Source organism: Balaenoptera musculus, chromosome 1 (assembly GCF_009873245.2).
Source record: "Balaenoptera musculus isolate JJ_BM4_2016_0621 chromosome 1, mBalMus1.pri.v3, whole genome shotgun sequence".
Lineage (NCBI taxonomy): Eukaryota > Metazoa > Chordata > Mammalia > Artiodactyla > Balaenopteridae > Balaenoptera > Balaenoptera musculus.
The window spans coordinates 26,296,877-27,450,309 of record NC_045785.1 but is presented as its reverse complement, the minus strand read 5'-3'; the positions used below and the strand labels follow the sequence as shown (position 1 = coordinate 27,450,309).

The following is a 1,153,433-nucleotide window of genomic DNA, read 5'->3' as shown; positions in this document are numbered from 1 at the left end:
TGCCTTTTTGCTCAGAACAAGGGAACTGAGGGTCCCAGCCCAGGGTCCCTCAGTCCCCTGGCCTAGCAGCACTTGATGTAATCTTTGTTTTCCCGGGTCACAGTGCTTCCTGACAGACGGCAAGAAAATCAAGGCAGGTGGTAAATAATAACAGTGTTAGCTTGGTGGTCTAGATGAGGCCCTGGGGGGAGAAGGGAGGTTACAATTCCTTGGCAGGTTCCAGGATGGCCTGTAAAGTGTTTCTGCTGGGACCACTGTTCTCTGTGATGTGACATTTATCTACCCCTGCCCGGCCTTGGGGCTGCAACTTGGGGCTGCCCCCAAACCCACTGCTTCTCTGGTTACTGAGGCAGCCTCTTCCCAGGGGCTCTGCAGATCCTCGGGTCAGGCCAGATTCTCTGGCAGGGGTTGGGGGCAGGATTGCCTGCCTTTCGGGCCCTCGTCTGTGTCCACAGTCCTGCTGGATCTCTTTCCTGGGCTCCATTAAAAGACATGGAGTCTGTGCGTTGAGCAAGTACGACCCGTGGATACGACTGAAGTATAATTTTATTTTTGCTCATGTTCGCCCTTTAAAATTTATTCAGTGAGGCCCATTTCTCCCTTGCCTGAGGATGAACTCTCTGTCTCAGGCAAGCCCCATAATTTTCTCCTGGCTTTTTGGTAATAAAATGATCTCTGGTCTCTTTATATATACCACAAATACAGTCTCAATTCAGTAATTAAAATGGTCTAGTCCTAGATAATAAAAATTCTGAACTGGTTTCAATGCCAGCTTCCCCTCCCTGTCCCAGCCTGGCCCATGAAAGAGGTCTTCTGCCTCTGGAGAAGGGCAGGGTCTTTGTCCGGCTTCTGACCCAGAATTTCTCCTTCTCTTCCAGCTGAACTGGGAATTTCTGAGGTTTCTAATCCCTTGAGAGTTTGGCTCCAGGCTGGGGGGTGGGATTAGGGGAAGGGAATGGTTTTGGGGGGTGGGGGGAGCGGTCCAGCCTCATGTAGACCCCCCCGCCGGCAGTCTCTGCCACACAGCATCAACTCACTGGGGCCCCTTTGCCTGGGTTTACATGGTCCCTTGGCAAAATTTGGACAGCTCTAGGCCAGCATCCTCTGCTTAAGGGATGGGGCACAGACATTTTGGGGAAGCCACCCTACCTCTCACTTTAGACATGTGTCTTGGTGGCTTGACTTCATCCCAGCTCCACAGTGGGTCCTCTGGGCTTAGGTCAATCAGCTTATTCTGTCCTTCTTGCCACAGGGACTGGCTATGGGCACATAGCTAACCCGAGCAGGGAGGGGAGAGGAGACACAGGCTGGGGATTCTGTTCTGGAAGAGACGGTCTCAGTTCTGTAGGAATGGCCAAAGAGACCACCTCTCTTCTCCTGGACAGTAGAGTATGAGGCTGAAAGGGCTGGAGCTGTGATAACCATTTTGCTACCATAAGGTGAGAATGTGGTGATGCCGGGGACCACAACATGGGCCCCAAGGATGAAGCCGAGACTAGAGAAGGCATGTGCCTTGATCGTGAGAAACCAGCTGCTGGTGATGTCATTTGAGTGATGAGGTCAGCTTTCCCTAAAGCAGTAGCTCTCAGTGAGGGAGTGAGTGTGGCCATCCCCCTCCCCGACCTCCCGGGGACATTTGGCAATGTCTGGAGGCATTTTTGGTTCTCGTAACTTGGAGTTTACTACTAGCATCTAGGGGTAGAGGCCAGGGATACTGCTAAACATCCTGCCATGCACAGGACAGTGCCCCACAACCAAGAATTATTTGGTCCAAAATGTCAGTAGTGCTTGTTGGTAATCAGCTGAGAAACCGAAGCCAAGGTCTAACTCCAAAACTATATCTGGACTTTACAATTATATGAGCCAATGCGTTTCCTTTATTTTTTGAATCAGTTTGAGTTGGTTTTCTTGTGATTTGAAATGGAAAGAATCTTAACTGACAGTTTTCAAAACCATGCCACCTCTTCTTTCCTCCCCCGAGTGCCCTCCTCCATGCCTGTCCTCAGCCTTGCATATTTCCTCTTAGGTATATTGACAGACCTACTCCTCTGTCTCCTTGTTAGCACTTTTTAGAAATAGTGTCCTGCCCATTCCTGTGCCCCTGTCAAGAATCCCATCTCCTTCAGTCTTAAAGATACTTGGGTGAAAGCATTTACGATTTTGCTTAAAAATTTCAAGGTCACTATTTAAAATTTTTATTATGAAATATTTCAGACCTACAAAATGAGTGAAATAATGAGTGCCCTCTTGTACTCAACTTCCACTTAATAAATAGGTCCCCTTCCCCAGAACCTTCCTCTCTTCCCCAAGAGAAACTACTCTCCTCAATTTGGTGTTTACCTTCTCGTGCAGTGTTTTTGTATTGTGTCACCCAAACTATATATTCCTAAACAATATGTGTTTTTTTTTTAGTTTTTTATATGCACTTGTATAAATGATATTGTATGTATTCTCTTGTGATTTGTTTTCTTTGTTATGTGTCTCAGAATCCTCTAGGTTGTTTTAGGTAGCTTTGGGTCTTTCAGTTCTGTGTGATGTTCCATTGTGGGAATTTCGAAATCCATTTTCATGGAGAAACACTAATTTTTCACAAGTAGAATGGTTGCTGCTCTGAAGATTCATGAGCCTGTGTCCTAGAGCACAGAGCCTCTAGTGGATTCCCCTAGGAGCGGAATTGCCGAGTTGTAGGGTATATGCACTCTCAACTCTACTAGCTGTTGGTGTCAAAGGTCATTCGGATTTTACTTATGCTGAATACATTGTATAAATGTGTTGGAGGACACAAATATTTTTCTTGGCCTCCATCTCTCTTGATTACTCCGGAGATTCACAGAGTTTTTGTGTACAAAGCCTACAAGAATAACTGTGGCAGAAAGATTAATGGCCCCCCAAAGACATCCACATTCTAATCTCTGCAACCTGTGAATATGTTACCTTACATGACAAAAGGGACTTTGCAGATGTGATTAATGATTTTGAGATGATTACATTATCCTGGATTATCTGGATGGGCCTCATATAATCACAAGGGTCCTTATAAGAGAGAGGCAGGAGGGTCAGAGTCAGAGAAGGGGGTTAGAGTGATGCGAGGGAGGGGCCGTTAGCCAAGGAATGCAGGAGGCCTGTAGAAGCTGAAGAAGGCAAAGAAACATTCCCCCATAGAGCTTTCAGAAGGAACACAGCCCTGCTGTTTTAGATTTCTGATCTCCAGAACTGTAAGATAATAATTTATGTTGTTTTAAGTCATCAAGTTTGTGGTAATTTGTTACAGCAGCAAATAGGAGACTAATATGCAATACCAACTCAGAACAAAACTGAGACAGCAAAGCTAGTCTCCAGCGACCCCAAATACCCACAACAGTGCGTGACTTATAATAGACATTTAACAAATGTCTTTCCCTCACTTTTCCCTTTCTCCCCATTTTCAGTCCATCCCTTACTCAGTCTTAACATTAGGTTCTATCAAAAGGGAAACATCCTAATACAGGTTCTAGTGTGAGAAAGTCTAAGAGATTCCTTAGGTGCTCTAATCACAGAAAATCGCATTTATGACATGTCAGGCACTGCCCACGGTGCTTTCACGTGGTAACTCATTTAAGCCTCCCAACAACCCAGGGAAGTAATGATAATAATAATAAACAACAACTTATCATTATTGGGACCTTATTGTTGGTTCTAGGCTGCATTCAAAGAATCAGTTTAACCATACACCTAGGCATGGTTGTCTCCTTTTTTGCTGAGGAGGAAACTGAGGAAGGCTAAGGGACTTGTCATGGAGCAGAGGTTTGTAACCCAGAACCATGTGATCTCAAAGTCTCTGATTCTTTTATGATGAATTCCTGAGAACATTGCTGTAAGAGTTTCCCTTCAAAACACTAAGCTCTAATCCTTCTCCCCACTCCAGTCAGTGCGACATGGCCCCTCATGAATCCCGTCCTCTCAAATCCCAGAGATACCTGTGTTCTGTTTATCTGTTATATTTGCTGAAAGAGGAACATGCACCTGCTATTACTAGAGTATGTTGATAGGATATCCCCAGACAAACACAGGTGCGACTGCAGAAGATCGAAGATCTCTTCCCCACTTCCATTCCCCTGCAAACCTTCCCTCTTCCATCTGCTGCTGCTGATTTTCTGGCTTGCCTCCTCTCCTATCAGGCGCAACTATGAGAGGGTATCTATAAGCGAACTCTGATGGGTTGCAATCAACATGTTCCTAAATACATGTGTGTGGTGTGTGTATGGTGTGAGTGTGCTTGTGCATGCACACGTATGACTGCTTGATTCCTATGTGAGCCCACATCCGGTCTCTGGGTTTGACCAAAAGTGTCAAGCATGGAGATCACTGTAGTCTTGGGTCTATTGATGAAGCTTGGGGATAGGAATAGGGCTGTGCATGAATGAAGAAGCTTCAGTGGCCGTTAAATTTTCCTGGAAGTGGCAGTTATGAGGGCCAGGAAAATATCCCATCTCTGATCAGGAAGTAAGTGGTCTTCAATGGCAACTTAGTTTCCCCCAAAGATATTAGTTGTATCCCCCAAATCCATTGTCCTCTCCCTGCAAACTTCATTGCCCCCTCCCACAAACTCATCCTCTTCTTCTTCCTGAGCACATAGGCCCTCAGAGACTATCTACCCAACCTCTCCTGCAGGTAAGTGTGATCACATGAGTAAGTACAGGGCAATGGAATGTGAGCAGAAGTGATATGTGTAGGTTCTGGGTCACCTCCTGAGGAAAGCAAGTTACCTTTCCTGGCTGTGGCTCTGTGTTTCCCTTCCTGAAATCTAGAATGCTGGTGTGCCAGGGAACCTGGCTTCAGCAATACAAACCAGGGAAAATCCCAGGGAATAGAAGAACAACAAGGTGGAAGGGGTCTGGGCTCCTGATTGACTTCATGGAGCAGAGCTGCCCATCAGGCTAGACTGTCTGGACTGTTATACAAGCGGGAAATAAACTTCTACTTTATTTCAGCCACTCTGTCTTGGGGTGTTTTTGTTAAAGAAGCGGAGTAGTTTTACCTTAATTAATATAACTACACTGTACACAGCACCGAGAGTGATTACTCAGGCTTTACACTGTAGAAAGGATTAACGTTATTTAGGAGAATAAGCCTTGGTTTTTGACTGCATGGATTACAAATTGGATCATTCTCCCATCTCTACTTCTCTCTTGACTATAGAGTGAAATTGCATCTTAAGTTGGGGTTAATTTCTGCAGGTAGGGTATAAGGTAAAAAAATGATTAATATTCAAAATACACTTTGATACTCTCAATAAGTCCAATGCAGTAGTGTTTTCTTCCAGCATTGAACTATGGCTGTGTCTTCGGTTGAGCTCTTGATGAGGACTGACGTTTAAGGACCTTATTTTGAAAAACATGTTTTGATATATGCTTAATTTTTCCTCTCCCACCCTAACTTTTTCTTTCTGGTGGCTGGTGGATAGAATTGAATTTACCCAAGTTTAACGTGTATATGAAGCCATTTAGTATAAACACTGGTGGCCAGTAGCTTGACTGCCAGGAAAGAAGTGGATTCTCAGTGCTGGTGGCCAGAGAGCTCCCAATCCATCTGGTCTGCTTCAGGTGCAGTCTTGCCTTGGGTTACAGAGCAGTGATTTAATGAGATTGCTTTGAGCAAAGACAGGCAGCCCCCAGAATGATGGAGGAAGCAATTGCTTGCATAGGTAATTTTTTCTGTCTCTTTTCTCATCCTCTCCAACATCTATTCTAATTATATACTAACCTACACTTAAAATTCCACAATGAAAAATCTCCTTTTTCTGACTTATTGCTTTAATAGATGCTTCAACACAAATCCTCAAAGTATTTTTCACTTTGATCATTTACATATCATTTTTGCAACCTCAGATTAGTTATTAAATGTTCACTGTGGACATTTGGTAAAGAAAAAATATTACCCATATTCCCATCACCTTGCCATAACAACTGTCTTCATTTTAGTGTAATCCCTTTTAGTCTTTGTCCAAATGGATACATTTTTCCTTATTTGTAATTATATCAAGAATACTATTTGATATCTGGTTTTTTAATTTAAAATTTATTATCAGAATCTTTCTATATAGTTACATCTTTGTAATTATAATTTTAAGAATGTCACAAAAGCCTATTGAATTTATAAACTATATTTTACTTCACAGCTGCCACAACCTATAATGGAGATAATATCCACTTCTCAGAGTTGTTGAGAAAATTACATGGACATGTGGTGCTTAGCCCAATGTCTGGCATATCACAGGATTGGTGGAGAGCATTATTTTTGGACTCAGACTTCTTGCCTTGGAATCCCACCTTCACCTCTACCTAGCTGTTTAACCCTTGAGAAGTTACTTACCCTCTCTGTGCCAGTTTCCTCAGCTATGAAAAGGAGATGATAGTAATCTTAGCTCATAGGTTTGTCATGAGAATTAAATAAGTAAGTACTACATGTGTCAATTGTTGTTGTCATTGTTATTATTACTATTTTAATTCCTCTCCAGTACACTTGGTCTTGGCCAAAGTCTGAGAACCAATGTTTTCATGTAATTCAATTTCATGTCTTATTGCTTTATCTATAACTCCCACCATAATGATAAATGATTATAAGGTTATCTGGCATAATTTTTCTGTTGCTTATTTTAAAGTTGTGTTTTTAGAATTATCATTAAGTATTCAGTTGGGTTTTTGTATACAATGAATATTAATTTTTATGTAAAAGTGGATATTTCTGTCCTTTTCTTTAAAATTCTTAACATAAGGTATAGCTGTTAGATTGTATCAAATGCTTTGTTTCACCCATTGAAATGATTGTGTTGTTTCTTTCTTAACTACTGAAGTGTTGAGCATTTGTTCTTACTAAGATCTGCTAGGTTAGGTTTCTTTATCTTACCATTTAATTACTATCCTCTTCTTTTTGACGTCCTTTGGGTTTTTGTTCTTGCTGTCATTTCCTACCTCTGCCCGTAGCCTCCATACACACATTAAAGAGTAGGAAAGTTTTTTATTTTTTTATTATTATTATTATTTTCTGGCTGTGCTGTGAGGCTTGTGGGATCTTAGTTCCCTAACCAGGGATCAAACCTGTACCCCCTCCAGTGAAAGCACAGAGTCCTAACCACTAGACTGCTAGGGAATTCCTGGGTAGAAAAGTTTAGATGAAGTTCCTCTGGGCACTCCAGCCATTGAATGAAGAAGGGCCAAGTGATGATTGAAAAGCACTCATTAATTTTTAAACATTGACATTGATAGACTAGCAACAGGTGAATATTTAAAAGAATTTAATGCATTTTGAGTGCTTATTTACTTAACATTTGAAAATTAATCTTAACACTTCAGTAATGTGTAATGTTAACTATTTCACTTATTTTAAACTTAAAAGGATTTCTTGTATGTGGTTCTGTGCTTGTTACAAGGGCAGACGTTTGACAGAATCACCTTATAGTCTTGGAAATCTGTGTTTAGTCACAGGCAACACTGCATGACTCTCTCAAGAATTTTTTCCAGGATTCATGAAGTGTTGTATCTACTAGGAATGTGATTGTTAATTGTGTTTACAATATAATATGTGCATAAATAATAAAATAGGCAATATTAATAACTATTAAGATCTTCTAGACCAGCATACATTATGCCAAGTATGGTTGATATGAATACATTTCCTCATTTTGCTGGAATAAATCATATATGCTTCTGCTATATTATTCTTTTAATGTAGGACTGATTTTACTCACTGATATTTTATTTCAATACTTCATATCTGTGTTCAAATATGATGTTGGCATAGATCTTGCTTTGTTGTCCCATCTTTATCAGACTTCAGGCTTCGTATCATACTGACCTCATAGACCTATATGGGCACCCTGAAATTCTTTTCTTTGTTTTAAAACAATTTATAACACACAGAAATCATTTGTATTAGGAATAATTAGCAGCACATCTTTAAGGTCCTTGTAAATAATCTCTTATGTAAGCCTAATACCGTTTTCCACTTTTCCTTGCATGAAGTTTGGAATGCCATGTTTTTAAAGACACTTTCCCCTATTCTATTGAGCTTTCAAATTATCTGATAGTTTGGCATAATGTACCTTCATGATTTAAGAAATTATTTTATATTGGTTGTTATGTCACATTCCTGATTTTAACATTGTTACTTTGAAGTTGTTTTGATTAGCTTTACTAGTTTAGGTTTCTTTATTTTGTCATTTGCTTGTTTTCTCCTTTCTTACTTCCTTTGGATTTCTGTTGCTATTACCCTTGGTGACAGTCTGGCTTGTCTGTATGACCCCACCTCTTTTCCTTAGTCATAGATGTTTGGTTGATACAAGCATAGGTCTTCCAAAAGGTAGGGTTAACCATTAGATTCTTACTCACTAAAAATGCAATTAAGAGACAAAAAAACTGTGATTGGTAACTGTAGGGAGTGAAGCTGCAACATCAGAGTATGTATGAACCAATACTGTCACCAGCAAAGCCACATGCAAACTGAAATTAAGGGAAAGAAGGATACCAGTCTGAGCTATGGAAGCTGGTAGGGAAAAGAGAGAAATATGCAGAGCGAAGCAGAGTCCAGGGACCACGTAACCCCAGGGAGAGGAAGATGGAGAATCTAGCTGCCTTTTGTCCTTCTAGTTCCCATGAGGTCTGACTATATTTCCTCACCATGAATTTCCATGAGGATCCTCCTCTATTTTCATATAAGTCCATTTAATCCTTAAGCTAAAGTTTCTGTTTCATGCAACCAAACAAATCTTAAGATATTTCCTTTTCTTTTTAAGCTTAATGCTTATTTGACTTATTTGACTTTTGTAAATAATAGAAGAATTTAAAATAATTTAAAGGCTAAAGTGATGCAAATTCATTATTTCTCTCACTAATTATTGTGAAATAATCAGGCCACCTGATGCTTTGAATCTTTGCTTTGCCCATTTTCCCATATGCCTAGCAGCCAATACCATCCTGTGTCCTACAGTTTATTCTCATAACAGTTGCCTTAAGTTTCTCCCAAATAGATTAGGTACCAGATTCTCATTTCACTCTCCCCCCCAACGCCCCACCCGAATTAAAAATCCAAATTAGTCAAAAATAAAATCCATGTCTCTGTGAATATATCTCTTACCTACAAGGGGGAAAAATTGTTATCAGTGGTTATCTGCAGTTTTCTTTTTCTTGTTTGTTCCTTCCTGTTTTCTTCAAACAATGAGAGTGCATTATTTTATAATCAGATAAATGCAATTATATGATACTAAAAAATGAACAATTGATTTTCTGAGTCTGACTTGGTGGTACAACAGAGGTTTTTATATATAGTGTTTTTATTTTTATTGATTTCCATATTTGTTATTAGTTGACCTAAATGCAATTTTGCAAAGGATTTTTTCATTTACAAGCTTTAAAAATGTTTTGAGTGTTTTAACTTATATTGCTAATAGAGCATTATTTACCCGACCATAAGCTTTGGAGGTAATAGGGTCACAACACTTTTTACCATCAACTCTGCATCTGCTCTCTTGACTGGTTCTGACTTGTCTTTCCCAGGCACTGGTAGAATGTAAGTGGTTGATGTGGGTACATTTGTTCATTCATTGTTTTCAACAATTATTTATGTGGGGTTTACAGAGTGCCTGGCACTGTTCTAGGGTCTGAGGATTCAAAAATGAGTAAAATACATAAAACCATTTTCATGGAGCTTATTCTAATAAGGGAGACAAGAACATAAATCGGAGTATAACATATAGAAATAAGAGCTACCCAGAAAAAACTTGCTTAACTGGGATATGATAGAGACTGGGTTTTTAGGAAGGTATCTTTTCAGTGGCCATATTTACAAAGAGATCTGAAAATATGGGGAAATCACTCCAGGCAGCAGGGGCACAGGTGTGAATGTTCTAATGCAGAATGAGCTCAGATATTTGAGAAAGACAAAGAAGGTCAGTTTGGCTTCTTGCCTACTTCACTTGGGTAAGAAGTGTGGTAAAAGATGAGTCCAGAGAGGTGGGCATAAGACAGTTCATGAAGGTGCAGACCAGTGGAAGGAGTGTGGATTTTGGTTTAGGTTGGTTATGAAACCACTAGAGCATCTTAAGCAGGGAAGTGACATGATTTGTTTTATGTATTAAAAACAGATCCAGGACTTCTGCTATGAGCAGGTGGAATACATGCACTTTTCCTATTCTTTCCAACAAGTACAACTAAAAACTCTGGACATTACATATAAAACAAATCTAAGAAAACTCTAAATGGTGGAGAGAAGTGAGGCTGGCTGGTGGGACTCAGGACCTGAGGAATGACAATGGTGAGTTCCTTGTTTAAATTTTTTTAAAGTTTGACTCATATATCCCTGATTTGAAGCTGAAGAAGCCAAGCAACTCATAAATGGGTCTGACAAAGATCAGGAAAGGGTCATGCTAACAAGGCAGAAGACTTTTAAACAATAACCTCTCTATTCTAGCCAAACACTGCAGAAAAAGGGTGGCCCCAACCAACACACACCAGCAAAGACCAAGTGAAGAACTTACACTTCCACCTTTTCCTGGCTGTAAAAGGCACACCTACCCTTCTGGTCAGGAAGGTATTAGTGAAGGCCACGTGGGGAGCCAGAACTCCCAACCCCTCCTGGCAATAATGAGGGACACAGCCCTCTGGTGTTAATAGAAGTCAAGCTGGGAACCTGGACTTTTACCCCTACCTGACAGTAATGAGTTGGCCCCAGCCCCCTTCCCCTGGAAAAGCAGTGTCAGAAGAAGCCAGCTAAAAGAAAAGATTTAAATAAGATCCATAACGTAATACCCCAAATGTACAGGTTTCAATAGCAAATTACTTGTCATACCAAGAACCAAGAAAAGCTCAAACTAAATGAAAAATAACAATCAATAGATGCTCACACTGACAGAGGTTAGAATAATCTGACAAAAATTTTAAAGCCACTATCATACAAAACGTTTCAATGTGTGATTATGAACACACATCAAACAAGTGAAAAACAAAGTTTCAGCAAAGAAATAGGAGATATAAAGTAAAACCAAGTGGAAATTTTAGAACCATAAAATACAATAACTAAAATTAAAAATTCATGATGGACTCAAGAGAAGAATGGATGGGACCGAGGAAAGAATCAGTGAAATGAAAGATAGAACAATAGAAATTACCCAATCTTAACAACAGAGAGAAAAATAGATGAAAACTAAATGAGCAGAGCCTCAAGGACCTGTGGAATTATAGTATTCATGTCATCAAAATCCTGGAAGGAGTAGAGAAAGAGGGCAGGACTGAAAATGTACTCAAAGAAACAATGGCTGAAATCTTCCCAAATTTGACAAAAGACATAAACATAAGAAGTTGAACAAATCCCAAGCAAGATAAATCCAAAACATCATAGTTAAAGTTCTAGAAACTAAGAAAAAAATTGAGAGCATTGAGAAAGAAATAACCTCTTACTTATAAGGGAAAAAAAATCAAATTACACTGGATTTCTCAGCAGAAAACAGGGAGGCCAGAAAGAAGTGGCATAGCATTTTTTTCAGGTGCTGAAGAAAACAACCATCAACACAGAATATCCAGTGAAACTACTCTTCAGGAATGAATGAGAAATTAAGACATATTCAAATGAAGGAAAACTATGAGAATTTGTCACGAGCAGACATACCTTAAAAAATGTCTAAAGGAGGTTTTCTAAATAGAAAAAAATAATAAAAGAAGGAACTTTGAAACATCTAGAAGGAAGAAAAAACATCATGGGCAAAAATATGGGTAAATACAATAGACTTTCCTTCTCCTCATGAATTTCCAAAGTAATGTTTGACAGTTGAAGGAAAAAATTATAACACTGTCTGATTTATTAGAGGAAATATTTATATAGAGGAAATTTAAAATTTATATAGAGGAAATTTATTTAGAGGAAAATTTAAGATACTTTGTATTATACATTAAAGAAGGTAAAGGGATATAAAGGGAGGTAAGACTTCTATACTTCATTTGAACTGGTAAAATGACACCAGTAGAATATATTATATAAATATAATATAACACCTATAGCAACAACTAAAAAGTCTTTTCAAAGAGATACACTTGAAAACAACATAAATAAATCAAAATAGAATTCTAGAAAAATGTTCAAATAATCAACAGGAAGGTAGAAAAAAAGAAAAATAGGAAAACAAACAAAAAAGAAATAGAGAGGCAAGCACAAAACAAGCAAAAATAATAATAATAAAATGGAAGACCTAAGCCCTAGTAGATCAATAATTATATTAAATGTAAATGGTCTAAATACACCAATTAAAAAGGACAGATTGGCATGGTGTGTTAAAAAGTATGACCCAACTATATGCATCTACAAGAAACTAACTTCAGATATAATAATATAGGTAAGTTAGAAGTAAAAGACTGTAAAAGTATATATCATGCAAATTAATCAAAGGAAAGCAGGAGTAGCTATATTTATATCAGATAAAGTAGATTTAGAAAAAAGACAATTACCCAAGACAGAGAGGGACCTTATATAATGACAAAACAAGTCTTGATCCACTAAGAAAACATAACAAATTCTAAATGTACATGCACAAAACAACAGAACTGCAAGATATGGGAAAAAAAATTAATATAACTGGGAGGAGAAATAGACAAATCCACAATTATAGCTGGCTTTTAACATTCCTCTCTCAATAATTGATAAAACAACTAGACAACAGGAATATAGAAGAATTCAATAATACTATCAAATACTAATTTGACATTTATGGAACACCCATCCAACAAGAACAGAATACACATTTTTTTAAGTGCCCACAGAACAATACCAAGGTAGAGCATATCCTGGGCCGTAAAACAAACCTCAACAAATTTAAAAGAATTGAAATCATACATAGTGTGCTCTCTGACCACAACAGAATCAAATTAGAAATAATTAGCAGAAAGACAAGAGGAAAGTCTGCAAACATTGGAAACTGAAAAACACTTTTAGATAATCCATGAGTCAAAGAGGAAAGCTCAAGAAGAAATTTTTAAAATATTAAACTGAATGAAAATGAAAATATAGCATATCAAAATTTGGGTGGTCACAAACAGTGATGAGAGGGAAACTTATAACATTAACTGCACATGTTAGAAAAAGGGGAAACTTTCAAATCAATATCCTAAACTCTTTCCTCAACAAATGGAAAAAGAGGAGCAAAATGAACTCAAATCAAGCAGAAGGAAGGAAATAATAAAGAGCAGAAATCAATTAAATAAAAAAGAGAAAAAGGATAGAGCAAATAAATAGAAGAAAAAAGCTACTTCTTTGAAACTGTCAATAAAATTGATAAATCTCTAGCAAGACTGACAAATTTAAAAAGAGCAAAAACCCAGAGTCCATTTCAGGAATGAAACAAGGTATATAACTACAGACTATAAAGACATCAAAAGGATAATAAGAGAATACTTATGAACACTACTGTGAATTCTATGCACAAAATTTTGACAATTTAGATGAAATAGACAAATTCCTTTAAAAACACTACCTACCACAACTCACCCAAAATGAAACATAATTTGAAGAGGCCTATAGCTGCTAAGGAAATTGAACTCTTAATTTAAAATCTTTCCCCCCAAGAAATCTTCAGGCCCAGAAAATTTCATCAGAGACTCCTACCAAACATTTAAAGAATAATTAACACCAATTCTAAACAATCTCTTCCAGAAAATAGAAGAAGGAGGGAATACTTCTCAATTCATTTTATGAAGCTACCTGATAACTAGAGAAAAACAGCATAAAAAAGAAAATGTAGGCCAATATCCCTTATGAATATAGACACAAAAATCTTTAACAAAATAGTAGGAAATAGAATTTAGCAATGTATAAAAAGAATTATACACTATGATTAGGTGGAGTTTATGATACAAAGCTAAACTAACACAGTATTGTGAAGCAATTATACTCCAATAAAGATCTATTAAAGATAAAAAAATCAAAAAAATAAATCAAAGTGATCTACCCATGCGATAGCATCAAGCATACAACATATCTGTAATGCTGGTCCCAAAAGGAGAGGAGAGAGAGAAAAGGGCATTATTTGAAGAAATGATGGTTAAAAAAAATTCCCATATGTAACAACAACAACATTAATTAACAGATTTAGGAGCTCAGCAAATCCCAAGTAGAATACAAGTACAGAGAGGTAATATAATATATAAAATATGTCAAAAATTAAGTACAAAGAGACCCACAGCATACATTGTAGTCAAACTGTTTAAATCCAAATACAAGAGAAAAACTTGAAAGCAGCAAGAAAAAAATGACTCGTCACATGCAGGGGAACAACAGTAAGATTAACAACTGCCTTCTCATCTGAAACAATGAAGGCCAGAAAGTAGTGGAATGGCATATTCAAAGTGCTGAAAGAAAAAAAAATCGTCGATCAAGAATTCTATATCCCAACAAAACTATTCTTTCAAAATGAAGGTGAAATAAAAATACTTTTATATATGCAAAGAATGAGAGCAGTATTATAAAATATAGTAAAGGAAAACCTTCAGACTGAAAGAAAATGACAGCAGACAGCAAAACACAAAGATACGGAGAGCACCAGAAATGGTAAATATGTGAGTTAATATGATAAAGTCTATAAATATTTTCTCATTTCTATTACTTTCTTTAAAAGAAATAAGATTGTATAAAGAAATAATTATAACACTGAATTGTTGGGTTAGAACATATATGGATGCGATATGTGTGACAGTAATGACACAAAGAAATGGGCAGAGAATGGAACCATATTGGAGCAAAATTTCTATATTTTACCAGAATCAGGCTAGTATTAATCTGAAGTAGACTGTGATAGATTAAAATGCATATTGTTGAGTTTTAAGAGTTCTTTGTATATTCTGGATAACAGTCCTTTATCAGGTATATGTTTTGTAAATGTTTTCTCCCAGTCTGTGGCTTACCTTTTCATTCTTTTTATGTTATCTTTTGCAAAGCAGAAGTTTTTAATTTTAATGAAGTCCAATTTATCAATTTTTTTCTTTCGTGGGTTGTGCTTTTGGTGTTGTATATAAAAAAGCCATTTCCAATCCCACGGTCACCTAGATTTTCTCCTGTGTTATCCTGTAAAAGTTTTATAGTTTCGTGTTTTACATTTAGGTCTATGATCCATTTTAAGTTAATTTTTATGAAAGGTATAAGGTCTGTGTCTAGATTCTTTCTTTTTTTCATGTGGATGTCCAGTTTTTCCAGCACCATATTTTGAAAAGATTATCCTTCCTCTATTGAATTGCCTTTGCTACAGTGTCAAAGATCAGCTGGATATATTTGTGTGAGTCTACTTCTGGGCTCTCTATTCTGTTATATTGATATGTTTTGTCTATTCTTTTGCCAATATCACACTGTGTTAACTATGGTACTTTTTTAAAAATTGGAGTATAATTGTTTTACAATGTTGAGTTAGTTTCTGCCACACAGCAAAGTGAATCAGCCATATGCATACACACATCCCCTTCCTCTTGTACCTCCCTCTCCACCTCCCCCATCCCAGCCAACTAGGCCATCACAAAGCACCAAGCTGAGCTCCCTGTGCTATACAGCAGGTTCCCACTAGTTATCTGTTTTACACATGGTGGTGTATTTATGTCAAACCTAATTTCCCAGTTCACCCTACCCTCCCCTTCCCCCTCTCTGTCCACACATCTGTTCTCTACATCTGCTTTTCTATTCCTGTCCTGCGAATAGGTTCATCTGTACCATTTTTCTAGATTCCACATATATGTGTTAATATATGATATTTGTTTCTCTCTTTCTGATTACTTCAATCTATATGACATACTCTAGGTCCATCCACATCTCTACAAATGACCCAATTTCATTTCTTTTTATGGCTGAGTAATATTCCATTATATATATGTATCACATCTTCTTTATCCATTCATCTGTCAATGACATTTAGGTGTCTCCATGTCCTGGCTATTGTAAATAGTGCTGCAATGAACATTGGGGTACACGTGTCTTTTTGAATTATGATTTTCTCTGGGTATATGCCCAGTAGTGGGATTGCTGGGTCATATGGTAGTTCTATTTTTAGTTTCTTAAGGAACCTCCATACTGTACTCCATAGTGGCTGTATCAATTTACATTCCCACCAACAGTGCAAGAGGGTTCCCTTTTCTCCACACCCTCTCCAGCATTTATTGTTTGTAGATTTTCTGATGATGCCCATTCTAACAGGAGTGAGGTGATACCTCATTGTAGTTTTGATTTGCATTTCTCTAATAATTAGCGATGTTGAGCATCTTTTCATGTGCCTCTTGGCCATCTGTATGTCTTCTTTGGAGAAATGTCTATTTAGGTCTTCTGCCCATTTTATGATTGGGTTGTTTGTTTTTTTGATATTGAGCTGCATGAGCTGTTTGTATATTTTGGAGATTAATCCTCTGTTGAAAATATTTTCTCCCATTCTGAGGGTTGTCTTTTTGTCTTGTTTATGGTTTCCTTTGCTGTGCAAAAGCTTTTAAGTTTAATTAGGTCCATTTGCTTATTTTTGTTTTTATTTTCATTACTCTAGGAGGTGGGTCATAAAAGATCTTGTTATGATTTATGTCAAAGAGTGTTTTTCCTATGTTTTCCTCTAAGAGTTTTATAGTGTCAGGTCTTACATTTAGGTCTTTAATCCATTTTGAGTTTATTTTTTTGAGTGGTGTTAGGTAGTGTTCTAATGTCATTCTTTTACATGTAGTTGTCCAGTTTTCCAGCACCATTTATTGAAGAGGCTGTCTTGTCTCATTGTATATTTTTGCCTCCTTTGTCATAGATTAGGTGACCATAGGTGCATGGGTTTACCTCTGGGCTTTCTATCCTGTACCATTGATCTATATTTCTGTTTTTGTGCCAGTACCATGCTGTGTTGATTACTGTAGCTTTGTAGTGTAGTCTGAAGTCAGAGAGTCTGATTCCTCCAGCTCTGTTTTTCTTTCTCAAGATTGCTTTGGCTATTCAGGGTCTTTTGTGTTTCCATACGAATTGTATAATTTTTTGTTCTAATTCTGTGAAAAATGCCATTGGTAATTTGATAGGGATTGCACTGAACTTGTAGATTGCTTTGGGTAGTATAGCCATTTTCATAATATTGATTCTTCCAATCCAGGAACATGGTATTTCTCTCCATCTGTTTATGTCATCTTTGATTTCTTTACTCAGTGTTTTATAGTTTTCTGAGTACAGGTCTTTTGCCTCCTTAGGTAGGTTTATTCCTAGTTATTTTATTCTTTTTGTTGCGATGGTAAATGGGATTGTTTCCTTAATTTCTCTTTCTGATCTTTTGTTGTTAGTGTATAGGAATGCAAGAGATTTCTGTGAATTAATTTTGTATCCTGCAACCTTACCAAATTCATTGATTAGTTCTAGTAGTTTTCTGGTGGCATCTTTTAAGATTTTCTATGTATAGTATCATGTCATCTGCAAACAGTGACAGTTTTATTTCTTCTTTTCCAATTTTTATTCTTTTTATTTCTTTTTCTTCTCTGATTGCCATGGCTAGGACTTCCAAAACTATGTTGGATAAGAGTGGTGAGAGTGGACATTCTTGTCTTTTTCCTGATCTTAGAGGAAATGCTTTCAGTTTTTCACCATTGAGAATGATGTTTGCTGTGGGTTTGTCATATATGGCCTTTATTATGTTGAGGTAGGTTCCCTCTGTGCCTACTTCCTGGAGAGTTTTTATCATGAATGGGTGTTGAATTTTGTGAAAAGCTTTTTCTGCATCTATTGGGATGATCATATGGTCATTATTCTTTAATTTGTTAATATGGTGTATCACAATGATTGTTTTGTGTATATTGAAGAATCCTTGCATCCCTGGGATAAATCCCACTTGATCATGGAGTATGATCTTTTTAATGTGTTGTTGGTTTCTGTTTGCTAGTATTTTGTTGAAAATTTTTGTGTCTATATTCATCAGTGATATTGGTCTCTAGTTTTCTTTTTTTTTTGTAATATCTTTGTGTGGTTTTGGTATCAGGGTGATGGTGGACTTGTAGAATGAATTTGGTAGTGTTCTTCCCTCTGTAATTTTTTGGAAGAGTTTGAGACGGATAGGTGTTAACTATTCTCTAAATGTTTGATAGAATTCACCTGTGAAGCCATCTGGTCCTAGACTATTGTTTGTTGGAAGATTTTTAATTACAGTTTCAATTTCATTACCTGTGATTTGTCTGTGTATATTTTTTAATTCTTCCTTGTTCAGGCTTGGAAAGTTGTACCTTTCCATGAATTTGTCCATTTCTTCCAGGTTGTCCATTTTATTGACATATAGCTGCTTCTGGTAGTCTCTTATGATCCTTTGCATTTCTGCAGTGTCATTTGTAATCTCTCCTTCTTCATTTCGAATTTTATTGATTTGAGTCCTCTCCCTTTTTTTCTTGGTGAGTCTGGCTAAAGGTCTATCAACTTTGTTTATCTTCTCAAAGAACCAACTTTTAGTTTTATTGATCTTTGCTATTGTTTTCTTTGTTTCTATTTCATTTATTTCTGCTCTGATCTTTATGATTTCTTTCCTTCTACTAACTTTGGGTTTCTTTGTTCTTCTCTTTCTAGGTGCTTTAGGTGTAAGATTAGATTGTTTATTTGAGATTTTTCTTGTTTCTTAAGGTGAGCTTGAATTGCTGTAAATGTCCCTCTTAGAACTGCTTTTGCTGTGTCCCATAGGTTTTGGATCATCATGTTGTCATTGTCATTTGTTTCTAGGTATTTAAAAAATTTTCTTCTTTGATTTCTTCAGTGATCTCTTGGTTATTTAGCAACACATTGTTTAGTCTCCATGTGTTTGTGTTTATTACAGGTTTTTTTCCTGTAACTGATTTCTAGTCTCATAGCATTGTGGTTGGAAAAGATGCTTGATAAAATTTCAATTTTCTTAAATTTTCCAATGCTTGATTTGGGACCCAAGATATGATCTATTCTGGAGAACGTTCCATGTGCACTTGAGAAGAAAGTGTGTTCTTCTGCTTGTGGATGGAATGTCCTAGAAATATCAATTAAGTCTATCTTGTCTATTGTGTCATTTAAAGCTTGTGTTTCCTTAATTATTTTCTGTCTGAATGCTCTGTCTATTGGTGTAAGTGGGGTTTTAAAGTTCCCTACTGTTATTGTGTTACTGTCAATTTCCCCTTTTATGGCTGTTAGCAGTTGCCTTATGTATTGAGGTGCTCCTATGTTGGGTGCATAAATATTTATAATTGTTACTGTACTTTTATAGTAAGTTTTGAATTTGGGTAGTTTAAGTCCTCTAACTTTGTTCTTCAGTACTGTGTTGATTATTCTGAGTCTTTTGCTTTTTCATATAAACTGTAGAATTAATTTGTTGATATTCAAAAGATAATATGCTGGGATTTTGAATGGGTTGGCAATGAATCTCTAGGTCAAGTTGGGAAGAACTGACATCTTCCTATCCATGAACATGGAGCATCTCTCCGTTTATTTAACTCTTCATTGATTTCTTTTAGCAGAGTTTTGTAGTTTTCCTAATATAGTTCTTATACATGTTTTGTTGATTTATTTCCAAGCATTTCATTTTGGAAAGGTGCTAATGTTAGTGGTATTATATTTTAAATTTCAAATTCCAGTTGTGCATTGCTTACATTTATGAAAGCAATTGACTTAGGTATGTTAGCCTTGTATTCTTGCAACATTTCTATTATTACTTGTTAGTTCCAGTTTTTGTTGAGTCTTTGGGATTTTCTACATAAATCTTTGGGATTTTTTCTATGAACAATGAAAGTTTTATTTATTCTTTCCCAATCTGTATACATTTTACTTCCTTTTATTGCTTTATTTCATCAGCTAGGACTTCCAGTATAATGTTGGATAGGAGTGGTGAAAGAGAGGGAAATTTTTGCCTTCGTTCTGATTTTAGGGGGATCATTTATTTTCTCACCATTAAATATGATATTAGCTGTAAAATTTTTATAGATGTTCTTTATCAAGTTGAGGAAATTCCACTTTATTTCTAGTTTTTTGAGGGTTTTAATCATGAATTATCATTGAATTTTGTTAAATGCCTTTTCTGCATCTATCTCTATGATCAGACAATTTTTCTCTAAGCCTGTCAGATTACTTTAATTGATTTTCATATGCAGAACCAGCCTTGCATACCTGAAATAAGTCCCAGTTGGTTGTGTTGTGTAATTCTTTTTATATTTTTGAATTTGATTTCCTGGTGTTTTGTTGGGGATTTTGCATCTATGTTCAAGAGATAAATGTCTTTGGTTCTTTATCTGGTTTGTAGTTTTCTTTTTCTGGTTTTAGTTTTAGGGTAATGCTGGCTTCATAGAATGAGTTGGGAAGTGTATTCTCTGCTTGTGTTTTCTGGAGGAGTTTATAGAGGAATGGTATCATTTCTTCTTTAAATGTTTTGTAGAATTTACCAGCAAAACTATCTGTGCCTGATGCTTTCTATTTTGAAGGTTTTAATTAATCATTTAATTTCTTTAATAGATGTGGGTGTATTAAGAGCTTCTATTTCTTCTTGTGTGAATTTTGGTAGATGATGTCTTTCAAAGAATTGGTCCATTTCATCTGAGTTATCAAATTTGTGGACATAGAATTTTCATAATACTCATTTATTATTCTTTTAATGTTCAAGAGATCAGTACTGATGGCCCCTCTTTCATTTCTGATATGAGTAATTTGTATCTTCTCTCTTTTTTTCATGGTTAGCCTGGTTAGAGGTTTATCAATGTTATTAATCTTGTGACAGAATCAGCTTTTTTTCGCCCATTGCTTTCCCATTTTCACTTTTATTGATTTCTGCCCTAATTTTTATTATTATTTTTTCCTGCTTGCTTAAGGTTTATATTACTCTTCTTCCTCTAGTTTCCTGGAGTGGAAGCTTAGATGAAACTTAGATATTTATCCTTATGTAATATGCATACAATGTTGTAAATTTCCCTCTAAGCATGGATTTTGTTGCATCCTACAAATTTTGCTGTTATATTTTCAGTTTAATTAGTTTATATTTTTAAATTTTCTCCTTTTTTATAAACAACCCCATGACTTATGAATTCTCTAGGTTTTCACCTGATCTGTCACAGTTAAGTGAATAACTGTGATGATGTCATTTACAAGAAATGAAAGGAACAATAAATAAAGAAAAGTTGTCTTAATGTTCCTCTCCAATTAAGTAAGAAGAAATAAAATGTATTATCTAAACAAAATCAACTCAATATGCTCACTGGGGAATTACTCCCATCTTCAAATAAATTTCTGAACATCATTAAATTTAATGAAAACTATTCTTAAAATCCCTGAGCAGGTCATAAAAGCAATAATTCATGAATGTTGGACAAATATAAACTAGAGTTTTCATGATTAACAGGCATTTGCATGGAGAGTAAAATTTTTCTCTTGAGATTTCTACTTTGATCCATATGTTACTTAAAAGTGTGCTGCTTAGTATCCACATATTTTGAGATTTTCCAGCTCTCTTTCTGGTATTGATTTCTTATTTAATTACATTGTGATTTTGGAGCATACTATGTATGGTTTATATTATTTTAAATTTGTTGAGGTATGCTTTATGGCCCAGAATGTTGTCTATCTTGGTGAGTGTTCCAGGTGAGTTTGAGAAGAATATGTGTTCTGCTGTTGTTTGATGAAATATTCTATAAATATCAATTAGAGTCAGTTGATGGTTCTGTTCGGTTCAACTATTTTTAACTGATTTTTCTGCCTATAAGATCTGTCAATTGCTGATAGAAGTGTGTTGAAGTCTCCAACTATAATAGTGTATAATAGTCTATTTCTTCTTACATTTATATCAGTTTTTGCCTTGTATACACTTTGTTGTTAGGCCATACACATTAAATATTGTTGTATCTTCTTTGAAGATTCACCTCTTTATCACTAAGTAATGTCCCCCTCTTTATTCCTGGTAATTTTCCTTGTTCTGAAATCTGCTTGCCTGAAATTAATGTAGCTACTTCAGCTTTCTTTTGTTAACATGGCATATCTTTCTCTATCACTTTACATTTTTCCCCTGGCTTCTTTCAAGATTTTCTCTTTGCCTCTGAATTTTTTTTTTTTTTTTTTGCAGTTCTAATATGATATGACTCTGTGCGTGTGTGTGTGCGCACTTGTGTGCATTTGGTATTTATCCTATGTGTCATTCCCTGAGTTTCCTGGATCTGTGGTTGGCTGTCTGTCATTAATTTTGGAAGATTCTCAGTTATTACTTCAAACATTTCTTCTGTTCCTTTCTTTTTCTTCTCCTTCTTAGATTCCCACTACCTATATGTTTCATGTTTTTTAATTGTCCCACAGTTCTTGGTATTCTGTTAAGTCTATTTCATTCTTTTTCTTCTTTCCATTTCAGTTTTGGAAGTTTCTATTGACCTCTCTTCAATTTCACTGATTCTTTCCTCAGCTATGTCCTGTCTATCAATGAGACTATCAAAGGCATTTTTTATTTCTGTTACAGTGTTTTTAATTTTTGGTATTTCCTTTTGATCTTAGAATTTCCATTTAACTGCTTATATTATCCATCTGTTCTTGCATGATATCCATTTTTCCATGAGAACCTTTAGCATATTAATCTTTTTTTTTAACATCTTTATTGGACTATAATTGCTCTACAATGGTGTGTTAGTTTCTGCTTTATAACAAAGTGAATCAGCCATACATATACATATATCCCCATATATCCTCCCTCTTGCGTCTCCCTCCCACCGTCCCATCCTACCCCTCTAGGTGGTCACAAAGCACGGAGCTGATCTCCCTGTACTATGTGGCTGCTTCCCACTAGCTATCGATTTTACATTTGGTAGTGTATATATGTCCATACCACTCTCTCACTTCATCCCAGCTTACCCTTCCCCCTCCCCATGTCCTTAACATATTAATCTTAGTTAAAATTTAAAATTCCTTGTCTGATGATTCAAAAATCTCTGTTATATCTGAGTCTAATTTTGATGCTTGCTTTATCTCTTCAGACTGATTTTTTTTCTTGCTTTTTAGCATACTTTATAACTCTTTGTTGAGAGCTGGTCATTACATGTGGGTAATAGGAACTGAGGTAAATAAACCTTTAGTGTTGTCACTAAAGGTTTATTTTATCTGGCTAGGAGTTTTACTCCTACTCTGTTTACTATTTGCTGTAGCTGTGGGTGATAATGCTTCAATTTTTCTAGTGTCCTTGTTTTTGTTTCCACAGTTCTCTTTGTGCTTCCTTAGGAACTTCTTCTTAAATAGGGTTTGAAGCTGGCAGTTTTTCTGCTATAATCCTCTGTTGTTATGCAAGAGCTCTATCATGGTGGTGAGGTATGGGGGGAAGGGGAAGTATCTTATAATCCTGTGATTAAGTCACAGTCTCTTAGTGGCCTGTGTCCCAAGGCTGTGACCTTCATAAGTGCTTCTCAGTACCCTCTCCACTCTTAGGCAAGACAAGAAGGGTAGAAGTACTGAAGTTGGGTATTTTCTCCAGGTAGCTGAGGCTCTGTTAAAGTAGTTTCCCTTGAGGGAAGGTGAAAAATAAAAAGCTCTGGGCATATTTCAAAATGGTTACTTTCCACTCCACCTGCTAGAAGTGAGGCAGGAGATAAATGGGCCCCTGGCTGAGCAGCTGGAGTTTGTCCCCTGTAGACAGATACTCCAAGATGAAGATAATATCAGGAGCAAGGAGGGGCTGAGCCCTGCCCAGATAACAGATAAAGAGACTACATATTTCTCACTCTCAAAGTCAAGGAGACCTTCCCGACTACACATGTGCAGAAAGGCTCCTCGGAGGTCAAAAAGGGAGGGGGCACCACCCCATAGTTACTGATGTCAACCTACCCATAGGCCTCTTCACCAGAATCCATTTTGGCCAAGAGATACTCATGCACACAGGGGAGGACCCTGAGATAAAACAAATACAGACTCAGAACCAGGCAAAGCAGGATGATTGGCCAAAGAAAACCCTGAAGAAATGCCCCTTATATGTGATTTAAACTACCATGAGCACACGACTCTCTCTGAGCTCACCTGTGTGTGTCTATTCACACATGCTCTTTTCCTCCTCATAAACACTTTAGTTGTTTCACTACTTTCCGTCTCTTTGTGGAAATTCATTTCTACAAAACTGATGGGCCAGGGGCCTTGTCATGGGCCACTGTCCCCTCTGGTCTAGTGGCTGTGATTCGGTGCTCTCACTGCCATGGCTTGACTTCAGTCTCTGGCTGGGGAACTGAGATCCTACTTTAAGTTGCTGCAGGCCAAGGCCACCCGAAGTCAGAAGCAGAAGGGGATTTTTCTATGATCTTCACAGTGAGAACCTGGTGGGGCTCCTGGATTTAAAACTCACAAATGTGTGGGAGCTCCCTAAGACTGGCCCCCAGGAGTATAAACTCTCAAACTAGAGCCCACTAAGCCTCTAGCAGTGTATAAACCACATTTTTTCTACCCTTCCTTTGTTCCCACAATTTCCACTTCCAGTAAGTTGTGTTTCTCTTTATTCCCCTGTCTCTCCAGTTTTGGAGGGAGTCAGTTTGTCCTGTGATCTTAATTCTTTGATGTATCTAAGAGGAGTTGTTGATTTTCAGTTTTGTTAGCTTTTTTCTTGTTGCGAGAACATGAGTGGCAACCTCCAAGCTCCTTACATGTTGGAGAGGAAAACAATGTCCCTCGGTTGTTTTTTAAAGTTAAGTTTAAATGATTAAAAATAATATGTATATAGCCCATGAAAATCAAAAGGAAAATTTTAAAAAATAGATAAAATTAGTTCTGATTCATTCATTTAGTCAACAAGTATTTATTGAGTGTCTACTAGGTTCCAGACTGTTCTAGGCACTGGGGAAGCAATGGTTAATTAAAGATCACATTTATCCTCAAAGAACTAACATTTAAGTGGGAGAGGTGCTGTGATGAATCAAATTACATTTATTTAAATTATAATTCCAGGTATTGCTAAGTGCTGTAAAGCAGAATAAGAGGATATAGAGAGAGGGTGGGTGGGTAGGGCCATGCTATTTGCAATTCATTGATCAAGAAAGGCCTTTTTGAAGGAGTAGTTTAAGCAGAGGTGTAGGGAACTTTAGGCTATGAGTTTAAGCTTTTGAATTTTATTTTATTTTATTTTATTTTTTTAACATCTTTATTGGGTATAATTGCTTTACAATGTTGTGTTAGTTTCTGCTTTATAACAAAGTGAATCAGCTATATGTATACATATATCCCCATATCCCCTCCTTCTTGTGCCTCCCTCCCACCTTCCCTATCCCACCCCTCTCTGATGAACCTAGGGGCAGGACAGGAATAAAGACACAGACGTAGAGAATGGACTTGAGGACATGGGGAGGGGGAAGGGTGAGCTGGGACGAAGTGAGAGAGTGGCATGGACATATATACACTACCAAATGTAAAATAGATAGCTAGTGGGAAGCAGCTGCATAGCACAGGGAGATCAGCTCGGTGCTTTGAATTTTATTGATATTGTAAGTGTGATGGAAAGTCACTGAGGGTTTAGAGCAGACAAGAGACATGACTTACAGACACATTGAAGGAATCACCCCAGCTGCTGTGTGGAGAGCAGACTGAACGGAAGCACCAGTGAGAAGTTACTGCGATCATCCACTCCAGAGCTGATGGCAATCTGGACCAGGCTGGTAGCCACAGGCGTGGTGAGTGTGGTCAAATACGGGATATATGTGGAAAGCTGAGCCAGTTGGAAAAATACAAAAGAAGAAGAAACTTTAAATACTTCTAATCTCTTCCTCCAGAATATCTATCTTGTTTTTTTTACATATATTTAATATTTTATTTGCTACTTTATCATATATTACAAATATTTTCTACATACATAAATTCTATTCTAAAACATAATTTTAATAAATACATAGTTTTGATTATGGAATGCACCAGAATTACTTCACCCATCCTCTACTCTAGGTTATTTTCAGTTTTTCACTGTTTTAGAAACATCTATTATATATGTTTATTCTATTAGCTAGATGCACACATTCTTCTTTCGATACTTTCCTAGATGCAGGTGGAGGGTTTGCATGTTCTAAAGGATTTTAATATGCATTTATTAATCATTCTCCAAATTATCCTCTGCCCAGCAGTTTATTAACATCCTTTCCACAGCACTCTTATTAAGCATCATCTATCCACTCACCACAGAGCATTATCTTTGCATTTAATCTTTGCCAGGTTTCTAGGCAAACAATGTTATCTCATTGTTTTAATTGGCTGTTCTTTGATGGTAAGTGAGGTTGAACATTTCCTTGACTACATGGTTTGACTCTTTCCACGTCATTAGTCTGGTCGCAGCTCACCTGTGCTGCCATGAAGGAACTAAGTCCAGGGGGGCGGGGCATGTCTACTGCAAGTGGCAAACAACGTGTCTCACAAAACTGAAGCGTCCCGGGGTAGAAAAGTCATATCCAGGCCTAACTGGATTCAGGGCCCAGAGGATGTTGTCTGGGCTTTGTGTCTCACTGTCATCCTGAATTCTGCTTTCTACTGGGTTGTGTTTTTTTTTTTAATAAATTTATTTATTTATTTATTTATTTTTGGCGTGTTGGGTCTTCGTTTCTGTGCGAGGGCTTTCTCTAGTTGCGGCGAGCGGGGGCCACTCTTCATCGCGGTGCGCGGGCCTCTCACTGTCGCGGCCTCTCTTGTTGCGGAGCACGGGCTCCGGACGCGCAGGCTCAGTAGTTGTGGCTCACGGGCCTAGTCGCTCCGCGGCATGTGGGATCTTCCCAGACCAGGGATCGAACCCGTGTCCCCTGCATTGGCAGGCAGATTCTCAACCACTGCACCACCAGGGAAGCCCCGGGAAGCCCCTGGGTTGTGTTTTTGATCTGAAGCTCCTAATGGTACCTCCATGGTGGCAGTCACTCCACACCTTACTCCTCTCAGTGTCAAATACACCTGGCAGATGCACCTGCCGCTGCCCAGAAATACACCTGCCGATGCCCAGAAATCACACCCAAAGCCTCAGGCACCCCATTGGTTCTGAGGGCTGAGCTGCAGATCCTAAGCCAAGCCTGGGGAGTGTGGGGCTCTCGTTGGCTTGGGTTTGGGTCACACATTCTGTCCCTGGGACTAGGGGTAGGGTCAGCCTCTTTCAAAATGGACTGAGGAGGAGGAAAGCAGGGAGCTTCAACTGAACATTGAGATACCATTATCACTTTGGGGCAAAAATGGGAAACTTTCACCACCAGTTTCCACCACAAAAGAAGTAAATAACCCTTCTCTCCCTCCACCCTCTCGGGTTCACTGAATTCGTCAAGGACTCTTTTTCTGATATCTATGGCCCCTGGGTGGGCAGAGCTGAGAGTGACTAGACACTTCCTCTTCACTGTAATGCCACGTGGTACATATTTATTGATTACATACAATAGGCAAGAAACAGCAATGGTGCTGGAGAAGAATGGTGCCTCTTTCACGGAAAGAGGCAGAAACAAACAACCGTAATTCAAAGTAAAACTGAAGTGAGGGCTAAATGCAGATGAAATGACCTGAGGAGACTAGATAAACTCGGGTGGAGGAGTGCATCATCCTGGGAAGGCTCTTTGGATGCAGCACTTGAGCTGAGCCCTCAAGACTGAGCCGGTTTTCCATAGGTAGAGAGAATACTGGGGACGCCCTAGAGCCCACAGCATACAATATATGGTTTCCAAACCCTTTCTTGCAGAGCTCTGTGCAAATGACGACTTGTAAATTACAGCAATTTAATTGCATCATTGATATTCCCTACAGATCCAAGGCAGATCTGATCTCAGCCTCTTTAAAGCCAACAGTACGGCCACTTTTCTCCCTTATGGCAGATGCTAGTTCCGTCAATTATTTAAGCTCATTTGCACCCAATGCTGTGGTCCAGCTGCCCAGACAGGTACTCAGGCCCATGCCTCAGGTCACCAGGGGTGACAGGAAGGCAGGTCAGGCAGCACCGGGCTGGCCCCAGCTGCGTTCAGTCTGATTCCGATTGAGAAAGACTTGTTAGTAAACAACCTTCCTAAGAGTTACCATTTTAAATTTCTCCTGAAATACTGGCAGGAGAAGGCCCTGTGGAAGAAAAATGAACCTTGAGAGATTATTCACGGACACAAGGTGCAGTCATGCGCACAGCCAAGCCAGGCTGCCTGATCGAGGGCTGCTCTATCCATTCCCTCTTCCAAATTCCCATCAATAACCCACTAACAATAACAAATTGCTACATGACACCCTCACCATGCTATTGGGACTAAGCACCTGATAAGGTGTTTGCAATAAATTCCCCTCCATTCCTCCTTTCCTTTCCTGTTCATATTTCAGAGTCCACAAATATTCATGGAGTGCCCACCTTGTGCCAGGTACATGGTGAAAAAGACTGGGAGGGGTCCTCTCTATATGGTACTCATATTCTATGGAGGGAAACAGACACAAACAAAGGAAAATAAACTCACCATTTCAGACAGTGGGGACACTATGAAGGAAACAAAATGGGCTAATGTGATAGAAGGTGATGGGGGAAGGGGACTACCTCCTATTGAGTGGCCAAGGATGGCCTCTCTGGGGAGGTGACTTTTGAGTCCTAACTTGAATGATGAACAGGAATCAGCTATGTGAAGAATCAGGGGAAGAACATTCCATAAAGAAGAGACAAGCCAAGACTGTGGAGGATGAAAGGGGGCCTGTGGGGTCAGGTTGTCATGAGCTGGGGGAAGGATGGAGGCATTTAAATACGTGCTGTCTCCTTCTCTGCTCTGTGTTTCTCCTCCTTACCGCCCCCCTTCTCCCTGTCCCCCTCCCTTGCCCAAGCCTACAGGATTTCTCTCCGCCAGCTCCTCAGTCTGCACCTTCTAAACTCATAGACTTCTGGGAGTCCAGGATATTGTGTTTTTTTGAAAGTTTGGCTCTTGGCAAAGAGCCAGTTCTATTTCCATCTTGTGTGGAAAATATAGAATTACCGTGAATTATATTGAAAAATTAGATTCATTCACTGCTGTGATAATTTATCTCCCAATCTGTCTCAGAGAGTTAGCAGCTGGTGAGAAAATAAAATGTAATTTAGGCAAAAAAAAAAATCACTTTTAATCTATGTCTGGCAGGGAGAGAGCCTATTAAGTGAGTTTACTCTTTGCCAATCAGGTGATTTTCTTTAACACACCCTCAAATGAAATGTTGTGATGGAGACTAATGGGTGGCTTGCCCTCCTTGGATGGGCCCTGCTAACTGTGGATGAGAAGTCAGACCCCACTTAGAATTCAAAGCTTCCTAAGCCGGGCCTCCTCCCAGGTCTCATCTCCCTGAGAGCCCCATGGACTTGCTCTTGCTAACAGAAGGACAGGCTTTACGGCACTGGGGTTTTCCATGACAGTTTCTGCCTTGAGAAAGGAGGAGAAACAGCCTCCAATTTTAAGCCTTATCGATTTAAGGTGTTTGAAATATTCCTCCCCGATTGGTAATGAGGGCCATTTTTCTTCTACGGAGTGCCTGATTATGTGCCCTGGAATTGTCCTGACATCATTACATGAGTCAGAACACTGAGCTAATCGTGCTCTGCCCAGAATCGAGTCCAAAGTTCCCTGCCCCTGTGAGTCAGCCCCTCACATCAGCAGGCCCAGGTGAGGCCACTTGGGAACAGCAGGCTTTAGGCTGCACCTGCTTAGACGCTGACCAATGCCCCTCCCCGCTGCTTCCTGCAGTGTCCCAGCAGCCTTCTCCCCCTCCTTGCCAGGGGTCCTGGCCTCCCTGAGCAGAGGTGCGGCCCACCTGCTTCCTGGGAAATGGATTCCCTGGGTGGCAAGGCTGGAGGCGGGGGCGGGGGGAAGGGGAAGAGTGGCAGACACTTGCTGCTTTCGATTCTTCCTAGATTAGAATCCTGCATCCTTGGGGAAACTGAGGCACAGGGGAGTGAGAATGTTCTGGACTGGAATCAGGAGACTAGGGATGACGTGGGGGTCTGCCAGTTGCTTGTCACGTGAGCTTGGGAGGAAATCTCTTCCTTTCTCTCGGCTGGAGCTGCCTCATCTATAAAGTCAGGAGCCTGGGTGAGGTGGGTATGTTTCCTCCAGCTCAGAGTTTATTAATCTATAAACTTGGAATGCCGGCTTCACCGAGGCCTGCCCAGCTCCGCTCTGTGCATGCTGGGCAGAGCAGAGACCTCGCACCTGTGCTCAAGCCTCCCTGGAGTCCTTGCTCAAAAGAGGATGTGTCAGGTGGCTTAGGGAATGGACGGGGGCTCTCATTTAGGGAGTAGAGGGGCGCATCAATTTCTCACAGATGGCTTATACACGTGTACATCTGATGGGATGACCTGCCGTGTATTGACAGTTGATATTCTCAAAGCATCCTGGAGACTCCCCTGCAGCAGCTGATGGGACCCTCCTGGGTGGGAACAGTGAGAGGGAGCGGGGGTATGGAGGCCCCTCCTAGAAGTCACCTGGTTCACCAGGTGTCACTCCAGGCAGAACTGTGCTTCATGCAGTTCCCCAAAGGTCTTGCTGACTTCTTGAACATGACCTCTGAGGTCAGGCAAAGAGGGAAAGGATTTGATGTAGATTCAGTTTGAACTTGCAGGAAAGCCAGAGCTCTCATTAGAGAGTCCACCTACCCCACCTCCCTCCCTCCACCCCTGGTCAGGTTAAAATTACCAGTAGAATATAAACACAGGGAGGGCGTGCACTGGTGCTCTAAAGTAAGCAAAGCTGATGGAAACGTACGTGGATGTTTGAAAGACAGAAGGCAGGCTGGCCCAGATGGAAGGAGGGCGGCCTCTCCCTGCAAAGGAATGGGCTACATCCATTCACACATTTAACAAATACCTACTATGTGCCAAGCATCGCTCTAGGTATCGGGGACATGGAGGAGAGAACAGGAAAGACACATTCTCTGTTCTCATGAAGATTACATTCCAGTCTGGGGAGATAGGAACAAGACATTTCAGAGTAAGAACCGTTGTGGGACTCCATGGAGGGCGTGCATGTGTGGATGGGGGCAACAGGTTATCTCTACAGGGTGTCAGGAAAACCTTTCAGGGAAAGGGAGCTTTGAGCTAAGACCTCACTTGGTTCTGGCCTGGGAGCAGCCTGGCATGCTGGAGGAACAGGAAGAAGGGCAGAGTGGCTGGAGCATGCGTAGAGAGGGCTGGAATAGTGCAAAAGGAGGCCAGGAAGGCAAAAGGGGCAGATCATGTAGGGCCCTGCAGGCCATGGGGAGGAGTCTGGATTTCATGTGAAGAGTGCTGGGGACACACTGAAGAGTTCATGCAAAAGAACATGAGCTGGTTTCTATTTTTAACAAAGCACCCAGTCTATGAAGAATGGACTTCTGTGCCCTCCTAAGTTAAAGAAAGAGATCCTGGCAGAACTCCACTCTTATCAGACCCTTCCCTTCATCTCAAAGAGAAAGCCTGGAGGTGGGGGTGGGCTTTGGGCACGTCAGGGGCATGTATAGATTCAACCAGGGCTTGGAGAAGCATGCCAGGGGCACAGGGTCTCATGAGTGACATCAGTTCCGGATTGGGCCAGGGAAACAAGAGCCACTGCCCCAGTGCTTCGGGGCACCTCACCGGAAACAGCCAGGTCACCTCCTGGTGCTTAGGCCAAGAGTCCTAAAGCCCTTGCCTCCCTCCTTCCCTGCCTCCTTCTCTCCCTGCCCCAAACTGCTTGGTCTCTGATCGTCCATTACATTTACAATAAATCTGTTCTTTCTTCTTCTCCCTTTTGCCTGAACCCAACAGATAAAGATAGGGGCCCATCCTGACCACCTCAGCCAGAACTAATTTCAACTTTCAATACCGAGCAAACCAACTCTGGCCCTGGGAGGGTGAAGGAACAGAAATAACCAGACACTGGGTAAAAAGTTAAAGTTCAAAAGATGGGGTCCATCTGCGACATCAGAGAACACATCTTCCTAAATAGTAAAATTACGGGAAGGAGCAGGAGATAATTTTAGACAACTTTTAATATTCCTCTCAACAAGATTCAAAATGTCATTGCATCTATGAATCTAAAGCAGAAAGTCAGCCATGAAAATATGAGGAGAGGACAAATTAGGACAAACTAGGCTAGAAGACTGCAGGGTGAGGGTGGGGAGCCTTAGCTAAATATTGGCTCCACACTTGCTGGTTCTGTGGTCGTGGGCAAGTTCTAGAGCTCATCAATTTCCTACAAAAAGGGGATTTAAAAGAGTTCTTCTTCCAAGAGGGTTGCATGGCTTAACGAAGATACCAGTGTATGATCAGTACTTAGCACAATGCCAGGCACTCAAGGAGCACCCAATATACATTATTCTTGAGAAAGTGCATGAAAATGCAATGTGACTGCTTAATTTGAAGATTGCAATGAAGGCAAAGAACAGCAGGTTAGATTCTTCAGGAAACCGAGAACAAAGTGGAAATCAAGTTTGGGAAATTGTCCCTGATTTCAAAAGAAAAGAAATAAAAAGTGAAAATAACAAGGCTTTAAAAAAAGAGAGGCATAAACTGCAGGCACAATAAATTCAAAACAGGAAGTGCAGTAGGTGAATACAGAGCAAATGTGGTTGAATTAATTACTTTTATAAAATAGGAAAACATTTTCTGATATTTCTGCGAATCGAAAGGACAGACTGAGCAACAGGAAAGGAAAACCGACCAACAACTAGAAACAGCCTCGTGAGAATATTGTATCGCAGGGATACGGAAAAAGATTTGCCAGATGTAAGAGAAAAGAGAAGTTCATTACAAAGGAAGAAAATCAGATTAGCTTTGTAACTTCCCACAAAACTAAACTCCAGATGAGAAGGCGCAATAGGACAGGTAAAGCATGATGGCGAATTCTGATTGTCATTCTGGGCTATCATTCCCTTGAGGACAGCAGAAAAAGGTTTTCTCTTACATGAAGGGGCTCAGAAGTACACTTTCCATGGGGCCATGGGGGTGATGAAAAAAAAAATCACTTGACGGTATGGCCTACTGCTTCAGAAATGAATTAAATTCAGAATTTAAAGAACTAAGATGAAGCTAAAGCCAAATGATTATCTTTAATGAAGTTTTATAATATGCAAATATAAAAAAAAACCTTGAAATAAGTTAACACAAAACCAGATCCAATACCCTGCATTTCTTTTTTAAAAAATTTTTTATTGAGGTACAATTGACATATAATATTAAATTAGTTTCAAGTGTACAGAATAATGGTTTGGTATCTGTATACACTGAGAAATAATCACAATGAGTCTAGTTAACCATCCGTCACCATAGATAATTACAAAATTTTTTTCTTGTGATGAGAACTTTTAAGATCTGTTTTCCTAGCAACTTTCAAATATGCAGTACAGTATTATTAACTATAGTCGCCATGCTGTACATCACCTTCCCATGACTTATTTATTTTATAACTAGAAGTTTGTACCTTTTGACCCCCTTCACCCATTTTCCCACCCCCCACCCCAATCCGCCTACAACCACCAATCTTTTCTCTGTATCTATGAGTTTGTGGGTGTTTGTTTGTTTGTTTGTTTTAGATTCCATATATAAGTGAGATCCTGTGTCTTTCTCGACTTATTTCACATGGCATAATACCCTTGAGGTCCATCCATGTTGTCACAAATGGTAAGATTTCATTCTTATTTACGGTTAAATTATATATATATGTATATATAAATGTATATATGTAATACATACATTTTCTTTATCCATTCATCCATTGACGAACACTTAAGTCGCTTTCATGTCTCGGCTATTGTAAATAATACTGCAATGGACATGGGGGTGCATATATTTTTTTGAGTTAGCATTTTCATTTTCTTTGGATTAATACTCAGAAGCAGGATTGCTGGATCATATGGTAGTTCTAGTTTTAATTTTTTGAGGAATTTCCATACTGTTTTCCACAGTGGCTCCAATCCAATTTACATCTCCACCAACAGACCACAAGGATTCCCTTTTCTCCACATTCTCGCCAACACTTGTTATTTCTTGTCTTTTTGATAACAGTCATTCTAATAGGTTCTTTTTTTTTTTAACTGAGACCTGGGGATGATGGGAGAGAATTCAAAATTTATTAGATTTCTCCTCTTTCACAAAGAATTATTGATAAAAGTTTCTTTTTTTGACATGAAGTAGGGTCATTTTTTACATTTAAAAATGATGTTTCAGGGGTAAAAAAAGGGATATAAAGTTCAAATTCATCAGACAAGAAGAACAGAGAAAATTCATTTCCAGACAACAACAACAACAACAAAAGCAGAACAAAGAAGATAATAAGTAAGCATAAAAACAAAAGCTTAAAATAACAGAAATAAACCTGCCTAGTGTTCATTGTGAAAACAGATGTGAATGAGCTAAGTTTCCTTGTTAAAATTAAAAGAGTCTCAATTAAATGATGAATTGAAATCCACCAAGTTTATATCACAGGAAAGTTAAAACCCTACTCTAGAACATAAAAGAAAGTGAATTAATGTCAAAATACACCATGTTCCTTGATAAGAAGTTTCAACATTTTAAAGATTTAATTTATTTCTAATTGACTCATAAATACAATATAATTCTAGTAAATATTCAAAGAGAATTTTTAAAACTTAGCAAAATGGTTTTTAAATTATTCTGGAAGAATAAACATAGGAGAAATCAAAACAAAAATTGAAGCAGTGGAATAAAGAAGGCCCTTACTTTTAGACATTAAAATATATATTAAAGGTACATTAATAGAGGGAATATGGTATGGGTATAAAATGAAGGTATCACTGCAATATACTAGAATTCCCCAGAAAAGACCCACATAAATAAGGCAGCATTTCTTGCTATTGGGTAAAGAATAGATTATTCAGTACTTTGTGGTGAGATAACTTGTTAATTATTGGAAATTAATAAAATTGTATCACTACGTTATAGCACATACCTAAATGAATACCGAATTGATTAAAATGTTAAATGTAAAAGATAAAACCATAAAACAACTAAAATAAAATAAAGATAAAACAAGGCTAAATATTTGCTTGATCTCTGGACAAAGAGGGATTTCTAGACCAAAAGGCACAAGAAGAAAAAAACACAACAGAAGAAAATGTAGGGCTTGACTACATAAATATTAAATAATAATAGTAACAATAATAATAACTTCTCTTTTTCAAACAGTCCATAAATCAAGTTTTTTTTGTTTTTTTTATTTATTTATTTATTTATTTTGGCTGTGTTGGGTCTTCGTTTCTGTGCGAGGGCTTTCTCTAATTGCGGCAAGTGGGGGCCACTCTTCATCGCGGTGCGCGGGCCTCTCACTGTCGCGGCCTCTCTTGTTGCGGAGCACAGGCTCCAGACGCGCAGGCTCAGTAGTTGTGGCTCACGGGCCTAGTTGCTCCGCGGTGGAATCTTCCCAGACCAGGGCTCGAACCCGTGTCCCCTGCGTTGGCAGGCAGATTCTCAACCACTGCGCCACCAGGGAAGCCCCCATAAATCAAGTTTAAAGGAGAATAAACAAAACTGGAAACTGATATCTCTCTCTCTCTCTCTCTCTCTCTCTCTCACACACACACACACACACACACACACACACACACAAGGTTAATGTCCTGACTATATAGAAATTAATAGAAATTAAAAAAAAAAAAAAAAAGCACCTAACTGGAAAAACGGGGCAAAATGCACAAACTGATAAATTACAAATGAAGAAACACAAGTGGCCAATAAATATATGAAAAAATGTTCAACCTCATTAGTTAACAAAGATATTCAACATGACTGTCAAATTGAAATAGATTAAAACATACACAATTACTGAGTGCTGGAAAGGGTACAAGAAGCAGGCACTCTTATGCACCTATGGGTGGAGATGTTAGCAATATACATCAAAATCTTTAAAAATGTTCATAATCTTAGGTATATATATATCCCATTCCTAGGAATTTATTCTAGGGAAACATTCAAGGATTTATACTAAGATTTACCTGCAGGGATGATCCTTACAGCATTTTAAAAGGGGGTCAAAATTGATGATAATACCTCTAATATTATACATTATTTCAGTTTATCCTCAAACAGCCATGTGAGGTCTATCCTGTTATTATCTCTATTTTAACAGATAAGGAGATAGAAGATCAAAACAACTCAAATGCCCAGCAAAAGAGGATGGCTACACATGTCATGGAGAAAAAATAATGCAAATGTAGTAAAGTCATGCAAAATCATGTTTCTCAGAGGATATAAAGGGACATCACTAAATGCTCACAGTACGTTTGTAAACATGTATGTGAACAGGGTACCAAATATGTGGCCACATGACTTTGGGAAAAAACATATAGAACATATGTATCTCCCTAGGAAAACAAGGATAGATGGAAAGAAAGAAGCAGAGTGGGGGTGGGGAGGGCGGGGATTGGCAAGAGAGAGAGAGAGATGGCTTGTAAACAGTGGTTTCACTATGTAGGTTATAGAATGATGATCATCTTAATTTTCTTTTTCTTATCATCCTTTGTCTTCAAATTGTTTTCAACAAACACGCACTTTTAGAATAAAATAGAATGTTATTTAAGGGAGGGGGACAGCAATCAATGTCATTTCAAAGGTCTTCTTTTGAATAGAAAAGAAGGATTGTTTTCAGATTTACAGCTGAACCCTAATGGTATAGCCAAGGTTGCTGGGGTCACTAAAGTTCACAAAGCTACCTGATCCTGTAAGAATAGGGCTGATTTATTTACTTTGGAATAATTCCACCCTTTGGTCCAGGGAGTCTCTGGCTTAAAAGACACTCCTTAGATCACTAAGTCCTCCCTCTGGCTAAGGGTTTTGTTCTAAGGCTGAAGCCCCTGTGTATTTTCCAGTACACATATATGTATTGATGTCCGTGCTTGCATACTGACGTGTCTGCATGCTTTCAGCTCCATGCTGGCCCGGATGGAGTGACAAATTCTCCTGCCCTGTTGCCTGAATTTCAACAAACTAAGCTCTCCACTAACAGGAAAAGAAGTCCTCAGAGGTCCTGATCCAGTCACTGCAGCAAGGTGACGTGGGTTGCAGAGCGAGGGCTTCAATGCAGAAGGGGGTGTTAGGGTGTCTGTCAAGTCTGGCTGGTTTCAGGAATGCAGTCACCATGGTGACCGTAGGTAGATGGGTCACAGCTCTACCCAAGGCCAAGGCCTACAGGCGAGAGGTTTCCTTCCAGAAGGGCAGAGCTTATAAGAGGTGGGTTTTCTGATCAGCGAAATAAGAAGCAGCCTTGGATGACAAGCTACTATATATAGAAAACCCTAAAGTCACCACCAAAAAACTATTAGAACTAATAAATGAATTCAGTAAAGTTGCAGGATAACAAGATTAATATACAGAAATCTGTTGCTTTTCTATACACTAATAATAAACTCTTAGAAAGAGGAAGCAAAAAACCATCCCATTTAAAATCTCATCAAAAAGAATAAAATACCTAGGAATGAATTAACCAAGGAAGTGAAAGGCCTATACTCTGAAAACTATAAAGCACTGATGAAGGAAACTGAAGATGATACAAAGAAATGGAAAGATATCCTGTGCTCTTGGATTGGAAGAACTAATATTAAAACGGCCATCATTGTAGAATGAGTAGAACTTTGAGTGAGTAAGAAGGGAAACTCATCCTAGGCACACATAGGGAACGGTACAAGCAAAAGCAAAGAGGCACAAGAGAGCTCGGGAGCTAGAGTGCCAAGGTTGGATCCTGACTCTGCCACTTACTAGCTGTGTGACCCCAGGCTTGTTACTTAACCTCTCTGTGCCTCAGTCCCTTCATCTATAAAAGGAGACAATAATAATAGTACTGACTTCATAGGATTGGAGTGGAGATTTAAAAAGTTAATATACATAAAGTGCTTAGAAGAGGATCTGGCACAGTGTAAGCGCTATAGGTGTGCTAGCTGTTATTACTATTATTGCTGTTACAGTTGTTGTTGTTATCGCCATCGGCTTTGGATGGTTGTCCTGTGTGGACCCCATGAGGCTGCAGATGGATGAGTTGTCAGATATGAGATTGCAAAGGGAAACTGGAGCCAGATTGGGAATGGCAAGCCCAGGTGGGATTTCAACCCTTTTCTTCTGTGGGTGAATTTTCACAAGCAGAAGGCCTGCAGCTCAGTTAAGGGGATGCTTACACATGCCCATGCCCAGGACCCATGGAATGGAAGGTCTCTCAGACCCTGAGCCCCAGGTTCAGTCCCAGCTCTGGCCATCTAGCCAGATGAGGAATCAACCTCACAGGCCCCTATCTTGGTCACTAGGGCCTGAAGGAAAAGGCACAGATGGCTTCAAGACTGAAATGGGAGTGGCCACCCAGCAGGAGAAATTCTAGGCTATGGATGTGAAACCTAAAGGGAGGCATTGGTAAGAAGTGGCCTGGACGCCAGGGCCCCAGCCAGGTGGAGTTTAACATGGGCTCGGTCAGTGGGGGCGTGAAGCACTTAAGATGACGCCACCAAACGAGCAAGACGCCAGTGAAAGCAGAAAACAACTGTTTCTCACACCTGCCCTTTTAATCTCTGCTTTCCTACCTCTGCGGTGATCTCATAATCTGGGCTGATCACTCCTTTATAATAGATTCCTCTGGTCACTTTCAGGCACCCCAATTATCTCCATTTAGTCATGAAAGCACCCAATCCAGTACAATAGTTAAAGCTCAAAGCTTCATTTAAAGTAAACATTCTTCCCTTTCCCCAGCTTGGGCTTCAGCAAAGTAGGGGCAAAAGCAAGAGGTTGTCTTCTCTTTTCCTCTCTTTGCACAACTCCTCTGCCTCATCCACCTCACCAGGCTGCCTTTGGCTCCTCTGGGGATAAAGCAGGAAGAGGGAGAGAGAGTTGGGGCAGGCAAGGCCTTACTGGACTTGCTGTGATTGTTATGGATTCTCTTTGGGCTTGACTGATGTTCAGTGTAACTCAGGGACCCTCCTTGGCGACATTCTTCCTGGGTCCACTTGGCCCACAGGGACCCTGGCCTCCACCTCACTCTGCTCGGTTGGTGGATGCGTAGCGAGGCCCAGTAGAGCCTGGCCTCTCTCCGTCTCCTTCACCCAGTCAGCCAAGCCATGACATCTTGCTTTATATTTCTCAGATGAGTGTCAGACACCAGCTCGTGTCTTCCTCTATTTCCAAGGGGCACATATCAAACTCTCCAAGAGGTTCCCTCAAAGCCCCCTTCTCCACTTGGCTTAAGGTGGGGGGGGGGGACGTCCCTCTCCTCGTTGCCGGGTGTGGTGGACGCACAGTGCGCTGACTGCCCTCTCCAATAAATTGCTCAAGCTCTCACCCTGCAATACTGCAAACTGGACCCTTTATACCTCTGACATGGATGATGAACTAACGTTCTCAGAACTGGTTTTGGCCACTCCTTCCCATTTGTAAATCCTGTATGGGTGAGAAAGTATGTCAAGTATGTCATCTGCCTCTTTTCCAGCCTGAGAGCTCAGGAAGGCAGGAGTTGTATCTATTCACAACTATTCACAACTCAGCTCCTCAAACTGCATTTGCCATTTAATTGGTGTAGCAGGCAGAATAACAGACTGCCTCCCCAAATGTCCATGTCCTAATTCTTGGAACCCATGAAAATGTTAGTTTCCATGGCAAAGAGGAATTAAAGTTGCAGATGCAATTAAGATTGCTAATTCCTTATCAGCTGACCTTGAGAAGGGGAGATTACTGGACATTGTAATTCATGTATAATTACAAGAGTCCTTATTAGTGGAAGAGGGAGACAGAAGATCAGAATCAGAGAGAGATTTGGAGATGCAGCTGGCTTTGAAGATGGAAAGAGACCATAAGCCAAGGAATAAGGATGGCCTCTAGAAGCTGGAAAAGGCAAGAAAATGGGTTCTCCCCTAGAGCCTCCAGAAAGAAACACAGCCCTGCTGACCCTTGATTTTAGCCCAGTGGGACGCATTTAGGACTTCTGATCTCTTCTGAACATCTGTAAGATAATAAATTTCCATTGTTTTAAGCCACTAACTTTGTGGTGGTTTGTTATAGCAGCAACAAGAAACTAATACAATCAGCGCTCAATACAAACTGGTTGAATTGTAAGAGTACATTGAATTGGAAGGCTGCTTTACAGATGTGGAAGGAAGGACAAAAATCTGGAGGACTATTTCTTTCAGGCCCTGGTGAGTCTGTTGAACCATTCCTGGGTGCCCCCTCTGCCCACCTCTGTAGGGACAGGTATTCAGGTCTGCCATGCTCTGAGGTACCCCCCATGGACAGTGCGAGGTTAACAATGCCAATTCCTGGTTTGAAAATTTCTCCCTTTCCAGTCTGCTTGCAGACCAATCTCTTCTGAAATTTTGTTGTTGTTTTTCAAAATTATAAATTAATATATGCACTTACTAAATGTTTTTCTTGAAATTCAAATGAGTATTATAACATGAAAATAGAAGTCCCCCCTGCCAACTCCCAGCCCGTCATTTTTGATCTTCAGAGATAAACTACTGTTAGGTCTGTGGATCTTTTCAGACTTTTCCACACATAAACCAGCATGCATTTACATATTTATTTGTGTACACACACATACATGAAGTATTTTAACACCAAATGAATCATACTGTAGACATTGTTCTACAGCTTGCTTTGTTCATGTAACAATATATATCTCGGTTCTCTTCTCCTATTGGTACATATAGATATACTTTGTTCTTTTTGAATGTTTGCATAGTGGTCCATTGTTTACCATAATTTCTATAACCACTGCCATAATGACATTTATGTCTAGCTTGGTACAAAATATAACAGATTCTTTAATAGTTAATCAAAAAATCCACAAACAGTAAAATGCTAGAGAGGGTGTGGAGAGAAGGGAACCTTCCTACACTGTTGGTGGGGATGTAAGTTGGTACAGTCACTATGGAGAACAATATGGATGTTCCTTCAAAAGCTAAAAATAGGGCTACCATATGACCCTGCAATCCCACTCCTGGGCATATATCCAGAGAAAAACATGGTCTGAAAGGATCCAGGCACCCCAATATTCATTGCAACACGGTTTACAATAGCCAAGACATGGAAGCAACCTAGATGTCCATCAACAGAGGAGTGGATAAAGAAAATGTGGTACATATATACAATGGAATATTATGCAGCCATTAAAAAAGGGAAAGAATGCCATTTGCAGCCACATGGATGGACCTAGAGATTGTCATATGAATGAAGTAAGTCAGACAGAGAAAGAGAAATATTGTTTATATGAGGAATCTAAAAAGAAATGATACAAATGAACTTATTTACAAAACAGAAACAGACTGACAGACTTAGAGAATGAATTTATGGTTACGGGGTGTGGAGGGGGGAAGGGGGATGGAGGGATAGTTAGGGAGTTTGGGATGGACATGTATACACTGCTATATTTTAAATGGATAACCAACAAGGACCTACTGAATAGCACAGGGAACTCTGCTCAATGTTATGTGGTAGCCTGGATGGGAGGGGAGTTTGTGGGAGAATGGATACATGTATATGGATGCTTTGTTGTGCACCTGAAACAATCACAACATTGTTAATTGGCTATACTCCAATATAAAATAAAAAGTTAAAAAAATAGTTAATCATTTCTTCCAAGGCCACACACTCACAGGCATTTTATGACGTTCATAGGCCCTGAGCCTATGAAACTCATTTCTGGAATTTCTACCTCACATCATACCAAACATATGTAAGTATGCCCACATTCTATATCATATACTTTTTGTTGTAAAAAATTAAGAGGATTTTTTTATGATTTTGCTTTTGAAATCATTTGGGTCTAACATTTAATTTATGGTTGACTACAATTTCTCAGCAATCATCATGCATAGTCAAGAATTCTTGCAAAGTGGGGCAATTTAACCTGCAAATAGTTTGTAAAAGTAATGACATTTTTATGAATATGAAATTTGACAATTAATGAATGTGAACTAATGCTGCACTTCACAAACATTTAAGCAAATGCCTATTAATTTTGATTATGGTGCTTTCTTTTTGTGTATTGAGGCCAATAGTCGTCTTTTTCGGACCTCATATTTTTCTTAGGGCTTTGAGGAGATCGCAATTCCTAGAGACGGTGAATAGAGCACCCAAGGGGTAAAATAGCCCTGTACCCAGTGCCCGCTGGTCGATGCCTGCACTCACTCTTGAGGTGAGTGGGTGAGAGAGTTGGGGTGTGCCTGGCCACCAAGTTCACCAGGGTACCCAAGATGAGTGTTTCACAAGGTGGTCTGAGGCAGCAGAGTGGGGCATGGAACTGGAATGGGTCATAACGAGGGACCCGAGTCACAGCTAAGGAGACAAGGGTCATAGCCCAGGGCTGGCCTTTTATAAAGGCAACAAGACTGGTCAGGAATTGGGTGCCCCCAAATTCCTTATCCACGTGTTCCAACACTGTCTATCTCTCAGGGGCTTGATTTTATTGTGGGGAACGTTTCCCTTATTTCTCTTCCTAAGGGTAGCCAAACCTTCAAGGTCTGGCAGTCTTTAACTCTGCCCCTATGCTCTACCTACAGTAAAACCAGAGCAGACGATGGCTGCTTAAACAGAGCTGATGAATGGGCAAATAAGGGGTCTCCAACAGGAGGTAAATTTCCCCATCTGCATTGCTACGTGTGAAAACGTCATACTGATCAGAGCAGTAAGTGCTCAGGAGGGAAGGGCAACATAATGACAGAGACAATTTGGCATCTCATTTGATTTCCTCACACACACACACAAAAATTAACATTTTTGAAAAGATGACTTTCTCCATGGAAATTCCTCTCCAATGTAAGCACTTGTTCGATGATGGGCTATTATAAATGCTTATGATCATGAGGATGAAATTTCTATAGTGTCAGATGCTGTTATTACTTTGAATGAAATCACTGTGAGGACAATTTCAGGTCCCACAAACAGCTCTTAGCTTTAAGAAGTCCCTGTGGATCCAAATACGATTTCCACAGCTCAGTAACATAGGCAGCCAAGAAGCAGGGGCAGAGCAACGTGGCGAGGAGGGAGGCCGAAGGCATGGGATGCCATGTGACCAAGAAACCCAAAAACAGGACAAGGAGAAGGCTTGTAACCTTTGTCTCTCGGGTTATCCCACCGGGATAGGGAAAATCTCACAGTTTCAGGCACACACGGTATTTCTGTAGTTTGGTCTTAACAGACTCTGTGGGATTCCCTGGAGGTCTCCTGCCAGGTCCATGTGTGCCCTAGATATTCTTTTTTTGGCAACCATCAATGTTCATCATCTTCCTCTCATCCACTGTAGGTCACTGTGGAAATGACTTCTGCCACCAACAGTAGCAAACATGTCCACACTTGCAAGGATGCTGAGGACATCAATATTGCAAGAGCTGCCAGGATGGCTGCCAATTCAAGATCATGGTTGATGCTGCCCAGTATCAAGGGTATCTACACTGATGTTTTCTCCTTGCGGAAGAGGATGCCTATTATACCTATTATATTTTTTTCTAAGTAAAAGAAATCTGACTTTTAGCTAGACGTATTCCCATTCAGCAGAAAGACTGTATCTCCCAGCCTTCTTGCAGCTGCATGTAACTGTGAAAGTAAGTTCTGACCAATAAGATTTAAGCAGAAATGCTGTGGGAGACTTCAGAGACTTCTCCTTATAATGACGAAAGTATGAAGGTACTTCCCTTCCCCTTCCTCCTTATTTGGCCCAGAATGCAGCTGATGTGATTGTTGGAGCTCTAGCAGCCATGTTAAATCACGAGATGGTCTTAGAATGGAAACCACAGCCTGAGGATGATGGAGTCTTGCTTCCTAAAGGCCCCAGGAGCCACCACACCAGCTTGTTTATGCCACTTTCATTTGGGGTCTTTATGTTTTTGTTTTTTAAATAAAAGCCAAGCTAATTTTCTTCATACTTATTAAATAAGTTCTTAGAAAATGCAAATCGCTATTATCTACTATAATGTATTACACCATCTTCATCGAGTTTTTTTTAAATTGAGATATAACTGACATGTAACATTGTGCTAGTTTCAAATGTACAACATAATGATTTGATATATGTATATACTGTGAAACAATAAGTTTAGTTAAAATTCATCGCTACACATAGTTACAATTTTTTTTTCTTGTGATAGGAACTTTTAAGATCTACTCTTTTAGCAACTACACAATACAGTACTGTTAGAGTCATCATGCTGTACATTACATCTCCAGGACTTATTTGTCTTGTAACTGGAAGTTTTTACCTTAAGAGGCCCTTTTCCCACCCCCGACTCCTGACTCTGGCAACCACCAATGTGTTCTCTGTATCTATGAGTTCTTGGGTTTTTAATTTTTTTTTTTAGATTCCAAATATAAGTGAGGGCATACAGTATTTGTTTTTCTCTGTCTGACTGATTTCACTAGGTCTTTATGTTATATGCAGTCAAACCTTATGCTGATACATACCACTTGCTGTAGAAACCCTGGTTCCAAAGCTTCTGGAAACCATATAGCAATAGTTCTCTGAGATTTTTCTCACTGTCCATGGAAATCCTCTTACCCTGCACCCAGACTGGAGTTCATGGCAGCTGAGTGACATTGACTAATAGATGAAGCACTCTGCTAGGGTCTCCCTCTCCTGATATCTCCCCCTGACAACCCATCACAACATGCACCTCCACCCAATCTTTCCTGGGGTGACTCATTTCTCTATAGGCTCCTCTGCCTCCCATCAAAATAGACTCTTGGGACTTCCCTGGTGGTGCAGTGGTTAAGAATCCACCTGCCAATGCAGGAGACACGGGTTCAAGCCCTGGTCCGGGAAGATCCCACATGCCACGGAGCAACTAAGCCCATGTGCCACGACTGCTGAGCCTACGCTCTAGAGCCCGCGTGCCACAACTACTGCAGCCTGTGTGCTTAGAGCCTGTGCTCTGCAACAAAGAGAAGCCACCACAGTGAGAAACCCGCGCACCACAACAAAGAGTAGCCCCCGCTCGCCGCAACTAGAGAAAGCCCACGCACAGCAACGAAGACCCAACGCTGTCAAAAAAAAAATAAATAAATAAATTTATTTAAAAAAAAATAGACTCCTGGTCAACCAGCCCCAGGCAATGCCTCAATCCCAGGATGAATACCATTCATGATAAAGTCATGACTTCTACTATGCTCTTTCCCCTGTAAAATGCATGTGATCTCTGCCTCATTCCTGACCTTCCTCTGAGATGGCTTCCTTGAAAAGACTGAGAGATGGTTAGACTTCTTGTAGGAATGCTGGTCTTCTCCAGCTGGCACAGTGAAGAGCATGACTGTGTGTGGTATTTTTCTCTGTTGTCACCAGGCAAGTTTGTCCTTGGGTTCAGACTTGTGCTCCTTGGTAGTGGCGGTGAGAGTTAGATATTTGTTCCCCAGGTAAGTTCTCCCTGCTACCCCCACCTTCATGAGAGGTGTGTAGTCCTCCACCCCACTGATGTTAAGCTTGGCCATGTGACTTGCTTTGACCAATGGAATATGGGCAGAAGTGACATTATATGAGGTCCAAGTCTTAAGACGAGATGTCTTAGGAAGTATCCCACACTCTTCTCACCCCTCAGAGAACATCCAACTTACACTAAGAACATTCTGGGCTCCAGAATGAGACACATGGAAGAAGAGTTCTCCAGCCAAACCACAGTCTGAAGCAGAGACCCCCATGGCTGACCTACAGACCTTTGGGTTTGAAAATAAGTGAGTCCCATTTTAAGTTACTAGATTTTGGGGGTGGTTTTAATGTAACATTATTTCAGTTAAAGCTAATACCTAAGAAGCCCCTCTTGTGCCTTACATCACCTCTCAAGTCCTGGGTGGAAAAATCAATCTACTGGGCATGAACTCAGACCTATGAATATGGACAGACAGGGCCCCAGCCTCTCCTCTGGGAGGCTTTAACTCTTGACGTCTCTTTTTCCTGAAAGCTAAAAGGGGTGGACTCAGAAACCTGCCTGGAAGGGCCTCTTCCATCTAATCTGTGGCCAGCTTGTTCCAAGCCCACCGCTCCCATGTTCTCTCACCAGCAGTAGATTCTTTTCAAACCACCTTCTAAAAGGGAGCCAGAGCTGTTGTCCTAGCTGTTCCTTAGAGCGTCTTAACTGACCATGTCAGCCCAATGCTTACAAGCCTTCAGTGGCTCTTTATAAGTATTTAGTGCAAGTTCCCATTTCGTAGCTGAAAGGACAAGGCCTTTCTTGATGTGGTTCCTGCCACGTCTGCCAGCTTCCCCTCCCCACCCCTCTGCCCCTGATGCTAGAGAACACCAGGAGTTCCCTAAGGCATCTTGCTGCCCCACACCAATGCGCATGCTTTCCACTGCTTGCATGCCCTCCCCCACTCCCTGGGCTGTGACTGTCAAGGTGACAGTGATATGATTGATGGGAAGAAGCCAACAGTCACAGGAAAAGGAAATGAGTTCCTTTAATTTAAAGTGAAGGATACAACTTACTACACAGAGCAGAAGATACAGCAGCAGGCCCAGTCCAAAGGGGCATTATTTAGGATCTAGTTTAACTGCAGTTACAGAGAGACCCAAATTCCTGATGCATCCTTCAAAACCCAGCTCAAGCCTCACCTCCTCAAGCCTTCCTTGGTCTTCTTTTCCACCTGCTGCTCAAAACCTGGGTTCCTAAGGGACTTACCACACTATGGCACCACTGGCCTGTCCAGGTCCAAGAGCCAGTTTGGGACCTTGGGGAGGACGGGTAACCTGTCATGAGCTTTTTTATTTCCCAGACAGCACCTGGCACATTGTAGGTACTCAATGCCTACTTGATGGGCAACTGGGATTCTTGGGTTGGGGTTGGGAAAGGTAGTAGCACACCTGGTTGATACATGCTACCTGGGTGACAGGGCCTTGCCGTGGACTTGGAAGTGTGTCCTCAAAGCTGCCTTCCTGCCTCTGGGCTTGTGTCCAACACAATTCTCTACAGCACAGAGCTGGCGGTGTCACTCCACTTTTTAAAACCTTCCAAGAGCCTCCATTGCTCTGAGGTTGAAGTCTAAGCCCTTCCAAATGGCCTCCAAAGGAAGAAGGTTGCCATATTTAGCAAATAAAAATATAGGACTCCCAGTAAAATTTGAATTTCAGGTAAACAACAAACACTTTGTTAGTGTAAGTATGTCCTGTGTAATATTTGAGACATGCTTACACTAAAACCAAACTTCTTATTTATCTGAAATTCATACCGGGTGTCCTGAATTTTATCTGGCTGCCCTGTTTACAAAGCCCTCTACCGCGGGCCCTGTCTTCTTCTGCAGCCTCCGCTCTCAGTAAGCCTCTGCCCCAGGCCCCTTCAGTCCCTCCCTTTCTTCTTCTGTACTTGCTCCTGTGAAGATTAAATGAATTGACACACATAAGTTGCTTCGAACAGTCTCTGTTCTAAGGGACTGACGTGACCCATGGAAGGACACGTTGAAGTTTCAATGTTATTACCCACCCTGTTGGGCATACCAGCCTCACGGCACCCTCACTGTCCCACTTTGCTAGGCTAATTCTTACCCATCCTAGAGCAAGGTGGTGACCTTGAGAAGTCTTTTCCAACCACCCCTCAGATGAGATGCTTGGGATATATGCTCCCAAGCACCCTGCACTTACTGTATTATAGCTCTTATCACCCTTTGTCATGATCTCTTAGTTGTCTGTTTCCCTACCAGACTGTAACATCTAGAGAGAAAGGGGTCATGTCTGCCTTGTTCACCTCTTTTCCTTCTGTGCCCAGCACAGTGCCTGGAATCAGAGGTGTCACTCAATACATCCTGAATGAATAAACAGCACCCTGAGGCCCCTATATTACTCAGGAGCTGGTTTCCTAGATACTTTGATCTCTTTGTGGTCAAGGTCAAGAGAGTATTTTTTTTTTAATAAATTTATTTTTATTTATTTATTTATTTATGGCTGCATTGGGTCTTCGTTGCTGCACACGGGCTTTTCTCTAGTTGCAGCGAGCTGGAGCTACTCTTCGTTGTGGTGCGCGGGCTTCGCATTGTGGTGGCTTCTCTTGTTGCGGAGCACAGGCTCTAGGTGCGTGGGCTTCAGTAGTTGTGGCACGCGGGCTCAGTAGCTGTGGCTCGCGGGCTCTAGAGTGCAGGCTCGGTAGTTGTGACACACGGTCTCTGTTGCTCTGCGTCATGTGGGATCTTCCTGGACCAAGGCTCGAACCCGTGTCCCCTGCATTGGCAGGCAGATTCTTAACCACTGCGCCACCAGGGAAGCCCCAAGAGAGGTTGTAATGCTGTCTAGTTGCGGGTCCCCATTCCACTTGGGGTGCTCACTGCCAGTGCTGGTAGAGAGGAGGCAGAATAACAGAGTTCCCACTTCAGTTCTGCGTTCCTGCCTGCGAACCATATTTGCAAGTTACTTCTCTGCCCTGGATCCAGTGTCCTCATCTGAGATGTGAGGCCAGTAAAATCTGCCTGGATGGGATTGGGAGCAGAATTAACTCTGGTGATGTAGTGAGAGGCCCCAGGGCACAGCGGGCATACCGCAAATGCTGGTTTTCTCCTCTCCCCTCCTCGAAGGCTCCCAGGGCTTCTTTCCTTCAGAACAAATAAAAAGTTTGGTAGCACGAGACCAATACCTAGTCAGTTGGCATAAAGCAATGTATTTTGGTTTCAGATCAGAACCAGGACACCCCACACTTTAAAGATGAGAGGGGAAAAATATGGAAGTAAGAGAGAGGTCACGTCCACGGACTTGAGAGAGAGAAAAAAGGGGCTGGAAGCAGCAGATCAATCATCCAGGTGAAAACTTAAAAGACGATTGATTTTCCTCCTTGATGTCCACGTTTCAAGGGCCTTGTTGGATTCCTCCTGGGAAATCAACTTTGAGGCTTGTCTGCCGCAGAAAGTCATTTCCTCTGAGCTCTTGTTTCCAGTGGCTCCCCGGGCTCTGGGCAGGGAGCAAACACCATCGTCCTTGGAGATGAGCACCCTGACCTTGGGGCCAGCCGTTGCTCTTTCCTCATAGCCGAGATGGTGTCCAGGGTGCTGAGCCTGGAGTGGCTGCATCTGGTCTCATCCAGTTGCCCTGGCCGTGTGGCCTTGGGCGAGTTCATTCACCTGTCTGACAATTGCCAGACATTATCCAGGAGACATGAGAGAGGGGTTCTTGAAGATCAGGGGTAAATGGACAGGATGGGGGTGAGCCTGATGATAAGAGTACAAGTCCTTGGAACACGGAGTCAGAATGGGAGAGCCAGTGTTTCCAAGGGCGGAGTTCAAGGAGCAAGCAGGGTAAGAGGGGTGGAGGCAGGTATAGAGTGAGAAAGGCGTGGAACCAGGTGAAGACATCCATGTTGGCTGGGAGCCTGGGAGGGCACGTGGAAGAGGGTCTGGGATGCCCAAGACCCAAATATATCTGCGCCTGATCAAACTGGGCAAATCTGGTTTAAAAGACCGGGGTCAAAGTTGACTGCTGTGACTCTAATCCCGCAAGGATGGCATGAGGATTACATGGGGTAATGGATGAAAAGCCCTGTCACAGAGGGCTTGATAAATGGGCTGAGTCAGAAGAATATGAATCAGGCAAAGGACAAAAAAATCAAATTGAAATGTCTCTCTCCTGCCTCAATGACCTTGGCCCTCAGCTGGACACCTGGGCCCTCAGCTGGACACCTGGGTCCTCAGCTGGACTCCTGGCCGCCTCAGGGCTCCCACAACAAGTGTGGCCAAAGTTGATCTGCCCCAGGCAGCAACACAAGCAAAAGCCTTACCCATCCGCAGCCCCTTCAGCAGATGCTCTTTCTCTGGTTTCCTAAGGGAGCTAAGGCCCATGGACCAAATCTGGCCCAATGTTTATTTTTATCAATAAAGTTTTATCGGGGCAGAGCCATGCTCGTTCATTGACGTACGGTCTGTGGCTGCTTTCATGACAAAACAGCAGCGTTGAGTCATTGCAGCAAAGACCGTATGGCCCACAAAGCCGAAAGTATTTACTATTTGGCCCTTCACAGAAAATGTTTACCAGTCCCTGGATTAGATGCATAAATATTTATGGGTGAAACCAGACTTGAGTCTTCCTTTATGGCTCAGGTAACACCATCTTTTCCCAGAAGACTTCAGGAGACTGTAGCCTGGACTTTGTTGTTCAAATCAGAGGAATAAGGAAAGAAGGAGAATTTCAGGGCTGGAAAGAGGGAATGGTAGAGGAGGTAGAAGGATGGATGCTGGTCTGACAGAGACTTTCTGGCCTGCTCCCCAAGTGAGGAACATCTGGGAAAATAGGCAAATGGAACACACAGGTTAAGAGCGGGCTGACCCCAGTTCAGTTCAGTTCAGTTCTGCCTCCTCCTTGCTGTGTGACCCTGGGCAAGTTACTTAACCTCTTGGAGGCTCCATTTCATTTCCCATAAAAGAGTAAAGAGCAAGAATAATAATTCTCATGGGGAAAAATCTAGAGAGGTCGCACTCATAAAGTATTTATCATGGAGCCTGGTATACGGGAAGGATTTATAAAATATCATTATTCTCATTACTATAAACAAGACTCAGGATGGAGAGAGTGACCTATGTCCCCTTCATTCCCAAGTTCCCAGAAGGAAACAATTTTTACGTGTTGGAAACATAATAAAAATTGTCCTGGGTACAGGAAACCTGCTGCACAAATGACAAAGCAGAGATCATCATTCTATAGATTCTGCAATAGTGTAAATATTAGAAACTGTCCACCATATGCCAAAATAAAAGTTACTTCCACTTCTTTGGTGTCACTTCTCCCACCCCATTAAAAAAACTGACCTGTGAAAATTATCCAACCAAGTTCTGCCATCTTTCCCATGAGCACCAAGAGAGCTCCTTCAACTTCTCCTCCAGCCTCCATTCCAGCTCCAGGTGGAAGGCAAAGTTTTGTCCAGCCCACCCCGTTTGTACCAGAGTCTGACTGCTGTTGAGAGTTCTTCCCAGGCCTGTTTCCTTTCCCCCGACACAGGCTTCATTCTCTGGGGTGGAGGCAGATTCCAGGGCCTCTGAGTATGAGTGGAGGATGCTGGGCCTCTGGGAGGACTAGTCTGGGGTCATCCTCTCTCTCTTACTCCCCAGTGGTGTGTTGGCTAAACAACTCTCTGGGGAAAGGGAGAACTCTGATTAGTAGCATTTGCTGATTTCTGTGGTGTAAATACTCCCAGCATAGCCAATTTCAAGCTCCCAATGGCTTGCAAAATCCCTGAGCCAGTATGAACCAGCTCCAGTTTACCAGTGCCTCCATCCTACATGCCATACCTATCCTACCTATCCTTGTTTCCCAGATACCCTTTTGGAGGGCAACCCTTGGCTCTGCCTCTGGGGGACTCCCTCCTGGGCCTAGAGCCCCCAGTGAGTTCTCCCAAAGGGTCTGACCCCATTAGAGAGTATGAGTTCATCCAGGCTCTGCCCCTTACAGCACCTCTGCGCCTGAATCTGCAGGTTCACACTCTTCCTTACACCAGAATTAGCCTTCTCTGTGACCCACTAGGGGACATACCAGCTCACGAGCCAATCCCTTTCTTAAAGGCTCACCTGCCCCTCCCCATCTTTTTTTAAAGATTGATTGATTGATTGATTGCTATGTTGGATCTTCGTTTCTGTGCGAGGGCTTTCTCTATTTGCGGCGAGCAGGGGCCACTCTTCATCGCGGTGCGCGGGCCTCTCACTGTCACGGCCTTTCTTGTTGCGGAGCACAGCCTCCAGACGCGCAGGCTCAGTAGTTGTGGCTCACGGGCCTAGTTGCTCACGGGCCTAGTTGCTCCGCGGCATGTGGGATCTTCCCAGACCAGGGCTCGAACCCGTGTCCCCTGCACTAGCAGGCAGATTCTCAACCACTGCGCCATCAGGGAAGCCCCCCTCCCCATCTTTGACCCCACTCCGTCATGACCTTCATTCAGACTTCACCATTTACCCCTAGACCTGGCTGCAGCCTTATCACTGGTCTCCCCAGCCCCAGACATTCTCTCTCCAGTCCATTCTCCACAGAGCCACCCGAGCAATTTTTCTAAAACATAAATAAAATTTTATTTCCCTCCTGCTTAAAAAAAACAAAAAGAACAAAAGAGTGTTCCTATTACCTATAGGGTAAAGCACGAATGCTTTTTGTTGTTAGTGTGGGATTTCTGATTTGTTTTGTTTGGGGATCATATTTGGATCTCAGGTACACCTTGTTCTGTAGCACGCTAATGTCATGATCTTTACAAGACCCCTCTGATTTCATTTATTTATGTGTAATCTCCTTTCTCACTACTTCTCTTATTATAGACAACCACGCAAATGTATCTTATATATATTCTTCAATTTGTATGTATCTTTGGAAAGTAAGGATTGTTTTAATCTCCATTAAACAGATCTCTGCTCAAGATGTGCCATGTTCCTTATCTCTTTACTCAGCACTGTGTTAACTCTTGTCCACTCTGTTGTGTGTGTGTCTGGTTCCATTGCTTCCACTGCTTTGCAAGAACAGCTGGATTACCTCTGACTCCCTCCCCACACATCATGCCACTATGAGTATTCCTGGCATATCCACTGTGGACTGCTGTGAGAATTGCTCTGCAGAACTGTGGAGTCATGGGGCATGTGTTTCCTCAGTTGACTAATTCCCACCGCGTTGCTCTCCAGTATAGCTGTACAATCCATATCCCAGCATCACCACCTCTCCAACCCCATCTCCTGCCGCCCCCCTCCCATCCTAAATTCTCGCCACCTGATAGACGCACTAATGCACTGAAAGTGAATGTTTTTGGAGACCAACCCCCTAGTTTTACAGATTAGGACACTCGGATCCAGAGAGGGGACATTAATGACTAAAGTTCACATAGCATAGAATGGCTTAACTAGGAGAGCCTGAGTCTCTTGATGATTCAAGACAATTTCACTTCACTCCAAGGTCAAAATTTTCACCCATTTTTCAGGAGGGGGAAAGGGAGTTCCAGAATTATGAAGTCACAAACTCAAGGTTACATGGAAAGTTAGAAGAAGAGGGAAAAATCATGGTTCTTTTGTTTGTGAAATCCTACTTACAGAATAAGCAAGAGCTCCAGGGGGTTGTACTGGGCTCACTCCAAATCATGCAAAGCAGTGATAGCAGGGGCTCAGATGGCCCACCCCACCGTGTTCACCTGTCATCTGGCACCAGCCTCTGAGGCCTGGGTGATCGAATGGGTCTTTTATCAGCCCGATCTTCCTGAGGCTTCAGCTAGGGACAGTGCATTTAGAGTGAAGTTTGTTTCCATGTAATTGTCAATTATTCCAATGGATCAAAGCTGGTTTGGAAAACCCGAGGCTAAATTTAAAAGTCAGTTTAAGCTTATGAAATTGTTTGGGGAAAATAATAATGTAAAGAAGCAGGCCCTTTAATACATTTTAAATGAATTCATTTCATTTTTCATGGGGTTTTAATCTGCTGTCCCCCCTCCACCTTCAGGGCATCATTCCTAAACTGAGAAAAGGTTCGGGAGGGAGAGGATGGAGTGGAGAACAAAGTAATGCTGCGTCTGGCTTCCCCAGGGTTCTTCTTCAGTCAGAGCAGTCCACAGGTGTCCCTAGAGAGTGGTTCCCACACTGAGTGTGGAAGGAAACTCCCCATCTGGACCCGGGGTCACTGAGTGCCCATGGTCCGCAAGTCCAGACTGTATCACTTTCCAGCTTCTGCAGCAAGAACCAGGAATTTCCAGCTTCTGCAGCAAGAACCAGGAAAACGGTCTCCTTTAGTGCCTGTTCTTTATGCAAGAACAGCTCCATCCTGCCTCCACTCTCTGCCTCCCCTTGGTTCCCCAAATCCACGCACAAGTTACAGGCAATTTAACAGGTAGATCTAATCTCACCAAGATTTCAAAGCCACCCAGTCAATGCATCATAACTCTGCTTTTCTCTCCTGTACTCGTCCTCCTCTTCCTCGTCCTCCTCCCAAGCTGCTTCACAGCAGAGACCTGCCAGAGGGATCAGAGGCTCTCCTCCATTTGGCTTTGGCACCTTCCACTGGAACTCAGGATGGAAGAATGCAAAGTCTTCAGCATTTCTGATACAATGTAGAGAATGGCTAAGAGCATGGGCCCTGGAGGCAGGCAGCCTGGATTTTATGCTAACTGTGTGGACTTGAAAGTTACTTAACGTCTCTGTGCCTAGGCTCCTTGGGATAGCAAAATGGGAGTACTGATGTCAACCTACCTATTACAGGACCTACTTCATAGGCTTGTGTGTGAGATTTAAATGTGTTAATACCTTGTTACTATGCTAAGAACAATGCCTGGCTTACAGTAAGTGCAGTGTAAGTGTTTGCCAGAATGAGGATGATTGATGACGGTGATGATGGTGACGTGAGCAGCTTCAGGAAGGGAAGAGAGATGGAAATTGGTTGAATTGATTATTTCTGGATCATCTTTCCTTCATTGTCCTTGGAGCTGAGATTCTACGTATATGCAAAGGAGCCTCCAGGAAACCAGGACTAAGTTGACTGGAATGAAATCATTCCCCCGATTGAGGTCAGTGACAGGAGAAAGTTCTGGACATCCAGGAGGGTGGGGCTCACCAGCAGATGATTACTGATACAAGGTTGTTGCCAAGATGGCTGGGCTTTTATCTTCTTAGGAAAGAGAATGAGCATCCTGCCACATGAGGTGTTCTAGTTTCTTGTTATTCAAAGAGTGGTCCAAGGATAAACAGCATGAGCTTCTCCCTGATATTTATCAGATACGCAGAATCCCAGGTTTGTCCCAAATATACTCAGTCAGAATCTGCATTTTAATAAGATTCCCCAGGTGATTTCTATGCATATTACATTTTGAAAAGCACTCTTGCTGTCCAAATGCCAGGGAGTGGATTCAGTGGCCCTCCTCTGAGGTCCCACTGGACTGACTGTACATGCCATGCAGGCAGGGACTGTGTCTGTTTTATTCTCCACTGTATCCTTAGCATTTGGCATCGTGCCTACCACATAGCGAGCATTTGTAAATATTTGGCAGAGAGATGCGTGAATGAGTAACTGAATAAGTGAACGAGCGAATGGAGGACTGCTGGGTTCAGGCTCTGTTGCCTTGTTTGGGGTCCTCAGTGAATAGGGCTGGGATATCCCAGCAGGAGACAAATGCCTGAACCAGACAGATGTTTCCGCAGCACCTAAGTTACTGCCCCGATTGAGCGAGATTGGCTTGAGGGACTTAAAGACTTTCCGTTTCATGTAGCTGGGTAGAGCTGGGGCCTGCAGGGCCTGACCTTGTGTCTATCACATTTCCCTGCTCTCAGCCTCGAGTGTCCCTGACAAAGAAGGAAATCAGGTCAGTCTGACATGAATTGTTCTTATTCATGTGTGCTTGTGCAGCCCGACAGCGCGCCTGAGTCCTCACCTGGGCACTCAGCATCCAGCCCCTACAGACCCTGGAGGTGCTATCCTGGGTGCAGACGATGCCTTAAGAAACACACCCTCTCCAACGCTTTGAAAATATAAATGGCGTTTGCCTGTTTCCAGACTTGCAGCCTCTACCAGACCAGCACGACTCCTCAAAGATCAACAAATCGTTGTTGGGCAATTGCCTTTGCGAGTGTTTTTAAATACCCTAGCACGTCATTCGTCTGGGCCAAGAGGCAAGGGACAAACATAGTAACTCGGTGTTTGATTGTAGTGACCTCTTCCTCCTCTTTTGGATGTCTTTTATCCCTACTAATATTTGCTCTAACCTTTACAAGTCTAAAGATTATGCTAAAGATCTGTCCAAAGGACTGGGGGCCGTGTGTGATAGCCCCAAGGCTTTTGAAGATCTGTGGGCAGCTCAGAGAGAACCCCGCTGTTGAGGGCTCTCTTTATCTCATTTCCTGCCAGCCCCTTCTTCTGTGATTACTCAACTATAGGATAATCTTTAAGAACGGCGGCAGAGAGGAATGTGCTCAAGGTTTGATGTCAAAGAGACCAGGGTGTGGATCGCAGCCAGTGAGGGGGATGGGGAGAGCTCTGGGAACAAGGGGGTAGCAGCTCCCTGGGCACGAGGGCATCCAGGTCCCCGCACAGCCCTCCTCTTACCTGTCCCCCCTTCCCTTTTCCTCTCCCCTGCACTGCCTCGAAGCAAAACATTCCTGCTCCCCCTTTGCCTTGTGAGCTGGTTAAGTGTGGCAGGCACGGTGGTTGCCTACCCCCCAATATCCAGTCCCACCTCAGGCTTCCCCCTTTCCCAGTGGAGCCCTATTTTGTTGGGTATCCACTTTTCTCCTCTTGCCCTGAGTCTTGGGAGGAGCGGACACAGCCTTGGTGGTGCTTCCTGGTGAGTCTAAACCATTCTTGGTTATTCCTATTCGCACCACTGGTGAGTAGACATCAATTCTGGACGGTACATTGTGCGGAAAGCCTGCAGAGGAGCTTCTGGGAGGGAGGTACTTGCTCTTGAAAGTAGACCCTCGGGAAAGACGGTATTGCCTTTTTCTCAATGTCAGCAGGTCTAGACGTGTTGCCTGGAAATGGCTACAGCTATGGGAAGAACGAGACTTAAGACAAAGCCAAGATACTTCTGGCGGCAGAGAGAAAATATAAAAGAAACCTGGGTCCTTAATGACATCTGTGGGCCACTGAATTAATCAACCCGGGAGCTGCCCTACCTCTGTACTGGTTGGAACATGAGCTAATAAATCTTCCCATTGTCTGGAGTTGTTGAGTTGCGTTTGCTGCAGCCAGAAGTGAAAAAGCAAAATGCGTGATTAGATGTAGATGTCTCAGGAGGAGCTGTGGTGCTCCTGTCTCCTTTGTGGTGATTGATCTGAAGAGGAATCTGGGCCTCAGTGGCCAGCTCTATGCCTCCTGTAAACACACACACCCACATGCTTCATGACACTCACACAGACATACGTGCCAACATCAGCCAAGAAATGGAAGCAATTACGTGAATATTCTTAAGAGAAGAATCTATTTATGCTTAAAGCCTAAAGAACAAGGGCCTAGATTTGTTCAGATCAGGGAAATGCAGCACGACCAGGTGGGATTGGGTGAGAACAAGCCAATTAAGTTGTGGCATTTATTAGTATCTTGTCCCTGAGCTTAGGGCCTAATTGGTGCAAGTTTTCTAGGAGAGGACTTCGGCAACCATAATTCTGCTGCTAAAACTGAAACTCGTAATTTTGATGCTAAATGGTCCTTCTCCTGTTCAGAGCTCATTATGTAATTCAAGAGATACACAATATCTGATGTATAAAGTTCTTCTGAGGAAGACGGTGCCAAGCCTGTTCAGTTGAGCCCTGCCCATGCCAGCTTGCTGTGGCCCCAGGAGTCACCCTTGTACCCACCCATCGTCTTCAACCAAGCAGAAGCTTGGGTCTTGCACCTGTCTCAGGAGATAGAGATTTGCATACAAGAAGTTAATCGTCCCGGAGTGGGGCATGGGGCTGTGGGGAGGGGGGGTTCTCAGGAGCACCCGGAAGGGAACGAATGAGAGAGACAGGGTTGGGCAGAGGGAGAGGTTGAGCTGAGATGTAGTAGTTTTGACAGCTCTTAGCAGATCCCACAGGGAGCTCTGGAACTGGGGTGGCCCTTCAGAGCTGCCCTGAATTAAGGTAAGGGGGCTGGGCCTTTGACCCTACTCATAGACTAAGGATGTATGCTGCATATAACCTTGGGCAAGGCAGCACCCTTTGAAGGAAGGAGGGTAACTCCCAGGGAGGTAACTGGGGGGCTGTCAGCAGCCAACATTCTTGACCACTTCAGTAGTAAGTGCCTTAGTCCTGCAGGAGGGCTGTAGGTGGCACACTACAGCATCCACTACACATCTGATGTGGATATTGGAAAGTGCTGAGCAGAAATGCTCTCTTACTCTCCCTCTATTTCCAATACCTCCCCAAATGCACATTGTAGGCATTTTGTAAATATTGCTGGATAAATGATGATGGACATGCAGGACCAACCGAGGCAAAGATGAAAGCATCATGCTTCATTATCTCTCTTAAACTACTTCCCCATTCACAGAAATCACTGCTACCTCCAAAGCTGTCAGATATGGTTTAAATTGCATAGATCTGTTTCAAATAAGGGAAGAAAGGATGCCATGGGGCTGGGAGGGTTTGTTAACTACTTGGGAAAAAAAGAGTTAAAGCATTACTGCATAGCATACAACAAAATAAAATTCAGGTGGTTAAAGAGTTAAATCTAAAGGCATTAAAACCATAAAAGAGTTAGAGGAACATTCTAGAGGAATGTTTATATAAACTTGGGGCTGGTTAGGCCTTTCTAAGTATCACTAAGCATTCAAGCATTTCTAAGCAAAAACAATAAAGAAAAAGATTGATGAATTTGATTACTTAAAAAGAAAATCGTCACTGTGTCCAAAAAAACCCACCATAAGCAAAATTAAAAGGCAAATGACACACTGAGGGAAATATAATAAACATGTATTACAGACAAAAGGCTGATGTATTTGAAGAGCTTTCAGAAGTCAAAAAGGAAAAGATAAACACCCCCATAAAAATGGGCAATTGACATAAGTAGGCAATTCACTAAAGAAAAATTACAAATAGACAATAAACATATGAGAAAACGTTCAGCCTCACTGGAAACAAAAGATATGCAAATTAAATCAACAATGAGTCTGGGAATTGGGCATTCTTGTACCCTGCCGGAGGGAGTGCAAGTTGGTATAACCTTTTTAGAGGGCAATTTGGCGATATTTATCAAAAGTCTTAAAAACGTGCATACAGATCTTTGACTCAACAGTTTTATTTCTAGGAATTTATCTAAATGATCGAAGCAAATACACCTGCAACTATTTATATGTAGATAAATATATTCTATAAAGAATTATTTATATTGATGAAACCGGGAAATAATCTGCATATCCATAGGCAGTTGGTTAAATTATGGAATATCCATACTATGGGATGCTATGCAACCATTAAAACGAAGTGATAGAAGAATATTTGCTGACATGTTTGTAATGTGTCGCTAAGTGAAAAAAGCAGGCTACAGAACAATATAGATAACACCATAAATGTGTGTGTGTGTGTTTGTGTGTGTACCTAGAAACATTTATTTTCCAAATATTTAGTTTTCATTTGGCGGTAAATTACTGGTCTTTATTTCCCTTGTGTTTTTCTGTGTGCTGTCCAAATTTTCTGAATTAGCAAAGAACTACTTTCGTATTTAGAAAATAAAATGTCACAAACAAAATAATTGAATTTGGTAGAATTAGCAAGAATAATGTAATTGATAATATTAGGAGTATCAGGAATGGACCCCTCACTCCAATCTGGGTCAGACTCAGACCTGTCTCACTTTTGAAATTGAGGACTGACAGCCAGAGCGAAGCTCACCTGAGTTCCACAGAAGACACCCAGTGTGAAGGGATCGGTGGTATAAGACCAGCTGCGGTTTGATTGCAGGGATGATTCCTAAGCATCTCTGTGACCAGAACAGGCTTGGTGATGAGTTGAATGAAGATATCAATGAATGCCATAATTAGTAAACCTGCCTTCTACCCCTTCCCTCTCATGAGAAGTTCACTACATGTGAAAAGGAGAGCCCCATTCCTTGCTCCTGCAGGAGCCAGCAGGATGCTCTTGTCACCAAGATACCCTGATTCTGAGCAGAGGTTGTGGTCCTATGGAGGCCACCTTCCACCTCGGTTCTCTTCCCCATGCCTGTCCCCTCCATCCCACTCTTGCCTGATTCTCTCTCCAGGGACTTTCTGTCTGTCTCACTACAGAGACAGTGGGCTGCTCTACACAAGGACATTTTGTATTAACCTTGGACCCCAGGTACAGCTGTTTGAAACTCCCAAGGGCCCCCAGTACAGATTGTACTGACTCAGCTTTACTACTGGAATAGATGGTGAAACTGGAGCTAAGCTTGGGTGCGTGGGCGGCGGGGGGTGGGGTGGGGGGATGGATGGGTGGATGAGTAGATGGATGGATGGATATTAGGTCTGTCTTAGATAAAAACAGGAAGTAGAAAAGGTAGAAATTGGGAAGTAGGGCAAGCTGGAAGTGACTAGAAACACTGACAAGTGAGAACAGAGGTGTTCTCCGTTCATTCTCACCTCCCCCGATGTGCATGCGTCAGCCCTCCCCTTTCTTCAGGAGTGAGTGACCCCACACCCTCAACACACAGCCCTGGGAGCTCTCACGGCCCTCGTTAGTATCCACAAAGAAGCTACCACTGTGTGTCATAACTGTCTACTTGCTTGTCTGCCTCCCCTTCTAGACAATGAATCCTCTGAAGGCAGTGATTTTGCTTCAGTCAGTTCCCTTTGAGTTGCAGGTTAGAGAAAGCCCAATCCAAACTGGATTGAGCACAAGGGAATTTATGTCTCATAACTGTTAAGAACCAGGGCATAGGACTGGTTTCAGGTGTAGTTTGGTTCAGGGGTTCAGGCAATTTCACCATAGAAGACCTGATTTCTCTCTCCATCTCTGTGCTTTTTTCTTCCAGGTTGGTTCCATTCTCAAATAGACATTTCCCTTGTGGTCGCAAGAGGGCTGCAGCAGCTCCAGCAATCACATCCTCTCTGCTTCAAGCTCAGATGAGAAAACATCCTAGAATCCCCCCAGAAGTCTTATTTCACCCTCAGGTTCTGATGGGGCCTTGTGCTCTTCCCTGATCCAATCGCCATGGCCAAGCGAAGGCAGAGCATTCTCACTGGCTTAAGTTTAGACTAGGAAAGAGGTGGCTGTCCAGAGAGAAGCTGGGTATCTTACAAGAAGGGTGAGGATGCTGATTTGCACAGTGCTGATTGGCACTGCTCATGGCAGTGCCAGGTCCCACCGCCTGACATGTAATCAGTATCAATACATGCTACTTCCATGACCCCATCCCAACAGAGAACACAGTGTGAGCTTGTCACGGAAGCCCTCCAAAACTTCACTAGCCCAGCAGGGGCTCTGTGCCCGTGAGCCCCATCCATCAGCCACGCCCCTGCATTTCCTGTGCCTCCTTCAGCAGCAGGGGCTCTGTGCCCGTGAGCCCCATCCATCAGCCACGCCCTGCATTTCCTGTGCCTCCTTCAGCAGCAGGGGCTCTGTGCCCGTGAGCCCCATCCATCAGCCACGCCCTGCATTTCCTGTGCCTCCTTCAGCAGCAGGGGCTCTGTGCCCGTGAGCCCCATCCATCAGCCACGCCCTGCATTTCCTGTGCCTCCTTCAGCTTGTTATGCCTCAGCCACAGGCAGCTGTCAGCAGGTCAGCCCACCTCTCCTCATTGCAGAGCACTGGGCCGGAAATGTTGGAAATTGATGCAAACCTAGAAAAATGCGATTTGGGTTTTTCCCTCTTCTTCCCAGCATGCATTTTGCTCAGCCAGAAATAGTGGCCACCGACACGACTGCCTAGATCTGTGCAATAATAACGATCCCACTAGCAACCATAACAGTCACCGTTGTTACCATTTCCACTTTAAGGGTCTACAGTGCACCAAGCCCTTTAAACATATCACTGCATGTCTATACAGTAGCTTTGCAAGATAGTGTAATTGAGGCCACCACAGTCTTTGCCCATCTCTAGGTACAAATGGGATCACTTTGCTAATAGCTACTCGGATTTCAGACTTGTTGCCTCCATGTGCTGGGGCATAATCTCCCGCCCCCTACAAATATTTCTGTGGGTTCCCATCTAATATGGGCTCATAGGCTCTGCCAAGCTCCATGGTCTCCGTGCTGCTGCTTACCTGTACCCAGGTCCTTGTCACTGAGCCACCAGGCACTGTGTTTCCTGCCACTGCATGGTGGCAAATTTGGGAAAGATGCCTCTCTCCTCCCCTCCACTCTATGCCTCGTGCTGTTAGTGGGGCCCTAGAGCAGATCTGTTTGTGCCCTGATACACAACACAATTACTGAAATGGCTCCATCAGCACCCCACTCCCCATCACACAACCTTGACCACTGGACGCTGGTGTGAGACCAGTGGGGACTAAGCTGGGAGACAAGTACAAGTGATAGAGACCATGCTGAGCTCAAGAATCACACCTCCCTGCCCTGCCTTCCTTTTTCTCTTTCTCCTTCTTCCCCTCTCTACCTCACGAACTCAACCGAAGACGGTTTTATTGGGTCGAATCCTGTATGTCTCTCCTTTCTCAGGAGGGTTTCTCCTAACTGGCTGAGAGTACGCATTCAGTAACTGTATGTTGAATGGTTGGTTGGTTGAATGGATAAAATACTGCATCAGTTCTCATGCCAGATAGTTTCTGGTGAGCCCACTTCACATATATCTGGATTTCATTTAGACTCAAGCTGCCATCCTTGTTAGTTAGACTGGTATGATTCTCCTCCATTTTACGGATTAAAAAACTGAGGCCCAGAGAAGTTAAATCACTGTTCAAAGTCACACAGCTAACAAATGGCAGAGCTGGGATTCAAACCCAGGCCTAACTGATGCTCAAGTCCTTTCCTCTTTCCACTCCACTCTCTACACAGAAAGACATGGGATCTGTGGTTAAAGAGGTGCATGACTCTACCTTGTGCAGGAGCTACATCCCTGGGTGCCGCCTGTGGGGTAGGGCCTCCCGGATAATGCTGGCACTGCCTGCTTCTCCATCGCACTCCTAGATGTAACCAATCCAGGCTAAAGGTCCCACCCCAGCAGCTGGTTTGCCTGCCTGTCCTGGGGAAAAGGATGGCAGCTCCGTCAGCTGAGCCTGATTCTTCCTGCTCGTCAGCCACTCGCGCAGTTGCATCTCAGAGGCCAACTCTGTTCTGTGAGGCCTCCTGACCCCACTGGCTACCACATCCTTTCCCAACTCCCTCTGGCTCAGAGGAGCAGCAGTCCTGAGCAATGTCTCCAGAGCTTCTGGAGAAGATGGGTCAGCCCTTTGGGGTCAGTTCCACTAGTGCAGCCGGAAACCTTTGGGGTCAGAGGTTCCCATCCCACTAGCAAAAGAGAGTCATGCCTGCCACATGGGCTGAGATAGGTTTCATAGATCTCAAGCCACAGTCCCCTTGTCCTGGGCATGTGCTCTGCCCCACTGACAGGCTTCTGACCCAGCCCCTGGTTTTCCCTTCCACCTCTTAACTCTCTCATCAAAGCAGCTTTGTTGGCTGGGGCCTTGTCTCCCATCCACTAAGATTCCTCCATGACTCTCTCCAGATGGGCCTTGATCCCTGTGCTTTTAGCCTGTGATTTTAGCCTACAGGCTCCTATAGTGTATTCTCAGCCTGAGATGACCAGTGCCTTTTTCCTGCTTCTGGGGCCAACACTTTCGGTATTGATTTTCACCCAGAAAATCACAGGTTGAGCTTTGGAGTTTGGACTGCTGGTCCCTCTCTCAAGCCTGAGTAGTCTTGGCCTTAAATCACTGCCTGGCAGAGTCCTCATCTGGACTTTTAAGTGGACAGAGCTGAAAACCGTGGAATTGATTTCCAGTGGGATAGTTTGGAGATGTCCTGTTACAATGGCATAGGTGGGGCTTCTGTAAACCTACAGATGCAGTTCTGTAGACTGGTGCCAGAAAATGCACAGTCGTCATACCAGACTAGCATCTGGCCTCTGCCCTGCAAGAATCAGCAAACGAGAATTGGAGATTAGTTTCACGAGATTGTATGCATATGTGTGTGCCTGTGTGCATTTTAATAGAGGCATTTCTATCACTTTTATTAATTATAGCAAACATTTACTCAAATTTATTGGGTGCCAGGCACTGTGGTAAGCACTGATGCATTTGCATATATTAACTGTTTTAATCCTTATCACTATAGGTGATAACCCTACAAGACAGGCACTATTGTTATCTTCATTTTATTTATGAAGCAACTAAAGCACAGAGAGATTGAGTAATATGTTCAAGATCACACAGCCAGTAAGAGGTGCAACTGGTATCTGAACCCAGTCTTTGTGATTCCCATTTACATTTGATTATTAAAGTCTCAAAGATATTTGTGACCCAACAAGGCTAAGGGACTTCACCCAAGGAGAAGAAGCCCAAAAAGTGGGAAAGAAGCTTGATTGGGTCAAAGTACAGGGCAAGGGAGCATTAGAGAAATTGGCATCTACTATTGGCCAGCAGCACTCGCTCTCAGGACTCTGTATATGTTTTCATTTCCTCCTCATGAGAACCGTGTGGAGCAGCCTCACAATCCCCATTTTACAGATGAGTAAAGTGTGGCTCAGTGAGACTCCATCATCTGCCCACGGACACTTACATACTAGCACATGGTGGTCCGAGTTTCAAACCCAAGTCCTTTTGAATCTCATCTGTGAGGGATGAATCTTCCTATCACGGACTTGCCCACCATGGACAGCAGCGGTGGTGTGAAAAGAGACCCTGTGCTTCTCTTCCATCTCATCCTGCCTGTCTGCTCTCCTCCCCCGCCCTCCACCCCACCCCATCCACCACAACTATCCCTCTTCACTTGCTGAGGATTAAGTTAGGAAAACAAAAATGAAATGAACACCGCTCTGCTGTCCCATCCCTGGAGACGCCGACTTACAAGGTCTGACGCTGTTGATGTTCTATCGATTTCCCCTCTAATTGCTGCAGCTATAGATCTATATTCATTTTCTGTCTCCAACTTCCCTTTTGTTGGCTCAATCAGCTAAATGAAGGGTCCATTTCTCACTGCTCCGGTCCTGAAAAGCCAAAGAACTTTCAGATGAAGATCTCTCTTCATAAGTCAGTGAGGTCAGCAGACCAGGGACAAAGAAGGTCGGAACTGGATGACCTCCTTTGAAGACTTGGCAAAGAACAAGACTGGAAACAGAAGCCCCAAGAGACAGACCCAGTTGGCAAGAAGCAGAATGTTCCACATTGAATTCACAGATCAGGAGTCCATTCATTCATTCAAGAATTTTATTGAGACCCCATGGTAGGATCTAGAAATATTCAGGACACAGGTCCTGGTCTTATGGAGTTAAATGTGATTTGAGTGGACAGATATTAACCAATGGTCTCATAGATAAATAATTTTTACTGTGAAAAATGTCTAAGTCAACCTCAAGTCCAAGGAATGAATCTCAGGGAAGAAATCAGAATTGGTTCAAGGTAGACTCACCTTTCCCTTTGTTAACTCGGCAACCTTTTCTGATCCACTCAACTCAAGATGTCCAATGAAGAGAGCAAAGTACTGAGGAGGGTCTCCAATCTGGGCAAGACTTGGTGCCTTTCTCCCAGAAGCTCACCACATAATGGAAAAGCCAGATACTGCAGCAATTGCACCTGCTTGCCTAGGACCTAGGGTGGGGAGTGGGATGCATGCAAAATCAACTCTCTTCCTTGGTGATCTGCTTCTGGCTTTGGCCTTTTGGGTAAACCTGGCACTCCCCTTTGGTGTTTACTCCTGAATATTCTTTCCTTTCTCAAGAGGCATTTGAGACTGCTTAGTCCCCATTCTTGGAATCTGACTACACCTTATCTTTCCAGCTCAGCCCATTGCCAGTTGCTGACTTACACCAGGCCGTTCTTTCCCCAACCCTTTAATAATCAGACCAGGTGAGTGTACAAGGTACTCTAGGGCATTAGTCAGGATAGACTAGGTTATGCTGCAATAACAAATAACACCCAAATGTCAGTGGCCTAACACAACAAAAATTTGTTTCCTATTCATGCAAAGTCTGAAGCAGGTTCAGTGGCTCTCCAGAGCAATTCCCTTCTAAGCAGTGATTTAGGGATTTGGTGGGCTTCCACCTTTTGACTCTAGCATCTTAACACATGTTTGCTGTGGCAGGAAAGAGGGCTGGAGAGCCATTTGGGGGGTTCTCACTGCATGTTCCCTGAAGTGCTATACATTATTTCTGCTCACAGTCTTGACCAGAATTAGTCACATGGCACCACCTCATTTCAAAAATTCCCAGGAAGAAGAAAAGAACCTGATATTTATAAGTTCTAGTAGTGTCTACCACAATGGTTCAGCCTCTGAAAAGAGGGTTTATTTACAGACATTCTTATCTGGGGCCCCAAATTTTCAACCCATCATAGCCCATCTTATATCTTATCTTTATTCCTTTGATGCAAGCTTAATTCACAATCCATCTCTGTCTTCACTAGATATACTTCTCAGCCAGTAACTGGTAAGCTATGATTCAAGCTCATGACTGTCTCCAAAAGGAAAACTCACATCTTTTCCTGTACATTAGACTACCTCCATGGGAAATGTCCATGTCCTCAATGCATTTCTGCTATTGTTGGGACAGCAATATTGAGGCATACATTAAAGTTAGAATGGCTCAACTGCAGTAGCGAAGGGCTTAGTTTATTAAGTGAGGCACACATAGTTCAACTGTTGACTCTGCCATTTTTTATTTAGGTGACCTTAATTAAATGGCTTAACCTCTAATTTGCACATCTGCAAAATGGGAATTGTAATAGTAACAGTTCAGAGTAGTTATGGTGCCAAGTGCACTAATGTAGTTAGTAAGGGTTCAATAAACAACAACTGCTATTAGTATTACTATAGATTTCTAGAAGTCAATATCTAATCAAGAGTTTGATAATGTGTTTCAGATTCAGTGCGAGAGATGCTAGGAGAGGAGGGAGGGGGAAGCAGAAGCATTTGGAGATCTTAATTTTCTGCAAGCTCCAAATAAATTGCTGGGCAATTAAGCTGTCAAGAAAGCCAGGATAGCGAGAACATTTAAGCATGTACCTCAAGAGTAATGGGGCCTGGAGGCAGGGGTAGATAGATCTCTGAATACAAGGAAAGGGTTAGGGGTATGCAGAGATAGCCTCTTTGTTCTGAAACCTTGAATTTGAACTGGCTCCTGTGTTGCTTGAATTAAATATTCGCCATGCTTGTAAAATGCACAGCATAGTCCCAGGCCTATAGTTGATGCTCAATAAATAATAATAATTATGATGATCATAATTATGATTATTATGCTACCCCCAAAAGTTGGCACATTGATGTGGGAGACCATAAGAAGGCAGTTATCTCTGAAGAGACTTATTCTATGAATTGTTGTTCCCCACCTGCATCTTGTTAGGGCACTCTATTCAGAAGCAAAATCTCCCTTAAATAGTGTGAGTTTAAAACTAAAAAATGCACTGCTCCAGTTCTTGAGGAGCTTATAGCCTAGAAAGGGAGTTGGATATGGTGCAATGGCAAGGTGTGTGGAGCACCTTATCCTAGACTGTGCACATCACTAGCATTACCTCCAGACCTCACAGTAGCCAAACAGGTAGATCTTATTCTCTTCATTCTCTTCAGATGAAGAGAGTTGAGCCTCCCTTTCTTTAGCCTTAAAATGGGTACAAGAAACTTCACTAACTTGCTATGAAGATTAGACACAGCAACTATACAAGGCATGGGATAATTCCGGGCACAGCGATGTTATGGAAGATGATAGGTGAGTCTGCAGAGAATGACCAGAATGTGTCTATTTATTTGCTGCCTGTACTAGGAAGGTATGTGGGAGGGGTGGGTGGTGACCCAGAAGTCTGATAGCTAGAGTATTGTATAGAAGCGGTGTGTCCAGTGAACTCATAGGCACTGGAGGAGGATGGGGAAATGAAGGAGAGAATGAGTGAGTAAATGGGTGGGAGGGAGGTGATATGAAACATGCCAGCTCATCCCCAGGGAGATGAACCTCAGACCCTACAGGGGTGTGAGTTGAAGCTGCTGCAGGGCTAGGGCCTAGTAGGGTATGAGACAGCTTTCCCTGTTTCTTACCTCCACAACCCCCAACCATGACCAAGATAATCCAAAATTTACATCCAGTTCCTAGCCTGAGATATAAGGACTGTCTGCAACTTTTGTTTCCTATGATTCCCTTAAGTCTCCTTTGTAACCAAACAGATCCAGAAGTCAATGTGCCAGATATAAGCCTTAGGTGGGACAACTCCAAGCCTCCCCACAACCTACAACTTCCTCCTTCTGTATCATTTAAGGCCGTAGGACTAGGACCCTGCCTATCATTCCCATGAGCAGAACTCTGGGGCACAACACATTGAGTGTGATCCAGTACCATCAGCTTCTCTGCACACGTTCTGCTACATGTACACATCTCCTTCCTCTCTGCTCCCAAATATTTGACTCAAGGTGACATATTTATAGGACCACAGGAAGACCTTTGAAGGAATAACAGGAACACATGCTTCTCAGGGTTAGCTGGAGATAGCTACCTGTAGGATGGACTTTTTGGAAGCCCCTTCAGTCCAAAATACTTCCTTTTGTCTGTGAAAGGTCTATAAATTCCACCATTGAGGATATTTTAATTTGAATTAAGAATCCTTTAAAGGGAAAATATTTCTAATAAGGGTCACACATTATCAGAGTTGAGGCAAGCCTTAAAAGGGGGAGCTGCTTGATGAGGTTGCCTATGGCAAAGCCAAGTCAGAACGCGGGAGGGTGGAGAGAGAAAAGTCAGTTTAGCTTTTATTAAGTCCAGAACCATGGAGAGTTCCTTCCCAGCTAGTAGCAGTTTCAGGGAGATTTCCAGATCTGCTCCATCTCCTGCAGGCACCATTGCCTTCAGGCCATTGGACTCTCTGGAGAAGAGTTCTCTAACAGAGACATTAGACATCGAGGTCTTCATTCCTGAGAAAATGCAAAGGTCTCTCCTCTGGATAGAGTTAGAGATTGGCTTGGAGTTTGTGCTTGAGAGATCAGGTTGGGACGTGAGGACACAGAACCCCTCCCTGGATTTATCTTGATGATGATGATGATGATGCTAGTGATGGTGGTGATGGAGATGGTAATAATATTGAGAGCTAACATTTATTGCCTGTTTACGATGTGCCAGGTACAGTTTTATGCACTTCACATGGATTAATTGACCAAACACACAGAATAAGTCTAAGAGGTGGAGACTGTTATTATCCTTATTTTACAGACGAGGAAGCTGAAAACACACGTTCAGGGCTTCCCTGTGCCACCGCATCACACAACTCCAAGGATGCCTCTCATTCTCACTTGGTCTATGCGAATGGCGCCCCCTGGAGGTATATAGGGCACAAACTGTACAGTCAGTCTGCAGAGAGGTGAGTTAACTTACCCAAGGTTGCAAAGCTTAGAACCAAGGAAATGTAGTTCTAGAGTTCTAGTTCTTAACCACTGTACTTGATGGGACCCTCTTTATCAGAGATTTCAGGTAAATGTATGGTAGCTTGATGGATCAAGTGGTATCTTAAAATTTTATTTTTAATCTTCATTTGTTACTAAAAGATGAGACATACTCTATTAGCAATTCAAAGCAATCAATACAAAGTCAAATTTTCCTCCCAACCCCCCCCCATCTTTATATTGTCCCTTGTGGGTGTCACTTCCATCAGTGCCCTACTGACAAGAGATAGGAAGGGAGGAGACAAAGCTAGACTGACTTGATTATTATTTGGGGGGGGGCGGGTGTTGATATAGGAAGAGAAGACAATAACGCTTGAATTTCAGAACAACTTTTTGGCACTCAGAATAGTTATCCCCCTGGATCTCTCCCATCTGGAGGGATGAGATGAGGACTCCATTGTATATACAACTTCAGAGTATATTTAAAAGAGTTTAAGAATGGGGCTTTCAGAGTCATTAAATATCACCATGACCTGGTCGACCCCTGCCAGGAGGACAAAGCAAGCATCAGCATATTATATCAAGAGCATGAAGGTTTCTGGTCTCATTTTATGGACTTTGAAGATTGTGTGGCACTTCTGAGAACTTCCATAACCATAACCATAGCAGCAACTGCAAGGACATTGCTAACCAAGGATCATTCAGCCTAGAACATTCCTCCTAATCTTAGAAACATATGCATATTTTTCTTTTTTTCTTTATCAAAATGAGATCGTATTATATTTTGTCCACAGTTTTTCTGCTCGACACAGTTACATATCATGTGCATAACCCACGTGTCAGCACAAAAAAACCTACCACTTCTTTCTAATAGGGGTGTGGTTGTCCATTGTGCAGCTGCACTACAATTTTCTGTCAGATTCCTGTTGATGGATATTTAGATTATTTCCAATTTCTTTTATTTTATTGTTGCAAGCAATGCTATTACAAGTGTTCTTACATATATCTTTTCACCTTGCACTAGTATTTTTGTATAAAGAGAAGTTGCTGTGTCAAAGGATATGCAATTGGTTGGTTTTAATGATATAGCCAGATGGCATGAGAAACAAAGGAGATGTATTTTAATATGAGGGTGGCGGCATAAGGGCTTGAGAATTGGTCATGAGGAGCAAGGAGAATGCTGACCTGAGCTTTCGTACCTTAGCAGAATGAGCAGCCTGGACTTGGGAAGGTCTCAGAGGCAGCAGTGTCTTCTGGGGAGCAGGGGGGCGGCGCGGATCTCATTCTCACTTAAGGCAGGAGGTGCAAAGAGTGTTCTGGGAAAAGTCTGAGCGTATAGGTAAGTCTGTTTAGGAACCTGGCTGGGAAGGACAGGGAGAGTGGGAGCTATGAGGTTGGATCAGGACTAAGGGAGAAGAGAGCAGTTTGGGAATGAGAGGGCAGAAGAAAACAGAGATAGGAGGTGAGAGAGGGTCTTGCATCTGTAAGGTGGACAGTCACAAATGACAAGGCTGAAAGGATGAGGAATCATCTGGCTACAAGATTCAGTGGATGTCAGGCAATAGTCCCTGAATGGTACCTAAGGTTTAATGACATTTGCAAAATTTGGATTTAACACAGGGTTTGTCTTAGGTCTGATTCCCTGGAAACAGAGCCTGAGGAATTTGGATGCATATGATTTGTTGAAGGAGGGCTCTTGAGGAAAACCTGTAAAGGAAGGAGGGAAACAGGATAGGACCGCAAGGAGGCAGTGGGGACAGGGGAACAGAATTCTCTCATTCCCATGATCCTTGCCCCACAGTGGAACAGCAAGAATGACAGTGTGTGGAAAGACTCAGATTTCTTCAGGTGAACAGCTTGCCAAGGCCTGGCTTGGGCACACATTAGAGAAACACTTGTTTTGTGGAGGAGGGAGTGACTGTTCTAAAAACCGAAGGGCTGGTGCTGATGTGGAGCATCTGGACAGGCTATCATTGGGGCAGGTCACTGCTTCAGGGCTGTGGAAGGAGATCCAAGAGCCCTACGGAGCCTAGAGAGTGTGCAGTGAACTGCAGACAAGGTACAGTTGGGCATCCCCTTTCCTGCCCTGCCCATGTTTTATTTCACTGGAGTATCTCACACCTACTGATGCCTTTGCTCCATGGAGGTTAAATCCGTGAGCACTGGAGTCAATGCTGGTCATGCATTCAGACTCTGCCTCTTTCTTTTTTTTTTTCTTTTTTTCTTTTTTTTTTAATTAATTAATTAATTTATTTATTTATTTATTTTTTTTTACAGTTCACTCTCTGCTGGGGCGCCAGTTCACCCAGGGCATGAAGAAGGAAGGTCAGATAAGAGAGAGAGGAGAGAGACAGAAAGAAAGAGAGAGAGAGAGAGAGAGGAGGGAGCGAAAGACAGACATGGAGAGAGACACAGACTGGGAGAGTGAGAGACAGAGACAGGAATCTGCCTCTTTCTAATTGAGTGACCTTAGGTGAATGCTCTTACCTGCCTGAGCCCCATTACTCTCATCTGAAACATGGATGAAATAGTAATCACGTCATTGAGTACTTGTGCAAATAAGATGATGACTACGAAGCACCAAGCCCATAGTCGATGCTCAATAAACGCCGGTTGCATTTACAGTTGTATTTTAAAATCAGTGTTATTGTCATGCCTAGAAGTGTCTATGCTGGCTCTCTTTTTGCCTATGGGCTTAAACACAAACACCCCATAAAAGGGTTTCTCTCCCTCTATTCCTCTGGGAATCTTCCCAAGTTCTGCTTCCTGATTCTGCTGGTCCAACTTGCCTGTTCCTTATTTATGACTGATCACAAGAGATTTGCATTTTTATGATCCACCCGGAGTTGGAAGGAGACAGGACCAGATGGGACCAAGACTGAGCAGGTGGTTCTACTCTGGAGCTGACCTCCCGGAGAGGTTGCCATCCATCCTGTGTGTAGTGTTCATAGGGGCACGGAGAGGTCAGGCTGGACTCCTACAGGCTCCTGTATTGCTTAGGAATGTGTACAGCTTCAATTAACAGAAAAATGGACTAAAGTTGTTTAAGTAAATAGGGAGCTGTTTTTCTCACACCACAAGGAGCCTAGAGGTAGGGGGCTTCTGGAAATGGCTCGGCAGCTGAATGATGTCAGAGGCAGCATCTCTGAGATGCTCTTGGTCTTTGACATGCTCTTGGACTCTATTTTTGCATTTTGCTTCATGGTCACAAGATGGTTGCTACAGCTCTGGAAATGGCACCCATGCTCAAGGCAGGAAGAAGGAGGAAGGGGGAAGAGGCAGAGACTTCTCTGATCTTGTCTTTCTCCCCTTTTAATCAGGGTAGTAGAAGCCAGAACCATTCCGAAGACTTCCATGCAGGCTCAATTGGCCAGTGTATATGAAAAATGCACTCCTGTGTTTCTTCTTTAGTCTCGCCTACTACCACACTTCACCTCTGGTCACCAAATATACTGGGGTTTTTTTTTTTTTTCCATACATCAAGCAATTCTCCAACACCAGCTGGGTATCCTACAATTTAACTCAGTTCTGACACTATCCACCTGGAGATAGCATTAGATCCCACATGTTAATTGCTCAGTCCAAGACAGTCCTTCCCCACTTCAGATGCCAATCGCGAGTCCCAGGTTGTCGTCTGTACTTCTAACCAGCTAACTATAAATCAGGCTCCCCATGACCCCTCTCCTTAGGTTTGGTAATTTGCTAGAATGGCTCACAGAACTGAGGGAAATAGTTATTCACATTTACTGATTTATTATATAATAAAGGATACAGATGAACAGGCAGATGAACAGATACATAGGGCAAGGTCTGGAAGTGTCCTGAGTGCAGGAGCTTCTGTCTCCTTGGAGTTGGGGTGCATTAACCTCCTAGCACATGGATGTGTTTGCCGACCTGGAAGCTCTCCAAACCCCATACATTTGGAGTTTTTATGAAGGCTTCATCATATAGACATGATCAGTCATCAGCTAAATCTCCAGCCCTTCTCCCCATCCTAGAGGATGAGAGTCAACCATGACCTGGTCTTTCTGGTGACCAGCCCCCATCCTGAAGCTATCCAGGAGTCCATCAAGAGTCACCTCATTAGAACAAAAGACACTCTTATCACCCAGGAAATTCCAAGGGATTTAGTGACTCTGTCACAGGAAATGGGGGCAGAGACCTATATATATATAATTTTGCAGCCCCAAAATGTCAAAAGTCTAGCTCTAATTGCCACGAAAGCAAGGGTTAGTATTGTCATGTTTGGGTTAGAGACTGATCATGGCTCATCTCCAAAGACTAGACACACTGCTGATCTGAACAAAATAAGGAGTCAGTGGGCAAGGAAGAAAGAAGGAATGGATATTTAGTAGGCAATAAACAGAGTCTGCCCACCTTCACACCCAAGAAAGTCAACCGTTGGGAGTATGGATGGCAGCATAGGAGCTATGGCCAATGAAGGGCTGCACCCAAAGTCCAGTGAGCAAGACACATTCCATCACAGCTCTGCTTCAGCTCCCTGGATCCTTGAGCCATTTTGTACACCCAGCTCCCAGCATGCCTTCACTCCCTCCCCAGCTCCTGCGTCTCTTTGTTGGAGGGTGACAGTGGGCTACAGGAGCTCACTTTGCCTATGCATACAGAGAGCCGGGGGACTCTTTTGCCTCTGATAGGGACATCTCTGAAGTGTGACTTGGGTTGTCTTTGGAGCTCCCTAATGGAATTAAGGTCAAGTTACCCTATGTGGTATTTTGCTTGAGAGCACACCTTGCCTGGCTTCTTCTTTCACTTGCCCCACTTCCCCATTCCCTAACTGGAAACCACTCAAAACAAATCGCTTTCACATGAACCTTTGGGGTCTTCTTATGGGGGACCAACCTCACATCCTATAGGGTGATTCAAGTAGTCTGTTCAGAGGAGTACATGAGAAAAGATGAAGACTGGGTCCTGGGAAGTGCCGAGCAGAGCCTTGGGGCCCCACTGAGCAGTGGCTGGGATTTAGGACAAGGCTCCAGCTCAGTGGTAGCTATGGAGGAAAGAAGGAAATGGAGGCAAAAGCTTGAGTAGAGGGATAGGGACAGCATCGCAGGTACTAGGGTGCTGTTGGGCTGCCCTGGGAGGACCAGGTTCACATGGGCTCTCCAGCTCTCCAGAAAGAAGACTAATTCCAGGCCACACCTCCTGGTGGCTGAGGTGCCCGGTGCCCCTGTAGCCTGGGTCAGGACATGCAGGGCTGGGGAGCGCTAAGTCTGTGGAACCAGATACCTGTCCCAGAGCTCTTGCTGAACAGTGTGTACAAGAAGAGTGATGACACAGGCCATCTCAGCTTCCCTCACTTCAGAGGGCATCCCAGCCAGGAGGATCGCAACTGTCTTTTGGACAAGAGCTTTTCACACTGTGATCCTGAGCCCTTCTTCAGCCAGAGCAACTTTGCTTTCAGCACTGAGCTTCTTTATGAGATCGTGTTTGGACAAAGGGTCCTGCAGATTAAGAATAAAGGTTGACTCTTGTACTGTTGGTGGGAATGTAAATTGATACAGCCACTATGGAGAACAGTATAGAGGTTCCTTAAAAAACTAACAATAGAACTACCATATGACCCAGCAATCCCACTACTGGGCATATACCCTGAGAAAACCATAATTCAAAAAGAGTCATGTACCACAGTGTTCATTGCAGCTCTATTTATAATAGCCAGGACATGGAAGCGACCTAAGTGTCCATCCACAGATGAATGGATAAAGAAGATGTGGCACATATATACAATGGAATATTACTCAGCCATAAAAAGAAACAAAATTGAATTATTTGTAGTGAGGTGGATGGACCTAGAGACTGTCATACAGAGTGAAGTAAGTCAGAAATAGAAAAATAAATACCATATGCTAACGCATATATACGGAATCAAAAAAAATTGTTCTGAAGAACCTAGGGGCAGGACAGGAATAAAGACACAGACGTAGAGAATGGACTTGAGGACACGGGGAGGGGGAAGGGTAAGCTGGGACGAAGTGAGAGAGTGGCATTGACATATATACGCTACCAAACGTAAAATAGATAGCCAGTGGGAAGCAGCTGTATAGCACAGGGAGATCAGCTTGGTGCTTTGTACCCACCTAGAGGGGTGGGATAGGGAGGGCGGGAGAGACGGAGACACAAGAGGGAAGAGATATGGGGATGTATGTATACATATAGCTGATTCACCTTGTTATAAAGCAGAAACTAACACACCATTGTAAAGGAATTATACTCCAATAAAGATGTTTTTAAAAAAAGGTAATGATTAGGTTAAGAGGGTAGCAAAAAAAAAAAAAAAGAATAAAGGTTGAAAATCTCCAGACAAGTCCATTTTGTCTAATACTCTCAAATTTCCCCTGCACATGTGTTCCCAGCATTTGCCAACCTGATATATGAAAGTCAAGATAAAAATATTACTTTGAGCCATGGCTCAAAGAGCCATAAATTCAGAGTGGGGACTGTTCTACAGAAGTGAGTAATCTTAGGTAACTGAGGTGGGGTAACTAAGCAGTGAAGAGTGTGGGCTCTGGGTTCAAATCCTGAGTCCACTACCCACTAGCTGTTCTACTAAGGGACAAGGAACCAACCTCTCTGAACCTCTGTCTCCTCATCTATGAAGTGGTAATACATAAAATTCGTAAAATAAGACCCATACCTAATAAATATTTGTTTAATGAAATCTGTAAAGATTAGATGAGATGATGTCTGTAAAGCACTAGGCAGAGCGCCTTACACATAGTAAATACCGATGAGATCCAAAATCGTTACCAGCTGATATGGCACTAGTGCCAACCAATCAGCATGTTGCACTGGCCAATCAGAGTAGATGCACTGACCCATCAGAGCAGATCCACTGTCCAAGAAGAACGGATGACTGCCTGAACAGACTTACAAAACAACACCCTTGGGTTCTTCCTATAACTCTTACAGTGGTTTTATAAATTGTGACCAGCTAGCATGAACTCCTAAACAATTTTACTTTTCCCCTTGCTCTGGAAACTCTAAAATGCTCCAGTTAATTTCTTTACCGTAATCACTAAGGACAGACACCGGCTTTGCCGAGTGAGGGTGATTTTCTGCCTCCCTTTTTCCCTAATATAGACGCCTAATGAAGATGGAGAGGAGGGATCTGAATCACTGAGTCTCAGTCTCAGGCATGCTCTTGGCTGAACCAGGGCAGAGAGAGGAAGATTGGCCATAGCCACATCCCCCCAGGGACCCTGTCAGTTCTCTGCTGGGAAACCGACATCTGGATTCAACATCTCACCAAGAACAATGTATTCTATCTTGTGGCCTTGCTCATGATTCAAAGTTCAGGGAGACAGAGTCTGAAGAAATGGGTTTTATTCACGGGTTTGCTTTTGACTATACCAAAGCCCTGAGGGGGCAGATCCACCAGAAGGAGATAATTCTCAAAAAAAAAAATTGAGAAGGTGTTAGAAAAGGGCGATGAATGAGAGAGAAAGAGATGTGTCATCTAAAGAAGGAGACATATGATTCACCCTTTAATGTTCATCTTCTAAGTCATGACAAAGCCTCAATTTGCCAACTCACTAGAAGGCTTATTAAATATACTGTACACAGTTCAACTTCATTCATTCCAACAGTGGTGATCAGAGAAAGGTGGGGGAGGTGTCTGCCACCAAGATTTCCTAGAGGTATCCAGATACTGCCAGCTCCAAGTGTGATTTTTTTTTTCACCTCCCTTTCCATTTGCGACACATTCACCCCTCAAAGGTTTCTAATAAATGCCCTTTTGGTTTAAGTTAGCCCACAAACCTTAAGTAAAAGGATCGTAAATAGCAGGTTACCTTTGTGCATACAAAATGTGACATGATTAATGGATATGCAGTGTACATGTCATGTCACACAGATGGCACAAAAAAGTAACAACAAAGTCGCTGTTTTGCCACAATCACACCATGTACCTTTTTACCTCCGTGCCTCAATGAGTCTGCCACACTGCTCTCTCCAAGCAAACATCCTCTCTCCTTGCAATAGCCATCTCCTGGGGTGGACATTAAGCCCATATGATGACCCCTCTTTGGGAAATGCCCTAGTTTCAGTGTCTGGTTCTGAACTATCAGAGCTCAGTTTTCAGGTCCAGCTAAATAAACCAGGAATGGACCTGTGACTCAGGCTGGGCCAATCAGATTCTTTGAAGAATCAGGAATTTTGGACTAAGACACCCAGAGGCTAGGAGTTGGTGAAGGAGAGTTATGTTCAGATATGCTCTCTAGAAAGAAGGATCATAGATTCTTGCTGCCATGGTCTCCCAGACTTCTGGGTTCTTGCCATTCTTGAGATTCACTTGCTCATCTCTCCCTTGGATTCTTTGAAACGACCAGGACTCTTCCAAGAACCCTCTTTTATGTTAACTAACCAGTTCATTTTTGTTACTTGCAACCAAAATAACCTTATTCAACACACTCCTGATTCTCTCTCTGTTTCTTCAAGTCTGCTGTGTCCCTTTTTCCATGAAGATGTGTCTGACTCACCCTCCCCTGGCAGGAAAAATGTGCCCCCTTCCTCTTCCATGTTCCCATAATACTTAATGCTCACCCCTGCTGCAGCATTTTGTACACTATTATGTAATCTGCTGTGTATTTAGACCACGGGTTCCTCAAGGAAAGAAGCAGCCTTATTAATACCAGTGTTCTTAATGCTGATCCTACTGCTTGCAATGTAATACGTGTTTATTTAACTCTTCTTGATGAACGGATTAAATGAAGAATTAGAGCTAAATTGGAGACAGGCTCCATGAAGGGTTAAATCTTATTGCTTTTTCTGTGTGTAGGTGAATGTTGCAGACAAAGTCAGCGGCAAACCAGCTCTGCTCAACTTGCAGCTTCACCACAATGAACTCCACAAGCTGTCAAAATCCCTTTGTCCTGTTGGGATATCTGTTTGTTGCATGTTGATTGGAATGAAAGGCCATTAGATAGGGGGCTGGAGATTCCCTTGGTTGTACAGAGATTTCTTGTTTCCAGAGAGCCTGACCTAGCAGACTTTCTGGCAATCCTATCGACCCCTGTCTGTCTGGAGTAAGTCCCCGAGGAGCAGGGAAGGATGTCTGGGAGGAGGGCCGACAGTGAGCATCAGAGAGCCTGGCCACACTCTTCTCCTCATTCACAAGGGTTTGAATCTGACAGGCTTCAGAGAGACTCCTGGCTCGGACTCTGAGCTGAAATTTCAAGACAATTGCAGCATGGATGAACATGAAACTCCTGGCAAAGTCAGGATTTCCAGAACAACTGATCCAATGAATGTAACTCTGACCCAAGCTGCACAAAGCAAGTGCAATTATGGAAAAGCAGGGCAAGAGTAGATAGATGAATCTTATGCTGATCGAAGTTTAAGCACTCAGGACACATGCCATCTGAAAAGTAAGGCCACAAGGCCAAAGCTTAGATTTCAATTGAACTGCAGCATCTGTAAGAAAAATGCAATCTGCCCCAAGGGGCTGTAGTTGTGCCATTTGGGCACTGGATTAGAAAGGTGGAAACTGCCTGGAAGGAAGAGTTCTCTAAACCAAGGACCCAGGCAAAGGAAGGTTGTTAATTATGATAAAATACTGGTGATATAATAACAATAATAACAGCTAAGACACCAGACACTGTCCTAAGTACTCTAGATGTGTTATTTCATTCAATCCTCATAATATACGTATGAGATCAATGCCTCTATTGTCCTAGTTTACAGAAATGAAAACAGCCCTGGACATTACATAACTTGTCTAAGCTCACACAGCTAACTGGCCAGTGGTGGACTCAAGGGCTGATTCAGACAGCCTGATATGGGAGCCCTCACACAGAGCCTCTGGGCCAAAATGTTCTTCAGCCACCCTGGGCTCTTTCCTGCCTCGAGGACTTTGCATATGTTGTTGCTTCTGCCTGGGACACTCTCAATAATTGATAATAATAGTGTCACAAGATGGACATTTGCTCCAAGCCTCCATGTAGCAGATCTCAGATATCAGGTTGAATTGTGAGATAGACCAGTCAGTAGAACCTTAAAAAGTGAAAAACAGCTGAGAAGTAGTCAAATAAATATTAAACTCTTCGCCCTCGAGGAGGTCATAATAACAATTGGAGAAAAGGGAATGGGGGAAGAGGATATTCTGGAGAGAGAAAACTAAGGCATTGTGATTTTAATTTAGCCAAGGTTATCCGAGAAACAGAATTTGTCATTATGTGGCCTGGGGCAAGCTAACGTTGACCTTCATTTTCCTTTTGTGGCAGTGACTAAACTGCTATTCATCAAAACCATTTCCTTTTTCTCCAGCCCACTTGGCTAGAGGCTCTCTCCCAGCATCCCTTGCAGCTAGGTGTGATATAAGTTGTGGCCAATGGAATGAGAGTGGGCACATTTGCACTTCCCCTTTTTAAAAATCAATGTTTGGATGCTTATAAGAATGGTCCAAAAGAAAAAGGAAATTGATACGAGGAAAATAGAGGAGATATTTTCAGGTTGACGGACATCCTTCAGAGGAAGGAGGGGATGAGATCCAGTGCACAAGTGGTGGGAGGGTGGCCTAAGACAGATGCGTGTGCAGGTCAACAGGAGGGCAGGTAGCACTTACGGGCAGACACAGGTATCAATCAGGCTGTTAGCTGAGGAGCTGGAAACCTGTGCAAGTTATCCTCTGAGAGTTTCCATTTTCTGAAGGAACTAGGAAGCAAGATTATAGCTAAAATTGAGGAGGAGGAGGAGGAGGAAGGAAGTGTGAAACAGTTTTCTAGGATAGGGGGAAGCAACCCAAACCAGAAGCATGCAGGATAATTACCAGGTTGCACTAAGGGCTTTTCTGAGGTTGGGAGACATAAGCTGAGAGAGAGAGCAATCAGCACGATGTGGGGTTTTCCTCCAGCCACATCCAGCCAGATGTAAGTGTGCAGGCATGAAGCTGGGCAGGAAATTGGGTTTAACCCAAGCTGGTTAGGATGGATACTTGTCACAGGGCAGCCACTTGTCTGAGAGAGAGCTCACCGATGCCACGTTTGCCTTGTGTTGTTCCAAAAGGTCTCTTGTACTAGGATGCCTCTGTGTTCTTGGAATTTTATGAACTTTAATTGTAGTAAGAGAGCTTGTTAATGTTTGCTGAGTTCTTGTCTGCCAGATGGCATCCTAAGCACTTTGCATGGATGATCTTATTAAACTTCGTGACAACTTTATGAAACAGGTGCTCTTATTATTCCCATTTTGCTGATGAAAATACTGAGACACACAGAGAGATTTAAAATATTTGTCCAAGGCCATGTAGGTAATAAATGTCAGAGTTGGAAGAGGCATCTCGGCAGTTACTACAAACCCCGGAGTTTCCACCACTACTTTATACCACCCAAGCACCCGTAAACATCACAAAACCCTGGGCTTTGATGTAGATCTCAGTGCCTCACACGAAATCACAGATTTCATAAGTCTGGATACCAGATGGGGAAACGTATTCCAATATATTGCCTAATTTATAAAGGGCTCTAACTTCACTCAAGTTCTGGAGGCATGCTTGTTTCACATAGGCATTCTAACCCAATTACGGGAGTTGGAAAAGGAAAGAATGATGGCTGGTAATTCAAAGCCAGCCTGCCTTAATTGTCAGCAAATGGAGGTGGGAGAAAGTTTGCCTCAATTCCTAAACTTCCTTGTAACTAACAATATTGTGACTCAACATCACATCCACACACGCCCACAAACGTTTGCATTTTGGCATTCCAAGGGCGGATGCCATATCCACCATGCTTCCTGGTGAGTAACCAGGGAAATGGACGTCTTGATCTACCCGGAGACTTTTGGGAAATGCCTCAGCTAAATGTTCTAAAAATCAGTATATTCTTCCCCTAAACTCTGTTCTCTTTGATTATCTTAATCCCCTGGTTCCCATGCCCCTTGAGCCCCCAATCATTTTGCCATTTCAGCAGCTGTTCCCAGTCTTTCTCAGCTGCCAGAATCCGGCCACAGCTGCTTCACCAAGGTAATCCACCTTTACCGGTGCATGTTTGTTCCTGATGTGACAAATACCTTTTTGGTAAAAAGCATCCAGTCTTCTCTTGTGGTAGTGGTTGGAATTGTTAACTTTGCTTTCAGTAAATGCTTAAGAGGATAAACTGACCCACAAGCCTTCTCCAGGAGAAACTAGGTCAGTTAGTAAGAGAGAGACCTATTGGGGAGGCTTCAGGGCCCAGGAAAGTACACAGAACCTGGGAGCAAAGTCAGCGGGGGATTTAGGTGAAATGGGGAGAGACAGCGCTGCCCAGAGTGGACCATTCATTTCCTGAGGGCCTGAGGGCTCTTCTGGTGAAATGATGGCGAATGGACATTCTCGATCTTTAAACAGCTCAGTCCCTCTACCTAGGGTGGCAAGTGCCATCTCTGTTCCTTTCAGGTCTGTAGGGTTGGTAGAGCTGCTCTTGATTTGCAGTGAAGGCAGGGCAGGAAGCTGGAGCCCTCCTCCCCATATGTTCCAGGCCCTCCAGCCCCCATCCACTGCTATGGCCTGGACTGCAAGCTTGGGCGCCTGGGTGGGTCCAGTCCTTCTCCTTCCATTGCCAGGCTGTTTGGACGGCCCCTGAGGACAGCCACTCCATCTCCCCCCCAGCACTAACTTCACGGGAACTGTTGGGACATTGCAAGGAGCAGGAAGAGGAAGAAGCAACTGTAGGTGTCCTCCAAAAAAAGCCCCACAATGAGGGTCAGGCGTGGACTGCTGTAGCCCCTGGGGAGCTTCTGGGGAACACACCTTAGGGCCTCACGGAGGCACCAGCTTCATCATACCGGGTGCCCAGCAAAGGGCCCGACATCAGGCTCAGAAACTCCCAGTGTCAAGTTCAAAGCCTGGCACATGGCAGTGGTTCTGCAGCCTGCCTTCATGGTGACCCAGAGCGGCTCTCCTGTTGCAGTTTTTTTTTTAAGTTTAGTTAAGTAACACATTGCATTGTAGAGCAATTAGGAAAACTAAAGTAAAAGGGGAAAAAAGCCTAGATTCCCACTACCTGAAGATAGACATATTAACACTTTTACCTTTCCACCAAGACTTCCATGTGTTTATCTACACATAAATATATTTTACACAGATGGGTTTGTACTATATGTACTATTTTGTAACCTTCTTTTCCACTTGACAATACTTCATGTTCAGCTTTCAATGTCAGCGCACCCAGTTCTATATCATTTTTAATGACTACACTGCAATTCTTTGGGTTAATATTCTAAAATTCATTTAACCAAGCCCCTGTTGTTGGCTATTCATGCTGCTTTCAATTTTTTTCCTGTTATAAACAAAGTTGCAGTGAATGTTTTTGTACATACAGTCTGCGCCCTTGAGGAACTCGCAGTACAAGAATTTGGGGCAGGGATTGCATCTCTTTCATTTATGGCAGGGCAAAAACTGATTACTGTTGCTTTTAACCATAATACTGATAATAAAAACTACTTCCGTTAAGCATTTGCTTCATGCCAGGCACTGTGCTAAGGGCTTTACACCCCAGCTCTGCGAGGTTGGAATTATTAATACACTTATTTTGCAGAAAAGGAAATGGAAGTTCAAAAAGAGCACATGACTTGCCCAACGTCACACAGTAGGTGTGTGGCAGAGACAGAATTCAAACCTCAGTCTGAAGACTCCCAAGAACAAGCTCTAGGTTAAACACTAGATTTTCTCTTGACAGTTACTCAGAGCCCATGTTCCTGGGTTTCAGCCTCATACCTCTTCCTTATCAGGTTCAAGCTGAGATGATGAAACAGCAATAACAGACCGCTTAACGGCAGATTTTGTTTTCCTCCCTATATGCACACCTCTTTGTGATGTCCGTTTGAAACGCCTCCCTTTGAGAGTGGAACGTGTTTCCCTGACCCTGCAATCAGCACTGGCCTCTGTGGTTTGCTTTAACCAATAGAACGGGGCAGATGGCACATTGCACCAGTTCCAACCTTAGGTCTCAAGAGGCCCCTCATCTGGGAGCCTGCCTCGGTCGTGTGAACAAGCTCAGGCTAGCCTGTTGGAGGCTGAGAGATATTTGACTCAGTGGCCCCACGTCCCCAGCCCACAGAACCTAGCAGTCTGGCAGGTGACCGGAGATGTAGCAGTCCAGCATAACCACCCACCACTCACAGCGCTTAACGTTTTTTGTTTTTGTTTGTTTATTTAGTTTTGGCTGCATTGGGTCTTCGTTGCTGCACGTGGGCTTTCTCTACTTGCAGCGAGTGGGGGCTACTCTTTGTTGTGGTGCGTGGGTTTCTCATTGCGATGACTTCTCTTGTTGCTGAGCACAGGCTCTAGGCGTGCAGGCTTCAGTAGTTGTGGCACACGGGCTCAGTAGTTGTGGCACGTGGGCTCAGTAGTTGTGGCTCGCAGGCTCAGTAGTTGTGGCTCACAGGCTTAGTTGCTCTGAGGCATGTGGGATCTTCCTGGACCAGGGATCGAACCCGTGTCCCCTGCATCGGCAGCTGGATTCTTAACCACTGAGCCATCAGGAAAGTCCCACTTAATGTTTTAAACCCACAGGTTTTGGGGTGGTTGTTACGTAGCAAAAGCTAATGGGTGCTTGGTTGGGTTCCGTGTGGTGGATGCAGTCTGGGAGACAGGGGCTCCAGGGGCTGTGAGCCAGGTGGCTGGGAAGGCGTCACAGAAGAGGTGACAGCTCATGCATTGCGGGATGTACAATAAACAGCAAAGCCTCCTGAAGCAGAACAGGGAGGTGGGCCTGCATGCACAATTAGATAAACCTCACAGCTGGGGCTGCGGGTTGCTGGAGACGTCTCTCCAGAGCCTGAATTAAGTAGAAACCTCGCTCTGGCCGAAAAGGCAGCTAGATGTCATTTACACACCAATGAGAAAAAAAAGATACCTGGCAGTTTCCCTGGCAGCCTATCGTAGGTTTACCCTGAGGGCTGGAGTGGAGCAAAGTTGAATGTTGGTCTCCCTTTCAAATGGAGAATTGGAATCCCAGTCTGGGGCCACAGGAAAATGTTGTTCTTTCTCCAGCTTCTCCTCCCCCCCCCCCCATCTCTGACTGGGGTGGCCCTGAGGTGTCCTGTGCCCTGGGAAGTCCTGAAGGAACGATTTGCCTGCATAGAGTGCAAAGTGCTTTCCGGTAACCCTCACACATGGAATCCAGCAGGGCTGCTCTTAGCGGTGTCTCGATGAAAGCATTGAGCCAAATAATCTGCCCAGGTGAGCAACTCAACAAGTCATTCATTCATTCATTCCATAAACATTCCCAGTTGTTCTCAGATGCCCTGGAGAAGCTCACAGCCTAGCGTGGTGGGCAGACACCAGCAGAAGCCTGGGGTCCACAAAACCCTACCTTTTCTAGCCACCTCTTTCTTCTTTGCTTTCCCTTCTTGCTCAGTAAACGCATCTATTTTTTCCTCTTTATTAAGGAAATGGTGATAATGGAATAAGATAGTATAAAATTATTAATATATTTTTAAATAGATATAAGGGGGTATTTGAGATTGAGTGACTTCCTTATATTTCTTCTCCCAAACCTTACTTATGATTTAGTCAGGGCGGTGATACTCCAGCCCCCTTTTGGCCCAGGATGTCTCATTAGTTTTAAATGCAGCTCTTGAAGATTCTGATTCCTGTGTTAACTAAACCCAGGTGAGAAATCAGGAGGTCCTAAAGGTGGACCAGGAGTGGACCTGACCTGTCCTGGGTTGGTGATGGAAGCAGTGAACTCTCTTCTCCAGGATGGGAAGGAGCCTGGGGGGCTGGGATAGTGATAAGAGAAAGACAGATGGAGTGATGAAGTGGGGGTGTGTCTGGATGCAGAGGAACACAAGCAGAGTTGCCAGAGGCTGTGTTCTTGTAGGAAGCCAAGGCACTAGGTTGGAGTCCTGAGGTCACTGTTACCTGTACTGTGCCAGCATAATAACAGTAACAGTTTTTCATACCTAAAAGTACTTCTTAGCACTTATTTGTTAATGCCCTATTGTACTGGCTTTGTGGGAGGTGTTGGGGAGCTGAAGAGGATTCTGTCTCCAGGAACTCATGGGCTGTTGGGAGAGATAGGTCTGCAGACAAATTGTTGCATTCCAAGGTGATGACACGAATGGGAACAAGCCTAGGATGTGCAGAGAGCAGAGGCAAAGGGCCTGGGTGGGAGGGCTTCATATATGGGTTGGATGAGTAGGAGTTTTCCGGTGACGATGAGGCATTTCAGAAGGAATGAATACACCACAGTGTTGCAGGATGAAAAAGCAGAGAACACTCCAACGTCCCTGACTGTAGGATGAACAGAGTTCAGTGGGAAGGAGGCTGAAGAGAGGCAGGCAGGAGACAGACCGTGCAGGGATTTATGGGCCAGCTGGAGGAGCCTGGACTCCTTCCAGTGGAAAAATGGGGAGTCCTTGAAAGACTCTGGCCAGAGAATGATGTGATCAGAACTGTCTTTTGGAAGGAGTTCGTTGGTAGCTATGTGGGGGATGGTTTATAGATGGGGAAGACCAGGGCAGTTACACCAGCTAGGAGATGCTGCAGGAATCTCGGCAAAAGACAATGGTGGCAGTTGTGGTTGGAGAGCATTAGTGCAGTGGTTATGTGCAAAAGCTCTGGAGTCAATCTCTGGGATTCAAAGCCTGCCTGGAATCCTTACCAGCTGTGTGATCCTGGACAAGTTACTTAACTTCTCTGCACCTGATTTTCCTCATCCGTAAACTAAGGATAATAAAAGCAACTACCTCATAGTAGTTGTTCTATGAATGAAATGAGTTCATCCATGTAAAGCTCTTGAACCACCCCTGGTACATTGCAAATGCTCTATAATTACTGATTATTCTCATTTAATCCATTAGATCTGTGATGATTGCAGGTAGACAGTGAGCTAGAGGGTGATTCTCAACTTGCTTCTACAGAGCTGGCTAAGATGCTGCCATTGCCAGGGGCAAGAAATATGAGAATATTACAAAAAGTCTACTCCCCTACAGGAAAATGGAAGTGGTACCCAGTGCACGGAATGAAGCTTCTCTCTGAGGACTACCGCTGATGCTGTCTCAGTTTTGTATAAGTAGACTAGATTCTTGCCCAAGACTAACAGCAATAATGGGAATCAGCAGAGACTGTCATACCTGCTTCTTTTTTCCAAGTCTCACAATAAGCTTGTAATACTGACAAGACAGGTATACTATTGTTTCCATTTTTACAGATGGAGAAGCTGAAATTCAGTGCCATTGCCAAGGAGAGATGGATAAAAAGGGAAAGACTCTCAAAGCCAGTACTCTTCCCATGACCCCAAGTTGCTCCCTTTTCCTTCCTCATGGGCTTCCCAAAGTCCATGTGATAGCACAGAGACCCACTGAAACTCCAAATGCTGATCTTCCTGTCTCCCAGGGGAAGGGGGATTTCTGAGTACCTCAGAAAGGGTGGAGCAGGAGGGTGCCCCCAGCTTAGTTTGAGTTTCCATAGAATAAATTCAGCCCCTTGAAGCCCTTGCTACAAGCCTGCAGATCTCTGGTAACAGTGAGAGGAGGGAGGGAGAGATGTCATACTTAGCTGTGCTTTAGAGAGTGGCCCAAAGAAGAGCAGAGAGGGAGAGGGAGAATGATTATTCTTCTCTAAGCTCTGTGTTCCAGGTGCCAGACATTCGTCATCTCATTGACTGCTCACATCCACTGTGAGGTCATCAGTATCATTTCCATTTTTTATCTGAGGAGACTGAGAGCCAGAGAAGTGAGGTATCCAAATTCTTAATCATTCTGTTAAGGCAATCCTGTCTTCAGGTGAAGAAATAAGGAGGTGGGACCCTGTGTCAGGATAGCGTCCCCTCATTCTGGGTGTGTTTTCTTACCACCTGGGGAAGGTGATCTACCCTTAATCACTGCTTTTGTGAGGACAACCAGGTGAATTAAGTACTGTTAGAGAAGCTAACAGTATGGAGTAGTAGGAGTGGGGAGAGGGGCTTGTTTTTTCCATCAGGCTCAGTGTGTATCTGTCTCTAGCCTGGAGGAACGTTTATATGAAACATATCAACTGCCAGGAAATGTGGTAAGTACTTTATATACATTATTTCATTTAACACTTTAAGCTCCCTTGTGAATTAGGTTCTATTATCATCCCATTTTCTTTTTTTCTTTAATTGAAGTATAGTTAATTTACAATGTTTTGTCAGTTTCGAGTATACAGAAAAGTGATTCAGTTATATATATGTACTTTGTCGGATTCTTTTCCATTATAGGCTATTACAAGATACTGAGTATCATTCCCTGTGCTATACAGTAGGTCCTTATTGTAATCCCAATAGCAATCCCAATCTCCCAATTAATCCCACCACCACTACCCTCACCCCCAGCTTTCCCCCCTTGGTGTCCATACGTTTGTTCTCTACATCTGTGACTCTATTTCTGCCTTGCAAACCAGTTCATCTGTTTACCTATCTTATATATAGTAGTATGTATGTGTTCATCCCAAACTCCTAATTTATCTCTCCCTCCCACCCCCTTTGCTATCCCCTTTGGTAACCAAAAGTTTGTTTTCTATGTCTGTGAGTCTACTTCTGTTTTGTAAATAAGTTCATTTGTATCATTTTTAAGATTCCACAAATAAGTGATATCATATGACATTTGTCTTTCTCTGTTTGACTTATGATAATGATAATCTCTAGGTCCATTCATGTTGCTGCAAAAAGCATTATTTCATTCTTTTTCATGGCTGAGTAGTATTCCATTATAGATAGATAGATAGATAGATAGATATATATATACAGATATAGATATATATATATATATATATATATCTCACATCTTCTTTATCCATTCATCTGTCAATGGACATTTAGATGGCTTCCATGTCTTGGCTACTGTCTAGTGCTGTTATGAACATTGGGATGCATGTATCTTTTTGAATTAGAATTTTCTCTGGGTATATGCCCAGAAATGGGATTGCTGAATCATATGGTAACTCTATTTTTAGTTTTTTAAGGAACCTCCATACTGTTCTCCATAGTGGCTTCACCAATTCCCACCAAAAATGTAAGAAGTTTCCCTTTTCTCCACACTCTCTCCAGCATTTGTTATTCGTAGACTTTTTTTTTTTAATATGATTTTTTCTTTTTGGTCACTCGGCTTGTGGGACCTTAGTTCCCTGGCCAGGGATGGAACCCAGGGCACCAGCAGTGAGAGCATTGAGGCCTAACGACTGGACTGCCAGGAAATTCCCTACAGACTTTTGAATGATGGCCATTCTGACTGGTGTGAGGTGATGCCTCATTGTAATTTTGATCTGCATTCCTCAAATAATTAGCAATATAATCATCCCTTTTTCTAGCTGAGAAACCTGAGGCCCAGAGAGGGGGAGTAACCTCCTGTTCTAGGATCATACAGCCATTAATGGCAGAGCTCAGTCCATGTTCTTAGCCATCAGTCTATGCTATCTTCTGAAAAGAGAAGAGAATACCCCTGCTAGTTACAGGACAAGGTGGGCATGGCTCATAGACCATCTGTGGCACGTGGGTCCACCTTGGAGGCTAGAGGGCAATCCCTGAAGTTAATCCCCTATATGAGCTTAGAACAGGAGCTCTTAACCTTGGGAGCCATCCCTGAATGGGGTCCACAAGCTAAGAACCGTGTATCATCCCCGTAACCAGGCTGCACAGACAATTGCTTAATAGATGTACAGTGACAGCATACAGGCTAACCGCACAGGCCAAGTGGTGTGAAAGACCTAAGATTCCAGTCCTTACCTCCTATTAGCTCGTTGATACTTTGGTCCCAGATTCCTCAACTGTAAATCAGGGCCATACCCGATATCTATTGTTTTGGTTACTATTGCTTTGTAACAAACTATCCCAAATGTATCAGTTTAAAACAATTGCTCATGAATTTGTGGGAAGGCAAGTTTGGGCAGATCTGTCTGGAGGCTCTCATGTGATCACAGTCAGATGTCATCTGGGGCTGCTGCTTTCTGAAGGCTCAACGAAGCTGAACATCCAAGATGCTCGCTCCATGGCTGGCAATCAGTGCTGGCTGTCGGCTGCGAGCACAGCTGGGCCGCTCCTTGGAGCGCTTACAATGGCCTCTCCAGCTTAACAGTCTTATGGCTGGACTCCTTACATTGCAATTCAGAACTCCAAAAGAGTCTCAGCTAACAAGGGGAAGCTGAACGCCTTTCTAGGGTAGAAGCTCAGAAATCATTCATTCACTTCCACTGTAGTCTATTGATTACAAGTGAGTCACAGGACTGCCACGTTCAAGGGCAGAGAATTAAACTCTGCCTCTGAATGGGGGAGTGGGAAGGGTCTAGAAGAGCATATAAAACAGGAGTTATTGTGGTAACCTTTGGAAAACCCAATCTGCCAGCCTTGTATTATGGTATTACACACTGATTAAATAAGGCATTTTGTGGAAAGCATTTAAGACAATGCTTGGCATAAAGTGTTTGTAAAGGTTAGCTATTGTTATTAGATACAACACATTTGGGAGATGTCTCTCAACATATCAGGATGGTGGAAAGGGTTGAGGCAAGAATACAAGGGGTTACTGGTGGTAAAATATTGGCAGCCATTAATTTAAAAGAATGACAGAAACAAGATTTCCCCAAGAGACAGAGGCACTTGACCTTTTAGCAAACGAATGGGGAGAGAAAAGGGAAGGATCTCTGGGAGAGTAAAGGAGTATCAGATTTGCACTGGCTGAAAGGCTTAAAGTCTTGGTCAGGGGAGGAGCAATCCAGGAGCCATGCAGGAAGAGGTGAGAACATGCACAAGACTAACCAAGGCTGAGGGAAATGGGAGCAGCACATCCTAGGCTGTAAGTGCTTGAGAAGAAGAGAAGTTTTAGGAGAGAAACAAAGCCTGGCAGGGAGAACAACATGCAGTTCAAGGTAGTAGACCTTGGTCCATGAAGGCTAGATCCTTTGGACCTGTGTCTGGGCTGGTCCAGAGGATGAGGAATTTGGCCTGCAAAGCTGTTCATTTTGGGGACAAGGGAGGGACTGGAGGTGTTTCCCCCTTGGTTTCCTACAGCATTTCTCAACCTAGGCATTCCCAACAGGAGATGAAGGTGGCCATATCTGAATTTCCTGAGAAAATCTGAGAAAACACGGAATTATTTTACTATTGTGCTTACAATAAAATCCAAACTCCATAACTTAGCCTACCAAACCATGCATAATTTGGCCTCTGCTGTCTCTACACTCATCTCAAACTTCTCTCTTCTACTCACTAGACTTCAGTTCCATTGAACTTTCTTCAGGTACTTAAGCACTACGATTTTTCTTGCCCCAGGGCCTTTGCACCTGCAGTTTCCTCTGCTTAGAATGGTCCCCCTCCTCCCTTTACGTTACTGGCTCCTTTTCATTTTCTAGTTCTCAGCTGGAACATCACCTCTTCAAAGAGGGTTTTCCCAGTCACCCGATCTAAACTGACTGCTCCCTCTTTTTCTCCCTGTTGTTTCCCTTCATATCACTTATTGCAATTTTTGGATATTTATGTATTGGACCACTTCCTTATTTATTGTCTCCTTTCCTACTATACTGTGAGCTATATAAGGACACTTATATAGCTGTTATTTTCACTCTATATACCCAGCACTTAGACAAGTGCCTGGTACTCAGTGTCTATTCGGTAAATATTAGTTGTGGGAAAGTCTGTAACCTCAGTGTGGCTGAGTTAAGGGATATGGACTTTGTCTACCCTAAGGCCACAAAGCTAGGATAGGTTAGAACTTACTGGAATGTTGCGAGTGGTGGTAGCCATGACCCCTTAGGTAAGAACCTGTGGGACTGGGGGGCTGAAGAGGTTTTGTTCCTGAGGGTCAAGACCCCTTGAAGGTGGCTGTGTACAAAGTCATCTCCCTTCCCTAGTGTGTTCCATCTGAGATGGGTTTCTGGTTTTCTAGGAAACATGTTGGTGTGTGTGTGCTGCCAATATTTTACCACCAGTAACCTCTGTTATTCTTGCCCCAATCCTTTCCATCATCCTGAATCTCAGTGCTTTCTGGTGTCAGAAGATGAAAACTGTATCATCCAATGTGCTGTTGCTACCAGAAACAAAGTCTAATTTATGGTCTGACACTTGAGATGGGCTCTGCTGGGGGCCTGCCGTCATCTGCACACTGAGTTCAGGCTGCTCTCCTTGGTTCTGAAATGAGCTGTCTTTGCAGCATGTCCTTGCAGAAACCTGCATCTCAAAAGCCCTAAAAGAACACAAGTTCACATGTACGTGCACATACACAGCCCTACAGACCCTCATACGTCATAAACTCATCCACACGTACTCTCATGAATAGTGAGATGGCAAAACTCACTTGGTATGTATGCATTAAGCTCCTGCTATATTTATTCCAAAAAACTAAGATGGTTTAGGTCTTTTTTTGGAAAGAAGAGGTAAGCATAGCTCCTGGGGTAAGCTGTTTGCAAATCCACAATTATTTCCCTTCTTGTGTCCATGCCTCTTGAAATGTGAATTTGCCCTTTTCCTTTCTAGAAGTAGAGTCTATTTCCTCATCCCAGGAATCTAGGCTGGCCTTATGAATTGCTTTAGCCAACACAAAGGAATGCAAGTGAGATAGCACCAGTTCCATACATCTCAAGAAGCCTTGAATGCTCCCATTCTTTCTCTTGGAAACTTGCCCAGCTGCTTTATGAACAAGCCCAGGCTTTCCTGCTGGAGAATAAAAGACTACACAGGGTAGAGATGAGCCATCCTAGCTGAGCCTTTTCTCGACAAGTCAGTCCCCATCAGACAGCAGATACATGAGTGAACATTGCAGCAAGTGACCTGACCCAGCCCAGATCAGAAGAGTTGTCTAGCCAATTAATGGAATTTTGAGTAATAATAAATGATTGTTGTTTAAAGTCACTAAATTTGAGGTAGTTTGTTACCTTAAAATAGCTAACAGATGTACTTCCTTACATGAAGGACTAAATCTGAACTTTTCCTGAAATAATATGTCCTTAGAAGTCAGATGCCCATCTCGGATCCTGAAGCAATTCTACTGCTAATTCTAAAGCCTCAGAGGGATGTGATCAAAAGAGCACTGCTTTGGAAGCAAGGAGACCAAAATCTTCATCCTGACTCTGCCACCAACTGACTGTGTGACCATGGGCAAGTCACTTGACATCTCTGGACCTTGATTCCTTTATATACATATTAAAAAAGCAAGTTTAGCTAATTTTAGACCCTTCAGGCTCTGACACATTCTGTGCTCCCATGATTCTCAACCTCTGTTACTTTCATCTATAAAGAAAGAAAATACAATTCATGGTTCTTTCTGTCTTGCAGGATAATCCAAAATGATGAAGTGCTATTTCCTCGGTGGCACCTCTGCTTTCAGACACTTTCAAGAATTTGAATGTCTATGCAGCAGGAACAGACACTCTGAGATGCTGGCTTTGTGATAATTCATTGGGTTTTATCAACATATGTGAACACACAAATTTTTCAGCTAATATTAGAAGTTGAGATGGAACTGACGAATGTCCAGGCAATCTCCATCACACCTCCTAAAAGAAGTACAAGCATCCTACTAGAACACGCACCCTGGTCCTCTCTTCTTTTCTCTCAGGTTCCTTCTGGAGAAAGTTGCTTGGAGTTGTTTGCCTAGTTCTGACCACCCAGATATCAGTATAAATGTTGAGTGGGGTAAAATTATTCCTGTGCATAGTTCTGAATGAATTCTAATAATCTTAATAAAATTTGTTCCAGAAAAGGAATGTAGGCAGTGCCAGGTTAGAAACCAAAATCTGGAATCTGGCTTAAGATAGCATCAGTGACTCAGGAAATAGCATCGTGGGTGGATTGTGTGATTGTGGAATCAGGATCAGGCATTTGCATGAAAGGACACCAAAATCAAGTCCATCAAAGAGCTATGAATCTAAAGTCCATGGGAAAATCAGGGTTAAGGACCATGCACCCATGGTCAGCACCAATGCCAGCACACAGCAAAGGATAAAGCAAGCAGGGAACGTTCTGCGGGAAGTGTTTAAAGACAACATGAATAGTATGTTGTTCAGGATTTGGGGGGCTGCAAATCACAGAAAATCCCATCTAACATGAGTTAATCTGAATGGAAATTTAGTGGATCACAAAACTGAAAACTTCATGGGTAGGATTGTCTTAAGGCATGGCTTTATGCAGTGACAGTGTCACCAGGACTCAATTTTCTCTGTCTCTTTGTTCAGCCCTGCTCTCCCCCATTGTTGTCTTTGACAGGTTCCTCCTTTACAGGCATAAGAAAACTACAGCTGCACTAGATCTTTCATCTACTGCAATCTAAATTCAGCAGGAAGAGAGAGCCTCTCTTTCAATACTGTATACAAAGTCCTGGTTCTGACTATCTTTGGTCCAGCTAGGCCATTTGATCATACTTGACCAATCCCAGTGCCTAAAGTCATACCATACACTAATTGGCTTAAGCTGATTAGAGCTTACCCTGAGAGCTGGCAGGGCTGAGCCCTTTCCAAACACTTAGAGAGGAGAAAGAGTAATTCCCCAAAGGAAATTCAAGATTCCTTTTTTAAAAAATCTGAAGATGGGTCAATAGATACGGGGTAACACCCCCAGGTGTTCACTATAAGCAGCTATGGGTAGAAATATGGAACAAGAATCAGCAGCCTTCCAGGCTGAAAGTTGAAAATTTCCTGAAAACGAAGAGTAAAAGTTGTTGCAAGCAGGCAAGGGCCTAGATGATAAATATTAGTAAAATCAGTCAAATTATGGGTAGAGGTGAAGGAAACAGGCTTTCTGGAGAACCTGTGGATTGGAAGGGCTCTGGTCTTATAGGAGTTCACGCCTTCTGGACGTAGGATCCAGAAAAGGGATCTTCCAGCCGATTGGGTACTGTTGGATGATACATCTGAAACTTGGAAACCAGTCAAATGGAACTAAGGTTTCTGGGGACCGTAGGACTCAGAAAGATAAGCTTCTCTGAAGGGAAACAGGTTTGATTTTTTAAAAAATCTAGACATATTTTAAGGCATATCAAGCAGAGCTCTGATTCTTTTGTACATTGTATATACCTCAAATGCAGGCTGCAGATGCAAAGGAGGTCACTTTTAATGCTCAAATTATCATAGCTCCAAGTTCCCACTTGCTGGATTACAATGTTTATAAAACATGATCATAGTCTTCTTTACAACTCTGTCATACTCTGTCTCCTGGGCTCAAAGCAGTTCTGCTTGTTCCCTGAGTCCATGATATGTCTCAACAAAACAACTCAATCAGTTGTTGGCTTTAGCCCTTCAACCAGTGAGGCTTAAACTTAGCATCTGGAACTAAAAGGAGTGGATATCATGGCATCTCTCCCCTCAGTATTTTTCCATCTCTATCCTGCACCTGGAGTCCAAAAAAGTGCCATCCTCCTCCCCTAGCTTCTCCATAGGTACAAATAAATATAAGTGGGCGGTAATTCATTCACTCAACTAATACATATTGAATATATAATACGCTAGGGGCTCAAGTTTACAATTTACTGGAGATGAGAAAGAATAAAAAAATAAACACGTGTGTGTGTGTGTGTGTGTGTGTGTGTATGCGCAACTAGTGATAAGTGCTATTAAAAACTATCTGGATGAAAATTAATTGATGTTATTATCACATCAACAGGCTAAAGAAAAAAAATCATATCATATCAATAGATGCAGAAAAAACATTTGACAAAATCCAAAACCCATTCATGATAAATACTCTTAGAAAACTATAAATAGAGGGAAACTTCCTCAACTTGCTAAAGAACATTTACAAAAAACCTACAGCTAACATCGTACTTAATGGTGAGAAACTAGATACTTTTCCACTAACATCAGGAACAAGCCAGAATGCCCCCTCTTACTGCTCATTTTCAATATCATACTGGAAGTCCTATCTAATGCAGTTAGACAAAAGATGAAAATAAATTGTATATAATTTGGAAAGGAAGATAAAAAAATTTGTTCACAGATGATATGATTTTCTATATAGAAAATACCAGAAAATTAACAACAACAAAAAACTCCTGTAACTAATAAGTAATTACAGCAAAGTTTCAGGCTACAAGGTTAACATACAAAAGTCAATTGCTTTTATATAGACATGCAATGAAAAATTGGAATTTGAAATTAAAAACACGGCATCATTTACATTATCACCAAAAAATTAAATACCTTGATATAAATCTAACAAAATATGTACAAGATCTACATGAGGAATACTATAAAACTCTGGTAAAAGAAATAAAGGAAGATCTAAGTAAATGGAGAGATATTTACATACATGGAAAGGGAGACTCAATATTGTCAAGATGTCAGTTCTTCTCAACTTGATGTATAGATTCAACACAATGCCAATCAAAATCCCAGCAAATTATTTCATGTATATAGACAAACTGATTCCTAAGCTTATGTGGAGAGGCAAAAGACCTAAAATAGCTAACACAACATTGAAGGAGAAGAGAAAAGTTGGAAGACTGACACTACCCTACTTCAAGTCTTAGTATAAAGCTATGATAAACGAGATAGTGTGGGTATTGGTGGGAGAATAGAAAACAGATCAATGGAACATAACAGAGAGACCGGAAATGAACCCATACAAATATAGCCAATTAATCTAGGGTGAAGGAGCAAAGGCAATACAATGGAGAAAAGATAGTTTCTTCAACAGACAGTGCTGGATCAACAGGATACCCACATGCAAAAATACGAATCTAGGCACAGACCTTACACCTTTCACAAAAATTAACTCTAAATGGATTATAGATGTAAATGTAAAATGCAAATCTATAAAACTCCTAGAAGATAACATAGGAGGTTGTGACAAGTAAAATATGTATATTATAACTTCCAGGACAACCACTAAAAAATATTGCAAAAAGACATAGATAAAAAGCCAAGAGAGTAATCAAAATGGAATACTAAAAATATTTAATTAACCCAAAAGAAGACAGGAAAGAGTATCAGGGGAACAAAAAAATGATGCTGGAAACATTGTATATGCTTAGACAAGAAAATGAACTTAAACCTAAGTCTCACACCTTAAACAAAAATTAACTCAAGCTGGATCATATACTTAAATGAAATCTGTAAAGCTACAAAATTTTTAACAAAAAAACATATGAGAAAATCCTTAGGAACTACTGGCTAGGCAAAGAATTCTTAACACTTGACACCAAAAGCATGATTTCTAAAAGGAAAATACTGATGAATTGAATCTCATCAAAATTTAAAACTTTTGTTCTCTGAGAGGTCAGGTGAAAAATATGAAAATACAAAACTGGGAGAAAATATTTGCAAAACACATATCAAGCAAAGGACTAGTGTTTGGAATACATAAAGAACTCTCAAAACTCAGCAGTCAGTAAAAAATTTCCAATTAGAAAATGAATGAAAGACATGAACAGATATTTCATCATAGAGGAAACACATTTGGAAAAGAAACAGGTGAAAAGATGTTGAACATCACTAGCCACCAAACAAATGCAAATTAAAACCACATGAGATATCACTGTACACCTATCAGAATGGCTAAAATTAAAAAAGAAATAATGGCAACGCCAAATGCTGGCAAGGAAACAAAGATCACTCATACATTGCTAAGAGGAATACAAAATAGTACAGTCACTCTGGAAGACTGTATGGCAATTTATTTAATAACTAAACATGCAATTGCCATAAGACCCAGCAATTGTACTCTTTGGCATTTATAACAGAGAAATGAAATTTTATGTTCACATAGAAAGCTATACATGAATGTTCATAGCAACTTTATTTGTAATAGCCAGAGACTGGAATTAGCCCAGATGTTTTCAACAGGTGAATGGTTAAACTGTGCTACATGCATATCATGCAATACTACTAAGCAATAAAAAGGAACAAACTATTAATACATGCAACAAGTTGGTTGAATCTCCAGGGAATTATGCTGAGCGAAGAAAGCCAGTCACAAAAGCTTGCATACTATGATTCCATTTACATAACACATTTGAAATGACTAAATTTTAGAAATGGAGGACAAATTGGTGGTGGCAAGGGCCTAGGAAGGGGAGGTGAGTAAAGTGGGAGGGAGGGAGGTGTGGTTATAAAAGGACAGCATGAGAAATCTTGTGGTGTTGGAGTTGTTCAATATCTTGACAGTGATGTTAGATATAGAAACCTATACAGATGATAAAATTATATGGTGCTTAATACACACACACACACACACACACACAAGTAAAACTAGGGAAATCTGAATGAGATTGATGGATTGTGTCAAGGTCACTATCCTGTTTGTGATGTCACATGTGATGCAAAATACTACCACTGGGGAAAACTGAGCAAAAAGTGCAAGGAATATCTCTGTTTATTTCTTACAGCTGCATGTGAATATATAATTATCTCAGTAAAAATTTCTATTAGAAAATCACGTAGCAAATGGTAGACTTAAATCTAGCTTTATCGATAATTATGTTAAATATACATGAATTAAACATTTCAGTTAAAAGGCAGAAATTTTTAGAATGGATTAAACAAAATCATGACCTAGCTATATGCTGTCTACAAGATGCAAACTTCAAGTACAAAGACACAAATAGTTTTAAAGTTTTTTTTTAAAGAAAACAATTTCCTGTGCATAAACATATTTTTAGAAGGTGAAATGACATTATAAAATATCAGACAAAATAGATTTTAAGACAAGGAGTATTACCAAAGATAAATAAAAACATTTTGTAGGATTAAAGTGTCACTCTTTTAGGAAAACATAACAAGCACAAACATACATGAATATAATAATAGAACTTCAAAATACAGGAAACAAAAATTCACAGAATTAAGGATAGAAATAGTAAAATACATAATCATAGAGCAAATACACACACACACACACACACACACACATATATATAAAATCTGTAAAATTTTAAAGAAACTAGATGATACTGCCAAACATTTTGTCCTAATGTGACGGAAAACACATGATCTTGGGAGGCACATACAATGTTCACCAAGATAGATAATATGTTGGGCTATAAAACACATCTCCATAAAGTTCTGAAATATTGAAATCTTAACAAGAATATTCTCAAACTCAAATTAAAAATAACTAATAATAAGATATCTAGAAAAGCCATACGTATTTCCAAATTAATTAAGACACTTCAAAATTACCCATAAGTCCAAGAAGAAATCATAAGAAAAATTAGAAACTGTTTCACAATGAATGATAACAAAAACAATGTATCAAAATCTATAGCATGATGGGGAGGGGGAGGGGTAAGATGTGACAGGGTGAGAGAGTGGCATGGACATATATACACTACCAAATGTAAAATAGATAACTAGTGGGAAGCAGCTGCATAGCACAGGGAGATCAGCTCGGTGGTTTGTGACCACATAGAGGGGTGGGATAGGGAGGGTGGGAGGGAGGGAGACTCAAGAGGGAAGAGATATGGGAACATATGTATATGTATAACTGATTCACTTTGTTATAAAGCAGAAACTAACACACCATTGTAAAGCAATTATACTCCAATAAAGATGTTATAAAAAAAAATCTATAGCATGCAGTTAAAGCAGTACTTAGAGGGAAACCCATATCTTTAAGTGCTTATATTAAAAAGGTCAAAAATCATTATGTAAACTTACACCTTAAAAAGCTATAAAAGGGGTACCAGTTTGGGGTAAGATTAAAATGGATTTAGCACCTCCACCCTGCATTTCCCATGGAATGGAGTTATAAAACCTGGAGCAGCTATTTGAGTATTCTGAAAAGAAAATAGTAATGAGCAGATTGGTGAAGAGACAAGAATGCAAGGTACCACTGAACTGGTGGTGAGTTTACCTGACTTTTCACTCTTCCCAATATCCCTTGCCCTAATCTCAATGCAGTTCCCAAGCCCAGAAATGAGCAGTGAGGTGCAGAAAAGAGAGCTCCAAGAGAATACCTCTAGTTCTGGCTCAAAGAGTGGGAAAGGGAACTTCTAATGCTCAGAATAATGCAGAGAGTCCTGGTGTAGTCTCAGAGGATGAGCAAAATCCCACTGTTTTCTCTCCTTCACTCTCTCTCTCTCTCTTTATCTCTCTCTCTCTCTCCTCATGTAGCTTGGCCTTGGATGCTGATGCAGTTACAGAAGCATATGGTAGAGTAGGGTAACTAAAACTCCAACTTGCTGGACAGAGAACCAAAAAGTAGTGCCCCAAATCATAGAGAGGGGGGAAATAAAGAAAGCAATTCCATAAAGTTGTTTTGAACTCCTGGGTTCACCCTCAAGCTGCACATGTATGATTCCAATCCTAATCAGCATATCAAAGAATTTGAGAATTAAACTAACAGACAGCCCAACATCCAGACCCAAGACTAGTGTCTAGGTGGCACACATGGGGGAAACATTAAAATAGCACTGTGAGTCTTTTGAAAGTTGAACTATCATTGGAACAACAATCCACAGAAGGCCTGAACTTGAAGCCTGTTGCTAACCTGCTTGATTGCATGCTAAAACAACAATATCAACATCTGCATAGTATTTAAATAAGACTCAGAGTATCATAACATAATATTCAGAATGTCCAGAATACAGTCCCCAAATTACTTACCATACAATGAAACAGGAAAATCTTAACTTCCATGGTACAAGACAATCAACAGGTCCCAACAGCAAGATGGCAAGATGTTGGGATTATGACAAGGCTGTAAGTAGCTCTCACTAAAATGCGCCAACAGGCAATGTAAACAAATGGAAAGATAAAATGTCTCAGCAAAAAAAAAAAAATTTGAACTGTGTTGAAAAACACAGTAACTGAAATGAGTAACTCAATGGCTGGACTCAGTAGTAGAATGGAGATGGCAGAGGAAAGAAGGAATTTGAGGATAGAGCAATAGAAATGATTTAATCCAAACAATAGGAGGAAAGAGCCTCAGGGACCTGTAGGGCAATAACAAAATGTCTAACATCGGATACATGCAACAACGTACTCACCAGAACAGCAAGACTTCAAAAGATTGACAACAAAATATCACTAAGGATGTGGAGCAACCAGTACTATCATATATTGCTAGTGGGGATATAAAATAGTACATTTACTTTTGAAGAAGTTCTGTCAGTTTTTTTATAAAGTTAAGCCTAGAACTACCTTGTGACCTACTAATTCCAGTTCTAGGTATTTACGCAAAAGAAATACAAGCAAATGCCCAATCAAAAAATTGTTCATGGCAATTTTATTCCTAATAACCAAAACCAGAAACAACCCAAATGTGTATCAGTATGAGAATGGGCTTTTAAAATTGTGATATATTCATACAATGCAATACTAATCAACAGTAGAAAGGTATGTCATTGATACATACCACATGGTTAAACATCATAGGTATTATGTTGAGCAAAAGAAGCCAGACACAAAATTTTTCATATTTTATCACCTTATGTATATGAAGTTCTAAAACACACAAAACCAATGATGAAAAAATTCAGAACAGAGGTCTGCCTTTGGGCTGGGGGTGTGAATTGACTGGGAGAAGACACAAAGCAATTTTTTGATAGAGATGTGGATAGCAAAGAGGTATCCATCTGTCAAAACTATACAGCTTATATTTGTGTCTTTTAATGTGTATATAAATTTTATTTTAAAAGTAAGAACTATTTTTAAAAATATAGATAAAACATAAAATAAGAAGGAGCCGGCCACACATAGTGAGGGGGAGAATGTCAAAGACAGATAGAACAGCATCTGTAAAGCTTGATAGTAACAAAATGCTTGTTCTGTTTGAGAGGGTAAAAGGTCAGCAGGACTGGAAATGTTGATGAGGTAAGCACGGAATGAGAAAACCATTGAGCTAGATATGGTCCAGGTCACTCAGGCCCAGTTAAGCCAGAATAAGCAGTGTACATTTTATTTAAAGTGTAATGGAAAGCTATTGGGGGTTTTAAGCAGGGAAACATCATGGTCCAATTTTTACTCTTGCCATCGTGTGGGGAATAAATTGGAGCAGCCAAGAGCCAAACCAGGGAAACTAGGAGAGGCCAGTGCAGTTGTCTTGGCAAGAAGTGAAAGTGACTGGGACTAGGAGGTAGCAGCAGCAGAGGGAGCAAAGTACCTTGTTTCAAGCTATATTTAAGAGATGGAAATAATTGAACTTGATAATGGATTGGACATGAAGGAAGAGATTAAGGGAGAGGGAGAAGCAAGGATGGCATCCAGATTTCTGACTTGAGAAATTGAGTAGAAGGTGGTGCCATTTGCAAAGGTGGGAAAGATTAGGAGAAGTTCACGTGTGAGGAGAGAGAGGAGCTTGAGGACATTTGGATACGTTAAATCTGAGAATCAAGTGGAGAGGTCAGGGAGGTAGTTGGATACGCACGTGTGGAAGTCAGAGGAGACTTTCATCTGGGGGTATGGATTAGGGAGTCATCAGCCTATGATGCCACTCAAAGCTCTGGAAATGGATGAGAGCGTAGGAGAGTGAAGAGAGAGCAAAGGTCCCAAGGAGTCCTGGGGAACACAGAGAAGACCATATAGAAATCCAACACACAGCAATTGGGCAGAGAAGGGGACACCTGTGAGAAGACTGAGAAGTGGCCAGAGGAATGAGAGAAAACCAGGAGACAGTGATCTCACGGAGAGTGTTTTGAGGAGAGGGGAGCAATCAACTGCGTCAAAAGAAGTTGAGAGGACTTTCCTGGTGACGCAGTGGTTGGGACTCCATCTGCCAATGCAGGGGACATGGGTTCGATCCCTGGTCAGGGAAGATCCCCCATGCCGCGGAGCAGCTAAGCCCGTGCGCCACAACTACTGAGCCTGCGCTCTAGAGCCCGCGAGCCACAACTACTGAGTCCGAGTGCCACAACTACTGAAGCCTGCGCACCTAGAGCCTGTGCTCCACAACAAGAGAAGCCACTGCAATGAGAAGCCCGCGCACGGCAACGAAGAGTAGCTCCCACTCGCCGCAACTAGAGAGACCCCGTGTGCAGCAACGAAGACCCAACACGGCTGAAAAAAATTTAAAAAGTGTCTGCAGGATTTAGTAACAAGGAGGTTGCTGGTAACCTTGAAAAACTCAGTTACAGTTCGAGCAGGGGAAGCTAAATCCAGACTGCACTGAGTAAAATGAAACCTGGAAGATGAGCAAGTATAGTGTAGATGTGGTCCTCCCCTTCTAGAACTTTTGCTATGGAGGGAGCCAAGAGACTTGGGGTGTAGAAGGTTTTCGAGAGGGAAAGCATGATGTAGACTTTTTAGCGAGTGGGATTGCTGGCCACTGATGAGGGCGCTCCTACAGACAGGCTGATTTTCACGTACATTCAGTATGATATTTCTTAGGGTAGGTCTCGGTGAAAAAAAGGGTCAAATTAAAAAATGATACAAAGAGAAGCTGATCAGCTTGGATGTGTGATGTATTTAACTTGCTTGGATGCAGGCATGGAGAAGATCAATGGTTGAGTTTATCCATAGGTGGAGTTTTTCAGAAGAGTGTATGCAAAATGAAGAGATGAGCGAGGGAGTTGAGGCTCTTTGCAAGGGGGTGTGGCTATAGCAAATGGACCCCAGAATCGCAGTGATAATAGAAAGGAAGTGATGACAGAGGAGAGCTGATGAGAGAGGGAGACTATGTGCATTAGGGGAGATGGGAATCAATAGTGTATCAGAATGATTAGTGGGGGCACTTGAAAAAGTGAATGTAAGGATAAGTTGTAGTCAGAGGCCAGGGTGCTGGAATTGTAATTTTGGAGATATCAGTACCATTTGGGGTGATATTTTGGAGTCCAGAGGAAAGCCTTGGACATCATTTTTGGAGTGGAAGAAAGTGTCCTTGGAGATGAGGAGGTACAAAAGCCCAAAAGATGGGTGTATTACAGCAGAAAAAGATAAACACATTCAGTCATTCTGACAATATTTGAAATTAAAGCCCTTGGTTTTTAGTTCTGTAAGTCCATTATATTGTTTTAAGTAGAATGGTTTTAAATGTGTGTAATGAACAAAATCAAATGACTCCCATTTGTTTTTGAATTGCTAATGAGAATAAATTGTATATAAAATGTGAAAAAAAAAGATGGGCATATTAGCTTTCGAGGGCTGCCATAACAAAATACCATAGATTGGGTTACTTAGCAGAAATTTATTTTCTCAGCATTCTGGAGGCCAGAAGTCCAACATAATGGTTTGGTTTCTTCTAAGACCTCTCTTCTTGGCTTGTAGATGGCAGTCCTCTCACTGTGTACTCAGAGAATGGTCCCTCAGTCTTACGTGTACCTAATCTCCTCTTCTTGTAAGGACACCGGTCATATTGGATTAGAACCTACCCGCATGTTCTCATTTTACCTTAATTACCTTGTTAAAGACCCTATCTTGACAAAGATCCTCTCTTTGACTAAACTCTAGTCAGGATCTCTGAATTCTCTTCTCAAATATGTCCTGACTTTTGGATTTTCTTGTATTACCCAATTTTAGCAAGAATCCTGATAAGTCACTTTAACCAAAATCCCCTCAATATCTAATCAGACTTCCTCATCCTTCACCATGCCCCTGCAGAGTCTGATCACCCTGGCCTGCCTTCAGCAAGAATTTTGTTAGGTCAGTTTGGCTAGAATCCCCCTTTACCCCGATGCTTCATCTTAGTAATATTCTATCTACCGACCCCCCTACCTGGCTCCTTGGCTATAAAATCCCCACTTTTCCTTATTGTATCTGGAGTTGAGCCCAGACTCTCCTCTACTGCAAAAACCCAGTGGGGGAGTCCCTATACCTATTGCAATAGTCTCCTGAAGAGTCTGCCTTGGTGTTCTTTAGCAGGGGTTGTGAATAAGTTTTTAACAGTCTTCAAATAGAGCTGTATTCCCAGGTACTAGAGGTTAGGACTTCAACATGTGAACCTGAGGGGCACAATTCAACAATGGCAACAGGGTATTAGATGGGTTATTTATGTGGACCTTAGGGTACTCAGCAACTGAGACCTAAAGGAAACTAAAGAACCGCGGACTAAGTGTTCAGTGAATGGGGAATGACCAGGCCAGTGGTGGCAGCAATGGAGGTGTGTGTATGAGGAGAGCTGAGTCTCAAAGGAACAGCGGCTTTTGAAAAGAGAGAGGTGGTCGGGAAGCAGCCACAAGGAGTAAGGAGAATAACAAGGCGTCCCTCCCTGGTCCCGAGGCATTTGGAAATACAAACCTGAAGATGCTGTTTGCACCTGAGAGGCTGTCTGAGCAGTGATATCGTCAGGGGACAGCCATGTTTTCACAAGGGCAAGAGGTGGATGGGAATACTGGGAGAAGAGGCTGAAGACCCAGGGGAGTTTGCCAATCAGAGCAGGAGTCTACATGAGTAGTGTCTGGGGCCCAGCCCTACAGCATCTGCATGTGTGTGTGTGTATGTGTGTGTGTGTGTGTGCAAGTTCCATTTATTTCAAGGCCACCATTCAGGCTTTCCCATCTCCAAAACAATACTTCTCATTGTCTACTACCCTTGTGGGACATTTTCACCACTTTAACTCTGTGACTGGAAGAACCACACTTACTCAATGGTAAGATTGGGCCACCTGTGAAATGGCAGGTGACTCTTCAATTGAACTTTCAAATCCATTTGTCAATTTGTTCCTGGTGAGTAGTACCCCCAAGAGCTCACACAGCCAGCTTTCTCTCCATTATTCCAAGGACAGCCTGAAGCTGAAGTATCATATCCTGGGATTTGGTGTCTCTGTTGGCCTTTCTCGTCAAAAGGATCCAATTAAAGTGCTAAGGGCTGAAATGCCTCTTTATTTCATTCACGTAAATCCAGGTGATTCCTTGCTTCAGATTTGTACATTAATGTTCAAAATACAAAGTCAGCTTGTGCAGTGGCTTAAACTAATCCAGCAAGATACATTTGGCCAAATAAGCTTGTGCAAATGCAGAAATTTGAGTTTTGAGCTGGAACATCTAAAGGACAGGATGTGCCTTCACATTTAGTACGTTTTACTCAGTGGAATGAGCCGGCACTTTACTAAGATGATGCATTGCTGAAGACTGTCTAGAAACAGAAAAATGAACCTGAGCCAGGACAGGCTCCCTCGGCTTAAACAGACAGGAATCCAAAAACGATGACCAAAAGGAAATGGGTTGAATTTGAATGATCTTAATCACTAGGAGGAAAGAAAGCAGGACTTTAAAAAAAAAAAAGAATTAGAATATGTGAGAATCTCTGGGCATCTCATTTTAAATAATAATAAAATCATCATGTAAATAATTCTATGTTCATTCATTTAACTATAATTTTCAAAAACCTATTTTGTCTCATGTCTAATGCTAGATGCTGGGGATATAAAAAAGGCAGGACTCCTCTCCCTAAGGATCTCCCAGTCTAGGGGGAAGACAGACAGTCACAGATGGTATCAATGCCCATTAGAAGATGGTCTAGACTAGATCCTGATTCCCAACCTGTAGACTCAGGAGCCTCGGGCAGAGGGCATTCAGATCTGCAAAGTTTTATGGCACTAGGCATTCTCTAGGAAAAAAAAATCATTTCACATAGGTACATGCTATTTTAAAGGAGAGTGGATAAAATTGTGATTAACAAAAAGAAAACTCATTTAAAAGATTTTCTGAACTCATGTTGCTTCTTGCCATTATGTATTTTCTCAATCAATGGATATTAAAATATAGCTACATCCAGGAATTCAGGAAATATTTTGAAGTTCAAGAAGAGCTTCAAATAAGGAAGAACTGGTAACCACAGGTCTAGTCACCAGCATGGCATCACTGTCTCCCAGTGTAATCCCAGCCCACTGAGAGTGCAGGACTAAATGTTTCCTCTGAGCCAAGGTTGACCCTCTGCCCGGGTTCCAGATTCCATGCCCCTCTCCTACTTGGGAACCTCACTCCACCAATTACCTCTCCTCTTTGATATTTTTACTCTCTCCCTCTCTACCAGATCTTTTCCTTTAGTCCATGTAATGCTCAGGTCTCTTCCGTCTTTACAAGAATATTCTCTATCATGTCAGCTCCACAGACATTTATTGGGTTTCTGTATAACCTTGCCTGGAGTGTCAGGGAAAGACTCTCTGAGAATGTGGAAGTTGACCTCAGAATAATGAGGAGGCACTAACCAGCAAATAGAGGAGCAGCGGGGTAGGGTGGGTGTTCTAAGCCTTTCACTTTATCTCCTAAACTATCTCTCAAAGCCATTTGCTCTTCTCCATCTCCAACACCAGCTGGTCCAAGCTGTCATCAACTGCTGCCTGAATATTACAATGTCCTCGTAACTGGTCTAACTGCAGTCCTTCTTGCCTCCTCTCTGTCTGGTCTCCACCCTGCAGACAGAATGGTCTTTTCAAACTGTGACTTCCCCAACTTCTTGCCACCACCACCTCCAAGACCCCGGTGGTCCAGCCTCTGCCTAACTCTCCGGCCTCACGGAACGTCCCTCATTCCCTGACACCTTCCTCTCTAACCCACATCGGCCTCGCAGTGCCCCATATTACTCTTCTCCCTGTCATCACAGGAACTTTTCACTGATTCCTTGGCCTGAACTCACTGGTAAGGAATTTCATTTCATTTTAAGAGCAATGGGAAATTGGGGATTTGCAAAGCCAATCCTTGCTTTGAAGGATTTTTAGGCAGAAAAGTGACTACGTGTGATCTGACATATTCCTAAAAGAGCACCCTGGCTATTGTGTGAACAATGAATTTGTGGGGGCAATGGGTGAAGCAAAGAGACCAGTGGGAAGGCTATCTCTGAAGTGCTGGTAAGAAATAATGGTGGCTTGGACCCAGGTGACAGCAGTATAGATGGTGAGAAATAGACACAGAGATATATTGGGAATTGGAACCAGTGGAATTTGGTGATAGATTCAGTGACAGAGAGTGAGAGAGATGAAGGACTGAAGACTGACTCTTAAGATTTTGACTTGAGCAATTGAGTAGGTGCTGGTTTCATTTACTGAAAGCCTGTGGAAGGGTCAGATACGGAGGCTTACTGTCCTATCTTTATTGATCACCTGCCCTTTCCAGCTCTTTATGAGATGTGAGTCATTAAAGTAATTGGGGTGTAGAGTGCTTGATTAGGAGCAAACTGAAAGATGTCAAAGTATGGAGAAGACTGAGGAGCATGGCCTATACAAAGCATTGTGAAATTCACTCCTTAGAGATGAACTTGAAGGGTTACCTTGCTGGGCCATAACACCAGCATTCATTCCTCTCTGTATACCAGCCCCTCCTATCTTTACTTCCTTCCCTATCCAGCATAGATACTATCTCTTATCATTTCAACCTCTCTTTTACCAATACTCTTGCCCCAGTGTTCCCCCAGCTCAACTTCTGGCAAAATACTACCTTTGGATGAATCCAATTATCACTCATCTCTGGTTGCTAAGCACTGCTGGAAGTCCATACAGACTGGTGTCACTATAAACCGTTGGTGCCACTCTAAATTTATGGTCTCCGACTTCAAATGGACCCTCAATGCTGCCTGGCAATCCTCTACTTCTCTTGCCAGTTCTCTCTCATTCTCCACAGTGGCCATTGCAGAGTTTAACCCTTTCTTAGACCCCACTTCCCCTTCTCTCTGAGCAGATGAATCCACTCCTACTTCACAGAGAATATACAAGCTATCAGAAAGTAGAACTACCTCAGTCTTCTTCTGTCAACCTTACTTCAGTCTAAAACTATTCTTTCTTATCTCTCTCTGGTTACAGATCTCCCCTTCTGTATAAAAGTAATATTTCTACTTGGATCCCATTCCCTTTTACTTTTCAGGAACCTTCTTTATTTATCCCCTCTATTCCCTATATTGTTCACCCACTCCCTTACCAGCTCCTTCCTAATTGCATTGAAACTTCTCAGGTTGCCCCCAACTTTAAAAATTTTTTTAAGGAACCTAGCCTTCTCTCTTCCCCTAACTAGTTACTGCCAGATCCCTCTCCTATTTTCTTATTAAAACTTTCTGAAAATGTTGTCAACACTGTTTGTGTCTCCAATTCTTACTGAACAGTCTCCACAAACCATCATAGTCTTGCTTTCATCGTGAACCTGCCCTCATCATTGTCCTCTGTTTGAAATGACCTCCATTTGAAATCCCAGTTGTCATTTCAGTCATCATGCGCCTTGGATTCTTGGCAGTCTGATGCTGTTAACCACTTGTCTCTCCGAGAAACTCTCTCCTCCCCTTGGCACACTCTCCTGGTCTTCCCATGAGTACTGAAGTTACCACTTAGTCTTCCTCTTCTTGACCTTGAATGACAGAGTTCTGTGCTGGGTTTCTTCTCTTTTCCTTGCTATACATTAATATTGGATGCATTGTATGGTAGATTATTTACAAAAATGTTCCCAATTTTCTACCTTTCCTTGTAGTCTATGCTCTTTATAATATAACTTTGCAACTCCTCCTATCAAGAAGTAGAGTTTATTTCTCTGCATCTTGAATCTGGACTGGCCTTGACTTACTTTGGCCCATAGAATATGGCAAAGCAATGGTGTACCAGATCCAAGCCTGGGCTAGCTACCTGGATGATGAGAGTCTATGGCTTAGTCACCTCAGCCAATAGCCAACCAAGCAGCTGGTGAGTGAATCCCCCTGAGACCAACCAGCCTCAGCCAGACTGCCAGCTGACCATGGACACATGAGCAAGCCCATTTGAGATCAGCCAAGCCTGTCCAAGATGACAGAATTTACAAACTCATGAACAATGATTCAGAGTTGTTTGAAGCCACTAAGTTTGGGGATAATTTACTATGCAGCAAAAGCTAACTTATATAGTTTCACTCCCTCTCATGCCACAATGGTCATCTCTATGTTGATCATTTTCTAGACTACATCTCTAGCATAGATCTACCATCTTAAGGCCAGACTCACATCTATACTTGCCTACTAGACAATAGCATTTATCCAGCTTTTTGTATGGTCCAGATGCAATGCTACACACATCTTTCTCTTTATCCTCTCAACCACCCTATGTGGTGGATTTTTCCATTACCCCATCTTACAAGTGAGAAAACCAAGGCAAGGAGAAGTTAGTGATGTGCCCATAATCACACAGCAGCAATTGGTAGATTTAGGATTTGAATCCATGTCTGTCAGACTCCAGAAGCCTATGATAGTCACCACTCTAGTGCCTTTCCCCACTACTTGTGGTTCCAAGTACGTATCACATTCTCACCTCTCTAACTTTACTGATGTTGACTCTTCTTCCTTACACATTCCCTCCTTCTGCTCTTCTTGGCTAACTCCTACTTATCCTTTACAACCCTGTTTGTATATTACCTCCTTAGGAAGTTTCTCTGACTTCCCCTTCTTCCTCCAGAATGGATTAGATGACCCTCCTCTCTGCCACCATAGCATCCCCTGCAAACTTCTACCTACTCTCACTGCATTATATTGATGCTATTTCTCTCCATAGACTGTAAACTCCTTGAGGACAGGGATTCTAGCCTCAGGAATGGGGTCAGTGGGTGCGAGTATCACCTCACCCAATCAGGCGCCATAAGCCAATATACACCAAAAGGATGTTGCTTAGATACCACCATGGCACTATGCAAAGTGAGATAAGTAGAAGTAGAATACCTAAAACAGATAGAAATGCCAGCTACTCATACAGAAATGGAAATTTCAGTCCACTTGGCAATTTCTAAGGCAGTGGGTCTTAAAATGAAATTTTCACAGACAGGGAATTTGCAAAGCAACTCACCCCAAACTCTAATATGTGGGCTTGAAGAGAAAATGCAAGATTATAGGGTGATTGCTCTTTTTTTATTTCATTGCTCAACACTTTCTCATGAAAACAGACTCTAAAAGGTGCTGGAAATGAGAGATTTAAGGAATGGAACCCATCTCTCTGGCCATATCTCAGGCAATGCAAAATTCAAATGGCCCCAAAAGGGCACTTCTCTTTTGACAGTGAAAGCAAACCCTCTCTAGATGAGCAGGGCTTCCCCAGAGCCCCGTCTCAGAAGTTGTTATCAGCCAGCTGGGGAAGGGAAGGTGTCGTACGGTACAGGGCCATCAACTCCACTTCAGCCATCTTTGATGTGATGAGACAGTGATGAAAAAAGCTGCCTTCAGGAGAGGAGAGTCTTTAGAGTACAAAATCCTGGGTTCTAGGAAGCGTCCCAAGCAATTAAAAAAGCCATTACAAAGTGTGCAGGGCGTGAACAGTGATATGGTGATATAACAGGTCTAGAATACATTTTGCAAAGTTTCTCAAAGAAACACCAAGTAATCTTTTGCCACTTACATTTTTGCAGCCTTCTGTTAAAAGTCCTTGATTCTAAAACTAAGCGCATACCAGTGAGGGGCTGTGGAGCCAGAGTGATCATGTGGGGCTATGGGTTAATTTATCTCTGAGTTAGTGGTGTTTGCATTGTAATAATGACGTGGCATTATTTTGGAATGTAAATACTGTTGTACATAAGTATGTGCTTTTTTTCACCGAAAATCCATGGTTTCCTCTTCTCTTGGATACACAGATAGACTACACTTTCCAGTCTCCCTTGCTACACTCTCCACCTCCACTCTCATAGGTGTGGCTATGAGACCAAGTTCTAGCCCTTGAAATATGAGAGGAGGTGATGTGTACCACTTCTAGACTTGGCTCTTAAAAATTCCTATCCATCAGTTTTGCAAGATGAAACAGCTCTACAGATGAATGGTGGTGATGATGGGTACACAAAAATGTTAATGTACTGAATGCCACTGAACTATGTATTAAAAATGGTTAAAATAGTAGATTTTTTAATTTAATTTTTATTTTTTATTGGAATATAGTTGATTTACCATGTTGTCTTAGTTTCAGGTGTACAGCAAAGTGATTCAGTTATATATATATACACATATCCATCCATTCTTTTTCAGATTCTTTTCCCATATAGTTATTACAGAATATTGAGTAGAGTTCCCTGTGCTAAACAGTAGGTCTTTGTTGATTATCTATTTTATATAAAGTAGTGTGTATTTGTTAATCCCAAACTCCTAATTTATCCCCCCACCCCACATTTCCCCTTTGGTAACCATAAGTTTCTTTTAGAAGGCTGTGAGTCTGTGTCTGTTTTGTAAGTAAGTTCATTTGTATCAGTTTTTTTTTTTAGATTTCATATATAAGTGATATCATATGATATTTGTGTTTCTCTGTCTTATTTCACTTAGTATGATAATCTCTAGGTCTATCCATGTTGCTGCGAATGGCATTGTTTCATTCTTTTTTACAGCTGAGTAATATTCCATTGTATATATATACCACATCTTCTTTATCCATTCATCTGTCGATAGACATTTAAGTTGCTTCCATGTCTTGGCTATTGTAAATGGTGCTGCTACAGTAGATTTTACATTATGCATATTTTATCACAATTTTAAAATTTTTAAAAAATTCCCATACATGCTCCATCACACTCTTGTTCCCTTCCTAGGAACTGGCGGAAATGGAGACAACTTCAGGGCATTCTTGGGAGCCACTGAATATGTTGAAAATGACAGTCTCTTTAAACACAGTTACAAGTACTAGACATAAATTTCTATTGTATTTGAGCCATTATTCGCATTGGGGTCTGTATTAATTATCTATTACTGTGTAACAAATTACCCCAAATTTAGTGTCTCAAAACAATGACATTTATTATCTTACAAGTTCTGTGGGTCAGGAATCTATGTATAGCTTAACTGGATCTTCTACTTCAAAGTCACTTTCAGGCTGAGATCAAGGTGTCAGCCAGGGCTACAGTCAGCTTAAGCCTCAACTGGGGAAGGAAGTATCTGCTTCGAAGTTCACTCATGTGATTGTTGGCAGGATTTAGTTCCTCAAGGGCTGTTGGCCAGAGGCAGCCCTCAGCTCCTGGCTATGCGGACCTCTCCATGGGGCAGCTCACAACATGGCGGCTTGCTTCATCAGAGCCAGCAAGCAAGAAGAGCCAGAGGGAGAGCGGGCAAGACAGAAATCACAATCCCTTGTAGCCTAATCTCCGAAGTGACATCCCATCTTCTTGCTGCATTCTATTCATTAGAAGCAAGTCACTAGGTCCAGCCCATGCTCAATCAGAGGGAATTACACAAGAATATGAAAGCCAGGAGATAGGGATCATTGGAAGCCACTTCAGAGGCTTCCCATCCCAGGGTCTGTTTGTTACAGCAGCTTGCCTACCCTATTACCATAAGTCTAATGGAGCAATTTACATCTTTGGTGTTGCTGAGAATTTTGAACAATTTTGTTTGAACATTTTACCCCATGCTTCCTGCCTATTCCTGGGAGTAGATGCAGAAGTGCCCAATTTCAGGTTTTTCATAACTGAATAGATGAGTGATGACATTTCAAAGAGGACTGAGTTCTCCTGGCATGATTCACATCAACGTCATGACGACAGCTGACCAAATCCAAGGCCAAATGGAGAATTAGTTTCTCCTAGTTGTCAGATGCTTCCTTTTTCCTTCCCCCAGTGACTAAAAACCATGACAGCAGAACCTTCCTCACAGTGGTAGCTTTGCCACCATGTTCTCTGAAGGGTCTGACTAGTTCCTGATACTTTAGAAGATGGAGAAGAGCACCCTAGTCTGGCTTTCACAAACCCTGTATTGAGGAAGGGCTGGCCAGACAGCTGTCAGATGCAAAGATCCTCGCTATGTGTATAGCTCAACTTAATTGCTCATCTGGCTAGGCCCCATTCCTCTCCAGATGTTGTATCACAGCACTGCTGGATTTGCTGCTTTCAGCCTCCTCTCATCACCTTAATTAAGCCAAAATAATAAGGCAGCATGTTAGACACGATGATCAAGTTTTAATTAGACTTTGATAAACCAATGTGAACTTGATCTCGTCAGGTGCAACATTTCTGACAAGCAGTGAGGCCAGTGAATCATGAGATAGTTTGGGTATAAATAGCAACTATGGTCTCAATCTCATCTGTGTGGAGGAAGGTCAGGGGTTGGGTGTGTATGTAGCCATCATAACCCTTTACATTTGAGGAAGACTTTATAGTGTGCGAAGTCCTTTCAGCCCATTGTTATGTGATTGTGTGAGCTGGGACTCATTTGGCAACAAGACATCCAGGCCCAGATGGGGAGAAGAAGGCAGAAGCTCACATTTAATCAATTTATAAGACATGCCAGAGACAGTGCTAGGAGCAACATATATGGAATAGAAGTCAATGTCTCACCCGAAGTCTCAGGACTTAAGAAGTGTCAGAGCAGAACTCCCACCCAGGTCTGTTCATTTCCTTTATAGAACCCTCTTCAGCACTTCATGCAAATAATCTTCCAAAGCCATCCTGAAAGGCAACTAAATTAGAGCTGAAAATGCCCTTAGAGATAGATCCAAATCCCTTCATTGTACAGATGTGGAAACTGGGGTTCAGGAAACAGAAGACATGTCCATTTGTTAGACAATAATTTGGTGGCAGAACCGGATAAGAACTTAAGTCTGACACGGCCACTCTCTCTAATTCACTTAATTCAGTTTGATTCAACAAATATTTGTTGAGCATCTACTCTATGCTGAGCACTGTTTTAGGGGTGTATCAGTGAATTACAAGAGATAAAGATGCACGCTCTAGTAGCTTTCCATTCTGAGAAGTGGGGAATAGATAGTGAACAATGAATAAGTTAAGTATATAGTATGTTAAGAGTGAATAAGTGCTATGGATAAAAACAAACAAACAAAAAGATAAAGCAGGATAAGTGGGATGGAGAGCTATATAGATGGCTGAGCTTAATTTTAAAACATGATGGTTAGGGTAGGTCTTACTGAGACTGAGAAATCTTCCTAAAGGCAAAGGTTTCCATTCATTCATTCATCCACTGAGAAATTACTGAACACTCACTGTGTCCAGCCTTTTGATAGGGGTGGGCAGCCAGCCATCTCTGTTAAGGATCCCAAGAGCACCACTGTGGTCTGAGCTATTTTTTTCCTAACAAATGACATTCCCCAAGCTCATGACCAGCTAAGTGGCTGCAGTGCTACTGACCGCTCCCATGTGGCACAGACCATCCAGACACTACATGAAAAGTATGATAGTCAGGCAGTGGTCAGGCATGGAAGTGAAAAGGCATCCCTGGTCATGCTGGGGGGCAGGCAGCTTATCTGCAGGAGTCTTTCCCCCTCCCACTAACTCACCACACATGGCAACCCTACAAATCTCCCTCTCTGGAAAATGTCCCACCTAATTTTTACCAACCTTCAGAATTTCCCCAGAGTAGCACTAATCCCATGATCAAAGCCTTGTGTGAAGCTCCCAGGGGTCAGTTAGTCACCCCTGTAAGCTAAATGAATCTATGGACCCCTATGTCTATTCCAGTCTGCTAATTAGAGTCTACTGACCCCAGACCATTCATTTTCTCCCTCCTTCTTATATGTTGAAACAGCTTTCTAGTGGTTTCTGTCAGGGGCCTTCATATTACCTTATGTGGGAGCAGTAATGCTGTGTGTTCTGATAGAATTTTAGGATCGACAAGGGCACTCTCACATCCATCATGTCATTTGAACCCCATAAAAGTGCTGGGTCATTGTTCCCACTTTTTTTCAGATTAGGAAGTTCTTAGGAGTGAAAGATCTATCCAACATCACACAGCCATTGAAACACAACTAAATGCCCAGGGCTCTTTCTAGAACTCCAAGCTGGCTGGCCCTGTGGATAACATCTGGTGACAGGCCAGATAGATGAAGTAAGGTTATCCAGCCTCAAGTTAAGTAGAAAAATAATAAAGATAGCAGCCTGAAATCCGGGAGCAGTACAGTATTCCCCATACTTCAGTGCATACAAAAATCACCTGAGGAACTTGCAAAAATGCAGATTCTGAATCTGTAGGTCTGGGGCAGAGCCTGAAATTCTGCATTTCTTTAAAACTCCCAGGTGGTGCCAATACAGCTGGTCCTTGGGCTGAGCTTTGAATAGCAAGAGGATGATGCAAGTCGATAAACCGAGTCATCTGATTGGAAGGCTCCCAGATCTCAGTTCTGCCCTTTAGCAGCTGTGTGACTTCGGGCAAGTCTTCACCAAGCTCAAATTCAGGGTGGTTGTTGCTTTTTCTTTACAAACTCCACAACAGAGAAATGCTATGGTGGACACTCACATTTGTCCCTAACAAGACTTCAACTGACCAACTTCCTGAAACCATCAGGTAGGGTGAAACAAGATGCATACTGCACAGAGGCACTGACACATGGTGGTGGGTGTCAACTGAAATCCAGCCCATACTGCACTCACCATGCAGAGCCCCCTGCATAAAGCTACATCCACATTATTTCTCTCATTTACACAAGGGCACCACATGGGCCAGTGAAGGTCTTGACCTTTCCACCATCCTGGACAACTGCTCTTAGTCTAATCGATCTGCCTTTTCAGGGTTCGATCTAGTTGCCAAGCTTCTCCTCTACACTTTTTCTTCTCATTCACGTAATGACCTCTTTGACTTGTCTTCCAGGCCACTACTGATTCCCACCCCTATCCCTAGGTTTGTGGAGAGGCCATGTTCACTCATAACCATTTGTTCACTCAACAGCAAGTATTTATGTGGTGTTCACTGTTTGCTAGGCATGGTCCCAAACACTGAGAATACAGTAGTGAACAAAATAAAGCTCTTATGGAGCTACCGTTCTCAAAGGGAAGAGGCAATCCATAAATAATGTATAAGATAATGGCAGGCAGTAATGCGTGTAATGAGGAAACTAAGGCAGGAGGTGACATTTGAGCAGAAACCTGAAGGAGGTGCGGGAGTGAGCCTTGTGAGGTGATGGAGAAGTGCAATTTGGGTAGAGGAACGACCTCTGCAACAGGTCCTGGAGCAGCAGTGTGCTCATTGTGGACAAAGGAGATGCAAGAAGACCAGTGTGGCTGGAGCGGCACGTGTCAAAGGGAACATCTAGATCACCTGGAGATCTTTGGGTTTTATTCCGAATGTGACAGGATAATGCTGGAGAGCTTTGTGTCATGGCCATTGCTGCTGTTACAGTTGTCCCCCCACCCTTTTGTTTCCCATTCAAGTATTTTAAGGGAGTTGGGGAACAGAATAATTCATTCAACAAACTCAACATATATATCTTGAATCCCTACCATGTGCCAGGCACTGTTCTAGGCTTCAATCTAGGTCCTGGGAATATTTGCAGTGAGCACAGTAGGCAAACTCCCCACCCTTGTGGGGCTTACATCGCTGTCAATGGGAAGATGAATCTCAGCTCTCTTCTTGCTGAGATCCACATGGAGATGAGAGTTGCTGAGATCCACATGGAGATGAGAGAGTGATTGCACTGCCTACCTCTCTTTGGATTTGCAAGTTGGGCTGGAGATGGAACAAGCCAGAAAGTTCTGAGGGACCCACTGCTATCTTCACACAGATGCTTTGTGTTGGTGACTCTTGTGGAAATCAAGAGCAAGAGGTTGATGTCATGTTGGGGGAGGTCAATGTGAAGCAGAGGGAAAGTAGAGGCCCAGGTAGGAAAAGCCTGTGGGGCTGAGCTTTGTGAGGGAGCTGGAATTGACCTTGGGAATGAATATAAACCTTGAGAATGTACATAAATTCTGGGGAAGAAAGGAAATGAGCTGGGAGGCTTAACCTTGCTCATATTTTACAGGCATGGACAAAAGCATTCTGCCCAAATTGTACTTGCCCTTCAGAATCCAGCTTAAACAGCATCTCTTTTACAGGACCATCCCTAAAACCTTCATCACTTCTGCCTTTTAACAGATGTCTTGCCTTGCACCTAGCTCAGTACTTCCAGTGCCTGTCACAGAACCTGGCTCATAGCAGGCACTTAATAAATACTTGCTGGGTGAGTAAATAGATGGAAGGGTAGATGCATGGATGGGTGGAAGGATATACAGATGAATGGTATGATACCCTAACTTGTTGGCAGGTATACGCATGTGGCAGTGAGGGAGCCTCCAGGAAAGATCTGAAACTGATTAATTAATCTCCTTTTCTCCTATACCACCTAGACTGTGGCCTTGTACATAACAAGAGTCCAACAAATGTGTACTGAATGAAGGAAGATAAGCTTTGACCAGAAATATGAGTCCAAGGGTTCAGTTTTTCCCATGAAACTTTAATGCCAAAAAGGATTTCTGCATATAAATTCACCCTTCTCTGCTCACCTTTACATAATTCAAGCAGCATGTGGCTCCTTGGGGACTTCTTTGGACATTAAGTTCTCTCTCAACAGTCCGAGGATTGAACAGTTGCACTGAAGCAATTACCATCGATTTGTCATTTCGAGTGGAGTATGGAAGGAAGGGCATGGAGCCGAGAGACGGAGGTGCAGAAGAGCCCGGGACAGAGGGACCCAGGGACCAAGAAACACAGGGGCTGCCTCTGTGGAGGCAGGCAGCTTGGAGAAGTCAGTGTCTCTGGAAGAACGGGAATGCCAGGCAAGGCCATTAACACATCCCAGAGGCATGGAAGCCTTTAAGCTGCTTCCTGGCACGTTTGTTTCTTTCCCCCTGAATGGTATCTAGCTCATGCCCCTCAACATCAGCTTGACAAGCACACCTCAACACGGCAAGTCAGAAAAGGGAAGAGGTCAGAGAGGTTGTCTTTGTTTTGCAGTGAAGACCCAGGAGACGATGAGGAAAAGCCTTGAGTTACTCTTTGAAGATGGGAGTCTCCTGGGAGCTGTCAGAGAAGTGGGAAATGGCTCAGGCAGGGTCTGCCAGTTCTCCCACCCTCGGGTCCCAGAAACATCTGCACTGATGACTTGATAAGGAGAGATGTCTTGATAAGGAGAGGTGTCTTGATAAGGATAGATCCAGATTAGAGATGACCAGGACAGCAGAGGAGCAGCTGGCAAGGACCCTCTGGGAGGAAAGATAATAAATGTCTCCTGCAGGGGCTCCGAATTCAGAAAAGGGAAGCTCTGAGAGAAAGAAGAGGTGCAATTCCCCTTCCCTGACTCCTCACTTAAAAGAAAATTCCCTCCAGTGGAGGTGGGATGGGAGAAGAAACCCGTTGGTCCCTTCCGCTTCATTGTGAATTAGTCATGCTCAACCCTCTTGAGAACAGAGACACCTGGAAAGGGAGAGGCAGGGAGCAAACGAACACTTAGCATCCACGCCACTCTGAGGAAGGCAGCTTCACACACATTGCCTTGTCAAACCCCAACAACAATTCTCTAAAACGAGTTCTCTGATTCCCATCTGTGGTGAGTTAAACTGTGCCCCCCAACCAGATATGTCCTGGAACCTGACATTGTGATCTTATTTGGAAAAAGATTCTTTGCAGGTGTAACTGAGTTGAGGATCTTGAGATGAGATCAGGCTGGATTCTCAGATGGGCCCTAAATCCAATGCCAAGTGTCCTCATAAGAGACAGGGGAGAAGACACTGACTTAGTGGAGAAGGCCACATGATGATGAAGGTAGAGGTTGGAGTGATGTTGCCACAAGCCAAGGAATTCCTGGAGGCACCAGAAGCTGGAAGAGGCAGTGAAGGATCCTTGCCTAGAATCTTCAGAGGGAGCGCAGCTATGCCGACACCTTGATTGCATGCTCCAGCCCCATCGAACTATGAGAGAATAAATTTCTGCTGTTTTCGGCCACTGAGTTTGTAGTAATTTGTACAGCGGCCCTATTACACCATCTTATAGATGAGAAAAACGAGGCTCAGAGAGGGTGAGCAACTTCTCTAAGGACACCTGGCTCAGATGAGACAGATCTGGGTTATAGACCTCAGAGTGGAGCAAACGGTTAGCATTTTCCAAAGAGCACCTGCCGAGATGCACGCAGAAAGGCCAGCTGAATAGAATTCCATAGTCAAAAAGCTGGGAAACGCCCTGCTTTGGAGGTCCTCTCTGCTAGCGTGTGTGGTGAAACCCCACGAAACCTGCTTAACCTTCACTTCCTCAGCAAGACCTGTCCTCACGCTCTCAGCCCAGCAGTTTCTTCTCATAGCACCTTCCCTGGGCTTCCTTCCTTTGCACTTACAATCACAGCCCGAGAAAATGTGTATTTGGAGTTTATTTTTTAATTTTTATTTTATATTGGAATACAGTTGATTTACAATATTGTGGTAGTTTCAGGTGTGTGGAAAAGTGATTCAGTTATACATATATCTATTCTTTTTCAGATTCTTTTCCCATATACATTATTACAGAGTACTGAGTAGAGTTCCCTGTGCTGTACAGTAGGTCCTTGTTGATTATCTGTTTTACATATAGTAGTGTGCATCTGTTAATCCCAAACTCCTAATTTATCCCTCCCCCACCCAGACCTTTCCCCTTCAGTAACCATAAGTTTGTTTTCTAAGTCTGTGAATCTGTTTCTGTTTTGAAATACTTTCATTTGTATCATTTTTTAAGATTCCACATATAAGCGATATCATATGATACTTGCCTTTCTCTTTCTGACTTACTCTGCTTAGTATGATAACCTCTAGGTCCACCCATGTTGCTGCAAAGGGCATTATTTCATTATTTTCTATGGCTGAGTAATATTCCATTGTATATATGTACCACATCTTCTCTATCCATTCACCTGTCGATGGACGTCTACATTGCTTCCATGTCTTGTCTATTGTAAACAGTGCTGCAATGAACACTGGAGTTTGTCTTTCATTTAATGTCTTTCTCCCCAACTAGACCATAGCTCCGTGAAAGGGAGGATGTGTCCAACTTCTTCCCCACAGCACTCCTGGCTCTGGGCCCAGCACTTGGTACATGGGAGGTACCCATTAATATCTGCTGAATGGATGATCAAGAAAAAATTATTTAACTTTTTTTAATCCAAGGTTTTCCAAACTTCTTTAACTGTTTTTTAATAGGCTTTAAGAATTTTTATTGGAGTATAGTTGATTTACAATTTTGTGTTAGCTTCAGGTGTACAGCACAGTGAATCAGTTATACATATACATATATCCACTCTTTTTTTTTAGATTCTTTTCCCATATACACCATTACAGAGTATTGAGTAGAGTTCCCTGTGCTATACAGCAGGTTCTTATTATTATCTCTTTTATATATAGTAGTGTGTATATGTCAATCCCAATCTCCCAATTTATCCCTCCCCCACCCCCTTATCCCCTGGTCAGAAACTTATTTAACCATTAGACCCTTCCCGCTATAGCACCTGAGAACGTCAGATTTGGGGAAATGTGGGGGTCTCTGCCAACAAGTTGGGCTGACAATGTCGTCAGCCCCCTGACGACAAACCCTCCCCCTCCTCCTGGGCCAAAGGAGTCTGCTCTCTCCTTGGGAAAGGGAGATAATCATGAGCCAATGTAAACCCAATGAACATACCTATGGGATTTGGAGAGTGAGGAGGAGCAGATGAACTGATTTAAAGTCTACATGGAGAGGGCGCAGACCAGCCACGAGTGGGCCACACCAGCCCTCCGCTCTAAGCCTCCTCCAGTACCTCCACAGGGCTTACCTCAGGACGTGGGGCCAGTCAGCTGGGAACACCATTCCCAGTCATCGAGATGCTGCGCTTGAGCCACGTGGAAGTTGCTCCCACTCCATCGGAGGCCGTGAGGCAGAGCTGAAGTTCCAAGCCCACTGAGCCTCACTGAGGCTCACACCATCGTGGGTGGGCACTGCCAGCAGGCTCCCAGGCAGGAACCCGGGGAAGCTGGACAAGCTGTCTGGGATGTGATGACTCAGAATCACAGAAAGTTCTCTCTTTCTTTCTATGGAGCAGCAAGAGCAGAAGATTCTAAGAACGGTATGATGAGAGCAGTAGGCAGAATGAATGAGATTTCCTGGGAAAATAACATTAAATAAGATACTTTATCGAAAGTTCTCCAAACAATTAAGTGGACAAGTCATTACTGTTAATGATGCTTTATGAAGAAACATGATTGCAGAATATAGATTTTTAAAACCACGATATTTAATTTATCAGAAGAAAACCTGAGGCTCGTGAAAGATCAACATCCAGAATATCCATGGCCGTGTGGCTGACAGGGTCTTGGTGCTCCGGCCAGGTGTCAGGCCTGAGCCTCGGAGGTGGGAGAACCAAGTTCAGGACACTGAACCACCAGAGACCTCCCGGCCCCATGTAATATCAATTGGCAAGAGCTCTCCCAGAGATCTCTGTCTCAACGTTAAGACTCAGCTCCACTCAATGACCAACAAGTGCCAGTGCTGGACACCCCATGAGAAACAACTAGCAAAAAAGGAATACAACCCCATCCATTAGCAGAGAGGCTGCTTAAAATCATACTAAGTTCACAGAAACCCCAAAACACACCACAGGACACAGTCCTGCCCACCGGAAAGACAAGATCCAGCCCCATCCACCAGAACACAGGCACCAATCCCCTCCACCAGGAGGCCTACACAACTCAGTGAACCAACCTTACCCACTGGGGGCAGACACCAGAAACAACGGGAACTACGAACTTGCAGCCTGCCTGCAAAAAGGAGACCCCAAACCCAGTAAATTAAGCAAAATGAGAAGACAGAGAAATATGCAGCAGATGAAGGAGCAAGGTAAAAACCCACCAGACCAAACAAATGAACAGGAAATAGGCAGTCTACCTGAAAAGGAATTCAGAGTAATGATAGTAAAGATGATCCAAATCTTGGAAATAGAATGGAGAAAATACAAGAAATGTTTAACAAGGACCTAGAAGAACTAAAGAGCAAACAAACAATGATGAACAACACAATAAATGAAATTAAAAATTCTCTAAAAGGAGTCAATAGCAGAATACCTGAGGCAGAAGAACGGATAAGTGACCTGGAAGATAAAATAGTGGAAATAACTACCACAGAGCAGATAAAGAAAAAAGAATGAAAAGAAATGAGGACAGTCTCAGACACCTCTGGGACAACATTAAACAAACCAACATTCGAATTAAAGGGGTCCCAGAAGAAGAAGAGGAAAAAAAGGGACTGAGAAAATATATGAAGAGATTATAGTTGAAAACTTCCCTGCTATGGGAAAAGAAATAGTCAATCAAGTCCAAGAAGCACACAGAATCCCATACAGGATAAATCCAAGGAGAAACACGCCAGGACACATATTAATCAAACTATCAAAAATTAAATAAAAGAAAAAATATTGAAAGCAGCAAGGGAAAAGCAACAAATAACATATAAGGGAATCCCCATAAGGTTAACAGCTGATCTTTCAGTAGAAACTCTGCAAGCCAGAAGGGAGTGGCAGGACATATTTAAAGTTATCAAAGGGAAAAACCTACAATGAAGATTACTCTACCCAGCAAGAATCTCATTCAGATTCAACGGAGAAATTAAAACCTTTACAGACAAGCAAAAGCTAAGAGACTTCAGCACCATCAAACTAGCTTTACAACAAATGCTAAAGGAACTTGTCTAGGCAGGACACACAAGAGAAGGAAAAGACCTACAATAACAAACCCAAAACAATTAAGAAAACGGTAATAGGAACATACATATCAATAATTACTTTAAATGTAAATGGATTATGCTCCTACCAAAAGACATAGACTGGCTGAATGGATACAAAACCAAGACCCATATATATGCTGTCTACAAGAGATCCACTTCAGACCTAGGGACACATAAAGACTGAAAGTGAGGGGATGGAAAAAGATATTCCATGCAAATGGAAATCAAAAGAAACCTGGAGTAGCAATTCTCATATCAGACAAAATACACTTTAAAATAAAGACTACCACAGGAGACAAAGAAGGACACTACATAACGATCAAGGGATCAACCCAAGAAGAAGATATAACAATGGTAAATATTTATGCATCCAAAATAGGAACACCTCAATACATAAGGCAAATGCTAATAGCCCTAAAAGGGGAAATCGACAGTAACACAATAATAGTAGGGGACTTTACACCCCACTTTCACCAATGGACAGGTCATCCAAAATGAAAATAAATAAGGAAACACAAGCTTTAAATGACTCATTAAACAAGATGGACTTAATTGATATTTATAGGACATTCCATCCAAAAACAACAGAATACACTTTCTTCTCAAGTGCTCATGGAACATTCTCCAGGATAGATCATATCTTGGGTGACAAATCAAGCCTTGGTAAACTTAAGAAAATTGAAATTGTATCAAGTATCTTTTCTGACCACAACGCTATGAGACTAGATACCAATTACAGGAAAAAAATTTGTAAAAAATACAAACACATGGAGGCTAAACAATATGCTACTAAATAACCAAGAGATCACTGAAGAAATCAATGAGGAAATTTTAAAAAATACCTATAAAAAAAATGACAATGAAAACACGACGACCCAAAAACTATGGGATGCAGCAAAAACAGTTCTAAGAGGGAAGTTTATAACAATACAATCCGACCTCAAGAAACAAGAAAAATCTCAAATAACCAACCTAACCTTACATCTAAAGAAATTAGAGAAAGAAGAACAAACAAACCCCCAAAGTCAGCAGAAGGAAAGGAATCATAAAAATCAGATCAGAAATAAATGAAAAATAAATGAAGGACACAACAGCAAAGATCAATAAAACTAAAAGCTGGTTCTATGAGAAGATAAACCAAATTGATAAACATTAGCCAGACTCATCAAGAAAAAAAGGGAAAAGAGTCAAATAAACAGAATTTGAAATGAGAAAGGAGAAGTAACAACTGACACTGCAGAAATACAAAGGATCATGAGAGGTTACTATAAGTAATGATATGCCAATAAAATGGACAACCTGGAAGAAATGGACAAATTCTTAGACGAGCACAACCTTCTGACACTGAACCAGGAAGAAATAGAAAATATAAACAGAACAATCACAAGTACTGAAATTGAAACTGTGATTAAAAATCTTCCAACAAGCAAAATCCAGGACCAGATGGCTTCACAGGCGAATTCTATCAAACATTTAGAGAAGAGCTAACACCTATCCTTCTCAAACTCTTCCAAAATATAGCAGAAGGAGGAGCACTCCCAAACTCATTCTACACTGCCACCATCACCCTATAACAAAACCAGACAAAGATGTCACAAGAAAAGAAAACTACAGGCCAATATCACTGATGAACATAGATACAAAGCTCCTCAACAAAATACTAGCAAACAGGATCCAACAGCACATTAAAAGGATCATACACCATGATCAAGTGGGATTTATCCCAGGAATGCAAGGATTCTTCAATATATGCAAATCAATCAATGTGATAAACCACATTAACAAATTGAAGGAGAAAAACCATATGATCATCTCAATAGATGCAGGAAAAGCTTTTGACAAAATTCAACACCATTTATGATAAAACCCTCCTGAAAGTAGGCATAGAGGGAACAACATAATAAAGGCCATATATATGACAAACTCAAGGCCAACATCCTCAATGGTGAAAAACTGAAACCATTTCCACTAAAATCAGGAACAAGACAAGGTTGCCCACTCTCACCACTATTATTCAACATAGTTTTGGAAGTTTTAGTCACAGCAATAAGAGAAGAAAAAGAAATAAAAGGTATCCAAATTGGAAAAGAAGAAGTAAAACTGTCACTGTTTGCAGATGACATGATACTATACATAGAGAATCCTAAAGAGGCTACCATAAAACTACTAGAGCTAATCAATGAATTTGGTAAAGTAGCAGGATACAAAATTAATGCACAGAAATCTCTTGCATTCCTATACACTAATGATGAAAAATCTGAAAGAGAAATTAAGGAAACACTCCCATTTACCATTGCAACAAAAAGAAGAAAATACCTAGGAATAAAACTACCTAAGGAGACAAAAGACCTGTATGAAGAAAACTATGAGACACTGATGAAAGAAATTGAAGATGATACAAACAGATGGAGATATATACCATGTTCTTGGATTGGAAGAATCAACATTGTGAAAATGACTACCCAAAGCAATCTACAAGTTCAACGCAATCCCTATCAAACTACCAAAGGCATTTTTCACAGAACTAGAACAAAAAATTTCACAATTTGTATGGAAACACAAAAGACTCCAAATAGCCAAAGCAATCTTGAGAAAGAAAAACAGAGCTGGAGGAATCAGGCTCCCAGACTTCAGCCTATACTACAAAGCTACAGTAATCAAGACAGTATGGTGTTGGCACAAAAGCAGAAATATAGATCAATGGAACATAATAGAGAGCCCAGAGATAAACCCACGCACATATGGTCTTATCTTTGATAAAGGAGGCAAGAATATACAATGGAGAAAAGACAGTTTCTTCAATAAGTGGTGCTGGGAAAACTGGACAGCTACATGTAAAAGAATGAAATTAGAACACTCCCTAACACTATACACAAAAATAAACTCAAATGGATTAAAGACCTAAATGTAAGGCCAGACACTATAAAACTCTTAGAGGAAAACATAGGCAGAACACTCAATGACATAAATCACAGCAAGATCCTTTTGACCCACCTCCTAGAGAAATGGAAATAAAAACAAAAATAAACAAATGGGACCTAGTGAAAACTTAAAAGCTTTTGCACAGCAAAGGAAACCATAAACAAGATGAAAAGACAACCCTTAGAATGGGAGAAAATATTTGCAAACGAAGCAACTGACAAAGGATTAATCTGCAAAATATACAGGCAGTTCATGCAGCTCAATATGAAAAAAACAAAAAACCCAATCCAAAAATGGGCAGAAGACCTAAATGGACGTTTCTCCAAAGAAGATATACAGATTGCCAATGAACACATGAAAGGATGCTCAGCATCAGTAATCATTAGAGAAATGCAAATCAAAACTACAGTGAGGTACCACTTCACGCCAGTCAGAATGGCCATCATAAAAATTCTACAAACAACAAATGCTGGAGAAGGTGTAGAGAAAAGGGAACCCTCTTGCTCTGTTGGTGGGAATGTAAATTGATACAACCACTATGGAGAACAGTATGGAGGTTCCTTAAAAAACTAAAAATAGAACTACCATACGACCCAGCAATCTCAGTACTGGGCATATACCCTGAGAAAACCATAACTCAAAAAGAGTCATGTACCACAATGTTCATTGCAGCACTATTTACAATAACCAGGACATGGAAGCAACCTAAGTGTCCATCCACAGATGAATGTATAAAGAAGATGTGGCACATATATGTAATGGAATATTACTCAGCCATAAGAAGAAACGAAATTGAGTTATTTGTAGTGAGGTGGATGGACCTAGAGTCTGTCATACAGAGTGAAGTAAGTCAGAAAGAGAAAAACAAATATCGTGTATTAACGCATGTATGTGGAACCTAGAAAAATGGTACAGATGAACCAGTTTGCAGGGCAGAAGTTGAGACACAGATGTAGAGAACAAATGTATGGACACCAAGGGGGGAAAGCCGCAGGGGGGTGGGGATGGTGGTGTGCTGAATTGGGCGATTGGGATTGACATGTATACACTGATGTGTACGAAACTGATGACTAATAAGAACATGCTCTATAAAAAACTAAATAAAATAAAATTAAAAAATTAAAAAAAGAGAAAAACAAATACCATATGCTAACACATATATATGGATTCTAAAAAAAAAAGAAAAAGAAAAGGTTCTGAAGAACCTAGGGGCAGGACAGGAATAAAGACACAACGTAGAGAATGGACTTGAGGACACAGGGAGGGGGAAGGGTAAGCTGGGACTAAGTGAGAGAGTGGCATTGACATATATACACTACGAAATGTAAAATAGGTAGCTAGTGGGAAGCAGCCGCATAGCACAGGGAGGTCAGCTCCGTGATTTGTGACGACCTAGAGGGGTAGGATAGGGAGGGTGGGAGGGAGACGCAAGAGGGAGAGGATATGGGGATATATGTATATGTATAGCTGATTCACTTTGTTATACAGCAGAAACTAACACACCATTGTAAAGCAGTTATACTCCAATAAAGATGTTTAAAAAAAATAAAAGGAAATAAAAAAAATAAAGTTTACATGGAGAAATAAACATGTGATACTAGGCAGAAAAATTCTGAAATTGAAAAAAAAGAATAAATGAAAATGACAAGACTTACCAGATATTAAAAAAATAATAAAAATTGATAATACTTAAAAGCGTTTGGGAGTAAGACAAGGCAGTCAAGTAGAGGAAAATAAAATCCAGATAAAAATCCAAGAAGACACAGGCATTTTGTATATAATGAATATGGTATTTCAAATCAGTTAGGCAAAAGGGATTATTCAACAAGGGGTGTTGAGAAAACCAGCTTGCCATCTGGAAAAAAAGTAAAATTGGATCTTGTCCTCACTTCTCACATCCAAAAAATTCCAGATGGAACAAGGATTTCTACATAAAAAAATAAACTCATAAAAATACTAGAAAGGAATGTGGAAGACTTTTTATGACTATGGAGTGGAGACAGCCTTTCTCAGTAAGACACAAACTCTGAACAGAAAAAGTAAAGAATGGCTTCATTTGAATAGAAAAATAAAACTTTCAGAACTTCAAAAAATACTGTAAGTTAACTCAAAAATCAGCGAACAAACTGGGAAAAGTATCTGCAACTCATATGACACACAAAGGCCGACTGACTTAATATATCAAAAGCTCTTGTAGATCAATAAGAAAATGACAAATAACCCACCAGCAAAAAAATGGGCAAACCCAAACCAAAACAAAAACCAGAAACAGGGAACTCAGAGAAAAAAGACCTGCAGGTGGCTAATAATATGTTTTAAATATGTTTATAGCATTTTTCATAATGAAAGAAACGCAAATTTAAATGATGAATTATGTTTCACCTTTCAGATGGGCAAGATTCAGAAATCTGATAAGACACAGTGGTAGCAGGGGGTGGGGAAACAGATACTCTCATGCCTGTTGGTAGAAACTAAATTGGTGCAGGCTTTTGCTGGGGAATTTGGTGACATCTATCAAAATGAAAAGAGTGGGTCAGAGGTTCAGTGGACGCAGATCCCTGATTCAGCAGTGGTTGGGCCGAACCTTGACCAGTCCCTCAGGGTCCCCAAGGTCACCTCTCCTCAGCTGCCTGCCGGGACCTCACATCCCCCTGAACCACCACAAGCACTGAGAGACCTCCCTCAACCCCAGACCAACCTGGAGCTCTGTGCCTCCTGAATCTACTGTCCATGGCTTACCACGTTGACCAGTATGAAGTGGCTTTGGAGAACTGTGCCAGAGGTTTTCTTCTCAAACCCCATTAAGGGAGGAACATGCTTAGAAACCAAAAGCACTGCAGAAGCTACAAGGTGGCCATCCTCCTTCAGAACCAAGAAAGCAGCCCGCGGCAAATGAGAGTGGGATTGAATGCAGGGAAGTGTGAATTACACTTGAACAAGAGTGTGAATTTGCTGTTAAAAGGAATTGCACAGACAGGCTGTTGACCCAAATGATCCTCACTTTGTGAATTCTGAGGTCCATTACCTGATGTATACTTGTTATCCATCAAAGAACGGGGTGAATATGGAACCAACTTCTCCACGACGTGTAAGCTGTACCAAAACATCCTCCATGTTTTCTTTGAATATTTCCACTATTCCTCACAAAGGGAATGTTCTAGCTCTCCCCAAAGAAATATACATTTTAACCCAGCAACCTACCTTTTAGGAATTTATCTTTCAAGTATGCTGACACATGTATGATTATAGGATTGGTAGTAATAGCAAAAGACAGAAATAATTTAAACATCAATCAATAGAGAACTAGTCAGATTATAGGCCATCATGCAATGGAAAATCAGGCGGTAATGAAAAAGGGTGAGACAGCTGATATAGATGAATCCAAGATATATTAATTTTTTTAGAGCATGGTACTGAATGTTCCATCATCGATGTAAAAAAAAATCTATATACGCATAGAATATATCTAGAAGAAAAATTGCCAGTACAAAAAGTATACAGTAAGACGGATCATTCTCTTCCACTGCAGGCCAACCTCACCCTAACACTAAAGAAGGAAAGAGCTATTCATCATCCAAAATCTGCTTGATCACCAGCCCGCGAGCAAGGATGGAGTGGGGCTGCATGGGGCGGGTGCAGTGGCCAAACCCCTAACTCAGAGCCTTGAGGCAGAAACCCGTTCCCAGGATACGTGTCTTCATTACCAGTTGCCCCTGACGTGTGGAGTACAGTCTGAACAGAATACCAAGCACAGCTGCTAGAGTCCTGAGTCATACCTCCTGCGTGAACGCTGACTCCTGGAGTATTTACGACTGCATCTGGAGTACCGGGCACTGCTTCCTGAAATGCTGGGCTCTCCCTTCAGGTAAACTAGGTACCACACCCCATCTGGAGTCATCAGCCCCAACAGATGCCCACAGTGCTCAGTGCTGCCTCCCGGGGTCCTGAGTTCTCTGCCTGGGCTGCTGATGGCATGTCTTGAACACAGAGCACTGCTTTCCTGGAGTTCAGAATACTCCAGTTCTGATCACTTGCTGCTAGGGACCTGAGCAGGGCCCCCGAGGGCTGAGTACTACATGCCTGGACCTCGGGGTTGAGTGTGCTGAGAGTTTTGAGCGCTGTCTCTTAGAGATGTGACGACTGTGTCTGGCAGGCTGGGAGGGATCCCCGCCCTCACCCCTACTACCTCATCATGAACCACTAGTGTTTCAGACCAGGTTATGTTTCTTCCTGCCGTCTGGCCTCCTGTTCAGCATCTTCCCCAGGGTAGCTCTACCCTGCAACTGCAGTAACGTATTTATTGAACACCAACAATGTGCTGGGCACAGTGATACCTTGATACCGACTGTGTGCTGGGTACGGTGGAAGTCTTATAGGATTGGTAGTAATAGCAAAGGAGAGGACCTGCTTTCTTGACCAGATCTCACTTAGATGCATGCAAGGTGGTCTGACAGTTTTCTAGGCTGCTCAGAGTGAGTTTAGCAACTAGGATATAGATCTTGGTTGGCCAAGCTCCCAGAAAGCTGAGGGCTAGCAAGATGGATTGACTTCATTTCAGGAGAGGTCAGAAGATCTGAGATTGGTTGTGAATACTGATAGATTGGAGTGCAAGATGTGCTGAGTTAGTCCCAGTGTGGGTCAGGGAAACCCATGCGTGTCCTATGGGTCAGAGACTGGGGAGCCCAAGGGTATGCCGTAATACCCAAGACCCTTTCTCCTGTCTTGGCCCCCTTACAGCCCACCCCTGCCTCCAACAGTTTAGGCCACATTTGTAATTAAACCGTTCCCAATCATGATAGCAGATTTTGCCAGGTGCAGCCCAGGAGATGGCATCAGCAGCTGGTTTGCCCCTGGGCTGCCAACCTAGGCACATGGTCAATGGTTAGTGCATGGTAAATTTAGTAGTCATTCTCTGCCAGGGATCATTTTCTCTCCCACTCCTTCCCCATGCTAATGTGTATCCACAATGCTGACTCAGGCTTTTTGGAGAAAGATGGCTCCAGGAAGACTCATACCTATTTGAGATACTTCACAAATTATAACACCAATCGGGAAGTTCTGCAGCCATAGCTATCACGTGTGGTACCCCCTATGTGTCCAGGGGTAACTCAGCAGATGAGCACTGAAGCCAGAGCACCTGGCTGCAGACCTCACTCACAAGCAAGTTGCTTTATTTCTCCGTGACTTAGTTTTTTTCACTGGCAAAATAGGATCAAACTCGTATTATTTCATACAGTTGTTGTGAAGATTAAATGAATTAATCTAAGAGCGCTTAAAACAATGCCTGGCACACACTGAGTGCTCAATAAATAATAGCGAATATCACTAACAATGATCTACTGAACAGCAGACATCGTCCTTCACATGTGTTATCTTATTTAATTCTCACACAGTGCTCAGAGGCAGGTATTATCATCCCCCTTTGCGGATAAAATAACTGAATCAAAGAGAACCAAAGTAACCTGCCCAGGGTCTGATGTCTAGAAAGTGGTAGGGCTGAAACGGGAACCCAGGCAGCTGGGTTCAGAGCCCATTTTTGACTCTAAACCCTGTACTCCACTGCCCAGCAATGCAGCCTCTTCGAATGGGTTTGTTAGAAGCAGCATTGCACACCAGGTTTCTTTGGAGACAGGCAGAGCTCCACTTCAGGTATGCTCAGGACCATTCTTTGTGGCACAGAAGGTTACTTTCCTGAGGTCGCTGTAAGATAGTCCTTGGTATCAATGAGCTGGCTCCAGTGAGCGCAGGGAAATTAGGATAGGAATCAGCGCTCATAAGAGCTAATAACACTTACCCAGCACTGTGTCAAACCCTTCTTCCTCATTTAAGTGTCAAATGGCCCTATTAATTAGGTACTATTTTGCCCCATTTTATAGATGATGAAGGTGAGGCATAGCCAAGTCAAATAACTCGCCCAAGATCACACAGCTAGGAAGGGACAGAACCAGGATTGAACCCCAGAAAGTCTGGTTCCAGAGGCTATATTTTAAACACCACCCTAAACTGTGTCTGAAGTTGGCAGCCCAGAGTACATCCACAGAGGGCAAAGTATTGACCCCCAGGACCTTCTTCACTTCCACAAAGCAAGAATGTGCCCAGACCCTGGGAGACCCAGGAAAATTCGGCAATCCATCAGGAGCATATACTTGGAACCCGTCAGGAGGTGCAAGACTCTGGCCACCCCTATGTGTTGCAGGAAGGAGGTTGAAGAGCACAGAAGGAGGAGCATGGCGCTGGGGGCCAGGGGAACTGGGCTCTGGTTCCAGATGTGTGAGCCACGGAACATCATTTCCTCTCTGGAGAGATCAGTTTTCTTGTCCATAAATTAAGGTGATCAGCTGAAATGAGCTCTAAAGCTCTCTTTTGTGCTGACACTTTTTGTTGTATCAAGAGAATTATGGTCCATCTGGGGACGGCGACTTGTCATGGGTTGTCATCTGAGGCAGACACCTCCCAGAGGGCGGAGACTACCCCTCTAATTATCTTTGGAGGGGCCTCGCTGGGTACAGCAAACATCATTAACATTGGCAAAGGCTGAGAAGGTGATGCCTGCACCTCTGATGTGATGGTCCTTCAAAGGGTCCAAGAGGTGGATTGAATCCTGGGCAGCCTCCCAGGCCAAAGTATGAGTCGAGAGGAAACGTCGAAGAAGGACAGAACCCAGCTCTGTGCAAGAAAAACAGTAGAATGAGTTATCTTAGGAAAGAGGGAACTCCCCATAGCTGAAAGTGTCTCTGAACAGATGAATGCTCACCTACAGGGGCCTTGGAGAGGAATTTCCTTCCTTCCTCAATGGATTCAAGATGTACCACATCTTAGTCCATTCATTCATTGACCATTTGTTCACCCAATGAGCACCTGCTATGTGTCAGACACTGGGCGAGGAACAGTTGACGCAAAGGTGAACAAGACACAGCCCTTCCTTTGACCGCAAAGGTATATTGTGGTATCAGGGGTATTCAGAAGGACTCTCACTCACTGAGTTGTAACTTTTTAGTGAGTCATGTACCACTCAAAGAAAGCTTTGGACATGCACACCTACACAATATTTTATATCCAAAATTGAAGTCCACAGGAGAATGAGAGATGGTGTCCTAGAGTCTGTGCTTCCAACCTCTTAGCTCCCAGACCCACACAGCTGAGCAGGGACTGGCTGTCTGCTGGCCATGCTGGGAAGATGGCAGACACATCTGCGGACAAGGATGCAGAGCAACTGCAGACTGAACTAGTGTCCAGGGAAGCCAGCCATGGTGACAGAATCCAAACTCGAAGAGGGCATGAGCAGACCTGCTCCAGCAGATCAAGATCCAAGAGGAATGAATGCTTCTGGCAGGATGAGCAGGCAAAGATGTTCCTGAAGTGCAGCGTAGGGACTAGGGAAGAGGGAGACTCAGAGCCAGGGCTTTCCTGGAATTCCAGGAGTAAAACCAAACTAGGCTCATTCTAGCAGAGGGGAAAGGTGAAGACCCAGGCAGAAAGCAGGGCACCCTCAGTCCTCTACCAGTGCTTTGAAGGATTAGATGAAGGGAATAGAAAAATCCAAGAGATACTGTCAAAGAAGATCCAGGCAGTGACACCGGTCTCCCACAGGGATTTCTGGTTTTGCTCTGCAAAGAGCAGTCAAGACTATTTCTAACTCACTGTTGTTTCCAGGACAAAATCTCTTGCTGTTGGGCTCTATGGGAGGTCAGGGCTGGCCACAGCTCCAGAGCGGGGGAACTAGAATGGGTGAGTGCTGCCCAGAGCCCTCAGAAATGCCACCAGGATCCAAGCCCCAGGATCAGTCCCGGTCATGTGGGGAAAAGAGGGCTGGGGCCACTCTCAGGGTCAGTCCTGGAGAACAAAGGGGCTGGGACCTCCCCTGAAGAGGCCTTGGAGGCAGCAGCAAACCAGGTGAGAAGTTGAGATTAGAGCGCCTGCCTCTGAGATGAAGCTGACCATCGATCCATCTTCCATCAAGAAGGGGTTCAAAGAGCTTCTCCCTGGGTGACATTGTTCCGACACCGGTCTTTCATCATGAAAGCCTGGGGTGGCTGTTCTCATTGGCAGAACGGTCCATAGGATGGAGACAACTTGTCTCCATCCACCTCTCCATCAACTTCAAAAAGACAGAGCCCACAATCTCCCTCCTGCTAAGTGCCAGATGCTTCTGGACACTTTGCACACGCCTCTCCCATAATCCTCGACAGCCATCATTGTCTTTACGAGCCAAGTGAAGGGTCACTGGCCAAGATCACAAGTTAGTCATGGTAGAGCTGGGATCCAGACCTGGTCAGTCTGGGAGCTGTAGCACTGGGCAACCCTGCCCCCTTGTTACTTGCTCTGGCCTGGCTCCTCCAGGGATGCCCCAGGGTCATCTTGTTGCACGGCCTTTCATACTTTGGTGTTTCGATAACCACAACAACCACACTCCTTCTTGGTGAGGATCTGGACTCTGCTTCTGGATGGTCAGGTCTCTGGCTTTCTTCCTCAGGTGGCAGCAGTAGCTCCAGGTGCCTGGCACCCCCGCATTTCCACCCTCGCTCTGGCTTCCGCAACTGGCACCTCCATGCTACTGACCCTTAATGCCAATGCTCCTCCTTTAGTAATGTTTTTTCCAAACTTCACAACAGCACTGTTGTTCTGCCTAATCCTCACTTGAGTATCAGCCCATCCACAGCCCTGCCAGCTGAGACACAAGGGGCAGGCCGGCTGGACCTGATCCCATTCACTTTGTGTCCCCTTCAATGTGATCCTTCCTGAAATATCTTCTGATGATGTTAGAGGCTTTAAGCCTGAGCCTCACCCACATTTAGTCCAGTTTTCCCCAGCCACAGAATATCATCTTTCTCCAAAACTTGTTCTGCCAGTTGAGATTTTCTGTCCTCAAATGGTCTAGGCCAGGATGCCCAAAAAAATCTGTCTCTGAGTTAACTGAGGTCTGCTCTGTTGCATCTCAGCCCAGGATAGATCTGGACGTTCAGTGGATTGGCCACAGTGATCGACAGGAGAGGCTGGAGCAGCTGCTCCATCTGGTACATCTTTGAACAAGCCTGGACATTCGGCCCTTAAACTAATGCCATCGTGAGTCATGACTTCACTGCTTATCTTCTCTCCCTGACTAGATTGTAGTGTCTTAACATTAGTCTCAGACCATGTGCTCAAAATAACGAATTGAATCAATGATTGGAGGAGGAGGAGAGGGAAACTCTCATTTACTGGACACCTACTTTGAGAAAGGCACTAAGGGACTGCCATGGACTCAGTAGTGTCCCCTCCCAAATTCATATGTTGAAGCCCTAAACTCCAATATGATAGTATTTGGAGATGGGACCTTGGAGAATTAATTAGGGCTAGGTGAGGACATGAGGGTGGGGCCCTCATGATGGCATTAGTGCCCTTATATGAAGAAACATCAGAGTGTGCTCTCTCTTTCTGTCTCTCCACATACACACAAAAAAAGAGATCATGTGAGCACACAACAAGATGGTAGCTGCCTATCACTCAAGAGAAGAAACCTACCTTGCTGGCACTTTGACCTTGGACTTCCCAACCTCCAGGACCAGGAGAAATAAATGTCTTTTTTTTTAGCCACCTAGTCTATGGTATTTTGTTACGGCAGCCTGAGCAGACTAAGACAGGGGCCTTCTGTCTTTTAACTCCGTAACAACCCTATGAGGTAGAGCCAAGCCATTCCCCCTTCTTCCTTAGTTTATAGAGCCCTAATTTGGCCTCTGTATTCGGCAAGTCTAACGTGCTCAGGAAGGTAGGTCCCTTCTCCAGTTCCAGCATCTCAGCTTTCACCAGTCAGAGTGGAAGGTTGAACAAATGGACATGACCTTCATTCAACTCCAGTTACAGAGCCTGAGCTCTATAGACAAACTCCCTGGGTTCAAATCTAACCTCTGACAATTATCTGCTGAATAGCTTTGGGCAAGTTTTTTAAACCTCTCTGCATCTTAGAAATAGCACTTATTTCTTGGGATTGTTTTCTTAAGTAGGTTAACCCATGTAAGTATTTAGAAGGTGCCTGTCATGTCCTAAGTGCTCCATAAATGTTACTATTGTTGTGGTGGTTATTATTATTGTTGTTGTTGCCATGAGCTACAATATGCAAGTCCCCTGGGAGTTTCAATGCAAGACTATGCTCCTTGATGAAAAGGGAGGTGACAAGGAAGGCAGCCCCCTTTTTCCTGCTTTGAATTTGATTGTGATAAGGTTTGATACCTGGAACTGTCATGTTGGGATTTTGAAACAATAACCTAAGGATGAAAAAGCAAACATGCTGGTGTGGTGAGATAGAAACTTAGAAAGCCTAGTTCCAAACTTCTCTTTCTGTGAGATGACGATTAGCCTTTCTATGCTATTATTAACCCATTGTGCCAATGAGGAAACTGAGGCTGGGGGAGGGGTGAAGGGTGGTTAAGTCATTTGCTCAGGATCACACAGCTAGAGGGCAGATCTAGGATTCAAACCCAAAGCCCAGGCTCTTCCCTGGGAACCTACAGGCCTGGAGGCTTGGAGAGAAGAGTGTGTGCCTTGGAGAGGAGGTGAGGGAGGGTGTGCCTTGCCTGACTCCTCGCATCCTCTGGAAGAGGTGTATCAGAGCAGGTGCCTGCCTGCCTCCAGTGCCTTGCCTGTCAATAAAACCCCCAGCCTGGCTGTGGCAAGCTGCAGATTCATGCAAATTCAGGACCTATATTTAGCAGTAATTTAGCTGTCATCAGTCAGAGGGAGAAGAAAAAGCCCTCCCCAATGTAATGGTTATTCATATCGACTACCTACTCCTCCGGTGCCTTATAAATCCAAAGGAATCTGACTCAGAGCAGTGGTGGCACACAGGGGGCTGGCTGGCTTGGATTCTTCAACCCCCTACTCCCACCCCTGGCAGAGATGATGGGGCAGTATCCTGAGCACAACGGGAAGGAAGGTTCATTTCTCATGGAAGGTGATGATAAGGGAGAAATATAGAGAAAGATGAGTCAGTTGGAGAAATCTAATAAAAAACCCAAAACGAGAAGGATGTCGGTGAGTCAGAGGATGTCAGAGCTGGGAGGGCCCTGGGAAATCAAGCAGTCCAGCCCTGAGGAAACTGAGGCCAGGGAGGAGAGTAATCATATTAACAGATCTCATAATTACCGTGAATTGAAGGCTCGCTCTCTGTGTCAGTCACTGTTCTCAGCACTCCACGGTGTGTAGTCATGTGTTCCTCCCAATAACCCACAAGATCAGAGTTATTGGCCCCACCATACAGACCAGGGACCAGAGATAAGGAGAGATTCAGTCACCTGCCCCAGGTCCCAAAACGGCAGAGCCAGAATTTGAACCCAGGTCTGTCTGATGCCATAGTCATTGCTTGTAACCACTAACAACACTGCCTGATTTGTCATCAGTTTCATGGTTGATAAATGTCAGAGCTGGACCAGACCTGGGCTTGAACAACTATCCGGTTTTTTTCTCCTGTATCTTCCAAGTAGAAAAGAGCAATGACAAGATGGAAGAATGAAAAAGGGAACATGAGAGATAAAAGGCAGAGTGGGTTTGCGCTTGAGGTGGTTGGAATTTGGGAAGAAAACGAATTACTGTTTTCTCCCTCTAGTGATACACCCCTTGGATTTATTTGAGGGTGTTATGAGGTGCCTGGGAGATGGGAAAGAGAGGCTGCTTTGGGAAGGGGTGCAGGAGGCATGTCTGGGGAGGCATGATGATAGGGGCTTGGAGCATCCTGAGGGCACCCAGAGGATGGAGAGCTGGGACACGGAAAGAGAAGGCAAAGAGGTAAACTCTGCCTGCTCGCACCAAAGATCTGCTCTCTTGCCTAAACCAGGCACCACTTTGCGCAAGGAAACTTCACGAAAAGATACAACCCTGGAAAGCAGTGAGATGCAGGTTACACACTTGATTTCATAAGGGTTGGGCCAGAAGGGAACCAGGTCCCTGCTCTCAGTCCACAGAACCTGACCACAGATTTCAAATGGATTCACAGTGTACGTCTCTACCTGGTGATGGGATCCCTCACATGTAGCCCCTCCAGGACAAAGAACATGGACTCTGGACCAAGTTTGTATTAGTTCGTGTGACCTTGAGCAAGTCAGTTAACCTCCTTGTGCTTCAATTTCCTCATCTATACAATAGGAATCATAATAGTCCCTTCCTCCTAGGGTTGATGTGAGGATGCAATGAGTTAATATACGGAAGGTGTGCAGCACAGCGCCTGGCACAGAGGCAGTACTGTGTGTTAGCTTTTACTATTGCTTTTGTTATTGTTCATTCTGAGATGCTTTTGTCTGCCAAAGTAGAAGGTCTGTAGGACTGAACATTTTCCCTCTGTAAACTCAGGATGATTAAATTATCCCTTAGCCATGCCACCGAATGTACACACCAGTCACTCAGATGATATGCAAAGATATTATCTCTCTACCCCTACCCTTTCTCCACTATTTCCCCCCATTTTACCCCCATCCCACACCCCAACATGCACGCACACCACCTCCTCATAACTACCTTTATCTGGATAATAATAGAGAAATAAATCCTGCTTTGTCCTCAAATTGCCCAGGTATCTTAAGGCCAGCTCATTTGGGAATATTTTGGCCCAGAGTGACTCTGGCCAGGCTTCTCTTATGCCTGAGCATCCCCTCCCCCACCCCCAGGAAGCAGGGGCTGCTACTACATCATGTCCCCCCACCTCTGCCTCATGCCACTCTGGTCCCCTAGGTCAGAGACCATCCTATCCCCCCTTTCCATCCTGGAAGTTTCAAACAGCAAGTGTGACTTCGCAGTCAGCATTTTATATCCTGAGCAGCCAGGAAGAGGAATTGCCGCAAATAACCGTGCTAATGGAGGTAATGGAAGTGGGGAGATTGATGTCTCCAGTTCACAGGAGGGCTGGTGGCACGGACTTGCTGAGCACTTCACCCAGCTGCTGGCTCCTCAAAGAAAAAAGCAGTGAAGCAGGCTGCCTGTAGTGACAGCATCTCAGGAAAGAGTCCCACAGTCCTCGGGTCTGGGGAAGATGCAGAGAGGACATTCTGTCCATTTTTCCTGCCTGCAAAAGGCCTGTCCCAATTTCCCCTTTCACAGCCCTTCACGGGAGGGAAATGCACAGAAAGCAAATGGTAGCATCCATCAATGCCTGTCAGTGAGCGGACCCTGGACCAGTGGCATCAGCACCACCTGGGAACTTGTTAGAAATCAAATTCCCAGGCTCCACCCCACATCTACGAAAACACTGAATCAGAAATTCTGGAGGTGGGTCCCTGCAATCTAGGTTTTAATAAGCCCTCTAGGGAATTCTGCAGCATGTTCAAGTTTGAGAACCACTGGTCCAGTCAACAGTTCTCAAACTTTGCTGAATATTAGAATCACCTGGGTAGTTTTAAAATCCCAACGGCCCGGCCACACTCCAGCCCTATTAAATCAGAATGCCTCAGGGTGGGATCCAGACATCAGTGTTTTTAAGTTCATCCAGGTGATTCTGATAGACGTTGAAAGGTGTGAACCACTGACCTAAATATTTAATAGCCAAATCCACAAACATCCTCTTTCCAATATGAATGTGCTTAGCAAAAGTGGTAAAGATATTTTGTCTCTGTGCAAGAGAAGGGAAATCAAGTTCACTGCACCTATTAGATGCCTAGATATTACTGTGTCTGTTTTACCAAGGAATAAATGAAGGCACATATTTGTTAAGTAGCTTGTCCAAAGTCAGAAGCAGATCCACCCACCATGAGGCAGACTCTACACAAATCATAACCTGGGGGTTCAGGCTAGACCCTGTGTCTGGGGCTAGACCTTGACACCACATGCCATATAAAATGTGTGCATCACTCTTGTTTCCACAAAGAAGTTCTTTAAACTCAGGTCTTGTGAATGAGATCACCAGGTGGCAGACCTCAAGTACATTCAATCAATAAGAATTCAGCAATACCAAGATCACCCACCAGTCAGATACACAGAGTAGTTTGTATATGCTAGCATCATGAGATGGAAATTAAACTATAGTTGTAGAGAGTGTGGCATACTATACAAAACATAAAAAATTCATTAACTCTGTCTAGTACCTAAGAATATAAATTAGAAATTTTTAACCCCCACAAGTGGAAGATATTATGCTAAGGGTAAAAAAATGTAAATCAGATTAGCAATGAAACCAAAGCAGTGATTTTGTTCTCACTGATTTCGCATACCTTCTGGCGTTGGTTCCCCATTTGGTAAGTTTCAGAGCCAGAATTTGAATCCTCCTCTGCCTGATCCCAAAACTTAGGCATTTAATACTACTTTGGATGATTAATTCTTAGGTAACTATTCAGTAGAAGCAAAGAACTTCTGCATAAGGATATTCATCAAAGCACTACCTATCATTGCCCAAAAAAAAAGTTGAACAACACAATAACAATAATAATAATAACATTAATGATAGTGTCTACCCTTTAATGAATGCTTCCTATGTTCCTGGGACACGGTGCTAAGAACCTCACATGTATGGTTCCATTTTAATTATATGTTGTGGAAATAAGCATAATAACATAGAATTCCACAGTCATGTGTTGTGGAAATTATCAAATGCTTCTAGTTCTCCCTGTCTAACAAGGTAAGATTATACTTCTGGTCCCCTTCATTCGTGGGTGGCGCCATATAATTCTGTCAAGAGAGTTGTAAACAGGTGACACATGGTTTCTTTGTCGTTCTGAGTCCCTAAGTAACTGCAATGAGCAGAACCACACCATCAAAAACCCCTCCCATCACCAATTAACCCATGATATGCATGTAACATGAAGAAGAAATAAACCTTTGTGTTTTAAACCACTGAGACTTGGGGTTGTTTGTTATGCAACATACAACCTACACTGACTGATACATACATATTATCTCATTTTAACCCTGATAATGTCCCTCAGTATTAGTATTGACTCCACTTTATAGATGTAGAAACTGAGGCTCAGCGAAGTTAAATTGCTAACTTTCCCAAGGTCACAGAGCAAGGTTTTGAATGAGGCAGGCTAACCCAAAGACCATTAGTCATTACAGTAAGGAAATGGTATATACACTCCAAAGGACTATTATGAAATCAGGATCAATAATTTCAAAGATAATGTGAAAACAGAGGGAGAATATATATGATGAAATAATAAATGAAAGAAGCATATTGCCAAATGGTAGGAACATTGTGTTTGCAATTTTACCTATATGCATCTGAAATGAACCAAACCAGGAAGGAAATATGCAAAAGCAGAAATGTTGGTTGTATTAGAACAGTGGGATTATGTGTGACTTGTCAAAACTTTCTCCAGTGTTAGTTCATCACTTTTTCATTAATAAAACAAATCGATATTCTTTCTCAAATGCCTACATCTGCACAATGTTGAACACGTGGGTGGAAGGTAAAAAAGTGCCATCTGTCAGCAGCACACATCTCTTGCCCAACATCAGACATCTGGAAATTCTGAATGAGCCAAATGACTGAATTTTTCATGCCTCACTGAAGACTTTGAGGAATGGGGAGGACAGATCTCTCTGAATATCTTGTGAGCTTCATGGAGAAGCTGACTTGTGTAGAAATTCTGTAGACAGCAATGTCCTTATTGAGGAAAAGTGTGAGATGGATGGATACAGGCTCCCAAGAAAATCGGATGAAAGTTATTGCTCTGGTCAGTCACCTCTACCTCAGGTCCTGGTGAGAAACATGGTTCCTGGGGAGCGAACCATTTAGCTGGTGACAGATATTGAGTTTATAGGGCAGGAATTCTGTCTTGCCAGGTCCTGTGGACTCCCACCTCTGAATATGAGAAGCTCTGAGGATCGTTCCAACCCACTTGAAGGAAACAATGCCCAGGTCAATATTCATCAAAATACAGAGTAGATGGAGTCTCCAAACAGGCATGCCCGTTAGCCCATCACTCTGGAGTCCTTCTACAAAAATTGCCATGCTGGTTGACCCAACCACTCTCACCCAGACCCCACAGATACCACACAGGAGAGCACCTAGGCCAAGGGGTGGATGAGCTACAGACTTGTGAGTAACCTCTGACTCAGTCTAGCCAGAAAGCTCTACTCAAAGGAAAACGTCACCTTAAAAGTTGAACCCAACTCTCCTTAGTGGGGGTGAGTGGGTAGCAAGGGGGTAACTCTCCTTAGTGGGGGTAACCTCTGCCTTAACACAAGGCAGAGATTAGACAGTGGGTAGCAAGAATGGAAGCAGGAGGACACACGGGGAGAGCTGAGATGAGAGCGTGTCTCAGTCATGGTCATGGCGGACCACTGGACACACTCTTGCTTCTGGGGGCGGATGGGCAGGACTAAAATGACTGATGGTTAAGTGGTGTTGGATCCTAGAGGATCATCCAAGTTATCGTCCAGTCTCGAGATCGCGAGGCTGTGTGGCTGGTCCTAGGGTACCTTGTCCGGAGGTGTTTCTTAGGGTCATTCCTACATCCTGGGGTCTGCTGGAAGGAGAAGCAGCTTTGCTCAGGGAGCTGTTCTAGGACAGGGATGCCAAAGCCACGATGGAGGGAAGTGACTGCCAAGTTCTACAAATACTTCCCAGTCTAATCGGTTGGGCCAGGAGTCAGCGAATTTTCTCTGTGAAGGGCCATATAATAAATATTTGCAGCTTTGAGGGCCAAATAGTCTGTCACAATGATTCAGCTCTGCTGTTGTGGCTTGAATCAGTCATAGACAATGTGTGAATGAATGGATATGGCTGTGAGCAAATAAAACTTCACTTACAGAAACAGGTGCAGGCTGGATTGGGCCTATGGGCTATAGTTTGCCGACCTCTGGGTTGGGCTATCAGGTTCCTCAACCTGATGGTGACATGTCCAGAGGCATCTCAAGGATAGCGTGCCTGCAGCTCACCTAATGCCTTTCCTACACACAAGCAGCTGGTGATGGCATGGAGGGATTAGCTGTGGAGAGCAAGGGCATTAGTCTCCAGCTAATGTCACTTTCTTCTGCTTTGTGGCCTCTAAGTCTTTTGCACCTCCTGGATCTCAGGGACAGCCTGATAATGAGGAGATATAGGGGTGACAGAGGGCCTGGCTCCAAAGCCTTGCCTTTCTTAACAACTCCTCTGCCTTTTGGGGAAAAACAGCTTCCTAAGGTGAGGGGAGATGGTGACTGTTCAAGAAAAGAAAACATCATCTGTGAAAATAAGAAACCTCCTTCTGACTCCACCCATCCTGAAATAAATTATCTAGCTCACGAAAAAGTAGATTTCTAACAATGCCCAACCACTTCTATACTGATCGTCTCTCCCAGACATTCCACACGGTCTGGTTAAAGCCACTGGCCTCAGCTCCAGGTACACATAGACAACTGTCTCCAGGTGGGTGTTCAATCAACATCTCTTGATGTCCACTCCCCATGGGTCCCAGATCTGTTCTTCCCCCAGTTTTCCACAGCATTAAAATGTCACCTTCAATTACTCCATGGCTCGGACTTAAATCTGAGGAATCTTTGTTCTCCCTTACCTTGTACGTCCAATCCACTGGCATGTCTGAATCAGTTCCACCTCCAAAATTTATCTCAGGTCTTTTCTCCTGCCTTCTTCCCCAATTCCACTTCCAGATCAAGCCTGATCATTCTCCCTTTCAATAGCTTCCAAAGTACTCTTTTTCCTTCTCCTCCTACCCCTTAGAGCCCACTCTCCATTCATCAGCTGGAGTGATTTTTTTTTTAAAGAGAAAGATGGGGCTCATGTTTTATGCTGAAATTCCCTGCTCAAAATCCTCCCTTAGCTTCCTATGGCTCTTAGAATAAAGCCCAGAGTGCTGATGTAGCATACAGGCCTGGAATAACCTGACTCATGCCCACTTCTCCAGCCCCATCCTGCAACACTCTCCTTGTTCACAATGCTCTTTCCACACTGGGTTCCTTTCTATTCTTTGAATACAATGGGCCTCGCCAACCTCCAGACTCCACATTTGCTGTTCCCTCTGCCTGGAATGCCTTGTTCCCGGTTCTTTGCACCATTGAGTTATTCTCACCCCTCAGGTCTCAGTTCAAATGCATCTGCTCATAGGGGCCACCGTATCTACAAGCCCGCCCCCAGTTACAGCCCTACCACACCATCTGTTTCCTTCCGCGCCCTTATCTTAGTCCCAAACCATCGTTTTGGATGTTTGTTTACTTGTTAATTGTTGCCTCTCTCACTAGAATCTAATCTCCTGGAAACCAGGAATCTTGTCTCTTTGCTCTGCTGTTGCCTCTGTGAGAACCTGGCACAGAGTCTGTGTTCAATAAATACTTGTAGATTGATTGAGTAAGTAACCTCACCCCACAACATATGGGGGGAAAAACCAGTGGTCCTCCTCTCCTTCACCTTCTCCCCACTCATCAGGACTCTGGGTTTTAATTACCCGGCCCACATTTCCAGCTCCTGAGAGAATAGAAGGTACTCTTCTGTGTCTGTGTGTGTGTGTTAAGAACAGATAACAGAAGATCTACCTTCTTAACAAATCTTAAGTGTACAGTACAGTACTGTCAACTATAATTTAACAATGTTGTACAAAAGCTCTCTAGAACTTATTCATCTTGCATGACCAAGACTTTGTACCCTCTGAACAAGTCCCCATCTCCCCTCCCCTTAGCCCTTGGCAACCACCATTCCACTTTCTTCATCCTGAGTTTGACTACTATAGATACCTCATATAAGTGGAATCATGCAGTATTTCTCATTCTGTGACTGGTTTATTTCACTTAGCATAATGTTCTCAAGGTTCATCCATATTGTCACATATGGCAGGATTTAAGAAGGGACTTTTTGAAGTGTGCAGGGGGGCCGACACAGACTTTATTTCACAGCCAAGAGCAGCAGGAATTAGAAAAGTAACGATTCTAGCAATCCCACTACTGGGCATATATGCAGAGAAAATTCTAATTTGAAAAGATACATGCACCCTAATGTTTAGAGAGGCACTATTTACAATAGCCAAGACATGGAAGCAACCTAAGTGTCAATCAACAGATGAATGGATAAAGAAGATGTGGCACATATATACAATGGAATATTACTCAGCCATAAAAAAGAATGAAATGATGTTTGCAGCAACATGGATGGACCTAGAGATTATCATACTAAGTGAAGTAAGTCAGACAGAGAAAGAAATATCATATGATATCACCTATAAGTTGGAATCTAAAATGTGACACAAATGAACTTATTTACAAAACAGAAACAGACTCACAGACAAAGAAAACAAACTTATGCTTACCAAAGGGGAAAGGGAGGAGGGAAAAATTAGGAGTTTGAGATTAGCTGATACACATTATTATATATAAAATAGATAAACAACAAGGTCCTACTATATAGCATAGGGAACTATATTCAATATCTTGTAATAAACTATAATGGAAAAGAAAAAAAAAAAAGAACAGTAAGGATGTGTGAGGCCCAAGAGCTCAGAGCAGCAGTGGTCCCCATCAGCCTTTTACATCCTTTACTCCAAGGAAATCCCTTGACCGTGAGTTTTGGTGCCCTTGCTCTGAGATGGGATCAGTAATAGCTACCTCAAAGGGGTAGCTATTTATCTCAGGATAAAATGAGACAACATTCTTGAAGCTAACTTTGTACTGAGAAACTTTAGAATCTTGGAGCAGGGGCAGGGTTTTCAGGTGCTGCCTTGTTGGGCATATTGATCAGCATCACTTAAAAGGAGAACGTTCAAAGGCTTTCTAGAAGAATGCAAGCTCCATGGAGCAGAAACTTTGTTTTATCCTTGCTGTGTGTCCGGTGCCTAGAACAGTGACTGGCAAAGAGCAGGATCTCAAGACCCAAGGGAAGTAGTCCGTGAAAGCCACATGTTGTTACTTGTTATTAGTCAAGAATGAGAGAGACAGAAATCAAATGAGTCTGAGTTATTACTGCTGAAATCCTTTGCTCTCAGTTATAACAAAAGGAAAAAGAGGAAAGAAAAAGAAAAAAAGTGTTACTGAGTACACTCAGGACTGTAATGAAATAGCTTGAACTTGTTTGGAGCTAATACAGGTTTTCGCACTTAGGAACCTTGTTCTTCTGAACTGTTATTTTGTCCCTTTCTCATCTCTCTGCCGTTTGGACTCAATATATTTCCCAGCAGCAAGCCTTCCATATTACTTTTCTACCATGCTTCACTTCCCTCAGACAGACTCTGGGATTAACTTGGGCAATCCATTCTGTTCAGATGAGGGAACTCTTCATTTGGGCTGATGAATGTGGAAACACAGGTAAATTATTCACTCAGAATCAGTCACTCTTTGTGACCGTGGTGAGAATGCCGCAGCCCAGGCCCCAGCCTCTCCCGCTGCTGCCCTGGTTCCTGGTGCCTGGTAGTGGGGCTTCTCCAAAACTGTTCGGTCCTGAGAGCTGCCACTTTCCTCCTCAGCCAGTTCCCGAAGTGAAGCAAATCATGATTCATGGTATTCATTGGGGTGTCTAGACATAACCCCAGGCACAAACCAGGAGCGACTACTGACTTGGGATGTGAGTCTGAGCTTCCTCAACGAGGTTCAGGTATGGATGAAATTGAGGAGGGAGGGAACAGGGTCTCAGAGGCCATCTGATTGCAGCTCCATCCTAAGCAGCCCTCAGTGTGAAAATGTCATGAGCCTCTGCCGCGATGTTTCTTCTGCAAAAAAAACTTCCCCCACCCTCACCCCTTTTTCGAGGCTTATTTCTTTCTCAAGATTTAGCATGAGTACTTCCAGGAAGTCTTCCATGATCTCACTGAGTCAGAGGTCCTCCTGATTCTTGTGCTGGCCCCTCACACAGCCCTTAACTCACTATCTCCCCCTCTACACTGAGAGCTCCCCCATGGTGGGGACTTGTCTTATTCCTCTTTGATCTCTTGTGTCAAAAATAGGACCTATCACTTAAGCATCAGTGAATTTGGGGGTTGAATAAAGGAAGCAACTTTCTGATGATCACACACGTGAGAAGTGGCAAAGCCAGGTATATGAGTTAACTTGGAATTATAACAAACAATCCCCGATCTCAAGGCTAAAAAACATACATTTATTTTACACTCACATTGCATGTCATTAGCTGCAGGACAGCTGTGTAGCTGCTCTATGTATCTTCTCATTCTGGGACCCAGGTGAAAGAAGCATCCCCTGTGTGGGATACACCCATTCTCGGGGCAGAGGGGAAGAGCAAGAAGCTGACACAAAGCACACACTTAGAGCTTTTGCTCAGACATACTATATGTCAAGTTTGCTTACATTACATTGGCCAAAGCAATGGCAAAGCCCAAAGTAGGTGGACAGAGGAGACATACAGCCCTCCTTCAGGGAATATTTAAGTAGAATGAAACAGTCTACCACGCCAGGACTATGTGACTCCAAAGTGGCCTGTCTTTGCTTTACACCTGCCTTCTAGCTTAGAAGCCCCTCCTGAGGCTTGACCCTTAGGAAATAAGGAAAAGGGAGGGATCCAGATGTAGAGGTGCAGGCTGGTCATAAAGAATCATCATGACACCTTTCTGAAAAAGCTGTGTTTGTCTTCCATGTTTCTGAAAAATTGGCAACATTTACACCATCATAGCACAAGTAGAACCAAGACTTAAGTGTGAAAACTTCCATAACTGATTTCATGCATTTTTGGCAATCCTAGCACATTTCATGGAATCATACGTTTTCTTTCTCCTCTGGGAACCATGTCCTTAAAACACAATGCTTATAGAAATAATAGGAAACACACACAACATAAGCTCAATTCTCTTCCCAAGTCTACATTTATGAGCACCAAAATATAAAGTGATATAAAGATCTGTACAGAGTTGACGCCTACAACTCAAGCCAAGATTATGACAATAACCCCCAACTGAGAGGTGACCTGTCTCCTCAGGGATATAGCCCTCACTTTCCTTCTTCCCTCAATGGTCTGCCTGTTTGTGACCCATGTGGTATCTGGGAGCCATTTTGACTCCCTAAGGAGCTGGGAAAAAGAAGAAAGTCAGAGAGGGACTAATGTCTATTCGCAAACTAGACTCTCACTAGTGACAAGCAACATGAAAAAAAATCTGGAGCTATCACTCAAAAAATCCAGATTTCTGGACCCTAGAAAAATTGGAAGGTGAAGCAAGGTTAACCTGCCTTCCCACACGGCAATGGTTGGCTAGTGCTGAGCAATGGTGCAGCTGAGCGATGGCTGCCCCTGTTAACTGGGACATAAGCTCTGGTCTCCAGATGGACAGAACCACACCCCAGTGTCTGCATGTGTAGTTACCTACACATTCTAGCTTGCTTCACTGTGTGAAGGTCACTGTATGACCCTGTGGGTACCTGTCATTTTCAACTCTTTATTTATTAAGTGCCTCCTGTGAATGAAGTACTGTTCTAAATGTTATTTATTCTCCTTGTTCATTGACCTTCTCCACAAACAATGCAAAAGACTGACCCTTCTTTCCAAACTTCCCACTCAATTCAGTCTTGAGAGGGTCACATAATGACTTTGGGGCCAGGGTGACTGGTAACCCAAAGGTCCAGTGAATGGTCTTGTTTAGGCCGTTGATATCATTTACCTTTGGAGCATTCCTTATTAACTCATCCATGTTAACCCTCATTGTTCACATTTAGGATGATGCTAAACTTGCAAGAATATGGATTTTGAGTCAAATTAACCTGGACTCAAATTCTAGCTCCAAGTCATAAAGTTCTCTTAGCCTGTTTCCTCTTTTGTAAAATGGGCATATTAATTTGATCTTGATGGGTTGCTATGAGGATGGAATAAGTGAGATCATGTATGTAAAAAGCGGACCATGCATTATAAAATATTCAATAAGTTTTAGCTCCCTTTCAAAGTCCCGTCCACTTTACAGCTTCACAAAATATGAATACCAGGTACACGCAATAATTATACAGGGAGAACCTCAGCTAACATATATGAGTGGCAGTAGTCTCTCAAAGAGATAATGGAAAACTAGGTAGGTCCCTCTGTTTTAGGGAAGGAACGTGCTGTTGCCCATGGACACCATGACCTATGACATGGCTTCCTGTGGACAGGCCAGTTCTGTTTGCACTGTGAAGGTGTTTTCTTATTTATTGTTTGTGTTTTTGTTTCTTACCATTGCACTTTGTTTTATGAAGTTGATTGGGCAGATGTTGTCCCATCTTACAAATACAGAAAGGTAAGGCTCAGGTGTTTTCTTATTTATTGTTTGGGTTTTTGTTTCTTACCATTGCACTTTGTTTTATGAAGTTGATTGGGCAGATGTTGTCCCATCTTACAAATACAGAAAGGTAAGTCTCAGGTGTTCTGGTTCTAGGTGTTCTAGTTCTAGTTCTAGGATTCTTGGTTGCAAAAGCCAAAAGCCACTCAAGCTGGCTCTGGTTGAACAATCTAATGAACAGGAGAGGCCTGGGCCCAGAGTACAGCTGAGTCTTGCAGGGACAGAAACTGGCCAATCAAGGACCCAGGCTGTTCTTTCTCTCAGCAGCCTCACAGTCCCTCTCATCTCTTTTTCTCTCTGAGTACTCAGCTTGCAGTTGGCCCAATATGACCACCAGCCTGACTCTACCCCTTGTCCTTTGAACTTATCAGCTTCCCACAGGCCAAGGTTGAGCTTCTCTCCTGGAGTCTGAGGTTCTTTCCCTGCCTCTGGGAATAGGATGCCAGGTAAAAGACCCTACAATGTATACTGCACCTGTTTTATGGGTTTTTCTGCCCTCTGGCCATTTTTCATAGTAAAATGGAGGAGTGGAAATACTCAAAGTAATAGTAACTTGGGATTTTCCAGAATTGATAAAGGAACATATTAACATGTGGGTAAACCCAAATAAATATTGACTATACAAATAATTATAATAATGTCTAATTTGGGATGTTAAAAAATACTGAACAGTAGTAGCCTTTAGTCAGGAAGAGAATAATTGTAGTAAAGTGAAATGTAGTTAAAATTCTTTGAATTATTTTGGTGGAAAGCATATATTTAATTTATTCCGTTAAATATGCATAATATAATTTCTAACATAACACTACAAGAACAAAAATAATATGTGTAACTTCTATACTATTTGAGGAATAATGAGTAAGTTTAGGGAGAATCAATCTAAAAAAAGGCAAAAAAGTAGAACAAAGTGGGAGAAGATAAAAGGACAAGACCAATGGAAAGCATAAAATAAAATGGAAAAATAAACTCCAACTCTACTGGTGATCCCAATAAATATAAAGTGACTAAACTTTCCAGTTAAAATTAAAAGGTTACCAGAATTTTTTAAATGTTACTAGAATAATAAAAGGTTACCAGAAAAAATAATGTCTTATATACTGTAATTAAGACAGAAAGTATACAGAAGTAAACAGAAAGATTAAAGCATAAAGGTGGGGAAAGATACATCATTTAAATACTAAAAAAAATAAAACTCATGGCCCTATTAGTATTATCTAATTTAAAAGACTTTAAAGTAAAAAGCTTTACTGGAGAGAGTTCCCTGGCAGTCCAGTGGTTAGGACTCTGTGCTCTCACTGCTGAGAGCCCAGGTTCAATCCCTGGTCAGGAACTAAGATCCCATAAGCTGTGTGGCACAGCCAAAAAAGCCCAAAAAACAAAAAACAAAAAACAAACAAACAAACAGAAAGCATTGTTAGAAATAATAGGAGTCACTACATATTGATAAAAATTCAATTCACTAGGAAGATTTAAAAATACTAAACTTGCATGTAATGTAGTGATATTATTTCAAAATAAATGAAACAAGAACTGATAGAACCACAAGGAGAGCTGATAAATCTGCCTTCATAATGGGAGATTTTAAAATATTCTCATAGCACAGTAACAAATAGACAAAGAAAGAAAAATCAGTAGAGATATAGAAGATGTAAATGCAAATTTTAAAAGTTAGATCTAATCGAAATCTATAGCAACTGTTGGAGAATAATAATCTTCCCTCATAAATAAGGAACATTAAACAAAATCTGAATGAATTTCAAACAATTTGTATTGCATAGACTGTGTTTAGTGACCATAATGCAATTGAGTTAGATAACAATAACAAATGAATAACTAGGAAAATCCATTTGAATATCAAAAATCACATGTCTAAATAACTCATATGTCAAAAAGTAGAACACAATGGGAATTAGAAAGTACTTAGAACTACATAATATTGAAAACACGAAATATAAAAACTTGTGGGGTGCAGCTAAAATAGTACTTATAGGAAAATCTGTGTAGCAAAATGCTAATATTCATAAAGATTGAAAATTAATGAACTAAGCTTTTTCCAACTTAGTTAATTAGAAACAGAAAACAATAGAATAAACACAAAGACAGTAAAAGGGAGGAAATAATGAGAAAAGTAAAGTTACTAAAATTAGAAATATGTGTAATAGTGATAATCAGCAAAGTCAAAAGTAAATGCTTCAAAAAGACTAAAATGATTATCAAATACCTGCCAGGGTTCTTAGAGAAATTAAAATTATGAGGTATAGAAGATGGCACACAATGCAGATATAACAGAGAATAAAAAGGTAATAAGAAAGTATTATGAACAACTTTATTGTAAACTAGAAAACATAGATAAAATAAGTACCTGGGAAAAATGCCTAAAGTTATTAAAAACAAAGGGATAATATGAAGAGTTCCATAACAATTGAAGAAACCATCAGTAGTTTAAAATTGTTCTATTGCTATATAGAAATACAGGGCCTAGAATGTTGCACCCATGAGTTCTACCAAACATTTAAAAAGAGGTGATTCCAATATCACAGAAATTCTTTCAGAGACTATGGAAAGAGGGAACACTTCCCAACTCATTTTATAAGACTGGTATACTTTGATACCTAAATCTAAAATCTCAGGAGGTGAAGAAAAGCATACAGTAAAGTTTAACATCCATTGAGTTTTTTAAAAAATACACTATTGCAAGCTGCAAATAGAAGGAAACTTCCTTGAGCTGACGTAAGGTATCTACAACAACATTACTGCAAAGAGTATACTGAACAGTTTAAATTTTTAAAAATTCTCTTCAAAATTAAGAACAAGCAGGGTGCTTGCTGTCACTACTTGAATTCTATATTCTAGTTCTAAACAGTTCAGTAATACAAGAAAAAAATGGAAGTCATAAAGATTGGAAAGGAGTAAAGAAAGCTATCATTATTCATAAGTGTTATGATTATTGATGACAAATACCCAAAAGAATATGCAGATTACTCAAATTAAGATAATTTAATAAAGTTGATGGGTAGAAAATCAATATATATAGATGTTGAAATTTTTGTTTCTATACACAAGATTAAATTGCAAAAAAAAGTAAAATAAATCTAAAAAAATATACAAGATGAGAGGAAAGTATACAATGTTATTAAAATATATTAAAGAAGATCTAAATTAATGGATATAAATAATATCTAATTAAATGGAGAAATATATCTTATTCATGAATAGAAGGAATCAAAATTATAAGAATATCAATGCAATACTATTCCTATTGCAATTCCAATAGGGTTAATTTTTTAAAACATCTTTATTGGAGTATAATTGCTTTACAATGGTGTGTTAGTTGCTGCTGTATAACAAAGTGAATCAGTTATACATATACATATATCCCCATATATCTTCCCTGTTGCGTCTACCTCCCTCCCACCCTCCCTATCCCACCCCTCTAGGTGGTCACAAAGCACCGAGCTGATCTCCCTCTGCTATGCGGCTGCTTCCCACTAGCTATCTATTTTACATTTGGTAGTGTATATATGTCTATGCCACTCTCTCACGTTGTCCCAGCTTACCCTTCCCCCTCCCCGTATCCTCAACTCCATTCTCTAGTAGGTCTGCATCTTTATTCCCGTCTTGCCCCTAGGTTCTTCATGACCCTTTTTTTTTTTTTAGATTCCATATATATGCGTTAGCATGCGGTATTTGTTTTTCTCTTTCTGACTTACTTCACTCTGTATGACAGACTCCAGGTCCATCCACCTCACTACAAATAACTCAATTTCATTTCTTTTTATGGCTGAGTAATATTCCATTGTACATATGTACCACATCTTCTTTATCCATTCATCTGTTGATGGACACTTAGGTTGCTTCCATGTCCTGGCTATTGTAAATAGAGCTGCAATGAACATTGTGGTACATGACTCTTTTTGAATTATGGTTTTCTCAGGGTATACGCCCAGTAGTGGGATTGCTGGGTTGTCTGGTAGTTCTATTTTTAGTTTTTTAAGCAACCTCCACACTGCTCTCCATAGTGGCTGTATCAATTTACATTCCCACCAACAGTGCAAGAGGGTTCCCTTTTCTCCACACCCTCTCCAGCATGTATCGTTTCTAGATTTTTTGATGATGGCCATTCTGACTGGTGTGAGGTGATACCTCATTGTAGTTTTGATTTGCATTTCTCTAATGATTACTGATGTTGAACATCCTTTCATGTGTTTGTTGGCAATCTGTATATCTTCTTTGGAGAACTGTCTATTTAGATCTTCTGCCCATTTTTAGATTGGATTGCTTGTTTTTTTGATATTGAGCTGTATGAGCTGCTTGTATATTTTGGAGATTAATTCTTTGTCAGTTGCTTCATTTGCAAATATTTTCTCCTATGCTGAGGGTTGTCTTTTCATCTTGTTTATGTTTTCCTTTGCTGTGCAAAAGCTTTTAAGTTTCATTAGGTCCCATTTGTTTATTTTTGTTTTTATTTCAATTTCTCTAAGAGGTGGGTCAGAAGAGAATTTGCTGTGATTTATGTCATAGAGCGTTCTTCCTATGTTTTCCTCTAAGAGTTTGATTGTGTCTGGCCTTACATTTAGGTCTCTAATCCATTTTGAGTTTATTTTTGTGTATGGTGTTAGTGAGTGTTCTAATTTCATTCTTTTACATGTAGCTTTCCAGTTTTCCCAGCACCACTTATTGAAGAGGCTGTCTTTTATCCATTGTATATTCTTGCCTCCTTTGTCGAATATAAGGTGACCATATGTACGTGGGTTTATCTCTGGGCTTTTTATCCTGTTCCACTGATCTATATTTCTGTTTTTGTGCCAGTACCATACTGTCTTGACTACTGTAGCTTTGTAATATAGTCTGAAGTCCGGGAGCCTGATTCCTCCAGCTCCGTTTTTCTTTCTCAAGATTGCTTTGGCTATTTGGGGTCTTTTGTGTTTCCATATAAATTGTGAAATTTATTGTTCTAGTTCTGTGAAAAATGCCATTGGTAGTTGGATAGGGATTGCATTGAATCTGTAGAATGCTTTGGGTAGTATAGTCATTTTCACAATGTTGATTCCTCAAATCCAAGAACATGGTATATCTCTCCATCTGTTTGTATCATATTTAATTTATTTCATCAGTGTCTTATAGTTTTCTGCATACAGGTCTTTTGTCTCCTTAGGTAGGTTTATTCCTAGGTATTTTCTTCTTTTTGTTGCAATGGTAAATGGGAGTGTTTCCTTAATTTCTCTTGCAGATTTTTCATCTTTAGTGTATAAGAATGCAAGAGACTTCTGTGCATTAATTTTGTATCCTGCAACTTTACCATATTCATTGATTAGCTCTAGTAGTTTTCTGGTAGCATCTTTAGGATTCTCTATGTATACTATCACGTCATCTGCAAACAGTGATAGTTTTACTTCTTCTTTTCAGATTTGGATTCCTTTCATTTCTTTTTCTTCTCTGATTGCTCTCACTAAAACTTCCAAGGCTGTGTTGAATAATAGTGGTGAGAGCGGGCAACCTTGTCTTGTTCCTGATCTTAGTTGAAATGGTCTCAGTTTTTCACCATTGAGAATGATGTTGGCTGTGGGTTTGTCATATATGGCCTTTATTATGTTTTTCCCTCTATGCCTACTTTCTGGAGGGTTTTTATCATAAATGGGTGTTGAATTTTGTCAAAAGCTTTTTCTGCATCTGTCGAGATTATCATATGGTTTTTCTCCTTCAATTTGTTAGTATGGGTTATCACATTGATTGATTTGCATATACTGAAGAATCCTTGCATTCCTGGGATAAATCCCTTGATCATGGTGTATGATCCTTTTAATGCGCTGTTGGTTTCTGTTTGCTGGTATTTTGTTGAGGATCTTTGCATCTATTTTCATCAGTGATACTGGCCTGTACTTTTTTTGTGACATCTTTTCCTGGTTTTGGTATAGGGTTATGGTGGCATCGTAGAATGAGTTTGGGAGTGTTCCTCTGTCTGCTACATTTTGGAAGAGTTCGAGAAGGATAGGGTTTAGCTCTTCTTTAAATGTTTGATAGAATTCACCTGTGAAGCCATCTGGTGTTGGACTTTTGTTTGTTGGAAGATTTTTTTTTTTTTTTAGAAATTTCATGTAATGTCTGAAACATTTATAATAACATATTTCCATACAAATAACCCAATGAAAGTTTAGTATTAGTTGTTTTGTTTGTTTGTTTGTTTACACTGCAGGTTCTTATTAGGCATCAATTTTATACACATCAGTGTATACATGTCAATCCCAATCGCCCAATTCAGCACACCACCATCCCCACCCCACCACAGTTTTCACCCCTTGGTGTCCATATGTCTGTTCTCTACATCTGTGTCTCAACTTCTGCCCTGAAAACCAGCTCATCTGTACCATTTTTCTAGGTTCCACATACATGCGTTAATATACGATATTTGTTTTTCTCTTTCTGACTTACTTCACTCTGTATGACAGTCTCTAGATCCATCCACGTCTCAACAAATGACTCAATTTCGTTCCTTTTTATGGCTGAGTAATATTCCTTTGTATATATGTACCACATCTTCTTTATCCATTCGTCTGTTGATGGGCATTTAGGTTGTTTCCATGACCTGGCTATTGTAAATAGTGCTGCAATGAACATTCGGGTGCACGTGTCTTTTTGAATTACGGTTTTCTCTGGGTATATGCCCAGTAGTGGGATTGCTGGGTCATATGGTAATTCTATTTTTAGTTTTTTAAGGAACCTCCATATTGTTCTCCATAGTGGCTGTATCAATTTACATTCCCACCAACAGTGCAAGAGGGTTCCATTTTCTCCACACCCTCTCCAGCATTTGTTGTTTATAGATTTTCTGATGATGCCCATTCTAACTGGTGTGAGATGATACCTCATTGTAGTTTTGATTTGCATTTCTCTAATAATTAGTGATGTTGAGCATCTTTTCATGTGCTTCGTGGCCGTCTGTATGTCTTCTTTGGAGAAATGTCTATTTAGGTCTTCTGCCCATTTTTGGATTGGGGTGTTTGTTTCTTTAGTATTGAGCTGAATGAGCTGTTTATATATTTTGGAGATTAATCCTTTGTCCATTGATTCGTTTGCAAATATTTTCTCCCATTCTGAGGGTTGTCTTTTCGTCTTGTTTATGGTTTCCTTTGCTGTGCAAAAGCTTTGAAGTTTCATTAGGTCCCATTTGTTTATTTTTGTTTTTAGTTCCATTACTCTAGAAGGTGGATCAAAAAGGATCTTGCTGTGATTTATGTCAAAGAGTGTTCTTCCTATGTTTTCCTCTAAGAGTTTTATAGTGTCCAGTCTTACATTTAGGTCTCTAATCCATTTTGAGTTTATTTTTGTGTATGGTGTTAGGGAGTATTCTAATTTCATTCTTTTATATGTAGCTGTCCAGTTTTCCCAGCACCACTTATTGAAGAGACTGTCTTTTCTCCATTGTATATCTTTGCCTCCTTTGTCATAGATTAGTTGACCATAGGTGCGTGGGTTTATCTCTGGGCTTTCTATCTTGTTCCATTGATCTGTGTTTCTGTTTTTGTGCCAGTACCATATTGCCTTGATTACTGTAGCTTTGTAGTATAGTCTGAAGTCAGGGAGTCTGATTCCTCCAGCTCCGTTTTTTTCCCTCAAGACTGTTTTGGCTATTCGGGGTCTTTTGTGTCTCCATACAAATTTTAAGATGATTTGTTCTAGCTCTGTGAAAAATGCCATTGGTAATTTGATAGGGATTGCATTGAATCTGTAGATTGCTTTGGGTAGTATAGTCATTTTCACAATGTTGATTCTTCCAATCCAAGAACATGGTATATCTCTCCATCTGTTGGTATCATCTTTAATTTCTTTCATCAGTGTCTTATAGCTTTCTGCATACAGGTCTTTTGTCTCCCTAGGTAGGTTTATTCCTAGGTATTTTATTCTTTTTGTTGCAATGGTAAATGGGAGTGTTTCCATAATTTCTCCTTCAGATTTTTCATCATTAGTGTATAGGAATGCAAGAGATTTCTGTGTATTAATTTTGTATCCTGCAACTTTACCATATTCATTAATTAGCTCTAGCAGTTTTCTAGTGGCAGTTTTAGGATTCTCTATGTATAGTATCATGTCATCTGCAAACAGTGACAGTTTTACTTCTTCTTTTCCAATTTGTATTCCTTTTATTTCTTTTTTTTCTCCGATTGCTGTGGCTAGGACTTCAGAACTATGTTGAATAATAGTGGTGAGAGTGGACATCCTTGTCTCGTTCCTGATCTTAGAGGAAATGCTTTCAGTTTTTCACTGTTGAGAATGATGTTTGCTGTGGGTTTGTCATATATGACCTTTATGTTGAGGTAGGTTCCCTCTATGCCCACTTTCTGGAGAGTTTTTATCATAAATGGGGTGTTGAATTTTGTCAAAAGCTTTTTCTGCATCTATTGAGATTATCATATGGTTTTTATTCTTCAATTTGTTAATATGGTGTATCACATTGATTGATTTGCATATATTGAAGAATCCTTGCATCCCTGGGATAAATCCCACTTGATCGTGGTGTATGATCCTTTTAATGTGTTGTTGGATTCTGTTTGCCAGTGTTTTGTTGAGGATTTTTGCATCTATATTCATCAGTGATATTGGTCTGTAATTTTCTTTTTTTGTAGTGTCTTTGTCTGGTTTTTGTTGGAAGATTTTAAATCACAGTTTCAATTTCAGTGCTTGTGATTGTTCTGTTTATATTTTCTATTTCTTCCTGGTTCAGTGTCAGAAGGTTGTGCTCTTCTAAGAATTTGTCCATTTCTTCCAGGTTGTCCATTTTATTGGCATGGAGTTGCTTACAGTATTCTCTTAGAATGCTTTGTATTTCTGCGGTGTCTGTTGTAACTTCTCCTTTTTCATTTCTAATTTTAATGATTTGAGCCCTCTCCCTCTTTTTCTTGATGAGTCTGGCTAATGGTTTATCAATTTTGTTTATCTTCTCAAAGAACCAGCGTCTAGTTTTATTGATCTTTGCTATCATTTCCTTCATTTATTTTTCATTTATTTCTGATTTGATCTTTATAATTTTTTTCCTTCTGCTAACTTTCGAGCTTTTTTGTTCTTCTTTCTCTAATTTCTTTACGTGTAAGGTTAGGTTGGTTATTTGAGATATTTCTTGTTTCTTGAGGTAGGGTTGTATTGCTATAAACTTTCCTCTTAGAACTGCATTTACTGCATCCCATAGTTTTTGGGTCGTCGTGTTTTCATTGTCATTTGTTTCTAGGTATTTTTTGATTTCCTCTTTGATTTCTTCAGTGATCTCTTGGTTATTTAGTAGTGTATTGTTTAGCCTCCATGTGTTTGTATCTCTTACTGATTTTTTTCCCGTAGTTGATATCTAATCTCATAGTGTTGTGATCGGAAAAGATACTTGATATGATTTCAATTTTCTTAAGTTTACAAAGGTTTGATTTGTGACTCAAGATATGATCTATGCTGGAGACTGTTCCATGACCACTTGAGAAGAAAGTGTATTCTGTTGTTTTTGGATGGAATGTCCTATAAATATCAATTAAGTCCATCTTGTTTAACGTATCATTTAAAGCTTGTGTTACCTTATTTATTTTCATTTTGGATGATCTGTCCATTAGTGACAGTGGGCTGTTAAAGTCCCCTGCTATGATTGTGTTACTGTTGATTTCCCCTTTTATGGTTTTTAGTATTTGCCTTATGTATTGAGGTGTTCCTATGTTGGGTGCATATATATTTACCATTGTTATATCTTCTTCCTTTTTTTTTTTCACAATCATGAACATTTTATTCCAAAAGAATCAGTGTGAAATAATAAAAATTCCTGGAAAAAAAATAAGAGTCTAGAAACACTGCAGAACTTCTTCAAAAAAAAGCAAACAAAGAAAGTTTAGAATGGCTATATCAGAACTAATACGACAACAGTAGATAAACTGAAAGCAAGCAAGCAAAATGAATCTTCCTTAAAAGACTTCAGTCAAGGAGAAGAGAATTAGAAGGGAAAGCAAGGGCTAGGGTAGACAATATAGATAGACCTCACTGTTGTACAGATTTTTTACTAATTTAGACACAAGACATTTTTCAGCTACTTACACCAGTGAAACTTATGAATGACTAATGCAATTGCTAACTTGAAAAGTGTTTAAATTCAAGCTTTTCTATAACAGTACAAAGGTTATACACACTGTATCAGGGACTGGTGAAGTATTATTTAGTGAGCCCAAGCCTCAATGCATTTGTAAATGCAATTTTTAAAAATAAATGCCTCACACCGAATATTAAGTTTGCACATGGTGTAGTAAAAGTTGTACATCAACAGAACTCTATACATCCCAGATATTTTAAAACAGACTACACACACAAAAAAACAATTTTGACTTTAGCTTTTTAAATGTTATATTTTTAAGAGCCCAATAGTATATCAAAGCACTAAAACACTGAATTGACTAACAGGTGTTAATTTATAATTAACTTTCTCAAGACTTGGTAAAGTGTCAAAATATCTGTTTCTTACTTTTCAGAAGTTTAACTGTCCCAACTTTGTAGAGACAAATAAAAGTCGACTGGTTCAAAATCAAACTGAAGATATACATATTTGTTTGAGGACACCCTTTTTAAGCTAATCCAATCTTCCTTCTTTCAACACTGCATTTCCCTAACCATTCACCCCAGGCATATATGACATGTATGTCAGCGAACAATACTACTTACATTCTAAATATATACCAGCCTGAAGAACAGGTGCAACACTATTTAGATGCATGCCTTTTTTCTTCTAAGCCTAAATTTGCCTTGGAAAGTGATTTTAAAATAAACACAAACACCCAAAAGAGTTGAACAATCCTTTTAAAAAGATGTAGTCCTTCTGAAATACAAGACATAAGTCCTTAAAACACCAACAATCTTCCAAAAGTTAGGTAAACCAACCTATCAAAGTTTAACCTTAAGACTGAATCTGGCTCAATTATGAAGGATCCTGAGGATATTTAACTTTGCTTCCCCTGCGTGAGTTGGTAACGTGAGACAAGTACGCTTTACTCCAAGTAAATATTAAATCTTCATAAAGACGGCACAGATATTCTGGTTTGGCTTTTTATGTGTAAAGAAGGGGATGGAGGACGGTGAAGGGTATTCTAAAAAGAAAAATTCAGTACAGAGAAGCGCTGATGAGTCAGTCACTAAGAACTCAAAGGGAATCTAAGTGAATAAGGCAGCATCCCAGGTGAGAAGGTACTTAAAGTTGGCGGTAGGGAATGAAAACTTCACAGGTCAGCCGCAAGCCATTGTGCTCGGTAGCAGCCCTGCAGTTCGGCCCGCTCCACCTCCCAGTGCGCCGGCTCCATCTCGAACCGAGCCCACTCGTGCTGGATGTAGTGCAGGATCCCTGGGATGGTGTACTGCTGCGGCCGGGACAGCTCTGGGCCTGCCGCGGGACCCGCTCCCTCGGCGCCCGGAGGACCCCCGCCGCCCGCCGCTCCATACCCCCCCGGGGGAAAGGCTCATGTTCCCCCCAGGTCCCTGCTGCTGCCGTGGAGGGGCCGCCATCCCGGGGCCGCCACCACCACCGCCTCCGGCGAGCTCGTCCATTGTGTGTGGGGCCCCGGCCGGGGCGCAGGGCGAGACGCCGACCGCTGGGGGAAGGGCCGGAGAGGGTGGCGCCGCGCTGGCGGCGGGGCGGAGGCCGGCTGGGAGAAGGGCGGGGAGGGGGCTGTTGCTGAATGCCTGCCGTGGGTCAGAGCAGGGAGCTGCCGGCCGCCGCCATCACAGTCCCTCCTCCATCTGCCAGTTTCACTCACTCACTTTAGGGGAAGGGGGGGCCACGGCGGGAGGGGGAAGGGGGGGCAGGGTTGGGAAGGGGAGAGACGTAGGGCCGCCGCTCCCGCGCAGCATGCCGGGTAGAGAACGCCCTGTTATATCTTCTTGGATTGATCCCTTGATCATTATGTAGTGTCCTTCTTTGTCTCTTGTAATAGTCTTTGTTTTAAAGTCTATTTTTTCTTATATGAGAATTGCTACTCCAGCTTTCTTTTGATTTCTATTTTCATAGAATATCTTTTTCCATCCCCTCACTTTCAGTCTGTATGTGTCCCTAGGTCTGAAGTGGGTCTCTTGTGGACAGCATATATAGGGGTCTTGTTTTTGTATCCATTCAACCAATTTATGTCTTTTGGTTGGAGCATTTAATCCATTTACATTTAAGGTAGTTATCGATATGTATGTTCCTATTACCATTTTCTTAATTGTTTTGGGTTTGTTATTGTATGTCTTTTCCTTCTCTTGTGTGTCCTGCCTAGACAAGTTCCTTTAACATTTGTTGTAAAGCTAGTTTGATGGTGCTGAATTCTCTTAGCTTTTGCTTGTCTGTAAAGGTTTTAATTTCTCCGTTGAATCTGAATGAGATCCTTGCTGGGTAAAGTAATCTTCATTGTAGGTTTTTCCCTTTGATAACTTTAAATATGTCCTGCAACTTTCTTCTGGCTTGCAGAGTTTCTGCTGAAAGATCAGCTATTAACCTTATGGGGATTCCCTTGTATGTTATTTGTTGCTTTTCCCTGGCTGCTTTCAATATTTTTTCTTTGTATTTAATTTTTGATAGTTTGATTAATATGTGTCTTGGCATGTTTCTCCTTGGATTTATCCTGTATGGGATTCTGTGTGCTTCCTGGACTTGACTGACTATTTCCTTACCCATATTAGGGAAGTTTTCAACTATAATCTCTTCAAGTATTTTCTCAGTCCCCCTTTTTATTTTTCTTCTTCTGGGACCCCTATAATTCGAATGTTGGTGTGTTTGATGTTGTCCCAGAGGTCTCTGAGACTGTTCTCAATTCTTTTTATCCTTTTTTCTTTATTCTGCTCTGTGGTAGTTATTTCCACTATTTTATCTTCCAGGTCACTTATCCGTTCTTCTGCCTCAGTTATTCTGCTATTGATTCCTTCTAGAGAATTTTGAATTTCATTTATTGTGTTGTTCATCATTGTTTGTTTTCTCTTCAGTTCTTCTAGGTCCTTGTTAAACGTTTCTTGTATTTTCTCTATTCTATTTCCAAGAGTTTGGATATCTTTACTATCATTACTCTGAATTCCTTTTCAGGTAGACTGCCTATTTTCTCTTCATTTGTTTGGTCTGGTGGGTTTTTACATTGTTTCTTCATCTGCTTTGTATTTCTCTGTCTTCTCATTTTGCTTAACTTATTCACTTTGGGGTCTCCTTTTCACAGGCTGCAGGTTCATAGTTCCCATTGTTTTTGGTTTCTGCCCCAAGAGGGTAAGGTTGGTTCAGTGGGTTGTATAGGCTTCCTGGTGGAGTGGACTGGTGCCTGTGTTCTGGTGGATGAGGCTGGATCTTGTCTTTCTGGTGGGCAGGACCATGTCCAGTGGTGTGTTTTGGGGTGTCTGTGAACTTAATATGATTTTAAGCAGCCTCTGTGCTAATGGGTGGGTTTTGTTCCTGTCTTGCTAGTTGTTTGGCATAGAGTGTCCAGCACTGTAGCTTGCTTGTCATTGAGTGGAGCTGGGTCTTAGCATTGAGATGGAGATCTCTGGGAGCGCTTTCACCATTTGATATTACATGGGTCCGAGGGATCTCTGGTGGACCAATGTCCTGAATTCGGCTCTGCCACCTCAGAGGCTCAGGCCTGACGCCCAGCCGGAGCACCAAGACCCTGTCTGCCACACAGCCAGGTACGTGGGTTGTTTCTTGCCTTTTGCGAAGTCTGAGGTCTTCTGCCAGTGCTCACCAGTTGTTCTGTAGGAGTTGTTCTGCATGTAGATGTATTTTTGATGTATTTGTGGAGGAAGGTGATCTCACGTCTTCCTCCCCCACCATCTTGAAGGTCCACCTGAGAAGTGTTTTTAAATGTCTTATTTCTCTCACAAGTTTTTGTTCAAACTTTGTGATTCTTTGCATTCAGGTTCTCCTCCTGCAGCCTGGGGGTCTTGCTCTGTGAATGCCTCCAATAGGGTTTTTCATGGAACTTGACAAGTTGATTCTAAAATTCATGTGAAAAACCAGAAGACAATCCTGAAAAGGAAAATTAGTGTGGCAGGTTTATTGTAATAGATAAAAAATGTGTTGTGAAATTATCATAATTATGTCCTTTTATTACAGGGACAAATAAATTGAACAGGACAATGGAACAAATTGGAGAGCCCGGTAGCAGACCCACAAATATTTGGAAACTTGATATGTAAGAACTGGAATTGCAGATGAGTAGGGAAAGGAAGGTCCTTTCCTTAAATCTTTTTGGGAGAATTATAGTCTTGCAGAAAAATTGTATGCTGAAATCTTGTCTCAAATAACATGCAAAAATCAATTCTAGATATATTACATATTTTGTATGAAAGGAGAAACTATAAAACTTTTAGAAAAATAATAGAAAATAATATCTATAAGACCTCAGAGTTGCAAAATATTTCTAAGACTCCAAAAGCACAAATCATAGAGAAAAATATAGATAAATTCAACTCATTGAAATTAAGTCTTTTTGTTTATTACGAGAGCCCATAAAGAAAAAAAATCACCAATTAGGAAAGCCTCAAAGGATTAGTATTCAGCATATATAAAGTAGTTCCATAAATCAATAAGGAAAATTTAAAAACAGAAAAACCTCATAGAAAAATAGGCAAAGGCATGAGGAGTTAGTTACTTGACAGAAGTGGAAACAAAAATGAACAACATGAAAAAGAAGATGCTCAGTTTCATAAGGAATTAGAAAAAAATTCTAATCTTACACCCTTAAGACTTTCAAAAAGTGAAGTTAATTTCTTTAAAAGATAGTTGACTCTTTAAATTAAAATTAATAACAACGTATTACGGGATTTTTAATCCCATAAAAATGAAATGTATGTCGGGCTTCCCTGGTGGTGCAGTGGTTAAGAATCCGCCTGCCAATGCAGGGGACACAGGTTCGAGCCCTGGTCCGGGAAGATCCCACATGCCGCGGAGCAGCTAAGCCCATGTGCCACAACTTCCGAGCCTGTGCTCTAGAGCCCATGAGCCACAGCTACTGAGCCCACATGCTACAACTACTGAAGCCCATGTACCTAGAGCCCGTGCTCCACAACAAGAGAAGCCACCGCAATGAGAAGACTGCGCACCGCAACGAAGAATAGCCCCCGCTTGCCAAAACTAGAGAAAACCCATGCACAGCAACGAAGACCCAAGGCAGCCAAAAATAAATGAATAAAATTAATTTTAAAAAAATTAAAAAAAATTAAAAAAAATGAAATGTATGTCATAAGTAACACAAAGAAAGGGAAAGGAAAAATAAAAACATACTGTTTATATTTGTTTTCTGGGGCTGCTATGTGGCTTAAACAATGGAAATCTATTGTCTCACAGTTCTGGAGGCTAGAAGTCCAAGACAAGGTGTCAGAAGGATTGGTTCTTTCTGAAGCCTGTAAGGAAGACTCCATTCCACGCTTCCCTCTTGGATTCTGGTTGTTTGCTGGCAATCTTAGGCATTCTTGGCTTGTAGAAGCATTACTTTAACCTATGCTTTCATCTTCACATGTTTTCCTCCCTGTGTTCATAATGACTGTGTCCAAATTTTCCCCACTGGTCATACATACTAGATCAGGGACCCACTCTACTCCAGTATGACCTCCCCTTAACTAATTATACCTGAAACAACCTTATTTCCAAATAAGGTCACATACTGAGGTGGTGGGAGTTAGGAATTCAAGCTATGAATATGGGAGGAGGGCACAATTCAATCCATAACTGCTGCCCTCTGGAGCTCCCCAATTCGTATCTTTCTCACATGCAAAATACATTCACCCCATCCCAACATCTCCAAAAGTCTTAACCCATTCCAGCATGTAAGTCTAAAATCTCATTTAAATATCATCTAAATCAGTTATGGGTGAAATGGGATATGATTCATCCTGGGACAAAATTCTTCTCCATCTGCGAACCTATCATCTGTTTCCAAACTACAATGGAGGCACAGGCACAGGATAGACATTTCCATTCCAAAAGGATGAAATTGGAAGGAAAAAATATATAGGGTCATGGGTCCCAATGAAGTCCAAACCCTAGCAGGGAAAATTCCATTAAATTTTATGACTTGAGACTAGTCAACAGTCCTTTCTGGCCTGATGCTTTGCCCTTCAAACCCACCCTCCATCCTGGGTGGCAGCTTTGCCCCTGCTGTTTGGGCCTTTGGTGGTGGCAGTGAGAGCCTCACTGGCCTCAGCATTTGTGGCTCTGTCCTTGAAGTAATTCTTCCTTCAGTTCATCCTATCACTGTCTCTTTTAGTCCAGGTCTGCAGTGTTTCTGTTGATAAAAAATTGTTAAAACTCATGTTAGCCTAACATGAAATCTGTGAAAGATCAAGTCATTAGAAAAGACAGTCCTCCCATGTCCTTCCTGAATAACTACATCTCTATTCCTGGATTCTGCTGAGATGGTTGATTGGATCCATGAGTCCCATGCCTAGTCTCTTTAGTCAGTTGTTGTCCAGTCACACCCTTAGCTCCATTTCCAGAGCATCATATCTGGATAGGCTGAGATTCTTCCCAATTGTCAAGTGCTAGTTTGTTGTTGCCTATTAGTTCCTTCAATTTATTTCTCTCCACTCATAGCAAGGAGACAGGCTGCTTCACCTTCAACACTTTGCTTAGAAATTTCCTCACTAAATATCCAAGTTTATTACTTACTATTTTCAATAACATGACCTTCATTTCTGTATGAGACCTCACCAAAAGCATCTTTAACATTCATATTTCTAGCAAAATTCTCTTCATGATGCTATATGTACTCTCTAAGACAATAGAATCTTTCTCTTCAGCTCTCCTCTTTTCTTTCTGACCTCTCAGAATCTCCTTTAATATCCATATATATACTAACAGTCTCCTTAAGGCAATCAACCCACAATGTGGAAAGGTCATGTGTTATATATTACTTGAATCAGATGCAGTAAGTTAAAGAAGTATATTGTAAATCCTAGGGAATCCACTAAAAGATTTTAAAATACATGGAAACATAGTTAATAAGCCAAAGTGGAAATTAAATAGAACATTTTTTTCAAAACTCAATATAAAAGAAGGTAGGAAAAGGAGAAAAAGAAATAAAGAACATATGGGACAAATACAAAACAAATTGCAAGATGGTAAATTTAAACCCAACCATATTGTTAATTACATTAAGTGTGAATATTCTAGGCTCTCCAATTATAAGATAGAGATTGTCAGACTGGATTTAAAAAACAAAGCCTGGAGTGACATCAGCAATATGGAGGAATAGGAGGTTCTAGCCCTTGTCTCTCCACAAAAATGTCAATTTAATAGCCATCCACAGGTTAAAATACTTTATGAGAGCTCTGGAATCCAGGTGAGAGATTACAGCACCCCAGTGAAGCATAGAATGAGAAAAGATGCATTGAAAAGGGTAAGAACAATTTCACTGCACCCACATCACCCCTCCCCCAACTTGGTACAGAGCAGCACCAAGAGAGATCCCTTTGGCTCAAGAATTCTCCCATGAAATAGATAGCAAGTCCACGTGTGGAGCCCTGTGTCAGTTCTGCCCACCTGTAGACCCCATTTATGGTTCTACCTTGCCCATGGGCTCTGTCACCTGGCCCACCCAGAATCTCTGGCTACATTGACTGGTGAAGGGCTTTCCCTGCTGAAGCCATTCTGTAAAGACTGAAAGAAGTTACTCCCTCTTCAAATGTGCAGATACCAACAGAAGGCACCAAAGGGCAAAAATAAAGCGTCAGTAATTTACCTTAAAGAAATGGACATCTATCACTGACTGAGAATGAATTCAAAATAATCATCTTAAAGAAGCTCAATGAGCTACAGAGAACACAGACAACTAAATGAAACCAGGAAAATAATACATGAACAAAACGAGAAGTTCAAAAAGGAGATAGAAACCATTAAAGGAATCAAACAAATTTTGGAGCTGAAGAATATAATAACTGAACTGAAGCTCAAACAAGAGCTTCAACAACAGACTTAATCAAGCAGAAGAAAGAATCAGTGAATTCAAAGACAAGTCATTTGAAATTATCCAGTCAGAAGAACAAAACGAAATGAAAAAGACTGAAGAAAGCCTATAAGAGTTATAGAACACCATCAAGATAACCAATGTATGCATTATGGAAGTCCCAGAAGGAGAAGAGGAAAAGAAAGGGGTAGAAAGCTTATTTAGAAAAACAATGGCTGAAGACTCCCCAAATCTGGGGAGGGAAATGGGCATCCAGGCCCATGAAACCTAAATGACTCCAAATATGTTGAACCTAAAGAAGTCTACACTAAGATGCATTATAATTAAATTGTCAACAGTCAAAAATAAAGAGAGAAGTTTGAATGCAGCAAGGGAAAAGCAACTCATCACATACAAAGGGCTCCCCTCCATAAGATGATCGGCATATTTCTCAGAAGAAAGGTTACAGGTCAGGAAAGAATGGGATACTATATTGTGCTAAAAGAAAAACCTGCAAAACAAGAATGCTAGACCCAGCAAAACTGTCTTTTTAAAATGTAGGAGATATAAAGACGTACCCAGACCAATAAAAACAGGAATTTTGTCACCACTACACCAGTCTTACAAGAAGTGGTAAGAATTCTTCAAGTTGAAATGAAAAGATACTAAACAGTAACATGAAAGTATAAATCTCATCAGTAAAGACAAACATATAGATGAATACAGAATAATGTAATACTGTATTGGTGGTGCGCAAACCACTTTGAACTCAAGTATAAAAGATAAAAGACAAAAGTATTAAGAATAACTATAGCCACAACATTTATTAAAGGATACACAATATAAAAATCATAGATTCTGACATCAATAACATAAAATGTCAGGGGGAGTAGAAGTGTAGAGAGTTTTGCACGAATTGCTACAAATTGTTACAACTGAAGAGTTTTGGTATGTAATTGTTATCAGTTTAAAATAGACTGTTATAAGTATAGGAAGTTTCATGAAAACCGCATGGTAATCACAAAGAAAAAAACCTATAGTACATTTAAAAATAATAATAAAGATGAAAGAGCCAAGTATATCACTACAAAAAAAAATCATATCACAAAGGAAGACAGCAAGAGAAGAACAAAAGAACTACAAAAACAGACAGAAAACAACCAACAAAATGGCAATAGTAAGGCCTAATCTATCAACAATTACTTTAAAAGAAAATGGATTAAACTCAACAATCAAGAAATATAGAGTGGCTGAACTGATTTTAAGAAAAGCAATATCCAACTATATGCTGTCTACAGCAGACTCACTATAGATTTCAGGACACACGTAACTAAAAGTGAAGGGATGGAAAGAGATATTCCATATAAATGACATCCAAAGAGAACAGAAGTGGCTATGTTTATATCAAAGAAAATAGTATTTAAGTCAAAAACTGTCATGAGAGACAAAGAAGGTAATTATCGATACATAGTGATGAAAGAGACAATTCAACAGGCAGGTATAACAATTATAAATATTTTTACACCCAATATCAGAGTGTCTAAATAAATAAAACAAACATTGACAGATCTGAAAGAAGAAAAAAAGTAGCAACACAGTAATAGTAAGAGACTGCAATGCCTCACATTCAATAATGGATAGATCACCCAGATCAAAAAGCAATAAGGACACAGCAGATTTGTACAACACTATAGACCAAATAGGCCTAACAGACATAAACAGAGCATTCAGCCCAACAGCAGCAGAGTACACATTCTTCTCAAGTGCACGCAGAACATTCTACAAGACAGATCACATGCTAGGTCACAAAAGAACTCTTAACAAATTTAAGGAGATTGAGAGCATTCCAAATATCTTTCACAACCACAATGGTATAAAACTAGAAATCAATAAAAAAAGGAAAATGGAAAAACTCACAAATACATGAAAAGTAAACAACATATTCTTGAGCAACCATTGTGTCAAAGAGAAATCAGAAAGAAAATTAGAAGATATCTTGAGACAAAAACGAAAACACAACATATCAAAACTTGTGGGACAAAAAAAGCAGTGCTAAGAAGATTTATAGCAATAAAAACCTATATTCACAAAGAAGAAAGATCTCAAATCAACAATCTAACTTTACACTGCAAGGAACTAGAAAAATAAAAACAAACTAGCCCAAAGTTACCACAAGGAAGGAAATAATTAAGATTAGAGCAGAAATAAATGAATAGAAAAACAATAGAAAAATTGACAAAACTGTGTTTTTTTTTTGAAAAGATAAAATCAACAAACCTTAGGCAGACTAAGAAAGAGAGAGTACTCAAGTAAATAAAATCAGAAATAAAAGGAGAACTTAAACTGACACTACAAAATACAAAGGTCTAAGGAGCTAAAGACCTGTACTTGTAAAAGTATAAGACACTGATGAAAGAAATTGAACATGACACAAACATATGGAAAGGTATACTGTGTTCATTGATTGACATGATTAATATTGTTAAAATGACCATACTACCCAAGGCAATCTACAGATTCAATTCAACCCCTGTCAAAATACCAATGGCATTTGTCACAGAACTAGAACAATACTTCTAGAATTTGTATGGAAACACAGAAGACCCCAATAGCCAAAACAATCTTGAGAAAGAAGAACAAACCTGGAGATATCATGCTCTGTGATTTCAAACTATACTACAAAGCTACAGTAATCAAAACAGTATGGGACTGGCACAAAAACAGACACACAGATTGATGGAACAGAATAGAGAGCCCAGAAGAGAACCCACACTTAGATGGGCAATTATCTACAACAAAAGAGGCAAGAACATATAATGGGGAAAAGGCAACATCTTCAATAAATGATGTTGGGAGAACTGGATAGCTACATGCAGTAAAACTGGACTACTCTCTCACACCATGAACAAAAATAAATTCAAAATGGATTAAAGACTTAAATGTTGTAATACCTGAAACCATAAAACTACTATAAGAAAAGAGAGACAGTAAGCTCTTGACATCAGTCTTAGTATTTTTTTTTTAAATATGTCCCCTCAGGCAAGGGAAACAAAAGCAAACATTAACAAATGAGACTACATCTAACTAAAAACTATTTGCACAGTGAAGAAAACTATCAACAAAACTACTGAATGGAAGAAGATATTTGCAAATGATACATCAGGTAAGGGGTTAATACCCAAAATATTAAAAGAGCTCATGCAACTCAATATTTTAAAAAATGCAACCCAATTAAAAAATAGGCAGAGGATCCGAATAGACATTTTTCCAAAGAAGACATACAGGTGGTCAATAAGCATATGAAAAGATGCTCAGCATCACTAATCATCACGGAAAGTCAAGTCAAAACTGCAATGAGATATCAGCTCTCACCTATCAGAATGGCTATTATCAAAAAGACAGCAAATAATGTGTTGGTGAGGATGTGGAAAAAAGGGGAATCCCCCCTGCAGTGTTGGTGGGAATGTAAATTGGTGCCACCACTATGAAAAAAAGTATGGAGATGCCTCATAAAATTAAAAATCAAACTACCATATGATCCAGGAATTCCATCCTGGGTATTTACCCAAAGAAAATAAAAATATTAATTACAAAATATACTTGCACCCCTATGTTCATTGCAGCATATTTATAGTAAGATATGGAAGCAACCTAAATGCCCATCAATAGATGAATGGATAAAGACAATGGAATATTACTCAGCCATAAAAGAGAATGAAATCTTGCCATTTGTGACAACATGGAGAGAACTGGAAGGTATTAAGCTAGTGAAATAAGTCAGACAGAGAAAGACAAATACTGCATGATTTCACTTATATGTGATATTAAAAAAATGAAACAAATGAACAAACATAACAAAACAGAAACAGAGTTATAGACACAGAGGACAAAACATGTCGTTGCCAGTAGGGAGGTGTGTGGGGAGAGGAAAGAAATAGATGAGGGAGATTAAGAGGTACGAACTTCCAGCTGCAAAATAAATGAGCCACGGGTGTGTAGTATACAGTGTGGGGAATATAGTCAGTAACTATTTAATATCTTTGTATGGTGACCTGTGGTAACTAGACTTATTGTGGTGATCATTTTGAAATGTATAGAAATATCAAATCACTATGTTGTGCACCAGTAACTAACATATTGTTGTAGGTCAATTATACTTCAAAAACAAACAGACTCATAGAAAAAGGATCAGATTTTTGGTTACTGGAGATGGGGGTTAAGGGGGGTAGAATTGGATAAGGTAGTCAAAAGGTACAAACTTCCAGTTATAAGATAAATAAGTACTAGGGATATAATGTACAACATGATAAATATAGTTAACAGTGCTGTATGTTATATATGAAAATTGCGAAGAGAGTAAATCCTAAGAGTTCTCATCACAAGGAAATTTGTTTTCTTCTATTTCTTTAATTTTGGATCTATGTGAGATGATGGATGTTCACTAAACTTATTGTGATGATCATTTCATGATGTATGTAAGTCAAGTCATTATGCTATACACCTTAAATTTACACAGTGCTGTATGTCAATTATATCTCAGTAAAACTGGAAGAAATTAATCTTTAAAACACTGATGAAAGAAATTAAAGCAGACACAAATGAATGGAAAGATGTTCCACTATGTTCATGAATTGGGAGAATTAGTACTGTTAAAATATTTGTACTATCTGAAGTTATCAACAGATTCATTGCAATCTCTATCAAAATCCTAATGGCATTTTTTTACAGCAATAGAAAAAACAATTCTAAAATTCGTATGGAATCACAAAAGACCCTGAGTAGCCAGAGCAATTTTGAGCAAGAAGAATAAAGTTGGAAGCATCACATTTCTTGATTTCAAAATATATTGCAAACCTACAGAAATCAAAACACTATGGTACTGACAGTAAAAACAGACATGTGGATGAAAAAACACAATAGTGAACCGAGAAATAAACCCATACATGTACAAGGGTGCCAAGAATACACAATGGAGAAAGAACAGTCTTTACAAGAAATAGTGTTGGGAAAACTGGATAGCCACATGCAAAAGAATAAAATCTGACCCTCATCTTACACCAAACACAAAAATCAATTCAAAATGGATTAACACTTAAATGTAAACCTGAAACCATAAGACTTGTAGAAGAAAACATAGCAAAAAGTCTTCTTGACCTTGGTTTTGCCAATAATTTCTTGGATATTACACCAACAGTGTAGGCAACAAAAGCAAAAATAGACAAGTGGGACTATATCAAACTAAAAAACTTCTGTACAGCAATGGAAACAATCGACAAAATGAAAAGGCAAACTGCCGAATGGAGAAAATATTTGCAAACCATATATCTGATAAAGAATTAATATTCAAAATATATAAGGAACTGCTACAACTAAATAGAAAAAACCCAAATAACCCAATTTGAAAATCAGCAGAGGAACTAAAGAGACATTTCTCTAAAGAAGACAGGTACATGTAAAAATGTGCTCAAAATTGCTAATCATCAGGAGAATGCAAATGAAAACTACAATGAGATATCATCTTACACCTGTTACTGTTAATATGGCTATTATCAAAAATAATAATAATAATAAGTGTTGGTGAGAATGTAGAGTAAAGGGAATGCTTGGACATGGCTGATGGAAATATAAATTGGTGCAGCCACTATGGAAAACAGTATGGAGGCTTCTCAAAAAATTAAAAATAGAAGTACCATATGATCTAGCAAGCCCAATTCTGGGTATATATCCAAAGGAATATATATACAATGAAATATTACAGCCATTAAAAAGAATGAAATAATGCCATTTGCAGCAACATGGATGGACCTAGAGATTATCATACTAAGAGAAGTAAGTCAGACAGAGAAAGACAAATATCATATGATATCACTTACATTAGGAATCTAAAAAAAAAAAGATACAAAGAACTTATTTACAAAACAGACTCACTGACTTAGAGAACAAACTTATGGTTACTGAGGGGGAAGTGTTGGTGGGGAGGAAAAGAACGGGAGTTTGGGATTGACATGTACACACTACTATATTTAAATTAGATAACTAACAAGGACCTACCGTACAGCACAGGGAACTCTGCTCAATACTCTGTAATAACCTAATGGGAAAAGAATTTGAAAAAAGATACTACATGTATATGTATAACTGAATCACTTTACTGTACGCCTGAAACTAACACAACATTGTTAATCAACTTTGCTTCAATATAAAATAAAAATTAAAAAAAAAAACAAAGGAATTGGAATCAGGATCTCAAAGAGCTATCTCTGCGCTCCCATGTTGCTTGCAGCATTATTCACAATAATCAAGATTTAGAAGCAATCTAAATGTTTATTGACAAACAAATGGATAAATAAAATGATATATACATACAATGGAATATTATTCAGCCTTCAAAAAAGAAGAAAATCCTGCAATTTTCCAACATGGATGGAGGGCATTATGCCAAGTGAAATAAGCCAAATACAGAAGGACAAATACTACATGATGCCACTTATATGAGAACTCTAAAATAGTCAAACTCATAGAAGCCAAAAGCGGAATGGTGGATGGCTTGGCTGGAGAGAAGGGAAACAGGGAGGTATTAGTCAGAGGGTACAGTTTCAGTTATGCAAGATTAATAAGTCCTAGAAATCTACTGTACAACATAGTGCCTATAGTTAACAATAATTATTAATTAATACTTGAAATTTTGCTAAGAGGGTAGATGTGTTCTTATCACAAAAAGAAAATAATAATAAATAGAGAGGAAACTTTTGGAGGTGATGGATATGTTTATGGCATAGATTGTAGTGATGGTTTCACAAATATATACTTATCTCTAAACTCATCAAGTTGTATATATTAAATATGTATGGCATTTTTTAAAAAATTATTTATTTATTTATTTATTTTTGGCTGTGTTGGGTCTTCGTTTCTGTGCGAGGGCTTTCTCTAGTTGCGGCAAGTGGGGGCCACTCTTCATCGCGGTGCGCGGGCCTCTCACTATCGTGGCCTCTCCTGTTGCGAAGCACAGGCTCCAGACACGTAGGCTCAGTAGTTGTGGCTCACGGGCCCGGTTGCTCTGCAGCATGTGGGATCTTCCCAGACCAGGGCTCGAACCCATGTCCCCTGCATTGGCAGGCAGATTCTCAACCACTGAGCCACCAGGGAAGCCCTATGTATGGCATTTTTAATGTCAAGCATACATCAACAAATTGGTGTTTAGGAACAAAAAATTTTTAAAAATAAAAAGCAAGGCCCTATTATCTGCTGTCTATAAGAAACACAATTTAAATATAAAAACACAAGTAGGTTAAAAATAAAATGACAGAAAAAGTTATACCATGTAAATGCTAAACATGAAACTTGAAGTAACTATACTGATATCAAAGTAGGCACACACAAAAATTATTACAAAATAAAAAGGATCATTTCACAAAGATAAAGGGAACATTAAACAAGGAGCCATAGCAATTTTAAATGTGCATGCACACAGTAACAGAGCTTCAAAATACATGAAACAAAAACTGACAGAACAGAAAGGAGAAATAGACAAATCCACAATTATATTTGGTGATTGAGAAAGTATCAATTATTTTCTCAATAACTGACAGAACAAACAGAAAAGCAGAAGGATATAGAATACTTGAACAATACTATCAAAAGCCTGGAGATAATTGACATTTATAGAACATTCTTTCCAACAACAGCAGACCACACATTCTTTCAAGTGTACATGGATCTTTCACCAAGTTTTAACCATGTGCTAGACCATAAAACAAATCCTAACAAATTTAAAAGAATTGAAATCATATAGAGGATGTTCTCTGAATACAGGGAATTAAATGACAAGTTAGTAGTAAAAATATACCTGGAAAATCTGTAGACATTTGAAAATTGAAGCAACATTTCTAAATAATCCATATCAAAGAGGAAATCACAAGAGAAATTAGGAAGTATTTTGAGTTGAATGAAAACAAAAACAAAACATATCAAAATTTGTGAAATGAAGCTAAAAGAGTGCTTCAGGAAAAATGTATAATTTATATGCTTACATTAGAAAAGAAGAAAAGTCTAAAATCAGTTTTCTAAGCTTTCATCTTCAGAAAATAAAAAAGAATAACATATTAAGAACACAGTAAGTAGAAGGAAAGAAATAAGATAAGAACAGAAATTAATAAAATAAGAAGCAGACTGAAAATTGAGAAAATAGTAAAATCAACAATATAATTGTTGATAAAACCATAGTGAGGTTGATCAAGAAATAAAGAAGAAGGTACAAATTACCAATATCAGGAATGAAAGAGGGACCACCACTACATATCATGTAGGGAATATTGTTACCAACTTTATGCTAACAAATTCAATACTTTAGGTAAAATAGGCTAATTCCTTGAAAGACAAAATATACTATAGCTCACTTAAAAAGAAGCAAGGAATCTGAATAGTCTTATACCTATTAGTGAAATTGAATCCTTAAAGTCTTCCCCCAAAGAAAACACATGGTCCAGATGACTTTGAGTTCTATAAAATATTTAAGGGAAAAATAATACTAGTTATACACAAGACCTTTCAGCAAATAGAATAGGAGGAAACACTTTCCAAATAATGTTATGAGTCTGGAATTATCATGAACCAAAGCTAGACAAAGATATTAGAGGAAAAGCAAACTATAAGCTAATATCCTTTGTGAACATAGACACAAAATCCTTAACAAAACATTAGCAAATTTAATCCTGCAATATATAAAAAGATAATACATCTTGACTAATTGGGGTTCATTCCAGGAAGGCAGTATTGGTTAACATTAAAAAAATCAATCAGTGTAATTCAGCATATTAACAGAATAAAAGAAAAACTGTACTATCTCCTCAATAGATAGAAAAAAGCATTTGAAATCTTCAAGACCTACTCGTGATACCATCTCTCAGCAAACTAGGAATAAAAAGGAATTTTCTCAACCTGAAAAAGGATATCTGCAAAAAATACACTACAGAAAAAAAAAAAAACCCTAAATCAAACTTAGTAGTGAAAGACTAAATGCTTTACCTCCTAAATTGCGAAAAAGACAAAGAAGTCTATTATCACCATTTCTGTTCAACATTGTACCGGCAGTCCTAGGCAGTAGAAAATGACAAGAAGAGGATTTTAAAAGACTCTAAGTAGAAAATTCTAAGCAATGTACCCAAAAATGTCACCAGTACTAATAAGCAAGTTTAGCTAGGTCAATATACAAAATATATTGTACTTATATATACTACCAGCTTTCAATTGGAAATTGGAATAAGCAAACCATGCCATTTACAGTCATATCACAAAACATAAAATACTTAGGGATAAATTTAATAAAATATATTCAGACCTATACACTAAAAACTACAAAACAAAGACAGAAAGTGAAAAAGACTAAACAATGAAAAGATATATCATGTTCATGGATCAGGTCTCAATATTTTTATGATGTCTGTCAGTTTTCCCCAAACTGATCTATAGATTCAATGCAATCCCAATCAAAACTCTTGTAGGCTTTTATACAGAAATTGAAAAGGGGATTCTAAAATTTATATGAAAATGCAAAGGAACTGGAATAACAAAGACTATTTTAAAAAAGAAGAACAAATGGAGGACTTTTATACTGTCTGATTTCAAGATTTGATATAAAGCTGAATATAAAGGTACAGTAAGCAAGACAGGGAAATGTATTGATCAGTGGAATAGTATGGCAATAGATCCACATATATATGGTCAATTGATAGCACTGTATTAATTTTTCATTGCTGCTGTAACAAATTACCACCAACTTGGTGGCTTAAAACAATACGAATTTATTATTTTACAGTTCTGTAAATTAGCAATCCGGCACAGGTCCCACTGGGCAAAAGTCACTGTGTCAGCAAGGCTCTGTTCCTTCTAGGAGATCTAGAGGAGAATGTTTCCTTACCTTTTCCAGCTACTAGAGGCTGCCCTCAATCCTTGGGTTGTGGCCCCTTCCTCCATCTTCAAATTTAGCAATGGTGGGTCAAGTACTTGTCACATTTCATGCCTCTAACTTCTATTCTGCTTCCTTCTTCCATTTTTAAGGACCTCTGTGATTACATTGAGTCAAGCCAAGCAATCTGGGATAATCTCCCTATTTTAAGGTCACTCTATTAGCAACATATTCACCTAACATATTCTTATGTTAGGTTAGGACATGAACTTCTTTTGGGGGGAGGGGCATTATTCTTTCATAGACGCCAAGGTAATTCTATGGTGAAAGGGTAGTCTTTTCAACATATGGTGCTGGTACAATTGGATAGCCATACAGAAAAAAAAATGAACCTTGACCATTACCTTACCCCATCCACAAATATTTTCTTGAAAAAGATCATATATCTAAACATAAAAACTAAAACTATAAAAATTTTAGAGGAAAATCTTTACGATCTAAAGGATGGCAAAGATTTTCTAGGACACAAAAGATTCAGACTATAAAAACAAAATTGGCAAGTGGGTCTGCATAAATATTAAAAACCTCTGATCTTCCAAAGATGTTATTAAAAAGTTAAAAGCAAGTATCAGACTAAAAGAAAATATTCACATGTATGTATCTGACAAAGGGTTTGTATACAGAGTATATAAAGAATTCTTACAACTCAATAATAGAAAGACAAACAATAAAAAATGGGCAAATGATTTGAACAGACACTTCTCCAAAAAAGATATACGAATGAAAAATAAGTACATAAAAAATACTGAATGTCATTAATCATCAGGAAAATAAAAATGAAAATCACAATGAGATACCTCTAGACATCCATTAGAATGGCTGAAACTAACAAGACTGATAATGCTAAGTGTTGACAAGGAAATGCAACAACAGAACTCTCATAGATTCCTGGTGGGAATGTAAAATGGTACAACCATTTTGGAAAACAGTTCGGCAGATTCTTATAATGTTAAAACTATATTTTCCATAAACTTAGCAATTCCACTTCTACATATTTAACTAAGAGACCTGAATACATTTGCCTGTACAAAGACTGATACTTAAATGTTCATAGTAGCTTTATTCATGATAGCTATTAATTAGGAACATCCCAAAGACCCTTCAGGAAAATTGTAGTATATTCATACATCAGTACAAATGAATAACTATTAAAAGCATCAACATGAATGAATAACATCGATTGAAAAAAAAAGAACAGATTGGAGTCCATATTTAAAGTGCATAAACATATATATCATCTACGTGCTTATGTATGTGGGAGAACTATAAAGAAAAGCAAGAGAACAACAAACATAAAGTGCAATAAACTGGTTACCTCTGGGAGGGTTAGGAAGGAATATGGGTTTGCAGTGAGACATGAAGAAAAAGTTAGAGGTGTTGGCAATACTCTACTTATGCTGAATGATGGTAACATACATTTTTATTCTTCTTCTTTGGAAACATACATTATAATTATTCTTTTGTATGAATATAATATTTGTGAATATAAAATTTTAAAATCACATAGCATTTCAATGGCAGAACTGGAACTTGAACCCAAACCTCTTGACCCTTGAGACCCCTGAATCTATGGACCCTGAGCAGAATAGATCTTACCATCCTGCTTCCAGGTTGGAGTTGAATTTTGGGGTGGCAGGCAGTGCTGTAGCTGGCTGGGGAAACAGCCTTCACCCTGCCATTTCCATCATCCATGGATATTGTTAATATCATCTGCCTCTTCTCTCCATCAAATATCTCCTCTGAATACTAGGATGTTAGACAATAGATTAGATCCTACACAGGTTAGATCCCTGTTACATGGGGACTTTTCTAGAGCAAGTAATGGACAGTGAAGGTGTTGGCTATCAGCACATGTTCATTTTATCCTGAGGCAGCTGGGATCTCAAGGGCAAATTCTCCATAAGATGAGGAGCAGTCCACTGGGTTCCTTTCTAAAGCCACAATCAGAAAATCACCTCTGATACAAAGGTGCCATGTGCCACCCATCCTCCTGGATGGCATGAGAGACCCAACATCTATTACTCCTCCAGGGCTGTATCAAAATGCACATCCTTTACCTTGGACAGCCTGTTGGCTCTCTCCCATTAGCACATCTGCACCAATGAGATCAAATCTCTTTACAGACTGTTCCTTCCTCCACTCATTAGTCCAACATTTATCAAGCACCTACCAATTGTAGGAGCTGTGTCAGTGGATGAGGTGCAAAGATGATGAAGCAGGCAAGGTATCTTCCCATAAAAAGTTTATAAAGAGAGAAAAAGATATATCAACATATAATTCCAACACACTAAGCTTGGTGCTAATTGAGTTTTGTATAGAGGGAAAAGTAGCAAAATGTCAGAGGAGATGACATTTGAGATGGGGTTAAAAGGGGTAGGGATTTGCCAGAGAGAAGGGTGGAGGCAGAGACCCTCTGAGAAGGCGTGGAAGGTTCTGGGGTGCCCTGAAGAAACAAAGAGATTCCCACAACTGGAGTTTGGCTGTACATGGGAAGGCAGTGTGCACAAAAGCCTTTTAGGAGAGCTAGAGGGAACAAGAGCTTAGAGTTTAAGTTCTAGGCCAACTGTTTTTATCCTATGAGCCCCCAGAGAACTTTTGGGAGAATCATAAAGTTATGTGGAAGGAGTTCTCAAATTCTTAGGTGCACCAAATATTGCCTGTTGAATGAATAAAGACTGTAAATACATATGCTACCATTTTTAAGTGTAAATAAATATTGCCATGATTTTTATAATTCAGAGGCACTTAATGGTCCTAGTATGTTTGGGCATTATGCATTTTCCCTTTTGACAGTGACCAAAAGTACAATCTCTGTCATGGGCTAAGGTGCAGGGAGGTGTTTAGAAACATTTTCGATGTGAAAGGTGGGGAGCGATGGTCCTCCTCATTGAAATCTGGGCATTCTCTGAGGCAATGAGGGGAAATGAGATAGTTTTAAGTAGGAGAAGGACAGAGTCAGGTTTCTGTTTTGGAAAGGTCACATTGGCCACCACAGAGGCAGGATGGATTACAGAAGGGAAGCCCCATTGGAGACAGAGCCATCAGTCTCTGGGGACTCTTGCAGTGATGGGATGAGAGATACAGGTGGTCTGAGCTAGACAGATGGTGGTGAAGATGGCAGAGAGGCATATTCAGGAGACATTCAAAAGTCAGACTTGGGTTGTGGGAGGGATGAATAAGTGGAGCACCAAGGATTTTTAGGTCAGTAAAAATTCTCTGAATGATACCATAGTGATGGATACATGTCATTCTACATCTGTCCAAGTCCATAGAATGTACAACATCAAGAGTGAACTTTAGGTGATTACAATGTGTCAGTGTAGGTTCATCAATTGTAACAAATGCACCACTCTGGTGGGAGACATTAATAATGAAGAGGAGGTAGAGGGGAAATGAGAACTCTCTGTACTTTCCTCGCAATTTTTCTGCTCTTAAAAATTGTCTTAAAAAATTATAAATGTTTGGGGCTTCCCTGGTGGCACAGTGGTTGAGAATCTGCCTGCTAATGCAGGGGACACGGGTTCGAGCCCTGGTCTGGGAAGATCCCACATGCCGCGGAGCAACTGGGCCCGTGAGCCACAACTACTGAGCCTGCGCGTCTGGAGCCTGTGCTCCACAACAAGAGAGGCCGCGATAGTGACAGGCCCACGCACTGCAATGAAGAGTGGCCCCCGCTTGCCACAACTAGAGAAAGCCCTCACACAGAAACTAAGACCCAACACAGCTAAAAATAAATAAATAAATATATTTATTTAAAAAAAAAAAAAAAAGTGTAGCTCCTGACAAATCCTTCAGGGAGAGAAGAGACTGAATGACACAAGTTACTAAATACAGGTGAGTAGTCATTATCTGGGTCATGGCCCAACCAATAGAAAACATCCTGAGCCTAGAGGACAAGGCTTGTCTGTTAATCACTCCTGTTTGCTCATGGGAATGAATGCGCGGCTGCAGGGGAACAAGGAAGTAAGTGTTGAAGCTGGAACTTAGACTAAATCACGTGCACGAGGTTTCACAGCTGGCACCTGGTAGGGAGAGGATTCAAATAATAGTATCTAACATACACGGAATGCTTACTAGGTGTCCAAAACTGTTCTCAGTTCTTAACACGTATGAATTCATTTCATAAACCCCTCAGCTCCCAGAGGTAGGTAACATTTTTATCCCCATTTTACAGATGAGAAAACTGAGGCTCACAGATGTGAGATAACCTATCCAAGATAGCACACTGATTTTATTTTTATGGTGGTAAGTTGGGGAAGCTAGGAATTAGACCTCGGCAACCTGGCACCAAAGCTTGCTCTCTTGGCCACTGCTCAAAACGCTAGGTCTGTCTGTCCAACGCCAGATACTGGTTGAGACGCTATGCTTAACTACTGAGCTGCACTGCCCTGACACGGGAGAGAGTCCAGGTGTCAGAGGAGATGGTGATGCCAGCCCAAGTTCCAGGCAGTCAGAGGCCAGGAGGGGTGGGGTGGCACACGGGAGGTGCCTTTGCTCAGTGAGGTGGGTCTGGTGGACCTCTGGACCCAGAGGGCCTAGGATAGGGAGGGGGCAGCAGCAGGACTGATGGCCCCAGCCCACCCTGGACAAAGGCAGGTGAGGGATGGAGAGACTGCAAATTTCCACGGAGGCTGGAGCAAAGGCACAGTGGTGGGAGGGGCTAGGAGACCGGAGACGTCTAAGCTTGTTGAGATTCTATGAGGGCACTTCACAAGAATCAGGCTTTCTGGGTCTTGTGAAATTGATTTTATTTTTATGTCTTAAGTTTGTGCCAGGATGTTATTTCTCAGTTGAATTCCTTTGACTACTTCTATCTCCAAATTACACTCTCATCTTCCTCCGGTAGCTGTGCATTCATTTCCACGTGCAGACAGTGATGGGAAGCCGACAAGCCTTGCTTCCTGTAGGCGAAGCATGTTGTCTGCCTTTTGGCCATGACCCAGAAAAGGAGCGCTCCTGAGTCTAGTAACCTGTGTTAAGTCAGACTTCCTCCCTTAACCATCAGTCACCGGTTTTGCTTTTTCTTTCTTTCCTTTTTTTTTAAATTCCTATTTGCCTCATTAACCCTTCACTCCACGGTCCCTCTTTTTTTTTAACGGTAGTTCAGTGACTATGAAAGTTTCAAAGTACACAGAGCACACGCCTTTGCTTCCTGCCTTTGGCCTCAGCTAACAGGCTCCATCTAAACTTCAGTGCCCTTGGGCAAGGCTACGTCCTACTTAAGACTCCACTGTCCCTGGAGGCTCCTTCTGACAGAAGCAGCCTCAGGAACAAGCAGAGGGCAAAGGGGGTGGAGATGCACATTTACTGAGCCCCAGTTTTGTACCTGCTGCACATACTGGGCATTCTCCAATTTAATACTCACATTTACTAGGTGCTGGACTCCATGCTAAGTGCTATGCAAAAACCACAGTGGTCTTTAAAAACACAAATCTAGGCCTGCCACCCTCCTCCTCAAAATCAGTCAAGGATTTCCCATTGCCCTTCGGATGGAGCTCAAAATGGGGTTCTTACCAAAGTCTACAAAGCATCTGCAGTCTGGTCCCTGAGGACATCTGTAGCCTCGTCACATTGCCCCCTCCTCCCTCATCTGCTATCTTTAACTCTGCTAGTCATCGTTCAGCTCTCAGCTCAAAAGCCACAGTATATGGGAGAGAGGGGAGTACAGTGGTTTGGGGCATGACCTCTGCAGTGATGGAATGAGAGATACAGGTGGTCTGAGGATGGTCTGATGGCCTGGGCTTTGCATTTGGAAATCACAAAACTCTGCATTAAAAAAACCCAAAAAAACAGGCATGAAATCTTGACCAAAAGTTTGAGACAGAAGGAGGCAAAAGGAATGAAGTATAAAAGTGTAGCTCCTGACAAATCCTTCAGGGAGAGAAGAGACTGAATGACACAAGTTAGTAAGTACTGGTGAGTAGTCATTATCTGGGTCATGGCCCAACCAGTAGGCCAAACTGCCTGGTTTCAAATCCCAGCTCTGGGCCTGATTGGCCCCGTTTGGATCAGGTGTCCATCTATAAGCCAATCAATGGTCAAGGTGATGGAACACCCAGTGCTGTTCCCTGGGACCCAGGAATGAAATCAATTTTCCTGAGAGCATGGTGGTCTGAGAGTAGGGGAGAGATGATTCACCAGAGGAAATCAAGAACTGTTGCCCCAAGAAGGGAAAGCAGATGCAGGAATAGAAATTGTCACTCAGTTGTCATGCTATATTTGCCAGAATTTGATCACTGTGTTCCTCCCTGATACTTGCCATATTCCTGTACCACTTGCGCTATTATTTAATTTGCATTATCACCACTCCCTTTTTGGACTCTCAGCCTTATTTTTAAATAAATTTATTTATATCACTGCTGTAAATGAAAAACGAGTATTACTTACCATAAATAGGAGGTAATCTTAAACTTTTTTTTACAGTGAAAACAAAACAATGTTATTAACTTCCAACTAGAGACTGTGGCCTGCTAAAATGCTTTGAGATTGTGGCCTTGTTCTCTCTTTGTTAAAAAGAGAGATTATCAAGTCTTAGAGAGGTGTAAAGACATACTAACACCAAACTGAGCCTTTCTCCCTGATGTAATCAAAAAGCCTAAGAAAGCATTGAAAAGGAAATTACTTTCTCACTCTGTGATTCAATGTGATGTGATGCCATATCCATATAGCATTGAAAAGTCATTTTCCGTGCCACTTGCAAACATCTGGTAAACCCCTAATGCTCCCTGCCTGACACTTTAAGGAGCACTGTCTTGGAGTGTTTGAACTTGGTCAAAATTGTTGAATGAATGGCCAAAGAGAGTGAGATTGAGGACAAGTTGGCTAGTGGAGGGATTGGGAGGCAAAACAGCACATTTTATTAACAGAAAATTACCTCTTGGTCTGCTTGGTCCTTTCCAATGAGATATGAAAGGAGTTAGTTCAAGTCATCTTGTTTCTCTCCTTGTTTCCTGCAGAGCTGCCTCTCCCCTGTGTCAGACACTGTCCTTCTAGGCTGGTGCCTACACCATCTTTTCAATGAACAACCCCTCTTTCTGCCAGCCTCCATCCTGTACACCCCCTGTTCACTCATCCCCTTCACCATGACAGTTTCCCCCACATATTCAGTCATTTCCACCTCCTAAATATTTCCTCATATCTGTCCATTTCCATTCTTCCCCACTGCAATCACCACAGTTCAGACCACCATTACCTCCATTCTGGACGAATACAGTCGCCTCCTACCTCTCATTCTGCTTCTCCTTTGGCCCTAATTCCCCAATCCATTTTCCTATCATCTAGAGGGCTCTTTTTAGAAAGTGAATTGGAACACTCATTCCCCTGCCTTAAGACTTCAATGGCTTATTGAGGTTCGAATAAAAGCTGTAGCAAGGCTTACCTGACTGGCATGTGGACCTGAGTCCACCTCACAGCTCACCTCATTCTCCTCACCTCCTCCATCCCTGCTTTGGAGATTTCTCATTTTTCCGAAGGTCCTGGATAAGAGGTTCCCTCTCCCTGGAGCTCTCTTCCCCGCACTCTGCCCCTACTTCTCTCGCTGTTTCCTTTTCATCCTTCAGGAATGTCTTCTCTAGCCCCCAGTACAAACTATATCCCCTCATCATAGGGCTCCATTCTTTGCCCTTAAAGCACTATTCACCATTTTAACTCTACATATTTGTGTGTGTGTTTGCTTAATGTCATTCTCCTCCATCAGACTAAAAGCTTCATAAGAGGAGGGAACAGGTCTGTCTTTCTTATTCACTGATACATCCCCAACCATTAGCCCAGAGCCTGGCACTCATTCAAGTTTGTTAAAAAGCATAAATAAATACTTTCCATAAAGCAAATAATGTCCTTAATGTCTAAAATTGGCTAAGAGGGAAATGCATTGCATTAGAAGAAGAGAATTTGTAGGTTAAGCATTAAGTGTATTGAATACATTTAGTAAGAGGTTTGGTAGTGGATAAGGTATAATTATGTGGCTAAATATGCTTAGGGATGATTTGTGTTTTGTGTTTAGCTTGTGGAAAATTTTAAAATCTGTTAAGACAGGGAATTCAAGAAAACATGAAGATTTCACTAAGGCATTGGACAAAACAGGCAGGTTAATTCAGAGGATGCTGTGTTTACCTCCTTGAGACCACAGGAGTGAAGTGAGCCACAGACATGGCTGGATTCCAAATAAGTAGAAAAAAGGACCTCAAAGCAAAGGCTCAACAATGTGGCCACCACTCCACTTGCTCTGCTCCTCCTGCTAATTACAACAGAAATGGAAAATCCTCCTTCAAATGGGACCGCTACAACAAGAAGTCAAGCTAGCTTCACCCTGAAGAGGAATTGGGTGGAAATAGGAGGGGTTTAGGGAGAGGATGAAACATGACAGCATATGGGGATGACACTGAGGGGTGATTAATAAAAGAATATACTGAGCTTTGAAATTGTCTTGAGGAGGTAAATTCTTGCATGTTTCTCCTTCAAGAATGTGGCAGCCAGTGTTAATATATTAAGGATTTGGGAAGCCACATTTCCTCCTCTGTCCTGCTCATCACTACTGCTGCCTGGAAGAGAACCCCACAGGGAGCCGGGCAAGGAAAAGCCAAGAGTCTCCACCAGTTTAAAACAAAAGTCAGATATCTTCTTCTTCTTATGCTGATAAGGCCAACAGGACCGGCAGACATGAAATGGTGAGAGGATGGGCTCCTATGTGGTCATTACATTCACACTGTCTGTGTATAGTCAGTGTATGATCCCCAGAACTCAGACATAAGATAACTCTTCATGAGTGCATCTGTTTAAAGTGTTAATTAGAGAGTAAGCTTTACTATCAGCACAGGGCCCTAACTAGGTAAAGCAGAGATGTGCTAGAACCAGCCCATACCAGCTTCCAAAAGTCAACTGTTACATTTTCTGGAATTTTGTGAACCAGTTGCTAAGCACAGACATTGTTAAAAATTCAATTCTCTAAACCTACAATTAAGTACATTTTATTAAAAACAAAGATAACAAATACTCAGGACTCATATACTTCCCAATTATTTTGCATTTTACTACCATCTATTCTTTTAAAGTTACTTACTTCTATTATACCTGTATGGTGGAAATACCATATAAAGGTGTGCGATTACAATCTCTTCCCAATTCAGTGACATCACTTTGATGGCTTGACATCGGCCAAGGTGGGAGTCTTTACACCCATGTAAATCAGAAAATGCTACAAATCAGGACTTGATTTATTGTTCTGTTGATTGGACTTAAGAAAGTGATGAAGAAAATGTCAATAATGCAGATTAAACTTAAAAGCCTGTCACGTCTGTAAATGTTGCATTGTGAATGGCATAAAAATTGAGGAAATATTCTTCCAGTATTTGAAAATGATTATCTGGTTCAGCAAAGCAGTTGTTCACATCGTTGATGAACGAATGGCGTTCCAGCACGCCCTTGAGGTTTCACTTTCATCTCACTCGTTAATGTAAAAGAAAATATCAGCCAGTATTCATGTCAGAACTACACCCATTCACCAAAGCTTCCTTAGGTTGGCTATAGACACAAGTGTTCAGCAAAAACGATGAAAGCATTCTATGAGAATCAATTGGCCCTATGGAATTTATGATAACTAGTGTTGTATATTAAAATATTTGAAAATTGTGTGAAACACATCCTTTACATCAGTAGAATTTTAATAATTGAATGTACATATGTACAGTATATGTGTATCTTTTTGAGAGCTGGTTGTCAAATATTGACCAGTATACCACTTGGTACCTCCCAAATCAAAGCTGGAGACTGAGCATAACAGCACAAGAGGTCCACTGGGTTCTAATCAATGACATTGATAGTATTGCAAGAAATGCCAGTGGAAGGAAGCTGAACTTCACAAAGCCCTGAGAGGATCCAGCAAAGGGGAATTTCACTGTTGATCCTATCTTGTCCAAGCGAGAGGATACAGGCATTAGAATAACAAGCATTAGAGAATTGTTTTCTGCTGGGAAGAGCAAAGGTTTCATCAGCTCTCACCATTGTTTAGATCATGGTTTCTCAGCCTTGGCACTGTTTTGGACCAGATAATTCTTAGTTGTGGAGGGCTGTCCTGTGCATTCCAGGATGTTTAGCAACATCCCTGACCTCCTCCCACTAGGTGCCAGTAGCACCTCCCTAGTTGTGGCAACGAAAAATGTCTACAGACATTGGTCCCTTGTTGAAAATCACCTGCTGAGGTAAAATATCATTTTAATTCCATTCAACTCAACAAAGAGTTATTATCACCGGCTAAGCGCAAGGCACTCTTCTAGGCACTGGGTTACCTGAGTGAACAAAATCTCTGTAAGAGATGCCAATCACCATGCCTCTGATGACCCACTGAGTTGATTTCTCCACCAGACTGCGAGCTCCTTGAGAGCATCATTGTGTGTTATTTATCTCGGGGTCTCCAGTCTGTCTCGGCACAAGACCTGGCACCAAGGTCCTCAGTGATGTGAACACCTGGGCTGCTTGAACAGACTGCCTGCCTCTATAGCCCCACTCCTTTTTCCAGCACTGTGTTTTGGCTGAGCTGAGCTATTTTCTTTCCCCATGGTTCTCATGCGCTCTTTCTCTTCAAGATCTTCCTTAACTTGTTCCCTAGGTGTGTTGGTGTCCTATTGATGCATCACAAATTAATACACACGGAGCAACTTAAGATGGCACCTATTTATCATCTCATGATTTCCGTAGGTCAGAAGTCCAGGCTCTCTGCTCAGGTTCTCGTGAGTCTGAAATCCAAGTGTCAGATGGCTGCATTCTCATCAGACCTCACGGGTCTTCTTCCAAGCTCATTCAGGTGGTTATCAGAGCTCAGTTCCTTGTTGGCTATGCACTCAGGGTGTCACACTCAGCTCCAAGAGGCCACTCTCCTGTCCCTATCACATGGGCAACTCCATCTTCAAAGCCAGCCATGGAGAACTTCTCACACGTCAAACACCTCATGTGCTTCGAATCTCTCTGACTTTGATCTCTTTCTTCACGAAGAGCATTGTCCCTTTGAAGGGCTCATGTGATGAGGTCAGGCTAACTGAGGATAAACTTTCTTTCTCAGTCAACTGTGCCACGTAACATAACGTAATCATGGAAGCAATATCCCATCCTATACACAGGTTCCTCCCACCTCGAGATAGAGGGGATTATGCAAGGATGGGGTTCTTTGGGAATCATCTTAGAATTCTGTCCACTGCAGTTGGACTCCCCCAGATCCCCTTCAACTTTACTACCCCAGCCCTCTTCCCTTTTGGATCTCTTAGCTTAGATGTCACTATTTGATAACAATAGTCATTTCTTTTTATGGAATTATTTCTAAAATCTGTGCACCACCCTTTACATATAGTTTTGTATTGAGTTTTCACAACAGCCACATGAAGTACATATTATTTTTATTCTCTGCATTTAGAGTTCCCTCTGCCTCACACTCTTCCAGGTAATCTTCATGTTCATTCCTTTACTCCTTTCTGGTTTCCATTCAAACGTCACCTCCTCAGAGATGCCTTCCCTGATGTCTCTACCTAAAAATAGTTCATCGTAGAGTACCAACTGATAAATGCAGAAGGAAGGACAGAATGAGAACATCACCATTTGGCAACCATCGTATTAGTTATTGATTCAGGCAAGAATCATCAGTGGAGCTAAAATTAGTGGGTAGAATTTTGTTGAGGAACAAGATAGCTATATAGGCTCAAAGTATCTCCCCACAAAATACTTATTAATTATAAAGGAAAAATTAGAGCCCTTATGATGGAGAAAGCTGGGAAACACCACCTTATCTAAATGATCAGAGTTAATATCACCAGCAGTGGAATAATGCTACTGCACGTGCCTCCTAACATGATGCACTGAGAAGGATATGTTACTTCCGTGGTTTTCCTGTCTTACCAGATAGGCCCCAATGGAGGGATCGCTAGCTTGGACTCTTCAAAAATGTCAAGACAAAGAAAAGCTGAGCAACTCTTCCCAATTAAAGGAGGTTAAAGAAACATGACAACTAAATGGAACATGTGACCCTGGATTTGGATCCTGGACCAGAAAAAGCAGCTTTTTTTTTTTTTTTTTTTTAAGTATAAAGAACATGATTGGTACAACTGTTAAAAACGTAATAAGGTCTGCAAAAAAGATAATAGTATTAATTTCCTGATTTCGATAATTGTCTTGTGTGGCTGTGTAAAGAAAATGTGCTTGCTCTTAGAATATATACACTGAAGTATTTAGGAGTAAAAGGGGCTCCATATCTGCAAATTATTGTCAAATGGTTCTGAAAACAAATAATAAAATAAAATAAAATGGTAAAAGGTTAACAGTTAGGAGTCCTGAGGGAAAGGTATACTGGAGCTTCTTGTCAACTATTCTTGCAACTTCTATATATTTGAAATAATTTTAAAATAAAGCTTACCAAAAGAAAAGAAAATAGGATAAGAATAACTCACTTCCCCACTCTTCAACCCTTACTCTGTTTTACTTTTCTGCATGGCCCTTATCACCGCTGGTTATAACATGTATTTTATTTAATTTGACAACAACCATATGAAGTATGTACTATTACTGCTCCTTGCCTTTATAATTTCTTCTGCCTGGAAAGCTCTGTTCTCCAGGTCTCTGCATTTTACTCCCTTGCTGCTCTCCACTCAGATGCCTCTGATAAGAGTAGTAAGGTTCATTCCTTCCCTCACTATGCTGTAAACCCCATCAGAGCAGGGACCTGGTTTTGTTCATTGCTGATCCTCATATCTCTCAACAGGTCTTGGCACATGGTAGGTATTCAATAAACGTATGTTGAATAAAACACGTCCATTTTAGAGAATAGATTTAGGAAGAGACTGTGAGTTTTGAATCCAGGCTTTGAATTCAAGTCAAATGATTCTAGAACTGCTACTAATGACTCTGTTTTCTGATTTCATTGTTCCAGGAAGCTCCCTAGCCTTCGTGTACTCCCCTCCTCTTGAGTGTGGGCTAGACCTTGTAACTCACTTCTAATGAATAGAATATGACAAAATTACAGGCTGCCACTTCCATGATTAGGTTAGTGGACCCTTGCTGGCACTCTTTCTTGCCTTCTTGCTTGCTTTCTGTCTTTGTGAGATGTTCTATGGAAAGGTCCCTGTGGCAAGAAACCAAGGAAACCCCTGCAAGGAATTGAATCTTGCCAACAAACTCATGAATGCTCACTTTGGGGGTGGATCCTCCCCAGCTGAGCCTTCTGGTGAGACTGCAGCCCCAACAGACACTTGGATTGTAGCCTGTAAGAGACGCTAAAGCAGAGGACTCAGCTAAGCCATGTCCACGTTCCTGACCCACAGAAACTGAGATAATAAGTGTTGTTGTTTTAAGCCACTACATTTTGGAGTAATTTGTTGCATAGCAATAGGAAATGAATACTTTGATCCTCTGTATCTCCACAACTATGTTCTACTCTTATAAAAAACATTTTGTGTTATATTTACTTATATCTTCCACCCTCCCCATCACCCACACCATAAGCTCTTTCTTCTTGGGCAGGGACTGTAATTAGTTTACCATTTTATCTAGGATTCATAGCATGGTGCCTGTCTCATATCTGGAGCTCAGTAAGTGATTGTCAAAAATTACTGCGGGGTCTCTCATTAGAAATAAATTTTAGTTGGGTTTATACATCAACCTAGGAATTTGGTCAGATCTAAGGGCCCTGATAATGTTCTTGAATTTGCAAAGCTCAGAAGCAGAGTCTGAACTGTGGGCTCTTCACCATAGCTGTGTCCCCCATGAGGCCCCATCTGGGTGACCAGCTGGTCCCCTAGATGGCAATTCCATCTCAGCTTCTTTAACATGATAATTCTTGAAACCAGTGTTTGTAACACTAAACCACACTAGAGGACAAAGTGACCTGCCCATCCACCTGTTCTAATGAATATACTTTTAAACCGCTCAAGGAAAACCATTTCTCCTCCTTCCTTTACACCAAACAAAGATTTAGCTATAAAATTTCGGCTTAGAGTAATCACATCCTGAATCAATGGCTTATTTTTTGAGTTTAAAAAAAAAGAAAAAGATCCCTCTAGCATGCTCATTTTAATTTTAAAAATCCTCTTTTAAATGGTAGGGAGACTTTTAATTCTCCACTCTGGCTTATAAAAAAATAATACATAGACAGAAATGTGTTATTAAAGTTATTTTTCTTGGCGTTCTGGTAATTTAATAAACTACTGAAGCTAAGCCTTGAGGCTTTATGAAGCAGAAAGAAGATGACTTGACTGTTGATTAATAGTTCCTGATCATCCCCCAACCAACCCCCCTGCTTCCTGGGGTGATTCTTGAAGGACAATGGGTGATTTCTGAAGAATGAAGATTTGGAGAAACATTGTGCAAAAATGTCTTGTCCAAGGAAGCTTAATCTCTGGGATGACCCTCACATTCTTCTCTAAGACTTGGGGTGCTGGAGAACTGGTTGAGGTGAGTCTCAGAAGATAACTCTTGATGTGGTCACTTCCATATTTGACAACTTCAGAGCATTTCACCAACCTTGAAAAGTTTCCATGTCAAGGTCATTGCAGAATGTCTTAGTCTGCTGCGGCTGCCATAACAAATAATCATAAACTAGGTGGCTTGAACAACAGAAATTTATTTCTCATGGTTCTAGAGTCAGAGACCTCCAAGGTCAAGGTGCCAGCCAAGTAGGTTTCATTCTGAGGCCTATTCTCCTGACTTGTAGGGGGCCACCATCTGGCCATATGACCATGTGACCTCTTCTTTGTGTGCATGTGGAGAGGAAGAGCCAGCTCTCTGATGTCTCTTCTTTTAAAGGCACTAATCCCATCATGAGGGCCCCACCCTCTTGATCGCATCTAACCCTAATTACCTCCCAAAGGCCTCATCTCCAAATACCTTCACATTGAGGACTAGGGATTCAACATATGGATTTGGTGGTTACACAAACATTCAGTCCATAACAGGAGGTGTGTACCAGTTATTAGGCCTTCATTACTTGGCTTCAAATCCACTCCTAATAATCCTTAAACTCTGCAAGCCACATTTCTGCTTTGCCTGCTGGATCTCTGTTTGGCTCTGTCAAGAAGGGGCACTGGAGGGAGACCCAAGGCTGGAGGATGAAGAAGGGACTTGTTCATTCCTGTTTGGCTCCTATTCTGATCAGCATCACTGTAGCAATGACAATTTTGTTCAATAGCAGCAATTGCAGTCAGTTTACTATTTTTCCAATACTTGCAGAACCAGTCTCACTGTGCCTTCTTAGAATATCAACACCAGTAGTCTGATGCTTCCTCCTTAAAGGTCTGGGCTCCTACCCCCATGGAGCACCTTTTCTGGGCCCAGAGACACCAACACCAATAAAACAGTTCCTGTTCCCCAGATCCTTGTGTCTGAGCTTCAGCTCCTCAAGGCTCCTCCTCCAGGCCTCTACATTTTAATAATTCCACCCTCTTCTGTTTGGATGGTAGCTGCATTTTGCAGTTGCTACTTCTGTGTTACCCTTGGAATTCTTTTTTTTTTCCCTTTCAGTTTTTCAATATAGATTTAACAATGATTTATTTATATTAAATTATTTCTGTTAAAGTAAGTAATGTGGTTCTGTCTCCTCCTGACTGAGAATGGGAACTTGGCCCCTTTCATTTGACAGAAAGATGCAATCCCCCCAAAGTAGATAGGCCACTCTTGCATTCTCTAGGCCTATTTCTCTCCCTGTAAAGTGAAGCGAGTGGTAAATATGTTTCATGGATGAGATTGACCCCACTAAGCCAATTTTTTCCTTTTCTTTCAGTAGCAGCTGGGCACTATGGTTGCGGAAGGAAAACCTTCCTTGTTGAAAAGCTTTTCTTTATAGGCAGCTCTGTGAGGGCAGAGAATAAGATTGTCCAGCTATGTAACTCAGGACTTAATCCAATGCCTGGTGCAAGAGAGGCATTCAGTAAGTGTCTACTAATTGATGAATAAATGGAAAGATGGATGGGTGGATGGATGAGGAATGATGAATGGATGGATGGATAAATGGATTGGTAGATGGAAGGATGATGTTAGCGAATCTCGAGAACGTCTAGTAGTAGAAAGAAGAAGGTCTTCTTGAAGGAATGGTGTTATTTCATTTTTGAGCATGTCACATAGGATTAGGTTTGGTTATGTGTGAAAGAAACCCAAAATAACAGTAGCTTTTCAAAGGCGTTTGCTTTCCTCTCATGTCAACAAAGTCCAGGGACAGGAACTCCGGGGCTGGCCTGCCACCACCATGGTCATCAGAGGCTCAGCTTTCTCTCTTGTTGCTCCACCAACTTCATAATGTAGCTCCGATCTCCAGAAATCACACATAACACTTCTGCCTACATCCCATCTGGCCAGAACTAGGTAGACTATTCTGGGTGGTCACATGCCAATCTGAAAACGGGAGTTCTATTACAAGGGGGGGGGAAAGGGAGAAATGTATATTTGATGCCAACTGGAAATCCCTGTCATAGTGAGGAATGAACAACACAGAACTGAAGGAGGGAGCCTTGGAGGAGAATTTGAAGTCCAGGAGGAGTTGCTCCAGAGGACACTCCTTTTCTGTAGGGCTACTTCCCCTCCTAGTCCTCAGCCCCGGCCTCCCACTTCTTCTTCCACCATGGCCTAATGCTGGAAAATGACCTAGAGGTCTTAGTTGCCTGAAAACTTAATAGTCGTTAACCACGTGACGTGTGTTTCAACAAAGTTCATTCACTCTGGGCCGTGTTACTGGAAACAGGGAAGTGGGAGGAAAAAGGGGTAAGAATATTGATTTTGAGTCACTTACCCCCGACCTTAAATAAGTTACTTAATCGCCCTGAACCTTAGTTTCTGCACGTGTAATAAATATATATACATCACAGGGTTATTATGAATGTCATTATTTTTTTTAACATCTTTATTGGAGTATAACTGCTTTACAATGGTGTGTTAGTTTCTGCTTTATAAGAAAGTTAATCAGCTATACGTATACATATATCCCCATAACTCCTCCCTCTTGCGTCTCCCTCCCACCCTCCCTATCCCACTCCACTAAGTGGTCACAAAGCACTGAGCTGATCTCCCTGTGCTATGTGGCTGCTTCCCATTAGCTATCTATTTTACATTTGGTAGTATATATAAGTCCATGCCACTCTCTCACTTCGTCCCAGCTTACCCTTCCCCCTCCCTGTGTCCTCAAGTCCATTCTCTACTTTTGCGTCTTTATTCCTGTCCTGCCCCTACATTAGGTAATAAAGGTGATGTTCACAGCATGGTGCCTGTTCCAGCATAAGTGCTCAATGACTAGTAGCTGTTTTTATTTTATTAAGTATTTCTGGGACCCAAAATTTTGCTACTCCTCAGTTTGGTCGCTTAAACCACGCATAGACTATCATTAGTTTTAAGATTTGCAAATAAAGTATGTTCTGAGGAAAGAGACTGGGGGTGGGGAGTGGGACTTGAAAACATATCAGATGAGAATAAGCTTCAGAGTCCAGGGAAGTTAAAAGAGCAGACGTCATTCATCTGACAGTCTGAACTGGGGCGGGTGTCCTGCTCTCATATATCCCCTTAATAGACTCCTCACCTTTCGTAGTAACTGTGAGTTAATGTCTCAGCATAAAGTGCAGGCACTATGTCTGTCTTGCTCATTACTGTATCTCTAAGAATAAGTTCCAGTGTGAGTGTGCTGAATGGAGGGGAGAGTTGGTTGGAAGGAACACAGAGAAGAGATGGGGATTTTCAATCCCTTCCCAGACTTCAAGATCCCAGTTCTGAGTCCCAGTGCCCACCACTCTCTATCTGTTTCTGGAATTCTCTGAAAGGTGAACAGAGTCAGGAAGTGCAATGTGTTGGAAAGATTTTGGGCTTTAGCTCCAGCCCTCCCCTAAGTTTCCTCCTAAGGAATTTCTTAGGGGGAAAAATTCATAGAGGCTTCTGAGAGTCTGATTCTTAGACATCCCGGGACAGGGGCTTGGAAAGTGAGCTCCAGCTGTGTCTGAATGCAGCTCAGTACAGTTCAACAAACATTTTTGACTCCCACTATGTGCCAGGCACCATACTAGATGGTGATCTGCATGCCCTTTCTCATTTTGAAAACGAATGCTTATTTTTATTAAAGTAATACACACACATTTTATAAGCCAAATAGTGCTATTCACAATAGCCAAAACATGGAAACAACCTAAATGTCCATCCACAGGTGAATGGATAAAGAAGATGTGGTACATATATACAATGGAATAGTACTCAGCCATAAAAAAGAATGAAATAAAGCCATTTGCAGCAAAATAGATGTAACTAGAGATTATCATACTAAGTGCAGTAAGTCAGAAAGAGAAAGACAAATACCATATGATATCACTCGTGTGGAATCTAAAGTATGGCACAAATGAACCTGTCTGCAAAACGGAAACAGACTCACAGACACAGAGATCAGGCTTGTGGTTGCCAAGGGGGAGGCAGGTCGGGGAGGGAAGTTTGGGATTAGCAGATGCAAACTTATAAAGGATGGATAAATGACAAGGTCCTACTGTACAGCACAGGGAACTATATTCAATATCCCATGATAAACCATAATGAAAAAGAAAGTTAAAAAAAAGAATGTCTATATGTGTATAACTGAGTCACTTTGCTGTACAGCAGAGATTGGCACAATGCTGTAAATCAACTATACTTCAAAAAAAAAAAAAAGCCAAATAGTGCTAAAAGAGTCATAAACAGGGCAGCGAACCCCACACCTCCATCCCTCACAAACCAATCTTGCTTCTCATAGATAACTCTTTCAACTTTCTTGGCCCTTTAACTCTGGGATTAACCTCCAGAATTCCAGATAATTATGGGAATTCTGCTATCTCTCAAATCATCCATTTGGGATATCACCTACTGATTTTCTATTATGATAAAAGGATTTTAGCTCTATTCATACCCCTTTCTTCACCTCCATCCTCCCACTATAGTTATCACACTAATTTTGGTTAAAATCCATATTTGGGCTTTTTACTACTATGATCACATATTGTTCATTGCCAAGTTAATAACAATTGTTTCATTTCTTATTTGAATTTATAGCTAAATCTTCCCTCCCCCACCAACCACTATAAAACAATTCTCAACACAGTTTTCCACACAGTCAACTCTGTCAGAATAATCTATCATTTTCTTTTTCTTTAGCCGCTCCCCGCCCCCTGCCCCCAGACACCTCCTATCTGAGGTCTCCAACTTCCTGCTCTATTCTGGACTGGTGGTGGTAGTGGCTTTTCCGGCTTTGCTTCATGGTTCTTGAGCTAAGATCTTTTTTCATCACCCCAAGAGTTTCCTCGGCCTCCCCCCAACTGATGATACCTATTTTCTATATTCCATGTCTTCTGTCTTTGTTTATCCGCTTGTCTTCGTGGGGCACAGAGCTTCCTGACAAAGGTGCAAGGAGGCAAATTTTTTGAGACTCTGCACATCTGAAAACATCTTCATTCTACCTTCACAGATAAGAGTTTAGTTTTCGAATTTTCCATTAAAAGCCATTTCCACTCAAAGCTGTGACAGCTTTGTCCCAGGATCTCCTAGGTTCCAGTGTTACTGTTGAGAAATCTAATGCCATTCTCATTCATGAACATTTGTATCTGAGTGGGATTTTCTGAAAACCTTAGAATCTTGCCTTTATCCCTGATACGCTGTAATTTCATAATGATATGCCTTGATGGAGATCTTTTTCATTCATTTCTCTGAGCACGGGTCTGGACCACTCAATCTGGGGAATTTTCTTATGTTTTTCTATTGATACTTCCCTCCCCTCTCTTTTCACTGTTCTGCCTAGAACTCCTATTAGCCAGATATTTGGTCTCCTGGACTGAGCTTCTCATTTTCTTACCTTTTATCTCCTATAATCCATCCCTGTGTCTTTTAAAAATTCTCCTTTCCAGAAGATCGCTTTGATGTTAGCTTCCAACCCTTTCCACTGAAAAAATTAAATCAGCTATCACTGTTTTAATTTCAAAAGCACTTTTCTGTTCTGATTTTTAAAAATAATCATAAGGCATATTGTCTTATTTTTAAAATAGAGTAAGGCTTCTCTTAGCTCCCTGAGAATGTTATGCTCTCTCTTTTTAGTTCTTTTTTTACCTTTGTTTTCTGTTTTTGTCTTTTGGCCACGCTGAGGGGCTTGCAGGATCTCAGTTCCCTGGCCAGGGACTGAACCCAGGCCACAGCAGTGAAAGCCCAGAATCCTAATCATTAGGCCACCAGCGAACTTCCTTACCTTTGTTTTGATCTGTGCCTTTCTTGTTGGAGATTGTCCATTTTCATTAAACATTAAGTCTTTAAAAGTTGATTGGAAGCTCTTTGTGAAAGGGCATAATCGTAGGGTAATTTTCATTGGTACCTCCAAGTGCCTTTGGGGCATTTCATTTTCTTCAGGGAACCCTCCAAATTCCTGCCTCTTGTGTAAAGTCTAGCTGCTGGCCTTGGGTGTGGATGTGTATTTCACTTAATGCCCATTTTCCATCAGTACCCTCATCTCCACAATCCTTATACATGGTCTGTATGTTTCTCCAGAGAAAGTACCTCCTATCTCCTATAGAACTGCCTGTGGCCCCTGGCTCTGTGGGGCCAGGATAGGAGATACTTCTTATAACAGCCCCTTGTTTTCATCTCTCTTCAGCCCCATCTTCCCTCCTCAGCATCCAGCACCCCCTGAGGACTTCAGGCTCTGCAGGGGAAAATGGTTTGCTTCTTGTTGATTGGCAGACATTTCAACGTGATCTTCCCCTCCTCTGCTAAGGCATTACCATTCCTCCACCACACTTCTGCCCTTTTATATAGCAGATGAAATTGCTGGCTTCTCCTAATTTCATTGAGAATGGAGTTCGTATAGATGTTTTTACTCTCCTTCTTACTTGGGGGTAAATTTCAAGAGAAAAGGGGCAGAAACATCTTCACCATCTTGAAACCACAAGTGTACATGAAGTATACATTAAGCCTCTATTAAGACTACATTATCCTTTAATCCTCAGAACTATTAACATTACCATTAGTAGAACTGAGGTTCAGAGAGGTTAAATTCTCTGCCCAACATCAGAGTTGGAAAGCGGCTAAGAACCCTTGTCTGGACAAGGGCAACTCCCTTGTTCTCTCCTGCCCCCAAGCACTCTGAGATCCAGAGAGGGTGGTAAACTATGGCCCAGCCTGGGTTAATACCTAGAGGTACAACGTGAGGAAGTCCTTTGGGGAACAAAAGAGCTCCTGCATTGGTGAGAACTTCTAACCAGTGTCTCTCAGTCAGTGGAGAGTCTAGACTGTTAACCAAGGATATCAACAAGAAACACGATGTGCTAAAAGTGGGGTGAGCCTTGGGGAAAGGGGCTGAAGAACTCAGGGGGAAATCTTAGACTTAGACCATGGAGAAAGGAGAAGGCATAAGTCCTAAGAGAACTTGGGAGAGAAATTGGTTTCCAGGGACCCAGGAAGAAAGGCCAATTGTGTCACACTGTGAAGGCAAGAGAAATGCTCTTGTAAGCCCTGAACTTAAGCTCATTCCAAGACACTGGTGACTTACAGAGCCCTAGCCTCTCACTGCAATCAGGATTGGGCTCCTAACGTTCCCCAGACCTAGCCCTCACTGGCCTCAGCCAGGGTGGGCCCGAGCTTTCATGTGAGTAACAGGACTGGTAATACGGCAACTTAGAACTGACAATGTTGGTCCATGTGTATGTGCATGGCTCATTTTTTAGACCCAAGAGGAGGTCCTTACATTAAACCTCTGTTTAATTTCATCTTATGATGGTTTGCCAGAGGATAGCACATGAGTTTCATTTCATAGACTGTCCCTGATCAGTGATGGCTGCCTGGACCACCACAGGGAGAATGATTCTGTGACTTTGTCCAGGCTCAGGGGATCAACTGCTTAATGATGCCTGCCATGGGTGTCGAATAGGAGAATTACGGTATATGTGTATCACTGACTCAGGCCATCTCCTCTTCCCAGATTTGTGTCCTCCATTAATGTGATCAAGATGCTCTCAATGTCCTCATTAAAGTCACTGTTAAAAGCTGATTGAGAATGATCCAGGGACAGTGCCATTGGGGGGCAGTTCTGAGATTGACCTCTAGCTTGGCATGGATCTACAATGACTGGCTATAGTCTATCACATTCAGGATTATTTTTAGAATTGATTTTCAGGCCACTTTTTCCCATCTCATGTCCAAGAGAGACTTTTTCTGTAACCGCCACCTGGATAGGGCAGGGCAGGATGCACTTCTTTTACATCAATTCCAGAGATGCATAAACTGGGCTATTGAGAAGTGAGTGGATCACAGAAGAGGAGAGGTAAGCCCTCAAGTGTATAATCCCTGGGATCCCTTATTTGCAGAGCAGCCCTTGGAGGACTGTAGCCCGTGGTGTCTCTTCATGTCCTCAGTAAACCTGGAGCCTCATGGGGGAAAAAGGAGCAGTGAAGATCACGCGGAACATTACAGAAAGTAACAGGCACACTCCATTTCAAGCAGCTCATACTTTTATCAGAAAATACAAACTTTCTAAATTAAGTGTCTTACGTCTATTTTACCAACAACAACAAAAGCAAAAATCACTCATGTTAGCTAAACACAGATGCATATGTGGATGAGCAAGTGAGTATGAATCCGAGGGGGGTGTGTGCAGTCTGTGCTGTGTGTGAGGGCGGGCTGTGTGTGTGTGTGTGTGTGTGAGTGTTGGTCCATGGATGCGTCTGGCCTTGCTGTTTTCTGTCTGTGACCCGGTCGGAACCTTGGCTTTCCAAACTTCATACCAAGCTGTTGCAGAATCCAGAATTCCAGAGCCCTTAGCCCTGCTCCAAGGGCTAAGGTAGGAGGAGGGAGATGAGAAGGAGATCTAAAAATTTATGCCATTCCCACTAGAGGAAAAATAGGGGCTGTTCATCAGGGGCCCACCGGATGTCGAGCCGAACCTGGAGGAGAAAGAAAATGACGTTGTGATAGAATTCCTGATGTCGGCAGAGATATTAGGGAAAGTAGTATATTAATTTTGGGGCTGTCAAAGACTGGGAAGATCATGACAGGCTTGGAAGCTGAAAGCTTTAGCAATAATGTAAAAAGTTTTGGCTCTGGGAAAATCAAATATTGAAATGATACAATTGGAAGACAATAAAGAGTTTCTTCTGCCACTTCCTTAGGTCAGGAAGGCCCTGGCAGCCTGTAGGGGCTCTTTCCACCCAGCCTATGCTCTCTCCATATCCAAGACCAAAGACTAGGGAGCCTCTCTGGATCTAAGCACCTTACCTGTGGGCCTGTAGCCCCTCTACCTGCCTTAGAGGACCCTGTGTGTCCCTCAGAAAATTCCACAACATCAGAGAACTCATAGCCACGTCCTAGGGTGAGATCTCAGAGTCCGGACAATCCCAGGGTTCCTGATCCCCTTCTCAGCACCAAGCTAGATCAGACCCTCCATTTCACACCAATCTGGCAAGTAAGCACTGAGGCATCCCTGACTGCCTGGAACTCTGCTAGACCCTCAGGGAAGGAAGTGCCGAGAAGATTTGAGCATCACCCTCCGAGAGCAGAAAAACACACCCTTCTGCTTTTTCTCCCTGGCACACTGCTAATTCATACTTCAAAAGAGAGTTCAAAAGCCATCTCCTCTGTGAAGCCTTCCCCAACCTCTCCAGATGGAATCATTTACTCACACTTGGGATCCTACTGCAATTTTCTTTCCCCATCTGCTAGGATACTTTGAATGAATGGAACAGAGCTCAAGACAAATTGCGGCAGAGCAAATGGCTAGATATAGTCTAATCCAGGGATTCTCAGTCACTTTTCAGCTGGGCCGAAGCATATTACAGAAGATGCTCACGTTCGAGGCGCCCTCCCATGAATTGGTGAAACAAAAAAAGGGGGGGAGGGGGAGAAGCGATGGGAACAAACCAGTGCATTAATTTGTAATCCCTCAGCTGGTACGTGTATCTGTTGCTCACTGTGAGCAGTCACGGACAAGCGAGGCTTTGGGTTGTTTGATCCCTTCTCACAAAAATAAACTTCATGAGAGCAGGGACACTGTTCGGACTGTTCACCATCTGACACTCAGCACTCAGGCCAGGACCTGGCACCAGGTAGGTGCCCAATAAGCCATTAATGTCAGTGGTAACCCCACCTCTTTTTCTCTTTTTCAAAAATCATATTGGAAAAGAAACGATTAAAAGTGATGTTATTATAAGGACACTCTGAATTCTACTCTGATTTATAAAATAAAGGCTGTAACCCATACTCGAGTATTTAATAATTACCGGTAACAAATTACTCATGACACACACCTTGTATCTGATTGCCACACCCCACACATCTGAGCCCTTCATGATGAGAAATTCTGATCAGATCAACTGCCAAGGGCATGGTCTAGACAGGATGTAAACTAGAGGGCCAGGAAGAGAGGTAATCCATGTGGACTATAGTTATCCAGGAATGCTTCCTGGAGGAAGAGGAGGGGCTTAAACTGCCTCATGAGCATGGTGAACAGTCCTGGTTTGCCTGGGACAGTTTCTACGCTGTCCAGTGATAACTCCAGTGTAATTATCATTTGTGTTCTTTTTAACTCTCAGACTTATTGTTCTTTGGAAGGTACATGGTATTGTTATCCTGCCCTGATGGATGTATGCAAATGGACTTGGCAGAGGGCAGGAAGGGCTCCCCTCCTCCTTCCCTGAGAACACGGAGGCTACCTACTCCTTCCTCTCCCACCTCATACAGTTTAGTCTCTTGGTTCCTGACCCAGAGGAAGCACTGAGGCCCCTGGTCTCCCAGACTAAAAACTCTCCACCTATGCCCTTGTACCCCTCCCCGACCCAGGCAGCCTCTCCTGGACCTTGTTGCATCCAGCACAGCTGGTAAACCTCAACACCACCCCTGTGCCCAGTGTTCTCTACATTCCAACCTACAGTGCCCAGGTTTTCTTGCCATACTGTCATCCCTCCCTCTCTTCTCCTGGCTCCCTGATTCCACACTCTCCTGCTTTTCCTCCCACCCTTTAGATCCTTTGCTGGTGCCTCCCCATCTCCCCAACCCCTCTACATGTTGGAGATCCAGGGCTCAGTCCTTGGGCCTCCTCTCTTCTCTATGTACCTGTGCTCCCAGGCGATCTCATCCCATCCCATGCCTTTAGATATCATCTATATGCTAATGACTCCCAAATTTATATTATCAGCCACCACTTCTCCCCTGAGCCCCAGACTCAGATATCCACCTGCCTATCAACTGCGCCACTCAAGTGTCTAACGGGCATCTCAGATTTCACATATGCAAAACCAAACTCCTGATCAACAGATCCTCGCTCTCATCATCTGGACCCTGGTATTCTGGCATTGCCAATCATCTGGACACTCCAGTCAAAAACCTAGGAATCACGCTTGACTCCCCTCTTTTCCTCATTCCACATCCAACCATCATCAATTCCCATCAACTCTACCAAGAAAACAAATGTTCCACATCTTTTCTCTTACCTCCTTCCCATGGTCACTGCCCTAGTCTACGCCACCAGCACCTCTTGCTTGGATAGCTAAAAAGGCTCCCATCCTGGTCCCCTCCATCAGCTCTTACCCGTCAGCCCACTCTTCATATGTCGGTCAACACCATCTTCCTTACACGGAGAGTTAGAACATTCACGGCCTCCCGCTGTTCTTCCTTCCCTCGCCTCCCAGGCCCTCTCTAGTCCGGCCCTGCCACCTCTCCGATTTCAATTCTGCCCACTCTCTCTCCTCCACTCACTGTGCTCCAGCTACATTTCCCACCGCGGGGCCACTGCACTTTCGATTCTTTCTGCCCAGAGCGCTCATCACCCATATATACACGTGGTTCATTCTCTCGTTTATTCAGATCTCGGCTCAAGAGAGGTCCCTTATTCCCTCCCCGCTTGCACCTGACATGTATGATGCGTATTTACTTCCGTATTGTCTAGTTCTCCTCCTGGAATGACGGAAGTAAACACTTTGTCTTGTTCACTCCAGTAACCAGTGCCTAGAACAGTGCCGGGCACACAGAAGATGCAACAAACATTTTTTTGAATGAACGAATCATCCCTTTGGGGGACACGGGCCTGCACTCCTCGCCTCGTTTTTCCGACCTCACTTTGCTGGTCTTTCCACCCTCTCAGGCCGCCATTGCACCCTCTCAGGCCGCCATTGCACCCATCACTCTCCTCCTTCGCGCACGGTGTCCCCAGCTGGCTGCAGGCTCTCTCCCACTTCTGAGGCTGCTCCTTCCTCAGTCTCCTGCTCACTCCCTTCCCCCTCCTGCCCCTCTGAAGACAGCCGGAGACCAGGTCCCAGCCCTCGGCTCACACTGCTCCCAATCAGTGCTTCCCCGACCGCTGACTGCTGAGAACTTGGGACCACGCGGCCTTCGAAGGACAGCAGGTTCTGGCTTCTGCAGTTACTCCCTCTTCCCTCGAGCCCAGAGTCACAGCGTGGAAGGGGGACGTCTGCTGGCCTGCAGGTACGCTGTCTTCCCTCTGCAGTCTCATCTACTCTCACCTCCGGGGAGGTGAGAACCTCTCTTACGGACCCTGCAGTCACCTCCAGACTATGCCCTCTCTTCCCTCCTGTTTCTCTCCCCTCCGGCCCATCAATTCACGCCAATGTTCACAAATCTGCATGGGATCCCCAGGCCTACCAGTCAGAGCCTTTAATAATCCAACCCAGTCTCCCTTTTCCTATTTTCCACCTTGTTCAGGGATAAATCTAATACCTCAGCCAGATGCCTTTATTCCGCAGGCCTCAAGCCCACCACGCACCGTCCCACCTGAGGGCCCTGTTCCCCCAGTCGCTGCTCGCTGGACCCTCCCCATCCTGCAGCTCTCATTGTCCACCCAGCAGGGATCCTCCCTCCGTCCTCGGGACACTTGGATGGTCTTCACTTTGTCATGGCATTAACATCGTTGTGCCCCCTCTCATCCACTCTCATCTCTGAAGGGAGGAACCATGTCCTATTCATGGACGGTGCCCCACAGGTTAAATTCACCGTAACTATGTGAACTGACACAGCGCTTTCCAGGCTGCATTGGCGGAACACACCATGATATGCTCTACAAGAAGAGGGAAAAAAGGAGAGGAAGGAGGGAGGGAGGGAGGGAGGAAAGAAGGGAGGGAGGAAGGGAGGGGTGGAGGGAGGGAGGGAAGGAAAGAAGGGAGGGAGGGAAGGAAAGAAGGGAAGGAGGGAAGGAAAGAAGGGAGGGAGGGAAGGAAAGAAAGAAGGGAGGGAGGGGTTGAGGGAGGGAGGGAAGGAAAGAAGGGAGGGAGGGAGGGAAGGAAGGAAGGAAAGAAGGGAGGGAGGGATGGAGGAAGGGAAAGAAAAAAAGAAATAAGGGGTCATGGGTTTTATATTCAAATGACACTATCGACCAGCTTCTTGAATGTTCTCCATGAACCCTAGTAAATTAAATAATCTGCAAATTCCAACAGTTAAGAAATCTGTTTATCTTCGTTTCTACCTTTCTTTTCCCAAACAGATCTGACTATGGAAACCTCTTTCCAGCATTTATCCCTCTATCAAGACATTCATGGGAAACACCGATTGAAAGGGTCCGAGTCCAGGACACCCGGCTGACACTACAGTGCAGGGCTGTGATGGGGAGGAAGGGAATCTGTGTCAGGTTGGGGAGTTTGGTCCTAATCCTGTAAAGGGAGGTTCTCAAACTGGAGCACACGTTCCCCGGGATGTGCCTGGGACACCTGGATTCTCAGGACTGACACGGCACCACCCGCCTTGCAGAGCATCAGTAATGAAGGTTTGGTGGGTGGGAATGAGCCGCTGCATGTTGTTACATTGAAACAACAAACACCAATTTCTTGCTGACCGGCATGAAAAGTCTGTATGGAGCTGTCAGCTAAAATGTTGAGTTTGTGTTGGCTGCTAAGCTCCTCTCCTCTGCTCTTTGGGGTATTTTGGGGGAAAAGTGTGAGCAGCCTGATAAGCAGTGAGAAGCCCTTCAGCAGGGCCGGTTGCGGACTCACTGGGCTGTTGGAGGAATTAGCCTGGCAAGGAGCTCAGGAGGCAGTAAGTGGGGGAAAGAGCCGTAAGAAGATTACCTGGCCGTGGCCTGCTGGAAACCAGGCAAATGGGGAAAGGCATACGCGTCCCGCTCCACTACCTGCCACCTGCCATGGGTGGTGCGCTCATCCACTACTGACCATGCAGCTGCATTTCTGCACCAAGCTGAGGACCCCAGCCCCGACTGGGCCTGCCAAAGGGCCCCCCACCCCAGGCCCAGATCAGGCTCACCTCCACATCCGCTCCACCCGGGACCCACAAGGCACAGGGTCTGCCCTCCCCACAGCCAAGGAATATATGTACCAAGAGAGCAGCAGTGAGGCCCAGCGCGCCCACCTCTCCTCTCTAGCAGCTTTCGGGATACGAGGTGAATTTCCAGTGTGGGCTGAGGACTCACCCATACGCCTGGGGGAAGGGGTACTGCAGCCCATCTCCTGCCATGGCGGGGGGGTCTCGGGGATTTCTGGCCAGCTTCTGAGCTGTCCTCTGAGGGTACGGATAGTTGGACTGGACGAAGGGGACGTAGCTCAGCAGCGGGGTGTAGGAAGAGCGGAAAATCTGCTGTCCCATCTGCTGCGGGTTGTGTGGCGTCACCTGCGGGGCAGAGAGGAGACAGGGGTGCCACTAAACTTCACAGTCCCCCAGCCCTGACCCTAACCTGAGCCCCCACCCCTCAGCCCCTGTGCCCCTCAGTCACTGTGGGGTGCATAGAAGGCAATGTGTCGGACGGGGAAGAAGCACGGGGCTCAGCTTCTATATGTGAGACTGGTAAGTTATTTAATTTATCTGAGTCTCAGTTTCCTTATCCATAAAATGGGCAAATGCTATCTCCATTGTATCTGGACTGAGTCAGCTGATATAAGTAGAGAGACTGGCACATAATAAATAGCAAAGGAATATTATTTCCATTATTTCCATTCTCTTCTCTGTCCCCTGCCTTACCCTCAGTCCATAACCATCTCAAAAGCCCCTGGTTCATTTTTAAGTCTTTTACAATCTCAGTAAAGGTTGTTGGGAATTATACATCCCTGGCTTCTAGCTCAGGATCTCAACAGACCCCAACTCCAAGATAGCTCTGCCCAGTGGAAGTTCCTGTGACGGATGATGGAAATCTTCTGGGTCTGTACCACCCAATATGGTAGCCACCAGACACAAGTGTGGCTATTGAGCACTTGAAATGTGGCTAGTGGGACTGAATTTCAAATTTTACTTAGTTTTGATTTCAATGTAAATAGCCACACGTGGCTGGTGGTTATGGTACTGGGCAGTGTGAGTGAGGAGAAAGGCCAAATGGGGGCACTGGGATTCAGCTCAAACCCTAAGAAAAGTAGGAACTCATTGGGTTTCTGAGACCACCTGGATCAGACACCCACCAAGCAGCAGGGCTCATACTATCTTGCCCCTGATGAGGCAGGAACCCCACCTGTCTTATTTACTGATTTATCCTTGGCCCTGAGACGGTGCCTGTCACACAGTAGCTGCTCGATAAATACATGTTAAATGGATAAGTGCAAGAAAGAGAGAGAGAGGAGGAGGAGGGAGGAAAGAAGAGATTACTAAGTGTCAGCTTGAATATCTAAAATGACAGGGAGCTCATTGCATCACGAGCGCTGTATTCCACTCCTGACAGCTCCAAATGTCTTGCGTGGAGCCGACATCCATCCTCCTGTGTGTTTCGGTCAAAACTCGGGAAATTTCTGGATTTCCACTTTAATAGCAAGTCTGTAGTCCAAGCTGCTCAGGGGTTCAGCGTACTGACTGCCCTTTCTCACCCTGCACACCCTTATCTAATTTAAAAAGATGACAAAGGCCAGCGCTTATGAAGTGATAACAAGGGTGTGCCAGGCCCTTCATGTGGATTCTCTCATGTAAACGCCAAACAGCCCTGTGAGGTACGACCATTAGGATCCCCATTCTAGAGACGAGGAAACAGGTTCAGAGAAGTTAAGCAACTTGCTCAGTAAGTGTTTCAAGCGTCTTGAGTTTTGTTGCGATCCCCAGTGTGGCAAGACCAGAGCCCATGGCCCTGGAACGCACCGCTATGCATGCTCCCTCTGGAAGCCTGAGCCCCTCCCTCCGGGCCCTCCCCATCTTTCCCCCAGTGGACAGGTAAGATCTGGTGACACTGGACCTGGGCACCAAATCCCCAAGAGGGTGAGCTGAAGGGCAGAAAGTGCCAAGAACTCACAGAGAGAACCCAGGAAGGCACCTCCAAGACAGACACCCGAGGGTCAGCGTGGCAGAAAAAAAAAAACCCTGGTTTTCACAGTGAGGGGACAGTCCTGGACCTGGGAGGAAACTGACGTGAAAGAGAAGATACGGGTCCTAGAGCTTATGCAAGCGTTATGCAAAACTGTATCCTAACTACATGTCACGGATAAAACGCATAAAACAGAGCTGGGTATAGGACTCTGGAACCATCTCCAAGATGTCCTCTTTGCTGACAAAAGCAATGATAGAGCAGTGTGCCCAGAATGCCACATCTGTATAAAAATGCTTGTATAAATAGATATCACTGGAAGGATACCTAAGAAACCAATCACAGTGATTGCCTCTAAGACTTTAAAAATTTTGGACCAGGTTTTTCTATTACTGTTTCAAATATATGCATTTACATAACTTTGTCTAAAAGCATTCACTTTGGAGCTAGGTGGATGGAATCACTGCTCGTGGGGTGGAGGGGATGAGACTGAGTGAGATTCTGTGAGCCTGACTGCCTCATCTCAACTTCACCTCAGAATGCAAAACTCCTACTGCTGAAAGAGCAGTCCTGGCCCACGTAAGAAAGTAACCTACACTTATGGGCCCTTCTCTACCTTCTGGAACATTCTAACATCCTTCAGAGGTCAGAGGTGCAGTTTGCAGAGAAAGGGTAGGGCTCCCCGGGGAGAGAGGAGATGCGGAGGAGTCTGTGGGTTTGATCTGTCCACCTGATTGCAAGGCCAGCCTGAGAATGTAGCCGGTCCTCAGCTCCCTTCCTCACACCCCCATCCCTGCCCCTAGATACTCAGAACCTCTGGAAGTGTTGTTTTGTGTTTTGTGTGTGTGTGCGTGGGCCCACACGCATGCAGCTTGGCATGCACGTCTATAACTGCATCTTTATTTGTGTCTGGGTGTGTGTTTGTATTTTTGTCTCTGCTGCTTTATTTTGATACCGTATTTTTGTGTGTCTGTATACAAGAGGCAGTAAGGCACAGTTATTGGGAACATGGACCCTGAAGCCAGGCGGCTCGAGGTCAAACCCCAATCTGCCATTGTGTTACTGTCAAGTAGATATTGACCCCCGACCTATCCATGGGAGTAGAGGGTGCAGATTCAGCTAACAAAAATATATAACACCCAGTTAAATTTGAATTTCAGATAAACAGCAAGTTTTGGGGGTTTTTTTTAGTATAAGTATGGTCCATGTAGTATTGGGGACATAGCTCTGCTAAGACGTTATTCACCTTTTATCTGAAATTTAAATTTAGCTAGGTGTCTGGTATTTTAACTGACAAACTGACATGGAAGGGATATGACTCCCAGCTCCACTGATGCTGGGCAGGCCATATGATTTGCTTTGGCCCGTGGAAGGCAGGTGTACATTACCACGTCCCAGCTCTGAGCTGAGCCTCTCAGAGACACTGGGCGTTTCTGCTCAGCCCTTCCGCCATCCAGCATGGCAGGAGCAAAAGTGACTGTATCTTCGGCACAGGCCCAAAAGGGGGACACGTGAAACAGGCTTGAACCCAACCCCAGTCCTGCTCAGCCAACCTGCAGACCCGTGGGTAGAAAAGTAAAGCCTCTGAGACCTTGAGGCCATTTGTTGCCACAGTAAAAGCTAACTTATGTGTTAACTGTATAATGTTGGACAAATTAATCTCTCTTAGTTTCCTCATCTCTAATCTATAAGGTAGATTATAGGGTAGTTCTGAAGGTGAAATTAATGCGGGTAAGGCCCTTAGAGAAGGGCCTGGCACACAGTAAGGGCTCTGCAAGTGCCAGCTGGTATTATCACCTGGGGACACTGGTTTGGGTCCACACGCATGTTGGTGTTTCTGTCTGTACTCTGGGGTCAAGCACGGGCCGGGAAGTGTGGCTGGTGACCAGCTAGACAAAGACAAGGGAACAGACATCCTTCTGACCTGAAGGCCTTTGCGGAGCCGAGACAGGTGAGGAGGTCAGCTACTCACCTGTCGTGAGTAACACCCCAGCTGGGGGTGCAGGGTCTGCTGGTAGGGCATCCTGGCCGCCCGCTGTGGGTACAGGCCCTGGGGAGAGAAAGGGGAGGCTCAGTGCTGTGGGGCGGTGGGCTCCCAGCCAGAGGACAGCAGCCACTCAACTCAGCTTCCAGCTCCCTTGCCTGGCCCTCCAGACACGTTCAAGTCCGTCCCACCACACTACTGGCCAGACCCACCAGCTGCCTAGTCCAGCTGGAATCAGGTCGAGCCAGCACGCCTCACACCACCCAGGAAGCCCCTGGTTAGCAGGATTCACAGCCTTTTTGGTGAATATTTAAGGCAAGAGCTTTAGGAACCCGCCTGCCTCTTGAATTCCAGATCTGCCCCTTAGTGTCTGTGTGACCTTGGGCAAGTCACTTCACCTCTCGGAGCCTCTTTTCCCTTGTCTCTAAAATTATGTGTGTTCAAGCCTGCAAAGCCTGTGAAGGTAGCCAGATTACCTTTGTTGCTGTCTATACCCCTTTCCTAAGTGCCTTTCCCCAAACCCCATTCCTGCCCCAAGACGTGAAGTACCCATGCACGTGTGCTAGCTTGCCTCCATGTTTATTTAAGCACATCTGCATGTGTGCTTCCATTTGTGTCTGCAGCTGTGTGTTTCTGTGTACAAATGTGCAACTATGAACCTCGGTGTATTAGTTTTGGTCTCTGCTGCTGTGCATCTCTCTGCCCACACATACACCTGTGTCTGTACCTGATGATGAAGACTGACGTGAAGATAAATGAGTTAATCCATCTAAAGGGCTTAGAACAGTGCAGCACGTAGTAAGGATTCTGCCACCATCTCTCACTGCCACCCCCTGCCCCTGCTGCTCCCACCACTTGAAGAGGCTGCCTGGCAGTTCAGCCCGATGGGAAGTAGAAACTTTACTCACAGCTCTGTCCGGGGTGGCCTTAGGTGTCCACGTGTACACACACACACACACACACACACACACACACACACACACACACAGCAGAACTGCCACTGTGGATGGGGTCACCCCATGACCCCTCCAGTCCCAGGCTGCCTCTATCTGCCAATCCAGAGTTACCCTCTAAGATGCAGGTCAAAATCCAAAGCACCCCTCAGACCGTATATCTTTCCAGAAGATTCCATGCCCCAAGATGCGGCCTCCATCCTGGGCTCAGCTTCTGCCAATCGTCTAAGTGTTGATGGTTGATGCTGCCCTTGCCGACTTCCTCAGAGCCCATGGGCTCCGCCTAAAAGGCTCCGAATCCCTGATGTGGGGTCCTGGGGAAGCCCCCCAGCTCTCTCAGCGCCCATCCCCCACGTCCCCGAGAGAGCGCATCCTTTCAGGGCCCTCCTTGCTCTCTGCTCCCGTGCCCCTGCACTTGACCGTGGCCGGGCCTTTCCCACATCCACCAACCCCTTCACCTGAAACCAGTGCACCTGCTCACCTTTTCTCCAAGCCCTGCTGCCAGGGCAGCCCCACTCACCACCACGACCAGCCTGTGACCCCAGGCGTGGCCTGAACTGGGACAGAGGTGTCAGCCGGATGGAGCCGCCCTGCCTGTTCCCAGCCCCCAGTGGGCTCCAAGGCCACGTTCTAAGTGTCCCTCCTCTGTTTCACTCTCTCCCCATCAGCGCTCAGCTGGGCTTTCCGCAGCCAACTCCCCTAGGGCGCCGTCCTCCCCACACCCGCCTAGGTGAGGCTACCCCTGGGATCCGTGACCCGCCTGTCCCTGCTCTGTGCCGGGGCGGATTTTCAGGAGATGATGCCATATTCATCAGTATGAGCCACACTGTATGACTTGAAGGAGATTTCTAGTTGTTCAAATTGCAATTCTGTAAAATCACAAGCAAGGGTAAACACACATTCATTCCTCTTTGCTTGAGGCCACGGCCTCTTCCTACGTGCCCTCCCTCCTTAATTGGGAGCAGAGTTCCTCTGTGTCAAGCAGCCCAGGAGCCTCCGGAGTTCCCGGGTGCTGGGGACTTAGTCTTCCACGGCTCTGCGTCCGTCCACAGTGGAGCTCTGAGTAAACTGGATTTGGGACCTCATTTTTATTCCTAACACCAAGCAGGAAAAGAGGCTAGGATAGACTGTTCCCCATTTCTCCTGTGCCTTCTCAAAGTCTGCTGAGCTCCCTGACACTGTTTCCTAGGAAGATCAGGGCTGAAAAGTAATAAAAACCAATATCTATATCATACTTGAGATTTTACAAAGCCCTTTCCCATGCATGGACTCCGTTAACCTGACAACTGACTCAAGTGTTTGCTGCTGCTGCTGTAATTATTATGAGGCCATTTCATAGGTGAGGAGACCAGGGCTCAGAGCATTTGGCTAACTTGCCCAAGACCACACAGCTTGGAAGCAGCGCAATTCCCTTAAACCCAAGTCTGACGATTCTAAAACCTGCTTTCTTTTTATCATATCAGGCCCCTTGAACAGCCGACTTGAAGCCTGATGGCATTATGAGATCACGAGGAGCTGGGAGAAGGTAAATTACCCTGTCCCTGTGACCACCTGGGAGTGTCAATGTGTACAGCCAACTTCAGCTGGGCCTATTCAGTGTCTAAACTGCTGCATAGGACCCAGGGGCCCTACCAGCCAGGGCCCTTCTGCCCAGAGGCCCAGGAAGCTCAGAGTCAGCCCTGTGATGCACACATCAGCATCTCTAAAGACAAAGGACTTCATGCTGGAAAAATACGTCCAAATCTCACCTACTCCGAAAGTCAAGTCAGAAGAAGTTAACGTAGCAGAGAGAAACTATCCCCTCTTTACAAAACAGACCACTGCAAATTAGCTTTACATGGTGAGCCCTGTGAGTGCATTTGAGAGTGAATCGGCTTACACCAAATAAAATTATGCAATTGTTTCTCTCTCAGGGGTGGGGGGCACACCATGCTGGCTTTTGATTTGTCCCTGACTTGTACTGGACTCTGAGCTTCCTAGTCATCTTGGAATCACCTCACCTGAGTCAAGGCCTATACTCAGTGTGAAGCAAGGGTTTTTTTTTTTTTTTTAATTACTTAAATGAATGAGAAAATAAATAAATACAGATGAGTGCATCAGGGATTAGGTGATAAACGACTGCACAGCAAGTGAGCAAGGGTGGAGGGACATCAGTGAAGGAGTTGGTGAATCAATGAGGACGTGAACAGGGCATTTCTCTCGAGCCCTCTGCCAGGACAACATATCATAGACATGGGAGGGACGCACTTGGATTTTCCCGTGGATCACGCTTCCTTATGACGTCTCACCCCAGTGGCGGGGTGTGAGGGGAGTGTGGCCACTTGCTCTGTTTAGCAAACAAGAAAAGGCTTGAAAACAAAACTTTGCAGAAGAAAAGAGAGACCATGCTAAACTCCTTTACTTCAGTTCCTGTTTAAGAATCAGGGGCTAATCCTGGTGGGCCAGCTGAGAGGGGCTTTACGGGGAACAGAGAAGATCCACCTTCTGCGTAGGATGTCTAAGCCGTGAGGCCTGCCGCTCTGTTGTAAAGGAGGAGATGACACGTGGGACCGGAGGGTCAGGGGGAGGGGGAGGGGCACGGAGACAGGATGAGTCGATTTTCAGGTGGATTTCCTTCTCTCTCTGCCCTCTCCGGGCTTGGCCAGGCCAAGCTGGGGTAGCAGGTTCCCAGGAACCTGGCCCTTTCATACACCTGCACACCATTCTGGAAAGGAGCCACGGAGGAGACAGAAGACTGAGAAATCTTAGACACTGAGCACCTTTCCTGGAGGAAATGAGCCCTACCTGAAGGGACTATTTAAGCTCTTGGTTTAGACTATGGTTTAAACCAGAGTGAACATTTATTTGATTTTTTCTTCTACCTACCCAGTGGGTGGCAGCTCTTAAGGGAGATTAAGTTAAATAGACAAACTAATGAAACTACACTTTCCCTGAATAAGTAAGTCTGTGAGTAAAATTTCCCACCAGGCAAGTGTTTCTCCAAGCCATTGTGTCTGGCCCCTCTTAGCTATGAGCCCAAGACCAAGAATGTGGGTCAAGCCATCTCAGCTGGCAGAAGCTAAGATTGCTGGGTTGTAGTTGAAATAAAATGGGCACATAATTTGTCATCTGCACCAGGACACCTGAGAGTGAAAGGGGGTGCAATTAATAATTATGCTGGGACAAAAGACCTGAACTGGGACTGTCCCAAGTAACCTAGGACATATGTCATCCAACTGTAAAGGAGGTGGTGGGAAACAAGGACTGTGCTGTCATTCTCTCCTGGGAGCCCAAGTACTTCACAGGCCCAAACTAGCCAAGCTCTGGAAGACACAGCACAGAGTGAACGGAAATTCAGACAAAGGAAAATGAGAAATATACACGCACAGGCATGTGCAAGTGCGCACATGTGTACCAGGTGGTTGGTCTGATGTGGCCCCGATGAAAAAATTAACTAATGAGTCTATGGCTCTTTGTGAATTAGGCTTCCTGCGAGCCAAGGCTCCTCCGTGGACACAGGCCCAGGACCCGCTCACTCACCTGGTACTGGGGGAAGGTGGAGGGATTCGTGAACACGGGCAGAAGTGGATAGTTCATGTTGAGCCAGAGCGGCTGGTTCACGGTCGCTGAGGTCGAGGTGGTGGCAAAGCGTGGGGTGAAGACATTCCCTGTGTACTTGAGGTTGTTCTTGTCAGCCCCCGTCACGGGCGGGTTAACTGTAAGTCACAGGAGGGGTAGAGCGTTTCCGTGATTGAGGAAGGGAGAGGCCAGGACGTCCTCTGCCCCATGACTGCCTGAGGGGTTAGTGTTCTCAGAGGTGAGGTCTTTTAAAAGCTCCCAGAGGGTTCTTCAACTTTTGGATGAATTTCCAACTCTAGGGAAACATCGTTAGTTCACACCTTGCCAATTCGGAAGGGGTGAAAATCCCAGCATGGTCTGGCATGGAGCATCTCTCTCCGTCATTCACTAGTAAGGAGGCAGTTTAGCAAGAGGATGCAATAAACCAGATTGCTGGGGCTGTATCTCACCGACTTACAAAACTACGTTCTTTCAAGTGCTTTCGAAAAATCCAGTTTGGTATAAACAATTGCTATGCCATTGGAAGTCATTCTTATCAAATTATTAAAGCAACCCCCTGAGGACATGTACTTGGCAACAGTGAGGACCTGGTGCAGGTTGTTGTATGTATGTTGGAATCATTTTTTTAAAAATACCTAAAAATATTACATAATTCAGTATGATAGGACCCAAAATTAGTCGGAATGAATGAGATGTGATTGAGTTGTTTTAGGATATGGATCCTGGATTCTTTCCTTCTACAATATGCTCTGTGGGCTTATACAGTCTGAGCTGGGGTGTCAGTTTCCCCTTATTGGCACATTTTTGGGGGGAAAGGCAGTTACACTAAAACAGTTGCAGAAGTACAAGGGAGAGAAAGCCGGCACATGAATAATCTCAGTGTAGAAATAATCTCAAAGAACGGATTTTTCTTTGGTTTGGGCCACTTGAGGGGATATAAGACATGCTGAGTCAAGGCTATATTCAAACTGACCACCAATAATGCCCATGTGACCCCTGAAAGTCAACTGCATTTCTCTAGCAATAGTATTCCCTGTAGGGGACACAGGAAATCATTTCCCCCATTTTATGGGACTAGGGAACGACAGTAACTTGCCCATGGATGAGACAGCCCTTTGATGGCAGAGCCACTCCAGGGACATTTGAGGGTTTCTGAAATCCCTTCCTCTACAGATTTCCTCTGGGCAGGGTCAGCTTACGTTTCAGCTCCAGCCCGTCCACCTCCACTTTGCTGCGAAGCTCCAGCTGTCTGCTTGGGTTCTTGGTGGCCCCAAGGAACTCACAGAGCAGGTTCTTCTTGGCCGGCCAGGCAGGCTTCTTGGCAGGCAGGGCCATGGACATAGAGCCCATGGGGTCACTGCCACCCTCCTTACCACAGGTCTCCTGCCATCTCTGGGACCACTGACTGAGAAAGAGGCTCTCTTGACCCTTGGTCAGCTGCTCGGCACCAGGGTTCCATTCTACAGCAGAAGGGAAACTGAGTCAATGACTCTGGAAGGCCAAGTGCTGGATGCGGGGAGCACTGTCTTGTAGACTAAGTGATGGGTCCTCCAGAGCACATCTGAGGCCCCAACCACTCTGGGCTCTATCTCCCAGCCAAGTTCAATCCAAGTTCAATCCCTGAAGGCTTCACTGACCAATGCCCATTATGGTCTCCCCATCCCATGCACACATGCATGCATTCATCCATTCTTATCTTCTTGCCTTCCATCTACCCATTCATCCTCCCTTCCATCCACCCACTCATCCTCCCTTCCATCCACCCATTCTTCCTTCCTTCCATAATTCCTTTCTTCCTTCCTTCCTTCCTTTCAAACTTCCTTCCTTCCAGTTACCTCTCTTTTCTTATCTTCTTTTCTTTCTTTTCTTCCTTCCTCCCTCCTTCCCTGACTTCCTCCCTTCTTCCTTCCTTTCCTTCATTTCTTCCTCTTTTCTTTCCTTTCTCCCTCTTTTTTCCCTCCCTTCCTTCCAACCCTCCATAGGTTGGAAGGTTGGAATACAAAGGTAGTTGGAATACAAAGGTCTCAGATACAATGCTGACTTGGACACAGTTCCTGCCTTCAGGGAGCACCTGGCTTAGTGGGGGGACACAGATTCCTACAGAACACACGTCTGGTCCCTCATCGTGGACTCTCCTCTTGCTAAATCGTCAGAGCGATTTAGCACTCTCGTCAGTGCCAGGCTCTGACCTGAGTCCTGGGGACACTGCGATGAGTCAGAGCCAGACTTGGCCCTGCAGGAGCTCAAAACAAGGAGGAAGAGAGAGACAGACCCAGAAATAGCTCTGGGACAAGGCAGATGGGAACCATGAGGTGACAGAGGGACATCGTGGGAGAAGAAGGTGGCTAAGACAGCTTCTGTCTGAGAGGACCAGAGGGCTTCCAGAAGGAAGGGTGTCTTCAGCAAGGCCTTACACCAGGGGGCTATGGGTGACTGTGGGCAAAGGCACAGAAGCATCGGAGAGACACAGTGAGGCAATGGATGTGGTCAGTGTCAGGCTCAGATCTTTCTCCAAACAGACCGAGTGTCCCCCTAGTGCTAGGACACAGTCTGGACCATCATGGGACCCTCTACAGCAGTGGTTTTCACCCATATTTCCTTTTGAGCAATGGAACTCTTTCTTCCAACAAAATTAAGTATGATGGGGGAAAATACATATATATATATATGTGTGTGTGTGTGTATATATATATATATAACTGCACATATATAATATATATACACATATAAATTTTTTAAGGCATTGCTTGGTTGAAGCAGGGAAGAGGGCCTTGTTCTCAACATCTTCACACCTTCCCCAGCCAGGAGGTCCTGGTCTCCATGGAGCTTGGCTGGGAAATGGCGCTGGACACACAGCAGGCACCTCGGATCTTTCTGGTAGCGGCAGGACCAGAGGACCTGTGCCCAGTATTACCTGTTGGGAGTGGATGTCATCCCACCCACTCTTGGCCCCATTAGCCCACTGGCCTTGGGGCTGAGTCTGGACAGGACAGGGCCTGACCTCCTAGTGCCATCCCAGCAAAGGAAAGAGCTGCTCTAGCCTGAGCCAATTTAGGAGAAAATGACATTTTTATCAAAACATGTCCCTAGAGTCTCTTCCAAGAGTTTGTCTGGTTGCAAGTGTAGCCCCCAGGCCCCTCCCCAGAGGCCCCACACCTGCCATCACACACATACACACCCAGCTGCCTGCAACATGCTTGCTGCTCGCTCATCTCCAAAGCTCCCTCTTCCAACGTCTGTGTACACAGACCCACGCACATTCCTGCCTGTCGTTCCTTTGGCTCACTCACACGCACACACAACTACACAGAGAGAATGGACGCACACAAACACATACACACGATCACAATCAGATGCACCCACCCTGCATTTCCTCTAACGAATACGCTCACACCTGCAAAGCTCCCCTTGGCACACCTTTGCCCACACGCTTGTACACACATACACACACAAACGGTGGGAGGGTGGAGGGGACAGGACGGCCTCCAGCCCAGCACACTCATCCGACAGAGAGACATCCACGCCTGTCTCCTGCAGAAGGAGGCGGGAGGAACGTCCCCTCCGCCAGGTAGGGCTCCATCCTCTCACGTGTACAGCCCATCGTCCCCAGAGTCCTCGGGCTCCTAGAGGCTGCCCAAGACCCAGAGTCCAGCGTGCTGTCCACAGCTCAGAGCCCTTGGCCTTCCTCCAGTGCTCCAGAGCACAGAATGTTCTTTAGGGTGACCGCGTTCCCATTTTCTTAGGAAGATGGATCTGGGCCCTCCCCACACAGGCATCTCTCCATTACCCATCCATGCTCACAGCTTGGGGGGAATTTTTCTTTTGGTTTTCTCCTAGTGACTGTTGACAGCAGGCAAATGCCACTGCCATCAGTCTGCCTTCTTGGAACCATCCAGTCTGAGTGGCTGGATCGGAACAGGCACAAAATGCAGAATCCTGGGAGTGGGGCGGGGGAAACTTGGGAGGTGGCTGGACTTCCTGGGGACGATGTGAACTCCTCAATTCAGGAGTGGGAATGCACTTTTCTAAAGCCCTGGAGTACCTGGGAACAAATCCCAGCGCCAGCAGTCTGCACCGCACCTGGAGAGTTTACACATTCACCCTCCTGCCCCACAGAGAGGGGACCAAGCCTCACGGTTGGAACAGGAGCTTCCATGAGAAGCCAGTCAAATTTCCCTCCTATCCAGCTTAAAGTCCCCACACTGCACTGTCACCCTGGACCCAGCGAGGATAAACGTTCCCTTCAGTGTACTCTGGGTGCCTGTGGATTTAAAAACCCAATCACTTACCAAATGGGCCTCTCCCTCTTCCCAAACCACATTGGGTTCAGAGCCACTGTATCTGCTTACAGGAGCTGTGCCCTGTATACGGGCATCCAGCAGAGGAGGCCTGTGGGGACTGAAAACAGCCCGTACCGGGGGACTGTGCTCGCCAACGAGGCCACGTCGCCCTACTTTGCACAAAGACGCTGCAGGTGCCTGATGCAGTCCGGTAAGTTGTTTCTTCCCCCGCGGGCCCATTCCCTAGCCCTGCTCCCAGCCCCACTCACCCATCAGCGTGTGCCCCTCCATGGCAGGGTCAGCCTCGGGCTTGGAGCAGATCTTGGCAAACACTGGGAGCTGCTTCCTCTGAGCAGGGAGTTTGGGGGGCTTGTCGAGCTTGTCGGGAGGCGCTGGAGGAGGCGGAGGAGGCAGAAGCAGGAATGGGCCCAGGTCCGCGGGCTCCCCGGGTCCAGGGCCATTGAACATGCTGTTCTGCAGGAAGTCCTTGATGACCCTGTTCTTGTTCTCCTCCAACACCGTCTTGCTGTCGGGGGCCTTGGACGTTTCCGTGGACTTCAGTGGGAACTGAGCCAGGAGCGTGCTGCTCTCCGAGCTGGAGGCCCCCAGGCTGTTGCCCCTGTCCTCTGTCCCCTTGGCACTCTTGACCTTGGCGGTACGCAGAGTGCCCGTGACCATAGACATGGCAGAATTGCAGTCCTGCCGGCTGCCGATAACGGACGCTGCCACCTTTGGCTCCAGAAGCTTGTCACCGGCAATGATGGAGGCTCCTGGGCGTTCACTGCTGCCTGCCACCAGCGAAGGCACAAGAAGGCAGGGAGCCGGCTGCCCGGGCCCCTCGAGGGAGCTGCTGGGCGCCTGCAGCTCCCCTGAGCTCTCTGTGACCAGGATGAGGTGATCTTTGGTGAGGCTCAAGAACTCCTGCTCCACCAGCAAGGAGATCTCATCTTTGCCACTGGTGAGCTCCAGAGGCCTGCAAACAGGTCAGAAAGACAGAAGGCTTTAGTGCCAGCTCCCTGAGGGTGGCCGTGCAGCAGGGCACGGGCCGCAAGGAAAGGGGATGGAGGAAACACGTCTCCAGGTGTGAGAAACCTATTGCTTTTTAAGAGAGAAAATGGACCATCAGTGGACTCCAAGGGGTTTCTACACCACACCAGTGGGCATAGTACCGAGAGCTTGGTTCTGGGAATCGGGATGCCTGGGTCCTCTCCCAATACTACATCTTGCTGAGTGAGCTGAGCCTTAATTTCTCTCCACCTCTCCCTGTTCAGTCATGCTTAGGACCCGAAGCAATAAAAGACCAGCAGCACAGGGGACAGGACTGAGCCGACAGCTCTGAGCGTGGCATGCAGAGTGCTGGGGCTGAGTCTTAGGAAGCCCCCAGGTGCACTGTAGCATGGCAGAGAGCAGGGGACCTCAGGGCCTCCCAGCCTGGCTCTGTCACTTCCCAGCTATGTGATCCTGGGCCCCTTGCTCAGCACCTTGGTCTCCTCTCCTGGTGAACACGAATATCATAGAGACACTTCAGACCTTGTCTGGCACAGTAAGGGCAATACAAGTGTCAGCTAGTAGGTCGACACTTCTGTCAGCCTGGCTGGGCCCCTGGTCCTGAAATCTGCACAGTGGCTCCATGGATGCCCGTGTCCACCTTGGCTGGGCATGGCCCTCTGACCAGAGCACAGACTGGGCCCCACTTCCTGGGAGCACCAACAATTTCTTGATCCCTGAACCGATTCACAAGCATCTCCCTGTATCTAAACACAGGCCTCTACCTGCACCTCAGACCCCAGGGGCTCCAGCCTGGACCCTTGACGGCCAGCACCAGCCTGATGGGGCCTGATGGTCCCATGGACTCTAGGCTCCTGACGGCTGGCTCTCTCCAGGTGTGGGAGAGGGTAGCAATCCTGCTGGCCTGGCTTGTGGCCCAGCCTGCCACACCAGCATCCTTGGCAAGGGGGAAGCTTCCTCCCTGGCACTCCCAGGAGGACCATGGTCACCCAGCTTAGAACCATCTGCTATCCCTCCTGGATGGGTTCCCATGAAGGGTGGATGAGGTTGCCTACGCAGAGCATTCTGGAAACTGCTCAACACTCTACTGCTGGTAGAAGGTGGTGAAAATGGCAAAAAAAGAGGCAGAGGGAAAAATTAAAGCTCCCTGTGAGCGGAGCTTTGGGGAGGCCCTGCGCACATTCTTGCTCTGACAACCCATTCTGTGGGTGGAGTCAGCCCCGAAAATAATGACTAGGGAATGCGCCCAGCAGGGTCGGTCCTTCCTGGTAATGCTCTGTGTATGGGCACACGCACATGGACACACACACACACACACGTGCAGTGCAGGCACAAAATGACTCAGTCATCACACGTAGAACCAGGGGACAGTCTCCACATCTGATGACCAGCCACTGCCTACTGTGCCGGGCATTAACCCCTTAGTTGCTGGGTCCTGATGAAGCCCAGAGGGTCCTGGAAAAGGTTTTGGGTAGCCAGGGCACTTGGGAAGCACAGGGAAGAGTTTAAAACTTGGGAGTTTGTCACTACTCTAACGACCGAGGCAACCAATGCCTCCTGACCACCAGCCCCCCATGTGGCCTCCCCAGGCCTGGAGGCTGAGAGAGGTGCCAGGAAAAGCAGACTCCGGCCAAACAGACCGAGGTCAGGATCGGGCACCTCTGCGTATTTCACGTCAAATCCTGGAAACTCAGAGACTCCCCTGTGATGAGGGTATGACACCTGTGACATGGGTAGGACACTACAAGTGCCCAGACGCTGGGTGGGGTGAGAACTTGGTGCAGTAACCCCTGTGCGGGCTCAGCATGGACACGCGCCAAGGAAGCCCTGGGCACACGGTGGCTGTGAGTGGCACTGGGAGCAGGCTGGCCCTGGAAGCTCCCGGAGGCCATCAAAGCCGTGTATGAGGCAAGGTGGTCCACTCTGTTCTCCCCCTCTTTCCCTGCCCTCTCTCCTCTTCCCATCCTTTCCTCCTTCTCACTCTAGACTCGGTCTATAAATTGGCCCCCCTCTCCTGCCGTGTCCCTGGGAACACCTGGAATAAAGAGACTGCCAATCCATGGCCCCGAGTTATTGATCCCCTGTCTTCCTCTTCATCTTCACCCTCAAAGGGAGCAGGGGAGTCTCGAGTCACAGAAACCAGATACTTGAGGGACCAGTTTTTGTCTCTCCCGTGCCTGCCCCAAAACTTGCAAAGCAAGTTATGTACCAACAGATCTTCTGAATTGGAAAGACTCACCACAATTATGTTATTTTTTTGTTTTTTTTTGGCCATGCTGTGCCAGGCTTGCGGGATCTTAGTTCCCTGACCAGGGATCGAACCCGGGTGCTCGGCAGTGAAAGCGCACAGTCCTAACCGCTGGACAGCCAGGGAACTCCTCAACTATGTTAATTTTTTAAAATTGGGATAATGGGATTGTGGTTATATTTAAACAACAACAAAAAGGGTCCTTTTATAGATACATACTAAAGTATTTACAGATAACATTATGTCTGGGATTGGCTTTAAACTTAATCTAGCAAGGGGAGGGAAAAGATGGGGGCGGGGGAATAGATAAAATAAGATTGCCCCTATGTTGATCATGGCTAAGGCTGGGTGAGGGGTACATGGGTTCATCACATACTAGTTGTTCTATTTTTGTCTGTGTTTGGTTTCTCGTTTTTTTTTTTTTTTTTTTTAAAATAAAAATGTTCTATAATAGACGTACACACAAAAGTCTCACCACTGAATCCTTTAAAGTATCAGCTCCAAGGAGAAGTCAAAGCAGCTTCTAAAAGACTCACAGGGCCCGAGGTCCCTGTACCAAAAGCCACCCCGCAGGCAGTCCCTTCTCAGCACCTGAGAGGACACTCCTCCCCCTCCCGCACGCGGGAGCCAGGCTGGCAGAGAGGACCCAGCAGGGGCTGAGTGTGAACCCCGTTCATATTCCCCGGTCATTCTCCGCTGGAGAATGACCCCCCATCACGGGGGTCACTGGGCCTCTTAGGAAGCTGGCATTCCCAGAAGGGGCAGGGCAGTGCCAAGAACAGAGGGGCCCACCCTGGCTGTGGGTCCCCCACGTGTCCCTGAAAGGCTGGCCCGGAGCACCTGGCCCTCCCCGAGACAGCCCCTACAAACTCCTATTATTTCCTTTGAATCTGCCATGAATCCACTACAGGCCAGACTGGAAGCCAGGCATCCATGTATATGCTTGCATTTTAATCCTCTCCACATCCCTGGGCAATAGACAATATCATTCTCACTTTACAGGTGGGAAAAGTGAGCCTGAAAGAGGTGAAGGACCTTGTCGCTGAGAAAGTGAAGAGACTGGTGTGAGGATGCTGTCAGGTCCGGCTGACTTCCTGACCTCCTCCTACCCCAACCCGGCTTCTTTTCCAGGGATCGTTCTCCAGCGAGGTCCACCTGGCCCCTGCTCCGTGGCTGGGCTTTGGTCCCCAATCTGAATGCAATCAGGGATATTGCTAGCATCATCCCACCACTCCAGCCTGCGGAGGATCATCACGGTGAATCCTGAGCCTGTCATCCGTGGCATTAGCTGTCCCTGACAGCTCTGTGTCAGCTGCATGTCTGATGAGCACGCCTTCTGGGTCCCCCACCAATTTATGGACAGAAATGTTGAAGGGGAGAGAGTCCAGGGCTGAGCCTTAGGGCCATTGCTGGAAACCCTCCCCCTCCCAGTCTGACAGTAATCCTGGATCAACAGTTTGGGGGAATAAATCAATCCAGTCACTATCATCCCATCTCCACTTCTCCAAGACAGCCTTTATCAAATACCTTGCTGCAATCAAGATTCAGCACACAATTACAAGTCTCTGAGCAAGGGTCTCGCCTACCTGCCCTCTCCACCCCCAAGAAAACAAGATTTGTTGGCTCTTTTCTGTTCTAGAAAACTGCATGCCTGCAGAGCTCAGACATTCTTAGAACTTAGATCAAACCATTCCCCCACTTAAACCCTTATGTGAATTCTCACTACACATAGACTAAAAATCCAAACTCCTTTCTGACCCCCCAGGGCACCCCACAAAGTGGCCCTGTTATCCCCTCCTGCTTTGACTCCTCTTCTTCCAGCCACTCTGGTCTTATAAATATGCCTTGGCATGTCAAGTTCATTCCAACCCCAGGGCCTTTGCACCTCCTTTGGATGCTAGATCATCCCTTGACTGACTCTTACTAGGCACTCTACGCTCCATCAATCTGTTTATTTTCTTCCTAGTGTTTATCATCACCATCACGTAGTATTTTCTTATGTCTTCACTCCCTACAACAACTCATCCTCCCTGAGGGCAGACACTGTATCTTGTTCACCATGGAGGCCTCAGGACCTCGAGCAGTGCTGGGCACATACCTCCAGCTCATTAAGGATTTGTTGAATAAATGAATAAACTGGCTCACGAACTTGTCTTTACCCTTGTCCGTTTCTTGAAACTCTTGAAATCAAGAGCTGTGTTGCCAAAGACTGCCCAACTCCTTCAATGGTTGCAACCTGCCTGGATTTGATTCTATTTCTGGCCTTCCATCTCATGTCCCACCTTGGGCCTGGCACCCCTGTGAGCTGACCGGATGACACTGACCAGCCTGCTTGGCAAGGTCCTAAGAACTCTCAACCCCTGTAAGTCAGTCCCACGGCAGAACCCACACAGACCCTGCCCAGCTCTTAGCGACCACTTTGGGGCTCACAGATTTTTCCCTCTTCCAACAACTTTGCTGGGTTCCACATCGAGCCTGCCCGCCTGCATTTCCTGGTATCTATCTTTTTTCCTCTCTTCTTAAGAAGTTTTGCCGATGCTGGCACCTCTCCCGTGCTATTTGCTTTCTGCTCTGAGTTGGTAAAAAGCATAAAATCTGCCACAGACTCTATCACAGTGAATCATTCAGGGCCGTTAACCCAACTCCCGGGCGCTGACAAAGGAAGCTAGTCAGAATTGCTGCTGGGGCTCCAGCTGCTGCCACTACCTCTGCTTTGCCCACCTCCAGAAATGATAGGTGTCTGATGGTGACTCTGTACACGGGCACCACACATCATTTCTGCATTTGCAGTGTATAGAGTCGTATAAAAATAAAGGCTATTGACTGGCTGGCACCCCTTCCCAGAATAATGACTAAGCAAGCATGCTGTTAGCTCCCCGACCGCAGTTCTGTGTTCACGATAACACCGAGAAAAGATGAAAACTGCTATTCGTCTGAGCCAAACAACAGAAAAATGCAAGCAGAGAATTGTTAGTGCTGGAAGAGGACACCAAAACAACTATTTTCTTCCCACTATGGCATTTCAGATTGATGACAAACACGGTACCCAGGCCAGGTGCCCAGGCAACATGGGTGGTTGAAGATCGAAGCAAGAGAAGGGCTCTGGCGGTGAGGCCGACCTCCTGGCTGGGGGTGAGGCCGACTTCACGTGTCTGCGTGGGTGGGGCAGCAGAGCAGAGCGGCTAAAAAGCTCCGCGCCTGGAAGGAGGCAGAAACTGGATTCAAATTCCCACTGCTTAATGGAGGCCAGCCCTCAAGCAAACTGCCTAATATGTCTAAACCTCAGGTTCTAGTTCACAAAATCAGAAGGATGAGCATTTATGGAGAATGAACTAACCAGCCAGGCACTGTGCTAAATGCTTCCCATGCAAAACTCTCATTTTAATTCCCACAACAGCCCCAGTGGGGTGCTGTGAGGACCGATTACGGTTTTGACCCTATGGTAGTTCCCACCCACCTTGGTTCAGTAACAAAGCAGAGATTTGGAAAGTGATTGAGCATCAGGGCTTAACCTCTTGTTTCTCTTGGGACTCAGCAACCTCCACGTGGACGAACCCAGGAAAGTCTGCTGGAGGATAACACATCCCGCGGAGAAAAACCCCAAGGTCCTCAGCTGACTGGCCAGACCTGGGTGACTACAGACACTGCAGATGTGTGGGTGGGCACGGGGCGCGTCCCGCCAAGCCCACCCGAGCCTCTCCCAGAAGAACCACCCAGCGGAACCCAGCCCAGGCTGCTCAACTACGGAAATGGGAGCTAAGCAGGAAGCTGTGGTGCTGAGCTGCTAAACTCTGAGGTGGTTTGTTACACAGTCGGCCCCTTCGTATTCACAGGTTCGACACTGGTGGCTTCAACCGACTGTGGATGGAAAATACTGGGAAAAAAACCTCCAGAAAGTTCCAGAAAGCAAAACTTGAGTTTGCTGCACACTGGCAACTACTTACATAGCATTTACATTGTATTGTACAACTCTTTACATGGCATTTACATTGTATGAGGTACTATAAGTAATCAGGAGATGATTTAAAGTATACCGGAGGATGTGTGTAGGTTATATCCAAATACGACACCATTTTATGTAAGGAACTTGAGCATCCGCAGATTTTGATATCCATGGACATTCTGAAACCAATCCCCTGTAGATACCAAGGGACTATTGTTTATCAAAAGCTAACAGGCACAGAGAGATACAGCTATCGCAGTTTTTAAATGAAGAAGCTAAAGTCACCATCCCCCGATTGGCCCCCATCCTCACTTGACCAAGGCTGGTGGACATTTCTGGGTCTTCCTGTCTGCATGGGGAACAGGGACCCATCTTCAATGCCCCTGGAGCATGTGTCACAGCACCCAGGGTGGCCCCTGCCCAATGTGGAGGGAAGGGACACAGCCACCTCTGTCAAAGCTACCTGGTGTCTTCATCTTTCCTCTCCTCCAGAGCCAGGATTCACTGAACTGCCCTGGGTACACACACCATACCATGCACACACATACGCACCAACTTATGTGTGCACACACAGCAGTCACGTACATGCACATATCCCAATGTGCACACACACACCCATGCACACACACATACCACAGCTGTGCACACACACACACTAACGCATATGCATACACACATAAAGCAAGCCATGTACACACACACACCAATGCACACACACACACCCAGGCACACAGCTGTGCTACAGCCACACACACACACACGCTACAACCATGCCCACACACATACCACAGACGTGCACACACCCACACACGCAAACAACCGCAGCATGTACACACACCTCACAACCGTGCACATACACCCAGGCACACACGCACACACCACCACCACCATAGCTTTGTAGAAACCCAGCAGGAAGAAAGAAAGGGGGAAGGAGGGCGGATTCCCCTATCTCCCAGCCTGAGGGGCCTGGGCCGACTGTTTTCAGTGTACGGGGGGGAAGGGGGCAATTGAGAGAAACTGCAGATTCAGTTGCCATCCCAGGGCCTGCGCACCTGCGTCCCAAAGGTACCTGGAAAGCCACTGAGTTCCACCTGCTGGCCTTTCTCTGGTGGGGGTGTGGTGGGCAGCGGGCCTTCAGAAAACCCTGATTCCCACCCCGCCGCTCCTCCGCTCTCCAGGCTGCGTGAGGATTAAGTGAGATGATGAATATGAAAGCGCGCGGTAAACTGCAACGGGCGCTGTGCAAATGTTAGCGGCTCTGACGGAGAGACGTGCGGTGCCCAGAGGCCCGCTGACCCTTCGCAGCCCAGGGCCTGGCCGGCTGGGGGTGGGAAGCCGGGAAGTGGCTGAAGCTGCGGTCACCTGCACCGTGGGGATGCTGACGTCGCCGGGGGTTAAGGGAGACGACACTGTGAAATCCCTCAGCTGCCCGAATGCCACGCCTGGGCTAGATGTTCATCTCACTTCTTAGCAAAGGCCTTCACACAGAGTAGAGTCCATTTTTACAATGTCCCTGGCATCCTCTTAGAACCCAAAAACGGTCGATCTCCTTCCTTCATGCTTTTTTTGGAACACCTCTTTCTCAAAGCGGTGTCCCTTTGAAGCCTAAGGTTCCATCATCTTTGACCCCCAAAGTATCAGAGAACTTCCTACAAATATGCACAGGAATCCCCTGTGGTGCTTGTTTCAAATGCAGATTCCCTGGGCACTCCTGGGGAAATGGCAGTTCAGTTGGTCAAAAATGGGGCCCAGGCATCTGCATTCTTGAGCCAGTATACCTCCTCCACCCTCTGCCCCCAGGCCTGCAGTTCTGGTACAAATGATGCACCTGAGGACACACATCCAGGTGTGAATTTCCCTTCAGACACTTCAGCTCCCCTCCCCACCCCCGCCTGTCCCTCAGGGCAGGTGGGACAGTCTCCTAAGACAGATTGGCAGGTGGAAGTGAGACCTTCCTCTCTGCCCCCTCCCTGACCCTCCATCTGTCTGGAGGGGAGAGAAAGGAGTACACAGAGGCAGGCAGGGGTTGAGCCTCCGACTGGAAGGGTGGGGGGATGAAGGATTCAGTGAGCTGGGGAATGAGACAAGAAATACTGGGGAGTAAATACAGCAATAAAGGAACTTCGGCTGGGAGCTACAGAGTGATTCTTATTGTTCAAATTATCTTTAAAACTTTTCATTTGAATCTGTTTAATAAGAAGAGGCTTACCCTAAGGAAGAGGTATTTTTTTAAATGTGACTTGGGAGCTGAATTGGAAAGAACATTGCAACAAAGATATTAAAAAGGGGATTAAACCAAACCACCGGTGGCCCATCTCTACAGGCTCCTACAGCCTGCGACACGGCTCCCAAAACCATAAAATTAAATTAAAAAGGGGGACACAGGACGTGGTATGTTAATCATGATTCATCTTCCCTTCACCGCTCATGGCTCCCAGTGTTAAGCAGGAGGAGGAAGGGCTATTCTGAATGGCTCCTGGTGTAGGGAAAGAGCTCTGGTCTTAAAGCTTCACCAGGTCCCTATCCTTATTCTGCCCCTTCCAAACTGGATGACTCTGGGCAAGTTGCCTAACTTCTCTGAGCCCCAGCTTCCTCATCTGTAAAATGGGAATAATATTGACCATCAACTGGGAAGGGTTGCTAAGACAATGTGATAAACAGAAATTTTAAACACAGAGCCTGGCACATATTAGGTGCTCAAGAAAATGTTAGTTCCCTTCTTAAGCTCAAGGCAGAAGGAGGAAAAGACCTTGCGATGTCTTGGCTTCCTGATATCCCGTCCCTACGTCACTCAGTGCTTCCTCTGATGATTGTGACCTCTGGTTCGGATCCTGGCAACCTCTGGGCCTCACTCTCCTTGTAGTGGCATTTTTATGGTTCATCCATCATTCACTTACTCATTCATTCATACACACTGCATTGCCACTGCGTGCCAGGAACTCGGCTGGGCGCTGGGGAGACAATGATGAGCTAGACATGGCCCTTGCCCTTAAGAAACCGTGGTCAGGTGGGGAAAGAAAGACTGTTGCCACCAGCAGCGTACAATACATGCCAGGTGACCACCTCATCAGAAACCCTATGCCAGAATGGCGTTGACACATCCCACTGGGTCTTTGTGTCCTCTCCTCTGGCCAACGGTCAACACAAGAGCTGGTTATAAACTGACTCTTCCATTCTATTACCTGCATATAAAGACCCCTACCATTAGGTCCTCAGAGCTAAGGAAGGATTTGTCTCTCCTGATGACCTCTCCTGCTTTTTCTTCTTAGATGATATGAGTTACAGAAACTAACTGGTATATTTCCACTTTTTGCCCCAGCTGCCAAGAGTCTCAAAGCAACATGCTGGCCTCCACTGAATACTTTTCCTTAGCTTAGCTTTTCTGGTATATAAGTCTCCTCGCCCCATACCGTTCTTGATTACTTAACCCTTGTCATTTTGTCCTTGATAGTAATGATAATAGGGTGATGATGAACTTGAAGTCCTTATTTTCTGCCAGGTGCTGTATGAACTTTGCACACATTCTTTCATTAACCTCCACAATAGTCCTTTAGGGTGGTCACTATGACTTTTTCCATCTTTCAGATGAGGAGAATGGGGCACAGAAAGTTTGAGCAACTTGGTGACAGCTAGGAAATATACTGGGATACTCCTTATTTTATTGTTATCTGAGCCACCTTTAAACTCTTAGGAAAGAGAGGGGATATAATTGTTTATTTAAATTTTTAAAAAGGAACGTGGAAGAGGGAGGAAGGAGAAATGTTAAATGGGGTGAGCAGTGAAAAATTTACAGAATGATACACTAATTCCAGGTCTTTAAGGATGGGTAAGATTTCAGTAGACAGAGAGAGATGGAAGAAAGGCATTCCTGGTAGTGAAATAACCTGAGCAAAGGTAAGGGAATGTGTGGCCGCTTGTGGCGCATCTTGGTTTACAGAGAGTCTGGAGAAGAGCAGCCAGGTGTGCACCTAGAGATGTGGGTAGGGCCAACTACAGAGACTCTTTTCAAGACCAGGTCAGGGGGTTCAGAAGACAATGAGGAAGCCGTGGAAGATGCCTGAGCAGTGCTGTTGATGTGCTTCAGGAAGACGAAGCTGGTAAAGGGTGAAGGACATCCAAGAGGGAAAGGAACCAGGCACAGTAAGATGAGATGATCTGAAAATGGCAGAAGAGAGACCTGCAGGGAAGCAAGGAATCAAAAACCATCATGAAGGCAACTGACAGATGTGTAAGGAGACTGGAGGAGAGAAGGGTCAAGGGCCTTGAACCTCTATCTGCAGCACTATTTGTGCACTAATTCACTTGACAACCGGGACGGAGGATGCATTGATGTCAACGTGATTGGGGTCATAGTAGTGGCTGAGACCCAGCCCTGGGAAGCTTAAGGGAAGGGGACACTTAAGTGTCCATGAGAAAAGGATTCCAACCTGGGGCCTGGGGTTTTCTGACATTCTAAAATGTCAAGGGATGTGAGGATGTGTTTCAGGCCAAAGGGTGTATGGCAGCTTCCCTCAGATTCTCAAAGAGAGGTTTGACCCCTCCAAGGGGAGAAAATGCTAGCCTGGAGTGAGCATTAGACTCCAAGGGTGTCCAGAACTGGCTTCTGCTCTAGGGCATCAGTCCGAGTTTCCATGTGTGAGTCTTGTCCTCATCACTCCCAACACTAGGTTTCAAGCTTTAAAAAAAATAAATTTTTTAATAAATAAAAGTGAGGATGTAGTCCAAGCAACTTTTCCAGAAAAATAGGATTCATCCCATTTTTCCTGAGCTGGGTCTTGAGAAGAAAGCCTCCAGAAAGAGTCCTATAAGCGCAGGGAAGGACGGGAAACTCCCTGGGGTGATGGGAAATTGCGTGGGGGTGGATGAGAGCGGAAAGGTGGCTCTCTTACCGTTTTAATAACTGTAGCAACAAAGGACTGGTTTGTTGGGAGAACAGTTCAAACAAGGCAGCACGTTGGGTTCCAAGTCGCAGTGGCTCTCCTGCCTGGAGGACTGGCCAATGGGTGCAAACAGTGAAAATTTACTGGAGCAAGTGCAAAACAGCCCTCTTCCTTCATGAGACAGATAGTACCTCAGAAGGCTGCCAGTCAGGAAATCATTTCTGTTTTTTAAATGCTTAAATGGATTTCCTTTCTTTCTGTAGACTTATCCTCCTAGTTGGGTCTGGCTCAGGAAGACCTTCCAGCTCGCCTCCCCCAGCCTCCTCCAGAAAGCCTTCCCTAAGCTCCAAGCCCAGGTCATGTGTCCCCTCAGTGTGCTCCCACAACACTGGCACTTCATCCGGACATTTATCCTAATACGTTGTGACCTGCCCTCCTCAAGACGCTGAAGGTCCAGGTAGGAGCTCGGAGACTGTCCCCATCTTTTTCACCACTGTATTGCTTTCACACTTTGCCAGGCATGCACAATAAATATTTGTTGAACATCATTGCTGTCACATGGATCTGTGTCCGTCCCACCCACTAGACTGGTAGTTCTCAGAGAGATGGGCTTCTGTCCTACTTATCTCTGTATCCCTGGGACCCAGCACAGGGCCTGCCACCCAGAAGGCAACTGTGAATGTCTGTTGAATGAATCCATAAATGAGGGAATGAACAAATGCCGTTTCACAGTCAGGGCAATGGAGTCAACAGCAAATCCAAAACCCCCATTCTAAGGCTGTGAAGTTTTAGCAACAGGGGGATTGAATGAATAGGTAATCCGAGAATATGAGTCAGTAAGTGGCTTTCCACAATTCTCTCAGCCCAAATTTAAGACTAATTAAAAGATAACTGAACAAGATTCTGGAGTTTAATTGACACTAGACAGAACTACTGATTTCTCCCCCATAGCCCATTTCTCCCATTTCTTCCCCACCTCAACAAATGCACCACCGTCCAGCCAGCGCTCAAGCCAAAAACCTCAATTCAGCTGTGATGTCTCTATCTGTGTGCCCCAAACCATCTGCAGGCTCTTTTGACTCCTCTCAAAATACACGCCGAATCCCCCACTTTTTCCATTTTCACTGCAATCACTCTGGTCTAGCCACCATCACCATCGTGCTCATCTGGACTATTGCAGCATCTTCCCAGAGGTCTCCCAACTTGCTCTCTCACCTGTCTAACAAACCATCTCCACACAGCAGCTGGAGACATCTTTAAAAACTAGTGAATGTGATCGTGTTACACCCCCTTCCTAAAAACCTCCAAAGGTCTCGCATAACATGGAGAATCAAATGTGAACTCCCTACTGTGGTCCTCCAGGCCTTCTGAGACCTTGCCTGACTGTCTCTGGTATCACCCTGTGCCACGTCGCATCACTCACTACACCCCAGCCGTGTTGTCCCTCTCCAAGCCCACTCACATCTCAGAGTCTCTGTGGTTTCTCTCCTTTCTGCCTGGACATCCTTCCTTAGATCTTCACCTGACTGGCTCCTTCTTGGGGTCCAGGTCTCAGCTCAAATGACCGCCTCTACTCAGAGAGTCCTTCCCTGACCACCCCATCTAAAGGAGGTCCCCCTAGTACTTTAGTCAGTTTTATTTCCATCAGAGCACTCTCTGCTAGCTGAAATTATTTGGTTTATTTTTATGTGTTTATTATTTGTTTCTTCCAACTAGAATATCAGTTCTTTTCCCATTCTAAAGTTATCATACTCTTCTATTTACTTATTTTCTGTTTCTCTCCCCTACTTGAATGTAAGCTCTAGGAAGGCAGGACCTCATCTGGTTTACAGCTCTATTCCACTAGCTCTTAGCACAGAGCCAGGCACATAGTAGATGCTTAATAAATACTTGTTGAATGAATAACTGAAGGAATGAATGAATGAATGAACTCAAAATGTGTCCATAGGCTGAAGTTGGCTTGTGGAGAAAAGTGAATGTGGTGTTAATTGCCATTAACAGGAATACAGAATATAGATGGGGAGAATCCAGTCTGCTTGGATTGGATCATACCTGGATTATTGTACTTGATTCTGGTTGCTGCACTGCCCCAGGGACCAGCAGTGTGGGCAAGAAACTGACCAAGTTGGTACATGAAGGGAAACTTAGAAAAACAGAGATACTCAGCTTGTGAAAACAAGAAATCCTAGGAGGAGTGTTGTTGCCATCTTTTAATATCTAAAGGGTTATTGAGAGGAAGGCGGGGATAGATTTGGTTTGGAGCCCTAAGGGCAGAATCCAGATCAATGGGTATTAGTTTGATAGAGACAGGTTTCAGCACAGGAAGAAAATGGTTTTTTGACAGTCAGGGTTCATAGCAAAGGAAGGAGCTACCTTAGGAAGTGGTGAGCTCTGCATCTAAGAAAGTGTACAAGTGGATAACCACTTGGCAAGGATGTCGAGGAAGGGATTCAAGCAGCAGAAGATAGCCTTCAAGATCCCTTTCAAACTTGAAATGTCTGGGTTTCTATGATATATGGGGACAAAGTAAAAAAAAAAAAATCTGGCTAACAAGAGTTCTAGAGCTTACTTATCTACCTGCCCTGATAGCAGTTAGCAGCTCCAAAACCCAAACTGGGTTTACAAAATTAAGCAGTAGGCAGATTAGCTGCGAGGTTCTCTTGTGGGCCTGAAGCCATCCCACAAGTATGCTGGACAGCTCCCTGGATTTGAAATCTGTTATCTATGTGTGATCACTCAGAACATGGGACTGCCGAATATTCTGACTCTCCAAAAAGATGCCTTAATTTCTAGGAGAAGGCGGCCAACTCTATCACGTAGTGGCTAAGATGGTCCTGGGTTTGTTTCCTGAAACTCCACCACTTCCTAACTGTAGGACCTCGGACAAAGAAATGAACCCCACCAAACCTGTTACCTCAGCTGTAAAAAGGATCTAATTGAAAAATAGGGGAGGGAGGAATTGAAACAAGAATGACCCAAAGTTAATAATTAATGAAGCTGATTGACAGACATTCATTATACTATTTTATGTGTTTGAACATTTGCATAACAAACAGTAAAAAGAGGGGGAGTTTAAAATAGTACCCACTTCATGTAATAATTGTAGGGCTTAAGGAAATCATCATCATCATTATTACAAGGAATTTTTACAAATCCTAGTTATTACCGGGAATGTTTAAATATCCCATTTAATCATCCCAACAACCCGATGAAATGCGTAGTAATCATCTCCACTTGGCAGATGAGGAAACTGAAGCTCACATAAATTAAACAAATCCCGCAGCTGGCACAGGGCTGAAATGCGATCTGAAACCAGAGTTATCTGATTCCACCACTGCAGCTGCCTTTATTTCAAGAACAGCTCACTGTGTTCTACTTGGTTGATATCTGCACGATTATGATATCATTTATTCATCTAAGGCAATGGTTTCCTAGCTCTTTTATCATAGCAGAACCCTTTTTTCAAATGCAGCCTTTACTCAGAACTTCAGTAAGTAAAAACCCATAAAAGCCGAACAGCTCTGGCTGATGTGGGGATCGGGACCCAGCAACCAGGACACTTGACTCCAGGGTTGCCCCTGAAGCACCCTAAGGTCTATGAGCATCATGTGAAAACCCCAGATTGAAGGCAACAAAAACAACAACCAAAACCCCTGAACCCTGAGAATTGCATTTAGGGACAGCCTCACGGGAATAATGTAGCTTTCAGTTTCTTGTCCCCATTACATTTGATCCTCATTATCAACTCTGAGATGGACAAGGCAGGGCATATCATTCTCCATTTGCAGATGAGAAAATTAAGGCCAAATGGAGTTAAGCGACTGGCCAAAGGTGTGCCAGTTCAGTTTTCGGCCAAGTGCAGACTGGAAGTAGAGTCTGTTTCCATTAACTCCGTGTGACCTGGCAGAGAGGGTGCAATCTACTGGAAATTGCCACTGACCCTTGGTCCACAAAGTGGCCAATCAGCTCCTTGGCCATTGAGAGCTGAGCAGAGCCCCCCAGGCCCCCTCCAAGGCCCTGTCCCAGAGCAGATGGCAGTGGGCAGGGGAGAGGGTCTCAGTGCCACCGGAGGGCAGGACAGCAGGATTTTGGCTGTAGACGGGCCATTCCCATCCCAGCCGTGTACTGCTGAGCAGGGGGCAGGGTAGGCAATAACAGCCAAAGTGCCTTTCGCCTTCATGTGTAGCAAGTAAATAAGCCCAAAAAGGGTCAGCATGGAGTGCAGAACTGGGGAGCAGTTACGTTTTGCCTTTCTTAGCTCTTGCGTAGAAATCCCTGAAACCAGACTCAGCTCATAATTGCCTGAAGGGTTCCCCCACTCCAGAACATCTCTGAGCTGAGCTGGAGCATGTGTTGGAAGAGGCAACACTTAATTATCACTTAGTCTTTAATTAGCACTTAATTATTAATACTTAATCCATCTGTAAAATGGGGACGCGAATACCTGCCTCATAGGGACTCTGGGAGGATTAATTAATGTTTGCAGCCCGCTTTGAAGATACAAAGCAGTAAACAAGTGTTCAATGGTGGCATTAATAACTCGCCGGATTTACTCACTTTTCCTAATGATGTTCTTTCTTCTTCTCTGTTCCTCCCTCTCCTTTCTAATATCCGTCCCCAACAACATCTACCCAACTTTGCCCTCGTGGAGAAACTTTTAGCTCTGTGTTTCCCAGACACAGGATTTCCCATCCAGGAAATGGGCTATTTACAGCCATCTTCCTGCACTTTAATTTTCTATTATGTCCTCTGAATATGTCAGTGCCTTCCCAGTAAATATTTTGATGTGCGCTCTCGCAGCGGCTTCCGTGGAGGCTGAATGGGACAGCTGCTCCCTGTATTAGGGGATTCCAGATGTGGTTTAAAACCATCAGACTCATCTGTGCCAATGCCTAGCCTTTGAGGGCGGCAGGGGAGAAGGATCTTCTAGTTGCCTCTGGGGAAAGCCACGGACTTCTAGCCTTCAGCCCTGGCTAGGGTGGTTTTTCAAGGTCCTCAGATCTACATTGGAGTTGCCAATGCCTTTAGACAAGAAATATCCCCTGAGTGGGCTGGTACAGAGGCAGTAGAAATACAGCCCTGGTCTGGCCCTTCACTCAGGTAACTTCAGGATCCCAATCAACGCTCCTACTGGACAGAGGACCATGGTGGGTGGAGGAAAAGTACACAGCCTTTAGGGTTTAGCCAGACTGAAAAACAGGTCAAAACACTCCCCCAGAGGGTTAGACTTCATCTCCTCCCCCCTCCCTTGGGTCACGTAAGGGGACACTCACTCTTCTTGGAAGCTGAGGCCATTGTCTCTTGGGGTGCCAGCCATGGGGGCAGAGAGCTGCTCCTTGGAGGTCCTGGGCTGCAAGGCCTCGGGCAGGCCCTGAACTCTCTTCCAGATTTCATGGCAAGTCTTGTCTAAGCTGTCTTGGGGTGTGTCCTGGTGGATCCAGATGTACCTGGGGAACGGGCCCAGGGCGGAGGGGCGCTTGGCCACCAGGGCTGAGGACAAAGCCAGCCCATTCCCACTGGCCATCCTCTTCCTCTCTTTCTGGAAGCCCCTTTGTCCACCCAGGGCTCGAAGACAGGGGGACCGTCCACCACCACCCCTCATTCACCAGAAAGGGAGATGAGGATGGGGCAGAAGGAGGTCAGTTCTGTCTAGCTGTTGGTCCAGCAAGGTGACTATGTTCAGAGGCCTTCGATTTGTGTGTAAGTGATGGATGGAGGACAGCTTTCTTTTGGGGAGGGGGTACTTATTTTGATTTGTTTTTATTTGCTCTTTCTTGACTTTTGCCCCCCTCCCCTTCTCCCTTAGAAGAAAATATTTAAAAGTCAACAAAAACCAGTAGCTTAGTAACCGTGGAATCCCCCTGAGCTCAGGAACCAGGCACCTGGGGGGGCAGAATGACATCTGGGAACAACTGGAAGGGGAGGGCTGGCTCTCCCCCCAGTCCCTGGCACTCTCCCGTTGCCACCGGCCCCTGACTCCTGGCAGCGCCCGGGGCTCAGCCCATCATCGCTCGCTAAGCCTGGGGGATGACCTGGTGAGGGCCTGGCACACTGCTAGGCACCGGGCTCCGGGATTCTGCCATCGGTTTCTCACTGGGCCTTCCCAGGGACCCCGAGCCCACCGAGGGCCAAGGGCCCCCGCCCGGCCGAGCCCCGCCCTGCTCGCCCCAACTCCCCCTCCAGTCCCCCTCTCCTGGCCGCTCCACCGCCCACAGGAACGGTCCCGAGTGCCCAGCGCCCGCCCCGGCGCCCCCAGCAGACACCTGCCACGGTCCCCTCCCTGGGCTGCGGGGTGGACTGGGGAAGGGTCCCAACGCCTTAAAAGGGCGCTGTCTCCGCGGGAGGCTGGCGCCGATTTGCAGGGCCGGTGGCTCCCACCCGCTTCCCGTCCAGCGCTGGAATTCCTCGCTGGGTTTCAAACGCAACGGCTCGGTGCGCGCGGCGCCCTGCGTTTGGTCTGTGCCCCAGGCCCTCCGGTGGGGTGGGGGCGGGGACCAGAGGACCCCAGAGCGCTTTCCCCCATTAGAGGTCAAGGGCACCGTGCCCCGGCTCGCCCCGCCACCGCGGGCTCCTCGTACCCACCTGGACGCCTGCTGGTCCCTGCCCGGGTATCACTGATTTCACCCCTAACTGCCCTTTGACCAGGCGCTTACCATGTGCCAAGCGCTCGGCTTTAAAGTTGATACCGTTATGTATTATTGTTCTACATTTGAGGAAACCGAGTCTCAAAGTCCTAAAGGGGTGTGTTCAAGGCCCACTAGGAAGCGGGGAGCTGGGGTTCAAACCCAGGCACCCCAGGCTACTGATACAGACTGGTTTCTCCAGCGCTGGGCTCAGCGGTCCCCAGGGTGGGCGGAGGTGCCGAGAGAGGGTCTAAGCTAACCGCTTGCTGCTCGGTGGGCTCCGCCCCACACTGGAGGGGCTTCCTTAAACTCGGAACCAACATGGGACCTCCCTCTGCCCGGGGGTCTCTGGCCCCAGGAGTCAATGGTTGTTCCTCCAGTGTTTCCCCAGTAAAGGATTATCAAGAGGACAGACGGGAAAGAAGAAAGAAGCCTGGACGCGAATAGACGAGATGGCAGCCTGTTCATGTAGGGTTGAACCCTGACACTGCCCCTTACTAGCTGTGTGACCCTAACAACTGTCTTCACTTCTCCCATCCTTCATTCACTCCCCAGATACTGATGAGCCCTCCTCTGTGCGGGTGAGTTGCGGGACAGTGAGAAAGCATGAAGGTGAACGAAACTGGCATGGTCCCTGCTCTCATGGACCCTATATTCTCTTGTGGAGGGAGATAGATCGCCAACTAGCAGAGCAAGTAAATAAGTAATAAATACAGATGAAATAAGGGCTCTGATGGAAACTAACCAACAAAGTGAAGCAATGGGGAGAGAAGAGGTGGCAGCATCAGATGACCATGCAGGCAGGCCACTTAGAGTAGGTAAGGTAACATTGGAGATGAAGCAGAAGGATGAGAGGGGTCCTTTTTTGTAAAATGGTGTTAAAAATTATTAGGAAGGGGCTTCCCTGGTGGCGCAGTGGTTGAGAATCTGCCTGCCAATGCAGGGGACACGGGTTCGAGCCCTGGTCTGGGAAAATCCCACATGCCGCGGAGCAACTGGGCCCGTGAGCCACAACTACTGAGCCTGTGTGTCTGGAGTCTGTACTCCGCAACAAGAGAGGCCGTGATAGTGAGAGGCCCGCGCACCGCGATGAAGAGTGGCCCCCACTTGCCACAACTAGAGAAAGCCCTCGCACAGAAACGAAGACCCAACATAGCCATAAATAAATAAACAAATAAATAAAAAATTAAAAAAAAAATTATTAGGAAGATCACATTTCTGGTACATAGTAGACACTTCATAAATCTGTGTTGGATGAATTCATGGCATACTGTATGGAGTGCCTGGCATACCACAGGTGCCCAATACACAACCTTGCTCTTTACAGAGGGCCTGAGTTCCTGGAAATGTTGACTCTAAATTTTGAAATCCGAGCTTGATTCCCCTTTGATTTTCATTATAAAATTGAAGATGTGTTCCTTTGGGGAAAATTCTGAGGACCTAGACTGAATAAAATTATAGTTAAGAATGTAGAAAACCTTTTAAGATAGATAGTGCATTTAAAGGAAAAGTGATCACTTCTGATGAAATATTAATAGTTCTGAAAATGTCACTCAGTGTTTGTGCTGCTTGGCATTTGGTTGGCTGACACCTATGCTTAGAGCAGAACACCGACGACCCTGTACTGCCCAGGCCGCAGGATTCTGGAAAGTTAGCAGCTCACTCATTCCTTCTGTTCCTTCTCCCCTTCGGCAGGAGACTAGGCAACAGGGGCCAAGGACTGCAAAACAAAACAAAACAAAAATGAAATACACCAGAGATAGAGAACAAAGATAGGGGTGTGTTTCTTGGAACACAGAGCTGAGGTGTCTAGAAGAGTCTGCAAAAAACTTAAGTGGCAAACAGTATAGAGGTGTTTCAAAAAACTAGAAATAGAACTACTATATGACCCAGCAATTCCACTCTTGGATATATATCCAAAAAAACAAAAACACTAATTCAAAAAGATACATGCACCCTAATGTTCATAGCAGTATTATTTACAATTGCCAAGATATGGAAGCATCCTAGGTGTCCATCAACAGATGAATGGATAAAGAAGATATATATATATATATATATACACAATGGAATACTACTCAGCCATAAAAAAGAATGAAAATTTTGCCATTTGCAGTAACATGGATGGACTTGGAAGGCATTTTGCTAAGTGAAATAAGTCAGAGAAAGAAAAATACTGTATGATATCTCTTATATGTGGAATCTAAAAAGCACAAATACAATGAACTAGTGAATATAACAAAAAAGAAACAAACTCAAAGATATAGAGAACAAACTAGTGGTTACCAGTGGGGAGATGGAAGGGGGGAGGGGCATTATAGGGGTAGAGGATTAAGGGATACAAACTATTAGGTATAAAATAAGCTATAATGGTCTATTATATAACACAGTGAATATAGCAAATACTTTATAATAACTATAAATGGAGTATAACTTTTAAAAATTGCGAATCACTATATTGTACTGCTGTAACTTATATAATATTATACATCAACTATGCTTTAATGAAAAAATACTTAAGTGGAGTACTTAGAGCCAGTATAAACAAACCACATCTAATCTGGTAGCCACTAGCCACATGTGGCTATTTTAATTTTAATGTAAGTTATAATAAAATTTCAGTTTCTTAGTTACATTAGCCACATTTCAAGAACCACGTGTGGCTTGTGGCTACCATTTTGGACAGCCCAGAGAACACTTTCATTATTGAAAAACACATAGACTCTAGAACCAGACTACCTGGGTTCAAATTCTGAGTTCATGTTTCCTGGCAATGTATCCTTAGGCAAGTTACTCTATGCCTTGGTGTATTAGCTTTCTAGAGCTGCCACAACCAAGTACCACAGACTGGGTGGCTTACTCAACAGAAATTTATTTCCTCACAGTTCTGGAGGCCAGAAGTCCAAGATCAAGGTGTTGGCAGGGTTGGTTCCTCCTGAGGTTCTCTCGTCAGCTTATATACGCCTATCTTCTCCCTGTGTCTTCATATAGTCTTTGCTCTGTGCATGTCTACGTCCTGATCTCCTTTTCTTATAAGAACACCAGTCATGTTGGGTTAGGACTCACCCTAAAGACCCGATTTTTACCTTAACCACTCTTTAAATGTCCTATCTCCAAATAGTACCTCACATTCTGAGGCACTAGGGGTCAAGACTTCAACATCTGAATTTGGAGGGACACCATGCAGCTCATAACACTTGGTCTCCTCATCTGTAAAATGGGATGACAATAAAGAATATCTATTTTGCAGAAGTATTGTAAATGTCCTATTACTACGTAATTATTTAACAAAAGGAAAGTCCCTAAAACAACACCTGGCACACAAGAGACACCTAAAAGTGCTGTATATTAGTTTCCTTGTTGATTACATTGAAGTGCATGCCACTGGAGTTTCTCAATAACAGCTTCTGTGCTACGTGTAGGGAGGGAGAACTTTAGCTGTACTGGGGAAATTTGCTTTGTGATGGAGGAATGGACTCGAATCATCAACTAAGCCTTTCTAGGCTTTGTCCATTTTTTAGCACCAACCATGGCCAAAATTGTGCAAGGCACAGGGCTAGGAGATGAATAACACCTCTAGCCTACACATTGTCACAGGAAGGGAGCAAAGCATTCCAGAAGTGCCTGCTACACAGCAGGTGTGGGAAAAACTGATGTACTCTGTGCCCAGCACGTGAAATGGTGTCCAGGACCATTGACTGCTTCGCTTCAAGCTCTAAAATAGGCAGGCATCAGGTTTCACTATTCTATCTTCAGCACCTTGAACAGTGGGTTCAATTTGTGAACCCCTATTACCCTGAGCAGGTTGTTTCACCTCTTTATGCCTCAGTTTGCTCATCTGTGAAATAGGGATAATAAAATACTGACCTCATAGAGTTGTTTTGTGGCAACTGAGATAATACACGAGCTGTGCTTTAGAATAGTGAGTCTGGCACATGCATCATATCCAATGAATGTTAGCTATCATTATTTACGATTCTGGGATTCTTGCTTTTCTATTTGAAACCAGGAAAGCCTCAGGAGGAGACAACTCTCCCTACCTATTCTCCAGCCGAAGGCTCTCCTCACGTGGCTTCCATCACAGACACAAACACGGCTAGGATGGAGAACTCAGAAAGGCGGGCACGGCCTATGTTCTCTGGTGATTCACAGCTTACTCGTGGAGGCCCTGTCCGTCCTCTAACATAGTTTCAACACCCAGCTCTCACCATAAATATCTCTTTCTAGCTGTAGAAGAAAATTGAAAGGTTTTTTTTTGCCATTTTCCTTTTGCAAATTTTTGACCATTAATAATTTATTTAATTTATGGTCAGCTATGATTTCTCACCAATCTTGGTGCCTACCTGGGAAATCTTGTGCAGTGAGAAAACTCCAACCTACGAATTTTTATCAGATGTAATGAAATTTTTATGACTACTAAATTCAACAGTTAATGAAGTTGACATAATGGTACATTTAGCATTTAATTAAATATTTACTGATTTCAACGTTGCAGTTTTCTTCTTTGTATTGTGGAGCTAATAATAATAACACTTTCAGGCCTCAGACTTTTTGCAGGACCCTGAAAAGTACAGTGACATGATGCCTAAAGCGACATGTTGCCTAGAGTGGATTATGCCTAAAGGGTCAAACTGCCCAGAGGGGGCTCCATGCATAAGGAGACTGCAGGCAGGCTTCTTAAGGGACAAACCCCGGAACAGGAGGAAGAGAGGAGGGTGCAGCCAACTGTCACGTGAATGGGCCTCCCCTGGACGTTGTCCCAGGAACTGAACCTGACTTCAGAGCAGCCAGCCTTGGGAACTTCCTGGTGGTCCAGTGGTTAGGATTCTGGGCTTTCAGTGCCGGGGGCCTGGGTTCGATACCTGGTTGGGGAACTAAGATCCTGGAAGCCAAGCATCGAGGCCAAAAAAGAAAAAACAAAACAAAAACCAGAGTAGCCAGCCCTTTCCAGGACTTTGGAAAGGACACCAGAGGATTCTAGAAGCAAAGCTGTGGCGCTGGGATTCCTCTTTCCTGGCAGCACCATCAGCAATCCCTACCATTTCCACAGGGGATTTCATCCCTTATTATTGCCTCCAATCCTTGCCCATTTGTGAGGAGATTGTTAAGAGCTTGGGCGGTGGCAGCAGATACACTTGAATTTGAATTCCTGCTCTGCTACTTACTGAAGGGTGGCTTTGCACATGCTCAGCTTCTCTGGCATTCCATCATCGGCAAAGGGATGGGAACACTAGACAGGTATGGAGGGGGAGAGTTTCAAAGGGGGACATCTATGGACGTTCTCAGCATACTGCCTGGTGCACGGTGTGCCCTCCATAAAAGATACCGATTATTGTTGTTGTTATTAGCTATTAATGTAAAAATGGGGGCTGCGAAGACCCAACACAGCCAAAAATAAATAAATAAATAAAAATTAAAAAAAAAATGCTTATGTCTAATTCCCACAGACAGGGATTCTGATTTAATTGGCCTAGACTAGACCTGCTCAAGAATATTTTTAAAAAATAAAAAAATAAAAAAATAAATTTAAAAAATGGGGGCTGATGAGATCTCCATTTAAAGTTAGGGGAAAGGAAAGCCATAGTTGGCGGAGGGAAAGAATATGACTTGTCAGCGGTGGCCCAGTAAGGTGGCACGAGAGTTGGAATGCAATTGGTCTTCCGCTTCTGCCTTGGCCTTCCTGCCAGACCCCTGTCATGATAGGAGCCCCAAGAATCCCTGGAGAGGCTCTGTACGCGGTCCCTCTCAACTAGAAGCTTGGTGTTCTGCCCTTCCTTCCCTAACTTCCAGGCCTGGACGTTGGCCACCAGTATGCATTCATTTAAGAGTTATACTAGAGATGATTTGAGGCAGCTTTCAGATTAAAAAGTAAAAATTACAGCATCGAAGGATAAAGCAAGAACTGACTCCATCTAAAGAAAGCAGAAAGAGTTGCTGCTTTCAGGTCCCTGAATTGGTCAGGGTGCATGGAGGTAATAAGGTAATAAAACTGGGTATCCCTGTTTGTCAGCTAAAGCAAAAACGGAAACACGTCGGAAGGCAGAGTTTTTATTTTCTGACAGCAGAAAATACACATCTTCATCTGCAGAGACAAGATGCTTCCTGGAAATAACCCCAAGCATGAATTTATCATGAGTCCTTATATAATGGACACTGAGTGACATAGTGGGCAATATATTCAATTCTGTTTTCATAAAGACAGAAATGCCATTAAGTTGGTCAGTTTCTCACATCAGGTTTCTCTGAAGACAGAGAACGTAACATTAAATCATAACCCAGAGAAGGCATTTCTTTAAGGAATTCAGATAATGGAGTCTAGGAGAGACACCTTTGGGTCCATTCCACAAACATTACCGAGCACCTACTCAACCATCCATCCATCCATCCATCCATCCATCCATCCATCCATCCATCCAGCAAACATCTACTGAAGGCCCACCATGTACCGGGCACTCTGAATGGCACTGGTGAAGATTGCTTGTAAGAGCTGACGCCTGGACTGAGTTTTGAAGGACAAATAGGTGAATGCCAGACACAGAAGGAGGGGAGAGCGTTCCAGGCTGAGGGAGCAGCGTGCACAAAGGCCCAGGGGGAAGGGAGAGAGAAAGCACGGCTCATTTCAGGAGTGCAGGGGCCTCAGAATGGCTGGAGCGAGCGTGGTGGGTGGACAGTAGGGAGACAGGGGGCACAGGAGAGAGGGGCAGCCAGGGGCAGGAAGGGAGGGTCTAGCAGAGAACTTGGATTTCACTCTGTAGGCCATGGAGAAACATCCGGGGAAGGCAGGGAAGCTGTGAAATCAGGTTAGTGTTTTAAAAGAATGGGATGGGAATGTTGGATGGGACAAGAGCGGAGTTGGGGGCACCTGTTATGCGGCTGCTGTCAGAAACCCAGAAGAGAGATGTAGGGACCTGGCTAGGACCTGGGAGATGTGAAGGAGGCAGAATTTAGAGGACTTGGGAGCTGCCTGGATGTAGGGGCTGAGTGAGAGGGAGAGGCCAGAATGATCCCCCAGGTTTCTGGCTCAGGAACTGGGTGGACGTGGAAACTGGCTCCTGAGATGGCGGACCGAGCAGAGGGGCAGGTTGTGGTGCCGGATCAGAAGTAGGTGAGTTCAGTTGTGAGCAGGCTGGGGCAGAGCATCCTGCAGGACATCCAAGAGCAGAGAATGCCAGACACCACACAGGCACTAGGGACTCAGGAGACCTCCAGGAGGACATTTCTGCCGTAGGGAACTCCCCAGTCCACTGCGGGGGGAGCAAAAGAGAAAGCTGTCAGTTACAGAGAGACTGGGGAATCGCAGATCAGAGGTACGGTGCCCCTCCTGCCTGCCCTCCAGCACCCTGGACCCCTGTGAGCACTGCAGATTCTTCTTGCTGGGTCTACCACCCTGCATTTGCCCACACTGCTTTCTTCCTGGAAGGTGCCACTTCTTGCCTGCCCCTCTCCCCAGGCTGAGCTAGAAGCCCTTCTCATTTCCATAACATCCGGTAATTCTCCCAGAGTCATTATGCTTTGCTGTTTAACTCTTTTCTCAATAAGCTATCCATAGCCTGAGGGCAAGGACCAATGGTCATGTCTTATTCTTGTTTATATTTGTTCCCTCAGCACCTAGCACAGAGCCTGGTGTGCAGCTTAATGTTTGTGGCTGCACAAATAAAAGAATGAGTGAGGAGTAAGCAAATGATACTGCAGAAAAAGCATGGAGGGGTGTACGACGGTGTTGCTAGCTGCTGTAACACACCTCAATATTTTGGTGTCTTTTTACTGTTAAAAGTCGCTTCTCACCTAACAGTCCAATTCAAGTGTCCCAAACTGGTGGGTGACTTTTCTCTACAGGGTGATTTGGGATCCAGGCTTCTTCCATCTCATGGCTCTGCCATCCCCTAGGGACCCCAAATGCTCTGTATCCAGCCAGCAAATGGAGGAATAAGGGTGGGAGGATTTTATGGGGTAAGCCTTTAAGTGACACACACATCACTTCTGCTTACATTCCTTGGGCTAGAACCCTTGTCTTATGACTGCACCCAACTGCAAAGGGGGCTGGAAAGTGTAGTCCTGGCTAAGCAGCCACTTCTCAGTGATAAATCGGCACTATTGACATTTTTGGCCAAATAAACCTTTGGGGTGGAGGGGGGCTTCCCTGGGCATGTAAGGTGTTTAGCACCATCTCTACCCCCTAGATGCCAATAGCACCCTCCAGTGGTGACAACCAAAAATGTCTGTGGACACTGCCCAATGGCCCGTGGGGGCCAAATCACCCCTGGTGGAGAACCATTGCTCGATACAATGGAAGGGGAGGCGTACCTTTCTGATGTCCAGCTAGCTGGCCGTGCTGCAAAGGGCATCTAACTAAGCAGAGGGTGTGTGTTGCGGGTGCTGGTTAGGAGAAGCTACCTGAAGGAGGTGACACTTGAGCTGAGTGATTAGGAATCATCTCCTCTGCACAGTGAGAGAAGGAATGGTATCGCACTCAGAGGAAGCAGCGTGAGTGAAGGCGTAGGGGCTACGATAGCACAGCTGATTGGAGGAACTTCAAGCAGAGATGAGAGCCGAGCATAGCCCCTCTCCTGTGGATTATGGCCTCTGACAAGCAGAGGAAACATTTGACCTCTTTTGCCACTGACTCGAGTTCTGTCCCTTTCTTTGTTTCACAAACACAGGATTTTCTGCAGGAAATGCTAGAATTCGATGGTCCCAGCATTTGGTAGCACTGGAGGAATGGCCCAGACTGTGGGCCCTTCTCACATCCCCCTCCTGGTTGTGGGGCTCCCACAGCCTCCCCCCCAAGTTTGTCCTGGGCTTTTTCTTCCTGAACCGTTTCTGTCACCTTTCCTTGGGAAGCAGATCACTGTCATCTCTACGGTGACAGCCTTGCTCTTGGGAAATACTAGCTTCTGTCCCATCGCGTTCATCATTTTAAAATCCCCACCCTCCACTCAGACCTCAGGCTTTTCCACTGAGCCCTCGCCTTTGCTCTGTAGCCCTTCTCTGCCGTCCTACTCAGCCCTCAGCCTCCATTTCTGCCCTCGTTACTAGAGCATCCATTTGCCGGCTCATTTTCTCTCTCTCTCGGCTTCAGCAGGTTCTTTTATTTTCTTCTTAGGTCAGAATGAAACTTTCAGGGCATCAAGAGTGCAGCCCCTACCTGAGTCAGGCCAAGTTCTCTAGAGCACCAGGCCTTGTTTTCTTTCTAAAACCAACTCTGATCTTATCTGGGTATTAGGCTTATCTTGGCCAGTCACCACACCACATTGGGCTTTTTGCAATGTGATACTGTGGAGAGACCTTGACCCATGGCTGCCTCTTGCTCCTGGGGAGATACGAGTGGGTAGGCAGGGAGCCAGCCCCGGGGGCTGGGCTGAGAGTCACACTCTCCTAGGCTAGAGAGGGGAGGGCTATTATTATCTCTTGGACCCCTGCCTCTCCCTTGGCCTGCAAATGTTCAGGGTCCCCATCTCTGGTCTTCAGAGCCGTGCACCTTTTCAGACTACTTCTTGATAAAGCAATCACACTCCACGCAGCCTGATGGACATCTCTTTAAATCTATTTTCTGACTGTCATGCATTTCTTCTCTCTCTTCCCTCCATCTGTAAAGACCTCTCCTCCTGTTATGTGCTGAATTCTGTCCCTCCCTATGTCGAAGTCCTAACCTCTAGGACCTCAGAATGTGACTATATTTGGAGACAGGGCTTTAAAGAGGTAATTAAGTTAAAACTAAATCTGTAAGGTGAGGTCTAACCCAGTATTACTGGTGTCCTTATAAGAAGAGGAAATTTGGACACAGACATGTACAGGGGGAAGACAATGTAAAGATGTAGGGAAAAGACATGCCATCTACGAGTCAAGGAGAGCAAACTCAGAAGGAGCCAACCTTGTAGACACCTTGATCTCGGACTTCTAGCTTCCAGAACCTTGAGACAATACATTTCTGTTGTTTCAGCCACACAGGTATGTGGTACTTTGTTATTTGTTATGGCGGCAGCCCTAGCAAATGAATACACCTTGTACTTCCCCCTTTTTAAGACTAAAATCCAATCTCCTCATCAGCCCCTAAAAGACCCTGCATGATCTGGCTCTGGTCCCATCCCCTCCCTCATCTCTTAGGGGTCCCCTCTTATTCACCTTGACCCACACCCAGCCGCCTATCCCAGACCCCCTCCCTTTTCAGGCCCTTGCCCTTCCTTTTCCCAACTCTTTGCATGGCTGTTTAGCTTAATTTTCAATCCCACCTTCAAGGTCACCACCTCAGAGAGGCCTCCCCAGACCACCTATTTAAAGTACGCCCCGTGTAGCCCTTCTCACAGCAACTATGAACTTTTTCTTTATAGCATCTTTGATGAGTTACTTTATATATAATTGTTTATTTATCACCTGCCTTCCTCAAGCCAGGGACAGTTCACTCAAGTGTGTTTATCTAGCACAGTGGCTGGCATGTAATGATGCTCAATTACTATTTGCTGAGTAAATCAATCTTCACCTCGTCAACGTATCCAGGCTTCAGGGTCCAGCCCAAATCTTACTTCCCTCCTTAAATTGGCCTTATGATCCCCCAAGTCCAAGAAAAGCTTCCTGTCTTGATGTGCCTTTGTTACTGTCTGTAACATGCCTTTTCCGTCCTGGCGATCAGATCAGCACTGCCTGGGCTGTGGGGGGGTTTCCATCTGTGCCCCGCATCCTCCCATGCAGGACCGCACACTGTGCATCTCTGCATTGCCCACAGCACAGGCTGGCACAGGGCCCGGAACTCAGGAGGCCTCAGTAAGTATATGTGGACACAGATAGATCAGAGGGAGGGAGGAATGGTGGAGGAAGTGAGTAGCTGGGCCAGTGTCAGGAATTAAAAGGGTGTCCCTGCCCTCCACGGCCCCCAGGGAGAAGGATGACAAATGCCCCATTGCCGGGGAGGGTTCCGGGGTAAACATCAGCTGTGGGTTGCAGCCACAGAGCAAAGTGCTGGGGCTGAGGAGGGAGTGGGGGAAGCCCTCTGGCCTGGAGCCCCAGAATTACAGAGCAGCCCAGACTCCCTCCTGCCCAGCTGTAGGCTGCAGGGGAGGGCTCTGCCCGCTGGAGCTCGAGGACCCCTCTGGCAGGAGAGGGGAGAGGCCCAAGCTCATGAGCCAGGGCTTTCCCCCAGGGAAGATCCCACCAACAGCACCCCCAAGGCTGCCACCCACCAATGGCCCAGCCAGCCCCCCCCTTCTCTCCAGCGCTGGCGGGAAGGCCAAGGCTTGGCTGGCTGAGCCCTCTCTTTTGGGGGCTGGGCCTGGACAATGGGAAGCGACAAGCCCCCTCCTCGCTGCTCCGGGGACATAAAGCAGGCCTTTCACTGTGGAGTTCTGGCCGTTTCGGTCGGTTCTTGGCACCCAGCGAGGCGGCGTCGGGAGGGGCGAGAAAGGCAGCCTGTTGGGGGTGGGGAAGGCGCCCGGCGATTCTGAGGACGCTCACCGGCCCGGGGCTACCGGGCTGGCTCCCCAGCTGCGGGATGAGCTCATACTGGGAAACCGGAACAACTTGAGGTGGAGGAGGGAGCCGGGCATCAAGGGAGCTGGGAGATGGGGAGATCGCGGCTCCGCACAGCAAGTTTTTCTTGGGGGGCAGGGACAAGCATCCACTCCTCCGGCCCTGTCCGCCGCCTTCCCCACTCCGGTCGTCAGCCCCATAGCCCTTTCCACGCTCTTTCCCGGAATATTCCCACCGACCGCGGGCCATTGCCCCCCTGGGCTCGCAGACACTAGAGCTCCGGCTTGCCAACCCCCCTACGCCCCTAGCGCAGCCTCTCCCGGGTGCCTCGGGCAAAGGGGAAGGGTGTTCACCGGCTAGTGCCTTTCCACCCCGCGCGCCGGGGGGGGAACCTCCTCCCCAGGCCCTACCCCTCCTGGTCCCCCCCCCCCCCCCTAGCGTCTGTTCCCTCTCGCGGAGAGTTTGGCGTAGACAGCTAAGGAGCCATCGTGACTGACGGAGGAGCCTAGGAGAGACGAGACAGAGACGGCGATCGAGTGGGGGTGGGGGATCGGGTGGGGACCGGCGCAGAGCCCTTGGGGCCTGGCGGCAGCGGCGGCGGGAAAGAAGTGGGAAGGGGCTCTCGCCATTGGGAGAAACTCGTCTGGTTTGGGGCCAGGGCTGGGAGGAGGAGGGTAAGGATGAGAAGAAGCCGGGTCCGGTTATTTAATTTTGAGGATAAATTGCACAAGTAACTCTTGCACCGTTCCTCTACCAACCTCACTTCCCCTCCCCCACCGCAACGGACACAAGCACGCCTCCCTCCATCCCGAGATTTTGCCTTAGGGTAGGGGAAGGACAGAACAGAGCCAAACCCGCGGGTTCCCCCACCTCCGCCCCTCCCTCCCTCCCTCCAATTCTTAATCCTGGGTCTACGCACACACACCCTTCTCCTGGGATGGGGTAGGAGGCTGCTGCCACTGGGGCTGGTAAGCATCGCCCCACGCCCCAGATTGCAAGTTAAAAGCCACCACCCAAGATCAGCTCGTAAGAGCCGTGACTTGGGGAACCGCGTCCTTCTTTGGTTACCTTTTCCCAGACAGTATTCTAATTTCCAAACGTGGAAGAGGCGTGTGTGTACGTGTGTGTGTGTGTGTGTGTGTGCGCGCGCGCCTGAGTGTCTGTGTGTATCACTGTGTGTGTGTGCGCGCGTGTGTGTAAGGGGGAGGGTGTATTAATGGGTGATTTTATAAATGGAAACGAGAGAACTGAACTTAAAAGAAACTGGTCAATTGTAAAACAAACAGGAATAAACAACCCTTTAGATGTAATCTGTGGTTTGTCTGGAGGTGGAGGTGGCGCTGAAGAGGAACACCCGCCCCCTCCCAATATTTTCTCCTTTGCTGCGCCTCCACCCCCAGCATTTGGAGCGGCGGAGAAGCGGCTCCGGAGTGATTAATCCGGGGATAATTCACCCCCCCTCCGCCCCCCGGCGCGAACCCCCCGAAGCGGGATTGGAGCGAGTCATTTCCGAGAGCGCAGCGCGCCTCTCCCCGGCCGGGCGGACACTTGGTTCATTCCAGCCGCAGAAGCTCAGAGCTCCCGCGTACCGGGATTTTTTCCGAGCAGAAAAAAGCTCCAGAGCTCTCCTGACCTCCTTTCTCCTCCACTGCGAGGGGAGCCTCTCCCTCGGCGCTGCCGGCCGCGCCATGCCGCGCTCGCGGGGACGGAAGCAGGGGCGCTGCGGCTGCCCCGCGGGGAGGGCTCGCGCCGAAGCCGGGATTTCGGCGCTTGTGCCGGGCGCTGGGAGCCGCTGGGGCCGTCCGCCGCCGCCGCCGCCGACGCCGCCGCCGCCGCCGCTGCTGCTGCTGCTGCTGGGCTGGGGGCTGCTCAGCGCCTCGGCCGCCGCGGGTAAGTCCGGCCGCGCCGGGGAACCGGCGGCCGCCGCGCGCCCCACCCGAGCCCCGAGCCCACCCATCCACGACCCGGTCCCTGTCCCTTCCCCCCGCCCTCCGCCTTAACCTCCCGCCCTCCCAAACGCCCACCGTCCTGCTCAGCCTCGCCTCTGCCCCCCCTCTTTCCCCCCCACCCTCACCCTTACTCCCCGCCACCCTCACCCTCACTGCTACCCACACCCCCAGCCGCAACTTGGCCGGATCCGGCCAGGTGGCCTGGGAGACAGACCATCCCCGCCTGGGGTTGCGGGGCTCCCGGACCGTGGCTTCAGTTTCTTCAGCCTCCCAGCCCCCAAGGTGCCAGGCTTTTCCCAGATAAACTTTCCTGGAGCCCTCCCCGCCTCCCGATCCTGGTTGGCACGCCCGTCCTGGGGGCTGGAGCGGAACGGCGCGCCCCCTCCCCATTTCCGCGTCTGCAGGGTCTGCCCTTCCCTGCCCCCGCCCATTTTTCTCGCAACTGAAGCCCGCGCCCCCGCCGGAGCCGCCCGGAGACTGCGGCCGCCACCCCCCTCCGCAAGTGTCCCCCTCCCTGGGCGCTCTGGGCTGGGAGGGGGGTCAGCTGGGCGGGGGTCCAGAGCACGCCGAGCTGGAGGACTCCGGTGGGGGCTGGAGGGTGCTGAGCGAAGGACAGGCGGGGGCGGGGGTTGCGCCCGGGGGCGGGGGAGGGAGTGTCGCCGCCAGGCCCCGCGCCGCCACATTGCCCTCGGTTTCCACTCCGCGCCAAAGTGCCCTTTCCCGCGCCCTGCTGCAGCCGAGCGCCGGGTCTGCGGCAGCGGCGGCGCGGGCGGCGGGACCTGCTCCCGGCGACCGAGTCGGGGAGGAGGACAGACCTGGCGGGTGTGGCGAGTCCCGGAACTTCTCTGATGTGTGGCTGCAGCTTGCGGACCGGGAAGGCACGCGGACCTTGGAGAGAACCCAGTCCCCACTGGGAACCACAGGCCTCGACTGCTGCCCTCCCGCTTTACCCCCTGCACCCCTCCGAGGCTCAGCTGTAGCCACAGCCTAGAAAGTTCTGTGTCCCCGGGTGGGGACGGGTCCGACGGGCGATGCCTGGGGCCGCATTTTTATTTAGGCTGGAGGCTGACACCCACGGGGGGAGAAAACCCGTAACACCTGCTGCCCAGGCTTTGACTGAGAGCACCTCCCGCCTGGAGCCGTGTAGGGTTTTTTATTTACTTGTTTATTGTTTTTTTAAACCACCGATTGAACCTTTGAAGGCTTGGCCTCAGCCATCCGAGCCTCTAGGTGGTCCCTTTTTGGAAACGGCCACCCTTCCCTGGCGAGCACTTCTGTCCACTCTGGGCTCCAGCATCTTGTGAGCCAGTCCCCGCAGACCGTGTCGCCAGCTCCTTAGCCGGGAATGTTAGGGCTGCTGGTCGGGAAGGGCGCCCTGAGCCAGCCCTAGCTCTCCCATCCCTACTTGACCGGACTTTCTCAGGTTCCCCTAAGAGTCATAGCGGCCGACACCCAGAGAGGGGCGCCCGCGGTGCGCGCGCCTAGGAGCTCAGGCCTCGCGCACACCCACACCCACTGGGTGGCTGCACGGTTCACAACAACGCCGCTGGTCACCAGACTTGCCACATGAGAGGTGGGGGTACCGCTCGTACCGGCTGTCAGGTCTCTCAGACGTGTGTCCAGGAGCGGCCCCTGCTCCGGCTTAGCAGACCTGAGATTGCCCCTAATATGATCCAGCTGGCTTTCTGGCTCGATTTGTCCCTGCCCCTTGGGCATGTCATGCCCCCAGGGAAAGAAGAAGGCCGACTACCGGAGCTTGCACACTGCTGGGCTGTGCTGGAATCCTGCGTTGGAGAGATCGGTTGGCTTGCAGCTTTTTGGTTGGCAGAGAAGTTGGGGGTGGGAGTGCTGAATGGCTTGGGGGAGGGGGTGCTTGCTCTCTGGTGGGCGTGCTCTGGCTTCCCATCCCGCATTTACATGTGGTGTTTGACCTTGCCAGCAGCGGAGATTTGGAAGTGGACTTGGTGACAGATGATGGCAGGATTTGGCACATTAGAGGGGGAAGCACATTTATTTTGTGTTCTCTTCACGCCGTTGACTTTAAAAGATGCTCAGGACTGCGCTGTCTCCCTTCCTTGGCCCAGTGATGACTGGATAAAATGAATATAGGATTTGAAAGGAGAAGCCTCCTTACCTGCTTCAACTTGGACCCTCACCCCTTCCATCTGTGCCCTCACACTTCCCCCACCCCCAGCCTCCCTAGAGACCTTCCAGCAGTTACCTCCTCCCCCTAGATGATAGATCCATCAGTCTCCTGTCTTTTGTTTTCCCTAAACAACTTAATCTCTAACATAAAACAAGCCAACCAGACTTCTTGGCCCTATTGACCTTTTAGCTCCCATCCCATCTTTCTTTCTCGTTTACAGGTTAACTCTCTTCAGACGAGTCTTGAACTCAATTTCTCTGCGACCATTCACTCCCTGCCGACTGGCTTCTGTCCCCAGGACTGGAACTCTCTAGGAAAGATCACTGATGACCACCTTAATCGCCAAACCCACCTGCTTTGTCTTTCTTTCTCTTCCTTTACCTCTCTGAACTGTGAACACTTTGGATTACTTCCTTTAAAATTTCTCTTCCTTGGGCTTCCGGCACACTGTGCTTGGCTGATTTTTCTCCTACCTCTTGGCTGTTCCTTCCCAGTTTCTAATAGTAGCACTTATTCCCCTCTTGAAAGTCTGGCTTCCTGCAGTGTTCCATTCCTTATGCTTTTCCTCATTTCCTTTCACTCCTCCCTGGGTGAGCTCATCCAGGCCCGTTTCTTCCACTACCACACTCTGAAGCTTCCAGACAGATCTCTCCTGCCAAGATGCTTCTCCCGATATATGTCTATTGGCTTCCTAGCCCACGGAAGCTCTGGATCTACACAGCCCGTATAACAGGCTGACTCTTGGACATCTTCACATAGATGTTTCCCTTCCAAAACGAACTCATTAGCTCTGCACCTAACCTCCAGTATCCTCCGTGCAGGCTGGTGGTACTGGCAGCCTCCCAGTTACCTAGCTGGGAACCTTAGGATCATCCTCAACTCCTTTCTTATCAGGTGGCCATCAAGTTCTGTCAGGTTCATTCTCTCAAATGTTCTCAAACCTGGCTACTTTTCTCCGAATTAAGCAGCTCTGAGCATTGAAAAGACTGTTATGCTTCCCATTTCCTTAATAAGTAATTTAAAATAAAGGCAATATTCAACTGTAAGTATAAGGATTTTTATACTTACAGTTTCAAGTTCTGATTTTTCCCATGCTAACCACTTCATTGCTTTAAAAGAAATCAAATATCAAATTATTTTTAAAAAATTTCCCCCTGCTTTGCTTGTTTTCAGAGGCCTCTTAAAAACTGGAGCACTGACCATACCCAGTGTTTGATGACAGTACTAACTGAATTGTATTCAAAGTAGTTATTTATCCGCCTCATGTATTGAACTGTGAGCTTCCTGAGGGCAGGGACAGTGCTTTATTTCTCTTGGCATCCCCAGCACCCAGCTCAGGACCTGGCATAGAATTGGTGGCTGATAGATGGTTGTTAAATCAGCAGATGATTTTTTTTTTTAAAGAGCTCCTGACTTATTTATTTATTTTTTTACTTTATTTATTTATTTTTTTGGGCTGTGTTGGGTCTTCGTTTATGTGCGAGGACTTCCTCTAGTTGTGGCAAGCGGGGGCCACTCTTCATCGCGGTGCACGGGCCTTTCACTGTCGCGGCCTCTCTTGTTGCGGGGCACAGGCTCCAGACGGGCAGGCTCAGTAGTTGTGGCTCACGAGCCTAGTTGCTCCGCGGCATGTGGGATCTTCCCAGACCAGGGCTCGAACCCCTGTCCCCTGCATTGGCAGGCAGATTCTCAACCACTGTGCCACCAGGGAAGCCTCAGATGATTTTTTAAAATATTTTTTTCTTGGACAGTTTTCTAGGGGCTGATAAGCCTAAAACAAGAGTTTTAGGGATCAAAGAAGCCAGTTGGTTTGCAGAGGTAATGCGACAACAAAGCCACCTGATCCCCAGTTGCTTTCCCTCCAGAACCAAATGTCACAGATTGGTAAGATAGCTCCTTAAGTTCTAGAACCAATACAAGAACAAGCCCTAAGCATTACCCACCCCCCCACCCCCCCAGGAAAGGCACCAATGTATGTATTTGAATTTCCATTTGCAATTGAGCTGTGGGTTTGTGGTTTTAAAAAAGAAACTGACCACAGCAGAGAGTGTTGACCATGTCTTGGACTGGTGACAGGGTAGCTTTGTTGAAGGTGAGGCTAGAATGATGTGGAAAGGCACTGGAGAACCAGATTGCCAGGGCTCGGACACTGCAAGGTTTGGGTGTGTCCAGAAGAGTCCAGCAGGTGGCTTCAGCGGCACCACCTTGCCTCATGTGTCTCATCTGCCTCTGTTTCATCATCATTGTCACGCCAGCAGGATTTAGGAACTCTGATGGCTCAGCAGAGCCAGATATTCCTTGTTGGAGAACTAGCTGATCTTCAGACCTCCCCAAGGCTCAGGCTGCCTGCGTGCAAAAGGGACAAGGCATCCCTGTGTTTTGGAAGGGATTAGAAATCAGAGATGCAACAGGCCCAGCACATACATATTGATTGTGCCCATTGAATGAAAGATGGGGTTGGAACAGGAACACTGAGGACAGAGGACTCGGCCAGGAAGTCTGTGTACCCTCCCAATATCCTCCTCCACTGCTCAGAAAGCTGTCTGGGTACCCAGGGGAGTGACACTAACAGCTGATGTCTGTTGAGTCCTCATCATGTGCTGACAGCAACCCAAGCACTTGCATGTATTAACTCGACCCTCACAGCAACCGAGTGAGGCCAGTAATATTATTCTCCCCATTTTATCCACAAAGAAATAGGTTCAGAGAGGACACATAACTTAACCACACCCCTAGTCAGCCAGAGATTGAACCCAGGCCTGCCTGACTCCAAATCCTTTACTGGTACCCACCCTGTTATCTGATTTCTAAGGAGACCCAGCTGGTGCCACCCCTGGAATCCTTCCACACAGGCTGCCTATCTCTGTCCTGCTTTTCCCACTGGGCTGTGCCCATCAGTTATGCTGTGATGCTTTTAGCACTTGAGCTTGGATCTCAACCTTCCAACTCCTCAAGCAGCCATGGTCCATCCATCTCCACCACAGCTCCTGGAGGTGACTACAAAGCCGTCCTTGATTTGCTTCTAGTCTCAGGCACCAGTCTCGACTGAACTCTGCTGTGAACTCTCACAACCCAGGTTGTCAAACTCCTCGTATTGTAAAACTCATCAGGACATATCGGGATTTCTTGTTTAATGAGACAATGTCTGCCTTTATTCCCTAAGGCTCTATGAACTTAGGCGAGCATTGTAGCCCAGATCACAGCACATAGCAGACACTCAATAAACACCCGTTGAAAGGATCAGAGGCAGGTTCTCTGGAGCCCAGGGTTCCCTTTCTCTATGACTGTCCTTTTGGACATTCCCAAGGCAAGGGGCTTGGAGGAGTGGGATGTGATGAAGGGGCATCCCCAGGTGGGAGGCGGCCCTATGTCCTTCTACATATTACTAACGATAGCTCTCCTTTACTGAGTGCTGGCTTAGTGCTTTATAGACATTCCTATTCAATTCTCACAACAATTCAGGTACTATAATATCACATTGGAAGAGACTGAGACTCAGAAATTAAACAATTTGGCCAAGATTATAGAGCAGATAGGAGAGGAGACAGGATTGAACCTCAGGGCTTCCTGACTCTAGGGCCCATCCTTTTAATTCGTGGAAAGCATCTGTCACAGTGCCGGACCTGTTGTTAGCATTCAGTGTATGTTAAACGCTGCCACTACCTCTACTGCTACTACTATTGTCCACTTGCTTTCTGCACCAGCCTCTTAGAATTATAAGAGAAACAGTTCTCATCCTATGCCACTCTAAGATGCCACCAGATGCATCAGCAAGAGTCTTTCCTCTGCTCCTCCCACTGAAAGCACACTCCTTAGAACCTGGCCGACTCACCCACCTATCAGCCCATGTTAGTACATGTCTTCCTAGAGGGGTGAAGAGGGCGGACCCTCTAGCTCCCCCTAGAGGTTGGAGAATGTCACTGACACTGCCTTCCTTGGGTTTCATTCTGAGTGGGATATGGCCTCCCAATCCCTCCTCTCTGTCTGCTACAGAGATTTTCCAAGGCAACAGGGAAACATCTGGGTGAACCTGAAAATGGAGGGTTACCTCAGAGTTTTCCACCTCACAGAGACACTGTCTCAGGATTCATTGGCTTTGAATAGAATTCGGCTTCCCGTTGGGCCCACAGAAAGCAAAGGGTAGGCTATGCAATGTGGGTTTCTCAACTTGAAAATAGTGGTGTGGTTCTTAGAGCTCTTTCCTGGTTCTTGTAAGTTAAGAGAAACATGAAACTCATATTTATTTTCTTTCTGGATGTGGGAGCTCAACCCCCTGGGCTATCTTTTCATACCCCACTTTTAAAGATGAGATTCTTTTTTGGGGGGCCTGTACAAATTCAAGACATAATAAGAATTACATACTCTTTTTAGAGCATGCTTTTGGTTCCCTATCAGTAGATTAAGCATTTTGGAAGTTGTTTGAAAAAAAATAAAGATGAGATTCTGTATCTTTTTTCCCCTCCTCTTCCACCCCAATACACACTTAACTCTTAGATCTCTGGGGTCCTTTGGCTTTCTCATGTAGTTTCACATGACATGAAGAATGGTCATGCCCTGTATACATTAAAAAATGAGAACTCTGGCCAAGCAGGAGATGGGAGGGGAGCGGGCAGGAGATGGGATGGGAGCGGATGGAATGGAATATGATGGGGTGGGATTGGAGAAACAGGATAATTTGAGATGGACTGAGGTGAAGTAGGAAGGAGTGAGTTGGGGTAGGATCAAGCATGGGTTGGGATGTATATTGGGATGGAACAGATAGAATGAATTGGGATGGACTGAGATGGGTGGTGGAATGAAATGGAATAGGATTGAGTAAAATATGATGGTTTGAGGTGGAATTGGGAGATAGAGAGTGTTCGGGGGATTGACTGGGATAGGACGGAGTGAAGTGGGATAGGATTGGGTCAGAATGGATTGGGATGGGGTGGGATGGGATGGGATAAGATGGGATGGGTGGAGTTGGGTTGGGGTAGAGTGGGACAATCGGGATATGGTAGAGCGGAGTGAATGAGTTGTGTTGGGATGGGGTGAGATGGGGGTGACTTAGGATGTATTGGGGTGGCTTAGGTTGGGTGAATTGGGAGGGGATACTGGGAGATGTAGTGGGATTATATAACCAATTGAGTGGGCACTGTGAGGAAATGGGAAATTAAGGAGGGTACCAGAAACAACCTAACCTGCTTCACCTTATTGTAGCATCTTTATCTTCCTCCCCAGAACTCCTCAGTTCCTCATTTGCCTGAACTGTGAAATTTCTAGCAGATAGAAAGTCCCCATCAGCCGTTGGTTCCACACTGGTGTAGATTCTAAAATGCTGGTGGCTCCAGTCTCTGCTATTAGGGGTCATTCTTCAGGGAGAAATTGGGAGTCCTGTGTGGCCACCACCATGAAGCCTAGCAGAGAAATATGCCAGGCACAAGGCAGGAGCCCCAGTGCAGCCCTTGTCAAGCCCAACATCAGAGAAGGGCACTGTGCCCACCCTAGAGCTAGCGGGGTGGCTGTACCCACAGAAAGCAAAGTTCTGGGTAGTGTAGGGGTTCACCTCTGTGGTCCCCTCTTTCGAGGAGTTTCCCCACTGGAAACTGCCTTTCACTTTCTACCTATTTGTTTCTTATTGTTGGAAAATTTTAAACTGAATTGAGCTCTAAGGAGATGTCAATTCTGCCCTTGAAAATCATCGTTAAAGGAACTCTTGTGATGCTAAAAGTAATGTCTGTGTAGTTAAATTACTGACAGCACCAAGATAACTCTTAGAAACTTATTTGAGAATCTCCCATGTGGTCTGGAGCAGAAAATAAGGGCTCATATTGTGGCACAAATAGCCTTCCTCCCTGCCCACGTCTCATTTATACTCAAGTGCAATTATAATCCAGAAACCTCAAAAAATTATGTGTCCATCTTCTTGGTTTTCAAATAGGCAATAGAGTAAGGTCCATTATTAAGTAGCTACATCTATTTATTGATTGAAAGTAAGCAGGTGTGACAGTTGTAACTTGAAAGGGAGAAAGCAGAAACTTTGAAACAGACCATTTGAGATACAAGCGAATTATCAGAGAATGCGTAGGCATTTTGTGCAGAGTGATTGATAACCCTTTCTGAGATGAGCAAGTGTGGTAGAGTCGACTCAGGCCCCGGGAGGTTTGTCTGCGGGTTGCTGCCTAACTCCCCACCCCAGCCTGAGTCTTACCACCTCCTGCCCTCATAACTCCTCCATCGCCATGTCAGGGGTAGGAGTCAAAGGTGGAGAGCGGCTCAGAGACTGGGTGAGGCTTGGTGATGGTGCATGAGGCTTCTGGCACATTACTCGGCAGCAAAAAGGAGGTGAAAGTTTAATGATTTATTTTCAGTCCATGACCAACAAGGACCTACTGTATAGCACAAGGAAATGTGCTCAATATTCTATAATAACCTAAATGGGAAAAGAACTTGAAAAAGAATAGATACACGTATATGTATAACTGAATCACTTTGCTGTACACCTGAAACTAACACAACATTGTTAATCAACTATACTCCAATATAAAATAAAAATTAAAAAATAAAATAAAATAAAGTGTTCCTAGCATGAAAACTGCCCCTTCAAGGATGGCATCCCTCCCCCCAGGGGCCTGTGTTGCCCTGCTCTCCTGGCCTTTGTCATTTGTGCAGTCCTAGAAGGGCTGAGCCATGGCAGATTCATAGCTGGAAGGAACACGTTCTGATATATTTGATATGTTTCTTAAAATTTGGCCTGAGAGTCAGGAAACTAGTCTTCCAGCCTTGGTCATGACTCTACATCTCATTTCTTCTTCCTGGGCCTGACTTCCTTGCCTGTAAAGTGGAGATAATAATACCCACCTTGTCTATGTAATGCTGAACTTGGCATTATTTAATTAACAAGACAAAAAGGATCCAGAGATTTTAGAGTAGGTCACCAGTGTAAGCCCCATCCGATGGGAGATCCTGCCCAGTGGTCAGGCTGGCTTGGCATGCCAGGGATGCGAATCTCACTACCTTTGCAGACAGCCTGCCTGGCTATGCTTCAGGGCGCAGGGGTAGTGGATGAAGGAGGGTGAACTCACTCAGCTTCCTGGCCCTTATCCATTCTTACCCTCCAAGTGGCTGATCCTGAGAAATTGAAAGGGAGGACACGGACAATTCCCATCCACCGCCCATCAGACATCTGCTGCAGCCTCCTGTCTTCCCACCCACCCACCTACCCTGGGGCAGCATCACTGAGCTCAGGCTGGGGGAGATGATTGCTTGGGCTTCATATTCACTAACACATCCATCCGGGGGACAAGATTTGCCCCGAGGCCTTTTAACTCTAGCAAGATGGAAATTCCCTGTGTTTGAGGACCACTGGGACTCACATCTCCTGTGACATTTTGTTCCAAGAAACATGGAAAGAGGAAAATGTAACAAGGATAGTTTTCCTGGTCATGTGGAAGGCACTGCTGGGTGTTTTTTTGGTTTCTGCTTTTTTTTTTTTTTTCTTTGAGCATGACATGGAATTAACCTACCCTCAGATCATGACACTTTATGATCATCTATCTATGAAAGGCTCCTTTCTTCTTTTATTTTTAAAAATTTCCTTCCTTTATCCCCAATCCCAAAGCAATTGTTGCCTTCTCCCATCGGTACCCACTCTAATATATTTTATATATATCTTGAAATATGCATGGATCCTTATAAAATATGTAAGGTTGTTTTGTGTGCATATGTAAATTTACATAAATGATAGTGAACTATAAATTTCATCAAGTGTCTTTTTATTTACTTAGCACTATAGTTTATAGATCTAGCCCTGCTCCTTGTATATGTCTAGTCCTTCACTGCATTATGAGTTGTGCATCCATCCCATTGTGTATATCCACTCCCCCTGGGAATAAACCCCTGGCTTGTCTGTAACTCCTCCTGACTACACATGAAGTTCTGAAGAACATCCTTGTACATTCTCTCTTGGGACCCCGTGTAAGAATAACTCTGGGCTATACAGAGTGGAAGATGGGGATCCCTGAGTTAACATGTTGATTTTCTGTGATATGCCATAATATTTTCCAGAACAGCTGAGCTAGGGCTCATTTCCACGAAGAGTGCACCAGAGTTTCTGTCTCCCCATGTCATTACCAATACCTAATATTGTCCATCTTTCTAATTTTTGCCATTCTGATGAGTTTAAAGCGCCATCTCGTTGTTTTGTTTTATTTTGCATTTCTCTGATGACTAGTAAGTTTGAATATCTCTTATATGCTTGTTAGCTATTTGAGCTTCTCTTTTTGTGAATTGCCTAGTCATATTCTTTTCCTATTTTTAAATTGGATTTCCTGTCTTAATTTAGAAAAATCTGGGTTTGATTTTCAGGAGTTTCTTTTATATTCCAGATATTGCCCTCTGTCAGTTTTAGAGATTACAGATAACTTCTCCCAATCTTTCATCTGTCTGTTTTGTTTATGATGTCTTTCTTTGGACAGAGATGCTTCATTTTGAGGTAGTCAGATTCATCAATGTTTTGTGGAAGGCAGAAGTTGAGATATACGGGTGCCCTGATGAGCTAAGGGGCAGGGTGGGCTCCCAAGCCCACCTGAGCCCATCCTTCTCCAGGGCTGACTCTCTGTATGGAGGGCTTTGAGCAGTCCCAAAGCCTTCCTGTCCATACTGGGACCCCAGTTCCTATAGGAGGTCTTTCTTCTGGCTCAAGGCACTGTGTTTTAGAAGGTGCCAGTTAAACTACAAATAAATTACTGGATGGGTGCCACACTTAAAGAATGTGAGGGTTTGCTTAGCCCTTCAGCAGGCGTTTATAGAGGGCCTGTGCTGGGCCTGAGCTCTCAGATGCGTTGGGGACCATAGACAAGTTTCAAAGATAAGGGTACATAAGAGAGACAGCTGCCCACATATTCATAGCAGCATTAGTCATGATATCCAAAAGGTGGAAATAACCCAAGTGTCTATTGATGGATAAATGGATAAACAAAATGTGGCATCTACATACAGTGGAATATTATTCCACCTTACAAAGGAAGGAGATTCTACATTGTACAACTTGGATAAGCCTTGAAGACATTATGTTAAGTGAAATAAGCCAGTCACAAAAGAACAAATACCGTATGGTTCCAGTTATATGAAGTACCCAGAGCAGTCAGATCCACGGAGACAGAAAGTAGAATGGTGGTCGCTGGGGCTGGGGGTTGGGGGATTGAAGGGAATGGGGGGTTGTTTTTTTAATGAATAGAGTTTCCGTTTTGCAAGATGAAAAGAGTTCTGGAGATGGATGGTGGTGGTGGTTGCACAACAATGTGAAGTACCTTAATGCCATTGAACTTAAAAATGGTTAATGTGGTCACTTTTAGGTTATATATATTTTGCCACAGGTAGAAAAAAAGAGGGGTAACTATCCAGACTCCAGGGGTCAGGGAAGTCTCCTAGAGCAAGTGATGTTTAGGCTGAGACTCGCAGGATAGATAGCAGAGGGCAGATGAAGAGAGGCAGCAGGGGGAAGGATTCCAACAATGGAAACATACCTGTACAGGCTCATGGTTGGGTGGAAGTGAGGCATGTTCAAGGTCTGGAAGTAGCTCAGTGTGACGAATAAAGGCAATGAAGAGTCTAGAGGGTTTGGAGCAGGGGTGTGGCCCCATCAGCTTGGTTGGCTGGTGCAGGTCTTCAAGGAATGCGGTGATGATGAGGGCAGGGTGTGGACCAGGGCACTGCTGGGGAAGGCAGGTCTTGGTGCCCCTCGGGGAGAGGTCAGCAAGAAGGAGATGAGGGCATCCTCTTCCTTCCTCATTTTTTTTACCCTGTTCCCCACCTTCCCAGAGAGGGTAAAACATCCACAGAACTGTCAAAAGTCCATGAAACCCACGTAATAACCTGTGGATTGTAAATCACAGTTCTGTTAATCCTGCCTCAGTGAGAACATCCCACAACTTTCTGCAAGAAAGAAAGTTCAAATAGTTAATCTACCTGCTCGGGGATGACTCCACAGGCCGTTTCAGCATCCCGTCTCCTGGGGAGACCTGCTGTACTCTATCTAGTCCAGGTCGTGTGCGCCCCTCCACATTTTGGTCGTTCTGCATCCCCTGGTCCACCTCCTCTCCTCTTCTGACCTCTCCAGTTATCTCCTGCCCCTTTCCTTTCCTGCTCCCTCCTTTTCCCAGTCCTATTATTTTCCTGACATCAAGACTCTTCATTCTCATTGTAGAGTCACGCTTCCCCCACCCCCAGCCTCACCATCAGCTTAAGCCTCCTCCTGACCTTTGACCTTGTTGCCTCCACCCCCTCCTCACCTAGGACCTGCCCTCTCCATGGCCTTTCCTTTAGCCAGGCTTCAGCCCACCAGCTCTGTCAGCAAGGAGGATTATCAAGGCTTTTAGCTGCTCCCATCTGCTTAGGACCAGTGGGGCTGGGTCCTTTGAACATTCACTGAGCACCCAGTGCAGTGGCCCTGGCCTGGGGGTCAGGGATACAAATACCATCTAAAACCAAGTGCCTTCCTCAAGGACAGTTACAGGCTCCTAAAGGCCCAGGAAACTCTGAGAATAGAGGAGGGGGAGGGGCAGCAGGGCAAGCTTCACCTAGGGGTGTTAAGCAGGCTCTTCAAGAGTGAGCAGGCGTCCTTCGGAGGAGGATAATATGGGGGTAGGAGGTCCTCCGTAGAGGGAGTGGCCTGGACAAAGGCTTGAGGCAGGAAGCTGTGTCGGGGGTGGGGGGGGGATGTCAAGTTTGCATGCCCCTCCATCAGCATCATTATCATGGAAGCTGGAATCGGTCCTTTGGGGAACACTCAGGAGATGCTGAGAGCTGTACTTTCCCCTCCCTAAACCTTGTGGCAGTCCTAAGAAGGTGATGATTTTGCAGTTGAGGAAACTGAGATTTAAGGAGATTAAGTTACTCGCCCAAGACTAGACAACAGGGAGGGAGAGAGCCTGGATTTAAACCTGGTCTGATTCTGGCACCCACAGGCTTAACAACCACTGTTGTACCCAGGTTTCTCAGTTACAAATGTAGATTCCCAGGCCCTCCCTGGATCTTCTGAATCAGAGTATCTCGGAGCAGGGTGTGGAAACTACATCCCTAGTACGTTCCTGTTATTATTATTATGCACATTAAGTCTGTCTAGGAACCTCTTAGGCAAACAGCTCCCTACGCCTGAAGGTGGAGCCCAGAGGAGATGGGCCTTCAGCCATCCACTCCTCTGCAATGACCGTGGCCTTGACCTCACCCAGGAGTCGACAGAGGAAGGGCTTCCTGCTCGCCCTCCCCACTCCTTTCCTCTCAGCTCTGCCCTGGTGGAGCTGGGACCCCGGAGGTGACCAGATTAGTGCTGCCGAGATTCGGTGGCCCCCAAGAAGAGGCTGGGGAAGCATACTAGCCCCACAGGCCTGCATCCCATACCTGAACTGCTCAGCACACCTAACAAAAGGCCTGTTGGTCTGGGTGGGCCTGACAGCTCTGAGCTCCTGATTTACCATGTCCTTCCACCAGGCCCTGATTTGTTAGGTGAGAAAGCAGGGCACTCAGGGGAGTCTTATCCGCAACTTCCTTGTGTACTAACTCCTATTATTCCAGATTTAATACTTGAAGAGCGGACACAAAGCACTGAAGTGCCATTTTCCTGGGGCCTGTTGGTGGGAGCCAGCTGCATTTTAGGACAGAGGCGAAGCAGGCAGGCTAAGGCGGAGTGGCCAGTCGTGGTCAGGGTCAGGGCAGACGGGGAGGGCTCCCAAGGGTGAGGCCAAGGTGTCCAGGTTTGTTCCTGGCTGGAGGAGGACTCAGCGGCCAGGGGAGGGGCTCTAGCCCAGTGGATGGACATTTAGGGAGTCCGTGGTCCCTGTGAGGAGCCAAGGACTCTGCAGAGAAACCGAGGCAAAGGGCCAGTTATGCAAATAAGGATGCTAAGACAGGAAGTACAGAAGTACAGAGACTCTGGGAGGCCAGGGGGTCGGGGGGAAGGGGGTGGAGGGGGTCATTCATTCATTCATTCATTTGGCCAAGTGTTTTTTGGGTTTCAGGAAGTCGGGTAGGGACTATTAAATGAGTGCCCTGAGAGAGAAAGATTTCATGATCAGATGAATTTGGGAATCACTAGACCTCTGGTTTCCAATGTGTGGTCCAAGGCTTTGCCAGGAAGCTTCATAAAATTTCAGCTTCACTGTCCTGCCTGTAAAGGTCTATGTTTGCCTGACTCTCAGCATGCAGCTTTCCTACCCCTTGTCCACATAAATCTGTGCCCCACTGACAAGCGTTTGGGTTCTTTTATTCACCGCTGTGTCCCCAGCACCTAGGACCGTGCCTGGAGCATGGTAGACGCTCAGTCAGTATTGATTGAATGCATGAATGCTTACCAGGTGGTTGTCAGGTCCAACTGAACACCCTGGAAGCTGCTTTCTGAGCAGCAGAGACACAATGCAGATTGCCTTTCTGTTTTCTGTTGCTGTATTAGATACAGCTGATGTCCTAAGGTGATGAATTGCTGAGAGGCTTGGGCAAGGGGGTGGTGGAAATTTTTGATGCAGAGCAATGGGATAGCTGCTTTGTGCCAGCCTGTGTTTCAGGAAGATCCTGATGTTGCTGGAATCTTTGAGTTGGAAGCCATTGTTCGAAGTCAGTTTTTTGAGACGTGTTAGCTATTAACACCTTAGTAAAAAAAATGAACTGATCAGTCTGGAGCGATTAGGGTCAGATAAGGTGGTAAAGGGTAAATTTGTGTGTATCTGGACCCACCCAATGTCCCCAGGCCTCAGATTTTGAACCTAGAAGTTAATCTGACCCAACCTTGTTCCTCTCTTTTCTCTTGATCCGGCTCTTGTTGGCCTCTCCCACTCAGCTCAGTCCTGGTGTGTCCTTCCTCTGGCTCTGTGCCGCCCTGAACCACGGCTCCATCTGGGACTGTTCTCATCTCTGGGGCAGCCTCACCCACTCATCCTCCCGAACAACCTTGTTTCCTACATCACAGAAAAATTGACACTAAAGGAAACAACTGCATGAACCTTGCTGCTGAATTTGGGTAGGAAAGCCCCAAGGGTGCTGTGCCCTGCGCTACCCAGGAACGTTGCTGCTGTAATTGGCTAATTGGCGTCCCTGCTTCCCATTTCTCTAACCCCTCCCTCCTCTGTTTCCTTTCCGCTAGCCCAGAAACACACTTTGTTTTCATCTTAAAAACACACTAAACACCACCCCTTCCTTGACTCTGCACCTGCTTTTGACTGTCACCCCGTCTCTCTCCTTCCTTTGCTGGTCTGGCTTCCTGAGAGAGTGTCTGCCTGTGTACTTCTCAACCCCTGTCATCTGGCCTCCACACACCCCACTCCGGCGGAAGTGCTCCAGCCCAGGGCACCACATGACTTCCCATTTTCCAAATCCAAGCCTCTCTCTCCGCTTCTAGACCTTTCTCGGTCTTTCCACAGCCTGCCTCTTGCCCTTCCATCTGCCTCCTCCCCTCCTCAGCATCTGACACTGCTCATCATTTCCTCCCATTTAAAATTTGCTGTCGTATTGGTGTTCCCAAGCCTTAGCTGACCTCTCTTTTTATTCTACATTCATTTCTTCCCGTGGCTTTATGCCACTGTCCAAATGCTGATAATCTCCACATCCCACATTTAGGTGAAGACCTTGCCTCTGAACTCCAGAGCCACATACCACCCGGCCAATCCATGGCCCCGCACTCAGCATGCCATCTACTGAATTCTTCCTTTCTGTTGTCACCTGTGTCACGCCCCTTGCCCCCAGCAGTCTCACCATCCCGTATTCTTTTGTGTCTCACCTCCATGCATCTTCCTAAGCCAGAAGCCTGGGCATCGTCCTTGAATTCCACCCCTACCCATTCCCTCTCACTGGTCAAATCTTGTGGATTCTACCTCCCAAATAGCTCTCCAGCCTCCCCACAATCTCACTAGTGCTGCTGAGGCTCAGGCCTCAATCTTTGCTCCTGGACACTTGGGACCCAGCATTCTGGCCTTGACAGTGGCAACAGTTTGGTCTCCCACAGCCATTCTTGTCTTCCTCCAGTTGATGGTGCACGGTTCGGTAAGAGAGACACAGGAGAGCGGCTTTACTCTCTGGATGGAAGGGGAAGGACAAGACAAAGATCAGTGAGAAGTTGGCGCCCCTTGAAGAAGTAGCAAAGACTCTGAAGCTCTTGGGATAAGAGTGGGTCTTGGGAGGAGTTTAAGCTGATATGCCATGGACAGCTGTTCCTATCGCTGCCTCCCTTCCAGGGTTCTGACTGATGGGCTGTAAGGACAAAGAATGTCAGTTGGGAGGAAGGGAAAGTACTGATTCATTTATTAATAGCTGGGCATGTGCCTGACACCCCTCGAGGCACTGGCCTTTGGTCCATCATGTTGGAGAGCGTGGCTCAGGCCTGAGCCCAGTGGTGCCTTTCACGTCCCACTGTGAGGGTAAATCTTGGGAACTGAGCACTTAGGATCCTTGGCAGAATCAGGACTGGGAAAGGGTCTACAGCATATACTCAACGCCCCCTTTCCCAGCCAGCTCTCAGCATAAGAATGACGGGCTTGCTCTACGCACAGGTTTTAGGTAGGACGGGGTGGGGGGGGGCATCTGGTGGGCATGCTTTGCCTTTTAGTCCAGTGCCCCTGCCCCCTGGGGGAAAGGGAGATCTCCCCTCCTCTGTGGGCTGAGACTGCGTGGTGAGAGGCAGGGGACCAGGCTCCTAAATGTCTCCCTCTCCCAACACAGCCCAACTTTGTTATGACTGGGGACGCGCTCCTGTTCTCCGAGTTCCTCCCAAGAAACTTGTATATCAAGGCACTGTTTCCACCAGTCTGCATTTATCGAAAGGGGCATGGATTCTTTTCCTCATTTTTATTCCTGAAAGAAATACGGAACTGCCAGTTGTTTTCGGGTCCGTTGGCCCTGATCAGCTCTCTCCCCACATCCCACCCACCCCGAAGCAGTTACAGGGAAACTGTGCCACGGGGTCAGAACAAGTGCGGGAGACCCAGGCTTCCTTCCGCTCTGCCCTCACACGGAGGCGGGCAAAGCCACATCCAACCTGTGGAAAGCCCCTCCTTCCTACCTTTCAGCTCTCTGTTCCAGAGCCCCAGGCCCCTTCCCACCTTCTCGTGGCCTCAGCCTTCCTTCGTTTCTCACACGTTGTCTGAGTTGACGCCCTGATTTCTAACATGGGTGGTTCTGATGTTCTGCCCTGGGAAAAGGCATCTGCTTGGGAACTCACTCTTACTCCCTTTATCTATGATTGAGACACTCCCATTCATTCCCAAATGCACCTCATTGCATTTCTCCTTTCAAAGCAGCAGACAGTCCTGCCAAGGGACTAAGGTTTCTCAGGAGGCTGTAGGCAGAGGGGCTGGGGAAAACAACATCCCTTAATTGTCAAGCCTGTGGGGCCCCCAGAGGGCCCCGGCTCCATCCCACCAATCAGAATGGACAAAGGGCAAGCGTGACCTCACTGACTGGGACGAGTTCCAGCCCGAAGCAGACACTTGGCATTTATTTGCCTGGGCATTTTGATGGTGGATAAATGCAGTTTCTGTTAGGCTCTTTGAAGTATTGAAAGTAGCTCACAAACTCTCATTACTGCCTTTGAAGACCCGTAGGGGTCTGGGAACCCCAGGCAGGGCCCTGATCTTGTCCAGTGCCTCCTCTGCACCCTCCCTGCCACGCCTTTCTTCCCCTCTCAAATTTGGAACCAGACAGAGTGAAAAACAACAAGAGGAGTCAAATGGAGAGATCAAAATGTCAGCTCATTACTGATGGAGCTGGTTGGAGAACGTGGCTTTGGACATGAGGCCAGAGTGGCTTGTTAGTACATCACTCTTGAATGGGAGAAACTTACCCACCCATTCAGGGGCAAAAGGGGGCAACCGTGGGCCTCCCTCACAGGGGCCAAGCCTGCTGGACTAAGTTTAGGGAGGTGCGAGGTGGGTGGGGCTGAGCTGAGTTCTCGCCAAGTTCTCCCCCCCCAACTCACTATTTAGACAAGTCACTCCCCTCCTGCAGGGGGCGAGAGCGAGGGGTCAGGGAGACCAGAGAAATATGTGTCTGCGGTACTTTGTCCGCTGGGGCATGGAGTGGGGAGGTTCTCCCCTCTGTGGAGTTGGGGCTTGGGCGAGCACGTGCTCTCCTACCTGGCCGTGTTGGATCTGGGCCAGAGCAGGTCAGCATCGCCTGCAGCTGGGGGGGCACGCGTGCCTGTCCCACCCACCACCCTCCCACCCTGGAGGGGTGGTTGGAGCCCCATCCACTTTGGGCACAGCTATGGATGCCAGCCAGCCTTGGAGATTTCTCAAAGCCCTTACCCAGACCTAGAGGAGATGTTGACTAAGACATTGATCGTCTGGCCCGCTTATCTCTGTGACATATTTAAATAAGAAAATAAATCGTTCATTTTTCTTTTCCTTTCGTCGTCTCCTGGAACAGTAGATGGAGAATGTGCTTCATCCAGGTGAATTTTAGGAAATGGGACTGCTGTTTAAAATGCCTCTGCTCTGGAGTCAGACCTGATTCTCCTTGGTTAACTCCTTGATAGAAACTGATGTCAGATTAGGGCCAGGCACCATACATTTGCTTTGCAGATGAAGGACCAAAATTGAGTGGAATAATAGGTCCAAGGCAAGAGGAGCAGTTGGGGTATGACGGGGAAAGTTACTAGCCTAACAGTAGAAATACCACGACTTTTCCCTTTTCTCATCCTCCCTTCCCCTCCCCTCTCCTTCCCTCCCCTTCCCTTCCCTTCCGTCTTTTTTCCTTCCTTCCTTGCATCCAGCCGTCTGTGCATCCATTCAACCATGTTGTGTTGAGCTCCCACACTGTTCTGGACTCTGTGTGGGGTTCTGGTACCTAGAGGTGATGACATGTGTAGTTTCTGTCCCCGCAGCCCCACCCCCTAAGCTTTCATTCTTTCTAATGTATCACCACTGGGGTGGACAGATAACTAAACATAACTTAAATGCGATGTGATGAGTACCACAATAGAGTTTAGCATGGGACTGGGATGGGGGTAATGGGAGGACAGAGGAAGGGCAGGAATCCAACCAGGGACCACTAGGGATAACTTCCTGGATAGATTTTGAAGGTAGAGCCGACAGGGTCCAGTGGGAGTTGGTCTAGGGAAGACAGAGAAGAGTAACCTGTGGCTTCTTGACCTGGTAGCGATGTTGGTAATGGGCCGGAGGCCACTTCTTTGGGGTGATAGTGTGTCGCCTGGGTGGGATGTCTGTGTGATTCTGATTCTGTGTTGGGCACATCGCTGTACACAGTCACTGGACAGCAAGACCCCACTGAGCTAGATCGTAGAGTTATTCCCATTTTATAGAAATAGAAACTGAGGTTTGGAGGAATGAAATTACTTGTCCAAAGATCACGTAGCGGGTAGAGGATGGAGCTGCGACCATTGCTGCTACATAGCGCCACCCATGCGGAGTCTCTTGACAGTGTTTCTACAGCTGTTTCCACCACAGCACACAACCCAGGATCCCTGGAGAGAGTCCAGCACTGGCACGAATCACAAACTGTTTTTATAATAATAGTGGTGATAACATTATCTTCATGTCTGCAGTTACTACTATGAGCCACTGTGCCAAGCATTTTATATACACCATCTAATATACATCTAACAACAGGCTTGTAAGATAAATGACATTATTACCCCCATTTTGCAGATGGGCAAACTGAGGCTCAGTGATATTACTAATGGCTCAAGGTGATACACAGCTGGTTAATGTTGGAGCTAAATGAGAACCCAGAACTGCAGGACCCCAGAGCTCATGGTGTCGAGCAGCACATTATTCACTTCCCCCTCTGCAATTTCACACAAGAATGGAGGGAAGGGGCCGTTCTTGTCTTATTTCACTCCCTGCACATGTTCCTGCCACTTTCCAAGCCTCAGTTTCCTCATCTGTATTAAGGGGACAGTCATTCCTGCCTGCCTTGAACAGAGACGGTGACAGGCTCACCAGGGCCTTGTAAAGGCCTATTTCATTGGACCTGTAAGACACTTGTAGCTGAAGTTCAGGGTTCTCATCTCCCGAGGGCTGGGTGTCTGTCTGGGGAGAGACTGAGGGGGTGGAGAGGAGCCACTTGTGGGCCTCGGCTCCAAGGGTGAGTTCTCTGATCTGATCTGTCTGATCTGATTGTTCAGATCCATCGTTTCTTGGATGTGGACACCAGATGTGGAAGGATAAGAACATCTTTGGCGGCAGATGGGGCAGGTGGAACAGGATGACCCCTGTCTCTTCCCCAAAGGCCACGGCAGCACAAGGAAGGTGCAGAGAGGCTGCTCGGGGACACTTCAGGGCTCACACTAATGGGCCTGGCTCCGTGCAGTGTTGCCGAGGTGGTCGGATGCCCTTCCTGCCTTGAGGAGCTCACATCGCTGTGGGGAGGCACGCGTGGCGCACGCAGTGCAGCGTGATGCCCGGAAACCCGCAGGCATCCTCCACGCTTCCCTTTCTTGTTTCCTTCCCCCCGCAGTCAAGCCATGAGCCAACCCTGCTGGCTGCACCTTCAGCATACATCCAGGATCCACCCCCTCCTACCATTTCCATCGCAGCCCGGAGTCCGAGCTGGCATCTCCTTTGCCTGAACTCCTGCAGGCGCCCCCTCTGCGGGTTCCCTCCGTCCACTCTTGCCAGCCCAATAGCTGGAACGCTTTGAGCAGTGTCATCAGATCATTCATTCCTCTGTGCGGAACCCTCTAGTGGCTCCCATCACGGTCAGATACAAGTCAAAGTCCTTCCCACATTCTTGCCCCGGCTTCCTCCCTGACCTCATCTCCCCTGAGACTTGCCCGGCTTACTCTGCTCTGGCCAGTGGCTCCCCTGCTGTTTGTTAGACAAACTGGCCGTGGTTCAGTGGTCTTGGGCTCAACGTCCCCAGATAGCCACAGGGCTCAGTCCATCGCTTTCATCAACTCCTGCTCAGATGTCACCTCCTTGGAGAGACCTCCCTGATTCCCTTATCCTTTACTTACGCTGCCTTAGGATTCTTCTTAGTCCTTTTAATTGCCTGACATATTGTATATGCATTTCTCCCCCCCCCATTTAGTGTCTGTCTCCGCAAGTAAGTTCCATGAGATCAAGGAGCTTGTCGGTTTTGTCCAACTCTAGAATAGTGTCTTAAACACAGTCGGGGCTTGGTGACTATTGGGTATTGAAGGAATGAATATATATAGAGAGAACCAAGGCTGACAGAAGCCCAGAAGAAGGAGCAAACAACTCCATGTGTGGGTGGGTTGTTGGGGGGTCACTGTGTGAGTGGATGGGGGTCACTGGGTGAGGTGACATGGGAGGTGGGACGTATAGGAGGTGCAGGCAATCTTCAGGGGAAGAAAGAGGGGATGCAATCCCAGGAAAAGCCCCCAGACCTCAAGGGGCTGGCTGTTGACAGGAGCGGAGGAGAAGTTCCCGTGGAGGGAGGACGCGTTGTGCTGTAGCTGAGGCCACTCATCCAGCTGGGAGCTGGGAGCGGGGCAGGTGGCAGAGGAGGGGAGGGTGGGGCCCCTCCCTGTGAAGTGATTATGAGCCTGGACTCTGGAGCCAGTCTGGCTGGGTTCACATCCCAGCCCTGCAGGGAAATCTCTTAAGTCACCATTTGAGGTGCTATCAAATCATCTCGCAGGATCTCAGAGCACAGCGCTGGGGTGTTCTCAGAAGCACAAGTTGGAGCTTCAGGGAGACCTAGGCTTCAATCCTGGCCCTGCCTGGTCCTATAGCCTGCATAAGAGACTGAATAATCTCTTTCGGCCTCAGTTCCCATCTCTAAAATGAGAACAATAGTCCCTAATTCACAAAACCTTTGTAACGATGCGGTGAGATGATGTAGGTGAAGCACTTACCTAGGCCTGGCCTGGTGCTTGGTCGTGGTTGCCAAGGCAACGAGCCTGCTGAATCCAGTGGGATCAGGAGCATTGGGAGGAAACTTGCTCCTTAAGCTCTTGGTGGGCCTCGGGTGTTCTCCAGATATTTGCTGGCCTGCGAGGGCCCACGCCTTCGCTCAGAGACCCTGCCCTCCAGCCCGCTCCTTCCTTCAGGTCCTTAGAGGACCATGCCCCCTCCTGCCTTTGGGCCTTTGCACGTACTGACTCCTCTGTCTGGACTATTCCTGCCCCCTTTCACCTCGTTAACCGAGGCTCATCTTGGCTCAAGGTTCACTTCCCCCTCCTGGACCCTCCATCTAGCTCATTTTCATAGAAGTGTGTTCCTTGCCCTTGGATAGCTTATCTTAGGTAATGATTATACATTGATCATAGTCATTAATTTACTATTATCGCTCTCCTCATAGACTGTAGGCTTCAGGAGGGCAGGGACTGTGTCTGGCTTATCTCTGGACTATAGACAGTCCCTAGCAAATAGTAGGTTCTCAGTTCAGATGAGGAATGACTCAGGGAAGGTGGAAGGGACACGCACAGCTGTAGCGACCTTGTCTTATTCTTATCCTGTTCTTCCCCAAACAAGACTGGGAAGACTGAGGGAGGCACCTTCGCCGTGAACCTCGCAGCATTAGGAGGGATCCCAGTTCTTTTAAAATTTACAACAACAACAATAATAAATAACACATACTCAGCGCTCTAGTCGCTATGCTAAGTACTCTGTAGACATTACTTCATTTAATTGAAACGTCATTATTATTGAGTGAGAAAAGCAAGATGCCGAGAAGTGTGTATAATGTGATCCAATTTTAAAAAGATAAACAATGTCAATTCCCCACTCTATATGTAAATGTGTATACGGGAGTATGTAATTTTATGTTTGCATATGGTTTTACGAGCAAGAGTAAAAATATGGAAAAATGCAAACTGGATTGTTAATATGGGTTACCTAGGGGTGTGTGTTGGCTAGTGGGTAGTTTGAGTGGGTGAGGTGGGGGAGTGAGGGAGAAAAAGCCAAGGGAAAAAAGGGAAAGTAAAAAGTATAATTGCACTTAAAAACTCAGTATGCATAATAAGATCATACTTAGGTATTCATGCAAGATTGTATATGAATGTGTATGTAAAAAGAAATAGAAAAATTGTTCCAGAAAGAAAAAAGTACTAGATGCCGGCAAGGGTGCAGTGTGGTGGGCACTTCCATAAACTGCTGGTGGGAGCGTAAATTGTTACAAACTTTCTGGAAAGCAACTCGGCAATATATTACTAACAGCCTTAAAAATATTTATATGTTTGGACTCAGTATTTCACTTCAAAGAATTTACCCTGAAGAAATAATCAGAGTTGCAGTCAACCATTTATGTGTAAAATGCATAGCATTCTTCGTATGAGAGGGAAAAATGGGAATGAACTAAATAGCCAACAATAAGAGAAAGGTGAAACAAAATGTTATGTCAAAAACTAAATTACAGTCTTATGACAGTCCTGTAGACAGGACGACTCTTAGCATCTCCATTTTACAGATGGAGGAAACAGAGGCTCAAGAAGGGGAAGCAAGTTGGCCTTAGTCACCGGCCAGTAAGTAGGTGGTGCAGCAGGATTCGAACCCCTATGCATTTGCAAAAACGTGAGAATTCCTGCCTTATGGGTAGGCTTGCCAACAAGGTGCATATCTGCTGTTCAAGTCCCTCCCCTGGAGGAAATTGTACAGTTCATTGCTCCAAACGCTTGACATCTTGAGCTGGGACCTGTTCAACCATAGCGTGTAGAGGGACCCCCAGAAGGATCATCAAAGTGACTTCACTTTCTTTTTTATTTATTTATTTATTTATTATTTATTTTTGGCCGCGTTGGCTCTTCGTTGCTGCGAGCAGGTTTCTCTATTTGCGGTGAGCGGGGACTACTCTTCGATGCGGTGCGCGGGCTTCTCATTGTGGTGGCTTCTCTTTGTTGCGGAGCACGGGCTCTAGGCGCACAGGCTTTTTAGTAGTTGTGGCACACGGGCTCAGTAGTTGTGGCGCACCGGCTTAGTTGCTCCGTGGCATGTGGGATCTTCCTGGACCAGGGCTCGAACCCGTGTCCCCTGCATTGGCAGGCGGATTCTTAACCACTGTGCCACCAGGGAAGTCCTTCACTTTCTTTTTAACGAGATAATATACAGAAAGCCTTTAGTCAGCACCTGACACAGAGTTAGCACTCATTATAAACTCTAACTTGTAATTCACATCATCATTTTTCCTTGGTTAGAGAGGCAGTTAGGAAGCTAGGTCTTCTTCTTCCTTGTCATTCTAATTTCTTCTCTCTGGGTTAGCTTGGAACTTGTCCTCTTAGTGGCAGCCCATGGGAGCGTAAATAGTCAAAGCTTTGGAGTCAGATCTGCGTCTGAATTCTGGTATTGCCTCTCAGCAGCTGTGTGATTCTAGACAAATTACTTAACCTCTCTGAGCCTCAGTTTCTCCTCTGATCCTCTTTGCCTGACTCAGAGAATTGCAGTGAAGATGAAATTAGATGTCAAATAACAAGTGCCTAACACAGTTCCTGCCTTGTAGAAGATGTTTATTAAATGTTAGGATGCTTGCCTTTCCAATTGGAAGGCATGTCCTTCAGCTGAAACCTTGCTGAGTGGCACTGCTTTGTGAATGGTTTTAGGCCAGGTTGGACCAGGCCAGAGCAAGATGTAAGCTGGGCCAGGGGTACAAACATTATGGCTGGAGCTTTAGAACCCCAGGCTAGAGTTCAAAGCGACGTGCAGGGTAGCAGGGAAAGGAACATGTGTTTACCTGGGCTCAGGAAGGGCACTGGAGGTTGCAGGCAGGTTCTGAGTCTGACATTTTTGCTTTTGTTGGTACCTAGAGGTCACAGCTGATAAAAGACCAGTGAGAGAGTCTGGCATGAAAGAAAGAGGAGGGATGTGACATTTGGATAAAGACTTGCTGTTGAGAGTGCTCGGATATGTCCTGGGTGAAAAGAACTTATCAGGCCTTGAAGAAAGTAGTGTGGTTTCAGTCACTTTTTCTTCTTGTGAAGTCATTTGACTTTGGTTGACCCATTCTCTACACCTCCAGAGGCATAACCAGGTCCAGGCTATGGAGTGGAATGAAGAGATGCAGTTGATGAACGGATGAGTGGATGGACGAATGGATGGATGAATAGTAGGTGATGGTAGGTGGATGGGTGGATGAGATGGATAGCTAGATGGGATGGATGGGCATTTGGGATGGATGAATAGAGATGGGCTATTATATGGGGGTGGTGGATGAATGCATAGATGGCTAGGATGGAAAGATGAGGATTGACTGATAGGCTGGTAAAGTGGAAGGTGGAAGGATAGATGAGATAGATGGGCTGGGTGAATGGATTGGATGAATAAATGGAAAGATGAATGACTAAATGGAAGGATTGACTTGATAGATTATACAGATGAAATGTGATGGTTGAATGAAAAGATTGAGGGAATGGATGATGAGTAGATTCATGGGATGGTAGATTTAAGAGTGTTTGGATAGATGAATGGATAAAAGAAAGGACCCAAGGATGTGTGGATGGAAGGATGATTGGATAATGCTTGGATCAGGGTTTTTGTAATTTATTGTTCAAGCAAACCCGTTTGGGGACTGTCTGGTTGAAGGTGGAGATAAAGGCTGATGGGAGAATAAAATATCTTGGCTTCTTAGAGGGACTGCCTGGGGATAGGAATCTGGACTCCTCTGCATCATTCTCTTATCAATTCCCATGACATCCTTAGTGAAAACTCTGTATCAGGCCTAGAACACCAACACAGACTATGTTCACATACCTCTGTGTCTCTTCTAATGCATACACAGAGTTTTATTGACTCTGGCATGCAAATACGAGATATGTCCACACTGGCATTTACACTCATATGTAATTTGTAATGGAGATGGTCTGTTTGTTCTCTGCTGGAAACCAAATGGGATTCAATGGCTAACAGTCCACAGCACACCCAGTTGGGTGGGATGGGCCAACAAGAAGGAAAATCAAGTGGCCCAGGGGCCCTTGCCTTGTTCAATGGATGTGGGGTTTTATTCTTTGTTAAACAAGTAATTTATTTTGAAGGCCACCAGTTCAGCGCAACAGAGATTTTAGTTGTTCTTTATCAAAGCAAGCTGGGTGGCTAAAGATAAAACACAGAAGAGATCTCCCAGGTTCTCGGTTGGGAGTCTGAAGAGTCTCTAGGATACAGTTACCCAAATCATCTACTTTTCCTCTTCTCCCAGCCATGCTGCTTACTTGCTCTTTCTCTTTGTTGTAATTTAATTAGTTATAACTACTTTTCAATCACTATAAAAGTAGTGTATCCTCAGGGCAAAAATTCAAACAGCATAGAAGGGCATTTGGTGAAAAAAGGTCTTCTCCCCACCACAGGTCCCCTAGTCCCACTTATTCTAGAGATTTTCAAATTCATAAGTAGAAATATGACACAAACTCTTTGTATCGCACACAAATGGGATCATTCTAGGTATACCAAATATACTATCCTGTAGCATGCTTTTTCTCTTGACAATATCTCTCATACATCTTTCTGGGTAGGCATATATTAATTCATCTCATTCTTATTAATGATTGTACAATATTTCACAAATTACCATAAATGACTCAATCAGTCCCTTATTATTTAGGCTTTTTCTAGTTTTTGGCTCCCCCAAATAACACCACAATAAAATAGTTGTGTGTGTGTGTGTGAGAGAGAGAGAGAGTGATTTCAACATGAATGAACTAGTCTATAGAATGGATTTAGTGCCTCAATAGATGTATGAATTTATGCTGATAAAACTGCTAAATGACATTAATTTAAATACTACAAATAGTATTGGAGAGTTCTTGGTTTCTCTACATCTTAGAGTGCATCAGAATCCGCTAGAGGGCTTGTAAAAGTACAGATTTCTGGGCCCAAGAGTTTTCTGTTTCAGTAGATCTGAGATGGAGTATGTGCAGTACTGGTGCAGTACTGAGAATTTGCATTTCCAACAAGTTCCCAGGTGATGCTAATGTGCTGGTCCAGGAACTACTGCTCTGTACCTTTCCAACAACGTTATTTATTTATTTATTTATTTATTGGCTGCACGTGGGCTTTCTCTAGTTGCGGTGAGCAGGGGCTACTCTTTGTTGCGGTGTGCAGGCTTCTCATTGTGGTGGCTTCTCTTTGTTGTGAGCACAGGCTCTAGGCACACGGGCTGCAGTAGTTGTGGCACACGGGCTCAGTAGTTGTGGCTCGCAGGCTCTAGAGTGCAGGATGAGTAGTTGTGGCACACGGGCTTAGTTGCTCCGCGGCACGTGGGATCTTCCCAGACCAGGGCTCGAACCCGTGTCCCCTGCATTGGCAGGCAGATTCTTAACCACTGCGCCACCAGGGAAGTCCCCTCCAACAACTTTTAAAAACTTGCCAATCTGATATATATCAGTTATCTGATTATTACATTTCTTTAATTATAAATGAAATTGATCATCTTTTCATGTTTCTAAGTTACTTTATCTGTTTTTGTGCAAATTGTCTGTTCATGGACTTTGTTCATCTTGCTAGTTTTCTATGGCATTGTTCATATTTTTTCTTATTGATTTATAAGAACTTTTTGCATATGAAGGACATTGGCTCTTTATCTGTAACAGTGTGGCAAGTCTTTTCACCAGTTTGGAGTTTGTTTTTAGGTTCTGTGATTCCTTCCTTCCTTCCCTCCTTCCTTCCTTCCCGCCCTCCTTCCTTTCTTCCTTCCTCTCTTTCTCTTTTTTCTTTCTTTCCTTGTACATATAGAGGTTCTACATTTTTCTGCAATCAGATTTGTCAATGTTCTGGCTTTCTACTTTTGTGTTATACTTAGAGAAAGGTCTTTCTCACTTAAAGATTATATAAAAGTTAACAATGAATATGTGTTAATGCTTGTTTTCTTCTAATCTAAAATAGGGCAGCAAGTGTTACTATGGCAGTGTAGTAATTACTTAATTGAAAATGAAAAGGTGAAGTCTTCACATTTCTGAATTAACCTGAAGGGATCTTTTCAGCCTCTTCATCCCTTGGGTCTGTAAGAGAGAAAAGAAACTCCCATTTGATGATTTCCTCCTCTTTTGGCTATTGCTGTGATGAGATGAGATTAAAAAAAAAAAAAAAGAGTTTGAAGTTTGAGGGCAAAGTGTGTAGGCTGTTTTCAGACAAACAGATGTTTCTAAAGTGATGGAGGCACAGAGAAAACCATGGAGGCCACAAGCATGAGGTAGCAGAGCAAACAAACTCTCCCTCCCCTTCTGACAGTCTGGCTGCTTTCCTGTGAAACACTCCTGTCCCCGGGCATGCCTTCCTCCACTGAGCTGCAAGGCTTCCCACTGGAAAAGAGGATCGGGAATGAGGGATTGTGAAAGAGCCTTTTATACAACCTGTAATAATGTATGCATTGATAATCGTGGGCTGCCTGAATTAATGGAACCATCATGATTTGGAAAGGATTGCCTTTTCTATTATTCACACAACTTCGCATGCAGGGTTTTGGAACAAGGTCCTGGATGCTAAGACAACATCCTTAGCCAGCCACTGTACCAGCTTCAGAGGAACTGGCAGCCTAGTGGACAGCTAGACATGGTCACAAGTGATACTTGTAAAAAGAGAGAGAGGTGCTAATGGAAGGTGCTAGCGTGTACAAAGGCAGGAACCACATCTTATCTATCATTCTGTCCCAGGACCTAGCACAGCACCTGACACGTAGGGGCTCAACCAATGTTTGATGACTGAATGAATAAGTTTGGGGGCAGAGAGGAGTGAGCCAAGAGCTCTGCCCGGGGAGGTAACAAAAAGGAGGAGATATCTGAGTCTTAACAGGAGGAAGTGTTACAGAAAGAAGTGGGTAATAAGCAAGGTGGGTCTCTGTGGGTGCCACCCCCTGCTCAGCCGGGCTCAGGGTGAATTCTATAATGTCACGTGGCAGGGGTGAAGGCATAGACTTTATTGGGGAAAGGGAATGTTGACAGAGTCAGGGGGCCACAGTGCTGTGCCTGACATCAGTGGAGGTCTGTGTTCCAGAGGAGGGGGCCACCCTTGTCTGTTGCCCTTCCTCCTTACAGGCCAAGCACGTGAGCCACCTTATCAGTGAAGGGACAAGCTGCTTGGGAGTGGGCTGTTTATAAGATTTGTCTAGGAAGGCCGGCTGCCCCGCACCTGGGGAATTTGCAGCCTGTGGGAAGTTGGAGTCCCCCTTGTCCCTTGGGAAGCTGAGCTTGGATGCCCCTGGTCCCAGCTAGCTCATGGTTCAGGGGACCCCGAGTGAGCACCCAGAGATGTTGTCAGAAAATCCTGATGCTTGTGTCACGTTGGGGAAGGGTATTCTGGGCTGAGAGGTGAGCTTGTGCAGAGACTGAGAAGTGCACCCTGGCCCATCTGAAAATCAGAAGGACGGTTTAGGCCTGAAAGGGAATGAGCAGCTTGGTGATGGTGGGCTTCCTGGACCCACTTTTCCCTGCGCTGTGCCCGCTCACAGGGAGGCCCGGGCCGGGCAGCTATGGGTGGGGGCAGAGTGAGTCTGTGATTTCGCCTGCTCTTCACTTTCTGCCGTTCCTGGTGGTGGGCAGGCCCCTCCAAGCTGGGTGCTGGAGGAGTGGTAGGAGAAGGTTCAGGATGCTGAGGCCAAGCCTAGTCTAGGCGCAGTCCTGGAGAGGGCAGTATGGAGACATCCCCAGGCCAGGCCGGCCTGTGTAAATAACTTGCAAGATATAGTCACCCATTTGTTTATTTAAAAAAATTTAAGACATGACCTCCACCATCCCCCCGTCCCCCCCAACTGCCCCAATGGAGCAGGCAGAACTTTGATTCTGGGTCAAGTACTGCCACTACCACACAGCTGGCTGTGTCACCCAGGGCAAGTTATTTCCTCTTTCTGCACCTCAGTTTCCTCATCTGTAAAGTGGGGTTATAATAGCCCCTGTCTCATAGGACGGTTGGGAAGGTGAAAGGAGAACGTGAGCTTGGAAAGACTCAGCACACGCAAGTGCTTACAGTGTTTGTTAACAAAAGCGGAGCATCCACTGGTGAGGTCAGAGGTAGGGGGACACTGGGGGAGGGGTGCAAAACTCTGGGCAGAAAAGGACAGGTGCCATGTTGCAGATATGCATCTACTGAGCACCTACTATGTGCTGTATCTAGTGGGTAGGTACATAAAGGAGAATCTAACCACGCCTGTTCTTGAGTCCGAGGTAGGATGACATTTGTTTGTCTTTTACACCAGGAACCAAGCGCTGTGGATATGCAGAGGTGGGGCCCAGAGTGGGTCTCCTGGGGAGGTGGCCTTTGAAAGCATTGCTCACTAAGAGTTGGAATGTGGCCTCTGTAGTCTGGAGTCATCAGAGAAGGCCTCTTGAGAGAGGATCCTGTGAATGGGTGGGAGGGTAGGAGATAGTCCAGAGGCAGGGAGGGCTTTGGGGGTAGAGGTGGGGCAGCGTGAGTCCTTAAAACCCTTTTTGTCTCTCTCCAGGGAAAATAGCTCCCTGGCTGCTCTGCCTGCTTCCCCACTGTGCGCACCTGTGTTCATTCTTCACACAGCAGCCAGAGACAGATCCCAAAACATGCAGATCAGACTAGGTCACCCCTCCCGCCACGTGCACACAGTTAAAACCATCCTGATTTGATCTGGCCTTGATCTACCCCATCTCATCTCCCACCACTCCTGCTGCCTTCTCTCCACCCAGGAATGCTGTTACCTTGAAAACAGCAAGCTTGTTCCTGTCTTCAGGCATTTCTGCCTGCTCTTCCCTCTGCCTGGAATGTTCTCCCCCCAGATCTGCCATGGCTCACTCTTACTCGGCCTTCGGGTCTCTGCTCCCCGAGTGATGCCCTCAGAGGTGGACCACTGCAGATGAAGCTCCGCCCCACCACCTTCTTCATAGCTCTGATCACGTTCGCTCTGTCATTTGCTTACTGTTTACTTGCTTCCATCCGTCGTCTCCGCACTAGAAAACAAGCTGTGTGAGGATGTGCACGGGGAATTTGCACCACCAGTGCCTACAGCGGGCTTGACACACAGCGCTCAATAAATACTTATCAATTGCATGAATGAAAGGCACAAGGGTGGGTGGAAGGGAAAAAGTGAGTGGTAATTAATGTTTATTGAGTTCCCTGTGCCTGGTGTTTCACATCCATAATCTCATTTAATCTTCCCAGCAGGCCCGTGAGGGAGCTGTTATTATCCTTCCCTTACAGATGGGGGAGCTGAGGCTCAGAGAGGTTGAGCAGGGTGCCCAGTGTCACACAGCCAGCAAGTGGTAGAGTGGGGCTGTGATTCAGGTCTGTCTGACCCCATAGGCTGAGCTCATCCTCACCGCTGCGCTGCGGGATGCTTGGTGTGTGTGTGCTGGGAGCAGGGAGTGGGCTCGAGTGGCCTTGGAAAGTGTGTTTGTCTGCGATAGTGGGGGGGCAGTGCAGGTTAAATTGTAACTGTCATGGGCTCTTTTAAATTCCCCCATCCATGTATTCTCATCTATGTGCGTAAACACAGTTTCACCAGACACACACAGCCCTCTGCCACTCACCAACACCGCACCAGGTGGAAGAGACACACAGATCCTTCCAGAAAGCTGCGGGGGTTCTGGTGGAGGGAGGGGGCCCACTGAGCCCTCCATCTGAGATGGTGGATAGACAGCCTGAGGGTGTGGGGTGTGCACCTGTATACCGAAGAGCCGTGTGCACGTGGCAGCAACATGTGAGCTCCGAGTCCAAAGACAACGTGGGAGAAAGGATGTCCACACCCTGGCGTGAAGCAGAAGTGGGACCAGGGAGCGGCTGAGGTCGGCTGCTGAGAAGGTGATAAAACACGCCGCTTCCCCGGAGGGACGGACCAAGAGCCGCAGCCAAGGGCAAACTGAGGTAACGGCCGGCCAGCCAGGGCTGGGCAGAGGAGAGCCTGGGACCCAGAAGGCCCAGGAGGTGGGTGGAACGATGGCAGCGCTCCGCCGTGCGAGGCCTCTTTAGAGGCTGGAGACCTCCCGCCCTGCAGCAGGCCCCTTTCATTCCACGTCCACCCCCTGAACGACGGTCCCCCGAGACCCTCAGCCTTTACTCCTCTGCTGCCCGTGCTCTGCACACTCAGCCCGGGCTGAGTTGCACACTTCAGTTCTCGGACTGTAAATCCCGCTGCTACTGCGTCCGAGCCCTGAGCCCAGCCCGGCTTAGCCCTCCTTCTTTCGGCTGCCCTATCAGCTCCTGACTTGGTCCTGAGAGTGGATGTTCCAAGACGCAAATTCCCGGGTCCATCACAAGATGACCCGGCCGGTACCCTGCTGAGAACATACAGACCATCAAGAATGGGCTTCTCCCAAGTGCTGCCACCCTTCCTGCCTGTCCCCTGCACCTGCGGCCACTCCTCCCCTCCCCCCACTCCCTGGGGAAGAGGGGGGTCGCTCCTGCTGTCTCCACTTCCCAGGCCTCTGATTCCACCCTTCTCTCTCTCTCACCTCTGGGAGTCAGCTCTTCTCTCCCCCTCACTGCTCCCATTTTATTTTTCTTGTCCACTGACTTTACTCTTTAAAATATGTTCAGAATGAAAAGGGGGCTGTCTCTGAGCCCTGAACTCCCCTGGCTACTGCCCTCTCCTTCTCCCATTTAAGGCCAAGCTGCTCCCAATGGCCACACTCAGTCTCCAGTTCTTCCCATTAACTCGCGCGGGGCCTGTGTGTTCGGTGACGCTGACAGCCTTTGTCACGAGGCTGGGGACCCGTGGCTCCTCTTGGTTCCCAGTCCACAGCCCTCTCTTTATTGTTGCCTTTTCTGCCCCTGATTTGGTCTCCGTGTGTTGTCTGTCTCTGTCACTTCCATCCTTTTTTGTCTTTTTCTCTCCTCTTCTTTCTCGCGCTCCCTCGCTGGGTCTGCCTTTGCGTCTTTTTTTCCATCTGCCCGTCTCTCTTCTGCCCGTTTTCCCTTTGAGTCTCTGGTTTTCTCTGTCATTGTCTTTCTGTCTTTCTACCTTTCACTGGGGTGTCGGGCCACAGATGGTGTCGGGCCGTAGATGAAGGGGATCCCAGTGGGTCCTGAGATGCCCCTCAAGAGCCTCTCCTGGGGCCTGGACAGGAGCAACATAGGTCTGGCTGTTCTGGGGCCTGACACGGTGGCCCTCCTGGAGGCAGTGCCCTCCAGGCAGCAGTGGGGCGAGGAGAGAGTCCACCTCTGTGCCGCCCTGTGGAGGTGTGCACACGGCGGGGGCCTGGAGCGCTTCCATTTAGCGTAATTACATTCTTCCCGCTGACAGCTCCCACCATGGTCTCAATTGGACGTGACATTCTTATTAAATAACTTCACCCGTGACCAGTAATAATAACACAGTCCTTACTTGCTGACCTAAATTGCTCGATGCTATTTTGGTTAGCAGCAACGGTGCTGCAGGGCTTCTGCAGAATGGCCTGCCAGATCGCCACCAGCACCTACACACACATGCACACACACGTGTGCATGACTGGGGCTGATGGGACGTGTGCGTGCACCGCCTGGGCACAGCCTACATGCGTGTGCCCGGGGGTGCCTGGGAGGGCTGCACCCCCTCTCCAAACCAGGGAGTCCTGGATGCCTGATGGCCCAACATCCCTGGCAAGGATGACTCTTGCTAGCCTGGTTGCCACACAGTAGAGATTCGGCTTCCAAAGGATCTCCTGATCCTCTGTCCCTTTCCCTACCCTGCTCCAGCCTCTGTGCATTCATACCTTCCTCCCCTGCCTCTGGAGTCTTCCTCCCTCCCTTTTCCTCCAGGTGAAATTGTATTCATCCCTTGAGGCCCAGTGCTGATGTTACCTCTTCCGAGAAGCCATCTCTGATTCCACCGTAGTGGCATTAATCACCCCCTGAGCTGTTCTCCTGCTTTACTGTGTCTGGTCTGGCACTATATTCAAGTTTGTTAGCTGAAGATAGAATTGTCCTTTGAGCAACAGACCATCATTTATTTAAAGGCCAGGATTGGGTCATAACCATCTCTGATGATGTACCCACCCACTCCCATAGCAAGGCTCCCTGAGGGTTTACTGAATGGAAGTGAATTCAGGTTTATGGGGAGAGGGGTACGGCTGGAAACGGAGAGGTGGTAGTGGTGGGTTTTTCCACAAAGATGAAACACTTGCAAGGCTCCTAGTCTTTGTTTTTATTTTCAGTCCTGACAAAAAAAAAAAAAAAATGTGAGGTGTTCACTCTCGCAGAACAAATAGAACTGTGACTTCGGTTTCACAATTTACGGGGCTGATTTTGTCTGCTTTTGACAGTTCTGTCATGTTCCTGACAGTTACAATTTGGTTTCTCTCTGGGACCTCAGGATGATAAGTTGGGATGCCAAGCCTGCATTGATCCATTGAGGGAGCATATAGCCCCTTTGGGTTTCTCCCCATTCTGTGCTTATGAATTTGGAGTTCTGAGCAAGCCAGGGGAGGATGGATGGGGAGGACATAAGGCCATGTGAATGTGTGTGGGTGACTGTGTGCTGGGGGAGGGGTGTCACACAGATCGTCTGACGCAGGTGGCATCGGAGGACATGAGCAGTGCCCACCTGGACTTCCCCAGACCTCCTCCGCACAGCTGCTTAGTCTCCCAGAGGACTCCCCTGCCCTCCTGTGCCCTCTTCTTCCTCCCCAATCCACCCACGAGTCTGCAGTGTGTCTTCCAAACTTGATATGAGCTTTCAAACAGAGGGCTCATGGCTGATTTTTCTCTGGATCCTTGACATGCAACATGTGACCACAAAAAGCATCAATACATGTGTACTGAGTGCATGATGAATGGATGGACGGGTGAATGGGTGAATGAATGAATGAGTGGTTCTGTCTTCTATAGCATGTTGTTTCCTTCCCTGACCTGAGCACGGAATGTTGAGTCTGTCTTAGATTTGAATCCTAGGCCCCCTGCACACTAGCTGAGTGATTTTGGAAGGTTCTTTTGCCTTTGAGAAGCTGGTTTCCATCTATAATATCAAGAACAGAATCCAAGCTTGCCTGGGTTGTTGTTGAGGTGAAATGCACGAGGGGCCATATAGTGTGTAGAGGTTAAACTCATAGGCTCTGGACTCAAACTGCCTGGGCTCACATCCCCACCCAGCTACTTCCTGGCTGTGTGACCTCGGGCAGCTTAGCTTGTGTGCCTCAGCCTGCTCATCTGTGTACATGGGGTAACAGTGGTACCTACTTCTCAGGGACGTTGGGAAGATTATATGAGGAAAAGCATTCAACGCAGGGCCCGGCATATAGCAAGTGCCCAGGACATGTGTGACAGAGCACCTTGGCTGAGTCGCAGCTGAGATTCAGATATAAAAGCATTCAGGAATCAGGCTATACCCTTTCTAGTGGGACTCTCTGTCCCCTGCTCAGATGTCTCCTTACATCTCATGGAGCTTTTAGGGTGACTGGCCACACTCTGGTTTGTGTGAGGTTTAGGAATTTCATGAGGAAGAACTTGAATCCTGAGCACAGATGGGGTTTAGAGATATGTAGACCCCAGTCCAGTGGGAAGTGGGGAGCTCCATGAATATTAAAATGCTGGGTTAGATAAAGTGGCACCAGAGAGAAAACTCACTGTGAATGAGTAAGGGACCAGACAGGGACCCATAGCTTGAGGGTCAAGAGAAGGCAGGGGTTCTGGATCAAGGACAATCAAATACGTCTCCAGACCTTGCGGAATGTCCCCTGGGAGGCAAAATCACAAGCATCTGAGAACCACTGTTTTACTAGACCTTTAGAGGATGACAGCTCCCTCCCAGATGGAAAGAGAAGTGAGAAGGGGAAGTCAGGAGGTGGGAAAGATAGAAAGGATCCTTCCAGCTGCCTAAGAGTGTTCACGCTCTTGCACATCCCAGAGCAGTGTGGGCCAGTGTCAACACATGGCTCTCAGCAGACCCTCAGCAGCAGTAGTGAAGTTTCAGTGGCCCCCAAGGCAGTCAAGGGAGGGCACAGCAGCTAGGTGAGGACTGCAGGGTCCAGAGCAGTGGCTCTGCTTCCATGTGAGTTAGTGCCCTTGGAGAGTCCTTGAGCTCTGGTTCTCAGCCTTGGCTGCACGTTGCTGGGGTCCCACTTGCAGATGTTCTAATTTACATGGTCTGGGTGGGGGGCCTGGGCATTGATTAGCAGTCTACAAAGCTTCTCAAGTGTCACAGGGTTGAGAACCAGCCACTGTAAGCTAGGCTTTGCATCAGAATCACCTGGAAGCTTGTTAGAAATGCAGATTCTCAGGCCCCACCCAGCCCTATTGATTGCCCGAGTGGTTCGTACACACATGAAAATTTGAGAAGCACCGACCTGGGGTATGAAAAGTGGGAGAACTGAGGACATTTCAGCCTGGCAGGTGGAGTCTATTGATCCAGCACCTTTAAGGAAAAACAGTTACATCAAACTGGCAAGAGCTAGTGGGCGTAGTCTCCTTTCTTTTGCTGAACCAGAAGGGACCAGGGGCAGCAGACCCTTCAGTGGATGGGTCTTCCCCATCTCTCATACACTGGAAGCTGGTCTGGCTGCCTCCACAAGCCCAACCAAAAGAATTCCGCTCATCCCAGTCTGTTCTTGTCTTCCTTCTCCTTTTCTCTCTTTACCAAGAAGATTGATGGGTGCAGAACAGATGCGCCATCTCGCTGTCCCCATCTCCACATTCTTTCATTCATTCATCCATCAAATATTCATTGTGCATCTCCCGTAAACCACATACTCTTCTAGACTCTGAGGATTCAGTGATAAACTAGAAAGAAAGAAAAATAATTCCTGCCCACAGGGAGCTTGCCTGTCTGGTTATTTGCAGGCAATAAACAGATAAGTAAGTAAATACATAACATTAGGTTGAGTGGGGATAAGCTCTCTGAAGAAAAATAAAGCAGGGGAAGGGTGGTTGGAAAGGCCTCTCTGAGCATACGGAAGGGGGAGGACATTGTCTTTTTTTCTCTAGTTGGTGGGGGTGAAATTAGTCACCAATTGATGGCTGTCCTGCCTTCCTCGCTGTCCGTATAAATCTTACCCAAACTCCCAAGCCCCCCACCTTTTCTATATTATGGTAAAAAACATATAGCATAAAATTTACCATCTTAACCATTTGGAAAGTGTTAAGTACAGTAGTGTTAACCACCTTATTAGGCAGCAGCTCTCTGAACTTGTTCATCTTGCAAAGCTGAAGCTCTGTACCCATTGAACAGCAACTCCCTTTCCCCCCCTTCCCCCAGCCCCTGGCAACCACCATTTTTAAGAGTTTGACTAATTTAGATACCTCATATAAGTGAAGTCTTGCAATATTTGTCTTTTTGCGACTGGCTTATTTCACTTAGTATAATGTTCTCAAGGTTCATTCATATTGTAGCATATTACAGGAATTCCTTTTTAAGGCTGCATAATATTTCATTACACGTATATACCACATTTTATTTATCCATTCATCTCTTGCTGGACATTTAGGTTGATTACATTTCTTGGCTATTGTGAATAATGCTCCAATGAACATAGGTGTGCAAATATCTCTTTGAGATTCTGATTTCAGTTCTTACCCAAAAGTAGGATTACCAGATCATATGGTAGTTCTATTTTTAATTTTTTGAGGAACCTCCATACTGTTTTCCATAGCAGCTGCACCACTTTGTGTTCTTACCAACACTGCACAAGAGTTCCAATTTATCCATACCATCACCAACACTTATTATCCTTTTTTTTTTTTTTTCCTACTGGCCATGATGATGGTGTGAGGTGCTATCTTATTGTGGTTTTGATTTGTACTTCCCTGATGATAAGTGATGTTGAGCATCTTTTCATATGTTTATTGGTAATTTGTATATCTTTGGAGAAATGGCTATTCCAGTCTTTTGCTCATTTTTTTAATGAGATTATTTGGTTTTAGGTTGCTGAGTTGTAGGAGTTCTTTATATATTGTGGATATTCATCTCTTGTCAAATACATGGTTTGCAGGTATTTTCTCCCATTCTGTAGGTTGCCATTTCACTCTGTTGATTGTTTCCCTTGGTGTTCAGAAGGTTTAACATTTGATGTTGTCCCATTTGTCTAGTTTTGCTTTTGTTATGTCCAATAAATCACAGCCAAATCCAGTGTCATAAAGCTTTTTCCCTGCGTTTTCTTCTGGGAGTTTTATAGTTTCAGGTCTTACATTATATCTTTAATTCATATTGAGTTAATTTTTGTATATGGTGTAAGGTTAGGGTCCAAAATCATCTTTTACATGAGGATATCCAGTTTTCCCAGCACCCTTTTGTCGAAGAGACTATCCTTTCCCCATTGTGTATCCTTGGCAACCCTGTTGAAAATCATTTGACTGTATATGTGAGGGTTGATTTTTGGGCTCCCTATTCTATTCCATTGGTCTATATGCCTGCCTTTATGCTAGTACCATACTGATTTGACTACTGTAACTTTGAAATAGGTTTGAAATCAAGAAATGTGAAACTTCCAGTTTTATTTTTACATCTCACAATTTTCAGGGCGGGTATTTGGAGTCCTTTGAAATACTATATGTTTAAGGATTTTTTCCCCTATTTTTGGCAAAAAAAAAAAAAATACCACTGGGATTTTGATAGGCATTGAATTGAATCTGTGGATTGCTTTGAGTAGTGTGGCCATTTTAACAATATTAAGTCTTCTAATTCATGAACATAGGATGTCTTTCTGTTTACTGTGTTTTCTTTAATTTCTTTCAGCAATGTTTTATAGTTTTCAATGTGTAAGTCTTTTGCCTCTTTGGTTAAGTGTATTCCTAAGTATTTTATTTTTTGGAGTTACTGTAAATGAAATTATTTTCTTAATTTCCTTTTTGAATTGTTATTTTTAATGTATAGAAACACAATTAATTTTCGTGTGTTGATTTTGTATCCTGCAACTTTGCTGAATTTGTTTATTAGTTCTAACTGGGGTGTGTGTGTGTGTGTGTGTGTGTGTGTGTGTGTGTGTTTGAAGTCTTTAGGCTTTAGGCTTGGTACATATGAGATTATGTCATCTGTGAACAGAGATAACTTTACTTCTTCCTTTCCAATTTGGATGCCTTTTATTTCATTTTCTTGCCTAATTGCTCTGGCTAGGATTTCCAGTACTATGTTGAATAGAAATGGTAAGAGAGGGTACCCTGCCTTGTTCCTGATCTTGGAGGGAAAGCTTTCAGTTTTTCTCCATTGAGTACGATGTTAGCTGTGGGTTTTTCATATATGCCTTTTATTGTGTTGATGTAGTCCTAGTTATGTGTGTGTTTTTATTATGAAATATTGAATTTTGTCAGTGCTTTTTCTGCATTAATTGAGATGATCAGGTTTTTTTTAACCTTTGTTCTCTTAATGTGGTGTATTCCCTTGATCAATTTTTGCATGTTCAACCATCCTTGTTTTCCAGAAATAAATCCCACTTGGTCATGGTATATAAACCTTTTAATGTGTTGTTGAATTCAGCTTGCTAGTATTTTGTTGAGCATTTTTTTTTTGTTGAGCATTTTTGTATCAATATTTAGCAAGAATATAGGTCTGTAGTTTTCCTGTAGTATATTTGTCTGATTTTTGTATCAGATCAAAATCATAATAGGGCCTCATAAAATGAGTTTGGAAGTATTCCCTCTTCTTTTTGGAAGAATTTGAGGAGGATTGGTTTTAATTCTTATTTGGTAGATAAGAGTGTTTGGTAGAATTCTCCAGTGAAGCCACTGGGTCTTGGGCTTTTCTTTGTTGAGAGGTTTGTTGATTACTGATTCAATCTCCTTACTAGTTATAGGTCTGTTTAGACTTTTTACTTCTTTATGATTTAGTCTTGGTAGCTGTATGTTTCTAGAAATTTATTCCTTTTTTTCTAGGTTACCCAGTTTGCTGACATATAATTGTTAATAGAAGTTTCTTATGATCCTTTTTATTTCTGTGGCATCAGTTGTAATGTCTACTCTTTCATTTCTGATTTTTATTGAGTCTTCTCCCTTTTTTCTTAGTCTAGCTGAAGGTTTCACAATTTTGTTGACCTTTTCAAAAAAAAACCTCTTAGTTTTGTCAATTTTTTCTATTGTTTTTCTATTCCCTATTTTGTTTAATTTTGTTTTAATCTTTATTATTTCCTCCTTCTGCTAACCTTGGGTTTAACTTGTTATTCTTTTTCTATTGCCTTGGGATATAAGTTATTTTGTTGATTTGACATCTTCTTTTTTAACATAGGCATTTATTCCTAAAAACTTCCCTCTCATCTTAATACTGCTTTTGCTGCATCCCATAGTTTTGGTGTGTTGTGTTTTCATTCTCATCTGTTTCAAGATGCTTTCTAATTTCCCTTGTGATTCTTCTTTGACCCATTGGTTGTTCAGTGATGTGTTGTTTAATTTCCATACGTTTGTGAATTTTCCAATTTTCCTCTTGCTGTTGATTTCTAGTTTCATTTCACTGTGGTCAGAAAAGGTACTCAGTATGATTTCAGTTTTCTTAAATTTGTTAAGACTTGTTTTGTGCCTAACATGTGATCTATCCTGGAGAATGTTCTGTGTGTGTGCTTGCAAAGAATATTTATTTTGCTGTTGTTGGGTGTGGTGTTCAGTATATGTTTGTTAGGCTTAATTGGTCTATAGTGTTGTAATTAAACACTTTCCTTATTGAACTTCTTTCTGGTTGATCTATCCTTTATTGAAAGTGAGGTATTGAAATCTCCTACTATTATTGTATTATTGTCTATTTCTCCCTTCAGTTCTTTCAATGTTTGTTTCATGTATTTGGGTGCTCTGCTGGTAGGTGCATATATATTTATAATTATTATATCTTCCTGGTGAATTGACCCTTTTAATATTATATAATATCCTTTTTTGTGTGTCTTGTGACAGTCTTTCACTTAAAGGTTATTTTGTCTGATATAAGTATGGTCATTTCTGCTCTTTTTGGTTACCATTTGCATAGAATATCTTTTTCCATAGTTTCATTTTCAGCATATGTGTGTCCTTATATCTGAAGTGAGTTTCCTAGACAGCATATAGTTGGATCTTGTTGTTTTCCACTCAGCCACTCTATATCTTTTGACTGGGGAGTTTAATCCATTTACATTTAAAGTAATTGCTGATAGAGAAGGACTTATTTTTACCATTTTGTTAATTGTTTTCTGTATGTCCTGCAGTTATTTTGTCCCTCTTTTCCTCTCTCACTGCCTTCCTTTTGTTTCATTAATTCATTTGCAGTGATATGCTTTCATTCCTTTCTCATTTTCCTTTGTGGATCTTTTATAGGTAGTTACCATAGGGATAACATAAAATATCTTATAGTTAATACAATTTATTTTAAACTGATAACTTAACTTCAGTCACATAAAAAAACTCTACTGCTTTACATCTCTGTCTTCAACTTTATGTTATCAATGTCACAAGTTATATTTATTTACATTTTGTATCCATTAACTTAGTTTTATAGTTTTATTTTTATGTTTATCTTTTAAATTCTATACCAGAATTTAACGTGATTTTTTGTACCACCACTACAGTATTACAAGATTCTTTATTTTCTATATATTTACCTTTGCCTGGAGCTTTATAATTTTGCACTGCTGTGTAGTGTTGCTTTGTAGTGTCCTTTTTGTGTGTGTATTTACTGTGTAGTGTCCTTCCATTTCAACTTGAAGTACTCCCTTTAGCAATTCTTGTAAGGCAGTGGTGATGATCTCCTTCAGCTTTTTTTTTTTTAATCTGGGAAGGTTCTTATTTCTTCTTCATTTTTGAAAGACAGTTCTGTCAGATATAGTATTCTTAGTTGGCAGGTTTTTTTTTTTTTCTTTCAGCACTTCGATTATACCTTCCCACTCCTTTCTGGCCTGCAAAGTTTCTGCTGATAAATCCACTGATAATCTTAGGAGCGCTGATAATCTTATGAGCTCCATTGTATGTGACAAGTTGATTTTTGTCTTGTTGCTTTCAAGGTTTTCTCTTTCTTTGTCTTTGACTTTTGACAATTTGATTATAATCTTTCTCAATGTGAGCCTTTTTGGGTTCATTCTAGTTGGAATCTTTTGAGCTTCTTGAATTTGGATGTCCATCTCCTTCCTCAGAGTTGGGAATTTGTAGCCATTATTTCTTCAAATAAGCTGCCTGCCCCCTTTCTCTCTTCTCCTTCTAGGACTCCTATGATGCATATCAATTGGTCCAGTTGATGATGTCCCCTAAGTCCCTTCAGCCTTCTTCACTTTATTTTTTTCTTTTTTGTTCTTCTGACTTGATAATTTCAAATGACCTGTCTTTGAGTTCACTGATTATTTCTTCTGCTTGACCAAGTCTGTTGTTGAAACCCTCTAGTAAATTTTTCAATTCAGTTATTGTATTCTTTAGCTTCTTACTACAGAAATTTTGGTTCTTTTTTTAAAAATACTTTCTGTCTCTTTGCTGATATTATTTTATTCATGCATCATTTTCCTGAGTTCGTTTAGTTGCCTATCTGTGTCCTCTTGTAGTGCATTGGACTTCTTTAAGATGATTATTCTGTATTCTTTGTCAGTAGTACATGGATCTCCATTTCTTCAAGTTCAGTTTCTGGAGATTTATTTTGTTCCTTTGACTGAGGCATGTTTCTCTGTTTCTCCACGTGCCTGTTTATTTTTTGCTGTGATTTGTGCATTTGAAAAAATAGTCACCTATCCTCATCTTTATGGACTGGCTTCATACAGGGGAAGACCTCCAACTAGCCTGGCTAGAGCCTCTTGAGGCAACTCAAACCTTCTCCAGGGATGTGTCTTCTCTGGGCTTGTGCCTGTAGTTTCTCAGAGAGGCTTGCTATTTTCTTTTGCAAAAGCTTGTAATTTCTTACTCCCTCTGGTATCTGTCTGTGTCTCTGCAGTTTCTCTGGTGCTGCAACAAGCACCAAGCTCTCTTGTTCTCTGTGGCTCCCAGGCATCTAAAGTATGCTAATTCCCTGTTTGCACTCCAGGTCAGACAAGACAGAAACCAGTTCTCTGGGTTCCAGGGCAGTTCTCTGAAAGTCTGGAGCATTGGACTTATGTTCCCTTCTTCTCTTTCCTCCCAAGGGAAAAGCTGCTGGTTGGGCTATTCTTCTTAGCCTTGCTGAGCTATGCTGGCTTGGGGCTGTTGTGGTTGGTGTGAAATGGCTTTTCTCACCTGTTTCAATGTGACTGTTCTTGAGTTTGAACTTGCCTGGGGTACTGTGACTTCTTAACACGTTCCTGGAATTCTCATAAAGAGTTTTTGGGTCACATGCTGTTAAGTTGGCATCTCTGTGGGGAAGTGAAGTCCAGAGCTTCTTATTTTGCCATCTGGCTGATGTCATTCCTTAAGCCTCTTTTTAATGGCACCTCTTCCAGGCATCCTTCCCCACTGCCCGCAGCAGAGGCCACAGGGCTGTAAGGGGTGTGGGGGCACCAGGACCTTTCTTCTGTAAACGCCATACTGTGCCACAGTAAATGCTCTCCCACCCAGCAGTTGATCACGGGGCATATGATGGTTGAATATACGTGTGTTTCTGCTTTTCCTGACCAAGTGCAGTGTGCATGGTCTTCATACTGCAGGTGAACATGTGCTCTTAGCTTTTTCAGGGACAGATGTGTCTTGAGAGGATGTTGTATCGGTGGGATCTGTCAGGAGTCAGAGGTCCTGGGTCTCAGCTCCACCACCCCCAATCGATGTGACACTTCTGGTTTCTTTCTAGTCATGCATGATCAGAGTCACACGCCCCTCTTGGGAGGCACAAGGAGATGGGTACCTCTAGATCCTAAGAATCCACAGGGAAAGTGTCACCAGGAGGGTACAAGAAACAGGGGCAGAACAGGTTCTCCAGCCTATGCTAAGAGACTGGAGCTAAGGGGTGGCCCTGCCAGAGCAGAGCTTAACTCACAGCAGTAAGGATGAAGCTGGCTTCCACCTCTGCCTCCAGGTCCCTCTCTTTCTCCTTGCTATAAATTCTCTGTCCTTCCCTGTTACACATCTGCTTGCCAGCTGCCACTCAAGCAAGAGCATTGTCAGGGAAGGGTCAGGCTGTCTTGGAGAAGGCACTAGTAAATATCCATTGAATTGGCTTGACTTCTGTTCTTCGCATAGGCCCATGCTACTCTTCAAGCCAGTGTGTTTCCTGCCACAAATCCCCAGCACTGGGACCAAGTAGATTCTAGAGACCCCTACCTACAGATAGGGGCCTCTAGAATCACCTAGGGGCCTTACAGATTCTCCTATTAGAAGGCCGGCCGATTCATTCAACATATACTTTTGATTTTTATCAAGGCCACACAGCCGATGGCCCTGGGAATTCCTGATACCATTTTAGTGTGCCCACAGGAGAAGGGATACAGCACTGGCAGGATTTCTGGTGGCCCTAAAGTGTCCCCAGGACTCTCATCCACAGAAGTCTGCAGAGCAGTCCTCCGGGACGCCCTTTGAGTGACCTCAGGTGCTGAGTGTCTGTGGATGGGGCTTTCGCTGGAGCATGGATGCCACTGGGACAGCAGGCAAGTATATAGGCCGGGGCTGTGGCTGACCAGGTTGGAGGAGGCCCCGGGTGAATGAAGACCTCTAAGGCCAGCACCGGGCATCTGGGGAAACAGCCATAGCGATGTCTTCTAAGCAGAAGTCTGAGGTCACTGGGGTGGGTTCTGAATCAGATGCTTCCACGTGACCAGCCTCATGATCCTGTTCACCATGGTTTGCACGCGTATGGGTGACGAGCAACAGTGGAGCTCTGATTTCCTTTTATAGAGATTTTAAGAGGAAATACATTTCTCTATTACTCCCTGACACAATTTTTACATTATCTGTCTCCCACTCAGATATATTTTTCCCTCAGTTTATTCAAGCTCAGAGAAACAGAGAGAGAGAAGATATAGAAGAATTAATTAAAATAAAATCTCTTCTAGGACAAGGTGTGTCATCTCTGTACTTCCTCTGGGGTGGGGGTGGGGTACAGGGCTGTAATGGAGTCGTGTCCAGCCAAGAGGAAAACTCCTTAGCTCTGGTCAGCTCTTTTAGACTTCCATGCTACAGATGGCATATGGCCTGCCCCACCATCGTTCCCCCTTCTTTCCTTCCTCCTTCCATCCCTCTCTCCCTTCCTCATTCTCTCTCTCTCTCCCTCTCTCCCTCTCTTTCATCCCAGTGCAGTGGTAGAGCATATACTTTCAGATCTCAACCTCAGGAGTCAGACAAACCTGTGTTTGAAAACCCGCTTAGTCATCTATTACTGTATATGTGAACTTGGATGAGTTACTTAACCTAAACCTCATTTGCTAAACAAGGTAAAAAATAATACCCACCTCTTTGGTATGTGGTGAGGTTTGAAAGAAATAATGTGAGTAAGGAGCTCAGCATTGTGTGGGGCACATAGTCAGTGCTTGATAAATGATGGCTGAAATTCCTTCAGCCTTGTGCTTACTGACATTTGCTTCCTTTGGCAGCCCCAGGCTGGGCCCTCAAGAATGTGTTGGTGAAAAAGGCAGACTATGCTCTCTGCCCTCAAAGAGCTCAGTCTGGTGGGGAGGTAACCATAGGAGCAGTGGGCAGTGGCCCCTGGGAGGCCAATGGCATCCCATCCCCAGCTCTAATTCCACTGTGGGCTGGATCTGTGGGCTCTTCCACCCCAAACTGCTTTCCGACAGAGCCACACCAGCTAGTTTGGCTTCCTGAGCCTTTAGGGAGTTGGGTTTATATGAGCTGTACATTTGTGAGTGCACTGGATTGTAGTTCATTCATTCATTGAACATTCATTGCCTTACTCTGTGCCAGGCACTGTTCTAGGCACTTAGGATGCATCAGTGAATAAAACAGGGACTTTGCTCTTGTGAAGTGAATGTTCTAGCAAGAGGAAATAGACAATAAACAATACACACAATATATAAGTAAACTAGTAGGATGCTATAGAGTGATACATGCTATGGGAGAAAGATTATATGAACAGGTGAGGGAGCTTGGAGGTGCTAGGGATGGAGGTGGGGAAGTGGGATATGATTTTCTAAAGAGTAGTCAGGGTAGACTCATTGAGAAGGGAATGTTGAGCAAAGACTTAAAGGAAGAGAAGGGGTTTGCCTTATCTGGGGTAAAGAACTTTGCAAGAAGAAGGAAAAGCAAATGCATGGCAGCTTGTGGGAGGAACGGGAGGGAAGCAAGCATGGTTGGGGAGGGGTGAGTAAGACAGGGAATCTCTATGAGAACAGAGACTGTGTCCCCCTGTGCCTGGCAGGTGGTAGAAGTACAGTGAGTACTGGTTGAATGAATGAATTTTTACTGGCATCTAGGCTGGTACAAGCTGCGCCAGGCCAGAACTAACCCATCACTAATTTTCTTGAACAGAGAGGGCTGACTTAAGCTCTCGGATAGGAACAATTTTCAGATTACCAAACAGAGCTCAGATAAAATTCAAATGTGCAGTTGGGGGCATCAAAACACAAAGGCCTTTCCTTAACATGTACAAAGAACAGCACCTTGCTGAAGAGTGGAAAAAAACAAAATGAAATTACAGATGACCTTTGAATGCCTAATTTAAAGGAAAGTCTGCCGCGAAAGTCTCCATGAGTGAGCCTTTTGGATTCCCAGCAGATGTCCAGTCTGAAGCTGCCGGAGGAATGAGGGAGGTAGGCCATCTACAGAGGAAGAAGAGGCTGTACCCAACTGCTGGTGACCACATGTCACATCTTCCCTTACTGTGGCTTTTAGGATGTCTGGTTTTGTTTCTTACTCTGTAGCTCAAGTCTCCCCACCCTTCATCTCCAGAGAGGTAGTCTCCCACCTGTCCTACTTATTGGTTGCTGAGGATTAAGTGTTAGGAACATCTCAGGAATACACTCCTAAGGGACCACCCCCCTTTCCCTCACCCCAGGCCTCCTGTGGCAGACCACCTCTAGTGTGGCCTCTGGCTCTGTCTGGTCTAAGGCTGGAGGACGTTGTGTCAGGCATTCAGGACCTGAGTGGAGCTCCAGTGCTCTCTGCCCTCACCTCTGCCCCGTCAGCCCCTTACCCCAGCTCTCCCTCTCTCCCTCTGCTTCTTCATCTCACCAACTCCTTTCTTCCTTTCTCATCTTGGGCAGAAATCCTGGGAGAGGTTGGACAGGCATCTCAGTGGCCGAGGGTCAGGAGAAACAACAGTCCCTGAGGACATTAATGGTTCAGGACCATGGATAGGGCTCTTCTGCTCCAGGCAGCACCAACCGTTCACTTGGGTCAGCTGACTCAGGGCATCTATGTGAAGGTGACCTTGAGACCCCCTTTATAAGATGGAGGGGTGGGGGCCTTAGTGACTAAGGGACTTGACCATATACCTTGCTATGAAGTGGCAAAGCAGAATTAAGAACCCAGGTTTTCAGATTCTTCCCATTTCACCATGTTAGGTTCCCCCCCCCCATTTTTAAATTAATTTTCACATCTGGGTCACATGAGACCAAAGGGCTTGAAATTACCTCTGTCCCTTAGAGATGAGGCCAGTTCCACCATGGGTGTGTGTATTAGAAAAAATAGCAGCCATGAGCTTTTGATGGATAAAGAAACAAATGAAAAGCAAAACAAAACAAAAGAAGCACAGATGACAACTGGACAAGCTAATCTATGTACTCAACAGATATTAACTGAGTGTCTATGAAATGCCAAATTCTGTGCTGGAGATTTAATAGTGAATCAGATGTGGTCCTTGCCATCATGAGGTGCTCTGGTGGTAGAGACAGAGACATAAGCTTGGTTTCTCAATTTCGCAATGCAAGCTTGGTTTTGACAATTCACTCCCGTTTCCCAAGTTATTTTTTTTTCCTTCTGGTAAGTCCAATATGTACAGAATTTCCCATGTGTCCTCTCTTCTGATGCCACACTGAGCCTCACCATAGTGGGCTGAACCCCAAAAAGGCAGGCAATAGGGCAGAAGCCTAGGAGTTTGAGCTGAGATGATTGACACTTAAGAAAAGGGCTCCCCAAGGCAACATTCTTTGTCTATCAGAGTGGTCTAGAAAGAGATAGGCATCTAGCCACTCCCCTCACCCCCCAAATCAATCCACCCATCCATGGAGTAGTGGTTAAAGAGACAGGATATGACACAAGATTGCCTGGGGTTGAATCCTGTTTCCACCATTTATCAGCTGTCTGACCTTGGGCAGGTTACTTAACCTTCCTGGGCCTCAGTTTTCTTGCCTGTGATATGGGAATCATGATAGTACCTATCTAATACGGTTGTGGGGATGGAATGAGTTATTAGATGTAAAGTACATAAGACAGCCCTTGGCACAGGAAAAAATGTTTAATGATCTATTATTATTAGACTAAGTCCATAAGGGCAGGGATAGTGCCTGGGACATAGTGAGTGCTCAATACTGTTTTTTAAATGAATAAATGAATGAATTTGCGAAGACCTGAACTTCTGTGTGTCATTCCCTGTACTCAGCCCCATCCCTTGAATCAAAACCACAGCTCAAGTGTCTTCTCAGCTGAGGAGAACTCAGTGATATCTCCCTATGTTTGCTCTGAAAGACCCAGCCAGGAGCAGGACCAGCCCGGCAGCGGCACCTGTTCCCAGACACACCTGCCCTCTTCTCTTGGTGCTGATCCAGGGATGTAGCACAACCCAAAGAGTGAGAAGCTCTGCCATCAGCAATGCAGAGATACCTCTGCTGGTCCAGGATTCCCTGTCAACATGATAAACAACCCCTGGCTGGTATTGGCTCAAAATGATGACAAAAGAGCTGCATCTGTATCGCCAGGCAGGGAAAATCATATTTGGTCCACTGTGATGGCTTCTGTGTTCAGCATGTCCTGGAGAATCAGAGAGCCTGGAGTTAGAATTAGGAAGCTGAACAGCACGGGATTATTCCCACAGAGCAATTGGACGTGGCACAGGGACAGGCTTGCTGCCTTACCCCGTCTGCCATGCATTGTTTTGTGCGTTTGCTGCATGCCTCCCCAGCTTGAGAGGAAGAAGGAGACCCTGCTTTGTTTCCTTGTCCCTGCGGCACAGCAACTGTGCTAAGCTCTTTTCAACAAATCCCAGGCTTTGCCACTAGAGCTGGGTGCAGAGTGGAAACAGCACCGTAGCTTTGGAAGTGCATCCCCAGGTGGTGTGTGAATCTTGTAGCCTGGCAGAGGGAGGGGCCTGAGCTTTGCTTTCACACAGATCTGTGTTTGAATCCCAGCTCTTCCGCTGCTACCTGTTTGACCTTGAGCACGTTCTTAAGCCTTGAGGAGCTTTGGTTCTTCACCTGTACAGTGGTGGAGGTGGGGGCATGACAGCCATTTCAAAGGGTCATTGCTAAATTCAGGGGGATGATGTTAGGGAAGCACGTGGATAAATGTTTGTCCCCTTCTTAGACCTGCACAAAAGCACCCGTCTTTCTGGGTGTGCTTGTACGTGCTCTCCGCTGTGCCCCTGGGATCCAACAGTGAGGTGTCCTCAAACCACTCAGCAAGTGGAGACACGGTTAGTAAGATGGGCCATGTCTGTCTGTCTTCTATACTCCACTGTGAACTCTTTGAGGGCGTGGATCATATTACACACAATCCGCCCCTCCCATTTCCCACCCCCCAATCCCACCCCCTGAGACCCGCACACACCCACGCCCACATACATAGACCCTGGAACTAAGCAGCCCTCCCCAGACTTGCTGAATGAAAGCTTGAATTTGGCTTGGACCTCTGAGGTTCTGGGTAGAATCCAGGGCATCTCTAACTTGGATGGAGAAAGTTGCATCTTTATTTTCACTAATCTTCTACTGAAACCTAGCATTTCTATTAATCATGAATATAAGCAACAAAGTACAGCAGTACTAGCAGTACCTGTGAATTTGTCACTCAAAAGATCACAGGTATTTTCATAGAACATTACAGTAGTTGCAGCTATCTAGAAAGACCATTTGTGCTTTGAACTACAGTATTTTTCAGGCCCACTGCTAGATCTTGTTCATAATGCATTAATAAAGGAGCACCTATAATACTATATGACAAACTTTTGAAATATTTTGAAAACTGTATTTCAGTATAATTGGTTTCCTTTGTAATTCTATGTATTTTCTTGTATGCATTTAAAGAGACCATTTGAGACGGCTTCACCAGGCTGCCAAAGGGGGCCACGGCACAACAAAGGTGAAGCACCCCTGGTCTAGGAGGTCCATGGGTGGGCTGCTTTGGCCTGCAAGTCCCCTAAAATGAATGAAAAATGTGGGAGGCTAGGTTCGTATGTATATGTGACTTTCCTTCTTAGTGGACATTTGGCAATGTCTGAAGACATTTTTGGTTGTCACAACTGGGAGGTGCTACTTGGCACCCAGGGGTAGAGACCCGGGATGTTGCTAAACATCCTGATGCACAGGACAGCCCTCCCAACAAAGAATTGTCCTGCCCCAAATGTCAATAGTGCTGAGTTGAGAAACCCTGGACACATTAATGGAAATTTCTCGGATTGTTAAGACTTCTAGGGAAAAAAAAATCAATGCACGTCTTCATTAGAGATACCTGTGATAATTCTCTCATCCAACACTGAATGCACATCTACAGCATATACCAGGCATTGGGCGCTAAGGTTCCAGGGAGGAGTATGACCCTGGAGGAGCTCTGGGTCTGCAGTTCAGTAGGATGTGCGACCCAGTAGAGTTGCGTGCAAGGTGCAGCCATTATGCAGATCTCTACGGGGCACCTGTTGTCCAAGCAACATGCTGGGTGCTGCGGATCAGCGTGAATGTGACAGAATCCACATCTCCCAGGGAACACAGACAATAAGTGATGCCGTGATGTGTGCTGTGAGTGATGACAGAGGTGCAGGGCTCTGTGGGGACACACAGTGGGGTGTGTGTTTGGGTGTGTGTTGGGGTGAGGGGAGTACACCTTAGTGCAGTGGTCAGTAAGGTCTCCTGGGGGTGCTGAAGTTTCAGTTGAGACCTAAGAGATGAATAGGAGTTGACCAGATCAGAGGATGAAGAAAGGTTGCTTCAGTCAGAGGGAGCAGCAAGTTTGAAGACAGAGGGAGCAAAAGAGCACAGAGCATCAAAGGAACCAAACAGAGAGAGCCTGGCTGGGGCTGGAGTGTCACTTAAAGGAAAGAGTGGCAAGAAGCAAAGCCTGGGAGAGGAGCAGTGGGTGTCTCAAGGGGGCGTCTTGTGTGCCATGTTTAGGACTGTGGGCTTTTCCCAGAGGAGCCATTGAAGGATTTTAAAGCAAGAGTGGCAAGCCAATTTTTGTTTGTTTGTTTGTTTGTTTGTTTTTTTGAGAGGGATAGATTGGGAGGGAAGAGGCATGGAATTTGGTGGATGGCTGTCGCAGTGACAGAGAGAGAGAGGGAGAAAGAGAGAGAGAAAACTTAGTAACTGCCCAGGAAACGAGGGGAGGTGCCTCAGAGGAGGTGCTGTATGAACTGAATCTGGAACAGTGGGTAAGGTTTCCTAGGTCGACAAGGTAGGGGAAAGGCATTCCAGGCAATGGGCCAAGCATTGTAGGGCCTGAAGGATCGTGGGGTGTTTGTAGGTTTGTAGATGATGAGCTCTTTGGTCTGACAAGCATAATGTGCAGGGGAGAGGGGCTAAGATGAGGCCCAGTGCCAGCATCTCTATGACCCTGGCTTCTGGTTCACAACTAAAGGGTGACTGCAGAGGCCAAAGATACCGTTTGGCCCCTGCTTCTCCCATCTGTCCGGACAAGGTGCCCCCGCAGAAGGCAGGCATAGAGGTAAGCCAGAGTCCCGTTGTAGAAGTGGGATAGACAGCGGACTGCCTGTGTGCAGGTGAGATGTCTTTCGTGGGCGTGACTTACCCGACATCTGCCACACTCCTCTGTGTTTCCTCTTAGGGCAGTCTCATTAATTGCATGCTTTCCACAAATCCATCTCTCCAACCCAGATTGCACTCCCGCATTCCAGTCTACGGCCCTGATTGCTTTCTGGCCATCTCTGTCTGGATGTCCCACTGGCTTCTCCAACTAAATTTGTCCCAAACTGACCTTATCAGTCAATAAATATTTGCAGAATTGAATTGGATTTTCCTGCCAAACTTCTCAAAAGAGTTATCTCCTCAAAATTATCATTATTTGTAGACAACATGATTGTATGCCTAAAACACCCAAGGGAATCAACTGAGAAATCTTTGGAATTAATAAGAGTTCAGAGACCCTGTTGGATGCCAGATGAATGTATAAAAATCAATAGGTTTTCTGTTGATCAGTAATAACCAGCTAGAAAAAAAATAATGGGAAAAAATGTCATTCACTAGAGCAAGAAAAAGGGCATAAAATGTCTAGGAATAACCTTAACAAGATGTGACTGAGACCTATATAAAGAAAAGTACAAACCTTTACTGAAAGATTAGCTGGTATTTATTGATTACTTATAGTGTGTCAGGTACTATACTGAGTATTTAGCAATTTAGCAGATATTATCACATTAATCTGTACAACCATCCTAGAAGTGGTTGTTAATTTTAAAGATCTTGAAATGAGAGTTTAAAGAGTTTACATAAATTGCCCATAAAGTATTAAGTGGCAAAACTGAAATTTGAACCGAAGCCTTTTTGTTTCCAAAACCCAAGCTTTTAACCTTTTCACGAAGCCACCTTCAGAATACGCCGTACATACACAAATGGTAGGTTGGTAGGTGTCTTCTGGGTATTATAAAAAGATTAATTCATTTCACTCATCCATTCATTCCAAAAATATCTATGGAGTGACTAGTATGGGCAAGTATTGAGCTAGGTGCTAGAGATAAAACTATGAATGAAATCTCAAGGAGTCTATGGCTGGAGAAGCCACATAAACATATCATTATGTCACCATTGGTGAAAGCAGTGATATTCACTGGTTCACTAAGTCATTCACTAAGGATGAGCAAACAAAGGAAGAAAACTTGCCATTATCTCGAGGGTTCCAAGAGGGCTCCCTGGAGGAGGCAATGAGTCTTAGTGTGCCTTGAGTCAGCTGGGTGAGGGAACTAGAGAGAGAGCATTCAAAGCACAGAGAGCTGGGGAGGCAATGAATATGCATGAATCATTCATTCAACCAACAACTCTTCTGGGAGCGTCTGCTGTGTGCCAGGTACAGGTCTGGGAGCTGGAGAGAGAGTAGAAACAAAATAGCTCCCCTGCTCTTATGGAGATGGCATTCTATCGGGGTAGGGGGGCACTGAAAATAAACAAGAAAATAGATGTCAGAGGATGCTCAGTGCTGTGGAAAAAATAAAGCATGAACCTGGAGGGCTGGCGTGAGAGGAGGGAGGCTTGGATTTCACTTAGGGTGGGCTGTGAGGTGGTGTTACTTGACTCAGGCTGAAGGAAGTGAGGGAGTGAGTCACACAGCTCTTGGGGAAAAGCTTTCTGGGCTGGAGGTCGAGCAAGTGCAGGGTCCCAAGGTGGGCATGGGATGGGCTTAGGTATCATGGCCCATCACAGGGATGAAGGGATGAGAGACAGGAGAGAAGGTCAGGGGCAGTGAGGTGTCCGTTCAGGTAGGGCTTCTGAGATGTGGGAAGGACTTCGGCTGCTGTGTTGAGTAGGATGAGAAGCCAGAGAGAAATCTTTCTAAATGTCAATAAAGGAAAAAAAAATATTACCAAGAAAAAGACAGGTAAAGATGGCTGCCTGTAAAAACCAAACATTTCATTCTACATGAAAAATCTAAATGAAACAAAAAGCACACAACGGGTGAAAAACAACATTTTCAGCAAACATGACAAAAGAGTGAAATCCTGATTCTCTAAAGAGTTAGCACAAATTAATAAGAAAAATAGTAAGAACTCATGGAATATTTAAGAACATAAAATTTAGATACCTTTGTATGTCATCATAAAATTAAAAGGCCAAAATGACTACAAATGTATATGTAGCACATGTGATGCATGGAAGATGTAAATATGTAACTCAGTGAGAAAAAATAAACACCACAGTGGAAAATGAGCCCAAAATTTCATCAGATAGTTCTTCAAGGGAGGAATTAAAATTATTGAGGGCATCTTCTTTATCCATTCATCTGTCGATGGGCATTTAGGTTGCTTCCATGTCCTGGCTATTGTAAATAGTGCTGCAGTGAACATTGGGGTGCATGTGTCTTTTTGGATTATGGTTTTCTCCGGGTATATGCCCAGTAGTGGGATTGCTGGGTCGTATGGTAGTTCTATTTTTAGTTTTTTAAGGAACCTCCATACTGGGTTATAGCTTTCTCAACTCACTAACCAACATTTGATTCCCGGGAGACTTCCAAATGAGTCCGGGTTCCAGCCCCGTCTAACCATCTCCAACAGCGCCTGCCACAGAGGTCAGCCAGCCTCCTGTGGACAGTACACCCCCCAGAAACCAAAGCTGGATGCAGTTACCGCTTAAGTGAACACTTGGTGTGGGACTCTGGCCATGGAAAAGCATTTTCCACCACACTGACCAGCATGCTGTCACCAGACCTTACTAAGAGGCCAGGTCTTACTTATAACAGAAAAAAATATCCAGAAACAATTTAAATGCTTGACAGTAGGAGAATGGTTGAGTAAATTCTAGTATAACCATATACTAGAATGTGGCACGTCCATTTAAAATGCTGTTTATGAATTCAGTATCTTGGGGCGGGAGGGCTTGTGTTGTCATGTTTACTGAATTGTTGCAAAAGAAAACCGAGAAATGACCTGAACGGCCATCAGCAGGGGAGTGGTTGAATACATTGAGATATATCCAGGCTGTGGAATTTTACACATTTATATAAAAAATCAGTTAGATATGGCTCTACTGACCTGGAAGGTGTCCCCAGTGTATTGTTAAATGAGAAAGCAGGTTGCAGAGAAATGAGTGCAACTACGATTTCATTTTTTAAAAAAAATAATAAAAATTCTCCCGGAATGTGTCTTTGTTTGCATGAGAGATGAGAAGGTTGGAGAGGAGAGAGTTACCTGCTGGTTAACTTTGGTAGCTTTGGAGTGGGTAGAAGGGAGAGAGACTGGGGACCCGTTTGTCCTTATACATCTTTGTGTTGCATGTATGTATAGCCATGTATATTACAAGTAACATTGCCTTTTACAACTTAAAACTGAAGAATAATTTACTGAAAAAAGAGCCCACAAAATTATATATATAATATTATCTCAATGATGTGAAATATGCATGGAAAAATCTAGAAAAAAAAGAAAATATTAACATTGGTTGCCTCTGAGAGGAAGGCGAGATTGTAGTGTTTCCTCTTTTTTTAATTCTTGCCTATATTTTCCAAATTTTCTGCCAGGAGGAAAATATATACATTATTGTTTAAAATATAATGGCCTCTACCTTCTCACCAGCCAATCTTGCCTTTACTTATTTACAATCTGGCCTCTGTCCACCGTGTCACATGCCACCTGTCTTTGCTGAAGTTCGTGTATCCATTCTGCAAATACTTATTGAATTCTCAGCACTGGGGATGCAACAGGAACCAGGACAGAGCTCCTACTCTCAGCATCCTTACTTCCAGAGGGACCATTTAGACATCAAACCGAGTGACCTCATCCCAGACCCTCACCTTAGCCCCGCTCTGGTGCTCAATGCACTGAATCACCTTCTCCTGTATGGAACTACACTCTGGTTCTCCTCCCACCATTATGCCTGCCTTCCTGCCTCCTACTCCGTCACCTCTCTTGTCCCTGTACACGGAAAGTGTTCCCAGGGTCTCTGTTTAGAGCCCCCCTGATTTCTTAATCCACAGCACGAGATGCTGTTCATACCCAGGTTCTGAATCAGAAACTGCAAACCCACACAGCAGTTGGGATGCTGGGGGATGGTGGTGAATGTTGGTATCAGTGGTTGACCAGGACACGAATGAGGGTGGTCCTCAAGGCGTGACCCCTGTTGGGTCTATACTCCAGGTTCATTCTGTGCAGCCCTGTAGCACAGTATTGCCACGTGGAAGTATTTGCTTATGTCTGGGTCTATGATCCAGGCCCCAAGCCCCATCCCAGGGTCTAACCTAGAGGAATGAATGAATGAATGAGTGAATGACATGGTGCAATGACATCACCAGACAGATTTCAGAGACATGAGCTGAGTAGATCTGGTGCCAGTGCCAGTGAGGTGAAGTTCAGGAACATGAACCAGGGGGCTCCTTTAAAAGTTGTAGAGATAGGAGCTTTATTTCCTTATTACTGTAGTTGAATATTTTTTCTGGGTTCTGAGCCACTTATGTCTTCCTTTATGAACTAACTTATTCAAGACCCTGTCCAGCTTTTTAATTATAGTGCTTGTTGTTTTCCTGCTGGTTAGTAAGAGTTCTTTCTGTGTTAACTGTTCTATTGATACTTTTCTACCTAACCTTTTTGTGTGCCTTTTGATTTTGTTTCTATTTTTGACCTACACATACTTTCTGTATAAACTATCAATCTTGTAGTATCTTCCATAGCTTTTACATTCAGAAAATCACAGTCAGATAATTATTTGTGTATATATTCTTCTAATTATTTTTTGACTTTTTAAAGAACTTAGTTTAGTATATGGTGTGAATTGACAAGATAACTTAATTCTTTTCTCAAGCAGTTAATTAGTTGACCTTGCAAAATGTTTTTCTTTTCTCACTGATTTTTAATGCTTGTATGTATTTTAATTTTTATGTCTATTTAAAGCTATTGCTGTAATACTGTGTCATTTTCTACCTGTCCAGCCTTGGGCCACCTCCACAGTATTTTCAAAGCATCATTCGGTGATTCTGTTTAGTATCTTGTAGAATGAGAATACTACAGTTTCTACCTTTTCAAAAAATATCTATTGTCTGCCACTGTCTGTTTCTTCCAGTTAAACTTAGGCACCCTTTTACTAAATTTAAAACAGGGTATTGGGCTTTTGATCAGAATTGCATTAAGCTTATAAATTAACTTTTCAAAAGGTTAATATTCCAAATTAACCTTTCAGAAGTTAGTCTTCCACTCAAGATTACGTATGTCTCTCCAGTCATTCAAATTTTTTATCCCTCTCTAAATGTCATTTTTATACAGTGACTGCCCATTTCTTATTAAGTTTATTTCCATTTATTATACGCATTTTGTAGTTATCATAAATAAGACCTTTTTTCTTTATATTTTTATCTGTCACTTGCACATGGATTTTGTATACTTATTTTGTGTTTGGCTACTTTACTGAAATTTCTTATTAGTTCTAATAGCTTCCTAATTGATTCTCCTGGGTTTTCTGGGTATATTAATATATCATCTGCAAACCATAATTTTGCTTGCTCCTTTCTCATTTCTTTTTCCTACATCGCATGGATTAGCTCTTCCAATAAAGCGTGAAATCTCAGAGGTGATAGTAGCATTTCTATCTCATTCCTGATCTTAATCAGGCGTTTCACCGTAAGTAGGATGTAGGTTATTGTTTTAAAATAGATGCTCTATCATGCTAAGGAAATATTCTTTCTCCTACTTCCAAATGCTTATTTTAATCAGGGTTACATGTCTAATTTTATTAAATGCCCATTTAGCATTTATTCATAAGACCTTAGTTTTTTTTTTCTTCTTTAAATGCGATCCTTTGTGTTATCCCTCTTTTCTGTTAAAAGAGATTTTTCAATATTAAAGTCATTTTAGAGATTAACTGTCCTTTGTCAGTTAATCCCTAAAGTGGGCTTTAAAAAAATTAGTGTTGAGTCAATTTATCAGCATCATAGTTAAGGTGGATCTGAAGTGGACTGCTTACTTTTGAATCCCATCTGAGTAACGGGGTGACTTGGACCCTTTCCTTAATTTCTCTTTGCCTTAGTTCTTCATCTGTAAAATGGAGGTGGTATGAATAGTATCCACCTTCTAAGGCTGTTGTGAGGATTAAACAAGTTAATATATGTAAAGTTCTCAGAGGAGTGTCTAGCCAAACACTCACTAAATACAAGCACTATATTAAATTAATGAGAACTTACCGTGTGTCTGGTACTGAGCTTGGGCTATGGATTTAAAGATGGGAAAACTCAAGTATGGTCTGTCTTCTCACAGAGCTTACAGCCTGGCAAGAAAACAGATACTTATGAATTAATCACATGGAAGCATGGACATTTGCTTCTATGATAAGTGCTACCAAGGAGAGGTGATGGTACCATGAGAGCATATAATAGGGGGTTTGAACTAGTCAAAGAGAGATAGTTGACTAGACATCTGAAAGAAAAATATGCCAAGGAGGGAGGGAAGAGTATTCTAGGAAGAGAGAACAGCATTCCCAAAGGCCCTGTGGCTGTGCAGTGAGAGTGTGGCCAGTACAAAGGACTGAGAAGGGCGGGGTGTTTTTTTCTGACAGATATACATCTGTGGCACATATCACCGTGTAAATTTAAGGCATACAGCATGATGGTTTGATTTATGTATATTGTGAAATGATTGCCACAATAGGCTCAGCTAACAACCATTATCTCATATAAAAACAATAAAAAGAAAAGAAGAAAGGAAAAAATGTTCTCTTTGTGATGAGAACTCTTAGGATCTACTCTCCGAACAACTTACCTGTATATCACACAGCAGTGTTAGCGATGGTCATCATGTTGCGCGTTACATCACTAGTACTTATTTGTTTTACAAGTGGAAGTTTGTACCTTTTGACCACCTTCCTCCAATTCCCCTTCCCCACCCCCCGCCTCTGATAACCAAAAGTCTGATCTGTTTTTCTATGAGTTTGCTTTTGGGGTTTTCTTTGCTTGTTCAGGTTCCACGTATAAGTGATATCATACAGTATTTATCTTTTTTTCTCTGACTTATTTCACTTAGCATAATGCCTTCGAGGTCCATTCATGCTGTTGCAAATGGTAGGATTTCCTTGTTTTTTATGGCTGAATAATATTTGTGTGTGTGTGTGTGTGTGTGTGTGTATGTATCTCACAACTAATTTATCCATTCATCTATCGATGGACACTTAGGTTGTTTCCATGTCTTGTTTATTGTAAATAATGCTTCTATGAACATGGAGGTGCAGATATCTTTTCGAGTTAGTGTTTTTGTTACATTTGGATATATTCCCAGAAGTGGAATTGCTGGATCATGTGATAGTTCTATTCTTAGTTTTTTGAGGATCCTCTGTACTGTTTTCAACAGTGGCTGCACCAATTTACAATCCCACCAACAGTGCACAAGAGTTCCATTTTCTCAGCATCCCTGCCAGCATTTGTTATCTCTTGTCTTTTTGATGATGGCCATTCTAACAGGTATGAGGTTATATCTCATTGTGGTTTTAATTTGCATTTCCTTAATGACTAGCGATGTTGAGCATCTTTTCATGTACCTGTTGGCCTTTTATATATGTTCTTTGGAAAAATGTCTGTTCAAGTCCTTTAGAAGGGTGGGGTTTGGCTGGAAAGCTAGTGGACACAAGGGTAAGAGGTCACCAAGGGCCAAACCATGCAGAGACCCTCATAGGTCTACAAGTGATTTTTCCTTACTGAAGAGCAATGACGAGCTATGGGAGGTTTGATGTCGGTGGAGGAAAGGGGAGGTGACCTGATCAGATTGCTGTTTTGAAAAGACACCCCCAGCTGTAGTGTTGGCAAGGACCAGGGTAAACGCAGTTGACCAGTTAGGAGGTAGTTTTTATGGCAGTCTGGGGGAGAGATGCTGTGGGGTCGAGGGAAGTAGAGACAGAGACAGGATGATCGGTTGTCCAGGGGGCTGTGAAGGAGAGGAAAGTGTCAGGAAAGGGTGGGTGGAGGACATCACGAGCCTGAACAGCCCAAAGGAGGTGTCAGGTCTGGAGCTGAGAGAGAGGTCTGGCCTGAACTGTGAAGTTGTGAGTCATCAGTGCACAAGTGGGGAGACAGAGAGGAGGAGAGGCCCCAACACTGAGCCTGGAAAGGAGCCAGAGAAAGAACCATGGGAAGAAAGATGGAGAGTGAGCGGTATGGGAGGAAGCCGGGGACCAGGCTGCTCAAAGCATCATTGCATCTGCAGGGCACCAGGTAAACGAGCAGGCTCTCTGGCCCCTCCCAGGTGCTGTCCATCAGAATGTAAATGTCAGCCAGGTCCCCAGGCGCTGCTCATGTGCAGTGTAGTCTGAGATGCTCTGGCCTGGGAAAGGTGATTCCAGAAAGGAGGCAACAGTGTCAGAGGCAGCTGAGAGAGAGGTCTGTTAAAATGAGGACTGAACAATATCCACTGGACCCATCGGTGACCTTAGACCTGTTTGGGTGGATTGACAGGACCAGAAGGCAGAACTGACGGGCAGGGAGTAAGGAAATAGAGACAGAAAGGACAGACAGATTGTGTTTTCTAAAACTTTGGCTGAGAAGGGGAAGAGAGAGACAAGGCTGGAGGGAGAAGAGAAGTGGAATGGGGAGTTGGTTTTTTAAGGAGAGTCTTGAGCACATTTAAAATGGGAAAGTTCCAGTGGAGAGGAAATGATTGAACACTTGGAACATACATAAGAGAGAAACGTATATAAGGTTCTTGAAGGTTAGGGAGGGATGGGATCCAAAGGGCACATGGAAGGGATATGTTTAGATTGCAGGAGGGCTAGTTGGTCTGCAGGAGGAAGGAAGACCGTGTGGGGCAGGCTAGACGGATTTGGAATTGGGAAGACAACGGAATCCCCACTGGTGGCTTTTATTCTCTATGGAGATGGGAAGAGGGGGCTGGGGCTGAGAAGAGGAGCCTGGAGCGTCAGGAGGCCGTGGAAAATGGAGAAAATTTGAAATCATCAGTCTGGCATTTAATGTTGTAAAGAGGAAGTTCCACCTGGTCTGCTGGCCTTTTAGTTCAAACTCTGAGCGTTGTTTCCTACCTCACAGGGTTGTTCTAAGGCTTGAGTACAACGATGCCCATTTTATCACCTGGACATTTCACGGCACAAGCAAGCTGGCACTCAGTGTGTCAGTCGCCCACCTTCCTTCCCTCTGCACCGAGCATGGGCTGGTCCAGAGGAAACACTTGGAAAAGGGGGTTCATGATCCTCTAACACACTGCTCCCATCTCTCTGGGAGATTCTCAGAGTTCTTCCGGCCGTACTGAACAGCTCCCTTTCTCTCTCCCAGGCCAGAACTGCACGTTCGAACTGCAGGGTCCCAATGGCACCGTTGAGAGCCCGGGGTTCCCGTATGGCTACCCCAATTACGCCAACTGCACGTGGACCATCACCGCGGAGGACCAGCACCGGATCCAGCTTGTGTTCCAGTCCTTTGCCCTGGAGGAGGATTTTGACGTCCTGTCGGTGTTTGATGGGCCACCCCAGCCAGAGAACCTGCGAACCAGGTATCACGCCCTCCTCCCCGTGGCCGGCAGCTGGGCCTGAGCCACGCTTGCTGAGAGGAAGAACCAGGCAGGGTGCTTTGTCATCAACTCAGACCTCTGTTTTTATGAGGCCTGCCCTGAACTCCTCTGCTTTCTTTACCTTTCCCAATTCCTTTCTCCTGCTTAGAAGTTCCCAGTAAGCAGGAGTTTTTGTAGGACATTTGGGAAGACTAGATAGAAAACATACAGAGCAATTCAAGTCTTTCTATTACAACTGATTTCGCATGCGTATGTGTGTATGTGTGCATATCTGTTGGTGTATATTCTTTGCACACACAGAAATATATCCCTTGGACCCAGCAGATATGAACTGAAGGCTAGTAGCAACTATGTCTTGCATCCCCGACTTGAAAACCGTCAATACTGTGTTGGATTTTGCCTTGCATTTGCATGGCTTTGGCTGTGGGTACAGAATTGAGAATTTAGGGAAGTTTCTACTTTTTAAACCGCAGCACACTTAATAGAAGAGGAGACAATGGAGAGGACGAGATTGCTTTCCCGTGCTCCTGAGCTGCCTCCCAAGGGGAGAGTTCACATCAAGGAGGGAGACAGGGAGGAAGGCTCCCACCTCTGCAGGAAGAGCAGACTTTGAGGGGGGCAAAGATCAAGGCCTCAGTGTCATAGCTCTCCAGGTTTTGTTGACCTGGTGGCCTGCCGTGCCTCCATTGCAAGACTCGTCCTGGTCCTGCAAGATAGGCTTTGGGCTCCCCGGGAGACAAAGGGTTAATGGCTTACCAGCTAAGCCCTGGGGACCCCGGGGTCCTCAAGGCTTTGTTTAAGATGCTCTTGGAGCAGAGTCACAGACAACATTCCCAGGACTGATCCAGCCCTCTTCTTGCTTGCTCCCTGCCCTCTCAGGGCAGTGCAGAGGTGAGCTGCCATGTCTGCAGCTGGGATGGGCATCTGGGGCTCCCCTGACTAAGTGGTTCCTCTTAGACAAGACCAGGCTTGTCCGTCTGCCCTTGACATTCCACAGGGATTGGCACACAGTAGGTGTTCAGTGAAACTTGGGTGGAGGGACTGGAGTGCTCTTCACTTATTCATTCCGCAAATATTTCTTGAGCACCTACTATGTTCCAGACACTAGCCTGCGTGCTGGGGACCCAGCAGTGAGCAAAACAAAGCTCCTGTCTTCAAGGAGGTGACATGCTAATTGGGAAGGGGGCAGGCCTCGACTTGAATATGTGAGCTTAGAGTTCAAGGACATCGGGGCTAGAGATGTAAAGTTGGGAGCCTGGGACTGGTTAGTGCTTAAAATCAGGAGACTGGATGAGGTCACCATCAGATGTCGAGCTCCAGTGACCCCATCGGTGGGGCACCGGCGCAGACTCTTGAGGGATGTTGAAAGACAGAAAGTCAGATCAGGCCAGTGGGGCGGCTAGTTGGGGTACAGATGACTGGAGGCCTATTCTGCGTCCTGAAGTTCTTCCAGCTCTCTTTTCTCTTCAGGCAGGGTCCACGCACGTGTGGTCAAAGCTCTATCTTCTGACGTTTGGGTTCTCTGGCTCTGAGAGTGAAGTGTGGAAGACCCCCAGAGGGGGGATGGCTCTGGCCGGCAAGGGTGGGGGTTCTGGGACCTAAGGAGGTGGTCCTGGCAGGGGGTCCCTGGATGTATTCCCAGGGCACAGCCCACTCTGGCCAACCAGCCGTGTCTGAGGAGAAGGCTCCTGGGATTTGTACCTCCACAAGTTCATCCCTGCTCGGGCTCCTCATCCCTGTCATCTGCCTGATGTGCTCATTTTGGTTCATTTCAGAATTATATAGTTTTCCCATACAGCATTTCCAACTCCACGCTATCTGGGATCACGTCCGCTTTCTTGTATCTGCTCCCGCGCATTTGCATTTTCTATCTTTTTACTTATTTAGTCTTGCCAGAAGTGTGCCTATTTTATTGGTCTTTTAAAAGTCCCAACTCTAGGGCTATCAGTTTTATTCTTTTCCTGTTACCTGACTTGTTGACTTCTGCTTTTATCTTTATTCATTCTTCCCTCCCACTTACCTTGGGCTGGCGTTGCTCTTTTGCTGTTTTCATGAATTGAATTAGTTTCATTACCTCTTGTTTGATATTAAAATCATTGAGGCATTTTTCCCTAAGTACAACTTTGACCATATGCCATAAATTTTGATGGATAGTTGTTATTTTTAGAATAAATAATTCTAACTGCAGGCTCTAACTGCAGTTTTGTTCCTTCCTTGACTCTAGGGTTTTTTCCCTCAAAATTTCCAAGTAATATTTTTTTATACTTAAGAAGTTATTATCTAGTTGTACTGCACTATGTTCAGATTATGATTTCTATTTTGGAGAATTTGTTGCCTTTTTTTCTCAGTATAAGATCATTTTTGGTAAACGTTCTGAGTATTTGAAAAGAATATGTATTCTGTGGTGGAAGGGTGAACAAATTCATGTTATTAGTATTGTTTAATTTTTCTAATTTCTTATTTATTGTCTAAGTGATTTTTGTCAAGGATAAGCAACTTACTGTTTTCACATTTTCACTATTATTTTTATCATTTTCTCCCTTTATTTCTAAGTTTTTACTTTATATATGTTGATGTTATTCTCTTCAGTATGTCAGTATTTGTAAACATCAGATCTTCAGAGTGAATTATAATTCTTCCAATATAAAAGTTATATTTATCCCCCTTTTTTTGCCTTAAATTCTACTTTGATACTAGTTTTACCACTTTTATTATCTTTTAGGTTTGCATTTATCACCCATCTTTGCTAATTTCTCTATTTTTAATATTTCTATGTCATTGTTCTATATGTAGAGTTTAGAGTTTTGTTTTTAAATCTTTCATGAGAGTTTTTATTCTTTAACAGAAAGGTTTAATTCACTCACAATTTTTGGTGATAACTGATGTATTTGTCCTTGTATAATATTTAATACTTTCTGTTTTTAAGCTTCCTTACTATGATTTCCGTTTCTCCATCTTTAAGCACAAGTGTTCTTTGCCTCGTCTCTGATTTTTATTCCACTAGTGGTTAAAGTTACTTCTTGAGAACACATTTTAGGCTATATTTCTCTGTCAGCATCCTGTCTAGTGAGCCTTTTTCTTAGTCAGGTCTCACCAGCACTGCATCTCGTAGAAATTCCTTAGTGCTTGTAGCATGTAGGTGTCTGTCTCTTTTTCCTAGTTTCCCACATGGACATATATAGTCTCTCCTTTTATATACCTCAGACTATTTCCATGACAGCTTGGGAGGTCAGGTTGAAGGAGCGTTTAACATGTTGCCTTGGCTCTCCATCTTGAACTGGAAATCTCTCTTGAGATGTTTATTCTTTTTTGATTTGCTGTCATGAATAGAATTAGTTTTCATTATATTTTATTTTTGGATGATTCAGTGCTAATATGTAGAAATACAAATTGATGTTTGTATATTGATCTTGTATCCCGTGACCTGGCTGAGCTTCTTATTAATAGTTCTGATAGTTTTTAAAAAATCTCTGTGAATAAAAACAGTTTTTGTTCTTTTTCAATCTTGATGCCACCTATTTATTTATGCTTAATTGCAGCAGATAGAATATTGACTATACTCAATCTTCAATATAATATTGAATAGAAGTGGTGAGGGTGGACATCCTTACCTTGTTCTTGATCTTAAAATACTCAGTCTTTCACCATTAAGTGTGATGTTGGCTGTAGGTGTTTGGTAGATGTCCTTCTAATGAAGACGTTTAAGCAGAGGATTTTGGCGTGGTCTGGCTGCAGTGTGGAGAATGCGTTAGGGTAGGGGTCCAGACTGGTGACTGCCAGGCCAGGCAAGAGACGGAGGTAACCTGAGCTAGAATAATGAAGAGAGAAGATGGCGTGGGTTTGTATGATGTTATGGGGCAGTGTGGTGCTTGGAATTAAGGGTGGGTTTATAGGGATTGTAGAGTGGGAGTATGAAGAAGGAAGGGGTGGAGGATGGCTCCACATTGTCCGGCTTGGAAGCAGGAAACAAGCTATAGGTCAGCCTGACGTGAATTGCAGTCTCCAGGAAAATGTGTTCTCGTGGCATCCCAGGGTATTTTGTGCACTGATGTTTTTCTTCGTTCATCTAGCAGAACAGGTAGGTCACCTCTTCTCACAGTGTTTTCCCTTGAGACAGGAGGGTACGGTGGTGACAGGCCAAGATTTATACCCAGCTGGCTTCTACGTTTATTTGCGCCATGACCTGTGCAAGATTTGGCTTCTCTGAGACTCATCTGTAAGATGGAGGTGACACTGATCCGCCTCACAGGGCTGTGTGTATGAGCCACCTCCTAGGATTCCCTGCTGCTCCATAAACACTATTTGCATCTTTCCTGGCCCTTTGCTCTTAGGAACTCAGACCGCTCTGGAGCACTTTTATGCCTGTCTTGACGCTTCCTCTGTGGCCTGCCCATTAGACTTTTTAGATCTGGGAGCTGCAGATGTGGAGGACGGACATCCGAGAAGAGACTGGGCTCAGGGGAAGTCATTCGTTGTGGGTGGCATTGCTCATCCCACGGTAGCCCAGCAGTGGGGCCGGACTGATGAGAAGCCTGCAGTGGGGTTCTCTCTGCATCACTTGGGGCTTTTGTCTCAGACTTGACAGGCGTTAAGTTTTGTGATTCTGCTCTTTGAGCATTTTAATGCATTTCTCTTTTCTTCCTTTACCTTCAGTCCTTTTCAATTTATTTATGGATGCATTCCAGCAAAAGGCTGGAGTCACCTCCCCACCCCGATCCTCAGCCCTCTTTAAACTCATCTTTCTCCAGCTGCTAGCTCATGGGTGGTGGTGTGAGCAACAAACTTCCCTCCTGGTTAGATTCTAATCTCCTTGAGGCCGGGAGTCAAGCCTTCTACCACGTGTGGCTGTGGCTGAGCCATGCAGTGAAATATACCTCTTGCACCTGCAAGGCATGAGTTCCAGCTCCTCGCTAGCTGCTTGGCGTAGACAGGTCACTTTGACTCTTATCCTCAGTATCTTCATCCATGAAGTGGATGTATCAGTATCTACCCCATAGGTTGGTTGGTAAGGATTACATTAAATAGTGTGTGTAAACTGCTTTGAACTGTAATGAGATATAAACAGAAGAAATACTTGTATGTTGGTAGAAAAAAAATTAAAAAACACAATTAAGCAAAAAGAGACACACACACACGCACACACAAACCCAATACATTTATATGACATGAGGTAGAACAGTGGTTTTTCAACTGAAGGTGATTTTGACCCCACGGGGACATTTGGCAATGTCTGGAGACATTTTTGGTTGTCACAACTGGAGAGGGGCCCTGGCATCTAGTGGATCAAGGCCAGGGGTGCTGCGAAGTGTCCTACCATGCACAAGACAGCTGCAACAAATGCCAGTGGTGCTGAGGTTGAGAAATGCCGAGGTAGGTGATTAAGGAGGAGTTAAGGCCTTCAGCATCAAACATACCTGTGTGCTAATCCTACTTCTGTGTCAGTGACCTTGGACAAGTGAGTCAACCCATCTGAGCTTCAGTTTCCTCCTCTGCAAAATGGGGAGCTCTCAGTGGCGCTATGCACTGACAGCTGCACCTGGCATCGTTAAAGAAGAGGTGCCAGTAGGCACACTGCACACGGCTTGTTCTATATGCAGATGCCATTCATCTCCCAGCAACTCCCTTTCTCCACCAGGAGTTCACAGACACCTTCTTGAGAGCACCTCACATTTCATCTAGAGCTATTCATAAGCAGCAACATCCCAGGGTGCCAGAAGGCAGCGTCTGGCTGCTTGAAATTAAATTTACAATAGAAGCTGATCAGATTCTTCTCATAATGGATCAGGGTGGGAAATGGGAGTAGGAGCTGGTCCTGAAGGCTGGGGAGCCTGTAGGAGTTTGGAAATTAGCAAGAAAAGAACAAAGAGCCTCCCAGATAATGCAGTGTCAGCCCTGCCTGGATGAATTACTGAAGCAATCCCCACATCTCTGCTTTTGCACAATTAGGTGGCCTTTCCGTGCTGGCAAACATCCTATTGCATTGCAGTTGAATGTGGGATGAAGTTTTCTAATGGAACACGAGCAAACATAATCTATGGCGATGCTGCTAATAAACGACATCACTGTGTATTGGAGGGTTTATAGGGCACTGGTGATAACTGCACCAGTTAAGCACAGCTAAGCATCCCTTAATTGAGACATCTGGGCTCAAGTTATGGGAAACACTGCAACTGGTTCCCTCCATTGCTGGCAATACACATTCATCAGCCTAAGGTGGAATGCAGTTTTAGTCATTTGGGGCTGGTTGCAGATTTCACTCAACTGGCATTAGACACCTGTTTGGAAGTTGTAAAAAACCTACAAATTTGTCAGATTTACTGTCTTCTTATGACTGTGTATTGCAGCAGGGGCCCCTAAAGGACCTGCTTGTTGGATTCCTTAAAAAGTGTGCCTTACACCTCAATAGGATTGTCCTTGGAGGATCCTTTCCCCAGAGTGCCTTGAGAATGTGCTCTTGTGGTCAGGAGGTGGCTGGAAGGACCCATGGGGATGAGGGAGCATTCCTGTTTAGGATTGAAACAGAGGGAGGATACTAGAAAGGAAAAAGAAGTGATGACACCAAGCACCTCTTGTGGGCCAGCCACCGTGCTAGACATATTCATTCATTCATTCACTCATTGTCATGTATTCAACCTTTATTGAATGCCTAGTGTTGGGGATACAACAGTTAACAAGACAGCCTCTGTTTTCAAGGAACTTACAGTCTTTTTAGGGAAACATAAATAAGCAGGTGAAGGTAGTCCAGGAGGCATGACTGAGGAACCTGACCTAGTCTTGGGGAGATATTTGTAGATGTTGCTCTGTGGGCCTGGAATGCTGTCCCTCCATCGGCCCCTTTGCTTAGTTACCGCTCCCTCATTTTTTATATGTCAACTCACTTGCACTTTCTCACCTGGGGAATCCTCTGAGACACCCCTATTTCTCAACCTGGTCACACCCTCCTGTGATACCCCTGAGATTACTGTGCCTCTGTCCTTCGTGGCTTTACGTGTGTGTGTGTGTGATTCTTGGATTTCTGCCCATCTCCCTCACAAGACTGTAGGCTCCTTGACTGTTTTATTCTCCACTGCATCTCCAGGGCCTGGCCCATAGGAGGCACTCAACAAAATATTTATGGAATGAATGAATGAATGCTCTCTGGAGGAAGGGATCCCTGATAGGGCGTGGAAAGAGGGGCTGGGAGAGTGTTTCAAGCCAAGAGAATAGTATGTGCGCAGGTCAGGGCAAAAGCGAGAGAAAGGCGAGGTGCAGGGGGCTCACTGGGGGTGGAGTGCTGTGGGGAGATGGGGGCATCCGGGCCGGATCACCAGGGGCCCTCTATGCCATGCTGGGGAGCTCGCACGTATCTTAAGGGAAGTGGGGACACACCAAAAGGTCCTAAACAGGCATTAACACGTGTTATGTAATAATTCAACAACAGCCCCATGAGATGGGTAGTATTAATTTTCTTTGCAGAGGTTGAGTAAGCGGCTGAGGTCTCTTAGATACTAAGTGACTAGTGGAGGAGAAGACCATGGGTCTCCTAGAGCCAGAAACCAGGCTTCCTTCTCCGCTCCAAAATGCCTTCTGACTGCTTGGGACTCATTTGCATTCACTCCATTTCCCTTTTAAAAAATTCATGCCATTTTCCTTTTCAAGCTGTTTCTTTAAAATGGTAAAAGTAATGGGAACTCAGTATTTTTTTTAAAAAGTCAAGCAGTGCAGCAATGTATAGAGTGAAAAAACACAAATGCCTCCTTCCCAGGCCCTTGTTCCAATTCTGCTCCCTGGAGATAACCACTGTTAACAGTTTGGTGTGTGTCCAATTTCTTTTTAAATAAAGATTCATTAAACTGCCCATGAGGCTTATTGGGACATCCATCAGCCCTTTAAAAATTGTTCTGATGAATTAAGTGTAAACTAATTAGAAACATGGATTCAATTACCCTCGAAACACACAAGGGTTTAATAATTAATAGGAAGAGGGCTTGAGGCCAAAGGCATTATGGATTTTATTAAACCGCTAACATCTGAAAAGTAAATATGTTTGATTCATCCTAAATGCAGGCAAATTTGCCATCTGGAGACAAACCTGTTGGTAGGAGCTTCGTATGTAATCGGGAAATTTATCTCTGATTCATAAGGAGTCAGCTGACGTGTGCAGAGACCAAGGATGTAGCCGGACGGGGCTGCAGGAACAGGCCAGCAGCCTGTCTTTCTGGGTTGCCGTAGTCGGCTTTGTTCATCACCTTGCCCCAGGCAAGCTTTGGGAGACCTGCAGAGATCCCCAGTGAGATCACTGACCCCTACTGTGGGCCCAGAGCATCTGGGGACAATACTGGGCCCAGAAACACTGTAGGACATTTGGGGGAACCATTCTGTTTATCCCCTGAACAATGAGTTCTGATGACTTAAATGGACATAGAGGAGGGTCGGGGGTTGGAATAAATATTTACCTGTTGTGTGCCAAGAGCTTGATGTCCCACATCTCATTCAGTCTTCACAGTTTTCCCAGACATAAGAATTATCACCTCCATCTTTATCGCGAGAAAATACTGAGTCTCCCAAGAGGCTGCGTGCCTTGGGCGAGCTTTATTCAAACGCCCATTTTCACACAGGTCGCCCAACCACACCAGGTCTGAAGGGGGCTGCAGAAGGGAGGGAGCAGGGTTTGCCCAGCTTGGGGCTCGGGAAGTCAACTGCAGTGACCCACGGGCGACCATGTGCTCCATCATCTAATGCCAAAGGGTGGGTTTGGGCAGACGTGGTGGGGCAGGGGTTGGCAGCCGGTGATATACAAAGCCAGGTGGGCAGCAATGTCGGGGTCCTGAGCAATCTCTCCCTTCACAGTGGGACCCTGTGGTTCAAGGTCAAAGTGAATTTTTGTGACAAAGCCTCACGTTGCTCATTCGCCAAGTCTGCCATTTAATAGCGGCCAAAATGTAAGACCCCACGGAGCCTGAGTCTTGGGCCAAAAGGCTGTGTTGCCTACATCCCTCCCCATGATCGGTCCTGCCCACCGTGTCACCAGGTGTTGTCAAAGATGGGACATTACCCCAGAATGGAGTTGGCTTCCCCTTGACTCTCATCTGCCCCTTTCTTGCAAGTGATGGCCGACAGGTGTGTTGCTGAGATAGGAGTGTATCCCTTTCTTTATCCTCAACTCATTCCCTGAACCTTTGGGGCAGCAGAAATCAAGGCGCAAGGGACCCTGGTAACCCAGGGATGTTGTCCTCAGGGTAGAGGCAGGTTTGGAACCTGTAATTTTAGCATTTATTCCATTTGTCAGCAGAAATGGTACCCGAATAAACACCTCCCAAGTACTGAGCTCCTCGTTCCCTTAGAGTTTACGTAAATATAAAAGAAAACCAATCCTCAGCTTTTAAGTGAACAGAGAGCCAAGTTACTGCTTCCTTGGGTGGGTCTGAGCTGCCACCAGATGTGGTGCCAGGAAACAGGACTGGGGCAAGGAGACCTGGGTTCTGGCCCAGGTGTGGCCACTGGTGTGCTTGTGACTGTCACCAAATCCCGTCCCTTCTCAGGGCCAGCTGAATTTTCCTGATTTATAAACTGAGGACTTACATCTAGGAGAACTCCAAAGCTTCTTCCAGCTCTGAAATTGTGTGATTAAGTGTTGCTGGAGGTGTATGTAGAAGGGCTATAAAATACTCCTGATCTTCTTGGAGTATTTCTGCCATATTCAGGAACCGCTCTTGGCTTTTTCAACAATTTCCCCATTTGTCTTTGGCATAAGAGTTTATTTCCCAGTGGCCTGTTAAGCAGTGTGTCAGAGAAGGCTAACTGTCCACCATCATTCTTGCTTCTCTTCCGCAGGGCAGCGTTGTCTGTGGGAAGCAGCTGCCCAGCCTGGGTCAATATTTCTCAGCCTCCTTTGCATCGAGGTGGAGCTGTGTGACTTAGTGGTCAGTATAAAGTGAATGAAGTAATGTGCCCCCCTCCCAGGCATGGCCCAGAAAAGCTCCCTTGCAACCTGCGCCATCTCTTTCCCTGGAAACAGGAGATATAAGAAGCCTGGATGCCTGGTTGGCCATGTGAAGTAGAAGCCACCCCCTCCCCCAACTGCTGCAGATTGACTGGATTTTACATAAGTGAGACATGAACTTGTATGCACACTTGGACCTCTGAGAGTCCAGGGTTTGTCTATGACTGTAGCTAGTGCTTCCTTGGTTATTGCAAACTCCGAGTCTTGGCGTTCAGGACCTAGATGTAGGTGAGGATTCTAGATAGCAGAGTCTATTAGCTTTCCAGACTTGACGCTTGTTTTTGTTTGCTTTTGGGGAGGTGAAGCTCCTGGACAGTCTGGCCCTGGTGCCTAAAAATTAGGCCATTGACCCATAAAGTACAATATTTTTTAAAGCAATGTTTTTTGTGTGTGTGTGTGCTCCTGACTTCTGGTGGATTCTTCTTGGCAACAAAACGTGGTTCTGGTTATAATCCTTCTCTGTCTCACATCTCCTGCTGCCCCGGCTGAGCACACATGTGGGGTGGTGGTTAAGAGAGGGGCTTTGGAGCCAGCCTGCCTCTGCTTCTTACTTGCTGTGTGATGCTGAGGGAGTCACTTGTCTCTGAGTCTCAGTTTCTATGTCAACAAAGTTGGGATTAGAGTAGTACCTACCCTGTAGGGAAGTTGTGAAGATTCAACTACCCTACAAGGCATAAAGTGTGTAGAAGATGTTGGACACACAGTAAGCACAAGGTAAATGTTAGTCATCTTGTCATTGCTTCCTCTCCAAAGCTCATCCCTTCCAAATCCCTCCACTGCCACCACTGTGGTCCAGGCTACCATCATCTTTTGCCTTGATTATCACAGCAGCCTCCTTAGTTTCCCTGCTCTTGCCTTTGTCACCTTCAGTCTCTCCTTCATACCAGAGCTAGGGGGATCTTCTCTTTTTTTATTTTTTAAAGAAAAATCTTTTATAATAAATAGAACTAGTTTGAGATTTATAGAAAAGTTGTGAAGATGGGACAGAGAATTCCTATATAATACTCCTCACCGAGATTCCCCTATTCTTATCATCTTACATTTGTATGGTACTTTTGTCACAATTAATGAACGAATATTGATTTATTATTATTAACTAAAGTCCATATTTTATTCAGATTTCCTCATTAGTTAGTTTTTACCTAACATTCTTGTTCTGTTCTAGGATCGCATCCAGGAAACCACATAATGTTTAGTCCTTCTGCCTCCTTAGGCTCTTTTGGCTGTGACAGTTTTGCACGCTTACCTTGTTTTTGATGATTGACAGTTTTGAGGAGTACTGGTCAGGTGTTGTGTTGAACGTCCTTCAGTTGGGATTTGTCTGATGTTCTTCTCATGATTAGACTGGAGTAATGTGTTTTTGAAGGAAGGTCACATTTTCATCACATCATCTCAAGGTTACATACCATCAACATGACTTGTCTCTGTTGTTGGCTTTGATCACCCGATTGAGTTCATGTATGTCAGGCTTCTCCACTGTAAAGTTACTGCCCACTCCATACTGTCCTCTTTGGAAGGAAGTCCCTATGTGTAGCTCACACCTACAGAGTAGAGAGTCATGCTTCATCTTGTGGGCAGAGTAGCTACATAAATTATTTGGAATTCTTCTGTAGGAGAGATCTATTTTCCTCTGCTTACTAATTTATTTATATCAGTGGATTCATGGATATTTATTTTATACTTTGGGTTAAAATTCAATACTAGTTTGTTTATTTTGTTGCTCAAACTGGAAAGCTTTGGCCACTGGGGACTCTTTTAGTTGGCTTCTCCTGTTTTCTTTGACAGTTCCCCAGCATTGTGAGCTTTTGTCATTGATGTTATTGTCCTGACTGTTATTGTTTCACCAGAGCTCTTTGGAGAAATGAGCTTTACATCCTTTAATTGGGAAATGGTGTTAGAAACCAAGATCTCGCCCTGGGTGTGCTCATTACTATTGAGGTATCATTGCTTCTAGGCCCTCTCAGCTGACAGAGCAAGGAAATATGTGTATGTATACTAACTCGTGTGTATACACATATCTATAAATATTTTTATATGTACCATGTGTTTCTGTGTTCAGCTAAACACGAGTTCATATTGAAGTCTCCAACTCTAATCCAGTACCACATGGAACATTCTAGCCTCCTCCCCTTACTTAGCTGGAAACTTCCACTCCAACAGTGAGACACCTGGCTCCCACCATCTGCCATCCATTGACTGAATTGTTCAATTCCAGGATGTAGAGTGGTATCAGAATTGTTAACCCGTACCCCTTGGAAAATAACTTTTCAACTAGAGTACAGTGATCATGTGATCAGTTGTCTTTGCCTTTAGCCTTACAGTTTCCACTCATCTGGAAAGTTACTTAGATAAGCACTATGAAGAACATACACATCAGGGAAAGAATGAAGTGCAAGGGGTGAGATTTCAATAGGATGGCCAAGGAAACTGTCACTAAGAAGGTGACTTTGGAGTAAAAAACCTGAAACGAGGTGAGTTTGGTGTCTCCACCTGTCTTCAGCTGGCTTTATGACACCTGTTGTGTTGGGTTGTGTGTCTTACATGTGTTTCCTTTCTCAGGGCCCAGCAGGCTTTATTATGGAGATTTAAGGGAGTGGAAACATATATTCATTGGTAGCTTCAGATGACATGATAGACACCCAGGCACACATTACGGTATCTGTCTCCCAGAGCTGCACTGACTCAGGCTCCCAGGGTAATGTGATGAAGGCAGTGAAGACAGTGTAGACTGGTCTGGCTGGTGATGTCATAGCACCTCACGTCGCCCTTGAGCGTCATGGAGGCTGGCAGGGCAGTGTCTTCAATCCCACTCAAAGGTTTATATCAGCAGGCTCCTCTGCTCCTTGGAAGGTCTTCCCTGTCCCCTCCTGATTTGGTCTTCCCCATGACCATGGCCGCTCATCCCTTAAGCAGTGGTGGTCTTATCAAGAAGCCTTATCAAGGAAGGAAGTGTATACCTTTGACTCCACCTTTCCAATTTGATTATTTCATCCCAAAGGGCTCTCAACGAGTGATCCGGGGGCTTTGTGATCCCCTGGCCGATCGGTAGAGGCACATTCAACTTCTCTCTTCTTCAAAGTCCTGCAGCCACACCTCACAGACAAGGTGGATCTTAGGCTTATGTAACCCCTACACAGCAAAGGGGAAAGGTGACAGATTTTGGCTCCGAGAGTCCAACTGTATTTCAATCATAACAGGAATACATCCCTGCCCACAGATAAATGCTGAAAGCCAGAAGGCTGTCAAAGCCCTGAGTAGGTGGAGGAATGAAGACCAGAGGAGTTCTTGCAAACCAAGGCAGGTTTGGAATCATCCACCTTTCAGTGCCTAGTATTGCTTCTCCCAACTCTGGTTGTTTAAGCTTCCCAGACACATTGTGTTATTTACTTCTCTCAACAATCCCCGAAGTGTCTTTTTTGGCCCCATTTTGCAGAGGAGAAAGCTGAGCTTCCGAATGGCAAATAAGTGCCATGTTAACAAGAAGTGGCCGAGTTCTCAGCTTTTTATCCCTGCTCTTTGCGAGTGTCCTCCAGCCGTCTAGACCGCGATGCAATGGGGAATGGGAGAAAGGCACCTGAACACAGAGCCATCCATCCTCAAGGGCCTCGATGGGAGAGAGGGAAACTACCAGAGATGAGATTCCTCTTCCACAGCTCCCTGCCCCCCACCGATATTAGAATTTACCTGAACTGGGGTAAAAAGGACAGAAGAATGGAATGACTGTCTTCTCTCTGCTGTGCTTCTCTCTCCAACATAAGCTAGGTGAAGACCTCGACATGACTAATTATTTGTAGAACCCCAAAGGAGCGGGTTCCTTCTATTTTGGAGTATGTAGAAGTGTAAAGATTTTCTTTAATTAGATAGTGCCAGATAGATTTAATTAAAGCTTCAAACCTGCAATTTTCTTTGTTTGATTGATCAGTTGGTGCTGATTGCCTGGAGTAATTATGAAGGGGGAAGTGGAGTTTTCGGTCTGGTGGCGATCAGAAGCAGACTGAGTCGACCCCTGGATACTTGGTTGTCAGAGTGGATTCTGAAAAGGTTTAAATTGCACAAATGTTTGCTAGCCAGTTGGATAAAAAATAAGGTCTCTAAATTACATTTTTGTCTAAATCGTGCTCCTGGCTGATGTGCTTCTGTAGAAAAGTTCCCTTTCCCCTCCTTTCTCCAAACGTAATCACGCCCCTGAGATCAGGCAATATTCTGTTATTTTTGTCTTTCTTTTTTATTTATTTTAATTAATTAATTTATTTATTTATTTTTGGCTGTGTTGGGTCTTCGTTTCTGTGCGAGAGCTTTCTCTAGTTGCGGCGAGCGGGGGCCACTCTTCATCGCGGTGTGCGGCAGACGCGCAGGCTCAGTAGTTGTGGCTCACGGGCCCAGCTGCTCCGCGACATGTGGGATCTTCCCAGACCAGGGCTCGAACCCGTGTCCCCTGCACTGGCAGACGGATTCTCAACCACTGCGCCACCAGGGAAGCCCCTTTGTCTTTCTTTTGTGAAATAATTGAAGCACACATTTGGGAGTGGCTCATAATGGCCTTTTGAGATTGCGGGAGCCCATGGAGGGTCGGGAGAGAAAGACAGTCTCTTCATAATCTCAGTGTGAATTTAGGGAACTCAGAAGGGGTTTTGAAGTCAGCCAGTCCCTGGATTTGAATCTAGCCTGTGACCTTGGGTAAGTACCTTTTCTTTTTCCTCCTCTGCAAAATGGGAGAGTTGTTAAGAAGAACAGATGAGCTGATGCATGCATATCTAGGCCCTGGCCTGCATTGGGCTCTCACTGAATGTCAGACCCTTCCCCTTCCTGTGCTCTGTCGCCTCTTTGAAGTACCATCACAGAAGCTCCATGAGCTCAGGAGACCAGAGCCATCTTGCTCACCATTGCAAAATAGCCCCTGGTGCATTGTTTGTATATGGAGGGTCTCAACAAATATCTGTCCAATGGACAAATGAATGAATGAATACCCTGTGTATTTAAGTCCCCCCCCCCCAAATAGGTGACACCAGTACAGGGTAGAAGAGGGGGCACCATTCATGAAACGCTGAGGAGACTTGGTCCCCACTGGACACAGTATGAAGAGTGAGGTGGGAGCTGCCTTTGGAGAGCATCAGTGGGAGAAACTGTTCTCTTTTCTTCTGAACTGGCCAAAACCAGGCTGGGAGACTGAGTTTACTTCTCCTTTACGCACTGGGAGGGGATGCTAAGGATGATTGTCACGACTGTTGCAGCATAAAAAATAGTTGGAGTCAAAAAAGCGAAGCATGCTCTAGACTTGCTTGTGCATTATATATATCACTATGTAAGAACATATACACAGGTGAAAACGATTGGAGGGAAACACAACAGCATGCTAATAATATAGGTATTAGGATGCTTGATTATAGATTATTTTGTAATCTTTATTTAATTTTTTTTTTGTAACACAGTGGTGTTATTTTTATAGTAAGAATGCATTTTCAATTAATACAAAGTTCAATGTAGAAGAAAAGGAAACAATTCTATTACTCTCCATGCATACCCACAGAGGGATATTGACAAACCAAAGTAGGTCCAAAGGAGAATGACCAAGGATGAAGAGGGATGTCATTTATATTGCAAGATGGAAGCTGAAGAACTCCAAGGTGTTTACTTGGAGGAAGAAGCTCTTAGGGAAATGATGGCTGTTGTCAAAGGCCTGGGGAAAGGACTCAAAAGCTGACACCAGATGGTGGCACTCAGGCTGTGACATGCAAGGGACGGGGGGAGCAAACTTCAGGTCACTTGGAACGCTGGTATCTATCTAGAAGTGGGGCTCCCTGCCTCGAGAGGCACTGAACTTCCAGCTTCTGCAAGACTCAGTGCAGAAGCTGAGGCTTCTAGGGCTGCCTCTCTCTGGGCCACAGATGCCTCACCTGTACAATGGGGGCCATTGCTCTGTAGGTCAGTGATGCTCTACCTGGGGACATGCCTCTCCCCAACCCAGACCTTTAGAGAGGGGGCAATGGTGTTGCATCTAACATTCTAGAAAGGAGCCGGAGGGGAGGTATACATGCAGTTTAAAAAGCATCTTCAGAATAACCATTCCTTTGATTTGTTTGTATTCACTTTATTTTGAAATTTTAAAGCACATTAAAGAAGGAAGTGATCATTTTATGTGGATCACAAGGGGTCCCAAGGTTTTCAAAGACTGACACACAGTGGTTTAGATGGGTGCTTCACAAACTTTAATGTGCATGCAAGTCGCCTGGGGTTTGGGGGAAAGTGCCAGTTCAGATTCTGCAGGTCTGGGGGGCGGGGAAGGGCAAGATTCTGCATCTCCCAGTGAGGATCCTGGTGATGCCAATGCTCCCGGGTCGTGGCCTGTTCAAGAGGGTCTCTGAGCCCTTCCCAGCAGCTCCTGGGGCCCTGGCTCCCTGCAACGGCAGAATATTGCTTGCTTACATACGAGTCCTTGGCCCATCCCTTACAGAGTCTGTTAAATGGAGAGGAGCCAAATAAGAATGAAGACGCAGGCATGAATGAATCCAGGCAGGACGTGAGAACTGTGTTTTAGTAGCAATAGAACTAGGCGTTCATTGCTCAGATTCACATCTTCGGCACATGTTTATGTCTGTGCCGATGACTGCTGAATGTCTGCCGGTAATGCTCTGTTGTCTTAGTCCTGCCTTTATGGCTGAGGATGTGTGTTTCATTCTGATCGAGTGTAGAATTTGAGTAAACATGTATTTCTCAATATCTTCCCCTCTAATCGCAGGATTGTTTCTGGAGCCCGTGCCCTCACGCCAGCCTTCCCTGGCTGCCCGCCGTGCGCCCGGTGGGGCTGGGCCTGCTAATCCTCCAAAGTGCCTTCGTTGCTGGCAGATGGAGCCAGCATGACTTTCTCCATGAATCTCCCTGGGCTTGATGGGCCTGCCAGCACCACTGATCACTGGTCCCTCAGAGCAGAGCCGTTTCACTCTGTTTCCAGGAATTTGTGATGTTTGTAACGTGATCATTCAGTATCATTATCCACTGCCCCGGGCCTGCTCAGCTGCAGGCGATGCTGTTCCCCACACCCCAACCCATCCTGCCCCAGCCTGACTGTGGAGAGACCCCATCCTTACCAGGGGGTGACTCGGGGCTGAGCATCCCGGGCCCAGGATCTGGGGACCCAGGCACTCCGGTACCTGCTGTGCTGTGGTGCACCAGGCCCCCTGGCTAGTCCGTGCCTGCTGGGCCCCAGCCTGCCTGAGCCCTGGCTCGCTAGGCCGGCGCTGGACTCCACTTGGCTCTCACTAGCCCGCTTGTCCCAGTAGCTGGACTCTGCTCCAGACTCCTGACGCCACGGCAGACGGGGTCCCCAGGGCCCTGCCAGTCCCCAGGTCTCGAGCCTCCAGCCTCACTGCACTTCCCCCTCCACCAGGCTGGTTGCTGAACCCCAAGCTTTGATTCACCCCCGCTCCCTGCCATCCTCTGTCCCTACCCTCTACTGATTTAGGGCGTATTTTATGATGCCAACAAGAAGGGAATGCGGAGGGAGAGGCAATTCCAAGGCAGAGAGTGGGAAGCAGGAGGGAACAAGCAAGGAAGAGAGTAGGAGAATCAAAAGCAGGCTTTGGGACAGTGGTTCCTGGTAGTAAAAAATAACAGTAAAATTATATCTGTATAATTTTGTAAAAAAACACACACATATCATGGATATAATGTGCCTGGCATTCTTCTAAGCCTGACAAGCAGCATGTCATTTCGTGCTCTCAACAGCCCCGTGAGGGAGGTATTATTATTATCCCTGTATTATGGATGGAGATTGGAGTAGTGGAGTAGGTCACGTAGCTAGTAAGCGACAGAGCTAGGATTTGGACCCAGATGGTCAGACTTCAGAGCTCATAGTCTTTTTTTTTTTTAATTTATTTTTGGCTGTGTTGGGTCTTCGTTTCTGTGCGAGGGCTTTCTCTAGTTGTGGCGAGCGGGGGCCGCTCTTCATCGCGGTGCGCGGGCCTCTCACTGTCGCGGCCTCTCTTGTTGCGGAGCACAGGCTCCAGACACGCAGGCTCAGTAGTGGTGGCTCACGGGCCTAGTTGCTCCACGGCATGTGGGATCCTCCCAGACCACGGCTCGAACCCGTGTCCCCTGCGTTGGCAGGCAGACTCTCAACCACTGTGCCACCAGGGAAGCCCCAGAGCTCATAGTCTTAACCACTATGCAATATTGTCCCAAGTTCCTACTTTGACAGGGTGGGGGTCATGGACCCCTCTGAACTCCTAGTGATAGTAATGGATTCTCCTCTCCCCCTGGGTACATACACACTCATTTAACAATGTGCATTTAATTTAATGGATGGACACATAAACCCCTTGGGGCCCACCTTTGAGCCCCAGGTTCAGAACTCCTGCTTTAGGGGCTGTGCACATGAATGTCAATAATAATAACAGAAATTGATACTTTGTGAGCATTTACTATGTTTTGGGCACAGTGCTAAAGGCTTTCTGGGAATTATCTCCTTTACTCTCCATAATAATTCCAGGAAGAATTTTCACCCCCATTATGCAGCAAAGAAAACTGAGATTTAGAGAGGCTGAGTCACCATCCCAGGCTCCAGCAGCTGGTAAGCCCCAGAGATGGACTTCAACCCAAGTCTGCTGACTCCAAAGCCAGTGCCCTGTACGCCCTGCAGCCGCCCTGCAGAGGGCTGGGCAGTGTCCTTGTACCCAGGCTGACCTAGACCCGCAGGAGAGAAATGGAGATTTTGGGGGATGGTTTCTAACAGGTGCTTCTTGGAGATTTTGACCCCAGCACAGGCCTGATGGGTTCTGTGCACATCCTGCAGAGTGCCCCCATCTTTGAGCGCAGGAAGACGGTGGGAGGAAAAGAAGGAAAGGGTTGGGGGACCCCAAGGCAGAACTGGGCACGGGAGAGAGGAGGGAGGTTTGTTCCAGGAAATCGAGAAGACACTCTCAGAGGGAAGAACATCAGGAGGGAGGAGAGAGGGAGGTCATGGGAAAGGGGAGGGTTTCGGGGAACGTCGTCTCGCAGAGCAGGGCTGGGGAATTGGTTTCTGCAGCCAATTTTTTTGCTTTGCTTTTCCACTGGCTGTCAGTTGTGGAGTCAGAGAAGGGTCTTAAAAACCAGCAGAAGCAAGGGTGGGACTGGGGGCCGTCAAGCAGGACAGGCCGCAGGTTCAAAAGCAGAGATTTAGCGGTTGCCCTTGGCTGGCCTCCCGTGCCCACTGCCCCACCCTCTAGGATGGGTCCTGATTCTCTGTTCTCATGCTCATGGTCATGCTGCCACCGTCCCTCCCTCTGCCCTCTCCTCCACCTTCCCTGTGCTCTGTGTCCCCTGTCTTCCGCATGGCCAGCTCAGACGTATATCCTGAAGCACGGCCCCAGCAGGACTTCCTGGTTTGGACATTTTGAAGCATCCACATTAAGGTGACAGTGTCAGATGTACAGGCCACTCTTTTGTTACCAGGCTTGTGTGCCACAGACACCCTTGGTAGATGCCAATGACAGGTATTCCTTGGCAATAAAAATAGCTGAAGGGTTTAGGGTGTATTTTTAGGCTGGGTCCAAATGTCACTGGCTGAAAATGCCATTGCAGAACCTCGGAGGGCCTGGTGGATGCTTTCTGGGTCAAGTCCTGAGCTACGGCCAGCTCCTGGGTCCCGCTGAGGTCAAAGGGCATGCTAGAAGGTGCTCTGGTTGATTTCAGATTCATCAAGGTCAGGCGTCGAGGGTCCTAAGAGGTACATCTGTCCTGCTTGAGTCCACACTGGAAGGGAGGCCAGCAAATTCTCCAGAAGGGGGTTTTGTCTGATCCTGGCCCCTGCTGTGGGGATCCGACACCCAGATATGGAGAGGCTTAGAGCAAGTCCCCTCACCCAGCTGAGCCAACAATCTCCTGTTGGGAAAATGGGGGTAATACTTGGGCTATGCATATGCATGGCAATCATAGTAACAGGTTGTAAGGCCTCCAAGAGGTCTGTGGGAACCAGAGCCGGAGTGTGTGTTCCTGTGCGTGTAATGGGGGCGCTCTGTGGCTGTGGTGAGTTATGGTGCCCAGGGATCAGTTTCACTCACCTGAGTTACACCCAAGGCTGCTCTTTCCTGAGCACTTGCTGGGTGCCAGGCAATGCTGTAAGCACTCTGCTTGTATTAACTCTACATCTTACAATAACCCTAGGAAGCAGGTGTCCCCATTTTATAGATGAGGAAGGTGGGGCGCAAGGACAGTAAGTGACTCATAAATGCTGGTGCTGGGAGTTGAACTCAGGCGGCCCCTGAGCCCCACTCTTAACAGTGAGATGGCACAGAATCTGTGAGTGGTCACCCTCAGTGCCCAGGAGAGCCCAGGGCCTCGTCTTCCTCTGTGAGAGCCTTGATGAGTGTCTGCATAACCCAAGGATGGGGCAGAGATGGAGGCCGCCTCGCTGCCAGGATGAGAAGGTGCACAAGAAAGGGCCTTCACGGAGCCCTTCTCCACGGTGTCACCGCTGATGTTCGGGGCTGGGTAACTCTTTATTTGGGGGGGTTGTCCTCCACGTGATAGGGTGTTTAGCAGCACCCCTCTCCTGCTAGGAGCACCCCTCCCCCATTAGAGAAGCCAAAAAATGTCTTCAGACATTGCCAGATGTCCCTGGAGGGGACAAAATTGTCCCTGGCTGAGGCCCACTGCTCTAGGGGTCAGAGAAAGTGAGCTCTCTCTCTGTCCCAAGGTCTCTTCCGTACCTGTAGGTTATGGTCTCTCGTGCAATTAGCTGCCTGCAGTCGTGGCCAAAAGCCGCTTTTCGGGCCCCTGGGGATGCAGGTGGGTGGGGCCTCTGTGCATCTCAGCTTCCAGGCAGAAGCTGGGGGTGGGGACACGAAGGTGAGGCCTGGCTGAGATGCGGGCCGGACAGTGACTGCTTCCCAAGCCTTCATGGCCTTCTTTTCCTGTCCCATTAGCCAGATGCATGGCACTTCTGTTACTCCATTTCTGCAGAGAATCAATTGAAACGATAAAAAATATGGCATCTGGAGAGTTTAAAATTAGCTTCTTACAAAATACAAAGTGGAAGAGAGAGGAACAAAATAGAAACAGGGAGCCTGTGACTTGCACAAATCCTACATTTGTTGCCTGGGAGCTGAGCAGCGTGTCTTCCCATGAGGAGGAATTCTGGGACACGCAGGGGCGGGGTCCGTCCACCTGGGAGCAGGGGACAGGAGCCACCCTTCAAGCTCCCTCCAGGCCTCCCTCGCCTACCCTCCTCCAGGGCCTCCCCATCCTCCGCCTCCAAGTCCTTCTCCTTCCCTTCCTTTGATACATAGGCTTTCATTACATAAATATATTCTAATTATAGAAAACTTGGAAAATGCAGACTATTATAAAGGAGAATTTTTAAAAAATCAGCTGTCACGTTGCCACCCCAAAAAGAACCACTGATAACACCCCCATACACTTAGATGTTGAGTTGACCAAAATTAGATCATACTGTATATCCTATTTTATAACTGCTTTCTTTTCTCCCCATTTAATTTGTCCTAGACCAATGGGAGGAATCCAGCCTCTCTGGGGTCCCCCTGCCCTCATCCTATCAGCGATGAACTCCACGGCGCTCAGTGCTGCAGGGGCAGACGGGGATGAGAACGCCCCAGACACCCCCGGCCTCACCCCAACTCCTCTGAGCCCTCTCAGGCTGGAAAGGGACACAGGACCACCGATGGCCTGAGCATTGTCACAAAGCAGTGTCTTTTCTTTGAAGACTTCCTGGAGGGACCCAAGCTGGGCTTCGAAGAATCAATCCGATTTGGCTGGGAGGACGGGACAAGGCAGGGCATGCCAGGGGAGAGGGTACAGTGTGAGCAGTGGCTGGGGGGAGGGCCCAGCCCAGTCAGGTTTGCACGGATCTTGAGAAGTGAGGTTCAGAACTTGCATGAAATAAGCGCTCTGTCCTGCCGAGCGCGTTGAGGATGAACAGTTCCTGGGTGACTCCCACCATCTGCCTCCGGGGTCCTTGGCGCATCAGTGTCTGGTCACCTCCATCTCCGTTTGCAGTGGCTACCTGGGTCCTCCCTGTGGTCTAGACGGCCTCGGTTATCTCCATCCTGCATCCGGGATCACACGTCTTTGCTGGCCTCTCCCAACCTCCTCTGGTCTCTTGACCATCCTCCTCCCTTGTCATCTTGGTGCACAGCCAGCGCCCACTTCATGGCGTGTGACCTGGGCTTGGAAAGGGCCCACAATTGGTTTAACCTTCTGTTGTCACTGTTTTGAAACTCCTAATCATTTTTGAACCAGGGCCTGCATTTTTATTTTGCTTGGGGCCCCATGTGTTACGTGACTGGTCCTGCACTCAGTGGAAGGTGTCACTTCTCATTTTACTGAGGTCCTCTTAGAGGCCTCTCTGCCTCAGAGACCTACCAGGTTCCCATCGGTCCCTCTTCCTCTGAGGCCACCCTTCTCCCTGGCTCTCAGGGCCAGTCGCACTTGGACTGTTCCGCACTGATTGTCTCTCTGCACTCTCATTCGCCCTCTTCCCGCTCCTTCACTTCAGCCTGCACAGAGGCTGGGTTATTACCATTCTTCAAAAGGAAATTAAAAAATCCATCCTTTGCACACCTACCTGCCCCTTCCTTCCCAAGTGTCCTCATTCTCTCCTCCTTCCACTTCTAAACAGCCCCCTAAGAAATCTCTGTTCTCTTTGTCCATGTCTGTGTCATCTCCTGAAGTCTTGTTTCTGAGCCCTGCACCCCGTCACCTGCACAGCCTCTGCAGATATTCAAGCACCTGACCCAGGGGTCTTAGCTCACACTCCCTGCCCTCTGAGGTATCACGTCTGTTGTGCCTGCCTGTCTGGTCCTCACCCTCAGCTCCTGGCACTCTGCGCTCTCCTGCCTTTCTTCTTTCCCTCTCTTCTCCATCTCACAGAGGTGGTGAATCCCAAGGGGTCCATTCCAGCCATGCCTGTAGCTTCTGGCAGCCCAGAGGTGAAGAAGTGAAGATGCCCAATGGTCCGGCACGGTGGAGGGATGGAAGGGTGGGCGTGTGAACTAACACAGATGAGGTGGGACCAGCCAGGTGAGAGTCCAAAGGGTGGTGGCTGATGAGGGTTCAGACCATAGGGCCATGGGGCAGGGGGATTAGGAAAGCAAGAGACACCCCCCAGACCTGGGTGTGCTGTGGTAACCACAGTAGTGGCTTCCACTGCCCCCACTGCCTGCCTTCACTCATTCATTCATTCATTCCCCAAATAGTCACTGAGCACCTACTGGGGCCAGGCACTGAGGGCGCCGAGTAATGTGTTAATTATAATGGGCCATGTGGTCACCCCGCAGGGGTGAACAAGGCATTGGGAAAACAGTGGGGGAACAAAGCATGCAGATTCCCATCTTGCCCAAATTTAGCCTGTAGTAGGAGAGATTATTAAGTAAACAAAGAAACAAACAAAGGGAGTACAGCTTTCAGTAAGCTTTCTGTTGGAAATAAATAGGATGCTAGCAGAGAGAGAGTGTGCCTGGCTGGGGGAGGGGCAGCACTGGTGTGAGTTTTCACACAAGGACCCCCAGGGATCCGAAGGGTAGGGCGGGCAGAGCAGAGGGGAGAGTGTGCCAGGCAGAGGCACACATGGCAAAAGGCCCTGAAAGGCCCACTTGCCCATCCCAGCCACCGGGGCATAGCCATCGCTGGTCGTGGGAAGCACCTTGACTCCTGGTGATACTGACAGCTTCGTCCTTTTTCACGTGTAGCAGCGACCTGATGGCCACAATGTCACCAAGTACTTGAGCCCTCATGACTCAAGCAGGGCCCAGTCTGGCACATCACTCTGGCTGTCGCTCATTTCTTTGTGTCGTGCCTGACCTTCGTGCTTCCGTTCCGTGGGACGTAGCCAGGAGCCCAGTCTCCAGATTTGCAGGAACCTCGAATATGGGATGGGGTGGCAGTGGGGGTGGGGAGCTGGATTTCATTGCTTGGGATGTTCACTGACCAGTGCCCAAGAGGCAGAAGGTTCTAGAGCTGGTCCAGGCTGGGGTTCCCCTCCCAAGGTTCAAAACAAGTCAAGATCTAAGGATGTGGCATCCGATTTGTAAGACGCTTCCCGTCTGGCAGGGGGTGAAGTAAGAATGCAATTCAGGGCTGGGGTGTGGGGAGCAGGGTCCTGTCTTCCGGGGGAGGGGGCTGAGCAGAGCTTAGTAAGGCAGGATGAGTAGGGCTGAAGGCCAGTTGTGTGCCTTGGGAACCAGGGTGGAGTGGCCCTGCGGGCATATGTGGCCCCTCAGGGCTGACACCCACCCCGATGCCTGCCGGCCTTCAGTTATAGCCCTAAACCCGGCCTCTCCCTGCCCCCTCGGTGGCCTCGGTGGGTACGGAGTCCCTCTGCTGCTGCGGGCCCTTTACATCTTTCCATCCTGATCCAGACTGTGGCCTGACAGCTAAAGCTTTCTCTTTCCCGAGAGCACATCTTGGTTTATTTTTCTTCATAAATTCTGTTTGATGGCTGTAGGAATGTAGAGGATTTGTTTTTATATCATTATCATCATCATATTGACCCCTTCCTCTATGCCAGCATCCTGCTAAGCGCCTTCCCTGTATTAACTCACTGAGTCATCACAAAGATCTTCTGAGGGAGGTGCCATCATTCTCTCCATTTCTCAGGTGAGGAGATGAGGATTAGGGAAGGGATGTGACCTGCCTAGAGTCACACAGTGAGTAGATGACAGAGCCAGCATCTGATTCAAGTGTGCAGGTGCTCTGCTTGGACCGGCTCCTATGTGACGGAGGACCCTGGGGAGGGGGCCTTTCTGCCCTCAGCACAAAGGCCATCCTTTGCCAAGGGGCACCTTGGAGTTCTCACTTCCCACTACAGCTGTGCCCACCTCTGCCCCTGACCAGGTGGCTATGCCTGGCTTCCCCTTCTTCCCCTCCTCCCACCTCTACACTGGGTCCCCCTCTGCTTTCAGGCCAGGAGAAGCCAAGCCTGCCGGACAGTCTGGGTTAAAGGAGGAAGTCAGAGGCATCTCTGGCCAATGTCACTGCCCATCTAGAGCACGGCTCACCTCCTTGCCCAGCTCCCGGGTTGCCTGCCAGTACTCAGATGTGTGGTGCTATAAAAAGCCAGGTAGTAATACGCAAATTGCCCTGATTATTTATGGCAAAGTTAGTAAATAAGCCTGAGAGACAAGGTGAGTTGTTGTTTTTACGATCTCTGCAATCCTAGCAGGAAAATCTACGGTAAACAGAGCTCGGGTGAGCAGAGCCAGAGCCCATGGTTTAATAAACACAGCCTAATTACCAGGCACCAGGGACAAACAAGCGAGGGGGTTATGGAAGGGAGTCATGAGAAGCTGGCAGCCAGGGAGGAGGAGGTGGAGGGGGCGGAGGGCAGGAGTGGGCAGCTGGATCCTCTCTCAGGCCCAGCCTCTGAGCCACCTGCTGGGAGAGGGCGGGGACCTGGCCACAAATCACCATAATGGGCCGTACGTGTTGCTATGGGTCCTGCCACAATGCCCGGCTTTCTACTAAAGCTGCAGAAAAAATTGTCAGAATGAGACTGATGAGGGAGGCCCAGGGATGAGGGGTCCATGAGAGGGAGAAGGGCTGCTTTCTGCGAGTCATCAGCCTGGTGCTGAGGATGGCATGGCTTGCTGGCCCATTACCCTGATCAGTTTTCAGTGCTGTTGCCTCTCTGTGGTGCCAGCCCTTGGGAAGCTGTGATCAGGATGGAGTCAGGGGGAGAGACGGGGCAGGGGGCCAGCAGCACTCAACAGACCCGAGCAGAGCAGGGTGGCAGGCAGCCAGGGGCACAATCAGAAGTCCTTCTTGAGCATTTGCCCCCCACCCTCCCCATAGATCATGTGCTCAAGTATCCAATGGGAGTGGAGGGAGACGCAGCAGAGCCAGTAGAGACCCCGACCATAGCTCAGTGGTTGGAGCTTAAGCCTCCAGGAGCAACCAACAAAGGAAGGCAGTTGGTGGATCAATACCCCAGCTTCCTCTCCCTTCAGGTATGACTACTGAGTTGCCTGTTCTACACCTACTCCCAGCATCCCCCAGTGGGACTCACAACGACACCTTGTGTGACTAGCACCCCTTTATGGGATGCATTTCCTTTCCAACTCACTTCCCCTCTCCTTCACTGTGCTTCCTGGAATCAACTCACAAATAAACTCACTTGCACACGAATCCTTAAGCTAGCTCTTGCTTTTGTGGAAACCCGATCCAGGTGCTAAAAACTTTGATAGAAATAATCATAATAATAGCTATTGAGCACTTACAGTGTGCCAAGCACTATTCTAAACATTTTACCTATATTAACTCATTGAATCATCTGAACACTCTGTGAGAGAGATACCATTATTAATCCCCATTTGGCAAAGGGGAAAATGAGACACAGAGATGTGAAGGCACCTGACCGTGATCACACAGCTAGTTAGTAGCAGAGCCAGGATGCAAACCCAAGAACTGCTAGCTTTACAGATTATTTTCTTAATCATCACACTAAACTGCAAGCCTCTCAAATATTCCCCTAGCACCTCTTTATTCCAGGCCTTAGGCTTGGATGTTGGGATCTAGAGACGAACCGGACACGGGTCCTGACCTTGGAGAGCTCAAAGCAGAAACATAAAGGAAATAGACGAGTCAGTGCAGTTTGGAGAGATGTGTCCAGAGCAAGGAGAGTTTAGAGGCAGAGCACCTGGAGGGATCAGGAAGGCACGACTAAGGAGGTGCCACTTGAGCCAAGTCTTAAAGAAGAAATTGGAATTAGAAAATGGCAGGGGATGAACGTGCAGGAAGAGTCCAGGCAGAGAGGATAGCGGATATAAAGGGGCCAGCGTGTATACACCATGGCTATATTTAGGGAATCACTCGACCTTCTGTATGGCTGGAGTGCTGGGGGTGAGTTGGTTTTTTGCGTATTTGTTTATTGTTATTGTTGTTTGTGGTGGGGGCCGATGACTGATGGGAAAAGAGGCAGAAGCCAGATTGTGGAGGGTCCTGTCACCATGCCAGGGGGAGGGAGAGCTCCCCAGGGCTACGACTGTGTTTTCAATGCTGCTTTTCCGTAGAGGGTGTTGAACACGAAGTTGCTCATTATATTCTTCTCTGGACTTTCTTGTGTTTCTGAAAGATTCTTACTTTTAAATACAATTTAGAAAAATAAACACAGTTAGGAGGTAAACAAACCCACATGGATAGACCAGAATCGGCGCCCTCTCCCTTCGGACACTCTAGCCCTGGGAAGGTATCCCAAGGTCTCATCAGCTTTCTTAGCACCAGAGCGCACAATCAGTCAGCTTCGAGCTCCAGAAATGTTTGGCAACTACTTTTACAGTTTGGGTCTAGGGGTCAAGGACAAAAATTTATCCTTATCTGTCTTCAATGCAAGTCCTCTATATTAAGCCTCGGGGGACCTTTTGGATTTGGGTCTCCATCATACCAGTCATAAGTTGACCAGGGTGCCAGCTGTGTTCCCGTACAAGACGTTAGAAATGATGGTGCTAAATGCAGTGTAGTACCCTGGATTGGATCTTGGAACAGAAGAAGTGGAAACACTGGTGAAATCCAAATAAAGGCTGTAGTTTATTCCTAGTAAAATACCATTGTTCATCTCTTCATTTTGGCCAGTTCCATGGTTATGGAAGATGTTAACTTTAGGAGAAAGTGGATAAAAGGTACACGGCAACTCTCTGTACTATCTTTGCAACTTTTCTATAAACCTCAAATTACTCCAGTATAAGGACTTTATTTAAAAATTATGGTGGACAGGGCAGGACCAAGGGCTGGACTCCGTTACAAAGCCCTATTCCCAGTTGACATCTGGGCGTGGTGGTTGAGCAGGTAAAGGATCTGTATTATTGTGGTGACGTCTAGCCCACCTTGCCTCTTCTTGTGCGTTTATGCGTTATCGAAAGCCAGGTACTCCATACCTGTCACATTTTCCTGAGTTTCCCACCTGGTAATTCTTTTCCAAAGGGAATGAAAGTGATGAGGGTGCACTTGGAGAGAGCATGCCACTTGATCAAAAGGTTTATCCAAGGTTGCCTTGAAATGGCATGCTTTCTTGCCACGCTTTAAGAAGTTCATCTACTAAAGCTATATTTTCATTGGCCTTTTCAGAAATCTCTAGAGCAAGGCAGACCTTTCTTCCCCAAGGAAGAAAGATAGGAAGAGGGCTTCAGGGTGGCAGAGCCCAGCAATAAAAATGGACCCATCGTGACCCTACATGTACCACTACATTTTAACCTTCCTTGGAGATTTCTTGTCTCTGCTTTGCTCAAAGGGACCCAGGAAGGTGGACTAATGAGGAGTTAGTCACCCATGGAAGTGTCCCATTTTGACCTAGAGATAGTGGGGACCTTTCCATCTTTCCTAGACAGGCGACATGGCAAATCATCCTCCCCTTATATCGTTCTAATTGTCCCTGCTGATTAATGAGGTCACTTAAGCTATCAATTATTATCCTGCCAAGAGAATGACTATTAGACTGAAACGAAGGCCCATGAACTTGCTTATTCTATTAAAAAATAAAGTAATGAAAGATGATTAATGGTGTGTGCCCAGAGGGGCGCCACAGGAAGGGGTGGGCAGGAGAGGAAGGTGGAAATGAACATTTTCTGATTAGGGGGCAAAAAAGGCTTTTGTTTAAAACTAGCTTCTGATTGACCCTCTTCCTTTCAACCCCACTGCTTGAGAGAGCCGTCTAGACTCAGTGTCCCCACTTCCTCCCTTCCTAGGCGCGGCTTCCCCACAGTAACCCAGTTGCAGTCTGACTGCTCCACCACACTGCTCTGGGAAAACTCACCACTGCCCTAATTGCCACATCCATCGACCCTCTGATCCTCCCTCATCAGACCCCTCAAAAGTGTTCGCTGCCTGTTGACCTTGTTCTTCTTGGAACGCTTTCTTTTTCTAGCTTCTCTGACACCACTAACTCCTCACCCATTCATTCCATTTCACATGAATTTACTGAGCATCTACTCTGAGCCAGGCACTGTGCTGGGCCCTGAACACATAAAGTTAACCAAGATGGACAAAGTCCTTGCACTAAATGAAACTTACATCCAAGCCGAAGAAGATAGGCAATTAACAAATAAATACATATCAAGAAGCCATTGAGGGTTATGAGGAAATAGATGGAGTGACTGATGGAAGATGATGACAGGGTATGATCACATGGGAGGCGAGGCCAGTGGGAGCCTCTCTGTGGACGAGGTACCTCCATCACTTTCGCACATCAGTCCCTTAAATCCTCCCGCTGTCTCCAGGCTCCCATGGCTTCTTGTGTATCATCTCACTCTCCGTAGACTTGGGCGGAATCTTGGGGATTAAGGGATTGCTCTGGATCAGTCTCTGCTTTGCAAAGTGTGACACCAAAGATGACCAAAATGATGGCATCCAGGGGATAAAACCCATTTCCAAATTTAAGCTGCCAGTTGACTTAAGTCTGAGCCTCCAGGCAAAGAGACAGAATTCAGGGATAAGGCAGCAGTTCCAAATCCAGGGCCATAGACTGTGATATGAATGGCACCCCGTGGAGTTGTGCTCCGTGGTGGCCCTGGAAGCCACATGGAGTTAGAGAACCATACAAACACTGGCAGATAGAGCCTGAGAGATTCCCCGAACCCCCCGCAAAAAAATCCCAGGTAACCAAGCTGTCTCACTGCCCCTGTGGCTTCTTCCTCTCAGGTCTCCGGGTAAGGGCACAGGGAAGGGCTCTTTACTATCAACTACACACCTCTCTTGTTCGGATATGATAAGTCAGGTTGACCCCCCACTGTTCACCACCACCATCACCCATCACCTATGACCTGGCCTTCGGCGCTGTGCCTCATGCTGCACAGCTGTGGGACCAGTTTCCACATTCTAGCCTGGCCTGGGAACCCAGACTGAGCAGAGCCCCAGTCAGTCCCCTTGCTTGGAAGGGAATCTGCACAGTGCCTCCTGAAGGCCATGGTTCTGGAAGCTTCTGTGCATCCTGGTTCCCCGGAGCATGGGAAAACAGTGAACTTGGTACTCTGTGTGGCCTGGGCCTGGGCCTGGCCCTGCCCTCAACCATGTCCAAGGGGCATTACTGCCCAGGTCACAGGGATGGTGCCTGAGCTCTCGGCTTCCTATCCAGCAGCTGCTGGAGGAGGGTTTGCAGCAGGTGGTGACGATGATAGTTGTCGTTCCTGGGCACAGATGCTGCACACTGGAAGTTCGGTCTCTAATATGGAGACCCTGACTCTTCATACCAGGTGCCGTGCTCAGAACAGGCTCTGGTGGCCGAGAGGAAGGGCACGGTGGTGCAGGGCCAGGTCAGGTGGGCCACCCCGTTCTCTCAGTACAGCCTCCCTGCCCTCTTGCAGATATTTTCAGCATCTTGAGCCACCCAGAGCTCACCGAGACCCCACCTGCTGTCTTCCCAGAGTGGCCTCAGCAGCTGCTAGAGGCTAGGTGGACACAAGTCCTTAGGATGGAGAATCTCCAGGGAGAGACACTGCTGGCCACTCACTTATATTTGGACAACCATTGTTTGTATCTCCCTGGTATGTGAGGAACAGGAAATGCAAAGCTCTTCCAGGTAATGCCAATCCTAGGATGGCACCATCTAAGGGCCTAGGTAGGTCCCAGCTGATCCATGGAGCCCCTTGAGGTGGTTCAGACTTTAAGGGCAGCCTGGACGGAGAGAGAACAGCCTCCCTTCCCAAATGGGGGATGTCACTGGCCCGATTTGGTGGGGGGGGGGGGTAGCTACAGAAGCAGCAGTCTTCTGGAACACGGTGGCCCCTCTTCCTCAAAGGCCCCCTTCCCCATTGCCATCCCACCACACCCTCCTGACCCATGGTGTGGGGCGCTTCAGCCTCTGTCACGGAAGACCAAGCTGGGTTAGGGTTTTCCAGGATCCTGTAGGAGCAAATAAAGTCTGTACCTGAGCAGCCTCCAGAAAAATCCCCTCTCTCAGGGAGACTGGTAATTAAGCAGTCATGGCAAACATGTGAAGGAGGAACAGCTGGTGGTCTCCATTTGTTCTCCTGGCACTGGTTGGAGAACAATTTCATAAATTACACGTAAAGTTGGGTGTTGTCTTTCCTCCGCTCTGCCATCCCCTTTGCTTCAAATGACCTCCCTGTCCTCCCACTACCCTCCGTGTCCTTTGGATGATTGGCTAATATTTATCTTTTCCATCAGCTCAGGCTGGTGATGTTGAAATCCCCGGGCACATCTCTATCACTGCACTTACTGTGTTGCATTATCATTGTGTCTTCAGCGATAATAAAATTAGTTATTAACTCCTGTTGTGTAGCTGGCACTGTTCTCTAATGCGAGCATAGTCCCAGGGAATCAAATGAATAAAATTCCCTGCTGTCATGGAATTGACATGCTGGTGGGGAAAGGTGGACTTAATAAATAAGGCTTCATTAAATATATAATACGTCAGATGGTGATTTGTGTTATGGAGAAAATGCTGGACAAAGATCAAAAGCCATGAAGTGGTGGTGGGGAGGGTTGCAATTTTAGATGGAGCGTTCAGGGAAAGCCTCGGTGTAGAAGAGCACAAAAACCTGAAGAAGATGAGGGAACCAGCCATGGACGTGTCGGGGAAGAGATGGGATAGTTGGGGAAAGCTGAGGGAACAGCAAGTGCAAAGGCCCTGAGGCAGAAACTTGCCAGATGTGTTCAAGGAACAGCAAGAGGCCATGATGGCTGGAGCGAGTGAGCAGGGGGAGACAAGTTGGTAATACAGAAAGAGGCAATGGAGTGGGAGTGGGTAATGGTGTCAGAGGATTGCCCAAGGCCTTTAACTTGTTGTGAAATCAACTAGGGCACTTTTAGAAGAGTTCTAAGCAGAGAAGTGACACGATGGGACTTAAAATAATCATGCCGCTGCCTTGTTGAGAATGATCTGTAGGAGGACAAGGGGGAAATGGGGAGACCAGTTGGAAGGTTATTGCAATAACTAGGGCAAGAGATGGATGTGCCCTAATCAAGGATGGATGGCAGTAATGAAGGTGATGAGAAGTGGCTGAAGTTTCAGATAAATTAATGTGAATGCCTCCTTTTGAGGGTGAACTCCTTGAAGGCCAGGTCCATGTCTTATGTAAATTTTTATCCTTAGAGCCAAGCATAGTACATGATGTATAATAGGGCACACAATTAATATTTGTTAAATGGATGATTGAGGAGAAATAAGTTTTAAATGTTAATTGTGGGAATAAGTAAGACTCTGGTCTCTTTTTTGAACCTGTCAGATCATAGAGCAAATCCTGGGTAACATCCACCTAGATTTCCTGAGGTGATGTTGTAAAGAAGGCTGTTCATGGGTGTGCTGAACCGAGAAGTGTAAGACTCAAACTCTGTCTGTCTTTCTGGCTGAAAGACTTCTCAGAGCCTTTAATACAGTAATACTCAGGATCCCAACATTTCTTAGTTTGAGGTACCATTAAGTGCTTCAGTAGTATTTCCACCGTGCTCCATGGGTAAAAGAACTACCTATCAGCTCCATTTATTAAGTAGTAAGGGCTGACTAGCTGAATAAGTACTTAAATCCTAACAACTCTGTAGCTCTTTGAAAAAATAATCAATATAAATTGAAAGAAAAAAATCATATTTTTATTTCATCCTTAACTAATCACAAATACTTACTAATGGACTATGTGTACTTGTGGGGCTCTGCACAGCTTCTCAAACCTTGGAATCCGATTGGACACTACTACCCTCACATCCTGTTCTGTACCGATTGTCACACAGCACCTACTTTATTTCACACCAACCACCGAACACCCAGGTCTGAAAAGAAATGATGTCATTTAAAGGAATGTAGCTTCAAGTTGAAACTGGAACTACTTCTAGCTAATACTTTGTGTGTCCAGTAGATACTGAATATCACAGTTTCCCTTGAAAATTTAAAATATCCCTCAGTGCTCTTGTAAATTCCCTGCAGCACCCCAGGGTACCTCAGCACACAGTTTGGGAACTATGGTGCTACTTTGAGTGTAGCATTTTCCAAAATTATTTACGCATGTTCTTAGGCAAACCTATTAACATAACACTGGATAGTATTCCATGGATTGTGTTTTGGGAACTGTTGGCAGAGAGCAAAAAGAGGGAATACCCAGAACTCCCTGCTGCAGAGCCAGAAGCTACAGTCCTATGGGAAATGCTCCTGGGTGTTGACAGAGTGTGTTGAGAGGATTTGCATTTCGAACATACAGTGCTGCCCCCCTATTTTTAGACCTCAGCAGGTGGACCTGCCATGACACCAGCCCTTGCTTCTAAAGCCTGCATGCATTCTAGAAAGTATATATGGTGATTTGGCGGCCTAGCATTGCTCCCATCCAACCAGATACTTAGGACAGATATCCTGGCCTCCGAAAAATAAATGGACATGGGCAGCTGAAAGCAGAGGTTTGTACAGCCAGTGAATGTTCTCTGGATAGACTGGAACATTTGAGAGAAGATCCTTTGGACTTAAGCTGGGGTTTTCCAGCAGATATCTGGCTAATGCCAGGTCACTCTCAGAAATGGGGGTTTATTACAAAGATCCCCAGACCTTGGGGCAGCACAAGAACCATCTCTACAGATTTTTGGTTACTGTGGGTTTCAGGGCTTCTGAGACCAGGAGTGTCAGTGCTCTTTTTTTTTTTAATTAATTAATTAATTTATTTTTGGTTAGGTTGGGTTTTTGTTGCTGCGCACGGGCTTTCTCTAGTTGCGGTGCGCGGGCTTCTCATTGCGGTGGCTTCTCTTGCTGCAGAGCACGGCATCTAGGCGCACGGGCTTCAGAGGTTGTGGCTCGCGGGCTCAGGAGTTGTGGCTTGTGGGCTCTAGAGCGCAGGCTCAGTAGCTGTGGCACACGGGCTTAGTTGCTCCGTGGCATGTGGGATCTTCCCAGACCAAGGCTCGAACCTGTGTCCCCTGCGTTGGCAGGCGGATTCTTAACCACTGCGCCACCAGGGAAGTCCCTGTCAGTGCTCTTATATCCAGTGTAGCAGCAGCATGATCTCCATGAGCTGCCTGCTTTGGGCATTTCATTTCCCAGAGTCTTTCATGGAATCCCAGCCCATGGGATGCTCTGAGAAAAAAAGGGTTTATGATATATATATATATACTTAAAAGCACAGAAGGCCCGATTTTTCCAAGTTTCCCAGTTTTAGAAGCTCTTGATTAAATGCAAATGGGAATTACCAGAGAGAACATGTGTCTGTAGGGGTGTCTGTGTGTGTCTGTGTATTGTGTGTGATTATGACTAATGTCCATCAATTACCTGAAAATTACTAGATGATGCCTGTAATGATAGTTCTGTTTTTAGCTTAATGGTTTATATATCTAACTAGTGGCTGCTCTCTGGAGTAGGGCTGCTGGCAAATCAAAACGCTATTTGCCAAGCCTGTCAGTGTGACAAATGTTGCTTACCTGTACTCTTTTATTCCCAAGGTCAATTGACATGTCTTTTTTAAATATCACTGTTTGAAGTGCTAAGAGCCTTAAATGAGAGCCACTCAATAAAGGCCCAATTTGCTATATTACTGTTTATTCCTGGATAATTCTATACTCGTTGGGCTTTTTAAGATGGCAAGGAAGAGACAGGCATGCATCACCCTCAGAAATGGGGATTTCTTACAAGGACCTCTAGATCTTGGGGTACTCGTCAGCCTTTTGGTGTCACTATGGGTTTCAGGGCTTCTGACACCCAGATCATCAGCAGCCTCCTGGCCAACGTAGCAATAGCCCAAGCTGTGACCTGCCCTCTCTGGGCATATCATTTCCTAGAGTGGGTCCCACACAACCCCGGCCCATATGCTGCTTTAAGAATAAAAGCGTTTATGATCAGATGTGTTGGGGAACTGTTATATAATCTATTCCTGCCTTGGAAGTTTGCTGTTAGCTTATTAAAAGCTCCCATAGGCACCTTGTTTTTTGTTTATTTTCGAAAAATCCTTGCTTCACTTTGTTTAACCCAGCATTTCCCATTTCTGTTTAACCACTGAACACCTAGAATATCCTTCGGAGAATAATCTAGTATTTGTACTTTGCAGAAGAATCTGGTTGTGTTTATTTGTCACCCTCTGTGTTGGATGTCCCCAGGATCCCTCTTAGCTTAGGTTCAATGATTGACTGGAAGACTCACAGGATTCAGCATATAGTTGCACTCCTGGCTATGATTTATTAAAATGAAAGGGTACAGAGCAAAACAACAAAGGAAAATTGCGTATGGGATGAAGTCCGGGGGGAGAAACCAGTCACAAGCTTCCAAGAGTCCTCTCCCAGTAGAGTCACACAGAATGTGCTTACTCCCCCCAGCAATGAACTGTGGCAAGTGAAATGTTACCACCCAAGGAAGCTCATTGGAGACTCAGTGCCCAGAGTTTTTCTTGGTGGCAGATTACATGGGCACCCTCTGCCTGGCATGTACTAAAGTTCCAGATTCAGAGGGAAAGCAGGTGTTCAGTATAAACCATAGTGTTTGTACAAATATTTTAGGACACTCTTATCAGTTCCGGGAATGGTGGGGACCCTCCTGAAATCCATGATCCCAGATTCCAGCCAAGGGCCAACCTGGTAAATAGGCCTTGCAAAGGACAACAGTCAAGGCTTTTTCTGTCTTTTGGAAGCTTGTGACTGCTTTCTCCCCCTGGACTTCATCCCATGCACAAGTTTTCTGTCGACTCTCTAATGGTTGAATATTCACTCATTCATTCTCTACATATTTGTCTTAATCAGCTTGGGCTGCTATAACAAAAATTCCATAGACTGGGTGGCTTATAAACAACAGAGATTTATTTCCCATGTTTGGGTGCTGAAAGTCTAAGATCAGGGTGCCAGCACGGTGAGGATCTGGTGAGAGCTGTCTTCCGGGTCGCACACAGACTGCCACCTTCTCATCGTATCCTCATATGGTGGATGGAGAGCAGAGAGAGGAAGCAAGCTTTCTCATGACTCTCGTAAGGGCACTAATCCCATTCAACAGGGGTCCACCCTCCTGACCTCTTTGATTCCTAATTACCTCCCAAAGGCCCCACTTCCTAGTACCATTAACTCTGGGGAGAGTTGGGTTTCAACATATGAATTCTGGGGGGACATATGCAGTCCATATGTTCAATAGTATTCCATCTTATATGTGCTAGTGATGCAGAGAAGAAGTTAAACATCCTTACCTTTGAGGGACTTACCATCAAGAAGGAAAGACAGATATATCACAAGTAATTCAATAAGAAAATCAATTCATTATGATTGGAATGCATATTATAAAGGAGAAATACTCTGTTATTGGAGGACGTTTATCAGGGATTTCCAAACTCTTTCCCAGAGGAAGTAGCATTCAAACTGAGACCCCAGAAGCTAGTGGGAGATGGATAGGTGAGGTGGTGGCAGCCTGGGTGCCTAAGGGAGAGAGCAGTGCACACAGCCCTGGAGGCAGCATATGCAAGGGCCCTGGGGTGGGAAGAAACACGGCACATTCAAGGGAAGTGTAAAGGCCCATGTGGGTGCAGGGTAGAGAGCAAAGGGGAGAGAGATGTGAGCGGAGGCAGAAAGGCAGGCCAAGTACTGCAAAGACAAAGCCTTGAGCCACATCACCCAAGGGGTGGTCTGTCTCTGTCGTTCCCAGTCATCACGCCCTTAGAGCTGACCAGATCTCTGCTTTCACTTGAGGCCTAGAGCACCAGCCACAGCAGTACTCACGCGGGGATGAGTCATTGTTCTGTCCCTATCTCAGAAGGCCGCCATGTGCCTGGAAGACGCTCAAATAAAGCCTTACTCTTCCATCTGTCCTATCCTCCTGTTTCTCTAGACATCAGGAATCAGGATTTACACACACTGCAGTAATGGAGTCACTTCACTGTACTAATGGACTCCAAGGCTCCAGATCAGAGTTCGTGGAGGTAAGAGTTTCATTCTGGTCTTTCCCATGGGTCCTCTGACTAGTGGAAACAAAGCCATGTCCCAGTGAGCTCGGCCCACGGCTGTGACCCGTCTCTGAGGTTCAGCATCTGACACCCATTGGCACTCAATAAGTAACTGAGGAATTAAAATTGGATTGACCTTGAGAGGCAGCCTATTCCCTCCCCAAGCAGATGTGATCGCCCATGTTCTTCTGTATGTGGATGGACCCAAGTAGCTTCCCCGGAACCTCCGTCCTTGCGGTCCTGGTTCTCGCTCATCATTTCATGAGGACGTTGGTGTGTCAGGCATGGACTTTCAGGGAACTGAAGACTGTTCTCTCCTGACCAATTCTCTTTTACTTTCCATGCCCACTTCCTTCAACTATTCCTCACCTGACAGGGTTCCTTCAAGGTCTCACCCCAACCCTTGTGCCTCAGAGCCCAGAGGCCCCAGCTTGGGAAGTTGGTAGTCAGTCAGCTGAGAGCCTTGGAATTCTCAGACATGGGTACTATCTCCTGGAGTCAGAAGACTACCTTTTATTTTTACAGGTAGGAATATGCAAATGCTTCTCTTGGGTGGAAAAAGTATCATATCATTGCATTTAAGAAAAATTTTGACCTAGAGCCCCCACTCATGAAGGTGAGAAATCTCATTTCAGCCGTTGTTGCGGTTCCCCCAAGCAAGTCTTTCACAGGCTTCAGCATTTCAGGAGGATCCCCCCGGTCTTCAGGCCACACTGGCCACTGCTGATATGCTCAAGGCCTCAGTGCTTCTTGCAGGTGGGCAGCACCAGCTCAGCTGCATCTGGGCCAAACTTGGGTGGGGACGTACCAGCCCTTTTGTGGACAGTCCAGCCTTGCTGGGTGCCCCAGGGAGCAATTCCCCTCTCAGGCTCTCTCCCTTCCTCAGTCTCCACAAAGCAGGGAGGGTGCAGTTCTGAGCCTGGGGCAGTCTCACCTTCCCACCTGGGCTCACTGCTTCCTCTCCACCCTCCCTCCACTTCCCTCTGTCCCTTCTTCCTGATAGCTGCATTATGAGCCCCTCTTCTTCCTGGAGGTGTTCAGAACAGGCTGCTTTTTCCTTGTATCTCGCCCCGTTTCGTGGGTGTAGGGAGATGACCAGAGCCAGTAAGTGTAACTTACACCACGTCCGGCTGTCCCCCCCTGTTGTCTGTCCTGGCAGCATCGCGGTGAACTGTGACACTGTGTGGCCACCCCTGGAAATGACAGATAACCCTCCATTCATTCATTCAAAAATAAATACAAGTCCCCTACATACGAACATTCAAGTTGTGAGCTTTCAGAGATGCGAATGTGCCTTCGCATGTCCAGTAACATAAGTTAGTTCACGTGTCTGGTATATACACTGTCACGTGCGTGCATCCTCTACAGGTGGTTGCGCTTTTGTGTACCTTACCGTACAGTACCGTATAGAGTACAGTAGTACGGTGTCTTTATTTCAAGCCCAGGATGTCTGGAAGCAAGCATAAAAGCAGTGGTGATGTAGCTGGTACTGCTAAGAAGCGCCAGGAATTGGAGGCCCAGAGAAAGGACGAAGACAGACAAGAGGAAGAACTAACTGAAGAACCGAAGGGATTCATGATGCAGGAAATGGCAAGGGGATTTTCTTTATTTGAGGAGGCACTGTTAGTTTTTGAGGCACAGCACCTGAACGTAGAACAGTACACGAAGGTTGCAGCAGCCGTTCAGAATGCAATCCAGTGCTACCGTGTCATCTATGACGAGAAAAAAAGAGCTACTACCCAGACATCACTGGATCGTTTTTTCAAGAGGGTAGATAGAATTGAATCCAGAACCTGTGCCTTCAACGTCAGGCATGAGTGAGATTGCAGCTTGCCCTCCGTCTCCTATTGCTGACGATCCTTCAGCTCTACCATCTCCCACCTCCTCTCCCTCCTCCAGTCGGTAACTCTTCTTGCCTGTTCACTTGATGCCCCTGTATGCCGGCTGTTATACTGTACTACTGTACTTTTCAAGGTTCTGTACTGTAAGATTAAAAATGTTTGCTTTATTTTTTGTGTTTGTTTGTTTTTCATGTATTATTTGTGTGAAAAGTATTATAAACGTATTACAGTACAATACTATATAGCCGATTGTGTTAGTTGGGTACCTAGGCTAACTTTGTTGGACTTATGTACAAACTGGACTTACGAAAGCACTCCCCGAACAGAACTTGTTCATATGTAGGGAACTTACTGTATGCAATGAATTGGACAAGGATGGGGAAAGCAAACGTATCCACTGCTTTCGTGGAGACCTGAACAAAATAATCACAAAAATAAAAATATTTACCCCAAAAAACATCTTATTAGGAAACGTGATAAATGCTAGCAATGAAAAAAAAAAGGGTAATTGTCAGGATGGGCCATGTATGGCTGTGTGTATTAATCACACAAATAATACAAATGTTTTCTGATGCTTTCACATCTTGGGACTTTGCTGACCCAGGAGAGGCAGCCCCTCTCAGGGTTAGCAATTCTAAGACACAGCAAACTACTCTTCTGGGAGTGAGCCTTTTATATGCAAACCAACCATCTCAGAGCCCACCTACCTCCTTTACGGAGTTCTTACCTGTTAAGCCACCGTCGCCCTGCCCTAAGCACCCCAGGGTCAGATGTCAGACAACTAAGGGCAGTCGCCTGCTTACCCTGCCTCACCCATTCCTTCCCCTACTGCAACCCCAATTAAGGCTCTTGCTCACATTTTCCTCCTATCCCTTCTACATCCTGACCAACCCTGGTGCTTCCCCGTGTGGCCCTGTGTGGCATGGCATGCTCCCTCCCCCACCTTTGGGAACTGTAACAAACTATCTTTTCAATGGCAATTGCCTCCTCATCTGTTGCCCTCACCATACCTGAATAGTAATAAAAATCTACACTTTGAAACATTGTGGTAACAAACAACCCTCAAATCTCCAAGGCTTAACTCACTAAAAGTTTCTTTCTTGCCATACTACATGTTCAAAGGTGGTGTGCAGGGGTTGTCTGCTTAGTGGAATCACTCAGACACCCCGGCTGACAGAGACCCAGGGTCACTGCAGCAGGGAAAAGGGAAGAGGGGAACTTGGCGAAAGGAACCCAGGCTCCTCGAGGCTCCCTCCTTGAAACTGCACACTTCGCTGCTACCCATTCATCCTTGGCAAAGCCAGTGCCATGGCCAGGCATGAGCTCAGCAAAGGTGGGGAGGGACCGTTCCACCAGTGTCTGGAAGGAAAGCTGGAGATACGTGAAGAGTAGCAGTGACCTCCACGGGGACCTTCGAGAATGCAAAATAGACAGATTAGTCTGGGAGGTCAGGAATGTACCTTTCTGAAAATAATGTTGACATTTGTGAGGAGACTTGAATGATGAGAAGGGGTTAATCAAAGAGGTGGAGGGGATGTGAGAAAATGTTCTGAAGAGGAAACAGCATGTGCAAAGGCCCTGAGGGTGGGGGCCTGGCCAATTGAAGGAACTGAAACCAGCAGTGTATCAAGGAGGAGGGTGGGAGAGAGGCGGGGAAGAGGATTTTATCGCTGACACTGTTTGGGGTGCAGACTCATGGTGATAATAAGTAGACTTTTCAAGTCTGCTTTATTATAGTTTTCAAGTTCTCCACAGGAAATACACCCCTTATTGCCTGCACTCTGGGCTGACTGCTGTCCCCACCCTTGACCAAAGAAGACTGGGGGGCCTGGAGCCAGGCAGGCTTTGTGGGCCTCCTTAGGGATTTTGGTTTTAATCGTAAGGACGGTCGGAAGCCATTAATGGATTCTGAACTGGGACAGTGAGAAATTTGGGGTCATGAGCATCACCAGTTTCCAAGACTCTGGGCTCCTCTGGGCAGGGAGACAAGCCAAAAAAAGGCTCTTGAGGAAGTGGAAAATCCAAGAAGCCTTGATAAAGCGACAGAAGAGTATTAGCTTACATCTACGGCCATGCCATCTGTTTGCAAAAGCTGTTCTCCGCACATTTTAGAGTCAACAAGAAGATAACCAACAGCAATAGGAGCCTCTTGCCTTTCCTGCCATCATTTTACCCCATTTCTCTAATAAGTCTGGATTGCACTATTGAACAATACCTCACTCCTTTCAATATAGTATTTAGACTTGTCAGATAAAAGACGTGAAAATCTGAAAGTTTTATTCGCTTATTCCGACATGCAACGTGATATCTCCTCCTGGCTTGCGGGGTCATCAACTCGTCTGAAATCAATTCAACAATAAGGAGTGGGTGAGGGAAGAGCGGGCCGCAGGGCAGAGGAATGATTCAAGTATCCAGATGGGGAGACTCAAGCTTGCCCACCCCCGCCAGCTTTAGCACCTTTGAGGAACCCTCCATGTTAGAATTTATCTCCCAAGTCTGGGAAAGAGCAGAGCAGTGGTAAATATCTGATTAGAGAAAATGCCTAGTAAGCTGCAATTCCATATATTGCAAGTGATAAAACTGTAATTGTTTGTTGACAGTGTACATTAGCTCTTTGCAGCTTGTGTCAATATAGTACCAAGAAACTAGGGTCTAGGAAGCTTTAATGGCAGCTCAAAAATATCGTGGAACTAGCTAAGGGAATAAAATCAACAAATTTTACTCGTTGGGAAGAATGTCATTTCCAGAGATGACTTCAGGGGAGAAGTGGTCATGCCTTGGTGAGGTGTGAGATTTCTGCATGAAGCTGTATGTTGTTGAGTGTCTGGGAAGGGCACCAAGGCATAATGCTGGTGCACATGGGTGAGAGGCAAGTTGCAGCTGCTGTGAACTGGGCCCGCTTGGGGGTAGAGACAAAAAGGGGATGGGGCCTGAAGTTCAGATCCAGATAGAGGTCTGAGCCCTTTGGGGATAATTTGGTATTTTGATATCAGGGTCCACTGGGATCCGCAGTCTGGCATTATCATACATGACTATCTGGGGGTGGAGAAGGATGTCTGGTGCATGGGCAAGTTGGTGGGAAACCAGTGAACAACAGAGTGGTGGGCTGGGGGCCAGGGTTGTGGTTCTGGTGGTCAGCCATTTCCAGCAAGGACCCAGCCAAGGATGCACGTGTGTGTGTTTGGTGGTGGGTGGAGACATTGTTGGGGTTGAAATGAACAGGAGGCAGCTGAACAGAGGGACCCACCAAGCACCAAGTAGCAGCTCAAGGCTCAATCTAGGTAGACTGAGTTTATGTCAGATTTAGTGGAGGACCGAGGTGCTGTCCAATAAAAGTATAATGTGAGCCACATATACGATTTCTCAAAACTTTTAATTTTGAAATAATTATAGATCCACAGGAAGTTGTAAAGATCGTACAGAGACGTTCCATGTACCCTTCTCCCAGATTCCCCCAATGGGTACATCTAATGTAAGTACAGTACAACATCAAAACCAGGAAATAGACGTTGGTGCAATGTGTGTGCGTACGTCTATGTCATTTTATCATGTGTGGATTCATGTCACCACCAGTGCAATCAAGATGCGGAATTGTTCCATCACCACAAAGTTCTCCCTTGTGCTACTCCTTTATAATCACCCCACTCCCCTTCCTCTCACCAAACCTAACCCCTGGCAACTGCTCATCTGTTTTCCATCTCTTTAATATTGTCATTTCCAGAATGTTATATAAATGGAATCATCTGCTACGTTATCTTTTGAGATAAGCTTTTTTTTTCACTAAGCATAATAACCTAGAGATCCATCCCCGTTGTTATATGTATCAATAGTCCATTCGTTTTTATTAGTGAGTAGTATTCCATGGCATGGATGTGCTGCAGTTGGTTTTATTATTCACCTATTTTAGGACATTTTTGTTGTTTTCAATTTGGGGCTATTCCACAAACAAACAAACAAGCAAAGCTGCTCTGAACAATCATGTGCAGATTTTTGTGTGGACACCAGTTTTCACTTCTCTGGGACAAATGCCCAGGAGTATGATTGCTGAGTTGTATGACTAGTGTATGTGTAGTATTTTTTAAAAAGAAATTGTCGATTTTCCAGAATGTCTGTACCATTTTACATTCTACCAGCAACGCATGAAAGATCCAGTTGCTCTGCATCATTGTCAGTCTTTGGTGTTGTCACTATTTTTATTTTTATCTGTTCTAATGGTGTGTAGTAATATCTCATAATGGTCTTAATTTCCCTTGCCCTAATGGCTAAGGATGTTTAACATTTTTCTTGTGCTTATTTGCCATCCACATATCCCCTTAGTGAAATGTCTTTTCATGTCTTTTGCCGATTTTTCAATTGGATTGTTAGATCCTTGCCTTGTTCTCAGTCTTAGGAGAAAAGCATTCAGTCTTGCACCATTAAGTGTGAGGTTAGCTATAGGACTTTTGTAGATGCTCTTTATCAAGTCAGGAAGTTTCCTTCTATTCTTAGTTTTATGAAAGTTTTATTTTTATTTTTTACTTTATATTGGAGTATGGTTGATTCACAATGTTGTGTTAGTTTCAGGTGTACAGAAAGGGATTTAGTTATACATATTCATACATTTATTCTTTTTCAGATTCTTTTCCCATATAGGTTATTACAGAGTGTTGAGTACAGTTCCCTGTGCTATACAGTAGGTCCTTGTTAATGACCTATTTTACATATAGTAGTGTGCATATGCCAATCCCAACCTCCCAATTCATCCCTCCCCCTCACCTTTCCCCCTTGGCAACCACAAGCCCACCCTCTAAGTCTGTGAGTCTGTGAAAGTTTTTTGTTTAAATCAGGGATGAGTGTTGAATTTTGTCAAGTGCTTTTTCTGCATCAATTGATACGGTCATGTGATTTTTCTACTTTTGGCCTGTCAATATAGTGAATTACATTGATGGATTTTCAAATATTGAACCAGCCTTGCATCCTTTGAATTAGACCCCACTTGGTTATGGTGTATAATTATTTTTGTGTATTGCTGAATTCTCTTTGCTAATATTTTGTTAAGGCATTTTGTGTTTATATTCTGTGGGATATTGGTCTTTAGTCTTCTTTCTTTGTACTGTCTTTGGTTTTGGTATCAGGGTAATACCTCATAAAGTGAGTTTGGAAGTGCTCCTGCTTTCTCCGTTTTCTGGAAGAGATTGTAAAGAATTGGTGTAAATTCTTTATATATTTGGTAGAATTCTCTATTGAAACCTTCTGGGCCTGGGTATTTCTTTTGGGGGAGTTTTTAAATTACGAATTCAATTTCCTTAATAGCCATAGGGCTATTCAAATGATTTATTTCATATTGGGAAATTTATGGTAGTTTGTGTTTTTCAAGGAACTGGTCCAATTTCATGTAATTTGTCAAATGTATGTGTGTAATTTGTGGCATTTCCTTATTATCATTTTGATAACTACAGGCTTCATTTTCCCTAACCTTTGCCAACTCTGGATATTTGCCAATCTGAAAGATGAAAAATGAGTCTCATGGGTTGAGTTTTCATATTTTTGATATTAATTAGGTGGAGCATCTTTCTGTTTCTGTTCGTGTGTATCCTTTGCTCTTTTCCTCCTTCCCTGTTTACCTTTTTCATATTGATTTGTAAGTGTTCTTTATAGATTATGAATACTAACCCTCTTCCTGTCATATATATTATACATAATCTTCCAAGTTTTCACTTTTCTCTTTATCTTTTTTACAGTTTTTTTTTTTTTTTGCTCCACATACATGCTTTTAATTTTCATGTAATTAAATCAGTCAATATTTTCCTTTAAGGCATGTGGGGTTTCATGCTGCATCTGTCAGTACTCAATAAATTTCAAGAGATAGAACCGAAATCAAACTAGTTTAAGCAAAAAAAAAAAAAAAAAAAGAAAGAAAAGGAAAAAGAAAAAGAAAAGGAAGAAGGAAGGAAGGAAGTGAAGAATGTTGGCTCATGTAACTGGATGTTACCGAGGTAGCTCTTTCTGCATGGCTGGATTAGGATCTCCACAATATATCATCAGGGCTCTGTCTCTCTTCTCACTGTTCAGCTTTGTCTATATCTATATGAGATATCATTTTCTCTAAAGCAGATAATCTGTGTAATGATAAAAAAAACTGCTGGCAGTTCTGAGCTTACATTCTAATGATTTAGAATCCCCAAATAAAAGACTCTCGAAGTCTGTATATCATATCCCATGGAAGGACTCAGAATGACTCTGCTTGGGTTATATGTCCTCCTCCCCCTTTTCCCTGCCTTGAACCAGTCCATAAAGATGAGGGATGTGCCATGATTGGTCATTTGCCCAGTTCTGTGGCTAGCGAGCAGGTGGGGTATCTGTCACAACCCCATACAACGATGGGCAGGTAGAAGCCAAAGGGGTTCTTTAAACATGTCACACTTAGAAAGACCTTCACCAGCATAAGAGGATTAAAAATAGTTTGTTTCCTTCTAATATGTATGGTTTCAATATTTGACATATAAATTTTTTGCTCGTGTGAGAAAGTGAGGGACATAGAGACAGAAAGACAGGGACAGGGATGGGAAGAGAAGATGGAGTGATGTAGGGATCCTTTGCTGGGTGTTTTGATACCTGAAGAGAAGATGACCTTGAAACTTATTTGTTCCCCCCTTTTACAGTTTGATTACTTTTCCTTCTCTTTTCCTTCAATTTATTCTGAGTTAACATAAATCCTATAAGATTAGGATGGTGGGAAGGGCAAGGGCTTCACCTAGCACAGGGCTTTTCATGGCGGGCATTAGCAAATATCTGATTTAATTTGTTTGAACCCAGTACTCATGCCCTCCAGGGGATATCTGGGCATCCAGATATTATATAGCAATGGGAGGTACAGAGATGGATCCAGGAACACCACAGATATCCTAAAGTACTTAAAAATAGAGGCAAAGGTACACTTTGAATTCCTCCCTGAGCCCTGCCGGGGGTGGGTGATGGTAGATAAGCCTCAGATAGGGGACAAAGGACAAAGGTGGACAGGAGCCTGGCCACCCCACCACCACCTTTGTGCACAATCACGTCACCTGTGGGGGCGCCATGTGTGGACACCCAGCAGAGGACAACTCCTTTCCTAAAATATGTCCCAAGTGTTCAGTGAAAGCTTCATTATTTTATCCTTTTAACATTAGAAGAATCTTTTAAAAATGACTCTCTTGTGCTAAAAACATATTATTTCAGGTTCAACAATTCCTTTTGTTTCACCCCTGTTTCTTTTTCTTTACTTAACTCGCAGGGAAAAAATGTAAGCATTTTAATTTTAAAAGCAATACAATATGATCCCATTTGTATGACATTATTTCACTGAATATGATCTGAACTACTCATCCTTCCATCTCTTTGTATGTCAACTGTCAAGAACGATTATTTCTAGACTGTATTGGGTTTTTATTTTTTGGTTTCATCTTTTAAAAAGAATAACCACTTATCATTTCTATAAAAGCAGTAGACCTGTTCCTTTTAAAGAATAAAGTCTATGATAAGAAGCATCCACATTCTGCTACTTAGAGTTGGATATATTTTCCTCTGTATGTGAATGAATATGTCTATTGGTGATTATTCATTGTAAATTTGTGGCAAAGTCTACCCAGAGCCTCAAAGGACCTTAGCCAGAAAGGGAAGAGTCAGTGTTACTGAACCAAATGTGGGTCTGCTTGTCCACATGCAGTAAAGGCAATCTACTGACACCAGGTTGTGGTTTATTGCAGGGTGACAAGCAAGGAGTCCAGGTAGCTAGTGCTTAGAATGCCAAACTCCCTGAAGGCTTTCAGGGAAAGGTTTGTAAAGACAGGGTGAGGGAGGGGGGTTGTGGGGTAAGTGATCAGCTTGTGGACATTCTTCTGATTGTTTAGTGGTGAGGTAATCAGGAGTCAACATCATCAACCTTCTGGTTCCAACCGGTCTGGGGACCTACGTGCTGTGGGCAGCATCCAGTTAACTTCTTCCACCTGATGGGATTTTCAGCATCTGCAAAACAGCTCAAAGGACATGGCTCAGAATATTATCTGTAGCCCCTGAGGAGGAACTAAAGGTCCTTGACTTTGTTTAATGGCTAAGCTATTATTATTTTGTCTAGCTTGACTGTTTTCCTTTCTTTCTTCATTTTCTCACTTCTCTGATTAAATTTACTCTTTGGAACTCAGAGAAGGCCTAGGAGGCTACGGTTTTTCTACGGACAAGAGACAGGTGGAGGACATGGGGTGGGGGGAGTCTGTCCGGGGAAGGCCCCGTAGGGTCCTGCTTGGATATATCAGGAGAAGAAACTGGAGGAAGAGAAAGAGAAGAGCCATAAATGAGCAAGCCTCCAGGTCGGGGGTAGCCCATGGCTTCGGGGGAGTAGCCCCCCATATTTCTGTGATTGGTCTCCATCACCTTTGCTGGAAATTACTTTAACTTTGAACACCTTGCATATGCCTGGCGTTTGACTTCTTTCATATCCTTCCCTGTGCCTAGATCAGCACCGTGCATCCAGCAGGTGCTCAATAAATGCTTAAGGCATGTTCAATTCCCAAGGGGCTCATCCTCCCTCCATCTCACCTCTTTGTCTTTCAGGCTCACAGGCTTTCAGCTGCCGGCCACCGTCGTCAGCGCGGCCACCACCCTGTCTCTGCGCCTCATCAGTGACTACGCAGTCAGCGCACAGGGCTTCCATGCCAGCTACGAAGGTAGGTGCCTCGGCCCGGCCTCAGGAGCCTTATGTGTGAGGTTGTAATAGCTGCAGGCAGGGCTGCGCTGCTCTTAGTTGCCGGGAAGGGCTTCTTCAGATTCAGAGCTTGTGCCTGTCCTAACAAGGCTGGTTACTAACCAGTAACTCAGTTACTTAACTTGCCCCTGCTGTGTTGTTTCCAGGAAACTGAGACTTGAAATCAGAGCTGAGCTGCTGTCGTTTATCTTGAGGGCCTGGTAACATCTCCTTCTCTCCCCTTAACTGGGTTTTGTTGTGTTTTTATTTTTTAAATTCTGTTTTCTCTTGGGCTTCACTGTATTATAAGGTACCTTGGCTTGGTTTTGGAAATAAGACAGATATAAACCCTAAGTAAAAGACATAAAATAAGTAGCTGAAAAAATTTTTTGCTCACTATAGTGACTGCAAAGAGTCAGCTTTATATCATTCAGAGAAGAACAATCAATTTTTCCTTGATAGCACAGATTAGGGTTTCTTGGTTTGAGTTATGCAAATAATTTCCGCTTCTCTCAGCCTGTTTAAATATGGTGTTAGCATTCAAATTAACACTAATATCTTCAGATTATACACTATTATTATTATTAACTTTATTATGTTAGTTCAGAAGGTGGTACGTCTAGATCACTGTCATTTCCCTGGGAAATTTACATCTCATTAATAGGTAATTATGCTGCTCTTGGCTAAGACCCACACTGCTATTTTGTGTTGAGATCATTCATAGGCATATTTTAAGACTGTTAATGATAATTAATAACAATAATGACATAACACCCTAGTAAAGCATGCCAGTTATTTGAAAGCTTTCTTCCTCTTGCCTCTAAGAACTTAAAGAATAAGTGATGCTTTCTTTTTTTTTTTTTTTTTAATTTTATTTATTTATTTATTTATTTATTTATGGCTGTGTTGGGTCTTCGTTTCTGTGAGAGGGCTTTCTCTAATTGCGGCAAGTGGGGGCCACTCTTCATCGCGGTGCGCGGGCCTCTCACTATCGTGGCCTCTCTTGTTGCAGAGCACAGGCTCCAGACGCGCAGGCTCAGTAACTGTGGCTCACGGGCCTAGTTGCTCTGCGGCATGTGGGATCTTCCCAGACCAGGGCTCGAACCCGTGTCCCCTGCATTGGCAGGCAGATTCTCAACCACTGCGCCACCAGGGAAGCCCAGTGATGCTTTCTTGAATGGAGCTATAGCAATATACAAATAGATACCACCTTTGTCTTGGCTAGGAGTATACCACAGAAAGAGGGCAAATCCTAACTCCCTCGGCAAAATTCACACCTGTTGGTAAGGGGTGTTTGGTGCTTTAACCTATGCGATTGAGAGTTCCTGAGAAGGTCTGTTATTTTTAACTAAAGGTAGTAAGAAGGCTCCAGAGAAAGTTTCACATGCCTTTAACTGGGGGCTTCTGACATAACTCCAGATTGCTTTAACTGAGGGCTTCTGAAAAGACCTGTTTGTCTTTAAAGTGAAGTCTCCTGGGATAACCCAATTTCTTTGGAAAAAACAATCAGTTCCTCCCAAAAGCAAGCCTGTGATCTTGGTCATCCTGGTTCTGTCCTCAACCTGGACCTTTGGCTCTGAACCCAAACTAAGTCTCTTTGAGTCTGAGCTACAACCTCTTGATTAAGTAAGAGAGGCCTCTTCAGAAGCTTCTTCCACAATATGTGGGCCTTGGGGGGACTGGCTGTGTTTGGGGATGGTGGGGGGAATGAGTCATTGACACTAGAGTTGGTGGCTGCAGAGATCCCAGGAGGGGCTGACACACAGCGGGACCCAGCTGGGCCCTAATGGTGTCCTCATTTAGCAGACTTTGTGGATATTTGTCTGAGGCCTGGACTTTCATGAGGTTTTAGGAAAAAAGTGTCCTGTTGATCCCTGACCACGTTGCCTGCTCTGGGAAACAATGCCAAGTGCTTCTCCATCAGGCAGAGCAGAGCTGAAGGTACATTCATAGAGCCTTGTAAAATCAGAGGTTCTAGCCTGGAATTCATGGGGAGGTCTACAGTAGGGCATCAAAGGTCTGCAAACCCCTTGTAATTAGAAACCACATTCTGAATGTATAAGGGTATATGTATTTTTTTCTTGAAAGGGTCTAGATCAGGGATCAATAAACTATGGCCCACCTGGCCAAATCCAGTTCCTGGCTTGTTTTTATAAATAAAGTTTTATTAGAACACAGCCAAGCCCATTTGCTGACATTGTCTATGACTGTTTACATGCACTACAAATTCAGAGTGGAGTTATTGCCACAGAGACCACATGGCCTGCAAAATCGAAAATATTTACTATCTGGCCTTTTACAGAAAAAGTTTGATGACCCCTGGTCTAGAGCTGTGCTATCCAATAACAGTAGCCTTTAACCACATGCCACTATTTATATTTACATTAATAAAAACTCAATCAAATTTAAAATTTCATTTCTCACTTGCACCAGCCTCTATCAAGTGTTCGGTAGCCACCTGTGGCTTGTGGCTATCATATTGGGCAGCACAGACAGAGAATATTTAGTCACTGCAGAAAATCCTCCTAGACAGGGCTGAGCTCGGGCTTCCATCAGATTCACGAAGGGTCTGCGATTCACATGAGGTCATGAATCATTAAGATAAAGTGGAGGCCAGTGGGTCCCTCCTCCCCCGCTGCCTGGCCCGGGGGTGGCAGCCCCGACAGGAGAAGGACCAACGGGACAGAAGGAAGGGCCCGCCCTCCATCAGCCACTTAATGGTGTCAGGTCTCTAAGTCATCGGCACTAAGAAGGGAAAGCCTCCAGGCGAGGCCCAGGCAAGCCCTGCATGATGCAAACAGGTTGCTATAGCTGAGTGACTCTCTCTGTAGTCACCTGGGCAGGGTTTCCGCCAGCGCCGTGGTCTTCGTGGCTCTTTGTGCTGCCTGGCAGAACGGCTCACAGGAGAGGCAGGTGCGGGGAAGCCAAGGCTGGGGCTATCACCAAACCCTGCCGATCTGGCTCAGGACTGGACCACGGGGCAATTTGTGCATCTGGAAAAGTGTGAGTCGCACTGACTTTTGGGACACCCCCAGTGGAGGGGCCAGGAGGGGAGGTGGGAGGAATCAGCAGGTGCAGCCACTGCTGCGGATGAACCATGTGATAGACTACATCCACAGCCGTCCTGGGCCCTCTCTCTCACTGGACTTCTCAACAAGACACAGGATGATCCCACATTTAGGGATGTACTGATAAATACTAGCTTCTTGGGCCTATAACTGAGTAGCTGGGTGACCTTGGGCAGATTTTTTCAAACTCTCTGGGCCCTGTTGGGGGGAAGGGGCGATCCAGTGGTCAAAAAAGACGATAAAGATTTAGCTCTCAGGGAAAGAAGTCAGCCCCTCCCTCCATTGCAGAGCCCACCTTAGTCACTAGGGCTGGAAAGAAAGCAGACAGACAGGCAGGCTCTGGAGAACTCCCCTCCCCCCAGCCCCGCAGCAGCCCGGGCTGACCCCGGTCAGGACAGCCCACTCACATCCAGTCTTCTGGGTGTCACAGGACCTGTTTCTAAATGCCATCAGGGCCCCGCTCTTGGTAGCTCCCCTTGGCTGACGTCCCTGAAAGTCTGCTCTCAAAGGGAGTCTCATCCTCCTCCACCCTCCTTGGGAGAGTGAAAAGTGCAGATAAGGAACTGAACTGCTGCTCGGGATTTTGGAGAAAGGTGAAGTCAGATGAAGGGTGTCAGCTCAGAGCTGCTGCCGCTTCAAGGAAAAGATCAAAAAGGCCAATCGTCAAAGCCCGAGATGACAGGAGATGCTTGACTTGTAATCCCTGGGGGCAAGAGTGTGGGCTGTGGCCGTGGACAGAAGAGAAGGGGATCAACTTGTATTAAGCACTGACTGTATGCCAGGCACTTTACGTACATTATCTCATTGAATCCCCGAGACAGCCCGGTGGACAGACGTCGCTATCTCCATCTTACAGACGCTGGAGCTGGAACTCAGGAGTTCTGTGTTCAGCTTTAAGGCTACTTGATGGCCAGGAGTTTTAACGTGACTTTTCTGGCTCTAAAGACTGTACTCTTCTCCTGCACTGCACACCCTGCAAAACTCCTGGAGGAAGGCAGAGACTGGTGACTCCCTCTCATGGGCAGGTAGATTGGAACTAAGTCAGAGGCAGTGTGGACACAGGAAGCCTGCCTTGGCTTCAGCGCTCCTCCCGGATGACTTGGGTCATCTCAGGGAATCAATAAGAGATATGTCCAGAGCCTCTCAGCTAGGGTTGCCAGATAAAATCTAGGATGCCCAGTTAATTTGATTTTTAAATTCTTCCAATTTTTTAAAATTTGAAAAAAACTTTAGTGTAAGTATACCCCAAATATTTCATGGGACATACTTTTACTAAAAAAAATTACCTGTTGTTTGTCTGAAATTCGAATTTAATGGAGTGTCCTGTATTTTTATTTGCTACATCTGGCATCCTCATTCCCAGCAGCGAATCCCCAGGAGCTCTGACCCCACTCATCTCGTCCTCCTCCTCTTCCTGACGCCCAGATCCCCCCCTGTCCTGCTCTGCCCAGCTCGGGCTGCCCACGCACTACAGAGGATCTAGGCTCACCTCTGCCCTTCCAGTGAGTGTCCATTTGACAGCTCTCTGAACGCCCACACCCATGCAGAGACGCAGACCCATGTGCACTTGGGGTTACACTGTGTGTGTAGTTCTGTAGTCTGGTTGACGAGGCTGACGTTTTTCTGTGTTAATAAAAGCGGCCCTGCTCTGTTCTTCCTAATGAATATCAGTGAGGGAGCCATTGTGGTTTGCCTATACCACAAGTAGTTAACCAGTCATGGGGACATTTGAGTGAAGGACATCCCTGTACATACAACTTTAACCCTCATCTAATTATCTTAGAATAAATTCTTGGAAGTGCAATTGCTGGGTCGAAGAGTGTGTTGATTTTTCATTTTATTACATAATTCCACGGTGTCTTTAGGAAGATTCTACTGGGGCACACCTCTACCAGCAGGGTGTAAGAGGGCCCATTCCCCCCCTTTACGTACATTGCGCACTGGGGAGTCTTAAGTCAGTTTCATTGATTAAAATGGGTGAGATGAAATCTCATTTGTGGTTATAATTTGCATCTCTTTGATGATCGGGAAGGTTGAGGACCTGTCACCACTTTCTGGCCTTTAGTAGATCATTTTGTAAGTTACCTGTCCCTGTCTCTGCCTACTTTTCTTTTGGGGTGTTAGTATTTTTTTCTTATCCCTTCTGTAAGTGATTTTGCATATTAAGGCTATGAATATTACGAGTTTCCTTTTGATGTGCAGCAATTTTAATTTTTATGTCACAAATTTTTTAATATTAATTTTTCTTTGATAATCTACCTTTGATGTTATGCTTAGAAAGCCCTTTTCCATGCCAAGATCAGCTGGTCATTTAGATATTCCTCTCATTCTTTTAGCATTTTATTTTTCCATTTCACTTTTAAATCCCTCTGGAATTCAGCTATGTTTGTCTTGGTTTCGGTGACCCTGTCTCTGATTCTCCAACGTTCACTGTGTCCTTCTGTCTGTCTTTCAATGTGTGGAAGCCTGTTACTTCCCCGGCCCCCGCACCGTGTCCCTCCCTGATGTTTCTAGTCTTGCTGCGTTTAGATGTTGTTTCTCCCACCCAAGCCCTTGGGCTTCACATCTTCTCCACACACAACTCTCAGAGGTTGTATGGGGTTGTTTCTGTCTCTGACAGGCTGATCAGCAGGTAAACAAGAGTTGTAAGCAGATCAGAAATGTCAATTAGAGAAGAGTCTCTGCAGGTTTTAATGCCTAATCCTGGTTGCACCTTTTGCATTTTAGCAGCAGCAATCCTGAGCAGTCACTCTGACACTTTCGTGTAAGAGAGCCCGTCTCTGACTGCTGGGTCTCAGTCTATTAGATCTATTTAATCATCTACATCTAAGAACAGGTATTTCTGTTTAGTTAAATCTAACTGTCATCTTGAGTTCTCTCAAAAATATAAAAGGCTTCCTTAAAAATCAAAATCACTTATTATCCCCACATGGAATTTATTTTATTTATTATTTTTTTAAGGGTTATTAATCTTTTTTTTAAACATCTTTATTGGAGTATAATTGCTTTACAATGGTGTGTTAGTTTCTGCTTTATAACTAAGTGAATCAGTTATACATATACATACGTTCCCATATCTCTTCCCTCTTTTTTTTTTTTTCTTTAATTGGACTTTATTTATTTTTTTAACATCTTTATTGGAGTATAATTGCTTTACAGTGGTGTGTTAGTTTCTGCTTTATAACAAAGTGAATCAGTTATACATATACATATGTTTCCATATCTCCTCCCTCTTGCATCTCCCTCCCTCCCACCCTCCCTATCCAACCCCTCTAGGTGGTCACACAGCACCGAGCTGATCTCCCTGTGCTCTGCGGCTGCTTCCCACTAGCTATCTATTTTACATTTGATCCCACATGGAATTTAGAAGCATGAGGAACGCTTATTTTTGCCAACTCCCCCATCACCACAAGGGGAGAAGGCTGCACAGTACAATGATTAAGGCCTCAGGTTCTGGGTTCCAACGGATCTGGAATCAAATCCCATCTTTGCCACTCACTTGCTGTGTGACCTTGGGCAAGTTACTTCACTTCTCTGAGCTCTGGCCTTTGCATCTGTAAAATCAGGGTAAGAATAATACTTCATAGAGTTGTGAAGGTTAAGGAGAGAACACACAAGTCACATGATGTGCTCAGCACAGAGACTGGCAGATTGTCAGTGCCTGATAAATGTCAGCTAATGAAAGAAGTCACCCTCCTCCTAACCTCACCAGACTGGGATTATTTCAGGAGATGGAAGAATAGATATGTCTACTCCATAGGTCACAATCCCAGCCCCACCCCAGCCCTCTGGCTCCTGAGTTTGCTTAAAATTCTCAACCCAGTTGTTCGCGGTATGTCTGGGCTTACAAACAGACCATAACATCTGTGGGGAAGGAGCAGAGGAGTCTCCATATTCGTGAGCTCCAGCGCTGCCGGGGAGACTGCCCACCACATGGGGATGAGGTCGTGGACCCTGTCCCCTGGTGGGCTGGAGCTGATGAGGCCCATGCTGGGAATTTAGTCTTTTCATGTCCTCTTCTCTTTGTATCAGAGATGTTGGCTTTAGGGCTAATGGTGCTAGTGACACGTCCAGCAGACCTTAGACTTTGGGGGTCATGGACTTGAAAGCTGTGACTGTCTCCAGACAGACACACACACACACACACACAAACACTTTTCCATGTTATTTTTCATATAATTCAGATGCCCTGAAGCCCACCCATGAACCATTAGGCCACCTGAAAAACTGAGCCCAGAGGAGAGGCAGGGATCACACATTAAGTGGGTGGTAGAGATTCTTTCACTCACTGAGCTGATATATATCGAGAGCCTACTGGGTGCAGCGCCTGATGTTTCAACCAAGTCCCATCCTCACCGTCATGATTTCCTCCTCTCCCCCTACCCACCTGCCCTCCCAAAGGGAACAGAATGGGGGAGGAAGAGCTCAGTTCAGTGCCGCATCTTGGTGAGTTTTTGCTCCCAGTGCAAGGTCAGTAATGTCACCTCCGCCTCTGGACCAGAGCACGGTGGGACAGCGTCAGACAGACACATCTGCGAGGGACAGATGGACAGAGGTGGAGCTCCCTGTTGTCATTCTATCAGGAGAGGCAGGCTTGGGACAGAGTGTGCTTTCCTGGCTTTTGGAGGGGGAAATAGGGTAGAGGTGATCATGTCATGCAGGAAAATGGAGGTCCAGAAATGGACCCCCTCCTGGTTTTATTCCCTCCTGTAATTAGACCTGCTGATTTCCCTCTCCTGGCCTCTCAGACAATTTCCTCAATTTGAAAGAGTTCCCCAATTCAGGGACATTCTGCAGACATCTCAAAATTGGGGTAATGGAAGCTATTTGACCATATACATATATACACTGAATATGCAATTTGCACCGTTCATACCACTCAGGCCAGAATGGCAGGCCTGGCGAGGCCTCCTTTGGGGGAGGGGAGAGGTGATGGATGTCCATTTCCTCTGCCTGGGAAGGGATGGTGTGTGCTTCCTGAATCAACCTGCTCCATTTCCGCGGGCTCTGCCTTGGGAGTTGGAGAACATTCCTTTTAATCAGTACGGTGGAGTAGCAAATTAATACACGGAGATGTGACATTTGAGACAAATTGGGCAGCACTTCTCCATAAGTGGGGAATCAGGATGAATTTCATATCACGTCCTCAATAATCCCACAAACAGTTCATCATGCATAGTGATATTTTCCCCCTTTGGGGAAGAATATTAACATAGCTTGAAGATGATATCATAGCAAATTCTAGTGCCCTGACCCTCCTCACCTCAGGGTGTCAGAAGACAGGGTGATGAAGGCAAAGGAGCATTTTCAGGTGGCTGGATGACCTGTGGGTAAGGGGTACATCTACTTTACTTCTCTGGCCCTGTTCATTCATTCATTCATTCATTCACTCAACAAATAGCTACTGCACACCTGCTCTACTCCAGGTCCCTAGGTAGACTTTGAGGAATATGAATGAATAAGAAGTGGCCTCCAGCTTCAAGGAGCTCTTAGACCTAAAATTGTTGGAGAGGAGTGTGTAGGAGTAGAGGAATGGGGTCCAGGAAGAGGTAGGTTCAACCCTGGCTAGCTATGACACCTTTCGCATCTCCCGACCTCCCCGAGCTGATTTTGTGCAAAAGAGGAACTGCAGCACCCACCTCAATGGTTTGTAATGAGGGCTAAAGAGTTAATGGCTGGGAAGTGCCTGGTACAGAGTCTCTGTTCGAGAAACACCCATTCCTCGACCACGTGGAGAAAATTACTCTCATGCCTGGTTGGGTGTCTGGAGATCAAGTCTGAGCCCTGCCATGTCCCCACTGTGTGACCTTGGAGAAGGCACTGAGCCTCTCAGCTCCCTCCTATGGGACATGGGATAATCATCTCTTCCTTTCAAGGGGGGAGTGAGCATTAGTGGTAAGGTACAGAAAGCACCTAGCATGACATTTGACACATAGTAGGCACTCAGTCAAAGGAAGCTCTTATAATAGGTGTGTTTTGTAGGAATGAAAAAAAAAAATTCTTTCCTATGACAAAATCTTTGGTCAAGTCTTGTGGGTCTCCAAGAGCAAGGAATGCCACCTATTTTTTGTTTCTTCTGTCACTGCGGTGCCTTAGTCCAGGGCTTGGTACACAGTAGGGACACTGCAATATTCGCCAGTGCTTGCCTCTCCTGACCTGGGTCTTTGCTAGTCCATATAGGGCTTTTGTGCAAATTAGCACAAGTGGCCACCCTGAGGGGACACAGCCCTGTGAGCGTTCGGCTTAGTGCATGGAGTAGAGGCTGAGTTTTAACCACAGTCACCCACTGTCCAATGATAGATTCAAAGAGTTATTAGAGGCAGGGTGCAAGGATCTTGGGGTGCTTTCACTTAAAACCCTCTAATTGGGGCTTCCCTGGTGGCACAGTGGTTAAGAATCGCCTGCCAATGCAGGGGGCATGGGTTCAAGCCCTGGTCTGGGAAGATCCCCACATGCCTCAGAGCGACTAAGCCTGTGCTCTACAACTACTGAGCCTGTGCTCTAGAGCCCGCGAGCCACAACTACTGAGCCCGCAAGCCACAACTACTGAGCCCACGCACCTAGAACCTGTGCTCTGCAACAAGAGAAGCCACCGCAATGAGAAGCCCACTCACTGCAACGAAGAGCAGCCCCCCGCTCGCTGCAACTAGAGAAAGCCCGCGTGCAGCAACGAAGACCCAATGCAGCCAAAAATAAATACATAAATAAATTTATAAAAAAAAACAAACCCTCTAATTACTTCCCAGATGGAGTACAAACTCCTTACCTGGCCATTAAAACTGGGCATCAGCCTCACCTCCACCCGCTTCCTCCTCCAGCCACGCTGGCCTTTGTCTGGTCTTCAGATACGCCACACTCTGTCTCTCCACCCATCCTTCAGACACGCTGAGTCCCTTCTTCTGAACCTTCCTCTCCCATCTGACCACTCTTCTCTGCCTCTTTGTTTCCTTCCGATCTCTGCTTAAACCAATCCAGAGGCTGCCCCTGGTGCCCAATACTCCCTTTACTTTCCCTCTTAGTTCCCCGTGCATCTCCTCCAGTTACATGCGTCCCTCGTGTATTTCCTGTTCCTTGTTTGCCTTCTCTCCTCCAGTATGTGCTCCCAGACAGTGGGGAGAACCAAGAGGAAAGCTCAGGGTCTGGAGGAAAAATCGACTCTCAGCTCAGCCAGTTAGTAGCCAGTGTGGGACTTTGAGCAGGTCACTTAACCTCCTCTGACCTCCGCTGTCACAGGGACAATAATAATAATAATCCCTATTCTGTGGGATTATCACCGGGAACAAATGAGGTAACATGTGTCACGGGTTCCTAACGGTGCCTAGTGTGGAATAAACACTCAGAAAGCAGACGCATGGGCTATTATGATCACTGTTCTCAGCTGCGCCTAGCCCAGGAGCTGACGCATGATAGATGCTCAGTACATAATGATTGAATAAGTGAGTGGATAAGGGATCATTTCACCCAGTGTAATGGAAAGAGATTTGCTCAAGGTACCTGGGACCATATTCCATTGAATCCAAGATGTCCTCAGTTAAAAGATGCAGCTTTATTGGATGTACCACTAAGAAAAAAAAAAATGCTGCCGATTAAAGTATGACATGCCGTCGATTTTAAGATACATCCCAATTTCAAAGATATGAAAATATGGAAAAATGTGCTCCCTAGAACTGACGAAGTGTGGTAACTGCTTAATTGCTTCTGACCGCCCCTCACCTCGTTTGGGGTGGGATCATCGCTCTGACCTCTTCTCCAACCCAGGGCTCCCTGACCGTCAGGGCTCCTCTTTTTCATCATTCAGGTGGTGGATCTCGCTGGATGTGTGATCACCTCTTAATTCGTTCTCTCGGCTCCAAGTCTCATTACTTTTCAGTTTTCTGCATTGAACTCTATTTAACACCTATTAGCACAGGTCTTCAGCTGATAAACGACCTTCTCGGGGGAGGCAGCAAGATGCCCCAGTTTTGATCCTGTCTCTCGTATCTGTGCCCAAGGCAGGGGAGCCCATAGAACCCAAATAGGGGTCCCTCAGGACCCCTGCCAGCCCACGGCCAGCCCCTCCTATAATAGCTCCCAAGGCACCAGGAATACCACTGGGTGGGGACCTGAATGTGATTTCTCCCACTTGGATGGGAGATGAGAGAGTCAGCCTTCGGCCACTGCTCTGGTCATGACTGTAGCTGGACACACTCACCTGTCTCCTTCCTGTGAACCTGGGTCAGGTGACCCCATCAGAGCTTCGTCCACTGACCTCCACCCTGGAGGTTCAGGGGACACACGTCCTTCTACCGTCTCTTCCTTGGGGGAAGTTATCTCCCAACCCATGAGCCGAGCATCAGCGGGGAGAGAAAGCTTCCAAGTAGAAGTATCAGATTGAATATTCCCATCCCACCTCTTCCCATTAATTGATAATTTGGGTGTGATTAGCCACTGTTTTGGATTATTCTTTCCAGCCCTTTCCTTCATTAGTGTGGATAATTGAGGGTTGAACCCACTGCCATTTCATTGGAACAGCAGGAGAGAAAAGCATTTAGGACGTTGGTGGGTTCTGATTTGGAGATATGGTGGTGGACAGATCACCTCTACCCTTCCCCTTTCCACTCTGTTGAATGATGGGCACTGTTTCCCAGTTCTGTATCCTCATTCATGCCCTGGATCCCTGAGCCCAGGGCCTAAGAGATGAAGGAAACAAAGGGACCAGCTCACTGCATGACGTGTCCAGCAATGCAGTGGGAGCTTTGTAGACACTGACACACCCCCTGGTGAGCAAGGCCTCAAGAATCCCTGCTGTACAGAGAAGGAAGTGGAGGCCCAGAGAGGTTAGTTACCTTGCCTGAGGTTACACAGCACCTAAGGGTCGTGCACAGTTTGAAAATCGGTTTGGTTCCAAAGCTCACCTCTTTCCACTAGGTGCTGCCTCCCCACATAAGTTACATATAGTTCTCCAAGCCTGCCCCTCCCACATCTCCCAACCCCACAGAAAGGAGGGGCCGTGGAGAGGCGGGGGGCCAGCCCTTGATGCTGGAGCACCTCCCAGGTCTGGCCATCCGCAGCCTGGCCTTGCTGAGGACCTTGTTGCTGCCCAAGACCCTGTCTTGTGGGTGATGGCTTTCCTTCCCTGCTTTTCAACCTTCCTTCCAGCTCTTCATGTCCTGCCCCTCCCTCAAGACCTTTATCCAGCAACAGTTTAGGAGTAATGCAGATTGGCCTTGGTAATGCATTAAATTACCAGGAGTTAGCCTTGTGAAGTGGAGGGGGGCAGAGGAATGGGCAAGCCAAGCTCGTTCCAGCCTCAGGGCCTCCGTACATTCTGTTCCCTTTGCCTGTACTGCTCCGCCCTTGTGGCCGCATAGCTCTCTCCGTCATGTTGTTCAGTTCTCTGCTTAAACCTTCCGTATCAAAGAGGCCTTTCCTGATGACACTGTATGACACAGCCGCCCCACCCATCACTCCCTGTCACCCCCACCCCGACATATAATACAATTATTTGTCTGTTTGCTTATTGTCTGTCTCCGCTGTCAGAATGTGAGTTTCCTGGGATCAGGGCCTTTGTCTCTTTTGCATTGTTATAGTTGTTCTCTGCTGAATCTTCAGTTCCTAGAACAGGTTCTGACCCATATTAGGTGCTTGATAAGTATTTGGTGAACAAATGAATGAATGAAATCAAAGGCCAGAAGAAAGAAAGAATGTATGTATTTGAGCACCTTCAAGAAATCCCAAGGGATGGAAATGTAAAGTACGAGAAGTGGGGGCAGCTGGAACAGCTGGAGCTGAGCTGGATGGGGATCGGGGGTCAGCTCATGCGGGGCCTGGGAGACCCCGGAAGGCATCTGGGCTTTATTCACAGAGCCCGCCCGTCACCAAAGGGTCTTAGGCAGGGAGGTGATGCAGTGAGATTTCTGCTTTAGAGATGGTGAGGAGGGCAGGGGGGAGATTGGAAGCAAGGGAGCCAGTCACAGGCGGGGACCGTTGTCCAGCACAGAACGTGCCTGGACCTTTGTCAGCACCGGGGAGGGTGCCAGGACAAGGGGAGAGCTAGCCCAGGCTCACACCACACTGCCCACATTCCCTGTGGATGGGGATCTAAGCTGCTGGGACAGAAGGAATGCCCCACACGTGGAGCAGCTTGGCTTGCCCAGTGGCTTAAACAAGAATATTTATGATATTCCTGTCTGTTCTACGGACATTTGTGATGTGACTGTAACCCACTGAACAAGCTCACCTTAAGAGTCCCGATGAATAGATGAATGTTCGAGTGCTGGGGTCTCTGGTGCTAAGTGATGTGGATGAAGCCCTTGAGATCACACTTGGAAATTTTGCAGAGGATTCAGAGAAGAGGAAGGGCAAATGCATTGGACGATGAGGACGGTAAGGATGACAGTGAAAGCTAACATCACTTCAGCTCTTACCAGGTGCCACGTACTCTTATAAGTGCCTTGCATTTTTTAAAAAAATTTATTTATTTTACTTATTTATTTTTGGCTGCGTTGGGTCTTCGTTGCTGCGCTCAGGCTTTCTCTAGTTGCGGCGAGCAGGGGCTACTCTTCGTTGTGGTGTGTGGGCTTCTCATTGCGGTGGCTTCTCTTGTTGCGGAGCAGGGGCTCTAGGCGCGCAGGCTTCAGTCGTTGTGGCACACGGGCTCAGTAGGTGTGGCTCGCGGACTCTAGAGCGCAGGCTCAGTAGTTGTGGCGCACAGGCTTAGTAGTTGTGATGCACGGGCTTAGTTGCTGCGCGGCATGTGAGATCTTCCCGGACCAGGGCACAAACCCGTGTCCCCTGCATTGGCAGGCGGATTCTTAACCACTGTGCCACCAGGGAAGTCCCAAGTGCCTTGCATTTTAACATTTAATCCTCACAACAATCCTATGAGGTAGGCACTATTATTATCCCCATTTTGCTGATGAGGCACAGAGAGGTTAAGTAACTTGCTTGAGGTCACACAGCTAGTTAAGAGGTAGAATGTGGGTTTGAAACCAGGCATTTCAATTTCAGGCTGAAAAAAAGAATAAAATAGTTTCACACAGCTGGGACTACTGGATCAAAATAAAATATTCCACTACAGTAGAGAGCAATGCCAAGGTTGGTACTTTAAAGCTAACAAAAGGAAACGATGTGGTAATCTGGCTATATTCAAATGTAAAAGTTCTGTACAATAAAAGACATCTAAAAATGGAAAGAAACACAATTGACTGTTGTATAATTTTATGCCAAATATGGCAGGAAGGGGTTAATCTCTATATTATGTAACCAGCCCATCTGAAGTGGTAAGAAAGCTATCTGGAGTTCACATCAGAGGAAATAGAGTCAGCAAGTAAATACACAGGAAAGCTATTCGTAGAGTCAGCAAGTAAATACACAGGAAAGCTATTTGGTCTTGCTAGTAATGAAAGTAATGTCAATTAAAACAATGAAACTACACTTCATCCCTTGTCAATTAGCTCTAAAAGCCTTGTGAGGACACAATACAGTGCTGGGGTGTTTGCAGAGAAACGGGCATGCTCACACGTTGCTGGTGGCGATGGAAATTAGTCCTTTGGGAATCCAATTTGGCAACACGTGTCAAGAGTCATAAAGTACTCATGTCGTTTGACCCAGTGATTCCCCTCCTGGGATTATATCCTATGGAAATAATTCAACAGAAGAAGAAAGTTATATGCATGAAAGTGTTGATTTCAGCATTATTTATAATGATGAAAAAAAATTGGAAACTGTAAAAATGTCCAACAATAGGGAAATGACTAGGAAAATTATGGTATATCTACCTAATGGATTTATGCAGCCATTTACAATTATAATAGCATTATTTAGCAATATGGAAATTTGTTTATGATATTATTTTTCAGTGAAAAAAGCAGAATGCAAAATTGTTTCCCCATATTTATTACAACCATGGAAACTAGGTCTTATGCAGACAGGGACTAGATGGAAATAGAAAAGGAAACAATTGATATGGGAGGGCAGTGAGATTGTGGGTGATTTTTTTAAAAAGTTCCTCCTTATGGCTGCTCTAGTGTTGATTGTGTGATAAAGAGCAGACAGGAGAAAATCCAAAATCAAAGAGTAAACCAAAATCAACAGCAATGAAGTCCTGGCTTATGTGTAAACTACATAGAGGTTTCAGCTGGCTGTGAAGGAGGTGAGCCCAATACCACATGGCTGGATGAAGAGAAATATGGATTCCCCGCATAATAAGGCAACAATCAGAACAAGGTGTTTTTGAGGAGCAGGGACTGTATCTCCCGTAAGACCCAGCACAGAGTAGGTGTTTGGGAGGAATGAATGAGAGAAGTAGTGATGATCCCACAAAGAAAAATTAAAGAGAAGACCTGGATGTGACTTGAGAATTTGCCACAGAAAAGACAACTAAATGTTTTTTTCTGGATTGCTCCAAAGAGCCGAGCAATGTCCAATGCATAGATGTTAGGGGTAGGTGAATTTCAGCCAATAATCAAGAAGAAATTTTATGTAGCCTTAATTATCATAAATTGCAGTAGGCTGCCTTGTGAGGGAATGAGTTCGCCATCTCTGGAGGTGATCAAGCAAGGGTTTGATTGATCAAGATCTGCCAGAGATGCTGTTAGCATACTTCTCAAACTAGTATATGTACTGGATTTCATCAGTTTAATAGTCCATCAATGGTAAGATGCACAGGAAACTTCAGAGACAGGTCCTGATGGTGGCCTGCACACTAGCTTGAGTCCCTAGTCCCCAGATGCATGCACACATGGTCTTTTCCTGATGAGGATTTTTTTGGTGTGAGCAGCTTGGCTGAATTGGATAGGTTGTTTTCCTAGATGCCTTCTAAAATTCTTGACAAATCTAAGAGTCGCTAATTCAATGGCTCCACGATTCTGTAACTCACTACTTGAAATCAACAACTCCCCTTCCATTAATTCGATTGACTTTGATTCCAAAGCATTTTCTAATCTCTAGTATTGTTCTTGGTCCTGCCAATCAAGTCCCATTGATGCTGAGACTGCAGTGATACAGGCGCTTGGCCAGCACCCCCATCCCACAACCCTCTCCTGACCCACATTCCAGCACCTGTGGAACTGCGGCAGCCCTGTTTGACCCCAGAGCTGTGGGGGGCTTGAGAAGGCAGGAAACTTCCTCAGGCACAGGTAAGCATAGACCCAGTGCCCATGGTGTCCGCTCATGCCTTTCACCTAGCTAATCCACCTGCTTCTGGAGGCAGGGGGAAAGCAGGAAGCAGCCAGGACAGTAGAATGAGCTTGCATCTTGGAACCAAATAATTCTTGGGTTAATCTGCCATTCACTGTGTTACCTGGGGAATGCTTTACAATATCTCAGAGCCTCAGTTTCCTCATCTGTAAAATGGAATGCATACGTTAGCACAGTGAGGTAACAGCCATGCTTATCCGTAGCCAAGTCTGAAGGGGGTAGAGTTTTCTTCCCTCCTCCAAGGTCCTTTCTTGTTCTGGGACCACATGTGACTCTTCTAAGGCTTCCCTGTCCATCTCAAATGGAGGGTGAGATGTGGGGAGATTTCTTTCCTGTCTTGGGAAATACGTCTGGGAGGCTGTGGTTTCAGTGACTCTACCCTTCACGAGCCGGGGAGAGTGTTCTCTTTTCTGTGCTGCACACTCAGCTGTCTTGGACAACAGCACGGACTCTGCTGCGAGGCAGCACGTGGACTCGTTGGCTTCTGCCTGAGGCTTCTTGGGACACAGAGTATATTTCTTGGTTTCTCACTGTCTAATCAAGCACAAACAGGAGAAAATGTCCCAAACGGTGTAAAGGGAGAAAATGTCCCCAATAGCGTAAAGGTTATGGAAAACCTAGCTTTTTGGTTCATCTGTGTATCCATCCGTCCATAGATGGATGGAGTAGGTATCCATGCCTTGAATACATACTCTGAATAGGGCTGGGGAAGATACAGATGGGCAAGACCCAGTCCTTGACCTTGGACAATCATGATCTAGTTGGGGGAGACAGATAAGAAATCAAACAGCTGTGAGGCAGTGTGATCACTGCCTGAGATGAGGGCCCGGGGCACGGTGGTTGCTTGTCTAGACTCAAGGTGGGTTGCATACCACCACCTGCTGGCAAATCTCCAGGCTGAGTCAGCAGCACCCTCCCTCCGCGCACCCCAAGGTGAGAGTTTGCCTGGTGCGTCTGAAGGACAGAGATGAGGCCGTGTGGCCAGGGTAGAGCGAGTGGTGGGGAGAGGTAAGAGTTACTAATGTCAGAGAGAAGAAGGGACCGGGTCAGGCACAGCTTCTACACGATGGGAAGGACTCAGCCTTTACCCTGAACGTGATGCGGCTCGCTGGCAGGCTCTGAGCAGAGGCTGGTCTGATCTGACCTGCAAAGGAGGGCAAGGGTGGGGGCAGGGAAACTGGCAGGAGTCCGCTGCAGCGACGCAGGTGACAAACGAGGGGCCCTAGACAAGCGCAGTAGCAGTGGAGGGCATGAAAAGTGGGCCAGTTCCAGGTAGATTTTGCAGGTGGAGGCAACAGAGTCGGTTGACGGATTGGGTGTGGGGTGTTAGGGAGAAATCAGTGTGGCTCTAGGGTTTTGGCCGGAGCCGCTGGCGGAGTGGAGCTGCCCTTAACCGAGACAGAGAAGCCCATGGGTGGACGGGCTTGGAGGGGCAGAGGTGGGGAGCTCTGTTGGGACTGTTAGGTGGGAGATGCCTGCCTGGCACCTGGAGGACCTGGTGGGTAGGCAGCTGGATGGAGAGAGCCTGTCTGCAGGTGTAAGTTGGAGCCTCCCCAGCATGTAGACAGTATTTAAAGCCATGAGGTTAGATGAGATGACTTTGAGAAGGAGTGGAGATAGAAAAGGGAGATTCTTTTTACTCCCCAAAACTGTATTTGCCCGTGATATTCAGAGAAGGCCCGTCACCCCTTTTTCCCAGGTGTGCCTCTCAGAACCGGTTATGTCTGTTTCCCGGTTCTTGCAGCGGCTGTAGCTTCAGTTCCTTCCAGAGGCCTAGGAGGGGGCAGGCCAGCTTGCAGAGTGCCGAGGACCGAGGACAGTATTGGCCTTGGCAAAGGACAGCTGGTCCCCGCCCTGAGGGATTTACTGGCACGCTCTGTATCTTCCAGAAGCAAGTGCCCAGCACCCAGCAGGAGCTCAGGAAATGTTGGCTGAGCAGAGAACGCAGGGTCTCAGGAGAGTGGGAGAGCTCATGGGCTCTACCCTGAGGTCCAGGGAGAAACAAGGGGAGACCTGTGGTGCTGAGAAGACACCCCTCTGAGCATGAAGGCAGGCTGTGTGCACGCCTGGGTGCTGTGGGGCTGGGGACAAAACAGACAGAGGATCGCCTGCAGCACGGGGAGAAGAAGCTCATCTCTGCCTGGCGGGCACCTGCTGCCTGGGGAACTTTGGATTGAAAAATCTATAACGGGCATGACAGTGAGTGATAATACTTGAAAGGAAGTCTGTGGCGTCTGCTTTCGAAGCCACGTTGCCCGGAATGCCGATCTGAGCTAGGCTTCTGGAGCTGTGCCTTTGGAGACGTCCCTGGGTGTTCAGCCAGCTTGCTGGTGTGAGCCCGCCGAGAATAATTAGTGAAGCTGTGGCTTGGGCTTGGTGTTGGGCTTTTTTTCTAAAGGCTAAACGTTGGTTTACAGAAGTGAGGCACTGGGGACACATCACAGGTCGGGGCCCCAGGAAAGCAATGGCCATTCCTGGCTACAATGAAATGCACACAAGCTCAAGAGAGGCAGACGTGTCACCTTTATTCCCAAACCCTGACAGCTATAATGAAAGAGCTGTTTTGGGATTTGGCAATGGTTCACTGGCTTTGTTGATGGGGATTGTGCATTTTTGATGGAGAATCATGTATTCATTCAACAAATATGTATTGAGCACCGACTACGTGCTAGGCACAATTTGAAATTTTGGGCTTAAAGCAGTGAACGAAGGAAGTGCCCTTATGGAGCTTACATTCTAGAATATGGAGCAGATAATGGAGAAACTAAATGAGTAAAATATATAGTATATAGACGTTAATGAGTGCAAAGCAAACTAAAAAGAGAAAGGAGATCGGACAGGTCCAGGGTGGGGAGGTTATAATTTTAGACTGGGTAACCCAGGAAGCCTCCTTGAGAAGATGATAATTGTGTGAAAATCTGAAAGAGGGGAAGGAGTGAGCCAGGGGGATGTCTGGGGAGAGTGTTCCAGGCAGCAGGAATAACAAGTGCAAAGGCCCTGGGGTAGGCCTGACATGTTCAGGGAACAGCAAGGAGTCAAGGGTGGCTGGAGGGGATGAGTGGGCATGAGATGAATAGGAGGCAGAATCAGAGAGGCCACAGATGCCATAGTCCCTGATAAACTGTTTTACAACTAGAAGAAAACTTTGAGCCTTGCCGCCTAAATTCCCAATTTTTCGGATGAGGAAACTGACCCCAGCCAGGCAAAGTGGTTTGTCCATTGTCTTTTTGTCAGGAGCTGACCTGATTCTCACACTCAGGTCCCCTGACATCCAGATTATTTCTTTTCGTTCAACTCATTTTGTCATTCAGAAAACGTTTATAGACATTTCATTCACAAGTAGAAATGAACAATACACAAAACTGGTGGAGTGGCCCCGAGAACTAGATGGGGGAAGGATGGACTCTCACGAGAAGATGCTCATCAACTCTGTTTATATTTCCCATCTTGATGAAAGCATTAAAAACCATCACCCCAGAGCAGACACCCAGCTTCCCAGGCTAATTTGTGGACTTTTGGAGTTTTTTTTTTTTTTTAATTTTTATTTATTTATTATTTATGGCTGTGTTGGGTCTTCGTTTCTGTGTGAGGGCTTTCTCTAGTTGCGGCAAGTGGGGGCCACTCTTCATCGCGGTGCGCGGGCCTCTCATTATCGCGGCCTCTCATTTTGCGGAGCACAGGCTCCAGACGCGCAGGCTCAGTAGTTGTGGCTCACGGGCCTAGTTGATCCGCGGCATATGAGATCTTCCCAGACCAGGGCTCGAACCGGTGTCCCCTGCATTGGCAGGCAGATTCTCAACCACTGCAGCACCAGGGAAGCCCATGGACTTTTTGGAGTTTTGACTTTAGTTCACCTCTACCCACCTTTACATCTCAAAGTTATTAGGTGGAGTTATTAGACTAGGGCTCAGCCTCCAGTGGGAAAAGAAGTAAAGCCTGTAGTAATTTGATCAGGAATTACTGGCATAGTGCAAGGCGGTGGGAATTCACTGGCCATCCAAGGCAGCCTTCACCTGAGCCTCATGGAGCTCCCAGCCCAGTTGGGGGACAGGCCAGTAGTCACGCACAGTGACCAGCGCTGTGATGGGGTTGATAGGGAGCTTTGGGGTTGTAGAGGATGGGTGTTGAGCCGGATTTAAGGTGGGTGGGTTAGAGAATGTCTCCTAGAGAAAGAGGAAACCCAAAGGACGAGGAGATGCCAGGCCTTCCCAGGGCAGAGGGAGACTTGTAAACAAATCAACGAGAGTCCTGTGGCAGGCTCTGGCGGTTATCAACCTGGATTCAGGTCCAGCTCCATTGCTCATGACCTTTGTGACCTTGGGGAAGTCATTGAACCTCTCTAAGCCTCACTTTCCTGATTTATAGAATGGGAATAACAATAGAACTTACCTTATGGACTTATTATGAGGATATAATAGGAGAATGCAGGAAAAAATGTTTATGCTATGTTACAAATGCTCAGTAGATGGTATATATCATCATTATAATCCAGTATGGTAGGGTGGACCACAACTCCCTGCCTGGCCTCTGCTTCCTGGAGGTGGTGTCATTGTAGCTGAGTCTTAAGAGAGAGAGAGCCAGTGAGTGGGGGAGGGGTGAAGGCATGGAGAGGAAGGCATTCCAGGCAGAAGGGGCAGCCTGAGCCAAGACTTGGAGGCCAAGGCCAGCATGGTGAGTGTGAAAAAGTCCATGTGGTAAAATAATGAATTCATAATAATTAGAAGGGAAGGAAGGAGGTAAGATGATGCTGTAAAAAAGAGGCAGGGTCGGGAGCATAGAGGCCTGTCTGAATGTTAAGGATCTGAATGTTGTCCTGTAGACAATGGCGAGCCATTGAAGAGCCCTTAGAAGGGAGGAAGAGGCATGATCAGATGTTTTGAAAGATCACACGGGGCGGGTTGCAAGGGTTCAAAACAGGAAGTGGGGGGTCCATCTAGGAAAACAATGCATTGGTCCAGGCGCGAGGTGATGTGACCTGAGCTGGGATAATGGCAGTGAGGATAGGGATGGAGAGGAGGGGTGGGAGTTGAGTCACATAGGAGTGAAATCAGCGGTACTTAATGTTTATTAAGTTTGGTAGGGGTGGGGGTTGGGGAGACAATGAAAGAAAAGGAAGATCCAGAATATTGCAGGAGGTTGAGCGGTTTTAGGAAAGACACTCCAGATGGATTTAGGAGTTAACAAGTTTATATGTGTATGTTAGTCAGGGTTTTCCAAAGATACCAAACCAATAGGAGATAGATGTATATTTCTTATGAGAAACTGGCTCACGTGATTATGGAAGCTGAGAAGTCCCAGGATCTGCCATCTGCAAGCTGGAGGCCCCGGAAAGACGGTGTTGTGATTCAGTTTGAGTCTTAAGGCCTGAGAACCAGGGGAGCTGATGGTATAAATCCCAGTCTGAGATGTGATGTTCCAGCTCCAACAGTGAGGCAGGAAAGAAAGCTCATTCCTCCTTCCTCCACCTTTTTGGTGTATTCAGGCGCTCCGTGATTGGCTGATGCCCACCCACAGGGGGAGGGCAATCTACCTTACTGAGTCCACTAATTCAAACGCTCATCCAGAAACACCCTCACGGACAAACCCAGAGATAATGTTTAATCTGGGCACCCCCATGACCAGTCAAGTTGACCCATAAAGTTAACCATCACAGTGTGGTACTCAGCACCGTGAAACAGCACGAGGTCACCTGGGGGAGGCAGTCACAGTGGGGAGAGCAGGGGGCAGAGCTGGGAGCCCTGGGAGATACCCAGGGTAGGCAGAGGAAGAGGCTTACATGGAGGGACCATCGCTGAGGCCCTGGGAGAGCTGGGAGTCAGGTGCACGGATCCCAAGGGGTCAGGGCATTCGGGAGAAGGGAGAGCAGTCGTGGTCAATGCAGCCGAGTGTCCAGGAAGATCAAGGCTGCACAATGTCTGCTGGACCTGGCTCTCGGGACATGACTCCAGGGTGAGCGGGGTTAGCCATACAGGGCTCCCCCACCCCCAATGCAGGGAGCTGAAGCATGAAGGGGAGGTGAGGAAGGAGAGACGAGCGTGTCTTGGCACCTCCTTAGAGACGTTTGAGTGATCAGGGGAGATGTCAAGCCAAGCCAGGTTCTGAGTCTGTTTGTCTCTGTTTTTACTATAGGAGAGACAAGAGTGGGCTTGAAAACTGAGAAGGAGCTTGCTGGAAGGGAGAGAAAGGGATGCTGAATGAAATCCTGTGTGGTTAGTTGAGAAAGATTTTTTTTTTGGTACCTAAACCTGTTGTTCTGCTTAGTTCTCCTGTTGAACAGGCCAGGGCGATGATAGAGCCCTGTGGCAGACCACTAGAGACTGCCTTCAGATGGATAAAAGTCACCTGACTAAATCTAGGTCATTTTCCTAGTACTGGCATTTCTCCATCTTGACTCACAGAAACTTCTGCCCATCTACCGTGCTCCAGATGACAAAAGGCAGCATGAGTATAGGAGCTGGAGTCGTCAGGAAACCTGGATTAAAGCCCCAGCCTGGCTCCTCACTAGAGCGACACGTTTGAATGAAACAGTTAACCTTTCAGGACCTGCATTCCCTCCTCTATGAACATGGGGTTAGTACTAATACCTGCCATGCCTTTTTCACACGGTGCTTGGGAAGGTTAAACGGGGATCCTGTGGGCAGACGCCTGGTAAAACGTCAAGTGCTGAGCACAGCTGTGGTTTTTATTTCTCACCTGTGCCCACTTGGAGTCTGAGCCACTGACAGGTAAGTGCAGAGAAGTGGCAGCACAATTCAGAGCCCTGATTTGGTTCTGCATGCTTTATAAAGCATAATCATTTGTTAGTTTAAGTGAGATCTCTAGGCTTTTTTGGAGTCAAACAATTTATATTCAAACTGCAGCTTGACAGCCAGACTTGGAGATGCTAGTCTTTTTATCAAGAGCACGTGTCTTGCTTTTACAGATTATAAAAGTATCACATGTTCATGGGAGAAAATGGGAGAATGCACAAAAGCACAAAGAAAATTACAAGTAACTATGATCTGACCCTCTAGATAGAACCACAATAAATATGTTGGTATTTATTCTTCCAGGCGTTGTATGTATATGTGAGCATAAAATTAGAATTTTTAATATATATAATATAGCTATATTGGTATAATTATTTAACCAATCCCTTGTGTTTAAATTGTTTCCACTTTTCCCCTCTGATAGATATTGCCGCAGTGAAAAATTTTTATACATAAATCATTGGGTGAATCCGATTATCTCCTTAGAATAAATCCATAAGGCCATGGCCATTTCAGAGACTTTTGGTAGACGGTTTCAAATTGCTTTCCGGAAAGATTTATGTTCTTGCCAGCAATGTATACCCAAGTCTTCACATCCTCCCCGACACTGAGTTTTAACATGTTTAAACAGTGGTTCACCAGTTTGACAGGCAAAACATGGTTCACCAACAGGGGTTAGAGGAGGCCAGTCCTGAGGGGTTGCCTGTATCCCAACAGCTGGAGGAATCGCAGCAGAGCTCCTGTTTTTTCAGGAGCTTGTTTTTCATGGCCACTGCCTGGGCCTCTGGGCCTGCCACCCATTCACTGAGGACCGAGCCAGTGCATCTGTGCATTTGCCGCAGAGTGGGGCACTCCCAGGAGGCTGAGGTCAGACCTGATGGGGTAATAATGCTCAGGGGCATCTGAGTCCTGGAGAGAGAGAGAAGGCATTTCAGGTGGGGGACGGCCAGTCCCATGCATATCATCTTGGATGTACTTCCGCATGGGCTCAGATGGTAGGATGCTCTTTGGGGCTCCACCCATACTCCAGAAAGCTCTATTGTTCACGGAGCCTGGCGTTTTCCGGACTAGAAGCAGACCTTCTGGGGGCAGTGGGCATGCAGAACGTTCAGAGTGCCCATGCAGGAGGGAGTCTGGCCAGCTGGTTCCCTGGAGGGTGCTCTGTGCTTTCTTGTTATCCCTTGGGGGCTTCCACTCTCCCACAGCTGGGGCAGGGCCCTGCTCCACCTATGAGTGGTCACGTGTCCACCCTGGATGTGGCCGGAGGCCCAGGGGAGAAGAGGAGGCAAAGAGTAGAAACTTCCCGAGTTGGTACCCAGGAATGAACTGGGGCGCATTCATCTATCCATCCCTCGAGCTGATAGTAGAAGAAAAATGAAAATGAACAGGACCGGGTCCTTTGGTGCCTCTAGGAGCTCACGACCAAGTAAGATAGACAAGCTTGTAACAAGCACTCACAAACATGGGCATGAGTGGTGAGCCCAGAGCAGCTGGGCCTGAGGCTCTGGAGGCTCAGGCTGCTCACCGATCTTCTTTATCCATTATTTGCAATTTAGAAAACAATTCCTCCGGAAGCCAGTGTGGGATGGTGAACCAGAGTCAGGTAATGAGGACTGGGGTGGGATATGAGCAGCTGACCTATTGGCAGCCCGTGGCTGAAGCTCCTGGAATAATAAGAGCAGGTGTGAGTAGGGTCTGGCAGCCACAGAATCCCCCAGGTGCAGTGTAAAGGGTTTCCCTCCTAGGAGACAGGATATTAGGGCATCAGGTACAGGTGGCCTGGGAGGACTGCCCCAAAGTTGTCTGCTTTGGCTGGGAATCAGGATGGGCTCAGTGATGGACCAAGATGGGTTGGAGCCTAAAAGACAAAGAGCTACGTATGGGCTGACAGAAGGGCCTGACAGAGAGGGCAGATGGGTCGCACCTTGAATGCCAGTATCAGTCAATTCATGGTAGCTGCCAAGGACCATGTATCGAGGCCACATCTGGATTCACTGAGAAGAGTGTGGAGATCAGTTAGTGATGTCTGCATGGGAGTGGAGGAGAGGAATGGTGACGTGTATACTATTTTCGTCATCCCTGATTTCAGGCATCACAGAAGATATTTCTGGATGCCAGAGAGGACAGTGTCATGATTTATGTTTGTCCCTGGGAAGGGGGCTGCATAGGCCCCACAGAAATACAAATTCCAGGTGGCAGAGGAGCAGGAGCCATCCATGGAAGAAAGATTGTCTGAGCTTAGCAGGGCATCAAGGTGCCAGCCTTGGTGACCAGATTCAAATAAGATTCCAGTCTTAGGGGAGCTGAAGCACCAGTCAGGGAAACTGAGGCAGGAGCCCAGTTATAACCAGGCCAGCCTGCTGAGGGCAAGGAAAGCTCCAGCTCAGTGGGATCCCCTGGGCTTACAATATTGGGCCTGTGACCATATGTGTAATTTGGACTCTACCTTCTAATGACCTCCCTGCTCTATTCAGGACTAAATCAGGACTTGGGCAATATTGAGCCTGCAGGGGCTGCATGGGTTACATCTGATCACAAACATGTCATGAATCAGCCATGTAGAGGGGAATTAGGGGGAGTCCTGGCAAGTGAGGTTTTAGGAGCATTGAAAAGCCTCCTTTTCTTCCCCAATGAAATCCTCTCCTGTGTCCTAAGCACTGTCTGCATTTTCGCCATCAGAGGTGGTCCCATAAGATGTCCACTCCGGAAATGAGCACATGACCCATCACTGTTCAGGAAGTGGATCCCTTACCCTCCATCCGCCTCTTGGCCAAGGCAGAGAGGGCACCCCTAGCTGAAAGTGCTTCTGTCTGGACATGCTGTATTTTTTGGGGAAGATTTCTCCATCTCAGCTCTGATTAGTTTCCCTATTGAGAGATCATTTTTCCCTAAATGGGGACTTGGCTCCTGTGTTGCCCATGTCAGTGGGAAACGCCACTGATGGAAAGTGGTAGGAGATTGTGCTCCCTCGGCAACCTCACCACGTGCCCTGTCTTTGGTGGTAATTGGCGAATGACCAATAGCAGCAGGACCTGGGCTGCCCAGCCCAGCCCAGAAAGGATGGAGGCAGAAGTGTTTGCAGTAGAAGAGGGCAGGAGAGGGAGGATTGGCGAGTCGAGTCCAGAGCCAGACAGGAAACCCCACCTCAGAACAACACCATGCTCCCAGGTGCAGGAGAGAGTTGGAAATAATAGAATCGAATGGAATTAAGATGGTATTTGCCTAGGCCACAGGACTACCTGGAACCTACCTTAGACCATCCCTTCCTGAAAAATCCTCTAGGGAAGCTCTATCCTTGATTCTAAGATGTTGCCTTTCTACATTCCACCCAAGAGTTTAACCCTTCTGAAATCGAAACAAACCTTAAAACAATCAACCCATGCAATTCATGCTGTATTTTTCTTTTTTCTTTTTCCAAAAAAAAGCTCTAATTAAATTGACAGCTCATGTCATTACTGATGGCATGCTTGAATCAAGGAATTATGGTATATATGCAAAGAATGAAGCTGGCAAAGGAACCCTTGATTACTAGATAAAGCTGTGGTTCCAAATGCTCTTGTAAGCTGGCTGGATTCCAATGAAACTGCCTTTAACTAGCTTAATTGCATGATTCTTTCAGTGGTCCATGAGAGAAAGCCAAGTCAAAGAAACTTGAACACGAAAGGGAATCTATTGGCTTAGGTTCCAAGGAAGTCCAAAAGATGGATGGCTTCAGGAATAGCTGGATCCAGTGATACTGGGACCCTCTTCATCTTTCAGCTCTGCTTTATATCTTTTATGTGGTGACAAAATGGCCCTGGGAGCTTTGGGCTTACACGATCCTGGAGAAACAGAGAGATCCTGTATCTCCCAACATCCATATGGAATCTATATGGGAAAACTGCTGTTGGCCATGCTTGGGTCATGTACCACCTCCAAGAGAAATCACAGTGGGCTGGGGATGAGATGCCATACTGGGGAGCCATATGTGGCTAGAAGACAGGCAGGGTGTTGTGATTTGATTGACAGTCTGCACAGAGCCACGTGGGATGGAAGCAGGGCAGTTCCTCAGTGGGAAGAGAGAAATGCTGGTCAGGTAAAAGCTGTAGCTGTCTACTCTTGGGTCAGCCTGAGGGCCTAACACCAGAGCTCTCCCCCGCAAGTTTCATCTGAGACTTGCCTCTTAGCGCCTCTGTTTGAGAAAAAGCCAGTCTGGAATAGCCCATCAGAGTGACAGAGGACATGAAGAGGAAGAGGCAGAGGGTGGCATTGCTTCAGTGTCCTCCCAGGTCAGGGCTGCCACTGGGCGCATCCCCACAGAGGGGACATGAGTGTCTATATAGAAACAAAATAGCTGAAGAGGGTTAGGGCAGCCTAAGCCGAGCCGACAGGAAGGAAGAGGTAGAGGGGAGATTGCATATTCTGTGAAGATAATGCATGAGAATGCTTAGCCGGGTGCCTGGCACCCAGCACTCAATCAATAAATGGTAGCTATTATTATTACCCATTAGAGATCATCCCTCAGTGCCTGCAGTCTGGGCATGATGGATGTAGGCTGTGTTTGTGTAATGGGGATTATTTATTAGTCACCTTGTAAAAAGCAATGACAGAAAGGCACAAAACTATGTTACCACAGAGGGATCTTATCTCATGGAAATCAAAAGCTTCTGTTTTTTCCACTAGGAAACAAGAGCACTTGTTCTCAGAGATTAAATCCAATTCTGTTGAGATGTCCAGGAGAAGGAGGGGATGTAATTTCCATAGATCTCAGTACTTCTCCTAGGATAATTCTCCTCCAGCTCCTAAGTACCTGGGAGGCTGTGTGTGTGTGTCTGGGGGGTTGGGGGCTGCGGGTTGGAGGGAATGGGAGTTGGAGAAGGGCGGGGGCGTTGGCGTGCAGGGGCAGCAATGTCCCTTGGAGACCACTTAGGCCTTGGCTCCAATTTTTCTACCTTTACAGGCTCAGGGCAAAGACCAGAGATGATGTTTACGGGAATCTGTTTCTTTTGGTTGGGGAGTCTGTGCCACCCTGCCCACTCCCCTTCCCTTTCACCCCCTCCCCAGCCACACCTGCCTTCAGCTGCCTCACTTTGCCCACTGCTAACCCTGGACCTATTTGACAAAATTGTGGCCCATTACCCATTGCCATCTAGTGACGTAGACAGTTTTAGAACTACTTAAACCAATTTTTAAATGGTTATATTTTCAGTGAACAGAGTTATTAGCAAGAGCATATTTATATGGCAATACCCATATAGCAATTCAGAGTGGCTACAAAGTCCCCATGCGTGAGATTAGGTCCTTTGCTAATTATTTGTTTAATAACAGCTCTGCCTAACAACAGTTGAAGACCTAAAGACAGCCACTGTTCCCCAAAGAACATGGGGACATTTTAAATTTATGTGGAGAATAGAAGGAAGCGTACAAATCACCTCTTATTCGCATGCAGGGAGACTCTGAGGCTGCTCTGAATAGAACATTTATTAAGCACTTACATTGCCTGGCACTTTTTGATCATAATCTTACTTCCCTCTCCAAACTCTCCTCTGTGGTATGTGCTATAGACTGTTGTTACCCCATTTTACTGATGAAGAAGTTGAGGCACCAAGAGATTAATAGACTGGCAGAGTGTTGAAACCAGACAGTCTGACTTCAGAGTTGGTGCCCGCCACTGCCCTAAGACAGGGCCAGGTACGGAGGCACCTCATGGTTCATGTCTATTATCAACATCAAGGAGATACAGCAACATTATGAATACATATCAATTGTGCATTTTGTAATTGCACAAAGTTCCAATAATCTGAAACTAAAGCATTGTTAACATTTTGAGAGCATCATCCTGGACATCCAGCTACCTGGGGAGAAAACCAGCTAATGAGATGGCTGGAAAGAAAGAATTTTAGAAAAAAAAAAAAAAAAGAAATTGCTGCATTCTCTCCATTTTATTTTTATTTTTTGAAAATTTTACTTGAATTCAACAGACAGGAAAAATTAAAGAAAAATGGAAGGAATTGTTAAATTTCAAATAAATAGACATTAGTTCCTAAAATATTACCTCTAAAGAGAAGAACAGAGATTAAAGAACACCTTGAGATGTGACAGTCATTTTTACTATTATTTTTATTATTATTCTTTTTGCAATATTTGTTAACCCCCTGCCTTGAACAATGAGGAGGTTAGTGCATTTATACTTGTTCTCGTTTCTTCAACCTCCTGGGTCAGTTTTCTTAAAACGTTATTTTACCTGGCAAAGTCTATAACATTTATATTCTGTTCTGTACAATCACTCTCACAAGTGTGTGATTTTACACAAAACCTTTATAAAAACTCCATATTTACAAAAGGGTTTAACACTCATCGCCCATCTTCTGACCACCTATTTTATATTCCAGAGTTCTGTATTCTGATTGGTCTCTTGGTTTGCTGAAGTTCACTGTCAAGTACCTTTTCCAAGAAGGGCTCATGGGTGGCTGTAGTCTCTGAGTTCCTACATGCTCAAGAATGTCTGCTCGTTGTCTAAATACTTAGGTGATAAGTTCACTGGGTATACGATTCTTAAGCCATCATTCTCCTCAGAGCTCAATTAGATTGCTCTAAGGTTAACCAGACTTACTTCTGTATTGTTTGGCTTGGTTTTTCTGCCTGGATGCGTGTATGATTCATCATTTCTCCTTGAAATTGAGTAACTTCACCAGGTGATTACTATATATAACAGTTTTGGACACGTCATGTGCCCTTTTGATCTTCAAATTCAGCTCTTTCTATTTCAGGATGTTTTTACTGATTATATCTTTGGATATTTTCCTCTATGGATATGTTGGATCACTTTTGCCTTTATTTCATATCTATGATCTTCTTTATAATCATGTTAATATATTTGATGTTTTCCATTTATTTTTTTAATTGAAGTATAGTTGAATTACAATGTTGTGTTAATTTCTGCTGTACAACAAAGTGATGCAGTTATACATATATATACACATTCTTTTTTATATTCTTTCCCATTATGGTTTATCTCAGGATATTGAATATAGTTCCCTGTGCCACGCAGTAGGGCCTTGTTGTTTATCCACTCTATATGTAATACTTTGCACCTGCTAACCCCAAACTCCCAGGCCACCCCTCCCCCACTTACCCCTTGGCAACCACAAGTCTGTTCTCTGTGTCTGTGAATCTGATGTTTCTGTTTCACAGATAGGTTCACTTGTGTCATATTTTAGATTTCATATATAAGTGATATCATATGGTATTTCTCTTTCTCTTTCTGGCTTACTTCACTTAGTATGATAATCTCTAGTTCCGTCCATGTTGCTGCAAATGGCATTATTTTGTTCTTTTTTATCGCTGAGTAGTATTGCATTGTATATATGTACCACATATTCTTTATCCATTTATCTGTTGATGGACAAATTTAAGTTGTTTCCGTGTATCAGCTATTGTGAATAGTGCTGCTATGAATATAAGGATGCATGTATCTTTTCAAATTAGAGTTTTCTCTAGATATATGCCCAGGAGTGGGATTGCAGGGTCATATGGCAATTCTATTTTTAGTTTTTTGAGGAACCTCCATACTATTTTCCATAGTGGCTGGTCCCATGTACATTCCCACCAACAGTGTAGGAGGGTTCCCTTTTCTCCACACCCTCTCCAGCATTTGTTATTTGTAGACTTTTTAATGACGACCATTCTGACTGGTGTAAGGTGGTACCTCATCGAAGCTTTGATTTGCATTTCTCTAATAATTAGTGATGTTGAGCATCTTTTCATGTGCCTGTTGGCCCTCTGTATGTCTTCTTTGGAGGAATGTCTATTTAGGTCTTCTGCCCATTTTTAGATTGGGTTGTTTGTTTGTTTTTTTGTTGTTGAGATGTATGAGCTGTTTGTATATTTTGGAAATTAATCCCTTGTTGGTCACATCATTTGCAAATATTTTCTCCCATTCCATAGGTTGTCTTTTTGTTTTGTTTATGGTTTCCTTTGCTGCCATTTATTTATTTAATTTTCTCAAACTTGCCTGCCAAGTTCCTGGTTTGGGTTTTCAAACATGCTTGATTCATTCTTCCCCCTCCCCTTCCCCCTCCTTCCTCCCCTTCTCCCCCTTCCCCCTCCCCGTCTCCTTCCCCTTCCCACTCCTTCTTCTTCAATTGCTTTCATTACAATCTTTCTTTTTCTTTACCCTGCTCTGCAGGCTCACTTTCCATGTCTTTTGCTTATCTTACAATTACCGTTTTAGATCCTTGAAACTCTTCATTGAATTCCTTTTTTAAAAAAATCTATAATTCTTTAAGACTAGAGAACCCTGCTTTTCTGAACTCATATTGTTTCTTTTGATAATTCCTTCTGAGGTATATGTTTTCCATAGCCTTTCACTTCATTAACTCTTTCCCTTCTTGTTTATTTGGTGATTCCTACTTGTACTTCTCTGGATGGTTCCCTACTAATTATCTCTGTTTTTTGAATAGGACCAAATATTTGCTGAAGAATAGTGTGCAGAACTCTCGGGCCTGGGAAGTGAGGGATTATGAACTGATCAGTTCTGCACTGCAGGTCAGGTTTTGTGGCTCAGATATCCTCTCAGTAAAGCCAGTATTTCTATTGACTCTGGGCCGAAAATTCTCCATGTGGTGGTCTAGTCTGGGGATGGATTCCTCGCTCATTCTCTGCCTCGTTCTGCAGCCTCCCTAGGACAGGGGTGGGGCCATAGGTCATTAAGCAGAAAGGCAACAGAGTCTCTTCCTCAGCTCCTTCACCTCCTTTCCTGCCTCTAGTGCTGATGGGGTTCTCTACAGGACACTCCCAGTTCTCTCCTGGTTGGTCCATGTTCAGACATCTTGCCACTCTCATCAAAAGTTCATTGAAAAAGACTATTACAAGAGACAAAGAAGGACACTACATAATGATCAAGGTATCAATCCAAGAAGAAGATATAACAATTGTAAATATTTATGCACCCAACATAGGAGCACCTCAATACATAAGGCAAATACTAACAGCCATAAAAGGGGAAATCGACAGTAACACAATCATAGTAGGGGACTTTAACACCCCACTTTCACCAATGGACAGATCAACCAAAATGAAAATAAATAAGGAAACACAAGCTTTAAATGACACATTAAACAAGATGGACTTAATTGATATTTATAGGACATTCCATCCAAAAACAACAGAATACACATTCTTCTCAAGTGCTCTTGGAACATTCTCCAGGATAGATCATATCTTGGGTCACAAATCAAGCCTTGGTAAATTTAAGAAAATTGAAATCGTATCAAGTATCTTTTCCAACCACAACGCTATGAGACTAGATATCAATTACAGGAAAAAATCGGTAAAAAATACAAACACATGGAGGCTAAACAATACACTACTTAATAACCAAGGGATCACTGAAGAAATCAAAGGGGAAATCAAAAAATACCTAGAAACAAATGACAGTGAAAACACGACGACCCAAAACCTATGGGATGCAGCAAAAACAGTTCTAAGAGGGAAGTTTATAGCAATACAATCCTACCTTAAGAAAAAAGAAACATCTCAAATAAACAACCTAACCTTACAGCTAAAGCAATTAGAGAAAGAAGAACAAAAAATCCCCAAAGTTAGCAGAAGGAAAGAAATCATAAAGATCAGATCAGAAATAAATGAAAAAGAAATGAAGGAAATGATAGCAAAGATCAATAAAACTAAAAGCTGATTCTTTGAGAAGAGAAACAAAATTAATAAACCATTCGCCAGACTCATCAAGAAAAAAAGGGAGAAGATTCAACTCAATAGAATTAGAAATGAGAAAGGAGAAGTAACAACTGACACTGCAGAAATACAAAGGATCATGAGAGATTACTACAAGGAACTCTATGCCAATAAAGTGGGGAACCTGGAAGAAATGGACAAATTCTTAGAAATGCACAACCTGCCGAGACTGAATCAGGAAGAAATAGAAAATATAAACAGACCAATCACAAGCACTGAAATTGAGACTATGATTAAAAATCTTCCAACAAACAAAAGTCCAGGACCAGATGGCTTCACTGGCGAATTCTATCAAACATTTAGAGAAGAGCTAACACCTATCCTTCTCAAACTCTTCCAAAATACAGCAGAGGGAGGATCACTTCCAAACTCATTCTATGAGGCCACCATCACCCTGATACCAAAACCAGACAAAGATGTCACAAAGAAAGAAAACTACAGGCCAATATCACTGATGAACATAGATGCAAAAATCCTCAACAAAATATTAGCAAACAGAATCCAACAGCACATTAAAAGGATCATACACCATGATCAAGTGGGCTTTATCCCAGGAATGCAAGGATTCTTCAATATACACAAATTAATCAATGTGATACACCATATTAACAGATTGAAGGAGAACAACCATATGATCATCTCAATAGATGCAGAGAAAACTTTTGACAAAATTCAACACCCATTTATGATAAAAACCCTCCAGAAAGTAGGCATAGAGAGAACTTTCCTCAACATAATAAAGGCCATATATGACAAACCCACAGCCAACATCATCCTCAATGGTGAAAAACTGAAACCATTTCCTCTAAGATCAGGAACAAGACAAGGTTGCCCATTCTCACCACTATTATTCAACATAGTTTTGGAAGTTTTAGCCACAGCAATCAGAGAAGAAAAAGAAATAAAAGGAATCCAAATTGCAAAAGAAGAAGTAAAGCTGTCACTGTTTGCAGATGACATGATACTATATGTAGAGAATCCTAAAGATGCTACCAGAAAACTACTAGAGCTAATCAATGAATTTGGAAATGTAACAGGATACAAAATTAATGCATAGAAATCTCTAGCATTCCTATACACTAATGATGAAAAATCTGAAAGTGAAATTAAGAAAACACTCCCATTTACCACTGCAACAAAAAGAATAAAATATCTAGGAATAAACCTACCTAAGGAGACAAAAGACCTGTATGCAGAAAATTATAAGACACTGATGAAAGAAATTAAAGATGATACAAACAGATGGAGAGATATAGCATGTTCTTGGATTGGAAGAATCAACACTGCGAAAATGACTCTACTACCCAAAGCAATCTACAAGTTCAGTGCAATCCCTATCAAACTACCACTGGCATTTTTCACAGAACTAGAACAAAAAATTTCACAATTTGTATGGAAACACAAAAGACCCCGAATAGCCAAAGCAATCATGAGAAAGAAAAACGGAGCTGGAGGAATCAGGCTCCCTGACTTCAGACTATACTACAAAGCTACAGTAATCAGGACAGTATGGTACTGGCACAGAAACAGAAATATAGATCAATGGAACAGGATAGAAAGCCCAGAGATAAACCCATGCACATATAGTCACCTTATCTTTGATAAAGGAGGCAAGAATATACAGTGGAGAAAAGACAGCCTCTTCAATAAGTGGTGCTGGGAAAACTAGACAGGTACATGTGAAAGTATGAAATCAGAACACTCCCTAACACCATACACAAAAATAAACTCAAAATGGATTAAAGACCTAAATGTAAGGCCAGACACCGTCAAACTCTTAGAGGAAACCATAGGCAGAACACTCTATGACATAAATCACAGTAAGATCCTTTTTGACCCACCTCCTAGAGAAATGGAAATAAAAACAAAAATAAACAAATGGGACCTAGTGAAACTTAAAAGCTTTTGCACAGCAAAGGAAACCATAAACAAGACCAAAAGACAACCCTCAGAATGGGAGAAAATATCTGCAAATGAAGCAACTGACAAAGGGTTAATCTCCAAAATTTACAAGCAGCTCATGCAGCTCAATATCAAAAAAACAAACGACCCAATCCAAGAATGGGCATTAGACCTAAGTAGACATTTCTCCAAAGAAGATATACAGATTGCCAACAAACACATGAAAGAATGCTCAACATCATTAATCATTAGAGAAATGCAAATCAAAACTACAATGAGATATCATCTCACACCAGTCAGAATGGCCAGCATCAAAAAATCTAGAAACAATAAATGCTGGAGAGGGTGTGGAGAAAAGGGAACCCTCTTGCACTGTTGGTGGGAATGTAAATTGATACAGCCACTATGGAGAACAGTATGGAGGTTCCTTAAAAAACTAAAAATAGAACTACCATACGACCCAGCAATCCCACTACTGGCCATATACCCTGAGAAAGCCATAATTCAAAAAGAGTCATGTACCAAAATGTTCATTGCAGCTCTATTTACAATAGCCAGGACATGGAAGCAACCTAAGTGTCCATCAACAGATGAATGGATAAAGAAGATGTGGCACATATATACAATGGAATATTACTCAGCCATAAAAAGAAACGAAATTGAGTTATTTGTAGTGAGGTGGATGGACCTAGAGTCTGTCATACAGAGTGAAGTAAGTCAGAAAGAGAAAAACAAATACCGTATGCTAACACATATATATGGAATCTAAGAAGAAAAAAAAAGAAAGGTCATGAAGAACCTAGGGGCAAGACGGGAATAAAGACCCAGACCTACTAGAGATTGGACTTGAGGATATGGGGAGGGGAAGTGTAAGCTGTGACAAAGTGAGAGAGTGGCATGGACATATATACACTACCAAACGTAAAATAGATAGCTAGTGGGAAGCAGCCGCATAGCACAGGGAGATCGGCTCTGTGCTTTGTGTCCACCTAGAGGGGTGGGATAGGGAGGGTGGGAGGGAGGGAGATGCAAGAGGGAAGAGATATGGGAACATATGTATATGTATAATTGATTCACTTTGTTATAAAGCAGAAACTAACACACCATTGTAGAGCAATTATACTGCAATAAAGATGTTAAAAAAAAAAGTTCATTGAAGCCTTTCGGGGGCTGAGGTACGTGATTTTAGGGAAATCTGCATTTGGCTGAAGGTCTGAGGATCCTGTCAACATTCCCCCTCATTTATGTCAATGTTCTGCAGTATTTGGCCAATATGCTTAATGGCGTGTGCTGGGGACCATTTCGTTGCCAAAGATGCAGCTTTTACTCCCCTATAGTTTCGTCCTTTCTGTTGTCGTTGTCAGTGGATTTCAGGAGAAATAAATGTCTTTCCTTGACATCTTTAAAAAGCAATCTTCTGTGGTATCATCGTTGAATGGTTGCACAGAATTCCACTCTGCCAATTAGCAACATTAAATTTACTATAATTCTCTGTTGAAGGACATTTATGTTTCCTTTTCTTCTTTATTTTTTCTTTGAATATAAACAATGCCATGATGCATATCCTTGGATATCTGTCCATTTGCCCTCATCCCACTGTAAAGAACTGGGAGAAAGCCTCAGAGAGGGTAAGGGGTTTGCCCAAGATCAAAAATCTAGTTAGTAGTGGACCCGCGAATGTAAGCCTAGCTGGGAGACCCCCATTTGAAGCTGTCCACCTGTCACAAGTCCGTGTCTCCTTTCATCCAGGAAAGACCCTTCCCACCGCCTGCCCTCTCACATTTCACTGTCTCCTCCAGCTCCACATTCTTGTAGATTTAACCTCTGTTCTCAGAGGGATTAACTGTAAGAAGATTTCTGTGCAGCTTTTCTCCTGGATTCACACAAAAGGGCTTAGATAACTCTTGGCTTATGGGGCCTTAATGGGCCATTAGGGGAGACTGGAGCATCTGGGGCCAGCTCTAACCAGAAGGAAGGATCAGGGAGGCTGGGGCATGCCTCTGGAGGGCCTTCCAAAGCCTCTTCTTCAATGTCCTATTTAACGGCAGATTCTGGGAGTCTGGGCTGTTTATGTGATCCTGATATTTGGACTTTCTTAAATTGAGGATCGACTCTTTGGGGGCATTCACCTGCAAATGACAAATAGTTGGGTACCTAACAGGTACCCAGAGCCATCTTCATAGGCATGCCATCTGTCCATTGCAGGGGGCACAGCCCTTAGAAGGGTCTGAGTCTGGTTGAATACTCTGCTGTTGCCCTCTTGAAATTCTTAATCATGTTTGAACAAGGGACCCTACATTTTCACTTTGCACTGGACACTGATTATGTAGCTGGTCCTGCATGTGCCAGATACAGTACCAAGCTCTTGCATCTGGGTAGGCTGTCGTAGGAAGCAGCAGAGACCTGGATCTGAGAGCCGTTGGGCTGAGAGTCTTCAAATCCTGCAGGCGACCTGGCGTTGAGAGCAGTAACGAGGCTAATGCAGCTGTGCAGATGGAGGAACACCTGGGCAAGGTGACAGTCCTCGAGCCCTGTAGCCGCAACTGGTCATATCGCAAAGAGCACCACTGGGTGGGTCTCAGGGCTGCACCAGCAGGGCAGATGAGATGCCTATTCTGCCTTCCCGGACCACAGCCTGCTGAAGGAGGCCGCTAGCACAGAAGTTGTTCATTAGGTTTTCACTCCATTTTTCTCCCATCACCAGTAGCAGCACCAAAGGGAAGGAGCCAGTTTTAATAGTCGTGCAGACAAATCGCATTATTCCTACCTAACAGTGGCTGGAAGACAGCCTCCCTCTCGCTCCCCATCCAAGTCTCTCCCTTTCTCTCTTTTCTTTCTTCTGTTATATTAGCTGCACAAACAAAAAAAAAAAAGATTTTTATTACTCAGATGAGCTCTCAGCACGCCTGCTAATACACTCCTAATGGGTTTTAAGACTTAAAAGCAGCAGCACGGATCACCATTTGCCTGCTCAGCAAGAATTTGCCTGGTGGGAGGGCAGGATGAGGGAGGGGAGGAAGGCAGGGAACAGCAGATACCTCTGCTGGCCAGACCCACCATGCACATGAGCTGGGACGCGGTCCCAACATATTAAATGGATCAGAGCAGTTTCTCGTTCACATGTGCAAATTAGATTAATCAGACTGGACTCCGAAAGAGGAGAATAATAATGCCGTTACTAAGGACACATGGGCACCCTCAGGGATGCATGGGAACTGGACTTGGACTGGAAGTCATCTTTGGGTGATGGGTCATGACTCAGCCATTCAGCTGGGTCCAAACCCATCAACTGATCCCCGCCTTGCCTTCCCATTGGGTCCGGCCTGCTCAGGCAGCTTCCAAGCCACCGATGAGCAGGAAATCCAACTCCAATTTCTTCACTGCCCCCTTGATGCCTAGGGCTGAGTGCTGCCCACAGGCCAGGCTGCAGAGATGCAGTGTGGTCTGAGGGTTCAGAGCACAAGACCCAGGGTCAGATGAGCTGGCAGTGTCACTGGCCCACTGCATGACCTTGGGAGAGTGACTTGATCGCTCTGACTTCAGTTTCTGCAGGCGTTAAGGATAACTTCTTCCAAGGGTTGCTCTGTGAATTAAATGAGATAATATGTGCAAAGCACAGTGTCAGATGCAATAAATATTAGCTATGCTCTCCTTCCTCCCTCCCTCCCTCTCTCGCTTCCTTTTTCTTTTCTTTTCTTTTTTTTTAAATTAATTAATTTATTATTTATTTATTTTTGGCTGTGTTGGGTCTTCATTTCTGTGTGCAGGCTTTCTCTAGTTGCGGCAAGCGGGGGCCACTCTTCATCGCGGTGCGCGGGCCTCTCACTATCGCGGCCTCTCTTGTTGCGGAGCACAGACTCCAGATGCGCAGGCTCAGTAATTGTGGCTCACGGACCTAGTTGCTCCGCGGCATGTGGGATCTTCCCAGACCAGGGCTCGAACCCGTGTCCCCTGCATTGGCAGGCGGATTCTCAACCACTGCGCCACCAGGGAAGCCCCCTTTTTCTTTTCTGATTCATGGAATCGGTTCCAGTTTTCTAAGTTGATTCATAAAACCGACTCCACGATTTCTCTAATTCGATCGTCCAGGGGAGGCTCACAAACCCTCCCACTCAGAGAGGGCACCTTTTGGAAACTGCCTGCCTGGAGCAGCCCCTAGGGCGGGTACCCCCTTTTCTAACAGTCTTTGCAAGCTTCTCTGTCCCCCTTCTCAGGGAGGGCAGGTGTGCTGGGCTCAGCCCTCTTGTCTGCCCAGCTCTCAGTTTTTGCGGGACGATTAGGAGCCACTGCCAATACATTCTGTGTGCTCCCCGCCTGTTGTGCGCTGACAGCTGATATGTACAGAATCCTCACATCTGTGCCAGGATCTGTGGGCAAAGAGATTTCTGTGGAAAAGCCACCAGCTAGGAGAGAGGAACTCAAAGCTTGACAGAACGTGGCTTCTTATCATCCGTCAACATTTTTTCATCCCTCTGTGCTGAATTTCATTTTGATGGGCAGAGTGTGTCTGGATGGGGGCGGGAGGGAAGGGTGGCCACCTAGCCGGAGGGTGTGGTCCTCACACACTGCTCTGATGATCGCTGGGCCCGAGCATCTGTCTGTGTTTATGGGCCATTTGTAATACCTTTCCTGTGAATTTTCTGTGTGTTTCCTTTGCCTGTTTTCTTGGGTCATTTGGATTTCTTTTCCTTTCTCAGTAATTTGCAGGAGCTCTTAATAATATTCAGGCATTCATTCTTTGTTTGTTATGTACATCGTGCATATTTTCTTCCAGTTGACTGCTCGTCCGAACTTGGTCAATTGTGTTTTTCACCATGCACATCACTCCGATGACCTCAGCGAGGCGTGCACCGGCCCCAGGGTGGGCACAGTTGCAGATGGTTGGGGTCACACATGGGAATAAGAACTGTTGAGTGTACATCAACAGAAAAATCTAGATGGAGTGCTGCTCCAGGTGACTGGATAGTAACACAACTGGACTTTGGAATTTTTAAAGCACTGCTTTTCCTATTTGGAAAAAAGTCAGTTTCTTTCCCAAGTGACAAGGGAGCAGAGACAGAGTGAACTCTCACTGTCCTGCTGTACCTGGGAACCAAGTGAGAGCAAAATGATTAGCGAATAATCCAGGAGTGGGCACTGGTGAGACAGCTGCCACATTTCCCTCTTTCCTGAGAGCTAAGCTTCACCTCAGGGTTCTGGGGGACACAAAAGTTCTACATGGGCCTGAGATCAGGAGGCCAATTACAGAAGCAAAACCCCACAACATGAGGTGGGCAGTGGCTCTTGGTCCTAGATTGCCGGGCTAGTAAGAAGTGACATCCGAAAGGACCAGGGCTCGTGTCCTGGAGCCACCAGCTCTGCCTGCATCAGCCGCTTGGCAGCTCTGATGGTGACCACACAGCAGTCCTGCAGATGTGGGTTTGAAATGGACGATTCCAGCCTTGGTAACGCCAAAGCCACCCCCCACCCCCCACCATATGTATACAGCTTGGGGTGCTTATTCTGTGAGAAGCCAGGACAGCACAGAGGAGTCCGAGTATGAATTTTGAAGAAGTCCACCTGGATCCACGATGAGAACTTGCCATATTAGAGAATTTTTTTTCTCTTTCTCTTCGTCACCGGGAAACACATTTACTAGGCACCTATGGCGTTCAGGACCGATGGGAGCTCTTGGAAGTATCTCTTAGGTGCGTAAACCAGCCAGTTGATGTATCCAGTCCATGAGGTGAGATTCCTGGGTGCATCAGTGTGTGAGAAGTGGAAGTCGCTTTGGGGAAGAGGTTTCACGGTGAAGGGAGTTTGAATGAACAATGAACTAAATTCCTTTCTTCTGGTGGCTATTTATAGAATATCCACCATGTGTTGGTTACTGGGTTGGGCTCTGGAGATATAATAAAAGAGAAAAACAGGTGCAATCCTTCTCTGGGTGGATCTTAAAGCAGACATTAATCTAAGAACTCATAAATACATGTACACGACAGCTGTGGGAAGGACCACTGAGGCACTGCCCTGGTGTTGCGAGCAGGAGACCAGGAGAACTGCCCTGGCGGGAGGTGGAGATGGCTGAGCCCACAGCTGGAGGGAGATGGGGTTCAGCCGGGGCAGGGCGGGCGTTCCCAGCTCCGTGATGACACCCTCCCATCACTCATTCTCCCCTTCCTCCTGCTCACCTCCCTGCTTCCTTAACCCAAAGCACACCTACTGTATCCAGTTGGTCACACATCCTATTTATTCTGCCTCCCAACAATCCCTCGAACCTAACCCCCTTTTCATCTGCTCCCGCACTTTATATTCATCTTAATATCTCTCCCCTGATTTCCTCTAAGGATCTCTCCCTGATGTACTGTCCTCCAGCATCTCGCTTCAGTTATTCACACATCCTGGAGGCAGGGATTTGCCTCCATCCATTGGCAAAAGCCTTCTTCACGGAACATGTTTGTTATTCAGTTAATCATTGAAAGTTGGTTATGCGCTAGACACTGAGAAGGCCATGGGACTTATTAGGAAGAAGGGGGTGGGTTTCCTGATATAAGGGGCTGGTGGAGGAGGCCATTGCAAAGAGCGATGTTAAATGTTGCCCGAGGGGTCCAGGGGCATGAGGGTCGAGAGAAGGCAACTTAGGGGAACGTCCAGGGCAGTGTTTCCTTATTTGTCAGGAATAAGAGCTAGATAACATGGGATTGTGAGTCAAGGGGAGGGAGTCCTCTTTCAAGATGTTTGGTCTGTAAGGGAAGCAAGTGAGATGGCAGCTGGAGGAAGCAGAAGTAGTGAAGGAAAGAAGTGGTGGTGGGGACGCTGAGGATGCCAGAGTGTCTGGCTGGTAGGGAAGGCCCCAGGAGAAGCAGGATGGACAGAGGTGGCCGAGATGGGGTGGAGGGCCCAGGTCCAGGGGTTCAGCATGGACCGGGACAGGGAGGCTTTGTTCCGAGACAGGAGGCTAGCAGAAGTCAGCCATGTATGGGCCACTGTGATGGACAGAAGCAGAGTGAGGGAGGGAGAATCCCCCCGCCCAATTCTGCAAACCAAGTTTTTTTGTTTTTTTTTTTTAACATCTTTATTGGAGTATAATTGCTTTACAATGGTGTGTTAGTTTCTGCTTTATAACAAAGTGAATCAGTTATACATATACATATGTTCCCATCTCTCTTCCCTCTTGCATCTGCCTCCCTCCCACCCTCCCTATCCCACCCCTCTAGGTGGTCACAAAGCACAGAGCTGATCTCCCTGTGCTATGTGGTTGCTTCCCACTGGCTATCTATTTTACGTTTGGTAGTGTATATATGTCCATGCCACTCTCTCACTTTGTCACTTCTTACCAAGTTCTTAAATGATAAAAGTAAATAGGTGGATATAATATTTTGCTGCGAATTTTTCAAGCAGTGCAGAAGTCTCCAAGGGAGAAAGAGTATCCCCCTTCACTAGCCCTCTCCCCCATTTGCCTCTCAGCGATTTTGCAGTTTGGTCTGTCATCTTCTAGATTCTTTTCTAAACACTTATGCCGTTGTACATATATCTAGATAGAGATCCATACATCTACATAGGCACAGATGTACAGACACAGATATAGTTTTACTTTTTTATATAAATGGGACAGTACAAAATGTACTATGCTGAAACTTTGCTCTTTTTTTCAGATGACATATGTCTTTAGAGCTCTTTCTACATTCATATTCATTCTTCTTGGCGGCTGTCAGGATTTCTGTGCCATGAGTTATGTATTTTACTGATGGCCATTGAAGTTGCTGCCGTGACCTCTGTGAAAAGCAATGTTGCAGGGAGGGCTATTGTCCACACGTGTTTTTGTGCATATGTAAGAATATCTAGCGGATACAAAGCTAGAAGTGGAATTGCCCGGTCAAAGAGTCAGCAGGCTATCATTTTTATATCTTTAATTGTCTTCCCCAAAGCCATTCTAATTTACATTCCCACCAGCGACCTAAGTTGATTTCCCTACCTTCTCCCCACACTAGATTTTATCAGTCTTTTTCATTCTGCCCATCTGATTGTCAAATAGTGCTGTCTCATTGTGGTTTTGATTTGCATTTTCCTGGTTATTAATCAGGTGCCTGTCTTCATATGCTATCCTCCATTTGTATTTTTTTCCCCAGTGAGTTACCTGCTTGTATCTCTTGCCCATTTTTTTTTCACATTGGGACTTTAATTTTTTTCTTATTTTGTGGAGATTTTACTATATTCCGGGCAAAACTCTTTTGTCCGTTATACACGTTGTGACTCTTTTCTCCTATTTTTCTGTAACTTGTATTTTAACTTTTTTTGAGGCCCGTTTTAGAGATGAAGAAACTGAATCAGAGAGAGAGATTTTAAGTGACTTGCCCAGAGCTGTTTTCTGATTCCCAGTGTTCCTTCCACCAGGTCCAGAATTCCTCTGCAGAACAACAAGGCTGTGTCCTCCTGGCTCCCATTCAGGAGGATTTGTAAAGTTGAACCCATAAAGTTTTATCAAGCTGCAGAGCTGGATGAGGGAGGGAGACCCACGGTGGTGGTCCTGCTCAGGTCCACTCCACCTCCTTCATCTCCCTTCTATATTCCAATGGAAGAATTCCAGAGATTTACCAGCCCACAGCTCATATTGGCTTAGGAGCTGCTGGAGCCCGACAGGTTCTAGGTTAGTGTATCAAGGCCACCTGGAATAGGGCTGCCAGATTTTACAAATAAAAATAACAGGACACCCAGTTAAGTTTGAATTGCAGATAAATAACATGCTTTATTATGGCCCATGTGATATCCTAGTATATGTATGCCCCATACAATATTTACTTATACCAAAAATCCATTCACCTTTTATCTGAAGTCACACTTACCTGGGACATGTGTTTTATGTGGCAGCCTCACCTGGACGAGGTGGGAAAGGTCAGGACACCTGAGGAGGCTCAGGATCCCTTCCCTATCCACTAGCCTCAACCAAAGGGTGGCACTTTTTTTTCTTTTTCATATTTTTTCCGTTATGTTTTATTACAGGATATTGAATATAGTTCCCTGTGCTATACAGTAGAACCTTGTTTATCCATTCGATATATAACAGTTTGCACTTGCTAGCTCCAAACTCCTAATCCTTCCCTCCCCCACCCCACCCTTACCTTTGGCAACCACAAGTCTGTTCTCTATGTCTGTGAGTCTGTTTCTATTTTGTAGATAAGTTCATTTGTGCTATGATATCGTATGGTATTTGTCTTTTTCATTCTGACTTACTTCGCTTAGTATGATAATCTCCAGGTCCATCCATGTAGCTGCAAATGGCATTATTTCATTCTTTTTATGGATGAGTAATATTCTAATGTACCACATCTTTATCCGTTCATCTGTCGATGGACATTTAGGTTGCTTCTATGTCTTGGCTATTGTAAATAGTGCTGCTGCTATGAACATGGGGTGCATGTATCTTTTCGAATTACAGTTTTCTCCAGATGTATGTCTACGAGTGGGATGGCTGGATCATATGGCAACTCTGTTTTTAGTTTTTTAAGGAACCTCCATACTATTCTCCATAGTGGCTGCACCAATTTACATTCCCATCAACAGTGTGGGAGGGTTCCCTTTTCTCCACACCCTCTCCAGCATTTGTTATTTGTAAACTTTTTAACGATGACCATTCTGACCAGTGTGAGGTGGTACCTCATTGTAGTTTTAATTTGCATTTCTCTAATAAGTAACGATGTGGAGCACATTTTCATGTGCCTATTGGCTATCTGTATGTCTTCTTTGGAGAAATGTCTATTTAGGCCTTCTGCCCATTTTTTTTATTGCATTGTTTGTTTTTTGTTATTGAGTTGTATGAACTGTTTATATATTTTGGAAATTAATCCCTCGTTGGTCACATCATTTGTAAATATTTTCTCCCATTCTGTAGGTCATCTTTTCATTTCGTTTATGGTTTCCTTTGCTGTGCAAAAGCTTACAAGTTTGATTAGGTCCCACTTGTTTATTTTTGCTTTTATTTCTATTGCCTTCGGAGACTGACCTAAGAAAACATTGGTACAATTTATGTCAGAGAATGTTTTGCAAAAGGCAACACTTTAAATGTCTTTGACTTTTAGATTTAGAAATTTAAGGTACAAAGGGATCAAGTGACTTGGCAGGGCTGGGATTTGGAGCTGACATTTCTGAGAGAAGAGCCCAGGACTTTTCCCACGTGCCCTGAATTTGGGTAGGCCAAGCCTCCTCTTTATGGCCTGTGACCATGAAGGGCAACAGAAGGTCCAGGAGCAGCAAAAGGTGTGAAGAGACAGACCAATTATAATAAGGAGGGAACTGATGGAGAGAGAGTAATGTGTGTTTTCTGCAAGACTCTCATTACCTTAAATGGAGTGAATCCACGTTAATTCAAATTAAATAAGTATTTAATTGGCTCTGACTCCATTTCCAGAAGTGAGTTCACAGCCCATGTATGCATCTCTGGGCCTCTGATTTTTACATATTTTACACTTTTTTTTATATAGCTTTTCTAATTGTTTTAAAAATTACCTTTATTGAGATATAATTAACCTACAGTGAAATGCACTAGTCTTAAGTGTACAATTGGATGAGTTTTGACAAGTTTGTGCATCTGCCTCACTAACCACCACAATCAGGACACGGATGTTTCCATCACCAGGAAAAGTTCCTCTGTGTCTCTTCTTTAGTCATTCTCCTCCCCCCCCAACCCCAGCTAACCGATCTGCTTTCTGCCACTTCAGATTAGATTTGTCTTTCCCGGAGTTTCATGTAAGAGAATGAGACAGTATAATCACACAACATACATAGTCTTTTTTGTCTGGCTTCTTTCAGTGTAATGATTTGGAGATTAATCTGTGTTGTTACCTGTATTGGTAGTTCATTCATTTTTACTGTTCAATAATAAACAGTTGTATTATTATACTGTAATTTGTTTATCCATTCACCTGTTGATGGCAATTTGGTTTGAGTTTTGAGCCATTATAAATAACTATGAATGAATATTTGTATAGAAATCTTTGCATGTTTTCATTTCTCTTGGGTAAATACCTAGGAATGAAATTGCTAGGTCACTTGGAAGGAGTATGTTTAGCTTCATAAAGAATTGCTCAGCGGTTTCCCAAAGTAGTTGTACTGTTTTATATTCTCATCAGCCACATGTGATGGGCATGACCTTGCTAAAAGTTGTTATTCTCAGTCTTTGAATTTTAACCATTCTAATAAGTGTGTAGTAGTATCTCATTGAGGCTTTAATTTGCACTTCCCCAATGGCCAGTGATGACAAACATCTTCTCATGTGTTTATTGGCCACTGGGATATTGTCTCTTCAAGGCTTCTGCTCATGTTTTAATTGAGTTGTTGAGTTGTTCGTCTTATGAGTGAGTCATAAGACTTTATGTAGATATTCATAACACATATACATACATATAAAAATATACATATGTGTCTACAGATAAATATATAATAAATATACAGAATGTATAATAAATATATCTAGAGAGTTGTCCAGCACCATTGGTTGAAAAGACTATTAGATCATTTTTTAATTAAGATGCAACATAATTAATTCCATACCAGCCCTTTAATTTTTTCAATCAACAAACATCTGTTGAGTTTCTTGCATTGTTTTAAGTGCCGAGCATCAACAGTGAACAAGGTAGAACAAGACCCTGCTCTCATGGAGGTCCTGGTCTGGCGGAAGGAGACAGTCCACAATTTAACCAAAAATAATAATAGGGAACCAGGTACTAGAAAGAAAAAGAAAATAGGGTTTGGAAACAGAGAGCAGCAGGACGTGCTGGAGTGAGACGGAGGCCCAAAGGATGGAGGGAGCAGGGCCTAGGATCTCTGCAGATGGGCATTTAAGAGAAAAGCCTCATTTCAAACACCCCTCCCCTCCATTGCCCGCTCAGCTTCTCAGAAGCCCCCTTAGGTCCCTCTGCAGAGTCCTGTGTCCCATCAGAAGCTACATCAGGCCTCTTCCATGCCCCAGCTGCTCCAGCCACCACTCACAAAGCTGCATCTTAAAGCAGTGATTTTGCTGCCCAGTCTGCTGGGAATGACCTTAGCAGATTTCACTCCTTCATCCATTTCTGTAACCGAAGGCCATGTGTGAAGTACACTAAGTGAGCTTGGTACTGTGCTTAACCCTGGGGAGACAGAGATGAACGAATAAAGAGGAGAAGGTTGGAGAGTGGGCCCAAGTCGCGGCTTCAGCAGGAGCCAGTTGAAGAAGAGTCTTAAATGCACGGAGAGCACTAGGTCTGTCCTCTGGAGCCAGGGGAGCTCCGAAAAACGGAGCTGAGGCAATGACTGCTCTTGCTGCTGTGCAGGTACCAGATTTGGGGTTTTGGAGGTGGAGGGAAATGGAGGCCTAGTAGGATTGAGCCTGGGAGGTGTTGCAATAGCCCAGGCAGGCCATGCTGCGGGTATGAATTAAAGCAGTGGAGATGGGGACGGGGAGAAAGACCCTAGGGTGACTCCGGGTCTCTGACTTGAACAAAGGGGGCTGGTGGTGCCATTGACTGTCTGAGGGGACACAGGAGGAAGACCGGGTTTGGAATGGGTGGCTGGGGTGATGAGGAGCTCATTCGGGGCCTGCTGGGAGTGAGGCACACCTGGTAGAAATGTCTAGAGCTTCATTGCACTTGAAGGTCTAAAGCTCAAGAAGGAGGTCTAGGCTGGAGGTCAAGCTTTGGGAGTCGTCCACACGGAGATCATGGTTGATGCCAGAGGTGGATGAGATATTCCCAGGAGGCATCTAAATAATTACTTGCTCTGTGGTAGCCTTTGCACCCAGCACATTGCTAAATGCGTAGTACAGAGGTTAAAACATTGGGTTCTGACACTCAACTCCTTTCATTCAAACCTCATTCCCACTTACTACCAACTCACTTCCTGTCTCTCCACTTCTTTGTCTACAAAAGGGTGGTAATAATAAATTCACCCTGTGGGGGTATTACATGGATGAAATTATTTAGAATGTGTATAGCACTTAGAATAGTGGTTTACTTTGTGATCAGTAAATGTTAGTTAATTATAATGCCCTTTAATTCTCACAGGGCACCTATAAAATAGGGATTATCATTCCCTATTTTACAGATAGGGGAATCCAGGGTCTGACAGGTTCATGCCCAAGGTCATGGAATCGGGAAGTGGAAGAACCAGGATTTGAACCCAGGTCTGCATGGTCCCAGAATCTACCGTACAAGCCTGTCTCCCACGGTGGACAAAGGCCTGGGCATTCTGTGGCTTCTTGACTAACTCAGCTCCTCTGGGCCGAGGAGTTCCGACACCTGGCTGAGTACTCATCACTGCTGTGCCATCAGCCATTGCCAGCTTCTTCTCAACCCCAGCCTGGGGCCGACAACCCAGCAGACCGGCCTGCAGGCCTTATGCATGCATGAGTAGGACACTGCCTTTCTTACCTCCTCCAGTTGCCCTCACTCTTTAGAATCCAGATCCCTCCCTCCTCTCCCAGGAAGCCTCCCCTGACCACTCCAGTTCCCAGAAGCCCTCCTCCTCTGAGCACCCTTAGCTCTGACAGCCCTGCCCATTCACTTGGGACTTGCACACACACGGTGCTGGACAACCTTTGGCATTTTGTGGCATGATGTTCCTCTTGTACCTGTGATGCTGTGTCTGAGTCAGATGCTGTGTGCCCCCTACCTCAGCCTCAGAACAGAGGGAGAGAGGCGCCTTTGAGTTCGTGCTGCCGGAAGTCTGTTCTCCATGCCCAGTGGCCTGCGTTATGCTCCAGGTGCCCATTTGGAGAAGAGAGCTCGTCAGGGGCCCTGGCTGAGAGAGCCTGGTGGCCTGGGGTTGCAGCCAAGAGAGCAGACTTGGAAGGACTTGAGGCTATTAGCAAATAAAGCACAGATAGAGGCCAGGAGTTCTGACAGGAGCCACAGGGTTAAGGAGCCGCCTGAGTCATGGTCCAGTGGGGAAGCAGGAAGGCAGCCAGCCCCGGGGAGGACCCTGAGAGCCAGCAGACCTGGGCTGGAAGCCTGGCTCTACTTACGTGCTCTATCACAAGACGCCCGACCTCCCTGAGCCTCAGTTTCCTCAACTGTAGAATGGGTATGACATTGATACAGCCCTTCCAAGGTTTCTGTGAGAACTCTGTGCAGTGCCATGGGGGTTACTTGTAGGTTTCCCTTCCCTTGCCCTGCCTCCCCAGGGAGGGAAGACGCCCTACAGAAGACAAACCTTTAGCGGTATTTGGGAGACAAGGAAGGAGGTGGATTGGGAGAGCAGAGGGAGGAGGGTGTTGCTTAAGGGTATGAGCCTTGCAGGACTGGAATTAGCTGTGTGGAGGGCGCTATGATTGGAGGGGTTAATAGGCATCCATACATAAAGAGGGAAGGAACTGGCTACTGTCCGTCTATAAATCCTCACTGGTGCCAGCTCTGGACTTGGCCTTGGGCTGGACTTGGGTGGTGCCAGGGTGAATGGGGTGCCACCTCTGCCCTCAAGGAGCTCCCTGGTGATGGGATAGTCAGGCTAAGTAATGGGGCATCTCCATTCAAGGTGTTAGGTGATGATCAAGGGGTGGGCCAAGACCACAGAGCTCAGGTGAAAGCACGATTGCTTCTGCCTGGGCTTCTGTCAGCATTGATTGCTATGGCCTGGCAGCCTGTGGGTAGACTGAAACCCCAGTGTTCCCCTAAGGGTGCAGGTTGCGGTCAGAGAGACTCTATAAACTGGATGCTGAAAAGGCAGCATGGGTTTGTACCAGCAGGGGTGCGGGTGCAGTCAGAGAGACTGTATAAACTGCATGCTGAAAAGGCAGCATGGGTTTGTACCAGCAGGACTGAGCTGGGCAGTGCCCTGAGAACCTTGACCTCCAGCTGGGGAAACAAAAGAGCACAAGATTTACGGGGAGCAGAGACTTTCACAAACATTATCCCACTCTACCACCCCTTAATGTACAGAGGATCCCTAACGTATCCCTCTTTTATCTGATGCCCAAAGAGGTCAAACAACTTACCTAGAGCTACACAGGGAACAAGTGGCACCACCAAGGTTCCCACTGGGGTCCTTCTGGCTCCACCAGCCTGATCTTTCCCACATGCCCCCTCCTGCCAGCCTCGTGCCTTCCCAACAGATGAGCCGCTCCCACGCTTCTCCGAAGTCCTGCAGACGCAGCCAAGTCCTGCGTTCTTCCAGAAGAGCCGGGGCAGCCGTGGGACCTGGCCCACCCCATTCCTTCCTGCCCTCCCCAGCTGCCAAATTAGTGGGCCTGGCATCGTGGACTCCAGTGCGCGCTAGCGACTGCTCTCGCAGCTTCCTTCCCATCACACCTCCCCTAGAAAGCCTGGCCACCTCAGGCTATATTTAGCAGGAGCTGTTTGGCAGGGAGGGACGGGGTGGATAGAGAGGGGAAGGAAAGCGAAGTCCGCAGCCTTGATCCCCACGCTGAGAAGGGGGTGTCAGGCCAGCCTCTCCTCCATCACCTGCAGGTGCAGCCTCAATGCTGTAGCACTGGGGCTGCTGCACATATTTGGCTCGAATATGATGGATGATGAGGTCCATATAAAATAGCAGTTGAAATCTTCAACATCAGACTTCTGTCTTCATCAAAACTGCCTTGTTTCATTGACAGGTTTTGTAATAAATAAGCATCACACATTTGTATGTGTACGATAGTTTTATATTAATGTCATCTGTTTCATACACTGAGGTACTGTGCAAGGTTTCTTTTGAGAGGGGGTTTGTTCCCTGAAAAAAAAGTTGGGACATCAGAAGCTTCACCCTTTACTGCCTTGCTGCTTGGGGTGTGGTCCGTGGACCAGGAGCATGGGCCTCACTTGGGAGCTTGTTAAAATGCAGGATCTCGGGCCCCATCCCAGACTAAGTGGATTAGAACCTGCGCTTTAGAGGATCCACAGGCAAGTCCTCTGCTGTTTGAGAAGCACTGCCTTAGCATAAATCGGACTCACTGGGGGAGTTTGTGAAATGCAGACTCCCTGGCCTGGCTTCACGAGATTCTGATTCAGAACCAGGGCAGGGCCCAAGCAGTCTACTTGTTTCAGAGCATCCTGACCATGGTGCAAGCCCTCGATCTGCCCCCAGAGATGCTAGTGTTCGTGCTCTGCTAATAGCATCAGGAAGGCAGGCTGGCGAGCAAAAACACAGAAACAAGCTTTCCTATGAAACTCCTTTCTTTCCTCCCAGGGACACACTGCCTTGAGGTCCCTGACCCCAGGGGCAGTGGGACGGGTGACAGCCTCTACAAGCTCAGCCTGGGGGGAGACACACCTGTGACCCACAACTTCACTCATTCTCACTTTGGCCTTGACCATGGAGACATTCTTCAGCTGCAGGGAGAGAAGGACTGAGACAGTGGACACTCTGGGGACCAGGCCTGTCCCCAAAAGGAGCAGCCATGGTCTTAGACCAGATCTGCAGACTCTTCCTAATCATGTTCTACAGAACCACTCACCGAGGTGTTGATGCTGGTTCTTTCCTGCCCTTCCTGCCCTGGCCTGACCTTCCTGCAGGGAAAAGCGTTCCCTGGGAGAGAGATAATGTCCCAAGGTGGGTGGAAGGGAGGGGAGAGACAGGTGATCAGACAAACTGGATTATCCATATCCTGGAAGATGAAGCCCTAACAACTTCTTGGTACCTGCTAAGCGCACAAAAACACTGAATTAAAAAAAAGACCATCCCTCACCTGGATTGCGGTAGAAGGCTTCTAATGAGCCCTCAGCCCCCAGTCTCCCCTGCTTTAATTCATCCTTCTTAGGGCTCCCAGGCCCTGCCATTCCTTGCTCTGAGTCCTCTGTGGCTCCCTGGGACTCTCAGGGTCTGGTCCAAACGCCTCTGTAGGACTTACAGGGCCTTGTGACCTAGGCCCTGCCTGCTTCCCCAGCCTGAGCCTTTGCCTGACCCTCCACGTGTCCTATGCTCCACTTAGAATACTTTATGTCTGGTGTCTTGAGTGCACCATGCCCTTCTGCATCTCTCTGCCTGTGCACCGGCTGTTCCCTCTGCCAGGGACACTCTTTCCCCACCCACTAGCAAGTCTCCTACAACTCACCCCAGGACCCACCTCATCGGTCCATCATTCATTCACTTATTCAACAACAATTCAGTGAGTTCCTACCACGTGCCATGCACCAAGCTACGGTCTGGGGTATAAACGACAGCAACTAATTTAAAGTACCCACAGACCAATAGGCTTCGGGGTAATCTCTCCCCACCCCCTACATGTTACTGATGAGGAAGTCGAGGCAAAGACTGGTTCAAGAACCGTCTCAGGAGAAACAACTAGGAGGAAGGCTAGGGTTTGAACACAGAGTCTGTCTCAGAGCCCGAGGCTTGGGCACCCACCGTTGGGCAGCCCTGTTGCAAAGGCCTCTTCCCAATGTCACCCAGCTCCTCATCCCTCGTCCTCTTGCTACCCCTTCCTCTGCCCTGGTCCTCCTCCCTGCTCCCAGCTCAGAGGATGGAACCACTGGTCATCCAGTAGCCCAGATCAGAAACCTGGAAGCCACCTTGGCCTCTGCCCTCCCCATCAGCCGGTCCTGTCTGTCTGCCTCCTAAAATCTCTCTCTAGTGCCTGCCACCTCCTAGTCCAAGGTTCCCTCGTCTCTCACCTGGATGGTAGGTACTTTCCCTCTTGTACCCCTACAAGTCATTCTTTACAGAGAGCAACAGTTTCACAGCCAATCTGACCAGGTCACTCAACGTGGATTCCCATCTGCCTGGAGGCTCTTCTCATCCCTCACCCCACCCCCACCCCAGCCATGTCTAATTGTGCTGATTCTTCAGCTCCCAACTCAGGAGTCATCGCCCCAGGGGGACCTCTTCTGATCACCCGTTCAGCTCAAGTACCTCTGCTTTCTGCATGGAACTGCCTCGCTTTATGATCACACACTTACGGGTGTCATTACTTTATTAACACCTGTCTCCTTCATGAGACCAAAAGCTCCAGGAGGACAGTCACCGTGCTAGTTCTGGTCTTCACTCTGTGCACAGCACCTGGCAGACCCTGATGTTTAGTAGACATGCCAGAAATAGTTCATGAACAAATGACGGGGTTGCTGTAAGATCAGACCAGAGAGTGCATGTAAAAGCACGTGGTACAGTCCCTCGCATAAAACAGGCACTCAGTTATTAGCTAATACTAACTGCTGTTGTTGTTAGAACTCATCTTGAGCAAGCCTTACCTGATGCCTAAAGCAGGTGCAAATTGCAAATCACAGGGGCAGTGGCTGCAAACAGCTGGAGAGGGATGATTACGAGCCGAGGGTGGCAAAGAGCTGGAGTGTTGAACTGCAAACACCTGGGAGGAAGAGCTGCAAACAGCTGGAGGCGAGGCTGCAAATAACTGGGGAGCAGAACAGCACGGGGACAGGCACGCATGCGTGTGGGTGCGGCCCGCTCTCCCACACCTGCCGTCTGCCAACAGTACCCCGGCCCCTACACACACATCCGCCTCTCTCCTAAGAGAGGGGGCCGAGCCTCCACGGGGGTCTCTTATGAGCCTGCAAACAACTCCGGTGCACCGTCTGTGTCTGATCACCTGGGTGACTTCTTTCTTTCCAGTCCTGTGCCCGCCCCAGGCATGCCGCCCTCTCAGATACTTTGCGGGTGCCAGTTCCTCCCCTGAGCGGCCCTCACCCTACCCTTCAGATCCGAGTTCCAACATCACTTTATCGGAAGGACTGGATTGGGCTCTCCTTCTGCACCTTCCTCATTTCTTCTTCCTCAGTGAGAGCAGTGATTACTCTTCCTTCGTTTGCATAGACCTGTGGGGTGCTCTGATTAAAGCGCATCTCCCCTACTAGGCCATAAGCTTCTAGAGAGCAGACGCCATGACTGTACTCACCACCTAGCCCCAAGCCTGGCACACAGTAGGTGCTCTTAACTCTGAGATGGGTGCAGGGATGGGTGGAGGGACTCGAGGGGTGGCTGAGAGGCGCCGAGAGATCCTTGAAGGCTGGGCCAAAAAAAAAAAAGCTATTTATTGAGTGCCTACGGTATACTTAGCCCTGGGATAAGTTGTCCCCTTCTCGTTAGGGCTGGGGACGCTTGTGTGTTTCTCCAGGGTGGCAGAAGCCCTCAGTTCCCACCTCGTCTTGGCCACTGCTTCACTGAGGACCTGGCCTGATAGGACATCTGTTGGGAAAGAACAAAATAGGCCCATGACTCTCTGTACTGACAGTCACGCTCCCTGCTTCAGACACAGCAAGGAAGGAACCAAGGACCCTAGGCCTCAGTTGCCCCATCTTTAAGAGAGGGATTTGGGCTCCTAGGTGATCCCTGAGGACTGTGCCAGGTGTGATAGTGTGAGTCAGGGACTGATTTCGCTGGGAGCTCCCTATATGTTCATCCTAGAACGAGCCAGGCCTTCCCAAGAGTCTCAGCCCCCAGGCTGCAGCCATGAAAGAGTCTGGGCACCAATGTCCATGGCCTCGGCCAGGAAAGGATCCACAGTGAGAGCTCTCCTGGCTCCAGGCCACATGTTCTATCCACTGAGTTGCCTACAAGAATTCCACAGATCCATAAAGCAGGCACAGAGCCCAGACTCAAGCAGGCACAAAAACCGACTAAGAGACCCTAAGTAATAACCATACTCAGCCATTAAAGCACTAGCTAAACGCTCTAAGCTGAAGCTCAGAGAGGCTAAGGAACTTGCCCAGTGGCACACAGAGAGTAAGTCACAGGGCTGGGCTTTGGGCTGAGGCAGGTAAGCCCCTGCTCTTGACACCTGCACCGTAGTCTGAGACACCTAGATACACCCACTGCCAGACACACCAGCTCACAAAAGTACACACACATGTGAAACGCACACAGGCTTTTCCAGAGAAGCCAGCAAAATGGCTCCCGCCTTCTTCCTCTTTCCTCTCCTGAAGCACCCGGGGGCTCCGCCGGCTAGAAGCTCTGCACAAAGCCGGAAAGGGGCTCTCGTTACCGGTAGGTTCCTCTCTCAGGTGGTTTGGCTTCCCCGGTCTCTCTGCCAGTCAGGCTGCAAATGAGGCTCGGGAAGCCCTGAGCCTGCAGTTCCCTTGGATACAGGTACCCACAGTAGTGGGGGAAGGGGTAGGGCTATTTCTCAGCGGGTCCCTGGCCTGGCTTGACAGCTGCTTTGGATAACAAGCGAAATACCTCCTTTATCTCTGCACCATTAATTCAAAGATGCCTAGGGAACCTGTTAGGAAAAGAACAAAATCGGTCTGCTGACCCTCTGCACCGCCCTCCGCCCTTTCCTCCACCCTGCATCAGACACAGCCAGGGAGGGAACCCGGTGGCTGTGAGATGCCCGGGTCCTGCCAGGCACAGAATCTGACCTGCAGGGACCGGGGGGACTGGTGGGCAGGGGGAACCTGAGCAGGACTTAGAGGGGGCAGAGCAAACCAATGGGAGGGATGGGAGCATGGCAGACAGGTGCACAGAGCAATGGGCATGTGGGGACGAGGGCTGGGAGCTTCTAAAGCAGGTACGTACATGTCACGAGGGTGCAGCCAGGGAAGACGGGAGGGTGGGAGCAGCTGCTGTGGATCCTGCCTCCACTACTGACAGGCCGCGTGGCTTTGGGCGAGTTACTTACCTCCGTGCTTTAGTTCGCTCTCCTGTAAAATAGAGATGGCAATGGTCCTCACCCCTAAGGGTTGTGGAGAGGATTTAACGAGATAATCTTGCAAAGAGCTTAGGATGGCATGTCCTAAGCATGCAGTGGATGTTAGCTCTTATTATGGTAATAAAGAGGGTGATGAGGGTGCAGCTGGGAAAGGAGCGATAGAAGGGACGGTGCCAGGGGCAAGGCTGGCTCTGAGCATCCATGTATTACTCCAGCCACCCTGAGTTTCTTTAGTTCCTTAGATGACGTGCTGCCCTCTCTTGGCCTTTGCATATGCTGTTCCCTCCACCTGAGCACTCTTTCCCGGTTCTTCTCTGGATTCGTTCCTACAGTGAGTGCTAAATAAGTATGTTGGAAATGAATGAAAGAACCACTCGTGTCAGATCTTGTCCTGTCAAACCTGAGTGACTCTTGAAGACCAAGTTTGCACGTCTCTTAGCAGCTTGAAGACATACTGAGACACTGAGTGTGATGTGGTCAAGAGCAGAGGCTGTGGACTCTGAATTCTCCTTCCTTAGTAGCTGTGTGACCTTGGGAAAGTCACTTAACCTTTCTCTTCCTGAAGTTCCTTATCCACAAACCGTTAATAATAAGAGTCGTTGGGAGGACGAACAAGCTAATATACTAAAATTGCTTGGAACAGGGCTGGCCTAGAATGAGCTCTGAGTAAGCCTTGGTCATCTTGGACCAGACATTCCACCCAACACCCCCTGCCCACATGGGGAATTGTGTCTGCCCCATGCGGGTCCCTTTCCCTCTTCTGTTGACTGTTTTAGTAGGTTGTGGAAGCTGCTGTGATTTTCCTAATTTAATGTTGATATCCTTCTATGTCCAAACCAAAAGCAAACAAAAAATGTATAAGGTTCAAAAAAGAGAAATGAAAGCCATGTTGGTTAGGACAGGGCAGGGTGTCTAATTTAAGCCCTGGTCAGTGGGACAGGGCTTGCCGGGCCCCATCTGGGTGGCTGGGCTTGCTGCTTCTGATGCGGCCCAGTCCTCAGCCCCACCTGGGCCCAGGACAGCCCTGTTCAGGCATCTCAGGCTGGCTGAGAAGGCTCAAAGCCACCAGATCGTGGACTGGCTAGGTTGTCCTCGGCTGGATGCCCTGTGAATAAATGCCGATGTGGGGGGTGATGGGGGAGAGCCATGCCACCCCTCTCCTTGCTTCATGGCCCTCCCTCTGACCTCAGTCTTTGTTTCTGGACTTCCTGATTCATGTGGTTTCTGGCTGAGGCTAACTGTCTCCTTCAGCTTGCTTGTCTGGGTCCCAATGTCCTGTAGCTCTCACCAGCCCCTTCCCCAGGGCTGGATTCGTTCTCTAGTCCTTCAGCAGCTAGCTCGGCCTCCTTCACATCTGGCAACTTCTCCACCCCAGATCACCCAAAAATCTGGCATGAATGCCTCCCCAGGTCAGATCTGGAAGCAGCACCAGTTCCCATGAAGGCAGGCATGCCTCAAAGCCACGCCTACAAAAGTTAGGACTCAGAATCAAGACCAAAAGCCAGGCATGGCCGACAAGGTCCGGCAGACAGGGCTGGTGCTCAGCTCTCGGCCCCCGCTCTCACCATGCTCCCTCTGCTGTCTGCATCCTGGCCACACTGGCCTTCCCTAAGTTTCTGGAATGCCCCCTGCCTCCTAGGGCCTTGGTAATGCTGCTTCCTCCACCTGGAGTGCTGTGCCTCTGCCACCCCCTCCTCTGCAGTCTCCTCTCATCCTGCTCCGAGCTCAAAGGTCACACCCCAGAGACACCCTCAAGACCACCACGACTAGGTACAGTCCCCCTGCTGCCCATTCCCATGGTTCCCAGAATCTGTTCTCCATCAACTTCATCATTGCTTATAATTATTAATTAATTAGCATTTTTATTGGATTAGTGTCTGTCTTCCCACTAGACTTCGTGGGAAGCCCCCTGAGGGCAAGGCCTGATCTGCTTACTCACCCCAGAGCTTAGCCCGTGCTCGTCATCAACACACTTTCCTTGAGCCCCTGCTGTGCACCACTAGGCGTTGAGCTAGTTGCAGCGGGTACCGTGGTGAGTGAGACATGGGATAAATGGCAGGTGATCGGGTTGCCGGGGAAGCACAGCAGAGGCAACGCAGCAGAGAGGAAGGCCATGGGGAGGAGGGGATGTCTGCATTGAGACTTCCGGTCCACAATAATAGGTTCTGTTTCTTGAGCTCTTCTTCCATAGGGTCAGCCATGCTGGAGGGTTGGGTTGGGGAAGGGTGTTTCAAGCAGAAGAGCCAGCAGGAGCAAAGGCCTGGAGGCCGGGAAGTGTGTAAATATGATCCACAGCTCAGTGATCCTGTTGCTGCCAGGCAAGCAGGGGAAGGGGCTGAGAGGTGGATGGGGACCTGATTGGGGGGATTATGGTGGGTCATGGTAAGGGGTCATGGTGAGGGCAGGGAATCTAGCAGGAAGACAGCAGCATGCCACTGAAGGTTAAGTAGGGCAGACCTAAGTGATCACCCTAATGGAGGGGAGCCATAGAGGGGAGTTTGCTGGGTGATGATGGGGGTGTCTTTGAACAACCCGGTTGAGTCTCCTGCTTCCCCAGTCATCACTCACCACCCCATACTAACTGGGCCTGTTTGCTACTCTGCCCACTCCCTACCCAGCCCTACTACCAGATGGGTACTTCTAAGGGCAGGTCATTCCTGCCTCTTTACCCTCAGCACCCTGGGCGGGGCCTGGCCTAGAGGAAGTAGAGGTGTTTTCTTTCTTCTTCGTTTCTTTCTTTCTTACTAACTTCCTAACTCCTTTCCTCCTAACTCACTTCCTTACCTTCCTTCCTCCCTCTTTACCTCTTTCCTTGAATAATGGCTTGGGCTGTGAACTGATTTCTCTCCTGTTTCCCCTCCCCACCCTCCCCATATCCCATCATCTGCCACCTCTTTGTTGGAAAAGTTCTGAACTCAAACACACTTGAAGAAGGTAAAGGGAGGGGCTAAAAGAACCAATGTCAATTGCACACCTTTTCTATGCCAAGAACCACACTAGGAACTTTACATGGATTACTTCATTTAATTGTTAAATCAACCCAAGGAGGTAGATATTAGTGTCTCCATCTTATAAATAAGAGTCAAAGCAGTTCAAAGCTGCCCAATGTCTCCTTATGGCAGAGCCAGAGGTTTCATCCAAAGAAAGGGTCTATAGTGATGGAACTTCAGGCTTTATAATGGGACAGTGGGAGAGAGCTTTTGGAGCAGGGAGACCTTCCCAGATCACTCACATCACGCGCCCGCTGTGATGCCTCCCCCTCTGCCTTGGGTCAGAGCAGGCCTGGTCTGAGCCTGGAGTAGACCATCAGCTCCCCTGGGTCAGAGGGTGCCCCAGACAGGACGAGCATCTAACTCAGGCAGAGCTGCAAAGGTGGTGTTGGAGCCAGAGTGGCAATGAGGCCAGAGGCCAGGACCCCAGAGATGCAGCACGGGGCTAAGGCTACACCTTACGCCAGGGATGCTCTGATGGGTCTCGAGACCCCCTTTTAGCATCCCCTCCATTTGGATCCATGTCACCATGTCCTCAGGCATCTCCTGCCCCTGCCCCTATGCATGTCTCCATGCCCCAGTCACAGCCCTTGGCCAGGATAGATACGCTTTTGTTCTGGGCCTCACCCCGGCTGGTGGAAACCCTGAGGCGTCCACAGCCTGAGCTTCCTCTGAAAGTTAAATTAATACATTCTACTCAGGTGAGAAAGCGACCCTGGCCCCTTGGCTCGGCATCAAAGGGCCTGGAATTATCAGCAAGTTGCTTTTGAAAGAGTAGAGAAACGAAACATGGGAGGATATAACTTTTAATTTAAAATACCGTGCCCTCTGCATTTGGATGTCAGGAGGGATCTTGAGTGACATTTGCGGAGCTGCTGGGGTGAGCCTGTGAGGTCAAGCGTACTCATTAGCCATGCTCAGAGGCAGCTGCAGAGGGAGTAGAGAGTAAATCGGTTCCACTGGCCGGGTTTCTCCCTATTAGGAGGGAAACAAAGCTGAGACTCACTTCAGCATCCCCTAGGCAGGGCCATGGCTAGGCACAGAGAGAGCATCTCCGGGGGCCATGGTGGAGCATCGGAAGGAGATCCAAATGGCTTCACAATCTCCTTGTCCCACTGGGAGGGGAGACCCGCAGATTGCTCCCTTAAAGATGGCACCTGCATGGTATTGTTTCTGCTTAGAGCAAATCAGATCTTGGCTGCCAGGTATTTTACCAGGGGAGGAACCTGGATGACCAGACATCGCGGGGAATTCCCTAACCCATGACCCTCAGATATTTATGTAGCAGTGTGTGTGTGTGTGTACGTGTGTGTACGTGTGTGTACTGTTCGGGGACCCTCAGATATTTATGTAGCAGTGTGTGTGTGTGTGTGTGTGTGTGTGTGTGTGCGTGTGTGTACTGTTGGGGGACCCTCAGATATTTATGTAGCAGTGTGTGTGTGTGTGTGTGTATGTGTGTGTACTGTTGGGGGACCCTCAGATATTTATGTAGCAGTGTGTGTGTGTGTGTGTGTGTGTGTGCGTGTGTGTACTGTTGGGGGACCCTCAGATATTTATGTAGCAGTGTGTGTGTGTGTGTGTACGTGTGTGTACTGTTGGGGGACCCTCAGATATTTATGTAGCAGTGTGTGTGTGTGTGTGTGTGTACGTGTGTGTGTGTGTGTACGTGTGTGTACTGTTGGGGGACCCTCAGATATTTATGTAGCAGTGTGTGTGTGTGTGGTGTGTACGTGTGTGTGTGTGTGTGTACGTGTGTGTACTGTTGGGGGACCCTCAGATATTTATGTAGCAGTGTGTGTGTGTGTGTGTGTGTGTGTGCGTGTGTGTACTGTTGGGGGACCCTCAGATATTTATGTAGCAGTGTGTGTGTGTGTGTGTGTGTGTGTACGTGTGTGTACTGTTGGGGGACCCTCAGATATTTATGTAGCAGTGTGTGTGTGTGTGTGTGTGTGTGTGTGTGCGTGTGTGTACTGTTGGGGGACCCTCAGATATTTATGTAGCAGTGTGTGTGTGTGTGTGTGTGTGTGTGTGTGTGTGTGTGTACGTGTGTGTACTGTTGGGGGAGGCAGGATCCATAGATCTAGTGAATTTCTTCAGATTCTCAAAGGGGTCCGTTCACTTTTTTTTTCATAACTATTCTTTTCTCTTTTAATTGAAGTATAATTTTTTACAATAAAATGAACAAATCTTAAGTGTTCAATTCAATGAGTTTTTGACAATTCTATACACCCATTTAGCTACCACCCCAAACAAGAATTGAACATTTTTATCACCCCCAAAATTACCCTCATGCCCCTTTCTAGTCAATTCTCTTATGGCAGAATTTTTTATTGTGAAAGCCCCCAAACATTCTTAAGAATGTCTTCTATTTTCTTTAATTGAAGTATAGTTGATTTACAATGTTGTGTTAGTTTCTGGTGCACAGCAAATTGATTCAGTTTTATATACATACATATATATATTTCATATTCTTTTCCTTTGTGGTTTATTATCGGATACTGAATATAGTTCCCTGTGCTATACAGTAGGAGTTTATTATCTATCTATTTTATATATAGTAGTTTGTATCTGCTAATCCCAAACTCCTAATTTATCCCTCTCCCACCCCCTTTCCCCTTCGGTAACCATAAGTTTGTTTTCTATGTCTGTGAGTCTATTTCTGTTTTATAATTATGTTCATTTATATCATTTAAAAATTTTTTTCAGTGATAATACTACTTTATTTTTTAATTTTTATTTTATATTGGAGTATAGTTGATTAACAATGTTGTGTTAGTTTAGGTGTACAGCAAAGTGATTCAGTTATACATATACATTTATCTATTTTTTTCAAATTCTTTTCCCATTTAGATTATTACAGAATATTGAGCAGTGTTTCCTGTGCTATACAGTAGGTCCTTGTTGGTGAACTATTTTAAATATAGCAGTGTGTACATGTCAACCTCAGACTCCCAATCTATCCCTTCCCCCCAGCCTTACCCTCTGGTAACCATAAATTCGTTCTCTAAGTCTATGTCTGTTTCTGTTTTGTAAATAAGTTCATTTGTATCATTTTTTAGATTCCGCATATAATCATATGATATTTGTCTTTCTCTGTCTGACTTATTTATTTGTAATGGCTGAGTAATATTCCATTGTATACATGTACCACATCTTCTTTATCCACTCATCTGTCAATGGCCATTTAGGTTGCTTCCATGTCTTGGCTATTGTAAACAATGCTGCAATGAACATTGGGGTGCGTATTCTTTCAAACAATGTTTTTCTCCAGATATATGCCCACGAGTGGGATTGTCAGAATGGCCATCATCAAAAAATCTACAAACAGCAAATGCTGGAGAGGGTGTGGAGGAAAGGGAATCCTCCCAAACTGTTGGTAGGAACGTAAATTGGTATAGTCACTGTGGAGAACAGTATGGCAGTTCCTTAAGAAACTAAAAATAGAGCTACTGTATCATTTTTTTTAGATTCTACATATAAGTGAGATCCTATGATATTTGTCTTACCTGAGTTACTTCATTTAGTATGATAATTTCTAGGTCCATCCATGTTGCTGCAAATGGCATTATTTTGTTCTTTTTTATGACTGAGTAGTATTCCATTGTATATATATACCACATCTTCTTTATCCATTAATTTGTTGATGGACATTTAGGTTGCTTCCATGTCTTGGCTATTGTAAATAATGCTGCAATGAATGTTGAGGTGCATGTATCTTTTCCAATTAGAGTTTTCTCTGGATATATGCCCAGGAGTGGGATTGCTGGATCATATGGCAACCCTATTTTTAGTTTTTTGGGAAACCTCCATACTGTTTTCCATAGTGGCTGCACCAATTTACATTCCCACCAACACTATAGGAGGGTTCCCTTTTCTCCACACCCTCTCCAGCATTTATTATTTGTAGACTTCTTAATGATGACCATTCTGACTGGTGTGAGGTGATACCTCATTGTAGTTTTGATTTGCATTTCTCTAATAATAAGCAGTGTTGAGCATCTTTTCATGTGCCTGTTGGTGCTCTGTATGTCTTCTATGGAGAAATGTCTACTTAGATCTTCTGCCCATTTTTTGACTGGGATTTTTGTTGTTGTTATTGAGTTGTATGAGTTATTTGTATATTTTGGAAATTAATTCCTTGTCGGTCACATTATTTACAAATATTTTCTCCCATTCCGTAGGTTGTCTTTTCATTTTGTTTATGGTTTCCTTTGCTGTGCAAAAGCTTATAAGTTTGCTTAGGTCCCATTTGTTTATTTTATTTTATTTCATTTTTTAAAAAAAATCTTTATTGGAGTATAATTGCTTTACAATGGTGTGTTAGTTTCTGCTTTATAACAAAGTGAATCAGTTATACATATACATATGTCCCCATATCTCTTCCCTCTTGCGTCTCCCTCCCTCCCACCCTCCCTATCCCACCCCTCTAGGTGGTCACAAAGCACCGAGCTGATCTCCCTGTGCTATGCGGCTGCTTCCCACTAGCTATCTATTTTACGTTTGGTAGTGTATATATGTCCATGCCACTCTCTCTCTTTGTCCTAGTTTACCCTTACCCCTCCCCGTATACTCAAGTCCATCCTCTAGTAGGTCTGCATCTTTATTCCCGTCTTGCCCCTAGGTTCTTCATGACCTTTTTTTTTAGATTCCATATATATGGGTTAGCATACTGTATTTGTTTTTCTCTTTCTGACTTACTTCACTCTGTATGACAGACTCCAAGTCCATCCATCTCACTACAAATAACTCAATTTCGTTTCTTTTTATGGCTGAGTAATATTCCATTGTATATATGTGCCACATCTTCTTTATCCATTCATCTGTTGATGGACACTTAGGTTGCTTCCATGTCCTGACTATTGTAAATAGAGCTGCAATGAACATTGTGGTACATGACTCTTCTTGAATTATGGTTTTCTCAGGGTATATGCCCAGTAGTGGGATTGCTGGGTCGTATGGTAGTTCTATTTTTAGTTTTTTTAAGGAACCTCCATACTGTTCTCCATAGTGGCTGTATCAATTTACATTCCCACCAACAGTGCAAGAGGGTTCCCTTTTCTCCACACCCTCTCCAGCATTTATTGTTTGTAGATTTTTTGATGATGGCCATTCTGACTGGTGTGAGGTGATACCTCATTGTAGTTTTGATTTGCATTTCTCTAATGATTAATGATGTTGAGCATTCTTTCATGTGTTTGTTGGCAATCTGTATATCTTCTTTGGAGAAATGTCTATTTAGGTCTTCTGCCCATTTTTGGATTGGGTTTTTTGTTTTTTTGATATTGAGCTGCATGAGCTGCTTGTAACTTTTGGAGATTAATCCTTTGTCAGTTGCTTCATTTGCAAATATTGTCTCCCATTCTGAGGGTTGTCTTTTCGTCTTGTTTATGGTTTCCTTTGCTATGCAAAAGCTTTTAAGTTTCATTAAGTCCCATTTGTTTATTTTTGTTTTTACTTCCATTTCTCTAGAAGGTGGGTCAAAAAGGATCTTGCTGTGATTTATGTCATAGAGTGTTCTGCCTATGTTTTCCTCTAAGAGTTTGATAGTGTCTGGCCTTACATTTATGTCTTTAGTCCATTTTGAGTTTATTTTTGTGTATGGTGTTAGGGAGTGTTCTAATTTCATTCTTTTACATGTAGCTGTCCAGTTTTCCCAGCACCACTTATTGAAGAGGCTGTCTTTTCTCCAGTGTATATTCTTGCCTCCTTTATCAAAAATAAGGTGACCATATGTGCATGGGTTTATCTCTGGGCTTTCTATCCTGTTCCATTGATCTATATTTCTGTTTCTGTGCCAGTACCATACTGTCTTGATTACTGTAGCTTTGTAGTTTAGTCTGAAGTCAGGGAGCCTGATTCCTCCAGCTCCGTTTTTCTTTCTCAAGATTGCTTTGGCTATTCGGGGTCTTTTGTGTTTCCATACAAATTGTGAAATTGTTTTAGTTCTGTGAAAAATGCCAGTGGTAGTTTGATAGGGATTGCATTGAATCTGTAGATTGCTTTCGGTAGTAGAGTCATTTTCACAATGTTGATTTTTCCAATCCAAGAACATGGTATATCTCTCCATCTATTTGTATCATCTTTAATTTCTTTCATCAATGTCTTATAATTTTCTGCATACAGGTCTTTTGTCTCCTTAGGTAGGTTTATTTCTAGATATTTTATTCTTTGTGTTGCAGTGGTAAATGGGAGTGTTTTCTTAATTTCACTTTCAGATTTTTCATCATTAATGTATAGGAATGCAAGAGATTTCTGTGCATTAATTTTGTATCCTGCTACTTTGCCAAATTCATTGATTAGCTCTAGTAGTTCTCTGGTAGCCTCTTTAGGATTCTCTATGTATAGTATCATGTCATCTGCAAACAGTGACAGCTTTACTTCTTCTTTTCCGATTTGGATTCCTTTTATTTCTTTTTCTTCTCTGATTGCTGTGGCTAAAACTTCCAAACGTATGTTGAATAATAGTGGTGAGAGTGGGCAAGCTTGTCTTGTTCCTGATCTTAGTGGAAATGGTTTCAGTTTTTCACCATTGAGGACGATGTTGGCTGTGGGTTTGTCATATATGGCCTTTATTATGTTGAGGAAAGTTCCCTCTATGCCTACTTTCTGGACGGTTTTTATCGTAAATGGGTGTTGAATTTTGTTGAAAGCTTTCTCTGCATTTTTTTTTTTTTGCTTTTATTTCTATTGCCTTCAGAGACTAACCTAAGAAAACATTACTATGATTTATATCTGAGAATGTTTTGCCTGTGTTCTCTTCCAGGAGTTTTATGGTGTCATGTCTTCTATATAAGTCTTTAAGCCATTTTGAGTTTATTTTTGTGTATGGTGTGAAGGCATGTTCTAACTTCATTGATTTACATGTGGTTGTCCAGTTTTCCCTACACCACTTACTGAAGAGACTGTGTTTTCCCCATTGTATATTCTTGCCTCCTTTGTCAAAGATTAATTGACCATAAATGTATGGGTTTATTTCTGGGCTCTCACTTCTCTTCCATTGATCCATATGTTTGATTTTGTGCCATTAGCATGCTGTTTTTATTACTGTAGCTTTGTAGTATTGCCTGAAGTATGGGAGGGTTATGCATCCAGCTTTGCTCTTTTTCCTCAGGATTGCTTTGGCAATTCTGGGTCTTTTATGGTTCCATATAAATTTTAGGATTATTTGTTCTAGTTCTGTGAAAAATGTCATAGGTAATTTGATAGGGATCACATTAAATCTGTAGCTTCCTTTGGGTAGTATGGCCATTGTAACAATATTAATTCTTCCAATCCAAGACCCTGAGATATCTTTCCATTCCTTGGAATCACCTTCAATTTGCTTTTTCAATGTTTTATAGTTCTCAGCATATAAGTCTTTCACCCCCTTGGTTAGGTTTATTCCTAAGTATTTTATTTTTTTGATGTGATTTTAAAAGGGATTTTTTTTTTTACTTTCCCTTTCTGATATATCATTGTTAGTGTAAAGAAATGCAGCAGATTTCTGTATGTTAATCTTGTATCATGCTACCTTGCTGAATTCATTTATCAGTTCTAGTAATTTTGGTGCAGAGTCTTTAGGGTTTTCTATATATAGTATTATGTCATCTGAATTTAATGACAATTTTACCTCTTCCCTTCCAACTTGGATATATTTTACTTCTTTTTCTCATCTGATTGCTGTGGCTAGGACTTCCAATACTATGTTGAATGGAAGTGGTAAGAGTGGGCACCCTTGTCTTGTCCCAGATTTTAGCGGGAAGGCTTTCAGCTTTTCACTGTTGAGTATTATGTTGACTGTGGGTTTGTCATAAATAAGTTTTATTATGTTGAGATGTGTTCCCTCTATACCCACTTTGGTAAGATTTTTATCATGAGTGGATGTTGAATTTTATCTAATGCTTTTTCTGCATCTATTGAGATGATCATGTGGTTTTTGTCTTGTGTTGATGTCTTGTGTTTTCTTTTGTTGTCATTTATTTATTTTTAAAAAGTTTTATTAAGCAATTAATATGTACCTGGCATTGTTCTAGGCACTTGGGGTATAGCAGTGAACAGTTTGTTGATGTTCTAATCCAGGAGTATAAAATATAAATTACTATAAAATATAAATACATCCAATAGTATAGAACAAATACATGACAGTACTTTGTTTGATGGGTCTTTGTGTCATGAAGAATAGAGCTTGGTAAGGAAAATGGAGAGGGATAGACAATAGTCTATAGACAAAAGCATGACCCTGAAACTATCCGGAGCCCTTGGTGGAGACAGTAAGTAGATTACAGTCCATGTGAACTGTGTCCTTGGATACACTGCACCTTACAGAACAGGTCTGGGTGTGAGCTGGTTGCCTTTGGAAGCCAGGTCCTCTGGTCATGAGGATGGACCCCGGAGAGACAGGGACCTCTCCTGAGCCTCCTTCCTGCACCTAGCCCCGTGCCAGGCCCCTGAAGGGAGGGGTAGAGCCTGCCCAGCGAGGGGCAGGCTGAGTGGAGCTCCATGCAGTGGAAAGCACCCAGCTTCAGAGTCCACTTGAGAGGTGAGCTGGGTGGACACATCAAGCACCTGATGTCGTGTCTGGCTCACGGTGGCTGCCTCATCCATAGAATGTCCTCCTCCCTTTGCTTATTAGGGATACTCACAGATAAAAAGTGTGCAAACATCCAAGTGCACTGGTGTGGAAGGGGCCAGGAAACTCTGGTCGTCAGAAGGTCACTCCTTAGAGAAGCTCCCTCTGCTCTCTGGGGTTCGGTGGCTTCACGTGCAACGTAGGAGTTCGGTTCTAAGACGGGCCTGTGCTCCCTTCTGGCTCTCATGTTCATGCTCATACATTTGCCAGCATTTTCCTGAGAACTCCTTTGTGCTGAGCCCAGTGCCACGATGAACAACACTCAGCCCTGACCTTGGGATGTTCACAGTCCAGTAGATGAAACATGCAAGCCAAGCAGCTCTGCCACTGACCAGCCCCGTAACCTTGGGCAAGTTACTTCAACTGGCCTGGGGCTCAGTTTCCCCATCTGTAAAATGGGGAGTGTCAGAGTACCTTCTGGGGCTTTTGCAAGGATTAAACAAGTTACAACATACAAAGCACTTAGAACAGCATGCGGCAAAACCAGCTCCTCGCGGACAAGCAGACTGACGTGGTGATGTCTGTGTCCCTTGTGCCTGGCCCAGTGCCTGGCCTGGAGAAGCGTTTCCTGAAGAAAGGCAGAATGAACACACGTGGGAGGAATCTCTTCTGCGGGCCGGTTGTCCGCTCCCGGAGCCACGTGAGATTTGTGTGAGCCTGTGTGACGCTCAGACAGCTCCTGCAGGCTGCTGTAAAGCTCTCACCAACACCTGTCCCTGCAAGCTTTCACACTATGTATTTGAGCCTTTGATATATGGGGGATGCTTGCCAGGGGAGAGAAATGTTATTGGACATTTTTTGTGGTCGTAAAGATTACTTCTTGATGAAAACACACACAAAGAAAGACTTACAGGCCTCCCTTAAGGTAGGCAAATGAATGACGTGTGTCTACAGCATCCCAGCCATCGCTCAGGGCTGTCAGCTCCGCAGGGGTGGGGGCAGAGGAAGGGGACCAGAGGCCGCGCGCAGGCAGGGGCAGTTCCCGCTAAAACTGCAGCAGCACCTTTTTCTGAGCCATCCCTTGTGTCTCCTTGCTCCTCTCAGGTGGTCTACATTTCTCCTGTGGAAGACCCAGCCTTTTCCTTGAGGTCTGTCCGTGTCACTCCCCATCCCTGAACTAGAGAGGACCTTGCACTGTGTGCCTCTGTCTGGAACACCCGCCCTGGGCTCTGCCATCCTGGGGGCTCAGACCCTCCCGCCGCGGGAGTCCTGTCTCCCGAGCCAGGTCCTAAGTCCGTGAGGGCAGCGTGCAGGGCCGTTCCTCTAAGGCTTCCTCCGACTCATGGGGCACAGTTCACCACCTGCGTCAGGCTGGCTGAGGGCGGAGGGGAACTGCCTTCAGGTGCCTTTCCTCACCTCCTCACTGCGCTTCTCCCAGCTGCCTCCTCTTCTGGCTGACCTGGGAGATGCTGGGGGCAGGAAGCTTGTCGCATTCAATCCCCGCTCAGGGCCTGGGGCAGTCGGTGGAGTGCAGGAATGTCTGAATGAATGCCTGAATAATGAGGCTCTTCTTCAGCCTCCTTGCTGACCCCATCTCCCCCTTGGCCAGCCCCCCAGTGGGAAGGAATGTTCCCCCTCCTGGCTAGCTGCTCTGCTCCCTTCTCTGGGTCTGCTTCCTGCCTGGCTTGAGAGACCTTCGTGCAGCAGACACAGTGGTGCCCTTGCCTGTGAAGATTGGGGCCATGCAAGGGAGCCCGGCAGTAGGCCCGGAGAATCTGGAGGCAGTCAGTGTGGCCAGAGTGGGGCCCGGTGGGGCTGGATTCTGGCTGGGCCTGGCCTGGAGTCTGGTTGAGGAAGGAGTTAGAGGCAGACAGGGCCTGGGTCAGGATGGGTGCCTGGGAGCTGAGACTGGGGATCAGAGACCAAGATTGACTTAGAGCTGTGTACCCTTGGGTGGATGGCTTACCCTCTCTGTGCTGTGAGACGTATAATGGGGGGACAGTGAGGGCTGGGCCACGTTCCCCCACCTTTTCTCAAGGCGGGTCAGTTCTCCCCGCACAGTGTAGCATGCAGAAGTCCCCAGGGAGTCCATTTCTGCAGCTACCCTCCGTCCATCCGCATCCCCTCCACCTTCCCTCCCCACTCCCACCCCCTACCCCCATCCCTGTCCCTGGCTGGGGAAGCCATAAGCGTTGCCAAACCATAAAAGTGGGCCTCAGAAACTTTAAAATGTTTTTACCTCCTAAGCGGCATTGTTATTCTATGCAGATAAGCTTCCCTAGGGAGTGTCAGTGATATCAACACAAATAGTGTAAATATTTGTCTCCTGGGCTGATGGCAGTATCAAGCTCTGATTTATTTTGTGAATTGGGCTGTCTCTCTCCGACCCACCTGAATCCTCTGAAAAAAAGTCCTTGGCATCTCTGTGAACAGTAGACTGTGCCTCTTTGGAAGTCCTCCAGGAGCAGGTCTTAGCACCAGCCCTCGAAGGCTCCCCGGGGCCCAGGAGGAGCCAGGCAGGAAGGTGAGGGGGGTCAGAGTTGGTCTCCTGGAGACACTCTCCCTCACGCATCCCCCAGCCATCCTGCTGAAGGCACTTGCACATCCCACTTGGCCTTCCCAGAGCTTCCGGAAAAGGCAAAGGAACAATCAGCCTCCCTGCCACTGGGTTCCACTGGGAAACCTCAGCTCTGTTCACATTTCACACGATGTGTCTCCCAGAGCTGCTGGAAGCTGGTGGCCCGCTCTCACTCACGCACACGATAGAAAGGACATCGGAATATGTCTGGCGTCACCCAAAAGCTGAAGTGATGGGGATCAGGCAAGTGACCCAAGACAGGCACGCTGTTTCCAGGGGGCTGCAGACCCTCCCGTCCGGGAGCTGCCCCGTCAGGGCTGGCTGGGCGGCCGCTGCCTCCACGGGGCTGAAGGAAGGTCAGTCGTGAGTGTGCATGAGGCTGCTGACGCCAGCTCACCCACGCGCTCGGGGCCTTGGGAGCTCGGGGAGTCACCACGGGCATGGTCCAGGCAGGGCCTCCAGGGACACAAACGCTGTGCTCATCCACCGCGTGTTAATCCTGAGTCACGCTGTCCAGGAAGGCGTCCTTGGGCCACTCCAGAAGCCTTGAAGAGATGCTCTTAACTGCCAGCCACTTCCCCAGAGTCCCTGCAGACACCCCAGGGGCCGCCATAATGATAACGGTGATCCTGATGATGATAATTGCACTCATTTCCAGAGTGTCTGTGCTGTGCCACGCCCAGTGCTAAGCTCCTCACACGCATTATCCCAGTGAATCCTCCCAGCAGCCCAATTATTACCATCCCAATTTTACTGATGCGGAAACTGAGGCTTAGTAAACCATGAATGATGCAGATGGAAAGTTCAGGAGGGAGGCAGCATGGGTTATGGAAAAAAGGACACACCTTTTGGAGTTAAACACATCTGGATTAGAATCCAGAGTTTGCCACTTACCAGTTAAGTGACCTGGCAAGTCACTTCCCGGCTCTGGGTTTCAGGGAGGCAGGAGAAAGCAGGTGGGCACGTATGGGTCCACCTCCCCAGGGTCTCAGCCCTGTACCCACACATGTGAGCTCCATCCCTACAGGCAGGGAAGAGCTTCACAGGAAGCCACCTCCCTCCTGGGAAGGTCCGGGCTGGCAGGAAGGGCTGCTCTGTCCAGTGGACACCTGCTCTTCCCTGCCAGGCAGGGCAGGAATTGGGAATGTGCCAGGGGGCTTCTATAGAACTGCCCACTCCCAAGTGCCAGGCCTGAGCTCAGTCTCGGATGCCATCAGATGTCGCCTTGCGATTCTGCAAAGCTGGGTTCGCTTGCTGAGAGCAGAGACCAGGGGGAGATCTGGAATGATGGTCAGACGAATGACTGCAGACACAGGGATTCCCAAGAGAGGCTGTGTGGCAGCCTCACACAGGGGAGGTAGGAGGGAGGGAGCCCGGGGCGCCATCTCTGCAACAAGGCTTGCCTTTGCCTAGAGAGCCTAGTGGCAAGAGCCAATCATTCCACCTTGCATCACCATCAGAAACATACACACGTGCTCATTCATTCACTCCTTCACTCATTCACTCATCTAAGGAGTCAGCAGAGCATAGTGGTTACCAGTGAAGAATTCTGAGTCAACGAGACCTGGCATTGAATTTCTGCCTCTTGATGAATTCTTCATGCAATCTTGGGAAAGTCACTTAACTTCTCAGAACCTCAACTTTCTCATTTGTAAAACAGAAATGATACAGTATTACATGAGGATCAGATGATATAGTGTCATAAATCATTAGCACAGTGCCTGGCACCAGAAAATAATTCCAAATAATTCCAAAATATCTATCAATTGATTGATCTAATAGAAATAGGATGTAAACCTCAAATGTTAGCCATATATGTAATTTTAAGTTCTTAGTAGCTATCTTAAAACAATAAAAATAAACAGGTGAATTAAATCTAATAACATATTTTACTTAAGCTAACATATCCAAAATATTATTCTTTAAACGTGTAATCATTGTAAAACATACTAATGATATATTTTACATTTTCCCTTTCCTACTAAGTCTCTGAGATTGGGCATGTATTTTATACTTATAGCACATCTCGATTTGGACCAGCTGCCTCGAAATGTGCACATTCCCCAGGGTGTGGTCCTGTTCTGTTCTTTCCTCTCCACATTCTTTCTCACATGACCTCACTGACTCCCACAGTTTCAATTATCACCTCTAAGTGAATGATGATGGGAGAGTCTGACAGGGAACAGACAGGATGTGCACAGAACATGCCAAGAAGGGCATGCAACCAACAAGGGTGAGTGTTAGCAGAGGGCTAAGAAAGTAGCCTTAGCATGGTAAAGTCCTAATGGAAAATGGGTGAAATAGTTGTCATCACAAATAACAATGATCACAAGTATAGATTATCCTAATTACAAAATTGTCATAAACTTAGCAGCCGAAAACAACACACATTCATTAACTCACAATTAATAATACTAACACAGTTATCATATAGGTCAGGAGGCTGGGCATGGGCTAACTGGATCCTCTGCTCAGGGTCTTATAGGCTGCCCTCAAGTATTAGCTGGGCTGCATTCTCATCTGGAGGCTCGACTGAGGAGGAATCCCCCTCCAAGCTCATTCAGGTTGCTGGAAGACTTTGTTTCCTAGCAGCTCAATTACTGAGGACCCTCAGCTTTCTGCTGGATGCCACCCTCAGTTTCTGGAGGAAGCCCTGGGTCCTAGAGGCCACCTCCATTCCTTGTCACATGGGCTTCTCCAGCATGGCCTTTTAGTTCATGAAGCTGCAAGGGGAGTCTCTGTCTCCAGTCTGCTAATATGGCATAATCATGAGAGTGACATCCTGTCACCTATTCCATGTTCTACTGTTAGAAGCAAGTCACAGGCTCCACCCACACTTAAGGCGATGGTATTAAACAAAGATATGAACATCAGAAGGCAGGGAATTTGGGGCGATCACCTTGGGGTCCATCTGCCACATGGGATTTGTGAAAAACTGTAAAGATGAGTAACAAGAGTTCAAGTTAAGACACTCCTCTTCCCATTTAAGTTTTAAGTCAAAGAAAGAAGAGATGCAAAGATAACTTGCCAAATAGGAGTCAAAGAACCAGCTTTATTAATTTCTGGACAAGCTCCCCAAAGTGGGGGACTTAGGAGGGCTAGATTGGAGAATAAGGTGGAGTTGCCCATCTTCTCTCAAAGAAAAGACAGGCAGGCTCAAGGGGCAAGGCTGGCCATATTTACCCTCCCAGCCACACACCGGAAAGGTGGACCAGAAGGAGAGAATGGTGTGCTTTCCTTTAGAAGGTAGATTAAATCAGAGCAAACACAAGAGTCAGCCCTTTTGCTCTTGAAAATATGGCCTGATAAATACTGGGCTCTCAATAACCATTTGTGCTCCTCCTCTTTTCTTGAGGAGGAAGAAATAAGGGAGTAGGAAAAGAAGCCAGAAATGGCCTCTCCTTTATAGAAGGGAGGTAAGGACCTGCCCTCAATAAACATAAAAGGAATTTACAATTATGTTGAAGCAGGAAGAAGTGCCAGGCCCACAGCTAGGTAATAACTCCTAACATGTGCAGTGGAATTTGTAGTCTCCTGAACACTTTCATGCTCACTGACCCACTGAATCTTGGTAACAACAGTCAAGGCAGGGATTGTCATGCCCATTTTAGAAATGAGGAAGCTGAAAGTCTGAGTGATCACATGACCTCGCTGACCAGTTGCATGGCTGGTCCTCGAAGCCAAATTTTCTGGTTCTCCATCTAGTCCTCCTTCCACTGTCTGTTATGCTGGCCACAGGATGAAGACAATGCAGAGCAACTCAACCTCTCTCTCACTTACATCTGCTGTTATTCTTTACATCCACCTAAGAGAAAGTTTAGCAAAGACTTAATTTCATAGCTGGAGAACAGCTAGGTGCCAAACCAGCATGGGTGCCCTCAGAATATGTCCCATCACGTTTACCTTGCTTGTTACAGTTGGCCAGGGGTTGAGAAAATAACAGGTGTGCACGGTTCCTGTGCTTTAGCATCTAAGAGTGCTCCAACGGGGTGGTCCCTCACCTGTGGTTTTCTGACCTCCTTGCAGAAAACCGTCCAAGGAAGACTTGGTATCCTCCTGAGTTTCTGTTATCCTAGAGGATGGAGCCCTTCAAACCAGCCCTCCTTCCTCTATCTCGAGTGTTTGTCCTGCTGCAAGGCTCTTGTTCACAGACTGGAGGTCTGAAAGTACAACAGGAATGAAGCAGAGTGTGACCTGGGATCTCCTCAGAGACCCATTGCCCCCAATGAGGCATTTTTAGCAGGTTGCTCTAAGCCCGTTGGCCCCAATATCCCTGGGCAGGCCCTATGGGACGTTTCTTCCAACTTGGAAGCCCTGACTTTCAGGTTAGTACCTGTGGCGGGGTGGCGGTTGGGGGGGATCACAAAGAGCTCATGCGTTTTCCTCGGGATACCTCTAGAACACCTGTTGAGTGACGTTTATGGACCTTTGGCTAGGATCTGACCTGAGGAGTAGAAAGAGGAGGAAGTGGCATCACCATAGAAAGAGAAAGAAGTCTGTAGAGATATCTACATGATGTAGGGAAAGGGGGGTGTGCACACTTGAACTTGTGAGTGCAGGTGTGCTGCCTAATTAAGCAAGAGTATACCTGGGTATGTTCACACTAGGGTGAGTGAGCATCCTTGTGTGTGTAGATCCTCGAAATTCAAGCAGGGTATATTCTGAGAACTTGACATTCGCAAATCCTCAAGTATCTTTATAGGATGTTTCCCCCCTTAAATTAGTAGAGTGTGTACTTGAAAAAAAAGTATTTTGATGACCTCTTCAGATCTTTAATGATTCCATAACTAAAGACCAGAGCCATTTATAAAATATTAAAATTAATTCTCCACTAAAATAAACTCCCCTCTCCATTGCCTCCTATCATTACTCAACCAGCATTCATGCAGAGTTTAAGCAAAGCTTCTAAGCTGAAAGGAGATCATGATGAATGATAACGCCACGCCCCTATTAACTTTTGTGGCAAATCGAAAACACTTTGCAGAACGTTTAAACCTTTCCTGTGCTTAGAGGTCAGTTCATAGCCACTCTGCCACCCAGCGCTTTATGGAAATGTTAATGGGGCTCCCAGCTGTATTCCAAGAGCATTTCCATGGAGAATCCTGGGTTCCATGGGCAAATTCTCACAATACTCAACTGCCTTTTGAGCAGTCACCAAAGTATTCATTCCCACTCAGTGCGCAATTTTTGCCCGGGCTGAAGCACTTGCTGAAATGATTTTTTAAATCTTTTCCTTGTTTTCAAACACTCACAAATCAGAGCCACCATCAAATTCAACATCCACTCCTTAATTCACCCATGGCTTCTATTTTCTAGCTAAAACCCATTACTTCCTTAGACTCCTCACTTACTTTTCACTTCCATTACCACCTTGGGCGGTTGGCTTTATTTTGGGAAATGATTTTTCACAATAAAATAAAGATTTTCATCACTTCACAGGAATCGCTGCATAAACCCAAGAAGAGAACCCCAGAGAACCGGAGATGTCCAGTAGTCAGCTAGGTCTGCCCACTAGACAAATGTCTCCCTCCTATGTGGTTCAAATCTAATCCTCAGTATCATTAGGAATGGTGTCCTGGGTCAAAGTTCTCTTTATGGAGACTGAGCCTTCAAGGATTTGCAGCCCTAAGGGCAAAAAACTTCTATGGCTATGGTTTAGATGTGCAGGTGGGACCAAGGTTGGCCTGGAGTTGAGGTCTTGAAGGTTTCATGGCTAGTGGGCTAGCTGGAGTCTGGGGTCAAGATGAGAGATCCAAGGTCCAACTCAATGGACCAGGGACTCCCTGGGAGTTCAGGGACCCTCGTAGGTTTCCTGTCCTATAAAATCCAGATCTTGAAAAAAAAAAAAAAAAAAAAAAAAAAAATCCAGATCTTGAATCATTTCTTCCTGGAAGCCATCCCTGACCTCCCCCTGGCCTCTGCACAGCAGGATAGCTGCTTTCCTGAAGTTCATGCTGCCACTGCCATGCCTCGGCCATTGGGCCTGTGACTTTGTGCTGGGCTTACCTGCTGGCTTCTCTCTGTGTCCCCCATGAGACTGTGAAGCCCTGAAGGCCAGAATTCTCTTCCATCCTCTTCAGCCCAACCTTCATTTTGCTGCTTCTCGGCCCATGGAGAGGATGCGCCCTTTTCATAGCTCCCTGCATTCAGGACCAGCTTCAGGGGTGTAAGGCCTGTGTGGTCACACAGGGCACCAGGGCCCCTTGCGTGGTTTCATGCTCCGCTGCTGCTATCTTGCAATTCACTTTTTTTTTGAATTTTATTTTATTTATTTTTTAAACAGCAGGTTCTATTAGTTACCTATTTTATACATATTAGTGTATATATGTCAATCCCAATCTCCTAATTCATCCTCCCCCTCCCCTCACTTTCCCCCTTGGTGTCCATGTGTTTGTTCTCTACATCTGGGTCTCTATTTCTGCCTTGCAAACCAGTTAATCTGGACCATTTTTCTAGATTCCACATATATGCGTTAATATATGATATTCGTTTTTCTCTTTCTGACTTACTTCACTCTGTATGACAGTCTCTAGGTCCATCCACGTCTCCATAAATGACCCAATTTCGTTCCTTTTTATACCCTAGTAATAGTCCATTGTATATATGTACCACATCTTCTTTATCAATTCGTCTGTTGATGGGCATTTAGGTTGTTTCCATGAGCTGGCTATTGTAAATAGTGCTGCAATGAACATGTGGTGCATGTGTTTTTTAAATTATGGTTTTCTCTGGGTATATGCCCAGTAGTGGGATTGCTAGGTCATATGGTAGTTCTATTTTTAGTTTTTTAAGGAACCTCCATACTGTTCTCCATAGTGGCTGTATCAATTTACATTCCCATCAACAGTGCAAAAGTTCCCTTTTCTCCACACCCTCTCCAGCATTTGTTGTTTGTAGATTTTCTGATGATGCCCGTTCTAACCAGTGTGAGGTGATACCAGTTAGAAACTACACTTCATTGTAGTTTTGATTTGTATTTCTTTAATAATTACTGATGTTGAGCATCTTTTCATGTGCCTCTTGGCCATCTGTATGTTTTCTTTAGAGAAATGTCTATTTAGGTCTTCTGCCCATTTTTTGATTGGATTTTTTTTTAATATTGAGCTGCATGAGCTGTTTATATATTTTGGAGATTAATCCTTTGTCCCTTGATTCGTTTGCAAATATTTTCTCCCATTCTGAGGGTTGTCTTTTCGTCTTATTTATGGTTTCCTTTGCTGTGCAGAAGCTTTTAAGTTTCATTAAGTCCCATTTGTTTATTTTTGTTTTTATTTCCATTACTCTAGGTGGTGGGCCAAAAAAGATTTTGCTGTGATTTATGTCAAAGAGTGTTCTTCCTATGTTTTCCTTTAAGAGTTTTATAGTGTCTGATCTTACATTTAGGTCTTTAATCCAGTTTGAGTTTATTTTTGTGTATGGTGTTAGAAAGTGTTCTAATTTCATTCTTTTATATGTAGCTGTCCAGTTTTCCCAGCACCACTTATTGAAGAGACTCTCTTTTCTCCATTGTATATCCTTGCCTCCTTTGTCACAGATTGGTTTACCATAGGTGCGTGGGTTTATCTCTGGCTTTCTATCCTGTTCCATTGATCTATATTTCTGTTTTTGTGCCAGTACCATATTGTTTTGATTACTGTAGCTTTGTAGTATAGTCTGAAGTCAGGGAGTCTGATTCCTCCAGCTCTGTTTTTTTCCCTCAAGATTGCTTTGGCTGTCTCAAAAAATTTTAAGATTTTTTGTTCTAGTACTGCAAAAAATGCCATTGGTAATTTGATAGGGATTGCATTGAATCTGTAGATTGCTTTGGGTAGTATAGTCATTTTCACAATATTGATTCTTCCAATCCAAGAACATGGTATATTTCTCCATCTGTTTGTGTCATCTTTGATTTCTTTCATCAGAGTCTTATAGTTTTCTGAGTACAGGTCTTTTACCTCCTTAGGTAGGTTTATTCCTAGGTATTTTATTTTTGTTGCAATGGTGAATGGGATTGTTACCTTAATTTCTCTTTCTGATCTTGCATTCTTAGTGTGTAGGAATGCAAGCGAAGTCTGTGTATAACTTTTGTATTCTGCAACTTTAACAAATTCATTGGTGAGCTCTAGTAGTTTTCTGGTGGCATCTTTAGGATTCTCTATGTATACTTTCATGTCATCTGCAAACAGTGACACTTTTACTTCTTCTTTTCTAATTTGTATTCCTTTTATTTTTTTTTCTTCTCTGATTGCTGTGGCTAGGACTTCCAAAACTATGTTTAATAATAGTGGCGATAGTGGACATGCTTGTCTTGTTCCTATTCTTAGAGGAAATGCTTTCAGTTTTTCACCATTGACAATGATGTTGGCTGTGGGTTTGTCATATATGGCCTTTATTATGTTGAGGTAGGTTCCCTCTATGCCTACTTTCTGGAGAGTTTTTATCATAAATGGGTGTTGAATTTTGTCAGAAGATTTTTCTGCATCTATTGAGATGGTCATATGGTTTTTATTCTTCAATTTGTTCATATGGTGTATCACTTTGATTGATCTGTGTATACTGAAGAATCCTTGCATCCCTGGGATAAATCCCACTTTATCATAGTGTATGGTCCTTTTAATGTGTTGTTGGGTTCCGTTTGCTAGTATTTTGTTGAGGATTTTTGCATCTATTTTCATCAGTGCTATTGGTCTGTAATTTTCTTTTTTTGTAGTATCTCTGTCTGGTTTTGATATCAGGGTGATGGTGGCCTCATAGAATGAGTTTGGGAGTATTCCTTCCTCTGAAATTTTTTGGAAGAGTTTGAGAAGGATAGGTATTAGCTTTTCTCTAAATGTTTGATAGAATTCACCTGTGAAGCCGTCTGGTCCTGGACTTTTGTTTGTTGGAAGATTTTTAATCACAGTTTCAATTTCATTACTTGTGATTGGTCTGTTCATATTTTCTATTTCTTCCTTGTTCAGTCTTGGAAGGTTATACCTTTCTAAGAATTTGTCCATTTCTTCCAGGTTGTCCATTTTATTGACATAGAGTTGCTTGTAGTAGTTGCTTATGATGCTTTGTATTTCTGTGGTGTCTGTTGTAACTTCTCTTTTTTCATTTCTAATTTTATTGATTTGAGTCCTCTCCCTCTTTTTCTTGATGAGTCTGGCTAAAGGTTTATCAATTTTGTTTATCTTTTCAAATAACCAACTTTTAGTTTTATTGATCTTTGCTATTGTTTTCTTTGTTTCTATTTCATTTATTTCTTCTCTGATCTTCATGATTTCTTTCCTTCCACTAACTTTGGGTTTTGTTTGTTCTTCTGTCTCTAGTTCCTTTAGGTGTAAGTTTAGATCATTTATTTGAGAGTTTTCTTGTTTCTTGAGGTAGGATTTTATTGCTATAAACTTCCCTCTCAGAACTGCTTTTGCTGCATCCCATAGGTTTTGGATTGTTGTGTTTTCATCATCATTTGTCTCTAGGTATTTTTTGATTTCCTCTTTGATTTCTTCAGTGATCTCTTTCTTCTTTAGTGATGTATTGTTTAGTCTCCATGTGTTTGTGTTTTTTACATATTTTTCCCTGTAATTTATTTCCAATCTCATAACGTTTTGGTCAGAAAAGATGCTTGATATGATTTCAATTTTCTTAAATTTACCAAGGCTTGATTTGTGACCCAAGATGTGATCTATCCTGGAGAATTTTCCATGTGCACTTGAGAAGAAAGTGTAATCTGCTGTTTTTGGATGGAACGAAAATATCAATTTTAAATATCAATTAAATCTCTCTGGTCTATTGTGTCATTTAAAGCTTCTGTTTCCTTATTTATTTTCATTTTGGATGATCTGTCCGTTGGTGTAAGTGAGGTGTTAAAGTCCTCCACTATTATTGTGTTATGGTTGATTTCCTCTTTTAGAGCTGTTAGCATTTGCCTTATGTATTGAGGTGCTCCTATGTTGGATGCATATACATTTATAATTGTTATATCTTCTTCTTGGATTGATCCCTTGATCATTATGTAGTGTCCTTCCTTGTCTCTTGTAACATTCTTTATTTTAAAGTCTATTTTATCTGATATGAGTATTGCTACTCCAGCTTTCTTTTGATTTCCATTTGCATGGAATATCTTTTTCCATCCCCTCACTTTCAGTCTGTATGTGTCCCTAGGTCTGAAGTGGGTTTCTTGTAGACAGCATATATATGGGTCTTGTTTTTGTATCCATTCAGCCAGTCTATGTCTTTTGGTTGGAGCATTTAATCCATTCACGTTTAAGGTAATTATCAATATGAATGTTCCTATTACCATGTTCTTAATTGTTATGGGTTTGTTTTTGTAGGTGCTTTTCTTCTCTTGTATTTCCCACTTAGACAAGTTCCTTTAGCATTTGTTTTAGAGCTGGTTTGGTGGTGCTGAATTCTCTTAGCTTTTGCTTGTCTGTAAAGCTTTTGATTTCTCCATCAAATCTGAATGAGATCCTTGCCAGGTAGAGTAATCTTGGTTGTAGGTTCTTCCCTTTCCTCACTTTAAGTATGTCATGCCACTCCCTTCTGGCTTGTAGAGTTTCTGCTGAGAAATCAGCTGTTATCCTTATGGGAGTTCATTTGTATGTTATTTGTCATTTTTCCCTTGTTGCTTTTAATAATTTTTCTTTGTCTTTAATTTTTGTCAATTTGATTACTATGTATGTCGGCGTGTTTCTCCTTGGGTTTATCCTGCCTGGGACTTTCTGTGCTTCTTGGACTTTGGTGGCTATTTCCTTTCCCATGTTAGGGAAGTTTTCAACTATAACCTCTTCAAATATTTTCTGGGGTCCTTTCTCTCTCTCTTCTTCTGGGACCCCTATAATGCGAATGTTTGTGTGTTTTATGTTGTCCCAGAGGTCTCTTAGGCTGTCTGCATTTCTTTTCATTCTTTTTTCTTTATTCTGTTCTGTGGCAGTGAATTCCACCATTCTGTCTTCCAGGTCACTTATCTGTTCTTCTGACTCAGTTATTCTGCTATTGATTCCTTCTAGTGTATTTTTCATTTCAGTTATTGTATTGTTCATCTCTGTTTGTTCTTTAATTCTTCTAGGTGTTTGTTAAACATTTCTTGCATCTTCTTGATCTTTGCCTTCATTCTTTTTCCAAGGTCCTGGATCATCTTCACTGTCATTATTCTGAATTCTTTTTCTGGAAGGTTGCCTACCTCCACTTCATTTAGTTGTTTTTCTGGGGTTTTATCTTGTTCCTTCATCTGGTACATAGTCCACTGCCTTTTCATTTTGTCTGTCTTTCTATGAATGTGGTTTTTGTTCCACAGGCTGCAGGATTGTAGTTCTTCTTGCTTCTGCTGTCTGCCCTCTGGTGGATGAAGCTATCTAAGAGGCTTTTGCAAGCTTCCTGTTGGGAAGGACTGGTGGTGGGTAGAGCTGGGTGTTGCTCTGGTGGGCAGAGCTCAGTAAAACTTTAATCGGCTTGACTGTTGATGGGTGGGGCTGGGTTCCCTCCCTGTTGGTTGTTTGGCCTGAGGCAACCCAACACTGGAGCCTACCTGCTCTTTGGTGGGGCTAATGGCGGACTCTGGGAGGGCTCACACCAAGGAGTACTTCCCAGAACTTCTGCTGCCAGTGTCCTTGTCCCCACAGTGAGCCACAGCCACCCCTCAGCCTCTGCAGGAGACCCTCCAACACTAGCAGGTAGGTCTGGTTCAGTCTCCCCTGGGGTCACTGCTCCTTCCCCTGGGTCCCGATGTGCACAGTACTCTGTGTGTGCCCTCCAAGAGTGGAATCTCTGTTTCCCCCACTCCTGTCGAAGTCCTGCAATCAAATCCCAATAGGCTTCAAAGTCTGATTCTCTAGGAATTCCTCCTTCCGTTGCCAGACCCCCAGGTTGGGAAGCCTGACTTGGGGCTCAGAACCTTCACTCCAGTGGGTGGACTTCTGTGGTATAAGTGTTCTTCAGTTTGTGAGTCACCCACCCAGTGGTTATGGGATTTGATTTTATTGTGATTGCGCCCCTCCTACCATCTCCTTGCAGCTTCTCCTTTGTCTTTGGATATGGGGTATCTTTTTTGGTGAGTTCCAGTGTCTTCCTGTTGATGATTGTTCAGCAGTTAGTTGTGACTCCAGTGCTCTCGCAAGAGGGAGTGAGCACACATCCTTTACTCCACCATCTTGAACCAGTCTTCTGTCTTGCAATTCTTAACCATGCTTTCAACAAGGGGCTCTGTATTTTGCACTGGGCTTTGCACATTATGTAGCTGTTTGTGCATGCGTAATACACTGGTGACCAGGCAGTGGTTTTGGAGGGTTGGTATGCCTAGACATTAGGTGAGAATACCTAAGGGCAGGGACCACAGTTATCCAGCACTTTCTGACAGCACCCAGCATCGGCCTAGGCACAGGGGCATCCATACAATGGCCTTTACCCACTGGCCTTGGCTGGGGCAAGTTGAAAATGAGGAGAGGGTTCCCTGCACCCAAGGAGACTCTTTAATGAGAACCCTGGACCTACTCCTGAAGATCATGTGTTTAGGGCGCTAAGCGTGGAAGGCATTTGTCCTCTGGCATTATTTCAAAGCCAAACGGCAGTAAAGCCAGGAATGCTGGGCTCTGATGAGGCCTCACAAATCAGGTAGGATGCAACACCATAGGCCTTTTTATCAGGCCTCATCCCAAGAGGACTTGTAGGGGAAGCAGGGAGCAGGGGGGCCTGAGCTTCATGGTCAAGGGGCACAGGATGAGTGGGGAGAAGAGTTTTTTTTTTTTTTTAATTTTTATTTATTTATTTATGGCTGTGTTGGGTCTTCGTTTCTGTGCGAGGGCTTTCTCTAGTTGTGGCAAGTGGGGGCCACTCTTCATCACGGTGTGCGGGCCTCTCGCTATCGCGGCCTCTCTTGTTGCGGAGCACAGGCTCCAGACGCGCAGGCTCAGTAATTGTGGCTCACGGGCCTAGTTGCTCCGCGGCATGTGGGATCCTCCCAGACCAGGGCTTCAACCCGTGTCGCCTGCATTGGCAGGCAGATTCTCAACCACTGCGCCACCAGGGAAGCCCGAGAAGAGTTTTAATTCCATCCTGGGTGACTTTGATTCAAGCCTATGAGATTTACCAAGCAGTTGCTTGCTAAATAGAGGTGACCAAGGGGGACAGAGGCAGTGCAGGTGCCGAGACCAAGCAGCCCTCTGCCTCTACCTCTTGGAGGTTAAAGAATAATAGTTTCCTAAGCACTTTCCACGTGCCACTTGTGAAACTACTGAATGCTTACGTGAAAAAGTACAAGTTCTCATTCAACCCTCCACAATCCTATGAGGGAAGTGTTAGGAGTGTTGCTGTTTTCTAAATGAGGGAACAGATCCCAGAGAGATCTGATGACCTGTTCGTGGTCATCCAACTTGTTAGGGGCAGAGCAAGGATGTAACCCAGACCTATCTGGTGCCGCCACTCACTGCCCCTCCCCCACCAGGGACTGGGAAGCCCCTGCTCTACACCAGTGGCCTCTGGGGTCCGGAGGAGGGGCTTTCACATGAGGGGAAAGGGTCGTACATCAGTCCCCCTGGGCAGGGCCAGAGGAGAGAGGAGGCGTGGGTCCCCATCCTCAGGAATAGAAACAGAAAAGCAGAAGTCTTGATGGGAGTGGGAGGTGTGAGTCCCAGAATTATCTCAAAAAGCCTCACACCTTGAGGATTCTAGAACCTTTGTCACTGCGCCACTCCAGTTGCTTAATTTTCCATCCAGCAGACGTTTCCAGAGAGCCTGACATGTGCCAGGCAAGTTTTACTAGGCACCAGAAGTGTAGAAATTAAAAGATAAATTGCAAATATTTATGAGGTGCTGAGCTGCAGATGTGCCATGCAGTGGGAAAACAGGCTGAAGTGGACGGTAGGTGTTCCGAGGAGGTGTGCTCAGAGCAGGGCTGCCAGACCCTGCCTGGGCGCAGTCAGGGGAAATGTCTCAGCCAGGTGACAGCTGATCACACCCAAGGCGATGGCAGTTAGAAGCCTGAACAGGAGTTTTCCTGTAAGGGTAAGGAGGATGGAGGATGCCAGGGAAGGTGGTCCAGGCAAAATGGGCAGCTCCAAGGTCAAAGGCACAGCGGATGGAGAGACCAGCATCTGAGCGGGAACATCTTGGTGGTCCGTTGCCTACAGCTTGGGGTTGTAAAGCAAAGAGCACAGGAGAGGCCACAGAGGCAGGGCACGGGCCCTGCGGAGGAGTTTGGCCTTTATCTTGAAGGTCCCCTTGAGGATAAGGGAAAAGTTCATCAAATGATGACACTACCCTTTCCCAGACGTGGCTCTCCCTCTCCCGGGAAGGCTTGGGTGCAGCACAGATTATTGGGCGAGGGACTCGATAAAGGGCGTTAAGGAAGAGAGTGACGTGGTCAGGGATGCATTTGAGAGATCACTCTGGGAGCCACAGCGAGGAAGGCAGGAGGCCGGGATCTGGACTCTCACCCTGTGACAGCAGGATCTGAGCTCTCAGGTGGGTGGTGCCTGCCCTTTCTTCCTTCCTTCCTTCCTTCACTTATTCATTCATTCAGTGGATATTTACTGAGGGCCAGCTATGTGCCAGGCACTGCTCTAGTGCTAAGAATAGGAAGGAACGAATCAGAAACCTCTTCCCCAAGGAGCTTACGTTCTAGAGAATATAAACAATCAAGTTAAATGACTACAGAATGTGTTAGATGGGGAGAGGTGGGGCGAGGTGTGGGGCTTGCGATTTTAAATAGGATGGTCAGGAAAGATCTCACGGAGAAGCTGACATTTGAGGAAACAGCTGTTGGAGGTGAGAGAGTGAACCTTCTGATCTTTGGGAGGAAGATGGTTCCAGGCAGAGGGAACTGCAAGTGCAAAGGCCCTGAGGCAGGAGCGGGGGGTGGGAGTAGAGCAGTAGAGAGGAGGGCAGATGAGGAAGAGTTTGTGTGGGACCTTGCAGGCCTTCCCAAGGACGTTGGCATTTACTCTGAGAGGGGAAGCTGTTGGAGCATTTGAGCAGAGGAGTGGTAATAAATTTATTACTGCAGGGTTGTTTGTAAATCAGATGTTTGTCAAGTGAATCCAGCTTAAAATCCCCTACGAGAACCCAGGCTGACCTAACGGTCCTTGCTTGGAGGTGGCTGGTTCCCACAGAGCAGGTGCATTTGCAGAGTCCTGCTTTTACCAGATTAAATCTTTATGTCCCCGCCCCCCCCCAACCCTTCTGGGAGAGAGAACCAGACCCTCAAATAGCAACACTGCCCACTTATAGCACTCGCTCTTCCCCCGCCCCCCGCCCCAGGGACTGCTTCTAGGCAGATCAGCTCACCCTCATTAAAAGTGGATGAAGCCTGCAAGGAGGGGAGGAAACATGCAAAGAAGATGGCAATCATGAGAGTGAGGCTGCTGGGCCCTGCAGTCAGAGCTCCTGAACAAAAGAGCCTGAACATTTTCTCTCTAGCTGAGCCCGCACGCACTTGCTGAATGCTCTCCATCCCAGCCTAAACAGCTACGTACCATTTATTGGGCACTTACTATGTGCCAGGATCTGTGATAAGTACTTTACATGGTCTATCTCATTTAATTCTTTCAACACCCCTGAGTCTTAATAACTCTCATTTCACAGATGAGGCACCTGAGGATGAGAGAGGTGCAATAGATTTCTCAAAGTCACACAGCTCAACTGGAGCCTGGGCCTGTCTGACTCCAGAAGCCTGCTTGGAGCCACTTGTTCCAACTGTCACTGAAACATTGGCGGCCACTGCTTTCCAAGCAGGAGAGGGCACGCCAGGCCAGGAGACCCGATTGCCAGTGAACACAGCCGTCCAGCCCTCCACAGCGTAACGGGACATCGGTGGCAGGCTGTGGGGAAGGGGCAGGGTTGGGGGCTAGGCTGGGCTTGAACTGGGGGGAGGGGCCAAGCTGCTGACCGTAATGAGGGTGCCCAGCAACATAACTGCAGAGCCCCAAACGTCCCCTGATCTATCTGCAGGGGTCTGATCCAGTGGGTGGGACCAGGCAGAGGGGCGCGCCAAGCCAGAGAGCTCTGGGGACTCTGTCTTTTGAAAGTAGGACTCCAGCTGGCCAGCAAGGGGTTGGCAGACCGTGATGCTCTCTGTCACGTTGATGGGCTGGATTTAGTTCATTGTCCAGTGCTAGCTGGGAATGGGAGAGAAGGACAGGAGATGGAGACAGAAACCCCGACCCAGGCTTGCCTGAGCCAACACAGAGATCAGAGAAAGGATAGGCGACATGGCCCACTCCAGACCCTGTCCCCCGTGGGCATGCGCCCTGGAGCACTGCCTCCCAATATCTTACTAATTCCAGAGTCGCCTTCAAACCAGATTTGTCCCCAATCTGGGGGCGACTTCTAAACACCTATGCGTAGATTCTGCAAAACACCAAGAAAGAACTGCAAAACTCTCATTCTCCGGAAAGATCGTTAGCTGGGAGAGGAAGCATCTGATTCTCGAGCTCAGAACGGTTGGCAGAGGAGTTTCCATTTCCATGTGAAGTGATTGTGGCCCCCGGGCTCCCCCAGCACCCGGTGCAGACTTCTGCTCCAGCTCCCCCGCATCTTCCTGTAATTATTTGCTTATACATCTGTCTCCCCTACAAGGCCACGAGCCCCTGGAAGGCGGGGTCTGAGTCTGATCCATTGCCCTGTCCCTGATGCCTGGCACAGGCTGTTCCACAGAGTTATAAAATAAATTAATGAATAATTAGGAAGAAAAGGCTGCCGGAGAGCTCCAAGTTTCCGAGCCAGTGGTCTGATAATGTCTGTGCGAGCGCAACGGGCTCCTGTGCATTTTGTGTGTTGAATAATTGAGTGAGGGATGCCAGAGGCAGAGCAGATGTGAGATTTCTCGGACCTGACAAATGAAAGACAGTTTCAGTACACAGGAGGCGGGGATAAGGTCGAGACCCCTCCTGGGGGTTCATCAGGAGGAAAGGGTAGAGTGAGGGGCACAGCTTCAGATGGAGGAAATGGGTAGGAGATCCTGGCGCTAGGAGCACCAGGGACCACAGAAGGGGGCAGGGGCAGGGCAGGTGGACCCTGGGACCCAGAGGGCTGCCGTCTTATGGTGACCAGTATTTGGAGAGGGGTTGGAAGTCTAGGTAGAAGATAAGACTTCATTAATTCATTCAACTTGTGTCCTCGGCGCTAGGACCCAGCAGTGAAAAGACGGTCGCTGCCCTTATGGAGGTTGACTTCTAGTGTGGATTCAGGTCAACAGGTAAATAATCGAATTTCAGAGTGGGATAAGCAGTGCACAGAAACAGGGCCGGGGAAAGAGAGCGGTGAGTTGAATTATTGTGGACAGACCAGTCCAAGAGGGCTTCTTCTAGGAGCTGACACTTGAGCGGACACCTGAGTGATGCCAATGCACCTGCTTTGGCGGCTCTGAGTTGGGCACGTTTGAGGAGCTGCCAGAAGGCCGCAGTGGCAGGAGACAGGGGCTCGGCGGGGAGGGAGGGGGCAGGTGACCAACTGTGCTGCTGTATCCTGACCCAGGCTTTCCCGGGACATGGGGCTTTCTGTGCTAAACCTGGTCCCAGGCAAACTGGGACTGAGCTGGTCACCTAGAGGTGGGACAGGAAAACAGAGGAGGGCGGGGGCCGGAACATGCAAGGCTGTCGCCTCAGAGGCCGCGCTGAGGGGTTTGGGTTTTATTCTATTCAACTCCTTTTTGATGTAACACGTACCTCTGAGTGCCTCCTCTGCGCCCGGGGCTGCTCTGAACAGTGAGTGGGGGTGGGGTGCACACAGTCCTGCCTTCACGGATTTGGGGCTTTTGTGGTCTCTCACACCGGCAGTGAAGTCACTGTCGCCACACATTTTCTCTTTGGCATTTTCCAGCTAAGCTTGAGGTAAACAAAGGAAAACGTCTGTAGCGATCAGAGCAGGTGCTTTCCTTTCCCATCCAGATCACCGGGACACTATTTCCAGACATCATTTCATTGTTACAGAGAAGGAGGAGCATGTCATCTGATCTCACGCTGCAGCCCAGGTCACCTGAAAATCAAATCCAGGCTCACTCTGCACACCTGAGTTGGAAGGGCACAGGGCAGCTGGGAGGTGGAGAGAAGGGGACAGTTTCAGTGCGGCCTGGTGAGGGCCGTGGTGGCTGTGTGAGTGGGAAGCTGTCACACCAGCAACAGCGAACGTCTACTAAACACCGACTGTGTCTGCTTCCCATTGCCATGTCACAAGCTGCCACAAGCAGAGCCACTTAGAACACATTTATCATCGCACAGTTTCCTGGGTCAGAAGTTTGGGCATGGCTCCACTGGGTTCTCTATTCAGGGTCTCACAAAGCTGGAAGCTAGGTGTCTGCTGAGCCTGGGGTCTTATCAGAGGCTTGGGGTCCTTGCTCCAGCTCACGTGACCGCGGGAAGATTTCATTTCCCTGCAGCTGTAGAGCCATGGCTGCTGGCTTCTTTAAGATCAGCAGAAGAATTTCTGCTGCCTCAAGTCTCTGACCACCAAAGCCTCAGGCTCACCTGATTTGGTCAGGCCCACCCAGAAGATTTGTTTTTTTTTTAACTCAAAGTCAGCTGTTTTGGGTTTTAATTATATCAGCAAAAAAATCTTCCTTCACCTTTGCCAAGTAACTCTATGTCTAATCATGGACATGACATCCCATCCTATTCATGGGTCGTACCCACACCAAGGGGAGGGCCTTATGGAGGTGGGACTCAGAATCCTGCTTACCATACTAGCCACGTAAGAAGTGCTTTACACACATCGGTTCGTTTAATTCTCAGAACAATCCTATGAGATGGATACTGCTATTGGCCCCATTTTACAAATTAGCAATGTGAGGCAGAGAGAGGGTAAGGAAGAAGCCTGAGGTCCACAGCTAGGAGAAGCTGGTGCTTTGGCAAAGCACAGTGTCCTGGAGCCTGGATCCCTGTGGCAGTCAGGGAAGGAGGAGGGGAGGGGAGCCAGCCAAAGTTCCCATTGCTGTTTCTAAAACGTTGCCATGGAAACCCTGCATGAAGCATCACTTAAAGAGCTGTTTGATTATTTTTTCAGGGTGGCATCTGCAAGCACATAGCAGCAGCACCAACACACACACACACACACACCGTGGTTGAGTTCATGGGCCGAGTGGCAGGCACATGGCAGGAGGTCCGGAAGGTCCATTGATAACGGAATATGCTCATTGGCGTGATCAGGGCCTGGTGAGCGTCCCTGTTGCGGGGACCCAGATCTGGGGAACCATTCAGGTCCTGTTAGTTTTCACTGACTGTGCGCCCAGAGGGAGCTGTCTCCCAGTTGCTCCCTTCTCTCCTCCCATCAGGTCTACATTCCTGGCCCCATCCCGGCCACATCCTTCCTGGGCATTCTCATAGCAGCAGTCTTTTTTTGTTGTTTTTTTTTTAAAGTTTTTTTTTTTAACATTTTTATTGGAGTATAATTGCTTTACAACGGTGTGTTAGTTTCTGCTTTATAACAAGGTGAATCCGTTATACATATACATATGTCTCCATATCTCTTCCCTCTTGCGTCTCCCTCCCTCCCACCCTCCCTATCCCACCCCTCTAGGTGGTCACAAAGCACCGAGCTGATCTCCCCATGCCATGCAACTCATAGCAGCAGTCTTGGTGCCTTGGCCCAACCAGGGAGAGGGTGAGGCCACTGTAGATCTCATGGAAGTCAAGCCCAGACAAGGGACTCAGGAAGGCTCCAAAGCTGCTCACTAAGCCCCTTTGAGGAGTTCAGCTCCCATGATGACACAGAAAGTCCTGGACACTAACTGATCTTGTCCCAAATCTTGAAGCGAGGGCTGGCCCAGCACACCAAGGAGGCAGGAGGTCCAGGGTAATAATTATGTCGACAACTATGATCATCATGACTGCCAGCGAGTGTGACTTCTGCCAGGCCCCACACAAAGTGCTTTGTATCCATTGTGTCTAATTGCTCATTTGTCAGTTCATTCAACAAATATTTATCGTGCAATGGCTGTGCCAGGCTCTGGGTCTACACGTGTGAAATGGTGAGACTTGGAACTTATGTTCTCGTTCGGAGAGACAGACAATAAACAAAAGGGGAAAAATGACCCATTGCAGTAAGTGCCACAAAAAGAATTAAAATAGAACAGTGTTGGGGACTTCCCTGGCCGTCAAGTGGTTAGGACTCGGCGCTTCCACTGCAAGGGGCACGGGTTCGATCCCTGGTCAGGGAACTAAGATCCCGCAGGCCGTGTGGCACGGCCAAAAAAATAATAATAATAAAATAAATAAAAGGTTAAAATAAATAGATAAATAGAATAGAATAGAATAGAATAGTTGGAGGGAGGGCCCGGGGGCTTCTTTGATTTGTGTGGTGAGAGGAGGCCTCTCTGAGGAGGTGAAAGTTAAGCAGACGTCAGAATAAAAGGCTGTGCCAGGGAGAAGGTACAGCTGATGCAAAGGCCCTGAGGTAGGGACTGGCTTGGTGAGCCTGCGGAACGGAAGGAAGGGCCGGTGTGTCTGGAACGCGGAGAGTAAGGAATAGAGGGCAGGAGCAGAGGTTGGCCAAGGAGACTTTGTAGGTTCAGGGGAGGCATATGGGTTTTATGTGAAGGGAGATGAAGTGCCTCTGAGGTATTTTCAGCAAGGCAGATGCATGCTGTAACTTGTGTTTTAAGAGATCACTGTGGCTGCTCCTCGAAGAATGGCTGTGTGGGCACGAGAGAGCAGTCAGAGGTCCAGTTAGTAGACCTCTGTGGGGACCGGGGAAAGGATGCTGATGGCTTGGACCATGGAGGCCGCACTGCAGCGGGAGAGAAGGACATGCATTCCGGTGTGGTCAGCAGGGCTAGCTGATGATTTGGATATGGGGGTGGAGAAAAGGATTCTGGACTACTCCTAGGCTTTGGGGGTGAGCAGCAGGGTAGATTCCATCCTCGTGAGAACTCTAAGGTACATTGTTATCTGCATTTCATAAGTTAAAAAAGCAGGCCCACAATCACCTGACATCTGCCGTAACGTGGATGACCCTTGAGGACATTACGCTAAGTGATAAGAAGTAGTCAAATTCACAGAGGGAGAGAGTGGCAATTGCCAGGGGCCAGGGGAAGAGTGGGTAGCGTCGGTGTTTAATGGTTATGGAGTTTTCTTTTCACAAGATGAAGAGTGCTGTGGATGGATGCTGGTGAGGGCAGCGCAACAAGGTGAATGTACTGAATACCGCTGAACTGTGCCTTAGAAAGGGTAAAGATGGTAAATTTTATATTATGCGTATTTTCCACAATTTCAAAAAAAAGGAAAAGAGGCCCAGGATCACACTGTTAGTAGGAGGTCAAGCCAGGTTTTGAACTCGGCCCGGCAAACTCCACATCTGGTGTGTTGAACTGCCCCCAGGGAGCACAGGGCCCCAGCCTGTGTGTGAGCTCACCTACCTCCCCAGTGCCAAGGTAAGGGTCACCCCACCTTGTGTGGGCACCAGGCGAGGATGCCAGCCCTACGTGTGGCTGGTTGGGTGCCTACTTGTGGATGTCTGAATGGCGAGGGGAACAACAGAAAGCAGACCAAGTCTCAACACTTCATTTTGTCTAATAATCGTGTGTGTGTGTGTGTTTGTGTGTGTGTGTGTATTTTTTTTCCAAAGCAGCCCTTTAGAAACGATGATGCTGGTGCTGGTGGTGATGAAGATGACGATGACAATAACAAAATGATAAAAATGTCAGCTCCCACTCATGAACATATGTGTGCCATGCGCTTTCCATATAACATTTTATCGATCCTCTCCATAACCTATGTGCGCACTTTCATTATCCCATTTTACAGATGAGAAGACTGAGGCTAAACGAGATTAAGAGACTCACCCAAAGCTGCCTGCCAGTCAGTGGGAGTGAAAATTCAAAGCTTGGCCTGTCTGTCTCCAGATGCCTTTCTAGTAAGGGCCCAGGTTAAATGAGGAGGCTAATTAAGAAGGTATAATTTTGCTGCTTCTCAGAGTTCTATTTTTTGGGCCAACTTGAAGGGACACAGATAATTATTTCCTGGAATGAGCATCTTCTGCACAGGCCCCAGGATCCTCCACACTCAGCCTCCTGCGTGGAAGCTGACACCGCCTTTGCTTGGCGACAAGTCACAACAAGGCTGGGCCCACTCCCGCCCCGCCCCACTCAGACAGCACCTCACCGGGAAACAAGAAAAAACAAAATTAAGCTGAGCTCCTAATTCACATTCCATCTCTGGCAGCTCCTTGATGATAAATAGTCTGGAACTGGAAACGAGGCAGGAGGGAGGTGGATGGCGATCTGGGCAGAGCGGCTCGGCAGACCGTTTCCACTTGGGATCACCCTCTCTGCTTCTTGGGGCAGCTAGGGAGGCAGGGTCTACGGCGGGGGTGAGCAGGCACCTTTTCCTCTTCCTTTAAAAAAATTATTATTTTTAATCATGATAAAATAGACATAACGAAGTCCACCATTTTCAAGTGTACATATCAGTGGCATCAAGTATATATTCACGTTGTTCTACAACCACCACCAGATTCCATCCCTAGAATATGTTCATTTCCCCAGCTGAAACTGTACCCATAAAATACTAATCCCCATTCCTCCCTCCCCCAGCCCCTGGCAACCACCCTTCCACCTTCTTTCTCTGTGAATTTGACCACTCTAGGGACCTCATATCAGTAGAATGTGCGCCGTTTGTCTCTTTGTGACTGGCTTGTTTCACTTAGCATGATGTCCTCAAGGTTCATCCATGTTATAGCATGCTACAGAATTTCCTTCCTTGTTAAGGCTGAGAAGTATTCCATTGTATGGATATACCACATTTGGTTTACCCATTCATCCATCGATGGACACTTGAGTTATTTCCACCTTTTGGCCAGTATGGATAATCCTGCTGTGAACATGCCTCCTTCCTCCCCGACCCTAGGCTTGACCATAACTGTATAATCAGGGTATTGAGGTGGCCAGGTTAAGTCAGTGTGCCCCACAGGACTGCCACCCTGCACAGTGCCCCCATGTACCCCTCACCTCGCCTCACCAGATCTCACCCCAGGTCTTGCAGGTTTCCATAGCAACCCTATGCCAATCAGCTGTGAAAGGCAGTCAAGTGTTGTGGTTTGAGTCCTGGCTGTGTTACTTACCAGGTTGGTGACGTCGGGCAAGTTCTTTTATTGTCTGTGGCCTCAGTTTCTTCACCTATAGAGCTGGAATCATAGTAGGACCTACTTCACAGCTAGGAGGAGGGGTTGCAGAAAATGGTACTAGCTCTTGTTGTGTGCCAGGCATCGTGGCACCTACGTGGCACGTTATCCCCTACCCTACGTGGCAGTTATCCCCTTAATGAAAGTTAGTGTAACTTTATCTATAAAGTTATCTGCTTTCTAGATGAGGAAACTGAGTCTCGGGGAGGTGGAGCCCTCGCCGGTAAGTGGTGATGCCGGGATTCTGAGCACTGCGCCTGCACTTTTTGATACCTTATCCTGCCTCCTGTGCCGGGAAGGCATCTAGCACAGGGTCTAGTCCACAGGAAGTGACCAGCAAATGAGGACCAGTGTGATAAATTTTGGACGTGGCCATAGCTGGCTCCTGAGTTGATAAAATCAACCTGTCTCCTCCAGGGAGCAGAGTTGGCCTTATCAGGCAAGGCCATTATTTGGCTTAGACATTTTGAACTTGGGGCTGGGCTGACAGGTCTGCTCTGCTGGGCAAAAGCACTAGAGATCTATACCTGACCTCAGGGACCTGTGAATCCTATGATCCTGGGAAGAGGAGGATCCATGTGTTCCATCATTTCTCAAAAGGTTCCTGACCCCAGAGTGGTGAAGACCCACTTGGGTTCTAAGCCCATGGATCCCAGAAGGGGCCACAGGCTCTAAGGTTTATGAGCAGCAGAGATGATGTTATGCTGAGAGCTCAGAGGAGGCAAGCTCCTGGGTCAGCCAGGCTGCAGTCATCATGGAAACCTGGCAAGGCAGCACAGGCCACGGCTACAGGACAGACAGAACCAGCCAGGACCCAGGTCATGTGGGAGAAGCTGGTCCTGACTTTAAGGATGACCAGGTCAGAGCGCTGAGAATGGTCAGCCAGGCCATGGTAACTAAGAGACACTCAGATTTCCATGGCCAGCAAATAGAAGCCCGTTTCCTACTCCTGTATCAGTCCTGGGCAGCAGTTCATTTTGGTGGGGTGCCCTCGTCCACGTGGTAACTCAGGGGTGAAGCCTTCTTCCATCTTGGAACCTCCGCATCCGCTGCGGTCTGGATAACCGCATCCAGCCAATGTGGAAGGGCCTGGCAGAGGCTTTTGTGGGCCAAGCCTGCAAATGTCACCTATCACCTTTGCCCACGTTCTGCTGGAGAGAACCCAACCGCAAGGAAGTCTGGAAAGTGTCATCTAGCTGTGCGACCAGAGAAGGGACAATGAATTTTGGTGGACAGCTAGCTTTTTTTGGTCACGTGCAGTCAATTGGATAAACATTTTCTGATGCCCGCTGCCTCAGGAAGTCTTTAAGGAACAGAAGCCCACTGAAGCAAACTCAGTAAAGAGGGGTTCATGATAAGGGTACAGCAGACAGTCTCACAGAAAACCAGGTACTTGGAGGTTGCCATCCATCCACTCATTTATTCCTCCGTTCATTCTTAGAGTCATTCATTCAAGGCAGAGTTTCTGAGTGTCTGCTCTGTGCTGGTCACTGTGCTATATGCTGGGATACAGAGATGGAAAATGTCAGATAAGGGCCCTGTTCTCACGGAACTTCCATAGGAAGTGGGGAGAAAAAAACAATTAAGAACACATAAAAAGATTACACATTGCAGCCAGTGCTCTGAAGGTCACATAAAGGATGGTGAGACAGAAGATAATTGAGGCTGGGTTAGGGGTCAGGACCTCTCCAAGGAGGTGGCATCTGAGCTGAGTTCTGACCGATGAACATGAATGAGCCATGCAAAGAGCAGAGGTCAGAGCACCTCTGGGCCAGGGAAAGCTGTGCAAAGGCCCTGGGGCAGAAAAGAGCTTGATCTGCTTGAGGATCATCCACCGCCACTCCGATCATGCTTATTCAGACCTCTAACTCTATGTTCTACTGCTGTTCCTCTGTTTAATGCTTCTATAACTGGACCACCAAATTCAATGACTCAGTTTGTTCTCCTTTTGCCACGAGCTCTCAGTGGCACTTCATGCTTTACTGGCCATGTTGTCATCTCAAGATCCTCCTGGGCACCATGGCTCCCTTGGCCCATCCATTCCTGTTCATACAGGTTTCTTGTTCTCGCTGCCTTTGCTACCATGGCCTCCCTCCCCCCGCTGCTTGTGCTGCGTGTCTTCACAGAGGCCAGTGCCAAGCATGCAGGACTGTTTGCCTTCATGGAGGAGAAAGGGACATTTGAGAAGAAGTGACATTTGAACTGAGTCTTAATAAGTGGAGTAGGATGAGATAGGAAGGACAGAAGAACGCTTCAGAGGAGGGGACAGCAAATGCAAAGGCCCTGGAGCGTGAAGGGCCGTAAGGGAGAGGTCAGGGAAGGAGAGGTGACAATTCCAAAGGGGTCGGGGTGTGCATGGCTGAGGAGGGTGAGGGATGGAAATTGTGGGAGCGAAGCCTGGACAGATTGCTGAGTCCTGACTAGGAAGGGCCCTGAATGCCTTGCTGAGAAGTTGCCAGTTTGCTCCTCCAGCCTGCAGGAGCCGCAGGAAGCTTAAGGATGGTGACTGGATGTGTTTTCTAGGCAGGTGACAGTGGAAGCGGTGTGGGGGACTGGAGAGGGAGTTGGGGTGGCAGGGGACCTTCAGGGGAGGCTGGGTGGGTCAGCAGGAGAAGGCCTGGAACGAGATCCATTCTTCCTGGCTGTTGGGCGTGTGAAGTACGGCATAGTGCGCTGGCACAGAGCAGGCCCTCAGATGCCGTTGCCTCACCTCCCGATGGGGGCTGCGGTCTGGGGTGGGCTCTGGTAGTTCCTTAAATAAAAGAGCACCATCTCCAGAGTGTCAGCATCATGAGGGCTGGGAAGGCGCTCACTGTGGGACCGCCAGCACGCACCCGCGTGTGAAGACGTTGGTTGAATACATGAACGAATGAATGAATGAGCAGCTCTTACTGTCAGCCAGTGGGCCTTCTGGGCAGAGGACAGTGTGAGTGACAGGCGGCCCTAGCGTTTAGAGGTGCTTGTCACTTTGCTCGAGGCTGGGCAGAGAGAACGAGGCCTGCTTCCGGAGCCTCCTCCAGCCCTGACCAACTGGCCGAAGGAAAAGAGGGTGGGAAGGTCAGAGGCAGGCAGGAGCGACTGTGGGTTCAGTTCAGACAGAGGACAAAGGAGTAGGAGAGGTTGGAGTCCTCAGGTGTCTAGAAAAACACTGGAGGCTCTGGGTAAAGCTGTGACTCCAGGCTCTAAGCAGTTGGAGCCAGAATTGAGCTTGTCTCTTTTTGGGGAGCAATCCCAGCAACAGAGCTGTCGGGTCCACAGCAGCTCTTGGGAGCCAGAGGGTGTTTCAGGCTCTCAGGGGCCTCTTGCCTCCATCCTTGCCAGAGTGGTGCAAAGGGACTGGGGCATGGCTCTGTCTCCACGCACATGCCCTGCGCCCCAGGCCCGGTCTGGAGGGGGTGCGGCTCTCTTGATTCCACACGGAGAGGGGTGGGGGCCGGTAGCTCCTGACTCCCGGGCCCTGGTTCCCTGGGGCTGTCAGCAGCCCTGGCTCTGCTGTAAATATCTAGTCTTGCCTAACTGTGCCAACGATTGGGCCCCATCCCCAGCAGGCTCTTCCACATAAATACACATGACATATAAATACACGTAGATACATGTATATATACACACATGTACACACACGTACACAGGTACACAGGCATGTGCATGTAACACCAACACAAAAGCTCGGCTACAGAAACCCGTGCCTCGGTGATACACACACACACACACACACACACACACAAACACACACACACGCACATACCACAAATAGCGTGCTGGAGGAAATGTAAGGAGTTCAGTGTTGCAGGAAGAGCGGGTGTGAGGGGAAACGGTGGGGATAGAGGTAGGGGCCGGGCCAGCTTGTGGAGGACCTTGAGTGACGTTCCAGGGATTTGAACTGACCTGTAAGAGACGGGGAGCCACCACAGGGCTTCCAGTGGGAAGCGCTGCGGTCCCAGGGGCTGTTGAGAGAATGCGTTGGACTGGGGCGAGTCTAAAGCGGGAACAGTGAGGAGGAGGGGACCATCTCCAAGTCCCCAAGAAGAAGGAGAGATGGGGGAGTGGCCCTGGGCGTTAGCAGTGGGACTGGGGTGGGGGGGGTCAGATAGGAGGGACGAAAGGAAGCCGACTCGAGAGACTGAGTGGGCTGGACGGACTCCAGGTCAGTGCCAGGCTCTGGGAGCCCAGGGCACAGGTGGCTGGCGGCGAGGCCAGGAGTTGAGGTGGGCCGTGTGCAGCTGGAGGCATGTGTCAGGCTTCCACGGGGAGCCACCCAGAGGTGCTGGGACTTGGGTCTGTGGCCAGCAGGAGGGTCTGGGCTGGGACCCTGAATCAGTCACACAAGGGACAAGAGCCTGAGACACACGCGGGGGCCGGGTGCTCCTGCCTGTGTGCCTGCCCCCTCCCTTCTCTGCCAAGACCACCCCGAACGCCTCTTCCAGGAAATGGCTCTGAGTTAGTCCTTCCCGTCATCCCTGAGGCTGGTTGCCGAGGGCAGGTAGGGCGGCACAGGGCAGTGAGGAGAGGGGCAGAGAAGGGGCAGGATCTTGGGCTGGTATCTCACCTCCTGGGCCTCTGTGTCGCCTGCCTTTCTCATGTTGCTTTGGGGCTTAGTAGAACCATTTGGGAATTATTCTTATTAAGATCTAGGGGAGGCCTTTCAGACAGGAAGCCGCAGGCCCCTGCCTGGCTCGGTAAAAGCCGTGTGGGGTCCAAGCGATGCCCCCTGCCTGGATGGCTTCCCGCGTTCCAGCTCTAGGGGCCCATCTGCTCTCTCCAGCTGCTACCCCGAGCTGCTTCTCTTTCTTACTGCTCCAGCATCTTCTCCCAGGGAGCTCTAGGGACTTACATACAATCATATCCCAAATTTATCGAGCGTGTACTATGTGCCAGACACTGAGATAAGCCCTTTGCCTGGTTTATCTTACTTCATCTTCTCAACAGCTCTCTGAGCTGGGTGCAGTTATGACCCCCATTTTACTGGTGAGGAAACTGAGGTGCAGGAGGTGAAGGTAACTTGCTCATGAGGTAACAGAGTTGGGATTTGAACTTGGGCCATCTGTCTCCAGAGCCCCCTTTGCCAACCAGTGCACTCTGCTGCCTTTTCTGTCACAACTGCTAACCCCTGCCTAGGAGTGGTGCGGGCAAATTCAAACCCATGTCTGTGGGATGCCGGAGCCCTTCTCTGACCCGTGACGCTCTGTGCCTCCCGGACCCAGATACGCCTTTTGCCGCCCACCTCCTAGACCATGGCTTGAGCCAACAGCTGCATAGAGCCCCTCCAGGGTCAGATCTGCATCCCCACCCCCGCATTTCATACTGTGCCTGAAATAACAAGAACTTAAATGCAGGTGCCAGGCAGGCCCCTGAGTGTAGGGGAGAGTGACACTGGCTTCCCAGAGGTGCTCTGGGTGCAGAAGTGGACTCTGGTGAGAGAGGGTCATCAGCCCAACAGAGGCTGTCCAGAAGGGGATCGTCATTTGGCTACATAAACATGGCTTGTTTACTGGTACATGTGGGCCTAGGTGTCGTGTCTGTTGTCATATGTGTGAATGCAAGAGCTCGCACAGATGCATTCTGGAGGTCTGGTTTTACACGTGCATGTTTGTGTATGAGGATGTAAGTGCATGTGTGCACATGAGGGCGTGTGTGTGAGAAGGTATCAGAATGGATGGATTTGTGTGTATTGGCTGTGAAAGTATGTTGTTGTGTCTGTTTCCATGTGAGAGAGTGTGAGGACCCCCAAGTAAGGAGCCTCCCTGGGCAGAGCCTGTCCTTCCTCCTGCCTCCTGACCCTGGAGGACATGGACCAATGGTCCCTGCCTGCACCGGGGCCTCCACGAAGCCTTTGGAGTGGTTGTTGGGCTCAGACAGGAGTAAAAATAAATGGCCAAGCAAGAAGCCAGGCCCTTCTGTCTCCCCCCATTACTGATTCTCAAGCTGCAAAATGTACACCAGGCACCATCTTTGGCCCCACTGGGGGACCTGCAGGAAATGGAGCCTCGAAGCCAACTTCTCAGCCTCACCAACCCTTCCTCTGCCTCTTTGCTGGAATGCAGCAGCTAAGAAAGGAGGTGCAAGAGTCAGTCCCACTGGGCGTACCTCCCAGCTCCCCCAGCTCTAGTCATGTGAATGGAGAAGCTCACCGTCTCTGAGCCTCAGTTTCGTTATCTGTAAAATGGGGATAGTACCCACTTCACAGTGTTGTTATGGGGATTAAATGAGATAGGGTTCAACGAGGAGTTAGTCCATACAAGTGGTCAGTAAGTGATGGGGCTGATGCAGAAGAAGGAAGTGAGGACAAGAGGAGGATTTACAGAGATCCCATGGGGACTCAGATGCAGCTTTTACTTAGGGTCTTTTGTAGTCACAGAATCCCCCATCTTTTGCAGAAGGTACGAGAAATAGGTGGATGATGGTGGCTGGAAGCCTCACTTCTCTGCTGCTCTGTAGGCCCCTCTGTCTAGTTTTTCTTAGAGAGCGGGAAGCCGAGGGGTCCGGAGCCTTTGGAATACTGTGCTTCTTCCCATGGGATGCGAGTTAAACTGTCTCTTGCCTTAAGAAGAGAGATGGCTGTGAGGTATGCTGAGGCTTCCTTGTCCTGGACAGGGGGCCACATGGAGGGAACAGGGGCTCTGGGGCTCTATGTCCACAGGGCTGGAGTTGGCAGGTGGGGTATCGCCATGGGCATCGCAAATGGCACACAGAGACGGCACTTCCCAGCTGGCCAGCAGGATGTAGGGGGGCTAACACCCAGCCTTGGGGAGGGAGCTACAGAGTCTGAGGGAAGTTAAGGGGAAAGCAAGGCAGTTACGCAGCGGTGGGGTAGCCCTAGCAAGAGATAGGATGACCTTTCTTATGAGCAGCCTCATCAGGGTTAGGGGTCCCAGCCTCACGACAGCACCCCCAGCTGACCCAGGTCACTGCCTCCTCTTTGAGCCCCTTTGCTAGGATTGGTTCAGGATTCATGACTGCCTATCTGCAGCTGGGCATGGCTGAGGACCAAACCCGGCTGGCCCTGGCCACAAGCCTTTGGAAGTCCAGGTGCAGCAGGTCAGGGATCATTCTGCCCCAGCCAAGCAGAAACTGTGCCCTGCTATAAAAGTTGTCAGATGAAAAGGAAGAACCTACGCCTTTGCCCTTCTGTAACATAGGCTGCTCTCAACTGGAAGTGATATTGGCTTCTTTGGTAAGAAGTGATCCCAATCCGCAAAGCTACTGACCATCCCAGCCCACAGAAAAAGAAATGTGCCACAGGGAGATCACGTTTGTAAAAACAATGCGTGTTAACCCAGAAAGGTCTGTGTAAATGTCAACTATCATTGCTGTTGTTGTTTTATGATAATAATGATTAATAAGGAAAACAAAGCAACCCAGGTTTTTCTTATCTAGAATCTAGCAATTCCCAAAGTGTGTTCCACAGAACAATTCAGAAGCTAATAGGTGTTTCTGAGGAAAAAAAATTAAAAAGGGAGAGGAGAGCTTCTATGGTCAATTTCGTGGAGATTCTGGTTGAAGCAAGGTTTAATAGGTTTCTCTTCTGCAGAACCTCTGAGATAAATTCGTAAGCATTTGTTTCTTCCAGAGGAGAGAACTTCTGCAGCATTTTCCAAAGTTCCTTGACCCCCTGAATGCTTTTCTCGTGGAACTTATTTCTCAGCCTGTGTTTTATGGAATGTACTTTGGGAAACACCTCTAGGCGTCATTCTGCAATTAATCAAATTTAGCCCCAAATTGCATGGTTAGCTATTCTAAGCCTAACACTGACAGTATTCTCTGTGCTGCCCCATAGGGTACCACTGATGTTCCATGCATTGGTCTGTCTCGACGAGGTGGAAAATCCCAGTGCTAGTGTGTGATGGGGGCAGGGAGGGCTGAGCAGGGAACAGCGGGGCTCAGGGATGCAGAGGCCACCAGAGGCTGCGTCACAGGGGACCTTGTGCCAGCCTCAAGCTGTTCATCAGAGGGGCTAAGGCATAGCACAGTCTCCTGAAACAGGAGAGGGACAAGGGTGTGCAAACTAACACCCGGAGCTTCCCTTAGAGAGTTGACTGGGGGAAGGAGGAGGCCGCCCACCTCACTGCTCCCCTGTAATCCTGCTGGACCGTAAACTTCCGCAGGCCCCACCCTGGGGGCTCTGAACTTTCCTCTCTGCAGCCTCTCTTCTGGTTCAGTGTTGAGTTCCTTAAAGCTGGGCTATCTCTCTCCTTGTCCTCTTCCCCTTTTCCCCAGAGAAACCCCCAGTTCCTTAAGAAGCTGAAGTTATTGATGGAGAGAATACGCCCCTCTGGAGCAGAGTTGATAAAATTAGCAAATGAAGATCCAGGATGCCCAGTTAAATTTGAATTTCAAATAACAAATACTTTTTAGTATAGGTATATCCCAAATGTTGCATGGGATATACTTATACTAAAAAAAGAATTTGTGTTTCTCTGAAATTCAGATTTAACTGGGTGTCCTAGATTTTAACTGGCAACTCTGTTCTGGGGCCTAGGATGTAACCTTTTCGGTTTTGCTTCTAAAGAATCTCAGATGAGAGAGGGGAGGCCATGGGGCCCTATGGTTATGAAGCATCAAGGAGAATTCCCGCCGAAAGCCCCTCTGTGGCCCCTGCTGGTGGGATGATGGATGTCTGTGCAGCCCCAGGTTGTCCAGGTGGGGGGATGGGGCCAACGAGGGGTCTGATTGGGTGTAGGTCAGGCGTGCTCTACGCCTGGCAAGGAGAGGGACGGTGTGCAAGCCCAGAGCACTGCCTCCATGCTGGGAAACACAGGCCTTGAAGGTCAAGGTTACAGCCTGATAAGGACACAGGCGCTGAAGTCCAACAGCTCAGGTTTCAGCCCCGGCCCTGATGCCAACCAGCCGTGTGACCCTGGGTCACAGTAGCCTCATCGTTCCTCATTCCCCTGCCCCCGAAAGGGACCAGTCAGAGTACCTCGTGGCAGGGTAAGATGAGATAGAAGAGTCCAGATAAAGTACTGAGCAGAGTGCCAAGCTCATATTAAACACCCAAAAGGTGACTATTATTATTATTGCAACTAGCTGCGTGACCCTTCAGCTCTCTAAATTCAGCTCTTTGGGGTAAAATGGGGTTCATAAATACCAGCCTAAAGAGTAGCTCTGAGTACTAGCATGAATTCTATTTTAATGGGAAAGATTGTGGACTGAACGTACTCACACAAGCCCTTCCCTGCAGCCCGCACAATGCCCCCTGTCTCCAGGGCCACATTGAAGGGGAAAGGACATGTAAGTTCGGTCTCAGTCCTCAGGTGCCAACCACCTGTCTTCTTCCTGCCAGTCACCTGTCCAGGACTCTCACCTGTGGAGCCCACTCCCCTCACAGCCCCTTCCCTTCCTTGACTCCCAGCAAAACAGGTCTTTTCTTAGTTCTCTTTCTCTACTGTGGGAGATGGGGGGAGGTTCCTGAGATTGTACACCTGGGATAAGTACGTAACTGAATAAACACGAATTCAGGGGTACCACACTGTGGCCCGTGGGCTGGGGACCTGTTTTATAAGTAAAGCTTGGTTGGAACATGTATTGTCTAAGGCTGCTTTTGTAGCACAGCAGAAAAGCTGAATCACTGGGACAGAGACCATTAGGCAAGGCCAGAAGTATCTACTCTCTGGTTCTTTACAGAAAAAGTTTGCCAACCCTGCTTTACTTTGTTGCTCCCTGTATATAATGCATATTTTTATATGCACATAGTATAAACTATATGTGTGTGTGTGTGTATGTGTACATATGTGTATATATATATATATATATATAAAAAACACATTCCATCAGGGTGCTCCCTCCCTGCCAGGCATTAAATCAAACACTAGATAAAAAAAGAATATGTCATTTCTGCCCCTCAGGATAGACACCTAAACAAACAATTTCAGGCAGACTGAGCTCCCGTTTGGAAGCTGGAGTATTGTAAATTAATGAACGATTGAATTGTAATGTCGTATGACAAATGCAGGAATTGAAGTACAAGTAAAACCCTGACTTAAATCTGCAAGTGGGGTCCAAAAAATCCTGTCATGTAAAATGTGGGCCTGTGAGATTGCAAAATTAACCAAATGACCAGAGCAAGCCTGTGTAGTTAATGGGCTGGGAGTTCCAGGATTCTGGGAGCTGGTTGCCAATGACATTATACCTGAATTTACATTCTATCAGGATGTCTTCTCCTGGGGTTTTCCAGTTTATACAAGATGCTAAGGGTATCAAAGAGGGCTTCACAGAGGAAGTGGTGCAGGGGAAAGATTGGGGGAGCAGGAGATGAGGCAGAAAATGTCAACAGGGGTCAGATCACAGAAAGATGGGGCTGCATGAACCTAAGACTGGATTAATCCTGACAGCAATAGGAGGGTTCTCATGGTTTTCTTTTTCTTCCCTTTTATTTATTGTGGTTGATCTTTCAAATCATTATTTATTCTTACATTCATCATGCAAAAGACCAGAGGTCTTTTGCCCACGCACCTTGGTGGTAGGGAACCTGCTTTGGCACGTGTGCTCCGGAGGGGGGAACAGGGCAGGACCGTGGTGAATTTGCCATTGTAGAAAGCTCAGTCGAGCGTCAGTGCAGACAATGCATTGGAGGGCGCAGGGCCAGCGGCAGGGAGATCAGAGTTGGGTGCAGAGGTCCCGGAGAGAGATGATGAGGATCCTCAAATGAGAAGGAAGGAGAGGGCAAGAGTGATTTACGGAGGACAGCAACATCCCAGGGAGAAGCCAGGCTTGCTGCTTCCAGAAGTCAAAGCCCAGTAACAAGAAAGGCACCGGAAATTGAACAGTTCACAGCTCAGAGAGATAAGCCAATGGGGCTAATGGAATAACCTACATGAATAGGTTACCGTGAGTGGTTCTCAGTTTCAGCTCTGCTTACAGTCACCCAGAGGAGCTGAGGCTCTCCCTCTGAAATTCTGATTCAGTAGGTTTGGGGACAGGTCTAGGCATTGGTGTTTTTATAAAACTCCCCACATGACCCTGATGCTGAAGGTTGCAAAATTGCCAACGTGAGCCAAGAGAACAGGCTCACAGTGGAGAGCTGATGCCAGATGCTGGGCAGGAGGAGGCTTGGCAGGACAGGGCCCTGTGGACTCGTGGGTGGCATATGCCATCTGAGGTCCTGGCACCCCTGCCTTTGTTTGATTGACAGGTAGCAGGAAATGTACAGGACCAGGCTAAGGGTTGACTTGTCTGGTTGTCACCCCAAGTCATCCCCACAAGGAAAATGAGTGTGAGTCCCCTGTGAAGGTGTTTCAAGGTACACTAGTCACTGTGGACTCTATGTGGAACGGTCAGTGCAAGCATGGCCTAGCGCAGGTGCAAAGTACATGGGCTCGGTAGCCAGGCAGTGCTGTGGACACCCAGCTCTACCCCCAGTGAGCTACGGGGCCTTGGGTAATGCTCTAACACCTCTGGCAATCACACTCATCTCAACGAGAGATAATAGCCTCTCTCAATGGGTTATTGGGAGGATTAAATAAAATCATTGTCACACAATAAACTCTTATCAAGGTATTATTATACATCAGGCACTGTTCTAGGCACTGTTCTAGAAACTGGGACACAGAAGGGAACAAACTAGATTAAAAAAAAATATGTGTCTTCATGGAGCTTATATTGTGGCAGAGTGGGACAAACAATAAACAAATGAATGCATCAACTATATACTATGTCAGATGTAGATGCGAGAGGAAGTGGAGACAACAAGTACAGACAAATCTTTGGGGTGGAAATATATGCAAAGCACCTGACAATGGGGATGGCACATAGTAAGTGTGCAGTAAATTATGTTTACAAGGCCAAACAGCTAAAAGCAAGGGAGTTTTAAGGATTAACTAAGATAATGTGTGATGCAGAAGTGCCTAGCACAGCGTAGGTACTGAAAAAATAATGGATCTTATTCTTCCCTCCCCTGTCCATGCCCACTACCCCTCAAGTCACACACACACACATGCCATCTCCCCTTTCCATGTCGGGGGCTGTGGAAGAAGAAATCTTTCTTCCTGCATCCTTTCTCCCAGCCACCCTGCCACTTTGTATCAATCGTATGGCCATGGACATGAAACAAGTTACTTGATGGAAGATAAGAAATCAAAACATATGGAGGGTGCTTGTCCAGAGAGCATAAATGACTCTTCATTATAATATGGGAACTAAAGTCTCACATTAAAAATAAAAGAAGGTATTATGTAGCTTTTGCTGCACTCCAACCACAAAGGAGGTTCATTGTCATACAGTCACTGAGAATATCTTGTTGATTGGCAAGAGCCGGGCTTTGTAGAAGGAACAAAATTCCCCACAGCTAATCTACAATGGAATTGTTCAATGTCAGGCACAGCTTTAATAATATTGTTCTGGGCTGCCTTGGATGTAAATATCCCACTCTTCATTTTGTAAGCAATCAAAGGGAAGTTTTATAGACGGGAGAGCATGAACGGTTATAATGTCTGTGCCAAAAAAAAACACATGGGCAGAATCCAAAAATCAAAGAACGCTGTGCCTTAGAAAGTCTGGCTTTTGTGGCTTATCTTTGATCTCTGTCTGTCCAGCAAGTTGTGCATCAGATACATTACAAAAGACCAAACTTTAAATGTTGCCCTTGACACTATTAAAAAGTACAAGATTGGCAAATCAGACTGGAGAAGAAAAGATAGACAATTAAATCTGGACAATCAGGTAATCACCCTTCATTTTGTCTCAGTGTCTAGAATAATGAAGGGAGGAAGGGAACTCTTGGTCATTAAGCACCCACTATGTCCTGGGCACTGTCTCTGTCAGAAGCAGTATTGTATTCCAAAATTAAGAGTGCTGAATGATGGAGCCAGAAAGACCTAGATTCAGAACCTAGCTCTGCCATTTTCTAGCTCTGTGGCCTTAGGGAAGTTGCTTAAGCTCTCTGTGCCTCCATTTTTTTCATCTGTAAAATGAGAATAATAGGTGTCGCACATGATTGTTTTGAGGATTAAGTAAAATAAATTTGTAGCCCAGGGCCCAAAACATACGAGGAACTCAATGGTGGGTATTATAAATCTAGCTTTATTTAATCTGTACAACAGTCCTGTTATGAGTTGAATTCTGTCCCAAAAAGATATGCTGAAGACCTAACCCCGGTACTTGCGGATATGACCTTATTTGGAGATAGGGCCTTTGCAAATGATGAAGTTAAGATGAGGCCATTAGAGTGTGTCCTAATCCAATATGATTGGTGTCCTTATAAAAAGGTGAAATTTGGACATAGGGACACAAAGGGAGAATGCCAGGTGAAGGTGAAGGATTGGACAGATGCATGGACAAGCCAAGGAACGTCAAAGATTGCTAAAAAAAAACTACCAGAGACTAGGAAGAGACAAGGAAGGTTTCCCCTACAAGTTTCAGAGGGATCGTGACCCTGCCGACACCTTGATTTTAGACTTCCAGCCTCCATAACTGTGAGACAATAAATATCTGTCATTTTAAGCCACCCAGTTTGTGGTACTTTGTTACAGCAGCCCTAGGAAACTAATACAATTCACCCTCTGACCCCATAGGAAGAAAAAGAAAGTATCCTCATTTTTAGATGAAGAACTGAAGTCCAGAGAGGTAAAGTTTATGGCTCAAGATCATTCAGCCAGAGGTGGATGAGCTGAGATTTGAATCCAGGCCTCTCTGAGCCCAGCGTCTGCCCTCTCTTTGTTCCCTGTGTGACCTCTCGGGAGCAAAGATAAAAAAGGAGGTGGGGTTGGAACTGAGACTCATCACACCCAGGTCCCAGTGGAGGTGCCAGGTCAGAGCGATCTGGTTATGAGCGCTCATTAAGTAAAAAGCAGTGAGCGTTTGAGAGTGACTTTTTAAAAAGAATCGGGTTTTTTATTTATTAATGATGTTCCAATCATTAATTTCAAAGGAAGAAAGCCCAAAGCAGAAACAGGTTCATTAAAAATTTGACATTAGTAATTTAATTAAATTGGGTCTTTGCGTCTCGTTGAGGAAAATGAAACGTTAGTTCTACACCAGTTCTCAGCCCATTTCCCCGGTTGGCTCCCTCCCCTCACCTTAGCTTGCTTTCTTCTCCAAATGTTTACCTGCCCTGCCCCTCCCACCCCCAACACTCACAAACGTACTCACATCGCAGTTTCTGCTTCCACTGTGGCCAGTAGTGCGGGATCATGGGGAATGCCAAGGAAGCCGGCACTGTGGGATCATGTGAAATGCCAAGGAAGCCAACAGAGCAGGATCGTGGGGAATGCCAAGGAAGCCAACAGAGCAGGATCATGGGAAATGCCAAGAAAGCCAGCAGTACGGGATTGTGGGGAATGCCAAGGAAGACAGCAGCATGGGATCGTGGGAAATGCCAAGGAAGCCAGCACTGTGGGATCATGGGAAATGCCAAGGAGGCCAGCAGCATGGGATCATGGGAAATGCCAAGGAAGCCAGCACTGTGGTATCATGGGAAATGCCAAGGGAGCCAACAGAGCGGGATCATGGGAAATGCCAAGGAAGCCAGAAGCACGGGATTGTGGGGAATGCCAAGGAAGACAGCAGCATGGGATCGTGGGAAATGCCAAGGAAGCCAGCAGCATGGGATCATGGGAAATGCCAAGGTATCCACCAGCCCAAGGACTATTCTAAGCTAGGCTAATAGACAGAGTGATGGAAGTCTATCCTTTCATCTGGGTTATCTCACTTGTCAGAGGTAGAGAACAGGCCTGGAAGAGCTCTTCATCCCTTAAGATAGTTCTCCCACAAAATCATAAGGGCAGGGGCCCTTTTTGTCTAGTTCATTGCTGTATTACCAGCACAGAGTGCAGTAGGCCCACAATATATTTTCGTTGTATGAAGGAATTAATGCATCAATGGGTAACCCTTCCAAATGACTAATTGATGAACACTCAAATATGTCCCCACAAGTGTCACACACAGTGTTAGGCTCCCAGGATACACCCAAGGACTGCATGGCCCTACAGTACAGTGGAAGGATAACATCTGCCATTTTTGAGCACCTACTCTGTGCTGGGCACTGTGCCAGCCATGCATCAGTTATTATCATAACCTCATCAACCACTAGATATTACTGTCCTCCTTTCTCAGTTGAGGAAACTAAGGCTCAGAGAGCTCACATGACTCAAGGCCACAGAGTAAGACAGTGACAGCACCTGGCTTCAGACCAGATCAAGCTAGTACCAAAGTCTGCCCTTTCCCTCTACAACAAGCTGTCTCCTCCTGGGAGGAGAGGAGAAGTGGGAGAGAAAGCCTTCTTTCTGAGGGCTCTGAGATCAGCAAGGCTGGCAAAGAGGGTCCTGGAAGAGAGCAATATGGGCTGGAAGAGGGTACTGCAAGGGCCTGGGAAGCTCTCTAGAATCCAGGCTGGCTGTCTCCACTTCTTCATCTTTATTCCTCATCACTGCCACCCCTACCCTCTTATTCCAGGCTCTCTGAGCTCTTAGGTTATCTCTGGCCTCAGGGCCTTTGCACATGATATTTCCTCTGCCTGGAACACACTTTGACCTAGCTAATTCTTACTAATCTCTCAGGGTTCAGCATAGACATCACCTCTTCCAAGAAGCCAGCTCTGACTACCCCCTGACTGGGTTTGTTCCCCTGCCTCGTCCCTATCTCATCATAACACTTAACATACCTTTAATCGTATGCATCTCCCAATGGACTGGGAACTTAGATTCACTTGTGTGGTACTCACTGTATCCAGGCTTTACATACCTCCACTCAATTCTCACAGCCACCCCAGAGGAAGGTACTATTGTGAACCGCCTCTTACAAAGGAGGAAACTGAGGCACAGAGAAGTTAAAAGACTAGCTCAAGGTCCCACAGGTAGTAAGCCATCAGGCTGGGCTGCGAACCCAAGCACTGAGGCTCTCAGAAAGTCTGTACTTTCCACCACCCTGCTCTATGGCCTCTCAGGGTTGGCCTTAATAAACCATCGCCAGATGAATTAATGGAGAGGTACTTGGATGGCAATCTGGATACGGCTGTGACCACTTGTCCTTGCCTTATGGGGAGGTGTGAAATGGTAGGAGGTGGGACCTTCTGGGCACAGGCAGTTCCAACTCTAGGAAGAAAGGCAGAGGGTAGGGGGAGCTGAGTCAGGTTGAACAAGTGACTCGGGCACAGAGGAGCTGTGCCCTCTCTTTCCCTCTCCTGATTGGCAGGTCATGATGCTCACGCACCCTCACCGAGACCATGTCCTCTGGATAATGAGTGCACACTGGCAGCTGGCCGTTATTGCTCTGGCTCAGGTGGCACACTGTACATCTTATTCTCTGGCTCCCCATTTTCCCCTTGAAACGGGTCAGTCTGATCAGAGCTCAGGTTCTTGTCTCCCTACCTCACTGCCTACTCCAGCACTAATGACCCCTTCAACTCCCCCAAACCTGCTGGGCCAAAGTACAACTCTGGCTGCTGGGGCAGATACACATGAAAGAAAGGACATCGGGTTTAATGAGCACCTACTCTGTGCCACTGTCTTTGTCCCTTCAATAGTGTTTATTGGGAAGGACTGTGGAGTCTGAGATCAGAGCAACCAAACCCAAGAGATTAAAGTGATTTCCCTGGGGCATCTCGAGTGATGGGATGGATGTGTTACTGAACCAGGTTCATTTTGCCCAACGTGCAGCAAGCCAAAGCGCTGAGGTGCCGGGGTTTGCAGCAAAGAGAGTGTTTATTCACAAAGCAGCCAAGCAAGGAGATGGGATAACAAGTCTCAAATCGGCCTTCCCAAAGGCAAGGGGCTCAGGGTATTTGTGGGATAGAGACTAAAGAAGCAGTGTGGTCTGAGGCGTGGGGAGCTTGGGAAGCATGGGGAAAGTGATTGGAAAAAGGTGCAGTAATCATCGTTCTGCTCAGGCGTAACTAAGCTGCAGGCCTCCATTTTGGGGGTGGGTGCTTAGCACCATCTGAGGGTGGAGTTTTTGGCCCTCTGGCATCAAAAGTCAACAAGCAGACGCTTGCGCATGTCCAGTTAGAGCTAGTCTTAACTGGCTTAATTCGAACTAGACACAAGTTCCTGGAAAACGATTCAGGCAGACATCTTATTGTTCAGGCTCCGTGCCACTTGGAGGACATGCAAGCCTTCTGTAGCAACAGTTAAAACGACCTTGATTGGTGAAGGCAGGATACAGGTGAAATGGATTGAACTGATGCTTACCCACAGTTCAGACATACTTCACATCCAGGGCTGCACATGAGAAAAAGCAGGAAACCTGGATGTCCAGGTGTAAGTTGCGTGTGTGGCTCCTCCTGAACGTGTGACCCCTGCGAGTACTGAGGGGCCAGGCAGCCCTGTCCTACGGAAGAAAGGAGGTCCGGGGAGGAGGGTCACCCAGGGAGGCGCTGCTCAGAGGCCGGGTGTCAGGACTGGAGACCCGCTCACGGGCTGCGTGTCTCTCCTTCTCTTTACAGTTCTCCCCAGCCACACGTGTGGGAACCCCGGACGGCTGCCCAACGGCGTCCAGCAGGGCGCAACCTTCAACCTCGGCGACAAGGTCCGCTACAGCTGCAATCCCGGCTTCTTCCTGGAGGGCCACGCCGTGCTTACCTGCCACGCTGGCTCTGAGAGCAGTGCCACGTGGGACTTCCCGCTGCCCTCCTGCAGAGGTAGGTGGCCAGGGAGGGCCTGAGGGGTGGGCAGCACCTGGGAGGGATGCTGCAGCTTCCAATGGGACCCAGTCTCCATCCACTCCAGTAGGGGGTGGGGTACCCATTATGGGGAGCCCATGTCTGGGGGCCACCAAGGGTCCTCAGGGTCCCCAGGTATTCTAGGGGCTTTTAGGCCTCACTGGACCTCCTAGTTCTCAGGTGTGCACTCCCTCAACCTGCTTCCCCTGCATCAACAAATTTATTTTCAGTCGGTCTGCCCTTCCCTCCTGCCCTCCTATCTCCGAAGATACATCATTTGTCTTCCTGTTACCGATGTGTCTCCTGTGCACGGCTCTCTCCCAGCTGCTTTCCTATTGATCTCACCCTGGCAGTTATTCTTCTCTCTTTTCTATAAATTCAGCCTCTCTCCCTATATAATGGTGTTCTCCTCCCAGTCTTCAAATATGCTCAAAACCTCTCTACCCCAGCACTGCCCCCCAGGAAACCCCAGCTTCCTTCAGTGCTACATTGGTCTCAGCCTCCCAGCTAGGGTAACCAACTTGTCCTGGTTTCCCTGGCACTTTCCCATTTCTTAGCTCCGAAAGTCCCGCATCCTGGAGACCCCCTCAGTCCCAGGCAAACCGAGACAGTTGGTCGCCCCCTTCCCAGCCTATTTCTTATTGCCCCCGCATAATAATCATGCTTATTTCAAAAATAATTGCCCATGCCTCTTATCTGATGATAAAAATAGCACATGATCATTTTAAGTGAGCTTAGAAAATACAGAAGGGAATAAAGAAGAAACAAAATTTACCCATTTTAACCGCGATTTTCATATATTCCCTTCCCATCTTCTTCCTCTTTTTTTGAAATTGAAGTATAGTTGATTTACAATGCTGTGTTAGTTTCAGGTGTACAGCAACGTGATACAGATATACATATATATATATATATTCTTTTTCAGATTATTTTCCATTATAGGTTATTACAAGATATTGAATATAGCTCTCTGTGCTATACAGTAGAACCTTGTTATTTATCTATTTTATATACAATAGTATATAAAATAGTATATTTTATATATACTATTTATACTATATATATATATTTGTATATAAAATAGTATATTTTAAAATATACTATTTTATTTATAATAGTATATATATCTGTTAATCCCAAGCTCCTAATTTATCCTCCCCCTGCCCCTGGCTTCCCCTTTGGTAACCATAAATTTGTTTTCTTTGTCTGTGAATCTGTTTCTGTTTTGTAAATAAGTTCATTTATATCATTTTTTTTAAGATTCTACATGTAAATGATGTATGGTATTTGTCTTCTCTGACTTACTTCACTTAGTGTGATAATCTTTAGGTCCATTCATGTTGCTGCAAATGGCATTATTTCATTCTTTTTGATGGCTCAGTAATATTCCAGTGTGTGTGTGTGTGTGTGTGTGTGTGTGTGTGTGTGTGTATAATATCTTCTTTATCCATTCATTTGTTGATGCACATTTAGGTTGCTTCCATGTCTTGCCTATGGTAAATACTGCTGTTATGAACATTGGGTGCATGTATCTTTTCGAGGTAGAGTTTTCCTCTTTTCTGGATATATGCCCAGGAACAGGATTGCTGGATCATATGGCAACTCTATTTTTAGTTTTTTAAGGAACCTCCATACTGTTCTCCATAGTGGCTGCACCAATGTACATTCCCGCCAACAGTGCAGGAGGGTTCCCTTATCTCCACATTTCCCTCCTCTCCAGCATTTATTATTTGTAGACTTTCTGCTAATGGCCATTCTGATTGGTGTGAGGTGGTACCTCCTTGTAGTTTTGATTTGCAATTCTCTAATAATTAGTGATGTTGAGCATCTTTTCATGTGCCTGTTGGCCATCTGTATGTCTTCTTTGGAAAATGCCTATTTAGGTCTTCTGCCCATTTTTTGATTGGGTTGTGTTTTTGATATTGAACTGTTTGTATATTTTGGAATTTAAGCCCTTGTTGGTCGCATTGTTTGCAAATATTTTCTCCCATGCTGTAGGTTGTCTTTTCATTTTGTTGATGGTTTCCTATAAGTTTGATTAGGTCCCATTTGTTTACTTTTGCTTTTATTTCTTTTGCCTTGGTAGACTGAGTGAAGAAAACATTGGTACAATATATATCTGAGAATGTTTGCCTATGTTCTCTTCTAGGAGTTTTACAGTGTCATGTCTTCTATTTAAGTCTTTAAGCCGTTTTGAGTTTATTTTTGTGTGTGGTGTGAGGGAGTGTTCTAACTTCATTGATTTACATGTGGCTGTCCAGCTTTCCCAACACCATTTGCTGAAGAGACTGTTCTCCATCATATGTTCTTGCCTCCTTTGTTGAAGATTAATTGACTGTAGGCATGTGGGTTTATTTCTGGGGTCTCTATTCTGTTCCATTGATCCATACGTCTGTTTTTGTGTGCAATACCATACTGTTTTGATTACTATAGCGTTATAGTATTGTCTGAAGTCTGGGAGGATTATGCCTCCAGCTTTGTCTAATACATATTGCATACATGCATATATTGTGAATATATAGATGATTGAGATTATAATACATGTAGATATTTTTAACCACCTTATACAAACTGTGACATCATGAGAATGGTTTCCTTATGCCACCAACAATGCCCAGCATCTTGAAAGCTCCACCCAGCCTTGTCTATCCTCATCTCCCACTTACTCTCCTGCAAACTGGCCTTTGCAGCAAATATTTTGCATCACGTTGCCAAGTCAGATGGGAATTGTTTTGGCCCTTATATTCCTCGATGTCTCAACAGGCTTTTGCATTCTTGACCACTCTTTCCTTCTTGAAACCCTCATCTTGAAATCCCATGGATCTCCGAACACCCAGGTATAAGTCTAGGAGGATTGTTTCAAGGAGTTGAGAAGTGATTGCAACAAGTAGCTCTCCTTGGGTTCAAGTTTAGAGGAAGGTTTTCTGTAATTACTATCAGAAGACTAGCTCGAGGAGAAGCAGCTCCCTCCTTCCACCATAGGCTCACACCCATTTTACTGTCTACACGAGCAATGGAAAATACTTGGCACATAGATCCCTTTCTCTTCTACCATTCCCATGGGAGGCATAATTAATTGATCATAGCACCCTTCCTGCTTGAGTCCGGAGGCAGCTGTGAATTCTTTCCAAACAGGCAAGCCACAAACAATCAATCTGAGTTGCTGCTTGACTCCGTGTTTGTTTAGCCCTCCTCACCTAATAGAATTGGCCTCAGCCTTGTTGGTCCTTTTTGATGGAGCCTGGGGAAGCTAGTCTCCTTTCTCGCCTTCCTAAGTCCCCTCCTCTCAGGCCCCCTTTCTAACATGGGATAACTTGGGACATGTCTCTCTTCATATGATTGATACTGGGAATGTCCAAACCAATCAGGTGAGACCTTGGCCCCTACACACAAGTGTGTGGCCCTGAGTGGCCTAACCGTGGTCTGAATCTGCTGTTTCCACTCTTCCTGATAGCACCTCTACCCACTCCCTACCCAGAGGATGTCACGGTTTAACACTCTGATCTTCCAAGGAGAGGCATCAGAGTTGTGACATGGTAATAGAATGTGTAACATGATAGTAAATGAAATTAAGTATTTAAGCCGTGAAACGGAACACACAGTTCTCGTTCTTTTTACAGAACTATAAATATCATACTTTTTTAATCAATGTGGAAACTAAAGACAATTGTAGCCCAAATATCAGAGGCAGAGGGACTATCACCCTGTCCTCTGAAGTACAATTCACATCGGTAGCCCATCTTAATGAGGTGGAAATCTACAATCCCTCCAAGTATTTTCAGGAATCTTTGTCAGCTCTAGCTTCCTTTGAACCTTGAACTCACTGCCATGCCTCACCTCCCTTGGTTCTGCTCTGCCAACCTAGGTTGAAAACTTGGCCCATTTTTCCTGACCCCTGCCCCAAAACAAAGACAAAACCATTAACAAAGGTGTTTGCATGCAGCACAGCCTTTACTGGAGGTTTGTGGCAATGCAGGGACTTCACATCTCAACAATGCAAGTGGCTTGAAATGAAAATCGGAGCAGTCAGGAACCCCAGAGCCTTTCGGCCCCTCCCCCTGGAAGCTTCTCCCTGGCTTCTGTCTCGGCACGCCCCGGCTTCCCTGTGATGTGCGTTGCCCCCTCTCGTCTCACTCCAGTCTCCTCCACTTTGCTGCCTCTCGACCTTGGCCCCGTCTCAGGACTTCTGTCGACTTCTTAGGCACAAGAGCCCGGTTGCCCTTGGCTTTGCCATCTCCTTACAGGCTGATGTCTCCCTCCCCGACCCAAGCTCTTTAGGTATAGGGTGATATTGTCTCTAACATAGAGAGCTTTCACTTGGAAGAAACCCTGGGGCTGGCTGTTAAAATATCTTTGTTGTTAACCCACTAGTCAAAGAGAAGATGAGGGCTACCTCATGGAAGGCTTCCTTCGCCAGGTCAGACCATGGCCCCGCAATGCAGGGTCTGCACGTCCCGGCATGGGGGCAGCGAGGGCTGGCTTTTCAGTGGGCGGAGTGGGCTGGGGTGACAGCGCTCCCCCAGTGTTCACATCACAGCAGTAATTCATGGACGTGCAGAGCCTTTGGGGGCCACAGCTCTCTCCCAAGTCGCTCCTGATTCTCTCTCAACCTCTCAGATGACGATGATTCTTTCTTTCCCCACTTCTTCTCCACTGACTTTTCTCCTCCTCTTTCCCCTTAAAGCCAGAGGGCCCAGCATGGCCTCTTCTCTGGGAATTTCTTGCCTCTCTTGGAATTTCTCATCCACTCCGAGGCTTCTACTGTTGCTTGGGGACGACTCTTCACTTTCTACCTCCAACCCTCCCTCTGTCCTGAGCTTCAGGCCCACAATGATATCAGACTCATCTGAAGCCCTCCCTGGAGGGTGCTTCAAATGCAGCACGCCCAGATCCTAACTCCTTCTATTTTCCCAAACCTGCTCTTTTTGTTGCCTTCCCTAGCTCGGTGAAGAGTGTCACCATCCAAGGTGGCCAAGCCAGACACCACAGTGGCATCTTTACACTCCTCACCCTACGTGCTCCCTGCACCCTTAGTCACCGTGACCTGGCAAATCCGTCTCTGCACTGACACTCCCCTCCACGCCTTTGCCGCTCTTCAGGGGTGATGGTCCCAGGCCCTCTCAGCTCTCGCCTGTCTCACTGCAAAGCGTCTCCAGTCAACCCACCACACACATGGCAATTCATTCTCCACTGCAGGAGTGAACTTCCTAAGACACCGATCTGACAGCATCACACGTTGCTCAGACTCCCGCTGGTGACTCTTTATCACTGACAGGGTCAAGTTCAGATTCCTTAGCATGGAGCACAGGGCCCTTCCGGAAGGAGTCCGAGGCCGACTTTTCTAAGTCCTCTCTAAGTATCTTGCAATTAGCCACACCAAAAATGCTCCCTTCCAGAATGCACACACCAAGGAAGCCAGCCGAGCACGTGAAATCTTGCTTTCAGAAGGGCTTCGAGCCCCGGAGACTCCCCAGGGCCTGAGGGGCCTGAGACGAAGCTCTGCTCAAAACTGGGAGGGAACAAAATGCTGCCCCGCTCTCCGAGCCCCCAGGGCCCTCCACTCCCTGCGATTCGGGTCCGTTTCTCTGTTCTAATTCACCACTTGCTACAAGAATAGCATGAGAAGCAGCCTCAATAATGTCTGTGATTTTCTGAAAGTGATTTTCCAAACTGCCCTTCCTTAGTAGGCTGAGCTGAAAGGAACAGAGAACGGTGCTCCCCGTGTGCCTCATGGTACCAGGAGCTGTGGTCATGCCAGGGTTAATGGGTTCAGACTCAGGGAGGATTAAACCTTTCTTTCTCTCGTGTAGAACTCTCAAGGGCTGGCATCTGTAAGTGGATAAACCGCATCCACTGGGCAGTGGTCCGTAAATCCTGTCCGTAAATACTTGCTGAGTGAACCGATGGCTGGATGGGTCTAATTCACCATCAGGATTATGTAGGCATACGAGCCCGAAAGGGAAATTACTGGCCTGGGTTCGCCAACCTGCCTGGCAGCTAGTAGTGACATGAGCTCTTTGAGTCCAGGGCTTCACAGAGCAGTTTGGAGGGTGGTGCCTCTGCCTCAAACAGCAAACGCCACCCGCCTGGCTGAAAGGTGAGCTCAGTCTGGAGACACAGCCTAGACCAGGAGGGAATGGCGGCCATCTAGGGTCTGGGGGCAGAGCAGGTGCCAAGTCTCACCTCGAAGGAGGCCCAGCCCAAGACTACTAGTCCGTCAAGGCTTGGCCCAGGTGGCAGAGGGAAGGAGGCAAGGTCTCCCTTCACTTTGTGTCACTTTTGGCACCTTTTCAAAGGCAGAAGTCCCTGGGAGCCCTGAACCTTGCGGAACCTCTTTGATCCATAAGAAGGGAGACCATGTGGATTTCAGCAACAGGCCCCTGACTTGTGAGGGACATTGGCCCTAGATCAAAGAGGGCCGCATGGGGAAGGAATCGGGTTCAGATGCTCTGGGGGCTGAGAGGCAGGCGGTGGAGAGAAAGCATCCTGAACAAGAAAGACTTGGCCCCTGAAGTCCAAGCCCAACACTGCAGGCTGCCCCCAAACCCAGGGAGACAGGGATTTGGTCTGTAGCAGCTTGGGCGGCCAGTGCCCAGATGCATTGCAGATTTTTTGGCCCCAGGGAGAGGAACCTGTGAAATCTGAGACAGAAGCAGTGGCAGGCATGGAAAGAGCATGGATTCAAACAGGTCTACATTCATCCCTAGCCATGCCAGCTCAGAGCTGTGGGTCACCGGCTAAACCCTTCTGAGTTTTAAAGCGGGGACATGAGTAGTGGCCTTAAAGGGTGATTGCTTACTTGTTCTTTCACTCAGTATTTAACACCTTTTGCTTGAGTACCTACTATGTGCCAGCCAGTCACTGACTCAGTCCTTATTTATTAACTGCCGTATTTATTAAGCGCCAGACATTGTTCTAGATGCAGAGAATTGCAGTGATGAATAAGTCAGACCAAGTTCCATGATCTCGGGGTGTTTGCGTTTTAGCATCCTCAGGCAGAAAACAGGCAAAAAATCAAATAAACATATTTCAGATCATAATAGGAACTACGAGGGAAATCAAGTAACTAATAACAAGGAAGCCTGCTTTAGAGGGAGCCGTCAGGAGGGGACTCTCTGAGGAGGTGGCATTTGAACTGAGTCCCGAATGACAAGGAGCCTGTTATGTGATGACCTGGGGAAGGGCATTCCCAGCAAAAGGAACAGCAGGTGTAAAGGCCCTGAGGTTGGAGAGAGCCTGTTAGGGGAACAGAAAACAGACCCACAGCGGTCAACGTAGAGTTGGGTGGGGCTGCGAGGGGAGTGGGTGGGGCTGTGGTGGAGCAGGACCAGAAGTGTGGGTTTGCTTCTAAATTCAGGAGGGAGCCAGGGAAGGCTTTTCAGCATTTTCTGAAATGATCACCCTGGGTGCTAGAAGGGAGAGGGATTGTAGCTGGCAAGAGGCACAACTAGGAGGCCAGTTAGGAGGCAGCTACTGCAGGTGTGCAGGCTGGAGACGACGCATCTCGGTCAAGGGTGGCCGTGGTAGAGGTGGAGGGAAGGGGGTAAACTGGGGCCGTGGTTTAGGCGCACAGCCAACAGCCTTGCTGATGGAAGGCATGTAGGTGCTGATGGAACAAAGGGTCAGGGTTGACTCCTAGGCTCTTTCTGGAGTGCTGGCAGGGTGGGGATGCCAGTGACCAAGATGGGGACGGCTGGGACAGGGAGTAGGAAGTGTGTGCCCTAAATACAGTCACGAGAGCTCATTTTGTCTGGGTCAAGTTTGAGTTGCCTGTGAGATCTCCAAGTAGGGGGTATCAGTTCTGTGGCTGGGGGCGGTTCCAAGCTAGAAAGAGATCAGGAGAGGGGTGAGAGACCCTGCGTGACAATGGAGATAGCCAGGAGGGCCTGGGGACTGCATGCTGGGCCCCCTTGTGCTGTTCAAATTGTACAACATACAGAAAGCACCAAATACCATGCCAGACAGTGTGGACCTTGAGTGATTCTAAGCCCAGGGACTTGGCATGGACCATGGCTCCCAGAGGGCATTCCTAACTGCGGGGTCCCTCTACTACCGCTGGGGTCACTAGTCCTTCTCCTGTCGCCTTTGCCATCACTGCTGTTACTATTACAGAACCAGAACCACGCAGAACATGGGCTCTGGAGTCCGATCACCTGGATTCAAATCCTGGCCTTGACACTCACACCCACTAGCTGAGTGACTGTGGGTGTGAGTGCCCTTCTCTGTGCCCTGGTTTTCTCACCTGTGAATTACAATAACAATAGTACTTAACTCAGAAGGTGAAGTGAGGCTCAAGTTGATCAATACTCCACTCGCAGCAGAGGGCCCTGTTCACAGTAATGACTCAGTGACAGTTAGCTGTCGTGATTCTCACAGCCACGGCCATCACTGGCCGGCATTTATCAAGCACTTAACGATATGCCAGACCTTGTGTTATCTAATTTAATCCTTACAAAAACCCCAGGATGTTAAGATCTTACAGTGAGGGAACTGAGACCTGGTGAGGTGAGGTACTTTGCCTGTGGTCGCACAGCTAGAGGGTGATTCTGCCCAAGTCCATGTGCCTACCAGCCACGACCTTGGCCTCCCCCGTCTACTGTAGACAAGCACGATGGCCTGTGACCCATGGCAAGAGACTCATGATGGCACCGTTACTTCCAGAGCTCCTGCAGTTTGGTCCGGGACCCAACAACTTGGTCCCCTCATAGGTACATCCCCTGCACGGGTCCACCAGGCCAGGGAGTGCCCCGTCTCCTGCGGTTTCCCTTTGACCCTCCTCTTTAACTTGTACCAGGAGCTCTTTAGGAGAGAAGCCCCAGGGAAAGGGCCTGAGGCGGTTCTGCTGGGCAGATGCCACTTTGGGGTGGGGGCCAGGGTCTGGAGGACCAGGGTCTCTTATGAAGAAACCTGACCCAAGTCTCACCCACCTCTACCTGAGCATGGGTGGCGGGGTCCTAGCTGTGGAGACTGCACAAAGCCTCTGCCTCAGGCCCCTCAGGCAGAGAAGAGGGGGAGTGGGGGGCGGCTTCTCCCACCTGGAAAACCCCTCTCCAGGATCTGGGGCTTCCAGAAGCCCAGGTCAAGACTGGCATTGCAGTGACCAAGGCCTGAGAGGCAGAGAAATAGGTGAATAATGGATGGGTCTGGAGTCAGAGAGTTATGGATTCGAATCCTGGCTCCAACATTTAGCAGCCAGGTGACCGTGGGCAAGTTTTAAAAACTCTCTGAGCTTCAGTTTCCTCATCTGTAAAATGTGGGTGACATAACACCTATCTCTTTGAGCAGTTTGAGGATTAAATGAGAAAATGCAGGTACAGCATTTAGCACGATGCCTGGCCTGTAATGAAAGTGCAACAAAGAAGAGGTACATAGCCGAATACCATGTCCTGTTTACGTTCCTCCTCTCAGAAGGTCACCTCGGGGGAAGTATCTACGAAGAATTCTGGGGGTGGCGGAAGTAGCAGTGCTCTCGGGCAATTGGCAATTTCTTAATTTTAAGGAGTGTCCTTGATAAAGCCAAGGATAAAGGGGCAGAATCCTGGGGCCCCAGAAGAGGGGACTGATGAGGTTGAGCAGGGACACTGAGCTGCACAGTACAAGGAAAGGGGGGAACACTGCTGGTGGCTTTGGGGCAGTGATGCCCTGGCTCTCTCAGCCTTGCACTTGAGTTGTAAGATGGTAGCTTCGCCCCAGTAGGGGGCCTATTGGAATTTTCCTTTCCTCAGAGGCTGAGTAGCCCTGGGGAGGGAGGATATGGATAGAACCCCAATGCCAAGGGCCCCAAAGCTTCTAGGCATCCAAGATTGTGCCCTGGAATTGGCCTGAAATTGTTGGGGGGGGGGGTCGGGGAGGAATACAATGTAGGTTCCTCCATTCCTACCTGAAATTTGTGAGTCACTGGAGAGTTAACAGACATCAAAGGGAGCTGAGGGATAGTTCTCTAAAATTATAGTTAATTGAGGAAATTTCAGTGCAACTTTAAGACAATCATAAATAAAGTCATAAACTTGGAAAGGCAGCTATCAGCATAACACACCTGCACCCAAGAATATACATGACTTAATAGCAATGGAGAATGCCCATCGCCACAGAAGGAGAAAGTGTAAATTAATATTTTAGGAGTGTGGTGTCAGCTGAAGGTTATATTTTATGATTCTGAAGTTGTAACCATGAAATATGATACCTTGTTTAAAGTGTGAGAAAACCTCCAAACAACTTTTACAGCATCTTCAATCAAAACAGAATGGTGCAGGAACAAGGGTGTCAAGGGAGCCTAAGAGGCAGGGAAGACTCCAATGGCAAAGGTGCCATCTTCAGAGTAGACAGGTGCCTCTGGCTAGAGGGTCTTAAGCTCCGAGTGCTCAGTTCCAGCACAGTCTGGAAGTCATTGACTAAAATTGGGAAGTTTGACTGTCTCAGGATGGCTTACCAGACTGCTATCAAGCAGGGAGTGTTACTGAGCCAAACCTGGATCTGCTCGCCTGACGCACAGCAGAGCCAAACTACTGACACAGGATTGTGGTGAAGGAAAATACAGCGTTTATTGCAAGGCCAAGCAAAGAGAATGGGCAGCTCATGTTTAAAAGACCCGGACTCCCTGATGGCTTTCACGGAAGGGTTTTAAAAAGCAAGGTGAGGGAGAGTGTCACAGGGTGCCTGATCAGCTCGCGGACATTTCTTCTGATTGGTTTGCGGTGAGGTAATTGGGAGTCAACATCGTCAACCTTCTGGTTCCAACAGATATGGGGTCTACATGCTGGTGGTCAGCATGCAGTTAACTTCTTTCACCTGGTGAGGGTTTTAGTCTCTGCAAAACAACACAAGGATATGCCTCAGAATATTGTCTATAGCCCTTGAGGAGGAACTAAAGGCCCTTGACTTTGTTTTATGGCCAAACTATTGTTATTTTGTCTTGCTTGACTCTTTTCCTTTGTTTCTGCATTTTTTCACTTTTCTAATTAAATGTACTCTTGGGAATTCGCGGAAGGCCTAGGACGCTAAACCTTTTTTTTTTTTTTTTAACATCTTTATTGGAGTATAATTGCTTTACAATGGTGTGTTAGTTTCTGCTTTTTAACAAAGTGAACCAGCTCTACATATACATATATCCCCATATCTCCTCCCTCTTGCATCTCCCTCCCACCCTCCATATCCCACCCCTCTAGGTGGTCACAAAGCACCAAGCTGATCTCCCTGTGCTATGCAGCTGCTTCCCACTAGATATCTATTTTACATTTGGTAGTGTATATATGTCCATACCACTCTCTCACTTCGTCCCAGCTTACCCTTCCCCCCTCCTTGTGTCCTCAAGTCCATTCTCTACATCTGCATCTTTATTCCTGTCCTGCCCCTAGGTTCTTCAGAACTTTTTTTTTTTTTTTTAGATTCCATATATATGTGTTAGCATACGGTATTTGTTTTACTCTTTCTGACTTACTTCACTATGTATGACAGACTCTAGGTCCATCCACCTCACTACAAAAACTCAGTTTCATTTCTTTTTATGGCTGAGTAATATTCCATTGTACATATGTGCCACATCTTCTTTATCCATTCATCCGATGATGGACACTTAGGATGCTTCCATGTCCTGGCTACTGTAAATAGAGCTGCAGTGAACACTGTGGTACATGACTCTTTTTGAATTATGGTTTTCTCAGGGTATATGCCCAGTAGTGGGATTTCTGGGTCATATGGTAGTTCTATTTTTAGTTTTTTGAGGAACCTCCATACTGTTCTCCATAGTGGCTGTATCAATTACATTCCCACCAACAGTGCAAGAGGTTTCACTTTTCTCCACACCCTCTCCAGCATTTATTGTTTGTAGATTTTTTTGATGATGGCCATTCAAACCGGTGTGAGGTGATACCTCATTGTAGTTTTGATTTGCACTTCTCTAATGATTAGTGATGTTGAGCATCCTTTCATGTGTTTGTTGGCAACCTGTATATCTTCTTTGGAGAAATGTCTCTTTAGGTCTTCTGCCCATTTTTGGATTGGGTTGTTTGTTTGTTTTTTTTGATATTGATCTGCATGAGCTGCTTGTAAAGTTTGGAGATTACTCCTTTGTCAGTTGCTTCGTTTGCAAATATTTTCTCCCATTCTGAGGGTTGTCTTTTCATCTTGTTTATGGTTTCCTCTGCTGTGCAGAAGCTTTTGTTTCATTAGGTCCCATTTGTTTATTTTTGTTTTTATTTCCATTACTCTAGGAGGTGGGTCAAAAAGGATCTTGCTCTGATTTATGTCATGGAGTGTTCTGCCTATGTTTTCCTCTAAGAGTTTTATAGTGCCTGGCATTACATTTAGGTCTTTTGTCCATTTTGAGTTTATTTTTGTGTATGGTGTTAGGGAGTGTACTAATTTCATTCTTTTAATGTAGCTGTCCAGTTTTCCCAGCACCACTTATTGAAGAGGCTGTCTTTTCTCCATTGTATATTCTTGCCTCCTTTATCAAAGATAAGGTAACCATATATGTGTGGGTTTATCTCTGGGCTTTCTATCTTGTTCCATAGATCTATATTTCTGTTTTTGTGCCAGTATCATACTGTCTTGATTACTGTAACTTTGTAGTATAGTCTGAAGTCTGGGAGCCTGATTCTTCCAGTTCCGTTTTTCTTTCTCAAGATTGCTTTGGCTATTCGGAGTCTTTTGTGTTTCCATACAAATTGTGAAATTTTTTTTTTAAACAATCACTTTTGTTATTTATTTATTTTTTTATTTATTTATGGCTGAGTTGGGTCTTCGTTTCTGTGCAAGGGCTTTCTCTAGTTGCGGCAAGTGGGGGCCACTCTTCATCACGGTGCGCAGGCCTCTCATTATCGCGGCCTCTCTTGTTGTGGAGCACAGGCTCCAGACGCGCAGGCTCAGTAATTGTGGCTCACGGGCCTAGTTGCTCCGCGGCATGTGGGATCTTCCCAGACCAGGGCTCGAACCCGTGTCCCCTGCATTAGCAGGCAGATTCTCAACCACTGCGCCACCAGGGAAGCCCCAAATTGTGAAATTTTTTGTTCTAGTTCTGTGAAAAATGCCATTGGTCGTTTGATAGGGATTGCGTTGAATCTGTAGATTGCTTTGGGTAGTAGAGTCATTTTCGCAGTGTTGATTCTTCCAATCCAAGAACATGGTCTATGTCTCCATCTGTTTGTATCATCTTTAATTTCTTTCATCAGTGTCTTATAGTTTTCCGCATACAGGTCTTTTGTCTCCTTAGGTAGGTTTATTCCTAGGTATTTTATTCTTTTTGTTGCAGTGGTAAATGGGAGTGTTTCCTTAATTTCTCTTTCAGATTTTTCATCATTAGTGTATAGGAATGCAAGAGATTTCTGTGCATTAATTTTGTATCCTGCAACGTTGCCAAATTCATTGATTAGCTCTAGTAGTTTTCTGGTAGCCTCTTTAGGATTCTCTATGTATAGTATCATGTCAGCTGCAAACAGTGACCGTTTTACTTCTTCTTTTGCAATTTGGATTCCTTTTATTTCTTTTTCTTCTCTGATTGCTGTGGCTAAAACTTCCAAAACTATGTTGAATAATAGTGGTTAGAGTGGACAACCTTATCTTGTTCCTGATCTTCGAGGAAATGGTTTCAGTTTTTCACCATTGAGAATGATGTTGGCTGTGGGTTTATCATATATGGCCTTTACTATGTTGAGGTAAGTTCCCTCTATGCCTACTTTCTGGAAGGTTTTTATCATAAATGGGTGTTGAATTTTGTCGAAAGCTTTTTCTGCATCTACTGAGATGATCATATGGTTTTTCTCCTTCAATTTGTTAGTATGGTTTATCACATTGATTGATTTGCATATATTGAAGAATCCTTGCATTCCTGGGATAAACCCCACTTGATCATGGTGTATGATCCTTTTAATGTGCTGTTGGATTCTGTTTGCTAGTATTTTGTTGAGAATTTTTGCATCTGTGTTCATCAGTGATATTGACCTGTAGTTTTCTTTCTTTGTGACATCTTTGTCTGGTTTTGGTATCATGGTGGAGGCTGATACCAAAGGAGGCTGATGGTGGAGGCTAAAGCTTTTTTAGAAACAAGAGGTGGGGGATACTGGGGGTGGGAGGGGAAGGGTCTGTCCCTGGGAATATCCAACAGGGTCCTGCTTGGTTTCAAGAAGTGTGATGTAGTTGAGGAGACCACAGTCCTGTCCAGAGAGACTCAGCTGGAATCCTGAGTTGGCCACGTACTGCATCACCTTCTGAAAGTTACCTTCTGAACCTTTCTGAGCTTCAGTTTCCTGTTTCATTTATTTGTTCAACAGATATTTATTGGGTGCCTGCTATACACTAGGAAATGTGGTAGCTGCTGGGTACAGAACAGACATGGCCCCTGCCCTCATGGACTTTACTGTCTAGACATTAAATAAATTACTAAGTTGATCAATTGATTATGGGAAAGTATGTGGTGCTCTAAAAGTATATGATGGGGAGAAGGGGTATTCTGTTTCTGGAACGATCCTTGAGAAGCGACACTTAGACTGGGACCTGAAGGCTAAGGAGGGGCCAGCCAGGCCCAAGGAGGTAGGGAAGAAGTTTTCAGAAAGAGAAAGTAGCACTTTCAAAGGTCCTTGGGCAGAGAGATGCTTGGTGCAAGAGAAGAGCTGGGAGGAGGCTGGTGTGTTTACAGAAAGTGGGCAGGTAGAGGCTGGTATGAGGCGAGGCCCTATGAGGTTCTTGTCAGCCCCTGGATAGGATATTCTGCGTGACAGTGGAGTTGTTGAAGGTCCCTGCAGAAGGGCATGGCGTCGTCAGGTGTGTACTGTTTGGGATCACTCAGGCTTCTGTGTGAGGAATGGGTGTGCTGGGGCAGGAGGAATGCTTAGACACAGGAGGGAGACTTCATGGCTGGGCTTGGACCACTGTGTGGCTTAGGGTAGAGCAGATGCAGTGAAGACAGGAGACCGAATCAAGAGCCGCTCAGAAGGACAGAGAGGCTTTGGTCGCTGTTGGGTGTGGGGTGCAGGAGGGCTTGAGGATGTCCCCCAGCTCTGGCATGAGGCATGGGGTGAATAGTACTGACACCCTCCCTCCAAGACAGGAAACTGGAAGAAGGCTGAGTGTCGTGAGAGGAGAGGATGAGGACGGTCTTGGTCAGGGTGTGTTGGGAACGACATATGATGGATACCTAGAAGGGTTTCTAGGACCAGGAACCAGGCAGGAGGCTGAGGAGTCGTTCTCTCTCCCCCAAGACCTGCTTCCCCTCCAGCCTTCCTTGCTGCTGCGTCATCATCTAGATGCGCAGACCGTGCAGACCGCAGGCCTGTTGGAGACCCCTGCACACATCGTGGCAGCTGGGGCTGGCTCAGGGTCCCTGTGCTCCTGACACTGCCCCCTCGCCTTTCCACTGAGGACTTCCCCTCTGCCCTCCACCCGACTGCCCCTTCTCAGCCTCCTTTCAGGAGCCTCTGCTTCTGCCTGCTGCACGTTAAATGTCTTCTGTCCCCGGCCTTCTTCGCTCCCGTGGAGCCAGCTCTCTCTTCATCCTTCATGCACACTTCTGGCCTCTTGGTTTCTAGGCTCCAAGTCCTCTCTGCTGTGCTCCAGGCCCACCTGCCTATCCCTCTTGCACTCACATTCGGCGCGGGGGCGGGGAAGGGGTCACTGTCCCCCATCGCTGTCATCGTCAGCACTGTTACCCTGTTAGAGACCTCAGCATGCTCTTTCCCTCCTCCCCTTCTTCACGGCCCACTCCCGGGTGGTGGAGGCCACATCCTCTTGCTTCTCCCCCAGCCTCGTTCTTGAATCTCTCCTGTTCCTTCTCTTCCCTCCCACGGCCATGGGTTCAGGCTCTGACATCGGGTACAGCCTCTTCACCATCCTCCTCACTGCTGTCTCCCCACTGGGCACACTCGCCACCCCCCAAACCACAGCATCCATCCATCACGTGGGGACCAGAGTCATCTTTCTAAAGCAGGCCTGGGCTTTCACTCCCTGCTGACAAACTGGCAAGTCTACCCGACACCTGCAGGGTAGAATCCATCCCTCTAGCAAGACCACCAAGGCCTTTCTGAGCTGACTGCTACCTTCCTTTCCATGTCCACCCCACCACACACCTCTGCATCCTGCACCTTCATCTGGAGGAAAGCCGATCACTCTCCAAGCACGCCACACCCATTCGGACCCCCTTACCTCCAGATGCCCTGTTTCCTCTGCCGGGAGCCCCTTATTTTTCTCTCCCTCCAGCACACTCCTACTCCTTTTTCAAGGTCCAGGTTAAGTGTGTCTTCTTTGACCATGATTTTCCTAACCTTCAGTGCAGCCAAGCTGAAGCCACTGTGGCCAGGGGTGTAGACACTTCCACCTGCTGTAGACAGGGCCAACGTGGGACTATTGGGGCCGGCAGGCCCAGTGCATGCTGGGAGCGACACTGACAAATCTCCCGCTTGCTGGCTGGCTCCTGTAGCTTATCTCCCTGGTAATGGTCACGGTGAAGTTATTTACATCAGAAGGAGACAAACCCTGCCTTGAATGTCAAACTGCACAGGCTCCTGCCAGAGAGACACCCAGGGTGGAAATACCGTGTGATTTGATACAACAAACAAATAGCACCGGCAAACTAGATTTAAAGCTAGGCAAGGCAATCTGCCTACCTTCCCTCCCTCCCTCCTTCACGGGGCCTGGGCACCTGGATTGGAGGTAGTGAGAGAGAAAGGGAGGAGGAGGAGGAGGAGAATAGAACCGCAGCTCCTTTCCTTGGCATCCGAGGCCCCTCACAGCACAGCCCTTGCCTTCCCGCCCAGCCCAGCCCCACCATTTCCGCCTTGCTCTTTGAGTTCACACAATCCTGACCAAGTCCCTAAATGACGCTCTCACCCCTGCAGCTGCCTTGCTCTTGCGTTTCCTCTGCCCAGGACACCCTTTCGCCTGATCCTACCGGGCAGTCAGCCCTCAGGTGAAGTGGATCCTGCCAGCTCAGCATTCAAAATGCAGTCAGTCACTGACTCCCTGTCACTGGTACCACCTGGTCCAGGCCACCATCATCTCTCTCCTGAATCATCACCATAGCCTCTACAAGCGCCTTGCTTCTGCCGTCTTCCTCTTTGGTCTGTTGTCTGCATAGCACCTCAAGGGATCCTGTTAATACACCAGTCAGATCATGTCATCTGCTCAGAACCATCTGCCGGCTTCTCACCTCACTCAAGTTAAAGCCCAAGCCCTAACAGTAGCCTCAAAGGTCCTCCATGGGGCCTTGTCCCTGCCACTCTCCTCCTCACTCCCAGTGCTCCGGGCCCTCGGGTCTCTTGATGCTCTTCAACAGTGCCAGGCCTCTGCACACCATAGCCTTTGCATTTGCTGTTCCACCTGGAATGCTCTTCCCCCAGATAACCAGCTGGCTTTCCCTCTCCCTCCTTCAGGTCTTGGCTCAGATATCAGCTTCTCAGCGAGGCCTTCCCTGACCACCTTTCTGCAAGGTCCATACCCCCACTTCCAGTGCAGAATACTCCCCATCCTCCTTCTGCATTTATCACCACCTCACTTACCATAAGGTTTACTTATTTATCTTGCGTATTGTCTGTTTCCCTCTGACTGGAATGTAAGCTCCATGAAGGTAAGGATTTTCTTTTGTTTCATTTGCCGACGAATCCCTAGCACCTAGAAAAGTGCCTGACACATAATAGACACTCAGTAAACATTTGTTGAATGAATGAATGTTTCAACACAAATGTTGCCTCCTGTGTGAAGCCTTCCCTAAGTCCCATCTGCTCTCACTGTGCCTCGACACCTCAGTTATAACAATTCTGGGGAGCCACTGCGTGTGAGAAACACTTGGGCAGGGATGAAATCAAGCTTTTCATGATGTAGTGCTGGTCCTGGCCCAGTGTCTGGCACACAGTAGGTGCTCACTTAATGAGTGTGGGAGGGAAACATTCATGAGTACCTACTGAGTGAGGTGCCTTCACTTCTGTGCTCATACATACCAAGGAGCTGGCATTTAGAAATGGGCTCATTCTCTTGAAATAGACCGTGACCCTGTAGAACGACATTCATAAGAATAGTTCAGGGCCACTGAATAAACTCACTTTTATCTCCATCCCACACTTCTTCTGTTTATCCAACTGTCAGCTCCATCTCTCCACTGGGACATCCCCTGCACACACTCAGCCCTGGTGTCCAAGACTGAACCCTGGTTGCCTTCCACACCACAAGGTGCCCCCCTCCTGAGTTCCCTGCTGCAGGAAGCGGCAGCTTTCATCCATCCAGATGCTCATAGCTGAAGCCTGGAATCCATCCCTCCAGACCACTAGTCCTGTAGATTCTACTTCCTATCTCTCAAGCAGGTCCTCCCCCCACCCTCCCAGGGCCTTAGCTCAGATCACATCTGGCCTCACCTTGACTTTGGTGACTCTGCACTATCAAGGGCATCCTGCCTGCTCCCCCAGCTCAGACCTCATCTATGCCACAGCCACAGTGGTCTTTCTAAGATGCAAATTTAATCCTGTTTCCTCACTGCCTTTGATCCTCAAGATGAAGTGGAAAGACAAGGAGAACTTGGCATCGGTTGGGCATCTAACACATGCTAGTCTCTGGCTAATGCTTGGTACTGTCACATTAATTATGCCATTCAGTTGTCATAAGAAACCATTCTACAGAGAAGCAGAATGAAGCTTAGAGAAATAAATCACCCAAGGTCCCATGGTTGGCAAACTGTGGAACCTGATTTCAAATCTACACCTTCCTGATCCTAAAATCCGTTTTCTTTCCAATATGGTCCGCTGCTTCCAATCTTTTCTGGGCCCAGCACTCTCTGTCATGAGGCTCCTTCTACATTTCCAGTACCATCGCCCATCATTCCTCTCTGTTCACTCTGTGTTAGGCCATCTAGAACTACTTATCTTAGATATGCCTTGTGCTTTTGGGCTTCCATGCTTATGACCTTTGGTTCTCTTTTCTCATAAATGCCTTTCCATTTCTTCTCTAATGATCTCCTAGTCATCCTTCAAAACCCAGCTCTAATGACACCTCCTCCATTAAGCTTTCCCAAGTTGACTCACCCAAGCAAAGTAATGTACTGCTTTATCTCTGTCCTCAAAGTGTGAATTGTACTCCTGGGAGACAAGAATGGGTTGGTTAAGAGCATAGGCCCTGAAATCAGACTGTTGGGCTTAAAAATCCCAGCTCCTTTAATCACTATAAGCTGTGCCTTTGGCAAATAACTGAAACTCGTTGTGCCTTGGTTTCTTTACCTGTAAAATGGGAACAGTACTTCATAGGGTCATGAAACATATAGAGTAGTTAGAATAGCACCTGGCACAGTGTAAGTGCTTAATAAGCAGTAGCTTTGATTGTTGTTACTCTACTGCCTCTGATACACGTTTGAACCCTGATATTGCATTTTTCCTTTCTTTACAACTTAGTCCACATCTCTAATACAGCATATGCTAAGTGGATTACGATCACTTACTTGCATACAAGCTCCAGGAGGGCAGGCTTAGGAAATTTGGATAACTTCCACTAAGTCACCCAGCTGGAAACCATAGAGGAGGGATTCACACTGAGTCTGCAATAATTGAAAAGCCAGTGCTCTTAACTATTTTATGTCAGAGCATGTTCCTTGGATCATTGTTTCCGAATATCAAGTCTCAGCTGGGATTTAGGCTGGAGCAGTGACACTCCACCAGGATGTGCTGCAGGGATGAGTAAGACGTGGTCCCAGCCCTTGGGGATTCCCAGCAAGTTCAGAACCTAGAGTGGCAGACAGACATGTGACAGGTCATTCAAACAGTGCCAAGTACCGTGTCTGAAGTTGGACACTTCGCTCCAGGAGCACAGAGGAGAGAGCCGTTACTAAAAGCTTGGGGAAATGAGGCTTTACCGAGAGGTGGCTTTGGAGTTGGGTCTCAAAGCATCAGAAGACTTACTCTGGACAAGGGGTATCCCAGGCAGAGGGAGCGATGTGAGCAAAGCCCGGGAGGTCTGACCACACACAGCACTAGAACAGAGCTGGCCTGGGCCCAAGGTGCAGGAGGGAAGATTGCAGAGGTCCGGCCAATCTATGACGGGCCTGGAATGCCCTTTGAGTTTTGCCCAAGGGAACTGTGCTGAGTTTTTGTTTTGTTCCCTCACATCTGAGGTGTACCGAGATCTGGTGGGAAAAAACATCCTGGTCACCACAGTCGTGACCGTGGAAATAACTGTGACAACTGATTTCTCCTTCCTTCCTTGTCGTTGCAGAACAGTGTGGTATAGTAGTTAAAAACGTGCTCCAAAGGGCACAGTTCACCCAACTCGTTAGCCTCGCTTGTTGGCTGTGTGACCTCAGGCAGGTTACATCACCTCCCTGTACCTTGGTTTCCTCATCTGTTCATTGAGAACAGTAATAACTAAAATTCTCAGAACAGGGTCTGGCACGTCATAAGAGCTTTGGAAGTGCTTAGTATCATTGTTATGAGGCCATTTCAGACTAGGGTCTTGGGGCACCCCCTCTGCACGTCGTGTCCCAGGACCCTCCCTGCCTCTCGTGGGTGAAGCGCAGGGTGAGTACCAGGGCCTGGGAACCTGACCGCCTCCCAGTGAGCCTCCTGTCTGTGTCCACAGCGGACGACGCATGCGGCGGAACCCTGCGGGGCCAGAGCGGCATCATCTCCAGCCCGCACTTCCCCTCGGAGTACCACAACAACGCCGACTGCACCTGGACTATCCTGGCCGAGCTGGGGGACACCATCGCCCTGGTCTTTATTGACTTCCAGCTGGAGGACGGTTACGACTTTCTGGAAGTCACGGGGACTGAAGGCTCCTCCCTCTGGTAAGCATGCCTTTCCGCCCCCTCCCCTGTGCCCTGCAACTGTGGCTTACTGGGGTGTGGTCCCCTGGACCTGCAGCTGAAGGCCCCTTTGCCACTTCCTCCACCCACTGCTGGAGAGCCTTCCTCTCATCATAATGAGAAGTCACTACACATTTTTAGAGCTGGGGTAAATTCTTCCAGTGATTTTGGTATCTGATTTGAAGCATGTCCTTGCTGAAGAATTACAGGATGGGCCTTGGTCGAGTAACTTGCAGTAAGACTAACAGCGTTCTGGTCTCAGGACATGGACAGGGTCTCAGTGAAATGATTTGAAATACTGTTCCCTTTCTGGAAGCATCCAACAAAGGGAATAGAACCCTGAGTGGCAGTTGCTTTTCCCATCCCCAGGGCTCTGAGATGGGACAGGCATTGTGTCTCGATTTCTGCGGGAAGAACTAGCCTGCTCCCTGTCATTCTGGCTTTCCCACAAAGCGGGGCTTTTGTGAGGCGTACTCCGCTGCCATGGAGACCCGGTGTTGGCAGGTTCGGGGAGAGAGGGATGATGAGGGCTCACCAGCCTTAGTTGCTTGTGGTCTCCCAGAGACGTGCCCAAACTGAGGTCGGCTTTGGGAGTGTTTAGCTTCCTGTTGGGGTGACAAGCTGCGAGAGTGGTGGTGTGGCGTTCAGAATGTGTTCTCGTGTTCTCCTGGTGGCTCTGTTATCAGGACAAGGGCACCGCTGGGACCTGGGTCAGCACATCGGGAGCCAAGAGAAGGATGCACTTAGGTGTGCTTCTTTGTAGCCTTCGTTGCTGCGTGGTGCTGGGGAAAGCAGGGCTCGGTGCCTGGGACGGAGGCAGAGGAGGTGTCACCGAGGGCTCTGAGAGAAGCAGAAAGTGGTAGCTGCGAAAGTCAGGGGCAGATAGCGCCTCAGAAAGGCAGACACGGTGGTCAGCAGGCTGGGGGTGCAGGCGGAGAAGGGGAGGAAGGGTGGGAGAGGAAGAAAACAGGTGTCGGCGGATATTGAGCACCTCTTTTGTACCAGGTTTCATGCTATGTTGTAGAAACGCCAGTGGAGAAGGACATGGTCCTTTGAGGGAGAGAAAATCAGACAAACCCACAATAGGAGCCAAGTATGACTCTCTGAGAGGGATAAAGCGGTAACAGACTCCTGCCAAATATGGACTTAGAGCTTTGGGAACCGGGAAACACACATTTCCTGGTGTAGTGGAAGGCACACTGACCTGGGCGTCAGAAGACCTTGGTGTCATCAGCTCGTCGCGTGAACTTGGCCACGTCAGGTCATCTGCTACCCTGGATGGGGTGTTGAGAGGGACATCAGACGGCTGATGACTAATTGCTGTGTGGAGGCTGGTCCAGGGCCAGTGGCTAGCACCAAATGGTGCTCAGAGTTGGGGTGGAACTCTAGATGACTCTTCACTGAACTGCACTCCCAGGGACCTGCCCAGCCTGAAGACCTTCTGTCCCCCTGCCTCTTTTTGTAAAATACCTATTTTTCTGATCATAAATGTAATACGTATGCTCCTATAGAAAACACGGAAAATATTAAAAGGTATAAGGAAATAAATAACAAGTATTAACATTTTGATGTATTCCCCTTTGGCCTTTTTGCTTTGCCTAGATCGAGCTAGCTGGCCATTTATATATATATTAATATTACAAAATTAGGAACTTAAAATATATCAGTAGTTATGTACTTTTAACTTAACATTATATCATGAAAATCTTTTTCCTGTGTCATTACAGATGTCTCCAAAGCATAATAGGTATGATAATAGTATTTATTTTGTAAATAAACAGTATTTATTGAGCTTTTGTTATCAATATTTGGCAGGCTAATTATAAGCTCTTACAGCTATAATTTCATTTCGTCTTCTATGAAGTAGGTGGCATAATTTTCCTCCTTTTACAGATGAGGAAAACGAGGCCCAGAGAGGTTATGTCACTTGTTTGAAGTCACACAGGTAGTAAAGAGCAGAGCTGAGATTCAAGCCCAGGTTAGTTGGACTTGAAAGCCCATCTTCTTAGCCAGTCAGCACAGTAGTCATGCTACGTTTGTGAAGGACTGTTGGCTGTGTGGCATTCCCTCCTGAGACTGACACAATTTACTCAATCAGATCTCTTGATAGATTGTTTCCAAGTTTTCACCTCTATAAACAGATACCAAGATGAATATCCTTGCCCTCTCTTCCAGCCCCAAGGCCTCTTCCACTCACTTGTTTGTCTGCGAGCCAAATGGTCTCCCACAGCTTCTGCCCCCCAGGTGTGGGTCTACACGGTTGTCCAAACTTCTGGAGTGAAGCAAATCTGAAAGATTATTCCTTTTCCTATTAAGTCACTCAGTGGGGAAGGAATTAAGCAGAGGAAATCGTTAAGGGAGTCATTCAGAACTCTTTGCTATAAGATTAAGTTATAATTATTTACAGGGTTGATGCATTGCCAGGCAGGATGCATTTGTTGTTCTAATTTATACCTGCATAGCAACTACGGATAAGCAGACTTGGAGGCTCAGGACGTACGTGCAAAGAACCTGCTCTTTCCCCAGCCCCTCTCCTTTATGTATCCCTGGATTCCTGTGAAAATGTGATGCCCCTGGTTTATAAGTATACTGCTTTTATCGGCATACGTTACGATTTTAGGCTGTTCTCTTGAGTTCTGCACCAAGCATAGAAAGACAGCAGATCTTCTTAGAAAAGATGAATTTGAACAACTGGGCATCCCTTTATCTATTGAGAAAACAGAGACACCTTTGAGAGAAAAAAATCCACTGTCTCCCTTATCGGGTAGCAGATTCGTGCTGATTCAGAAGAGGGTGGTGGCATAGACTGTCCCTGACTCAGTTTCCACACTCTCCTCCTACCCCAAGGGGGAGTATAAACAGGAGAGTTTAAATTAGGGGTTCCTGTGGTTTGGATTTCATGGACTAGTAAAATTTCCAAACAATCGGGGAAGTATAGGGTTGATAATTTTTTATTTTGCCAAGTAAGGATATTAGAGAAAAAAAAAAAAAAAACCTGCCAACTCCTCAGAACATTAATTTCATAAAACAAAGGACAATTCAAAGCCAAAAATATGGCAGGATATAATCAACTGCACTGACATAATGAAAGACGGGGGTGGGAGGAGTGTACGTAATAGCGGCGTTTGCCGGTAACTATAAAGCCCTGTGATGTATATACATCAATCAGTGGCTCGCTGCTTCCTGTTGTGCTCGTACATCACTGGCCTCTGGGAATCCGACCATACACGTTTTGAGCAGGAAAAGGTTGTTACTATGGTGAGCACTGAACCCTGTAACTCTGACATGCTGAGAGGGTCTCAAGCATCTTAGACTTACTCTCCCTCAAGTTAATTGCCTTTCTGTGTGTGCGATTGACCAGGAGCAAAAGCTGGGTTTGAACTGACTGAGAGTTACAATCCACATAGTAGATTTGGTGTTACTCCCCCACTACACACACACGTACACACACACACACACACAGCCAAAGGACACACACGCCCCAAGTCATCACCATGTACACATCACCATATACACATCACCCATCACCATATACACATCGCCATGTGCACATCACACATCACCATGTACACATCACCATATACACATCACACATCACCATGTACACATCACCATATACACATCACCCATCACCATATACACATCGCCATGTGCACATCACACATCACCATGTACACATCACCATATACACATCACACATCACCATGTACACATCACCATATACACATCACACATCACCATGTACACATCACCATATACACATCACCATATACACATCACACATCACCATATACACATCACCATATACACATCACACATCACCATATACACATCGTCATGTGCACATCACACATCACCATGTACACATCACCATATATACATCACACATCATCATATACACATCACCATATACACATCACACATCACCATGTACACATCACCAGGTCAAACCCCCGGACACGTACATGCTTCTAGTTCTAGTTCACCGAACTCCATTTAGGGGCCAGATTTCCTCTCGCTGATCTTTCTCGGGGGTAAGTAGTGGTCTTTGTTCTGCTCTGACCCAGTCTTGGCAATAACCTTCAGGGAGCCCCATTCCTTCCCCTCCAATTCTAGGTAAATACTCTCACCACTGCTCCAGTTCCTCATGAGGCCCCTGGATTTTCAGAGGGCTGGGGCTGGGGGATGCAGAAGACTCTTAAAACCCGGGGTTCTGGGTCCCTGGAGGGAATCAGGATTGTGTTATCATAACGAGGAGAAATAATTGCCAGCCCATTACAGAGCCGGCCTCTCCATCAAGGAGAAAATCAGTGAGTTAAAGTCTACCCAGAATCTGTCCCCTTCTCCCTCTGCCTCACGCTGGACTCTCTCCATTGGAGTCTCACCAGACACTTCCTCTGGGCTACAAGGAAGGAGAGGAAGCCAGACACTCCTCCAAGAACAGGGGTGAGGTCTGTGCAGCGTCTCCAGGATTAGGTGTCAAGCCTGCACCTTGGCACCTAACTGGGGAGATAGCAACCTCGGGAGTCAGGTGGACTTGGGCTCAAAACCCAGATCCACTTCTTAACAGTTGTGTGATCTCAGGATATTTACTAACCTCTCTGAACCTCAGTTTCCACATCTGAAAAATGGGGCTCATTTTACCAACCTACAAAGCATATGGAAAGGGATAAACATGCAAACTGGTGCCTGGTTTATAGTAGGAATAATAGTCCTGGGATGGGCACAAGAGGCAGGGGCTCACTCTTTGAGGGGAAAAGGGTAAGATGAGGCATCTCCAGCCACTCGGAGCCTCCCATGAGGCCATCTCCCAGCCTGCCAGCCCAGTGGCATCTTACCAGGCAGAAAGGCACACACATAGGCTGGTCACTCTGCCTGATCCAGCTCCCAGGGGAATTGCCTGGAAACCAGGTAAGGTAGACTGGCAGAGAGCCCCTGGGTCAGACTAGAGGATGCCCTTGCAAAGGTCAGAAGGTGGAGGGTGATTTTGCTGAAACCGTCTTCCCAGAGCTGCACTTTCTGAGCACATTACGGGCAGCAGCTCCTCCTCTCTGCCTGGACCCAGCCCCAGGCTGGCCAATTAGCTGCTTTTTAGAAAAGCAGAGGAAGGTTCAACTCATTCAGCTACCAGTGGCTACTCTGTGCAGGACTGGGAGCAGGGGCACTCGCCCGGAGCCAGGCACAGCCCCTGCCCTCAGGGGCCTGCAGATTTGGAGAGCAGGGGCAGAGAGTATGGAAAGGATATCCAGGAGAGCACTGCAGAGAGAGGGGAGGAACATCTCTGCCTGGGACCCGCTCGCTCTCTCTGATTGATGAGGATGCAGGGTTTGTAGGGCCTTCCTCCCTCCTTTGCTCCTTCTCTTCCGCTGTCCGCCCCACCCCCTTGGCAATTTCCTCCTATAGCAGGGAGGGCAGGCAGGGCATGCCCTGCGCTCAGAATTGAAGCCACCCTTTTCCTGGGGGCCAGCAGAAGTGCCAGCCACCGGCGTGTGTTCGTTGGGGTGTGTATGGCTCCTTCCCACATCTGGGATTTCTGTGTAGAGCCCAGGACCACTCTCCCATCTTCTGTGGGTCAGTCTCTGCTATGATTCCCAGCCTCTCTTCCTTGCTTCCTTCAATATACTTCAATTTTCGTTCTTTGTTTCACTCCAGTCATTTGGGATCTGCTGCCCATTCTCTATGTGCCCACACCCCCAAGCCTAGCCCCCCCTGCAGACCTCTATGTGACAAACTTGCCTCCACCAAACATGTAAAGTAGGAAAAGGAAGGAGAACACACTGCAGGGCTTCAGAGGAGGACACTATCCTGGGGCGAGAGACCAGGGCCTCCAGGCGGGGCCTGCACTTGAGTTGGGCCTTGAAGGGTGGGTACCATTTTGATATGGGAGATGGAGATGAGGGGGTAGGTGGGCATCATTCTAGGACTGCTGCCTGGGCCTCCTGGCCAATGTAAGAGCTCCCTTCCCTGATCTAGGAAGTGGTCCCAGGGATTCTCTGGTGAAGATTTTCTCCACCGTGCACCCACCCTGGGGCTCTGACATCTACCTCTGAGCCTTGGTGGCCCCTTCCACCTGGAGAAGAATAGAAGAAAGTCGACTCCACTGTCTGGAGTTCCCAGGTCCTGTCCCCAGGGCCACCCAGTAGACTTCAGCTGTTTTTTGAAAAGAAAACTTTCCTGGAAAGCAGGTTCAACCTACTCTCTGAATTCAACTTTGAGGGTTTTTCTTTACCTTGTTTCCCTTCATTTGTTTGCTTTTGTTTTTATAGGTGGGGATACAAAAACTCCCATCTACTTTATAGACATTCAGTTTGAAAATTTTGCTAGTAACATTTTATCCTCTTGGAAGACCGAGTTTTCATTGTTAAGCATTTTGCACATGGAATTTGAGCCAGCTAGAACCATTTGCTCTCAATGACTTTTAACTAGATATTTCATTCAGGAGTCATTAGATTCAGATATAATTAGAATGAGAACAGCATACCAATGGGGATTTGTTAATAATAACTATTCACTTATTTATTCATTCACATATACTTTGTCAAACCATTGGTTTAGATCATTTTTGTTCTTTGTTACTTTTCCCCTATTTATTTTTGGTAATCATTTACTGCCAGCCTTCTATGAACTAGGCTCTGCTAGGTGCTAGGGAGACAAAGACACAGTCCCATCCCCAAGGAGTTATTTATTTACTCCACAAATGTTTATGTAATAGCCATGCACTGTACAGGACCCTGGAGCTCACAGTCAGAGCGAAGAGGCAGCATATAATTAAGTGTTTTACAATCTTATGTGTTAGGTACTTTTCTAAGAGGTATACAGAAGTTCCCATAGGGGCTAAAAAAAGAAATGTAGTAGCTAGAATTCTTTTGGTTCAAGACGTAGAAACCCACCTCCAGCTGACTCAAGCTAGAAAGGGAATATGTTGTCTTCTGTAACTGAAAAGTCCAGGGACTGGCTACAGGCACTGCTGGATCAAGGTGTACAGATGTCCACAACTGCAGATGTCCACAGTTGCTTCTCCCCCTCCCACAGCTTTGTTCTCCCGTGCGTTGGCTTCAGTCTCAGGCAAGCTTTACCCATGAAGTAGCAGAGGTGACTGCCATCAGTTTCCTCCATCCTCCTGGTTTAGCAATCCTAGCAGAAAGGAAGTGTGTCTTTCCTAATGGTTCCACAAAAGCCCTCAGATGATTCTTGATTGGCCCAGATTGGATCATGTGCTCCTCCACTCTCAATATCAGTATAGCTAGAGAATGTTCTCTTTGACCACTCCCAGGTCACATGACTATCTGTCCTGCCCACACCTCTGACTGGGAGTGGAGAAGAGGTGGGTCACCAAAGGAATACGGGGTCACTGGGAAGACGGAAACAAAGGACGTCCTCTAAAAAAAGGTCTCAGTCTTCTGTCACGATGGAGGGGCTGCTGGGAGGACTCAGATAAATGAGTCCCAGAGGGGATGACTTTTGAGTTGAACTGAGGGCTGAGTAAAAGCTTGCCACCGGCATGGAGCAGGAAAGCCTTGGTGTGTTTGGAGCTTTGCAAGTGCGGGGTACAGGGTGCAAGAAAGCAAGGGCAGGATATGAGGCCTGAGATGAGCACAGGAAGAACCTTGTCCCCATGTTCATAAGCTGGGAGAGGATTCCATAGACTGCAGAAAGCTATTGAAGTATTTTAAGCAGAGAAGTAACATAATCACACTGAATCTTAATTGGGTTCAACTAGAAGCCTCAGAAACCAGCTATAAAACTCTGTGACCCCTCAGGCAAGAGATCATCCAGCCCTGAATTATGGCAGTTATAAAGGGATGGAGCAGAGGAGGTGACATCAGAAAACATCTCAGATATAGAATCAACTGCTTTGGGGGCTTCATTGCAAAGGAGGAATGAAGGCAGGGGAGGAGTCTGGAGTGAATCCAAAGTTTCTGGCTAGATGACTGTGGTAGGATCATTTACCAGAGGAACACAGTGGAAGGAGCAGTACTGAGGGACGGTGATGCTCTCTGGCTTCCCCAGCATGAAATGGGCACAGAGAGAGAAGTTAAGGCCATAGCAAGGAAGGAGATACAGGGACCCAGGTCCCCTTGGTTACTGATACACAGTCTTTGGGATAAGACTAGTGGAGATGGTCATGGGACAATCAATAGCTATGGCTGTAAAGTTGGTATTTGAATAAATACTGTGGCAGGGCCTTGAGAAGTCATCTTCAGGATCAGCACCAGCATCATCTTCATCAAGAGTGTCTCCTTCAACATCTTGGTCAGCCTTACCATCTCCATCTTTACTGCCATCAGTTTTCCATCATAATTCATTCAAACAAACTACTTAAGCCCTTCTATCGTCTGACATTGAGCTTGGCACTGGGAATACAATGGTGGAGGAGACAAATTAAGCCCCTGTCTTTGTGGGACTTCTGGTCTACTTGGGGGAAACTGACATTAATAAAAGAATCACAAAATAAATGTAAAATACACTTGTGATAAGCACCATGAAGGAAATGAACAGGATGGGGAATAATAGCAATGGAGACCTTATTAAGATAAAGGGTTCAGGGGAGGCCTCTCTGAGAGGGTAGGATCTAAGATTAAGACCTGACTACTGAGAAGGAGACACCGTGGGGGGAACTCAGGATCAACATTTCAGGCAGAGGGAATTGCACATGTAAAGGCCCATCGTCACAATGCCCTATTTTCCTTTGAACTTCATACAGGGAAGTGGCATAGGCCTATGCCTGTCCTCTGGGGTTTCAGACTGTTTGAATGCCAGGAGCAAGGCAGGGTCAAGGTCTCGGGCTGGCAGAGATGTTCAGGAAGCAGCTGAGCTGGCAAGGGGATGGGCCTATGCCAGCCAAGACTCAGAACCTCCTGCCTTCCTGTGGGTCTGTGACACCCTTGCTTCCCTCTCCTTTCCTGCCACATCATAATGCTTTAAGCCAGCCCAAGAAGCTGTTCTCTTCTCATGGAGCCCATGAAATTACATCTGTTGTCTCCATCAGGAGCCAGGCCATAAATAACCAGCCCTTTAAAATCTCATCTCCCGTATTGGAGATGGAAGTAGCATTACTGGCTCCGCAGCCGAGCAGTGGGAAAGGATTAGTGCCCCAGCGTGCTGCTGGCAGAACAGGCCTGGAGAGCTGGGGAGCGAGGCTGGGGCTCCTGCACACGCCACAGGGTGTCAACGTGACTTCCTTGTTTGCATCACTGAGAACTTGTTCTCAGGAAGAGAACACAAGCCGCAGCTGGAAGGGGCAGGAAGTGAGCCAGGGTTGTTCGCTGTCGGCACAGTGTCTCCTCTAGAGCTGGCGATTTGGCCAAGTTCTGTGTGTGGGAAGCTGAGGTCGGGCAGCTGGCCTGTACCCCGTGGGTCTGACTACATGCAACAGGTTGGTAATAAGTACGGCGTCTGCGTGGCAGCCCGTGCCAGGACCATGATGGGCACCAGACAGCAAGATGCTCTTGCCACCCTCTCTTGAGGAGCTTCCAGATGCCTGATGGTGCCGCTAAGTCAGATGGAAGGAGCTATCCCCTTCCAGGGGCCCATCATTCTGGCATGATCTGCCTTCCAGAATGATGTTAGTTCGTTCACAATGTTCAAGGCCCCAGTCCTGATCTCCTTCTTCGCACTTGGCCACAAATGTTTGTTCTACTCACTTTTGACATCACCTAGCCCATGTTTCACGCTGGCTTTTGCCTGTCCCTTGCTCTTACAATCTCTTCTGGCTTCCTAAGACTGCCCTACCTCCCTGTTTGTAACCCTGAGCTTATATTTCTTTTAATCCCAGCTTCTCCTCATCCAGTGGCTGGTGTGTGACAGCCACAGCCTCACCAGGGAAGCAATATTCACAGAGAAAACTAGCATTTGACAATCTGATGAAATGGCAGATGGTCACTGTTGAGCTCAACAGATTCCATCATTTGGGAAAGGAGAGGGCAGGCTTGGTTTGAAATTAACAGTGAGGCTTCAAGGAATAGTAGAACTCCAGTGTCCCTGAGAACTTCTCATCTGCGTTCTTGGAAGAGTGGTCTATCTTGGCTGCCTCTAATTCTTCTGTCGCCAATGATTCCCACCTACTTCACCATGCCTTCTACCCCCAGCCTTGCCCTGAAGCCATTTCTATTAAGATCATCATGAGAGAAACAACCCCCACTCCAAACACTACCACTTCCAATGCCAAAGCCAAAAGATCATCTTTAGGTCTCATCTTACTGGATACTTCTACATTCCTTTACGTTGTTGGTTATTTCTCCCTTTGGAACTTTCCTTTCTCTTTTTTTTCTTTCTCAAGCTACTGTCTGTGATTCTTCTTGACCTCTCTGACCATTCCTTCTCTGTCTTCTTTGATGACTCCAAGATTCTGCTCTTGCCTTACTGCTCTGTCCATTCCACACATTCTTCCTGGGTAAACTTATCTGCTTCTGTGGCTTCAGATAAACCACCTGTCTCTTTACAACTCTCAAATCTGGCTCCCTAGCCTGGCCTCCCCACTGAGCGTCAGACTGTGGAGCCAACTCTTGTTGGACAGCCCCACCTTGATGTCCCCCCAGTGTCTCCAACTCAACAGGTCCCAACTTCACTCATAATCGACAACTAAAATGATCAGAGTTTGTTTCCTTTCTTAGTTTATGGCACCACCCTCTACCAAGTCATCCAAAACTCTGGGAATCATCCCTGTTTAATCCCTCTCTCTCACCAGCCACATTCAACTAATTGCTAAATTCTCCCAATGTACCTCCTATAGCATATTTTGCAGTCTTTACTACCACTCCCCCAGTTCAGCCCAGCATCTTTTCTTCTTTGTGGGTTGTAATAGCCTCCTTGCTGATTGCTCAGCTTCTCGGTGCTCTCTAATTCATCTTCCCCGCTGCTACCAGAATGGTTTAATTAAAATGCAGATCTGACATGCTAAGCCCCAGGCAAAAGCTTTCAATCATCTTCCATTGTCTACAGAATAAAATTCCAGCCCTTGATAGGCCCTTCTTGATCCAGCCCTTGCCTCCCACCCCAGCCTTGTCACTTGCCACGTCCTTCTTTGAACTTCATTAACCCTAACACTCATTGGTATAACACCGCAAAGTTTTATTTCTCGCTCATGCTACACATTTATCACAGGAGTGGCTCTAATCCACATAGTCATGCAGGGGAGGGGGGTGAGGGGGTGGGGGGGCTGGTATCCAGGCTCTAGGATCTTATAGCTCCACCATCAAAGAGAGTAGAGAATCTAGCATGGGCTTTTCACTGCCCCAGCCCGGATATGATACATACCATGCCCACTCACGTTTCATTGGCCAAAAGTAGTCACATGGTCCAGCCTAGCCATAAGGGAGCCTGGAAACACGATAGCAGATGAAATGGTTGGTGAGCCAATATCTCTGCCACACCTCACATTTCAGTAGACAAATGCCCTGGCTCTTGTCAAAGAACAGCCCCTCCCTTTATGCTCCAGCTCTCATCTTCTCCAAGGATTCCCTGCTAGAGACATCTCCTCTTTCTTGCACTCATCATTTTTCTCTTCCCTCTTAAACATTGCTTAATGTCAAAGAACATAGAGACATGTTCTAATATCTACCATCTGGAGTCAAAACAAAAACAGCACGCACCAAACTCCCCCATCGCTCAGCCCCATTCAGCTACAGCCTTGGGAAGATTGCTGGTGACCAGGGTCACTCCTCCATCTTCATCTGACTTGGCTTCTTGGGAACATAATACTGGCCATCTGTCCTTAAACTAGTTCTTTCTCCTAGCTGACTTAAACCACGTAGCTAGCTGTCTATGGCCATTCCTTCTCTGTCTTGTTTGCTGTCTCCTCCACTGTTCAAGCTCTGTCCACCCTTTACATGTGGACTTCCCAGGGGGCCCTGGGACCCTCCTCTTCTCCATTTACCCTCCCTCCCAGGTAATCTCAATGAATCACTGGTTGGCTTTCAAAATCATCTATATGCCAATGGCTCTCAATTTCAATGTCCAGCCCTAAGGGACCTTTTGGGCTCCATATATATGGACAGGAATCTCAAAATCTTAACAGGATCTCAAAATGAACACTTCGAAGCAGACTTTTTTTTTTTAATTGTGATAAAATAAGCGTAATGTAAAACTGACCATTTTAATCATGTTTAAGTGTACAATTCAGTGTCATTAAGTACATTCACATTGTTGTGCAACCAACACCACTATCCGTCTATAGAACTTTTTTCGCCTTCCCAAAGCAAAACTCAGTACTCATTAAACAATAACTCCCCGTCCACTCCCATCCTCTGGTAACTATCATTCTACTTTCTATCTCTATGAATTTGACTACAAGTCATACAATACTTGTTCTTTTTGTGGTAGCATAATGTTTTCAAGGTTCATCCATATTATAGCATGTATCAGAATTTCATTCCCTTTTAAGGCTGAATAATATTCCACGGTCTGTATATACCACATTTTGTTTATTCATTCATCTGTCCGTGGACATAGGACATGCCCTTCTCCCCCTAATCTCTCCTCTCCCAGCCCTCTCCACCTCTGTCTACTCCCCAGAAGAAGCTGCTCTGCCCATTCTATGCCACCAGCATCTGGCTGCTCAAGGGCCTTGTCTCCCAGCTTCTACCCCTGCTGTAGTCCATTCTCCATACAGCAACTGGAGTGACGACATTTACACATCACATCATGTCTCCCCTGTTTAAGGCTTTCCAATGCCTTCCCATCACGCTTAGAATAAAATCCTACAAGACTATGGGGTTACTGCCCACCTCTTTGGCTTCCATCCTATCACCCACACCCACTCACTGCGCCCCAGCTCCACTCGCCTCCCTCCTGTCCCGTGGATGGGCTAAGCAGATTCCCTCCTGGGGCCTGCACTAGCTGTTCCCAGGGTTTAAGATCCTCTTCCTTCATAGTTAAAAAACAAACAAACGACAACAACAACAACAAAAAAAACCCACAAGAAAAAACACGAAAAAGAGCTGGCTGTTTTGAAATGCAGAGTTCCATTTAAATTCCCCTTCCTTAAAAAGGCTTACCCTGTCCATGCAACCTAAAGGAATCCCTCACTATCACAACATCTTGTTTTATTTTAGGTATTTGTCAATCCCTGATGTTTTCTGGCTTACTTATGGATTTGTCTTTTTTCTGTTCCCTCCCTTCTCCCACCACTGCCTGCAGAACCCTGAAAAGCTGCAAAGGCAGGGCTTGGCACTTAGTCGGTGTCCCAAGACTGGCTTGTTGGGAGGAGAAACTTGCTTCCGCCTCACCAGTAACAGTGTCCTGGGGCTAATTGCAAAGGTTAACACAGAGCCTCTCCACCAAGTATTTTAAGTAATAACCTTCCTGGGGGACATTTGCAAATTAGCCCTGACTCCTGCTGATTACTCATCCTAAACTCAGTCTGATTAATAATTAATCAGCAAACTGCTTGGCCAGAGCAGGCTGATCAGTGCTAGAAAGGATCTTAAATTATGCAAGTCACTTGGCCAGTCTTAAAAAAGTAAAAAGCTCAGCAGTCGGCAGAACTGGAGAGGTTTGATTGCAACCTGAGTGAGGTTAAGTTTTCTCAGTTGTTGTTTTCCCTTTTTGTCTTTTTTTTTTTTTTTCCTTTTGACTAAGAAATCAATTAGGCTCGAACTTGCCACCTCAGGGAGAGACTGTGTAGCACAGAAATAGAAATGTGTTAAATATCACTCTTTTTTGTTCCTTCCCTTCAAAAGAGTTTGGGTCTGGGAGACAGAGGTTAAAATTAGCCAGTTTGTTAAGCAGATGCCTGTCTGGCGCCTGATGTCAATTTCTGCAGCCACGTCAGTTTCAGCTATCCCTTCACTTCCTCTGAGGGGCAGCACACAGGGCCTGGCAGGGAGGAGGAGAGAGGGTTGATAAGGGCTACTCACTCCGCCTGCCCCTCCGTTGGGGCAGAATCAATCTGCCGGCAACCTGTCGCACTAGGAGTCCTTGTAGTGCTCTTTGCCTGCTGCCTACAAACCCCAGGGGGACAGGAAAAAAGGCAATCAGGGTGATGAATAGGCTCCCCACTGCAGGAGTGAACCCGGTGACCGCCGGGGACCCCTTTTACCCTCAGTCTGCAGCCTCCATCCTCCATCCTCCAAGGCTGGTCCTGCATGTCTTGCATGTGGCTTCATCTTTCTCCTCCAGATTCCTCTTCTGGTCACTGGTGCTATGGCCGAGGGGGAGATTCAGAGAAAGCAGAGCGATCCGTTGACGTTGCTCTCTGGGCCAGGGGAAAGCCAGGGATATAGGATTTAGAGCAGTTAGTGCAACCCCGATGCCCGTTAGAACCAACACCCAGATCAACTAAGTCAGAATGCCCAGGGCTGGGAGCTGGGCATCAGTATTTGTAAAGCTCCCATGGGATCCCCATGTGCACTGAAGTGGGCGACCACAAACGGGTGGAGGGTAGGAAACTTTGGGGAAAGAGATTATGAAGGACATCAAAGAATGAAGTAGGAAATGGGCTGATCAGGAGTTGACTGTCTTCCCCAGAAATAGAGGGACATCTGTCTGTCTTGTGATGGGCAGGGTGAAGGCAGAAGAGGTGGCCAGACACAGCAGCTTCCAGGAGCCCCAAAGCTCCTGACCTCACTCAGTTCTACCCCCGATTAAAAAAAAATACCCTCTAGAACGCACCCCTTGTTTCCCAAATTGTGATGCACCAACCAACTCCCTGAATCAAAAATCTTGCCTAGAAGGCATTTGGGAATGCAGATTCCTAAGTCCTACCCCAGACTACTAACTCCAGAATTTCTGAGGATTGGGCCCAAATTCAGTATTTGTAACTATTCTCTCAGGTGTTCTGAAGTAGATGAAAGTTTGAGGGCCACACTGGGCCTAAACAGAACTCTTGCCAGGGAAATAGTAGGGTGGGGGTGGATTTTTGCCCATTAAGAAATGCTCCGTCTTCTTATGAATGGCTCCGTTATCGAATTTCTTGGCATGGAAATTCCCAGCTATATATATACACACACCCGGGAATTTCCATATATATATATATTTTTTTTAATAAATTTATTTATTTTATTTATTTATTTTTGGCTGCGTTGGGTCTTCATTGCTGCAGGTGGGCTTTCTCTAGTTGCGGCGAGCGGGGGCTACTCTTCGTTGCGGTGTGTGGGCTTCTCATTGCGGTGGCTTCTCTTGTTGTGGAGCACAGGCTCTAGGTGCGCGGGCTAAGTAGTTGTGGTACATGTGCTTGGTAGTTGTGGCTTGTGGGCTCTAGAGCGCAGGTTCAGTAGTTGTGGCGCACGGGCTTAGTTGCTCCGTAGCATGTGGGATCTTCCCGGACCAGGGCTCGAGCCTGTGTCCCCTGCATTGGCAGGTGGATTCTTAACCACTGCGCCACCAGGGAAGTCCCTCCTGGGTGATGTTTGACTTATATGTTTGTTATGGTTTATGCACAAGGCCAGGCGAGCACATCTATTACCTAAAACAAAGCACACTGACTCCTAACCGACTTTATGAATTTATTTAACAAATGTTTTTGCCTGCCTGTTCTGTGCCGGGTTCTGTGATAAGCCCTGTGGTTACGATGCTGAACTAGAACGTCTCAGCTCTCTAGCTTTGAAGTCTAGCCTCATCTTCTTATCTACCTGGTGGAGGCCCACACAAAGACTGTCTCCTTTGTGTGTGAAATCCTGAGATGTGATAGTATCTCTGCCTTCCCTCCCCACCCACCCACCCTGGACTCCTGCTGTACTAGCACCAGCCACTTCTTCTCTAGCGTCCTTCTCCCAACATGAACTCTTGAAGAGCATGAACTTGCCCCAGCATCCCTGAATCCTCAGTGCTCAGCCAAAGTCCCGGCAACAGGCAGGCATCAAGGTTTGCCGACAGTTTGTTGAATAAATAGAGCCTCTGACATCTTAGAATCTCAGCACCCTCCTCAAAGTTCCATCTCACCCCACCAGAAAGAAAGGCAGGTAGCTCTTTGTCCCACGTACCTGGTCTCAGAGTCCTTTGGCAACGGGACAGATATCACGATAAATCAGCAGGCAAATATCTCTTGATCACCTCAATGAGCCAGTTGGTTCCTGTGCTGAGTGACATCACGTATATTGTCTCCTTGAATCTTCATCAGCATCTACAAGTTAGGTACCACATCTTGTAGAAGAAGACACTGAGCCTCAGAGGCTCAGCATACTCTCCCCACACGCTCTCCTCTCCATCTGGGTTCTTCCCTTTCCATTCTCCGTGCACACCACTCTTGGGATAATTCCTTGCCCTTAGAGCAGGCTCTGGTGCTCTCTATCTGGCCCCTTCGAGTCTCTGATTATCTGCTCCCTCCTGCCTTAATATACCTTCAGGGGTGTAATGATCTTTAAGAGCTACAGGGTGTCAGGCAGTGTACCAAGGGTTTCACATGCATTATCTCATTCAATCCCTATGAAACTCTTGTAAACAATGTACCATCATCCCTATTTTTCAGGTGGAAAAACTAAGACTCCAAGAGGTTAAGACACCTGTCAAAAGTCATACAGCTAGTAAGCACCTGAGCCAGGAGTTGGACGCCGCCCGCGCCAGACTCTAAATTCTGGTCTACTGCCCGTCTCTTCTGCTCCTTGAGCTCTGATTCATTTTCTGCTCTGATCCCATCATTCAAGTGGCTTTTTGGGTCTCTCTTTTTGAGTCTTGGGTCCTCTCTTTCCTCCCTCTACAGGCCTGTAGGGTCAGTCCTGGGTCCCAGCCAGCAGAGGGCGGCCCCTACCTACTGTGCACTGCTGCCGCCTCCAGGACTGCATCTCCCACTCAGTTCTCCTCATGTGCCAAGATAGTCCCAGTTGCAGCAAGTCCCTGGCTCTTGAGCTAAGCATTGAGTTTTCCCTAGAATTACACTGGAGTCTTTCTCTGTTCCTGTGACAGGCCGTTGAGACTTACAGGCTGCTTCCCATGGAGAAGGTGAGGGTAATGCGACTTCTGCCCAGTGCTTCTCCCCTCTCCCAGTTTTCCCTCCTGCATTCTATACTGCCAGCTCCATGAAGGAGATGTGAAACCTCCTTGGAGGATGTTTGTGGCAGGTCGCCTGGAGAATGCTTGTCCAAAGGGCGTGTGGGCTGCTGACTTCCAAGCTGGGTGCTGAGTACCCCCAGCCCCATGCTGGGTCCCCAGTAGGCTTGACCCTCCTACTTGGATACCTGTTGGATCTGTTGGATACCCTTGGATACCTTCCCCCATGATGCCGCAGCTCCAGGTGTCCGTGGCCCAAGTCGGGAGGTAGCAAGGGCTCAGCCTGTTCTACCTCCAGTTCTGGTCCCCGAGCCCAGATCTGCATACCTGGCTGAGAGAGGGACCACGTATCAGGGTCTCCCCTTCAGCATCCCGGGAAAGATCCCCAGGACTCCCTGCTCACCCCTGAACCTCAAGAAAGGCAGAGTTAAGCAAGAGAAAGATCAGGGATTTGGGAGTCAATGTCGGGTTCAGATACCAGCTCTGCTGCCAATAAACCACGTGACCTCAGTTAACTTACCCTCTGGGGGCCTTGCATAGAGTTACAAGAAACATTTGGCCAGAAAGACTGAACAGGCCCAGCTTCCCAGCCTTTAAATCCTGCTTGTGTCCTTCCTCTGACCTTGCATAGCTGAAGTACCTGGAAGGGCCTCCCTCCCTCTCCCCCACTCCTGGAGCCTCCCAGCAGGTGCTCCAAACTGACAGCTGCACTGGCTCCCTTCAGAGATTCCAAGGTGATGTGTGTCTCAGCCTCTGCAGCTGCTTGGTCAGGGCGGCAGCTGCAGGCTGGCCCCCAGCGGGAGGCCACAGCAGGAGGTTGTCATGACCCTCTGGGCCAGGCAGCTCTGAGGTCCCAGGGCCATTTGGCAGGACCCTCAGGGGCACGCAGAGACAGACAGGAGTGAACGATACGGCTTTGACTCTCCCTCTGAGCGGGGTGCTCAGCTTTCTGAACTTCAGGGGCCCCAGTTTTATAAGGCAGGTGGTGGGTCCTCCCCACCCCCCCTTCTCCCCCCAGCCCGCTGGGAACCTGCGGCTTGTGCACAGAGACTTCCTAACTTTTCACGTATAAACGCAACACCACCGACTCCCCTCCAGCAGGAGCCACCCCCTACAGTGATTTTTCTGGAACTGGGAGGGTTTGAAGAAAAGACAAGTATTCTTGGTAGAGCGTCAACTATGTTCCAGGCATCTACACTCATTATTTCCTTTGCATTTTCAAGTAACCGTGAGAAACTGAGACTGAGCAAGGTCATGTGGCCAAGGTCACAGAGCTGACAAGTCGCAGACTGAAGCCGGGGCCCTTTGCCTTCCAGCCTCTTGGTCTTTGTGCCTCTCTGGATTGGGGTGGGAATTCCAGCCGGGGAGAGACTTTGGGTGTCCTGGAAGGATGCCCCCAGGCCTACAGCCTCAGCTCCCACTCCTTCCCCCTGGCGTGGTCCTTGTCTTTTGATCTGTGCTTGGTAGGAGCTTTGGGCGGGCTTCCCTGCTCACTAAGGCCTCAACTGCCACTTGCGGCCAGATCCCTAGCGGACGCCCCATGGGTACAGGACAGACCGCCGGCAGCCTTCCCCTGCAGGAGAGCCCTGTCACTGCAGACAAATGGCCCGTGTCATTCAGCCATGTCCTCCCCATTGCTGGTCTGTGGCCTGAGTTGTCCAGATAACTCTTTTCATTTGATGTTGTCTTTACGGTTGCCACAAAGGTCCCCGGGCAATGACAGCCTAGCCATTGCCCCAACCGAGAGGAGACGCAGGCAGGCCTGCTTCCTGACTTCTGTGTGCTGCCTGTTAGGCTCTCATAATCATCTGAGTCTGTCAAGCTCCATCAAGTGACGTTTTTCACATAAAGGCAAATGTCCCCTAGGCCACGCTCTGAGCTGGGGATGGCATCCCGGATGCCGATGTGGCCTCCACCCTTCCACCAGCGATTTCCTTCACAGTTGCCCATCTTCTCCCAACCCTCGCCCCACGATGCCCTTCTAAGCCCCCCTAAATCCCCCCAATCCCTCTGCTTGTAATCATCCTCCCCCAGCCCCCCCCCCAGCTCCCCCCTACCCCCCACCCCATGCCAGTGCCTTGGCAAGTAATTGCTTTCACAGGGAAGTTGACAAGTCTCTGGCGACTCCTACCCCGGCTGGGAAAGATTCATTATTCTGTATCTGGAAATAACCAGGCCCATCAGCCCAGGGCTGAGATAACACCAGTGTAAAAGTTCTCTGTTCAGGGGAATTAATTAGGATTCCTTATTAAAGATCCAATTAGGCAAAAGGGCATTTTTATCTGTGATAGTCAGCTGCTCCTATTTTTCTAAAGCCATAACTCCAAGTTTAAAAAAAAAAAAAAAGGAGAAAACCAGGGGCTGTGTTTTCCTCTAAAACAATTCACTCTTTCAGTGTCAGTTATGTCTTCATCAGGATGTGAAAATAGATTTTCTCATTCAATTTGCAATGCTTTATGTCCTCAGAGTCTAGTAATGACTCCACTATATCCCTTTAGCAAGAACCACGGCCCCAGATGGGTATTTGGGGAGTGGGACATTTGGTTAGGATGGCTGCAAGAGAAACAGCGTTTTTTAGCAACCCAATTCACGGGCTGGCAGGAAATGCCGGCTCTGCCACATTCTGTCCCTGCGACCTTGGGCCAGGCATTTAACCTCTCTGAGCTTCAGTCTCCTCTCTAAATCTATCTCCCAGGGCCAGGGATAGGATTAGGAGTAAATTGGTGCAATATAATAAAGTGACTAAGAACCACCTCTTGACCGGGATGACCTTTCATCACATGTAGAAGCCAGGAGTCCTTGGACCAGTTCACCTCTCTGAGCCTTGGTTTCCTCATCTGCAAAATGGGAGAGAAATCCCTCTTCCAAGGCTCTGGGAGGATTAAATGAGAATAGGTGAAGGCACCCTGCCTATGGAGGGCGCTTAATACATGTTTCTCAAACCTGAATCGACACATTTTGTATTTCCCTCAAAGAAGCCCAGTGAGGATCCCTAGGAAGAGCTTTTCCTGCTCCCCACCCGGAAGAAATGGAGCTCATTTTGTCCTGGGTGGGGCTTGGGTGTTAAGTTCCCCGGCTGGTTCTAAAGTACACTGGGACTGACACTTCGTGGCTCCCAGAGGAAGCAGTTCAGACAGGAGAGGGGTCACCTCTTGACCTCAGTGGTCGTCCTGCTTTACTCCCAGCCTGGGACCCAATGCCCAAAGTCCACCTGCCCATATGATGTGGACACGCTCCGTGTAAACCCCACAGATATTTTATTTGCATTGTTGAAGAGAGCAGCCACAGCCTGTTTCTCCAGGGAAGAGAAGACTAGGAGGAATAACAGAATCTGAGGCTTCCAGAAAGTTCTGTAGAAAGCATGCTGTCGCCCTCCTGCTTCATTCCACGGATAAGGACACTGAGTCCCAGCATCACTCAGCAAGCACATACCAGAGCCAGGGTGGAATCCAGGCTCTCCAAGTCTGATCCAGCCCTATTTCTACCACCTTTGGTATTTCCAGGCTCCCTACCACTGGGCCAGCGTTTGCCAGACTTCACACCATGTTCCTCTCCCGTCTGCCTGTCCTGACTCACTGCTGTGCCCCACCCAGTGCCTCAGTTTACCCCATAGAGGAGCCACTTTATCTTCTGTGTCCTCTTCTCACCTTTCCTTCATATTCTTTTGATCTCAACACCCCCTTTTAAAGTCCCTGCACCCTCTGACCCCACTCCTTCCACCATGACCCCTCTGCCCTTACCTCTTCCTACTCTCTTGTCCACTCCGGTAGCCACACTGGCTTCCTTGCTGTTCCCTAGACACCAGACATGCTCTTCCTATCTCAGGGCCTTTGCACATACTGTCCTTTCCACCTGGAATGCTCTTCCTCCCAGACATCACCTCACTTCCTCACCTCTTTCAGGTGTCACCTCTAAGGTCACATTCTCAGCGAGGACTTCCTGACCACCTATTTAAAAATTACAAGTGCTTCTTTCTATTCTTCAGTGTCTGTTTTTTTCTCAGCTGGATCCCCACACCTAAAAGAGGGCTGGCATTTGTGGGTTCCAGCCCTTGGTTCCATCCCTGGAAACTTTGATACTTAATAGGCACCATCCTCATTCTCCAGGTGAGGAAACTGAGGCACAGAGAGGTAGCAGGTGGCTTACTCCAGGTCACCGAGGGAGTTAGTGTCACAGGAGTGACTTGCTGGTTGATCTTAAAGCAACTGTAAAGGTAGTTGTGTTCTCAGGGTTATTTGTGTCTGTCTACGTGCTTTGCCCGGGTCCTCAGGGTCTGACTTCACTGAGCGATGCCCTTGAGCCTCACTGAGGCCTCCAAGAGGCAGCCCTGTTCGGGACACACATCCTGGAAACAAACCGTCCTGCTGCAGAAATGCGTTGCTAGAAGAGAACACAGCCTGGGCTGAGAATCAAGAAATCCTCTCCCCCTTGGCACTCCCCTCCTCGTTCCCCTATCCCCCCTGCCAATTCCCCCATCAAATAATTCCTGATAATGAAGTTAAGATGATTCATTGGTTTTCTGATGAGCGTGAATTCATCATCAAAATCTACATATTTCAATCCCCTGATATGTGCTCTCAGATTCCTAACCTGATTAATATGTAAAGTGCTTTATCCTGTGACTTAACAAGAGAAAATCCAGCTTGGTTTTAGGGTCCCGCATGGCTCCCAGCCTGTGGGGTTCTGGGGAGTGCCGACTCCACCCTGGGGATGGTGCAAGGAGCTTAGCGGGGACTGGGTCAAGGTGCCAGCAGGCACCTCAGCTGAGAGGGTGCTGGTTGCCCAGGGTCAGGCCCCGGAATGCAGAGCACTGCAGCCTCAGGCCCAAGGTCTCATCACCCAGAGAGCCCTGGCTGCAAAGTTGTTCAACGTTCACGGGCCCACAGATTTGCAGGGGCTGGGAATAGCCCACACCCCGTGTCTGGGAACCTGGGGGAGATGCAGCAGTCCCCTTCTGAGCCTTTCTGGAGGGACAGCCAGTGTGCCCAGCCAACCTTCATCCAAGGCCATCTAAGCCTGATCCCGGTACCATGTCCCCAAGCCTCTCCGGAGGGCAGACTCAGGCTCAACCAGCAGCCTTGAGCCTCCCTTCCACAGCCCCAGCCCCTGGAGCAGGCCCTGCTGCCGCTCAATCTTCTCATGTCTGAGATGCCTTCCGTTTAAGATCCCGGTCCCAGCCCCTTTCGACCTGCCCGCCAGGCATCCCCGCCCCTCCCCCACCAGATTCTGCTGCGGGCCCAGACTGTACCAATTTCGCTCCTGCTTCCTTGGACTCAGACTGTGCCTCATACCCCCAGGTAGGGCCAGCCTGCCTGTCTCCACCACCCTCATCCCTGACCCACAAACCCATAGGCCCACCCCAACCCCACAGGGTCTCCTGCCAGTTGCCGTGGCCACCCATTTCATGAGACGCTGTTTGCCTAGAGTCAGACATGGATTCACACCTCAGCTCCAGGATTTGGGGAAGGGAGTTCACCTCTCTGAGCCTCTATTTCTTTAATTTTAAAATAGAGCTGTCAGCAGTAATAATTGATACTGCTTAGGGCCGTTGTGAATTTCATATTAGCACTAAGCAGCATGTCTGGCATGTAGATAGCACTCGATTGAGTAGTAGCTGTCATTGTTATTCATTTTTATAGCTGCTGACTGAGGTGGACAGGTACGCCCCCTTTTCTGATGTGGAAACGGAAGCTCAGAGATGTTGAGGTCGGGATATGGTTGAGGGGAGCAAGGCAGCACCTCTTCTCCACAGAAGTACCTGGAGCCTTTGGGAGAAAAGGATTTGGGACCCTGCAGAAGATGGGATTTCCCAAGAGGAGACCTGCCCTGTAAGAGATGGGGACCCACTCAGTGACCTGGACACCCCAACAAGATGCTGGTCCCAGCAGTGGAAGGCCACTGCTTGGCACATCTGTGTCTGATGCTGGGATTCTTATGCCCCTGGAATCAGGGTATTGACCTAGTTTGGTTTTTCCCAAAAGCAGACCTGAGACAAAGGCTCAAGGGCAAGTAGTTTATTGGGAGGTGCAGGTAACACCAGTCGAGGAGGTGGACATGATAGGGGAAGGGACAGTAGCCTATAAAGGGTATGTGATCACACCAGCTATCACAGTAGGGGCCTGGGGCATTATCCCACAGGGATACTCTGGGAAACCCAGATCTGCAGAACCCAGGTCTTAGAATTATCCCACCCAAGGAGCAAGGGAGCTGGGGTATTTATACACCAATTCCCAAAAGTCACTGAATGAGGGCTGCTCCTGGGGGTTTAGTAGTGCCTGGTCCTTCCAGCCTACTGTGCACATGGACAAAGTGGCCTTCCATGGGGAAAAATGCCCTTGGGCACAGGGGTACCTGTGCTGGCAGTTGGCAGTCAGCTGGCCCACTCTGAAAGACCCGGGATTATTGGCCAGACACTAACAGCACCTGCTGTTATTGGCGAGACACTATCAAAGGGCAGGGTAGAGGTGAACTGAAAGGGCTGAAACACTTGGTGCTTAGACATCTTTGTGGTGGGACCCAGCTCACTGGGCATGACCTTGGGGAAGGAGCATCTTCCCTTAAGCCTTGAGAAACCACTGAGACTTGGGCAAATCCACAGAAATCTGCAGAGGGGACAGAGGCTCTGGTGAGCAGGTACAGGGGACAGCAGGACCCCATTATCCAAGCAGCCCCACTGCTGTGGCACTAACCCCCCACCGCTGTCAGACAACAGCGCTGGAGACCTCCCAGGACAGGAGGAGGGGGAGACCCCATGTCAGGGTGTGTTTGGATCTCTTGCCCTTCCAGCAGGCTGCAGCCAGCAAGTACGAGGACCCTTTCAGGGACCAGCATCAACCACCCGAGGGTCCTGGGAAAGCCTAGGCTGCCTGCTGGCTTGGCAATTAGCCACTGAGATTTGGAAAATCAGGCACACGAAACCTATTTTGGGGTCACAGAATTGTAAGTTCTGTGAATTTAGGTCACATACACATACACATTTATACAAACCAATTATTCACTGGGATGCAAGAATCTGCTGTCAACATTCAAATATTTTTGGAAAGTTTTGCTTTTTCCTGGCTGCACTTTTTTTTTTGAGTGAAGTCGTGCTTATTCCACAAGTTGGAGGCACCAGGGGTGAAGTCACAAAGAGCTCATGCATAGTTGAGCAGGGACGCCCACTTGGGGGCTTTATTTAGACACGCCCCAGCATTCACTTCATCATTTCTGGAACTACCATGAGAAGTTTCAGAACTCAGCCTGGAGAGCAGGAAAAGGGCTCAGAGTTCAAACACATCCATGACCCATTTAGTCTTCTAAAGTATGTGGGAGAGATCTCCTTCGTGCTTTACTTCCCCATCCTTCCTCCCCTCCCACCCTCTGGCTGGGAGGCTGCTGGACAGAGCCCAGGACTTGGAGTCAGATAAACGGAGTTCTACTGGGCAACCTTGGGCAGGGACTAATCTCTCCATGTTCCCTTCTGCCAAGTGGGTGTAATACTGCCAAAAATGGTGCTCAAGAGACAAGTGGAACATAGTAGATGCTCAGTAAGTGCTACTTTCCACCCCACTTCCTTCCTTATAAGTAATTTTAGTTCTCTCTTTGCTTTAATTCCTGTTCTTCCTGGCTCAGTCATCCAGGTTGTACCAAGCAGAGATGCGACCCAGGTGTTTCTGTTGATGTGGGGAGCGGCTGGATGGTTAGTGTGATGATCCACTCAAGTCATAATAAAGCATCACCAACTTATTGCACACCTACTGCTCTACTAGGAACATTCCATTAGTCATTTTTAAGGGATTGACATAAGCCCTCTCACCATCCCATTTGGTCTGATTCCTGTCTGCCCTTGGTCATTCACCTCCTACAAATGCTCTGAAGTCTGTGCTTGGGGCCCAGAGATTCCAAATCCCCACTTTCTGCTTCCAAATCACCCAGCCAGCCTCAGCGGAAAAGAGTGAAAGCACAATTATTTTGCTGGTTTCCAGCAAAATAATTAGTTTTCCAGCAAAAACCATTAGTTTTTTTGTTTCCATTATAAACGTAACACATGGTCATTAAAGAAAATTTAGAAAATAGAGAAAATTTGATAAATAAAGAAACTCATGCATGAACATTTTGATGTATTTCCTTCTATTTTTTTCTAGGCATGGCTTTGTTTTGTTTTTCATTTAAAGATCTGTGTTCTGGGAGTTTATATATCTATCCTTTTTTGTTCTTTACCAAAGCAATTCATGCTCATTGTGGAAAATGCAAAACATACCCAAGGGTACAAAATAAAATATTCGAGTCTTATTTGTCAACCCCCTACTCGAAGTCTCCTCTCCTCCCCAGAGGCAAACATTATTAACAAATTTGGTATGTAGCTATGTAGACCTGTCTCTATGCATTTACACACAAACACGGGACAGGGAGTTAAACATTGTTATCCTACAACTTGTTTCTGTTCTCTTAAGTGCATATATTAGATATTTTTCCATGTCAGTACCTATATCTACCTCATTATTTTTTAAACAATTGGCTAATAATTACCATTTTTCATCATTCCAAACAGTGCTACAGTTAATACCTTCATGCATATATCTGAGTGCACATCTTGGAGCATTTATAGGATAACTTCCTTAAAGTGGAATTTCTGAGTCAAAGTGTGTGTCTTTTTAATTTAGTTTCTGCCTAAGTATACTCCCCCAAAGCTGTGCCAGCTTAATATTTCCATCAACCATGTATGAGACTGGCTATTTCCCTACATCCTTCCCAAATTAAAATTTTGTTATTTTTATCCTTCTTGATGGGTGAAAAATAGCAGTTCATTCTTTTGATTTCCATTCCTTTAATTATTAGTAATTGATCACCTTTTCATTTGTTTATGGTCATTTCTATTTTATTTTCTGAATTACCTCTTTATATTCTTTATCCATTTTTCTATTGGGTTGTATGTGTTTTTCCTATTGATTTTTAGGAGCTCTTTGTATATTTTGAATATTAAAACTAGGTCTATATCTTAGTCTGTTCAGGCTGCTATAACAAAAATGCCACAGACTGGTGGCGTATAAACAGAAATTTATTTCTTACGGTTCTGGAGGCTGAGAAGTCCAAGATCAAAGTGCCAGCAGACTTTGTGTCTGGTAAAAGCTTGCTTCCTGGTTCACAGTTGGCCATCCCCTTGCCGTGTCCTCACATGGTGGAAGGGGCAAGGGAGCTCTCTTGCGATAAAAGGGACAAATTGGAAAGACATTTAGGAGGTAGAACTAGCAGGACCTGGCAACCAAGAGATGTCAGCAGATGACAGCTGCCCTGCTGCCGAGCAGACTCAATGCCCATGAAAGAGAAGATCCAGTTAGGGACTCAGGGGAGAAGCGATGCCCTTATAAAAGGGCAAGGCCTCTTTTATAAGAGCACTGATCCCATTTGTGAGGGCTCCACCCTCATGACCTTATGAACTATCAAGGACCCCACCTCCAAATACCATGACATTGGGGGTTAGGTTTCAACATATGAAATTTGGGGGGGACACAGACATTCAGTCTATACCAGTTTGTCCTATATGTTGTAAAATTTTCCTCAGTAAGTAACTTGTCTTTCAGCTTTATTTTATTCTTCCTCATAGCAGACATTTTACATTTTTATCATCAGATCAGTTGTTCTTTTCCTTTGTGACTCCTGAGTTTTGTGTCTGGGCCAGGAATACTTCCCCACTTGGAGATTACAAAAAGTAGTCTTCTCTATTTCTTCTAGAACTCTCAGACTCTTATATTTTGCAGTCAGCTCTTTAATCTGCCTGAATTATATTTTGTGCCAGGTGTGAGATATAGATCTAAATTTTAGTTCCAAATGAATAATGAATTGTCCCCAAACCTGTCCTTTCTGATTTGAAATGGCCCTTTTATCATAAACTAAGTTCATGTCTATCCATGGTTCTATGTCTGGATTTTTTCTTCTATTTCATTTATCTGTTTTTCTACTTATGTGCCAGAATCCCATAGTTTCAATTACCATAGTTATATAGTAATTTTTGTTTTCTAGTAGGAAAAGTTCTCCCTCACTATTCGTTTTAAAACATTTTATTGGCAATTTTTGTGCATTTACTTTTCCAGATAAATTTTAGATAAGATTTTCAGATTTCTCGCAAGAAATTCCATTGTGATTTTGGTTAGAATTTCACTGAATTTGTAGGTTAATTTGGAGAGAACTGACATTTTTACAATAGTGAATATTTCTGTACAGGACCATGGTATGTCTCCCATTTTTCAGATCTTTGTTTACATTATTTAATAAAATTTTATAGTTTTCATCATTTAGGCCTAGTAAATTTCTTGTTAGGTTTATTCCTACGTAGTTTTATAGCTTTTATTGTTATTGTGAAGAGTATCATTTTGCCATTGCATTTTCTAATTGTTTATTGCTTGTAAATAAGAGATCCATTGATTTTTGTACATTTCTTTTGTAATCAACCATCTTGTTGAACTCCCACATTAGCTCTAATAGTTTTAAAGTTGATTATTTCAGATTTTCTAGGTTAGAAAATCGTATTAGCTGCAAGTAATGTGATTTTGCTTCTTCCTTTCCAATGTGTATGCTTTTTGTTCCCCTGGCTTCTTACATGGCTAATGCCTCCAGAACTGTATTCAAGAAGAATGGTAGGTTTGGCATCCCCATTATTTCTGCATAGGAGACACTTAAAGGCAAGCATAATTTTTTTCTAAATTCTTTATTACAGATCAACAAAAATAACAAAATTTCTAAAGATGATAATACTCCCACTTTGTATAAGGTTGATCAATCATGCATTATCCATATTAAGTAATGTTATTAATTTTTAAAATCTAGAGTGATTTAGAAGGGACTGATGGAGATTGGAGGGGGAAGTGCCAAAAAATGGAACCCCACGTGGCTCTCTAGCACCATTGCTAGATGATGCTATGTGTAATTTTGCATCCTGATTATGTTCCACTTGTAATGTTGGTATTTTCCTTATTATTATAAACCCTCGGCCCCCAAATATTCCATTAAATGGATATTCACAACCATTCTTCTTTCTGTGAACATTTAGATCGTCTCCAATTGTTCATGTTATAAATATTGCTGTGAAGAATATTGTAGTGTGTAAAGCTTTTTTTTTTTTTCTGAATTTATGGTGATTTCTTTAGGAGTGATTTCCAGAATTAATATTTTTTTAAGACTCTTGATTCTTATTGCCAAATTGCTTTCTAAAAGCATTCGATCATTTTGCACTGCCAACAGCCTTATGTGAATGTCTGAAGAAATGGGGCTTTTAAAATTAAAGATTATGAAGTATGTTGTAGAGGAAAGAGAATGTGCTGTGGAGTCAGAGAGCTGGGTTTGAATCTGGTTCCACCATTGACAAACTGGGTTAGATTATTTTTATATTTGCTATCTTTTTTTGTTTTGTTTTGATTTATTTACATTTTTATTGAAGTATAGTTCATGTACAATATTATGTAAGTTACAAGTATACACTATAGGAAAAGCTCTGTGAGCCTCAGTTTCCCTATCTGTAAAATAGGCAGCTAATCCTTTCTGCAGCTGTGCTGAAGTTTGAATGAGAAGAAATAGGTGATGGTGCTTGGCTCAAAGTAGCTATAAACATGTGAGAGTCCTTTTCCTTTTGTTTGGACTATTTTGAGAGGTTTTTCTTTTCTAACCAGCTTTGGAGGCTTCCCCTGCAAAACAGGCTGCAATTAGAGTGATTTCTGTCCCTTTCCATCTGCCAAGACGGCAGTCCTTTCCTGCTGCAGGCCACTGGCCCCCGCTGGAAGCCCCACCACCTCTTTTGTAAAAGAACTTCCTGTGGGCTGCCCACTGTGCCCCACTCTGTGGATGGACCATTCACGAGCCTCATGAACCTGGGGTTGAGAAAGAGCAGCAAGGCCAGCATTCCCAGTGGAAACAGTGGCCAGGGCCTTCCGGGGAGGGCATCGCTTCTCCCCTGAGTCCCTAACTGGATCCTCTCTTTCATGGGCATTGAGTCTGCTCGGCAGCAGGGCAGCTGTCACCTGCTGACATCTCTTGGTTGCCAGGTCCTGCTAGTTCTACCTCCTAAATGTCTTTCCAATTTGTCCTTTTTTTTTTTTTTTAACTTATTTATTTATTTATTTATTTATTTATTTATTTATTTATTTATTTATGGCTGTGTTGGGTCTTCGTTTCTGTGCGAGGGCTTTCTCTAGTTGCGGCAAGCGGGGGCCAATCTTCATCGCGGTGCGCGGGCCTCTCACTATTGCGGCCTCTCTTGTTGCGGAGCACAGGCTCCAGACACGCAGGCTCAGTAGCTGTGGCTCACAGGCCTAGTTGCTCCACGGCATGTGGGATCTTCCCAGACCAGGGCTCGAACCCGTGTCCCCTGCATTGGCAGGCAGATTCTCAACCACTGCGCCACCAGGGAAGCCCCAATTTGTCCCTTTTATCGCAACACCAAGATCCCAACCTCGCTCAGGTGCTCTCACACCTGGAACACTGAGGCAGCCTCCCACTAGTCTCCAGTATCTCCCCTCCCATCTGTCCTCTCTTCTGGCCAGTGTGGTCCTCTCTGGCCTTGCCATTTCCTTGCTGCAAACCTTCAGTGGTTGCTGTTACCCCACAGAGTATAGTTCAAACTCTGAGCTCTTCATCCAGGGCCCTTCCAGCTGGCCGGCACTCCTGAGATGTGCATTCCACTCGTGCGTTTGTTTATTGAATGGTCTAACACTTTTCGCACTCCTTACAGGCACTTGGTGCTGTGCTAATAAGCACTTTATATGCATAATCTCTTTTAACCCTTTCCGTAACCCTATGAGACAGGATTACTTTCATTCCCCTTTTACAGATGAGGAAACTGAGGCTCAGAAAGTTAACATAGGCTGCCCAAGGTGCCTCCGCTAGTAAGTAGTAGAGCTAAGTTCTCTGTCACTGGAGCCCCTGCCCTCATATGAAAGAAAGAAAGAAAATCCCAGTTTCTTTCATATGTTTTATACCTTAGACTTCCTATTAGACTAAACTGGTGGTATCGTCTCTATACTCATATTTTATAAGAAATAATTAGCAAAATTACAAAACTTGCCACTGACCAGGGGCTAGCATAAGAACCTGGCAAATTCTTCACCTCCTGAGTGCTCCAGGACTGACCACAAGATGCCTACCTGGTTCCAACACCCCAATTCCTGCCTCCTCATGTGGTGCCCCATGCCCTGGCTAGTTATGGCTTCCCAAGAGGGATCTCTGCCTTTCTCTCTGGACCATCCGTAGCCAGCCCTTACAGGGTGAATAGTGGGCACTCGATAACTGCACTGAATTAAATTGGATTGAATTGAACCAAACTGAATTCGGAAGCAGATATTCTCCACCAGTGGCTGGGATATAAGTTCATTGCTGTCCTAATCATCCTGTGGTAGAGTACCACTGCCTCTTCCATAAGCCAGGCTAAGCACTTGGGTGTTTGAGGATAGTATACCTTAAGGGGTCTCTGTTTGGGCAGGGTAGATTTTTCTACATAGACCATTGGAAATAGATCTGAGTTGTGTTCTTTGATGTAGTTTTCTGATACGTCTCAGAAGTCAGACAACCTGGGCTGAAGAATCATCTGCACCACTTGTACTGCTGCATGACCTTGGGCAAGTTACTTAACCTCTCTGAGCCTCTGGTTCCTCATCTGTCTCTGTCCCATGGGAATATTGTGAGGATTAAAATGAGAAATTGACTGTAAAGCACTTACTATGCACAGTGCTGCATAAGAAGGGCTCACGGGTTTTGATAATAATTATAATAACTGTTCTTTTCTGCCCATTTCTCCTGTCTGTGCTGAGTTGGATAGTGAGGTGGATTGGGGGCAGTGACAGTAGGGGAAAGTCAGAGGCAGGTAATCAGAAGCCTGGTCTTCAGGGAGACCGGTCAGCCCAGGGGCCCTGGAAGGAGGAGGAGTTCCCAGGTTCCATGCCTGGAAACGTAGCTGAAGGACATGGGAAAACGGAGAGGGGATGAGCCTAAAGAGGTAGAGGGAGGCCGGATTATTTGTATTTTATTCTGGGGACAATAGGGAGGCACTGAAAGGTTTATAGCAGGCGAATGACATGATCAGCTTTGCCTTTTTGAAAGACCACTCTGGCTACTGCTGGAGAACAGGATGGAGGGATGGAAGCAGGGACGGATCCAGGCTCAGACACAAGCTGCCCATTGTTGCGGTAGCCCAGGTGAGAAATGATGAGGCCTGAATAAACGCAGATGGTAACAGCGGAGACTGTATGGAGGGGTAGATTTAAGAGTCTGGAAGACCATACACACAGCATCACTTGGTTAGTGATCCAGTGAACCTGGGGGACTAATTAGGAGGAGGAATAGAGGCGGCTCCCACTCTTGGTTTGTGTGGCAGGTGGATGGCAAGAGGTGGTGAAGGGAGTGCTGGCGTGTTAAGCATTGGATGCCTGCGGGCCGTCTAAGGTGGATGGATGTAAGGATCTGAAATTTGGGGGAGGGGCGTGGGTTGTAAATAGACTTTCAGGAGCCATCAGCACAAAATTGGGTACAAGGAGAGAACTCACACCTGGGAGAACTCACAGCAGGGAAAGAGAGTGGAGCCGAGATGACGAGGGGGCACATGAGGGTAAGTACGTAAACTGTTCCAAGTGTGAGGACTCACTGGGGGCCCCGCTCCACCAGAGGGCAGGTCTGGAGTTGGTTGCACAGATATGCAGCATGTCCAGGAAAGGCCAGGGCATTCTGTCATCCACTGCTCGACTGCGTTGGCCCTCCAGCTCCCGGCCTGGCCTGGAATGTGCCCTCAGTATCAATCTGCTTGGCTGACCCCTGGCTCCTGCCCTGCTTCTCTCCCTCTGAAGGGCTGATCCTCTCCCTTGGGCAATATGAAGATTATCAAAATAGCTTAAGCCCTGATCTACATGGCAGCACCTTTCCCAATGCCCTCCCACTTCCACATTCCAGATCCCAGAATACAGAGGGAAGGCCTCTGAGAGTGAGAAAAGAGCGAGACTCCCTGAAAACAAGGCCTTGCTTCCCAGTTCAGAGGCATGTGTCCACTGTGGGGCGTCTCACTCAGGGCTCAGACAGACCGGCCCTTGAGTGTGGACCCCTGAGCAGCTTTGGAGAGCTCCCAAAGGTCTTAAGGCCTTCCAACTTCTCGGCACATGGATACTGCCCGAACTAAACAAATAGAAGTTCCCAGATCCCACACCCACTGAATGTGACTCAATGGATTAGGGCTATGACCCAGAAATCTGCACTTTAAATACCCACCCTAGGCCATCTCGATGCAACAAGTCAGAGAGCACCTTTGAGAAATACTGACTTAGAAAGAGACAATTGTGAGGGGACCCAGCATCTATCAACCACCCACCACTTGCCGCACTATTGGCATTTCACTCAGTCCTCACTACTCTCCAGTGAGGTAAATGCATCATTATTTTTGGTCCAGGAAATAACTGGAGACTTGGAGATGTTTAGCAACTTGCCCTAAGAAGCACAGCTGTTTACTAGAGTCAGAAGCGGAACCCCAGGTCTGTATGACTCCAAAGCCTTAGACGCTTACGCTGCAGCACCTCCAGCATCCTGAGAGGAAAATGGCACCTATTTTCAGGTAGTTAAGTGTCCATCATAGGGAAGAAAGTTTAGCTAATTGGCAGAAACTGAAACAATGGGTAGCTGCAAGAGTCAAACCTTGACTTGGTGCAAGATCTAATAGTTAGAAGAGAACAGCTTTCTGCAGGAGGGCTGTTGGAGTTAAGTAGGTGCCGGACAAACACTAGTTGAAGGTGTCATAGTGGGGATTTATGGAGTCAGCTGCAGTGCAACTCCGAATCCCTTTCAAGCCTGTAGTGTCTAAGATACGGTACTTTGATGAGATGACTCCCTGAGTTTGGTCCTCACGTTCTGCCTAGACTTATATTACTGCGTTTATGGCTGTGAAGGGAAGGAGTGGGAGGGCAGGGAGAAAGAAGTCAGCTAGTAGATCAAGGTATGAGGATTGAAAGAGCTAGGATCCTGAATCTTTTATCCCTCATCAAGTCATTTCTTAGTTATGAGACAACTGAGAAAACATGCTGTATCCCCAGAGAGATGGGTGCCTGATTTCCTTATGGCTCAAGGAAGGGTATGCCCAGTGTAGACTTGTTCAGGCATGAAGGAGGAATCCTCCTTGAATCACACTTCAGATGACCAGGCAAGTTTTCACACATGCCATGTGCACTAATGCCAGTCCAAGGCCTGGGTCTACAAAGGCATAACAGTCAAGAGAAAGGGAGATGTGTTTTATTCCTCTTTGGTCTGAACACTCTCAAGTGGGAAGAGTCGTGACATAGGCAGCTTTATAGAGAGTATGAAATTGCAAGTGTTGTCCGTTGAACAGCCTGTCTTTTGAAGCTGTCTCATTAGACCATCCATCTTCACCCAAGTCAGTTTCAGTGCTCCAGACTCAATTACCTCTGGCCACCCCATCCTCCATCTCCCCACCAAAGCTCTGCCATAGCCCTGTGGATACCGGTGCCCACATTTGATTTCCAGCCCTCCACTCCCCAGCTGTTTAGTCTTAGGCAAGTCATTTAACCTCTTTGAGCTTCATGCCCTGTTGGTGGTATTATAAATTGGCAGAACGTTTTCTGGGAAGGTAGTTTGACGGTACATAGTGATTAAAATGTAAAAAATGCATGCCACTTTTAGGACTTTATCTTGAGGAAACAGTGAGAGGTCTTTGTAAAATGGATACACAAGGATGTTCCTTGCAGTGATGTTTATTATAGTGGGGAAAAGGAAACAGTATATTTCCAGCATTAATGGTTCCATAAACTGTGGTACATGTGGCTGATAAAACACGTAGCAATTAATTTCAAAGAATGTTCAAAGAAATTGGAAAATGCTTAATATGATATTAAGTGAAAAAAAATCAACATACGAAACAATGTATACAGTATGAACTAACATTTTTACACACATACATATATAATAGTCACTAAAAAAAGCAGACAAGAAAAATAGTAGCACCATGAGCTCAGAATGGGGTGCTAATGTATTTTTTATGTTCTTTTGTGTTCTCTTAAAGTTTTACAACAAGCCTATGTTACTTTCTGGGTGCAGAAAAATCAGTAAAAGTTAAAATACATTTCGTTAGTTTCTACCACCTGCAGGATGAGGAACAAACTTCTTAGCAGAGGATTTTCATAATCTGACCCCATCCTAAAACAGCAGCTTCATCTTCTGCCACTTCTCCCCGTTATCACCAGCTCCGCCCCCCATTCCCCTGCCTTGCTTCAGCCACTGTAGCTACTTGCCATTCTGTAAATATATCATGACTGTGCATCCTGTCACTGCCTTTGTCCTTCCTGCATTCTCCGTCTGGAATGACCTTCTCCACATTTTTCCAGAATCAATTCAAGTATCTCCACCTCTTCCTTGACAGTTAATTATTTCCTGCTCTTTACCCCTGCAAAAATGTGTGTGTGTGTGTGTGTATAGATATAGATATAGACATAGATATTTTTAATAGTTACTTATTTAGTGTCTGTCACCCCCACTTTCCCCTTATTCAAGATTTTGTGGGAACCCCAAGGAGGGAAGGCCAATTCTGTCTTGGACAGTGAGGAAAGCATTCAGAGGAGAAGATGTTTGATTTGGGTTCTTGAAGAATGAATAGGAGTTTGTGAGCTAGACAAAGGATGATAGACATCTCACACAATTCTAGAACCAGCTCCCAGCTGACAAGTTCTTGTATCTATTTCTAGCATAACCCTTATCTCACTACATAGTGTGCTGCATAAGGATATGTGTGTCTCCCCAACCAGACAGTAGGTCCTTGAAGGTAGAAAATGTGCCTTGTTTTCCTTGCAGTGTTCAGCAGAGTGCCTGACATATACTGGGCATCGTAAAGACATTTTTTGTCCCAGAGTATAAAGGTCTGAAAGTACCAAACCCATAATTACCTTTCTCCTTATGTGATTGCACGTGGGCAAAGATCGTATTCTTGTCTCTTATCACTGGTTTCAAGTATGGGCCCAGAGATGCTGAAAATACGTACTCTATAAATTGTCTGCTGATTTGAACCAAACTGAAGAAGTTGCTCACTTGGTAGACATTAAGAGGATCTTATGCAACATTTGGACTTCATTTGAGTATAAAAATTTCACCAATATGAGCTTTGATTCCCTTTTAGACAACATGCCATGGTTTCAGAATGATGCCTTTGAAATAAATCCTGTTTGAGTAATGTTTCTCTTGGACTCATAAAATCTTTATGACAATCTTTTCTCATTTGATAGACTATGAAAAGGAAGAGAGAGCCAGAACCACTTAGTGGGGAATGCAGTATTTTCTCATATGTGGGTCACACACTTATTGGAAATAGTTTTAAAATGTAAATACAATACCAACAGCCATTAGCTAAAAAATCCTAGCTCTGTCCAAAGTGCTGAATCTGTGGGTACTCTCTGATTAAGAGTAGTGGTATGGAAATTATGTATCCATTCAGATAGAAGGTTTGAATGTATTAAAAATCCAGTAATAGCCATACTAAGGATAAGAACACAAATACTGGCAGAAATAAAACACAAATGAACAGCTAGTGTCCCCAGTTGCAAAAAAAAAAAAAAAAAAGACAGAGACAGAGAGAGAAAAATAAGTTGATAAAGCTGAGCTCTCAACCCAGTTATGCGAAGGAGCACTGACTTGGGAGCCATGCATTAATTCAACACACATTTTTCAAGTGCCTACTATATATTAGGCATTGTACTGAGACACTGAATGAGATAAATCATAATCTTTGGTCTCCATGAGGTCACAATTGGTGCTTGCTCAACCACTACCCAACTGTTGACCTTGGGCAATTAACTTAACCTTTCAAGGCTCAAAGCTCTCATTTAAAAATTTGGGAAAATAGGATCTCACAAGATTATTGTGCAAATTAACTAACGTAATGTTTGCAAAGCACTTTGCCCAGAATTTAACATATCAAAGCTCTCAGTGAATGTTACATGTTAGTATTATGTGTTACATTATGCTATGTTCTGTCTATCCATTATTTCATGTATGCTCTCATTTACTCTGTACCAGTCATGTGGGATAGGTTTTAACAACCACTTTACACAGGTGAGGAAAATGAGGCTCAGAAGAATGGAGTTAGAAGAATCAGTCGCCCAAGTTCATACCGTTGGTCAGTAGTGTGGACAGAATTCAGGGCCAACTCTTTTCACTCTAAAGCCAATGCTCATGACTATGATGATGCCGATTAGAGCAGGACTTGAAAACAGACCTACTGTCCATATTAACAACCAAGGAAAAAGGCAAATTCTACCCTCATGTGGGCCTGCATTTTTTAAAAGGAAAATTCTGAGAGAGTGGGTGGACATATGGCCTAGGTGCTTGTGTGAATTTTAGGTCAGGGACACTTGTGCGCTGATGGAGAAGGGAAGGATAAATCCTAGCACTCAGGAGAATGGGGCCAAACCCCAGAAACGCCAGAAGGTTTCACCAGGCTCCTAGCCCATGAGGGATCAGGAGTGGGGACCAGAGACTACAGCAGGCCAGTTAGGCAGACAGGCCACACGTCAGTGGTATGGTTAACTACAAAGGCTGCAGGGGCTCTGGGGGCTGAATCCCACAGAACCCATGGCATTTTGGATTGGGGTCGGGAGTATGGGGGAAGAGAACAGACTATTTCCAGAATCCACTTGACTCGAGGACAAGGGGCTCATGATGAATTTTCTGCTAGAGACTCACTGGCACTGGGACAGGGCAGGTTGAAACAGAATATGTGGCTAAGCAAAGGTGGGCATCACAGAAGCCACTGTCTCACACACTCTATTTGAACCTCCGGCTGAGAGAAATCTGTGATTTGCTGCTCCGTGTCCCATGGAGCAGGGGGGCGGGGGATGGGGGAGAATGGGACTTCTGAATTAGTGACAACACATTGCTTACCTTGGTGGTAACTATGTGCTTTTTTTTTTGTTTTAGGCCAAGTACTTATGATTCAGTCCTACAGACTCCACATAAATATATATCCTCTTTGCTTTTCTCCCTGTGGGAGGGCAACATAGGGCTACAAAGCACAACAATAACCACCCCCCCCCCCTTTTCCCACAAAACTGCCCAATAAACAACGAATGCTATTTGGACTCCCTTGATTGAAATGGAAAGGTCACCTCCCAGTCGTGTCTTTGGGGCTTGCTCTTCCCATTTGTGACAACGCTGGGCTGTCCTGGGGCCTCCCTAAGGTGCCCTTCCAGCCCTGACCTTCCGTGAGTGTCTTTTAAACACAGAGAGTCTGGCCAGTCCTCAGGCAGGTACATGGACCAATGAGGGCTCTGCATTGGACTGTGCTCCCAGGGCCTCCGTGTCTGCTGCCTTCCACCCCTGCTGCCGCCGTCAGATCAATGGGGGGACCAGATGGCTGTGCTGTGTCATAACAATGGCTTCTTCGCAGGGACTTTTCTCAGTCCTTTTCCTTCAAGCTGTGGAGTCCAAGGGCAGCCGTGCCTCACACCCCAGCTCTCTGGGGAGGCCCATGTTGGCTTCTGATAAAGGTCAGCAGGGGTCTCTGGAATGGACCATGGGCGGCTCCCACTCACCTGTGATACCGGCTGTGGTGTCCCCGTTAGAGAGGAAGTGTGGCTGCTTCCATCTCGTGTACCAACGGGACCTGGCCTCGTCTTCCACTGAAGCTGAAGGGAAGGCATGGAGTGTCAGAAAACAGTGCAGGAGTTTCAGGTTGTTTCCAATGCCTCACCTTCATGCAGTAATGGCCTCATGGGGATGGCTCCTGGCTTAGGAATCCAAAGGGTTTATTGACTAAATACATGGGACAGAAAGTGCTGGAGAGCAACTCTCTCAGGTGTCATGGTCTGCTCCCCTTCTCTCTGATTGTTAAGCAGTACACACAGCCCCCGATGGTCACTCCCATCCCTGAGTCTGCCTGACCTTCTAGCTTTAGGGACCAACTGACTGACTCGCAGTTTCCACATCTCTTGCCTTGATTTAGCTAGAGAGAGGATCTGGTTGGCCCAGCTCATTAGTCGAGTGTCAACTTCTTGTCCAATCAGCTGATACCAAGAAGGGGGGGTGCTCAACTGGAACAGACATAGCCGCGGGAAGGAGCCCACCCCTTCGGCGGTGAGCTGGGGAGGGGGCAGCGCGGCAGTCCTGAGCAGAGGACTCGGGCTGGGCACACAACCCAAGGCATATCTTCTACGTGGGTTTCACCGTCCCAGCTTCTCTTTGGTCTCCCTCAGGAGGTAATGGAGAAAACTACTTTTCTCATCTACCTCCTTGAGCAAAACAAAATCAGACCGACTAAGGGCCTGGCACTCTGTGAAGAGAACTTGAGAGCAATTTCACGGGACCCTCGCCACTACAATGTTGTCTATCTGGCTTTCACAGTCTACAAAGGGAAGCTCTGTAAATACCAGAGATTACTGTGATTACTGTGAATCCTCTAAGCAGCTAAATTCCCCCAATTCGCACAGTTGTAATGCCTTGGGATTTAGAGAGATAATTAAGAACAGATGAGCCTCAAGAAGGTTGATGACAATGAGGGGGGGGTTGCATGAAACAGCGGAGGGAACGTTGATGGGAGTTCCAGGACTTCATCTCCCTCAAGTGGTGGTGGAACGTGGCCTGGAGGGGGTCGGAGGCAGGAAGGACCTCGGTTACTGGCGTCCCTGGGTCCAGGAGTCCTTGCCTCCCAGTCTTCCAGAACTGGGGACACAAACTCCAAACTACTCAACTGCTTAGGACTAACCAGAGCTGATTCAGCCTTGGACTGTGGTGCTGAGGCCGCTCTGAACAGCTGCCTGCTGCTGTGGGATGGGAGGGGCCCGACTGGCCACTTCTGACCCCTTTCCTCTCGGGCAACTTTGTGCCCACGCATCAGCCTTGGCACAGCAGGGCTTTGGCTGCAGCACTGAGTCATTCCCCCCCACCCCTCCCCGGGCCCCTTATTAGTTTTTACTCATTTCTCGGTGTTTTTCTCTCTGACTTTACTACTTACTGAAAGGCACAGGAATACCAATAAGGCAATACTATGTTTTATTTGATCTATCCACTGTGGCGAGCTGAATCTATAGTATTGGTCATGCCGAGAGTGTTTTGACCTTCCAAAAGGAAACAAGTGCTCTCCGAACCAGAGCCAAGCAAGCAGCTTAGACCCTTCCATGAGCAAAAGTCTGGGACCAGGGGAGTTCCAGGGCATGCAATCACCATCAGAATGTGACTAGACTCGCTGAGGTTGAAGTCCTTGCAGCAAGGGAAGGGAAGGGGCTGTGATCCAACAGCTACCATGAGGGAGTAGAGTGAGGGTGCTGGAGCCAGCATGCCTGAGTTCTGCTCCTTGATAGCTGTGTGACCTCAGAGAAGTTGCTTAACCTCTCTGTACCTCCATCTTCTCTCCTGCAAACCAGGGACTCTAATAGAACCTGCCTCACGGGGCTGCTGTGTTAGATGAGTCTGTACATGTGAGATACCCAGAACGGTGGCTGGCACACAGGAAGTGCTCGGAGGGGACTCTTCTGTCCCCCAGTGTTGCATAGGTGCCTTATACTGTGTCTCTTCCATTTTTTTCTGACAATAACTGTGGGAAACAGACTTTTATATTCCCATCATGCGAAAGAAGAAACTGGATCTAAGATGTTCAGAAAATTGCCCAGGGCCGGGTAGCTAGTAAGTGGCAGGGACAGATTTTGAAAGTGGAGATCTCCGGCTCCAAATCCTATGTTCTCTCTATTTCACCATCGTAGCCAGTCCCCTTCGTGGTCAGCCTGGCTTCCCGTAGTCGTACCCCTTCCCCTCCTGTCCCCTGCGTCCCTCAGCACCCACTGCAGTTTCAGTGATGCTGGAATCACAGCACCACTTCTTAGCTTCGGCAACTCTCTGAGCCTCAATTTCTTTATTTCTGTAAACTGGCACAATAACGGGGCCTGTTGGGAAAGGGAACAGCAGCCCCCTGAGGGCCAGAGACTGGCCTGGTGCTGGGAGCTGGCCTGTCCCCCACACCTAGACTACGGCACGTGAGCGCTCCACGACCATGATGGATTAAGACAAAAACAAGACTACTTCGTAACCACATCTGAACTCAGACACAAGCAAGGACGTTACCGAAAGACAAAAGTGACCGAACATCCCCTCCCTCTTGGCTAACGTGAGTGACAGCCGCTTCTTTACCAATTCCAACTTTAGTCTTGCTTCATTCCTCCCACCTTCTAGATAAAAGTTATTAAGTACCCAATGGTAGAAGTATATTGACTTCCTGACAGTATCCAGTCCAGAGCAAAGCTCCTCTTCTTTGAACCTCCCCCAAATCACCAAATCAAACCTAATTCCTACAGTAAGTTCTTTCCAACCTCCTCTTACTGAGATGCCCCACAGTTCCCAGGGCTGTGCATTCTCCCTCATTGCCAAGAGCCGAAAATCCCAACTTTGTTCAACTACAGGTGGATTCCCGGTGGTCTTTGGCTGTGGTTTGTGGTTGGAGGTGGCAGGGGCAGCGGGAATTGACACTGCCTTCTGCTGATGCCTGGCGAGCATTAAATCAGGGCCAGGAACACAGTACGTGCCCAATACATGCTAGTTATTAGCATGATATGTGTTACCAAAAATATCTTCCTCCTCCGGACGGAGCTGGTGTGCACACGTACCTCTCACCAACCAGCACCTTCTTCTCTGAAATCCGTTCAGACACCCCCTTACGTTTGCCCCGGGCACGGCAGCACAGCCCTTTGCCTTTTCTCACAGACCTTTACTCCACACTGCAGACCCCAAGCCCGTAAAAACCTTTATCACCCCTGACATCCGGGTGGAGGACATCCTCTCAGGGTGTTTAGACAGCCTGGGGGGGGGATGGCAGGAGGGCCAGGTCGGCAGTGGAGTGACCATCAGGTGTCGGCAGGCCCCCTTCTGCTTCCTGGCAGAGCAGACGCTGTGCGAATGGACGCTCCCTCACCCACTCGCCGGAGCCGCGTGGGCCAGAGGAGCCGGGCTGGATTCTTCAGCGCAAGTGTACTCGCAGCTGCATCCACCAGGGGCAGCCCCAGGGACCGCAGAGTTCTTTCATGCCCACTGCTGCTAATTGCAGATAATGCATTAAAGATACAGAGCCGCATCTGTTCATTTCAACATGAGTATCGAGGAATTTACGTGGTTTGTAATGACAGGGTGTGAGGGCGGGGAAACGCTTATTCTGCCTGCGGGCCAGAGGCACAGCTGTGAGCAGAGAGCTGGAGGTGTGATTTCTGGTGCCCAACAAATTCTCTGGGTGACAGCCAAGCCCTTCCTCGGAGGCGCCAACGGAAAGATCCAGGTATTTCTCTGGAAATGCCAAACACAGAGTATGTGTCTGGGTGCTCAGGAGGCCTCCTGGCCCAACTCTGCCTGTGTAGAGTTCCCGAGAGAGAGGAGGGAACTGACACTGCCAAGCCGGGGATGGGAGGGTTCCACGGCTCATTTTCCAGCACCAAGCGCTTCGCCTAGAGTCTCAGTTCCTCATCTGCAAAATGGGGGTGTTTAAAGTTTCTGCCTCATTGAGTTTATTAGTAAATAAGATCGGTAGGATTGCCTCAAACACTACCAGGCATGGCATAGGTACATAAATAACCGTTTTCTATTATTATTTTACTTCATGTCAAGCATTGTGTTAGATTTTAAGGGTACCAGGATGAATAAGGCAATGCACCTGCCCTCCTTCACTAGTCAAGACAAACACTAGTTAAGATGTGATATGAACGAGATGGTGATGTGATATGGGAGCACAGAGGAGGGTGGGAGGGTCCAAGAGGGCTTCCTGGAGGAAGGGACACTTGACCTGAGTCTTGTCTGAAGGTGGAAGTTTACCAGACCTAAAAGGTAGGATGAGTTCAGCCTGGAGTAGCATGTGCAAAGGTCCTGAGGAGAGTATAGTGTTTCTGGGAGAAATACTGTAGGGCAGGACCTTAGGGTGGGTGTGTTAAGTATCTACTCCTGCATAACAAATCATCCCAAAACTTATGGTTTGAAGCAACGTTTATTATGTCACCTTGTCTGCATGTTAGGAATCTGGATGTGGCTTAGCTGGGTTCTCCAGGCTTAGAGTTTCTCACAGGGCTGCCATCAAGGAGTATTCCAGGGCTGTGATCATCTCAAAGCTCAGCTGGGGAAAAGGATTTGCTCCAAGCTTATTCCCAGGGTGCTTTGGAGGATTTTGAGTTCCTCAGTGCTGCTGACCAGAGGCTACCTCCCTTCCTTTCCATAGGGTAGCTTTCAACATGGCTGCTGGCTTCGTCAGAGTGACTCCGAGAGAGAGGAAGATGGGAGTCACAGTCTTTTATAACCTAATCTCAGAGACGGCAGCCCATCACTTTATTCCCTGTGTTGGAAGTCACTAGGTCCAGCCCACACACCAGGGGAGGGGGCTGTACAAGGGTGTGAATGCCAGGAGACAAAGAGCGTTTAGTCACTTCTGAAGCTGCCTACCGCCAGCTGCCCTCCGGCCCCCAATGATTCATGTCCTTGCCACATGCGACACACAGTTACCCCTTCCCAAGGCCCCCAAAAGCCTCATCCCATGAAAGCATCAGCTCTCACCATCTAAATCAAGTTCAAGTGTGATTGAGGCTCTTGGGTGTAGTTCCTTGAGTACAGGTCCTAGAGTACTGTTACTCTGGATCAGTAGCTCTGCAAAACTAAACAGACAAGTTCTCTGTCCCCACACACCTGACATACAGTGGTGGGATAGGTACAGGGTAATGGCTCTAGACATTCTTACTCAAAAGGGGGGGACAGTGTGAGGCAGAAAAAAGTCCCTGGTCCATAACAATTCTGAAATCCATCCAGGAATATATTGGAAGATTCTTGATTAGTTTTAAAATCTGGGAATATTTAACTTCACCTTCTGAGTTCTTGGTTTCTCCCTCTGAGTCTTCCTTTTTTTTTTTTGTCTTCATGAAAGGAAGTGCATGTTTGAAGCTGACTTTTCTTCAGCCTGCTTCCTGCTGAGAATTTTGGGAGTCCAGTGACCTCTTTTTGTTTTGTACTGTCTCTGTCCTTTTTAGTCCAAGCTGACAGTGTTTCTTCTGATAATAGTTTTCTCCAAAACTTTGTGGGTCTCCTGTAAATTTCATTGAGAGTCACTCTCTTACACAAAAGCCACAACCACAGATTTCTTTGAACTAAACTTCTCTACCTTGGGCTTCCAGTAAGATGGCCAAGGGACGATGCTCATATGCTTTCCAGAGGCCCTATTGTTTGATCTTGAGGATCTGTAAGGCCCGCCCTAATCTCTTTAAAGGGCCTTTATGTGGCAGAATAATACTACAGTCCTTTGATCTTTCCTAGGTCTTAGCCAAAGGCTGCACACTCACACCCTCAGCTTTATCTCCAGACCACGTTTTCTCGACACTGCTCAAAGCCATCTCTTAATTTTAGCATCCTTTGCTGTCTTGGGAGGCTGAGAACTTTCCAAACTATGAAGTCTGGCTCCTTTTCAACCACCTTTCCCTCAATTTATCTCTCTTCTCGCATAAGCAGCAAGAAGAAACCAGCCAGTACCTTCAACCCTTTGCTTGGACACCTCCTTAGCTAGATCACAAAGTTGATTCAGTGCATGTCCTGCCTTCCACATCCCTGCAGACGACATTGTCACTAAACTTTCTTCCACTGCATAACAAGGATCCCTTTCCTCCAGTTTCCAGTAACATGTTCTCACTTCCTTTTGAGCCTTCACCAGCAACATCCTCAAAGTCCAGGTTTCTCGAACAAGGTCTTCAGAATACTCCCAGCCTCTACCCACTGCTGGTTCCAAAGACATCTCACTTTTTAAGATATTTTTCATGGCACTATCCCCCTCTTGATACCAAAATCTGTATTCATTGTCTGTTTCAGTTTGCAACAAATTATCCCAAACCTTAGTGCCATGAAACCACATCTATCACCTTAGTTGCTACGGGTCAGGAATCAGGTACGGCTTAGCCGGACCTGTCATAAAGTTGCAATAAAGGTGTCCACGGAGCTGGGGAGCGGTCTACTTCCAAGCTTACTCACGGTTGCTGGCAGGATTCAGGTCCTTGCCGGCTGTCTGAGGGCCTCAGTTCCTCGCTGGCATTGGCCAGAAGCCACCCTCAATTCCTTGCCACGTGGGCCTCTCTACAGGGTGGCTTTCAACATGTCAGTTTGCTTTGAGCAAGCGAGAAAGAGAGAGAGGCAGAGAGAGTCTTTCATAGCCTAGTCCCTTCCGAAGAAGTGACATCCTATCACTTCGGCCCTATTCTGTGCATCAGAAGGAAGTCATTAGGTCCAGCCCACACTCAAAGGGAAGAATCACACAAGGGTGTGAATACCAGAAGGCCTGGTTCACTGGGAGCCATTTCAGAAGCTGAGTGTGGGCGACAGTGCAACTCGCGAGGCAGCAATGGCCTGATTATCCTGTGTCAGACTCCTGTAGTGAGGGGCAACCACTGAAATGTTTCACTGCTGACGGGGAGGAGTCTTCACATATCGCTCAGCCAGCTGGAGCAGAGAAAGGGCTGGAAAGGGAGCAACGAGTAGGGGGAGCTGTTGCAAGGCAACTGTTAACGAGGGGATGGCCACACGGGAACGCTCAGCGCGCCACTGCTCATCCACCCAGAGGTCAAGGCCAGTCTGCAGGGTCACATGACCCCCTTTTGGCCTTTGGCCAAGCTCTTTCTCCTGCTTGAACTGCCTTTGGTGTGTGTTGTTCTCTCCTTCTTTGCACCATCCCTTAGAGACCAGGGCAGGCACCCCCATCCACTGGGCACTTCTTACGCATCAGACTTCATTTACAAGCATGTCCCAGACATTTCGTTTATCCTCCAGCACACCTGGAGGGTAGGTATCGTGTGTGGGCGTGTGATTAGAGGTGCATGACAAGACACAAAGGTGCCAGGGCTTTGTGACTTCACCCTGATGACCTCACCCTGGCCAGGGGCCTGATCCTCGGTCTTATAGGCCCAGAAATGGAACCTTTTTGTCCCCAAACATGCTTTAGTGGAGGCTGAAATCAACTCTAAGATCCCAGTGATGCTGTGTGGCCCAGATGCTAATCGATTGTTTGCAGCTGGGATCGTCTTCTCCGTTGGGATTTGAGGGAAGCCCCCAAAAATGAATAAACAAACAAACAAACAAATAAATACTTATTCCTTTGTCAAGTTCAGAGTCAGTTGGCAGATGAAAGAGAAAGACAGATGAGGATCAGCCTTTCACCTTTATTACCGATGAACTGGTTGGAGAGCAGACCTGAACACACTTTGCAGCTGGGGTTGGCGGGGGAAGAGCAGGTCAGCCCTTCCTCTCTCTCGAAGTCACTAGGCAGATCAGTGTTGCCTCCTCTTCAGAGTAAATGCCAGGGCTTCGCGAGGAAAAAGAACTCCTCCGTGGTCCCGGGGCCACCAGCATCAGTACCACCTGGGAACTTTTAGAAATGCAAATTATAGGCCCAACTCCCAGAAGAACTGAATCAAACTCTAGGGGTGGGACCCAGCATTCTGTATCTTAATAAGGTCTGAGGTGATTCTAATGCAGCCTCAAAGTTGAGAACCACTGGTCTAGTGGGAGCTGCTCCACATGGAAATCTGAGGCCTGGGAAGCAGTGTGCCCCTGGAATATTTTGCCACCCGTGCCTGTCCTTCCCCCCATCTCTGGGAAAACAAGTCACAGGGAGAGACGTTTCACAGCTTCCACATTTGATTTTTAGCTTACAGCTGCTCCCAGGAGGACCACGTGGAGGCTCCTGATTATCTCCCCTCCAAAAGGGAAGAAGGTCATGGATTTGGTATTCGCTAGCCTTGCCTCTTTCTCTTGCAGACCTGGGAGGTGCTAGCATCCCCTTATTGGCATTGGTAGTCTTTGAAGACTCTAGAATGACCATTAACCAGAAGTGGAAATGGAAGCACATGGATCCCCCTGCAGAAAAGCCTCTTTGGCTCCCATAGCCCTTAGGTTTCAAAATAAACTCCTTGCCAAGGCCTGTCCCTCTCCAACTGCATCTCAGCCACTCACTCACCCCTCCAGGCATTCTAGCCTCCCTCTGTCTAATGTGCCAAGCTCACTCCTGCCTCAGGATCTTTGCACTTGCTGTCCTTCTACTTGAACAACTCTCCCCTAAGAACTTGGCAGGCCTGGCTCCTTCTTGTCCCTTAAATCAAAACCCAAATGTCATCTTCTCTGACCACCCATTTAAAGCGCCCTCAACCCCACTTGTCATTGTTTATCTCATTAGCCCGGTTTATTTTCTTCAGAGCACTTGACACTATCAAAAAATGACCTGGTGTGTTTATTTGTTGACTTTTTTATTTGTAAGAGATCAGGGGCCTCGCTGCCTCCCTGGTACTAGAACAGTTCCTGGTACGTTGCAGGCTTAAGATTGACACGAATATTTGCTGAATAAATGAACACAGGAAAAGGCTCTGGGAGAGAAGGGTCAGAGTGGAGTGATTCAGGCATTAAGACAGCCATGGGCCCAAAGACTCAGCCTCCTTCTTCCCGAGGGCAGGGGCCCCTGAGCCCAGCCGAGTGGGTGTGCATGGAATGCTGGTACCACACCAGGTTTTCTGCCTGCTTTTCCTCTCGCCCATTATCTTAGACCCAGGCTCCCCCTACTTCTCCTCCTCCTCCCCTCCTTCCCCCTTCACTGTCATTACATTACAGTCATTAGAAGCCAGCAGATTCACAACCTCCTGTCGGCTTTTTCATAAAGGACTGTTAATAGAGTTAGTTTTCAGCGGGGGCGCTGCAAACTGTTGTCAAAACTCTGACTTAGCCGCCCACATCCACGTAATTAATCACAGAGGAAACCAGAAAAGAGTGGCATGAGGGCTGGGGTCCAGCTGTGTGTGGGCCCTCTTCCCGGAGGGGACTGTCATGTAACACACAGCCGCTGCCCACCAAGAGCCAGGCTGGAAACAAGACAGCCTCACTGGAACCACTGCAGAGTACAAGTCAGGATCTAATTAGCACTGGGGGGCGTTCACCACCTTCCAGAGGTTGGTAGCAAAGGAAAAGAAATGAAACAGGTCGGGTAGAGGCTGGAGGGAGAAAAAAGGTTAAAGATGGTTTATTTTAAGATGACGAGGAAGCTGGCATTTATTGAGTACTGTATTAGTTATCTATTGCTGTGTAGCCAATTACCACAAACTTGTTGGCTTAAAACAACACACGTTCGTTATCTCACCATTTCTCTGGGTCAGAATCCAGTAACAGCTTAGCTGGGTCCACCACTTGAGGTCTCACAAGGCTGCAATCAAGGTGTCAACCAGGGCTGAGTTCTCATGTGGAGGCTCAGCTGGGGAAGGATACACTTCCCCACTCATGTGGTTGCTGCAGCACTTAGTTTCTTGTGTTTGTAGGACTGAGAGCTTCGGTTTTTTCCTGGCTGTTGGTCTGAGGCACCATCAACTCCTAGAGATTCCCCACAGTTCCTTGCCACGTGGGCTTCCCCAGCTTGGCCACTTACTTCATCAAGCCAGCAGGAAGAATCTCTATAGAGCAAATCCACCAGCAAGATAGAGTTGTATACACCATGGTGTAATCACAGAGGAAATCATGTCCCATCTCCCCTGCCCTATTCTGTTGGTTAAAGGCAAGTCACAGGGGGACTTCTCTGGTGGTCCAGTGGTTAAGACTCCATGCTTCCACTACAGGGGGCGCAGGTACGATCCCTGGTCGGGGAACTAAGATCCCGCATGCCGCGTGGCGCGGCCAAAAAAGGAAAAAAAAAGGGAAGTCACAGGTTCTGCCCACATTTAATGGGAGGGGGGTCGTACCAGGGTGTGAACACCAGGAGGGGGAAATCATAGGACAGCTGCCCTAGAGGGTCAACCACAGTACCTTTTATGTGCTAAGGACCGTGCCAAATGCTTTTGCGTGCGTTGCATCATTTGATCACTAAAACACCCTGAGGGGCAGGCATCATCCCCTTTACACAGATGAGAAGCCTGAGACCAAGGAGCGAGAACTTACTTGCCAGTGATCAGAACCACTTGTGTCAGGACAGCAAGCTTACAGGCTGGAGAGTCAGCAGCTTTACAGTGAGGAGTAAGGGCCCGAGGCCGGTGAGGAAGAGGATAGTGAGAGGGTTCTAGCTATGAGGCATGAGACCAGGAGGGAAGATGGCTGTGGATTTCACGTTGAGAAAGAAGAAAACCGACAGTGCTTTGTTTGATGATCTCTATATTCTCAATGAAGCAGAAAATGAGGGTGTCTCCTGAGAGATTGGAGGTTGGGCTGGAGGGGAAGCAGAGCCCAGTTGGAGCAGCACCTGTGGGGAATGGGAGAGGGGGAACAGGAACCTGGCCAGCGTGAGTACAAGGTTGCTGAGGAGGATAAAGCTGCTTCTTCCATGAAGACTTTAGCAGTTGCCTCGGTAGGTGGTACTCGCTCCCACCCCCAGCTCTTTGTGCAGTCTACACTCTCCTCAGGCCTTGTAGGGCGGTGGTTTATGCCCGTGTCCATCCCTCTCGTCAGGGCAGGAACCTAACAGTAGACTGCGTTGGGCCTCCTGGTACCCAGCACAGGGTCTGGCGCATGGGAGCCCTTCGTAAATGGCCTGATTCCAGACCCTGAATTCTAAATCACTCCACTCTATTACCTCTCACCCCCTAAAGGCTGACCCAGTTCTAAAAGGCTGTTCAAAAATAGGTATTTTTATTTTTGTTCCAAAAGTAAAATTTGAAACAACAGCAGGTTACAGAGATGCAGATCCCTCATGGAATAAGGGTTTAGAGCTGGAATTAAGGAAGTCTGTTGCATGCAGAACCTGGTGACAAAAAAAGTAATTTTGCATTTTGGCTCAGTCTCTTTGATATCAGAAGTCAAGAGCCATTTCAAAATATTCCATATCAATCTAGATTGGTGTGAAATGTTGCCTACAGTGTATTATTGCCTGAAAAATACAGTTATAGTAGACGGAACAATTCCATTTGTATCAAATGACAAGTTTTGACTCATTTTAAGTGGCAGAAAACCGAACTCAAACTATATTAGACAGAATCCAAAACGTGTGGGCTTATCTTCAATGGAAAGTTCAGGATGCCAAAGGGACTAACATTTTGGCCTAAGAATGAGGCAAATGGCTGCCAACGGCCCCTGGGGCTGCATCCTCCCCTAGGATTGCTTACACAAGTCCTGAGATCCACTCCGATTGGACCAACTTGGGTCACATGACCGTCACTGAGCCAATCACTGTAGCCAGGGGGATTCCATCTGATCCAGCCTTGGTCAGGATGGAGTCGGTGTCCTGTGATCAGGAGGAAAAGGAATGGATGCCGGGGTGGTCAAACAGGCAACAAATGTCCACTCTGTGTGTTGTGCTTACGTCCACAGAAAAATGACCGGGTAGATGCCCACCAAAATGTCGAGAAAAGGGTTCTCTCCAAGTTATAGTACTTGGGGCAGAGTCAGACGCCTGTTTTTGTAAAATCAGCACCATGCTTCATCCTAGTGACTAGACTAGGGACCACCACTGGAGTCTCATCCTGGCCCACTAATAGTATCTAAGCCTTGCTGGAGGACCAGTTCTGGAATCCCTGGAGACACTGAGTCCCCTAAGGCCCACCTAAACTCCAGTTTCCCAGCCTCTGCTGGGGCCTGAATTGGGAGCCTGACCTGGACTCCAGGCCTTTTGCCCTCCTGGCGAGGAGGGTGGCAGGGCTGGCGTTTGCTCACTTCACTCTGAGTAGGGTCCTCCACCCTGGAGACCCACTTGGGACCAGGACGCTCCCACCCCCAGGACTCCTAGCTTCTTTCCACCTGGAGATTCCCACCCCACCCTGCCTGCCCAAGCCAAGCCCGGTAAGTACGGACCACACACTCTCCAGACACTTCTCTCAAAACCAGCCCCTCCTGGGATCAGTTTCCAAACCCTGATCTCAGCTCCACCATGCCACTCACTTGTTGCCCAGAGTGGCAGCGATGGCCCCTCTAACGCTACACACGAGACCAGGGACAGGCAGTACCATTGAATGGCATTTTATTTCTAATTGGATCCATCAGCTGTGTCTGACTCAGTTTGTTTGAACCCTCTGCGCTGGTTCTTAGCCGACCCTTGGAGGCTCTTCTTCCTGGCATTACGGTAGATGCCCAGTTCCTCTTGGTACTTAGCTCTCAGGAGAGCTGCCCTTTGTTCATAAGGCTGTTTTTCGTCGTCTGTCATTGCTGACCACATCTTCCCCGAGGCCTTTGCCACCTGCACTACTGACCAGTTTGGATTCTCCCACTTGAGCTGGGCATAGTGGTCTTGGCAGAAGAGTAGGAAGGACGATGGTGGTCGTCTGGGTGCGTGGGGGTCCCGCTTTCTCTTCTTCTTCTTCCTGCCAGAGTAATTCATCATCTCTTCCTGGTATCGGGCTTTGTCGAGCTTAGCCAGGGCTTCATATTTGGCCTTTTCTTGCTTTGAGATAGACCTCCATTTTTCCGAACACTTTCTAGAGAACTCTTTAAAGCCAAGGTAGGTATTTGGCTGCTGCTGCTTGAACTTGTTTCTGTAATTCAGCAAAAAGTGGATGTAAGAAGAGACATTTGCCTTGGGCTTTAGCTGGACTTCTTTCCCCATGTTCATAGGGTCATTTTATTTTCTGGATCTAATAACTCAGACAGCAGAGACTTTTGTCCGCCACACTCCAGGAGCAATTAGAAGGTGCTCTGCTGGCGGTGAATGTTTCTCTCTGTAAGAGCTGCAGGCAGGGGTCCGCCTTTTCAGTGGTGGTGGCATTGTTGGGTCAGAAGGGATTGTGACATCACTCACAAGCTGGCCACTCCAGGCCAGGGCTGGTGGCATTTGCATACAGGTGCTCTTATTGGTTGGCTACTTGGCGGTCAAATTTCACTTCTTGTGAAAGATAATGGTTCATCCAGAGAAGGCTCTGGAGCAGTACCCCACCCCCTTGGTTTCCTGGAGGCAGTGGGCTTTGCTCAGTTGCGGAGCTTTCCATCCCTCGGATGTAGTAACAAGCCACGGGGTCTGCCTTCCCCGCCGTACGATTGTCAAGATGCCTTCTCATCCCTTCCAGAGACAGGTTGGAAATAATGAACACGAGGAGGTGGATGGCTCCAGAGCTGTCATGATAAAACGTGAAGTCTTTCTCTTTGCCTTGAACGGTGGCAGTTCATCCTGTACAAAGAGTTTAGTAGTAACTCTAAAAATAATCAGGTATGACAGCTGTGACTCGGTTCCTGTCAGGACAAAGTTGTCTAATTTAAAACCCAAGCACTTGGCCTATACGTCTGAACTCTTCATTTCTCTGAGGAAATTGGGGGTGGGGTGGAGGTTAGGGAAGAAGGGAGGAGAGCCTTAAGATTTTACTAATTACACCTGAGTCCATGAAAATGAGGCAGAATCCTTGGCCTATCAGGAGGCCCCCCTGCCTTTATCCCAGGGGTCCCCGTTTCGTGGGGCTAGAGCACAAAGCTCTAGCAGCTACCCTCAAACTAGTCGGCCTCTGGCTTTTTGAGAAAAAAGTTGCAAACATTCCATCAGTCTTCCAACTGGAGGGAAAAGAAAGGAAAAGTGTCATTTATTGACCTTTGGACATTGCGGAAGTACTTGTTTACCTGGTCATGGAGTTGATACCACTCAGTGGTTGATGACAGAGCCAAGTTTACAGAACTGGAACACTGAACCTCATTAGCATAAAATTAACCTGTTTAAGGTAAAACAGCCACTAACAGGTTGGATCTGGATTTGAACCATTTTGCCTGACTGGAGCTTCTGCTTCATCCCGCCTGCACAGAACTGCTGCCTGGGGGGGGGGGCCTAGGGTCCGGGTGCATGGCCTCAGCCGCTGAGCTGAGTCTGACACTGAAACTTGCCTGAGGCTAGACCCCGTTTTGAATTTTGGCCAAGGCCATTTCCAGGGCCCCACAACCGATTTCACCTTCCATCTTACATAAAAGAAAGATGACTATTGACTAGAGTCTCCAATCCTGAATTCTAGTCCCAGCTCGCCACGAGGCGGCTGGGCTACCCAAGCCAGTCCCTTCCTTCCTGTAAGCCTATGATGTCTCATCTGTGAAATCAGTGATGCGGAATCAGTGTTCCACTGGCCAGGGAAAGACCCTCCCGGTGACATGCTATAATTCTGTGGCTGGACTGGGGAGCCCGTGAGATACCAGGTGCCAGCTCAGGGAGTCCGGGCCAGTGGTGGGGGCAGAGAGGTCTGGCCAGTGGGAACAGTTTAATCTGGGGACACTTCTCAGCCTAGGGAGCTTTTTGCCACTCTGGTTCTTTGTCCCACGGTGGCCAGAGGTTGGCTCGTCTGTCCGTTGGACTTGAGCTGGGCTGCCAAGGAAGCCCAGGAAGAACCTGCCTAACAGGTTCCTCAGGCCTGAGGAAGAACTTGCCTAACATCCATACGTGATAATCAGCTTCAGCTCAGACTCACAAAACACCCAGCAGCTTATCTGTGCCTCTGTTCACAACCTTCTGCTCCCTCTCAGGATGTTAAGATCCAGGAACATTAACTCCATGATAACCATCTGGAGCCTAGCAGATCTAGGAAGAGAAGACAGTTAAGGTGAAAGCTATGACAGTCCTTTGGTTTTGGGGCCACATTCCCGACTTGGCAGGGTGAAGCAGGGCACCCCTTTGTCTAGTGGAGCTGCGGGAGAAGTAAGTACACCGGACTTTCTAAATCGATGCTGTGTGCGCTGGCATCTGAGGTTTGCTCCTTTCCATCCTTCTCCAGCCTGCTCCCTGTCCTGGGAAGCTGACCCATATGGACCACATCACTGGCTCCTATGCCCTCTGGCTTCCACTCCAGTTTGACCGATGGGGACCCCAACAGGAGATCAGGGAGGGAGGGAGATGAGGTCAAGGCAGTTACTCTTCTGGCTCCCAGCCCGCGGGGTTGCCTGGAGCTGGCTCCCCATCCCCAGACTGAAAGCCCCGGCTCCTCTTAAGGCATCGTCTGGAAATGACTCTCCTTCCAGGTTCCCTCTCCTTGTCCCCTCCTGCTGAGGGTGGTAAGAGCTCCACCTTTAATAGCCTCTGAGGATTCGGCTCTCCCTTGTGGCTTTCCAGCACCTTGCCCATCCCTTTGTAAATAGCCTCTTTGTTAAACACTCCTCGAATTATTCTAATTTGAGTGGCCATCTGTTTCCTGCTGGGACCCTGACCAGTGTGCTGTGTTTCTAACCTTCCACCGTGAACAGCGGAGGTGGAAAAATAAAGCAAGTGTGGGCATCCATCCAAAGTAGAAGGGTATCGAGCTTCTGGAGGCCTGAGTGCTGGGCAGTCACACAGCCCAGAGGGGCCTGCAGGGGCCAGTGTGCCTGCCGGGCGGTGGCAGGACAAGGCCACGTGGCTTAGGAAGAAGTGTCTAATGTCCTTTGTACCATGAGATGACCTCCAGGCAGGGCTGTGCTGCTCTGGAGGTCCAGGTAATAAATAGTGCAGGCTTTGTGGGCCATGCATTTTCTGTTGCAAGTTCTCAGCTCTGCAATCGTAGCTCAAAAGACAACACGTAAACGAACGAGTGGCTGTGTCCCAGTAAAACTTCACAAACACAGGCGTTGGGTTGGGGCTCGTAAGCCTGCCCACCCCAGTCTAGAGATGTGAGTTCAGTATTTGCAAACTTTTGGATTGCAGTCTACAATAAGAAATGTATTTTACACCATGACCCATTTATGCACGTGCACACTTCATAATAATAATATTTATACAATGCCTAATGTGTGCCTCTGTTCTAAGCACTTCACCCGTATCAGCTCATTTAATCCTCGTGACAACTCTGTGTGTGGGGTGCGAGTCGGGGCGTGCTACTTTTATCCCCGTTGTAAAGATAAGGTCTCTGAGCACATAAAGTTTTCAGAAACAGAAGTTTCACGAAACTATACCTACTATGTGTGTGACGTACTCTTTTCTTCTCCATTCTATGCTGTTATAGTCTCCTCTACTTTATTTTTTTCTTTAAAATGCACCCCACGGTCTGATCTTATGACCTGTGAATGGGTCACAATCCATGGGTGGATTTGGAAAACACTGTTTAGGCAGGCTGGGATGGACCCCCCACCTCGGAGGAGGTGAGAGCCTCTTTCTCGGCAGCGATAACACCAACTGGACAAGCGACATCCTTATAGTGGAGGAAGGGGGCAGATACCACTGTAACCAAGGGATCAAAGCAAAGACTATCAGTAATAGGCCATGCTGATATCACACCCCCCCTTCGATGATGCAATAATAAGAGCATCTCACCCAGTGGTATTCTTCCCCCAAATCCATAACCCTGGTCTAATCGTGAGAAAATATTAGACCAACCCAAATTAAAGGTCAGTCTACAAAATACTTGACCAGTACAAAAGTCTCAAGGTCTTGAGAAAATAAGGAAAGCCTGAGAAGCCGACAGACTGGAGGAGACTCTGTAGACATGATGCCCCCGTGCAAGAGAAATGCTGGACTGGATCCTGGAGCAAAAAGGGGCCCTAGTGGGAAACCTGGGGAGATGCGATAAAGTCTTCCACTGAGCCAATATTAATGTACCAGTGTGGTTTCTTAGTTTTGCTAGATGGATCATGGTTATGAAAGATGCTAATAGTAAGGGAAGCTAGGGGAGGGGTATACAGGAAATTTCTATACTGTCTTTGCAATTCTGTGCTCATTTCAAAATAAGTTTTTTTAAATCTTCCCAGCTGATGGGAAGTTTTTTTAAATCTCCCCAGCTGATGGGAATGTGTACCCAGGGTTTAGGCACGCCACTCTTAATCCTTCTCCAGGAATCCTAGGGCAAATTTTACCCTCAACTGTAGCAGCATATGCTCCTGGCATATCATCTGTCACAGTGTTTCTCAAGTTTGGGGGCAAGCATCAAATTTGGGGAAATCTTAAAAATCCCAGGGCATAACAACAACAACATGAGAAGCAGAAGTACGTGGCAGAGGCGCGTGATAAATGCTGTGATGCTCTCTCCATCCCCCTGCTGCCCTTTCTCCTTTGGGGTGGGAATCAGTGCTGCACTTGCCCTCTGAGCGAGGCCTCTGTGGCAGGTAGAATAACGACTCCACGAAGATGTCCACATCCTAGGCCCCAAAGCCCATGAATATGTTACCTTACATGGCAAAAGGAACTTCACAGATATGATTATGTTAAGGATTTGGGGATGGGAAGATTATCCTGGACTATCCGAGTGGGGCTGATGTAATCACATGGGTCCATATCAGAGAAAGGCAGGAGTTTCAGAGTTAGAGACGGAGATGTGATGACAGATGCGGAGGGTCAGAGTCAGAGAGAGATTTGAAGATGCTCCACGGTTGGCTTTGAAGATGCAGAAAGAGACCACAGGCCGAGACATGAAGGTAACCACTAGAAGCCGGGAGAGGCAAGCCAACGGATTCACCCCTAGAGCCTCCGGAGAGAGTGCAGCCCCACAGACACCTTGACCTTGGCGCAGTGATACCCATTTTGGACTTCTGACCTCCAGAACTGTCAGATAATTAATCTGTGTTGTTTTACGCCACTAAATTTGCAGTAATTTGTGAAAGCAGCAATAGGAAATGAACACAGTATCCTTCTCATCCAACTGGTGGTCTGTAACTATTCCTGTGCTGTTCTTAACCCCTGCTTGCGTTAACAAAGATGAGAAATGTATGCTGCCGCTTAGTGGATGAGTTGAGGGAGTAGGGAGCGTGATCTAGTCGATTTTACACATTTCACTCCGTCACTGACTCATTAAGTCACTAATTCGCTCACTGGCTTACCAGTTAATTCACTCTTTTATTCTTTCAGTTCATTCACTCACTCACTCACTCATCACTCATGTGCACACATGTGTGCTCGTGCACACACACACACATTTCAACCCGTAGCTGAGTTGCTGGAGCATTGAGGCTGCTGCTTTAATGGCCATGGATAAGCAGTGTTTGAGGGATGGATATGTCTCAGGATTGGTGGTGGTAGGAGGCATCTGAAATTTCCTGGAAGCCAGACCGGTGGGGAAGACATGGTCATAAGCAGAGCTAGGCTCTTTGGCATGGACCTCATGCCAAGAAATGTTACTCAATCAGATGTGACCGTGATAGTTTAATAAAAATGATGATAATGCTTTAGGTAGATCACCTCCAGAAGCCTAGAGAGAGAAAGATTAAATTGTCCAGGGCAAATGTGAAACACTGGATTGGATCCTGGAACAAAAACTGGGGAACGTTAGCCGAAAAACTGGGGAAATGTGAATAAGGTCTTCCATTGAGCTAATAGTACAGTACCAATGTTGATTTCTTAGTTTTGATACATGGACCGTGGTCATGTAAGATGCTAATATTAGGGGAAGCTGGGGGAGGGGTATACAGGAAATTTCTATACTGTCTTTGCAACTCTATTCTCATTTCACAGCAATGAGTGGCAGAGCCAGGCCTCAAACTCAGGTTGGTTTGACTCCAAAGTCTATGTGTTTAACCTCTACTGAGCGTCTAGGAACTCCCTTGGGGCCAAGGAGAAGGGGAAGCTGGCAAGGAACAAGGCCAAATACTGCAGGAGGAGAGCAGGTGGAAAGAGAGAAGGTGTCTAAATCTCAACACTTACGGGGTTCTGGGGAGACTTTTCCCATCTGGGTTGATCCTGATTCCAGATGCACCTGCTGAAGTTATCCCCAGGTCATAAGATGCCCCGAGTTCAGCATGTAGACTGACCTGGATGGCCCACTGAACCCCTCGGCAGGTACACATGGAGCCTGGGTCCACTCTCATGGGCAGAGGCTAGCCAAAGCCAAGTACGGGGTCAGCACCTAGCCCAGTGGGCTAGTGAACAGGTGGACAGGAAATGGGACAGATGATCAGGTGTAAGAATAGGGTCAGCATGCGGGGGGCCAGGCATGCGTGTTTACCTTTGGCAGGTTGTGGCAGAGGGGGAGAGGATGAGAGCTAGAACAAGACCACCTCTGAGGAGATAACCCCCAGAGCCAGCTGTGGGTACCCCTCACAGGCCTTGACAAAGCCCCTCCCTGACACCACAGAGTAGGAAGAGTGGCCCCTGATCTTTCTGTCCAAACCCCTGCCTCTTTCAACCACAGTGGACATCTTTTATCTGCCTGGAACCCCTCCCTTCTTTCGAGCCCATTCCTTCTTTGGGAGAACTGTCCCCAAAACCAGTCATGGAGTTCTGGTAGGGGCCCATGCCCTCGGCCCCAGGAGTAGACACAACCCCAGCTAGACTAATCAGAGGCTCCCAGTGAGCTTTTCCTAATTGAACCCAAGGGAAGAGATCTTCGTTTTCTCTCTGGAGGTGAAGCTGGGAGAGTGAATCAGGGAGCTGCTAAGTATGGCCACAGTCCCAGCCTCCAGCAGCACCATCTGCAGTAGCGAGGATGAAGCCAGAGACAGAGCACAGCACAGACGGACCCAGAGACAGGGGCCTGTGGCATCTGAGTCCCTGGGTCTAGTCATCCCTGGGGCCAGCTACAGTGTGACTACGGCAGCCGATAATTCCTTCTCTACTCCACGCCGATTTAATCAGGATTTCCGCCACTTGAAACCACGAATATAAGACGTTAACTTAGATGTGCTGGGGGTGAGTGATATAAGACAGGAACTCTCCCCTCCCCCATTTCCAAGCCTTCCTTCCTGTCTCTTTCCTCTCCCCTCTGCTTGTGTTTGCTCCACCATACTAATGGCTGGGTCTCTGGTGCGTTGTTCAGGTGGCGTACGGACGGCACTGGCACATGGTGGGCCCTCCATAACAGCGAATGCTTCTTGAGCACTTGCTGTGTGCCAAGCCCTGTACTCAGAGCTTGTAAACCCACTATCTCACGTAAACCTCCTAGAGTTCTATGAGGTACGTGCTGTCGTTATCCATATTAAATACATGGGGAGACCGAGGCACAAAGCAGGTCAGTTACCTGCCCAAAGTTAGACAGCTGGGAAGTGTAGAGCCGAGACTTGAACCCAGGCAGGTGCCTTCCAGGGCCCATGTGCTTAATCTCTGCCCCAAACTGCTTTGGATTCAGTAAATGTTAGACCCTTTGCCCACGAGTTTCCCTTGCTGCACGGAGCTATGACCTGACCAAGAGTGATGGCTGCTGTTTTGAAGCCTCAGCAGGAGTTTATCAGCATCACTGCGTCACCCTGAATCATCGTAGTCACACTATGAGAGGTACGCTGGGGAAAGGGAGGCTCAGAGAAGGAAAGCAACCTCCCCAGGTCACACAGCCCGTGGTTGTGGAGGCAGGATGGGAATCCAGCTCCATCTGACTCTAGGATAGCTTCCTCACTGACCTTAGCAACCCCGGTCCCCGAGACGGTTTAGCCCATCCATTCTCCAGCCGCCTGGGAGGTTCACTCCCTCAGCCAGGGCTTCAGAGCTGCTGAACCGTCAGGCGGGGCTGGCTAGCTGCCTCCTGGAGGGGGAGAGGGAACGTTGAGGATGCTCAAACTCAGAATGGCAGTCGAGTGGCAGGCAAAGGCTGGCGTGGGCGGCTCCTCGATAAGCCATCTGCAAACATTTCCTCTGGATGAGAAGTATTATCCAAATTTAATCCCCAGAGGCCCCTGCAAGGCATACATTGCCACCCTCCCTGGAATGGGGGCAGGTCCCTTCTCCGATTCCTGTTACAGTGACAGGCGGAAGCTGGGCAAGGCTGAGTAAGCACGAGCCGGTGGAGGCCAGGCTGGGGCTGCCTGAGGGCGGGAAGGAAGGTGGCAGCCAAGTGTACCGGCTATGCTGGGTGCCACAGAGTGCCCTGCCCTTTCACCCCTGCACTGTGCTCCCACCAGAGTGGACGCAGGCATCCTTATTTCCCCAGGGAAGTGAGGCCACACTATTCTGGGGTCTCCTTACTCCCTGTATTCTCTGGAGGCTAGGGTTCCAGGCACTGATAAGATCCCATCTCCTCTCTTCTCAGACCTAAGCAAGGGAGTAAAATAGTTCACATTTGTGAGATACCTACTGTGTCAGGCACAGTCCTGGATACGTTATATGCAAGAGCACAGAATCCCATTGCACAGATGAAGAAACCGAGGCTCAGAGAATTCATAGCACATGCCCACATTTCACAGCTAGACGACAGTCAAGCCCAGATTCAAATACAGGGCTGTCTGATTTTAGAGACCTGGCCTTTAACCCTGACCTTCTTAAACCTATTGCCTCTGTAGGGGAACAAGACAGGTGATGAACCTGACAGGTGGTGTCTCCACCTAGACAGAGACCTGAGCCAGTACGGGAAGAGGATCCAGGTAGCGTGTGAGCACACCTTGGTCACGAGGCTCCTAAGGCCAGCACCCTGTTCCTGGGTGAAGCCTGGTGGGGGTAGGCTTTGACATCTTCAGGCATGGGGACCATCAGGTCTGCAGGCTGGATCTCAGGTCTAATCTATGGCAACAGAGGCTCGGGCTGGGGGCAGGGAATGGCCAGCTGAGGGCCCAGCAGCTGGTCAGGGCCCAGACTGCTCTTAGATTCTGTCCCAGTCAGACTGGAGCGGGACCTGGAGGAGGTCGGGTCTTATAAGAGTGATGGGGTGGGGGGCAGGAACAGAGGTGGAAGAGATGATGCTGGGACACCCTTTTCCCAAATCTCCCCTGGGAGAGCTAGGCCTGTGAGGCCTTCTGTCAGTCACTGCACGTGTACGGTCCCATTAGCTGATTGGCCTGGCCTGGTGTCACGAGGCTGCCCCTTCCCAGAGCTGTGTGTCGAGGGAGGGAGACTGATCTTCAGAGGCTTTAGCACTCAGAAAAGAGTTAGAACTGCCGGATAGTTAGGCCTGGAGACAGAAAAGGAGAGAGTTGGGCATCCCTTGAAAGGCTTTGGGGAAACCACCACAAGCCCCCTTGCCCAGAGCTTGGCCCCCAGCGCCAGTGCCCATCTCCAGACCCAGCCCCATTCACTTTAGCATCATGGGCACGGTCTCTCCACAGAGGCAGGACACCCCTCCCCCAGCAGTCCTGCCCGGTGAGCGGCTGAGCTGGGAATGGAAGGAACCAACACCCCAAGCCACTCCCCAGACCTTCTCACTGTGTTCCCTTCAACTCACAGCCCCAGGACATCATGATACCACTCTCATCCCGACAGCAAAGACAGCCAGGAGCTCTGTCCCTCAGCCCTCCCGGGCTCAGACACACACCCTCCAGGGAGCAGTGCTTCTGGAGGACAAGCATGTACCTGATGTAGTTTGCGTGGGTTCCCTGGAGCTCACAATTAGCCGAGCAGGGAAGAACGATGATAATTTGTTGAGTTTATTGAGTTGCTTCTGGGACAGAGGGAACATTTGCCCACGTTGATTACCAGGCTCCACCGTTGCTGCCCTGGGGCCATGTCACCACGAGAAGAGTTTCCCCAGAAGGTACCAGCAGCTGCCCAGAACATGGGGAGAACAGTGAGGGCTGAGGGCCCAAGGGGCTGGGGCAGCACGTCTTCACGGGAGACCAAGACGAAACCCCGCGTGGCCTCCGAGCCCCTCCCCTCTGCCCCCAGGCTTCCCTGCTCACCTGCCTTTTCCTCTGCTTTCCCCACGTATGCCCTCTGCTTCCTCCCGCAGGACCTCGTTCATCCGTTCATTTATTTAAGTGTTCCTTCTTCCCGTGAGCAGTATTTCTCGAGCCCTTCCCACGTGTCAGGCACTCACAAGGTACCGAGGGAAGAACCGAACAAGAAAGGAACAGCTCCTGTCTTTAGGGAGCTCGTGGTTTGGTGGGGAAGCAGATCCCTGCGCGATGCGTGATGAGACAAGCACTGGCTTGGACCAAGTGTAAGGACTCTTTACAAGAGAAAAGGAGGTACCAGGGAGAAGCCCACCTGGCTTCCGGGAGCCAGTGGCTGTAAGACGACACAGGATGGATGAAAAGGAAGTTGCTAGAAGAAGGGTGGGGTGGGTCAAAGTGGACAAGGAGAGTTTGGCTGGGAGGTGAGGTCTTCACCTTTAGAAACATTCAGAACACACCTTGACTGACCATGTGTCCAGAATGCTGGAGCTGGGATTCGTGCATAGCCAGGCAGCAGACCTGGAAGGCCTCTGAAATTCTCAAATATGATGTTAAGACTGGCTGTTTCCCACTCTTCTGATCTCAAAGGGGATAGCGTTAGAAAAGATGCCCCACTGTTGAAAGCAAGAGACTGTCATTTGCATGTTTGCTCATTCATTCATTCATTCATTCATTCATTCACAAAGCATGTGTCATAAAAGTGCTTTAACCATCTCCCCCCAAGCAGCTCCCTGGAGTGGCTGGCACTCCCAGGCTCGATGGATCTTCCTGCCCGAGGCCCCGTGGCACTCAGCGCTGGCTGCCTGCGGGCTGTCTCCCTCCCCCACCCCCAATGCCTGTGCACTCCGTGCTCCCACCAGCTGAGCCTTGCACTTTCTGAGAATCGGATGGGTTCGTTGCCAACTCTCTCGATGCCAGTCATACTTGTTATTATAATTATGTGACTTAAATTAAACATCACATAAACTGATGAAATATGAGTGTGAAAGGAAGTATAGTTGCATCTCTGGAAACTAAATTGAATGCTTTGGCATGGTTCCATGAAGGAGACACCCTAAAAAGAATTGCTTCCTAAATATTAGGTGTGAGTGAGTGAGAGAATGGCACGCCACTGAGCTGGTTCCATCTGGGAAGGGACGAGGTCTGTCTTGCCCACTGCTGCATCCCCAGTGCCTAGCACAATGCTTGGTACATCGCAGGTGCTCCATAATCATCTGTTGACTGGAGGAGCTGTGGCAGAATTGGAAATGTTGAGCGATGCATTATCGGTGGAGTTTATGCAAGATAGACAATGCAGAGAAGAAACCCACGGTCAAAGGGAAGACCTTGCTCCCGAGTTACATGGACTGGCAAAAAAAAAACATGTCCCTCCAAGTGTTTTTACATTATAATGGAGTGTTTAAGCTATGAGTGTATTCTTTTATCATTCCCCACTTAGAAATTATTTTTTACCAACCGACTGCATCACGGGCAAGGCTTCTACGTTCAGCGTCAGTAAACTCTGTAAAGGGCAAGGTAAAGATTTTCAGCTTTGCAGGTTATACTTACTGTCACAACTACTCAGCTCTGCCTTTGTAACCCTGAAGGCAGACAATATGTAAATGAATGAGCACGGTGGTGACCCAGTGAAACTTTACTGACAAAGGGACGGCGCACTGTGGTTTGCCAAGCCCGGTTCTATGGAACTGATTTGTTCTGTGCGCCAGGCACTGTGCTGTGTTGCTGGACACACAGAGATAAAGAAAATTCTGTCCCTGCGCTTACGGAGCTCGCCTTCGAGTCAGGGAGGTGGTCCTCAAGTCAAAAGATGATTACAGTTTGCTGTGCTCAGTACAGCGGTGGGGCATGTCCAAGGTGCAAAGCGGACACATGGAGGGCACTGCTCCTCCCACAGGGGCAGGGAGAGGGAGAGGTGGAGGAAAGGAGGCATTTTGTTAGGTTCATGGGATCAGTGATATTCTCCCAGGTAACCAGGTTGGGCAGCAGGAAAAGGCATTCCAGGCAGAGGGAATAGCCTATGCAAAGGCATGGAGACATAAAAGTGCCTGGAGCTCAAAGTGGGTGTCACTGGAGAGGGAAGACATGAAAAAGCTTAGACTTTATCCTGGAGCCAGTGGACCTTTGCTGCTGGGTTTCCAGCAAGGCAATGACTTGAGCAAGTGCCCGCACAGAGTATGGAAGATGGATGGAGGCCGAGGGCAGATCAGAAGGCTGTCTCTGTAGCGCAGGTGAGGAACGATGCGGTCGTGAGGTAAAGACCACGTGGCCACAGTTGGCCAAGGGAGCGAAGGAATGGAAGGAGTTAAGGATGATCCCCGGGTGGGGTGGCTGGGAGGAGGGTGCACATCATGGGGAGAGAGAACGCTAAGGGGCAGGAATGACGGGCGAGGGGAAGCTTTGGTTTGTTCAGAGCATAGAAAACAACCCCCAGGGCTTCCCTGGTGGCACAGTGGTTGAGAATCTGCCTGCCAATGCAGGGGACACGGGTTCGAGCCCTGGTCTGGGAAGATCCCACATGCCGTGGAGCAACTAGGCCCGTGAGCCACAACTACTGAGCCTGCGCGACTGGAGCCTGTGCTCCGCAACGGGAGAGGCCGCGATAGTGAGAGGCCCACGCACCGCGATGAAGAGTGGCCCCCACTTGCCGCAACTAGAGAAAGCCCTCGCACAGAAACGAAGACCCAACACAGCCAAAAATAAATAAATTAATTAGTTAATTAATTAAAAATAAAAAGAAAGAAAGAAAACAACCCCCAAAACATACAGTTAGGTAGCCAGGAGTTGAATCTTTGTAGGGTAGCTCAGGCCTCTCAGAACTGCGTCAGTACCTGGGGTGGGCAGGCACTGCTGGGAACCAGAACCTCAGGAAGAAGCCAAAGGGCCTCTTTCCAAAGGTAAGTCTAGAGGCCGGGGGGCTCCAGCAGCCCACAGCCAAAAGGGACTTGCACTCACCCCAGACATTCACCCAGTTCCTGGAAAATATGTAACATCACAGGTTTGTCTTGGGAAAAGGGTTTTCCTCAGTATAACAAGAGTCCTAGGCGTTTGGCTAAAGAAAAACTGATATGGAAATCATTTGTGATGAGACTGGGTGTCAGGGCTGAGTCAATAAAGGCTCACGTCAGGGGTGAGAGGGAGCTTGGGCGGGGGAGCAGGAGTCAGCCTCCAACAAGGGCCTCGGTGTCCTTTGCTGCCACCACCCAGACATTTCCAGAAGGCTTTCCCTGGTTGCATCATGGTGTTCTCTCCATTCCCCAGCGGGGAGAGCAGACAGCAGGTGGGAAGGGCAGAGGGCTTGGGAGTGGGGTGGCAAGCACCTCCTGTATGTCACTTTCTCCCCGGCCGGGTGGGTCGGGGGTGGAGGGGTGGTTTATGCTTGGCCCTGGAAGATTCTTCAAGCCTGAATCAGATCCAGGCTGTGCACACAACTTGGTTAAGAGATAAAGCCCACAGAAGGTGTGCTGGGAGCACAGAAGCCAGAGGCTATTGACCGAGGAGCTGCACAGAGAAGGAGACGGTGAAGCCGAACCTTGTAGATGACAGGCTTTGCAGGAACTGTTGTATCTAGGGAACCACAGTGGGAGTGGTACCCACCGGCAGGCACAGTACCTTATACACAGTATGTGCTTGGTGAGTAAATGAATGAATGAAAGTTCCCCTGAGGATGTCCATTTTCAGGGATGCTGAGATTTAAACCAAGATCTCCTAATATTCCTCCCTCTCAGTTTAAAATTAGGCAGCAATTCCTTGCAGATCACTATTGTCATCTTGTGGGGCATGTCTCTCAGCACCCCAACATCCTGACTGTACGAGAAGCTTCTTAAGAAGAAATGCTATCCACACAGCCTGCTCTGAGCTCTCCTATTACTGAAAGCAGAGCTTAGAACTTTCTGCAGAGGAACTCAAAGCCACTTTTTCCATAACCAACTACATGCATTAAAGGGAGTGATTTTTTTTTTTTATTCTCTCCAAGCCAGATTCCATTAAGGAAGCCCCATTTAACGGAAGTCAATTTACCAAAAAGAAAAAAAAAATGAGCATAATTGCTTAAATACATTTTATGTTGTACTGCGGCAGCAATTTCCTGGGCGAACTTGGAATTCCCCAGACCCCTCATAGTGAAGTTAATATGGACAGAAAGGTTTGAAGGGGAGAATCTCTCTCTGTGTTTCTCTTCTTTAATTATGATTCTAACAGGGAGCAAAATTAAAGAGGATCCTGGGGGGAGGAGGGAGGGAAAGTAAAGGAAAAGGATGGAATTCAGCCTACACTGTTCCACTGCCTTCCCCGAGTACAGAGGCTCTATCTAGCATAAGTGGGATGGTTTGGGTTTGAATCCCACTTCTGCCACTTAATAGCTGTGTGACCTTGTGCAAGTTTCTTAACCTCTCTGTGCAGCCAGGTGGTGCAATGGGAAAAGGCATTATGAGCACGCAAAGGCAGAGAAGCACTAAAAAGCAGTGTGTGTTCCAGGTCACGTAGGTCTTCTGTTTGACTAGAGAATGGGGTGTGTGTGTGTGTGTGTCTGTCTGCAAGTCTGTGTGACGTGCTCAGAGAGGGAAAGCAGGCAAAAGTCAGACCAGGAAGGCTTCACTGGGAAGGTGGCATTTGACCAAAGGCTTTGAGGAAGTGAGAGGGTGAGCCAGGTGGCGGTCTGGGAGAAGACCCAGCCAGCAGGCAGAGAAACTGTCAAGTGCAAAGGCCCTGAGGCAGGAGCAGTCCTGGCCAGTTTTGAACAGCATGGAGAGCCATGTGGCTGGAGCGTAAAGCGTAAGTAGAGGAGGAGACAGGAGAGGTGAAGACACACTGGCTTTTTTAAGGCCTGTAGACCCTGGTACGGTCTTTGACTCTAAGGATTAGAGCCACTGAAGATTTGTTTTTAATTAACTTTATTAAAGTATAATTTACATAAAATAAAATTACCTATTTTATTTTATTTTATTTTATTTTTTTCTGCATTGGGTCTTGGCTGCTGTGCACGGGCGAGCGGGGGCTACTCTTCATTGTGGCGTGCGGGCTTCTCATTGCGGTGGCTTCTGTTGTTGCGGAGCACGGGCTCTAGGCGTGCGGGCTTCAGTAGTTGTGGCACGTGGGCTCCAGAGCACAGACTCAGTAGTTGTGGCTCACGGGCTTAGTTGCTCCACAGCATGTGGGATCTTCCCAGACCAGGGCTCGAACCCGTGTCCCCTGCATTGGCAGGCGGATTCTTAACCACTGCACCACCAGGGAAGTCCCTAAAATTACCCATTTTAAATATACAGTTCTGGGGGCTTTGACAAATGTGTATATGCCATATAACCACCATCTCATTCAAGATATAGAACATTTTCATCACCCCAGAAGGTTCCCCTGTGCTCCTTCCCAGGCAATCCCCACCTGTACCTCTCACCCCCAGCTTTGGCAACCACTGATGTGCTTTCTCTCACTGTAGATTAGTCTTTTCCAGAGTTTCATATAAAGGGATTCACACAGTATATACTCTTTTATCACTCAGCATAATGCTTTTGAGAATCATTCATGTTGTTGTGTGTGTCAGTAGTTTGTTCTTTTTATTGGAGGGTTTTGAGTGAGGCATGATACCATCGCAATGGCAGTTTAATGTGATGCTTCCAACATTTAAGCCTCCCATTCTCTGATAGATGCCAAGAAAACTCTCAAATGCGCATTTATGTCCAAGGAGGCAGGAGTAGTGCAGAGTAAAGATGCACAGGGCCCTGAGTTTAAGCCTCGGGAATGAACAATCATCGTCAGGATTCCTGGGAGCAGGTGAAGGTGTGGGAGAAATGGGAGGCAGAGGATGTCCCTTCGGGCTCCTCCAGCCTGTACCATTGGGGGTTAATGCAGATCCCAGGGCTGGAGAATACCGACTTTCTGACTTCTGGTTACAACCTTGATCATTACTCTCTTCCTGCCCTTGGGACCCCAGCATCCTCCCCTCATTCCATTTTGCAATGAACAGCCCTTGGTTCTGAATTATTCAGGTAAATTCTCCCTATTTCTACTTCCCTTATGTAAATAGTCTCCAGGCTTTGTTATTGAGATAGAATTGAATTTGGCCTGGGGAAGAAAAAACCCACCATAGTGTTTGTGGCTCCTTAGAAAACTTAAATGACTCTGCCCGTAATAAAGTATTTTAAATGGGGTCTGGTGAAATACAGTAATTGGTTTCTGTAATAGCTCTTACCCTAGCAATATGGGTGATATTCCTGGAGGTTGGTGTATATCAGCATTTTCATTAGAGTAAAAACTCAGTTTTGCAGGGTGAGAAGCTCTTTGGTTAGTTCCTTTGTCTAATAGGCATTTATGGAGACCCACCATGCTGGATCTCTTCCTTTCACCCCTCCAGATCATCTCCCCTCCCTTGTCTACCCTGTTCCATGCTCAGGAAGACTTACTGGTGAGACTACATCAGTATGCTCCCTTGCCCTCTGGCTTCCAACTGGGCTAGATCCACAGAAACATCAGCAGTAGATTGGAGGAGGGGAGGGGAGGGGAGGGGAGGGGAGGGAGGGAGTGTGTCTTGCTCCCTCCTTGTGGGATTTTCACAAACTGGCTGTAGTCTCCACTGACTGAAGATCTGGGTCCTGTGTGGTGGCCCTTTCTATGCAACCCTCTCCTTCAGGGATAGCCATGTCCTCTCGAGGCCTGTGAGTGGAAACCAGACCCCTGTTAACAGCCTCAGGATACTGCCCCATCCCCGGTGGTGAAGAGGCCATTCGTTCAACTGGAATTATTCTCATATGACCGAGCCACCTGTTTTCTGCTGGAACCCTGACACACCTGCTTTGTGTCAAGCATTGTGTTAGGTGCTTAGTACAAAGATGAAGAATGAAGATGATGGAGAATAACATAGCAGCTGCCATTTACCAAGAGCTTTCTATTTTCCAGAGACCGTGCTAAAGTCTTTTTTGTGTGTTATCATTCAATCCTGGCAGCCCTTTGAGAGAGGGATTATTATCTTCATTTTACAGACAAAGTTACAGAGAATTTAAGTAATTTTCATAAGGTAACACAGCCGATCCCTCTAGAGTCCCAGCTTCTCCCCTCCCCCACCCACCCCCAGTCTGCACTGCCCTCTTTGAGGCATTATCCTAGGGAGACACACACCTAGATAAATGAATTATAATTTTAATAACATGCTGTGGCATCACAGAGGAGGGGAAAGGAAAATTATGTTTATTGAGCTAATATGTGCCAGATAGTGGGCTAAGTTCTTTGCCCGTAAGGCCTCTCACATATTCCCACAGACTCTCCGGGCCGGTGTTGTTCCTCCATTTTCAGAAAGATCAAGTAACTGGTCCCAGGTCACACTGGTAGGAAGTGGTGAAGCCTGGATCTGAACCCAAGTCCGTGTGGCTTCAGAGCCGAGGAGAATAGGAAAGGCCTTCCTGGGGACATGGCGTCTGAGGGCATCCCGAAGTCATCTCAAGTGATATGGCTGGTGCAGGAGAGAGGGTTACGCGCGGGTACATTCCAGGCAGAAAAGGCAAAGGCACAGAAAAGGAGAAAGCTTGGAATGCTTCGATGTAAGCAGGGTGTCCAGGCGGGGTGGGAGCGGTGGTGCCAAAGGGGATTCATCAGGATGTTTTGTCCCTGATTCAGACGCAGGGAGGAGGAGCCGAGAGGCACTGGGCGTCGGCCCGCTGGGGGCTGTGGGGTTGAGGAGAGAAGGGCGAGGGGCTCCTGGGGTGCAGCACAGCAAGCAGAGCGAGAAGGGGCATCCGGGGCTTAGCCTGGGTGTGGCGGAGGGGCCGGCACCGAGCGGAGGCCCGCTCAAGCAGGGGACATTGCGGAAAGTTTGGCAAGCCAGTCTTGCGTGGGCACTGGGGAGCCACGGAAGGTTCTTGAGCTCCGAGCAACTCTAGGAGGAAAGATCTGATTGACCTGAAAGCTGGCTCAGGACGCAGCTGGTCAAGAGGCTGGGGCAGTGCCTGGCGACAGTCGGGGATATCCTGGTTTCCCACCCACTGAGCCGGCCTGGCTGAAAGCAGACAAGGCTAATCTAAGGGCGGAGAGGTGGCCCAGCAGTGGGGGCTGTCCTCTTGTGGAGGAGCAGAGACAGGGGCAGGGGCCAGAGAAGACCCAGCGCCTAGTTGGTGACCCCAGAACAGGCTGTCACACCTGGGAAGGGCCGTGCTGCCTGTAGGGGCTGCCTGAGCCCTTTCTCCTGACTCCTCAGAGTCCCCGAGGGGCTGGCTCGGGGTCGCTGAACCTCTGCCCGGGAGTGGGGGTGCTGAACCTCCGCTGGAGAGCTGGGCTGGTCCTCTGCTTGGGGGCTGGACCTTTGCGGGGAATCTGGATCTCTGCTGGGGGTGGGTATGTGGACATCTGCTGGGGTGACGGGCCTCTGCTGGGAGGGCTGGACCTCTCTCCTGGGCAGCTAGACCTCTGCTGAAGGTGGGGAAATAGGCCTCTGTTCCAGGCCTGAAGGATCGCCCCCTCCTCTCAGCAACTCAGCGGTGGGAAGAGCCCCCGGGGCAGCCAGCTCAAGCGGCCCAGACTGCAGGCTACTGGCGGGCGGCCGGGCCAGCACGGCCTTCCCTTCTGCCAGGCCTGGGAGGAGGTCCCAGCGCACATGGGCAGTGGAGAGACTCCCGGGTGCCCGGTCTCAGGCAGCTGTGGTCCCTGACCCCGTCTTCCTCTCCCCACAGGTTCACCGGAGCCAGCCTCCCGGCCCCCGTCATCAGCAGCAAAAACTGGCTGCGGTTGCACTTCACGTCGGACGGCAACCACCGGCAGCGCGGCTTCAGCGCCCAGTACCAAGGTAGGCGGGGCCGGGCTGCCCTGCTTCCCCGGGGTGGGGGGTGAGGGGCGGCAGACATGATGCCTGGGGCCGTCTTGTCCCCGGACTGGGTCCGGTGTGTCTTCAGGGTACACTTGCCTCTGTTGTCCTGCTCTTATTTGCGGACTCAGAGGTCTGCATATCTGCGTGTCTACATCTGCCATTGTGGTCTGTTGTCCAAGGGAAGACACTTCTCAAATTGTGTAGAATGGTGTACCCTGAGCTGCCCGTCTTCAGGCCAGGCGAATCATACTAGTTTATACCAAGGGCCTCCTGAGAGCCGGGCACTGTGCTAGGCTCTTGGTCAGCGCCATCTCACTTAATCTTCATCATTATCCTGTGAAGTAAATACCATCACCATCCCCATTTGATGGACGAGAGAGCTGAGGCCCAGAGAAATTAAGGCAGTTTCCCAAGACCATCGGAACTCCGGCCTTTTGAATCCAGAGCCCACCCTCTTAACCGGCAGAGTTTAGCCTACCCTGGTATAAAGCAGGAGAGCTGCCCACATTTCAGCTCTCGTTCATTTCACGTAGAACACAAACGTTTGACAAACGATAGGCAAAACAACTCTAGGGAACTCTCTAGCTTAGGTGCTCAAATCTGTGAAGAGCTGTCTGGTGGCAAGAGATCACACCAAGAATGGCAGGTGGAAACTGCAGGTAAGCAGATTTCTGCTCCAATCGTGGAGGATTTCCTAACCCCGCGAGCCACACATAAAAATGAGTGGGTTGACCCCGAGGCAGGGAGCTCTCCACGCCTAGAGGAGATCCCAAAATCCAATGGATGGGTGGGAGTAGATGACAACATTCCTTTTCAACCTTGGGTTTGTTCAAAGTACACAAAATTTATCCACAGAGATAAACACCAAGGGTTGGCTTCAAAGTTGCTCATTAAGCCATTACTAACACCAATTACAAACTGAGGTTGGTTCTGATTGATTCAATGTGAACTTGTATTGCACACCTATTAAGCAGAAGGCCCTATATAAGACCCTGGGGAAGAGAGTGGGCTGTGCTGTGAGTGAGAGAGTGTGGTATATTGGTGTGCCTAGGACACAGGCCTGATGGAAGAGTGAGCTGTGATCACCACCTCACCGCCGAGGGTCAGGAGGGAGCACTGACTCCAGTGGAGGAGATGCTGGCAGCTTGTCCCTCCAAGCCTCACCTCGGAGGCTCTGAGCACACTGCCCCCGGGAGGTGGCCCCGGCAGAGCGGGGCCCCCCCAGGGCCAGGCTTTCAGGCTGGACACTGGGATAAAAGCAGCACTGGGAGTAGAAGCATTACCTGTAAAATCTGAATCTTTTATGAATAGCCTCATTTCCTTAGCCTTGGGTAGCAGGAATCCCTTGAAATATTTTTAGAAATAAACAGGAAACCAACCTGGTCTGACAAGCCTGGCTCCGAGAACTTTCCTGGATACATTTGTTTCCGCCGCTGAGGTTGGGCCTTTGTGGGAGTGAAGCACCTCTCTGGACCTTTCTGTTGTGTTTTCCAAAATAGGAAAGAAGAGGTGAATGTTATTGTTTCATCTGATTAAATAGGTGCCAGGTGTTTCTAATATTTCAAGTTTCTGAGGGCCCATTTGTCATGGTCATAGATTAGGGTTTTCTGCCAGACAACAGGCAATGAGGACCCAGGCCAGGCAGTCTCTAGGTCAGGAGCACACATACGTTGCACACCTGGCGCTGTACTAGGCAGTGTATAAGCGTTGCCCCATTTGATCCTCTCCACAGTGCAGCGGCTAATATGTTTTTAATTTCCGTATTTCAGTTGAGGAAGTTGAGGTTCAGAGAGGTTGTGTAACTTGCCCGACATGCACAGATCACACAGCCTATACATGGTGAAGCTCGAATTCATTCGCAGGCCTGTGTGAGTTTTTCTGCAAAATCACAGGGCCTTCTCATATGGTGCTTTGGGTGCCTCACTTTTCCTATTTGACTGGTATCTTTTAAACTTTGTTTTGTTAATCTCACCCCACCATAAAAAAATACATTTTCCATCACAACCCAGGACACACATATATATCTGCAGAACTAAAAGGAAAATGTCACCAAGTGGTATTTACCCTTAGTAAGAGTGAGGCATCCTGAAAATTTCTTTTCCAATTTTTAATGTTAGTTGCAACCTCGAAATCAATTTCACAAGTCTGTAGCAGGGAACAACCCACAATCTGAAAAGCTGTTTTAGTTATGAACTTCTCAAAAGCAGGCCCCTTCTTATTGTCTCTCTGACTCCCCCCAAGACAGCCCAGAACAGGATTTGCACATTGGTGTGTGCCAATGTTTCTCTCTGGGTTTCAAGAACTTGGCATTTATTACTTCATCCAGACCTAACAGCAACTGTGTAAAGCAGGTACTACTATTAGCCCCATTTTACAGATGAGGAACGAGAGTTGCAGAGAGGGTAGGTATCTGGCTCAAGGTCTCCTCGATAGAATGTTGGAGTCTGAGTTTGAACCCCAGCCGTGTTCATCTGGATCTGGCATCCTAATATACTGTGGTGTATACTGATTGTGTTAATACATGATTCTCCCCTGTGAACTTTCTCTAGTGTTTTCCAGACTGAGGGTATATAGTGCAAGGGTCTACAATAATCATTTGGAAATGCAATTGGTAACTTTATAATGCAGGGTTTCTCAGCTTCCACACAATTGGCATCGTGGCCTGGATGATCCTCTGTTGTGGGAACCTGCCCCATGCACTGCAGGATGTTTAGCGGTATCCCTGGCCTCAACCCACTAGATGCTAGATGCCAGCAACACACACACACACACACGACAACCAAAAAGTCTCCAGACTTTGCCAAATGTCCCCTGAGTGCAAAATCACCCCTGAATGAGAACCATTGCTCTAAAGGAGTGAAAACTTTGGAACCACTAAAGACCATTCTAAGTTTTGCTACTTGCAAGTTCAGTCCCAAAGAGTAGCAGAGAGAGGTTTCAGTCAGGGGTCTAGTAGGAGACAGGAGAATACTTATTGCATGGCTTTAACTGAAGAAGGTTTAGTGAAGGGTCCAATTACAGAGGTAAAGGTGAGATTAAAGGAACCCAGAGGGTTTCCTTTTAATGAGATTACCCAGAGAATGAACGACAGAGAGGCCTTTACCACACTAGGGAAAGGGCCAGGGGAGACAGGAGCAAGAGCTGGAGCCATTGAAGAGGGGCTGCCTGGCACAGCTGAGGAGCCTGACCACTGCCAACCTACAGTGCAGAAGGGGGGCCCAGGAATCTGTCACCAGTGCAGGAAGAGGGACCTGGAAATATCACCAGTGCAGAAGGAGGGGGCCTGGGAGTCAGTAAGCAGTGCAAGAGGAGGGGGCCTGGGAATCAGTAACCAGTGCAGGAGGAGGGGGCCCCAGGAATCTGTAACCAGATCTTGCCCTTCTCCCTCCCTCACATCTGCTGTGCCTCCCATCTGCCAACCCAATAGGAAACCAGCAACAACAGGACAGTCTGCTCTATGCCCTGGGAGACTGACCAGTTTGACCAGTGGGCCCCCTTGTTCTGTAGCCGTCCACAGGGGTCCGGCTCTGGGGGCACAGAGCTGGGGGGAGAAGTTTAAAGAATGGACCTGGGGAGTCATCAGCACGGGCTCAGCTTCACCCGCGCTCAGCTTTATGGCATTAGAGTCTCAAGGGATGTAGGGCACTTCAGAGCCAGCAATTACCAACTCCTGATTATATCGATGGATGTTTTGTTCCAGAGAAACAAAAAATAAAATTAAAATAAATAAAATAAAATAAATCTCACTAACCTACAACACAGCACATTCCATTCCTGTCTCAATCCAATCAGAATTTAGGGCTGTTCATGGCCAGACACAATTTTAACCAATACCACGTGGTATCAGAGGATCTGAGTTCTAGGCTTGCTTTGCCTGGAGCTGGCTGTCGGAAGGTGGGCAATTGTATTTCATTTAACAAGTGTGTCCCATTTGACACTACCACGTGACAGCACAGAAAGATGAACACAACGAGGCCAGTCTCTGCTCTCAAGGAGAGCAGGTTCAAGAGAGGAACAGACATGAATCTACAACTTCTGTGCCACATGAGAAGAGCTATAGTTGAGGCCTGATGAAGGGTTCTAGGACTGGAGATAAAGAAGCACTTCGTTTTGCTGGACACACTTAAGGAGAGCCGAAAAAGGGCAGTGAATTCAGTGTGAGTCTCAAAAAGATGCCAGACAGACAATGGAACGAAGCATTCCAGGTAGAGCTGAAGCAAGGTAGCGTGAAAGTGCTAAGTCTAAGGAACCACAAATATCTGTGTGTGTCTGGAGCACAGGTCAGCAAACTATAGCCTGCAGGCCAGACCTAGCGCTCTGTCTGTTTTCATATGGTTCTTGAGCTAAAAATGGGTTTTACATGTTTAAATAGTTGGAGGGAAAAAAATCAAAAGAAGAAGAATATTTCATAGCACATAAAAATTATATGAAATTCAAATTTCAGTGTCCATAAATAAAGGTTTCTTGGAACTCAGTTACACTCATTCATAGACAGATTGTCTACAACTGCTTCAATGCTACCAGAGTTGGGTAATTTGCAACTGAGACGACGGGCCACAGCCTAGTATGTTTACTCACAGACCTTTTACAGAAAACATTTGCCGACCTAGAGCGAAGTCTGCAGTCCAAAGCAGTGAGGGGTAGCGGGCCATGAGGCCAGAAAGAGAGGTGGGGGTCTCGTCGTAAAAAGCTGCAGTAAAGCTGGGCTTGGTTCCGTGGTGATGAGAGGTGATCAGAAGTTTTAACAAGAGGGGAGGTGTGATCATGTTTTCATTCTAGAAAAATCTTTGCTCTAGAATGAAAATAGTGGGAGACAGTTAAGAGTTTTGGAGAATGAGAGGATGATGAGGATCCAGAGTTTAGGCAGAGGCAGTGGAGAGTGAGAGGGGGAAACAGACCAGAGGAGACCTTTCCATGGCAAACCACCCTGGACTCAGGACTCGTCAGATTTGGGAGTGAGGGGGGATGGGGAAAGGAGATGAACGAGTCAGGGGTGAATCTTAGGTTTCTAGCTTGAGTGAGTACTATTCGCCAAGGTAGTCTCTGGCACAGGGAGATGGGGGATGGATTTTGCTTGAGACACATTGATTCTGGGGTAGTACTGGGATATCAGGGGTTGAGAGACTATCTAATAAGTACTTGGCTATTCTGTCCATCTGTAGCTCAGAGAAGAAGGGTCTGGTCTAGCGATAAAGATGTAAAAGTTTCAAGGCAAAGTAGAGGCTGAGGCCACCAATCCGCTCTTAGGGCACGAGTCCTCCCCATGTGTGTAATATGGACCCAAGAGAGTGGGCTTTTAAAGTGAGTTCCTTGGAAGCCAAGGGGTTCTCCCAGCAGCTGTTTTGCTAGGGGCTGAGCAGGTGCGATTTCCACCCCAGCTTCAACCGGAGAATTCTCTCTTTAACCTATTTGTAGCAGGCATTTACCTAAGCAGATTAAAATAGGTTCCTGTACCTGGCAACCCCAGGACTTGAGGTTCTATAAGGTTCCTTCCAGTTTCGGAAGGCCACTGAGGTTGTATAATCCATCCCTCTGTCTCCAGGCAAGGAATATTTCCAGTCCTTCTCAGAGTGTTAATTGCTTTCTTGGTTGTTTTGTTTTTATTTTTTTAAGCCTAAAGGGATGATAGTGAGAAGAGCCTTTTTTTAAATGCCCCCAGTGGCCAGTGATCACAACGGGGGAGGGGCTTCCCTGGCAGGGAGGATAGCACCCCCCACTATTGCTTTCCTCGTCTGTAGAGGGAATAATATTAACCCCACAGGGCTACTGGAAATTAAAGGAGCTCCTGGTAAAATATCTGACACGTGGCAGTCACTCAAGAAACAGAAACTTGAAGCTTCCTACCCCATCAGTCACCTTGACCCCCTGTTTGTTATATGGGAAACACTTGTGCAGTGAGAGCGAGCTGCCTGCTCTGGCTCCTTCTCACACATGTTCCCTTTGCTGCCACTCTGACCTGATGATCATCCTCTAGTGTCCGTCCCTCCCTTCAGCCAGATCCCAGCCTGGCCCCGCTGTCCCTTCTCACTGCCTCTGTCCCTCCCTTCAGCCAGATCCCAGCCTGGCCCCGCTGTCCCTTCTCACTGCCTCTCTTGTCAAGTCAACCCTGGTGACCAGGAGACTGAAAGATATTCTGCTTTCTAGAAGTCCTGTGCTGGGTCTCAATTGTCTGCCAAATAAACTTTTCCATTTGAGAACAATTTGCATTTACTGAGATGCTTGAGGCTTTTTACAGTAACAAGCTGAAGCTTCTGTTGTTCACATGAACATGTTGCATTCTTAATTGTGACTGATCCACAGTCCTGGACCAGAGCAAAAGTGCCTCGGGCATCCCATGGCCCAAGCTCTGATTCATCTGTCCTATTCTTGTTGGCCCTCTGAGCTGCCAGACCCCTTACCAGCCTCATTTCCAGGGTTGGGCCTCTGGGGGCCTCAGCACAAGTCTCAGGGGCCCAGGGCCGGCTCCCTACAAAGCCAAGCTCCTGAATTCAATCAGGAGGGAGCCTGGACTTCCCTGGCAGTCCAGTGGTTAAGACTTCACCTTCCAATGCAGGGGGTGTGGGTTCGATCCCTGGTCAGGGAGCTAAGATCCCACATGCCTCACGGCCAAAAAACCAAAACGTAAAACAGAAGCAATATTGTAACAAATTCAATAAAAACTTTAAAAAAAACGGTACACATCAAAAAAAAAAAAAATCTTAAAAAAGAAAGAGTGGGCCTGAACGGAAAAGTGAGCGTGAACACATATGTGATGCCCCTCACCTCACCAGGCTTCAAGTGTTACCCCTTCCTTTTGCCAGAAATTAATTCAAAGCACGTATTCTGTAACAGTGGGTCGTTCGTCCACTCAGTCATCAAACTCTTACTGGGAACCTTCGATGTGCCTGGCTCTGTGTCAGTCCCGGGACGCAGACATAGGAGCTCATGAGGCAAATGGCTAGAAGCAGACCTGCTGTTCCCGTGTAATGAGGGCTTCAGCCGAGGTCCGAATGAAGCCTGGAGAGGGTACTGACTACTCCCTGAGACGTAGACAGAGAGGCAGAGAGGAAGTAACCTCTGAGTGAGGCCTTCCAACAAGAGGTAGCCAAGCAGAAAAGAGGAGAAAGGATGTTCCAGGGAGAGAGGAAAGTGTTGCAAAGACAACTGAAACCAGTAACTGATGGCCATAGTGATTTCCTTAAACATCCTGCTTCCAGTTGTTTCCTCCAGCTGACTTCTGGGAAGCTGTTCATGAAGACCGCTGCACAGCCCATTGTTAATAGCAAAGCATGTCTCTATTCTTTCTCAAATTCCTTTCCCATTTAGGTTATTACAGAGTGTTGAGCAGAGTTCCCTGTGCTCTACAGCAGGGTTAGGGTTAGGGTTATAACTGAATCGCTGTGCTGTACACCTGAAACTAGCACAACATTGCTAATCGACTATATTCCAATATAAAATACAAATTTAAAAAAATAGCAAAGCACGGTCCTAGGAATTAGAATATGAGCCACCCCCGACGCTGCCCCCCATCTACCATGCCAGGGTCCTCCTCTCCTTTAGCAATTCCAGCAGCACAGCGAGTTTTGCTGTGGTTAACCGAGAAACTGCACCAGCATCTCCCAGCAGAGCACTACTTACCACCTGAGTTGGGTTGATGATTCCTTTTGCCACCATATTTTAAAAATTGCCCAGCATGGTGCATAACCAGCTTCAGAGGAAGTTTGCAAAACTTTCTCAACTATCCGTTATCCTTCAACACCTGCATTTTTTTTTAATTTTTTATTTATTTATTTATTTATTTTTGGCTGTGTTGGGTCTTCGTTTCTGTGTGAGGGCTTTCTCTAGTTGTGGCAAGTGGGGGCCACTCTTCATCGCGGTGCGCGGGCCTCTCACTATCGCGGCCTCTCTTGTTGCGGAGCACAGGCTCCAGACGCGCAGGCTCAGTAACTGTGGCTCACGGGCCCAGCTGCTCTGCGGCATGTGGGATCTTCCCAGACCAGGGCTCGAACCTGTGTCCCCTGCATTAGCAGGCAGATTCTCAACCACTGCGCCACAAGGGAAGCCCCAACACCTGCATTCTTAGCAATGGTCATCGCCAGAGTTTTGAGTGTTCTTTTAATGATTTCTGTACCAATTTTTTGCTCTTCATTTAGCTGGATCAGTGAATCCAAGCCTGGAACGCACTGAAGCAAGGCAGCCAGGTGACGCTTTTGTCAACAGCAGCTCTTGTAGCATTCAGAGCATCTGGGACTATTTCTTTTCATTCTCTTCCACGTCACTTGTCCTAGCAATCTTCAGCAGAGTTACTCCGTCTGAAGTTTTGCCAGATGTTCTTTTAGTTTTTCTTTTTCATGGTCACTGACAGTAACATTCTAACTGCTCAGTGATTTCTTAACTATGTTTCTCAATTTCAATATTGTCACCTTTTCCTTGCAAGAATGTGGCATCACCTTTGGTCACAATAACCTCTCCAATTTTTCCTAGGTCATGAAGCAAAACCTCTTAAAGATTGAGGGTCCAACTCACTCTTCCAAATACCACACCATCAGTAGCACCAGCCTTGTTGGGTTCATTCTGTGACACCAAAACCTGGAGCTTGGGCTCTTATAACCCAAAGGCCAATTTTCATCCTATTCCAATTGAGTGTACTGAGGGCATTTTCAACAATTATAACCAAAGACTTTCACTGGGCATTGGCAATTTCAAGAGTGGATACCAGAAACCATCAGTGTCCTGGAATCCCCATTTCTGAACTTTTGATGTATTATTCAAGCAGAGAGATATGTAATCATAGTCAAATTTTGTGCCTTCAGTTCCTAATTCATCATACAGTGTTTTCCTGTCCTCTATTGTAAGCACACCCTTTGAACCTTTGTGGTTGCATCAGAAATGATGTTGCTGATTTCTGTCTCCATTTTTACAAATTGTGGCAAGTTGAGCAGTCTCTTCGGGGTTTAGCACAGGTTTGGGCTGCTTCCTTAGTTCAGCAGTTATAGGGTCAACACGCAGCCTCACACCATTCCTGGTTTCCACCGGATTAGCGCCTTTGCTAATCTTCTTGAAGACTTCCATGGCAATCAAGAGTGCCAGTGCAGTAGCAGTGGTGGCGCCACCCCAGCCTCTTCATTTGTGTTGGCGGAGTCCCGATCAAGTCTGGTGTGATAGTTTTATATTTATCCTTTAAGTCAGTTGACCTGGCAGCAGATACCTCACCTTTTGTTACTCTGAGGCATCTTCAGCTCTGTTCTGTAACCACTGTTCTTCCCACCGTTCTTCTCCGTAGTAAGGGCTTCCCCATCTGCTAGAAGGTCTGCAGCTTGAAGCATTAGGTCTTAGGCATCTGCACCGAATTTTATATCTTTGACATGAATCTCAGTGAGATGAGGAGCCAGTGCGCCAGGACCTGGCTTTGTCCAGCAAAAGACAGTGAGTAATAAAAGCATTTCTGCAGGGCTGGTGACCAGGCAGAGAGGCAGGCCCTCAATGACAAGGGAAGGGCAGAGTGCAGGATGCACACCCAAGTTTGCGAAGTGGCAATCAGATTGCCATTATTTAAAAGATCACTGTCTGCAACATTTTTTAAGATGGGCCAGAGACAGTGAGTCGGTGAACCAAAACCAAGCAAAAAAAAAAGGATGAGTTTAGGGCAGGAACGGCTTAGAACATTGAAAGAAGGATACGCACTGGAGAAATTTTCTGAGGCTGAACGAACTGGCTTTGGTGTGGATGTGGATGTGGGAGGACATGAAGGGATGGTCCAGACAGCAGGACAGCCAGGTGGTGGGGAAAGGCGAGGGATCAGGCTGAGAGCAGGGGCTCACTGTTGTGGAGGGAAGTCTGAATCCACTGGGATGAGAAGAAGCCGTAGGTTCCATGCACTTCTTGGTTCCCAGAGCCATGGAGGCAGGTTACGCCTCCCTCTCCTGTCTCCTCCACTAACAGGTCCTTGTCTGCCGCTAGCTCAGCCCAATAACTGATGCTGCAGACTAGAGAGGCATTTGTATCGCCAGATTCTTCCAGCTAAATGTGTACCGTGTGTTCCGCTAACCTTTACAACAGTGGGGAAATGTCTTGTAATTAACCAGAATATAAAGGATGAATGGAGCAGGCTGGCAGTCTCCTGTAGTCATTATCATTCAGAGGAGGTGAATGTAGCTACTAAGATTTCCGCCAACCAGTTAAAGCCAGCACTTTTCTCTTGGGAGTCCTGACTTTGTTCACATACAGTACAAACACATGTATAAGTGTGAATTATATTTGTATGTAAAGGTTTGTAGCCATGCATACACAGGGGCGTAAATGTGTTCTTGTGGGTGCACTGGTTGTAGACACGGATGTGCATGCGTGCATGGATATGTGGCGTGCATGTGTGCGCCGGGGGTGTGCATTCAAGTGTAGCCAGGACCCAGGAGCCAGCCCCAGGCTCCACTTTTTCTCCACTGCGTCAGTGGTTACAGAATCCTCTTTAGAGACCAGTGCTTCAGTGCAATACCATAGGTGCTACGCTAGTGGGCGCTCCGTGAATGAATGTTCAAACAAGAACAACTACACCTCAGAAATTCTCCAGGTCCTTGCTGTTTTGCCCTTGTTTTCTGCTTAGTTCTGTTAGCAGTGCGCTGTGGAGACCTAGAGAGAGAAGTGCCCTTGTTCTCTGACCCTTCACACCAGGTCTGCCCTGGTCTGTCCAGCTAGTTCTTCTACGAGCTCATTTCAAGGCTGATTTCCCGTGGTGCTCCATCTTCCATGGTCACCCACCACACACTTGGTCAGACTAAGACAAATTAGCTGTCTGTAATTCAGTGTGCGAGTGCTTCCCTGGGATTGCCAAACCACTGCGACCCCGGTACATGGAGGTGGTTTCTGGACACTAAGATCCCTGGCGATGTGGATATTGCCAAGTGGGTACCCCCCTAGCCAGGTGGCTTTCTGACCCATTCATCAGTTCTGGAGATGGCGTAGGCCAGCTGTAGGCTCCACCTCCCCAGAGCCTGGGCCAGCTGGGCCTGGACATACGTTTCTTGAGAGGTTGTGTTATTGGTGTGAGGAACCCCTGCCCACAGAGCTGTGGGCCCCGCATTTCCCAAGCTAACGTGGCGACCCACCAACAGCGTGGGTGACGCAGCCTCTCAGACCTGGCTCAGAGGGGTAAACGGTCCCAAAGTTTGCATATAAGTTAAGGAGCCCCCTCTAGCTTTTCAGGTTCCTTCTCAACCAGTTCTTCTCATCACCTTAACAAACTCCATCCCATGGTGAGTAGCAGGATGCAGAAGAGGAAGGACTGAATTAGTTCCTGCTGGGAGGCATCATGATGTCATCCAGTGACTATTAAGCACTGATGAGTCAGCTTAGACAGTCCTTCCTGGAGAGGACCGAGTAGACAGGATGGCCACAGACATTGGAAGGATTCCCTCTGGGGCCTGGAGATGGGGGAGGGGCAGGAGCCTCTTTCTCGATGCGACCTTGAGAAGAGAGGAAGAGGGCTTCCTCTTAACCACCCCCTCATATCCACCTGCATCTCACGGTCCCCCTTCAGCAGCTACAAGGAAAACCCAAGCAGTGTTTGCCCCTGGGAATGGCATCCACGGGGCACTGACCCCCTTCCTCACTCCCTCCTCCAGCGGACACTAGAACCTGAACAAGGGGCTTGGGAAGACTCTGACTCACCTCCTCCTCCTTCGCCGGATGCCCTGAGCCATCTTCCCAGACCTGCCCTCAGATGGGCTGCACTGGGTCCTAGAGACCCCTCTCCTGATCCCTGCCCATTGGTGGGGCATCCGGGAGGAGAGCTGGAATTGTTCTCGCAGTGCTGGGACCATTCCTGTTCTCTTAGGGATGTTGAATCAGAGGACATTTTTTCCCCCTGCCTCACTGTTATTAGCTTGGCTTGAATAATGCATGTTTCCCTATGAATACCCTGTTTGATAATGGGCCCACGTTAGTGTTCATTGGAAATTTTCCTGCTGGATACACATGGAGAGTAATACACATTTATAAAAGGGATTTGAATGCACGTTGGGAAGTGCTGACTCCGTGGAAGTAACTGAATTTTGTCAGGCATTCAGCTTAGACAGCAGCTTGCTGGGGGACCAACCTTTGGGGAGCTTTTTGATACAGGCAGAGAAGGAATAGACAGGGGGTGGGGGAATACTCGGAGATGGTCCCCTTTGCACACCTGATCGCTGTAGGCTTTAGTTCTGGGGTTGACATGTTATCTCAAGTGCAGAGTGAATATCTGAGTCTCCAGGGGCTGAGCTGGGGAGGGGGCAGATGCTGAAGAAGGTTGACCATGCCCTTGGGATAACTTTGGGGACAGGTCACAAGAGAAGATGCTGAGGTCCCACCAAGAGCACAGCTGCTTCCTGGCTGTGTGACCTACAATAAATCACTTAAACCATTGTGAACCCCAATTTTGTTATCGATCAAGTAGGTATAATAACGACCGGTCAAGGTTGTTGAACATATATAAGGATCAAATGAAATGATTATTGAGGACCCGCTATGAACCAGGCACTATTCTAGGCATTGAGGACACAGCAATGAACAAAACAGACAAAAATTTCTGTCTTCGTGGAGCTTACATTGCAATGTAGGTGACAAAAATCACTAAGAAAATTATATGTATGCTAGAAAGTTAGGGATAAAGTGGGTAGGGGTTAGGGAGAGCTGGGGTTGGAGGTATAGTTTTAAGTGGAGTGGTCAGAGAAGGCCTGCAGTAGGAAGTGGTGTTCTCACAAAGGCTTCAAGGAGAAAAGGGAGCAAGTCATGAAGATAACTGGGAAAGAGCCTTCTGGGGAACTGGCAGGCTGAAGCAGGCATGGCTGGTGTATTGTTGGAATTTCAGGGGGGCCCATGTGGCTGGAGAAAAGTGACTGAGGTCGAAGATGGGGTCAGAGAGATCGCGGAGAGGGCCAATTGGTCTGGGCAGGCCCTTTTAAAGACTTTGGCTTTTTCTATAGGAGAGTTGGGTTGCCCCTGAAGAGTTTTGAGGAGAGATGTAATTTGGTCTGACTTGTATTTTAACAAGATCCTTCTGTATCTCGTGTTGAGAACAGATTAGATGGGGGCAAGTGTGGAAGATGGAAGGTCATGGCAACAAGGGGAGAAGTCTTGGAGATTTGGACCAGAGATGCGGATGTAGAAACTGCACTGGGGATAAATTTGGAAGGGTTTGCTGATAGATCGTGTGTGGGTGTGAGAGAAAGAAAGGGGTCAGTGATGCTGATTTAAGTAAAGAACTTGTAAGGCCCTCAGCCTGGGGCTTGGCACATAGGAAGTGCTGGTCACAGTTGTTACCACTGCTGGTACCAGTCAGAGTGGGGCTGAGCCCCCTGGCAGGGGGTTCTGGGGCTGGACAGATAAACCAAGCCATATAACCAGAGACAGGATGAAGCCCTTGGAAACCAGCAGAATGCTTTGGAGCATAGGGGTACTCAGACCCAAAGGAGGTTGATGGATTCAGAGGAATAGCCTTTGGAATTGTGGAGTTCTGGCTCTGGGGCCCTTTGTACGCTATTTGGCCAGTTCCTGATGAGCTATGGACTGGACTTAGCGTTGGGATCAAAACCCAGTTCAATCCATCAGACCATCCGCCAGTGACCTCCCGGACTCAGCTGCCCCTGCTCACAGTAGGTCAGCGGGTGTGGGCTGGGCTCGGCTAGGATGACGGGCTCTGCTCCTCGTGTTCCCACCCTCCCAGGACCAGCCATGTCTTCTCCCAACGATGGCAGAGATTCAAGTGGGCAAGCCTAATCTGACAGGCACTTTTCAAGTCTTTGGACACGTCAAGGCCTCCATAATGACCAAACCCAAAGTCAAGGGGTGGAGGAAATATACTCCACCTCTTTAACAGGAAGGATTACAGTCACATTGCAACAGCTGTGGTTACAGCGAGGGTGACACCTTGGGGCCCTAATCCAATGTAACACACCTGGCCAGGGCTGGTTCAGAAATTGGCCAGGACTGGATCAGGAGGAGAGCAGAGCTGCAGAGGGCGGGCTGCGGGGCTTCGCATGTGGACACTCGCTACCAGTTTGCAGGGAGATCACCCCGGAGAGCCAGCCTTGATAGCAGCTCCTTCTCCGTGTTTGAGACCCTGTTGCACTTGAACGCTACCCTTAGTATATCCCTGCCCAGAGGGGCTTCTGGCTTGGACCCACCATGGAATGTCCCAAGCTCAGAGAGAGATCATTCTGGAGGGACCCATCCCCAGTCCCATACGACAGCTAAGCCTGATTTTCCTTTCACCTCTTCTCTAGTCAAGAAGCAAATTGAGTTGAAGTCTCGAGGCGTGAAGCTGATGCCCAGCAAAGATAACAGCCAGAAGACGTCTGTGTGTAAGTGTCCGCCCCCGGCCAGGCCTCTCGCTCGAGGCCAGAACCGCAGGCGCTGTGACCGCGGGGAAGCCTGACGATGCTGCGCTGACGTCCCTTCAGCCCTGCTTCCCTCCGCGCGGGTCTGCGCGTGCGCACACGCTACCCTGGTGCCCAATGAGCAGCCCGGGGACCTGCCCTTTGTCTTCTCGTGTTCCTCCTCCCATTCCCCTCCTGCCTCTTCTTTCTCCCTCACTTCCCATTCTAACTGCAATCCAGGGAGTCATTCCTGCTACATTTCTCTCTTTATTTTTCCTTTTGAATCACTTCCACCTGCTAAGACAATCCTTTTTCTGGCTCGTCTAGGAGTCAGTAGACTCCAGCTGGGATTTTGGAGGCTTCAAGTCCCTGATTCCAGCTCCCAAGGCAAGATTGGGGGAAGGGGAGAGAGGGGAATGCCTAGAACCTTCCACCAGGGTCCATGGACCTGGCTGGGCAAAAGGTGGACTAGGGAGTGGGGGTCCTGCTTCTTGAGCTGATGGGGCGGTGCCGGGGGCTCCCTGCTTGGACATGGGGCAGATTCTGTCCATGGAAACGTGTTCCTGCCATTGATGTTTGAAAGATCAAAAGGAGGATGTCCAATGCTGGGCAGTTTTCTGGAATGTCACTCCAGAAGCACCTGATCAGAGCCTGTGCTAAGGGGCTTTTGAGCTAGAGCATAGGAAGGCTTTCCCAAAGGTTCTGGGCCACTCCAGGAGGCCGGACTTGAAAGCAGAGAAGATTTTTCCAAGAAACGCTCTTTTTTCATTCTGGAGGTGGCGACAGGGAGCCTCCCTTGGTCCCCCAAACACCTGGCCTTCTGGTCTACCTTCTGCCTCCCTTTGCTCTCTGCTTCTCACGCCCTTCTCTCTCTCCTTCCACTCGTCCTCCCTCTTTGCACTTTCCTCTCCTTCCTCCCCCCTCACCCTATCTGCTTCGCCCTCTTTTTCTCTCTGTCTCTGCTCCCTGCTGACCCTCTCCTTTCCTCGTTCACCTCCATGTGCTCCCTTCTCCTGAGGTGCTGGAAGTAATTGCTGGAGAGAGGCAGAGAGAGGCCATGGGTGGGTCCAGAGCTCCGTTCTGTGGGTGGCAGGGAGCAGCGGGGGGAGAGGCAGTTTGGTCCCAAGGCCGTGACGAAACTGAGCCTGGCTGTGGGTTTTCTCTGGTCTTTCAAGTCCTCCAGTTGGAGACAGGCACCACTCCTTGCCTCTGGGGACCATTGTCTGGTCACCCTGCCACAAGGGGGCTGGATGGCAGAGGGCAGCCAGAAGGCCCTGCTTCTGTGCTTGACTAGGGAGCCAAAGGAAGGAGCAGAGGGTTAGGTCAGGAGTCTGCAGGGAAGGCTCGAGACATGGCCCGGGCCCTCACAGACTTTCTTTCTGCAGCCACAGGAAACCAGAGGAACCGAGGCAGGCACGATTCAACTTCAGAGTTTGCCCTGGGGCCACAGGGAAACTTTAAGGAAACTGCTCTGATTTGGGAGAGCACGTTTTTATCCCAGTTGTATCCTTAGGTAACTGTGTTATCCCAGGCCCTAACACCTCAGTTTCCCCATCTGTAGAATGGGGATGCAAAACCTTATCCTCCCTTTCTGCTTTGGATCTGAGTTGGGGCTTCTTGACCTAGGACTTCAGGAGGTCCATGAACTCGCTAGAAAATCACATGTGTTGTTGTGGGTGCGTTTTGGGGTGGAAGGGAAGGGTCTGTGGTTTTCATTAGTTCTCAGAGGTACCAAAAACTCCCTCAGAAAGATAAAGAAACCCTATTTTAATAAAAAAATTAAAAACCTCTTTGAAAAAATATACATTTCTCTACAACAAGGTACTGGTCTCCTTTCTGAGATTCCTTCAGGGAGGAATGGGTGTGTGACTCAAGCTGCCTTGGAGGCAGGTCACCAAATGTCTGCAGGGGTCTGGCCCATTGTGTTCTGCCCAGATTCCCTGTGGACAGATGTCCTGAACTTCAGGGGAGGAGTGGGCCACACTTACATCTCCTGGATCCTACTTACTGCCTTTACCAGTCTGTGGGCACCATGGGCCCCCGGCCATTGGTTCTGTTCACCCATGTGTCTGTGGCTCCCTTCACTTTGGGTAGAAGGCATTGTCTTTCTGAGTGTGTTGCAACTTCTTCCTCACCATAGGGACCGGGGCAAGGATCACCTTCCGGTCTCTTCGCTCTGCAGCCAAGAGCAAATTCATGCTACAAGCACAAGCGGCTGGTCTTGAATAGGCAGGGGAGGCTGGAACTCAGGAAAGAAAGGGGAAAAGCTTTTTGCCTCTGTAACTCCGACAGTAAACTGTTCACTGGGATTTGAGTTTGCTTGTTTCCGGGGAGCCTTGAAGGCTCATACGGGGATGCCGTCACCTGTTCGGTCCTCCCAGGAAGAGAGGGCACTGGGGGGGGTATGAGCTGCTCACCGCTGGGCTTGCAACTTCCTGGATGGCGCCTGAGCCTCATTTCGGACTGGCTGATTAAAGGGGATGCAGCAAGGTTTGCCATACATGTCAGGGGCTGCGGTTCGGCTGGTGGGCTTCGCCATGGCCTCGGCTCTCCCGTCCAGCCACATCCTCATCGGTCAACCTTCCTCTGTGCTACGCTGAGCAGTGTCAGCTCTGAACAAGAGGGCGAGAGAAGGAGGCAAGAATCTGCTGTGCATTCTTAACACGCTGCAAGGTGGTGTGTGGTTCCCATGTGGTGGTAAGCAGGGCCTTTGGATGGGGGCGGTCGGTGCACAGGGTTGAGTAGGCAGGGCCTAAAGAAGGTGGGCGCTTAGCTCAGAAACCCTCAGTAGGGCTGGATCACGATGAGGCTGGCTTGACAACAGATGGACCCGCAGGTACAGCTCAGGGGTCCTCTCTCCCTCCTGCTCCTGGGGATCCTGGAAGCCCCAGTTTTCTCTTTCCTCCCGCCTGCTCGCAAAACACTGAGGCCCCAGGAGGCAAGGGCTTGCTCTGCTTTTGGAGATGGCGCTTCCGTCTTATTAGCCGAGCCTGAAGGGTCCTGGACTGGGGGAATGTTGACGTAGCTTAGTTGAGGATGTGAAAGTTTCAGAAGTAGAGGTTTGGCAAGGAAGGGGCTGGGAGTAGGGGACGAGCGTCCAGTGGGAGCGACTGGCTTGAGCCTGGCACTGTGGAATGTTGGAGAAAAGGAGGCTGCCCAAGAGACCTTGTACTCGTCACCACACAACCAAGAGGGTAACCAGTCTCTGGCTTGAGCACTCAGTCTGTCCAAATGCCCAGGTTCCCTTGGCCAGCCACACCCGGGGCTCCCTGGAGATTTGGGCAGGTTTCTAACAGTAGAAATGAGCTTCAAACTCAGGTCTGAAATGAGACTAAATGAGTCAAAAATGGGATTCCCCACTGCTGCACTTCCATCAACTCACTTGCATCCTCACAGGTCGCTGGGCCAGGAAGTCCCCTGCCCCCTCTCCCCATGCCCTACTCTTCCACAAGCCCTGATGACTCTTTCTTTGCCACGTGCATTCCCATCACTTCATGTCTGTCCCCACTACCAGGCTCTTGTTGTCCTTTACCTGAATGAACACAAAACTTTCTAACTCATTTCACAGTAACTGGCCTCCCTCTGAGCAATCCAGATCTTACAGTGCCCTTCCCCACTCAGGACTCTTCCCATCGTCTTTAGGATCAGACTCGAGCCCCTTCAAAGTCTGACCTCTGAAACCTCACCTTCACTCCTCCATGTCACTCATACCCTCCCTCCTGTTCTGGCACACCGAACAACTTACAGTTCTGTTTCCATGTCTCCACCTTGCTCCCCGGGCCCATCTGTCTGCCTGAAATGCCATTTCTCTGTTATCATGTATCTAAATCCTACTATCTCAGTAGCTCCATGTCAAATGCTGCCTCCTCCAGGCAGCCTTCCATGCTTCTCTCAGCAATATGAGATGGGTCCTCTCTCTGAACCTCCCTGTAGCTGTATCTTTCATCACCTCCCCGTTGTGGTTCTGTAGTTTCTTTCCATAGTTCATGTAACTCCTTGAGGACAGTGGAGTGGTCATATCTTATACCTGACATTGGCACTTCCCACTGTATCCAAATAGGGTCTTGTATACAGTAGGTGTTCAATTAATGCTTGTTATGTACCATGTGCAGGAATGAGTGGGTGAGTGAGTGAGTGATGGAGCACGTTGCTCATATTGTGGGACATTGACTGGGTGAGAGGGAAATGGGCCAACTCAGGGAACGTTGCTCCAGACGTCCCGTCATCCCTCGTCTAGAGGTGGTTGTCGGGATTGTGGGGTTGGTGAGGGCTTGAGTGGAACTCTGGCTCCTGGTCATTGCCAAGGCCAGGGCTCCAGAGGTGCGAGGGAGTTCTAGCCTCACAGCATCTCAAGAACAATGAACTGCAGGGGCCGGAGGGTTTCCACCTTCTCCACTGGAGACGGGAGAAAACTGACTTTGTGTGTATCCGCCGTCCTTTGACCAAGCTTCTCCTTTAACCTAGAGTACCGTGCATGTGGCTTTTAAAAACAGGACTCTGGTGTTGGCGAACGTGAGGGCATTACAGCACCTGCCAGAGCTACCGCAGGGGCTACCTCGGTGCCCTCGGCCAGCGGCACGGGCGGGGGATGCTCTGGTTACCGCTTACTCTGCATTGAGAACTGTCCAGTGGGAAGAGGTTTCTCAGCAGAAATATCCGTGGTTGAGCTCAAGTCCCTGCTTTGAACTTCAGACTGCAGCTTTCTCTTACATTCTTTACCGTTTCTGACCACACATCCACCTTTTATTTAACTTTCTTTGAGTCATTTCTCCATTGGGGGCTGAGGTTGGGGGGCTCATCTCATCTAGAGCCGCCATCAGCAGATTGGAAGGGTGGGGAGGTCACCGGGGGCTGTGGACTGTCCACCTCTGGCCGCTGGTGCGGGATAAGGGAACGGGATGGCTGTCGGCTTGGGGTGCCTCTGAGCCCACACGCTCTTGATGAATTTCACTTGGACTTCGCTCCCAAAGGAATTTGTCAAAAGCAGCTCCCCATCTGCACACTCGGGAAATCCGAGCCCAGTAGAGCCCAGCAACCCCACAGGCCCCAGCAGAGCAGGGCCTCTTTCTGTCTCTGCGTCCACCTCCCACCCTGCGACACTGCCCCGACTGGTTTCTTCCTGTGATTATCCATCTCTGTATGTGCTGTTTTTTGCCTTGTAGTAACTCAGGTTGGTGTGTCCCAAGGGCATAATATGTGTCCAGACCCTGGCATACCTGAAAGGGGCAAAAGACTAGGCTCAGATTTCAGGTAAGATCTGTTTGGGAATGTTCTTATTGCAAGAAGGGTGGGATGGCCTGGTTGGGGGGAAGACAGGGACTGGCCTTCCTGGAGGTAGAGTGGAGAGGACCGTGTGGATACAGGATCACTTCCTGGAGAAGAGCTTTGGCCTTGAACATTCTCTCTTGGTCCAGTCCTGGGACTAGTACCCACACCTTAAGGGGGAAGGGAGGGCTGTAGACTGCCAGTGTCACCCAGCAGACCTATACCCAGGGTACAAAGGGCTGCCATCGTCAGGAATGACATGCCAGCAGGCAGCTCACACCTCCGATAGTCTAGGACACCCTGGGGCCCCGAGACAGTGCATTTTGTAAAGTTTCTAACTATCGAGGCATCTTCTCATAATCCTCCACTTTCATGAAAGTTTATGGGTATCATCCACCCACTCTTAGCTGTCCTAATTGTCCTAATACTTATCTCAGAAGATTGCTCTTTCGCTCACAAAGTCACCTTTTAACTTGATCCTAAAACCATTAAACGGTCCAGAAAAGAAGATGAAGAGCAGGTGTTCCTTCCAATGGAGATTTTAAGTGATAAACGGTGGAGCGGAGATGAAGGGCCAGAGGAGAAATAAAGTTCGGCATGGTGCTTCTTTGTGGACCTAGGAAGGACTCAGGGGGGACCTGGCAGGCCCAGGGGTGGAGCTCACAGATACTCCTTGTCTCCCAGGTTAGGATCCAGCGTCCAGTTCACCTGCAACGAGGGCTATGACCTGCAAGGGTCCAAGCGGATCACCTGTATGAAAGTCAGCGACATGTTTGCAGCCTGGAGTGACCACAGGCCGGTCTGCCGAGGTGAGGGTGCCCCTGGAAAGGGATGCCGGCCAGCAAGCTGGGCTGGGCGTGGAGGACGGAGCCCAGCTCCTGAAGCCTGAGTCCAGGCTCTCATCCAGACTGGCTCACCTCATTCTCGCTGCTCCCCACACCTCAGATTCTGCACCCATTTACTAATGAACCCAACACATTTATTTAGCACCTCCTCTGTAGGCCTATAGAGGAGCAGGAGATAACAGAGATAACAGATAACAGAGATGGGGAAGAGAGGCACGGTCCCTGCCCTGCCTGCACCTGACAGTCTAGTCAGGGAGTCACACATGAGCAGGTTTCTGGCCCACCGCACCAAGATATCACAGCTGCACCTAGATGGGAAGGGAAGTCACTTTGTATCATGTCACCTTGAATCCTTCCATTATAGCACACAGACATCCCAAACCCTCCGTCTCAGTGCCCTTGTGTCTTTCCACATACTCAGCAAAAAACAGACCTGTCACTTCTGAAAGAATGCTCTGAGCTATGCAGGAGTAACAGGGACCATGACCTCAAAAGGCCTCTCTGTGGGATTCCTCTAACCTCACACCTGGACATCTTATTCTCGGGGGCCCTGCCATCCCAGGTTTCACAAGAACCAAGTCTGGGCTGGCCAAGTCCCCATCCCCCAAATAATCTTAAAATACGAGACCTGAGTGTATTTTTCCTTTGGGACAGGACAGCAGCTGCTTCTATGGTAGAGAAGCCCCTGGCCTCATCTCGCAGGGCACCACTAGACAGCTTTTCATGTCCTACACTGCACTCATCTCTCTTTTTCCATTGTTTGCACACATGACCAGGACTCAAGAGTTCTTGGTACAAGAGTAAGGAATCACTCTAGAGTTTGTAAACAAAGACAGCAATTGCCCTTTTGAGTGACCCTTTGGAAGAGAAAGTGTGCTGCACACTAAAGTTACATTCCAGATCCTTCCAGTTTAAGAAGATTCTTTGCCTCTCTCCAGGCACATGCATCAAGATGAAATTCATGCAAAGGTGGGTCCAGGATAAAGAACTTAGATCACTGCTGCACTGAGGAAGGGGCAAGTTGGAGCTGAGACCCACTCCCTTTTTTTACTGTGTTGATAAGCGCTCTGGAAGAGGGTCATGAAAATCTCTCTCAAATAAGCCTTAGATTAATTCATTCTCACTCAACTTTGAGGTGGCCACTGTTCACAATTAATAATGTGCTTTGCATCCCCACTGATTTTAGTTATATTATTTCAAAGATTCCACTTAGCTAATATTTTTCTAAAAAATCAAACAAAAGAAGAATTCTTGGGTATTACTCTCAGCTTTGCCACCAGCTGGCCATGGGTAATTGGGCAAAGCCCCCATCTTCCCCGGGCTTATTTTCCTACTGGTAAATGTAGATCATGGCTCCTACCCTACCCATCTTGTGTTAATGTGAGGGTCAAATGGAGTTGTAGATATGGAAACACTTTATGAATTGGGAAGTGCTGGACAAGAAAGCGAACATTCTTGTGCTAGAATATAAGCTCTATAGGGCAAGGACGTCTGTTTTGTTCACTGCCTTGAATAGGGCCAGGCACATAGTAGGTGCTCAATAGCATGTGTTGAATGGATGATTTAATTCATGAATAACTGAATAGCACAACACTCCATTTCCGGGGAACCAAGACACCAGCTGAGTAGACAGGCATAAAATTATCAAGTCTGAGGATCAAGGCACCCTTTGCCTGTCTGTCATTTCAAAATTCCTTTTGAGGAGCCAGAACAAGGATGCCTTCAGGAGGTGGTGGGATCTGATCTCTCCCCAAGACCTTTTCATTGGAGGCAGGTTGTTCTCTTAGTAATGGTGGTTGTTTACATGAATAAGCCCAGGGTGGGGAAGGGCTGGTGTTTCAGAAGAAAGTTCACAGTCAAGTAATGTGCTCATCTTTTTCCCCAGACATGTTGTGTGCCCCAGTCAAGTCCCTCCAATGATTTTGACCCCCTGGACTCTGCATTCTCTGCCACGCTATTGACTAAGCATCGGGCCGAGCTTTTTCACATCCATTTTCATCCCATCCTCTGCCCCTGGGAAGTGGGGGGGAAATCACGGAAAACAGAGCCAGACAGAATTGGGTACAAATCCAACCATCACCACTTTTTAGCTGGGTGTCCTTAGGCCTGTCTTTTCACCTCTGTGAATCTCTTTTCTTTTGATAAAAGGCAGTGATTATAGAACATTGCTTTATGACATTACTGCGAGAACTAGAGGAGACAGTGGACATGAAAGGCCTCATTTAGAAATGACCCCAGCGTATCTGTGAGGCTTGTGTGCAGCGTGTTTAGTTTAAACTGCTGAGCCCTGTCGGGATATAGCTTCCCCACGCCTCAGAGCGCACCCTCAGCCTCTAGTGGCCCCAGATCTTTTAGAAGCCTGTTTCCTCACTGTCCTGTCCAATCCTGTTGCAATCACACACCTTGGAAGGCCCACAGACTTTGATCTAGAGACCAACTCTACCTCCTGCTGGCTTGCTGGCCCTGGGCGGCTTCCTTCCTCTTTTTTAGCCACAGGGCCCTCATTTGTGAACTGGGAAAACAAAACCTCCAGTGCCTAGTGATTGCCAAATTGAAACAAGCCATTTTATAGAAAGTGACCAGTACTAGCTGTGGTTGAGAGGGGGCTCTAGGGCAGGTTCACCTTCCTGCCACTCTCTCCCTCTTTTTCCCTCTCCCGAGGTCATTGTGAGGGAGGAAGAGAAAAGCAAAGGTTGCTGGGTTTGGACTTGGCTGATCTGTCCTGGACTTCCCCGAAGGCCAAGGGCTGAGTTAGATATTAAATTCAAGGGGGGTTCTTTAATTTTGGCAGTTTTGAAAGTTTTCCTTTTAAAATCTCTTATTTTTAATTAGTCAGAATTACTATTCTAATTGTGATTTTTTTAACAGAGAGTTTAAAGGAAGCCCACCTTAAAAATAGAAAGGGACAAAACTCTTTGAATTCCACGATAGCTCCACTAATAAGCAAGTTACCAAAAGATCACAGTCTGAAAAGGATTCACCGCCACACACAGTGGTATTATTTTTCCTCTAATGCATTTAAAATATGATTTGATTTTAAACATTCATTTTCCACACAATTAATTCTACCAAAACATGGGACCCGGCAAATGATAGGTTTTCAACAAATGTTTGAGGACAACCTGAATGAATCAGTGATTGAAATGCATGAACAATTGGGGACCGTGCCCTCATTTTGGAATTTGAAATTCGATATTCACAGGCCTTTTTTTTTCTTCCCTTCCCACCAGAAGAAATAAGCTTCTCATTTAACTACTAGAAAATTTTGATCATCCAAAGGAATTGAGGACAGCATGAAACATTGTTATCCTGTTATACTAATTCTATTCAGGCCCAGATACAGGCAGTATAATATAGGGCTTGTCAAACTTATTTCACATAGGGAGCCCAATATTTTTTAAAAAGCTTTTGCAGAGGCCCCATAAATAAAATAGATACCGTGGAACTTCTCTCAATGAAGTAGGGGCAGGGGATTTGGAGTTGCCCCCTTCTCACCACTTCCAGCAGCCGCGAAGCCACCTCCAGGGAACCCCTGAGGTTCTGGGGAGCACGGTTTGTAAACCACTGATGGAGTGAAGAGGACCAAATTGACAACCAGGAGATCTGGTTTCTTGTGACCACAAATTGGTGTTGACAGAGGATAGGGATGGAGTACCAGCCCCAGATGAAATACAGTTACTGAGTCACAGAGTAGATCATCAACAGAAAGTCATACATTAATTTTCTTCCTAGAGTAAGAGCTTTTTTGGTAAATAGAACACCAGACTCAGGACTCAGAGACCTAAGTTCAAGTTCCAACCTTGCTAGTAACATACCATATGGCACAGGGCAAATTACTGAAATGCTCTGAATCTTCTCACTCATTCTCCTGAGGTGGGAGTGAAATGTGGGAAATATTGCACAAAAAAGTTTAATTTAATGCCGTGAAAATTACAGGTGGCTGTCTTCCGTCTTGGGTCAGCTTCCTGGGCCTCCCCCTTAAACACTAATGTTGTTCAGGGTTTTGTCATGTCCCTCCCCTCCTCTTTTCTCCACCCCCTCACCCCTACCCCCATCCCTCCCCCATGCTACCCCCGCCTTCCTCTCCTCTCCTCTGTAGTTATTCTCCCCTGGGTGATGTGCTGACTTCACTAGAATACATGCCCCATTGCTCCCTGAGCCCCTTACCTATACGTATGTACTAATGGTAAAGCTCCCATTTATTAAGCTATTTGTATAAAGCAGTACAGTAAACATTTTTCGTAATTTCTTTACAAGGAAAGAGGCAACATCCATGTTCTATGTTCAGCTCAAGCTTGGAGTGGTCCGCCAACTTGCCCAAAGGCCCAAAGCTAATCTTTTGAACTGGGACTCCACCGCAGTCCAAAGGCTCTATCCTACTTCTACTTGAAAATTGCTCCTGGACACCAATTTGGAGTAAATACACACTAGATGGAACCACATAGAACAACCTCTCCTCCCCCCTGCCCCCACTTTTTGGTAACATTTATTTTGATCTAATTGTGAACTCACAGAAAATTGGCAGAAACTGTGCAAAGTATTATATGTTCTTTGCCCAGATTTAAACAACTACTTTTAGGGAGTTAATGGACAAGATAGATCAGTCAGAGAGGTAGGAGAAGAACCAGAGGCGTCATGGAAGCCAATGAATGTGAGTTGCACAGAGAGAGAAGGGTCAGCAGGGTCAGACACTTTAGAGAGGTCGAGTACAACAAAGACCAGAAAGCAGCCCCTGGGGTTAAGTGGCTCAACTAAGTGGTGGATGTTTGAAATTGCCCCTGTAAGGAGCTGTCAAGGAAACGGAACAAAGACAAGAGAGAGGACTGACTTGGGCCAAAGCTTCCATTTCAGTGGCAAACCACAAGTCTGTGGTGGTGCCATGGTTCTCCTGGCAGCCCCCGGGCACCCAGGATTAGGAATAGAGATGGTTAATCAAAGGTAGATAAGAGAGTGTTACAGGAGCTGCTGGTGAGGGACTTGAGGTCCAGACTAGGTAGTGAGAAAAGAAGGGTCAGGAGAGGATGGAGAGATGGGGAGAAATGAGGGAGCCAGGAGTCTGGAGAGGCCTAGGATTTAGGACAGCAGGTGGTGCATCGAGACCAAAGTCACTCTGCTGGATGCGTAGGCAGCAGGGAAAGGAACGGGGTGATGGAGTTTAAGATCTCACAGATGGGATGGACTCTCCTGGGTCCCAGAACAACAGGCCCTGGGTGTGGCCATGGACGTGGTTGACCTTGGGCAGGGGCACCTGATCTCAGGAGGAGGTGCTGAACTCTGAAAGGTGAAGGAGCCATCCCTCTGTTGGAACCGAAAGGAAGAAGATGAGCACATAAGCAGACGGGATTGCAGACTTGGGGGGTGAGAGAGAGGGCACACCTGCCAAATGTCCTCTGTTCCACCCACAAAGACTGAAGCAAGGTCATCACCTGAGGGTAAGGGGAGGCAAGGGGAAAGGTGAGAGGTCCGAGGGATGTGCAGGAGGCATGAAAGGTTCTTTGAGCAGAGTGGGAGAGTGAGCTTAATAGGGCTAAATGGCAGAGTTGCTGGACAATATCCAGGACTTGTTGAGGTGGGTGATCATGAATTTATAGTGACACCAATCTTCCTACTCATGTGATTTTTCTCCAGCAAAGCTCTACTGCATGGGGGCAGGGCTAGAGAATGTAGGTGGAGAAGTTCATCCACAATGGATGTCTTTTGGGCAATCATTTAAAGGAAAAAGGAGCAAGGGACTTAGGTGAATTTGCAAGAAAATGATCATAATGGTGGACCATGGGATCTAAGTTGGGTAAGGGTGGAGGAGAAGACAGGGAGCTGATGGTGGAGAGAAAGTTGTTGTCAGTGGAGTGAGATACAGAGGAAGGTCAAAGAAGACTTCCTCCAGGGGGTTAGCAATTGTTCGTGGAACAAAACACTGGAGGGGAGGAGAAAGCTCTCCACTGCGGAGTGCTGCGGACCCAGGAGGGGGAGATCGGCTTCCCTCACGGCAGGAGTTGGAGCAGGCAATTCTGAAAGACGTTGCAGCTACAAGTCAGGGTTTGTTTGCCTTAGAATTGGTGGTCAGGAGGTGGTTCTAGAGAGAGAACTGTGGAAAGGGAAGGATGAGGAGGGAGGTCAGTAGTAGGAGAAGTGAGGGAAGCCAGCATGGAGCAGGGTGGGAATAAGATTTGGGGAGAAGATACGGGCTTCCCTGGTGGCACAGTGGTTGAGAATCTGCCTGCCAATGCAGGGGACACGGGTTCTAGCCCTGGTCTGGGAAGATCCCACATGCCGCGGAGCAACTAGGCCCATGAGCCACAATTACTGAGCCTGTGCATCTGGAGCCTGTGCTCCGCAACAAGAGAGGCCGCAATAGTGAGAGACCTGCGCACCGCGATGAAGAGTCGCCCCCGCTTGCCACAACTAGAGAAAGCCCTCGCACAGAAACAAAGACCCAACACAGCCATAAATAAATAAAAAAAAAATTTTTTTTTAAATTAAAAAAAAAAAGATTTGGGGAGAAGATAGAAGACCAGAGGCACTTGCACCTGGAGCAGTTCCCTTTCTGGTACCAAGTTGTTTTGATGCCAGAACTGGCTGTGGGTCTAAACGATGTCTCTCTAAAGTCCCCTGGAATAGCGCCCCTGTTATATGGTGTAGTGATGTTCAGAGGAAGAATGGGACTTTGCAGCAGAGCTTGGGCATGGAAGGTCCTGGAAAAGTCTCCTGAAAGTTATCCAGCAAGGCATTTGATGGGAAAAGGCAAATAGAGAAACACAAATATGTGTTTATTCATTTATTCAGTCCCTGTCTGAGCATCAACCGTCTCGCCAGCCCTTGTGGGCCACAGCGATGATCTAACCATCTGTTGGTGGGATCGCAGGCAGCTGCTGAGAAGTCTGTCTGTCTGCAGACCCCCTGACCTTACCCAGACAGCAGAGGAGAAAAGGAGCTGATGCTCCATTCGGAACCTATTTTTAGGTGCTCCATGCTAACTAGCTGCAGATTGTAATATTTTCATTAAACCCCTCTAAGCCCTTAAAGTGATAAATGCCTTTTTGCCCTGTTCTCTCTAATTTACCTTCAGCACATCTCAACAAACTGCAAAGACCATCTAATTTTTGGAAACAAGTGCAGGATAAATTAAGTCTGAAGCTGAGGGCTTTTGGCAGCAAAACCTGAGTCTCCAGAATAGGTGTAAGGTAGTGCTGGTAGAGATTTGTCAGGATTCCCTGCAGGCCTAGCATTCGGAATCCACAGGTCCTCTTTGCAAAGGTGGGCTGGGATCAGGCTTTTGGTTTTGAGTATCTTATTCTAATTTGTTTAGTGATGTTGTCAGTCTCAAGTGTGGTCATGGGAAACAAATCCTGTAAAGAAACTTCAGGAAAGGTAGAATAAAGATCCCTGGCCTTGAGAAATCTTGGGGATAGTGAGATGGAATGAACATAATATCAGAGTCTGACAGTCCCAGCTCCCCTTTGTTAAATATTGATGATGTCCTGGATCCTTGGTGAGCCTTCATATCTAAAATCTCATAGAATTTCATCCTCACCATGCCTCAGTGGGGCAATATCCCTAGTCCCATTTTACAGATGAAGTAGAATCAGAGAGGTTTTCTAACTTACCAGACTTAAACAAACAGCAAGTGGACTTAAAACCCAGAATGCCAAGCTGGTAAACCCCACAGCATGCTCTCTCCTCCCCATGCGGTGCTGCCTTCAGGCCCAGTTGTATCAAGTGGAATCAGTGATTGTCCGTGTTTCTCAGCCCAGAATTACAGGAGCAATCAGATGCACGGGAGGGGAGTGGGGGAGAGGGTTCCCCTAGGGCTTTGTTCAAACTTGACTCAACATTTGAGGTCAGGATGAGAAGATCCTTCAGGTGCAGGACTGGGGAGAGCCACCGAAAGGAACTTCCTCGCTGGAGGGGATGAGCCGTAGGAGCAATTCTGACCCCGGGTCTCTTGCGCGTAACCCCTGACAACACTCACTCCACTCAGTTGTAACTGTTTTTCACATCTGTTCCCTCCACTTGCTGGTGGCCCTTCAGAGAAGAGGGATTGTGTCTTAGACATTTTTCTCTCCCCACCCTCTGCCTGGCCTGTTAATAGGCACTCAGTATATGTGGGAATGAATGAGCACAGGCATGAATGTGTGAAATGAGAAGAGATTAATTATGTCCAGAGCTGGGGAGCCTGCTTCCCCAGGCCCTCCTAGGAAGGGTTTCCTGGGAAAGGTTTATCACAGCCCTGTCCACACACGGAGAGGAGTTCTAGGATATTTTGCCCCATCAGAGGAAACCAGGTTTGACACCACTTTCATTTTATATACTTAGGCTTGTTGAGTTTGCTTGCTAGTTCTTTACCGTTAGGCACTTTGCCTACAATTAAGATAAATTGCCACATGGGCAGCAACAGAAGAGGCTCGTAGAGCTCTTTATTAAAATAGCTGAGCACTAACATTGAAGAATGAAGGGGTTGGAACTAAAGAACATGTTTTTAAAGAAGGCAAACACCTCGATACAATGTAGTACCTTAACTGGTATCAATCACTACTTAATCTAATTAGTTTAGAAGCTATTTTAAAGAGCTTAATTAGATTAAGTTGTGATTGATAACACTTTATATCTACTTGAGGAGAGCACTTCTTCTAATTCACCTTGAATCTTCATGCTTCCAGTCAAAAGCCTATTTCAGGCACGTGCTAAGTGTGGGGAAGTACTTTATTGTCCCTGAAATCACTCTGGGTGCCTGACACTGGGCTGAGCCAGGGACCTCGGCAGAGTCCTTGGGCTCAGACATTCTGATACCTAGTGGGGTGGCCTTGACAAGGACACCCTGAGATTCTACTTCAGGAGGCCTGAGAGCAAATGGGGGAATGCAGAAAAGTCAGCAGAGCAGGAGGAGAGCAGTTTAGCAGGCCCATAGGTACATGGGGTCCACCTAGCTTGAGGTCAAGGTGTGTAGTAGCCCACACCCTCTTGGTAGAGATGTGCTGCTCGGTCACAGTGGAGTCAGGGTAGGGGGCTTGCTTAGCCTGACAGTGGAAGTTCATCGTTGCCTAGAGAGCAGCGGGTCAAGGCATGTGGGGCTTACTCTTCCCCCAGTGCTTGGGGAACTGTGACTTCCTTTGAGCCCGCTAAGAACCATGGGGGAAGGAAACAGGAAGTAGGAAGTTATATCTGGGGTGGGATGTACAGACTTCAGTCTCTTCTGGGCTGGGAGTGGGAGGTGGGGATGGGAACTCATCCTAACCTAAACTAAAATGCTTGCCTTCCATCTCCCCTCTGCAGCCCGTATGTGTGATGCCCACCTCCGAGGCCCCTCGGGCATCATCACCTCCCCTAATTTCCCCATTCAGTATGACAACAACGCACACTGTGTGTGGATCATCACAGCGCTCAACCCCGCCAAGGTAAGGCTCTTGGGGAGGATGGGGAGTGTCCTACGGGCAGGACTGGACTGGGGACAGTTGTTCTACCAGGAATTTCAAACCCAGACCTTGGTTGTGGTAGATTCTCTGCAGACAATTATTAAACATTGTTTTTACTAAATACCAAGTAGATAAAAAGCATACTTGTAAAATATAAGATATAAAGAACATCAGTACAACAAACACCTGTGTAGCCATCTCCCCACTCAAGAGAAAAAAAAAGCACACAGATATCTTAGTGATGTGTGTCCCTCACTAACCTCATTCCATTCCCTATCCCTCAGGTCACCATTACCTCGATTGTGTGCTTTATTATTCCTCTGCTTTTCTTTGTAGTTAGCACATAAGTGTGTATCCATAAAAATGTTTAGTTTGCCAGCATTTGAACTTCATATAAATGTAATCATGTTGTACATAGTATTAATCAAGTTCACTCAAAGTTACGTCCTTAAGATTTATCTATGTTGTTGTGTATCATTTTGCACTGCTATATACATCTTTTCACATCTTTATTTCCCAGTTAGTATTTTTTTTCCTGTGAAGTGCCCTTTGTTCTCTAATAAATTTTATAAGTATCTTGCCAAGATCCACAAAATGACCTGTTGCAATCTTTATTTTAATTATACCAAAACTACAGATAAATTGGAGAACTGATATCTTTATGAGACCAAGTCTTCCAGTCCATTAATATGGTATATCTTTATTTACTTAGGGCTTCTTTAATGGCTTTCTGTAAACTTGTGTAATTTTTCCATTGTAAATCTTGTACAATTCTTAATATATTTATTCCTAGATATATTTGTTGTTGCTTTTATAAATCATATCTTTTAAGATTTTATTTTCTACCTTTTTCTTGCATGGTGGTTAGAAATGCAGTTCATTTTTATACTTTGATTTTTGTATATAGCAACTATTCCATAATAATTTATCTGTGAATTCTTTGGAGTTTTCTACATAAGACAGTTATCATCTGCAAAGAATGATGGTTTTGTTTCCTCCTTTTCAATCTTATACCTTTTCTTCAACCTTTTTCTTGCCCCAATGTTCTGCCTAGAATCTCCAGTGTAATGTCAAACCATTGTGATGATGGTAGGCACTTTTGCCATTGTTCAGTGTTAAACACAATGTTTTACTTCCTCACCATTAAGTATGATGCTTGCTGAAGTCTTTTTCTTAAATTTATAGTTCCTTTCTAATCCTAGTTTGCTAAGAGCTTTTATTGTGAATGGATGTTGACTTTTATTGAGCATCTTTCTATATCTATTGATATAATCATATGATTTTCTCCTTTATTCTCCTGTGTGGTGAATTCCACTGGTTGATTTTTCTGATGTTAAACCAACCTTGCATTCCTGAGATAAACTCAACCTGGTCATTTAGTATTATCATTTTTAAACATGCCTATATTTGATTTACTAAAAATTTGCATAGTGATTTTGCTTCTATTTTGTTATGTATTATATATATAACAAAATAGAATATATTATACACACACACACACACACACACATACATACATACACATGCATACACACACACCCCTGCCAGATCTCTGTGTCAAAATATTGTTAACCTCATAAAATGATTTGGAGTTTTTCCTCTTTCTATCCTACCCTTGTTTTTGGTGTTCTACAGTTTCACTGTCATATGTCTAGTTGTGGATATTTTGGTATTCATCCTATTTAATTTCATTAAGCTTCTAGAATCTATGGATTGCATCTTTCATCATTTTGGGAAAATTTTTAGCTATTGTCATTTCGACTGTTGTCTCTCTTTATTCTCTTTCTTTTCTGCTTCTGGAAGTCTGACAAGGCATGTTAATGTTTCTCACTCTGTCTTCTTTGATTCTTTTTTTTTTTTTGATTAATTTATTTATTTTTGTCTGTGTTGGGTCTTCGTTTCTGTGCAAGGGCTTTCTCTAGTTGCGGCAAGCAGGGGCCACTCTTCATCATGGTGCACGGACCTCTCACTATCGTGGCCTCTCTTGTTGTGGAGCACAGGCTCCAGATGCACAGGCTCAGTAGTTGTGGCTCACAGGCCTAGTTGCTCCGCGGCATGTGGGATCTTCCCAGACCAGGGCTCGAACCCGTGTCCCCTGCACTAGCAGGCAGATTCTCAACCACTGCGCCACCAGGGAAGCCCTCTTCTTTGATTCTTAACGTCTATCATTTTCTCTCATTCTGTTCAATAATTCTCTGTTCAGTTATCTCTAACCTCCGTTGAAGTCATTCACTGGAGATTTATTTTAATTTCAAATATCATTATTTTTGGTTTATGAAGTCCTATTTAGTTTTTTTTCAGGTGCTTTTTGAGCTAATTTTATAATCTCTTGCTCCTTACATATATTTAAGTTATTTAAATATGTTAAACACATTTGTTTTATATTCTGTGTCTATGAATCTCAGTATATGAAATCTTCACAAGTTTCACTCTGTTGCCTGTTGTTTCTCACCTCTGGCCCCCAGAACCATGTTTCTTTCTTTGTTTTGTAACTTTCGACTATGTGGTTAGAATCATAAACTTTGTCTGTGGGAATTCTTTGAGACCTGGGTAGAAGCTGGTGTGTTTGCTTCTGCTCAGTGCCTGGGGGCATTACCAGCCAGAAACCTCTTCAGACTAAATTCTCAGTATGAAGATTTCAAACCACCCAAGTAATCTGAAGGCTGAAAACCCATGTGAAGACAGATTTAGCATGATGGAGTCTCAGGGGAAGTTTTCTGTTTGCTGTTCACTCAGTGTCAAGGTCTGAGATAAACAATAAGCCTCGAGATCTACCCAGGTTGTAGCAGTGCTGTATGAGAAGGAAGGTAGGCTTATTTCTAGTTCATCCTCACACTAAGGGTGCAGCCTTTACTAGCTCAGCTTTGTTCAGGGGTGTCATCTGAGAGTCCCCAACTTTGGTGGACCCTGACCTTTGTCTCCTTCTCCCTCTTCTCCACAAGGCCCTGAAAACCAAAGCACTACTTCACCAGTTTTTAAAAATTCACTCAAGGCCAAAGCCAGCTTCATGCTCTGAATCACATTTTGTATCTCTACATTCACTGGGTTTTAGACTCTAAGAATTCTTACTGTACTAGTCTTCTCAGGCTTCCATAACAAAATATAATAGACTGGGTGGCTCTAACAAGAGACAATTATTTTCTCACAGTTCTAGAGACTAGAAGTCTATGATCAAGATGCCAGCAAATTTGGTTTCTGGTGAGGACTCTTCCCAGCTTATAGATGGCCTCCTTCTCACTGTGTCCTCACATGGCCTTTCCTCTGTGCACATTCAGAGAGAAACTTTCTGGTACCTCCTCCCCTCTTTTGAGGACACCAAACCCATTGGATTAAGGCCCCACCCTTATTACTTCATTTAACCCTAATCACCTTCCTAAAGGCCCCATCTCCAAATGCCATCACATTGAGGGTTAGGGTTTCAACATATGAATTTTAGAGAGATATAATTCCGTTCATAACACTTACTAACTTGTAAAAAGCTTTTTTTTTTTTCTTTTAAAATTTTACTCAACATTTTAAAATTGTTTGCTCAAGAGTGCCTAGGACCATAATACTTGGAACACTGGAAACAGATTTCCTCTGCAAGGCCTTTTACAAAGAAAGATTCATATTTTATCAAACCATTTGGTGATGAACCTAGTCAATGGAGAAGGATGTTTCAGCCACATGGGGATGGAAATGGAGGCTAAACCAGAAGAAGGACCTACTACCTTTGAAGTTATTAAGTTGCTGACTAGAGGACTCTTTCTTGGGCATTGTTAAAAATGCTTATCTCTGTTTGCTTTTGAATCTTAAGGTGGGGTACGGGGGAAGTGTAGGTAAGGCGTGAGAATTTTCTGAGAAACAATTTGATTTGCCCTCAGAAGGCCTAGCCTTGGCTGGTGTGTGGAGGTCAATGGCCCCATATTGGTCACTCCCCCACATGCCCTGCAGGAGGTCACTCCAACCCGGATTCCTGAAGCCAGCCCCTCTGAAGGACACTCCCTCAGAGTCAAGTTGTGCAGAAGGGTGTTCTTAGCAGCTTCATGGGTTCTTACTGAGCTTCAGGTAGTGCTAGAGGAGCCCAGAAAGGCTGAAGGGAGTTCCTTACTGACACCACCCAGGAGGACAGCCAGGGAGCATACAATGCCGAAAGGAGGGTGTAAGAGTAGAAACTCAAAGTCTTAGACTGAAGACTCGGAGCTGCCTTCCTGCAAATAGCAGGGAAAATGCAGAGTGTGTTCCTACCCCTGTTCACTGGCCCACAGGAGAGATACAAGTGTGTCCAGGAACTGCTTGTCTGGTCACTTTGGGAATATCTCCTTCAGCAAAAATCACAGCCTCTCCAAGTTCACAATATGTTTTATGAGATGAGCGTTTATTCGTTCATTGACCATGATATGATCTCTGCCCTGCACAGGAGCGTGCACATAGGCGAGAAGTCATGTAAGTAAATGTAAAGCTAGAGTTTGGATAAGTGCTAATGGAGATGAGTCTAGAGTGCGATGGGAAAATCTAGGAAGGAGCCACTACCTGGAAGGTCAGGGAACTTTTCACAGAGGAGGTGACATTTGAACAGGGTCTTGAAGGATGAGTAGGCTTAGAAATCAGTATTTCAGAGTGGATACATGTGCAGAGGCACCAAGGTTTGGAACAGTCTCTTAGAACTGAAAATAATTCAACATGCCTATATCAAGATGAGGCTGGAAAGGTCAGCAAGATTTAGATCATGGTGAACCCACATGCTTGGTAGAGAGGCTTGAGTTTTACCCTGAAACAGATTTTTAAGGGTAGAAGTGTTAGGCTGTTGGTAATAACAATAATAGCTATCTCTTATTGTATGCCTGTCATGTGCCAAGAACTGAGCTAGGCCTTCTGTGTAAATGACTTTCTTTCATTCTCTTCATAGCACAATTAATTAGGTTTTAAAAAGACCCATTTGATGGATGAAAAAACTGAATCGTGGACAGGTTGAAGGTTAAGAAACTTACTCATAGCACATAACCAGGAAATAAGTGGCAGCACTGAGATATAAACCCAGTCTTCTTGGGTCTATTGCCCATGAACTTCAGTAGCTGTGCTGTGCTACTGGATGGAACAAGGTCTCAGAATAGATGGGAGGGGTTGGGAGTGGTAGCCCTGGGATCAGCCTTGGGAAAGATGAGGGCCACTCTTTCTTCTGAACCAGAGCAATAGGAGGAAGGTCTGAATTTTTGAAAGATTACTCTGGCATCAGTAGAGCTATTAGAGAGGGATACTGGGGGGAATGAGACCGGTTAGGAGACTGAAGCAGTTACCCAAGTAAGAAATCTGGGGTCATCAACCAAGGCTTTGGAAACATGAAGGGGGAGACAGATTTAAGAGGAATTTAGGGAATGGGATGGGACTTGATGTCTGATTGGGTGTGAGATGGAGGGAGAAGGAGAGGTTTCATTCAACATTGTGTCCCAAGTGACCACCATAGTGCCTGGTATATAGTAGGCACTCAGTAAACATTTATTCAATGAACAAAAATAGATGATGACTCAGTGTTTTCTGACGTGGACCAATCGGTGGCTTTAAAAGGAAATACAAGAAGAGGAACATGGGCTTCCCTGGTGGCGCGGTGGTTGAGAGTCTGCCTGCTAATGCAGGGGACACGGGTTCGAGCCCTGGTCTGGGAAGATCCCACATGCCGCGGAGCGGCTGGGCCCGTGAGCCACAATTACTGAGCCTGCGCGTCTGGAGCCTGTGCCCCGCAACGGGAGGGGCCGCGATAGTGAAAGGCCCGCGCACCGCGATGAAGAGCGGTCCCCGCACCGCGACGAAGAGTGGCCCCCACTTGCCGCAACTAGAGAAAGCCCTCGCACGAACCGAAGACCCAGCACAGCCAAAAATAAATAAATAAAATTAAATAGCCTACTTTAAAAAAAAAAAAAAAAAAAAGAAGAGGAACAAGCTTGGCAGCAGTCAAGAGGGAAGCATGTGCATTTGAAGTGCCTGCATTTCATCCAGTGACATTTGGATACACTGGTTGGAAACTGGGTAAATCTAGGTTCAAGAGAGAGATTTGGGGGTCATTTCATCAACACACAGTTGGGAACGGATGCGTAAGGCATGGATAACCCTTCTTGGAGAGAGCAAAGAGAATGAAAAGATTTAGAATGGATCTGGGAACACAATCCTTACAGATGAAGGAGATCCAGTGAAAGAAACAGAGAAGGAGCAGTCGACGTGGTAGGAGGGAAATCAAGCTGCAAAAGCAGGAAGAGTTTCCAACCAGGATACGTCTAATAATGGCAACGCTGAGAAGCATCTTGTTGGAAAAGGACTGGAAAGAGACTGTTGGCTTTGGTCTTGGAAGAAGACCTTTCAGTGGAGCTCTGGGGGGCAGAAACAGCAGTGGGATGGGGAGTGAATGGATGGGGAGGGGGGGAGGCTCAAGAGGCCAGGCATGTAGACAGCCTTTTTGACTTCATTGTGAAGCGAGGGAAGGAGAAAGGGTACATGAGGGAGGTCGGGTGGACAGAAAGCTTTGGGCTACTTAGGGTGGTTGTTTAGGATATTGGGATTTTGAGCCCATTTGTAGGCTGTGGGCAAAACAAGCACAGAGAAAGAGAATGAAGATGTAGGAGAAAGAGGATGGTGAGTGAAGGATCTGGAGTGAGTGAGAGGCAAATTGGACTGAGAATGCAGGGGCTCCTTTCACAATGAGCAGGTGAAGAAAAATGCAGTCATGAGAAGGAGCTGAGAGTTTTGCCCGCAGGAGTGTAGAGTAGGACTCCTTATAATCATGGAATGATTACGCATCCCTAGTACCTGTATGTGTGTGGGCATGAGGACCCTTCCTGGCATTTCATCCCCCTTGTAGGACCTCTCCTGGTTGAGCTTGACAGGGAGCTGGGAATGTTTCAGTGACTAGGGCCTCCAAGGGCAATTGGAAGGTCCAAACAAGGCCCAAAAATGGTCTGACGTGGGAATGGCTGAGAACCTATGTCAAGATGGCAGCCTTGATTGAGCACCATGGGCTCTGCTGCTCTGCCCTGTGGGAACAAGAACTGACAGTCTCATTGCAGAGGCAGGTGAAGGGTATGTCTCTCCTCGATAAACTAAGAATAAAACAATTAAAACCACCTTGGTCCATCCTCCTGGAAGCTGGACAGATTCAGGGAAAAGAGAAAAGGCGGCTCAGAGCAAGTGATGCTGGCCTACTAGGTACACAGCTCTGCATTCTCCCTTTGATTGGGATGGTCTGGAGAAATGCGAGCCCCGCCTTGGCCAGATGGGCTCTCTTAGTTTTTGTAGTCATTTTGCCCACAATAACATTTCCCAAATTTGGTCAATCCTCAGAAATACCTGGAGAAAGTTTAAAGACACAAATTCCAAAGCTCTTTCCTCAAAGATCTGATTCAGTGGGTCTGAGATGGGAACCTGGAACCTATATTTTTAAAGAACATCCTGGTGGTTCTGACCAACCTGGCGTATGTGACAAATAACAACCCCCTTCCCTCCCAGCAAAGCACACGAGGCCCTCCTGCCCACCTCCCCTCGGGCAGCCCTGGCTTCAGCCACACTGAACTCCCGGTTCAGACACAGCTGGCCCTTTAAGAACTCTTTCCAGCACACCCTATCCCAGTGTGCCTTCCCTTCTCCTCCAGGCAAATCCCTACCCATCTTTGAGACACATTTCAGATCCCTGCTCTTCAGAGAAGCCTTCCTACCTCCACCAGGTCTTAGTCCTGCCTCTGTTCCTCCAGCACTTCGTCAGCCCCTTCCGTTTGCATGCATGTTACATTGCACTGTGTCGGGAATCTCTTTCCTCCATAGCTCGTGAGAGCCCCCAAAGTAGGAGTGGCATTTTGTTTATCTCTCCTGCAGTTAGCACAGTGCCCGGCACAGAGGAGGAGCTCAGCAGAGGTTTGGATACGTTACCAACTGACGGAAGAGACCTGTCTCTGCGTCAGGTAGCTCCTCAGGTATGGACCTGCCCTTGCTGGGTCCCAGAGCCTCCTCCTATTAGGACCTTTCAGCTCAGCCTGAGGAAAGATGTGGCTGATGAAATTTCCGTGGTCAGGACTGAAACCCAGACCTGAGTCGGCGCCCCCTACCGGCGCGCATCTGCCTTTCTTTCACAGCTTCTCAGTATGAACTCAAGACATATGAGTCAATTTGCATATGATCCTCGCTGGATTTGATCAGGACAGTTAATCCACCTGTGCTAGAAAAGAAGTAAAAGGCAGGCAGGAGAGAAAGAGAGATATGGGAGGGAGAGAGAGATGAGGACGCCAAGGAGAAGGAGGGGGCCTGGAAGGGAGAGGGAGAGGAAAGCACATTTTATGAACTTCAAAGCCAAAGATAACAGCGTTTTGATTATTCACTCCTTGGGGATTATCAGTGTCACTCTTCCCTTTGTAGATCCGAAGAACAGAGAAATAACTCTCCAGCCAACAATCGCTGTCTCGTGCAAATGTCAGGAACCCATGTGTTGGCCCTTTTGTTCACTCATTTATTCATTGAGCAAACATTCACTCTTGCACTCTCTGTGCTGCGCCCCATGCAAGATGCTGGCTGGTGATGAGAGAGGCTTTCCCTAAATGCCCCCACAGCTCATTCCTCACGATTGGGCGGCTCTAGAGGGACGCTTCCATGGCCTCCTCCAAGTCCTGACCCTGATCCCTTTCCTTTTTACAGTTGTTTTCATTTCCCGGTGTATTTTGGCACTCCTCTTCCCCTAGAGCTGGCCGTGGCCTATTCCCACACACCTTCCTCTATTCGTGAAGACAAGGCCTGCTCCCTCCTCTAGCCGGGATTTTGTGCCCCTCGCATTTGCCCCATCCCCGTGTTCCTCTGATTTCAGCACTCATCACACTGCGCTGTGTTTCGCATATACCCGTGTGTCTCCCCTTCTAGACTGTGAGGTCTCAGGGCAATGGCCATGTTTGTCTTCCTCTATTGCCTCTCCAAAGCCCAGCACCTGGCAAGGACGTATTAACTGTTGAGTGAATAATTGAATGAATGAATCCATCAACCAATGAGTGAATGAATGGATGAAGGGCTCACTACTCTCAGAGCCAGCAAAATTAAACCTGAGGTAGTGACCAAAGTTCCAGAACCTCTGAAAGTTCTCAATCTCTGCCCCTGGGCTTTCTTTCCCAACCTCCTCAAAAACCTTCCTTAAAGGTGCCGGAGGCCTCTCTGCCTGAACTCCTGAGGGTTCAGAACAGCCCTTCCACCGAACTCCCCTCCTCCCCACCCCAAGAGCCAGTTCTCCAGCCCTGCCCTGGGTCCTCAGCAAGACCCAGGCAGGAGTCACCATGCGGGCCGTGCCCAGGGAAAGGGAGTTCCCTTCCTTTCATGGAGCTAATAGTCAGGCTGTCCGCAGCATTAGTATCCTGAGGCGGGGGTTGGGGGAAGCCAAGGTCAGCCCTCAGGAACTCAGAGAAGTGCTCTGAGGAGGAATAGGGAAGCAGGCCTGGAGCCGAGGGTTGTGGAGGGAGCTCTGACTCACTGGGAAGGGGCAGGGGCAGGCCATGGAAAGCCTAGGGTTTCCATGCCAAGAAGCGGAACTTTCTCCTGAGGCTCAAGAGTTGATAAACTTTTCTGTGGTGATGAAAGCCTTGCTTCAGAACCCATAGTCATTAGGTTCTGATTGGCTGTGAGTTGCAGAAAACTCCTCCACAGAAGCTTAAACAAAACACTGATTATTTTCTCCATAACCCAAAGGTCCAGAAGTGAAGACTCCAGGGCTGGTTTAGTAGTTTTCTCAGTGTCTTGAGCACCTCCTATTTTTCCCTCTGCCATGCTTTGCATGTGGCTCTTGTCCTCGTGATCACAAGAAGGCTGCTTCACCTCTGTCCTCACATTTGTATTCCAGGAAAGCAAGGAGAGAGGTGGGAAAATGCCCTGAGAACTCCTCAGCTCATGTCTCATTGCCCAGAATCCTGTCACTTCACTATCCTTAGCTCTCAGGTTAGCCAGGTATATTGCCACGTTCCAAACAAAGCCAGCGTTCTATTAAGAATGGGTAAATGGTGGGAGGAACATTGAGTGAACCACTATGTCTGTCACAGAGTCCCAATCATGAACTAGATGAAAAGGAACTGCTTTGGTTGGAGCAAGGCCCTGCCCACTCTGGCTCTTTTCCCACCTTTGTTTGTGCCCCCATAGTACCTTTGTAGAACCCCAGGGTGCCTGGGAACTCAATTTGAAAACCATTGCTCTAGTCCAGAGGTCAGCAAACTTTTTGTAAAGAACCAGATCATAAATATTTTACGCTTTGAGGACCATGTGAGGTTTCCGTTGCACATTCTTCCTTGTAGTGGTTTATTTATTTTTTAACCCTTTAAAAAAGTGCGAACACTTCTTAACTCAAGGGGCCAAACAAAAAGAGGCCACAGGCCTGATTTGGCCCAAGGACCATAGTTATCCAACCCCCGCTCTAAGGGGTCGCGGGGCACAGAGTTTCTGGTATAGAGTGAAGGATGGGCAGCAGAGGCCAGAGCCCAGCTAGGAGGCAGTTATAGGAATGCGGTCATTGGACAAAACAATCTCAGTCTAGATCTCTTGGGACTCCAGCTTCCCAAAATATGCCTGAGAGCTGTCACATCCTCTGGAGCCTCACTGAGACCTTGGGCACAGCCTGGCAGGACTGGGATCCCTGTCCTTCGGCTGGTCCTGGATGGTGCTCAGGAAGCAAGGAATGTCCTCTGGGCCCAGGGTGGGCACCCTCCATGGTCCCACTCCCGTTGCCCGCAATTCTCCGGAAAGGCGGCTGTGTGCTGAGGGGTACAGTCTCCAGGATTCCCTCCCCCACCCGCTCTCTGCAATGAACACAGACTCAGGCTCCCCTAAGCCCTCGTCCCACTCCTGGACCCTGGACCAGCCTCCTGGCAGGTCTCTCTGCCTCCAGCCCTCCCTCCATGCCGAGTTATAGCTTCCCCCTCATCTTCACCCTGAAATCCAGACTGCTTGCTCTGGCCTGCCAGGCAAAATGCAGACTCAGCCGTGCTGCTCGCCCCTCCCCGCTGACCCCTTGGCTGCCCTCCTTGCTCCTTGTTCCCCTGTTCACTGCTCAGAGCATGTCCGGGACGGAGCCCACACCCTTCTCCATCCTGCAGGTCCCTGCACACCCACCTCCTCCGTGCAGCCGCCTTTCATCTGTCCCTCCTTTGCCGTCCTCCAATACTCACCATCTGCACTGTGCACTTGGCGTTTAGATTCTGCTGTGAATTGTCAGGCAAGTGAGATAACTTATGGGAAGCAGCTAGCTCGGTGCTTGGCACAAGGCAGGTGCTCAGTAATTATGCCCTAGTGCAGGGTTTGTTTATTCATTTACCTAATGGGTGCAAATTGGGTGTCTGAGCTGTATATACGCGTGCCTCTTTAATCATGCCTATTTCATGTGCTGCCACTCCCTGCCTTAGAAAGACACTTTGCCAGCTTGATTTATCTGCATGTTAGTTAATGAATCATTATAGGATCCTGTCTTTAAAGAAAGGCCAAAGAGAAGAGCGAAAAAAAATTGAAAGCACCAGTACACTGTGCACTGGGGGCCCATCCCAAAGCTTCAACGTTGTGTATGTTGTGCTGTCTGCTTGGTGTAATTAGCTCCCATGTTAGGGTCAGACACTCTAAAATGCAGCTCACATCAATGGTGCTCTAATCAGTGATGTGAATCATTTTATGGCTCTGGGCTCTGGCCTTCAAAGCAATGTTTTCCCATCATAGACATAGTAATCACGTGCTCTGTCTTTTGACGGTGGCTTCGTGAGTGGGGGCTGGCCGGAAGGGGTGACGGTGGTGAGAATGTACAGGCAGGACCCTGACTCCCTGCAGAGGCCAGGCCCCTCGGTCTGCAGAAGGCACAACTGGCCTTGGAGTACTTTATGAGCAAGTGTTAGCTGAGCCGCTGGGATCCAGAAAAAGAGCTTAGGGAAGACTGAGAGGTTAAGTCGTGGTCCCTACCTTGTGGACCGGAGACCTCCCTGGGATGCTATGAGGCGAGCACAGTGGTAAGGGCCTGGCCTCTGGCTGCCTGATGAGTCTCAGTTCCACCACTTAGCTGTGTGATCTTAGGCGAGTCGCCTAATGTCTCTGTGCCTGGGCTTTCCCATTTGTAAAATGGAGGTATTCATAGTGGCTGTTGTGAGTCTTACATGAGTTGATGTACGTAAAGCGCTCAGAACAGAGTCGAGTACATTATAGGTGTCGGCTCTTGTAGTGACAGAATCTCTCAAGAGAAGATCAAAGGGAAGATCAAAAACTGTGATTAAGTGTCTCAAAGAATCTCCTAGACCAGAGGTCGGCAAACTACCACCTTTGGGCCAAATCCAGTTCATTGTTTGTTTTCGTAAACTAAGCTTTATTGGAACACAGCCATGCCCATTCGTATACGTACCAGTGTACATGGATTATGGCTGCATGGACGTGTGAAGCTGTGGCTGCATTCATGCTACAGCAGCAAAGGTGGGTCATCGCAACAGACATCAGATGGGATGCACAGGGGCAAATATTTACTGCCTGGCCCTTTACAGGAATAGTCTGCCGACCTTTGTCCTTGATGATAGCTCCTGTGAGGGGTCCAAGAGCCTGGCGATAAGTCCATGCTGGGGAGTCAGGAAGGGTCTGGAAAGCGTTCTCCCATTCAGCATTGTCTGAGCCCGTGGCATGTGCCTGGCACACCAACAGGCGCTGGTGGTTCAGAGGCCATGAGACCTGGCCCCTGCCCTCCAGGAAGTTCATGGTGTAGTGGAAGACCAGGTAAACAGATCAGTCGCAGTGCAGCAGGTAAGTCCTGACACGGAGAGGAGAGGAAGGGCAATCAGGGAGCACCTGGACAAGAGTTCAAGGATGTGGAGACGTTGCTAGGGGAACCGGGGGCGGGGGAGGGGACTGTGCAAAGCGGGGTCGTGAATGGGCCGATGTGAGGGGAGACCACACAGGCCCTGAGGTGGGAGGGCAGCGGGGAGCAGGTGCCGAGGGCCCCCCCTTGCGTACTGGACTAGGAAATGGCGACATCGTTCTGTAGGGCAGGACTGGGGAGGGTAAGAGATGGGAAGGCGATTCCAGCCTAAGCAGATGGTGATGATGGGTCCTCAGGGAACATGGAGGCGAGCTTGCCTGCTCGGCGGGAAACCCAGAGGGGCTAAGGCTTCCCCACTCACTGTAGGTTGCCCACTGTAATATGTGTCTATGTAGCCAACAAGGATTTTTATCAGTAGGGTCTAGTATTTTTGTCGAAACTATCTGAGAGCCCCAAGGAGGAAGGCTATCCTCACTCTACTTGCATACCACCGGCGATGGGCTGCTCACTACCTCTGAATGCAGTCCTTTTCATTGTGGGACAGTTCTGACAGTCCCAGAGTGGGTTCTCAGTGCCTTGTCGTCTCCACGTTTGCCCCTGGAGCCAGCCAGGGTTACTGCTGCTCCTGCCTCTGCCCCTGCGTCTCTCTTCTCCAAGGTCAGTACCCCCAGCTCCTCCATCCCCTGTTTTCCAATAGGCCCCAACTGCTGCCTTCCTAGGGCCCACATCCTCCCTCACCCACACTGTTGTGCAGCCCAGACATCGGGCTGTTTTCCACCAGCCCTCAATGCTATTGCTCCTAAAACAGAAGTCTCATGCCGTACATTTACTTACAACTCTTCCATGATTCCCCCTTGTCTTTAGGACAAAGCCTAAATCCTTAGCATGACGGACAGCCCTTCCTAACCTGGCTCCTCCCACTTCTCTGGCAACACCACCCTCTGCTTCCCTCTCAGTCAGACAACTCCAGATCTACTCGCCCCACGCGTCTGCCCCAGCACCTGCTTCTCCCTCTGCCTGGATCACTTTCCTTTCCTTCTCCGTTTATCGGACCCCAGTCCATCTCCCAAACTCAGCCTGGGCTTCATTTCCTCCAGGAAGCCTCCTGCAGCCTCCTTCCAGCCAATGGCACCCGTCCTCCCTCCCGTCCACGCTCACGGCTTCTCGCTGTGAGTCCCGTGCCCAGGCAGAGGGCACTGCACAGGCGGTACCGGGCTCAGGCACAAGTGCAGCAGCCCTTTCCTTCCGGGGCACCTGAAGGCGCCCTGGGGTGAGGCTCTGCTGGGCTGTTTGGTTTGGACAGAGGAAGCCTACACCACTAGGAAAAACCATCCTTGGGAATTCTCTACTCCTTGAGGGGCAGAATGGAAAACAAAGAAGCGCTTGCAGCCTCCCTACTGGGAGCCTGAAGGTCTTTATCCCATTGAAACCAGCCTGAAACAGACAAAAAGAGGCCCAGATGAGATGTTAGGGGAGGGGACTCTGTGTGTTCTGTCTTCGTGAACGGCACTGTCACCCACCACCCAACTGCCCAAGCCGGGAAGCTGCAGGTCTTCCCAGACTCCCTCTCTCCCTCAGTCCCCACATCCGTCCAGCCACAAACCCTGAAGACTGCAGGACCGTCTCTCTCGTGCGTCTCCACTGTGTGGCCCTCCTGCGTCGCTCACCTAACTGCCACCGAAGCCTCGAATCAGCGCCACCGGCTCTGGCCTCTCTCCTGCCACGTCAGTTTCCACACGAGAAGCCAGACCAATGTTCTTCTCCAACACCTAATTGTCCCCGTTCCCACTGTTTAAAACTCTCCTGCCGCTCCTCCCTCAGGATAAAGCCCAGCTCTTCGGGGCAGGGGAGGCTATGAGGCCCTTTGGACCTCGCTCCAGGCAGATGTCTTAAGTTCTGGACCTTCTTGAGCCACCTCCTTGCACAGAAGGCCCATCCACATCGTCCCCCAGAGTGAGGCAGCTGACGGCTATGTTCAGTTTGTGGACCTTCATTGATAGACACTGACCACTCCGGAATGTTCCATCTCTGCCACAGCTCGGGCCTTGTGCACTAGACCCCTGCCTCTCCCGTCATCCCCTTCTGACCCTGACAGTCTTCCAGAGCCTTCAGAACTCTCAGACCACCACTCCCCCCAATCACAGCCTCCCCGCCTCCCCCCACCATAGGCTAGCATCTGTCACCTGGGGTTGTGGTTATCAGTTTACTGTTCTGTCTCCCCGCTCACCCAGGGCAGGGACCGTGTCCTGCTCACCATGAAACCCTACCTCCTAGGCTGGCATGTGGTGTGAGTGCTTAGTAAATATTTGCAGCAGGCAGGACTAAAACAAGATAAAAGAATCTTGTCGAAAGCCCTTTCCTGGAACATTCATTTATTCAACAAGTAAACAATCAAAGTGGATGGAGAAAAGCAGGCAGAGGAGAGGCCAAGGGAAATGTCTGCAGGTCCCTGAGGACCGCATAGCTAAGAGTCCACATGTGGCCTGAAAATCTGCCTCCAGTTCCGCGGGGATTTCTGTGCATTAAAGCATGAAGGAAGAGTCTCATCCTCTCACAGCTGGCCAGATGTGCCTGGTGTTGCCATGACAGCCTCCAGAGTTGGCCAGATGTACCATGATCATCTTTGGAAAACATCAGGGGACCCCAGAGACTGTATGGCCCCAGAGAGAAAAAGTTCACACTCAAAAAGGTGGCATGGAAACGCTCAGTTTGGATTGAGGGTTGTGTGGGGTGGTGTCGCGGGCGCTCCGGACATGGGGACATGAAGATCCTTGCTGTCTTCAAGGCCGTGGGAGTCTCTCCCGGCAGCCCCTGCCCTCTCCCTAACCCCTGCTCCCTCCCTAGGTGATCAAGCTGGCCTTCGAGGAGTTTGACCTGGAGAGGGGTTACGACACCCTGACGGTCGGGGACGGTGGTCAGGACGGGGACCAGAAGACGGTTCTCTACATGTGAGTGAAGCGGAGCACGTGGTGGGCAGGGCAGGAGCACGGGCACCTTGGCTGGGGGCGGGGGGATGGGCTTGTCGAGTCCTGCTTGGTCCCCCTGACCCTACCCCCTGCCACCATGCTATGACAAGGACAGGTGTCCTGCAGCACTGTCTCAGCAACAATCCTTCCGTCTCCCTCTGCTCCTACCAAGGGAAACAGAGCACTGGGCCAGAGTCTCGCTAGGAAGTCACAGGGGAAGTGTACAGAAGGGGCAGCCTCTTAGGGAGCAGGGGAAATGGAGGTTTGGTGCGTGCGCCTGGAGCATTCCACTTGACTGTCTGCATCTATGCAGACCCTGCTTCTGCCCCCAGGAGTTTTTCCTCAAGGCCACGTACGTGTGTGGTGGTCTAACTTCAGACAGAGACAATGGAAGGGTTTTGCTAATTTCCCTCCACGCTCATAACTGTCTGGGAAAAGGATGGTTTCCTGGAATTGGGACCACATTTTCTGAGGCCAGAAAGGCTGGTTTGACATGGTCTAGTCAAGGGAGAGGATGACGTCGGGCTGTCCTGGGTTCCATTACACTGGGTCTCAGCTCTTGGGGGCCATTTGGCTCCTCCTTCACCCACCATGATTAGCCTGACGTGAAAGCAGGAGAATACTCCTGTTCAAGGTGTGTGGCCCAGCGTTAGAGAGATAGACAGGCCTGACCTCATCCACCTCCCCTGCCAAGAAGGAGGGGAGATTTCACATATGTTGGGCACCTACTATGTGCCCAGGCACTGTGATGGGAACTTTCACATCAGTTATCTCATTTAATTCCCACAGCAGCCCTGTGAGGAAGGTGCTATTATACCCATTTAACAGGTGGAGAAACTGAGGCCCAAAGGGTGCAAAGATGATTGGTGGCAGAACCAGCACTTGAATTCATGTCTTTTGATTTCCATCAAGGACAGCATCCCATGCCACACCCCCTCCCAACCACGCTAACACCCTCTGGTCTTAATGCTGAATTAAAAAATGGCCATTCTGTAATAGCTGGCTTGTCCAGGGGCTGTTCTGTTCTGGGTGCTTCTCATACCTTCCACACATCTACCTGGAATATCCTATTAGGGCAGTTGAATAACATTACCTACCATGTCAGGTGACATGGCCGGGACTTGAGATCTCTCAAGAGAAAGGAGTGGAATGTCAGCCTGAAGGGCATCATCCCTGCTGCCTACTCTCCACTGTATTAATCAGGGTTCTCCAAAGAAACAACCAATAGGATGTGTATATTAAAAAAGGGATTTATTATAAGGAATCATTCTGTGTGATAATGGGGACTGACAAGTCCCAAGATCCACAGGCTGAGTCAGCAAGCTGGGGACCCAGGAGAGCTGATGATGTAGTTCTAGAGCAAAGGCCAGCAGGCTCAAGACCCAGGAAGAGCTGATGTTCAGTTCAAGTTCAGGGTGGGAAAAAAGCACTGTCCTAGCTGGAAGTCAGGCAGGCAGGAAGAATTCTCTTTTACTAGGGAGAGAGTCAGCCTTTCTGTTCTATTCAGTTCTTCAACTGATTGGATGAGGCCCACCTTCATTGGGGAGGGCAATCTGTTTTACTCAGTCTTCCAGTTTAAATGTTAATCTCATCCAGAAACACCCAGAATTATGCTCGGTCAGATATCTGGGCACTTTGTGGCCCAGTCAGGTTGACACATGAATTACCCATCATCCTCAACCCCTCCCCTCCTCTCTGTGTATCCCCATCACTCACCTGCCCTGGCATGCTGACCTGTGCGGCACATCAGCTCGATGTGTCCAAGAGGCCAGGATCCCACTCTGTCTCCCCCATGACCCCATTGTGCTTTGTCATGGAGAGAACCGTAGGACAGCAGAGCTGAAAAGACTCTGGGGGAATCGTACATTCCAACCCCTCATTTATATGGAGTGAAAAACTCAGAGAGGCTCGACCATTTGCTCAAGGTCCCACAGCAAATGAATGGCAGATCCAGGGCTTGTACCCAGGTCTCTGGACCAGTCTAGTTTGAGTGAGATCCCAACAAGTTCTGTAGCAGCCCAGGGGCTCCCCCACCACCCTCAGATCTCTTTAGGCCAACGTCAATTTCAAAACTTCAGGGAAACACATGCAAAATCGTTGGGTTCCTTAGTTGTCATAATTGGGTCACACAGAGGAAGAGCAGAGGCCTTGGTCTTCACCCTTGCTCACCACCACCCTGGAGTCCATCCTTACTCATAACAGAATGTCAGAGCCCCCAGCCCAGGGATGTCACGCGCACCAGGCTGGTGTGTCCCAGGTGGTCTCTCCCCATTCCAGCTGCACAGTGCTCACAGAGTACCGATCACCTCTCTGCAGCCAACTCAACAGCCCTCCTCAAGCTTTGAGACCCCAGGGTAGAGCAGAGATTAGGGCCCATCAATCCAACCACCCCCTCACAACCCCCCACACCCCATCTGTGCTGGCAGTTTGGTCTCAGCAGAAAAAGGAAGCCAAGTCTCTTCTAGGAGCCCCAGGCTGTGCCGTGGACTCTGAGTCTGCCGCTCCAGCAGGCTGACCTTGGGAAAGCCGCTGCCCATCTTGCACCTCTGTCTTCTCATCTGTACAGTGGGCATAACACAACCTCTACCTCACTGGGCTACTGGGGACATTAAATAAGATAATGAAAGGGACATGGTCTGACTTGGGTAGGCGCCTGGTAAATGTGAGTTGAATCAGAGTCCTCTCCATGCCTAAACTCTCTTCTTCAGAAAGAGCGTTGCCCAGGGTGGTGGCTGCGCTTTAAGCCTCACTTCTCATGCTGGAGTGGAAAGAGGTGCCTCATTAAAAGGACTGGCTGGGTTCCAACTGGGGAAATGGGTTTCTGTCTGTGTCTTTTCTGCAATACAGTTCACACGAAAGACAGGAGGTTGCAGGGGTGTAGACACCCCCTTGATTAGATCTGGCTCCGGCCATCCCTCCCCTGTGCAAGTGAGGACACAGATCTCTCTTCCAAGCCCTGGAGTCTGGGCAGGGGAGTCGTGGTTGAGATGCAAGCTCTGCCTGTGGCCGGAGGGGAGTGGTCCTGAGTCTCCCAGCGCGTGAGCGCTTGCTGCCGGGTTCAGTGCCAGAAACAGTGTGGGGCTTAGTGTCTGCCCGAGTGGGCCTGGCACCTAGATGTTCCTTTAGATGTCATCAGTCACACCGTCATTCTCTTGGGGTGCCACAGTGGGTGCACGCCTCTGAATCTCTCTCTCCTGACAGCCTGACAGGTACGTCGGTCCCAGACCTCATTGTCAGCACCAACCATCAAATGTGGCTCCTCTTCCAGACCGACAGCAGTGGCAGCTCCCTGGGCTTCAAGGCTTCTTACGAAGGTAACTGCTGTTGGGGAGCCAATGAGTCAGACGCTTGGGGTCTGGTTTGGAGTCAACAAGCCCTGGGTTCGAATCCTGGCTCTGCCCTGCACTGGCTTCCTCTCCTTAGGCATGTTATTCAACTCCTCTGAGTCCCAGCCTCCTTCTTTGTCCAGTGGGTCTCCTGGGCTGTTTTGAGGATTTTCTGGGATCAATCACACACATCAGTTCCATCCTGGGTTCATACCTGGCTTGTGTAGACCTTTGAAAAGCCCCATAAACTTTCTGAGCCTTGCTTTTTTTATAAAATCTTTAGACTGGAGACAGTAGCTTCCCAAGCTACCCTATTTGGGTATCATAGTGATGAGTGACTGTGTGCACAGGGCTAGGGACAGACACACACCGTTGGTGACCTGAGGAGGATGCAGACGCGGGTGACCTGCATCTCTTGGTGGGAACAGGCATTAAGGGAACGGCAAAGTCTGGGGTCCAAGAGATGCCTTTACCATCACCCCTCCATGCACTGCCAAGCCTCCTGATGACTGCTGGTGCAGACCCCACAGAAGGTGGAGCGGAGACCATCCCCCGAGCATTTGTGAAGGCCCCGTTAGGTATCCGACCCTAGACCAGCACTGGGGGAACAGATGCATCAGATCTAGGCCCTTGCTGCAAGGGGCCTGCGCTAGCATGGTAAGACAGAGGAGAAAACAAACGAACAAACGAGCTATTATTAAAGCAAGATCATTGCAGCAAACAGAACCAATGGGAGCCCAGAGAAGGGGCAGCCATCCTTTCTGGGGCATCGGGAAAAGCTTTATCGAGAAAGTGAGCTTTAAGTCTTTAAAATGACTAGAGAGACAGGCGGCAGTGGAGGGGGAGAGAAGGCATCCGTCCCCACCCCATTCGGAGATGTGATCATTCTACACGGGACTATTTAGGGTCCAAAGGACTCTCACTCTGCTCAGTGTGACTCACACCCCCAGTGGACCAAAGGCTCTTCCTGTACCAGGACCTGGATTCTGTCACCAAACTGGGTACACAGGACATGTATTAGTGTCCTAGGGCTGCCCTAACAAAGCACCACAAACTGGATGGCTTCAACAACAGAAGTTTATTCTCTCACAGTTCTGGAGGCTAGAAGTCTGAACTCAAGGTGTCAGGAGGGCCACGCTCCCTCTGAGACTGTGGGTAGACGCCTTCCTTGCTTCTTCCTAGCTCCTGGTGGTGGCCACCAATCCTTAGCTTATAGCTGCATCATTCTCATCTCTGCCTCTGTGGTCCCACGTCCCCATGTGTCTCTCTCCTCTTCTCATAGGACACCAGTCATGTTGGATTAAGGGCTCACCATCTTAACTTGATTTCGTCTGCAAAGACCCTATTTCCAAATAAGGTCACATGCACAGGGACCAGGGGTGAGCATTCAGGGACCAGGATCTTTTTGGAGAATATGATTCAACTCCTAACGGGAGGCTAGCCCTTATCTCCTGCAGGAACACTGTCAAACCATGATATGCCCACTGGGGTAAGGAGGATGGATGTACTGTTCGAAGAGTAGGAAACATGCATCTAAGTGAGACAGGACAGCAGACAGAGAACACCTATTGGGTGACAACGTGCAGAGTTCAAATCCTGGTTCTGTCACTTTCCAGCTCCATGGTGAGTCAGGGAGCCTGTCTGGGGCTCTGTTTCTTCATCTGTGAAATGGAGATAATAATACACCTTCGGGCACAGGGCTTCTGTGAAGATTAAGTTTAGATAAAGAATGTGAAAATTAAAATGTTGCAAATTACATGGTGATTAGTGAGTAGTGAGTGAGTACATAGGTAGTTAAATGAATGGGCTCTTCTGGCACATAGTTATATATACGCAGCTGTGAGGCAATGGAAAGAGCCCCAGACGAGAAATCAGGAGACCTTGATTCAGGCCCAAGCCCCGGCCCTCACTACTTTGGAAATGGGAATGGGTTTAGACTCAAAAGTTTCTAAGGTTTCCCCATTTCAGGACTTCTACGGATATTCAGCAGTGAATGTTTCCAGAAGTGGGGAGGAATGATTCTGTGCCATCCACATTCCCTAATCTTTCCATATCTTATTCATGGCTTGGATAAGACAAAAGTCACATGAGCTTGAGAGGGATGATGGTACAACAGTCAGCAAACAGCGTGCAGAAAGCTCTGGATGGAGTGGAGTAATTGGCTAAATTACCAGGATAAGATGAAGTGGGAATAAATATCAAGTCCTGTTTGACGTTTCAAAAATATTAGCTACTAGAATTTATCCCAGGGAGTGAGTGTGGCTTTATTCTATTCTGATCAGTCATCAGAGAACTGGGCATAGACGTGGGGACCTCAGCTTGAGATGGATAAGGAGAGGACTTAAAGTCAAGCCCAGCGAACAAGGTTAACAGCCCACTGAATGTTTATTCAGGGGAAAGTGGACTCGGGGGAGACTTGAGAGCTGTGTCCAAATATTTGAAGGGCTGTTCTGTGGGAAAGAGGAATTAGGCTTATTTGGTGTGATTTCATTGGAAAAGAAAGGGACATATCATTTGTTGAGAGCCTATTATGTGCCAGAAGCTGCGTGTTCATTGTCTCGGGGTTTTCAAACAGTGTCACACAAAGACCTGGGGTACCCTCGGGGACCACCAAGGTGGTGGGACAGGGGATGCCCAGCAGGGAGGCCTCTGACCCTGCCTCCGTCTCCTCTTCTCCTCCTGTAAACCTTCTTCTAAGAGGGGATTTGTAGCTAAGCACGAGTTTGAAAAGTACCGCTTCATCTCATGCAGTGCTCACAGCTATGTGATGATAGCTGCTTTTCTGTAGAAGAGGAATCAGAGCCTCAGAGGGTAAGTGACCTGCCCAGGGCCACACAGAAATGTGGGACCCAGCAGAGTCAAGATTCGACGCTGGGTCTCTGTAGCTTGAAAGCCCATGATTTTCTCTTATACTGGGAGCCTCCCCAAGTTACAGAATTTCAATTCCTTATAAAATCTTTATAGAAGCCAAAGCTTTGCCCCAGTCAGATGGGCCATGAGTCCAGTCAAATAAGTCATGAGCCTGGGTTCCTTGTTACTAGAGATTGGGATTAGGTCATTTGGCCATTTCACTCAGCCAGTATTGATTAAGCTCCTGTTATGTGACCAGAACGAGGCTAGGTACTGAGGCGACAATAGAAGACAACATAGACTTGGCCTAAAAATATACGCTGTGTGACTGCTGGTCACAGACTAGGTGTGGGCCGGACTTCTCCTCGGAACCATGACAAAATAGGAAGAGAGAAGAGAGTCTGGACGTTTAGACCCCTCAGTAACCCACAGGGGCTACACGGGTTCTGTGCACAGAGGCAGCAGCTTCTGTGAAGATAGAACAGACTCTGCAATTGGACCAGAGCTGGTGCATCCCAGCTTGGCCCCAGCTGTGTGACCTTAGGCGAGTTATATGGTCTCTCTGAACCTCAGTTTCCCCACTCATAAAATGGAGGTAATAATGCCGACTGTATTGCATTGCTGTGCAGTGTTATGAGATGAGATCACGAAGGCTCCTGGCACAGTGCCTGGCACAGAGGTGCTGTCCCCTGGGAGCTGAGAAAGTTCCGTGATGACCACTGCCCTCCACTCCGGGCTGTGCCCTCCTCTGCAGGCCACGTGGCTCCCTGCCTGTCCCCCAGGTGGCCCGTGGTTGCTCTGATAGCCCCGGTCCTAGGCCCCTGCCTCACCCTCACTCCCCAGACTGGCTGGGAAAGGAGGTGGTTCATGGTGGCCACTGTGTAAAATGTGAAGGCAGACATGGCAGAAGACAGACCCTGGTCACCAAGGGCCTCAAGGCCTCATAAGGAGTTCGCACTTTTTTCAGAGGGAAGAAGAGCCTGGGAAGGGTTAAATGTCAGGATGGGCCTGCCTTTCCCTTCTTGTCCTTCCACCTTTGACCTTTGTTTGAGGGTGACACCCATGGGTCTCACACCTTCATGGCGAGATGCCCTCTTCTGTGGAAGAGGTGGGTGGTCGAGTTCCCTGAGGCCCCGATATGACTGTGTCCTTTCCCATCTGCTCTGGGCTTCTCTCCCTGCAGCCTTCTAGGTCCCCTCCACCCTCCTAGCTACTCCCCCTAAGCTCTTGCATGGCTCCCCACTGCCCCCTCAGGGCAGGCACTTCTCAGGCTCTCAGCTTTCATCCTCTTTTTCTAGAACCTTCCACCGTTGATCACATCTACTCCCATGACTTCAACCTCAGCCTGAACCCTGGGGACTTTCAGATCTACTCCCCACTTGCATGTCAGTCTAGCTGTGACACATCTTACATAGCTTCCCCCTCGGACATCTCAAGCCCACCCCATCTGTCTTAGGTCTATTCTGGCTGCCATAACAAAATACCGTAGACTGGGACGCCTGAATAACAGGAATTTATTTTCTCACGATTCTGAAGGTTAGAAGTTCAAGATCAGCGTTCTGGCTTCAGATTCGGTTTCTGGTCCGGGCTGGCTTCAGATGGCTGCCAGATGTCTTTCTGGCTTGCAGATGGCTGTCCTCTCATTGTGTCCTCACGTGACCTTTTCTCGGTGTGTGCACATGGAGGGAGAAGAAGAGTGTGAGTGTGTTGTCTGTTCTTATAAGGACACTAATCCTATCAGATCAGGGCCCCACCCTAGGACTTTGTTTAACCTTTATTACTTCCTTAGAGGCCCCATCTCCAAATACAGCCACACTGGGGGTTAGGACTTCAACATCTGAATCTGGGGGAGACACAAACGTTCAGTGCATTAACACCATCGCAAACCAAGCTCTCCATCTCCAGCCCCACACCCCCTGCTCCCATGTCCCCATCCCAGTGAACAGCACCACCATCCACACCATCACTCGGCCTCATCTCCACCTCCTCCTTCTCCCTCTCCCACCTCTGACTCGGTCCCCAGATTCTGCCAGTTATCCCTCTGCGGCGCCCCAGCTCCTCTGTCATTGACGTGGCTAGGCCCTCGTCACCTCTCACCTGATGACCACACAGTCCTCCTACCCAGCATCCCTGACTCCAGGCCCCTCCCCCAGCCCCACCCATCTGCCTCTTGCAGCTCAGTGATCTTCCTAGAATCCAAATCTGGCACAGTTCCCTGCTACTTAAAAAAAAACAAAAAAACCCACAAAACTTTAATGACAACTTCTCACTGCTTTCAGGATAAAGCACAGTCATTCATGTGGCATCCAAGGCCCTCAATGATGATAATTCCAAGCCAAATTCTGGCTCCTATGAACCCATTCTAGGCAGATTACAGTTTATTAATCTATCTGGTCCTACAGGGCCTAGCCCAGTGCCTGGCACAATCGGGCACCCTTCCTCTACACCCTCTCAATGCCCTTTTGTCCTGCTTTACCACCTCCCGGCACTCAGGTGCCAAGAGCCCACATTCTTCACTGTCCCCATAGACTCTGAGGTCAGACAAACCCACTTTATAATCGAGTTCTGCCATTGGCTCTGTGTGTGATCTTCAGCCGATCCCTCCGCATCCCTGAGCCTGAGTTTTCTCATCTGTGAAGAAGGGCTGATAAACGTTCATCTCACAGGGGTCTTGCGAGGATTCCGTGCAGTGAAGCCTCCGGCATGGGGCCTGGCATTTAGTAAGCACTCAGTTTAAAAGCCTGATCCCCTCCTCTGCTTCCCTAGTCCTGCAGCTCTTCTAACCTGCACTCATGGCCCAAAGCTTCAGAATTATCTCCACCCCCATCTTAGCCCTTCTTTTATCCCAGCTCCTGGGGAATTCCATGCAGGACAGGCATCTCGGCTCAGGGATGGGAGGGTGGCCGGGATGCATGTGATCCACAGGTGGCATGAGGCGTTTGAGGGCAGAAACCCCCAGGCGTACCTGGCCCCATCAGCATCAATACCCCCTCTGCCCCTGTTCAGGTAGAGAAAAGCTTCCTTAGGGCAGGCAGGTGACACTGCAGCATCACCACCACCACCAACCACCCCCCCTCCCCGCCCATTAAAAGTGTGAGCTCCTGGGTGGGAAAAGTTGAGGGATTTATTTCCCAGAAATACTTCTCATTATGCTTGTCACAATCCCAGGTCAGGGTGGGGGAGGGGCCTCCAGCTCTGTCAATATCTGAGTCTTTGGCACCTAGAAACTCAGGCCCCCTCCATGAGGGCAGCCAGCTGTAGGAAAGCATTCATATTTGCAGTTGCTCTGCTTCCCAGCAGAATAAGAAATATTTAAGGAACAGGCAATTAACACTTACCAGAAACATTATAAAATTACATACAACTTGCTAACAAGTTTTAGCATCAATCTCGGAGTCTCTTCACTTCCTGACTTGGAGCCTGGAATCTGGCAACCTAATGCTAAATCTCGGAGGCCGGCGTAAGGGAGGAAGGAGCTGGGACCCTCACCCTGGAGATATGGAGAAGCAGGGCAGTGGAGATCATGCAGAAAGGATGCCCAATAGTCCAGGGGACTTGTGTTGGAAATAAGGTCACCTGTGTATTCAACATCATCTAGGCCCCTATTATGTGTTACAGACACTGTTCAGATCACAAGGGGATACAAGGATAACAAGACAATCTGTGCCTTCACCAAAGTCTTAGTCTGTCTTCATTAGAGTCCAGGAAGTATGAGAAAATGGGGAAATGTCAAGGAGGGGCAGCTAACCTTACTTGAGGGCATCAGGGAAGGCTCCCTGGAGGAGCTGGTGTCTGAAGCTAAGACTCGCTTATAAGATGGAAAGGAGTTGGTCAACATCCCAGAGAGAACAGGTTGACTTAGAAAGCCTGATCCCCTAGGGTTGCCTAGGGTTGAAGCTAAAACTTCCACAGAATAAAGTTTGAGAGCAAGTAGGGGGAAGATGGCCAAGTCAAGCCTTCTGCAGGCGGTGCCTGCATCCCCTTCTCCAGAACTGAACTCTGGTGGTGGCACCGGGAGGCCTCCTGAAGGAGATGGTGTTGAAGCTGAGCTTGAAAGGAGACCAAGGGCAGCAGCCCACCATCCTGACTCTGCTCCTTTTTGGACCCTGCCTTTCCTCCAATCAGAGCGTTAAGCACATGGCCATTTTCAGCCTCCAGTCTGCAATTTTTAGGACCTCTGTCTCTTCTTACTTTATCCCCATAAGCTCAGAGGCCCAAACTTTCCAACTTCAACCAGGAATGACACCAGGCATGTTCCTAAGACGCTCACTGAGTTTCCATGATACCCTTAAAGCTTCCTCAGGCACTGGGACCTAGAGGTTTGCTAGATACAGGCAGCAGCTAACCCCTCTCAGGAAGGCCCAGTGGGACCCACGCTACACACGAGTCTTTCTTGGCCCCCAGGAGGCAGGGGTGCTAAGCAGCAAAGGATGCTGCACCTTTAAAATCTGGCAGGAAGTCATCTGTCAATGAGACGTACTCTTTAAATACATGGGCTTTTGCAAATGGCAAGCTCCAGTTTGAGGCTGGTACAGACAGCTTGGGGGCAACCTGGATGTCCTACATGTTTGTCTTCACCCCGTATTCACCATATTCACCCCTGTTTCCCAACCTCCTTCAGTCTGTGACACACCCATGACAGTGTGGTGGAGGAAAGGGATGGGAGGGAGGAAAGGGATGGGAGGGACGAATGTCACCCACCTCATCCACCCACATCTCCATCCCATTCATGAAAATTGTGTGCAGAGAATGATGCACAGATTCCCAGAGATACATGTACAGCTGCCCTCTATCTCTTGCCTGCTTGCGCCCTTCCCATCATCAGTAGAAAAGTGGAGTGGGATGTGGTTTCCAGGAAATCCATGAGATCCAGGCATGCCCAGAGGTCGTCTTAATACACCAGAGATGTCCTGGTCACTCATTAGGAGTCTGTGCTGGTTGAACAATTGGTCTGGAGGCCTCAGGATGCATAAGGCACTGTGCTTGGTTCTGGAGGTAGAAAGAGCAGAAGGGGTGGGACCCCCGGCTGTAAGGAGCTGATCCCGGCTCTTCATGGTCTCCCAGACCATCTCTCCAGCCTCATCTCCTTTCATCATCACATCCTGCCACATTGAACTTCTAACTCTTCTCCAGAATTGAAAAAATAAATAAATAAATAATTGTCCAAGGGGGCTGGGAGTGAGAGTGAGAGAGAGCTCCTTAGGCTGCCTGGGTGATTCAAGGGTACAGCCCCAAGGAAGCACTTGAGCTGACACTGAGAGATGATTCTTTGTCTAGTGGACAAGTGGGGGGTGTTCATGAGGAAGAGAGGACAGCGGGTACCAAGTTAAAGCCATGTGAGAGCCGGCTGGGCTCCGCCAACAATGGGCCAATAATGACCTTGAGGAAACACCTCCTGGTTACTGGTTACGTGCCACGTGCTGGACATTTTGACAGTTGTCTTATATACATAAACTCATTTAATCCTCAAAACAACCCTGCAAGGTAGCTGTTATTATTGCCATTTCTGTATTACAAGTGACAAAACTAAGACTCAGCGAGGGTACGAAAGGTACCCAAGGTCTACTACTTAGTGTCAGAGCCAGGGTACAGATCCAGGACTTTCTCAGAGTCCTCACCTTTGCACTATTTTGCCCCCTGCAGGTGGCTCCGTTTTGTGGTGAATCTCAAGGTCGGAGGTGGACAAAGAGGAGGCTGGGGTGGGAGGGTGTAGGCAAAGGTCCTGCCATGCCACGGAGTTAGGGTTTTCATCTGTGGATTTTTGGGAAGCCATGGAAGAATCAGTGAGCAGGGCACACTAATGATCAGATGTTTGTTCCTGAGCGATCTCATGCTGCCTTGCAGAATACGACAGAGTAGAGGGAAGGGGCAGGGGAACAGCCCTTGCCTAACGCCGTGCCCAGGTGAGGAATTGAGAGGGGTGGACTTAGGCGGTGAGGGGAAGAATGGAGAGCAGAGGGTGCAGGGATGTCCGGGAGGAGGAGCCGCCAGGAGGTGGTTAGCGAGAGCTGTGATGGGGAGGGGAGGGCAGAATCCAGGCTGATTCCTGTGTCTGCCTGGACAACCTCCATGAAGCCTTTTGCCTCCCCCAGCCCCAGCCCGAGACCGGAGCTGCCTCCCCTTCGCCCCCAGAGGTTGTGTGGTCAGGTACACACCCCGTCCCGGCCCCCATCATTTACTCTGTAACTATCTCTAGAGCCACCTGACTGTGAGTGGTCCAAGGGCAGGGGCCCTGGGTCAGGCAGCTCTGTATCATTAGCTCTGAGCGTGGCATTTGACACACTCCCCATGCAACACGTATCAGCTGTGCTCACACACTGAGCAGCGTGCTGTCTGTGCTCCAGACGCCATGCTAAGCGATCAACAACACACAACTGATGCCTGCCTCCATAGGGCTTCCCTTCCAGTGCGTGGGGAGATGAGAAACGAGGAAGCCACCTGACAGCCAGTGGGGCGCCAGTGGGGGCTGAGATGGTGAACCAGGTGGTCCCTGATGCCCCAACAGGCAGTAGGCTCCAGGAGAGCGGAGATTTTTGCCCTTTTTTCCACCGCTATACGTGCAATGTCTAGAACAGGAACTAATGAAATGAATAGAGGAATGCTTACAATCGGTGCTACAAAGAAAAAGACCAGGGTGCCAAGAGAGCAAAGGAAAAGGGAAACATCTAAGGAGAGAGGTCAGGGAAAGCACCTTGAGGAGGTGACGTCTTAAGCTAAAGTCTGTAGCGTGAGCAGTCGGCCATGTGACCTTGGGGAGGAGGGGAAGCTGCAGCCCGGGCTGAGGGAACAGTGAATCAGTGAAGGAACAAATGAAGTCCCACTCGGTTGGAAAGGCAGCAAGTCGTAGCCCATGGTCGGACTCTCCTCTCCCTCTACACGGCGCTGCCCTTCTTGGAGCACATCCAATGGTGAATTTATACAGACACGAGAAGCAGTTCCTTCTCTACAGACATTGTCATAAAAGAGGATTCCAATTTGGAATCACAAATTGAAAAACCTGGGGAGAAGACAGTAAGGTTGATCACAGACGATAGGAATAAAACAGCAGAGAAAGGGGAAAGCAAATATGCAGAGCCCAGTTGTGATGGAATTCTGAGGGTCTTTGAAGCTCGCATCTTGTGTCTGCCAGCTTGCTTCTGGTCAGCAGAAGGAGGGAGGGAGAAAGATAAACACTTATAGAAGGGAATTCTATTAGGCCAGATAACAGGAAGCTGCATGCATGATTTCCTCCAAGTCAGAATCTGGCTTATGGATTTGCAGTTCTGGGCCCTGATGTCAGATTTGGTCGGCACCTGGCCAGGAGGGTCAAGGTCACATGCCTTTTCAGGCAGGGCCATGGAACCCAGGGAGTCCCCTTGCAGGAGGGCAAGGGGACTTGGTTCCCGTGTGTCCCCAGCAGGGGTTGGCGCTGGGCTTGGAGGAAAGATCCAGACCAGGACAAGGGTGTCTGAGGGCCAGCCCCCAGCCCCCCTGCCTTCCTGAAGGGAGCTCTCAAACTCTCGAACCACCCTGCTCTGTTCTTCCTCTCCCCCCACCTGGTCCTGATTCCATGGTCTGCACATGCCCCTCTCCAATGTCTTGGACCTCTTTGCCAAGTGCGCCCTTAAACCTGACTTCCCCGAGGTCACCCCTACCCAGGAGCCCTCTCCAGCACTAGCAGCTCCTGTCCGCTGGCCCCGTGAACTTCACATTTGAGCGGTGGGCTCGTGCGCTCGCTCTCCAGCGCTGTTCCACCTACGTGCAAACCCTTCTCCTTTGACCTAGGCTGTCTCCACCTCTGCCACTCGCTACCCTCCTCATGGATGTCGCCAGCCTCTTCCTTTCCACTCTGAGTCTTGCCATCACCTTGCCTCTCGTTTCTCAGCCTTCTCCCATCCTGTCAGTGCGGACCTTGCTCTCTGGCACCTCTGAAGCCTTCACTCCACCCACCCGCTCTGGGGCCCCTCATCCCTTCTGCTCCCCCACCCGTTCCTCCCTCTACTCCTTTCACCATCCTTCTCTTGGCCTCTCCATCCCCATCCCCTCCCCCTCCTCCTCTGTTCACTTCCTTCCTCCTTCAGCCTGAGACCCTTGCATCACACATCAGCCATTCCTTGAACAGTATCCTTGACCCCCTGCCCACCACCCTGCCATTTCTCCACGTGCACGTGAACCAGGTTCTGAGGGATCTGGGACAAGCCACACAGCCCTGCTCGGTGGCAGCACCCCTGTAAATGAGCTGTCTCCACCCTCTGTGGAACCCAGGGTGCACGGCAGTCCTTCCAGCCATGATTCCTCTTCTCCAGGTGACTGTTGCAGATGTTCTTGTCAACGTCGCATCCTTTTCCCCACAACTGGTCCCTCACCTGCAGCAAACATCATGACACGTCCTCCTGCTTCACTAGGAAAGTAGAGCCTGTGTCATCACAAGATCTTCTTCAACCTCCCGCTGTCCTACCTGAAAGCTCGCTGTGATCACCTCTTCCCTCTTCCCCCCATCACGAGGGAAGGGCAGCTTCCTGGGCTCTAAGGTGAGCCCCCCAGCGTGCGCTGGGCCCCGGCCTCCTGCTTCTCCATAGCCTCGTGCTGTCACTGCCCATTCCAGCTCACCAGTGTCTCTCATTCAGTTATATGCATTCATATTCTCTCTCTCTCTCTCTTTGCCCTCCCCTAGCATTTAATTATGGTCAAGTTTCTTCGACCTTAAAAAGCCTCTTCAGCTGCCCCCTCAAGGCCATATTCCTCATAAGTTGCCACCTGAATTCTCCCCATTGCTTCACTTCCAAGAAATGCCTTCTTTACGAGTCATCTACTCTTCCCGGATCGTCTTCCTCTTTTCCCGTCAGTGCCGGGCCGGCCCCATCATCACACTCAAGTCTCCTGCCAGTATCCAGTGAGCTCCTTTCACTGACCTGCTTTCCAGTCCTTTCTAAACTTCCCTGCCACATTCGATGCTGTTGGTCTCCTTCCTGAAACTCATTCTCCTCCAAGCTTCTGGGGCTCCGCTCCCCGCAGGATCTTAGACTAGCCTTCTGCTGGTCCCTGCGGTGTCGCTAGCCGTTCTGTCCGGACTGATGTCTCCCCTTGGGTGGTCTCATTCTTCTCATGACCCTCTGTGAGCTGAATCCAAATTCTGTATTTCTAGACCAGATTGGCCTCGTGGGCATAAGACCCACGTAGCCCCTTTCTACTAGGTATGTCCCCGTGGAGGTGCCGAGTGACCCTCCAGCCCTGCTCCTCTTCGTGCATCTGGTGAAGATGAAAGCACACCCGGTACCCAGGCCAAGCCCTGCAGTCATCGTAGCCCCTGCCTCCCCTTTATCCCCTGTCTACTCACTCGCAGTGTGGCCTGTGGCTTCTTCCTGCTTTAGACCTCCCAAGTCCTCTGCCTCTCCCCATCCCCTCTGCCTCTCCCCATCCCCTCCGCCTCTCCCCATCCCCTCTGCCTCTCCCCATCCCCTCTGCCTGTGCTCAGTCCAAGATGCTGTCAAAACAGCTCCCAGATCACTGAGAGCCTCCCTCCAGAACGGAACCTCCATGGCGGCAGGGCCTTCGTCTGCCTTGTTCTCTGTCGCACCCACAGTGCCCAGCACAGTGGCTCATGCTAAGGAGACACTCAAATGTTTGTTGAATGAATGAACGATCTCCCTGCCTCCAGAATTGCTGCCCCCAGACCGTTCTCCAGGCAGCAGTCAGGGTGGCCTTTTAAAATCCACACTATGAAATGCCAAGTGGAATGAAACCCTTTCCTGAGCCCCCATTGCCTACACTCTGAAGTCCAGTCTCGTTAGCAGGTCGAACAGGCCCTTTTGTGGGTTGGCCCTGCCTGCCTCTTCCAGCCTCGTCTCTCATCACCCGGTGGAAAGTACTCATGCTTGTGGAAAGTCAATGTGACATGGTGGTGAAGGGCCCTGGAACCATACAACCTGGGTTTGGACCTCAGATTCACCATTTCCTGGCTCTGTGACCTTGGATAACTACATCACCTCTCTGTGCCTCAGTTTCCTCACCTTTAAAATGGAGATAATAGTACCTAGGTCACAGTTACTGTAAGGATGAAATGATTCACTATATGTAAAGTTCTCAGAGTGGCTGCCAGCACATAGTCAGTGCTAGAGTCATTAGTTCTATAACTAAAAGTTCGTTACGATCGTAACGATTAGCTAGTTATCGTCACTTCTATCATTGCAGTCCTGCAAACAGCCTCTGAGACTCTGCATGGGCTCCTCCCCCACCTGAAGGGTCCTTCCTCTCCTCTCCCTCCCACTGATGCCTTTCTCTTCTTCCCAGCTTTATTGAGATGTAATTAACATATAACATTGTATAAATTTAAGGTGTACAACATGTTGATTTGATATACGTGTATATTGTGAAATGATGACCACAGTAAGGTTAGTTAACATACCCAGCACCTCACCTTACAGTTTGTGTGTGTGTTTGTGTTGAGAACTTTTAAGACCTACCCTCTTAGGAACTTCCAAATATACCATACACTGTCGTTAACCAGAGTTAACCACCACGCTGTACATCATATCCCCCTGACTTATTCATCTTATAACTGGAACTTTGTATCCTTTTACCACCTGCACCTATTTCCCCCACCCCACCCTTGGCAACCACCATTCTATTCTCTGTTTCTCTGAGTTCATTTTTTTTAGATTCCACATATAAGTGAGATCATACGGTATTTGTCTTTCTCTGTACAACTTATTTCACTTAGCATAATGCCCTCAAGTTTCATCCATGTCACAAATGGCAGGATTCCTTCTTGTTTGTGGCTGAAAAATATTCCATTGTATGTGTGTGCCACATTTTCTTTACCTGTCCATCCATCAGTGGACATGTAAGTTGTTTCCATGGCTTGGCTGTTAGTAAATAATGCTGCAGTGAATCCCACATACTCCTTTCACCTGCTGGCTCCTACACAGACTTCAGGCCTCAGCTTAAACATCCTCCAAGAAGGCCTCCTCCAAGAAGCCTTCCCTAATGCCAGGGTTGGGATTGGGCTGAGATGAGAGAGACACTCCCCTTGGGCATAATTTTAAGAGAGGCACCAAAGAACTCAGTAATTAAATAATATTTTAATGTAGTATTTTTTAAAAACCAAGATTAATGCAAATTATCCATGATAAAAAAATAACATTTCAATAATGACAGACTCTGTTGGCCAGGACTAGGGTGAGACAAGTGAGGTGAGCTGTGCAAGTGCTGGGTCGGATCTGGTCTTTTTATTAAGTTCTGGTGTTCTTCTTCACGTTGGATTTGATTTATATGCATCAATTTTGATTTTCTAAAAACAAAATATTGTACTAAGATCGTATTTGTCTAGATGGCTGAGTTTTTGGTGCTCCCTAAGATTTTGTGTGCAAGGTTAGTGCCTCACTTCCCGCACCCTGTTTCCAGCCCCACCCTCCAAGTTTGAGTTCTGTTGCTGCTCCTGGGCGCATCCATGGCACAAATCACCCTGTGTCGTAAATACTTGCTTCCTTGTCAGGATTGTTCAGTCCTTGAGACCAGAGCCCACATCCAGTCTCAAGTGTCTGGCACAGGGACTGGCACACAGTAGGTGCTCATTATATGCTTCTGATCGCACTGACGGCAGGAGAAATTGGATGGGTGTGGAACAGCCAGGCCTGCACAGTGGAGAGGGCTGGGCAGCTCCTTCCTCCCGCTCAGGATGCTTGTTCTCTGGAGCTGATCACACCTTCAGAGCAGCTGCTGTGGTCTAAGACGCAGGCAGGTGGACCCCACATTTACATCTTCTGCAGCATGCTGGGGCCTCACCAGGACACCGTAAACCTGGGTCCTGTCCCAGGCAGTGAGCCCCAGCTCTGTCTTCAAACACCGGGTACCTCCTTCCAGGTCTCAGGGTGCCCGCAGTGACAGTCCTCGCCAGGGCCTCACGCCCCAGAGAGAACGTGTGTGGGGACACCGGAAGAAAGAGGGCCTTGCTGCTCGCTTCTGCAGGCTGACTTGTCCCGGGGCCCGTCTTCCGTTCCTCCCGATCCCCTGGGGCTCTGGGACCTGGAGCCAAGGGGCCACCTTCCTGGGAATGCCTCAGTGGCTGCCTTCCCCCAGCCCTGGCAGGAGAAGAGCCAGCTTCAGAGGAGGGTTGAGGTGTGCTTTCAGGCTGTGTGTAGAGGGACAGGCCAGGGGCACGTGTGAGCTGACCCGCCCTTGAGTCCTCAGGCCTGGTGTCTGCTCACACAGACCCCTCTTCTCCCCCGAACCCAAGGACTCTTGCTGTTTGACTTAGATCTCTCTCTGTCTTTCACACACACACACTCCCACAATCCCAGCCAAAGAAAGACTTGTTCTGCCAGTAGTAGGGGAACCATGAATGTGACAGTCAGCAGCCCATCTGTGTAAGGCGGTGGTACTCGGGGCTCACCTGACCAGCCCACAGGGCCCAACAGCTGTGGGAAGAAAGCTTTTGCAGAATCACCCGTGTCAGGGCCATGCACAGCAACTTCGGGGACTAGGGCTCCTGACAGCCCATAATGGTGCCTACGGAAAATGCAGGGTCCCTTTGGCCTGACAGTCCTGGGAAGGTGTCCAGAAACTTCCCCTTACTCCAGCCGCCTCTCTCCCGAATCATAGGACTCCTGCTGTCCTCACCTCACCATCTGTCACATCAGTCGTGACTCGCGTCCTTCCTGCAGGGTGCCTTCCTCTCTGGGAACAGAGGTCCTCCTCCTCCCCCTCCCTCTCTCCTGCTTCTTCCTCACCCCCTCCCTGCCCCTTCCTCCCCCCCTCCCTGCCCTTCATCTCACAGCACCAAGCACGGGGCTGGTGGAAGCGGGGTCAACTCCGGAGGAAACTCCGGGGACTTGGCCAGGACAGACTCCTTTCCTGGAACGTCGGGGTCCTGATTGACTCTGCCACGAGGCAGCCAGCCCATCGTGCCCCCTGAGCCCAGACCCGCAGAGCTGTCTCAGGGAAGCCATTCCCTGTCTGATTCACCACTGTTGAATCAAATGAACTTTAAAGGCATACTTAATGAGTCATGTGTTTCATTTTACCTGCTCCCGTCTTAAATTGAATTAAAAATGTATCTTCGTGAAAATGCTTCCATATCAGAAGGCAGTGAATATTGATTCTCACTGAATCTCTGGCTGGGGGAAAGGCAAGCAGCAAAGCGTCAGCGACCTTCTCATCTTGCGCTCGCCTTGGCTGCTCAGGAAGGGACTGAGCTCAGAATCTATCAAGTAACGTGAGTAATCTGAATGCAAGTCAAGTCAGTAAAGATCTCTCCAAACTGTGAGCTTGTGAATTCCTAGGACAGGTGTCTCACAAAGAATGTAGACCCGCCTTCCCTGAGTGAAAATATCCAAGCACCTGGAACACTCTGTGTGGGACATAGAGTCCAGGCATTTGAGAGCAGGAGGGCCTGATCCTCCCAGGATGCTGTTTTAAACACGACCTTGCAGGGTTTCTCATCAAAAGCCCACCTGGGTCCCTCCGAGCCCAGCCTCATGGCGGAGGTGCAGCATGGGCTTCAGCTCCAAGAGGCATGGAGTCACCATGTGTCTCTGTTTTCTCTTTTCCTGTCTTGCAGAGATCGAGCAGGGCAGTTGCGGAGATCCTGGCATACCTGCCTACGGCCGGAGGGAAGGCTCCTGGTTTCGCCACGGTGATACCCTCCAGTTTGAGTGCCAGCCGGCCTTTGAGCTGGTGGGGCAGAAGGCAATCACGTGCCAAAAGAATAACCAGTGGTCGGCTAAGAAGCCAGGCTGCGTGTGTAAGTGAGCGGGGAGGGGGCCACTTCAGGGTCTCCACCGAGAGGCCAGGGGCCCATTTCCTAGCTAATCCGGACCCCATCCTTGGGAACCTCGTAGGTCGTAACCGTAGCTTCACTCTGGTTGGTTTCTTCTCCTTCTCAAAACGTTGCTGGCTGAGTCCTCATTTCTGGCAGTGACGTGGATCGTAGCACTGAGAATGATTACTCTTGACATTTGGGGGCCTTCTTCAATGCCGTCTTACTCTCCCTGGTGACCCTTGAGAGCAACGTCAGACCCCGACATTTCCTCCTCGCCCTTCTTGCTGTCATTGACGCCATGTAGTCGAGCCAGGGCAGAAGGTGCTGGCGATTTCATAAGACTGTAGACTCTGTGCCAGCCTTGGGGTACCACGAGACACCATGGCCGTGGGGGGATATATACAAAGTTTCATCAGATTGCTTCCTCTTGCATTGGATTTAGGGAGGGATGGGGATCAAGCTGTCTTTGAATTGTTGATCTTTCAGAGGAAGGGTTGGAGTTGAGTGCCCTGTTCTCCAGAGATAACAAGGAATCCTTTCTTCCTTTCTCTGGGATGGTCTGACCTCACTTTCCGGCGCAAATAATACTTTAAGTCCTGGCTCCCAGGGAAACTGGCAAGTGTAAGGGGACTGTGTGTAGAGGAGCAGGCTTGGTCTTTGTTGAGAAATCAAAGGTTCTACCTCTCGGGGCTGTCACCTCTTCTTCTCCCAGCCCTTGCCACTGCCCCTCTCCGTCTCTTACAATCTGCTTCCCTCAGGGAGGGGCAGACAGACTGACCCTCTAATCGTTCTTGCCATCTCAGTGGGCTTCTCAGGGCCTTGGAGTGCTGCCTCATAGAGAGTGGTTGCCCCTTGGGGCCGGGGAGAGGAATGACATGGGATACTATAAGGGAGTATCTGTGATGACAGAGAGTTTGGCATGTGAGTTGGTGAGTTGGGTCATACCACGGTGATTCTACTTTTCAAACAAAAAAATCACTTTGTGTAGTTGACAAAGCATTTTTGATGACTTGTGAGCTTGTGTAAAAATTCTTGCAGAGGTTTAAAGATCAAATCGTTCTTAGATACACATTAAGCAAACCACCCTTATTGAAAAAAATAAAATTGCATGAAATTGGCTGCCCATCTCTGGCCCAAGGTGGTTAGATATGTGTACCCTGAAAGCCAAGGGGACCAGAGGGGCAGGGGAGGTGAGCAGGGGGCAGCTCCAGGCAGGCAGGAACAAAGGGCCTGACAGTCTAGAAACGAGCCCAGGGCAGAGTGGGTGGGTGGAATGGAGTTCCACAGGGTGGGTCGGAGGCAGGACCTCAGAAGGCAAAGGTCCAGACTGTGGGAGTCCCAGGTAGTGTGGGTGTTCCATCTCTGCAATCCATCTAGGTGAAACAAGGCAGGGAGAACTGGAAAGAGTCAGGCCTCTGGGGCAGAGAGCTGGCAGGAGGGAAGTGTGTATCAGAGCCAGCCAGCCACTTGGAACCAGGATGAAGTTCCCTGCCCCACAAGCTGAGAGATGCGGGGAGCAGAACGCTACTGGGGGGGGGGGGGGGCTGTCACTCAAGCCCTCCAGGAATTTACTTGACCCTTTGGCTCTTAGAAGTAGTTTCAGGAAATCTTTCTAGAACCTTCTGTAAGTGCTGCTCAGCAGGCCCCTCGTTTCCAGGAGGAAGGCTGACGGGATGCTGGACACTGCTTACAATCACCTGAGAAGAGATGAGGGCAGAGCAGTCCTGGAAGACATGGGGCGGTGCTCTCTGTGGTTTAAAATAAGGAAGAGGAGCCCCAGGCTTACTGATGAGAACCGTGAAGCAGGCACTCTGGGGGGCTAGGATGGCATTTCTTCTAATGGATGATTCTGGGAGATGGGGGATGGTATCCCCAAGGTACTCCCATTACTCGGGCTTTTCTGCTCATTTGGGTGTAAGAGACACAGCTTGAGTCTCAGGGGTGCTGGCTTCAGTGGAGGAGGCCAGGGAGAGCCAGCTGGCCCCAGGCCTTTGCACCACAAGCAAGGTCACGAGTGAGTGCCATCTGTCAGCTCTCTACTGAGTACCCAGCCCCTAAGCTGATGCATCCCTAGGTCCTGGGCTTTGCCCTCAGGTGGTGAAAGATGGTACTAAGAAAATCCGGGTGCTCTGAGAGAACTTTGGATTCAACATCTGGGAGACCTGTGTCTTAGTCCCGGCTCAGTTTTGTGACTATGGCCAGGGCAACTTCTCTCTGGAGTTTGGTTTACTAATCTATCCGATGGGGTGGCACTCCCCAAATTCTAAGCCTCTATGATCGTATTTACAGAAAAAGGCAACTATGACATGGATAGTCCTCACATTTTCCATCGTGACTACTTGGAAACCACTTTCTAAACTGGGTCATTTACAGAGCAGCTCATGCTTCAAGGGATGAAGTTAAAATGTGGCGATCTGCTTCTGATCCCAGATCAAATATATCATAGTGTGTGATCTGCAGAAAAGGGACAACATCTGTAAGCAGTTATAAAAATATGAAATAGTACAGGCAGCCTCTGTGTTTTATAATGTGGTCATAAATGTACATAGAAAAGCACCTCTAGCAAACGTTAGCTTAAGCGTCCTAAATTTTAGCACACATTAGTCACAATAAATATTAACGCAATATTTAGCAAACCGTACTGTTCTTTCCTCCTGAGGGTTTAGAAGAGGATTGGGGGATGTTTTGATGGCTCCAATTTCTTTGAACAGTTGTCCAAAAAGTGCACAGCAATGCATTGTTCTTCTCTTGAAACATTTTCTTCAAAACAGTTCCTTACTCGGGAATTGCCTGCCGAGACTACACAAATACACTGTTGCCTTCATGTTCCAAAACATTTTCTGTAGCAAGCAGGGACTTCAGAATCATTTCGTTGGCTTTCGAGCTGCCCTCACAGCAGTAGATGCTCAGTAGATGGTCTTTTTTTCACTCGGTTTTAAAGATGATGATGTTTCTCGCAGTGAAAAGCATTTTGAAAGAAAAGACGGAGCCAGCTTCTCTCCTCTTACTCTCTCTTCTTCCTTGGCTAATTCACATCTCCAGGGATCACTGCTCCAAATCAGGTGGCACCAGTGCCACTTTCCATCCATTCAACAGTATTTACTGCGTGTCTACCCCGTGCCAAGCGCCAGGCTTTGGAGTCAAAGCTCTTCGGACTCTGCCTGGGAAACATGCTCAACCTGGGGTCCTGGTGAGAAAGCTCCCCGCAGGTTACACATACTCTTCACCTTCCTCACAGGGACATCGAGAGCCTGTCCACTTATTCCTCCACAACAAGAGATACAAGGGAAGGAAGATACAAATAACTCTGATGGTGGTTTGCACAACACTTGATGCTTTGTTGACAGGCTAGCAGAATACTTCACACTTCATAAGGAAGCCAGGAAACCAATTATCAGTCCATTAACAGCCACTTGCAGAAGAAGTTTCAAAACAGCCTTCACCAGAGAAACGCCAAGACTGCACAAATGCCAGCTTCCCTTCGCCATTTTGTAAACCACCACGAGAAGGTGTGAATCCTAATTGCTCAGTTCCTAATGTATATGGCATAGGTGTGAAATGGGAATACACTGAGATGTATACAGTGCGAGTTACAAATCAGCAGCCGAACCTTGAGAGACCAAGGGAGGGAGAAGTGGGTCCTCTGGGGCTCAAAGAAGATGTCACAGATGATACGGGGCTGGAGCTGGGCCTTGAAGGGTTGGGAGGTAAAGGAGGGTGCTTCACACAGGGACGCTACAGGAAATGGTCCTCTCCTAGCACACTCCTGTCCCTTGCTCCCTGTGTTCCTCCCCCTAATCATACCCACGCTCTGGACACACACACACACACACACACACACACACAGGTTGCTGGACAGAGAAATGGATTGAGTCCTAGGGTCATCAGGATCCTCAGCCTCAGCACTACTGACATTTGGGGCCAGATGATTCTTTTTTGTCGGGGGCAGTCTTGTGCATTGCAGGGTGTTTTAGCAGCAGCCTTGTTTTCTACCCTCTAGAAGCCGGTAGCACACACACCCACCTCCCGCTGCCAGTTGTGACAACCAAAAATGTCTCCAAACGTTGCCATACATCCTCTGGGGGAAAAAAGCCACCCAGGATGGAGAACCACCAGTCTAGGATAACCTAGTCTTGTCAACTTCTAAATACAATGAAATCTGTATATTTGCATTTTGTGTTAGATCGTGATTAAAATCTATAGAATAGTGACAGTGAGGAAGCATGGGGTAAGGGAAGATGCCAGCATTTATTACATGTTTTATGTCATTGGGAAGATAGGCATCTTCCCTACAACGTTATGGAATATTTATTCTCTCATTTTTACAGATGAAAACAAAGCTCAAGGAGACAAGGTACATAGGCTCAGAGGTTATAGAACCATTAAATGATGGGCTGGAATTTGAACTATTACTTGACAGGGCAGGCTCCTACTCCAGATCCTGCACTCTCTCTATTGCACCAGACATCCAGAATCCAAGGGGTCATCTGCAGCAGGAGAAACAGGGAAGTCTTAGGACAACAAAATTCATCCAGACTACAGAAACAAACTGTTGTCTGTGTTACCCCCATGAAGTAACAGAGATTCACAAGAGTGAAACAAATTCATGAAGGCTAGATCCATGACCCTTGTTGGGACTACATCAGTATTTGCACACCAGTATGCAATATACTGGTGTCAAAGGCATTTCCTCATCTTTACTTTTTCTCATTCCTTCTACCCATCCATTTATCCATCCATTTTGATTTATTGAGCACCTGCTATGTACAGAGTCAGCTGCATAAGAGGGTATGGCTTTTCCTGGTAAAATTCTAAACTGGAGGGCCTCTGGGGATGATCGATCCTGCTCAGCTCGAAGTGGTGATCTCTTAGTGCCATGTCCTATATAATGTGCTGTAACTCTTTCAATAAGTATCTGGGGCTTAAGGGCCACTACTCAACACAGGCTTTTGGTATATTCTAGTATTTTATAAGTTTAAATGAATAAGATACTCTTAATTCATTTCCCTAATCATTTTCAAATTTGGCCATTCCTTTTTGATTCTTATGCATGTGCACACATATTTCGGATGGTTTTAATCAAAATGAACATACCGTCTCACATTCTGTCTCTTCAAGTCCACATTATATTGCATATCTTGCCATGTTACTACATGTCTTTTGTAGTTATCATTCTTCATGCCTATAGAATATTCTGTCTAGTGAGTGGACCATAACTTAGGCTACCAATTATGTTCAATTATTTTTATACAAGGCTATAATGAACATCCTCAAGTGTATGGCCTTTTTTATTTTTCTTCTCTTGAATTATTTTCTTAAGATAAGTTTCCAGGAATGACGTTGTTGGGCCAGAGTAGGAACATTTAAAAATACCTCTTGATGTATACTCCTAGGTTGCTCCCCAAAAATGTTGTGCCAGGTCATAATGTCAACAGCAAAAGCTTTAAGGTTAAAAATAAGATTCGTATAATACATGTCCTTCCCATCCAGAAATATGGCATAGATTTCTCTTGTGTTCATCTACTTCCCCTTTTCTAAATATAACAACTTTGTGGTTTTCTTCATATAGGTCATATATATCTCTTGTAACCTCTACCAGCATCGCCAAACCTCAAGTATTTGTGCGGCCTTTTAAAAATTGCTAATTTAATAGGTATAAGTTGAATACATCCCTCCAGCACACCCTTGTCAACTTCCGCACAGTGCCAAATGTTATGGTAAGTGCTGCGAATGTAGAGACGAATTGAGCACAGCCCTTGACTTCAAAGAGCTCGCTTTAACATGAAGATAGAGATAATTATGTAAATTAAAGTGGGCTCTTGTGGTTCAAAATTTAGCTTTTCAACTAGAAAGCACTGGTGAATCAGATGCATTTAGAACCTGCCCCATGAAGATTCATTCTTTTATTTGACACATATCCATTGGGGGCCAGCGATGGGGCAGGCATCGTAGTGGGTGTGGAACAGGGAAGCAACAGCCCCTTTGCTCTTAGAGCATAGACTTAGGTCATCGCTATTAGAATAGTTGGGGCTCAAAGAGGGGAGGACAGATTTGAAGCCCTGCTGGGAAGGGAGCTACCCTAGTGGCAGTACTGGGTTCTGAGAAAAGCCAGGGGGTCTGGACCTCTGCAAAAGGAGGATGTTCATTGGATACATTGACACACATACACACAACTACACACACGCGTGCACACACACATGCACAGTCTGCATACTTGATTTGCAGTGGTTCCTAAAGGGGTTGGCTGCTGCCGAACGTGGGTGAGTGAAAGAAGAGAGGTGGGGCCCATGGGAGTAGGGTCTGGAGAGACTGGTTGGTACCCATGGCTGGAAGCATGCCCCTGTTGGAGCAAGAGGTATGAAAGTGGTGTCAGGATTTCCGTTACAGGACCCTGGACAGAGACTCCAGTCCTGGCCTTTCTCCAGCTGGCCTGGGTCCAGTCCTGCCCAGCAAGGACATGGGGCATTTGCTATTTGTAACCCCCGTGTAACAACTGTCTGTCCTGACGTGTGGCTGCGAGAGTATCGTGTTGGTATTTTCCTTTCCAATTTGAAGGATCTTTCTATTTGATACACATATCTTACCAATCTCTAGCTTTCTTTTTTCTTTCTTTTTGTTTTGCTATTTTACATTGTACAGTTCTTTTACATTTTTATATAGACAAATCTCTTGATATTTGTGATTTCTTTTCAAAGCTGAGAAAGTTATCATTCTGCCACAGATCTAACAGCTTGTTGTATTTTTAGTTATTTGTCAGTAATTTGATTTTTTTAAAAACATAATTTGTTAATCCATCTGGAGTTTATTTAGATGAATGCATGATATTGTCCAAACTATTACACAGTTTTCCAACACGATTTATTAAGTAATTCATTTCCCTTTTGATTTGAGGGAAATGAATTGTTCTATCACATTCTGAATCCTCAAATGTAGTTAAGTCTATTTCTTGACTCACCACTTTGTTCTGCTGCTAATTTCTATCTTAGCACCGGTGTTGAATAATTTTAATTGTTGTTTTATAATATGTTCTAATATCTGGCAGAACTGGAAACTACTCCTTCCTCCCTTAATTATTTTCTCTTTCAGAATATTCATTGTTATTCTCATCTGTTTGCTCTTCAAGATTAATTTTAGAATCATTTTGTCATAGTAAAAAAAAATCCTATTGGGATTTTGTATGTGTGCTCCTATTAAACTATAAATTAACTTGAGGAAAATAGGCATTTTTATACTACACAGCCTTCCCATCTAGAAACATGGTGTGTCACTCTCTTTGTTCATCTACTTTCATTTTTCTAAATATAACAGCTTTGTGGTTTTCTTCACATAGGTCACATACGTCGCTTGCTAGCTGTATTTTTAAACAGGCAGGTGCTTTTTCACTCCTCTCCCACCTCGACCGCAATGCCCTGTGCACACCTGAAGCATGTCCCGTTTTCCCTCCTCTCTGTGGCTGAATCCTGGCGTTCCCCCTAAATATATAATCCCAGATTTTCCAGGACAAGTGCAATTTCAAGCATCCTTTCCTTTATCCCAGAAAATATGATCACAATAGCTAGAGTCCTTGGAAATTGCCTCTTTCAAATGTTCAGAACCAGAACTGGGATCAGCTGAGGTTTGAAGACGTCAGCCTCGGTGTGAGGGATAATATTCCTGGGAACTGCTTGTGATTGGGGCAGGGGCTGTGATCACAAGGGCGGTGTGAACTTCCTCCGCTGATGTAATGTTCTCCTCATTTCTCTGGGCTGCCTTAAAGGTCCCATGAACACACACGTGGCCCTGGGAGAGAAGCAGGGAACCTGGGGATTGCTTTGGTCCAAGTTTGTCAATTTCAGGTCCATTCCTGGAAATTGAAAACCAGCGTGTGTAGTTCTGGGCCCCCTTCCTCTGCTACCCAGGCCCCCAGCACCTGGACCCTGAAGACGTGTGGTCTCACTGTGCTAGTGATGAGCAGAGCTGGGGGCGCCTGCTCTGTAGAAGGACCCCAGTAATCCAAAGGGGTCATTTCCTTGAGCAGAAAGTCCTGATGATGGCAAGAGCTGGGAAGCATCTCTATCTGCTTCTGCAGTGGGGAATGGGCACTGCAGTCATGGCTGCGAAGCCTACCAGGACCACAGGGGCGGCCTGGGAAAGGTAACCCAGAGTCGAGGGGGGCCGAGGCTCGGAGAACTAACCCTGAATGAAGGGATGGCTCACATAGGGACCGGCCAGCACTTCCAATCAGAATATCCAAGGAAGTAGAGTCAACACTTGTCCTACCAGGACAGTGTGGGTCCTGCATCACTTGTTACCCTTATTCTTAAATAGGCAGGTACTTGATGGGTGAAGGTGGCTTCTGGGTTGGATCAGGTCCTCACCCAGGGGAACAGGGTCTACTGTGCAGGGTATCCCAGCCCCAGCAAGAGGCTGCAGTTCCATTAAGAGCTTTACTCACAGCAGGGACTAGAGAGGAAACCAAGACCCAGAACAGAAGCCCAGTCCCTGAGCTGGGGCACACGTGGTGGGGCAGGGGTGGCAGGTGGGGAGGCGCCTGAAACTCTGTGGGCCTGTGGGTGTGCTGGGCTCCTCGCAAGCCCACCAAATGCCAACTGTATGAAACCAGACTCACATCTCAGCCCACTGGTTTGAGGGGACGGGACTTCCCCATGACTGTCAGGCGTGGCTGGGCTGGGCTCAGGATCTGGCTGTAAGAAGTGAGTCTGTGGAATGAAAGTGTTCAGTGTACCTGGGTAGGGTCTCATCAGGCAAAGACTGGATGTGAAGGGATGGCTCACAAAGGAGGCTACCAGCACATCCAAGGAAGCAGAGTCAACGCTCTTCCTACCACGCCAGTGTGGGTCACAAACAGCACTTGTTACCTTTATTTTTAAATTGATATATTATGGGGGAAGGAGGTCCCTTTGATGGCCCTGCCCAATACAAAATAGACCCAACCCAGCTAATCGTGAGAATCATTCATAGGCTTTTTAAAATACAGAATCGTGGTCTCATCCCCAGAAATTCTGATGCAGCAGGTCTGGGATGGGGCCCAGGAATGATTGTTCTAAAGCCTTCCTAAGTGATCTAGATCAGATTAGTGAACCCCACTAATAGGGAGTACCTACTGTGTGCCCATGGCTTGCAGGGGTGTTTGGGATCATTCCTGGGGGGCTTGGTCCCCTGACAAGATGGCAGCCTCTTCAGGCATGGGGCTAGGATGTACATGGTCATATATGTTGTGGTCATATGTTGTTACTATGAGGCTGGCCAGGCTGAGGCTGCCATAACTCGGGTGGTTACGATGGTGGTGGCCTTCTGGGGTCCAAAGAACGTTGACCTCAGTATTGATATCCTAGTGAGGCATGGGATGCAAAGCTCAGTACTGTGACATTACAACTCGATGTTGCGATTGCCTGCCTTTCGTTTCTCCGAATGCAGCAAAATGTGGAGGGGAGGGGCTGCTATACACCCGACAGTCGGAAAAGGGAACTGGGAAAGGGATGGGCATAATTTTAACATGGTTCTTGTCTGCCAAGAGCTCATGGTCTAGTGAGTGTGACAAGCACATACTTTTATTATAAAGCAATCTTTGAATTACTGCAATTTATAGATGCGGCCACAAAGTGCTACCAGTATGTAAGGAAAAAAAATTTATTTCAGTTGGAAGATTCTCAGAAGATTTCTTGGAGGATCATGGGCAAAATTTCAGCCCAGTCCAACCCAGGGATATATCCAGAACCAAACTGCAAAAACAGTCCGAGGCCATATTCCTACAGCTAGGAGTCCTGGCCCAAGGTATCTGGGGACCACAGCCACCTGGGTGGCCTGGGGGCTGGAAAGACTGACCAAGCTTTGGGGGTCTTACCCTGGGCTGTGACCTCTGCTTGAGGGCCGCTGGGGAATGGGTATACCTACCATTCTCACTTCAGCTTTCAGCTTTGGAATCAGAGCAAACAGGTTCTTTTCCCTTTATAAAATTTTCAAAGTTATGTGTATGCCAAGTGCATTCCCCATGCCGCAGCACAGACCGTGCCTTCTCCATGGTGCTCTGCGATGTCTGCTAAGAGAGCTATGGGGGTGACACAGCCTCTCTAGTCAGGGTCTGTTTTCACAGCTGCTGGCTCCGGGGCTGGGGCTCAAAGCTCTCACAGTACCCTCCCCCGTCCTGTGAGCCTCTGGACGAACCTGTCATCTCACGTGGCCAGAAGTACATCCCCATCAGTGCTGGGTGTTGTGGGTGTCCTCAGGCTCTGTGGTTCCCGGGGAAGGCACTGCTCGCCTTTTCTAGGGGTTGGCTTTCAAGGAGAGCCTTGGGCTACCTCTCTTCGGGGAACAAAGACCCCTCCTCCAGTCCTATGTACAAAGGCAATCTGGGGGTGTCTCGGGAGATGGGCTGAGTACAGGACTGCTCCCCTCGGCTACCTGGTTAACTCCTATCTTGCTCAGGGAATCAGGTCAAGCTCCTGGTCTTGAAGGTAGCTCTCTCAGGCTAACTGTAAACTCCCCTGGATCATCGTGGATTCCCCTGGAAGGAAATCCAAACATACTCCCTTACGGTCCAGGGGAACAGCCACTAAGTGTTCTTGTCCTGTCTGCAGTGGCTGGTGTTCTGCGGTCATGACCGGGCTTAGGGTGGCCAGGACCATGGATAGCACTAGAATGCCTGAGTGAAGAGGCTCTGCTGAGACAGCCTCAGAGGAGATGGTGGGGCTCTCTGAGGGGTCCCAGAAGCACCTTCTGAGCTTTTGGGAATGTAGTCTACACCCTTTCTTGAATTCCCCTGGCTAATAGGAAGTCTTGGGATCTTGGGCTACATCATGCCCGCATACTTTTCTCGCCAGCTCATACCTGTGTCTGGCTGATGAAGTTAATTAAGAACAGTTGAAGCTAACCCCAGCAGAGGGCACAGAGACCCACTGAGGTCTGCCCTGTGGCGAGGAGAGTCCCCACGAGTATCACTCAGAGATCCTGGGGGCTGGGCCCAGGCAGCTGTAGGACCTCACAGCAGTGAGAAGCGCTTTTGAGAAGCCTTTGCTTGGCACATGGAAAGACCGGTCATCAGGGCACCCATTACCCACCCCACAGGGCACAACTCCTCAGAATCCCAGACAGAACTCAAGTCTGACAGAATAGCCAACACTCAAGTGTCAAGCTGTTCAGCTCCATGCACCTCCGTGCGGCTGACAGAATACATCTCCTTTCCTAAGTCGGTCTTCCCAGAGAAGATGACACACGGGGTCTTAGCAGCCAAGCATTCATTCCCACAAAGGGGGAGTTTTGTCAGAATCCTCTGGGTTTGGAGTTATCTGCTCATCCACCGAGAAGAGGTACTGAGGACCAGAGTGCAAACCTTTCGATCTGGAGTCTTGCTTGGTTGAGGAATGGGCTACGCTGGGGAGGGGTGAGGAGACCCCGCTCTGGCTGCCTCCTCAGGCTGGTTGAGACTTGGAGACATGCCAAGCAGAGGCCTGGGTGGAGACGTGGCCTCCAGCAGCAGCACTGAGACATGCCTCTCGTTGCAAATTCAACAAAGATTGAATGTATAACGCCCGCGTGCCCAGGCACGGGGCTACACCCCATGCCTTCAGAAGCTTCAGCACAATGAATCGTCACAACAAAGGTGTGATTTAGAAGTTATCAGTCTAATTTTTCTGCATGTGGAAGTAGAAAGCAAGGTACAGAATGCTTCCCCCCACCTCCCCGCTCAAAACAGCAGGCAGACCCAAATTTTCCAGGATTCACATCTGCTCCAGCTTTGGGGTGGTGGCTTGGTTTAGCTACATATATTTTCCAAAGAATTCATAGCCTGTTTTCAAGGTAAAAGCCGAGCCCCAGGAGTGTGGACTCAGTTCCTTCCCAGGAGTGGAGAGCAGGGATTTTTCTTCATGCTTCGTTCCATAAGGGACCAAAACTGTCCTTCGAGCTGGTGGCACGAGATCTTCAGCCAGCAGCTATGGAGTACATAAGACCCCAGCTCAGAGCCTGGCCTGGGCAAGGACCTCTGAGCAGGTCTGAAGAGGGTCTAAAGCCTAGGGTAAGCGCCAGGAGTGGTTTGGGTGGGCATTATTTCAGAGGTGTGGCAAAAGTCAATCATGACCGCAGGGTAATTCCAGGCAGCAGGTAATTCTCAGAGGTTGGCCTTTGCTGATAAGCAGTCAGTTTATACCAAGAACCTAGCAAGGCTCTAAGGGGGTACAAGGATTAGGGTCCAATCGCAGGAGACAAGAATTTAGCAATTGTTAGGCCCCTCCCAGTGAGCTTTGATTTAAGATTCCGTTCCAGAAGGGGATTGGATTGTGAATGAGGAACTTGAGGCAGAAGCTACTTTCTCAGGATAAAGGATACTTTTGTGGAAGGGAAATACAAAGACCACGTGTGGAGTGACCATGCATCCATACTTGCTTGGGACCCTCCCTGTTTACATCTTTTGTCCTAAGGTAATTATTAGTGGTACCATCTTTCATTCTCAAAAGTGTCCCAATTTGGGCATTATATTATGTGGCCTCCCCAACCATGACCCAACAAACGTTATGCCAAGAAATGCATTGAGCCACAGTTGAGTGCTTTGGATGCTGAGGGTGATCTCTGAGCCAAAGATCTAAGAGGTGCTGTAATGGACCCCTTCCTCCCTCTCCCCTCACCCCGTGCCCCTCTCCACTTGCTTACTTTTCCCAGAAACACTGGCCCTCTTTCAGACCTTCAGATACGCTAAACTCTCCTACCTCAATGCCTTTGACTTGAGGTTCACCATGTTGGAATGTTCCTCAGGAGGCTGGATCCTTCTCATCACCCCTAAAGCTGTCACCTCCCCAGAGAGGCCTTCTCTAACTACCCTATCCAAAAGAGCTATCCTTCACTTTCTGATTTCTCCATATCCCATTTCATAAATATATTAGTCAACTTTTGCTGTGGCATCAACAGTGCAAAAATCTCAATGAATTGCAACAACAAACATTTATTTCTTACTTGCATCGCATGAGGGCTGTAAGTCAGTTGCAGCTCTGCAGGGCTCAAGGGAGCTCTACAAGCCTCTTATTCTAGATGTGCCTGCTTGGGCATGCCTATGCCGTGTCCACTCACCTTCCATGGGGTAAAGCAAGTCACAAGGCCAAGCGCAAAGTCAGTGGGGTGGTCAGGAGGGATCTGCCTAAAAGGAAGCAAGGCAAGGGCAGGGCGGGAAGGAATGATTGTGAATAAATAATACACTGTAGCACAATAAGCTATGCTTATGTTATTTGTTGGTTGTCTGGTGCCCTCCTAGACTGTAAATTTCCTGAGGGCAAAACAGTATATGTCTTGTTCACTATTGTATCTACGGTGCCAATCAGATAACAAATTTTTAGTAAGTACTGGTTTCCTATTTTTGTTATAGTTATTACTGATCATATTAGTGTTGGAGTTATTAGGTAGACAAAGCCAACATGGTAGGGATAGAAGAGCCTCTGGTTTGGAAGACACTCGGCAACCCGGAGCCTACTAATGCAGCATTTCATTCTTCAGCTCTCAGGCTGGTGGGGTTATAGCCAAGGGTGGCTTGGGTACTGCCTTAGTCCATTCGGGCTACTATAATAAAATGCCACAGACTGGGTAGCTTATAAACCACAGAAATGTGTTGCTCACAGTTCTGGAGGCTAGAAGTCTGAGTTCAGGGTGCCAGCCTTGTTGGTAAAGGTCCTCTTCCAGGTCGCAGTCTTCTCCTTGTATCCTCACATGGCAGGAGGGGAGCAGATCTCTCTGGAGGCTCTTTTATAAAGCACTGATCCCATTCATGAGGGCTCCACCCTCATTAGTTAAGTAGCTCCCGAAGGCCCCACCTACTAATACCATCACCTTTGGGCATTAGGATTTCAACATATGAATTTGGGGGAACGCAAACATTCAGACCTCAGCAGGCACTGAGTGGGATGAGCCTGGTGTACAGGCTCTATGGCTGCAGCTAGGAAGGATAAATGGAGGGGGGGACACACAGCACTCTACAGAAATGATGCATAACAGAGTTTTCCAGATGGAAAGGAGAGAACATTCTAGAAAGAGAAAATAGCCAGAGCAAGACCTGGCGTTAGCCTTGCACATTTGTAGGGCTGCGGTAATCTAATATAGCTGGAATGTCAGGGAGAGTTGGGAGGTGGAAAAATAAAAGAGTTTGGCAAGGGTCTTCAGTCTTTGAGGGTCTTTTTGTACCCTTTTGAGAAGTTTAGGCTTTATCTTCTGTGCAACAGGGGATCTTTATTTAAAGAGTTCCAAGCAAAGATGAAATATCATGAGAATTTGTGATTTACAAAGTTCATTCTGGAGCCAATAGGTAGGATGGATTCAAAAGGAATGAGATTTAAAGACAGAAAACCAGATAGGCTATTGCAGTAGGAAGAGAGCCTTCACTTAACAGGGTGAGATGGGGATGTGACAAGTACAAGAGACACTGAAGAGATAGAATCAGCAGAAGTTAGTTACAGACTGGATTTGGGAGCAAGGGAAAAGAAGTTGATATATTTTGCTTAGGCAACTGGGTATTGTCATTCATGGAGATAAGGGATGAAGGAAGCTTAGGAAAATAGATAAAGAGATCAATTTTGGACATGCATTCAGGGTGCTGGTGGGATCTCCAGTAGAGATGTACATCAGACAGTTACATACCATGTCCGAATGTGTGGGAGGGTCTGGGCTACCAGTATCATTTAGGAGGCAAGGGCATAAGGAAGAGTGGTGGGGAGTGGGAAGGGGCCAAGGGAGAGCCCATAACTGGGTGACGGCAGAGCTGAATCATTCCCTGATGCCAGGGAGTGTTCCAGATGCAAGATTCTAGGAGAACCAGTTTTGGGAAAAAAGACTAGGAGTTCAGTTTTGGCCACATTTCATTTAATTTGCTCTGATAAAATCCAGACTCCTCCTGAGTCTAAAAGATCTTTGCCATCCTCTCCAACTCATGTCATGTTCCTAGCTCCATGGTTCATCTTGCTCCTGTGCTATTGGCCTCCCTTCTGTCCCTCACATACACCAAGCTCGCTCCCACCTCAGGGCCTTTGCACTTGCAGTTCCCTCCACCTGGAGTGATCTTCCCTTAGGACAGCTGGCCACGTCTCAGAAGACGCCTCCTCAGATGGGCCATCACTGACCGCCTTATTGAAAGCAAGCACCCCCCCATTCACTCTTTTCCCTTCACTCTGTCTTATGTTCTTTGCCACCTGTTAGAATGTAAACTTCATGCCAGCTGAGGACTTGCTCATCTGTCTGGTTGGTTGCCTCCCATATCTAGATTAGCGTTTGTCACACAGCAGATGCTCTGTTAGTACGCCAGCTAGGTGGAGACATTCTAAGGCCATGCAAAGGGGCCTGCACAGGAGACAGAAAGGAAGTGTTTCAGGAATGGGGGAGGGCTCAGCTCTCTCGAATGCCCTGCTCACCTAACGCAGGGGGCCTGCGCTTTTGCCTGCCTGTGAGGTGGGGACTGAACAAAACAAAGAAACACAAAAACTTGACACAATTCATGGCTTTTCAATCAAATTACATCAAATATGAATTGAAGAGGACATGTTCCATGCTCCGGAAATATGTGGACAGCGTCATCCGTTTATGACTGATGCTCCTTTCGGAATGTGTATGAGTTTCTAGAAGGCATCCTCAGTTCTCCTCAAAGAGAACCCAGCATTAACTTAATCTTGTTTATGATAAGGCTGAGCTCGGCTGGGTGACCAGTTTCAGTCTCATGAATGTGACCTTGAAAACCTCGCCCAGCTTCCTCAGGCCCAAGGAAGTTAAATAATAACTCTCACCAGCTCCAGTGCCAGGGATGTTGAAATACCTCAGATGAAAACTACTGTACCCTGAGCTTCTGAGCAGAAAGAGGTGAAAGGAATTCATTAGTGGCTTTGTAAAGCCTCTGGCTCCAGCTCAGTTCTAGCATTCATCAGCAGAGCTACCTCAGTTTACTGGTTCAGAGATGCACAGTGAAGCAAGAACAATCTGATTGGGCCTCTCCTGCTTGGGTGAGCACTGCTGGAGAAAATCGCCCAACCAGGCAAATTGGTGCTGCTACAAATTCAAGGTCACCAGTCTCAATCAAGCCTGCCACAGTGCCCAGCATCCATCTGTGTTTCTTAAGTCAGTCTGTTCTCCTCTTCCCCATGGAAGCTATGCCAAGCATTCTCCACTCCCCCACCCCCATCCTGGGAACAGCCCCCCTCCTCACCTTACCCTGGAGAATGACCTTGTCTCCCACCTGGGAGACGACGTCCTCAACTTCCAAATTCCAAAGACACCAAGACTGCATTTCATCACCATCCCCATCCTTCCTGTCACCTTCCCACCTTTAATACCAGAGATGCCCACTCCTCTCTCCCATCAAAAACCAATCCCCCTGTAGCTTATGCATCCCATTTTGGCTTTAGATCAGGTACCTTCAAACACCTTTAAACTAACAGTAAGAAATGCAGTGCAGCACACACTCACACACACACTCACACATGACTGAAACAGATTCACAAACAGTACTTACCTTTATGCCTATAATGCACTCAGTTATTTCCCATTCTCTTCCCTTTGTTTTTGTTTTTTTTCTTTTATTTTAGCATCCAGCCCATGACCCACCACGTTGCTTTCACGAAGAGTCACTGTTTCAAAAATTTTCCTATAGATTCCCCCTCGCCTCCCACCTTCTCAGGAATCTGTGCCTCATGTAATTCATCCTCTTTCTTCTGTCTCAGCCTCTCCCTTCTGCCACGTCCTTCCCATCGCCATTTAAATTTCCCCAGGTCCCTCTTCTCTTAAAAGTAAAACTCTTTCTTCACACCTCCCACATCCTGTCCGTTCTTGAATACTCTCCTTCGCATCCAGACTCCTTTGACGGGATGTCTTTCCTTGCTGTGACCACTCCTCACTTCCCAGTCCCTTGTCACCCCATCCTTTCTGACCTCTGTGTCCACCACACCTGGAAACTGCTCTCAGCGAGGTCACCAATGAGCCTCCTGTTGCTAAAACCCAATGGGTTTTACCCAGATGCTCCACTCTATTTCCGGACAGATAGCCCTTCCCTCCTTCTGGAAACCACTCTCTTGTTTTTCCTCCTACCTTCATCTGCTTTGTCTCCATCTACCCTGCCAGCTTCTCTCCATCCTCTTGCAAAGTTCCATGCTGTCTGTTTTTTCTTTGCCAACTTGATAGCCCTACTGTTTGAAGTTTTTGTTTCCTTATAATATTGTACATTTCCCCAATCTTTATTGACCAATTTTATTCACTTGTTAGTTGCCTCTTAATTACCTTAGCCCATACTTCTATTTTGAGTGTTTATCTTTTTGTGGAATTGTAGTTCTTCATATGTTAAACATAGTAAATATTTAATTGTAATATCTTGCAAATATTTCCTTTTCATTTGGTCCTTACTATTTACCTTTTATGGTGATATTTGAAATCCAAAAGTTTTTCATTTCTGTAACTTAAAATACTGTTTCCTTTATGATTCTAACCTTAGTATAATGCTAAGTCCTTCACCACCTCTGAGATTATACAAATATTCCTTATATTTTCTTCTAGTACTTCTATGGTATACTGAGTGAAATGTGGATCTAATTTTTCCATTCTGGATCCAAATGGTAGCCATTTGTCCAAGCATCCCTTATTGATCAATCAACCTTTACCCTGCTAATTTAAAAATCCCCCTTCATCATATATTACATTTTTGGATGTCTGTATCCTTTTCTGAACTTTCTTTTTTGGTTCCATTGAACTCTCCTTTGAAGTTGATACATTACAGATTTTATTATTGCAGCTTTATAATATGTTTTAATATCTGAGTTGATAAACCTCCCTGCCACTGGAAGAAAATCAGTCTTGTGGTTGAGAGCTTGGGCTTTGGAACCAGCTTGACTGGGTTCATATCCCAGCCCCATCACTTACATGCCTGTGACTGTGGGCGGGTTACTTGAACACCCGGACTTAGCATCTGCATCTGTAAAATGGGGATAATAATAGTATCCACCTCAGAGTGCTGCTGTGAGGGTTGATGGGTTAAGACATATGACGTCTTGCAATGCCAGCTAGCATCTCATATGCTGTTTTTCCTTGTCTCTCTCAACAGATCGATCTTATAGTTGTTTTAAGCTCCAGAAAAAAAAATCAGTGTGGGCCTTGTCTGGAATTACATTAAATTTTGCCTGGAATTACGTTAAATTTATACAGTGATTTGAAGATAATTGTTATCTTAACAATATGAACTCATCATCCAGGAAAAAAGTTTGTCTCTTATTTTTCAATTTTCTTTTCTGCCTATCAATAAAGTTTTGTTGATTTTATTATATAGGTCATGTTTGCTTATTGTTTTAGGGCTGAATTTGATTTGGTAGCACTTTACAAATAAGATTTTTTACACTGTGGGCGTATTGATGTGTGAGTAGATGAGTATGAATATGTGTATCATACATACTATCTTATGGGAATATTTGTATCAAGATTAATTAAATAGCATAGCTACTATAGCTTGCTTAAAATTTAAAAGCTCAGGCCCTAAAAATACCTATTCCCTAAATGTTTTCCAGTCTTCTCAGGTTTTTCTCTTCTCACAATTTTTGTAATTTAAAATTTCCTGGGAAATTCTCCATTTTGTGAATATTTCAATTTTATTAGTATGTTACACATACTATTCTTTTATATCTGGCTTGTCTCCTTAATTTTATTATCCTGTCTCTATGTATATATCTTCCCTCTTTACTTCTTGGGTAGACCAATGAGAAGTTTCTCTTTTGCTGGTCTCTTCAGTTAACTTTTTCTGCTTTTATCTTTATTAAGTTTATTCTCCCGTTTCTCCTTAATTTTCTTTAGTTATTCTCTTTGTCACTTTCTTAGTTTAAATGCTCATTTCACTTATTTCTTTTTTATTTAATAATGAATAAGGCTATTAATTTTCCCTCAAATACAGCTTTGGCCTAGTATCATCATCATTATTGTAAGTAGTCTGTACTGACAGCCTTTGTTTCCTCTTTGAACTCAAGAACTTATTTAGGAAAGGGTTTTATAACTTTTTGGGTGATTAGGGGTTTTTCCTCATTCTTTTATTGTTTTTTTAACATCTTTACTGGACTATAATTGCTTTACAGTGTTGTGTTAGTTTCTGCTGTATAACAAAGTGAATCAGCTATATGTATACATATATCCCCATATCCCCTCCCTCTTGCACCTCCCTCCCACCCTCCCTATCCCACCCTTCTAGGTGGTCACAAAGCTCCGAGCTGATCTCCCTGTGCTATGCAGCTGCTTCCCACTAGCTATCTATTTTACATTTGGTAGTGTGTATATGTCAGTGCTACTCTCTCACTTCGTCCCAGCTTGCCCTTCCCTGTCCCCATGTCCTCAGGTATATTCTCTACAGCTGCATCTTTATTCCTGTCCTGCCCCTACGTTCATCAGAACCAATTTTTTTTAGATTCCACATATGTGTGTTAGCATACGGTATTTGTTCTCCTCTTTCTGACTTACTTAACTCTGTATGACAGACTCTAGGTCCATCCACCTCACTATAAATAACTCAATTTCGTTGCTTTTTATGGCTGGGTAATATTCCATTATACATATGTGCCACGTCTTCTTTATCCATTCATCTGTTGATGGACACTTAGGTTGCTTCCATGTCCTGGCCATTGTAAATAGAGCTGCAGTGACATTGTGGTACATGTCTCTTTTTGAATTATGTTTTTCTCAGGATATATGCCCAGCAGTAGGATTGCTGGGGCATATGGTAGTTCTATTTTTAGTTTTTTAAGGAACCTCCATACTGTTCTCCATAGTGATTGTATAAACTTACATTCCCACCAACAGTGCAAGAGGGTTCCCTTTCCTCCACACCCTCTCCAGCATTTATTGTTTGTAGATTTTTTGATGATGGCCATTCTGACTGGTATGAAGTGATACCTTATTGTAGTTCTGATTTGCATTTCTCTAATGATTAGTGATGTTGAGCATCCTTTCATGTGTTTGTTGGCAATCTGTATATCTTCTTTGGAGAAATGTATGTCTGGTCTTCTGCCCATTTTTGGATTGGATTGTTTGTTTTTTTGATATTGAGCTGCATGAACTGCTTGTAAATTTTGGAGATTAATCCTTTGTCAGTTGCTTCATTTGCAAATATTTTCTCCCATTCTGAGGGTTGCCTTTTCGTCATGTTTATGGTTTCCTTTACTGTGCAAAAGCTTTTAAGTTTCATTAGGTCCCATTTGATTATTTTTGTTTTTATTTCTATTTCTCTAGGAGGTGGGTCAAAAAGGATCTTGCTGTGATTTATGTCATTGAGTGTTCTGCCTATGTTTTCCCCTAAGAGTTTTATAGTGTCCAACCTTACATTTAGGTCTTTAATCCATTTTGAGTTTACTTTTGTGTATGGTGTTAGGGAGTGTTCCTAATTTCATTCTTTTGCATGTAGCTGTCCAGTTTTCCCAGCACCACTTATTGGAGAGGCTGTCTTTTCTCCACTGTATATTCTTGCCTCCTTTATCAAAAATAAGGTGACCATATGTGCGTGGGTTTATCTCTGGGCTTTCTATCCTGTTTCATTGATCTATATTTCTGTTTTTATGCCACTACCATACTGTCTTGATTACTGTAGTTTGTAGTATAGTCTGAAGTACAGGAGCCTGATTCCTCCAGCTCCGTTTTTCTTTCTCAAGATTGCTTTGGCTATTCAGGGTCTTTTGTGTTTCCATACAAATTGTGAAATTTTTTGTTCTAGTTCTGTGAAAAATGCCATTGGTAGTTTGATAGGAATTGCTTTGAATCTGTAGATTGCTTTGGGTAGTATTCATTGTCATTTTCACAATGTTGATTCTTCCAATCCAAGAACATGGTATATCTCTCCAACTGTTTGTATCATCTTTAATTTCTTTCATCAGTGTCTTATAGTTTTCTGCATACAGGTCTTTTGTCTCCTTAGGTAGGTTTACTCCTAGGTATTTTATTCTTTTTGTTGCAATGGTAAATGGGAGTGTTCCCTTAATTTCTCTTTCAGATTTTTCATCGTTAGTGTATAGGAATGCAAGAGATTTCTGTGCATTAATTTTGTATCCTGCTACTTTGCCAAATTCATTGATTAGCTCTAGTAGTTTTCTGGTAGCCTCTTTAGGATTCTCTATGTATAGTATCATGTCATCTGCAAACAGTGACAGCTTTACTTCTTCTTTTCCAATTTGGATTCCTTTTATTTCTTTTTCTTCTCTGATTGCTGTGGCTAAAACTTCCAAAACTATGTTGAATAATAGTGGTGAGAGTCGACAACCTTGTCTTGTTCCTGATCTTTGAGGAAATGGTTTCAGTTTTTCACCATTGAGAATGATGTTGGCTGTGGGTTTGTCATATATGGTCTTTATTATGTTGAGGTACGTTCCCTCTATGCCTACTTTCTGGAAGGTTTTTATCATAAATGGGTGTTGAATTTTGTCAAAAGCTTTCTCTGCATCTATTGAGATGATCATATGGTTTTTCTTCTTCAGTTTATTAATATGGTTTATCACACTGATTGATTTGCATATATTGAAGAATCCTTGCATTCTTGGGATAAACCCCACTTGATCATGGTATGTGATCCTTTTAATGTGGTGTTGGATTCTGTTTGCTAGTATTTTGTTGAGGATTTTTGCATCTATGTTTATCAGTGATATTGGCCTCTAGTTTTCTTTCTTTGTGACATCTTTGTCTGGTTTTGGTATCAGGGTGATGGTGGCCTCGTAGAATGAGTTTGGGAGTGTTCCTCCCTCTGCTATATTTTGGAAGAGTTTGAGAAAGATAGGTGTTAGCTTTCTCTAAATGTTTGATAGAATTCGCCAGTGAAGCCATCTGGTCCTGGGCTTTTGTTTGTTGGAAGATTTTTAATCACAGTCTCAATGTCAGTGCTTGTGATTGGTCTGTTTATATTTTCTATTTCTTCCTGGTTCAGTCTCAGAAGGTTGTGCATTTCTAAGAATTTGTCCATTTCTTCCAGGTTGTCCATTTTATTGGCATACAGTTGCTTGTAGTAATCTCTAATGATCCTTTGTATTTCTGCAGTGTCGGTTGTTACTTCTCCATTTTCATTTCTAATTTTATGGATTTGAGTCCTCTCCCTCTTTTTTGTTGATGAGTCTGGCTAATGGTTTATCAATTTTGTCTATCTTCTCAAAGAACCAGCTTTTAGTTCTTGATCTTTGCTATTGTTTCCTTCATTTCTTTTTCATTTATTTCTGATCTGACCTCTATTATTTCTTTCCTTCTGCTAACTTTGGGGTTTTTCTGTTCTTTCTCTAATTGCTTTAGATGTAAGGTTAGATTTTTTTATTTGAGATGTTTCTTTTTCTTGCAGTAGGTTTGTATTGCTATAAACTTCCCTCTTGGAACTGCTTTTGCTGCATCCCATTGGTTTTGGGTCATCGTGTTTTCATTGTCATTTGTTTCTAGGTATTTTTTTATTTCCTCTTTGATTTCTTCAGTAATCTCTTGCTTATTTAGTAGTGTATTCTTTAGCCTCCATGTGTTTGTATTTCTTACAGTTTTTTTCCTGTAATTGATATATAGTCTCATAGCATGTGTTCAGAAAAGATACTTGATACGATTTCAATTTTCTTAAATTTACCAAGGCTTGGTTTGTGACCCAAGATATGATCTATCCTGGAGAATGTTCCGTGAGCACTTGAGAAAAAAGTGTATTCTGTTGGTTTTGGATAGAATGTCCTACAAATATCAATTAAGTCCATCTTGTTTAATGTGTCATTTAAAGCTTGTGTTTCCTTATTTATTTTCATTTTGGTTGATCTGTCCATTGGTGAAAGTGGGGTGTTAAAGTCCCCTACTATGATTGTGTTACTGTCGATTTCCCCTTTTATGGCTGTTAGCATTTGCCTTATGTATTGAGGTACTCCTATGTTGGGGGCATAAATATTTACAATTGCTATATCTTCTTCTTTGATTGATCCCTTGATCATTATGTAGTGTCCTTTGTTTCTTGTAATAGTCTTTATTTTAAAGTCTATTTTGTCTGATATGACAATTGCTACTCGAGCTTTCTTTTGATTTCCATTTGTATGGAATATCTTTTTCCATCCCCTCATTTTCAGTCTGTATGTGTCCCTAGGTCTGAAGTGGGTCTCTTGTAGACAGCATATATACAGGTCTTGTTTCTGTATCCATTCAGCCAGTCTATGTCTTTTGGTGGGAGCATTTAATCCATTTACATTTAAGGTAATTATTGATATGTATGTTCCTATTACCGTTTTCTTAATTGTTTTGGGTTTGTTATTGTAGGTCTTTTCCTTCTCTTGTGTTTCCTGCCTAGAGAAGTTCCTTTAGCGTTTGTTGTAAAGCTGGTTTGGTGGTGCTGAATTCTCTTAGCTTTTGCTTGCCTGTAAAGGTTTTAATTTCTCTGTCAAATCTAAATGAGATCCTTGCTGGGTAGAGTAATATTGGTTGTAGGTTTTTCCCTTTCATCACTCTAAATATGTCCTGCCACTCCCTTCTGTCTTGCAGAGTTTCTGCTGAAAGATCAGCTGTTAACCTTATGGGGATTCCCTTGTATGTTATTTGTTTCTTTTCCCTTACTGCTTTTAGTATTTTTTCTTTGTTTTTAATTTTTGATAGTTTGATTGATATGTGTCTTGGCCTGTTTCTCCTTGGATTTATCCTGTATGGGACTCTCTGCACTTCCTGGACTTGATTGTCTATTTCCTTTCCCATATTAAGGAAGTTTTCAACTATAATCTCTTCAGATGTTTTCTCAGTCCCTTTTTTTTTTTCTCTCCTTCTTCTGGGACCCCTATAATTTGAATGTTGGTGCATTTAATGTTGTCCCAGAGGTCTCTGAGACTGTCCTCAATTCTTTTCATTCTTTTCTCTTTATTGTGCTCTGTGGTAGTTATTTCCACTCTTTTATCTTCCAGGTCACTTATCCATTCTTCTTCCTCAGTTATTCTGCTATTGATTCCTTCTAGAGAATTTTTAATTTCATTTATTGTGTTGTTCATCATTGTTTGTTTGCTCTTTAGTTTTTCTAGGTCCTGTTAAATGTTTCTTGTATTTTCTCCATTCTGTTTCCAAGATTTTGGATCATCTTGACTATCATTACTCTGAAATCTTTTTCAGGTAGACTGGCTATTTCCTCTTCATTTGTTTGCTCTGGTGGGTTTTTACCTCACTCCTTCATCTGCTGCATAGTTCTCTGTCTTCTCATTTTGCTTAACTCACTGTGTTTGGGGTCTCCTTTTCAGAGGCTGCAGGTTCGTAGTCATTCTTTTATTATTGCTTTGTAGTTTATTTGCAGTGTGAATAGAAAATATGTCCCAACAGTTTTTGCTTTGTAGAGGAGTTTATGGAGAATTCTTTGTAGCCCAATATAGGGTCCATTTCTGTAATATTCCAGGGGCATTTGTGAAGAAGGTGGTGTTCCTTGTTTGAAGGTTACAGAGTTTCATATAACATATACACACTCATAGTATTTTACAGATCCACTTTATTTACTTTTGACTGCAGATTAGTATATTTTTCTCCAACTCTTACGTTTTTTGGGGTTTTTTAATTTTTATTTATTTATTTTTGGCTGCATTGGGTCTTCGTTGTTGCACATGGGCTTTCTTTAGTTGCGGCGAGCTGGGGCTACTCTTCGTTGCAGTGCACAGACTTCTCATTGTGGTGGTTTCTCTTGTTGCGGAGCACGGGCTCTAGGTGCATGGGCTTCAGTAGTTGTGGCTCACGGGCTCTAGAGCACAAGCTTAGTAGTTGTGGTGCATGGGCTTAGTTGCTCCGCGGCATGTGGGATCTTCCTGGACCAGGGCTCAAACCCATGTCCCCTGCATTGGCAGGCAAATTCTTAACCACTGTGCTAAAATTAGTTTATTTTGTCTGTTTCAGCGCTTTGGGGCCAAATGTTTCATAACTGTCATATCTTCATTTTGGAATGTGCACGTCATCCATTTTTTAAATGTCATCTTTGGATTTGAGATTTTGTTTTGTCTCATTGGGTCCCTAGTAACTGAATTATCATTTTGAAAGCACTGAAACTAGCAGTGACAACACCTGAGGAAAAGATAGTAAAAGAGGATTTTTCAACAAAACTTTTATTTCTTACTCAAGGTCCTATTGAATAATAATCCAATATTATACACAGTAATGATACATCCATTTGGTAATGAGGTTTCCACCTTTATTATTTTTCAAAAGTCTGAACCATTTAAAGGCTTATCCAAGGTCAAGATCCATGAGCACAACATGGTAACTGCTTCCAAAGGGAGAGCATACCTCATCTTTCTCTTTTACCTGGGTGATTGATAGTGATGAGATCCAATCACAATACATTTTGTTATCCTCATTTGGGACACTGAGAAGCAAATTCTTTTCTCCAACAGAAACATTCTACTGTAATATGTAAACCTAATTTTCCAGAGTGAGAGAGATTAGACCTTTGTTGGACAATGCACACTCCCTTTTCCTGCCCTCATTGTAACAAGTCTGAATTATACGTTGGGATAGAAAACTGAGCTTTACAGGGCCACATTTCTGTTCTATTAGTGTCAGTTTATCAGCTCCATCTCTTTCCAGGTGCAAGAAGAAATGTCTCTTGGTAGCAGTCCAGAGGACTCTTGGACTGAAAAAAAAGAATCATCAAGAGTCTGGTGTGATATTATAACATCCAAGGGTCTGATATTAGTATTAAAACTCCTTTTTTTGTGGTTTGCATTTGCCTTCACCAGTAGGTCTCAAACCCTGGCTGCACATCAGGATCACCCGGAAGCTTTTAGCACCTCTGATGCCCTGGGTACACTCCACCAAATAAACAGGAATCTTTGGGGCCTGGGCATTGGTAAATTGTAACACTCTTCTAATCTGAAGTCTGAGCTATCTTGGCCCATTTCCTTATTCTTGACTATTCTGAGTCACTTTAAGTTGTGTGTCTTTTCCCAAAATGAAAGTTATATTTTTCTAAGACAGATAAACCTGTATACGTTTACTATCATAAATGATGTTTTGTCTTTTTCCCCCTTTTTTATCATCTTACTTTACATTTCCCCTCTTTATGATTCCTTGTTGTTTCCTTTGAATTCCATTTTTTTGCTAAATTGACTGCTTTGCTTTTTCCCCTTTGGTAATTTTGAAGATAAGATACTTTATAGTCTATTACTAATTACACTTAACATCTTTAAAGACACTCTCTAACCTATATTTCTCTAATTAACCACAGAAACTATATAACAGAATTTCTTACAAAATGAGGAAATTAGCATATCTCCTTGCTTCAACTTTATACTTTACATCAGAATAATCTGCAATATTTTACCCTGGGGTTTGGGCAGGAGTGATATCTTTTATCTTCTCTTCCAACAAATATTTGTTACACTTGCAGTCTATTTTCTAACTATGTTTATAGCAGTTATTTAGATTCTTTACTGTATTGTTTATTTGCTTATCACCAATCTTTTTTCATTTTTTATTAAGCATAACTTTCTCATACTTGAGTTCTGCATTTTGATTCATCTCTTGGTTGGGTTGAAAACATCTTCACGTATTTCTTTAGTGTTGTATGGATAATATACTTTTTGAGGTCTTTGATACTGGAAGCGGTTTCTGTTGTCTTTGCTCTTTAACAATTTGGCTGGGCCATACTCTTTTCTACTCTAAATTATTTAGGGACAGATCTGTACCGTGTCTAAGAGACATGCATTGAGGATCACAACGTAGTATTTTTTCCATGTTTCCAGAGCTAACACAGGTATCCACCTATTTTTACAGACTTTGGTCAGTTCTTTTGGTTGGGACTTGGAACGGGATGGGGATGTGAGGCACGTGTATCCATGTCACCATCTCTTCAGATGGTATCAACCATTAAATGCTCATTGATTCATTCAGCAAATATTGATTGAGCACCAACAATGTACCAGGCATTGTGGGAGCCATAGGGATTCAGAGAAATCAAACAGACAAGATTTCTACCCTCATGGATTACATGTGTGTGTGCTGGGGAGAGGGAGGGACAGACCATAAACAAACCAGTGAACAAGGTAATTTTAGAGAGTGATAGCTAGAGCTGCCATATATAGCTGCTCAAAATGGTGCCCCTGGAGCTTTACAACATGGCAACTCTGGATAAAGGGTATAAAGAAAAAAACGTGACAGAGTGATGGAGTCGGGGTGGGGACTCAGGTGATGTTAATTAAATTCTCTGCAGCAAATCCATTTGTTCTCATGCTTTCAGTGCCTTTGAAATCGTAGAGCTTCTCTTTGTCTCTGGTCCGCCTTGATGTTGTTCTGCTGGTAGACAGGCCATGTGGTTTTTCCCCTTCTGTCTTCAAGGTAGTCGTCTTTGTTGGTTTCAGATTCCTCATTATTGGTATTATGCTTCCAGCTGGACTACCACAAAGCCATAGATGGGATAGCTGTGTGGGGGCATCTGTGTCCAGCCTAGAACCTCCAGTTCAGGGCTGATATAATGCTTGGGGTTAACAGATGAATCTTTAACAGATTCTAAGAACACCCCCAAGAACTCCACTATTAGACTTAGTGAGCAGTACTGTTCTCATACTGGGAGACGGTGTTGCTGGGTGGCTAAGGGCTTGGCCCGTGGAGTCAGGTGGATTTGAATTTGCATGGATTTGTGTGGATTTGAACTCGCTGCTACCATCTACTGGCCGCGCAGCTCTGGCAAGCTACTTAATCTCTGTGTGCCGCAGTGTCTTCATTTTTAAATGGGGTTAATAACAGTACCTACCTCATGCCGTTATTGTGACAGTTAAATTGAGTAATTGATGAAAGTGCTTAGAACAGTGCCTGTACTAAGTAAACGCCCAATAATATACAATGGTAATTACTATTAACTATACCTTGTGTTGCCTAAAAGCTTTTTCATATCCTTCTCTCCCCTTGACTCAAACTTTCAATACTTATAAAATACAGAGATTATAGGGATGAGACTGAATGTGTCCTCGAGACCAGGTTCACTTTGCTGAATTTGATGGGAGGGCTTTGAGTAGCAGGTTGAAAAAGTAATACCTAATGCAGAAAAGGGGAAGGTGTGTAGAGTCAGGCAGAGGAGACACTCAACGGAAGGAATCACCAATCCCTTTGTTTTGTGTGTTTTTTTTCTTTTGCAAACATGATTTTATTATTATTTTTCACCTTAGCTTCATTATAATTAATAAGTCAAATATTATACTTACTTTAATTTCAATATAATTAATACCAAACATCACTATAAATGTTATAAAGGCACTTAAATGTTTGTCCACATTCGTTTTTACCTTCTTTACACTTTTATATATTAAAAAATGTTTCAATGAGCCTATATCATTTTTGCAGTCAGAAAAATTAAATATTGCTTTCATTTTGAAAAAATATCACCCCCAAACCTTTTACTCTAATACAATTTTTATTTGGGGGCTCATGTCCAGTCTTTACCCATATATAAGTAAATATTTAATAGCTATAATCCAAAGCATGCGTATAATTTTATGATGTACTGTTTTACTTTAAAATGTTTAACATTCTTCTTTCTACAGGGTCATATTTATCACTTTAATGATTGTGTTCAAACTGCACCACATTAAAGTCTATAATTTACCTCGCATTATTGGGCTGACATGTAGGTTGTTCACATTTTTTCCTCTGTAATAAAATTATGTCACTGTAAACATCTTTGTCCATGTGGCTCTTTTTCTTTTTAATTAATTCCTAGAGATTACTGAGTCAGAATATTTGAATAGTGCTGTGGCTGCTGATAAGAATGCATACACTCCCTTCCAAAAGGATTATATCAAGTTTACTGTGCAACCGGCAATAAATACATATGAGTTTTCATGAAGCCGCAACAGTATGGGTTGTTTATTTATTTATTTTTTCTAGTGAAATGGACTGTGTTTTCATATTAATCCCATTTTCTCTCATATGAATCCGCTTTGGTCATCTTGGTGATGTTCTTATACAATTATAAAAGCTCTAATTCAATATTGATCGTTGCCCTTTGGCATATTTGTTGCAATGTTTTTTCATTCTGTTATTTTTCTTTTTAATTTTGGTTTAGTGTTTGTGTGTTTGTTTTTCCATTTATAGCACTTTGCTTTGCCTCAGCCTTGTTCCAGGGTCTGTTAGTTACTGGCATGGAAAGGGTTTAAAATAAAGATTTTCAGAAGAGTCGATCCTTGGAATGTGTGCAGGGCCTCAAGATAAGGCGCTGGTCACCTCTCTCCCCCAGTTTCTTCCAAAACTTTGGGCTCTGAAAGATGGTGCCTACCTAGCGCCTCCTTAGCATAGTTTTGTAGCTTCGAGGCTGGCAGAATCCCCAGGGGCACACCTATCATTTCCCCACTAAAAATGTTTAAAAGATAGAAATGGACTTGGAATATCTCCACTCTGGTTACCACCCGGGGGATCACCACCAGCTAAAAGAGCCAGGCACTGGGTCTACATTTAAGCTTGAATGGTGGTTTTTCTCCCCAACGCAAGGGACCGAGAAGCATGCAGGCCCTGCCTGGGGTGGGCTCACCGAAACGGAGACAGGGCCAGGAGAGGACCAGCTCCACCTTGTCTGTGGCTTGCCAGAGGGACCCTTCCCAACACCACGTGTGGCATGGAACCCATCATGTCTCCCACCTAGAGCTCAGAGCCCAGCCGGTCCAGCCCAGCCCTCGTGTCACCCTTTCTCTCTGTTGCTCTTCTACTAAGAAACGCTCCCCCGCCAGCCCTCAGGGGCCCAGGCACAATACCAGGGGTGCTCACTGACCTCCACGGCTCTTCTCTTGCAGTTTCCTGCTTCTTCAACTTCACCAGCCCCTCCGGGGTCGTCCTGTCACCTAACTACCCGGAGGACTACGGCAACCACCTCCACTGCGTCTGGCTTATCCTCGCGCGGCCCGAGAGCCGCATCCACCTGGCCTTCAATGACATTGATGTGGAGCCTCAGTTTGACTTCCTGGTCATCAAGGATGGGGCCACGGCTGAGGCCCCAGTCCTGGGCACCTTCTCGGGAAACCAACTCCCCTCGTCCATCACAAGCAGCGGCCACGTGGCCCGTCTTGAGTTCCAGACCGACCACTCCACGGGGAAGAGGGGCTTCAACATCACCTTTACTAGTGAGTCCAGCCTGTGTCCTCAGCTGACCGTCCCTCTGGGGATGTCCAGTGGAGGGGGCGCCAGCAGAGGAGTGTTGATGTGGGTGGGCCCGTTCCAAAAGCCTTGCGGGGCTGCGGAGCCAGGCATGGGGCTCCAGCATGAAGGGAAAAGCGGAAAGCGTTCTTTTCTGTGGCGTCACTCGCTTTTGGGCATTTATTTCCTATGAATGTGCCATATAATGTGAAAGGAGCCTGGGACCCCATTTCTCCCTCCCACCCTCCCCCTCCTAGAAGGCCCAGCTAGAACCAGGAAGGGCCCAAGGGAGAGCAAGCCCTCCCCATCCTCTTCTAGCTACGGACGCCTCTCCGATGTGCTCCCCCAAGTCCTCGGACGCCTACTCACTGCCGACTTCATGTATCCCCCGTGGGGCTGCTCACGCTTTGCTTTGCCAGTTCCCACTCCCATAGGCAAATCAGAAACAGAAGTCTAGAGCAGTGTTTCTGTTTGGCTCTGAGACTCATTAGAGCCAACTCTCGGGGCATTTCCTCATGGCCCCTCTCAGGGCCACAGTCCCAAAGTTGTCACCTCCAGTTTTAACCCTTGGCCCCTTCTCTAGAAACAAACTGAAGCTCAGCCGTGATTATTGTCGTTTCTGTGTCTCGGGGGGTTGGGCGGGGCAGAAGCTTGGAGAGTAGAAACAGCAAGCGGCAAAGGTAGCAAGAGGTGCTGTTCAGGGCAGAACCAGCTACAGACCCAGTGAACTTGGCCAATGGCAAATCTTCAGAGGGGGCTGAGGCTGGGTCCGTCTGAGCAGATTAACCAGATCCTTTCCCAGAGGCCGCTTGTGAAATGCAAGTCCCCAGTTCAAGCTCCGCCCCACGCACCCAGCACACACGCAGCGCTTGTCCCTCTGGCACTTTCGGATAGAACTGATCTCCGCCCAGCCCCCCTCCCACCCTTGGCAGAGAGGTCTTGCTTCCTTGTCCCATCTGTCCCCAGGGTCTAGTTGAGCTGAAGACAATAGGTGCCAAACAGGGGTCACTGGGGACCCCAGATTCCAAGCTAAAGCCCTTCCCTGATATTTCCCTCAACACCTTCTTCAGGATGCCGGACTTGATAGAAACAAGCCATCTTCCCAGGGATGCCTCCTCCAGGGCACTTGTCTTCCCATCATCTGTGGGCAGGAGGAAGCAGAGCCCAGTTCTGTCTTCCCTAATCTTCCCAGTCTAGCACTGCAGCACTGGCTTTTAGTTTATCTGTCCTCGTCCCTACTTTCCCATGAGGTCATGAGCTCTGGAAAGATGGGGGTATGTATTACTTATCTTCCTATGCCCTCTGCCCAGTGCAGGGTCTGGTACATGGTGAGGATCAGTAAATGTTTATTGAATGGAAAGATCCATGAATGGCTGAATGATCTTTCTTCCCTCCTGGGAAGTGGGAGTGGGAAAAACAAGGGTAAGAGCTGTCCCAGGGAAGCCCACTTATCCAGGATGGGGAGGGCCGAGGACTCTACAGGTTCAAAGCAGATGTGGATACACCGATGGAGGACCTGGGTCAAAAACAAATACCCATAGTCTCCGAGGAAAACCATATCCCAGTAGGTCCCCACTTTCCAGGACAGGAGCAAATGCCAAATCCTCAGGAGGAAGAGGCAGAAAGCAGCAAACCCGAATGATCAGCTCTTACCCAGCATTCCTCTCGAAGGTTCCTCCATCGTTGTAAAAATGATACACATCCAATACGTCAGTAGTCAAAAAACAGGGGCAGGTCAAGGAAGAAATGCTGACTACCACCCTAGATCCCCCCACCCAGAGATGATTCTTGCCAATATTTGGTGAACACTATTACAGACATTACAGATAATTTTCTGTGCATTTGTACAGATAGAGTGGGTTGGATAGGTAGCAATAACTTTTAAAAATCTGAGCCCCATCGTAGACCTGATGAATCAAAATCTCTAAGGAGTGAGGCCCTAGAATCTACATTTTTTACAGGCTTCTGGGGTGATTCTGATGTAGCTAGTGAAACCACAGTCCATGGGCAAGTGTTTGGGAACTAGTGTAGTCTCCCCCGCAGGACGTGCATCTCCTCAGTCACGTCCCAACTGACGATCATCTGGGAAGAGCTGGAATTTGCCCAGTGTCAGGGAGCTCGCATCCCCCACAAAACAGCTCTCTCCACAGTTAGAGAGCACTCGGGGCTTCCCCTCATGATGACCTGAAATCCGTGTCCCTGTAACAAGGCTCAGGGATCCCGTTTCCACCTCCAGAGCTCCTTAGAGGAAACCTAATCTTTCTTCCATGTGAGTATTTTGTTCAAAGATGAGAGTAGCTGCTTTTTACTGAGCACCTACTGTGGGAGCATCCTGCGGGCATCACTGCCAACCCCACAACAGAAACTTCCTAAGCTAAAATCTGTCCCTTTTCACCTGCCAGGAAACAGATTGAAAAGGTACATGGGTAGATCTGGGCAGTATTTAAATCCTTGACTTAGAGCATTTGCTTCAAGGTATTGGAAATAGCTCCATATCCCTGCTCAGTGTGTACACGTGTGTGTCTGTGTCTGTGTCTGTGTATCTGTGTGTCTGTGTGACTGATAGGGTTTTGAATAGACAAACGGCTGGACTTCTGGGCCCCAAGTGCCACTTTTCTTCCCACCCCATGTTTCTAAATGTGAGGGCAAGCTCATGGTCATAAGTTCCTAATGAGAAAAGGTTGGGAGACTGATGTCTGGGCTGACTTAAGCTTGCATTTCAGAGGGAAGGGGGTCGGGGCTCAGCTGGGATCATCCAGATCATCTCTGTGTCAGATGCTCCCTCAGCCCAGCTTCAGTAGGAAGGATCGCCAGGTTTGCTTCCAGCAAGATGATCTGACAGCCTCCAGGGCTGCTTCTGTTTCTGACTGTGCAAGTGTTTCAATCACTAGGGAATCTCAGAGGCCTCTGAAGTGGCCCACGCCCTTGCAGCCGTGGAGCCTGGTCTCCACTGGGAAGCCACCGTCCTTAAAACAGCAGGGATGCAAATAGGGCGTGGCCTCGGACTCGAGTGTGAGAACTGGGCACCCCTGTTGGAGGAAGGTTGGGAACAGGAAGAAGGAAGGGAACACAGACTTAAGGGGTACTGACCACCTGTCAGGTGTTTACCAAGCATTCGCCACTTGCAAATTCAAATCAACTTTCATGTTATTCCTATCTCAGAATGGCCCATTTTATAGGTTAGGAAACAGAGGCTCAGCAAGATTACATAAGTTGCCCAGAACCATGTAACTAATAAGAGGCAGAGCTTGATTAAACCCACAAGTATTCTGACTCTTTCCTCCCGCCCCCCCCCCACCCCCACCATGGTATTATCAATTGCCTGGGCAGAGTGAGAGGCAGCCTGACAAGGGGCGAGGAAATGAAGGGAATGGCTTCAGACAGGGTTAATTCCAGGGCACCTACTTTATGCTGCTTGGTATCTATTAGTGTCACAGGATTTAGAGCCCGGTTCACCTGCAACATAAATGATCCCACAGCTGTCTGAAGGTAGGGACGCATGGAATGGATTTGACATTGAGGACACAGATCTGCTCCTTAACCATGTTGAGCGTCAGTTTCCTTATTTGTAAACTGGGGTAATAATACCTACGTCACAGAATCATTATTTGGTATAAATGAGCCAACAGGAGAAACAACCCCCTGCCTGATCTATAAATGTGCTATAGAATGAAGTTGGATTAGGTGCTCAGGAAGGCAGGAGATCAAGTTTAACAAGTACCTGCTTTATGCCCAGTGTGGTTCTAGGGTATGTAGCTCTCCCCCCAGCATGCCAGGCTCTTGGGGAAGTGGGGGAGGTCTAGGATTGACCATGATAATGAAGCTTATTTTCTTTGGGGGTCCATCTGCACGCCAGCTCTGTCTAACCCCATCCCTGACCCTTACCCACACAGCTTTTCGACACAATGAGTGTCCAGATCCGGGCGTTCCAGTAAACGGCAAACGGTTTGGTGACAGCCTCCAGCTGGGAAGCTCCATCTCCTTCCTCTGCGATGAAGGCTTCCTCGGGACTCAGGGTTCAGAGACCATCACCTGCATCCTGAAGGAGGGCAGCGTGGTCTGGAACAGTGCCGTGCTGCGGTGTGAAGGTGCGTGCCTGCCGGGCCGGGGGCCGGGGCTGTCAGCCAGAGAGGCTGAGGAGGGGGACCGAGTGGCCCAAACCCCAGTCGTCCTCTTCTCGCAGGACATGGGACCACCCTCTCGCCCTCACGCCGGAATGGCCGGGGCTTTACAGAACCACAATGCACAGAAATTTGAATTATAACCAGAGATTAAACAGGAGAAATGCTGGTTCTAGACTGTCAGGCATCGAAAACACCTCTTCTTTCAACTGGGAATGCTCTCAATATCACAGCCATTAGGAGCCCTGCTCCCAGCTCCTGCACAGGGGAGCTCCATCAGCCCGAAGCAGTGTTGGCAGAGCTGTGAGTTTGCATGTCTTTCAAGCTGCCGGCCACTCTTTCCTTCTCCACATGCTAATTTCCCCCAATTCCCTGGGACATCTCCCAGGCTTGGCCTTGGTGTCCCTGTTAAATGCTGCCTTGATATCCTTGCAGTGAATCTCCAGGAGACTAGGGGCAGACCAGCCAGAAAAAAGACACAGCTTGAAGCAAGCACAGGGGTTGTTATGGTGTCTCCTCGGTCCTGCCTTGCCACGCAGACAGGTTTTGACTCAGTTTCAGAGACTAGCCATCTGGTCCCCCCAACTGCAGGCATGAAAAACACAAATTAAGCTTCTTAAGGGCAGGAATTATGTAAAACTTGTGCACCAAGCACAATGCCTGGCACAGAATAGGCCCTCGATAAATACTTGTGAATAATGGGTGGAAAGTGAGTCTCCCACAGACCCCTTGAAGGCAGTGACAGTGGAGGCAAGGGCTTCAGTTCCCTGCTTCTGGGACCCAGAAAGCGCCTTCCTCTTACCTCGCGTGATGGACAGAGGGTAGCGACCTAAGGGACCTCTCCATACACAGTCCCCAGACCCAAACCCGAGCACCCCGGCCAGCAAGGGGGAAGGACGGGAGAGCAGAGCAGCAAGGGGGCGTGCCTCAGGGCGACCGCTGCCCCAGAGCTGACAGGCAGGGGGAGCGGGGAGGAGAGACCACCAAGGGCACAGGGCCCGAGGCAGAGAGGGTGGCGTCAAGGTGGGCCGTCGAGTCAGAGGGACCTGGGCTGGAATCCTGGTGAGTCGCCTTTTTCTCTCTGAGCCTCTGGTTTGTTTGGGTTTTTTTCAGCTAAAAAAAAGTGGGGAGATGATAATGAGATGCACGTGTAAAGGGCACTTCCAGGCAGAGATTGAGTTCCTAGCGTAAGTGTTAGCCATGCTCTTGCTGGTGTGTAAGCTCTGTGAGGTTAGGGAATCTTCCTTGGCCTCGTATCCCCACAGCTGGCATATTGTTTGATGCCTGCTAGATGCTCAGTCAATACTGGTTGATCAATCACTGAATGAATGAATGAATGAATGACCTTTTAACTAGGTTAGAGCCTCCTTCATGGCCTCCAGAGCCCTGACTCTCACCAGACTGCCTTTTGTCTCCTCCCTGAAATTTACCCGCTGAGTCGCCGGGGCCAAGTGACTTGACTTCTCTGTGCCTCAGCTGCCCCATCTGTAAAGTGCAGTTCATAATGGGAGCCCCCTCACAGGGTGGTCGTGAGCAAGCACCGCTCCTGGAGCAGTGCCTGGCAGAGAGGCAGCGCTCAGTCAGTGTTGGCTGTGAGCATGATATTCACCTGATTTTAACCATCCCTGACACCATCAGATGCATGTTGGTCCACTTCGGGGGATCATGGGGTGGGTTCATCCTTCCAGGTGCCTGTTCCAATCGTGACACAAACAGGCGTCTTCCTGCCCCCCGCGGTCACCCAACCACGTCCACACAACCTCCTCTGCTGTTTTTACCCAGCAGAGTGAGCACTTTTGGAAACAGCATAAGCTTTGGTGTCAGGGAACCATGAAACTCCTATCTTTGCCCCCTCCCAGTTGTGGACCCGATGGGTTGGGTAGCTCCCTCGGCGGCAGCAGGGGCGTAACCACGCGTGTCTGATGGGGTTGTTTGGGGGTGAGGCAGAGCCCAGGGTCTGGGGGCTTGTCGGTCAGTGGTCTCACCTTTCCTTCAAGCTGGGCCCCTCATTCTCCCTCATGCTCTCAAGTCAACCTCCTCTGACTTCTTTGGTTTTCCTCGTGGTCCATCTCATCCAGGACATCTTCCCTGCTGTCTCCCACTCACCTGATCTCTCCTTCCTCCTGGTTCCCTTGCTCTATGGGCCACCGCCGGACCACTCTATCAGATACTTGGTCTCACCATGACTACATTTTTCTTTACCAGTTCCACGAGTCTTGGCCCTATCTCCCAACCAAGACTATAGGACTTCCGGGGCAGAAGCCCAGGCCACAGTGCCCCTGAGCCTGCGGGGGCTCAGTCCCAGTGGAGTTGACCCCCCTGAGAGGGACCAGGACTTGGTAACTACAGAATCCTCCTCCCCACCCTCCACTTTCCTGAATCAGGTGCTCCTAGACCATAGTTCTGCCGGTGCAGTGAACCACTCCAGACCATGAGTGCATGTGCAAGAGAACTCGACCTTCATTAAAGGACCTTAAGCGGTTCACCGTTTCATAGGCTGAGTCTTAATTTTGAAATTAGAGCTGTCTCATTCATTCTGTCCCTGGGGGGGAAAATGCTTAGGTTGGGGGACAGTGTACAACCAGAAATAAGGGGGCAGCCTGTTGGAGAGATGCTGACTTGGCACAAGGGGAGACTGCTCAGTCTTCCTAGAATGACGGGCATTTGATGCCAACCTGGTTTCCGGAGACCTGGGGAGCAGCAGATTAGAGGGCCAGAGTGAGAGCCGGACAGCACCTAGGGTGGCCAATTCTGGACTTGAAACCGTAGAGCAGACAGGGTAAGAAGATCCTGGAATCTGGCCCCTCCTTGGCCCCTTTCCCTCCTGTGTTGAGCCTTGGAAGAACGCTGCTCTGTAATCAGCATCTTTGTCTTTCCATTTTTTCTAGTTTTGTTTTTGATTAAGTATCCCCACCTTGTGGACAATTAAATGTGGAAGCTAATGATCTTTTAAAAAATCTTTTAATATATGCTAAGAGCCTCTTAGCTTTTGAGAGGCTATAAAAGGACAAGGGAGAAAATGGCTTCTTCTCCTAAATTTAGAAAGAAGCATGATCATCTGGCTGATCTAAAGCAGAAGTTGCAAACTTTTTCTTAAAGGGCTAGCTAGGAAGTGTTTTCAGCTTTGAGGGCCCTAAGATCTCCCCTCGACTCTGCCATCGTTATGCAAAAACAGCTTTGACAAAACAGAAATGAATGGGTCGGATTTGGCCCCTGGGCTGTAGTTTGCTGACCCCTGATCTACAGAACAGAGGACATAAGGGATCCACATGTTTAAAATCAGAAATTTCCTAAGAAAGACTTCCAAGGAGTGAAACAGCTACAAAGGAACGCACGGTTCTCACCGCGGTATTCATCTCTTCCTTGTCTCTTGTAAGGAAGAACGAACTAATTATACATCACTATGGTAGGTGGTTTACAGGTGTCACCTCATTTCAGCCAGGTACCAGTCTAGGTAGCAGGTGTTGTTATTGTCCCATTAAAGCACAGAGAAGCTAAGTCACTTGCCCAGCGTCCTCCCAGCTTGTAAGTGACAGAACCAGAATCCAAACCCAGGCTCTTGGCTACCCCGTTACTGTATTTTTCTTGAATTATATCACTAGAGAGAATATAATTTCAAACATATTTGTAAAAGACTTAAAAGCATCCACAAATAGGATGAAAAGCAGGTTTTCTACTTTCCATATCCCAGTAGAAAATTAAAACAAAAGGAAACATATTGCCTATCATAAAAGACAAAGGAAATAGGACACCATGTGGAAGCATCAGAAATTGACAGCATAAAACGAAATGACAGCAGTAAGACAAACATACCAGTTACGATAATAAAGTAATTAAACTCCCTATTAGAAGACAAAGACTCTCAAACTGGGTTTAAAAAAATATGCTGTTTAAAAGAAATACATGGGAAAAAAGGAGATAAATTATCTACAGTGAGTATGTATTTTCATTTTTAAAGTAATACTTGGTAGTTGTAAAAAATGTAAACAATACACAAGTGCAAATAAAGTTAAAGTGGAAATATTCATTTCCTAATCCCACTCCCCGGAGAAAAATGGCGTAACACTTTGGTGTAGACACGTCCACATTTTTTTCTCTCTGTATGTAAAATAAATGTGTTATTTTTATAATTTTTTTAAAAAGTCTTCTAAAAAAGAAAGGTCAGTTCTCCCCACTCCCACAAGAGGAGTCTAAGTGATGGTGGTAGTTAATTTAGGCCTCTGAGGAAGAAGGGTAGTTACTGCGTTTCTAACATTATTTCATTTAATCTTCTTGTCACTCTTGTGAGAAAGATTATTATGCTCTATGCATGAGAAATCTGCAAACCAGCAAGGTGAATTGACTTGCCTGCGATTACCCAGCTAGTAATAATTGAGCACTTACTATGTGCTAAATACTAGGCCAAGTGCTTTACATACATTGTTCTATTACATCTTCATGATGACCCTACAGGGGAGGTACTGTTATGATCCTCACTTCACAGATAAGGAAACTGAAGCACAGAGTGGCTAAGTAACTTGACCAAGATCACACAGCTAAGTGAACGGGAGAGTCAGGATTCAAATCCAGATATTTTGATACCAAATGATCACTTTGAACCACCAAATGCGGTCTGACTCCAAAGTTCATTCTCCTTTTGTTCTACCACAGAATGGTGGAGGATAGGTGGTGAGGGGTATGGGGGGGTGGGTAGTGGGGAGGCAGCGCTGGAGGGAGTCAAGGAAAAAGCTTCCACTGCTTCTAGATATTCACACTGAGACCCCTTTGAGGGCAGTAGTCAGGGGGTGGGGGGGGCATTCCCGCATCCACCCGTAGTGGTTAGAAATGGAGGCTCTGGAGCCAGACTGCCTGTGTTTAAATCCTGGCTCTGCTGCTTCCCTGCTGTGTGTTTCTGGACCAGTTACCTAAGCCCTCTGTACCCGTTTCCTCGACTAGGAAATGAGGCTAACGCCAGTACCCACCTTAAAGTTTGCTGTGAGGGTGAACATACAGGAAAAGCAGAAGCACATATCAATTAGCATGCGGCTTGTGAGGGCTCAGGGAGCACGAGTTCCCGGCATCACTCTATTCCATCACCACCCCCATCTGCCCTTTGCCTCGTACAACTATAGCATCCAAGGTCAGGAGAGGTGGATCCTCCCTCACAGGGGACACCAGCCCCTCATCAGAAGCCCAGCGCATTAGCCATCTCATGCTGCCATAACAACATACCACAAACTGGGTGACATAAACAACAGAAATGTGTCTTCTCATGGTTCTGGATACTGGAGGTCCAAGATCAAGGAGCCAGCAGGGTTGCTTTCTCCCGACACCTCTCTCCTTAGCTAGCAGATGGCCATCTTCTTGCTGTGTCCTCACATGGCCTTTTTCTCTGTGTACATGCACTCCTGATGTTTCTTCTTCTTGTAAGGACACCGGTCCTTTTGGATTAGGTCCCTCCCTTATGCCCTCATTTCACTGTCGTGATGTCCTTAAAGGCCCATTTCCAAAGCCAGTCACATGGGAGTTAAGGTTTCAACCTATGAATTTGAGGAGGCACAAAATGCAGTATTTCGTTCCTTCCACAAACTATTTATTGAGCACCTACTCTGTGTCAGGCACTGGGATAAGGCACTGGGTACCTCTTTTGTCTTATTGCTGAATTCTTCTCCCTGTTCAAGGCAGGACCCTCTCCTCTTTTTTTGTCTTTTCCGTGTGTGTGTGTGTGTGTGTGTATCTATGTGTATATCCTTCTTTTCACCCTAACAATTTTAATGGAAAATTTCAAACAGAGAGAATAGTATAGCGAACCCCACGTACCCAACACCTGGCTTCAACAATTATAAACTCATGGCCTATTTCATTTCATTCATACCCTCTGCATTACCAGTATCTCCCACCATTACCCTGCTCTGGGATTATTGTGAAGCAAATTTCAGGCATAATATTTCATGCACAACATTTTAGTGTATGTTTCTAATGGATGAAAAGAACTCCTTAAAACAGAACCACCATGCTATTATCTTAAAATTATGAAAATAATTACTTAATACAATCAAGTTTCCATGATTATCTATCTAACCCTTTCTTTCATAGTATTTTTTAAAAAGTCAGAGCCCTAGGGAAGCTGATATGTCTCAAGTCCTTTTTAATCTGTAGGTGTCTGCCCACCCTCTTGCGATATTTTTGTTGGGGAAGCCAGGTTGTTTATCCTGAGGAGTCTCCTGCAGTCTGAATTTTGGCGATTACGTCCCTAGGAGGTTGCTCAACATGATCCTCCCTCTCTTATATTTCCTTTAATTGGCAGTAAGGTCTAGAAGCCTAATCAGATTCAGGTTCTGGTGTTTGGCCAGAATATTTTATAGGCAGGGCTCTGTGCCTCTATCAGATGCATGTAATGTCTAGTTGTTTCTCTTTGGGTGATGTTAGGAGCCATCAGTTTTCATAGCCTAGAGATTACAAAATGGTAACATTCTATCTCTTCTTTTATAAGCTGGAATACTTATGGAAAACTTGCCCTGATCAACTATTTGGTTACCCTGAGGTATAGTTCATACAGGAAAGACAGGAGAAATACTTAATTATTTTCCTTTATTTACCAGTTTTCATATTAATGGGTTGACTCTATCGTCTTCCAAAGTTGAACGTTTTTTTAATATCATTACAATCCAAAGGATTGAAACATATTTTATGCATTTAAATCCATTGCAGTTATTACTGTAGTCAACGCTCAAATTGTCCCACTGGCCGGCGGGAGCCTTTTGAAATTGGCCCAACCTCATCTTGTACATTTTCTGTCCCTGACCTAAAATCAGCTGTTTCTCCAAGGAGTCCTGGTTCCTTTTAGTGAGAAATGATATTCAGAATCTGGGCACTGGCTCTGCTTATTACTATTGAGTAGGTCCTTATTTCTAAACCTTTTCAATGAACAGAGCTAAGAAATATTTTTTGAAAGATAAAATGCATCATGGGTTCATTTCATTTCAAATGTAAGAACATTTTTTCTTTTTCACTGAACTTCCTTGATGTCATATCTTTATCTTCTTTCACTCTTGCTGGTAATCCCAGTTCTCAACACCAACATAATTTCCCATTCCTTAATATACACCCAGGAGTCTCAAATTGTAATACCAGTACTACCAACAGCAGTACGATTATTGAAAATCGTTTTTGTGTTTTTCCTTTCAATTCTTCTTGTCTGTACATCCTACTAGGGATGGACTATCAAATTACTGTGTTTTAAAATCTCTTTAACTAGTTTCTTCATGTATGATTATGCTACCAGCTGATACAGTATTATATTCATTTATTTTACACTGCTTTTAAGTTTTGAGAAATCGCTTATCAGATTTAAATCTTTTTTCATTAGGTAAAATATTTACATAGTTCCAAAGCTAAACCTCTAAAAGAAGGTATATTCTGAGAAAGTCTAACTTCTACCTCTATCCTCTCTACCCTGGCCCCTCCCTCCATCCATAGGTAATCTCTCGCATTTTGAGTTTGCCCTTTCATTGATTGTTAATATGAGAAAATATGTGTGTGTCTCCCACCCTTTTCTTAGATAAATGGAATCATTACCCTTGCTTTTACTGCTGTATCTTGCTTTTAGTCACTTAATAAAATATTCTGGGGACCACTCCATGACCTTATATAGAATAATCCTTATTCTTGTTTTATAGCTGCATAAATAGTCCATGTTGTTGATTGCCCCAATTCATTTAGTCAGCTCCCTATTGCTGAGCATTCTGGCTGTTTCCATTCTTTGGCTGTTATAAATAGTACTGCGTTATGTAGCCTGGTACATATATATGTCTTTGCATATTTTTGCCAGTGTATCTTTAGGACAGAGTTCTAGAAGTAGAGTTGCTGGGTGAGAGAATAAATGCCTATGAATTTTGCTGGATGCTACCAAATTTCCCTGCGTAGGGTTTGTGCTCTTTTGCATGTCCAGCAGGAAAGTACTAGAATTCCTGCTCTCCCTCGGCTTCACGAGTCATCAGACTTTTTGCATTTTCCCTACCTGATGGATAAGAAATAATTTCTCGGTATAGTTTTGATTTGTATTTATTTTCTCAGTAAGAGGGAGGTTGAGCATCGTCTCAAATGTTAAAGAGACACTGCACTTAGGAATCCTCCCCTCCTTCTCCCTGCCTGGCAACCACCACCCTGGGATATGAAGATTAACTAGAGAGAGTGAAGGACTGAATAAATGGAGAGGCTGTTTGCCAATCACCTCAGCAGAGAAGAGAGGAACTAGCCAAAGCGATAGAACGACACAGCAGAGAAAGAAAACAAATGGTGGCCACCAAAGGAAAGATTTGAGTTTCCTTCTCTGGAAAGTTTAGATAGGGCTTTGTTGATGTACATGACTGAATAGAGAGTAGCCTTGTCGGGCAACGGTGACTCTGTGATCTATGGCTTCCTGCAAAGTGAGTGACAACATCGCAGTCCAGCAGCCAAAGAGGCTGGGTCTGTGCTGAATGGGAGCCAAGAAAGAATCCCCACTCTCTTCTGAGGCTCTGTGCCTGCCTGGGGACCCAGGCACATCGCAGCAGGCATGCCCCTCCCCACCTCCAAGGTCTGGAAGAGTAGAGCAAAGTATTAGTAGTTTCAGTGCCATGGATGGATGGGTTTTGAAAACAGGTTACTCAGGAAATAACAATACCTATAGGCAATTTATGCTTTCAGTGTTTGATAGAGGTGCTATGTAATTTCTCAGTTTCTCCAAGCCTCAACTTACTGAAAATGGGATAATAATCCCCGCCTATAAAATCAGGATAATAATGGTTATGTACCTTTTAATGTTGCAATTGTCACAAGGATAATCCACGTTAAGCCCAACACATAGTAAACTCAGTAGCAGTGAGCTCATACCTATCAGCTGTGGTTGTTGTGCTGTTATGTGCTGCAGGGGGATTTGGAGACAGAGGTCTTGAAGTTAAATCTCTGCTCTAACTTTATTAGCGCTTGATCTAGTCTATCAGCCTACTTAGCCTCAGTTTTCTCCTCTGTAAAATGGGAATAACTTCATAAATGCTGTGCACATTTAAATGAGATAACACGTGGGATGGATTGGGTGGGATGGATTGGGAGATTGACATTGATGTACGTACACTACTATGTATGAAGTAGATGGCTGGTGAGGGCCTACTGTGTAGCACAGGGGGGAAAAAAAGAAGGTACAGTCTGTTTGCAGGACATATATTAAGTTAACCTTAAAAATGCATTCCAACATACATTAGATGCAGACAAATACTGTTTGATTCCACTTATATGAAGTACCTAGAATAGTCAAAGTCATAGAGACAGAAAATACCTTGGTAGATGCCAGGGGTGGGAGGGTGGGGGGCGTGGGGAGGAGGCATGAGGGGTTAGTGTTTAATGGGGACAGAGTTTCAGTTTAGGAACGTGAAAAATCCGGAGATGGATGATGGTGAGAGTTGCACAACAGTGTGAATATACTTAGTGCCACTGAACTGAACAGTTAAATATGGTTAAAATAGTATGGTTTATATTGTGTGACTTTTACCACAATAAAAAAAAAATTTTTTTAACGAGATAACGTGTAAAGCAGGTAGCATCGTAAGTCATCAGTATGAGTTGTCTACTATTAACATCATTATTATTCTTTTGTCTTCTTTGTTAGTTAAACTTTCTAATATAATTTACTATTAAGAATGCTTGACAATTCTTCTAGATATTTTCAGGAAGGTTACAGAATTGAGAGAGGAAAGGTGTGGTACATTTGGCTATGTTTTATGAGACTGATTACTTGGGGAAATTTGCAAAAATTTGCAGAGATAGGAATGTCGGTAGTTCCTTATCCCCTTTCCTTTCCAGTCTTGTTCAGCGCATTTTGGGCATCTGGTAGCACCGCAGTAAGGGGATCCCAAGGAAGCATGGTTTCTTTTAAAACTGGGATGCTGCTTAGGGTATGATCTCTGGTTTTATGCTGTCTTCCTAGGTCTGAATCCAAGTTCTACCACTTGCTAACCCTAGTTAGCAAAGGCTAGTTACTTAATCTCCATAAGCCTCCGCTTTCTTAGCTGTAAAATGGAGTAAATAATAGCACCCGCCTCACAGGGTTTGTGTTTTGTGAAGATCAAACCTGATAGACATGTGAAGCTCAGCGTGTGACAGGAGCAGGCTCTCAGTGCATGGCCGTGGTGGTGACAGTGGCAGTGGCTTTGATGCTGGTGGTGATCAATCGCCTCGTTATCAGTCTCAGGGAGGGAGGTGCCTTATCAGGGTGGGCGAGGTTACACTGTACTAACAAACAACCGCAGAATCTCAGTGGCTTAAAAACAGGAGTTTCGCTCTCACACAGACTACTCAGGCTACATGTGTGACCTGGGTCACGGGGCTCTGCTCCTCAGGGTCACTTAGACGCCCAGGCTGATGGTACTTCCTTCTAGACTTTCACAGTCACAAGCTGCAGATCACACACTGGCGCTTCACGTCCCCATGTGGACGTGACACGCATCACTTCCACCCTCGATTGATTGGTCAAGGCAGTCACGTGGCCTTGCCTACATGGACACAAAAGGGTGGACAATGAAATTCAACCACGTGGCCTGAAGGCGGAGCACTGGAGCAGCTCTAATGACCACCACGGGGCCAAGGGTCTGGTTGCAGGAAGAGGCAGGAGTGATGGGAAAGATGGGAGAGAATGGAATGGGAAACTGAGGGATGGGAACATGGGCAGAGAGAGACCAGAAGACTGAGATAACAGGGTTTGCAAGCTCAGAGCCAGCGTGATGGGTGCCTGAACCCTGGGGGTCTTGTGGCTTTGCCTGCCGTGACTACACTCATCCTTCCATCCACTCATTTATTCATTCAAGCAATGGTCACTGAGGGACAGCCGTGTGCCAAGCACTAGGCTAAGGGCTGGGGGTTCCGAGTGGCATAAGACAAATTGTACGGCCCCTGCCCTCAGGGAGCTCGCAGTGGAGCGGGCTGTGTGCTCCTGGACCAGAGCACCGGGTGCCAGCTGTGCCAGGGTGGGCCGGGCTTATGCCTCTGCCAGAGGCCTGATGATTGAGTCAGGAACAAAGAGAGAACCAGTGTGACCCAAATATTAGTTGTACTTCAACACTTCTAGAATGGCAAAGGACTTTGTTTAAAGGATTCTTTTCATTCCTCCTCTCTGGCCCTTCATAAAACTCCAAGTGATGTAACTGGACATATCCGTAAAGGACCCCAAAGACAGAACTCACAGTTTATACAGTTTATGTAATTCTCCATAAAAACAAAAACAATACTTGCTGGCAGACACGTTTTACAGAGAGATTTTTTTTGTTTATTTATTTGTCCCCCCAAGAAACCTGCTTCTCTCCCTTCTGTCCCCCCAGCTCCCTGTGGTGGTCATCTGACTTCGCCCAGTGGCACCATCCTGTCTCCGGGCTGGCCTGGCTTCTACAAGGATGCCCTGAGCTGTGCCTGGGTGATTGAAGCCCAGCCAGGCTACCCCATCAAAATCACCTTCGACAGGTGCTTGTAACCACAACCTGGGGGTGGGGATGAGGAGTGATATCTCTGCAGTGGTGTGGGAGGGAAGCTGGGGTGGGTGACGGACCAGCACCGATGCTGGAATGTCAACAAGGTCAGACGACACTCGAGTGGCTGCCCTGGGTGGGGTGGGGGCAGGCTGCACTGGCTTCGCCCTTGGCCTTGGTTCCATCTCAGTAGTGGGGTCTGTGATGTTTAGGAGACTATTAGTATCTGAGGAGCATAGCCCTGACATTTCCAGTGTGGGAAGGCGATCTTCCTCACCTCTGACCCAAATCCTGCTCGTTTTCCCCACTTCTAACTCCCACCCTGGCTGTGCCCCTCGGGTGGGGGAAGTAGCCACCCAAGTATGATCACAAACTTCTCGTAGACAAAGCGTTCGTGGCCTAGAATAGCCGTTGCAAACTTTTCTGTGAAGGGCCAGGTAGTAAATACTTTAGGTTTCATGGGACACTTGCTGATATCTGTTGCATAGTCTTTGCTTTTTAACAAAAAAGAAATACTGCTTTATAAATGTAAAAACCATTCTTAGCCCTTAGGCCATACAAGAACAGACTCTAGACCAGAATTGGCCCTGGGGCTGTAGTTTACTGACCCCTGGCCTAGAACATTCTGACTCCCATGAGGCTAGTCACTGCGCCTCTAGGTCTGAAGATGGGTCACAGCCCAGGCCACAGAGAGGACTGGGAGAGCCGCATCCAACCGCAGGAGGAGGAGGGTTCAACACAGTAGGGAAGGTCCTCCCGCATCTCCAGTAAATGTGTGCAGATTATACTAAAGTATCCCAGCCTGCCAAAACCCAGTTGTTCTGAAGCCCAGGTCAGGCAGGGCCTTTTGTCATTTGCAAATTAATGAAGTTTCTCAAGACGTCTTCATTTCCATCTTCGGCAGATTTAAAACTGAGGTCAACTATGACACTCTGGAAGTGCGAGATGGACGGACGTACTCGGCGCCCTTGATCGGAGTTTACCATGGGACCCAGGTCCCCCAGTTCCTCATCAGCACCAGCAACTACCTCTACCTCCTCTTCTCTACCGACAAGAGTCACTCAGACATCGGCTTCCAGCTCCGCTATGAGAGTGAGTGTCGGGGCGTCAGTGACAGGGTCGGCCGCGCGGGGAAAGGACCAAGGGCTGAGCTCCGCCAGGAGGCCCCGCTCGGCCGCGTCCCCGTGGCGTTCTCAGTTAGGCTGTGCTCCTCGGGAGGTGCTTCTTGTTCTCAACATCTCTCAGAGCTCAACTTTAGAAAGAATGGAAGGTCCCCCTCTGTGTGCAGATGACTGGACGCCGCCATGCTGGGCACTCTGTGGACAGGGTGCTTGACAGATGGTGACGTTGAAGTGAGACGTCATCTCCTGCTCCCTCACCCTCTCTCATCACCTGCATTCATTGCTGGTGCCTCGACTGAAAGAGCTTGTTGATTCAGTTCTTTGCGACCACTCTAGTAACTTAGGGCCGAGAGCACCATGAGGAAGAGGGTCATTTTCTTACCCGTGTTCGTATCCATAGCCCTTAGCATGGCGTCTAAGCCACAGGGCACACTTCACTGATGGTTACTGAATGAATGATGAATGAACAAATGATGAAGACCGCTTGTTCTCCCTGACAGATGGGTCTTCAGATACCCTCAGCAGATACTGACAGCCACATTTGAGGAGGGGGCAGATGACAACTCCAGCCTTCTCTCACTCAGGGCTCTCTCCCCCCTCCCTTTGTGAGTCAGCTGGGGTCCCTCTACGCTCACAGTGAGCTTCCAGCTGTGGGCTCTCTATTCCAGCTATAACACTGCAGTCAGACCACTGTCTGGATCCAGGGATCCCCGTCAATGGGCAGCGTCATGGGAATGACTTCTACGTGGGCGCCCTGGTGACCTTCAGCTGTGACTCGGGCTACACACTAAGCGACGGGGAGCCCCTGGAGTGTGAGCCCAACTTCCAGTGGAGCCGGGCCCTGCCCAGCTGTGAAGGTGAGACATACCAGCAGGGGGCGCTAAAGTAGAGGACTCCTTTCCTGCCCTGAAAACACAGGCACTGACCCCCTTGACCCTGTCAGTGAGGGTTGGAGATTTGGACGAGATGGGGGCTGGGATCCCAGGGGGACTGTGGGGGAAGCTCCCTGGGCCGCTCCAGTCTTTCAGTGCCCGCTTCCCTCCTCTCCAGCTCTTTGCGGTGGCTTCATTCAAGGCTCCCGTGGGACCATCTTGTCACCGGGGTTCCCTGATTTCTACCCCAACAACTTGAACTGCACCTGGATTATCGAAACATCGCATGGCAAGGGTAAGTGTTTAGGCCCATGGCAGGTATTGGGATGCAACATGGTCAGGGCCCCAAGGTCCCCAGGTCAAGATGACCTCAATGGGGATCTCCCTCTCTAGTGACCTCTGGGCTTAGTCTGAATTTTTCTCACCAACCAGAAAACTCCCAGAACCTTCCTATCTCTTTGAATCACAGAACTCATTCAACAAATATTTTTCAAACCTAAAATCTCCATTCTGGAAGAGATCTTAGAGATTACCAGCTCTCAAACCTACTTAATTCGGTCGGGAATCTTCTCCAAATCACTCCGCACAAGATGGCAACACACCTTCTGTCTAAACACCCCCCGTGGTGGAGAGGTGACCAACCCACTCAACAAAGGGGCACCTATTCTCATTTTCTGCTAGATCTGACCCCTCCTAATAACCTGAGACTGAGTTCCTTGTACTGAGCCCAGCCCTGGAGGAACATAGGCTGCCTCTGCTCCCTGTTCCTCACATCCAGCCTTCAGGTATTGTACGTGGCAATCCTCTTCTCACAGAACTCACACGGTTCCTCAGGGGAGTGTTTTCATATTCCTCACCAGGCTGGCCTCTTGCCCTACCTTCCCTGACATAAATGACCTTTGAGAGTCCCAAGTTCAAAGTAAGGGTGCTGACTACAAATAAACATTAACTAATATACTCTTTCACTCCACAAATATTGATTGAACTCCACCTATGTGGCAGACCCTGGGGCTGGGAATACACAGTAACCAGGCAGACATGGCTTCTACCCTCAGAAGCTTGCTCCGAAGTTCATCTAGAGTCAAGGTTCTTCGTTTTTTGTTTTTTGTTTTTTAACATCTTTATTGGAGTATAATTGCTTTACAATGGTGTGTTAGTTTCTGCTTTATAACAAAGTGAATCAGTTATACATATACATATGTCCCCATATCTCTTCCCTCTTGCATCTCCCTCCCTCCCACCCTCCCTATCCCACCCCTCTAGATGGTCACAAAGCACCGAGCTGATCTCCCTGTGCTATGCGGCTGCTTCCCACTAGCTATCTATTTTACGTTTGGTAGTGTATACATGTCCATGCCGCTCTCTCACTTTGTCACAGCTTACCCTTCCCCCTCCCCATATCCTCAAGTCCATTCTCTAGTAGGTCTGTGTCTTTATTCCCATCTTTCCCCTAGTTTCTTCATGACCTTTTTTTTTTCCCTTAGATTCCATATATATATGTGTTAGCATATGGTATTTATTTTTCTCTTTCTGACTTACTTCACTCTGGAGAGGGTGTGGAGAAAAGGGAACCCTCTTGTACTGTTGGTGGGAATGTAAATTGATACAGCCACTATGGAGAACAGTATGGAGGTTCCTTAAAAAACTAAAAATAGAACTACCATATGACCCAGCAATCCCACTACTGGGCATATACCCTGAGAAAACCATAATTCAAAAAGAGTCATGTACCAAAATGTTCATTGCAGCTCTATTTACAATAGCCAGGACATGGAAGCAACCTAAGTGTCCATCAACAGGTGAATGGATAAAGAAAATGTGGCACATATATACAATGGAATATTACTCAGCCATAAAAAGAAACAAAATTGAGTTATTTGTAGTGAGGTGGATGGACCTAGAGTCAAGGTTCTTAACGCAGTTTGGCAAATACTCTAATGTTAGACCCCTACACTAGAGGTTTAGATTTTCTATGTTGGAGGTGGAACCAGGCAACTATGTTTTTAGAACACTTCACTAGTAACTGTGATGCGTGCCTTTAAATAAGAACCTCTGATCTAGAAGAATTAACGTGTAGAAAATCCAAGAATATCTTTAAAGGGAAGAGCAACCCTTCCAGATATTAAAATGTTATAATGGGATAAAATAATTTTAATGATGTGGTATGAGTATAGGAGTGGACAAACAAATCAGTGAGGGAGAATAACGATCCAGAAATAGATTCCCCTGTGTGTGTGTGTGTGTGTGTGTGTGTGTGTGTGTGTGTGTGAGAGAGAGAGAGAGAGTGTGTGTATGTGTGTGTGAGAGAGAGACAGTCTTCAGTATATGATTAAAGTGTCATTTCCAATCCATTAAAGAGAGGATGGATTATTTAATAAATGGTTTTAAAACAGTGGGCTTAACCATTTGGGAAAAAGAAAAAGCCAAATCATACCTCACGCATTTATCCACAAATTCTAGTGCTAGAAGGATATGAAAGTCTAACCTCAGGTGGGACTTACTTAAAGAGTAGCACCAAAAGTAGAATCCATGAAGGCAAAGACTGTTAGATTTGATTAAATAATACTTTGAATAGATTTATGGTTTTTTAAAATAAATATATAAATATTCAAAACATTCATGTAAAATATTCAAATAGTTAATGGACAAAAATATTTGCAACCTATGTAATCATCTAAGGACCACAAACCTGATGCATAAAGAGCTCTTAAAATTTTTTTAGAAAAATATGCCTGGTCTACAGGGCTGTAAAATAAGCAAAGCTATAAACACTTCGTAATAGAGGAAATACAAATGAAAGGACCTCGACCGCCCCTAACAATTTTAAAAATGCATATTCACCCAGTAAATGAAATGCCATTTCCCTTTTCAAGTCAGCAGAGAACATCGCAACAGTGTAACAGTGTGGGGAACAGTGTAGAGACACGAATACTATTCGTCGGTGCTGCCATCCTGCGAAACTGCTCAAACTTTCCAGAGGATGATTCAGCAATGAATCAGAAGCCTTAAGAATATGCGTGCCCCTGGTACTTCCCTGGTGGCGCAGTGGTTAAGAATCCGCCTGCCAGTGCAGGGGACACAGGTTCAAGCCCTGGTCCGGGAAGATCCCACATGGCACGGAGCAACTAAGCCCATGCGCCACAACTACTGAGCCTGCGTTCTAGAGCCCGCGAGCCACAACTACTGAAACCCGTGCGCCTAGAGCCTGTGCTCCGCAACAAGAGAAGCCACCACAATGAGAAACCCACGCACCGCAACGAAGAGTAGCCTCTGCTCACCACAACTAGAGAAAGCCCGCGCGCAGCAACGAAGACCCAACACAGCCAAAAATAAACTAATTAATTAATTAATTTTTTTAAAAAAATAGAATATACGTGCCTCTGGACCCAGCAGTTCTACTTCTTGGAATTTATCTGAAGAAAATAAATAAACTGTACATCAAGATTTAGCTACAAGGTTGTCCCCTAAAACACTTTATTAATTGAAAAACTAGTAACTATTCCAATGTCCATCAATCAGGAAATGTTAACTAAACGTATGGTATTGCCAAATAATGAAATATTCAATATTACCATGTAGCTACTGAAAGGAATAATGTGAAAGAATATTTAAAGCCCTACACAGATGGTTGCAATACACTGTTGACTAAAAAAAAAGTTTGCCAAAGTAATATATTCAGTTTATAAAAATTAAGCAAGGAGGGCTGGCTTCCCTGGTGGTGCAGTGGTTAAGAATCCACCTGCCAGTGTAGGGGACACAGGTTCAAGCCCTGGTCCAGGAAGATCCCACATGCCGTGGAGCAACTAAACATGTGTGCCACAACTACTGAGCCTGCGCTCTAGAGCTCGCGAGCCACAACTACTGAGCCCGTGTGCCACAACTACTGAAGCCCGCGCGCCTAGAGCCTGTGCTCAGCAACAAGAGAAGCCACTGCAATGAGAAGCCCGCACACCGCAAGGAAGAGTAGCACCCGCTCGCCACAACTAGAGAAAACCTGTGCACAGCAGCGAAGACCCAGTGCAGCCATTAATTAATTAATTAATTAATTAATTAAATTTATTAAAAAATAAAAAAATTAAGCAAGGATATGTGCATAGGAAACAGTCTGAAGAGCTATGCCCCCAAAGATTAATACTAGTTGTCTCTTATTTTCATCTTTTGACTTTTTCCTAATTTTGAGCACTAAATATGTATTCCATGTAAAGTATACTATTTGTATAAAAAAAGAAAATTTGAAAGAAAAGTCACTTATAATCCCACCTCATGTATTTAAGCACTGTCACTGTTGCCTTTAATAGGCCTGGTATGTAGCCGAGATTAGGACACCCTGGAACTTCTTGGGCAAGACAGGACTCTCCGGCAGTCAGGGCAATGTGGGGCTGGCCCCTTTTTCCCACAGTATTGTTCCCGAGGAGAGGAGGGATGGAGGCAGCGTCCTTGTTCATCCTGCAGAGCTGTTTCCACCAAGCCTGGTCCAGAGTTGGCCATTGCCAGAGCCAGAAGCTACTCTGTGGCATCAAGAGGGAAAGAAAGGCAGCCCCCTGTGATCCCTAGAGTAACAACCCCCTATAGTCACGATTCTCTCTGTGTCTGATGTCTGTAATTATAGGGGTGTATGTTCCTCTTTGCCTTTCTACCTGTGTCTTTCCTTAGAAGTCAATGCAGTTCAACAAATTTTTAACAAATGCTTATTTGACACTTGCACTTGCTGTAGGTGCTAGGCAAGCACAGGGGAACAAATCCTCTGGCGCTGCCTGCCTTGTAGTCTAGTGGTAGAGATCCAGCCTAAAGAGACCTCTCAATGTACCATGGTCAATTCTGGGATAGAGCAGACACAGGTGGGGAGTTGAGATTTAGGCCAGTCTTCAAGGATGAACAGGAATTAGCCAGGATGAGAAGTGTTCCAGGCAGAGAATCAACAAGAGGTCACTGATGTATATAACCAGGTCACTTCTTCCTTAGAACTATTGAAAGGCTTCACCAGACCCTAAGCATTGAGCCCCAAATTGTAAAATAGCTAGCATGGCCTTATAGCCTTGGTTTACCTTTCTCAGCCTCCTTCTGAGCCCTCTAAACACTAAGTTCTAGCTACACTGAACTTCTTTCAGTTCCTAGAACTTCTTAGGCTTTCATTGTCCTCTAGAGCTTTGCACAATGGGACAAATTTCTTCTCCTGGAACACTTCCTGTCCCCGCATCATCTCCACCATTACCCTTGCCTGGCCAGCTCCTCATCCTTCTGAACTCACTTCCTCTACTGAACCTTCCCGACCCCCTGCCCCCAGCGCTGGGTCTGGGTGGGGCTCCCGTCCACAGGCTCCTATGTGACCCTGTTCCTTCCCAATCCCAGATTTGTCCCCACTGTATGGAACTTGGCATCCTCGTCATCTGTCCCCCGGACCAACTCCAAGCTCTTTCAGAGAAATGTCTGCCTTGCTTCCTGCAATTTCCCCAGCTGCTGGCTTCATGCCTGGCACATAAGAAACTCCAGAAATATCTATATGAATTGAATTAAAGTGAACTCAGACCCTTCTCCAGAGGGCACCCCTCAGGCTCTGCTTGTAACAGTATCTCGGGCTAACAGACCTATGGAGGCTGCTGACTCCGATTGCTCCCTACCAGGTAGAAGTCCAGGTGGGGAAACTGAAAACTCTGTGAAATTCAGAATTGTTCAACTTACCACATGCCCAGCCCAAGGGAACAGCCAGTTCAGGAGTCCAGATAACGTGCCCTTGCTAAGACCCCAGGCCTGACATCTTTTAACCCACAAGGCTGTCTCGGAGTTAGATGAACTGAGTACTAAGAACGCCTACTGTGTGCCAGGCACTGTGCCGTGGGCTTTGCATGTGCTGCCCCAGGTGTTCCTCTCTCCAAGGATTAAATGTCACCTAAAGGCGCAGAGCAACTTTGGCCCAGACACTTTCGCTGGTAGACGGGCTTTTGATGCAGGTCTGCCTCCCTCCAAACCCCCTCCTTTCCCACGGCCCTGCCCTTTCTGCTCCAGTGTGGTGTTAAATGTCCTTTGCACGATTCTGCATGGTTCCCTCCAGTGGAGTCTTCGTTTGTGTGTGCATCTGTCACGCCAAATCTGGATTCAAACTCCAACACAGGGCCTCTCTATTTCTGTGACAATGTCTTCATTTTCACACAATGGCCAAAAGAGCCCCAAGCCATCAGCATAGCTGGGAAACCCAGGAGTTTCATCTCAGTTGTTTACTTATCCTTAGAACCCTTGCCAAACGTTTACTCCTTTGGAGGGGCTGTATTTGCATGCTGGAAAAACAGGGTAAAGGCACAGTGCTTAATTCACCTTCGTTTCCGCCTGTTACTGTGTCTGACTCATCCTCCACCCAACCCTGTGTTCCAGCTAGGAGGGAAAGACATCTATTCCACCAAGCCCCTTCCCAAGCTCTGCAGACTGAGAACAGTTTTCTCATTTGCACACGTGTTTACGTGTCGGCAGTACAGGATATGTACGGGCATACATACCCGTGGGGTTCCAAGCATGCTTACACCCCTCGTGTCACAGACTGTGACCCCTGTGAAGCCTTCCCAACCCCGGAGGCATAGTTGCCCACTCTCCCTCTGTCCCTGTCTCCTCTTCTAGACTGGGAGATCTTTCTCGGTGCTTAGCCCAGGCCTGGCACTTAGTAGGTGCTCAGGGTCTATGTCTTTGAGTAAATAGATAAATGGATGCATGTCAGCTGCCCGGGCACAGGGCATTCACAAGCTGCTTCCCTGGTCCCACCTCTACTGGATTCTGTTCCCCCAACCCCCACCTGTAGAATCCCAAATACTCCAGATCACCAGTTTCTATCAACAGAGAGGCAAAAAAACCGAAAACATCTCAAATGCTTAAGCATTAAGACCTTGGATCTAACCATCGTTTATCAAAAACGTGTCAGTAATTAGAGAAGTATTCCTCACACTTTTATGTGCAACAATCTCTTGGGGGATCTTGTTAGCATGCAGATTCTGATTCAGGAGGTCTGTGGTGGAGGCCAAGATTCTGCATTTCCAACAAGCTTCCAGACAATGCCCCAGATGCTGAGGTCCGTGGACTTTGAACAGCACTTGGGTGCAGCATTCCTCGCCTACCCGAGTTCCTGCCCTGGTACATCCATGGCGTGTATTCCCATGGGCACACTCACCCGTGGGTGGACGTGCATTACACATCTGCCCACCCAAGCACAACTACCATCTGGACAAGTTCAAGTGTTGCTCTGGGTGTTAAGATCCTGCTGCTCCATAACCTTGCTCACCCCTGACCCCTCCCACCACCTGGCCCCTCCTACCGTGGGCTCTCTTGCCATAGCGGGAGAAGCTGCCTCGTGGGGTGGTTTATTGCACAGCCTCTGCCACCAGATTGTCTCAGTTCAGATCTCAGCTCTCCCACCTACTAGCTGGGTGACCTTGGACAAATGACTTCATCGCTTTGTGCCTTGGTTTCCTCAGGTGTAACATGGAATGAGAATAATCATACCCATGCTGGAGGGTTCTTAGCAGGGTGAAATGTTTCCGTATCTCCCCTTCTGATTGATAGGGGCCAACTAAAGGGCAACTCAGGACAATGACACACATACTTAGTGCTGAATGTTATTATCTTTATTGAGTGCCCTTAGCCCCTCCCCCTCAGTGGAGGTCCCCTCCCTTTTTCCCATCTCAGATGGGATGGCTGCCTGTCCCCTCCCCCACCAATCCCCCTCCTCCCTGTCTTCTGTTTGATGTCCCTCCTCCCGCAGACTTCCAATCTGCCCCTCCTCTGATGGCCGCCCTTCCCTGCTCTGGTCCTCTTCATGCTTGTTGATTCAGGTAGCAGCTGTCCAAGATCTACTGCTGTAGTCTGACCTTAGTCCTGAACTCTAAGTCTGTACTTCCAGTTCCCACTAGTTCATGCTGCTTGAATGCCAAACATGCAGGGTGTTCAAAGCCAAGGCCATTACGTTTCTACCATCTGCTCCTCTTCTTCCTATGCGTCCGACCCAAGGTCACAAAAGACATCACTGTCCTTCAGGTCAAAATCTTTCCCGTCATCCGGGGAGACCTTCAAGATGGTGGAGGAGTAAGACGTGGAGATCACCTTCCTCCCCAGAAATACATCAGAAATACATCTACATGTGGAACAACTCCTACAGAACACCTACTGAATGCTGGCAGAAGACCTCAGACTTCCCAAAAGGCAAGAAACTCCCCACGTACCTGGCCGTGTGGCTGACAGAGCCTTGGTGCTCCGATTGGGTGTCAGGCTTGTGCCTCTGAGATGGGAGAGCCGAGTTCAGGACATTGGTCCACCAGAGACCTCCTGGCTCCACGTAATATCAAACGGCGAAAGCTCTCCCAGAGATCTCCATTTCAATGCTAAGACCCAGCTCCATTCAACAACCAGCAAGCTACAGTGCTGGACACCCTATGCCAAACAACTAGCAAGACAGGAACACAACCCCACTCATTAGCAGAGAGGCTACCTAAAATCATAATAAGGTCACAGACACCCCAAAACACACCACCGGATGCGGTCCTACCCACCAGAAAGACAAGATCCAGCCTTATCCACCAGAACACAGGCCCTAGTCCCCTACACGAGGAAACCTACACAACCCTCTGAACCAACCTTAGCCACTGGGGGCAGACACCAAAAAAAACAGGAACTACGAACCTGCAGCCTGCAAAAAGGAGACCCCAAACACAGTAAGATAAGCAAAATGAGAAGACAGAGAAACACACAGCAGATGAAGGAGCAACGTAAAAACCCACCAGACCAAACAAATGAAGAGAAAATAGGCAGTCTACCTGAAAAAGAATTCAGAGTAATGATAGTAAAGATGATCCAAATTCTTAGAAATAAATGGAGAAAATACAAGAAACGTTTAACAAGGACCTAGAAGAACTAAAGAGCAAACAAACAATGATGAACAACACAATAAATGAAATTAAAAATTCTCTAGAAGGAATCAATAGCAGAATAACTCAGGAAGAAGTACAGATAAGTAACCTGGAAGATAAAATAGTGGAAATAGCTACTGCAGAGCACAATAAAGAAAAAAGAATGAAAAGAATTGAGGACAGTCTTGGAGACCTCTGGAACAACATTAAATGTACCAACATTCTAATTATAGGGGTCCCAGAAGAAGAAGAGAAAAAGGAAGGGACTGAGAAAATATTTGAAGAGATTATAGTTGAAAACTTCCCTAATATGGGTAAGGAAATAGTCAATCAAGTCTAGGAAGCACAGAGAATCCCATACAGGATAAATCCAAGGAGAAACATGCCAAGACACATATTAATCAAACTATCAAAAATTAAATACAAAGAAAAAATATTGAAAGCAGTAAGGGAAAAGAAACAAATAACATACAAGGGAATCCCCATAAGGTTAACAGCTGATCTTTCAGCAGAAACTCTGCAAGCCAGAAGGGAGTGGCAGGACATATTTGAAGTAATGAAAGGGAAAAACCTACAACCAAAATTACTCCACCCAGCAAGGATCTCATTTAGATTTGACAGAGAAAGTAAAACCTTTACAGACAAGCAAAAGCTAAGAGAATTCAGCACCACCAAACCAGCTTTACAACAAATGCTAAAGGAACTTCTCTAGGCAGGAAACACAAGGGAAGGAAAAGACCTACAATAACAAACCCAAAACAATTAAGAAAATGGTAATAGGAACATACATATCAATAATTACCTTAAATGTAAATGGATTAAATGCTCCCACCAAAAGACATAGACTGGCTGAATGGATACAAAAACAAGACCTGTCTTGTCTACAAGAGACCCACTTCAGACCTAGGGACACATACAGACTGAAAGTGAGGGGATGGAAAAAGATATTCCATGTAAAGGAAAATCAAAAGAAAGATGGAGTAGCAATTCTCATATCAGACAAAATAGACTTTAAAACAAAGACTCTTACAAGAGGCAAAGAAGGACACTACATAATGATCAACGTATCAATCCAAGAAGAAGATATAACAATTGTAAATATTTATGCACCCAATGTAGGAGTACCTCAATACATAAGGCAAATGCTAACAGCCATAAAAGGGAAAATTGACAGTAACACAATCATAGTAGGGGACTTTAACACCCCACTTTCACCAATGGACAGATCATCCAAAATGAAAATAAATAAGGAAACACAAGCTTTAAATGATACATTAAACAAGATGGACTTAATTGATATTTATAGGACATTCCATCCAAAAACAACAGAATACACATTCTTCTCAAGTGCTCTTGGAACATTCTCCAGGATAGATCATATCTTGGGTCACAAATCAAGCCTTAGTAAATTTAAGAAAATTGAAATCGTATCAAGTATCTTTTCCAACCACAATGCTATGAGACTAGATATCAATTACAGGAAAAAATCGGTAAAAAATACAAACATATGGAGGCTAAACAATACACTACTTAATAACCAAGAGATCACTGAAGAAATCAAAGAGGAAATCAAGAAATACCTAGAAACAAATGACAATGAAAACACGATGACCCAAAACCTATGGGATGCAGCAAAAGCAGTTCCAAGAGGGAAGTTTATAGCAATACAATCCTACCTCAAGAAACAAGAAACATCTCAAATAAACAACCTAACCTTACACCTAAAGCAATTAGAGAAAGAAGAACAAAAAGACCCCTAAGTTAGAAGAAGGAAAGAAATCATAGAGATCAGATCAGAAATAAATGAAAAAGAAATGAAGGAAACAATAGCTAAGATCAATAAAACTAAAAGCTGATTCTTTGAGAAGATAAACCATTCGCCAGACTCATCAAGAAAAAAAGGGAGAAGACTCAAATCAACAGAATTAGAAATGAAAAAGGAGAAGTAACAACTGACACTGCAGAAATACAAAGGATCATGAGAGATTACTACAAGCAACTATATGCCAATAAAATGGACAACCTGGAAGAAATGGACAAATTCTTAGAAGAGCACAACCTTCTGAAACTGAACCAGGAAGAAACAGAAAATATAAACAGACCAATCACAAGCACTGAAATTGAGACTGTGATTAAAAATCTTCCAACAAACAAAAGCCCAGGACCACATGGCTTCACAGGCGAATTCTATCAAACATTTAGAGAAGAGCTAACACCTATCCTTCTCAAACTCTTCCAAAATATAGCAGAGGGAGGAACACTCCCAAACTCATTCTACGAGGCCACCATCACCCTGATGCCAAAACCAGACAAAGATGTCACAAAGAAAGAAAACTACAGACCAATATCACTGATGAACATAGATGCAAAAATCCTCAACAAAATACTAGCAAACAGAATCCAACACCACATTAAAAGGATCATACACCATGATCAAGTGGGGTTTATCCCAGGAATGCAAGGATTCTTCAATATATGCAAATCAATCAATGTGATACACCATATTAACAAACTGAAGAAGAAAAAACATATGATCATCTCAATAGATGCAGAGAAAGCTTTCGACAAAATTCAACACGCATTTATGATAAAAACCCTCCAGAAAGTAGGCATGGAGGGAACTTACCTCAACATAATAAAGGCCATATATGACAAACCCACAGCCAACATCTTCTCAATGGTGAAAAACTGAAACCATTTCCTCTAAGATCAGGAACAAGACAAGGTTGCCCACTCTCACCACTATTATTCAACATAGTTTTGGAAGTTTTAGCCACAGCAATCAGAGAAGGAAAAGAAATAAAAGGAATCCAAATTGGAAAAGAAGAAGTAAAGCTGTCACTGTTTGCAGATGACATGATACTATACATAGAGAATCCTAAAGAGGCTACCAGAAAACTTCTAGAGCTGATCAATGAATTTGGTAAAGTAGCAGGATACAAAATTAATGCACAGAAATCTCTTGCATTCCTATACACTAATGATGAAAAATTTGAAAGAGAAATTAAGGAAACACTCCCATTTACCACTGCAACAAAAAGAATAAAATACCTAGGAGTAAACCTACCTAAGGAGACAAAAGACCTGTATGCAGAAAACTATAAGACACTGATGAAAGAAATTAAAGATGATACAAACAGATGGAGACATATACCATGTTCTTGGATTGGAAGAATAAACATTGTGAAAATGACTATACTACCCAAAGCAATCTACAGATTCAAAGCAATCCCTATCAAACTACCAATGGCATTTTTCACAGAACTAGAACAAAAAATTTCACAGTATGTATGGAAACACAAAAGACCCCAAATAACCAAAGCAATCCTGAGAAAGAAAAACGGAGCTGCAGGAATCAGGCTCCCGGACTTCAGACTATACTACAAAGCTCAGTAATCAAGACAGTATGGTACTGGCACAAAAACAGAAATATAGATCAATGGAACAGGATAGAAAGCCCAGAGATAAACCCACACACATATGGTCACCTTATTTTTGATAAAGGAGGCAAGAATATACAGTGGAGAAAAGACAGCCTCTCCAATAAGTGGTGCTGGGAAAACTGGACAGCTACATGTAAAAGAATGAAATTAGGAGCACTCCCTAACACCACACACAGAAATAAACTCAAAATGGATTAAAGACCTAAATGTAAGGCCAGATACTATAAAACTCTTAGAGGAAACCATAGGCAGAACACTCTATGACATAAATCACAGCAAGATCCTTTTTGACCCACCTCCTAGAGAAATGGAAATAAAAACAAAAATAAACAAATGGGACCTAATGAAACTTCAAAGCTTTTGCACAGCAAAGAAAACCAAAAACAAGACAAAAATACAACCCTCAGAATGGGAGAAAATATTTACATATGAAGCAACTGACAAAGGATTAATCTCCAAAATTTACAAGCAACTCATGCAGCTCAATATCAAAAAAGCAAACAACCCAATTTAAAAATGGGCAGAAGACCTAAATAGACATTTCTCCAAAGAAGATATACAGATTGCCAACAAACACATGAAAGGATGCTCAACATTATTAATCATTAGAGAAATGCAAATCAAAACTACAATGAGGTATCACCTCACACCAGTCAGAATGGCCATCATCAAAAAATCTACAAACAATAAATGCTGGAGAGGGTGTGGAGAAAGGGGAACCCTCCTGCACTGTTAGTGGGAATGTAAGTTGATACAGCCACTATGGAGAACAGTGTGGAGGTTCCTTAAAAAACTAAAAATAGAACTACCATACGACCCAGCGATCCCGCTACTGGGCATATACCCTGAGAAAAGCATAATTCAAAAAGATCATGTACCACAATGTTCATTGCAGCGCTATTTACAATAGCCAGGACATGGAAGCAACCTAAGTGTCCATCGACAGATGAATGGATAAAGAAGATGTGGCACATATATACAATGGAATATTACTCAGCCATAAAAAGAAACAAAATTCAGTTATTTGTAGTGAGGTGGATGGACCTAGACTGTGTCATACAGAGTGAAGTAAGTCAGAAATAGAAAAATAAATACCATATGCTAACACATATGTATGGAATCTAAAAAAAAAAGGTTCTGAAGAACCTAGGGGCAGGACAGGAATAAAGAGACAGACATAAAGAATGGACTTGAGGACACAGGGACGGGGAAGCGTAAGCTGGGACGAAGTGAGAGGATGGCATTGACATATATACACTACCAAATGTAAAATAGATAGCTAGTGGGAAGCAGCCGCATAGCACAGGGAGATCAGCTCCGTGGTTTGTGACCACCTAGAGGGGTGGGATAGGGAGGGTGGGAGGGAGACGCAAGAGGGAGGAGATATGGAGATATATGTATATGTATAACTGATTCACTTTGTTATACAGCAGAAAGTAACACACCATTGTAAAGCAATTATACTCCAATAAAGATGTTTAAAAAAAAATGTTAAAAAAAAAAACCTTCCCCATCGTCCGTTAGCTCCTCCTTTGCATCTGTTCCTCTGATCCCTGTCTACTTCACCTCCTGAGTCTCGTGTCCCTTTCCTGCTCTCACCCCCTCTGCCAGCCCCCATCCACTTTCCCCCAGTGCATGGCTGACCTCCTTCTGACTGTTCTCTCTCCCTCCACTTCGTCCTCGTCACAGCCACCAACATCTTGCTAATCTGAAATCGGATCCACTCTGGATAGGATGGCTTCTCAGTGCGTCCAGAAAAACATCCAGTCCAGCCCCAGCCTACATTTCCAGCCTCTCTTCCAGATGTTTCCTGCTTAGCGTGTCCAGCCGCACCGTGCAGCTCACAGAGCCCTGGAGTCCACAGCGGCTCTGTCCCCTGGTGTCCTGCCTGGGGTGCCCTTTCCCCTCTTACCCGGTTAATTCCTAAGCCTCCTTTTAAGACCCCAATCAAATGCTCACTCTTTAGTGAGGGCATCCTACCCTCCCCTCTTTCCCTTCTGCCCCCCAGCGCAGTCTGATCTACGTTGGTTCCAGTGTTTGTCACTCTGTACTGTAGCTATATCCCCTTGCACCCACCTAGCCCTGGGTCCTGGCCCATAGGAAGTACCCAGTAAATGTACAAATACTTGTTGACTGGATGAATGACCTAGCCATAAATCTCCCTTTCAAATTGGGACAACCAGAAAGCAGCATCCTTCTCCCTGACTGGACCTCAGGGCAGGGGCGTGTGCAGTTCACCTGGGTTCCTTCATTCAGGTTGGTTGGTGTGTGTTGATCTTGCTCAAGCTTGAGGTTCTGCACACCGATAGACGTTTGCAAACGGGGAATGTCTGTGCAGACCCCGTCGTGCAGCTGAGCCCCTTCAGCCCTCTCACTGTCATCACCCTGACCCTCTGGTCTCCTGGCAGGTGTGTTCTTCACTTTCCACACCTTCCACCTGGAGAGCAACCACGACTACCTCCTCATCACGGAGAACGGCAGTTTCACCCAGCCCCTGAGGCAGCTGACCGGTTCCCGGTTGCCAGCCCCCATCAGCGCTGGACTCTACGGCAACTTCACTGCCCAGGTCCGCTTCATTTCCGATTTCTCCATGTCCTACGAAGGCTTCAACATCACCTTCTCAGGTAAAGCACGTGAGGGTCCCTCGGGGTAAGTGATGGCTGAGCACTCGGTCCCTCCCACCACCCCCCCGCCCTGCTGCCGGCCTCTGGTCTCCCCAGCAGATGGTTCTTGGTCCCCTCCCCAGCCTCTGGGAGGGGGACCTCACTGCTGCAGCAGAAGATAGTCGGGTTAGACACAAGGACGAACTTCCTCATAGTGGGCTTGGAAGGAATTAGCAGGTCTGTTGGGGAATCTCCTTCTGTGAAGGTATTTAGGCTTTGCTCTGAACATGACCAACCCAACTGATTGAACTAGAGGACCTCAGGAGTCCCATCCTGCCCTAGTAATTCCAGCTTCTTCTTCTGATTCCACTTCCACTACTTCACAACCACAGCAATTTCTAAAAAAAAAAGAAAAGAAAAAGAAGGGAGACTGAAATTCACATTTTGGAGTGTTTTGGTCTCATTTGGGGGCTGCTTCACCAATGCTAATTTAGTAGCGATGGATATTTATCTTTGTGTTTAGGAATCCTGCAAAGAAAGCTCTTTAATATGCATTCAGGGAGAACAGAGGACCCTTCACTCCTCTAGTACCAAGTCCTGCTGCTGCTCTCATCCTATTGCTCCCAGACCACCCCCCTCCCACCACCAGCCAGGAGCAGAGCCAGCAGGTGTATTCCCCCGGGACGGGTGAGAGATATCTGACCTCTAGGAAACGGGACACGGCCGAGCTCAGCCCCACAGTGTCCCTCCAGCAGATGCCACCTGCCATGTCCTGGCTGATGGGACATATCCAGCCAGTCTGCCTCATCCAGCCTCTTTCTCCCCACCACACAGAGCCCCGGGGTACTGTGCCCCAGAAGGGAGATGCCCTTGGGGATGAGGGAAAAGGTGCTTCTATATCATCACTAGAGGTATAAAAGTCACTAGAGGCAGGTCCCTGGTGCATAAATGCCACTCCGTCACACATGCCATCTGCCTCAAGTGCCAGCGTTACCAAGACACAGCTTCAGCTGAAACACTTGGATTCTTTTTCCCAATGTAAGTTGCCCTAGGCTGGGTCATGCACTCTGAACCTCTAGAACCAGGCTGATTGAACTGATCTGGCTTGGTGCCCAGGGAGAAAGAGGCAGGAGAGTCCACAAGCCTGAGGCTGGGGTTCATGTGGAGTTGAAGGGACAGAGGAGGAAAGGGTCAGCCTCAGAAATACTCCCGGGAAGCATGTTTCCAGAAGGGCGGTGCTCTCTCCCACTGCTTGTGGTCTGGAGGCACTCAGACCACCCAGAACACACCTGCCTGTTCTCGCCCGTCTGTGTCCCTCTCGGGCTCTCTCTCCTTCTCTCCTTACTTTTTGTGCATCGGTGTGTATCCTGTACCTCTGTCTGTCTTCCTCTCTCGTCCTCTTCTCCCTGGTGTCTTTGTCTGTGTGTTCCCATCCTCTGTGTCTGACCCCAGCTCTCCTGCTCCCTTTCCAGAGTATGACTTGGAGCCCTGTGAGGAGCCTGAGGTCCCAGCCTACAGCATCCGGAAGGGCTTGCAGTTTGGTGTAGGCGACACCTTGACCTTCTCCTGCTTCCCCGGGTACCGTCTGGAGGGCACGGCCCGCATCACGTGCCTGGGGGGCAGACGGCGCCTGTGGAGCTCGCCTCTGCCAAGGTGTGTTGGTAGGTGGTCACGTGCTTTCATTTTGCTTCACTAATGGGGTTGGCCGGACTTTAGTCAATTGCTGGGAGGTGGTGGAACGCACCTGGGCCAAGAGGCCAACAGGACTGGGTTTAAGAACTGTCTTAGCACGCGGTTACCTGCAGTGAGACCTTGGGTGGGTGGCCTACCCTCCTTCCACACCAACCTCCTTAGCGGTACAGGAGAGATGGCGCTGCCTGCTTCGTGAGCTGTTCTGTAGCCTCAACTGACCTTTACAAAGCGGGTCCACAGTAGGCAGTCAGATGAAATCAATTTCTATGCTGTTCCCTCCCACCCTTAACACACATTCCCATGGCTAATTGATGCCTCTTGTGGAGAAATCTGGGTGGGGTGTGTGGGTGCACCTATAGGAAGGAGGTATGACCTTTGCCCATGGAGAATCCCCATCTGGTGGAGGAGAGGGCTGATTTTACTTGTCCAGTGAGGGTGCTAGCTTTTGAGACTCTCTAGAAAGACTTCCTCCATTCTGCTCGGGAAGAGAGAGAGAAGCAGGAGTTGGGTTCATTTATAGAGCACCCATTACAGGTCAGGCATGCTTCTGGATGCTGAGAATACAAAGGTGAACAACACAGAGAAGGTCTCTCCACTCCTGGTCTCACATTCTGGTGGGGGGAGATAGGCTGTAAACGCATGGATGTGTAGCATGTCGGGCAGTGTTGAGGGTTACAGAGAAAGATGGTCAGCTTAGAAAGTGCTGGAGGTTTTTATAACAAGTGGTCAGGAAAGGCTTCTCTGATGAGCTGACATTTTAGTAGAGATCTGAAGGGATTCAAGGAGCTAATTCATGGGAGAAGAGGGAGCAGAGTACCAAGGCCCCAAGCCACAAGGCTGCTCGGTGTTTGAGGAATAGCTTGGAGGCCAGTCTGGAGCGAGCGAGGGGGAGAGCAGTGGATGGTGAGGTTAAAGAGGCAGCTGATGGAGTTGGGACCAGGAGCCCTGTGACCCAAGGTCCTGCCGGCCTCCTTGCCAGTGTGCTAGAGCAGGCTGTTCAGAGCTCCAGGCCCAGAGAGTGGAGAGAAGTGGGGTGATATCCCAGGGACTGGGGACAGTTGCCGGCTGTCCCTCATCTATAAGGTTCGTGGCTCTGCTTGCTCGATGCTCACACCATGGGGCTAGACGGAACACAGGCTGGGTCGGTGGAGTACCTTCCATGCTCACTGCTATCCGCTAGTGCTAAACATTACAGAAAACCCCAATGTACCAAACAGATCAAAGCAGCACTGCACTGACTGAAACAGGCGCCGGCGTCTTGAGAGCCCTTGAGGTCAGCCTTGCCCAAGACAACCGCGCGGAGCCCTGGGGCTCTGCAGAGGACAGTGGTAAATAGGATCGCAAGATGGGCTGGGTTCAGGCGGTGGGGTCACCTGGGCCCAAGGGTGAGTCTCTGCTCTGCCACTTACCAGCTGTTAGATCTTGGGCACGCCACCAGACCCCAGCAGCTCCAGCTTCCTCGCTTATAAAACAGAGATAACAATATCCAGTTCATAGGCTTTATTCCAGATTAGATGATGTAATTTACATAAACCAGTGGGGTGCCATATAATTATCATTTTACCAATAACCTTTTTATCATTATTTATCGATGACATGACCAACAACCAATAACCCTTTACGATCTCAGAGGTGAAACATTAAGACAAATAGATGCAGAATTCCATTTTTGATCAATTAACTAATCTCAAAGTTTATCCTTTTTCCTGCAACCATCCCCCAGAGCGTCCACCCACCCTGACCTGGACACACATTCAGACACACATGTAACTCCCACTGTGTAGGTTCAGTTTCGATGTGGCTGCTAGCAGCTCTTTTCTGCTCTGGAGAAATGTCTTCAGTTAAGTGGCTCTGAGGGGAATTTTTCCTGAATGGGATTATCCAGGACCACAGATACGCACACACCCTAAGCTCTCGCCTCATTGATCTCATTACATAAACTCATTCTTTAACTTATTATTCCAATTACTGTTTGTTCATGGCGCCTCACAATATTTTCATTATTACATTTGTTTTCTGTTTTGTATGTGTTCATAACGCATAGCAATTATAATCACCTCTAATTACCACCAGCCCACAACAGAACCTCAGGCTGGAGGTATCACGGGAATGCCCACCCAGGAGACGCTCCCAGTTGCCATACACACTGGAGGTGTAAATTGAATAACTTACCAGGAACATTCCCTGCCGAGAAGGAGATGAACAGTCCTGGGCTCTAATTCATTGTGTGACAGGGCGACACAGCCCCTGACCTCAGGGTCCCCTGAGCTGGATGTGGAAGAGACAGCCCTGATCCCAGAGGACCCCATTCTGCAGCAGGAGACATGGCCCTGCCCTTGGGAGCCCCGCATGATGGAGCAGACCTAACTCTCTGCCTCGGCAGCCCCAGACTGATGGACAAGACACAGCCCCTGCCCTTAACGAGACCTCTTCTGATGGGGATGACAGAAGTCGTAGATGCCCAAATTAGCCACAGCACTTTCTGGTGCAGATGACTGTTTGTTTCTCTGGAACATTTATTTGTTTCCATTTATGCTTGTGTTTGGCTTTTCAGTGCATCTGCTCACGTCCCCTGATACTTTGGAAACTCTCCCAAAAGCAAGTGCCAGGTCCCGCTACCTCCTGTACACTCCCCGGTGCCCTGGAAAAAGGCCTCAGTAGGGGCCAAGGACTGGCCCCATCTGAAGCTGTCAGCCCCCTTCCCCTCCCCATAAAGGTGTCGGGCATGTGGGAAAGAGGAGAGGGTCATGCTGGGGCAGAGATGGCATATAGCTATTGTGCAGCAAGCCGGGGCAGGAAGGAGGTGCAAAAATATGTCAAAGCCCACGTTTAAGGAAAACCAACTTTTAGGAACTAGGCAGAGAGCAAGAGGTATCAGAAACAGTGGAGGTGCTGTGAATGTCAGGCAGCTAACACATGCTTCCCGAGAAGCTTCTTGGGCTTTCTGCCATTCCCGGAGCCTGGGCAGTTAGGGCTCCAAATAGAAGCAGATAAGCTGCGTAGATTCATCGGGTTAGATGGGGAGAGAAAGGAATAATGCTTGTTGAGGGCCTACTAGGTGCTAACCACTCCCTATATGTTCACCTCTTTCATCATAAAATTTCACATATGTATTCTCTCTAGTTTTATGTGGATGCTGTTATTGTCCAGATGGAGGCAGATGAAGAGACCGAGGTTCAGAGAGTTGATATAACTGGTCTGTCTGAGTCTAAAATCCATGCTCATCCCACTGCACCACATGTCGTTCCCTAGACGGAAGAGAATACTGTGCGATGCCCAGAGATGGTGGAGAGCTGCTTCAGAGGGCTGCCCACGTGATGTGACTGAGTAATAAATGTCTAAATGTGCACAGCCCTCAGCACCCCCTCCCCAAATGCCCACCTTCATCAGAGGGCACCCAGAATACTTACACACTTTAGAAACATATCTACCTAAAGTATCAGCAGCCACCAGGGTGCCCGTCCACCACCCACCCTTTAGCTTTATGCCCCAGCTCTGCACATTCATTACACACGTTCGGACACTTTGCAAACAGGCTGAGTTTAAAGTACTGCAAAGCGAGATTTCTCCTCCAAGACAAATGATGGCTGTCCTGTTCAGTTTGAGCTGCTATAAGAAAATACCATAAAGTGGGTGGCTTCAACAACAAACATTTATTTCTCACAGTTCCGGAGGCTGGCAAGTCCAAGATCAAGGTGCCAGTGGATTCTGTGTCTGGTAAAGGCTCTTTCCCTGGTTTCCAGATGGCAGCCTTCTTGCTGTACCATCACACAGCAGACAGATTGCAAGCTCTGGTCAATTCCTCTGCTGATAAGGGCACTAATCCCATCATGGGGGCTCTCCCCTCATGACCTCATCTAGACCTGATTACCTCCCACAGGCCCCACCTCCAAATAGCATCACACTGGGGAATTCTTATGCTTCAGCATAAGAATTTGTCAGAGGGACACAAACATGCTGTCCATGGTAATGGCTTATGTGACGTCTTAGGAACCTGAAGCTGGTCCTGAACTGGAAAGGGCCCAGGGAGGAGGGCTTGTCCCACCAATCAGAGGACTGATTGGCGGGACATGGTCACTATCTTCAGAGTTCTAAGGAGCAGCCTTTGGGACAAGAGAACACACAAAGGTACAACTAAGCCCACTAGAGGCTCAGCTCTGAATGTTCCTGTATCACATGCTCCCTCCACACTGCTGTGGCCTAGGACACTCCAGGCTCAGGGCAATTAAAGTTGAATATGTGGTGACCTCAGGGTCCTTCCAGCCAATGACTGTGCCTAGAATAGGGACACTGAGGAATGGTTCGGGGAAAGCAGATGTGCTACCACCAACCTCAGAGATTCAACGTATGCTCCATACTCCCCATATGTCCAGACAAATAATGGGCCTGCCATCTGGACTTGTATTTATATCCTTCCAGAACCTAATCATTTTTAGAGCTGTCCATCCTCTGAGGTCAGTGTCCTCCATATTTATTCATTCATTCATGTGGCAAATATTTATTTTACAGACAATCTGGGTTAAGCCTTGGAAATTCATGGATTTATTAAGCATGACCCTTACCTTCAAGTAACGCACAGTTTGGGTAGGGGGTGCCGACAAGAAACAAGCCATCAGGGTGCGATCTGGTAGACGCTCTGCCACAGGGAAGCCCAGGAAGAGGCTTCACAATTATCAAAGACCCTAGAGAGCCAACTGCAGGGTCCTTCAGCACATGCCCTGCACTGAGCTACCCCTTTCATAGCTGCTGCTGTCCTGCCCAGGCATGGAGCAGAGCGAGTGGGTGCTGGAGATACAGAAATATGACCAAGCCCTAAAGCATCCACAGGGCAGTGGAGGAGATAGAAATGTTAACAAATAAGTCAAGTAAAATGTGATAACCGCTATAAATAGAGGTATAGGAACAATGGGGAAAGAATGACTAATTCTGGAGGAGCAGAAACAGATTTTGAGAGGAAGGTGTGAATTCATTAGCTGTTGAATTAAACAGGGTTTCCATGGGTCTGTGCCAAAATTTTCTTCAGAGCCTCAGAGGCCCTAAATTCCAGGACCAAGAGGGCTGAGTTGCAGCCCCCTCCTCTTCTTGAATTGAGAGATTTGATCTAAATTGCTAAGTACCAGGGTCTTTATCTTGAAAACAGGGATAATTGTGCCTGCCTCATGGGTATCGGTTGCTGTGACTAATGGCTGAAATGATCCTGGTAAAGCTTGGAAGATGCTAGCAATTATTATTCAATCTTGTCCCCTCTTTGTTTGTATCCTCTGATACTGAAAGGCTTCATGCCTTCTCACTTGGCTGTCCCCATCATCCCCTGATGCCCTCCTTGGTCATTTCTGTTGCTATGATACTGTAGGAACAGGTGGGAGGGAGAATGGCTGCTTCATAACACTGTGAAAGTAAAGGGTTCCTGGTGGGTTTATTTCTATTTCTGCAGAAGAAAAACAGACAAACTGAAGGAGAGAAATAAAGGAACGTAGCAGAACTACAGGTGGGCAGGTGTTAAAAAAAAAAAAAAACTTTGATAAGCATTCCTATAGACAGGCAGACAAATGGACAGATAAACAGGCACTCTGGCAGGTAGAGAGGCAAGCAACTTGTCATCTTTGTAAGGTACTCCAGCACTGTGAGTTGTGTTCCAGATGTAGCTGATGGGCGTTAATCTGTGATTATTGTGATTCTCTTTCCAGCTGAGTGTGGGAATTCAGTCACGGGCACTCAGGGCACTCTGCTGTCTCCCAACTTTCCTGTGAACTACAATAACAACCACGAATGCATCTACTCCATCCAGACCCAGCCGGGGAAGGGGATTCAGCTCAAAGCCAGGGCATTTGAACTCTCTGAAGGAGATGTCCTCAAGGTAACACTGATAGATTTCATAGAGTATGTATGTTACGGGATGCAAAAATATGGTCACCACACTCATTTATCTCTGTGTGAATGACCCAACCTTTCTTCTTCCCTCCTGAGTCCCAAGATGTTGTCCTCACTCATCTGAGAGAAGTGAGAATCTAAGAGAGAAGGGTAGACGAGTGTATTCTAAAGAATGTGGCTTTAGAGTTTGCTTAGGAGCTGACTGCTCTCAAATATGTATGTGATTGAGTAGGGGTTGTCTGGACAGTAAATCACCATGATAAACTCAGTTGGAGTGGCCAGTGGATCAGGTTTTCCATTGTGAACTCTGACCATCAACCTAGATACGGAAGAGTTCATAGAATATGTGCATTTGTGTAGATATGTGTGGATATAGATATGTTTATATGTACGTTTCCACATGTGTGTGCATCTGTGTCTGTGTCTGTATTTGGTTTGGGTGATCTGTGTCTGTACATACTTGTATTCTGTGCGTGTGCATTTGTGTGTGTTTTGAGTTTATGTTTCAGTGACCGGTGGGCTATTTCAGTAGCTTCAGTGTGCCATGGTGATGGCCTGCATGTAGCAGTGGGGTTGAAGAAAGTGGATTCAAGATCTACATAAGAGAAAGAAGTGAAAGGACTTGGACTAAAGAAAGGGTTATAGAGAGGGACTTGTTAAGACATTGAACACACTTATGACTGTGTTTCTTTGTGTGTGTGATTTGTACCTCCAATAACACATCATGTGTGTGTATGTGTGTAATCAAAAGAGTTGACTCTGGAGAACTTATCAAAGAGCTGCCTTATTTAAAAAGATTATAAGGAAAATCTCATACTGAGTAGGTCCATTTTAATCCTAGGCCAAGAAACTTTTTTATCGTATTCTAATATAGTTTTATTCCCTGTAGCCAGAGAAGTCTAGACATTAGAAACAACCAAAGGTCACCACTCTAGAAAATCCAAAGAGAAACCATTAAATAATCCCCATCCCTTAGGACTCTCTGTAGATATGATGAGTACACTGTACTTTTTATGCAAAGATGATACTCTTGACCCACCCTCTGGGGCGTGTGTGTGTGTGTGTGTGTGTGTGTGTGTGTGTGTTTGGAAGGCATTTCTCACTCTTACCTAATTACTCTTGAACCCAAGAGGAAGTACCATGAGATGACCAGTTGGGACCGGATATGCCTGAAACAGAACAGAATATGGCAAAGTGGCCCAGGTGTGAGTGGGTTCCTATCATTGGCTCCTTAAGCTCTACTTTTCAACCTCTAAGCTCCCCAAACAGAGAAATGCAGTGTGCATCTCCCTATAAGTGAACAATAGACAGGACGTTATACTTTCCAAGGGCCATGTCTTCAGGCGTCTCCCTTGACCTCAGTTCTCTCCATCCATTTGTTCATCATCAACAACGGAGCCTCAGAGGACACACCCAGGGCCAACAAGGCCAGAGGGACTTCCGTGCTCTAGTGCTGCAGGTGGAATTGAGGAAAGCTGGACAATGCAGAGACCTTCTTGGAGGAAGGTTGCTGTTAACCCTGCAGAAAAAGGCATTGTGGAGACTTACAGTTCTCAGGTTTTGAGGCAAGTGTGCACAGCAGTTCTGTGCATGTGGCCTGACGGGACCGGCAATAGGCCTCCTTCCTTGGTTGCTAGAGGTCACATGGAGCATGGCTGGTGCCCCAGCGTCCTCTCTAGGGTGGTCTGGACTCAGAGTAGCACCTAAGACAGAGTCAGCAGGTGTGCATACCCCGCTGCACTATCAAGGTTCTGCCTCGGGGTTGAGTGAGCAACTTAACAGACAGAAGAGAGACTTTTGGAGGCACTCAGGGTAAGAAGGGAGGGACCTGGGGCATCATCCCCAGGTCAGAGGTCAGGGAGGGCTCAGGCAGGGATCAGGACCTCAGGTGGCCCTGCAGGGCTGTGTGGAGAGGGAGATGATTTCCTGTGTTTCTTAGAGGGATCTTCCCAGACTTCAGACTTGGTCTCTGCAGCCGCCTGCCCGGCTGGCCCTGCCACCAGGCTTCTAACACTGGGCTCCACCTTCTTGCCGAAAAGCCTCTTCCTCCCATTCTAGGCCTCTGTAGTGTCCTCCTCAGAAGGTTGGGCTGTGGTGCTGACCTGACCGAAAGGCCATCCACACGATCCTGTAACCACCAGAGAGAGCTTCCATCGCAGGGGGTCTGGGGAAGGGAGGGCAAGGCATCCAGGGAGATCACGTAGTTTCCTGTTCTAACTCTTCCCCTCAGGACCCTTGCCCTCCCGAGGGAGAACCTGGGACACGAATTATTTTGGAATGAAAAGAAATGCACGGTTATAGTTTCCACCCTGCAACCACTGTCAGCTGCAGGGGCAATGTTCTTTACACCTGTCGTTCCGATCTACCTCGACACAAAGAAGGTGGCACCCAGAGTCACCTCCAGGAGCACCCTGCCCTTGCCCTGGTGTAACTGGCCCATCTGCCAGAACACTGGTGTGTTTCCAATCCTGAGTATGTACCTGTCCCTCCCGAGAACCCCGGTGCATACCTGGACTCCTTCCTGCCCAGCGAGACCCACCACTTCCTCCACACTTGCGTCTGACCAACCCTCCAAACCTTCCATACACTCTTGGATTTCTGACCCATGAAATGACTGTTTTCTTGCATTTGTGACCCTCAGTCTTTTCCTTACCTTTAATAACTGAAAATTTCTCAGACCTCACCCATACACCTACTCCAGCTTGTCTCCTAGGACTACCTGATTTCTTCTGTTTTGGCCTCCACCAAAATTTTGACCTCTGTCATCTGCAAGACAGAAGGTCCTCTAAATGCAATAGTGTGGAAAGACAACAGCTCCCAGCTCAAGATGGCACATGAAGCCCATGTATATAACTACATCCTCTACGGTTCCCACAGAAATGACTAAAGGGACATGAAAACGGGAAATTAGGCAAGGCTGCCTTGCACATAAAACTTCAAGGAATTTTTGCCAAATGGAATACCCCCGAAAAGGGGTCCATTTTGAGAAAGAGCCTAATCAAAGTGTAATTCACATAAGTGAATTGAAATCCTGCCTGTGGATTAAGTGCTAGAAACCTCAAAGAAAGAATGCATCTAAGACCACCTAGCTCAGAGCAGCAGAGCCTGGAGCCAAGGACACACCATGGGGCTGTTGGCAGGGGCCAGATCTCAATCCAACTAGCTCTTCTGGAAGCGTACAGGGTCTGAGAAACCGCACAGAGCCACAGTTCCCTCTCAGCATGACTTCCTGGATTCTATTTAGCTGTTGTTGGCAAGCTGGATAAAGCAGAGCAATGCCATGGCTGGCGCCTAACAAGAGTGGGCAAGCTCATTAGAGAAGAGGCTGCCACAATCATACACACACACACATGCACATGTACACACACATACACATATACGCACTCTCCCTCACACACACATGTTTTAGTACCAGGAGCAAGAGAAGCTCCTACTATGGCCTCTTCTGGCTTAACTCTTCTACTCCGCCTTAGAGACTACTGGGTCTTTCCATTATCCATTTTTTTTTATTTTCCCTCTGTCATGGTGTGCCAACCGGAAAATGAACTGGATATGTGTGAATATTCAGTAGATCAGAAGACGGGGACCTGTCTGAGGAGTCAGAGTTAATTGCCCCTCTGCAAGCAACAAAGAAAAAAAAATACTTTAAAAACTTCTAATTTGTATTCTTAACAGGATTTGAGAGAATATTATATTTATGACACAAAAATAGGAAATAATGAAAACAGAGCAATCTGAGATGAGGAAAGATTGAATAGAGATGAAAAACATGATCACCCAATTAAAAAATGGAATGGAGGCAATGAACAGAAGATGGTAAACCACAGAAGAATGAAATCACTTTATTATAAGATAAATTTGAGAACTTCGCTCACATCTCATAATGAAATGAAAAAGAGAATTCTTTTATATTAATAAAATGCACAATCAATTCACAGTAAAACTTTATGTGCCAAATAACATAGCATGAATAAATTAAATAAAAATTGCTAGAAATGTAAAAAATTTTAATAAAGTCACAGTCATTGTGGAAGATTTAATATACCTCTATTAGTCTCTGACGTATCATCTAGGTTAAAAATAAATAAGGATTTAGGTAGCTTGAATAATATAACAGAATAAATCCAAAGAAAGTAGAAGAAATACTTTTAAAGATAAAAGCAAAAGTGACTGAAAAAAGAAAAATTTTAAAAATAGCAATTATCAACAAAACCAACTGGTTCTTTGAAAAATAATAAAATAGACAAAATTTACAGGACTCATCAAGGAACAAAGAAGCCACAAATATATAATTTTAAGAATGAAAAAGGAACATAGTCATAGATAAGGTAGAGATTATGAAAACAATAAGAAAATGTTTAGGAAAAAGCATAAGACAAAAAATCTGAAAGCTTAAATGAAATGGAAATTTTTATAGATAATAAGTACTAATATCAAGAAAAAATACAAATCTGAATAAACCAATAACCATTTAAAACATTGGAATTCTCCTGTATTCTCAAAGTCCCCAGACCTAGACTATTTTACAGGTAAACTCACAGAACTTCAAGGAACAATTAATCCCTGCAATAATCAAACTGTGTCAGAAAAGAGAAAAATTAGTATCCATCTCCCCACTCACTTTATTTAAATGGGACAAGTAGAAATATTGATATCAAACTGAATAAGGGCAGCATAAAGTATTAGGCCAGTTTCACTTATGATCATAGATCTAAAAATCCTAAATACAGTATCACGTTGAATCTAGCTGTGCATTAAAACAAAAATGACCAATGGGATGGATTCCAGGAACGTAAGGATGTGTCAACGTTACAAAAGCTCCTAATTTTCTTTATTGGGCAACCCATATGAAATTGCCATTTTCGTAGGTCAAGAGCGGTCAAATATCAGCAATTTCATCCTATAAACAGATTAGGAGAGAAAAATACATGATCCTGCCAATGCATCCCAAAACATCATGTGATGAAATTCAGTACTGATTCATGATTTTTAAAAATATCTCATAAAGCTATGGACAGAACTTTCTTTCTTTTTTTTTTTTTAAATTTATTTATTTATTTATTTATTTTTGGCTGTGTTGGGTCTTCGTTTCTGTGCGAGGGCTTTCTCTAGTTGCAGCGAGCAGGGACCACTCTTCATCGCGGTGCGCGGGCCTCTCACTGTCGCAGCCTCTCCCGTTGCGGAGCACAGGCTCTAGAGCGTAGGCTCAGTGATTGTGGCTCACGGGCCTAGTTGCTCCGCGGCATGTGGGATCTTCCCAGACCAGGGCTCGCACCCGTGTCCCCTGCATTGGCAGGCAGACTCTCAACCACTGCACCACCAGGGAAGCCCAGAACTTTCTTAATCTAATAAAAATTTTCTGCCAACACCTATAGCAAACATTATACTTAGTGACAAAACTTCCTAAGGATTCCCAGTAAAGTCAGGAACAACACCAGTTCTGCTACCACCAATAGTATTCAGATCCAAGCCACTGCAATTATACAAAGAAAAGAACAAAGAAACTACAACAATTAGAAGAGAATATCCAAATTGTCTCTTATTTGGAAAATATAAAACAACCAGCTGATAACCTATCAGACCAATAAGACAATTTAGCAAAGCTGCTGGTGTTTCTACAACCAATTCAAACATGTAATCAGAGGTGGGGAGAAGGTCTCATAATAGAAACAAAAACTATAAGACACCTAGGAATAAGCCTAACAAAAATGTGTATAATCTTTACTGAGAAAATTATAAAACTTTATACTGAAGGACATAAAACTAAAATAAATGCAGGCAGGTTTCATATTCAGGGCTGAACAAAGGCTATGAACAGGCAATTCACAGAAGAGGAAAGTAGAATTGATAAACGTACAAAAAGATATTCCACTTGGGTGATAATCAGGGACATACAAATTAAAATGGGATACCATTTCACACCCATCATACTGGAAAATTTTAGAGTGCCTGAAAATATCAAGTGTTGGTGAAGATATAAAGCAATGAAAGCTGTCATACGTTGCTAGTGAGAGATTAAATTGGTATTTAATCTTTGGAGAGCAGTCTGACAACATCTAACAAAGTTGAAGGTGTGCCTTCCATGTGCAACCCGCTTCTCTTCTCTGTTTTAGTTCTAGATATATGCCCTAGAGAAACTTGAGCACCTGTGTGTAAGCAGACATGCATGTAGCATTGTTCATAGGAATGTTACATTGAAACTGTGTGTTAAAAGCTATCCATTTAGCATATTCATTTTGAAGGCAGCCATCTTGCTGAACTGTCTTATTAGATGTAATGGTATGTGCATATCAAAAATCAAGTTGTATGGGACTTCCCTGGTGGCGCAGTGGTTAAGAATCCACCTGCCAGTGCAGGGGACATGGGTTCGATCCCTGGTCCGGGAGGATCCCACATGCCGTGGAGCAACTAAGCCCGTGTGCCTCAACTACTGAGCCTGCACTCTAGAGCCCATGAGCCACAACTACTGAGCCTGTGTGCCACAACTACTGAAGCCTGCATGCCTGGAGCCTGTGCTCCGCAACAGGAGAGGCCACCGCAGTGAGAAGCCCGCTCACCGCAACGAAGAGTAGGCCCCACGTGCCACAACTACAGAAAGCCTGTGTGCAGCAATGAAGAACCAACTCAACCAAAAATAAATAAATAAATAAATAAATTTGATTTGTACACCTTAAATATATGCAATTTTTATTCATCTGTTACACTTCAATAAAGCTGAAAAAAGTGGAAACATATAATAGAGAAAAGAAAGAAAGAAGGTTAGATGTAATGGGTGTGTATAGATTCTCTTGGATTTGTCAGGGATAAATCTATCACCTGTATATAATAATGAACTGGACCATCAAAGCAATTTTCTTATAGACAAGCAATATTCTGTTAGGAAATAAATGTAAACAAGGGCCCAATTACCAATATCAATAAAAAATATTAAAATGCCCAGGTATAAATACAGAATTTTACTGAGAGATATAAAAGACAACTTGATTAAATGGAGCCAGATGTCATGTATATGGATAGGAAGATTTAGTATCATATAGATATGTTTTCTCTCTTATCAATCCAGGCATTTAATATTAATCAGTCAGAATTATACAAGTTGTTTTGGGTCTTTTGGAGGGATTGGGGGAAGTTGTTTCTCTTAATTTGAGAAAATTCTTCTTGAGTTTATCTAAAAGAATAAACATGGGAAAACAATTTTTTAAATTAAAAGAAGACAAATGTGAGGGGACTCACCCTACCAAATATTTAAATATATTACAAAGCTACAATAACTAAAACAGTTTAGGTCATGCACAGGAATAGGCAAATAGATAACTGCAGTAGAATAGAAAGTTGAGCAAAAAAAATTTATATAACTATATATGTGATAAAGTTGGATTTAAAGTCGGTGATGGGTGGAATATTTACAAACAGGGTTTTGTTAAAAATGGCTAATCAATCAGGAAGAAAATGTATCTTATACCATATGCCAAAATTCCAGGTGGATTTACGAACAAATTACTGAAAGAAAATATTGGTTTATTTATTTATCATACATTTGTTAAGTGCGTCTTATGTGCCAGGGCACATAATCCACATATTCTGGGCAATGATATGCGAATGATTATATTGTGGGTTGGGTTAATTTTATGATGGAAATTTCTACAGCTGTTTAAGTGCTGTTGTGGAAAAAATATTTAATGATTTGAAAAATATACACATTATATTAAGTGAAAGAGCAGGTTACCATATAGTATCTATAGTTTGATCTTGCTTTTATAAAAAAATAAATTTAAAAACTATATAAGGAAAGATATGCATAGAACGAAGCCTAGAAAGATAGTCACCAAAATGTTATGAGTGCTGAAAGTTGCTTTCAGTTTCTTCGTGCTTTTCAGTGTTATAAGTTTCCTGCAATGAATATTTTATCATAATGACATATTAAGAACAAAAATATTCTTAATGAATTAAGATGAATTATGCTTTGAAATTAAGGAAAAAATCCTATTCCCATTATACTTTTATTAATTAACAACAATTTCTTAATACCATAGTATATCCAGTGAGTGTTCTAATTTTCAATTATCTCATAAATGTAATATTTTTTAAATTTACAGTTTATTTGAATCAGGATCCAAATAAGTTGTACATATTGGATTAGTTGCCTCAAGTATTTTTTTAGTCTTTAGGTTTTACCTCCATCTCTTCTTTTTTACTCCCTTGTAATTTATTTGTGACTTGTTTATTTGTAATGTATTCATTTCATATGTTCCTCTGTTCTCCATATTTCCTATAAGTTGGAAATTGGATCCAGTGGCTTGATCTGATTCAGGTTTGATGTTTTTTTGGCAAAATGACACCATAGGTATTGGTGTGTCTTCCATTAACAAGCACATGATGTCTGGTTGTCTCTCTTATTGTGATGTTAGCAAGTGTTGATGATTAATGCCTTGATCAGTTAATTAGAAAATATATGTTTTAATGGGGTAAAACTATTTTTATAACAATCTTGATGCAGCAGTGTGCTGAACTCTTTGAACTGGTGTCATGTCTGTGTCTGCTGGCACTCTGGAATTCTCCCAGTCTATCAGTGATATAAAACAATTGCACATAGGATCTGGAAACAGACTTTTGAAGCTCCCAGGGGCCTAAACAAATCTCTAATATACAGCACTGTTAGCTTGAAGGATGGCTTCTTTTAGAAAGCTTTGCTTCATAAATAGTAGAATGGAAATATTGTTCCAATTTGCTGGCAGCTGGCACCACATCCTGTGCCATGCACAAATATTCATCACCCACCCATAGATCCCATCTTTGATATTTACCAAAGCAACAGGGGGTCCTTCACTCAATCACAAATTCTGTTGTTATTTGCACAATTATCTGGAAAGGAGCAGCAACCTCGGAACCTGGGGAGCCAGTTCATTATTCTGATGAGTCTTGTCTTTGCTGGTGCTCAGTAGTTCAGGGGACAGATGGGAGTCAGGGAAGCCAGATGCCTGCACGTTTCCACCCCTGGCAAGCCTGCAGGCCCTCGCCGGAGCCCTCATTTTAGGAGGGAAGGGGCAGAGACCGAGCTTGGGGAAGGGGAAGATACCATGATACCTGACACGCTGGACATTTTAACTCCATCCTGCTGGATCCTAGGGGTCATGTCCAGCAGAGTGTGAGACTGAGGCCACTGCCACAGTGGAGTAGGATTAGGGAGGAGGACGATTGTCTCATCTCCTGGAAGGGCAGGATGGAGTGTTTAGCAATGCAGAAAAGTCGAATGCTTGCAGCCTGCCTGTCTGCAGAAACAGATGGTTTGGGCACTCAGGCAGCCCCAACCTGGTCTCCGCAAGCTGCTGAAGAGTAAGCTGGTGCCATCTGGGGGTTGGGGAGCTAAGACCAGATCTCCTCTGGGAAGGTTAGAACAGCATCCAGTTCCTAGAGATCCGATTCACACCGAGATGGGCTGGGCACAGGACTGGTACCCAGTAGGCTAGCGGGGCTGATAACTTGCCCGGTGGCAACTCTACTCTGCCGTCTTCCTTGCATCTGATGACTGACTGTCCCTCTAACGGTTGTTATCAGTGCTAAACTCTGGGAATGTGGGCTGTGGGGTGGGAAGCCGTTGTTCAAGATAAGGCCATGCTGATGATGTGGGGTTGGGGTCTCTCCCGTGTCCAGGTCTACGACGGCAACAACAACTCCGCCCGTTTGCTGGGGGTGTTCAGCCGCTCTGAGATGCTGGGGGTGACATTGAACAGCACGTCCAGCAGTCTGTGGCTTGACTTCATCTCTGATGCTGAGAACACCAGCAAGGGCTTTGAGCTGCAGTTTTCCAGTAAGTCTTTTTCGCATCTGAGTGGACAGTGAAATCGGGCTTTCCCCGGTTCCACACACAGGGAGGCTGGGCTCTGGGACATCACCCATCAGTTAGTGGGTTTGATTTTCTCTAACTGGTGTGTGCTTAGCGGACTGTTTCCCCTAAGACATTGTGCCCGTGATTTGGATAAGCTGCCACTTGGCGTACAGCTCCATGGTTACACCTGTGAGTAACTTAGCTAAGAGTCACAGCACACCTTTGACTCACTAATCACCTTTTACTCACTAAAAATAATAAGCGCTGAGCCTTTGAATTAAAGCAACCAAAGATAGCCTTTCCTAATGGTGACATTTATAAACTAATGTTCAGCTACAGTCAGATGTAAAAAATGCAAGCACTAACGTATAATTATGTTCTTTTTTACTACTCCCTAAAGAGTCGAGGCTTGATTCTTTCCCTTTTTTCCTGATTTTAACTTTCTCCTTTACTCCTGAGATTTCAAAAACAGAAAGCACCGAGGTTCGTACACAGCCCCAGAGTACCTGGGATGACATCTACCATACTTCGGCTTCACAGCTATTTTATTCATTTATTCGAGCTTCTACTTGCCCAGTAGCTACAAAGAAAGGTGCTTTTGTAGACTATTTTCAAAGCCAGTGAATATCCATCGACTGATAAATGAATATGTCCCTCCATACAGTGGGATATTATTTGGCCACAGAAAAGGATCCAGTTCTGATCCATGCCACAATGTGCGCGACCCTTGGACACATGACGCGAAGTGAAAGAAGCCCGTCACAGTACATGTAGACACATGTATTGCATGAACCATTTATATGAACTGTCCAGAATAGGCAAATCCATAGAGACAGAAGGAAAATCGTTAGTTGCCTGGGGATGAGGGAGTTGAGGGGAAATCACCTTCTCTTTGAGGTGATGAAAATGTCCTAAAGTCGATTGCAATGTTAGTTGCACAACTCTGTGAATAAACTAAAAGACACTGAATTATACACTTTAGTTGGAAGTTATGTCTCAATAAAGCTGCTAAAATAAAAAAACCAACGAGTCTACTCAAGATTCCTCTTGCCTGCGTGTGTAGGGTCTGTGCCTGTTACAGCAGGCACATAAGTGGAAGAGGATTCAATAGAGTCATATTCAAATTCCGTTTCTATCATCTGAGATTGCGTGACTTTGGAACAATTTGTGTGACCTTCCCGAGTCAATATTCTCAGCTGTGCAATGCACAGTTACCCCTCCCGGTAAGACTCCTGTGAATAACAAGTGAGAGCTAACACAGGTGGCCACCGTGCCCTAGGAGCTCTGTGTAAGCTCACAGAGGTCTCCTTCTCTAGGCTCGCTCAACAGAGTGTATTTAAGCAGGACAAAATTGAGCTTTGAAACATACATTTAAAGTGACTTTTCCATATTACGCTCTCCCATCAGACTGTCTCAGTTAACAAAATGGGAAGGGCAGCTCCCGCTACCAAAATGCTATGGGGTCAAACCAACAAAAAAATAGGAAATCCGGACCCTATACCTGAAAACTATTAAAAGCTGTCCTGGGAGAAATAACTGAAGTCATTTACATATAGCAACAGGGAGAACGAACACTCCGTAACAGACCCTCACCTGAGCACAGCCGCATGACACGCCGAGGGGCGCCTCCATCAGGACCCAGGGGCATGTGCCGGGTGGCTTCCTTAAGGATGTGCGCTCTTGGTGGGGGGGTGGGGAGGGCGGGGTGTGGTTTGTGCCATGACACGTCTTGATCACCCTTATCTCTTCTCTCGTCCCCAGGTTTTGAACTCATCAAATGTGAAGACCCAGGAACCCCCCAGTTTGGCTACAAGGTTCGCGATGGAGGCCATTTCGCAGGGAGCTCTGTGTCCTTCGGCTGTGACCCTGGGTACAGCCTGCGGGGCAGCGAGGAGCTGCTGTGTCTGAGCGGGGAGCGCAGGACCTGGGACCGGCCGCTCCCCACTTGTGTCGGTAGGAGGCCTCTTGCTCTTCAGGTGACCCCCCTCGGGTGTCCCCTAATCCCGAGTTCTCAGCTCTGGTCTCATTAAGGGTCTCCCGTTGGCCCTCACACTCCAGGGCCTTGGGGCCGTCTGAACTGTCCTGTTCACGGCAGTCATGTCTGGCCCTGCCCACCCTTCCCCACATCCTCACTCTCACACCTTATTACACCCGCACGGCAGCAAGGCCAGGCGGTGGCTTGCCACTGTCATACATTTAGCGAGCGGGACCAGAGCCAGGTCATGCCCTCAGAGTCGTAATCCTCTCCTGGTGGAGAGGTGGGAGGGTCAGTTACAAGGAAGAGGTGGACTTTTTGCCTGGTTCCAGGGGTTCCTGCAACACCAAACTGAGGCCAGATGAGTCTCCAGCTCACTCTGGCCTCAGTTTCCCCATAGGCAAAATGGGGTTCATGCTCCCTTTTCCGGAATGTTGAAAGAAAGAGTCAGGTCATGAACTAACATCTATCTTGTTCTTGAGAAAGAGTCAGATCATGAGCTAGCATCTATCTCACACTTAGGAAAGAATAAGATAATGAACTAGCACCTTCTTAAGCCTGTGGTGCATCCAGAATGTCAGCACAGGCTCTCTGGAAGCTTCATCCATGTGTCACAGGACAAGAGAAGCCTGGTCCAAGGCAGAAGTGGGAAATAGGCAACACCCGTCCTTCTGTCTGTGTGGCCTTTCCACCTCTCACCCCCCGCCTCACTGCGCGTGTGACCCTCCCTGCTGACCAGGATTCCACCACGCTGCTTTGTCCTGTATCCCCAACCCCAAAAGGAGAGAGGCCTTTCCCTCTCTCCATCCCCTGCCCCATGGCTCACGACCTCAGCGTGGCTGTGCAGCTCTGGTTAATCTTATAAGGACAAAACATCCACCGGGAGAACGTTTAAGTGCCTACTAAGCGCCACCTGCAGGTGCATGTTTGGGTATGTGTAGAGGCAGAGAAATAAAAAAGGAAAGAATAAAGCATCTTCCTGCCCTTGGGGAGTCCATACCCTGGCAAGGAGAAGAGACACATAAACAGGTCATTATAATATAAGATAAGCACTGTAAAAAGAGTAAGTGCCAAAGTGTTGAGGGAATACAAGAAAGTTGTGCCTGGGAGGTGATATTTCAATTGAGACTTGAAAGGATGGGTAAACATCACCCACAGGAGGGGAGGTAAGGGCGATATTCTTTTCCCCCAGGCGACTACATGTTAACAGGACGTTCGACATTGTTACCCAACAGAGGGTCTAAAGGTGAGGATTTCAAACCTGACTGTGGATAGATCAGGATAGTGGCCTCTAGAATCTTCCTCTGTCTGCTCAAGTCGACCTCATCCGCAGGCATGCCCCGTCCCTTTCTCCCTGCTTCCCTGTTGTTATCCCCTTGTTTCATTCATGTGCCAGGCCCTCTGCCGGGCACTGGGAATACAGGGAAAAGCAGATCCCAGGCCAGTGAGGGAGACACAGGCGTAAACAGACGACAGTATGATGCCATAGGCAAAGCCAAAGCGGATGAAATGTGAAGGAGGTGATGATTCACACTGCAAGACAATTATTTGCTTTGCAAAAAAGCTCCACCGTAAGGTTCTTCTGAGTATCTAATTTGCCGGTTGGACCAAGCTTAGAGAATCCACTCAAGCAGTGCTAGTGAGAGTACTTATACTTTGAACCTCGGAGGCCTTCCCCACCGAGACTCCCTCAGGCCCTATGCAGGGGAGGGAGGCTGTGTATTTGGGAATATGTGTGTATAGTTTTACACATGTCATGTTGTGATGGACTGGATCGTGGTCTACCAGAAATGACTACTACAGCTGAAACATCCAGCTGTTTTCTTTGTGGATGAGTGGATGCTACAGCCCAAACGCAGCAGCCAGGGCTGTAGGATGGGGATAAGGCAGGAGACCAGGAAGACGAGAGTCTTAGGGTCTTGTTGGTAGATCTGCTGCATGCCAGCCATCTGGCTCCCCCTGCCCCCCTGTCCGTCCCCAGATAAAGTGAGCCCTGAGGAAAGAGCAGTCGTGTCCCCGAGGAAGTGCTCCTGGTGCCCCTGCCTCCAAACGCTCGCCTCTGGGAAGCAGGAGGGGCCCTTCCATCAGGAATACGGAAGGAAGCTCCAGCCCAGGGCAGGGATAATGTCCTGCCCCGTTTCTAGCTGCCTCTGCTACTTGTGGGGCCAGACAGGCTTCCTCCCCACAACTTACAGCTCATCCTCCCACCCACACGCTGCTCCCTGCCGCCGGCCCCTCCAGCCCGACATCTCTCATTCAGGTTGGCTTCTCCCACCCCAACGTCAACACGGGGGTAGTTACGCAGGAAGAAAGGGCCCGGTCTCGTGCGCAGGCTTCCTGCAGAGGGCCCCTGCCCCGCCCTGCCTTAGTGGGCCCGGGTCAAGCCATGGGGCCCAAGAGACGCTTGATGGGTCCTTTGTAGGAACAGAGGAAGGTCAGTCTCCCATGTGTGACTTCGATCCCCTCATCTCCTTCTTCTAAGATCTTGCTTAATCAGATCTTTCCTAAAAAGCTTTGCAACAAATCTCTTCATTTTCTCTCATGCTCCCTTGATTCAGACCCTTCATAGTAATTCTCCTGGGAAGCAGTAAGCTTCTCTCGTCCATCTGATCATCCACCCACCTATTCATTCAATAAACACTTGTTAAAGCATCCGTGATGTGCCAAACACCATGCTAGGCACTTGATGTACAAATGTAAGTAAGACAAGGTTCCTGCTGCTGAGGAGTGAAGGAGATAGATTTTAATAACCTGTTACACGTCTATGATAAAAACCGTTCCATGTTATAATGGAGACACGAAAGAGGATAGTGTCAACTCGATGTGAGGAGGGGAGGGTGTCACAAAAGGTCTCATGGGGAAGATGTTGGCCGACTTGTCAGTCCAAGGAGAGGCCTGAAGAGGCCCAGTGTGCCTGGGCTTGTGGAGTTTATCACACTTGGCTGGACCAAGGGGTGCCAGGACGGGACCAGAAAAGGCCAAAGGGAGCCTCTCTGGGGGACTTGATGGGCTCTCCTAAGGAGCTTGGACTTCACTCTGGGAAGGGTTTAAAGCAAGCAGTGATGTGGCCAGTTTGTATTTTAGAAAGATCCTTCTGGTGGCACTGCCGAGGGGGACACAACTCTGCCACCCTAGAGATGGTAAGGGCCTGAGCCACAACTCTAACAATGGAGGCAGAGGCAGGGCAGGTGTGAAAAGCATCCCAGAGGTTCAGGCCCTGGGGCTCAGAGGCAGATTAGACAAGGGGAGGAAGAAGGCCAGGAGGATCACCAGCTTCTGACCTGGAGGGCTGCTCTGATGGGGAGATGGACCTCTTCACTGGTGCCCTGCCTCTAGATCGACCCCTCTGCGCCCCTTCACACTGCTACAGGAGCATTCTCTCTAATGTGTAAAGGGCAGTAGTGTGTAAAGTGATCAGTTTACTCTCATGCATAAACACTGCGGTTCTGTGCAGGGCCCTTCGATGAACGATGCTCGCCCAGCTTTCCAGCCCTGCCTCCCTCCAGGCCCCATCTCATACCCCGTCCCCCAAGCTGCCATGCTGTTTCCCACCCCCAGGAAGTTCGCAGTGCTCTTCCCTGTCGGCCTCCCCAGCCCACGCCTCCCACCCACCCGCCCGCCTCTCCCTGCCCTGCGCTGGAGGAAACTGATCACCTCCTCCCCTGTGCTGCCACTTGCCGTGAACGTGCGTCTGTCAGGGCGCAGGGCACACACTGTGGCCGCCTCTTCCTCCAGGTCTCCGGAGGAAGGACGCCATGCCTCGTGCTCCTGGCACGTGACACCGGCCCAGTTCCTGTCAGTGACCAGGTTCAAGTGTCTGCACATTCTCAGGAGACCTCAAAGAGTCTGGTCACAGAGTGGACCATCAGCCCTACCCCCAGGGACCTTTTTTTTAATAGCTTTAATGAGATAGACTTCACATACCATACAGTTGGCCCATTTAAAGTGTACCACTCAGTGCTTTTTAGTGTATTCACAGGGCTGTACAACCATCACCACAATCTAATTTTTGAACATCTTGTCTCCCCAGAAGGAACCCTATACCCATTAGCAATCCCTCCCACTGCCACTCCTCTTCAGGCCTTGGCAACTACAAATGTACTTTCTGTCTCTGTAGATTTGTCTGTTCTAGATATTTTATATAAATAGAAACACACAGTATGTGGCTTTTTGCGCCTGGCTTCTCTAACACAGCATAATGTTTTCAACGTTATGTTCATCCACGTTGTATCGTGTGTCAGTACCTCATTCTTTTTTAAGATCAAGTAATATTCCATTGTAATGGTATACCACATTTGTTAATCTAATTCAACAGCTGATGGACATTTGGGTCATTTCCCTTTTTTGGATATTATGAATAATGCTGCAGTGGTCATTCGTGTACAAGTTTTCATCTGAACATACGTTTTCGTTTCTCTTGAGTATATATCCAAGAGCAAAATTGCTGGGGTCATAGGGCAACATTTTGAGGACCTATATAGGAAACTGTTTTCCGAAGCAGCTGCACCATTTTGCAGTCCCACCAGCAATGTCTGAGGGTTCCAGTTTCTCCACATCCTCACCTACACGTTAGTTAGTCTGTCTTTTTGATTATAACCATCCTAGAGGTTATGAAGTGGGATCTCACTGTGGTTTTGATTTACATTTCCCTAATGACTAATGATGTTACACATCTTTTCCTGTGCTTATTGGCCATTTGTATACTTTCTTTGCAGAAATGTCTATTCAAAGGCTTTGCCAATTTTTTAACTGAACTCTGTCTTTTCATTGTTGAGCTGTAGGGGCTTTTGTAGATCCTGGATACAAGTCTCATCCAAGGGCCTTTCTCTATGCTGCGCGCAATCACCTGGAATGAACGAGAGGGGCCCTGGCACACAGGCCGGAGGAGCCAGTGGGCGGCTGCCGTGAGCACAGGTCACCCCCTGAAGCTCACTCTTCCGGGATTTCTTTCAGCCGAGTGTGGCGGGACGGTGAAAGGAGAGGTGTCGGGGCAGGTGCTGTCACCCGGGTATCCAGCTCCCTATGAACACAACCTCAACTGCATCTGGACCATCGAGGCCAATGCCGGCTGCACCATCGGGTAAGTGCCAGGGCCAGCAGAGGAACCATTGCCAGCTGTCCAGGGGAGTCATCACCAGTCCACCAGCCAGTGGCTGGCCCTGCCCACCTCACCTGGAGGCCCTGGTGAGCAGCCGTGGTTGCTCTGACCCCAGGCTCAGGCCGAGGCCCGTGGAAAACCTGAAAAGTCCAGCCTTGGCCTCACAAGGCTGCAATCCAAGTTCAGACAATCCACTGGCCTAGGCGGTACGATGTCTGCACAGTAGCTGAGGGCATAGGCGTGAATCCCAGCCCAGCCATTTGCCATTTGTAGGATTTTGGGTAAGTTTCTTCTCCTCTCCTTCTGTGGCATATGGGTTATAATATTGGCTTCTCGGGATGAAGCATCTAAATGAGACGCTGCAGGTAATATACTCAGCACAGTGCTTGAAACATAGTAAGTATTTATTCATGGTTCGGTGGTTATTTCCCTGATGGTAGTAAAGGTCAGTTTAGAACTGTATGACCCCACATTGCTTCCCTTTCTCAATCTGAGTTTCTGCATCTGTAAACTGAGAACAAAAATGCTTGTGATTTAGAGTTGTGGAAGGAATAGTTCGAAAAGCCCAGCATACTGTCAGGTACTGTGTACGAATTCCCTCAAAATGTAACTTCCTTTCCATGTACGTGCTTGACTAACAGGAATTACTTTTTGGAGTTCCAAAGAGTCAGAGAAGAAAGGAGCTTTCCCATTTATTGAGCACAGGGCCTGGCACACGTAATGTCTTATTAACTCTTCACAGTAGCCCTGGGAATACGAATAGCAAGCCCTAAAAATAAATAGACATTCTTATTACTCCCATTCTATAGATAGGAGAACTGAGATTCCAGGAGAATGCATAGTGTGTCTAAGCTCACACAGTGACTCAGAAAGCTGGGGCGTGGATCCAGGTCTTTCTGAATCTTCGCACCAGATAATGCTGCTGGCAAACTGGGTTCAGAGGAGCTGTGAGGAAAAGAGGAGGTTGGCGTGGCAGGATGGATGAGGTATGGAAAGAGAATTGAACCAGGCAGTTGGAGAGGGGATGGTCTGGCTGGGGTGGGGGATGCATGTGGAGAGGAATGGGAGACAGAGTGGGCCAGGGAGCAGCCTGCTTGCGGAGGATTCTGTTTATTTATTTATTTGTTTGTTTATTTATTTATTTATGGCTGTGTTGCGTCTTCGTTTCTGTGCGAGGGCTTTCTCTAGTTGTGGCAAGCGGGGGCCACTCTTCATCGCGGTGCACGGGCCTCTCACTGTCGCAGCCTCTCTTGTTGCGGAGCACAGGCTCCAGACGCGCAGGCTCAGAAGTTGTGGCTCATGGGCCCAGTTGCTCCGCGGCATGTGGGATCTTCCCAGACCAGGGCTCGAACCCGTGTCCTCTGCATTGGCAGGCAGATTCTCAACCACTGCACCACCAGGGAAGCCCCGGAGGATTCTAAATGCCAATAACAAGAGGGAGCCGTGGAAGGTTCTTAAGCAGGGTTATTTACAGTGGAGAGAGCTCACGGGAGGAAAACCAGTCAAAAGTCTGTCGCAATAATCCAGGGATGAACTGTTGAGACTTTGGAATAGTGGGGAGTCAAGACAAGAGGCAGAAGTGTGGCCAGGAGAGGTTCCCTGCCCTGGCGAGGTCTCCATGAAGGGGAACTGGCTGAACGGGTGTGTTGCTGCCAGAGATACAGCTGTTGGCACATTCGCTGATGTACACATGGTCTTAGACCCAGTTCAATTAAAGAAATGAATGAAGGGTTTGCCACGTGCAAGTTTTTGAGCTCAGCCCTGTGCAAAATGAGGTCAGCAGAGCTCTTGAGGATTTTGTGTTAAATACAAAAGTTCATCCCACACTGCTGCTGGAGTCACTTTCTGGAAGCGCGCCTGATCAACTCACACTCTAAGTAGAACGCTTGCGTGGCACCCGTGCTCACAGGAGCTGAGCATCTTATCCTGGTTTTCAAGGCTGTCATGACTTCAACCCACCTCCCAACCTTATTTCCCACCACTTCTCTTCAATGACAAAGCTGAATAGCTAGTGGCCCCTGTACATGTACTCATGGCCGTGCTCGGTGCCTTGGTTTCCACTCTGCCCTCCCCGGAATGCCCCCCTCCCTCCAAAGGCTTATGTCTACAACTCGCGCTCCCTCAAAGTCAAGTGCACATGTCAGCTCACCCAGGAAGTCTCCCCCAGTCCACTCTCAGGAGACTCCTAGGAGTCCTTTCTCCGCTTCTGCGTTCCCAGTGCCCATGGCCTGTCTTTCCCTTATGACACGACCACTCTTCTCCTCTCTCTATGCTCCTGCTTTACCTCCCCAGCCAGAGCCATGCTCTCTGCCCAGTTCATCTTCACAAGTCTCCTGGCTCTCAGCACAGTGGCAGAGGCTTAACAAGTGTCAAGTGTTGAATGAATGAATGAATGCAGCAAGCAGGACCCAGATATGAAGGTAGTTTTATGACTAGCAGATCCATGAAGGTCCCCAGTAAATAGTAAATGAACAATGAATTCATCACAGGTGTCTCCATATGCAAATCAGGAGGTTTTCCCACATTCCCACCTTGCACGTTACTCATTCATTCATTCGTTCCTCCATGTAATAGCTGTCTGCTGAATACACGGCAGTGCCTACGGGAGACGCTGGCGTTGCCCAGATGAATAAGACCACGGCCGCTGTTGGCGAAGAGGACATGTGCGTGTACACAGAGCAAGGTGGTGGAAGGAGGGGGCAGGGGACTGAGCAGCAGTACAGGAGACCAGAGAGGCTATCCTGGAAATGAAGACACCAGAGTAAGTCGTGTAGGATGGAGAGGAGTTGCCAGGTAGCCAAGGAAGAAGGTTGGCAGGACAGAAGGGCCTACGAGGCAGAAGAGGTGACGCAGGGTGTGCGGGCTCAAGGAGCCGGTCCCCATGGCTGGAGCGTCACCTGAGATTTGGTGGAGGGGTGGGCCATGGAGGGGGAAGAAGCTGGTGGAGCAGTCTGCATGCGGCCAGAGCGCAGAGGACCGTGGCGGCCGTGACGCTGAATTTGGCCCTGTCCTGGCAGCCTTGTGGAGGAGGGGACAGACGGGGTCTGGGACCCCAGTGAGGAAGAGCCTGTCTCCGGAGCATCGTTGGGATGAGGAGACCTGAACCCTGCCGGTGGCGATGGGATGGAGAAGAAGGATGGAGAAGAAGGGACGAGTTCAGGAGACATTTAAGGAGTCACACCAGCCGGTCTCACTCGCCTCAAGAAATGTGGAAACTGAGATTTCTTCTGTTTCCCTATTTTTTGTTGTGCAACATACAATATGTAAAATAGAAAAGTCGAACAGTATGCCGAACACCTGCTTACCTACCACCTAGACTCAACTACTGTGAATATTTGCCCTCTTTCTTTTTTTTCCTCTCTGTCTCTTTTTTTTTTTTCCTTTTTTGGCTGAATCACACAAAGGTAACTGTAGACATCCTGCTACTTCTTGCCTAAGTACTTGGGCGTGCATGTCCTCCATGACATAGTAACCTTAGCACACCCATGACATGCGACATCAGTCCCCGGGAATTCAGGTTTAGCTGAAGGGTGGGAGGAGAGCCGTGAGATAACCGAGCAGCGGACAGGGAGAGCACAAGAATTCAGTGATGGCATTTCTGGGCAGACGTGAAGACTGTTATCAATTACAGGAATGATGGGTGTGGGGTGGGCTGGAGGGGAGAGCAGAGCATCCCTTCCTAGCCCTCAGGAAGAGAGGATCGAGACAAATAGAGGAAATATTCTCTCCAGAGATAGAAAGAACTATAGAGGGGGCCTGCTGGGTGTGTGTGTGTGAGGACCCCGAGGTGGGGAATGGCATGGAGAGGGTGAAAGTAACCTCAGCCCTCGATTAGGAAGGCTTCTTGGAGCCACACAACCTCAAAGGAGCTGATGCCACATGAGCAGAGGCTGCATGGAGAGTGGCCAAAAGATGGGGATGGAGTGATGGGACACTTTCGCCTTCCTCCTGCGATCCCTCCACCCCAGGCTGCCGTGCCAGCCAGCGTCTGCCCCGTCCACATGCACATCCGTGCTCTAGCATGTTCTCTCCCTCTCCTCCTCTGTCTCCCTCACCGCCCCCCATACCCCGCCACCCCTCCCCGGAACCACCAGCAACAAAGTTAAGGGAATTTGTAATCAGATATAATTCAGACAAACACAAAAAGCCCCTTTTTTGTTTGTGCCCTTATTCAGAGTAAGACTTAGTTATTATTATTTTTTTAAGTATTATTTATTTATTTATTTATTTATTTATTTATGGCTGTGTTGGGTCTTCGTTTCTGCGCAAGGGCTTTCTCTAGTTGCGGCAAGTGGGGGCCACTCTTCATCGCAGGGCGCAGGCCTCTCACTATCGCGGCCTCTCTTGTTGTGGAGCACAGGCTCCAGACGCGCAGGCTCAGCAGTTGTGGCTCACGGGCCTAGTTGCTACGCGGCATGTGGGATCTTCCCAGACCAGGGCTCGAACCCGTGTCCCCTGCATTGGCAGGCAGATTCTCAACCACGGTGCCACCAGGGAAGCCCTAGTTATTATTTTTTAAGTGAGAATTTCTTTACGGAATTTTTCTTTATAAAAAACAGATACTCATTTTTAAAAATTCAAAGTACAAACCATAAAGAAGTTTATAAAGTAGAAATCAAAAGTCCCCATCGTCTTACTCTGCTCTCTGCACACCCTACGTAAGATAGCCATTGATATCCATTTGTTCAACTTCCTCTTTTAGGTATTTTGTATGCCAGCGTATACAGAAAGCAAATGCAATAAGCATGCTTGCTAAAACAAGATCAGCTCCTTGAGTGGCTCAGTAACTTGCTTTTTGTTTTAACCTCTACTCATATATCATCATCTTATCCTCTCAGTCTATATAGATCAGCCTCATCCTGGTTGATGGTTACAGGGAATTCTGTTGTCTGTACAACCATAATTTATTTAACTATTTCCCTATTGATAAAGTGAATATTTTCAGTTTTTCGCCCCAGTAAACATCCTTATACATGAATCTTTGAACAGTTGTCCAACTAGTTCCTTAGGATATGTTCTTAGAAGGCAAATTTTGATACATGACCTCAAATTTCCCTCTAGCTATTGCAGCAATTTACACATCTACCAAGAGCCTGCTTCCCAACCCAGCATCACTCTACGTTGTCAATCCTGGCAGTGTTTGATGGGCAAGACGGTATTTAATTGCCTTTGCTGCTTCAAGCTCTTTGTATATTTTTCCATGGGAGAGTTTATTTTTTCCTCATATAGACTGTTCAGCTGGGTTTATTTCTAGTCTATAATTTTAGGTTAGATTTCTTTTCAACCTGAGTATTTAAGAATGTCTTAAAAGTTACTAAGTTATATATTTTGTATGATTTTTAAATCAGTTCCACTTTTACTGCATTGTGCCCCTGTTACTTTTTGAATTTTTTCTTACTTATGTTCTATGTATATTTGAAGGAAGGGAAAAGAGTTCAGGGATTTATACATTTTTTTTACATCCAATGTATTATGCTTTCTTTCAAACAAAATATATTATGCTTTTTATTGCTTTTTTTTATTTGTAACTCTTCCTATTTTTAGTTGATTTGATTTAATTTGCTCTGTTTCTCCTCTGATGATTTGAAAGATCTATATCCCATTTGCATTCTGCCAGTGGTCTTGTGTTTTCATTAATTCTGTTTTCAACAGTATTTATTCTGTTATTCCTCTCTCTTTATTTTGGAAATCTTGTTTTGGTTTTCGTTTTTATTTCAAGAAAACTGCACTTTTTGTTTTCAGATTGCTCTTGACAGCTTACTTTTGTTTTTATCAATGCATTATCATCTTGCATCTCTCTGAGGACAGTATTTATGTTTTGTTTTACAACAGCTCCTGTCCCCCCCCGCCCCCGCATCGACTGCGTCCTGCAGTTAGGCCATTCGGGCTGATCATTCAGCTGGATTCCTTTGAAGAGCTGATTATCTTTATGTCCCAGTTGTCCTCCCAGTTGTCACTCATTCAGTATCAAGTTGCAGCTGAGAGCCAGACTCAACCACCACACTACCTACCACTCTTATTCTCTCTGTAGCTTGGGAAGCTCTTCAAGCAGGCACCCTGTGCCTCAGTTCTCTTCTCTGTTAACACGGTGATTAAGATAGTACCTACCACTTGAGGCTGCTATGAGGATGAAGTGAGCTAACATATCTGAACACTTAGAACAGTGCCTGGGACGTAATTCCCAAATGTGGAGAACCCCCTCCACGAGCTGCAGGTGGTTGTTCATTTGACCCAGATGGGCATCCCGGAGCACAGCAGGTGATAGGTCACCCCTTAGATCACAGATGGTGTGTGCCGTGCTGTTGGTGGAGGCAGGTGTCAAGCAGGTCTTTCCCTTGGGTGTGCCAGCTGGGAGGGGATGTGCGACAGCCCACAGGCCAGTCCATGAGACTGTCCCCGGGGGCACAGACAGAAGGCTTGCAGGTGCCTCCCAGCACCCTGTTCAGCCTCGACCAAGCATTGGAGGCAACGGGAGGGATCCGTGGTTGCCTCACCCCAGCAAGCTGGGCAAAGAGAGTCCCTTTCCAGGAGTGCCCAGGGGAACAGTGGGTGGCTGCAAGGATTCACGTTCAGGCTGACCCCTGGGTGGGGCCCAAGCAGGAAAGCAGGCCCTTCCTGGGTGTGCACAACAAGGGTGGGCTGGCTGTGAGACCCTGCCCTTGAACGTGGGCGGGGTGGGGGTTGGGGATGGCCTACAGCATTTGGCAAGTGTTTCTCCCTGAGGGCCTAGAATGGGACAGGCTGACTGATGAACTCTGTCCAGGCCTGGCAGCTAACAGCAGGAGAACAGACCAGGGAACTGCGCCCTTCATGTCACCCCTAACTATGTTGTCAGTTCATAGAACATGGAAGTTTCAGCCCACATGGGTGGGACCTCTTCTCAGTTTCCGATGTTGGATCTGAGTTTTCCTTTTGATAATCAGTGGACCAGCTCAGATGACAACTGGGGAAGAGCGGGAGGCAAAGCCTTTTGCTCTTGGGCCTCCCCTCTACTTAGTGTTTATCCAGTCTCTACAGCATACCAGGTTCTAGATCAGTTATTATTGTCCCCATTTTATAGATGGGATCATTGAGGCCCAGAAAGGATGAATGTCTCACAATTACCCAGTGATACAGATTTCAAGCCCATCCTGTCTGGCCCCAGTCTACCCTTCTGACCCTGGTTTAGTTCCATTTAACAAACCAGGACATTGAACACCTTTTCTGTGCCAGAGACTGTGTGATGCTGTGTGGTGGGAAACACAAAGATCAGACCACGGCCAGTCCTTGTCTGCCAGGGGCTCATATTCTAGTGGGAAATAGGCAAATAAACAGGTACCCCCAAGACAGTAAGTGCAAACCAAGTTCAGTAATGGGGAAGAGAAAGAGAAGTTGTACCTGGAGGTGTAGAGGGGAAGCATGCCAATTGAGGGGAAGGAGAGTGAAGGCATGAACCTTGGGGAAAGTATAGGGTCTGTCCACAAAGGAGGAACAAGCAGTCACTTGATGTGGCTGGATGTGGGGGGACAAGGTTGCATGGGTAGAGACGGGTCTCTGCGGGACCCTGAATGCCAAGATGAGAACTCTACATGGATTCCTCAGTATAACGAGCAGCCACTGGAATAATTTGAAGACAGTAACGACATTCAGTTCATTTTAAAACTTGGAGCACTTAGTGCCAGACATTCTGCCAGGCACTGAGGGTATAAGTGTAAATAAGAAACAGTCTTTTCCCTTGAAGGTCTCAGTCTTACAGATAGAAATTTTATCCATTAGTAATGAAAATAGAAAAACTGACTAAAGCTGGCTTCAGCAGATGGAGGTTCACTTTTTCTCCTGGAAAAAGAATCTGAAGATCCCATCCAGACCTGGTGCAGCTGCTCAGGACGCCATTGTTTTTCTTCTTGTTCTGCCATCCTTAGGCTTTCGTCCTCATAGTTACCTAGTCAGCTGCTGCAGCTCCAGGCATTGTGTCTGTGTTCCAGTCTCAAAGAAGAGGGAAGAGGAAAGGGAGCAGACCTTTCTTCTAGTGAGGGTTTACATATTTATTGAGGAAGAACCACCATCCTCACAGACATCTTCCTACATTCCATTAGTCTGAACTTGCCATGACTGGCTGAGGGAAAGTGAGAGATCGGTTTTGTTTTGCTTTTACAGTTTCAACAGTAGAGACAGATGAGAGGTTTGGAAATGGAGTACAGATAAACCTACCTATAGTGCCTACTTAGATTCTTATATAACAAAATAAATGCTATAGTAGAAGTATGTACAAAACACAATAGAAAACATTTGCAAGGCCAGTTCATAATTTTAGGTGGCAGCTGAGGGGCAGGGTGTTACAGACAGGAAGTGCTATTCTAGCTACACTTTACCGAACAGTAGTAGTTCACCATGCAGAGTGGAGGTAAAGACCTTCCAGGCATGTAAAAGAGAAGAAGGGGTGGGTAGCTGCTTCTGAAAGAGCTCATTATCTGGTATGTCATGATGATATCTCCACTTCAGGAAGTTCAGTGGTAGCAGTGCAGAGGATAAATTGACTGGGAAGCCAAGGAAGAATTGACTATAACTGTTTGAGGGGTCCTGGTTACGCTCAAAAGAACTGAGTACAGATTAGGTTGAGGTTGAGAGCTGTATGTGGCTGGCTATAAAGAAGGGAAGGGGGAAAGGGATAAGACACAGTGCTTTGCTGGTATGCTTTCCATGAAGAGATCTGGGGCACTTGGAGAATGGAGAACTTACTGTTCCTGGAAGCTCTGATTTCTGCTCCTAATGCCCATTTAGCTATAAAGTTCATGTTTGGCTAATAGTCCTAGTTTGTTTATTTTTAACTGTGGAGATGCTTCTTAATGATTAACATGAGGGCAACCTGGGAACTCTGTTCTTGGCTGTTGGTTAAGATGCAGTAGGATTGCTGAGAGAGGGGGCCATGGTTTTGATTAACCAGAACCCCTGCCCAGTGGAACTTGTCTTCCTGGGAGGATGCCAAACTACACAAAACATCTGGCTGTGCCTGAAGCCCAGATGGCCCCACTGCAGTTTCATATCAATCAGAGGGCAACAATTCCCCACTGAGGTCAGTGTGGCTTCCCTTTACCCAGCAAGCAGGCAGCTGGCCCAGAGGAGGCACCAGAAGTAAAGCTTCTGTTCATAGCTCTTGCCAGGAATTGTGGCTTCAGGTTTAGCAGCTTCCAGAAGGTTTATTTTCTTGCAGTGACAGCAAGTCAGACCTTAAACAGAGAAGGTCCCTGTACTCATACCACAAGAACTGACCTCCTGAAGGAACTGAACAGATAAGCACAAACACGATGGGGTATGGCTTTGTCAGATTTACAGTTTCAACAAGCCAACAAAAAGGAGCTCAAAAGTGTTTGAAGAAAAGGATGTAGGTAACCTGGTAGGTATAAATGTAGCTTTAAGAGTGGTGGGGCTCTCTGGCACTTTAGCTTTTCATAGGTTACCTCTAGAAAAAGAAACACAAACTACGTCAAATTATCCAAGAATAATAATCCAACTGAGCTACACCGGATAGTTGAATTGGCCAGAAAACATCAATTTGACTGCCAGTTTACAATCCCAGAAATGAATTCCAACATCTCTTAGGAAGAAAATAAACAGTTCAACCAAAGAAATGCAAACCTTGTTGGTTGGCCACATTGAACCAGTGTAAATCTCTCCCTTTCAAAAAATAAGTAAACAAATAAGCAAAAATTAAACTAAATTAAATGAAAAGCTTGTGATGCTACTTAAAACATACCATTCTTAAAAAAAGAGAACCATTTTCCTAAAGAAATAGAAACGTATTTCCTGAAAAGATTTTACCATGGTAGGCAGAGGAAATTTTAAATGGGTATATAGATAATATTCTCATTTAAATATAAGAAATAGGGATGAGAAATAGCAGAAAATGGATGGTGAAATGGAGGAAGAGCGCTCCTGAGCTAGAAACACAGTGACAGAGACAAGTGAAGAATGAAAAGAAACTAAATACAGAATAAAAATTTACAATCACAGTATTTGTCTTGTAAGAAATAAAAACATTGAAATAGGAGACAAGCTGGAGAATCTCTCTGAGACTGAAGAGAAAAGGAGTGAAGGTGGGGAAGTAATGAAAGAAAAGTTGCCAAATGTGGAAGACAGAGCACCAATCCAGGCGGCATAAATGAAGAAGAACGATTAACAAATGGAACAATTAACAAAAGGTACAATAAAACACATGATGGCAAACTCTTCTTATCCTTGGTGAATTGAAAGGACTCACTGAGTTGCAGGCAAAATGAATAAGATACAACTTGATGAAAAATGAAACAGTTCCATGGAGAACAAAAAAATCCCTACAAGCATTTGACCAAACACTCACAGGTAAGCACACAATCAGCCCTCAGCAAATAAAACAGCCATTTACGATAAACAATCACAACTAATCCAACCCTCCTGAAGTTTCTTCTCTGTAACATCAAAGACCAAAGCCTTTGGAGAATCATTGATTCAGCCAGGATATAATATGCACAAGAGCCACAGAAAATTGCCCACCCGGGCTTGTTGAAGAACTTGCAAAGACAGGGCAGCAGGCCCCCAAAGTTATCAGGCCCTAAAGCCTGGAACCTGTAAACATTACCTCATTTGGTAAAAGGATCTTTGCAGATGTGGTCAAACCAAGGATTTTGAGATGAGGAGATTATCGTGGATTATCTGGATGGGCTCTAAATACAATCATATATATCCTTATGAGAAGGAAGCAGAGGGAGATTTTATATACACAGAGGAAAAGGTGATATGAAGACAGACACCGAGATTGGAATGATGAGGCCTCAAGCCAAGGAATGCCAACAGTCACCAGAAACTGGAAGAGGCAAAGAATAGATTCTCCCCTAGGGGCTCTGGAGGGAGTGCAGCCCTGCTGACACCTTGATTTCCGCATAGCAATACTGATTTCAGACTTCCGGCCTCCAGAACTTCAAAAGAATACATTTCTGTTTTAAGTCACCACATTTGTGGTACTTTGTCACAGCAGCCACAGGAAACTAAAGCAGACATAATTTTTAGCCTACTGAGATGTTTAGGAAAAAAACTACACAAAGAATTGATGACCATGAAAGACAATATTTAATTTGAGTCTATACTCCCTGCTTGTATTGTCAGTGTTTTGATAGTTGGCAGAAGGCAGAGGGGAAAGTAAAATCTTTTTAGCTTTTCTGTCTTACATAAAGGAGAGTGAAATGGTATATTATTTTTCTTTTTCTTTTTTTTAACATCTTTATTGGAGTATAATTGCTTGACAATGGTGTGTTAGTTTCTGCTGTATAGCAAAGTGAATCAGCTATACATATACATATATCCCCATATCTCCTCCCTCTTCCATCTCCCTCCCACCCTCCCTATCCCACCCATCTAGGTGGTCACAAAGCACTGAGCTGATCTCCCTGTGCTTATTATTTTTCTTAAAATTGATAATTAGAGAAAATGCCCGTTTAGGAATACTTTTGAAAATGTTTAAAAATGCCTAAAGTAGAATTAAAAACAAAATGTATACTTTGCAAATCACTGAAAGAAATGTGAAAACTAAGACATGTTACAAAGAAAAAGGAAATAGCAAGAAAACCTAATAAACAAAAAGCATGAAACAGGTTGATGGAGATAAGCTTCTATTAGTCTCCCTATATTAGGCTCCTTTCACGTGAGACCCTCACAGTCCTCCAGTGTGTCCTCAAATTCAGCCAGCTGAGGAGGGAAAGAGAAGGCATCAGAGAGTAGAACAAAACTTGTTTTAAGAGTCAGGTCTTCCTCCTCATCCCACTGACCAGAACACATTTCCCAGCTCACCTAATTATAAGGGAGGTTGTGCCTAGGTGGAAGAAGAAACAAGAGTTCGTGAACACACAACATCATTGCTGCTTCAAGAACAAACGTTATCAGTTCTGAAATGAGTATAAATTCACTTTTGTCTGGCCACTCCACAGTGCGAGGTAGAAGAAAGTAAGAGGAGAAGAGGTGGTCCCTGGAGCAGGCCAGGGTTGCAGGAGCTCAGGATGGCTGGGGGAGGATTGAAGGATCAGCCAAGAACTAAGGTCAAGTGGGAGAGCAGAGTGCAAGACTAAAATGCTGAGCTAAGAGTCTGCAAAAGGAGTGGGCAGAATGATGTGTGAGCGTCCCAGAGGGAGGCCCCGAGATGAGGGCACACAGGAAAAGGAAGCCTCTACTGTTACGTGTGGAGCTTTCACTGACCAACCTGTGGGCAGGGAGGGAGCTGTAAGGAGCCTTGAGCTGGTGCCCACAAGTTAAATTTCCATATTAACTTGGAAAAAAGAGAAAAAGATTCTCAAGTTAGGTAAAGAAAAAAAAAATGCTGCTAAACAGAAGAACAATAAAATATTAAAAAGTTGACACAAAGGAATAGCATGAGAACATACATAAATAAAAACAGGGGTCACAATATTGCTTTTCCAAATAAAGGTAAAATTCAAGGTTAAAAAATATATATACATATTAAAAGGGACAGAGGGAATTATTTCACGTGATAAAATGCTTAGTCCACAAGTGTGTCAACAGTCATGAATATTTATGCACCAAATAACCTAACAAGAAAACTCAAAGCAAAATCTGTCAGAAAAACAAGAAGAAATTGACAGCCATAGGAGACTAACATATCTCTCTTAATGGAGTAAAACAAATACAGTAAGTCTTCTACATATAAGCAAGTTCCGTTCTCAGAGCGCATTCGTAAGTCCCATTGTTCGTAAGTCCAGCAAAGTTAGCCTAGGTACCCAACTAACACAATCGACTATAGAGTACTGTACTGTAATAGGTTTATAATACTTTTCACACAAATAATACATAAAAAACAAACACAACAAATAAAGAAAACATTTTTAATCTTACAGTACAGTACCTTGAAAAGTACAGTAGTACAGTACAACAGCTGGCGTCGAGTAAACAGGCAAGAAGAGTTACTGACCGGAGGAGGGAGAGGAGGTGGGAGACGGTACTGTACTACTGTACTCTATACAGTACTGTACAGTAAAGTACACAAAAGCACAACCACTTGTAGAGGATGCACTCACATGACATTGTACACCAGACACGTGAACTAACTTATGTGATTGGACACGCAAACGCACATTCACATCTTTGAAAGTTCACAACTTGAAGGTGCATATGTAGGGGACTTACTATAAAAAAAATAGAACTAAACTGGAATTTGTTTTAGGTGATTTTACCATCTTTTGACTTGATATTATGTATCAGGCTCAGTGCTAGGTACTTTATATGTGATTTCATTTACAATAATCCTCTTGACAACACTGCTGGATAGATGATGTTACTGCCATTCTACAGAGGAATAAACTGAGGCTCTTTCAGGTCACTCAATTAGCTATCAAGAATGAGTATTTGAACCCAAGTCTTTGACCCCGTAGCCATTTTGTTAAATAGCCTCTTCATTTCATGGAAAACATTTCTTCCAAAAAGGATAAAGACACCTCTGCCCCTCACAGAGTCCCTGACACCTCCAGGGCAGGTTCTGGTCAACAATAGGCAGTCACAGAGCCTTCATTTACAGGGCGATGATAATGAGAAAAGAAGTGGTGCAAGGTTACTCAGCAAGGAAGAGTGAAACACAGGGCAGTAGCTTCAGTGCTGCATCTGTACACTGCCCAGCCTCCCAGAACATCCGTCACTGCAGCTTCTTCAGTGACTGAAGCCCAGGTTTATTCTTTCACTTAGGAAAATAACACAAGAAGAATCTTTCTGTCTTGCCAATACCAGCTGGCACCAGGAAAGGACAGCCTCTAATTTTGCTCTAGACACCAATGCTTGCTTTGAGCTTTGGTCTGTCTTCTCAGTTTTTGCTCTTTGGATGGCACAATGCTTTAATTATTATTGTCTGCTATTATAATCATGGTTTAATTGTTGGTTTGCTGCACCGTGGCTCAGAGGGGGGCATTTTGTGAGACAAGTATTATTTTCTTATTGTCATTTCCAAAGTCACTGAGGATAATTTAAGCTGCGTTCTCGTTTGGGGACAGGAGTGATTTCTGACCCCTCCCCCCGCTGCAGCAGATATTCGTTCACATGCCATTTTCCCCTGATGTAAAGATCCGCTGTTACGACTCTTCTTCCCGGTGCAACATCCATTGTGTTCATGCAGTGGTGACAGTTGCTTGGAAGCACCCAAAGCCTTTTCATATTCTGGGGCCCAGTCAGAAGGCAAGTGAAATCAACATATAAAGATGCTGTGATTTTTTTCCTTTCTAGTTTTTGCATTTTTCTAATGTGCGACAGATACAGATGAACCACCTCTAAGTGTGGAGGTGGGCGGTACCCGAGAAATGCCCAATGTGTTAAAGTTTCCTTCAGACTGAGAGCTGAAAACCATAATCCCAGACTCGAGTTTGTCTGTGGACAGCATGTAAGGGGTGCAGCCCCCTACAATGACAATTTGATGCTCTCCTAGCTTTTTAAATGAAAGTTCTGGCAGTAAATCTCTTCCTGTGGTTGAAGCTGAGTGTCATGAGCCTTACCCGCAAAGCCTGGGGGGACTCTTAGTGGTGGGCTGGTGGGCAGAGGTAAGGGAGTGAGGGCCAGGTAGGGGCTGCCTCACCTGGGGAGCTGCTGTTGGGACATTGTGGTGGAAGGTGGGACTCTGCGGAAACACCATGATGAAAAGGTGTACAGAGATCCCAGAACAGGGATGGCCCCACGGTCGAGGTGCCCTGCAGTTAAAGGGAGTGGCAGCCAATCTGACATGAAGACCCAGCTCCAGAGAGAGCAAGCAGAGGTTCCGGGCAGCCCCCAGGGGAATGGGAAAGAGGACCAGAGACCAGCGGGGCTCATTAGCTGAGCTGGCATACTTGTCAGTAGTGAAAGCCCAGGCTGTACCCCAGGCAGATTTAGGACGCTGAGACCAACTCAAGGCCCCTCCTTTTTGGAAACGGGGCTCCCCCCCTCTCTGCCCCCAGCCCTGACCCAGCACCATAGAAAGGATCGAAGAGGCCATGACTGCCTTGCCTTCTTCCACAGTTGGACATCATTGCCCTGCCCTGAGTCACTCTTCTCTCTCTTTTTTACTTATTTATTTTTGGCTGCGTTGGGTCTTTGTTGCTGCACGAGGGCTTTCTCTCTAGTTGCAGCGAGCAGGGGCTACTCTTCGTTGCAGTGCGCGGGCTTCTCATTGCGGTGGCTTCTCTTGTTGTGGAGCATGGGCTCTAGGCACGTGGGCTTCAGTAGTTGTGGCACGCAGGCTCAGTGGTTGTGGCACACGGGCTTAGCTGCTCTGCGGCATGTGGGATCTTCCAGGACCAGGGCTCAAACCCATCTCCCCTGCCTTAGCAGGCAGACTCTTAACCACTGCGCCACCAGGGAAGCCCCTCTCCTCTCTTGACTCCTTGGGCTGCACCTTTTTCTGGTTTACCTTCTACCTCCTCCACTCATTCTTAGTCTCCTTCCCCTGCTCATCCTTAATGCCATGAATCTCCAGGACACCCTTCTCTGTGTGCTGCCCACACTGATAATCGTTGAGTGGGCTTGTCCAAACCCATGGCTTCAGGTCTCACCCACCTGCACCCATGCTCTCATCCTCCTGAAGAACTTGTACTGTCCTAGGGGTCCCCGTCTCTCCATCCCATCAGTGTCTTTGAGCAACCTCTTTTCTCTGCCCGGCATTCCCCTTCCTTCTCACACTCCTCGCCACCCCCTTCATCTGGAAAATCCTGTTCATCTCTCAAGACTCAGCTTAGTTGTTCCCTCCTCCAGGGACCTTGCCTCACCCCTTGGCCTAAGGTGGGACCTTCTCTGTGTGTATCTGTACCATAGTACTTATCACACCACAGCTAGGGGCAGAAACAAGCCATGCTCCTGTCTGTATCACCTGTGCCTGGTGTGGTATCTGTACCCATTGCCTACTGTTCATTGATTGGATGTGTGAATATTGGTCAGAAGACTTGTAGAGCTGTATTTGGAGAGTGCGAGACCAGGGCTGCAGCATCCCCCTGTCTCCTGGCTTTAAACTAGGCAGCCATCTCTGGCCCAGGGTCTGTGCAGCTAGGTCCTATCTCTATGGTGGTGATAGGATGCCAAAGACATAGATTCAAGGGGCGGGATGTGGGCAGTAAAGAGAGATGTCAGAACCTCCAGTGAAATAGGAGTATCTTCCTTAGCACATAGGATTTAAGTTGCCCATCACCAAGTGGCACACACAGCACAGACAGTGGGTGAGTTTGGCTGAACTGTGGGCGTCCCCAAAAGCTGATGAGCCATTCACTTATTCATCAGCTCACCCAAACCGGGAGCTTAGTGTGGGTCAGGCCTGGTGCTGGGTACCAAAGATACAAACACAAAGGAGACACAAACACAACAGTTAAGGAACTCAGTAAGACAGGTTATTCAATGGATGACTCTGATACACAGGAGCACACAGAAAGAGCATCTCACGAGATTGGGGCCATGGGGAGGGCATGGAAAAGCCCGTGGAAAAGCTTACCAACTGGAGGTGGGGATCTACTGGGACATGTTATTCAGGTGGTATATTAGTTTACTAGGGCTGCTGTAACAAACCGAATGACTTAACAGAAATTTATTTTCTCACACTTCTAGAGCCTAGAAGTCCAAAATCAAGGAGCGAGTAGGGTCACGCTCCCTCTGAAGGCTCTAGGGAAGAATCAGTTTCATTTCCCAGCTTCTGGGAGTTGCCTGCACTCCTTGGCCTTCCTTGGCTTGTGGATGCATCACTTCAGTCTCTGCCTCCATCTTCACATGGTCCTCTTCCCTGCATCTCCTCGGTGCCTCTGTATCCAAATCTCCCTTTCCTTTCTCTTAGAAAGACATCAGTCATTGGACTCAGGACCCACCCTACTCCAGTATGACCTCATCTTAACTTGATGACATCTACAAAGACCCTATTTCCAAGTAAGGTTACATACACAGGGACCGAGGGTTAGGACTTGAACATATCTTTTGGCGGGAGACCATTCAAGCCACTACAGGTGGTGTGAGGGCACGTATAGGGGTTGGAAACGTCCAGACAGAGGAAAGTCCCTGAAGCCAGAGAAAGAGAAGAAAATGGGTAAAGAGTGAGAGGAAGAGGAGGAGGCAACTGGGGCTATTCATGGAGGGCTTGGAGCATCCCCTAGGAAGCCTGACTTTATTCTGTAGGGAAAGGGGAATGACTGGTCAGATACATGGTTCAGAAATGTCAGCTGGCCCTGGTGGAAAAGGTGGATTGAAAGGGTGAGGGGGAGTTTGGGTGCACACTCTGTGTGCCTCTGTAATGCTGTTCTCTCTCTTGCAGTCATCTTCCTTTCTCACTTTCCTTGTGCTTCGCTTTTATTTCTCCAAAACTGCTTCAAAGACGTCTCCTCCTTGAAGTTTTCCTTGCCTCTCTCAATTAGAAGAAGATGACGATGTAAAAGAAGGCCTTTGGTCCCAGACAGACATGGTTTGAATACACCCTCTGACCCTTACAAGCTCTTTGATGCCCCCCCTCACCCTCAGCAAGTCTCCCCAGTTAACCCCCGGGACTTCAGTTCCCACATCAGCAAGATGGCAAAAATAGGCTCCAACTTACAGGTTTGTTATGAGGATATTAGACAATATACATAAAGTACTTGGCACGTAGATTTCCAACAAATGATTAGTTCTCTTCTTCGTCCGGTTATTTTGATAGCACTTTATTTATCCCACGCTTTCAGCACCTCCTGCACGTATTATTGTGTTGTGTGTGTCTCTTTCAATAAACAGCAGCAGCCTCCAGGGCAAAGACACAGCCTTCCATGTTTGGGCAGCTCTCAGCACAGAGTGTGGTGCACATCAGGCCCCCTCCCTCTTCCGTGGCTGGTGGTGTGTCTGTGGCCCAAAGAAACAAGAGCGCAAACGGGTGAGGCGTCAAGATGAAGGATCACCTTCTCACAGCATGGTGGGCGCGGGATCCTCGAATGGTTTTCGGTATTTCAAAAGCCAGAAGGAGACCGGATGGTCACCTGCAGGGGAGCTGCTCAGGCAAACCCAAATGTCTGCTTGGGCCCAGAATTATCCCTATCAATGAGAACCTCTAATTAGCATGTTATAGACTTTGATTTCTATGGGGTGAAAAAGGTCTTCAATAAGAGTCTTAATCCAAGTGGTCAGATTGGCAAAGCTTCACTGGCTAGCATCAAGGATTTATCATGAAAGAGGCCACTAGCACCTGCAGTAGCCCCCTAGCTAATTTCCCTGCATGCGCCGTTGCCGTTGCCAGGCTGTTCTTATCCAGGCAGCAGGAGTGATCTTCAAATGAAAATTGGATCTTGTAAGGTCTCAGCTTAAAATCCTTCAGTGACGTCCCTTAGCCCATAGAATAAAATCCATAATTTCCCCCGACCCACCAGGCCCCACGAGACCTGGCCTCTGCCTACCTCTCTTGGCCCAGGGACAGCCTCAGTGACCTTTCTTTTTTTTTTTTTAATTTATTTTTGGCTGTGTTGGGTCTTCGTTTCTGTGCGAGGGCTTTCTCTAGTTGCGGCAAGCGGGGGCCACTCTTCATCGCGGTGCGCGGGCCTCTCACTATCGCAGCCTCTCTTCGTTGCGGAGCACAGGCTCCAGATGCGCAGGCTCAGTAATTGTGGCTCACGGGCCTAGTTGCTCCGTGGCATGTGGGATCCTCCCAGACCAGGGCTCGAACCCGTGTCCCCTGCACTGGCAGGCAGACTCTCAACCACTGCGCCACCAGGGAAGCCCTCAGTGGCCTTTCTGTTGCTCTGATGCTCCGAGCTGCTTCCCTTCCGGGGCCTTTGCTCATGCTGCCCTTTATCCACAGAAAGCGTCCTCCCGCCTCTTGCCCTGCCCTGCACTTCACGTGACTGGCTCCCTTTAAGCCTCTCCTCTTCCTTAGATGTCACCTCCGCGCAGAGGTCTTCCTGGCCAGTCTGTCTAAGCCGGTGGCTCCATCTCAGCGCTCTGCTGTTTCCTTCATCACATTTGCCCACAGCTGATGGTCTTCTGATGGGGTTGTGTGTGCAGGAGTATTGCCCATCTCCAGAAACAACTGGAAAATGACACCCTGCCTGTCATCTTCGCCATTATCTCCCAGCACCTGGCACACGGAAGGCATTTACATAAACGAAGGCAGTAAGAGGTCCGGAACTTCAGCTTCTCTCCTTTCCATGGCCAAGCTGCCTGGTTTCTGCCTGCAAAAGACCTCAGGCTCCCTCCCCTGGCCTCTGGCCTCCTCTGGCCTCTGGCCTCGTCCTCCCGCCTCTGCTGACCTCGTCAACGCCAAGCCTTTGACTTTGTCTGATTAACAGATCAGTTAAGCTGAATGCAGTGAATTGACACTTTTAATTCCGGGTCTTAAATCTCCGCCCTTTAACCTTGTGTATGATTCACATGTAAACTATTGATTACTGATGGGGCCTCTCTGGAGCAGACCCAGCTCTAGGCCACAGCCTCTTTCTTCTGGAGGCGCAGGCAGCGTTGTCAGGGGGAAGAGAGGAAGCGCCAAAGTCTGACCTGGACTGTAATTATATAAAGTAGTTCTGTGTCGCTCTCTGACCGGCCCTTGACCTTGAGCAAGTTATTTAACCTCTCCGAGCCTCAGTATTCTCATTTTTAAAGAGGGGAACGGTGCTACCTGCAAAATAAAGGTGCTGGTGAGGACTAAATGGGATGAGGTGAAGTTGCCTTGAACACAGGGGTTGTATAAATATGTTTTCTTTCATTTCTACCTAGTGTACATATTCTCTCTTTTCACACTTCCCATCGGTCTGGTCCTTCTGGGATTTCATTTGTTCATTCTTCAATTCACTCACTCATCCATTCCAATATTCACCCTCAGGGACCTCAGTCGGTCTCTAACCAGAAGAGGATAAAACCCCAACTCTGCTAGCTCATACTGATGTCCCTCTCTCAATCCATCTCTGTCCCCATGACATCCTCACGCCACCCGAACTCCAGTGTGGGCGTCGCCTGTCTTCCCAGGTACCTTAACCTCCCCCCTGCCTCTGGGTCTTGTCTTGTGTTATTACATCCAAAGAAAACACCCTCCCTTTCACGCCGCCCAAACTTCTAGCCTCGTCTCCTTCCTTCCGTGACAAGCCTGGCCCACGAGAACCTCTCCTCCCTGAGAGCACGTCCGCCAGCACCACACAGCTACCACTTGGTCTGCGCCTGCCGGCGGCTGCCGATTTCCCAGTGCATCACGGACCGTGGAGGAAGCAGAGAAGCCAGGGGCAGCTTAGCGCAGCAGGGCGGATGCTTGTTTGCTCTGCTTCCTGGGGAGCTCCTTCTCCCCTTCCAGCCAAGTGTAGGGCCCCAGTCTGCCAGTCTGTTCCCTCCTAAACGCCTTGAAGAGAAGCCCAGCTGTTTTCACTCGTCAGAAGTCCTTGGAGGAGAGGCCTGCCAGGGGGATGAGAATACAACCATTGAGGAAACCCACACAGCTCTGGTACTGAGGAAGCTCCACCTGTATCTATAAAAGGGTCTGCCTAGGAGATCCAAGAGCTTAGCTTGAAGCCTGTTGGAACTTAACTAGTGACTGAAAATAAGATATACACTCACACAGACACATATACATATATATATCCAACAATAAATATGTAACTAATAATTAAATCCCACTCACAATGGAGCTGAAAGCCAAAAATTGAACTTAAGAGGAAGAATGCAAAGAGGAAAACCGTAAAACTTTACCAAAGTACCTAAACTAACCCCTAAATAAGTTACAACATCTACAGTGTTCCTGGCTGGGGAAAATAAGTAACGTAAAGATATCAATTTGCCCGAATCAATCAGTAAGTGTGTGCAGGGCTTCCCTGGTGGTGCAGTGGTTAAGAATCCGCCTGCCAGTGCAGGGGACACGAGTTCGTGCCCTGGTCCGGGAAGATCCCACATGCCGCGGAGCCACTAAGCCTGTGTGCCACAACTACTGAGCCTGCGCTCTAGAGCCTGCAAACTATGACTACTGAAGCCCGCACGCCTAGAGCCCGTGCTCTGCAACAAGAGAAGCCACTGCAATGAAAAGCCTGCGCACCGCAACGAAGAGTAGCCCCTGCTCACCGCAGCTAGAGAAAGCCCGCACAAAGCAAAGAAGACCCAATGCAGCCAAAAGTAAATAAATAAATAAAATAAAATTTTTTTAAAAATAAGTAAGTGTGTGCAATTTCAATCATAGTATCCACGGGATTTGGAGGAATTTGAAAGGATAAATTTGGGAAATCAGCTAAGAAATTTTGGGGAAAAATACGAAGGGGAGCTTGCCCTGTAAGAATATCAAAATATGAGACTGAAAACTGAAATCAGCCGAGTAGCTGAGCTCCTGGTACCTCAAGTATTTAGAATCCTGTCACGGCAAAGGAGGGAGCCCTGGAACAGAGGAGAGTCTAGACTCAGACCCATGGCCAAGGTTTCAAACCCGTTGAGAGAGAGAGCCTGGATTATCCAGGCACAGGCATCTTCATTCAGGTACTCGTGAGTGCTATCAGAAGGGTCAGGCGTAGCCCAGGCAGTGGGGCTACCAGAGTGAAGAGGACCTGCCCCCGCGCTCGTGGAAGTCATGTTCTAGTTGGGGAGAGGAGTAGTAAACAAATAAATAAAGTATAGACTGTAATAAATGCTAAGGAGGAAAGAAGCAGAGCATTTTGATAGAACATGGAAGAGGCCACTTTAGGTAGGTGGTGGGATAATTGAGGGTCCATTTGGAAAAAATAATGAACCGATAAACCTCAACAAATGAAACTACACAGTGCTGAGAAAGTATTAAAGTGTTGCTTTTTAATCATATAGGGAAGAAGAGGGTTTGCCCAAGCGTACCATGACATCCAATATCCTTAAAGGAAAATATTAACATTTGATTACATAGAATGAGTAACTTCTATACCAAAAAAGACACCATAAACAAAATTTCAAGGAAAAAGAGATACCAGCTGCTGGGAGAAAATGTCAGCAACAAATATATAAAAGAGAAATTAAAATATATAAAGATAATAAATAAAAATTATAATGAGTGAACAGAATTTAAAGACAAGTAACTCAAGCTGGGTAAAGGATGTGAAGATATACAAATGACCAATAAATATGTGCAGAGATACACAACCTTACTGAATTATCTAAATTTAAAACACTAGTGAGATTCCATTTCGGTTTAGCAGATGAGCAAGTACATTAATATAGAATATATTTACATTGTAATATCTGATGTTGGTAAGGTGAAGTTTAGAGAGAACAGTCATATGAATACTGTTCGGGGGGAATGTAAATGACACAATCACTTAAGAAAATAACTGAGCAGGATTTATCAACAACTTTAAATATATTGTATACCCATCCCCCCGACCAAAGTATTTCTACAAGCCAACTGAAATATTAACATAAATGTGAAACACTACATAAAGATGGGAATGTTCCTTGCAGTTTTATGTGAAATAGTGAAATATAGCAATGTACATTTCTACAGGAAAAAAATGAAGTAGATGTATATCTCCATTATATAGTATTAAGTGAAGGAAGTTACATAAAACTATGTAAAATATAGTCCCATGGCGGGGGGAATGTATGTGTGCACACTGAAAAAAATCTGGACGTATTTGCACCAAACCTAATATCAAGTGGAAAGTTCTAGAGAACAGATTGGTTTGTGTGAGAGAGACTTCTTAAAAATTCAGGACATCTGTATATTGTTAGCCTTTTTCTGCCTTGAACATATCTTATTTTTATAATTTTAGAGGACATTTTTAAAAGGATATAGTGATAAATGGATTGGATCCTGGAACAGAAAAAGGGCATCAGTGGAAACACTGGTGAAATCCAAATCAAGTCGGGAGTTGAGTTCATAGTAATGTACCATGTTGGTTTCTTAGTTGCGACAAATGTACCAGGGAAATGGAAGACGTTAACAAGGGCAGAAGTGGTAAGGGGTCTATAAGAATTCTCTGTATTATCTTTGCAACGTTTCTGTAAGCCTAAAATTAATCTGAAATAAAAAATTGGTTAGGAGAGAGAGAGACAGAGAGACAGGCTGGTATCCAAGTTCTGCTCTGGGAAGCGGAGGTGTAGGTTCACCCTTGCCCCCACTGCAGCTGGACCAGCTTCTCGAAGATCCTGCCATAACCCCTGACCTTTATTTCCCCCACACACACCTTTTTTAAGACTTAGATTTTTAGAGCAGACTTACATTCACAGCAAAGCTGAAAGTACAGAGATTTCCCATTCACCCCCCGCCCCACACCTGCACAGCTTCCCCCATTATCAGCATCCCCCATCAGAGTGGTACATTTGTTACAACTGCTGAACCTACATTCATTGACACATCATTGTCACCAAAAATCCATAGTTTATATTAGGGTTTGCTCTTCGTGCCCATATTCTATAGGTTTGAACAAATGTGTAATGACATGTATCCACTATTACAGTATCATAAGAGTATTTCCACTCCCCTGAAAATCCTCTGTGCTCTACCAGTTTATCCCCTCTCCCTGACCTAACCTCTGGCAATTACTGACCTTTTTACTATTTCCATAGTATTGCCTTTTTCAGAATTTATGTACTTGGAATCATACAGTATGTAGCCTTTTCAGAATGGCTTCTTTCACTTAGTAATAGGGATTTAAGGTTCCTCTATGTCTTTTCAAGGCTTGATAGTTCATATCTTTTTTTTTTTTTTTTTTTTTTTTGGCTGTGTTGGGTCTTCATTTCTGTGTGAGGGCTTTCTCCAGTTGCGGCAAGCGGGGGCCACTCTTCATCGCGGTGCGCGGGCCTCTCACTGTCGTGGCCTCTCTTGTTGCAGAGCATGGGCTCCAGACGTGCAGGCTCATTAGTTGTGGCTCACGGGCCTAGTTGCTCCGTGGCATGTGGGATCTTCCCAGACCAGGGCTCGAACCCGTGTCCCCTGCATCGGCAGGCAGATTCTCAACCACTGCGCCACCAGGGAAGCCCAGTTCATATCTTTTTATCACTGAATAATATTTCATTGTCTGGATATACCATAGTTTATTTATCCATTCATCTACTGAAGGGCATCCTGGTTGCTTCCAAGTTTTGGCAATTATGAATAAAGCTGCTATAAACATCTGTGTGCAGGGTTTTGCGTGGAAATCAGTTTTCAACTCCTTTGGGTAAATACCGACGAGCACAATTTCTGGATCGTATGGTAAGAGTGTGTTTAGTTTTGTAAGAAACTGCCAAACTGTCTTCGCAAGTGGCTGTACCATTTTGCATTCCCACCAGCAATGATGAGAGTCCCCGTTGCCCCACATCCTCATCAGCATTTGGTGCTGTCAGTGTTCTGAATTCTAGCCATTCTAATAGGTGTATAGTGGTATCTTATTGCTTTTTTCATTTGCATTTCCCCGATGACATACGATGTGGAACATCATTTCACATGTTTATTTGTCATTGGTATATCTTCTTTAGTGAGGTATCTGGTAAACTTTAGCCCATTTTTTAATCATGTTATTTGTTTTCTTACTGTTGAGTTTTAAGAATTCTTTGTATAGAATTGGCTCTCCATATCTGCATGTTCAGGACCCACAGATTCAACGTACCTCAGATGGAAAATATTTGAAAAAAATCCACAAAATTCCAAAAAGCAAACTTGAATTGGCCATGTACAGGCAACTATTTACATGGCATTTACATTATATTTACAACTATTTACATAGCATTAACGTTGTATTAAGTATTATAAGTAATCTAAAAATTATTTAAAGTATACAGGAGGGTGTTCTATGCAAATACTAGGCCATTCTGTATGAGGAATTTGAGCACCCTCAGATTTTGGTATCTTGTTATCTTTTGCAGAGCAGCAATGTTTAATTTTAATGAAGTCCAGCTTATCACTTGTTTTCTTCATGGATTCTGCCTTTGGTATTGTATCTAATAAGTTATCACTATACCCAAGGGCATCTGAGTTTTCCCTTATGTGATCTTCTAGGAGTTTTATAGTTTTACATTTACATTTAGGTCTGCGATCTGTTTCGAGTTAATCTTTGTGAAGGGTATAAAGTCTGTGTCTAGATTCATTTTTGCATGTGGATGTCCAGTAGTTTCAGCACCATTTGTTGAAAAGACTATCTTTGCTCCATTGTATTGCCTTTGCTCCTTTGTTAAAAATCAATTGATTATATTAATATGAGTCTATTTCTGGACTTTTGATTTATTTGTCTGTTATTTCACTGATATCACACTCTCTTGATTACTGTAGCTTTATAGTAAGTCTTGACATTAGGTAGTGTCAGTTCTCCAAATGTGTTCTTCTTCAATGTTGTGCTGGCTCTTCTGGATCTTTTGCCTCTCCATATAAACTTTAGAGTCAATTTGTCAATATCCGCAAAATAACTTGCTGGGCTTTTGACTGAGTATTTGTTTTTTACCTCTATCCTTTATCCCCAGATCCTGCCTTCTCAGCATCCCCTTCCAATTAGAATGATATGGATAGGGGCTCAGGAGTGAGGCCTGGGGACTGCCGTGTAGAGTTGAGGAGATGGGTGGGGTTTTACAGTGGCAACAGGAAGCTCCATAATAATAAACAGGATGCACAAAATCTATCCTCCCTCATCCTTGTTCCCATTTTCTAGTGACCTCCAATGGGTGGAGCAGGCTGGATGGAAATTGAGAGGATAATTCTCTCTAATCCTCTTCCTTCCTGCAAGTCTTTCTTAGGTGTATAACTTTGCTTGAATGGAAGCCCCTGGGAAGAAGGGGCTGAGCCCCGAGTGACCACCTGCTTCTTCTCTCCGTTCAGACTCCACTTCCTGGTCTTTGACACAGAGGAGCTCCACGACGTGTTGCGCATCTGGGATGGGCCCGTGGAGAGTGGGGTTCTGCTGAAGGAGCTCAGTGGCCCGGCCCTGCCCAAGGACCTGCACAGCACCTTCAACTTGGTCGTTCTGCAGTTCAGCACCGACTTCTTCACCAGCAAGCAGGGTTTTGCCATTCAGTTCTCAGGTCTGTGCCCACCGTCCGCCAACCTCCATCCATCGGTCCTGCCGTAACCCCCCTTCCTCCTCCCTCAAGTCCCTTCTTTCCTCCATCTCTCCACTCGGGTAAAGATATTTATTGAGCATTTGCTCTGTGCCTGGTCCATGGGTAGTGCTTGTTCTGATATCTGTGCCGAGCTTGCTCTGAGGGGAGGGGAGACAGGTAGGTGAATAGACACTGACATACAAATCAACAAGTATCTGGAGGGAGAAATGTGAGCTATAATGGTCACCTTGGAGCATCAAGGAAGATGTTCCAGAAAAGGTGATGCCCAAGCTCCAAGCAGAAGGATGAGTAGAAGTTACAGAAGAAAAGACAGTATTTCAAGGAGGGCATAGTCAACTGTGACATGGATGTAGAGTTGCCATGGAGCTGGACTTGGAGGATTCGTGGGTCCTTATTAGATGAGAAAGAGAGAAAAGGGCATCCTGGGTGCAAAGAGCATGTGAATGTGTGAGAGGCAGGATAACGGGCTCTGGAAGTGGAGGGTGGTCCACTGTGGCTGAAACGTGGAGAGTGGGGAGGGAGGCAGGGGAGGGACAGCTGACACTGGTTTGGAGCACAGTCACAGAAGAGCTGAGCTGATGTGTCACACACTCTTGTTCTTAGTTTGGTGCACATCTCAGTAAGGACTGGAAGCCAAATATGAGTAATCTAAATTCAATTAATTATGTACTGCGGTACCCAGTTATGGCGGAGCATGACAGAGAGCTACCAAAAACGGGCAATGCTCAAACGTCCAAGTCCCAACACTGGCTCGTTTCTATGATTGGTCCTGCCTCTCCCTGGGATGCATCATCTCATCTCCTCTGAAGTGCCTCTTCCATCACTCATCTCCCTGCACGAGTGACTCTGCCTCGGTCTATGCTTATGTTTATTATACAGCAGCTGTCTTCATTACCATCTCCTTACTCCACTGCGTGTATGTGAGAGGGGGGTTTCCATGGTGATGCCAGAGCGAGGCTGTGTGGCACCTGGGCCATGGCTTTGCCTCCACACTCTCACCTGGTAGGTGTATTAGCTAAGGGTGGTTGGGTATAGCTCTAGCACCAGTAAGGCTGTAATGGCATTACAGAGCCTACTTCTAGCTCTTTCCTGCCTCTGTCTTCCCCATGGAGACGAGCATTTAGCAGCGTGTGTGGCAAATGAGGGTCTCCAGGATCATGTTCCTGAGTACTCATTAACTTGCCCACTTAACACTCATGCAGGCTGCCAGCCTCTCGAGGAATAGCTCCTTGTGGAGTTCATTGGGAGTCTTCTGACTGGAAATCCCCGCACCCATTCACCCATGGAGAGGGTCCCCGGGAACCAATGAGTAACACTGAACTCACCTAAGGTTAGGGTCCCACTGTGGGGCGACAAGAGAGTCATTTTAGATAAGCATTTCCCAACACCTGTTCCCAGGGGTTCCATGGACAATTAATTGGTATTTAAAGGAAAAGGAAGTCTGTGTGATCAAGTCATGTCAGGAAGGTGCTTAGGTTGAGGCAGACCTAAAGAGGTTATCTGTAATTCGGAGCCTCCGAGAGCATTTGTTCTGCTAATGCAGATGCATTAGGAAGGTGTCTGGTAGGTCACAATTCTCAAACATATTTCATCATGGATGACTTTTTTCTAGGCCATCTCAAGAGACTAGCATTTCATGGAACGAACTTTGGAGACTGCTGGGGTAAGCAATAGAAGGATCTCCCAGCAGTAAGGAGAGTAGAATGCTAGAGACAGCTCAGTCCACTCACTGCGGTGAGGAGAATGGGGAATAATTAAGCCAGACATGTATTTTCTCTGTGCTCAAGCTGATGGGTATGGCTTTAAAAAAGGAAGAAAAAAAAAAAAAAGAGCCCATCATTGTACCGGCAAATTCCCCCGCGGATTTGCATTATCTGACCTCCAATGTGTCCTTGCAGTTGCCACTTGGGACAGAGTCCCCGGGCGCTCTGGTGAGCCGTGCCTTCACCCAGCAGCTTCAGCTGCTTTCTCATGCATTGCCCAACTCGTAGAAGCCCTATTGTCCTTCAAGGTTCATCTCAGATGCCACTTCTTCCTAAGCTCCCCATTCACAACAAATTGCTGTCGCCGATGGCACCCCCAGCACTCAACTTCTATTTCTTCAGCACATTGCCGATTCCAGGCACCTGGCCTTGCCTGGGAGCTGGCCACCTATTTGCCAGCTCACAGAAAGCTCTTAGAGGGTAGGGCCCACCTCATGCCCATCAGACTCCCGCACAGTGTGTGTATGCAGCAGGAGGTCACTCACCACTTACTGGACCATTGGGCACAGGAAGACTTGAACAAATGAAAGGATGTTTCTCTCTAACACAAGAGTTTCTTTGGGCAAGCCATCCTGAACATCACTTAGGCCCACAGAGAGGGGAGTGGGCAAAACTACCTGGCCTGGTGTGCTGGTGTACCCGAGGTTCGGAAAAGGTCACCTTCCCTGTTGCTGTCATCACTTAGCAAATACCAGCACTACCCTAGGGAAGAGAGACCGGCTCACCCCATGTTAACGTTATAGTGTGTGTTTGACGGGGGATTGTACAGAAATGCCAGGGACGATTAGTGCAGGCTTGGCTTTATTGAGTAAACATGACTGTGTAACATCTAACATCCTGTGTGTACTACGTGGATCCAGCCTCTCCCTGGAGGCTTTGCCAAGCAGCTCACATTCAGGAGCATTAAAGGGAGAAAGTGAGAACGAAAAAAGGTGAGAGGGAGCACAGAAGGAGAGGAGAGCATAATCACTGCCATCTATAGAGCCGGCACCACCCTAAACTCTCTACAACATTATCTCTTATAATTTTCACAAAAACCATAAAGTACAGGCATCATCATTAATCCATGTTGCAGATGTGGGCTCTGAGGCCCAGAGAGGTTTCTCATTCAAGGTCATCTAGTTAATAAGTAGCAGAGCCTGGGTCAAAACGCCTGTGTCTGATTCCCAAACCTAGGCCCTTAATCATCACACCCCATTGCCTCCCCTATAAATAATCTTTCTGAGTATGGTCACAAGAGTGAGCTATTTTTCTTCCAGGGAATCATTTACATGTGTACGCTGTAAAGCTAGAGATGAAACCTAAGTCTGTTTTTAATTGGGTAGGAAGAAGATTGGTTCTTGTTTGACTTTATAAATAAATTCAGTAAGTATCTGATGGTGATAGTTTGTTCATTTATTTATTCACCCAAGAAATATTTACTGAACACCACTGTGTGCCAGGTACCACTCTAGGCCCTGGAGAGACAGTTGAGATCAAAACAGCCAAGGTCTCTATTCCTGTAGAGATGCACAAGGGATCTACAATAAAGAGGCAAACACATGATCTAGCAAGATGATTACAGATGGTGTTATGAAGAGAACAAAACAGATAATGTGACAAATTTGATGGAAGGGGGTTAAGGGATGAGCCCAGAAGGTGATCAAAGAGACCTGTCTGAGAAGAGGATATTGGAGCTGAAAACTGAATGACAGGATGGAGCTGGCATGGAGAGATGCATGGCAAGAGCATTCCAGGCAGAAGGGCCAGCAGGTGCAAAGGCCCCTGTGGGCAGGGATAGGGGGAAGATGGGGGGTGCTAAGCTGGCTGTATTGGAAGGAGATTTTACCAATGTGCCTGGAGCATAGTGATAGCAGATCATTGAGGGTGTTAATGATTTAAAGCTGGATCAAAGCAAAGGGTAGGTTTAAAAAGTGATCTCAAAAGAGGAGAGTGTAAGGGACCATAAACCGGGGGTTGGTAAGCTTTTTCTGTGAAAGTACAGGTGGTAAATTTTTTCTGTGAAAGTCCAGGCTTTGTGGACCGCATGATCTCTGTCATAACAACTCCACTCTGCTGTCAGAGCACGAAAGCAGCTGTAGACAATATGTAAACAAGTGAGCATGCCTGTGTTCCAATAAAACTTTATTTGTAAGAACAGGCATAGAGCCAGATTTGGCTGTGGACATCAGTTTGTTGCATACTGTCTTAGCCGTTACTGGGTGTAAGGTATTAGATACTCCAACTCCAGACTCGTCCATGCAATCCTAGATGGTATAATTAGTGCTATTAGTGTATACAGTTGCCCTGGGCTTTTCCACCGAAGTCATCCTAATAGCAGAGGAGAGTGAATGTATATCCCCAGGAGATCTGAGGGATGTAGGAAGCATAAAATCTCTTTGCGGCTTCCTGGTTTGCGTAAGAACTAATGTGAATCTTACATTCTACTCCATAATAAATTCACTTGTCTTAGTGTAAAAGTTATTTTTCCCAGAATTTCTGAGAAAAACTGACCCTCCAAGCCAATGAACCTTAGGGATCCTGTGTCCTCCAGAACCTCCTGTCCCTGGGGCGTGCCGACCACAGCCTGTGAATGATGACACAGGCGGGGACCGCGGAGGCAGCCAGGGTTGATACAGCTGCCTCAGAACCTTTTCTCTGGAGTTCCTGTTGTACCATTTCCTTTGGTGTGTTTTCTCATGCTGCATTTTGTCCATTTGTTCCCTCAGTCGTGCTTTTATTATTTATTCCTCCCTTCCATCATTCATTTGATGTTTGCTTTTAAAACACCTTCTCTGTATTATGCTGTCTGGTATTAGACTACAAACATCTCCCAAATCCCTGAGTTTTTAGAATTTTTAATACATCCCAACTACTTATACTTATTTTGGACTTTGTCACTTGCTACAAACACCAGAATCCTCTCGGGTTTCGGTCTGGTGAGTTGTTGGTTGTTTGCCATACGAGGGAGAACATGACCTTCACCCGACCTTAGTAACTCCAAGCATCTTCTCAACCACTGCTCAGCATTCAGGCAGGCCAACTCCCAAACTCCTTTGCAGACCTTTCTGGTTGAATATTGGAGTTTATGCTTAATTACCTTGTCACTCCCTCACACGGATCATGTTAGCTACATTTTGCAAAATTGCAAAGCTGATCTATGTAATAAGGCTTGTGTCGTTAAACCAAATTGAACTCAGTCCTACAGTCATAGCGGTGCAGTCATGCTTAACTCATAGTATAGTAGCCCAGGACAGGTGGATGATGGTGATGGTGAGGGTACCAGTAGAATAAGTGATGGTCACAAGTAGTGGTGGAGGTGGTGACAGTAATGGGCGTGAGAACGGAGATGGTGGCGCTGTTGCTGCAGCTGATTACACCGGCGGGAGGTGATGGAGATTGCAGCAGTGGCCCTGGTGATGGACGTGGTGATGTCAGTGTGGGTGGTAAGCCAGGAGCCTCACTGTCTGGCAGACACCTAGGCAACCCCACTTCCTCCTCTGTTTTCTTATCCCAGTGTCCACAGCAACATCCTGCAATGACCCTGGGGTCCCCCAGAATGGGAGCCGGAGTGGCAACAGTTGGGAAGCCGGTGACTCCACGGTGTTCCAGTGTGACCCCGGCTATGCGCTGCAGGGAAGTGCAGAGATCAGCTGTGTGAAGATTGAGAACAGATTCTTCTGGCAGCCCAGCCCGCCAACGTGCATCGGTACAAAGCAGCTGCAGTGTGAACCCTCCCCTCTGGTCCCACCACTTGTGTGCTCCAGACCTCCTACCCCCTTAAGTGGCAGCTGCATCTTGAGCCTGGCCAGGAGAGTCAGAAGAGCTAAAAGTTGCAGAAAACTCAAAGTCTATTCTGCTTTGCATGTCTACGTATACACACACTCAGTCGCATTCACACACCCACACTCTACACACTATGAATTCTTCACTCTCCAAAATGGTCCCAAAGATTTTTAAGCCAGGTGTGCCTGTCCCTCTTCTCCTGACCCAGACCATATAGATTGGAAGGAGGACTGTGGGTCACCTCGGGTAGCAAGGGTCTTCAGGTTCTGAAATGACCCTTCTATTACCTGGAGCACTAGAAGGGCACCCACAGACCTGGAGGTAAAGGAAAGACCTTTGCTCTTCCTCTTGGCAAGGAAATTATTGGTTGCCTGGCTTTTGGTTCTCCAGATCTGTCCTTAGTCCTTAAATCTCCCCATTTGCCAGATGAAGCAGTGGAGGCTCTGTGATGTGTCCAAGGTCATGTAGCTCATAAGGGTTGGTGCCTGAGGAATCGATCCTGCTCCCCAGTTCCTTAAGGCTGGGAGGAGGAAGGAACTTGAAGGGAGAGGAGGACAAGAAAGAAAGAGAAAGTGATGGAAACAAACGTTCCAGGGGCTCATGTCCACCTGGCTCTTTTCCTCAGGCAAAATACTGAGTGCAGTTCTCTGCTGTATCAGCGATGGCTGTTAGAAGAGACCAGTAGTCGTGGAGTCCTTACTGTGTGCAACTGGACATTTACTTACAAAACCTCACTTAACTTTCCCTGCAGCTCTCTGTAATGAGTACTGTTCCCTCATTTTACAGTACAGGAGACTGAAGCTTAGGCGACTTTGACTATCTTGCCTCAAATCACAGAGCCAGGATATGGCAGAGCCAAGAGTCACACCCACATCAGTCTGAATGCAAAGCTTTTCATTTTCCTACCTCCCACACTGATTCCCACCCCGGAGATGGGCTCAGGGGACTTCCCAAGATGCACCCCAGCATTGCCCACCCCAGCGACGCTGTGCACCTCTTTGCACACAGACTCAGGGGAGGGGCTGTCCAGGCGTCTGAGGACTGGCCTTTGCTGGGCATGCTCTGAGGCCTGGTGTTGACACTAAGTCCTGTCCCTCGGTGGCAATGAGGAGTCGCATGGGTATGTGTGGTTGGATCTCCGTGAATGTACTGCAGACAGGAAGGTGAGACCTGGGTTCCAGAGCAAGCTCAGCTCTCAACTATGTGTTGTGATACGTTGAGAGAGTATAGGATATTGAAGAAGACAGATCCAGGTTTAGTTCCTGGCTCTTCCATTTACTAGTTCAGTAGCCTTGGGGAAATTGCTTCAACTCTCTGACCCAGTAAACGTGCAGCCAGCAGAGCAGAGAGGTTAATTCAGCTTTCGTTACCCACTCTTCTGCGCTCAGCGTGGGGAAATGTTCCTCGCAACTAAGTGAACATCTGCCTGTCCTCTCGAACAGTCTGGAAATCCCAGTGACAAGCCCCTCATTTCCAGCTCCCTTGGCAGTCTGCCAGGACGGGTCTGGCTGGCCTTCATCCCCCTTCATTATAGGGAGGAAGCAAAGGGAGATAGCAAACATTTATTGAGCGTCATCCCCATGATAGGTGCTGGGCTAGACGTTGTACCTACGTATTCACAAATGAAATCACCGTGCGGTAAGTTTAGAGCTCGGGTTCTGGATTCCAACTGCCTGGGTTCGAGTCCCGCTTCACCATGACAAACTGTGTAGCCTTAGACAAATCACTTCATCTCCCTGTGCCTCATTTTCCTGCCCTGTAAAACAGGGAAGATAATAGTACCTACCTCATGGAGTTGTTTTGAGAATTGAATAAGATAATGCTGTAAAGCACTTAGAACCATGCCTGGTTCATAGTAAACATTGTGTATGTTAGAGGCCATTATTGTCATTATTCTTTCTCTTTTTTTTTTATTTTATAGATTAGATAACAGAGGCTCAGACAGGTGGGATAGTCTTGCACAAACTCACAGCTAGGAGGTAGCCGGGTCAAAATTGGAACCCAGGACTGTGTAACGTCGAAATCAATGGTCTTTTTCACAACTCGCACCTGTCGGCACAGCCTGCCCGCTTTTTAGCCGCCTGGAATGATCACCTGTTCCCATTCCAACCTGGGCAACGTGGTTTGTAAGGTCAAGCCTGGGCCTGAGGATGGAGCCTGCCTTCTCTTTCTAACTCTGGGGAGCAGACAGGGCCTGACGGTGGGGCGAGGGGGCGCCAGTGCCCAGGATTGGAAGGGAGACCTGGCTTCTGGTCCAGCTTGGTTCCCAGCCCCAGCCCTGAGTACCCGCTGAAAGGATGGGGTGCCACTGGGATGTCACCAAGGCCTCATTTAGCCTCCTACAGCTCAGTTGTCCTGCTGGCCAGCGCCTGGGCCTAGAAGGGGAAGGGGGACTTTGTGCCCCTTAGCCAGCCCCGCCCAAGCAGCGGGACCTGTCTGTCCTGTGGGTGAAGCAGCCCAGGAGTCCAGCCAGGGCCTTGAGGACAACTGGCAGAGGGCGGTGAGGCCCACGCCGGGGTCCTGAGTGGGAAGCAGATGCCTGACTGTCCGGTACTGGGGAGCCATCTGGCAGGGAGCTGGGCCAGGGCGGGGGCCACAAACCTAAACACACTGAGGGCACTTTGGGGGTTGGCGGAAGAATAACGGGAGCAGTTCGGAAACACCCAGATTCACCCCACGTGTGGCAGCTTAAGGGAAGGAACCCCTGGGCTGTAAAGGTAGGTCGTGCCTAGCAGCCCTTGCCCGAATGGAGGCATCGTTGGGAAGATGCCCCGGTAGCTGGCACTGCGGCCATGACTGGGCTTCCTACTCTCACTGGCTGCGTCACTGTGTTTCTAGCCCAGACTGGGTAGGGCCACTCTCTGTGGACTGCGCTGTGTGGTCTTGCTTTGTTAAGTCCAAGGTTTTATCCTGATCAGGCAGGCCTCTAGTCTGTCCCATCCATCTCACCATCTTGTCTAGAGAGGGTTCGGTGGAGAAGAAGGGAGTGAGATACAAGGCAGACCAGACTCGAGGGACCATCCTCGCTCCTAGAATCTGTTCGCCTGGAGCCCCTCCCCTGCCAGCTTGCAGGGACGGACAGCCCTCTCCACTCCCACTGCGGCCAACGATTCCAAGGCAGTGTAGAAGAATGGGGACATGACGGACTTTGGGACCAGACAGATGTGGGTCTGAGTCTCAGAGTGACTCTGGGCAAGTTCCCTAACCTCTCTGAGCCTCAGTTTCCTCCTTTCTGAGTCAGGAAGAAGAATCCATAGCTCAGCAAGTTGTTATGAGGCAGAAATGAGATAATGGATCTAAAATGCTGTATGTTGTGTCTGACATTTAATAGGTGTCCACTTGAGTGTTTCTGGTACCCAAGTTGGGACTTGAGATGTATTTTCCACCGAAAAAAACCCACACTACTCACGACCCCTCGGGTTTTGTGTTCAGCCACATTAGGGCTTTAATGGCCTGGTCTGAAGACCTACCGTTTTGTAAAGAGACCCTGCTGGGGATTGATCCGGCCCTTTAACCTCACCCCGAGTAAAAGCTACACTGAGGCAATAAAGCTCCGCTCTGGGACAAGCAAATGGTCACTCTAAAGTTCAGTCCTGGAGGCACCCTTGGCTCCCACCTCCATGTCCATTCCTGTGGGCTCACTGTTTGCCTAAAGTACCGCCAGCCTCCAGTGCTGCCCTGAGGTTTTCAGACCAAGCCATGTTTAGAGTCTCAGCCATCTTTTCCTGTTAGCGGCCCCATACACCCCCAGCCCCTACTTTATCAGACCCTCATGCTATGGTGCAATAACCCAGCCATTTGGGGGAGAACCTGATTCAGGATCTGGGAGGCGCCCCCAGAGGGCTCTGGATGAATCGCTTGCTGTATCCCTGGCCACCTCCCCATTCCCTGCCCCTGGAAAGGCCCGTCATCTCAGGGGAGGGGGACCACTGTGGACTAATTGGGGTTTTGTAATATCTCCGTACAACGGAGGAACACATGATCTCCTGGACAAAGGCCTTTGAGAAAATTGGAAGGTATCTGCAGCCCTAAGCAGTGTAGGAGGCCAGGCACACTTGGCAGGTACACACGATTGCTTTCCGCTCCTCCTGACATCAAGTGCACTGGGACTCATGGTAAATACCCACAAAGCTCGCCCAGAGACAGGATGTGAGGCCCTGGAAGGAGACCGTGTATTTCATATCTAAAAGCCTAGTGATGGCTCTATATATTGACTACGTACGGTATGCCAAGTGCTTTAACAGACATCTCTAAAATCTTCACAACTACCCCATGAAAGAGGTATTATCTGTGCAATAGAGGAAGGACACTGAGGTCCAGGGAGGTTAGGTAAGTTCCCTAAGGTCACACAGCCAGGAATTTTGGTTTTGTTTTTTAATAACAGCGTGGTGAAATTCCCATATCATAAAATCAACCATTGAAAAATGAACAGTTCAGTGACATTTAGTACATTGACAATGTTGTACAAGCACCTCCGCTATCCTGTTCCAAACATCTCCATCACTTGAAGGTGAAACCTCATGCCCATTGCAATCCACCCTCCCCTGGGCCCCTGGAGCCAAGTTCTAATTTAGGTGTATCAGACTCAGTCCCTCCTCTACCAATACCCGCTGAAAGGTGACCAGGTGAAGGGGACAGTCTCACCCTCATCTTCCTCTCTCCTCAGCTCCCTGCGGGGGAGACCTGACGGGACCATCAGGAGTCATCCTGTCACCAAATTACCCAGAACCCTACCCGCCAGGCAAGGAGTGCGACTGGAAGGTGACCGTCTCTCCCGACTACGTCATCGCCCTGGTATTTAACATGTATGTACCTTTCCCCCCGGTGGGAGATGGAGGGTTCAGAGCAGCGAGGGGTGCAAACCCGGGTCTCTGGGTGAGTATACATAGGTCTGCTGTGAGCGGGGTTTCATTCCAGGGGGGTGAAGGAGTCCAGAAAAGGAGAGAAACCAGCATTTATGGAACATCTCCTGTGTGCCCAGCACTGTGCTTGCTTCATGGCTTCACACATATTATTGTCTTATTTGATCCTTAGGATAATTTATGAAGTAGCTATTACTATTTCTTTCTTTCTTTCTTTCTTTCTTTTTTTTTAACCTCTGATGATGCTAAGATGCCAAGATGCAGAAAGTAGGGCACTGCTGGGTCCTCTCTCCCCTGCCCTGCTGAATTCTCCTCCTCTGCTCGCACCGGATCCTCCCATCCGCCTCCCCAGTGTAGGAACAGCCCAGGTGTCTCTCAGCTACTCCCCCCTTCAAGCTCCGGCACGATCTCCTTGGTTTCTTTTAAAAGCAAACTCTTCAGAAGGATTGTCTCTGCTTTTCTCTCGTTCCTCGCCTCTTGTTCACTTTCACATCACTGACATCTAGTTTCTTCCTCCACGGTTCCACTGGAAACTCCTCTGAAACTCCCACGCACTCCTGGCTGCCAAACCAAATAGCACTTTCCGTGCTTTATCCTTTGCATCACTCCCTCCATCCTTCCCCTGCTTCTCCCCTTGGTTCTGTGGACTTACTCCCCGCTGGCCCTCCAGCTCCTTCTGGGACTTTGTGGCTTCTTTTTCATGCCCTTTGCCCTTTGCCAGGCTCCGTCACAGATTCCTTGTCTTCTCGCCACACCTCCTTCCTGGACAAGCTCATCCACTCCGATGCTTCACTCTCCTCTTGTAAACTGGAGACTCCCCTCTACCACCCGCCCAAACTCTCTTGTGGGCTGCAGGCTCCGTAGCCAACTGTTGGATGGTCCCTGTCTGATGCCTGCAGGCTCCTCCATTACAACACATACAAAACTAAGCCCCCTGCTTCTCCCCACAGATGAGCTCTATTCTGAAAATGGGGGAGCGGCCCCATCATCCACCTTCACTGCTCCTTCTGTTAGTGGCCAAGGCATGGAGCCTCTGCTGCCCTAACCTCAGATTTTCCCTTCTTCTCCATTCTCCCGGCTGCTGGCTCGGTTGAAGCCCTTATTGTTTTCTGTCTGAATTACTGCCATAGGCTCCTAACTGGTTCCTCCCTATCTTTGCCTTCTGTGTCAATCTCGTCTTTAGCTAGCTGTCAGTGTGATGTTGACACTGGAAAACACTGAAATATGCACCTCATTTTCCATTTGAACGTACGGTAATATACTACTCAGCAATAAAAAGAAATGAACTACTGACACATGCAACCACGTGGATGAATCTCAAAATCTCCCGCTGACTGAAAGAAGACACACAAGAGTACATAATGTATGATTCCACTAATATGAAACTTTAGGATCAGCAAAAAGAATTGAGGTGATAAAAGTCAGTTCAGTGGTATCTTCTGGGGGCGGGGAAGATTGATTGGGAAGGGGCACCTGGGAAATTTGGGGGATGGTGGAAACCTTCTGGATCTTGATATACATGTGTCAAAACTGAGAGTGATTTACTTTAGAGCTGATTATTTCATGGTGCATAAATTATACCTCCGTTCAAAAACAAACAAAGAAACAAAGGTGTCCTTTATTTTTGAATCCTATAATGGCTCCCTCTTCTCTGTAAATTAAGGTTCCAAACCTTTTGTTTGTTTTGTTTTGGGCTATTTTTTTGGTCCAGTCTTTTGAGTTTCATTCCAAGCCAGCTGGCCCCTGCCTACCTCTCCCCTCAGTTCCCCCACCCAGTCCTAACCCCACCCCGTCTAACCCCTGAGCTTCAGCCAGACTGAACTACTCACAGTCTCCAAAACTATTTCATGCCTTCGTGGCTTTGCTTCTGCTTCTCCCTTCATAGCGACTTCCTTTTCCCTCCTTGTCCAACCGCTGAGGGTCTTTTAATGCCCAAGACAAACTTCATTCCCATCCCCCCCCACAAACTTGGTGCTGTGTTCCCACATGCCTGTACAGACTTTTGACTTTGTTGTCTTCACGTCTGTCATTTCCTTCAGATCCGTCACCGTCCTGAAGAAGGGGTGACGTCTGACACATCCCTGCATCCTGGGCACCTTGCACAGTGCCCGGCATAGCATACTGAGGGTGCTCAGATAAAACCTGGTGATTGATGGAAGGCAGGGGCAGATGGAAGGCATTTTGGAAGTGATGGAGCCATAATCTGTGACCCAAATTGACCCACTCCCAAACCCTTCCCTGGTGCCCTTTGAAAGAGTCAATGAAGAAGCTGAACTATGGGAGCAAGAAGACCATACCACCCGGCAATGGCGGGGTGACCCTGCAGCTGACACCAGTGTGAGAGGGTGCTGTGTAGGAAGGAGGCCAGTGCACACCTGGCTCCACCTCCAGTCCTCCCAGATCCCCGTCCTGTCTCTCTGCAGCCCTACCCCTTTTGTCCTAGATATTTCATGGCCTCATCTCTTGCCATGTCTTAGCTAAAGGGTAGAACCGCCATTTTGTTCTCAGTCCTGCCAAGTGGAGTGTCTGAGTATCCTAGTCCTTGGTTGGGCTATGAACCAGTTTGCATCAGAACTCTATTCTCTGAAAACTCATTTACTACTGTTGTTTCCATCTTTACACCCTTGATTGGCACCAATTGCCTTTGTTGGATGTACACCCAAGAGTGGCACCGCTGCATCATAGGGCACGCATATGTTCAGGTCTAGTAGATACTGCAAAACAGTTTTCCCAAGTGGTTGAACCAATTTACACTCCCACCAGTAGGATACGAGCGTTCCAGTGGCTCCACGTTCTTGCCAGTCCTCTGTATTTTCCATCATTTTCATGCTAACCATTCCAATAGGGTAAATTACACTCAAAAACTCTAATATTCATTCTGCTAAGCTAAGACAGTTTGTAAAATGAGTTTTTTCCTAGACTAGGGTCAGGATTGCTGAGAAAGAGGCACACCTGTGAGAGCCAGGAGTGGGATGGGAGCAGATCCTGAGGAGAGCTGAGAACCAGCCCCAGGGTAAAGGAATAAAGTGAGGGTCCTTCATCAGAATAGGCCCCTTCCTGCCTGGGAATAGCTCGTGGGGTGGCTCTTTCCCCTCAGAAAAGGGGGTGCAGCATAGACAGTATAAAGACATTAGAGGCAGGTAAGAGACCTGGGTTCTGACCACTCTGTGTGTAGAGCTGGTAACTGATTTTCCCTTCTGTGCACAGTGTAGTAAATATAGACAACAATATTGTGTTATCATCATCAAACTTGCTAATAGGCTAGATCTTAATTATTCCAACCACTAAAAAGAAACGATAATTATGGGATGTGTCAGAGGTGCTAATTATTGCTACAATGGCAATCATATAACAATGGACAAATGTATCCAATCAACATGTTGTATGCCTCAAATTTATGTGCCATGTCAAATATATTTCAATTTTTAAGAATATTTTAGCTCCAGCTAAAATAGGTTTTCAACTCCAGCTTTCTGGACACCGATACTAGAATCTGGTTCCTCCGCCCAAGCCTGCCTTATCCATCTTCTCTCCCTATTGGGAGGTCATGGGGGCTTCACCCTCCCCCTCCCCACCAGTAGGTCTTGGGTTGGGCGCTGGTGGGATGGAGGCCCTGTCCTTCGGTCGAACCCGAGGCCAGTGCCGTCTTTATTTGACCTTAGCGGGATGGGGGCGGGATGTTTTTGTTCCCCAGCTTTAACTTGGAGCCTGGCTACGACTTCCTCCATATCTACGACGGACGGGACTCGCTCAGCCCCCTCATAGGAAGCTTCTACGGCTCCCAGCTCCCGGGCCGCATCGAGAGCAGCAGCAATAGCCTCTTCCTCGCCTTCCGCAGCGATGCGTCGGTGAGCAACGCCGGCTTCGTCATCGACTACACAGGTGAGGGCCCTGGGAGCAGAGGTGACCGAGAGCAGGGCTGGCCACACCTGGCCAGGGATGGGGAAGGTGTAGTGTGGCGAGTAGAGCGCTGGACGGGATCACGAGGAGCCCGCTGCCACCTGCAGAGCCCCTGCCTCTCTGTGGCCCTCTGGGTGGCTTAGTCCCTCACACCCAGGTGCCCCAGGCCTGGGAGCAAAGGGGCCTCATGTTCCTCTTGCACCTCGTTTCTGTTTCCACGTCGCTACTCCCCTTCGCTCCTTGTTCTATGAGGATCATGCCTAGGTCTTCTTGAGTCTCATAACCTCAGCCCATGCCATCAGCTGACATCTTCATTGCCACGCCCCTGCATTTGCTGCGGGGTCTGATATGAGGCTCAGTCCTCCTCTCTACCCCAAAGTGTCCCACCCTCCTGGGTAACTTCAGCACCCATGTGGACAGCGCATCCAGCTCCTGGGGTCACAGTGCCTGGACCTTTGTCCCAAGGCCATTCCTCGGCTATCCTCTAGCTCCTTGTCATAGACTGGACGCTTTCTGATACTTCCTGATCACATATTCTCATCCCTCCAGCTATCCCATCCTTTTATTCTCATTCCACTTTTAGATTAATGAAGGCAAGCTGAACAGTGTGAGGGTCAAGAGCGGGGTGGGGGGGGGGCAAATTTTTTCTTAAAGGGCCAGACAGTAAATAGTTCAGGCTTGTGAGCCACGCAGTCTATCTCGGTTACTCAGCACTGCCCTTGTAGCATGAAAGCAGCCAAAGACTGAACAGAAAGCAATGGGCATGGCTGTGTTTTAATAAAAATTTGCTTACGAAAACAGGTCTTGGTCCCTGCCCAGTCAAGAGTATTGACAGATCAACTGGGTGCATGGCTCATGTTTGCTGTGTGGCCTTGAGCAAGTTATTTAACCTCTCCGGAACTCCATCTCTTCACCTGTAAAATAATGGTCGAATAATTCCTACAGCACAGAAGCATAATTGATGAGTCCGTGCATTAAAGCCCTTGGTCTGGGCTCTGGCGCCTTCCAAACATTTTGTATGTTCACATGGTAGCAGCAGCAGGAGTATTCCAGGCTCTCGAGCGCTCCACTTTCTTCTCCTCTGCTATTCTCTTTTTGACCATTTCTTCTTCTCTAATGAGCCCAGGCCCCGTTATCCAAATCCTAGCTCCATTTTTTGCTTGATTTGTGAGCTCGGCAAATTATTATCTCTTGGAACCCATTTCTCCATCTATAAAATGGTGGTAATAATAGTTATATTGCAGAAGATATTTTATACATATAAATGAAATGTGTGAGGATAATGCCCGATATGGACTAAACACTCTGTAGATCCTGTTGAGATGATCAACTTTATTATTGCTACTGTAACCCAAGTTCACCCAGGCCTCATCAGCCTGTGTGTACAAATGGGGGTCACAGTACCAGTTAAAATTAAAAAGCTCCTGGCTCATGTCCCCCACTTGCATAATGTGGGACCTCAGCAACCTTTTAAAGTGTCCCTTAATTAAATATTTGTGGCAACTCCTGGGAATATCTCACACGAGCTCACAAACAATCCCAATCATAATGGTAGTTAACTTAGCGCCTGCCAACTGCCATCACTGTCCTGAGCAGTTCACATCCATCAACTCACCGAAATCCTCATAACTCTCCATCGCTTGCTGTGTGTCAGATACAGTTCTAGAAGATGCTTGGTGTGCAAGTTAGAGAATGTTTTGCCTGTGGTCATCTTTTCTCATGGGGCTGGCCTGGGAAGTGGATACTTTGCCATCCTCTCTTCCTCCAGACACCTGCCATTCGATAAACCTCCTGTACTCAATCTCCACACGCTGATGTCAGAACAAACACAGTCACAAGTTGTGGAATTCTAACCGAAGGCATGATTCAGACTCAGCCTGGGAGCCCCATGGCTCCGCCCACCACCATCCCCACTGCCGTATCATCATCACCATTTTATTATTATTCATCTCTTTAATCACACTCTCATCAGTCCCCTCAATTTTCCTGCCCCCCCGATCCTTCCAATGCATAAACCTTGCACAACTGCATCTTTTATTAAATGCACACTCAAGTGGCTGAGCACAGCCAGAAGTCACACAAACATGGCACTTGGAGCCACCACAAGCGATATCCTTTAACCCCAGCCAGGCCTTAGCAATGACCAGAGCCACACCTGACTCGTCCCACCTGGGTCTTCTACATCACAGAGATTCTAAAATTTTACCCCAGATGTCACCACTTCCAGCCTCTTACAAGAGGACTGCATTTCGTCATCCCTGGTTACAGGGGCCACTGGACAGAAACTCCCTCAGCTTCCTCCCTGGTCACCTTGTTCCTGGCAAACTGGCTGTGGCCACCTCTCCCCCAAGTCTTCGCCATGAATCCATGTGCTAGAGCTACACTTCTAGGTCCTCTTTCCCAAAGAAACCCCTTCCACGTTCAGCTGTTGGCCCAAGACCATATCTAGAGGGGTCCTCAGATCCAACACACAGCTCCAGAGAATAAAGCCTTCCGGGCTGCCATCTGAACCAGGCAAGCAGCTGAAGGAGGCCAATTACTGGGGAGAGGGGATGGGGGAGGCAAAACCCACCCATGCACCCTCTACCACCTTATGAGGATCTGTGGTACAAGTGCCAAATAAATGTGTCTGCTTGGGGTGGGAGGTACCTGGTGAGAACTGGAGCTGCCCTCATTCCTTCCTTCCTTCTCAGATGACACACCTCCTAACATGGGTGATCCCTCTACTATGTCCCTAGCCTCTGGTCAGGTAGCCCATTTGATGGAGCCCAGGGACACCCTGTCTTACCCCATGGTCTCCTTCTCCATATCCCAGGATCCCTGGATTCCTGGAGTGGGTCTACTCTGCTACTGGATCCCAAGAAGTAGACGATATTCCCCCATGTTCAACATCTGTATAGGGGAAACTGCCATCACTTATCACCTATATGGCCTTAAACAAGTTACTTAACTTCTCTGACATCACTTCCTTGTCTGTCAAAGAGGGACGGTGACACCATATTGAAGGCGTTGTTGTGAGGGCTGGTCAATAGGCACAGCACCTAGCACCGTGCCCCATGCCAGTAGGTAGTTGTCACATACTTTGATCCAACTTCTTCCATTCCTTTGCCTTTTTCTCCTGGGTGATGGATATTTCATTCGTTCTGCCCTTGTTTGGAAGGGAAAACCTCTCTTCATGGGGCTAGCCCAGTAGAATGAAGTACATTTTCTTTTCTGTTTATTGAAGATATAAAGTATGAATATGATGTTTTGTACACACATATATATATGAGTGTGTGGGTTTATATATATACGTGTGTATATATATATATATATATATATATATATATATATATATATATATATATATATATGAGTGTGGGAAATATATGAATATTCGTGATGTGTGTGTATGTGTGTCCTGTATACTTTTCCAATCCATGGCAAAGAATTTAGACACTCTACTCCCTGCGAGTCCATAGAACACCCTGGATTGAGATGGTAGCCCACGGAGGACTTGCACACTGAGGCAGGTGTGGGTTCTTAGGAAAAGAAGAATTGACCTCCTCTATCTAGAAGCCATCTTCTGTCCAAAGGCAGAGAGATCCAGGGCTCCACTAATGCTGAGGATCTGGGTCTCCTAGGAGCTGTGGCTTCAAGGGTTCTGCTCTGGGAGGTGTTTGAGGACCCACTTGGAGAGGTGTTGCCAGACTCAGCTGGGCTTAGCCCAGTGAAAACCACTCTCTGACCCAGGTCAACTCCTCCTTTGACCCAAGGTGAACAGACCAGGAGCCTTTCCCCATTTCCCACCAGCTTCCCAAGGGGGAAGCAGAAACAGTTTCATCCCATCTTAGTGAGGGATCATTTAGTTCATATCGAGAAACTCACTCAGACCAACTTAAGCAGCAAAAGGAGTAATTTATTATAAAAAAATGTGAAAAACAGAAACACTTAAACCAACTTGAGACAAAAAGAAGACTTTATTATAAGAAAACAACTAACAGCCAAACTGATTTAAGCTAAAGAGCATTCTGTATTTTAACAATACAGATGATAAACACTCACTCTCACTTAACACCGAAAGGGAATACATTTTTAGAATACAAGAGCCCAAGGACAGGAAGCATGACCTCCCAAGGGGATTACAATCAGGATGGGAAAATCGGAGGTTGAAATCACCTTCCTCCATCTCCAGGGCCACTCCGTCTCCTCCCTGCTCCTTTCTGAGTACATGCTACATTCACCTTTCTCTGCAGGTCAATTTTCATTGCTTCTGCATTCTCCTAGGACAGTAGGGCTGCCTCACTCTTGGCTTTGAATCACTTCCCAGTTTGTAGCCCAACTCCAAATCCCAAAGGACCATCAGATTGACAAGCTTAAGTCAGGTATCCACTGAGTGGTGTCATTAGGTGGATTCGGCTTTTGCGTAAGGGGCAAAGGCAGATCAGGCATTTTGATTCCTTTGTTCACTCAATAATATTTATTGAGCACCTACTATGTGCCAGACACTGTTATAGGGGCTAAGAACAGAGCAGGGAACAAAACAAAGTCCCGGCCTCCATGGAGTTCACATCCTAGGCTGACAGGCATTTCTACTACAAATGGGATGTTGGAAGCCCACCTGATTATAAGGCAAAGATGGGTGGGTGGGGTGGATTTGTAGATGTCTCTGTTCCGTTGCTCCTGGAAGGTGACTGTGCTGTGTTAGTCTTCTCTGGGCGGGCCTTCTAAGAGATGATTCTGAATGCAGTCATGTCAACTGTGGATTTCTATTACACCATGCTCTGGCACACTTCTCATCTGAATGCAGCCTCCTGGGTAGTTTTACCCTCTGCTAGAAGGATGCAAAGGGAAGGAGGAGGATCCTGTCTTTTGAACACAGTTATTAAAAATGAGTCCCAGGGAGGTTTAGTGTCTTTTTTCAGGCCAGAGAAACCAATAGGATGGGTGGGAGGGACCTTTATTCTTACCTTGCAGCAGGTGTGGTAGCCTCGTCTTGGGGAGGGAGGGACAGGCTAGGACATCCATACACGTGTCTAGTAACCATTCCTTCATTCAACAAATGCTTATTAAGCTCCTACTTCATGCCATGCCCTGTGTTGGATGCAGAGGACACAGAGGTGAACAAAAGTGTCAGGGTCCCCACCCGAGGGGAATGTAAAGGTGAGTGAGGGAAACAGACAGTAAATAAGGAGACGAACAAGAAGCGAGAAGCATAAGTTAGGAAAGAACAACCTATCCTAAGAAAGAGAAATGGGGAGCCCACTTCAGAATGGCGAAGGCCTCGCCAAGCAGGTAACACGTGAACAGAGACCTAAAGGTTGAGAAGAAGCCCCCTGTGTAAGGGCAAGAGTGGGGAGGGTTTCAGACAGAGGGATGAAGAGTTCAAATCAAGTGTTAGAGAATCTGAAATAACTCAGGAAAGGCCAAGATGAGTCAACTTTTACTGAAAGGTACTAAAAAGTACCTATTTTCTCTTTCAAGCCCTTGGAAGTAACACTGTAGGCCTAGGAATTACCACCGGCTTTCCACATCTGCCCCTGCCATGACTACTCCCACCACCCAGCTCTCCCATGGTCTGTCTTTCTAAACTCAAGATCTCTTCATTTATGCTTATTTCAAAGTAACACATGTTTGTTGGAAAAATTCAAATAATACAGAAGCATATAAGATGTGCTCTAAAAACTTAACATCTCCCCATACTACCATCCCCTGAAGTACCAGTATTAATGGTTTGTTATCTCATTCCAGATGATTTATATACATATAAATAACGTACATTCTATACCAGAGGTTGGCAAACTTTTTCTGTAAAGGGCCAGAGAGTAAATATTTTGGGCTTAGCAGACCAGATGGTCTGTGTTGGCTTCAATTCTGCTGTTGTAATGCTAAAACAGCCATGGATGATATGTAAACACACGGGTATGGTTGTGTTCCAGTAACACTTTATTTACAAAAACAGGCAGTGAGTCAGTGGACTGTAGTTTGCAGATCCCTGTTCTATATGAATGGGGATCACACCATATATACTAATCTGTAACATGGGTTGGCTTTTTTTTTTTTTTTGCTTTGTTTTGGGTTTTGCCCAGCAATAGATCTTGGGCATCTTTCCATATTAGTAGCCAAAGACATTTGCTATTCTTTTCAAAGGTTGCTTATATTTCAGTGGATGGCTTTAATCCAACCTTTTTAACAAGTTCCTTACTGTCTGGGTTGTTATTTTCAGTATTTTGCTGTTATGGTGTTTGGAAATGGGCCTTATCTATTAGGACAAAAAGAATCTGGTTCTTTTTATTTTCCCATTTTGGAGGGCTTGGGGTTTATTTATTATTATCATCATACTGTTTTAGTCATTTCGTTTTATCATTCACAGCTGAGCTCTGGTTTGGCAGCCTGAAGACCTGATTTTGGTTTTAATTCTACCTCTTAATAGTTGAATGGCTTGGAAAACTCATTTAGCCTCTCTGATCACCACATTCCTCATCTATAACCGGAACAGAAGTGTACCTGGCCCTGCCTGCTTCAAAGGCTATTGTGAGACACAAATAAGAGAACAGATTGGAAATTGCTTTGAAAATTATGAAGTGATAGTCCTGTGTAAGGGGCTATCATCATTATCATTAGCCTTGTCGTTATTATTAATGTGATAATGCTTGGAATGATGAACTCTTCTTGCTCTGACATGTGAGCAAGGGTAGAATAGAAGCTGTAGTTGGATCACTGACGTGGTTGTTGATTTTCTAAGCCCAGAGTTGTTCAGCCAATCAACTCAGCATCCATTTATTAAGCCCCTATTATGTGCCAGATAGAGCCCTAGTGCCAAGTTCTGTGCTAGTTGCCAGGGTTATGAGAAGAATAGATGATTGATTTCTGTCCTCTAGGAGTTCAGAACCCACTAGAAAGAAATACCCTTAGACAACCTACCAAGATAATCAAAAAAAGAGAAATGGAATTCTGCCAGAGAGAAGGCAACGTTCAGGACACTTGCTCAGGAGAGGATGGCGCTGAAAAGTGTAGGAGTTTGCCACACAGAGAAGGGAGGAAAGGACTTTCTGACACAGTGTAAAGTTCGGGACAGTCATACCCAGCTGGGTACACTAGTGTGCCAGGTACCCAAAAGCACAGTTGTTTATATGAGGTGGAAGTCTATTCTTCTTCCTGTAAAAGAAATCTGGATATTGTCATCCAGGGCTGTTGAGGTGGTTCCACCTAGGCTCCTCTTGTTTTTCTGCTCTACCCTGCTGCGTGGTTCCCATCCCCAGGGTTATCTCAGCATCCAAGGTGGTGACTGGAGGTCCAGCCATCATGTCTGAGTTCCAAACTGTGGGAAGGAGGAAGGGAGGAAAGAAGGAAGGGTCATTGAGCATTCTCTCACCTGAGTCACCTTCCCTTAAGCAGCCTTTCTAGAAGTCCCACACGTATCCATTTAAGAAATATTTATTGAGTGCCAATCATATGCCAGGCACCGGACCACAGCAATGAACAATACTGGAAAACTGCCTTCGTGGAACCTACATTCTAGTGGAGGGAGATAGAGAAAATAAGGTAACTATATGGTGCATGAGATAATATTGACCGCAGTGCCGAGAAATAAAACAGAGAAGGGTGATGGGGAGTGTTTGGGAGAGGAACATCACAGTTTTAAAGAGCTGATCAGGGAAGTGTCATTGAGCTAAGTCCTAAAAGAGGTAACGGGGGAGCCGTGTGGATGGGGAAATGTTCTGTACACAGAGGTCAATGTGATTGGAGCAAAGTTAGCAAAGGGACACTAGGAATCAAGGTCATAGAGGAGAGGACTGGGGCAGAAGGTACAGGGCCCTGTAGACTTGTAAGGATTTTGGCTTTTACTCTAAGTGAGACGGAAAGCAATGACCTGACCTGACTGTGTTTACTTCTCTTTGGCCAGATCTAGCTGCCTGGAAGGCTGGAAGGTATATATCTTAGCTGGTGCCTTGATACACTGGATAAAACCTGGGTTCCATTATAAGGATGAAGTGGGGGGATGGATATTGAGTGCCTCAGCTTGTTCTGCCTCTTATGAGCTATGTGAACTTGGTTCCAAGTTACTTAATTTTTCTGAACTTCAAATAAGATTTGACCCACTCTGAATTTATAAAAAAGACAGATGAAATAGAAGACCTGGTGACAGTTCCCTGTATCTCTGGAATTCACAAATGGGCCACCCAATGGTCAGTTGCATTCTGGCCAGAGCCACTAAGCTTTGGGGGAGGACAGATTTGACGTGTGGGACAAGGTGATACATCACAGGGCACATGAGGAAACCACTGAGGGGTCCTCTGTTAGGTGAGGAGCCATGTTCTGGGTCCCACTTGAGTTTAAATTTAGTAACGTATCCAGGACTGCTCCATCCTAAATAAGCTCTAGGCAAAGACAACGAGCAGGGCCATCCCACCATCAGGGCACAGATGCAGGTGTCTAGACTTGACTGAATCACAGACTCAGAGTCCCATCCCATCAGTCAATGGGCCGATCGGCAGCTGAGCAACACCCTCAAGACTATGACTGCCTCCTATACACGCAGCTTAAAGGTACCCAGGTGACAAGGACAGACCTCAGCAAAATTCCTCCTGACCTATTCATCTCTGAACTCTGATCCCTTCTGTTCTGGGTCTTTCCTCCTTAAATCTGCTCTTTGAATTTCTGGTTCCTTCTGCAAGGGCTGTCGGCACCTCTTTGTGAATCCCCATCTCTAGACCCTTCCGCAGTGTAGCCTCCAGGGTTTCGATGGTATCCTGATACTCTGTTGCATTCTCCTGACACTGCCCAGCCCTGACGACAGGCCTCTTGACCATCAGTAGTTCGGGAACAAGGAATATGAGGAAAGGCAGCAGTGGATGGAAGTGAACACTGGCTCCCAAGAGCTGTTCGGGATTTCCAGCTGCTGGGGAGGGAGGCTGTGCAGTGAGTGTCCTTCTCCAGCGACTTGCAGCCCCAGCTGATACTCTCAGTGGCTCAGGCAGCATCAAGTTCACTGTTGTCCAGTGCCCAGGGACAGAGTGGATGCAGCGTAGGTGCAGCCGTGGTATGCCTGTTTGGGAAGACATACAAGCATCAGTAGTCAAACGGAAAAATACTGCTGTTTTAATAAGCTGGCAAACACTCAGTACCCCAATGCAAAGCCCTGGAAAACTGCATTGGAGACCTGGACGCATCCCGGAGGCTAAAATGGGGTTTCCTACTTTCTTCCTAAATCTAAATATCGGTACCCATCCACTCAGAAGTGCCTGCAAGGTATGGATATAACAGCCTGCAAAGCTGGTATCAGCGCCACCTACCTACCCAGCCAGCAACACAGCTGTCAGCAAAAGAAAGAGAAGAGAAAGCATCTCCAAAAGCGGCCCTGCCTCCCACACAGACAGAAAACCAGGAGGCCGCCATGTTGAGTGTGCAGGGTCAAAGCTGAGTAAAGGTGGACCGGGGCTTCCCTGGTGGCGCAGCTGTTGAGAGTCTGCCTGCCAATGCAGGGGACACGGGTTCGAGCCCTGGTCTGGGAAGATCCCACATGCCGCGGAGCAACTAGGCCCGTGAGCCACAACTACTGAGCCTGCGCGTCTGGAGCCTGTGCTCCACAACAAGAGAGGCCGCGATAGTGAGAGGCCCGCACACGGCGATGAAGAGTGGCCCCCGCTTGCCGCAACTGGAGAAAGCCCTCGCACAGAAACGAAGACCCAACACAGCCATAAATAAATTAATTAATTAATTTAAAAAAAAAAAAGGTGGGATGTGCCTAAGCCCTGACCTTCACCACAGTGACCCGGTCACGACTGAGACACGATCCTAGGACTGTCAGCTCCCACCAGCCAGAGCAGCGCGTGCCTCCCCGGCGGGAGGAGCGAATCAGGGGTGAGAGACGGCCTCAGAGCTGTAGCCGCAACTCCCTCCTTTGTGGGTCAGGGCAAGAATGTGGGGAGAAGAAGGGAGATTTCACTCTCCAAAATGACTTCCAGCCCTAGTTTCTTTCTTTTTTTAATTTTTAATTTAATTTTTATTTTGTATTGGAGTAGAGTTGATCTACAATGTTGTGTTAGTTTCAGGTGTACAGCAAAGTGATTCAATTATACATATACATATATCCATTCTTTTTCAGATTCTTTTCCCATATAGATTATTACAGAGTATTGAGTAGAGTTCCCTGTGCTATACAGTAGGTCCTTGTAGATGATCTATTTTACATGTAATAGTGTGTATCTGTTAATCCCAAACTCCTAATATATCCCCCCCACCGAACCTTTCCCGTTTGGTAACCATAAGTTTGGTTTCAAAGTCTGTGAGTCTGTTTCTGTTTTGTAAATAAGCTTGTTTGTATCATTTTTAAGATCCCACATGTAAGTGATATCATACGATATTTGTCTTTTTCTGTCTGACTTACTTCACTTAGTATGAAAATCTCTAAGTCCACCCATGTTGCTGCAAATGGCATTATTTCATTCTCCAGCCCTAGTCTGTAACCAGATTTAGAGAGGTTTCCAGACCTGAAGAGAATACACCCATCGGCCCCAAATCCCCATGCGCTCTGTGGCTAATCAGAGTCAGGGTCTCCCCATAGGTGCTGTGCCCTGGAATTAGGCCACTTATGAGCTCTCTGTGTATATGTGTCTGTGTGTGTATATATGTGTTTGTTTTTTTTTCCAGAAAACCCACGGGAGTCATGTTTCGATCCTGGTTCCGTCAAGAACGGCACGCGAGTGGGGTCCGACCTGAAGCTGGGCTCCTCCATCACCTACTACTGCCACGGGGGCTATGAGGTGGACGGCTCCTCCACGCTGAGCTGCATCCTGGGGCCTGACGGGAAGCCTGTGTGGAATCATCCCCAGCCAGTGTGCACAGGTGGCGGAGCCCAGGGCTGGGGTGGAGGGAATTAGGGCATCAGAGGCAGAAGGGGCTGGAGGCTAGGGGAAGGGGCAGGCAGGGCACGGGCCTCACAGCAGGGCTCCTTGGGTTCGCCGTGAATGAGAAGGGCTGGGAAATCCCCAGGTGTACCAGTCCCCGTCTGTGTGTCATCTCTCTCAGATCACATAGTGCCCTCACCCCACTCCAACAGATGTCCTCAGCGGTGGCCCGAGACATGCCAGCAGCCCACGCCAGGGAGAGGGGAATCTAAAAGTGACCCTGAGATTGTTCGCAGTCCTAGGGGAAATCACTGAGAGTTCAGATGTGTAAAACTAAGACCAGCAGGGTGGGCTAACTCCAAGGGCAGCTCGGTTAGCCATGGGGTCTTGACAAAAGGGATCGGATGGAGTGCCAGAACTTCAGGAGCATGGCGGCCACCTAAGTTGAAAAGTAAGGAGGCCCCTTTCCCAGGTGGGAGAGGCTGGCTCTGAGGTCCACCCCTCGTGGGACTGGGACCACGGCTGGGTTGCGTGAGCTGTCTGCTCACAGCGGGCTGTTCTGGGGAAACCTCTGCTCCTTAGTCGTGCAGAGACTAAGTGCCCAGGTGCAGACATCAGCCGTGGGGTAGCAGACCATCTCCGGGTCCCACCTGTAGGCAGAAGAGCTTCCTAAAGTGCTCCCCAAGGCTGGGCCTCCAGGGACCAATGCCAGTGTCACTAGTTAGAGGGCAAGGACTGGCCGGCACCCAGGAGGGCCCTTGATAGCATCGTGGTGGGGGGCGGTTCAGGCCACATGCCAGGCCAGGGATGGATGTCCTTGGGCAGGGCGGGGCAGGGCAGGGCATGTCCCCAGAATTCCCCTCCTCTACATTAGTGGCTTCAGACCTCAGAGCAGCCCCACCAGGGCCAGAAGGTCAGGCTGAGAGTGAGCAGACGGAGGGTGGACAGCTGATGAGAGGCCCATGAGGTCACCTGAACCTCTACCTGATTTCTTTTTCAGCCCCCTGTGGGGGACAGTATGTGGGTTCAGATGGAGTGGTCTTGTCCCCTAACTACCCCCAGAACTACACCAGTGGACAGATCTGCCTGTATTTTGTCACCGTGCCCAAGGACTACGGTATGGATTTTTTTTGTATATTTGTTTATGTTTTCCAACGCCTTGCAATTCCACTCCAAATTGTATCCACTCCTATTGTGCAAATGGGCCGAGCAGTCTCCCTCAGAGGACAGCTGCGTCCCATTGCTCTGCAGTGGGCTGTAGAGTACGCTCCTGATACACAAGGGAGGAAGGGACCAGTGAGACCTGCTGGAACCAAGGGTGGGGTGGTTAGGGAGGAACCAGCCAGGACAGAGGCAAGGCAGGGTGCACCGGGGGCTCCCTAGCCCAGCCCGGGTCTGAATAGAGGTGCTGCAGACCCAGGCCGACTGGGAACCCAGGGGAGGGTGGCGGAGGGGCAGGAAGAAGGGAAGGAGTGGGACTGAGCTGGACTTGAACGTACAGGTGAGGGAGCTGGGCGCCCCATCATTCCACTATTCCGTCTGTGAGCTGGAGCCTGGTCCAGCAGCAATTGGTAGGATGAGCAAGACAAAAAGAGAGGAGCAGGTGAGTGCCCTGGAAAGGCAGAGAAACCTCCAGATTCCAAGAGACCCCGGCAAAAAGAAGCCAGCCTTGTCACCTGGTTAGCAGTGGGACGGTTAAGAGTCCTGGCAGCTCTGGAGGATTCAGGAAGTTCCCGAGGGGCACAGGACTGGTTGTACCTGGGCAATCAGTGACTGGCCGGGCTGCTTTCTCCCTGCATCTCCTCTTTGTAGGAAGAGGAACAACTGTTTCTAAACAGAGTTGGCGTTAGTGGGGTAAAGGTCATCTATATATCCTGACCATCTGAGATGGGGCAGCGTGCAGAGAACTGGCTGCTTTTTCCCAAGAGATAGGATGGACTGAGCATGGGGCAAGGCCTGACCATTCACCAAACATTTATCAAGCACCTCCTAGGGACCTCGCACTCTGCTGGGAACCAGAGCTGCAGAGATGAGAGAGACGTGATTTCTGCCCTCTGTAAATTCCCAGCCTCATCTTTACCCACAGCTCTTGCCATCGGGCACCACTCCCACACCAGCACCTGCACACTCGTGTGCGTGGGCACACGCTCCCCAGCACATTCATGTGGCAGGAGCTTTTGACCTGTAGGATCACAGTTAGAAAAGTACTGAAAGGTTGTTCAATCCCACCTGCCACCCAGAGCCGAATCCTTGATAGCTGGCCTGCATATTGTACTTAATTCCTCCAGTAATAAAGAGCTCACGCCTTTGCAGGCAGCCAGCCCCAAGGCTGGGCAGTTTCACTGAGCTTGAACCTGTATGTGGAGAACTGATTCTAGGAGGGGTTGTGATCTGTCCCAAGCATCTTCTCTTTTTTACTGATGCTAAGCCCAGGGATTTAGGTGCAGATTTTTGCCTCAGGTCGGAAATACTTGCCCCAGCCTGTGTCTCAGCCTTAACACCCTCTCCTCATAGATCTTTCTTTGATCCCCTATCTGAAGTGGACTGCCTTGCCTTATCACTTTTCTCCCACTCCCTCTAAAATTTAACACTATCTGAAATTATCTTGTTTATCTATTTGCTTAAGTGTTTTTATTTTTTCACTTTTGACTGTCTCTTCCCACTAGAATGCACACTGTGTGAAATCAGGAACCTTGCCCATGTGTTCACCTCTGTAGGGCAGAGTGTGGAAATATCCCTGCCACCACCCCTCACTCAGTGCCCATTTTCAGGGCACCAAAACAGGCTCTCCCTCCTTCTCCTCTGCCTGTGAGCTGAGAGCTAAAAATCTCTCACTCCACTCACTACTATACTCATCGTTGCAAATGCTTTCTTTCCGCAGGCAGTCAACTCCATGGCCTAAGTCCCTCCCAGCCTCAACACACACACACACACACATGCACACACATCTGACTTCCTCCATGCTCAAGGCTTAAGCCAAAATAGAGAAGGACTTACCCTGGTACTTGCTCTCAGATGCACCCAGCCAAATGGGAGACCAGTGCAGGCAGAACGTACCAGGGTCTGAAATGGAGCTGTTCCCCCCATGGCCCCGCAGGGTCACTAACCCCAGCCCCTCCAGCAGTGACTGGCAGAGACGGGACAGCTGAGGAAAGACCCTGTGACGGCCATCAAATGGCAGGGCCCTCAGGTCTTGTCTGAAAGGGGGCTCCTCAAGGTCATGGTCCACCAGTTTTCAGCCCCTCCCATGAGCTAGTTGAGTGGCCTTGGGGAACTCAACCTCTGAGCTTCAGTTTCTTTGTCTATAAAATCTGATATCTGGAAGAGTCAGGGTTGAAGAAGATGACATGCATGGCAAACATGGTACCCAGCACAGAGTAGGTGCTCAATACATGTCATTTTGCCTCTTTCCTTGGATTTGCCAGAGGGAAACGAGGTAGAGATGTTTGCCTCTTCCACGGACAGTCGCTCCTTCCTCGGGAGAAGGCTGCTACTCAGCACCCTCATTCCTCTTACATGTGTGGGATCTTGTATCCAGGGGATGCCCTCACTGGCTGGATCTTTGAAGAAAAAGTGAAGGAAAATACAGGGTCCTGAGATCAACATGGAACACAGGGGAAGTTACGGAAAGCTCTTCCTTTTCCTAGAGTAGCTGCTGCCACTGCAACTTGAGAAAGGACTAGGGTTAGCCTGTCTGCTCGTGCAGCCCACAGTGTCATCTTGACCTGTGTGGAGAATGCCGGCCCGACCCTTCCCAGGTCCCCGCATCCCTGTGCCCGGTGTCTAATCAGCCAGTGGAAGGGCTCAGCAAGCAGCTAGCCCCATGAACCGACAACCTCCTCTGAGGTCTCCCTGCTCCTCCAGCTCTCCAGGGCTTCCCCCCAGCACGGCCGCCCGGTGTTTCCCCTGAGCTGTCTGCACCGTGTCTCCTCCACAGTGGTGTTCGGACAGTTTGCCTTCTTCTACACGGCCCTCAATGACGTGGTGGAGGTGCATGACGGCCACGACCAGCACTCCCGGCTCCTCAGCTCCCTCTCGGGCTCCCACACAGGTACCCAGGGCTGGGCCAGCACGGTGAGGGTGGTGGGCAGGGGCGTCGAGGGGAAGGAGGAAGGAGGAGGCCCTGTGAGCAGGGCGTGGCCACAGGTGGAACCACACCTTTGTGAAGGTGGTACAAAGGAAGGTACGACCACACCTTTGTCGTATGCTGGTGCTGTCAGCTTCTGATAACACCACATAGAAGGAAGCTTTAGAGGCTACCCTCACCCCAAGCTGTGTCTACACCCCCCCAAGTGGTACAGCATTCCCCTGTGGGTTGATATTGAGACCCACCCTGTTTTTCTAATGATAAACATGTTGCACTTTCATTGTAGAAAACTTAGCGGCAAGACAAATTAATTGTATAGAGAATTAAAATAAAAACCACCCCGAAAGAACCACTGAAAAGGTGGAGTGTATTTCCTGCCAGTCTTTATATCTACTTGGACTTAATCTTTTACATTTTTTATTGAACACAACAATATACATATTTTTATTAAAATGTTCATTGTGAACATTTCTCTGTTTTTATTTTCCTCTGTAATAGGATTTTTAAATGCTGCATAAAAGTCTATCATAGTTATTTTAAATTTATGTAATGAATTCTCTATTATTGAACATTTAGATTGTTTTCTTATTTTTCACTCTCATGAATAGTAATTCAATATATTATACATATATCTTTGTATACATCTCTATTACCTTAGAATATCTAGAAGTAGAATTGCTAAGTTAAAGGAAATGTGTGATCTTTAAGGCTTTTTATAAAGATTGTCAAATATCGCTCCAGAAAGTTCTTGACACTTTGTTCACCAACAAATAAGAGGGCGTGTTTTTGCAGCTCAATAACAAAAGAACAAACAACCCAATCCAAAAATGGGCAGAAGACCTAAACAGACATTTCTCCAAAGTAGACATACAGATTGCCAGCAAACACATGAAAAGATGCTCAACATCACTAATCATTAGAGAAATGCAAAACAAAGCCACAGTGAGGTATCACATCACACCGGTCAGAATGGCCATCATCAAAAAATCTAGAAACAATAAATGCTGGAGAGGGTGTGGAGAAAAGGGAACCCTCTTGCACTGTTGGTGGGAATGTAAATTGATACAGCCACTATGGAGAACAGTATGGAGGTTCCTTAAAAAACTGAAAATAAAACTACCATATGACCCAGCAATCCCACTACTGGGATGCACCCAATCCCACTACTGGGCATATACCCTGAGAAAACCATAATTCAAATGAGACGTGCACCCCAATGTTCATTGCAGCACTATTTACAATAGCCAGGACATGGAAGCAACCTAAATGTCCATCGACAGATGAATGTATAAAGAAGATGTGGCACATATATACAATGGAATATTACTCGGCCATAAAAAGGAACGAAACTGAGTTACTTGTAATGAGGTGGATGGACCTAGAGTCTGTCATACAGAGTGAAGTAAGTCAGAAAGAGAAAAACAAGTACCTTATGCTAACGCACATATATGGAATCTAAAAAAACCATATTGATGAACCTAGTGGCAGGGCAGGAATAAAGATGCAGACACAGAGAACAGACTTGAGGACACAGTGGGGGAAGGGGAAGCTGGAACGAAGTGAGAGAGTGGCATGGACATATATACACTACCAAATGCAAAATAGATAGCTAGTGGGAAGCAGCTGCATAGCACAGGGAGATCAGCTCGGTGCTTTGTGACCACCTAGAGGGGTGGGATAGGGAGGGTGGAGGGAGGCTCAAGAGGGAGGGGATATGGGGGTATATGTATACATATAGCTGATTCACTTTGTTGAACAGCAGAAACTAACACAATATTGTAAAGCAATTATACTCCAATAAAGATATTTAAAAAAAAAAAAGAGGGCATGTTTATTCTCACAAAAACTAGGTAATTAAGAAAACAAAAGCATCATCAGTTTGAAAAGTGAAAATGGTATCCCATTTTTTAATTTGCCTTTTTTATTTCTACTTAGGTTAACCTGGTATAATGTAATTATTGGCCCATGAATTTTTTATTTGTGAATTTACTTGTAAATTAGTGTTGATTTTCTATTAGCATTTACTTTTGTATTTAGTAGAGCTCCATATTATTAGAAGCTATATATATTACATGCCATAAAAACCTCTTGTCTATAGTATATGCTATGAAAAACTTCCCCTATAGTTCGTCATTTGCCATTTAATTTTCTTCAGGGTATGTTTTAATGTCAGAAAATCTAAATTTCCCATGATATTAAATCTATCAATGTTTTCTGTTATAGTTTTCTCCTCTACTTTTCTGCTGACTAAATAAATATTCCTCTGGGTTTTCCTTTACTTCGTTTTTAGTTTCATTTTTTCTTTTAATACCTTTGGAATTTATTTTGATTTATTATTTGAACTAGGGAACACCTAACCAACATCTTGCAAATTTAGTTAATCAGTTTGTTCTAATGGAATTTTCAAAATGCCAGATTCACATATATTAAATTTTTATAAAGTTAAAGGTATGTTTCTAGACTTCTTATATATTTCCTCAAGTGTCTGTTTATTCTTGTATCAGTATCAAAAAGCTTTAGTTAGTGTAACATTATAATAATGTTTAACACTGTAATAATTTTAAACATATGGTACTCTAAGTCCCCATTGTCATTCTTGATTTTGAATTTTTTATTGATTATTCTTGCTTAATTTTGCTTCCAAATAACTTTTAGAAATATTATATCAAGTTAAAAAAATTGCATTGGAATTTTCATTGGAATTCCATTAAACTTATAGATTAATTGGGGGAGAACTCACATGTTTATAATAGTAACTCTATTTCCCATTAGGAATATGGTATGTCTCTCTATTATCTTTTGAAAGAAACAAACAAAAAAAACCTTTGGAAAGGTGCTATAATTTTCATTTAGGCAGTATCCATTTTCTGTTAATTTTATTTCTAGATATTTTGTGGAATTTTTGTTGCTGCTACTGTAAATGAGTCTCCCCCTGGCATCACCTGCCTGCCCCACCATTATATTTTCTAAGTGGTCTTTGCTAGTATATTAGAGGACTGATATTTGGGGTATATTCATCTTGTAAAGTCACTGAACCCTCCATAATAATGCTAACACTGCCAACTGATTCTCCTGGGTCCTCTAGGCAAGAAACGATATCATCTGAAAATAAATCTGTCTCATTATTTTATCTCTTTTCAGTAGTTTTTCTTTTATTTTCTTCCATGGTTATTGGTCTAGTCAGGTATATTACCTTAACATCAATGTTAATATTTTATATGTTAGTAAAAAAATCTATTTTGTGATTATTTTAAATGTAACACCATCGCTTACATAATATCCTATGTTGATGTTTAATCTCTTTTGTGTTAGTGGTTATACACAAGAAAAACAAAATAATCTGAAGAAAAATAGGAGGAGAGACATCATGAAACAAAAGCAGAGGTTAATTAATTAGAAAATAATAACAAGCTCCACAGACTGAACGGTATATTCATAGTTGCCCTTTTTTCTCAGCTGGACCAGAGGTTTTATATTGTTTAGTTTGTTTCGTTTTGTTGGCTTTGATCTGTTTTATATTGCTTCAACTTATCGATTCTTCTGTAGACTTTGTTATTGTTTTCTAATTAATTGAACCCTGCTTTTGTTTCATAACGTCTCCCCTTTTTTTCTTCAGATTATTTTATTCTTCTTGTTGTAACTTTTTGAATTGAGAGTTTTGTTTATTTTCTCTGTGTAATAAAGAAGCACGTTTACAGCATATATATATTCACCTCTAAGCATAGTTTTGGCTTCATGCCATAAATTTTGATGTCTACTATTTTCATCATCATTACTTTCTAAATAATCCATGATCATGATTTACTCTTTCTGCCCAAGAGTTGTTTAAGGATGTCTCTTCTTTTTCCCCAAGAACCTGGATTTTGTTCCCATTACATTTAAACATTTGTGTTAATTTCTATTTTTATTGCCAGGTAGAGAATGCGGCCTGTACCATTTCTACTTTGGGTATTCAATGAGGTCTTCTCAGTAGCCAAGGACATTTTTTTTAATTCCTTAATTATCTGAGAAGAATGTGTGTTCTCTGTTGTGTAGAGAGTCCACGTAGAGAGAAGGGGCAAGCTCAGGCCCTGTGGCCACACTGCCTGGTCTCTAATCTCAGCTCTCCAACTTGCATGCTAGGCGCTTGCAGTCACAATCTTTGGCCACTCTGAGCTTCAGTTTCCTCATGTGCAAAGTGCAAAAAGTAAAACTTCTACCTCCTAGATTTACTGTTAGGATTCAATAAGCTTTGTAATAGCCATTAGATAAGGCTTACCCATTTTTATTATTCAAACCCATTATATCAGTGGTTCTCAACGAAATGGAACACCCCCCACACACACACTCATCCAAGAGTGTAAATCAGGATTTTGGAGGGTAAGATGCTTTTTCAAAATCTCTTGATAGATAGATAGATATAAGTATAGCCATAGATATAGAAGTATAAGCATAGGTACAGGTAGAGAGATAGGTATGCACTTAGGACCTGTAGATATAAATATGGATATAGGTATAGGGATAGATAGAAATGTAAATGACCAATAGAAATAGAAAGAAAGAGGGATAGAGATAGATAACTGATAGGTGGCTGGATGGATAGATAGATAGATAGATAGAAGTATAGGACCTATATACATTAATATCAATATCCTCAGATCATCTCTTATTCTTCATATAGAGAAACACTGATGATGAGACTTTGGTGCTAATGGGAGTGAACTGTGTCCCTGTCCCTGAGGCTGGGCTGGGGGAGAAAAAGAAAAGCTTGAAGACCACTACTCAACAGTCTTCATTTTGTTTTTCTATTTATATATCAATAAGAATGTTGTGTGAAAGTATCTGCCAGCACAATTGTGATATTTTGTTATCTTCCTGTGTTTCTAACAATTTTTTATCTGTGTTTGCCTGATTTATCTTTTCTCATTTTCTTTGAGAGTCTTCTTCTTTTAAGAGGAAGTTTACTTATAAGTGAAACATGTGGCCTGCTATCTGTCACCTTGTTTTGTTTTGTTTGTTTTGCTTTGCTTTTGCTTCTTCACGTTTCCATTCATACCTGACCCATCTCTAATTTCCAAGCTTTGCTGATACATTTGGACTTTATCAATGTTATCAGTAATTATTTTATAATTATAGACTTCTTTCCCAAGAACAAGTTTTTCCATTTGCATTTAGTTTTGTTACCTCTTTAACAATAATTAATTGGGTTTAACTATATTTTCCTAGTTGTCTTTATCCCTGATAGTTTTTGATTTCCCTACTTTTGTTCAGTTTTTAAAAGTAGGGCTCCTCACTGCAGTACTTTCTGTCACCTTGCATGTGTGAGAATGCCTTTCCTTTGATGTATCATATAAATGACAACCTGATTATAAATCAAATTAGGGGTCACAAACATTTCAAAGCTGCAGTGGTTACTTTATTCCAATAGCTAATATTATAGATGAGTTGAAATTCAACCTGATTCTTTGTCCTTGTAGGCAACCCATGCTTTTCTCTTTTAAAAACCTTTCACATTTTTTTCTTTATTTTTAAAATTGAAAAGCCCACTCGGATGGGTTGTGGTGGAAATCTCTTTTCATTAATTAGATCTGGTACTTTGTGAACAATCTCATTCAAAAACCTCAAGCTTAGAAAGTTGTCTTCCTTCTTAAATTGTTTTTTCTCGTTCAATTTCTCTTGTCTTCTCTCTCTAGAATTCTTGATATGTGCATATTGGATTTTTTTTCTGCCTGTCTTCCATGTCACTTGTCGTTTCTCTCATTAGTTTAATCTCTTTATCCTTTTTCTGTGGAGTCTGGAAGAATTTCCCAAATTTAATCTCCACTTTGCTGTTGAATTTCTGCAGAATCCAGCTCCAAGTGCCAGAGTTTCTCATCTCTTTGTAGCTTTTATTGATCTCAGATCTGTTCTTTGACACATCTTCCTCCTCTAATTTCAGAGACGCAATGCTAAATTTAATCTTGTGACAACCGCTATTAGAAATCTTCTGAGATTTTTACCTGTTCTTTGTTGTAGTTCACATAAAGATACTTGCTTTGACTTCTGAGAGGTCTCCTCCCTTCAAACTTTGGAATCTTTTCTTATGTCCAGTGATTTTTACTGTGTGTTTATTCCTGGAGAGGGAGAGCTGCATACGTCCAGCACTGGAAGTTGAAATGGGTCCTGTGAGACATTACGGGGGGTCCTACTCCACATATATCCGGCCAGATGATGGGAAAATGGAAAAGTTGAGTTTGTTCTGCTCACATTTATTGAGAGGAGGAACTAGAGATGGTGGTGAAAGTCACGAAAAGCTTTTCTTCGTGAGTTTCTTTCTGCTTTGGCAGCCAGAATTTAGCTGGGCAGTGATTCCTAGGCTCAGCCACCTGGGATCTGTGTACATCTAAGTGTGTTGTGAAAAAGGCTCTCTAATCCCCATGACCAGTAGCACCACATGGGCTTTCTGGAAGCACTGGTGGACCCTGGATGTGCCTCCCAATGGCTCCTTGGGTGGTTCCAACTCCAAGCCTCCCTGAAGTGGAGATGTAGCCTGGCTTTCTGTAACACCTGCTTCCCTTCTGACGGTGGGGTCGGCAGACATTCCCAGGGGTCCCTAAGGCTATGGAGGGGCAGTATGCAGAGTGGCCATGCCACTGCCCATCACCCCACATTCTCCCTCAGCTTCCACAGGAAGGCGATAGTGAGCAGGAGTCCACCTCACGGCTGCAGGTCCGTCTGCACCACGTCAAGCAGAAGATATATCTTTATCTTCTGATATAGAAGCTGTTGGGCTTCCTTAGCTTCCTGTGCCTGTGCGGACTTTCCCCACTTTATTGTGTTATTGGTTGGTTGACAGTACACCCTGCTTTGCCTGGGATAGTCCCAGCTTTTACTTGGTTGTCCCAGCATAATTATTAATAGCATGCCCTTTGACTCTCGGAAGTGTCCTAGTATGAGCAATAAATTATACGATCACTCTGGTTGTCAATCATTTCACAGGGCATCTGGGAAAAGCCAGTTACTCTCCAGTGATTACGTCACCCTCCTTCCCAGAACTTGGTGCCTTTTTTGTTTGTTTGTTTTTATCAGATTGATATCAGTTTTCCAAGTAAACCACCAGTCAGTTTGGTAATGGCCATTCTCCCCCATCCATGTGGGTCAACACATCTTTAGAAGCTTTCTCCTTTCCAAGCAGGTCATTTGATCTGAACCTATCTTTCTTGATCTATAAACTGCAGGTACTGAATGCCAACCTCACACTGACATGGATCAACGTTAAGACCACGGATGTGAAAGCTTTCTGTAAACTTTAAACTGTAACTTGAAGTAAAAATGTGAGGTTTCATTTTAGGAAGACCTGGGAGGTGGAAGGGGCTGCTGTGTGGGGTGTGGGCAGCCCCTCCATCCTGGCCAGGATTTTACCTGCCAGGCCCAACTGCTGGACTCACAGTCTTCCTCTCCTCCTTGCCCCTTATCTCTGCAGGAGAATCGCTGCCCTTGGCCACCTCGAATCAAGTCCTCATTAAGTTCAGTGCCAAAGGCCAAGTTCCAGCCAGAGGCTTCCACTTTGTCTACCAAGGTATGCAGGACGTGGACGTGGGAGGTGTGAAGGCAGTCTCAGTTCTTCAGAGAGAACAGGGACCTCTGACCCCCTAGTCTGAGCCTCATTCTTAGGGTGTTTTGGGGCAGTTACTGGTTTGTGGGGCAGTTCCCTGAAATTCAGCTGAATTTTATACATTCATGTACCCAACAGACAATTCTTGGACCAAACTCCATGCTGGATAAGGGAAGAAATCATAGAAGGGAAGCTAATTTGCACACACACCCCCACCGCCCATTGTCTGGCACGGTCCTGATGGCATTGGGAAGACCAGCCCAGGCCTCTTACCCAGACCCTCTCCCGTGGAGCTTGGTTTTGTCTGCAAGACCCAGTAAAGGTGCGGGGAAAACACAGGCTTTGGAGTGAGCTGGACATGGATTTGGATCCCAGCTCTGTCACTTTCTAACTGGGCACCAGCTACTCCTCCTCTTGGAGCCGCAGTTTGTTCACCTGTAAAATGAGGGTGATCATATTACCTCAGCGATGGCATTAAAAGAGTTCACAGAGTAGCTGGCATGAAGCAGGTCATCAGTGTCCGTCCCCTTCCTTACGAGCCCGGAAAGGCCAAGTCCTGGAGCACCCTGGCCTCCACCTGGAGGCCCCAGCCTCTCTCTGTCCAGGAGAACATCCACTCTTCTAGGGCTCAGGTTCCAAGAATGGTCCTGTTCATTCCACTGCCCAGGATGAGATGTATTGCCCTGTGCAGGGGTAATCCTGCCCCTGGGACACCCTCCCTGGGGCCTGGGTTCAAAGGTCCTATTAGCCCCTGTAGGTAGGAAGAAGGGAGATTCAGGTCATGAGAGCAGAGCCTTGGGCAGGGTCTTCAGGCACATGGGGTGAAAGGGCAAAGGCAGGGTCAGGGGAGAAGGAAGGGCCGTTCTCCCTGTTAGGGGACATGGGAACCTACTGGGCAAGGGGCTTCATTGGGAAGGCGGAGAGCACACCTGGGCCTAAAGTCTGGGCCCAGGGGGCTCACAGTGCCTCCCGTGGTTTCCAGAAGCTGTGCTACAACACTGTGTGTCCAGCTATGTTTCAGTAAGATGGGCCTCATCCTAGAAAGCCCCCTACCCTTGCTCTGAGGGAAAGCGCCCAGAGCCTCTCAGGGTCCCCCCCAGCTCCAGCCCCCCGGTGTGCGCATCGCCGGGCCAGTCCCTAGAGGGCTGCGGCCTGCCCCTCAGCGGCCTCGTCCCCTGCAGCGGTGCCCCGGACCAGCGCCACGCAGTGCAGCTCCGTGCCGGAACCCCGCTACGGCAGGAGGCTGGGCAGTGACTTCTCGGTGGGCGCCGCCGTCCGCTTCGAATGCAACTCCGGCTACGCCCTGCAGGGCTCCCCAGAAATCGAGTGCCTCCCTGTTCCCGGGGCCCTGGCCCAGTGGAATGTCTCAGCACCAACGTGTGTGGGTGAGTCCTGGACAACCGGGACTTGGGGGCGAGGGTGGCCGGCCAACACCCAGAAAGACGCACAGCAGCCCCGCCGGCCAGAGTGACTTCAGGGGGGGACCCCTTCCAGCCAATCCCTCGCCCTGTGGGTCGTTGTGAAGACAGGGAGGAGGAGCGGTGGGGGCTGCTGGGGGAGGGACATGGGGGCGGGGGAGCGGGATCCAGGTCCCTCAGGAGGGTCGTACGTAAGGGGAGGAGCCACGGGAGGGGGCGGGGCCGGGGCGGGGCCCAGGTGGGGGAGCCAGCCGGGGGCGGAGTCACAGCGAGGCCGGGGCGGTGGGGGGGGGGGGCCTGGGAGGGGTCTGCCGGGGAGGCTCCCCTGGGGACCCACAGAGACCAGAGCGGCCTCCTTCCCAGTGCCCTGTGGCGGCAACCTCACGGAGCGCAGGGGCACCATACTGTCCCCCGGCTTCCCCGAGCCGTACCTCAACAGCCTCAACTGCGTGTGGAAGATCATGGTCCCCGAAGGCGCTGGCATCCAGGTAAGGGCCAAGGGGGTGCCGGGGGCAGACACAGCAGCCTGTCCCTGCCCCTCAGGCCAGGTGTGCGGGGGAGGCCCCCAAACAGAAAAACACAAGAGCTCCCGGCTCAGGAAGGCCGGCCGAGGGGTGGGCGCTGGCTCCGCCATCAGGGAAGCCAGAAGAAGGAGGTGGGCCCGGAGCTGGAGTGTGAAGGCTGGGGAGGAATCGTAGGAGGTGTTTCTCAAACGGCTTGAAGGGTTCTGTTCTTCAGAGTGCGGGGGGGATGGAAGAGGAGGCATTGCAGGTGAGGGGAGGGAGCAAACCGGCCAGCACAGATGAAGCAGGGACCCGCACCCGGCGCACACCTGGGGTGTCGCACCTGCGGCCTGAGGCCGCAGTGGAATCGGGACCATGCTGGTGCCCGGGGGTGACAGCCAGCTGGAGGAGGCCCAGGACAGCTGCAGCGGCCGGGAGGAGGGCCCGGGGCGGGCAAGGCCAACAGAGCGGAGCCGCAGGGACTCAAGGTGGACAGGTCCAGCCACGCGTGGGTTACTGGCTCACGGCTGCGGGCTGTCTGGTGCGGTCGAGACAGGAAAGTGAGGAAACCCAAGGAGTGTTGGAGAAGTGAGGAGGAGGCCAGCTGGACCGAAGTAGCCTGGGCTTTCCTTTCCCCGTTCTCTGCCTGACCGAGTACCCCGCTGCCGTGCAATCATCTCACACCTCTCTCCGCCACTGGACAATGCGCTGCCTGGGAACAGGGACTGCATCTTACTTTTCTCAGAGCTCCTAGCACAGTGTCGGGTCCAGACTAGGTGCTCCTCCCTTCGCGTAGATGGGAAGGGAGGAAAAGAGGGAGGGCTGCCTAACCAACGATTCAATCCCCCTGCCTTTCCAGATTCAAGTCGTCAGTTTTGTCACCGAGCAGAACTGGGACTCCCTGGAAGTGTTTGACGGTGCGGACAACACTGCAGCCATGCTGGGGAGTTTCTCAGGTGAGGCGGGGCCTCTAGGGACCTGGACTCCGAGGACAGTAGTGGCCTTTTATTATTATTATTGAAATGTAATTCACATGCCATAAAATTTACCATTTTAAAGTGTACAATTTAGTGGTTTTTAGTATATTCACAAGGTTCTACAACCATCACCGCTATCCAGTCCCAGATCGTTTTCATCACCCTCAAAAAAGAAACCAGGTACCCACCTGTACACACTCCCCGTTGTCCCGCCCACCCACACCCCCTGGCAACCACTAAGCTACTTTCCATCTCTATGGATTTGCTCGTTCCGGACATTTCATATAAATGGAGTCCTACAATATATGGCCTTCTGGGTCTGGCTTCTTTCACTCAGTGTAACGTTTTCAAGGGTCACCATGTACAGCACACATCAGCACTTCAGCGTGTGGACAGACCACATTTCATTCATCCATTCATCAGTTGATGGACATTTGGTTGTTTCCAACTTGTTGGCTAATTATGAATAATGTTGCTATGGACATGCACGTACAAGTTTCCATGGGAACATGTTTTCAAGTCTCTTGGGTGTACACCTAGGAGTGGAATTCCTGGGTCATGTGTGATTCTATATTTAACTTTTTTGAGGGACTGTCAGGAGAGTGGCCACACCACTTTCAATTCCAGCAGTGGACTTCTAAGTGTGGTGTATGATTTTGCCCAAAGGTCAGGGCAATTATCTGGGTCTTGTAGACCCCAGAACTTCATGCTGCCAAGACCTAAGAGGAGTCATGTGCCCCAGATAAACTGTCTACTCTGCCTGAATGGCCTAGAGAATTATCCACGTCAGAGTCACTTTGAAGACGCCTGGAAGGGGACCAAACTCATAGGCCACCTGAGGGAAGTCACCCTGCTGCTGGCATGTGGCTCTGCCACTGCTATTTTGCAGGAAGTTGTTTGGAGTCTCTCCTCCCTCAGCCGTTGGAGACCCAGCACACTAAGGCGAGCTAATTTGTCATTCAGTGAGTTTGATAACTGGGGACATCTGGGGGCCTTGGGAGCAGAACGTCAGCAGGTAGCAACAGCTGGCGAAATGGGCAGGCGCCCAGGGGTGAGGAGAGGCTAAGTCTGATTGGTCCCCATTTCCTCGCCAGGTACGACCGTGCCTGCCCTGCTGAACAGCACCTCCAACCAGCTCTACCTGCATTTCTACTCAGACATCAGCGTGTCTGCAGCCGGCTTCCACTTGGAGTACAAAAGTGAGAATCCAGAGTGTCAGCTGTTTGCAGGGTTCAGGGTGGGAACTGACAGGGCCCAAGTTCCCACGAGGAGCGGGGATTATCCTGGGGCTATATATTCTCCACCCCACTGAAACCTTACACCAAACTAGATGAAGATGCTCAAGCTCAGAGAAGGTCTGAAACCTCCTCAAGACACACAGCCAGGAAGTGGTGGAGTCAGGGCTCTCACCCAAGGGTCCATTCCTCAAAAACCTGTGTGCTTCCTCTGTGTCCACACAGGAGTGGGAGGGGGGCCTGGTCACCGGCTTGGGCCCAGTAAATTATTTGGGGTGTGAGACGATGGAGGTGCTCTCCTCCTCCAGTCCTAAAAACTGGCTTCTCCAACCCCTGGTCAATGATGCAACTGTCCTTGAAGTTCTTCTCCTCGTTGCAAACTTCACTCCTCTCCCACCCTCAAAACCTTACATCCTGGCTTCCAGCATCCCTAAGTGGACACAACTAAAAACTCTTAAAGAAAAATGGTTGCAGGGGGAGGGGGAGGTACAAACTATTGGGCATAAGATAGGCTCAAGGATGTATCGTACAACACGGTAATACAGCCAATATTTTATAATTACTGTAAGTGGAAAGTAACCTTTAAAAATTGTATTAAATTTTTTTTTAATTTTTAAAAAAAGAAAAGGAAAAGGGCTGCAGATGTGCCTTGTGGGGCGACAAAGACAGAGGTTGCTGGGGTAGCTGCTTTCATCCTGAGACGGCCTGCCCATCCCCATCCCCACTGGGTACAGGAGAAAATATGTTGGCAGCAGCGTTTGCCACGCATTCATTCAGCAGTTACTTATAGGGTATTTACAATGTGCCAGGTGCGATGCTGGGATTGGATAAGAGCAAGATGGGTGAGTCCCCTCTGAGTCCATGGGAGAGAGGCAGACACGTGGACAGAGCAGGACATGACAGCATTCCAGGTGCTCACAGGGGTGTCGCCAGGAGGTACAGCGGTGGTTCAAAGGATAGAACGGTCACTTCTCCTGGAGGCTGGTGGAGAAGTGAATGTCATGAAGAAACACTGGACACCTGCAATGTGGCACGCCCTGTGCTAAGTGCCCACGGAACAAAGATGAATAAGGCACAAAGCACAAAGTCTAGGGGGAGAGATGGACATGGAAACAGTAATTGTAGTTCAACCTGATATGCTAAGGGTGTACAGAAGAGGGGAGCTAACCCTGACCACGTGAGACTTTACAGAAGGGGTACCTGAGTTAGATTTGGAATGAGAAGTAAGAAACGGGGGAAGGTGTGGTTGGCTGGACCATCTTGGACAGGATGGGCAGGTGGAAGCCCCACTTGCTGCTAGAGGCCTGATAGAGTCAGCATTACCCAGCTGGTCTCAAAATGAACGAGCTTTGTCCAGGTAGTTGGGAGAGGATTAGCTGGATCCCAGGATGTTCATCTCCTGGAAGAACTGAAATGTGCAGCTGGTCAGAAAGCCCTGGGGCAGCTGGAGGCCAAGACCCTGCAGGGTGGAGGATAGGACAGGGACCTCCAAGACCTTCCTCCCACAGACCTCTCGGGCCTCACTCACCCAGCAGGGTGAAGTATCCTGGGCTCTTGAATAATTCATACTTTTCCTTTCACCCTCTCATCTCTGTTCTCTCCAGTTTTGTTTCCTTATCCAATATTTAAATTTGAGTTCTTAAATGTTCCCTAGAATCTTCTCTTTTCTTACATGTTCCAAAGATAGAACTTCCCTAAATCTCTTTGCCATTCTACTGCCTCATTCCCAGGAAAAATTCACCTTTCTGAATTTTTTTTTGCTGTTGCTGTTGTTCAAAAGAATGGGTAGTTTTCTCAGTAGCTGGTGTTTATCATGCACTGTCCTCTCACAGTGGAAAGAACTAGGGGAAAACAGAGGTCTCCATTAGTATTTGGAGACTGCAATTCCTAGGAGCCAGTACCCTGTAGCTGTGTTTGTTTTGTAGATAATCTACAAAGAGGGTACAGAAGGGGAGAATTAACTGCTATTGTAGAGACAAACGGTTTTGAAGGGTACTGAAAAGTCTTGTCTACTGCTGTGACTCATATTTAATATTTATTTAATTGAAATGGAAATGAAACAGTATGCTTTCAGAAGTAATAAGTTGCATATGATTTTTTTAAGTCTTCCTTTGTTGTAAGCATGGCTTAAATAAAATCAAGCTATGCAATGTAAAGAAGTTAGAATGGACTTTTCTCTGTGTCCTTCTGTCTTCCTCTCTCTGTCCTCACCTCTCTCCCCATTCCGTTCTTCTCCCACCACACTCTTTTGCTCCTGCTTTCTCTTGCTCTCTGCCCCTCCTCCTCCTTCTGTCTACCACTGCCATTCCAGTAAGCAGGTCTCAGGTTACTAAGCTGTGATCACCCCACTAAATATTGAGTTGCCTTCTACTTGGACTGCAGGGAAGAGTGGGGCAAAAAGAGACAAGATGACGGTTGAGATGAAGTACTTTCAATTCAGTTTGATGATTGTTTTAATATTGTCCTGGAGTCTTTTGTCCCAGATGCTGGGATTTGTGGATTTAGGCCCAAAGAGCTTTCATTTCCAAGCACCACATTCACTTCTTAAAAGCACACGAAGGACAAAAGTTGCTTGGGAAGAGCATAATGGAACTTCTTGGGGTATAGTTTTGAGCCCAAGGGCCTGTGGATGGCCAGAGTCCCCAGATGATACCCACCTGCCCCAGGAGGCTTTGGTCTGTTGAGCCTCTGTGCCGTATAAACATTCTGATTTTCTCATGTGCTGGGAGGTGAAAGGCTTAGGAAACCCTGGCCTAGAGGCTGGGAGTAGAGAAAACAGAGAAGACAGAGCTTGGAGACAGCTTCTCCTCCCTGCTGCCAGCCATGCCCTCGGCCTGCTCTTACATCCACCTGATGGGCTTGTGCATTCTCCTGTTGTCTGTCTCTGTCTGGTCTAGCGGTGGGCCTGAGCAGTTGTCCAGAGCCTGCTGTGCCCAGTAACGGGCTGAAGACTGGCGAGCGCTACTTGGTGAACGATGTGGTCTCTTTCCAGTGTGAACCGGGATATGCCCTCCAGGTACCTCCCGTTGACCCCCAGGGCCGGAAAAGGTGTCCCCTGAGCTGGGGTCAGCCGGCCTTCCCCCAGCAGAGCTGCAGTCACCAAAGAACAGAGAGAAGCCCCCCAGATCCCTCAGGCACCGTTATCCCCTCCTGGGGCTGTTCATGCAAAAGACAAAGTGCTGACTTTAGCCATCTGGCACAAGCTAGCCTTGAATGTGTTCCTGCAAAGTTTCTGTTTGATTAGACTTCAGGAAAATTTAATTTTCCTTTGAAGGCAGTGAGGGACTCTAGTAATTAAAGGAGTCTCACAAGGAACCTTTAGTAATGAGAATTCTTCAGCAATAGCCGCTAATAAGCCTCCTTCCCCAGATCTCTCTTCCTCTGCCTCACTCCCCATTCCACAGTGGATCCATGTGTCTCGTTCCTTGACCCAAGGCCCCAGAACAAGCCCCCTGCTCCAGGTTGTACCTGCAATTGTGCCTGTGGGGGCAGCTAGCCCACCCTCTTCTTGATTCCTCCAGGGCCACGCCCACATCTCCTGCATGCCCGGGACCGTGCGGCGCTGGAACTACCCTCCTCCGCTCTGTATCGGTAAGAGAGTCCCTGCTTTTCCAGTTCATTCAGATCCATTTCTACCAGGGCTTCGAGTTCAGTGACATATCACTGGGATGAAGTTCGACTCCAGAGGAAGTTTGGTATTCCGGGTCTGCTCACAGGCAGTATTTTAGACTGATGTTTTTGTAAGCTGTAACTCTCAAGATTTTCCTGACTTTTGGATACCTTCACCCACCAAATGAAACACGACAGGAGGCTTGCCCATTCGAAAACCTGACGATGACCATTCTGATTCCAGATAATCGACCAAACCCCAAATGGAACCTCTGGGCACTTTGGGCTTTCCCCTGTGACTTCTCGTGGGACAGACAGATGGAATCCGCTGATAGAGGAAGGCTGAGGGTTCCCTGTGAAACGAGGACTTGGTTTGGTTTCTGTGCCGAGTAGTGATGAAGAGATCATTGGATACAAGAAAAGACAGGATCTCCACCCTCAGAAGCTTCTAGTCAGCTTGGGGCAGGGGGAACATCCCTTTATTGAAGGTCTGCCACGTGCCGGGCACGGAGCTACGTGTCTCCTCACCGCAGCCCTTCAGGGCAGCTGTCATCACCCTCCTTTTTGCAAATAGGAAAACTAAGGCTTTTAGGATTCAGAAGAAAGTAGCAAAGTTGGGAATGGAAACCTAGGTTTCCCTGATGCCCCGCCAACTGTCAAGTGCAAATCTAGGCTAACCTTCGAGTAGGAAGCAAGGTGAACCCAGGAAGTGGCACTGGAGCATATGACATTTCCCTTCAGTGGTCTCACCAGGATACAGACCTGGTCGTCTGCAGAGCAGTCAGAAATGGGACTGGTCAGCCCAGGGCCCTTTCCCCATCCTGTATCACAAAGGCCTTGCCCGGGGAACTGCTCATAGAACAGAAGATGCCGTGGCTGAGGGTTTACTGTGTGTTGCAGCCACTGTTCCAAGTCAAGCGAAGTCCTTTCTGTTGTAACCTCATAACCGCCCTGTGACACAAGTGCTGGGTGGGGGAAACTGAGGTTTGGGGGTTTGGCGTGGAGGGAGTTAGAGCTGGCCCAAAGTCACTCAGGAAGTGGGAGCATTGGGATTGTGACCCCAGGGGTCAATGCCCAAGTCCCCACTTTGCACCCGGGCACTGATCCCTTCGGGTCTGTGTGCTCGAGTAGTCCTCTCCCCAGAAGGCGTTTGCATAGACATGGCATATGGCCTCCCCTCCGTTCCTTTCTGTGGCCTCCCATGACAAGCTAACCCCTTTCTGCTCACACAGCCTTTTCCTAATAAGATGTAAAAGGAAAGAATCGACGTCAACTGACCAGGCTGCAGTCGTGCCCCAGCCCTGCGTCTTCAGGTGACTGTGAATGAAGTCACCTCAATTGGAGATTCAGATGCCCCAACCCCTCCTGGGCTGAAATAATCACAGTCACTTTGGCTCAGGGCGTGTGTCCACGCTCTGAGGGTGGGCTCGTGGTGGGGCTCCTCTGTTGACCACGCAGTCCCATGGAATATGTATTTGTAAAGAGCCTGGCCACGTGCCAATGCATCCCCGTCCCTTTCTTTCCTATTTTTCAGTCCTGGAAGAGTTGACTGGACAGTGAGGAGAGGGAGATTTGGGGGATAGTGTAGGAGATGGTCACACTTCTCTTGGGGCAGACCACTTTTGCTGCATGACCTCACTAAGGAAACTGACTTTGAAGGGCATGCTCAAGGTCAAGCATCCATAACTTGGGTCTGTGGACGGCTGGGCAGACCTAGGATATGCTTCCCTTCCTGGATTTACATACTTAGTTTGGCCCTTGTCTGCAGTTTTTTTAGGGAGATGAATTATAGGTTCCTTTGGGTTCTCAAAGGGAAATTGACTTGGGAAAGTCCAAGTGCTGCATGGCCCCGTACTCACCTCACCACAGTCCTAACGCTCTGTCTGGTCTCACGGTCACAGCACAGTGCGGAGGAGCAGTGGAAGACATGGACGGGGTGATCCTGAGCCCCGGCTTCCCGGGCAGCTACCCAAGCAACACGGACTGCTCCTGGCAAATAGCACTGCCCGTGGGCTTTGGTAAGTCTTCACTCCCAGGCCTCTGGGCTTAAAGCAGCTGTCTATGGTTGTCACTCAGCATAACCTCGGCGGAGTCCATTTAGCTCTCTGCCTCTCTGCTTCCTCAGCTGTCGACCTCTTGTGCAAGCGTAAGAATCAATTAGGAATGGTAGAGATGAACGGGCTTTGGGGACATAAAATAGGGAAAAAACTTCAGGGATTGCCATTATTATTTTTATCATTTGAGCAGTGAGCTAAAATGTGGAATGAGAAATTACTCAGGGCTGGTTAAAAAAGAAAAAAACAATCTATTTTACTGAGACTGGACTTCAGCCTGTTCTTTTAATTCCAGTATCTAATTTCTCATCCTAATTAAATTGAGCCAAGGTCAACGTGAAATTGAGTTTGCATTCTTTATACTCACCTTCTAGCTGGCCTTAGAGGTTGGGAGATGTCTTTGTGTGTGTGTGTGTGTGTGTGTGTGTGTGTGTGTAGACACAGGGATTGGTGTGGTGTAGAGGAAATTGATCTGGGTACAAAATTAAATTAGTGGAGATTCATGTGTTGTGCACTGGGAATGTAATCTAACCTCCGGTATTTCTGTTGAAGAGATAAAGGATTTATGCTGAATGGCATTTATAGACTGTACACATAGGTCATCCTGCCCAAGTCATTTCTCTGCTCCTACGAATGAAATGTCCTGAGGAGATCACTACTGCACAGGCCTGTGAACCCCCAGTCTGTGACCTCAGGAGTGAAGACCACCTCTTTTGTCCTTTATTTTTCATCCTAGAGTGGGTCTTCCGATGGAGAAGAGGCTTTTAAGAGAAAGTGATCTAACTAAAGATCTAAAGCTTACCTGAGGGGAGGAGAGAGGTTGTGACCCTCAGAAAATGGAGTCATATTAAGTACCATCTTCTGAAGGAAACTGGGGATGGATGATCAGGGTGCAAAATGATGATGACTTTGGCAGCCTTGGGAAACTCCAGATTTTGAGACACTGAGGGAAAGAGGAGCTGGGAGACCCTATAGCTCTGCATCCAGGCATGAGTCAGAAGAAGCTCAGATGATAAAGGGCTGGAGGGAGGGCGCTACATCCAGAGGAAAACAGAAGTTTAAGTGGGAGGTGCATCACTTTCTTTTTATGTCTTGATGTTCAGCCACCAGAGACCTCTATCTTTTTTTTTTTTTTTTTTTTATTTATTTGTTTATTTATTTATGGCTTGTGTTGGGTCTTCATTTCTGTGTGAGGGCCCTCTCTAGCTGCGGCAAGCAGGGGCCACTCTTCATCACGGTGCGCGGGCCCCTCACTATCGTGGCGTGGCCTCTCTTGTTGCGGAGCACAGGCTCCAGACGCGCAGGCTCAGTAATTGTGGCTCACGGGCCTAGCCGCTCCACGGCATGTGGGACCCTCCCAGACCAGGGCTCGAACCCGTGTCCCCTGCACTGGCAGGCAGACTCTCAACCACTGCGCCACCAGGGAAGCCCTATCTTTAAGTCCTCCAGGAAGTCATCCTCTTGCAAGGACCAGTCACAGAAGACCAGATCCCTTGCTTTCAAGTTAGTGTTGGACTCCAAACAGGCCCTAATGGCACCTGCTTTGTGTTTAAAAGCCGCTGCGTTTACAAACTTCTGCCACTAGATGGCGGCAGTCAGGCAGCTCAATTCAGAAATTCTGCAATCCTTGAAGAGCCCCTTTCATGGACGTGCAGCCCCGGTGTTGGGATGACGCATGGGCGGTGGGCTGGAAAGCATAGGTTCCGCAGATAAGTGCAAAGGTGCTCAATGTAAAATTATCTGTAATTTGGAAACAATATACATGTTAAATAATAGGAGAGTGAATAGTGTGGCTGGATAATTCATTAAATGGAATTAATTAATATGTAGTTAAAATCAATGAACTGTATCTTTACATATCGACAAGGACAGACCTTGAAAAACACATGCCAAATTTAAAAGTTTACAAAACTCTACATACAGTATAATAAGATTTATGCAAATGTTTAAAACAAACCAGCTATATATTTAGGAATCTAAAAACATGAACTGGAAGGCTATCTTCCAAATTCATGGGAGTGACTGCCTCTGTGGAGAGAAGGACAATGGGAGAGGGCAGGAGACATGAAGGGTCTTCAACAGTATATGCCAAGTCTTTATTTTATTTAAATAATCAGATGCAAAAAATTCACGCCTATGTGCTCATGCTAAGCAAATTATAAAGTACAGATGAGCAAATTATAAAAATTCCAATTTATCTGTAATCCCACCATGCAGAAATAATCACTCACAACTTAGTCCTCACCATCAAAATGTGACCTTCATGAAGACAAGGGCCTTGTAGATCTTGTTCCTCCACGTGCAGTGCCCACCTAGCACAGCCCTGATGCATGGCAAGAGCTCAATAAATGTTGTTAGTGAATCAATGAATAGTCCTCCAGTTTTTTAATACAAAAATTAGAATTGTATGCTACATACTACTTTGCAGTCAGATTTTCATAGTTAACATTGCAGACTTCTTTCTATGCTTAGAAATACATTTCTTCAATAATAGTAATCTAATTTGAGAAATCTTATCAATAAATAAGTATCAGTAGTCCCACCTTTATTCTTCAAAGAATATATTAATATGTAAGTTAAGATGTTAATGAGATCCATTTAACCTGTTGGGTTGCTAGGAGATCTTGATTAATCCAATAAGATCCCAAAGTATATAAACTTCACTTGGCATCTTAATAGAACCAATAGGACGATGTATTCTTCTAATTTCTGAATTATCATAAGTGTTCTGGAAAATACCAGTATTGAAGTTCATGTCTTTTGATTGGGTGTAGTTATGTTTAAGTGGTGGTATTTTTAAGTAAAAATTTATTTTAACAAAGCTATCTTTATACTGATACTACACATATGAATCCTAAATTTAATCAGGTGTTAACCCTGAACTTCGTTTTCCATAAAATAAAACAGACTCAAAATGGCACTCTGAAATGACTGATGCCTTTCATTTCAGATGAATAATATAAATACTTTTAAGTTCAGTCCTGCCTGAAGACGAGAGACTGGGCTGGACTGGTGACTCCCCACATGTGGTCTGGGAACCCTAACTGGGTGGGCAGTCTGTAGTGGGGACCCGTGGGCTCTGGCAGGTGATGCTTTCATGAGGCGGCACGTGGGATGCGGGACTGTATTGCTTTGGGCACTGTCTGTCTCTGTCTTGCTCCCAGGAGCTCACATCCAGTTCCTGAACTTCTCCACCGAGCCCAACCATGACTTCATAGAAATCCGGAATGGCCCCTATGAGACCAGCCGCATGATGGGCAGATTCAGTGGAAGTGAGCTTCCCAGCGCCCTGCTGTCCACATCCCACGAGACCACCGTGTATTTCCACAGCGACCACTCACAGAACCGGCCGGGATTCAAGCTGGAGTATCAGGGTGAGGACAGGGAGGGCCCGTCCATCCCCACCTCTTACTCACAACCACCCGTCTTCCCAGCCTTCTGCGTAGGGGAGGAGGGAACCCAGGAAGGGTGGGGAGGTGGGGGGAAGGCCCGACCACCGTGACATGTCTCTCTGGCCCACAGAGGCTGTTGAACCCCTTCGACAAGTCCTTCCCAGGGCGGCAGCCCCAAAGCGCCTTCTCAGGCTCCATCCCCATCCCGGCCCAACAGCCAGCAGCTTCCCCTGAACAAGTGACCCATCAGACCCCCTCAGGCATCCCCGAGTGTCCAACCAGCCACTGCCCCTTGGCCTTGAGAGGCTCGCTTCCTCCTCTGGGTCCTCCCCTGTGTGTCAGTTATGCCTGGCAAAGCTCCTCCTCTGACATGATGGGGGATCCCAGTAACAATTCTTGTAACAAGCCCAGAAGGGCCCACTGAGCCTTAGCGATGAGACAGGTGCGTTTACTCCCGCTGAGGGTTTCCCTGTTTGAGGCCGGACCACGCTCACTGCAGCTCCCCCGTCCTGAGCTGGAGTCTTGTGACCGGCCCACTCCTCCTGGAAAAGCTCCATCCACTCCAGCTCAGGCTTTCCCTGTGGAGGGGCCGTTACCCGTGCCCGTGCAGCTGTGCCCACCTATGCAGCGGTACATGGGCCCTGATCGGACTCGACGTCTCCCTCGGGGGCTTTCCTAGTGTGACTGACTGAACCGTTTGTTCTAATCTCTTTGCCCAGATTCTTCCACTGAATTTTTTTTCATGTGTTTAGACTTTTTTCCAAGGCTAGCACATGCTTGTCAAAAAATTAAAACATCACAGAAGTTTTTGTGAGCGCATCACAGAAAGTCAAAATTCTCCCATAACCCTGCCTTATGCAGAGATATCAACTTGTAACAGTTTGCTTTTCCCATTTTTTCTGTACATATACTGATGTAACTATATTTTTAACCAAAATTGGATCACTATACATACTGTTTTGCAATCTGCTTTTTTTAAGTTAATTTTTAATTACACAGACAGTCTACAAACACACCTACCGTGTTAAAAAAGAAAGGGGGAGGGAGAAAGAGGAAAGGAAAGAAGGAGGGAGGGAAAGAGGGAGGGAGGGAGGATGGAAAGAAGGGAGGAAGGAAAGAAAGGAGGAGGGAAGGAAGGAAGGAAGGGAGGGAGGAAGGGAGGAATTAAGAAATTAAAACATTACAGGTAAGGCCAAGCTTTCTTTGTCTACAGCCTCCAAACCCAGAATTATTCCCCAGAAGTAACCACTATTGTTTTGATGTGATCTTTCCAGATCTTTTCCCACACGGTGCCACTCCTAGTTACATGTTTCTTGTGAAGAATATGTAATACGTCATGATTTTTTTGGTTGTGTTGTCTATGGTAATATAGAGTTTCTATATACATACCATTCTGACATTTGGCTTTTTTATCCCTTGTCAGAGATGAATACTGACCAAGGATTTGGGCTTGTCATTGGGGGAAATCCTTAAAGAGTACCCCACCGTTGGGCCAGTTATACAGGCGCTGCCCCCTCTGGGGACCGTCCCTGAGTATGGTCAGGGTTGTTACCACCTGGGAAGCCTCAGGAGGAGGAGCTGGGACCCTCACACCAAGGCAGCAGCAGGGAGAAGCCGAGCCTCTTTCCCAGAAAGTGCCACTTTGTTGGTGGTAACTCAGCTGCCCACCCAGAGGGCCTGTATGTGGGCGCATCACAGAGGCCAACTTTAACTAAAGGAGCCTGTGCCTGTGAAGTGTACACAGCCTCGGTGGGCAGTGAGGCCTATCCAATGGGTCATGATGCATCCCGCGGCCACAGTCTGTCCCAGGAGAGACTCAGGCCCAAATACAAGGTCAGGGTGCCTCTCTGGGACAGATGCATGCCTCTCTCAGGCTTCCTAGGTATTAGTCTCCTAGGGCTGCTCTATCAAAGTACCGCAGACTGGGTGGCTTAAACAACAGAGTTAATCTCTCACAGTCTTGGAGCCTGGAAGTCGCAAGATCAAGGTGTGGACAGGGTTGGTTCCTTCTGGGAGCTGTGAGGAGGGATATACTCCATGCCTCTCTCCTGGCTTCTGGTGGGTTGCTGGCCGTCTGGCATTCCTTGGCTTGTGGAAGCATCACCCCCATCCCTGGCTTCATCTTCACATGTTGTTTTCCCTGTCTGTCTGCCTCCAAATTTCCCCTTTTTATAAGGACACCAGTCATATTGGAATAGAGCCCACCCTAACGGGCTCATTTTAATTTATGTAAAGGCAGGCGAAGACCCTGTCCCCAAATAAGGTCACGTTCTGAGATACAGGGGTGGGTTAGGACTTCAACGTGTGAATTTGAGGAGGACCCAGTTCAACTTGTAACATCCTCTTTCAGGCCCAAGGGCTCTCCCTGACGCTCCTCCTCTTGGATAAATGCAAGGTCTGATTACGCCACCATCGTGACAGGGACAGCCGCTCTGGGGCCCACCCGTGCCCTGTGCCTTCACCCCTGTGACGGGCACAGCCCTGCCCGCCAAGCTTGTGTGGTGGGACTAGACACTCTCGCTGCATTCCCCACGTGCTAAGTCCGCTTTGCCCTTGTCAAAGCTGCCCTCTGAGTCCCGCAGACTCCATGGACTTCCCTCCCTGTAGAAGAGACCTAACTACCCCCACGGAGCCCTGGTCTCAGCCCCTCCCATGCTCGCCAAGCCCTCACCTCGGAGGAGCTTCGCCTGCGGCTCCTTTGCACACGGGCCCTGCACTAAGGCTTCCAGACACAGGCCGGCACTCTGGGTTAGCGCCACACGCACCAAGGTTCCACGTGTTCAGAGGAAGCCGGTTTCTTGAAGATGCTCGCTGTGTGTTGGGGGGGGGGCAGGGGTGGAAGCAGGGAGGAGGGGTGGTAGGTTTGCCTTCAGAGGACCAGCGCCTTCACCTGCGTTGGCCCAACTGTGTGAGAGGCCCAGCGACGTCCACTGGGGTTTCCACTCTGTGGTAGCCCAGCTCCCCTCACTCACATTTTACCCCAGCACTCGCCTGGTGTTCCCTTGGGTCACAGGCCCAGCTCTTTCCTCAGCACCTGCCCGCCGCCCCAGTCCTGACGGCCCCTGCGGAGCCACTCTTGGTGTCAGGGCAGCTGCCCCCTCAGACTTGACCTCAGCTTCCGTTAAGCCTTCTCGTTTATGATGACCCCAACCTCCCGACTAGGTTGTCTCTAGTGCCAGAGGCCCAGGCGCTCCCACCAAGGCCTCCCAATGTGCCAGGCCCAAATAATTCTCCCTGCCCCATAGACCCACATTCTTTAGGCTGACCACTCGCCCCAGGTTTTTCCTTTATGAAAAGACCTGCTTCATGAAAGAGCCACCTGTCACCACTGCCGCCACGTCTATAGAGCAGGTCTAGCTCTCTCTGGTCCTTTGACTTTCTTTGGAAGAAATCCAACTCCTTACTTTTCCTCAAAATCCCTCCTGTTAGACACTCTGAACTTCCGCGGCTGGGGTTCTCCTTTCCCTTCTTCAGGTAAATATTCCCACAAAGTTTTCAGTAACAGCATAAGCTACTCCTACCCAGGTCTCCTAGTCTGACAGGCTTAACTTATTCCATTAAAATTTCTCAGGAGATTGTAAAAACACAAGAACTTAGCAAAATGATGACATTGTTCCAAAATGTTAGACATCATCATTATTAGTATTTTTAATATGGCGCTTTGTTTGAAATTGTATCTGTTCCCACTGGAGCATCTACTACTAGTATCCCTAAGGAGCCCTTTCCTGGGAAAGTTAATGAGTCCACCTCTTAGGGGTCATGTCTGCCCTCTAGGCCCAACCTCTCCCTTTTTTTTTTTTTCATCTTTTAATTAATTTTTATTGGAGTATAGTTACTTTACAGTGTGTTGTGTTAGTTTCTACTGTACAGCAAAGTGAATCAGCTAAAAAAAAAAAAAAGTGTACAGCAAAGTGAATCAGCCCTCTTTTTTGGATTTCCTTCCCATTTAGGTCACCACAGAGCATTGAGTAGAGGTCCCTGTGCTATACAGTAGGTTCTCATTAGTTATCTATTTTATACATAGTAGTGTGTCTATGTCAATCCCAATCTCCCAATTCATCCCACTCCCCCTTTCCCCCCTTGGTATCAATACATTTGTTCTCTACATCTGTGTCTCTATTTCTGCTTTGCAAATAAGTTCATCTGTATCACTTTTCTAGATTTCACATGTAAGCGATATTATACGCTATTTGTTTTTCTCTTTCTGACTTACTTCACTCTGTATGACAGTCTCTAGTTCCATCAACCTCTCCCTTTGAAGCTTCCTCTGGTGGAATGGGCTCTGAGACTTCTCTCCATGTGAAAGCAGTCCTGGTACCCTCACTTCAGGGTCTCTCTTTGTGAAAAGCCCAGCTCCTTCCGCTGGAGACAATTCCTGTAAGAGAGACCCAGCTTCTCTCCTCCAGGCTGCTTCTGGCTTCTCACGAGGCCTCGGTCTTCAGGCTCCTCCCCATTGTGGGGCCCCCCTGTTCCCACTGAGGCTTCTCTTTAAAAGCCCAGCTTGGACTTCCCTGGTGGTGCAGTTGTTAAGAATCCGCCTGCCAATGCAGGGGACATGGGTTTGAGCCCTGGTCCAGGAAGATCCTACATGCCGCGGAGCAACTAAGCCCCTGCACCACAACTATTGAGCCTGCACTCTAGAACCCATGAGCCACAACTACTGAGCCCGCATGCCACAACTACTGAGCCCACCTGCCGCAACTACTGAAGCCCATGCACCTAGAACCCATGCCATGCTCCGCAACAAGAGAAGCCACCGCAATGAGAAGCCCGCTCACTGCAACGAAGAGCAGCCCCCGCTCGCCTCAGATAGAGAAAGCCTGAACGCAGCAATGAAGACCCAATGCAGCCAAAAATAAATAAATAAATTAATTAATTAATTAATTAAATATTTTACAAAAAAAAAAAAACCCCAATTCATCCATTCAGTCACCTCCCTGAGCTACAGGCTCCCTGCTTCTACTAAGACTTTATTTGCCAAATCGCCCAAACCCTCTGCTGCTAACAGAGCCATGTTCCCTTTGGCTGACCAGCCCACCCACTCTCTCTAGAACTGCTCGATTTTTCAACACAGCCAACTACTTGATGATATCCAGTGAAACCTGCCCAGTTCTTCCCACAGAGACCTCCCTGCACGATACTGGAAGGAAATACATAATAGCCACCGTCACAGAGGGAGAACTTCGCAATGGCGCTCTCATGATGACTGTTATTTATGTTGTTATTGCACGTGATGAGTGCACCGGCTTGCATGGAGCATTCACTGGGTCTCAGCTCCTCCCCCTGAGAACTTCCGCCATTGGAGTGCTCCCTCTCCGCCCATGGCTGACTTTCTGTCTGGTGGGCCCAGTTACTGTGCAATTAAGTGAAGGCTCTGCTCCGTGACATGCTCAGCAGATCCCTCAACGACTGCTCCCGGTGGGCCAGGACTCAGCCACTCCCATTAAGGAGGGTGAGGCAGGCACACTCATACTCAGGGAAGCAACTTCCTTGTTCTTTGGAGGGACTTTTACCCCAGCTATTCTGTCCTTTGCCGCAGGTTTGGCTTCCTCCCACCCCATTTCTTCCTTCCTGATGGGCTCTCATTTCTCAGAGTTAGAAGGGCCCCACTCATGTCCTCACCTGACCACTTCCCATGTTTTTGACCTTGGTGGTTGAATGAGGTCAGCAACAGGAAAGAGCGAAGGTCAATGCTGAGCCCCAATGAGGTGCTCAAAGAATAATCGTTCACAAATGTGAAATAGATAGCTAGTAGGAAGCAGCTGCATCGCACGGGGAGATCAACTCGGTGCTCTGTGACCACCTAGAGGGGTGGGATAGGGAAGGTGGGAGGGAGACGCAAGAGGGAGGAGATATGGGGATATATGTATACGAATAGCTGATTCACTTTGTTATACTGCACAAACTAACACAACATTGTAAAGCAATTATACTCCAGTAAAGATGTTAAAATAAAAAAAGCCTTGTCTTCCTTGGGTCCCCTACTCCCATGGAAACAATAATAACAGATAGCATTGATTACTTTCTCACCATGTGCCGGGACTGTGCAAAGAGCTGTGTACATTTGATCCTACTGGATTCTCACAATAACCATTTTCTAAATAAGAAAACAAAGGCATAGAGAACTTAAATCATTTGCCCCAAGCCAATAGCTAGAAAATGAGGAAGGCCCATCTGAGTCCATGTCTTGGTTCTTCACCACTATGCTAACTCCCTGGTACGCCTATATTCTGGTCAGGGAGAAAGTGCCCAGAGAGAAGAAAGTAACCTTCTCTCGTGATCTTTTCCAGCCTATGAACTTCAAGAGTGCCCAGACCCAGAGCCCTTTGCGAACGGCATTGTGCGGGGAGCTGGCTACAATGTTGGGCAGTCGGTGACCTTCGAGTGCCTCCCAGGGTATCAACTGATGGGCCACCCTGTCCTCACGTGTCAACACGGCACCAACCGGAACTGGGACCACCCCCTGCCCAGGTGTGAAGGTATGTCCCTCCCTCATCCCTGGTGATTCTTTTTAGGGACACTGATCCAGGGCAGTCCCAGCCTCCACGTGCCTGCTCCGTGGGATCACCCATGCTGGGAGGTCCTGGCAAACTTTGTCCATCCTGTTTCCATAGAGATGAGACCAAGCCTATCCAGGAAGAAGGGTCCTGGGGACAGAGTTCTGGGCCAGCACTAGGGAGGACCTGGAGGAGATGTGGGTCACAGCCAAAGGAATCCATACTCAGCCCTTGGGAATAGCCAACCTCATGGGTTAGATGTCCCCAGTCAGAAGGGAAGACACTGATGTGCTGAGGGGTAGAGAGAGGTAATCATGGCACTTTCCTAAAGGGAGAGGAGAACAAGGAAATTCTTGTTCCTCTCTTCACAGCTCCCAGCTTATTCTCCCTCTCCTACATGAACCTAGAGAGATCTGAGTTGATGATATCAGGGAACTAGAGGTGGCACTTTCCTGGGTCTTCATTAACGAGAACCAGGATGGAGGAGGACCAAGAGGTCATGCTGTCCCTACCCCTGTCTGCACACCTCAGTTCCATTTTCCTTCCTTTTCCTGGAGGAGAAGCTGGGATTTGTCTTGAAAGGGGAAAATATGGCAGGAGGACAGTATAGTCCAGGAGAAAGCACCCCAGTTCCAGAATCAGACCACCCTGGGCTTCCTCTCTGAACCACTTCACCTCTCTGACCTCCAGTTTCTTCCTTAGTACAATGGAGCTTCTCACCTCTGCTTCGTAAGAGCTGAGAGGGTTGCAAGATGGCTCATGTAAAGCGCCCAGCACAGTAATTGGCCCAAAAACGATGAGCTGGAAGTATTAACTCTCCATAGATAAAGAGACCTTGTTTGCACAACTGAGCTGTTCTGGTGTTGGAATATAAGATCATAATCTCTAAAACTATTCAACTTCCAGTTCGTTTTTCAGAGTTTCAAAACCATCCTCGTGTATAACCAGTCCATCATTCTGGAATTGTTGGCTGGTCACCTGCTATATGACAAGCTTCATTGTGGATTTTTGTTCCCTTTTGGCATCACAGGAGAGAGGAACGAGCAGTGCTTCCTCCATCAGACATCTTGAGCCACAATCCCTTCTCCCTCCTAAGAAAATTCTTCCCTTAGCTTCTTTTATTTATTTATTTATTTATTTATTTATTTATTTATTTTTGGCTGCATTGGGTCTTCGTTGCTGTGCACAGGCTTTCTCTAGTTGCGGTGAGCGGGGGCTACTCTTTGTTGCGGTGCGTGGGCTTCTCATTAGGGTGGCTTCTCTTGTTGTGGAGCATGGGCTCTAGGTGCGTGGGCTTCAGTAGTTGTGGCATGCGGGCTCTAGAGCGCAGGCTCAGTAGTTGTGGCACGTGGGCTTAGTTGCTCCGCGGCATGTGGGATCTTCCCGGACCAGGGCTCGAACCCGTGTCCCCTGCATTGGCAGGCAGATTCTTAACCACTGTGCCACCAGGGAAGCCCTCTTCCCTTAGCTTCTTAGACACCATCTTCTCTTGCTTTTCCAATTACCTTTCTGCCTGTGCCAACTTTTTGGTCATCTATTTCTTTGTCCCTTAAGTGTTGCTGTCCTTTGAATTTTTTTCCCAGACTGTCTTCTTTCCCTCACATCTCCAAATGCCATCTGTATCTGCAACCTTTATCTCTTTCCTGAGTTCTTCACCTGTACATCCAATTCCTTACTGAATATCTTCTCCTATCCAGAGGCATCTAAATCCCAGCGTGTTCAAAAGGGAAGTCATCGTCCTTCTGCCTTTACATTGAGATCCTCATCTCGTGAAGGGTGCCTCTAGTCCCCTGGTTATTCAGCCTTCAATTTGGGCAGCCTCCCTCTCCCTTATCCGACCTAGTCACCAAGTCTTGCTAATTCCACATCCTAATTGCCCTTCAAATGCATCCACTTCTCTCTGTGTGCTGCCTCCACCTTAATCCAGGCCACTTAGATGAGGCTCGTCACTGGGCTCCCAGCCTTCAGTCTGTGTTCCTCAATCCACTTTTCACAGTGTAGTGAGGGTGAGCCTTCGAAACCATTCATGTACGCCAGACACTGCCCTGCTCAGAAGCTAGCAAGGCGTCCCCATCTCCCTTGGGGTAACGTCCAACCCCCTTGGGGTAGCACACGGTGTGCCTCAGGGCCTGGTCCCTACTTACCTCCCCCTGTTCTCCACTCTCTCAGACTTTACGCTCCAGCTCAGCTGAAATACTTTCCATTTTCACCATGTGCCGTCCTCTCCTGCCCCTGGTTCTGAGCGCATGCTGGTCCCTTCTTATAGAACATTGCTCTTCTCTCCTGCCTTACCTGTTTAGCCCTTGTCATCCCTCAGGTCTGAGTCTAAATGTGAATTCTGCCAGGACTCCCTCACCCCCTCACAGGACCAGATGAGGGGCTCCCCCAAATGTTCTGTGGCATTCCATGTTGATGGCGTGCTCCATCCTGGGCTGGAGATGCCGGTACACTTAGCTGTGTCCCAGGGCACTCACAGTCCCCTGGGACACACTCACAGATCAGAATCACGTGCCATGGTATCCTTGCTGTCCTTTGCCTCCCCTGGCCATGCCTGGCACCGAATGGAGGTTCAGTACATGGAGGAGGGATGGCATGCCCATGTGCACCAGCTTCAGGATGCGTTCACATTCGCAGGAACTCTGGCCGCCGCTTGGAGGCATTGGGACTCTCTTCTCAGCCAGGTCCGGCCCCATCCATATCTCTGCGTGATGACCCATGCCAACCAATACACTCATTATTCTGGACCAGGGTTTTTTTTGTTTTGGGGGTTTTTTTTGCCCAGAACCGCTTTTTATTCTCCTCCATGGTGATTAACTCCAAATACCATGGAGACTTCCAGGACTCTTTATACCCCTGCCTAAAACCTAGATCAGAGTGAGTTTAATCGTAAGTTTGCTCTGGGGAGACAGAAGATAGGGAGAGAAGATCATGGCTATGCAGCACATGCCTCCTCCGTGAGCTAGCGCTGGCTGAGCATTTTACACGGAGCAGTTCATCTGATTGCCACCACGATCCTATGAGGGGGGAAGTCTTAGTCCCATTTTATAGGTGAAGAAAGAGAGGCTACACTTATCTAGTCAATTATCTAGTCAATTAATGGTTTAGCCATAATTTGAACCCAACCATAGCCTCACCACAAGAATCTGCAACTCTTAGGTCAAGACCAAAAGCACCACTCCAAGAATATCAGAATAAAAAGAGAAAGAAAAAGATACTATCATAATTTCTTACCTCTTCCCAGCAGCAGTACTGAAGCCCTGACTCTAGTATTCCTAGGAAAGGAGAGGGGGTAGCTTTGGTGTGTCCTTCCTTCTGGACAGGTCTCTTCCACAGGAAAGAGAAAGAGGGGGGCCAGGGGCTGAGGCAGGCCCACAGAGGACCTGCACTGAAGATGGAGGGCCACTCGGGCTGTGGTGTGTTGGGAACAGTAGGGAAAGCCAGGCCTGGCCCTCCCTCAGCCCCATCTCCTCTCCCCATCCTGCCCAGCCTCCTGGAGCAGGATGATTCGTGCTGGGGGCTGGGACTGCATCAGGATGTCATCTGAATTCTCAGGGGGGAGGTGATCTCCAGCACTCATCTGTGTTTGTGTCCTCTCCCTGGCAGTGCCCTGTGGCGGGAACGTCACCTCTTTCAATGGCACTGTGTACTCCCCGGGCTTTCCCAGTCCCTACTCCAGCTCCCAGGACTGTGTCTGGTTGATCACCGTACCCATTGGTCACGGCATCCGCCTCAACATCAGCCTGCTACAGACGGAGCCCTCTGGAGACTTCATCACCGTCTGGTAGGACCAGCTGCCATGTCAGCAGCCAATGAGAAAGGGGCACTAACTGGGGTCTAAACTGGGTCACCCATCTATTTGTCCAGAACACCACGAGCAGAATGGTTTTAAATGGCTGTCAGCCTCTTGGGTCTCAGATAAACATAGTGGAATGAGGACTCAGCTTCAATTAGCATTTTTGACTCCTTGGAGGGAAAGGAATGGCAAGACAGTGGCTCCCAACCTGGAGTCCTGCTGGGGGTCAGTCAAAGTACCAACGGGTGTGGGAATGGGAAAGGGCGTAGATGGGCAGACTTTTCTCAGTATTTCCAGAGTCCAAACCAAAAGTCTACATTTACCTAAGATAAGCTACCTGAACTAATGAAAGAGCTTTGGAGTGGAATTTTGTGAAATCCCACTGGTCATCTCATGCTGAGCCAGTGCTGACCACAGAACTGTCCGCAGTGAGAGAAATATTCCATATCTGTGAGGTCCAATATGGCAGCCACTCTACATGTGACCATTGAGCACTTGAATGTGACTAGAGTGACTGAGGAGCTGATTTTTAAACTATTAAAGTTTAAATAATTTAAAAGTAAATAGTCCCATGTAGCCTAGTGGTTACCAAACTGGCCAGCTCAGCTCTGAGTTATATAGTTAGCGTATCTTGAGTTAATTTTAAAATGGAAATGTGAATTATTAGTTGATAGGTGCAGTTTCCTAGACAGCTTTTTTTCCAAACCACTGAATCTTTGGACAAAGATATAATTTAAACATTTCTTTGTTTGGAGGTTCTGGGAATCAGCAGCAGATAGTGGGATTCTCTTCTCAAAATTTCCAGGGCTGGATAACTGTCACCTGACTGCCCTGAATTGATTTCTCACTTAGCTTCCAGAAAATGGCTAAGAACAAATGGGAGGGACTGGATAAGGTTCCAGGGAAGGCAACACAGGGATGTCTCTCTGCTCACTGAAGGCCGCTGACACACCAGGTGGAACAGGTAGGCATGGTGACCCATGACGTGCAGGACCTTCTTTCCTGTTGCAGGGATGGGCCGCAGCAGACGGCCCCACAGCTCGGAACCTTCAGCCACAGCTTGGCCAAGAAGACACTGCACAGCTTATCCAACCAGGTCCTGCTCAAGTTCCACCGTGATGCGGCTGCGGGTGGGATCTTCGCCATAGCTTTCTCCGGTCAGTATGGAAGCCTGGGATGGGGCGGGGCAGACTCTCAAGTGCTGGGCTTGACTCCTGGCTCCCACGTTTGCCAGCTGTGGGACTTGGAAGAGTAACATAGCTTCTCCGCCTCGGTGTCCTCAGGGTTATGAGAATTCAATGTGTAGGGTATGTGAGAGCTCCCAGCACAGAGCTCCATAAATGTGAGTCTTCCTTCCCCTCCACGCTAGCAGGGCGGAGAGGCCCATGACACTCATCCTTGGCACCAAGTTCAAGTTCAGAGGCAGCAGGGTGAGGCTTCTTTCTTATCCATCATTCACACCAGCTCCCTGGCTGGGCTGTCCCTTTACCTGTGCCCCGCCCTGTCCCTCAGCACATTCTAGAGGCTTGTTCCACTCCAGAGGAATCCAGGGCCTCTGTCGACCCCACAGGAACTACTGTGCACAGACAGAATCAGGGAGAATTCAAGTAGAGAAGCATGAACAATTCAGGGTGCATCTGTCCTTATCGACAGCCTACTTTCTTCTAAAAGTCCAAGGTTATGGACCCAGGTATTTCCTCATTTTTGTTATAGTGGACACAGCATAGAAAAACTTATAAAAAGTTCTCCGTGGACTTGTGCCCAGCCATGAAATAACCCCCCTTGTTTACAATTTGCAGAACATTGCGTCTATTTGGACTGGAAATCAGGAAGGCTTGACTTTATTCCTGGCTCCACCTCAAGTCAATGTCTGACCTTGTGTAGGTCTGTCCCCAGCTTGAGAGCTCAGTTTCTTCACCTGCGGAATGAGGGGCTTGGAGTTTGTGACCTCTAAGAATTCTGTGAGGTAGTTAAGCAGCTGTTATTACCCCCAATTTACAAATGAGGAAATGAGAGCCAAAGAAGGCAGGAGGGCCTGCCCAAATTGCATGGCTGTAATTGGGAGGAGGAGCCAGTCCTTGTAGCTCTGCACTGACTGCTCCAGTGGGACCGCACGGTGTTACTGCCTCACACGTGCATTTATAGAAACATGAATGCATTCAACCCTAAGTCCTTGGGAGAGTTAGTGATATCGAGACAGAAAGAGATAGAAACAACATTGTTGAGAGCATCGGAAGCTCCAGCTGCTGTCCCCAAGGAGCTTGGGCCCAGGTGAGCATGACATGGAGATGAGAAACCCACCATCTCATTCTGCCGTGGTACCCACACACTCCTCTTGTTGGACACACTTCTCACCCCATTAATGGGACCCAGGTCTTGAAGGCTATGTCATTCTGACTCCATGTGACTTGCCCATAGAGTGATAGAGTGTGGACTCCAGAGTCACACAGACTTGGGTTCAAATCTCTGCCACATATTAGCTATGTGACTGTGGGTCTGTCGTTTACCTTTCTGAGCTTCGATTTCATTATCCACAAAATGGGAATCATATCAGTACCTAACCTCACAGAGTTAAATGAGATCATGCATGGGAATGCCTAGCTCTAGGCACAGAGTATAAAAGGTACTCAATAAATGGCAGTGTTAATAATAATCATCATCATTATCATGATCATCATTATTATTATATTTAGAGATTAACAGGATCCATATGAAATCACCTCAGTCTTAGTCCAGATCTCTGGTCCCTGCTCTTGAGCATTCACCTGCGCCAGGACCAGGTGAAGGAGGCCCAGCCCTGCCCTGGGGTGTCCTTGTTCCCGAGTTCTCCTGAGTAAGTCTGCCCAGGAGAGCACTTGCTTCTGTGTGTGTCCTGGCCACTGTGCCCCTGATGCCCTCAGATGAGACATGAGACCCTTAGGTGCTTGCTCAGACCATGGTCCAAGGCCTCATTGACTAGAGAGCAGACAAGGGCCTGGGCGAGAGGATCTACTGCTAGGCCCAGGCCAACGGGCTCGGGTGGGACAGGCTCTTTGCAAGGGGCCGAGTGAGCAAGAAGGCACCTTCCACCCACTCATAGGGCTTTTGATAAATTGTGGAATATAACAATGTGTAAAAATTGTGTGTAACATGCATGTGCCATTAAAAGAAGAAGAATAAGATGAACACCCATCGCTGAGCCTAAGAAAAAGAACACCACTGCCTTAGAAGCCCCTGTGTACCGCTTCTAACACGTTTCCCCTGCCTGACCCCCAGAGTTAACTACGGTCCTAAATTTTCTGTTAACCATTCATTGCTTTGCATTATAATTTTACTCCATAGGTGTATGTCTCCAAAAATATATACTGTTTCATTTCACATGTTATTTCTGTTATGTAAATAGAATTGTTCAATAAGTGTTCTTCTGTGACCTGCTTTTTTCACTCAAAATTAAGCTTTTGAAATTCATGCGGATGCATGTGACTAGATGTAGTTCATTTTTCAATGCCGTGTAGTATTCCATTGCGTGAAAATAGTGATTTATCTAGTCTACTGTTAATAAGCATTCAAGTTATTTTATTTCAAACAATATGAGCATTGTTGTACATTCCTTCTTGGAGATAAGAGTTTCTCTAGGGTACATGCCTGTGTGGAATTGTGAGGTTGTAAGTATTCACATATTCAATTTTACTAGGTAATGCCAAATTGATCGCACGAAGTAGTTATAACAATTTACACTCTTCCTAGCAACAGAGGTAGAGCTTCTGTTGCACTACATCCTTGCAAACACTGGGCTTTATTGGACTTTTAAATTTTTGCCAACCTGGTGGATAGCATTTCACTTTTATGTTGAAGATGAGGATGAGCATCCTTTCATATCTTCATTGTCCATTCATGCTTCCTGCTCTGTGAAATGCCTGCTCCCCATACAGCTTTCTTCCCCCAAGAAGAGAGAACACACAAGTAAGTATACAAATAAAATGTTTGCAATTTGTAATATGTGCTATGAAAGAAACAAGTAAGATAGCAAATGAAAAGGTAGAGAATCTACTTCATGGAGAATAATTGGGGAAAATGTGTCTTAAGAGTTGGTATTTGAGACTAGAACTAAAGAAAAAGAAGGAGGCTGACTTGCAAAGAACAGGGATTGGGAATGGGATGGGGGAAAGAATGTTTGTCTTTTTATAGCCAAACATTAGCCCTAAATACATTTCCTTTCATATAAGAACCAAAAAGAAGAAAAATACCTTAAGGAGATTTATGGCAATATTCTACAGTATTTTTTTTTAATGACAAAATAGGATTAGAATTGCAGAGAAAAATGCCCTTGGAAACATATAGTTTAGGAAATAGAAGTAAATTTTGGAAAGCATCTGCTTCCAGCATAAGAGTCTAGGTAACATGGACTCCAAATAAGAGCTATCTGGCTGAGAGGTTAATAAAAGGGGAAATCATACCCCACCTGATAGGATGCAGTGAGAAGGACCCAGCATCACTTCTGTAATCGTCCCATCAAAGATGTACAACCTGAATCTAATCATGAGGAACCAGACAAACCTAAATTGAGGGTAATGTATGTAATACAGTGTTACATACTAGAAATTAACTGGCATATAATTTTCAAAAGTGTAAAAGTCAGGAAGGTCAAGGAAAGACTTTAGAACTGTTGCAGACTAAAGGAGACTAAGAAACATGACAACGAAATGCAACGTATGGTTCTGAACTGGATGCGTTTGCTATTAAAGACTTTATTGAGACACGTGGTAAAACTTGGATGGAACGTAAGGATTAGGTGGCAGTAACATAGTGTTAATTTCCTCCTTTGGTGCTTATATTGTGATTATGTGGGAGAATGTGCTTGTTTATAAGAAATACATGCTAAAATATTCTGTGGTTATAGGGTATCATGTTGGCACTTAATTTTCAACTGGTTCATGAGAAAAGTTTTGTGTACTATACTTCCAACTTTTCCTACACCGTGTGATTGTTTTAAATTAAAAATTTTATTTACGAGGGGAGCTAGCTATAAAAAAGAAGGTTTAAAAGAAATGCAATTGCACAGTTTAAACTGGCATACGAGCCAGCAAAGAGCAGAACTGACGCCGTAGAAAAACAATTCAGAGATGTGGAGGACAAATCAGAAAAGCTCCACATGAAGAGGGAAAAGGACAAGGACTTGAAAATGATAAAGAAGATGGTAAATAAAGAGATCCAGTGACCAAAGAACCAACGTACTGATAAGAAGTATTTATGAGTAAAAGAACCTGATGGATAGAATAGAAATAATAAAACTCTTCTGAGATGAAGGAAAATCTGTGCATATAGGATAAAAGAGCTCACTGTATACCAGGAGAAATCAAAAACAGCCTGGCAAGTTTTCCAAATTATAAGGATGCAGGGTGTAGGAGAGCTACTAGAATCCAGGCTGAGAAAATCAACTACAAGAAGCCAAAATCAACAATTCTCAGATTAATTATATTTGGCATTTAATTCCAGAAAATAAAGGAGGCATTTGTAGAGATGTTCAAGAAAAAAAAAATTGTTGGGCAAGAGACAGTCATTTGCAGATATCCAAGAGCTTAAAATTAGTGTCAACCAAAGTCTTAATTTGAATTGTTACTCAAGGATGTAGCCATCCAACAAAGGATGAACCACTAACTCAATATAGGGAAGTTGTTTAAAAGAAAAGATAAAAATGGGAAGCATTGATTAATCTTCCATGGAGGTGGAATCAATAGATATTATTCAATTATTGATTTTATAATTAGGAAAAGAAGGGTTCCAAGTATATATTTTAGTCATTAATAAATTAAAAATCAACTGTAGTACTTCCAAATTGCTAAAAGAAAAAAATGAAGCAAAATACAATTCACATAAAAAAGGAAGGAAAACTGTAGAAACAGAGATACAGAAAACACAGAATAAGCACAAAATAAAATAGTTCAATTATTATGACAAATACAAATTTATTAAAGCCCAATTCCCTATTAAAAATACAGACTCTTAAATTAGGTTAAACACAATATAACTAGATTTTCCATGCCAGGAATACAACTAAGACAATACGACAGCTTTAAAATAAAAGGCTGGATGGTGACATATTTGGCAAACACAACAGTAACAATCAAAGAAAAGAGTAGAATTCAAAGCAAAAAGCATGCAATGGAAAAAGTGGATTCTTTCATATTAGAGAATAATCTGTAATGAGAATTTTTAAATGATAAGCCTATTGGGAAGGTTACAGGGAGCAGTCCACTTAGTGGTGGGCAGGCTGAGAATATGTATCAAAAGGTCAGCACAGTGTGATTAACTGCAGTGGAACTATTTTCAGGTGTCTGCCCAGCTCATGATGCTGTCCTTAACAGCCCCTCTCATGTGGGCACCTGTCAGCTATGTTTGCACATTGTGACTCCCCTCCACATACATCCCCAACCCCAGAAACAGTAGCTGGAAATAAAGGTGGGCACCTGACCTGACTCCAGCAGAGATAATCAGATGCTCTCTTTTGGGAACTTGAAATTGAACCTGAGAGATTCTGCTTCTGCCTGGACTCGTCTCCTGAAGAGAGAAGATACAAATCCAGGAGCAATGGATTGCCTGTCTTCTACCGTCCAAGGAGACTGAGAAATAGAAAAGCCCTGTGTGCAGAAACAGAATCACTGAGACACATGGGAAAGTTCCCTGGGTTCCTGGTAGCCCTTCAGTTCCTTGTCCTCTACCTTTATGAAGTCTGGCTACAAATCCACCCTTGGGTTCACTCTTCTCGAAGAGGCTTCTTTTGCTTCTTCTACCCTGAGTTGATTTATGTTACTTACACCCAGGTTTCCTAATTAACAATGATCTAGGACCCACCAATCCTACTTCTGGAAATTGTTCAAAAATATGTGTATAAAGATATTCCTCGAAGTGCTATTTATAACAGGTAAATTAGAAACAATCCAAACATAAAATAATAGGAGATTAGGTGTGCAAATTGTGACACACACACACACAAATGGAGGAAAATATAGTCATTAAAAATCATTCATGTAGAATACAATTCATTGATTAAGGCAAATGTTTATTTTATATTGTTTATATTGTTAAACTGATATTTTGGGGCTCAGATAACTAAAGGATGCTGTGATTATGGACCCCTAACCTAGACCACAGCCACCCCTCCTTGTGAGGTTCTTGAGAAAGAGATATATACAGGGAATAATGGCAAAGGAAGGCATTTTAATATTAGCTGGGCTTGAACCCTAAATCCAAATGCAGAGCCTAGAGTCATCGGGTAAACTGAACTGAACCAAGTGAACTGCATTTTTCCCTAAGCTAATTTGGCTTTTTTTTTTTTAACATCTTTATTGGAGTATAATTGCTTTACAATGATGTGTTAGTTTCTGCTTTATAACAAAGTGAATCAGTTATACATATATATATGTTCCCATATCTCTTCCCTCTTGCGTCTCTCTCCCTCCCACCCTCCCTATCCCACCCCTCTAGGTAGTCACAAAGCACTGAGCTTATCTCCCTGTGCTATGCGGCTGCTACCAAACGTAAAATAGATAGCTCGTGGGAAGCAGCTAATTTGGCTTTAAAAGCTTTAGAGATAAGGCCAATTCAACTCACCCATCAGCATGAGGAAGAACGTATCCAGAGTGTCAGTGGGAAAGAATTCCATGTTCAATGAATGACCCACAATGACTACTGCTGAGCTGACGGCTGCATGACATAAGCAAATGAGCCCTGCCCACTAGTTAGCATGTTAACACATAATGGAGTCTAAGCTGTATCAGTGCCTCACCCCCCAGGGGAACAAGGGGGATGGAGACCAAAGGAAACAGGAGTCTTGAATGGCCCCCTGCCCTAGAGTTCTGCAGCAATAATATGGTAGATGCAGTGTGTGTGGGGGGGGGGGGGGGGGCGGGGGGGGCGGGGGGGCGGGGGGGGGGGGGGGAGTTATCTGTAAAATATCAAAAGTCATACAACAAAATGCTAGCAATGGCTATGCGCAGGTGGTGGGACTTGGGGAATTTTTGTTTTATTGCTTTTCAGTATTCCACCAGCTTTCTGCATTGAGCAGAAATTTGTAATTTTTTAAAAGTTAATTTTAAAAATGTAATGGGAAATCACCCGATCAAACAAATAACCACAAACTATAAAATATCCACACTGTGTTTAGGTGGAGATTTCTTTTATTGATTTTTTTTCTGGGAAAGTTAAGTGTGTCCTAGAAGGTTTAGAAGGTATGTTTTAAAGGTAAGCACGAGGCTGAGAATGGAAGGAATCAAATTTTTTTAAGCTCTGTAAAGGAAAACATTGAGAATTGGCTAAATAAACATTTAATGCTTGTACAAGTCAAAAGAGTGCCATAAATAGATGGGAGCAAATGACAAATTGGGAAATAATAGGCAAAGATCAATCTTAAATATATTGCACATAGAGTTTTTCAAATTTATAGGAAAAATAGAGGCAAAGGACATGAATAGAGAGTTAAAAAGAAAAATGCAAAGAGTCTATTAACATATGAAAAAAATATTTAGCCTAACTGGTTGTCAAATGCCAATAAAAGAAAAGAAGTGGTACTCTGCTGTCTATCAAGATGACAAAGATTAAAATTGATGACTATTCCCCCCAATGGCTCTAAGTTCTGTGAGGCAAGGACTGTGTCTCTTTACTCTTGCATCATCCACACCTAACACAGTGCCTGACCCAGGGCAAACCCTCAATAGATAATCATTAGATGGACCAGATGAAAGAAGAATGACAGCACCCAGGGCTGGAGAAACTGTCGTTCTGTGGACGGTATCTGTTGGAGCAATTTTCCTGGAAAGAAAAATGGAAGTATGTATCAAACACAGGCCTGGTCCTCCCTGATTTATGTTAAATCAAGATTAAACCTGTCTGGTTACCCCAAGAGGGCTTCATAAAGCTATGTGTCACTCAATATGACATGTTTCAGTGGACACATCTGTAGAAAAAAATTAAAGTTAAATCCTCAAAACATAATACAACATTTTAAATAAAACTACATGCAGGAGAAGTCTTAAGTTACATTCCAGATACGACTGGTAAAATGTCAGAATGCCACATGAACATTTGGAACAGGTGTTTCAGGTGCCACTGGCTCTGAGGTTATCACAGAGTGATGTTCACTGTGAAGGGTCCACCACCCAGCGCTGTCCCAAACACGTTCTCGCCATGCCTTTCGTATTTAACCTTTGTTTCTGCCTAAGGTTTCTGTCTCAAGCTGAAAAGTCTGCAATGTTCATGGTGCAATATGCAATGCATAGAACTGCTGTTTTGTTACAAATGTACTAATCACTGGGTGATCATGAAGTGATGCTTTAAGTATTTACTTTCTAGCAGAGTGGTTTGTTGCATATATATAGGTATTTTGTAGTTTTCAGTACTTTTTGGGTCTTGGGTTATGCATTATAATTTTTTCCCATTTAAAGTAATGGGAAATAGGCTCCTAGTAGCGTCTTGACACAGAATGTCTGATTTCCATGGATTATTGATGTTCAGTGGGAGATGCCTGTACTTTAAAAAAGTCATACACTCTAATCATTCCTAGTTTTATAAAAAGAAAAGACTTCATAAAAGATGCATATATAGAAGGATGTTCATCACAGTTTCACTTTAAATTGCAAAACTTTGGAAATCTAAATGGTTTACAATAGAGTATCTGTGAAATAAATTTTAGTAGATTATATGATTAAATCCTATGAGGTCATTTCAATCATACTTTTGAAGGAATGTGATGACATGGGAAAATTCTTGCAATATAATAGTAAGTGCACAAGGACCAACTCAAAGTATGTAACATGGTGCAAATTTTGTACAAGAAAAATCTATGTGCAGAAAACATATACCCTAAGAATTTACAGTAAAGGGTTAACAGTGGTTATCTCTGAGAAGGCAATGGATGAGTTTAATTTTCCTCTTACTGTTCTCACAGAAAATCTCAGATTTTCTTTAATGATAATGTGTTACATTTGTAAATTTTTTTAAAAATGCTGTTTCAAAAAACATAGCAAAGGTTGAAGTGACTTTGGAAATAATTACATCAACAGCATTGGCAACAGCAGCTAACACATCCAGCACTCAACCACGTACCAGATAATGAAAGAAAGCCAAGTTATGAGCCCACCCTGAACTTTGCCTCGGTAACACCTTCCCGACACAGGCCAGTCTCTGCCCAGAGGGATGGCTTCTGGTTTAGAAAATCCACTGAAGCCAGAGCGTTTAGCCAAAGGTCAGAAGAGAAACAAGCTGTCTTCGCTGGTCCCCCACGTAAGCCACACACAGCATTTAGATGCTGAGTAGTGGAAAGAATATGGGATTTGAGAGCAGCCAGACCTGGATTCAGATCCTGTCTGTGCCACTTACTTCCTGTGTGACCTTAGAGAAGTAACTGAAGCTTTCTGAATCTCAGCTTCCTCATAAGTAGAGTGAGAACATCTCGCAGGGGGATCAGCTATTGTGAGAATTCAAGGTGACAGCTGGTGAAAATGCTTGACGTATAGTAGGTGTTCAGTAAATGCTTCTCTCCCCTCCCTTCAGCGCCAGGCACCATCACTGCCTTCTTAGATCCTCTCCTTTATTGTTAGTCTTGATATATGGTTCCTGGTTTTTGCATCAAAAGCAAATAAAAACAGATGGCAGCGGATAAGCAAAATAGTGCTTGGCTAATCTTGCCCGGTGTACAGATAAGTACTCGTTAATATCTGCTGTGTGGATGGATGAGGAGTGAGAACGTGAAGCACTGAACAAATGAATGACCACGTGCCCCAAGAATGATGCTCTTACACCGACTTGTCTGCTTTTGTCTTTTCAGCTTATCCGCTCACCAAATGCCCTCCTCCCACCATCCTCCCCAGTGCTGAAGTTGTCACAGAGAATGAAGAATTCAACATAGGTAAGACCTCCCAAACCAGCAAGGACGGGGCTGGCGAGGAGGGGCCGGGGAGGGGTGGGGCCTGGCCAGTGGGGCTCATCTCCCCCTCCTGTCCGTGGAGAGAAACAATAGGCCCAGTGCAAGAGGGCTGATATTCTGTCAACTGAGTTTCACCCAAAATACAATCACTCTTCCTTTTAGCCATACGTAGCCAGAGGAGCTAGGAAAGCAGTTTTCTTCCATGATTCAAGTCAGGACGTTTTGAGAAATAAGTCCATGCAAGACACTCTAAAAAGTTCCTAGAATGTGGAACACTGTTAGGCCCAGAAGGCTGAGCTGTGAGAGGGGAGACACAGTCATGTGGGTCATTTGACTGGAGTTGAGCTAGTAATTTAGTCTGAACAGAACACAACCCGCCACTGATTGTCTTGCCTGGAAGTGGGTTCAAGCTACTAAGGGGTGCCAATCAGCCCTGCCCAGACTTCTCCGGGGAATCCCCATATTGGTCTCTCCTTGACAGGTGACATCGTACGCTACAGGTGCCTCCCTGGCTTTACCTTAGTGGGGAATGAAATCCTGACCTGCAAGCTTGGAACTTACCTGCAGTTTGAAGGGCCGCCCCCAATATGTGAAGGTAATCACACTGAACCATGCCTTGGAGTTCCTCCAAAACATCTCCCCTGTTTTCCTTCTCTCTATATTCCCAGTCCCTGCCCATGAAGCAAGAGGTCACTTGGTAAATGTTTGAATGAGTGAGTGAACAAGTGCTCTAGATAGGTTCTCTGCCCTGCTCCTAGGTCCGGGGCTGTGATTTGGCTGTAGTGGCCGCATTTATTTCTGTCTCCCTTTTTTCTAACTGACATTCCCTGGAAATGGCAGGAGGTTGTGGGACCTTGGTGGGAGTTGGGACTCACACACCAACCTTGCCTTACTGGAGTGCAGGTGCATCCAAAACCCTATGTGCTGAACTAGGCAACCGAGAAACCACAGTTGTCTTCAATCCAGTGTGATGCCTTGATGAAAATGTGCTTCACCAAGTTATCCCAACTAAGACCAAAAACAATTCTTTCCACTCATGAGGCATCTGACCTGGGGCAAGATACCTAACTGTGCTGTGCCTCAGTTTTCTTATCTGTAAAATAAGGATAATGATATTACTAATGCCATGGACTTGTTATGAGGAATTAAATGGGTCAGTAATGTAAAGCACTTTGGAAAACTATGCCTGGCACATAGTAACTGTTCAATGTGGGCTATTATTATTGTTATTAGTTTTACTACTGCTTCTAGTGCTGTTGCTACCAACAGATATTTAGTAGCCCATGGAGAAACAGGTCAGCTTCTCCTCCATCTCTAGGAAATCAAGAGTAGGGAGAATCTGCAATATGGATTATTAACGAGGAAGAAAGGGGCTACAAGCCCCAGAATTAGGCTGCTGATACACTGAGAAATTCAGTATTTATTTCAGTTGAGCTGACCCACCCATATACCAAATGACCAGTCCCCAATAAAAGTGAACTTTCACCTTCATCTGCTCCAGAATCTCCTTAATTGGCTCCAGCCCAAGTTTCTCATCATCTCTGGCTCCGTTTCTATGTCTACATGGCTCCAGTCTTCCTGGCTTCACTCCCCATTCTCAGCCTTGTGCTTTCCTCTGGGACTTGGTGTCATACTTGGGCTTCCCAAGGTGTGACCCTTCATAGTCTTTTTTATAATAGCAGCTTGATCGGGATATAATTCATATACCATGCAACTCATCCACTTGAAGTGTATACTTCAATGGTTTTTAGTATATTCAGAGTTTTGCAACCATTATCACAATCAATTTTTTTTTAATTTATTTATTTTTGACTATGTTGGGTCTTCGTTTCTGTGCGAGGGCTTTCTCTAGTTGCGGCAAGCGGGAGCCACTCTTCCTCGCAGTGCGCGGGCTTCTCACTATCGTGGCCTCTCTTGTTGCGGAGCACAGGCTCCAGACGCGCAGGCTCAGTAGTTGTGGCTCACGGACCTAGTCGCTCCACGGCATGTGGGATCTTCCCAGACCAGGGCTCGAGCCCGTGTCCCCTGCATTAGCAGGCAGATTCTCAACCACTGCGCCACCAGGGAAGCCCCACAATCAATTTTAAAACATTTTAATCACCCCCCAAAGAAATCCTGTCAGTTCCCACTTCTTTCCAGCCCCCTCAGTTCTAGGCAACCACCAAACTACTTTCTGTCTCTATGAATTTGCCTATCCTGGGTATTTCATATAAATAGAATCCTGTGATGTGTGGTTTTTTGTGACTTCTTTCACGTAGCATAATGTTTTATAGGTTCATTCATGTTGTAGCATGTATCAGCACTTCATTCCTTTTTGTTGAAAATAATATTCCATTGTACCTATACCACATTTTGTTTATCCACTTATCATTGATGGACACTTGAGTTATTTCCACTTCTAGCTATTATGAATAATGCTGCTATGAGCATTCATGTACAAGTTATTGGGTGAAACATATGTTTTCATTTCTCTTAGGTATGTATCTAAGAGTGGAATTGCTAGGTCATATGGTAACTCTATATTTAAACTATTGAGGAACTGCCGGAGTATTCTCCACAGCAGATGAACCATTTTCTATTCCCACCAGCAGTGTATGAGGGTTTCAATCTTTCCACATCCTCTCTGTTATTATTAACTGTCTTTTTAATTATAGCCATCCTAGTGTGTATAATGGGTATCTCGTTTTGATTTGTATCTTCCTGATGGCTAAGATGTTAAGCATTTTTTCATGCACTTATTGTTCATTTGCATGAAGAAATGTCTATTTGGATCCTTTGCCCATCTTTAAGTTATTTATCTGTTTGATTATTGAGTTGTAGGCGTTTTTTATATATATTCTAGATACAAGTCCTTTATCAGATGTGTGATTTTCAAAAAATTTTTGCATTTTATGGGTTGTCTTTTCACTTTCTTGATGGTGTTCTCAGAAGCACAAAAGTTTTTAATTTTGATGATGTCCAATTTATATATATATTTTTTTGGTGCTTGTGCTTTTGGTGTCATATCTGAGAAACTATTGCCTAATCCAATGTCAAAAAGATTTACATCTATGTTTTCCTCTAAGAGTTTATAATTTTAGCTCTTACATTTAGGACTGTATCTATTTTGAGTTAATTTTTATATATAGTGTGAGGTAGGGGTCCAACTTTTATTTTGCATATGGATATCCAGTAGTCCTGGCATCACTTACTGGAAAGACTATTCTTTCCCCATTGAATTGTTTTGGTACCCTGTTGAAATCTATTGACTATAAATTTGGGGTTTTATTTCTTGATCCTCAATTCTATTTTCTTGATCTATAAGTCTATCCTTAGCCAGTACCACACTATCTTGATTACTGTAGCTTGGTCATATGTTTTGAAATCAGGAAGTTTGAGTCCGCCAGTTTTGTTCTTCTTTTTCAAGATTATTTTGGATATGCTGGATCTGCTGAATTTCCATATGAATTTTAGGATCAACTTATCAATATCTACAAAGAAACCAGCTGGGATTTTTGTAGAGATTGAGTTGAATCCATAGACCAGTCTGGGTCTCACTGCCATCTTAACGATATTAGGTCTTCCAATCCATGAATATAGGATGTTTTTCCATTCATAACCTCTTCAGTGTACAACTTTCTTTTACGTTTTGGCTTTTTCTTCTCTTTTCTGCCTCAGCTAATGCCTTGTCCAATGATGTCCTAGTCTCCTATGACAAAGATCAGACATTTTTCTATCAACTCAGAAGCTTGCTATAGCAACACAGAAAATTTGGTGAAATTCAAACCTAAAAACATCACAGTGCAATTATAGAACATCAAGGATAAAGATAAAATGTTAAAACCATCATGGAGAAAAGATAAATCAGACTCATAGCATTATTGCATCAACAATAATACCTACCAAAAGATAAAATGCAGCAGGAAAAATAATTGTAAACTGAAGTTCTAAACCCAACCAAATTATCAATTAAGAGTGAGAATGAATTAATGAAATCTTCAGACACACAAGGACTAAGTTACTACCTTAGTAAAAGCATAATTAAAGGATACACTTCAGTGCATTAGTCAGGATAGGATAGGCATATGCTGCAATAACAAGCAATCCCCACATCTCAGTGGCTTAACACAGCAAAAGTTTATATCTTCTTCAGGCAAAATTTTCTGTAGTCCAGGTAACTCTATAGAGCTGATAACTCAGTGATCCAGGCTGCTTCAATCTTGTGTTGCCATCTGAAAACTAGGCCCCTGCCTCCATCCTCCATTGCAGCAGAGGAAGAAAGAGAATGGACATTCACATAAGGGCTTTTCACTTCCTCAGCCCCAAAGTGACACACATTATTCTACTCACATCTAACTGGCCAGAAATAGGCATATGGATGGAAAGTGAAGTTTTTTATATGCTCAGGAAATAAAAGAAAGTCTGATACTGGTAAACACCAGAAATATCTACCACATTCAGCAAGAAAAAGACGAATACAGGTAGAATGATTCAGATGCAAAAATTAACAATAAGCTAAGAAATCAGTAAAATATGGTAGTAAATCTAAAATATATTGACTGTAGAAAATAAAAAATCTGAAGACAACTGGAGAAATAAATGACATTGGAGAACCTATTTTAAAGAAAGAAAAAGTGAGCTGAGGACCCTTTCCTGCTGAGGAAAGCCATAGATATTGATTAACCATGTACATTATTAAAAATATACATTTAAATACAATGTTTAAATTTATGCATAGTTTTCTTAAATTATGTATGTCCATAGTATGTGTAAGTTCTAAATTCATAACCAAAAATAAAGAGAATAAAGTAAATTTGATTAATCAAATAGGAAACATTAAAGGAGAAAAAAATTTTTTAAATCACGGTAAACAGAAAATACAAAATGAGGTAGCAAAACTAAGTGCAAGGGCTTCCCTGGTGGCACAGTGGTTAAGAATCTGCCCGCCAATGCCGGAGACACGGGTTCGAGCCCTAGGTCCAGGAAGATCCCACATGCCGCGGAGCAACTAAGCCCGTGCACCACAACTGCTGAGCCTGCGCTCTAGAGCCTACGAGCCACAAATACTGAAGCCACGTGCCACAACTACTGAAGCCCACGTGCCTAAAGCCCGTGCTCCGCAACAAGAGAAGCCACCGCAATGAGAAGCCCGCGCACTGCAACAAAGAGTAGCCCCCACTCGCCACAACTAGAGAAAGCCCGTGCATAGCAACGATGACAACGTTTGATAAATTTATTTATTTTAAAAAAAAAACCATGTGCAAATACATGTGCAACCATGATAAATATAATTGAATCAAACTGCTAATTAAAGGTCAGAGATTTTCAGATTGGTTAAATTTTAAAAGTCTAATTATAAGCTTTCCATGAACTTAGAATTGAATATATTCATTTGCCTCTCTAAGGTCATAGCTAGAAAGGTGTCACTCATCCCTGGTATGAAGCAAAATGTTAAAAAAAAAATAGATAGCAAGTACTAACCTCTAAAATCTGGTGTAGCAAAGCTAATAACAGACAAAATAGAATTTAAGGCAGAAAGCATTAAAAGACATAAAGAGGGATATTTCATGCTGGTAAACGTAATCTGCCAAGAATATATAATAGTCATAAACTTCTGTGCACCTAAGAATAGTATTGAAATGTATAAAGTGAAAATTCATAGAATTACAGGGAAAAAGGGACAAATTCACAATTACGGTGGTAGACTTCAACACATCTCTTTCAATGACAGACCAAGAATAAGTAGTTAACATAAAATATTTGCAAAATATAGTTATATTAATGAACTTTTGTTGCAAAAAAACCATGCCAAAATTTAGAGGCTTTAAACAGTAATTATTTATTTTCTACAAAAGTTGTACTTTAAATATAAGTACCAGATAGATTGCAAGGGAAAGAAGAGAAAAAGATATGCCATACAAATGGTAAACATAAGAAACATAAAGAAATTTCAAATAATACTGCAATCAAGGAGTATTACCAAAAATAGAGATATTTAGAAATGACAAATAGGCTAACTACATTTAAAAAGATATACAAGTGTATATGCAGATGATAAAAGAGATTCAAAACACATGAAGGAAAAATCAACAGAACTGAATGTAAAAAGTAAAGACAAACTACAGAATAAGAGAAGATATTCAGAGTATGTGTATTTTTTAAAAAGGCCCTGTACCTAGACTATGTAAAGAACTTTTACAACTCAGTAATAAAATAATCCAATGAAAATATGTACAAGAGACTTGAACAGACACTTTGTAAAATAAGGTATGAATGGCCAATAAGTATATGAAAACATGCTCAACATCATTCGTCATAAGGAAAATGCACATTAAACCATAAAGAAGTATTACTGTGCACCCCCTAGAATAGCTTAAATTTAAGACTAACAATACAAAGTGTTAAAAAGGATGTGGAACAATTAGAATTTTCATATATTGCTGGTTGGGATGTAAAATCATACAATCACTTGGGAAAAGCGATTGGAAGTTTCTTTTAAAGATAAATTCACCTACACTATCACCTGGCAATTCTACTCCTAGTTATTTATCAAAGAGAAATGAAAACCCATATCCATAAAAAGACTTTTATATGAATTTCATAATAATCCAAAACTGGAAACAACCCAAATGTTCATCAGTAGGAGAATAAATAAGCAAATTGTCCTATGATTGCTACAGAACAATAAAAACAAAGGAAATAGTGATACATAAAACAGCATGAATTGACTCTTACAAAAATTATGTTTAGCAAAAGAAACCAGCCACAGAAATAATGCATATATGATTCCAACTGCATGAAGCTCTGGTACGCAAAACTAATGCTTATAGAAATAGCATCATTGATTTCCTGGAGCATTGGGGCAGGTCATACTGATTGCAAAGGGGCATAAGAGAACTTTCTGGGGCAACGGAAATAATCTATATCCTGACTGTGGTAGTGGTCACACAGATACATACATTAGCCAAAACTCATTAAATTGTGTACCTAAAATCTGTGCCTTTTATTGTACATAAATTATATCTCTAAGTTTTTGAATTTTAAAAAGAAATTCATGAGTTATAAGCAGAAAAACAGGCTTACTGGTAAAGTAAAAAGAAGTACCTGAAATAAAGAGTAGCAAAATAATCAAACCATTAGGTAAGTTAAACAAAGGGAAAAAGCAGGAGTTTACAAAAATAAAAAAGGAAGAGTGGAATATAGCCATTGAACCAGGGAAATTTTTTAATTATGAGACTATTTTGTACATATCTATGCCAAAAAATTAGTGATATGAATGAATTTCTAGGAAGCTATAATTTAATAAAATTGACCCCAGTAGAGAGAGAAAGTTTATACTTTCAATATTCTCTTTAAAAAGGTGGGGAGAATGTTTTCAGAGGAAGCCCCACCAAAAACATCAAGGCTAGATGGTTTCACGGAAGAATACTACTGTATCTTCAAAGGCCAGATATCTCAAGCATAGGAAAAACAAAAAACAAAAAAACTTGTAAACACGAATGCCTAAATCTGATAACGTTGCACACAAAAAGGCAAACCTATGGACCCATCTCATTTGAGAGAGCATGCCTGTTTCCCCCCGATGGAGGCAGATTCAAGTAGAAGGTAAAAAGCTTGAAAGAGACCTGCTACTGGAAGGAGCAGACCATAAGGCCTGGGGAACTTAATTATCACCACACCTCAGTGACCTGTGCTGCTTATCAGGTTAGTGAAATCTGGAACATTTCAAAAGCCAGGCTGGTTTCCTCCTTAGAAGCCATTCTTATATAATTCCAATGTTGCTTCTCCATTTCTTCTAAGTCCCACATTGACCATCTTCCTTAGGGTGATATGTTTATCTTTAGATATCTTTTTTCTTAATCAAATTATAATTGACTTACAATATTACATTAATTTCAGGTACACAGCATAGTGGTTTGATCTTTTTATAGATTTTGCACCATACAGTTATTATAATATTATTGACTATATTCCCCATGCTGTATATCACATCCCTGGGCCTTCTCTATTTTCTAACTGGCAGTTTGTACCTCTTAATCACCTTCAGCTGTTTTCCCAACTCCCCATCCCTCTGTTCTCTGGCAACCACCACTTTGTTCTCTGTATTTGTAAGTCTGTTTCTGTTTTGTTATATTTGTTAGTTTGTTTTGCTTTTCAGATTTCATATGTAAGTGAAATCATACAGTATTTGTCTTTAACTGTCTGATTTACTTCACTTAGCATAATACCCTCCAGGTCCATCCATGTTGTTGCAATTGGCAAGATTTCATTCTTTTTTATGGCTGAGTAATATTCCATTGTGTATATATACCACATCTTCTTTATCCATTCACCTATCGATGGACACTTAGGTTGCTTCTATATCTTGGTTATTGTAAATAATGCTGCAATGAACATTGGGATGCATATGTCTTTTCGAATTAGTGTTTTCATTTTCTTCAGATAAATACCCAGGAGTGGAATTGCTGGATCATATGGTAGTTCTATTTTTAATTTTTTGAGGGAACTCCATGCTGTTTTCCATAGTGGCTGCACCAATTTACGTTCTCACCAACAGTGCACAAGGGTTCCCTTTTCTTCACATCCTCACCAACACTTGTTATTTCTTGTCTTTTTGATGATTGCCATCCTGACAGGTGTGAGGTGATATCTCACTGTGGTTTTGATTTTCATTTCTCTAATAATTAGTGATGTTGAACATCTTTTCATGTGCTTATTGGCCATCTGTATGTCTTCTTTGGAAAAATGTCTGTTCAGGTCCTCTGCCCATTTTTAATCAGATTGTTTGTTTTTTCTGATATTAAGTTGTATGAGTTCTTCATATATTTTGGATATTAACCCCTTATCAGGTATATCACTTGTAAATATCTTCACCCATTCAGTAGGTTGCCCTTTCATTTTTAACATCTTTATTGGATTATAATTGCTTTACAATGTTGTGTTAGTTTCTGCTGTACAACAAACTGAATCAGCTATATGTATACATATATCCCCATATCCCATCCCTCTTGCATCTCCCTCCCACCCTCCCTATCCCACCCCTCTAGGTGGTCACAAAGTACCAAGCTGATCTCCCTGTGCGATGCAGCTGCTTCCCACTAGTTATCTATTTTACATTTGGTAGTGTGTATATGTCCATGCTACTCTCTCAGTTCATCCCAGCTTACCATCCCCCTTCCACTTGTCCACAAGTCCATTCTCTATGTCTGCGTCTTTATTCCTGTCCTACTGCTAGGTTTGTCAGAACCATTTTTTTTTTTTAGATTCCATATATATGTGTTAGCATACAGTATTTGTTTCCTCTTTCTGACTTACTTCACTCTGTATGACAGACTCTAGGTCCATCCACCTCACTACAAATAACTCAATTTCATTTCTTTTTATGGCTGAGTAATATTCCACTGTATATATGTGCCACATCTTCTTTATCCATTCATCTGTCGATGGACACTTAGGTTGCTTCCATGTTCTGGCTATTTTAAAGAGTGCTGCAATGAACATTGGGGTACATGACTCTTTCTGAATTATGGTTTTCTCTGGGTATATGCCCAATAGTGGGATTGCTGGGTCATATGGTACTTCTATTTTTAGTTTTTTAAGGAACCTCCATACTGTTCTCCATAGTGGCTGTATCAATTTACATTCCCACCAACAGTGCAAGAGGGTTCCCGTTTCTCCACACCCTCTCCAGCATTTATTGTTTGTAGATTTTTTGATGATGGCCTTTCTGACCAGTGTGAGGTGATACCTCACTGTAGTTTTGATTTGCATTTCTCTGATGATTAGTGATGTTGAGCATCCTTTCATGTGTTTGTTTGCAATCTGTATATCATCTTTGGAGAAATATCTGATTAGGGCTTCTGCCCATTTTTTGGACTGGGTTGTTTGTTTTTCTGATATTGTGCTGCATGAGCTGCTTGTATATTTTGGAGATTAATCCTTTGTCAGTTGCTTCGTTTGCAAATATTTTCTCCCATTCTGAGGATTGTCTTTTCGTCTTGTTTATGGGTTCCTTTGCTGTGCAAAAGCTTTTAAGTTTCATTAGGTCCCATTTTTTTATTTTTGTTTTTATTTCCATTTCTCTGGGAGGTAGGGCAAAAAGGATCTTGCTGTGATTTATGTAATAGAGTGTTCTGCCTATGTTTTCCTCTAAGAGTTTTATAGTATCTGGCCTTACATTTAGGTCTTTAATCCATTTTGAGTTTATTTTTGTGTATGGTGTTAGAAAGTGTTCTAATTTCATTCTTTTACATGTAGCTGTCCAGTTTTCCCAGCACCACTTATTGAAGAGGCTATCTTTTCTCCATTGTATATTCTTGCCTCCTTTATCAAACATAAGGTGACCATATGTGCATGGGTTTAACTCTGGGCTCTCTATCCTGTTCCATTGATCTATATTTCTGTTTTTGTGCCAGTACCATACTGTCTTGATTACTGTAGCTTTGTAGTATAGTCTGAAGTCAGGAAGCCTGATTCCTCCAGCTCTGTTTTTCTTTCTCAAGATTGCTTTGGCTATTTGGGGTCTTTTGTGTTTCTGTACAAATTGTGAAATTTTTTGTTCTAGTTCTGTGAAAAATGCCATTGGTAGTTTGACAGGGATTGCATTGAATCTGTAGATTGCTTTGGGTAGTACAGTCATTTTCACAATGTTGATTTTTCCAATCCAAGAACATGATATATCTCTCCATCTGTTTGTTTCATCTTTAATTTCTTTTGTCAGTGTCTTATAGTTTTCTGCATACAGGTCTTTTGTCTCCTTAGGTAGGTTTATTCCTAAGTATTTTATTCTTTTTGTTGCAGTGGTAAATGGGAGTGTTTCTTTAATTTCTCTTTCATATTTTTCATCATTAGTGTATAGGAATGCAAGAGATTTCTGTGCATTAATTTTGTATCCTGCTACTTTACCAAATTCATTGATTAGCTCTAGTAGTTTTCTGGTAGCATCTTTAGTATTCTCTATGTATAGTATCATGTTATCTGCAAACACTGACAGTTTTATGTCTTCTTTTCTGATTTAGATTCCTTTTATTTCTTTTTCCTTGCTGACTGCTGTGGCTAAAAAACTTCCAAAACTATATTGAATAATAGCGGTGACAGTGGGCAACATTCTCTTGTTCCTGATCTTAGAAAAAATGGTTTCAGTTTTTCACCATTGAGAACAATTTGGCTGTGGGTTTGTCATATATGGCCTTTATTATATTGAGGTAGGTTCTCTCTATGCCCACTTTCCGGAGAATTTTTATCATAAATGGGTGTTGAATTTTGTCAAAAGCTTTTTCTGCATCTGTTGAGATGATCATATGGTTTTTAACCTTCAATTTGTTAATATGGTGTATCACATTGATTGATTTGTGTATATTGAAGAATGCTTGCATTCCTGGGGTAAACCCCACTTGATCATGGTGTATGATCCTTTTAATGTGCTGTTGGATTCTGTTTGCTAGTATTTTGTTGAGGATTTTTGCATCTAAGTTCATCAGTGATATTGGCCTCTAGTTTTCTTTCTTTGTGACATCTTTGTCTAGTTTTGGTATCAGGGTGATGGTGGCCTCGTAGAATGAGTTTGGGAGTGTTCCTTCCTCTGCTATATTTTGGAAGAGTTTGAGAAGAATAGGTGTTAGCTCTTCTCTAAATGTTTGATAGAATTCGCCTGTGAAGCCATGTGGTCCTGGGCTTTTGTTTGTTGGAAGATTTTTAATCACAGTCTCAATTTCAGTGCTTGTGACTGGTCTGTTTATATTTTCTATTTCTTCCTGGTTCAGTCTCGGATGGTTGTGCTTTTCTAAGACTTTGTCCATTTCTTCCAGGTTGTCCATTTTATTGGCATATAGTTTCTTATAGTAATCTCTCATGATCCTTTGTATTTCTGCAGTGTCAGTTTTACTTCTCCTTTTGCATTTCTAATTCTGTTGATTTGAGTCCTCTCCCTTTTTTTCTTGATGAGTCTGGCTAATGGTCTATCAATTTTGTTTATCTTCTCAAAGAACCAGCTTTTAGTTTTATTTATCTTTGCTATCATTTCCTTCATTTCTTTTTCATTTATTTCTGATCTGATGTTTATGATTTCTTTCCTTCTGCTATCTTTGGGGGATTTTTGTTCTTCTTTCTCTAATTGCTTTAGGTGTAAGGTTAGGTTGTTTATTTGAGATGTTTCTTCTTTCTCGAGGTAGGATTGTATGGCTAAAAACTTCCCTCTTAGAACTGCTTCTGCTGCATCCCATAGGTTTTGGATCGTCATGTTTTCATTGTCATTTGTTTCTAGGTATTTTTTGATTTCCTCTTTGATTTATTCAGTGATCTCTTGGTTATTTAGTAGCATATTGTTTAGTCTCCCTGTGTTTGTATTTTTTACAGTTTTTTCTTGTAATTGATATCTAATCTCATAGATTTGTTGTTGGAGAAGATACTTGATACAATTTCAATTTTCTGAAATTTGCCAAGGCTTGATTTGTGACTCAAGATATGATCTATCCTGGAGAATATTCCATAAGCACTTGAGAAGAAAGTGTATTCTGTTGTTTTTGGATGGAATGTCCTATAAATATCAATTAAGTCCATCTTGTTTAACGGGTAATTTAAAGCTCGTGTTTCCTTATTTATTTTCATTTTGGATGATCTGTCCATTGGTGAAAGTGGGGTGTTAAAGTCCCCTACTATTATTGTGTTACTGTTGATTTCCCCTTCTATGGCTGTTAACATTTGCCTTATGTATTGAGGTGCTCCTACGTTGGGTGCATAAATATTTACAATGGTTATATCTTCTTCTTGGATTGATCCCTTGATCATTATGTTGTGTCCTTTGTCTCTTGTAATAGTCTTTATTTTAAAGTCTATTTTGTCTGATATGAGAATTACTACTCCAACTTTCTTTTGATTTCCGTATGCGGAATATCTTTTTCCATCCTCTCACTTTCAGTCTGTATGTGTCCCTAGGTCTGAAGTGGGTTTCTTGTAGACAACATATATATGGGTCTTGTTTTTGTATCCATTCAGCCAGTCTGTGTCTTTTGGTTGGATCACTTAATACATTTACATTTAAGGTAATTATCAATATGTATGTTCCTATTACCATTTTCATAATTGTTTTGGGTTTGCTTTTGCAGGTCTTTTTCTTCTCTTGTGTTTCCTGCCTAGAGAAATTCCTTTAGCATTTGTTGTAAAGCTGGTTTTGTGGTGCTGAATTCTCTTAACTGTTGCTTGTCTGTAAGGGTTTTAATTTCTCCATCGAATCTGAATGAGATCCTTGCTGGGTGGAGTAATCTTGGTTGTAGGTTTTTCCCTTCCATCACTTTAAATACGTCCTGCCACTCCCTTCTGGCTTGCAGAGTTTCTGCTGAAAGATCGGCTGTTAACCTTATGGGGATTCCCTTGTATGTTACTTGTTGCTTTTCCCTTGCTGCTTTTAATATTTTTTCCTTGTATTTAATTTTTGATAGTTTGATTAATATGTGTCTTGGCATGTTTCTCCTTGGATTTATCCTGTATGGGACTCTCTGCACTTCCTGGACTTGATTGACTATTTCCTTTCCCATATTAGGGAAGTTTTCAACTATAATCTCTTCAAATATTTTCTGAGACCCTTTCTTTTACTCTTCTTCTTCTGCAACGCCTATAATTTGAATGTTGGTGCATTTAATGTTGTCCCAGAGGTCTCTGAGACTGTCCTCAATTCTTTTCATTCTTTTTTCTTTATTCTGCTCTGCAGCAGTTATTTCCACTATTTTATCTTCCAGGTCACTTATACGTTCTTCTGCCTCAGTTATTCTGCTATTGATCCCATCTAGAGAATTTTTAAGTTCATTTATTGTGTTGTTCATCATTGTTTGTTTGCTCTTTAGTTCTTCTAGGTCCTTGTTAAACGTTTCTTGTATTTTCTCCATTCTATTTCCAAGATTTTGGATCATCTTTACTATCATTACTCTGAATTCTTTCTCAGGCAGAATGTCCATTTCCTCTTCATTTGTTTTGTCTGGTGGGTTTTTACCTTGCTCCTTCATCTGCTGCATATTTCTCTGTCCTCTCATTTTGTTTAACTTACTGTGTTTGGGGTCTCCTTTTTGCAGGCTGCAGGTTCGTAGTTCCTGTTGTTTTTGGTGTCTGCCCCCAGTGGGTGAGTTTGGTTCAGTGGTTTGTGTAGGCTTCCTGGTGGAGGGGACTGCTGCCTGTCTTCTGGTGGGTGGAGTTGGATCTTTTCTTTCTCATGGGCAGGGCCGCGTCTGGTGGTGTGTTTTGGCATGTCTGTGAACTTAGTATGACTTTAGGCAGCCTGTGTGCTAATGGGTGGGTTTGTGTTCCTGTCTTGTTAGTTGTTTGGCATGGGACATCCAACACTGGAGCTTGCTGGCTGTTGGGGTGATCTGGGTCTTAGCATTGAGATGGAGATCTCTGGGAGAGCTCTCACTGATTGATATTACATGGGGCCACGAGGTCTCTGGTGGTCCAATGTCCTGAACTCGGCTCTCCCACCTCAGAGGATCAGGCCTGACACTCGGCCAGAGCACCAAGACCCTGTCAGCCACACAGCTCTGGGAATTCAGGCAAAGTCACCAGGAATCATCTCCAAATGTTAAAGACTTTCAGCTTACTAACCAAGAGGAAATGCCTGCCCTTTCATTTTTGTTGATGGTTTCCTTTGCTGTGCCAAAACTTCTTAGTTTGATGTGGTCCCATTTGCTTATTTTTGCTTTTGTTGCCCTTGCCTGAGGAGACAGATCCAAAAAAATATTGCTAAGACTGATTTCAAAGAGTATACTACCTATGTTTTCTTCTAGGAGTTTTATGGTTTCAGGTCTTAGATTTAAGTCTTTAATCCAGTTTGAGTTTATTTTTGTATATGATGTGAGAAAGTGGTCTAGTTTTATTCTTTTACATGTAGCTGTCCAGTTTTCCCAACACCACTTCTTGAAGAGACTGTCTTTTCCCCATTGTATATTCTTGCCTCTTTTATGATAGATTAATTGCCCATATATGTGTGGACTTATTTCTCTCTATTCTGTTCCATTGATCTATGTGTCACTTTTTGTGCCAGTACTATACTGTTTTGATTACTGTAGCTTTGTAGTACAGTTTGAAGTCAGGAAGCATGATAACTCCAGCTTTGTTGTTCTTTCTCAAGATTGCTTTGGCTATTCAGGGTCTTTTGTGCTTCCATACAAATTTTGAAGTTATTTGTTCTAGTTCTGTGAAAAATGCCATGGGTATTTTGATAAGGATTGCATTGAATCTGTAGATTGCTTTAGGTAGTATGGACATTTTAATAATAGTAATTCTTCCAACCCATGAACACAGAATATCTTTCCATTTATTTGTTTCATCTTCAATTTCTTTCTAGATATCTTAGTACTACTAATCAGGTCACAGCCATGCTCTGCTGTTTCCTTCTGTTCCTGGTGTAATTATCATCATCATCTCTATAATTTATGGAGGCATGCCATACATATATTATTTAGTATAATATGGTAATATATGATATTATAATATATAATCTTAATATATAATTATATAAAATAATATATAATTATATAACATCTTGTGTAATACAACAGCCCTGTAAGATAGGTGTTATCTTTTTGGGTTGGAGATGGTGAAGCTATTGCACAGAAAGGAAATAATTTGTTTAAGACCACACAGGTAGTAAGTGACAGAGGTGGACTATAAATCCAGGTGTGTTTGACTCAAAATCCCATGGGCTTACCTCTGCCCTATACTCTCCTTGTACAAATCAAACTCATTTAGCTCTTGGATTTGAGGATGCCTTACAGTTATCTGTATGTACGTATCATCCCCACCTGCTCCAAAGCCCATATCTGAGCTAAGAAGTGATTCCAACCAACTGACCAAGCCTGAGTCTCAGCAATATAGTAACATTGACACAGAATCTGAGACCAACTCATGCCATGGAGCAGTAAAATGATGGGTATTGGAGTCTTGCTTGAATGTGCTCAAATACCATCTGGTTTTCCAACGGTTGTCTTCTTCACCAGGGAAAAGCCAATGTGTTGGCACTCGTTCCATCTCCATCCCATGTACCTGGTATTTCTCTTTCTTTCTCCAAGTGCACTGTCCAACGAATGAGCTTCTGACAGACTCCACAGGTGTGATCCTGAGTCAGAGCTACCCAGGAAGCTATCCCCAGTTCCAGACCTGCTCTTGGCTGGTGAGAGTGGAGCCCGAATATAACATCACCCTCACAGTGGAGTACTTTCTCAGTGAGAAGCAGTATGATGAGTTTGAGATCTTTGATGGTAAGTAAATCAAATTGTTCCCTGCTGCAGATAGCACAGACTGGCTTCAAAACCCCAGGAGTCTATGATGCAACCTCCCAATTAGGACTTTCCAGATGCTCCACACAAGGTCTTTCCCTACCACAGAAACTCCAGTACCATGGAAGCTGATGAGTTGTATGAGCAGGGCTGCTCATGTTACAGCCTAGACCTGCTACAGCACCCTTTCTTTAATCTAGCCACCACTCAAAGCTAGCCCCTTGAATGCCAACCAATAAATGGGTCATAGCAGTACTCCCAAGTGAAGAGTATGCTGCTTCCAAAACCCAAAGAGGTCTACCAAACACTGTGCTTCTTTCTTGGTGGTAGGAGGGGAAAGGTGCAATAACCTGCTCTTTAATTTGGAGGATATGTCTCAGCATGCCGCAGACCACAGGACCCTAAAAAATTCACCTGACTCTTTGTAGGGTTCCTCTCTTACCCTTTGGAGCATGTGTCTTGCAAAGGCATCTACACTAATTGTCCCTTCTGGCACATCAGATCCAATTAATACAATGTCATTGATATAGTAAATCAATACGCTGTATTCTGCAGGATGTCCAGATGGTCCACATCTCTTCATACTACATTATGACAGAGCAGGAGAATTAACATAGCTCTGAAGCAAGACCATGGATGTATACTGTTGCCTCTCTCATGTAAATGCAAATTGCTTACAATCCTCCTTTCTGGTGGGTATAGAAAAGAATGCATTGCTAGATCAGTAACTGCATTTCATATAACCAAAGCTATGATAATCTGCTCTAATGAATATACTACATCTGGCATAGCTACTGCAGTTGAGGCTACTACTGGGTTAAGTTTTGGGGACAAGACTCCATTTCTTACCAATCCCATCCCTCATATAACCCTGTTGTAACAAAGGAGCCATGATAGTGCTTTGGGTCCCAGGTATCAGCATCAATTCACACACTCCGTATACAAAAGTCTTCCAAATATCCCGACATTCCCTTTTCCCCAATATTCAGTTACCTGAATTAATAGTGGTGGGTCTTTTGGGATAAAGTCTTGGGAATTACTACCAGATACAACTGGTGTTATTTTGCAGGGTCCTTTTCCATAAGGACCCAGCCCCTCCTTCAGCCAAAGTATTCTGGAGTAAGAAACGAAACCCGGCTCAAGTCTCCAAATTACTCTTGGGGATTGGAACTTTCTACACCCTTTTGGTTATATATTCATGATCTGTTTTGTTCATATGTTCATTTTTTTTTGCCGCCCATCTATCTTGCCCTTAGGAATATCATGTTGTGTCAGCCATCTCCATAGATCCTGCAGGTCAGGCCCTCCTGGCTGCCATCCCAACCTTGCTGCCCATTTTAGTAATTATGCCAACCAGTGCTTTTGCCTGGCCTCTGTATTTGGGCTCCTTTCCTCCACATCAATACTAGGAAGCCCAGCTTGGTGACAGCCTCTCCTCCCATCAGTTTCCGCCTACAGAGGACAGCCAATTCTCAGGTTGTTGATGATGTTCACCCTCACGCCCTCAGCAGCACATTCCTTATTGCTTTAGGAACTGGTGTGTCCCCCAGATCCTCCTGAAGGACACGGTCAGCTGGTGGGTGTTCTGGTCTAATACAGCAGATCTATCCCAGCATGCCATTCCTCTGAGCCATTTGACCCCTTCCTTCATAGTTTGTCACAGCAGTTCTGATGGCTCTCCTTTGTTTAATGTGGTCTATTACTTTTGCCAAGCTCCCAAGAGCTGTCTCGGCAGCATATGAGAACCATCACTCAGGGCTCTTTCCAGGATAATAAATCCTGTGTTTTGGATTATCTAGCTTTGTACTCTGCCTCCCTTGAATCAGCACCCTTGGGATGCACTTCCAGGCATCTAAGGAGGAGAGAAAGAAGAGGGAGGCCTTTCTGGAAGAGCCTTGGAAGGGACCATTGGGGAGCTATGTTATTTATGACATTGAGACATAATGATGCTTTCCTCTAGCTTTATTGCTATCTATTCACTCATAAATATTTTTTCTCTGTGGCAGGGACTGAACTGTTTTTAGTATGCACAAGTAGGATGGTGAGATAGAAAATGTTCCCAGGTTGAAAACCAGCTCTTCCTTTAACCCGCTGCTTGACTGTGGGCAAGTCCCAGGATGGCAAATAGATGTCGTCTCACCTGCCAACTGCTATGTGTTGTCAGGGACTTCTTGGATCCCTGCTTTAGGGCTCAGGAGGGGAGAGCACCTAGAGCAAAGCCTGTGGATACTGAGAGAGGAGGAGATGGACCAGTGATGGTGCTGAGTTACCATCCCAAATCTTCACGTCTTCACTTGAGGAGGGGAAAATCGGAGGTGGTTACATTAAAAGTATCACATCTAGTATCTCTGATAGCTGTGATAGTCTGTAATCCTGTGTCCACACTCTCCTCCCAGGTCCCTCAGGACAAAGTCCTCTGCTGAAAGCCCTCAGTGGGAATTACTCAGCTCCCCTGATTGTCACCAGCTCAAGCAACTCTGTATACCTGCGCTGGTCGTCTGACCATGCCTACAATCGGAAGGGCTTTAAGATTCGGTATGCAGGTGAGTAAAACATAAAGACTCATGAGAAGGGCCACAACCCCTGAGCCCCTTACGTTTCTCACCCAAAACAATAAGCCGTGGGCCATATCCTTGTGCCTGGCGGAGCTCCTCCACAGGCCTGGGGACTGGCTGCCTTTGTCCTCCTCCTAGCCACTCTCACCTATAGCTGCACAGTGTCCTTGACATTTTCCCGCCTCCCCTTTTTCTATACCTCTCCCCACTTTTAAGCTCTTCCCTCTTTCTGTTCATACTGCCAGCCTGTGTCTTTTGGATAAGTTTATTGTGTATGACCTGATAAGGCCTATAGGTGGTCCTGTCCCTAACACTGTTGAAATGTTAATAAAAGGTCCTTTAAGCCAAAAAACCCTAAGATGGGGGTCCCCAACTGGCAAATATTAGACAAGCAGCAAACGATGGGTTATATTCCAAGTCCAGGAGCCTCTCTTCTGCTCTGCAAGCCATATCTCATAGGCAGAGTCAGATCGAGGGCCAGTCCAACTGGATAGCTGACCAGCCAGCCATCTACAAGGAGCACAAAAATATCCTTGGAAATAAAATGAGATGGAGAAAATCAAAGTGATCTGAACTCCCATCACGGGGATTACTGTCTGTCGCTGGAAAGAAAATTTGAAAAGCTGCTTGCTGCCCATTTTGCAGGGCAGTGGGTCCGTTGAGCTGCTGGCTGGCTCTGTGAGCTTGGGAGCAGAAATGAATTACTTAAGACCATGGCGAGTTCCACCAGGCATCAGCCCCCCTACAGCACTCTTACCCCTGGCTGCATTTAGCCTGAGTTCCAAACAAACGCTGGACAAATTTGCAAAGAATATTGGTTAGAAGGGATGTCAGATATACATATTATAGCCTGAGTTGCCCCTTTTCTCAGTCCATCTCTTCTCATGGGCTGCCGACTTGGAAGACTAACCCAAACTTAGCGGGCTATCGAAGTCTTAAGAAACTCTTAGGTATGGCTTTGGGGGTGGGGGGGACCAACCAGATGAAGCTGAAGGGAGCCTGGGAGGAGAAGGAGCTTTACTCTCTCAGGGTCCATTTCCTCTGCAGAGTGGACCCCAAATTCCTTTCCCCCCCACACACAAGAAGGAGGGTACCTTCATGCCCCCCAGGGTCGGCAGTCGGCTCTGTCACTCAACCTCTTCAGGCCTCGGTTTCCTCATGATGGAAAAGAAACCTTAAGCCATCTGTCAGGGAGGTTCAGGCTGAGTTCCTAGAAGCTACTAACACAAAAGAGAAATAAAGCAATCTAGCAGCATTTCACTATGCTAGTTGCTAAACTCTGAACTAAAAGCCATTAAGGAGTTGTGCTTCCCTTGATGTTTTTAAAGATTAATCACATGTTTGTGGGTAATGAGTCAGTTATAATTACAGTACATACGCCACATAGAAAGTGAATTAATTACATGGTGAAACAATGAGTCCTTAATGGAAATACAGTAGAGTCGTGTACTTTGCACATGCCTCTATCACTGTGACTAAGTATATTTTATAACTGAGATTCTTGTTCTTGACCGAGGTAGATTTGTAGATACCACATAAACAGGACACAGGTGGCAAAGCAGAAGCAAGGAAGCGTTTCTGGCTTGGAAAGGAGGTATTTAAAACATCAATTTCACCAGCAGAGGGATGTGATCACGTAAGAGGCCAGAGGACCATACTGTGGGGAGGATGCAGGAAGGGTCCTGTCATCTTCATCCTACCTTGATCCCATGCCAGGGACTCTTAGAGCAGATGAACGGGCTTGCTCTCTGTGCTCCTTTGGTCATCCCTCTTTCCCGGCCTCACAGAACTTCCCCCGAGCGTCCCTGGCAGAGGTTTTTATTGCCAAGTTCTCTAAGGCTGGGGGTTTTGTCTATTCTCTTCACTGTTGTATTCCCAGCACTTAGAACAGCACCTGGCATATAATAGACACTTGCTATCTGTCTGTTGAATAAATGAATGAAATAAGTTGAAGCCAGACATCAAGGGGGAATTAGGACTGTGGATTTGATGCCCTGGGTTGCCACAGCTCTCTCTCCCCCCATCCTCCACACACAGCAGAAAGCAGGACAGGGACCATTTACTGAGTGCCCTGCACTGAGTGCCCTGCACTGGGCTGGGGGCTTTACAGACACGATCCCATTTAAATTGTCCCAAAACCTATGAGGGAGGCATTGCCAATCGCAACACACAGGTGAGGAAAGTGGAGCTGAAAGCGCCTCAGTGATTTGTCCCAAGTCACAGAACTGCGGAAAGGTGGGAAATGGGACTTGAGCACAGCCCTGACTCCAGAGGCCTCGCCCCTGCAGTCACACCCTTCTGGAACCAACCCCATTGGGTTCTATTTTCTGTGTCCCTTTGGGATATGGTGGGATTCGAGAGCCTGAACTCAGCTGCACAACTAGTGCTGCCTCCAGGTGCAAAGGGGACCCAGTGCTTCATGGAGCTGTTTTTTTCTTCTGTTTTCTTCTCTTTCCTTTCCTTTTTTTCCTTTCTTATCCTTCCCTTCTCTTTTCCTTTCCTTTCCTTTCTTTTCCTTTTTTCTTTTCTTTTCTTTGGCTTTCCTAAACTGGCTGCTTTTCAGTATCAACTTCCTCACTAGCAGTGGACCTGGCAGTGGTGAAGACAGGGAAAGAGAGGGAGAAGCAAGGGGGCGGGGCCTGCGTGAAGGACCACCTCTGTCCTCCCACTGTGTGTGGTCCCCTGACCCTCATCTTGTTGTCCAGCTCCCTACTGCAGCCTGCCCCGGGCTCCACTCCACGGCTTCCTTCTGGGCCAGACCAGCACCCAGCCTGGAGGCTCCATCCACTTCGGCTGCAACGCCGGCTACCGGTTGGTGGGACACAGCATGGCCATTTGCACCCGGCACCCCCAGGGCTACCACCTGTGGAGCGAGGCCATTCCTCTCTGTCAAGGTGAGAAGCAGGTGGGAAAGAGATGACAGGTGGCTTGGGTCCTACCCGCAACTTGGGCTTGTCCCAGGACCAATCACTTCCAAATGTGGGCTTCCTCATAGATAATTAATTCATTCTTTCAGCAAACATATACTGAGGATCCATGATATCTGAAGCCCTGGGGATATACAGGTGTGTAAAACACAGCGTCAGTGTTTTCAGAGCAGAGAGGGAGATGGATATGTAGCCACAAAAATGCCAAATGCCAGAGGAAGGAAGTGCTATATCAGGAGCGCAAACAGTACTGTGGGAACCCAAGGTTAAGAGGGGACCTACCTGCTCCTGTACAGTTAGGGGGCTTCCAGAAGAGGGGTTGCTTGGGCTCATAGAACAAGGAAAGTTGAGGGCCAGGCATTGGCAAGGAAAACATTATAGGCAACAGCAAAGGCGTTGGCAAAACCACAGACTCTGAGAGAGATCACAAAATACGCAAAGCAATTGGGGCTGGCTGAAGTGCCAGGTCAGGTGGGAGGAGGCGAGGGGCGGAGGGAAGCAGGGTGACCAGTGACCATCACCTACTCAGTCATCAGCAATCAAGCACGTGATATATACCAGGAAGTTTGCATGCATTGCTTTTGATCATTTATGGGATTTTTTTCCCTTAAAGTAATATACATTCAGACTAGAAATCTGAAGAAGAAAAAAGAAAGTATAGATAATGCCACAGAAAAAGTGAAAATGACCTATAACCCCATCAACTGAAATCACTTCTGTTAACATTTCCTTTGGTCTTTCATATATTTATAAAAATGGCATTACTGGTGTACAAAGCTCTTCATATTTTGTTAGCATCTATCACATGACGACTTCATCGTCAATATTTGCAATGGTTGTGTAGCATTATAGAAAAACTGTCATTTATTCAAGTATCATCCTATTGTTGGTCATTTGACTTTCTGTATTTTTTGCTACTATAAACAATGCTGCTGTTAAAATCCTTATAATTCCGTCTTTGGGACCATCCATATTTATTTCCTTAAAATAAATTCCCAGAAATGAGATTATTGAATCATACCTATACAAAGTCTACAGCTTTTTATACTCGTTGCCATCCAGAAAGTTTGTCTTCACTTATACCTCCACCAGCAGCTTGTTGTCTTTCCTCCCAGATTCTCAACACTATATACTGCATTTTAAAGAAGAAAGAAAAAATTTACCAATTATATAGACAAAAACAAGAAATCACTTAAGGTTGAGGTTCTTGTGTTTTGGTTCCCAGCATGGTGACGTACTTTTTTAATGACATCTGTCATCTCTGACCCTCACAACCTTCTCGGGCCTGTGCCTGAGCTTTCTCAGAGAACAGAAGCAGGGCATCATTGATATTCTCTTTGATGCTTTAAGCAAAGTTCACAGAGAACTGATTGTCCGCAAACGGCAAACGTCTTTTGGCTTCAGTTTCCATTTCTCTAACTGTATCCACACAGACAAGTCTTTTCCCCAAAGTTCTAGTAGGAAGCAACCAGGCCTCTCACCTCTATCTTTTGTCACGTCCCAAAACCAAGCTCTGCCCACTCATCCCCACACTGCTCTGTGCTGCTTCTCCCCATCCCCAGCCCCAGCCCAAGTTCCTCTCTGATGCCCTCCCTCTGTGCCATTCCCTCCGTGCTCTCTGGAATCCTGGTTCCATGGCCAACGAGTGTACACCCTCAGTCACCGCCCAGAAGGCTCTCTTCACTTCCTTCCTGCACGGAGACTGTGGCTCTCCTCTGAGAACACAGATACTGGGGCCCTTTCCGGGGAGGGTGCCCATCCCCTACTCTCCAGCACATTGGAGAGTCTATGCATCCTAATGCTTTCTCTCTCCTTCCCCTGCCCGTTCTCTCACTACGCATTGTGATTCTCCCCCCTCCTCTCCTACCCACGGGAGGTGTCCCTCTGGGTTTGGCACACTGTGGTGTGTGATGGAGATCACTAGACAGCCTGGTAGTCTCTCAGGCTAAGAGGTTACCTTCTGTCCTCTCAGTTATCCAAGAGAGAAGGGCCAGGGAGGGGCAGTGACGTGAGCTGCCTGTGGCACCTTTCAAGCTGAACCTGTCTCTCTCCAGCTCTGGGAAACTTCCATATATGATCACTCCATCCCCTCCACTTTCTCTGTTCTCTTTTCCTGCAGCCCAGACCTGCTGGACCTACTGGGCTGATTCCCTGTATATCCAGTCCTTTTCTCTCTCATTTTCAGTCTGTCTTTTTGGTCTATATTCTGGGAAATTTCATTTACTTTTCATTTTGTCGACTGAAAAAAAATGCACAGCCTAAAAGTTGAGAATTATGTTTTATTTGGCAGAATTAAGCCCGGAAGACAGCCTCTCAGTTATTCTAATGTTTTTATTAACATCTGTTAGACCCATTGAGGGGAATCAGAGGCCAGAAATAAGGCTTCCCAGACCAGTTTTTGTTTGTCTGTTTTAAATTAAAGGAGCTCTTAGGTTAACCATTATATATCTTTTTCCACCTTCTAATTTGTTTCCCCCACCCCCAAAGGTAGCAATAAAACAACTCTTTATAATGAAAGTTCTCTAAAAATTGATCAATTTAGAAGTTCCTCCAATTTAAAGGATCTATCATCTGGCCATTAATGAGATATATGTAAATAGTGGACTCAAAACCAATAAGACGCAAGAGCCATCCCCATAAGAAAGTGTGAAGGCTGTAGCCTTCACAAGATCTAGAAAGTTTACTCCCAAAAACAGTCTAAGAAAGTAAAGGTCTTCACTGTACAGGCTGATGCAACAACGGTTAAGACGGCAAAAGCCCCTGAGAGTTGGCAGTCAGACGAAAGACTGCCCAGAATCCCAGTCTATTTGATTGCCAGATGTGTATCATATGTGCACCTTCCAGATGGCAGAGACCAATTTTTGAAATCACACACACACACAAAACACCTAAGAAGATCAGGTAGAAGATTTACACCTCAAAGACACAGGAAGAGAAATGCAAGTTCCCCCTAGAAGAGCTTTTGTTTTCTTAAGGTCTGAATTCTGAAAAGATGTTTTATCAAGCCGGCTTTTTTTTAACTTAACTGCATACGCAATAAAAGAGACCCATATTGGCCATTTTAGGTTGAGATCTCCTTTAATATAATTTTCCCAATTAATTAGGTACATGCAAGTATAAGACATGAATCTGGCTGGGGTGTTAGCTGGAGTTTGGCTTTCTGATGCCCCTCGTTTTTCTGTTTGAGAGACTCTATTTCCCACTTTAAAGCTGAATTTGTTGAGGATAAAAGTTACTAGCGAAATTGTGTGGTGGGCCAATGTGCTGCTTATGAGCTTAATTCCTCTAGGTTTCTACCCTAGAGTTGTTTCAGCTCCTCTTCATGTCTCGGGTTCTCCCTCCCGAGCACTGCTCCCTCCCGAGCTCAGATCACAGAATGGCCGGTTCTTATTCGTGCAGAGAAAGTTGTTTAATTAAAATGAGTTGGTTTCCCTGTTAGCAAGTCCAAGCTCGCTCTGCTCACCGCACGACAGGCCAATAAATCAGGAGACGAGGTGCTGAGGCAACAATACGACTTTATTCGGAAAGTTGGCAGACTGAGAAGATGGTGGACCAGGGTCTCCAAAAAACCATCTGATGGGGTCTGGATGCCAGTTCCTTTTATAGAATCAGAGAGGGAAGTAAAGTAAAAAAGGGCCATCAGTCTTGCAAAACATCTCCTGGAATGGCCAGCCTCGGGGAGGGGAAGTGTTAATTTCTTCTTTCTTGCAGCCATTCACAGGTGGGCAGGGTTTCCTGAGGCAGGCCATGATGTATGATTATAATAACAAAAGCAACAAAAAGCAAAGGCTAAAGTCAAAGAAACAGATCCAACATGGAGTCAAAATTGTCTCTTCCCTGTAACAGTTCCCCACTGTGAATATGCATTCCACAATCTTGTGGAAAAGGGGGCGACAACCATTCTAACTGCTCTGTCAGGTGGATCTTTCTGGGAGTGTCCGCCATTGGTGCCAGTGTTCCAAATGATGAGATTTGTCTTCTTTTGTTCCTCTTTGGAAGTGTCTGCTTTACACCTGTAGACTTAAAAAATATTCACAATCTTGGGCTTCCCTGGTGGCGCAGTGGTTGAGAGTCTGCCTGCCAATGCAGGGGACACGGGTTCGAGCCCTGGTCTGGGAAGATCCCACATGCCGCGGAGCAACTGGGCCCGTGAGCCACAATTACTGAGCCTGCGCGTCTGGAGCCTGTGCTCCGCAACAAGAGAGGCCGTGACAGTGAGAGGCCCGCGCACCGCGATGAAGAGTGGCCCCCGCTCGCCGCAACTGGAGAAAGCCCTCGCACAGAAACGAAGACCCAACATAGCCAAAAATAAATAAGTAAAGTAAAGAATTATAAAAAATGGTTAAGATGGAAAAAAAAAAATTATAAAAAAAAAAAAAAATATTCACAATCTAAAAAGTTGAGAGTTATGGGGAATTTTGAGGACTTCAAGCCCGGGAGGCCACATCTGAAGTTAAAAAATTTAGCGTTTTTCTATGTATGGGAAGATGCAAGTGTCTGGGCTCACTGAAGTCATTCCTTTGATATGTACCACAGCTATCTGGGGTCTGTATCCTGTATTTTCACATTCTGAGTTTCTTCATGGCTCACCATAGGAAATGGCTGCAATCTGATGCCTGCTAGATGGCAGGTATTCTTCTCCTTCCTGAGTTTCCTCAGGGCTCACCAGCTGACGTTGGAGGGCTGCAGTCTCTGGTGACTGATCCTCTCCTCTTGGTCAGGAATTTGACCAATATTTGGGAGACATGTCTTGATCAAATTTTGTCCCACGGTGCTGGGAGGCTCATCCCAGGTCAGGTGAAAATTGTTGATATGCCACTCCAGGTGCTAACTTTCGGATTAGGCCCTATTGATAATTAAAGATTCTCTGGATCCTCTGTCTAATTATGATCAGGAGACATTTTCCCTTGTTGCTTCTTCCCATACGTAGAATCACACTATTGCAATTATTTTATGTTATAAATGTGAGAAGTTTTGCTGGGGGCCTGATTACACACTAGGCACTGTAACAGACAACAATCTTATGAAATAGACAGGATATAAGTAATGCAGCTAGTAACATTGACAAAGACATAGTGCAGCAGGGACACACAAAGCACAAACAATTTGGAAACAAAGAACAAATTAAAACGATTAGTATAGCTAGTTGTCATTCCAGCTCCAATAACGAGTGACCAAAGGAACCATAACTGATTTAATGAGCCATCCACAGTTTCACTGTACTGGCCATGCATCTTAGACATGCATGGCTTAATCTTTGAGACAAGCATATGCTACTGGCAGGATCAACCAGGTAGAGAGAAAAAGATAAATGTTTCATCTTTGTTTACAAAGGCATACTTTATCAACTTGTTGTAGGTCATAGCATAAGAGAAAAGGTTTTTTTCTGAAAAACAAAGATTAAAGCCAGTATATTTCCCAAAGTCATAAAATTTTAAATCATATTTACCAGTTCATTCAGTCCCATATTTACCAGTTCATTGATTAATTCCTGTTGATCCAGTTGACGTTATCAGGTTTTCCATTAGCTTTGTCATTTGTCACCCAATCCAGTGATATTATCTGAAGGCTATCAGAAACTTATATTTGTCAAAAAGTTCCTTTTTATGAGTCTTCTTGAAAATCTTCATTTTGTTAAAGCATCAGGACAAAACTTAAAATAGCATGGTTAAAGATTTGAGTACAATGCAAATAGCAGGAAATGGATATTTCTGTGACATATAACATTTTAGAATAACTAGAATTATGATTGATAACATATCAGGACATCATATCAGATGTGAGGGATTCCATATAAATTTTGGAATATCTATATTAAATATTCTATAACCTAAGGTTCATCTCCAATCACTTGACAATGTTTTTGAAGTAATTTTTTTTGTTTGTTTGTTTTGTTTTGTTTTTTTCAGATATATACCCAGGAGTGGAATTGCTGGGTCATATGGTAGTTCTGTTTTTAGGTTTTTGTTTTTTTTTTTTTAATTAATTTATTAATTTATTTATTTTTGGCTGTGTTGGGTCTTCGTTTCTGTATGAGGGCTTTCTTTAGTTGTGGCAAGCGGGGGCCACTCTTCATCGCGGTGCGCGGGCCTCTCACTAACGCGGCCTCTCTTGTTGCAGAGCACAGGCTCCAGACGCGCAGGCTCAGTAGTTGTGGGTCACAGGCCTAGTTGCTCCGCGGCATGTGGGATCTTCCCAGACCAGGGCTCGAACCCGTGTCCCCTGCATTAGCAGGCAGATTCTCAACCACTGTGCCACCAGGGAAGCCCTGAAGTAATTTAACATACTAAGTAAACTTAGTTTGACATTCCTCTCTGAGATGTCTCAGAGATGCTGTTTCGAAGTATCCCAGAGTCAGCTGGAGGCTAAAAAGCTTTAGTCAGATTTTGATATTTGGGAAGTTTGTTAAAAATATCAAAAATGTTTTAAAACACAACAGGATAATAGGTCACTGTGAAACAATACTTATTCATTTAACCAAAGTCACAAAACGATTAAAAGAAAACAAATACGGATCACCTAAGGGCACAGAGACTCATACAATCTATTATCAAAAAGGAGCACTTCTAACAGAGAGAGAGAGATCAAATTTGTCTTGTATTAGCTTACTTAACAGAATCCATTTACTTAGTTAACTTCAATCTAAATTTAGTTAATCCTGACCTTGTATAAAACTTTCTCAGTAAAATGTAATTCCATTCCTCATACCTTCTTAACCGAAAGCACACATTCCACCATACTGAAATGTTTTATTATATTCAGTAGCTTTAATTATATATTTAAATTAGAATCCCCGATTCTTAAAAACCTTAATTTCTAGTGAAAAACAAGAGATAAGTAATAGTTACCAAAATCTGGAGAAACTATTTTAGATGATTTTTAGAACATAATTATTCTTATAGAGTTTACCTAAAAGCTCTTATCTCGTTTCCATTTACTTTAAAGTTTCATCATATCAAGTTATTTCTTTTGCTGACAAATTTGCAACAGGTATAACAAGATTTTATTTAACTTCTATTAAACCTAGGTGCAGTGAAAGTATTATACTTAATGTTGATGGCTCTAAAGACATGTCTATATTAATTAGATCAACAAACAAACATTAATACCAGGTATTAATTTAATACTAAATATTTCCCAGTTCACGTGAAGCTGAAAACTCATTTATCTTAATTTCTCTTGTATTTAGAATTGTTTGGTTTGTAAGCACTTAGTTTTCTTTAAGCCAATTAAATAGAGATCATTTACAGATTAACCTCAGCAATGTTATCCAAAGACAAAGACACATACAAACACACAAACAAACAGAGAGACATCATAGCTCTTATTTCAAAATTTCAGCCCTGAGTCGGGTACAGCAATGTAAAACCCATCAGAGGTTGGATTAAAATTGGGTTTCTGGCAGATGGAACAAATCAAGCTCACTTGTCTAGATGGCTAAACCCTTTTTACTAATATTTATGGAAAACAAGTTCTAAATTACTTTACCCTCTTTTTCAAAATTTGCATTTTAAAAAGATGGCAAAGTTAAGGGTTTCTGAGAAGACCAGATAGGACATTTGCATCTCGAAGATACAGGCAAGTTTCTCCTAGGATGACTTTGTTTCCCCTTTGTTGGTCTCTGAGCAGACAAAGCCATTACAATCTTTCAGGCCTTTTTCATATTTCTCTGGGTACATTCAGCCTTTTTGGCCGTATCCCTATTATTGAAAACCGAATAAGCCAATTGGAACAAATCGTTCATTGGAGTCTGAGGACCAGCAGTTGCTTTCTGAATTTTGCTCCTGATGTCTGGGGCGGACTGGGCCATGAAATGCATAGCCAGAAGGTCCTGTACCTTGGGGGAGGAGGGATCCACATCTGTTCGGGATCCATGGCCCTGTAGGGTGAGGTCCCCTAGTTGGCATTCTGAGGTTGTAAGAACGAACGGTTTTGTACTTCTCCAGAAACTCCCTTGACCGGGATAGAGAAGTTTTCTGTGCCACCTTGGTGTTTACCACAGAATATGTGGCACCCATATCTATTAGAAAGTCAATCAACTTGTTCCCCACTGTCAAAGTTACCCGGGGCTCCTGAGGGGAAATTAGAATTGGACGCCTCAAGTCTAAGGGAGTCCCCTGGCCTCTTACAGGATTTCGGCGCAAGGGAAATTGCCCTGCCGCAGAAGTGGCTCCCGGTCCAAATTGGGTGCTCTATTGGGTCTTAGATGGTGATACTAAACCAGGTTCCTGTGCTCCAGGGGTTACTACAGAAACTGCTATTTGATCCCCATGGGTAGGGGGACCAGGAGGCGGTGAATATGTTGGCAGCATGGGGGTGGTGGTGGTGGGGTGCAGGTGGAACACCTGCCGGTGCAGCCTGCTCAGCCACTGGGGGAGCTGGATAGGATGGGGGGGGGGGTTAAGTTTTGAAATAACATGTCCCCACTCTCATTTTCTCCCTCTTCCCCCTGTAGAATAGCTTCCTTCTTAGGTTTTCTTTCAGATCGCTGCACCATAAGGTGGCAGCCCTCTGACTCCTTTTCCTCCTGATGCAATAACATAAATGCTTCTACATACAGAATCTCATCTCTTTTCCCTGCTCTTTTGCAAAACACTTCTAACTGCGAGATCGTAGAATTGAGTGAGCCATTCAGGGGCCATCGTTCTTCTGATCCTAACATATATTGAGTCCACAGCCTATGACAAGTGTATATCATGTCTTTCTTAGTCATAGGCTCACAGCTATGTTTTGCCCATTTATCTAATATACGCCTCAAAGGGCCCTATCTCGGGATAGATGGCGTATTTCCCATTTTTATAAGTTTGATAACACCAAGACACAAAAGACGCAGACAAATTCCAACACAAAAGGCACAAACAAATTCTAGCATCGATGCACACAAAACCAAAACAAAACCAACGAACTAGTTCCCAAATCAGGTACATTTACCCTACAAAACCAACGAACTAGTTACCAACGAACCAGTTCCCAAAATCAGGTAGAGTCCAACAACAATTCCCCTCTCCAACAGGGTACCCCAAGCAAATTGGCTTGTCCCATGAAGGAAAAGCCCAAACAGAGGGGGGAATATGTTCCCTGTGTGCACACCAGAGCGACTTACCCTCCAAAATCGAGTCCGTTGACTCGTAGAAGTTTGTCGGTTCCTTGCTTCAACTGCCAAGTGCTGGGGTAGCCGGTGCTGCTTCAGGGAACTTTGAAGGGAAGATCCTCAGGACAAATGATCCTGGCAGCTGCTAGGGCCTCGCGCCGATACTCCCCAACGGGGACCTGCTAGCCACAAGCAGCAAGGCTCCCAGCTGGCTCAGCCAAATCTGTTACCGAGTCCAAGCTCACTCTGCTTGCCACACACCTGGCCAATAAATCGGGAGGCGAGGTGCTGAGGCAAAGAATACAACTTTATTCGGAAAGTCGGCAGACCGAGAAGATGGCGGACTAGGGTCCCCAAAAAACCATCTTATCAGGGTCTGAATGCCAATTTCTTTTATAGAATCAGAGAGGGAAGTAAAATAAAAAGGCAGAGTAGAGAGGGAGAGGCGGGGAGGAAGTAAAGTAAGAAGGGCCATCAGTCTTGCAAAACATCTCCTGAAATGGCCAGCCTTGGGGAGGGGAAGTGTGAATTACTTCTTTCTTGCAGCCATTCACAGGTGGGCAGGGTTCCCTGAAAGAGGCCATGATGTATGATTATAATAACGAAAGCAACGAAAAGCAGAGGCTAAAGTCAAAGAAACAGATCCAACATGGAGTCAAAATTGGCTCTTCCCTGTTGCATGCCCGTGGGACCACTGCACAGTGTGAGGACTTGCCTCCACCACTCCCGCAAGTTTCTCAGTTGCCTGAGAAAGCCCTTCTTGGCCAGGAGGAGATGTCCCTTCTTCAGAGCTAAAAGCTCTCATGTAATATTTTCACTTTTATCCCAACAAATTCTCGTACAGGTAGCTGATTTGAGGAAACACGTCAGGTCAGCCTCCTCCCTAACCACTCAGCCCAGACCGCTCGGTATCTTTCGACTGAGCAAATCCCAGTGTCTTTCAACTGGGCTCTCCTAGTATCTTTCAAATGGGGAGTCAGGTACCTGTTAGACACCACCAAATAAAACTCAGGATCTTCAACCAATAATCAGGAGCTCCAAGAACCAGGAGAGATTCACCCGAATTTGTCTGGATTCTCCGAGGAGGTGGATGGGCGCCAGAGGCCTCTGCTGGTCCAGATTCCAGATCCTTGTAGAGTTCAGGTGAAGGAGAGAAGTCCGCTCTAGGTCCCTTCTTCAGTCACCAAAACTGTCGACTGAAAAAAAATGCACAACCTTGTCGACAAAAATTAATCAATAGTCAATCTATGAAAGAAGTGGAAATTTTTATTGGAGCCAAATTTGAGGATTATAACCCAGAAACAGCATCTCAGAAAGCTCTGAGAACTGTTCCACCCGTTAGACATCAGAGTTATATAAGTTTTTTGAAGCAGAGGGCTCTATGTTAAATGACGTATTATTGACAGTTTACACAATCCAGACCTAAATGTCATCGTGGCCCCTTACAAGATCAAGAGGAATTTTTTTTATATATATAACTTTTATCTTTAATTTATTTATTTATCTTTGGCTGTGTTGGGTCTCAGTTTCTGTGCGAGGGCTTTCTCCAGTTGCGGCGAGCAGGGGCCACTCTTCATCGCGGTGCGCGGGCCTCTCACTATGGTGGCCTCTCTTGTTGCGGAGCGCAGGCTCAGTAGTTGTGGCTCACGGGCCCAATTGCTCCGCGGCATGTGGGATCTTCCCAGACCAGGGCTTGAACCCGCGTCCCCTGCATCGGCAGACAGACTCTCAACCACTGTGCCACCAGGGAAGCCCCAAGAATGTTATCTTTTAAGGGGTTGGCTTGTTGATGGTAGGAGAATGTTGCTCTTTATGGTTGAGCAGGTATGTCTGACAATGGGGGAGGTTTGGTCGAGACATAAGGCAGATACACGGTGCACACTAGGCAGGGAGAGGAAGCCAAAGGGCAGAGAAAATTTTTTGTTTAAGTTTTTCTTGTCTTGCATAAAATATGAATTTTATTTCACAGCCTAAAAGTTGAGAATTACGTTTTTATTCAACAGACTTAAGCCCAGAAGACAGCCTCTCAGCTAGCTCTGAGGGACCGCTCCGAAGTGGCAGGGGAAGAGCCAGGATGTATAGGAGTTTTTGCAACAAAAACCAGATGGTCAGAACATCAAAAGATTACTGTTAATTAAAGAAAACCAGACATCCCAGGTTAATGAGTTTAGCGCTTTTCTCTGTACAAGATGCCAGAGTCAGGGCTCATTGAAATCATTCCTTTGAAATGCACCTTAGCTATCTAGGGCCAGCATCCTGTTCTTTCCATTCCTGAATCCCCTCAGGGTGCACTGTCGTGGGCAGCTGCTGTGGCTGAGGGGGCAGCCCATTTGTCTCCATCCTGAGCTCCCTTAGCGCTCACCGTTGGGGGTGGCTATAGGGCTGAGATGGCTGCAATATCCTTTGTTTGCTGAAATGGCAGCAGCCATATCTTTGTCTACAATTTCCACCCCTTCTATTTAATGCTTGTTTTGGTGATCCTATTTTTAACTTAACAGAGCCCTTCCTTGTTCACTTTTTGTTGTTCTCTTTTCAAAGCCCTCTCTTCTCATTTTATTATACGTCACCTTGACATTCTCAAGATCAGAAGTTTAAAGTTATATGTCTTCTGTTACCTGAGTTAGTTCTGTTTCCTAAAGGAGACTTTTCTTTCTATTTTTAATCTTATCTTTGTTTATCACTTTCATGCTGCTGGTTTTCTTCATTTGTATAGTGATCTTTAATTGTTCATATTTCAAAGTAAAGGCCAGGTTGATTTTTCCAGGTAACAGATGTGGGTTACCTTTGTTGTTACTATATGCAGCTATCATTGCCCACTAGGTCTCTCCCATGAATAAGAAGTTGAGTTGAGTATGTGGCAGAGATAAGCAGACAGAGGGGCAGGCTTTAGGCTGAGAGCCTTTATATTTAAGGATTAAAAGAGCTTTATTCCAGGATGCCTACTTCTACCATAGCATCCCTAATTCTCTCAAGGGAGTTCTTTTCTTCTTTTTTTTTTTTTTTCTTTTTTTTCCTTCAGTGGGTAAGAAAACCCTCTCTGTTTAGTTTGGAGAATGGCTGCCTGAATGTCTCTACACTGTGTTTGTGGGAAGGGATGGAGAACTGGTCTCACCCCATAGCTCCCTCCTGTATATTTTGTGCTGCAGCTTCTCAACTCCATTTAATCCATCAACACACTTCTATCTGCGTTTCATCTTCCAAAGCTTTTTTGTTTCATCTCCTCTACTGATCTTCCCATTTTCTTTTTTGTTATGAGGCTTTTCCCTCTTATTAGTCTTTACTATCATTTTATTAGGGCCTCAAGGGAGAGGAAAGATAAAAATATGTTCTCAGAACACCATCTTGAAGCAGACGTGCTCATGACATTTTTTTCCTCCGCTAGCTCTTTCCTGTGGGCTTCCTGAGGCCCCCAAGAACGGAATGGTGTTTGGCAAAGAGTACACGGTGGGGACCAAGGCTGTGTACAGCTGCAGCGAAGGCTACCACCTCCAGGCAGGCGCCGAGGCCACAGCAGAATGTCTGGAGACAGGCCTATGGAGCAACCGCAATGTCCCTGCCCAGTGTGTCCGTGAGTCCTTGGGTAGGGGAGGGGGGTGTGTCAAAGGGCTGGGTAAGCAGCTGAAAAGATTCCTGCAAGGAGCGAGCTAAAAATCCAGTAATGGGAAAAGACATGCCCATGGAAGCTGGGGACTCAGAGAGCTGAGACAAGTGGGTACTGCCATCTACCAACTTGGATTCCCATTTGAAACTGCTTCAAAGCGTTGATAGACCATTGCTCCCTGAGATGTTTCCATAAACCATCACAGAATGTAGGAATGACTGGTCCCCTTCCTTTTAAATGGAAAAACTGTCAGAAAGTTGGCATGAATGTCCTTTGATCACAAAACTCTAAAATAACAGAGATATACTTCAGTTTTAAGGCCAAAGTCACACACTGGCAGCCTAATGGGCTATGTCTAGTCTGAAGATACAAGGTTTTGTGTCTTTGTTTTTGTTTTGTTTTGGTTCTTTGGCCTATGCAGTGCTTTATTAAAAATATTTGAATTTCTTCCCAACATTTTAAAATCAGAAAAGTTTACATAAAAATTTGTATTTCTAGCTTCTCTTGAAAGAGGCAGATCTGACCAATTGGAATTTGCAGTCTCACATCCACAGTTCAACACTGACTGAGTGCCACCTCCCTTTCTTTTTTAATTGGGCAGATCTGCCCACCCCAGGTTGCGAATTCCCCACCCAGCTCACTTCACTCATTGACCACACCTGCCTGGGGACTAACGGCTCTTGGATTCATCATTACTGCGTTACAGCTTCCCAGTCCCCAGCTCTGGGTCGTCAGTGTCTTCCATAATTAATTTATTCATCCTCCTCTCTGCGTTTTACCTCCCCAGCTGTGACCTGTCCCGACGTCAGCAGCATCAGTGTGGAACACGGCCGATGGAGGCTCATCTTTGAGATGCAGTACCAGTTCCAGGCCCAGCTGATGCTCATCTGTGACCCTGGCTACTACTACACTGGCCAAAGGGTCATCCGCTGTCAGGCCAATGGCAAGTGGAGCCTCGGCAACTCTACGCCCACCTGCCAAAGTAAGCCCAGGAGGGCAGGGTGGGCAAGTTTGGCACAGTGCCTACACCCTGAGCCGTCTCATACCTGGGCTGAATTGGGGAGGGGGAGAAGAGGAGTATAGCCAGGGATTGCAGTGAACCTCCTTCTGAACACTCACCTAGAACCAGGAGCTGGGGAGAGGCCTTTTCCTTTTAGGAAGGACTTCTCAGCATCTTGTCCTCTTATTAAAAAGCTGCCTCTGTCCAGGTGAGCATCCACTAATTCATTTATTCCACATTCATACCAGGTATTGTAGAGGTATGAGGAGAAAAGGTTGTGGTTCCTGCCTACAAGGAGCTGAGAGTCTACTGGAGAGGCAGACAAATAAAGAAGCAAGGATAACAAAGTGTGATAAGACCTATAATGGGAGTGTGTATAGGGGGAATGAATATAGAGCAAGGGACCAGGCCACCTAAGTGTGCCTGCCTCTCCTCCATTGTAAGTTGTTTTTCTTTGGTTCTTTAAGATCGTTTCAAAGCTCAGGGTCCCTGGGAAGCACCTCTGAGATGGAGGTTTGTTAGGGAATGCCCTTGGGATCACCACCTGGGGAAGGGAAGGGGAGGGGAGGAGGAGGGGGAAAGGGGAAAGGGAGGGGAGAGTGAGGGGAGAGGATGGGGATGGAGAGGGAGGGGAGGCAAGAGGAGGAGAAGAAGTAGGAATGGGAAGATGGAGAAGGTGATCGCTGATGCAGTATCAGAGAAGGCCTCTGCTGATCCTGCAAAGAGCTCTGAATCTTGGTGGCCCTTCAGAATTGTCACAAGTTAGGGCAGGAGGCCTTTATACTTCCACACTGACCAAACACTGGGTGCAGGCTGCCCCAGGAAGAGAGCATGACCTTAGGTGGGAGGACTCTTTAACCAAGGCAGTCTGAAGAGGGCTCGCAGCAAGGGGTTGTTTGCCAGCAGCTGGGGAAAGAAGTCCTTCAGTCCTAAAGGGGGTCTGAGTGGGTCAGCACAACATCCACCAGTAGGGATATTCTGATGCTATTTACTCAATCAGTAAAGATGTGACAGAGGAAGGAAGTGCTTGTGAAGGGACAGAAGGAGATCACTTATCAGGGCACAGGGGGACATTTGAGACTGGGTAGGAGGAGTGGTATCTTCCCAACTCCTATGACCCAAGACACTGTTACCTTTGTTCATCCAAGTCCAGACTCTGAAGTGGAACCATGTATGTGACAGAGTAGGAGTCACGAGCGTGGAACAGCTTCCTTACAACGAAGGCGCTCACGTCTCAGTGCAGCCAGTGGCGTCTGCAGCGCTCTGTGGAGAAGGAGTTGAGGTGCTGCCGGGCTCGGCAGAGGGCACAAGGAGAGTGCCTGCCAGCGTCTGCCCTGGACGCCGAGGAGCGCACCACACGGTTGCCATCTCTCTGGCGCCGTGGTCCCTAACAAGGGTGCACATCCAAAACCCCTGAGGAGTTTTGGTTTTCTTTAATACACATGCTTGGGCCATATCTCCAGAGATTGTGAATCGTGGGTCCAGAGTGCAGCCTGGACATTTTTAAAGCTCCTCAGGTGCTTCTGGCGACACCTCCAGTTGAGAATTACGGGCCCAGCGTAACAGCATAGCCGTCACGGTGGCGACCCGTATTCTGGTCATCAGTCCCATTAGAGTAGGTTGAACAGATCTTGTTTTTGTCATTATTCTTGCTAATCAGAAGCAGCACATGTCCCGTCTCTCGGGGCTGGCTTCCTGAGCATTTTGTGGTCTTTGTAGTCATCTCCTGTGGAGAGCTCCCCATCCCGCCCAATGGGCACCGCATCGGAACCCTGTCCGTCTACGGGGCGACGGCCATCTTCTCCTGCAACTCCGGGTACACGCTGGTGGGCTCCAGAGTGCGAGAGTGCATGGCCAACGGGCTCTGGAGTGGCTCCGAAGTCCGCTGCCTCGGTAAGTGACCTCCCTGGACCTCTCCTGTCCCTTTTCCCCTCCTCAGGACGGGTTAGATCTTTCCAAACCTGCATTCCAATCTTTGAACGGTACTGTTTTACCTACTGTCATAAAATGCTTAATCCAAACAGCTAGTGGCATCTACCATAACCAAAACCCTGAACTAGCTTCCCTTGGAGCGCCCAAAAGAATGAGAAGAACTTCAAGTCTGAGGAGACAAACCTTTGAGGGGCTCTCATTCTGATCAAAAAGACACCCCCTTCTTATTGGCCCTTGTATGATGGATGAAGCCCCAGTCTCCGCCTCCAGGAGACACTTTACAGAGACACATTCCTGCAACACACCTAAAATACCATTTATATTATTGGTTTTTCCGTAAGATCTTAGGGGAAAACCCAGACAACTTTTTGACCAACCCAATATGTATTAGCAAATTTTACACACATATGTATACAAAAATACAATATTATATGTACTATATTATATAATAAATAAATATTTTTGTCATTAGCTTGTTTTATGACAAAAATATGTCAATGTATGACAAAAGCATAAAAACCAACCTGGCTTACAAAGGACAGGGTTATCATTTCCCTCATAGTTAATCCAGTCCCTGCCTAAACATTAGATATTAACATTCTCTCTTCTCTCACACCTTTCTTGGACCCCTCAACTCCAAAGGAGGGTCCCAGCTACACAGACCCAACAGCATAGATTGGACGGTCTGTTCCAGAGTGTACAGTGCTGCCCTCCCCCTGTCTCAGGCCTCTGTTAGAGACACAGTCATGAGTTATTTCCACACAGAGCCAAAAAATGCTAGTGGAAACACTAGAAATACACTCTACCTAAACCCCATTTTAAAAAATTAACTCACCTAGGTTTATATTATCTGTGTTCCTTGCCACTCAAGAAAGAAGGATGAATTTAGCTGAGCCACCTGGTCTTACATGGTTATTTTCAACACGACCAGACTTTTTTTTATTCTTTTTCAAATTCTTTTCCCATTTAGGTTGTTACATAATATTGAGCAGAGTTCCCTGTGCTATATAGTAGGTCCTTGTTGGTTATCCATTTAGAATATAGCAGTGTGTACACATCAATCCCAAACTCCCTAACTATCCCCCTACCCCCGCCCCGTTCCCCACTGGTAACCATAAGTTGGTTCTGTCAGTCTGTAAGTCTGTTTCTGTTTTGTAAATAAGTTCATTCACAACTAGGCTTTGACTGCCTTAATGAGACCACGGTGCCCTCCATGCAGTCAATGCTCTGGAAATGCTGGCTGATGAGAAAAAGAGGGGGACGATCCCAGAGGCAGGGCAGTAACAGTGATCATTTCTCACCCATGTACAGACACAGAAACTAAAGCTCAGAGATGGGTAGCCATTTGGAATGCAACCTTGGGATTTGGGGTTACCAAGTCTTCAACACCATTTCTATCACATCTAGGATTCCTGAAATCAGTCCTGGATGCTGCAGTCAGGGGGAGGTGGGAAAAACGATGGGTGGTCCTTTTCCCCACTGTCCATGTCTCCCCCTCCCCTCATTTGACCAAGTCCCACCTTATTTTCTATACGCTCCTCTTCAATTTACTCTCTTTTCCCACATCCCACCATAGCTGGACACTGCGGGACCCCTGAGCCCATCGTCAACGGGCAAATCAATGGGGAGAACTACAACTACCGGGGCAGCGTGGTGTACCAGTGCGACGCCGGCTTCCGCCTGATCGGCATGTCTGTGCGCATCTGCCAGCAGGATCATCACTGGTCAGGCAAGACCCCTTTCTGTGTGCGTAAGTATGGTACCCACTCTCCCTAGTCACGGGCTCAGGTGCAACATGGACTTTCTCTTGTGTTGTCTTCATTAGGTTAGCTAGAGGTTTTTGTATGTTTTGTTAATGTTTTTCAAAGACAATAATTACATCTGTTGTTTTCAGTTTTCTGCATCATTAATTACTGCTTTCACCTTTATTATTTTCTTCCTTGTGATTAACTTCTTTGTTCATTTTCTTGCTTTTGAATTAGGAATTTAGTTCATTTATTTTCAGTCTTTTCGTTTTTATTGATTATTATGGATAGAAGTGTTTAAGGCTATAAAATTTCTTCTGATCACTGCTCTAATTATATCCCACAGATTATAAAAATTAGTGTTTTATTATTTCTCAGAAATTCTGTAATTTTGATATTAATTCCCCCTTTTGCCTAGAAGATTTTTTTAATAAAAGAGTCCTTTCCAGATGGAAGGACCTTTTTGATTTTTACACTGATATTCATTTCTAATTTATTGCACTGTATATAATATTTCTACTTCATGGAATTTACTGAAGCTTCCTTTGCGGCCTAATATTTGATCAGTTGTTATGAATGTTCCATGTGCATTTGAGAAGAAAGCGTATTAGTGTCTTAAGTTCTATATATAATCATAAGACGTGCCTTATTGATTTTGTTGTTTATGTCTTCTGTATGCTTACTTATTTTTTTGTCCACCTGACCTGTTTGGTTCTGAAATTTGTGTTTCAAAGTTTTCTTTTATTAGTGTTCTTCTATTTTTCCTTGCATTTCCCATAGTTTCTGTTATGTAACAGTAATTGCTTTATTTGGTACATAGATATTCACAACTATTATATCTACATTGAAAATTGTGGTTTTAGCCTTTAAAAATATCTTCATTATCACTTTTAGTATTTTCTAGTTTGAACTGTACTGTGTCTAATACTATTAGGCTTATGCCTCCTACTTTCATCCTTTGCCCATTTGCCTGGTATACCTTTAACCACCCTTTATTTTAGACTTTCTGAATCACTTAAATTAGTTGTGTCTGTTATACACATCATAGAGTTGGGCCTTGCCTTCTGAGCCAGTTTGAAAATTTTTTTCTTTCAATAGGTTAGTCAAATTCATTCACATATATTGTTATAACTTATATGTTTGGTTTTAATTCTGTCATGTTTAATTATTATGTGTAAAATATAATACACATATTTATTTCTTTCTCTGTATGATGTGTTCTCTTTGCTTTTTGCTTTGCTTTTTTTTTTTTCATTTGATATTTAGGAAAGGTTGTTAACTTGTATGTCCCTTTCCTGTAGTCAGTGCATTGACATACCAGGATCCTTTTTCAATATGTTCACATTTAAGATGGAATTTCTCTTTCTAGCAGTGACTTTAGATCAATATTCCCCTGCTCCTCTCCTCTCCTCTCCTCTCCATACAGCCTTGCTCTCTACAAAGGCTTGCGACAGAAGCATGAGAAATAGTTGTGCCTGGGTTTAGTGTTTATTTTTCTACTTACACGTAACTTAAAGTTTACAGCATTGTCTGTCTTCTAGTTATGCTGCAGGCCTGGGCTTTCTACAGTTTTATTTCTTCTTCTTGTTAGTCTGCATTTTGGGGATTTCGATGGCCACTGTTTATTCTCAGTTGCCTGGAAGTAATTTGGAAAAATTTTCACTTTCTAAAGTTCCATAAAGTGAGCCTTTATATAAAGGGCAGGTTTTGTTCGTAATTTTTGTAAGGCAGGTTTTTTGTTTTTAATTCTTTTTCATTTGGTTTTTCATATATGAGATGGAACAATGAAATAATGAGCCTTACTCAACAAGCAATGCATGAAAATTAGTCTTAATAGTTTCTTAAGTATTAGGTTTACAGCAAGGAAGACCTGTCTATATTCAGTCAGCCTTCTAGATGTGTCTAAACAAAACATGTTTGGTTTAATCCAGGAAATGCAAATTCAAATGCCTTTAAGAAATTGACACAGAACATGTGTGAAAAGATTTGGGTTACAAATAAGAGGGAATGTTGGAGTCTGAATAAATGGAGGATGTCTGCCTAACCTAAGATACTTAATTTTGCACCTGGTCCTTACTGAAAGACAGTATAGTAAAGCGTTTGGACACTTGGAACCTGGTCCTAGATTGCCTGGGTTCAAGTTCCAGATCTACCACTACATAGCATGTGGCTTTAGGCAAGTTAGCTTATCTCACTAGGTCTCTTTCCTCATCTATGAAAAGCAGGTACCTCAGAGACTATTGTAAGGATTAAATAAATCAATACCTGTGAAACAGTCAGATGCTGCTGTTGCGGGTGTGATGATAGTGTGGTGGTGGTGGTGATGCCACCGCCCTGTCACATCACAGGGTCCAGGATCTCTTGTACCAAGCTCCATTCTCTCCTGGAGCACAGAGTTTTAGGAAGTATCTCGAGTAGGACGGCAAGAGTAATAGAACAAGTATTTAAAAGTGATTGCTCTGTGGCAGGTACTGTGTTAGCTGCCATCACCTATGGACTCAAGGTTTATGATATCAACCAGACTCTCAGAACTTTCCAGCTGCGCATCTACATTTCCTCACTCAGCTCCCTTGTCCATTCCGCACAATTTCACAGCTAATTCACAATTTCACCTCCTTTCCGAACACCCATATTCTATTTGTCAGCAAATAGCAAATAGTGAAGATGGCCTGAAAGCAGAGACGCTAGGTTTAGAACTCAGACGAGCCACTTAGAAACTATGCCCCTTGAACAAGTCCCCAGACTCCTCTGAAACTCTCTTTTCCTATGAGGATAACGATGGTGCCTACCTCACGGGGTTGTGAGGATTAAATGAAATAATGCATATAGACCCCAATGATTATTAGCTAATCATATAATCTCACTTTCTACTGTGCAGAGAAAATAGAAGCCATCAGATAATAACCCCTTCCACTTCCTGCTTCCCTGGCTCGCACGTCTGTCCTTGTCTGCCTTCATCCTTGTCCCTTCCCTCCCATCTAGAAGGAGGCCCAAGGCTAATCCCTCCATGGGTCTCTGGACCTCCTTCCCTTCTGCCTTCCTAGTAAGCTTAGTCCGTTTTCACTTCTCTCCTCTGAACTGTGGACCTTCCATTTCTATCAATTTCCCTCAGCCTGTAAGACCGAATTCAAGAAACCTTTCCTTAGTACCTACTTTGTGCCAGGTGCTGTGTTAGGTGTTGTGGGGAAAGATGAATTGAATGTGCCGTAGTCTCGGCCCTCAGGAAATCTGGGTCCAGTGGTGCACGTGCTCGAGGTCCAGTTAAGAGCCCCCGCCCAGCAGAACTCCTCTTTTCCTTCCCAGTGGTGTGTTCTCCTTCTCCCTTTGCGCCTGTATTCCTCAGGGCCATCTGACGAGTCTTGAACTCTCCCCATGGGTCTGTGACACTCCCACCTCCTGTGAGCTTGATTTACTGCTTTGCTGACCACCCCTCCGGGTCCTTTGCGGGCATTTCGGTCAATCTGCAGCTCAGAAGCTGGTACTCCTCCCAAAGGTTTTACTCCTGAGTCCTCCTCTCTCGCTCTATACAAGTGGTTATTTTAGCCTTTGGGGTCATGACCCTTTGTGAGTCTGGTGAGAGCAATGGATCCTCTCCCAAGCTGATCGCAAACACCCAATATTTTGCATATAATTTCAGGGGATTCACAGACCCTATGAAGCTTACCTCCATTGTCCCACCACTTCACTAACCTGGCAAAGTCCTGCTCAGCCTTGAAACCCAGCTCAGAGGGCATGCCATGCCCTCTGTGGACCCTCCTTAACCACTCCCTCCCTAGCAGAGGGTAGGTGCCCCTCCTGGGCACTGGCCTGTCTCGACACCAGCCATGGTGTTGTGACAGCCTGCATCCCTGCCTGCTCTCCTACTAGGCTGAGAAGTGAGCCCCCTGAGCTCCTTGCATATCATCAGTATGTAGCAGAGTCTCTCGCACTTAGTGCGCAGTAAACATTTAATGAAGAGCAAATGTATGAATCTGTTCTTAAAGCAACCCTGTTAATGCATATTGAGATCCTTACTTTACAGATATAGGAGCTGAGGTGTAGAGTGAGTTGTCCAAAGGAAAGAAAGGACAGAGCTGAGCTATAAACCCTGGTCTGCTGGCCTCCTAGTCCATTCTCGTCCCACCACGCTGGCAGTCTTGAACCCCTGTAGTCCATTGTAACAGCACGCCTCTGCCCAGCTCTCTCTGCTAGAGTCAGGGATGTTACTGTTGGGATTTACATAAGAGAACGGGCCCAGGAAGACAGCAGACGTGGCCACAGCAAAAAGTGGGTCCTGCTTGCCCTTGTTCCCCGACCTCCATCCATACCATTTGGGTTTGGGGTGGGGGGTCCTCATAAATCCAAGTGGTGGGATAAGAAAGCATTCCTCATGGCTCCTTAACCTCTCACAGCTAAAAATCCAGAACCAAGGGAGAAGCCTCAAAACCATCAAGTGGGAGTTCAGCCCAAAGAGACTAGGTACCAGGCAGGTACTAAACAGAACGAGGGACTAGGGCGCAGAGCCGAAGCCAGACATCCACCATTCATGACTCATGCATTTGTTCGTTCACTCAGCAAACATTTATCAAGCTCTTCCTGTACGTCAGGCACTGGTACAGACACGAAAGATAGAGCAAGGAACGAAACAGAGCCCCGGGCCCAGGGAGCCTCCATTCAGGTAGAGGGAGACAGGCAATGAACAAATGAAGAAGTACATGCGGAGTGTGCCCATTGCTATGGAGAAAGGCAGGGCAGGGCGAGGGGGCTGGGCGGTACTGGGGAGGTTGTTTGTCTGGTCGTAAGGGAAGGCCTCTCTGCTAGTGACATTTGAGGGGGGGACCTGAGGATATGAGTGCAGGAACCAAGGGATGTTCCAGCCAAGAGGAAAGCAAGTACAAAGGCTCTGGGGCAGGAACTTGCTTGTTCAAGAAAACTCGAAGAGACCAGTGCCACTGGGTGGAGTGAACTCCACTACTGGGAGGAAGGGGGGAAAGCCTGAGCCCTACAAGCACCAGAGCACTCTTCCTTCCCTGCCCAGGGTTGAACAAATTACAAAATGAAACAGAGTCATGGGTGGAAGCCAAAATATCACTTTTATTCCTGATAAAGACTAAGTTGGAACCCATAGCTTAATGTGAGAGCCAAGTGGAATCTGCTGAACAAACCCCAGAACGGGGTGGATTCACACACAGTCAGAGGCAGCACTGCACTGGGGCGGGCATCGCTTCATTGCTGGGGAGAGCCTGTCTCTGGAGGAGTGGGGCAGAGCATCGCTGCCCACAGGCCGCCGGGTCCCAAGAGGAGGAAGGCAGGGCTGAGCCTTTATTCTTCCCAAATTGCACAGATAGGCCGCTCCACGTTACCCGGGGCAGAGTAAGGAAAAGAGCACAGAGAAAGGCCAGGAATTACATGAATTGAACTCCCTTCACGTGGAAGGAGTGGGGGAAGGGTTGTGCCCCCACTAAGAGCTCTGGTTCCCACTGGTCTGTCAGAGTGACCAGTCCCTCCACGCAGGCGTGGTTAGTATTGACTCTGGCTCCGTCCAGATTGGCCCAGGAACTAGGCTGGGTCTGCATCACATGAGGGGTAGTCACCAGTGTATCTGGCAAAGAAGAGTGGAGTTGGGGAGCCAGGGGATAAGGGAGAGGAAACGAGGCGGGAGGGACAGAGAACGACGCTGTGAGCCTAACACCCTGTGGAAGTCCAAGAATGACTTCTCTCAAGTTGTCCAAGCGGTGGACATGCCTTCAAAGAAAAGGAAATGTCCACATGCTGATTTCAGGGAAGCAGAATTTTGAGCAAAAGAGACTAAAGTTAGACCTAAGGCTGAACTTCACTGATGGGTATGAGGAACGCCAGGTGAGGAGAGGATGGACTTTGGGGGATATGGAATAGCGGGAGGACTTACCTCTCTTCTATTCTGGTTACAGCGATTACCTGTGGACACCCAGGCAACCCAATCAACGGCCTCACCCAGGGCAACCAGTTCAACCTCAACGATGTGGTCAAGTTTGTTTGCAACCCTGGGTATGTGGCTGAGGGGGCTGCTCGGTCCCAGTGCCTGGCCAGCGGGCAGTGGAGTGACGTGCTGCCCACCTGCCAAAGTGAGTCACCCTTCTTCTCCCCTCCCCCACCCCCAGTACCTCTGCCATCTGTGGTCTGTGACCCACAAGCGGAAGCCAGTGGATTCCATTGTGGTGCTACTTTGACCAAATGGGGAAGACTTGGGACAGAAAAGAACCATAAATGGGGGCTTTCTCGACCCCTAGATACAGCCACATCAAATTTCTTCACTGGTTATATAAAGAAAGCAAAGGACGTTCATCTTTCAAAATAGAAATGGAAAACCATCTTCTGTTTACATTATGTTACTTCTGTAGACCCAATAATTCACCATTATCATATAGAGCCCCATTCTTGATGAAAGAAAAAAAACCACAAGGGTTCAAATGAAAAATAAAAAGCAAACAGTCTAGGGGTTGGGATGAAGGGGGAGGGAAGAAAAGAAACCACGGACTCAAGAGGCAGGCTCTGCGTAGAGGATATTCCAGCCCCATTCGGTCTATTTAGGAAATAGCTTGTAAAGCTTTTAAAGGCTGCTCACAGCAATGAAGGGCAATGGAGCTGTCTGCCTCCACCCAAGAGTGGCCTGGCAGCCTAGCTGAGGTTTGAATGGAGAGTCAGACAGAGGGAACAGTGAGCGAGGCCAGCCCTGGTCTGGAGGTTGATCAAGTCTTCACAGCTGTAAGGTGTGAGGGCTGAGACTCCCTCAGATGACGACTCCCCCTCACAGTGTTTGGGGGTGCATGGCGATTGGCTGTGCAGTGTGTCACAAGTCATTTGTAACTGATATTAAAGGACCAAATTTTTCAAATGATGTTTTAAAATCATGAAAGATACATTCACAGCTAACTTTAAAATAGCATTCCTCTCAACATTTCAAGGTGCCATTTCGAGTGAGACAAGGTTCTAGGGAACACAGGGGAAATTGTCGTGACCTTGAGTTGACCTTCCTTCCATCACCTATCCAGGCAGGAAGGAGCTGAGAACTGATGCTTTGGGGTGTTGTTATCCCATGCCCCCTTCTCCTCAAGAACTGTGCTCTGTCTCCCCAACACAAGGTCCTGTCCTATAACTTCAGCTCCCCCCGTCCCAGCCCCTTCCCGGGGTGCTGTACTCAAGAGCTGATCTTGGAAACAGACGGCTGGGGTAAAATCCTTAGAAATCATGGCCTCTGGTCCTTCTCCCCACCAGCCCATTCTCTACTCTGACAGAGTGACCTGCCTAAAATGCAAATCTGATCAAGTCACTCCATGTTTAAAACACCTCCCGAGACTTCCCACTGCCCTTAAGATAATAATAGTCTCCTCTGCTGGTTTACGGGGCCCACAGACCTGGCCCAGCCTCCTGTCCAGCCCACTCTTCTCCACTTCGTCCACCCCCAGCCTCAGCTCTGCATTGGGTCCCAGCCACACTGACCCTCCTCCAGAGTCCTCACACGGTGCCCTGTGCCCATAAACCCCCCAAGGCACCAGACACAGTTTCCTCCAATGCATTCTTCTCTGTCCCCTCCCACCCTCTCTTTGTCTGGGTGATTTCTACCCAGTCATCAAGAGCCAGCCTAAATGATACTCCTTCTGGGAAGCCTTTCCTGCTCCACCCCCTGCACTGGGCTAGATGCTCTGCTTTGTGCTTCCAGAACATTCTCTGCTGTCCCTATCAGAGCACTTATCAAACAGGATAATTGTTCATTTGTCCCTTTCTCTCTAGACCAGTAGTTCTCAACTGGGGATGATTTTACCTGCTCCCCTGTCCCAATAGGGGACAGATGTCGGAAGACATTTTTGGTTGTCACAACTGGAGGGTTTCTATTGGCATCTAGGGGACAGAGGCCAGGGATGCTGTTAAACATCCTACAATGCACAGGACTGCCCCCACAATAAATAATTATCAGCCCAAAATATCCTTCATACCAAAGTAGAGAAACCCTACTCCAGATTGTAAATTCTGTCATATCCTTACTGCCCAGCACAATGCTTGGCACTCAGTATATCACGATAAACAACATGAATGAATGAAGGCTACTTACCTGTTTTGTGACTCCAACCTCTCTGAGCCACAGAGAGGCTCATCAGAAGTTAAAACAGCTCACACCTGAAAAGCTGATCAAAGATTTTAAGTACCGACACTCTTATGATGCATATGAGGTTCAGGTAAAATAATGGATGTGAAAGTGTTTTGAAAGCAAAAGTGCACATCATCGGGCTTCCCTGGTGGCGCAGTGGTTAAGAGTCCGCCTGCCAATGCAGGAGACACGGGTCCGAGCCCTGATCCGGGAGGATCCCACATGCCGCAGAGCAACTAAGCCCGTGCGCCACAACTACTGAGCCTGCACTCTGGAGCCCACGAGCCACAACTACTGAAGCCCGCGCGCCTGGAGCCCGTGCTCCGCAACAAGAGAAGCCACCGCAACGAGAAGCCTGCGCACCGCAACGAAGAGTGGCCCCCGCTCGTCGCAACTAGAGAAAGCCCGCACGCAGCAACGAAGACCCAATGCAGCCAAAAATAAATAAATAAAATAAATAAATTTATAAGAAAAAAAGTACACATCATGGGTTATGAATAATATGGTCATTATTCTCAAATCTCACTCTGATTTTGAGTTAAGCTGCTTTGGAAACACTTCAGGATTTAAAAGTCAAATTTATCCCCCAGGATTAATCTCCCCCTGAAATACTCGTAAAAGTGGTTAAAACAGTTTCCAGAAGAGCCCACCCCCCCTTCCACAGCTTTGCTGAGGGAGACATTGTATCAGGGATCTGATCCCAGAGAGGAGGCATCCCTGCCCTCAAGGGATTCGTGTATTCAAACAAATCACAATCGAGCAATCCAGGTTTGTACCGGGAGCACTGAGGACGGAGAGGTTGACCAGTCTGGGAGGAGGTGGGAAGACTTCTGCAGGGAGGTGATGTCTAGCTGGACATGGAAGAATGAATCCCTTAACCAGGTGACCAAGGTGAGGGGAGAAGTACAGCAGCCTCAGGACAAGCTCACCTTCCCAGGCAGGATCTCCTTTGTGTAGCCTGTCTTGGTCTGGAAATTTTGCTGTACTGGAAATACGTGCCTGTTTGGACTTCTGAATTCTCATTTAAAAGAGTAGGAATATCCTCACGTCCAGGTCTCTACATATAATCATCCCGTTCCATTGCAGTCATCAACTGTACAGATCCTGGGCACCAAGAAAACAGCGTTCGTCAAATCCACGCCAGCGGCCCGCACAGGTTCAGCTACGGCACCACTGTGTCTTACCAGTGCAACCACGGCTTCTACCTCCTGGGCACCCCGGTGCTCAGCTGCCAGGGAGATGGCACATGGGACCGTCCCCGCCCCCAGTGTCTCTGTAAGTCGATGTTATCTACTCACAATGATCACCCGTGCCTTCTGACAGGATGGTCCATATCAAAGAACAGCCCTCCTCTGTGTGTGTGCGTGTGTGTGTGTGTGTGTCTGTGTGTCTGTGTGTGTGTGTTCACGATGACAGTCACTCTGGCTGCTCTACGGATGTCAGAGAGCATCTTGGGCCCTGTTGGGTTAGTTGCCACACCAATTCTCACGCTTTCTTTGTTCCTGGCTACAGGCTTATTCTCTTTCCTCTCTAGTGCTGCCACCAACCTCTTCAGCCTCCAGGGTTCCCTTCCTTCAGGGGTCCTGGCTGCCTAGCGGGACATTGTCTCCCATTTTACCCCCTCCTTGCTTTTCCAGAAAGACAACACATGAACCCCTTTCTCTTGAAAGACTGAAGCAGAAATGCCACAGACCCTGGAGGCAGACCGACCTGGATTTGAATTCTGGCTCTGCCACTAAACATGCTGTGTGGTTTGAAAGAAGTCCATTAACCTCTCAGATCCTCCATTTCTTCATCTGTAACAATGATGCTAATGCCTCTTCCATAGGGTTATTAGAGGATTAAACGAGAACATCCATTAAAAGTGCCTAGGACAATATGTCTGGTAGATAGTAGCTACTCAATAAACAATAACTGCTTTAACTGTAATTAGGAAAAAATATGAGGACAACATGTGGGGAAAAAGAGGATGGGGGAGGCACTCAGAATCCTGACATCTGGTTGCTAGCCTCACACATCCTGAAGAGAAAATCAGTTCCTTGGCCTCCTGATCTCTTCTCTTGTTGCTAATGATGAACCCTGTGGGTTATTCTCTCCCCCCTCTTCCCAGTAGTAGAGGTGAACATGCAATCCCGAGGGACTGATGGGCATTGAGCTGGTGCCATTCAGTAGTCCTCTTATCTGTGGTGGGTCATACATATTTTGTAGGCCCCCCAGTCTGGATGACTCCATCTCTTTATGCCCTTGTGCCTCTAGATATGATAGGAGGCTGGTATAGCTACTCACCTGCCCATATTTCGCTTGCTTGAGGGCCCAACCTGGCCATCCAGCCCCATTTATGACTGACAGATCACCTGGGGTTGGAAATGGACAGCCACCTGAGTACAGTGGTGACAGCTGAGATTCAGAGTGCATGGTGATTTCAAATTGCTGTATCTTCTGGTAAAATGAGGCTTTTATCATAATAAAGTGACCCTATCTACGTTAATTTTTTCTCCCAAAGCTTATTTTATCTGATGTTAATATTGATATTGATATAATTAATATATCATTACATCAATATTATCTATAATCATTTCCTTAGGAGGATTTAATCCACTTCTATTTTTTCTTCCTTTTTTTTTGTAGAGAAATATAATTCACATACCAGAAAATTCACTTTTAGAGTATATAATTCGGTGATTTTAATATATTCACAAAATTGTGCAACCATCACCACTATCTAATTCCAGAGCGTTTTCATCACCCCAGGAGGACACCCTTTAGCAGTCACTTCCCATTGCCCACCACCACTCTATCCCCCGGTAACCATACTTTCCATCTGTGAATTTGCCTATTCTGGACATTTCATATAAATGAAATTATGTATGTGGCCTTTTGTGTCTGACTTCTTCCACTTAGCATAAGGTTTTCAAAGTTCATCCATGTTGTAGCATGTATCATTTACTTCATTCCTTTTTATGGCCAAATATTATTCCATTGTATGGATATACCACATTTTGTTCATCCATTCATCAGTTGATGTACATCCGGGTTGTTTCCACTTTTTTGGATATTATGAACAATGCTGCTGTGAACATTTATGTACAAGTTTTTGTGTGACCATATGTTGTCAGTTCTCTTGAATATATACCTAGGATGAAATTGCTGGGTCATATGGTAACTCTGTGTTTAATTTTTTAAGGTTCACTGTTTTCTAAAGTGGCTACACCATTTTACATTCCCATGGGCACTGTATGAAGGTTCCAGTTTCTCCATATCCTCATGTACACTTGTTATTTTCCATCTTTTTTATTACAGCCATTCTAGCAGGTGTGAAGTGGTATCTCATTGTGGTTTTGATTTGCATGTCCCTAATGATTAATGATGTTGAACATCTTTTTATGTGCTTATTGGCCATTTGCATCTCTTCTTTAGAGAAATGTCTATTCAAGTTCTTTGCCCATTTTTTAATTGGGTTGTTTGTCTTAATATCGTTTGTTTTAACTGTTCTTTATATATTCTGAATACTACACCTCTATCAGACATATAATTTGCAAACTTTTCTCCCAAAGACAATTCTGGATGATGTCCTTTGATGCGTGAAAGTATTGCATTTTAATGAAGTCTGAGTTATCTATTTTCTCTTCTGTTGCTTGTGCTTTTGAAGGAATGTTTAAGAAACCACTGCCTAATCCAATGTCATATCATAATCCAATATCATGTCATCTGTGAAAAAACATAATTTTACTACTTTCTTTCCAACCTGATGCCTTTTATTTCTTTTTCTTACATAATTGCCCAGCTAGAACCTTCAGTACAATGTTGAAAAGAAGTGGCAAAACAGACATTCTTGTCTTGTTTCTAGGCTTTGGAGTAAAGTCTTCAGTCTTTCACCATTAAGTATGATGTTAGCTGTGGGATTTTTGCAAATTCCCTTTATCAGATTGAGGAAATTCTCTTCTACTCCTAGTTTGTTGAACATTTTTACCACAAAAGGGTATTGGATTTTTTCAAATGATTTTTCTGCGTCTGTTGAGATGATCATGTGGGGCTTTTTTTTCCTCATTCTATTAATATGGTGTATTACATTGATTGATTTTCATATGTTGAACAACTCTTGTGTTCTTGGAACAAATCATTCTTGGTCACGGTAAAATTCATTTTAATATGCTATGGGATTTGGTTTGCTAGTATTTTGTTGAGGATTTTTGCAACTGCATTCATAAGGAATATTGTTCTGTGGTTTTCTGTCCTTACGATATCTTTTGCTTTGGTATCAGGACAATGCTGGCCTCATAGAATGAGTTGGCAATTGTCCCTCTTCTATTTTTAGGAATAGTTTGAGAAAGACTGGTATTATTTCTTCTTTAAAATTTTGGTAGAATTCATCTGGTTCTGGGCTTTTCTTTGTTAAAATTTTTTGATTATTGATTGTTTCTACTTATTTGTTATGATTCTCTTCAGATATTTCATTTCTTCTTGAGTCATTTTTGGTAGTTTGTGTATTTCTAGTAATTTTCCCATTTCATCTAGGTTATCTAATTTATTGGTATACAACTGTTCATGTTCATAGTATTCTATAATCCTTTTTACTTCTGTAAACTCAGTTGGTAGTAATGTCTCCACTTTCATTCCTGATTTTAGAATTTGAATCCTCTCTCTCCCCCCATATCTATCTCTCTCTCCCTCCCTCTCTCTCTGGCTCTCTCTCTCTCATCAGACTAGAACATTTGTCAATTTTCTGACCTTTTCAAAGGACCAACTTTTGATTTTGTTTATTTTCTCTATTGTTTTTCTATTTCATTTATCTCTGCTCTAACCTTTTTTATTTCTTTTCTTCCATTTGCTTTGCTCTTCTTTTTTCCTAGTTTATTAGAGGGGAAGTTTAGGTTGTTGGTTTGAGACCTTTCCTCTTTTTAATGTAGGTAATTACAGTTATAAATTTCCCTCTGAGCACTGCTTTCACTGTATCTCATAAGTTTTGGTATGCTATGTTTTCGTTTTTGTTCACCTCAAGTATTTTCTAATCACTTCCCTGATTTCTTCTTTGACCTACTGATTATTTAGGAGAGTGTTGTTTAATTTCCATATATTTGTGGATTTTCCAAATTTCCTTCTGTTATTGGTTTCTAGTTTCATTGCATTTTGGTTGGAGAACATACTTTGTATGATTTCAGTCTTTTAAAATTTATGGAGATTTATTTTTTTTAGCTAGATAATTATTGAATGTTTTACCATTCAATAATTATCTTTTTAGTTAAGCTGAGGTTTAACTGTTCATTGAGTTCCTATTTCCAATTATTTATTTTGCATTTGAGAAATGAATGCAATATTTGTTTTTCAAATTTGCTTAATTATTTCCATAGTGTATTGTTCCTATGTAAACGTGTTCTTTTTTTATATTTAACATATTAAATATACTTATTATGTATTCCATATCTGATACTTCCAATATAAGTGTCTTTTCAAGTCTAGTTCTGCTACTGTCATTTCTGCTGCTTCTCACTCTTGGTGACTTGTTTCTCATTGTTTTATTATGTTTACATTATGATCTTTTGTTTGACTGATCTTAATCTGTGGGAATCAGGAACCAAGCTCTCAGTCTGGTAGAAACCAATGCCTAAAAACAAGCTAGGCATTCTCTCTCGCAAAAAAAAAAAAAAGTGGCTAATGCTCAACAATTGCTGATATTTTTTACTACAGAAAGCCAGTGGTCACTTCTTTTTCTCATTGAGATTTACAAGGCGCCAAACTCTACTTACAGTAATTACTGACACCACCACATTATGTTTTTATTAGAGACACAGAAACCAAAGGACCGACCAGTTCTTTTTGGAGTAGATTTTCCCAAAGCAGACCCCATTCAAAGACAACAATGTTTATTACTTCCTCTAAATATGAACTTCAGCAAGATTCCCATAAAAGGGATATACTAGCATCAGAATCCAATTAGCCTCTTCACTTGTTGAAGGGAGAAAACATAGAAGTTTTCCCTGAGATTTGGTGAGACTATTTCAAAAACACCAGCCCTGAGGAACTTCCACTGGCTGTAAGGCTCTAGATCCCAGGTGACTCCCAGTAAAATAATTTTCACTGATGTTTCATGGTTATCATGACATTATTTTACTGGACTAATCGCATTTCTACTCCTAGAAGATCCAATTACCTGTGAATAAGATTGTGACAAATTGTAGACGACTATACGTATCCCCTAGTCAACAGTGTCAATCAGCTGTTCCTTCCAGGTGAAGGCAAACTGCTTTAATTAGTGTGGACATGCAGGGACCAAGGAAAATGCATGATCCGTATCTATGCTATATGCCGTTTCCCTGCTAAAGTGCTTTAAAAAACAATGGAAGCTCTGGAGGTGGCTGGCCATTAGTCCAACTCGCATACTTGCGGTTTAGGAACCAGGGTGGACAGCCTTTTCATTCTGCCATCGGACTCAGCATAGTCCACACCCAATCATGAATTGCTGATTTATATTGTTGTTTTTTGCTTAATTACAATTTTATACTTTCTCAATCCCCTGTTATAATGTGTATCCTGTGTAATGCAAGAAAATCTGCTACTATTAGGAGTGCTAAGTACCTATCTTGCTGATTTTTTTTTTAAAGGTTTGCATTTTTTTTTTAATTTATTTATTTATGGCTGTGTTCGGTCTTCGTTTCTGTGCTAGGGCTTTCTCTAGTTGTGGCAAGCGGGGGCCGCTTTTCATCGCGGTGCGCGGGCCTCTCACTATCGTGGCCTCTCTTGTTGCGGAGCACAGGCTCCAGACGCGCAGGCTCAGTAATTATGGCTCAGGGGCCCAGTTGCTCCGCGGCATGTGGGATCTTCCCAGACCAGGGCTCGAACCCGTGTCTCCTGCATTGGCAGGCAGACTCTCAACCACTGCGCTACCAGGAAAGCCCTATCTTGCTGACTTTTATGTACACATTTAAGCTTAATATGTAGTTAGCAGCTAGAGAGCCACTGCAGAAACTGGAATGATCCAAAGGGATCCCATTTGGACATGGGCATGAACATTAAAAACATTAATTTTTTATATCGACAAATTGAGAAATGCAGCACCAGCTATTCACCTTGTCTTTGTTCTTCGCCTCCTAGATTTTTATGCAAATATGCAATGAATGCAAGTTGTTCCTCTTTATTGTTATCATATGTCCTTTTCTTGTTTCTCCTTATCCATAGCAGGCAAATTGTATTGTCATTAATTTTTCTTTTGTCACAAGCATTATTATTGTTGACTTTTTCCTCCTTTGAAAGAACAAACCACAGGAAGGGAATAAAACAATAGAGTATACTGTAGTTGCTAATTTTACAGACACCCAAGTAGCCTAGATCAAGCCAGTAATGAAAAAATAATTTCAGACATTGCATATACATTTTTAGAGATTATTAGATATTACCATAATTGAACACTATCCTCAAATTCCCCAAAGAAACATTTTAAAGCCAAATAAGAACATCAGAAAAAACAACCAGCTGCTGTCACAGAAATCATTATGGGTAAAAAACATAAATGTGTACATATGTACACTAATAGACAAGAACAGAAATGTTCTTATCAGCATTATTCATGAGTCCAAAACCAGAAACAACCCAAACATCCATCAATAGGAAATGGATGATAAATGTGGTATATTCCCACAGTGGTGTGACAGTCAACCTATTCATACCTTTATGTAGCATACTCCTACATTGTACCAGGGTTGGTCTATGTAAAGTGATGTGACTCGCAAAGCTAGGTTATAAAAGATATCCCACCTCCACCTGGCTTTCTTGGATCAGTCACTCTGGGGGAAGCCAGTCAAGCCATCAGATGAATGCAGCCACAGTCAACATCCTGGCTGCAACTTATGAGGGATTCTGAGTCAGAACCACCTGCCAAACCACTCCCAAATTCCTGACCCACAGAAACCATGATGAATAATGCATTTATTGTTGTCTAAGCTTTGGGGCAATTTGTCACACAGGAATAGATAACTAACACAAATGGTAAACTATATAGCAGAAGTCAGCAAACTTTGGGTCCTGGGCCAAATCTAGCCTATGGCCTATTTCTGTATGGCCCTTGAGCTTAGAAGAGTTTTTATTTTTAATACTTTTAAAATATTATACAAAAAAAAAGAAACAGAAGAATATGCAACACAGACTGTAGGTAGCCTCAAAACCTAAAATAATTACTGTCTGGACAGTAATTAAAGAAAATGTTTGCTGACCCTGGTATACAGCAATGATAATGACCTACTGTTATATACAGCATAGACGAATGTCACAGACATAATGTTGAGTGAAAGAAGCCAGCACAAAAGAATACATACTATATGGTTCCATTTAAATAAAATTCAAGAACAGGCAAACTAATTAATGGTGTATGAAGTCAAGATAGTAGTTTAATTTGAGGAGGGAAGAAGAGAGGTAGTGATACAGAGGGCATGAAGGGGCTTCTGAGGCACTGGTGATATGCTTTTCTTGATCTGGGTCACGTATTCACCTTGTGACAATTCATTAAGCTCTGTTTTTATGGTTATGGTGTTTTTCTATATGTATGTTGCATTTTCATTAAAAAAGAATTTTTTTGAAAAATCATTTCAGAGTTAAAATTGGACAATTTCTGGAAGTCCAGAAATTTCTAGTAAACAGTCATAGAATCATTTAAATTATAATTGGGGGCTCCATTCCTTCCAGAAGGAGAGAATTCATCAGCAGTATTAAAGCAGTACTGCAGAAGGGAGTCAGTTACAATGCTTGAGAGTGTGCCCTCTGGAGTCAATCTGCCAGGTTTCAAGAACTAATTCTACTGCTGAACAGGCCTGTGACCTTGCGGAAGTTACTCTGCCTCACCATGCCTCATTTTCTTCATCAGGAAGGTGGAGATAAAAACAGTGCCTACCTCATAGGGTTGTCTTAAGGAATAGATAGTGTAATCCTTGGAACTCACTGTATCAGTTACCTATTGCTGTGTAGTAAGCCATCTCAAAACTTAAAATAGCATCTATTTTTGTTTTCTCACAATTCTAAAGGTCAGGAATTTAGGTGAAGCTTAGCAGATATATTAATCTGGGTTCTCCAGAGAAACAGAATCAAAAACCAATAGGATACATATATATATTATTATTTTTTACATATATTTTATAGATAGAATATATAATATATATAGATATGTAATAAGATCTATATCTATATAGATTTAGATATATGATTTATACCTATATATCTGTACCTATAGAAACCATGAGCCATCTATATATCTGCTTCTAAATATAATATATGTTAAAATCATGTGAGCCAATTCCTTTTAGATATAGATAGAGATACAAATATAGATATATAGATAGATAATAAGGAATTGGCTCATACAGTTTTGGAGGCAGGAAAGTCCCCAGATCTGTAGTGCACAAGCTGGAGACCCAGGAGAGCGGATGGCATAGTTCCAGCCTGAGTCTGAAGGCCTGAGAACTAGGTAGAGCCAACGGTATAAATTCTAGTCCAAGTCTGAGTCCAAAGGCAGGAGAATATTGATGTCCCAGCTCAAAGACAGTCAGGGAGAATTCTCTCTTACCCCACCTTTTTGTTCTATTCAGGCCTTCAAGAGATTGGATGAGGCCCACCCACACTGGGGAGGGCAATCTGCTTTATTCAGTCTAGTCTACCAATTCGAATGTTAATCTCATTCAGAAACCCTCACAGATACACACAGAATAATGCTGGACCAAATATCTGGGCATCCTGTGGCCTAGTCAAGTGGATACATAAAATGAACCATTCCAGCAGGGCTGGCTCATCTGCACCCAACGTGGTTCAGTTAGGACTGGAGGATCCAAAATGGATCCAAAATGACCCCACCTACATGTTTGAGGACTTGCGGCTGGCTCTTCTCTGCGTGACCACTCTCTCCAGCAGGATGACATGGTCTTCTTTACTTGGAGGCTGGGTTCCTAGAGAAAAAGAGGAAGTTAAAGGATCTCTTAAGCCAGAGCTCAGAATTCCTAAAACCCCATTCCACGACATTCTGTGGATCAAAGCAAGTCCCAGGCCAACCCAGATTCAAGGAGGGAGGAAATACGAGACTCTACATCTGGGAGTGGGAAGAGTGGTAGGCCTGTGCCGGGATGGGGAGAGTTGTGGTGGCTGTTTTCGCAGACAGACAGCCCTTTGGCCACCAGAGTACATATCCTTCCCAGTTGCATGCCAGACCCCAAGGTTTAGTCTGCCCAAATCACTATCATCTCTTCTTGAACTACTGCATCAGCCCCCTCTTTTCTTGCCCCGCCCTAGAATGTTCTCCACACGGTAGCCAGAATGATCTTGTTAAAATGTAAATCAGATCATATCACTCCAGTGGGGTCCCATCATGCTTGTAATAAAGTCCAAATTCTATGCCATAATCTGGCTCCCAGTAACCTCTCCACCCATGTCTCCTTCAGTTCTTTCCTTGTTCGTTCTATTCCAGCAACCCTGGCTTTCTTGCTGTCACGAACACCCCAGGCTCATTCCAGCCTCTGGGCTTTTCCACTAGTCCCTTCCCTCAGAATGCTCTTCCCCCAGATCTCACATGGCTGGCCTTTTCACATCACTCAGATCACTGCTCAAATGTTGCCTCAGAGAGATCTTCCCTGACCATCACCATCCTACTCAAAAGCAGCACCCTCATCCCACCCTGAGCACCCTTTTCCTGATGCAGCTTTATTTTCCTTCATAGCAACCCCTAGAATTACCTGTTTTCTTATTCATGGTCTCTCATCCTCACTAGAACATAACCTCCATGAGAGCATGGACTTTGTTCTCCCAAACACATATAACAGTGCCTCGCACTCAATACATATGTGTTGAGTAAATGAAAGAGCCTGGGATCAACCGTGGCAAGAACAACGGCAAGGCAAGCCCAGCGACGTCGACAGCACCGTCCTGCCCTGGCCCGTACACCTCGACTCTGCACTCTAACCCCATCACTGGTTTCCATGGTTACATTTTGGTGTCTCAGGAAAGGGAACTTGCAACAGAAGAGGACAAGTTGGAGACAAGTGATGTGGGCAGCTGTGAGATGCATTTGGAGAAGACTCTAACTGGCCCTCATTCTGGATCCCGTGGCCAATGCCAACAGTCTCAGGATGACAGATCACCAATTTGTCCTTTTTTTAATTAATTTTTTATTGGAGTATAGTTGATTTACGATGTTGTGTTAGTTTCAGGTGTACAGCAAAGTGAATCAGCCGTACATATACATATATCCACTCTCTTCTAGACTCCATCCCACGTAGGTCATTACAGAGCACCGAATAGAGTTCCCTGTGCTTATAAGTAGGTTCTTATTAGTTATTGATTTTATATAGAGTAGTGTGTATATATCAGTCCCAGTCTCCCAGTTTATCCCCTCCTTTCCCCCTTGGTAACCATAAGTTTGTTTTCTACATCTGTGACTCAATTTCTGTTTTGTAAATAAGTTCATTTGTACCATTTTTTAAGATTCCACATATAAGCAGTATCATATGATATTTGTCTTTCTCTGTCTGACTTATATGTAGTTATATGTATACTATATGTACCACCTTTCTGCCAGAGACCTCTTGGTATGTCCGACGGCAGTGAGGAAATAGGGAGAGGTGAGCACAAGAGGCAAGAAAGAGAAGAAACGGATATTATTGTGTCCCTACTATGTGCTGAGCAGTTTCACATGTATTATCTCATTCAGCTCTTAAAACAGATATCGCTCTGCAGTTCACAGAAACAGAAACTGGAGAGCGAGGTAGGTAGGCATTGTCTGCTGATGCCGAGTGGGTATGCCAGCAGGAGGTTTGCTTCAGTAGATACCCCAGCTTCTCTTCTTCTCTGCCTGTCGCCATGAAAAGCCTAGCATGCGTCCTGTGATGATGATTCATCCTGGTGCAGAGTTGCTGAGATGTTTGCCCTTCCCCACAGTGGTGTCCTGTGGCCATCCGGGCTCCCCGCCCCATTCCCAGATGTCCGGGGACAACTATACCGCGGGGGCGGTCGTGCGTTACAGCTGCACCAGCAAGCGGACTCTAGTGGGAAATGCCACCCGAATGTGTGGGCTGGACGGACACTGGACTGGCTCCCTCCCCCACTGCTCAGGTATGGGCTCTGGTGTGGGAGGAGGGGGTCCAATGGAACACCTGGCTGGGAGGCGAGCGAGCTCCCGAGGGTGTGAGTGTGACAGGTGGACGGGAGGGAAGCAGACCTTTTGAACCCTCATCGCATCCCTCCCAGGCAGAAAGCACGGCTATCAGAGGTCCCAACTGGACTTCAGCCCTTCGTGGTCTGAGCCCAGCTTCATGCCCTTAGTCAGCGCTGGCCAAGCCCATACAGCCAAGAGATTGCAAAACTAGTGAAGACTCAGTTTGTGAGGTCACGCTATGGCCAGAGTCCTGTCCAGACACTTATTACCATGAGGTCCCAGGAATAGTCCAAGCCTTCCTGTTGTTTGGCCCAGGTCCAAACCCCCTCCTGTGTTCTCTTCTCCCCTGTTTGGGACTCCTGGGCCCCAGCCTGCTTCCCTTTCTGTATCACCGCCTCTGCCGTTTGTCCTGTGTCCTGACTGCCCAGTGAATACAGTTCTTCCCTTTAGCACTAACACACCAGCCCCCAGACATTTCCTATGAATGAGTTTGTTTTCCTGTTAATCTCTATGGGGACACAGAGAGATGTTATCAACACAGCAAATGTAGGGAACTGCCAAAGCTCCCGTGTCCATATTTCCAGGTATTCATCTGTAATGTCATAAAAGAACAAAATATTTGAAACTGAATTGTCCCACCAATGAAGAAACCACTAAGCAAAAAAGTTAGCACCCCACAGCTTTCTTTTCTTTGGGGTGAGCCTGCCTGGCCCCAAGAAGGGAGGCTACATGGGATGTTGCCCACAGGAGGGCAGCTGTTCATGTAGCCTGATGTTCCTCAGGGGACCTACCGTGGCACTGAAATTAACCCCTATGCCTTCCCATGCCAGATGCCCTCTAGAGGTAAGGATCCTGACCTCCTCCTAATATAGAAGCCTTCTCCTCAAAGTGGGACCTCACCCACAAGATGTGCAGCTGCTCTGGCAGTTTGAAGTTCCCAGATAAGCCTGTCTTCCAAAATTTAGGGCACTGCCAGAATACCCACCAGGTATTAGTTAGGGCTCCTAAGAAAGGAGAAATTCCCGAAGCACTGGCCGCTGTTTCAAAGGGCTGTGGGCTGCCCAGGACAATCCCAGACACATCACTCTGTTAACACCCAAGACTTTGGCCTCTCACCCTTATTAATCTCATTAATCACCCAGTTCAAGAACTGGCAGGACTATGTATGAGCCACTGGGACTCCTTTAGCCTGTTAGGTGGGCCCCAGACTCCTGTCTGTTTGGACTTCTATTGGAAGTGTCTTGGGGAGGCTGGCATGGGGACGACAAAGATCATGTATATTGAGGCCTCCAGAGTTGTCCACAGAGCAAGTTCCAGGAGGAAGAAGTATTCCACAGAAGAAAGGCATGCATTTCGCGTCCAAATGCCCATCCAAGCATGCATTTGCCCCAGTGTCTTTGGTGAACGGTCCCTTTTGCATAAAGTCCTCCCTCTAGACGTTTCTCTAGGACATGGGACTAATGGTGTTCTTAAGGTCTGTTTTATGTATTTGGGGATCTTTGTGCTCCGTGGGAAAAGGAAGTACAAGGTAGGGGAGGAAGAAATCAGAAAGAAAGACTTCAGCATCTCCTACCCATTAGCATATGTAACCCAATCACACAGTGAGTCTCCTGGCCCAAAAGCATAGAATCCAAAGTCTTTTCTCCCAAACTGTAATTTTCCTTCTCTGAAGTTGTTTTTGCAAAGGCTGGGAAATGACATACTGGAAATATTACAGAAACAATTCTTATAGATAACAAAGCTAGAAAACCTCTAAAACCTTTTCAACCCTGAGATTTCATAATTTTGTGACTACCTAAGTCCTGGTTCTGCCTGTGGAAGAAGGGACTCTTCCTTGGCCACATCAAAGGTCAAGAGGAGACTAGAAACAAGCTGACACCTTGGGAACATGAAAAAGTAAGAAGCAGAAAAGAACCTTCAGAAGACATGGACCTCACTCATTAGGGGATGTGTTGCGTTAAGCTGTTTGATCCCCAATCCTGAACATTCTGAAGAATAGTTTGCAAACTTACTTCTCCCGTGTCTTCCTCAAGGATGACAGACACTTAGGAGAACAGAATCATGGGCAGAGCTTTCCTGGAGACCTCTGAGAACAGGAGTAGAAGGGATTCCATAAATACTAAGGCTGAGGAATGAATGAATCTTAAATACCTTAGCTAAGAAAGTGAAGGTGGAAAAAATAGGTGATTAGGAAGTAACGCTAGATCTGTACTAGTGAGTGGGATATAATTCCACCGGTGATACAGATATCATCTTTTGCAACATCATCTCCTGTCAGTCTTTAAAAGATACACATTCAGGAGTTCCAGGGTCAGATTTTCAAACCTCATTCTGTACAGTCAGTGCACCCAGATGGTGCATAACAGAAGTCATAAGCCCCTGGGCCATAAAGGACATGCAGAGATTTCTGGCATTTCAGACACACTTCAGGAAGTTCATTGCCTACCTCTGCAGTGTCATCATCTTGCTGATGTACCTCTTCAGTAAAGAGTCAACAGTTGCCACCTGCCCCCATGGTACAGTATTCTGTCCCAGACCTCCTTATATCGTTGAAACAGAGGCCAAACACTGCAGTGGAGACTGTTCTGTCCGATAATGCCCAGGACCCGGGAGTCCACCCTCAGGCCTGTTGTGTAATAGTGCTGGCTTCAGCCGAGGCCAGCTAGCCAGTGAGGGAGAGAGAGCGACTCACCATCAGGGCTGCCTTCAAAGGGACCCTGTACTGCCTGTTGCATGAGCTACATCCTGGAAAACGTCAAAAGCTAAGAAAACCTGGCCAAATGTGATAGGCTTTCTTTTTTCAAGTGTTTGAGTTGAAGGCTGAATGAATCCCCCTTCCACGGTAAGGAGCAGAGTGGGGAACATGGGGTTATATAGTATTCTCATATTCTGAGGCTAGACTGGAAAAGGAAATAATCCCAAAACTGAGAGGAAGATACATCAACAGTGGATGGTGGGGTACACATGGCTTAAGCCACTTGTGGTCAAGACGTTACTATCGATGCCTACACACGTGGATTCACGAGGAGGTGCATTCCACTTCAATGGGAAACTTTATCTTCTCATGGAGTTGCCATTTATTCCTTCATTTTCTTCCTCCTTCCTCAAACTTACCACGGCCTAGGCTGATCCAGTGGTGTCTCCCGTGTGTCTCCGTATTCTGAGATGCGCTGGTTCCCACAGGCACTAGATCATGTAGCTTTGTCTCCTGTTCTCCACCCTCCCCCACCTCTTGGGTCCTTAAAACTCTCCTGGGTTGGGTTTGCACAATAAGCCAGATAAATGCAGAAATGTGGCAGGAGGCATGGGGCAAAGAAAGGATGATATGAGGGATCTGAGATATCTAATCTAGAGCTCACCTGTATTGCATAATTTGTGAATAGGAAATCCTCGATTAAAGGCCCAGGATCAAGATTCAAGCTGGGCTGTTGAGCAGAAACTCTGCTAAAAAGTTGGAACTTTTTTCTCTCAGCAGTGGGAAGCCAATGGAGATAAATCAGCAGGAAAGAACCAAAATCAGATGATTGTGGTTGTTCATTGCTAAGATTTAAGGATAAAGTGAAGATAGACTAGAGGGAGAGTTTGAGAGGAAGGGACATTATTTAGGAGGCTCCTGGAATGTAGTTCAGGAGAGAGATGTTGAGCATCTGAGCTAAGACAGTGGAACTGAGAATAGAGAGGGTACCAGATCAGCAGATGGTGGAGAAGAGGTGAAAGGGAGAAGGCCAGCTTGGACCACGGGCATCCCACGCTGGCACAAGCCAAAGAACAAAGGCATGACTTCCTCCACAAAGCTTTCCCTCTGCCTTCTTTCTTCCCTTGCCTCGTGGTCCCCGGGGACCCACACATGACCTCAGACCTCTGTGTCCTTTGACCACTGAGCACTAAGGCAGGAGCCTGTCCTGGTGACTCAGGCTAGACACACGGTCAGTTTCACCACCCTCATTCTTAGGGCCCACTGCCCTTCCTTAGCATCAGCCCAGCATCTTTCTCTCTCCCAGTCCTCCACTCCCTTTCCTGCCATGCTAAAAACAACGGGGTTTTTTGGTTCTGGTCCATAGGAACCAGCATGGGAATCTGTGGTGACCCTGGCATCCCAGCCCATGGCATCCGTTTGGGAGATAGCTTTGCCCCGGGCAGCCTGATGCGCTTCAGCTGTGAAGCTGGCCACGCGCTCCGGGGATCTTCAGAGCGAACTTGTCAAGCCAACGGCTCGTGGAGCGGCACGCAGCCTGAGTGTGGAGGTAATGTATGTGACCGTTCTGCTTCTCCCCTCTGCCGGCCCCAGGATCTTCCCCCGTTTTCCTACTCCCTACCACCTGCCCTCACATGCACAGATAAAATCCAGGGCCCCATTTGAACCCTTGGCATGGTGAATAGTGGGCATCAACACAGAGTTCATGTTCATCTCATTAGTAATCCAAAGGCAGACATATTCCCCACTTACCTAAGAAGGGAAGACACCAAGATAAACTAAGTTAAGCACATTTGCGCATTTATTTCCATACAGTTTCATTCAACAACTGTGTGCCAAATACTGTAGTATATGCTAGAGACACAATGGTGATGGAGACAGACCCACCTTGCCCTCTTGGAGCTTACAGTTTAAGGGAAAACACTGTGTTTAAATAGCATCCAAAGTGCCAAAAGAAATACAGATCCAGCTTTTAAAAATCCTTTAAAAGTAATATAAGCTCTTAGTGATGGTTCCTGAGGTAGGCCCAGTAGGGGAAATTCTATTTCTCCACACACTCCTAAATTTCTGGAAAAAAAAACAAAACTCTTTTTTAAAACCTCTCTCCCTAAAGTCCAACTTTTTGTACCTGCTCCCCAAATTTCTCCCTCCCTCCCTCTCTCTCTCTCTCCCCCCCCGCCCCTCTCTCGGTCTCTCCCTCTCTCTCCCCCCCTCTCTAAAATACAACCTGCATAGCACTCTCCTAGTTAGGAAGCAGTTTAACAGCTAAGAGTAAGATTGACTGAGGTGTTGGAAGAGGAAGGACACAATATGAAATCATCATCTAGCAAGGGAGGAGTGGGAATGGAATAAGGAAATATATAATTGCCAGGCAGCACCAAGGGCTTGTTAAGGTAAGAGCCATTAACGTAAAGTGACAGTAGTCAGCACTGGTCTGGGTTTTTGTTCAAACACATTTAGCTACATAGTTTCAGGCACAGGGTAGGTGAAGCATTATGTGTAGGGTTGGGGTTTTATTAGGCAACTAAGACATTGAAAGAAAGTGGCAAGGAAGATGAGGGTATACACAAAGCAGAGATTATGATGAATCTTAGCATCTAAGCTGGGTAAGGAGGGGATGGGTTTATGAGTGGAGTAAGAGGCTATGAAAAGGTGGTAGGAGCAGTGGATTATAGGTCCCAATCACCAGAGAACGAATTCCAGAGGGAGCGAGCTAAAGAAATAAAAGGCAGTGGTTAGAGAATGGGCTGCATGAAATTGAGATTGTGGCATGGTCCTGAAGAGCAAGGGGAGATGCTCCGGCCCATGATCCGGGGACACCAATGATAGAAATGGAGTCAGTGCCTTCGCCCACTTGTCTGTCCAAAGTCCTGCCTTTCTGGGGGTGCAGTGTTAGTTTTTATAGGATTTTCTAGGCATAGTAAGAGAGCTTTGTGGTACTGAGAGAGTGTTTTGGCAAGGGGCGAATTTAGTATATTCTCAAATATCCACTGTGACCCAGGTTCCCTTTCTTGCCACTCAGGTCCCAGGATGGAGTCAGCCATCAATGTCAGGAGTGTTCAGGGAACAGAAAGTGGGCAGCTGAGAGTTTGGACCTGGAAGCAAATATTTGTTGAGTGAGTGTATGTGTAACATGTACACAGCTCTTTGTGACTTCCCTTGACAAGCTCCCACTTATCTTTCAAGGCTCTACTCAAATTCTTATCTCCAGCCCCAAAAACCTGCTCTCTTTTTAGTGCTTTTTTTCCTTCAAGTGTAGCACTTATTACATCATATTTTAATTCATCTGTTTATAGGTAGGTTCTTAAGATAGACTGGGCTCCTCAGGGGCAGGGGACGTGGCTTGGTCACCACTGCATATCCAGCACCTAAGCAGCACAAATACTTGTTGAGTGGATGGATGTTAGGGCCTATCTGTTGTGCTAATTACATAGGAATCATTTTGTAGATCTGACTCTGGGACTATGTAAATGTTGTACATACTTACAAAATAAAATTAAATGAAAGATTAGAAACAAGTACTCTCCGAATATCAAATCAAAATGGAAACAAATGAACTTAACTATGTATCAAGTTGGTGATTTAATAACCCAGAGAATTATTTCAATTGACTTGAAAAAATGAAATCTGACTATGGTACATATATCCTAAGGACAAAGAACTACAATGAAATCTTTTTTTTTTTAAAGACTTTTTTATTATTTATTTATTATTTATTTATTTATTTATTTATGGCTGTGTTGGGTCTTCGTTTCTGCGTGAGGGCTTTCTCTAGTTGCGGCAAGCGGGGGCCACTCTTTATCGCTGTGCACGGGCCTCTCACTATCACGGCCTCTCTTGCTGCGGAGCACAGGCTCCAGACGCACAGGCTCAGTAGTTGTGGCTCACGGGCCTAGTTGCTCTGCGGCATGTGGGATCCTCCCAGACCAGGGCTCGAACCCGTGTCCCCTGCATTGACAGGCAGATTCCCAACCACTGTGCCACCAGGGAAGCCCAACAATGAAATCTTAAACTGTTTTTTGCAATCATATGGCTAGTAATAAAACTGGTATTACTATTCTGAAACTATTACGTATATAATACCATAATATATATGGATAAAACAAGTTAAAATTATTTATTGTCATTAAGAAGCAAGATTTTCAACATAAAAGGGATATCATATAAAAATCAAAAATTTAAGGAAAAACTCAATTCTAAACTTGGCTTGGTAATATCAGCATAAAGTCATAATGTATTTTCAATTTGAAAAGTTATTTTCCCAGTCTAAAAGTCTAGAATCAATGACCAGCTCGGTAGCAATGAGTACCCTTAATGCCCAGATTGTAGTTTTTAAATCCATTGCCCATTCAAAGGAACCAGAGCTCTTTAGAGAAATGGCTGATTCCAGGACTGGGGCAGGATATATGCAAGATGAACATGGAAAATCTTGTCATTACAACAAGGAATCTACCAAACACAAGTGGGTCATGTCAAAGGAACTCAGGAGCCAACTTGAAGGGGCTCCCACTAGTCAAAGATGGGATAATTTGAGCTTCAATAAGAATAAAAGTGGCCACAGATGGAAACATAGCAAATAAATTCAAATCTGTGAATTCAAATATTGTCCTTTGGAGCTTGCTAGGGAACCAACTCATTGTTCTCACGTCTGATTTTAAAAAAAAGAAATCAAGCATTAATCCAGCCGTCCTATATGAACTCTATTTCTGGGTAAGCAAATATTTGATGATGGACAAGTTCTTAAACACTAGCTAAAGCAGAAAGAGTTATAGAATTAGAATGTCACCATTTCTATCCCCTAATGAAATAACGAATCTGGTCAACAATATTTAATTTCTGGTAAAACCATTAAGTGACAACTAATAGGAACTTTATAATGCCAGGTGAGGCAGGCAGACCCGACCCACTGGTCAGCCTCAACATCACTAACAAGGAAACAACCAGACATTCTGTGCCTCCTGATGTGATGGGATAAGAAAAACACAAAACCTTTGCATAGTACCTTTGCCAAAAAGTAGAACTTGACTACAGTAACTACAGGGGACAGAGGAATATGCTGAACAATGCCTCATTGGTGCAGTTAGTAAAATCCAGAAAGTGGGAGATTCTACCGGATAAATGCCCTGATTTGTGTAACAGATAAATTGTAGGAGAGGGTAATCCAGTAATCTCTGGATTCAGAGTCTTAGAGACATGCCAACCAAATGTCAAGTGTGGACTTTATTTGGATCGTGATTCAAACAAATCAACTGTAAAAAAGAGATAGAAACACTAAGCACTGATTGGATATTTGGTGATATTCAGGAATTGTTTAAAATTTTAGGTGTGATAATAAAACAGATAGAGTCTTTCATTTTTAGAAATCATAAAAAATCCCTACAGGTCTCTCCTCCCCTTCTAAGGGGGAGATGATCTGACATGAAAGCATCCCAAGAGGCATTTCAATCTACAGGGTCCTTACATAGCACGAGGTCTCCACTCTGGGCAGGGCCCAGCCCCCCAGGGGATGCCTGCTCTTGTTCTGATGAATAATGTGTCCTTTCGGCTTCCTAGTGATCTCTTGTGGGAACCCCGGGACTCCAAGCAATGCCCGAGTCATGTTCAGCGATGGCCTGGTTTTCTCCAGCTCCATCGTCTATGAGTGTCGGGAAGGCTACTACGCCACAGGCCTGCTCAGCCGGCACTGCTCGGTCAATGGCACCTGGACAGGCAGTGACCCGGAGTGCATAGGTGAGAACCTCTGGGCTCCATGGCAAATGGTGGCCAAGGCAATCGGGCTCCTCCGTGCCAAAGAAGAAGGCTGTCTGGAGGAGACTGGGAAGGCTGGCTGACATGGTGGGACTTGACCCTGAATGAGAATCATACAGATAGCCTCCACTTACTGGGCACATAGTATGTGACAGCCACTGAGCTAAGTGCTTTGTTTCACATGCATCACATCTTTTGATTCTCACCACAACCCCATGAAGTAGACACTATCAGCTCTACTTTATGTATGAGACTACTGAAGCCCAGAGAGGTTGAGAATATATAATTATTTGCTATTTCTCAGACTCTAGCCAGTTCCTTGGGCTTTCTTTTTCTCTTTTAGGGCAAACCCCCAGTGATCAACCTGATTCTCTTTCCACCTTAAAGCTGCTGCCATCTACCATCTTTGTTAGTTCCTTCTCTCCCTTGGACCCATCCCCACCCCAGCCTGGCTCCCCTTTCTTGCTTCTCTTAAGGGCAGCTCCAGACCCTTTTCCTTGAAAAGCAAATCACTGTGGGGCCCGGTGGAAGGAAGTGATAAGATAAGGGAATCTGACAACATTCTCCCTTTCAAAATCCTAGCTGTGATTTCAGACTCCATTTGAAATCCCCTGTCAAGTTCACTTTTGTTCTGAGGCCAGAGCTCACCAACCCCCCCCCCCCCCCCGCTCACTTGATACCATAACATCGGTATGACCACTGCATCGGTCACAAGACCCTGCTCCTAGGCCACTGGACCCACAGAGGTCTCCTGGGCAGAAGAGCAGGCAGTAAGATGCCCTTTCCGGCGACAAATTGTCTTATGTGGTCCGTCAACACATCTTAACTCTTCAACCTGGAAACGTCCCTCTCCTTGGACCCCAGCCTCATTTATGAAGCGAGCCCTCTGGATACTTCCTCTTAGAGGTGTGGGCTTTAAATGAAAAAGATGGGGTTCCCAGCCCAAGTTGCTGGGGTGTGTAAGGATGGTGCGGGCAAGGATGGGGGACGTAGGACAGCCTTTGCAGGCAGACTTGGCTGCGGGGACTTAGCATGGATGGTGCCCAACTAGGAACCAGGCAGGGGACAGGACATCCCTACTCTGACAGCTTTCCTTCCCAAACACGTGCAGGGAGTGACAGGGATGGCGTTGGGGTGCTGGGGAGAGGGGGGTCTGTGCTCAGAGTGAACAATGCTCTATCTCCTCATCCTAGTCATAAACTGTGGCGACCCTGGGATTCCAGCCAATGGCCTCCGGCTGGGCAGTGACTTCAGGTACAACAAAACTGTGACCTACCAGTGCATCCCTGGCTACATGATGGAGTCACATAGGGTGTCCGTGCTGAGCTGCACCAAGGACCGGACGTGGAACGGCACCAAGCCGGTCTGCAAAGGTGTGTCTGGGGGCTTCAGATGTGGACACAGGGACAAAGAAGGTACAAAAGTCTTGAACATCTAGAAGGGAGGGTGTGATGAGGCAGAGCCCTAACATCTTATCGGGGGGTGTGCAAGGTGAGGAGTGGTCCCTGAACATCTGCAGGGAGGGAGTGGGGAGGTCCTGGGCCTTGAACATTGAGGACAGGGCCGTGCAGAGAGGAGAGGGTTGTCGTAAGGTGCAAAAAGAACAAGCTCCCAAAGGAAGAGCGGGCGTTCCTGCTTCCTGCCGCTTAGCCCAGACCCCCGGCAGGCACAGGGAGCCAGTGACGTCAGTGCTGGCGGCCACCAGAGCCTGGTTTCCCCCGGGGCAGCCCCAGCACTCAGCCTGCTTTGGTCTCCCCCAGCTATCACGTGCAAACCACCTCAGCTCATACCCAACGGCAAAGTGGTGGGGTCCGACTTCATGTGGGGCTCAAGCGTGACGTACGCCTGCCTGGAGGGGTACCAGCTCTCCCTGCCTGCGGTGCTCACCTGCGAGGGAAACGGGTCCTGGACTGGAGAGCTGCCTCAGTGTTTCCGTAAGTCGCTCACGGGGGGGCCTCCGGGGCATCCCATCTGCTGGCTCCATCCCCTTCCCTCCTCTGCTGCTCTGCTTCCAGAGCTCTGCTGCTAGGAGGCCTAGAATGGGGGTCCCCGGCCCTAAATCAGGGAGGAGCTTTGTCCAAGACACTATTAAAGAAGGAAGGGATTTGAAGGGAAGAATATGAGACTATCTTAATTGAGCCCTGGCTCCGCTCGCTGTGTGGAGTCACAGTGGAAGGAAATTAAGCCAGAGATGAGGGAGGTGATTCTGAACCTGAAAGGTTGTTAACTGGATGCTCTAGAACCCAAAGCTGGGGTGATAGACAGGCAAGCGGGGCAGTGCTAGAAACATGCCTGTCTTCAAGGAAAATACCCTGCACAGAAGAGACGCTGGGGCCCTTGTGATTTTTTGGTGAGAGAGTTATTTCTGATCTACCTGGCCCGATTGTGTCTCAAAGAGCCTCAAGTCCATTCCGGGCTCACTTCTTACCGAGTCCCCCAGAGAAGCAGGTTCCAGGTCACTTATTCTTGCCTTATCCCATAATCTGGCTCTGGAACTTGGACAAATAGTAGGACCTGTATTTTCTTTCTACTTGGCACTTATCTAATGCTGCAGAAAACTATCAACTACACGTGACACTGTTTGGGGACCTCTGAAAATTTACTTCAGTTTGGGAAGTTTCAGCAGAGACAAGGGCCAGTAAAAGTGGACACAGGAAAGGCAGCATGTGGTGTGTAGTTAACCCCTTAGACCTTCGTATTCCTCCAGGGAGACATTAGGAAGGGAGCCAGACTCCAGGTTGAGTCTGAACTCAGAAACCTTGCTTTTTGTCTTGAGAAATAGCTGAATTGCTTTTTAACAATGAATTATGGTTATTGTTTAAAGAAAAACCCATAACTGTACTATATCCAAAAATGCAAAGAAGAATGAAATAATCATCTGAACCCTCACTTCCCGATGATAGCCATAGTTAGGCTTGTCATACTTCCACACAATCACTATGCATTTTTGCATGTGTAGCAGTATGTATGCAATTTTCTATAAATGGTACTGAATCATGCTCTTCACAAGTTGTATTCATTCACAGGCCTTCAGCCCCTTGCTCTATCAATACATACTAATCTTTACATCATCATTTTTAATGGCTTTAAAGAATTCCCTTGTTATATATGCCACAACTGGTTTAATCTTCTCCTACTGGTGATGAAGTTGGGTTTCTCCAATTTAATCATATTAGAAGCAGTTCTGCAATATATAGCCTCGAAAGTAGCATTTCTTTATGCCTGTGTTGAAGTCCTAGGTGTGAGGATGCTGGGCCACCTGGTGTGCACGTTATACATTTTGACGCATGTTGCCAAACTGTCTTCTAGAAACGGTGTCCCAGTTTACAGTCCCACCAGCAGTTGATGAGAAGGCTTCTTGACTCACACCCTCATTAACAGTTGATATTGCCAATATTCTTAATACTTACCAGCCTGAGGAGTTTAAAAAGATATCTCATTATTTTAATTGGCATCACGTTGCTTCTTAGCCAAATTGAGCTGCTCTCTGTCATCCACTCGTATTTCTTATTCTTTGAGTTGCCTCTTCCTGGATGTGGTGACTTCCATTTGGCTCAGCCTTTAGCTGACTTCTGATTGCTCCATCCAGACTCCGCAGCTTCCAGGGCCAGGCTTCCATTTGATTTCGCACCTGATTGTGAACCTCATGACTCTATGTAAACACACACACACACACACACACCATAGCATAAAGAAGGTTCCTCACGCTTGAAGTGATGTCTTGGGGAACTTGGCCTTCCACAGTCAATTTTTAAAGATACTCTCTGCTGATGCGAATGAAATGGGCACACTCAGATACTGCTCACTGCAGGGTAAAAGCACAGTCTATGGAAAGACATTTGGCAATACGCATCAAGAGCTGCGAACACACTCAAACCCTTAAGGATAGTAAGTTCACTCCTAGAGAATTCCCCTAAGAAAATAATACGAGTTAAAGAAAAGCCATAAGTAACTTTATAATAATAGAAAATGCCTAATGTGAGGGTTATGATAATCATGTTACACCATCTCATTGCAAATTTACGTAGCCAATAAGCGATAATGATGTCATAAACACGGGAAATGTGTACAGATTATCAAGTGAACAAAGCAAGGGTGACAGCACCTGGACATCAGGTTTGCAGCCATGCACAAGTTTCCATACAACTGAACAAACAGTTCAGGGAATGAGCACAAAAATGCAAAAAATGTTTTGGGTAGTATGATGATAGTTTATTTTTTCTCCATGTTCTAGACTTCCTGTAATGTTATTCTGTTACATGGATATGATTATTAATAAGCTTTTGAATGTGGAAAGGAGAGGAAACACACAGCAGCACTGAGGCAGGTGTAATCATTGACCCAGGGCTGCCCCACAGCCAGAGTTCAAGTGGAACCAAGAGGAAAGCAGTACAAGGACCAAAGGCTGGGTGGGGGTTAAGGGGGGCGAACAGACTGAGTTCTAGAAAGCAACTTGGACCTGCCCTTCTCCCTCGTCTTCCCAGCTGTGTTCTGCGGAGATCCTGGCATCCCGGCCCATGGCAGGAGAGAGGACCGAGGCTTCTCCTACAGGTCTTCTGTCTCCTTCTCCTGCCAGCCCCCTCTGGTGCTGGTAGGCTCTCCACGGAGGTTCTGCCAGTCAGATGGGACGTGGAGTGGCACCCAGCCCAGCTGCATAGGTGAGAGGTGACCGGGAGCAGAGTTTCCCAGGTGGTGGGCATCCTTCTTTGGGGCCCGAGATGATGAATCTTCTTCCCTGTCTTCATCGGTCTCATCTGCAAAAGGGGGCGAGCGCTCCTCTAAGCTACTCAGAACCGGAGGTGAAGTAGCCAGAGCGCATGTGCTGCCGGGAATCATCGTCAGCCGGGGCATGACTGGGGGGAGATTCCCAAGGGCAGGGAAGTCAGGGCGTGACTCCATCCTCTATCCTGTATCTGTTTCTCAGAGTGAGCAGGGGCGATGAAAGCCTCCCTGACCATGGTCTGTTTCTTTGTTTTGCAATCCAGACCCCACGCTGACCACGTGTGCGGACCCTGGCGTGCCACAGTTTGGGATACAGAACAATTCCCAGGGCTACCAGGTAACGAGGTCAACCGAGATCGGGCCTGTCTGCCTTCTGTCCCTTCTTGTCACTGTCATCAGTCTCAGAGGACCCAGGGACCTTCCTCAGGACAGCACTAGGGGGCATGAGACCTTGGAAGCTGGAGAGAGAAAGCAGCCTGCTTCTTCAAGCCAGGCTGCACAACATGCCCCCTCAGAAACAGGCAGGCGTTTACACCAACCCCGAGAAGCTGATGTGGAAGAACTGACTCGCGTGTAGCTCCACAGACACTTCCCAGCAGCCCCTCGTGATTGGGGCAGGGACAGAAATGAGAGAGACAGATGGACCCTCTGTCCCCAGGGCACCCATACCCTACGGGGCTCAGACAGGGTGGCGGGAGCCAGCAACTGCCACATGGGAGACAGTCTCCTGCCCAGTGGGCCCGTCCCAGCAGGATACAGGCTCCAGGGACACATCTCAGAATGCGCTTCAAAAGGAAAGGATGTGGACAACCTGGATGGGACCCTCTGAGCAGGAGGAAGCAGGGAAGTATGGGTGTGTTCAAGGCAGGACAATGAACTGGAGCCCCCAATGTGCCCAGGGGATATCAGGGACTAAGCCGGAAATGGCGGGTTGGGATCTAACCCAGCAATGGGATTTATCAATTATTTACTGCCGTGAACTATCCTAGGCGCTAGGAATACAGTGGGAACAAGACAGGCCAAGTGCCTGCTCTACGGGAGTTCCCTGGCTGGTGACAATAAATAAACAAGATCACTTCTGTGAGCAATAGGCACTACACATGGCATAATATAAAAGGGTGTGACGGGGAGTTGCCATTTTAGGAAGCGGAGTGAGGGAAGAGGCCTCCTAAACTTGAACTGTGGCGCCCATGGTGGGAAGGGCCAGCCCTGTGCAGAGCTGGGGGGGTGTTCCCAGCAGAGGCAACGGCCAGGGCAGAGGAGCCTCAGGCAGGGAACTTGGCAGGTTGCAGGACCAGAAAGCTGGCCAGCCAGCGGGTCGGGAACATAAAGAGAGAGGAGAAGGACGTGAGGCCGAAGTGCTAGGCTGGGTTTGAAAACCACCCGGCACTGCCTTGTGAAGTTAAATATTCACACATCCTATGACCCAGAGTAAGCAACCCCAGAGACACTCTCGTACGTGTTACCAAGAAATGAGAAAAATCCTGGTGTAGCCACGGGATGGTTCATCACGCAGCAGTGAAAATTAAGGAACTATATAGCTCCACACAACATGGATGACTGTTAGAAACATAGTGTTGAACGTCAAAAGTGGTAGGATACTATTTCTAGAAAGATTAAAACCAAGAAAAATTTATATTGTTTGGAGATATATGTAGGCATATGTGATAGAATTAGTTTTTAACTAAGCAAGGAAATGAAAAACACAAAATTCAAGAGACCGGTTTTCACCGAGGGGAGCTGAGGAACAGGGCAGGGAAGGAGCACGCAGGTGACAAACATGTCAATGATGTTGTAACCCTTAGGTTGAGTGGTGGGCTCCACTTAAGGTGTCCATTTTATTACGATGATTCACGTCTGTATATGTGCCATATATTCTTTTCTATGCACCAAGTATCACATAATAAATTTTGAAAAGAGAAGGGCATGGGCCAGGCCATATAGGGCCATGATAAGACCATGATAAGCATTTTGGATTTTATTCTAAATGTCATAGGAAACCGTTTGAAGGTGACTTAATCTGATCCATCATTTGAACTATCACTCAGGACCCTGAGGAGAGGATGAACAATAGGGGTTAAGAATGGAAGCGCTTAGACAAATAGGACATTATTGCAGCATCTTGAGAGAAAGATGAGGGTGGGACTGAGCCGGGGTAGCGACCGTGGACATAGAGAGATGTGAAGGGCTCGGGAGGTATTTTGTCGGTAGAACCAAGAAGACTTCTTGAAGGATTGAATGGAGGGGTTGAAGGAAAGAGAGGAATCAAGGACGACTTGAAGTTTTCGACTTGCCCGACTGGGTGGATAGGGGTACCATTTGCTGAACGAGGTGATGGGCGTGGAGGAAGGGAGCGGAAATTAGGTTTCACCTTGCGTTTCAGTTTGCTCCCAGAGGTAACAGAGACACGTGAGTGTTTTGAGCTGGGAAATAGTGTGATCCGAGCTGCAGTTTAGGAAGCTGGTCTGGCAGCATCGTGCCGCGCGGATTAGAGACGGAGAGATGGAGCTGGTGGCCGCAGGGAGTGTCACGTCAGACGGTGAGGGGCTAGTGGAGCAGAGGGAGGGATGCAGGGAGGGTAGCAATTCTGCTCAAGAGACTGTTTACAAAGCATAGCTCCAGATTCTATAGGGGACATGCCCTAAAAGACTTTATAGATTCATGGAGGGAAGAGACACACACAGTAATATTCTACTTTGCACAGTTCTTCACATTTTATAAAATGCTATCCAATCTACCCTCACATTCGAGTGTCACAACATTCCAGCGTAGTGTGGCAGGGCTACTCATCCCAGCTCTACACAGGAAGGCTAAGGTGTAGAGAGTTTCGTGCAGCCTGGCATCCAGTGAGTAAATGTAGATGCCAGAACTCAAACCCAGGGTCTTCTGATTCTGGGTCAGGCACTCAGCCCCCCGCAACAGAATATGATATATCCCACGAGAGTGTTGATCTGGCCCAGGGAACTGGGGGAGGCCTTGTGGAAGAGGCATAATGTAAGCTGCCTCAAGGAATAAATAAGATTTAATCAGGCAGAGAAACAGAAGGGTGGGTAGGAGTCACGTCGTGGGAAAGTAAGCAGTCAGGTGACAGGGATGAAGCATCGCTGGATGGAAGGTGATTGTGGGAACTTCGTCCTGGCCACAGGTTGGAAGCACTGTGATCTTCCGTTGTCAGAAAGGTTACCTGCTCCAGGGCTCCACCACCAGGACCTGTCTCCCCAACCTGACCTGGAGCGGAACCCCGCCCGACTGTGTCTGTGAGTGCAAGCTTCGCCTACAGCCCAGACAACTCCTCCTGGCAACTCATAGTCTCCCCCAGCTGGGCATCTAGGAGATGCTTGAATGCTCTGAATGACAGAGAGCTCACAACTCCTCACTGGGACCAGTATTGGTCTCTGTACCCCTTACCCCTTGGAGCCCCACAGAAGATATTTACACACAGAAGCCTTTCCGATATTTGAAGGCAATTCCTATGCCTTCGCAAAGAAACAGAAAGAACTTTCCCATGGCAGCAAATACTAACAACTACAAGGCCTGCCCTCAGGATGGAAGATTTCAGGCTTTTGACCATAATTACTCCTTTTCCCTCAGGAAAATTGCTGCAGGTTTAGGTTCCCCCAGGGTTGACTGAGCCAATATCCACACGATCTCCATCTTGGCCACTCGTATAGACATCAAGGCTGGGGTGGGGCTGGGGCTGGGGAGGGGATGCTGGATCTGAAAGGGGCCCATAAGGGAAAGGAAGGGGGTGGTCCATCACGGAACAGGGGAGTGGTGGAGAGGCCTTCTGGAGACCCTCGTCTCCCAGCAGCGTCTTCCCTGTCACCCAGCCCACCACTGCAAGCAGCCGGAGACACCGACGCATGCCAACGTTGGGGCCCTGGACTTGCCCTCCATGGGCTACACGCTCATCTATTCCTGCCAGGAGGGCTTCTCCCTCAAGGGTGGCTCCGAGCACCGCACATGCAAAGCAGATGGCAGCTGGACAGGCAAACCGCCCGTCTGCCTGGGTGAGTGTGCCCCCTCAGTGAGCTGGTGGGGGGCCAAAGGGGACAGCTGAGCTTGAGTGAAAGAGGGCCAAAGAGAAGAAAGAAATGCGATTTCCGGAAGCTGGAGCCTGCTTCTGATTTTCTGAGGCGTTGAGTCTAGGAGATGAAACCAGAGTAGTCTAAAGAGGCACAGAGTGAAGCCATCCCAAGTTTTACCTTGCTACCTTCTGCTTGAGCTTAAACACTCTGCCCAGTGTTAAGTATACAGTAGTCAAAGGGTTATACTTAGTCATCAGACGGAGAAAAGCTCTGTGTTCCACTAAACTGGAATAACACGTTACGCATATACGCATATCATAACCTTGATAAAACAGTACCCACTCACAGATCCCTCAGGGTTACCGCGATGTCTCAGACCTCCCTCCCCCTCTTCTTCATTCATTTGTTCTCTATTTATTAAGCATTATCACTGTGCGTGGCTGTGCTGGGCATGGGGGATGGGGACGTGAAAGACACAAACCCTGCCCTAAAGGAGCTCACATTCAGCTGTGGAAGACACACACATTATCAGATATAACAGTACCTTCAGGAACATAGAGATGCACTGAATGCTGTGGGGTTGATGGGAAGGGCACTAATTCAGCCTAAGGGGGAGGGGAGAATCAGGGAAGGCTTCCTGGAGAAGGTAATCTGAGTCCAGTCTTAAGTAAAGAATCCAGCAAGGATAAAGGATGGGTTTGGTGCTAGGATGGCATTCAGTAAGATGTCTCTTACAGGTGCTGACCTCACCTCACCACATTCCAGGCATTGTTCTAAGTACTTCGTGTACTAACTCAATCCTTGCAGTCATCCTGTGAGGCAGGTGTTACTCATATCCTCATTTAATATATGAGGAAACTGAGGCACAGAGAGGTTAAGTAACGTGCCCCAAGGTCACCAGCTGGTAAAGGGAGAGAGCTGAGATTCAAACCCTGCAGGTCTAACTTCAGAATCCATGCTCTTAAGTACTCTGCTGTCCTGCCCCTCAGAGAGAGAAGGCTTCAGGTTCAGAGCCTTTATCAGAGCTAGAATTTAATAATGTATTTTCATTGTATGAATTGTTGTAAATTTCTTTTATTTAGGGAAAGTAATATTTGTGTTCCACAAACGGTAGTGGTATAATTTTTCTTTTTTAGGGTACATTTAACTTTTAATTGTGGTAAAATATACAAAACATAATATTTACCATTTTAACCATTTTAAAGTGTACAATTCAATGGCATTAAGTACATTCACAATATTGTGCAACCATCACCACTATCCATTTTCAGAATCTTTTCATCCTCCCAAACAAGAACTTTGTACCCATTAAACAATAACTTTCCATTCCCCTTGCTCTCCAGCCCCTCATAACCTCTATTGTATTTCCTATATCTATGAATTTGCTGATTCTAGGTACCTCATGTTAGTGGAATCATATGATATCTGTCCTTTTGTGTCTGGATCATTTCACTTAGCATAATTTTTTCAAGGTTCATCCATGTTGTAACGTGTTATTACTTCATTCTTTTTTAGGACTGAATAATATTCTATTGATGGATATACCACCTTTTGTTTATCCATTTGTCCATTGATGAACATTTCAGTTGTTTCCACTTTGGGGCCATTATGAATGATGCTACTTTGAACATAAGTGTACATGTTCTGTTTGTATATATATGTTTTCAATTTTCTTGGGTATGTATCCGGGAATAGAATAACTCAATGTTTAACAGTGTAAGGAACTGTCCAACTGTTTTGCAAAGTGCCTTTACACTTACTTTACATTCCCACCAGCAACGCACCAGGGGTCTAGTTTCTCTACATCATCCTTGCCAGTACCCATTATTGTCCAGCTTTTTGCATATAGCCATCCTAAGTGGGTATAAAGTAGTATTACATTGTGGTTTTCATTTACATTTCCCTAATGACTAATAATGTTGAGCATCTTTTCATTTCTTTATTGGCCATTTGTGTATCTTCCTTGGAGAAAAGTCTATTCAAATCCTTTGCCCATTTTTTAATTGGGCTATTTGTCTTTTTCTTGTTGAGTTGTAAGAACTCCTTTATGTCCTGTTGATTTCTTTTTTCCAGCTTTATTAAGGTATAATTGGCAAACTAATTGCAATATATTTAAAGTATACAACATGATAATTTGATATACATTGTGAAAGGATTCCCACTGTCAAGTTAACACATCCATCACCTCACATATTTATCTTTTTTTTTTTTTTTGGTGAGAGCACAGGAGTTCTACTCTCTTAGCAAATTTCAATTATACCATGCAGTATTATCTACTATAGTTACCATGTTATACATATACATCTTATAACTGAAAGCTTGTATCCTTTTACCAGCCTCTCCCTATTTCCCCTTCCCCCCAGTCCCTGAAAACCACTATTCTACTCTCTTTTTATAAATTTGACTTTTTAGATTCCACATGTAAGTAGTAGCATGCAATATTTGTCTTTCTCTGTCTGGCTTATTTCACTTGGCATAATGTCCTCCAAATTCATCCATGTTATCACAAATGGCAGGATTTCCTTCTTTTTAAGGCTGAATAATATTCCATTGTATATATACACCACATTTTCTTTATCCACTCATCCATCAGTGGACACTTAGTTTGTTTCCATAGTTTGGCTATTGTGAATAATGCTGCAGTGAACATCTCTTCAAGACAGAGATTTCATTTCCTTTGGAGACATAGAAATGGAATTGCTGGATCATATGGTATTTCTATTTTTAATTCTTTTTTTTTATAGAATAAAAATCTCTATCCTTGTATCGGTTTACATTATTATTTTCTTCATTACAGAGAATATCTACTATTCATGTCTGCTCCTATAACAGCAACCCAGCTTTTAAAAATTTCGTATTATTCCTTTACATAATTATACATTAGCTTTGACTATTGATCCTTTACATTTATGATTACACATTATCTATTTTTAATTCTTGAAGGAACCTTCACACTGTTACATTCCTACCAACAGTGCACAAGTATCACATTTATCGGTTTGTGTATATTGAACCATCCTTTCATCCCAGGAATAAATCCCACTTGATCATGGTGTATGATCCTCTTAATGTACCATTCATTTGGTTTGCTAATATTTTCTTGAGGATGTTTGCGTGTATGTTCATCAGGGATACAGGCTTGGAATTTCCTTTTCTTAAAGTGTCCTTGTCTGGCTTTGGTACAAGGGCAATGTTTTGATTCCTTACACTTTATATTTTGTATATCTACTGTAGGTTATGCTTTGTGTTTATCACAAAGCTTACATAACACCTATTTACAACAGTCTTTTTTTAAGCTGATAACAACCTAACTTGGAATGCTTACAAAAGCTCTACGTTTTTACACTCCCCAACATTTTATGTTTTTGATGTCACAATTTACATCTTTTATATTGTATACCAATTAAAAATTATTGTAGTTATAGTTATTGTTACCATTTTTGTCTTTTAATCTTTATACTAGAGTTACAAGTGATTTACCCACTAACATTACAATATTAGAGTATTCTGAATTTAATCATATATTTATCTTTACCAGTGAGTTTTATACTTTCATGTGTTTTTACGTTAGATTTTCACTTCCACTGAAACCCCTGCTGTTTAACCCCTCTATTGAATTTTCCAGGTCAATTATTACGTTTTCAGCTCTATGGTTTCCATTTGGTACTTTTTAAATATTTTCTCTTTGTTGAAATTCTTGCTTTGTGCATTGCTTTCCTGACCTCAGTGAGCATCTTTATGACCATTATTTTGAACTCTCTATTGGGTAAATCACTTATCACTGTTTCATTAGGATCCGTTTCTGGAGATTTATCTTATTATTTGGTTTGGAACATTTTCCCCTGTTGATTCACTTTCCCTGATTCTCTGTGTTGGTTTCTACTCATTAGATAAAACAGGCAGCTCTCCCAATCTTCACAGACCGGTCTCGTTTAGGCAATGAACCTCATCAGTCAGTGCAGCCCAGTCTCCTGGTGCCTCCCAAACCTTTGTGACTGTCCAAGCTGTCGTCTTTATTCCTAGCGGCTCCCAGTAGTTGAGGGTGTACCAAGACCCATCAGTGTCCCACAGAGGTCAGCACCTAGATGCAGGCTGATTAGAAGTAGACTCTCAGGCAACAGTTGGAAAAGTATGCAGTCAGACCCCTTCCAGGGAGAAACTGGGACATGTGCATTTTTACCTGCTCCCTCAGTGTGAGACCAGGTATACTGCCACAGGGGTTTCTACTGTGTCTATTTAAAAACTGCTTCCTTGTTTGCTGTAGTCCTGTGGAACTCATGAACACATGCCCCAAGCCCCATTGGCCTTCAGAGCTAGGTGATTTGGGCACCCATCCCTCAGGTGGCAGCCTTAAAAGTCAGGGTGCTAGATGTGTGGTACAAACTCAGCACTCTCAGGGAAAACCTGGGAGTTGGGAGTCCCTCCTGATTGGATGGTGCCGTGCCAGGGGTGGGGTTTATTTCAAGAATGTGTCTCAGCCTTTCCTACCTGTTTTGATGTGGGTATTTTCTCAGTCACCCAATGTGTAGGTGTCACTCAGCTAGTTTCTGGATTTCTGTCGGAGAGAATTGATCTGTTTTCTTCTGCACATTCAGTGTATCCGTGGGAGGAGGGGAATTCAGGAGCCTCCTATGTTGCCATCTTGGTCCGGAGTCCCTTCAAGGATTCTTTATATCTCTAGAATATAAGACCCTTATCAGATGCATGATTTGCAAATATTTCCCCCATTTTGTGGGTTGTCTTTTCACTGCCTTTTTTTTTTTTAATTTACAGTACTTTCTTTTTTATTTCATTCATCACCTAAAATTTAAACTCCATTTTATCCTGTGTTAATTTTTTTCTTTTTTTTTTCAGGTGTGGATTTTTTTACAGCCTTATTGAGATATAATTGATATACAGAAACTGCACATATTTAATGTATGCAATTTGATGAGTTTGGGTCTTTTCACTTTCCTGTTGGTGTCCTTTTAAACATAGAAGCTTTTAATTTTGATGAACTCCAATGTATCTATATTTTATAGGTTTACTTGTGCCTTTTTTTTTTTTTTTTTTCTTTTTCTTTTACTATCATATTTAAGAAACCATTGCCTAATCCAAGGTCACAAAGATTTGTACCTGTGTTTTCTTCTAAGAGTTTTGGGGTCCAAATTCATGCTATTGCATGCGGATATCCAATTGTCCCAGCACCATTTGTTGAAAAGACTATTCTTCCCTCATTGGATTGTCTTGGCACCCTTTTCAAAGACCATTTGACCACAAATGTGTGAGCTTATATTAGGATCCTCAGTTTTATTCCATCGATCTGTATAACTGTCCTTATACCATTACTGCCCAGTCCTGATTACTATAACTTTGCAGTAAGTTTTGAAGTTGGGAAGTGTAAGTCCTCCTTTTTGCTCTTCTTTTTCAAGATTGTTTTGGCTATTCTGGGCCCCTTTTATTTCTATATGAATTTTAGGAATAGATTGTCAATTTCTGCAAACAGCTGGGATTTTGATAAGGATGGTGTCGAATCTGTAGATCAATTTGGGGAGTATTGCCATTTGAACAATATTAAGTCTTCCAAGCCATGAGCATGGGCTATCTTTCCACTTATTTAGATCTTTAATTTCTTTCAATGATGGTTTGTAATTTCCAATGTACAAGGCTTGCACTTCCTTGGTTACATTTATTCTTAAGTATTTTTTTAATGCTATAATAGGTACTTGCATTTAAAAATACAAAATGCTTTAGATGCAGTTGAATCTCAACTCAACCCCTTACTATAAGACCCTGGGTAAGTCCCTTCACCTCTCTGCCTCTAACAAGTTTCTCTTCTATTAAATGAAGATAATAATGTCTACCTCACCGTTCTGAGAGAAGGAGTAAATGAAATAACATGAATAAAGTGCCTAGCACAGTGTCTGGCACATAAAATGCTTTCTCCCTCTTTGCTCCCTTCATCTTCTAAAACCTAAGACAATAAAGGCATTTTGTTCAGAGGTGCGCCTTCATGGAGTCACTGTGGAAAATATGTCCACAGCCTTCTGTACCCCCGAACATAAGCTGACCTCAGAGTTGGAGACAGTAGGGGGAGTCCCCCCCTTTACTTGGCAACAAGACAGATATTTCTGTTGTTTCTCTGCAAAAGAAGAAAAGACATTAATATTTATTGACTGTGACTTTCACGTTCATAACCACATTTATTTAGCGTAGACCTGGGAGATATGTTTCAGTATTTTCCCATGTTTCAGATGAGGAGACAAGACTCTGAGTGGTGACGTGACTAGTTGAGGTCACACAATCACTAAGTGGCACTGCTGGGACCAGAACCTAGGCTGTCGGGCTCAGGCCCAAAGCCTTCTCCTTTTGCCTTTGCCTGTGAGGGCTTCTCTGTCTTAATATCGTGACTCCAAGGGAGGGAAGCACTCCACTGAAACCCTTACCAGGACTTAGGCACTTTACTTTTGATTGGCGGAAGGCCGTCCTTTGTGCCAGACCTCTGGGGGGAAAGCAGAGGCCCTTCAACCAAGAGTCCTCAGTAGCGGCATTCAGCAGATCTGTGTGCTAGGATGGGAAATAGACATCTTTATTTTCCTTTACCTTTTACTGAAATTTAGCATTTCTTTAATTTAGGATATAGACAAAAACTTGTAGTAGTGTTAGCAATACCTATCAATCTGTCACCAGTAGAGACTGCAGAGATTTCCACATTACACTACAATAGTTATGAATATCACGAAATGTTGTTGGGAATTCCCTGGTGGTACAGTAGTTAGGACTCCGCGCTTCCACTGCAGGGGACACAGGTTCAATCCCTGATCAGGGAACTAAGATCCTGCATGCCATGTGGCATGGACAAAAAAAAGAAAGAAATGTTGTTTATGTTCCTGACTACTTCAAGATTAGAATAGTTACTGGACCTACTACTAGATCCTGTTATTTAATGCAGTAATAAAAAATCACATATATAGCTATATTCTAATTTTTTGCTTAATATTTCAGTGACTATAATTGGTAAATGGATTTCCTTTTAACTCTTTATATCTCACCAGACAAAGTAGTCTACCTCCTGGTCTAAGAGGATAAGTCCAAAGCAATATCTCAAAGAACCCATTGACCTAATGTCAGAGAGCTGGCTATTATTTTTCCAATAGAACATAGACCATAGGGTGAACCTGTTTTCTTCCATTCTCTTTCCCCAGCAGAGGTCCGGCCCAGTGGGAGACCCATCAACACTGCCCGGGAGCCTCCGCTCACTCAACCTTCAGGTAGGTATGGTCTAGATCTTTGGCTCAAGAAACTGGTATTGCTTCCGTCACCTACTTACCCAGAAACATGCACATGAGTTTCTGTGTACCCAATAGGAGGGTGTGAAAACAGTCTATAGAGCAGAACAGATTTCCCCACCCACCTCCCAACCCCAGGCAGACCTCAGGAGGAAGTGAGCTTGAAGGAAGCAGGAACTGCATCCAGAATTGAGAGCCAAAGCCTTCTAGAAACATGTCCTGAGCTTCAAGCTCTGGAGCCAACCTCTTCTGGCACAGGGCTGGCCAGTGTGTGATCAGACACATACACCCAGGTCCTGCCTAGGGAGCTTGCTGGAAATGGTACATTTTTAAGACAAGTTTTGTGCCTTTCAAAGTGTGAGGTCCAGAACTGGGCACAGAACTGCAGGTATGGCCTGACCAATGCAAAATTATTCTAGACTATCATATCCTTTTTTGAAACTTATACTTTTATTTACCGTATTAGCATGTGTGTTATACAAGAAAGAAAACTAGATTTGGCGTCAAACTCAATTAAAGTTCCATTTTGGTCACTGACCAGCTGTGTCCTTGGACAAAGAAACTTCACCTCTTGAGCTTCAGTTTACCTTTTGTTAAAATCAGGCTCATAATACTCTCCTTAGAAAATTATTATAAGGATAAATAACAATTTTGGTTGCTATCATTCATTATATGCTTTTATGTGCCCAACATCATGTGACATACAATCATTCAGCCCCTGACGAGATAAGCAGGACAGCCCCATTTACAGAACTACAGATGTGGCCTACACAGGTGAGAAAGTGGAGACTCTTGTATGTAATCAAACAACTGATAATTGACAGCCCAGATGAGACTCCAGATCTGCCTGACTCCATTAGTCCATGTTCCTATCTTATGACATTGGTTTTCTCTCCTCTCTTTTTCTCTTTCTCCATCTTTTTTTTTTTTTTTAAATACATTTGATTTTTTGGGTTTTTTTTTTCTTAACCATATTTGCTTATTTATTTATTTTTATTTTATGGCTGTGTTGGGTCTTCATTTCTGTGTGAGGGCTTTCTCTAGTTGTGGCAAGTGGGGGCCACTCTTCATCGCGGTGCGCGGGCCTCTCACTATCGCGGCCTCTCTTGTTGCGGAGCACAGGCTCCAGACATGCAGGCTCAGTAGTTGTGGCTCATGGGCCTAGCTGCTCTGCGGCATGTGGGATCCTCCCAGACCAGGGCTCGAACCCGTGTCCCCTGCATCGGCAGGCAGACTCTCAACCACTGCGCCACCAGGGAAGCCCTTTCTCCATCTTTTCAACCCCTTCCCTCCTTTTATTTTCTTCTTTCTTCTAGTTCGTTCCCCTGTCCCCTCATGTTCTCTTTTTTCTTTATCCACTTTCTTTCTCTCTCTCTCTTTCCCTCCACCCATCCACTCTGAGACACAGAGCATCACAAGGAGGCCAGAACACTCCACTACCTCCTGCGTGTTAGATGTTGGGGAAAACAATCTCAGGGAGTGAACTGGGGTCAATCATCAGGTGGCCTCAATTCTACCAGCACACGTGACAGCCCCTCTCACATCTGTTTCTCAATTCCTCTAGTTCCTGGGGATGTCTTTGCCAAGAATTCCCTATGGAAAGGGGCCTATGAGTACCAGGGGAAGAAGCAGCCAGCCATGCTCAGAGTGACTGGTTTCCAAGTCATCAACAGCAAGGTCAACGCCACCATGATTGACCACAGCGGCGTGGAGCTGCACTTGGCTGGTAAGGGGCAGGCCACCTCCGGGAAAGCCTGCGGATGGTATGGGTGATGGGCACATGCTCTTCACAAGAACGAGTCTACTGTCACTTCCTTGTACTATCTTGCAGGGCTAGTCTGGTAGGCAGGGGAAGAGGAAGTGTCTATTCATCTTTGTTTACATGATAAAAGCACCACAGACTAAAGGGAAATGGTTAGATGACAAACATTAATGAATTGAACATACAAAGAACTCTTACAAATAAAGAAAAAAGAGACGGATATCCCTAAAAACTGAACCAAAAATAGGGGCAGAGAACTCCCAGAAGCCAAAGTACAGACAGTTAATAAACAAATGGAAAAATATTTTTCGCAATAATCAAAAAAAAGTAAACATAAAATGTCACTTTCCTCTTATCCCACTAAGATTTTTTTAAGCAATAAACTCTGGTGCTAGTCCAGTGAAGGTACTAATGCAGTGCTGGTCAAAGTATAAAATAGTATAGTTCTAGAAAATAATGTGGCAACTTGTATCAAGAGCCATGAAAATGACTGGCCCCATTAATTACACTTCTACGAATTTTTATCATAAGAAATAGTTATAGAGGGAATCAAACATTTACCAATAAAGAATGTTCACATTACAGGGCTATTTCCATAACATAAAACCTGGGAATAGAAAATTGTCTCAAAAGAAATGGATATATTAATTATAGTATGTCTGCTGGATACAATATTATGCCAGTTTGGGAGGAAATACACCTACTACAATGCATTTAAAATGGGACTCCAGTTTTTGAAGGAAAAAATTATATTCATAAGAAAGAAAATTGGAAGTAATTACACCAAAATATTAACAGTGGTTATTTCTCAGAAGTGAGATCAGGAGTGAATTTTCTTTCTTCATGCATCTCTGCATTTTCCAAAATTTCCCCAATTTTCAAATTTTCTATAATCAGAAAAACTGAATATCTTAGAAAGCAAGTGTTTATTCGAATAGATGAGTAGAACGATGGATGCATGAGTGAATGACTGTACACATGAATACACAACCCCACATGCAGTCACAGCCACTCATTCATGCACACACACACAAACACAACTAACGTTCATATTCAATTGCTCTAAGCCATAGTCCTAAACACATTCACACACTCCCATATACGTGCCCTCATGCATTCCTGTACCCACTGAATTGTAAGCACACCCATGCATTAACTGACCCCGTAACATATACAAAATCCAATTCCCTTTATTCTCACACATGCCTGTGTAAACAGGAGCACAACCACAGGTCAGTAATCCAGTTGATTATTAACACATATGCACATTCTTGTGTATCCTCACATTCAGCCTGTACAAACTCACAGGCCACACCACACTTACCTAACTCCAGCTATACATGGGATGTATATACCAACATCTACACGTGAAATCCCACTCAGACACACACCCACAGACCCACAGACTTGGGTTTTGAAATTTTCCTAGATCTTTCAAGTGTACCCTCTGAACTTTCTTTTCCCAGGAATTTACAAGAAAGAAGATTTCCATCTCCTCCTCCAAGTTTACCAGGTTACAGGGCCTGTGGAGGTCTTTGTGAATAAGTTCAAAGATGATCACTGGGCCTTAGATGGGCATGTAAGTTCAGCAAAACCTCACTCAGTCCTTGCCCTCCCTGTGCCCTTGCCCCATCCCTGATTCCCAGATCACTGGTAGGGAGGAAGAGGGGAGAAGTTGGTAACTCTTAGGATCAACATGGAAACTTGGGAGGAGGGTTTCTTTGGGGCCAGGACTAAGAACAAGGGAGTCCTCATCTGCTAGTGAAGTGAGCAAAGGGAAACATAGCAAGGGCCAGGAGGCTGAGAGTCTAAAGGTCAGTGCATCTGAGCGAGATGAAGTAGGTTCTGATGTGTGAGCGGAAAGCAAGAGATTGGAGGCTGGCAGTACATGAGTAAATTCAAGCAAGTTGAAGGTCACGATGTGGTGGTGGGAGCTGGGAGAAGGTGTTGAGTCCCAGATGCACACTGAGCGTCTTCTCACATCTGAGGATGCCTGTTGTGGGTGACTGAGCACAGCTTGAGACACCAGGAGCTGGGAGAAAGGAGACAACTCTCTTGCATTCCCTTGTGGGAAAGACTTGTTCCATGCAAAGGCATTCTTCGGGTGGAAGTTCTGCAGTGACACTCCTCTGTGCATACCTTCCAATCTCACAGGCAGGGGAGTGGAGCGGTCATCTGTCACATCCTCAGCTTCCCTGTCTTGGATGATTGAAGCTAGAAGCGGAAGGGTGGGAAGGAGGAAGAGGTCACGGGGCCAGAGGAGCAGAGAGCTCAGGCGTCAAGGTGGATCCTCACGGACAAGGCTAGCTGGTAGAGGGCTGTGGGTTGAGTGACTTTGCTGATAATCACACGAGAAGCAAGTGGTTCTCCGGGGGCTGGTACATGGGGTTAGTTCCTCGGGATTCTTGAGAGTATTCTATGGATCCCCTCGGGTATCCTGGTCCTGGCTGGCGTCAATAGTAATAGTCCAAAAGCTGTGCCAGGACAGCAGACCCCATTGTGCTGGGAGGATGGCCAGAGGGGAGAGAACAAGGGTAAAGCTGGGAGCTGGAGCTGGAGTGTGGACCAAGGGCTACGTGTAAATGGCGCTCTGGAGGGCCAGGAACAGCCGGAGGGGCTGCCTGGGACTACAGCCAACAATCGGGCCCACTTCTCTGTCACCCAGGGTGTGTTTGGGGGGACAGGAGCGGGGGTCAGCCTAAAGCACAACAGACAGAGGGCTGCACCTGGGGATGGAGCATGAGTCGGAAGGAACCCCGGTAGCACAAGCATCCTCAAAGCAAGCACGCCCTCGGCCGAGTGGTCCCCAGCCCACAAGTTTGCGTGTCTGTGTCTGGTACACGAGCATCACAGAGGCAAGTACAGACAGAGCGAGGAGGAGTTATGTCCCCAGCTACCCGCCCCCAAATTAATAGCTATTGGAACTGGGATGAACTTTCCAAAGTACGTTCAATCTGCTAGATACATTTTAATCATGGTTTGGTTTGCTCCGCGGTGCTCTAAAACTCAGTTTTTCATCACAATAATAATAGCTAACATTTACTCAGGGCCTATTAAGTGTTCTAAGTGCTTTACCTACATTAGCTCATATAAATCTTCAGAGCAACCCTATGACATAAGTACTGTTATTGTTCCCATTTTAAAATGAGGAACTGAGGCACCGACAGATTAAGTGATTCGACCAGTAGAAATAAAAATGTCTCCCTCCCTCCTATGAGCAGTTGGAGCCCCTGCCCTATCCCCAGCACCTCGCCATTGCCTGGGTGTGGGCAGAGAGCCGATGTCAGTGGAGGTGACAGGCAGGCGGGTGACCCCAGCTGTTGGCACCGTGTACCTGTGGGCGTGTCTCCGGCCTGGCTGGCCGGGCCTCTAGCTCCTCCCGGCGTGCCTCCCATCTTACTCTGTCTGCTCCCGCCCTCACAGGTCTCCTCAGAGTCCTCCGGAGGCACCTTCATTTACCAAGGCGCTGTCAAGGGCCAAGGCTTTGGGCAGTTCGGCTTTCAAAGACTTGGTAACTAGCGTTTGTCCCTGGAGTGTAAGCTTGAGCGGGTGGCGGAGGAACTTGTATGTTGGCATGGAGGGCAGGGGTTTGGTGAAGTTCAACAGTCCAAGAGGGGCTCTTAGCCTCTTTTGCATCAGGGACGCCTTTGAGATTTTGATAAAAGCTGTGTAATATCTCCCCAGAAAGAAGCGCAATACATAATACCCTCAACTTTTGCCAAACAGTTTCATGTTCTGCCCTGGAGTTGAAAGCCCCCAGCTGAAGGGACACTGGGTCTCAGATGCGTCCCACAACACTATCCGGCCAGCCCTCGGGCATCCCCGGGACCCCCCGAGCATTACAACGTGGGGCTCTCAGGGCAGTCTCAGTCCCGGAAGGGTGGTATTGCTGTCCTCATTTTACAGATGGGAAAACTAAGCGTCAAGGAGGCTTCCTTCCCGAGTTCCTCCCCGGGATCTTTACCCTGGACCAAGCATCCTCAGTGTCAGGCATCCTCACGCCAGAGACTGGCCTTGACTCAGAGCCTCTAATGTGGGGAGGCTTCTGGGAAGCAGTTCAGGGGGAGACAGGAGGCAGGCCCGGGTGCTTGATGGGCAGCTCTATACACCCCGGCTGCTGACTGCCCTGTCCCCCGGGACCCCCCGTCTACCGAGGCAGCGCACTGCATTTTCTCGCAGCTCTGACCTTCAGAAAGCTCCTCCCTGTCCTAAGCGGAAACCTGCTTCCCTGTGCTTCCCACTCCGCCCTGCTCCTCCCCTGGAGTTATTCTTAGCTCTATCCTCTTAGCTGCCTGGAGTAAAAGCACTCCCTCTTCCACACAGCAGCCCTTCAAAGACTTGAAGGCAGTTCCCTGGCCCCTTACACACCACAGAGACCTCAGGAAACCGAGTTCTTCTTCTGGCTTCGCGGCTGACTGCCAGTGTGCCGGGCAGAGCCGTCCCCTCTTGGACAGAGCCTCAGCCCCCTCGGTTCGCTGACAGGGGCAGAGGCTCTCACCGTGGTCTTCTGAGTGCTCCCAGTCTGGGGCGAGGGGCGGGGAGGAGGAGGGGAGACCCTAGGGGGCAGGCGCTTCAGCACCGCTGCCACGCCCTCCAGAGCAGGTCCACCTTCATGTGCTGTATGTTTTGGCGTCCTTGTAAGGTTTCATGTGATAAAATTTCTATGGCCGAAAGAAGTTTGGAAGCTTCTAAAGGGCTGCTCTCTTTTAAGGTTTTATTCTGGGACACGGTTTCAGCTTCTCCCGCAGACTGGCTTCCCCAGACCTGACCAGCTCGTGTGGACTGACCACACTTCTCCAGGGAGGATGGCCCAGTGCATGGGGGAGGCAGGTGGGGGGCCCCGGCCAGCACCCCAAGCCCCACCACAGTGGCCGCTGTGTCTGTGACCTGAGGTTTCTGCTCTGGGACTTTGCAGACCTCAGGCTGCTGGAATCAGACCCCGAGTCCATCGGCCGCCACTTTGCGTCCAACAGCAGCTCGGTGGCGGCCGCGATCCTGGTGCCGTTCATCGCGCTCATCATCGCGGGCTTTGTGCTCTATCTCTACAAGCACAGGTACGGGGAAGGGACGGGGGTGTCGCACGATGGGCGCCAGGCCCTCTCCCTTTCCCTGACCCACCCAGAGCCCTCCTGGCTCAGGCGAGCTGTGACCTTCTGAAGGGAACACAGAGCCTCCCTCTCCTCTTAGGGCCCCGAGTCTCCTCTCTTGACGTCTTGGTCACGCTCTGTCTCATTCCCAGGAGAAGACCCAAAGTTCCGTTCAACGGCTACGCTGGCCACGAGAACACCAATGTGCGGGCCACGTTTGAGAACCCGATGTACGACCGCAACATCCAGCCCACAGACATCATGGCCACCGAGGCGGAGCTCACAGTCAGCACGGTGTGTACAGCGGTATAGCCTCCAGGCCAGGCTGCCTTCGTCACCGCCACTGAGAGCCCCACCTCCGGCAGCTGGTGAGACACACACCCCTACAGACACGTCCAGTGTGAGAGGGACTGAGTGCCCAGTGCTGCCCTGTGCTGGCCACTGAGGCAGACACCTCCGTACACCTGGGTCGGAGACTGTTGTCACCCTTTTTACAGATGGGGAAACTGAGGCACCGAGAAAGGAATTAACTTGGCCAAGATCACACAGCTAATAAGAAGCAGGATCAGAATCCAATCCCAGGCAGGCAGCTCCAGAGACTGTGCTCTTAGCCACTAGGCTCAGCAAAATATCCAAGTAGGTGTATTAGTCAGAACTCTCCAGAGAGAGAGAGAGATACATATATATACACAACATATGCATACATATATATATAAACTCTCTAGAGAGAGATATATGTACATATTGTGTGTATGTTTGTATTGTATATCTAGATATAGAGAAAGAGAGATTTATTTTAAGGAATTAGCTCACAGGATTGTGAGGCTGGCAAGTCTGGAGTCCACAGGGCAGGCCTGCAGGCTGGAAATTCCATCAGGAGCTGAGGTTGTAATCTTGAGCCCAAAGGCTGTCTGGAGGTGAATTCCTTCCTCTCAAGGGGGACCTCAAGTCCTTTCTCTTAAGGTCTTCAACTAATTGGTGAGGCCCACCTACATTATGGAGGGTAATCTGCTTTATTCAGAGTCTACTGATTTAAATGTTCATCACATCTGAAAAACTCCTTCACTGCAACATCTAGACTGGTGTTTGACCAAACAACTGGGCATCAGAGCCTAGGCAGTTGACATATAGAACTATCCATCACCGAGAGCGTAATAGATGGGCAGTTGCAATCCCTGGCATTGGGCAAGGCAGGAGGGCCCCCCATCACACAGACAGAGGGGCAGACACACACACGGAGGCTCCCGTGGGTCCACTGGACACCCTCTCACACACACACACACACACACAGGCCTGCCAGGAGGAGCTGACAAGTCTAGAAGGCACGGCCACTCCCCGCTGTGTCCTTCCTCACCGACAGCCCTCCTTCTGGGGCCTGGGAACCTGCAGGAACTGCCCCCACAAGGTGTGCAAGCCGCACCCTTCTGAGAACCACGTCGTCTCCCGCAGACCCCACTTTCTGGGGAAGGCAGGTGCCCTCTCTCAGGTGCCTTCCTGACCTTAGTGAGCCTGGCTCTGGGGAGAAGTATCCCAGTGCCCAGAGAGGTGGGGTTCCAACAGGGCAAGGGGGTCATCAGCCAGACCCTAAGCAGGGCAGCTCTCCTTCCATGCTCCTGTCTGTGGCAGCGCATGCGATGGGCAGTCCCGCCCGACACGCGTGCAGCTCCTGGAGGGAGCAGGCTGTGTGAGGGGTGGGCTGGCGGGAAATGCGGGACCGGTAAATGCCAGGAGAGAGAAAGGGATTGTACAACCACTAACCAGCACTGACTGCCCGGTCCCTGGCGTGCGTTGCTTCCTTTCATCCTCACATCAACTCCAGGAGTATTTTCACCACTTCAGCCTGAGTCTCAGACCATACGCCCAGGCAGTGCTGCAGCCCTCAAACATCCCAGCTTTAAGCACTCTGCCAGGCTGTCCCCCATCCTCCCCTCCCCTCCCCTCCCCTCTTTGGGTCCAATTTTTTTCTCTAGATCATCTCTCTTGCATAAGTCTAAGCTTAAAATGGTAAGTACTAAGATAATTTATACATAAAGAAATAAAAATTATCTTCAGAATATATAAAGGCAACTATTGAATACAAATAAGTAATTGATTGAGTTTTTCGGCACCAAAACAAATATTTAAAGAAGGAGGAGAAATTCTTTCAGTGGGATCATTTTAACATGTGCAAATTAGTTCTGAGGTTTCACCTTTCTGCTCCATCTTTACTTTTTCCTACTCATACAAATAGAAAGCAAAAACGAAAAAAGAAGAATCCCCCCTGATGACATAAATCAGGCCTTACAGGTGATCTGTAGTGACTCTAAACTTTGAGTTGCAGAATTATTGAACAGTAGAGGAAAGAAACAAGAATGTCCCAAGACCTGCACACACACCCTCACTGCCACTCCACATCTGGGGCTCCGCTGGGTCCCAGGTGCCTGTGTGCACGAGGTTTCACCTCTGGGTCACCTGGGGTTGGTTGCTCCAGGTCTAGGCAGCCCTCGCACTGCCCCTCGCCAGCATCCAAGGCCTCGGAGCATCCGGCCCAGCACACAGCTCTCCGCGAAGGCCCCTGCTCGCTTCCGGCCCTCCCGGAGCTGGAGCAGAGAAGGTGCTGCTTGGCTTAGGAAGGCGATGCGTGAAAAACCACCCTGAATAGACGCACATACATTTAAAATGAGTGACAAGATGATAAATTCAAATGATGCCTAACAAGAATGGCTGAAATTAAAATAAACCCCACACGGGGAAGTCATCGAGGCCTGCGGGGTCAGCAAGTAGAGGGCAAGGGGCAGGGCTGTGTTATGACTTTCATGGACCCTTTCCTCTGTTTAAAATTTAAAATGGTACTTTACAACTATGTTGTTATAAAGATGAATATAATCCAGGCTGGATTCATTATTACATGGCCATTATTATTATATTCACTTTTTTCTTTCTGATTTTGAAAGAAACTAAAAACACTTTCCTGGGCCCCTAAAAGTGTAGCAACCCCTAGGCGCTGGGGCTCCTGTGGTTGACAGGTAAGTTGGCCCTGCCCGGGGGAAGAAAATGACATCAGGAAAATATATATTCTTCTGTGCATATTTCCTACCTACACCTCCACCCTTAGTTCGGGAGGATTAAAAATCAAAGGTAAAGATCAAGGCAACTGATTTTCTTTCATTCTTTCCCCTTATTCCTTCTTTGCTTTGCCTCTTTCCTCTTGCCTTCTTCTGCTCCCACCCCTCACCCACTGCCCCTATTGTTTTACAAACTCTGGTGTGATTGGTTTGTTCCCAGTTCTCCAGGGGGCAGGAAGTAAGCTCCCCTGGCACAGTGCCCAGTGCCCATCTTCGTCTGTCTCTCCGCCCGTGTCTGCTACCGCTGGGACTTGGGCCCTTGCCCTGCCACCATCCGCCCCCATCACCCTGGAGAGGACACCCACTCCGCCCTGACTCGGGGCCCTAACGGAAGAGGGGCCGGCTGCCGTCAGAGGAAGGATGTTATGGATTGAAAACAGCAAAGGATTTTGTGGGTGTGCACGTGTGTGTATGGGCCTGAACACACACAAACACATACCTCTCCTTCAGTTGAGTCCTACGGAAGAGACCACAGAAGCTTAAAAAAGCGAAATGTGTGTGAAAGATGCCCCATGCCCTGCTCCCCACAAACACAGAGAAGAGGTAAAGAAGACGCAGTAGATGTTAGCAGATGCATCCCATGGTGGTCAGTACGCAGAGACCAGCCATCTGCAAGTGGACGGTCCCAGCCGCAGAACGACAGCAAGGATAACCCCAAGGGCCGAAAACAATCTTAAGAAATCGTTTGGAAATCAGTTTCTATTTTTTCTAACATAATTTTACTGAGCTCTAAACCCAGTGAATTAAAAAGTCCTCCTAGGTTGAAAGCAACACTGAAGAAGTAGGGCACGTCTGGGGAAGGTAAGGGCAGGAAGCTGGCCATGAGCCCAAGGTCAAGTCTGGCTGTTAACTGACAAAGAGGAGAGAAACAGGTGTGTGGCCCAGACAGGGACACCAAGTCTGCAGGCATCGGAGAGGTGCTGGAAGGGACAGGACAGCAAGACAACCCCAGGGTCCAAAAATAATGGCTACCGTGAACTGAGTTTCTCCTCTCTGCCTGACACTTCAGGTGGTTCATTTCTAGACCTCACAGCAACCCCAGAACGTAGGATATAGTATTCCAGATGGATGAGAAGACAGAAAGGTGAAGAGATGCAAGCCACACAGTTAGTAAGTGTGGGTCTGAATCCCAAGTCCACTACACCAGCTGCAGAAATCTGGGTCTAGAAGGGGGAGGAGTCGGTGAATAAGTAGGACTGTGGCCAAGGCTGGTGGGCCAGGCAGGGGACCCATGCATCCTATCTGGGTTCTGTTCTCTCCACCTTGGCAGCATCAGGGCAAGGACCCGGTACCCAGGCTTCCTGGAGCTGGTGCTGGTCCCTTGGTTCCCAGCAGCCCTTCGCCATAGCAGACAGAGGCCCTAGGAACTTCTGAATCAAAAGAATGGCGTGAATAAGGCATATGCTCTCCAGCTCCTTGCAAGTAGATTTGATTAATTTTGAGTTTTATCCTGCTTGGGTCATTGATGAATTCCATTTAAGTATTGTTGAGAAGCTAATGAGTTTGGGAATCAAACTGTGGCATTTAGAGCCCCTTTCTCTGTCCTCGGGAAGGTCCCCGTGGGCTTAAGCGCCTGTGCATGTGTGACATGCTGGCCTCAGATGTTCAGATCACGTATTGGAATGACAGATAGAAACATACAGGAGTGGAGTGGCAGGGACACCTGGTTTGTAAGCAGATTCTGAGTTGAAACCATGAGATCTGACTCACGTGAAGACGGACTGAAGTGAGAGTGTCAATTTCCAGTGGATGCAACTGGCAATGGCAGGAGCCCAGCTGCCCACACCTGCTCTGGGTCACAGCATCCCTGGGCTTGGCAGGAGAGGACCAGTCCAGACAAACCCACTCACATGTTCATCTCTCTCTTTCTCTGGAAGCAAATGCAGGAAGCTCTTTGGCTGCTCCCTTCCCCCCTTCTTACACTCCTCTGAGACCAACCAGTGGACTCCTCCTCCAGCCCTGCCTCCACCCCTCCCCTTGTGAAGTCCCAGGAGATGCCCAAGGAGCACATGCTTGTGGGGCACCCAGCCCTCTGCTGTGCATTACCCTTTCCCACCTCTGGCATTTTCTCTCCACCTCCAGAGGCTTGGAAGCGACCAGGGCAGACTAGGCCCTTCACCCACCATTCACACCATATACCCGCCGCCATCCCATGAGGCTAAAAAAAAAAAAGTAAAACAAAAACCACAAAAAAATCTTTTGTACAGAGATATATTTTTATTATACAAAGTTTGTACAGTACCAAAAAAGAAAGGAAAAAAAGGTGTAAATTTTTTTTCATTATTGTAGGTAAATGGTAGTGGAAGCCTTTTTTGTAAATGTAATAAAATGTATAAATATGGTTTTCAGAAAACATCAAGTGCTGTAAATATGTAATCTACACACCTTCTTGGCTTGTCTGCAGTATATACATTTAATTTATCTGTCTCTGTATATGAGGCTTCCCCCTGGGGTCCTGCATTATGGTACTTTCCTGAATTTGAAAGCAATTTTAAAATTTTTGAATTCAAATAAAATATAAATTTTGCATTGGTTTTCTTACCTTTTTTATGGCCTTTTTCATGGCTAGGGGCAAGTGTTTGTTGGGGAAGGGGAGGAAAGACATTTGGGACTAAAAGTCAAGTGGAAATGTGGAAATCTCTTTCTTAAATGGCTTTGTGTTGCCTCCAGTACATGTTGGGAACTCCCAGCAAAAGTGATAGTGGAGGCACCGTATGCAAAAATTAACTCAAAATGGATCAAATACCTAAACAAAAGACCTAAAACTATAAAATGTTTACAAGAAAACATGGGAAAGCTTTGTAACTTTAGACTTGGCAATGATTTCGTAAAATAGATGAATTGTGCTTCATAAAAATTTAAAACTTCTGTACATTAAAGGACACAACAGAGTGAAAAGGCAACCTATGGAGCAGGAGAAAATATTTGCAAATCATATACCTGATAAGGGATTAATATCCAGATTATATAAAGAGTTCCTACTACTCAACAATGAAAACAAACAAATAACCTGATTTAAAAATGGGCAAGTGACTTGAACAGACATTTCTCCAAAGAAGATATAAAATGGCCAACAAGCACCTGAGAAGATGCTCAATATCACTAATCATTAGGGAAATGCAAATCAAAACCTCAGTGAGAGCCACCTAACATCCATTAGGATAACTACTATAAAAAACATGAAAAAAACAAAACAAAAAACAGAAAATAACAGGTGTTGGTAAGGATGTAGGGAAATTGGAATCTTTGTGCACTATTGCTGGGAATGTAAAATGATGCAGCCACTATGGAAAACAGTGTGGAGGTTCCTCAAAAAATTGAAAATAGAACCACCATATGATCCAGCAATTCCACTTCTGTATATCCAAAGAAAATGAAATCACTATCTCGAAGAGATATCTGTACTCCCATGTTCATTGCAGCATTATTCACAATAACCAAGGTATGGAAATAACTTGTGTCCGTCAATGGATGAATGGATAAAGAAGATGTTGATGTGTATATATACATGTATATATAATGTATGTGTGTGTATATATACACACAATGGCATCAATAATAATAAATAATGTTTTAATTATAGTGATGCCCAGGTCAGCTCCGGACAGAATCCTGGGGACAAAGAAGCTGCTCCCCTTCAGGATGGGGTCTGGCCTGAACTGAGGAGGTCAGGGTCTAAGGACTGCAGTCTAAAGGGCAGGTGGCTTAAGCAGAAGGAATCTATAGCAGAGAAAGGTCAAATCAGGAGGGTCATCCAGGAGCAAAGGCCGCTAAAGGAGAGGTGAGGAAGGAAACGAAAGACTGGCAAGAACTAGGAGTCTCCTTCTCTAAATGCATATATATATTAGAAGTCATCATTTTCATGGAAATTTCATCCAGACTACCTTCAGGTTCCCAACTCCCACTATCTTTCACTTTTGCACTGTATCCTGGATCCCATTGTCCCCCAGTCACCTCAGTAACCTGATTTATATGAACTTTCCCAGTTTTAAAAATGGCATTTCATCTGGGACATAATGTCTTGTATTTATCTCCTGGACACAGAGAACCAGCTGGGTAGACCCAGCTCTCCCATCAGGGATGTCAGTACCTTGGCTGGGATTCAGGGTCAGGAATTGGACTGTTGTAAGACACAGGCAACTGGTGGATTAGGAGCTGGGAGGGCAAAGTAGCAAGTATTAAATCTAAGTTCCAAATATAAATTCACCCAGCATAGAAACACTTTATAATAAATTGCATACAATTTCTAGACACCCCTTAGAGTGAGGAACACTCCCAAACATTATGCTAGGACAGGCTTTCATAAGCCTAAGGACATAGAGGGACAGTGCCTGTGAGACAGTGCGTGTAAGATCACCCAGCACCGAAAGAAGAGCATGCCTTTGAACTAAGAAATCAAATAAGAACCCAGGGCTTCCCCGGTGGCGCAGTGGCTGAGAATCCGCCTGCCAATGCAGGAGACACGGGTTCGATCCCTGGTCCGGGAAGATCCCACATGCCGCGGAGCAACTAAGCTCGTGTGCCACAACTGCTGAGCCTGTGCTCTAGAGCCCATGAGCCACAGCTACTGAGTCTGCGTGCCACAACTACTGAAGGCCATGCGCCTAGAGCCCATGCTCCACAATGAGAGAAGCCACTGCAATGAGAAGCCCGTGCACCGCGACGAAGAGTAGTCCCCGCTCGCCGCAACTAGAGAAGGCCCGCGCGCCGCAACTAGAGAAAGCCCGCATGCAGCAACGAAGACCCAAGACAGCCAAAAATAATAAATAAATAAATAAATAAATAAATAAATAAAATTTAAAAAAATAAGAAGAAGAAGAACCCAAATTACTCCATCCCTCACTCCAATAGGATCACCTGTTATTCCTGGTCTAGGAAAATCCTATACATTTATTTTATCATGGACAGAAAAGGGGCACTCAACATACCTACAATGTTTCTATAAGAACAAAACAGAAAATAAGTAGTAAAACATTTTAGCTAATGAAAATACTCCCTTAAGAAATAAATGAAAAGAATCATTTTAAAAGCATTCCAACATTAATTAAATATAATTAAACAGGCAATTGCAAATATTACAGTGCAACACAAATAAGTTAAAAAACTCGAAATACAAATGGACATATAACAGGAAGAAGTAAAATGAGAGCTTACCAAAAAAAAGCAATAGCTTAGAAATTAAGACCAACCTGCAAAGTGTCCTAGAGATAATAGACACAGAAAGAAAGTATAATAAAGACATATAGAAAGAAAATTAATGCACTTAAGAAAATAAAAATCAAATAAAGAAGTAAAAAGGATGAGGGATAAATTAGGAGTTTGGCATTAACATATACACACCACTATATATAAAATAGATAATCAACAAGGGCCTACTGTATAGCACAGGGAACTCTACTCAATATTCTGTAATAACCTATATGGGAAAAGAACCTGAAAAGGAATGGATATATGTATATGGATAACTGAATCACTTTGCTGTACACTTGAAACTAACACAATATTGGAAATCAACTATACTCCAACATAAAATAAAAATTAGATTTAAAAAAATAAAAATAAAATAAAAGGATAAGCATGGAAGACAAACAAAGATAAACTAATTTATGTGCAATAGGAGTCCCTGAAGAAGGAAATATAAATAAATGGAACAGAACTGATAATTATAGCACTCTAAGAAAAACTTCTAGAACTAAAAATCTTTAACCTATATATTGAAAGTCCCACCATGTTCCAGGGGAAATTATCCTGGAATAGCCAACTCTGAGACATATCTCAGTAAAACTCTATTTTAATGAAAAAGAAAACATTCTCTGGGCCTCCAGGTTAAAAATTAAGTCAGTTGCAAGGAAAGAAAATCAAGTTGTCATCAGATTTCTTAATAGCAACACACAAAGTGAAATGAGTAAAGCAACATTTTCAACAAACTGAAGGAAAGAAAGTATAAGCCAAGGGTTGTATATACAGTGATTATTAAGCATCAAGACTATGAAAATACAGTATTAAAAATTCAAGAACTAAGGAATATTTTACTCAAGAGCCCTTCTCAAAAATCTAATGGGAGGACGAGTTGCATCCAACCAAGTGATAATTGGGGAACTTCAGCAAAAGGACTGGTATGACTGGGACTGAGAATTGTTTATATCAAAATCTAAAATGAAGATGGAGATAAAGAATAGTATGTAAATGCCATATTTCTGACAAAGTGGAAATAACATACTTTGTTAACGGGAAGAGAAGGGAGAGAAAGGGGGAAAGTAAAATTACTCATTGATTGTGACATAGGTAATAGGTGGGCGTCAAATGACGGTATAAAGAAGGATCTCTCAAACTTGCAAATATTGAAATTTTGGGCCGAATGCTTTTTTGTTGCTGGTCTTGGCTGTCCTCTGCATTATAGGATGTGTAGTAGCATCCCTGGTCTCTGCCCACTAGATGCTTGTACCTCTCCTTCCCAAGCTGTGAAACAACCTAAAATGTTTCCAGACATTGCCAGATATCTTCTGGGGAGCAAAACTGACACTCACACAGACACACACACACGCACGCATGCACACACGTGCACACACCCTCCCTCCATTGAGAGCCACTGATACAAAGCTAATAAAATAGCAAGGACATAAGCAGAGAAAAAGAGGACTAAGGACACTACATAAGTATATTAATATAAATGAAATTGCTAAAATAAAAATATTTATATTGTTAAATATTAATACATGTATTTTTAATGTACCCAAAATATCACATTGTGAAAGAACCAGTAAATATGACAAATACACAAAGTAAATACAACATAAAATAATATGACAGATCTGAAAACAAACTTAGTCCTTATATCATGAAATGTAATTAGGTTTAATTCACCTAATAAAAGAAACAGATTTTCAGATTAGCTCACAAAGTAAAGCTCAACTCTATGCTGTCACAAGAGGCAGACCTAAAATAAAGTGACTCAAAATAGCTAAAAACAAATGAAGAGACACACCTTCTGCATGGTCCAAGACATTTACACATTCTGGAAACCTAAACCTTTAGTGGGGGAGGGGTGGGGAGGGAGGAGCTCTCACATCCACACTTTGGGGCCAGATATGGGCACCCTGAGAACTAGAGCCAAGTGGACACATCCTTACCTGAGGCATGGCTTGGTGCTAAAGTAAGGAAACTTAGCTGCTACAGTTATTACTGTTAGTCTTTCAAAGGGGAGAATCATCATCAACAACAACAACAAAGCAATGGGCAGAGGGACAGCAAGCATGTGCAAACAAGAAACCAGGGATCACCATCTTGGTATCAGAGAAGTGAATTCAGGCCCAAAGGCATTAAACAAGACAAAGAATGACACTAAAGGACACAATCCACAATGAAGACATAACTACTCACCAAATAAGAAGCAGCCACTGTGTTTTTTTCCCACAAAGCAGAATCTAGGAAATGCAAAGAGAAATAGAAACACACCAATAAAAGGAGCTTTAACTCATCACTCTGAACACAATAGATCAAGGTAACAACAAAAAAGAGTAATGTTGTTGAAGACCGAAACAAAATAATCATAAGGAAGGGCAAAGAAACTACAAGAGACTAAAAATAACTGCACGCATGCTCAGTTGGGGCAATTATGAACAATAAGATAGAAAAAGGCCACAAACCAACGGCCACTTCTGAGTGCTGGGAGCAAAAGCAGAGTACTGTGCATGATCCCTGCACACAGCACCACCAAGGGGATGGGAAGACCACCTAAGCCCCACTCTGGTCTGACCCACTGATCTGCCCCTACCATCGCCCCATTTAAGGAACCAGCTGGCCCTCCTCAGAGAGCAAACAAGGGAACCTACTACTTGTTTTCATTCCCTCCTGCTTCATCATGAGTCCCAGTAAAGCCTTGCCTGAATTCCTAGTCTCGCCTCTTATCAAGTTCTATTGATTAAAGTGTCCAAGGGCTCGAGTTTGTAACAAATGTGTGTCCAACTCTGCAACCCAATATTAGAGAATGTATTTCTTTTTAAAGTAGGTGTGACACATTCATGCAAATAGCCCTCATAATTGAGAAAAAAAAGACTAAATGTACTACCATGGGCAAATAGTCAAAAACAATGAAAAGAAAGATAAGCAAAGACCCTTAAATATATGAAAAGATGCTCAGTTTCACTTCTCAGAGATACCGTTTCTCACCAATTAGATCAGCAAAGATCCAAAAGCTGGACAACAGGCTCTGCTGACAGAGACGTGGGGGAAAACACACTCTCAGGCTCTGCTGGTCCAACTCTCACGAAGGAGAATTTGACAATGTATAACAAAATCCATAATTATTTACCCTTTGACCCAGCAATCCCACTTGTAGGAATTTTTCTGAAGATATACCTCCTCAAATATGAAATAACATATATACAAGGTTACTCACAGCAGCATTATTTATAAAAGCAAAAGACTAGAAACAACCTCAATGTATATTAGTAGGAGATCTGTGCATAAACCAGGGTACATCCATGTAATGAAGTATTACACAACTGTTAAAAACAATGAGGAAGCTGATCAAGAACTAATATGGAATGATTCTCAAGATATAATATTACATTAAAAAGACTAAGGGCAGAAGAGTATATTTTGGTACTCTTGTATGATAAAGAAGGGGACTAAATTTACAAATTGAAAGCAAAATGAAATAAACATATGTTCTTATGGAGCTGGAATGATCACAAGAAAGGCACTATTTCAAATGATTTTATAAATACAGAAAATTAACTGTACACCCTTAGCAGGATAGAACTAAAGACAAAATGAACTGCAAAAAATTGACTGTTTTCACCATTTCATCTAAAATCAGGAACAAGACAAGGATGCCCACTCTCACCACTATTATTCAACATAGTTTTGGAAGTTTTAGCCACAGCAATCAGAGAAGAAAAAGAAATAAAAGGAATCCAAATTGGAAAAGAAGAAGTAAAGCTGTCACTGTTTGCAGATGACATGATACTATACATAGAGAATCCAAAAGATGCTACCAGAAAACTACTAGAGCTAATTAATGAATTTGGTAAATATCAGGATACAAAATTAATGCACAGAAATCTCTTGCATTCCTATATACTAATGATGAAAAATCTGAAAGAGAAATTAAGGAAACACTCCCATTTACCATTGCAACAAAAAGAATAAAATACCCAAGAATAAACCTACCTAAAGAGACAAAAGACCTGTATGCAGAAAACTATAAGACACTGATGAAAGAAATTAAAGATGATACCAACAGATGGAGACATATACCATGTTCTTGGATTGGATGAATCAACATTGTGAAAATGACTACACTACCCAAAGCAATGTACAGATTCAATGCAATCCCTATCAAACTACCACTGGCATTTTTCACAGAACTAGAACAAAAAATTTCACAATTTGTATGGAAACACAAAAAACCCCGAATAGCCAAAGCAATGTTGAGAAAGAAAAACGGAGCAAGAGGAATCAGACTCCCTGACTTCAAACTATACCACAAAGCTACAGTAATCAAGACAGTATGGTACTGGCACAAAAACAGAAATATAGATCAATGGAACAGGATAGAGAGCCCAGAGATAAATCCACACACATATGGTCACCTTATCTTTGATAAAGGAGGCAAGAATATACAATGGAGAAAAGACAGCCTCTTCGATAAGTGGTGCTGGGAAAACTGGACAGCTACATGTAAAAGAATGAAATTAGAACACTTCTTAACACCATACACAAAAATAAACTCAAAATGGATTAAAGACCTAAATGTAAGTCCAGACACTATAAAACTCTTAGAGAAAAACATAGGAAGAACACTCTTTGACATAAATCACAGCAAGATCCTTTTTGACTCACCTCCTAGAGAAATGGAAATAAAAACAAAAATAAACAAATGGGGCCTAATGAAACTTAAAAGCTTTTGCACAGCAAAGGAAACCATAAACAAGATGAAAAGACAACCCTCAGAATGGGAGAAAATATTTGCAAACGAAGCAACTGACAAAGGATGAATCTCCAAAATATACAAGCAGCTCATGCAGCTCAATATCAGAAAAACAAACAACCCAGTCCAAAAATGGGCAGAAGCCCTAAACAGGCATTTCTCCAAAGAAGATATACAGATTGCAAACAAACACATGAAAGGATGCTCAACATCACTAATCATCAGAGAAATGCAAATCAAAACTACAGTGAGGTATCACCTCACACTGGTCAGAATGGCCATCATCAAAAAATCTACAAATAATAAATGCTGGAGAGGGTGTGGAGAAAAGGGAACCCTCTTGCACTGTTGGTGGGAATGTAAATTGATACAGCCACTATGGAGAACAGTATGGAGGTTCCTTAAAAAACTAAAAATAGAACTACCATATGACCCAGAAATCCCACTACTGGGCATATACCCTGAGAACACCATAGTTCAAAAAGAGTCATGCACCAAAATGTTCATTGCAGCGCTATTTACAATAGCCAGGACATGGAAGCAACCTATGTGTCCATTGACAGATGAATGGATAAAGAAGATGTGGCACATATATACAATGGAATATTACTCAGCCATTAAAAGAAATGAAATTGAATTATTTGTAGTGAGTTGGATGGACCTAGAGTCTGTCATACAGAGTGAAGTAAGTCAGAAAGAGAAAAACAAATACCTATAGTAACACATACATGTGGAATTTGAAAAAAAAAATGGTTCTGATGAACCTAGGGGCAGGACAGGAATAAAGACGCAGATGTAGAGAATGGACTTGAGGACACAGGGAGGGGGAAGGGTAAGCTGGGACGAAGTGAGAGAGTAGCATTGACATATACACACTACCAAATATAAAATAGATAGCTAGTGGGAAGCAGCTGCATCTCATGGGGAGATCAGCTCAGTGCTTTGTGACCACCTAGAGGGGTGGGATAGGGAGGTTGGGAGGGAGACACAAGAGGGAGGAGATATGGGGATATATGTATATGTATAGCTGATTCACTTTGTTATACAGCGGAAACTAACACAACACTGTAAAGCAATTATACTCCAATAAAGATATTTTTAAAAGTAACTGTTTTCAGAAATAATATTGATGTTAGTAGTGTCAGTATTTTATTTTGGTATTGTTTTGTGTACTATGGGAGAAAGCATATGAATAATTTTGTTAGTGTTGTTGGGAACTGGGATTTTTCTCAGGGAAGAAAGGAGATTCATGTTTAAGAAAGATGAGGTTAAGTAAAACATTTTAGTCCTGAATTTGAACTGGAAATATCACTATTATCTCATGATGTATTTTATCTTTAAAATATATATGTATATGTATGTATGTATGTATGTGTTCCTAGCTCTATCTACTGAAAGGGCCTAGAAACAATGAACAATCCAGTTGTAATGAACATGTTTAACCTCCAGATTGTGGTCTCTAAATATTATATTCCAGTAAAAGGAATCAAGGCTCTTTGGAGAAATAGCTGATTCCAGGTCCTGGGCAGGAAATGTACAAAATGAACATGGAAAATCTTGTCATCCCCCAAACAAGAAAGCTACCAAAGACTACTTCTGTCATGTCAAAAGAATTCAAGAGCCAACTTCAAAAGCCTCCCACTGGACAAATCTGGGACAATTTTAACATCAATAATAATAACAGTAATAATAGAACCATAAAGGCAATGGATGCAAATATAGTAAATGTGTTTGAATCCATGAATTTATTAATAACATTCTTTAAAAAACTCATTGGTCACCTATGGAAAATGCTAAGGAGCCAACTCATTATTCTGATAACCAGTAAAGGCAAGGGGAAAAAAGCAAGCATTTATCCTGCTTTTCTTGTATAAAATGTATTTTCAGGCAGCAATCCCCAACCTTTTTGGCACTAGGGACCGGTTTCGTGGAAGTCAGTTTTTCCATGGACCGGGGCTGGAGGGGTGGGTTGTGGTGTCAGGTGGTAATGCAAGCAATGGGGAGCGATGGGGAGCAGCTTCGATCACTCGCCCGCCACTCACCTCCTGCTGTTCCTAAAAGACCGCGGTCCAAGAAATGGGGGTTGGGGACCCCTGTTTGAGGGTAACCAAATAGTTAAGGAGGGAAAGGTTCTTTTTATAATAAATGAATTAGAATAGAATTCAAGTATCACCATTTTGAAACCCCTCTTAAAATAAACCCTGGCAATGATCAATAACTGCTAATACCACAAAAAGAAAGGCAACCAGACATTATTATGTGCCTTCTCATAGAAGTACTCAACTCCGCTTGAGAAGTATTCTTGACAAAAAAACACAAAAGTTAAATCTGAATCTGATCAAATCTCCAGATCTAAACACCGGTTTACAGATGATACAGATGACAGAGAAACAAGTTCATTGATACGGTAGGGATGCAACTAACAGTATACAGAGTCTGGAAAATTCCTCAGAAGAAATGACCTAATCCTAAGCCTAGTTGCAATGTATTGACCTTACCTGAATCCTGATTCAAACATTATTCTTAAAATTTTTGAGACAACCCATGAAATGTGAACACTAACTGAATATTTTTATTATATTAATAAATAATTTTTAAATGATAGGTGTGATGAGGGTAGTGTGGATATGTTTATTGTCAAAGGCATTATTATCTTTTGGCGCTATATACTGAAATATTTATGGATGAAATGATATGACATTTGGAATTTGCTTCCAAGTGATCTTCGGAGGGAGTGGGTAACAATGTACATAAAGCAAGAATAGTCATGAGTTGATAATTATTGAAGTTGAACATTCACTATACTTTCTACTTTTGTATATATTTAAATTTTTTCCATAGTAAAAAGCTTTTTATATAAGAGAAAGGAGGACAAATAATAATTTTTACACACATTTGCTTTTCTTGCCAAAAAAGGCAAGAAGGATTAACCCTCATTACCTATGGAGGATGGTGGGAATGGGAGCAGAAATCTTCAGTTCATCTCTCTTTATAAAGTTTTAAACTTTTATACCAAGTAAATTTACATATTCAAATATTTAACACTTTAAAAGTTTTTAAAATCTTTAAATTGAATACAAACAGCAACAAATGACCTAAAAATTTATCAAACTGATAACACAGCCTCATAGAGAAAAAATAACTATCTTAAAGTCACTTTTGAACACAGAACTCTGATTTGGTGATATCTATTCTAAGGATAAGAAGAGCTGCAAATGAATCTTAAATGTTATTTTGTTTATTGTTAATAGTATTATCAGTATTGGAATTTTGAGATAATTTTATGTATTTTATATGACAAAACAAATAATATGCTAATGTTAATTAGTACCAATATATTATCTGCAAAATAGATATAATTCTAGCACCTGGATATTACCATGGTAACGTGGCAACGTGGTCAGAGTGCTTTGGGGCCCACACTTCTGTAATATTACGCTTGTGGGTTAAAAATTTGTTGTGGGAATTTTTATATTCATTGTGTATATGTATTTTTTTCACATTGTAAATGGCTGCTTGGTTTTCTGTTGCCTGCTCGTACTGAAATTTGTATCACATTCCCCTTTATTGGATGTTTCGATTATAAAATGTTTTATCATTATACTGCTGCCACTGACAACCTCATAGCATGATTGTTGAACATTGTTTAGGACCTAATCGACCATGAATTTATTATGGTACCAATTGTTCTGATAATGGTTTTTTTTTCCAGCGAAAGTCAATAGCATGAACGCAGCTAATAGAGAGGTGGCATTACTGGATTCTTAGATGACTGAGATGATGTCAGGCAGATGTAACAAAAGACAGAGGGAAGAGCTGCAAGACTATGGGTAAGAATAGTTGAAATTCTAAACTATGGCGCTTAAGCTGGGTAGAAAGGGACATGAAAACAGGAAGGAGGTGATGGATCGAGGAAAGAACGTACTAGAGACCAAAGGTCTTTAGGTGTATTTCTCTCAGCTGCAAGGAAGAGGAAACCCCACTCAACCTAACTTAACAAGAAATTGTACTGGCTCACATCACAGAGTCTGGGGGCTGAGTGGGCGTTGGCTCAGCCAGCACCTCCAGCTCCATTTCTCTTGCTGGATTCCTTCAGCTAGGCTCTGTGTACGGTTGGGGCTCCAGGCGGCCTGGTCCCAAGGCAGTAAAGTTCAGAAACTAATTTTCTAGTCCCACCCCCAGCAACCTGCTAGTTCATCTCGTTGCCACAAACTGGGTCATCCATTTCTGATCATCCATTCATTCCCTGTCATCAAGGGAATGGCATCACTGATGGATTCATTGTGTTCCTAGATGGAGAATGGGACAAGGAGGATGGGATTACCTTCAGATAGAGCAGGCTTGAGTCTGGAAGTGGGAGTAGGGGGAGCCCTGAGGCATGTGGGCTTCATGGGAGGAACTAGTTACCTAAACAAAAATTGCAGTACTCTTAGGAAGGGGAGGCAACCAGAAATAAACATGTAATAAGACTGGGATGAGGGTCATGAGGAAAAGTGGGGTAAGAGTTAGGGACTGCCTTTCTGTGACTTTTTTTTTTTTTTTTTAGTGGGTGTTAGAATTCACGTGATGAATGCAGGGAAAAGCAATCCAGAAAGTGGGGACAGCATGTGCAGAGGTTGGAAAGGGCTCGTCTGTTGCAGAAATGGAGAGGAGGTCAAAGTGGCTGAAGTCTGAGAAAGCAGGGGGAATAGTGTGGGGGAGAAAGCAAGTGCAAATCATGCACCTGTAATGGGAAGCAGGGTCACGTGACCTGATTTACAATGTAAGAAAAAAACATGCAACTTCTGGAGCTTGGGTTGAAGAGGGCCAAGAGCAGAAGTAGGAGTGCAGCTTAGAAGACAGCAGGTTATCAGTCAACCAGGCGGGGGTGATGGTAGCCAGGACGAAGGCAGTAGCAATGGGAGTGGAGAGAAATGGGTGAATTCAAGATATCTTTTGGAGATTTATTCACATGACTCAATGATTGGTTATAGAGGCAAAGGAGAGAGAAGATTCAAGGGTGACTCTCAGAGGTCTGGCCTGAGCAGCTGGATGGATGATGATACTCTTTCCTGGGATGAAAAAGAAAGGGGTGGAGGCTGCGGAGCAAGCTTGGGGGAAGCGGCCCAGAGCAGAGGCCAAGCAATGAGGTATGCACACCTGGAGCTCAGGAGAGAGCTTAGTGCCCCGATAAGTCGGATTGATGACATCAGAGGTGGTGGGTTCAAGGACAAATGTGGCTGAGCTGGCGTGGCAGAGGCGGCCGTGAAGTCAAAGCCTGCGTGGCCCTCCTGGGGATGTTTGAGTCACCCAGGGCGATGGCAAGAGTTGGGGTGCAGAGGAAGACGCCAGGCAGAGGAGGGAGTCTTCAGTGAGTGCGGGAGCATGTCCAGGGGGTGGGGCTGGCACAGGCAGGGAGAGGCTACCAGGTGATCCAGGCGAACAGGATTCACATCAAAGGAGCAAGCTTCAAAGGACCTCAAGGTTAAGAGTGCAGGCCTTGGAGCCAAACTACTGGATTTGGACTCTGGACCTTCCCATTTAACTAGTTGTGTGTGTGACCCAAGGCAAGTTGTGAATTTGCCTCTGGCCCCCAAACAGGCAGGATAACATGATCTCCTGGAGTTGTGATGAAGCTGAAATTACATCGCCCACGGTCCTTAGCCTGGCTCTTGGGTACTGGACAAATGTGAGCCTTTAGAGCTATTCGTTCTCAGTGATCGGTCACATGCACAAGGGAGAAACAGAAGTGATGATATGGAGGCAGCAGCAAGGAATGCGGAGGACAGCAGCCCTACCTCCCCAGCAAGAGGAACTCCGCGAGCAGACAAGCAGCCTGCCTGAGGGGGCTGAGGGGGCAGCGTCCTCTGAGAACGGCGGGCTTCCACAAGGCTGGCGGTGCAGCAAGGGCTAGGTGAGGAGGAGGTGGAGGCCCTAGGGCTTGGTCAGTGCGGAGCAGGATTTCTAAAGCGCTGGATGGACAGGTCGGGGGAGAGCAGATGTCCAAAGAGGTTGGCTCAAGGAAGCAGCAGCTGCCCAGGGCGTGGAGAGGTTGATCAGTAAAATCAGCGATGGGAGGAGGGGCCTGGCAGAGGTGGCCCTAACCCTGGGCACTTTAGCCTCAGAGAATTCAGCTGTGGTTATTTCTATCCTGTGGGCAGCAAGAGGAGGTCCAGGAGAGGCTGTGGGGCAGTAGCCGCCTCAGAAGCACACACAGCGGAGGGCGAGGAACAGGAGAACTGAGTCGGGTCAGTCGGCACTCTGGGATGGGCAGCACTGGGTAGACTTTGGCCCTGTGTATGTGGAGCAGCCAATGAAATCCCCTCCCACATCCCAGAATCCCACAGAGACCAAGAGTGAATCAGCATTGGAAAGTCCCTGCTGGAAATACCCAAGAGTCTTTATCTTCACTGGGGCCAAGGGAGTGGGAAAGGCGCTCACCAGTGGCCAGTGGCCTTCCTTTTAATGCCCTGTATCCTAGCCACCTGGCTTTTGGCTATTAAGTAGAGAGAGCACTGAAGCAACATGAGGAAGCCTGCTTGAAAGGCATCTGCTATTCTACCTCTTTGTTCATCGGATCAGAGACTTCTGGACAAGCTTCTGTTCTGAGCCTCAGGTTCCTTACCTGGAAAGTGAGCATAACATCTTCCCTTGAAATCTTCACATGAGTAGATTTCAATGGGATAAACTCCAAAAAGATTTTGAAACCTGAGTTGTGACATATAGGCTGAAACTGTGACTTTGACTTCTCTCCTTCAACCTATTCCAGCTTCAGAAGCTTCTTCCCGGTTCCCAGCATCCAGACTCAGCTTTGCTCAGTTACAGCCCACTGAGGAGGTCAGGTGTGCTACTGCTTTCATCTGGGGCACACGGCCCATCATTCAGTGGCCTTCCTGACAAGAGCAATAATGGGGCCATTTAAGGCCCTGAGCTTGCAAAAGAGGTAGATATAGGGGCAACAGGTATGCCTTTCATGCTTCTCATGTGATACCTGGGGGGTGACCTCATGCCTGTGCACAAGCCTGGCCGTGCCTAACCAGCTTGACCTTATGGAGAAGACCCCACACTGATGGGGATCAACAAACCTGGATCCTAGTCCAAGTGCTGCTACATTTGCCTGGTGACTGTGTACAAGCCTCTGGGATCTGATTTCCTCACCTATAAAATGAGGCTTTCAGGGGTCTTTTCTAGTTCAAATGCCCTAGAACCATGCTGTGTAATAGAAATATAGCGCAAGCCACAAATGCAAGCTGCACGAGCACTTTAAATTTTTCTAGTAGCCATATGTAAACGCAAAAAGAAACAGGTGAAATTAATTTTAATAATATATTTTATTTAACCCAATATATCCTAAATATCATTTCAAGATATAACCAAAATAAAAAATATTGAGAGAGTATGCATTTTTTTAATTCATTAATTAATTTATTTATGGCTGTGTTGGGTCTTCGTTTCTGTGCGAGGGCTTTCTCTAGTTGCGGCAAGCGGGGGCCACTCTTCATCGCGGTGCGCGGGCCTCTCACTGTCGCGGCCTCTCTTGTTGCGGAGCACAGGCTCCAGGAGAGACTGCATTTTTTCACATAAGTACTCAAAATCTGGTGTATATATTACACATCTCAACACATCTCAGTTCAGACCAGCCACATTTGGAGGGCTCAACAGCATGTGTAGCTGGTGGCTACCATACAGGACAACGCAGCCGAGAACGCTCGATCTCGGTTACTATGGAGTCTGGACCACAGGAGGATGGAACAGGGGAAGGATAGAGCTTATTGACCCAAGCAGCCCAGCCCTCCATTTCTAACTTGTGAACCATGAAGAAGCTGCCCCCCGTTTCCCTGCTTCCCTCCCCCTCACCTGCTGCAATTCCTGCTCCTCCCTGCTCAGTTCTGCCTGCCCATCCCCCACCTCACTCACTGGACACCCAGGATAGCCCACCCCCGTTTCTACCTCTTACCCTTCCTCTCTCCCAGTCTTGGTTGCCTCCTCTCCTGCCTGCCCCTTTGCTCCTCTTCCCTTTCTGTTTCTCTGCCCTCCCCATACACCCACCATCCTTTCCGACTTGCTCCCTCCACCCTCAGTCCTTCCTTTGACCTTGACCTGGCTCCTTCCTCAAGCTGCTTGAGCCTTGTAACCATCGGATCCCACACGCCTCCTCTTCAGACCTCAACCGCACGGATGCCCGGACCTCACCTGGTGATTCCCACTGCTTAGCTGGGGACCAGGTGCGCTGCCAGTCAGATTCCTGGTTCAGCATAGAACTTCTGGCAACAGGAGCACCCAGCAGCCTGTGGATGTGGTGCCAACAGAGAGCCGGCCCAGCCCACAGGCATCCCCTCAGGCAGGGCTTCCCTCCTAGTAGTACATTCTCAGTCGTGCCGGCCCTGGCCAGCTCTCTGTCAAGATCGATAAAAGAGTTCCTGTCCCAGCCCCGGTGGGCTGGTCAGCCTTAGTGGACCCCAATGTTTGTAACTGACCTCTGGGCCCTGCTAACAGCAAGAGAATGACAATGAGTTATCTATGGCCTCTGTCCTGTCTCCAGGAAGGCGAGCCCTGTGGCTCTGGTCACTGTTGGAGCAACTGCTGAAAAGAAGTTCCATGAAAACCTGTAAACAAGAGCTAGAACTTCTCCTCCAGGGAGACCAAGACTCATTTTCTCCCAGGTCTCATCTTTGTCCCAAGATGTACAGAACATCAATGCATTCCAACCATTACTCAACCTACACTTGACATTCTGACTCCTACAGGAAGAAACAGTTTCCTGTGGATTCTGATCAAAGTCACGTCAAATGCTGAAATATCACTCTCTTTCTCTAATTCACGATCAGAATTCAAGGATAACAGAGTCTAAAAGGCAAAGGGTTGCCTATACCCCGTTCAACCAGGATGAAAGAGTAAAAGTTTACAAAGGAAACCTCAACCTTAAACTACAATGTCTTCTGGACATTACCAGAAGTGGAATGGGTGGAGGAAGGAGGGGAAAGAACCCCCCTAGAGACCCTCCAGCTCTTTCCTCTTTCTAAAGTATGAAGTGTGTCAGCTCTGCTCCTGAACAAGGAAGCAAATTGGGAATCAGATAAGATTCAGCCCTCTGGGAATGCCTTCCTTTCTTTTCATCCATCATCACCCTTATGTTATTTAGGTACCAGACACCTCAGATTCCCCAGCACAGAGACCCTGGGGCACACGGCAAAGCAGATGTGTGAAGAAGGTCAGCAGACCAAGGAGCCATCTGTTATGGACAAAAAGCAGACTCCTGCGTTGCATACATCCACTCATGGCTGAAGAGCCACAGAAAACAGTGAAAGATGGCAGTCCACCACAAGGGGTGTGAGATCTTGGGCCCCAATCCTCCCTGACGGTCTCATTGTGTCCCCCTGATTTCCCCCCTCCTCCTTTGCTCCATGCTTTTAGTGTAACCAGCAAGATGCCAGAAGAACCCAAGACAAGTTCTTTTTTATGGTTTGCAGTTCAATTAATGTAATTTATTAATTTATCAGGTCATTTCATCCCAAAATAGGATTTGACTCGTTTTAAGAGATGTACATCATATCACAGGAAGAAGAAAATAATAAAGGATCGGGAAGTGAAAACAAAGCCAAATAAAATGAAGGCAAGGGTTGATGCACAAATGGAAAATCAAGAGCCTGTTCTGGGGCTTCCCTGGTGGCGCAGTGGTTGAGAATCTGCCTGCCAATGCAGGAGACACGGGTTCGAGCCCTGGTCTGGGAAGATCCCACATGCTGCGGAGCAACTAGGCCCAGGAGCCACAATCACTGAGCCTGCGCGTCTGGAGCCTGTGCCCCGCAACAAGAGAGGCCGCGACAGTGAGAGGCCCGCGCACCGCGATGAAGAGTGGCCCCCACTTGCCGCAACTAGAGAAAGCCCTTGCACAGGAACGAAGACCCAACACAGCCAAAAGTAAAAATAAATTAATTAATTTAAAAAAAATAAAATAAAAGAGCCTGTTCTGTTTTCAGACTTGGACCTTAAATCTCTGAGCCTCCTAGTGGCCAAAATTTAATCCATTTTAATGCCATAGTCACTAACAGGAAACGAAAATCAATCACAAATGTCTAAGAAATTAGTTGCTCAAGAAAGGTCCCTGAGATAACACCGGTGTTTTCTCTTCCCCCAACCAGGACACGCCGGATGGGTTTAGCATGACCTTCAGCCCAGGTAGCCTCACCTCCTCCGTCTATTTCTGGGCAACTTCAAGGAGTGGGGTTGGGTTAGGGACATCGTATGTGATCCTGAACAAGCCCTTACCGGGTGCTGTCCGTAGACGGTGCTCCTGGCCTGGCACCCTGGGGGCAGTCTGCATGCAGAGCTCCTCACCACCGCCTCCAGAGCAGCCCCTTGACCCACCTCCTGCTGGTCTCTACCGCCTATAACTACACAGAAGCAACTCTGTGGTCTATGAATTCCCCAAAGCACTAAAGCCAAGCTGTGTTCTGTGCAGGAGGGAGAAGAGCCCTTTCCCCTCTGTGTCACACTGGTCGTCTGGCACCAAAGTAGGGCTCCCTGACCCCCAGTGACTCTCAAGAGATTCCAGTGACCACAGCTCCATCAACCCCTGCCCGCGGCTCCTCTCCTGCTTGAGCTCAGATGGACCCATAAAGCTGATCTGGAAGCAGCCTTAGCAGTAGACCTGTTTTCTTCATCTTCCCTCCCATGGCCCTCACCCTCTGGATGGCAAGATGATGGGGTATTTTCCTACAATGAAAATGTGAAAAATAAACCTGACTATAGAAAGAAGCACAATGTAATGGCAGACCAGATCAGAATCATCTTCATATGCAAAGAGAATCACTAGCCATGCCGTGACTAGAAAATCAATCCCTAGTGAGTTTCGGCAAAATGGTCTCATTGGATTCTGGCCTTGACTTAACCTAGTGGCTCCCAGGACAAAGCAGCTCTCTGCCTTGAGAAGTGGGAGAACTGACTGCATGCTGAGAAGAAGAGGGGCTCTTGAGCTCTCTGCCTTCCCTCCCAGCAGCATAGGCTGGGGTCACTGGGGTTCATGACAAGGACCAGGGGAGCGAGGCCCCAGAGGGAGATGAGGTTATCTTTCTGCCACAGGGTTGGCTGGGGGAAGTCACAGTGAGGTGAAAAACTCGTCACCCCCAAAAACTGAATTTGGAAGTAATTCCAGATTTGCCTAAAACCAGAGTGAGGGGGGAAGTGGTGCTAAAGATAAGGTGGTGGTAATACTGATGTTGGGAGTGTGCAGAGAGAGCCAGCCACGGGCGGGGGGAGAAGACAAACGTCTGTCACCCTCGACCCCAAAGCCCAGCCTGAACCCCACCTCGCCAGCAAAGCCTTCCTGACTTCCCACTATAGGCAGAACTAACCTCTTGTAGGCGGTGACAGGGGCTTAAGATGGGCGTTTGCTGCTAAGAGGCGGAGGCTAAGGGACATCCAAAGGAAGGGCGGGATCAAAATTGAGGTCAGGTGATGTTTCACTTGATTAATTCCCAGTCTGTTCAGAAAAAGACTTCCTAGGCCGCTGGGCCACCACAGCCCAACTGGAAAATGCCCTTAGAAGGGACAGCGTGTGTCTGGGGGGCCACGTCTGGAATGTGCACGTCTTGCTGGGGGTGCGAGGAGGCGGCTTTCTGTGAGCCCAAGTGTGCACGTGAACGCCCTTGCTGAGCGGTGGACCAAGAGGCCGGAGACAGCAGCGGGTGGACGCGGGGCTGGAGGGCCCTGGAGGGACCCGAGTAGGGCTGGCCGCCAGGCCACCTGGAAGTTATCAGCATCTACACAGCGGTAAACATGCAAATGGAACGGAGTGAAGGGAGCGAATGGAGAAGCAGGCCTGGGCCCCAAGGCTGGGCTACAGAGACCCAGGGCGGCCTGGGGGACGAGACCGCCCGCCACCCACACGCACCCCAGACGTCAAATCCTCCGCACCCCCGGCCCCAAAGGGTGTCACTCTTCTCCACAGACTGACTAAAGGGAGTCTTTTCTGCAGCCCGAACGTGGAGGGCCATCCCCACTGCGGGCCCCAGACAGGATGAGGCAGGGAGAACCCAGGGGACCCGGCTGCTACATTTTCCAGCACGGGAGGACCGAGTTGCCTGACACTCCTTCAGGCTGGGGGCTGGGGGACACGTTAAAGCTGAGGCAGCCAGGACCGTGCCTTCAGCTGCTGGGGCCAAGGCCTAAGAACAGAAACGGGTATCTAAAGCAGCCTGGTCCCGCCTTTCCCTGCCGCTACCTTAGGGTCTGCTGCCTGCTGCGGAGTCTGTGGAATGAGAGTCTTCGTGGTGCCCTTTAGTCACCTCCAAGGAGCCAACGCCCTTCCTGGGGTGGAGGGTACAGAAATCAAGGAAGGAGATGCAGCTCACACAAAACACCTTCCCAGGGAGGCAGGTACCGCTTCTGTCTCCCATGACCAGGGTCTGACCTGTGGCCACGCAGGCTGAGAAACCGCCCATTCTGCAGAGTGAATCTACTTCCCAAGAGCAGACTGACGGTAACAAGGCTCGGGGTGTGTCAAACCAGATGTCGGTTTATTTGAGCAGCAAAGACCTGTTGGAGGATGTCTGGGTGCCCTGGCAGAGTGATGGGTCGGGCCCCAAACATGGAAGCCACCTGAAAGGGAACTTCTTCCAAAGGAAGAGTCAGGTACACAAGGAGAGAAGGTCCTCCTGGGCCACTTTCTCTCCTGGCCCACACTGCCCTCGATTTCATGGCTGAACCTGAGTTACGAGAAAGGACCAATAGGTAATAAACATCAAAACTGTTCACTTGAGAACATGAGACACCAGCATACTTCCAAGAGCAGGGGAACGGGTGATGCTTGGGAGGGGAGAGGGCCATTATCTCACTTCTACACAGAGCTCAGCTTGGCTTCTACAGGGAAGGTTCCAGGAAATTCAGAACTACATTGAGAATGCCGGTGTCAGCAGCGATTGAGGCAGTGTCTGAAAGTTGGCTGGAGTGCGCGGGAGGCGGTGGGACTGGGGGTTAGTCTAGATCTCCTCTGAGGGGCATCTTCCTCTACACGTGGTGCTTCTCCAGTTCTGTCCCGGGCCCAGCCTTTCTATGACTTGAACATGAAGGTAACTCCCAAGCATACAGATAACTCTTGAGTCCTAACCTCCCCCCAGCTTCAGGCCCCGATATCCAAATGCCTGCTGCGTATCGTATCACCTCTTGGATGTCCCTAACCAAAATGCCCCAAATTAAACTTCTGATCTTCTGCCCTCCTGCCCTATCTGCACCTCCTCCTGTGATCCCAGTTCGGAAAGACGGCAGGCTCCACCAGCCACCCAGGCATCCTGGCTTTCCTCCGCTGCCCTCAATTCTGCCTGTGGCACCTCTCAAATCATCCCCTCCTCTTCAACGTTACCCCTGCTCTAGTTCAGACCCTCACGTTTAACTGGAATATTGCAACAGTGTCCCAACAGGCTGTCCTAACTGCAGCAGAGCCAGGTTCCGTTCAGCTATTAGGTTTCAACAACGCGCATCTGACCACGTCCCCCTCAGCAGCCACAAGGTCCTCCATGACCCACCCCCGCACCCTTCCAATCTGAGCTCCTAACACTCCTCACCTCCCATTTCCACCCCAATAGAGCTAAGAAGTTATGGTCCCAGCCCCACCCTGAAGCCATGCAATTTCACACCACTTGGTCTTTCCCTGGACCTCCCTTCCCTTCCTCCAGGATCCTTCCTCTTGGCTCAGGTGGTTCCCTACCCACCATCCTACTGTTGCAGTTACTGACACCTGGTGGTTCAAAGCCAGGGCTCACTCACGGGCCCTGCTCCTCAGAGATAAGGTGAGCCAGGAGAGGTAAACCGGGAAGGGGGTGACAGGCAGTGATCCGAGGTAAGCAGGTTCTTGGGAAGCCGAGGAAGGGACTAAGGAGTGATATGCGTCGGTGGGAGTGCCAATCTCCCCACTGACTGCTTCACATGCAGAGAGCTCCTCTTCAAGGTTCCCTCACATCTACTATCTAATAGTACTTCCCAAGTTGATGAACGAGCCAGGGTATGAACGGCATTCCCAGTATCATAGGCGGATGTCAGGAGAGGGATGCTCCTTTAAAATCCTTTGGAAACCATAGTCCCTGGCCAACATTGTTTAACCCTCCTGAGGAGAAATCCTGGAGGCCAAAGCACTGAGAACTAGGAAACCATCCTGTGTGAACCTTTCTGATTGAGCCTGTCGGAGCTGGAGGCAGCTCTTTCCAGCCAACATTTAGACAGCACTGGGTGGGCCTGGGCCGAGAAGGCTCAGAGTAAGAGTGCACCATGAACCTGGACTAAGCAATAGCCTTCAAAGCCCCCTCCGCGGCACTCCACACACACCGCTCCTTCCACCCCCCTTCTGCCTCAGCCTTGGCGCAAAGCTTCTGCTGCGCCTGGAGGGAAAGGGCCAGGGGGCCAACACACCGGGATGAGTGAGCACTGGCCAGCTAGGCCAGGTTTCTTAAGGTTCAACCTACAATCCAGCCAAGTCTAACAAGAAGCAGGGCTGACCCCCTGAGAAAAAGCGAAATTCTTAAAAACCCCATTTCCTTAGCCAAAACTGTATCTCATTGGAAGAAACATCACTTTGGCTACATTATTGTTCCCAATCTCAACTCACCTCTGTCTGTCACCCATATTATTGTGAAGATGGAAATTCACATCAAGTGCTTTGATGAGAGCTCAGTCTCGCTCAAAGCACATTGCCAACTGTGAACATCCCCAGTCCTTCAATCTTTTGGGATTCTCAATGTCCATATTTGTTAAAAACAGAATCCATAGGGAATTTTAACAGAAAATGTGGTCTACAAAGTGCTTTGGCACCTGAGTTACCTGCCCCAATGTGAAAGGGGATTCAGTGAAGCGGTGAGAGCACCTCAGGCCCTAGAGACAGAGCTGGTTGAATCCTGCCTCTGCCATTTTCAGATGTGTGACCCAAGCAAGTCACTTCTCTCTTCTGGGAAATGGGGAAAATATAAATACCTCCTGGGGCTGCTGTGAGGAGTAAATGAGATGATGTATACAAAGTGCTTAGCACAGAGCCTACTGAAGAGCTCGATAGATGCTGGCTACTTTTGCTATTATTAATAATGATCTAGTAATGATGTCACTGTTGTTTCTACCCTTTGATAAGCTCATGGTAGCCTGCTCTAGGCCACTGATTCTCAATTATGCCTCCATCACTGGAGAGTCTCAAAGTTCTCCCAGGAGGTTACGCCCCAATGGAAAACGGCCACGTATGATAATTTGCCAACGTACACCGATGGGGCATGTGTACATGTGGACGGTGTGAAGGCACAGCAAGGTCTAGAATCACTGCTCAGGACCACTGATTTACCTCTAATCCCCTCAGTTACCAGTCTGGCTCAAACACTGATAAAGCTCTTACACGACAGCAAATATAAGGGCAGCCTGAGGGTTGTGTGGGGTTTTTCTGCAGGAGAAAAAACACATTACACTTAAGAAAAGTGCCTTCAAATCTGGATCCTTAGCATTTGTAACTCACTTCCGAATTACTTGGATTGTACCAAGGTAAGTTCCCCAGGTACACGCTAAGCTTAAAAATTGGGACAGTTTCTTTCTAGCATACATCTTAGGATCTTGGGAGATTTAAATATATGTTTCTCTCTTTTGTCTCCTATGATGCCTTCCCTCCTGCATGGGTTCTCCTGTGGGCACTGAAGTGGGAGCTGTTGTTGAAATCTTTGCCGCACTCCGTACACTTGTAGGGTTTCTCCCCGGTGTGGATTCTCTGGTGAATAATAAGACTGGAGCTCTGGTTAAAGCATTTCCCACACTCTCTGCACTTATAAGGCTTCTCTCCTGTGTGGATTCTCTGGTGGGTAATGAGGTTGGAACGGTCACGGAAGAACTTCCCACACTCGAGGCATCTGTAGGGCTTCTCTCCTGTGTGCACCCTCTGGTGTGTGATGAGCTTGGAACGCTCCCCAAAGCATTTCCCACAGTCTGTGCACTCATACGGCTTCTCCCCAGTGTGGGTTCGCTGGTGGTTGGCCAGCGTGGAGCTCTTACTGAAGCTTTTCCCACATTCAGCACATCCATATGGTTTCTCTCCCGTGTGGATTCTTTGGTGACTGATGAGGGCAGAACTCTTGGAGAAGCTTCTTCCACATTCGGAACACTGATAAAGTTTATCCCCTGAGTTGGTGCTTTGCGGTCCAGGAGAATTCAAGTTCTTACTGGCACTTTGAGTTTGTTCTGGAGATGTCTCCTCTGTTGAGTTCCTCCAGTGAGCACTACAGGATGGGCTCTGGCCAGAGTTTTTCCCAGGCTCACCACAGTGATCACGATTTCCTCCCAAGTGGATTCTCTGATGTTTCAGAAGGTTTGAGCTCTGGGCGAAGCTTTCCCAACATTCCCCACATTTATAGGGTTTTACCTTCGTGTGCGTTCTCTGGTGGGCGATGAGATTGGAGTGGTCACTAAAGCTTTTCCCACATTCAAGGCATTTGTAGGGCTTCTCTCCAGTGTGGATTCTCTGATGGGTATTGAAGTTGGACCGGTCACTAAAGCTTTTCCCACATTCAAGGCATTTGTAGGGCCTCTCACCTGTGTGTATCCGCTGGTGGGCGATTAACTGCGAATTCCGGCTGAACCGTTTCACGCACGTGTCACACTTGTAGGGTTTCTCTGCAAGGTACAGGCCTTGATGATCGATGAGTTTTTCTAAGTCCTCTTCAGAAGAACATTCTTCCCACTGATCCTGGGATGGATTTCCCCACTGCCCTTTACCTTCGTTTTCATTTTCACTGTCTTCCCCCCAATCATGAGGGTAGCAATCATCCTCTGCAGTACACTTTGATAAGGCTCTAGGCAAATCTTCAAAAATGTCCTGCTCTGAAATCTGGTCTTCATCTTCATGCCTCATCTCAAAACCTGAAAGAATGGACAGAAATGCATTCATTAGTTAGTGTCTATTTATACATCTGGATCTTGTGTCTTGTGAATTTGGCTAACATGAATTTGTACTTATATTTTATATCTCACAGCTTATAAATGTGACTAACATGAATTTGATCAAGTTTCAGCGCACACATGCATTTCTGACCTGTAAAGCTTAGGAACAGAGTTTGGGACATGGTAACTCCACCAAGTAACTCCATGGTAACTCCACCAAGGGAGCCATGAGCCCCAGCCCAGGCAGCCAGCTGTCAGTCTCCCTGAATTATAGCTACCCTATCCCACTACTGAACAATGAACACTTTCTTCTCCTGGTACCTTCAGTATGGCCTATGTCATACAAGACTGAATAAACTCTATAACTGCCCAGATGAATCCAAGTAAAATCTAGACTGACCGCTTTTCTTATTTAGGGGATTACACTAAGCTAGAGACTGGATAATCTCAGCGAAGCACAAATCCTTAACTTATTCAATTTCATTCTCCCTTTTAGTTCAGAGAAAAGAAATGAGCCTGGCTTCCACACTCTCTCTGCATGCTTGCAGATTTTGTGGACATCTAATTACTCCAAGCTTACCAGTGTCTGGGGTTTTAGGACCTGGGGTTGGAGGTCTGACGGCATCTTCACCTGCCATTTCATCCCAGGCCTCCTGGTTGACAACCTGGGTACCACTCTCCCCAGAAGTAGGAAGACCCACTGCCTCCTTGCTGGTCCCCATGTCTCTAACCGCAGTCCGAGCCCTCATCAGCGAGTCCAGCTCCTCATAGAAGGGGCAGGTCCCAGGTGGGTGGCTGCTCTTGGCTTTTCGGTAGCTTCGAAGGAGGTTTTTGAATCTGTAGCGACACTGCTCCAGGGTCCGCAGGAAGCCCTGTGCACACAGCCGCTCTGCAATGGCCCGGTATACCTGGCTGTTCTGGTGACAAGTGCGAAGCTTCTCAGAGAATGGGGACTCACTGAGAATGGTCAGGAAGGCCTTGGTCTCCTCGTAGCCCCAGTGCACACCTGCTGTCAGGAGTGAAGAGTTCAGAATTGAGAGACTTGATGAGATTTGCCTAGGTCATCAGGGACTGGGGTCACCTGCCCTGCTAAACACCTAGGCACTTTGGAAATCGTCCACATGCCTGGCACACCAGCAAAGAATATACCCTTGTTTCTCAGGGCTGTGCCAGGGCTTCCCATCCCCACCCACTTCTAAGAGATTCTATTAACATTTAAGAGTCTTGGCTGAAGGGGAGGATTTAAGTGGCCATATTATACCAGGTGACCCACGTCCCTGGCTTCAGCTGATTGGTTCAAGGAAAGGCCTGTAACTGAGATACAAGACACTGTCTCTATAACCATTCAATACATGTGCTCTACTTACTTACTTACTTTATTTATTTATTGGGGGTTTTATTGGTTTTTAAAATTTTATTTATTTTTTTATACAGCAGGTTCTTATTAGTTATCCATTTAATACATATTAGTGTATACATGTCAATCCCAATCTCCCAATTCATCCCACCACCACCAACCCCCCTCCACTTTCCCCCCTTGGTGTCCATACGTTTGTTCTCTGCATCTGTGTCTCAATTTCTGCCCTGCAAACCGGTTCGTCTGTACCATTTTTCTAGGTTCCACAAACACACATTAATATACCACATTTGTTTTCCTCTTTCTGACTTACTTCACTCTGTATGACAGTCTCTAGATCCATCCACATCTCTACAAATGACCCAATTTCATTCCTTTTCATGGTTGAGTAATATTCCATTGTATATATGTACCACATCTCCTTTATCCATTCGTCTGTCGATGGGCATTTGGGTTGCTTCCATGTCCTGGCTATTGTAAATAGTGTTGCAATGAACACTGGGGTGCGTGTGTCTTTTTGAATTATGGTTTTCTCTGGGTATATGCCCAGTAGTGGGATTGCTGGGTCATATGGTAATTCCATTTTTAGTTTTTTAAGGAACCTCCATACTGTTCTCCATAGTGGCTGTGTCAATTTATATTCCCACCAACAGGGCAAGAGGGTCCCCTTTTCTCACACCCTCTCCAGCATTTGTTGTTTGTAGATTTTCTGATGATGCCCATTCTAACTGGTGTGAGGTGATACCTCATTGTAGTTTTGATTTGCATTTCCCTAATAATTAGTGATGTTGAGCAGCTTTTCATGTGCTTCTTGGCCATCTGTATGTCTTCTTTGGAGAAATGTCTATTTAGGTCTTCTGCCCATTTTTGGATTGGGTTGTTTGTTTTTTTAATATTGAGCTGCATGAGCTGTTTATATATTTTGGAGATTAATCCTTTGTCCGTTGATTCATTTGCAAATATTTTCTCCCATTCTGAGGGTTGTCTTTTCATCTTGTCTGTAGTTTCCTTTGCTTTGCAAAAACTTTTAAGTTTCCTTAGGTCCCATTTGTTTATTTTTGTTTTTATTTCCATTACTCTAGGAGGTGGATCAATCTTGCTGTGATTTATGTCAAAGCATGTTCTTCCTACATTTTCCTCTAAGAGGTTTATAGTGTCCGGTCTTACGTTTAGCTCTCTAATCCATTTTAATTTTTTTTTGTGTGTATGGTGTTAGGGAGTGTTCTAATTTCATTCTTTTACATGTAGCTGTACAGTTTTCCCAGCACCACTTATTGAAGAGGCTGTCTTTACGCCATTGTACATCCTTGCCTCTTTTGTCATAGATTAGTTGACCATAGGTGTATGGGTTTATCTCTGGGCTTTCTATCCTGTTCCATTGATTTTTATTTCTGTTTTTGTGCCAGTACCATATTGTCTTGATTACTGTAGCTTTGTAGTATAGTCTGAAGTCCAAGAGCCTGATTCCTCCAGCTCCGTTTTTTTCCTTCAAGACCACTTTGGCTATTTGGGGTCTTTTGTGTCTCCATACAAATTTTAAGATTTTTTTGTTCTAGTTCTGTAAAAAATGCCCTTGGTAATCTGATAGGGATTGCATTGAATCTGTAGATTGATTTGAATAGTATAGTCATTTTCACAATATTGATTCTTCCAATCCAAGAACATGGTATATCTGTCTATTTGTATCATCTTTAATTTTTTTCAAGAGTGTCTTATAGTTTTCTGCATACAGGTCTTTTGTCTCCCTAGGTAGGTTTATTCCTAGGTATTTTATTCTTTTTGTTGCAATTGTAAATGGGAGTGCTTCCTTAATTTCTCTTTCACATTTTTCATCATTAGTGTATAGGAATGGAAGAGATTTTTGTGCATTAATTTTGTATCCTGCGACTTTACCAAATTCATTGATTAGCTCTAGTAGTTTTCTGGCGGCATCTTTAGGATTCTCTAGGTATAATATCCTGTCACCTGCAAACAGTGACAGTTTTACTTCTCTATTCCAATTTGTATTCCTTTTATTTCTTTTTCTTCTCTGACTGCCATGGCTAGGACTTCTAAAACTATGTTGAATAACAATGGTGACAGTGGACATCCTTGTCTTGTTCCTGATCTTAGAGAAAATGCTTTCACTTTTTCACCATTGAGAATGATGTTTGCTGTGGGTTTGTCATATATGGCCTTTATTATGTTGAGGTAGGTTCCCTCTATGCCCACTTTCTGGAGAGTTTTTATCATAAATGGGTGTTGAATTTTGTCAAAAGCTTTTTCTGCATCTATTGAGATGATCATATGGTTTTTCTTTTTCAATTTGTTAATATGGTGTATCACATTGATTGATTTGCATATATTGAAGAATCCTTGCATCCCTGGGATAAATCCCACTTGATCATGGTGTATGATCCTTTTAACGTGTTGTTGGATTCTGTTTGCTAGTATTTTGTTGAGGATTTTTGCATCTATATTCATCAGTGATATTAGTCTGTAATTTTCTTTATTTGTGATATCTTTTTCTGGTTTTGGTATCAGGGTGATGGTGGCCTCATAGAATGAGTTTAGGAGTGTTCTTTCCTCTGCAATTTTTTGGAAGAGTTTGAGAAGGATGGGTGTTAGCTCTTCTCTAAATGTTTCATAGAATTCACCTGTGAAGCCATCTGGTCCTGGACTTTTGTTTGTTGGAAGATTTTTAATCACAGGTTCAATTTCATTACTTGTGATTGGTCTGTTCATATTTTCTATTTCTTCCTGGTTCAGTCTTGGAAGGTTATACCTTTCTAAGAATTTTGTCCATTTCTTCCAGGTTGTCCATTATATTGGCAAAGAGTTGCTTGTAGTAATCTCTTAGGATGCTTTGTATTTCTGGGGTCTGTTGTAACTTCTCCTTTTTCATTTCTAATTTTAATGATTTTAGTCCTCTCCCTCTTTTTCTTGATGAGTCTGACTAATGGTTTATCAATTTTGGTTATCTTCTCAAAGAACCAGCTTTTAGTTTTATTGATGTTTATTACTGTTTTCTTTGTTTCTATTTCATTTATTTCTGCTCTGATCTTTATGATTTCTTTCCTTCTGCTAACTTTGGGTTTTGTTTGTTCTTCTTTCTCTAGTTCTTTTAAGTGTAAGGTTAGATTGTTTATTTGAGATGTTTGCTGTCTCTTCAGGTAGGATTGTATTGCTATAAACTTCTCTCTTAGAACTGCTTTTGCTGCATCTCATAGGTTTTGGATCGTCATGTTTTCATTGTCATTTGTTTCTAGGTATTTTTTGATTTCCTCTATGATTTCTTCAGTGATCTCTTGGTTATTTAGTAACATACTGTTTAACCTCCATCTGTTTGTGTTTTTTATGTGTTTTTCCCTTAATTGATTTCTAATCTCATAGCATTGTGGTCAGAAAAGATGCTTGATATGATTTCAATTTTCTTAAATTTACTGAGGCTTGATTTGTGACCCAAGATGTGATCAATCCTGGAGAATGTTCCATGCGCACTTGAGAAGAAAGTGTAATCTGCTGCTTTGGGATGGAATGTCCTATAAATATCAATTAAATTGATCTGGTCTATTGTGTCATTTAAAGTTCTTGTTTCCTTATTAATTTTCTGTTTGGATGATCTGTCCATTGGTGTAAGTGAGGAGTTAAAGTCCCCCACTATTATTGTGTTACTGTCGATTTCCTCTTTTATAGCTGTTAGCAGTTGCCTTCTGTATTGAGATGCTCCTATGCTGGGTGCATATATATTTATAATTGTTATATCTTCTTCTTGGATTGATCCCTTGATCATTACGTAGTGTCCTTCCTTGTCTCTCGTAACATTCTTTATTTTAAAGTCTATTTTATCTGATACGAGTATTGATACTCCAGCTTTCTTTTGATTCCCATTTGCACGGAGTATCTTTTTCCATCCCCTCACTTTCAGTCTGTATGTGTCCCTAGGTCTGAAGTGGGTCTCTTGTGGACAGCATGTATATGGGTCTTGTTTTTGTATCCATTCAGCAAGCCTGTGTCTTTTGGTTGGAGCATTTAATCCATTCTTTTTTTTTTTTTAATTTATTTATTTATGGCTGTGTTGGGTCTTCGTTTCTGTGCGAGGGCTTTCTCTAGTTGTGGCAAGCGGGGGCCACTCTTCATCGCAGTGCACGGGCCTCTCACTATCATGGCCTCTCTTGTTGCGGAGCACAGGCTCCAGACGTGCAGGCTCAGTAATTATGGCTCACGGGCCCAGTTGCTCCACGGCATGTGGGATCTTCCCAGACCAGGGCTCAAACCCGTGTCCCCTGCATTGGCAGGCAGACTCTCAACCACTGCACCACCAGGGAAGCCCTAATCCATTCTTGCTTAAGGTAATTATCGATATGTATGTTCCTATTACCATTTTCTTAATTGTTTTGGGTTGTTTTTATAGGTCCTTTCTTCTCTTGTGTTTACCACTTAGAGAAGTTCCTTTTGCATTTGTTGGAGAGCTGGTTTGGTGGTGCTGAATTCTCTTAGCTTTTGCTTGTCTGTAAAGCTTTTGATTTCTCCATCGAATCTGAATGGGATCCTTGCCAGGTAGAGTAATCTTGGTTGTAGGTTCTTCCCTTTCATCACTTTAAGTATGTCATGCCACTCCCTTCTGGCTTGTAGAGTTTCTGCTGAGAAATCAGCTGTTAACTTTATGGGAGTTCCCTTGTATGTTATTTGTCGTTTTTCCCTTGCTGCTTTCAATTATTTCTTTGTCTTTAATTTTTACCAATTTGATTACTATGTGTCTCGGCGTGTGTCTCCTTGGGTTTATCCTGTATGGGACTCTCTGCGCTTCCTGGACTTGGGTGGCTATTTCCTTTCCCATGTTAGGGAAGTTTTTGACTATAATCTCCTCAAATATTTTCTCGGGTACTTTCTCTCTCTCTTCTCCTTCTGGGACCCCTATAATGCGAATGTTGTTGCATTTAATGTTGTCCCAGAGGTCTCTTAGGCTGTCTTTATTTCTTTTCATTCTTTTTTCTTTATTCTGTTACACAGCAGTGAATTCCACCACTCTGTCTTCCAGGTCACTTATCCGTTCCTCTGCCTCAGTTATTCTGCTATTGATTCCTTCTAGTGTATTTTTCATTTCAATTTTTGTATTGTTCATCTCTGTTTGTTTGTTCTTTAATTCTTCTAGGTCTTTGTTAAACATTTCTTGCATCTTCTCGATCTTTGCCTCCATTCTTTTTCTGAGGTCCTGGGTCATCTTCACTATCATTATTCTGAATTCTTTTTCTGGAAGGTTGCCTACCTCCACTTCATTTAGTTGTTTTTCTGGGGTTTTATCTTGTTCCTTCATCTGGTACATAACCCTCTGCCTTTTCATCTTGTCTGTCTTTCTGTGAATGTGATCTTTGTTCCACAGGCTGCAGGATTATAGTTATTCTTGCTTCTGCTGTCTGCCCGCTGGTGGGTTAGGCTATCTAAGAGGCTTGTACAAGTTTCCTCTCTACTTACTTTATGAATTGCCTTTTTAACAAACATGGGAACTGAGAATCCCTGAAGACATAAGTGGACTTCAGATAATCTTGCAACAGAGTCCAACTGAGGATCCCTTTCCTCTTTTGTGGAAGAAGGAAAAGGAGGTGGTCTATTTTCATTTCCTCTGCAGCTAAATGATGCAGTCAGGGAGGCAGCATGGTGGAGGGAAAACCAAATAAATTGGAGGCGGGATCCCTGGGCTCTGGTCTCGACACTTCACAGCTTGGGCTTCTGTGTTTCCACTTTTACAGGGACTGGGTGTTTCCCTAGCATCAGCTGTTCAAGTATATACTGTCATGATTTCTGCTATATCTATTAAATATTTCACTCAACATCTTGCTTTACCTAAATTTACTATTTGTGAAGTCACCTGTTGATGTGCTCATACACATTAAAATTAAAAGTTCACTCAGGTAACGCTTATGATCATCCCCATACTACCAGTGACACACTCTGGGAAATACTGAATTAGCTCTTTAAGGTTGCTTAAGGTTTTAAAAGTGTTTGCTTCTCTTTGCACAGCAAAGGAAACCACCAACCAAAGGAAAAGACAAACTATTGAATGCGAGAAAATATTTGCAAATGATATGACCAATAAGGAATTAATATCCAACATATATAAAAAAGCATACATCAAAATAGCAAATAATTTTAAAAATGCGTAGAAGAACTGAATAGACACTTTTCCAAAGAAGAAGTGCAGGTGGCCAACATGCACATGAAAAGATGCTCAATATTGCTAATCATCAGGGAAATGGAAATCAAAGCTATAATGAGATATCACCTCACACCTGTCAGAATGGCTAGTATCAAATAGTCTACAAATAACAAATGTTGGCGAGGATGTGGAGAAAAGGGAACCCTAGTGTACACTGTTGGTGGGAATGTAAATTGGTGCAGCCACTGTGGAAAACAGTATGGAGGTGTCTCAAAAAAACTAAAAATAGAACTACCATGTGACCCAGCAATTCCACTCCTGGGTACATATCTGAAAAAACAAAGAAACTAATTTGAAAAGATACATGCACCCCAATACTCATAGCAGAACTATTTATAATTGCAAAGACATGGAAACAACCTAAGTGTCCGTCAACAGATGAATGGGTAAAGAAGATGTGGAATATATATATACAATGGAATACTACTCAGCCATAAAAAAGAACAAAATTTTGCCACTTGCAGCAACGTGAATGGACTTGGAGAGCATTATGCTAAGTGAAATAAGTCAGACAGAGAAAGATAAATACTGTATGTTATCACTTATATGTGGAATCTAAAAAATACAACAAACTAGTGAATATAACAAAAAAGAAGCAGACTCACAGATATAAGAGAGCAAACTAGTAGTTACTAGTGGGGAGGGTAAAATATAGGGGTGGGGAATGGGAGGTACAAACTATTAGGCGTAAGATAAGCTCAAGGATGTATTGCACAACACGGGGAATGTAGCCAATAATTTTGTAATAACTGTAAATGGAAAGTAACCTTTAAAAATTGTACAAAAATTAAAACAAAAAAATTTAAGTGTTTGCTTCAATAACTAAGAAAACTCAAACAAGCAGAACTGATCATAGGAGAGAGAAGAAGAGCTTGAGGATGACCTACTCTAGCAGCATCACTCCAGACTGTGCCCTGAACTAGAGAGCAGAGGTTTGGTTGGTGAGAGGGTTGGAATCTGGATCCGATTAAGCCCCGATGTTCTTACCAATACGACTCTGGAGCAGAGCTGGGCCCCCTGGAATCCTGGGTCCGTGGACGAACTCTTCAGTGGCCAGGTGACTGTCATCACCATTACAGTCGTCCGTTGTTTCCTCAGGCTCCCAGCCCCGTTCCTCCTGCTCATCCACCTCCATGTCACTGTCCCCCAGCCTGGGCAGAGCCACAGCCTCTCCTGGGCCATCTGAGGCTCTGATGGCCGTCCGAGCCCTCACCAGGGCCTCCAGCTCCTCATAGAAGGGGCAGGTCCCCGGCGGGTGGCTGCTCTTGGCTTTCCGGTAATTCCGTAGGAGGTTTTTGACTCTGTAGCGACACTGCTCCAGGGTCCGCAGGAAGCCCTGTGCCCTCAGCCGCTCTGCAATGGCCCGGTACACCTGGCGGTTCTGGTGACAAGTCCGGAGTTTTTCAGAAAAAGGAGACTCACTCAAAATTGCCAGGAAAGTCTTAGTCTCCTCATAGCTCCAGTGCACACCTGATACTTTCACATCCTCCATGTCCCACTGATATCGTTCTTCCCAGGCCCTGGAATCCCTCCAGGCCAAAGCCTGAGCTGGTTTTGTTTGCTCAGTATCCCAGCTGTAATCTGCAGGGTTCTTTTGTCCAGAATTTACAAGTCTTGGACCCCAAAATTCTGGTCCTTGCTCTTGCTGGGAGGTGATGGTTGGTTTTGAAACTGGAACTCCTATACAAAAGGAAGAAGAGACATGATTAAGTGGAAATGATCTGTTGAGCAAAGCGTTTGTCTAAGAAGTCCTTGAAACATTTGCCTGCAAGAAACTAAAGAGAAATTCCCAAGCTAATCCCTTAAGAGGTCTGGAAGGAAAGGGAGAGGTAACTAGAGGTAACCTCATCAGAAATATATTGACCTGTATGCTTTGTTCATTTGCTTTTTGGTTGGTGTCATGAAATACATCATGCAAAAGAGTGATTGTTACTGGTTCACAGATGGGCACATGCCCTAAATTAGCCAAATCAGAATAAATTTAACAGTTGGAGGAAAGGTTGTGTGTGGTGTGAGTCCCTCTTGCTAGGAACTTGAGGTCTCAAATGCCATTGGCATCTACCTTTTGCCTATGACAAAAAATAGCTTTAATATGAAGCTGACACAAAGAATGGCAGAGCAGAGAGAAAGAATCCAGGTCCGCTGTGAAGTTGCCGAGCCAGTTTGTACTGTGGTTGGAGCACACCCTCCTCTAGACTTCCAATACTGTGAGAAAATAAATTTCCATATTTCTCAAAACACTTAGCTGTGTTTAAAGGACAGATGTCCCAATAGCTCCCAACCCCAGCAAATAGGAAGTATTTAATTAAAATAAATATTTGAAGAAAACTAGATGAAAGAGTTTAGAGCTAAAAGAGGCTTAAGGATTCTATAGTTCAGCATTTCCCAAAGGTTGTTCCTTTGAACACTATTTTCCCCAGATATCATGTGTAAAAAGGGCACACTTTTCATCATGTGTAAAAAGGATACACTGCCCAGCAAGTAGCCAACAGCTCCTAGTGTCTTACTTTACCGCCGTGAGTCAGACCTGCCACTGTCTCTCTACCTTATCCCACTCTCACGTCTAACTCTCCTCTTACTGATCCCAGGCTCCATGGGGAAATGTTCATTATTGTTTGACTTCCTGTGAAAATGTGCCTAAAGAGAAAGGGGTCTGTGCTGGTCATATGGGCTTCAAGTATTTTGAGCCCTGTGATATTTATTTCTCACTGTGGTTTAAACATGTCAGTCTCCTGGGCGTAGTTTACTTGACTCTGCCCCGAGAGATGGGCCTTGTTTGATGCTGAAAAGACTGGGTTTCTGGGCCAGCAGGCTGGGCGCAGCCCTGGGACGGTGGTGAATGTACTGAGGAAATAAAAGATAATGAGTGCTGAGAGGGCAGGCTCTTGGCAGCCAGCCTGCCGGCCCAGAAATCCACTCCCCACACCCTCTCCCTGCTGCCACAGTGCTGGCCACAAAGAGCACATCTTCTCCCTAGGTCTGAAATTCCAGAGACTTCACAGAGCCATGAGTCTTAGGGAGTGATGAAACACTCCTTGGGAACTGAGTGTACCGGAAGCCCGACCGTATCTTATCCAGAGGGCACTGTTTCCTTACCCAGGGGCAGGCCGTTCCCACAGCTGTCTCCTGGGGGGTCCTTGCAGAACTCCTTCTCAGCGTGTCTGCCGGGACCCAGGGCTTCCTGCGGGATGTACAACAGAAGGACCTCAAATGTCACTGACCCTTCAAAACAGCTTGGGAGTCCCACCAGGCCCCAGGAAATATAATGGACACAGCGATACCATGTGTGAGGCTAGCATCCTAAGGAGCAGCTTGACCCAGGAGAGGCCCAGCGGACGGGGGATGAGGGGCAGAGGCTCGCAACCTGCACCCGACAGCAGGGCAGAGAGAGAAGAGAGGAGCAGGGCAAGGGCACAGGAGAAGTAATGACAGGAAAGGAGGAACAAACAGCAGCTTACCTGGGACTCCACTGTCACCTCCCAATCTCCAATGCTCCCCATCTTTGGTAGAGTAGGGACTCGGGGAGTGAGGACAGCTGAGGAGAAAATATCTCTGAAACCCAAGCTCTGGTTCCCAAAAAACCACCTCCCTCTCAGGTCCAGCTTTCCTAAAGCCTTGCTTGGATCAAACTGAGACTATTCCTGTAGCCAGTGCAGACTTCCACTTTCTTTCCCTCTAGAGTATCTAGCTCCTAAGTTGCCATGTGTGAGATGTCAGCCCTGAACTCCTACGATCACCAGCCTGCCCCAGGCCCAGCCTGAACCTGCTACATGATTCAGCTACAGTGGGGTATGCTAACACCATTGGGAGCTTCATCTTCTTACTTCTCAGGGTGTCCATCAGACACTATTGTAGCCCTTGCCTTGAATTCTGCATATCCCTCCTCAGGCACCCTTCCTCACCCCACACCCCTTACCCCTCCTCCCTGATGGTCCCTGACTCCTGGTACTCACCACTCTCTTTCAAGGGCTGTGGTGCCATCTTGGTGTCTAGATGCTCGGGAAGGTCAGGACGTGGATTCTTCACCCGCTGCTTCTGGGACTGTCCCTCGGGCCAGTGATCTGCTGGCCACCGCTGGAAGCTCTGAGACTCCTTCATTGTCTTTAAGGACCTGGTCTCTTCTGCACACAACTCCAGTTCCTACACACAGACCGCCAAAATTCCCAACCGTAAGTTCAATAACTGGTAGGGCAGGGCATGCTCTTTTGAGTACAGCTGTGGTTCAGAGGTTAACAGGCTCTTTTTAAAAACCAAAGATGGCTTAACGTTTGACGACAAAGCCATCAGACTAACTTCAGTAAACATACCAGCATTTATACCACCAAATGAGTACTTTCTATTCAACACAGAAAGGCTATACAAGTGTCTAAATGAGGCCACTACTACTCAAAACATTTTTGAATCATAACAAGATAAATTATGTAAAATTTTTGTGACATTAAAAAAAAAAAAGTTAACTAGGTATATGTTAAAAGGCAAAAGGAAGCATAAAAGCAGATACAACTATAACTCTAAATGTAATTGCTCTAAATATTCCTGCTGAAAGGCAAAGACAATTTTAAAATGAAATGAAAGAATGTGCTGTTTCAGAAAGGCACATCTGATCTCAAAACAGAAAGATATGCAGAGATAAAGCACTGTAACGCAAAAAGAAAACAGAAGTGGCAATTTTAATCTCAATGTAGAAGTTTAGGCAAAAAAGTACTCAGATATGGAGAATATACATACAATAAAAGGAAATAATCAATTAAGAGATAACATTACCCAATTCAGCTCTAGCAATCATAAAGCTAATTTCTTAACTCTCTCTCAATTGGTTCCAGATTCAGAGGTAGTGGTTGAGATGTTATTTCCTGGTCCTAAAACCCCAACAATATAACAATCTCATTGTGTCATAGAAACACCTAACTTTAAAAAAGTATTACAATTTTTTCAATAGGCATTTTCAATACTCACATGGTTCAGAAATAGAAAATATACACAAGGATATAATCAGTGAAAATATCCCATCCCCACCTGTCTCCATTCCACCTGCCCAGTATTTTCCTGGACTCCTCACCACAGGTAAACACGGTTCTTCTCCATCCTTTCAAGTTTCTTTATATACAAGCAACTGTAAATATATATTCTTATTTTTCCCCATTTTTATACAAAAGATAGCAACTATATATATACATTGCCCTGAACCTTATTTTTTTTACCCAAAATAATATCCATCTTCATCAAACTTTATTATTGAGTTTGCCAAACTTCACTTCAAAAATCTTTTGGCCAATCTGAAAACTCAAATCCACTCTCACAGAGAGGAATTTTATCTTTGAGAAGATATATAAGAATGGGCCATTCCAAGTGAGCCTGGGAGGACACTTCTGGGGGAAGAAACAATGTCCTATCCAGGGAAGACACCAAATACACATTTTGCCACTTGGCCATCTCACCTGGGCTTACCTGTATCTGCATGCTAGCTGTGCTACTACTGAGAACGGGTGTATTGTAATTATTTTTAGTAATAGCTTTGAGGAAAAAAATCATTACCCAATTTTTAAAATGAAAGTGTTTAACTGTTACTACCATAGACATTCTTGAAATCCTTTTTGTACCGAGAAAAAATGAAATGAATTTCCCTTGCAGAAAATGAGGAGTGACTTCTTCTTCATCTTTTTTTTAAAATAAATTTATTTATTTATTAAAAAAAAAAAAAAAAGAATGGGCCATGATCATCAAAAGCCATTCCCAATGAGGGGACCCACCAATGTCCTGTGTGGTTCACAGAGAGAAAACACCTGTTTATCAACATTTTTAGAAAATAATAACTTTGTGTTCAAGATAAAAATAACTTTGTTATAGTTACAATCTTATAACCCACAGAAGTACTGTGGACTAGACCCAACAATAATCCTCACTCCCAGCCCTAGCTCCTCCAACTATTGCTACACCTAAGCAAAGATTCTTATTCCATGGATGGTCATTGCAGACACAGAAAGAAGTAGATTCAAGTGACAATCAAGAGACAAAAATTCAGTAGGATATTGGTTGGGGTAAGGTGAATTAAGAATCCACCAAATGTGGTACATATATACAATGGAATACTACTCAGCCATAAAAAAGAACGAAATAATGCCATCTGCAGCAACATGGATGCAACTAGAGATTATCATACTAAGTGAAGTAAGTCAGAAAGAGAAAGACAAATACCATACAATATTACTTATATGTGGAACCTAAAATATGACATAAATGAACCTATCTACGGAACAGAAACAGACTCACAGACGTAAAGAACAGACTTGTGGTTGCCGAAGGGAGGGGGGTCAGGGGAGAGATGGATTGGGAGTTTGGGGTCAGCAGATGCAAACTATTATATATAGAATGGATAAACAACAAGGTCCTATGGTATAGCACAGGGAACTATATTCAGTATCCTGTGATAAACCATAATGGAAAATAATATAAAAAAGAATGTATATATATGTATAACTGAGTCACTTTGCTGTACAGCAGAAATCAACACAACATTGTAAATCAACTGTACTTCAATTAAAAAAAAAAATCCATCAAAAATGCCTGTGCACCACACTAAAACCTGCACATGGATGTGTACAGCCACTTTATTCATAATTGCCAAAACTTGGAAGCAACCAAGAGGTCCTTGAGTAGGTGAATAGACAAACTGTGGTACATCCAGACAATGGAATACTATTCAGCACTGAGAAGAAATGAGCTATCAAGCCATGAAAAGGCATGGAGGAAACTTAACGCACATTACAAATTGAAAAAAGCCAATCTGAAAAGGCTATATACTGTATGATTCCAACTATATGACATTCTGGAAAAGGCAAAACTATGAAGATAGTAAAAAGATCTGTGGCTTTGTGGTTGCCAGAAATTAGGGGGAAAGGAGGGATGAATAGGTGGAGCACAGATGATTTTTAGGGCAGTGAAACTATTCTGTACGATACTATAATGGTGGACACATGCCAGACACATGCCGTTATACATTTGTCCACATCCATAGAATGCACAATACCCAGAGTGAACCCTAATGTAAACATGGACTGTGGGTGACGACAATGTTCAGGGATTGTAACAAGTGTACCACTGTGGTAGGGGATGCTGACAGTGGGAGAGGCTGTGCATGTGTGGAGCAGGGGGTGAATAAGAATTCTGTACTTTTTTTTTTTATAAATTTATTTATTTATTTACTTATTTGTTTTTGGCTGTGTTGGGTCTTTGTTGCTGTGCGCGGGCTTTCTCTAGTTGCAGTGAGCGGGGGCTACTCTTCGTTGCGGTGCGCGGACTTCTCATTGCGGTGGCTTCTCTTGTTGCGGAGCACGGGCTCTAGGCATACGGGCTTCGGTAGTTGTGGCATGTGGGCTCAGTAGTTGTGGCTTGTGGGCTCTAGAGCACAGGCTCAGTAGTTGTGGCGCATGGGCTTAGTTGCTCCGCAGCACGTGGGATCTTCCCGGGCCAGGGCTCGAACCCATGTCCCTAGCATTGGCAGGCGGATTCTTAACCACTGTGCCACCAGGGAAGCCCAGAACTCTGTACTTTCTGTTCAGTTTTGCCATGAAACTAAAATTGCTCTAAAAATTAGCCTTTTTTCTTTTTTTTTTTTTTAACCTGATGGGGAGAGGGGCTGTGCAAGAGGGTGATGACAGAATAAACAAGCTCAAAATCACAAAATAGCAAAGCTGAAAGATTTGTTTAAGGAAACTATTTTAGAGGGCATTTAGACAGCAACCCTTTTCAGGTGGTGGTTCTCTTTGAGGAACATAGTTAACGTATTTTATTCCATTACTAAGACTTGGAAAAATTTTACCTGCAGAGACTGTAACCAACCTTACAATGTAAGATCACAAGCTACAGCATATGTGCCTAGGGGGAAACAACAAGCTTCTCTGCTACTTATCCATTTGTTTTGACATTTGTGAGTACGCAGGAGCAGGTAGAAAAGTTAAAATATGAAAATAAAAGTCACAGAAGAAAAAAACACATTATAGAGAAGATTCCATTACCCCCCTTTTTTTTTCTTTTTCAATTTTAGATTGCTCAGTTCACAGGGGTATAATTTGAAAACTTCTGGTCTAGTCCAACCTTCTCATTGTACAGATGAAGAATTATAAAGACCCTGATTAAAGTCAATTCTCATCTCCGGGTTTCAAGTTCTTCATCTTCTAGCTCTGAAGCCCTAAGACGTCCATATGTTTCTTCACTGCCACTTAAAACAAATAGCTGGTTTCTTTAAAAGAAATAATCTGGGAGGGTGCGGTAATATATTAAAATAAGGTATACTCTCTCAGATTTAGGTCTCTAACTTTAAATATTATGCTTTCTGTATCTTCAATCAGTTTGTAAAGGAATCCAAAAAGCGAAGCCACAGACCTTAAATCTTTCTGGCCCCTAGTCTCACATCTGTATAGAGCTTTACTTTTTACAACGTACAGAAAACCCCTACTGTGCACAGGGATATGTCCTCAAACCTATAATTTCCCCCAAAGAAATGTGATTAAGTATAATATCACAAGAATTACTGACTGTATAAGAAGTGGAAGCACCAAGGGTATGTTGAGATGAAGGCTCTATGTGGCTGGCTCAGCCCACAGCCAGCTGAAGGGCTTATTCTACAAGTTCCAGCTTCGAAGCAGGATTCAAACTTTGTGTTGTAGCAAAATTATAAATTATTATCATGGGCTTTCAGGGTCTCTTGCAAACTGTTTAAACTGTGAATGTTAAATCCACAATACTTTCCCTTATCTCAGCTCTACAACTTCTATAAATTTGGACAGGTTACTTACCTGGGTCTGTTGAACCATTTGAAAAACTGGCCATGATAACAGCACCTACCTTATTGGGTTGCTGGGTTGATTAGATAGATGAGCAATACATACAGAAAGCTTAGAACAGTGTCTGATGCACAGTGAGTGCTCAAAAAATGTCAGTTAATATCTCGTTTGAGCCTCATGACTCAGAGATATTTCAATTCCCATGGTTTGCAGATAAGGCCTCTCTCATGTAGTAGAAAGAACAATGAACTTGGAACCTAAGGATCTGGGTTTAGGCTCTGGTTCATACTGATGGAGCCTCGTGAGCCACCTGACTTTGGGGGCCTTAGTTTAATCTATAAGATGAGGCCAATAATGCTATTCCTGTCTACCTACATTACTGCTGTAGGCATCCAAAGATATCACATACGTAAAAAGATTCTGTTAAGTATAAAACACAATACAAATTAAATGTACTGTGAATATGGTACTGAGAGGCAGCTTAGAGCAGTGGTTACAAATCCAGGCTTCAGAATCAGACTGCCTGAATTCAAACCCTGCCTCTACCATCTAGTAGCCAGTGACCTTGAGCCAACTACCTTTCTCTCCCTTGCTTCAGTTTCCTCATGGGTAAAATTAGGCTAACGGTACCTATCTCGTTTAACTGGTGACAGGATTAAATGAGTTAATACATGGAAAGCACTTAGAACAGTGCCTGGTACATGGTAGTGTTCAATAAATGTCAGATGCTTGATAATATTATTATTGTGGTTTTGGCAATTATCAACCTAGCTGCAGCCCCACTACCTTGCCTGACCTGTTCCTTGGAGAACAGACTATTTGCCTCACCCGCTGTCCTGCGGCCCGTGCCTCTCGGTGCCAATCCTCCACCAGGGCCACCGCCTCCTCGCCGCTCTCAGGGTGGCGCGCCTGTACCCAGGCCTGGACCTCCCTGGGTAAGATAGTCAGGAACTGCTCCAGCACCAGCAACTCCAGTATCTGCTCTTTGAGGCGGATCTCCGGCCTCAGCCAGTGACAGCAGAGTGCCCAGAGCTGGCTGAAGGCCTCGTGGGGTCCCGCCGCATCCCTGTACTGGAACTGCCTGAAGCGCTGGCGGGAGGCCTCAGGGCCAGGGACAGGGTCATGGTCCTTCTCCCGGGGTTGGGAGTCTGGTCTCCACGAGTCCTCCTCCAGCTTGACAATCAGGAGTTCTTCAGGCTCTGGTAGCGGGGAGCCCTGGGCCTGGGCTTCCAGGGTTACAGCCATGGTGTCTCCTGGACGCCTCCCTTCACCTGGGCCGTCCTTGTGCAACGTCTTCCTGCATCTGTAGTGTGTCCTCAAGGGGCTCCTGGGAGAGGAAATGCTCCCCCCAGGCTCTGAAGGCAGAAAGACAAGGGACAGTGTGAGCAAGAGGACCAGGAGCCTCCCCTTCCCCACTCCCCACACACCTTCCGCTGCTTTGCATGGGGTGGGACTGCTAAGAAACGCCCTTTCCCATAAGCAGGAAGTTAGTCCACAATCTGCCACCAAACCAGCAGCCAGCACACCTTGGAGGAAGACAGCACAGTATTAAATCCTCTGGGACACCCTAAACGTCTTAGCTGGGCATCAAGGCTGCCACGATTGGTCCCAGCCCAGCCTTCCTCCCTCTACATGTGTCCCAAGTCTGACCTTCCCTCAAGTTGGGTTCCAAATGTCGCCCCCTCCATAAGGTCTTTCTTCCTGGGCCTTAAGCTTTCCTCTAAGGGTGCTCTCCTTGCAAAATCCCTCACTCTACACTCTCCCTCGGTCATCCCACCCATTTGCCATTTTTCACCATCTCTAAACTGATGACTCCCAAAACTCCAGCCAAGACCTGTCTCCAGGCTCCAAAGTCCAACCACCTACAAGGCATTTCCACTTGACTCTTTCTTAGGCACCTCCAACTCAATGGGTCAAAAACTGGATTCATCATTTTCTCTTGAAAACCTTTCCCTCTTCTGGAGCTCTCCATCCAGTGAAGGCACCACCTTCCATCAAGGTACCCATGCCAGAAATGTGGTGATCATATTTTTCCAAGATTCCCCACATCCATTCATCACCAAGCTGGGTCTTCTTGGCCTTCTCAGCATCTCCATCCCCAGCCAGTGTCACCTCCTTGTCCAAAAAAACATCATGCTTTCACTTGATCAGCCCCCTAACTCATGTCCCTGCCTTCACTCCCCTCACCCCAACCCCTGGTCCATTCTTCACACAACCAGATGAGATCAAAATCTGACCATGTCACTTCCCTGCTAAACACCCTCCACTGACCTCCCATTGCCCTCAGGATAAAGGGCAAGCCTTGCCCAAGTCTCCACCTCATCTCTTGACCACGCTCCCCCTTGGCAGGGTGTTTCAGGCACGGCTTGTGGCTCCTGCATCAGGCTGCCCTCTGAACCCTCCCACACGCCACCGTCTCCTTTGGGAACGGTCTCGTCCCGTTCTTCACGTAGCTGTCAGCTGAAATTGCACTTTTTCCAAGCAGTCCTCCCTGTGCCCTGAAACAAGATTCAACCCTCAGCCACACGCTCCCATGCCACCTTAGGTGTTCTCTACCATTATCCTCATCATACTTTATTGTAATTATCTTACCCACTAGATCATACGCTTCCTAAGGGACCTAGCACAGCACTCAGCACACAGAGGAAGCACTCAATAAACAGTGAAATAATGGTCAACTGATAACAGCGATGGGTCATGAAGCAAGGATTATAATTAATCACTTTCTAGATTAAAAAACAGAGAATGACCTTCTTGCTGATGTCAAAAGGAATTCTTTTCTCCTCTTTATTTCCATCTCTGTGACACTTCCCATGTTCTACATTGTACTAGAGGGCTGTGTGTACACATGTGTCCCCAGAAAGAGTACAGCCTCACTGAGGGCAAGGAATATAGCTCACTCTTTTTTTTCACACCCCTCCCCTCCGCCACCCCACAATAAGCAAGGTGCACTAAAAACAGGAGGCTCTCAGTAAATGCTTGTTGAGTGAACGCCTGGGGGTTGCTTCTTTTACACAATGAAGACTCTGACGACACTCATGCTGGGTTATCTGGAAAAATGAGCTCTCTGCGTCACTCCCAACAGATATAGATAACATTAAAAACGCCCACTCACAGGAGGCTATTAGCTGCTTCCAAGTGGGAATGACACAGCTGAATTGAGAACGGAGGGAGGGTGATATTTCGATTTTAGGCCATCTGACTGGACTGCCTGGAAACAGGCAAGGGTGATGAAAAATAAAGGCTTGTCCTAAGGACCACCACACACATAGGGAGAGGCTAGGAACACAACTCATGACCACCTGGCAACTTCCTGCTTGTCCTTCAGCTACCAGCTCAATGTCACCTCACCTGTTAAGAGTTTCTTGACATGGCCTTGTCATGCCCAGCTCCCATCCCCACTCTCCAAAAATCACCTCCCCTCATCCTGTGTGCCCAAAGCACTTGGCACGTACCTCTAACATAGATGTTACCTGACACTATTGTTGTGAACTATTCTTACATCTGACAGTCCCATTAGATTGTATTGCTAGAGCCACTACTATATCTTACCCATTTCTGTATCCACAGTACCCAACCCAGTGTCCAATAAATAGCAGGGCCATCGGAAATTTTGCCTTTTATTAAAATGGTAAATCGGGTACATCAAAAGCCTAATGGGCTATGGAAGGTCCATAACTTACATTGAGCTAAAGAATTAACCTTTCATGAAATTTCTTTTTTAACCACACCTTAATCATGCACTAGTCCAAACACAATTGCATCACTGTCTCACATGAAGACTAATTCGCCAGTCATCTGCAGAGTCCCACTATGGACCCTGCACTGTACTGGAAGCTAAAGCACCAACAGTGAGTAAGACAAACAGTCTCCACCTTCATCAAAGTTACAGTCTAATGAGAGAGACAGTCAATAAAGCAAGCAAAGAAGTGTATGCTCCTGCACAGAGTGAACACTAACAAAAACAGGCAATTAGTAGCCCCACCAGGCCCAAAGAGTCTCAGATAATAGGTATTTTCTTCTGGGAATACTTGAAAGTTGCAAAGGTTAGTTTCAAATACAATCTGAAAGATTTTTCTGCTCCTAGACAAATATGAATAGCAGTCTAGCCACAGAGGGAGGTCAACACAGTCAGCAAAGCAGACTTCACACAGAGCTGACAGAGGAAAAATGGACAACGGCATTCCTCAGTCCTGAGACTACCAGAAATACGGGGGCTCACAAGGATCAGCAACCTCAGAGTATCCATTGATTGAGTGCCCATGGGGTGCCAGGCTTGGTGCTAAGTGTTCTACATTCATGATCTCACTAAATCTTCCAGGCAAGCAGCTGAAGAGTCATTAGTGTTGAGTTGACTTACACTGATCTGTAACTTACACACACTAAATTACATACAAACACCAGAAAGAGAAGGAAAGGACATAATTTAAATAGTGCAGCCAGTTCCATTCACGATGTGTCTATTCCAGAGCACGTGGTGATGATACCCATGACTCTGCTGGTCCCCAGATTGACTGAGCTCCCCCCAGCCTCTTTCCACTGAGAGTGAGCAGGGTGCCTTTCATACACTGTGGTCACTAAACACAAGCCAACTCTTTCATCTAACGTTCAACCAATAAACCCCAGCTGTGCTATTAGCTTATTAAAAGACAGCATGTTGGTTTCTAAATGGCTCCTAGCCAAAGGATTTTCAAGCTGACTGTGATTTTTGTTTAAATGTGATTTTCACCTTCTGTGCTGACGTCAGAATATGATTAGCCCGTAAGGTATGACTTCACTACGTCCCCAATTCACATATACGGAACTGAGCTTCTATGAAGAAGATTCATGTGAGGTTCCACAACCAGCAAGTCGTAGAGTTGGGATCTAAGCCCAGTTTTCTCCAGTCATTTTTCTTAACCATCACACAGAGCCTCCTCTAGGTTGGCCAGTATTCCAAACCCCTGAGAAGATGGTATGGAGAGTGCAAAGAACATGAAGGCCGGAGTGAGCAGATCAGGGTTCCAGTTCCACTCCTGCCTTCTACCAGCTGTGTGACTTTGTACAGGTCACGTAGCCTCGGCAGCTGCCTATCTATACTGCAGCTTACAGCCAGACTCTACTCAGCAGCTGCCCCAGGCTCCCCAATTAGTAAGATGGGAGCACAGCAAAGAAACAGGGAGACTAGAATCAATGGTTACAAATTTAAATGGCTATGGGTCAGGCAACGTAAATGAGTACACGAGTGGAGTGGGGACTGCGGCCAACTACAGAGCACCAGGACGCACATTGGCCCAGTGTTCCCAGGCCTTCCAACTTTTCCCAGAGAAGCTAGAACTCTGCAATTCTAAATGCTGGCAACCAACTCAAAATTGTTTCAAACACCATAAGGATTAAATAGAGCATGATGGTAGGCTTCATTCAGCATGGGCTGTCACTTTGCCACCTTTCAGCTAAATGATCTCAAAGGTCTCTTCCAATAGCCAGGAAGACCTAGAAAGGGTACAGATTCCTCTCAGCAATGAGGGATCTGCCATCAAAGCCAGGATCCCTTCATAAACCCAGGGAAGCCGAGGGGCATCCTGGCTCCTGTGGATGTGGACACGGTTAGTGGGGTGCCAGCGAACAGTGGGCTGGAAGAGAAGCTCTGCCCCAGTCCCATGGGAAAGGTCAAGACTAGTCTGTGACCTCCAAAAAGAAAGAAACTGGGAGTTCCCAAAGGCTATCAAGCTCACTTGGCTGACGGTCCAGGCTACTGCTTAAAGCAGCCTGACCTTACACTTAAGGGCTTAAACCAGGGAGAGCAAATAGGATTCACTTAAGGCACCAACTTCAGTCAACTGTGCTAAGGACTCTGAATCCCATGTGAGTATGTGTTGTGACCAATGAGTTGTGACTTCCAGACACAGAATGGGGAGTAGCAGCACACATTCCGTGTATTTGCCACCCTTGGCTTAACTCCCATAGGCACTGAATCAGCTTCCAGCAAAGACGGCCCTGACAGGCAGGAGAAGACTAAAGCTCACACCCCTGGAAATCCACTGGATGAAGCAGTTTTCAAGCCTGGTATAGCAAAGCTCACCCTGGATGGTCTTTATTCACATATTCATCAAGCATTTACTGACTTACTTGATTTACATCAAGTACTTACTACTTTGGGCTGGGCAGTGGGGAAATGGAGGTGATGCAGAAACTGTTCCTGTCCTGGAGATGCACACAGTATAGTGGAAGAGACAAAAAAGGAAAAAAAATCACAGATAATTATGATCAAATGTGGTTAAATGCAATAAAAGAGGTCTGTGGGAGCTGGGGTGGGGGGTGACTTGAACAAAGTAACCTTTGAGTTGGTTCTAGAACAAAGAATGGTTCTCTTAGCAGAGAATGGGTGGTGGGGGAGTATATTCTCAGCAGACAGAACAGCATGTATAATGGTGGAAAACCAAACAGCCTCTCCGAGATATGGGGGTAACCTTGACAACACGAAGATTAGGCTGGAAAGGGAGTTCATGAAGGGTCTTGAATGTCAGGCTAAGGTGTTCAGACTTAATTCCATAGGTAATGGGAGTTAATGAAGCTTTTTAAGGAGAAGGCCAAATCTGATTTGGGTTCAATAGATCATGGTAGCTACAATGTGTTTGTCCAAACTGGGGAGGTGAAAAGGTGTAGGCTTCAGCAAAAACCCTGACAAAGAAATGTCTCAAGATACATTAAGGAAATTGAAAGATCTGAATATTCCTGGATGTGGAAGAATGCAAGAGGAATCAGAGGGCGCCTGGTAAAGTGGATGTTGGTACCATTCACTTCCATCAGGCAGAAGGAAAGAGGTGCAGGTTTGGGGAGGAACACAATAGCCAGTCCCACCCACTGGGTTCCAGAGGTCAAGACCATTAGAGAAACTATACGGGGGTATCAACTCAGATGTTTGTTTTAGATGAGCAGATACAGGCTGGAACACTATTTTTAAGGTCCGGCTTCATGCTCAGGCCCACTCACCTTCACTTCTTGAAGGGCCCCAGAATCCTCTATCCTTCCCTATAAGGTCTCCAGACCTTCCACCTTCAGAGCCTCTCCCGGTCCCCTCACCTACACACCTTTCTAAGAACACTCCCAGGGCCTTCTATCTCCCTCCTCATCCCCGACCCCTCTTTGACCCTTTCCATCTCCGGACGCTTCATCCTCTGACCGCCCCCTCACCCCCACCCCACATAAAAGCTTCTTTCTCCTCTCTCACCTTCCCCGGCCCCCCGTGACACCACCACCTCCTAAGTCTCCAGCCTAGAGCCTTGAGTCTCAGCTGCCCCCGCCCCGCCACCCGGACTCACCCACCGAGACACCCACTTCACAACAGGGCGGAAGTGTTCCAGGGCTCGCGCAGGGAATGCTGGGACGCGGAGTCCGAACGGCGCCACCCCGGGAATGGAGCGTCTGGGACTACAACTCCCAGAAGGAACCGCGGGAGCGCCGGTGGGCGGCACCCACCGCTTGCCGCCTTTCCGATGCCTTCAGCCAATAGATGCGTCATCTCCTCCGGGTCCCCGGCACCGGAACAAATCGGAACAGAGTCTAAGCGTGAGGGCGGGGCCTGTTGTGATCCCGGTCCTTTCCACAAGCTCCGGGGTAACGTCACCGCCCAGTGGGCGGGCATTCAAGGAGAAGGGGTGGGGTGTATTGAAGGGGCGAAGCGAGAACCCGAGGCCCTGGAGAGATCAAAGAAGAAACAGTAAGAAATAAGGGAGAGAGGGTGACTAGAGGTGACCAGACTGGTGGGCGGGAGAGAGTTGAACAATTGTAGATTCAGTTTCCAGCTCACAGTTAAGCTGCGTAACTTTGGATCAATTGAGAACCTCGCTTTCTTCACCTGTGAAGTGAGGATAATAATAGCATCCATGTCGCTGGGTTTTTGTGAGGCTTACTGGGATAATACACCTAAAACATTAGCTCAGAACTTGGGTCCTAATAGCGAATATTAGCTATTATTATGTAAATCAGTTAGTATGGAACTTGGCACTTCCTGGGTGTTGGAGGAATGTTAATCGTTATTAGAATAATAATAATCACAACAATTTTAATATAAATGCAGTTGCTTTGTTCCGTTGTGAATACTTTGGAGTATGAGCAATCTAATAATGGGTTTGAGAATGTGGGTTTTGTAGTCAGAAACGGATTCAAATCCCAGCCCAACGACTTAATAGCTGTGTGTTCTTGAACGAATTATTGCATCTCTTTTGTCTTCAGTTTTTTCGTTGGTAAAATGCAGGTGATATAACAGAACTTACATTGCAGGGTATTGTGAAGATTAGATGAGATAATGCAGGTAAAGCATGGTCTCTGAAGTCAAGGTGCTTGTGTTTGAAACGTCTTACTTTCAAATGCAGGATGTAGGCCTTTCCACTCACCAGTTGTGAAACCTTGGGCAAATTACTTAACCTCTTTATGCTTCAGTTTTCTTATCTATAAAATGGGAATTATAATAATGGCATCTACCTGCTAGGGTTTGTGAGAGGAATAAATGGGGAAAAATAGGTAAAGAGCTTGGTATGTGTCTGGCAGAAGGAGTTTAATAATCATTAGCTATTATTATTTTTACTAATAGTTATGAGATTCGGGGGAAATTGACAGCACCTAGCATATGGCAAGTGCTCAACACATGTTAGCTATTGTTAAAATTAAGGGAATTCTATATTTTAATTTTAAAGACCCAATTCAAAGCGCTTGTCCTCTGTGAAATATGTTCCAACTCATTGGTAGTAATAACTCATGTGATTTTACTCAGTGAATGTAACAGCAACCTACAAGCACTCATTGTTGTTGAAACCTCACAACAACCCTATGAGGTGAGTATTATTATCCCCAATTTAAAAGGGGGAAATGAGGGCTTAGACAGGTGAAGTGACCTGCTTGAGATCAAATAGCTAATATGAGCCAGGGCTGGGATTTGAACTTCGGGGCATATAACTCCAAAGGTTTCTTCTCGGCCCCATACTTGCATAAGGAAAAGATCACGGCTGGAGCAGGGTGCTGAGTGGGGAAAGAGATGGTGCAGCGGTGTGAGGTGCTAGGAGAACTGAAGACATTTAAGACTCAGAGCGTCAGGCTCTGAAGCTGGAAAGGCAGCTTTGCAGGGTCAGGTAAGAACGTCCTCTTCAGGTTCACCTGCCCTGAAGAGGAGAAATGGAGGTGAGGATGCACAGGGAGAGGACACCATTAGGACACAAGAGGGCGCCCCTCACCCTAAATCCAGCCTGGAATTTTCCCACGCTTTCCCTTAGCCTCTGTCTAATTAATGCCTGGCATTTTACAGGAGAGGAAAACTAAGGCCCCAAGAGGCCAAGCGCCCTGCCCAGTGTCATATAGAAATAAACAAGAGAGCCTGAACTAGATCCCAGTTCTCTGCTCCAGCATCCACCAACATTTTTTTCTGTCCACAGTTGTCTATCAAGACCCTCTCTGCCCTGGGCTAGCATTAGGCTGTAAGGATGCAGAGGTGAATCAAACCTGGTCCCTATCCTCAGAGCCTGATCTCTAAACTTTTCCAGTCGAGTTTCCTGTTAGTAAATTAGCAATGTTCCCTATTAGCAAAAACATTTTTGAGCACACACGCCCAATATATGTGTATTTATCTACTTATAAATGATATACATGTACGTATATAATTACATGAAAAGCTAACTTTTATCGAACATTTACAATGCATTATTAGGTCCTGCTCTCAGTACTTTATACGTATTAAGTCATTTAGCCTCTCAAAGTCCTTTGAGAGAGGGTCTAATACTATTCCATATTACTAAAGCCATATGGCTAAAAAGCAGGCAGTCTAGCTTCAGAATAAAGTGAGATTAGAAACAAAATAGAAATAGAAGTTTTAACACTTTCTTCCTAAACTCCAGTGGCTCATCTTGTGCACCCCCCTTTGAAAACCACTGCTCAGGAGTCTCCCAGGGGCTTTCCTGGTAGCACAGTGGTTTAAAATCCGCCTGCCAGTGCAGGGGACACAGGTTCATGCCCTGGTCTGGGAAGATCCCACATGCTGTGGAGCAGCTAAGCCCATGCACCACAACTACTGAGCCTGCGCTCTAGAGCCCACAAGCCACAACTACTGAGCCCGCGTGCCACAACTACCAAAGCCCATGTGCCTAGAGCCCGTGCTCCACAACAAGAGAAGCCACCACAGTGAGAAGCCTGCACACCGCAACGAAGAGTAGCCCCTGATCGCCGCAACTAGACAAAGCCCGCGCACAGCAACGAAGACCCAACACAGCCAAAAATAAAAGCAAATAAATAAATAAATTTATTAAAAAAAAAAAAAAAGGAGTCTCCCAGACCTGTGAAGGCCAGTACAGTGTGATCAGTACTTTGAGAAAGGGAAGTGCAGGAAATTATGGGAACCCAGAGGCAGCAGCTTACCCAGGTTGGGAGATCAGGATGGCTTCCGGTCATGGCTGAGCTGAATCTTAAAGGATACTTAAAGGATACTTTTCTCCCCAGAGGAAAGAAATTGGGGGAAAGGGTGTTCTTGGGTGAAGGAGCAACACGTGCAAAGGCCCAGAGGCAATAGCGCATGGTGTTCTGGGAGTACAAGTAGTTTAGCTTGGCTAGAGCACAGAGTGTCAAGGGGGCGGGTTCCCCTCCCAGTGCTGCTATGAGGCTCAAACGAGATGACAGAAATGACTAGGCCTTTGTGTTCTTATTGAGGGAACAGGCAATCAATCTGCTGCCTCCTGGGCAGTATCCCAGCTTTTTGGTCCTCAGCTGCCAATTCCTCTATAAGCCAAGGGGCCCCTTTGCCCCTTGAAGATCTAGTTGAACTTGGCCTGGGCCCCATTCCACAGCTTAAGAGTGCTCAGAGCCCTCCTTCCTTCCCCGTACTCTCCATCAATTCCCAACTTTATTTCCTCTGGGCTACAGTTTCCATGACCCCAACCCCTTTGCCCTCTGCCTCATGTGGGTTTCCATCAAAAACAAAAAGTCCAATTAAGCCAAGAACTTCATGGATTTAGTAGGTTTACTGAGGATTTGGAGATTTTGAAATCACATCACATACTGCACTGCCACTTGCCATCTCCCAAATTTTCTCATTCATTTGGAAAGCCTCCAGAGCCTTTCCAAAGCCTGTGTCCCCAAAGCCACCAGTTGATTCTCCCTACACACACAGCACCCTGACCTCCTGCCAGAAGCTGAGGCAGGCTCACGCACCCACATGTACCCACTCTCTCCCTGCTAGGCTGGCTTGCTTTTCCTCTCCCCACCTCCAACACACATGCACCCACTCTAGCCCAACCCAGGCTGCCCCAACCTGCTCCCCAGCCAAGCCCAGAACTCGTCCTTTCTTTCAGCTTCCTTGGGCCACGTGCAGTAGTCTCCTCTGCAGAGCAGCCAGGACAGCCTAGAGCAACAAGGGAGCTGGTGGTGGGAGACCAGCTCCAGGAAGACCAGCAGCAGCCCTGGGGGGTGGGGGGCAGCCAGCAGGAGGAAGGCAGCCAGGCAGAGGTCCAGGCAGCAGCGTGGGGTGTGCAGGGCCTGGTGACTCAGTACACAGAGCGTGACCCAGCTCCCTGCCATGCCATCTGCCACCTTGTCATCCACATCCTTGCCTGGCTCAAGGATGACAGAAGCGCAGACCCCGGCCCATCAGAGGGCAGCCCTCCAGAGTAGGCAGCAGCTCCCCAGTCACCCAGCTCTGGTCTTGCCTTCAGTGGGGCACAAACACATCATAAAGGAACCTCCTGCCCTCACCCCTCTGACTCCTCAGACCCTGAAGCCAAGCCCTGAACAAGGCCTGGAGACGGAGGATCCAGGAGTTCCTGGCTTCCTATAGGAAAGGCAAGGAGATCAGCAGAAGCAGCTGTGCAACACGGGGAGCTTACTCATGCAGACGTGATGGAATTGGAGGCCTGGAGAAAGGACGAAGAGACACAAGAGGAAGAAGAAGTAACTGAAGAACCGAAGAGCTTCACGACGCAGGAAATGGCAAAGGGATTTTCTTTATTTGAGGAGGCACTGTTAGTTTTTGAGGCAGAGCACCTGAACGTAGGACGGTACACGAAGGTTGCAGCAGCCGTTCAGAATGCAATCCAGTGCTACCATGTCATCTATGATGAGAAAAAAAAAGCTACTACCCAGACATCACTGGATCATTTTTTCAAGAGAGTAGATAGAATTGAATCTAGCAGGGAACCAGAACCTGTGCCATCGACGTCAGGCATGAGTGAAATTGCAGCTTGCCCTCCGTCTCCTATTGCTGACGATCCTTTAGCTCTACCATCTCCCATCTCTTCTCCCTCCTCCAGTCAGTAACTCTTCTTGCCTGTTCACCCAATGCCCCTGTATGCCAGCTGTTGTACTGTACTTTTCAAGGTACTGTACTGTAAGATTAAAAATGTTTTCTTTATTTTTTGTGTTTGTTTGTTTTTTATGTATTACTTGTGTGAAAAGTGTTATAAACCTATTACAGTACAGTACTATGTAGTCAGTTGTGTTAGTTGGGTATCTAGGCTCACTTTGTTGGACTTACGAACAAATTGGACTTACAAACACGCTCTTGGGACAGAACTTGTTTGTATGTAGGGGACTTACTGTATGGGGGCATCTGGGGACTTTGCTCCTGGAGGCTGCCATCTAGCATGAGGCCTGTCTCCCAGTCTAGCACTAAGACCTGGAGACTTCCCAAGCCCTGGAAAGCAGCAGCAGACAGTGTCTCTAACCCCATTTTGACCAGATGCAGCACCTCCCCTGGGCAGCTCACCCACCAGCTCCTCAAGCAGCACTGAGCAGGGCCGGGTGTGGGACTGCAGTGCCTGCGGCTTCCGCTTCCATAGGCTGGGGAGCCCCGTGGTGCAGCAGGGCTTGGGGCTGTGCCCGTCCCCCGTTACCCTCTGATACCAGAGCCTGGAGAGCTGCCAGAGGAAAAGGTTGGAGGTGTCCTGGGAGCAGAGGGCCTGCAAGCTATCATCAAGCAGGGAGAGTTGGCAAAGGGCAGGGAAGATCTTGGTGACATTCCAGGTCCCCAGCTGCAATCCCCAGCGTTTTAGAGTCAAGGTCTGCAAGACTGTAAAGACATTAGAAGCCATCCTCCCAGGCTTCCTGCCTGAGACTGCATGAAACTCCAAGCTGGTCAAGCTCATGGGCAGGGATAACACTACCCCGGAAGGGCCAGAGTGGAGCTGCAGGTTCAAGGTATGCAGACGCCCTGGAAGCCCAAGGCTGAGCTCAGCACCATGCGGGTATCCAGCAGGCTTAGGGCGGTTACTGCAGGCAGCGGAGCCAACCAGCCCTTGCCTAGGTCTACCAGTGGATTCTTGGCCAAGTCCAACTTCCCCAGCCTCCTTAAGCCCTGGAATGCCTGGCCCTGCAGACAAATCAGCTGGTTTCCCTGAAGTAGCAGCTCCCGCAGCTGGGGCAGCATGAGAAGGAGACTGGGAACAGCGTGTGCAGCCCATTGTTGGACAGATCCAGGGTCCGCAGTCTTGACACACCCCCTGTCTCGTTCGTGCCCAGCATGGCACTTGCAGTTGGTTCCTACTCAAGTTCAATTTCTGAAGGCTGGGCATGGCCACCAGGAAACCTGGTGGCAGGTTAGTCATCAGGCCACTGCTCTTAAGACCCAAGCTCTTCAGGCTGTGGCAGGAAGCCAGGGCCTCCAGAGCTATGTACCCTAAAAGGGTGGATGCCAAATTCAGCTCCTGCAGCTCAAAGTGTGCAACTGCCCCAGCAGGCAGCTTGGCCATGTCAGCATTGATCACAGACAGGGTGTCCAGGCTCTGCAGCCCCAGTCCCGCCACTGCAGCTGCCTTCATCTCTGTGTGGTCCAGACACAGAGTCCCCAGCTTGAGCCCCTGGAGGGCCCTGGGACTGGCCATCTTCAGCTGATTGTTGAGTGACAGGTCCAAATCTCCAGAAGCCAGGCATTGCCAAAGGAGGGGCCGTGCACCGGGTCTGGGAAGATGTCCGCCAGCTCCCCCACATTCTGAAGGCAACTATACTTGACACTCAGCCGCCGTAGGCTGGGAGAAAACCGGACACCCGTGTTCCCATCCAGGCAGGGGCCCAAGAAAGCGAGGCCTGGAGGGAGCTTAGGTTGCCATCAGGGGTAGGAAGAGGTAAACTGTGTAGGGGCCTGTGAAGAAGAGCTGCCGCAGCTGTCCCAAGCTGCCAAGAGCTCCTGGCAGGAGCTGGGTGAGATGCAGACTCAGCCCCAGGACCTTGAGCCCAGGGAAGTGGGAGAAGGCGTCCAGGCACAGAACGGAAGTGGAACCAGAGAGACAGAGGCCCTCCTCACTCTGGGGCACAGCCTCCAGGGTCTGTGTCAGGTTGGTCACTGAGGAGCACGCCACAAGGAGGGGCAGGCTGGAGTCCGAAGGGCAGATCAGGAAGAAGAGGGAGACCAGAGGCAACCGGGAGCCTTCAGTCACCAGGCAGTTGGAAGCTGTCCAGCCTGTGGTCACAGAAGGGACAGGAGCAGACCAGGCAACAGCAAGTACCCCTCCCATCTCAGCACCAAGCCTGGTCTACAAAGAAAACAGAATCAGAACCCCCCTCTCTGCTCCCATCCCTTTTCCAGAGAGGAACCCAGACCCTATCCTCCCCCTGCACACATACATACACAATACTCATAACGCTGACAGGATACACAGACCCCCAGGAGGGTCTGGAAGCAGGATCGGAGGGCCACAATACTTCCAAACTGAAGAACTGCTGGGAGGGTGGGGCTAGACTCAGAGATGCTTAGAGCTGAGGATCCAAGGGTCAGGGAAAGACAGAAGTACACTCGTGGGAGGTGAGACCTACGTCTCACTTCCCTGTTGTGAGGAAGCAAGCAGTGTTTGTGAGCACAAGGTATGGCATCAGAGGTCCGGGATCTCACTCTGCCATTGTCCTGAGCAGTGCATGTCCCCTCTCTGTTTCTCACCTGTAAGCCAAGCATACAGATACCTACTTCATAATATTGCTGCAATATACATACGGGTTTCTCTCCTCAACACTGTCTTTACTAATTCCTCTCCTATCTCCAACAGAAAGGAGGTCTTGAATAAATAAGGATTTTTTTTGAAGCAGTTGTTTTGTAAGCAAAATAATACATCAAAATGATGCCTTCATGGGCATCTTGTAATGCTCCACACGGAAGATTCCAAGAAGCCCAAAATTTACCCAAGAGGACCCATAGGGCTCCATTCCTGCCCTTCCAGGCTGGAGCTAGGAAGAACAGTCTCTGAGTCCTTGACCTTGATGTGCCACTGCCAGAATGGAGGCAAGACCCCAAGGGAGAGCAGAACAAGGAAAAGAAAGGAGCTTTACGATTATTTCAAACAATGCCGTAAACCATTCAATACAATTCAATAGCTGATCATGACTTTTTAAAATAATAAATTCAAAGAGAAGAAAAATTCCTTGACTTATAAAAGGGTATCTACCCCAGATCTATAATAAGTATAATTATTAATGGTGAACCATCACCTGCATCACATTACAGGAATGAGACAACTATAGTTACTTCTGTTTAACATGATAACGGAGGCTTTAGCCAGGAAAATGAGAAAGAAAAAGAACAGAAAATAAAATTATAAAATCATAAGTATTTTAAAAAACAAAAGGGTCACCATTTAGAAGATGCTATGATTGTCTACATAGGAAATTCAAGAATTTCTAGAAGCAAACTATTAAAACTAAAGTATGTTTAGCAAAGATACTGGAAACTAGATACTTTAAAAACTTTCTAACACACAAGTGCATTAGTCAGGGTCTCAACAGGAAACAACACCTTAAATGAGGATTTTTCTAAGAGGTTTGTATGCAAAGAGGCTAATCACAAGGTGTTAGCAGTGCTTAGGAATACTACAAGGGGTAGTGTAGGAACCCAGGGCTAGCAATCATAGAAGCTATCAACACTGCTAGAACTGAAGGATTAAGGACTGGGAGAAGTTACCAGAACCTGGAAGGAGAGAGAGTCTTATAGGGTCAGCTGCCTTGAGAGAAACAAGGACATTCAGTCGAGTCACAAATCCAACATGAGAGGACCTCACAGGAAGGAAGGAAGTTCTGGAACTGAAAAATTCAAAATCTGTAATGAAAAGTCCATGGGATAGGATTAATAGCATATTCCACACCAAGAAGAAAATAATCAGTGAACTTGAAGACCTAGAAATAGAAACTATCCTAAGTGAAATACAGAAAGATAAAGTCAGGAGAAAAGGAACACAACCTCAATGACCTGTAGGAAAATATCAAACAGTCTAACATATGTGTAATTGGAGTCCCAAGGGGAAAAAGGGGAGGGGGAGTGTAAAGAAATAACCAAAATTTTTCCAAATTTAATGAAAACTATAAATCTATTATGCCATGAATTTCAAGAAAACCTAAAGATAATGAACACAAAGAAAACCACAATAAGAATGTCATACTCAAAATGTTGAAAATAATTGATAAAGAGAAAATCTTATGGGTAGCTAAAGGAAAATTACATAAAGTGACCTATTACAAAAGCAGGAAAAAAGACAAGAATTGCCATTACAGTAACCCTATGTTGGTAGAGCCACCAATGACTCAAATTCCTCAAGAATGAAGCTTTTGGTTACCCTACTGGATAAAACAAACAAGCAGACAAACAAACAACAGTTGAGGTGCTGGATTAAGCGAAATAGAACATGAAAGGGTTAATGGAGAACAGAAGTAAAATATACCGCCAGAAAAGAAAGAACTATAACTACAGATCTGTATTTTCTTCCTTGTAGTGTCATGTGTGTTTTACATTAACTATTGTATTTCATCAATTCTAAGATGCTCATTTTTTTCACGTTTTCAACACCTTTGAAATAAGGCTGCATCCTAAAATTGATTACCTCACTGTTGCTGGTAACCAGGCAACATTCATGGTATAGTTATTATATGCACATACGCTTACTTGGTCATAGCAGTTCACATTATTATAACTGCATTTGAGTTATGGATATTGTTGATAATACTCATTTTAGTTTAATTGTCCTTTAAAATGCCTTCTAAAATATTACAGTACAATTCCACATTGAAATGAAAAGTTATTCTATGTTCAGAAAAAAGCATGGAAAGAAAGCAGTAGGGCAAATAATCTTTGTTGGAGAAATAATATGGGAGGAATTCAGGGTAGAACTATAAATATGAAAAAGTCTGAGGAATACCATAATCAATATATTCTTCTTATATTTTAATTTTTTGTATGCATAAAGTTATATAAGATAAAAATCTATATCTACATTAAATAATTATAAAATAGCTCTAAATTATAAGTGATGAGAAAGTATTGTGTCATCATTTAATGGATCATTTTCCTTAATGGTACATAAAATAAGGGTTTATTTTACAACTGATTCTTAGATTCAATAAAATGCAGCAATTTATCTATTTTAAAATAATTTTTCTCTTCTCTCCTTCATTATTAATAGTGTGTTGGTGGTGGTTAATTTTACAATTTATTGCTCAGATTATAGAATTTTTAGACAAAATAGCGGTTATCAGAGGGGTGACCATCACCCACAGACTGTAGACATGCAGTTACTGGTGAGATTTAGGTTGAATCTTTTGAAGATAATTCGAATGCATTACCGGGTTTTGTTTTGTTTTTTAATGGTTGGTTGTGTTATAGTTGGTGGAAGCTTTATTTTGAAGTGTAAGTATTAGGAAAAGGAGTTATGTCAATGGACAGGCAAAGAGGTAGATAGTAGTGGACATTTATTATTCATCTAGCATCTGAATTTCTTTCTTGTGCCTATGTGGTAACCATGTCCACCTTGCCTTTAGTGCTACTGCTTGGAGTCTGCCACCCTAGGATCCTGGTAGCCCTATTGAAATCAGGGAGCCCATTTCAGCTGCAGCGTCCTATGACAATCCTCAGCCTAAACAGAGAATAGCCATGATAGTATTGTTCAAAGATGACAGTGTTTCCCTCACTAATGTATTTCTCAACACTTTCAGTAAAGGATTGTCTTCTGGAACCATTCTAGAAATTCAGTTAGTGGGTGGAGAAAACATTGAACATGGAAATGTCCTCAGTATTCCAATCTCCCCCCCTCTATCCCTTCTCCAAACTCTATTTTATACCAAGGAATTTATGACACTTTAACTTTGTTTAGTAGACCACTGTTTAGTCCAAGATTCAGCCAACCAAACAAACAAATAATTGGAACTCTTCTGGCTACTCAAGCTAGCCTATTGAAATAAGGATCTCTGGTAAAGGATCCATACAAATAAATTCAGTATAATCTAAAATTATTTTGCTCCCTCCTTGGTCTAGCAAGCACTCTCAGGGTCTATTTCCACATGTATGCTTTAGATTTTGCCAATACAAATCAACAAATTTTTACCCTTATTTGGCTCTCCTATTGGGTTTGACTTTGTAATTGCCTTCTAGGTACACTGGAATCTGACAGTAGTTATATATCTCTAGACTGTGGAAAAGATGACCTTCCATTTGTATCATGTCTGAATCTGTTTCTCAGGTCCACTCCTCTCCTTCCCCTCCTCTGTTCCATATCACAGGTAAACTGATATAAGTAAGTTATGTTTTCTGACTTCTGTGTGAGTAAGAGTTTGGAGGGCAGGAGAAAGGGAGAAGCTGGGATATTTTCCCCCCTCCTTTTCTGCTTTGGTAGAACCACCACCACCAGCTACAACACTTCCATGATTCCAACCCCAGTAGAGCAGACCTGCTATAGTTCTGGCTTCCCACTGATTGACCTGGTTGGCCCCAGTAATACACCTCTTCCCCCTGTTCCTGCCTCTGCATGAAATGTGAGATTCTTCCATCACAGTCATAAAAAGTCCTTAGTTTTTAGGTGGACACTTGAGCTGGGTAATTAGTATATGAGCTTGAAGTCTATGTGCCCCTCATATTGTTCTATAGAATAGCCACTCAGCCTCTTAGAGCCTTGCTTTCAATGGGCACTTCATTTTATGTAACTGGAAGTTTTCATTTAACTGACTCTTTCACCATTGTATGTCTGATCTGTCAGAGCCCCATTGTTTAAAGCTGGATTTTCACTGCCCTTGATCCCAACAGGCCTAATAACCGATCTTCAGATTCTTCTTCTTTTCCTGAGGGTCTGTTGTTTACACCCACTCCCTGTATACACCTCTGCATCAGTCAGGGTTTAATTTTATGCAACAGAAACTGACTTTAGTTGATCAAAGCAGAAAAGGAGCTTATGGAAAGGATTTGGGGTAGCTCATGGACTCTTTGGGGGGTTGAGAACCAGACTTATGGCCACCCCATTACCAAAAAGGAATTCTGTTCGGTCCCTACATTTTTTTTTTTTGAACTTTATTTTATTTATTTTTTTATGGAGCAGGTTCTTATAGTCATCCATTTTATACACATCAGTGTATACATGTCAACCCCAATCTCCCAATTCATCATACCACCACCCCCACCTGCCACTGCTTTCCCTGCTTGGTGTCCATACGTTTGTACTCTACATCTGTGTCTCAATTTCTGCCCTGCAAACCAGTTCATCTGTACCATTTTTCTAGGTTCCACATATATGCGTTAATATACGATATTTGTTTTTCTCTTTCTGACTTACTTCACTCTGTATGACAGTCTCTAGATTCATCCACGTCTCTACAAATGACCCAATTTCTTTCCTTTTTATGGCTGAGTAATATACCATTGTATATATGTACCACATCTTCTTTATCCATTCATCTGTCGATGGGCATTTAGGTTGCTTCCATGACCTGGCTATTGTAAATAGTGTTGCAATGAACATTGGGGTGCATGTGTCTTTTTGAATTACGGTTTTCTCTGGGTATATGCCCAGTAGTGGGATTGCTGGGTCATATGGTAATTCCATTTTTAGTTTTTTAAGGAACCTCCATACTGTTCTCCATAGTAGCTGTATCAATTTACATTCCCACCAACAGTGCAGGAGGGTTCCCTTTCCTCCACACCCTCTCCAGGATTTGTTGTTTGTAGATTTTCTGATGATGCCCATTCTAACTGGTGTGAGGTGATACTTCATTGTAGTTTTGATTTGCATTTCCCTAATAATTAGTGATGTTGAGCAGCTTTTCATGTGCTTCTTGGCCATCTGCATGTCTTCTTTGGAGAAATGTCTATTTAGGTCTTCTGCCCATTTTTGGATTGGGTTGTTTGTTTTTTTAATATTGAGCTGCATGAGCTGTTTATATATTTTGGAGATTACTCCTTTGTCCATTGATTCATTTGCAAATATTTTCTCCCATTCTGAGGGTTGTCTTTTCGTCTTGTTTGTAGTTTCCTTTGCTTTGCAAAAGCTTTTAAGTTTCATTAGGTCCCATTTGTTTATTTTTGTTTTTATTTCCATTACTCTAGGAGGTGGATCAAAAAAGATCTTGCTGTGATTTATGTCAAAGAGTGTTCTTCCTATGTTTTCCTCTAAGAGTTTTATAGTGTCCAGTCTTACATTTAGGTCTCTAATCCATTTTGAGTTTATTTTTGTGTATGGTGTTAGGGAGTGTTCTAATTTCATTCTTTTACATGTAGCTGTACAGTTTTCCCAGCACCGCTTATTGAAGAGACTGTCTTTTCACCATTGTGTATCCTTGCCTCCTTTGTCATAGATTAGTTGACCATAGGTGCGTGGGTTTATCTCTGGGCTTTCTATCCTGTTCCATTGATCTATATTTCTGTTTTTGTGCCAGTACCATATTGTCTTGATTACTGTAGCTTTGTAGTATAGTCTGAAGTCAGGGAGCCTGATTCCTCCAGCTCTGTTTTTCTTTCTCAAGATTGCTTTGGCTATTTGGGGTCTTTTGTGTTTCTATACAAATTGTGAAATTTTTTGTTCTAGTTCTGTGAAAAATGCCATTGGTAATTTGATAGGGTTTGCATTGAATCTGTAGATTGCTTTGGGTAGTATAGTCATTTTCACAATATTGATTCTTCAAATCCAAGAACATGGTATATGTCTCCATCTGTTGGTATCATCTTTAATTTTTTTCATCAGTGTCTTATAGTTTTCTGCATACAGGTCTTTTGTCTCCCTAGGTAGGTTTATTCCTAGGTATTTTATTCTTTCTGTTGCAATGATAAATGGGAGTGTTTCCTTAATTTCTCTTTGAGATTTTTCATCATTAGTGTATAGGAATGCAAGAGATTTCTGTGCATTAATTTTGTATCCTTCAACTTTACCAAATTCATTGATTAGCTCTAGTAGTTTTTTTGGGGGGGGGGGGCAGGCTGTCCCCACCCGCACCCCCACTCTAGTAGTTTTCTGGTGGCATCTTTAGGATTTTCATAATTGTTTTGGGTTTGTTTTTATAGGCCTTTTTCTTCTCTTGTGTTTCCCACTTAGCGAAGTTCATTTAGCATTTGTTGTAGAGCTGGTTTGGTGGTGCTGAATTCTCTTAGCTTTCGCTTGTCTGTAAAGCTTTTCATTCTTAGCTTTTGCTTGTCTGTAAAGCTTTTGATTTCTCCATCAAATCTGAATGAGATCCTTGCCAGGTAGAGTAATCTTGGTTGTAGGTTCTTCCCTTTCATCACTTTAAGTATGTCATGCCACTCCCTTCTGGCTTGTAGAGTTTCTGCTGAGAAATCAGCTGTTAACCTTATGGGAGTTCCCTTGTATGTTATTTGTCGTTTTCCCTTGCTGCTTTCAATTATTTCTTTGTCTTTAATTTTTGCCAATTTGATTACTATGTGTCTTGGCGTGTTTCTCCTTGGGTTTATCCTGTATGGGACTCTCTGCACTTCCTGGACTTGGGTGGCTATTTCCTTTCCCATGTTAGGGAAGTTTTCGACTATAACCTCTTCAAATATTTTCTTGGGTCCTTTCTCTCTCTCTTCTCCTTCTGGGACCTCTCTAATGCGAATGTTGTTGTGTTTAATGTTGTCCCAGAGGTCTCTTAGGCTGTCTTCATTTCTTTTCATTCTTTTTTCTTTAGTCTGTTCCACAGCAGTGAATTCCACCATTCTGTCTTCCAGGTCACTTATCCATTCTTCTGCCTCAGTCATTCTGCTATGGATGCCTTCTAGTGTATTTTTCATTTCAGTTATTGTATTGTTCATCTCTGTTTGTTTGTTCTTTAATTCTTCTAGGTCTTTGTTAAACATTTCTTGCATCTTCTCGATCTTTGCCTCTATTCTTTTTCCGAGGTGCTGGATCATCTTCACTATCATTATTCTGAATTCTTTTTCTGGAAGGTTGCCTATCTCCCTTAACCTAGTTGTTTTTCTGTGGTTTTATCTTGTTCCTTCATCTGGTACATAACCCTCTGCCTTTTCATCTTGTCTATCTTTCTGTGAATGTGGTTTTTGTTCCACAGGCTGCAGGATTGTAGCTCTTCTTGCTTCTGCTGTCTGCCCTCTGGTGGATGAGGCTATCTAAGAGGCTTGTGCAAGTTTCCTGATGGGAGGGACTGGTGGTGGGTGAGCTGACTGTTGCTCTGGTGGGCAGAGCTCAGTAAAACTTTAATCCACTTGCCTGCTGATGGGTGGGGCTGGGTTCCCTCTCTGTTGGTTGTTTGGCCTGAGGCGACCCAACACTGGAGCCTATCTGAGCTCTTCGGTGGGGCTAATGGCAGACTCTGGGAGGGCTCAAGCCAAGGAGTACTTCCCAGAACTTCTGCTGCCAGTGTCCTTGTCCTCACGGTAAGACACAGCCAGCCCCCGCCTCCTCAGGAGACCCTCCATCACTAGCAGGTAGGTCTGGTTCAGTCTCCTCTGGGGTCACTGCTCCTTCCCCTGGGTCCCGATGCGCACACTACTTTGTGTGTGCCCTCCGAAAGTGCAGTCTCTGTTTCCCCCAGTCCTGTCAAAGTCCTGCAATCAAATCCCACTAGCCTTCAAAGTCTGATTTTCTAGGAATTCCTCCTCCCATTGCCAGACCCCCAGGGTGAGAAGCCTGACGTGGGGCTCAGAACCTTCACTCCAGTGGGTGGGCTTCAGTGGTATAAGTGTTCTCCAGTTTGTGAGTCACCCACCCAGCAGTTATGGGATTTAATTTTATTGTGATTGCGCCCCTCCTACCGTCTCATTGTGGCTTCTCCTTTGTCTTTGGATGTGGGGTATCTTTTTTGGTGAGTTCCAGTGTCTTCCTGTCAATGATTGTTCAGCAGTTAGTTGTGATTCTGGTGTTCTTGCAAGAGGGAGTGAGAGCATGTCCTTCTACAGTGCCATCTTGAACCAATCTCTCAGTCCCTACTTTTTAATGTCACTTATCTTATGATTTAAAATCAGTTTTATCTGATCAGTAAATACTAGTCCATGAGTCTACACTACAGTTCAAGGGAGGTTGAGATGCAAGCCTCTGGTATTTTTTATCTTCTCTAGTGAGAAGCAGGCTCTACCTCTCTGTGGTTGGATGAACTTTCTCCCCTAAAAAGAAACATAGAAAGAGGCTTGGATACTGGACAGCCAAAAAGATGATACACATCCACTGCCCTATGTGAACATACTGAGTTCATGATACATGCCTAGAACGGAGTGCTTAAGGGAGAATGCTTCTTACCCACTCCTTCTTCCTTGTAAAGAAACCCATTAGTATAACCCTCCTGGGTCTTCCCCCCTTCACACCTCCTGGAGGAAGAAATATGACTTACATTATTGATGAGTTTGGGAGAGAACATGAGTGTGTGGAGCTCTGTGCCTTCCTCTTTCCTTTCCCTTTGGGAGTACACATTCACATCTGCTTTGTGCACCAATTTTTATAAGAACAGACGTCACATGGGGAGATGTGCATATTCCTTGCAATGTCTATAAATGGATGGATAAAACTAGTGTTCACTATTATGTCTGCAGCTCTAAGATATAGTCTCCAATAACAGTTCTACAGTAGGAAAGATGAAAGTTTATTCTTTGGCATACTTCTCAACTGGTTCATGAGTCAGGGATGAAAAGGAGGCCCCTCAACCCACTAATATTTTTTACTGTTTTGCAGCTAAATGTGACCTAGCCTCTGCCCCTGGAGGGCTCTCACTCTAGTGGGAGAGGGATGCATAGCAGATCATTATAACACACCATGACCCCTGGGGCAACGTTTGACTGTGTCACTCCTTAGGACAGTCATACTCCAGAGCCTTTAGAATGCAAAATTGTAGACTGTACCCTTTAGGTGATTGTCCACCTGGCTTTTTCCTATTTAAAAGTGAGAAGAGGGCTTCCCTGGTGGCACAGTGGTTGAGAATCTGCCTGCCAATGCAGGGAACACGGGTTCGAGCCCTGGTCTGGGAAGATCCCACATGCCGCAGAGCAACTGGGCCTGTGAGCCACAACTACTGAGCCTGCGCATCTGGAGGCTGTGCTCCGCAACAAGAGAGGCCGCAATAGTGAGGGGCCCACGCACCGCGATGAAGAGTGGCCCCCGCTCGCCGCAACTAGAGAAAGCCCTCGCACGAAACGAAGACCCAACACAGCCAAAAATAAATAAATAAATAAATTTTTAAAAATTAAATAAATAAATAAATAAAAGTGAGAAGAGTAAAATTTGCAGTCAGGTAAAAAGGAACTATTAGAATGGGACTGCTTCAGTTTCCCTTTGTTACAGTAACCAGATTAACTTGCTTTACCCTAATTCCCCAAGTGGGGGTTGGAGGGCCAGCATCTGATCAGAAGCTCTGGGATTCCTGCCCCTGTCTCTTTCCTTTCCCTAGTCATTCGAGCATCTCAGAGATTTACAGACTGAGCTGGAGAGGCCCTCTGAGTTCATTCAGTCCAACACCTCCCTTTTCAGATGGGGAAACTGAGACCCGGAAAGAAGAAGGGGATTTTCCAGGGCCAAACAGAGGGCAGATGGCAGAGCTGGGATCAGCACCCAGGGTCATGGTCGAGACAGGTCGAGATGGAGTGTTAGTGACAACAAGCAGCCTTCACTCCCGACCGTGGGAAGTGAAGTGAAGCTCTTGGAGTCCAGAAGACCCCTCCTGCTATCCTCCTGGCCCACTGTACCCTACACACATTTAGGACAGGGATCTCAGCTTCCCTTCCCTGCGCTGGGATGTGAGGAGTTTATGGAAGGAGCCTGAAGTCAGACCTCAGTTCTCATGCTGTTGTCTGGCTAGTGCTGCCCAGAGAAGTGCTCTGGGAATAAAGAGAGCTGAGAAACCAGCTTTGCAAATAAATAAATGAAATGAAATAATGTGGGATGGCGTAAAATAAAATAGATGCCTTTGCCCTCATCAGGGGGCCACTTTCTGGAGGGGCTTTCTCCTTTCTCTCTCCATTCACCCATCTCTCCTGCCTCCAAGCTCAGCAGACCCTTACTCCCCATACTTTCCCTCGATCGCATCTCCACCACCTCCTTTTCCTTCCCACCTCTGCCTAGGCACTCCTGTCCTCCTGCAGGACGGACTTCTGACAAACCCAAGTGATTGCCTTCTCTGTGGGTTGTTAACTGGTCAGCAAATATAATCTTTAATCAAACAAATTTTCAGCGATTTTATCGCATAACCACATTCAGGTAACATCACTAGAATTCTAAACAAAAAGAAGAAAGAGTTGACCCCCAGCTCCACCACCACCAAATCAAATGGCTTTGGCTCTCCTGAGTTTGCTTCAGTTCTTGTCCTGACATTAAACAGATAGCTACCATTTTTTACACCTTCCTATATGCCAGGCATACTGAGAAGCACTTCAAACAATATAAACCTGGAAGTATTTTATTTCCCAGACTCCCCTTTTTTTTGCCTATCCAGAATCCCTTTTAGTAGGAAGAAGATTAACATTTATTGAGAAGATACTATGTGCCAGACACTATGCTCTCTTTTCATCCTCATGACCCAGTTTGTGTGTGCTTTCCCAACCCCACCAACATTCTCCAGATGGAGAACTGTGGCCCAAGGAAGTTCAGTGGCCCGTCCAAGGTCCCCAGGGTAGTTAGTTTCTTCCTCTGTCAAAGGTGAGAATGTCCTAGTTATTACTTCCCCATTTGGGTTTCCAGGGGACAGTTGGGGTTTGGCTGTGAGTTCCTTTGTTGTAATTGCCTTTGTGGCTTTGGTGTTTTCAGGTGTAATTCCCAGACAGCCTTGAGTGAAGGATGCCCTTGTTTCCTGTTATTCCAAACATCACAAGGACAGACAGTGGAGTCTAAACAAGGGTTACAGGATGAGGAGATATTTTCACTGATACACAGAACAAATGGGAACCCAGCCAGGGGCAGCTGGACGGAACTTTCGGAGAAGAGTTCCCTGTAGTCCTGCCGCAGCACCAGCCCTTCTGGGAAAGTGAAAGAGGCCAGGCCAAGAGTGGCCTGGGCTACTCTGTTGTCTTGGTGGAGGTTCTGTTTGTGTTCAGGAACAAAAATCATCTCAGACTACCCCAGGCACAATTTGTTGGGAGGATGTAGGGGTATCTCATTGAACCCTAAATCAGCTGGGCCTGGGGAAAGCCTTAAGTCAGGAAGTAGAACCATCAGAGAACTTCCAGAAGTTTCTCTCTCATCTCTACTTCAACTTTCCTCTTCCTCCTAAACAGATATCTCTGCTTCTATGCTCTCATGGCTGATGAGGCCACCCCATCCCAAGGGAACTCCCGGCTGAACTAAACCAAAGGTCAGCTTTGGAGGGGGCAGAAGCTCCACCCTCCCTGCTCTAGTTTACCCCATCCCACCACTCCCACCACCAACCACATCTGCTCAAGGTCCCTTCCCACTACTGGTTTTGATGATCCGCCTCCCACCCACCCCTGCCCATCCATCAGGATCCACTGAGGGAGCTCAGAGGGAGGAGAAACCACCATCTTCCTTCCTTGGGGACTTCTGAGAAATCCTGCTCCATATGTTCCCTGTCTATGTGGTGAGCCTGCAGGATGCTATGCTTGGGGATGGATGGGTTTCTCCACCGTTCTGGAGAGGGAAGCAAATATTCTCTTGCTCGGGAGGAGCAGCAAAGCGTGCTACTGTTCCATGGCCGAAGAAGGCTTGCAGGCTGGGCTGTAAGGAGCCACTGGTCCTGGTTTCTCAGTGTCCCCTTTCCTGTTGGCTTGCAGATCTCATTATTTAGACAGTCTCCTTTTTGGACAATTTGTACAAGGCCTGTTATTCATTCTATTCCCTCATTCAAGCCGCAGCTATTCTGAGCAGGGCACAGGGTACAGAGGCAAAGGAGTCAGGGCACCTGCCCTTGGGAGGCTCATGGTAGGTGGGAGTGACAAGCCCATGAAAAGAGGAGTGATCCAGACATCCTCTTGTTTCTCCTGCTAGCAGGTCACACTTCCTTTTAATGCATAAGCAGCAATAAACTGAACCCTCAGTCTGCAAGACTTCAGGAAATCCGGTCTCTTACAGAGTTCCCTTTCCCAAGGATCTCTGAGAATTCTTACATATTCCACCAATTCATATGGTTGTCACTTATCACCTTTGTCTGCTCCACTGGACCCCCGATCTGGAGCCCCAGCCCTGGGAGACCTGCTCTCCCCAGGCTCCTGTTTGTCTAACGAGGGCTTGTTCCCAGGGACTCCCAAGCTCCCTTCTCTCCTCTGTACTCTCTCCCTACATGATTTCATCCAGTCTCACGGTTTTTAAATATCATCTATTTGCCGATGAGTTTACAAATCTCTATCACCACCGCTGACTTCTCTCCCCAGCTCCGGACTCTTGTATCCAATTGCCTATTTGTCATCTTCATTTGGAGGTCAAACAAGCAATTGAAACAACTTAGCCAAAGCAAACTCTTGATTTCCTGCCCTGCTCTGCCTGCCCCAAAACCAGCTCCCCTCCAGGTATCTCCATTTCAGGCGATGTTTCAGTACACAACAGGACACCATCCACTTAGTTGCTCAATCTACAAACCTGAAAGTCATTCCTGATTCTTCTCTTTGCTCCCCCACTGCCCCCCACAGCTAGCCCTGTGGAAGTCACATCAGAACCCATCCTGAATCTGCCTGTTTCTCTCCATCTCCATCGCTAGGCTCCTAGATCACATGGCCATTGTCTCCCACCTAGATGATGGCAATGGCATCCTGACTTGCCTCTCTGCTTTCACTCCTGCCCCCTGCAATCTATTTTCCACACAGAATCCAGAGTGAGCTTTTAAAAATACAAACCCATCACATCACTCTCCTGCTTAAGCCCTTCCATGGCTTCCCATCACATTTAGAATAAAAATTTAATGTCTTACTCTGACCTACAATGTCCTCCCTGAGCTGGCCCTGTCTGCCTCACCGCCATCCTCAGGTATCACACACACAACTGTCTTTCTTCCTCTTCCTCTCTCTCCCTCTTCCAGCCACACTTGGCCTTCTCTCTGTTCATCAGAAGGGCCAGGCCCACCTCCACCCAAGGGCTTTTGCAATAACTGTTCCCTTTGCCTAGTAAGCTCTACCTGACCTTGGAAGGTGTGTGTGTGTGTGTGTGTGTGTGTGTGTGTGTATTTTTACTAATCATAAGTTAATGCTACAATACTAATCACTTTGCATATGAGTCACCACCGTAGGAACTTTTTGCCTGAGACAAAACAATTTTCCTAGGCCACCTAGAAGCTCTGTTCTCCCATCCTATTTTCTTAGCAGATAATATGCCTTGCAACCTAAAACAAAAAGAAACACTTCGAAGTCTTTCCAACAATGGGGGGAGAAAAAGACCATAACTTGGTAAGAAGAAGAACGAAAAGGAGGCGGAAGAGGAGGAGAAAACAAAATAGCATTGAAGACCAAATTATTAAGTGAGATTAAACAAGATCATGTTGAAACAATAAAAGCTACATTACTAGAGCAACAAAACACACCAAACATGGCTTTTACAAAGATAAAGAGAAGTTGCCAGAAGCACAATAGTAGTTTTCATTTATTCATCCAACAAGTGATAGCCTACTCTGTGCTAAACTGTTAGGGAATAAGAATAAGGCTGTTAGGGAATAAGAATAATCATTCTAAGTGTTAGGGAATAAGCAGTGAACAAAACATAAAACCCCTGAGTTGTGGAGAGAAAAGACACTTTTTAAAGTAAATATATAGTATGTATTATAATAATGAGTTCTAGGGAGAAAAAAAAAGCAATAAAGGAGATTAGAGAGAAGCAGGGGTGGGGAGGAAGCTGCAATTTTAAATAGGGTGGACCAGGAAGACCTCTCCAAGGAGGTGACATTTGAGCACATTTGCACATGCAGCTCCCTGGAGAAGGGCACTCTAGGCAGAGGGAAGAGCAAGTGCAAAGGCCCTGGAGTGGGAGCTTGCCTGGCCTGTTAGAAGAAAAGCAGGAAGCCAAGGAGACTGAGGGGGAAAAAGCCAGGAGAGTTTGTAGAAGATGAGGTCAGAGAGGTCGTTGTAAGGACTTTGGCTACTCTGAGTGAGATGCAGGGTCATTACAGGGTTTTCATAAGAAGAGTGACATAATCTGACTTATACTATTAAAGAATCATTGAGGCTGCTATGTTGAGACCAGAATGGCTAGGGCTCTCAGTGGGTGAGACCAGAGCATAAAAACAAGCAAGGAGATATTGCAGTAACTCAGGTGAGAGGTCATGTTGGCTTGGACCACCATGGGGAAAAACATGGGTAGATTCTGGATGTATTTTGAAGACAGAACTTAAAACATGAACTGATGGGTTTCACGTGGGATGTGGGAGAAAGAGAAATCAAGGATGACGCCAAGACTGTGGGAGAATGGGTTTAAGAAAATTAGGAATTTGACTTTGGAAATGTTAAGTTTAAAATGATTATTATAGGGGCAGAGTCAAGATGGTGGTGTGGGAAGACGCGAAGTTCACGTCTCCCCACAACTAGGGCACCCATGGGACGCTGGTGGGGGACTTCAACGCCCAAGGTGACGGGAGGAACTCCCAAGTGAACTGGTAGGACGTGGGGGGACTGAGGGGGAGGAAAAGTAGAGGCCAGACAGGACTGGCACCCCTGAGGGGCAGCTGAGAGGTGGCAGGTGTTTCCACACCTGGATGGACCCTTGGGGGCTCAGATCAGGGAGGAGCACGCCCAGCGTATCCCCTACCCAATCAGCAGAGAAGTCTGCCCAGCTCTTGGGCCAGGTCCTATGCCTTCAGAGGCCCCATCTGGGCCGCGTGGGTCCTGGGGCCATAGGAGGGAGGCAGGGTGGGGGAGAATAGGAGGGGCCCTCCAGGACCGGAGGAGCAGGCAGGAGAGGAGCGGAGGGCATTGGCCCTGCCTACTCGAGCCCAGGAAACCTACTGAGCTCCCAGGTGGGGTCCCTGCCCTCTGAGACCAGAGGTGGGAGGCACACCTGGGCCCCTTCTGTTCCATTGAGCCTAAGCCCCACCCTCCACACCCCCCAGGGCCTTTTCCAGACCTGTGGGTCCTAAACATAGGCCCCACCCACCACCCAACCCCCACTCCTGCTTAGGCCCCGCCCTCCATAGCCAAGGCCTTTTCCACCTTTTTCTTTTTTTTTTCTCCTCCTCTTTTTTACTATTGTGGTTCTGTTTTACCTTCTGGCTGTTGTTTCATCTATATTTTTATTTTTATATTGTTTCTAACATATCTGTTAGTTTCCCAGTCTAATTTTATTTTTTACTTTGCTATTGTTCTCCCCTTTTTTCTTTCTACTGCTCCACACAGCTTGCAGGATCTTGGTTCATGAGCTGGGGGTTGGGCCAAAGCTCCTGCAGTGGGAGTTCCGAGTCTGAACCACTGGACTAACATAGAACCTCAGACCCCAGGGAATATTCATCGGAATGAGGTCTCCCGGAGGTCCTCATCCCAGCACCAAGACCCAGCTCTACCCAACAGCCTACAAACTCCAGTGTTGGAAGCCTCAGGCCAAACAACCAGTAAGACAGGAACACAATCCCACTCATTAAAAAAAAAAGAGAGAGAGAGAGACAGCAAAAGAATATGTCACAGATGAAGGAGCAAGGTAAAAACCTACAAGACCAAATAAATGAAGAGGAAATAGGCAATCTACCTGAAAAAGAATTCATAATAATGATAGTAAAGATGATCCAGAATCTTGGAAATAGATTGTAGGCACGGATTGAGAAAATACAAGAAATGTTTAGCAAAGATCTAGAAGAACTAAAGAGCAAACAAACAGAGATGAACAACACAATAACTGAAATGAAAAATACACTAGAAGGAATCAAAAACAGAATAACTGAGGCAGAAGAACGAATAAGTGAGCTGGAAGACAGAATGGTGGAAATAACTGCTGAGGAGCAGAATAAAGAAAAAAGAATGAAAAGAATTGAAGACGATCTCAGAGACCTCTGGGACAACACTGAATGCACCAACATTCGAATTATAGGGGTTCCAGAAGAAGAAGAGAAAAAGAAAGGGTCTGAGGAAATATTTGAAGAGATTATAGTGGAAAACTTCCCTAACATGGGAAAGGAAATAGTACCCAAGTTCAGGAAGCACAGAGAGTCCCATCCAGGATAAACACCAGGAGAAACACACCAAGACACATATTAATCAAATTAACCAAAATTAAATTCAAAGAAAAAACATTAAAAGCAGCAAGGGAAAAACAAAAAATAACATACAAAGGAAACCCCATAAGGTTATCAGCTGACTTTTCAGCAGAAACTCTGCAGGCCATAAGGGAGTGGCAGGATATACTTAAAGTGATGAAAGACAAAAACCTACAACCAAGATTACTCTACCCAGCAAGGATCTCATTCAGATTTGACAGAGAAATCAAAAGCTTTTCAGGGGTTTCCCTGGTGGCGCAATGGTTGAGAATCTGCCTACCAATGCAGGGGACACGGGTTCGAGCCCTGGTCTGGGAAGATCCCACATGCCGCGGAGCAACTAGGCCTGTGAGCCACAACTACTGAGCCTGCACGTCTGGAGCTTGTGCTCCGCAACAAGGGAGGCCACGACAGTGAGAGGCCCACGCACTGCGATGAAGAGTGGCCCCTGCTCGCAGCAACTAGAGAAAGCCCTCGCACAGAAACGAAGACCCAACACAGCCAAAAATAAATAAATAAATTAATTAATTAATTAATTTTTTTTTAAAAAAGCTTTTCAGACAAGCGAAAGCTAAGAGAATTCAGCACCACCAAACCAGCTTTACAACAAATGCTAAAGAAACTTCTCTAGGTGGGAAACACAAGAGAAGAAAAAGACCCACAAAAACAAACCCAAAACAATTTAAAAAATAGTAATAGGAACATACATATCTATAATAACCTTGAACGTAAATGGATTAAATGCCCCAACCAAAAGACACAGACTGGCTAAATGGATACAAAAACAAGACCCAGATATGTGCTGTCTACAGGAGACCCACTTCAGATCTAGGGACACATACAGACTGAAAGTGAAGGAATGGAAAAAGATATTCTGTGCAAATGGAAATCAAAAGAAAGCTGGAGTAGCAATACTCGTATCAGATAAAATAGACTTTAAAATAAAGACTGTTACAAGAGATAAGGAAGGACACTACATAATGATCAAGGGATCAATCCAAGAAGAAGATATAACAATTATAAATGTTTATGCACCCAACATAGGAGCACTTCAATATGTAAGGCAAATGCTAACAACCATGAAAGGGGAAATTGACAGTAACACAATAATAGTAGGGGACTTTAACACCCCACTTACACCAATGGACAGATCATCTAAATAGAAAATAAATAAGGAAACACAAGCTTTAAATGACACAGTAGACCAGATAGATTTAATTGATATTTGTAGAGCATTCCACCCAGAAGTGGCAGAATACACTTTCTCTCAAGTGCACACGGAACATTCTCCAGGATAGATCACATCTTGGGTCACAAATCAAGCCTTGGAAAATTTAAGAAAATTGAAATTGTATCAAGCATATTTTCTGACCACAACACTATGAGACTGGAAATCAATTACAGGAAAAAAAGCTGTAAAAAACATAAATATATGGAGGCTAAACAGTGCACTACTAAATAACCAAGAGATCACTGAAGAAAGCAAAGAAGAAATTTTAAAACTACATAGAAACAAATGACAATGAAAACATGACAACCCCAAACCTATGGGATGCAGCAAAAGCAGTTCTGAGAGGGAAGTTTATAGTAATTCAATCTCACCTCAAGAAACAAGAAAAACTCAAATAAACAATCTAACCCTACATCTAAAGCAACTAGAGAAAGAACAAAGAAAACCCAAAGTCAGTAGAAGGAAAGAAATAATAAAGATCAGAGCAGAAATAAATGAAATAGAAATGAAGAAAACAGTAGCAAAGATCAATAAAGCTAAAAGCTGTTCTTTAAGAAGATAAACAAAATTAATAAACCCTTAGCCAGGCTCATCAAGAAAAAAAGGGAGAGGACTCAAATCAATAAAATTAGAAATGAAAAAGGAGAAATCACAACTGACATCACAGAAATATAAAGGATTATAAGAGGCTACTACAAACAACTATATGCCAATAAAATGGACAACCACAAAGAAATGGACAAATTCTTGGAAAGGTACAATTTTCCAAGACTGAACCAGGAAGAATTAGAAAATATAAACAGACCTATTACAGTAATGAAATTGAAGCTGTAATTAAAAATCTTCCAACAAACAAAAGTCCAGGACCAGATGCCTTCACACACGAATTCTATCAAATATTTAGAGAAGAGGTAACACCCATCCTTCTCAAACTCTTCCAAAAAATTGCAGAGGGAGGAACACTTCCAAATTCATTCTACGAAGCCACCATCACCCTGATACCAAAACCAGAAAAAGATATCACAGAAAAAGAAAATTATAGACCAATATCACTGATGAACATATGCAAAAATCCTGAACAAAATACTAGCAAACAGAATCCAACAATATATTAAAAGGATCATACACCATGATCAAGTGGGATTTATCTCAGGGATGCAAGAATTCTTCAACATACGTAAATCAATCAATGTGATACACCATATTAACAAATTAAGGGGAAAAAACCATATGATCATCTCAATAGATGCAGAAACAGCTTTTGACAAAAATCAACACCATTTATCATAAAAACTCTCCAGAAAATGGGCATAGAGGGAACCTACCTCAACATAATAAAGGCCACATATGACAAACCCACAGCAAACATCATACTCAATGGTGAAAAACTGAAAACATTTCCACTAAGATCAGGAACAAGACAAGGATGTCCACTCTTGCCATTCTTATTCAACATAGTTTTGGAAATCCTAGCCACAGCAATCAGAGAAGAAAAAGAAATAAAAGGAATACAAATTGGAAAAGAAGAAGTAAAACTGTGATTGTTTGCAGATGACATGATACTATACATAGAAAATCCTAAAGATGCCACCAGAAAACTACTAGAACTAATCAATGAATTTGGTAAGGTTGCAGGATACAAAATTAATGCACAGGAATCTCTGGCATTCCTATACACTAACAATGAAAAATCTGAAAGAGAAATTAAGGAAACAATCCCATTTACCATCACAACAAAAAGAATAAAATACCTAGGAATAAACCTACCTAGGGAGACAAAAGAATTGTGCTCAGAAAACTATAAAACACTGATGAAAGAAATCAAAGATGACATAAACAGATGCAGAAATATACCATGTTCTTGGATTGGAAGGATCAATATTGTGAAAATGACTATACCACCCAAAGCAATCTACAGATTCAGTTCAATCCCTATCAAATTACCAATGGCATTCTTCACAGAATTAGAACAAAAAAATTTTACAAGTCGTATGGAAACACAAAAGACCCCGAATAGCCAAAGCAATCTTGAGAAAGAAAAACAGAGCTGGAGGAATCAGGCTCCCTGACTTCAGACTATACTACAAAGCTACAGCAATCAAGACAATATGGTACTGGCATAAAAACAGAAACATAGATCAATGGAACAGGATAGAAAGCCCAGAGATAAACCCACGCACATATGGGTACCTAATTTATGACAAAGGAGGCAAGAACATACAATGGAGAAAGGACAGCCTCTTCAATAAGTGGTGCTAGGAAAACTGGACAGCTACATGTAAAAGAATGAATTTAGAACACTCCCTAACACCATACACAAAAATAAACTCCAAATGGATTAAAGACGTAAATGTAAGACCAGACACTATAAAACTCTTAGAGGAAAACATAGGAAAAACACTCTTTGACATAAACCACAACAAGATCTTTTTTGACCCACCTCCTAGAGCAATGAAAATAAAAACAAAAATAAACAAATGGGACCTAATGAAACTTAAAAGCTTTTGCACAGCAAAGGAAACCATAAACAAGACGAAAAAACAACCCTCAGAGTGGGAGAAAATATTTGCCAATGAAACAATGGACAAAGGATTAATCTCCAAAATATACAAACAGCTCATGGAGCTCAATATTGAAAAAACGAACAATCCAATTAAAAAGGGGGCAGAAGACCTAAACAGACATTTCACCAAAGAAGACATACAAATGGCCACAAGGCACATGAAAAGATGCTCAATATCACTAATTATTAGAGAAATGCAAATCAAAACTACAATGAGGTATCACCTCAAACCAGTCAGAATGGCCATCTAGAAAAAATCTAGAAACAATAAATGCTGGAAAGGGTGTGGTGAAAAGGGAACCCTCCTGCACTGTTGGTGGGAATGTAAGTTGATACAACCACAATGGAGAACAGTATGAAGGTTCCTTAAAAAACCAAAAAACTAAAAAATGACCCAGCAATCCCACTACTGGGCATATACCCTTAGAAAACTATAACTCAAAAAGAGACATGTACCACAATGTTCACTGCAGCACTATTTACAATAGCCAGGACATGGAAGCAACCTAAGTGTCCATCGACAGATGAATGGATAAAGAAGACATGGCACATGTATACAATGGAATATTACTCAGCCATAAAAAGAAATGAAATTGAGTTATTTGCAGTGAGGTGGATGGACCTAGAGTCTGTCACACAGAGTGAAGTAAGTCAGAAAGAGAAAAATACTGTATGCATATATATGGAATCTAAAAAAAAAAAATTGGTACTAATGAACCTGGTGGCAGGGCAGGAATAAAGATGTAGACATAGAGAATGTACTTGAGGACACGTGGGTTGGGGGAGGGGGAAGCTGGGGCAAAGTTAGAGTAGCATCGACATATATACACTATCAATTGTAAAATAGATAGCTAGTGGGAAGCAGCAGCATAGCACAGGGAGATCAGGTCGGTGATTTGCGACGATCTAGAGGGGTGGGATAGGGAGGGTGGGAGGGGACATGGGGATGTGTGTATGCATATGGCTGATTCATTTTGTTGTGCAACAGAGGCTAGTGCAGTGTTGTGAAGCAGTTATACTCCAATGAAGATCTATTTCTAAAAATGACTATTATATATCCTAGTGACGATGTCAAATGATGTAAAGTGCTAGATGTAGAAGGCACTCGATTTATGTGAGTAAGTATGACACGGTTAAACCTGGTTCTGTCTCTTGGTGGCTGTGTGGTCTTGGCAAGTCACCCACAGTTTAGACCTAATGTAGACCTAATGTAGAACCTGGAATGTAGACCTAATCAGACTTACTTCCAGGGTGTGGTATTGGGTTGGCCGAAATGTTCGTTCGAGTTTTTCCATAGGATATTACAGGAAAACCCAAAAGAAATTTTTGGCCAAACCAATATTTTTAAAACATGTCCACAATTTTTTGACACTCCTCCTAACCAAAGGTGGAGTCTCATTCCTCTCCCTTTGCAGCTGGGCCGACCTTAGTACCCAGTTGCTAACAAGTGGAGTGCAGAAGAAGTACTGGAATCTGACTCCCAAGGCAAAGTTAGCAAATCTTCTGCTTGTCTCTGAGGACACTCACCCTTGGAACCCAGACACGATGTTGTGAAAACTCCCAGGCCACAAGGCGAGGTCACAGAGAGGTTCCAACTCACAGTCTCCACTGAGGTCCCAGCATCCACTGCCAGAGACGTGAGTGACAGAGCCTTCAGAGGATCCCAGGTGACCCAGCTGATGCCAAGTGGAGCAGAGAGAGCAGGTCCTGCCGAGCCCTGCCCAAACTGCACGTTTGTGAACGAAACCAGTGTTGCTATTTGGGGTTGGTATGTTTTGCAGCAGTAGATAGCTACAACTCTAGGAAATCGTGCAAGCATTGTGTATGCTGGAAAGCCATCTACAGAAGTGGATCATTAGTCAGTAGACATCCCAAGCTACTACACATCTCATGACTCCAGTGACAAGTCCTTCTGAGGTGGGTGTCATCTCAGGCCAGGCTCTGACTCCTTCCAACAGCAGGCAGCCTCACATGTGACACCTTGCAGCATAAGCTGGTCCCTGGCCTCCTCTCCAGCCCCATCCTCCACCAGGTGCCTCTTTTGCTACCACCCCATGGAACTCCTTCAACGTGCTATCTCCAACCACGCCTCTGTGCTCTTTCTCATACTGTTCCTCTGTCTGAACTACCTTTTTCTCTCTGGATCCCAGGAACCTTGACTCCCAGATGCCTCCTTCCCTCTTTAAGGGGCTTACTTCACCCGATCTTATCCAAGGCAGGATCCAAAACCTTCCTGTGGGGAAGAGCTTCTTCCCACTTCCCTGTTGAGATGTGGAGGTCACTCCCTAGAAATATGTAGGACCCACTCCCTTGGGCAATGAAGTCCCAGAAGATGGAAGAGTGAGGTGGAAGGATGCCTCTACCGGCTGCTGGAACCCAGCTGCCGACGGAGGGGAAGAGAGGCGAGGGTCTGTGTGCATTTGTGCAGGTGGTTTTGAGTGATCAGAATACCTCCAGATCCCTGCAAAGCATCCCTGCCAAGTTCTACTGGTTCCCAGGACACACCTCACTTATGTTCAGGAATGAGTATCCCCATGGCAGCCCTGCAATCTTGCTGACTTCGGCCCTTGCCACACTCTTCTGCCGAGCTGACCTATCCTTCCGATCCGGATTTACACAGCTGCTCCTGCCAGATCCAGCTGTTGTCTGTGATGCCTGCAGCCATGCTGCCCGGGGCCTGAGGAATGCCACTGCCCCCTGCTTGATTGCTGGCCACGGCACGCACAGCAGGCTGTCATTCGCTGGGTGAATAAATGAAAGCAGTTGGGCTTTTGTCTACTTCTTATGTTTTGATCTGGTGCCTGGACCTTCCTGTGACCCCTCAAACCCAGCAGTTCCCTGAGCTCCCTAGATAATATGCAGTGGTGGGAAGCAGAACAGGGGAGAATGGTCTCTTCCCTTTGTGTTATAAGCATAACCTGGACACCCAAGGGCCTCACCAGCTTGCAAGGACGAAGGAGGACACAGTGTCATTTGGACACACGTTTTGCTAGCTCAGTACTGCGCCATCCCTAACCTGGACGACTGCCAGGCTCAGAATCATCACAAGATTACTTTGCCCTTGGCATCACTGAGAGTCCCAGCATTGTCTCAGGCATGCTTCTGCGTCGGCCAAGGCCACCACTCAGGCTGCCTCCTCTGCTCTGCCTTGGACATCACTTGGGCAGATGCTCGCATGGCAGGGCCTGCCTCTGACCACCCCTTAATGATCTGCTGGACTGCTGGTCAATGCCTGGGCCTCTCACACTGAGCCTTGCCTTTTCACTCGTAAAAGGAGAGAGACACTGATCCCCTCCATGGTGTTCTGCTCCCTTAGAGGGGAAATCACAGCAGGACTTCTGGCGTCCTGAGGTGGCCCATTAGAGAGACTGTTGTTTTGTTTCCAACACCTCCTCTGCCCCAGGAACACCTTCCCCTTGGTTTACTGAGAAAATGGAGCCAGGGGGGCAGGAGCTGTGGGACGCTACCCCCGCCCCATGTCCCCCAGTATAACCACTTCACCATTCATCCTCACCGCCTTCTGCTAATCTCAGAAGAAATGTTTCTCTTTCTGCTCAAGGCTCATCTCTGCATCTTTGCTCTCGGTCCCAGCCCCTCCTGTCTGCTCTGAGAGCTGCCTCTTGCCTAATACAGGCTGCTAACTCCTCTTTCCCACATCTTCAAATTCTCCTCTACTACTTAAAATATTTTCTGCTTGTAAATATTATCAAAGTTCTCCCAACTTAAAAACAAACAGGGCTTCCCTGGTGGCGCAGTGGTTGAGAATCTGCCTGCCAATGCAGGGGACACGGGTTCGAGCCCTGGTCTGGGAAGATCCCACATGCCGCGGAGCGACTAGGCCCGTGAGCCACAACTACTGAGCCTGCGCGTCTGGAGCCTGTGCTCCGCAGCAAGAGAGGCCACGATAGTGAGAGGCCCGCGCACCGCGATGAAGAGTGGCCCCCGCTCGCCGCAACTAGAGAAAGCCCTCGCACAGAAACGAAGACCCAACACAGCCAAAAATAGATAAATAAATAAATAAATAAATAAATTTAAAAAACAAACAAACAAACAGTTCTTTGTTTTAGATTTGGCTACAGTCATCCCTTGATATCCAAAGGGGATTGGTTTCAGGACCCTCCCCCAACCCGCAGATACCAAACTGCGGGGATGCTCAAGTTCTTTACGTAAAATGGTGTGATTCAGTTGTTCCTCTATCTGCGGATGCAGAACTAGGGGATACGGAGGGTCGGATGTGTTTCTGCCTCTCTTTTCTTTCCTTCTCCTCCAAGTTATTCAAAAGAGTTGTCTTATACTTCTAACTCCATAACCTCACTTCTCATCCTCAACCCTGCCCTTCTGGGACCATACAAAGTTCTCAAATGCCAAATCCAGTGTGTATCTTCTGTCCTCATCTTACTGGCCTTCCCTATTGCACTTAACTATTTAGTACCATTTGAGGCCTCCATTTCCTCCCTCAAGGGCAGGGTACCCGAAGCAGAGACTCTGAGTTGCCCCAGTGAGCTCCTTTTCCTCTTTCTTTTTTTTTTTAACACCCCCCAGAGTTGTAACAGAGAGCAAGGCTGCCCCGCTGGACTCTCCATTCCCCTGCAGCCCCCTCACCCCACGGCTAGGGGTCGCATTATGAGTTCTTGTCACCAGGATGTGAGCAGAAGTGATGCAACAACTTCTTGGTCTTACCCTTGGTGCTGTGGACCCAGAAATGGGAGCCTCATTTTAAAGATAGTAGCATCCACCCACCAACCTCGGTCCCAGATGACTCCTTGGGACAGATCTGGTCCTACCAGCCATGGACTACTCAGATCTGGGCTTTTCATGTAAGTAAAAATAAACTCACATCTCATTTAAGCTGTTGTATTTTGGAAGTTTTTGTTATAGCAGCTTAGCCTGTACTCGAAGTAATATAGCATTGACTCAAGAGCAGGCAATCCACGGACCTCCTAAAACCTACCTCACCCCCAATCTAACTTAAGTCTCTCTTATAGCACCCTGTCCTTCTCCTTCAAAGCACTTATCACGACTTGTGGTTAAATCATTGTGTAATGTGGGGGTCATTACTGACTGCCTTTCCAGCAACTATCTCCCTTCCCTTCTTTTTATCTCACAGAATCCTGACTTTATTCAGGTATTCACACTTCCCTCATTCGGACTCATGCTGCATGAAAAGATGAGCTTAGACCAATCAGATTCTCTGTCTTAAATTTGAACTAAGAAACAAATCATGAGCCACTTATTAAAAGGATCTAAGATGGAAAGTTCACAGTGTAGAGGGAGCCAGTGAGGCTACAATGGACCATGTGCCAAAACTCAGAATGAGAGGCGCCAGCAGGTAGGAAAGAAGCAGGTATGTGAGGTGCAGGCAGATTGCACCGGTGAGGACCTCTTCTTCCTGTCTGCTGAGGACACACAGCCACCTGGATCCAGGATTATCTTCCCATTCCAGTCTCTGCTCTTAGCTTTCCATAGACAGCATCTACAACTATCCCTAAAATACATCGTCTTTCCCAGGGCTAGCAAGAGTGCACACCTCTTTCTCATATTCAAGCAGGCCTGGATAAAATAGTAACTTTGAGTAAGCTTATTCAACAAATTTTTAAAATTTATTTCATTGAAGTATAGTTGATTTACAACCTTGTGTTAGTTTCTGGTATACAGCAAAGTGATTCACTTATACATGTATATAATAGTTTGCATCTGCTAATCCCAAACTCCCAATGCATCCCTCCCCGACCCCACTTTCCCCTTGGCAACCACAAGTCTGCTCTCTATTCAACAAATATTTTTGAATACCTACTATGTCCTAGGCACTGTTGTAGGCACTGGGGTACTAGGGAGAATAAAGTATCTCCCTAAAGACAGCCTAAAGCATCTCTCTGAGAAACAAAATCAGCTATGTCACTCCTCTACCTGCCTATAATTCTTCAGTGGCTCCTAATTGACCTCAGAATAAAGCCCTAAATTCTTATTACGGTTTCAAAGGCACCCTTGCATGATCCAGCCTCTATCTACTTTTTGAATCTCCATTATCAGTTCCTTCACTGCTCCCTTCACTTTCAGCCATATCAGATCACTTTCAGGTCTCTAAGTGTGCTGCTTGTCTCATGCCTGCAGGCCTCTGTGCACACTCTTCCGTCTACCTGAATGTGGTGAGCAAAGGTAAAAGGCAAGGATGAGGATGACGATGACGATGAGAACAACACTACCGCTTATAACACTTTTGTAGATACTTTACATACGTAATTCTCAATCTCCATAACAATGTCACAGGGTAGGTTCTATTTCCCTGTTTTACAGATGAGGAAACCCAGGCTACAGAAGTTTAGTAACTTGCTTCATATCACACAGTTAAGACACGGCAGAGCCAAAATTTGAATCCAACTCTATTTGACTTCAAAGGACAGGCTGCCTAGGCCTGCTGTCTCTGCCCTTCTTTAGAACTCATAATCTGGAGGCAGACAGACTTGGGTTTAAAGTTGGGGCTCCACCACCTCCTAAGTGGAAGCCAAGCCTTCAATCTTACTGATCAAGTCATTCAATCACTGAGCCTCAGTTTCCTCATCTGTAAAATAAGGTCAGCAACAGAACCTACCTCAGAAGGTTATTGCGAGGTTAAAATGACAGAATGCATACAAAATGCCTGGCATAGTGCATGGCACGCACTGAAGCTGGAGATTGTTGTTCTGTTCTCATCACTGTGACCTTCTTCACTTAGGCAAATAGCTCTCTGTCATGGGCCCTGTCCAGGTCAGAGCTCTGTGTCTTATCACGGACACAACCTAAGAGCTGTGTCCCGCAGGGCCTCCTTGGCCAGGCCTGCACGGGTCTGTGGACGTGAGCTCGGGCAGGCAGAGGAATGGCCTGTAATTGATCCCAGTTAGAGATCGGCAGGCCCCGTCTTCAGGCTGGGGCCTCAGGAAGCAGGGTGCTGCCTGATTTATGTCCCTGCTGCACCGAGGATGACCTGGTGCCCCCTCTACGTGTTCCGGCATCAGACAAGGCCATAAAACGGAATTGGCGCTGCACGTTTGTTGCTATCAGGACCGACTTGTACAGTTGCACCCAGCTTAGGTCAAACCCCTGCAGGACCCTCCCCAGGAAATGTTGGTGTGTGCGGCCACCCTGTGAGGTCAGGCCACCGGGAGTTCAGGGACTGTGTACAAAAGGAAAATCACGATCTCATATGGCTTCAATGACCAGCTACTTGTGAATGACCCCCGCCCATCCTCATCCTGACCCTACAGCTCCTCCAGCCTCAGACTCAGCTATCCGATGGCCTGCTGGACGCCCCTTCCCACATGTCCCACAGGCCCCCATCTGAATGCATCACGTTCACCTCTCTGCTGCTCTTCTCCGCCCATGTGGGCACCACACCTAGGCTGAGGAAGCCTCTTCCTCCCTGGCCTGGTGCAGCGGCTTTGTACACCTCCTTTACACCTCTGACCACCCTGTTTTATAATAAGGACCACTTGATGCAGGTTTTACCCTTATCTGTATCTCCATCTGTCTCCTCTAATAGACTGTGAACTCCCAGAGACAAAAGACTAGATCTGATTCATCTTTGCACCTCCACAGCATAGAGCAGAGCCTGGCACAGAGGATATGCCCTAAACCTTTGATGAATGAATGAGTGAATGAATGGATGGATGGATGAATAAATGAATGAAATAGATGAGACTCTTCCAAGGTAGTTTCTAAATAAAGATCAGGGCTTCTTAAGAGGGACCACTGAAGTTCTACTGGGAATAGTGGAATTAGATATTAGCATCTGAGAGTTAGATTAACCTTATTAATTGCACACTCTGAGCTCTTCCGTGTACAGATGACTGAGACCCAGAGAGATTAAATAACTTTCTGGAGTTGAACAGTGATTTAGTAGCAGAGCCCTGGACTAGCCCCCAAATCTCCTAACTATATAATCCGCAGCCTTTTCTTCTCTTTCTACATGCTGAGCTTGAGAGAGCTCTTCACAGACTCCTAAGCTTGGCTTCTCAAAATAGACTATAGAAGGCAGAGGATATGCTAGACTATCTACCAGGTTCTATTAACAACAATGTGACCCATAGAAGAAAAACTGAGATGAGCTTCTCAGAAATTTCTAGTTCTAAGAACAAGTGTAAGACTATATGACTGTGTGGCCCCTATCCTCTCTAAGCCTCAGTTTTCTCATCTGCAAAATGGGAGCAATGACAGCACCTGCCCTGACATAAATGCATGTTTTTCACTTTAGGCTCTTGTGATAAGTTGTATTACTATTCCCAGTTATTTGCTGGATTCTCAGTAAGAGGATTATCCGTGTCTGCCCATTGCAATGAGACTTGCAATGCCTCTCTGGGAGGGGGGTGGGCGGGAGTATACCTCACTGTCCCCTTGGTGTCAGCCCGGGCCATTGGCTTCCTTTGGCCAATGGAACATGAGTAGAAGTGATGTATGCCACACCCCAGCAGAAGCTTTAAGAGCCATTGCAAGGTTCAACTGTAGCATTTTTTCCTTCTGTCTCTAGACTACTATAGGAGCTGCTCCTTCAGTCTGAGACACAGAATGTGAAGACACATAGAACAGAACCTCAACTGCTCTGCAGCTGTCATGTAACATGAGAAATCAACCTTTGCTCTTGTCAGCCATTGAGATTATGGGGTGGTTTCTGCTGCATAGCCCAGCCAATGCCAACTAATAATCTTTTGCTTATAATATAGACAGACTCATTGGGACATCTTTTTTAATTTACTAATTTATTTTTTATTAAAGTATAACTGATTTACAATGTTGTGTTAGTTTCAGGTATACAGCCCAGAGATTCAGATATAGATATATGAGTGTGTGTGTGTGTGTGTGTGTGTGTGTGTGTGTGTGTGTGTATTCTTTTTCAGATTCTTTTCCCAAATAGGTTACTACAAAATGTTGAGTATAGTTCCTTGTGCTATGCAGTAGGTCCTTGTTGTTTATCTATTTTATATATAGTAATGTGTCTATGTTACTCCCAAATTCCTAATTTATCCCTCCCTTCCCCTTTGGTAACCATAAGTTTGTTTTCTGTGTCTGTGAGTCTGTTTCTGTATTGTAAATAAGTTCATTTGTATCACTTTTTTTTAGATTCCACATATTAGCGATATCATATGATATTTATCTTTCTCTGTCTGACTTACTTCATTTAGTATGATAACCTCTAGGTCCATCCATGTTGCTGCAAATGGCATTACTTTATTCTTTTTATGGCTGAGTAGTACTCCATTATATTCCATTATATATATATATATACATATATCTCATATCGTCTTTATCCATCCATCTGTTGATGGACATTTAGGTTGTTCCCATGTCTTGGCTATTGTAAATAGTGTCACTGGGGACATCTTAAAAGGGAGGATGTGGTAAAGATAACCGCAAAATGAATCAAATCCCAGGTAGTCCTAGGGCTAAGTATTAATTAGTGATCAGGGTAAGCTGCCATAATAAAGAGACTCCAAAATACAAGTCTTAAATCAGATACACATTGACACTGACCTCTCTCATAAAACAGTGTAGAGGTAAGTGGCTGACCCAGGGTTGTTAGGCAGTTCTGCTCCATGAACTTGCCCAGAGGTCCAGGTTCCTTCCAACTCACTGCTCCTGCTGTGTTTATTGTGTTATCCTCATCTGCCCCATGACCACATTCCAGCCTGCAGGAAGGAGGAAAGAGAGAGCAGGGATGATCTGTATTCATTTATAGGATGTACTGCTCACAGTCTGTTGATCAGATCTTACTTACCTGGCCATAGCCAGTATAAGGAGTCTGCGAAAGTAGTTTCTAACCACGTGGACTTATGCTCTGATGAAATGCACATGGGGCTTCCTATTAGTAAAGGGAAGAAGGGGATAATTCGGTGGTATTCTGGAGCTGGCTCACAGAGGCTCATGAGAGCCAGCTGCATGTAATTTTCCCCCAATTCCGTATTCATTGACATGATTTGAAACCGCCTTAGTGGGAGTACTGACACCACAGAAACTGGCAAACACTACAAATCTGTATACCCCCCCACCCTGCCATCCCAATCTGCCAGGAGAGCCCGTTATTAAACATTTGCCAGCACTGGGAGTAATGGATACTGGGAGGCAATCAGCAGACTCTGCCACAGTCGGGTCACGGTTTCTTGGTGTCTCTGCTGCCTTTTCCTCTCACTCCTCAGCAACTTCCTCACCTTCAGCTCTATAAGAAGTCCTCCTTGGTTCAAATTCATGAGGGCAGCTCACGTGTTCTTGCCCCTTCCTCACTCTAGACTGCCTGCCCTGGGGCCAGGTGCCCACACTTGGGTTACTCAGCTGTGCCCAGGGGTAGAGGAGCTGGATGGGAATCAGGCACAGGGCTGCCTTCAGAGGCACCGGAGGCAGACACCGCGTGCAGCTGAGTGAAAGCCTTTCCCCACCCCTACCACTGAGTTTAGCCTGTAGGAGGCTCCCGTTATGCCGTTTTTCTAATATTCCTTTTTTAAAAAATATTCTTATTGGGGTAAAATACACATAACATAAAATGTATCATCTTAACCATTTTTAAGTGTACCGTGCAATGGCATTAAGTACATTCCTAATGCTGTACCACCATCACCACCATCCATGTCTACATCTCTGATACTCCTTCTGTACCTCTTGTGATGAGATGACCCAGTTTGGTGAAAGATACACTTACTGGGGGACCAGAGGTCCCTGGCTGAGGCTGTGCCCTGTATGGCAAGGGCATCATTTTGTGCGATAGACATCAGTGGTTTACGGGAGACCCAAGGTTCACACCTAAGGACCTAGGAAATGTGGCTGGATGAACAAGGGCAAGACAATCCAGGAGACAAGAAAGAACATAGGCTTCAGAGTCTGACAGAACCCAGAACCCAGCCCTGTCCCTTCTCAGCTGAGTGACCTTGACCTGAAGTCAAGTTCACCGAATGCCACATTCTTCATTCACACAGTGCCTTCTGTTCCCGAACAGTTCCCTCTTTTGGTTAATGCCTGAAATCCTTCGGAGGCCTCCCAGCTAAAAGTGGGTCTCTGCGTGATTCTTTCCCACAGCACCCTAATCTTTCTTTTTACAGCACTAGTCAGGCTTTTATTATATGCTTATCCACTTGCCTCCTAATTTTTCATCTGTCTCTGCACTAACCTGGACACTCCATGTTAGTTTTGTTCAGCACTGAGCCCAGGCCTGGCATAAAGCTACCATTCAATAAACATGTATTCAATGAATGGATAAATGAGTAAAAGAATGAGTTACATTAGTTAACGTCTCTAAACTTCACTATGAACAAGGAGGGTATTTAGAATATCTAACAAGTAAGGTGGGGGGCAGGAACATATAAGAAAGCATGCCAAGCAACAAAGTCCTACTGTATAGCACAGGGAACTATATTCAGTATCCTGTGATAAACCATAATGGAAAAGAATATATATATATATATATATATATATATATATACCTGAATCACTTTGCTGTACGGAAGAAATTAACACAACATTGTAAATCAACTATACTTCAATAAAATAAAATTTTAAAAAATAAAATAAAATAAAAATACAGATATATTTTGAAACAGAAAAGAAACAGAAAACATGCCAAGTGTTCAAGCCAAAGTTCTAGAGCAGTGAGTATGTCAGAGGTCCCTGCTGTGTCAGGTATTAACCTTTCAGTTGCTGGATGGTGCAGGTGTCTGGGGGATCCCGGGGGAGAAAGTGGGGTGATGGGAAGCTGGAGGGGTACTTAGAGGACTTGGAGCAGCAATCGATAAAAACATTTCACTAAATTAGCAAGCATGTGAGGCTGCGCTGGTACAAAACAGCTAAATGTTACCCCTGTCTGTGAAATGGAAGAACTGATACCCAGCTGATCAAAGGGGTGCCGGGAGAGGTAACATCCATTAGCTCTGTGACATGCTAGGAGAGGCAGGCCTGAGGCAAAGAGAACACCAGAAGCTTAGGAAACACTAGAACAGAAATGGCTGCCTTCACCTTCCTGCTCCCCACCCCAACCTCCAGCCCCAAGAGACAGACAAATCCTAATAACCAATGCCAAGTGTTGGGGGGAATCCAGCTCCATTTGCAAATGGTGCCAGTGTCTGAGGAATAGCAAATATGAAAGAACAGAACAGGACTAGGTGGCAGGAGAGACTGTGGCTCTCCAGGAGTTTCCTCCTTAACTAAGGAAAGTTAGAAATCAGGATCCCTCCGTGAAAGGCCTGGCCAGGCCCCCAGGTCCTAGGGTGTTCTGGACCCTAGGCCCTTTCCTCCTCTCTGTGCTTCTAAAGTTCTCTGACCCAGAAGCTCATTCAAAGTAGAGGCAGAGGCTCCAGAGCTGAGCTAGGAGGTCTTTGGTCTCATCCAGGCCAGGACCCTTGAACTTGCTTCTCTCTTTTGAGCAGCCCTTGGGAAACGGACTTCTTGAGCATGGGAGACCAGCTGCTTGGGATAGAGCCTGCCTTCCGGGTGAAAACAAGAGATGCCCTACATCTGACCTCAACATAAAGAGGAATTTTCAGGATAGAGGTTGTGTTGCAGAATCCAAAGCTGGGGACTGCAGTAGGGATGCAATCAGGAACTTCAGCGCCCTGAGAAATCCAAGCACTGGTTTTGCTTTTCTTTCCAACGGCAGACTGACTGCCCCTTTTTCCTGGTATGCATGGTGAAAAATGCCCACCGCCAACAGCTCCTTCGTTTACAGCACCTTCATTCATGAGAGCAGCCAGCTTCAGGCAAGGCAGCACGGCTTCGGTGCCATTCCAGGGTTCTGGAGATGGGATGTGATTGGCTCAGTTTGGGTCAGGTGCCTGCCCTGACCAATCATTGGTGGCTTGGGTGAGGGGCGGAATCACAGGTGTGTTTGGCTGTTCTCCCCGCCCTGTGGACACAGAAGGGGCGGGGCCATTGCTAGAACCGGGATACTGAGCAGAGAGTAGACAGAAGGTACCCTCTACATATGATTTATCCAATGTCACTTAGCTAGGAAACGGCACACTGGGTTCAAAGACTCCTGTGTTCCTTCCGTTCTGCTCCATTTTAGGGTTATGAAATGAAGGTCATTGTGCCCCAGGGTGGGGGGACACCAGAGGTGAAGCCCAGGGCCTCAGACTCCAATAAGGGTTCAGAGAGCTGAAGTCAGTGAGTAGAACAGTGCTTCCCAATCCTGGATTCCCTTCTAGACTATAAACTGGGGAGGATTGTGTGTGTCTAGCATGGGTCCTGGCAGGTAGGAGTCCTTGGTAATTATTTACGGAAAGAAGGAAGGAAGGAAGGGAGGGAGGAAGAGACTGTGCTTCTAAATCACTTCTAGAGCTTGGTGCAAAGAAAGATAACAATCATAAGTAATATGTATTGAGCACTTAGTATTCTAAGACTTTGCTTGTATTAAATCATTAATCTTCACATCCAATCAAGTAGCTGAATATTATTATTCTCTTTTATTCTACTCCCTTTTATAGGTAAGATACTGAAGCTCAGAAAGGTGAAGACGTTCACCCATGTTCACTGGGTTAGTGGCAGAACTGTTGCAAATCTAAGCAGGCAGGCTCCAGAGCCTCCGCGCTCAACCACAGCACCACACAGCCTCTCAAGGTGTCAGCAGCCCACCCAGACTTAGAGAATCAGAATCTCTGGGGGGTGGGACCTGGGGATCTGTATTTGAACAGGTTTTACAGCTGATTCTGATGCACAGCCAGAATTAGACCTAAAACTGTAAATCTAAAAATTAGCAGTAAGCCTGGGGCCATGTGACTGAAACAAATAAGGCTGCCGCCAGGCTTTTAAAGTTTATCTGATCATATGGACATGAGGCTTGCCAAATAATGTTGACTGATAGTATCCCCTTTGTGAGGAGGGAACCCAAACCCAGATCAATTACAAAGAACTCTCCAGGGACCTGAGAGCAGGAGGGCAGCTCAGGGGACCTGGCTATGAGTCATTTTCCAAAGGGGGTCCAGCCACAGGCCACCATCCTTGGGAGAGCTGGGATTGACTGTGTACCTGCCTAGTTCCTGGACTTTGATCTCCCATCTGACCTCCTTCTCACCCCTGCTCTGATCTGACAACTCCTGCTGGGTTGACCCCATCTCTGACCCTAGCCTGCCCCAGTTTTCAGCCTCACTGCTCCAGGCTGCGAGCTCACATGACGACAGCTCGAGGCAGGACAATATTCATATCAGCCATCAATAATGGGAGCAAGCTACCATCTCTTCTAATAATGTAGTGACAAATGGAATATTCATGTCAAAAGTACTGTGACTTTCAGGGTGGAATTCAGGTATCTCAAACCAAATCTGCAACTGTCACTGAGCATGAGATGTAGAAAAAATAAGAAATAAACAGCCCTTGCTACTAACTGGCATAATGTTTTTTCATTCATTAAACAAATGGTTATTGAAAGCCGATTCCATGATGGTTTCTGTGTTAACACTGGGGGCAAAAAGGTTGAGCAAGACATTGTGTCTGCCCACAGGGAGTTCCCTTATGCTCAGTTCTGCTGTGGGATTCAGAGAAGATGGTGCTTCCAAGATTAGCCAATGAACTGGGCTGAAGAAAAGAAAGGCTGCAGGATTGCAGTTCAGAGAGGGGATGGTTCTAGATTTTGTCTAAGGTTCCAAAATACCTCAAATACTGGACCAGCCTATGGAAGCTTGGAGGAGCTGGTAGTGAACCTCGGAACACAGACACCTTTTTAAAACCTAGGGTCTTTGTAGATATAATCAAGTTAATATGAGGTCATACTGGATTAGAGTGGCCCCTGCTCGGAAAGGATTGGTGTCCTTATAAGAAGAGGGAAATTTGGACACAGACACACAGGGAGAATGCCGTCTGATGACGGAGGCAGAGACTGGAGTGATGCACTCCCAAGCCAAGGATTGCCGGCAACCGCCAGAAGCTAGGAGAGAGGCACTGAGTAGATTTTCCCTCTGAGCCCACAGGAAGGAACACATCCTGCTGACACCTCGGTTTTAGACTTCTGGCTTCCTGAATTGTGAGAGTAAATTTGTGTTGTTTTAAGCCACCTGGTTTGTGATGTTTTGTTACAGCAGCCCTTGGAAACTAATATGGCCATTATTTGGAAATCATCCCACAGATGGATGTTAACAGAGCCCTAAAAGGCACCAGTGGCCCTGACATCTCTCCAAATGTTCACTAAAGATGAGTCATCATTGTGTCTCTTGTGGATCTCTGAAAAAAAACAAAACAAAACAACATCAGCCTGACTCCCCCATGGGGGAAGGAAGAAGGCCTTCCACACTATTATTTAGCAGGAAGAGGATGCTAGGGTGTGGGGAGGAGGGTTGACAGCTTCTTTTCTTCCCCACTGGGGGCAGCCCAAGAAAAAAGGGGGCTTTCATCACTATAAGAGGATGTCAAGTCATTTACTTTCACTCATTCAGTAAACACATGTGGAGCACTTACTGTGCTGGGCACTGCTGGGCACCAGTGGACAGTATGTGTGTATGGATGGGGGAGGAACTCTAAAGAAATAGAACACTCATTCCCTGAGTTCTCTGAGCCAAGCTGGAGTGGGAGACCTGGGGCATAGTGGGTAATTAGCATGGACTTGGGAGTCAGACGGTCCAGGCTTGAATCCTGGTTCCACCACTGACATCCACTGTGATCTTGGACAAGCTACTTAATCCCTCTGGGTCTTCATTTTACTGTATCAAGTTAGATGATGTATATATAGCACAGGGCCAGAGTAAGTGCTCAATACATATTAGTTCTTTTCATTGTTGGAGAGTAAAGATGTTCACCAGAAATAGCTCAGTAAAAGAGTAAAGTGCTTATGATCAAGCAGGACCTCTGTCCAGTTCAGGCCCTCATCACCTCTTACCAGATACTATCTGATTGAATGCTCAGAACAACTCCAGGAGGAAGTTAGTTTCATTTTACAAATAATGTAACTCTGGTTTGGGAATGTAAAATAACTTGGCAAAGTTCACAGAACAGGGAATGTGGCAGAGTCCACATTCAAACTAGAGGTCCCAAGCACTTATTCTTCCTATTGCAAATCAGAGGGGGTAAGGGGCAACATATATTTGGGAGAGAGCCCAAAGCACTTCACTTAAGGCTATGGTTGCCTCTATAGAAAGTATGTTGTTTGTATTGGGCTTATATGTTTATTTTGTTTAATTAGCAAATATATCTCTAGGGCTTCCTATTGGGTGTTCTAAGCACCTTAGGTTAGTAACTCATTTATCTTCACAAGAGCCTATAAGGTGGGCACTGTATTATTCCCATTTTACAGATGTGGAAATTGAGACACAGAGAGGTTAAGCAAATTTCCCAAGGTCACACAGATAGAGAATAGTGGAAGCAGGGTTCACACTTGCTTCTTTGGCTCCAGAGACAATGCTTTTAACCACTGTCTGCACTGCCCTTTCAGGGTGGTGGTAGAATGGCTGTTGAAGTGTGTGGATGGGAGAAAGGGGAGAGGATTAACACCCGCCCCCACATGCCACCCTTTGGTGCTATTGCTGCAATAAGCCCTGAGTAATTTGACAATATAAGGTGAATGGCAGGATGGTGCTGTTTAGCCCTGGGATTCTCTGAGTCAACAGCTTCTCATCTCTGGCCCACTTCCTGAAAACTCTTTGCGTCTCAGCTTTGGAAACCCTTTGAGCACAAAGAGCTCATTTCCTGTGGCCAGGAAGGACGAGACGAGTTCCTGATGACACTCATCTCCTTCATTAAGGCGCTCATAAAAGTGTTTCAAGAAGCCTGACTTATGGCTCCGCTGTTTGTCAAGATCCCCTTCTGCAAGGAGCCAGTCCGGTAATTTGGTGCTAGGAGATGTGCAGGAGAAACCAGCTCCTTTGAGTCAAGGAATTATTTATGATCCTAAGAAGAGAGGATGTCATTTGGAGAGATAACAAGCCTTCACCAGCACAACAGGCTGTTTAATATGCCACAAGGGATGAGAGACAGCTCCAGAATTCCAAAGCCAGCTAGGAAGCCTTGAGAAATTCTGTACATGGGTTGTCTGTTCCTATGAAAGCTCCTGTGTCAATAACAGCTAACAATTATGGAGGTTTTACCTCTGAGCCAGGGCTTGTGCGAAGTAATTTTTACATACTAATCCATTTAATTCTCACACCACTCCTATCCTATTTTACAAATGAGGACATTGAGTCACAGAGACGTAACCTGCCCAAGTTCACACAGTTAGTGAGTAGCCAAGTCAGGTTTTTAACCTATTTAGGTCTGCCTCCAAGTTTGGGCTCTTGAACACCCAACAACACAACTTAGAAGGAAATTGGGTTTTAAGGCAGCCTAGTAAGGTGAAATGTACGTATATGCAAAAATTACATTTGTTAATCCCTTAAAATGCCTATAAAGTTTAGTATATTTGGTTTGAGGCATTATTATTTTGTCCAATAATTAGAGAACCACTGAGCTAAACTAAAGGAAGGAGCAGAAGGAAAGTCTAAGTGCAGATGCCTATGCTTTTAAACAATTCAGTCTTAGGCGAACTATCAAATCTCTAGGGGTAAAATGAAGAGCTGAGAATTATAGTGTCCTTAACCCACTTGCGGGGGTGACTCTATTTTCTTTTAATATTTAGCCTCTGTGACCTTAACACATATCACCTGTCATGTGATATTTTGCAGGATTAAGAGAGAACATGGTCACATCTTAAGAGGAGAGGAGAGAAAGTTCTGTTAGAGAAGGGGTTCTGAAGTCCAAGTCTAAATTAAATGAACCTGGTACAATGAGACTCGACGAGACTAGCTTTGGAGCCAGATAAACCTGGATTTGAACCCTCATCTTCTACTTCTTAGCTGTGTAACCTTGGGCAATTTGCTTAACTTCCCAAAGCCTCAGTTTCTCAATGTGTAAAATGGTCATAGCAATACCATCATGTTGAGAAGATTGAATTTAAAAGTTTATAAAGTAGCAAGCTTGAGTGTAAATCATAGTAATTAAGCACTAGTTCTTAATAGCTGTCTGACCAAAGACAGGTCACCATCACCTCTCTGGGCCTCATTTCTCCTCATCTGCTATTTAGTCGTAACTGTTCTGCCTACTAACCTCAAAGGTCATTGTAAGGAAACACTAAAACACTGTACAAAGTTTCTATAAGGATTTTCTCAGCTACTTGGTACACCTGGAATTGTGAGGAGGTGCTGGGAGACCCCTGCTGGAGAAAATAACTCAGGAGAGTCCGGGGGCCTGAAGTCAGAAATGGGCTCAGATCTCCAGTTCTGTCATTCAGTGTGGCTGTGTGACTTTGGGTGAGTGACCCACCGTCCCTGAGCCTCCTCTTTCGCTTCTATCAAGTGGGGTTAATAGTACTGACATCACAGGGTTATCCCGAGAATCATATTCTGCAGAAAAGTGTTAGGCACGTGGTAAATGCACGATAAATGTCTGCTGAATCTGAATCCTTCTGAGAGGAGCCAAATTCAGCCCCTCTCCTTCCGCAGGGTGGGAAACGTGCGGATGCCTCCACAAGGAGCTCAGGTAGGGTAGATGCTCTGTGCCTCCCCACTCCCCCGCCCTCCCAGCCGTTGCCGTGGCCACCGGTTCAGGCCCGGAGCAGCACCTGGGCGTGTTCAGCCCAATCCCCGCCTTTCCAGAGTGACCATTGGCTGGAGATGCCACGTGATGCACGCTGGTATGCTAATATATGGTAATCGCCCCCACGCCCCTCCTCCCCGGGCTTTGGCCGAGTAGCCAGCAGGGTGCGCGGCGCCGAGCCGAGGGGGCGGGCTGAGGGGCGGCCCCCGGGAGAGAGCGGCCAGGTGGAGGAGGAGCGCGAACGCGACCGCAGGTAACGGGCGGGCGCGTGCGCGCTGGGGCCGGCTCGCGGCGGACTGGTAGCGCGCGGGGCACTTGGGCCGCCGCTCTGCCGGCTTAACCCTTTGGGCACCCAGCTGTCACGGCCGGGCCGGGCCGCGCGGGGCGGGGCATTGCCGTGGGCACCGGCCGGCAGGCGGCGGCGGCCCGACCCGGGATCCGCGGTGGAGGCCGAGCAGCCCAGACCGGCGGAGCGACCGGCCGCAGCGCGCCCGGGGGCCGGGACGCAGCCGCGGCTAGGGCTGCGGGGCAGCTCCGAGGCCAGGGCTTGCGGGAGGCTGCGGGGTAGCTGCTGAAGTACCGGCACTCGCGCTGTTTCTCGGGTCGCCGAGCCCCTCCCGCGCAGAGGCCCGAGCCTCAGCAGCCCGTGGCCTTGCGCGGCCTGCGTCTCCTCCGCGCATCCCACAGAGTGCGAGGAGACCCAGGGGTCGGGCCTGACCTCGGCGCCCCCTCCCCAGCTGCGACCTGACAGCCCAGCCGCCGGCACTTTTGACCCGGAGTCAAGCTGGGGCCCCGGTGGGACGAAGGCAAGAGTGGTGCTTGGGGGCCACCAGCCAAGGGACCTGGGGATTGTCGGTGCAGGGAGGAGCGGACAATCCCCTAAAGGAAAGGCAGGCCCCAAGATTTGCCAGGTTTCTGAAGGAGGGATGCCCAAGAAAGGCACTGGCCCCTTGTTTTCTGTGCTGGGTGATGACCTGACACTCATGGGAAAAGGTCACTGCTGGACACCTGGATCGGGTCTGTCATGTCCAGAGGAAGCGGCTGTTTTGCGTGAGTTTCTAACAAATTTTTTATAAGGCCAGGATTAAATTCATCTTTCTCCCTCATCCTCCTCCGAGGTCTGCTACAGAAGTGTGTTCTTTTAATTACCCACCCCCCTCACCACCAATTCACTAAGATTGGTGGCAGCTTTAGGCTTACAGTGTAATTTAGCTTTCACTACAATAGAAATGGTAGGATGGGCCATGTGCCACTAATGTTAAGCTTGCCCTGGGAGCTTCTCGGAAGTGTGTGTGGGGTGGGGGGGGAATGTTTCTATCACCAGTGCAGATGAAAAACTGGCTAATGTGCCAGTGATATCAGTAGAATTTCCTTTATGAGTATAAAGTCCTGTCTTCTAAATCAAGGAAGAATGTGGTTACACATGCAAAGTACCAGGAACCAATTTGATTTTTGCAAGTGAAGTGCAAATTTCACTTTCATGTTGCTCTTGATGTCTTTTTTTTTTTTTTAAAGAAATTCACGTTCTTTTATTTATTTATGACTGTGTTGAGTCTTCGTTTCTGTGCGAGGGCTTTCTCTAGTTGCGGCAAGTGGGGACCACTCTTCATCGCGGTGCGCGGGCCTCTCACCATCGCGGCCTCTCTTGTTGCGGAGCACAGGCTCCAGACGCGCAGGCTCAGTAATTGTGGCTCATGGGCCCAGTTGCTCCGTGGCATGTGGGATCTTCCCAGACCAGGGCTCGAACCCGTGTCCCCTGCATTGGCAGGCAGATTCTCAACCACTGCGCCACCAGGGAAGCCCTGCTCTTGATGTCTTTTATCACACAACAACAAACTCTTGCTGTTTGCCAGGCACTCTGCTATGTCTTGGGGATGCAAAGATGAATAAGATAATTAGTCCTTGTCCTCAAAGAAGTAGTGGGAGAGACAGAAATAAAATTGCCAGTAAAAGTGATAACATCATGATAGATGTGTACATAAAGAAGCACAGAGGAGGGAACAATTAGCTGTCTGAGAGGATCCAGGAAGGCTTTCCAGAGAAGAACATGTTTAAGGTCTTGAAGGATGAATAGGAGTTTGCCTTGCAGAGAATATTGGGAAGAACAGGAAGGGCAGCCAAAGCAGAGGACACTGTGAATACAGACACTTAAGGAGCATGGTATCTCTAGGCAATGGCTTTATAGTGCAGCCATGGCCTTTTTCCTTTCTCGATAAAGTAACCTAGACTTTCTAATTCCCACCACATTTTCCAGTGAAAATGCGGCTGTAGCTCCAAGGTAGAGGGCTGGAAAACTGGGCATAGGTGTGACGCCAGAGGCATCATCCCAGGAGGGCAAGTCTAAACCATACAATAAGGGAGCAATATGGGTCATACCCAGGGAAGCCGTGCTGAATGTCAAATCTGTGAGGTCAAGTTTGTGAGACCTTGAGAAATGAGTAATGAGATCAGAAGCTGGAAGGATCTGGATTGTGGTATGGGTCAGGACAAGCAGTTTGGGACTGAGACCATGAATCATGCAGAGATGATAGAACTTGCTGTTAGTGGTGCCAGCCCTGGAGGACGGGCTTCGATCTGACAGCTTAAAGCAACTGCAGAAAAAGACAGCACCATCTCTTCAATAGAATATTTCCCGTACTTCCTTCTTTCTGTTCTCTTTCCCTCCTTACTATTATCGTCTTTTGATCCAGTTTCCACTCATGATTCACTTTTACTAGGCTTCCTTTACTGAGGTCTTAGCTACCAGAGCAAAGAAAATCCTGTTCTGCTGCCTTAGCCTCCACTTCTAGAACTATAAATAGTCCATTTTACCTCATAAGCCATCAATTTAGCCAGCCTATTTTTACTTCCTGACCATTTGGAAACAGAGCAAGGATGGGCCCAGAGGTGGTAAAGTAGACCTCATCCCCAAAACTCACCTAATGTTTGATTCAGATAACAGCCTTTTAGCTTTGCTTAAACCAAAGTTTATTTTTAGAATGGATCATGGTGAATTTTTGGCAAATACCCCATCTTGAACTCAAGCCTCATAAAGAACGTGACAGTGGGGGGATATGCCTAATGTGCTCTGCTGAGATTGACAATTCCGTAAATGCTGGAGAATCACGGGTGCTATTTAAGCAGTCTTCTCAACCAGCATGTTTACTGAGCACCTGCTTGTGTGTAAATACTGTGCTGTATTTGTGCTTTGGAAGAGACAGGAAAATGAGAGAGGTAGTGTAGTCCAGGGATTATTCTTAGCTAAACAAGGATTCAGATCCCAGTTCTATCAGTTACTTGCTGTGTGACTTGGGCATGTTATTTGACTTTGTTTCTTCATCTGTAATAATGCCACCTACTTCATATACTTGTGAGGATTCAACGTAAAGCAGTTCTTCCGTAAATTTTCAAAGTGCTAAACGTATGATATTATAGGAGTTGAAAAAAGAGAAAGATCATTGTGGACTATGAGTATCAAGGAAGGCTTTTTTCAGAGACATGGTGGATTTTGTTACATAGAGAAGAAAAGTGGGAGGGATTTCTAGATGGGAAAAAAAATGTTCATAAAACACAGGACCGGAATATGGAAGAAAGTTTTCAGGGGTCAGTTGATAAAACTGACAAGATCAGCAGGTTTAACTAAAGAAGTTGTAAGATTGGAAGGGTTGGTTGAAGCCAGATTTTAACAGGCATCAAATGCTGAACTAAGGAGTTAGGACTTTATCCTGTATGATGGAAAGTCTGAAGATGTTTGGTTAGGGAAGTGTGCGCTTATAAAAGTAGTATTTTATGAAGATTCTCAACAACGATGTGGAGAATAAACTTAAGTAGGGATAGAAAGAGAACTGTACAACCAATTAGCAGGTTATTTGAATAGTTTAGATATGAGGGGATAAGGGGTTGAATTCGGGTGATGGCAGTGAAAATAGAAAGAGATAGGTTCAATGAGTATTATAAAGGAAACATGAACAGGACTCTGACTGATAGATATGGAGGACAAGAAATCAGGAAGAATCAAATATAGCCTTGAACATCTGTGACAAGATCAACAGAAATAGGACAGACAGAAAGAAAAGCCAGTTCGGGAGAGAAGAGGAAAAGCCAAGTGCTAGATCTCTTGAGGTGATACTGGAATTTATAAGTGGATGGATCCCCAAAATATTTGGAACTGGTGGGTGGGCCTAGTGTTCAAAAGAGAGAAGTCAGGGAGTCTTATACGTAGGTGATAATTGAAGCCATGAGATTAGCGTAGTTCCCACTTAGTTGTTAGTGGTATAACAGCATAGAAATAGAGGTGTAGAGGACCAAGGCTGCAAAGTGGAGATTGCCCATATGCAGGGAGGTAGGAAGAAGAAATGGGGTGAGTATGGTGAGAAGTAAGGAATATCAGAGAAGCAGAAGAACCATCTAATTTATTCACCCAACGAATGCATTCTCTTCACGACCATTTATTTATGTACCTGATAGATGCAAGGCCTATTAGACATGCTCTTAGCCATGAGGGTATGGTATCGCAGAAGTGAAGCGAAGAGAGGGTTTCAAGCTAGAGGGATTGGTCAGCAGTATGAAATGTTACAGAAAAAAGTGGGAAATGTCCATTATATTTAGTAAACAGGGATCAATGGTGACTTTTTGAAAATAATAGCTTCAATTCCGTAGGGGATGGCCATAGGGATATTAAATGCCAGATTAAAGAGGATGGGGGCATGAGATGCGGGTAAGAAATGGAGACAGCATGTAGATCACCCTTTGTATGTTTGGCAGTAAAAGGAAAAGAGAGAAATAAGAAAGAGGTTAGAGAAGGCGGAACAGTCAAGCAAAAGATTTGCTGTTCCCTATCTGCTTCATTAATTTAGTTGCCCTAAAACATCATTCTCATTCTTTCATATCCTTGATAGCAGTTCAGCAATCCATTTCTTAAACTTACTGCTTTGAGATGTACCCACACATTTCATTTAACAGTAATAAGATAGCTACCATTTATGGAGTGCTAACTGTGTGTTAAGCACTTTGTATACATTCTATTCATTATCCCATTTAATCCTCACAGTACTGGATTACAGCCATACAACCTCTTGGAAGCATGGAGAGGCTAAATAAACTGCCTATGATTGCATAAATTTTTTAATAAATTTATTTTATTTATTTATTTTTGGCTGCATTGGGTCTTCATTGCTGTGCACGGGCTTTCTCTAGTTGCAGCGAGCGAGGACTACTCTTCGTTGTGGTGCGCGGGCTTCTCATTGCGGTGGCTTCTCTTGTTGCGGAGCACAGGCTCTAGGCACGCAGGCTCCAGGAGCTGTGGCTCGCGGGCTCTAGAGCGCAGGCTCAGTAGTAGTGGCACATGGGCTTAGTTGCTCCGCGTCATGTGGGATCTTCCCAGACTAGGGATCAAACCTGTGTCCCCTGCATTGACAGGCAGATTCTTAACCAGTGCGCCACCAGGGAAGTCCCTGCTCACATAATTAATGAGGGGCAAAGATGGAATTTGGACCCAGCTCTGACTCTCAAGCTCTACGAAAGGACCATACTATACTGTCCCTGAAGACAGGGCCAACTTCATGGGTATGTGACCTCTGTAGTCTCCCAGGGCCCTGCATTTATAAGGGCTCCACACTCAGTTTAATGCTCTGTTGTTGCTGTCTTGAAATTCTTAATTTTTTTAACAAGGGGACCTGCTGTTTCATTTTGCACTGGGCCCTACAAATTATGGAACCAGTTCTACCCGAAGGTATCAATATTCCCTCCTAAAGCTGGGAAAACATTTTGTGCTGTATAATTCCTTTTGGTTGCATAGCCTAGAGTCCTTGCTGTGTCATAGCACATGATCACATTTTCCTGTCCTCTCATTTTGGACTCCTGGTATAAAGGGCAAAAGGGGGATATTTGGAATTTCAAGTATAGAGCCAGTATGAAAAGAATAGAGAATAAAGAGGCAAGGAATTATTTACCCAGAATGGCTTCTGGAAACTCACCCATCATATGATAGAGTTACTGTCCTGATTGTGTTGTTACTCCCAATTTAAGTAAGAAATGGTTAATTTCTATTTCTTGTGTAGTCAGATGTTCCCAATTGGTAGGAAGCTAGGAAGACCATTTCTCAACCTACTGAAACAGAAATTGGGGTTGAACAGGTATAATACAAATTGCCCTGATCTGATGCCTTTTTAGCCAGACTGGTGCCCATACCAGGGGCTATCCAGCAGGTTTGAACCATGTGACCCTGTTCACCACATTTGTCTTGAATGTTCATGTCCCACTTCCCTTGTTTGCCCATTCTATTCCTTCATCTACCTGTATGGATCATGAAAACGAGAAGCACTTAATTCTCGATATTGTCTCTCACTTTTGCTTTATAATCACTACTTGGACCTGACAACAAACTAAGTTTTTCTGGTTTTCATGGTTATTGCTCTCTCAAAAATAGCATTTACTCATCCCCAGGCTCCTCCCACTCCGGGTCTCTCTGAGTAATCATTTGACCAGGTGCTGACCAAGTCCTGACACCACTTGATACTAGCTGACCACATGACCAAGTCCTAACACCAGCCAACCTAGATTCCTTTGCAAAGGTTATCAGGCAAGATTGAGTTTGTGTTGCCATCACCAACGTCATTCCCATCCCAGAATAAGAGTGCTTACTCTCACTTTCTGCCCCCATCATGGATCTGGTGAGCCTAAGAATATGTGAGATTAAAAATATGAAGAGATTTAGAGTATGCCCTATGGTGTACATCATGAAAGCGTCTAAACAGCCAGGTGTTCTCTGTGGTCTTCTATTTGTGCTGCTGGCAGAGCGTCCATAAGGCACTGTAGTAGTTATTGCTATGGAACAAATTATCAAATTTATCAGCTTAAAACAACAAACTTCTGTGTCTTTTAAGCTTCAAGTATTACGGGGCTTCCCTGGTGGCACAGTGGTTGAGAGTCTGCCTGTCAATGCAGGGGACACGGGTTTGAGCTCTGGTCTGGGAAGATCTCACATGCCGCGGAGCAACTAAGCCCGTGCGCCACAACTACTGAGCCTGTGCTCTAGAGCCTGTGAGCCACAACTACTGAGCCCAAGTGCCACAACTACTGAAGCCCACGCACCTAGAGCCCCTGCTCTGCAACAAGAGAAGCCACTGCGATGAGAAGCCTGTGCACCGCAACAAAGACCCAATGCAGCCAAAAATAAAATAAAATAAAATAAAAAGATAAATAGATTAAAAAAGAAAAGATTCAAGTGTTACATCTCAGAAGCATTTTCCCAACTCACTTTTAATGAATTAGTATCCTTCCTCTCTCATCTTCCGCTACGCTTTAACATCTCATTATAGCACTTACCACATTGTTGTAATTGCTAAGGACTCTGTCTTTTCCTATCCATAGCTTCAATTCCTAAAACCGTTCCTTGAACATAGCAGATACTCAATAAATGGTTGTTGAATATACTTAAGAATGGCTTGTACCTTTATATACTTTTTACTCTATTCTTTAGAAAAGATACGTATACTGTGAAGTAACTGGCTTTGTGCCCTACGATAAATACACCCTTCATCTCCCTATCTAGAAGCTCATGTATCATGGTTGTTGAAGGTGTAAAGAAAACATTGTAGAAGTCAAAGACTTCTTGACTTGCCAGCTTACCTTCTCCAAGGAGGACTTCTTGAGCTTGTTCCTGTCTGTAAGTCCCTGCTTCATCCATACTCTGAAACCAATCCTGGCCCTTGTAGGAAATTATATAATGAGCCCCTAGCCCAAAGATACTTGATTCAATAACAAAGCCAACACTGGCTAAATATCTTTATGTAAGCAGGATCTGGGTCTGACTTATCCACTGCTATATTCCCAGCACCAAGCACTGTTAGATGCTTAATAAGTACTTGGCGAATGAATTAATGACGCTCCATTCTCGATATTCATATCCCATTCCTTTACCCAGGTCCTGCGCTCTGATCACCCAGAATCTTAGGCCTGAGTTCATCATTTCACAGGGCCCAGACTTTCTGTGTTGGTCCTTGACTCATCTCTTCCTGCACCTTATCACAGCTGATCTTGCTTAACTCAGAACTAAGTAAGGTACCTCTTCCTCTCTTGATCTTCCTAACTAATAATATTGGCCAGATGCCCTTTAGGAGAATCTTCTTTTCCTTACCTATAGCCAGAAATATCCAGCATACATATTTGATGTATTTTAAAAGTTTTGAACTGAAGAGAATTACATTCTGTTTTGGCCAAAAGCCAAGTTCCAAGATTTTGTAAGTCTGTTCAACTGATTAACTTGTAAGCTTCAGCAATTCAATGCAAATTAGTTTTTATACCAACCGGCGAATCAAGGGAGGGGAGGGAATTAAGTGAGTGTGTAAATATGGTTACCAGGGAAACTTTTCCTGACAGAAGAGGGAACCTCACAGGAATTTGTACAGGCCCAGGAAACCGATGTAACCTGACCTTTCTGTGTTCTCTTTCTGATGGGGGAAGAGAAGGACATAGAAACCATGGGTACAGATAAAGGTGGCTTTAGGCTTTTCTAGAGACTTGAGGAGTTAAGTTCTCCTTCTTAAAGCGGGACTGAATATTTTCTCTAGGGGAAAGATGACTATTATAAGGCACCCGTTCCTTCTGAGGAAACATCTGGAAATGCAGAGCTTCTCTGAAGCTGTCTGTGAAATAGTTTTCATTCATTCAACAAATATTTATCCAGCAGGGAATATGCTTATAAGAGATGGAGAACAATATGAAGATATTGTACTGCACCTAGTGGATGTTCCTTAAATTTTGTCTAAATTAATTTTTTGAGTGGAGGGTGATATGGACTTAAATATTTAATGCTTTTTTAAAGAATAAAATTCTGTAGCAAAAGCATAAACACAACTGTATCTTCTGCCGCATCTCTATTCCCAGATGATCACTCCTGAGAAAAACCTAACTCGTTGATCCATAAAGCCACACCCCAAGGTGGATGTCATCTAGTGACAGTGTCCTCTAAATTGTAGGTGTCGTACAGTGAAGGACAGATCCATCTCCACAAATCCATCTCCTTGATGGCCCAGATCACAAGAGGACCTTCTGACTTTAGCTAAAAATGGTGGGTGGTTTAGGGTCTATTCTTGGCTGTAAAATGCATTTGGATTGAAATGTGCAACACTGTCCCATACCCGAGGCCTACTGTTCAGTGTCTCCTTTTATACTTGAATATACTGGAGTTTTGTACTGTACACGGTGCCTTTCACTGGGCTGCAGAGAAGCAGTAGAGGGTCATGGTTAACAGCACAGACAGGAGAGCCCGCCCTGCCTCTACCCCTCATTAGCTGTGACCTTCACAGCCCTCTTCAAGTCTTCACCCTCTTTGTGCTCCATCTTCTTGTGTGTATGGAGATAATAATAGTACCTGCCTGGAAGGATTGTAGAATTAAACAGGTTAATAGGTGTGAGGTGCACAGTAAGTACCTTTTACTATTTCCTGTGACCTCCTGGATATAGTTCAAGCAGGAGACTGTTGAGATATAGAGAGGTATGATAACTTCCCTAAAGTTGTACACTAAGTTTGGGCTCAGATTGTTTTCGTCCTTAACTTAGCACTGAAAATTCCCATTCTACTTAGTAAGAGACAGAGAAAATGAGAATTAGAGTATGAGAGAGGAACTTGGCTTTTGGAGCATTTTGAAATAGGGGTTACTTCGCAGAAGATGGTGACACGAAAGTGTATGAAGACGCAGTTGCTTTCTCAAAGGCACAATGAGTGTGAGAACTGGTTGGGAATAATATAAGATAGGGAACATCTTACTGGGTCAGGCCTGTAGTATATCCAGCCTCCAAATCTGTCTCTGATCATGGTGACAAGGGACAATTAGAAAGTATTGTAGCTGCCATCAAGACAAAAGCTTCTAATTATAGGGATGGACCTGCCCATAGAGGTTCCCTAAGTGTCTTTTGGTATCCTGCCATGCCTTGTTCACCCAAGTATTTAAGCTTTATTTCTACTTTTGGTCTTTAAAATCTGTTCATTTTTTCCACACACACTTTTAAAGCTTCTGTACCCACATACTAATAGCTAGGGATGTGAAGAAGACTCGATCCCAATCCTGGCGGCCCAGAAGTTTATGAAGGAAGACAGACATGGAACTACCGATTATGGTATTGTACTTAGTGCCATAATAGAAGGATAGACAAGGTGTTTTGAAAGCTTAGAGGGGGGATCACTTAGCTCTGCTTAGAAGTGTCACCTTCTGGAGAAAGATACATTTGAGACGAGGGGTCCCTCAGGCAGACAGAGCACCTCAGAGAAGAGGGGCAGCATGTGCAAAGGTGGGGCGTGTGTGTGAGAGCATAGTACACATGGGAGATTCCAGTAACCCCACATGATGGGAGCATGACGTATGACTCGGGCAGGGGCAGAAACAGGCTGAAAAGTAGGTCAGCGTCAAACACAGAAGGCTGGTTTCCAGGCTAAGGAATTTGGAATTCGTGTCAGAGGCCATGGGGAGCTGTTGAAGCATTTCAGGAGAAACGTGATCAGATTCTTTTCAGAGGCTCACATCCCCAGTGTGGAGGCTGGTTTGGACAGGAGTGAGACAGGAGACAGAACCCTGGGATGAGAAGGGAACCTCTAGCTCAGCTTCTCCTCTACTGCCAGTACTTTTACTATTGCATATGTACATTTACATTTGTTCCTTCAACCCAGATTTATTGATGACATGCAGGGTACTGGGCTAACTGCTAGGGGTGTAAGATCAACAGCCATCCGTATCTTGGAATTGCTTGCAGTGTTTTCTTTGTCCTGAACCAAAGCTTTCTTGAGTTTTGAGCTTTCCTGGTCTATCTTCTACTTCATCTCAGTCCCAGTGCTGGTGTCTGGGGTGTAAAAAGGAGTTGGTGTGTGTTTATCTTGTCTGTACTCTTCATCATTTACTGATGATCATCATTTACATCATACCTCCTTCCTCTCAATCCTCTCATCTCTCCAGAGCGCAAAATTCCAATCATTTAATGAATTCCTGTAGAAAATGAATCTATTACATCCCTTTTTTAGACTTCACTATTTAAATTCTTAACTTTCTCTTGTTTCCCCCAAACCTCAAGTGCTGTATGTTAGCACTCTTGGTCACACATTAAACTCTTTGGGCCCTACTTCCTGTCCTTTACTGGCTTATAAAATCCTTACTTTCTTCATTCTTCTTTTCTTGTTTCCTCAAAGATGTACATACCAGAATTGCAGATTGCATTATTGACTTTGCTTTTTCTTTGTGGTGTTAGGGCCTTTCACCCATGAGATCACCGTCCCTAAAGGGAAAACTCCTCTACCCCTGAAAATGTATAAATTGAAGATGAGACGATATTTCTATTTGTAATAGAATAGAAGATAGAGTTTTATAAGAAATAGTATTTATTACATAATAATAAATTACGATTATAATTTACTGAGTACTTATTACATATGCTAATATCCATGCTAGGACATTATGTGAGTTCTTATTTAATCCTCACAGCAACTGTAGGAGGCAGGTACTCTTATTACTCCCACTTTACAGGTGAAGAAACTGGCTCCAAGGGGTGAAATGATTCGTCCACCGTCATATCACTAATACGGAATAGAGGCAGGTCTCGAACTCAGGCCTGTCTGATTCCAGAAGCGAAGTTCTTCACTACTGTGTAGTGCAGGGTAAACGTGCAGGGTCTGAGAGGGGGTACCCACGGTCATTAAGAGTGAGCCAATTATTTTCAACCTTCCTTTAGTCATAACTATCATCATCAAATCTAGTTTCTCCCAATTTTCTTGATTTTTAATAGTCATTTTAATAAGCTATTTTATTTGGATCACAAAACGGCACAATAAGTTTCTAGTAACATCCCCTCCCCCCCCCGCAAAAAGTCTGTAATGTTTATCATAATTTTAAAGGTTTGAGTTTGCATGTTATGTTATAGAGGTGTTATAGTTCACTGTGGATGCTATGCTGACAGTTTTGGGACCTACCTCCAGGTGGATGGATTGTGCCTTGTAATATAGTTGCATATCCTAACAGGTTTGTTGTAGAAAGAACTAAATGTCCTTTCTAAAAAATTTTTTTTTAATTTTTATTGTAGTATAGTTGATTAACAATGTTGTTAAAAATGTTGTTTATGTTGTATTTCCACACAAGATCAATATACCCCTGGTGATGAGTGTAGCAGGCTGAATGATGGCTACCCAAAGATAATTAGGTCCTAATCCCTGGAACCTATAAACAATACTTGTAAGGAAAAAGGGTCTTTGCAAGTGTGATTAAGTTAATGATCTTGACATGGACGGATTATTCTGTATATCTGAATGGTCCCTAAATGCAATCACACATGTCCTTATAAGAGAGAAGCAGAGGGAGAGTTGACACACACAGGAGATAACAGCCGCAGAAGCAGAGATTAGAGTGATGCGACCACAAGCAAAGGAAAGCTGGCAGCCACTAGAAAGTGGAAGTGTCCAGGAATGGATTCTCCCTGAGAATTTCCAGTGGTGTGACCTTGCCAACCCCTTGATTTTATCCCAGTAAAACTGATATTGAACTTATGGCTTCCAGGACTATGAGACAATAAATTTCTGTTGTTTTAAGCTACAGAGTGGTAATTTGTTATGCCAGCCACAGGGAATTAATATAAGGGGAATAGTTACCTCTTGTACTGCTTAGTTCATTTTGAGGGCAAATATCATGACTTAATAAAGGTGGCAACCAACTAATACAACGTGTATGATAGTAATAATTTCAGCAAACCCTTGTGTAGTGCTTACTATGTGTGAGGCACTATTATAAGCATTTGAAATGTATTTACTCATTCAGTCTTCATAACAACCACATGAGGAGGTTTCTATCATTATCTCCATTTATAAATGGGAGCTTTGAAGCACAGAAAAGTTAGGTAACTTGACCAAAGTTATATAACTAGTAAGCAGTGGGTCTAGGACCTGAACCGAGGCAGTCTAGCTCCAAAAGTCCACTTCGCACTTGGGAGGCATTCAACAATGTCTAGAGCCTTTTCAAGCCCCTGGCCACTTCCTCTCCATGTTTTCTGCTGTGTTCACTGCATTTGTCTTCCTCCATGTGTTGTCCTTTATCTTTAATATCTTTTCTTTTTTAAAAAAGAAAAGATATTAAAGATATCTTTATATCTGTGTGGTTTTGGTATTAGAGTACTTCTGGTCTCATAAAAGAGTAGGTAAGAGTTTCCTTTTTCTATTTTCTGGAAGAGTTTGTATAGAATTAGTATTATTTCTTTCTTGAATCTTTAGTAGAATTCACCAATAAAACCATCTGGGCCTGGAGTTTGCTTTGTGGAAAGATTTTAAACCAAGGATTCAGGCTCTTTGCTAAATAAAGGGCTGTTTAGGTTATCTATTTTTTCTTGAATGAGCTCTAATAGCTTGTGTCTTTCAAGTTATTTGTCCATTTCCCCTAAGTTGTTTACTTTATTGTCACAAAGTTGTTCATAATATTACCTTATTATCCTTTTAATGTCTGCAGAATCTCTTTCATTCCTATTATTGATAATGTGCCTTCTCTCTTTTATTTTTCTCATCAGTCTGACTAGAGGTTTATCCATTTTATTGATCTTTTCAAAGAACAAGCTTTTCATTTTGTTGATTTTTTCTCTATAGTTTTTCTGCTTTCTATTTCATTGATTTCCACTCTAGTTAAGGTAGAAGCTGAAATTAATAATTTGAGATCCTTCTTCTTTTCTAATATAGATATTTAATGCTCTAAAATTTCCTCCAAGTAATGCTTCAGCTATAGCCTATAAATTTTGATATGAAATGTTTTTCATTTCATTTGGTTCAAAATATTTTCTAATTTCCCTTGTGATTTCTTCTTTGACCCATGGATTACTTTGAAATGTGTTGTTTTGTTTCCAAATAATAAGATTTTCTCAATAGCTTTCTATTATTGATTTCAAGTATAATTCTGTTATGCTCAGACAATATACTTTGTGTGATTTTGATTCTTTGAGATTTACTGAGACTTATTTTATTGTCCAGAATGTGTATTCTGTTGTCATTGGGTGGAGTGTTCTATCTATCTAAATAGGCTAGTAGTGTTGTTCAAGACTTCTATATCTTTATTAATTTTTCTGACTACTTGTTTTACCAAGTACTAGGACAGGAGAACTGAAATTTCTAAAACTGTAAATTTTTCTTTTCCTCTTTTTAGTTCTATCAGTTTTAGCATTATGTGTTTTGAAATTCTGACGCTGAGTGTATACACATTTAGGATCGTAGGTCCTCTTGATGAAATCACTTTAAAATAATCTTCTTTTTCCCTGGTAATATTCTTTGTTCTGAAGTCTGCATTGCCCAGTATTGATTTGGTCACTGCAGCTTTCCTATGGTTTTTATTTACATGATATATCTTTTCCATCCTTTTACTTTTAACCTATGTATGTATATGTGTGTGTGTGTGTGTGTGTGTGTGTGTGTAAATATATATATAAGTATATATATATCTTTTTTTTTAATTGGGGTATAGTTGTTTTGCAATGTTGTGTTAGTTTCTACTGTACAGTGAAGTGGAGTTCCCTGTGCTATACAGCAGATTCTTATTAGTTATCTATTTCATACATATTAGTTAGTGTATGTATGTCAATCCTAATCTCCCAATTCATCCAACCCCCTCCTTTCCCCCCTTGGTGTCCATACATTTGTTCTCTACGTCTGTGTCTCTATTTCTGCCTTGCAAATGGGTTCATCTGTACCATTTTTCTAGATTCCACATTTATGCGTTAATATACGATATTTGGTTTTCTCTTTCTGACTTACTTCACTCTGTATGACAGTCTCTAGGTCCATCCACGTCTCTACAAATGGCCCAATTTCGTTCCTTTTTATGGCTGAGTAATATTCCATTGTATATATATATGTACCACAGCTTCTTTATCCATTCGTCTGTCAAATGGCCATCATCAAAAAATCTACAAACAATAAATGCTGGAGAGGGTGTGGAGAAAAGAGAACCCTCTTGCACTGTTGGTGGGAATGTAAATTGATACAGCCACTATGGAGAACAGTATAGAGGTTCCTTAAAAAACTAAAAATAGAATTACCATATGACCCAGCAATCCCACTACTGGGCATATACCCAGAGAAAGCCATAACTCAAAAAGACACATGCACCCCAATGTTCATTGCAGCACTATTTACAATAGCCAGGTCATGGAAGCAACCTATATCTCTTTATTTTTAAAGTGGGTTTCCTTTAGAAAGCATTTAGTTGGGTCTTCCTTTCTAATCCAGTATGAAAATTGCTGCCTTTTAATTGGGATGTTTAAACAATTTACATTTATTATAATTATTGATATGTTTGGGTTTAAATTGACCATCTTGCTGTTTGTTTTCTATTTATTCCATCTGTTCTTTGTTCCTTTTTTCTGTTTTTTGCCCAAGTTTGGATTATTCACATTTCTTATTTATGACTTCATTATATCTTTATGATTGGTTTATTGCCTATGTCTTTGTTTTATCTTTTTTTAGTAGTTGCTTTCATGTTTGTTTTTTTTTTAATAGTAATCTTTTATTTATTTATTTATTATATTTATTTTTGGCTGTGTTGGGTCTTCGTTTCTGTGCGAGGGCTTCCTCTAGTTGCGGCAAGTGGGGGCCACTCTTCATCGCGGTGCGCGGGCCTCTTCACTATCGCGGCCTCTCTTGTTGCGGAGCACAGGCTCCAGACGCGCAGGCTCAGTAGTTGTGGCTCACGGGCCTAGTTGCTCCGTGGCATGTGGGATCTTCCCAGACCAGGGCTCGAACCCGTGTCCCCTGCATTAGCAGGCAGATTCTAAACCACTGCGCCATCAGGGAAGCCCTGCTTTCATGTTTATGATATACATCTTTAACTGATCCTTGTTTATCCTCAAATAATATTATATCACTTTATGTATAGGGTAGAACTTTAAAACTATGTACTTCCATTTCTCCCCTCCTGTCCTTTGCACTATTATCATATATTTTATTTAATATGTTATTTTTGTGTTAAATAATCAGTTAACTTTTCAAAATAAGAAAACATGACTTTTGTATTTATCCACTTATTTATTGTTTGGACACCCTTTTTTTTTCCTTTGTGTTTCCATCTTTTATCAATTTCCTTTAGCCTAAAGAACTTCTTTTAATATATTTGGTAGTGCAGGTATGCCAGAATTAATTCTTTCAGTGTTTTTCTGTTTTAAAAGTTCTATTTTACCTTCATTTTGAGAGAGATTTTTGCTGAGTAAAGAATTCTCAGTTGACGGGTTTTTTTCCTCTAGGGCTTTAAAGATGTCTATTCATTGCCCACTGGCTTGAATACTTTATGATAAGAAATATGCTGTAATTCTTATCTTTGGTCCTCTGTAATGTGTTTTTTTTCTCTGGCTGCTTTTAAGATTTTCTTTTTATCATTTCAGCAATTTGATTATGATGTTCCTTGGAATTGTTTTCTTCATATTTATTCTGCTTGGATTTGAGCTCCTTGGATCTGTGGGTTTATAATTTTCATCAAATTTGGAAAAATTGTAGCCATTATTTCTTCAAAATTTTTTTCTGTCCCCTTCCTCCCCAGATTTTTTTCTGTCCCCTTCCTCCCCTTCCTTCCTCTTTTCCTTCAAAAACTCCAAATTCATGAATGTTATATTGCTTGATATTGTCCCACAGACCACTGATGCCTTGTTCATTTTTATTCTGTCTAATGTCTGTCTGTGCTTCATTTTGGATAGTTTCTAATATGGTGTCTTTAAGTTTACTGATCTTTTCTTCTGAAGTTCCTATTCTATTGTTAATCTAATTCAGTGTATTTGTAATTTCAGATGTTATAGTTTAGCCTCCAGATGTTTAAGTTTTTTTACATTTCCTTTCTCTTGTCCTCATGTTTGTTTTCCTCTACTTTGTGTGGAACATATTTATTAAAGGTGTTTTAATATCCCTGTCTGCTAGTTCTTCCATCCTTGTCATTTCTGGGTATGCTTTTATTTATATTGTTTTCTCCTGGTTAATGAGTTTCTTTTCCTGCCTGGTAATTTTTTATTGGATACTGGACATTGTTAATTTTATATTCTTGGTTGCTATATTTTGCTTTGGAATGTAGTTAAGTTACCTGGAATCAGCTGGATCCTTTCAGGGATTGCTTTTAAGCTTTGTTATGGTGGGTCCAAAGCAGTCTTTATTCTAGGACTAATATAGCTCCCACTGCTATGACAATACCCTTCTGAAGATTCTATGTAATTCCTTAAATATTACAAGGTCTTTCTACTCTGACCGATGTGAACACAAACTATTTCTAGCCCTGTGTGAACTCTGGGAATTGTTCTCCTAACTCCTTTATAGTAGTGTTGAGTAGTTTCCTCTCATGTGTGTGCAAATCTGTACTTAGCCAAAGACTCCATGGAGGCCTGTCTATAAATAGAACTGCGGAGTGTGTGCCTCTCTCTCTCTTTCTCCTTCTCTCTGTTCAGCACCCTTCTCTGTGGTTCTCTGTTTCACAAATTCTAGCCATTTTGACCTCCTGGATCTCTCATCTCAGTCTCTTCAGCCCAGTGAGACCACTGAGCTCTGTTTGGGTTCCCTGTCCCTGCGATGCATCCTGGAAACTCCTCCAGGCAATAAGCTGACACAATCTCAGGGCTCACTTTGTTTCTTTTTTCTTAGATCACAGGCCTGTATCGTCTGTCAACCAGTGTCCGAAAGACATTGCTTTATGTATTTTGTCCAGTTTTTTAGTTTTTTGAGGCAGGAGGGTCCCTGTTTCTCCAGTTTTTAAGTGAAAGTCTCTAACATCTTTTCTAGGGACTTTACATATTGATTGTAGGTTCCTTTCTTTAAAGAAACTCTGTCACTTCAGACATGGTTTTTGGATAGTTAAAAAGCAGATCTGTATTTAAAGTAACAAAGTCATACATCTAGATAAATCAAAATAGTGTTTAGGGGATTTAGAGACTAATGCATTGTTATTAGTATGGCAGGGAATCAAAAAGGAATTTCAAAATAGGGCTGAGGCTGCCCAGATGGTGATTTACTGAGGTTCCATGGTTGTACAGAGCTGTAACCAGCTCAGTCTTGGCTTTAATAAGCCCTTTAACTGCCCTACTATCTGTTTAAATTCCTTCTTTATCGATGGTCTTCAGTGTTTAAATGTTCAGTTTCATGCCTTATCCCAATATTCAAACAAGGAGTGAAACAGTCGGAACCATTGAGGTAAAGATCAAAACTACAGTGAGAAGGTCAGACAAAGAAAACGCTAACAGTGTTTAAACTGTGGAACCCTCCACCAACTACTGACCCAGAATTAATATTTTTCTCGAAGTCCTTGCTGGCCACACTGAAAATAAGTGAAGCCAATTACAACAGTCTATCCTTGAGCCAAGTTATGGGCAATAAATCAAGCTCAACTATTAACCTTTCATGTGTGTGTGTGTGTGTGTGTGAGAGAGAGAGAGAGAGAGAGAGAAAGAGAGCACGCTAGCGAGCATGGCGGCAGGGGCGGGGGTAATACATGTGCAAGTATACATGCTCACATATTTATTTAGCATCTTACATGTGCCAGGCATCTCATTTAATCTTCATAATAACCCTATAAATTTGGGTTTTAGGTATTACATATTAGGTATTCAGTGAAAAAGCTGAGATCCAGAGATACCAAATGGCTTGTTCAAGTTTTTCCACCACACCATGCTACCTCTCACAATGCCATACTGTATTCCCCTCAGTAGCACCATAATTCTGTTGTCAGTAGGCTATAAACACAGCCTTGGGCCATTCATGTTGCAATCATGTACTCTGGGCCACAAGAGGCATTGTAAGACAGAGTTGGATAGATAATCAGTATCTTTCATTAGAAAAAGAATTTAAAGTTCATAATTTACATAGAGTAGAACAAAACAACAATAAGGCAATAAGGACAGTATATTATTTTCCATATAGGCCAATTTAACCGAAAAAGCGTGATACATTCGTAATACCATACCACCTGTCATTCAAAGGCAAACCTTTTAGTTTGAGGTTGTAGTCACTATTAGCAAAGCCTAACAGTGTTTGCAGCTCTGTCTTTTAAACTTACAATCTTCATAAAGAGCCTTCATATTTGAGATTGCTATCACGGAGTGGTTTTTCTGTGGTTGTTTTCCAGCTACACCAAGTTCATATAATTTTATCTGCTTTGCTGGCAGTTTCCTTGATTTAGCTCATGACGAAGCTACCTCAGTCTCCTGCTGTAGTTTTCTCTGCCTATGCCCTCTCCAGTGTTGGTAGACTGGCTGTATTTCAAGACTTCAGTATTTGATAGTAGGTTCAATAAATACTTGTAATTTAGCAATGCTAGTTATCCTATTATTCATGCTATTTCTGGTACAACTTTGATTATAACTACTTAAAAATCCATATGTAAAGTCCCTGATGATAACCCAAGCTGCTTCTTTAAAGACATAAATGCTACCAGTCTTTACTTTGTCTTATGGATATCGGTGCCTTACTTTTGAAGTCTACACCAGTTTTTAAAATTCTGTTTTTGAATTTGTCAGTGAACATGCTGTCCTTCACATACAAGAATGATGGTCCTGATGCATCATAGTACTCTTTCAAGTTTTGTTTTCTACTATTAGAGATAAGCTGCACTGAACTTGAGCATGTGCAACTTATCTGGGTAGGGGCTGGGTAGGGTACATATATCTGGGCTGTATTAGTGAGGTTCTTTCCAGTGTGAAATGCACTAGCCCGTATAAGGATTAGATCTACAGCTTTGATTTTATTAGACAATCAACATTCATGCTTTTTATATAGAGAGTGAGGACTCAGGATTCACATCTTATTTTTTTCTACCCCTTCACGAAAATTTAGGGTGAAGCCACTGGTAATCGAATAGAAGAAGAGAAATGACATTAGTGTTTGGGTATCTGTGTATAGTAACACCTTGATTATTAAGTGACCATATAAGTAATAGTTTAGAGGAACGCTCCAGGGCCAGACTACCTGGGTTTGAATTCTGGCTCCTCTATTACTATTTGAGTCGCTTTGTTCAAGTTACTTTACCTCGTTCTGTCGTTGTATCCTGTGACTTTGATAAATTCACTTTAGTTCTAATAAGGTTTTTTTGGTAGATTCCTTAGGACTTTCTACAAATACAATCATGTTGTCTTCAAATAAATACAATATTACTTCTTCCTTTCCAATCTCTATGCCTTTTTTCCTGATTTATCTAGAACCTCCAGTATAATATTGAATAGACAATTGAATTGTCGTTCCCAGTCTTAGGGAGAACACATTTGGTCTTTCACTAAATAAATATGATGTTAGCTGTAGGTTTTTGTTACGTGTCCTTTATCAAATTGAGGAAGTTTTCTTCTATTCCTAGTTTGCTTAGAGTTGTCGCGATTGGGTATTGAATTTTGTCAAATGCTTTATCTTCATCTATAGGGATCATCATATGATCATCTTTATTGTATTAATCTGGTGATTTCCACTGATTTTTGAATGTTAAATTTTTTCTTAATTTAAAAACAAGGAAATAGAGATATGCCATACATATTTCTGTGCATTTTTTTGGAAACTGGCAATATCTTAAGGTAATTTAAAATCTCTAGGCTTATTCCCTAGTTGTCTCTCAATTATAAAGCTATATGTTAAAGACATAATAATCAACAGTAATATACCTTTCGAGGGGTAAACAAATGATTATATTGAGTCTTCCTGATTGATGATTTAAATATATTTTAGTGAAATCTGAATCAGTGTAAGGATAATATAGTATTTACTCTGACTTCCTGATCATTAACTTCTCCTGTAATCCACAGAAAAATAATCTTAACTCTTTTGAGATCTTATTTTTTAAGGAAATCAATATACTAGATAATGAAGCTAGCTGGGTAATACATAATTGTTGAGAAGTAGTTCACTGCATATTTAGAAATTATTTTGGAGTAGTAATCATAATAAACAGAAGTTTCCAAGTAAAGAAAGTCTTGGTTCTTCATCAGATGATAAAGAAAAAGAGGACCCCCATAGTTGGTGCCTTGATTTATCATGCTTGCTTTTTAACCATGACCATAATATCATGTTCATTCTCTTTATAGGAAGGTATTTTTATTGTTTGTTACTAGGTATTTCTGGGGCTGCTTTATTATAGTGCCTGCTATTTTTATAAAGAAGCCATTCAAATATAGTAAGAGTGATTCATCCCCTCCTACTGCCAGCTCCAGTCCCACAAATGGAAAAGCACTGAGGGGGACCTCGGCTGATTTAATCTTCCATTAAGGTTCTATTTGCATAGCCCATGGTCTCTAAAGGCTTAGTCTGCCGTTGCCTCAACCGACCTTTTGTACAAATAAAATTGAATGAAACAGATGAGTGGATAAGTGTGTCTGGAGAGCAGCCCCGGAGTCTCACTGCCCCCGCTCACGTGCAGAGCAGTCTTTCCCAGCCCTCTCTGCACACACAGGGCCTGTGGGGTGAAACCCGATGAGGTGCTCTCATCGACTCCTTTACAGGATTGGCCTTTTCAGCCTCAAGAAGCAGCATGACCCGTTCCATTCAGCTGCTGCTCTCAGCCCATTCTTCAGCTTCTCCTCTCACGTTCCCATGGAGGGAGGCTCTGGGCTCGTCCTGCACATGCTCCCTGAGCGAGTCATTCACAAAGGCAGTCTGCTCTCCAAGGCAAAGCTGCAGAGTCAGTGAGGCAGCAGACAAGGAGCCATGCCAGCCAGAGGGGGAAAGGAAGACACATTGAAGATGGCATCAGTGCAGTCATCCCACAGGGGCTTGAACTGAGCTTGGATGTTTTTCCTGGAAATTCCAGCTTGTTCCAGGCATTTGTTTTCTCTGTAAAGGAACGGGGGCAGGTATGATTCCCTCCAGGCAGGAGAGGCAAATAAGCCTTATTGAGCAGCACTGCACAGAGTTACTAAGTATAGAACAGACCAGCCTTCCAGGAACAACACATGAAGTCATCATAACAGTAACTTTCCCCTTGGGTATTCTCACAAAATATTTTTATTTAGTTTGGGTATAAGAGATAATATAATGCCATAAGGATAGTTTAAAATGCAGATTATTTGGTAGAAAATAATCACATTTGAAATATGTGATATTTTGTTACCGTTATGTGGGTAAATTTCTGGCTTTTAGCAATCTGTTTTCAGTTCAACAAATATATGTATTATGAGCCACCTACCCACTGCTGATGGCTAAATGTTACTCTTTATGCTGGGTGGCCCGAAAAGCTGAGAAAAGCTGTGTATGGACTAAGCATGACAAAAAGATGGAATTAGGAGACTGTAGACTTCTCTGCTAATTAGATGGACTGGACCTAGAAATGGCTGGTGTGAGGTGGTGGATTAGATGTATCCATAAGGGAAAGGAACTCTATTTTATATCGATCAATTTTTTCTTATTATAAAAAGAATATATTTTCATTCTAGGAGATTGGTGCCGGGGTAGGGGGTGGTGTGGATAAGCAAAGCCAAGGGAAAAACGCCTGCTATCCCACCACCCCAAAGTGATGCTGTTAACATTTTATTTTAGATCCTTCAGTGAGTATATGAGGGAAGTCTGACTTGTAAGCTGGACATCACTGAACAGTATCAAACTCCATGTTTGTATTTACCTACTCGTGCATCCTTGAACTCTGATTAAATCCTCAAACTTGATGTAAAGTCGTTTTCATTACACACATCCCTGTAAAGCAGACAGTGTGCAAATACCAAATTCACACAATTCAAACTGTTATTTTCTTTTTTGGTTAATGTTTTAAATATGTTATCCCTTCAGCTTATAAACAGAGTCTGACAGAATGTGACCAAAATAAACTAGTTGATTACCTTCCTCCTCTGTTTAAAAGTCCTCTGTTGGCTTCTCATCCCTCTTAATCTAGGAATTTTCATTTCTGGTAGTGGTGGGCTAGGTAGTTAGAACCACTGAGGACAACTCTAAAGGTTGAGAGAAATATTCTTTTTAATTTTCTTAAATGTGTTGAAGAGCTAACAAAATAGCAAGATTTGTAGACCTGAGTCAAAATCTAGGGTAAAGCAAGGACCCAGAGATGTAAGCTGAGCACTCAAAGCCTCCTTTTCTCTAAAGACATTTGCTAATCTGGAAGAAATATCTGTGAAATCAAACTGGGTTGTTGGTAGCCTTACAGGTCAAGAATCAAAACCTAGGTAAGAAATCTAATAAGCCCTCCCCTTTGTAAGCTGGGACCATGAAGAGCTATACCTTCAGAGTAAGAGTAAAGTGAAAGTAAACCAGCCCTGGAGCAGTTCAGACTTGTTGACACAGGTGGTCCAGAGAACCTCAAACTTTTATTAACTTAGACCAGAATGAATACTAGTCATGTTCCCTGGTGCCTGGCAGAAGCAAAGGAAAATCCTTTCTGGAGGATTGTGCCATTATCCTAAGGACTCAATCTCAAAAATGATTTTTTTCCAAGTATAATGACCAGTAGTCAAAGATAATTAGTTCCAAAAAATAACAGGTTACCCTGAGTAATAACCAATAGAGACAGCAGACAACACAAAGTCCCACAAAAACTTCAGATATTGCAGTTATTAGACAGACTCTAAAACAACTGTGCTGACTACATTTAAAGGGTTTTTTTTAATGAGCTTAAAAATATCTGCAGGAACAGGAATCTGTAAAAAATGTTGTAACAGATTGGAAAAAGAACTAAATAGAACTTCCAAAACTGAAAAATACAATAACCAAAATTAAGAACTCAGTGAACATATCAATCAACAGATTATACACAACTGAGGAGAGAACTGAACAATGGATCTAAAGGACGTAACCAGAATGCAAGAGAGGAGATAAAATGATAGAACATATACAAGATAGGATAAGAGACATAAAGGATAGAATAAGCCCTAACATGCTTTTAATGAGTCCCAGATGGTAAGGAGAAGCAGTTTGGGACAGAGGCATATTTGAAGAGATGATGGCTGAGAATTTTCTCAAACTGATATAAAACACCAATCCATAGATTCAAGAAGCCTAATGAGTCTCAAGCTAGCAAATGAAAAGAAATACACACTTAAAATATGTCATAGTAAACCTTCAGATAACCAAAGACAAATCTGTGATAAATAAATAATCATCAAAGAAGTAGCAGTTAGGCTGATGGCTAATTTCTCAGTATCAACAATGGAAGCCAGAAGACCAAGGCTTCCATAATTCTTTCTGCAGATTGTTTGCTTTACAAGGACCTCCTGCCAACAAGTTAGTGGAGGCAAAAATCTGGTCCTCATTCCAGTCACCAGAACCTGTGCCTCGCTCTGAGCTGCTTCTGCCCAGAGAAAGGGGTGCATTTTTCTAATTCTCACAAAGATAGCTTCCACTTGCCAAGCCATGTGCCAGTGGGGCAGCATCTACCCACAGGAGGTACCCTGTTTTAACTTGTGTAAATCACCAGATGAGCTAGCAGGGGTTCTGCAGAAGAAAGTAAAATAACTTCATGTGCCTCTTCTAGTTTTGAAGCCACGCATTCTTTCTGTTCTTCCTTTAAGTGGACCCAGGCAGAGGAAAACAGCTCTGGAAAATTAAAGGTATTTTGAGGCAAACAAAAACTGAGAGTTTACGACTATTACATTAAATGTGAATAGACTAAATGTTCCCATTAAAAGACAAAGATTGTCACACTGGATTATAATTCAGTTGTCTACTATTTGTAGAAGACTACCTAAAATATCAGACAGTATTTCTCAACTGAGGGTGATTTTGTCCCCAAAGGGACATTTGACAGTGTCTGGAGATTTTTTTTGTTGTCATAACTGGCAGGCGGGGGTGTACTATTGACAAGCAGTAGCCTGGGATGCTGCTAAACTACAGTGCACAGGACTGCCCCCTTACAACAAAGAACTATCTGGCCCAGAGGGTCCACAGTGCCAAGGTTGAGAAACTCTGATATAAATAAGCAGCAAATTTGAAGAATTAAAAAATGGAAAAAAGATATACCATGAAAATATACAACGAAAGGAAGCCGATAACAGCTATATTAATGATAGGCAAAACTATCTTAAGTCAGAAAACATTTCTAGAGATAAAAGGTATTACTTCAAAAGAATAAAAGTTCCATTTATCAGAAAGATATAAGAATTTTAAATTTATAATTACCCAATAAAATGGCCTCAAAATGCATAAAGCAAGAATTTGCAAGACGAAAACAAATTCACAATCGAGGTGTTTTATGTTTACATTTTTCTCATGGTATTTGATATAACAAGCAGTCAAAAAAACAGGATATGTAAGATTTGAATAACAGCTAATTTCACTGATGGGCATTTATAGAATCCTGTACTTAACAACTATAGAATACATATTCTCTTCAAGAGCACACATGGAACATTTATAAAAGTTGACCATATATATACTGGACATACAGCTAGTTCAACACATTCCAAAAGATTAAAATGACACATAACTATGCTCTCTGACGTTGGTATCATTAAGCACAATAAGGAAAAGGTGACTGGAAACACACACTCTGCCCCAAATATTTCAAAATTAAGCAGTACACTTCTATATAACCCATGGGTCAAAGAACAAATCACAGTAGAAATTAGAAGTAACTGAATGATAATGAAAAATACAATGTATAAAAAAAACTCCTGGGGTGTAAATAAAGCTGAGTTAAAGGGAATTTTATACCTTTAAACTCACCCATCTCAAGAAGTTAGGGGAAAAAAACAGCAAATTAAACCCAAAAAAAGTAGAAGGAAGGAAATAAGACAAGAACAGAAATTAATGAAAGAGAAAACATTCATAGAGAGGATCAGCAAAACCAAAAATTGGTTCTTTGTAAAGACTAATAAGATTCAAAATCCTTATAAAGACTGGTGAAGAAAAAAAGTACAAAGATTACCAATTTCAAGAATGAGGGAAAAAAAAAAAAAAAAAAAGAATGAGGGACTTCCCTGGCGGTCCAGTGGTTAAGACTCTGTGCTTCTACTTCAGGGGGCGCGGATTCGATCCCTGGTCAGGGAACTAAGATCCCGCATACCACGTGGCACGGCCAAAAAAAAAAAAAAGAATGAAAACGAGAACATCCCTATAGAACCTACAGGCATAAAAATAGTATATTTCTAAAAGAGTGAACTCCAGCTTCTTACCCTGGGTGTACACAGCCCTGTGTGATCTGATCATTTAGATTAGATCCTCTCATTTTATAACACTGGCCCTCAAGTCTACTGTGCAGCCATCAATCATGCTAAGTCTGTTTCTATCTTAGGGACTTTGCTCTAACTCGTCACTTTTTCTAGGACACAATGCCTGTCTCCTTGTAGTTTGATCTCAGTTTTAACCATAATCTCCTCAGCAAGGCCTTTCCTGACCACCAGCCTAATGTACCCACTAGTCATTCCCCATTACATGACCCAATTTTAATTCCCTAATTAGCACATATTATTATCTGACTTCTTAATTATTTCCTCCCTGCCCCAGATATAAAACACATGAGAGTAGGAATCTTATCTTGCTCACCAGAGTGCACACAGTAGGTGCTCAATAGATGTATGTTGATTGAAATACCATCTTCTCATTCAGTCAGGGAGAGGTAGGCTAGGGGAAATAGGAAAAAAGTAGAAACAGAAAATGAAGAAAAAAATCAAACTATTTAAGAACCTATTGTATACAAAACTATAGCGTTTTTTAAAAAGAGAAAGAAGAGACAAGAAAATGTGCACAATGGGTTGAAAGGAAGAGTGGGGAAAACACTTTAATCATATAGTAGTACTGTTGTGTTTCAGAAAAGCTCTTTTTTTTTTTTTTTTTTTTTTTTTTTTTTTTTTAATTTTTTTTTTTTTTTTTAAATTGAACCATCTTTTTCCCTTTATTTATTTATTTTATTTATTATTTTATGGCTGTGTTGGGTCTTCGTTTCTGTGCGAGGGCTTTCTTTAGTTGCGGCAAGTGGGGGCCACTCTTCATCGCGGTGCGCGGGCCTCTCACTATCGCGGCCTCTCCTGTTGTGGAGCACAGGCTCCAGACGCGCAGGCTCAGTAGTTGTGGCTCACGGGCCCAGCCGCTCCGCGGCATGTGGGATCCTCCCAGACCAGGGCTCGAACCCACGTCCCCTGCATTAGCAGGCAGATTCTCAACCACTGCGCCACCAGGGAAGCCCCCAGAAAAGCTCTTTTAATTAGAGGGAAAGGAAGTAACTTTGTTGAGCTCCCTCTGTGGAGGAAACCTAAATTTGCCAGATGATGTTTTTTGAAAGGTTTCATTTCTATTTAGAGCTGTAACCAAAATAATTTTCTTTGTTTTCAACTCTTTCCTAGGAAGAAAAGAGCAAGTTCTTTCATCTTATAGGAGGAAAAACAAAAGGTTCTTTGCCTTCACGGTGTAATATTTGTCCAGGATTACTGGTAGTGCCATTCACTGAGAGAGAATACAAGAAAACTCATTTTGGAGGGAAATCATAAGTTTCATTTTGAACAGGTTAAGATTTAGAGGCTTTTGAAACATCCAAGTAGAGAGAGATGTTGACTAGATAATGGGATACATCAGCCTGGGTCTCAGGGGAGAGGTCTGAGCTGGAGCTCTAACTCTTTGATGTACACAAGGTAATTGAAGCCATGGGCCTGGATGTGAATGTCTTGAGAGAGAGAGAATAAAGTACGAAAAAAACGAGGTTCCAGGGCTGAACCTTGAGCAACTCCAACATGTAATGGTTAGGCAGTGGGAGACCAGCCTCTGCAGGAGATTGAGTGGAATGGCTAGGAGAATGTGGTTTCATGAAAGCCAAAGTTAGGCACCTTTCCAAGGAGAGAGGAGGGTCAGCAGTGTTGAATGCTGCTGAGACATCAAGGAGGATAAGGAATGAAAATGATTATTAGATTTAGTGACATTAAAGCCTGTGACCTCAGTGAAAGTTGTTTTAGCAGAGCAGTGTAGAATCTGAGTCAGTCTTAGCTTTGCACCCCCAGTACCTTTGCATAGGGTAGACACTGGATGTATTTGTTCATTTTACTGTGAAATGTTTAATAATGCAGGAATATGTATAATATGTATATGCAGAATTTAAAGAATAATTATAAAGTGAACAACATTTACTGATCACCCAAGTTGAGAGAATCTTAGAAGACACCTGTCTGCCCCTCCCTGCTAGCATCTTCTTCTCCGCCCAGAGATACCACTCTGCCAGTACTTAAGGGATAAGTATCCCCTTGCTTTTCTTTATAGTTTTACCACGTATGAATGGTTCCCTAAACAATACACTGTTTTTTTTTACAGTATACTTTTTAGTTTTGACTGTTTTGAATTCTGTGTAAATGGAATCATACTGTATCCACTCTTTTGGGTCTTGCTTCTGTTGCCCAACATTATGCTTTTCTGATCTGTCTGGGGTGATGTTGAGACTGTATGTCGTTTGTTTTCACTGTTATATATAGTATTCTGTTGAATAAATATACCACCATTTACTTTGACATTCTGCTTTTGATGGACATTTGGGTCACTTCCCATTTTTGCTGTAACCAGCAACACCATCATGAATATCACCATATGTGCTGCCTTATGAACTTGTGTAAGAGTGTTTCTAGGATGGGTGTATACATAGGAATGGAATTGCTGGGTCATATGGATATGTTCAGCTGTTCCCTAAAGTGGTGTGTCAATTTACATTCCCACCCTCTCTGTGTGAGAGTAACCACTGCCCTAGATCCTCCCCAGTGTTTGACATTGTCAAACTCTAAAATTGCTGCCTGTCTGATGGCTATGAAATTTTATCTCATTGTGGTTTTAATTTGCATTTTTCTCATTATTAATAAGGCAAACTTTTTTTAATTGAAATATAGTTGATTTACAATGTTGTGTTAATTACTGCTGTATAGCAAAATGACTCAGTTATACACATATACATTCTTTTTCATATTCTTTTCCATAAGGGTTTATCCCAGGATATTGAATATAGCTCCTTGTGCTATATAGCAGGACCTTGTTGTTTATCTGTTCTATATATACCAGTTTCCATCTGCTAATCCCAAACTCCCAGTCCATCCCTCTCCCACCCCACCCTCCCCCTTGGCAACCATCAGTCTGTTCTCTATGTCCCTGATTCTGTTTCTGTTTCATAGATAGGTTCATTTGTGTCATATTTTAGATTTCACATATAAGTGATATCATATGGGATTTTTCTTTCTCTTTCTGACTTACTTCACTTAGTATGATAATCTCTAGTTGCATCCATGTTGCTGCAAATGACATTATTTCATTCTTTTTTATGGCTGAGTAGTATTCCATTGTATATATGTACCACATCTTATTTATCCATTCATCTGTCAATGGACATTTGGGTTGTTTCCATGTCTTAGCTATTGTGAATAGTACTGCTATGAACATTGGGGTGCATGTATCTTTTTGAGTTATAGTTTTGTCTGGATATATGCCCAGGAGTGGGATTGCTGGATCATATGGTAAGTCTATTTTTAGTTTTCTGAGGAACCACCATACTGTTCTCCACAGTGGCTGCACCAACTTACATTCCCACCAACAGTGTAGGAGGGTTCCCTTTTCTCTACACCCTCTCCAGCATTTGTTATTTGTAAACTTTTTAATGATGGCCATTCTGACCGGTGAATGTTTTTTCTATGCTTATTGGCCATGTAGTGTTTCACAAAAGAGAAAATCCAATCAAGTCTATTGTCTGTTTTTCTGTTGTACCTTTTTCTCATTGGTTCATAGGTATTCTTTAATATTTTGGATGCAAATTCTTTTTTGATGATGTGTGTCGAAAATATTTTTATCAGTGTAAGGTTTGAATTTCACTTTCTTTATGATGCCTTTTAATAAATAGAAGTTTTTAATTTTAATATAGTCAAATTTATCAATCTTTTCTTGTTTAAAAAACCCTTTCCTACACTGAAGTCATTATGATTTTCTTCTAAAAGTCTTATATTTCTGTATTTTCCACTTAAAAATTAATTTGGTGCGAAATGGGATATCAGTTTCATTTTTTTCCATGTAGATACCTGATTTTCCCAGCACTGTTTAAAGAAATATCCATCCCTTCTCTACTGATCTGACATACCCATCTGTCAGATAACAGGTGTTCACAAATGTGTGGATTTGTTCTGGGAATCCCTCTTTGGTTTCATTCAGTGATGTGCTGATAAATGTTTAGCAACCAGCTCCTCTCTCTCCTCTCCTGATTCAAAAAAGCCCTGATTTGTAGCATTTGCTGATTTCTGGTGGGGTGTAAATACTCCCACCATGACCAGTTTCAAGCTACCAACATGATGTCACAGAATGCAGAGTTCAGAAGGGATGCCAACAGTGGGCTCTCAAGAGCAGAGTTTATTCCAGTGCTACATCAAAAAGTATCTGGCCCAATCCTCTTACTGATTTCTGTGAGCCCCCAGGGCCTTGTAAATACAAATATTAACACATCAATTTTCAGAAACATAGTTACTGGGAAAATTAGGCATAATTATGAATTAGTTCCATCCACTTAGTATTATCTTATAAATATTTTAAAGCTACCCTCTTCCGCACCTCCCCTCCCCCACACATATCCTGATCATTCCCACCTAAAAGTTCTTGGGGTCAGGGTTGTGACTTCTATTCCTTTATTCTCTCCTGTCCCCATTCCCCAGTAGCACCAGCTTCTTTGCCAAATTCAATGACTGGTAGAGGAGGCTTGCTACAGAAATTTCAAAAACGTGGACTAAGTCACAACTCTAGGATGTAAACCACTCACTGGGTCATGTACGGCCTTGGAAACAGAAGGTTGTTCAGAGGCGAAGCAGACTCTTTACATATCTCCAAGGGCAATATTCAAGTCTATTACAGCAAATAAAAAGACTGACCTGTTTGTGTGGCATCAGCCAGGAAACCTTGGCACCAGTGACTGAGCTTTTTGCTATCCGTTCACCTATAATTGTATGACTTCATAGAACTTTTTCTAAATGGGGACCGTGGTGATGATAACGTTCTGTAATGTGGCCCTCATGGCCCTGGTCAGCTTATCGTCCAAAGTAATAACAACTGCAGTAGCTTCTGTGAGCGCCTACTGTGTGTGAGTGCTGTTCTAGAGGTTTTACAGGGATCCTGTCTGCCCCTCACAGTGTCCCTTCAAGGGTGGTTATTCCATTTTACAGATGAGGAAATAATGACTCAGTGAGGTACGGCACCTTGTCCTTGGTCACACTGGTAGTAGGTGACAGATGTATCCCATCCCAGGACTGGGTAACCCCAAAGCCACTACCCAACACTGCTTTGTTCCACTCTTCACTTTGTATGTCCATGGTAGGATTCTCCACTTTGTGCCTTGTGTTGTAGTTCCCTGTATATTTCTATTGTCCTTACAATATTGTCAAAGTCCTTACAGGCAGAAACTGTGTCTTTTCCACCTACTGTCCAAGCAGCACTAAGTTAGGCTGACAAGGTGAACTGGATTGAGTGACCTGCCCAGGAACACTTCAGGGTCAGTGTCTGGGTCAGGAGTTGCACTCTCTGCTGGGAGACGATCCCAGGAGTCCACTACCTCCCATCTTCGTGTGCTTCCTAGCTCTGACACCCACCCAACAGTCCCTGGGTCCACTGGAATGTGTACTTAGGAATCAAGGACTACCCCCAGCCCTGGTCAGCAGATGTCTGCACCTACTGCACCCCCAGCTTCTGAATGGCCAGGACTTGTTCAGATGGAGAATGAACATCCTTTCCCTGACATTTTCATTTTTCACTTATGTTTTGTGTTAAGAATATTGTGGTGTTTAAGCCCAGTTACTTGTAAAAATATAGGCAATTTGGAAAATAAATAAAGGCACAAATAAGAAGATGAGAATCAGCAGTAACCATACCACCCCAAGCAACTGCTATTAACATTTTGGTACATGTCCTCCCAGCTAGCTATACATTCAGTAACGTGGAATTCACAAAAATGAATTATATTATGCATGTTATGTTTGTAACCTGCTTCATCCCCTTCCATTTTTACTGGTTATTCCAAATCTAGAGGAAGCCCTGTTAGAGAAAAGTCCTCTCCTCCCTCTCACTGTGATTTAGTGGGTGAGATGGGGTTAGATCATAATTACACTTATTTAATGCCATTTAAAAGTTTGTAAAGCATTTCACATCCTGATGAGGAAAAAACTTAGTCTGACTCATAGGGCAGAGGCAAGATCAGTGTTTATATCTTTATGCCAGCCTCAGAATCGTTCCACCACTATTTATTCCATCTTTCCACAAATGCTTTAAAGTTTCAGGTTTCAGGAGGAGAGAGAGAAAAAGTACAATTGTAAGTAGGGCTAGATGATCAAATGTCAGGGCCAGATGAGATATTGTTTTTAACTGCATATCTATCTGAGGCGTTCTTTTTAAAATTATTATTGACTAACTTCTGAATATGTTTTACATTCATAGGAAAAAATTTAAAAGCTATAAAGGGTATACCGTGAAAACAGTCCCCCACCCTATCTCTCGTACCCCACGTTCCTCTGCCACTCAGTCACCTTCTCTGGAGCATCCCTGTTAGCAGTTCTTGTGTGTCCTCACCTGAAGCATTCTGAGTTCAGAGGGCAGGGGCGTGCAGAGGTGATCAAGGGTGGGAAGAATGCGCTTCTGTATTTTCCTCTATCACATCTGTATCCTCCGCTGAGGTCATCTGAGTAACTGGGATGCAAAGCCTCCGACAATATTCCAAATGAAACAGAATCTCCCTCTTCCAAAGTCCCCTGTGGCTGTATCTCGAGGCAGGGTCAAAACTGCCACCTTCTGTGCCACTGGAGGCACCGCTGACCCCAGACCAGTCTCAGCGTCAGAAGACTGAAAGGCTCGTCTGGGCTCTGCCCTGGACTGGATCTAGGCAAGTTACCTCACCTTTCTGAGATGCCCGTTTTAACTAGGTAATCTCCAAGTCCCTTTCTTCTCTAACCATGGAAGATTAATTAAGAGGATGTCTTAGCTTAGGCTGCTATAACAAAATACCATAAACTGGTGACTTATAAACAGCAGACATGTATTTCTCACAGCGTTGGAGGCTGGAAGTCCAAAATCAGGGTGCCAGCATCATAGGCTTCTGATGAGAGCCCTCTTCTGGGTTGCAGATGGCTGACTTCTTATATCCTCACATGGCAGAGAGTAGAGCAGAGGAAGCAAGCTCTCTGGTAGCTCTTATAAAGGCACTAATCCCATTCGTGAGGGCTCCACCCTCATGACCTCATCTAATCCTAATTACTTCCCAAAGGCCTCACCTCCTAATGCCATCACACTGAGGGAGTAGGGATTCAACATACGTATTTTGTGGGGGACACAAACATTCAGTCCATAACAGGGGATAACTTAAAACAGTACTTCTCAAGTTTTAATATGCATATGAATCACCCAGAAATCTTGTTACAATGCAGATTCTGATTCAGCTGATCTAGGATGGGGCCTAAGAGTCTTCGTTTTAAGGCTGCTCCCAGGTGATGTCATCTGCTGGTCTGAGGCTCAGGTCTTGAGTAGCAAGAACCAAGCTGGCCTGACTAATGGCCCATGACCTGTTCTAGGGATTAAGCACCTGGGAGTTTGGAGTAACATTTCCTTTGAAGCTGAGAGCTCCCTCTGGAGAACCCTGGCACCTGGTTTCCTAAGATTCTTCTCTGCTGAAGAACGCTGACATTCTGTGAGCTCTGCTTGGTGCCGGGCTCTGTGCTGAGTGCTCCAAATACATTCTCTCTCTTAATCCTCACAGCTACCCAATGAAGGCAGTGCTGTGATTGTCCCCATTTTACAGATGAGAACAGTGCAAGCCTTCGAGAGGATAAAGTGCTCAAGATTACATAGCTGGTAAGGGGCAGAGCAGGCATTCCAACCCAGATTATCCGATTCCAGAGCCTTCATCTTACTGCTGAACCAAAGAGCAGAATGGCGTTCTCGGTTCCAGACTTGGAAGTAAACACCACTGCATCATGTGTATGTGGGAGCGGACACTGTTGTCCATCGGCGCAGAGTATCTCCTCCAAGGGAACATGTCTCTGCTTGCAGATCTACCCTCTGCCTCAAATTTTCTTGATACCTCTGAAGGGGTTCTGACGGCAGCAGTATCATCCAATGGGTAGGGTAGGAAGGCTGCTCCCATGGACCTTCTCTCGCCCCAAGGAAAGGGTTCCTTGGCTGTGAACAGCACTTAGATCGTGTCACGGGAAGGCCATGGGCCTTAACAGGCCACATCCATTTTCATTTACCTTCTGAAAGAAGATTAAGGAGAAAATTCAATTTTGCCTAATGCCTCCCCCAAATGGCTAATTTATATGCTAATTAGCAAGATAAGAATCGATGAAACTGGTAATCAATATGATATCCAAGGCACAAGTAATGAAATTCATTTTGAGATGCACCGCCGGTGGAAATGAAGCAATTACACAGAATAAATGGGGCAGCTCAGGGAATAGGGGCTCCATATTGCACTTGACTGCATTATTTCCCCCATTACTCCTCCCCTCACTCTTTCCCCACCCCGTTGAAATCAGCTGTCCATGCCGATCCTTTGGAGCACCACACACCAGCTTCTCCCTCTCTAATGCCCGACCCTGCATGATCCCTATGGATTTGTGGTCCAACCGGGAGAAAATGGAGAAGGGAAAATTACAGTCTGAGAAGCCTAGACGTACAAGCCCTGGAAGAGAATCAGGGGCTAAATAGGAGCTTTTAAGCCAAATGCTGAGTAGTGAATAGCACATCACTCTCATACTTGCTGAGCATGGTTTAAGGGTTTCCAGTTCTAGAGCTTAAGTATAGCCACCGTATTGGCTTGATTTTCCAGAGCTGTCCTCATTTCAAACATTTTGTCTCATCAGACCATATGTCAAATGATGTGTCCTATTTAAGTCCAGTGTGAAATAGGCCATAGTGTCCTCATAAGATTTAGCCTGACTCTAGGAAGTCTTATTTCAACTTGACCATTTATTCATTTATTCCAGGGTTTCAGATTTTTTTTTCTTTTCTCTGTGTGTGTGTGTGTGTGTGTGTGTGTGTGTGTGTGTGTGTGTTGAGGGGGTGATTGCAATCATCTCTGGAGATTAGGGACACAGAATTATTCATTTTGTACTTTTCAACTAAGACAATTAAAATGTGTCTTTTATCCCAGTGTCTGCTCACTGGTATCACCTGGGGAGCTTTTTCCCCCGAAGTTTATTTATTTATGAAAATTCTTAGCATATGAAAAAGTTGAAAGAATTATACAGTGAATATTATATACGTATGGTTTTCTAGATTCTACAGTTAGCATTTTACCATACTTGCCCTATCACATATCTATCCAACTATCCATCCCTCTATCCATTCATGAGTCTAGCTTCTTTTTTATGCAGTTTCAAAGTAAGTTGCAGGCATCAGAATGCTTTACCCCTAAACACTTCAGCATGCATATCATTAACTGGAGTTCAATATTTGTTTCTTTTTTCTTTTGAGGTAAAATTTATGTACAATGAAATGTACAGATCTGAAGTACACCGTTATGTAAGTTTTGACAGATACATATACTATGTATATGTATACATATAATATACATTAATGTAATACCAACCCCTATCAACATATAGAACATTGCCAACACCCTGGAAGTCCCCGCTTCCAGTTATCCCCCATCCCCCCACTTCCAGAGGTAATCACCACTCTGATACTTCCCACCCTAGATTAACTTTTCCTGTTCCTACAACTTCACATAAGTGGAACCATACAGTTTGCACTCTTGTGTAAGGTTTCCTTCATCCAGCATAGCATTTTTGAGATACATCCATGGTGTTGCCTGTATGGACGGATAGTTTGTTCCTTTCTATTGCTGACTAGTATTCCACCGTATGGATGTACCACAGTTTTTTAGCTAATATGAATAAGGCTGCCAGGAACATGTTTGTATTAGACTTTTTATGGACAGATGTTTTCATTTTCCTTGACTAAGTAAGTTCCTAAGAATGGAATTTCTGAGTAATAGGGTAGGTATATGTTTATTTTCATAAGAAACTGCCAGACCATTTTCCAAAGCAGTTGTGCTTGAGAAGCTTTTAAAATACAATGCCTCCCCCTTATCCCCAGAAATTCTTAAATAATTAATTAATTATTTTGGATTGTGGCCCAGGTGTAATTGTTTCTGACATAATCATCCGGTGGTTCTAATGTACAACCAGAGGTAAGAATCACTGAAGATATACTTCACTATATTAAATGCAAAAAGTTTAGTGGTTTTTTTGTTTTTTTACTTTGAAAAGTGGCTTTCTGTTGCTGTTCCCTTTTTTCCTTTATTTTTACTGCTGTAAAGACCTGGGTATGGTCTAGGATGATCTGGATGTCACAATGCAGACTTCAGAGTAAAAAGACCAGCTTTCTGATCCCAGTTTTCCACCTTGTATCACTTGACCAAGTTACTCGTCAGTTTCCTCTTCTATAAAATGGGGCTTATTGTATGATTTCCAAGGTTATGAGGATAAATGTGCCTGACTCAAAGAATTTTCTGAAATTCACCGTAGGATTGGGGTGGGAAGAGAGTTTCCAACCCCCCAGATGAGTGGGATTCCTTAACTCTGCCTTTCTGAACAAGGGCAGATTGACAGTTCTTTGGTTCCTTAATACGGCTCTGGATGGCAAGGCTGTGAATGTCAGAGGTTGAAGAGCTGTCACCAACTCCCTATAATGATTGAAGTGTAATTATCTCTTGTCTTACAAATATGTAAAAGGCACAAGTGAGTAGGATAAGGATTTTGAGTTGGTTTTCCATCCCAGTGGTAACTTGGGCTGCTCTAGCTATTCACCATGTAACCAACAACACACCTTTGCAAGACTGCTGGCTAGAGGCGGTGTTAAGACAACAGGGAGGAGCTATCCAGCAGCTGATTACTGAGCATTGAGTCAACAACTACAACAAAACAAACCACTGAAATCTGATCCCTACCATCTGAAGCCTGGCCCACTCCCCTAGGGGAGACAGACCTGGACACTCTGTCTTCTGAGTTCACCTTTTATGACACCAGTTCAGATCTGAGTGAACTGGCCCCTAAACCTTACAGAAAGCTGGTTTGTGTGACTCCTGACAACGTTTTATATCAAATGCTCAATCCTTGTTGGGAAAACAGCAACAACGAAAACCTCTTTAAGGGGTCTTCTGAGTGATGTGGCTTCTCTCATTGTTCAACCATTTGAGTAAGGATTTGCCAGTGGGGACCAGGAAGAATGCAATTGTGAATAATAGGTTTTCCCATGTGAGACAGGCCAGAGCGGGCATAGATGAGGATCTTAAATCAGGCTAGAAGTGCCACGTTTTAGCTCCTTTCTGAACAGGAGGGCTGTGGAGCCTCCTCCTTCATGTCCTCTACAGACAACTACTGAGAATGCACTGTTCTTGCCTTCCCGGGGAAGTAGGGTTTCCAGAGTATCAGAGGTTGCTCTGGGCTCCAGTTATCAGAACAGAGATCCAGGGTAAAGGATGGCTGCTAATGAGCCTCTCTTTTCAACTTTTTGGCCTCCCTGAGTGTCTGTCTGTGGGACCCGCGTTCCTTTGTCAGGGGGTGCAGGGCAGAGGGGGTGAGGAAAAGAGATCAGATGGCCTGCTATCTGAGGCATGTGCCTGGCTTCAGTAGTCCCCTTTTGGGTTGGTTTTATTCTGTAATACGTCCCCTGAGAAGACAGACTAAGCAGGCTGGATTACCCTGCAATTTCTCCAAACTATTTGCATGAAATACTGCAGGCAAAAAGCCCAGCCCCCGATTGGCTGTTGCTAGGTAACAACATAATCATCAGGAAATTAGGCTGTCTTTTTTTTTTTCCCAACCCGGAGTGTGTGGTTGCAGCATTGTGCAGGAAGAGAGAGGGAGTGGAACAAAGAGAGATGAATGGGATGGTCTTGAAGGCGGGGACACCACGGCCACAAACCTGCATCCCACGGTAGGACAATCTGCTTTGGGTTGGGCTCTTTACTCAGTCAAGCCAATATTGGTACATTTTCCTTTCTTATAAGAATGACAAAGCTAGCAGTTCCTACAGACAGCAGGAACAGGAGCTATGGAAGCAACTCTGACATTTGAAGTGATTTTTAGAAGCAGGAGGTAGTGCTTAATATATGAGAGTGACTCCAAGTGACGATGAATAAATGAATGTGTCTGGAGAGTGTGTGTAGGCAGATAAGACCCCATTCGCGTGGCTGCAGAATGCCTGCAAAGAACAGACCTGAGAATGTGCATGTGAATGAGGCGTGTGACAGAGGAAATCCAAGCATGCTTTCAAATGTGGAAGGAAGCCCCATAAACTGAAGTTTGGGATTGTGTCTGTTATGACCCCACCGGTGTTTAGGCATGTGGTCCTACTGTTTTTCAACCAGGCAGTCCTCAGCCTACCCTTCTGCCTGGTTGGACTTGGCAGGTAAATGAAGAGTAACACGAAGAGAGCATTTGTGTGTGTGTGTGCGAGCGAGTGTGTGTGTGTACACATGTGCAGGTGCGCACATGTGCACACGCATGCACTTTGGAGCACTTAGATCATTTTCAAGACTGTATACTCGAATAGCAGCATGGCAAGCCCTGACAAGTGTACAGTTACACCTGGACACTTCCACGGGGTAATGAATATCCATAGAGACCATGAGTACTTTCCTTTCCCTTCCTGCTAGTCCCAGATGGCTTTCCCACCTCTAACCTCCCTTCTCTTGTCCTCCTTTTGAGTTCCCTAGCAATGACCCTGCCCTTACACTAGACCCTCCATTGCCGTGCTGCATACTTCATTGGCTGGCTACAACCCCAGGCAAGCTAATTGCCTTGTACCATTCAATGCCTGCCAGATTAATGACCCCTCCTGTGTCTGGTTGCCCACAGCCTCCTCTGAGATTCCTCTGTGTCCTCTCTCTGGCTTGTCTTTCCCTTCTACCCGCCTCCTCAGCTCAGTCTCTCTGAGCCTGACATCTGAGTTTTTAGAAGTCATTTAATTTAAATGCAAAAATAGAAGCACTGTCATTTTTTTTTTTTTTTTTTTTTTTTTTTGCCCTGATCAGTGGAGGTAGTCCCCTGCGCAATGGGAGGGGACCATTTTGTAACAGCGATACAAATATACAAATGTATCAGGAGCAAGACAGAATGTGTGCCAATAAGCAAGCGCAGAAGGGAACAGGCTCCCAAGCAGACAGCCCTCCACGGTGACTAACTACCTCCAGTGGGTGAGCCTAACAAGATTCGAAGCCCCTGCCCCAGAGGAAAAAGTCATCCTGAACTTACGGTGGCTCAAAGCCCCTTTCTGAGTACGTGCACTAAATAGCACGAACCTGGTGCAGGGCAACGTCAACACCCTATGTACAGATGTGACAGATGCTCTCCAAGACAGTGGTCCCTGGACCAGCAGTATCACAGATCTGCAGGTGGGGCCTGTAGTCTGTTTTGACAAACTCTCCAGGTGGATTCTCAGGTATGCTAAAGTTTGGGAACCACTGTGGGCCTGAAATTTTGCATTTTTAATAAGTTCCCAGACGATACTGACCACTCTTTGAAAACCTCTGCTGTAAGAATAGAAAATGGAGGACAGCATGTAATGGGAAGGATCTCCTTCCACCTAGAATGCCCCCTCCCCACTTCCAAAGTCCCAATCAAACCCATCTTTGCAGGCCCACCCCAAATGAAACTTCTAGCTAATTCAAAAGGTAATAAGGTAGGGACTTCCCTGGTGGCGCAGTGGTTGGGAATCCGCCTGCCAATGCGGGGGACACGGGTTTGAGCCCTGGCCCGGGAGGATCCCACATGCTGCGGAGCAGCTGGGCCCCTGAGCCACAACTGCTGAGCAACCCCCGCTCGCCACAACTAGAGAAAGCCCGCACACAGCAACAAAGACCCAGTGCAGCCAAAAATAAATAAATAAAAATAAATTTATTTAAAAAAAAAAAAAAAAAAAAAAAAAAAGGTAATAAGGTTATCACTTTACACCTTATTACATTTCAGGGATCAGCAAACTAGGAATGGTTGGGGGACGGGGGTCAAATAAGAGTATGCAACAGAGACCATATGTGGTCCTCAAAGCCTGAACTATTTACTAACTGGCCCATTACAGAAAAAGTTTGCCAGTTCCTGTTATATTTATTTATGTACTTTTCTTATTCCTCCTCATAAACTTTAACTCCAGAGTCAATATCTGAATCATTTCTGTATTTCATTCAGTCCCAAGCACATAATAATTGTTCAACAAACAGGGGAAGGATGGATGTTGGTTGGGCGAGCTAGTTTTGTGTTTAACCAGTGTTCTGAAAGTCCAACAAAAGAAATGATCAGTTTCTCTACTTAGCCACTTTGTGGCTGCCCCATCCTTGAAATAAGAACAATAGTTTCTCATTTGAGTAGGTGATGAGAATCAGGAAGTTCACACTAATGGAGTTTATTCTTTTCGTTGGTAACTAGAATGATGAAAACCAGTTAGGAGCTGACCTGCCTCTTGAAAAACAAGACTAGCATTTAGAACGTTCATAAATGGAAGTACTATAAAAATAAGCAAAAACTTACATTTTCACTTGGATTTCTGGTGTCCAGTAAAATATTTTCATGGTTATACACTACCAGAGTTAAAAGAGACCCTAGAGGCAAACGCTGCACAGATCACACCTGCCATGACTCACCCTCTGCTTGACTGCCTCTGCCGACTGGAAACTCACTTCTTCACAAACCAGCCCACTCCACTTTTAGCAACTCCAACCGTTAGTAAGCACTTTTTTCTGTTGAGTTGAAATCTATCTCCTTACAATTTCCACTCTGCAGTCCTATTCTAGCTATCAAAATTAGCTACCTAAGTTTTATAAATATGAGGAATAAAGTAGGGTAAACGTATACTTGACTGGAAAGAGTAGAAGATTGAGGGGGACCTACCCCATTTAGGTAGTTTTCTTCTACAAACAGTAGTGAGATGGTTTAGAAATACAAGAAGCTAAAAGCCAGCAGATATGCCAAGAGAAGAAAAGCAAACGCATGGGTATAAAATGGGATAGAACATAACATTCCAAGTACAATAGGAAACAAAAGACTGGTGGTGACAGTAGATCACAGGCTGACCACAGACATGCCTTATGTGTGTGCTAGAGAGGAATGTTAATAGCAATTAGAGGCTATTATTTGGGACAAAAGAGGGAAAGGAGGCCCGGAGCTGGGCTGGCAGGGTGGGTCGGTTCTGGGGTTGTGGGGGGACTGTGCAATTGCTTTGTGATCCCAAAGCTATGAAACAGCTGCCAGGACAAGTTGCTGGGGCAGAGAAGCACAGCAAGAGAAAGCCTCTTAGGAATGGCCAAGTCCTTTAACTGGTGGGCTGGGCTGAAGCAGCGAGGGCCTAAGGAGGGGACCATCCCAAAGAAGATGGGAAGAGAGGCGTGGAGGAAGGGGGCTAAAATCTCAAGTTGTACACCTGTTTACAATGTAATGTAGGCTTAGTACTAGTCCAGACACCTTGCAAACTGACAAACCAATCACTGCATGAAAAGTAGCTCCAAGAAGAGTGTTTATTGATCACTTATTCTCTGGATTTCTGAAGCACTCTTACCGCACAGAGCTTGGAGCTGTGTGAGGCACTTAAGCTGGAAATAGCAGACGCTAATAAGCTTCTAGTCTCTCGCTTTCCCCCTTCCTTCACAGCACATGTGTGCATGAGTGCATATGCGTGAACATGCCCCTCTCATACACACACCACGCACACCATGGTTAAGTCTACCTGGTTACCACTTCTTCCAGTTTCACCTGTAGGTGGGGTGGGGTTTTTTTTCCTTCCCCCCCCCCTTTTCTTAGGAAGGAAATTCCTAAAGTTTGAGAATGGGGCTTTTTGGACTCTGGGGAAGAACTTATAATCAAGCCTGGAATAAGAGTATGTTCAATAATTGTAAAGGATTAAAAGCCCAAATTTTCTAGCGTTTTCCCTTCTCCACGTTCAAGGTACCTCCCATATTTACAGTTCGGACTTGAGTTCTATTCTCAGACTGTTCTGGTTTATGCCACTTAATAGCTTTGTGATCTTGGGCAAGTCACTTGACCACTCAGCATCTGCTTCCTCAGCAGTAATTACTACTCCAAAACAATGCCAGAAAGAGTAAGCAGGCAGAGGGAGGCTAATAATTATTAAATGCCTCTTCTGTGCCATTCACTGTGCTAGGTGCTTTGCTTGCATTTTATTATTTGCTTTTCCCAATAACTCTTGAAAATCTGTATCATTAGCACTGTTTACAGATGAGGAAACTGAGGCTTGTGGATGTTAAGTAACCTGTCTAAGGTTTCCTAGCTAGAGCAGAGGCAAGAATCAAAGCAGCTTTCTCTGAATATGGAACTCGTCCTTTTTTCTTCTAAATCGAGCTGCCTCCCTGAGCCTGTGCCTGGCACATAGTGGGCTTTCGGGAAAGGTAGTTTTCCTTCATCCCTACTCCCCAAAGGACTGTGGGGCAGTTGTTTTTGTTTTGTATTACTTTTCAATTAGATTGTGCAAATGATTTTGTAAACACTGCCAGCAGGGCCAGGCTTATATCTAAGTAAGATAATATATCTGAAAATAGGAACAGGAAAGACCTACAAATGTTAAACACGCCCCAGTTATCACTCCAGGTGTGCAAGCCCTGGAAGAGTTACAGTTGACAGGCCCACCGTGGACTGACCCCCTGCTTGAGATAACGCCTGTGAGACAGTCTATAAGGAAGGCAATAGGAGCCAAATTAAATTGGTGAGAACTCACTGGCCCAGAGAGGCCTAGACTGGAGTGAGCACAAGTCATTCTGCCTCTTGTGTGTGGACTTGCAACCCTGGTTTCAGATCCTGCACCCGCCATTTGCAAGCTGCATGGCCTCACATAAGTTATTGGACCTCTCTGAACCACAGTTTTCTTGTGGGAAAAATGAAGACATAATCCCTGTGTCATAGGTTTGTTGTGAGGAATAAATGAAATCATGCATATCAAGCTCCTGTCCCTGAGCAAGTACCCCCAAAATGGCAAGAATTATTGGTTACCAGCACCAGGCCTAAAGCCACTGGCCTCCTAGTGGATAAAAGATCATTCACATACAGACCAAGAGTCTTCGTGACAGGAGGTACCACTTCTATCCCAGGGAACCTATCTTTCTATAATCTATCAAAGCCCCATTTCCTAATCTCCTCATAGGGGATGTAAAAGGAAACTCTAAAGGAGAAAGGCTACACTCTTGGAATAAGCTCTGGGGGGAGCGTGCTCAGGTGGCAGCACCCCAGTATAGCCCCCGCTTCTCCAAGGTACTCTTGACCCTGGTGTTCACAGAGTGAGCTAACTTCTTAACCTCAAGTGCTACAAAGAGTCAAGAGATACCTGTAGAACCACTGGGTAGGTCTGAGGTATATCCAGTTTGGAGGGTAGGACAAGAAGAAGAGAAAAAAAGGCTGGTGAAGACTTTATAGATAAATTTCCATGCCCTTGAACAATTACCTTGAAAGCCTGGCTGTTTCCCACGATCCCTGTCCTGGCTTAGTTATGCTTGTCAAGAAGTAGCAGTGGCAGAAAGACTAGCCTACCATGGTTTAACCCAGCATCGGTCCAGTTCAAGGTTGAGATGGAGTAGCAGAAAATGGCATGCTCTGGAAATGGGGGAGGGAGTTGTGCATGTGTGCTCTGTGGAGAAACTTAGTACGGAGAGCCTTTTTATAGAGGTCTTTTTATAGCCTTGACTCCTGAGATTTCTCTCTATAAATCCCAGGAACGCAGAGCTCTACTAAAACTAAACAAGGAAGAATTGACTAAAACCATAGCATGAAGAATTTACTTTGTCACCAGACATACAAAAGAAGGTTTTTCTAAGTTTGAGGTTATTGATGGAAATTAAAGTGTCTTCCTCTCAAGAAATAGTCTTCTTTTACCCTACCCCAACCTACTCTCTCTCTGTGCCATAATCTAGGTGGCTTCAAACAACAGAAATGCACTGTCCCATAGTTCTGGAGATTAGAAGTCCAATATCAAGGTCTTAATCCAGGTCAGTAGGGCCATGCTCCCTCTGACATACTTCCTTGTCTCTTCCCAGCTTCTGGTGGCCCTGGGTATCCCTTGGCTTATGAAAACATAACTCCAATCTCTGCCTCCATCTTCACATGGCTGTTTTCTCCTTGTGTATGTCTGCCTCTTCACATTGCATTCTTTTATAAGGACACCAGTCAGATTGGATTAGGGGCCTACCCTATGCCAGTATGACCTCATCTTAACTAATTACATCTACAATGACCCTGTTTCCAAATGAGGCCACATTCTGACATATTGGGGGTTAGGAACTGAACATCTTTTTGAGGGCACACAGTTCAGCCCATAACAGGCAATATTTGAAGTGAGAGAAAAAAGGACATGGATACAGTATATGATGGCTAGCTGGGAAATTAAAGAGATGGATGTCCTAACATTAGGCACCAACTTAACATAATGATTGGATTCAAGTTTGTCTTCTGGGAAACCAGTAGAATAGCATCCCTCTTTAAACCCTGGAGTTAAGACTGAAGAACCTTTAATAATGTCAATAATAATCATAATTAATATTATCATGACAACAGCAGCTAACATTTTTTAAGTGTCTACTAAGTGCCCGTTACAGTTCTAACTGCTGTCTATGTGTTAACCTATCTAATACTCCAAATAACCCTACAAGGTGGTATTGTTGTCCCAGTTTTACAGGTAAGGAGACTGAAGCCTAGAGCGGCTTTCTAATTTGCTCAGAGTCAAACTGGGAAGCTGAAGGTTGAGCCCAGGCAGGCCGGCTCTAGAGCACGCATTCTTGCTCAATATAGAGATGGGCTGTCTTTAAATCTTATGTTCCTAAAGAGCCTTCTGGAAAAGTGCCCTTTAAAAAAGAGGCAAACATTTAAACAGGTAAAACAGACCATGGTTTTTTATGAAGACACTTTTGAGCGTGACTGTGACCGATGATAAAAATAACTTATGGGATCCTCACTATTTAACATGCTTAAAGTGATCATTTTCCAAATCCCAAATCAGGCTCGCAGCCTTGCCATTCATCACATGCTTACTGTTTGCTAAGTATGGTCCTCAGTGCTTTACATACATGGCATTTAACCAGCCCATGAGGGAAATGGGGTCTCATTTCACTGCTGAAGAAATTGAGGCCCAAAAGATGACTTAACTTGCTCAAGGAAACACGGCTAATGTGTGGCCTGGTTAGAATTTGAAGCCAGGTCTTTCTAACACCAAAGCCCATGCTGTTAGCCAACCTGCTGCAGGTACACGGTCAGCCATGTGGGTGTGGACAGATCAGGGGCCCTGGAAACTACAGCCCGCAGGCCAAACCCGGCCCAGCTCCCTTTTTGTAACTAGTATTGTGTTGGAACACAGCCCCACTCCACTTAGGACTTGTCTGTGGCTGCTTTTGCCCAGCAGAGTTGCGTGGTCACGGCAGAGCCTAAAATATTTGCTCTCAGGCCCGTTACAGAAGTGCCAGTCCCTGCCATAGACGATGCAGGCTGTACGGCTGCCCCGTCTTAGAACAGTGAGACTAAAGTGCCTCCACCGCAAAACACTCAGTGTTTACATAACGTGGCATTAACTGTATGTTCCGTCCACAAGAGATCAAATCCTTCTTGTTCCTCTTTACATTCTTCAGCCAACCAGCACCAGCTTGTTATGGAAACACTTGCTAAATTACAAAGAAAACAATGAGCTTTCAGAAAAAGTTTGTTCATTTAAATTTATGAGGTTCTGCCCTTAACCAGGTAACTGTGGTTAACGTCACCAATGATAGACCTATCGATAACATGTATCCCTTGAGATGAGGCGCTGGGAAGGACACGACATCACTTCTGTGGTATTTTTGCCCAAAAAAGGCTAACCTCATTCTAATCATGAGAAAAAAAAAAAAAAAATACACCAAACAAACTCAAATTGAGGGGCAGTCTAGAGAATAATTGACCAGTACTCGTCAAAAATGTCAATGGCATGAAAGACAGGACAAGACTAAACTGGCACAGATTGGAGGAGACTAAGGAGGCATGACAACCAAATGCTATGTGATATCCTGGACCAGAAGAAGGACCAAATAAGGTCTGTAATTTGTTTAATAATAGTGTATCTATGTGACATTCCTGGTTTTAATCATTATACTGTGGTTCATAAGAGTATATAGGAACTCTTGGCTATTTTCCCAACTTTTCTGTAAGTCTAAAATTATTTCAAAGTACAAAGTAAAATAAATAAATGCATCCCAGGGCTTTCTTAAAAAATTTTTAAATTTATTTCTTGGGTTCTGTTTCACAATGAAATTGTTCGATTTTGATGGCTAGGACTGTGTGGTCAGTTTTAACTTCTCATCCTTCATTTCTGCTTTGTGAGCCCTCATTTATTTGCTTGGGTTTCTAGAGACACTAAAGGAGACAACATGCAGAGGACTGGGGAGAGAGAGGGAACTTTCTGCAGTGGTTTGAGCTGAATCCATTTGGACTGCTTCCAATGTATCAGTAACCTCAGACAACTGCCAGAGGCATAATCAGATCAGTGCAAATCAGGACACTTAGGTTGATTCAGTAACTAAAGAGGCATAAGGAGGCCTCCCCTCAGGCCCCTGAGTCTAGAGAGCCTCAACACTTTGCTAATACTGACTTATTCCTGGACAGAGAAGCAGCCAGAGGAGAGGCAGAGCCATAGCAAAGAACAGCATCGCCTGCCTCTTCAAACTCTGTCCCCCGAGCCATTGCAGGGGTGATAACAGCAGCAGCCTCTGGGGGGGGCGGGAACTAGACCTCTCATCGCCTGTCAGTCTCTGCTTCTATAAGAGAAGCCCACCCCACTCTGCCCCAGGGCTTTAAGCTCCATTTGGAGGGCTCCGTTTTCAGTTTCTTTCCCCTCTACTTCCCTGGAACCTCTGTCACAGCTGTAATCCGCAGCAAATGGATTTCCCTGACCCTCGGGACAAAGGCCTAGTGTTCTCCAGACTTGGTGGCTCCTGGGAGGGCAGGACCATCAGCACTTCTCCAGCTGCCGGTCTCAGGCCCTCTGGGCAGCAGAGGCCTGTAATCAGATCGCTGTCTGGAGCTGGTTACAGTCAGCACATCACTCAAAGTGGTCCCTCGCGGTTGGGAGGGGAAAACTGACTAAAGTACATACGAATCGCAGCCTTCCGAGCTCCGGCTCGCACAAAACCACACAGTGAGTTGGAACCCAGAGAAAAACAGACTCTCAGTTCTAGACGTTATAGCCATTAATCAGATTTGGCTTGGGTTCATAGTGGGAGTCCACAGGGATGGGTGGCCTTGGGGGGAGAAGTAAGGAACTAGTTAGAAGGAGGAATAAGGGTAGGAATTAACAGGAAATTCAGTAGGGGTGTGTAAAATGCTTAAAGCCTAGCGAGTTTAAGTGTTCAGATTTTCTAACGTGGGGCCCCCGTTCGGGGTGCTAGGAGACTCCACATGTGCCTCGGTGGCCCTCACTGAGCCTTCAGAGCTTTGAGCCCACAGAGCAGAGCTTTGAGGCAGAAGGCCTTGAAAGCTTGGGTTCAAAGAGGGGAACTATAGTAGAAAAAGTTTGAAAGCTGCTGTATTGTTCCACGCTTCCTAATTAATTCTGTTTCTTTGCAACACAAGTTCCCTTCCACCAGGAGACCAGTGAGAAAGTGACATATGGCAGGACCCTAGCTTCAGATTTCCCCTTAGGGCAAACTCCAGCCCTCTGGTTGAGCAAATCCCCACCATGAGTCCAGCCGGTTTTCTGGGGGTGCCTCCGTGTTCATGCTGCTGCAGGACAGTCAGCGGAGCCCTATCTCCTTGAATGACTCACTTCCCCAAAAACTAGGGTTCTTTTGCATAGGAAAAACAAGGGAGATTGTGGTAATGTTCGGTTTCTTAAATTGACTGGTGGGTACACTTGTGTATTATCCTTTGTATATTATATATAGAGAGAGGTTATTTTGTAAGTATACAATATTTAATAGACATTAATTAATAATTAGGGATTAAATTCAGCAATCGCAATTCCTTAACTCCTCTGAAAATCTAGTATGCTCCAATATAGACTTTGGCCAATGTCATTGAAATAATTGCTCAAGAGATCATGGGTGAGATCATGGGTGAGGTCTCAGAGGGTGTAGTGTGGGAAGAGCTCTGGCTTTGGCGTCAGACTTGGTTTTGCATCCTAGTTCTGTGATGATCTTAGATAAGTTACTTTGATAAGTTCTTCATTGACAAAATTGGCATAATACCTACCCCATAAGGGAGGTCATGTGTATATATAAAGCACTTACTATAGTGCTTGACACATAATAGGTGCTCAATAAATAATCAATATTATTAGTGTAGATACCATTGATGGAAGGTACTGAAATTAAGTCACCAGCACTATATGTTTTAAAGTAGTTGGCAAGAATTCTGAAGATGAGGTAGAAATTAAGCAGAGCTTTCCAGTGAGAGGTAGGATGGAGTACAGTGTGTTTCAAGCAATTTTGTTCAACAAACATTTATGGAATGAATACACTAGGTATATACGGGAAAACAGGATACGATCCCTATCTCCAGGAGTTCAGAGTCTATTGGGGAAGACAGACACATAAGTAAATCACTTTCTTGTGATGACAAGTGCTAGGAGAGAGGTAAGCACAAAGTGTCTTGGGGTAAGTCAACCAACTGGATGGCTTTAAGAAAGAAATTAGGACCCAGTGTGAAGCAAGAGAAGTGTTAGAGGACGCTGCATTCAGTGAAGGTTTCACGGAAGAGACACAAGTTGTTCTGATGATCTAAGGAGCTGGTTAAGCGAAAAATGGAAGGCAGGCATTTCAGGGGAAGGGAACAACATGAGTAAAACCACAGAGGTAGGAAATAGCCAGTTTGGTGGTTCCTCAAAAAGCTAAACATTGAACTCCCATATGGTGCAGCACTTCCACTCTTAAGTATATACCCAAAAGAACTGAAAGCAAGGACTCAAACAGATACTTGTATACCAATGCTCATGGTAGTATTATTCACAATGGCCAGAATATGGAAACAACCCAAGTGTGCATCAGCAGATGAATGGATAAACAAAGTGTGATATATACATACAATGGAACATTATTCAGCCATAAAGAGGAATGAAATTCTGATACATGCTACAACATGGATGAACCTTGAAAACATTATGCTAAATGAAATAAGCCAGACACAAAAGGACAAATATTACACGATTCCACTTATATGAGATTTCTAGCATAGACATTCATGGAGACAGAAAGTAGATGAGAATTTACCAGGGGCTGGGCAGGGGGGCAGAGAGGAATGGGGAGTTATTGCTGAATAATGACAGAGTTTCTCTTTGGGGTGGTGAAAATTCTGGAAATAGATAGTGGTAATGGTTTTACAACATTATGAATGGGCAAGTTTTATGTTATATATGTTTTACCAGGATAAAAAAGTTAAGAAATAATGAAGGTGTACCTCTACCTCACACCATATACAATAATTAATTCAAAATGGATCAAAGACCTACATGTAAAAATTAAAACTATAAAACTCTTTGAGAAGAACCTAGGTGTAAACCTTCAAGACATTGGATTAGGCAATGGCCTCTTAGATATGACAGCAACCATAAAGAAAAAGTTAAATTGGACTTCATCAAAATTAAAGAGCAGAGGAGGTAATCATGAGCACGTGGGTGTGTGGTCTCTGGGAGAAAAAAAGCAGATCTACCAAACCAGAGCAGTGAACTCACATTGTAGAATATAAGGTTAGAAAAGTGGGATGAAGCTAAGAGATTAATCCTAACCCACATATACCACCCCCAAATAGGTATTCTTATTACCCAGTTTTGCAGACTAGGAAACTAAAACTAAGAGAGGTAAATTGCATTGCCCAAGGCCATACAACCAGTCACAGTAGAGCTAGCATTCCCAGAGCTAGGATTGCCTGACTCCTAAGTCCATGCTCTGTCTCCTTCAGCACTTTGCCTCTCCTGGGAAGATTGAGAGACCAGAGAATGGGCAGAGGGAAGGGCTGACCATCTGTTCCCCTACAGCAGTAACTACCCAGCAGAAGTGTCAATCTCGGCACTCACAAAGCCTAGAGTAACCTCCTCCACTTTCCCTCTGTCACACCGCACTCGCTCCTCAACACACCGCTCTTCTGAACGCCAGCAGGTGTGGTCTCATCGCTCATTTGGCATAGGGTCAGCAATATTCTTTGTATCTTTAAATTTGTACTTCGTGCCCAGTCCCTACCAACTAAGAAACAGAGTCCAGAGTTAAGGAACAGGCTTCAAAGGATTCATGAACCTCTACAATTGTAAGTACATTTTTTTACACATCTGTGCATTTTTTCCCGGGCAAGAGGCCTTAGGTTTTACCGTTTCTAATATGCCTTCAAAAGTTATGAACCCGAAAAGGAGGATCCATGTCATCTCCCTCTTTTCAATTCCCAGTACTTAGCAAACATACCCCACATGCAGTAGATGTTGAGATTGCGGGAAAACTAGGAGCGTGTTTATTCGGGAACGTTCTAGAAGTGGTTGACAAGGAGTGGAAGGTGGGACTGGGCAGCCTTATGCTGTGAAAGCAGAGAAAGCGTGGGTTCAGGTAGCTCAAGTGTTACTTTTCCTTTGAAGTGGTCCCTAGTCTCTTAGGCAGAGTCTGTCCTTCCCTCCTGTGTGCTTTGCAGGAGAGACTGAGAGGGAGCCAGAGAGAGAGAGAGTGCGTGTGCACTGGAGAGACAGCTGTAGCCATCAAAAGTGGGCACTGGAACCGAGAGAACCGGCCAGCCAGTGAGAAGGGGAGGGGAGGGAGCATGCGCTGTCCGGAGAGTAAGGGCACGTGCATGGGAATGAAAGAGAGGACGTGCCTCATCAGGCCTGGGGGAGTGAGATGGCCAGGCAGGGGGACCACGAGAGAGGGGAGGGAGCTGGAGCCAGGGAATGGGGCCCAGAGTGAGCCGGCTGCAGCTGGGAGAGGGTCTGGGAGAGAGAAAAGAGGGCAGGAGTGGGGAGAGAGCTCATCTGAGTAACCAGAGCAGCCCTCCAGGGTCAATGGAATGAGGGCTAGAGGGCGGGGGTGGGGGGGGATATGCACGTGTCCAAGAGAATCAGACAGAGAGGTGAGTGTGAGCACACAGGAGGGTGGGGAAAGGGAGGGCGGGCGTGAGCACAGGGGTGAGAGAGGATAGGGCTGAGGAGGCAGCGGCAAGAATGGGAAAACCAGGGGCTGGGGGCAGAAATTAACAAGACAGAAGAGGGGGAAAGCGGAAGAGGGGGTGCAGAAGCCAAGAACGAGGTGATGAAGAGAGGAGGGAAAGGCATGCTTGTTAGCAGAAGGAAGGGGGCAGGCGGGCAAGAGACCTCAGGAAACATATTGTGTCCCCACGTTACTAAGGTCAGTCTGTCTGTCTGTCTGTCTCTCTCTCTCTTTCTCTCTCTCAGGGAGCAGTTGCTGTCTTGCCTGTGCAGTTTTTCCATAAACAAATGCCATACTTTCTTTAGAATGTTGTCTTGTTTTATTTCTCATCAAGGATTGAGTATACACTGTGCCCAAGATCTGCCCTAGCTGCTGCAAAAGAAAAAAAAACAGAGCTGAGGCTTGATCATCCAGGATGTAGACTGCCCTCTCCTTAATTTGCTGTGGCTTCTGCCTTGTTTTATTTTATTTGTTTATGGTTATAAGGATTAATACTTCCGTTGAGATTTCCTAGGGTGGGATGCAAAGCAAGAACTGAAACCCAATTCTGATAGACAGTTTGGGAAAGGGAGGTGGGGCATTGAACTAAGAAGAGACTTTGGGATTCTGTGGGATATTCCAAGTTTGAATATAACTCCCATTTACTGATTTGTTGCTTGGTGAGCCTCAAAATTCCAACGGAGCCTCATCTCGACAACTAGGTTGTCAGTTTCTGCAAGATCAGAATTATACCTTCTACTGCTTTCTATCCAGCCAATGCTTCCTTCCATGGAGCATAAGATAAGGTAGATTCAAACTGAGCAGGGCACAGGAAATACTTGTAGACTTTGCTGTTTCTTCAACCTGCACCACCATCATCATCATAAGCATCCTTAACGAGTGAGTAGCCAAAATGAGGCCCAGAGCTGAGTGCAGTTCAGGACAAAGCGAATTCATGGAGGATGGCCTTGCCCTGTGGCAGTCAAAGCAGACATATAAAAATTAGGGGAAATCACTGCTTAAGGACCCAGGTCATGAGCGCTGTTTGCTTTGCCTTGGAAGCCATAGGCCTCTGAACTTCAACTTGCTGCCTGCCCACTGGGAGTAACCTGGACTTCCTCACCCCCAACATTCCTGTCTTTGAACCTTCATCTACACTTTTTGCAGCCCATGGTAAAAACCCACCCAGGCTGAGGAAGGCATCCTGAGGAATGCTGACAACCTCCAAACGGAGCGCATTGGGAAGAAGATGGCAGGACGTTAAGGACTATTTTAGTTCTTTGCACTAATGTTCTCAATACTGTGAAAAAATCATATTATTTTCTTCATTTATTAAGTTGGTATAATCTTCTGCAAGCAGAGAACTGAATGTCTATGATGGGATGACAAAGAAGTGTTGTTTTTAGGTGTAAGAAGGAATGGGTAGAAGGAAAAGCATATATACATATATAGATATAGATATAGATATAGATAGATATATAAATTAGGATTTTAGGAATAGCATGAAAGAAGAAAAAGAGAGGAACTTGACCTAGGACATGGGCATGACCTTCCCACCACTCCTTCCTTCTCTCCCAGCCCTTTTCCACTCCTTGCCTCAAGGGGATGCACAGCTTCCGGTTCTGAGTCCCAATCATAGGCTGGTCCCTGAAGGAATTTCTGGCACTTCTACCCTTAGTGACTGGGATAGAAGTTCCAGGAGGCTCTGCCAGTTCCACCTTGGAAGAGGATTGATCTACTGGAACCGGACAGTGGGAAACAGGCTGGGGACAGTTTTCATAACCACAACAACAGCCAATGCATAAGGAACACTCAATGTATGCTTGACACCCCACTAAGCGCTTTGTATTGTTAATTTACTTTATCCTCCCAACAATCCATATACTCTTGTGTCTGCCAGATTAAGACAGAAGGTTAGAGAAGTGTGACTTGCCAAGGTTTCCCAGCTGGTAAGTGGCAGAGCCAGGACTCAAACCTAAGTCCTTCTGACTCCAAAACCTGTGATTTTCACCAAATTGCTCAACGTGGTGCCCTGCTCAGCGTTAGATCAGAGAGCACTCAGTGAGTACTTCAGGAAGGAAACAGACTCCAAACATACTCGAAGCTCTTCTGGTTGGAAAACAAAACAAAATAAACACTGCAGTTTATTTTATTGCCTCTTTCTCTCATTCTGTTCTCTCTAGATTTTGGATCCCACTTCTTTCAAGAACTGCCTATATAAATATGGACAAATAATAATTTCTTTGATGTCCAGTTTCTCTACCCCAGTGATGAAAAGTTTGATGGTGTGAGGAACAGTCCCTAAGATCACTGCTAGGAAGCCCATCGCAGGGGATCCTCCTTGGCTGTTTTTCATCTCCTCTAGTAGAATAACAGTCGTACAATTTAGATTCAGGCTGACCTGATTTCACACCTCGCCTAGTGAGCCAAGCCTAGCCCTGTCCTGATGGCAGGGGTGGCTCAAGACCTCAGTTCAGAAGTAGTCCCACACAGGCTGGTAGAGAGCGGATGCCTATGTGTGTATTCTCTAGAACGCGTTTGTTAAGCATTTCCCTTCTGCTTCTTCCCTCCCAGCACCTGCCTGCTCATCTGCCACCTGAGCACCCTGACTGTGCCCTCCTGTAGGCCATGGAGAACGAGCTGCCAGGCCCCCATACGTCTAGCAGCGCGAGTGTCGCCAGCAGTACCAGTGGCGTCAGTAGCAGCAGTGGCGGCAGTGGCCGCCCCACGGGGCCCCAGATTTCTGTGTACAGTGGCATTCCTGACCGGCAGACTGTGCAGGTAAAACGCCACCTGATTAATCATCTCAGGGCTAGCCAGGAGGACGTGTTGGCATGATCTGGTAGGACAGCCGGGGTGCTAAATCTAGAATGGGCATAAGGGCGTATGTCAGTGGGTAAATATTTGTGCATCATTAGAGGAGTAGTGATACTAGATGGATTCAATCAGGGAGGGTTGGGGAGAGTGGGAATACTTAGCAGATCCGAAAATTCCTTTCTTATCTGGTGACTCAGATCCCACAGTGCCGTTTGGGGAGGATAAACATGTGAAATCATAAAGGACACACAGGTGAAAACAGCAAAGAGAAAAAATGACTAGAATCTGCTCAGCCACAACCTAGATCCCCTACCTAAGTGACCACTGCCTTGTACCAAATCTAAGTTTCTTACATATGGAGGACCAAAATAGAACCCCAAACAATCCTTTGTCTTTACAGCTTTTTGCCTGCTTCCCCAAAGCAGCGGTTTGCAAAGTGTCATCTATGAGGCCCTCCGGGTGACTACACACTCTTCCAAAATGCAGTCATGACCATGTTTTGCCATCTGCCATATGCCCCGCACTGTCTGAAGCATTTTGCTTATTTATCTTCTTCTCCAGCTGTGAGGATGGTTATTATTAGGCACAATTCTGTAATTGAGAAAACTGAGGCTCAGAGAAGGTAGTGACTTATCCAGGGTCACCAGGTAAAGACAAAAAATCTGAACCTGAGTCCCCCCAAACCTGTGTTCTTATTCACTACGATGTCTGACTGAGGCTCCTGGATAAACTAGGCAGAAAAGAGAGACCACAGCCGAGAAGCGTTTATTCTAATAGCTTTGCTATTGCAGTTTGGATGTACTAGATGAGTGAGCACATCCTGCTCTGGCCCTAGGCCCGGATTAGGGGATGGAGGAGAAGCCACAGCAGATGGTGAGAGAGCCTGAAAAGCCTAGTTAAAGGAGACCCCGTCAGTGACTCTGGAGTCTTCCCTCGCCCAGCTCTCTCTGCCTCACACTTAATAAAACCGTGCTTCCATCCTTGCCACCTCCCCCAGCCTCCTCCTCTGGCCCCTCTGCACATGAGTATTTTAGCACCAATTTCTAGCAGCTGACGTTAGGATGTGCCCTCCTGCCCCGCACCACAGTTCTAGGCAAAAGGGATTTGAGGTTTCTGCTCTGGCAAATGTAGTGACCCAAAGTTGTGTTCCGCACCCAAGCAGAACCATTGGGGTGCCTCCTATTTCTGTTCCTTGATATCCTCCAGTGAGAAAAAGTCCATCTCTACTACTTCTGTCTGGATGCTTGGGGGTGCTTTTAGGGGTCTAAGGAAAATAAAGAGGCCTAGATAAAGGGAATAAGAAGAAAGAATTCCAGGGAGAACAAGAAATAAAAAGAACTGAGCTCATGTAAACCAGGACCCTCAGAGGGGAAAGTACACTGAAGGAAGTGGGTGGAGGAGTTGGGATGGGGGGTATCTGGGGAGACTCCAGAGCCCATGGAGAATCTGTGGTATCAGCCTGTTTTTACAGAACCCCAAATCTGAGCCCAGAGGTGGTTTTGTCCGAGAGCCGCCAGCCCCTAGAAGTCACGTTAAGCTGGAGAGAGCTAGACTAGAGGCTCACTTGCCTGGGGCAGAACCCAGGGCAGGAGCAGCCCTGGAGCCAGGGCAGCAGAGCGAAGGGTGGGAAGTGGGCCAGAGCCTAGCGAGGGCCCATGTAGGGCACCCCATGAGAAGACAGCAGGAGGGTGACCAGGTGAGAAGGGAGGAGAAATGTACGGGGCTAAGGAGAAGAAGGTAGAGGGTCTCATGGCTGGAGGAAAGGCATTTGCTTTTCCTTGTTCCTGGGGGTGGAGGAGAGGCTTTGAGGGATGGGAGGGTGGGAGGGGATCAAAGAGCAGCCTTTTGTCGTTTCCCAGAGACTGTGGCTCAGCCAGTCCCATCGGGAAAGAGGGAACAGCATTAAGGCCAGGGAATGGGAGATGGTGGCTCAGAAGAGAGAGTGATAGAGAGAAGGAGGGAAAGAGTAAAAGAGGAAGGCGGCGTCCCTGTAGCTGCAGCGTCCCTGCCGTGCAAGGCCAGGGGACCGTCTCCTGAGGGACCGAAAGGATGTCCCAAGCAGCTGGGGGCAGCCCCTGCCGGAAGGGTTTGGCTGGCTGTGTGTTCAAAGCTAGAATAGGCCCCGCTGCGGACTTGTCTCTTTCTTCCCACCCCTGTCCTCCTCTCGGCCTTGTTGAACTTCGGTTCCCTCTGTCTTCATCATCCCCGCGGTCCAGTTAGACTCATCTGAGGCTGCAGATCGGCGGGGAAGGGGGTACCTAACAAGCCTGGCGTGGGACCCAGTGTCACCGGAGGCTTGAAGGACTCCCGTCTCCTGAGCTCCCACTGCCCGGAGAGTTGGTGGTAGCGGCGTGTGTAGCCCATATCGGGGAGGAGCAGGGAGCACGTGTGCTGAGGAGAGCCGCTAGATAGGCAAGGCAGGAACGTGTGGAGCTTTGCACACAGTCGTCTCCCCGGCTCCCTGGCGAGTGGGGATCGCAGGCCTGGTCCTTATCTGAGCAGCTGGGGAGAGAGGGGGTTGAGCAGGCTTGGCTGCAGCGCGGGCTCTTCCCCCCGCCACCCCCGCCCTGCCCTCCGCAGGTGATCCAGCAAGCCCTGCACCGGCAGCCCAGCACGGCGGCCCAGTACCTGCAGCAGATGTACGCGGCCCAGCAGCAGCACCTCATGCTGCAGACGGCGGCCCTACAGCAGCAGCACCTCAGCAGCGCCCAGCTCCAGAGCCTCGCGGCCGTGCAGCAGGTAAGACGACGTCGCAGGAGCGCCGCAGATGCCCCCGAAGGAAGGGGCAGGAAAAGCAAGCACTGCACGTGTGTGCCCATGCGTCCTCACAGAACCACTGCAAAGTGGGTGTGATCATCACCCCGAGTCCTCTGACAGACGAGGAGAGAGGTTCTGAGAGGCTAAGTGCCTCGCCCGAGGCCACACAGCTCTCAAGCGGGGCGGCTGGACCTCTCCGCCCGCCTTGCCCAAGGAGGGACTGGCGGGGGCCTGCCTCCCCGCCTCACCACACTGCAGGGAGGGGGCCGAGGGTGCGAGGAGGTGTCCACAGGAGAAGGCCGTTGCCCATTCCGCTTGCCTGTCTGCCCTCCGTGGCCGAGAAGAGCCCAGTCACGCATTCGACAGAATCTTTATGCACCTGCTGCATGCCAGGGTTCATGTCGGGCACCGAGCACGCGTGGACCCTGTCCTCTTGCAGCCTGTAGTGGAGAGACAGCAAGTAGTCAGAAACACAAATAGACGAGGAGACAAAGTAGCTCACTACCAGAGTGCTGATAAGCTCTGCAGAAGAGAAGAGCAGCCTGCTGTGGCTGAGTAACAAGGAGGCCCGCCTTACGCTGGGTGCAGCTGCTGGGGAGCGGGGAGCCTCAGCTGGTGGGGAGGGGGGAGCCTCAGCTGCTGGGGAGGGGGGAGCCTCAGCTGCTGGGGAGGGGGAGCCTCAGCTGGTGGGGAGGAGGGAGCCTCAGCTGCTGGGGAGGGGGGAGCCTGTCTGCTGGAGGAACAGTGAAGCTGACACTGCGGGCTGAGAAGAAGCTGGCCACGGGGAGGACGCAGGCTGGACATTCCAGACAGTACGTGCCCGGTGCTCCACGTGGGGGCCGGTGAGCCGGGTATGATAGAGTGGGTGCGGTGGGGAGGGAGCTGAAGAGAGCTGGAAACGTTGGTAACAGTCATAGCTGACGGTTCGAGCGCTTATATGTAAATGCTCAACCTCGTGTAATCCTTTCAGCAATCCTACAAGGTAGATACTGTGGTTATCCCCACCTTATACAAGAGGAAACTGAGGCACTTGCTTGAGGTCCCGTGGATGAGCCAGAGTAAGGGTTTGACTCCACACCACTGCCCTATAGTGCACCCTGCGGCAGGTGAGAGCCGGGGGGGATGCCTGGAGGAGGTCTGGGCCTCTAGTGATGAGAATTCTCCTTTCCTAGGCAAGCCTGGTGGCCAGCAGACAAGGGAGCACCTCAGGCAGCAGTGTGTCTGCACAGACCCCCGCGCAGTCCTCCTCGGTGAGTAGGATGGGGAGCAGCTGGCAGAGCCCACAGCTCCAGGACCGGCTCCTTCCTCTTTGCCCAAAGTTCTCTTGGGCTTCCAGATCCAACTGTGGTGAACCCTTAGCCGTGCAGAACCATGGCTGGAACCTGTTACTCTTGCCAGAAAGAACAAGTGCATGCCGCTTTCTAACTTCTTTTAATAATTCCCCGTCCTCTTTCCAATGTCAAGGCCCTCTGTTCATAGCTCAGTCCTCTCCCCATCGGATCCTCCCTGCAGCTCTGCACATAAGCCAGAGATGCAGCAGTGCTGGGGGAAGATCCAGGGCCCACAGATCAGAGCTGGTCCTAAAGAAGGCTGAATCCACCAAGGGACAGAAGAGGCAGAGAGAAAGAAATGGATGAAGGGGTGCAGAGTTAACCCACAGAACCTCCTGTTTCCTACTTCGCGTGTCTCTCTCCTCAGATCAATCTGGCAGCCTCCCCAGCAGCAGCCCAGCTCATCAACCGGGCTCAGAGTGTCAGCTCAGCAGCAGCCTCAGGCATCGCCCAGCAGGCTGTGCTCTTGGGCAACACGTCTTCCCCAGCCCTGACTGCAAGCCAAGCACAGATGTATCTGCGGGCACAGATGGTGAGTCCCCAGCCTGGGCCACTGCTCAGGTGGGCCGGGAGGACGGAGGCAGAGAAGTTGGGAGCTGGGCAGTTAGAGAAGCATGGGGATTAGAGAAGGGTGGGGAAGAAGCACTAGGGGGACAGTTGGCAGGAAAGAAGGGGTGGCATAAAGAAGGCGGCCTGGAAGGCTGAGCGGGAGCTTTGGTACAAGCTCCACGACTCAAGGAAAGGTGGGGTTCCAGGCCAAAATAAAGTTACCCATGATGCCTCCTTTCCCTCCCCTCCTAGAGTGAAACAGAACTGTCCTCTTCTTATCAGAAACCACTCCCTAAAATCAATTAGGGTAGAGAATGCAGGGATCTGTGCCCAGGTGGTCTGTACACTCAGACACATAAGATAAGCAAGCGCACAAACATCCAAGTACCCTACAGAAGTGGGGTCTTACCCCACTGGGACAGTGTTTGCAGGGAGTGGCCACCAGTAGTTCAGGGTCAAAAGTGTGTTCCAGCCCAGGTGGTGAAGGTGGCAGCCAGCTCCAGGACATGCGGCTGCTCCACTGCCTTCCCAGCTGGGCCCCCATTCCCATCAGGGTCACCCTGTCAACCATTCATCAGGCGGGCTTGCTTGGGCCGAATGGACTCAGGACGGCATCAGTCCTGGACACGCATACCTAGAGTCCCCCCTTTACACCTGTCCCTAAGGTGCAAAGGCCCATAGGAAACTGAGAGGTTCCTAAGATTTAGCAGAATTTCCCATCTGAAAGCAGCAGCATTCGCCCTAGGAGGCAGGAACATCTAGCTCTACGCGGGGCTCAGATCACTGTGAGGCCAGCCCCCCAGCCCCCATTCTGAAGAGTTCTCCCTCCAGCTCCTCGACACACTATCCTAAAGACTGTACAGTCCCACCCCTCCCTCGGCTCCTACAGCCAGGACTTGACACTGGGAGCTTTTCTGGGTCCTGCTCCGGCACTTCCATTCTTGACTCTGAGCTCATTGAGGTGCAGCTCCACTCCCGGGGAACAGCCCATTAGACACACGTGTGGACTAGACTTCCACTTCTTCAGGGGGCCGGGCAGCCCATGTGACACCGCCCAAACCTGCTCTGTCTTCAGTTTACCCTGACCCTTGTCCTACTTAACTGCCCCCACTGGAGCCCTGCAGCCTGGCCATGTCCCTGCCCAAAGTGGGGTACTCGCGCTCAGAGGAGCAGACACGCTGTCAGACGCCGCATGTCCCCTCGGACACTGAGCTAGACTCGCAGGGGCGGGGGTGTCACGCAGAGACCCTCAGTCCCAGCGCTCCACAGAAGGAGATGCAGACACGAGTACGGCTCTGGGAGCTCTGGTTCCTCTACCGCTGTTGTCTCTGCACACACACGTACACACACACACAAACACATAAATACACACACACACACACAAACACATAAATACACACACATACACACACACACATAAATACACACACATACACAAACACACACACACAGCCTAATCTGAATTTGACTAAAAAATGGCCAAAAGAATGCATCTAATTTGATCTCTTCTGGTGGAGAGTCCTGTTCTGACCCAGACCTGGAGTCCAGAGCAGGTTAGATTTAGAACATGGTCCCTAGGGCATCTGTCTCAGCACAGGGGCCCTGCTCCCCGGGATGCTGCAGAGAGGGACTTGAGGGTGTCCTGCGATTGTTGGTCCCTCTGGGGTAAGCTCTTCACAGATCCTTCTGAAGTAAACTTGCCTTGGGTGCAGCCCCAGAATGGCCCCCCACCCCTGGCCCTTCACTGCCCGGCCTGGGTCAGACCACGCCGAGCCTCCTGAGATTTTCGGGAGATCCCCTTGGACTCTTTCCCTTTCGTGCCTCCCTGCTTCCCTAGTCCACTCCCTGACTAAACTGTTGTGTCCTGTGGCTGAGCCCACATTGGGCAGGTAAAAGGCGGCTGTTTCCTGTGATTCCAGGCCCAGCCAGGTAACCTGGTGCAGGTAGCTAGGAGCCTAGGCGGCACTGTTCCTTTGTCCCCTCAGCTCATCTTCACGCCCACGGCCACCGTCGCTACTGTGCAGCCTGAGCTCGGCACTGGCTCCCCCGCCCGGCCCCCCACCCCCGCCCAGGTGAGGACTCCATGCTTGTGGGAGGGCAGGGGGGTGGGCACCCCCGTAGAGGGGCACTGATAATGGGTGTGGGCCCGAGCCCTGGAGGAGCTTTGAATGTCTGGAAAGTTTGGGATGTTCTGGGAAAGCAGGTGGGAGACAGGGCGTCCCAATGCTCCTAGACTTGCTCCTTAATTCACCGCTGAGAAGGTTTCGGCCACTCTTGACTCTGCTTCGAGCCCCGAACACAGAGCAGGAGTCAGCAGCACGCCGTGAGTGCCAACAACGGTGGTCATCTCTACCTTTTTACCTTACACCCTCCCCAGGATAACTTCTGTTGTTGTTGCCTCTTAAGAGGAAAATTCCACTCTGGTTACACATGCTAGCACCTCTAGGAATCAGCAAAAATTGCATGGAAGAGGGAGCAAAGATGAGTCCTGGGTCCCTTCCTTCTGCTGGGAGTACCCAGACACTGCAGTGGCTGTAAAGATTCTGTGGGCTGCAGGGGAGAGGAACCATCCCCAGCTACAGAACGGGAGGACCCACCTGGTAGCAAGATTATCAGATTTGTCAGATGTGAGTCTGGCACAGCCTCCGTGTGTCCAGCAGAGGGCACCAGGGACCAGGTTGAGTAAGCATGCCCATCCTGGCGTAAACCTGATTCTGAGGACAGGATAATCCTTGGCCTGGGGGACCTTACTGGTCGATTAACTTTCACTTTTGCCCTGGCCTTTTCCAGTGTGGGAAGCCCCGTGCCCCGCTGTATCTGGGAATTCTTTCTAAGTGGTGTGCAGCCCATCCTGATAGTTTGGGGGAGGAGGGGAGGTAACAGAAGGGAGAGACAGCCCGGCCTCCCTGCCTGGGCCTGCCCCAGGAGGGGCAGACATCCCTGCTCAGAATTTAGCTTCTTCTGCTGATGAATCCAATCACTAGCACTCTTTCTGTCCCCTTTAGAAACTCTGCTCCTGGTTCCTCTTTCAGCCCCTGTCTCGTTCTCTCTCTCTCTTTCTTTCTGATTTTAACAACCCACTCTCCTGTTCAGCCATTGGTGGATCCATCCCTAACTCCTCCCCTGTATGAATTGTGTGTCGGCATTGCTCCTACCCACATTCTCTGGACTCCTACAGACCCCTCTTTTCCAGGTACAGAACTTGACCCTCCGAGCACAGCAGACACCAACTGCAGCAGCCTCGGGCCCTACCCCCACTCAGCCTGTCCTGCCCAGCTTGGCCCTGAAGCCCACGCCGGGTGGTAGCCAGCCTCTGCCTACCCCATCACAAGGCAGAAACACTGCTCAGGGTTCCCCTGCAGGTGCCAAGCCTGGCATAACTGACAGTGTGACGGAGCCACTCAAGAAAGGAGATGGCAACAGCAGTGTGCCAGGGAGCTTGGAGGGTCGGGCTGGGCTCAGCCGAATGGTACCTGCTGTGGCAACCCACCCCCTCATTGCACCAGGTAAGGGCTCCAGGAAGAAGGATCCTATCCCAGAAAACTCAGAAGGACTATGGGTCAGGGGGAAACTTTCAAACTTTCCTTTTTCCCATGGACATGCTAAGATGTCAGCCATGTGTCTCTCTTTCCCCTCCTACAGTCCTGAGATGTTCATCAGCTCCAGATTCTGTTTTAGGCTTCCAGCCTAGCTTTAAAGAAGGAAGCCACATCAGTGGGAATAAACGAGACCTTCTTCACAATGGGCATCATGGTGATTCTCAGGGTACACAATCATAGCTCTTCACTTTGAGAGTGGAGGTTTGGCAGTTAGACTATCTTGAAATTCTCTAAGGGGCAGCCAAAAGGACAGGGGCTAGCCAAAGGCATGTAAGAATCCCACAGGGAGATGAAGAAAAGTGGGAATCTTATTTTCTCATCATTCAACAGACATTTGTTGACTAATATTCGCCAGTTATGTTGCCAGTTCTGGGTGTGCAGAGATAAATAAGGCGTGGGCCCTGCCCTCCCAGGAGGGCACAGTCTGGAGAGACAGACAAGTACAATGCAATATAGGGTGATAAGTACTGTAATAGATGTGATCACAGAGGCACTATATAGCCTGGCGGAGAGGAGCCGAGAAAGGCTTGCTGGTGACGGTGACACTTGAGAATAAATCTTGCAGATTAAAAAAGTAATAATCCAGCAGATTACTTGTGAGGCAGATTCTGTGAAGGGGATGAATCAGTATTCCCTGGGGCTAGACTCTTTCCCTGCCTGCTAACATTCTCCCAGTGCTGCCTATTGTAGGCAATCTTTAATGAGAAAATCTGCCAAGAGCCCCAGAAGCCAGACTTATCAGTCTCGGGAACAAGACCAAGCTGTTACAGCACAGAAATGTAGTGGTGGACCACGTGGCTTTGCATTAAAGAGAGACTCACCCTGGTCACATCCCTGAAATAACCACTAACCCTCTGTCCTCATCCAGACTATTTTACCATCCAATCTAACCTGCATTTTTTTTTTCTTGAGAGCCTACTTTATGCTTGTTACTAGACTAACCAAGATGGTCAAAATGTGATTTCTTACCTAAAGGAGTGTGCATTCAAAAGGAGGGAGCCAGATATATAAGCAAATCCATTCGATTTCATAAATACCATTGTAGGAGTAAGTATGAGGTAAGTGCGGGCCCAGGTGGGCACCTCAGTGCCAGACAGGAGGGGTCAGAGATGCTGTCCCTCCAAGGAAATGGCACTGAGTATTGAAGCAGGAGTCATTTCCCCAACAGACAGAGGAGGGGAAGGTATTCTAGACAGACAGTGGGAGGCGAGCTGGGGAGAATCTGAATTCAAGTCCTTTATTCGCCCTTTTGAGGCTTCAAGGACAGATGTGGTCTCAGCCTCCAGTGGTCACTCCGAGCTGAGGCAGGCACCTCCCTGCAGAGGCCTGACTGCCCTGTGGCTCGAGGCGTTTCTCCCTGTCCGGCATTGCTTTCTCCAGAGACTAGTCTAGCCTCTTCCTTTTATGAAGAAAGAAACTGAGGCTCAGAGGGTAAAGTCTGGAGGGTCTTACCCTGAGCTGATAGCAGCTGAGACTAGAGCAAGGAGCCCAAATTAACATTTCTTCTACCTTCCCATGCAACCTACAAACCCTAGAGCAACATCCGGGCTTCAGGACTTCCTGAGAACCCCATTTCTGCCCAGGTCAAAATGTAACCTCTCCCTAGATCTAAGCCAGCCCCCCAGATTCTAAGGATCCTTCAAAGGAGAGACCAGTCCTTAGGGTTCTTCCTAAGGCTCCTAGGCAACCCTGGGGCCTCAAGAAAACTGGACAGAAAGGGGACCAGCCCTGATAAAAACCTCTGATGTAGACTAGATAATATGCTGGGCTTTTTGATGTACCTCACCTCTTTTGACCTTCAAAAGAACCCTGTAAGGTAGATGCTTTTATCCATTTAACAGATGAGAAAACTGAAGCTCAAAGCGGTTACCCAAGAACTTACTATAAGTGTCACTCAAGGTCACATCAGTATTACATGGCAGAACTGGAAACCAATTCCTTGTCTGGCTGAGTCAGATACTGTGTTCTTAATCATCAAGCCACATTTGTCTCTCTCAGTTCTTACAGTGGGGCTTCCTATGCCTTTCTTATTCCTGACCCAGAGCTCAAAGAGCCTGACCGTTCTAAGACTGTTCTGGGTTTTACAGAGTCTAGTGAAGGGCTCTCTTCTCTTGAGCCTGGTAAAGGGGAAGGCCCGTGAGTTACAGACTGAGGTCCAGGGCCCCAGGTGTGGCCTGAGACTTAACAGCATGTGGCTATAGGCAGTACAGAGACCAGTGGTTCCCCAGAACTTTCTACGGAGCAGCTGTGAGCTGCAGACCACAAAGACCGTCTCCCCAATGAGACAAATCAGTAGGCTTTGCATTGTTCCTGTCTCCCACCATCCCCTCCTGTTCTTCCCTTCCTCTCCCACCCCTTCCTCTCCATGAGTCCACTCCTCACCCCCACCGCCCAAACGGAAGGCAGCAGGGACGTTTAAGATGCGGCAGACCCTCTCAGGGCCTCTAGAACAAAAAAAAGGCTGAAATAATCCTCCTGACCTGATGGGGGGCGGCCTGGAGCAGCACCTGCCTTGGGTGCCACAGTTCCCCAGCGAGGAGGTAACTTCTGGCCTCCTGCCCAGCCAACGGACTGCGAATGAACGGAGGGATCAGAGTGTGTGCGCATGCGTGTGTGTGTGTGTGTGTGTGTGTGTGTGTGTGTGATTGAGAGAGAGAGGGATGGGGAGCAGAGTGGCAGGTTTTTGCTATTGGAGCCTTTTTTGAGCTGGCTGGCTGGCTGCCCCCAGGGAAAGTAACCAGTGGAGACTTGTGGCGGAGGCAGTGCGGGGAGGAGGGCAGACCGGACTGCGTTCTCCTGGGGGCTCTTTCCTCCCAGAGCAGGCAAACGCTCTAGTCCCAGCTGGGACTGCTCCCACTGACAGCTGTTTGGGGGCAAAGCCCCTCCCCCATGGCAAGCTCCCTGCTGTTCCTGCTCCTGTCACCTTGGCAACGGGCTTCTTTAGGCTCCGCAAATAGAAAAGGTCCCTTATGCCCTGAAAAGGCGTGGGTTGGTGGGTGGGGGAGGGGAGTAGGAGGCGGAAAGCAGAGCAGAGAGGTTGGGCTTCTTGGTGATCTGAGGACCCAACCAGGAGGGCAGAAGAGGCGCAGGCTGCAAGGTCCCATGGGCCTGGCTTCCAGAGGCGCCAAGACCTGGGGGAGCTGGGCCACAGCTCCTGATAGGAGGCTTGGTTCTTGGAGTCCTCATTCTAGTGGCTAAACTCAAGGCCTTGGATGCACATGCAGCCTCAAAGGTGAGGAGAAAGTGGCTGACCAGGAGGGAGATGCTGTGATAAAAGAGAACTGAAAAGCCTGGGCCCTTTTCACACAATTGTGCTCCAGATGCCAGGTCTTTGTTGTGTCTCTTGGTCCCTCCTCAGGTCTCTGGAAGGAGAGAGAATTCACTGTTGGGAAGGCCTGCCACACAGCGGCTTTGTTTTATCACAGAGAGGGTTTTGTGTCGGGGAGTGGTGATTCTGTCTGTGATAGGCGGGACAATGTGATGGGTGCTGATTCCAGGACTCTTGGGTACCATATTTCCCTCCCAAAGCAGCTGCCAAACTGTAGTGTAGATGCACTTTTACTTAGAGAATCCAGCAGAAACCAAAACACACATGTGGGCCTGTTATCTAGCTGGAATCAGATCCCCTACAATTTTGATGTTAAAATCATGCAGCCAGCCATGAAAGTCATTTCATTTATCCACTGTAGGATCAGATTTAGATTACTAACCATCTCCTCCTTATACTAGGGGGGAAAAGCCAGCAGATATCGGAGGAGGAGTTTTATATTTTGCTGAACATTTCTCACCATGGGTGTGTGTGTGTGAGAGAGAGAGAGAGAGAGAGAGAGAGAGAGAAGAAGCAGACTGTGTTCCTTGGAACTGTTGAGCATTCCTTCTTTCCTGAAATCCTTCACCCTAAGCTCCTGTTATGTTACTTCCATGGTTGCTGCCAGTAATAATAATTATTACCAGTTAATGAACAACCATGTTCCAGGCACTGTACTAAATGCCTAACCTACATACTTCATTTAATCCTAGCAATAATTATTCATCTCACAAATTAAGAAGATAGGGCTCAGAAAAAAATAATTAACTACCATCTCCATATAGCTTTTCTCTCTTTAATTGTTCAATTCAGCTCAACAAATATTCATTTAGCACCTATTAGGTGCCAAACGTGATGCCAACCATATGGGTGTTAGAGTTGAACAAGTGTATAGTCTAAGAGGGGTTGTGGAAATTTGAGTCGTGCCTTGAAAAATGAGTACGTTTCCAGAACAGAACTGAAGGGGGATTATCTCAGCTGGCACTGTGAGGCACTATGCCCAGAGCGGCCACGTGTGCCTGTGACCATCTGTGTGTGTAGGTGGCCCTGCTGCCCCTTGCTTTTCCCTGGCCCCACTGCCATTAGCTGTGGGACTCCCAAAACACTCTGTCCATCCCCCTTGTGTTTGACTTCAACACCTACGTTTTCAGACACCTGCCACCTGTCCGCAGATGACTTCTCAATGCGTGTCCGTCCCTGTCCTCCTCCCCTCTCCCCAGAGATTTCCAACTGTCTATAGGATACGCCCACGTGGATATCACCCCACCGGCATACAGATTTGTAAAATTTGGAGATTCATAAATAAAACAAAAACCAAAACCCGGAAGTCTTCCTCTTCAGAAAGGTCCCCCTTTCCCGGTTCCTGGCTGCTGTCCACAATCATCAGGTATTCCTAGACTCAGACTTACAATCTCAGGGTTGTTTTGACTTCATTTTCCTTCATCAGAGAGGCAGGGTGTTATCATGGGAAAAGCAGGGACTTCGGAGTTAGACGTGGTTTCAGACCCCAGCTTCATCACTTACTAGGTTTATGACCGTCATCAAGTTACTTAATCTCTGTAAATCTCGATTTCTTCATCTGTAAAACAAAGATGGTTATATTTACAACAGACTGTAAAAATGGATGAGATGGCCTGCAGAAGTGATCAGATATCTACCGAGTAGGCTCACAGTAGATATCCGTTCCCTTTCCCTCCTTATTCCCACCCTCCATCACCGCCCAGTTTATCACCAGGTTCTGACCACATTTCCTACGTGTCGGCTCCCGGCTTTGCTTAAGGCCTGCTGACTATACGAGGCTTAATTGACCACCAGAACATCCTGCTCATAGCTGCCAGAATCGCCTTCCTCAGAGACTCCTTTCTTGTTTAGAAACCTTCGCTGGGTCTTTATTTCCTACTCTGTCAGTCACAGGAGGGATTCAATAATCAGCACATTAATGACTTCTGACCGACTGACTCTGACTCTGGGGTGGGAGCCTTCAAGACCCCCCAATTGCCCCTTGAACCACTCTCATCACTCCCAGCTCCCTCGCATAGATCCTCTGCCTCACCTTCCCCACTTCCCCCCGCCCACCTTTGTAACTTACTTGACCCACATAGACCTTCTACCTCCCCACCTTCTGGCATAACACACCCCCTTCGTTGTCCACCCCTCCAAGATTACCTCCAAAGTTCTCAACAGCCCCCAACTAACACTTGAAGGCCTGCCATTTCAACTTGAGCTCGCTGACTGCGCCATTCACTCGCCCGTCAGCATTTTTTGAGCATTTGTGAGATACAAGGCACTATGCCTCATCTGTCAGGTGAAGCCAACTTCCCCGGAACTTGCTGCACTGTGGAAGTCTCTCGGAAACAACTCTCTCTCCTTGCTTGTAAAGTGGGGATACCGCCCATTTGCTTCAGAGGCTGATTGTAAGGAATAAATGAGACTCAAATTACGAGAATGCTTTGAGAAGTTCAAAACAATATACAAATAGCAGGTAGTATTTTAAGAATAGCTACCACTTATTGTGCATCTTCTCAGTATGAACAAAGGCAGGGAACCTCTCCTCTTTGTGGTTGAAGCATAATATTCCATTTGATACTAATGACTACTCTATGAAGTGTATATCACCATTTGCAGAACAGGAAGTCAAGATTCAGAGAGGTTAAACAATTTGTCTTAAGTTGCACAGCCTGTAGGTAGCAGAACCAAGATTCAAACCAGATCTGTCTGATTCTAAAACCGACACCTTTAGCCACTTATGCTGTATTCTCATCCCTCTGCTGAGGGTGAGTAGTTTCTTTTCTAATGCTGCAAGCTGCCTTATAAGGAATCCTGCTCACAGAGGATATGTGGTGGTTTTGCCAGGTAGTTGCAGAGCAGGTCTAAAGATACTAAGGCATAGACAGCCCACCATAGAGTGCCCCTGAGGTCAGCAACCCTGTTTTTATAAACTTGTTTCCTCTTATGGGGAAATTCCCTTAGCTCCATTTCGCCTCTCCTATTCCTCCTACCCCTCAGCCTGGAAGGACTGCATCTGGGAAAATTCACGTGGCTATTGCTTTCAGTTTTCCTAAAAGGAGCTTTCTTGTCTAGTTATGTATATGTGGGACTCTGACCTCTAGAGTCAACCTCAATCTCAGTCACTCCCCGAGGCCTGATCACATGAGACATCTTTGGAGATGAGCAGCCTCTGGAGAGTGCTGGCATCATTTAGACCCACCCATCATTTTGCCTCTTCTCTGGCTGCTCCTGCATAGTCATCCCAGGTTCAGCTGTACAGGATGCCCTGTGGGTCCTTGAAAGCACCGGGGTGTACAATGCCTCCAAGTCTTCCCACGTGCTCTTCCTTTCAGCATCTTCTGAACTCTGAGTCATGCTAAACACTTACTTCCTCTGGGAAGCCTTCTCTGCTTTCCTTCCCAAGCTGAATCCCCTTTTCTGTGTTCTCAGTAGTCTGTGCTTATCTCCTGTCATAACATTTACCAAGTAATACCGAGAGTGTCTGTTTTCCAGCTATCTCTTTGACCAAACTGTAACCTATTCTAGGGACCATGTTTTAACCAGGACCAAACATGGTACTTGGTCTATAGTAGGTGCTTAGTAATGTTTGTTGAGTGAATGAATGGTTGAAAGTATCTCTTCACTTAACTCTCTAAACCTTGAAGAGTAGTGGGTTGTAAAAAGTTATGCCATTCCTCTCTCACAGGCACCCTCCTCTCACCCATGGTCCAGGTAACTCCAAACTCTAGTCAAGTATTGCAGATCAGAGATAAATAAGTGTTTGAGCAAACCTCCAGCCTACAACTGGGATGCTTGCAGCTCCCATGTACTTTGAGACAAGAGTCCCAGCATTTCTGGACAGTGAGCTGTTTCCTGCATCTGTGAAGACTTGGGATCAATCGAGATCCATTACTGATCACAAGTTCTGGCAGTGGATGCGGCGAAGGGGGCGTGCCAGTAGGCCGTCACAGCCAGCCCTCCTGCATGGGGGCCTTAATCCTCTTGTTGCTAACAACCAACTGTTTGGGGAACAGTGAATTGGTCTCTTCAGATTCTAAGGAGGCCGTCAGGGTTAGAGCACCGGATGGGAAGGTGAGAAGTGGCTGGAGTCTCTCCTTTTAACTGGGCCCTAATTTGTTGAGGCCCTAGGCCTGCCCCTCCTCTGCTCCCTGACAGAACGGGCTGATGAGGCCTTCCAAAGCCGTGGCTGAGGTCCCATGGAACCAACCCTTTGTTCCTTAGAAGCAGTGAGCTTTCCAGCTGCAGGGGATGGGGCAGCCAAAATAGGTACAAGCGAGAAATGAAGCTACTGGACTGTAGGAAAAAATAAAGATCCAGAGTGATTTCTGTGCATTCATATTTCATAAACCGTATGCCCCATCCTGGCTGTAGTGAAGAGGGATGAGGCCTCCTCTGGCATTGTGGCTTCAGTGGGAAGTGCCCACCTTCACCACCCCACGCTGAGCCGGGAGGGCGTGGGAGAGGGAGGAGAATCCGTCCATCTCACCAGGATCGGCAGCAGACAGTTGCTAAGCATCCACAGACGTAGATTATTATGTTGGACAATGTGGAAGGGAAAAGAAACATTAAAAACCTAGTGCAATTAAAGCACATCTTTTAAGTTTAAAAAAAAAACATAAAACAAGTCTTTAACTCAAAAAGCATATAGTCTGATCGGATAGATAGGAAATAAACACATAAAAGCATAAAAGTATTCCAGTTTAAGACACCACTGATTATAAGACACACCATTATTTTTAATTTATTTATTTTATTTATTTATTTTTGGCTGTGTTGGGTCTTCGTTTCTGTGAGGGCTTTCTCTAGTTGCGGTGAGCGGGGGCCACTCTTCATCGCGGTGCACGGGCCTCTCACCTCTCACTATCGCGGCCTCTCCTGTTGCAGAGCACAGGCTCCAGACGCGCAGGCTCAGTAGTTGTGGCTCACGGACCCAGTTGCTCTGTGGCATGTGGGATCTTCCCAGACCAGGGCTCGAACCCGTGTCGCCTGCATTAGCAGGCAGATTCTCAACCACTGCGCCACCAGGGGAGCCCCCATTATTTTTTTAACTCTAAGAAAAGCACTACCAATTAAACCAACATCATCAACTGTAATATGCATCCCAATTCAAAAGATGTTAAAGTGGAGGTGGGGGGGTAAGAATCGATTTTTAAGAATCAATGAAATACATATACAAGATAGCACATGTTAAATCATAAATGAATCAAAGAAACAAACAATGAAGTGTTCAGGACTTCTGAGGGAAAACCCATAATTGAGGGTTAAGGCAAAGAGAGAAAACACGAGCTGAGCCTGGGCCAAAGAAGCTAATGCTTTACTGAGATCACTGAAGTGGAAGGAGGGCATTCCAGAAAATGGAAGCACTGAAATCAAAGCCAGAAAGGCACGGGGGAAGTGATGTTGTACAGACAATGAGCAGAGAAGTTAGGGTGGGTGAAGGTGAGGGCAGGAAGGTGGTGAGCAGAGATTGGACAGGAGGAGAGGCTTCAATAACCCAGAGTGCTGATAAAATAAATATGGCCTGTGGGGTTACCCCCATTTCATCCATATTCTGACTCTGAAGAGGAAAAGTTCTGCGGGACAAACAAGCTGGAGTCCCACCGTGTTGTCATTCATGCATTCATTCATTCATTCAGCAATACTGATTGAGCAGCTACTAAATTCCAGGTACTTTGGAGGAAGCAAATCCTAAATTCTGCCTGTCAAGGGGAGATAAGTCATTTACTGAGATAACTATGAGGTATAGGTATCATCGTTACTCCCACTTTAAAGATGATGGCACAGAGGTCCAGGGAGGTCCAGTGACTTGCCCAGCCTCCCACAGGAGGTCAGGGATGATGAGAATTTGATTTATGGCACTCTAGACAGTATGAGACAAGGCACAAACTTCTGTACAGGGGACAGTGGACAGAAAAGATTGCTTAGATCAAAGAAATAATAAAATTGAAAGGTTAGTTTATGTTGTAAGAAGATCTTGAATGTCAGGATCTTTAGACAACCTCAGACAAAGGAGAGTCCCTGATGGCTTTTAATCAGGGATCAGATCTGTGCACTAGGAAGATTAATTTGTGATCTATCTACAAGGCGGATTATAGAGAGAAGAAACTGGAATCAGACCAATTAGAAAGCTATTACAACCCTTTAAATGAAAGGAATTTGACCCAGGATAATGCTTGAGTTAAATCACGGTCTTGGCTTTTTATTAACCTTGAAAGGTTAAGGATGTACACTCCCCTCAAAATACCCTGGGGTCTTTGATCTATGAACTTATCTAAGCCATCATGAACTTTGTTTGCAGCCTTGTCATGTACTAGCATCATTTGTTCTAAAACAATGGCCTTAGGGTTTCCACAAGCAGCACAGGGTCGGGGAGAGAGTGGGACAGAGAGGAGGCCCCGGGATCGAGGGCCGCGAAGCCAACAGTTGCCTCTCCCAATCTTGGTAAACAAAGGTGTACTGCACCTAACTACACTCTTTATACTCTACAGATCTAGACCCTTCTTCTCTAACCTTCCCTTTTCCACCTTATAAATCCTGAATTTTAAACTCTTTTCCTATGATAGCCACCCCCATCAGATTGTATGATCGCTAGTCCAAACCTCTTGTCTCACAGTTAAAACCCCGAAGCCCTGGGAAGGAAAAGGACCTGTCTCAGGCCACACAGCCAGTGGATAGCGGGACAAGCCTCTGACCCTCCTAGCCTCTCTGAGCTGCACCATCTCCAGCTCTCAGCTCAGACCGGCAGCCCCTAGAGGGACTCTGTCCCCCGGCAGGAATTCATGGTTTTGTAATACGGGAGAACAAGTTTTACTTGTGTCTTCAGTGACGCTGCCCATCATTCTGCAGATCTTTTTAGCCTCTAGAGACTAGCCAGGCATTTCATGGCCTCTGCGGTATCTGTCCAGTGTCTTAACAATGGTCATCTTAAAAATCCCTGATTTTTTTTTTAATTTTATTTATTTATTTATTTATTTATGGCTGAGTTGGGTCTTCGTTTCTGTGCAAGGGCTTTCTCTAGTTGCGGCAAGCGGGGGCCACTCTTCATCGTGGTGCGCGGGCCTCTCACTATCGTGGCCTCTCTTGCTGCGGAGCACAGGCTCCAGACGCGCAGGCTCAGTAGTTGTGGCTCACGGGCCTAGTTGCTCCGCGGCATGTGGGATCTTCCCAGACCAGGGCTCGAACCCGTGTCCCCTGCGTTAGCAGGCAGATTCTCAACCACTGCGCCACCAGGGAAGCCCCCAAAATCCCTGATTATTAAGTTTGCCTGACTAACAATCTTGGCCTGACTGTTAAGTTTGAGCTATTCAAGGTGAAATTAGGAGACAAGGCTCAGTGTGAGGTCAGGGGCAATTCATAATCACCAAATGCCTGCTGGCAATTTCCATTTGGACATTCTACCATCACCTCAAGCCCCACACATTTCTCTCAAAACCTCATGGCCGTCCGTGTTTCCCCCTCCCATCTTTCCCTGTCATCCAGGTTACAGCCCGTGGGCCAACCATACTCCCTCCTCTGCCTACAGCAGTCGGTCACCAAGGAGCATTTTGTTTCTCCTTACCGCCTCGTTTCTGTCCTCTCCTTTCCATTCTTATTGGCATTCTGCTTGGAACTCTGTGTTGGGTTGTGATGAGATAGTTGGAAACTTGCTTGTAAATGGACAGAATTCAAGAAAAAAGGTACCTCCCCTAACTCTGTTTGAAATCTGCTTACTTTGCACCTGTGTCACAGGATCCTTTTTAAATGTTAGCTCAGGACCCAGAATTTGCATTCCCCTCATTGGCTGGGAGCCTTTGGTTGTAAAAATCCATTTGTGAGCTTCCAGCTGTGGCCCTCTGTGCTTTTGCAGGGCACAATGTCTCTCTGCCGGCCCTCCAGCTGTGGGAGTCCCTGCAGAGGACAGCTTTTAGGCAGGACAGATTCAGCTGAGCAGCCCTCATGCTAAGCTGGCCTGGATGCCAATAGACAAGAGAGTGAGCGGCTTGAGGACAGTCTCTGAGCTGAATTTCCTGAACCCCTTCTGTCTATAAGGCATGAGCTGGACACAGGAGGGATAACTAAAAAGTATAAGGATCCTCACCTCAAAGAGCTAGCCTGGTTAAAATGGAAGAAGAAAGGACCAGCAGCAAATGGCAACACATGAATTCCAGTTCAGGACAATACGTTTGTTTATTTATTTAGCCCCCATCTAATATTAGGCATCATACAAGGTACTGAATAAAGAGATACGTGATAGTTTCTGATCACGAGGGGTTCATGATCTGGAAGGGAAGACAGCTAAGAAACAATTATAATCCATTGCGAGACACGTCATTATGGTAGAGGTGAGCCCAGGATACTCAGAACCTAAGCCAAGACTGAAATAATAATTTTAATTATCTGATTGAATATATGAATTAAATGATTGACGATGACCATGTGCCAGGCACTGCGCTGTGCACATAATGTCATTTTTCTCTCATTTTATTCACACAGCATTTTTCTTCTTTCATCCTTACAACTTTCTGGGCAAGAACTATTTTTGTTTCTGGTTCTCAGACAAGGCAGCTGAGGCCTAGAGAGGTTAAGCAGCTAGCCCAAGGTCCCCCACTGGGTAACAGAAGGAACCAGTGGTCCATCCCAGGCTGCCTCCCCCCAGAGCCTGAGGACCGTGTGTACAACCGGCACTCCCTGGAGGGGGCCCAGCCTGAGCAGAGCCAGTAGGGTGAATAAGATCCAGCCTTACAGAGCTGGGCTGGGCGATGGGAGCCTGCACCTGTTGCAGGCACAGAGAAAAGCGAGTGAAGGGCATGGAGGAGAGAGAACATAGCACACTGCAGAATCCAGTGTTTCTCTCAGCCACTGGAATGATCAAAGAAGGCTTTGCAGAGGAGGTGAGCTTTGCATTGGCCTTTGAGGGACAGCCAAGGGCCCAATGTTTCGGCATGGGAAGAAAGCAAGAAAACAGAGAGAGAAGGCCAGGCCGTGGCAATGGTCAGGCCAGGCTCTAGGTGAAAGAGGAAAGAGATGAAAGCAAGAACACCGAGTTTGGAAAGCCTTCTTTATGTGGATGTGGGAGGGGGCACAGCAGAAGGTGAGACCGAGCCATGCCACCTAACCTGGCCTCCCCCTCTTCAGCCTATGCTCAGCTGCAGCCACACCAGCTCCTCTCCCAGCCGTCCTCAAAGCACCTGCAGCCCCAGTTTGGGATCCAGCAGCAGCAACAGCAAGCATCGCAACAGCCGCCGCCGCCCCAGCCATCACGGCCAGCGCTCCAAGCCCCGTCCCTCCCCCAGCTGGCCGCGGTCCCTCCAAGCCTGGCCCTGCAGCCTGGCCCCGAAGCCCATGCCATGCCGCTAGGCCCAGTCCCATCCACCCTGCCTCTCCAGTGTCCCGCTGCCAACCTGCACAAGCCCGGCAGCGCTCAGCAGTGTCACCCTCCCACGCCAGATGTCGGGCCTCACAATGGATACCCTGAGGGCCTGTCTCACACCCCTCAACACAGGTTCCAGCATGCCTCGGCTGTCATCTTACAACTGCAGCCTGCTTCGCCAGTGGTGAGTAAGCCGATCCCAAGGTCCAGGGAACAAAGTGGGAGGACACAGCTCAGGCAATCCCGTGGCCCCCATTTGGATGTGTGTCTGGGTGGGCTGAGTGTTGAAGTCCTCTCTGAGTATTCCAGGAAAGAAAAGGGGCCTCTCCCTAATTTGGGGCTGGCTGAATCTTAACGTCCTTGCTTTCTACCGAAGCTCCATGGAAACGGGGGACGTGTCCAGGAATGTAGAGGCAATTCACGAGAAGATCATCTCTGTCCTGTCCTTTAACAGCCCCAGCAGTGCACCCCTGATGACTGGAAGGAAGTGGTACCTGGAGAGAAGAGTGGGCCTGAGACTCGGTCTGGCCCATCACCGCATCAGCAAGCCATCGTCACTGCCATGCCAGGTGGCCTGCCTGTACCCAAGAGCCCGAACATCCAGCAGTCCCCAGCTCATGGTATGAAGTGTAGCGGGGCCCTCGGGGGAGGGGAGAGCATTGGCCTTCCTTGCCACCCCCTGGCACATCTCACTTGGGCATCTAGAATGGGAGGGAAACTACTCCAAGCCCCAAGAAGCAAGAAAGAAGCTGGGTAGGTGGAAACAGAGAGAGGATTGAGAAGATGAAGCAAGGATAAAGAAAGGGGACCCAGGAGGCATAAAGGAGAAAGAAAAGGAGAATTGAAAGTTCTAGATAAGGCTTGCCTGTCATTGCTGTCAGATGTATCTGCATATCCGTATGCCGGGTTGAGAGTTCACCCAGGGATCCAGTTGTCTCAATCCTCTGCTCTGCTTGGTATGAGAGGGCGTTCTTGAAGTTGGCAATATGACAAGGTGGCTGCGTAGTGCAGAGATGAGGGAAATGCCTAGGGGGAGCTAGGAGGGGATTCAGGGTGGGTTCAGCTCGCGGAAAGCATCTTTGAAGGAACGGTGCTCAGCTCTGGGATCCCCACCTTCTGTCTGTGAGTGCTCAGTGACAGGCGGGCTTCTCCAAGACCTGGGTTTTAGGAGACTCTGCTGATCCCCCTACCCTGACGAGAGAGTCACAGCAGTACCTCTGCCTTCACAGTGATCCCTTCGCTTTCCTTTCCTTCTCTGCCAGTGTGCACAGCAATCTTGGCCCAGATCTCAGAGACATTCTGGGCCATGGGCTGCCTACAACTCAGGAAGGCAGTTCCATCATCGGACTAAATGTGTGCTGGGAGTCGGGTGGGGAGAGCCAAGAGAAAAGGGGTTTGGAAACGGAAGAAGGAGAAATGAGAAGAAAAGTACTTTGGGACAAAGTAGTTATAAATGCCCTATAAGGAATGGAGGGTAGAATCAAGGAAAAGGAAAGCAAAGGAATATGAAGAGAAAAACATTAGAAAAATTAAAAGACAGCAAGGAGGTCAGCATTCTCTTGGCAAACTTGCAATGATAAGGAGCTCACCATTTTGAAAAGCAGCCCATTCCACTGTAGGATTGCTCTAATTATCAGAAAGTTGCTCTTCAAATTAAGCCAAAATCTGCTCTCCTGGAACTCCCACCACTGGCTATGATTCTGTCTTGTGGATTGTCCATCTCCTACAGTGTGTATAGACAGTTATCATGTCTCTTTCCTCTCCCCCATTAAAAAAAGAGAAAATCTTCAGGCTAAATATCTGAGATTTATTTCATTTTCTACCTATCACACATCCAGACCTCCCATTCCCACCATGCTGATCATTCTTGTCTAGCTACATTCTACCTCTCCACTAATTCCCTTAAAGTGTGAGCCCCAAAATGAAGCACATTAATTCCAAATACAAAAAGCCGCTAGTCACCCTAGGTTGGCACCTAGACTTAGCTTTATAAGCCCTTCAGAGGACAGAGATCTGCATGGTATAGTAGAGAGGAACTAAAATTCGTTGAACACCTATGTGCCAAGTTCTGCTCTAAGTTTTCCTTTACTCACTCATGATAACCCTGAGAGATAAATATTATTGTCCCCATTATTTAGAGGAGGAAACAAAAGCTTGAAGAGGCTCCAGGTCACACAGCTATGAAAGGGCAGCACCATGATTCTGGCTCCAGGGGTAATTCCCTCACCTGCCTTCAGCAGGACATTGCACCTATGGCCCCACGTTAACTCCCCTGACCCAGGGGAATGATACCCTTAGTTCACCGAGCACTGTGTCACCTGAATTCCAGAGGGGTTGGGTTTGGTTTTTGTTTCTGTCTTTGTTTTTGTGGTTTCTTTTTACATGGACTGCTATCACTTCAGGTCTCCTCCATCTCAAACTTGTACAATTTATATTGTGAGCCAAAACATGATTAATTATATCTGTTAAACGTTATCTTGTGAATTTAGCCCACAGTTCCAGGCTAGCCAGAAAATGGTAATAGTTAACAGCTAACATTTAATGAGTCCTCTCTGCCAGCTTTACATGCATTTCCTCATTTAATCCTGACAGTAACCCTCTGAAGCAGGAACTTTTATCGTGCCCATTTTAAAGATAAGAAAACTGAGGCACAGCAAGAATAAGTGGTGGGGCAGGAATGTTTTATATCTGAATTTTGTCACTCATTATACTAACTCCTCTGCTTAACTTTGCCATCTGTAAATTATATAGCGTGTTTTCTTTGTCTTTAACCAATTTGCTGATAGAAATATTGAATAGGACCTGACGGAAGACACATCCCCTGTCTGCAGGTTGGTGATAATCAACAGCCTTTGTTCAAGTATTTGTTATCCAACAACCTCTGAATGAACTGACATTTGCCTCCCTTTCTTCATCTTGTCTAGAAAGCTCTCAAAAATCTCTTTCTGAAATCTAATCTAGATGATACACACATAACAAAGCATCTTGCTTCTGAGGTTCTATCTCATGAGAAAAGTAAGTTTTGCACAGTGGAAACAATTGTCAACCACCCAAGATTTAAATATTCATTCTGTGTATGTTTGATTGCCTGCTCTGCGCAAAGCACTGTGGGGTGGGAGGTAATAAATACATAGAGAAATAAGGTCTGTACCCTACCTTCAAGGAGCTTAAAGTCCTCTGGGAAACTTGAGAAATGCATAGGAAAAAAATACAGTAAAAACTAAGATATGATAAATGGCATAGAAAGATTATGGGTAAATGCTTTAAAAGGTAAGAGAGAGAAGTTACTGCCAAGTAGAGATTATCAGGATAGATTGTAGGGAGGAAGTGGCATTATTCTAGAGCGAGGGTTGGCAAACTACATCCCGAGGGCCAAATTCATCACATCACCAGTTTCTGTACAGCCCACAAGCTAATAATGGTTTTTACATTTAAAAAATTTTTTAAGACTCAAAAAAAGATGAATATTTTGTGATACATGAAAATTATACGAAATCCGAATTTCTGTGTCCATAAATAAAGTTTTATTGGCACACAGCCACGTTCATTCGTGTAGTGTTGTCTGTGGCTGCTTTCCTGCTGCAACAGCAGAGTTGAGTAGTTGCAACAGAGACCACATGGCCTGCCAAGTCTAAAATATTTACTATCTGGTCTCTCACAGAAAAAGTTTGCCAGCCACTGTTCTTGAGTCTAGACGTTGAAGGATAGGTAGGACCTGGACATGTGGCATTGGGGAGAAGGGACTAGTGAAGTAAAGGAAGGGAGGCGGGAGGGTGGGCATGTTTGGGGGACAGAGAGGCCAAGAATTCATAGAACAAAATGTTAAGTGTAAGAAATGCAAAGGCAGAAAGGGGGAGGAAATGTGAATATTAATGAAAGAAGACTTTGAAAATTTGAAACATGGGGGGGGGGGACGAGGGAAAGAGAAAGGGAGCAAAGTAAACGATCAGGGAATATAAAATAAATGTAAAATGTGGAAATAAAGGAAAAGTGATGAGGCCTGAGGGGAAAGGTTGGGGATATGAATGCTAAGAAAGGTAAGAATATGAGAAAATGTTGGAAATAGAAGTCAAGCATGGAGAGAGAAATTCGGGGCAAGTATTCAGCATAAAGCTGGGGGATGGGGGTGCAGTGAGCCTTGTGAGTCTCACAAGCTCTAGTATATCTACTGAATGAAGGTGCTTTCCCGACAATTCAGTTTAATCCAGCGTGGTTTAGGAAGAGAAGTAACATTTATTGGGCTCCACCTGTGTGCCGGGCACTGCAGGCAATTTGTATAAATGCCCTCAGTTAGCCTGCACAGTAAGTCTAAAGAGGAGGCATTAGCCCCGTTTATGGAGGTGTAACTGGGTCACTTTGGTCATTACTTAACCTCTCTGTTCCTCAGTTCCCAGTGGGGAGGATAACGACTACTTGTGGGGTTATTGTGAACACTAAGTGAGAGGAAGTGCGTGCATGCAGGGCTTGACACATATTAAGCACTCAATTACTGCTAGTCGTTATTCTTCCTGCCTCCGACTTGGCCAGGCGGGAGTCCACGACCGCACGGGGGACTTCTGACCGGGCGAGAGCGGACATTGGCGTGGCGCGGCGCCCGCCTCCCTAAACCGAGCCCCGACGTTCCTAACCGGCCGCCAGCCCCCCTGCGCCTTCCGGATGGCGCGGGGCGGGGCCGGCGCGGCCGCACAAAGGAAGCGCGCGGCCCGGCTTCCGCGCCAGCGCCCCGCCTCCCCTAGGCCCCGCCCCGAGGGCCCATGCCCCGCCCCCGCTTCGCCCCGCCCCCGGCGGAGGCGGCCGCGGGAGCCCTGCCGGGACGCGCCGCATTGTCTCCGCGGCGGCTGCAGCCCTCGAGCGCCCGCCGCGCGCGCGCAATCCGCCGCCGCCCGCACCCCCGCCCCGGCCTCGCGCCTCCGCCGCCCTTTGTGGACGCCGGCCCGGCCGGTACGGTCGGATGCGCCGCGGCAGCCCCGGGCCCCGGCTCGGAGGCTCCCGGCGGAGAGGAGGCGGCCCGCCTGGGCCCGGGACCCCGCGCGAGGCGGCGCCCGGCCGAGGGGTTGCGTAGGCCCCGCCCGGCCAGGCCCAGCCGGGCCCTGGACAGGTCAGTGCCCGTGGCGGGGGAGGGGTTCTCGCCAGGAGGGGTACCGCGGCCCGCTCTCGTCGCACTGGACACCGGGCACCGCCCTCCGGTGCCACTCCCGGCCCGGGCCTACTCGGCTGCCAGGCCGTGCCAGCCCGCGATTCTCGCCCTCCCGGCGCCGGGGAGGTGTCCTGCGCCTCCCCCCCTCGTCGGGGACCCTGCCTGCCCCGCACTTCCCCGGCAGCCGCTGTGTCACCTTCGGCGTGCCAGACGCTTCCGTGTGTCCCCGCACACCCCCACCCCGGCCTCGGTCCTCCGGGGCGGTGCTTTACCGGAGATGGACGGTCCGCTTAGGGACAGGGCTGCTGGCATCCGCTGTACTCTCTGGGTAGGGGACTGCCTATCTTGGAGGCCTGCGGCTTCGCTGGAGAGTTTTGTTTTTAATCTAGTTCAGTCTCACGAAGCTTTTAATTGGATGGAAAGGGACAAGCTGTTCTGTGTCTGTCCTCTCTTCCATTTTTAGAAGAGCGTTTTCTCTCCTTCCCGTGCCAAATGAAGGCATATTGTATTGTTGATTCTTTACATTAAAATCGGGACTTGTGAGATTCTTTATTTAAATTGAAGTCCACAGAGAGGGAAATAATTTGCCCAAGATCAGGTTGCAAACTAATGGTGAACCTACAGTGTGAACTCCTAGTCCCCGGCTCCTGTATTGTTGGATACCAGTTTGTGCCAGTGATACCCCCGCCATCCCAATCCTCACCATCCCTCCCCCAAGCCTGCCTTTTAGACCTGAACAGATTTCACTGACATACTTTCAGCTCTGATCAACTTTCCTTTCCTTCCTGCTCCATACCTAGAATGTTGACTTTCTTCCCATGCTGCCTACAGAGACGCTCTTTTATTCTTTTTCCTGCTAAACAACTTAGTGACAGCTCTCCCCTTAGATATCTCCCATCCTAGATCTTTAATCCCCTTCCATTAGCATATTGGACCCAGAGGATCCCTTGTTGTGAAATAAGCTACCGACCTAAATCCACCATATGTCCCCGATTTTTCTAGGACAACCCCAATTTAAAATATTCTATCACATTGTCTATCAACCAAGTGTCTCGATTTTTGGTTTAGAAAATAATGTCATTTTAACCATATCAGGCCCTGCTGTCCTGGCCTTTTCCAGCCATTTGGCTCTGGGGCATAACTGGGTAATCCAATTATCATTCACCTGGGATTTTTCATCCCTCCCCCCACCCCCGAGTCAACCCAAATGTTGGAACTGCTAGGATTTCTAGATGAGTCTGAAAATTGCAGGCTAATGAGGCAAGGAAATTCCTTCTTGATCCTGTATGTCTGCCCCCGCTGCCCTCCCCATTTTTTATTCCGGTAGAGGGCCTCAGACCTGTGGCAGCGTCTATTGATAAGGGCTTAAGTTGAGGTCACATGGGATGCAGGGCTTCATATCATGTTGACTCCAGAATAGAAAGAAAGAAACTTACTGTGTTGGTTACAGGGCAGGAGATTCTGTCTTGGATCTTAAGATACCTGCACAGCTAAGTAGTTTTGGTTCCACTCAGATTTCACACACCTTCATTAGGCTCCTGCCTCATGTAAAGCATTATCCTAGGCACTGTGGAGAATATAGAAGTGATTTTCTCACTTAGCCCCCAACATCTGGATCTATATCTGGAAATAGCCACATTTTTGAATCAGCTGATACAGTGTTTCCCACTGTTTCTTTACCTAAGTTCCAGTCCCTGCAAGGCGGGAACCAGAGCTTCTGGCTTGGCTCCTTCTCAAGGGCTGGCTTCTTTCAGAGGCCCAGCAGATGGGTAGTGGTGCTCGTGTGGCACCTGCCCTTTCCAGGCACTCTTATCACGTGAGCTCTGCCTCTCAGCCCACCCAAGATCTGTTTCCAGGCTTGTCCATACACATCGGGAAGAATAGATGCCTTTTTTCTCCAGCATTAATCTTGCCACTTTTCTGTTGTTCTTGAGTTGGTTTCTCAGTTGTCCAACTGCATTTTTGTGAGAGGTAGCTCCTGTTTCCATTGCCTTCTCCTCCCCCCCACCCCTTTTAAGCTATTGTTTTATTAATAGGTGGCACATAGGTACGTAATGAATGTTGGTATTTTATCATGCACTCACCTCCCAGCCCTGTCCACTTCTCTTCCAGGTCCTGGCTTAATTTCTGATTTACCTTTGTCAGATGCACTCAACATATATTATTTCCACTTCCTCAAAGTAAGGAGGAAACCCCAGCTCTTCTTCCTTCTGTCCCAGTAATGATTCTCCTGGCTGTGGTCTCTTCAGCCATTGTTCCTCTGCATTTCAATGCAGGGTAACCTTTTAGGAAGGTGTTGTTATGCTTGCTTCTCCAGACATACCTCCTCTGTCACTGACTTTCTAGTCTAAGCTGATTGACCCTGAGACTTCTCTTCCTGCTACCAAGGCCCCTTCCCCCATCTGTGACCCTGTGCCGGTGACTTGCTCTGGCTCAGCCCCAGAATCCACTCTTTTTCAGACCACATCCTTTTTCCTGCCTTACTCATTTCCTGTCTCAGATACTTTGGATCCCTTGGATCTTTCAGTGGGAAAGAGAAAAAGAGGAATAGACGATTTTATAAAATTGAACTGTTCTTGCCTCTGGTCTTGCATGCTCTAACTTAGGCCATCGCCTCCCTAGGTTTTCTTGTTTTAGGGGGAAAAAAAATGACTGCTATCTCAGAATTAAGAACCTTTACCTGAGGTTTTGAGTGTCTTTTTATCTCTGTTTTTTTCCTGTTGTGAATGTGTGAAGAGGATGACTCGACTGCCTTAGACGCTTCCTCTAAGTCTCTGCCCTCCTTTGGGCTTTAGGCCTCACACTAGGCATTCGGTACCTATTTGCTGAATTAAGTTCACCGCCTTCCTATCAAAGTCCTTCACTTTCAGCTAGCATGGATCAGTAAACCAACATAAAATTTAAGTTGAAAAAACTAGGGAGTAGGATGGTGGCTCCAGTTCTGGTAACGCTGCTCCGTGTTAGTGTGACATTCACCGAGGGTTGTTTCTTCCTCTTGGTCAGTCCAAGTTTATATTAAAGTTCTCCCAGCTGTGCAGTGCCGTTTACTCTCCAGACATATTTGGTCCCATCCTGAAAAAGATTCTCTCCTGAAAAGATACATCTACTAGAGTTGAGAGTAGGGAAATGAGACACCTTCATAGAGGCATAGTTTCTCTTTTATTCCCTTTCTTTTGTGCCATTTTGCAACTGGAAGATGAAGATGATGATTTTCTGTGGTCAGGAGGAATCTCACAAAAGTGGTTGTAGAGATTCTTTTGTGTTTTCCACCCCCGTGGAAAAGCAGGGTGAGGACTGGCTGCCTTATGCAATCTACTCTCATGAGGCCTTTGTACCAGTAACAGAAATGACTCTCTGCAGTGACTTAGCACCTTGTCTGGTGGAAATCAAAGCTGGGACTATCCCTCAAGGTAGAGGTATGAATATATACAGATTTATGTTTTCAGTGTTTTTATGGCATGCTTTAAACTACAGTGTGAGTCAACAGTTAAAAAGACTCCGTTTGAGTATGTGTTCTGTTAAAAATGTTTAAAGTAGGCCTGTTTAAGATAACTTGAATTACTTATTCACAATTCACATAGATGCAGGTTTCATTTTAAGCATTGACTTTTTAAAAAATTTCAGTTTTAATTTAGCTACATCAGCACACTGATTTGATGCTTGCAAAGAAACTCCGAAACAAACCATCTTTAATTCAACTTTATGACATTTTGGAATTGTTAGGAAAATAATCAACCATTTATTTATCCAAGACAACAGTCTTACAGATTCAGGGCTTTTTTCCCCCATCAATAACAAAAGTAGAATATAATTGCCATGGTCAAGAAATGGTTGTTTTTTTTTCCGGCCCCACCCCACGACATGCAGGATCTTAGTTCCCCAACCAGGAATCGTATGTGCACCCCCTGCATTGGAAGCTCGGCGTTTCAACCACTGGGCCGCCAGGGAAGTCCCGAGATGGGCTCTTTTATAGTTAATCGAGTTATACAGTTAAGAATGATTAGTTTTTGAAGGTATAAAATATAGTAAGAAACATAGCATATAATTTAAATAATAAGTTGTTGCTATGTGATTCATTGTAAGACCATCTAGGCCAGCATAATAAACTTAATGGTTTGTTGTTCTTTTTCCTTCCCCTTCCAAATTTATTTATAGTTAGTGAAAAGGGATGTGCTTTCCTATACTTGAAATTTCCAAATGCTTTTTTTAGTTAAATCCAAAAGAGAACATTCTTTCTACATCTGCCAAAGAAATGATTGCTATTAAATAGGGATATCCAGTGTTCTAAGATGAATCCAGATGTTGAAGAGTGTCCCAGTTTGCTGTTAGACTCTCTTGAAAGCAAAAACCTGTTTCTTGGATGATTTTCTTCTTAGCAGTGAAATTTGTCATAGCTTCTCTTAAGAAAAGATGACTGTTAGCTGCCGTGTCATAACCAACTCTTCTCCAGTAGATTAGGAGAAGCAGGCCTGATGCTGAATATTGAGACCGTTGGCAAGAAAATGAGAGTTCATGACTGCCGGGAGTTATTTTTAAAGCTCTAGTTGCATGGCTATTATGTCTCAAATACTGGATAATTATCCCTAGTTACTGATATCTTTAGCCTATTTGAAACCATCCATATGTGGCCTAAATCCACACAGCTATATTAAGACATTTTTAAACAATCAAAGCAAATGACACTTTAAATTAAAACAAAATTAATGTGAATCAACTACCATTTTTTAAAAAATTGGTTAAGTCCACATTTCCAGGCCTCCAGTAATCAGTATTAATCTCTTCTGTCAGCTGATTGGTAGCAAAGTAGCATGATTGAAAACTTAGACAGTGGTTATTAAAGGAAGGGGGCAGTGTTTTCTAAGAGCAGAAATGATCAAGAAGATTGATTTGCAAGATAAGTATTATCTATCCCATTATATAGACAAGGACAACTGAGGTTTGGCTTTCTCTAGCACGTGCGTGTGCACTCTCTCTCTCTCTCTCTCTCCCTCTCCCATTTCTCTAAGAATATTAGTGCTTCTGCAGTTGGTAAATAAATAAGGCATTATATCAGGCAACATGGTGGCCTTTCCTTGCTATCAACCTGAAAATAGAGAATTTTCTAAACATTTCTAGTTGGTTTTTTAACTGTTATAAATCCATCTTCCATGATTTTCTCTTCAGCCTTTTTTTTTTTAATTTTTTTTTATTTATTATTTATTTATTTATTATTTTTTTTGGCTGTGTTGGGTCTTCGTTTCTGTGCGAGGGCTTTCTCCAGTTGCGGCGAGTGGGGGCCACTACTCATCGCGGTGCGCGGGCCTCTCACTATCACGGCCTCTCTTGTTGCGGAGCACAGGCTCCAGACGCGCAGGCTCAGTAGTTGTGGCTCACGGGCCCAGTTGCTCCGCGGCATGTGGGATCTTCCCAGACCAGGGCTCGAACCCGTGTCCCCTGCATTGGCAGGCAGATTCTCAACCACTACGCCACCAGGGAAGCCCAGCCTTTTAAAGTAATTTCTTTTCACAGGCTAAACCGCCTCCTGGCATTATAAGAACCACTAGGAAAAGTGGTTCTTTATTTGTTCCTGAGTTCTTTCTTTTCTGGTTCCTGGGGTTCTTTTGTGTAATAGCCTGGGACTGTTTATGAAAGAAATGCATAGGAAGGGAGGGAATCTGGCAGTTGTCATGTCCTTTGGATTAACGACTGTTGAAGGTGAATTGGGACGTGTGGTCTGCCCCAAAGGGCAGGTGCATTTCCCTTGTGTTGCAGTCATTGTCAAAGTGGAAGTAAGATTTCTTCCCGAAGCCTTACTTCAGGAGTGCAAGGACAGGACACTGAGTAGGCCAGAGCACCTGAGGAACATGAATGATACCTGAGTTTGGACCAGTGAAAGAACAGCTCTGCTCTGGGGCTGCAAGAGGCCAGGCTCAGTGTGAGTGAGACTGGGGCAGTTTCCTGATCTCTCAAGTCTCAGCGATGGGAGCCCTCCAATGGCCATGTCAGGCCTCTTCCACTGTGTCGTAACTGCAGTGACTTATTTAATCCTTACCACAGCCATATGGGACAGAGAGTACCTTCCCCATTTTACAGATGAGGAAACTGAGGCCTAGAGTAACTTGCCTGGGATTACAGAGTAGGATATAAGCTTAGGGTCTTTCTGATCCCAGTCTTAACTGCTGGGTAGCACAGCCTCTAAATGTAATCAGTGCCAGGCATTTTACATATATAAACTCTAACATTCCCTGTAACCCTGCAAGGTAAGCAGCATGATTGTCATTTTTATAGATGGAGAAACTAAGGTGCAGAGCTGGTACCAAGTGCTTGAAGCTAGCTACACAGGTAATCAAAGATGGAACCAGAGTATGAACCCAGGTCTGCCCCAGTGCTGGTGGCCTTTCCACTCTGCCATTTTTCCTCTTGTCTCCTGTGATCCTGATGTCTCCAGCGGAGAGCCTCTCCTGTTAGTTCCAGACCTTTTGCCTTGTGAAATCACAGCGTCTGCTAGAGAACTGTGATGTTAGGATATCTGGGAGCCCTCAACCGCAGCCCTGGAGACCGTAGGGCTGCAGAGCTTTTTTTGAACGCTGTCCCTGGCTCCCAGCAGCCAGTGAGCCATTGCACGTTGACCAGCCGCAGGTGCTGCTGCTGAGTGGGACCTGGTCTTCAGCCTGGGCCGGGCAGCAGTGCTGCAGCTGTTTGGAAATCCCCCCTGGCTCCGGGTCCCGAGCCACGCGGGGGCGGCTGGCTGTCGCTCCATTGATTTTTGCCTCCAGAGCTGGGGGTGGCCACTTGGAAAACGTTCAGCTGTTTACAATTCAGCTTATGTACACTTTAGCTGGGGAGTGTGGGTGAGTCAGAAGGCCCGCTCCCTCTGCCTGTGCCCTAAGAGACAGCCTGAGAGTCAGCTGTATGGTAATGGCCGCCAGGGAGGAGGAGGAGCCCACCCTGCCAGAGCCATATGCTTAAGACCCAGGAGGCCCGTCTGCTCTCCAGTCCTCTTAACCCAGACTCAACAAGGTCACTCCGCAGGGACACCGAGGCGCGTCTGAGGCAACCTGGCCCAGCTTCCCTTTCATCGGGCCGCCACCTCCCCGCCAGGCACCAGGTATGGAGCCGGGGCCGTGCCCTCCCGTGACTCGGCAAAGCGCCCCGAAGAGAGCCTCCTGTCGCAGCCCTTTCTTCCCTCTCGGGAGAGGCCCCTAAGAGCAGAGGCGCTCCGAGGGGCAGGGTGATGAGGGCACCTGTGTGAGGCAGCCACGGCCTGCTGTGCGTCCGGGAGCCAGGGGCTTTTCGTGGGTCTGACAGTAACTCGGCCCTTGGCAGAATTGCAAAAGCTACAAACATCTGGCATTGGTACCTCCAGCCTTCTGGTTCTCAGGAGGGACCCTCGGTGGGAAGGGGCCTACAATTTTCCCACGTCTCTAAGGGCTCCTTTTGTGCTTGTTTTAGAAGGTACTCTCTTCCAAATTAGGTGGTACCCACTCTTGCCTTGATTCTGAAATGCACACTTTTAACTATGCACCCTTTTCCTCCTCTGGGAAATTAAGATGTTAGACCCAGGGCCCTTCTAACTCCAGTCCTCTGTGATCTAGTGCCCCTGATCCAAAATGTCCACTCTTCATGCCCCAATCCTCCCACCAAACCTTATCCCTAAATTGGGAGGAAAGCTATCTGCTTCTCTAAGTGATTCACAGCCAGGTGTGAATGGCCACAGGTGTATATTTGCATTTTAAAGCAGGTTGTTAACCAAATGAATCTCTTTAATGGAATACTCTGTCAGGGTCCCAGGATAGAGCCGCCATTCCTCCTTCCCTCTTTCTTCCCTCTCTCTCCCCCTCCTCTCTTCCCTCTCTCTCTCTCTCTCTCTCTCTCTCTCTCAACAAATTGGTGCTTAATGAGATATCTTACCTCCCTCACTTTCAGAGCAGCACTGATTTCTTTAGGGGCCCAAATATAACTAATGAGATTGTAAAGGGAGGCCGCAGCCTTTCCAGAGGGCTCAGCCCTCAGCTTGCCGTGCTGTTAGCACCAGGGGCATCTGGTCTGTGTCAGCTGCTCCCCGTCTGGGATGTGGCTTCCCTGGGCGTCACTTTGCAGGTGCTCCCCTCAGGGTCTCTCTAGAGCAAGCAGTTGTTTAGGAATCCTGCTGTCACCCCTCCTGGCCACGTGACTGGCCTGCTAAGCTCAGGCACAGTGAGCCGGACTTCAGAGCCAGGGGCCTGGAGAGAACGCTCTGTGTTGTATAAGCGACCTTGTTTTGCCATTTGTCGAGCAGAATTTGTTGCAGGCAAAAGATCCATGTTATCACCTACTCTGCTTCCTTGAATCCTTTATGAACTTCATTAGCTTTGTCTTTCTCCTGCTGCTGCCAAGCAAGGGTAGTTAGAAGTCTTGTAAATTAAAATGCCCCTTTCTCCTCATGTCTGGAGAAAGTGGAAATAGCCACTGGCCACGTTGAAGGGTAGAAGGAGAGGCTCTGCTTGCCCTTCATTTCCTCTGAAGTCAGGTCTTCAAGGCGACTTATTTTAGGGGCAAATAGAATGAGTGGCCAGGTCATCTGAAATACCCACAATAAATGTTAGTACTGAACGATATTTCAGCATAACTGATGATTTTTGCCTTACCTGTGCTTATAAAGAGCACCGTAACTGGTTCCGAAGTGGCCGAGGTGGTGCGTAGCTGGGGCCAGCCTGACCTCTGTCCTCAGTGGGCAGGAAAGCTCGGCCTCTCTGGGCACCTACCTCCTGGCCCCGAGGGTGGGGCCGTTTTTATAGGCGCCTCCGGCCTCTGCCTCTAGAGGTCCTCACGCCTTTCCAAATGCCTGGAGCCAGCATCAGTGTTTCAAAGGGACCAGGGAACCCAGAGCTGCAGCCTTTGGGGCCAGTTTAATGCTGTATCTCCCTTCTGCTGAGGAAGTCCTCACTCTAACAGGAAGAACTGGGCTAAGGAATAGCTCTCATTCTTCTTTACAGCCAGGTACCCAGAAATGCCACCCCCGTAGGCAGGCACCAGCCCAGCTGCTCCCTCTCGTCATTATCACCTCAGAAGGTGATGTGCCAGTCTCAGCTGGTGGCCGGTTGCTGCCGGAAGAGTAGGGAGATCTGTACGCTGGTCAAGAGTGAAGACGGGGACCACGGGTTCCCCATGCTCCAGCTCCAGCAGCCGTTAAATGGTTGTCATATATTGGACACTGGGTTAGCCCTGGAGATACAGATGAGACCCAGACGGCCCCCACCTAACGGCACCTGCTTTGCCTAGCAGAGGAGACGGGCCCTGTAGCAGATAATTTCACAGACTGGGCCACTGGGGGGTCCTTCCTATTTTAATCCAGTCCCTACAAGGGCTGTTTCTGCCAGCGCCTGTGAGACCAGATTGAGAAGCAACCTACAAGGTTCAGGCCTATGTTATGTAACAACTCCCCCAGAACACATTGTTTTGTTCATTCTGATCCAAATACTTGGCCCTTTGTGGTCAGCTTCAGTTGAAGGCTAGATTCTACTTCCCCCTTCCACCACCACCACTGAAGCTTGGCTTTATTTCCCTCCTGCAGCCTCTCCTACTCAGGGTGTCCTGGCCTCCACCTTTCAGATCCAGCTAGCTAACTCTGTATGAAGGCATTTGAGACCTGTGGGAATCCCGGCAGCACTTATAGCCTCGGGACTGGTCAAGGGAATTGAGTAAGGAAGAATTCCAAAGATAGAGAATTTCTTTGTCTCTGTCTTTCATCTGGCCTCAGGGCCAACAGGGCAGGTTTCTGCAAGTTTAAGCTGCTTTCCCCTAAGCAGGCTGCAAAGCAGTCTGGGAGAAAGGGAAGCAGATTAAATTAATCTCAGTGTGCTGAGCTTGGCAGGGGGTGAGATTGTGTATGGTCATTCCAGAAATAGCCCAAACTCCTTTGTGACTAAAGCACATGATAAGGTATTGCCTACAAGATGACTGCAAAGCAAAATAGCTGCAAACCTTTGTACAGTCGTGAACCGCTCTCCCTTCCATCCCTTGGATTCTGTGTCTTCTGTAAGCTGCCCCAGAGGTATAATGGAGAGTGACAGTTTCTAATGTTGTGGTGAAGGGGTTTATTAGTTTGTTCTCTTGCTTAATAAGATCCTTTTTTAAAAACTTAGATTCCCAAAAAGTCTTTTTCCTCCCAGAGTTAAGTATTGGCTCTGTAGCCTCTGAGCTGGTGAATGTCTCTGTTTGCTACTGTATTTGGCATGAGGAAGGACTCTGCCCTCAGGAGCTCCCCCCTCGTCTTGCAGTGTACGTTGGTAGGCACAGATCTGAGAGACAGGAGGGAAGGGGGTAGAGGGGGCAAGGAGAAGAGTCGAACAAGATTGGAGAGATCCCATAAAAGGAGACAGGGTATCAGCAGCTGTTTGGTGATAAATATCAGTGAAAAGAGGGAGGTGGGCATGATCCCAGAATTCAGAGGAGAATGGATTAACTCCATAGAAGTATTATAAACTAAAACAAGGGAGTCACTCATTGCTCTCCATCTGTGCTCTCAGCTAGGAACGAGATTGTGTTCAAAAGAAACAAAACAAAACTCTTACCAACAGGATCTCTTGGATCAATACACTTGATATATTATGTTAGTATTGACTGAGTACCTGACTTTAAAAGATGCTGGCAAAGAAGACCTAGGGTGATGATGAATTTGCAACCTTTTATATAAGAAGTAGTCAAAGGAGCAGAGGGAGTGTGGCCTGGAGGAGAGAACATAAACTGGGCTCATAAGTGACATCCTTCATGACACCAAGAGCATTTCTTGAGTGTTTCCCAGTGTGCTAACACTGCATTGCTATTCATTTTCTCACTTAGTCCTTGTAGCAACACTAAAGGGTAGGTCTTATTATTGTATGTATTTTATAGCTGGAGAAACCAAGGCTCAGAGACAGAAGAGGACTTGTCCCTAATCCACTTGAGTGATAGAGACCAGTCTCTAAGCCAGGTCTAAGTCTGCGTTTTTGCCTATTATACAAATAAGATTAGCCTTGTTCTGTGTGGTCCTAAGGAATAGAACCAGGGTAAGTGGACAGAAATTAACAGAAGATAGAGTTTTGGCTCACTGTAAGGAAGAACTTATTAATTGAACTGCCCAAGTTGGGAACAAACTACTTCAGAGGTAGTGAGTTCCTTTGTCATTAGAGGTATTCAAACAAATGCCAGAAGATCACTGGGGGTGGGGCTATTATAGGGAAGGGTCAAGCACTGGTAAGGGGTTGAACCAGACTTTCTAATCTTGTGATTCCATAATCCGTACAGTAGCTCATTAGCGAAGCCAGGGAATATTTTACTAGGCTCTAATTAGAAGGGAATAGCCATCATCTAAAAATAGGATTTTAACTTACACAGTAACCTTTCTATTTTAACAACATTTATTCATTATTTTAAATAAAATACAGATTTGTTTCTTTGCGTATTTAAAATATTTTAAAATATAAACGCAGCAAAAATGTAATTATGTAAATACAGACTTAAATATTTAAAATTTAAAAGCAAAGAAACTTAACTTGATTGATTGTTATAATTAACTCAGTCCTCCTAGTTATTCATGGATTGTTAAGGAAAGATTTTTTTTTTCTAGTTCCCAAACACCTTTACAATTTTAGAAAGACTGATTCTAAAGGAGAAATTTTCCATCCCTATAGAAAAGTCAAAAGTGTCAAAAAATTTTTTTCAAAGGATTATAAACACGTAAAGGAATTTTTCTAACTTGCTGGTATGACTGTGTCTCCAAAAAAATTAATTTTTAAAAAATCTCATTAATCACATCTCTTAGGTAACTCCTGCTCAGCTCTGAAATTTATTATAGTTGAATTATAGAGGTCTGAGTACTGAGGGCATGTGTCATGGCCAACTCTTTTTTTTTTAACAAAAAAGATTTATCCCAGTTTATTGCACATTAGGACTACTAGTAAGAAAATGAGCCGGTTATAAACCTTTTCTAAAATGAGTTTATTTTGATTTCTCCATGCCACATAATTAGGCATTGTGAATTCCTGTTCTGTGGTGGGATTTTTAGATCTTTAACATGAAATAAGAGCATCTTCATATAAATTTTGTGCAAAAATTACTTAGCTAATAAATATACTGAAATTGTTTTTAAAGTGTGTAATACATACATTCACACTGGGTTATGCTTACTGTCAGTAGGCTTGTTGCAATAAAGAAATGGCTTTTTTTTTTTTCTTCTTTCTTTCTTTTTTTTCTTTTTTAGGAAGTTCCAGGTTAAAGGCAACCTCAGCTTCACACAGTTGGTGGTGGTAGAGAATGGCCCTGGGAAGGGGGGGGTGGGGAAAGAGTTTAAAAAGTGAAGAGAGAAAAGTTGCTTCTAAAACAGTGAAGCAACTCAGGAGAGGTACGTTTGGAGTGGAGAAAAGGGGGTCCCTTGTGGTGTGTTTCTGTAAAGGCACCTCATCATACTTACTGGAGCTCTGTCAGGCTCTTCAGAGAAAGGCTGGCAGGCCCATGGAGAGGAAAACTTAAGCAAGGCTCTCCGTGGAGGGAAGGAGTCTGTGGTTGGCTGAGAATCAGATTGGATGTGGAGCTGAGAACTGGACAAGAGGCTTGATTGGGAGCAGGATACCTGCAGGAACAGCATAGAAAACCTCAGCTCTGCCCAGGGGCTTCCTCGGTGGAGAAACAGAATACATGCACATCTTAATGCAGTGATCCCAAATAACCAGCCTCCGATGAGGCAGACCTATGTTAAAATGTTTACTTGGGGTTCAGTACTTTGACATTTCACAGCACGCTTAAAATCTAACCCTTTCCTGAGGAATCTTGTAGAAGGTTCATTTATCCTCTCTCCCCCAAACCCCGTCATGCCCCAAGCCCTATACTAGTTCAGCTTTTCATCTTGGTTTTAGATGTCACCTTGAATACATTTTCTCCCTTGAGCAGAGCAGAATGTAAACTCGTTTGTCCACATCAGTATTGACCAAGGTCTTAACTCCTCCAAGGCAGAATTCTTGCCTGTGTAACCTGGTTGGACTATTCTTAGCACAGTTGGGAAATTCAGAAACACTGCTGGCGGATGAGCTGCATGGTTGCAGAGCAGACTGTAGTCTCACTTGGTGGTGGGTCCATTGAGACTGTACCACTTTGGAATGGGTCACTGAGGGAGGGGGCTGCTTGGTTTGCATCGTCGGGCAGTGTTGAGTCCCTGCTCTGCTACTGGCCTAGACCTGGTTCTGTCTGACCCCCACTGCTTGTGTTTTCCTGCTTTCCCTTGTACAGAGACAGGGCAGGGCATTGTTCATGCACTGACCGACCTCAGCAGCCCCGGCATGACCTCAGGGAACGGAAACTCTGCCTCCAGCATCACCGGCACTGCCCCCCAGAATGGTGAGAATAAACCACCACAGGCCATTGTGAAACCCCAAATCCTGACGCATGTTATCGAAGGGTTTGTGATCCAGGAGGGGGCGGAGCCTTTCCCGGTACGGACTACTTCTTTTCCCCTTTTTTTTTTTTTTTTTTAATAAGTATACTTTGGATGTGTATTAGAATAGCTTTACATTTCCATGTAAAATTTCTGAAAATGTGAAAAATTTGCTCTTTCCTTGCTAATTTTCCCCCAGAGGAATGTCAGAGCCATTTTCTTTCTAGGATTGAGTGTCTTCCTAAGGTCCAGAAGGGGTCAGTGATTAAGAATAATTGGCAAGACCCCTTGGTTAGAAGTTTCCACACAGACTCAGCTGTGTCCCTGCCTGGTGAAGTGCGAACCCCTTGGTTAGAAGGGAGTTCACATTGGGGTATTTGGTGCAGGATGATGGACTTTGGCATTCAGGTTTGAATGCCAAAACCCCCAAATGGCAACACTTTGGCTGGTTAGAGAGCAAAAGGAACCTGTGTGGAAGAGAATTCTCAAGATCTATCTGAATGGAAGACAGGCGAACAGAATTACAGCCTTAAGCTTCTTTTCTGGGGACAGAGCCTTGAAAGGGGAGTGAATGAGGGGCACTTCAGAAAGGGGCACTTCATCAGGTGTCTCCAATTAAAGCATAAGACCAAGGGGAAACACAGAAGAATCAAGAAAATGGCTCATTAGAACAGCACCCAGAGCCAGTAGTGCGCAGTGTGAATTGGTGAGACAGGTGGCCTGCTCTCTAGGTGGGAGGAGCCCAGAGCCAGGTGCACTCCAGCCTCTCTTGTGATAAACTTAACTGGCTGTTAGAGACACAACATCTTCATGGGAGGCCATCTGTCTTTTGTGCATTCTTTGGATCCACGAGTGGTTTGAGTAGTCAGCCGAAGCCTCTGAGCTTGATTAACTGAGATGGGTGGACTGCCCTTCTAAAATGCCAAAAGACAAAAATGCCAAGACAGGTTCTTGTCCTCTTTCCCTCTGGAGGTCGGTCAAGGCCTGTGGCACCTTAGCTGTAAGTAGCTCTAGCCCTGTCACATCCCTTCCCTCATTAGACTAGGTCCTCCCTTTGGCCCCCTGGAGAAGCTCCAGAACCCAGCTGATCTCACAGGGTCGATGCAGATTGGATAGCAGCCCCAGCATCGCCCTAGAGATCTGGCAACCAGGCTGCCTGCACAGAAGACAACAAAGGGAGTGCACCGAAGAGTGAATCAGCTAGTCTGGGATCCTGGCACCACCGAGGGCCTTTGCTTTCCGGTGTGGCCCAGCGCCCACGTTTTCCTCTTCTCCTCCGTGGCTGCCTGTCCCTCTGGCTCGGGTAGGGCAGTGGTAAGGGAGAGAACAGTAAGGCATCCAGGAATGGCGGCTGGGTCTCTGTGTCACACATAACAGTCACACACAGCCTCAGCTGTGTTCCTGCCCCGTGACGCCTGAGTGCTGGGGCCTGGCCCTTGTCCTGGTGCTGCGGGAAACCTGATCCCTGCCTCCATCTCTGCCCCCTAGACGCTTGGAAGAGTAGATATTCTCCTGACCTCCTAAGCCATCCATTGGTCCTGGGTTGAAGCCATTTCCATCCCCGTGCTTTGGTGGTCACCAGCATCTTGCCTCTTGAGCTAAACAGCAAAACAGGCCTTGAGCAGGGTGTACCTGGATGGTGATACGGGGTGGGCATCTGTGCCTGGGTGCTTTATACATGTAATTTTGATGAGGCTGGATAGCAAGGAAGCATGCCCACCTGACCCTCATGGCCTCCATGTTGCCTTGTCCCCTAGGTGGGACGCTCATCCCTGCTGGTGGGGAATCTCAAGAAGAAGTATGCACAGGGGTTCTTGCCTGAGAAACTTCCGCAGCAGGACCATACCACCACCACTGACTCAGAGATGGAGGAGCCCTATCTGCAAGGTAGCGTCTCAGACCCTGGATGCTGGGGCTTCTGACGGGGCTGAACAGGACTCAGCAAGGCTGGAAGGTCCTTTCCTGGTATCCACGGAGGGGCTCTGAGCCGGGGAGCGTGTGAACATGTCAGCTGACGTTTCCCCCAGTGCCCGCTCAGCCCTGTCCCTAGAAAACGGATGGCAGTTCCTGCCCCTGGGGAACTGAGTGTGCCCTGCCTGTCTCCAGCCCCACTCCTGCCAGCCCCAGGATTCCAAGAGCGGCTTTTTCCCGCGTGAGTCACTCGCCAGTTGTAGGCCTGCAGGAGCAGCCCCAGGTGGCTTGTGCCCTTCCTCTACCGCCTCAGGAGCCTGCACTCAGGACGGGGGCCAGCGAGGGCTGCCCTTGCCGCACAAGCCACCGACTAGGTGGAGGCGGGACGGGACGCCCACGTAGGCTGCAGAACTCCTGGGCTCTGTTACCCAGGCCGGCAGCCAACCGGACACCTCACGGGAAGGGCGGGGTCATTCCGGATCAGTGGTGACAGCACTGAAGCTTTCCCTCTGAGCCGCCTGCTCTCTTCCAGGGTCATAAAGAGGGGTGCTGGTTCTTCCCCACCCGTGCTTTGTCTCATAGCCCTTAGCAGAAGAAACTGCCGGGTGTCCAGGGGCCATCTTTGGACACCTTTGGATACTTCCAAGGGGTGAAACCACAGCCCTTCCAAAAATAGCGACAAAAGCAGTTTGGCGCTCTCCAAGCCGCTACTGCAGGCAGGACAGAGCAGAGAGGCCCCAGGGTGGGGCTGTGGGCAGTCCTGTGGGGACTACTCCTTGTCCGCGCTTACCGATTTTCATGCTTTTCAGAATCCAAAGAGGAGGGTACTCCCCTTAAACTCAAGTGTGAGCTCTGTGGCCGGGTGGACTTTGCCTACAAGTTCAAGCGTTCCAAGCGCTTCTGCTCCATGGCTTGTGCAAAAAGGTAAGAGCCTCAGCCCCTTCCCTTTTCTTGGGATTGCGCCTTGGTACCCAGCTCCTTATTTCCGTGACCTGCCTGGAAGCAGCATCCTGTCACTCGTTCACCGAAGAACTCCCATGAGCAGAGCAGGGCAAGCGGCAACGGTCCAAGGGAAGGAAGCAGCATTTAGCTTGTCTGGCCCTCCTGGGTCCCACTGGCACCCGCCCTTGGCAGCTCCCATCTCCTTAGGGTTTACCGAAGCCTCCACCGGAAGCTTTGCCCAGAGCCACTGCGCTGGCTACAGATGTTTCCTTTGTGAGCGTTCACCCAGCTTAGAAGACAGATGATCACAGTAAACACCAACGTTGTTTACTGTGGGCCGGCTGTGTGTGAGTCTCTGTGCTGGGTGTTAATATGCATTATGTCATCTAATCTTCAGAGTAATACTGTGGGGCAGGTATTGCTATCGTGCCCTTTATACATGTTAGGAAACTGAGGCACCAAGGAGAAGTAATATCGCCTAAAGCCTTCAAGCTGGGGATCTAGACTTGTCTGACTCTAAGGCCGGAGTGCTCCTTGTGCCAAGAGGGAAGAGGCCTGAGCCCCCAGAAGAGAGGAACTCTCTAGGCCCCAGGCAGAGGTGCCCTGCACACCGGCTGGAGTAGGGCTGTCCGCAGCCCTCCCTCCCCACAGGCTGCGCTGGAGGGCCTCCCGCACCTTTGTGACGCTCTGCCAAGCTGTCCTCCGTCAGGACGGAGGACGCTAGTTTCCCGGCCCCGGTGATACGTGGAGTGGAATGTGGCAGCCCTGAGTTTTTACCGTGATCCAAGTTGTTGTGTCAGGCACTTTGCACACATTAGCTTATGTTATTGCCAGACCGGTTACAGAAAGTGAGTGGTCTCCTCCCCAACTCTAGATAAGGAAACTGAGGGGCTAAGTGACTTGCCCAAATCCACCCAGCTAGTACTAAGTGATGGACAGGACTGGAACGAGTAGGCAGACTCCGATTCTGCCAGGTATCTCGGCTGCTCTTACTCCTCCTGGGCCATTCACCCTGCGACTGCCCTGACCACCCTTGTTCCCCTGGCTCTGGCAGGTACAATGTGGGATGCACCAAACGAGTGGGCCTTTTCCACTCGGACCGGAGCAAGCTGCAGAAGGCGGGAGCCACAACCCACAACCGCCGTCGGGCCAGCAAAGCCAGTCTCCCAACACTTAGCAAGGATACCAAGAAGCAGGTGAGAGGCTGGCGGAGCCTGAAGCTCGTGCTCTCGGGTCCCCACCAACTTCCCTTCCTATCACGACCCGGGACGCCTGCCGTCCTTTTCCGCTGCTGGCGTCAGTGCTCCATCATGTTCTCATCTCTCATGATCTGTCAGGTCAAGCCGTCCCCGTGTCCCTTCATAGGTCCCTTCATTTAGACCCATGGATGCTTCAACTTTCCCTCCTCCGTGACCTTGCCCCGACTTCACCCCTTTCTTCCAGTTTGCCTCCGTCCTTGACTTTCGGGGCTCCCCTGCCTGAAGAGACAGGCTGCTGTCCCAGGTAGCACCTGCCTTCCGAGGAGGGCTAGGTGAGAGGCAGCCGACACCCTCTACTTCCCCTCCTTGTTGCCTCTCTGACCATCAGAGCACTGAGTCCTTGAAGGTCTCTACCAGGAACATGGGTATTTGTTCATGAAATATGTTTTGGCACTGGCTGTACGTCAGGAGCTGTTAGGCACTAAATCTCTTAAGTTGTGCTACAGGAACTCACAGCCTAGTATGATGCTTCAGACCTTATGTGTATTTTGCTGTTTATTGTTATTGTTTTGGCCATAAACCTCTTTAAGAATCTGATGAAAGCTACAGTCCAACATGGACATACACAAGAAAATTTACATGCTATTTCAGGTGGTTTACAGACCATCCCCCTAAACCCACAGAGCCCTGGTTAAAAACCCCACGTCTAGAAGAAAGAATAGACGTAGAATCAGATTATTGCAGTGTAGTGTGGTACATGCTCCAGTACTGGGACTAACTCTGCTTAGGATCAGAGAGGGGACATTGCAAAAGATGCTTTTTGATCTCAAATTCAAACATACATAGTAGCAGACCACGTAAAAAAGGGAGAATATACCTGCCTTTGCCCAGCACTCTGTTAGAGGTGGTTTATGCCCCCATCCTGAAGAAAACTGTTTCTCTCTGCTCCCAGCCAACAGGCACTGTACCCCTTTCAGTTACTGCTGCATTGCAGCTAACACACAGCCAGGAAGACTCCAGCCGTTGCTCCGATAACTCAAGCTACGAGGAACCCTTATCACCCATCTCAGCCAGCTCATCCACCTCCCGCCGGCGACAAGGCCAGCGGGACCTGGAGCTCCCTGACATGCACATGCGGGACCTGGTGGGCATGGGACACCACTTCCTGCCAAGCGAGCCCACCAAATGGAATGTGGAAGATGTCTACGAATTCATCCGCTCTCTGCCAGGTAAGGTCCTTGGAAGTTCCACACCTGCCTGGAGTAGCAAGGAAAGAGAGGGTGTGAGAGACCTCACCTGCCACCACCAGGAGAGACTAGGCAGTTCAGGGAGAGACTCGGGTTCAGGAACAGGGGGTCAGAGGTGAGTATGAGGAGGTGCCTGCCAGTAAGAGCTTACATTCTAGCATGGAGCGCCGACTGTCATGTTCTGTGGCTGTAACCTGCCGTATCTGTGGGCTCAGCGAGGGGCCTGTGTGAAGGTGATGACGTGACCAACCCTGTGTGTCTCCGGGGCGAGTTGGGAGGGGCGTCAAGTGGGAGTGGAGGAAATCAACGGTCAAGGAGAACGTTAAAACGAAGAATGTTTACACTGAGTGACAGTGGACAAGCAGCCCTGTGCCAGATGGAGAGACCGCATCAGGGAGCAGCCTAAGCACAAAGACACGCAAGCATGTACAGGCGCTGGTAGCTGCACGTGACCCTGGGTGCGCAGTGCCGGTGGTCTCGAGGGTAGGGTCTAGAAACGAACCTTGAAAGACCTCCCGTCTGCACGGCTGCGCTCGTCGAGACCAGACCTTCTCCGCTGTTTCTTGTGCCAGCCTCACCCAGCCACCGACCAGGTCAGGCAGTGGTGACCGTAAGCCCGTTCACTCAGAGACCAAAGTGGGATATAGTGGTTAAGAGCAGGCTTCGGAGTTAAACAGAACTGGGCTCAAATCCTGGCTCTGCCACTTAACCCAGTGTATTAGTTACCTATTAACTGCATCCCCCAAATTTGTTATCGCACAGGTAATGTGGATAAGGAACTCAGGGGTGGTTTAGGTGGGCAGTTCTGCCACAGGGATTCTTAGGAGGTTGCGATGAGGATGTCGGCCAAGGCCAGCCGAGGCCATCTGAAGGGTCACCTGGGGCTGTCAGATCTTCTGCCAGGGTGCCGGTGCCTCACTCACATGCTTCTCAGGGAGCATGTGGCTGCTGGCAGGAGGCCTCAGTCACTCTCCCACGGGTCTCTGCAGAACGCTCACGCTTGAGTGTTCTCGTGACGTGGCAGCCAGTTGTCCCCCCAAGGGGTGATCCAAGAGAGCAAAGTGGAAGCCACCCACCATGCCCTTTATGATCTAGCCTCAGAAATCACATTCTGTCACTTCAACAATATCTTGCTGATCACACAGGTCAACCCATTCACTGTGAGGGACTCATGAAGGCATGAAAGGGAAGCAAGGATTATTGGGAGCTACTTGGAGGCCGGCTACTACCATAGTTCACCCCAGTGATTCATGTTCCTCCCTCATGCAAAATACCCTCACCCCTACCCGAGGCCCCACAAGTCTCATCCCATTACAGCGGAGGTTCGAGGTCCAGGATCTCAGTATCTAACTCAGGTCCAGGCACGGATGAGGCTCACTGGGTCCAGCTCCTCAAGGATGATTCCTCTCAATCTGCAGACCTGAGAACGAGGAACAGGTTATCCACTTCCCTCCACAAACCTAGGATATGGTGGGATGGGCATCGGGTAACCACGGTAGACGTGCCCATTCAGGATGCCCGGTTCAAGAAGGGAGAACACAGGAGGCTACAGGAGTCGCCAGTCCATACCAGGGCATGTGTTGGCATTTCCTTGATTAGGACTCAAAGCCCGGAGTGATTCTCTTTCGCTCTTGGTTCCACCCTGAGTCATCCTTCCTTTCCCATGAAAGGTAGCCTGTGGAGTTGTTTTCTCAGACTACTTCCTGCTGCTTTTATTTCATATTACTAATCTCTGACCCTTTCCGTCCATGTGAGCAGTGTTTCTGCCAGACGATTCTCTTACTCTTTGTGGGCTTTTTATGAATGTTATCCAACAATGTCTTCAAGACAAGCCTTACTCCACATTAGGTCTCTTCTGAAGCTGAGGGACAGTGCCCTTAACAGTCTGAGGAGCTGGGCTGTTGAATGGAGAGGCTCTGTGAGGCACGCCCATAAAATTCTGAGAGAGCGTTTGATCCAACAGTTCTGTGAGGCGGCACCTTAGAGCTTTCTGCGGTCTTAGCAAATGATTTAAGTCACTCCCGCAGTTTCGTCTTTAGACTGTGTCTTTTTGACTGTGTCCTGGATTTGGTCTTTGCCTAGAAACCATTTCTTAATTTTAGCATCATTTGCCATCTGGAGAGGCTGAGGAGTTTCAAAATCAGCAAATCCAGGCTCCTTCCTGTTCTTGTTTTCCTCGACCTCATCCCTCCTCACATTTCCTGCGGCCACGGTGGGAAGCCAGGTGGCACTGCAGCGGTCTGCCTGAGGTCTCCTGAGCCCAGGCAACGTTCAGTAGGCGTGTCACACCCACCGGGTTACTACCAGCAACAGTGTTGCTAAATTTTCTGCTATTTCATAACAAGGATCACTTTTCTTCCAATTTCCAGTAAGTTTCCTCACGTTCCTTTAAGCCTCCCCAGCAGTTTCCTCAAAGGCCATCAGGCTTCTTACTCCGTCTCTCAGGGAACCTTAGACCTTCACTGCTGCTCTCCTCAAAGTCCCTCCAACTCCCGCCCACTGCCAAGTCCAAGGCCACGCCCACATGGTGAAGGTGTGGTGATGGCAGCACCCATCTTCCAAGTACCCAGATCGGCGTTAGTTACCTACTGCTCTGAAACAGATTACTCCAAGCCTAGTGGCTTAAAACAGTAATCACTTCTTATCTCAAGAGTTCTGTGGCGTGGCTTAGCTGGGCACTTCGGGCACGGAGTATCTTTCAAGGGCTCAGTCACGATAGCAGCCAGAGCTGCAGTTTTCTGAGGGCTTGGAGCTGGAGGACCCCCTTCCAAGGTGCCGCACTCACGTGGCAACGGGGGGCTGGCTCTGGGCAAGAGGCCTCAGTTCCTCTCCAAGTGGGCTTCTCCAGAGGGCTGCTTGAGTGTCCTCACGACACAGTGGTTGGCATATTCCAAAATAAATTATCCAAAAGACCAAGGTGAAGCTGCTGGTGCCCTTTATGATCCAGCCTTGGAAATCCCATGCTGTCACTTCCACAACACCGTACTGATCTCCGGGGCCAGCCCAGTTCACTGGGGGGGTGGGGGGGTGAACAAGGAGGTGTCGGGTCACAGGACCACCGTAGAGTCTGGCTATCTCGGGTAAGTCACTCGGCCTCTCTCAAGCTGTAAAATAAGAAGAGCAACACCTTCCTCAAGGTGTGGTCATGAGGATCAAGTGAGATGATGCATCTGAAGGGCAGTGACTGCCAAGTGTGACCGCTGGTAGCTCTAATTGGTATTGATACTGTCTTTGGTCATGTCCCCTCAGGCTGCCAGGAGATAGCAGAGGAATTCCGTGCCCAGGAAATCGACGGGCAAGCTCTGCTGCTGCTCAAGGAGGACCACCTCATGAGTGCCATGAACATCAAGCTGGGGCCCGCCCTCAAGATCTACGCGCGCATCAGCATGCTCAAGGACTCCTAGGGCTGGCCGGGCACCGGGGTTCTGGCCCCGGGCTCCTCCTCCCGACTGAGCAGAGCCAGCGGACACTCCTGGGGGCCCAGAAATGGGGCCAGTTGAGGGAAGGGGCCTTCCCTGTGGGGCATGGCTGGGGAGGAGGTCCCGGCACCTCAATGGCTCTCAGGGGCCTTTCTTTCTGTGGGAGGGGCGGAGAGGTAGGTGGCGCAGAAGATGGGGCTTTATGCTTGTACATATTGATAGCACTGGCTTCCTCCAAAGTCCCACTACTCTAGCCCCGCTCTCTTCCCCTCCCTCTGTCCCCCATTTTCCAGGGGGTATACGGTCAGGGCTCCCAACCTGAGTTGGGTCACTTCCAAGGGCAGCCGTCAGGCCTGCCTAGAGGCTTCGGAAGCCCTTGCCTGCCTTCCTCCACTTCTCTCTCCGGGCCCAGCTAACTCTTCCTGCTGCCAGCTTCTCCCACTGCAGCCTGTTTCTGAAGCAGCCAGAAGGGTTCTCCCCCTTCACCCTCTACAGGTGGAGGGAGAGAAGCTGGGCCCAGTTTGGCCACGCCTGCTGGCACAGACGCCTTAACGCTGTGTGTGTGACTGTGTGACTGTGTGGGAGCCTGGACTGACAGGCCGAGAGCCCCCCTCTGGCATCTCCAGGTGTTTTGTAGCAAACAGCCACTTAGTGCTTTGTCCTGGACTCCACTCAGCCTCAGGATGGGGAATAGGAAAGAAGGGCCGCCTCCGTGCGGAGAGGCACGATCAGAAAGCGATGAAGATTAGTAGGAGATTTTCCTTTCCAGATGGCCGAGGTGTCTCCGCAGCCCCTTCCCGCACTGTGACGTCCCCCTGACTGCCCTGCTGTGTCACAGGCGGCACTGAGGAAGCTGCGGGTGGGCTGGGCCGGGCCACGCCTCCCCGTCTGCCCGCCCGCCTGCCCTGGGAGCCCAGCGGTGGGGCCCAGGGAACGTCCAAGGGCAGAAGAGCTGGAGTGACCACCACTGAGGTGAAGAAGGCAGCCTTCGGCCTCGGGTCCCACACTTCTCTGCCTCTGGAACTTGCTGGCGGCGGTCTGAGCTGCCCGTGGAGGAGGCGGGGCAGGAAGGGCGAGGGCCTGCCTCTGACTTGCCCGGTCCTCTGCAGACTCCTGGGGAGAGTGGGACTCTCCCTAGGGGGAGGGTGGGTGCCCTTCTCAGCTTGTTCTATTCCCCACTCACACCCACAGGCAGGGTTGGAAATGAAGGACTTTTTTAACCTTTTGTTTTTGTTTTTTAAAAATAAATCCGTAAAATCTGTTCCTTCTGTGCCTTTCTCCCCTGGGGATGTCTTTCTGTGGTCCTGAATGGCTACTTTTCATCTGTCAGGAGAGGGGTGGGTCCCTGGGTTGGGAGAGGGACGACCACCTTAACTGGATAGCATATCCTCCACGCTTCGCTGGGGCTGGGTCCTTTGAGGGTGCCCTTGGCCCCAGTCCACATGAGAAAAGCAGATCCCACCTCTGTTCTTCACACGGGTGTCCCCTGGAGTGTGAGATCCAGGGCCCCTTCAACTCTGAGCCCCCCTACCCAGCACTGCCACCAGGGAGACACGATGCTGTTGGGCCAGGGATATCTGGCACACCTGAGGCAGAGCCCAGACTCTTCCCTCCGCTGCAGACACCTGTGGTGGTTGCAGCTCCGCGTCCAGAACTGCCCTTGGGGTGGCTTTGGCTCACTCGACACCTGAGCATTTTCTGGATGCTGCAATAGCAAACTATTAGGAGAGTCTCTGCCTCAAGGAGGTGACGCCTAAGCCTCGAATAAAGGAGAAGGGCCTTCCAGGCGCAGACCGCTCGCCGTGCGTTCAGTCTGTATCGGTGGGACCTGGGGAGATAAGCAGGGACCTTTTAAGAGCCAGTACCCATGTCTGGACGAGAACTCTCTGCAAGGCCTTTTAAAATATAGCCACTACCCGGAGGAAGAGGAGAAACAAACTGGTTAGTGGACGACCCAGAGGGTGGAGCCAGGACTGGAAAGTCTGGTGGTCCAGGAGGTCGGGAATGGCGACAGGACGAGGCCAGGGCAGGACGCTGGGCCGAGGGGGAGTGGCAGAGGGCAAGGACCTCAGAACCTCGGGGAAGGTGCCTGGTGGAGAGGACGCCTCGGGAGCCCCCTGCGCTGCCCTCCCCTCTCCAGGCCAGATGGGCCAGCCCACTGTGGCCCATGCAGCTGGGCGAGTCCACGCTGAACCTCCACTTCCGCTTTCTGGAGGACAACGCCGGGCCCAAACTGAGTTTGTCCTTATGTGTGTGGTGGAGAAGGGAACTAAAACTCCTGAAAGAGGATATGGTGGATTTGCAGGACTGACTGACACAGGTAAATATCAGTGCTGTTTCTTCACTCTGGGTGAAAGGCCCCAGTTTGAAGGGTGCCTCCTTCAACATACATTTGCTCCTGATGTTTACACCTTACACAGAATTTTGCAAAACTTTTTTGATCATGACCAACAGTTTAAAAAAAGTTTCCCACCCTCGTATATGTACTTGAATATATATAACTGAAACAAAACAATCACAAAACAATACCTACCCTGATGTACGATACATTCTGATATTTTTCAATTCCCTTCCTGTTCATACTTTTAAAATCTCAGTCATGATCCGTAAGATTGACTTCATGGCCCTCTGATGGATCATAACCTGCACTTTAAAAAAACCCTGCCTAGTGCAAACTTTCCAGCACTTTTCCATGTAACTACCTTGTGTGGCTCTTACCCTGTCCTGGTGGCTGGTGTACATACCTGTTTCACTGAAGAGATCACGGGCTCCTCAAGGTGAACTGTCCAAGGTCACAATCAGGTGACCGGTGCCCTTGAGATCCGGCTGAAGCTCTGCGCAGGACAAGGTTCTCCCCGGGTGGCAAACACCACAGTCCGGCCCGAGGACCACGACACTGAACAAGGGCACAAAGAGGCCTGGGGAGGAAGAGGAGTCAGTACAAAATGTCCCAGCGCCTCTGGCCAACCAGAGCCGGCCTTCCATCCGCCCTCTCCCAGGTGACTGGCCCCAGGGGGCTCCTCTCCGGGTAGTTCATCCCTGCTTGCTCCTGTGGGTGTGGTTTCCGGCAGATGGCCTGAAACTGCTTTGTCCCAGTCACCAAGAATGGGTCATTTCTTCCCTGGCTCTGAGCTGAGAAGGTTCTTGGCAGGCTGTCCCACCAGCTTCCTGTCATGGCTCTCAGGCGAGGACTCAGGTGAGGGGGGACACTGCCAGTGTCAGGGGGAAGATGGGGCGGGACAGCTGTCCTGAGAGGAGTCCAGCCTGGTGGCCAGAACAGTCAAGGAGGAGGCACCAAGGCTGGCCTGCTGAGAACCAGCCGAGCCATAGAGGTCCTGGGAGAAGGCGACTGGAGGACATCGCCCAAGGGGTAGAGACGGTCCAAGGAATGGATGGTGGGGCGGGGGGAGGCTGCATCCTGGCAGATCTCGTAGCCTGTGAAGAGCTCGGCGACTCCTCCTGCTGCCCTAAACTCTGAGCCCCCTTGGTGAGCAGAGAACAGACTTCGGGGTGCACCTTCCACTGTAACTGTGAGCCCTCTATTCCAACTGGGAGTGACTGTCCAGGACTGCAAACTTGTTCCCACTTAGGAACTAATGACTGATCTTTAACCTCTTCCTGAAAGCAAGGAGAGTACAGGAGCAGGACATGGGGCCGCCTGCGGGACCACCTTCTGCAGGTGGAAGCGGGGTGGAGGGGCGGGGATCCTTTTGAAAATATCGGAGCAAGGAACTGGGAGGAATGGGTCAGGCAGGCGCCTCTGTGGACTAGGGGCTCCCAGGCTGGGCCAGGGGAGGGGGCGGCAGGAGCCTGTTGCAGGCCTGGGTGTCAGCACCCTCCCAGGACTGACAGCTGGAGCCCACCTGGACCACTTGGGGACGACTCTTCCTGGCTGCCCTAGTTGGGAAGGGCCGGCTAAGAGGGTCAGACGGCAGTGAGGGCAGAGAGAGCTCCGCTGCAGCCTTCTCCTGCCCCTGGCACCTCCCGTGCCGTCCCTCCGGGGGGGCAGTCTCGCTTCCAGGAGCGACTGTTAAAATATCTCAATAATTTTTATATCGATTGCATACTGAAACGATATTTTGGGTTACATATTGAAATGATATATCAGGTTAAATTAAAATACTAAAATTAATTTCGGTTGTTTCTTTTCACTTTTTTAACATGGCTACTAGAAATTTTTAATTTACGTTCCTGGCTCACATTATTTCTATTGCGCAATGCTGTTCCAGATTTTTTTCCTACGTTTTTATAGAACGACATAGAAACACATGTCTGTAAATGCACAGGTACACAGGTATAGGGGCTTCCCCCCTCACAGACGTGCAGCCAGCCTCTATGTACAGTTGCTACTTCCTCTTCCACTTGATTCTTTAGGCCCTCTTTTCCCGAGAGCACATATAAATCTACCTCATCCTTTTCAGTGGCCACGTTGCTTTCCATTGTATAGAAATGCATAATTCATTCATCCAACTCCCTAAGGACGAATAGGGGGGTTGTTTATCTCCATTTGCTTTTTCCAGCAATGCTAGGAGAGCATCCTTGGCCTGCCCGCTGTGAAGTCTCCGTTTCTAGAGGTGGGAAAGTTGGGTCTGGTGTGAGTGCTTGAAATGATTTTGCAGGCTCCTCAGGCAGGGCTAAGAGAGGTGGACTTCACCTTGCAGTCACTAGAAAGGCTTAAAAACACTTGTTTTTCCTAAATGGCTAACTCTGTACTTTTCCTTCATTAAAAAAGCAATAAAAGCACATTACGGACAACTGGGGGTAAAAATAAAGGGAAAAAACCCTCCCATAACTTATTACACAGACACTTAAGTTTTTCCTTTCAGCCGTATTTGCTGGGGCATGTTTTCATTGCTAGATTGTAACCACAGTGCCCATCAATTTTAGATCCTGCTTTTTTCATTCACGGTTCTTGTGCAAGTTTTTTCTATGTGACTGCAGACTCTTCATAAAAAGTTTATTTAGCCAGTCCCTTTGCCTGGATGCTGGGGCCTTTTTCAGTTGTATCTGAGAGGCCTGCACAATGCCTTCTCCACTGGTGCTCTCCAGCCCACGTTCAACCGAGCTCGTCTCCCTGCCTGAAAGAAACACACGCACCTCCATCAATCCAAGCCCTCAGCCCCTCCAGTTACCATCCTCTCCCTTTCCTTTTACAGCCAAACTTCCGGAAAGAGCCGCTTCCACCACCACCACCCCAGCCTCCACTTCCTCCTCTGCTCACTCAGTCCCCTGCCCGTCCCCAACCGTGTCCTCGGTGCCTGGGCCCTGGCTCTCCTTCCTCTGCTCTCTCCCTCTCCCACAGCGTCCCTGCCCTCCTGGTGAATCCCAGAACTCTCTCCCGAGCCTGCCTGCCTGCCTGCCTTCTGGGCTCCAGCTTCTTACCCCCAACCAGACTATCAGCCACCATCTCCTTTCCTGGTCCCCCAGCCCTGTCCCTCTCATCAGTGACCAAGTCCTGCCCATCAACCTCCTTGACAGCCATTCATCACCTACTCCTCCCCAACCCACTGCCAACACTCACCTGTCTTCCCACCTCCACATGCTCCCTGGTCCCTGCCCCACGTCCAGGCTCAACAGTTCAGCTGGAGTATCTTCCAAGTAAAAATGTCACAGCATCACTCCCTGAAGGAAAGAGCTTTCAGGGCTCCCCATGGCCTTTAAGATGAAGTCCAAACCCCTTATCCTGGAATGTGGGCCCTGGGTGACCTGGCTCAGGCTTATCTCCAGCCTCAACTCTCATCACTTCCTATCCATACCCTATACCCCGCCCCTGTGGCAGGCCTGCAGTTCCCCATACTTTCCAAGCACTCTCACCTCACTTTTACACAGTGCTGTTTCTTTTTCATGGACCTCCCTTTCCCCTCCACTGCCTTCTTTGTGTGGATAACTTTTAGTTCTTCAGGTCCTAGCTTAAGGGTCACCTCCTCCAGGAAGCCTCCCTGATTTCTCCCCAATGGTATCTTATCATTTGCAAGATAATGGTATCTTGTATTTACACTAATCACAGCCTTAGCTGTGCTGTGTTCCATTCATCTATTTGCAGTCTGTCATGTGACCCCATTCCCCTCCCTTCCTGGCCATCCACATCTTCTTGACCCTGCTCCCTTAAAGACAAGGTCTGTGTCTCGCTCACCTCTGAATCCTTGACCTAGCACAGTGCTTGATCCTGAGCTTGTGACCAGTAAGTATAGGCTGAACGCATGAATGAGCAGAAGTTAGTGAACATCTTGATGCATAAACTTTTCCCATGCTGAAGATGATCTCCGTTGAACAGATTCCCAGAAGTTGCAGTGATTGGATTAAAGGGGATGACTAATGAAAGCTTCAATTCCCACACCTAAGTAGCTTTCCAAAAAAGCTGTAGCAATTTACATCCCACCAGCAGGTGTAAGAGTACCTGTCTCGTTGTATTCTCCCAGTGTGGCTATTTTCATTTCTTTCTTTTTAAAAAGTGCTCATCTTATAGGCAAAACATCCCACCGAGTTCTAATCTATAAGTCTTTGATTACTAGTGAGGGTGAACATTTTTCCGTATGTTTGCCTACTAAATGCATTTCCCCTTCGAGGATTTCCCTGTTCATGTGACATGGACAGTTAAGGCAGGTGGCGTTTTATGAGCTGACTCTGGGGGCTCTGTCAGGAGTGACTGGGAGCAGGGAGGTCACTGCTGCAATGGTCCTGGTGGGGGATGAGCAGGCAGGGTCACTGGGGGGGCCGGAGAAATAGGAGGCCAAGCCAACCACCCACCCCTGGGGACTGACAGAGGGCGAGGCAGAGGGAGGGGTCAGTGCACCCAGGTTTCACCAGCTGAACAGAAGGGGTGTCTGCCCTGAGATGCACAGGCGGATACGTACACACACAACCGCAAGGGGCCTCTCTGAGCTATTTACTGGATACACCTGCTGAGGTACGGTGAGGTGGGGTAGCAGAAAAGGCAGGGGCGGGAGGGTCTGATCAGGCAGGCTTCTTGAAAGAGACCAGAAGAGGCAGGTTTTGGAAGGACTCATAGGGCAGGGAGGGGAGCTGGGAGGTTGTGCAGAGAATCCTGAGGGCTTGATTAGGAACACTACTACTAATGATAATCAACAATAGCTAAAGCTTACTGGGCTTTTACTGTGTGCAAGGCCTTGTTCTAATCACTTAGCAGGTATTAACTCAATATCCTTCGCAGCCCTCTAAGGTATGTATTCTTATTATCTGCATTTCTAGACAAGGAGACTAAAGTGCAGAGGCCCAGAACCTTGCCCAAGGTCAGACAGCTAAGAAGTGGCGGCCTGGGATTCGAACCTGGGGGTCTGGCCCCAGTGGCCAGGCTTCTCACCATATGGGTCTTGTCTGTCTAGAGACACCAGAACCCAGAAGGGCTGAGGAGAGTTGGAGGAGACCCCCCCACCCAGAGGAGCTTATTAAAATTCTCAACTTTTAGGGCCCTTCTGGAAAACAAGCAACCATGGACAAATCCCAAAGTCCACCTCCTCTGAGCCAGCAGTGGGGTCGCTGAGCTCTGCTGGAGGGACCCGGCCCCGTGACTGAAGCCGCCATACACACGTGGTCCCTGACCGCAGCTGGCCCTCCGGGCAGCCCAGCAACTCATCCCTAAGCCCCAGACGCTCTCAAATCCCAGCCACCAAGCCACAAACCTCCCTGCATCCCCTCCCAAACTCTCCCCTGTCCGAGGTCAATCCTACCCAGGCTAAGCACCCCAACCCCTAATATTACTGTCCCCCAAGTTTGCTGTCAGGAAAAGCAAAAAATTATACATCTAAATGCTCATCACAAGGGACCTGGTCAGGTAAATGATGCCACCTCCAGTCAACGGCATATTAGGCAGCTGGAAAAAAGGGTGAGGAAGCGCTTCAAGTACTGAGGTGGAATAACCTCAAGGACATAATGGTCAGTGGAAAATGCAAGGTGGAGAACAGCATATCACTGTGCTACCATTTGTGGGGGGAAAATAGAGGAAGGGACAGAGGGAAGGGAGAGAGAATTTGCTACCATATTTATATTTGCCTGTATGTGCATAAACTATCCCCTTGCAGGGGAACCGGGTGGCCGTGGCTGGGAACAGGAAGGACTGCACTGTCTATACTCTTTTGTACCTTTGAATGTCTGTGCCAAGTGAACAGAATAATACATTCATATTAAAACGAACAAATAAATGAAACATTGAATTACCTCATTTTTCATATATATGTGTGTGTGTATAAAAATATATGCAGAAATGAGTTGCCCATCCCCCTCCACCCCCCAGGGCCTGGAAGAGAATCTTCTGATCCTATCTGCACTTGGCCTCTTAGGGCTGCTCCTGCACGGGCTCCCTGTCGTCAGGTACAACCCCCTTCGCCCAGCACTCGCGATGGGACCAGCGGGGCAGGGTTAAAGTGGCTCTTTCCAAGTGCCTCCTTGAGGGATGGAGAGTGGCACCTGTCATGGCCCGCACAAGCGTCCTTGTGGGCTCTCCCTCCTTGTAAGGAGCAAAGCGAGAGGGCTCCTGAGCAGGCCAGCATGCCCCTCACTGCTGCTCCCACCCCACAGGCACCTGGAAGTCCTCACCCCCATGGGTGTCTGCCCTTTGGCCAGAATGTCCCTGCTGAGAGACAACTTCACAGGTCCCCTGCATCCTTGGTAAGGAGCTGCCATCTCTCCCATTCCGAGGACACCCACACACCCTACAGAGCCCAGAGTTCCTGCCCTCCTCACACCCCCCACCCTGGCAGGGCTAGGCACTCTACCCAGGGGCCCCATCAGGTAACACATCCCCAATACTCTGCTGGATCTGGGAAGAGATTTCTAGGGGCAGAGCCTGGGTGTGACCCATCTGTGGGTCCCTAGGGCCCAGGACTGGGGAGGTGGCAGTGACCATGCATCAAGCAGGCAGATGAATGGACCTGTCTCTCCATCCCTGCCCTGGCCAGGGCACGGCCTCAAGTCCCGACCTGTACCTGCTGGGGGGCCCCCATTATTTGGGATGGCACCTTCGACCCAGATGTGGCCCAGCAAGAGGCTGTACAGCAGAACCTCACCATTGGTCTGACTGTCTTTGCTGTAGGCAGGTAAGGCCCAGGGAGGGGAGCGGTGCTATCCAAGCAAGGAGTGGGAGGGGGTGTGCACGTGATGTAGGGATGGAGCACCCCATTCTCCTGGGCTGTAGGATCCCAATATAAAGCAAGAAGCAAAGACAGCACCCCTTGTCCCAGACTCCCAGCATGAGGGCAGGACCATCCTTTCCCTTCCCCTCCTCCCTGGAGCCCACCCAGCCCAGGCAGCCAAGGGCTCAGCATCACAACCTAGAAGGAACCTGCCCAGGGCCTGGGGCTGATCATCTGGAGGCCTTGTGTTTGCGGTGAAAAAATGATGGGAGTCTTTCAGGTGAGAGTGGTGAGAGGAGGTGAGAACTGGGTAAACAGAAGGGATGGCCCGGCTGCAGAAGCGTCCGTGGAGGTCAGCGGCTCAGGTGCAGGCACACAGAAAGGGCCGGGCGGGGGGAGGTTCGCCAAGAAAGTCTGAAGGCGGAAGAGGGGCTGGGGAGCTGAGGGCTTTTGCAAGGGAGCGAATCTGGGCTGGATAAAGAGGGATGTGAAGAAAGGAGGATGCTGAGAGTGGTAGGGTCAGCAGACCAGAGGAGTCAGTGAGGAAGGACTGTTGGGGGTGATATATCACAGGAAAGTGGGCTGGAAGGACAGGGGGCTCAGACAGTGGGACGGGTGAAGCTGCAACTTGGGGTGGGGGGCAGACTGATGATGACCAACTCGAGGGAGAGGCCATGGGGGCAAGTGACTGAGGAGTGGGGAGGACAGACTCACACGACAGGAGAGGAGGCCAATCGAAGAACTAAGGGGTCCCCAGGCATGGAGAAGGAACCCAGAGTGGGAGGTGGAGAAGAAACCTCAGGGGGCTGACCTGCCCATCTCCCCATTATGGATGTCAGGGTGTCCAAGCTGGTATTCACTTTCCAGTAGTGATGCAAATGGGACTCCGGGCTTAGAGTGGCAATCAGATCCTACAGTCCTAAGGTGCAGAGAGGTAGAGTTCAAGGCAACTTAAGGAAGAGTTTCTAATAATGGAACAGGCTGCTTTGGGAAGGCACTGAGAGCTTTGCATCCAGGAAAAGATATCCAAAAGCCTGGGGAAGGAATTCTGTCTTCAGACACCCCAGACCAGCGGTCCCCAACCTTTTTGGCACCAGGGACCAGCTTCATGGAAGACAATTTTTCCACAGACCGGGGGGTGGGGGAGGAGGGAGGGGGATGGTTCAGGCGGTAATGCAAGCGATGGAGGCAGATGAAGCTTCGCTCACTCACCTGACGCTCACCTCCTGCTGTGCGGCCTGGTTCCTAACAGGCCGCAGACCGTTAGCGGTCCACGGTCCGCGGGCGGGTTGGGGACCCGTGCCCCAGACAACTGCTCAGGGCTCCTCCAACTTCATCCCTCACACTCTAGAAGGGAGAGGAAGCCAGGAGGGCCCCTGAGAGGCCTGGGGCAAACAGGACTGCCGGCCTCTCCAGAGCCTTGGTGCTCCCACTTCTGTTCTGGACGCTGAGTAGGGTGTTCCTGCACCAGCCCTAGGGGTCAGAGTCTCTGAGTCCAGAAATTCCAGGGTCCTGAGGTCCTGAGTTCCAAGGATCTATGAGTCCAGCACCCTGGGATGCTGAGGTTTCCAAGGTCTCTGATTCCAGTTTCTCACAGTTCCACCCGGAATAGAGCAAGTGCAGGTAAGGGTACAGGCTCCAGTGCCAAGCTGGGTTCAAATCCTGGCTTTCACTTATCAGCTATGTGTATGCTTGCTTGCACAAGTTACTGAAGCTCTTTGAGATTCAGTTTCCTCACCTGAGAGATGGAGATAATAATGGTGAGGATTAAATGAGATAATGCACATTACTTTGAACACTATCTGCCACATGACAAATGTTCCAAAAGATCAGGCATTAGTACGATTATTTTAGAACCCTGGGATCCCAAAGCCTGTTCATACAAAGTTTCCAGTATTCTGAACGTCCCGGTTACCTATGTAAGGTATCACCACAAACTCAGTGACTGAAAACAGTTCATTATTACCATAGCTCATGATTTGTGGCTCAGGAATTCTGACAGGGCTCAGCAGCAGGGGGGGCCCCTCCCTGCTCCCAAACGTCCTGCGGATGACTGGTGGGCGCCTCTTTCCGTGGCTAGCCTGGGCTCCCTCACTTCGTGGCAGCATCTGAGTTCTGACACTTCTTTTTTTTTTTTTAATTTATTTATTTTTATTTTTATTTTTATTTATTTTTCGGTGCGTTGGGTGTTCATTGCTGCCCACAGGCTTTCTCTAGTTGCTGCGATTCGTTGCAGTGTGCAGGTTTCTCACTGCGGTGGCTTCTCTTATTGCAGAGCACAGGGTCTAGGCGCATGGGGTTCAGTAGTTGCGGCGCTCGGGCTCAGTAGTTGTGGCTCGTGGGCTCTAGAGCGCAGGCTCAGTAGTTGTGGCGCACGGCCTTAGTCGCTCCGGGGCATGTGGTATCTTCCCGGACCAAGGCTCGAACCGGTGTGCCCTGCATTGGCAGGCAGACTCCTAACCACTGCACCACCAGGGAAGCCCTGAGCTCTGGGACTTCTTAAGCGAAGGGTCAGAGCTCTAAAGAGACAAAGGCTAACGAGCCGGTCCTCCCAAGGGCCAGCACAGCATCCCTTCCTCGGGACTCCAGTGACCGAAGCCGTCAGGGAGAGCCACGTTCATGCGGGGAACACAGGGCCTCTCCGGGCAGGGGTGTCAAACAATGGGTAATTATTTTTAATCCACCTCGGATGTTTCTGGGGCTGGACAGTTCTGGAGTTCCAGGGACTGGAGTTGCAGGGTCACAAGGACGGGCGAGGGGAGGGCTGAGAAGCCCGACGCCTCCGCGGATGGCAGAGTGCGCCGAGGCCCGGCTGACTCAAGACGGCCCCGCCCCGCCCGGCAGATACCTGGAGAAGTACCTGGCGCGCTTCCTGGAGACGGCCGAGCAGCACTTCATGGTGGGCCAGCGCGTGGTGTACTATGCGTTCACCGAGGGCCCGGTCGCCGTGCCCCGCGTGCGGCTGGGCCCGGGCCGCCGGCTGCGCGTGGAGCGCGCGGCGCGCGAGCGGCGCTGGCAGAACGTGTCCATGGCGCGCATGCGCACGCTGCACGCAGCGCTGGGCGGGCGGCTGGGGCGCGAGGCACGCTTCGTGTTCTGCATGGCCGTGGACCAGCACTTCAGCGGGACTTTCGGGCCCGAGGCGCTGGCCGGGTCGGTGGCGCAGCTGCACGCCCGGCACTACCGTTGGCGGAGGCGGCTGCTGCCCTTCGAGCGGGACGCGCGCTCGGCCGCCGCGCTGGGCCCGGGCGAGGGCGACTTCTACCACGCGGCCGTGTTCGGGGGCAGCGTGGCGGCTCTGCGGCAGCTGACAGCCTACTGCGTGCGGGGCCTGGAGGTGCGCTGGCACGACGAGAGCCACCTCAACAAGTTCTTCCTGGCTGCACAAGCCCGCCAAGCTGCTGTCACCCGAGTTCTGCTGGAGCCCCGACATCAGCCGCCGGGCCGAGATCCGCCGCCCCCAACTGATCTGAGCGACCAAGGAGTACGCCCTGCTGCCCGGCTAGCGGCGCCCTCGGCCCGGAGGCCCGAACGCCGGCGGGACCCTTCTGGAAGCTGGTGGGGGGGGGGCGGGGGGAGGGCGGGGAGACTGCGTGAATATCGCCCCCGCGCGGAGGTGGCAGGAGGAGGCCTGGCCTTTGGGGAGCGCCTCCCTGAGGCGGGCTATCCATCCCTTCCCTGACTTTCCACGGCGACCCAGATACCGCCAGCTGCCTGGAAACCTGTCACCTCTGACCTTACTGAATTCAGTGGAGGCCGAAGAGACGTTTTAGCCCCTTCCCCATATCCCCCCACTTTTTAAAATGGGACTGAGGCACAAAAAGGGAACAAAACTACGTAAGGACCCAGAGAATCTGTGAGTCAGTCTGTGAGGTCAGCAGCTGGAAAGCCAGGACTGGCCCTCAAGTCAAATAGAGCTGCCACTGGGCAGGAGCCCCAGACAGAGAAACACAGTGGCATCCGGTTCACCTCCGCCGCCCTCGGCAAAGTTTGTACATATTTAAGTAATATGATAATAAAATACATTATTCCAAAGTGTCCTATGGCCCTTTCTCCTAGAGAATCCAAGTCCATAAAAATGACGTTTCCTTGCCATGGGACCCATATGGCTGTTTGGCCACAGTGTCTGGGAGATAAATTTCCTCATCCATGGCTGCTGTCCAGGCTCTTCATCCTCAATAGGGAAAGACACACGTCCCGAACAGAAGCGTGAAGTCATCAGGCTCTCCAGGAAAGGTGGTTTCCTCCGGGAAATAGCTGTGGGGATGGGGAAGTTATCTGCTGGAAGTCCCTGAGGTGTTGTCTGACAGTTGAAAAACGGAGGCCCGGAGAGGGTGGGACTTCCCTCCAGGTCTTCTGACCCGTTTGTGTAGTGTTCTCATAGACCTTGCATTTTTAACAGGCTCCACTATTTTCAGGTAGGACAGCAATTCTGGCTATAAGCCAACTCTGATGGTTTTCACATAGTAACAGTTTTTACAAACACTTCCAGTTGATGATGTAAGAGATATCTCCCTTCTCCCAAGCAGTTCCAAGGTCCCAGTGTCTCCTGCCTCAACTAGATTAGCAGAACCCAGAAGACCTTTTGGACTCTGGGTTAGAGCTAAGAACAGGCTAGGTGTGCCTAAGAACAGGTTATTGCTTGATGGCTATAGGCTGACATCCCTTCCTCTGGTGGCAGACTGTCCTCCACCTTACACTGCCTTCATCATTCACCAAGGGCCACACACACTGAGCCCTGGGCCAGCAGAGACCTGAGCTCAGGCCAGTAAGATCTGGATGGAAATCTGCTCCTCTTCTGACTCTGTGCATGGCTGTGGACTAGTTCCTTACCCTTGCTGAGTCTCAGTTTTCTCATATGTAAAGTGGGGATGCCAATCACCCTCCTTGCAGGGGTTGTGATGCCGCAGAAAATAACTTGCCTTCTCCCTCTCCTTGCCTGCCCCTTCTCCAGCAAGTTCGTGGAGTGCAAAGGAGTCGCCGAAGGACAGCCATTTCCTATTTTAAAAAGGAAGTGATGGCACGAGTCAGGGGTTTGCAGGTGCTGGGCTGGGGGAGCCTCATGCTGTGGGTCAAGACCTTCCTGAGGAGGGGGAGTGGTAAAAGAAGCTGCAGCGGAACAGAGTGGAGGACCTCCTTTGTCTTCCCCAGAGGCCCAAGGTGTGGGTGGGGCAGGCTCAGGTGTAGAGAGGCTCAGGGCAGCAGCAGGGATAACAGGGGATAAGCTCCTTCTGCCGCTGCTTCCATCAGTGTCCCTGTTAATCAACACTATCCTCAGCACCCACGCTGGGACCCTCAGGGACCGCGTAAGCTCCTGAGAGCTTCCAGGTGAGCCGGTGAAAATCGGACTCCCATTCCCCCGAGGGTCACTGCTACATGCAAAATCTTCACCTGTCCAGCCATCCCACCTGCCATGCCAGCTCAGATGTCGCCCCCCAAAATTCCCAAACATCACCGGCTGTCTAGTCAGGGTTCCTTGATCAGAAAGGACATAAATCCATCAGGGCTACGTCAAATAATAACAATTACATTTATTGGGTACTTACTATGCACCAGGCACAGCTCTAAGCCTTAGATATCTATTGGTTCATTTAATCCTCATATCCACCCTATAAATTGGTTACTATTATTTCCCTCATTTTACCTATGAGAAAATTGGGCACAGAGAGGTTAATTAGCTTACCTGATGTCACACGGTAACTTATAAATTCACTGATGTGAGAACAAGCAGGAAATTAGAGCGGGCCAGAAGATGGAGACAAAGTCAGGAGCTAAGGTTGCCACTGGCTGGCCCTCAGTTTCCTCTGTCCGTCTCCGCTTCTTTCTGCCTCCTTTGTCCTTCTGCTTGTGTCTGGCCCAACACAGCACCCCATCCACCCCCACCCCCCCCCCACACACACACACAGGATTTTCCCGTTCAGGTGCCCACCATCGCCTAACTTGTTCCTAACTCACTGAATGAAGAATCTGATTGCAGAGTCAGCCAGTGGTGTTGTGGAAAACGTTTAGCAACGGACTCTTTGAGGAAAACGAAAGATCAACCCTAACGAGGATTTACTGGCTTACGTAACAGGACGGTGCTGGGGTCGGGACAGCTTCCGGGCTCGATGATGTGTCTCCGGCTCTCCACTTGGCTTTGTTGGGAGTCAGCTTCATCCTCGGGCTCCTGCAGCAGCAGCAGCTCCAGCCTCACAACCTCCAGCTAGTCCAGTGATCGAGGGGACCAAGAAGTCCCCTGCACACACATCTTCCCCATGGGGGTCACTGTTTTGATTGCCTAGGAGGGAGATGCAGGAACTCCCCCAGAGTTTATCAAGGCTGGCCCTGTGCTAGCCGCCTCGTGGGAGAGACAGAAAGTGACTCAGCCATGAGCCACCATGGGGAACTCACTCCTCTGAGCCCTCATGGTCCTTGGCTGCGAGTGATGGACACAGGAAGGGCCATTTCCCTTCTTCCCCCAGTCTGGGGATGGGGGGCGGGGGAGGGGAGAGGAGCAGTGGAAAGGTGCCCCCCAGCCCCACCCTCGCACAGAGCACGCCACACACCGCCGCCACCCGGCTGCAGGTACAGTTTATTCTTCACAACAGAGAAATACAAAGAGCAGAGGGTTTGGAATTCCTTTGTTTCTTGCCCCCTTTAGTGTCTTCCCCCACGTTTGACTTGTTTTGCTCCCCACCCCTTTCCTTCAATATAATGCAAACTTCGTTCCTGAAGCCTTGAGGGGCACCTGCCCTCACCTCCCTGCCACCACGATGCAGACTGAGAAGCCAACAGACTGTTTTCTCTTTTTTAATAAGGTAACTAGTTCTAAATATGGTGGCCTGGAGGTCCCATAGAAAAAAGCAAAGGGGTGTTAACAGTATGTATAACAGCGTATTTACAGGGTAGTAACATGCGGACAAAAAGCTACAATACTGAGTATCAGACGACGCCAGTCAAACAAAGGGATGGGGGTGGGGCAGAGAACCCCGTGGGAAAAGAAACCCCAGGAGACGTTAAACTGGTAAATCAATGGCGAGTTAAGGCTTAAAAAGTGTATAAAAATAACACAGTTAATATTCAAAACGGGACTCCAGATACAGAATATATAGATGAGTTTCTGTCTAGTTTTCTTTTTTTTTTTTTTCCCCAGGGGATGTAGGGGGGCTTCTCCGGGCTCTGTACATGGTTCCTATATACACGGACACGCATGGCTTTCAGATTGGGGTGTGTCTGTGGGAGCTGAGGGCAGGGTCTGCTCCCGGGACCCTCCTCCCCGAGGATCCCTTCCCTGCCGAGGGGGCCTAGGGCCTGGGCTGGGGATTCCCCTCCATGGCAGGGAAGACAAGTAACCCCTCCTTGGGCACTGCCCCATCTGGAGGAAATTCTGGAGGGGGGGGGGGTCCTTGCCCCAGGCCCACTCCCTCCCCCTGCCCACAGTCTGGGATGGTGGGAGAGGTAGCCAATAGGTTTCTTGGCCAGCACCGAGGTAGACTGGGGTGGTCTTCAGGGCAGCAGGGGTGCCAGGTCTTACCCAGCCCACCCCACCCCATTTCCCTGGGCCTGTACCCAGCCCAGCCAACACTGCACCCTTTGGTCCTGTGGACCTCCCGGCCCCTCTCATTTCGTCTCCTGAAGACTGGGTAGCCCTGGTAGCTGCCACATCCCTCTGCTCAGTGACGCCCAGGGCGCAGCTCTGGAGGCTCGAGCTGGCACCCAGGGGCAAGCGGCTCACTCCAGCTGCCTCCTGCCCCTCCCACCTGGGGGCCCCCTTTGCAGTCCAGAAACCCAGGCTTGAGCCTTTCCCTCAAGACCTGAGGCCGTGGCAATTTAAGGTCCCACGCTGCCCTCTGGTTCTCTGTGTCCATCTGTCCGGTTCTTTTAATTTCTCGGTCTTAGCAGCACCAACTTCTTGGCCAATAAATATCTTTTTTGTTATTTCCAAAACAAACTTAAAAAAAAAAAAAAAAAAGAACAGTGAAGCAAGTGAAGGGTGGGGAACAAAAGGAAAACCCAGCAGAGAGGTTCAAAGTGCTCTGAGATCGTCTTTGGATGCCACCAAAACAGTCCAGAATCTTGCAGTTGGCCTGGCCGCCCCCGGAGCTGGACCGGGCAGGGCTTCTGCGGCCCAGGCTTTCTGGAAGGTCAGGAAGGTCATGAGAGAGCTCGGCTGTTCCTGGAGGGCCCCTGGAGGGAGTCGGGGCCTGGTGCTGCCTGGGTCTGTGTCTGCCAGTGGGCAGGGCGGGGCGGCGCCTTGGGTCGGCTCAGATGAGGGAAATTCGCACTGGGATGCCGGGGGACTCCGTCCTCTGGGGCGAGTGATGGCTCACCAGGTGCTCCACCACCGTGTGTTTGGACATGTGCTTCATCAGGTAGGTCTCCTGTGGGCGGGGTGAGATTCAGAACTTACAACCAACTGCTGGCAAGGGGTGCAGGGGGAGCTGCAGCTCCCACAAGCAGCCACTGGAGGGCTCCTTGGTAGGTGGGCTGGCTAGTGATGGACAGCCACAGCTTTGGGGGGGTCAGATGGGCATCAGCATTGGTTCTAGGGATGCTGCATCTCTGCCAGCAGTGGGGGCTGGCTTATTTACCAGAGTCCGAGCCCACAGTGTGCTGACTAGAGAGCTGGCAGGCACCAGGCTCACCCCACAGCAGTGCCCACCTAAAACTCCCTAGGGCCAGGCCAGCTGCCATCTACCAACTGGCTGCAGTGGAGTCCTGTCCGATTGAGCATAGCTGCCCCCATGTGGCTGGTTCTCCCAGTGGGGGCGAAGCGGTAGGCCTCAGGTGACCCTGGCTCTGCCATTTCTCAGCAGTGGAATGTTGGACAAGTCATCTTATCCCTCCAAGCCTCAGTTTCCTCCTCTGCAGGCAGGGATGGGGAAAAGGGTTGCTATGGTGATGTGGGTAAAACTCTTAGCATGCAGTAGGGTTGAGGGGACCACTGCTTCCCTAGTCTCTACATTTCGTTCTAGGTGGTGATGGGAGCCCCGGCCTCTGCACCCCCATGCTCCATCCTCCTTTGGGAAGAAGTGGGGCCTGATCTGATTGGTGACTTTGGGAAGCTTAAACTGGGCATGCTCACCTAATCCCCTGAACACTGCCACAGACTCTGCTAAGTCTGACCTGAGGCACCCAGGACTGGGTGGGCGAGGTGACCCAAGGCTCACCTGCAGGCCCACAGGCTTTCACACTAAGGTGGTGCTCTGGTTCCCACCTGCCACTCCTTGGCCTCATACCTCAGCTTGCTCAGAATCCGGCAGAGGAAGCCCTCAAATGTGGTGGCAAAGCGCTATCAAACAACACCGAAGGGAAGCAATCAGCAAAATCCAAACTAGGAAACTATTCTTCAATAAGTAAATTGCAAAGAAAAAAAAGGCAGTGGTGTTGAGGTGGGGTGGAGGACCAATAGTTTAAAAGATATATTGACCCAGTGCAATGTAAGAATTTTATTTGGATCTTGATTAAAAAATAAAATTCGTAAGTAAATAAAATTATAAATTATGGCATCCATGAGACAAATGAAAATGTGAATACCAGCTGGGTATTTGACGATATTAAGGACTACGGTGAATCATTTTAAGGTATTATAAAGGTATTGTGGATAAGTTCAAAAAAGCAGTCTTTATGTTTAAAGACACAAAGTGAAAATTTTCAGATGGAACAATGTGATGTCAGTTTTACTTCAAAAAACAGGGATATGGATGAGGCAGCACAGACCGATGCCAGGTTCTGGGGTCTGATGGGAACACGAGGGTTCACTATTCTAAAATGTTTCTTTTATGTATTAAAGTAGTTTAAAAGTCAATCCATTAATATGTGTTTTTAAAAAAGGTAATTATTCTTGTTCTGTGGAGCCCAGTCAGGCCCAGTTCAGGGTGGGGCCTCAGGCCAGGTGAGATGTGACAGCCCCTTCCCCCCAGAGTTCAGATCCCCTCTAAGAACAAAGGCCGTGACCGCTGGTGGCCCCTCCTCTAAGAGGGAACGCGTATAGGAAGGTGCAATCCATGCGCCCCTCTCCAGCCAAAGTGAACTTTCAAAACTACCCTCCTGGACAGTCCCCTCCCCATGGGTCCCCTCTCCACCAGGAAAAACATCCAGACTCCCTAACAGGGACCGACAGCCTCGTGTGACCTAATTTTCCTTCAGTTCCTGGAACACACCGCGACTGTTCCACGTCAGGGGTGTTTGCATTCCCTGTTCCCCTGCATGGAAAGTCCTTCCCGCTCCACTCCTCCTCACCTGGCCAATTACCTTCAAGGCTTCCTCTAAATGTTACTTCCTCATAGGATACTTCCTATCATAGGATACTTCCTATCCCAACCCATCTCCCTTCCCCAACTCCATTTTGTCCTCCCTGCAGCTGCCTTTCAAAACATGTTTCCTTTATTTTCCTTTACAGCAGTGGTTCTCAATCAGAGGCAATTTCCCCCCCTCACCCCAGGGACATTTGGCAAAGTCTGGAGGCATTTTCAGGGAGGGGTTGCTAGTGGGTAGAGGCCAAGGATGTTGCTAAACATCCTGTAACGCACAGGACAGCACCCCTCGGCAAAGATGTCAACATGGGCCGAAGCTGACAAAGCCTGCTTAGAGCAGTTATTTGTCATTACATATCCGCTTGTGTGGTTACTTGTTTAATGTCTGTCTCCAGCAGTGCACTCTAACCTGCCTGGGGGCAAAGAATATGCCTGTTTGATTCATCCTGATTCCCAAGTGCCTGGCACAAGTGTTCAGCAAACACTGGGTGAATAAATCATTGTGTTAGCTTAGGTCTGTCAGGCGCTGACTCTGCCAGCCAACAGCCCTACAAGTTAAGAACTATTACCTCTTCCATTTTACAGATGAGGAAACTGAGGCTTGGTGATCAGTCTGGGTACATGTGGGGGTCTGTTAACCAGAATATTTGGACACATAAGTGACTCACTTGGACTCCCTCTCCTGGGTCTGAAAGGCCCTTGTTTAGGGAAATTCCCATCCAGGGATGGAGGACCGGCACCTTTCTGGCCCTGTTTGGGCCTTTCCTGGGAGATGAAGGTGGCTCTGGGCCAGGTCACTGTGCCACCTTGTGGGCATGACGGGGGTTGCAGCTTCCCCAGTGGGGAAAGGTCCTACTCCCTCCCTGGCTCTGGGGAGCAGGTTGCCAGCGCCTTCCCGCCCACCACCCCACGCTGCCTGGAAGAAACCACATCTCCAGAACCCAGGCGAAAGGCTGCCTGGGGAGAGCTCGGCCTTAGCAGCCGAAAACTCAACTGGAAAGCAGAAGCCCTGGCTCTGCCACTCACTGTGATCTTGGGAAGTCACTGCCCTTCTCTCGGTCTTAGTTTACTCATCTGGAAAATGGGAGCATCAGTACAGGTCTGAGGAGGCCGGGGAGAGGGAGAGGCTCCTGGGGGCCCCGCACTCACCGAGGTGTAGGCCCGCCCGCACATGCTGCAGCAGTAGGCCTTGGCATGCTTGATGGCATGGGCCGAGAGGTGGATCTGCAGGGAGGCGGAGTCCGAGTAGGCCCGGTAGCAGTTGGGACACTTGTAGGGCTTGTCCTTGTTGTGCTGGCGCTGGTGAGACTGTGGGGAGCACAGCAGGGGTCGGGAGCTGGCTGGACTCCCCCAGCCCCACCCCCTCCTTACGCTCCCCTGGGGAGGAGGGGCTGTGCACCTGGCAGAGGCAGGCGGGCACTCACCTGGAGGTTGGAGAGCTGAGTGAAAGCCTTTTCGCAGCCAGGATGTGGGCACTTGTAGGGTCTGTCGCCTGTGTGGATTCTGCAACAGGCAGCCCAGTGAGGTGGCGTCCCTGACAGGTCCCCCAGGCCAGCTCCAGCCCCCAAGCCCTCGGCTAGCCTGCACACCCCTCCGGCCCCCAAGCCTCCCAGGCTCCCCGCTCCACACACACTCCCCAGAGTGAGCCCCAGGCAAGAGCTGGGACTTCAAAGGCTACTCGCGTCCTTTCTTCTCTGGCCTCCCACAGCCATTCTGTGACCAGAGCCTCCACGCTCCCCACAGGGCCCCGCTGAACCCGGCCCTCCACCAGCACCCACTCAGAGAGCCCGCCCAGGCCCCCGGCTAATCATGGCAGTCTTGCTTTGATGGTATTCTGCCCCTCTTCTAAAAAAGCCACCTGCAGACCACCCACTGAAAAGGGCAGAAGGGCAGATTCACATCTTTGCCAGGACCTTCCCTGCCCACCCTGCCTCTTTCTCTCAGGAGACATCACCCTCTAATTGGCCCCCAATTTCTAGTTCCTGCCTCTTCCCCACATGGCTACCTGGTCACCCCAGCTACTGAGAGAATGCAGGACTGGGTGGCCCTGAAAGTCAGCCTCTGTGTCCTTCCTGTGAGCCCCTTTTTGTCCTCACGCTGGCTCCACCATTTACTAGCTGGGTGACCTTGGTCAAATCACTGAGCCTCGGTTTCCTCATCTGCAAAATGGGTATAAAAATACAGTCCCTACTTCACTGGGCTTTGTGAAGATTCCATTAGATAATATGTGGAAGGGGCTTAGCCAAGTACTGGCACAGAGTCAGGGCTCCATCACCACTTGCCAGTATTACTATTATTCATTCATTTAACAATTATTATATCAGACACCCGTGTGCCAGGCACCACCCTGGGTGCCTGGAACATATCCGTAAACAAAACAAAACAAAAACCCACTGCCTCGTGGAAACAATGATTATGAAATAAGCAAGTAAAGTGCGTGTAGGAGGTAATAAGCGCTGTGAGAAGAAACAGAGCAGGTGAGGGGGGTCATGAGTGCATGGGGAGGGTGCGATGTTAAATAGGGTGGTCGGGGTCCTCACTGAGAAGGAGACTTGGGAGCAGTGACTTGCAGGCTGATGGCCGGGCTTTCTGTTGGCTGTTGCCGCTTGTGCTGGTCCAGCAGCCAGGTGAGGATGGAGGAGGACCGGGACGGGGTGTGGAAACGGGGCTCGGGAGCGAGGCGCACACACCGGGACAGGAGGCCCTCCCTGCTCTCCTAGGCTCGTCTTCAGTCACCTGCTCTGGCAAATCCTGTGCCAAGCAGGTAGGTAATGAAATGCAGACTGGATCTGAACCTCTTTTGCCTAAGTTGCCAATGAGCATTAGGTGGAGGGAGAATCCAGCTCTGACCACCCGGTATGGCTCCTTCCCTAAAGCCACAGCACGCCCTGGGTTTGCTCCGCCCATCAACAGACTCATCAGACAAACTAAGGTCCCCCAGACCAGGCCCCGTGCTGGCCAGGCTGGAATAAGGAACACTCCCTGCCATCAGTAAGCCCACGACCTTGACTGCCCACTGTGAACAGTGACAGTCCGAATTCCCTAGTGTGCCATTCAAGGCCCTTCACGTGTGGTTCGGCCTCACCTCCCTGCTCCTGCACCCTGAGTCCTGGTCAGAGGACCATTTCTCATCTGGCAACCACTGCTGATTGATGCTTCTGCCTGCCACCCCTGTGCCCTGGCTGCATCCTCAGCAGTGAGGCCGCCCCTCCTCTGTCTCCTCTACTAGACGGGGAACCCCAAGGGCAGGGACGGCTCGTCTCAGGCTGCATGGAGACAGGCCAGGTGGAAATGGGCTGGCCCAGTTCTCAGGACCTCTATTCTACCTGCACATTGGGGGTGTCACATGTTTGGGGACATCATCCCAGGCTACTGCACCCCGTCTCTACAATAGAAGGACCTTAAGGGTCATCTGGACCGGCTCCGCCTGCCGCCAGAATCCCTCCATTTCATCCCATCCTCGCTCCCCTCCAGGGCTCCAGGGCTGTGGAACTCGGATGGCAGAGGGGACCGAGGGACCCCAGGACATGTGCTGATTTTGTTTTAAATTCCGCAACGCCCACCCCAGAATCCTCGCCTCCCACTGCTGCCCAAGTCATGCCTCTTCCCTGCCCCGAGGCTCCAGGCCCACCACCTCCCTCTGCGCCCCCCGCCCCAGCATTCCAAGTCCCTTCCTACCTTCCGTCCGGTATCCAGGCTGATCCTCTTCCAGGCACACTTTTCCCCCAGCTAATGCCTGGCTAAAACCCAGACTCCTGTTCTCAATGTAAAAGCCCCTTGATCGTGGCAGCCTTTCCTGACCCCCCAGACTAGACCTGGCCCCTGCAGCCCACCCCTGAGCAGAAGTCTGTGTGTGGGCACGTATTTTGTCAATGTCTAGTCACTGTTTTCTAAGCTGCCTCCCTCCTTGAGAGCAAGAATGCCCTTGGTCTCGTTCGCCACCATCATCCCAGGGCCTGGCACAGGCTCAGCAGAGAGGACTCGGTATATAGGAAGGTGAGTTCTTTCCTCCTGAAGTCAGTTACTGACAATAGTAATATGTTCCACATAATCAACAACGCCCGTTCCTCAAGGGTATTTCACAAGTGTTTGTTGACTGACCGATGGATGGTTCTCCAGGGACATCAGGCCCTACCTCAGGACCTTGCTCCTCTGGCCTCCTCCCCAAGTGCCACAGCTGCCCAGCCTCCTTCCTGGACTCCCGGCCTCAGCCTCTCCCCTCCACCACAGCAGCAGCGCAGGGACCTGACCTTGTCATGGTCTCCTCCACTGGCTCCCCCTTTTCCAGGACAGAATCCAAATCCACACCCCCCAGCAAGTCTCTGAGCCTTTGCTCGTGCCGTTCCTCCTGCTGGGAACACCATTCCCATCTCTCACGAGAGAGGGCTATGGACCCTTCAACACTCGCCTCCGATGATCCTCCCCAACCTCCATTACATACTTCCCCCTTTCATGGAAGTTTTCACATCCACCAGCCTCCCAGTGCATGGTGGGAGTTCCTGTGGCCCAGAGCCAGCCTCTGACCACTGATCTGTCATTATGCATGGCAGCCAGCACTGGGCCTCAGAAGGGCTTCAGGGAGCAAAGGTTCCCCCTGATTACTGGCCCCTGAGCTCTTCACCCCTGAATTTCAAGTCAAGGCCAAGCCCTCAATCCCAACATCAGAGTCCTCTCTTTGCAGGGCATCTCCCCACTAGGGGGGCACCCAGGCCTGACTCCCACATCCGTAGTGATGGGGAGCTCACCACCAACTCCAGGTGCAGGGAAGCTGAGCTGAAATCGGGGCCCCCGGGCTGCTCCTTCACCCCCACTGTCCCAGCCCCACCCCGGGGCCCCGAAGACTAGCCCTGCTCTCCTGCCTGGACCTCGCTCCCACCTGAGTTTCTTCTGCAGCCAACATCCCCAGCCCCTTCCCACCTCCGAGGCGGGGCTGCTCCTCAGTGCTTGGCTCACATCTCGCTTCTGCCTCCTCTTAGTGGTGTGGCCTTGGCCAAGCGACTGTGCCTCCCGAGCCCCAGTTTCCTCACCTCTAAAATGGGGATAATAATAAGGGCTGTAAGGGCTGTAACTTACTGAAAGGGCGTTCCTAAGACAGGTTCACAGTGTTAGTTTTGTTTTGGTTTGGGTTTTTTTTTTGGCCGCACCGCATGGCTCCCGGGATCTTAATTTCCCGACCAGGGATTGAACCCGCACCCTCAGTAGTGAAAGCGCGGAGTCCTAACCACTGGGCCGCCAGGGAAGTCCCCCCAGTGTTAGTTTTTAATACACTCATGTCTCTTTAAGACAAACAATTTATGAAAAACAACAAAGGGGGAATTTATTCAATGTTTAAATAAAATTATCGAGGATTCATTAGTTATCATTGATCCTTTATTTTCCAGGTAATAAGCGGCACGTTATATTGAATGGCTTCAGTCCCACTGTGCTTTGTAACTAAAACGATGGTAGATACGGTGACAGTGGACCTTCCTCGAGATGGTTGCCTCTCCGTGGCACTTTTCAGATTTGTTATTTCAGATTTGTAAGGACTTTATGGACACCTCATATGTAAACACCTTATGCAGGGCCGGGCACTTAGGAGCTCTCTGACAAGGAACAGTTGTTGCTAGGATGTTATCACCATCACTATCATCACACTTGAGAAAACCTACCCCTGCCACAATTATCACCACACATGTACACAACATCGCACAGCCAGAAGGAAAACACGGGCAAAAACCACTCTGCAGCCTGAATAAACAAACAAATCCAGGGTCACTTTGTCTAGCATACATTCCCCAAACAGGTAAAACGTTGAGCCCTTTCTTATACCTTACTAACTCCTTCATAAAACAGGGTTACCCCCTGACTTCTGCCTCGTGATATCTACAGATGTGTGATCTTATCCAGATGCTAACTGCACGAGACTACTGCTGTATCTCTACCGTGAACAGACTCCCTACAAACTCCTGTTAATTTTCCCCTTAAATACATGTATTTATAATTTACAGGGCCGATCCTTCTGAAGTCTGGATTTCTGCAAACACTTTGCAAAGTCACCTGCTTTTTTTGTCTTGTTGCCTTCCGTTCATAGACAGAGGTCCCACCAAGATGCTCCAGAACCGCCAGCGCCGTTCAATTACATGAACCGCCACATGCTTCCAGGCACATCTGTCTCAACTCCCAGGGGGCTCCTGCTCAACCTGCTTCTAGCTCTATTTTTATTACTTGACCAGGGCTGGTTCTGTTTTGACATGACCTTCTTTTACCCCCTTTATTATCGGCATAACGTTGAGAAGATGGATTTGATTATATGCCCTGTGTGGTTCTCTATCAAGGGGCAAAGAACAGGAGTCTCTGTGGAATGGGAGAAAAGCAACCTGGAATCTGGTTGCTTCTTTCTGTTCGGCTTTTTTTGGTTTGTTTGTCTTAAGGATTCTGGGACTTGCGGGCACTAGGGACACCAGCCTCTTTGTCACTGGGTTAGGATACATTGGTTTAATTATATACGCCACTGCATAATGACTAATAATTTGTCTCTAAATGTTGATAGGACCCTCTTATGTTGCTTGTTTGGTTTCCAACCGCTATGAACTCAAATCACTCATAAGAAAAAAATAGAGGGAGAAAAAAATTGTGCCCTCAGGAACAGAGAGCAATCCCTGAACAAGGAACATTCTGACGAAACACTCTCCCCTTGGGCTTCCCTGGTGGCGCAGTGGTTAAGAATCCGCCTGCCAATGCAGGGCACACGGGTTCGAGCCCTGGTCCGGGAAGATCCCACATGCCTCGCAGCAACTAAGCCTGTGTACCACAACTACTGAGCACGCGTGCCACAACTACTGAAGCCTGCACACTTAGACCCCATGCTCCGCAACAAGAGAAGCCCCGCTTGCTGCAACTAGAGAAAGCCCATGCACAGCAACGAAGATCCAACACAGCCAAAAATAATACATAAATTAAATAAATAAATTTAAAAACACTCTCCCCTCAAGGGCCTGTTAATTTCTTGTTGCTTGTTTGGTCATGGTCTTAAATAATATTTTCAAACAAACGTCTACTTCTGAAAACACTAGGATTCTTACTAATTATTACTTGCTACTGTGTTTACTTCCTACCAGACTGATGTTCTGCCTACTCTACCAACTTTGTGCTGTAGCCTTTCTCAAACCCAGGCCCCACCTTCAGAATAATAAAATATCAAGGTAACTTTTACACCCAGATGTGCCTGGAGTTTCCAGCTGGCCACTGGGCAACACCAGAGATTTGCTCCCCCGCTTTATAAAAGCTCCCAGTGAGGGCATGTTTTGTACTCTCCACATCTGAATTAGCCAAACACTAGAATGATAGCCGGCCTATGAAGTGTCTAGCATAAGAAGGTTGGCAGATCAAAAGAAAAGAAGCTCATTCTCCCTTAGTTAATTTTATGTGTGTGTATATATGTAATTATATATAATTCACATAAATATTATAGTAATATCATATATAATATATAATTGCATATAACATATATATATGTGTACTTTTTAAGATGGAGGGAAAAAACCTAACAACTTGGTTTCATGTACAGAGACTAGTACCATTAGTATCCACAGAGAAATATCTTTAAAAAGATTTCTTTTCTAGATTTAACTATGCTTTTTAGTGCCAATCATAACACATGCTTTATGAGATCAATTAAAAGACCGTGACAATGGGTCAACACCCCTGCTGCCTATAATATGCTCTGAATCTGAACAACTGATCATACATTATACCTTAATAGAGGCCTCCATTCTCCTCCATTCTGATATTGTTGGTTATATAATAAATGGACCAGAGTCATTTAGTCTAATCAACAGGCCTGGTTCCCTCCCTCACACTTGCCTCAAGGCCTGTGCTTCAGGTCAGAGATTGAGTCTTCTGAAAGAAACATCAAGAGCTGACGGCCTCAATAGAGGACTGTACCAGTGCACTTGGCTCTTTACACTTTGGGAAGAGACATGGGGCATAGGCTTCCAAGATGACCCACCACCATGACCAGACACTGTGCAAGGCCAAAGCAGGAACCAAGCCTTTAGTCCAGAAGCAGGCAACTTTGCAGAGCAGACTAACTCCCCAAGACTGGGGAACAGGAATTATGACCTAGGACTGGATCAAAGTGATTTAATTGTGGTTAATGTTCTATTTTCTAACGGGCATATGAGAAAACCCCCTTTTTTTTTTTCTTTGATCTATCCCTAATCTTCAATTTAGGAGGCTATATGTGAACAAACTGGAATAGGATATTCCTTAAATGGCGCCTTGCTCCAGCTAACCCTTTAGAATTTGGGGGGGGGGGGATTCAGCAGGAAGACTATACAAATTTGACATAGATATAAACTAATGAATTATCAAGGAAATTTTAAAAGAATGGTCCTATTGAAAAAACACTATTGGCCTTGTCTGCAAAACTACTCAGAACAATTGCTAAAAAATATACAAAGTGCCTTTACTGAGACCTTTTCCTTTTTATGACCATTAGTTTCTGTAAATAGGTTCACTAAGAATCTGTCCTCCTTCCTAACAGGATATAATTGGGTAAATCAAATTTGTAACCATGACCATGCCAGAAATGTCACATTTAAAGACAAATTTGATTTAATTAGGCATGACGAGCCTGATAGGAAGAAACAAGGCCTGTACTTTGTAAGTGGGAATGTAGCCTCCCCAGGCTTCCAGGAAACTCAACTGAATCTACTCCATGGCTTGTGGAATCCTTGCCTTTAAGGTTATGGGAAAAGTCATTCCTGCTAGCCCAGAAACACAGACAAACTTGGGATTCTCCAAAAAGACGGTACCCTTCCCATTACAGGTTGTATAGGCGCAACCTGACAAGAGGTGAATTGGATGGATCTTAGATATGAACTTAGATAGATCTTAGATTAGATAATATGATAAGAAAAAATTTTTTCACACATACACAGATTAAAATTATGACCTGGGGGCTTTACAAAAATCTCCTGACAGAAGTTAACTCTCAAATCTTGGGGTGGCATGCTCTAATTTTAGTAACCATACAACCAGGGGGACTCTGTTTATTGATCAGCGCCTCATTACACACACCTATATCCATAAAACTAGCCAAACTTCAAAAAATAAATTCATGACAAAATCAGAAAGTTTCTGAAACAAATCTACGTGGTCAAATCCATGCCTCAGGAGGCATGGGGACGAGAAAAGCAGACTGATGCCACCCTGCCGCTCTCCTGTCATTTGCTCCTTAATATCAAACCTACTGACCATATCCCAAAGTCAGAGAAACAGACAAAACATCTTGCCCCCTGGGATAAAGCAAACAAAGACAATGGAGAGAAATGAATAAATAACAACATCACAAAACAAAACCTAAGGTTCCTGTGTCTAGCCTTAGTGTCCAAGATAAAGAAAACCTTGAGCGCTTTCTGTGAGTTACAGACTCCACAGCAAAAACAATTTTATCCCTGCCAATGCTGATACGGGCAGACACACAGCCGTGCTTATAGATACGAGAACCATCATGTGAGAAAACTGCTGTGTTTCTTCCCCTCTGAAGAGATGAACTGTAATTTGGTAACCTTTAGTTTATTTATTTAAATACCTATGGAATTTTTATTTGGTGAGCCAGTCTTTCTGATGTCTGTACTCCCCTGCAAAAACCTCTTTCCTTAAAGCAGGTCTATCTCCAAATCCCACTTTCATGCTTTCGACTAGACTGTACACCCTAAGAGGGCAGGAATCTGTGTCTGCTTTGTTCAGTGCTGTATCCCCAGCACCTAGGGGCATGTCTGGCATACATATTTACAATTCACCTCTTGTACATATTTGTTAAATGGATGAATCATATGCCCTGTAAAAGCCAGTTCTATTTATTCCACAAATATTAAACATATGCCTCAATGTTTGTTATGTGCCACCCACTGGGGATGTGGAAACGGAGGAGACCAAGCCCTCGCCTTCAAGAACCCTCAATATATTGGGGGTGGTGGGCAAATACCAGGCAAGTAGAAGACAGTCTACCCTGCTGGGATGGGGAAGCCCAGGGCCTGTGGAACCAGCTCAGGGGGGCCAGGGAGGACTTCCTGGAGGAAGCTTTACTGAGAGATGGATAGGAGAGGGTCAGAAAAACAGAATAAAGGAGGGGGAGGGCGCTTCAGGTAAAGGACACAGCACGTGCAAAGACCTTACAGATGAGCAACAGTGGGAAGTGACGTCCACAAAGGCCATATCATAAAAGGCCTCGAATGACAAGAAAAACAGTTTGGTCTTGACCCTGAGGGCAACAGGCACCTAGAGAAGGTCCTTGTCCCTCCTTGCACCAGGTCCATGCACCAGGTGCAGGTGCTGAGCTGAAACTGGCTGCATCGGGGCAGCACCAGGCCGGCCACTCACCTGGTATGCTGTTGGAGGTGGGAGAGCTGTCGGAAGGACTTATCACAGTAGGAGCAGTGGTAGGGCTTGACGCCCAGGTGGATGCGCAGGTGCTGGGCCAGGTAGGAGGCGTTGGCAAAGGATTTGGAGCAGTGCGGGCACTTGTGGGGCTTGGCCTCTGTGTGCGACTTGGAGTGGATCTGCATCTCAGACTTGGTGAAAAAGGTCAGCGGGCATACCTTACACCTGTGGGCAAGAGGCAGGTTCATACCGGGAAGATTCCCGCCCCCGCCCCGTACCTGGACATCTCAGGGGAGACCTTCTATGTCAGAGAGACCTTGCACCAGGGACAGAGCTCTCCTGGGAGGGTCCAGGGGGCACGGGCAGGCCCCCAGCCTGGACACCCTCCAATCTGGAGGCCAAAGCTCTTCCCCCTGGAGACAGATTTACAGCAGGCCGGGGAGCAGGCTTACATCTCACAGGGAAGAGCGGCTGGTGACTCATGGTTCTGGGGAAGGGGCTCCAGCACTCCTGGTGAGAGGTTCTCCACCCTGGGGGTACTTCAGAATCGTCTGGGGAGCTTTCAAGAAAGCCTGACCTGGGGCCCTCCGCATGTCTCCCCCCAGCAAGTTAAATCGGAACTTCTGGGGGTGCGCCCTGGCACTGGCATTTTTGGAAAGCTCTCCAGATGATTCTAACGTTGGGGGTTCAGAACACTGCTTGAAGAGTGTTGGAAACAGACTCTGACATCCCAGGCTGTGGTGAGGGCGGCCCCAGCCAGAGACCACCTCTGAAGGGCTGTGGGCGGGGCGAGCCAGGAGACCCCGCCCCTCTGGACCCTAGCCCTCACCTTCCGCCTCTGGGGCCCCTCTTTGCAGTGCCCCACTGCTGGGCCCCTGCTGCAGCCTGAGGCACTGGCCTCTAACCCAAGCCCACCTGGACCCCCTCCCACCGAGACCCCCACCTGTATGTCTTGCCCTCCTTGGCAGTCTCGCCCGAGGCCAGGATGGGGTAGGGGACTACGAGGACAGGCGGCCCCCCCGGATTCTCCGCCTTGATCTTTTTTCGGCCGCGCTCGGACTTGGGGGGGCCAAGCAGGCCGTGGCCCTGGATTGTCTTGATGGAGTCCAGGAGGGGGGGGCTGGTGATCCCTGAGATGAGGGTGGGGGACGAGGCGATGAGGCGGCTCTGGCTGGTGGTGGTGGGTGTGGATGGGGTGCTGGTACCCGTGCCCGCACTCGACTCGGACGTGCTCACAGCCGGGGTCCGGGAGGAGAGCCCCAGACCTGCGAAGACACGGGGGTGGGGGCAGGGGTGAGGGGCAGCTGCAGAGACCGGCTCAGTCCCCACCACCCAGCTGTGTGACTCTGGCAGGTCACCAGCCTTTCTGAGCCTCCCCTTCCCTTTGGAAATTATTACTCAGGGGTACAAATGAGAACTGTGTATGTGTAAGATTCCTTAGATACCTAAGGACTAAACTGAGTCCTGTTATCTGTAACGGGGGCACTTTGGAAATCATTCCAACAAAAAACAAACAAAAAAAGACTGAGGCACAAAGATGTCCACTACTGTGTTATTTATAACAGCGAAAATTAGAGGCAACTGAAGTATGCAATATTAGGGAAGGGCTCAATAAATTGTGATCAATCTCCTCTACTGCACATTAACTGCCCATTAAAAAGGAGATTATGTTTGTAAAAAAAAGAAAATTTTAAGGCACAGAAGAAGTTGAGTAGGAGGTGGAGATGCACCAAAATGTGATATGGATGGTAGAATTAGGATTAATTTTAAAACAATTTTTTTGGCTTAACTGTACTTTCTGATTCTTTGACAATGAACTTTTTCCTTTTTTTTAAATTTCTGTAATAAAAGTTATTCTTTTAAAAACGAGGGGACTAGAAACATTTACAACATAGGTAAAGTACACAAAAAGATGAAAATGGTATCTATCACATGGTTAAAACTATGCTTTTTAAAAAAAGAAACCCAAAATTTGTGCATTGAAAAAGATAACATCCAGAGTTGGCATCAGTATTTTATGTGTGTGTCATACATGGTGGGAGTGTACATTTATCAACCTTAATGGAGGGTGGTTTGGCAACAGTTTATTAAAATTTCAAACGTACAAAACTTTTGACAAAGCAATTCTAATTCTAGTAATCACCCATGGATATTTATTTGCACATGAGCACAAAGATCTGCGTACTTGGACCTTCCATACAAAACTGTGACCAGACAAAACTGGACACAACCTGCTATTCTCAGCAGGGACTATGTAAAGAGATGTGGTCCATCCTCAATACGGAGAACAGGGAAGCCATGAAAACAAGATAGATGTGAAGTGACGTAGAGAGAATGCCAAAACATGCTGCCAGGTGAAAAAGTAATAAACTGCACACAGTATGAACCCACCTATTTAAAAAAACACGCATCCAAACTACATATGTATATACAGATAATGTAAGTGTGTGTGTGAAAGCACAGGAATAGATCAGAGAAGAGACACACCAAAGTAAACTGTGTATAAATTGTGGTTCTCTGTAGGGAGGGAGAAGAATTTGTTGGTAAAAGGAGATATTCATACTTTATCTGCTTCCATATTATTTGAATTTTTTACCTGGTGAATTCATCCATTTTTTACATCTGTGATTAAAGGATAAAATAAAATAAATTATAGAGAAAACATATGAAAATGCTAACAACAGTAGGACGAGGGTTAATTTTTTTTCTCCTTTTAGCTTGTCTGCAATTTCTAAATTTTCTATAATGACTATGAGTTACCTTTACAATAAAAAATGCACTAAATATGTTTACGATAGAAAGGTGAGTAGGAAAAGAAAGTTAAAGTCATGGGTACAGCCCTACCACAAGCTCATCAAAACACGCCCGCATATTAAAAAACAAAACAAAAAGATGGAAAAGGAAGGAAATGGACTAAAAGGCTCTCTAAGCTGCTGGGTTATGAGCTGGGGATTATGAGTGATTTTCTTTTTTCTTAGTTTCTCTTTTTTCCAAATTTCCCTTAATATGCTTATATTACTTTTTTAATATTACTTTTAAAATGAAAAAATAAATCTAATAAGGTCATAATAAGGGAATGTGCAGAGGGTGGCTGGGGCCTGGGGGGGAGGCTCACGGGGCCCCATGACTCTTGGGCATCTCTGAGAGGCAGGAGGGAGAGGGGGAGAGAGGCACAGGCATCTGGCTGGCGGCGGGGCCAGCTAGAGGAGGAACAACAGCCCAGATACAGTGGCCACTGGAGAAAGCCTGTCCACCAGGCTCTGAGGTGGGCACCAGGCAGCCCAGCCTCATGACACTGCCTAGGATGTCCCCCCAGGCCCCAGCCTCAATCGATCCAAGACTGGGCTCACATCTTTCCCCCACCCCGCTCCCCCTCCTACGACTCCATCTCACTGGCAGTGCCTGGGAGTCTCCCTTGCCTCCTCCCACTCCTCACCCCTACAACCAGCCCAGCACCAAGCCCTGTCCGCTCTCCCTCAACATATCTCACATCTGTCCCCTTCTCTCCATCCCTCTGCGGCTGCCTTGTCCAGGCCACCACCCTCTCCTGCAGCTCTCCGTGCCACCAAGCCAGTCTCCACCTTATAGCCAGACCCAGCTTTCTCACCCAAATCTGAGCATTTCCCTTGCCTACTTAAAAACCCTCCACGCGGGGCTTCCCTGGTGGCGCAGTGGTTGAGAATCTGCCTGCCAATGCAGGGGACACGGGTTCGAGCCCTGGTCTGGGAAGATCCCACATGCCACGGAGCAACTAGGCCCGTGAGCCACAACTACTGAGCCTGCGCGTCTGGAGCCTGTGCTTCGCAACAAGAGAGGCCACGACAGTGAGAGGCCCGCGCACCGCGATGAAGAGTGGCCCCCGCTTGCCACAACTGGAGAAAGCCCTAGCACAGAAACTAAGACCCAACATAGCGACCAATCAATCAATAAAAAAATAAATAAATCTTAAAAGCAGAAACCTACCATTTAAAAAAAAAAAAAAAAAAAAAAAAAAAAAACCCTCCACGCTCCCACTGCCTGAGGGTGAAATCCAAGCTGCACAGGTGGCCCCCAGGGCCCTTCACAGTCTGGTGCCTGCTTCCTTTCCAGCCTCAGCAGAACCGGTAGAGCAAAAGGGTTCACACATGGGCTCTGGAACCACACTGCCTGCCTCTGCCTCCTACTGGCTGTGAAACTGGGCCTCAGTTTGCTCATCTGTTCAATGGAAACGTTAGGGCGAACCACACGCAACTGCTTTTTCTTTAAGTCAACCTAACAGTAGCCACCTCACAGAACGGCTGGGAGTAATAACATGAATACTGGTGAACATATACAGGTGCCCACCTGGAGTTAGCTGCCATAATAGGATTATTATCATCATCTTTTGATCTTCCCTACCCGGACACTGTCCTACTCTTGCTTTCTACACACATCCTCGCTCTGCACATGTTATTTCCTCCTGCTGCTCCATTTCCCTAGTCAACCACCAACCCTTCCTTGCATAGGGACTCCTCCAAGGAAGTCTTCCCTCACCCCTCACCCCCCAAGTCTGGTTAGGGCTCTCCTCTGGATTCCTGAAATAGCTACGTGGATTTGGCTTCCTTGGTGATCCCCCAACGGGCAGTAACCCAAGCTCGTCCCATCCAGGTGGCTTAGCGGGGCGCTTCGTCAGGGTACTGGACGGAAAGAAGTCCGGAAGCTCCACCCCCCCGCCCCAGGCCCTGCCTGCCCGCCCCGCCCCGCCGCAGGGTATACTGGCCACGCCCCTCCCAGGTAGTCTCCGCCCAGCCTTAACCAGCACCCCCAACCCGGCCCCGCGGTACCTGTGACCGTGCTGGTGGCCGGCCGCGCGTGCAGCGCCACGTCAGGCTGCGGCACGGCCTGCGGGTGCAGCCCCGGCACCTGCTGCAGCTTGGGCAGCGACATGACGGCCTGGCTGCTGTCGGCCGGCGCCGGCGGCACGAGGAGCGGCTGCTGCGACGAGGCCGACGTGGGCGGCAGGTGAGGCGGCCGGATCTTCTCCGCCATCAGCTGCTCCTTGATCTTGTTAATCAGGACCAGGTTGTCCAGCTGCGGGCGGGAGAGGAGAGGTACTGAGGGGGCTTGGGCCGCCGGGCCACCCGCGAACCCCTCGCCCCTCGCCCCGCAGGCCGCAGCCAAAGCCCGGGGCAAAGCAAAGCAGCTCCGAGAGGGGGAGGGTGGCGGGAGGGGCGACGCTCCGTCTTACCTGGCTGGGCATGGTTGGAGGAGGGGGCCAGAAGTAGGGGTTGTTAAATCGAGGCTCGGCCATCCTGCGGGGAGAGAGCGACTGTCACAGGGAAGAGGGCCCTCCCCACCGGCCAGGGGCGAGCCCCCATCAGCTACACCCACTCAAGTCTGGGCCAGTGTCTGGGATCCCTGCCCCCGTGGGACCCTCACCCCGCAGCGGAGCAGGCCTCCTGCCAGGCCCAGAGAACCACATCTCCAGGCTGAAAAGTCTGGAATTCAGGTGTCCCACGGTGGGCCCCAGAGAGCAAAGGTCATATCCAAAACAGAGTACTCCCAGCTCCCCTCCCCCACCCCGCTCCCATGATGCCCGCAGACCAATCCCTATTACCCCGCCCCCCAAGGGCCCTGGGCTACAGAGCCAACCCTATGGATTCCACACAGAAGCCTGCTGTCCAGAGACAAACTGAGAGGTCCTGGGCCAACTTTGTAAATAGCCACAGAGCTGAGGCAACTGCCCCTCCCTGATCCCTGCTCTCTGACCCCTGGCCCCATTAAAACACAGGGGGCAACTTGGGTCATCAGATACAGCCTTTCTGAAGGGCAATTTGGCAGGATGATTTACGGGGACCCAAATGATTACAGTATTGCCTTTTGACCAAAGAAACCGTACCTCTGGAAAGTTATCCTCAAGAAACAAGCATGGCCAGAAACATTTTCCCTACAAGGATGTGTCGGAACACTGTGCTTAAGGAGGGGGTTGAGGAGGCCTGAGGCTAGGGCAGTTTGGGGCTCTTCAGTAGAAGTATGTGAAAACCCGTCTGGTGGCCCTCACCTCTGGCAAGTTCCTGTGCAGTTAAAAGGGCTTTTCAACCAGGGCAGTATGAAGGGTGGGCCTTCAAAGCTATCTTTGTCTTCCATAGGGTTCAAGTCTTCCTGTGACCCTAGAGTAAGTCAAGAAGTGACTTATAGGGACCATGCTGGACAGAGGCATTCCATTAAGTCTTGCTCCCTATCAAATTTCTCTTATTTATCTCTCTCTTACAGAAATTACTAACTAAATACCTACTGGTATTGGTTGCTTAAATGGAACTGTTTCTTATGATAGGCAAGGCTGAAATGAAGTGCCTTTAACCTTTTTTCCTGGCCCTACAAGTGGGAGAAGCCCCTACTGGAATCGCAGGCAGAGGATTTCAGGAAAAAGCCCTCAATAAGGATACAACCTAATCAGAACACTTTAAGAAAGATCTTTTATATAAATTATCTCTTGTGATCTTTACTTGAGAAGTAGGCACAGGAGGTATTATCCCATTTTATAGGTGAAGAAACTGAGGCTTGGAGAGAAGGAAAGAGACCTGTCCAAGACCATAGGGCTAGGGTGCCAGAGTCAAGACTAGAAATCAGATTTGCTCAAGCCAGTTCCTCTGGGGAACTTGCTTTGCAAACCCCAGTCCTTGGTGGAACAAATCCACATGCAGACGACTCAATACCTGTATGCAAAGGTCCTTGCCTCTCACTCCCAGCCTGGGGGCCCGCTTGGGGTCCAAGCCTGGCCAGGCTGGGACTCAAGAGTATCCTCCTCTGGGTGGCTGGGGCAGCTCTAAAAGCCCTCCTGCTCCCGCCACCCACAGAGACCAAGCTGCCCTTCTCTCCACCCATCCAACCCTGCCCATCCTTCACAACCCAATACCAGAAGCACTTCCTGCCTGGAGTTCTCCCTGACTGCTCCAGATCCCTGGAACTTCTCCTTTCAAAGAAAGACCTCAACACAATAAAAATAGTGAGAAGGCTGCCATTTACTAAGTACCCACCTTGTGCCAGGCATACTGACACCAAGAGGCAGGTACTCTTATCATCCCCATTTTACTACTAAGGAAACTGAAGTTCAGAGAGGTGGAGTGACTTGGTCAAGGTCACACAGCAGGTAAGCAGAGAGCTGAGATTCCCACTCTAATCTGCCTGACTCCAAAGTCCAGCTCACCAGTCCCTTAGCTGTTCAGGGGGAAGGACAAAGCATGCTGACTGTAGGACTGTGAATATGTCCTGTCTTAGGATGGCATAGCACCCACTACCCATCCACCCAGCAGCCTCAGACCTGTCCCTCCCCCCTTGCTGTTGTCCACTGGGGAAACCGTGAAGGGGTCTGAGCTGTAAAGCCAGGGTGAGGAGGCTCCAGGGCTGAGGGGAAGAGGAGCTGGGGAGCTGCCTCAGAGAGGCCTGGGAATTGGATACATCTGTCTCGTTCAGCTTGGCATCCCCGGCAGCCAGGCCCAGAAGGTGATCAACAACATGAGTTGTGTGACAGAATGAATAAATGAATAAATAAATAATCAGAATTATTTTAAAGACAGTCCCACACAGTTATCTAGCACTGCTGACAGCGTACAAAGCCCTCTGTATCCAGCAGCATTCTCAGCAGAGCCCCAGGAAGCAGGGAAAATCTTCACCCCCATTTCACAGAGGAAGAAGGTAGGGCACCAGGAGGGAAGCACTTGCTCCTGGCCACACGGATGGGGAAACAGGAGGGAGCGCTGCGCTGCAGTGTTGGGCATCGGCTCTCTAAGCCTCAGTTTTCCTCATCTGTAAAATGGGATTGAAACAGGCCACTCTGCTTCATTCCTGCCCTGGCCCAGGATTCTGCCCACTGTACCCGACTGTTCCTCAGACAGTTCTGGGGGAGCTGTCCTCTCCTCCTCCTCAGTTCAATGCCAAGTCCAGGCTTCCCCAAACTCCACCCTGGTCAGGGAGGTACCGGGTCCCATAGCCGGGATAGAGCATCCTCTCTGCCACTTATCAGGCCCCTGGTCAGCCAGGGACCACCCCTAACCCTGGTTGGGGAAGCAGGCACACAGAGGGGAAGGGTCTGCCCTGGGTCATGTACTCTAATCCGCACAGCCTCTGCTTCATTTCTCTGTGTCCTTCTCTGGCTGGGCTTAAGTAACTTAATGATTTGGTCAGTGACCCAGGTACTGGTGTACATCTACCGTGTGTCAGCGCAGGGAAGGCAGGCGGGGGCAGGAGGGAGCGTCTGCTGAGCCCTTACTGAGTGTCAGGCACATTGCCAGGTGTGCATCAAGAGCATCTCATGTGAGCCCCCCAACAAGCCTTCTAGGTGGGTGTGCACCTGTGCAGCCCTGGGACCCGCGTGACAGGGTGGCCGGGGCCGGGCTGAGCCACGCAGACCTTGTGTTGAGGGAGAGATTTTAAGCAGGAGAGAGACTGGTCAGATGTCTGTTTAGGACAGATGGACAAGGCAGAAGGGCATCCAGGCAGAGGCAACAGTGTGAGCAGACACGGAGGTGTGAAAGTACAAGGCAGGTCTGGGACAGGCAGCAGCCGCCCACTGACACCAAAGGGAGCTGGAGAGTGAGGCCAGCCAGCAGGGCCTTGAGGGCTGCTGGCGAGGAGGCGTCAGGCAGTGTGCTAAGCCGGGGAGCCTGAAGCTCGGAGGACCCAGGTCAGCGGGAGGAGCCTGAGGACTGTGCCTGGGGCAGAGGAGCCTGGGGCAGAGGAGCCAGGCCGGCTAGGGCTGAGTGGCCACGCCGGACAGGCAGAGGAGACATGCTGGAGGTTGGGGAGGACATGCAGACCGGGCTTCATGCCCCAGACAGAAGCCAAGACTGTGCTTTGAGCCTCGAGACTCACAGCCCTGATCCTTGCAGTAGGGCAAGCAAGCTGTCATTCTGTTTTTCTTGCTCTAAAAGGTGAAAAAAGTTGGATGGGTCAATGAATGAAACACCTCCTAGAGCCGCCCACCCACCCATCCGCCCATCCATTCGTTCTGGATACATCCTCTGGGCCAAACTGGGGACCGGTGCTGGGGAACCGTAGGCAAAGAGAAGAGCCCTGCCCTCTGGGAGCCCTGAGCTAAGTGGAGGAAGCAGACACGTGACCCACAAGCTTCTGCAAAAAAAAGAACTTTTGCCTGTGAGGCCTGCCACACGCCACCAGGGACCTCCATGCAGTCAAAAGCCGAAGGGCTGCCTTCCAGTCCTGTCCTTCATGGCCTCCCGGCCCCCTGGGCCCTTTGAGAAGATCTGTGTGCCGCGAGCCCTGGGTTCCTCATCTTCTCAGTCTCTTTCCCAGCTCCCACCCCGCAAAGCCTGGGCTCCTCAGGGTGGGCGGAAGCCTCCTCTCTTCCACTGGCCTCAGTCCCTGGGTGGCCCATCCACTCTAGGACTTTAAATACCAGCCAACCCCCAGGTCTCCACCCCCAGACCAGGCTGCCCCCTGGAGCTCCAGGCCCACCTTCCAGTTACCTCCCTGACCACTCATGGGCTGCTCAGACTCAGCAGGCCTGAGCTGGACTTGGTCTTCCCCTAGGATATGTACTCCCCTAGCGATCCCCTCTGAGCGGGGCATCGCCATCTGCCCAGATGCTCCTGCCACAGACACTCATCCACAGCACGTCCCCTCCCTCCCCTCCCAGCTCAGATACACCAGCAGCCACGTCTTCAGGATTCCATTTCCAAACTCTCTCTCAAATCCACTCCATCCTCTTCACAAGTCCTAGCTACTATCCCCTCACCTGGACCACGGAACAACCTGCTTTATTTGGAGCCCAGTGCACCCAGGTTCAAATCTTGGCTCCAAAACACCAGCTGTGTGATCTTGGGCAAGTCACTTGCTCTTGCCCCCCAAGTCAGGGATGAGCAGCCCAGAGCTCAGGATGGAAAGAAAGGATCAGGGAGGACTTCCCAGCGGAGGTGATACGTGCTTTAGGTCTTAAAGGATGAGTGGGAGTTAGCCGGGCAAAGAAGGAGTGGGGAGCATTCCTGGCAAAAGCAGCAGCCTGTGCAAAGGCCCAGGGGTGAGAAGCAACACAGTGCGTGAGGCGAGCTAAAGTGATCAGTGTAGACCGGGAGACAGGACATGAGGCTAGAGCCAACGGCCAGGGTCAGACCTAGAAAGGTGGTTCCAGAATCTGAGGCCTGGAGTCTGGACTTGAAGCAGTAGGTGACGGGACAGTATCTGTGGTTTAGAAAGGCCCCTCTGACTGCTGAGTGTAGGCGGGCCTGGAGAAGCCAGGAGAGGAGGCAGTGAGAGGGAACTGGTCGAAGGCCCCCAGGGAATGGAACGGAAGTGAGAGGCGGGGGCTACCCTGGGCCAGGGAAAAGGGTGGCCAAGGAGGCCTGGCTATTTGGTTAGAGCTGGAAGCCAAGGAAGCATGCAGGTTGCCCTCCAAGGTGTGGCCCAGGAGGTCCTCTGGACACCGACACAGACAGACAGAGTCACAGGAACATGCAGACAGACAGCACCAAACTCCGACAGGCCAGATCTGTGGTCCCAAACATGGACAGATGGGGACATGGCAACTCCCATGGGCAGGATCCCACAGCCACCAGGACAGAGTCACAGGTGGATGCTATTACAGGAGGGTGAGCGCACATAGCCCCCAGGCAGACCCGGAAGGAGGCAGTGAGGGGCACTCGGGGAAGTTGGGATGAACACAATTGCCTTATTCCCCCAAAGAACAAACCCCTCATTGACAGATTTCAACCTGGAATCACAGGCTCCTTACCTAGAGTGTCCTTTCCCACTTGGTGAACTTCTACTCATCCTTCAAGACCCAGCTCAAGTGTTCCCTCTTCTACGGAGCTTTCCCTGAACCCCCAGTCAGTCACTTCCTCTGTGTTCCCAACAGCACCTTGTATATGGGAATAACAATAACAATAATAATAATAAATGGCAGCTACCATTGGTTTCAACACCTACTACTTGCCAGGCACTGTGCTGAGTATGTTACACGCATCATGTCACTGAATTTTCCCAGTGGCCCTGTGAGATGTACATTTAACAGAAGAGGAAACTGCAGCTCAGAGAGGTTGACCAACTTGCCCAAAGTCACACAGCTAGCAAGTGATGGAGTTAGGATGCCACCCAGATCTGGTGAAGCACTACAGGTCTGATCACACCCTGGTGCAGTCATGTTTCCCTGGGTGACTTCCCCACCAGACTGTGAGCTCTTCACAGGTAGAAGTGGTGCTCATTCACCTCTGCCATTCCAGCATCTAGTCCAAGGGGGTCTCAGAAACTCTTTGTAGAATGAAAAAGCACAATAATACCGACTACCTTTTCCCGAACACTTAAAATAGGCCAGGAATGGTAGCAGGGCATTTTACAGCCATTATTTTATTGTTGCAATAGACCCATTATACATATGAGGAAACTGAGGTCCAGAGAGGTTAAGTAACTTGCCTGAGGTCACAGAACTGACTCTGGATTGGAAACCAGGTCTGTCCATCACCCTTTCCCAGGACGGTGGCCTCTGAGGCCAGCCTAGCAAGCTCCACAAAGGGGCAGTAGGGGCAGGGGCACTGAGGAAGGGGCACACCAGGTGCCAGGCCCTGCCACCTGGGGAGGTTCAGGCCTAGACAAACAGACACAAAAGAAAATGGACAGCCCAAGGGGGAATGTGATTAGCCTTGCCCGCTGCAGGACAGCAACTTTTGTCCCACCTACCCCATCCCCAGACCAGCCCAGAGACATTAAAAAATGAGATCTGCCCAGACCCCACGGCCACAGGGGAACTAGCTCCCAACAAAGCAAATGGGAGAGAGCAGGACCCAAAACTGTCCGGATACTATGATTACAAGGAGGCAAAAATAAAAACCTGCGTCAGAAAAAGCTGCAGGGAACCACGCCCAGAGGGAGGCTGGGAGCGCTGGGGGAGGTGGCTGGAGCTGATCTGGTTTTTTGTCTTTGTTTCTCTAATTTCCAGATACTCTGCAATGTTGTTGTTGCTTTTATAATGAAAACAATAAATTTATTCTTAAAAAGAGAGAAAGAAAGTGGTTGGTAGCCAAGGGGGTGGGGGGAACAGATGGAGGGTCTGGAGGCAGGGAGGAGCAAGGGGGCTCAGGGTCAGGGATGGTGGGCACTCAACTGACCGTCGCATGCCAGGCCCTGCACAGGCCCCATCCTCCAGGTACATATGACCTGGTGGGTCATGGCAGATGTCGGCAAGGGCTGCCTGGCACAGGTGACATTCAATTGGCACTTTGAAGCTCGTCAGGGTTCCACAGGGATTATCTCCACACCTTCCCTGCCCTGGTCTGGACCCCTTTCTGCTCTGGCCTCAGCTATCGCCTCCTCCCAGGGTCCCTCACCTCTACCCACACGACCCATTCTATTCTCCTACTGCAGTCACTGTGGTATTTCTAAAACACAAATCAGATCACAACATTCCCCTACTGAGAACCTTTGATGGCTCCCTCCTTCCCTCCAGACAAGGTCTGGATTCCTTAGGCCTTCCATGCCTGGCCCTAGCTGACCTCTTTGGCCTCAGTGGTTATTTCTGCCTTCCACTCTGCCCAGCCAGACCGAGCGCTCCCCCAGTGCTCCACTTCCCTTCTCACTTCCTCACCTCTCCCTGGAACCCTCTGCCCTCCCCATTTCACTGGTTAACTACAACTTATTCCTCAGGCCCCAGTTTACAGGCCACTTCCTCCTGGAAGCCTTCCAGGACTGCTAGGCTATGTTGGGTGCCTCTCCTCTCTGCTCCCTCTGTGCCCTGCATGTTCATCATCAGACCCTTGGCAGTCCATTTTCTGCCCGTTTTCTCGTCCATCTCTGCTGTTGGACATGCTCTCTGTCAGGCCACAATCAAGGCTGAGTCATTTACCTTTAAGCCAAAAAGTACCTGATAAATGTTTGAATGAATGAATAGTCTAGGTAGAGGGAACTGAAAGTGTCATGGCCTAGATAGAGGAAAGTCCCCTCCCCCTCCTCTGAGTCCCCTCCCGCCACTCTGGCACTATGTTGTCCCCTGTGTTATATTCTTCCCTATTTTCTGTATCTAAGCCCTATCTTCTTAATTGATCTGAGAAGAGGCTGAGAGACTAGCAGACCAAAAAAGTTAACAGCTAATAAACACAGAAAATGGTTCTGCTTCCTTAGCAGTGAAAATTAAATGAGCTTCACATGTTAAAATAGCAAGAAGCAATAAGAAAATGATAATACTCAATGCTGGTGAGGGTATGGTGAAATGGCACTCCCATGCATTATTTCTGGGAGTGTAAACTAGAACAAACATTTCCGAAAACAATCTGGCAATAACGTGCCATGAGCTCTATAAAAATTTTCAGACTTCCTGGCCTAGCAATCCTATTCTTGGTCATCTGTACCTAGGAAATATCCCAAATATAGACAAAGTTTTATGCACAAAGCTGTTTGCTTCAATGGTTTTTTTACAGTAGCAAAAACCTGGAACAGCCAAAATTTTAAATAGGGGGGTGGCTCTGTAAATCATGTTACACAGTGATACTCTACAGTCGTTGATAATAGCCAATGTTTACTGGCATTGCAATGACTCATTTAACATTCATATCAACCTTACAAGGAACTGAGGCACAGAGAAATTAGGTAACTTGCTCAAAGTCAAGCAGTGTGTATACGATTTGAACTCAGAAAGTCGGGCTCCAGAGCCCATGTTTTCCACCTTGACGCCACATCCATTAAAAAGAGGGATTAAAACCACCCTGCAGTCATTTAGGAAATACTCATGATACAACATTAGTTGGGGGGAAGGGAAGAGTTTAAAATTATTTGTATAGATAGAGCAATGACATCTATATAAAAACCGGGTGCTGAGGGAAAAGACAGGAAGGAAACACCAAAATGCTAGCAGTGGTGTGTTTCAGGCTTGGGGTGGGGACAGAAACTGGGGTGGGTTTTGGTATATTTCATTTCCCTATGCTCCGACTTTTCTGAAATGTGGCTACATGACTTTTTAAGGAATATTTTTAATAAAACTAAAGGTTCAGGCAGCTTTGGCCAAGAGAGACACCCCAGCCTCTGCCTACGGCCCCACTAGGATCCTGGCCTCAGGCCCTGCAGGTTCACCCAGGAGGAGAGAGGGGCTCAGAGAGAGTCAGGGGCTTGCTCAAAGTCCCACAGTGAGCCTCAAGCCCTACCCCAGACCCCGGCCAGGAGTGCAGTCAGAGAGGGACTCCCCTGCCTATCTGGGGACTTTGGGAGCCAAAGCCAAACAAAGGAAAGCCTGCCCACTCACTCACTCTCCTGCTTAAAATCCCTATTGGGTTGCCATAACTTTTGGGGTATAGTTCAAACTCCCCAGGGTGGCCCGCGGCCTTTGCTAAGGAGGCCTTGCTGGCCACATGCATCCCTCCCTCCAGCCTCACTAAACTACCTGCAGGTTCCCAAAACAAGTTGCTCTCGTGCCACCGTGCCTTTCTTTGCACAGGCTATGCCCTTGCACGTGGGGGGCCATCATCCAGTTGGAACCTTGTCAGATGCCCATCAGCCGTCAGAAGTCAGCTGGGGTGTCACCGCCTAGAGGACACCTTCCTGATCGCCAGCCCCGTCCTAGGCTACATTTGCAGCCTCTCCCCTGAGCTCCCACAGCCTCCTGGGCTCCCCTTACCTAAGCACGTATCCCCCTACCCTAGAATTGCCTGATAACTTATCTGTCCAATCCCCCAGGTGTCAGTGAGATCAGGGCTTGGGTCTGATTCTTGGTTACAACCCTATATCCAGACTCAGTGGCACAGCTCACCCAGCTCTTCCTTCAGGTCTCAGCTGAAGGTCACTCTCTGACCCTCTCCTGTTACACACGCCTGTGGCCCCCTGCATTCCCCCTACCCCACCTCTGTATCACACCTCTAAACACTGCCTCCCGCCATGACCCTCAAGGACAGGGCCACTGCTGCAGCCCCAGAGCCTAGCACCGGCCACATAGTAGGTGCTCAAGTGCCTAGTTCACCCTAGCTGCTCGATAATGTTCACTGAGGGAAGCCATGGGAGGAGGGGGTCTGTCCATGCGGGTCTTGAAGATGGGGAAGTCTGCCAGGAGAGCAAGAGGGTAGAGAGAGAGCAGAGGGGCATGTGTGCAAAGACATGGAAAGCTGCTAGCTTCCTAGGACAGAAAAGCTTTCTCAAAAATGCCCCCTGGAAAAAAAAAAAAAAATGCCCCCTGACCCAGGGAGGAGCAACAAAGGTACTGCTGGGGTATGGCTGAGCTAGGGGCGGGGGTGGTCCTGGGAAGACGAGCTCATCCCATTGAGGGATGAACAAAGACTGCATGAAGGTGGGACTTACTGATAGCAGGAAGGGGAGATGTCAAGAGAGAGATGCCAGGGAAGGGCAAGCCGGGTGGGAAGAAATGCATGTGCAAAGGCCCCGAGGCAGGAAAGCACGTGGCCTCGTGTTTGGTCTGGTGTGGGCCCAGTGCAGGAATTCACAGGGGAAGGAGGGAAAAGTTGCCGGGGCAGTTCATAAAGGGCCAGAGTTCCAGGATAAAGCGCTTGGATGAAAGGCCATGCGGGGCCATGTTCAGGGGTCCCTGAGCCAGGAAAGGCCATGGTCAAGGTTTTCAACAGACAGGTCATCATGGGGCCAGAAGGATGGCCTGGAAGGGACAAGCAGGAGATGGTCTACGAGAGGGAAGCTGAGGTTTCCCACCTTCCCAGCGCTTTGAGACCCCATGTGCTCAAAGTTTTTCTCCCATGACCCCTCTGCCCTCCATGTGCCCCCAACTCCACACAGCCAGAGCCCTGAGTCCCAGCTGCTGCCCCCCACGCCACCCCCAGTACCCAGGCCAGCCTCGGAAACTTGTTCCTGGGAACTTCCTGTGAGGAACTAGGCCTCTGAGGGTCCTGCATCCAATTAGGCTGGGTTTCCGCAGCCCTGCAGGGCTGCGAAGGGCCGTTTTCATTGTGCTCATGGGGCTGATCAGAGCGGGAGGGGGCTGCTGTGTGCACCCTGGTCAATGGAAGCTGGGATGTTGTCCCTTCCCCTCCCTGTCCCTCCCCTCGCCTACCACCAGCCACTCACAGACACCCTGGGAGGTGACCCTCTCTGGGAGCCCCAGTGCCCTCACCAGGGAACGGGCCATGACCGCCTTCTCAGGGCTGAGAGGACATTCTGCAGGCTTTGAACACAGGCCCTTCTCTGCTTCCATTTCCCCTTGGGTCCCCAGCTCCCATCCCCACAGGGAACTCCTTCTGCCAGGGTGAAATGACAATAATAATAAATCACTGAGGACTTCTTCCATATCAGGCACTATTAGGTGCTTTACAAGTATTTCTCACTCAGGCTCCTAACGACCCTGTGAGGTGGATGCTGTGAACATTTCGAAATGTAACACACATTCAGAAAGATGCCTGGAACAAAAATGAGCAGCTCAACGACTTATTACCAAGCACACATCCAGAGGGCCCAAAAGCCCCCACCCGTGTCCCTTCTCGATTGCAGTCCTCGCATCCCCCAAAGGTCCCACCCTGCTGGCTTCCAGGGCAATCTCTCCCTTGCTTGGGGTCAGGAATGAGGCTCAGAGAAGATGTAACCTGCCCAAGGTCGTGCGGCTGGTGAGGGCAGAGGGAGCTGGACACCTCTGCCATCTGCCCGCTGTGTGACCTTCAGCAAGTCCATTTCCTCTGGGCCTTTGTTCCTTCCTCTATAAAACAAAGAGATTCAACTAAATCGCAGCCTGGATTCTTGGACCCTCTGAGGGGCGATGTGGCCACTGACGGGTTAAAAGTAAAGATTCTGGAACAAGACAACCTGGGTCAAAGCCCCAGAGACTGTTACCAAACTGGGATGATAAAGATATGGCCTCAGTGTCTTTGAGAGGATTCGATGAGTGAATACGTAACAAGTCTTTAGAACAGTGCCTGGTACACAGTAAGGATTCAGTGTTGGTCGTTGCGGTTTTGTCATTAGGTTCTCCGAGGCACTCGGGAGACTTTCCCAACATTTCAAAGACCCACATGGAAATGTGACCAACCAGAGACATCACCTGGGCTGGGGGGCGGTGGATGCGGCAGCTCGGGGAGCCTTTCAGGCCCCACAGGGGCTGCTTGGCAGACCAGTGGAGAGCCAAGTCTGGGATTACTCAAAGCAAGAGAGCCAGCTGCTGAACCCCAGCTGTGGCCTGGCCCCCAGGAGCTTTCTAGACAGGTCCTAGGGGTCCCAGACCGGGAACCCCCAGCAGGTGGTCAGAGCCTGTCCTCATGCTGTATCTCAGGACCCCTGGGGTGGGCAGCTGGTGGGGCAGGACAGACAGGGCTCAGGCCCGGGGTGGAGGCCAGCAGGTAGAGTGGGCCATGAGCAGGGCAAGGCAGCAAAGGGAAGGTTGGGCTGGTCAGAGAGAGGGATGGAGAGGGCCTGAGGTGGACATGTGGGTCGGGGTCGAGGCCAGGGAAGACCTACTACAGGCCCTGGCAGGCCAGGCCCACCTCCCCCAGGTCTCAGGGCTACCGCCTTCTCCATGTTCCTTGGTTTCCTACCTCGGGGCCTTTGCTCCAGCTGTTCCCTCTGCCTGGAATGCCCTCACCTGGAAAACTTCAAGCCAGTTCAGCTATCACTTCCTCCCAGAAGCCCCTCTCCCCTACACACACGATTATCCTCACTGGTTATAGTAAATCTAAAAGCACCACTTTCCTCATCGTAGGAAAGTGGTTCCTTTCCAGCAGTTACCAGAGTCTGTAATCGTATCATCATTTGTGTTTGTCTAATGTCTCCCCGACCAGGGCAGAAACGGTATCAGTTTTCCCCACCTCTGTCCCCAGCATGGAGCGTGGGCCCTGGTATATAGTAAATGCTCAAGAAGTCCTGCTGAGTGAAGGTGGGAGGTCCAGGCAGGGTGCAAGCAGATCCGGGCAGGGTGTGGGCACACACAGGTGCACGGGTGTGCAGGAGGCACTGTGTGCAAGGCCAGAACGTGAGGCTGGTGTAAGAGGCACCTACGTGTAAAACACATGTGTGCATGAGTATGCCTGCGTGCAGGTGATAAACATGGCGTGTACAAGAGTGTGGAAGTACACGAGGAGGGGCAGGCAGGCAGCTGTGTGTTGTTTCCTGGCAGGTGCACACGGGTATATGAACATGTGTGTAAGCTGTGGGTGGCAGGAATGCATACACGTGCTTCTGTGTGATGTGTGTGCATCACGTGTGTGGACTTGTCTCCTGAACTCCTGGCTCCTAGAGGCCCAGTTTGGGGCACCTCTGGTGGTGTTTCTGAAATAGCAGGGGAGCATCTCAAATTGGCAAAAGTGGGGCAGGGGGAGTAGGGTCAAAGGTGGAAGCGAAATGGCTGACAGTATGAATATGTGCAAGTGTGTGTATTTGAGTGTGTCTGGGGGGGTGTGCCCATCCCAGCCAGGAGTCCTCCCATTGAACCCCAGAACCTGAAATGGCCAAGCTGTCCCCTCAAGGAACATGAAGCCTTTGCCCAAAGCTCAGAGAAGGACTCAAATGGTAGGGACCGCCCCCCAAGGATATCCTGCCACACGGATGAGGCAGGGACAAGGGAGGAGGCTTTGGGCCCCAGAGCCAAATCCCTTGGCCTTCCCCACACACCTTATCCATTCAACACACCACTCCGCCCCGTCCCCGAATCCTACCAGCCTCCAAAGCCCGGCGCCAGCCCTGGTTCCACGAAGCCAAACCCACAGCCCCCAACCCACTTCCACTCCACCCACCTCTCAATCCCACCCAAGTCCAGGTGGGGCGCTGGGCCCTCTGCAGCCCTGCACCTCGAGGAGTGTTACCCCCATTGTGAAGACGAGGAGGCCGATGCAACAGAGGGAGCAGCTCCCCAACCAGGGCTGTCGTTGCCTTTGAACCCCAAGGCACATATTGTGGCAGCCTGTCGGCACCCGAGGAGAGGAAAGCCCACCAGGCAAAGCGTCGGGAGGTGTGGACAAGGCCTACTCCTCTCCTTTCCCGCTGTAGTTTCCCCAATGGACAGACTGAGGTTTGGCTGGATAATCTGTGAGGTCCACCTCTCCTCAATTAGTGCGTGACTTTAGATCTCAAATGGTTCTCCACGAATTGGGTATACATGCGGCTACATGGAAAGATAACTGTCCTCTTTCCCCCAGTACACCAAGCCTTTCCAATACCCTGGACAAGGGCCTAGCACGGTGCTACAGAGACAGGAGGAGCTCGGGATGCATGTACACTCGATGCCCGGTCATACATTCAACACCGGGCACCAAGGAGGCCCTCAGGGAGCTCACAACCCAGTGGGGAGAAAGAAGCTACCGAAGTCATGAAACTATAAGGTCAAAAGCACTGGGAAACCGTCTATCACTAACATCACTTCCCAAGTGTTATTCACAGGGGGAGGTGCAGTACTTCACACTGTGTAAAGAAGACCTTTCCAGCAATGACAATTGTCTGACAAAGGGAGGCTAGGGGGACTGGTGAGGAGGGAACTCCCTGCCACTCTAGCGGACATCAGAGGCCCTCTTGTCGAGGATGTGGGAAGGGGGTTCCCGCTCTGTGCAGGGGTCAGGTGAGGCTGGGCTTCCCCTCACCAGCTGTGGGATTCTAAGGCAGAGTCCCAGAGTGCTGGGTTCAAATCGCACAATGTGCCTGTTGAGCTCTGTGACCTTGGGCAAGTTACCTAATCTCTCTGTGCCTCCATTTCCTTGGCTGTAAAACAGGGGTAATAACAATGAGGATTAAATATGTCAACATTTATAAAGCCTTTTGGAACAAGGCCTGGCACAATGTAAGCACTCTGGGCCACTAAATAAGTAAGGCAGTGAGAGCTCTTTGTAAAGGGTCTAAGTCCCAGATTGGATCAAGTGCAGACTCCAGCGTCAAAGGTTCTGAGGCGGAAATCTTCTTAGATGCTAAGGTTCTGAGATGGAAAGAGACTAGGATTCTTAGATCCCATGATTTAATCATCTCATTATTTCCTGACAACAGCCCGGAGCCTCCCGGGGGAGGAGAGGGCAGAGCTTGGTGTCACTTCATCTCCCAGGGGCTGCCCCGCAGCCAGGGCTGCCGCCACACTTGGGCTCCCCGGGCATCTCCTCACGTCCACCAAAGCCACAGCCACTCCGTGCTGGACCCACCTGCCCACTCGCCTGCATGGGGTTTAAGCATGTGCCAGCTGTGCAGACAGGCAAGAAGTGCAAATAAACAAATACACGAGGAAGTTTCGGATACTGGTAAGAGCTGCAAGGGCTGATGTGACCGAGAGTGACAGTGGGAAGCTATCACAGACAAGGTGGCCAGGGAAGCCCCAACTGAGTCGAAACCTGTAAAACAAGAAGGCGCCAGCCGTGCAAGCATTCCAGGTCGGGGGTGAACGTGCAAAGGCCCTGCCAACAGGCTTTGTAAATTCGAGGTGCAGAAAGAAGCTGGTGTGGCTGGAAGTGGTGAGACTGGAGGGTAGAGGGGGAGCTGAGGTCGAGGGATGGGCAGGCCCGGACCATAAAGGGCCTTGTAGGCCTCTAAAGGACTTTGGATTTTTGTTCTTCAAAATGCCTAGGAAATATTAAAAGAGTTTCAGCAGGGGAATGACAAGGCTAAACAAGGCTTTCAGGGTCCCCAGATCATTGGGCTCATTCTGAAACCAGCACAATGGTTTTCAAAATCGAGGTAGGGCCTGAGTTGGTAATCAACAATCCTTCTAATTCAGTTGGTGTACACTGAGCTCCTACTACACGCCTGGCCACGGCGGGGAGACATCACAGACACTCTGTGTTCGTTCCCAACAAGCCATGAGAGAGTCACAGAGATTACCCCATTTTAAAGATCAAGAAATCGAGGCTCGGGGCTTCCCAGGTGGCGCAGTGGTTGAGAGTCTGCCTGCCAATGCAGGGGACATGGGTTCGAGCCCTGGTCTGGGAGGATCCCACATGCTGCGGAGCGGCTGGGCCCGTGAGCCACGGCTGCTGAGCCTGCGCATCTGGAGCCTGTGCTCCGCAGCCAGAGAGGCTGCGATGGTGAGAGGCCCGCGCACTGCGATGAGGAGTGGCCCCCGCTTGCCGCAACTGGAGGGAGCCCTCGCACAGCAACGAAGACCCAACACAGCAAAAATAAAATAAACAAAAAAAAAAAAAAAAAAAAAAAAAAAAAAAAAAAGAAATCGAGGCTCAGAGAGGGGAAGAATGTGCCCAAAGTCACACGAGCCATACACCACACTGTACAAACTGTAAAGACAAATGGATCTTGGACCCAGGACCCAGATTCACCATCATGGTAGTGGTATTTTCAAGCCCCTGCTTCTCCAAGAGACCTTCCCTGGGGACTCATGTAGGCACCCATGGATACTGCCCTAGCTAGTGCTCTCTGCACCCTGTTAGCTTTGGAACCCTGAAGGACTGTCCTTGTATTTCACATGGCTGTCCAACCTGGGCTAGGTAAGCTAGGGATTGGCTGGCTGGACAGATGAACAGATGAACAGATGGACAGATGAACAGATGAACAGATGGATGGATGGATGGATGGGAGGGCAGATGAATGACTACTGAAATGACTAACCAATAAACTAATGAATGTACAATGAAAGAATAAAAGAATAATCTAGCAAACTAATGAATGAACTAATGGATGGAGATGAATGAATGAATGAATGGAGGAAGGAAGGAAGAAAGGACTCTCACTTTACAGAGAGGCAGGGAAGTGTCTGCCCAGGGAAGGGCTGGAGCCAGGCTAGCTTCAGACCCAGTCCACACCTCACCCACACACCAGGGGCCATCTTGCCCCCATCCCCCAGACCACAGACAGCCTATTCCTCAGCCCCTGGGACAAAGCCATGCCTCTGACAGGTGCTGGCCATTATAGTGCCCGTGGCCCCATCACCATAACCACCAGCAAGCAGTGGAATCTGGCGGGAGGTAGAGTGCTTCACTCTCCCTCTGAGTGTCTCACAGACAAAAGGAGACAGGAGACAGGCTCTGCTCCTAGCTGGGACCCAAACTGCTGGGTGACTTCAAGCCTGTGGCTGCCCCTCTCTGAGCCGAGATGACCTCTCAGGGCCTTTTCAGCTCTGACACTCTTTAAGGGGTGAGCTTCTAGATTTTTTACACAGTCACTGGGGTCAGCAGAAGAATTTGAAAGATCAAAAACTAGAAGGTGGGAAAGACACCTGTCCACAACTACCAAAGTCCACCCAGGAAAAGGCTCCCTGGACAACGAGTCCGGAAGCTTGAGTTTAAGCCCTCCTCTTCCACGGCTCAACCTCTCCAAGCCTCGGTTTCCTAAATTTTAAAATGGGGTTAAGTATCCCCCACCTTGACAATTTCACCTGAGTTTCTGGGAGAACCTGATGTGATAACAATCATGCACTACACGGTGCAAACTGTAAAGTTCCCTTCACCCAGGCAGGATTATGATGGTGGTGGGCAGGGTAGGAGTGAAGGTGGACATGCTGTCCCATTCCAGTCCAGTTCTGTCCAAAATGACTCTTCCAAGGGTCAGACCCCCAACAGAGAACAGTGGAGAGAGCCCAGACGTGAAAACCTGAAATCTGAGTCCCTGTCTCAGCTCTCCATCTAACTGGCAGTGTGACTTTGGGAAAATCACTTCCCCTCTCTGGACTTCAGTTTCTCCATCAGAAAAATGCCTGGCTTGGTACCCTCTGGCTCAGACATGCCAAGTTCTGCAGCCCTGAATCCCTAAGCCCCAGGCTTCAACCCCTGGCTCTGCCCGAAGTGAGCTCACCCTGCCCTGTGGAGCCAGGACAGAGACCAGGAGTGACTGGAGGGATCTCCCCTCCAGGAGACCTTGGGGCAAGGGTTAGACAGGCTTAGGGTCCTCCCAGGACAGACAAACTTTCCCAAAAGGGAAAGACCACACCCAACCAAGGCTGCCCAGGTGCCTTGGACAGCGCCAGCCACCCCAGACCTCGTGGGCCTGGCCTTCAGAACACTTCTGTAGCCTGAAAGCCAGCAAGCCCTGACCTGTCCAGAGAGATACTACAGGAACTTCACCCAAGTCCAAACTGCCTCCAACAGGGAGCCTCCAGGGCAGGGCAGGGGCGGCAGAGGGGGTAAGAGCACACCCCAGGGAAGAGGCTCAGACGACCACCACCGGACCTCTCCTGGCCCCTCCCCTCAGACAGGTCCCACTGGGGCTGCCGGCCTGCACCCAGCCAAGAGCCAACCACCTGGGGGCATTCACCACCAGAAGCCACCTACCAGGGCCAGGAGGCCCACCAGGTCGGGGAAGGGGCTCTCCAACTGCCAAGCACACTTGCCCAAGGGCTCAGGGAGCCACCCCAGCACCCAGGGCAGGATTTCCGCCTACAATGGGGCCCCGGCCACCCATGAAGGAGACAGGCCCACCCCACCCCCAGCTCAGAGCTCTGAGGGTTCCACACTGCTCCAGGACAGGGTGGGGGAGAGCACGATTACTTCCTCATGCCGAGGGTCTTAGTTGGAAACCCAGGGCCCACTCAGAGCCCCTATTGCCAACCCTCTCCTCCAAATCTGAGAATATAGTTCCTTACAATGCCGTTTTACGCGGCCTCTTCCAAAAGACATTTCCTGGTCCCCCGAAACCCCCGTCCCCAATCCTCCACATCCCCCCCGCAGCTCTGGGGAAACCGGCAGTTAACTTTTTCCCAAAAATCCCGCAGAGGCAGCTGGCTGGGGGGAGAAATGCGCCCCGAGATCCTTTCGCGGCATTTCACCACCTTCCAAAAGAAAAAAAAAAAAAAAACTAAAAAAAAAAAAGAAAACTTTCGGAGTTAACTTTAAATTCCCAACCCTCCCCCCAAAATCGCCCAGAGGCTTCCTTTTTTTTTTCTCTCTCTCTTTAAAGTGCAATTGCATTGTGTCTCACCTCCCCGAAAGGCTCGCGGCTCTCGCCAAAGAAAAGGAAAAAAGCCAACCCTTCGGGTGCCCCCTCTGCTTCCAGCCGCCTCTCCCACATTCTCAGACAGTTTTATTAAAATTTTCAGACAAAAGAAAAACAAAAATGGCAGCCTGGCTTATTTTTAAAACAGGACAGGGACGCCATATTCTGCAGATCTGCAAAAAAAGGGAGAAATCCGGCACTGGCCGCTCCACCCGGCCGGCTGCAAAGTGCGCGAACCGCGTCGTTTGCAATCCGTTTATTTGCATTAAGCCCCATGAATCATTGTTTACCGGAGAATTGCAGCAGGTTTGAATAGCCCGGCTTAAGAAAACACACACACGCGCGCACACACACACACACACACAGGCACACGCACACTCGGAGAGCAGACCAGACACACCGCCGGAGACACTTCCTACCCCGCGCGCCGCTACCGCCGCCACTCTGGGCCGGGCCCGAGGTGCAGGCGGCCCCGGGTCCTCTGAGCGCCCCGGCCCGCGCTGACAGCGCCCGCGCCCCGGCCGGCCCCCCGCCCGCAACTCGGCGCAACTTTCCCGCGGGCGGGCGCCCGCCGCCGCCGGGCCCGCTCCCCGCGCTCCGGGCCCGCACGGACCTGGCTGTGCTGGCGGCGGCTCCGGGACGCGGCCGCAGCCCCGCGCCCGGCGGCCCGAGTAGGGCCGGGCTGGGGCTCCGGCTCCGGGCTCCGGCTCCGGCTCGGTGCGGAGCCGCGCGCAAACCTTCCGGGTCGCCTGCTGTTCACTTCTGGGTTCTGCAAGCGCCGAGGCGGCGGCGGCGGCGGCGGGAGGCTGGGTCTGCAGCGCCGCGCGGCCCCCCGTGCGCTCGGCGAGCCCCCGCGCCAGGCGCCCGGCTCCGGGGGGGCCGCGTCGGGCCCCCGCCTCTCCGGCTGCGCAGCCCGTCCGGCCCCGGGGGCTCCCGCGAGTGGGCAGCGCCGGGCGCGGGCGACGGCGCGGGAGGGGAGGGGGCCGGGCGGGGGGCGGGGGCGGGCCGCGCGCTGGGGGCCCCGCTTGGGCCCCGGGGCCTCGTCTCGCGCTCGCCGCCGCCGCCGCCGCCGCTGCCGCCTCGCAAAGTTGCGCGGCGCCCCCCCGCCCGCGCCGCGCCGGAGGCAGAGCCACAA

General features: G+C 46.0%; 7 protein-coding genes, 2 long non-coding RNA genes and 2 pseudogenes across 16 annotated transcripts; 3 read left to right on the top strand and 8 right to left on the bottom strand.

Annotated features, from left to right (window-relative positions):
* Positions 1–198,541: 198,541 nt before the first annotated feature.
* On the bottom strand, positions 198,542–234,359 carry C1H1orf94 (chromosome 1 C1orf94 homolog). The gene is made up of 7 exons (XM_036835747.1): positions 234,031–234,359; positions 216,948–217,651; positions 213,598–213,858; positions 212,360–212,535; positions 207,876–207,953; positions 204,101–204,297; positions 198,542–198,617 (listed from the first exon to the last, which is right to left on the bottom strand). The coding sequence occupies exons 1-7, from the start codon at positions 234,357–234,359 to the stop codon at positions 198,542–198,544; spliced, it is 1,821 nt and encodes a 606-aa protein (XP_036691642.1).
* A 14,059-nt stretch (positions 234,360–248,418) lies between these two features.
* CSMD2 (CUB and Sushi multiple domains 2) lies at positions 248,419–902,374 on the top strand. Its single transcript, XM_036829393.1, has 71 exons — positions 248,419–248,730; positions 309,576–309,792; positions 357,024–357,136; positions 466,877–467,071; positions 487,634–487,841; positions 556,772–556,884; positions 571,140–571,217; positions 576,395–576,482; positions 577,182–577,306; positions 586,613–586,734; positions 602,357–602,460; positions 605,680–605,792; positions 622,192–622,374; positions 652,101–652,427; positions 656,334–656,528; positions 667,892–668,030; positions 668,940–669,127; positions 669,825–670,013; positions 670,207–670,323; positions 684,762–684,977; positions 686,429–686,617; positions 692,336–692,505; positions 702,171–702,327; positions 704,107–704,298; positions 709,274–709,400; positions 735,100–735,302; positions 740,601–740,792; positions 745,536–745,674; positions 749,426–749,613; positions 760,264–760,458; positions 761,461–761,577; positions 764,398–764,511; positions 771,989–772,084; positions 773,302–773,505; positions 773,902–774,026; positions 774,901–774,997; positions 776,113–776,217; positions 779,151–779,269; positions 779,775–779,844; positions 781,764–781,880; positions 785,081–785,290; positions 791,599–791,787; positions 795,409–795,586; positions 796,610–796,755; positions 806,400–806,480; positions 806,980–807,093; positions 822,533–822,721; positions 825,136–825,282; positions 828,000–828,188; positions 840,695–840,880; positions 841,701–841,895; positions 843,633–843,806; positions 845,422–845,595; positions 851,500–851,673; positions 854,781–854,969; positions 865,599–865,772; positions 869,877–870,059; positions 874,064–874,240; positions 875,452–875,631; positions 876,019–876,192; positions 878,743–878,916; positions 879,244–879,317; positions 882,126–882,237; positions 882,811–882,990; positions 890,196–890,258; positions 891,841–892,002; positions 893,505–893,617; positions 895,462–895,549; positions 896,954–897,092; positions 897,278–897,493; positions 900,390–902,374. The coding sequence occupies exons 1-70, from the start codon at positions 248,529–248,531 to the stop codon at positions 897,435–897,437; spliced, it is 10,836 nt and encodes a 3,611-aa protein (XP_036685288.1). The 5' UTR covers positions 248,419–248,528; the 3' UTR covers positions 897,438–897,493; positions 900,390–902,374.
* On the bottom strand, positions 371,137–378,813 carry LOC118882961. Its single transcript, XR_005016898.1, has 3 exons — positions 378,672–378,813; positions 371,722–371,837; positions 371,137–371,211 (listed from the first exon to the last, which is right to left on the bottom strand). It is a non-coding gene; the product is annotated as an uncharacterized LOC118882961 (long non-coding RNA).
* HMGB4 (high mobility group box 4) lies at positions 537,677–538,385 on the bottom strand. The gene has a single exon (XM_036829377.1). It carries the CDS (start codon positions 538,279–538,281, stop codon positions 537,700–537,702), a length of 582 nt encoding a protein of 193 aa, XP_036685272.1. The 5' UTR covers positions 538,282–538,385; the 3' UTR covers positions 537,677–537,699.
* LOC118899715 lies at positions 564,415–566,273 on the bottom strand (annotated as a pseudogene).
* Positions 832,129–840,355, bottom strand: LOC118882968. The gene is made up of 3 exons (XR_005016900.1): positions 840,345–840,355; positions 839,828–839,838; positions 832,129–832,197 (listed from the first exon to the last, which is right to left on the bottom strand). It is a non-coding gene; the product is annotated as an uncharacterized LOC118882968 (long non-coding RNA).
* A 19,895-nt stretch (positions 902,375–922,269) lies between the features above and the next one.
* On the bottom strand, positions 922,270–950,703 carry ZSCAN20 (zinc finger and SCAN domain containing 20). Its single transcript, XM_036836325.1, has 9 exons — positions 950,680–950,703; positions 949,505–949,557; positions 944,203–944,729; positions 938,545–938,731; positions 938,050–938,126; positions 937,688–937,772; positions 935,579–936,271; positions 927,619–928,047; positions 922,270–927,017 (listed from the first exon to the last, which is right to left on the bottom strand). The coding sequence occupies exons 3-9, from the start codon at positions 944,617–944,619 to the stop codon at positions 925,759–925,761; spliced, it is 3,147 nt and encodes a 1,048-aa protein (XP_036692220.1). The 5' UTR covers positions 944,620–944,729; positions 949,505–949,557; positions 950,680–950,703; the 3' UTR covers positions 922,270–925,758.
* Positions 950,704–954,621: 3,918 nt separating this feature from the next.
* Positions 954,622–988,214, bottom strand: LOC118895477 (annotated as a pseudogene).
* An 8,918-nt stretch (positions 988,215–997,132) lies between these two features.
* PHC2 (polyhomeotic homolog 2) lies at positions 997,133–1,100,122 on the top strand. Of its 5 annotated transcripts, none has more exons than XM_036843724.1 (15): positions 997,133–997,215; positions 1,050,497–1,050,703; positions 1,053,320–1,053,478; positions 1,054,669–1,054,746; positions 1,055,195–1,055,359; positions 1,057,296–1,057,448; positions 1,058,570–1,058,882; positions 1,071,406–1,071,824; positions 1,072,095–1,072,260; positions 1,089,999–1,090,201; positions 1,091,901–1,092,030; positions 1,092,864–1,092,978; positions 1,094,051–1,094,192; positions 1,095,148–1,095,424; positions 1,098,692–1,100,122. In XM_036843724.1, the coding sequence occupies exons 2-15, from the start codon at positions 1,050,551–1,050,553 to the stop codon at positions 1,098,844–1,098,846; spliced, it is 2,628 nt and encodes an 875-aa protein (XP_036699619.1). In that variant the 5' UTR covers positions 997,133–997,215; positions 1,050,497–1,050,550; the 3' UTR covers positions 1,098,847–1,100,122. The 5 variants fall into 5 exon arrangements, with proteins under 5 accessions (XP_036699619.1, XP_036699627.1, XP_036699611.1 ...); XM_036843732.1 differs by lacking the exon at positions 997,133–997,215 and adding an exon at positions 997,847–998,012 and having other exon boundaries at positions 1,057,362–1,057,448; XM_036843716.1 differs by lacking the exon at positions 997,133–997,215 and adding an exon at positions 997,847–998,012.
* A 1,912-nt stretch (positions 1,100,123–1,102,034) lies between these two features.
* Positions 1,102,035–1,111,428, top strand: A3GALT2 (alpha 1,3-galactosyltransferase 2). The gene is given in 7 exon segments (XM_036843703.1): positions 1,102,035–1,102,057; positions 1,107,113–1,107,129; positions 1,107,132–1,107,189; positions 1,107,397–1,107,486; positions 1,107,777–1,107,914; positions 1,110,795–1,111,326; positions 1,111,328–1,111,428. Coding segments are annotated over 7 exon segments (954 nt in total). The 3' UTR covers positions 1,111,424–1,111,428.
* A 3,295-nt stretch (positions 1,111,429–1,114,723) lies between these two features.
* On the bottom strand, positions 1,114,724–1,153,172 carry ZNF362 (zinc finger protein 362). Of its 4 annotated transcripts, XM_036863435.1 has the most exons (9): positions 1,152,912–1,153,172; positions 1,139,259–1,139,384; positions 1,133,760–1,133,823; positions 1,133,356–1,133,602; positions 1,129,497–1,129,818; positions 1,128,554–1,128,778; positions 1,119,610–1,119,688; positions 1,119,335–1,119,493; positions 1,114,724–1,116,310 (listed from the first exon to the last, which is right to left on the bottom strand). In XM_036863435.1, exons 2-9 carry the CDS (start codon positions 1,139,294–1,139,296, stop codon positions 1,116,194–1,116,196), a joined length of 1,251 nt encoding a protein of 416 aa, XP_036719330.1. In that variant the 5' UTR covers positions 1,139,297–1,139,384; positions 1,152,912–1,153,172; the 3' UTR covers positions 1,114,724–1,116,193. The 4 variants fall into 4 exon arrangements, with proteins under 4 accessions (XP_036719330.1, XP_036719339.1, XP_036719350.1 ...); XM_036863444.1 differs by lacking the exon at positions 1,139,259–1,139,384; XM_036863455.1 differs by lacking the exons at positions 1,139,259–1,139,384; positions 1,152,912–1,153,172 and adding an exon at positions 1,152,718–1,152,825.
* Between the last annotated feature and the right edge of the window lie 261 nt (positions 1,153,173–1,153,433).

Coding starts and splice junctions, on each gene's coding strand:
- C1H1orf94 (XM_036835747.1), bottom strand. CDS start 234,359: ATGAGGGGTGGTGGTGGACGGTCCCCCTGTCTTCGAGCCCTGGGTGGA. Junction 213,859..216,947: donor GGAGGGGCACACGCTGATGG/GTGAGTGGGGCT, acceptor CTTCTGCTGTAG/AATGGAACCCTGGTGCCGAG. Junction 204,298..207,875: donor TGGGGTGTTACTCACGACAG/GTGAGTAGCTGA, acceptor TCTGCCCCGCAG/GTGACGCCACACAACCCGCA.
- CSMD2 (XM_036829393.1), top strand. CDS start 248,529: ATGCCGCGCTCGCGGGGACGGAAGCAGGGGCGCTGCGGCTGCCCCGCG. Junction 776,218..779,150: donor CTTCCACTTGGAGTACAAAA/GTGAGAATCCAG, acceptor TGTCTGGTCTAG/CGGTGGGCCTGAGCAGTTGT. Junction 785,291..791,598: donor ATTCAAGCTGGAGTATCAGG/GTGAGGACAGGG, acceptor GATCTTTTCCAG/CCTATGAACTTCAAGAGTGC.
- HMGB4 (XM_036829377.1), bottom strand. CDS start 538,281: ATGAACATGGGGAAAGAAGTCCAGCTAAAGCCCAAGGCAAATGTCTCT.
- ZSCAN20 (XM_036836325.1), bottom strand. CDS start 944,619: ATGGCTGTAACCCTGGAAGCCCAGGCCCAGGGCTCCCCGCTACCAGAG. Junction 938,127..938,544: donor ACAGCCCTTGAAAGAGAGTG/GTGAGTACCAGG, acceptor TTTTCTCCTCAG/CTGTCCTCACTCCCCGAGTC. Junction 936,272..937,687: donor TGGGAACGGCCTGCCCCTGG/GTAAGGAAACAG, acceptor CCTTTTGTATAG/GAGTTCCAGTTTCAAAACCA.
- PHC2 (XM_036843724.1), top strand. CDS start 1,050,551: ATGGAGAACGAGCTGCCAGGCCCCCATACGTCTAGCAGCGCGAGTGTC. Junction 1,071,825..1,072,094: donor TGCAGCCTGCTTCGCCAGTG/GTGAGTAAGCCG, acceptor GTCCTTTAACAG/CCCCAGCAGTGCACCCCTGA. Junction 1,092,979..1,094,050: donor TCCATGGCTTGTGCAAAAAG/GTAAGAGCCTCA, acceptor TGGCTCTGGCAG/GTACAATGTGGGATGCACCA.
- ZNF362 (XM_036863424.1), bottom strand. CDS start 1,134,658: ATGGAAGACAAAGATAGCTTTGAAGGCCCACCCTTCATACTGCCCTGG. Junction 1,133,603..1,133,759: donor CTCCAACCATGCCCAGCCAG/GTAAGACGGAGC, acceptor TCCCGCCCGCAG/CTGGACAACCTGGTCCTGAT. Junction 1,119,689..1,128,553: donor CACCTCCAACAGCATACCAG/GTGAGTGGCCGG, acceptor TGCCTGTTGCAG/AATCCACACAGGCGACAGAC.